At 42.7% G+C, this 1102218-nt stretch overlaps 4 protein-coding genes, 4 non-coding genes and 2 pseudogenes across 17 annotated transcripts; 4 read left to right on the top strand and 6 right to left on the bottom strand.

The window, feature by feature from the left end:
- The first annotated feature begins 77920 nt into the window (after positions 1-77920).
- SYT14 (synaptotagmin 14) lies at positions 77921-292454 on the top strand. Of its 3 annotated transcripts, XM_066261440.1 has the most exons (9): positions 77958-77977; positions 94973-95020; positions 95324-95521; positions 147464-147628; positions 155205-155420; positions 220033-220304; positions 224349-224798; positions 286747-286936; positions 290825-292454. In XM_066261440.1, the coding sequence occupies exons 4-9, from the start codon at positions 147517-147519 to the stop codon at positions 291136-291138; spliced, it is 1554 nt and encodes a 517-aa protein (XP_066117537.1). In that variant the 5' UTR covers positions 77958-77977; positions 94973-95020; positions 95324-95521; positions 147464-147516; the 3' UTR covers positions 291139-292454. The 3 variants fall into 3 exon arrangements, with proteins under 3 accessions (XP_066117535.1, XP_066117537.1, XP_066117534.1); XM_066261438.1 differs by lacking the exon at positions 95324-95521 and having other exon boundaries at positions 77921-77977; XM_066261437.1 differs by lacking the exons at positions 77958-77977; positions 94973-95020; positions 95324-95521; positions 147464-147628 and adding an exon at positions 150139-151060.
- LOC136326070 (poly(rC)-binding protein 2 pseudogene) lies at positions 282729-284128 on the bottom strand (annotated as a pseudogene).
- TRNAI-AAU (transfer RNA isoleucine (anticodon AAU)) lies at positions 284775-284850 on the bottom strand. The gene has a single exon. It is a non-coding gene; the product is annotated as a tRNA-Ile (tRNA).
- A 17464-nt stretch (positions 292455-309918) lies between the features above and the next one.
- Positions 309919-309994, bottom strand: TRNAA-AGC (transfer RNA alanine (anticodon AGC)). The gene has a single exon. It is a non-coding gene; the product is annotated as a tRNA-Ala (tRNA).
- Positions 309995-335841: 25847 nt separating this feature from the next.
- SERTAD4 (SERTA domain containing 4) lies at positions 335842-345727 on the top strand. Of its 2 annotated transcripts, none has more exons than XM_066261435.1 (4): positions 335842-336214; positions 341082-341273; positions 342498-342613; positions 344423-345727. In XM_066261435.1, exons 2-4 carry the CDS (start codon positions 341099-341101, stop codon positions 345203-345205), a joined length of 1074 nt encoding a protein of 357 aa, XP_066117532.1. In that variant the 5' UTR covers positions 335842-336214; positions 341082-341098; the 3' UTR covers positions 345206-345727. The 2 variants fall into 2 exon arrangements, with proteins under 2 accessions (XP_066117532.1, XP_066117533.1); XM_066261436.1 differs by lacking the exon at positions 335842-336214 and adding an exon at positions 340470-340620.
- A 69660-nt stretch (positions 345728-415387) lies between these two features.
- Positions 415388-715447, top strand: HHAT (hedgehog acyltransferase). Of its 5 annotated transcripts, XM_066261441.1 has the most exons (13): positions 415411-415549; positions 426833-426923; positions 431716-431849; positions 447714-447781; positions 478755-478868; positions 487926-488120; positions 490155-490370; positions 499055-499226; positions 523634-523784; positions 569479-569514; positions 648946-649147; positions 668082-668226; positions 714468-715447. In XM_066261441.1, exons 3-13 carry the CDS (start codon positions 431759-431761, stop codon positions 714557-714559), a joined length of 1482 nt encoding a protein of 493 aa, XP_066117538.1. In that variant the 5' UTR covers positions 415411-415549; positions 426833-426923; positions 431716-431758; the 3' UTR covers positions 714560-715447. The 5 variants fall into 5 exon arrangements, with proteins under 5 accessions (XP_066117542.1, XP_066117538.1, XP_066117541.1 ...); XM_066261445.1 differs by lacking the exon at positions 426833-426923 and having other exon boundaries at positions 415388-415549; XM_066261444.1 differs by lacking the exon at positions 447714-447781.
- Positions 456759-456875, bottom strand: LOC136327826 (U5 spliceosomal RNA). The gene has a single exon (XR_010729889.1). It is a non-coding gene; the product is annotated as a U5 spliceosomal RNA (small nuclear RNA).
- LOC136327825 (U5 spliceosomal RNA) lies at positions 461867-461982 on the bottom strand. Its single transcript, XR_010729888.1, has one exon. It is a non-coding gene; the product is annotated as a U5 spliceosomal RNA (small nuclear RNA).
- LOC136324351 (eukaryotic translation initiation factor 3 subunit F-like) lies at positions 593777-595446 on the top strand (annotated as a pseudogene).
- An 8850-nt stretch (positions 715448-724297) lies between the features above and the next one.
- Positions 724298-1072708, bottom strand: KCNH1 (potassium voltage-gated channel subfamily H member 1). 3 transcript variants are annotated; one of them, XM_066255144.1, is made up of 11 exons: positions 1072607-1072708; positions 1039998-1040121; positions 1036156-1036262; positions 1019981-1020109; positions 1011734-1011852; positions 986575-987048; positions 934024-934453; positions 813879-814078; positions 807454-807706; positions 790643-790839; positions 724298-725345 (listed from the first exon to the last, which is right to left on the bottom strand). In XM_066255144.1, the coding sequence occupies exons 1-11, from the start codon at positions 1072683-1072685 to the stop codon at positions 724488-724490; spliced, it is 2970 nt and encodes a 989-aa protein (XP_066111241.1). In that variant the 5' UTR covers positions 1072686-1072708; the 3' UTR covers positions 724298-724487. The 3 variants fall into 3 exon arrangements, with proteins under 3 accessions (XP_066111241.1, XP_066111238.1, XP_066111240.1); XM_066255141.1 differs by having other exon boundaries at positions 986656-987048; XM_066255143.1 differs by lacking the exon at positions 1072607-1072708 and adding an exon at positions 1049372-1049443 and having other exon boundaries at positions 986656-987048.
- Between the last annotated feature and the right edge of the window lie 29510 nt (positions 1072709-1102218).

The following is a 1102218-nucleotide window of genomic DNA, read 5'->3' as shown; positions in this document are numbered from 1 at the left end:
GTGCAGATTTCATATTTCTATTATCTTTTGTTTCTTTCCAGTGACCGGTCAAAAGTGCACCATGACTTTACGGACACACTGTATTTTAAGTCAACCGTAGAAGAATGCATTCATTCACTGATTTTTTTTTAAACTCACAACAGTAAATGTTTTAGTTAAAATATACACTTAAGCCTGACCAGGCAGTGGCACAGTGGATAGAGCGTCAGATTGGGATGCAGAGGACCCAGGTTCGAGACCCTGAGGTTGCCGGCTTGAGCACGGGCTCATCTGGTTTGAGCAAACAAAAGCCCATCAGCTTGAACCCAAGGTCGCTGGCTCCAGCAAGGGGTTATTCAGTCTGCTGAAGGCCCACGGTCAAGGCGCATACGAGAAAGCAATCAATGAACATGTTGCAATGCGCAGTGAAAAACTAATGATTGATGCTTCTCGTCTCTGTCCATTCCTGTCTGTCTGTCCCTGTCTATCCCTCTCTCTGACTCACTCTCTGTCTCTGTAAAAAATAAATAAATTAAATATATATATATACACTTAAAATACTATACAAAATAATTTTTATTCTGTTTCAAGAAGTAATTTTGTGAACTCTTGATGTTGAAATATCCATCTTCATCATCACTATAGTCGTTTTTATAGTCGTATAACAGATTAAAAGGAAATAGCACTTTTAACAACATTTTTATTTTGAAATATTTTTAGAAAAATTAAAAGTATGGAACCTGAACTATTGGAGAGTAAGTTGCCAACCTGAAGTGCCTATGTTTGACTCCTTAAAAACCACTCCTGAATTTCCCTGGCCAGAGAGCTCCGTTGGTTAGAGCATCATCCCAAAGCGCAGAGGTTGCCGGTTCAATCCCTGGTCAGAGCACACACAGGAACAGGTTAATGTACCTGTTTCTCTCTTTCTCTTTTCTTCTCTCACTAAAATCAATAAATAAACATTTTAAAAATTAAAAAAAAAAAAACTCCACTCCTGTATTTAGTGTACATTTCCTAAAATTATGGAAATTTTATGTAACCACGAACAGCCATCAGATCAGGAACTTGCTGTTAATACCTTATTACCATCTAATCTTGGCTTTAGGTGCTTGAATGATCTTACTTAGGGCCAGCAGGAGGGCCTTCAAGCTGGTGCCTGTGACTTTTTGACATGTCCCCCTCATACTTCGGCATTTCTTTATTCTATGGCACAGTAAAACGTTCCAAGTTCATCTTGTATTCTCCCAACTCCAGCCCTACAGTGGAAAATTATTTTAAAGCTAAAATTTGAGTGCTAGGTGTGCTCAGTACTGTTGTGGAGCCACTGGTCCCAGGCCATCTCAGTGCGCAGAGCTAGGGGATATTTGCATGGTATCCACGTGTACACACGCACACAAAATCTATGTTTATTTTTGTATCTATATCATGATTCATACCACGCCCTCGATTCCAGTCTGATGCCAAGGGTTCCTTTTAGTTTTCTCACTTTTTGTATGTTACTCCGTTCTCAGATGGTGAGACACAGGGCTCCCATTTTCCTCTGTGGAACAACCCTCAATTGTGCAGATCTACTTGGACATACTTAAAGTGAAATCACTTAGCAGGTCTTCCTGTTTTAATGGACATTTTTATTTCTCTCCTAACATGGAAAGTAAAACTATTTTTTTATATATATATTTCTGAAGCTGGAAACAGGGAGAGACAGTCAGACAGACTCCCGCATGCGCCCGACCGGGATCCACCTGGCACGCCCACCATGGGGCGACACTCTGCCCACCAGGGGGCGATGCTCTGCCCATCCTGGGCGTCGCCATGTTGCGACCAGAGCCACTCTAGCGCCTGGGGCGGAGGCCACAGAGCCATCCCCAGCGCCCGGGCCATCTTTGCTCCAATGGAGCCTTGGCTGCGGGAGGGGAAGAGAGAGACAGAGAGGAAGGCGCAGCGGAGGGGTGGAGAAGCAAATGGGCGCTTCTCCTGTGTGCCCTGGCCGGGAATCGAACCCGGGTCCTCCGCACGCTAGGCCGACGCTCTACCGCTGAGCCAACTGGCCAGGGCAGTAAAACTATTTATTCTGTGTAGATTGATTGGTTCCTAAAGTTGTAGAAATTTAGGTGATGGTCATAAGCCTCCCAAACCCATCCTACGAAGACCTTTTTTTATATCCATAGAGTGCCCCGTGCTTATTGGCATCACCAGTGAGCTTGATTATTTTATTATTATTATTTATTTTTTTTGTATTTTTTCTGAAGCTGGAAACAGGGAGAGACAGTCAGACAGACTCCCGCATGCGCCCGACCGGGATCCACCCGGCACGCCCACCAGGGGCAACGCTCTGCCCACCAGGGGGCGATGCTCTGCCCCTCCGAGGCGTCGCTCTGCTGCGACCAGAGCCACTCTAGCGCCTGGGGCAGAGGCCAAGGAGCCATCCCCAGCGCCCGGCCATCTTTACTCCAATGGAGTCTTGGCTGCGGGAGGGGAAGAGAGAGACAGAAAGGAAGGAGGGGGTGGGGGTAAAGAAGCAAATGGGCGCTTCTCCTATGTGCCCTGGCCGGGAATCGAACCCGGGTCCCCCCGCACGCCAGGCCGACGCTCTACCGCTGAGCCAACCGGCCAGGGCAGTGAGCTTGATTATTATGAGAAAAGAAATGAGTTCATTTGCCTAGTTGAGGGATACGAGGATGTGAGGAAGAATGAATGCTGATCAACCCCATTTTCTATTGCCATATTCTGCTCCCTGAGAATTTGAGCTAACCTCTTGGTGTTCATTGTCTGTGTTCACGAGACTCCTAAATCTCCAGCTCCTCTGATCTCCCTTGACTGCAAGGCAGCGCTGTAGCCTAGGAATGTGCACTTTAGTAGGCACCATAGTGATGTGCGTGCCGGCCAGTAGCCAGCCAACTGCTTCCTGCCTGCAGAGAACTCAGGATTCCAGGCGTGAGCAAAGTACTTGCTTTTCCCTGGCTCAGCACCTGGGAGAGAAGATAAGCTCTGTAGTCGGTCCTGGCTTCTAAGTTGCTTGCAAAGAGTTGAGTCTCTGGAATGATTTCATTAAAAGGATACCTTAACATCAGGCCTGGTGCACTCACGAAATAAGGGAGAGAAAAGAGTCTACTGGACTGTGGGTGATAATGCCTGAGCTGGGTGGGATTACGATCTATTTCTTAGCAAGGCTCCTTTGCAGCAAGGGGCTATATGGTGTCTATTGAAAATAGAAAAAGGAATGGGCCCAATCCTGGGAGGAGGTGGAGTTATAAGGTACAGAGAGGAACTCATCCAGAAAGTAGCACTTTTAAACTTTTTTCCCTTCCCCATAGTAATAACTAGCTTAGCACTTTTCTTCTTTGTGAGGAAAAAAAGCTTTGAATCATGAATGTTTCCTACAGCTGCTACACCAGGTGCAATATTCAAAAAACAAGAACTAGCTAATCACAGAGAACCAGCAGCAGCTAAACAGCCCTCTGCCGGCTTCCGAAGGCTTATAATTGAGTGCAGATGGCCCCGGTGGGATGGGGAATGGGTCCCTGCTGACTCCACACACCCCAGAGGCCAAGGCGGGCTCCTGAACGCTCTCAGACCTGATTGTGCCCACGTGGGGGCAAGGCACTGCCTGCCAAGGCGGGTCAGGGCAGGCAGGTGCTGTGAGAGCCTGCTGGTCGCCTTCTGCCCAGCCTTCCCAGGGCCACAGGAGCAGATCTGCAGGCAGCAGAGTTTAGATTTGATGAGTCTAGGGTCTCACAATTACAGAAGGCCTGGGGCAAGGGAGTGAGCTGCAAGTTCTATATGATCATCTGCCAGAAGCTTCTGGAAGAGGAAGGTAGTGGAAATGCTTACATCTCATGCCAGGGAGAAACCTCCAAGGGAGACTGCGCTCACAGCTAGCCCATCCTCTCCTTCCAGTCCTTCCCAATTTCTCTAAAGGAGTTACGGCAGTGACATTCATTACATTTCCACTCCATACTTTTCACTGAGAAAAGCCTTTCTGGAAGCCTTGCTAAACAGAATTCTAAACAATTATCAGTCAGCTGTTAAATACAGTCAGTGACTTGGGCGTAGATACACAGATAATCCATGAGTGGGTTTTGGAAGATGAAAGGGGGGCGCTGCTCTTCTTGGTGGGACATTCCCTCCCAAGTGAACCCCATCTTGTTCAGCTGACAGGAGAATGTGTTTCCTTCTAAAAACTTGTGTTTCTTCTTCTTACACCATGTGCTCTAACTAGAACTGCAATACTATGCATTTTATGTTTCTGAAGCTGCACACTCGTTCCTATTCTGTCTTCCAAGTTTGCTTTGTTTCTGTTTCCCCTCTATGAGAACTTTCCTTTTTTTGCACACAGGAAGGAGTCCCCTCTGCTTGCATCGCCTGTGTTCTCATTCATTCTCCGGTTTCCCTTCCACCTCGGGCCACGTGGCCATTATTCCTTCGCGAGCTGAGGGCATGAGAAAGAACAGAGCTCCAAGCTGTGATTAAAACAACAACAACAACAACAACTGGGCTGGCATTTCAACAGTTAGTCTGTGCTCCAGAGGAGTTGGGCCAGATGTGACTGCCACATGGGCTCGTTCGCCCCACACAGGGGAGTCAGCCTGCCCCTGTGGGCAGCTCTTCCCTGATGTCACCCTCACTGCAGGAGAGACACCTGCACCTGCTGGACAGTCAGGGGAGTGATGACACATTCCTAGGCTGCTCTTGGCCCAGCTGTCATGTTCTTCAGTCCTGGGCCTCTGCAGCTGCCTGTGACGAGGTGGGTACTGCAGCCTCACTGGCATAGAAGGGGCAGGAAGGAGTGACTTGGAAGCTGCACTGATTTCCTGCCAATCTGTTCTCCCAACTGAGGCAAGGCCAGAGCTGGCTACCTCTTGCCAACCCAAGGAATGACACGCAACCAACCCAGTGTCCTCAGCCCCTGTCCTTGCTGCCCTCTGCAGCCTCTCATCTGTCACTTTCACTCCCCCGGAGATGGCCTCGGGATCACAGCTGGGTTTTACCCACAGATGTCCATGGGCTTCTGCTTTGGGCTCGCCATCATTTTTCAGTGCTGGCACTGTGCTGCGTGATGGGACCCCACATCACCACCGAGCTACTGCAGGTCCCCCTGGCCGCTTCTCAGCTTTCTCCTCTTTACGAAGTAGGGTGTAATCACCACTATGCCGACAGGGACTTGAGACAGTGCAAGGGACTGCTGTAGTTTGCCTGTGTTCCCCTCCTTCCCTCACAACAGGACCCTGGATTTTATTGGGGTGACACAATGCCCAGCTAAAACACTACACTTGCCAGTGCCTCTCGCAGTAAGACGTGGCCAGGGGAGTGCGCAGTAACCATTGTGCAGGCTTTTAAAACTGAGAGGAATGCCCTTTTTCCTCTTGGTCTTCCCTTTTTCCAGCTGAAGCTCCTGAGGAAGGAAGCTTTGTACACAGAAGATGTGGAGCATAAAGTCACAGAGGAGTCTGATTGATTTTTAGAGAGAGAGGAAGGGGGGGAGATAGAAAGCATCGATTTGTTGTTCCACTTATTTGTGTGTTCATTGGTTGATTCTTGTGTGTGCCCTGACCAAGGATGGAACCCCCCTTGGGGAATGGGGATGACACTCTAACCAGCTGAGCTATCTGTCTGGCCAGAGCTGAGCCAGGTTTCTGATCACACTCTGGAACTGCTATACTAGTTGTACTTGACCAGGGCCCAGCCAATGTCCCCTTGCTCAGGCCAGCGACCTTGGGCTTTTTTTTGCCAGTGATCTTTTGGGCTCAAGCTGGTGAACTTTGAGATCATTGGACAATTCCCCCACTCAAGCCTGCAACCTTGGGGTCTCAAACCAGCGACCTCAACGTTCCAGGTCCCCACTTTATTCACTGTGCCACCACTGGTCAGGCTCCCTTTGAACTCTTATGTGAAAACCAAACTCCCTAATCTGTTTAAGCCATAGAGGCCAGACCTGTATTATTAGCAAATATCTCATTGCACAGAAGACAGAAATGGAATCACAGAGCCCTAACGTCCAAAGACTGCGTGTTCTTTCTTCTGTTCTCTGCAGAAACCAACAGCAGGACTGAACTTCGGGGTTGATGCCTGGCCATTTGGGGACAATGGGGAGTGAGCACTAGGTGTCTGTGACTTTGCACTATCACTTTCGTCCTCTCCAATCCACACTGGAGTCATAAAAATGAGGGAGGACAGTGTCTTCTCCTGGGATTTATGGAAACTAAGAGCAGCAGAAACAGAATTAGCAAGAAAACAGACTTTAACTCCGAAAGCCCATAACCACATGCTTTTCATCTCTTCAGGTGCACTTCAGAGCAAAATTAGCAAACAGATCAGGGTCCCCAGTTTGGTAGGAACTTAGAGGTGTTGTGGTCCAGTCTGCCACCTGAGCCATGTGTTACCTGTCACCTGCACAGGCAGTCTCGAGCCTCTGCTTGAACACTTTCAAGGATCAGGTACTCACTTGCTTTTTCATCAGCTCTGATTGTTGGAGACTTTGTAAAGCTTCCACCCATCAGAAAGTCATGGCACATCAACTTATATTTGGGATTATTCTTGTTTATAAGCTGAGTTCTTTTCAAGTGGATAAAAACGAGAATTTTGAGAGAGAATGCCTCAAAGAATAGCTGTGGGGATCTTACTCAGCAAATTCCAGCTCTTACGGATGAAGACGTTGAAGTTTTATGAGTTATAAACACCAGGTGGCGCTGTAAATAAGAACAGTGGCAGGCTCTTCACTTCCCCTCTGGGTGACCGGGTTGCTGCTGCTGTCCTGTGCTCTGAGCTGCAGAGCCCCAAGTGTCTCTCTCTCTCTCTCTCTCTCTCTCTCTCTCTCTCCAACACATTGGAAATGTAGACATTCAAAAACAGGTACAAAAACTTGTGGTATAATTTAATTGTTTATATTTATAGGTTAATACCTTATAAAAGTGATTCCAACAGATGGTGTGTTATTATTTCAGGAAATAATTTTCATAGAGCAGGGAACACTATGTTTTAAGAAAAAGAAAGTCTCAAAATAAGTGCAATGTAGGATTAAACTCACAGATAACTTTTAAAGTGAACATTTCTAACACAAACCCAAGATTAGAATGACTTTCTGAAGAACTTTGGAGAGACCACCCAGTTTGTATGTATGAGGCCCCAGGCAGCTGGTCCCCTGGCTCCCCTTCACCGGGCTGTGACAACCCCTCTCTGCAGAGAAGAGATTGGACACAAAGGCCAAGAATTCAGGTTGCTTGTCTGAACCTCCTTTCTGGACTCTAGAGGAGTCAGAGATTATCTGGCAGAGATAGACATTTTCTCCATTGGGTATTTATTTTCCTAGCCTCTTTTTTTTTTTTGGTTTTGTTTTGTTTTGTTTTTTTCTGAAGCTGGAAATGGGGAGAGACAGTCAGACTCCCGCATGCGCCCGACCGGGATCCACCCGGCACGCCCATCAGGGGCAACGCTCTGCCCACCAGGGGGCGATGCTCTGCCCCTCCGGGGCGTCGCTCTGCTGCGACCAGAGCCACTCTAGCGCCTGGGGCAGAGGCCAAGGAGCCATCCCCAGTACCCGGACCATCTTTGCTCCAATGGAGCCTTGGCTGCGGGAGGGGAAGAGAGAGACAGAGAGGAGGGGGGGGTGGAGAAGCAAATGGGTGCTTCTCCTATGTGCCCTGGCCGGGAATTGAACCCGGGTCCCCCGCACGCCAGGCCGATGCTCTACCGCTGAGCCAACCGGCCAGGGCCTATTTTCCTAGCCTCTTATCCGTCCACCTGCCCCAGGCTTAGATTGTCACTCGTTTCTTCTCGATACTGTCCACTTGCTCACCTATGCTGGGTCCAGATGTCCTAATACTTCCTGCCTCTTCGGTCCCACTCCAAAGAACAGTATTTGCCAAGCAAAAGACAGCAAGAGGTCATGGAGAAAGGGTTATTGAACACCTGCTGTGGGCCAGGAACCGTCCTGGGTGCTCTACCTGCATCATCTCACAACAACCTCAGATGTAGTCTCCATCGTCATTTTGCAGCAGAAGCAGACGGTCAGAGAAATCAGGTTGTTGTCCACGAGTTAAATAGCTAGTTAGTGGCCAAGGCCACATGTCAAGGCCAGCTGCTTGGATGGAAATGCGTTTGTGTGGGGATTTCTCCCTTTCGTGTCTGGTCAGGTTTACCGGCACCCCGTAAGCAGGAGCTTTCTAAAGCCTCTTCCTGGTAGAATCCTCACTTTGGAATCTCATGGCCTAGGCTTTGACCCCAGCTTTCCCTTTTACTGAACATGTGACCTGGGGCAACTAGTTTACCTTTGTCTTACCTTAGTTTGCTTATTTGTAGGGTAGAGATAACAGATACCTTTCTTGGGGAGTGGCCTTGTAAGAAGGAAACAACCTCAGACATACTTGTGGAGCTCATAGAGCCCCCCCTCTCCCCCTCTCCTATGCATGGCCATTGATTCATTCATTCTACAAATATATGCTGAGCACCCACATTGTGCCAGGAATTCTTTTGGGCATTTGGGACACAGAAATGAATGAGTCAGACATGCATTTGCGCTCAGAGTTCTGGTGCAGCTGGAATGGGAAGACAGAAAATAAACAACTAGAGGCTAGATAAAAATATAATTTCTGATGGTGCTAAATGCTGGAGGGAAATGAAGCAGGGTCAGTGGATAGAGATCTCTGGCCCTCCTGTTTCCTCTGAATGGAGTGCCCAATCCCCACTTCTACCCTTGTTTACCCTCCCTCATCTCCCAAGACCCCCTGCCATGATCGCCTCTTTGAAATCATCACAGTGTATTATCAAATTCAATCCTGCCCTTTAGACCTTCCCAGTGGTTGTCTAAATCTGTCTGTGAGGCTGAGGCCCACCACTCTATCTTATTCATTGTTACAGTCTCCAGACCTCTGTCCAGCCTCAAGAAAGCTTCTTGGATACAGCAAAGAGAAAACTGATGCTATCTCCCCAAGCAACTAACTACCTGATGTGCTGATTCGCAAGAGACAAATCCTCAGGGTGGGCTTGGGGGTGAGGATGGGGAGGGAAAGAGGGGCAGGTATCCTGCAACCTCTACAGGGACCAAAGGAGCAGACTCCCAAACAAATGACAAAATGAAACATCACTCTGGGTGGGTGAGTGAGTGTGTGTATTTCCTAGCAGACGAAATAGTGGTTCTCTTTTTTCTAAAAAGCCCAAGAAGGGCTCGTGTAGGAGGCTGGGTTTCTAGGAGTCACTGGAATGGAGGCAGCAGCCCTTGGTTCCCCACCGCGCGCGCACACACACACACACACACACACACAGACACACACACACACACACACATCGTCCCTCGCTCCAGCACTGGGGGCAGATACACACACACACACACACACACACACACACACACACATCGTCCCTCGCTCCAGCACTGGGGGCAGATACACACACACACACACACACACACACACACACACACACATCGTCCCTTGCTCCAGCACTGGGGGCAGATTCACCTTTTTCATTAGCTCCTCAGTGTGAGCACAGTGTCCCCCGGGGGTCTCAATCACTGTGCAGAAAGTGGCCACTCTGCACCCTGGAACTGGAGTTTTTTACTCCCCCCTTCTATCTGCAGCCACATGGGGAGAGGAGGTGCTGATGGAGAGGAAAGGATGTGTAACACCTGTCACCAAGTGCTTCCAGTCACTGCGGGCAGGCAGAGAGGTTTTCCGACTCTGTCTATCTGTTAGGAAACCTGAGGCGAGGATGCCATCTCACCGCCCTGACTTAGTTAGCCCCCCTGGTTGGAAAAGCTGCTTGAGGCTCGTGGGCACGGAAAGCAATTTCGCTCAGCAACCGTCATTCCTAGGGTTGCCCCTTCCCGCCACAGCAGTCTGAACTCAGAGGAAATGCCGGCTGCGTCCTGTCCTCGCCCCTCCTGTGACAGCACGCCAGCTGCACCATGACAGAAGTCTGGCTTGTGAGTGAGGAGAGTGTGACAGCTTCCTTCATTCTATCAAAACGGCACAGGATGACTTCTGACACTAACTTTTGCTCTGTTTTATACTGCTAGAGATGTTCCTGCAAATTCCCACCAAAATGTTTCCCAGTCCTGGCGTTTCCCTGCCTTGGGGAGTTTGGAGGGGAGGGGTGAAGCGGCATCTTCCAAGCCAAGAGAACTTTGCTGGCTTGTCCTGGAGGTGGAGGACATTGAGATCAGGGCTGGAGGAGGAGAGGCAGGACAGCCAAAGAAGAAGACTTTGGAGGGCTTTTTCCAGACTGGAATGGAATCAATCCGCCTCTTCTGCCCCTGGTAACCGCTATATCCAAGTTCACCCCCTCTCCACCCAACACCCGCCCCTACTCTGTGCCCAAGCAGTGCGACACAACCAATATAGTTTCCCCCGGTGAAAGTCCACACTGGTCTGGACAGTGAGTGGGTCAGCAGAGACCAGAGTGGCAGAAGAGCAGCCCAGAGGCCTTCCCAAAATGTTGTGGGCTCCCCAAGATCCCTGGGACCTTTGCACAAATCTGGAAAGGGAGCCCCAACTGTGACTTAGGTTGAGTTTCTAGTCAACTAGGAAGGAGGAAGTTCAGGGCAATTAAGTCTGTTTTAAAGAAATAAATTGAAATTTGATATTGCTTATACTCCTAAGTTTGATGGAGCAGAATGTATACTTGAATTGACGTATTAGTACAGCACCCACATCCTCTTCCTATGAGTAAATGATAGGGCAGAACTGGGAAGCAAAGTCCCCAGTGGGAACCAAGTAGCTTTATCTCAACCTTCCAAAGGAAAAGGGGGTAAGGGGAATTAGTCAGGACTTGGAGGAGAAGCAAGGGGAGGAGGGGACAACAGACATTCTCAATTCTGGAAGCTAAATGTCCAAGATCAAAGTGTCAGCAGGATTGGTTTCTTCAAAGCCCTCTCTTTGGTTTATAGATGGCAGTCCTCTTGGTGTCTTCTCATGGTCTTCCCTCTGTGTCTGTCTATGTCCTACTCTTCTCTCTTTTTTTTTCTTTTTCAGAGACAGAGAGAGAGTTAGAGAGAGGGATAGATAGGGACAGACAGACAGGAATGGAGAGAGATGAGAAGCATCAATCATTAGTTTTTTGTTGCAACACCTTAGTTGTTCATTGATTGCTTTCTCATATGTGCCTTGACCGTGGGGCTGCAGCAGACCAAGTAACCCCTTGCTCAAGCCAGTGACCTTGGGTCCAAGCTGGTGAGCTTTTCTCAAACCAGATGAGCCTGCGCTCAAGCTGAGACCTCAGGGTCTCGAACCTGGGTCCTCCACATCCCAGTCTGACGCTTTATCCACTGCGCCACCGCCCGGTCAGGGCCTACATTTCTCTTCTTATAAGGACTTAAATCATAAGGGCTTAGGACCCACACTGATGACCTTCTTTTACTTCAGTCACCTCTTAAAGATTATCTTTAAGTTGATGACATCCTGAAGTACAGGGGTTAGAACTTTAAGGCTTCCGCTTATGGGTGGGGGACATGATTCAGCTCATACCAGGTAGCGATGCTCCCTTTCTGTGCTGACTTTCATCTAAAGATGGATGCACCCGTCTATCAGGAGGAATGCCACGTTTCCGGGAGAAAATGACATCTGGGAGGAGTAGATACAGAGCTCTGTAGGTGTGGTCACTAGAAGGGGAAGTGGAACATCTGTCCTGGGCTGCGAGGCACAGGTGCCACCACACAGTTCACCCCTGTTTGTGCCCACCCTCCCACTCCCACTTGGTAAATAACCTGGGAGGCACATTTGGATGTTTTAGTTTTCTTTCTCCAACTCCTCTAAGAAAAGTTTGTGGGGCACCTTTGCAATGGGCAACAAATATTTTGCTGCGGAAAAGTTCCCAATCCTCTTAGCAAGCAAACAGTCTTAAAAATGTATATCTTTTTAGACCATATTTTTTTGAAAAACTCGGGCCCTCCTTTAGGAGAAGACCAAACAAGGGGAAGGCCGAGTTGGTCCATATAATAATTGTCTCTGCCCAGGAGGCTAACTTGTATGGACAACATCACTGGGCGCCTCAGCGGCCATCTCAGGCATTCCTGGGGGGCTCGTGGGGGTGAGTGGGGATCGGGTCAGGCATTATTTCTCCTGGCCCCTCCCTGCGGGGCGGCGGGGAGGCAGTAGTGGCTTTCTCCACAGAAACCACCGCCCTGCTGGGCCACCCTCTCCTAAGACAGCCCATTCTCTGATTCCCTCCCCACCTCCCTGGGGCATCCCACCTTGTTAGTTTCCTCTAACCTACCTAATACCTTTGCAAATAGACTTTTCATTAATCTCTCCTGTATTATTCACTTTAAAGTGCCATCTGGTTCCTCGAAGGACCCTGAACTTTCCTAAGTGCTAGGCACTGATAAAATTTATATACCATACAATTCACTAATTTAAAATAAACTATTCAGACTGACCAGGTGGTGGCACAGTGGATAGAGCGTTGGACTGGGATGTGGAAGGACCCAGGTTCGAGACCCTGAGGTCGCCAGCTTGAGTGCGGGCTCATCTGGCTTCAGCAAAAAGCCCACCAGCTTGGACCCAGGGTCACTGGCTCCAGCAAGGGGTTACTCAGTCTGCTGAAGGCCCGCGGTCAAGGCACATATGAGAAAGCAATCAATGAACAACTAAGAAGTTGCAACGTGCAATGAAAAACTAATGATTGATGCTTCTCGTCTCTCCATTCCTGTCTGTCCCTCTCTCTGACTCTCTCTGTCTCTAAAAAAATAAATAAATAAATAAATAAATAAATAATAAAATAAACTATTCAACTGTTTTTAAGACTATTCACAGACATACGCAAACATTAACCAGTCAGTTTTAGAACATTGTCATTACTTCAACAAGCAACCCCGTACCCTTTAGCTAGCTACCTCTCTAGCTACCCCACCTCACCCATCAGCGCTAAGCAATCACTAATGTACACTGTAGATTTCCTTGTTCTGGACATTTCACATGGGAAAAATCATATGGTTTGTGGTCTTTTGTAACTGGCTTCTTTCACATAGCACAATGTTTTCAAGACTCACATTATAGCAAGTATCAGGACTTTGTTCCTTTTTGTTGCCGATATCTATTCATCAGTTAATAGGCATTTGGACTGTTTCTACCTTTTGGCTATTGTGAGTAGTGTGCTATAAATATTCAGATACAAGTTTTTGTGTGGACATATGTATGGGTATATATCTAGGTATAGAGTTGCTGAGTCATAGTAACTCTATTTCCACAATTCTGATATAATGTATCTGAGGGTTCTGATTTCTCCACATCCTCGTCAACACTTATTATTGTCTGAACTTTTTATTCTAGCCATCCTAATGGGTGTGAAGTGGTATCTCATGGTGGTTTTTTATTTGAATTTCCTTGATAACTAGTGACATCAAAGACCTTTCAACATTTTTATTGGCATATATATCTTCTTTTATGCTCACAACTACTTTATAAAGTAGGTGGGTTATTATCTCCATTTTACAGATGAGAAGACTGAGGCACAGATTGGTGAAGTGAGGGTTAGACTAGGATATGAACTCTGTCAGCATTCATGCCCCTAAGTAGCCCACCAGGCTGCCTTTGCATAACAAACAAGAGAATTGGGGCAGCAAGGTAGAGTGGCCAAAGGACTTTTAAGGAGAGGAATATCTACTACCCAATTTAAAATAGTTTATGTGGCTGCACATAGATTTCCTTCATCTCCATGTGTGAACGGTTATTTTGTGGAAAGAGGACTGAGTTCTTTCATCTTTGGGCTAAAGCCAGGGTGCAAATAAAGGAACAGCCATAAGATATAGGGCAGAGAACAAGAACTCAGCAGGGGCAGAATGTTGGAGCCAAAGCTGAACAAGATCATATAGCTCTCCTTAATAACACACAGAAATTTGCAAGAGGGCCCTGGCTTTTGAATAATCCAGACAGTTCAAACAAACCTTATCTGGATCTGAAGGGACCGGGAAACACCAGCTGGGTTTCATTTATAAAATAGTTTAACAGAAGTATGGACAGATTTGTCTCCACCTCCTCCGCACTGTAGCCCCAGCCAACTCTCAGCCTCTTCTCCAAATGAGCATGTGATGCCAAAGCCCGCCCTTTCCTCCTTCTCCCTTTGTGTGAACACTGAACACACGGGCCTTTTGTTTCTGACCTTGAAGAGACTGGAGAATCAGCACTGGTTTCTAGAATATTTCCCAATGATGGGCTGATAAGAATTCAGAGGGGTTAGAGGACACCCCAGCGAGAAGCTTTCTTCCCTCAAACACATCCCAGGAATGTTTTTCCTCCTACAGCTCCCACCCCAACCCCTCCCCCTGCTCCTGGTTCACTGCCAGACTGCCTGATGATTCTCTCTGATGTGAGAAGTCAAGGTAACAAGAAGGAGGAAGGGGAGAGTCTGTGAATCAGGCGCACCTTCGGCATGGGCATGTCCCTCCTGCGCCCCCAGCACCTGTCTGCTGACTTACCCAGAGGACAGGCGATGTTGGGGAATGATGGACAGTCCTCTGAGGAAGCAGTGCCAGAAGCATGATGAGCAGAAATGCTGAACAAGATGCTGGCTGGAGGGGAAATCAATCTCCCAGGCCGATTAGTTTGGGTGAGAGCCAAGAGAGGCAGAAACTTGGTACAGTTCCAGTCATCTTTCTTGCTACTTTCCCCCTACCCCCCTAGATTGTAGAATAAAATGAGATTAGCCTCAGAACTCAGGGTGGCTAACTGGTCTGAGCATAGCCGTGTCTCAACACAGATGACTATGATTAAAAAGTGCATATGATTCATCTCCCTGTTTGGTTTGTAAGACACCGAAGGACAGGAGCTATGACCTTTTATTCTGTAATTCATGCAGTAACCAGTACAACACTGGGCCCAAAAGGTCACAGAGCAACTTCCTGAAGTGAGTTGGCTTCAAAGTAGAAATGAAAAGAACTTTCTTTTTTAAAAACAAAGGTACTTTGTCTATTCTGCCAGCTGAGAAATGGAAGCCAGATGAATCCAGTTCATTATGATGCACAGAGAACAAGATGGATAATTATACACAGGGAAGCCCACAGTGAATTTGGGAGGAGGGAGGATCTATAAAATGTTGAAAACATGATGCTCATACAGTCACATAGTCGAAGATTTATTTTACTTATTAGAGAGGGAACCAGTAGGATGACGAAGCCAAAGCAAAAGCAAACACAGAGACTTTTATGTGATCATTAAAAGAAAAGATGTGAAAGTAGCTTTGCAAAGTTAGATATAACTGGTTAACATCCCACATGGCTATAAGATCAGACTTTGGGATTGTGTTTTCTATTTGACAGACTTTCTTTGCATTTCTACTGAGTAAAAGTCATTCTCAACTCAACAATCTTCTCAACATCTAACTTCACAGAGTCTGGCCCTAACCATTAGTAATTAGTAAGTCTAACTAAGTCATCTCCATACAGCATCACGTGATCCCCAGGTGCACTTGTTAGACAATGCAACGGCATGACATTAAATGGCACATGTGAAAATTTTTTTTTTTTTTAATTCATTTTCGAGAGGAGAGGGAGAGACAGAGAGAGAGAAGTGGGGGAGGAGCTGGAAGCATCAACTCCCATATATGCCTTGACCAGGCAAGCCCAGGGTTTCGAACCTGCGACCTCAGCATTTCTAGGTCGACACTTTATCCACTGCGCCACCACAGGTCAGGCTGCACATGTGAAATTTTTGGATAGTTTTTCTTAACACACAGCTTCACTATTTATAAGATTTATAGGCCATTTGCCTATAATAAAGTCATCACATATGATCACACATAAGGCCAGAAAATGGTTTTCAGAAGTTACACGGTGCAAACTGCAACCCTGTCTACCATCCTCCCCTCATTCCTTTGCCATCTTCACACCTGCCTCCATGTTCCTTGGAAGTCACCACCCACGTGGAATGAATAGACCTACCTCTCTCTGTTTGGCTTATTTTAAGCCCTAGGTTTATCAGCCAGTATTTCCTATTATGAATGGGAATTGTAGTTGTTAAAAAAGTGTTTGTTTTCTTTTGCTTTTTCCTTCATAGGCCAAAAGCCGTTTCTCTGGATCCCACTCAAGTTTAGGTTGGCTGTGCCAATGCCATCGACTACAATGACTGTATTTATAGACACGCAGTGTCCGACAGTGAGGGAATTGCTTGTTGAATGGCTTGAAATATAGCCCTGCCCTATTGAACCAGGGTTAATAAACTCAACAATGGAGCTTTGGAGGCTTAACTGTCCACCTCCGAGGGTATGTCTTGGGAAGAGCTCAAACTCGCCTCTGTGGCATTCTAGAACTGCCAAAAGCAGGTGAGAGGATTAGCACACGTAACTGTTATTGCTGCCTGCTCTACCGGGTGGAGATTTAAAAATAACATTTCTGCTGTTCGGCCCCATTGGCTACTCTGAACCCTCCAGCCTCCTTATCGTTCTTCCTGCTGGTCCCCACAGAGCACTTCACATGTGTACATGAGATAGTCCTCAGGGTTATCAGGAGTATCCACCGTTTTTCTCATGCCTTGGCTTGCTGCGCTGAGCCCCGTTATGGAGATTACATACGCCAGTGAAGCCCCCTGGGTCAACCACATAGCCTCACTCTTGTGCCAAAGCCACCCGCCCTGGGGCCACACATCCCCTGCACTAAGGCTCTCCACACCCTGCCAGATTCTGTTAACAACCTACTTAGTCTTAACTCTTTCCTTATTGCAGCCGTTTCTCCCTGGGACTCAGGCAGGTGCCCCTCGTGCCCAACGGGAGGACCATCTGCGTTTCTCTGCTTCTCTCGCAGGGACCCAGATCTGGGCAACTCTCCCCTTTGCTCCTTCAGATGAGCTCTTTCCTGGGAGGCCCACACCATGACTCTCCACACATGCCAGGGACATCGGAATTCAAGGTGAACAAAGTTTCAGTTCAGGTTGGGACCCTGTCACTCCCTCAAATGGACATGCGTGGGAAAACAGGACATCAGTCGTCAGCTCGGAGAGGCCCATGGTCATTTCCTTGGGAAAGCAGGGGAACACAAAGGACAGTTTCTTGGCTGTTTTAAATAAAATCTTTACACAGAGTTTTTGCTATTCAGGTGAAGAAAGAGTGGGATATTCAATAAGAGAGACAGGACAGTGGGGTATAAAATCAGGGTGGTGCTCTGTCTGGATCAGGGCTTAGTAAACTTTTTGTGTAAAGAGCCAGTTGGTGAATACTTTAGGCTTTGTGGGTTATATGGTCTTGGTCACAACTACTCAACTGAAAGCAGCCATATAAAAAAATGTGCCAGACCAGGCGGTGGCGCAGTGGATAGAGCATCGGACTAGGATGCAGAGGACCCAGGTTCGAGACCCCAAGGTCGCCAGCTTGAGCACAGGCTCATCTGGTTTGAGCAAAAGCTCATCAGCTTGGACCCAAGGTCGCTGGCTGGAGCAAGGGGTTACTCCGTCTGCTGAAGGCCCATGGTCAAGGCGCATACGAGAAAGCAATCAATGAACAACTAAGGTCTTGCAACAACAACAAAAAACTGATGATTGAAAAAAATGTGCCTGTGTTCCGATAAAGCTTGACTTACAGAAACAGGCAGTAGACTGGACTGACCCATAGGTCATACTTTTTCAATCCCAGGCCTAAGTGATCTCCAAAGTCCCTCTAAGTTTCAACAGTTCCTTTGGATTAGAAGTGAGTCACTTTGATACCACACACATAATACATTTAAATGTAAGTTAAGATCCCAAATATAATAACACCAACAGTTTACTTGTTTTTTTTGTGTGTGTGTATGTTTTTTTTTAATAACACCTATTCTTTTGTCCAGTAATAAATTTGATTTCAGTGGCATTTATCAAGAGCCTGAATGTGTCAGGTGATGTTCTTGCAGTCAGGGAATCTAACAACACACAAGATGAAATCATACACCTCAAGTTATTCACAATGTAATAAAAGAGACATAAAAGTAATTAAATGATTACCAAACATTACAAGTATTGCTATAGTTGTGGTATAATCAATTGTCAAAACTTAAAGCAAGGTCCATTACATCCCAATTTCAGATGCTACTGAGGACCAGGTTCAAGAACATTGCAGCACTATATGTGTAGGATATACTGAAAATTGGGTGGGCCATCAGAAATGCATTCATATGAGAATTGATGGTCATGACTTCTCAGAGAGGTCCTGGCACAGACTGAGACTGGGCCGCAGAGCAATGCCGTGACAGATTGCATGGGCCGCCTGATTTGGGGGTTGGGTGTGGGGCTGGGAGCGGCAGTTGTAAAAATCAAACCTTTGTTTAATTGCAAAGATAGGAGTAGCTTATAGAGCAGAATATGGGAGGAGAACTTTGGGTTCTGCAATGTGCTACCTGACATTCCATGTGGATAGAAACATCGGGGTGAGCTGTGTTTTAACATTCACAACACATGACCCCCAGTTCCACAAAGCTTTGTATTCCTTATGATATTTCTTTTTTCAAGAGAGATATGCCTTGCCTGTGGTGGTGCAGTGGATAAAGTGTCAACCTCAAACACTGAGGTCGCCGGTTTTAAACCCCATGCTTGCCTGGTCAAGGCACATGTGGGAGTTGATGCTTCCTGCTCCTCCTCCCTTCTCTCTGTCTCTCTATCTCCCCCCCCCTCTCTAAAAGGACTAAAAATAAAATCTTTAACAAAATAAAAAAAGAGAGAGAGAGAAAGTGCTATTAGACAAGATGCTTAGACCACAGGTGAGTTATTGTGCCAAGAATTTGGTCTTGCAATTTCATTTCTAAAATATCATCATGACTTGATATATTTTCCTTTGACAATGGTGGCGAAATGGCTCAAAAGGCTCAACTTAGTCAAGTCTTGGGTAGCCACATGGATGTCATTGGAGGAGCAGTTATTTAGGCACTTCAGAAAACCCTCCATTTTCAGCTGATTTTAGGGAGTCGTACATTTTTGCAGGAATAGTTGTATACCTTTACTATTTTATGGAATCACAGAAGCTTAGAATTTTAGCATAGCCCTTAGTTTTATACATGCTGAAAGTAAAGTTTCAAGAAGAGACATTAAGCATCTACTTAAGGTCACATAGTTAATAGAAGAACCAAAATTAGAACCTTGGTCATCTGATGCCAAATTTAGAGCTCTATGAGTGGCAGAAAAACTATATTTTACCCTGTGACTCTGTGTGCATGCAAGAGGACACCAACAATCCTAAGCTCATGTTTTCTGTTCTTTTTCCATTCTATTATTTCCTTTTAAAAGTACTGGTCATGACCCATTCAGTTGATTTCACAACCCACTAAAAGGTCTCAGCTCAGCTTGGTTTTTGTAAACTCTAGGTGACAGCATTGCTCACATGCCGTCATGACCACACAGCAAGTGAAAGGAATGCTTTCTTACTACAGTGTGAACAACTATTTCCTTTGGAAAGATGACATTTCTATGCTACTTCTCATAGGTGAGAAGAAAGAATTTGTGATTGTTTCATTTTCTTGGACAAAAGAAGTTTAATATGCATAAGGGGTGCCACAAATCTGCCAAATATTTTCAAACCATGTTCAAAACTCACTTTGTCCATGAGTTCTTTCCAGACTAAATTTACTGAGCTCTGATCTTCTCAATACTGATGAACATTTTTGCAGTACCTTCAGCCACTAATCTTAAACCTCATTCTTATCCTCTTCCTTCTAAAAAAGTTGCAAAAAAAAAAAAAAGCCTAACCTGTGGTGGCACAGTGGATAGAGCATTGACCTGGAATGCTGAGGTTGCTGGTTCAAAACCTTAGGCTTGTCCAGTGTTGGGCAAATAAGTTTGTAAAATTTGTGTTATTTGATTTTGCTCACTTTTATTGTTAAAAATGGCCACTGCCAGGTGAAACTGCTAATTACCTTCCTGCTTGGGAAGGGGCTTTGTTAGGCTAATGTGTGCTGGAGGAGGGGTTTTTTTTGCCAAAAGATTTTTTTTTTTTTTTTTACAGAGGCAGAGATAGACAGGGACAGACAGACAGGAACGGAGAGAGATGAGAAGCATCAATCATCAGTTTCTCGTTGCGCGTTGCGACTTCTTAGTTGTTCATTGATTGCTTTCTCACATGTGCCTTGACCGCGGGCCTTCAGCAGACCGAGTAACCCCCTGCTGGAGCCAGGGACCTTGGGTCTAAGCTGGTGAGCTCTTTGCTCAAGCCAGATGAGCCCGCGCTCAAGCTGGCGACCTCGGGGTCTCGAACCTGGGTCCTCTGCATCCCAGCCCGACGCTCTATCCACTGCGCCACCACCTGGTCAGGTGCCAAAAGGTTTTAAGAAAAGAGGAGAAAGGAGAAGAAGCAGCAGCCAAGATGGCAGGGTGCTGAAGGAGAAGCCAGTCTGTGCAGAGAGAAGGAGATGGGGAACTAGAGATGACTGAGCTAGTGGGAGCCTTTGATTCTAGGAAAACCCAGATGTGTCGGTAGCTTTGTGAGCGCTGAACGAGTGGGTTTTGGTGCCCAGTGTGTTTTTCTCGCATGCCAGTTACGACGCTAGAATAAAGGAATAGCTCCTCATTTCTTGGCTCTTACCATCTTGGTTGTTTCTTTACCGTCTATCCAAATCTAATGTGAACCTGCACCTGTCTGGCAGCAGCTGTGATGGCCGTGACTACTGCCCGTACATTTGGCATAGTTTGCAGCAGGATTCAGATCAGATCAGTATGGAGTCACCACCACCCTTGAGGGGTGGAATAGAGGACTGGCTGTTGTTATGGTTCCCCATGGCTGTCCTTTTGGGGACTGTAGGCTGGCTGATTTTTACAGCCCTGCATGAGGAAACCAAGAGCTCTGTGAAAGAGACTGCCCGAGGTCTGCAAACCGAGCAGTGGAAAGAGTTGGAATGGCTTCAGGAGAAGGAGATGCAGAACCTGGAAATGGAGCAGTCTCTGGAGAAGGAATTACAGGTGTGTGAGTTACAGTTTTCCCTGGAAGTTACCGCGAGCAGGCAGCCACAAGAGCCTAAGATGGAGCCATGCTGGCAGAGTGGATCTTAGTCGGCGGGAGCTGACGTTTCCAGCTCCTCTTCTGAGGATGAGGAGAATCTCACTGAAGCTGCCCTCCACAGAGAGAAGGTGATAGCTCAGCAGCAAGGAGTTCCTATTATGCCCCTGGTGGGCCTGCAATTTGGTGGCAAAGGGGTGGATGGCAGCATACTATCTGGAGCAAAGGAGAAAATGCTATCCGCCATTGCCACATGCTCCTCCTTGGGACACGGTCTTAGCTGCCAGGATGGTAGGGGGGAGGGGGGAGGCCTGAGGCCCCATGTGCACAGACTGATTCCTGGACTGCAACCAGAGAGGGCACTGGCTCCCATGTTAGATGAACTTAACGGCTTTTGGACAATGTGAAAAACCCTGATGGGGGTGGGGGTACAGCTCTGCTGGAGGCCCTCCTGCACTGGGAAGCTTTTCATCCGGTTGGAGAGAAGCTCCAAGGACATTCTGCACTTTGGGCAAAGTGCTCAGAGAGACACGGTGGAGGGCACCTTTGTAATTATTGAAATTGTATGACTTGTGCTGTTGCATTAATTTGTTTACATGGTGTGGATTGTAGACTACAAAGTGAGCAAAAGGGGTGGAATGCTGGGCAAATAAGTTTGCAAAATTTGTGTTATTTGATTTTGCTCATTTTTATTGTTAAAAATGGCCACTGCCAGATAAAACTGCTAATTACCTTCCTGCTTGGGAAGGGGCTTTGTTATGCTAATGTGTGCTGGAGGAGGGGTTTTCAAGCCAAAAGGTTTTAAGGAGAGGCAGGAGAAAGGAAAGGGAGGAGGCTACGTTTTTGCCGAAGAAGCAGCCAAGATGGCAGGGTGTTGAAGGACTGAGGCTGGTGGGGGCCTTTGATTCTAGGAAAACCCAGATGTGTCAGTAGCTTTGTGAGCACTGAATGAGTGGGTTTTGGTGCCCAGTGTGTTTTTTCTTGCCTGCCAGGTGCGAGGTTAGAATAAAGGAATGGCTCACCAGTTTTCGGCTCTGCAGTTTCTTTACTGTCTATTCAAATCTAATGTGAATCTGCATGTGCCTGGCGGCTGTGATGGTGGCGACTACTGGTCATATATCCAGTCAAGGCACATGACAAGGAAGCAATGAACAACTGAAGTGAGGCACCTATAAGTTGATACCTCTTGCTCCTGCCCCCCCCAACCCCTATAAAATCAATAAATAAAATCTTTTAAAAAAATTTTCCCATTGGATGTAGGGGGCTCTTGCCCTGTTTATTCCCAAATCTGTGAGGGTGGTGGAGGCTCTTCTGTATGATGGAGAATCTCAGATCATCTCTACAGATCAAAACTCTGCATATTGAGTACTGAAAATGTGGTGGGAATGCAACAAAAGATAACTAAATCAAGCTGGTCCTGCATGCAACATAGGCTTTTAAAAAGATATGTAATTGATTTCCAATGCAATTTTAGGATCTCTGCAGCCTCTGAGTAACAGAAACCCAACTGGCTTCATCCTCTCTCTCTACCCCTCCACCCCAGCTGTCCTTCAGAGTGACTTCCAGTGAGGATCCCTTTGAAGTTCATTTTGTTTTCTCAGCCACCAGGGCCGCAGGAGGCCGTGGCTAGGGGCAGGAGCGGAAGGGAGAAGTACAGGAAGCAAAAGGCTGTAAAAGTCTTTGCACCAGAGAATTGGGCTACAACTTGGAGAATCAGCCCAAGACTGCGGACCCTCAGAAGACCTTACTAAAAGGGCCTTCGGGCCTGATCTATCTCCTTTCCCAGCTTGAAATGTCTTTTCCTAACGTGTTTTCAATTCCTCCTTCTTCCAGAGGCGGCAACAGAAAAAAGGGAGCCAGGCAGGCAGAGGCCAAATGCTCCTCTGCACGGCTGCCCAAGCCTGGAGGACAACTGAGCTGATGGAAAAATGGTTCCTAATTAAATCACTTTGTAAAAACGACTGTTTTCTATCTGAATGTACTCCGCAATTCTCGTGTGGGGTAATTTGTTGTTCTAATAAGCTGGAGAGGTTGAATTCCAAGGTTTCAGCTACTGGTTTTACAGGAACAGGGACCGTGTTTTGGCAATGTCCTTGCCCTATGGAGGGTACCGAGGCAAGCTGACGAATAGAATAATTCTGCCCACCAGAGGCCTGGGTGGGGCTGAGGTCTGTGTTTCCCACTCGGCAGCTTTAGGACATTCTATGCCAGTGAGATAAAACAAAACCCAGAGAAGGCCCCTGCGCCTTGTGTTAACTGAAAAATAAGCAGGGGAGGGCTTCCCTTTTGTAGATCTTGCTGGGCTGGGAGAAGGAGCATGTGCCTTCAGCTGGATTTGAACAGAAGCATGGAAAATCTCCATCTTCATTTTAGGACATCTGGAGGGCAAGGCCACCCAGTTGGAGGCTGTAGACTCTGAAGTCAAACCAAGTCCTAGTTCCAACCTGACACTTACCAGCTGTGTAACCTTGGACACATGTGGCAATCTCTCTAAGCCTCGTTCTCCTCCTCTGTCAAGAGACAATGATACTACCTCATCAGTTGGTAAAGATTAAATAAGATTGCATTTGTAGAGTGCAGAGCGTCCAGCAATAGGAAACACTTATTAAATGGTACAGAGAGAGGGGGGAAGTTTTTTCCACTTTACAGATGAGGAAATGAAAGATTAGAGAAATTAAACTGCTTGACCAAAGTCATAAAACCTGTGAGTAGAAGGGTCAAGATTCTGTTTGACACTAAATCTAGGTACAATGGTTTCATTGTTGGTACAGATGGAAGCAAGCATTTACGTGCGTGAAATCTTCCTGGCGGTGAACGGAGCAGAACTATTTCTGCTGTACTTGTCTAAAGCAGGCCAATCCCAGAGTATAAAGAGTATACTCTGAAGTCCATCTTGGCAAAAATGAATGCCAGTTCCCTTAGGTTCTTGGGCTGATCTTGCTCAAGGATTCCATTGTTCAGAATGTCCGAGTCCATTTCTCTCTGAATTCTGGAACATTTGATCTTCAGTTCCTTATAGCAAGAATCTGTGGCTTCGCCTTTCTTCTGTAGCCTCTCCAAAAGATTTCCTATTTCCTGAGACTCAAAAGAAAATTGGTGGTCCTGGCACCCTGCCTCTGACCACCACTTCTCTCTCAAGTTTCCATTTTAGTTTGGCTCCAGTGGGAAATTCCACTGTGGGCTTCGACAGATGAATGCAGACTCTCTGATTATATTCAGTCTACAGAGATCAATATTTATAACCCTAGCAGGGGTTACTTCCTGAGTCCCTGTGATTGTTAGATATCATGAACCCATTCTTCTGGGTACAAGGGTCCCTTGGGGAGGCTAATTGATAGTGGCCAGTCATGTATCATGAGTCATTTCTATTGTGCTGGGGAAACAGAAATTTATGGCTTTGATCAATATCTTTCCTCAGGGCTCGGCATCTTCTGGCTGCATTCTCTTGTGGGTATTTAAAAGCAGCATCCTCCTCCCCCTTTCTCAATCTTTTTTTTTTTTTGTATTTTTCTGAAGCTGGAAATGGGGAGAGACAGTCAGACAGACTCCCGCATGCGCCCGACCGGGATCCACCCGGCACGCCCACCAGGGGGCGATGCTCTGCCGTGACCAGAGCCACTCTAGCGCCTGGGGCAAAGGCCAAGGAGCCATCCCCAGCGCCCGGGCCATCTTTGCTCCAATGGAGCCCTGGCTGCGGGAGGGAAAGAGAGAGACAGAGAGGAAGGAGGGGGAGGGGTGGAGAAGCAAATGGGTGCTTCTCCTATGTGCCCTGGCCGGGAATCGAACCTGGGTCCCCCGCACGCCAGGCTGACGCTCTACCGCTGAGCCAACCAGCCAGGTCCTCCTCCTCCCCCTTTCTATTGGACTACATCCTGCCTTCCTACAGTTTCTTGGAGGACCTTGACTGCAAAAGAAATCCTCCTATACTGTAATTTGGGGGTGTCTAGCTCCCTTTACTGTCATTCTGATTTCCTATCCTTCCTCTCTTTTCCTCCTTCCTTTCTTCCCTCTTTTCTTCTTATGTTTTCTCTCCCTTCACTTCACTTGGTCTCCCGTACTCTCCTTCCCCTCTTCTATTCCCTCTCTCTGTATTTCTCTGTTCCTCTCAAGTCAATACATGTTGATTAGGCACCCACTTGACTGGGCTAGATAACTAAGCACCCAAAATGTGATGGTTTCTACCCTCAAGGAACCCACAGTTTACAACCTAATAGGAACATTTCCTATATTACCTTCTTTATTCCAATTTATATTGAGGACCGGAAAAGTCTAGATATCATTTAGGTAGATTTTCTTACAAAAACTCAAACTCTTTGAGGATTATGTGTGAATCAGTCATCTAACTTTAGTATGAATTAATCCAATAAGCTTGTTTTCTCTCTCATCTCTAGTTAAACAGCTGCCCTGTAAGAATAAAGATGCTGGTTGCAGAGGGAGGAGTAGAGAATTTGGTATCATTAAACATTTTGGAGATTGGCAGCCTCAGGAAAGCCCTTTGAACAGCAAATAGGCACTCACTGTTCATCAAGATAGAGATTCTTTTCACCTAAGGCCTGTCAAATGCCTCTGGGATCTATGGTTATAATTTTTTGGAGAGAATTTAAAGGGCTTATAATTTTTATTTCTTTATTTGTAAAAATCTTTGACCCTATTCTCAGCAACAATAGGTAGAACTTATTTACTGAAAATCTTCCCCAATTAGACTGGAAGCTACAGAGATAAGGACATTATCTGTCTTGTTCATAACTGCCTAGAACAGTGCCTGGTCTGCATGTAGTAGGTGCTTAACAGTTACTTGTTGAATTAATGAATGAATGAGTGAAGTGACAATAGGATAAACACTGATATAGGAGGACAAATGAGGGGGAAATTGCATCAGGTCAAAGGATTTGGTTTAGAAAGAGCTGCATGGAGGAGGTTTTTAAATAAAGAGTTAGTGGAACTACTTGCCTGGAGACAGGGACCACTGAGGAAGAAACTAACTTTGCTGAGAACCAACAGGGAACACAGTCAGTTGAAACAGTACCACTTTGAAAGAAGGAACACTCTAACAGTGAACTCTTTTGAACACAAGGTAAAGTACAATAAGATATGTGGGCTTGTGGGATGATTTAATCTCTCTTCTGACCAGTCTGAGAATTGTCAGGAAAATGGAAGTAGCTTCAGGCCAAGAAGGGATTGCCAGGGAACTGTGAGGTGGCCCATATGGTCCCTTCGTGCATCATAGGGCAAAGCCTTTCACTGAGGGCCCCATTGAACACTGGCATTCACATAGAGAATTATGGGTGCTATCTTTCTTAAGGGTTGTCCCTCCTTGAATTCAGGAATTCTTCTCAAATTGGTTCTATGTGGTTGTATCCACCCAGAATGAGAGATGAGGTGCTTATCTTGTCTCCTTTCGGGTAAGTCTTCCAAACCCAGGTAGCATGGGTGTGAGGATGATTCAGCATCGAGGTAGAGAAGAGACCAAATGTCTTTCAGTTAGCCCGCTGAGTCTGAGATGCCAGGATTAGCACGTGTAGTGGCTGCATGCTAATGACCTATTTTTTGGCTCCCCGAGTGATGGCAGGTGGGGTGAACTCAACAGTCTTTCATCTCCTGCTGCATCACACCCTCCCTCGCCTCTCCCAACCTAAACCTAGAGATTATTCTTTTCTTCCGGTGTCCTTGTTTTCTTTGTCTCAAAAATAACAAAACATCATGCGTCTGCCATACATCACCCTCTCAACAACAAGTGGCGATGTCTGATTAGCAGGACAGCACAGGAGCAGGGGAAGGACCATGGCAACACTAGCTGCTCTACCTGGCAGCCCTGTTGTCCCTCAGAGACTGGTGTCCTGTCTGTGTCAACAAGAATCTGTCTGGGGATTATTCATGTAGCTGGACTTAATGAATTCAGCTGTTTGCCAGTGCTGCAAATGGTTTTGTGTGTGTGTGTGTGGGGGGGGGTTGCCAGTGATATTAGGATCAAGCTGAGTAATAGGATGTGTCCATACCAGAGTAATGTCCACTTATTAGCTTCTGTGGGAACACATACATTAAGAGAATCACATTTTGCCTGACTCTGTAGCTGAGGGAAATGCTCGTTAAAATTTTCCACTCAAGCAACCTTGAGCTGAAGATTTGTATTCCAAAGAGCTGGGTTTATTTCACCAAAAGTATTAACTTGCAAAGTAGAAGAATCCCACAAGCTCAATGAGCACAAATGACTATGCTTTATATACAGTCTCCATGGACAAGTTAGCCTTTGTGGAGGAGAAAGGCTGTAGGTCTGGAGTGAGGGCAGCCCAGGGCAATGGTGGACACACGCCATTCATCAACATCGTGTCAGCCAGCTTTTTGAAATGACAACATGGGATTGACTTTACCTATGAGGTTACAGGGGAAGCAAGAACAGCCTTCTAAGGCATCAGGAGACGTAGCTGTTAATGTGATTTCAGGGACTGAGGGAATGTTCTTTTCATCCTATTCAGAAACCTCTGATCTGCTCCATAGATGACTAAACTCCCACCATTTCATATGCATCCCTCGGGGTGAGATTTGCCTTTGCCCAGTGAAACTATCACCAGGACATGTCCCACACTGAGCCTTTTAGAATTGTGTTGTGCCAGCCTGCACAGCTGTTCGTGGTGGCCCTGTCAGGCATCATCAGCATGATTGATTTGAAATGCTTTCTTGTGAATGAGTGTTAAGCTCTGTGATCTGGAAGAAAGGAAGGAGAATACAAAGAAGGTGGAGAGGGAACAAGTAGTAGTTTCAGCCAGAAAAACTGGATTGGAAGATATATTTTGCCTCTTTCATAGTCTTGCAAAAGAACATTTAATAAGCAAGAACCCCTATATTTGTCACTAGGGAGCTTACAAGTTTAGGACACTATGTAAGGTAACTCTTGTGCAGCCTAAACATCTGGTCTCTGCAAAACTAAAGTGACACCCTTAAAAGTGTCTTCGTGTTCTATTTTCTTCCAGTTCGGAAGCAAAAAGCAGGCGTGGAGGGAACAGTTCTGAGGAGAGATGAGCCTACCTCTTCTTTTCCTGACATAGACAGCCCGGGGCCGTGCTGGGGAAGGCACTGTTGAATGGCTCCCTGTTCCCTCGTGGGTCTATCCAGCCACGTCTACTAGAGAAGGAAGATAGTCCTCTTGGTACCTACTTGGCATTGGTAGCAGTCAGTTTTTTGTGATCTGGTGACATTATCCATGCTTCCTGAAAGCCATTAAGGCAATTTCTTCAGCTCAGACCACCAGTTCCACAAACCCAGGGGTCTCCCTCTAAACAAACACTCGACCCAGCTCCAGTGGGCTTGGTCCTCTCTCCTCGTCTCCCAGATGCCCCTCTGGGCTCAGCTGGCTTTCCTCCCTCTTCACAGATGTCCCTCCTCCCCTCTCTTCTCAGTCCTCTTTTCTTCTCAAGACTGACTTCTGAGTAGATGGTTAGCTCCACAGCTACCCTCTTCCTTGTTATCCTCAAAGGCAAATACAAGGAACTTTTGTGTTTTTAAGCAGTTGCCAAATGCAAAAATGTTAGAAACATGGAGTGAACACAGAGGTTTGAAAGTTTTCCTCAGCTGCCCTGGGCCCTGTCCCACACAGTCGCCAGCTCATCCTCCCCGTTACTGCTGCATTCTTAGCCATCCTTTCTTCTTAGACCTGGAGAGTCACATGATCCCACGTTATCTGTTATCTTTAGGCTGAAACCTTCCAAATCTCCATCTGGTCTTGGCTCTTTCTCTGAGCACAAGTCCTTCCCATCCAACTGCACCATCAACAGTTTCCATCTCGCAGGGGTCGTCAAACTTTTTATAAAAACCGCCCACTTTTGCAGTGCTGGTCAACCTGGTCCCTACCGCCCACTAGTGGGTGGTCCAGCTTTCATGGTGGGCCAATCGCAGCGCTGTTTGGTTGCAGGGTAGGGAACAGGTTGACCAGCACTGCAAAAGGGCCGCCCTGATCAGCTTCAGTTTCCACCCAAGGACATGAGCCCCATTCAGACCTGGGAACCTTCCCAGCCAACTTCTCCTCCATTTCCATGCACCCTTCTCTACCTACAAAATCTCCCACCTTCTCACTATCCTGTTCCTGACCCCTCCTTTCTCTACCACTATCTTCAACCTCAAGCTATCACTAGCTTTTCTTTTTGCTGCTTCAATAGGAAGAGTTGTCCCTGCTCTATCTTTTGCAATGTTAGCATAGAACGGTTCCCAAGGGGCAGGCATGTTGATGTTATCCTCCAGATTAAAACCTCAGCATATAATCCAAGCTTTTTAAGATGGTCTTTAGGGTAGCCTGCGAAGTGTCTGCTAACTCTCCAACTTTATCTCTGGGGAAGACCCCCACCTGCCTCATCCCACTTCCTTGGCCATTGTCCAGGCCAAACACCCTTCTTTATACCTCCACATCTTACTTCCTCTGTGCCTTCTGCCACTCACTGATCCCAATGTTATTAAGTCACATTTTCTAAGAAAGCCTCCTTCTCTAGCAAGTAGGTCTGAAGTTAGATTTAGAGTAGAACAATAACTGTGTTGTAGCTGGCCAGTAGCTCAGAAAATTTAACTACCTTCCCAATCTAGGGTCCATTACAGTAGTTGGACCATAATGAAAGGGGGCTGACCCTTTATTTCCAGTATAAATAGAAATACACTTTAGCTTAGCTAGTGTAAAGAACTTAAATAAGTAAGGAAACAATCTCTAGAGTGAGTATGCTTGGGTTCTAAGACTCATTACTTAACCCGTAATTTTCTCATCTTTAAAATGGGAATAATAATAAAACCTATCTCACATGGTATTGTGAAAGTAAAGGAATTATGCAAGTAAAGATCTTAGATTTTAAAATAGTTCCTGGCAGAGGGTAAGCACTTGGTAAATGTTAACTATTGATGTTGTTATTAGTAGTAATAGTAATATTTATAGAATTCCATTTTTCCCTATCAAATCATCAGAAGGATTTTTACCAATACCGTTGGAGAGATTATGAGATGACTGGGTGATTTAGCTGTTCTATTTGCATTCTGATTGGTGACAGAAACTGATTGACAGATGCAGCAATGCAAATGAAAACACATGACCCATTCCTTCCCACCCACCCTGCTTTGTATTTTATAAAGGGGTTATTTCATGGCCTGGTATATCTGAGGTTGGGTAAAAGTACTTTCTGCCTGTTCAGGCTTAAGTCTACCAGTCTTCTGCAATTTATCAGAACCCAAGGTTCTCCAAATCTCTTCATGGTCACTCATTTCTGTGGGCTACAATTTGTAAGTCAATTCTACCTCTAAGATGCCTTGTGATTCCCACAATGACCTGCCACCCACAGACAGGCTTTGTCACATGTTTAGAAATGCTTAAATGCTGCTATTTGCATGGACATTCAGAAAGCATCTTTTTAAAAATCTAAGATATTTGCTTTGGTGGTTTTGTGTAGACACAACCAACAGGGACCCTTTGGCAAGGAGCCTTAATTCAAACCACCGGGCAGGGAAAATACCTGGGAATTTGGCCTGGCTTTATAAGAGCCATATTTTTCAGCTGAATAGCAAGAATCTCCAAAAGGGAATAAAGGAAGGAAGGAAACTAATTAGATGTTTCTTCCCTCAAGGATGGTGGGGGCTGCTCATGGAGTGGTCTGCAGGGGCTGTGGCATCTTTTACAGCTAGTGACAACCGAATGCCTTGGAGATAAGGCAACAATTATGAGAAGAAATGAAAGAAAACCCAATAGCAGCCAAATAACACTGCCATCTATTAACAAATTATTATAGGCTGAGACAGGCTTTAATGAGATTTTAACAAAAGAAATCTAGTCACGTTCCTCTGGGGAAAAGAGATTTTATTATGATGTGAATGATTGAGCGGGTAAGAGATTCCCCCCCCCCCTCCCATGGAGCTTCAATAAAGAGGAAGTGTGTGAGCCCTGTGCCTGGTTCTCCAAGGGCTCTGACTCCCATTCAAGATGTAGAGCTCTTGGAGAAGAGGACCCGTGGAACATGTCCCACAGGAGGTTTCTGTTTGGCACCTGGCCCGGTGAGCCAAGCGAGTCTTTAAGAGAATTGTTCTAGATCTCTGTGTGGTGACTCCAATGCTCCATGGTGCTTTCGGCTATCTGAAAAGGTGTCACAGAATTCTCAAAAGATTCTTAAGTCAGAGGGGATAGTGATATCCTTGATTTGGAAGGACGATGAGGCTGGCCGGGGACCTTGTGAAACCACTGGGGTGTCAGAAGAGAAGGCACTATGAGTCCAATGGTTCAAGAGAGGAAAGAGAAGACGCTGCACAGAGTGGGGCAGAGGGAGGGAGGAAGGAGCGCAGTGTGGGAGGTCAGGGTGCGCTGCGCTCAGATGTGCAAAAGTGTTTGTGTGCAGCGGCTTTTTTCTCTCACTGTGCCCACCCCTTCCATTTATCCATTAAGTGAAAACTTACAGGTAGTCAGTAACATCAGAGAGAGGTATAACTGTCTCAGTACTAATATTTCGGCCACCCAGGACTTAGTTGTTTGAAATCTGCGCTTCATTGAAGGACATTGAGGAAACTGGAATGATCTAATGATGCCTAGACTGTTAAATAGCATAATTCCTTAGGAAAGGGACACCAGACCATAGCAGGATGGGGAAGGAAGTGTGAGTAAGTGGTCTCCCTCTGGCAAAGGTGCTTTTTTTGATCAAACTTTAGCCAGGTTCCTGAGCTCTCCTTCTCCCTAAGCCCATCTGTGCACTATCCTCGTAAAATCCAATTTTAGGGAAGGACCCTGCAAGAACCCCGGAACCCTGATACCTGGTCAGGTTCTTCATCTTCCTCCATCTTCCATGTGATGTCTGATTACCCTGAGCTGTCTTCAGTAAGAGTCTTGTTAGGTCAGTTTAGCCCAAACCCCCCTTACCCCTGATGTTTTCTCTTAGTAATTTTACATCCACCAACCCCCACCCTGCCCCTGTAACCTCCCACTTGCCGGTCCTGTATTGGGAACTGAGCCTGATTCTATACTGAGATCTCTTTTTCCTTATTGCAACAGTCCTGAATAAAACCTGTTCTAGCCACTTCACTGTCTGGCTCTAGTTTCCTCCAACACCCACCTGCTGATGAGTCAGGGAGACCGATCCCTTGGCAGCTGGAGCGCAGTGCAAGACTGTGTCACTTTTTGTGGCAGAGTAACAACCAGAATAGCTTTGTACTCTGCTAGTTATACTCCCCCTGAGACCAATGGCATGTTAACAAACTATAGAAATGATCCCTGAAAGTACAGTCTTAATGGCATGTTAAAATATTTAGTGTCTGATAATATATGATAAACGAGGAAGGAGTATAGCAGCACTTCCCTTAATGGCTCCCACTATAGGAAAGATTTAATAGAATCAAGGAGGAACTTAAAGTGACAAGGAAGATGAATCTCAGGAACATATATCTTTGGGATAGATAGCTCATTTTGTTAGAATATAGTGCTATTATGACTGTGAACTAACGTTTATTTAGTACTTACTTGGTGCCAGGTGCTGTTGGAAGTGTTTTCACATGTTAGCTCCGTGCTTCTCATGCTATCTGTGATGACAAACCAGTGTGTTGGTAAAATTTCTTATCTTCCATGGACAAAGGCTTTCATAGCAATTCATTGAAAGTTAATTATTACAAAATGAATCTTTAGGAAAATGCAAAACTTAAGCTCAGTTGTGGATTTGTGTGTGTGTGTGTGTGTGTGTGTGTGTGTGTGACAGAGACAGAGACAGAGAGAGGGACAGACAGACAGGAAGGGAGAGAGAGATGAGAAGCATCGATTCTTCATTACTGCTCCTTAGTCTCCTTAGTTGTTCATTGATTGCTTTTTCATATGTGCCTTGTGCCTTGATGGGGCGGGGGGGGGGACTACAGCAGAGTGAGTAACACCTTGCTCAAGCCAGTGACCTTTGGGCTCAAGCCAGCGACCATGGGGTCTTGTCTATGATTCCATGATCAAGACAACGACCCCGCGCTGACGCTGATGACCTTGGGGTTTTGAACCTGGGTCCTATGCGTCCCAGTCTGATGCTCTATCCACTGCGCCACCACTTGGTCAGGCGTACTAAAAGATTTAACGGACATAAAATTACTTTGGCAAATTGCTATACAAAGCTTATTCTTCATGGCTGTACTTATCTCCCTGTGGGCGAGTAACAAATCTTCACAGACTGGCCCCTGTTTACGCACTCTATGTTGAAAAGCACATATGTTGAAGAGTTGCAGTAATTCATTCAGCCCTGATAACAAAATCTTATGATGTGGTTAATATCTCCATACCACAGATGAGAAAACCGAGGTGCAATGCAGTTATCTTGCTAATGAGGCCAAATTAGACCCTTTAACAGTCAGTACACTTTGCAAAGAGAAAAATCTCTACTTTATGACCATAAAAATGTAGCTTATATAGTCATTGTAAAATTAAGAGTAGCTTAAGAAAAGCAAGACTTGATGGGAAAAGTATGAATTAGGATTTATAATTTAGGCCTCTGTTAGGAAAACTGTGGAAGAAAAAGGCCAAACATTATAGATAGGAGTTTCATCTTTACTGTACTGAGCAATATGGGGAAGTATTTAAGAGCATGGTTTAGGAGCTAGGTAGCCTGGGTTTATTCCCTGGCTTGGCCACCTACTTGCTGCATGAACTTGTTAGTTCCTACTTAAAAGGGTGTTTCAGGGGAGGAATAATTGTATTAATATATGTCAAGTACTTAGAAAAATGCCTAGCACATAGTAAGAGCCCAATAAATGTTAGTTATAATTTTTGTGTTTAAAAAAAACACCCACTGCAAAATTTCAGATTGCCTAAGAAACTCCATCTATAGTGGCCTAAGTTCTGACTAAAGCCAATTCTTTTTGCCTTAAACTGGGGCCACTTAGCCACGCTGCACTGGTCCCTGCCAGAGCTAAGGTACAGAGTGGGATTCTCAACAGTGGTGTTACTGATGTGTGTGTTTTGTTGTGTGTGTGTGGGTTGTTGTCTGCATTGTAAGATAGCAGCATTCTGGCTTCTACTCATGAGATGCCCATATCATCCTCATTCAAATGTCCCCGGGAGGAAAAAATTGTCTCATATTTTTATAGCTTTTGAGTTCAAAAAGGCTTCTGCATGTTTTAACTCAGTTGGGGATGAGAAAAAGAAGGAAAGGATCAAAAAGATTAGAAGAGGAAGCGAGGGAAGGAAGGAGGGAGGGAGGTAGGGAGGGAGGGAGGGAGGGAAGGAATGATGCAAAGAGTGCACAGAGATGAAGACAGGACGGGTGTGAGTGAAGGAAGGTATGACTAAGCAGGAGTGTGTTAAGTGGTCTCCCACAAGTGTGTCCACATCTGCATATTCTGCCAGTATGTAAACACTTTGACATCAAAGTCAAAGTGTTCAGATCTGAACTCAGTTGCTTTCCCTGTAAACATGCTCCTTTGTTGTTGGTCCAGTTTCTGTTCCTGACCTGACCATCCACCTAATCACCTGGGTTTGGAAATGTGTGTCCTCTTCAAGGAGACCTTCCATCTGCCCTCCAAAACTTCCTTATTAGGTTTGTTGATGTTACTTCTGTTATCTCCCTCAAGGTCAAAGAGTCTCACACACCCCAGATGTCAGTGCCAAGAGGGACCTCAGACCTTGTCCATCCCTCTCATTTCAAGGATGAGAAAACTGAAGCCCACGAAGATCTAGGGTTGACCTTGGAGAGATTATGACTCTGAGTCTAGTTTACTTGATTGTAAAATGGGGATAACACCATGGGCCTTTGAGAGTGTTGTGAGCTGGCACAGAGCCCACCTATCACCATGTATTCCCCTGTCTCCCGATCCTCGTGCTGATCCCAAGGCCTAGATTCCACAGCGGAGGTGAGTGTCCGCACCTGTGAGTCAGTTGTAAACTGCTTTCTCTAGTCTAAGTTGTACCACAGGTCTCCATGTTGTGGAATTGTAGGGTACTTGCCAAGCCATTAATTAACCTAATGTTTTTATCCTTTTTGGCTAATGGTTCTCGTATGTATAATCTAACAGTCAGGATATGGGTCATTGTAGGGTCAGAACTCCTGGCTCCATTACTGGGTCTGAGTCTTTCTGCATGGCTGTGTGCTTCCTTGTCTGGTCCGTATCAAAGCCAACCTTATTTTCATAGAGCAGCTCACCTGCAGGACTCTTCAGTGACTTTAAACCATAACCACACATACTAATAGCCCTTAAAGATGGCCATCCTACCACTGCAAATCTATTCATTTTACAGTTAACAAAGAGTGGGAGGGTGGAGACTCTTTTGGTAAGTTTTGTTTAGGGGCCCAGAACTCAAAACTAAAAACTGGAAGAGAGAGACAGAGAGGAAGGAGAGGGGGAGGGGTGGAGAAGCAGATGGGCGCCTCTCCTGTGTGTCCTGGCTGGGAAGTGAACCCAGGACTCCTGCACACCAGGCCGACACTCTACCACTGAGCCAACCGGCCAGGGCCTCTACTTAGCATTTTTTAAAATAAAGTTTTAGTTCCAATCTCGCCACCCAATTCGTGTGACTTGGACAAGGCCTTTTTCTGGTCCTCACTTTCCTCATCTGAACAATGGGTGTTGTGATCCAGACCATCAAACACACCGGTCCTGCTCTCAGAGTCTATTTATATTCAGAAGTTAGTATTTTGGCTGGATCCCTTTGGGGCGGGTTGGTGCTTCTGAGAGGTTTTGGGAGATAAGTGAGTCTAGAGAAAAAATCTAATCAATAAAAAGGGAGACTCTTGCCAGATGCAAAGTGGGAGTTAATTCCAGGCATATTAAATTATCATGAAACACATCTATCTACATTTATTAAGAACAGGAAACTCAGCTCTGTTTGCCTAAAGCCTTCATTTCCAAAGCAGTAACAAATTATTCATTTCCTTCATAAGTTCTTTAGTCCTTGGGGTATTTAACACCAGGAATTTGACCATATTATTACTTATTCTCATAACATGTGATGAAGACGATACTAAATATTTTATACAAATGACAGTAGATATGGCTTATGGATCCTCATTAATTTATTTTGCTTTTAGCATAATAGCTTAATAGTTTTCCATAGACTTTTTTCCACCCAAACAGAACTGATATGTCTCAGATTTGCAGTAATTTAACAGATAAATACCACTGACCACATAACAGAAACATTCTTTTTTCATGCCAAAGTGTGTCAAAGGTTATTTATATGAGAAAGCATTTTACTTTCTAAGCCACTTAAAAACATAACATTTTAAAACAAGCTTATTACTATTTAGTTGTATACTCTCTTAGTTTTCTTTGCTGCATAACATATTACCACAAACTTTTGCAGCTTAAAGTACCAACTGTTTATTAGCTCACACTTCTGCAGGTCAGAAGTCTGTGTGAGCTGTATGGGATTTTCTGCATTAGAGTCTGACAAGACAAAAATCAAGGTGCTGGTCCTCTGACTCTTGTCTGGAGGACCTGGGGAAGTTTCTGCTTCTAAGTTCATTTCACTTGTTCACAGAATTTAGTTGCAGTGGTTGTAGGATGAGGTCCGATTTCCTAGCTGGCCATTGGCAGGAAGCATCTCTTGGTTCCTGAAGGTTGCTCATATCCTTGGTACATGGCCCCTTCCTTCTTCAAGCCAGCAGTGGGGAGCCCCCTCATGCTTTGAAGCTCTGTTAGCTGGAGAAAACTCTCTGCTTTTAAAGCATTCATCTATTGGGTCAGGCCCACCTGAACAATCTCTCTATCTCAAGATGAACCGACTTAGAGCTTTAATTATACCTGCAAAATCCCTTCTCAGCATTACCTAGATAAATGTTTGACTGAATAACCAGGGGCTGAGAATCTTGAGCAGCCATTTTTAGAATTCCATCACATACTTGAACACAATTAAGCAAATTACTTAACCTCTATAAGCCTCGGGTGTTTTAGAACCTACTCTGATAGCTTTGATGACTAGACCTTCAAAGAGCTTGCACTCACTATAGTATTATAGCACCAGCTAATTAAAAACAAAACAAAACACAAAACTAAAACAAAAACCTCTTTGACTGGGTCTACAAGATGTCAAGACACAAATGAAAAAGAATCAGATTTAATTATTATCAGTTTTACTCATGGATATTTGCCTAGCCCTTATAACAGTACCTGACACAGAGTAAGTGCTGATTAAATATAGTGTTTGCTGAATGAATGACTATATAGCACTAATTAGAGCCCTTCAGTTAACTCTTTATCAAGTGTTTACTGCACACAATGCATTTTGCTGAGTTTGGTAAAGAATATGAAGATTCACAAGGCTCCATCCTTGCCTGTGACAGTTAATTTTATGTCAACTCGGCTAGGCTTTGGTGAATAGTTGTTTGGTCAAACATTTGTCTAAATGTTACCGTGGAGATGTTTTTAGATGCAATTAACAGTGAAATCAGTAGAAATTAAAAAATGTCAAGAGACTAGAATGGATTGAGGATGGGGGGAAAGGGAGATGTTGGTCAAAGATACTAACTTCTAGCGACACAATGAATAAGTTCTGGAGTTCTAATGTACAGCATAGTGATTATAGTTAATAATAGAGTATTATATACTTGAAAGTAGCTGAGAAAATAGATGTTAAATGTTCTCGCCACAAAAAAAAGAAATGGTAATTATATGACATGATGTGTTAGCTAATGCTATAGTGGTAATCATTTTACAACATATATCAAATCAACTTGTATATCTTAAACTTCCACAATGTTGTATGTCAACTCTACCTCAATAAAGTTGGAAAAATAATTAAATCAGTAGACACTAAGTAAAGCAGATTACCCTTCATAATGTGAGCAAACCTCATCCAATCAGTTGAAGGTCCTGAGAGAAAAGACTGAGGTCCCTCAAGGAAGAGAGAACTCTATCTCCAGGTCTTCGAACTCGAACTCGAGACTGCAGCATCAGCTCTCCCCTGGATCTCTAACCTGCCAGCCTCCTCTGCAGATTCAAGCTTGCCAGCAGCCCCCAACATTGTGTGAGCTAAGTCCTTAAACTGTATCTCTTTCCCAGTGTGTACACACATGTATAAACATCCTATTGGGTCTGTTTCTCTGGAGAAGGCTAAAAGGTTAGGATAATAAAAGGATGGAAATACACTGTCTTAGAGTTGGCAGGATAAATGATCAAAGAAGGCTTTTTGAGCAAAGCAGGATTTAACCCGGAGCTGAAAAATCGATGAGGGATGAACAGATAGAACAAAGAAAGGAGGGCCTTGAACAGACACAGACCTAGGGAGGTGAGCAGGGAGTGTTCTGTCCTGGTTACAGGGAGAACAGCCCAGCTGGAGTCCTAAAAGCTAGAAGGAAATGTTAGAAAAGGAGCAAAGAGTTCTGATAGCTCAGCAACACTGGGTATAGAAATAGGCTGCGAAGAACCTTCAAGATTCGCTTTCAAAAACACACATCTTTAAGTGCCTTCCCTGAGACAGGCTAGAGTTCACATCATCTTGTCTGAGCCTCTGATCTTGCGACAAGGAACTTGAGATCCAGGGTGAGAACCTGGAGGACAATGCTGTGCCCAGTGCTTCAGCCAGTGCCCTGGCACCCCCATCTTTCTGCTTTCTATTTCTCCAAACTCATCTTCTACCTTCCCTCCATTGCTTACTACATTCCAACCACACTGGTTCTCTTGCTGTTCTTCAAATGCTCCCAAACCATTCCTGCCTCAAGGCCGTTGCACATGCTCACTCTGCCCAGAAGGGCTTCGCCTCGGTTTTCCCGTGCTGGAGCTTCTTGTCTCAGCTCTAACGTGTCTTCTCAGAGGGGCCTCTTCTGGCCACCAACTCAAACGATGCCTCCTCCAAACCAGGCTTATCTCCCACTTTACTTTCTTTACAGCACCTGTCAACATGTAGAATCATCATTATATTTTTACTTCTCAATTGTTTGTTTCCCCAACTAGAATATAAGTCCCATGAGAACAGAATTTGTTTTACTCATGTGATTTATTCACTTTAACTCTAGCACCCTGACAGTTTCTAGCGCGTATTAGGCACTCTCTAAGTATGAACTAAAGAATGAGTGTTGAATATATGTAGATTTCAATACGTTCTCACCAAGTGATCGAAAGGGGAAAAGAGATCAAGAGAAACAAAGAGGTGAATTAACCAGTATTACTGCAATAAATTCAATATAAAATAAAAAGAGAATCAAAAAGGCACATGCATGGAGTATATATAGCAGAGGTGACTACAGCCATCACAGCTGGTCTCAGAGACTTGCTCTTGCCTCGTTTGAGTTTTTTTCTCCAAAGCAGAGGCCTCTGGATTACACAGCAGGGATAACAGGTCTTGCTGGATAAAAAAGCGAATAGAACTGACTTCAGGTGCTTACTCAAATCCCACCCCCCACCCCCCATGCTAGTTGCACACCAAGCTGCCCTCCCGAAGATGAAACCTCATGCCCTTCTCCTCTGGTCTCCCTCTTACCTGAGGAGTTGAAGACTGTGAACTTTCTCAGCTTCCCTAGCCTTGATTCAGTTTTCTGCCTCCTTTCCCATCAACTCAATTATTTTTTATAAATAGAGTTCTATTGGGACACAGCTATGGGTCGTTCCAGACAAGTTATCTCTGCTGCTTTCACACTACAACAGCAGAGTTGAGTAGCTGTGACACCTACTTGTATGATCTGCAAAGCTCAAAGTATTTACTATACGGCCCTTTACAGAAAACGTTTGCAAAGCTCTGTAAAAAACTAAGGAGTTAAATTCGAGGGGATTTTTACTGCCTTTATCATCAACTCTTCATTTTCTTCATATTTTTCTTTCTGCCTCAAAGGAGTGTGCCCCAATTCCATTCAAAGATTTTTCTATTTGTTCTCTTTACCCCTTTTCCCAGCCCCCCCCCCCCCACACACACACTGCCATCCTCAGGCCTCATTAAAGGCACATCACCCCATGCTGCTCTCTCACTCTGATACCTCAAACTCAAATTCCTGAGTATGGCAAGCAAGACCCTCCTAATGGGCAAGGCCAGCTTACCTCCTCAACCTTATTTCTTCTGCCTTCTAGGCTTAAACTGGTGTCAAAACATGCAGGCTATAACTAATCACCTGCAATTTTAATGGAGTAAAGCGGCTGGCCTGCAGCTGTGACAGTAAAAGGCAGTTGACTGCAGGGAACCCAGTGCAAAGGCGTCTGGCTACGCACATTCCACCACATCAGTACTCCGGTTCTCCATGGCTCGCTTAGCCACCCTGGAGAGAGTCAGAATCAGTTGACTTCTTCCTCTAAATCCTTCCTAGCAGTCTAGCTGTGCGTGGGTGTGCGGCTGCATTACTGAGAAGCAGAGCCTTTTCCGTCAAGGTTTTGGGGCTTCAGAACTGTAAGTTATTTCAGATCAATCTAAGCCTCCCCCACCCCCTTCATTAGCCTGGTGACTGGAAGCCAATTGATTGGTAGAGTTGCACAAGGAGATAGATTATCTCAACAAACATTCAGCAAGTGCTTGTTCAGTACCTAATATATGCTACTCAATATGCCATTCCAAATATGCCGTTTAGTATATTGATTATATTGAGCTAAAGCACTTTAAAAATAGCAGATGCAAGAAGGGCTCTGTGGCTTCCCCTTTTCTTCCTAAAAGCAAGAGCTAAAATTCCCATGTAAGTGATGTCGACCCTAAACCAGGAGGAAAAGAACATTCTTGTCACTAGAGTTAAGGCAAGAGAAATCTATACAAACCGACCCGTTATAATAACTCTTATCTTCCTTTAGCCTCCTCATATATTCTAGTTACTTTCCCACAATTACTACTCTTTGTTCAATGTACTATTATATATAAGCACTTAGGTCTAACTTCTCCTTGGCTCTTCAATTTTCTGTGAGGACTCCCATGTTCATTTTGAAATATTAAATTAAATTTTGATGCTTTTCTCCTGTTAATCTGTCTTGTATCAACCTCAGTCTTTCGCCCATCTGCCCTAAGAGGCAGAGGTAACATTTTGCCTCTCCTAAGCTACTTTGAAAAGCTCACAGTAAAGAGGGGAATACATGTCATTACTTGAAAGAAAAAACTGCTGTAATAAAGGTCTGTGTATACACACTGAGGAAACATAGAGACAGTGGCTTTCATAGGCTGACAAGGTCAGGACAGGAAGGCTTCATGGAGGAGGTGCCAGGACACAGAGGCAAGGATAGAAAGAAAACTAGGTTTTCTAGATTTCAGCCATATCATCAATATAGTTTGAGTGCTATTTTCAAACTTCACGACAGAACAAATTCTACAGGGCATCAGTTTGGTCATACTGAATGAAGACTGCGTGTGTCTCCACGCCTTTGAGCTAAGTTCAACAGAGGTTTGCGAGTGACGGCTAAGTGATGGTTGCGGTATGTCAGGATGGAGTTTTGAGTTGGAGGCCTTATAAAGGCTGAGCTGTGGTCTTGTCAGCTAAGAAAACACGTTGCTAAAGCTGTGAGAGGAGCAGAAGAAAAAGAGGCAGAGTGATAGGAGGAAGCCCGGAGCTACTCGTAGTACAGTAGTTTGGGGCTGGGGCCCGAGGCATTCAATGATTTTTAAAAAAAAATTTCATTGATTTGAGATAGAGAGAGAAAGGAAGGGCGAGAGAGAGAGAGAGAGAGAGAGAGAGAGAGAGAAGCATCAGAGCATTGTTCCACTTAGTTGCTCCATTTTAGTTGTGCACTCATTGGTTGCTTCTTGCACGTGCCCTGACTGGGGATCAAACTCACGACCTCGGTGCACTGGGTTGAAGCTCTATGTACTGAACCACCCAGCCAGGACCCATTCAGCATTTCTTTTTAAAGGATGCATCATGCTGTTTCTGAAAGAGCATACAACTTAACTGAGAGAATCCTGTACACTTGTCATTTGCAAGGCTACGATTAGCCACACAGACAAGGAGGAAGGGTGCCACTGTTGGAGATTGGCTATGTAACTCTATTAAACGAAATGCTGCTTGGTTCATTTTCAGGATTCAGAGGGAAAAGTAAGAACAAGGACACATCAAACATGGCTTTCTGAGTCAAACCAATTTTGTTTCCAAAAGATACTTGATGGCATCAGGTAGTAGAAGCACCTAAACTCGTCATCCAAAGTCATTAAGGTGCTCAGTACATTCCCTAGCTTCTTTCTATAAATTTCAACTTCTAAGTTAGTGATTAAAAAATAAGCATTTAAACCAGTTTTGACAATGATCCTGCATTGCTTTCCACTGGCCACGCCCCCAGTGGCAAGCACGTACATACACCAGTTTCACCACAGCCTCGGCTGCATTTAGCTGAAGCTGAGGAATGAATAATTATGGTTAAGCATATTTAAAACGGGACCTCAACATTGACTTAACATGCATTTCTTTGATCTCCAGAGTTATCTCTTTAGGCTGGTACCCAGTGACTCACAGGTTTTAATGAAAAGACACGGGCATTTCCATTTGAGTAGGGTGCCTTTGGACAGGTCACCTGTTTGATCATTTCTCTCTTTCTTTCTTTTATCTTCCATTGGAATCAACACATCCAGTTATGGACTTCTTCTTGTTCTTTCTTTCAAATGGCTCTGACACCTATCTACCCATTATTTTTATTCCCACTACCATCATAGTTCAGGTCTTTAAATCTTAAACACAGTGCTACCACAACTGTCTCCCACAGGTCTTTCTGCCTCCGGTCTTTCCCATGGTAATAATCATAACTCATTTACTGAGCAACCACTGTGAGCTAAGCAACCATCTCAAAACAACCCCCTGAGGCAGATGCTGTTAACTCCATTTTACAGATGAGAAAACTAAAATCACATAAAATTCAGAGACTCAAACTTTACAACCACTAAGCAGAAGAGAAGTCCTAACCTGAGACTGACTGACTCCCAAAATTGTGTCCACGCTGGAACACTTGTCTGGTAAATTTCCTTACCCATCCCATGCATTTCTGGACTCATTATTGAGCCGTGGCCTCTTAGTGCCAAACCTACCCGTTTATAGTCTACTTTGTGGAGCTGGAGCTGAGACCGTGCAAACCATACTCTGCCCTGTCAGCTGACCCGGTGTTGGGCTCTGTCAACAGGGGCACTAGAGCAGGAACCCGAGGTTGGAGTGGGGAGGAGGGACTTTCTCCTTTACACCTGTGAGAGCCCACGTCCTGTGAGCTGCACCCTGGCAGCACAGGCCCTTTCACCAAAGCAGTTAAATTTCCTCTGCAGTTTTCCAACTGCAGAATATCACATTTCTCCATGTATAAGACAAATCTTAATTTTGGGACCCAACATTTGAAAAAAAATGTATTACATAAGGTTATTGAACTCAAGTTTTATTCATCATAAAATTCATACAACTCCTCATCACTGTCAAAACTCCCATCCATTAGCTTGTCTTCATCTATGTCTGATGACGAATTACCGTCTTCTTATATTGCCTCGTCCTCAGTTTCATCTATGGCATTTGAAATGCCACAACCACTGTATAAGATGCACCCAGTTTTTAAATCCCAAATTTTTCAGAAAAGGGCGCATCTTATACATGGGGCAATGCAGTATGTTTCATCACATCCTCCTCAGAGACTCCAGCATCAGCCAGAAGCTCCCCCCCCCCCCCATTTCTGAGATTTGGGTCCCAGCCCAACAGAGGCTGATGCCTCCTAGCTCAGAGACACCCCCTACCCACCCCCTTCACTGGCCAAGAGGTCTGAGTTTTAGCTCCTCAGAGCAGGTTCTCTAGTTTATTTATTTATTATTTTTTTAAAGGAACTTTTAGAGCGAGAAGAAGCCTGAGAGGAGATAGAGACAGAACCATCAATTTGTTGTTCTATTTGTTATTTATGCATTTGTTGGTTGATTTTTATATGTGCCCTGACCGGGGATTAAAATCATAACCTTTGCATATGGGGAGGATGCTCCAACCAACTGAGCTACCCAGCCAGGGCTTAATTTCTAAGATTGAACAATTTCATCCTCTTTCATTTGTTGCCTAAGCCCTTGGGGTGGTAAGTGCTTCCTGCTACTTACTGCTCACTTCATAAGAACTGAGAGTTCTCTTTCGCTATTCCAGGTACCTAGTGAATAACTTTTTTTCTTTTTTCTTTTTTTAAATTTTCTGAAGCTGGAAACGAGGAGAGACAGTCAGACAGACTCCCGCATGTGCCCAACTGGGATCCACCCAGCACGCCCACCAGGGGCGACTCTTTGCCCACCAGGGGGCGATGCTCTGCCCCTCCGGGGCGTCGCTCTGCCGCGACCAGAGACACTCTAGCGCCTGGGGCAGAGGCCAAGGAGCCATCCCCAGCACCCGGGCCATCTTTGCTCCAATGGAGCCTTGGCTGCGGGAGGGGAAGAGAGAGACAGAGAGGAAGGGGAGGGATGGAGAAGCAAATGGGCGCTTCTCCTATGTGCCCTGGCCAGGAATCGAACCCAGGTCCCCCGCACTCCAGGCTGATGCTCTACCGCTGAGCCAACCGGCCAGGGCCAACTTTTTTTCTTTTTAATTTAAATTAAGTGAGAGCATTGGAGGCAGAGAGATAGACTCCTGCATGCTTCCTGACTGCGGATCCACTTGGCAAGACGGGGTGATGCTCTGCCCATCTGGGGTTTTGGTCCCTTGCTCTGCAACTGAGCTATTTTTAGCACCTGAGACAGAGGCCATGGAGCCATCCTCAGTGCCTGGGGCCAACTCACTTGAGCCAATGGAGCCATGGCTGTGGGAGTGGGGAAAGCAAGAGAAAGAGAAAAAGAGAAAGAAAGAGGGGAAGAGGAGGAGTAGAGAAGTAGATGGTCGTTTTTCCTGTGTGCTCTGACTGGGAATTGAGCCCCGGATAACCACACTCTGGGATATCCATTGAGCCAACCAGCCAAGGCTGTGAATAACTTTATACTTCATTCTGGAGAAGCTGTTGCCAGGGGAAACTTATTCACGGCAGAAAGTGAACCTGAGAGAAGCAAGTAGTGAAATGTCTTGGATGCTGTGTCGCTCCACCCAGTTACCCTCTTTAGGGTCAAAGCAGCAATTTGACCCAATTTTGGGAATATCAGCTGCTGATGTCTCAGAGCTGTGACCCCACAGAAAGTGTCCTCAGCTGCAGGAAACTACCTCACCCAAGATTATATCACTTGCCAGAGGTGGCTGGTGGCCAATGACTGGCTGAATAAGGGGATATAAAGGCCAACCTCACGTTGCCTTAACTTGGGCTCCAGGTTCTCTGTAGGATCAACTGAGGTCTCAGGAACTCACCTCACTGTGAATCATTTTCTCCTTCTCCCCAATCCTATTTTTCTCAGTTTCTTCCAGGTATGTCTTCCTAGACTATTCCCAATAATTCTTCTGGAGGCAACTGTTCATTCAGTTCTTTTTCTAGGTATCCCCAGAATGCCAGCCTAAATTAATGATGCCTGGCTCTAAGGTCTGCAGAGATTCAGATGGGCAGCACGATTGAGCTTGGAGTGGTGAGGGAAAATAGTGAGAAAAGACCATAGCTATAGGGACATTTTATAACTGCACTACCATTAACCCCAAACAAAGTAAAAACAAGAGTATAGGGTCCCAAGTCCTAAAAAATGGCTTCATACAGAGAGGGTGTGGGTGGTTGTACTACAGTAGCACTGGGGATATCAGTGTTGTTCTGTTTTCCCTTACTTTTCAGCTCTAACAAGTCAAATTGTCTGCTCCTCTGGGGCCTGCCCAGAATGCATATGCCAAATGGGCACTTCACAACAGTACATCTCAGTTTTTATTTTCTCCTGCTGATAATTCTATAAAGAAAAGGGAAGATAATGGGTAAAATTGCTCTTTACCTTTACATGATATAGAAAAACATTAACTTTTGATGAGAAGGAATAATTCAAAATCATTAAAGCCCTAAAAATGCTAATGAACAAAACAGTCATTTCCCATAACATTATGTATTCTAAAAAAGTTGCTACTTGAGTTTTTCAAAGACTTATTTCCGGACTAATTTTCTTAGTGTGCATATAAATGTGTTTCTAAATGCCATTAAAATTATATCCTGCAGTTTTGAAATAATATTTAATTAGTTTTTAATGAAAGGGAATTTATATGAAAGATAAAATATTCTTCAATTAAAAGCATAGCTTATTTTACTAGCAATGATATATAATAAATGTCCTTGAGACATTTTTTATTCAAAAGAATTGACTACTTTTGGTTTATTTTCAATATCAATTTGAGTTATAACTATATTTTGTTTGGGGGAGATAAAAGTTTATAGCAACTAAATATCTGGCTCATAGAAGTTTGGTTATTGGAACAAATTTGGGATGAGGAACATTTAATATGTCACTCAAAATGAATGATTTAAATGAATGAAGACTTGACTTGGGGTAGGCATTGAACACACAAGACAGTGTACAGAGATGTGTTGTGGAAGTGTGCACCCAAAACCTGTGTAATTAGGCCTTGGCAGGTTGGCTCAGTGTTGAGCATTGGCCCAGCATGTGGATGTCCTGGGTTTGATTCTCAGTCAGGGCACAAAGGAGAAGTGCCTATCTGCTTCTCCACCCCTCCCCTTCCCCTTCCCCTTCCCCTTCCCCTTCCCCTTTCACTTCTCTCTCTCTCTCTCTCTCTCTCTCTCTCTCTCTCCCCTTCCTGCATCCATGGCTCAATTGGAATGAGCTGGCCCTGGGCTCTGAGGATGGCTCCATGGCCTCCACCTCAGGCGCTAAAAACAGCTCAATTGCTGAGCAATGGATCAATGCCCAGATGGGTAGAACATCGCCCCCTAGTGGGCTTGCCAGGTGGATCCCGGTCGGGGTGCATACAGGAGTCTGTCTCTCTGCCTCCCTCCTTTCACTGAATAAAATAAAATAAAAAACAACCAAAACCCCTAAATAATTATATAAACCAGTGGCACCCCAATAAATTCAAATAAAAAGTAAAATGAATGACCTATTGGGAAGAAGTCTCAATTAGATCCTAGATATAATGATAAATTCTCAAGTTTTAACCTGATATACTACTTGAGTCGTTTATTAAGGCCTTACAATCATGCTATGAAACAGTCTAGTCTGTATTTTAATATAGACTGAATTTTGTTTGGATATATTTTACATATTCTTATTTATACAATGGATTATACACCCTGCAGCCTTCCATTTCAAATGTGATTATAAGCATCCTACAAGTAACAGTTCCTTGATTTTTTTCTCTTCACAAAAACCTCTCGTTTTTATTTTATTTTATTATTTTATTCTGCCTTCATGGTCAGCACAGGAAAGACACACCGAGTGAGAGGAGGAAGAAAGGGATGAGAAGGAGTGCAGGCAGAGGCACGGTGGTCAGAGGAGTATTCTCACCATCTTGCGTCTTTCCTGACGTTTAAAAAGATGTATGCTGCTCACAAAAATTAGGGAATATTTCAAAATAAATACAAACAATAAAAAAAGAAGCATTTGATTTTTTTTTTATTAAACAATAACATTAGAAAAGCAAACAAGTCAAAGAAAGTTCAATTATGCAAATGAGATGCAAAACCAACTTTTATTTCATTGGTGAAAATGCCCTATACAGAAGGCTGAAAGTACTGGAGTATCTGCACGTTCCCTGATCCTCTAATTTTTGTGAGCAGTATATTTTGTGAGAATAACAAATTGAAACAACTGAACACATATTAGCGTAGTTTAATTATTTTAACCAAGTGAACACTAAATTTATGTACAGATACAAGGTTGACATAATTACTTGTTAATAAGCTCCACATCAATCTAATTAATTAAATTAATATGATTATTGTTAATATGCTACACAGTGACTAGGTTCAGCTGCTAAGTATGATACTATATACAAGTCACTTATTTGAACTGTGTTTAACATTCTGATAATATTTATGTGTGTGTGTTTTGTAATATTATCAATGTGTAGTGGATTTAGGGAGACTTTGCAGAATCATATATAAAAGGAAATAGAAAAACTAAATTAAAAGAAAAATCCCCAGTGGTATTTGCTGGCTACATAGCAACTGGTGCCCTCTTCCTTCCTCCTACCATTGCCAATTTTTGTTTGATTGTGAACCACTCCCCCATGTGACTGTGTGGAAACTGACCCCTCGTCCAGGCCTAGATTGATGAATCTAAATGAGTCATCTTTCTTATAACAATGTCTAGTATTCTCCAGTTCACAGGTATAAGCAGTTTAAAAACATGGGCCCCAGCCTGACCAGGTGGTGGCGCAGTGGATAGAGCGTCGGACTGGGATGTGAAAGACCCAGGTTCGAGACCCCGAGCTCACCAGCTTGAGCGAGGGCTCATCTGGTTTGAGCAAAAGCTCACCAGCTTGAGCCCAAGGTCACTGGCTCGAGCAAGGGGTTACTTGGTCTGCTGAAGGCCCGCAGTCAAGGCACATATGAGAAAGCAATCAATGAACAACTAAGGTGTTGCAACGCGCAATGAAAAACTAATGATTGATGCTTCTCATCTCTCTGTTCCTGTCTGTCCCTGTCTATCCCTCTCTCTGACTCACTCTCTGTCTCTGTAAAAAATAAGTAAATAAATAAAATAAAAAAACATGGGCCCCAAATTCTTTGACAGTCCAAAGACTACAAAGACATGATTATCAGGGTTTCGCCATTAAAAAATTTTTTTAATTGATTTTAGCACACGTGAGAGACAGGAACATCGATTTGTTCCTGTATGTGCCCTGACCAGGGATCTAATTGCAAACCTCAGAGCTTTGGGACGATGCTGCAACCAACCGAGCTAACAAGCCAGGGTGGTCTCACCATTGATAGCTGGGTGAACTGTTCGCAGAGAAGGGGAGATGTATCATGCAATAGGAAGACGTCCCCAAAGATATGTTTTTCTAGTATTTCTTCCTGAGATATTGAGAAAGTATTCTTTTTTTTAAAAAATTTTTTTTTATATTTTATTTATTCATTTTTATTAGAGAGAGAGGGGAGAGAGAGAGGGAAGAGATAGAGAGAACAAGGGAGGAGCAGGAAGCATCAACTCCCATATGTGCCTTGACCAGGCAAGCCCAGGGTTTTGAACCGGTGACCTCAGCATTCCAGGTTGACACTTTATCCACTGTGCCACCACAGGTCAGGCTGAGAAAGTATTGTTTAATACATTTAACCCTTGAAAAATTTCATTATGTGCTAGATACCTTAACTTAAAATCATCTATAGAGGGGAAAATATTCTGCATTTAAAATCAGTCTTTATGGAGAAAAACTTTTCTTGCATGAGAATCACTTGAAGGGGGTGTTTTTAAAAAATTACTTATTCACTTGAGAGAGAGAGAAAGAAAGAGGGACATGGACTTACTGTTCCAGTCACACATACATTCATTGGTTGACTCCTGCATCTGCCCTAATCAGGAATTGAACCTGCAACTCTGATGCACTGGGATGATGCTCCACCAAATGAGCTACCTGGCTAGAGTGAGGGGGAGCTTTTTAAAATGTGGATCCTCAGGCCCTACTTCTAAAGGTTCTGATTCATTTGATGTGAGATGGAGCCTGGGAATTTGTGTTTTTAACAAATCCTGAATTGTACTGATGCAGTATTAAGACCACATTTTGAAAAACATTTGTAGAGGTCTTTTTTATTTTAGGTTACAGATATATGTATATATCTGTATATATCTGTGTGTATATATATATATATATATATATGATATTATTTCAGGAGTCAAGAAGACATATTAATTCATTAAGGCAAGTATTTAAAAGAAAGACAGGTATTTAAGACCTTTTGCGGAACATTTTGCTTAACTCACTAGTTTGGATGGCCACAAGAGTAAACTCTTCTTGGCAAGAGTTATGAGGTTGGAGATGACGTCAGAGTAATGGCGGAGTAGGAAGCGATACCGATAAATCTCCCCCAAAACTCAACAAGATCTTCAACCAGAAACAGAAAAACCTATACTTGGAGCTTCCAGATTCTTCGCAATACACCCAAAGGTATGATTGAGTGAAAAATTGGCTAAATATATAACCAAACCCCGAAGGAAATAGGGAGTAAGAAATGCTCCGCCTTCCTCACTAACCTAAACAGGGCGGCTTTCTCTGGTAACTGTGAATATAGAAACTGAGGCGGGCAAAGGGGGTGAATAGATCCAGGCCGCCGCAGCAAAAACGGCCGAACCAGGCTGTGGCTCAGAGATCCAAGCCGAGGAAAATCTGATCCTGTGGCAACCCGGGCAATACAAGCTAACACTCGCGCCAAACCCAAACAAAGAAAGACAAGCGGAGCGGCCATTTTACCCGGTCTCCTGGTCGGTGCGCAGTTAGTGGAAGAGAGATTTCTTCCTAAGCCGCGGAAGTGGGTACCCGTGTTGCCCCACAGAGAGGCAGGGTCAGAGGCCTTTCTGTGGGCTGAGGGCAGAGTCTCTGGGCAGCCCCAGCGCCCTGGGAAAGCCACGCACGGGAGGGAGTGAGAACTAATCCCAACGGTGGAGATTTTCCGTGCTGGAGGCTGTTTCACTCAGAGCGAAACGCGGCCGGCCTCATATCCTGGTTTGCGCGCGCAGATAAGGAGTGAGCGATTCCTCCGAGTGCCTCGGCAGTGCGCGCCCGTGTTATCGCACAGAGGGGCAGAGTCAGGGGCCTTTGTGTGGGCCAAAGCGGAATCTCGGGCCGCCCCAGCGCCTTGCAAAAGCCGCACACGGGGACGGAGCGAGACTCAATTCCTACGCTGCAACTTTTCCCTGCGGTTGGGGGTTTCACTCAGAGCGTGAGACTGCTGGCCGGATATCCTGGTTGCAGACAGTGAGTGAGAGTTTCCTCCAAGCGCCCCGGAAGTGGGCGCCCGCTTGTGTTACCGGATAGAGTGGCAGAGCCAGAGGTCTTCGAGTGGGCGGAAAGCCCGCCTGATTATGCTAGCAGCTCTGACTGACTGAGCCTTACCCAGAGCCCTGTGCTGAGTGGAAATAGAGTGGGGAGTTGCCAGCAATTTGAGCCTCTTACTATCCAGGCAGAGGCAGCAGCAACCCCATACCTGGACTATCAGGCTACTAATTGAGGAAGGAAAGACTAGGAGAAAGGCTCCAGGAACACGGACTCTCTCACTGTCGGAGCCTATAAATGCTAATGAGCCTTGACTCCCAACGAGAATAAAGCACAATACATGACATTGCCATAGAGACTTATCAACTGCAAACCTCTACCTGAGCGTGCCAAAGGGGCAGAACCCGGGGTACAGAGTCACCGACCAGGAAGAGGGAGAGAAAAGAAAAAGCAAGAAGATAACCTCTCAAAATCAAGAATAATCTGCAGACTTTATAACCTATCCCATTTTATTATATTTGTTCGTTTGTTTCTATTATCTTCATTCTTGAGACTTTTTTTTTCCTCCTCCAATTTGGCCGATTAACTCTCTACCGGTCTTACTCTCTCCTCTCCCTGAACTACACTACCCATAAGTGTTACATCTCCCATTATCATTTCTCTTCTCTTCCTTTCTCTCTATGAGGGTTGCACTCCAAAACCCTTAACTCTCTCTCTCTCTCTCTCCTTTCTTTTTTCTTCTTTTAGTGGTTCCCTCTTTTTTTCTCTCTCTCTCTTTCTTTTCTCCCTCTATATTAGTTTCTTCCTTTCTCCTTTACATCTCCTCTCATTCAAACCTCAATAACAAACAAATTATCTTATCTGGGACTCAAACCTATGTTTGTGGCATTTTGGGGGGTTTTTACTTCACCTTTTTAACTCACTAGCAGTGCTCCCATCCCTGGCTCTCCATATTATCTAGTTCTTGTTCCACTAAATACAATAGTAAGTTTTTAATTTGTCCCCCCATTTTTCCATTTTCCTCTTATTCCTCTCATCATAACTCTTAGAAAACCAACACCTAAAAGCAAATCATTTTATTCTTGACCCAAATTTTTTCCTTATTTGCTTTTTGTGGGTCCATACGCTCTTTTTTTTTTCTTTTTTCTTTTTTTTTTTTTCCTTTTTTTTTTTTTTTTTTTTTTCTTTCTCTCTTTTTTGCCCCTTTATTACTTTTACCCAATTCAGGCCCTCCATCACAGGCATTGTTTGTTATAACTCACAGTCCACCACAAGATTTTCTCAAGAAAGAGGGGAGAGGAGAGGAGAGGAAAAAAAGAGGGGGGGAATAATTTCCTTTTTTAAAAAATTTTTATTTTATTTTATTTTTCTTTATTTCATTATTAATTTTTTTTAAAAAAAACAACTCTTTTCGATTTGTTATTTTTTTATTTTTTTAACTTTTTATTCTTTATTAAATCTCATTAATACTATCAACAAAACCACCCTCAGATGCCATTAAGGAAGAGAAAATCGAATATCATGGATACAAAAGAAAGAGAGGTAACACAGCTAGATGAGGAAAAATCTATGGAGAAAAAATTTAATATATTGGAAACCTTGGAGCTAAATGACAGAGAATTCAAGATAGAAATCCTAAAAATCCTCCGAGATATACAAGAAAACACAGAAAGGCAATATAGGGAGCTCAGAAAACAACTCCATGAACACAAAGAATATATGTCCAAGGAAATTGAAACTATAAAAACAAATCAAACAGAGATGAAAAACTCAATTCACGAGCTGAAAAACGAAGTAACAAGCTTAGCTAATAGAACAGGTCAGATAGAAGAGAGGATTAGTGAAATAGAAGACAAGCAACTTGAGGCACAACAGAGAGAAGAAGAAAGAGACTCAAAAATTAAAAAAAATGAGATAGCCCTACAAGAATTATCTGACTCCATCAAAAAGAATAACATAAGAATAATAGGTATATCAGAGGGAGAAGAGAGAGAAAATGGAATGGAGAACATACTTAAACAAATAATTGATGAGAACTTCCCAAGCCTGTGGAAAGAACTAAAGCCTCAAGTTCAAGAAGCAAACAGAACTCCAAGTTTTCTTAACCCCAACAAACCTACTCCAAGGCATATCATAATGAAATTGACACAAACCAACAGCAAAGAAAAAATTCTCAAGGCAGCCAGGGAAAAGAAGAATACAACATATAAAGGAAGGCCCATTAGATTATCATCAGATTTCTCAGCAGAAACTCTACAAGCTAGAAGAGAGTGGACCCCAATATTTAAAGTCCTGAAAGAGAGGAACTTTCAGCCACAAATACTATACCCATCAAAGCTATCCTTCAAATACGAAGGAGAAATAAAAACATTCACAGATACAGAAAAGATGAGGGAATTTATCATCAGAAAACCCCCACTCCAGGAATTACTAAAGGGGGTTCTCCAATCAGATACAAAGAACAAAAAAAAACAGAGCCACAAGTAAAAGCTCCAAGAAGAACACAATAAAACCAAATTTAAACTGTGACAACAACAAAAAGAAAGAGGGGGAGAAGACGGAGATTAACAGTAGCAAAGGACGATGGAGTGCAAAAGTACTCACAAAATAGTTCGCTACAATGAACAGGGTAGGGACCCTTTTCATTACTCAAAGGTAACCACCATTGAAAAAACCACCACAGAAGCACATGAGATAAAAAAGATAGCAACAGAGGAAAGATGTATGGAATACAACCAAATAAAAACAAAAGATAGAAAAACGAAAGAGAAGGATCAAACAAGACACAAAACTAACAGAAAGCAAGATATAAAATGGCAATAGGGAACTCACAAGTATCAATAATTACACTAAATGTAAATGGATTAAACTCACCAATAAAAAGGCACAGAGTAGCAGAATGGATTAAAAAAGAAAATCCAACTGTATGCTGCCTACAGGAAACTCATCTAAGTAACAAGGATAAAAACAAATTCAAAGTGAAAGGCTGGAAAACAATACTCCAAGCAAATAACATCCAAATAAAAGCAGGTGTAGCAATACTCATATCGGATAATGCTGACTACAAGACAGGAAAAGTACTTAGAGACAAAAATGGCCATTTCATAATGGCTAAGGGGACACTGAATCAAGAAGACATAACAATTCTTAATATATATGCACCAAACCAAGGAGCACCAAAATATATAAGACAGCTACTTATTGATCTTAAAACAAAAACTGACAAAAATACAATCATACTTGGAGACCTCAATACACCGCTGACGGCTCTAGATCGGTCATCCAAACAGAGAATCAACAAAGACATAGTGGCCTTAAACAAAACACTAGAGCACCTGGATATGATAGACATCTACAGGACATTTCATCCCAAAGTGACTGAGTATACATTTTTCTCCAGTGTACATGGATCATTCTCAAGAACTGACCATATGTTGGGCCACAAAAACAATATCAGCAAATTCAGAAAAATTGAAGTTGTACCAAGCATATTTTCTGATCATAAAGCCTTGAAACTAGAATTCAACTGCAAAAAAGAGGAAAAAAATCCCACAAAAATGTGGAAACTAAACAACATACTTTTAAAAAATGAATGGGTCAAAGAAGAAATAAGTGCAGAGATCAAAAGATATATACAGACTAATGAAAATGACAATACGACATATCAGAATCTATGGGATGCAGCAAAAGCAGTGATAAGAGGGAAGTTCATATTGCTTCAGGCATATATGAACAAACAAGAGAGAGCCCAAGTGAACCACTTAACTTCCCACCTTAAGGAACTAGAAAAAGAAGAACAAAGACAACCCAAAACCAGCCGAAGAAAGGAGATAATAAAAATCAGAGCAGAAATAAATGAATTAGAGAACAGAAAAACTATAGAAAAAATTAATAGAACAAGGAGCTGGTTCTTTGAAAAGATCAACAAAATTGACAAACCCTTGGCAAGACTTACCAAGGAAAAAAGAGAAAGAACTCATATAAACAAAATCCAAAATGAAAGAGGAGAAATCACCACGGACACCGTAGATATACAAAGAATTATTGTAGAATACTATGAAAAACTTTATGCCACTAAATTCAACAACCTAGAAGAAATGGATAAATTCCTAGAAAAATACAACCTTCCTAGACTGAGTCAAGAAGAAGCAGAAAGCCTAAACAGACCTATCAGTAGAGAAGAAATAGAAAAAACCATTAAAAACCTCCCCAAAAATAAAAGTCCAGGCCCTGACGGCTATACCAGCGAATTTTATCAAACATTCAAAGAAGACTTGGTTCCTATTCTACTCAAAGTCTTCCAAAAAATTGAAGAAGAAGCAATACTTCCAAACACATTTTATGAGGCCAACATAACCCTCATACCAAAACCAGGCAAGGATGGCACAAAAAAAGAAAACTACAGACCAATATCTCTAATGAATACAGATGCTAAAATACTAAACAAAATACTAGCAAATCGAATACAACAACATATTAAAAAAATAATACATCATGATCAAGTAGGATTCATCCCAGAATCTCAAGGATGGTTCAACATACGTAAAACGGTTAATGTAATACACCATATCAACAAAACAAAGAACAAAAACCACATGATCTTATCAATAGACGCAGAAAAGGCTTTCGATAAAATACAACACAATTTTATGTTTAAGACTCTCAACAAAATGGGTATAGAAGGAAAATATCTCAACATGATAAAGGCCATATATGATAAACCATCAGCTAACATCATATTAAATGGCACTAAACTGAAGGCTTTCCCCCTTAAATCAGGAACAAGACAGGGTTGTCCACTCTCTCCACTCTTATTTAATGTGGTACTAGAGGTTCTAGCCAGAGCAATCAGACAAGACAAAGAAATAAAAGGCATCCATATCGGAAAAGAAGAAGTAAAGGTATCACTTTTTGCAGATGATATGATCCTATACATCGAAAACCCCAAAGAATCCACAAAAAGACTACTAGAAACAATAAGCCAATACAGTAAGGTCGCAGGATACAAAATTAACATACAGAAGTCAATAGCCTTTCTATATGCCAACAATGAAACAACTGAGAAGGAACTCAAAAGAATAATCCCCTTCACGATTGCAACAAAAAAAATAAAATACTTAGGAATAAACATAACAAAGAATGTAAAGGACTTATATAATGAAAACTATAAACCATTGTTAAGGGAAATCGAAAAAGATATAATGAGATGGAAGAATATACCTTGTTCTTGGCTAGGAAGAATAAATATAATCAAGATGGCTATATTACCCAAAGCAATATACAAATTTAATGCAATTCCCATCAAAATTCCAATGACATTTTTTAAAGAAATAGAGCAAAAAATCATCAGATTTATATGGAACTATAAAAAACCCCGAATAGCCAAAGCAATCCTAAAGAAAAAGAATGAAGCTGGGGGCATAACAATACCTGACTTCAAACTCTATTATAGGGCCACGACAATCAAAACAGCATGGTATTGGCAGAAAAATAGACACTCAGACCAATGGAACAGAATAGAAAGTCCAGAAATAAAACCACATATATATAGTCAAATAATTTTTGATAAAGGGGCCAACAACACACAATGGAGAAAAGAAAGCCTCTTCAATAAATGGTGCTGGGAAAACTGGAAAGCCACATGCAAAAGAATGAAACTGGACTACAGTCTCTCCCCCTGTACAAAAATTAACTCAAAATGGATCAAAGATCTAAACATAAGACCTGAAACAATTAAGTACATAGAAGAAGACATAGGTACTCAACTCATGGACCTGGGTTTTAAAGAGCATTTTATGAATTTGACTCCAATGGCAAGAGAAGTGAAGGCAAAAATTAATGAATGGGACTACATCAGACTAAGAAGTTTTTGCTCAGCAAGAGAAACTGATAACAAAATAAACAGAAAGCCAACTAAATGGGAAATGATATTTTCAAACAACAGCTCAGATAAGGGCCTAATATCCAAAATATACAAAGAACTCATAAAACTCAACAACAAACAAACAAACAATCCAATAAAAAAATGGGAAGAGGATATGAACAGACACTTCTCCCAGGAAGAAATACAAATGGCCAACAGATATATGAAAAGATGCTCATCTTCTTTAGCTATTAGAGAAATGCAAATCAAAACGGCAATGAGATACCACCTCACACCTGTTCGATTAGCTGTTATTAGCAAGTCAGGTAATAGCAAATGTTGGAGAGGCTGTGGAGAGAAAGGAACCCTCATACACTGTTGGTGGGAATGTAAAGTAGTACAACCATTATGGAAGAAAGTATGGTGGTTCCTCAAAAAACTGAAAATAGAACTACCTTATGACCCAGCAATCCCTCTACTGGGTATATATCCCCAAAACTCAGAAACATTGATACGTAAAGACACATGCAGCCCCATGTTTATTGCAGCATTGTTCACAGTGGCCAGGACATGGAAACAACCAAAAAGCCCATCAATAGATGACTGGATAAAGAAGATGTGGCACATATACACTATGGAATACTACTCAGCCATAAGAAATGATGACATCGGAACATTTACAGCAAAATGGTGGGATCTTGATAACATGATACGAAGCGAAATAAGTAAATCAGAAAAAAACAGGAACTGTATTATTCCATACGTAGGTGGGACATAATAGTGAAACTAAGAGACATTGATAAGAGTGTGGTGGTTACGGGGGGGAGGGGGGAATGGGAGAGGGATAGGGGGTGGGAGGGGCACAAAGAAACAAGATAGAAGGTGACAGAGGACAATCTGACTTTGGGTGGTGGGTATGCAACATAATTGAACGACAAGATAACCTGGACTTGTTATCTTTGAATATATGTATCCTGATTTATTGATGTCACCCCATTAAAAAAATAAAATTATAAAATAAAAAAAAAAAAAAAAAAAAGAGTTATGAGGTTGCTGCCAAAAGTTCTCAGTGAAAAATTTAGATCAATGAGGGCATGGCACAATATCATAATTAGCACAGTCATCTCATCACCTACTGGCCTAATCAATTTTCTGAGAAAGGTTTCTTACCTCTTATTAAGAGAAGTCATATATAAAAAAAAAAGAGAGAGAAGTCATATATTTAAAAAATTCCCTGTGTCTTTAAATGTATCATTGTTATAACAATTACATTGGACTTACACTTTTTTTTAAGACAAGTTCAAGATATGCTATCATATGACTCAGGAATGGGGAATATGGAGATAAATTTTTAAAAACTTAATTGTTGGCTCAGCTTTATATTGTCTTAACATTCAATTTTCTCCTTTTCCTAGTTTTTTAAAATAGATGTAATGACACATTAGTTGAGTATTTTCTTTTTGCTCTTCATTCACATTCTTTTAGATAGATGAAATTGTTAAAGTAACTATAACTTTGCTGTACCTCCTCACCCCACTGAAAACATTTTTAATACCCACTATTGTTTTTGTTGTTCAATCATTATTTGGTTTTACCCTTGTTTAATCTTGTTATAACAAATAAAAACACAGTTATTTTGAACAAATTATCAAATTACATTAATGAAAGGTATGCATGTCAGTAACAATTGTGTAGAGGTTATGTACAAGGATACAAAATAAAAATAGAGAAAACCATCATCTCATTATACTGAAAAAGCCCAATGAACTTCCTGGTACACTGATTTTCCATTTTAGTTTCAAGTAGTCAATCATGCTGTATCTGTAGCCATTCTTGAGATCTCTCACAAAATCTTCAATCTTTTATTAACTTCAATAAGCTACAGCACATTTTTATCTGGGTATCCTGTTGAGACTCAGTCATCTTCCATAAAATGGTTCTAATCCCAATATTTCTGTGAATAGCATGTATTTTAGCTTCTTACACTTATAACATTAGAACTAATTTTGTTTTCTTTCTATACTTAATCCTGTATCTGTTTTGTCACTATACATATTAGTTAAGACTCTTTGTTGCAGACAATGACATTTGAGACTCCATTTAACTTAAGGAAAACAGGGAAATTGCTGGAAGCATCAGGGGGAGTTCAAGGAATCAAAGGAAGAGCTGCAAGAAGTGGAACAAGTCTGGAACCAGGAAACTGGGCCACCGGATTATAATTTTTCTATCTGGATGATAGCTACATGTCAGTAGAAGACTTGATATTACTTGCCTACAGCTCAATGTGCATAAAGAAAAACCGAGTAAGCCTCTGCTTTAAATTCCACTAGTTCTGGCCTGGCCCTGGCCGTTTGGCTCAGTGGTAGAGTGTCGGCCTGGCATGCAGAAGTCCCGGGTTCGATTCCCGGCCAGGGCACACAGGAGAAGCACCCATCTGCTTCTCCACCCCTCCCCCTCTCCTTCCTCTCTGTCTCTCTCTTCCCCTCCCGCAGCAAGGCTCCATTGGAGCAAAGATGGCCCGGGCGCTGGGGATGGCTCCATGACCTCTGCCCCAGGCGCTAGAGTGGCTCTGGTCGCGACAGAGCGACGCCCCGGAAGGGCAGAGCATTGTCCCTTGGTGGGCAGAGCGTCGCCCCCTGGTGGGTGTGCCGGGTGGATCCCGGTCGGGCGCATGCGGGAGTCTGTCTGACTGCCTCTCCCCGTTTCCAGCTTCAGAAAAATTAAAAAAAAAAAATTCCACTAGTTCTGAGAGTTATTCTTATTAGTCCAGGTTGGGTCATGTGCCTAGTCCTTGGACCAATCAGAGTGGCTGGTGGGATGTAGCACTAGCTTTGTGATTGGCAGTTGTATTAATCCTGTCCTCTAAGAAGCAGATGCTAAAAAAAAATGAAGTGTATAAGGATTTTATTTGGGGAAATGCCTGTGTGAAAGAGAGGGAGCTGGAAATGGCTAAGAAGCCATCAGACGCTGACCCTGAGGGAAGGAGAGAGAGATTGAATCCGGCCAAGATTACTGTACAGTCTATGGAAGGTTCTGCAAAGTTATCAGAATGTTCTTGATTCAAATTTGTCTGAGAATTGAGTCCCTTGTGTCTCAGAAACTTAACTGGCTTGGTATGCCCATAATAATCATCCTCTGGAGCAGCCTGTGGGAGGCGTGGCCTCAGTGCAGATAGGAGATGGTTTTCAAAGTGCAGCAGCAGCTGATGGGCTCCTGGTGGGGTGTTGATCCTTAGAGTATTGTCACCGCTGCATCTCAGTCCTTTCCAGAATCATATGGCTGGAGTGAGCAGCTCCTCAAAAAGAAGGCATATATTTTTCCAGAAAGATAAAACAATAACCTTGTCTAGTACATGAAGTATTGCCAAAATTAACATGCCTCTTCAATCCAACTCTTTTTTCTTATTAATTTTTTATTTTTATTTTTATTAAATTAGAGGCAGGGAGGCAAAGAAGCAGAAAGATTCCAGCATGTACCAGACTGGGATTCACCTGGCAACCCCACTAGGGGGCGATGCTCTTCCCATCTTGGGCAGCTGCTCTGTTGCTCGGAATGGAGCTATTTCAGCATCCGAGGTGGAGGCCATGGAGCCATCCTCAGTGCCCCAGTGCCCCAGTGCCCGGGGCCAAATTGCTCAAACCATTTTGAGCCATGGTTGAGGGAGAGGAGGGGAAGAGAGAGTGAGAGAGAAAAGGGGGAAGAGGAGGGATGGAGAAGCAGATGGTCACTTCTCCTGTGTGCCTTGACCAGGAATCGAACCTCAGACTTCCACAGGCCGGACCGACGCTCTACAGCTGAGCCAACTGACCAGGCCAATCTAGCTCTTTCTTTTCATTTCCACAGATGCCACCATTGGCCATACTTTTATTCTCTTATTATTGGACTACTAAAGCATGCTCTAATTAGTTTCTGCTTTTAATATCAACCTTCTTCAATGAATCCTATTCTGCCTCATAATTTTATGACCAGAAAATCACTGTAAACTTATCACTTTCATATGAAAAGCCCTACAAAATTTTAGCAGAGTCCCAAATTCTCAGTATGGTACCCAGAACCTTCTAATAGTACTCTTACTATTCCCTAATGCAACTTTTGCATCTTGCAACATCACTCTCCTTCAAGCCCACCATGTTCATTTTCACCCTAAGCTTGGTTTAGAATCATAGAATCTCAGAGGTGGGACGTCTCTATCTGAGCAATCAGTTGTTCTCCACTTTAGCTTCTTGACCTCAGGAAGGTGAGAGGTGAGTCTCTGTGGATTGAAACAAAAGCATAAACGGAAGGGAGGGAGATGAGAGACGGAAAGAGAGCTAGAGATAGATCGGAAATTGGTGTGCCAAATCTAGGGTCTGGTCTATGTGACAAATATTAATGTGATTTTATGCTGCAGTTTCAGATGCTTATTATCTATGATAAAAATAGCAATAAGCCCACTGTTCTGTGCCCTGGTAAGGAAATACCTGAAATGATCTCAGCGGCAATATTTTTAATTATATTCTATTAAAAAGCTGATAATGTTTAGTCTGAAAAAGAAATGACTCAGGGACTCTATGAAAATTGAGTTTTAGGATTAGAGAGCAGTGACGAGGATGAAATGAAGGCTGCCAGGAAGCTGGACTGTGGGAGAAGGAGGGATGGAGAGAGTATCAGATGGGTTCCAGGAAGGGCCTGTAGCAAGAAGAAAGTCCAGCTGAGAAAATGTCATCGTCTTCAATGATCACAAATGCCTCCACCAACACAGGGTAAAAAAAAGGCAAGTGAGTAAGAGGGGAAAAGGATGGGAGGAAGGAGAGATGGCAGCTTCCTAAATCTGCCATCCAGCTAATGCTTTTGTTGAGTAGGCCTCTTAGCATAATGCTGTTCCAATAGAGCTTACATGTAGGGTATGATTACAGTCTGGTTTACTGTGGTGAAAAAATCCAATTATTATGCACTAAACCAAGAGGGATTATCCATAACAGCAATAATCTGGGCACCAGGGTTTATAACAAGCCAAGATCTGTTTCTGTGCTGCTGCCACCCACAGCTCTGGCTCTAATCCTTGCGATTATACAGAATAAGCCTGATCCTTTTTCATCTGGCAAACATTCAAATGTTTGCAAACAATTTTCATAGAGTCCATGAGTCATTTCTTTTTCAGACTAAACATTATCAGCTTTTTAATAGAATATAATTAAAAATATTGCCGCTGAGATCATTTCAGGTATTTCCTTACCAGGGCACAGAACAGTGGGCTTATTGCTATTTTTGTCATAGATAATAAGCATCTGAAACTGCAGCATAACATCACATTAATAATTTTACCAGGCCCCCTATATATGAAAATTAAACTTGATCCAGGCTCATGACTAAGGGTGAGGTAAGCAAAATGTCTAGGGTGCAAAATTTAAGGAGGCACTCACTCTCAGGTCTGTGTATTCTGGACAGAGTTCTTCTCCAATCCCTTCTCAAGTTTATTGCTTTGGATAATCTGAGAACATAGATCAGATAGGTTAGAGTATAAGTCAGGGGTCCCCAAACTACGGCCCGCGGGCCGCATGTGGCTCCCGGAGGCCATTTATCCGGCCCCCGCCACACTTCTGGAAGGGGCACCTCTTTCCTTGCTGGTGGTCAGTGAAAGGAGCACATTGACCATCTCATTAACTAAAAGCAGGCTCATAGTTCCCATTGAAATACTGGTCAGTTTGTTGATTTAAATTTACTTGTTCTTTGGCTCTGGCCGGTTGGCTCAGCGGTAGAGCGTCGGCCTGGCGTGCGGGGGACCCGGGTTTGATTCCCAGCCAGGGCACATAGGAGAAGCGCCTATTTGCTTCTTCACCTCCCCCCTTCCTCTCTGTCTCTTTTTTCCCCTCCCGCAGCCAAGGCTCCATTGGAGCAAAGATGGCCCGGGCGCTGGGGATGGCACCTTGGCCTCTGCCCCAGGCGCTAGTGTCTCTGGTCGCGGCAGAGCGACGCCCCGGAGGGGCAGAGCATCGCCCCTGGTGGGCGTGCCGGGTGGATCCCGGTGGGGCGCATGCAGGAGTCTGACTGTCTCTCCCCGTTTCCAGCTTCAGAAAAATACAAAAAATACAAAAAAAAAAAAGAAATTTACTTGTTCTTTATTTTAAATATTGTATTTGTTCCCGTTTTGTTTTTTTTACTTTAAAATAAGATATGTGCAGTGTGCATAGGGATTTGTTCATAGTTTTTTTATAGTCCGGCCCTCCCATGGTCTGAGGGACAGTGAACTGGCCCCCTATGTAAAAAGTTTGGGGACCCCTGGTATAAGTATTGGTCATTTTAACTACAAAACAAAGTTTAGAGTTAGTACTTTCATACTCTGCACAAACAACCACAGAGGCATATACTTATGTTTAACATAGCCTGGCGAGATGATAGCCATTACATGGTATTTGGTCAGGGTGAGGGAGTTCAGAACACAAGACTATTAGATCTTCCCATACAGTAAAAAAGAGAGGGAAGAAACATACCAATTTCTTCCAATTTTTGCCCCCAATTTGGAGGCGTTTATGCTCAGGGGCTTCCTTTGGACTTTGAAATTTTGATACCACTGTCCAAATTTTTCTTCCAAATTGTGCCCTGGATACAGACTCTTCCGTTCTGCAGAGATATAGCTCTGCAGAATATGAAATGATTTCCCAGGGACTGGCACCAACAGAAGAGCCCTGCATAGGAAATGTGGAGACAATGAAGAGCTTTGGCAGTGATTATATAACGAAGTCTCAGACATGAAAGGAGGCTACATCAAAAGGGAATGTTCCCCAACAGAGAGCAGTAAATCCTTTCCAGGAAAACAAGGAGAAAGAGAGAACAGGCGAAAGTGGAATGAATACAGACCTCCTCCATCAGGTTAGGTTGCTCTGTCCTGCTTAAATCAAACCTATTTGAGGAACTCCCCCATTTTAGCCTCTTTCATGAGAGGAAAACAGAAAGACGAATGAAATGAGGTTACTAATTTAAGAGTCAGTTTAGGGCTCTTTCAATTCTGAGGAGATACTCTAAATTTTATAATATATGTAAATACAAAATGTCAGGAGAGTTCTTCCCTCTGATTGGTGGGGGCGGGGAGGGTTGGGAGACATCATAGAGGGGAGGAGCCATTTGGGACTTTGTTTTCAGAATATAACTATATGCTTTTAACTTTAAATGTTATTCTTGCTAGTTCTGAAAAATTCAAAGACTGCAGCATGATAAAATATAAGGTGAAAGTCTGTTTTATGTTTCTGGCCCCAGAGGAAACAAGTTTTAACAGTTTGGTGGCATATATCCATCCAACACTCCTGTGCCTTAAAAATGTTTTATTTTATACGTATTAGTTAAGGTTCTCCAAAGAAACAGAACCAATATCCAATAGGAGATTTTATATATAAAAACAAAGAGAGAGCCCTGGCCGGTTGGCTCAGCGGTAGAGCGTCGGCCTAGCGTGCGGAGGACCCGGGTTCGATTCCCGGCCAGGATTCCCGGCCAGGGCACACGGGAGAGGCGCCCATTTGCTTCTCCACCCCTCCCCCTATCCTTCCTCTCTGTCTCTCTCTTCCCCTCCCGCAGCCAAGGCTCCATTGGAGCAAAGATGGCCCGGGCGCTGGAGATGGCTCCTTGGCCTCTGCCTCAGGTGCTAGAGTGGCTCTGGTCTCAACATGGCGATGCCCAGGAAGGGCAGAGCATCGCCCCCTGGTGGGCAGAGCTTCGCCCCTGGTGGGCGTGCCAGGTGGATCCCGGTCGGGCGCATGCGGGAGTCTGTCTGACTGTCTCTCCCTGTTTCCAGCTTCAGGAAAATGAAAAAAAAAAAAAAAAAAAAAAAAAAAAAAAAACAAAGAGAGAGAGAGAAGGAGAGGGAGAGAGAGAAGGAACTGGCTCACATTTTTTATGAGTCCCCAGATCCACAATTGGCAAGCTGGAGATTCAGGAGAGCTGATGATGGGGTGCCAGTCCGACAGGTGGCAGGCTGGAATCCCAAGGAGAGTTGATATTTCAGTTTGAGTCTGAACACAAGAAAAGACTGAGGTCCCAGCTCAAGGCTCGCACTAAGCCTTTTTGTTCTATTCACGTCTTCAGTTTATTAGATGAGACCCACTCATTAGGGAGGAAAATCTGCTTAGTCTAACACTTCAACTGTTAATCTCATCTAGAAATATCCTCACAGATACACCCACAATAATTTTTTACTAAATATCTGAGCACACTGTTGCTCAGTCAAGTTGATACATAACATCACAACATATATTTATTATATATATATTAAGTAAGCTCATAACATGTGAACTGACCTATAACTTACATGCATTATGGCATTGACATTAACTACATGGGCTTCAGTGTCAGTGGACCTGGGATTGAGCTGTGACCTTGAGTAAGTCACCAAATGGCTCTGTACTTTTGTTTCCTTATTTGTAATACTGATCCAACAACATGATATAACTTAGAGAGTTGTGATGAGAATTAAATGAAATGTTGCAATTAAATTGCCTAGTGGAAAATAAGCCCTCCAAATGCTAGATTAAAAAAAAATCTTAGTAGATTATGAATGTCTTTATGTATCAATAAATGTGGCTCTACTTTATCCATTTTTTATAAATGCTAGCATTCTATCATAGGGATGAATCCTAATTTATTAAACTGATTCTTATTGATAGACATTTAGGTTGTTTCTAATTGTTGACTATCCTAAACAACAAAAAAGAAAGTTTTTCCAATTTGCTTATTTAGGACAAATTCATAAAACTAGAATGGCTGCATCAAAAATATACTACATAGTGTTAATTTTGACTAATACTGCCACATTGGTCTCTAGCAATGTTATACCAATTTATCCTGCCATTCCCCTTTCAATCCCCACCTTTGGGAGCATGCCATCTGCCTGTATCCTTGCTGAAACTAAGCACTATCCCTCATTTAAATATTTGTAATCTGGTATTTAATAGAAGTCTCATTTGTTTTAATTTTCATTGCTTTTATAAATGGTAAGCTTGAACAATTTCACATACATATTGCCTATTATTACTTTTTTTGTGACTTGACTTTTCATATTGACAATCCCTTTTCTAGTGAATGCTAATATATTGTTTTCTTATTGATTTTAAGTGCACTTTAAAATTCTCAACAATAGAATATCTAAAACTTACATGCCACTTAGTACATGCCATGTGCTGTTCTAAATACTTTACACGTGGTAATTTATTCCTCAAAAATATCCTATATATATAAAAAATATCCTATAATGTTAGTACAATTATTATTACCATTTTATAGATTAAGAAACTGAGGCACATGCATGTTAAGTTACTTGCCCGAGATCTTGCAGGTGTTAAATGGTACAGCCAAATGTTAGTAGGCATTTTGGTTCATGGAGTAGTTAGAAGTTCACGCTCTATCCTCTCTTTCTACTGTCTTCCAATCCTTTGTCATACATGCAGCAAATATTTCTTTTCCCAAATTTGTATTTATTTTTAAACTTGGTTTACAATGTCTTTCTTCCACACAGCAGTTTTACATTTTTATGTAGTCATATTTAGCCCCCTTTTTTCTTTCTTTCTTTCTTTTTTTGTTTTTTGAAAGAGAGAGACAGACAAGGCGGACAGACAGGAGAGAGCTGAGAAGCATCAACTCGTAGTTGCAGCACCTTAGTTGTTCATTGATTGCTTTCTCATATGTGCCTTGAATGGGGGCCCCACCCAAGCCCCCATTGCTCAAGCCAGTGACCTTGGGCTCAAACCAGCAACCTTGGGCTTTAAGCCAGCGACCTTTGGGCTTAAGCCAGTGACCATGGAGTCAAGTCTATGAGCCCATGCTCAAGCCAGTAGCTCAAGCCTGCACTCAAGCTGGTGAGCCCGCACTCAAGCCGGTGACCTTGGGCTTCAAACCTGGGTCCTCAGCATCTCAGCCCCACACTCTATCCACTGCATCAAAGCCTGGTCAAGCTAACCTTCTTTTTTAATAATTTTTTTTTTTTTGCTGATCTTATTGTTAAGTGAAGAATAAAAATTTCCCTAACAAAGAAGATGCCTGTCTTCTATCTTAAGGCAGAAAGATGATCCTGGGCAAAGACATGCATGAAGGATTGAAAAGTAAGGCACATTCAGGAATAAGTGAGATAATCAGAGGCATGATTCTGGGAGAGAGACTGGAAAAAGTCATTTGGAACTAGATTCTCAAGAACCTTGTATGAATGGGTTTTATCCTATGGGCAGTGGAAGTGAGAGCCACTTATGTAACTTATGTTTTTGTTTTTAATAAAATTAAAATATGTACAGATACAGAATAACATACAACAAAATAAAAAATATTTTCCAATGAAGACTCCCCACACACCTCACATATTCCCAGGAGGTAAGCTTCTTTTATATGTCTCTGTTCTTGGTTCTTGAAATCACCACTATAGTTCTAAAGAATATACTTATAATTATAAATTTTTTTTTTTACAGAGACAGAGAGAGAGTCAGAGAGAGGGATAGACAGGGACAGACAGACAGGAATGGAGAGAGATGAGAAGCATCAACCATTAGTTTTTCATTGCGACACCGTAGTTGTTCATTGATTGCTTTCTCATATGCGTCTTGACTGTGGGCCTTCAGCAGACCGAACCCCTTGCTGGAGCCAGCGACCTTGGGTCCAAGCTGGTGAGCTTTGCTCAAACCAGATGAGCCGCGCTCAAGTTGGTGACCTCGGGGTCTCGAACCTGGGTCCTTGGCATCCCAGTTCGACGCTCTATCCACTGCACCACCACCTGGTCAGGCTAATTATAATTTTTAATTTATAACTTTCAACAACACTTACTGACTCCAGGCTGTAAAAGGAGAAATTTGGTCCATACATATTATTTCCTACCTCTTCTCCTTTGGCCTTCTACTTACTAATAGGAGAATATATTCATATATTATTCTATTGCTTATTTATATCAGTTGAAAATATATAAAACGTCTACTTGTTTTCCCATCAATTTTTAAAAGCAATTTCCAATTCTTCATTATGTAAGATGAGCTCCATTCGTTTCTTAGCTTCTGATGTTTATATCCTTGCTTTGATGTTGTCAGGATTGATAACATTTACACTCTGCTCTGTACAGTAAATATTTTATACTTTTCCAAATAACTTAGAACAAATAAGTAGTACTTATAATATTATGATTAAATAAATATTATTTGCTATGGTCCAAGTTGTGTGATTAGAATCCTAAATTGGAAAATGTAATACTATATTGCTAAATCAGTGCCGCCCCGAAGAGAATATTCCAAGTGTGAAGGTCAAATGGATTTTCTTGTCTTAAAGTCTTACAACTTCTCAAAATCATGCCATATTTAATTTGCTTCATATGTGGACCAAATGGCTTTACCTCTCTCCAGCATCTAGTTTCCTTTCTTTTTTCCTATTGAGAGAAGAAATATATGCCTTTTAATGATAATAAGATCGTCTGGCTTTGTAGTAGATTAGTTGTTGATTGGAAAGAATTTTCTTCCTGAACCATGTACTTTAGACTTTCTGTTGTAATTTGAATGTGGCTTTCTAGGCCTGCTGCCCAACTGTCACCATGATTTTTCTTCATTGTAGTCATAGGTTAGTTTCACTGCTTTGTGGATCCATAGCTTCCTCTGCCATGAATGCTATTCTCATTCTTTTTAAAAAAAAGGGAAAAAAAGCTAAATGTGCATGACCGTAGATTTTTGGAATTAATGCATTTCTTAAATAACTTAATTTTGTCATCATTTTTGATGAGTTTGATTGGACATGGAATTCTAGTTTGAGAACCATTTTTTCCTCAGTAATTCATAGGCATTACTCTATTCCTATCTAGTATCTACCTTGTTGTTGAAATTTCTGGTGCAAATTTCAATCTCATTTTTTGAGGGGGAGTTGACTTTTATTGTTTCGCTTTTCCTGTTTAAAAAAATCTTTGAAATTTTTAAGAATCTTCATTATCTTTGATATTCTAAAATTTGATGGGATGTGTCTAGATGTGGGTTTTTATTCATTCATCGTACTTAGCTCTTGAAGGGCCCTTTTCATCTTAAGTCCAGAGGCTTTCGTTAGATCTGGGAGATTTGCCCATTGTTCCTTTAACTACCTGTGCTCCATATTTTCTGTTCCTCCCCTCAGGAACTCTTACTAGCTAAACACAAGACTTTCAAGACTGATTTATGAATTTTAATTTTTTTCTCACATTTTCCATTCATTTGCCTTTTTTTCTAGCTCTTCTTTTTTCCCCTTTCATATTTTCTTTTTAGATTTTTTTTTATCAAACAGCTTTTTTTTGTGTGTGACAAAGACAGAGAGAGGGACAGATAGGGACAGACAGGCAGGAAGGGAGAGAGATGAGAAGCATCGATTCTTTGTTGTGGCTCCTTAGTCTCCTTAGTTGTTCATTGATTGCTTTCTCATATGTGCCTTGATGGAGGGGGGTGGTGGTGACTACAGCAGAGCAAGTGACCCCTTGCTCAAGCCAGGGGCCTTGGACATCAAGCCATTGACCTTTGGGCTCAAGCCAGCGACCATGGGGTCATGTCTATGATCCCACGCTTAAGCCAGTGCCCCCCCCTTCAAGCTGGTCAGCCCACCCTCAAGCCAACAACCTCAGGGCTTTGAACCTGGGTGCTCTGTGTCTGATGTTCTATCCACTGCACCACTGTCTGATCAGGCTCAAACAGCTTTATTAGGACATAATTGACATGTAATTATAATTGACATAGGTGTATATATTTAAAGTGTATGATTTGATAAATTCTTGACATATGCATTTACCCATGAAATCACCACCACAACCAAGAAAAAGAACATATCTGTCAGCACTAGAAGCTTTTTTTCTGCCTCTTTGTAATCTCTTCCTTGCCCTCCCCTAGACCTTTCTCCTTTCTTTTAAACCGTCGCTCATTTGATTTCTGTCATTCTAGATTATGTCGGTTGCATATTTTATTTTTATTAATTTATTTTAAAATTTTTCCATTTATTTGAGAGAGACAGGGAAAGAGAGAGAGAGAGAGAGAGGTAGAGAGAGAAGTATCAATTCATTGTTTCACTTACTTGTTCCACTTAGTTGTACAGTATACGTATTGACTGCTTGCTTCTCTATGTGCCCTGACCGGGGTCCAACCTGCAACCTCTGGTGTGCCAGGTGACATTTTATTCATTGGGCCCTCCAGCCAGGGCTTGGTTGCATATTTTAGACTTTCATGTAAATGGAACTATGGTATGTATTCTTCTTTCTCCCTGAGTTCTTTCACTTAGCATGGAGATTCATCCATGATGCTGTGTACATCAATAGTTCATTGCTTTTAATTACTAAATATTATTCCATTGTATGGATATGCCATAGTTAGTTCACCTACTAATGAACATTTCAGTTGTTTCATTTTTGGGAGAATAAAGCTGCTATAAATAGTCATGTACAAGTCTTTGTATGGACATATGCTTTCTTATGGACTCATTACCTAAGAGACTAGGTTGTATGATAGGTGTGTGTTTAACTTTTTAGAAACTGCCAAACTTTTTTCCAAAGTCCTGGCACCATTTCCATCCCATCTAATAACTATCATATTTATAATTTCAGTAAATCTTCCTTGTTCTTGGATTTTTCTCTTTTCTTTCAATAGCACCTTTGTTTAATAACTTGTAATATTTTTTTGGAACTTTCTGAGTTTCACTTGGGATCATTTATCTAGTTGTTTACTTAGGTCCTTTTAAAATATCTGAAGATTCTTTGCCTCTCTGTTCATATATTATTTTTTTCTTCTTTTCCAAGTGAGAGGAGGGGAGATAGAGACAGACTCTAGCATGTGTCCTGACTGGAGTCCATCTGACAACCCCCGCCTGGGGGCAATGCTCTGCCCATCTGGGGCCATGCTTGCAACTGAGCTACTACTTTTATCATCTAAGGTGGAAGTGCCATGGAGCCATCTTCAGCAGCCAAGGCCAATGCACTAGAACCAATCGAGCCATGGCTGCAGGAGTTGGGGGGGGGGGAGAGAGACAGAGAGAGAGAGAGGGAGAGAAAGAGAGAGAGAGAAGGGGGAGGGGGAGGGATGGAGAAGCAGATAGTCGCTTCTCTTGTGTGCCCTGACCAGGAATCGAATCTGGGACATCAACATGCTGGGCTTATGCGCTACCACTGAACTAACTGGCCAGGGCCTCTATTCATATTTTAAAATAAAGGACCAGGTTTAAATAGGTGGCATATGTGTTAAAATGTGGAGGATTTTATTGGTGGGGTGTCAACATTAGGATCCTTACCACTTCCTAGGCAGATGTTCAGTTTCTTTAGAGTTCTCTGATTTTATCCTAGATACAAATTCCATCCTTGGGGTTAAGTTGGATGAATATTTAATAATATAGGAATAAATTCAACAAAATATATTTTGTTTGGGGAAGAAGTCTGAGTGGATGAGAAAAAAGACAGGGCCTAGCATTTGGAAAAGTATTTTTTTCCCCATGTACATTTTAAAAAAATATTTTATTTTTTTATTTTATTTTAGAGAGAGGAGAGACAGAGGGGGAGGGGAGGAGCAGGAAGCATCAACTTGTAGTAGTTGCTTCTCATATGTGCCTTGATCAGGCAAGATCAGGGTTTCAAACCAGTGATTTCAGCATTCCAGGTCAAATGCTTTACCCATTGTGCCATGACAGGTCAGGCCCCCATGCAAATTGATAACAATAAGATGCAGCAGGCAGAAAGTGGTAGAAGTAGCAGATACCTTAGTAAACAGCATGTCTATTTAAAATTTTTATTTACTTATTTATTATAGTGAGAGAGAGAGAAAAAGAGAGAGAGAGAAAGAGAGAGGAACACCAGTCTGTTCTTGTATGTGTCCTGACTGGGGTTGAAATGGGAACCTCTGTGCTTTGGGATGATGCTCTAACCAACTGAACTATCTGGCCAGGGCAGCATATCTATTATTTTTATTTCACCTTTTCCACTGAAAGTTAAACAAAATATGTGTGTATATTTATTATAGGAGAGCAATTAGATTGCTTAGGAAATTAATATTTATTTAAACCCAATTTTGTAGTGTTTTTAAAATTCAGTGAGGCCCTGGCCGGTTGGCTCAGTGGTAGAGCATCGGCCTGGCGTGCAGAAGTCCCGGGTTCGATTCCCGGCCAGGGCACACAGGAGAAGCGCCCATCTGCTTCTCCACCCCTCCCCCTCTCCTTCCTCTCTGTCTCTCTCTTCCCCTCCCGCAGCCGAGGCTCCATTGGAGCAAAGATGGCCCGGGCGCTGGGGATGGCTCCTTGGCCTCTGCCCCAGGCGCTAGAGTGGCTCTGGTCGCGACAGAGCGATGCCCCGGAGGGGCAGAGCATCGCCCCCTGGTGGGCAGAGCGTAGCCCCTGGTGGGCGTGCCGGGTGGATCCCGGTCGGGCGCATGCGGGAGTCTGTCTGACTGTCTCTCCCCATTTCCAGCTTCAGAAAAATACAAAAAAAAAAAAACACAAAAAAAATTCAGTGAGCATCTTTATGAAATGAAAACTTCATCATTGCTATAGAAACATAAATTTATGTTTAGAGTCTTTCCTTTCAAACCTTAGCATATCATGTAAGACTAAGAAATTGTAGTCTTGCCTGGCCTTTGGTGGCACAGTAGATAAAGCATCGACCTGTAATGCTGAGGTTGACGCTTTACCCACTGCACCACCACAGGTCAGGCCAAATAAACTTTTTAAACATCAGAGTATGGCATGTCATATCCTACTAAAACTGTATGAAAAATTTCCCTTTCATTAATAATAGTATGTAGTTAAGGAAAAAGAAATTCTATATTGGTTAAAAACAATTGGAAAGATGATAATGAGATATGTGATTCTAGATAGAGTTCTTTTAAGTTTCTCTTTATCACAATTACCAATGGCTATTATATCCTATTGTTGTGTAGATGAACATACAAACATTTAAGAACTACTAATATAAGCTAAACCTATGATCCATGAAACTAATCCTATTATGATTTATTTAACAAAAATGTTAGTATCTACTTTTATAGGATGAATTTTGAGGAATGTAAGCAATTATGTAAACTAAGGAGATTTTAATGTTTTTTTGCAGCAGATGATTTTCTCATCTAACTCAGATAGATTATCGATTTATTTTCTTAAATGTAGAATTCTTTTTCCTTTCTGCATGTGTACATTTTTGAGGCCTTCTACAAGTTGCCTTCTGTACATGATAGCTGGCTGCATTTACTGGTGTGTGACATATTTATATCATTAAGGTATGTGGCATATTTTTTCACTTTTGAGTGAAAATTATTATATAACTGTCAGTTGTCATCATGGGACCATCCAGCTGTGAGAAAAAGGTTTTAAATATAATCAAGTACTCCCACCTAGAACATAATAATATACTAATATACTTCTTTGTTATAAATAAGAACAGTTAGCAACTATAGCTTGTATCCTACTAAGCATGTACTCATTGAACATTTTGTGTTAAATTGGTCTATATGTTTGAAAATTCTGTTCACTCCTCCATGCTGACAGGCCAATATCATGCAGTGCTGTAATTGTGTCAACAAACCACAGAGTGCTTCTCTATGCATTTAGCCAATAGAAATAACTTCATCAATCAATAACAAGTTATAACAGAGATTATACAAGAACATGCCATATTTAGAGAGGAAAGAAAGAGAAGTGTAGGTGGCCCTTTAGTCTGCATGAGAGGCTCAGGAAATATAATGGAAAGTAAGTGTAGGGTAATAAATTACCTGTGCTATTTGCTCTCTTTTTTATTTTCTTTGCTACAGCTTGTTCTAGCTCTAAAGCTTTAAGTCGCAAGAAGGAAAGCTGCCATTTGACTTAAGTGAATAAAAACAATTCTAGAATGCTCCATGTATAGTTTTTCTCTTAACTATTACTGTGCTGTCTATAATGGGGTAAGTGACAAGTCTTCAGAAAAATAATTGCTGGAGGAAATGAAAGAGAGAAAAAAATTACCCTGATTTAAATTTATTTTAATTTTTCTTCCCATTTCAATCTTTAATTTCCACAGCATGATGGATACATTTTTAACTATACCAGGTCATCAGGTAGTTTATCTACACATGGGCAAATTACTACTGTTCTTCTCCCACCAGAAACATTATAGTACCCCTTAAATAATCTTCTTTAACAGTCTCTTCCTAACCACCACCATGCCATTTATATAGCTTTAAGGCTGTGCTGTGCAATACAGGGGTCACTAGCCATATGCGAAGAGATTACATAAAGGTAGTGAAAGTTTCTGCTCTAGATTTACAGTCCAACCTCATTTACATACGTGCAAAATATCTTCTTTGTATTACTGCCCAATATAAGCAATTTTGCACCATATGTGGCTAGTGGTCTACTGTATTGCACAGCACAAATATAGAAAGTATTTATTTTCATAGACGATTCTTCTGAAGAGTTCTGTTTTAAGTGAACCTTGGGGAAATATGCTGAGGTAGAGTAGTACCCTTGTACTCATCCCTTAAGTTTTTTTCTGTCCAAGAATGCCCTTCGGGGAACTATCTTTTCCTCTCCCCAGTTCATTCATATATGTCCCACAGGGGCTGCTGTATTCTTCATAACTCTGTCATTGTTTGTCAGAGGTCTTCATCTAACCAAGCTGAGCCAATTTTAGTGCCTGGTCTCCTGATTTAAGTAGGGTTTCTTGGTTAAATAGATGGAATGACATCCCACCTTGTTTTGAATTTTTGGACTTGGGGCCCAGAAAGTTGGCAAAACCAGTGAGCTGTAAAGCTTGGAATGTTTCAGAGGTCATATTTTTCATCATATGGATAAAGTTAACCTGTGGTGAGCAAGTAAAATGAAGCCAACATGTAGAGAGAGATAGATATGAGGCAGGAAGTATAGTAATAGCATGCAAGTTCCCAAGTCAGAAGATACTGAGGCCCAACTTCATTTCTACAAGTATTTCTTTATAATTAACTTTCTTAAGCTAGTTCAAGTTGAGTTGCTCTCATTGGAAAAGTTATCAGAATTAATAATATTATAACCATTTTTCAGGACTTGATTCATGAAAGAAATGCAATATTAATGGTTTTAATTAGATTTTTCAGAAAAATTAAAATGTCTTTCTAACTCAAAGACTCCAAATCCTTAGATAATATAATTTAACACCTGCTAAAATTTTCAAATGTAGGTTTTTGGTATAGGTACTCATTAAATCTTTGTTTTTATATATGCAACTATATATTGCTAGATAGCATTTTCTTCATCCTTGCAACTAAATATTACTAGATATTATTTTCTTCATCCTTTTAGTGATTTTGGTCTTTATTGATTGTATAGCTTTAATAAAGGAAGGTTCCAACTTTAAAAATCATTTGTTTCTTTTTTTTTTTTTTTTGTAATTTTCTGAAGCTGGAAACAGGAAGGCAGTCAGACAGACTCCCGCATGTGCCCCACCGGGATCCACCCGGCACGCCCACCAGGGGGCGATGCTCTGCCCATTCGGGGCGTCGCTCTGTTGCGACTAGAGCCACTCTAGCGCCTGGGGCAGAGGCCAAGGAGCCATCCTCAGCGCCCGGGGCCATCTTTTGCTCCAATGGAGCCTCTGCTGCAGGAGGGGAAGAGAAGACAGAGAGGAAGGAGAGGGGGAGGGGTGGAGAAGCAGATGGGTGCTTCTCCTGTGTGCCCTGGCCAGGAATCGAACCCGGGACTTCTGCATGCCAGGCAGACGCTCTACCACTGAGCCAGCCAGCCAGGGAAAAACCATTTGTTTCTTAAAAGTACATCGGAATGTCTGTAATTTGAAACATACTTTTTCAATCAAGATAGTGCTGCTATGAATGGTGGTAGGTTATTTTGGTTGGCACATGGCAACTACTTAACTGATGTAGGTGAAATTACCACTTTCCCTTTGAATTGGTCTTTCTACATGATTCACTTTCAGTATTTTCTTTTTCTACTGAAATTGCAGCCATACCACTCAATAAAGTAAGCTTTGTGGTCCTCTTGGAAGTCAAACTATCATTTAAAATAATATTTCTATGAAATACTGAGTTGAAACTTGAAATACCAAAAAACACATTCCCATTTCCTAGTTTCAAGGAAGGGAATTACTTTGACTTTTAAAAATGTTCTTCTTCCTATTTTAGCTCCTAAGTAACTCCACAACATATGATGATCAAATTAGTTAATTGCTTGAGCTGTATGCTTGGAAACTGTTTTAAAATATAATTAATTACTAGAGAACAACAAAATGAAGCAGTTCTTGAACATTCCCTAGTGCATACTGCATCACAGACTAAAAGTTTAAAGGTATAAGGTCAAAATTAGAAAAAAATTGTGTCATTAGGTAGGATGTGTAGTTAATAAGATATAAAACATTTAAACTATAAATGATTGACATTCCCCCAAATTAAAAGTATCAAACCAGTAGCATAAATAGGAACCAATTTATAAATAGGACTTTAGAAGAAGCTAAATCTCAATTCCAAGTGGCTGCTAAGCAAATTCAGAAGCTATTTTGAAAGTTAAGGTAAGCCATATGATATTCTCCAACACTAATCTCACTGAAATTTTCCAACTAGTATTTGGAGAGCAATTTTTGTTTGTTTGTTTTTTAAAAGACAATGTTGGCCTGACCTGTGGTGGCACAGTGGATAGAGTGTTGACCTGGAACGCTGAGGTCGCTGGTTTAAAACTCTGGGCTTGCCTTGTCAAGGCACATATGGAAGTTGATGCTTCCTGCTCCTCTGTCCCTTCTCTCTCTTTCTCTATATATCTCTCTCCCCTCTCTAAAAATGAATAAAGTCTTTTAAAAAGGGATTATAAAAAGACAATGTTGGCAGGAATAATTCTGCATTATAATCATCATCAATATTGAGCAGCCAGCCTTAGCCTAAATTCTCAGATTTGACAAGTTTGGCTCAAGTTCACCAGACACACACAGACTAATTTTCTGAGCAAACTGTTGTGACATGAACCTGGGTTATGGATGCTCACATAACTTGGTCATATATATAGTAACTTATGTAGTTGGCAATGAAATGATAATTTTTTCTGGCTTTTAGTATGAATTTTTTAAAAAGTTTAACAATTTGATTATTCAGAGCTAGTCAGGAACCACAACCCAGAACTGTGGTTTCAAGTTCAGACCAATGCCTTGGAGTTCAAGATTGTTTTAAAGGAAGTTGCGTGGAGAAAATATCTTTGGCACCGCATATATTTTACTTGAATCTAACGGATACTGATGGTAAACACATAGAGCTTTCCTAAAATATAGACAATTTAAATACTTTCTGAGTAGAATGGTATTTTATTTGATCCTTCAATAACAGTTCTTGTGTATAAGCCTGATTTTAGCACAGTGCCTGATTCAATAAATATTGACTGAACAAATAAAAATGGTACAGAATGAATGTCAATTAAGCATAAACCCAGACAGAGGAAGAGATTACATAAAGGCAGTGAAAGTTTCTGCTCTAGATTTACAGTCTAACCTCATTTACATACGTGCAAAATATCTTCTTTGTATTACTGCCCAATATAAGCAATTTTGCACTAGAAGTTACCATTTTCTTCACAGGGAAGAATCACTAACTCCCCATTCCTCAGTAGTGTTTATGCCATTGATTGTGTCCTCAGAGTACCAAATAAAGCTCAGAGTGGGGTACATGGCCGAGTGGGTCAAGTACCTCGGATAAAAATTAAGGGGCCAATTGTTGCTGTGATCAGGCTTGCCTGTGACTGTTCATAATGCTCAGAGATTTGCGAAGTTTAAAAATCGGCATGTGGCATGCTTTTCAGGACCTTTGTCAAACGTTTGTCTGATCCCTACTTTTGTGTGGCCTTAAATGCGTGTTTATAATGTGTAGTAGACAAATGCCAACTCCTAGTTTGAAGGGGAGAACCAGACTCAGGGTGATGGTAAGCTTTATCAGGAGTCAGGCTGAGGGGTGAAGTGTGCGAGCACCTGTGTGTGCGCGTGCGCGTGCGTGTGACAGAGAGGAGGAGAAAGAGGAGAGGGAGGCAGAGAGAGAGGGAGAGAGAAGCTGTTGTCCTCAGGATCCCTCTCTTCGTGTTCCTGTTTGCCAACTAGCTGTCTCTCCACCCCATAGCAGAGATCTGAGGCTAGTGTTGGCCAATTCAGGCAAAGCAAGACAAAAAACATCTTCAGATTACACAATCTCAGAGACTTCCCGGGTGGGAGGGAATCCGTGAGCCCAGTCTTCCACCGAGGAGACCTGTCCATGGTCCTGACCACACATACTTCCCCCACTTCCCTTCCGACTTCGGATGCTGCACGCGCCGGAGCAGCGGGCCCCTCCGCAGTGGTCCAGGCCCCGGGAAGCCCCGGGACGAGCGGGGTCGCGCCGCCTGCACATGCTCAGTGTGTCTCGGGTCGGTCTCAGGTGCGGATGCCGGGGCACCTGTTTTGAATCACGGCGCGAGGCGCTGTGGGGGCGGCGGGGTGGGGGCGGGGCCGCGTCACGTGCCGGCGGCGGCCCGGGAAGGTTCCATTCCCTCCGCAGCCCGCGCCGGCGGCACTCCTCCGCCCCGCCCAAGCCGCCCCTCCCTCAGCCCCGCTGCGAGCCGCGCAGCCCGGCGATTGCGGGCCGGTCCCGCCCCTCCCGCCGGCGGCCTCGGGGCGTCCTCCGCGCTCACGCCCGCCCGCGCCCCCGCCCCCGCCGTCTAGTTGGTGCGGTCCGTGGCCAGCACATCATGGCGATTGAAGGTAAGTGGAGGCCGGTCGCGGGAAGGGAGGAGGGGGAACACTCCTGGGGCGGGGGCCCGGGGCGCCCGGAGGCCGCGTCGCGGGTGGGGCAGCCTCCTGAGGGCGGGGGGCGGGCTGAGGAGCGCAGGGGTCCCGACCGCGTCCTGGGAGGCGGGTGGGCGGAGCGGCGCCGCAGGTCCGCCACTCGCTCGCTCGCCCGCTCGCTCGGCCTTCGCGCATCCGTCGGCCTCGGCCGGGAGCTGGGAGGAGCCGGCCCGCTGACAGGTACGGTGCCCGGCCGCCGCTTCCTCCTGGCGGCGCCAAGAGGGGCTCCGGTGCGGCGTGGCGGACCCCGCGGGACGGGCTGGGGAGCTCCGGCCGGCCGGTGGACCCCTTTCCATCGACCTCGCTCCAGCAAACCGTCGCCCCGCAGTGGCCGCCTTCCTCCCGAACTGGGAGTTCAGCTTCGCTGTCCCGGACCGAGCCCTCCTCAGTGCGTGCTGGAGCCGGCGCGGGGCTGCGGGCGCTTCGGCCGGTCCCCTTCCGTTCTGTGGGAGGGGACCAGGAAATTTGCAGTGAGGTTAATTTCCTCTTCAGGTGTTCTTTTCTTTCTTTTTCTTCCTTTCTTCTTTTGTTTTTATTTTATTTTATTTTTTAGTAATAAAACTGCTCTTTTTCTCTACGAAAGAGATAAATACATCTTTACAACAAGTACACACTCTTAGAATCCTGTGTATATTTCAGTCCACTGTTATAGTGCCGATAGTACTCATATTTTCAAAAAAGGAGTTTAATAAATTAAGTTTCTGCATAAGGTAGTCAGCACTAAAGTGTGTTTTTCTCTTGTTTCAAAAACGTAACTGGAATGAAGTGTCTACATTTTGCTTTGTTTTCAAGGAGGATGTTGTGAAAATTAGTATCACACACCTAGGATACTTATGTGGAAGACTGCAGCATCTCCCTGCTGCTATCTCTTATATGAACTCAAAGTAGTTTGTAAAATTTCCCCGTGTGTGTGTATTTATCTGTACAGATGTGCAAGGTACCTATAACTTGTTATTAGTCTAAATTGTATGTGATCCTTAAGTAAAACTTTTCAAGACACCGTGTTTGTGGCCAGTCACACTAGTAGTATACATCTTGGGGGCTCCTTTTTGTCCCATCTTGTGGACTCCAAAATTGCTTTAACTGTGTGTTTACGTTTATCTTTTTTACTTAAGAGGTTGATTGGACATTCATACAATTTTAAATATCTACTTTAGCTGAAATGATGGTGAGCACAGGGAATAAAATCTACCTGTAATCCTTGATATTCTTTTATCTAGATCAGTAATTTCAACCTTTTTTATCACTGTACTTTTTACTAGAGATTAAAAATCAAGAAGCCAAATTCCCTGATTTACATTTTGTATTTTGTTTCCCCAACCAATTTGTGGTAAAATTTCTTCTGATGCGACAAAGGTAAAAAAGAATTATGTAGAGAGTATGGAAGAATTCGCTAAATAGTATCTAGATCTGATCCTATAACTTGTAATTTCTTAAAATATTTTGCAGTTTTCTCTCTTTTTCTGAGTTCTTTCCTTCTCCCCCCCCCGTAGTTAAATGTGATTGATTCCTTTTTCATATCAACTGATGGCATTTTGCTCTGCCTACTACTGTTGTATGTTTAAACAAAAAGATTGTTAAATTCAAATATTCTAGAGATTCTTCTGTGTTTGAGATACTCTTGTAAATAATTTTATACTTAAACATTTGTGTAAGGTTTCATAATATAAAGGTTAGGAATTATGTCTTTTCTAGTTAATATTAGCATTTTAAATAAATACATCAGGTTAGATTAGTCTAAATGCTGTTTTTCAGGTACTGAAGCAGATTTTTTAACGCTGTATTATGAAGCAAATGAGCTCTGAATGAGAACTTTGTATCGGGGACAACTTAGAATTTTAGGCATCTCATCCAACATTCTTCCCATTGAAGTGGTTCTTAAACCATCCAATCACCCCTGACCTGGGGTGGCACAGTGAATAAAGCATAGACCTAGAATGCTGAGGTCACCAGTTTGAATCATTGGGCTTGCCCGGTCAAGGCACATACTTCCCACTTCTCCCCTCTCTTTCTCACTCTTCCTATCTTTCTCTCTCTCTCCCACCTCCCTCCAAAAATTAATAAATAAAATCTAAAAAAATAAAACAAAAAACATCCAATACACGTCATTCAGCTAATTCAGTAGATTTATTGACACATAAATGTTCTAAGCTAGACACTATGGGGCTATAAAGATGAGTAAAACCACATTCCTGTCCTCAAAGAGCACATGTTCTGGTGAGGGAGACAGGTAGTTTTAACCATGCAGTTGTATAGAGTGTAAACACCAAGAGATGGATCGTCCTCCTTTTGTATAAAAACATTCAAAAATGTTGAGTTCATTGAATTCATATGACTGAACATTGAACAATATATGTCAGTGTGGAATTGTAATTCTTGTAGTTCATAAAGTGTTTTTGTTTGACCAAAAATTTACCATTCAGTAATGCAGAGGCAGATTAAGGTTGGTTGAGGCCCTGGGCACAGAAGAAAATATTGGCCCCTTAAAAAAATGAGAAAGACAGGGAAAATAAAAATACATGCTAACCATATTTTTAAATAAATAAAAAATATTGTGTACTATTAATGTTAAAATTGCGCATATGAAACCAAGCATGGTGTCATTAGAGAAAAGGGTCAAGTTGTGGTTTTGTGGGGCCCTTCAGAAGACAGGACCCAGGGCACACGCCTGGTGTGCCCACCATTAAATCCGCCTCAGCAGTAACGCCTGTCTATGTACTCATTCTAGTTCTGCTTTCTGGAGAAATAAATTCCAAGTCCACTGTTGTCTTGTGCATGACATCCTTTCTCTCATTTGAAGACAACTCTTCAGCATTTTCTTTTCTAGGCAAAACATCGAATTCTTCAGGATGGTCTGTAGTTGTATGTTTTAAAGTTTGGAATATGATATTCTATTCCAGATGTATTGTTGAATAGCATATTAAAATTAATCTCACTCCCTGACCTGTGGATCATACTGTTATTATTAGTATAAGGTGAGGATGAACTGCAACCAACCAGAACCACAGGAATCTCTTTCACCTGGATACAGTACTGTCAAGTCATGTGTCTTCAGTCTCTTCCCTAGCTGACTAGTGTTTTGAATTGAAAAACAGATCGTTTACATCTGGTAGGCATACTCTTTTAGCTCTGGCCCAACATTTTAGCCATGAGTTTAGACATTTAAGTCCTAAGGGTTACTTTTATTTTTTCCTCTGTGTAAAATTCTTACTTTACAAAACTAAGTAATCATTTTCTTTTATCAATTAGACAGATCACTGCTAATCAGTACTTCAGACAAATATAGGATGATGGTATTACCACACTGAGCTAATATAATTTCATTCAGAGATGAAGAAGGAAGTATAAAATTTAAAAAAAATTAAAAAGCATTTTGAAATGGAGTGTTGTCCCAGAGCTCAGTTTGTTGGTTCAGTCCCCAGTCAGGGCCCATACAGGAACAGTTTTGATGTTCCTGTCTGTTTCTTTCTTCCTTACTCTCTATAAAAAAAAAAAAAAAAAAAAAAAAAAAAGGCATATTTAGTTACTAAGAGTAGTTTACCGATCCTTATTGTTATCCTAAAGATCTGGTGATACCAGGATGGGAATCATGGATTTAGCCTTGCCTAGTAGATTTCAACCTTTTTTATTTCATGACACACATAAACTAATCACTAAAATTCTGTAGCACACCAAAAAATACTGTATCTGACAAGAAAATTAGATATAATTTTGATTGACTTACCAAAAAAATAATCTTGATAATTACTTATCCTTTTTGCTCTTAAGTGGCTTTTTCAAAAATCAGGTGCCTGTACTTGCATGTAAGTATTTCTTGTACTGAGAATTAACCAATCAGGTGCAATTTTATTATATGACGTGACCAATAAGATGCAATTCTATTATATGACCTATATATTTATGGTTCAAGACAGGGCATTCACCCTGGACAGTTATTGTTGTATTAGCTGTTGTCATTTTTTTATTTGTCAATCTAAGAGAAAAGAGGTTCAGTGCCCTTGACTGAATAGTCAGGTATTGCACATTCTAAAAATTCTTTGCCACACCAGTTGAGAATCATTGGCCTAGTCTATCAAGACCTGTAATTGTTATCCAAGTTATTAACTCTTCTGGTATTGCCTTCTGTCAGTCTGACAATGTTGACTATTTTCTTTTTTGAAATTTTCCTTTCTTGATGAATTACTTCTCAGTCTCTTCTCTTCATCATTGTAACCTAATGTTCTTTGTGTTTCTATTCCTAACCATATTCTCATTCTCTGTACACACTGCTGTAATTGTACACACTGAGTAATTTTGTAATCACTTGTTTATAAATTTGTATTCTCATTCTGATTGTAAATTCCTAGAGGATAATGTCTTATCTGTTTTTGTACTCCTATAGTATGTACTCAACATATGGTTTTTTAATTGTTATAATGGAATGTTATACATTATCTACATTGATTGCATCCATTGTCCAGATGTATTTGACCAAAAATCTGTCATTCAGTAACTTCTATTTACTCATCCTAGTCTACTTTTTGAATAAATAAAAAATTCATAGCTAATAAATTAAAAATGCAGAGAAATTTTCTAGTTTATACTTCCAGATATTAGTTAGATATTTTGTATGTCCCATAGTAATCCATACTGTTTAGCTTGCAACATTCAGAATGTCCCAAACTAAAGCTGTCTTCTCAGGCACCAAATCTAGCCTCCATACTCCCCACTCCATGCAAATTTACCATCTGACTAGCATTTTAAATAACCAGGCATCTGAGTTAGAAATCTGAGAAAATCAATCCAGATTGATTATAATTATGGTATAATCCCCCCCCCCCCACACACACATCTTGTTCTGCTAATTCTATATCTTAATTTATGATGCTTAGTCCTTATACTTGAGTTTATTTCCTATCATTAAGAGACTTGTATTAGTTTCCTAGTTAGGCTTCTAAGTGCCAGTCTTGAAGGTCCTTCTAATCCATTTTCTAAACTTTGTAAAACACAAATCCACATTATTTAAAACTTCAAGATAAAGCTGGTCTTTAAAGATGTGGCCTATGCCCTCCTTTCATCCAGCTCACATTCTATTTATTTTATTTATTTACATATTTATTTTAGAGAGAGGAGAGAGAGAGAGAGGGAGGGAATAGTGGGGCGGAGAATGAGAAGCATCAAGTCATAGTTGCTTCTCACATGATCCTTGACCAGGCAAGCCCAGGGTTTCGAAGTGGTGACCTCAGCATTCCAGGTCAACGCTTTATCCACTGCGCCACAACAGGTCAGGATGCCCACATTCTTCTGTCTCTTCCATAAGAATATCAGAAGACTCCTTGCAGCAATGTTTTGTGAAGTAAAAATATTCATCTTTGTTGTTAACTTGCTATATTTTATTTTTTAATTGATTTTTAGAGAGAAGGGAGAGAGGAAAAAAAGAAACATTGATTTATTGTTACACTTATTAATGTATTCCTTGGTTGAGTCTTGTATGTGCCCTGCTGGGGATTTAACCTGTGCCCTTGGCATATTAGGATGATGCCCTAACCAGCAGGGCTACCCAGCCAGGGAGTTAACTTGGTGTGTTTTAACATGAACCACTTAACCTCTATGAGTAGCATTTTTTAAAATGATAAAAGAAGAGTAAATTATAATGTGTGTGTGTATGTATGCACCTTTTATTCATAATGCCACCTTATAATTAACCATGTTTTTATTAAAACAATTTTTATTGAATTTATTGAGGTGACATTGGTTCACAAAACCATACAGATTTCAAGTGTACAACTCAGTAAAACATCATCTGCACTCTGCATTGTGTGCCCATCGCCCCCAGCAAGGTCTCTTTTCATCCCCATTTTCCTTGCCTTTGCCCACCTCACCTACCCCCAACCCGCTTTCCCTCTGGCTATCACCACACTGTTGTCTGTATCTGTGTGTGTGTGTGTGTGTGTGTGTATAAAATGATTATATATAAAATATTTTTTTGCTTAACCCCTTCACCTTTTATCCAGTCCCCCAACCCACCTCCCCTCTGACAGCTGTCAGTCTGTTCCATGTATCCATGCCTGTTTCCATTTTGATCATCAGTTTATTTTGTTCATTAGATTCCACATATAAATAAGATCATACAGTATTTGTCTTTTTCTGACTGGTTTATTTCACTTCACATATATTTTTTAAATCATCAGTACAGTTCTGAGATGCCCTTGAAGATCTGTTGTGACTCTTAAGATTTCCAAGGCAAAATTTAGACTTCCAAAAGCCATTTAAAATATTGAATAAAAAAAAGCAAACATATTATATAAATATTATTAGTCTTGAGGGAAAATATCACACTCCTGTTTTGCTTTCCATCTTATTATTTAAAGAGATATTTTTACATTGTAGTAATGGATATTGTAATCAGTCACACCTATCCACAGTTTATGGCAGAGTGAGGCAATTTTTGAACAGTTTTATTTTGAGAGGATTAACAGTTCAGTTTAGTCAATGATGTTTTTACAGCGGATACTTTGACTTTTGGCAGGAAAAAACTTTCTGATGTTTCATAGACATTTAAGACATGTTTGGATATTAGGTAGGTATGTTCAGAGACTTCTGCAAGTACTTTTTAGTAATTTATAATTTACTTAAGGTTCCTTTTATAATTCACTAAACAAAATTAGTGAGAAGTAGGGAATACTAGAGAAATAGTTGTGTTTCATATTTTGTTGTTTTAGGTAGTATTAGAGTGCAACATCGAATGCCAATATGGAAAGCAGAGAGAGAACCACACATTGACTGACTTACATAATCTGTTGAGTAATACTGTTTGCATACTGCTTTCTTTAATTGAATACAGTGTTTGTATGTACATATGTTTAGTAGTCAGTAGACTGTCTTCATGGATTTGACTTCCATTTAGCTGCCTTCATTATTTCTGCTGCAAATCCTAGCCAATTAATACCTAACATGAAAATGCTTATATAGGATAGAACAAACTACTATGATTATATGCATAGTTGTATGTGGTAAAATATTTATATGCATATTTTGTATATGTAGTAAAATCTTAATTGAAACATGACAAATAGGAACCATTGATTTACTTTTTAAAATTTTTATTTTTTATTTTTTGTATTTTTCTGAAGTGAGAAGCCGTGAGGCAGAGAGACAGACTCCACATGCGCCTGACTGGAATCCATTCAGCATGTCCACTAGGGGCGATGCTTTGCCCATCTAGGGTGTTGCTCCAATGCAACTGGAGCCATTCTAGCACCTGGGGTGGAGGCCATGGAGCCATTCTCAGCACCCGAGCCAGCTTTGCTCCAGTGGAGCCTTGGCTGCAGGAGGGGAAGAGAGAGATATAGAGAAAGGAGAGGGGGAGGGGTGGAGAAGCAGATGGGCGCTTCTTTGTGCCATGGCTGGGAATCGAACCCAGGATTTCTACATGCCGGTCCAATGCTCTACCACTGAGCCAACTGGCCAGGGCAATTTACTTTTTTTAGAAACAAAAGTGCTATGGCAACACAGAAAGCTGTTATTAGGAATTTATTTAAAAACAAACTTCTGGGATCTATATGTATATTCAAAAAAGTTTCTTTTTTTTTTTTTAATAGAGTGAGAGCAGGGGCAGCAGAGAGACAGGTTCCTGCATGCTCCCTGACTGGGATCCACCTGGCAAACCCCCTGTTGGGTAATGCTCTGTTCATCTGGGTGTTGCTCTGTTGTTCAGCAACTGAGCTAATTTTGACACCTGAGGCAAGGCCATGGAGCCATCCTCAGCACCCAGGGCCAACTCACTCAAGCCAGTCAAGACATGGCTGCTGGAGGGGGCGGGGAGGGGTTGTAAAAGCAGATGGTCACTTCTCCTGTGTGCCCTGGCTGAGAATGGAACCCAGAACATCTTCGTGCTGGGCGGATGCTCTACCACTGAGCTAACTGGCCAGGGCCCAAAACAGTTTTTTTATTTTATTTTCACATTTTGAGAGCTGTATTAGAATTGCTGTTTACAGTAATATTTTGAGTCATCAAGAGATAGAGGATTTTAATGAAATATTAAATTATCTTCAATATTCTGAACTTACTAATGCAATAATGCATATTAGTAGTTTTAAGAAATGATCTGGTGCAGTAGTCAAAACAAAAAGGTGTTCTCAGTTAACTAGAAAATTAGGTATAACATTATCCTTTTTGTGAGCACATACGTATTCAGGGCTTTATGTTACTAACTTAATGGGCTTCTGACACTCAAAAGCATAATTAAAATACTGAATTAAAAGTGGCTCAAAAGTGGCAAAAGATTACATTTGTGGACAGTAAATTTACTTATAAATGATAAAACTTACACCTAAAAAGTTATTTAATTCGTAGGCACATATATGGATCAAAAGAGATACTGTGTATCAAAATGGATATTTAGTATGATTTGCAAATTATAAACTGCTCTAAGATGTTTTGAAAAGAGATATAGCTGGTTCCTCTCTGTGATGCTGAAGTGTGTGTCTTAAGAGTTTAGGCTGTTATTGGATAGGAATATAACATAAAGTGAGTTCATAAAAGTAAATATAGGCCTGACCAGGCGGTGGCGCAGTGGATAGAGTGTCGGATTGGGACGCATAGGACCCAGGTTCGAGACCCCAAGGTCACCAGCTTGAGCGCGGGCTCATCTGGTTTGAGCAAAGCTCATCAGCTTGGACCCAAGGTCGCTCTGGCTTGAGCAAGGGGTTACTCGGTCTGTTGAAGGCCCACGGTCAAGGCACATATGAGAAAGCAATCAAGGAACAACTAAGGTGTCGCAATGAAAAACTGATGATTGATGCTTCTCATCTCTCTCTGTTCCTGTCTGTCTCTATTTCTCTCTCTGACTCTCTCTCTGTCTCTGTAAAAAAAAAAAAAAAAAAAAAAAAAAAAAAAGTGCCTGACCAGATGATGGCGCAGTGGATAGAGCGTCGGACTGGGATGCAGAGGACCCAGGTTCGAGACCCCGAGGTCACCAGCTTGAGCGTTGGCTCATCTGGTTTGAGCAAGAGCCCACCAGCTTGAACCCAATGTCACTGGCTTCAGCAAGGGATTGCTCGGTCTGCTGGAGGCCCACGGTCAAGGCACATATGAGAGAGCAATCAATGAACAGCTAAGGTGTTGCAACGCGCAATGAAAAACTAATGATTGATGCTTCTCATCTCTCTCCGTTCTTGTCTGTCTGTCCCTGTCTATCCCTCTCTGACTCGCTCTCTGTCTCTGTAAAAAGTAAATAAATAAAATTTTTTAAAAAACTAAAAAAAAAGTAAATATAGAATAATTCAGACTTAAAGCTACAGTAATTGTTTAGTAACAAAAAAGTAAAGGAATTCTAATTTGGAAGGATAATTCTCAGAGATTTAGAAACCTGAAAATTTTTTTTAAAGAAAAATTCTAAAAAGAGGACAAATTAAGAAGTATTAGAAGATGAACATTTACTTAGGAATATTTACTCGGGAGGGTGTTTGAAATGAAATAATTGATGCTGTGGAAGGGAAGAAAACATTGAGTGTTCTCTGTTTCTAGGGTAAATCTAAATTTTTTCTGAATTTTGTATTCTACCTTTGAGGAATGTAAAGGGAATGAACATTTTAGGGTGCTCACCATGGACCAGGCATCATCTATCCGTCATCTCAATTGTGAATAGCAGATGCATGGAACTGTTTCTCCCTCTCTTGACTGTAGCAGATATGTTTTGTTAAAGTCTCTCTGTTTTTTTCCTACCAATTGTAGACTTGGTTTCAGAATCATTCTCAACATTGCCTTCTACCCCCACTCTACAGTTGCTGCTACAGAATTGGTATACAGGATAAAAAACTACTTCCTATCTTGGGGTGGTTATTATTATGACTTTACAAATGAATTTATTTTAATCTTTTTCTTGGAAGATTAACAAGCACAAGGTTTACAAAGAAAATACTAGGTGGTGCAGACTTTAAAATGGAAGAAACCACGGTTTTTCTACAACACCGTGCTTTCCATTAGGGACTAAAATTGATGTTATTCTTTGAAGGACTCAATTAGGGACAAAACTAGAAAGAGTCTAGTGATTATTGACTGATAGAAATGGGTTAAATTGATGGGGTGAATTGACAGTATTAATAGGGAATATTTAAAGTTTCATGTTTGTTGTGTACAGCAGTGGTTTTCAGCCACTGGAATGATTATAGACTATAGTCTTCATACACTGGTGTGCACTGTAAGTGTCTGCTTAAGAATTAGCTATAACAGCTTTTCAGTGTAATCTAGACATTAATTTAAAGGCTGTGACGATGTTAATGCATGCATTTTGCAGACAAATTAAAGAGAAGAGATTTTTAAAAAAGATCTTATTTATTGATTTTTAGAGAGAGAAAAACAGGGAGGAGCGGGAAGCATCAACTTGTAGTTGCTTTTCATATGTCCCTTGACCAGGTAAGCCCAGAGTTTTGAACTGGGAGACCTCAGCACTCCAGGTCGATGCTGAGATGGAATTGAAGATATTTCTAAAGTGGTCTTGCAGTGTTTGAGAAGAAATTATTAGAACCCGTAAATTATAGTGATTTAGGCTAATGGTCAAAATAAACATAGTAGAAAAAAATAGTTTTAAAAAGGACTCCTAGATCTAGTTCAAAAGAAATCAATCTTTGGGTTTCATTCTATTTTTGTATCTCTGAGTGTATTTTGATGGGGATCCAACATCACTACCTATATTTTTTTCTGTAGACATGTGGAAAAGTACATACTTTATAATAAGTCTGTCCCTTAAAAAATTCCTAGTTTCCAGGCATACTCTCAAATATGTGTGTATTCAGATAAAAACCCACACATGCACACATTCATGGGACACATGTGTGCACCACACACATCTATTTTCTCTTAGACCATGCCCTAATGCTATTGTAGAGGGTTCTGCCAGGTTATACTGTGCTGCTACCTTGATTTGCCTGAGGGAAAAATTGGTGACTTGGGTTAAACCTGTCATTTTCTACCTGTTTCTTATTTCCATGTTACTGAGATGGTTATTTCAAAAGCATTGCTACTATTAGCTCCAAGCATAGGTTTGAGAACTTTACTTTTATTTAGATTACTTTAAAGGGTTAGAAAACAGTTGCATTTTTTAATAAAGATGAAGAAAATCAATTTTTACTTCTTCATTCTGTTAAACCTAGTGTTCGAATTATTTTTTTCTAACAACTCATGACCCTGGGCAACTTTATTTAACATTTAGTGCCTTAGTTTGTTTATCTATAATGAGCTAGACAGCTTTATTTCTGAGTTTAAGAGTCTTATAATTGCAATGTCCAGTAGCGCAGTTGATAGAGGGTCAGCCTGGTGTATAAACATCGGGGTTGACTTCCCGGTCAGGGCAGACAGGAGAAGCTACCATCTGCTTCTCTCCGCCTCCCTCTCCCCATTCTATCCCTCTTCCCCGGCTGCAGCCAGTGGTTCAATTGGTTTCAGTGTGGCCCCAGACCCTGAGGATGGCTTATTGATCTGAGTGCATTAGCCTCAGGTTTAAAAATAGCTTGGTACTTGAACATTGGCCTCAGATCTGGGTGGGGGGTTGCCAGGTGGATCCCAGTCAGGGCACATATGCGAGTCTGTCTCACTATCTCCCCTTCTCTTACTTAAAAAAAGAGTCTTGTATTCTGTCATTCTAATATGGTCTCTAATTCTCTATTATTGGTATGTCTTTGAAGTAAATTTGATTTGTGAAAAACTATACAAGAGTTTATTTGAGGATGATATTTATTTTAGTGGAAGATTTATCTCTTTCTAAAGAGATTGACTAATTGGTTATTTTAAGTAATCATTCTCTCACATTGGTTATCCATTTCTTGATTTTTGGAGGTAAAAATAGAACTACTAAATGATCCAGCAACCTTACTCCTGGTTATAATGTGTCCAAAGGTAATGAAAACAGTATATTGAAGAGATATATGCACTTCCATGTTCATTGCAGTCTTATTCAAAATATGGAAACAACCTAAGCATCTATCAGGAGATGAATGGATAAAGTTGATGTTGGTACATATCTTCACGCACAGGCGCACGCGCACACACACACACACGAATAGTATTCAGACATGGGAAAGAAGAATATTTGCAATAACATGGGTGGTCCTTGAGGGCATTATGATGAGTGAGAAAAGTCAGAGAGAGAAAGGCAAATATTGTATGGATATCACTTACATGTGGAATCTAAAAAAGCCAAATTCATGAAAACAGAGAGTGGAATGGTGGTTACCAGGGGCTCAGTGGTGTGGAATTAAGGAGCTGTTTTCTAAGGATATAAACTTACAACCAGTAACATAAATATGTCCTGGAGTTTAATGCACAGTATAGTGATTATAGACAATAATACTGTATTGTAAACTTTAGAGATGCTAAGAGACTAGATCTTAATTGTTACTACCACACACACACAAAAAAGGTAATTCTGTAGAGGTATTACCTAATGCTACGGTGGTATCCTATTGCAGTTATAAATGTATCAGATTAACAGGTTGTACATCTTAAATTTACACAATGTTATGTCTAATATATCTCAATAAAAATAATCATTCCTCTATTAGATATACATATTCGATTATAAATATATCAAATCACTACAATGTGCACTTTAAATATCTTACAGTATTATATGGTAATTATGCCTCGATAAAGCTGAAATTTTAAAAAATCAATAATCATTCTTCTTGTGCGTTATACTCTTAAAATCAGAGAGCCACTTTTTGGATTACCACCGTATCTAAGTCAGAGGTATGACTTGGCGTTTTTATATATACAAATTGGACATTTTTGGGGGAAGCTTTCCAGACTTTTAGAGATTTTTTTTCAAAAGCCATAAAATTTATAGTCTTTTGACTCTTAAACACATACATTAAAACATAGACTTAATGTATAGAATGCATCTTCTTTTCCTCACACTCTTTCTGGTCTTAGGAAGAATTGAGTATAAAAGGAGTATTGAGTGTCTCATGCTATAATGAAATTTAACTTTCTGAGGATATTTTATTTTATATTTTAAAAAGTAAGGGTTTTTTTTCCCAAATTTTATTTGTCTTTTATCTTTATTTTTTAGAGAGAGAAAGAGAGAGAGAGGTACAGGGATAGACAGATAGGAAGGGAAAGAGATGAGAAGCATCAATTCTTCATCGCGGTACCGTAGTTGTTCACTGATTGCTTTCTCATATGTACCTTGAGCTGGGGGCTCCAGCCGAACCAGTGTCCCTTGTTCAAGCCAGCAACCTTGTGCTTCAAGCCAGTGACGTTTGGACTCAAGCCAGCGACCATGGTGTCATGTCTGTGACCCCATGCTCAAGCTGGCAACCCGGTGCTCAAGCCGGCGACCTCAAGGTTTCGAACCTGGGTCCTTCGTGTCCACCCAGGCTGATGCTCTGTCCACTGCACCACCATCTGGTCAGTCTGTCGGCTTTTATCTTTAATATTCCTTTCTATTTCAGTAATAATAGTGATTGCTGTTGAGTTCCGTGTGTACAACAGTGAAATCTCACTTGTTGGTTAGGATTATCAGAACAAATATCAAGAATAGTAGAGCACAGTCTGACTTGCTTTTCCTAGCTTTTTTTAAAAAAGATTTTATTCATTGATTTTAGAGCAGCGGTTCTCAACCTGTGGGTCGTGACCCCAGCGGGGTCGCCTAAAGCCATCGGAAAATACATAATGCATATCAGATATTTACATTCCGAATCATAACTGTAGCAAAATTATAGTTATGAAGTAGCCACCAAAATTATTTTTTGGTTTGGGGTCACCGCAACATGAGGTGTATTGCGGGGTCACAGCATTAGAAAGGTTGAGAACCACTGTTTTAGAGAGAGAGAGAGATGGGGGTAGGGGGTAGAGCATAAAGCATCAACTAGTTGCTTATCATATGTTTCTTGACTGGGCGAGCCTGGGGTTTGGAACCAAGCTCAGGCAGCGACCTCAGTTTTCCAGGTTTATGCTTTATCCACTGTGCCACCATACGTCAGAGTTACTTTTCATAGTTATGTGATTTCTGTGCATACTTTAGCAGATTTGACAATTATCAATAGACTAAATTTAAAATGTATTATTTGACTGAGATTTTTATTTATGCAATTCTTTTATTTGATAGGTACATTGACTACTTATTTATTTATTTATTTTATTTTTTATTTTTCCAAAGTTGGAAATGGGGAGGCAATCAGACTCCTGCATGCGCCCGACTGGGATCCACCCAGCATGCCCACCAGGGGGCGATGCTCTGCCCATCTGTGGCGTTGCTCTGCTGCAACCAGAGCCATTCTAGCTCCTGAGGCAGAGGCCATGGAGCCATCCTCAGCACCTGGGCCAACTTTTTGCTCCAATGGAGCCTCTGCTGCGGGAGGGGAAGTGAGAGACAGAGAGGAAGGAGAGTGGGAGGGGTGGAGAAGCAGATGGGTGCTTCTCTTGTGTGCCCTGGCTGAGAATCAAACCCGGGACTCCTGCACACCAGGCTGATGCTCTACCACTGAGCCAACCAGCCAGGGCCAACATTGACTACTTTTAAAAGTGGGATTTAGTGTTCGCTGGCATTCTACAGTATGGAGAAAAGTCTTAGGATAGAATAGTTTATATTGTTACTGCTTAAGCCTTGTAAAAACTATGTAGTTACATTTAATTTTAGGTGTGTATAATAAAACCTAACCAGTTTATATTAAACATGGGGGTAAGTCTAGTTTTAATTATAGGCTTTTAAAAGTGTAGCATTGTTACGTGGATTACGTAACTTAAACTAAGCTATAAGTGTTAACCTTCTAGAGAACAGGACTTAATGACTAAGAAATATCTCTAAGCTTGTGCAAATATCAGTAATGTCGTCAATATATATTATCGTTATGTTATTGTTAATTGCATGATTCTTTTAAATTTCTTTTTTTTTTTTTTTTTTTTTTTTTTTCTGAAGCTGGAAATGGGGAGAGACAGTCAGACAGACTCCCGCATGCGCCCGACCGGGATCCACCCGGCACGCCCACCAGGGGCGACGCTCTGCCCACCAGGGGGCGATAATCTGCCCATCCTGGGCGTCGCCATGTTGCGACCAGAGCCACTCTAGCGCCTGGGGCAGAGGCCACAGAGCCATCCCCAGCGCCCGGGCCATCTTTGCTCCAATGGAGCCTTGGCTGCGGGAGGGGAAGAGAGAGACAGAGAGGAAAGCGCGGCGGAGGGGTGGAGAAGCAAATGGGCGCTTCTCCTATGTGCCCTGGCCGGGAATCGAACCCGGGTCCTCCGCACGCTAGTCCGACGCTCTACCGCTGAGCCAACCGGCCAGGGCCTCTTTTAAATTTCTTAATGTTTGTTTCTTATAATTTGCTAAATTTTCTCCTTCTAGTCATTGACTAGTGTCTTCTCCATTTTAAAGATATGTGATGTATAGCTATAGTTCATTCTAGCCCTTCAGCAAGAGATCATTGGTTGCTCATTGGTAATAATCCAGTTAATAAATTCTCACTATATTTACACTGAGGTTTGTTGAATAATAATTCTTTTATAGTCATAGCTAAAGTTAGGTGCATTTTCTTGCTCAGTCTGTGTTTCTGATAACCAGTCTGTAGTGTTGATGATAAAGAAACAATGGCATTGTTACAACCTAGGTAAAATGTAAATCTAACCTACTTTAGTGGTAGAAATACTCTTTTCTAGTTTCTTATCTTGCTTCCTGGATGACCTACTTATTTTTTAGTGGAAATTTATGGTTTTTATTTCTCATCTTACTGCTATAAGATATTTTTATTTCTTATAACTTAACTGTTCATTATGAGCTTTATAATGAGCTAAGTGATTAAATTATTTAATATTTTTGTTATGTGAAGTTTAAGCATAATTTACAACATAATTATAAGCTTATGAATATATAGGACACTACAAAATTTTATTCAGCTTAACATTAATTTAAAGTAGTGGCACTGTGTTTCAGAGTGCAGGAAATACTATTTCTATAGTAACTAATATTACTTTTTTTTAAAAATTTTATTTATTTATTTATTTTTTTGGTATTTTTCTGAAGCTGGAAACGGGAAGAGACAGTCAGACTCCCGCATGCGCCCGATCGAGATCCACCCGGCACGCCCACCAGGGGCAACGCTCTGCCCACCAGGGGGCGATGCTCTGCCCCTCCGGGGCATCGCTCTGTTGCGACCAGAGCCACTCTAGCGCCTGGGGCAGAGGCCAAGGAGCCATCCCCAGCGCCCGGGCCATCTTTGCTCCAATGGAGCCTTGGCTGCGGGAGGGGAAGAGAGAGAGAGGAAGGAGAGGGAGAGGGGTGGAGAAGCAGATGGGCGCTTCTCCTATGTGCCCTGGCTGGGAATCGAACCCGGGACTTCTGCGCGCCAGGCCGACGCTCTACCACTGAGCCAACTGGCCAGGGCCTAATATTACTCTTATGATAAAGTAATTTTAGATAATAATTATGACATCATCATACTATTTCTTTATAAACTTACAGATTTAAAAGAGTGGGTAGCAGGAGAATGGGGGAAGGATCACGTTTCATTTTATGCAATATGAGTATATATGATAAAGTATAAATAGTGTCTTTACAGGGTTGACCCTTCCATAATAACTTACCTGTATATGGTAAGGATCAGATACAAGAGCGAGTCCTCCCTTGTAGAACTGCCTTCTAAATGACATGAAGAGGTGCTTAGGAAATGGTAATATGTTGCTGCTCTTGGGAAGCTTGTAATTTAAAATAAATACTTGAATGAAGCTTCTTCATTCCAAGACTTGATGAGATCTTAGTTTATGGCTTCAGGAAAATTCTCAGTATCAGGTTATCATATTCAGGTAGTGAAGTTTAAAGAGAAGAGCTTGGCAAACTCTTTTCCTGAGTTAATTTGTAAAGCTAATTTAAAATGGTTCTTTGAATCAAAGTCAGGCGATTTTCTGTTTTTAACTTCTAACAAAAATCTTTTTTAACAGGTGGTGAAAGAACCTGTGGAGTACACGAACTTATCTGTATTAGGAAAGGTAAGCCAGTGTTCTGGGTGGACATTTAAGTGCAAAAATGAACATTTTACAGTGTATGATAACTTTTAGTAATACGGCAGATATTTTGGACTTGTAAAGAATAAAATTTAATAAATATTAATATTTGTTACTTGTATGATAGACATAAGCATCCATAAAGTGCATATTGCTTATTATGGTTATTGACAGTTGCTTCTTTATATTTAGTTTTGATGGGCTATTAAAGCCTGGGTTCTAGCATATTGGCTATTGGACATGCTGAAGAGGCAAAGAATGGAGGGTTTGATTTTTGTTCCCTTTCAGAATCTGGAATCTGAGTGCATGCTGATCTCCCATTGATTCTATTACTGTACCCCATCAGAGAGATGTGAGGAGTTGTTGAAATTCAAATCGGGAACATGTCCAAAGACCACAACATCTTTTGACACCAACAACTGTCTATGCTTCCTTAGAAGGAGCCACCTGACAACTGGGTGGTTCAACAAAGTGGCCCCAGGAAAGGTAATTCAGTTATTAGGTGGGAGGCAAGGAATCAGGTATTCTCTATATTTGGATGAATCAGAAGAAACTTGGGAGTCCCACAGTCGTACATAATCACAAATTGCTGAAATGGTGTGAAGAAAGGAAAAGATACTTGGGGAGGTCAGGGGAAGAAACAATCATAAATTTACTACTCTCTTTTTTTGAAATTTGGGGGAATTTCTTTTTCTTGCATCTTTCTTGGAAACTGACTTGGCCTTCCTGAGTCTGGTCAACTAGCTGCACTCCCTACCCTAATATTTCACCCTAGGGAGGTTTGCTGCAGTGTCCATGTGTGTGATACATGAGTATGATTGGCATGCCAGGGAAATGTCAGCATATTTTCAGTAAGTCTTCAGCCTGTCTGAAAAGCCTCAGCTTCTTCAGTGTTGGGAAAAAAAATCCTTTTTGGATGAATCGTACGTGGTCGTTCTAATTTATCTATTTGTCACTGCTTGCAGTTGCTGTTCATTTAATAAAATAGTCTCTTTTCTTTATAAAAGTACAGTTTATCTATATACCTCTTTTCTGCTACTACAAAGGAGAAAATTGAAATTAGTTCATTGAAATCTCAAATTTACGATTGTAATTTCACACTATACCAATTGTTGATTCTTATCTGAAATAGGAGAGAAAGGGGACAAATTTATACATTGTCTTCTTCCTCTGCGTTCACATTTTTAGTCTTCCAAAATATAGTAATCTAGAATTAATAAAAGTGTTTTAAATAATTTTATGGTTATGACCTGTTTTACTAAAACTTTTAAAACACAGAATTTATTTGACTGGACCGTAAAAGACACTGTACAAATCATTTGGAATTAAAGCAGTCAAAACTGGGGTGAAGTGAAGAGAGAGAATCAAGACAAGAACAGAGACAGCTGGGGGGTGAGAACACATGCAGAGGCCTTTTGCAGCTGCAGTGGGAACAAAACTACAGTGGAGGAAATAGCAAAGACAGGGGCAGGTGATGAACACACCTTTCATTTTGGCTCTTTGTTGCTATCTCCATTCCTACGCAGGGAGTTCGCAGACCATGCCTTTCCCAGATATCTCTACATTAGCCCAGCCTTTTTACTTTCTTCCCTCTTCCTACAGAATTTGAAATCTGTGATTAAAATTTAACCTTCCTGTGTCCTCTCAGCATTCAGTACAGTGTCCTGTTTCAGTGGATGTACCCTACGAAGTTGAATCTTTTCAAAATTAATGCTTAAGCTTTTGCGTTTTAAGTTGGACTTTCCTCGAGTAGAACATATGAATGTTAGAATAATTGAATTAGTTTCAGTGATTCTGGTAAAACGGCATCTTTGACATTGAATTCAATTTCTTTTTATCCGTTTGGCTCTTTCTTCTTCATCTCTTCTGGCTGCTCTCTGTCAGACCTATTCCAATAGGTCCTGAAATGTAAATCAGGTGGTGTCACATTGCTGGTGAGAATTCTCTTGTGGATTCCCACTATACATGGGATTAAATCAAAGTGTCTTGCCCTGATCTAAAAAGCCTTACATTATAGCATCAACTCACAGTCTATAATGTCATCTAAGTATTAGCAACTTAGAAGTCTTATCATCTAAACCGTTTATATCAGATATGGGTGAGATTCATAGGATCCATCCTGGTTCAGAATTCTTGCCTATCCGAAGACCTGTGAAACCAGGAAGCAAGTTACCTGTTCTCAAAATACAATGATAGAAAAGTTATAGGTTAACAGTTATAGACATTTCCACCCCCAAAGTGAGAAAATGGAAGAAAGGAGTTACTGGTACCAAGCAGTTTTGAAATCCAACTGGGAAAAATCTATTAGGTTTCAAACTCTGGAAAAGATACTTTGTGGCGCTTATCCCTGGGTCTGAGAGCCTTTACTCTGGGTTTAAGACTCTGCCTGTGGAGACACCCTCCCTTTCTCACAGAGGGTGGTGTATATGTGCACCTGAGTAGTGTTTCCAGTCTGTTTCCTGCGTGTGAAGTTTTGGTAGTCTGTCAGTCTGACTTCACTTCATTCAGTTCAGGCTGGCGGTGTTTTGCTGGTGTAATGTTCTCAGAGGAGACTCGAGGAGTCTTCTAGTGTCCTGGGGATTCAGTCCATAGACGAGATGCTCCTTCACAGGTCTTTCCTAGGTAATTCCATTTCTGTTTTTGGCTTCTAATCAGACAGCTGGGGAATGCATGAGTCACATGTCTAATCTCTTCACAGAGCCCTCTGTCACTGAGTATTGTGACCTTTTGTTCATTTTGAGGCACTTGCAAAAGATTCTCCAGCCACTAGCTTAGCAGACTGTAGAATGTTCCATGTTCTGGATTTGTTTAATTGTTTATATATGACACAGAAAAAATACAAATAAAATGTACATATAGGAAATATGTATAAGATATATATAAGAAATATATATATGTTATATATAAATAAGAATCATGTACTGTATTTTTATTTTTTCTTTCTATAAAAGGTGAAATACTATATATATTATTTTATATTTTGCTTTTTAAAAATACATATATATCCTAGAGTTACATTCAAATCAGTAGGTAAAAATCTGTCTTTTTTCTGTTTGCATTGTACTCTATTATGTAAAAATATCATAATTTATTCAACCAATTCTTTTTTCTTCTCTTTTTTAAAAAAGAAAAACTTACTGTTTGACTAGTCATAGAAATCCTTAAGATAAACTGGAAGCTGCAACAGCTGCTCTCCTGGGGTGTAGGTGTTATTCCTTCATAGAATCCATGCCTGCATCTGGGGCATACAATCATTTTTTGTGTGTGTGTGTGAGAGAGAGAGAGAGAGAGAGACAAAAACAGAGAGAGAGAGAGAGAGATAGGAAGGGAGGGAGATGAGAAACATTAGCTCATACTTGTGTTACTTTAATTGTTCATTGATTGCTTCTCATAAGTGCCTTGACCAGGGGCACCAGCTGAGCTCAGCCAGCAACCTTGAGCTCAAGCCAGTGACTTTTAGACTCAAGCCAGCGACCTTTGGGCTCAAGCCAGCAACTGTGAGAACATGTCTATGATCCCATGCTCAAGCCAGTAACTCCACACTCAAGCTGATGAGCCTGTGTTCAAGCCAGGGATCTCGGGGTTTTGAACCTGGGCCCTCAGCGTCCCAGATCGATGCTCTGTCCACTGCAACACCGCTGGTCAGGCTGTAGTGTACAGTTTTTAGGTGCCTCGTTCAACCAACCCTCGTGGTATTTTGTCTTTTAGCCTTGACACTCGAGTTATATTTGCTCCTCCGCTCAGCAGGGTAGGCACATTGGCCAGAGGTGGGCTTCTGAAGGTGGTGGGCCTTAGAGGCCCAGTGGGGCACAACATGTGCATCTTATCATGACACATTCTGAATGATGATGTTTTCTTCATCATCTTGCTGCTGCTGTACAACTAATTTCTTACCAGTGGAAATTGCTTTTTTTTTAAAAAAAGTTCTTGCTACTAAAATAATGCCACAATGAATATCATTGTGCATGTGTTATTCTGGTCTCTTTTTAGGTAGATTCTGAAAAGTGGGGTTGTGGAATTAAAAGAGTAATACTTACATAATTGTATTAGAAATTGCAAAATTCTTTTCTTATGCATTGTACCATTTTTCATTCCCAGCAGAAATATATGAATTCACATCTTTACCAGCAGAGTATGTCTTAAACTTTTGGATTTTGGTGTTTTTCTCTTTTTTTTTTGTTAATCTGGTAAGTAAAAAATTGTAGCTCAGCATTATTCCAATTTTCATTTCTCGTAAGTGAGGTTGAGTGTCTCATTAACTTCTGTTTAGAGCACATAGACGTTTGCATGGTATGGTTTGAAGAACATTAAAAGAACCTTCTGGCCTGATCGGGTGGTGGCACAGTGGATAGAGCGTCGGACTAGGATGTGGAGGACCCAGGTTTGAGACCCCGAGGTCGCCAGCTTGAGCGCGGGCTCATCTAGTTTGAGCAAAAAGCTCACCAGCTTGGACCCAAGGTCGCTGGCTCGAGCAAGGGGTTACTCGGTCTATTGAAGGCCCACAGTCAAGACACATATGAGAAAGCAATCAGTGAACAACTAAGGTGTTGCAACGAAAAACTGATGATTGATGCTTCTCATCTCTCTCTGTTCCTGTATGTCTGTCCCTATCTATCCCTCTCTCTGACTCTCTCTCTGTCTCTGTAAAAAAAAAAAAAAAAAAAAGAACCTTCTAAAATGTCTTTCCTATCAGTATCCCATGGTTTCTCACTCCTTGACATTTGCTATTGGAATCTATCTAATCTTCAGAAATTCATTTCATCATGTATTTTGTGGGATGAGAAGGTGGGGAGTTATTCCTTGGTCCTCCAGCATTTTCATGTAAACACATTAGCATAGTGTATCAGATTATATTACTTCCATTATAGAAAGCGGGAAAATATAGATCTGAAGGCATGATACACAGGACAGATGGTAGAGGGGTTGAGCTGGTGATTGAAAAGCTGAAGTGCGACAGTCTAGGACAGGGGTAGTCAACCTTTTTATACCTACCGCCCACTTTTGTATCTCTGTTAGTAGTAAAATTTTCTAACAGCCCACCGGTTCCACAATAATGGTGATTTATAAAGTAGGTAAGTAACTTTACTTTATAAAATTTATAAAGCAGAGTTACAGCAAGTTAAAGCATATAATAATAATTACTTACCAAGTACTTTATGTCGGATTTTCACTAAGTTTGGCAGAGTAAATCTTTATAAAACAACGTACTATAGTTAAATCTATCTTTTTGTTTATACTTTGGTTGCTCCGCTACCTCCCACCATGAAAGCTAGAACACCCACTAGTGGGCATTAGGGACCAGGTTGACTCCCACTGGTCTAGGACAATGTCCATAGTGGGCAGGTCTTAGATGCAAAGGACAGTCTACACAGAGGACACTGAAGACAAATTGCATCTCTGCTGTAGTTTTTCTATGCATTGCTTGGCATTTTCCCCTTTTTTCCCCTAAGTATCGAGGAGACCAAAGGCCCCTGGGTATTCTTATCCCCATCTCGATTTGGGGTGAATAGGGAGTCTAAAGTCTAAAGAGAAAGGTCATGTTAGTAATGTGATTTATAAAGTAGGGAAGTAACTTTATTTTATAAAATTTATAAAGCAGAGTTACAGCAAGTTAAAGCATATAATAATTACTTACCAAGTACTTTATGTCGGATTTTCGCTAAGTTTGGCAGAATAAATCTTTGCTGATTGTATGATATTGTAACTTCAACCCCTTCTCAACAACCTTTAAGGCCCTAGAGTAGCATACTTTTTTGCTTTCCTTTTTAAAATTGGTTTCTATGGCATTTTATTGTGTCTTCTTCCCTCTGGTAGCATTTTACTCTTTGGTGGAATGGATGGTGGGTTTATGGGTTACATTGCCGTGAAAGAGGTAGCAGTCACAGCAGGGAGCTGGTTTTAGAGTTATCCTGCTCTCTCCTGTGTAGTTGGTGGAAATCAAAAGCCTACTGGTTATGCAGATAGGAGAATGAATTTCTCATTTTACCTTCCTCTTGTGTGTCTATGTATTCTTATGTATTTAATTTTTCAGCAAATGGTTAAGTGCCAGGCACTGTTCTAAGTACTGGAAAATTGTGGTAAATAAGACAACTTATCTGCTTTTTATGTGGCTTATGTTCTTGGGCTGATGGGAAACAGTAAACAAATAAACAAATAATTCTAGATAGCCATAAATGCTATGAATATAATAGAACACAGTGGTGTATGTGTGTATGTGTGTGAGAGAGAGAGAGAGAGAAAGAAAAAGAGATTTCAGAGAGAATATTTAGGTAAAGCCTCATTGAGGCTGACATTTAAGCTGATACCTGCATAATGAGAAGGATATAGAATGTAAAGATAGAGAAGAGGGCAATGCAAGTGCTCTGAGGTGGGAACAGGTTTGATGTGTCCAAGATGCTGAAGAAGATGGCTGAGGAAATAGTGGTGAGCACAAGAAGTCTCACAAAACGAGGTGGGAGAGGTAGGTAATATCCAGGTCATGTATGGACTGACAGGCCGTGGTAAGGGGTTTCTGCTTAATTCTAAACACAATGAGATCTAATAAGGGTTTTAAGCAGGGGAGTGATGTGATTTGCTGGTAGTATATGATTTGAAGGGGCTTAAAGTGAAGGTAAGGAAACCAGTTAGGGAGTTATTGAAGTAGTCTAGATAAGAAATGATGGGGTTTGGGTTACATACAGTGTTAGTTGTGGACAAGTTGACAAGTCCTTAGATTTAGGATATATTTTATAGATAGAATTGACATAACTTGAAGGTGGATTAATGCTGAGGAAGAGGTGGGAGGGAAAGAGAATGTCTCTTAGGTTTTGATATCACTTCTGAATGGTGGTGCTATTAAGTGAGATGAGAAGGACTGAGGGAAGAGCTGGTGGAGCAGGGATGATGCTATATAGAAATCAGATACTTTGTTTTGGACGTGTTGACTCTAAGATAACTTATTTACTGAAGACGTCAGGAAGCAGTTAAGTAGTTGGATATCTGAATTGGGGATTCAAAGGGAAAGGCCATGGTAAGAGATATAAATTTGGTGGTGGTGGGGGGTATATCTTTTTAAAGCCAGGAGGCTAGTTGAGAATACCCAAGAGAAGAGCTTAGATAGAAAGAGATGACCAAGTAAAGCATTTTTACATGTAAAAGTTAAAGATATTTATGTTGGAGTTGCTGAACTTGAATAGCTTATTATCTTAATGAATTTATTATCTTTGGAATTAGTTAAAAAGGCAGTTAATTAATGATTGTCTTGGATCTACTAGGGTTAATTGTTTAAGTTTTTTCAATAACTTTCTTAACTAAAAGCATCTTGCGGGAACAAGTGTTCTTATATTTTAATATAGTGGTTCTTTTAGAAGTTGAGGTTTTGGCAATTGAAGGGAATTTGAGATAACAAGCTCTAGTCTGTGTATAGGAGAATAGAAGTGTTATAGGGACCTGTGATGGTGTTTGTTGGATCCAATGTAAGAAGTGAAGCTGCAGCAGCAGGTCTAGACTCAAGCAGGATTATGATGTGTGTAACATTTGTCTTAATTATCGCTTTTCTTTCAAGTGGAAGCTTTGATTTTTAAAGGAAAGTAACTGCTTACCTAGTTAATAAGCATATGGCTTTGTCCTTCCATTCTTCATACCAGCCCCACTCCCCAGGCAAAGGCTTTTAGTCCTTTTAGCTGTCTTTTTTTCTGCTTAGCTTCATATTCTAAATAAAGTTTCTCTGCCTATTTTTTAATTTTAAAAATATTTTGACATATATTGCTTTTTTGCTGTGGTGTAGGTAGTTAGTTTTAGTATATGAGCATAGTGGTTAGGTATGTGTTTCTGGAGTCAAGACTCCTGGGTTTTAATACTGCTTTCTACCACTTACTAAGTGCATGGCCTTGGGCAGGTACTGAGCCTGTGTGTATCCTAATGTCCTCATTTATAGAAAAGGATAACACTATTGTCTTACTCATCTTTTGTTGTGAAGAGTAAGCTAGTTAATACATACGAAATACATTTGTTGTGTAGATCAAGCAATAAAAGTTAATAATGAAATTTAATAATTTTAATCCTTATGAAAATATTTCATCCTCCCTGTGCATTTGTCCACATCCCATTTCCCTAGTATAGTTGTATTTCAATTTTGGTTAAGTCAATTTTCAGAATTTACATTTTTATGATCAATACTGTTTCCAGTTAAGACATATTATACAATAATTATATTTCCTTTTTTGTACAGTTTTCACCTCTCCTCTTAAAGTATCCCATCTCTGCTGCCCACTTTCAGAATGTACCTCAACTCCTCATTGACCAGAGTTCAGAATCACTCGGATTCTACTTCTGCCAGCACCCTTCTTCTCATTTCGACATAGAACTCATCTATATCATATATTATTATTTAAGGGTTTTCTGCTTCCTTAGAAAATAATTAGCCAGCATGTTATATTACTTAAGGTACTATTAGTTGCTATATCAATCAAACCCCAAAGAAATAATGACCTGAACAGGATAATGGTTTCTTCCTCACTGGGGTGAAACCTGAACCAGGTGCATTACATTGCCACGTGACCCTACTTTGAACAGACTCAGGTCCAGTCTCCTTCTGTGGCTCTGGCATCTTCAGTGTGTGGCTTCAGAGGATGTTGGGTTTATCTACATCAAGCAGGGGTGCACAAGAGGGAAAGGGGATCGAGCCCAGGAGATTACTGTGGGCTGGGCCTCAGATTTGTATCCCATTTTATAATTCCATCACATGGCTGCGTCTAACCTCAAACAGGATGGGAAATGCTAAAGAGCCAGTGAGTCCAAGTACAGTGAGCTTTGTGCTTCCACTTACCAGTTATTTTACCCTAATATAGTATTCCCACTCTTCTGTAGTCTTATATGTTCTGTTTATTTTAATGGTAATCTGGATAAATTTCTTTTAGAGGTAGTTGTGTAATATAAAGGTATGACTTCAGTGAGAGAATTTTAGGCTAGGTAGAAGAGGAGAGTGATATGGACAGATAGAATAGCTAGTTGGGTTTTTTTTTGTATTTGGTTTTAAGGGGGGAAGAGGTTGTGAATCCTCTGAATGTGTGATTCTCTTTTGTCTTTCAGGGCTGTGTCTCATTTTGCTTCTTTCCCCCTTTTCCACCCAGTTGCCAAAAAGCCTTCTACCTTACTGCCTTTTTTCTTCTCCAGAAATTGAGTTATGCGTACATTTTTAAAATCCATGTGTAAGTGAACTTTTGCAGTTCAAACCTGTGTTGTTGAGGGGTCAGCTGTACACACACATCAACATATATGCCAATTCGAAAGGCAGTTTGTTTAGGAAATTCTAGAAAAAGTCCTTATAGTGGCTAGAATATAGGAGGTATCAATGGTGACAATTTTTTTTAAACTTTAAATATTAAAATGGCTTTATTGAGTCCATGGGGAGAATGTTGAGATGTTCAAATTTATGACCTGCTATGGTTTTCCTTGACTTCGAGAAGATCACTTACTTAATTAAGCCAGTAAATTATAAATATCTGGTCATAATTGACTAATATTAATCACAGACCAACTTTTTAACCTTTTATACTGTTTGAGTGAAAGATTGTCTTGAAGCTAAGTGGTCATCTGTCGTTCTTTTTTTTTTTTTTTTGTATTTTTCTGAAGCTGGAAACGGGGAGGCAGTCAGACAGACTCCCACATGCACCTGACCAGGATCCACTGGGCATGCCCACCAGGGGGCGATGCTCTGCCCATCTGGAGCGTTGCTCTGTTGCAACCAGAGCCATTCTAGCACCTGAGGCAGAGGCCACAGAGCCATCCTCAGCCGGGCCATCTTTGCTCCAATGGAGCCTCGGCTGCGAGAGGGGAAGAGAGAGACAGAGAGGAAGGAGAGGGAGAGGGGTGGAGAAGCAGATGGGCACCTCTCCTGTGTGCCCTGGCTGGGAATCGAACCCGGGACTCCTGTACACCAGGCCAATGCTCTACCACTGAGCCAACTGGCCAGGGCCCATCTGTTGTTCTTTGTGCTGTCATCACTAGTAGGTGACCTTTATGATTTCTTGCAAATATGATCCTAAATAATAACTTAAACTTCATCAATTAATGTCTTCAGGGGAGTTGTTATCACCTATCTGAGAGCAAAACCTTATATTGTTGACATGGTTTTGTTTGGTAGTGGTAGGTTACAGATTATGGGGCTGGATTAGATAGTGTCTTGTATCTGTTTAATTCTGATAGTTTCTTATCTTAATGAATTTGTAAAGAGAGTACAGACATTAGTAATGAGAATTTGGAGACAATGGGTAGAATGATTATAGTTAAACAGGGGTGGGGGATAGGAGGAGGGGAGCTGAATTTGGTGCTGTTTTTTCCAGCTATAACAAAGGAGTATTTCTGTATGAGTTATACAGTGTGTCTGTAAAGTCATGGTGACTTTTGACTGGTCACAGGAAAGCAACAAAAGACGATAGAAATGTGAAATCTGCACCAAATAAAAGGAAAACCTTCCTAGTTTCTGTAGGATGGTGTGGCAGCATGTGCGCATGCGCAGATGATGACGTAACACTATTTACAGCGGAGCAGCCCACACCTATGCCAGTCGAGATGTGGACAGTACAGAGGGAAGTTCAGTGTGTTCTGTGGCTCGCTAAATTCGAATCCGTGACCAAAGTGCAACATGGATATCGGCACGTTTATAACGAAGTGCCATCACATAGGAATAACATTACTCAGTGGGATAAGCAGTTGAAGGAAACCGGCAGTTTGGTGTAGAAACCCTATTCTGGTAGGCCATCAGTCAGTGACGAGTCTGTAGAGGCTATACGGGATAGCTACCTAAGGAGCCCTAAAAAATTTGTGCGTGCATGTGCTCAACAATTACACCTAAGCAAGACTACAGTTCATAAGGTGTTAAAGAAATGTCTCTGTTTTACGGGGTACAAATTGCGGCTGTTGCACGCTATCAAACCGGTGGATAGACCCACATGATGCACTTTTTGCTACAGATATGCTTCATGAGATTGACAATGATGCAAGGTTTTTGCAGAAGATTGTGTTTAGCAATGAGGCGACCTTCCATATCTGTGGACATGTTCATTGCCATACCGTCCAAATATGGGCTGCTGACCGTCCTTATGCCTACGTTGAATACGAACGTAACACCCCTAAAGTGAACATGTGGTGTGGCCTGATGCATGATAAGGTGATAGGCCCATTTTTTTTTTGCGGAGCGGTCTGTGATGGCAAAGTCCTATCTTTTTTTTTTTTTTTTTTTTACAAATCAATGTTTGTTTCTTTTTTTTTTTTTTTTTTTTGTATTTTTCTGAAGCTGGAAACGGGGAGAGACAGTCAGACAGACTCCCGCATGCGCCCGACCGGGATCCACCCGACACGCCCACCAGGGGCAACGCTCTGCCCACCAGGGGGCAATGCTCTGCCCCTCCGAGGCGTTGCTCTGCCGTGACCAGAGCCACTCTAGCGCCTGGGGCAGAGGCCAAGGAGCCATCCCCAGTGCCCGGGCCATCTTTGCTCCAATGGAGCCTTGGCTGAGGGAGGGGAAGAGAGAGACAGAGAGGAAGGAAGGGGGGTGGAGAAGCAAATGGGCGCTTCTATGTGCCCTGGCCGGGAATTGAACCCGGGTCCCCCGCACGCCAGGCCAACGCTCTACCGCTGAGCCAACAGGCCAGGGCCGCAAAGTTCTATCTTGACATGTTGGAATTGTATGCAGTGCCACAATTTCCAGAAGGTGTCATCTTTCAACAGGACGACGCTCCTCCACACTACGCCACCATTGTTCGTGAGTTTCTGGATAGAACATTTCCCCGGCAGTGGATAGGCAGGGGTTCTGTCAAGCCATGGCCACCATGATCCCTGGATCTCACGCCCTTAGACTTTTACTTTTGGGGTTATGTGAAGCAACATGTGTACATTGAATGTATCAATGACATTAATCACTTAAGACAGAATCACAGACATTATTCACTGTTACACCAGATGTCCTTACCCGTGTGTGGCAAGAACTTCACTATCGTTTGGATGTGTGTAGGGCAACAAATGGATCCCATGTCGAACTGCACTGAATAGGTATGAAACTGGAAGAGTTTTCCTTTTATTTGGTGCAGATTTCACATTTCTATCATCTTTTGTTGCTTTCCTGTGACCTGTCAAAAGTGCCCCATGACTTTACGGACACACTATACTTTCTCCTTTGAGTTGGCTGCTATTGCTTTTGGATGAATGAGAATCCAAGTAGGTTTTCATCCTTTCCTGACTATGCCTTTAGATTCTACCTTGTAGCTGGGTAGGCAGATTTGTTTCTTTTTCTTCCTCCTTCAGTGCGTCCTGGGCTTGTCTGTTTTTTGGTGGTATTTTTAGATTTCTCATTTTGGGGGAACATTAGGTATCTGAAAATGTAGGTAGTAATATTGATATAGACTTTACACTTCCCAAAACTATACATTTTCAGGGCTGGAGTTAGGTAGGAATTTTTTGGTTAGTGACCAAACTTGACTTTTAAATCTTTTGTAGTTCTAATGATCTAGAGTAGGAGAATGATAAAGTAATTTTTCCTCTTTCTAGTATTTAGTAGGGCCAGTATTTAGTAGAAAGAATATAGGATTTGGAATCAGGATACATGGCTTAAATTTTCTAATTTGTTTCATCCAGGCTAGGCAGCTGAATAAATAAGTCATTAAATTATTTATGTCTCAATTTCCTTATAATAGTGGTATCTGTACTAATCTCTATGCATAAGTCTTTGTGAGGACCAAATGAAATAAAATATATGAGACCCTTTGTAGCCAGTACATTGGTATACCTATTATTATTATCTTATTGGAGTTAGGAACACTTTTTAAAAATATATTTTTAAATTTTTATTTAGAAAATTAAATTTAATGGGGTGACATTGATCAGTAAAAGTACATAGGTTTCGGGTAATCATATAACATTTGAACTGTTGATTATGTTGTGTACCTGGAAGACCTTTTTTTTTTTTAAAGTGAAAGGAGGGGAGAGAGTGAGGTAGACTCCTCCTGCATGCACCCCAACCAGGATCCACCCAGCAACCCCATCTTGGGCTGATGCTTGAGTACCACACTATTTTTAGCACCTGTGGCTGACACACTCAGACCAACTGAACTATCCTTAATGCCCAGGGCACCCTTGAACCAACTGAACTACTGGCTGTGGGAGGGGAGGAGGGAGAGAAGGGGGAGGAAAGAAGCAGATTGTCACTTCTCTTGTGTGCCCTGACTGGAAATTGAACTCAGGATGTCCGTATGCCAGGCCAACGCTCTATCTACCAAGCCACCGGCCAGAGCCCAGGACACTCTTGATATTTGTAGAATCTTAGGAATGGGCCCGATATATGCTGTATGTATAAATTTGGAGGGTATATTCTGAGTATTTCTATTGATCATTCTTTTAGTGGTTTAGCATTCAGGATTTTGAAGATTGAGAATTGCTAGTGAGTTGTTAGCATGAGCCTTCCAAAAATGTTTTAATAATTTATTTAAATGATGAATATATAGGAAACATGTTGCTGATCTCTGAACAAGGAAGTGGCTCCTAGTATGAAAAATTCTGACTATTAATCTTTGGCATATAAGCACACCTTCATGATCAATTTCTATGCAAATCCAGTAAAATCATTCTTACATTATTATTAGGTCAGCACTCAAATGGTAAATACCCAAAATTATGTAAAATTTGTAATTCTGTCCTATTCCTCTATTTCTTTGCTCTAAGTAGTATATTATAAATAATGTGCTCTTTTTCTCAGCATATAATCTGGTTTGAATTTATTTTTTAAAAATATCTAAAGTGGTAATATAGTCCTCCCCATTTACACTATTTTCAATTTTCTGGTTCTTAGGATAAATATCTTTCCTTTTGGTATAGTTAATGACTTGTAGACAGTGCTAATGAGAAATTTCCTTGAATTGAGGGGACCCAATATATTTTTGCAGCCGCTCTGTTGGAGTACATTTTAAGCTTTTTTTATTCTGGCTCAAGAATTTTCAATTAGGTTGTGCATTTATAGAGCTTTGATGGTAACAAAGAATAGGGCTTTTGCTACTATAATTAAAATGACACTTTCATTTACAATTTAATAGAAGGTGGAAATTGTGGACCTATATTTTGTTTGATTCATTCTCTGCTTCCTTGGACTTCTTAATGAGAGGTTTATGGGCACCCAGAGGGAAAAGAGCCTACTGCATTGAGTCATGCTTGTTATTTTTAGTTTTCTGTTCCAAATTGAGGCTGCTGTAAGTTCATATGAGCATTAAGTAAGGCAGACCCTCAGCATTTGAAAGGGAGTCGGTAGGTGAAGTTCAGGAGATGAGGAGAAAGAATATATTGTGAAGGCCACAGGAGTACAGAATTTGGAATAGTCATAAAAATGGAGAGCCAGGTCTTACTGAAGATGCTGTGAGAGTCAGTCCTGCACCTCACCGAGTCTTGCCTTTCTCTGAAATACTTATGTTTAAAAGTACCATCTTCTCTCCTTTATTTCTTCTAAAGCATGTTGGAATTTTGTGAGTATAAAACAGTGCTGTTTTGCCAAATGATGTCTGTGGAACAACTTCAGAAAGTTATAGCCTGTTTTAGTATTTTCTAGCCCATATGCATTATTCAACTGTATTATATACTCTAATAACTGACACTTAGAAAGGAAGTTCATTTATTGGTTCTAGGACAGAGGGACCAGTTTTAACTGCCCAACCCTTAATCCAAGGGAAGTGGTCCATGCATACTTTTGCTCACGGTAGGTGTCTCTGATCTGAAGCTGAGACATCCAGGATAGATGATTTTTTTTTTAAAGTCCTTGTGAGAAGAATATTAGGGATAGATTCCTGATACTAACCTGAGGGAATTGATGACTTACATACAGATCCCCGAAGTCCCTTTTAATGATGAGTCCAAGCATTTTAGAGAATACTCTCATTACCAATTTAGTTGGTTTCTCTCTCTTAACATATTTTTCCATTAGAAGCAGGGTAGGGGAGAAGGCAAATTTTTTTCTTATGGACCTATTTCATCCTAAGATCCAGGCAGAAGAGTAGAATGTATACCAATCAATATTGGCTTAAGGACTTACTTTACTTAATTGAATTCCATATATAAAAGTACTTATATGGTTGGGTTCTTTTGATCGATAAATTTAATTTTCTGGTTATTAATGCTGGCCTGTATTTGCAGAGGACAATTTCCTTGATATATATGTATCAGCTGAACTATGCTTCTTTTTTTCCAACCCCCAAAGTTAGATAACCATAACAAACCTGTAAGAAATACATCCACAAGGTTAGTGATGTATCTGGTGATATGACTCAGGTTTGGAGATGATTTCCCTAAAGAGTTAGTTGTGCAACTCTGAATCTCTAATTACTGTAAAGACTTCATTGTTAAACATTGAAGTCTTTAATTCACTTGGAATTTATTTCAGTCTATGTTGTGAAGGAGCGAGCCTTACGTTTATCTTTAACTGACTAGACTGTTATACAAATACCAGTTATTGAATAATTCATTCTTTTCTTGATAGTTTAAAATGCCACTGTATCATCTACTAAGTTATTACAGTGTGTACAGTATGTCTGTAAAGTTATGGTGCACTTTTGACCGGTCACAGGAAAGCAACAAAAGAGGATAGAAATGTGAAATCTGCACCAAATAAAAGGAAAACCCTCCCAGTTTCTGTAGGATGATGTGGCAGCATGTGCGCATGTGCAGATGATGACGTAACACCGTGTATACAGTGGAGCAGCCCATGGCCATGCCAGTTGAGATGTGGACGGTACAGAGGAAAGTTCAGTGTGTTCTGTGGCTCGCTAAATTTGAATCCGTGACCAAAGTGCAACGTGAATATCAGCACGTTTATAAGGAAGTGCCACCACATAGGAATAACATTACTCAGTGGGATAAGCAGTTGAAGGAAACTGGCAGTTTGGTGGAGAAACCCCATTCTGGTAGGCCATCAGTCAGTGAGGAGTCTGTAGAGGCTTTATGGGATAGCTACCTAAGAAGCCCTAAAAAATCTGTGCGTGAGCCCACATCAAACTGCACTGAATAGGTATGAAACTGGGAGAGTTTTCCTTTTATTTGGTGCAGATTTCACATTTCTGTCATCTTTTGTTGCTTTCCTGTGACCGGTCAAAAGTGCACCATGACTTTACGGACACACTGTATATGTATGAGTCAATATCTGTATTTAATTTTTTTTAATCTGCTTTTTTCTGGAGTCCTACTAGTACACTGCTTTTTATTACTGTGGCTTTTTTTTTTTTATCTGATAGAAAAGGGCTTCTTGCATTATGTTTGTTTTTAAAGTTTCCTGTTTATTTCCTTATGCTTATTTTTCCAAATGAACTTTGGAATCACCTTATCAAGTATCCTTTTCTACAATTTATGTTACACTTTTTCCCTTAAAATAATCTGGTTGGGATCAAGTTAAATTCCTAAATACATTTATTTTTTCATTTAGAAACATAGTCCTCTCTGTTTTCTCTTGTCTCCCAGTTATAGGTAGGCACTATTCTTACTGTTATTTTTATTGCATTTTACTTGTTTTGAATGGGACTTTTTATTTATGTCTAGTTATTTTTTGCATATAAAATAATTATTGATTTATATATTTATTTTGTAACCAACCAGGACTATGACTGAATGCATGGTTTAGTTAAGGAAATCAAATAGCATGCTATAATTTTGATTTAATATTTTTTGATTTTAATATTTTTTGTTATAAGGTATCAAGGATCCCTAAAACCAACCCCTATGTTTGATAATTAGCTAGGAGAACTTAGCATATACAGTTGACCCTTGAACTACACTGGTTTGAACTGTGTCGGTTCACTTATATGTGATTTTTTTTTCAATAAATATACAGTTGTTCCTCCATATCCCTGAATTTTGCATTCATGGATCCAACCAAGGATCAAAGCCACTATTTTCAACCTGTGGTTGAGAGTCCATGGATGTGGAGGGCCAATTGTATACATCGTTCTATGCCATTTATGTGAGGGGCTTGAGCATCCGTGGATTTTGGTATCCAGGGGGGTTCTGGAACCAATTTTCCATGGGTACTAAGAGATGACTGTAGTTAAGGGCTGAGGGATTCAGTAGTTATATATAGATTTTTGACTGCATGGGTGGGGAGGTGTTTGCCGTCCCTTGCCCTGTGTTGTTCAAGGGTCAACTGTGGTTTTACTAGTGGCTAAGATTTATTACAGTGATGTATGAAAGATACACAGTTGGATCGTAAGGGAGAAGAACATGGTTATAATCTGAGGGAGTTCATGTGCAGGCTTCCTTATGCTCTTTCCCTACATGAAGGGGTCACACAGAGAAACATATTTTCCAAGGCAACAACAATGTGCATCAACACATGTGCAATGGTTCTTTTTATCTATTAGAAACCCCATTAAAGACTGAGACCCTAAGGTTTTTATATGAGACTGGTTACCTAGACACCTTCTATGTAGCTTGTAGCAAAATTCCAGGCTCCCAGCTCCCAGAGGGAAGTAGAGGTTCGGCATCAACCATCGTGTCTACACAAGCAGTTTTGGCATAGGGAACCATTCCTCACAGTTAATTGTTGGCTTTGAGAGCCATGTTCTCATATGCCAGCCAAGGGGGCCAACCTTGCAAGCAGTCCTCTTTAAGTATAAGTCTTAGGCCTGCTTTGTGAACTCTTTTCTATACAGATGGTCAAGACATATATTTTGTTCCTTTTTAAAATTATTTTTAAAGGGAGTATTTTGAAGAAAGCCATTTTTACTTAATTTTTATGTATGATGTGCCATGGCTTAAAGATCACCTTTTTGCATATGGATATCTAGTTGTTCCAGTATAATTTATGGAAAAGGCTATCCTTTCTCCATTGGCAAGTTTCTGTCTCTTTATAGAAAATCAATAGATCATATACTTATGAGTCTATTTTTGTATACTATTCTCTGCCATTGGTTTCTGTGCCCACCTTGTTGCCAGTACCAAACTGTTTTGATTACTGTAGTGTTATAGTCAGCTTTATAAACTGAGATAAAATAGACTATAACATTATATTAGTTTGAGGTATATAACTTTATGATTGACTATATGAATATATTGTGAAGTAGTCACCATAAGTCTATTTAACATCCATCACACACAGTTACAAATTTTTTGTGTGATAAGCAATATATCCACAAAGTTAAAGTGATATATCTGGTGATATGACTTAAGTTCGGAGATGATTTCCCTAAAGTGTTGGTTGTTCAACTCAGTGAATCTCTAATTACTAATTAAGATTTAGTAACTTTCAAATAATGTATACAATACAATAGTATTAACTATAGTCACTGTGCTGTGTATTACACCCCCAGGACTTATTTATTTTTATAACTATAAATTTGTACCTTTTGACCACCTTTACCCATTATGGCCATCCATGTTCCTGGTTTTGGAAACCACCAATACGTTCTCTGTATCTATGAGTTTGTTTTTGTTTTTTAGATTCCACATATAGCCATCATGCTGTTTCTTTTAGATCCTCAGAACTTATTTATCTCATAGCTGGAATTTTGGCTAACATCTTCTGATTTTACCCACTCCTCAGCCTCTGGCAACTACCATTCTGTTTTCTGTTCCTGTGACTGGCTCTTTGAGATCCCATGTGTGAGTATATGAGTGAGATCAGGTGGTATTTGTTTTTCTGTCTGAATTTTCAGTTAGCATAATGTACTCACAGTTTATTCACGTTGTTGCAAATGGTAAGATTTTGTTATTTTTTTATGGCTGAGTAATATTCTGTGTGAGTGTGTTTGTATATACACCACATTTTATCCATTCATTCATTAGTTGACACTTAGGTTGTTTCCATGTTTTGAGTATTGTAAATAAATTAAAAAAACAGTTTAGCCCTGGCTGGATAGCTCAGTTGATTGGAGCACTGTTCTGAAGCACAGAGGTTGCTGGTTTGATCCCTGGTCAGGGAACATCCAGGAGCCTCCCCATGTTCCAATGTTCCTTTCTCTTTCTCCCTTCATCTCTCGCTAAAATCAATAAAAAAAAAAAAAGGAAGAAAATTATTTTAAAAATTCAGTTAATTTTTTTGTAGTGTACCATTTTGATTCCCCTTTTTCCTTTCTCATTTTTAAAGTTATTTTCTTTGTTTTTACATTGGAGATTACAGTTATCATCTTAAATTTATAACAAAGTAGTTGGCTAATACCAATTTACTCTCAGTAGTATAAAAACGCTCTGCTTCTATATACATCTCTGTCCTTCTCCCTTTTTTTTCAAACCAAATCTAGTTCTTTTAATTTGTTTTACTATTTTTCATTGAATTTATTGGGGTGACATTGGTTAATAAAATTATATAGGTTCTGTAATACCTCATCTACATTCTGTATTATGTGTTTACCACCCCAAGTCAAGTCTTCTGCCATCATCATTCATTCCCCCTTTACTCTCTTCTGCCCTCTTCCACCCCCTTCTCTCTTGTAATCACCATACTGTTGTTTGTATCCATGAACTTTTTTCTTTGCTTAATCCATTCACCTTTTCACCCAGCCCCCAATCTTCTCATCCACTAGCTGTCATTCTGTTCTATGTATCTATGAATATGAATCTGTTTCCATTTTGTTCATTAGATTTTTTTTGTAAGTGAAATCATATGGTACTTGTCTTTTTCTGACTGGCTTATTTCATTTAGTGTAATGCTCTCAGGTCTATCCATGCAGTTGCAAAAGGTAAGATTTCCTTTTTTGTTTTTACAGTGTACTATTAGTATTCCATTGTGTAAATGTGCCACAGCTTTTTTAAATTCACTTAACTACTGATGGGCACTTGTTATTGTAACAGAATACATCTTCATACATTGTATGTCCTTTAACTTAGATTTTATAATTATTTTATGCCATTTCATTTTAAAATTATGTGGTGGAGGAGTAGTAAACCAAAAAAGAAAAACAAAACAACAGTAGTACTGGCTTTTATATTTATCTGTGTAGTTCCCTATTCCAATGTCCTTTATTTCTTCATATAGCTCTAGTTATTGTTTAGTGTACTTTTATTTCAGCTTAGAATACTACTTTAGTGTTTATTGTAAGGCAGGTCTACCAGTAATAGGCTCCCTCAGGTTTTATAAAATCTGAAAATGCCTTTATTTCTCCTTCCTTATTGAAGGATATTTTTGCTGTGTATAAAATTCTTTGGTTGACAGTTTTGTTTTTTTCCAGTACTTGAAATGTTATCCCACTGCCTTCTGTACTCTATGGGTTGGATGAAAAATTAGCTGTTATTCTTGCAGATCCTTTGTATTTATTGAGCTGTTTCTCTTTTACTACTTTTGAGGTTCTCTTTGTCTTTCGACAGTTTAATGTGGCTTAGTATGGGTCTCTTTGCATTTATTCTTCTTGGAATTTCTTCATCTTTTTTTATTTGCATTCATTTCCAAATTTGTGGAAATTTTTGCAAATATATCAATACCTTCAATTATTTTTTTCTGTTTTTTTCCCTCTTCTTTGGAGAAATCCTCCAGTGTATTTGTTGGTATGGTTGATGGTGTCCCACAGGTCACCCAGGCTCTGTTCATTTTCCTTTATTCACTTCCCCCCCTGCTGCTTAATCTGAATAATTCCAATGATTTTATCTTCCAATTGTCTTTATCTTCAAAATTTCTATTTCCTTTTAATGGCTTCTATCTCCCTTTAAAAAAAAAAAAAAGACATTTTAATTTTCCAAAAATATTTTTATTTATTGACTTTAAATAGAGGAGAGAGCAAGGCATTGGGGGTGAGGTGGAGAGGGGAGGAGCAGGAAGCATCAACTCATAGTTGCTTATAGTTGCTTCTCATGTTTGCCTTGATTGGGCAAATGTTGGGGTTTTCAGCTGGCGATTTCAGCGTATCAGGTCGATGTTTTATCCATTGAGCCACCACAGATTAGGTGATAGCTTCTGTCTCTTAATTGACACTCCTTATTTGTGCATACATTGTTTCGATTTTCTTTAATTCTTTGCAGATAACTTTTGTTAGCTCATAGAGTGTATGTATTTAACTGTTAATTTATTATCTTTGACTAGCAATTCTGATATCTAAGCTTCATTAGAGAGAGTTTCTCTCAAAATATATTTTTCCTGTGGATGAGCCATACCTTCCTGTTCCTTTGAATACTTTGTATTTTTAAGTTGATTTTGAGAACTGGACATTTGAATACCATAATGTGGTATAGATATCAAATTATCTTGCTCCTCAGAAAGTGCTGATTTTTGCTTGGTGGGGGCTGTAGTTGCCTGTTTAGTGCCTTTTCCAGATTTTTTTTTCTTTGAAAAATTGTATTTCTTTTGTGTGGTCACTGAAGTTTCTTTCCAATTATATCTGGTCAGCCAGTGACCTGGCACAGGTTTTCCTAAATGTCTGGACCTAAAATACTAAGCAAAACAAAGATACACGTCTTCAAATCTTTCAATAACTGCTATTAGAGTAGTTTCTGTAGCCTGAGCAATCCAAAACAAAGGCAGGTATCTATGCTGGCCCTTCAGGGAATTGCTAACATTACCAAGATGCACAACCCCAAATTTTTGGCATAGTAACTTCTTTACTGCCAGCCTGAGCACCAGCCAGCTGCACCAGGAACATGAGCTGCTTTCCCCACTGCTACAGGAGGGCTGAAGGTGGGTGCCGATGGCTGGTTTGTGCACACTGCTCTCGTACTGAATTTCATTAGCCTCGGCCTTCATCAAGTGTGTCTCCCTTTTGCTATAAGTGTTCAGTTTCCTGAATTCAGAAGCAGTTAATTTTGATAATTTTTTCCTGTTTAAAGGTTGTTTCAGTGGAGAGATCAACCCTTGAAGCTTCTTACTCTACTCTTTCCCACAAGATTACTCTTGATTATCTTCTTTAAAAATTTGAATAAGACATAAACTGTATTTGTCCAAGCATTTACCATTTTCTTTCCTTTCCTTTTTTTTTTTTTTTACATCTAGGTTTCCATCTGGTATCATTTCTTTCTGCTTGGAGGACTTTACCATTTGCTGTTGAAATTTCTTTCAGCTTTTATATGTCTCACTTAAAAAAATATTTACCTTTTCAGAGATTTTTTTATTGGTAGAATATTATAGGTTAATAACTTTCCCCCTTTTTTCTAGCTTGTATTGTTTCTGAAGAATAATTTTTTGTTAGTCTCATCTCTTTTTCTTTGTACATGATATATATTGTCTGGCTGCTTGTTATGATTTTATAATTGGATTTAAACAATTTTAGTATGATGTCCCTTTTTATAGTTTTCTTCATGTTTCTTGTATTTGGGGTTCAATGAACTTCTTTTGGTTGGTATTTTCATTCAGTTTGTAAAATTTGACCACCATTTTTTCAAATATTTTCTTGATTTCCCTTCTCTGGCTTCTTTTTTATGAAATCCAGTTAAACATATATTTGTCCACTTGAAGTCATCCTATAGTTCACTTTTTGTTCATTTTTTAAATTCTTTTTTCTTTGTTTTAATTCAGATGCTCTATTGGTGTGCCTTCCAGTTGACTGTTTTCTCTTGCAATATTTAATCTGATGTTAATCTTCTCCAACGTGTATTTATTTTAGGTATTCTAATTGTCATCTTTATAAATTTGATGTAGATGTTTAAAATATATTTCTGTATTTCTTCTTAACACATGCAGTCTTTAGTTTCTTGAACCTATGGAATAAATACATCATAATATCTGTTAATATCCTTGTCTGTCATCTTTGAGAGTCTGTTTGGGTTGATTTCTTTTTCCTTGTTTTCTCTCTTCTTTGCAAACCTCATAATTTTTTATTGAATGCTAGACATTGTGAAGTATCCCTTGTTGTGTGTTGAATATTTTTGTTTATTTTCTGAGTTTTGCTCTGTAAATAGGTTGTTACTTAGGATCCAATTGTTCCTTTGGCCTCCATTTTAAAAGTTAGGTAGGACCATACCTATATTTACTCTAAGGTTAATTTTTCCTCTTTTCTGAACAAGATCTTTCTTAATACTCTAATCAGTGTCCCCTAATGCTTGAGATTTTTCATTTTGGATCTTGAGAATAAGCACTCTTTCTTCTTCTGCGTGAGATTAGATCACTCTTCCCTCTAATTCTTTTGAGGGATTCTTTTACCAGCCCCTGATAGTTTCCTCACATGACTATCCTGAGCAATCCTGCACTCATGGGTTACTTATGCAGATATCCAGAGTTTTCACTCTCTACAGCTTTTCTTCCTCTGGAACCCAGCCATGTGGACTTTAGCCCCCACTTGAATTTTTTTTGCTCTCAGTTTTCATTTCCTCAGCTCAGGGAAATCCTTAGGCTCTGCTTGGGTTTCCTGTCTCTTTACCATTACATGGACACTTTCCCCTGACTGTAAGCTTCAAAAATAATAATCTTATTTTTTTTCTTCAATGACCAGTGCCCTTTCTTGCCTATGTTTAGTATCTTGGTGTCATTGTTTTATGCATGTCTGATGTTTTAGTGATTTTGGGTGGTAGGGTAAATCTTATTTCTGTTACTCTAAACTGGATAAAGTGATGATGAGAATGGGGTCATTTTTTGGTATGTAAATAAACTATACAAAAATATGGTACAAAGGATTTCTAGATAGAGATGAGGAAACTGATAAGAATTGATAGGACAATGTACATTTATGAATGAAATGAAGTAAAAAAAATGTTAAAGCAGACAATTAGTTTTAGCTTAGATTTAGCTTAAGGGAGGATATTCTCTGGCTAGCTGACATTTGACTTTTGCATAGTTGTTTTAGAACACTCCAGTTTGATTTCTCAATGGGATTATTTATTTTAAATTGTAATGTTCCAGAAATGTTATGCAAATATAGTTGCTTAGATCACTTTTTTCACTTTAAAACTTAAATTTTAACGATGATAAAAGATAATATGTATTTTATTTACTTAAAAGTTAAGTATTTTATACTTATTAAGCATGTTGGGGAAATTAGTGCAGTTATCTTAACTAGTAGGTATATAGTGCCATCTAATGGCTAATTTGAAAATCTGTTTACTAAATGGCATAATGCTTAGCAGTTTTATTGGTGATTAAACACTGAAATCTTTGCTCTAAATGTCCAAGGTATGATTTTATTTAAACACTAAGGTATAACTTTTTATTTTAATATATAATATTTTAAAATTTCAGCTACACCAGTGTCTGATTTTTCCTAACATAATAAAGGCATATGTATATAAATAGCATATTTTTAGTTATATTCAAAATAAATTTTGCATGGAAAACCAATTGTAATAAGTCAAATTTATAAATTTCACAAACTGCTGCTATTGTTTTTAGTTCTTTCCTCCTAATTCCAGTATGTACTTACAAATTAATGCCATGCAGAACCTCACTTCTGTTGCAAACAAAGAATTCATTCTTCCTCTCTCCTTGCTTTTGTATTTTTTTTTAATTTATTGATTTTGGAGAGAGAGGGAGGGAGAGAGAGAAACATTGACTTGTTGTTCCACTCATGTATGCATTCATTGGTTGATTCTTGTATGTGCTCTGACTGGGGATCAAACCCACAGCCTTAGTGTATTGGGACAATACTGCAATCAACTGAGCTGCCCTGCAAGGGCCTCTCTTTGTACTTTTGTAAAATATATCCAGCATATGGTAATGTTTAATTAGATTGGTAATTTTTTAATGATTGTCTGGATTCTTGGATTTCTGTGGTGCCACTCCAGAGGCTGTCCTGTAGGTCAGTGGTCCCTAACCTTTTTTGGGCCACGAACCGGTTTAATGTCAGAAAATATTTTCATGGACCGGCCTTTAGGGTAGGATGAATAAATGTATCACGTGACCAAGACAAGCGTCAAGAATGAGTCTTAAACGGATGTAACAGAGGGAATCTGGTCACTTTTAAAAAATAAAACATCATTCAGACTTAAATATAAATAAAACAGAAATAATGTAAGTTATTTATTCTTTCTCTGCGGACCGGTACCAAATAGCCCACAGACCTGTACCGATCCGTAGCCCTGGGGCTGGGGGCCACTGCTATAGGTGACTCAGGTCAGAAAAATCAGCAGCTTAAAGGCTTTAGAAGCCTTGCAGTGAAGGAGGAGACTGTTTGGTTCTGATCAGCCTGGTGTTTCCTAAATATATTTTATCATGGAACACATGTTAAAATTCTGTTGAGGGACCTGAAGATAGCAGTGGAGTAGGCAGACGCACACACTCCCAGCTCACACCAGCGAACTGGATTATAAACTAATTTATGAACAATCAGCATGAAAAACCAAATCTGGAATATAAGAACAGCTCTCAAAAACCAAGGAGCCGCCTGACCTGTGGGGGCGCAGTGGATAAAGTGTTGACCTGGAAATGCTGAGGTCGCCAGTTTGAAACCCTGGGCTTGCCTGGTCAAGGCACATATGGGAGTTGATGCTTCCAGCTCCTCCCCCCTTCTCTCTCTCTGTCTCTCCTCTCTCTCTTTGTCTCTCCCTTTCCTCTCTAAAATAAATTAAAAAAACCCAAAAAACAAGGAGCAAAGAGGAAGCCACAACAAACCTGGTAGGGAGCACCTGAATCTCCCCTGCTTACAGGAACGGGTGGTGGGGGGGGTGAGGCTGGGCTCTCACTCCAAGGAAAAGAGCAGTAAATACTGCTCACAGCCACTTGCTTGGCAACCAGGGAATGAGGTGTGTTGAAAGGGCCCACTTGTCTTCCAAAAGGAAAGGAGAGAAAGAGAGACAGATGGTGAAGGGGAGAGGAATACAGGTGATGACCCGAAAAGCTGACTCACTCAGTACTGGAGGCGGCCATAACTGGGGGTGGGGCTGATCCTTCCACAAAGCAAAATACAAAAGTACTTCCAGGTCACAGAGATACAGACATCTCTCCAGCTCTAATTAGTGCAACAAGACACAGCTGAAAACAAGAAGTGGGGAGGAGGGGCAGTAACTCAGGTCTCCATGGAGATCTGAGATACACCTCCCCCCTACTGAAGCTGAGAAAGCAACCCGATCCCAGAGAGATTACCTGGAAGAAGAGCACTTCATACCCTCAGGTCATACCCAGAGCATTCCTGGATACAGTTTCAAATAAGCCCCCTGCTGAGATCAGCAAACAAGACAATCACCTGTTAAGTAAACAAACAAATCAAGACTTCAAAGCAGCCCAAATCTGTAAGTGGATTACAAATAATCGCTGATGCCAACCCAAGAAGACCTAGAAACAACACAAGTGAAAACTGGAGGCAGACAACACCAAGCCTAGACTCAACCAGGTCTACAAAGAAAACACCCAAACATACAGATACAATAAGAAGGCAAAGAAGTGCAATCCAAATGAAACCACAAGAGAAACCTTCAGGAGATGAACTGAGTGATATGGAAATAATCAAACTCCCAGATGCAGAGTTCAAAATAATGATTGTAAGGATGCTTAGGGATCTTAGAACAACAATGGATGGTCATCACAAACACCTAAATAAAGAAATAGCAAGTATAAAAAAGGATAATGAAATATTAAAAAAAAAATCAGTTGGAGATGACAAATACAATATCAGAAATGAAGACCACAATGGAAGGAATTAAAAAACAGGATGGATAGAGTGGAGGATCGAATCAGCGAGTTGGAGGACAACTGGAATGAAGGTATGAAAGCAGAGAAGAAAAAAGAAAAGAGACTCAAAAAGTCTGAGGAAACTCTTAGAGAGCTCTGTAACAACATAAAGAGAAATAACATCCTCATTATAGCGGTTCCTGAAGAAGAAGAGAAAGAACAAGGGATAGAGGCTTTGTTCAATCATATCATAGCTGAAAACTTCCCTAAATTAATGCAGGAGAAACTTTCACAAGTTCAAGAAGCACAGAGAACTCCACTAAAGAAAAACCCAAAGAAACCTACACCAAGACACATCATAATTAAAAAACCAAAGCTAAGTGATAAAGAGAAAATATTAAAAGCTGCGAGAGAAAAAAAAGCTATCACCTACAAAGAAGCCCCCAAAAGGGTGACATCAGACTTCTCAACAGAAACACTTGAGACCAGAAGGGAATGGCAAGAAATATTCAAAGTAATGCAGAACAAGAACCTACATCCAAGACTACATAATCCAGCAAGGCTATCATTTAAAATTGAAGAAGAAACAAAAAGTTTCCCAGACAAAAAAAAAAAAAAAACTCAAGGAATTCATTACAACCAAACCACTGCTGCAGGAAATGTTAAGAGGCATGGTGTAAACAGATCAAAGTGGGAAAAGAATATAGCAAAAGAGGAATACAGCTTTAAAGAGTAAAATGGCAATAATCAACTACATATCAATAATAACCTTAAATGTAAATGCATTAAATGATCCAATCAAAAGACATAGGGTAGCTGCATGGATAAGAAAACAGGACGCGTACATATGCTGTCTACAAGAGACACGTCTTAAAACAAAAGATGCACATAGACTGAAGATGAAAGGATGGAAAAAAAGCATTTCATTCAAATGGAAATGAAAAAAAAGCTGGGGTAGCAATACTTATATCAGACAAAATGGACTTTAAAAGTCCAAAGAATATAGTAAGAGATAAAGAAGGCCACTACATAATGATAAAGGGAGAAATCCAACAGGAAGATATAACCATTATAAATATCTATACACCTAATATAGGAGCACCTAAATATAAAAAGCAGACTTTGATGGATATAAAGAGCGAGATCAACAGCAACACTATAATAGTAGGGGGTTTTAATACCCCACAAACATCACTAGATAGATCCTAAAGAAAGAAAATTAACAAAGAAACAGCAGACTTAAAGGACATACTAGATCAACTGGATTTAATAGATAGCTTCAGAACCTTTCACCCTAAAGTAACAGAATATACATTCTTTTCAAGTGCTCAAGGTACATTCTCTAGGATAGACCACATGTTAGGGCACAAAAGCGGTCTCAACAAATTTAAGAAGATTGAAATCATATCAAGCACTTTCTCTGATCATAATAGCATGAAACTAGAAATCAGCCACAACAAAAAAGCTCAAAAATTCTCAAACACATGGAAACTAAATAGCAGGTTGTTAAATAACAAATGGATTAAGAATGAGATCAAAGAAGAAATAAAAAAATTCCTAGAAACGAATGATAATGAGCATACAACAACTCAAAATTTATGGGACACAGCAAAAGCAGTACTGAGAGGGAAGTTCATAGCAATATAGGTACACTTTAAGAAGCTAGAAAAAGCTCAAATAAACAACTTAACCCTGCATCTAAAGGAACTAGAAAAAGAACAGCAAATAAAGCCCAACTGTAGTAGAAGGGAGGAAATAATAAAGATCAGAGCAGAAATAAATGACATAGAGACTAAAGAAACAATACAGAGGATCAATGAAACTAGGAGCTGGTTTTTTGAAAAGGTAAATAAACAAGATAGATGAACCTTTAATTAGACTCACCAAGAAAAAGAGAGAGAGGACTCAAATAAAATTAGAAATGAAAGGGGAGAAATAACTGACACAACGGAAATACAAAGGATTGTACGAAAATACTATAAAGAACTGTATGCCAAAAAACTAGACAACCTACATGAAATGGACAAATTCCTTGAAACATACAATCTTCCAAAAATCAATCTGTAAGAGTCAGAAAACCTAAATAGACCAATTACACCAAATGAGATCAAAACAGTTATCAAAAAACTCTCAACAAAGAAAAGCCTGGGCCAGATGGCTTCACAAGTGAATTCTCCCAAAGATTCAAAGAAGAACTAACTCCTATCCTTCTCAGAATATTTTAAAAAATTCAAGAGGAAGGAAGACTTCCAAGCTCCTTTTATGAGGTGAGCATAATTCTGATTCCAAAACCAGGCAAAGACAACATACACACAAAAATTATAGGCCAATATCCCTGATGAATATAGATGCTAAAATCCTCAACAAAATATTAGCAAACCAGATCCAGCAATATATGGAAAAAATCATACACCATGATCAAGTGGGATTTATTCTTGGGAGGCAAGGCTGGTACAATATTCACAAATCTATCAATGTGATTAATCACATAAACAAAAGGAAGGAGAAAAACCACATGATAATTTCAATAGATGCAGAAAAAGCATTTGATAAAATCCAGCACCCATTCATGAACAAAGCTCTCAGCAAAGTGGGAGTACAGGGAACATACCTCAACATGATTAAAGCCATTTATGATAAACCCACAGCCAACATCATACTCAATGGGCAAAAATTAAAAGCAATACCCTTAAGATCAGGAACAAGGCAAAGGTGCCTCCTTTCACCACTCTTATTCAACATAGTCCTGGAATTCCTAGCCACAGCAATCAGACAAGAAAAAGAAATAAAAGGCATTCAAGTTGGAAAAGAAGAAGTAAAGCTATCATTATTTGCAGATGATATGATATTGTATATAGAAAATCCTAAAGTCTCAGTCAAAAAACTACTGGACCGGATAAATGAATTCAGCAAGGTGGCAGGATATAAAATTAATACTCAGAAATCAGAGGCATTTTTATACACCAACAATGAACAGTCAGAAAGAGAAATTAAGGAGACAATCCCCTTCACTATTACTACCAAAAAAATAAAGTACCTAGGAGTACATTTAAAAAGGAGACTAAAGACTTGTACTCAGAAAATTATAAAACATTGATAAAAGAAATCAAGGAAGATACAAGCAAGTGGAAGCATATACCATGGTCATGGTTAGGAAGAATAAACATCATTAAAATGTCTATATTACCCAAAGCAATTTATAAATTCAATGCAATACCAATTAAAATACCAATGACATACTCTAAAGATGTATATCACATATTCCAAAAATTTATATGGAACCAAAAGAGAACATGAATAGCCTCAGCAACTTGAAAAAGAAGAATAAAGTGGGAGGTATCACACTTCCTGATATCAAGTTATACTACAAGGCCATTGTACTCAAAATAGCCTGGTACTGACATAAGAGCAGGCACATAGATCAATGGAAGAGAACGGAGAACCCAGAAATAAACCCACAGCTCTGTGGACAACTGATATTTGATAAAGGAGGTAAGGGCATACAATGGAGTAAAGACAGCCTCTTCAACAAATGGTGTTGGGAAAATTGGACAGCAACCCGCAAAAAAATGAAACTAGACCACCAACTTACACCATTCACAAAAATAAACTCAAAATGGATAAAAGACTTAAAAGTAAGGCGTGAAACCATAAGCGTCTTCGAAGAAAACATAAGCAGTAAGCTCTCCAACATCTCTCGCAGTGATATATTTGCTGATTTATCTCCACAGGCAAGGGAAATAAAAGACAGGATAAACAAATGGGACTATATCAAACTAAAAAGTTTTGCACAGCCAAAGACAGTAAGAACAGAATAAAAGGACAAACTACACAATGGGAGAATATATTTGACAGTACATCTGATAAGGGGTTAATAACCAAAATTTATAAAGAATTTGTAAATCTCAACACCAGAAAGACAAACAATTCAATCCAAAAATGGGCAAAAAAATGAATAGACACTTCTCCAAAGAGGACATACAGATGGCCAATAGGCATATGAAAAGATGCTCAACATCACTAATCATTAGAGAAATGCTAATTAAAACCACAATGAGATATCACCTCACACTGGTCAGAATGGTGCTCATCAACAGAACAACACAGAATAAGTGCTGGCTAGGATGTGGAGAAAAAGGAACCCTCCTACACTGCTGGTGGGAATGCAGACTGGTGCAGCCTCTGTGGAAAACAGTATGGAGATTCCTCAAAAAATTGAAAATCGAACTGCCTTTTGACCCAGCCATCCCACTTTTAGGAATATACCCCAAGAACACCATAGAAGGTTCCAGAAGGAGAAATGCACCCCCATGTTTATAGCAGCATTGTTCACAATAGCGAAGATCTGGAAACAGCCCAAGTGTCCGTCAGAGGATGAGTGGATTAAAACGCTTTGGTACATATATACTATGGAATACTACTCAGCCATAAGAAATGATGACATCGGCCCTGGCCGGTTGGCTCAGCGGTAGAGCGTCGGCCTAGCGTGCGGAGGACCCGGGTTCGATTCCCGGCCAGGGCACACAGGAGAAGCACCCATTTGCTTCTCCACCCCTCCGTCGCGCTTTCCTCTCTGTCTCTCTCTTCCCCTCCCGCAGCCAGGGCTCCATTGGAGCAAAGATGGCCCGGGCGCTGGGGATGGCTCTGTGGCCTCTGCCTCAGGTGCTAGAGTGGCTCTGGTCGCAACATGGCGACGCCCAGGATGGGCAGAGCATCGCCCCTGGTGGGCGTGCCGGGTGGATCCCGGTCGGGCTCATGCGGGAGTCTGTCTGACCATCTCTCCCTGTTTCCAAGCTTCAGAAAAATGAAAAAAAAAAAAAAAAAAAAAAAAAAAAGGATGACATCGAATCATGTACAGCAGTGGTTCTCAACCTGTGGGTCGCGACCCCAGCGGGGTCGCCTAAAGCCATCGGAAAATACATAATGCATATCCGGTATTTACATTCCAAATTATAACTGTAGCAAAATTACAGTTATGAAGTAGCCACCAAAATTATTTTTTGGTTTGGGGTCACTGCAACATTGCAGGGTCACGGCATTAGAAAGGTTTAGAACCACTGATTTACAATAACATGGATGGACCTGGATAACATTATACGGAGTGAAATAAGTAAATCAGAAAAAACTAAGAACTATATGAACCCATGCATTGATCGGACATAAAAATGAGACTCAAGCCCTGGCCGGTTGGCTCAGCGGTAGAGCGTCGGCCTGGCATGCGGGGGACCCGGATTCGATTCCCGGCCAGGGCACATAGGAGAAGCACCCATTTGCTTCTCCACCCCCACCCCCTCCTTCCTCTCTGTCTCTCTCTTCCCCTCCCGCAGCCAAGGCTCCATTGGAGCAAAGATGGCCCGGGCGCTGGGGATGGCTCCTTGGCTTCTGCCCCAGGTGCTAGAGTGGCTCTGGTCGCGGCAGAGCGACGCCCCGGAGGGGCAGAGCATCACCCCCTGGTTGGCAGAGCGTCTCCCCTGGTGGGCGTGCCGCGTGGATCCCGGTCGGGCGCATGCGGGAGTCTGTCTGACTGTCTCTCCCCGTTTCCAGCTTCAGAACAAAAAAAAAAAAATGAGACTCAGAGACATAGACAGGAATGTGATGGTAACAGGGAGTGGGGTCAAGGGGTGGGGAGGGGGTGAGGAAGGAGAGGAAGGGGGTAGGAGGAGGGTAGGGGCACAAAGAAAACCAGATAGAAGGTGACAGAAGACAATTTGACTTTGGGTGAGGGGTATGCAGCATAATCAAAGGTCAAAATAATCGAGATGTTTTCTCAGAACATATGTACCCTGATTTAGCAATGTCATTGCATTAAAATTAATAAAAATAAGATAAATTTTTAATGAATACACAATGTGTAGATAGCAAACTCTGACTATAAGAATACAAATGGGGAATGAAAGTAGAATTTGTGTATGCAATTGAAGTTAAATTATTATCAACTTAAAGTAAATGAATATAACTACATGCTAACTACAAAGATAAAACCTGATGAATACATAAAAAATAAAGAGAAAAAAGTCAAAGCAAATTACTACAAAAATTATCATATAACCAAAGAAGTCTGCAAGAGAGGTAGAGAGGGACAAATAATCTGCATAACAGATAGAAAACAATGTTAAAAATGACCATAGTAAGCCCTTAGCTATCAAAAATTACTTTTAATTTAAATAGATTAAACTCACCAATCAAGAGACTTAGTAACTAAGTGAATTAAAAAAAACAAGATCAAGCAATATGCCACCAAGAAGAGACTCACTTTAGATTTAAAGACACATAGGCTGATGGTGAACATATGGGAGAATGTACTTTATGCAAATGGTAACCAGGGACAGCAGGAATAAACTAATATCAGACAAAATAGACTTTAAGTCAAAAACTATCTTGAACCAAATTATGTTATAGAATGATAAAAGGGCCAATTCAACAGAAAAAAATTGTTATATATATATATGCATGCAATATCAGAGCACATAAATATATAAAATATATATTGACAGGTCTGAAGTTAGAAATTGACAGCATTAGAACAATAGTAGGGGACTTGAATATCCCATTTACAATAATGAGTATAAAATCAATAGATAGCTGACTTGAACAGAGCTATAAACCAAATGGACTTAACAAAGATAAACAGAACGTTACACCCAACAGTAGAATACTTCACGTTATTTTCAAGCTCACAGAGAATGTTCTCCAGGATAGATTGCATGTTAGGTGACAAAACAGGTATTAACAAATTTAATTGGATTGAAATGTGAAGTATCTTTTCTGACCATAATGGAATGAAACCAGAAATCAGTAACAGCAAGAAAATGGGAAAATTTACAATCCCCAGAAACTAAACAACACACTCTTGAACAACTCTTGGGTCAAACATGAAATGAAAAGATATTAAATGTATTTTGAAATAAAGGAAAACATAATCACGACATACTGAATGAAACGTGGGATACAACAAAAGCAGTATATACATACTAAGAAAGATGTGTATTAGTGATAAATGCCAGTATTAAAAAAGATGTATCTCAAACAACCTAACTTCACACCCAAGGAACTAGAAAAAGAACATACAAGCCCCAATTTAGCAAAATAAAGGAAATAATAAAGATTAGAAGAGAAATAGAGAATAAAATAACAGAATAGAAATGATAAAACTAAGGTATTTTTAAGAAGATAAATAATATTGACAAATCCTTCTCCTTAGAATAAGAAAAAGAGAGAAGATTCAGATAAAAACAGAAATGAAAGAGGAGACATGACAACAGAGCCTCATACTATATGACTAATATAAATAGTATACACCAAAAAAACTATATAACCAAGAAAATTGGCTCAATTTCTAGAAACATATACAGTCTGTCAAAACTGAACCAAGAAACAAAAGATATCCTGAACAGACCAATAATAAATAAGGAGTTTGAATCAATAATCAAAAATCTCCTAAACAAAGAAAAACTCAACACCAGATGGGTTTATGGGTGAATTCTATTAAAAATTCAAAGAAGGATTAATACCAATTTTTCTTACATTCTTGCAGTAAAATAGAAGAGTGAATACTTCTAAACTAATTTCTTGAGGTAAGCATCTCCCTCATACCAAACCAGAGAAAGACACTTCTAGAAAGGAAACAATAGGCCAATATCCTTGAGGAATATAGATGCAAAAATTCTTCAATAAAAATATTAGCAAACAGAACTTAATAGCACATTAAAAAGGATCCTATATCATCACCATGTGGGATTTATCCCTAAGCTGCAAGGATGGTTCAACGTATTCGATCAATTAATGTAATACAAAACATTAACAAAATGGAAGAAAAAAGCATGATTATCTGAATAGATCCTGAAAAAGCATATAAAAGAGTTAGTATTAATTTATGGTTAAACTTCTCAAAAAGGGATAGAAGGAACTTAAACTTCACCACAATAAAGGCTGTGTATATATGCAGTCCACAGCTAACATCATAATGGGGATAACTGATAGCTTTCTTTTTAAGATTTGGTGTCAGGTACAACAGGATTCGTAATCTCAGTGCTTTTTCATTGCAGTACTAGAAGCCATAGCCAGAGCAGTTAGACAAGAAAAAGATGTAAATGACATTCAAGACAGAAGGAAGAAGTTTCTCCTTTTGCACATGACATGATCATAATCATATACATAGAAAACCCTCAACAACAAAAAAAATGTTAGAAATAATAAGTAAACTCAATAAAGTTGTGGAATACAATATCAGAATTCTCAAATCAATCATGTTTATGTACACATACACAAAATGAACCACTGAAAAGCAAAGTAAGAAAACAACCCTATTCACAATAGCAACTAAAAGAATAAAATACTTAGGAATAAAATTAACCAAAGAGATAAAAGACTTTTATTCTGAAAACACATCACTGATAAAGAAAATTAAAGAAGAGAGGAGGAAGACAAGATGGCGATGGAGTAGGCAGACATACCAACTTCCACCTCCCAGAATCAAAGTGGATTACAAACTAATTTTAAGAACCATCATCTGGAAAAACCAACTTTGGACTAAACTAAGAGGACTCTTCAAGCAAGGAACACTGAAGAAGGCACACTGAGACTGGTAGAAAAAGCGGAAACGCGGAGAGGGCTGCCCAGCTCCCTGGAGCAAACGGCAGCCCTGAGACTCGCGTGGCGGGAAGTGAGTTTAGCAGAGAAGAGAGGTTCCTAAGTCTAGGAACAAAGCCCCAGCCTGCAGCCCCAGAGCCTAGAATAGGCGTATGGACAGTATTTATCTGGAAACAAGACAGGATACTGTTTGTGAGAAAGAGACTGATCTCTCAGACCCAGGATTCTTCTTAAAGGGACCGCACAGAAAACCTCTCTCACAACCACTCACCAGGGGTTCCGGGGGACAGGGAGAGAGGATAGAACCGGAGTAGCAGGAAGAGAGTGTAATCTAGGAAGCACAGGGAGAAACATTTTTAGAGATAGCCACCCTAACCTCTGGGACGAGTCCCTCCCCAAATGTGAAGTGAATATTTCCCCTGGAAGCAGCAATACCAGCAAAGGGAAGCAGGACACCAGCAAAACAAGCTCTCCCACAGCACTCAGAGCAGAGTCGCTTAGAAGGAGGGAGCTTTTGGGACTACAGTAGTGAGTGTTAGGGTATGAGCTGCAGCGCCCCCAATCACATGGCTGAGGGCTCGCCCAAGGGCGGGTGGTGGCGGAATGTGGAAGTGTGATTCTGTCAGCTAGGGCGGAAGCTGGCTGACCACCACTGAGGCCCAGGTGTGAACTCAGTCTTGCCCGGCTGGGGAGGAGGGGATGTGCAAAAGTGGTCAAGCCCAGCTGCGGGCTGCCTGCACTCCAGCCTGCCAGGGAAGGGCAGGAGCCCCAGAAGGGGTGGATACCCACCCTTGAGCAAGGGCACAGGAGCGCAGCCTTGCCCCACCTGTGGAACTGAGGCTTGTGGCCTGACTTGGGAGCTGGCTCCTCCCACATGGGTGGACCCAAAAGCCCAGAACAGGTGGAGTCCTGCGACTGAGCGTGGGCACGCTGTCCCGCCGGCCTGTGGAGCCAAGGCTTTCAGCTGTCCCACGAGCGGGCTCCTCCTGCAAGGGCAGGGCGAAAGCCCGGAATCAGGTGGAGACCCGCAGCTGAGCAAAGGTGCTCACCCCTGCCCTCAGGGCCGAGCATAATGCCAATGGCAGGGGTGAGGCTAAGGCCAAGGCCACCGAGGCTTGTACACCCTAGCATGTGACCACAGCCACTCCTGTGAAGGAGAGGCAGAAACCACAGCAACAGCCCAGGTGGGCAGGCACTGGCAACGCCCATACCCGAACGCCCTAGGCAGCAACAGCAGAGGGGGTGGCGGGCCTGCAGACAGACCACACCTAGGGAACACAGAGGCCACACCCAGTGGACTCCAGTGGCCAAAACCTTCCTTTACGCAGACCAAATGAGAAGGCAGAGAAATGCAACACAAATGAATCAAGAGAAATCCCCAGAAAAGGACCCGAATGAGTCAGATATAACCAAATTACCAGATGCAGAGTTTAAAATAACCATTGGTAGGATACTCAAAGATATTAGAACAACAATAGATGGTCATTACGAACACCTAAATAAAGAGATAGCAAATATTAAAAAGGACATTGAAATAATAAAAAAGAATCAGAAATGACAAATACAATATCAGAAATGAAGAACACAATGAAAGGAAAGAAAAGCAGGATGGATGAAGCTGAGAATTGAATCAGCGAGTTAGAGGACAAGATAAAGGCACGGAAGCAGAGCAGAAAAAAGAAAAGAGGTTCAAAAAGTCTGAGGGAACTCTAAGAGAGATCTCTGACAACATAAAGAAAAATAACATCCACATCATAGGGGTTCCTGAAGAAGAAGAGAAAGAACAAGGGACAGAGACTTTGTTCAAACATATCATAGCTGAAAACTTCCCTCAATTAAGGCAGGATAACATCTCACAAGTTCAAGAAGCACAGAGAACTCCATTAAAGAGAAATCCAAAGAAATCTACATCAAGACACATCATAATTAAAATACCAAAGCTAAGTGATAAAGAGAAAATATTAAAAGCTGCTAGAAAAAAAAAGGCTATCACCTACAAAGGAGCCCCCATAAGGATGACTTCTGATTTCTCAACAGAAACACTTGAGGCCAGAAGGGAATGGAAAGAAATATTCAAAGTAATGCAGAACAAGAGCCTACAACCAAGACTACTTAATCCAGCAAGGCTATTGTTTAAAATTGAAGGAGAAATTTAAAGCTTTACAGACAAAAAAAACTCAAGGAATTTACTACAACCAAACCAAGGCTGCAAGAAATGCTAAGGGGCCTGTTTTAAACAGATTAAAGGAGAAAAAGAGTATAGCAAAAGAGGAATACAGTTTTAAAGAATAAAATGGCAATAATCAACTACATATCAATAATAACCTTAAATGTAAATGGATTAAATGATCCGATCAAAAGACATAGGGTAGGCCCTGGCCGGTTGGCTCAGCGGTAGAGCATCGGCCTGGCGTGCGGGGGACCCGGGTTTGATTCCCGGCCAGGGCATATAGGAGAGGCGCCCATTTGCTTCTCCACCCCCCTCCTTCCTCTCTGTCTCTCTCTTCCCCTCCCGCAGCCAAGGCTCCATTGGAGCAAAGATGGCCCGGGCGCTGGGGATGACTCCTTGGCCTCTGCCTCAGGCGCTGGAGTGGCTCTGGTCGTGGCAGAGCCATGCCCCGGAGGGGCAGAGCATCGCCCCCTGGTGGGTGGAGCGTTGCCCCTGGTGGGCGTGCCGGGTGGATCCCGGTCGGGCGCATGCGGGAGTCTATCTGACTGTCTCTCCCCATTTCCAGCTTCAGAAAAATACAAAAAAAAAAAAAAAAAAGACAGAGTAGCTGCATGGATAAGAACACAGAACCCTCCTGACCTGTGGTGGCGCAGTGGATAAAGCGTCGACCTGGAAATGCTGAGGTTGCCGGTTTTCGAAACCTTGGGCTTGCCTGGTCAAGGCACATATGGGAGTTGATGCTTCCAGCTCCTGCCCCCCTTTTCTCTCTCTCTCTCTCTCTCTCTCTCTCTCTGTCTCTACCTCTCCTCTCTAAAATAAATAAATAAAAAAAAGAATTTCTAAAAAAAAAAAAAAAAACCAGAAAAGAAAACAGAACCCATAAATATGCTGTCTACAAGAGACACACTTTAAAACAAAAGATGCACATAGACTGAAAATAAAAGGATGGGAAAAATATTTCACGCAAATGGAAATGAAAAAAAAGCTGGAGTAGCAATACTTATATCAGACAAAATGGACTTTAAAACAAAGACTATAGTAAGAAATAAAGAAGGTCACTACATAATGATAAAGGGAGAAATCCAACAGGAAGATATAACTGTTATAAATATTTATGTACCTAATATAGGAGCACCTAAATATATAAAGCAGACTTTGATGGATTTAAAGGGTGAGATCAACAGCAACACTATAATAGTAGGGGGTTTTAATACCCCACTAACCTCACTAGATAGATCTTCAAGAAAGAAAATTAACAAAGAAACAGCAGACTTAAAGGACATACTAGATCAACTGGATTTAATAGATAGCTTCAGAACCTTTCACCCTAAAGCAGCAGAATATACATTCTTTTCAAGTGCTCATGGTACATTCTCTAGGATAGACCACATGTTAGGACACAAAAGCAGTCTCAACAAATTTAAGAAGATTGAAATCATACTAAGCACTTTCTGTGATCACAATAGCATGAAACTAGAAATCAACCACAACAGAAAAACTGAAGAATACTCAAACACTTGGAAACTAAATAGCATGTTATTAATAACAAATGTGTTAACAATGAGATCAAAGAAGAAATAAAAAAATTTCTAGAGTCGAACGATAATGAGCATACATCAACTCAAAATTTATGGGATACAGCAAAAGCAGTCCTGAAAGGGAAGTTCATAGCATTACAGGCATACCTTAAGCAGCTAGAAAAAGCTCAAATAAACAACTTGGCCCTACATCTAAAAGAACTAGAAAAAGAACAGCAAGTAAAGCCCAGGGGTAGTAGAAGGAAGGAAATAATAAAGATCAGAGCAGAAATAAATGACATAGAGGCTAAGGAAACAATACAGAGGATCAATGAAACCAAGAGCTGGTTCTTTAAAAAGGTAAATAAGATCGATGAACCTTTAACCAGACTCACCAAGAAAAAAGAGAGAGGACTCAAATAAATAAAATTAGAAATGAGGGTGGAGAAATAACAACTGACACAACAGAAATACAAAATATTGTAAGAAAATACTATGAAGAACTGTATGCCAAAAAACTAGACAACTTAGATGAAATGGACAAATTCCTTGAAACATACAATCTTCCAAAAATTAATCTGGAAGAGTCAGAAAACCTAAACAGACCAATTACAACAAATGAGATTGAAACAGTTTGAAACAGATCAAAAAACTCCCAAAAAAGAAAAGTCCTTGGCCTGATGGCTTCTCAAGTGAATTCTACCAAATATTCAAAGAAGAACTAACTCCTATCCTTCTCAAGCTATTTTAAAAAATTCAAGAGGAAGGAAGACTTCCAATCTTCTTTCATGTAGCAAGTATAAATCTGATTCCAAAACCAGGCAAAGACAACACACACAAAAAAATTATAGGCCAGTATCCCTGATGAATATAGATGCTAAAATCCTCAACAAAATATTAGCAAACCGGATCCAGCAATATATGGAAAAAATCATACACCATGATCAAGTGGGATTTATTCTTGGGAGGCAAGGCTGGTACAATATTCACAAATCTATCAATGTGATTAATCACATAAACAAAAGGAAGGAGAAAAACCACATGATAATTTCAATAGATGCAGAAAAAGCATTTGATAAAATCCAGCACCCATTCATGAACAAAGCTCTCAGCAAAGTGGGAATACAGAGAACATACCTCAACATGATAAAGGGCATCTATGATAAACCCACAGCTAACATCATACTCAGTGGGCAAATATTAAAAACAAGCCCCTTAAGATGAAGAACAAGGCAGGGGTGCCCCCTTTCACCACTCTTATTCAACATAGTTCTGGAATTCCTAGCCACAGCAATCAGACAAGAAAAAGAAATAAAAAGCATCCAAATTGGAAAAGAAGAAGTAAAACTATCATTATTTGTAGATGATATGATATTGTATATAGAAAATCCTAAAGTCTCAGTCAAAAAACTACTGGACCTGATAAATAAATTCAGCAAGGGGCAGGATGTGAAATGAATACTCAGAAATCAGAGGCATTTTTATACACTAACAACTGTCAGAAAGAGAAATTAAGGAACCTTCACCATTGCAACCAAAATAATAAAGTAGGAATAAATTTAAACAGAGAGATTAAAGTCTTGTTCTCAGAAAATTATAAAACATTGTTAAAAGAAATCAGGGAAGATACAAACAAGTGGAAGCATATATCGTGCTCATGGTTAGGAAGAATAAACATCATTAAAATGTCTGTATTACCCAAACCAATTTATAAATTTAATGCAATACCGATTAAAATACCAATGACTTACTTCAAAGATATAGAACACATATTCCAAAAATTTATATGGAACCAAAAGAGAACACAAATAGCCTCAGCAATCTTGAAAAGGAAGAATAAAGTGGGAGATATCACACTTCCTGATATAAAGTTATACTACAAGGCCATTGTACTCAAAACAGCCTGGTACTGGCATAAGAACAGGCATATAGATCAATGGAACAGAACTGAGAATCCAGAAATAAACCTACACTTTTATGGACAACTGATATTTGACAAAGGAGGTAAGAGCATACATTGGAGTAAAGCCAACTTCTTCAACAAATGGTGTTGAAGAGGAAAATTAGATAACTACCTTCAAAAAAATGAAACTAGACCACCAACTTACACCATTCACAAAAATAAACTCAGAATGGATAAAAGACTTAAATGTAAGCCGTAAAACCATAATCGCCTTAGAAGAAAACATAAGCAATAAGCTCTCCAACATCTCTCGCAGCGATATATTTGCCGATTTATCTCCACGGGCAAGTGAAATAAAAGACAGGATAAACAAATGGGACTATATCAAAGTAAAAAGCTTCTGCACAGCTGAAGACAATAAGAACAGAATAAAAAGACAAACTACACAATGGGAGAATATATTTGACAATATGTCTGATAAGGGGTTAATAACCAAAATTTATAAAGAACTTTTAAAACTCAATACCAGGAAGACAAACGATCCAATCAAAAAATGGGCGAAAGAAATGAATAGACACTTCTCCAAAGAGGACATACAGATGGCCAATAGGCATATGAAAAAATGCTCAACATCACTATTCATTAGAGAAATGCAAATTAAAACCACAATGAGATATCATCTCACACCAGTCAGAATGGTGCTCATCAACAAAACAACACAGAATAATTGCTGGCGAGGATGTAGAGAACAGGGAACCCTCCTGCACTGCTGGTGGGAATGCAGACTGCTGCTGCCACTGTGGAAAACAGTATGTAGATTCCTCAAGAAATTAAAAATCGAACTGTTGCCTTTTGACCCAGTTATACTACTTTTAGGAATATACCCCAAGAACACCATACCACTATTTGAAAAGAGGAAATGCACCCCCATGTTAATGGCAGCATTGTTCACAATAGCAAAGATCTGGAAACAGCCCATGTGTCTGTCAGAGGACAAGTGGATTAAAAAGCTTTGGTACGCCCATCAATAGATGACTGGATAAAGAAGATGTGGCACATATACACTATGGAATACTACTCAGCCATAAGAAATGATGACATCGGAACATTTACAGCAAAATGGTGGGATCTTGATAACATGATACGAAGCGAAATAAGTAAATCAGAAAAAAACAGGAACTGTATTATTCCATACGTAGGTGGGACATAATAGTGAAACTAAGAGACATTGATAAGAGTGTGGTGGTTACGGGGGGGGAGGGGGGAATGGGAGAGGGATAGGGGGTGGGAGGGGCACAAAGAAAACAAGATAGAAGGTGACAGAGGACAATCTGACTTTGGGTGGTGGGTATGCAACATAATTGAACGACAAGATAACCTGGACTTGTTATCTTTGAATATATGTATCCTGATTTATTGATGTCACCCCATTAAAAAAATAAAATTATAAAATAAAAAAAAAATAATAATAAAAAAATAAATAAATAAAAAGCTTTGGTACATATATACTATGGAATACTACTCAGCCATAATAAATGATGACATCAGATCGTTTACAACAACATGGATGGACCTTGAGAACATTATACTGAGCGAAATAAGTAAGTCAGAAAAAACTAAGAACTATATGACTCCATACATAGGTGGGACATAAAAATGAGACTCAGAGACATGGACAAGAATGTGGGGGTTATGGGGTTGGTGGGGAGGAGAGGAAGGGGTTTGCGGGAGGGGAGTGGCACAAAGAAATCCAGTTAGAAGGTGACAGAAGACAATTGGACTTTGGGTGATGGGAATGCAGCATAATCAAATTTCAAAATAACCTAGAGATATTTTCTCTGAACATATGTATCATGATTTATCAATATCACCCTATTAAAATTAATTTAAAAAATTTAACTCCAAAAAATAAAAATAAATAAATAAAAAGAAAATTAAAGAAGACACGGATAAATGGAAAGACATCTTCTGATTATGTGTTAGAAAAATTAATATTGGTAAGATGTCCATACTACGCAAAGTGGCCTACAAATTCAGTGCATTCCCTATCAAAATCCCAATGAGGTTCTTTATAGAATTAGAAAAAACAATTCTAAAATTTGCATGTAACTACAAAAGATCCAAATAACCAAAGAAATTTTGAGCTAGAGGAACAAAACTGGAAACATCATACTAACTGGTTTCAAAGTATATTACAAAGCTAAAGTAATCAAAACAGTGTCTTACTGGAATTTAAAAAGGCATATAGACCAGTGGAACAATTTAGAGAGCCTGCAACTAAATTCATGCATTTACAGTCAACTGTTCTTCAACAAGCATGCCGTGAGGGTGAAGGATAGGATAGTCTTTTCATTAATGGTGTTGGGAAAATGGGATATCTACAGAACAGAAAAATGAACTGGTGCCCTTATCTTACAAGCATATACAAAAAACAACTCAAGATAGATTACAGACTTAAATGTAAGACATGAAACCATAAAGCTACTGGAAGAAAATATAGGAAAGATGCTTGAAATTGGTTTGGGAAATGATTTATTTATTTATTTTTTTGGATATGACAATAGAAAGCAAGGTAATGAAAGCAAAAATAAACAAGTGGGATTGTGTTAAATTAAAAAGTTTCTGCACTGTAAAGGAAACAATCAACAGAGTGAAAAGGCAACCTATGGAGTGGGAGAAAATATTTGTAAACCATACATCTGTTAAGGGGTTGATATCTAAAATATTACAACTGAATAGCAAAATTTAAGATTGATTTAGGATTTTTTGTAACTGTTCAATATTGAATGAAATTTCAATAAGATATACTGGTTCAACCTGGTTTGACATTTGAAACAAATTGAGTAGAATTTATTTTACCAACTTTGTCAGGTAACTTTCCCTTGCAGGGGTACCCAAACTTTTTACACAGGGGGCCAGTTCACTGTCCCTCAGACCGTTGGAGGGCTGCCACATACAGTGCTCCTCTCACTGACCACCAATGAAAGAGGTGCTCGTAGAGGAAGTGCAGCGGGGAGCCGCATAAATGGCCTCATGGGGCCGCGTGCCGTAGAGGGCAGTTTTATTTCTAAGATCCTAGGCATCACTGCCATATGTGCTTTCCCCTCTGTTTTCCCTTTAAGTTATTCAGCAATGAATAATATCACTTCTGAGTAAATGCTTTTTTAAAAAATAGATCTTTAAAAATAAAATTTAGTTAATATTTTTATATTATTTTATTTCTTTTGTTCTACATGCCAGCTTTCAGCTTGTATCACTTAAATCATAATGTAAACATTTCAAGGGAGATTTTATTTACAGAAGTAGCTGAAATGTCACAAAAGGAAATTTAAACATATCAAATTATTCTTTTATCTTTCTATATTATTCCATGTAAAAAGTGGTAAATTCTGTATTTTATGTTTGAACTAAAGGAAAACAAATTGTGGTATTTTCTGATTAGAGTATCAGAAAAAAATATTTAGGGCTTATTAAATAAAAAGAAACTGTTTTGTTTTGTTTTCTAAATGAAAGTTGACTTCTTACATAGTTCACATTTTGTTCAAGAGATAGAATTGCATCTATTAAATGAATTATTAAAAGTCTCCATGACATGTGTTGGACGACTAGTGTTTCAATGCTCAGCAGGACAAATCAGCAATACAGACCTTATAATCCAAATTGTAAGTTATTTCTTTTTATTCTTTTAAAAAGAATTATAAGAAGCATAGATCCTCTTTATTTAAATTTGCATTTAACATAATGGATAGAATAGTTTTGTAAAATTTATTTTAAAGTTTATAGTTTTTTGATAAAAATGTTTTATTTAGAGAAGACTATTGTACCAATAAATCAATATTGAAAATATTTTGGCTGAATAAATATTTCCCTTACATTTATTCTTATGTATATGCTAGTATTTTTTTTCATAAATTTTACATACAAAATGTTCGTTTGTGATAAAATGACAAGTAGAATTTAGGTGAATTCTGCAATACTTTCAAGTCAAAATGGATTTGTTCTTGCTTTTACTTTGTAAGACTATTTGTCATTTTATTTTTATGGCCAATTTATTTGTAGAACTTAAAATTAATTTTACCACTTTACTGAAGCTTGAATTTTGACAAAAATTGTAATTTTTTTACAAGTGTATGTTTTGTAAGTATATATATATATATTTTAAGTATATAGTAAAGATAACGAAAGCCAGTTAAATATACATAACATAAATATTCATTCATCTTGATAAGCTTAACTTTTGTCATTTTTTGGTGACATTATTATACCTTGTACCTTTTTTTATGTTGAATGTTGTCTTTAGATACTTTATATAGAGGATCATGTAGCTCACAGGAACCTTTTTCTATATTTTTATTGGTCATTACTAATGAGCATCAACTTACTGTTTTATAGAATGCTTTTAGTTTTTAAACTTTTATTTATTTTATTTAAGCATGACAAATTACATAAGATATACCACTGAGTTTGGTTTCTAAGCATAGTGCTAAAATTAATTTTAGAATATTTTGAAAAGTATTTTGAATATAAAAAATTGATTCCAGTTTTGTAATTTATATATTTATTTTGAGAAAGCTGAAATAAAATGCTGTCTCTTAACATATGTAAAAAATAATCATAAAATATTTTTTCTTTATATATGTTGTAAGCTATCTTGCTTTGATCACATAGTGTTTCCTTTTTATATTGCAGGTTGGCAGATAAGGAAGCAGTGTTGCTTGGTGTTTAATTAAGACCATGGGCTCTGGCGTCAGAATGTCTGGGTTCAAATCCAGGTTCTGTCATTTTCTAGATTTGTGACCTGAGACAAGCTAACTAGTCTTTGGGTCTCAATTCACCAATCTGAAGACTAAGATAATGAATATATAGTACTTAACTATCATGAAATTATTTTGATGCAATAATAGGAAGCAATAGAGATTAATATTTAACATTTTGGTCTCCAGAGTCATTATGCCTGCATTTGAATCAAGATTCTATCACTAAATAACAATTTTAAGATCTCAGAAACTCTACTTTTTCTGAGCTTCAATACCCATTGCCATAAAATTGTGTTGTGTTGAGTTGTAGCTGTGTGCCATTAGAGATTTTCAGAGGTCCTCCTTGGGAGGTATGCATTTTAAAATGTCATTTACTTACCTGCAGTGGATGATCTAGAATGTTTTTTTAAAAAGTAGGTTTATGTATAGATAGATTAATCAGAATTTTAGAAATATTTATGCTTATTAGCAGATTCATAATAAGTAATTTATAATATAAGTAAAACTTTTGTTGTAACTTTTTCTATTATCCTGGATGAAAATATATTTTATATTAGTGAGATCTAACAGTCTAATTTTAATTTTTTTATGGTGTTACAGCATTCATGTATTTCATTTAACTATAATGTATTTCTATTCCATTGCACTTTTAAGTACAAGTGAGATTTATCAAATGTTTTTATAATTAGAACTATTTACTGCTCAACTTCTGATATCAGGTCATTTAAAATAAATACTAATCTTGAGAAAGATGAAAATGGAAGTCTGAAACTTTTAAGAGTTTCTGTTAGATAATTATTTGTCTACAACCATATTATTATTTAAAAATTTTAAATATATAAAAACTTTTTAGTGGATATAGAAAATGGACATTTAATCTGGCAGGGGATAAAATGGGAGTTGTGTGAGTAGTGTATTTACATTAGGCATCTTTCACCTTTTCCTAGTGGGGAAAGAATTTTTTTGTTTAATTTGTCCAATGTCACAGTAAATGTTTATGTAAAATTTTGTAAAGTAAGAAATTTACCATTAATTAAGCCTAGCACTTAGCATTTGCCAGTTTGGCTTATCTTTAGTCAGGGAAGTCTTTCCCATGGAAAAGGATGAGCAAAGGGAAAGTTCCCTGGTCTGTTACACCTGCCTCGACCTTCCCCAGAGCCCTGTGCTCGTGTTTCCCTCTCTTTACTAGGCATCCACACCAGAACGTTCTGCCAACGTTTCTAATGTGCCATGTCAACACTAAATTCTTTTTTTAAAATATTTATTTAATTAATTGTGTTTACATAGATTCTAGGGTCACCCTGAATGCCTCCCCCCTTCCCCCATTCCCCTCAACATCTCCTTTGCTTCCCTCCCCATAGTGCCCTTCCCTTTAGGTTTACCCCATCCTATCATCCCCTTTCCCTCTGTTCCCTTTGATCCCTCCTCTATCTCAATTTCAGTCCTCAGTTCACATTGTTCCTTGGATTCCTCAAATGAGTGAGGTCATATGATATTTTTCTTTCTCTGCCTGGCTTATTTCACTTAATATAATAGTTTCCAGGTCCCTCCATATTGTTGCAAAAGGTAGTATTTCCTTCTTTTTCATGGCCCCATAGTATTCCATTGTATATATGTACCACTGCTTTTTAATCCACTCGTCCACTGAAGGACACTTGGGCTGATTCCAGATCTTCGCTATTGTGAACAATGCTGCCATAAACATGAGGGTGCATTTCTTTTTTTCAGTTGGTGATATGGTGTCCTTGGGATATATTCCTATAAGTGGGATGGCTGGGTCAAAGGGCAGTTCCATTTCTAATTTTTTGAGGAATCTCCATACTGTTTTCCATGGTGGCTGCAGCAGTCTGCATTCCCACCAGCAGTGCAGGAGGGTTCCCCTTTCTCCACATCCTCGCCAGCACCTTTCATGTGTTGTTTTGTCAATGAGCGCCATTCTTACTGGTGTGAGGTGATATCTCATTGTGGTTTTAATTTGAATTTCTCTAATGATTAGTGATTTTGAACATTTTTTCATCTGTCTATTGGCCATCTGTATGTCCTCTTTGGAGAAGTATCTATTCATTTCTTGTGCCCATTTTTTGATTGGATTGTTTGTCTGCCTTTCTTCTACTTCCCTCTTAGCCCGTTTCATTTGGTTAATAAGTGTTACTATTCACTTTAGCCTGAAACTTTAGAATTATCCTACACTTCTCTTCATCCACATTCTTTACATTGGATCATTATCAGTGTTTCTTGAGCAGAGACAAGAATTCACTTCTCTGCCACCACTGCTGCCACTTGATTTAAGAGCTCATATTTTGCTACCATTTACTTCCAGCTTTCTAATTGTTTTGAGCAAAATAAAATAGTTCAACAAGTTTTAGGTTGAAAGATTTAGGATGATATTCAAGGTTCTTTGACATTTTGGACTTTTCTTGCATCTCCAGTCACAGCTCCTGTGGTATACTTTTTTATCTTTCCTGAACACACATTCATTCATTTACTAATGTTTAAGTGATGATGTCAGCTACATGGCATTGTGCTAGGTGCTTTGAGAACACAGAGGTGAGTGAGACCACCATGGCCCTGCCCCATCAGTGCTTACAGAATGTGTGCACATTGTTTCTGTCTTTGACCATGTTTCATCTGCCTTTTACTGTTCAATAGAGTTATATTAATTTTTCACATCCTACTCAAGTGTCATCTCCTTTCTAAAGCATTTGTAACTTCCTCAGGTAGTGTGTTTCTTCTTTGTGTTCCAGTAATACTTCATATTTGTACCTCTGTTACAGTACTTACTCTATTAGACTTGTTTATAGTTGATCTTTTCCCCTAGGTTACATTTAAAAATGACAAGGAGGGAGATGAAGAAGGAACACAGAAATAAGGATTGAGGCAAGAAGGAAAGGAGGGAAGGAAACAGGAGAGGCGGTATGAGTAATAGTTAAAACACAGGACTCTGGGCTAGATGGGGTTTGACTCCTTGACTCTACTACTTACTGAGCACATTGTCTAGTATGTTTGTATCACAATTTATAATGGGGATAATAATAGTATAATTGTGAAGATTAAAAGAGTTAGCATATGTAAAGTGTTTAAAACAGGGAATAGCATGTAATATGTTTGTTGCTATTTTTATTAGCAGTGACTAGCTTTCTTGAGTGAGATGAGCTGTTTTCTCTTTCATTTAGTTTTCTAAGAAATGGGAGAGTTTCAGGCTGCATATTACCTAACCCTCTGTGTTCACTTAAGGCATCAACTTTCTGAGTGAGTGTTGGGCCTGGGATAAAGAGGAGCTCCTGTGCATATTTGCTATTTACAGTGTAATATTGAATATAAGCATATCGAGCATTTTGCCTCTTCATACCAGATTCTGTCTTGCTTCTGATGTCCCTAGCTTTTAGAGATCCTGATGATAATTACAGTGGTACGTTGAGATATGAGTTTAATTCGTTCTGTAACTGAGCTCATAAGTCAGTCAACTTGTATATCAAACAACTTTCTCCCATTTAAAATAACTGAAATAGATTTAATCCATTCCAACCCTGTGAAACATCCCCAAACCATCCTAAATTATGAAAAAAGACATACTTTTAATTAAGAAACACACATGTGTGCTTTACCAATGCATAAAAAAATATATGAAGTAAAAGAAGAAAGTGTTATTTACTACTGTATTCTTACCTTGGAGACAGATGAGTGCGGCTAACGGAGGTGAATGGCGGAGGAGGAGGGAGGGAGGAAAGGATGCAGGCACAGTAGACACGTGAACTAAAAGTGCACTTTCTTTTGTTTGTTTTTTTTTTTTTTTGTATTTTTCTGAAGTTGGAAATGGGGAGGCAGTCAGACAGACTCCTGCATGTGCCCGACCGGGATCCACCTGGCATGCCCACCAGGGGGCGATGCTCTGCCCATGTGGGGCGTCGCTCTGTTGCAACCAGAGCCACTCTAGCGCCTGAGGCAGAGGCCATAGAGCCATCCTCAGTGCCCGGGCCAACTTTGCTCCAGTGGAGCGTTGGCTGCGGGAGGGGAAGAGAGAGACAGAGAGAAAGGAGAGGAGGAGGGGTAGAGAAGCAGGTAGGCACTTCTCCTGTGTGCCCTGGCCAGGAATTGAACCGGGACTCCTGTACTCCAGGCCGACGCTCTACCACTGAGCCAACTGGCCAGGGCTTAAAACTGCACTTTCTTAACACTAAATGTAAACTAAAACGGCATTTTCTTTACTTTAAACAGAACTAAAACTGCACTTTCTTTACTTAAAATGAAACCACAAAAACTTAATTTTTTTAAAAAAAATGCACTTTCTTAACTTTAAACTTAATCTAAGCTTAACATTACGTATTTTTCATTTAATCATCACCTGTTTTTGCCTTTTTGGCTGCACTTTTGGCACTTTCACTTGCAGGACTTTTGAATAAAAATCTATCCAAAGAGATTTGCTTTTTCCTGCCTTTTAAAATGTTATGGAAATGTGACAAGTGTCATTAAAAAGTGCTGAAGCACGACCAATTGATTCCAACTCGTATCTAGGAATTTTGCTCGGATCTCGAACAAAAATACGGACCGAGTAGCAGCTCGTATCTTTAAAAAGTATGTTGGTCTGCTCGTATCTCAAGGTACCACTGTATTCTGTTTTCTCTTCCCTCCCTCCCTCCCTCCTTCCATCCTTCCCTCCCTCCTTCCCTTCTTTCCTCCCTCCCTCCCTTCCTCCTTCTTTCCTTCCTCCCTCCCTTCCTCCCTTCCTCCCTTCCTTTTTTTTGTGACAGAGACAGAGAGAGGGACAGATAGACAGGAAGAGAGAGAGATGAGAAGCATCAGTTCTTCATTGCGGCATCTTCATTGTTCATTAATTGCTTTCTCATGTGTCTTGACCAGGAGGGCTATAGCAGAGTAGATGACCCCTTGCTCAAGTCAGTGACCTTGGGCTCAACCACTGACTTTGGGCTTCAAGCCAGCAACCTTTGGGCTCAAGGCAGTGACAATGGGTTCATGTCTATGATCCCATGCTCAAGCCAGTGACCACACAGTCAAACTGGTGAGCCTGTGCTCAAACCGGTGACCTTGGGATTTTGAACCTGGGTCCTCTGCATCCCATTCTGATGCTCTATCCACTGCACCACTACCTGGTCAGGCTCTGTTTTCATTTTTATCTCTTCCTTCTGGCCTGATGCATACCACTGCTTTTGTCACATACCTTAGTTTTTTTTTAATTAAAATATTATTCTCTTTCCTGACTGTTCTGCAGCCTGAACATGAGATGGGCAGGACACGGTTGTCTTGTTGGTTCTAGGAGTGAGAACTGTTCCTTAGCATCAGCCTGATATTCATGTAGCACTCCTACCATCCTGTCACCGCCCCCACACTGCTTCTCCCTTACAATATCACTCTCAGCTCCACCCTCTATCACAATACTATTCACCCAATTGTGAATAGAGATAGTGTCATACCAGTTCTACAACTGGGATGCCTGACTTTCACAAATAATGAAAATCTAGCAGATTAAACACTTACATTGATTGGTTGGTGACTTCATTTTAAACAAGTGAGTTAGATACTAATTGTCATGTCTCTTCTGATGACGTTTTAGTTGCTGCTTGAGCAGTGGAGGAAGAAAGAACTAAGTTGTAGGTTGTAGAGGGATTTGAGGCTTACAATTTATTCTCAACTAATATTTGAGTATTATATTTAAGGCACTGGGGGTACAAAAATTTTGTTCTGTTAACTCTAGATGATTGGTATAGTGACAAATAATGCAGATGTTGAAGGGAAAGAGGGGTTGCTGAGGATTGTAGAAGTTGGAGAAGACTTTGTCTGTTTTCATGCTACAAAAATCTCTGTGGGTGATTTCTTGTCTTCTTTTGAAATCAGATTCTCTTAAGAAACTGGTAGTTCATCATAACAAAGTTTAATTGAGTTTCTAGTTCTATATACGGTGATCTCCTGTCTCTGCACCTTTGCACATGCTATTTCTTCTGCCTGCAATAGCGTTAACTCAACTAATTCTTACAATATAATCATAGAGGTCATAACTTTCAGAAAAACTTACTTAATCTTTCAATGCTGGATTGTTTCCTTGAGCCTCATAGTCCCTCTTCCTCAGTCACAGCCTATATTATGTCTTGTAATCACCAGACTGTTCGTGGAAGACAGAAACTGTATATGATAATGCCTGGTGTATGGCTGCCACTCCAAAAATATTGGTTGGTTGAGTGGATGAGTGGGGTATGGCAGAGAGGAGGCTTGCTCATTCCAGTCAAGAGGAAGAGACTGAACACAAAACAAGGTGTGTGTGGTAATACATACAGCTGATTCTGAGGCAATGAGTGGAACCATTTGGTTGGAGTGTAATATTGAAAAGAGAGGCTGGAGTTTTGACTCTCAGGTTAAGTCCACAGTTTATTTAATAAAAAAGGGCCATTGAAGCTTTCAGAGATAAGAACAATGATATATATTCTCACAAATTTGATTAAATAATTTAGTTGTGCATGGGAAAGATCTTGTAATTCTTGTGTTAATTTTTAAATTTTATTATTATTTTTAATTTTTCCATTGATTTGAGAAAGAGAGAGAAGAATAGAGAAAGTGGGGGAAAGGGGAAGAGAAAGAGAGAAATATCAACTCCTTGTTCCATAGTTGTGTACTCACTGGTTGCTTCTTGAATGTGCCCTGACCGGGGATTGAACCTGCGACCTCGGTGTGCCAGGATGATGCTCTATCCAATGAGCCACAGGCCAGAACCTAAAAATTTTGTGATACTTTTTAATGAGCTAAACATAAAACTGCCTATTTTGTAGACTTTTGTATTTTAAAATCATACCAACATAATTTATAGGAACACTTTTACAAGAGTTGAATAAATGCTATTGAGTGAATTGAACAACTCATTAAATTGTGCAATTTGTTTTTCATAGAAACTAAACTCTTGTGAACTATGACAGTTTAAAAATATATTTCAACTAAGACAGTAATCTTAACATTTATGTGGGGGTTTCCTTCTTATTTGTAGCTTAAAGAGGACTAAATGCTTACAGCTGTGACTTTTTTTTCTCTAGTATCTCCAGAGGCAGTTGGATTTTTGTCAGCTGTTGGGGTGTTTATTATCTTGATGCTGCTCCTTTTTCTCTATATTAATAAGAAGTTCTGTTTTGAAAATGTTGGCGGGTTTCCAGATCTTGGTTCAGGATACAGTACAAGGAAGAATTCACAAGATAAAATTTGTAAGTATCATCACTGCTTCTCTTGTTTGTTCTTTATATCTGTACTATCCTATTATTTTTTAAATATATAATAAAAAGGTTGGTTTTGACATATTAACATTTGAGCCACTATTCTGTCAGTAAAAGATCACTTAAGTAAATTAGGTTCAATCATCTTTCTGTTGCCCACAAATTGCTGGTATATTGCATAAAGATGAATTGATACTATTGCAAAATAACTTTAATTTTTTATATATAAGGTTTACTTTTGAGACTAGAATATGAATAGATATGCTTTGAAAAGAAGGGAGTATCTTATTGTTTTTTATAGCTTAGATCTCTTAGCCAAATAACTCTCAAGTTAGCTCTTTTCCCATGTCTCTGGAAGGCTTTTGAAAGTTTTTGACCTTTTCTTTACCTGCTGTTGAATTTTCAGCTGATAGATCATTTTATTGTTTGGAGAAGGTTTTATTTAGTAACTTAGTGTATAGTGAAAATCTGGTTAAATTAGTGTTCCTTCCCCTTCCTTGGTATAACAGGCATTATATCACTCACTATTATTACTCAATACTAGGAAAGATGAGGGCTTTGATATTGCTTTTCTCTTATGGAAAAGCTTTTCTTGGAGTTATTTTAAAAAAATTATTGGCCCTGGCCGGTTGGCTCAGCGGTAGAGCGTCAGCCTAGCGTGCGGAGGACCCGGGTTCGATTCCCGGCCAGGGCACACAGGAGAAGCGCCCATTTGCTTCTCCACCCCTCCGCCGCGCTTTCCTCTCTGTCTCTCTCTTCCCCTCCCGCAGCCAAGGCTCCATTGGAGCAAAGATGGCCCGGGCGCTGGGGATGGCTCTGTGGCCTCTGCCCCAGGCGCTAGAGTGGCTCTGGTCGCAACATGGCGACGCCCAGGATGGGCAGAGCATCACCCCCTGGTGGGCAGAGTGTCGCCCCTGGTGGGCGTGCCGGGTGGATCCCGGTCGGGCGCATGCGGGAGTCTGTCTGACTGTCTCTCCCTGTTTCCAGCTTCAGAAAAAATAAAAAATAATAATAAAAAAATAAAATAAAAAAATTATTGAGTTCTTTATTTGCTATTTCCAAAGACTGGCTTATATAAGTGATAGCAGAAACAAGTTGATAATTATAAAGACAAGGTGTTGGTTTAGAATTTTGAGGAGCTACAGCAGAGAAACTTTTCTTGTCTATGTACATATGTTGGAGATATGTTTTTCTCTTTTTATAACTTAAAAAGTGATAGCCTCATTGTTTATAAAAATCTGTGTTTTTACTGAATTACATCTGTGACTTACATTAGAAAACTATAGTACTTTATGTGGTCTTGATTTGTTTCTTATAATGCAGTCCTGCTTTTTGATCACTTGAATAAAATGAACTGGTTAAAGGTATCTCTTTGAGCAGCCTCCAGTAATTCTCTGGTTCAGCATTTCTGATGTTTCTTTGGTCTCATAACCCCTTTACATCCTTAAAAACTATTGAGGATCCCCGAGAACTTTTGTTTATGGGAGTTGTATTTATTGATATGTAGCATATTAGAAGTTAAAGCTGAGAAGATTTAAAAATATTTTTATCAGTTTATTCAAAAACATAACAATAGGCCTTTACATGTTAACATAAACAACATTTTAAATTAAAAAGTTTATTTATGAAAACAAAAACTTTGGTGACACTTTTTGGAAAATATGTAATGACTGGCATAGAAGAAAGAAACTGCTGGGCCCACACATCTGCTTCTGCATGCAGTCGGCCATGGAGTCTCTGGGAGACTCCAGTGTTCATTTGTGAGCAAATGAAAGTGAAAAAGTTAAATAACTCCTTACTATTATTATAAAAATAAGTTTGACATTGAGGAGCTATTGGAAAGGTCTTGGTGACCTTAATTTTTCTGAGCCTTGTTTTTCTTTCATTTCTTATGTAGGAATAATAATGCTTACCTCCTAGAATTATTGTAAGATTAAATAGGTAAAATTTGTGAATCACAATGCTTTCCATTTCATAGCTACTAAGAACATGTTCACCCTCTGCCCTCCCCTGTTCTGACCTCTGTGCACAATTGCTTTGATGTCTTTTCTTTAATATTTTTCTGAATTTGAAATAATATTGGTAGTTTGTTAATAAAATGGGGTAATTCCTCTACATAGACTATTAATAAATGAACTAAAAGTATATAATAAAAATCCTTTTTATACTTCTTCTTGCAGGTATAGAATTAAAACCCAATAGTATTTGAGGGGAAAATATTGTCTTGCTGCTGTTATGATAGCTATGGAGTGGGAAGAAAGGTCATTTCATTTAAAGCAAGTGGTTTGATTTTTTCCCCCCCGAAGATTCTTTGCTTCAACATGTTTCTTCCAATACATAATGCACTTACAGAAAGATTTAAAAGCCACAATGTGAAATACTAATATCAAGCTCATGAGTAGCAACATTTAAGTAAATGTTAAATTTATATTCCAAAGTGGTTGATATTTTGAGAAGAGAAAATTTCATTATTGCACGTTGTAGGGACAAGGAAATAGAAAATGGCATTTTTCAGAAGTTTTCAGCAGAGTCTGCCTTCAGTGTCCTCCCTGGTGGACACCATCAGCAGTGCTGTGGAAGATCTGACCAGTGCTGTCGGGGAAGTCAGTTATGCTCTCACCGACGCAGTTGCTGAACAGGTAACCAGTGTGATAAATGGCCTTCGCCCAGAAGAAGAAAGCTCTTCAGCAGCAGAAGTTGTAGATACTTCTAAACAAGAAAACACCATGTTACCAGAAGTCTCCAAAAACACTGATTGTCAGAAAACACCATCCAATTTAGAGCACAGAGCAAATCAAAGAAATTATTATAATACTGCAGTTTCACAAAGGCAAGATCAAGGAATAAATGAAGAAAGACTATTTAAACATATTAATGATAGGCAACAGACTCTGTCCGAGTATCAAGAGACTGATAATGCTGGTGATTCTTTGGAATGCCATGTGAGTGAGGGTGGGCTATCAGTTAGCAGACAGAATGCGAGGGCCAGATCTTCTTGTCAAGAAATTGAACATACTGACAGAAATAAAAAAATTGGATTAGGAATTTCCAGTCATGGTAAGAATGAGTTAAAGGAGGTAAGGTATCAAGAAATGAAAGAAAATCATTTAAAGAAAGCTGAAAAACATAGTAAAAGTAAAGGGTCCAAAGGGAATGAGTGTGCAGGAAATGAATGCTCTCCAAAAGATATTTTGGCAAGCGATAGATATTTGATACAGAAATCCATTATGAAAGAAGACATACATCTAGCACCATCAGTTAATTTGAAAAATAAGTTACATGGAAGAATCAAAGAACAAATAAATCCAACAAAACACTACAAAGTGAAAGACATACAAACAGAGAAAAATGAAGCCATTTCTTTCAAGAAAAGAACAGCGAAGAGTAAAGATGAAAAATATTCTAAGATAATACCAAAAAAAGGTGAGGTCTCCTACTGTGGGTTTAAGTGATAAAATATTTCTTCGTTTTTGAAATTAGGAAAATACCCTCCAAATTTCTGAACTTTCCTATACATGCCTGTATATCTATTTTGAGACTTTCTTGAATCGTCTTACTGGGAGACTTTTTTAAAGTCATCCATTTTTTTCCCACAGTCATTTCAAGAGTATTTATGTTAACACTTCTAAGTTGTTAAGTATTGCCCCTGGTCCTTGTATTATTTGGCCAATTTTTTAACAGCCTTAACTTTTCTTAATGTCTGTTTCTTTTACAACCAGAAACTCCATGGTTTTAAGTAGTGTGCATACATGAGTTGGAGTTTATTGGTGTGCTATAGTTACATTTAAAATTTTTATAGTTTTGTAACTAACCACTAAGTTCATTATACAGTGTTACTCTTCAAGTCCATCCTAGTAAGTACCTATATCAAGTGTTTTGCATTTTTCCTTGGGAGCAGTCTATTTTATTTTATTGAGTAACACGCTTCAGGATATGTGTCTGTTCATTTAGCCAACATTAAGAATTTTATATGACTCTTCTGTGTCTACAATGAGTATTCATGAGGTCTCTATATAAAATTAAGAGTCCAACTAAGGATTGATAGTTTTCAACTGCATTACTTATAACAGTTTTCAAAAACAACCAGAAGTTATTTGGTTTTGATTATAGAATTGCTTTATATTGCTAGTATTTATTCCTGGTAATACCTTAATCATTTCTGTTCAGTGCTGATCTGATCACAGGGCCAAAAGTACACTGGCATTTATTTATAAATTATGCATCTGGAGCTTTTCTATAAATTTAGGTTTTCATAAAGGAGCAAAATATGATTAATAGAAATGGAGAAGACTTTTTCAGTTCTGCTACAGGACTTTATATGGAATAAGGATCTACTACTGATCAATTATATGGATTTTTAAAAAAAAATGATATAATAAAGGCTGATCCTGGATGAATGAGCAAACTAATGAGGAACACCAGTTTTTGGAAATACAGTCAGCCCTCTGTGTCTGTGGGTTCCGTAACGGCGAATTCAGCCAACCATCACAGCTTAAAAAATATATCCATATTTTAAATGTTATGTTGTTGCTCATGTGTACTATGTAGTTAGGCCTATAGATGGTTGCAAATGTACAGACATTTTTTTTTCTCATTATTTTCTAAGCAATACAGTTTATCAACTACTTATGTAGTATTTACATTGTATTAGGTACTATTATAAATAATCTAGGTATGATTTAAAGTATATGAGAGGATGTACTTAAGAAACCTGGGCATCCTTGGATTTTGGTATTTGCAAAACCAATTCCCTGTGGATACCCAAGTTTAACCCTATGTCCATTTTGGAATCTACTCTTCCAGCAGCCTTGTGAGTGTCATATTCAGAGGGTTTTGGTATCCTTGGTATTACTTGAAGTAGCAGGAATAAAGAAATACAAACTAAGTATAATAGTTTACATATTACTTTATTTAGAAAATAATAAAAAAGAAAATAACAGTAGAGTACACACTAGTAATAAATACTTTATGAGTAAACAGTGCAGTTTTTAATTTTGTTTAGATTTGCTTTCATTAAGAAGCATGCTGGTATCTAAAAAAACCGAGTACCTCTCAAGTATTTGAGATTATAGTCAGTGCTAAACTTAAACATGTAATGTTCTAAAAATCATTTTGAAAATTATTTGACCCATAGATTATCCCTTTATGTAGCTGAACTGTGATATTACTAGTTCCCTGTCCTTGGTTCTGACAGAGCTTATCAGATATAAAAAGAGGAGGAAGAGTTTCTTTCTCTATTTCTGAATGCAGAGCTGCTTCAGGCAGTATTATAATAGGTGAAGTGAGATTGGAATTTCTTTTTTTTATTTTATTTTTTATTTTTTACAGAGACAGAGAGTTAGAGAAAGGGATAGACAGGGACAGACAGACAGGAACGGAGAGAGATGAGAAGCATCAATCATTAGTTTTTCATTGCACATTGTAACACCTTAGTTGTTCATTGATTGCTTTCTCATATGTGCCTTGACCGTGGGCCTTCAGCAGACCGAGTAGCCCCTTGCTGGAGCCAGCGACCTTGGGTTCAAGCTGGTGGGCTTTTGCTCAAACCAGATGAGCCCGCACTCAAGCTGGTGACCTCTGGGTCTCGAACCTGGGTCCTCTGCCTCCCATTCTGACGCTCTATCCATTGCGCCACTGCCTGGTCAGGCGGAATTTCTACTTATTATCCTCAGTGCTCTTCTGCTGCCTTAAGACCTCCACCGTGGTATCCCAAACAGTGCCGAAAGTCCTGAGCTGGGAGTCACACACTTAGGTTCTAGACCAGGTCTGCCACCATCAAATAGAACAGAACTTACTGTGATGATGGAAAGTTTCACAGATCTATATTACTTGGTATAAGAACCACTAGCCACACTTAGCTTTTGAGTACTTGAAATATAGCTAGTTGCACTGGGGAACCAGATTTTAAATTTTATCATTTTTAATCGTTTAGCTACATGTGGCTAGTGACTACATGTTGGGCAATGAAGAAGATGGTATTGGTCATAGTTTTACCCTTTTATGAGTTTATTCTACTAAATTAAAAAGTGAGACTTAGACTTGTGACACTTAAGCTCCCATCTCTAAATCTAAATGTTTCGTTTCTATCCCATGTTGTAAAATTACTTATTCTGTATCTCCTCACTTGAATTTCAAACTTTGGTTTCTTTAGTTCAGATGAACTCAACTGAGTATAAAGAGGAAAATATCTAGACTGGACTCATAAGTAATTCTACCTGCTGGGGTCTCTTCATCCTTCTAGAGTTGATTCATCATTCTAAGAAGGTTGCATCATGGTTTAAGTGCATCTCAGCATGTTGCAAAAATTTTGCTTTTTAAAAAGTAATAACTGGTGCTCTATAAAATAATAAAATTTATACTATCTAAAATTTTTATGTGAAATATAGGTATATGTAAGGAAAATTTTCCTAATAATTTTTCTGTTTGCAGATAATAACTTTGTTGTATACCTTTCCACACATTTTTGTATGTGTATGTAAATATATACTGCATGTATGTGTGTGTGTATTGCATGTAGGTATGTGTGTATTTATATATTTTAAAATGACTATAAGTATACCTTTTTAGTTTATAACCTTCTCTTTTCCTTAACATAATGTTACAGTTATTCTTCCCTGTTAGTACTTGTAAGTTCACCTCATTTCAAAAGACTACATAATATATCTTTACACTGATATATCATACTTTACTTAACCAAGGCCCAATGATGGATGTTTTGGTTTATTTTTGTTTTCTTCTGTTATTAAACACAATTCAGTGGATTTTCTCAGATATATATCTTTGCTCACCTGTTAATCATCTTCTTAGGCTGAATTCTTAGAAATGGGATTGATAAATTCCTAGAAATGGATCAAACACTATGCATGAAATTTCACTAGTAATACAGAGGTAGGCAAAAATAGGTTTATGGTTGTAATATAAATAAATAATGAAATAGTTAATAAATAACACTTAAGAATAAGCACTGTTTTGCATACTTGAAACTGTAAACCTACTTTTGTTTACCCCATATATGTCTACTTATTTCTCTCTTCATTCCTAACACTGAGAATTGTCAGTTTTGAAAATTTTGGCTAAGATGATAAGAAATGTCTTTTGTGACATGAATTATTTGAATTGGGCCTCATATGTTTGGGCAATACTTACGACATCCTTTGTGTACTACTGATCTTTTAAAAAATTGTGTAAGATGGGAAGCCCAATTATTTTCTTTACATCTAACATTGCAGGAAGATCCCTGTGACTAACATTTATGCAATTAGAGTATACAAATCAATCTTTTCCTATTAAAACATAAAATCTAAATCTTGGGTTTTTGAAAAAGATCTTTGGCTTTTTAAGTGAAAAAATTATACTTCTCTAAAGCTGAAAATTCAGATTGTGTGTGTATTTGTGTATATATATGTTTACATATTTGTATGTGTATATCTGGACATATTTATATGAAGTTATATATGTGTGTGTATGTATGTGTGTATGTATATTGTATAGGTATATAAGACTTAACAAATTCATCGTCCTTTATTGCATTAATATTTTGACTTGCTCTCCTTGTCGTTGCAAATAGATAATTCCTACATGGACAGAGATGAGCATGGTTCATCCTCTGAAAGTGAAGATGAAGCATTGGGTAAATACCACGAGGCCTTATCCCGAACACACAATTCCAGACTCCCATTGGCTGATTCTAGACAAAAGAACTATTCTTGGGAAACAAGACAAAAATATAGTCCTCTATCTGCAGAGTATGATGGATATAGTAGTGAAGCATCGATAGATGAAGGTAAGATAGGTTGTTCTATTTTTTTATATGACACACTATAGTATTAGATTATATGTGCCTAAAATTCTAGGTCTCTCTGATTGCACAATGAAGAAGACATAGTACATACAGTAGAATCACATTTTGTGGCATATAATTTATTCAAATTCTTATCTTTGGGCTAAGCCAAAAACCAAAGTTCCCCAAAGTAAAACACTAAGTAATTTAAGTGCGGTTATAATTCTAGCTCTTTTCCCACCATGAAGATATGCCTAGCAAGCATGACATGAAAGATGTGAATGTGCTGTTCCGTCAGATGGAATCAGTTCCTAAATACCTGATACAGGAACGGAAGCAGTCCTAGTATCTCACGGTGCGGATCTAATTCCAGTGTGTGCATGTGTGCTCTTTCATTCAGTATGGCCTCTAAACAGTTGCCAAATACTTCATACGGCACACTGCAGAAGAAATGGTGATCTGTTTGTTTCATGTAGGCCGGAAAAATGTTGAGATGGATTTATTGAGAGCTGGTACTGCATTATACTGTAGTGCTTTATGGAAGACTTAAGGAATTTTCAAGGATTATTTTGTCTCTAATTGTTTTTTGCCTCCTGTATTGACATTGACTTTAGAACTCAACCTATGTGGAAGACCTAAGTCCACTCTCACATGTTTTCACATCTTTCTAAAAGAGAAATAAGAGGTCTTACCATTAATTAAAGCATATTTATTCCCACAATTAAGTAAGTTATCCATGTGCTTGATATAATATATGACTACTCATATAGTAATTATTATCTTTATATACATATCTAAAGAAAAGAGTAGAATGTCTTAGACAACATTTTTATTCTTATACCAAACCATCCTTGATTTTGATGCTGTGGTTTATGTTTTAGGGCCTGTTAAATTGATGACTTAAAGTCTTATGTCAGTGCATATTGTAGTCAAAGGAGCTACAACGGCCCTGGCCGGTTGGCTCAGTGGTAGAGCATCGGCCTGGCGTGCAGGAGTCCTGGGTTTGATTCCCGGCCAGGGCACACAGGAGAAGCACCTATCTGCTTCTCCACCCCTCCCCCTTTCCTTTCTCTCTGTCTCTCTCTTCCCCTCCCGCAGCCAAGGCTCCATTGGAGCAAAGTTGGCCTGGGCGCTGAGGATGGTTCTATGGCCTCTGCCTCAGGCGCTAGAATGGCTCTGTTTGCAACAGAGCGATGCCCCAGATGGGCAGAGCATCGCCCCCTGGCGGGCATGCCGGGTGGATCCCGGTCAGGCGCATGCGGGAGTCTGTCTGACTGCCTCCCCATTTCCAACTTCAGAAAAATACAAAAAAAAAAAACCCCAAAAAACTACATCATCTTTTTTTGTATTTGGCTTAATGCTAAATGAAGTTTGATATACGTCCTATTTATTTCTACTAGTAACCAGATATCATAAGAAATTAAATAATGAGTCATTACTTTATAGAAAGATCATTATGAGATGCAAGGGAAGAAATAAAACATTAGACATAGACTGTGCCTTCAAAAATAGCTTTCTAGTACTGAAGAAAATAAGATGTGTGTTCACAAAAAAAACTAGCAATGGAAAGCAGTAAAGCCAGTCCCCAACTTATTTACGCCCTGGCACTGGGACAGTAGAGTGGAAAGGGAATGGGGTTTGGGGACTGACCCTTTTTCACTTGCTGGCTCTGTGACTTTGCATATTAGGTGTGAAGCCTTGGGCAATATAGTTAAGTGTTTATAGGTTTGTTTTATTGCCTCTAAAATGTAGGTAGTGCCTTTGTGTTAGGGTTGTCATGATCATGAAGATACAAGTAATTTTCATTTCAGAGTCTGGCAGCTAACAGGTGAGTGATCAGTGAGTGGTTGTTGTAGATGAGGGTAGTGAAAATAGTGATGGTGATGATAGTAGTCACAAGCAAGTCCTGAGTGTGTCATTTGTGACCCTACACACTTCCTTTTCTGTAGCTTCCGTTTAGGATTTTTATTTTTCCCTATTTATTTCTTCATTTCCTCACCCCCTGCACTTCTCTGCTGTCTTGATTGCTTCTTCCCTGTAGTCCTGTTATTCCACGATGGCTCTGTGTCTGCGGCTTGCCCTCACCCCTGGGACTGCAGGTGCCCAGGAACCACCTCATCATTGCATTGTCTGTATACATAGGACCCATTTGTACCTTTCTACCGTTTCTACCTAAATTATTTGATAAAACATCCAGGGTAGATTGATTTTAGTCATTCTGAAAATAGATTTATTGTATTTATCTCATAAACATTTGCTGCAATCTTTTTATGTGCCATACCAGACACTGTGGATAAAATATGAATAACGAACTAGAAATGATCCCTGAAAGTATAGTCTTGATAAAATATGAATAAAACAAGCTTCTTTCAGAGAGCCCACGGACTGGAGGAGGAAGACCATGAGTATACGTGTAATACTCTGTGATAAGAGATCTATTAGTTTCATGAACAAACTAGTACTATGGGAAGGAGGAGGTGACTCAGATTTGCTTGGGAGATGGGGATACGAGGATATCTAATGCAGTTTTCACAGAATAGTGAACTGGATTGAGTGCAGTGTGTTTCAGTAGGCATGGAACAGTGATTGCATGAAAGTGGAAGAGAGCGTATTTCAGTGTCTGAGTTAGGATCTGTGTTTGGAGAATGGGCAGGTCATAGGATTGAATGCCCAGAGAATAGGCAGGTCATGCGATTGAATGCCATGCTCAGGAGATTGGGCGTTGTCTTATAGGAAATAGAGTCCTGGAAGGTCTTTAGCTAGACAGTGTGGCACTTTTAGATCAATGTCTCTAAAAATCATTATTTAACTATTGTATCAGAAGATGAATTGGAAGTAGTAGCTGCCTGAGGCAGAAAAGACCAGTTATGTAAACAGTGATGAAATCTTTGTTGGCAATGAGTTTAGGGATACAGAATTTGTAAGTTTAGAGATGGTGTCAGTATATCTTGTTGAATGACTGATGTGTGTAATGAGTGAGAAATCAAGGTTTCAAGTAAGTTTGTGGGAGGAGACAGTTTAGTTTTGGTCATGGTGAATTTGAAATGTTTCTAGAATTTTCAGGTGAAGATGGATATCTTTATTGTTAAAAATTTTTCATTGGGATGGGGAGATGATCAAGTTCTAATGTTTATAATTTAAAATAGACTGGGAAATTGGCTTTTATATCATAGGTTATTGATATTGAAAAATCAAAGATCATTCTGAGCCCAAAATGGATTGAGTAGATTAGAGGAAGAAAAGGAGAATTTAGTTGGAGAGAGAGATTTCAGAGCTCAAGATCTTAGGGAAAAGCAATTTTATGTAACGGTAAATTCTGAACATATTCAAAGATGCAGAAGTTCTTATAAAATGCTGAATGGTTTTAAGAAGGGGGTGAAATACTATTCATCAGGGAAGGTATGAGAGAGCGTCAGAGAAAATGCCGTTTGCGTTCAGCTTTGAGGAATGGGTGGAAAGTTGGTGGAAAAATTAAGTAGAGGTAGTTTAGATAAAGGAAACTTTAGAAGCCTCAAAGTGAAAAGTAGTAAAATGTAGGGAATATTTCAGGAACAGAGAGATCTATATGTATATGTATAGGTATAGGTTAGAAATGAAATGAAAAGAGAGATGAGATCTAAAGCCTGGATTGCCTCTCTGACTAAAGTTTGGATTTAACTTGTTAACCAGTGAGAACTCACTGATAGTTCTTCGCCACCGGACCATGATTAGCTATGTGCTTCAGAAAGATTAATTTAGCAAAAGGAAGACCATAGAAAGACATGAGTTAAGCCCGGCAGAGGTCTCAAACTCGCGGCCTGCGGGCCACATGCGTCCCACCGAACAATTTTGTGCGGCCCACAGACTAATCCATGAACTACAGTTGCTGGTCGTTTTGTGACACTGAAAAGTGTTGCATAACAGTTGCCTTTTGTAGACCTAGTGCGGCCCGCCGAACGGCTGTAATCTTGTTCTGTGGCCCACATGCTGAGTTGAGTTTGAGACCCCTGATAAGGAGATCTTTGGAGTAGTCTGTGTGGAAAATGGCAGAAATCTGAATTCTTTTAGTGATAATAGGAATATACGAGGGTAGGAGAGCTGTTACAGAGGTAGAATGGCTGAATTTGGGAACTTAATGTATTTGGAACATTGGAAAGGAGGAAGTGTCATATGTGACATTGGTTTCCAGCATGTATGGCTAGGACAGTGATTTTCAACTTTTTTCATATCATGGCACACGTAGACTGATTACTAAAAGTCTGTAGCATACCAAAAAATATATTTTTTGCCACTCTGACCAAAAAAAGATATGATTTTGATTTATTCATACCAATGGCTATTGTTTTGTTTGCTGTTGTAATTTTTTAAAATTTGACAATCTAAGGGAAAAGAGATCAGTACCCCGACTAAATGGTCAGGTGTAGCGTGTTTTGCAAATTCTTGTGGTCCATCAGTGTTCCTCTTGTGGTGCACTGGTTGAATATCACTGTACTAGGAGAATGATGAAGTCATTAATATAAACAGGAAGTCCAGGTAAGGATCTGTTTTTTGTTGAAAGAGGAGACATAAAAGTTGTTTTATATACATACACACATATGAATGGGGTTAGGGAGAGAAGTTTTCAGATCATATATACTTAGATACTTAGAGAATAGAAACCCTGGAAATAGTTTAAATTGAAGAGGCAGAATATGGAGAGAAAAAGATTAGAGAATCATTTTCTTTTCATTAACAGTGAAATTAAGGGTGTCAGTTAAACAGAGAAGAGAAAGTAAAACTGATCAAGTGGAGAAACAGGAGAATGTTGTATTTCACCACAGAAGGAGACTTTCAAATGCTGCAGAGACTTTGGGGAGGGTGAGAATTCAAATAAGCCCCTTTGTCCATTAGAAGTTGATCAGTAAGTTTAAAGTTGTAACTGTGTAGAATGATAAGTTAGATTGAGTGTTGTTGAGGAGAAAGTAAGCAATAAGAAAGTACTATATACATTTGCTGCCTGTACTTTCTTAACAGCTGCCCTTTCCTTATCAACTCCCAGAGTCCAGAAAGAGAGATCATTGAAGGGAATTATTTGTAATACAAGTGTTCACCTCACTCCAACCCAACAGTCATATCATGACACGGCATACTGCCTTCTCACTAGTCATGGTGAGGAACCATGAGTCCATTTCTCAACACTCTGAATAATTCCAGTAGAGTAGCTCTGGAAAGCCAATATTGGAAACATCTGCAGGAGCAGAGAGGAGTCGGGAGGGCCTGGGTAAAGATTAGGAGAGACCACTGCAGCAGAACTTTCTGGCCAGGTCATAAGAACTATCATTTGCTGAGCCATGTGTCCGACCGTTAGTTTCTGTATACATCATCATATATAATCTTCATTGCATTCACTGTGGTAGATAAGATTATCCCTATTTTACACTAGTGAGAAGAGATTTTAATTATCCAATAAGTAATTTTTAACCTAAGGTCACATAGTAAGTTATAAAAACTACACTTGTCAAGTCCACTACAAAATGAATGTCCTTTTAGCTTCTGTTAGGACATCGCTGCTGCTTTAATGTCCTCACTGAGTCTGTTTCATACATGACTGGCCCCTTTCGTTGTGTCCATTAGAGCAGTTTATATGTTGTGAGTCTGAAATACAGGTACAGTATTCTAGAAAAAGAAAATGTGATGGCATATTTGTTGATCAGTTTTTCTCCTCTAGGTGGCCATATTAATCTTCCTTTTTTTTTTTTTTTTTTTTTTTTGACCTACAAAAGGGAATATATATAAGAAAATTACCTAGAAAAAAATGAAATAATTTACGAAATTTTCTTTGTTAGTGGTTTGAATTCATTTTTTACTATATTCTTAAAATTAAGGGCATTTTCTGGTAATCCTCTCTTTAAAAATAGTTAATAGGTTGTGGATATCTTGTTAAAGTTGGTTAGGTAGACTAAACTTTGAAAGTTCATTCATGTTAATTAATCCTTTCCATTTTTATATTAGCTAAAAGAAGCCTATTGAAGATAATTTTATATAAAGAGTAAATTTAGTGCAAAATTATTAGAATGTCTATTATTTATAGCTTTCACCATAAGGGTTACCAAGTTATATTTCCATATTGTGGCATAGCTATATTATTAAAATCACATGATGTTATTTTGGGGGGTGAGTCAATTTAAAATTCTAATAAAAAAATAATTTCCAGCATTACTTATATCTTAGGTTATATATGTACTTTATATATACATACATCTGTCATTTTCTTATGACAACTTCACAAGCTCTATAATTTTGATGTTATCTTGAAATTAGGGGCATTAAAACACTTTTAAAATATATTTTTAGTTGTTTTTTATTGATTGATTTTTAGAGAGAGAGAGAGAGAAAGAGAAAGGGGAGGGGGGCAGGAACAGGAAGCATCAACTAGTAGTAGTTGCTTCTTATATGTGCCTTGACTGGGCAAGCCTGGGGTTTCAAACCAGTGACCTCAGCATTCCAGGTCTATGCTTTACCCACTGCGCCACCACAGGTCAGGCTAAAACATATCTTTTGTACCTTTTATTTAAAGGTTACTTTTAAAATAATACTTGAGTAATAAATTCTTTGTTTTGTCTTTAAGTGCATGTTAACTACTATATAAAGATTGTTCTATTAATTTCCACTATTTCTTTGTGAATAGTCAGTACAAAAAAATCTGTATTTTTAGATGCCTTTGACAAAAAAAAATGTTTATAGTGTCAAAATAGTGAAAGTTATATACATGACTTATTTAATGATTTTTGTTAAATTTTTTCTTTAATTTTAGTTTTTGTTCACAAACATTTCTCTGAAGAATTCTTTTTTTTTAGATTTTATTTATTGATTTTAGAGAGAGGGAGAGGGAGGGAGGAACAGAAACCATCAACTCATAGTAGTTGCTTCTCATATGTGTCCTGACCAGGCAAGCCCAGGGTTTTGAACCAGTGACCTCAGCACTCCAGGTCGATGCTTTATCCACTGTACCACCACAGGTCAGGATGAAGAATTCTTTATTGTGCATGTGTGAGTGCTTTAAATATGTTCAATTTGAAGATAAATTGGTCTTAAAGGCTTTTCTTGCATCTTGTATTTTGGAAATCATTTTATGTGACAAGATCCATTGCTCCCAGGACTGCAGAATTCTTTTATAGTGCCACTTTTGCAGGCTGCCTCTGACCTATAAGATGAGATGTGTTTGTGCAGTTTAGATAAAGGTACAGCTTGCTGGGTGAATGAATTAGAAAAATGTATCACCTGTAAGCAGACACTATGCCGTGAGAATATATTTCGTGAGCACATAGCACCTATGTAAGAAGAAAAAGGCACCTTGTCCAGGTCAAAGATTTGGCAAACCCCCAGCACAGCCTGTAGTCAGCACCACCTGAGCTACATACCTTTTGCAGTGCACAAAGTGCACAGCCATATACAGTGGCCCTTTACAGCGTGTTTATGTACTTCCAATCTCAAAGTAAGTTGATAAGATTGCTATGTTTTCCATGGGTGAATCTATATAGATCCTTCACATTTTTTTTTTTAATCTGAGGTACTTGTCTGGTCATGGGTAGCTGGAATGATAGAAATTAAGAGATAGACATTAAAGATATCCCTACTTCATAAGTTACAAACTAATACCCAGAGGTGTGTGATTTTACTAAGATCATCCATTTCGTTAGTGGTAAAACTGAGGCTATATAAGTGTTTGGAACCAGAGAACAGGTCCATAGTTTTCAAATAACTCTTCAGTAACCAAGTAGATAAGAGATATACTGTAAATTGAATATAGGCTGTATCCAGTCCTAGGATTTGAGGCAAATCTGGTAAACGAAGGAATAATGCTAACAGCAATCTGGCAGTGCTGAGACCTGACACTTCATCTGCAAGTTTCTGTTAAGAAAGCCAATAGGAACCCAGTTTCACATGCATTAGGGAGCACTGCATAGAGTCACAAATGGACTGATAGTAATCTTATTACCTGACAGCAACAATGAATGGTTTAAACTGACTTGTGTATCTGTATTAACTGTAAATTCAAGCTTATCAACAAGGTAGATCTCACAGTAACTATACCTAACGTAGGAGACAGGTCCATTTGTACTCCAGGATATGAGATCATTTCTTTAAGGAGATACAGTGGAAGACTTGAAGCTATTTCTCAAGACGGTGCCTAACATGGCTGCCAGCTCTGGAGCACCAGAAGGGCCCCACTGCTTTAGAGTGAGTGAGGTCTGGCGCAGAGCACAGCGGGAGGCAGAAGGCGAAGGGGCCCTAAAGCGGAGGGGTCTTTGTTAGTGTGGCTAGGGGAGCATTTCTTTTTACTGTCTTTCAGGCACTAATACTGTTCTCAGAAATCTTGGGATCTTTATTATTTATCTAATTAATTAATTTTCCAATTTCAGAAAAAAATGGCAGCTCAGGGAGGAACATTGACATGTCCAAGTTTATATAACTGAAAGAGCTGGTGTGCAAATCCAGGTTCATTTGACTGACTCCAGAGCTCCATGCTTGACCTTATCTGGTACTCTTCTACCTAGTATCAGAATGAAGGAACTCTGTTTATTTTTCTTTCAAAAATGATGTCTTATTGTTCTAACAGAATTTCTTGAAGATATTGGCCATGTAGGGAAAGGAAGAATCCTACAACTGGGAAATTCCTGGAGTTTTGGTCTCAAACTCAGCTGTGAAGTACTTACTATTCCTTCTGTATTTAGCAGAAGTCTTGGGCAGCTTTTCTGCAAGCTGTATAGAGCAGTAAGACTCTAGAGTTTGTGTGCAGACTTATCATTGGAACCCAATAGTGAAAGTTTGGGGGAGTACTGGTGACATCTCACTTTACCTGCTAGACTTACTCCAAAAAAGCCAGCAGGTGCAGATTGAGTACAGAATTCACCATGACAGACTCCTGTTAGAAACCACTTAGGTAAGGGGAGGTATTTTTAGGAGCTGGTTCCTATAGGAAGTATTTTGGTTATCTAGGATACAGAAATCTAGAACGAACCTCCTGTCACCTCGAGTTGGGATCGCATTCAGGGTACCAGAGCAGGAGCGAAGCTACCTCTTCAGGCAGTGTGCTGCATGTGCCTGCGGTGTCACGTCTTACTGTTATTTTTTGTCTTGGCAGAAATCTTGACTGTTGACCTCTGCTTTAGATTATGTGCTCGGAAATTTAGGAAGTGCCATCTAAAATTTTAAGTCTTTGTATGAGTCTCAGCATAATTAAAGGTCTTATTATCAGTATGTTACTCTACTGTAGTTTCAGGGACTATGAGAAGGAAGCCGTTGTGCCTGTGGACACCTGTGACAAGCATAAACTAGTCAACCAATAAAAAGTTATACCTTCCTTTGTGGAGGGACTGGTTGAGGAAGGAGGGGGAAGGCCCCCCTCTTCCTTGAGAAGGAAGAAACAGAAAGAATGCAAAGGAAAGGAGCCTGCAGGGGCAACTGAGTCAGCCAGTTATAGATTAACTATATCCTGTAGTTCTCTGAAAGGTTGCCTGGAGCTGGTTGCGACACAAAGCAAGAAACATAGGACTTATACATAGCTGAGACCAGTGGTCCAGAAACCCCTTCCCCTTTGCTGACCCCACCGAAACTCACCCTTCCCTCCTGGAGTCATGAGAGTGATATATACCGCTGGGCAAAGGGATCATGAGCTCCTTGCATGGACACGTGTATTCTGTTAAAGATATATAACCTGTAAGAAAATTAATCTTGGGGAGCACATGTCTTTGGAGCTACTAGTCTCGTGTGCTCCACCGGCTTTTAATAAATTCTCCTCCCTCCATTAATTAAGTTGTCTGAATGTCTCACCTTCATCAGGTCACTTCCTGCTACTTGGTAGGAACTTAAACAGTAAATACACAGAAGTTGGTTTTCACTCATGTTTATACCATTCAGAAGCACACATCATTGAGATTTTAGCATGGTATTTTTCCCAGAATGTTTATGGCTGTAATTTAAAATGGCTTATGTAATAAGACATGAATACATTTTTCTTCAGAAATGTAACCTATTAGAGAGAAAGCTAAATGCTTCCTTATCTTGAGTCCTTCTCCCTTTCCCAAAGGCAATCATTACAAATTTGGCATATGTCCTTCCAGTCCTTGTTTTCATACTTTTTATACACATATAAATTATTCATAAAAAGAATGCTTTGGGGTGTTTTAGAATTTACATAAATGGTTTCATCTTATGTACGTGAGGGAGGGGAAAGGAGAGTGGGAGTGAAGGGGATGGCCGTCGGCTCTGTTAAGCTGCCTAGGTTTGAATCTTGACTCTGCCATCTTCCTCGTAGTGCTTGTGTTTTCTTATCTGGTAAACAGACATGATGGTAATACATGTAATATCAAAACAAGCCAATACTTGTTTATAACAGTGCCAGTCACTGAACAAATGATAATGTAAGGGTTAATTTCCATTTATATTAATAAAATTAGTATTATAATGTAAGTGTTGGCTTGGTATTTAAGGAGTTTGTGAAACTCACCAAGGTGTTACAATGTGGTTCCCTATCCAGGATATCTCCTCAGTCTCAAATTACCAACCTCCCATGATCTTCCTCCCATTATGGGAGTGCTTGTGTTGCAGCACTAGGATGGTGCCTGCATTGATTTCCAGTACCACTACCCTTCGGCAATCCTCAGATCTCTCCGAGGCAGTCGTACAGAGGCTGCAGTTACCATTAGGAGCTAGAAGAGAAGATACAGACAGGCAGCAGGTAGGAACAACCTTGGCAGACCAGATGGACATTGAGCATTTGTCTTCTGGGTGCTGGTGTCAAGGCTGTCTCCTTCTCTGGTGTTTGCAGGAACATGTAAGGATAGGACCTGGAGCATTGGTATGTGGTAAGGTAATCCTTACCCAGGACTCCTCAAGGAGCCAGATAGGAGGCCTTAGGTCAACCTTCTAGAGTCCGTGTGGTGTGCAGGAGGTACAACTGGTAGTGGCTATTTGCATAGGCACCAACCAGCCTCAAAGAAGTTTCCAAATGAGGAAACCAAAGCTACTCTGGTACCGTTTGGCTGAATGTCAGCCCTGAGCTGATTACTGACCATGGTTGATGATGACAGTTTCATTATTAGTGAAATAGGAAAAGATTACTTCTTAGAGGTCATATTTGTGTGTGCATGCAATATATGGTTGTTTAATATTTATATTTTCATTGAGAGATGTCCCACATATAGGCTGGGCCAAAAGTAGATATACAGTAGTTTGTACGGAAAAGAATACAACAATTAATAAATAATAATACAAGAATAAACTGTTTTTTGTACTCAAAACTGTAAACCTACTATTGCCCCACCTTGTTTATTAGTTTCAGAAAAAAGTAAGGTACAGAAAAACTGTGTACTATACTACTTTTTATCTAAGAAAACAGGAATATGTTTCTATTTGTTTCTATTTAGAAATAATAGAAGGAAAAACAAGAACTTCAAAAAATTATTACCTATGAGGGAGGGAAGAGGATAGAGGGGACAGGGATGGAAACTAGATTTTTCTGACACACCTTGATTTACCTAATTATAAAACAATTAAATTTTAAGACATTCTCTGAAAACTAAAAGAACAATGAAACAGAGGAGCCTAATTATGTATTAATTTAACTTTGAACCATTCAGAAGGGTGTTTAAATTTTTTTTTTAAGTGGAAGTCGGGTTGCTTGGAGGATTTTGCTATATTCAAGTGGCATATCATAGTTGTCTCAATTAAGTAGTAGCCGTGGGAATAGAAGTGAGGATATTTGAGATGTTTTGAAATGAGGACTAAATTATGGATTTGATATTTGGACATAACAGAAAGTGAGAAATCTAGGATAGATTTCTGATTTTCTGGTTGCTCAATGAGGATGGTATAAGAAAAAACTAAGGATAGGAATAAGGATTTTGTGGACATGTTAAGACAACTTTGAGATATCCATTTAGAATATCAAGTTGATAAATCACTGTATGGGGCTGATTACTTAAAGATCTGTGCTAGATATATGAATATTGGAAACATATTACACTCCTTTTATATTGGCTTCTCCATTTAGAGCAATTCCCCCATTCTCTGGGAACTATCTGTAACCACCACATCCACAGAAGCTACCACAGCTAACTAAACCAGAATGAGGTTGGGGTACATCTCTACCATCTGCAGGCAGCCACTAAGACAATCCTAGCAATTTCTGCAATTTCTTTTCCCTATGAGGCATAGTAATTAGAGTTGGAAGAGAGAGAGAGGGGAAAACTTATTCCAAACCTAAGTTACCAAGGGGCTGGAGTGGAAGGAGGATTAAAAGCACAGAACACACTTTGTCTTCCACCCAGAGTTCCATGAGCTTAGTTGGCATCCGTGGGAGGGAGCAATAAAAGCTAATACTAAAATGTTTACTGTGTAACCAGCACTGTTTGAAGTTTGTATATTAATTCATTTAATCTTCTAACGGCTCTATAAGCTGTGGACTATTATTAGCTCTGTTTTACGTTAGAAATTTAGATTTGAGTTTAGAAATGAGATTTGAGTTAGCTTGGGAATAGAGTCTTTGAATTCTACTAGCTTGAGATTCTTTACTAACAGAAGGTGCCTGGTAGTGTGTGAACTCTGCCCTAAGATCAAATTAAGGGCAATATGGGGAAATTCAGTAGCATACAATTATAACAGAAATTAGAATGATGTTATATTCCTCTGAATTGAGACTATTTAATGAACTGCTTACATATTTACAATCAATTGAACTTGAGTATATTTAAAATAGTATATATATTTATTATTTCATGAAGACCAGCTATATTCTGTAATTAAAGAAATACATCATTAGAGTTAATATACAGCATATGATATGTAGTAATTTGGGAATGAGTTTGGTGGGTAAGATTTGATAAATTCCTTGCTAATCTGAATGAGAGAAATTGTGTGTGTGTGTGTGTGTGTGTGTGTGTGTGTGTGCTTGTGTACGCATAGATAAAACCCAAATTTTTTCAAGTTTTTCTTCTATATAGACATGAATAGTATTACATTAACATTAATGCTCAGATCTTAATAGTGCAGCTTTACATACTCATTCATGTGGAGATTCCAAACTCTTGCTTTTTCCATTCCTTTAGCTGTTTTAGGGAGCTCTTAAAGGGCGTTATTTGGTAACTCACAGAGAAAGCCAGACTGCTGTTTTCTTTTAGACCTTTGTTGCCCTAAACTGTTCCTTATTTTGCCAGGTCTGCTACCTATGACACATTGTCAGCACTACTCTTTCTTTTTTTATTTAACTTTTTGAGAGAGGGGAAGGAAGAAAGAGAGAGAGGAAACATCAGTTCATTGTTCCACTTAGTTATGTAGTTATTGATTTCTTCTCATACATGCCCTGACCCAGGCTCGAGCCAGCGACTCTGGGAACAAACCAGCGACCTCGTTGCTCTTGGTGGATGCTCTGCCCACTGTACCACTGACCAGGGCATCAGCCCTGCCCTCCCTCCCTCCCTCTCTCCCTCCTTGTCTTCCTCCTTTCTCTCTCTCTCTCTTCTCTCTCTCTCTTTCTTTTTTTCCTATTTCCATGACTTTATTAAACCCCTGAGCTCGAGGGCCACACCCAGGTCTGATCCCAGTGCACGTGCTCAGGAGCTGCTCTTCTGCCGCTTCCAGAAGTGCTTGACATGCTGTGTCCAGCAGGTGTCATCACCGTGAGCCACTTGGCCAAGTTCTTGAATACTAGCACGCCCAGCTCCTGTAAATGGGCCAGCAGCAGCTCAAATTCCATTTGCAACAGGAACTGCTTCTATAGGATGCCTGCTCTTAGCGGTGCTAGTTGGCCTCCACCACCGTGGCACTCAGTTATCCCTGGGACATGACAATTCACCATCGTTTTGCAAGTGAGAGACTTCTTTTGTATAATGCTTAGTTTGGGGAGGCTCTGTCAGAGTGGTGGGCTCCAGAGTGTTAACAGAGTTTAAAGAGGCTGTTCTTTCAGTTCATGCACAGCATATTCTCTGCCCAGAGTATGGCTGCATGGCTACAGTCATTCGGAAAGGGGTTCATTTACTAGCCATCACCTTGCATAAGGGTCTCTACTTTTCTCTGACTTCAGGCACTATTGCTTAGAATGGTTTTCTGTAACAGATATTGCCTTCCCTTATTATGAGTGTCAAGAGTCTCAGTGCTCCTTTCAGAAATTTGGATTATCTCATTCACTTCACCCTCCAATATACTTGACAAGTTTACATATAGTCTTGGCTTAAGACGTTTACCTGGGAGGCTTCTCACCCCTGTAAAATTAGTGGGTGCAGGTAGATCCACAGTGAGTGGAGATGAGAGGTTGAATGTTGGGGGATGAGGGTTAATCTAACCCATCTACGAGCTGTACCTGAATCTCAGCAACTGTCTAGCTTTGTCCTCTGCTATATCTATATTACCATTAAAACTTTATGTGGAACTTTATTTCTTTGCTTATAACCTACTTATGATAAATGATATGAGTGATTATGTGGTCATACAGGTTGGTACTCAGCAGTCCTATTAAGTGGCAGATGTGGCTTCACATCTTAACCTTTCTATAAACTGTTACTCTGGACATGTCACCTTCCCTTTGCAGAAATGCCAAGTTGGACAATATGACCTAATAAGGTTCATTCCATTTCTCACATTCTGAGCTCCTGTGTTGTAAACTAGAACTATTAAAATTTTATTTTATTAGCCCTGGCCGGCTAGCTCAGCGGTAGAGCGTTGGCCCGGTGTGTGGAAGTCCTGGGAGTTACTGACCAGGGCACACAGGAGAAGCGCCCATTTGCTTCTCCACTCTTCCCCCTCTACTTTCTCTCTGTCTCTCTCTTCCCCTCCTGTAGCCAAGGCTCGATTGGAGCAGAGTTGGCCTGGGTGCTGGGGATGGCTCCATGGCCTCCGCCTCAAGTGCTAGAATGGCTCCAGTTGCAGTGGAGCGGTGGCCCAGGTGGGCAGAGCATCGCCCCCTGGTGGTGGGCATGCCTGGTGGATCCCAGCCAGGCAGATGCGGGAGTCTCTCTCTCTGTCTCCCTGCTTCTCACTTCAGAAAAATACAATAAATAAATTTAAAAATTTTTTCTATTTCATTGCCTATATGTATAATTTTCAGTGTCTTATGTAAGGTTAGTTATGAAAAAATACAGTGTGTCCGTAAAGTCATGGTGTACTTTTGACCGGTCATGGGAAAGCAACAAAAGACAATAGAAATGTAAAATCTGCACCAAATAAAAGGAAAACTCTTTCCCAGTTTCATACCTATTCAGTGCAGTTCGAAGTGGACTCATGCGCAGATTTTTTAGGGCTCCTTAGGTAGCTATCCCGTATAGCCTCTACAGACTCGTCACTGACTGATGGCCTACCAGAACGGGGTTTCTCCACCAAACTGCCGGTTTCCTTCAACTGCTTATCCCACCGAGTAATGTTATTCCTATGTGGTGGCACTTCGTTATAAATGCACCGATATTCACGTTGCACTTTGGTCACAGATTCGAATTTAGCGAGCCACAGAACACACTGAACTTTCCTCTGTACCGTCCACATCTTGACTGGCATGGCCGTGGGCTGCTCCGCTGTATACATGGTGTTATGTCATCATCTGCACATGTGCACATGCTGCCACATCATCCTACAGAAGCTGGGAGGGTTTTCCTTTTATTTGGTGCAGATTTCACATTTCTATTGTCTTTTGTTGCTTTCCTGTGACTGGTCAAAAGTGCACTATGACTTGACGGACACACTGTAAATTATGTATGCAGTTTATAGTCTGTAATCATTTCTTTAGTTCTCTTTTGTTGGCTAGCTTTCTAAAACTATTCATTAGTCTCCTGTCAAAATTAATGTGATATATATACTCTGCTCTTTGAACTTTGATGCTATCCTACAAATATTCTCCAAAGTAGTATAAATAAAGGGAAAAACTGAGCTAATAGTTTATCTTTGGAGACCATTAAAAATATTACTTGGGACCCTGGCCAGCTGGCTCAGCGGTAGAGTGTCAGCCCGGCGTGTGGAAGTCTCAGGTTTGATTCCTGGTCAGGGCACACAGGAGAAGCGCCCATCTACTTCTCCACCCTTCCCCCTCTCCTTCCTCTCTGTCTTTCTCTTCCCCTCCCATAGCCAAAGGCTCCATAGGAGCAAAGTTGGTCTGGGCGCTGAGGGACGGCTTCATGGCCTCAGCTTCAGGCACTGGAATGGCTCTGCCACAAAGTAGCGATGCCCAGATGGGCAAAGCATTGCCCCTTGGTGGGCATGCCAGCTGGATCCTGGTTGGGCGCATGTGGGAGTCTGACTGCCTCCCCACTTCTAGCTTCTGAAAGATACAAAAAATATATATATACATATTACTTGGCTGTAATTGTGGGCAATAATTATGGAAATTTAAAGGAATATGTCCTCTGAAGAAAGGGAAGAAAATTATCCGTGGTCCATGTCACTATTATTGCTAGGAAAGGTTGAACTTCCTTTTTTTAGGGTAGTTTTTCATTTGCTGTTGTTATTATAATTTTGAATTTCTGTGCATCAAAACTCATGCAAGAGAAGCTTCTAGTTGAATTACTACAAAACTTTTTTTATGCTACTTTCTTACAGAATAGTTATTGGACAGATGTGGCTGTGTTATCTGTAAGCTCCTAATTAATTTCAAGTATTAATCAATGAAACCATTTTTGATTTATTCACTGTCATTTGAACTTTTGTTTAAATTTTCCATCTCTGCAAGAAAACTGAAAAGATATATTCTTTGTACCTGAACTAGATTCTCTGTTTCCATTGAAAGGACTTCCCTGCTTTTTCTATGTTTCCCAAAGGCCTGCCATTTAATCATTTTTTTCATTATCTGAGATGCCAGTGAATCCTTTCTCGCTATCCCATTAATTTCATCCTTTATATTAGCACACCTTGACGTTAATGGACTGTCATTGTAGAGAATATTATGTTTGGTATGTCTGTAATATTGAATAGGACTAATATGAAATTCTCATAATTGAGTTGAGTTGCCCAAGCAATGATGTTCATATCTGGAGGGCTTCTTTAAATGACAAGTCAAATTTGAACTTCTAGGATAAAAAGTTATCAAAATATATACATTTATTCATGCTTCTGAGAATTTTAATCCAGGGGCTAATCAATTATGTGTCACATTTCAAGTTATTGGTAAATATTTATGTTTTTAGTACCCTAAAAACTAGATCTTAATAGAGTAAGACTCAGTTATCAATTATCTTCCTTTTCTTTTTAAAAGCAAATAGCACTGTGAAGGTGATAGAGACTAGAATCTGGTGTGGTAGCTATTCAGGGCTATACCTTGACATACTTAGCTGATACACCTCAATTTAAATTTGATAGACTCAAGCTTTTTGAGACTGAGGCCATTTCCAAGCGAATTACTAGTTATAGAAATTCAATAAAGGAGTTTTTATTTAAGGAATTTAAATTAAACTAACTTTACTGATATTAAAACCATAATTTGAACTTAATTGTAAAAACAGCTTTCAGTCCATAGTATAGCTTAGATCCTTGATTTTATAATTTTATGTACATTCTGGTTGTTGGCAAAACTTCATATAACCTATTGTTATATTGTAAGCTTTGCTGTTTCAATCTTGTTTAGCTTTATTTGTTTCACTATTTAGAATTAATTTTGTAAGACTACTGTAGTTGCCTTATTTATTTTTTCAATTATCTCTTTTTTTAGTGGCGTAAAGATCTATTATACGGTGGCTTTGCATTTTTGGCATTTCATCACAGAAAGTATCAATTTGTCACATAAAAGGAAAAATTAGATATACTTTATTCATGTTGAAGACACACCCTAGCTTTTTTAAAGGCAGCTTTGACTTAGAGTTGCAAGCCTGAGGATATTGATTTGAATTATGCATGACTGTCTGGTGTGCAGTTGCGTTAGCCTGCTGGATGGATAATGTAAACATGTTCTGAATTTTAAGTACATGACAGTATATGAGTGGCAGGTTAAAAATAGAACTAATAACCAAGTGAATATTTGAAAATTTGAGTTTTACAGTGTAAAACTATACACGGATAATATGCGCATAAGGTTGACTGCCAATAAAATAATTTCTTTTGTATTTTACAAATATAAAAGGTGCTGTCTGGTAAGTGTAGTAGATCAGTGATTTTTTTTCTAATTTGTTCAACTTTTGACAGTAGAAAACAAGCACAGTAAGATGCAAGTGAGTAAGAATCGCCTTTCACAGATTATGAGGTAATTGTTCAGGCATGCCCTTTCTAATATATTGTTTTAAATAAATACGCAGGAAGCTTTCTGTCTGCTAGTTATGGCATCCTATCATTAGCATGCCATTTTGAATTCTAAAATTGGGGATGGCTACAACTAAACATTGTAGTTTAAAAATGAAATTTGACATTCTAGTCTCATAAAAATCTGTACCTTTTACTTTCCTGGAAATTGGGAAATATCAATTGAAAGTACAGTCCATATTTTTGACAGCTTAGTTTTATTTTACATTTCTAAATATAAATTTCCTCTAAATCTATATTAGCTCTTTAATTGTGAAGATAATTGGTAGGTCTAGACTTTGATGTTAAATGTTTTACTTGCTAAAATTATTTTCTTATATATGATGCACGGATATATATTTGTGACTTGGTAAATTTGACCCATTATTTTTCTTTTGCATTGATATTTTTCTTATTGTTCCACAAGAGCTCCTGGAGTTCTTTGTATGTTAATAAATATTTTTGTGTTTGTATATTACTGGTAGTGATTTTCCAGTGTAAAAATTTAATAATATTTTAATTAAGATTTTTCAGTCTTTATATATGGCTTCTGGACTTTATGTTATGTTTAGAAAGACCTTTCATATTTTGAAGTTTGAAAACTTTTTTTTATGTTTTCTTCTAGTATTTTTGTGGCTCTATATTTTACATGTAACTCTTTGATCAAGCTGAAATTTATGTTGATGCAAGGACTGAAGTGGAGATCTAGTTTTCTTGTTTTCCATATTACTAACAATTTTTTTTTTTTTTTTTTTTTTCTTTTCATTTTTCTGAAGCTGGAAATAGGGAGAGACAGTCAGACAGACTCCTGCATGCGCCCTACCGGGATCCACCCGGCACGCCCACCAGGGGCGAAGCTCTGCCCACCAGGGGGCGATGCTCTGCCCATCCTGGGCGTCGCCATGTTGCGACCAGAGCCACTCTAGCGCCTGGGGCAGAGGCCACAGAGCCATCCCCAGCGCCCGGGCCATCTTTGCTCCTATGGAGCCTTGGCTGCAGGAGGGGACGAGAGAGACAGAGAGGAAAGCGCGGCGGAGGGGTGGAGAAGCAAATGGGCGCTTCTCCTGTGTGCCCTGGCTGGGAATCGAACCCGGGTCCTCCGCACGCTAGGCCAACGCTCTACCGCTGAGCCAACCGGCCAGGGCCATATTACTAACAATTTATCATTATGTTATTTACTAAAAAATGTAATATTTTAACCACTGATTTAAAGTACTACTTTTATCTTATAAAATATCTTTTTGTACTTTTGTCTATTTCTGAACTTTGTTCTGTTACAATTACTTCTCCCTTTACTGTGTCTAATGATATATTGTAACATTATATTATTTTTTGTCTATTTTTTTCTGGTTATTCTCGTACATTATTTCTTCCAGATGAACTTTAGAGCAATTCTTGTGGTATTTTGATGAGGATCATATTGAACTTATAACAAGGGTGTTCCTTAATTTTTTTTTAACTGATGTTAATTTCATTGTGAAATTTTTCAGTCTTCTTTCAGTTCCATAATATCTTTATTTTTATTTGTCATCTCTACTTTATATTTTAGATGTCAAACAATTCTATGCCTTTTCTACATTCTCCATTTGGCCTCAGCTAGGATCATTTATCACTAATCATTTATCCTTTTTTTATTTGTCCTTATTTATTGTACAACTTAATTCTTTCCATGGTCCACATCCTTGTATTTTTTCTAGTTTTTCTATTTGTACAGTGGACATTCTTCTAATCTCCTTCTCTGTTTTTGTTGTTGTTAGTATTTCTTTAAAAATCAACTTAATTGAGGTAATGTCCTTCTAATCTTGTGAGTTACTCTGTACGAAACCCTCTGTTTTTACTCATACATTCTCTGTATAGCCTAGTTACCAATATCTCCATATAACTCTAAACTAGCCATTATTTTCAGTCACTCAAATGCTGGATGTTAACTCTCTCACTCAAGTTAAATTTTTTTTAGTTTAATATTATTATTGTGGTAAAATATACATCACAAAAAATTTATCCCATAGAAGTAGAACTTCATATAAATGGAATCATACAATATTAATCTTTGTGTGTCTTTATTTTCCTTAAGACTTTGAGGTTCTTTCATGTTGTACCACATATCAGAACTTGATTCCTTTTTATGGCTGATTAATATTCCACTGTGTGTATACCACATTTTGTTTATCCATTCATCCATCACTGAACACTTGGGTTGCTTCTGCCTTTTGGTGGTTGTGAATAATGCTTCTTTGAATGCTGGTGTGCAATACCTGTTTGATCTTTATTTTCAGTTCTTCTGGGTATATACCAAGAAGTGAAATTGTTTAATTCTGTCAGCTTTTGTTTCATGTATTCTGCTGTTCTGTCATTAGGTACTTGGCTGTTTACAATTGTTCTTTCTGCTGAGACTTTTAATTATTATAAAATGTTCCTCGTTATCTCTATTAACATTTTTTTTTGTTTTAAAGTCAACTTTTCTGATTTCATTATAGCCACTCCTGTTTTCTTGTGGCTATTTTTGCAAAATAAATCTTTTTCTTACTTTTTACTTTCTATCTGTATCTTTTAATCTAAAGTGTGTCTCCTTTAAACAGTATATAGTTAAATCATATTTTTAAAATCCAGTCTGACAATCTACATTTTTATGGGGTTATTTGATCCATTCATATTAATTGCTATTGATATGATTAGGATTATGTGTACCATTTTATTTTCTATATACTTCAAGTCTTTCCTGTTCTGCTGCTTCTCTTTTACTGCTATCTTTTGCCTGTGAGCTATTTATGTTGTAGCATTTGAATTTCTTTAATTGCTTTTTCACTATGATATTTAAGTATTTTTATTGGTTTCCTAGGGGTTTACCATCTACATAGTAACTAATCCAAATAAACTACAAATTTATCCTAGCTTAATTCTAGTAATATATAAAGATGTTCCTCATATAGCTCTATTCCCCTTTCTGCCTTTTTTATTGTATTATTTTTAATCATGTCACACCTATTAATGTTACAAAACAAAGAATACATTGTTATAAATTGATTTACGGTTCAGTTCACTGCCTTAGCCCAGTACTGCCGTTTTTCTCCCAATTACCCTCTTTGTGTTGTTCCTAGTAAATGTATTTCACACATTACATTTCTATATGTTTGTTATAGGCTCAGTAATGTATAATATGCATGTTATTTTATACAACTGCTTTTTAAATAAGAGAATAAGGAGAAAATATGCATTTGTATTGTTTTTTATAATCAATTATCTTTACTATTACTGTATATTTTTTCTTATGAATTCAAATTACCTTCTGGGGTCACTTGTTTTCAGTCTGAAGAACTTCCGTTAGTATTTCTTTTTGTAAGATGAATGTGCCAGCAACATATCCTCTCAATTTCTGTTTCTCTGGGGAAATTTTTATTTCAGCTTTATTTTTGAAAGATAGCTTTGCTGGATAAAGGATTACTGGTTGACAATTTTTTTCTTTGATCACTTTGACTATATAAGCCCATTGCCTTCTGGCCTCCAAAGTTTTTGCTTGAAAGTCACCTGTTAATTTTATTGAATTCCATTATTCATTAAGAGTCATTTTTCTCTTACTGCTTTCAAGATTATCTCTTTGTCTTTGACCAACAGCATTTTTACTATGATGTGTCTCTTTGTGTATCTCTTTGTCTATATCCTGTTTGGAGTTTGTTGATTTTCTTGGATGAGTAGATTATTATTTTTCAGTAAATTTGGGAAGTGTTTTGACATTACATCTTTGAATAATTTTTCTTGCTTTTTTTCTTTCTTCTCTTGTTCTGGTATTCCCATTACTTGAAATGGGTGCACTTAGTGGTTCCACATTTCTCTGAGGTCCTGTTCATTTTTTTGCATTCTTTTTCTCCTGGTTCTTTGGTTTATATAATCTCTGTACCTCATGTTCACTCTTTCTTCTGCCAGCTCATATATACTGTTGAGCCCTTCTAGTGAATTTTTTATTTCAGTTGCTGTAATGTTTAAGTTTGTAATTTCTATTTGGTTGTTTTTGATAATTCCTACTCTTCAGTGATATTACATGTGATGTTCTGATCATATCTTACTGTATTTCTTTAATTGTGGCTTCCTTTTTTAAAAATAGTGGTTATTTTCATGTATTTGAAAGAATTCCAACATCTGTTCTTTTTCATAAACAATTTCTGTTGCTTCCTTTTTTCTGGATTGTGATTTATACTTTCCTGTTTCTTGAATACCTCATAATTTTTAGTTGAAAATGGGGCTTTTATATAAAATAGCAATTCTAGGTACTGGTGACCTCCTCACCCCCTGACACTTGTTTTTGCTATTTGCTTATTTATTTCTTTAGTGACTATATTGCCTTAGTGAGGTCTGTTTCTTGACCACAATGTCTCTAATATTGTCTCTTAGGAGCCAAAGCTCTGGGTATGTTCACAGTCAAGTCGGATTGACTTTGGTTTTGGTAGAGCTCTCTTCATCTCTTCCCCTGACCACACTGAGCTATTAGATGCCACTAATTTCCAGTTGATTGCTCAGATGCTTGAAATGGTGCCCTAAGGCATAAATTTTTCTATAAAATAATCTAGTCAAATTTTGTCACCTTTCAAAAGTTTCTGAAGTCATTGTTTGATTTTTTTTCTGACCTGATGGTGTCTTCTTTCAACTGTCTTATTCCCCTGCTCTTGCCTGAAAAATAGCTTGCCCACAGTGTAGCCAGTATCCATATTGAATCTGTAAATCTTCCATTGCCTTTTATCACAATTTCCTGTATTCTTGAGAGTACCTTTTTTAGGCTGGAACTCCTTCACTCTCCATTGCAAAGAAGCCAGTTCTCTTGGGAAGAGATTGGGAGCTGTTTTATGGCCTGTTTTTCCCTCCAGGCAACATCTCTCAGCCAAGACTTTGGAAATAAGGGTGAGGATCACAGCAAGTTTGTCTCTGATTGACAGACCTGCTATATAGGAGCTGTTCTTTTGGCTTGCCTCTCTGGTGTGGAACTATGCTGCATAAGTCTGGGCAAAGGTGTTTGAAGCTGCATCATTCTCAGCTCAAGGTTAGAGTCCTAGTTTATTTCATGGTTGGGGGCTTGGCAGAAGAAGGAAGCCCCATCTATTAATTGCACTTGCCTGACAGCTTCAGCAACAGATAGTGGGGATAGGATGAAAAATGCTGACATTTTGCTGGCCTATGGTGGCCCAGTGGACCACCAAACTGGAATCTGAAGATTGCCAGTTCAAAATGCCTGGTCTAGGCACATACAGCAAGCAACTGATGAACAGCTACAGTGAAGCAACCTCTTCTAATCCCCCCAGACTCTTCTCTCCATAAAATCAATAAATAAAATATTTTTTAAAAGGCTGACATTTTGCTTCTCCCATGAAAAAGCTCTCCATCTCGGTGGGTCCCTTGTTTTTTTGTTTTTGACTGAGATAGATATTCAGAGAGAGGGACAGATAGGGACAGACCGGCAGGAAGGGAGAGAGATGAGAAGCATCAGTTCTTTGTTGCAGCACCATAGTTGTTCACTGATGCTTTCTCATATGTGCCTTAACCAGGGGCCACAGCAGAATGAATGACTCCTTGCTCAAGCCAGCAACCTTGGACTCAAGCCAACGACCTTGGGCTTCAAGCCAGCAACCTTTGGTCTCAAACTAGCAACCATGGGATCACATTTATGATCCCACGCTCAAGCCGGTGACCTCGGAGTTTTGAACCTGATCTTCCAGGTCCTAGTCCAACGCTTTATCCACTACTCCACTGCCTGGTTAGGCTGGGCCCCTTGTTTCTACTGCAGCAGTCTACAGTAGTCTCTACCTTGCTTATCTGGGAGGATTATAGGAAGAAGCAGTTTTGGATCAAATTTCATAGACTCTCATCTTATTTAGTGAATTTTCATAGATGTTCTTGAGTAGAGTTTTCTTCATTTGTTCATTTCTAGACACATTAAATGATCTTTTCAAAAAATAGTCTTTATGCTAGAAATTGGTGTTCTAGTAAATTTTTTTAAATGATACACTTTAAGCCTTCAGATCAGTACAGATAATTTCAAAGTGATGCATTCATTCTCTAGCTTTTTTAGATTCTAACATTTTACTGTATTCCAAGAACATTTTATGAAGAAATGAAACATTAGATAGATTTGAAGACCTCTCTCTATATTTTTATAGTCTATAATATGGTCTATATCCTTTCCATGCCTTTTTTACATATTAAAATTTTTTACCCTCCATTAACAGTGTGTAAGGAACTTTTACTAATCTTTTTTATATTCATCAACACTTGTAGTTGCTGAACTTATGCATTTTTGGCAGTCTACTAAGTGATATTAAACATTGTGATGGAGTTCCTAGGTATAACAGGTATGACGAAAAGAAATCAAATTTGAAAGATTTGAAAGGAGGAAATGAAATAGGCATTGTTTGGAAATGTTATGATTCTCTGCATATAAGAAGAAGCAGACAGCATAGGCAAACTATTAGGAAATATTTTATCCAGAAGCTTTGCTCATTATTTCTAACTTATATAATAATTTGTCTTTAGCTCTGGCTGGAAACTCCTGTACAATTTTAACCCTTTGAGTAGTGAGTTTTTTCATGCTCACTGAGCCCTGGGAGTGAGTTTTTTTTCAAAAAATGAAATTAGTTCCAGTTACAGTTTTATTAACTTAAAATCATGTTTGATAACCAATTTATGGAAACAAAAAGCACATACATTTGCTTTTTTTAAATGTTGCCTTACACATTTTTTTTTCCTGGAAGTTAGAAGCTGGGAGGCAGACAGACTCCCACATGTGCCTGACCAGGATCCACCTGGCATTCCCACCAGGGGGCGATGCTCTGCCATCTGGGACATCACTCCATTGTGGCCGGAGCCATTCTAGTGCCTGAGGCAGAGGTCGTTGAGCCATCCTCAGCGACCAGGCCAACTTTGCTCCAATGGAGTCTTGGCTGCAGGAGGGTAAGAGAGAGATACAGAGGAAGGAGAGGTGGAGGGGTGGAGAGGCAGATGGGCACTTCTCCTGTGTGCCCTGGCCGGGAATCAAACCCAGGACTTCTGCATGCCGGGCGGATGCTCTACTGCTGAGCCAACTGGCCAGGGCCACCTTACACATTTTTAAAATAAAAATTTTTGTATGATTGTACTTTGGATAGTCAGGAGACATGAGGACGTATATGGACGTTCATACTACTCAAAGGGTTATATACTAGTGAATGCTTCCTGTTCTTTTTTAAAATTATTTTATTTATTTAATATTTTTTATTTGTCCAGGTGATTTTGAGAGTACATTTATTAAAGCTGGGACAGTGAATCAAAAGAAAGGCTTAGGGTAGAAGAAGCAGTAGGAGACGAGGCAGTGCTCTACTTTGGCTTTCTAGAAACCTTATAGGAAAAAAGTGAGCCACGGTGGGGCTACTGTCAGCTCACTGGAAAGTTAGAGAAAATGTTAGAGAAACTGGACCTCAGGGACAGTTTCAGGGGTTAGCCCTGGATGAGCTGCTGGTGGCCCCCTGGTTGCTAGTATCCTGGGAACCCTTAGGCTTTAGAAGATCAAGTGCGGCATCAGCCTGGGGAGAGACGCAATAGGCACACTCTCTGGTCTCCCTCTGGCCCCATCCTGTGAAACATTTCTTGTTCCTGTTTTAAAGGGAATGCTTCTAATGATTTTTTGTTTATGAAGTTCTCTTTTGTTATTTGAAAATATTGAGTTACGGAAATTTCCTTCTCTTCCTTGTTTTTAAAGATTATGGGGCCCTGGCCGGTTGGCTCAGCGGTAGAGCGTCGGCCTAGCGTGCGGAGGACCCGGGTTCGATTCCCGGCCAGGGCACACAGGAGAAGCGCCCATTTGCTTCTCCACCCCTCCGCCACGCTTTCCTCTCTGTCTCTCTCTTCCCCTCCCGCAGCCAAGTCTCCATTGGAGCAAAGATGGCCCGGGCGCTGGGGATGGCTCTGTGGCCTCTGCCCCAGGCGCTAGAGTGGCTCTGGTCGCAACATGGCGACGCCCAGGATGGGCAGAGCATCGCCCCCTGGTGGGCAGAGCGTGGCCCCTGGTGGGCGTGCCGGGTGGATCCCAGTCGGGTGCATGCGGGAGTCTGTCTGACTGTCTCTCCCCGTTTCCAGCTTCAGAAAAATGAAAAAAAAAAAAAAAAAGATTATGATGTTTAGTTTTTAATTATATTAAAAGATATTCGTGTGTTCAACCAACCCCACATTCCTGAAATAGAATCAAATATGTTTATTCTTGTTTGTCTAGGTTTTTTGCAGCTGTTTCTAAAGGAGCTTACTGTAAACTTTTTCCTTCTCATTTTTGTCTTGGTTTGAGTTTTAGAATGATTGAGTTTCACAAAATCATAAAAATGAGATAAATAAGGGTTTTTTTTTACAGAGACAGAGAGAGAGTCAGAGAGAGGGATAGATAGGGACAGACAGGAACGGAAAGAGATGAGAAGCATCAGTCATCAGTTTTTCGTTGAGACACCTTAGTTGTTCATTGATTGCTTTCTCATATGTGTCTTGACTGCGGGCCTTCAACAGACCAAGTAACCCCTTGCTCGAGCCAGCGACCTTGGGTCCAAGCTGGTGAGCTTTTTGCTCAAGCCAGATGAGCCCACGCTCAAGCTGGCGACCTCAGGGTCTCGAACCTGGATCTTCTGCATCCCAGTCCGACGCTCTATCCACTGTGCCACCGCCTGGTCAGGCAAGATAAATAAGTGTTTGATTATTTCCTCTTTCTTAGTTTTCTAAAACATTATATATAATCAAGTGTATTTGTTTTCTGAGTGTTAACAGAGAATCAATCTGTAAAACACTTTACCTTATGATTTTTTTGTGTAGATAAGGTTTTTATTGATTTAATACTTAAATGTTGCATGTGTAAATTGGTTTCTCTGTTACTTCTTGAGTCAGTTTGTTAAATTTTACTTTCCTAGGAATTTTCTATAAGTTTTTAGAATTATAGTTAAAAATTATAAATAGTATTCTTTCATTTGCTTAATATTGTTCAATATTTTCTTTTCTTTCTTTTTTTTTTTTTACTTTTTTTTGTTGTTCTTAGTTTTTACAAGTAACCTGGTTTGGGTTTCTATCAATCCTCTATTGAATATATATTTTAAATTTTATTAATTTCGTGTTCTTTATTATTTTCTTTTTTTATGTTTTCTTTGAACTTCAACTTCTTGATCTGAATAAATACTTTATCTTTTAGGTGGTTTTTTTGTTTGTTTTATAATGTACACACTTAAGGTATGCACATCTCTATTATTTTAACTGTATCACACATTTTCGTATATAATATATTCACTTATACTTGTTTTTATAACTTTACTAATTCCTATCATGTTTTTCTTTTTAGCTTATAAGTTAATGTGAAGTTTAAAAATTTCCAAATGTATAGAAAACTTTCAAATGTATTGAGTATTTTTTTTTTTAGAGACAGAGAAAGAGAGAGAGGGATAAATAGGGACAGACAGACAGGAACGGAGAGAGATGAGAAGCATCAATCATCAGTTTTCGTTGCGACACCGTAGTTGTTCATTGATTGCTTTCTCATATGTGCCTTGACTGCGGGCCTTCAGCAGACAGAGTAAACCCTTGCTCGAGCCAGCAACCTTGGGTCCAAGCTGGTGAGCTTTTTTTGCTCAAACCAGATGAGGCTGTGCTCAAGCTAATGACCTCAGGGTCTCGAACTTGGGTCCTCCGCATCCCAGTCCCACGCTCTATCCACTGCGCCACCGCCTGGTCAGGCAAATGTATTGAGTTTTTAAAAAATCTCTTTTAGTTTCTGAGTTCTAAGTAATTGTTTTGTGATCAGATAACAGACTATGTGATGTTAATTCTTACCATTTGTTTAAAAAATTGCTTTTTATGGCTAGTGTATTAGGGGGAAAGGACAGGTTATCAAAAGAATATGTATTCTTAAATTTTTGGTTGCAAGATTTTATGGATATCCTCTGGACAAGCTTACTGTGTTTAAATCTGCTATATCCTACCTAAATATTTTTCTGCTTTACCTTTTAATTATTAGGCAAGATATATTTAGTCTCTCACTATGATTGTGGATTTGCAAGATTTAGAATTCTGTTCTCTTTTCTTTAAATATTTTAAAGTTATGTTTTAAGGAACTTAACATGTTTCAAGTTTATTTAGATCTGATAAAATTATTTCATCTATCATTATGTGGTAAAACCCTCTTTATTTTATCTTTATGCCTTTTGTTGAAGGGGCTCAAAAACTATTTTATTTGCTATTGTATACTAATACAGCTTTTTTTCCTAATGATATTTATCAAGTAGATATATTTTTCTATGCTGCAATAGTCTTTCTGTAATCTTAGTTCTAAGTATAGTTCTTAAAACTTTAGTTCCTATATGTTTGTTGCAAGTTATTATAATTATGTGTTTGAATTTATTTCTGCCATGTTACTTTGTTTTATTCATTTCACTTTTTCAGTGCTGCTTTTTCTTCCCTTTCTTGCCTTTGGCGTGATGTAATTTTTAGGGGCATAAGGTAGTGTGAAGAAATTTTGAAGGTCGCCACATTTGATGGTATTTATATCTCTAGAAATATTCTCAGGGAAGGTGGTATTTCCAAACATTCTGCACTGCTTTAGAAATTTAGGAACAGTAGAAGAAAAACAGTGTTTGCTTTAAAGTTGAAATTACTTATAAGAGTTAGCATAATAATAATTACATATTAATATTTACTTACTATATTTATTAATAATAATTGTAAAATGTCTGCAAAATGTAGTGATTATTTACATTACTTAGATAAACATCTTGTTCTCAGAAGGGAAGAGTGTTTTTTTTTCTTCCTTTAACGCGTACATGCAATCTTTTTGTCCAGTTATCCATCTTCTGCTGCATTGTGCAATCACTATGCATTAAGTTGTGGAATCACAAAGCTCAATAGGCTCTTGAGACATACATGTCATTATGCAGGAAAGTCTATATCTCAGATGTGAAACTTTGAGTGAATAAAGTTTTTTTTTTCAAGAAAAGAGATTCTCTAGTTTCCTTTTATAAATCAATGCATTGTTAGCAAATTACACTTTAAGAAAATTAATCTCTTATTTAATACCAAAATGGAACTGTTAAATGTTATAGATTCATAGTAGTTAGAATTGCAAAGATTTTTTTTTAATTGTAAAGATCCTCATGATCTAGCTCATTATCTTCATTTTATGTTCACAGGACCAGAGTTTAAATGCTAATTTAGTTTCTAAGGTAGTAGTCTATGGATTCAAACCCAAGGTTCCTCCTTCCTAGTTCAGTGTTTCTTATTTCCCTAATCTTCTGAATAGTGCCTAGAATAAAATAGATACTAAAATAAACGCATGTTGTTTAACATTTCCTGAGAGAAAAGGACAGAGAAACTTGAAATTGCTCTGTTTTAAGTGGTTTGTGCTATGTTACATTTGGCACAGAAGAGGCACATTGAAATCGGATGGGTGCTTTCCATATAGGCCCACGTATTATTTTTCCAAATCACTCTTTGCAGAACACGGCATTGGGTTTCTTGTGGCAATCATGAGAGGAGCTGATTTAAGTGAATACATTTTCCCTGCTATTCAACTAAATTCAACAAGGATAGTTTGAATATAATTTTTCCATGGATTTTTGCTACAGTTTTTAATGGTAAGCAAAACAGATATTAACGTGTCCTGTGAGTCCTGATAATATTTTTTGAGATGTCTTATTTTTCTCTCAGCTAATTCAGATTCAAACTGAGTAATCCCTTTTCCTTTAACTGCTTTTATGTTTTCTATTTAGAAATTTCTCATAATCTTTTTAATAACTACAGAAGATGCGTTCCACTTCTACAGATAGAGAAGTTGAGGTCTTGTAAGGTTTACCTTGGAACCTCTTTGCGGAATTTACTATATCCGACTGAATATTGTATGTGCTACTTATAAATTCAAGAGCTTCCCTTAGTAATTCAGTATTTTCATATTAGATAAGAAAAATATTTGTGTTTATCCAGCCAGTATGATTTTTAGTTCACAAGACCTGGTAGAAGGAATAATATGTATTACTAGGTTAGAAAACTTACAATAATTAAACATTGATTAAAAGGACATACCTGTCCACATTTAATATAATTCTTGTGAATTATTATGGCACATGAAGATAATGAAACTTATGGTTTGTGTGTGTAGTTGTTTTTGAAAGTAAAATTATGTAACTCTGGTAGTAAGTCACCTCAGCATCTTTTATATATTTATACTGTTATTTAAAATTAAGTCACAAAAGGAAAACTTGTGAATATTTATTGTTAGAAATCAAATTTGTATTCAATTTCAGAATTTTTTAAAAGGTGTTTTATTTAGTAAAAAGGTTTTAGTTCATTAAAGGAAATTAGAAAGAAAAAAGTATAGATAGAATGAGTTGATTTCTGACATAGTCCAAATAATTTTTACTGGTAATTTTGCCTGATAATAATAACAAAAAAATGCTATTCCATTTGTTGCAAGCCAGCAGTTAACCGTTGATAGATAGTCTATATGTTCTCATAAATACGTTCTTCTGGAAATTTTATTATGAGCTATATAGATATGAATGTTGCTATGAAATATTTTCTTTAATATAATTAGACGTATCCATTACTGAAGGACTGAAAACCCAAGTTTATTTTGGGCTTTGCATTTCACTTTGGACCCTGTGAATTACTGATGGACTGTTATATTGGTTTATTTTAACTCTTGTACTTTTTTAAAAATCCCTCTTTATTTTTTACCTCATGACTTGATGTCTAGTCAGATTTTTAAAATAACTCTGCAGTCCCCTGGCTTGTTTAATTAAAAAAAATACACACACACACACACACAGTTTTTTCAAACGCATGAACAGTAGTTCAAACAATTAGAAATTCATGATGTCTAGATGGCTTGATTCCTGCCATGTCAGTTTTCTTGTGTTTGATGAGACACATAAAGTACTTGTGGGAGACTGCTTGTCACTGGTATCCATGGTGACTCCAAAGATACTTTGGAACTCAGATAGATAGAGTAAGCCACAGTAATAAGTCTCATTATAAGGGCAAAATACATGAAAGGTTCAGGCATATGCTTTTAATTAGTTTCCAAAAATAGCTAGAACTGGAGAGGATACAGTGAAATAATATTTTTCACTGTTAGAAATAGGATGGACAGCATTTGAAAATTAATAATTGTCTTTTACTAAAGGAAGAGAGATGTACTTTAAATACTCATAGTAGTGTAGTTTCTCAATTAGTATTTAGACATGGGAGTGCAGTGATAAAAAAGGAGGCTTAGTTTCATATTGATAGAAATGTAGAATTTGCTTCTTCTTTTAAATTCTTATCCCTCTACATAGTTTGTTCATAACAACACCCGTTAGCCTTTTCCTTGTAGATGCTATGTACTTAGAAAAAATACTTTCTGTATATACAACATGCAAGAATGAGTCCGTGCATTTTAATTTTAAAATGCAAATAAGACAGTAGCCAAAATTCTTATTGTTCGGTTATATTCAATTTTCAATCTTTTTTGAAACATATTCATATTAAATTTGAATGAGTTAAATAGGATTCAAGAAAAGCAGACTATGATAATTAAGTATTTTCTGTTAGAGACTTTATGGATGAAAGATTAATAACTCTTTTAAGACAAAATTCTTTAAAGATTTTCTTTTGAATTGCAATCTGTAAAGAATAATCTTGTATTGCATTGCAATTCAACACATTATTTCTTCCTGTTGCTATAGAAACTAATTCTGGTGCAGCTGTGATTGCTAATCAAAATTCTAACATTATCCAACCTTTTTCCCCCTTGGTGTTTCATTTTATTTTTAGTTACAAAATATTAAATTTCAATGGTGAGTCAGATAACAGTGGTCAAAACATCAATGCAAAGATTTTTAAGGATTTGAGCCCTTTCCTTTGAAAATAAAGAGGTATTCTTATTGTATAGTTTCAATATGAATAATAAGAAAACAAAGCCATTTTGTTGAATTACAAAGGTCTATAATTGCTATATTACATCAACATTGTGAAGCACTTAACTGCCTCATAATCCTAAATTGCTATAACTTCAACCATCTATTTTTGAAGTGTCTGGTTACTGATGTTATAAAAATGAAACAATAAAAAGTCCTTAGAATGCCTGAAGTCTTTAAACACAAAATGGGAATGAAAACTGCCTTATTGTTTTATCCTCCAAGATTGAGATCACATTTCCAGTTTCTGTCGTAAGTAAAAGCTAATTAGTTGTTCTTGTCTTTATATGTATATAACTACCACCAACACCTTACCAAACTACACTGGTAACAGCATCTAATGTACACCTATGTGTATTTTCAGACCAGAACTGAATTACATTGTCTTTTCAAGAACATTGTTCTTTTTCCATTTCATAAACCAAATATAAAAACCTCTCATCAAATTCATAGCAAAATATGTAATATAGAAACTCAACAGGGCCTAAACTGATTCTAAAATTAAGTCTTTGGTGTGTGTTATAGTATCATTTATTATTGCATACATATCACTTACAAAGTTTTATTTTCTTATTTGGTACATCAAAGCAATAAAAGCTGAAATTTATAATTTCAGATTATTGATTTAAGTTATAATTCAGACATGAAAAAAGCTGTTATATGAATGAAATAAAACAGTGGGAAATGTGGCAGATTTGATTTAATATTGTATTAATTTTTTACTTTCATTTACTGATGAGCATATGCTGATTGATAGGAGCATGAAATTCTAGGGGCATATAAAATCTTACAGACTTGAGAAGGTACTATATATTTAAAATTTACTCTTGGAAATAGAAACAGATCTATGTTATTAGCTTCGTTGCAACTCTAATATAATTTCAGTATTATAAACCTCCAGTTATCTACGTATATCCCTCAATAATATCTGGGAATTTATTCCGTGAGCATGAGAATTCTTTTAATTTTTTAATGAAAATCTTCCTGATTTGTATTTTATACTTAGTTTAATTAATTCTTTAATAACAATTTAGGGTTGTGATCAATTTTGACTACTAGGTAGAACCAAAGGAAAAGTTGTAAATTAAGATGCTTATGCTAATATAGATGGCGTGGAGTATATTGCAAAATGACTCTGATATGGGCACTAACCCTATATCTTGCTTTTTGAAAATCCTTGTTTGTTATGGCCTCTTTCTTATAAAGCTGGAGCAAGGCAACATAGTGTTCTGTACAGTTTAACAGAGTAAAATTTCTGCAAAATTAATCTACAAACAAATTTAGAATTTCTGTTGCTTTTTCTCAAGAACACTTAATAAAAAATGAAAAATATCTGGGTCTAATTCATTTATCTTAGTCTTGCCTATCTAATAGGGTTATTGTATTAATCAGTGCTAATATAATAACCATAATAATAATGATTACTGTTACTATGAAGCACTATGCTAAGCACTTAAAACATTAACTCGGGTCATCTTCAAAAATCTCAATGAAATTAGGGCTGTTACAACTTTTAATTTACAGGTGAGATAATAAATGTATTAGAGATGTCAATAAATTTTCAATAGTCACATATCAAGTAAATGGCAGAAGTAGAGTTACAGTAGGCCATCTAATACCAAAGCCTACATTTTTATACATTGAACTGTTGTATTGACCATAAATTAGTTTATAAACGAGGTATTGGTACAAACATAGGCATCTCTTTGTTAGCCTGCAACCTTTGCCCTGTAGTTCACACTGTTTATTAATAATGTTGGAGGAAATATGCTGTACTCTTTCAGAAATTTCTGTTAGGATGTTTATAGGTGACTTGGGTCCAAATTTTATAAATTATTTTCTGTCAAAAGAAAATACTGTCTAGAAAGCAATACATTTCTTCTAATCTCCATAATGTTTCCTTGGAATAGATTTTATGACACCAACTGTATATCTTTGATGTTGATATGGGACTTAATTTGTTTGTAGCAGTACCTACACGACATATTTATTTTTAAATATTATAAGGTGTTATGTTTTATGTAATTTTCTTTTCCATAGGTTCTTTGCTTCAGCAAACAACTTTAAGCATTCTGATATCAGGCCTTCATCTTAACTTATTTTATGTTGCCTGCAAGTAGCATATCTTTGGTAATCATAAAATATTTATTTATCTATTGAGACCTTACATTGTAGACTCTGGGAATATTTAGAATCAGTTCCTCCAGTTGGAATCTCTGAACAAATAGGAGGAATATATATTTTTAAGAGCTTTATTGAGATGTAAGTCATACACTGTAAAAATTGTGTTCAATTCAGTGGTTTCTAGAATATTTACAGAATTGTGCAGCCATCACCATAATCTAATTTTAGAACATTCTCATCACCCTAAAAAGAAATTTTGTACCCATTAGCAGTCACTCTTCAATACTACACTTCAGCCAAGGTGACTACTAATCTATTTTCTGACTGTATATACAGGGTGGGGCAAAAGTAGGTTTACAATTGTTTGTATGCACTGTAATACAATAATTAATAAATAATAATACAAGAATAAGCTCTGTGTTTCATGTACAAAAGTAAACTTACTTTTGCCCTAACTTTTATTTGCCTGTCCCACACTTTTTATATAAATGGAGTAATACAATATGTGGCCTTTTGTGACTGATTTCTGTCACTCAGCATAATGTTTTTTGAGGTTCTTCCATGTTGTAACACATATCAGTACTACATTACTTTAATTGCCAAATTGTATCTCATTATATAAGTATACGTATTTTATTTATTCATTCATTCATCACTTGATGGACATTTGGGTTCTTTCTACTTTTTAAAGAATCCACCTGGCACGCCCACCCGGGGGGTGCTCTGCCCATCCGGGGCGTCGCTCTGTTGTGACCAGAGCCACTCCAGCACCCGAGGCAGAGGCCACGGAGCCATCCCCAGTGCCCGGGCCATCTTTTGCTCCAATGGAGCCTCGGCTGTGGGAGGGGAAGAGAGAGACAGAGAGGAAGGAGAGGGGGAGGGGTGGAGAAGCAGATGGGCACTTCTCCTGTGTGCCCTGGCCGGGAATCAAACCCAGGACTTCCACACGCCAGGCCGACGCTCTTCCACTGAGCCAACTGGCCAGGGCCAGAGGAAATATTTTTTAAGCAAAGAATTACATGTAGTGCTAAGTACTGTAGAAACTAGGTACAGAATGTTGACACAGGATGGAATTGTTAAACAGAACCGAGGTTTTATGCTAGAAATGGAGTCTTAGATCTTGGAAACAAAAAACATCCCTAGATGTCTTAGACACTGGAAACAAAGAAAAATGTATTGAGCACCATATACAGTATTAGTGAGGCATGATGATGTACATCAGTCTCAGGGAGACATAAGTTGTCTGGCAAAGTTGATTCAGTGATTTTCAAATTTGCATATAGGTCATGAAATCAATTCAGTGGATCCTAACATTTTAAAAAATGAAATTATATTGACTATTAAATGTAATTTTTGCATATAAGAAGGATAAGCATTTCTTAGTTCCTGTGGTTTAAAACATATATTTGTAAAATATACTTATTTTTGTGTGGGTCTTGATTCAAGAGTTTAAAATCCCCTGGTCGAGACTATACATTGAAAAACAAGATGTGAAAACATGCTTCCCTACTATGTACACTAAAAATACCAAGTTTCACAATGTAGTAGTCTGTGATACATGTATGAATGCTTAAAGCTCTAGGATTATAACAATTTTTTTTAATCACAGATTTTTTTTTTTTTTTGTATTTTTCTGAAGCTGGAAACGGGGAGAGACAGTCAGACAGACTCCCGCATGCGCCCGACCAGGATCCACCTGGCACGCCCACCGGGGGGCGACTCTGCCCACCAGGGGCAATGCTCTGCCCCTCCGGGGCGTCACTCTGTCGCGACCAGAGCCACCCTAGCGCCTGGGGCAGAGGCCAAGGAGCCATCCCCGGTGCCCAGGCCATCCTTGCTCCAGTGGAGCTTCGGCTGTGGGAGGGGAAGAGAGAGACAGAGAGGAAGGAGAGGGGGAGGGGTGGAGAAGCAGATGGGCGCTTCTCCTGTGTGCCCTGGCCGGGAATCAAACCCGGGACCTCTGCACGCCAGGCCGACGCTCTACCACTGAGCCAACCGGCCAGAGCCTTAATCACAAATTTTTTTATAGGCTTAGTAGAATGACTTGTCAAACTATCTAGACAAGTGTTTTCAATCTTTTATTATTACCTCTCTACAGAGAAAATTTTAATTTAATTTATATAAGTCAGTTTAATTTGAATTTAATGTCTACGTAACAAAAGAAAAGAACTAAGTCACTAAGATTTTTGTCAGGTAGAGTTAAGTTTTGATTAGTCACAATATTTGTACAACTATGATTTTTGTCCTCTACCCCTGAGCTTATTTTAACCCCCTTGGGAGTGGCATTGCCCTATTAAGAATATGTTATCTAGCCCATTTCTGTTTTGTTTAAAATGAGAAGAATTGGAATTTCCACATCAGCCCATGAAGAAGTAACTGCTATAGGACTTGCTTTTCTGATAAATAATTAAAACACCAGGGAAAAAAATGGTAAGAAACGACTGTCTTCACACTTTGATAATAGTAAGGGCAAGACTGAGATCCTTAAGAGAAGGCAAATAAATGAGGTAACATCTGTGGAGGCCTCAGTTTATTGCCTGGAGACAGTTTCCTGACTGCAGTACATGGAGGAGAAACCAAAATGTACTCTGGAAGTAGCTTGACTTGAGATGACTGAGATTGCAGAAGGAAGTTAGAATTGGTGGAGTAGAGTGTTGGAGAGCACAAGATGATGTTCCAGAAATCTTCAGAGTAGTTTCTTCAAACTGTCGGCTGAGTACTGATCTTTGCATACATGTGAAATAATTACCCAATCTTTGAAGGTACTACCAGAAAGCAGCAGGCAGACCAATTCCCAGAAGTTACATAGGGCTGAAAATGATTTGCATTCCTAGTACCCAGAATAGAGAGACCCTGTGGTACATGAGGTGTTAGAGTCCTCAGAAGGATCAGACTGTAGAAGTGCAGCTAACTCAGCATTGAAGTGACTGATTCTTTGGACACACACTAACAAAATATAGGAGGAAGTCTCAAGAGGATTAAACTGATCCTCAAGAAGTTTAACTGCATGCCAGAACAAAGGCAAAACACTCTTTAGTGCAATACCACAGAAGCTAGCATTCAACAGTGTAATATTCACAGGGCACAGCATCTAATTAATAATTGCTAGGTATGCAAAGAAGCAGTAAATGAGGACCCATAACTGGTTGCAGAAAGTGGGGACAGTCAATAGAAATAGAAGCAGAAATAAAAAATATGGTGGAATTAGCAAACAAGAATCTTGAAACAGCTAATATAAATATTATAAATATGCTCTAGAACAGCGGTTCTCAACCTGTGGGTCATGACCCCGGTGGGCGTCAAACAACCAAAACACCGGGGTCGCCTAAAGCCATCGGAAAATAATATGTATTTAGGCGACCCCTGTGTTTTGGTCGTTGGACCCCCGCCGGGGTTGCGACCCACAGGTTGAGAACCGCTGCTCTAGAATTTAAAAGAAATTATTATGGAAAACATGGAAGATATACAAAAGACCAAAATGGAACCTGTAGACATGGAAAAATGGAATATCTGAAATGAAAAACTTAGTGGATGGGATTAATAGCAGGTAGACATCTAAGAATTTAAGATTAGTGAACTTGAAGACATAGTTCAATAGATACAATTAAATAGATAAATACAATTAAAAGTAGAGTACAGAGAGAAAAAAAGATTGAAAATGAAATAACGAAATGTTTGGTAATCTGTGATAACAAATTAGGTTCGCTGACATATGTATGAGGGAGAAGGGAGGAGGGAAAAAAAAGTATTTGAAAATGTAGTGGCTGGAAATTTTCCAAATTTGAAGAAAGCAGTTAATCTACAGGCCCAAGAAGTTTAACAGGACTTAAACAGCCAGAGAAAAATGAAAAATTATTTATAAATAAAGGTAAGAGTGATAGCAGACTTCTTAGAAACTGTAAAATCTAGAAAATAATGGAATGACTTCATAAAGTGCTGAAAGGAATTTATAAAAAGCTGTCATCTACAATTCTGTGCCCAACAAAAAGGTCTTTCACAAATCAGGCAAACGTCTCTGAATTATATTACATGTTAAAGGAAATTCTTCCTGCAGAAAGAAAATTATAATAGATGGAAATTTGGATTTACAAAAATGATTGTGAGTAAATATAATTTTTTTCAGAAAAATTATGGAATTTATAAAATCTATAGAAGCAAAAATGTATGACAACACAAAGGATAGGAGGAGAACCATTCTGTTGTAAGATTTTTGTGTTACATATGAAATTTGCAGATAAACTGTTAAAACTTAAAAATGTATATTGTAAATCCTAGAAGAATCACATAACTTACCAAAAATAAAACATAACTTATGGCTAATAAGCAAATGTTGGAGAGAAAATGGAATCATAAAAGTACTCAATCCAAAAGAAATCAGAAAAAGAAGAGAAAAATACACAGAGGACAATTAGGACAAATAAAAAGCAGATTACAAGAGGGTAGATTGACAACTCAACCGTACACACCAGGTGTTGGCAAAGTATGACCCATGGACCAAATTTGTCTCATAGCCTGGTTTTGTATGGCCTGAGCTAGAAATGATTTTTACATTTTTTTTTTACATTGTGGAAAAATATACATAACATAAAATTTATCATGTTAAATGTAAGGTTCAGTGACATTACATTGTTAGACAACCATCACCACCACCAATACTTTTCATCCTTCTAAACTGAAACACTACCCATTAAACCAGGGGTCTCAAACTCGCGGGCCACATGCTAATCCATGAAGTTCAAAATATTTTGGATAAAATTAAGTAAGCCTAGGGGCCTACTTGTATTTTTCATTTCTCTAGCATCCTAGCTAGATATTAGCTTAGTTAACAGCAGTTGTGATGCGAACTACAGTTTCTGGTCGTTTTGTGACACTGAGTAAACTGCATGTACGATTGTGCTTGTTGTACTGATTTTTTTTTTGTTTTCTACTGCAGTGAGAAAAGTGTTGTGTAACAGTTGCCTTTTGTAGACCTAGTGCGGCCCGCCGAACGGCTGTGATCTTGCTCTGCGGCCCACATGCTGAGTTGAGTTTGAGACCCCTGCATTAAACTATAACTCTCCACTTCTTACTCCCCTGAGATTCTCCCAGTCACCATTATCCTTCTCTGTCTCTATAAATTTGACTAGGTAACTCATATAAGTGGAATCATATATTGTCCATTTCGTTTGGCTTGTTTTACTTAGCATAATGTCTTCGAGTTTCATTCATGTTTAATGTGCCAGAATTTTATTTGTTTTATAGCGGAATAATACTCTATTTTAGGTATATACCAGATTTTTTGCAGTTATAAATCATAAAACATACCCACAAAGAATATGTTGTGGATACTATGTGTGGCTTACAAACTGTAAAATTTGTATTAAATAGTCTGTTATAGAATGTTTGTCACTCCTAACATATAATTACACTAAATGTAAATGGATTAAATGTCAATTACAAATATAGATTGTCAGATGAGATTTTAAAAAACAAAAGCAAGACTACATATAAAAGCAAGATTCAAATGTATATCATGTATGAGAAAAAGGCATAGAGATAATTTAACCCTAACCCTAACCCTATTTCTTAAAATAAACCATTTATTGAAAAAAGAACCCTTTTCTTACATTTCATTAACCAGCCTTTTGTGTAACAAAAGGACTGAAAAAAAAAATGATATACCATGCAAACATGAATTCAGGGAAAGTTGAGATGGCCATATTAATATTAGACAAGGAAGACTTTAGAACAAGGATTATTGCCAGAGATATAGAGGGACATTTTCACAGTAAGAGTCAAATCATCAAGAAGTCATAATCCTAAATAACAACTTCAGTAAACTTGAAGCAAGTCAGTTATATAATATTTAGGGATTTCAAAACTTCTTTCTTGGTAATGAATAGGAGAGTAGACAAAATCAATAAGGATGCAGAAGATTTGAGCAACAGAATCAACCAACTCTTCTAATTGATATTGACAGCACACTCCATACTAACAGCATACACACTCTTCAAGTATGCATAGACATTCTCTAAGAAACAGCATATTCTGGGCCATTACAAAAACTCATTAAATGTAATAATATTGAAATTCCAAAGACTGTGTTCTCTGTCCACAATGAAATTAAGTTAGAAATCCATCATAGTAGGATTTCTGTAAATATTTGGCTATTAAAATATAACTTCTTGAGCCCTGGCCGGTTGGCTCAGTGGTAGAGCGTCGGCCTGGCGTTTGGGGGACCCGGGTTTGATTCCCGGCCAGGGCACATAGGAGAAGCGCCCATTTGCTTCTCCACCCCTCCGCCGCGCCTTCCTCTCTGTCTCTCTCTTCCCCTCCCGCAGCCAAGGCTCCATTGGAGCAAAGATGGCCCGGGCGTTGGGGATGGCTCTGTGGCCTCTGCCCCAGGCGCTAGAGTGGCTCTGGTCGCAACATGGCGACGCCCAGGAGGGTCGCAACATGGCGACGCCCAGGATGGGCAGAGCATCGCCCCCTGGTGGGCGTGCCGGGTGGATCCCGGTCGGGCGCATGCGGGAATCTGTCTGACTGTCTCTCCCTGTTTCCAGCTTCAGAAAAATGCAAAAAAAAAAAAATATATATATATATATATATATATAACTTCTTGTCTGACCAGGCGGTGGCGCAGTGGATAGAGCATCTGACTGGAACGTGGAGGGCCCAGGTTTGAAATCCCGAGGTTGCCAGCTTGAACGCGGGCTCAACTGGTTTGAGCAAGGTTCACCAGCTTGAGCCCAAGGTCCCTGGATTGAGCAAGTGGTCACTCAGTCTGCTGTAGCCCCCAGTCAAGGCACATATAAGAAAGCAATCAAAAAACAGCTAAGCTGCCGCAACAAAGAATTGATGCTTCTCATCTCTCTCCCTTCCTATCTGTCTGTTCTTCTCTTTGTCCCTCTCTGTCTCTGTCAAAAAAAGAAAAAAAAAAAAAAAAAACTTCTTAAATATAGGTCAAAGAGCCAGGGCACACAGAAGAAGCGCCCATTTGCTTCTCCACCCCTCCGCCACGCTTTCCTCTCTGTCTCTCTCTTCCCCTCCCGCAGCCAAGGCTCCATTGGAGCAAAGATGGCCCGGGCACTGGGGATGGCTCTGTGGCCTCTGCCTCAGGCGCTAGAGTGGCTCTAGTCGCAACATGGCGACGCCCAGGATGGGCAGAGCATCGCCCCCTGGTGGGCAGAGCGTAGCCCCTGGTGGGCGTGCCGGGTGGATCCCGGTCGGGCACATGCGGGAGTCTGTCTGACTGTCTCTCCCTGTTTCCAGCTTCAGAAAAGTGAAAAAAAAAAAAAAGAAAAAAAAAAAAATATATATGTCAAAGAATCAGTCACAAGTAAAAGTAGACATTATTGTAAACTGAATGAAGATGAAAGTACAACGTATTGGTATTTGTAGAATGCCGGTACAAGGCCCTGGCCGGTTGGCTCAGCGGTAGAGCGTCGGCCTGGCGTTTGGGGGACCCGGGTTCGATTCCCGGCCAGGGCACATAGGAGAAGCGCCCATTTGCTTCTCCACCCCCCCCTCCTTCCTCTCTGTCTCTCTCTTCCCCTCCCGCAGCCAAGTCTCCATTGGAGCAAAGATGGCCCGGGCGCTGGGGATGGCTCCTTGGCCTCTGCCCCAGGCGCTAGAGTGTCTCTGGTCGCGGCAGAGCGACGCCCCAGAGGGGCAGAGCATCGCCCCCTGGTGGGCAGAGCGTCGCCCCTGGTGGGCGTGCCAGGTGGATCCTGGCCGGGCGCATGCAGGAGTCTGACTGTCTCTCCCCGTTTCCAGCTTCACAAAAATACAAAAAAAAAAAAAAAAAAAGAATGCTGGTACAAGCAGTGCTTAGGTGGAAGTTTATAACAATTGCGTATCGTGAGAAAGGTTGAAAATTAATCATGTAAACTTACCCCATAGAAATTAGGAAATTAAAAAACAATGTAAGCATAAGAAAGGAAATAATAAAGAGTGGAAATCAAAGAGATAAATAAATGAACATACAAAATAGAAACTCGCCTGACCTGTGGTGGCGCAGTGGATAAAGTGTTGACCTAGAAAGCTGAGGTCATCAGTTCAAAATCTTGGGCTTGCCTGATCAAGACACATATGGGAGTTGATGCTTCCTGTTCCTCCCCCCTCCTTTCTGTCTATTTCTCTCTCTTTCTCCCCTCTCTAAAATGAATAAATAAAAAAAATTTTTTTAAATAGAAACTCAGTGAAGCCAAAAGCTGGTTCTTGGAAAATCAATAAAATTTATAAGCCTTTACATTGACCAGGATAATAGAAAACATAAAAGATTAACATCAAGAATGAAATAGGTACATCATTGTAAGAGGATATTATGAGTAACTTTATACCAATAAATTTTACATAATGAAATGGACAAATTCCTTGATAGACACAAATGACCAAATCTCACTCTAAGAAAAGAGATAACCTCACTTGCCTTATATTTATAGTAAAAACCCACAAAGAAAATTTCAGACACAGATAGTGTCATTGATTAATTCTATTGTACTAAACATATTTATGGAAGAAATATCCTTATATATTTCTAATTTAGTCCAAACAGAAAAAAAAAAAGAGCAAAGAACATTTTCCAAATCATTTTGAGTCTAGCACTAGAATTACTCAGACTGCTAAAACAGACAAGGAAATGATAAATGGAAAAGAAAAGGGAAAAAAAGAGCAGTATTGCTCACATACCTAAATACAAAATCCTTTAAAAATAGCAAATTAATCCAGCAGTAAAAAAGGGTAACGTATTACGACAAATTAGGGTTTATCTTAGGAATGCAAATTTAGTTGAACGCTGGGAGATCAATCAGTGCTTTTCTCCACATAAGAGAATAAAGAAGAAAATAACAATTATTCACCCCACTTGATGGAAAAATGCATTTGATAAAATTCAGTTTCCATTTGTGATAAAACCTTCTGGCAAACTTTCTCAATCTGTGATTTCAAGTTCTAACAAAACATAATAAGGTAAAAAAAATCACATAAGGCTAATACTCAGTGATAAAATATTGAATGCTTTTCTTTTATAAAGTCCAGTATATGGCAAGGGTTTCCACTTTTATTATTTTTGTTCAGTGTTTTAATCAAGGGTCTAGGTTGTGCAGTAAAACAAGAATGAGAAAAGTCAGAGAGATTGGAAAAGAAAAGTCAAACCATATTTGCAGATGGCAGGATTTCTATATATGTAGAAAATTTGAAGATACCTACAAAGAATTTTCAGGATAACAGGTCAGTTGACAGATATCAAAAATATTTCTGTATACTAAAAAAAGCAGTTGGGAAATATAATTTTAAAAACCACACCATTTATAATAGCATCATGAACCAGTATTCTTAGTAATAAGAATAATGAACAAGGCCTTTATACTGAAAACTATAAAGCATTAAAAGAATATAAGGAAGATTTAAAGGTTGTGGTATACCATGTTCATTGATTGGAAGACTTAATCTTGTTAAGATGTCTATCTCTCAAAATTGATCTATAGATTGAGTTATGATCTCAGTCAAAATTCAAGCAGGCCAGGCCCTGGCTGGGTTGTTCAGTTGTTTAAGAGCGGTGGTTGGCAAACTCATTAGTAAACAGAGCCAAATATCAACAGTACAATGATTGAAATTTCTTTTGAGAGCCAATTTTTTTTTTTATAATTTTATTTTTTTAATGGGGTGACATCAATAAATCAGAATACATATATTCAAAGATAACAAGTCTAGGTTATCTTGTCGTTCAATTATGTTGCATACCCACCACCCAAAGTCAGATTGTCCTCCGTCACCCTCTATCTTGTTCTCTCTGTGCCCCTCCCCCTCCCCCTTTCCCTCTCCCATTCCCCCCTCCCCCCCGTAACCACCACACTCTTATCAATGTCTCTTTTTTTTTTTTATAATAAATTTTTATTAATGGTAATGGGATGACATTAATAAATCAGGGTACATATATTCAAAGAAAACATGTCTAGGTTATTTTGTCATTAAATTATGTTGCAAACCCCTCGCCCAAAGTCAGATGGTCCTCCGTCACCCTCTATCTAGTTCTCTGTGCCCCTCCCCCTCCCCCTAACTCTCTCCCTCCCTCCCTCCCATGTCCTCCCTCCCCCCCACCCTTGGTAACCACCACACTCTTGTCCATGTCTCTTAGTCTCATTTTTATGTTCCACCAATATATGGAATCATGTAGTTCTTGTTTTTTTCTGATTTACTTATTTCACTCCTTATAATGTTATCAAGATCCCACCATTTTGCTGTAAATGATCTGATGTCATCATTTCTTATGGCTGAGTAGTATTCCATAGTGTATATGTGCCACATCTTCTTTATCCAGTCATCTGTTGATGGGCTTTTTGGTTGTTTCCATGTCCTGGCCACTGTGAACAATGCTGCAATAAACATGGGGCTGCATGTGTCTTTACGTATCAATGTTTCTGAGTTTTGGGGATATATACCCAGTAGAGGGATTGCTGGGTCATAAGGTAGTTCTATTTTCAGTTTTTTGAGGAACCACCATACTTTCTTCCATAATGGTTGTACTACTTTACATTCCCACCAATAGTGTATGAGGGTTCCTTTTTCTCCACAGCCTCTCCAACATTTGCTATTACCTGACTTGCTAATAACAGCTAATCGAACAGGTGTGAGGTGGTATCTCATTGCCGTTTTGATTTGCATTTCTCTAATAGCTAAAGAAGATGAGCATCTTTTCATATATCTGTTGGCCATTTGTATTTCTTCCTGGGAGAAGTGTCTGTTCATATCCTCTTCCCATTTTTTTATTGGATTGTTTGTTTGTTTGTTGTTGAGTTTTATGAGTTCTTTGTATATTTTGGATATTAGGCCCTTATCTGAGCTGTTGTTTGAAAATATCATTTCCCATTTAGTTGGCTTTCTGTTTATTTTGTTATCAGTTTCTTTTGCTGAGCAAAAACTTCTTAAGTCTGATGTAGTCCCATTCATTAATTTTTGCCTTCACTTCTCTTGCCATTGGAGTCAAATTCATAAAATGCTCTTTAAAACCCAGGTCCATGAGTTGAGTACCTATGTCTTCTTCTATGTACTTAATTGTTTCAGGTCTTATGTTTAGATCTTTGATCCATTTTGAGTTAATTTTTGTACAGGGGGAGAGACTGTAGTCCAGTTTCATTCTTTTGCATGTGGCTTTCCAGTTTTCCCAGCACCATTTATTGAAGAGGCTTTCTTTTCTCCATTGTGTGTTGTTGGCCCCTTTATCAAAAATTATTTGACTATATATATGTGGTTTTATTTCTGGACTTTCTATTCTGTTCCATTGGTCTGAGTGTCTATTTTTCTGCCAATACCATGCTGTTTTGATTGTCGTGGCCCTATAATAGAGTTTGAAGTCAGGTATTGTTATGCCCCCAGCTTCATTCTTTTTCTTTAGGATTGCTTTGGCTATTCGGGGTTTTTTATAGTTCCATATAAATCTGATGATTTTTTGCTCTATTTCTTTAAAAAACGTCATTGGAAGTTTGATGGGAATTGCATTAAATTTGTATATTGCTTTGGGTAATATAGCCATCTTGATTATATTTATTCTTCCTAGCCAAGAACAAGGTATATTCTTCCATCTCATTATATCTTTTTCAATTTCCCTTAACAATGGTTTATAGTTTTCATTATATAAGTCCTTTACATTCTTTGTTATGTTTATTCCTAAGTATTTTATTTTTTTTGTTGCAATCGTGAAGGGGATTATTCTTTTGAGTTCCTTCTCAGTTGTTTCATTGTTGGCATATAGAAAGGCTATTGACTTCTGTATGTTAATTTTGTATCCTGCGACCTTACTGTATTGGCTTATTGTTTCTAGTAGTCTTTTTGTGGATTCTTTGGGGTTTTCGATGTATAGGATCATATCATCTGCAAAAAGTGATACCTTTACTTCTTCTTTTCCGATATGGATGCCTTTTATTTCTTTGTCTTGTCTGATTGCTCTGGCTAGAACCTCTAGTACCACATTAAATAAGAGTGGAGAGAGTGGACAACCCTGTCTTGTTCCTGATTTAAGGGGGAAAGCCTTCAGTTTAGTGCCATTTAATATGATGTTAGCTGATGGTTTATCATATATGGCCTTTATCATGTTGAGATATTTTCCTTCTATACCCATTTTGTTGAGAGTCTTAAACATAAAATTGTGTTGTATTTTATCGAAAGCCTTTTCTGCATCTATTGATAAGATCATGTGGTTTTTGTTCTTTGTTTTGTTGATATGGTGTATTACATTAACCGTTTTACGTATGTTGAACCATCCTTGAGATTCTGGGATGAATCCCACTTGATCATGATGTATTATTTTTTTAATATGTTGTTGTATTCGATTTGCTAGTATTTTGTTTAGTATTTTAGCATCTGTATTCATTAGAGATATTGGTCTGTAGTTTTCTTTTTTTGTGCCATCCTTGCCTGGTTTTGGTATGAGGATTATGTTGGCCTCATAAAATGTGTTTGGAAGTATTGCTTCTTCTTCAATTTTTTGGAAGACTTTGAGTAGAATAGGAACCAAATCTTCTTTGAATGTTTGATAAAATTCGCTGGTATAGCCGTCAGGGCCTGGACTTTTATTTTTGGGGAGGTTTTTAATGGTTTTTTCTATTTCTTCTCTACTGATAGGTCTGTTTATGCTTTCTGCTTCTTCTTGACTCAGTCTAGGAAGGTTGTATTTTTCTAGGAATTTATCCATTTCTTCTAGGTTGTTGAATTTAGTGGCATAAAGTTTTTCATAGTATTCTACAATAATTCTTTGTATATCTATGGTGTCCGTGGTGATTTCTCCTCTTTCATTTTGGATTTTGTTTATATGAGTTCTTTCCCTTTTTTCCTTGGTAAGTCTTGCCAAGGGTTTGTCAATTTTGTTGATCTTTTCAAAGAACCAGCTCCTTGTTCTATTAATTTTTTCTATAGTTTTTCTGTTCTCTAATTCATTTATTTCTGCTCTGATTTTTATTATCTCCTTTCTTCGGCTGGTTTTGGGTTGTCTTTGTTCTTCTTTTTCTAGTTCCTTAAGGTGGGAAGTTAAGTGGTTCACTTGGGCTCTCTCTTGTTTGTTCATATATGCCTGAAGCGATATGAACTTCCCTCTTATCACTGCTTTTGCTGCATCCCATAGATTCTGATATGTCGTATTGTCATTTTCATTAGTCTGTATATATCTTTTGATCTCTGCACTTATTTCTTCTTTGACCCATTCATTTTTTAAAAGTATGTTGTTTAGTTTCCACATTTTTGTGGGATTTTTTTCCTCTTTTTTGCAGTTGAATTCTAGTTTCAAGGCTTTATGATCAGAAAATATGCTTGGTACAACTTCAATTTTTCTGAATTTGCTGATGTTGTTTTTGTGGCCCAACATATGGTCAATTCTTGAGAATGATCCATGTACACTGGAGAAGAATGTATACTCAGTCACTTTGGGATGAAATGTCCTGTAGATGTCTATCATATCCAGGTGCTCTAGTGTTTTGTTTAAGGCCACTATGTCTTTGTTGATTCTCTGTTTGGATGACCGATCTAGAGCCGTCAGCGGTGTATTGAGGTCTCCAAGTATGATTGTATTTTTGTCAGTTTTTGTTTTAAGATAAATAAGTAGCTGTCTTATATATTTTGGTGTTCCTTGGTTTGGTGCATATATATTAAGAATTGTTATGTCTTCTTGATTCAGTGTCCCCTTAGCCATTATGAAATGGCCATTTTTGTCTCTGAGTACTTTTCCTGTCTTGTAGTCAGCATTATCCGATATGAGTATTGCTACACCTGCTTTTTTTTGGATGTTATTTGCTTGGAGTATTGTTTTCCAGCCTTTCACTTTGAATTTGTTTTTATCCTTGTTACTTAGATGAGTTTCCTGTAGGCAGCATACAGTTGGATTTTCTTTTTTAATCCATTCTGCTACTCTGTGCCTTTTTATTGGTGAGTTTAATCTGTTTACATTTAGTGTAATTATTGATACTTGTGAGTTCCCTATTGCCATTTTATATCTTGCTTTCTGTTAGTTTTGTGTCTTGTTTGATCCTTCTCTTTTGTTTTTCTATCTTTTGTTTTTATTTGGTTGTATTCCATACATCTTTCCTCTGTTGCTATCTTTTTTATCTCATGTGCTTCTGTGGTGGTTTTTTCAATGGTGGTTACCTTTGAGTAATGAAAAGGGTCCCTACCCTGTTCATTGTAGCGAACTATTTTGTGAGTACTTTTGCACTCCCATCGTCCTTTGCTACTGTTAATCTCCATCTTCTCCCCCTCTTTCTTTTTGTTGTTGTCACAGTTTAAATTTGGTTTTATTGTGTTCTTGGTGGAGCTTTTACTTGTGGCTCTGTTTTTTTTTTTTGTTCTTTGTATCTGATTGGAGAACCCCCTTTAGTAATTCCTGGAGTGGGGGTTTTCTGATGATAAATTCCCTCATCTTTTCTGTATCTGTGAATGTTTTTATTTCTCCTTCGTATTTGAAGGATAGCTTTGATGGGTATAGTATTCATGGCTGAAAGTTCCTCTCTTTCAGGGCTTTAAATATTGGGGTCCACTCTCTTCTAGCTTGTAGAGTTTCTGCTGAGAAATCTGATGATAATCTAATGGGCCTTCCTTTATATGTTGTATTCTTCTTTTCCCTGGCTGCCTTGAGAATTTTTTCTTTGCTGTTGGTTTGTGTCAATTTCATTATGATATGCCTTGGAGTAGGTTTGTTGGGGTTAAGAAAACTTGGAGTTCTGTTTGCTTCTTGAACTTGAGGCTTTAGTTCTTTCCACAGGCTTGGGAAGTTCTCATCTATTATTTGTTTGAGTATGTTCTCCTTTCCATTTTCTCTCTCTTCTCCCTCTGATATACCTATTATTCTTATGTTATTCTTTTTGATGGAGTCAGATAATTCTTGTAGGGCTATCTCATTTTTTTTAATTTTTGAGTCTCTTTCTTCTTCTCTCTGTTGTGCCTCAAGTTGCTTGTCTTCTATTTCACTAATCCTCTCTTCTATCTGACCTGTTCTATTAGCTAAGCTTGTTACTTCGTTTTTCAGCTCGTGAATTGAGTTTTTCATCTCTGTTTGATTTGTTTTTATAGTTTCAATTTCCTTGGACATATATTCTTTGTGTTCATTGAGTTGTTTTCTGAGCTCCCTAAATTGCCTTTCTGTGTTTTCTTGTATATCTCGGAGGATTTTTAGGATTGCTATCTTAAATTCTCTGTCATTTAGCTCCAAGGTTTCCAATATATTAAATTTTTTCTCCATAGATTTTTCCTCATCTAGCTGTGTTACCTCTCTTTCTTTTGTATCCATGATATTCGATTTTCTCTTCCTTAATGGCATCTGAGGGTGGTTTTGTTGATAGTATTAATGAGATTTAATAAAGAATAAAAAGTTAAAAAAAATAAAATAAATAAAAAATCGAAAAGAGTTGTTTTTTTTAAAAAAAAATTAATAATGAAATAAAGAAAAATAAAATAAAATAAAAATTAAAAAAAAAGGAAATTATTCCCCTCCTCCTTTTTTCCTCTCCTCTCCCCTCTTTCTTGAGAAAATCTTGTGGTGGACTGTGAATTATAACAAACAATGCCTGTGATGGAGGGCCTGAATTGGAGAAAAGTAAAGGGGCAAAAAAAAAAAAAAGAAAAAAGAAAAAAAAAAGAGCGTATGGACCCACCAAAAGCAAATAAAGAAAAAATTTGGGTCAAGAATAAAATGATTTGCTTTTAGGTGTTGGTTGTCTAAGAGTTATGATGAGAGGAATAAGAGGAAAACGGAAAAATGGGGGGACAAATTAAAAAATTACTATTGTATTTAGTGGAACAAGAACTAGATAATATGGAGAGCCAGGGATGGGAGCACTGCTAGTGAGTTAAAAAGGTGAAGTAAAAAAACCCCAAAATGCCACAAACATAGGTTTGAGTCCCAGATAAAATAATTTGTTTGTTATTGAGGTTTGAATGAGAGGAGATGTAAAGGAGAAAGGAAGAAACTAATATAGAGGGAGAAAAGAAAGAGAGAGAGAAAAAAAGAGGGAACCACTAAAAGAAAAAAAAAGAAAGGAGAGAGAGAGAGAGAGAGAGAGTTAAGGGTTTTGGAGTGCAACCCTCATAGAGAGAAAGGAAGAGAAGAGAAAAGATAATGGGAGATGTAACACTTATGGGTAGTGTAGTTCAAGGAGAGGAGAGAGTAAGACCGGTAGAGAGTTAATCGGCCTAATTGGAAGAGGAAAAAAAAGTATCAAGAATGAAGATAAGAGAAGCAAACGAACAAATATAATAAAATGGGATAGGTTATAAAGTCTGCAGATTATTCTTGATTTTGAGAGGTTATCTTCTTGCTTTTTCTTTTCTCTCCCTCTTCCTGGTCGGTGACTCTGTACCCCAGGTTCTGCCCCTTTGGCACGCTCAGGTAGAGGTTTGCAGTTGATAAGTCTCTATGGCAATGTCATGTATTGTGCTTTAGTCTCGTTGGCATTCGAAGCTCAATAGCATTTATAGGCTCCGACAGTGAGAGAGTCCGTGTTCCTGGAGCCTTTCTCCTAGTCTTTCCTTCCTCAATTAGTAGCCTGATAATCCAGCTATGGGGTTGCTGCTGCCTCTGCCTGGATAGTAAGAGGCTCAAAGAGCTGGCAACTCCCCACTTTATTTCCACTCAGCACAGGGCTCTGGGTAAGGCTCAGTCAGTCAGAGCTGCTAGCATAATCAGGCGGGCTTTCCGCCCACTCAAAGACCTCTGGCTCTGCCACTCTGTCCGGTAACACAAGCGGGCGCCCACTTCCGGGGTGCTTGGAGGAAACTCTCACTCACTGTCTGCGACCAGGCTATCCGGCCAGCAGTCTCATGCTCTGAGTGAAACCCCCAACCGCAGGGAAAAGTTGCAGCGTTGGAATTGAGTCTCGCTCTGTCCCCGTGCGTGGCTTTTGCAAGGCGCTGGGGCGGCCCGAGATTCCGCTTTGGCCCACACAAAGGCCCCTGACTCTGCCCCTCTGTGTGATAACACGGGCATGCACTGCCGAGGCACTCGGAGGAATCGCTCACTCCTTATCTGCGCGCGCAAACCAGGATATGAGGCCGGCCGCATTTCCCTCTGAGTGAAACCTCCGCCCGCACGGAAAATCTCCACCGTTGGAATTAGTTCTCACTCCCTCCCGTGCGTGGCTTTCCCAGGGCGCTGGGGCTGCCCAGAGACTCTGCCCTCGGCCCACAGAAAGGCCTCTGACCCTGCCTCTCCGTGGGGCAACACGGGCACCCACTCTCGGGGCCTAGGAAGAAATTCTCGCCCACTAACTGCGCACCGACCAGGAGACCGGGTAAAATGGCCGCTCCGCTTGTCTTTCTTTGTTTGGGTTTGGCGCGAGTGTTAGCTTGTATTGCCCGGGTTGCCACAGGATCAGATTTTCCTCGGCTTGGATCTCCGTGCCACAGCCTGGTTCGGCCTGGATCTATTCACCCCCTTTGCCCGCCTCAGTTTCTATATTCACAGTTACCAGAGAAAGCCGCCCTGTTTAGGTTAGTGAGGAAGGCGGAGCATTTCTTACTCCCTATTTCCTTCGGGGTTTGGTTATATATTTAGCCAATTTTTCACTCAATCATAACTTTGGGTGTATTGCAAAGCATCTGGAAGCTCCAAGTATAGGTTTTTCTGTTTCTGGTTGAAGATCTTGTTGAGTTTTGGGGGAGATTTATCGGTATCGCTTCCTACCCCGCCATTACTCTGATGTCATCTCCTCTGAGAGCCAAATTTTTTAAACTTAAACTATATAGGTAGGTACATTCCTTATGGAGGTAGCGCCCAAACCTGGTATTTTGTGGAAGAGCCACACTCAAGGGGCCAAAGAGCCGCATGTGACTTTCAAGCCACGGTTGGCCGACCACTGGGTTAGTGTCATCCTGATGTGCCAAGGTTGCTGGGAAGTTCATTTCTGTTATTCCTAGAATAAATAGAAAAGTCAGTGTTAAATGTTTATATTTTCAATTGCTGTTTGATAACAAATTCAGTCTAAGGAGCAAAGCAAAGAAGTAGAGTAATAACAGTTGTTAAAAAGTTACAAACTTTTTTAACCTGAAAGAATTGGAATTTATGAAGTTAAATTTTAGAAATCATAGTATTTGATTCACATTTGCGTTTTAAATTGTAGTGGGAATATAAATATCTTTAGGCCATAGAGCCATTCTAGGTGATACAAATCTGCCAGCCTTTCTCCTCCCAAGTCCTTACATCCAGCCAAACCATTGGCAACCCAGTAATTGCAACCAAGTTTTATTGTAAGCAAAGTTGAAAACCTGATAGATTACTAAGAATTCTATTGATTGAGATTTTCCTTCTATGTTTCAAGGCTCTCTCTGAAAGGATTATAATATCAGGACATTTCTTTCGCTTCTGATTTTGGCATCACTAGACATAATTTTTTAACCCTCAGTTAACTATTCATCATGTACTGATGGGGCTGTGCGTGCAAGTTAATCAAGGTGCAGCAGGCATAACGATCACACTTGCCTGTGCCTTTAGTGCCTACTTGGTTCTCATCCAATATCTGCCAATTACTCTGGAAGATGGAATGCAGCTTTACACCCCAAACTTTCTAGCTAGGTGGTCACACACTGTTTGCTTCATGCTGGACATGTTGGGTTACATTACTACCTGGTGTCCCTTGGTCTTCCAAGTTAGTCTGTTTGATACTAATTGTAGGCCTGGAACTGTTTCTCAAAAACAAACCATTTTATTTTCATTTCACTTGCTGAAGTGAGTATGATCTTTTATTAAAACCTGGGAGTCAAGAAATGAGAGGCACTGGGTTTATTTTTCATTCTGAAAATAGCTGTATTGCATAAAATTGTACTGGTACAAAGTTGATAGCTGTATGTAGATTGTGGTTTGAATCAGGAATTATTTCAAACCATCAAGAAAATAAAGCAAGAAAGTATTAGAGTTTCAAGGCATGGTACAAAAATAATCAGAACTATTGTAGTGAAACATATTTGCAGATGCCAAAAAATTGTAAGTGTGTATATGTTAATATATATTTATGTAAATATATACACACACATATACTGTATTTATATAATATATACACACACAGATATATATATATATATACACCAATGCTGTATTTATATAATATATATATGCACAGGTATGTGTGTGTGTGTGTGTGTGTGTATGTACATACCAATACAGTTCTACCGTCAGAGCTTCTCAATAATATTTTTGAGCATCGTGAGTTATGACAGTCATTTGAGGATCTTTGGTTTGCTGGGTCTTAAAGGTCAAGTGTGAAGTTTACTGTATCCTGGGTCATCTGGAGAGACATTTTACTCTGACCGCTACACAAAGCTAATAGCTTTTTATGTTACCTTGTAAATGGATCAGAGCTGTATACTTAAATATGGCATGTGCTGCTTTCAAAATGGAAAAAGGCTGGCCAAACTTTTGTTTCCTTCTTAGCGGGAGGCAGACAAGGGATTGTAAATTCTCTTTGACTTTGGGAGGAATCTTCCACGTACCCCTGGATCTTCAGGAACTTTGTTGAGGAACTTGTCTTTTCATAAGATTTAGTTCTCACTCTGTTACACATGCATATTTTACCAAGGCCCTTCATCTCTCCGCTCTTCAGGTCCCAGTAGCTTGCTGGGATACACAGCAGGGTTAAGGAGATGTAGTTTCGAATGTTACGGCAGCCAGGGTCTGTGTCTCTGCAGAGCAGACTGTGGCAGAGAACGAGAATGTTACTGTTTCCCTGTAGCAAGACAGTAGAGTATTACTGTCCTTGCCCAGTGAAAACCTGTTACTTTTGTTTTCTATGGATTGTTCTGAAGGAAAAAGCATTTGCTTAATTAAACCTACCTATCAAATACCAACCCTGTCTTAATTTGTTCATTAAGAAGACTCCATCTGGAGTGACAACTCCAGTTGCAGTCATCTTCTAAGTAACTTTATGATAACCTGCCATCATTTGTCAAGCCTGTTAATTGTTACAATGGTCAACTTAGTAAAGACCTTCACTAGACCTACAGTTCTCAAGCCTCTGATGGTAGACAGGTCTCTGCTCTTGCCTTGGGGTGTCTTATTGCTAGGGAAAGGAAGCTCCAGTAGGTTCCAGCTGTGCCCCCCTATCCCACACAGCTTCTGCTTAGGAAACCCAAATGTGACTTTTGCCAATTGCTGTGAGGATACATTTACTAATTGTTAACCCAAGAGCTGGAAAAATAATAGCAAGGTGATTTTTGTTTTTTTAGATCTGTTCTTAGGTGTTTGATTTATCTGATGCTGATATACGATATTATTATTTTTCCTTTTTGTGGAATATATTGGGGTAACACTGGTTAAAATTATACAGGTTTTATTATATATTGTCCTCATATTCAGTGACCTTGCTCAATTTGCTTCTAACTCTATCTGCAAATTATTTTGGTATTTCTATATCACTGTTGTCATCGGAGAGTATTGGCTTTTATTTCTTTCTCCCTAACTCTTTTACATCATCTTTTTCTCACCTTACTGCACTGGCTAGTACCTCCAGTATGTTGTTAAACAGAAGCAGTAATAACAGGCATGCTTGTCTCATTCCTTGTCTCAGAGGTAAAACTTTCACCCACCATTAAATATGTTTGCTGCAGAACTTTCAAAGATCTCCTATATGAGATAAGGGGAGTTGCCTTCTATTCCCAGTTTGTATAGAGATTTTATCATGAATGGATAATGACTTTTATCAAATGCTTTTTTAATCCATTACAGTTAACACATTACTTTTTACTTTTATTCTTTCAATGCAGTGAATTAAATAGGTTAATTTTCTAATGGTAAATCCACCTTGCATTTATAGAATAACTTTATATCCCTAGTATAAACCCAAGTTGGTTGTGTTGTAATACCCTGTTTATATAACTCTGGGTTTAGCTTGTTAATATTTTTAGAACTTTTATATCCATATTTACAAGAGGTATTGGCTTATTATTATTATTACTATTTTTTAGCAAAACACAGAGACAGAGAAACAACAAGGGAGAGATGAGAAGCATCAACTCATAGTTGCATTTAATCGATTGCTTCCCATATACGTGCCTTGGCCAGGGGAGGGGTATTCCGGGCAAGCCAGTGACCCCTTGGGCTCAAGCCAGCAACCCTGGGCTTCAGACCAAGTACCTTTTAGGTTCAAGCTAGTGACCTCAGGGTTTCAAACCTGGGACCTCACCATTCTAGGTCAACACTCTATCCACTGTGCCACCACCTGGTCATGTGGCTTATTATTTTCTTACAAGATATTTTATCAGGGCCTGGTGTCAAGGTTATGCTTATTTAGGGTTAAACATAATTTCAGAAATATTTCCTCCTTTTTGTATTATCTGAAATATACATATTTTTTTGTTAAGATTGGTGTTTTTTTCTTCCTTAAATGGCAGATTCACCAGTGAAGCCATCTGGGCCTGGAATTTTCTTTGTTAGGAAGCTTTTTAAAAAAGCATTCAATTTCAGTAACAGATGTAATAATATATAATTTTCCTGTTTCTTCTTGAGTTTGTTTTGATAGGTTGTATTTCTCTAGGACTTCGTCTATATCATCTGATTTTTAAATTTATTTTCAGAAAGTATGAAGGTGTCTTTTTTATAGAGATTTAAAAAACTCACAAAGTTAATAAAAGTTGGGAAAATATTAGAGTCCTTTTTACCCCTTTGTGCCACTTGACGGTAAGTAGCACTGACCTGCTGTTTGTTACCCCCAAATTCTTCAGTGTGTATTTTCTACGAACAAGAATATTCTCCTAAATAATGACAATACAATATCAAAATGAAGTTATTAACATTGATATATTACTACTATCTAATCCTCAGAAGCCATTTATGGTCAATAGCTGCCTAGATAACGTCCATTCTAGCAACAGGATCTTATTCAGGAGCATGCTTTGCATTTTGTTGTCATATCCTTAGTCTCCTTCAGTCTAGAACAGTTCCTCGGCCATTCTTTTTTTGAAGATTACACGCGATTTATTTTCTAGACTGAGTTTGATATTTTCATGGTTAGATTCGGGTTTGGCATCCTTAGCTGGAGCACCACAGAAGTGGCGCTGCATTCCAATCTCATTGCATCTTCGGAGGTGATGCTCAATTTTTATTTGTCCCAGTACTCATGATATTTACTCTGACCTCTTCATTTAGAAGGGGTGTCTACTAGACTTCTGGATTGTAAAGTTACTCTTGGTAATGAATGGGTACTCTGTCAGAGGGACTTTGTAGCTGTGTCTGTAACCCGGTTCTTAAAATTCTTTCGGTTTATTCATATGTTTATTTATATCTGGATGGACTCATGCCTTTCCTCTTTCCCTCAATGTGTTGTAAACAGTTACTAAAATTATTTTGCTCAGATTGTTAGTAGGATTTGGTCAGTATTAACCCCTACAAGCTGGCTTCTTTGTCCTTTGAACGTGTCCCCATCATTCTCTGAGCATGACCTTACTTAGCTTTTCTAAGTTTGCTTGTCTTTTCCCTCTGAAATGGGTGTGTGTGTGTGTGCACGTGAGTGTGTATACGTACAAAATATATGAATATTTATACCATATTTGCTTCGACCTATTAATTTAAAATCTGAGTTCACACTAATATCTTTAATTCTAATTCAACACCATAGAGTTTAGTCTAGTTTTTCCCCTTTCCATAGTTATAACTCCCTTCTCTAATACTGCAGAGTCAGAGACCTGGCTTTCATTAGCATTCATATACTTACTGTTTGATCAATCCCCCTGTCTTTGTATGCACATCCCCTCTCCCCATTTGGGCTCTGATATCCCATGCAGACTTTCCCATTTGTGCATGGCCTTGTGCCCTTAGAGTGTCATGACACCCCAGGCTAGTTTGCCCACATTGGGTGTTCATCACTACCTAACCTCTGACTTTCTGTTTGGGGTCTAACACCATGCTCCAAGACTCCCCCTTCTCCTCATACTGTTACCCTCCTCATCCTGCTTGGGCTCACACACCACCTTCCCAGCTACCCTCACACGTGGGTGCCCTCACCCTCCCACTTGGGCTCTGGTTTTCCTATGTCAGGCCACCTGTCCCCATGGATGCCTGCCTCCTTCACCAGGTACACCTCTGTGTGGATGTTCTCCTCAGTCTTCCTGGGCTTTGACAACCCATGCCAGTCTGCCCTCCATGCCTCTGCTCCTACTTAGGCAGTGACTCCACTTGCAGCGTTGTAGGGTTGCTCCCCTTTGCTCAGTGTAGGCACAGTCCTCGTCCTGGTCCTTGAACTTTGTTGCCACAGGCTAGGCTGCCCCTCTGCAGGGAACCTTCTCATTCTGCTGAGGCTCTGGCTTCCCATGCTGGGCTCTCTCACCCAGCCTGGGCTCCAACACTGCACAGGGCTGTCCTATGTGAGGTGCCTCTTTATCCTATTTGAGTTTTGGCACCTCATTTGAAATTATGTCCTCTTTCTTATTGTAGGTATTAGTAACTTAGGCCATCTCTCTCTTTCTTCCTCATTAGTCTCCTCTAGTAGTTTATCAATTTTATTAATGTTCTCAGTATCTTTCCTTTTGGTTTGCTGATGCTCTGTCAAAGGCATGTTTTCTATTTGACTGCACTTTGTTATTTCCTTTTCCCTCCTTTCTTTTGTGATTTTTTTTTCTTTGATCCATGGGTCAGTTAACAGTATATTTTAATTTATAGTTTATCTACCTTTCTATAGATTTTTTACTGTAGTTACATTTTAGTTCCTGATTTCTAGTTTAATTCTACTGTGGTCAGAAAACATCCTCTTTATGTTCCAGTTTTGTGAAATGTATTGAGCCTTAATTTATTATCCACTCTCTGTAATCAATTTTGGAAAATTTCCAGAAGCATTTGAAAAGTGAATTCTACAGATATTGAATATTCACTGCCTTTTAGAGCTGTAGTTAAGGACTCCAGGTCATACTCCGGACCTGCCTGCAGCTTATTTTTTTCTACAGTTAGAAGATACTTTGTGTTGTTTTGTAGATGCTGTATAATCTGTAGATAGTAAATTAAAATGTTTAAAATATATGCATGCATGAACCCTTTTATGGCTATGCTATTCCACAAAATAGTGCATGAATCAGGTATGAAACAGGGATAAAGTAAGAGTAGGGCATCATCATTTTGGTGTTTGTCCCACGGGAAATTTATTCTCAAGGTGTTGGATGTTTATACTGTATTCTAACAACTATAATATAAATTGTTACTTTGTAAAACAGTTATCTTTTAAAGTTTTTCAGTATTCATTAAATTTAAGCCAACTCTTAGTTTTTATATTGTGACAATATGAAGTAGTTGTCCATTAGAGAAAAAAGATATTATTGCTAAAGTTTTTTAAAAGGATATATTCTCGGCCCTGGCCGGTTGGCTCAGTGGTAGAGCGACGGCCTGCCGTGCAGAGGTCCCGGGTTCGATTTCCGGCCAGGGCACACAGAAGAAGCGCCCATCTGCTTCTCCACCCCTCCCCCTCTCCTTCCTCTCTGTCTCTCTCTTCCCCTCCCGCAGCGAGGCTCCATTGGAGCAAATATGGCCCGGGTGCTGGGGATGGCTCCTTGGCCTCTGCTCCAGGCGCTGGAGTGGCTCTGGTCTCAACAGAGCGACGCCCCGAAGGGGCAGAGCATCGCCCCCTGGTGGGCAGAGCGTCGCCCCCTGGCGGGCGTGCGGGGTGGATCCCAGTCGGGCACATGCGGGATCAGAGTCTGTCTGACTGTCTCTCCCCGTTTCCAGCCTCAGAAAAATACAAAAAAGAAAAAGAAAAAAGAAAAGGATATATTCTCATAATTATCTTTTAATAATGAAATTCTTATTCCACATATATTTGGGTGTTTTTTATTTTGAAAAGTAAAATGCAAAAGTAAAGAGTAACCCTGGCCAGATAGCTCAGTCGTTTGGAGCATCATCCCGATGCACAGAGGTTGCAGGTTTGATCCCCGGTTGGGGCACATACAGGAACAGATTAATGTGTCTCTCTCTTCCCTCTCTCCCTAAAATCAATCAATATTTTTTTTTAAGTAAAGAGCTAAGGGAGGTATTATTAATAATTACATAAATATACATATTGCAATACATATGTAATTTGTATACTCTAAAATGATTTTCATATTCCAATTTACAGCCTTAAAATTGTTCCTCTCAAATTCAGAAATAGTAGTGAGGTTACCCATGGAGCCTACTTAGCATATTTATTTATTTATTTATTTATTGACAGAGAATCAGAGAGAGGGACAAACAGGAAGGGAGATGAGAAGCATCAGTTCTTCGTTGCAGCATCTTAGTTGTTTGTTAATTGCTTGTTCATTGATTGCTTTCTCATATGTGCCTTAATGGGGGGGGGCTACAGCAAAGTGAGGGACTCCTTGCTCAAGCCAGTGACTTTTGGGCTCAAGCTAGTGACCTTTGGGTTCAAGCCAACGACCATGGGGTCATGTCTATGATCCCACGCTCAAGCCAGCAACCCTGCGCTCAAGTTGAATGAGCCCATACTCAAACTAATAACCTCGGTGTTTCGAACCTGGGTCCTCTGCAACCCAGTCGGACGCTCTATCCACTGCACCACCTCCTGGCCAGGCCTACTTAGCATCTTTAAATATCACTGACCTTCTTTGGGGAAATTTGTGCCTTAGCCTCTGGAGCACAGTTATACTAAATCTAAACAAGAGCCCCATGACTAGAGCTCCACTGTCTAAAAACCCTAGTTGGCAGGCAACTGGAAAGTGACCTGATACAGAGAAAAATAAACCAAAGGAAGTAAGGTGTAACATTATTATTAGACAGAAATTATATTGTGCTGCTCACATCAAAAGAAAGTTCAGAGAATTATTATATTGTAATAGCTGTTGAGGAATAATGAACCACAGAGAGAGACATATTTTAATAAATGTTGGCAACTACCAATCTTCTCTCTGTATCTGTGAGTTCAGTTTTTTAGATTCCACATTATACAGTCTTTATCTTTCTCTTTTCTGACTTATTTTATATGTGCCACATTTTCTTTATTCATTTATCTGTGGACACTTAGGTTGTGTCCATGTCTTGGCTATTACAGATAATACTGCAATGAACGTGGGGATGCAGATGTCTTTTCAAGACAGTGATTTCATTCCCTTCAGATAACTACCTAAAAGTGGAATTGCTGGATTGTAGCTCTGTGTTTTGAGGAAACTCCATACTGCCTTTCGTAGTAGCTTTATCAGTTTAAATGCAACTAACAGTGCACAAGCATTCCCCTTTCTCTGCTACATCCTCACCAGCACTTGTTACTTCTTGTCTTTTAGATAATAGTCATTCTCATAAGTGTGAGGTGATGCTACATTATGACTTTGTTTTACATTTCCCTGCTTAGTGATATAGAGCATCTTTTTTTTCATGAACCTGTTGGTCAATTGGATATCTTCTTTGGAAAAATGTCTATTTAGTTCCTCAGCTCATTTTAAAATCAGATTGTTTTCTTTGCTATTGAGTTGTATTAATTCTTTATAAATTTTGGATATTAACCCATTATCCAGAATATGATTTGCAAATATTTCTTATACTCAATAGGTTGCCTTTTTATTTTGTTGAGGTTCCTTTGCTTTGCAAAAGCTTTTTAGGTAGTGTAGTCTCACATACTGATTTTTGCTTTTGTTGCATTTGCAGCAAAATATTGTCCAAATAATGTCAAAGAGCCTACTGTGTTTTCTTCTAGGAGTCTTAGTGTTACAAACCTTATATCCAAGTCTTTAAACAATTTTTCATTCATTAATTAATACCTTATATGGTATAAGATAGAGTAGTTGAGGTCCATTCTTTTGCATTTGGTTGTCCAGTTTTCTCAGCGCCAGTTATTAAAGACACTATTGTTCTGTGTTGCATGTTCTTGTCTACTTTGTTGTAAATTAATTGATCATGTATGTATGGATTTATTTCTGGGCTTCCCACTCTGTTGTATTGATTTCTGTGTCTGTTTTTGTACCGATACCATACTGTTTTGATTACTGTTTCTTTTTAATATTCTTTGAAATGATGAATATGATACTTCTAGTTTTGTTCTTTTTCAATATCACTTTGGCTATTTGGAGTCTTCTGTTGCTCCATACAAATTTTTAGGCTTGTTTTTCTATTTCTGTGAAAAATGCCTTTGGAATTTTGATAGTGACTGCATTGAATCTATAGATTGGTTTAGGCAGTGTGAAACAGTTTAATAATATTAATTATTTTTCAGTCCATGAGTATGGAATATCTTTCCATTTATTAGTTTTATCTTTATTTTTTAAAAATCATTGTCTTATAGTTCTCAGCATATAGGTATTTGATTTCTTTGGTCAAATTTATTTTAAGGTATTCTTTTTGATGCAGTCATAAATGAGATTTAAAAGATTTTTTTTAGTATACAAAAAGGCAATTTTTTATACTGATTTTACTGTGACTTTACTGAATTCATTGATTAGTTCTAATAATTTGTGTGCATATGTGGAGTCTTTAGGGCTTCCTATATATAATACACTATCTGCAAATAGAGACAGTTTTATTTCTTCCTTTCCAATTTGTATGGCTTTATTATTTTTTCTTGCCTCATTGCTCTGGCTAGGACTTCTAGTACTATGATGAATAAAAGTGGTGAGTTGGTTTCCTTACATTGTTCCTGGTCTTGGAGGAAAAGCTTTGTTTTTTGCCATTGAATATGGTATTAGCTATGCGTTTGTCATGTATGGCATTTAAATGATGATGTACATTCCCCCAGCACCCAATTTTTTTTTAGAATCATCATGATTGGATGGTGAATTTTGCAAAATGCTTTTTTTACATCTATTGAGATGATCATACGATATTTATTCTTCATTTTATTAATGTGATCTATCATGCTGATTGGTTTGCGGATGTTGAACCATCTTTGCATTCCAGGAATAAATCTCATTTCATCATGGTGTATATATTTTTTTATGTATTGTTGAGTTCAGTCTGCTAATATTTTGTTGAAGGTTTTTTCAGGGATACTTACCTGTAATTTTCTTTTCATATAGTCTGGCTTTGGTATTATGATAATGCTGTCCTAGTAAAATGAATTTGGCATGTTCCCTCCTTTTCTATATTTCGTAATGATTTGAGAAGGATTGTTATTAAATTTTCTTTAAGTGTTTGGTAGAATTGACTAGTGAAGGCATCTGGTCCTGAACTTTTTATTTGTTGCTAGGTTTTTGATCCCTGATCTAATTTCCTTACAAGTAATTGGTCTGTTTATTTAGATTTTCTATTTCTTCCTGATTCAGTCTTGGCAGATTATATGTTTCTAGGATTTATCCATTTCTTCTAGGTTGTCCAATCTGTTGACATTTAATTGTTCATAGTAATCTTTTATAATTCCTGGTATTTGTAGTACCAGTTATAATATCTCCTCTTTCATGTGTAATTTTATTTGAGTCTTTGCTCTTTTTTCTTGGTCAGTGGCATCTACTCTTTTCCAAATAGATATGAATAGTGAAACTGACCACATCACAGCTTTAATTTAATAACTTCTGATTAATCTAAGCCAATTATGGTAATCTCATTCTATTAGAGATAGGTTTAGAAATAGACATGTGAACCCAGTTCTGCCCAGTGAGATCTGTGGGTAATAAGCTGGGAGACTTCTGGGAAAGACCACCTCTCTTAAAAATATAAAGGTAAATGAGAAGGTGGTATGCTAACTCCTAGAACCACTGCATTAGGAAATTTTTAGTTGATTTCATGTTATAGTAAATATTTAATTTAGAATTTAGTGACTAATTAGATATACATTTTTAAATAAAGGGAGGGTATTAATGAGTTAAAAACTATGTGGAAAATATATTCAGAAAAAAACATAAAACCCAACTCATTTTAAAAAAATAGGGATTTATGTGTCTCAGGCATCAAGAAATTTGAAAGTAGGTACTTAGTGATGTTTCAGATACCCAGACTTTATGTTTTTTGGCTTCTCTATTCTTAACTTTCATTTTCTTGCTTGTTACTTCTTGGTTACAAGATGGCTGCTCTAGGTAGGGGGAAGGGGAAAGGCCATTGGACAAAAGGGTCATGCAGGTTGAGTCTACTTGCTTTTTGTCAAGAAAACAAAAACTTTTCTGGAAACCTCACTCTGAAATCTGGAACATTGTGTTTTATTGGTAACTACTTGTAATGTATCTGTTTAACCTATCCGGTCTTCTCAAATTTAGCTTCAACTATATTAATTTGATAACTTTTATACTTTTTGTTCATGTTTAATAGACTAAAGTTAATATGTCATACTCACTAGATAAGACAGTTTTCTTTTTCCAAGATTAGGGCTTCTGAGCATACATGTAAATTTATGCTAAGTCCACAAAACTTGATTTCCATTTGAACCAAGCATTGTGATAATTTTTCAAGGAGTTTTATAGTTCTTATGTAAAGTTTTCTATCTCAGAAGCACAAAAGACCTATTGAACATTTGAATGGCACTCCATTGTAATAATTGTAATACAAACTATCTTTCTTCAGGGTTTCTTTTGAGAAATGAGGTTCATAATCCATTAAAAGAAAAACCAATCTGTGTTAAAATTTATTATCTGATATTATGTTCAGGATTTATCAACACAGACTTATTAGCTGGTCTTAAATTGTAAAGTGAACTCTGTTTCCTTCCATCTCCCACCTGCCTCTACCTCGATCCTGTTCACAGACATGCCTATTCTCAGTCATTGAGATAAAAATTTAAAGGATAATTTAAGAGTAAAAGAATGTGGTTTCAGATGAACTGCTGGAGGCGGAGATGCCTGCTGTAGACATGGTGGAGCCATACTTGAGATGAGTTCAGACCCAGACTGGAGAGGGGCCGGGGGAGACCCTGGGAATGACAGTGGAGTTGGACACGATGGAGTGTGGCCTCTGGCTTTGCTGATCTGATGGGTGGGGTTAGGCCTTGGTTCATGGTTTGCCTCCTTCTAGGGTTCTGGATCAAGGATAGGTATGGAAAAATAATTCCTGACACTGTTCAGCTGAATGCTAGTTTAAGTTCATCTCAGTAATTGAAGAAAATAAATGAAGTTATTGTGTCTTTTACCAACAATATTTTTACCTACTGTGGCTAAAGAGGCCACAGATCATAGAGAAATAGATGGAGTATGTATGCTTCTGGATTGTTTTGTAGAAAAAAAAACCTGAATGAATAAGCTATTTCACTAATTTTTATCACTTTCCCATTTTTCTGTGTGACAGGATCTCTCTTGATATTTGAGAGTGAATTTTATTTTTCCTGGTATTACTGTGCCAGGAGGAGAGGAAAGGGAGACCAGATTAGTTTACTTCTGCATCTGAGCTAGAGAAGAATAAAATCTAATAGTCACATTGCCACAGGTTTTTAATCCAGTTTTTAAAAGTTATTTATAATTATTGTGAACTGTACTGCATATTGAGGCTAAACGGAAACGGTGACCAGATTCTTAATCATTGTCAGGAAACTGCATTCAAAGAATGAGAAGAACACCCCCACTGGATGAGTTGCAGCCTCCACCATATCAGGATGACAGTGGTTCTCCCCACCTCTCATGCACACCCTCAGAAATTGGGGACAGTAAATGTGAATTTTCCCACTGCAGCAACAGCCCAAGATGCTCATATAACAAGTGCCCAAGTGAAGGAAGCACAGGTCACGAAATAGAAAGTTTTCACAATAAAGGCTATGAAGAGGATGTTCCGAGTGACAGCACAGCAGTCCTGAGCCCTGAAGTAAGTAAACGCACATAGAATTTTGAAAATGAATGTTACTTGGAGAGTAATAATCCCATGCTTCTCCTCTTGGTAAGAAGGTTTTATCACTATCTTGTCCTTTGTGGCTTATGTACCAGTTTCTATCCTAGATGGAATCTCTTATCCAGCTGTGTCCCAGCTGTGTATCCAGGAGCATCCCAGCTGTTCAGCAGCTTCTCCTTGAAGGTAGATGGGTAGCTCAAAGTGAGAGCAATATACAAAACACTAAAAAGTATCTTCTCACAAGTTCCAACCTCAAGATCGATTTTTAAAAATTTTGTAACATTTTATATAAAACATTCTGGAATTATTTGCCTGCTTTCATATTGAGGTTTCTATTTATGTGTGTGTCTTTTATTAAATTATTTTATTTTGGATATTTTTACTATTGAGAGGCTGCCCATTATTTTACAAAATAATGAAATATTTTGCATTTTGATTTTATAGAATATGGAAGAGATATGCTCAGCTTTACTAATGAAATTTGAATTCATGGCATTATGCATTCAGAGTGGTTGATTGGTTGTATTTTAAGTTATTTTGGGGGGGAGCAAAATGTGAAAATGACACCAAAAAATAGAGGTGTTACACATTTGAAGTCTTTACATGTTCTAAAAAGAATTTTTAAATATATTCCTGTAATAAAAATTATAAAGGTAATATAGAGATTTTAATAAGGTAGTATTTGCTTTTAAATTTTACTGTTTTAGATTGCAAGTTTTTACAACTTTTGTCCTAGACAACAGTTTGTAAAACTGTAGTGTGTCATTGTTCTTGCTAGGTGAATTTTCATCCACTGCCAAAATTTCAAGTATAAAACAAGAAGTTAGAGGATCATGATGAGATGGATTACACACTTAGGACAGGACGCTCGTGGGTACAGGTGGCAGGACCACACTGTGATACTGGTGGATGTGATGCCCACATGTCCCGTCTCTCCTGTTCTGCCCCATCAGCGTCCCTCAGTTATGGTGTGGTCACAGGACCAGAGGTGAGACAGGAACAAGAGTGCCAAGGGCAGAAACACAAAACTTATATTATGGGAGCAATACAGGGGCAAGTACTCCTGGTCACCAGTGACACTTGCCAGTTAGCCTACCAAATAGGCATAGGTTCTATTTGCATTACTGCAGGAACTCAGGGTGACAGGGCTCTCAGCCCAGTGGTGACATGATCATGGCTTGGTCTTTCCATCCGTTTTCATAGGTAGTATTTATTCTTTCATATTTTCTATTTACTCTATCTTTAACATATCTTACAAGTTATTAACTTAGTTACTTTATATTTAACAAATCTTCAGAATTCTGTCGGTCTCTCTAAAGTTACGGTACTTTATTATCTATAGTTAGCACAGCCCCTGAGTTTTGCCCGTATTTTAGAAGCTGCTAACTTGCTGTGTTAACACTTCTTATGACTCTCCTCTATCCTGCTTGGTTTCGTGTCTTCTGTAGCAGAATTGTCTGTATTCAAACAGTAGAGAAAATGCACATGACATAAATATTTAGATGCTAATAGCCTGTGTTAGTACAAAATTCACTCTTGTGTTTTTTAAGTTTATTTTACTTCCCATTATCCCTTTGATGGATGTTAAGCAAATACAAAATTTTTGCTTTCCTCTTGGTTTAACTCAGATATAGCTACACTAGAGCCTCACCACATACACTAGTGAACTGGGGAAGGAGGGAGGGTTCAAAAGAGCTCCCTGGCAAGGAGTCTGTAAACTCTGGTGATGACCAGTTGCTAGCAGAAGACTAGACAGAACTTGAAGACACCTTGAAAGGAAGAATTATTTCCTAATTGCCTATTTGCAGAATACAAATACATTGCTCATAGAAACTAGGGGAACAGGGAATGTGCAGATACTCTAGTATTTTCAGTCTTCTGTATAGTGCATTTTTACCAATGAAATAAAATTTGGTTTTGTATCTTATTTGCATAATCAAACAACTTACTTTGACTTGTTTGCTTTTCTGATGTTCTTGTTTAATAAAAAAATCAAATGCTTCTTTTTTTATCTCTTCATATTCATTTTGGAGTATCCCTTAATTTTTGTGAGCAGTATAATAGCTTAATCTGTAAAGATCTTCCTATTTTAATTTCCAGTTTCATGAGAATTGTCAGAATGCCCAGAAAAAGATTAGGGAGGCACCAAGAGAAACAAAATTCAGAAACAGCTATTGGGAACCTTATAAAAATTTTATTGCCTTGAAAATCTTAGCTGTCGTGACAGTATTTTAGAAAATATTTAATTGAAATATCAAAGCCATGCAATTAATCATTTTTAATTACCATTATGAAGTGGCATGCATTAAAACATTTTGCACTAAAGTGTACATTTCTTTTACAGAGTAAGAATACATTTACTCTGGTTGAATTATATTGTATAAAAAACAATTCTTCTATGAGACTGTTTTCTCTCCCAAGTATTGTTCATTTGTCATCTTTTTTTCCATACATGTTACCAGGTGTAGGTCCTGATAGGTAGACATGAATTATTTATAAGGTCAAAAACTTGTGTCTTTTTGGACCTCTGCTGCATCTCTCCCACCTAAACTAGGGTTTGGCACATAGGGTGTAGTAGTTAGGGTATCAAGCTATTAAAACCATGAGCCAAATGCAATGGGTAAAAGCCACAGAAGATTACTTGGCTTTCGCTAATGAATGTCCAGGGTGAGTAGGTGACTTTGTTCTACAACATCATTCAGGGGTCCAGTTTCTTTTTTGTCACTCTGTCATCCCTTGGGTGTTGTCCTGGTCCACATGGTCTGCACTGACCCACACATCCTATCTGAGTAACTGCTCTTCTGTGGGAAGTATGGGAAGAAAAGAACAGAAAGGGCAAGTAATTTCTTCTCTCAACCTGATCTGGGTGTTTCACATGTGACCTCTGTTTGCCACCCCTTGGCCGAAGCTTAGTCTCATGCTCATATCAGCTATAAGGAAAATGTAGAACTACAGTCTTTTGCTAGACTGTATGTGTCTCTGGCCAAAACTCAGGTAGTTCTTTTGATAAGTGCAAAAAAGAGAAAACTGGAAGTAAATAGTAGTGACTATTTATTAGTAGACATTAAATAAATGTCCACAAAAATTTAGAAAATTATAATATTAGTCCACATTTTAAAATGAAAAACATTTAAGATTTGTTAAAAAACTTGAAGGGAGCAGTGGTATAGTTGAAAGGTCAGAGTTTTGGGTGGGCACCGTCAGTAACCAACTGAAACTGTTTACATTCCACATAGTTACACTGGCAGGAATTTGAGACAAGTTCAGGTAAAATGGGTATAATTTCTTTTAATTACATAATTAAAATGAACAGATTTGGTCTTTCTTGAACTTTTGAAATGTGTATTATTCTGCCATTTTCAACAGTAATTAGTATTGAAATAATACATAGTTTTACGTTCTGATTTAAAATTAAATAGTGTCTGTATGGGAAATAAGTATTTGGCTGTAAATATATATTTTGAGGCCTTTGTATTATACCTCCATATTTCACATTTTCATTGATTTTCAAGCCTAAATGTGTTTACATGCTATTACAGATGGCGTCATTGTAGAACAAACTCTGAAAATTTGACCAGTTTTTTCAAAAGCATTAAGCATTAATTTATTTATTTATGTTCTTTCTCTGCAGCTTAATGCTGAACCGTCAACTTGCATTGTGTATAATGTTGAAAGTAAAATTTACTAATTTCCTACAATTAGAACAGAGATGCATATTGAAGTATACATTCTCAGTTCTCATTATAAAAACATATCCCAACTTTCTCAAAATTGTGATGGTGGAGATTTAATTCTGTCACTTTCTGATAAATTTTTGAGTTTAACTTACCACTTATACTATTATGGCCCTGTAGAGTAGCTTCTGATTGTAGTAGACTGTTAAATTATTATTACTTTTTTTGTGGTAGCAAATCAGTGATAGTTCTCACATCATCCTCCTAAAAAAAGATCAGGTATTTATTTACATGCCATATTAAATAATAGAATTAAAACTGAAACATTTAAATTTGCTTTTATTAGGATATGTCAGCTCAAGGATCATCTTCGCAGCTTCGTAAACCTTTTGATCCTGAGCCAGAAGCTAAATATGGCACCCTGGATGTGACTTTTGACTATGACTCACAAGAACAGAAGCTTCTGGTAACAGTGACAGCTGTCACAGATATCCCCACATATAACAGGACAGGTGGCAACTCATGGCAAGTACACCTTGTTCTTCTACCTATAAAGAAACAGAGAGCAAAAACCAGCATCCAGAGAGGACCATGCCCTGTCTTCACAGAAACATTCAAATTTAACCATGTTGAATCTGAGATGATTGGAAATTATGCAGTTCGATTTAGACTGTATGGTGTACATCGCATGAAAAAAGAAAAGATTGTGGGGGAAAAGATTTTTTATTTAACAAAATTGAATCTTCAGGGGAAAATGTCATTACCTGTGATATTGGAACCTTCTTACAATCATTCTGTGAGTATCTGATCAAATAGCCCAAGTATAGTATAAGTTCATGGTATATAATATGCATAATTTTAATATGTTAAATGCAACACCATTTTCATTCTATTTTTTACATAGTAATCATACCTTTACAAAATTTCTAAGTCCTGAATAGGTAGGTATAATTTTTCTCATTTATAAAAATTGCCCTCGAAAATTATATTTGATTTATTTTATGTATTTTAGACTTCATTGAGTCTAGCCCAGTGTCTCAAACATTTTTTCCTTTGTTAAATATTTATTAGATATTAGACATCTTCTGAACTCCTTATAGAATATATTGTTTTCTTTGCAGGTTAAACTAGGTGATGCATTAAGAACTATCTAGCTGCATCATCTCTTCTTTGATATTATTTGCTCATATAGAATAGGTACTGCTACCTAGGTCATAACTGATTATCTTTCCAGAACTGCTATAAAACAATTTTTAAAGGTTCAAAAACAATAGCCTCATTATACTTTCTACCCTTTTAAACAAAGATTTTGTAGTATTTCTGGGAGAATACTTAAATTTAGTACTATGTGCTGTTCTTTTCTATTTTTTTCCTCCAGGTTCTGATCACACACAAGTCTCTCTCCATATTTTTAACTAATTCCTACGAGGCATTGCAGATCACCAGAAAGCTGCATGCAGTGTTTATTTAAACCAGGGAGATGCATTATGCTACATAGTTACTTAGATTATGAGAAATTCTGTGCTATGCTATAAATGTAAATTATGGGTTATATTTACTCATCTCTGTTATAAAGACTAAAAATATTTTTTATAATATACACAGATTTGTATTTTAAAGTAATGGAATTCTATTTTAGGGTTGTTCTTAAGCTTTTAAATGTGTTAGTATAAATCCAAGATTAGAGTCTCACTGACTTTGTACCATGAAGCTTTTGATCTTACAGACTGTCATTCCCAATAGAACCATGCCATTTTAGCTACTGGTCACTCAGACCAAATAATGAGAAAGTTTAAAAATCATATTAAGAATGGTAGAATATTCAGTTGACCTTCACTTTTTCTCTTCTCTGATAAGCTGCTTTTATTTTTTTTAAAGGCAATTCCTGAAATTGTTAATTATGAAATTTAAAATTATAACTAGTTATCAATTTTCCTGCTATCCTTTAAACCCATAGAGAAATACTGTATTTATTGTCATCTTTTGGTTCTTAAATTATTAAATGTTGAAAGTGTTTGGGACTGATAATTTGTCTCTCTAGTTCCATAGGTCCCATAAGTAGGAAGAATTTTGCCCAGGAGTTATACTTAATGGATTACATCAAGAGCCATGATTTAGATAAAAGTAGATGATTTGGATAAGATTTTGGACTTTGAGATGATGAGATTTAGATTCAAGTGTTGGGACTTTTTACTTTGAATTGATAATGTAATAGGATGGGACTTCTAGGAACCTTGGTCTGGGTGAATATATTTTACATGTGGGATGTATGTGAATCATGGGGGCAGAGGGCAGGGTGTGGTAGGCAGAATTTTAAAATGGTCCCCAGGACCTTTAGTCCCTGGCATTACCCTTGTGATTATGTTATGTTACATGGAAAAGGGATTTTGAAGATATAATTAAGATTACTCATCAGTTGACATTAAGATAATGTATTGTCTGGGTGGGCCTAACCCAATTGCACGAACCCTTTAAAAGCAAAGAGTTTTCTCTGGTAGCAGAAGAAAGAGATTTAAAGCATGAATAGGGTTTAACATGAAGTTCTCTGTTTTTGAGATGGAGCAGGTTATGGTAGAAGGATTAAGAGCAACCTCTAAGAGCTGATAGGGAGACCACTAAGAGCTCTGGCCAACTGCCAGCAAGAGTGTAGGGACCTCAGTCCTACAACTGCGAGGAACTAAATTTGGCTAACACCATGAACTTAGGAGGAGATTCTTCCCCGAGAGCCTCCAGATAAGAGTCCAACTGAGTCAATACCTTGATCATGACCTTATGAGATTCTTAACAGAGAATCCAGTTGAACTCACCCAGACTTCTGACCTACAGAAACACCAAGATAATAAATGGATATTTTTAAATCTATGAAGTTTAAGGTAACCTATTACACATCAGTAGACAACTAATCCAGTCCACAGGGCCTAAAATATTACTATCTAGCTCTTCACAGAAAAAGTTTGCTGCGCCTTGTCTAGACAACTAGAAATTGAAATTGAATATCAGATGTGCAAGTCACTTCTTTGGTTGAGGTGAATGCTCAGGTAACACTCTGTAAGTCTGCTTTCGTCTTGGTGGGATGTTCTTTACCAATTCATGAAGTCTCTAGCATGTGCCTTTGTATTAGAAACATACAGAAGTCAAATCTTCAGGTATTCTTTTATTCTTTTTCTTCTTGGCTGCTTCCTCAGCATAGATGTATTAACTTAGAGAAACATTATTTAGAAAATAATCTCTCTATGAGGGAGAAATATTTATATAAAATTCAATTTTATTTTATTTTCTTCTATTAAGTCTATATAAAGTAGAATGGATTTTTAAATAAAGAACTACAGTTTAGTCCAACTTCTTATAAAATATTTGTATTCCTCTTTCTGTTTGTACATATCCATAGAATGATGTCTTCAAGATACTTACCTAATTTATGGGTCATAGTTTTGTACGTAGTGCTGTACTAGTATCTTTATTTATGTATTGTTTGGAGTTTTTATAATCATTTGTCAGTTTAAAGAAAAAATAGAATTTGGAATGGTCAGGGAATTGGACCCTGGTCATTTTATGGTGAAGATGAATAAACAGATGAGTTCCTAGCTAGATTTTTTGAGTAAGCAAATGGATGAGAGGAAAGACAAGGCCTAAAGGAAAACTGAAATTTTCTTAAGGTCTAAGGAAAGAGGGTTCTTACTACATGCCTAGATGTCTATATTTCTGTGTAAATACATGGAAGTTGTGGGAAGTAGACATGGAAGTGGCTGAGACTATCTTAAGAGTGAGAAGAGAAGATCCTCAAGAACCCCTAGTTTTAAAGATTGGAGAAAGGGAAGGGTAGGGAAGGAAGAAAGAGATAGTAACATATCACAGAAACCAAGATTGAAGTTATGAAGGAAGGTAAAATCAACTTTGTCAGATGCTGCCAGCACTGAATACTGTCCATTGCATTTAGGATATAGAGGTAATGGTTTACCTTCTAAGGACTAGTTTTGATGGGTACAGGGGCCAGAATACAAACTAGACTGACAGTCATACAGAAAACTTTTCTACCAAGTTTGGCTATGAAAATAGGAAGAGAGGATGGTATTTGGACACGAGGGTTCTGGAAAGATGTTTTTGAGGTTAGGAGAGACTTGGACATGCTTAAATACTAAGCAAGTAATATAATGAAAAGATGGAGTATAAGATATAGGAGAGCTAATTTAAAATAGATTTCATTTGATGTGTCTGGGATGAACAGAGAGAAGCAAAAATGTTTTTAAGAGATTTATTTAAATTGTGGACCAGCAGTGGGTGAAGGGGGGAGAAGGACACATTTACTATGTCTGTTTTCACATATGTAAATGGGCATCCAGTCTTTGACTCCAAACTCTCTATTCCCCAGACCTTTTCCCCTCAAAAACCTCTGAAATTAAAGAGGTGAGGACGCCTGACCAGGCGGTGGTTGCAGTGGATAGAGCGTCAGACTGGGATGCGGAAGGACCCAGGTTTGAGACCCCGGGGTTGCCAGCTTGAGCACGGGCTCATCTGGCTTGAGCAAAAAGCTCACTAGCATGGACCCAAGGTCACTGGCTCGAGCAAGGGGTTACTCAGTCTGCTGAAGGCCCACGGTCATGGCACATATGAGAAAGCAATCAATGAACAACTACGGTGTCGCAACGAAAAACTGATGATTGATGCTTCTCATCTCTCTCCGTTCCTGTCTGTCTGTCCCTATCTATCCCTCTATCTGACTCTCTCTCTGTCCCTGTAAAAAAATTAAAAAAAAGAGGTGAGGACTTGGGCCACGTGTATATGCCATTGTTTTTAGGAAACAGAACTTCATTATTCTTGCCTTTTCAAATCCAAAATGGGGTGATTAGATTATGTGGAAATAATAAGATATTTTTTAAGATTTGGTGAGATGACCAGTGCTGGTTAACTCGTGTGAGGAAGCCATACCAAACCATTTGTCAACTATTAGCTGATTAGTTTCACTCTATCTTATTTGTGGGAGTTCTGAAAGCCATAGGAAAAAAAAATAATAAAACTTGTAAAGCAACAGTAAAATGTGAGCAAACAATTTTTTTTTTTTTTGTATTTTTCTGAAGTTGGAAATGGGGAGGGCCTGACCTGTGGTGGCGCAGTGGATAAAGCGTCGACCTGGAAATGCTGAGGTCGCTGGTTCGAAACCCTGGGCTTGCCTGGTCAAGGCACATATGGGAGGTGATGCTTCCAGCTCCTCCCCCCTTCTCTCTCTCTCTGTTTCTCTCTCTTCCTCTCTCTATCCTCTCTAAAAATGAATAAATAAAATTTAAAAAAAAAAAAAGAAACGGGGAGGCAGTCAGACAGACTCCCGCATGTGCCCGACCGGGATCCACCTGGCACGCCCACCAGGGGGCGATGCTCTGCTCATCTGGGGTCTCACTCTGTTGCAACCAGAGCCATTCTAGTGCCTGAGGCAGAGGCCACAGAGCCATCCTCAGCGCCCGGGCCAACTTTGCTCCAATGGAGCCTTGGCTGTGGGAGGGGAAGAGAGAGACAGAGAGGAGGGAGGGGGGAGGGGTGGAGAAGCAGATGGGCGCTTCTCCTGTGTGCCCTGACCGGGAATTGAACCCGGGACTCCTGCATGCCAGGCCGACGCTCTACCACTGAGCCAACTGGCCAGGCCCAAACGAATATTTTTTATTTACCTGAACAATTATTACAAAAAAAAAAAATTGTGGACCAGGAAATCTAAGTGGCATAACGAGAGAAGTAAAGCCAGAAAGGGACTGATAGGCAGGGGAAGTAGGAGGGTTAGTGGGCTGAAAGTCCCGAGGATATCAAGGAATAGATATGAGAGGAGTATATATGAAGAAGAAATATGGAAAGTTAGGGGACTGTTAGAAACAATGTTTTCACTTAATGTGATGTGATGACGGGGGTCCAGAGTGTGATGGTGGAAATGGAGATCAGAGATGAAATAAAAGGTTAGATTACTGTAGATGGATAAGGTGCTCAAGAGAGGCCAGGTTCTTGATGGCCTATAAACATGGATATTGAAGTCACAAAAGATGGTGGCAGAAATTGAAATGTAAAAGAAGGTTGAATCAAGGGTCATTGGTCTTAAGGAATTGAAGAAGAAATGTTCAGAGAATGAAGATGAAATATCCATGACAGAATGTTTATGTGGACATGATGACATAAGCCCTAAAGGAAATTGGTTACTCTGTTCCATAATTCTAGAGGAGTGATGTTTAAAAAAGCAGCAGAGAACTTTGGTTCCTGATCCTGAATCCTCTCACACATGATGGAGTAACTAGGATGAAAGTCTGCAAAAGATGGCAAGAATGGGTTTCAGTTAACTCAAGTTATTGGGGGTATAGGGAAGAAACTAAAGTTCTGGAGGGGTTTATCATAGGTCAGAAGTGTCAAAAAGCACTGTGAAAAGATCCTGAAAAGGGGGAGCATAGTGGAAGTTTGTGTTAGTAAAGGAATAACAGAATAAATATTAAAGTAAAAGATGTATTCTTTATTTACATTATAACAAAATACCATTGGTATTTTGATGAGGATTGCATTGAATCTGTAGATTGTGTCCAGTAGTATGTTTATTTTCATATTAATATTTAATTATAAGTACGGTATATCTTCCCATTTAATTGTTTCCTCTTCAGTTTCTTTCTTCAGTGTCACACTTTTCAGGGTCTAGGTATTTTACTTCCTTAATCAAATTTACTACTAGGTATTTTATTTTTTCCCCTCTTTTTTTATTCAGTGAGAGGAGGTGAGGCAGAGACAGACTCCCACAAACTCCCTGACTGGGGTCCACCTGGCAACCCCTATCTGGGGCTGATGATCTGCCCATCTGGGGCATTGCTCCATTACTCAGCAACCGAGCTCATAGCACCTGAGGCGTAGGCCATGGAGTCATCCTCAGCACCTGGGCCACCTTACTCCAGTCTAGCCATGGCTGCAGGAGGGAAAGAGAGAGAGAGAGAGAGAGAGAGAGAGAGAGAGAGAGAGAGAGAGAAAGAAAGAAGACGGGGAGGGGTGGAGAAGCAGATGGACGCTTCTCCTGTGTGCCCTGATTCAGGAATCAAACCCAGGACTTCCACATTCTGGGCCGACACTCTACCACTGAGCCAACTGGCCAGGGCTAGTATTTTATTCTTTTTGGTGCAGTTTGTAAATGAGATTATTTTCTTTTTTTTAATTTTTATTTAATTTATTTTGTTTACATAGATTCTAGTGTTGCCCCAATTGCATCCCCCCTCCCTCGTATTCCCCTCAACATATCCCTTGCTCCCCTCCCAAAGCTCCCTCCCCCCTTCCCTTCAGGTTTAATTCTATTCCTCAGTTCACATTGTTCCTTGGATTCCTCAAATGAGTTAGGTCATATATTTTTCTTTCTCTGCCTGGCTTATTTCACTTAACATAATAGTTTCCAGGTCCATCCATACCATTTTCCACAGTGGCTGCACCAGTCTGCATTCCCACCAGCAGTGCAGGAGGATTCCCCTTTCTCCACATCCTCACCAGCACCTATCTTGTGTTGTTTTGTTAATGAGCGCCATTCTGACTGGTGTGAGATGGTATCTCATTGTGGTTTTAATTTGCATTTCTCTAATGATTAGTGATGTTGAACATTTTTTCATCTGTCTGTTGGCCATCTGTATGTCCTCTTTGGAGAAGTGTCTATTCATTTCTTTTGCCCATTTTTGGATTGGATTGTCTTCCTGGTGTTGAGTTTTACAAGTTCTTTATAAATTTTGGTTATTAACCCTTTATCAGATGTATTGTTGAATATGTTCTCCCATTGTGTGGTTTGTCTTTTTATTCTGTTCATATTGTCTTTAGCTGTACAAAAGCTTTTTAGTTTTATATAGTCCCATTTGTTAATCCTGTCTTTTAATTCACCTGCCTGTGGAGATACATCAGCAAATATATTGCTGTGAGAGATGTCGGAGACCTTGCTGCCTATGTTTTCTTCTAAGATACTTATGGTTTCACAACTTACATTTAAGTCTTTTATCCATGTTGAGTTTATTTTTGTGAGTGGTGTAAGTTGGCGGTCTAGTTTCATTTCTTTGCAGGTAGATGTCCAATTTAACCAACACCATTTGTTTAAGAGACTGTCTTTACTCCATTGTATGCTCTTACCTCCTTTATCAAATATCAATTGTCCATAAAGGTGTGAGTTTATTTCTGGGTTCTCTGTTCTGTTCCATTGATCTATATGCCTGTTCTTATGCCAGTACCAAGCTGCTTTGAGTACAATGGCCTTGTAGAATAACTTGATATCAAGAAGTGTGATACCTCCCACTTTATTCTTCTTTTTCAAGATTGCTGAGGCTATTTGTGTTCTTTTTTGGTTCCATATAAATTTTTGGAATATGTGTTCTATATCTTTGAAGTATGTCATTGGTATTTTAATTGGTATTGTATTGAATTTATAAATTGCTTTGGTTAATATAGACATTTGATGATGTTTATTCTTCCTAACCATGAGCACGGTATATGCTTCCACTTGTTTGTATCTTCCTTGATTCTTTTATCAATGTTTTGTAATTTTGCAAGTACAAGTCTTTACCTTCTTGGTTAAATTTACTCCTAGGTACATTAATTTTTTTTTTTTTGTAATAGTGAAGGGGATTGTTTCCTTAATTTCTCTTTCTGATAGTTCATAGTTGGTGTATAAAAGTGTCTCTGATTTCTGTGTATTAATTTTATACCCTGCCACCTTGCTGAATTCATTTATCAGGTCCAGTAGTTTTTTGACTGAGACTTTCAGGGTTTTCTATGTACAATATCATATCATCAGCAAGTAATGATAGTTTTACTTCTTCTTTTCCAGTTTGGATGCCTTTTATTTCTTCTTCTTGTCTGATTGCTGTAGCTAGGACTTCCAGTACTATGTTGAATTAAGAGTGGTGAAAGGAGGCAACCCTGTATTGTTACTGATCTTAGGGGGATTGCTTTTAATTTTTGCCCATTAATTATGATGTTGGCTGTGGGTCTTTCATAGATGGTATTTATCATGTTGAGGTATGTTCCCTGTATTCCCACTTTGCTGAGAGTTTTGATCATAAATGGGTGCTGGATTTTATCAAAAGCTTTTTCTGCATCTATTGAAATTATCATGTAGTTTTTCTCCTTTTGTTTATTTGATGAATCATGTTGATTAATTTACAAATATTGTACCATCCTTGCCTCCTCAGAATAAATCCCACTTGATAATGGTGTATGTTTTTTTTATGTATTGCTGGATCCGGTTTGCTAATCTTTTATTGAGGATTTTAGCATCTAAATTCATCAGGGAAATTGGCCTATAATTTTCTTTCTTTGTGTTGTCTTTGCCTGGTTTTGGAATCAGAATTATACTTGCCTCATAAAAGGAGCTTGGAAGTCTTCCTTCCTCTTGAATTTTTTGAAATAGCTTGAGAAGGATAGGAGTTAGTTCTTCTTTGAATCTTTGATAGAATTTACCATTGAAGCCATCTGCTCCAGGGCTTTTGTTTGTTGGAAGTTTTTTGATAACAGTTTCAATCTCATTTGTTGTAATTGGTCTATTGAGGTTTTCTAATTCTTCCAGATTTTTGAAAGATTATATCTTTCAAGGAATTTGTCCATTTCACCTATGTTGTTTAATTTTTTGGCATACAGTTCTTCGTAGTATTTTCTTACAATATTTTGTATTTCTGTTGTCAGTTGTTATTTCTCCACTCTCATTTCTAATTTTATTTATTTGAGTCCTCTCTCTTTTTTTCTTGATGAGTCTGGTTAAAGGTTCATTGATCTTGTTTACCCTTTCAAAGAACCAGCTCTTCGGTTTCATTGATCTTCTGTATCATTTCTTTAGCCTCTATGTCATTTGTTTCCACTCTGATCTTTATTATTTCCTTCCTTCTACTACCTCTGGGCTTTACTTGCTGTTCTTTTTCTAGTTTTTTTAGATGCAGGGTCAAGTTGTTTATTTGAGCTTTTTCTAGTTTTTAAGGTATGCCTGTAGTGCATACCTTATGAACTTTCCTCTCAGTACTGCTTTTGCTGTGTCCCATAAATTTTGAGTTGTTGTTGCTTGTTATCATTCGTTTCTAGGAATTTTAAAATTTCTTCTTTGATCTCATTGTTAACCCATTCGTTATTTAATATCATGCTATTTAGTTTCCATGTGTTTGAGTATTTTTTAGTTTTTCTGTTGTGGTTGATTTCTAGTTTCATGCCATTGGGATCAGGGAAAATGCTTGATATGATTTCAGTCTTCTTAAATTTGTTGAGACATTTTTTGTGCCCTAACATGTGGTCTATCCTAGAAAATATACCATGAGCACTTGAAAAGAATGTATATTCTGCTGCTTTAAGGTGAAAGATTCTGAAGATATCTATTAAATCCAGTTGATCTAGTGCTTCCTTTAAGTCTGATGTTTCTTTGTTAATTTTCTTTCTTGAAGATCTATCTAGTGATGTTAATGGGGTATTGAAATCCCCTACTATTTTAGTATTGCTGTGGATCTCGCCCTTTATATCCATGAAAGTCTGCTTTATGTATTTAGGTGCTCCTATATTAGGTGCGTAGATATTTTTAATGGTTATATCTTCCTGTTGGATTGCTCCCTTTATCATTATGTAGTGACCTTCTTTATCTCTTACTGTAGTCTTTGTTTTAAAGTCCATTTTGTCTGACATAAGTATTGCTATTCCAACTTTTTTTCATTTCCATTTGCATGAAATATTTTTTTTCCATCCTTTTACCTTTAGTCTATGTGCATCTTTTGTTTTGAGGTGTGTCTCTTGTAGACAACATATGTATGGGTCCTGTTTTCTTATCCATGCAGCTACCCTATGTCTTTTGATTGGATCATTTAATTCATTTACATTTAAGGTTATTATTGATATGTAGTTGTTTATTGCCATTTTATTCTTTAAAGCTACTTCCTTTTTTACTATATTCTTTTCCCCCTTTGTTCTGATTACAACAGGCCCCTTAACATTTCTTGCAGCATTGGTTTGATTGTAATGAATTCCTTGAGGGTTTTTTGTTTGTTTGTTTGTTTTTGTCTGGAGAGCTTTTTACTTTTCCTTCAATTTTAAACAATAGCCTTGCTGGAAAAAGTAGTCTTGTTTATAGGCTCTTGTTCTGCATTACTTTGAATATATCTTGCCATTCCCTTCTAGCCTCGGGTGTTTCTGTTGAGAAGTTGGATGTCATCCTTATGGGGGCTCCTTTGTAGGTGATAGCCTTTTTTTCTTTAGCAGCTTTCAATATTTTCTCTTTTTCTCTTAGCTTTGGTATTTTAATTATGATTTGTCTTGGTGTAGCTTTCTTTGGATTTCTCTTTAATAGAATTCTCGGTGCTTCTTGAACTTTTATGATTTTTTCCTGCATCTATTTAGGGAAGTTTTCAGCTATGATATACTTGAACAGTCTCTATCTCTTGTTCTTTCTCTTTATCTTCAGGAACCCCCTAAGATGTGGATGTTATTTCTCTTTATGTTGTCACAGAGCTCTCTTAAAGTTTCCTCAGACGTTTTGAGTCTCTTCTTTTTGCTGCTCTGCTTCCATGCCTTCATTTATCTTGTCCTCTAACTCACTGATTCGATCCTCAGCTTCATCCATCCTGCTTTTAATTCCTTTCATTGTGATCTTCATTTCTGATATTGTATTTATCATTTCTGACTGATTCTTTTTTATTATTTTAATGTACTTTTTTGTATTTGCTATCTCTTTATTTAGGTGCTTGTTATGTCCATCTATTGCTGTTTTAAGATCTTTGAGCACCCTAACAATCATTATTTTAAACTCTGCATCTGGTAACTTGTTTATATCTAACTCATTCAAGTCCTTTTCTGGGGATTTCTCTTGATTCATTTAGGTTACATTTCTCTGCCTTCACATTCTGTCTGTGTATAAGAAGAGTGTAGCCACAGGAGTCCAATGGGTGTGGCTTCTGTGTTCCCTAGGTGATGTGGTTTTGTCTACAGGCCTGTCACCCCCTCTGCTACTGCCTCCAGCGTTTGGGTAAGAGCATTGCTGGTGCCAGCCCGCTGTGGCAGTCACTGTGGTTTCCGCCTCTCCTCCACTGGCAGGGGCTGTGTTCCAGTGCCAGGGCTACAAACCCTGTCTGGCCTCAGCCTTCACCCTGCCCCCTTGGGTGAGGCTGCATGCCACGCTGGGGCTGCAAGCCTTGACACTGCAGGCGGGGCTGCGCACCTATGCTCAGCAACGGGTCTCTACCCATTCCCAGCTTTCACTGCACTGCCACAGGCGGGGCTGTGCTCCTGACTGCTGCAAGACCCAGCTCCAGGGGTGGGGCTGCACACCCTTGTTCAGCCACAGGTCTCTGCTCATTCCGGCTTTCGCCCTGCCCCTGCAGGCGGGGCTGCATTTGGGCGCTGGGCTGCACACCCTTGGCTCCTGGGTAGGGTTGCGCGCACCCCTGCTCAGTCACGGCTCTCTGCTTGTTCCTCGGCTTTTGTCCGGGCGGGATTGCAGGCGGGACCACTCTTGCTCACCTTGCCCACAGCCGAGTCAGACCATTTTCATGGGCCCCTTCCGCCCCTGCTGGGCAGACTGTGCTCATGCTGGGCCTCAGTTGTGGCTGGCCCAGCTTTCACCCCCACCAATGGGACCGTACTTCCATGTCCCACCTCTGCCACCCTCCGGCGAGCCCTCAGTAGTGTGGGTTGGGGTGCTGCAGCTCAGACCCTAGCACTCACTACTGTATTCCTGAAGGCTCCCTCCTAAGCGACTCTGCTCTGAGTGCCTTGGGAGAGCTTGTTTGGCTGGTGTCCTTTTTCCCTTTGCAGGTATTGCTGATTCCAGGGGAAATACTCACTTTAGATTTGGGGAGTGACTCAACCCAGGGGTTAGGGTGGCTGTCTCTCAAAGTGTTTCTCCCTGTGCCTCCTAGATTACTCTCTCTTCCTGCTACTCCGATCCTCTCATCTCTCCCCCTCCCCCAGAGTCTCGGGTGAGTGGTTGTGAAAGAGGTTTTCTGCACGGTCCCTTTAAAAAGAATCCTGGGTCTGAGAAATCTGTCTCTTTCTCACAATCAGTATCCTGGCTTGTTTTGCAGCTAAATACTGTCCATATGCCTCTTCTAGTCTCTGGAACTGCGAGCTGGGGCTTTGATCCTGGGGCCTAAGACCCTCCCCTTTCCAGTAAACTCACTTTCCGCCACCTGAGTCCCTCTGGGCTGCCCTTCGCACCGGGGAGCTGGGCAGCTCTCTCCGCATTTCCACTTTTCCTACCAGTCTCAGTGTGGCTTCTTCAGTGTTCCTTGGTTAAAGAGTCCTCTTAGTTTAGTCCAAAGTTGGTTTTTCCAGATGATGGCTCTTAAAACTAAGTTGTAATCCACTTTGGTTCTGGGAGGTGGAAGTTCATACGTCCGCCTACTCCATCACCATCTTGCCGCCCCGAGATTATTTTCTCAATTTCTTCTAATTGTTCGTTATTATTGTATAGGAATGTGGCAGATTTCTTTATATTAATTTTTTTCTCCTACTTTACTGAATTCTTCTGTTAAATCTGTTTATTTTTAATGAACTCTTTAAGGCTTTCTCTATATATACTGCTCACAAAGATTAGGGGATATTTCAAAATGAGTATGAAGCAATAAAACATCCCCTAATTTTTGTGAGCAGTGTAGTATGTCATCTTCAAATAGTGAGAGGTTTACTTTTTCATTTCTGATTTGGATGTCTTTTGTTTTACTTGCCTGATTGCTGTGGCTAGGACTTCTGATACTAGTGGTGAGAATAATAATGGCGAAAGTGGGTATCTAAATGTCAATTCCAATCATAATTTGTCTATTAAAATCTCAGATTTTACTTAAAGCCTAACTTAAATCCCATCTTAGAGAAGTTTGATTATTTTTAATATAATTTAATTAGTTGATTTCTATTTTTGTATACCAAATATTTAGTACTGATTGTTGCTTTATAAATGCTGAATGAACGAATGGGTGAATGACATATGATACATATTATTTCTTAGTTACTGTTTCTGCGCTGATTATGTTTTTTTATCAGACTTGTTCTATGTCTTCTAGATTTTAAACTCTTTGAGTGTGTGTGTTTTACTTATATTGTATTTTTTATAGAACCTAAAACATAGGTATTCAGTGAACTCTTGTTAAATTAATTCATTAACATATTCAGATAAACTTGATCATTTTACAGTTCTTACTAAATTCCATATATTATTATTCCCTGATAGGAACTGTTATCTTTAAAACAGCTTTATTAGGAATCTTTTATGACCTGGAATCAAATAAGTAGGCATCTCAAGATAATAAGAACACATCAGGAATCATTTTATTTTTAAATAATAATTGATTAATTAGGGACATTAATGCTTTATAATTTCTCCTTCAAGAGTATAATGCCACCATCTCGTAAGTGACCAAGCTCCTCAAGACTTACTGCAATATTGATCTACTTTTAATTACATGTCATTTCAACCTTTAATTTCTGAAATCCCCATATCTCAAAAATAGCCTATCTTTATGTTAACAAATTGAATTAATTTAGTTTGATTTTAGTACTATTACTTTTATTTTTATTTTTTACTTTTTATTGACTTTATTGGGGTGACACTGGTTAACAAAATTATACAGGTTTCAGGTGCACAATTGTACAACACTTCATGTATACACTATATTGTGTGTTCATCACCCAAAGTCAAATCTTCCATCATTATTTATACCCCTATACCCTCTCCCACCTTTCACAACCCCCCACTTTTATTTCTGGGAGAGGTAAATTATTGCTTCTATCTATAATTGAAAAATGTATCTATCTCTGAATCATACTTTAGACTATATTATTAGCAAATACCTTTTAAAACTTAGCTTCATCTATTTTAACATTCACTATAATTCACACACTACCATTATCAATCAAAATCTACATTTTCTAAATGTATATTACACTTCGTCATAAAGCAATTTAAAATAAATACTTCATGGCCCTGGCCGGTTGGCTCAGTGGTAGAGCGTCGGCCTGGCGTGCAGAAGTCCCGAGTTCGATTCCCAGCCAGGGCACACAGGAGAAGCGCCCATCTGCTTCACAACCCCTCCCCCTCTCCTTCCTCTCTGTCTCTCTCTTACCCTCCCGCAGCCGAGGCTCCATTGGAGCAAAGATGGCCCGGGCACTGGGGATGGCTCCTTGGCCTCTGCCCCAGGCGCTAGAGTGGCTCTGGTCGTTTCAGAGCGACGCCCCCTGGTGGGCAGAGCGTCGCCCCCGGTGGGCGTGCCGGGTGGATCCCGGTCGGGTGCATGTGGGAGTCTGTCTCTCCCCGTTTCTAGCTTCAGAAAAATACAAAAAAATAAAAAATAAAAAAATAAATACTTCATGATAAACTAATGATCACAGATAAAAATCACTGCATGATGGAGAAGCTTTGTGTGTGCATTTCAGTTTTCTAGACAACAACAGTGATGTGAGTCATGGTTCACTTTAGTATAAAACTAGTTATAGACTTATTTAGAGACAGTTCTTCAAAGGGAAATTAAGCAAGAATATGTTATTGGTAGAGAAGAATTGTTATGAGAAATCTTTCAGTGAAAGAGAGAAGTTAAATTAGAGCATAAAAGGAAGATTTTTTTGTATGTAAATTTGATTCTTAGTTTGAAGGATAAAAGGAAGTCAACTTTAAATGTTAAGTCTCAAGAAATTTTGAAAATGTAAAAAAATTGAGAAAACTAAAATTTTGGGGATTAAAACTTATTTTGACTATTTAGCGTAGGAAATAACCTTCAAACAACTTGCTAGGATTCATTTAGTTGAACTATCGAAGTGCTAATCTATACACTACCAAGTACCACCCTATACTTTTTGTTTAGTGTATATTATTATTATTGTGGGTTTTTGTTTTTTTTTTACAGAGGCAGAGATAGACAGGGACAGACAGACAGGAACGGAGAGAGATGAGAAGCATCAATCATCAGTTTCTTGTTGCACGTTGCGACTTCTTAGTTGTTCATTGATTGCTTTCTCACATGTGCCTTGACCGTGGGCCTTCAGCAGACCGAGTAACCCCTGCTGGAGCCAGCGACCTTGGGTCCAAACTGGTGAGCTCTTTGCTCAAGCCAGATGAGCCTGCGCTCAAGCTGGCGACCTTGGGGTCTCGAACCTGGGTCCTTCAGCATCCCAGTCTGACGCTCTATCCACTGCGCCACCACCTGGTCAGGCTAGTGTGTATTATTTTTTCAAAAATAAACCAGCAAATTAAAGGGTAAGCTTACTGTGCTGGTATTATTTTCCTCTTCTGCTGTATTTTATTTTATGCAGTATTTTCCCAAGATACTGATTCCAGTTGCTTGTAATACTAATGAGAGAGAAGAACAGACTTCCTGGAAAGAGAGGAGTAGCATTTGAAAACTGCAGACTGTCATTCTCCCCATCATGTTAGTATTAAACAGCAGGGCCGTACGCAGTCAGCAAATGGGTTTAAAACCCAAATCCTTACTTTCAGTATTTTCACATTTAAAGTCTTGAAAGGATTTAAAATACATAGTAGGTTCTTCATTGGGAAATTATTAACATGATACTCATTTTGAAAAATGGTGGATATGCAAATGTATTTTATCAGTATATATTTTATAAACGAAGAGTAATGATATTGCTTATAGTGTTTCCATCTGAATTAAGAAAATATTGAGGATATTCCAAAAGAATTGTGGTTATATCTGCTACAACATTTGTTTTGACGTTGGCAGGTTTTTGCTACTACTGCAGAGTAGTGCCTATTTAGACATACAGAGAGAATTTAAAGGGAAGTGATAAATACTAATTAAAAAATATTTTCTTCTCTAGATAACTAGATATTTAATTTAGAAATGAGCAGTTTTACACTTGATGCATTTATGTTCTTATGGTGGACTGTGAGCATAGGAAATCCTGAAAACAGAGCACTGTAAAATAGGTGAGGTACAGCCTATAAAAACAAGAACAAGCTTAGGACAAAGGAACTTAATTTTTAAAAATTAAAGTTGGAAATCTTTTATAAGTTGGTTTTTAGTCTCATCATCACATTTGCTCTATGGATCCTATAGGGAAGTATAATGAACCAGAAAAAATATGTTTGAAAATTACATTTTATTTTACACTATTCAAGTGGAAAAATACTTCTGGTCATAAAATAATTGTATCTGATGACCCCATATATAAATTTCTGATACGGTTTACATTAAGCAGAGAGATTTAAATGATTTCTATCACTGAGGATAACATAGTCCTGCACTTACCATGTGTGCTTGTTCACTATTAGGAGCTCCTGTTCTAGCAAAATACATTTTTAGGTCCTGCGCATGCAAAGACCGATTGTTCTGAAAAGACTGATTCTGCATAGCACACATATGAGCAGTTGGGATAGTAATGCCCCCTGACCTTAGTACGTCCGGTCCTTGAGTAAATCTGTTGTTTCATTCAGCATCATTTATTATCACTTTGATGAACTACTGTAGGAACTTAACTCTTGTTTATTTCAATTAATCCATGGTAAAATTGGTTTTGTTATGTCATTTTGCTTCAAGTCACAGGATCTATTGACCTTAAGTGAGGACTTACTCTATTTTACAAGGTTGTGATGATTAAATGCAATGAGGTATGTGAAAATTTCTGTAGGTAGAAATATTAGTTAACCTGAAATAAAATAGGTATCCTTAATTTAATATGAATCAGTGTACCTTGACTTATTGTTTTATAATATAAATATATTCTCTTGTCTTATGAAAAATAATTTTGTCTTTCCTTTACCTCTTAGAATAGTTTATATAGGTTCTGTCTTACCTATATACAATGTACTGTTTTATAGTCTGTTACTTTTGGACAACTGATGCTTAGAATGGTACTAATTACATTCTTTTTTTCTAGTAGAAAAAGCTAAAAGAGCTAATAGAAATTAAAGACAGTTTGGTACACATGTTTTTTAATTTTATAATGTATAATAAAATTATATAATCAGTTATATCTTATACTACAGTAAAAAGGTGAACTACTTGAATTTTAATTTGGTTCATTTTTAAAGGAATAAGATACTATTTAGTTTATGATAAAAAGCATGTATTATAAGTACATTTTTCATATTAGACAATTTATTTGAGGGGTATATATATTTTGAAATGAAAACTGTCATTTTCCCTTAAGTTTTGTTCAAGTTTTAAAAATGACTTTTTTATACCAACTCATTTAGGATTTTTTATAAAAAATTAAGTGGTTACTAGATAGTGGAAATCCACAATTTTAATGACGAAATTATTAGATTTTTCAGGACCGAGTTTATGTTTGTGTCTGAGAGGGCTGGTGTCTCACAGAGGTTAGGAACTGGAAGCTCTACAGTCCCAGCTTTCACGTCGAGGTTCTCTGCTTCTTCCCTGTGTGCTGCTGGGTGCTCAGCCGACCCATCCTCATTTTCTTCATTTGTAAAAGGGGCTGATAACAGTAATAGCTGCCTCCTAAAATTTTTATATGTATTAAAAGAGATAATCCATGTAAAGAATTTAGAACCTCTGATACAGAGTGGGAAATTGATAAATTTTAACTAAATGATGTTTATTGGATCTTATCCATGTGGGAATAAATTTATTGTTCTAAAGTAATCTTAGGTAGGTGCTAGTAGGAAATTCTACAATGGGTTTTTCAGGCTTCAAAATCAGAAGGAACACAGCAGTCTGGAAAAGAAGGAGCAGCAGTGCAAACTCCAGCAGTACTAACAGCGTTTATTCCAACAGTACAACCAGCTAGTTAAATCACTTTTCTCAGGAACTAAATATAATTCAGGCCTTGAATGCTTTTCAGGTACAACTTTTTAGAAATATATTTTAAGTAATTATTAAATCTGAATTATAAATATTCTTTTTTGTGTGACAGAAACAGAGACAGAGAAAGGGAAAGAGAGGGATAGACAGACTGGAAAGGAGAGAGATAAGAAGCATCAATTTTTCGTAGCAACACCTTAGTTGTTCATTGATTGCTTTCTCATATGTGCCTTGACTGGGGGGCTACATCAGACTGAGTGACTCCTTGCTTAAGCCAGCGACCTTGGGCTCAAGCTTGTGATCTTTGCTCAAACCACATGAGCCCACACTCAAGCTGGCGACCTTGGGATTTCGAACTTGGTCCTCCGTGACCCAGTCTGATGCTCTTTCCACTGCGCCGCTGCCTGGTCAGGCTATAAATATTCTTTAAATCACTGTTATTTTATTGTTTTCAGGTGTAGAGAATAACTCATCTTACATTAGCAAAATGTATCCAGCAGCTTAGGCTAAGTTATTCTGCGATAACAAACCCTGATATGTTCAATGGCTTATCAGAAACAAAGGTTTCTTTTTTACTTGTGCTGTGGGCCACTGTGGGTCAGTTGTGGCTCTATCCCATGTGGTCTTCACTCTGGGATCCAGACTGCTAGGGGAGGTTCTTTCTGAAAATTTGTTGCTTGTCAGAGGATGTAGCAAACTGATCCTTGTCTCTTAAAGCTTCTGCCCAGGTATTAGTGTTGCCACTTGCTCTGACATTTTGGTGTCTAAGCAGGGGTTGGCACACTCCTGTGCAGGGCCAGAGTCCTTAGGCTTTGTCGGCCACCTGTGGTCTCTGTTGTGTGTTCTTTCTTTTTAGTACCATTTTAAATAACATTAAATAATTCTTAGTTGTTAAAAAAAAAAAAAGGCCAAAAGCATTCAGTTTTAGCATGTAGTTTGCTGACTTCCATCTGGTCAAAAGTTACGTGATGTCCATAGTGAGGGGCCATGAATAATTGTGAACAACATCCCATACAAAGAATTGCTAAGACCTGACCAGGCGGTGGCGCAGTGGATAGAGCGTCAGACTGGGATGTGGAGGACCCAGGTTCGAGACCCCGAGGTCGCCAGCTTGAGCACAGGGCTCATCTGGTTTGAGCAGAGCTCATCAGCTTGGACCCAAGGTCTCTGGCTTGAGCAAGGGGTTACTCAGTCTGCTGTAGCCCCACGGTCAAGGTACATATGAGAAAGTAATCAATGAACAACTAAGATGTCGCAACAAAAAACTGATGATTGATGCTTCTCATCTCTCTTCGTTCCTGTCTATCCCTCTGACTCTGTAAAAAAAAAAAAAAAAAAGAATTGCTAAGACTACTACTATCTATAGATTAACATTGTTTATAATTTACATATTAGTAGTAAGTAAAGTTTTGCTTTTATAGTATAAAAATTTGCCTCTCTCTGAGCAAACATTCACTTATAAATCTTATTTAAGTAATATATTTGCATAGCAGTATTTTCTAAATGTCTGGTTATCACAATTTCTGAATCTTGGCTCTTAATTTATAAAAACATTATTGGACTTGAAAACCTTAATCAATGACAGACCTTAGTATTTATTAAATAAGCTTGCCTACAATGGCACCAAAAGAAAATTAAAGGAATAGTTTATCCTTACAGTTAAAGATAATGGAGCTACCACATTTATTTTCTTTTTCTTCCTGCATCCTCCACTAAAATGACAGTATCATAGTTTATAAAAAGAAATATAGGCAGTCCTCAGGTTATGAGAGATACGTTCTGTAGGTTTGAAAATGTTTAAATATTTATAAGCTCAGAAGGTAAAAATAAATACTATGTTAAGATAAACATGTCTAAGTTGCAGTTAATAGATAAATGTACCTGTTCCAACTTACATACAAATTCAACTTAAGAACAAATTTCCAGAACCATACTGCCTTTATAACCATGGCCTGCCTGTACAGACACATACACACATTCACATTTACAGCCACAAGGTCAAGGAGAACTGGAGTGAGGGCATTAGCCAATGTGAGATCAGTTTTGGGGTGACAGTGTGTCTGGAGGGTGACAGCTGAGTCAGCAGAATGGAGGAAACTCAGTGGAAAGTGCACATGGAAGAAGGCAAGAGCTGATCCGAGCCTCAGAACCATGCCAACTTTTGGGGACGGTGGAGGACACTGTGAGTTGGGATGACTGTATCTTTTATGATTCTGAACCCTAGAATGTGTTGTGAAATATGTTAACTCATCAACCATCCTAAAATCTCACAGCTCAGATTAGTTTAACAGTTTACTAAATTGTGTTGGTAACACACATAAAAGTAGAGGCATTTGATGATGTTATATTCCTTAGTGAATGGCATTCTCAGAACAGAGGTTTGAATGTGTGCAATGTGAAAGATGATAAAGTGTTTTTACAGGTAGTCCTCCCACTACACATGCCTATGAACTAGTTTTGTTCATATATTTATTTGTAAGTCAGAAGCTCACTTACAAGTCAGTATTTGGAAGTTTGAGTTAAGGCTAAATATTACAAAAGTGCCAAAGATTCTAGGGGAACTTACGTACCACTTAGACTTTATTTCCATTGGATAATAAGATAGGCATATTTCTCCATCCCCACCTTCAGTCCTATGGCAACGGCTCTAGCAGCCTAGAAATGGGGGTCTCCGGGTGTGGTAAGGAGACCTTCTATTGAGGAATCCAGTCTGGAGGCAGCAGGACAGTGTGGCTGGACTAGTGCTGAGGCTGCTGGAGAGACCCTCGGAAGATTTCTCCTCGGATTCTGGTGGGCAGGATTTGGTCACATGCTCGTTGTCTGTAGTGTTAAAAAACACTAGAAATGCAAGTGCCTGGCATTTTAGTCTCCAAAATGAGAGGAGAGCTTTCTGGCAAGAAATAGAAGAGGTGGGGATGACTGTTGAGTGGGCAGCCAGCAGTGCTCATGGTGGTTTACAGCCAGGGATTTGGTAGAGAGTTCAAGTTTTTATGTTCACAAGTTCATATAGATGCTTTTAAAATCTTTTTGAAAGACTATATATAAAATAAATGATTTCTCCTTTAAATTTCTCTTCTTTTTCCAAGTATACAATATGTATTTTATATTTAAAATCTGAAGATCAGATCCTATATATGACCATTAATTATTTTCAAGGTAGATTTGTAAATGTAGTCTTTAAACCAGTGAGCGGCTGTCTTATACTGTTAGAGCAAGTAAAATTTTATAGCTCATACATAGTATTCCCTTTTCCCTTCACTTTAATCTGTTTTCAACTTTTTCTAATAAGAACTCAGACTTTTTTATTACCTTTGGGTTTATTTGCTTTATATTCTTATATACATATTAGAAATGCCACTCCAAAAAAGAAATGAATATTTAAAATGTGAAGTTAAAAGCTAAAGTGTTTGTTCCGAAACAGATCTACCTATCTGTCTTCTCTCCTGCCGTGTGAAAGCAGAATTTCTCAGTGGCCATGACCAGCCACTTGCATCAGAATCTCCCAGATCCTTTCTAACCAGATCTCATGAATCAGAGTTACTGGGGAGCAGCCTAGAAATCTTTCTTTTAAACAAATTTCCCAAGTGATCATTAGATACAATGCAATTTCAAGACCATTGGTATAAAAACTTTTACCCAAAAACATTGTTGATTTGAGTGAGCTAAGGTACATACTTTGGGGATAGTTGAGTGAATATATTTTTGTCTGCTTTCTCTATTTCATTAGGTCTTTTCATCTTTTATTGTCTTTGCTTTCCTTTTTAAATATTTAGCAGTATATTTTCTTTGGGCATTCAAAAGTTGTTACAAGGAATAGAATTATAAATAAGTGTCAGTGAAATGATAGTAAAAATATGAAGAGAAGTTTCCTCTTTAAAAAATTCCACACCCTCACCTGACCTCTGGTGGCGCAGTGGATTAAGCATCTACCTGGGAACACTGAGGTTGCCAGTTCAAAACCCTGCACTTGTCTGGTCAAGGCACATATGGGAGTTGATGCTTCCTGCTCCTCCCCCCCTTTCTCTCTCTCTCTCTCTCTCTCTCTCTCTCCCTCCCTCCCTCCCTCCCTCCTCTCTAAAAATGAATAAATTTTAAAAAAATTTTTAAAAATTTTACACTCATTTAATTAATTGAAATTGCCCATGAAGAGCCAGAGATTACATTGAGTAAATATTCCCATCAGTTAAGATTCTGTTTCAAGTGAATGCAAACCAACCCCGAATGGCTTGAACAATATGGAAGAGCCAGAGGACAGGCCTGTCCTCAGGTGTGTATTGACCCATGATTCAATATCTCTAAGGTCCTGGTTTTACTTTCTTTCTACTCCCCTCCTCTACCCTGTCTCCTGTATATCAACTTCATAATCAGGTTTCATATAGTGGCCCCCTTGAAACTTGATGTATCTCTCTAGGTTACATGTACATTTCAGAAGCAGTCACTGTGGCTCAAGGGGTGGCCTGCACTGATGAGCTTAAGCCCTAGAACTGGGCAATGGTCACCTCATAAGGACATCAGTTAAAGAGATAGAAAGGGGTACCTTCACTGCTGGAAGGAAGTGCTGATTGGATGCTAAGGAGATAATCTGTTAATGTCAATATAATGTTTATTTGAATTTCTTAAAAATAAAATCCGGCCCTGGCCAGTTGGCTCAGTGGTAGAGAATTGGCCCAGTGTGTGGCTGTCCTGGGTTTGATTCCCAGTCAGGGCACACAGAAGAAACAACCATCTGCTTCTCTATCCTTCCCCCTTTCTGTTCTATCTTTCTCTTCTTCTCCCACAGCCATGGCTCTGTTGGAGCAAGTTGTCCCTGGGCTCTGAGGATGGCTATATGACCTCGCTTGAGGCACTAAAATAGCTAGGTAGCCGAGCAACAGAGCAGTGCTCCAGATAGGCAGAGCATTGCCCAGTAGGGGGCTTGCCAGGCGGATCTCTGTCAGGGCACATGCGGGAATCTGTCTCCCTGCTTCTCACTTAAGAAAAAAACAAATAAATAATAAAATCCATTAAAACTTTGGTGATTGGACATACCATGTTTGAAAACATATTTTAAACAATGTGGTAATATCTCCAAATCAAACATACTTTTCTGTACATCACTTTAAGAATCTTTTTTTTTTTTTTTTTTTGTATTCTTTTGAAGCCAGAAATGGGAAGGCAGTCAGATAGACTCCCGCATGCGCCCGACCAGGATCCACCCGGCACGCCCACCAGGGGGCGATGCTCTGCCTATCTGGGGCGTGGCTCTGCTGCGACCAGAGCCACTCTAGCACCTGAGGCAGAGGCCATGGAGCCATCCCCAGCACCCAGGCCATTTTGCTCCAATGGAGCCTCAGCTGCGGGAGGGGAAGAGAGAGACAGAGAGGAAGGAGAGGGGGAGGGGTGGAGAAGCAGATGGGTGCTTCTCCTGTGTGCCCTGACCAGGAATCGAACCCGGGACTTCCACACGCCAGGACGACGCTCTACCACTGAGCCAACCGGCCAGGGCCACTTTAAGAATCTTTAATTCTGTATTTCACACAGTTAGTATCTTTCTGATATGCTTAATTGGCTCTGAGCTAAATCCTGAAAATAATGATTCTCAGTCCTGATTACACTAATATGACTTGGAAATTTTTTAAAATAAACATTTATAGGACCCCACTTTGACCTGTTGAATCAAAAACTGAAGGAATCGGGCTAGAGTATGTCTTTATTTTTTTTAATATATTTTTAAATTTACTTACTCATTTTTAGAGAGAGGAGAGAGAAAGAGAAGGGGGGGAGTAGCAGGAAGCATCAACTCTCATATGTGCCTTATCTAGGCAAGCCCAGGGTTTTGAACTGGCAACCTCAGCGTTCCAGGTTGACACTCTAGCCACTGTGCCACCACAATGTCAGGCAATAGTATGTCTTTAAAAAGCTCTATAGGAGCCTCTAATGCCTGAACAGCTCTGTTGTTTGCCCTGTAGAATCTGTCTCATTTCCACAGCTTATCTCCACTGTTTTCTGAATAGGTATAAAAAAAACTAAAATGTGTCATTGCCAGGTTCTGAAATATCTGTTGCAGCTAACCATAAAATTTAACAAGAACCTATGTCATTTCGAAAACACAACTACAAGGCTTGTTAATAGTATATTTTTCCAAAATTATCTGCTCAAATCACAACCAACTAAACTATAAAAAAAATCACCTGTAATACAAATAGTTTTATTTAAAATAGTGTAATGAGAATTGGATTTTTATAAATTATTTTAAAAGAGGCAGAAGTGGTTTATGCACTAGTGTTAACCTTTTATTGTCTTTGACTTCTTTCAAAATTTTATATTTCATATATATTATAAAATATTAGAATTATCTCCTTGATTCATTAGAAGCTTGAAATATATTGATGACAGAAAAAGGCAAAACAGTTTAAAGGGGCTTAAAGTCATTATGGCCATAAGGAAAATGTCCGTAAGAAAGATATTCATTGTATATGACCTAGATATTATAGTTTAGACCTTCTTTGGATTTGGTTTATTTAAACAAAGTTCACTGTAGCACTGAGACATTAGAAGTAAATTTTCACAAATTGACAGATTCATTGTTACCTGGGCCTCATTTGTCTTCTAGGAACACAAACTTGGGAAAATATGCCAGGTGACCCTTTAACAGTCCTCACGGCCATCTTTAGAGTATAGTCCCCCCCTGGACTTTGCTGAAATTCATGCTGTAAAATGATACAAGTAGGGAATAAAAATAGCATTTAAAAATTTGTTCCAAAATAGTACATGTTGTGATCAATGAAATAAAAAGCATTGCTGTTTCTATAGCTATTAACATTTCATTTCCTAGTGCTGTTTTGAATGCTCTATGAAGATATGTGCAAAACAACAGGTAGCTAGAGAATTCACTATGAGTTGCATTAAGACTCTCAGAACTATTCTTTTAAATTCATACTTTAATGAACATATAAATCATATTTTGCTATTTCATTTGTCATTAAATTATTCATGATGTTCAAAATTTGACTCAGAACTAATCTTCAAATAGTGTGCTTTGTGGCATTAGAGAACTGTCATTACCATTTTAAAGTTTAAGAAATGAAATTTGAAACTCAAGAAGGTATTTGTAAATTTAAACCAAATCATCAGTGTCCTAATGCTTTGTGAGAGTGTTTATAAGATTATAATTAGTATAGTTACACAGCACCTGGGACTTAGTAATCACTCAGTAAATATTAGCTGTGCTGATACCATCATCACTACATTACTAACACCATCACCACTGTTACTTTCTTTCACCTTTTACCTTTTTTACCCCAGAAAGGAATAGTTTAGTTTCTTTTTGGTGGAAATCCACAGTTCATTATCTTCATAATCCATTTGTCCCTGTTAACATTTGAGATGGGTAATTTCAAAAAAATATGTCTCACTTTTCATATGGACAGTCTTATTAATAGAGAATTAGAACTTGAAAAACAATGTGAATTTTTGAAGTTTTAATTTTACACTAGTACAGTATAGACCATACTAAATACCTTTTTTAAAAAAATAATTTTATTTTTTTAATGGGGCGACATCAATAAATCAGGATACATATATTCAAAGATAACAAGTCCAGGTTATCTTGTCGTTCAATTATGTTGCATACCCATCACCCAAAGTCAGATTGTCCTCTGTCACCTTCTATCTAGTTTTCTTTGTGCCCCTCCCCCTCCCCCTTTCCCTCTCCCTTCCCCCCCTTCCCCCCCATAACCACCACAGTCTTATCAATGTCTCTTAGTTTCACTTTTATGTCCCACCTACGTATGGAATAATGCAGTTCCTGTTTTTTTCTGATTTACTTATTTCACTTCGTATCATGTTATCAAGATCCCACCACTTTGCTGTAAATGATCCGATGTCATCATTTCTTATGGCTGAGTAGTATTCCATAGTGTATATGTGCCACATCTTCTTTATCCAGTCATCTATTGATGGGCTTTTTGGTTGTTTCCATGTCCTGGCCACTGTGAACAATGCTGCAATGAACATGGGGCTGCATGTGTCTTTACGTATCAATGTTTCTGAGTTTTGGGGCATACTAAATATCTTTTATGGCTTACACCACTTTTTGATAGAGGCAAGACATAAGAAATATTTGTGAGTAGTATTCTGTGAATACATGTGTATCATACATTACACACATATATACATTTGTATTTAGTTCTCTCTCTGCATTGAAAACCATACAGTCACACCGAGATCACCAATTCCAATCCAGCACCACAGGGAGCATTTGTAACTACCTTGGGTGTGAGAAGCCTGACTCCTATCCTCAGTGTATTCACTTACTGGATCAGTCCCTGTGTACATAACCAGCGTCCCACTGTAGCCATGCCCTGCTCTTTGCACATCTCCTCCTCCTCTTCCTCCAACTCAGTCTCCCTGGGTTTGTTTGCTCCTTCTGCATGGAAATCGTCATTGTGTTTAGCCTCTGAACCCATATCAGCCTTCACCACCACCACCCCCCACCAGTGCATAGATAACTCCTCACCCTGCATGGGCTCCAACTTTATACACCAAGCTGCCGCTAATGCAGAGACACTTGCCTTATTGTGCTTGAGTTATGACACCCCACACTGGACCACCCTTCTGTAGAGACAGCTTCCCCCCCTATTTGGGATCTAAAAACCTATATTGACCCTCCTGCCATGGATGCCCTCGTCCTGCTAAGGCTCTGACAGCCTATTGTCACCCCTCACTGCCCTCAGCAGGACATCAATCTACCTGGTGGAAGGCTCCAGTACTCTAGGTCAGGTCAGCCCTCTGTGGAAATGCCCTCCTCGTCCTGCTCAGCCTCTGCTAGCCACCACCAGGCTGCCCATCTGTGTTCTCTGTCTCCACACTGAGTCACCACTTCGTATCTTCTGTTCCACCCCCAGCACAGACAAACACTGCTCATCTTACCCAGGCTGGTGTGCCTTGGACTTAATAGAATTTTGTAAGTTGATGATCCCTTGACCATCCCTCAGTGAAGTCAGAGAAGATGATGGTGATTATGCTTATGCTGATAATGGTAGCCATGAACTCAAATTGGTTACTAATACAGAACATATGGCTGTGCTTTTCCAGGTGTCTATAAAATGACCACCAGGTATAAACTTCACAGTACTGCAACTGGGTATAATTTCTGGCCTTCTGGGATTAAAGACTGAGTGAGACTGAGCTGTGGAAGTATCCATGGCACTGACACGTGCCTGGCCTCTCCCCTGGATCCTCATGTAGCTGGCTTGACTCTTCCCCACTGTTACAGATCAGACTCTCTCTCCTACCTGTCCCTGAGATTTTTCTTTCCCCCATCTTTGTTGAGATATAATTGATATATAACATTGTGTAAGTTTAAGATATATTTTGTGATGATTTGAATCACGTATTAGAGTGAAATGCCACAATAAGGTTAGCTAACACATTCTTTACCTCCCATACTTTACTATTTAGTTGTTACAGTGAGAACATTAACATTCTATGCGCATAGCAATTTTCAGTATATGATACAGTATATTTAACAGTGGTCACCATGCTATACATTAGATCCCTGGAACTTACTCATAACTGGAAATTTACACCCTTTGACCAACATCTCCTCCTTCCCTCATGCCACCTAGTCATTTGTTTCTGTGAATTCAGTGTTTTTAAATTCTCATATAAGAGAGATTATACAGTACTTGAAGAATTATTTCATTTAACAACACTCTCAAGGTCTGCATGGTGTCCTGGCAGGACTTCCTTCATTTTTAAGGTTGTATAAAATTCCCATGTGTGTGTGACGTTTTCTTTATCCATTCATCAGTGGACACTTAGGTCATTTCCATGTCTTGGCTATTGTGAATAATGCTGCAGTAAATGCAAGTGTGCAAACATCCCTTTGGGATAGTGATTTTATTTTTTTCGTATACAAACCCAAGAGGAATCATATGGAAGTTCTAGTTTTAATTTTTTGAAGAACCTCCATACTGTTTTCTGTAATGGCTGCACCACTTTACATTCCCACCAGCAGTGCACCAGGGTTCCCTTTCCTCCACATCCTTTCCAGCATGTCTCGTCTACCAGGTATGGGTGATATTTTACTGTACTTTTGATTTGCATTTCCCTGATTATTAGTGGTGTGGAACATCTTTTCATGTACTTGATGGCCATCTATATGTCTTTGGGAAATGTCTACTCAGGGCTTCTGCCCATTTATTAATCAGATTGTTTGTTTGCTATTGAGTTGTATGAATTCTTTATATATTTTGGATATTAACACATTAGCAGATACATGGTTTGCAAATATTTTTTCCCATCCCATAGGTTCCCTTTTCATTTTGATTGATTCTTTTGCTGTACAGAAGCTTTTTAGTTGGATGTGGTTACTTGTTGACTTGCTCAAGTTAACTGTAAAGAAACCTAAATGAAACATCGAAAAATATCATAAGCATTTAAGAGGTAATAAAATTTTATGGAGGCACTGGCTGGTTGGCTCAGAGGTAGAGCATCAGCCCAGCATGTGGATATCCTGGGTTTGATTCCTTGTCAGGGCACACAGGAGAAGTGATCATCTACTTTTCCACTCCTCCCTTTTCTCTTTCTCTTTTCCTCTCTTGCAGCCATGGCTCCAATGGTTTGAGCAAGTTGTCCCCAGGCACTAAGGATGGCTCCATGATCTTACCTCAGGCGCTAAGATAGCTCAGTTGTCAAACAATGGAGCAGCAGCTCCAGATGGGCAGAGGATCACCCTATAGGGGCTTGCTGAGTGGGTCCCCGTCAAGGCGCATGCGGGAATGTGGCAGTCTGTCTCTCTGTCTCCCTGCCTCCCCCCCTCACTTAATTAAAAAAAATCATTAATGTGATTATTTATTTGGCTCTGTTTAAGTCTATCATCTTGCCATTTGTTTCCTGTTTTTTTCCATCTATGTTCCCCTTTCCTCGTGTTTTCTGTCTTCCTTGGGAATAATTGAATATTTTATTTCATGCTATCTCTTTTATTGGCTTATAACCTATACTTCTTTGTTTTGTTGTTGTTGATGTTTTATTAGTGGCTGTGTTAGGCTTTATAGCTTATTTACATCTTTAACTTATAATACACCATCCACTTCATCCATAGGCTGAGCACACAAAGTTTTATTTCTTCTTTCAGTCTATGTGCTGTTGTCATCCACTTTACTGCTGTATGAATCCCACAGTACATTGTTATTATGTTTTGCTGAACATAGATACATTTTAAGGAGATTTAAAAGAAGAAAAAAATCTTTTATGTTTACCTATGTATTTACCCTTTCTGCTACTCTTGATACCTTTGTATAGATTCAGATTTCTGTATGGTATTTTCTTTCTGCCTGAAGACATATTTTAGATTTTAGTGCTAATGTGCTTGTGACAAATTCTTTCACTTTGTGTGTGTCTTTAAAAAGTCTATTTTTCCTTTGTTTGGAACAATATTTTGCTGGGTATTTTCTTTCAGATTTAAAGTATGTTATTTCATTGCGTTTGGCTTACATTGTTTTGACAAAGTATTCTGTAATTCTTGTCTTTGTTCCTCTGTGTGTAATGTCTTTTCTTACTCTGGCCACTTTGAAGATTATCTCCTCTCCTTTAAGCAACTTAATTGTGATGTGCCTCTGTGTAATTTTATTTATGATTGTTTTGGCTTGGGGTTTGTGAGCTACTTGGAGGTATAGGTTTATAGTTTTAATTAAATTTGGAGGATTTTTGCCACTATTTCTTCAATTATTAATTTGGCCCACCTACCACATTTCTGAGACTCCAGTTACATGTGCATTAGACCATTTGCAGTCATTCCACAGCTTGCTTAGTCACTCTCTTTTTTTTCCCCCTCTAGTTTGGGTTTGGATACCTTCTAATGCTGTTTCTTCAGTTTTGTTAATCTTTTCTTCTGCAGTGTCGTCTATGTTGGTCATCAAATCCAGTGTATTTTTCATCTGAGCTCTGTTTTTTCCAACTCTAGAAATTAAATTTGGATTTTTTTTTCTATCTTATTTATCTCTCTTTAACATGCTTATGCTTTTTTCTATTGTCTTAGCTATGGCGTATAAAGGAGTCCCTCCTTACCTATGGGGAAATGTTCTAAGATGCCCAGTAAATGCCTGAAACCATGGACAGTACAAATTCTAGGCAACTTCTTCAACTTGGCTGGAAATGTGGCCACAGCTTCTTTGTCAGCAGACTCAGCCTCGCTACTAATTATGTTTTTCAGTCCTGATCTATTCCTGAATCTATATAACCATCCATTACTTGCTGTAAATGGCCTGGTGTCACTTTTTCAGAGGAGCCCTTGTTAAAATCTTTGTGTAGACCTAGTGCTTTCTGACACGTCATGCTGCCGTTAATTAGAACACATGTTCTGTTCATGTCCTCTGCTCACAAACTCAGTACCTCTTCCATCTTAGCTAAGCACTGTCACCCATTGTGGCTGTAATGTTTGCAGTTTGAGGTACAACAGCAAAATTAGCAGTTTTCTTTTTCCTTCTCTAAAGTTTCACAGATAGAGGTAGACCTTAGCAACCTCAGCATATGATTTTTTTTCCCCCTTTCCTTATTAAGTCAAGAAATTTCATCTTTTCACTTCAGGAGAGAACTTTATGGCTTAACATCGGCATATCTGAATTGCCAGCATCACTACTTTTGCACCTTGGGGCCATTATTAAGTAAAATAAGTCACTTGAACACAAGCAGCATGATACCATGATAGTTGATCTGATGGGACAGCTGCTAAGTGAGTTGTAGCAGGCTGTGCATGTACGGTGTGGAGACACTGGACAAAGGGATGGTTCCTGTCCCAGGTGGGACAGATTGGGTTAACATGGGATTTCATCATGCTACACAAAACAGCACATAATTGAAAACTTATAAATTGTTTAATTTTGGAATTTTTTATTTAATATTTTCAAATGGCAGTTGACCACAGATAACTGCAACCATGGAAAGTGAAACTATGGATTACAGGGGACTACTGTATTTATCATCACCATTTTAATGTTCTTTTCTGGAAATTCTGTCGTCTGTGTACTTTCTGGGTCTGTCTTTTTTCATTATGCATTGTATTTTTCTCCTTTCCTTGCATGCTTGATAATTTTTTTTTATTAAATACTAGGCATTGTGGATTATACATTGTTAGATGCTGAATTCTTTTGTCTTTAAATATTTCTGAACTTTGATTTTAGATGCAATCAGGTTATTTGAGAACAATTTTATCCTTTCAAAGTTTGCTTTTAGTTTTGCTGTACAAAACCAGAGATTCTTTAGGGCTAATTTAGCCCCACATCTCAGGAAGTATCCTTCTAATTACTCAACCCAGTGCCTCATATATTATGAATTTTTCCCACTTGCTTTTCAGGGTGTGAAATAGTCCCAGCCCTGTGTGAGTTCTCCTAATTGGTCTGCTGAATTCTGTCCAGCACTTCTCTCCTTGGTTATAGGTAGTTTTCTCGCCCGCACGCGTTAATCAGATGCAGCTGAGGATTCACAGTGCATCTATGGAAGACCTCTGGATCTTTGAAGAGCTCTTTGTGCTGCACTCCACTTTCTAATACTTTGCCTTGTTAAATCTTAGTTACATAGCCTCCCTGAATTTTCTTTTCTTTTTTTAAATGAGAGGAGGGGAGATAGTGAGACAGACTCTCATGTGCACCCCAACTGGGGTCCACTGGGCATCCCCATCTGGAGATGATGTTCAAATCAACCACACTATTTTTAGGACATGAGGCCGCTGCTGCTTGGACCAACCCGAGCCATCCTCAGCGCCCGAGGCCACACTTGAAACAATTTTGGTGTCCCCTGTGTGCCCTGACCTGAAATTGAGCCTGGGACATCTATATGCCAGGCTGATGCTCTATCCACTGAACCAGAGCTCAAATTTTCTATACTGTGCCCCCAGGCTCTTTTTGAGTTTTCAATATCTACATTACATACTAGATACTCTCTTCAAGTAGTATTGATAATTTGCATTGTCCTGCACTGCTTGCTGTCAGATACAAGAAAACTACTGTTTCACTCATTTTGTCTGCTTGGTTTTTGTTTTTGTTTGTTTTTTTTTACTTGAATATTTACTTCAGTTTCTGTTACTCCATCATGGCTGGAAGTAGAAGTTATAAGTTGAGTTCTAAATTCATAAGAAAATGTGGAAGTTGTAAATGGACAAAACAATTTTGGGAGGAAGAACTGGAGTATTTATTCTCTTGATCTAAATTACTCCAGAAGCAGAGTAATTAGTTCAGTACAGTATTAATATTAGGATAGACTAGTAGATCATTGTAACAAAATAGAAGTTCCATAAATATACTTACATAATTGATTTTCAACTAAGTTGCCAAGGCACTTCAATGGCCAGTTTGCTGAAACACCTGGATATTTGTAAGACACAATATAAACTTGCACTAGATGTAAAAATTAACTCAAAATGCAATTTGGACCTAAATGTAAAATCTAAAACCTCTAAAGCTTCTAGAAGAAAACAGAAAATCTTTACCATTTTGGAGTAGACAAAGATTTTTTAGGTCAGAGAAAGCACAACCATAACAGAACAAATTAATCACTGGGCTTCATAAAATACTTCCTTTCTCCTTGTTGAAGTTCACTAGGTTCATCTACTCTTCGCTAAGTTCATTGAGCATGCTTATAACCAGTGTTTTGAACTCTGCATCTAGTTGATTGCTCCTCTCCATTTAAATTCTTTTTCTGGAATTTTGTTCTTTCATTTCGGACATGGTTTTTTTTTTCTCCTCATTTTGGCTGCTTCCCTATGTTGGTTTCTGTGTATTAGATAGAGCTGCTACATCTCCTGGGCTTGGTAGAGTGGCCTTTGTAGAGGTGTTGTTCTGTAGGGTCCTGGGGCACAGCTGAACACCTGAGTTGGGCACTCTAGGTGCACCCCCCAGGTGGGCTGTGTACACCCTTCTGTTATACTTGAGCTTTGGTTGCTGTTGGCACATCAATGGAAAGGATTTACCCCCAGGCTGATTGGCTGCAAGGACCTGCTGTGAGCACCGTGGATCAGCTAGCTGTACAGAGGCCCACTCCACAGAGCACTTCCTTCAGTGGTGCTCGGGTGCCCACTGACTCTGCCCCTTGAATACATCACTTGTGGATGTGGCTTTGGGGCCTCCCGGGAAGTGTAGGCCAAGGTCAGCCACCACCTATGTCCTGGGGCCATCTGGCATGAACTACAAAGCAGTCTGCAGGTGGCTGCTGCTAGTGCTGGGCTCCAAACTGTGAACCAAGGCCAGCTGCCGCTAGTGCTGGGCCTGGATCCACTTAGCGAGAGGCTCAGGACATGATGAGGCCAGATGCTGCTGTTTGGAAGATTTTAGGAAAGTCTGAAAGCAGGAGCCAACACATGCCATTTGTATGGAAAAGCCACTGGAAACAGCTTGGGTGGGGTCTCAGGGAATCACCAGGATGGGGCAAACAGTTTTAGCAAGATTGATGGAAACTCAGATATGGCGCCTGCCTGCCGGCTGTGTCATGAAAAGGCCCAGAAAAGGAACAGTGGCCTTTGCCAGAACTTCTGTCTGGAAGGACCTGCCCCTCCAGCTTCAGCTCTTATGCCAGACAATTCGGTTCCTCCCCATTTGTACCTCGTGCCTTTCAAGCTGAGTAAGTCTGTGCACGAGCCCTTTAAGTGGAAAGCCCAGACTCATTCAGCCCTTTGTCTCACTCAGCCACAATTCCTGCTGGTTTTCAGTCAGTATGGTGACTTCTCTTCCTGACCCTGGAACACTAGACTAGGAAGCTTGGTGTGGGTCTGGGACTGCTCACTTCTCAAGGGGGGCTCTCCGCAGCTGAAATACCCCTTCCAATTTTTATCCTCCACACATGGTGTGGAACCAGCCTGTTCCACATCTTCCCCCTTCTACCAATCTCGAGGTAGCTTCTTCTTATATCCTTAGTTGTAGGACTTCTGTTCAGCTAGATTTCAGGAGGCTCTGAATAATGGTGGTTGTGTAGTTTAATTGTAATTTTGTTGTTTGTGGGAGGATTTGACTACCACATTTACCTACCTCAATGTTGTAGTAATATAATGTTATAGTAATTAAATATGTAGAAACATAAAAAATATGGAAGACATATAAAAGTAATTAAGATATAATATTAAAATCAATTAAGGAAATTAAAGTTATGCCATCTGGATAGGAATTATATGTGTACAAATATGATAGACTCTGACTTTCGAATAGGGCCCAGTTAATGTGTGTGTGTGAAGTTATACATAGATAAGTGGCTTGATGTCAAAACTCTGTAAGTCAACATAAACAAGAATCTTCCCTAGGAACATCTTAAAAGTGGTTTGATGTAACATTTTAGTAGATTAACATAAAAAGGGCTCCTTGTGAGGAACTCCCAAAAAGGTAGTTTGAGGTGATAATCCTGTAGATTGACATCTGTTAGAAGGTGTAGGCCAGGAAAGGTACTAAAGCTGAGGGCCCCCCCTCTGCTGCTGTAGTCACCCAGACTCCAACATGAACATGGACTGTCCCCACGCCACTCTGAGCTCTGACCAAAAACAGCCAAGAGGAGCACGCTGATGGGGCCCTCTTAAGCTGTACCCAGGCACACCAAAAGGATTTGTGAGTAATAAATTGCCTGTGTAATTCTTGGAACTAACTTGTATGTCAGTTGTGTTTTTCCTCCGGTGGCAGTTAGTGTCGGCACTGATAAGTAGAATCCTCATAGCCACCTCAAGAGTAGTCTCGAAGAGGCTGCCAGCCCTGCTGATAAGCAGGAGTGTCCCACTGCATGGGGAAGTCGAATCAGGGACGCCTGATCAATGTAGAGCTTGGGCTCTACTGAGACACTCACCATCTTGACCAGAACCCCTCTCTTTCTTTTCTTGATCACTTTTTATTTCTGATCAGACTTAACTGAATAATCACAGTTTACCTATCTCCCGATTCACTGATTCTTTCTCCTCCCAGTTCAAAAGTGCTGTGGACCCCTTTATTGAATTTCTCATTTTAGTCATACGTTTCAACTCCAAAATTCCTATTTTTTAAATCATTTTTATCTCTATGAATATTCTGTATTTGGTGAGACATTATTCTTATACTTTAATTCTTTAGATGTGGTTTCCTTTGGTTGTCTGAACATATTTTAAAAAGCTGATTTAAAGTCTTATCTATTAAATCCAATATCTGGAATTCCTTGGGACAGTTTCAGTTGACTGCTTTTTCTCCACTGTATGAGCCATACTTTCCTGTTTCTTTGCATGGCTTGTAATTTTGTGTTGAAAACTAGATATTTTAAGTATTGTAATGTTTCAGTTCTGCAAACTGTTGTTATGTTTGCTCTTTATTTGCTTGGTGACTTATCTGGATTAATTCTGTAGGGTCTGTATTATTTGTATGTGCAGCCACTGAAGTCTCTGTTCAGTCAGATTAATTGCCAGCTACTGACTGGACAGAGATTTCCAGAGATGCTTTACATCGCAACCGTTGCCAGGGGTCTCTTTGTGTATTGGGGGATGCTTTTAATGCTCTCCTAGCAAGTTTATAACTGTGCCTTAGTTTTTCTTTCATGCATGCCCAGACCTTCAAGGTCAGCTAGAGTGAGAGTTTAGGACCTTTCCATGTCTTTCTTAGGCATGTATAGAGCCTTACACATGTACATGGACTTTATATTCCTAGGAATGTATTGGATGAACTTCTTATTTCCAAGATTTTCCTTGTAAGTATTTTGGTCAACCTCTTGTTAGCCCAAATGATACTCTTTCCTTAGGTGGCTGTGATGTTAAACAGTTGACACATTGTTTCCAACAAATGTCCTGGAGATACAATGCATTGTACACATATATCAAACTTTGAGTAAGGTCACATCAAAACAAAGCCTGAGAATGAAGCTTTTCAAGGAACTGTCAGACAAGTCAAATAGTGCTAGTTCTCTGGGAATCAGGATCTGGGGAAGCTCCAACCCTTTTCTTAGCCCTCCTGTGTCTGCCAGGCTACTGTTGTTCACAGTGACTATAGTTGTGAGACTGTCGGTTTTCAAGGCTGCCATGAAACTGGGGAGAGGGGATTGGAACAAGGTGTATTAAAAATGCTACAGAGCCTATTTTTCTTACTGATACTCAGCCATTTTTCTTAACTGAACACTCCTCAGATTATTGGAAGTTTTTGTTTAATTTAGAGTTCTGAAAAAGTGATTGGACATTTTTGTCAGTGTTGTAGTTACTTTTATGGAGGAGCAGATATTCAGAAGTACTTATCTCTCCATTCTTTTCTTCAGTACTTTTGAGTAGAGTTGTGTCACCATCAAAGCCAATTTTGTAGAAGTCAGGTATTTCATGTTTTTTTCTTGGCATGAAGATTTTTGATACAGAGTGTGCTGAACTGGTTCAAATGGTCATCCAATGAAGTACGACCTAAAGATATTACTGGAAGAGAGCTACAGGGCCACAGGTTCAAAGAATCAAAAGAAAGTAGCAATTAAGTGGACAAGGAGGATTACCTAATTGAACATAGGAGACTTCTCCTGTGACAGCTCTCTCTCCATCTCCCCCATCTCTCCCTGTCTCTCCCTATCTCTCTCTATCTCTCCTCATCTCTCTCCATCTCTCCCCATCTCTCCCTGTCTCTCCCCATCTCTCTCCATCCCTCCCTGTCTCTCCCTATCTCTCCTCATCTCTTCCCATCTTCCCCTCCTCTCCCCATCTCTCTCCGTCTCTCCCTGTCCTCATCTCTCCCTGTCTCTCTCCCCATCTCTCCCATATCTCCCCATCTCTTTCTAGCTCCCAATTTCCCATCTCATACTCCATATGTCCATGGCAGAGTGCATAGATAGTGGTGTAAAGGAAGCATCAGAATAGAGAAAAGCTAACTAATATGCTATTGCATTATAGAAATAAAGTTGACTTGTAGTGATCTATTTTTAAAGCAGTTATCATATGTTCACGTAATCTTATAACTGGACATGACATGAAAAACGAGCCTCTCAGTAGTTAAGTTACACAAAGACTTAGAGCTAACAATAGGTAGTGTTTCTTCTGATTTCAAGTACACTGCTGCACTACTAGCTGATGAGACTATTAAAGGAGTTTTCAAAGTAAAGATGAACCAATTTTGAAATTATTTCTGGGGAAAACCATCAGGTCGTGTCTAGTTGGATATGTGAGATTAAGAGAGGGAAGATTGCCAAAATTTCTAGCATTGAAAGTATAATTTTAGAGTGACGTCACGGAAATGGCGCCGTGAGCAGCGCGTCCGACAGCTCTCCCCTAAATCACAACAAATTTATCAACTAGAAACAGAAAAATTTATCCTCGGAGCATTCCGGACTTCCACACAAACTGAAAGCAAAAGGACTGTTATCACTTGAATCTGAGAGACGAGGGTGTGGAGGAAGCTACCACAGGGACGTTCTTTCAAACCGCAAGGAAGTGCGCCTGTGGTGAGTCAGCCCATATACTTGGGAACCACGAGCCGACGCGAGCCGCCACCGCGAGCCACCGGGAGCCCCCGCGAGCCGCTGCCGCGAACCGCCACCGCGAGCGGCCGCCACGAGCGGCCGCCGCGAGCCGCTGCAAGCAGCCGCGCGTGCGCCCGGTCCGGTTGAGCACCGCTGACGTTCCCAGCGGCCCGCACACTGCGAGTGGGGGTCGCCGGCCACCGGTGCCCGGAGCGCCCCATTCGAGCGCGTGCCTTGGGCATTCCACGCGCCCAGGGCGCCCTTCTGGCCCGCACACCCAGGGGGCTCCATTATCCTGCGCCTGGTGCGGTCCAGCCGCCAGCGGCGGGGCGAGCGGGAGAGGCTTGGGAGATTCTCTCCGTGGGTCCCACCTCACCCAGCCATTCAAGCTAACAATCAAGCGTTGGGGGAGGGGCGCGCGCAGGCAGCCTAAAATACCTTCGGAAGCACAGCTGCGACCCAATCACTGAAATTAGCTTAACCCATAAAATCTGCGCACCCTCGGTTCTAATTGATAAGATCTCTCTCAGTTCAGCGATCCAAGACAAGAGGCGTGATATTTTTTAGTGCCTCGCGCTAAAGGGGCGGGGGCAACTTCTGATTGATAGAGCCTCCATATTCAGGGATAAACGCTAACAAGAAGGACTTGGCAGATAATAAGGTCTATACTACACTAGTCGTAAGCAGAGACTAGTGCCTCTTCTTCCCTGCAAAAACAGGCTACAAAGTGTGGAAAGCCTGGGTTGAGAGGTCCAACTAAATGATAGGCGCTGAACAGTCACCTTGACAACAATTGACTCCCACCCCCGCCTGATTACACTGGAGGCCCTGACTGTCAGAGCCTTTCCCAAAGCCTTGCACTGAGTGGGGATAGAGTGGGGATTTCCCAGCTCTTTGAGCCTCTTACTCCCCAGGCAGAAGCAGTTGCAGCCTTATAGCTGGATCACCAGGCTGCTAATTCAGAAAGGGGGGACTAGGAGAGAGAATCCAGGAAAGCAAACTCTCTCATTGTTGGACCCTGCAAACGCCAACAAGCCTTTACTTCCAGCAAGACTAAAGCCAATTATAAGACATTGCCATAGAATCCCATCAACTGCAAATCCCTACCTAAGAGTGACACAGGGGCAGAGCCTGGGGTACAGAGTCACCGACTAGGAAGAGGGAGAGAAAAGAAAAAGGAAGAAGTTAACCTCTCAAAATCAAGAAAAACCCACAGACTTTACAACTTGATCCACTAATTTTTTTTTGTTGTTGTTGTTTGTTTCTTCTATCTTTTTGCCTTTATTTCCTCCACCTCGGTCCTTCTATTCTCTGCCCATCTTATGCTTCCCCTTTCTTGAACTACACTACCCATGAGTGTTGCATTTTATTTTTCTTCTTCATCCTCACCCTCCTTTAAGGTTATACTCCAAAACACTTAACTCTCACTCTCTCCTCTTTTGTTTTTTTTTGTATTTTTTTTTGTCTTGCTTTATTTTGTTTTTTTCTCCTCCTATTTTATTTCTTCCTTCGTTTTTCTCTTTTTCTTATTTTTTCCTTTCTATTCGTTTTTTCTTTTCTCATTTTACTTTCCTCCCATATAATCCTCAATCACGAACAAATTAGTTAATTTGGGACTCAAGGCTTTTTTTTGGCTTTATTTCTCTTTTTTGCTTTTGTTTTTATTTTTTTTTCTCTTGTTTGTTTATTTTTGTGGCATTTTGGGTCCTCCCAACCCAAGGTCTCCATTGTATTTAGTCTTCGCTCCACTTAATACAACAGATTTTTACTTATTATTTTTATTTTTTCTTCTTTATTATTCTTTTTTGGTCCTTTTTTCTGATTCCCTCTTATCCCTCTCATTATATCTCTTAGTTGACCATCACTTACAAGCAAATCATCTTATGCTTGTCTAAGATTTTCTTCCTTTTTTTTTTTTTTTGCATTTAGTAGGTCCCTACTCCCTTTTTTTTGCCCCTTGAACTCTTCACCCCAAATCAGGCCCTCCATTATAGGCACGATATTTCCCTGAGGAGGGGAGAGGAGGGAAAGAGAAGAGAGAAAAAAAGGGGGAAATAATAAATTATTACTGTTTTTTTTTGTGGGGTGTTTTACCCTTTTTTTTTTTCTTTTTACTCTTTATTAATTCTAATTAGTGCTATCAATAAGACCACCCTCAGATGCCGATAAGAAAGAGGAAATCGAATATTATGGATACAAAAGAAAGAGAGGTAACACAAATAGATGTGGAAAAATCTATGGAGAAAAGACTTAACATATTGGAAGCCTTGGAGCTAAATGACAGAGAATTTAAAATAGAAATCTTAAAAATACTCAGAGATATACAAGAAAACACAGAAAGGCAATATAGGGAGATCAGAAAACAACTCAATGAACACAAAGAATATATTACCAAGGAAATTGAAACTATAAAAACAAATCAAACAGAAATGAAAAACTCAATTCACGAGCTGAAAAACGAGGTAACAAGCTTAGCTAACAGAACAGCCCAGATTGAAGATAGGATTAGTGAAATAGAAGACAAACAACTTGAGGCACAACAGAGAGAAGAAGAAAGAGACTCAAAAATAATAAAAAATGAGAAAGCCCTACAGGAATTGTCTGACTCCATCAGAAAGAATAACATAAGAATAATAGGTATATCAGAGGGAGAAGAGAAAGAAAATGGAATGGAGAATATACTCAAACAAATAATAGACGAGAACTTCCCAAGCCTGTGGAAGGAACTAAAGCCTCAAATTCAAGAAGCAAACAGAACACCAAGTTTTCTTAACCCCAACAAACCCACTCCAAGGCACATCATAATAAAGATGACACAAACCAATGACAAAGAAAAAATTCTCAAGGCAGCCAGGGAAAAGAAGAGTACAACATATAAAGGAAGGCCTATTAGATTATCATCAGATTTCTCAGCAGAAACTCTACAAGCTAGAAGAGAGTGGACCCCAATATTTAAAGCCCTGAAAGAGAGGAACTTTCAGCCAAGAATACTATACCCATCAAAGCTATCCTTCAAGTATGAAGGAGATATAAAAACATTCACAAATACAGAAAAGATGAGAGAATTTATCAACAGAAAGCCCCCACTCCAGGAAATACTAAGGGGGGTTTTCCAACCAGATTCAAAGAACAAAAGAAAACAACACCACAAGTAACAGCTCCACCAAGAACACAATAAAACCAAACTTAAACTGTGACAACAAAGGAAAAAAAGGGGGGAGAGGATGGAGATTAACAGTAGCAAAGGATGATGAAGTGCAGAAATACTTATAAGATAGGGTACTACAATGAATATGGTAGGTACCCTTTTCATTACTTAATGGTAACCACCCTTAAAAAAACCACCGCAAAAACACTTGACTTAAAAAAGGTAGCAACAGAGGAAAGAAGTATGGAACACTAACAAACAAAAACAAATGATAGAAAAACAAAAGAGAAGAATCAAACTAGATACAAAACTAACAGAAAGCAATTTATAAAATGGCAGTAGGGAACCCACAAGTGTCAATAATTACACTAAATGTAAATGGATTAAACTTACCAATAAAAAGACACAGAGTAGCAGAATGGATTAAAAAAGAAAATCCAACTATATGCTGCCTACAAGAAACACATCTAAGCAACAAGGATAAAAACAAATTCAAAGTGAAAGGCTGGAAAACAATACTCCAAGCAAACAACACCCAAAAAAAAGCAGGTGTAGCAATACTCATATCTAATAATGCTGACTACAAGACAGAAAAAGTACTCAGAGACAAAAATGGTCATTTCATAATGATTAAGGGGAAGTTGAATCAAGAAGACATAACAATCCTTAATATATATGCACCAAACCAAGGAGCACCAAAATATATAAGACAGCTACTTATTGACCTTAAAACAAAAACTAACAAAAATACAATCATACTTGGAGACCTCAATACACCGCTGACGGCTCTAGATCGGTCATCCAAACAGAGAATCAATAAAGATATAGTGGCCTTAAACGAAATACTAGAACACCTGGATATGATAGACATCTACAGGACACTTCATCCCAAAGCGACAGAGTATACATTTTTCTCTAGTGTACATGGAACATTCTCAAGAATTGACCATATGTTGGGCCACAAAGACAATATCAGCAAATTTAGAAAAATTGAAATTGTACCAAGCATATTTTCTGATCATAAAGCCTTGAAACTAGAATTCAACTGCAAAAAAGAGGGGGAAAAACCCACAAAAATGTGGAAACTAAACAACATACTTCTAAAAAATGAATGGGTCAAAGAAGAAATAAGCGCAGAAATCAAAAGATATATACAGACAAATGAAAATGAAAATACGACATATCAGAATCTCTGGGATGCAGCAAAAGCAGTAATAAGAGGAAAGTTCATATCACTTCAGGCCTATATGAACAAACAAGAGAGAGCTGAAGTAAACCACTTAACTTCACACCTTAAGGAACTAGAAAAAGAAGAACAAAGACAACCCAAAACCAGCCGAAGAAAGGAGATAATAAAAATTAGAGCAGAAATAAATGAAATAGAGAACAGAAAAACTATAGAAAAAATCAATAAAACAAGGAGCTGGTTCTTTGAAAAGATCAACAAAATTGACAAACCCTTGGCAAGACTCACCAAGGAAAAAAGACACAGGACTCAAATAAATAAAATCCAAAATGAAAGAGGAGAGATCACCACAGACATCATAGAAATACAAAGAATTATTGTAGAATACTATGAAAAATTATATGCCACCAAATACAACAATCTAGAAGAAATGGATAAATTCCTAGAACAATACAACCTTCCTAGACTGAGTCATGAAGAAGCAGAAAGCCTAAACAGACCAATCAGCAGGGAGGAAATAGAAAAAACTATTAAAAATCTCCCCAAAAATAAAAGTCCAGGCCCAGACGGTTATACTAGTGAATTCTATCAAACATTCAAAGAAGACTTGGTTCCTATTCTACTCAAAGTCTTCCAAAAAATTGAAGAAGAAGCAATACTTCCAAACACATTTTATGAGGCCAACATAACCCTCATACCAAAACCTGGCAAGGATGGCACAAAGAAAGAAAACTACAGACCAATATCTCTAATGAATACAGATGCTAAAATACTAAACAAAATACTGGCAAACCGAATACAACAACATATTAAAAAAATAATACATCATGATCAAGTGGGATTCATCCCAGAATCTCAAGGATGGTTCAACATACGCAAAACGGTTAACGTAATACACCATATCAACAAAACAAAGAACAAAAACCACATGATCTTATCAATAGATGCAGAAAAGGCTTTTGATAAAATACAACACAATTTTATGTTTAAGACTCTCAACAAAATGGGTATAGAAGGAAAATATCTCAACATGATAAAGGCCATATATGATAAACCATCAGCCAACATCCTATTAAACGGCATAAAACTGAGGACTTTCTACCTTAAATCAGGAACAAGACAGGGTTGTCCACTCTCTCCACTCTTATTCAACATGGTGCTAGAAGTTCTGGCCAGAGCAATCAGACAAGACAAAGAAATAAAAGGCATCCATATCGGAAAAGAAGAAGTAAAGCTATCACTTTTTGCTGATGATATGATCCTATACATCAAAAACCCGAAGGACTCCACAAAAAGATTATTAGAAACAATAAACCAATACAGTAAGGTCGCAGGATACAAAATTAACATACAAAAGTCCATAGCCTTTCTATATGCCAACAATGAAATATTAGAAAACGAACTCAAAAAAATAATCCCCTTCACGATTGCAACAAAAAAAATAAAATACCTAGGAATAAACATAACAAAGAACGTAAAGGACCTATATAATGAAAATTACAAAGCATTGTTAAGGGAAATCGAAAAAGATACAATGAGATGGAAAAATATTCCTTGTTCTTGGATAGGAAGAATAAATATAATCAAAATGGCCATATTACCCAAAGCAATATACAAATTTGATGCAATTCCCATCAAAATCCCTATGAGATTTTTTAAAGAAATGGAACAAAAAATTATCAGATTTATATGGAACTATAAAAAACCCCGAATAGCCAAAACAATCCTAAGGAAAAAGAATGAAGCTGGGGGCATTACAATACCTGACTTTAAACTATATTATAGGGCCACGATAATCAAAACAGCATGGTATTGGCAAAAAAATAGACACTCAGACCAATGGAACAGAATAGAAAGCCCAGAAATAAAACCACATATATATGGTCAAATAATCTTTGATAAAGGGGCCAACAACACACAATGGAGAAAAGAAAGCCTCTTCAACAAATGGTGTTGGGAAAACTGGAAAGCCACATGCAAAAGAATGAAACTCGACTACAGCCTGTCCCCGTGTACTAAAATTAATTCAAAATGGATCAAAGACCTAAATATAAGACCTGAAACAATAAAGTACATAGAAGAAGACATAGGTACTAAAATCATGGACCTGGGTTTTAAAGAACATTTTATGAACTTGACTCCAATGGCAAGAGAAGTGAAGGCAAAGATAAATGAATGGGACTACATCAGAATTAAAAGTTTTTGCTCAGCAAGAGAAACTGATATCAAAATAGACAGCCAACTATATGGGAACTGATATTTTCAAACGACAGCTCAGATAAGGGCCTAATATCCAAAATTTACAAAGAACTCATAAAACTCAACAACAAACAAACAAACAATCCAATAAAAAAATGGGAAGAGGACATGAACAGACACTTCTCCCAGGAAGAGATACAAATGGCCAACAGATATATGAAAAGATGCTCAGCTTCATTAGTTATTAGAGAAATGCAAATCAAAACTACAATGAGATACCACTTCACTCCTGTTAGATTAGCTATTATCAACAAGACGGGTAATAGCAAATGTTGGAGAGGCTGTGGAGAAAAAGGAACCCTCATTCACTGTTGGTGGGACTGTAAAGTAGTACAACCATTATGGAGGAAAGTATGGTGGTTCCTCAAAAAACTGCAAATAGAACTACCTTATGACCCAGCAATCCCTCTACTGGGTATATACCCCAAAACCTCAGAAACATTGATACGTGAAGACACATGTAGCCCCATGTTCATTGCAGCACTGTTCACAGTGGCCAAGACATGGAAACAACCAAAAAGCCCTTCAATAGAAGACTGGATAAAGAAGATGTGGCACATATACACTATGGAATACTACTCAGCCATAAGAAATGATGACATCAGATCATTTACAGCAAAATGGTGGGATCTTGATAACATTATAAGGAGTGAAATAAGCAAATCAGAAAAAAACAAGAACTACATGATTCCATACATTGGTGGAACATAAAAATGAGACTAAGAGACATGGACAAGAGTGTGGTGGTTACCAAGGGTGGGCGGGGAGGGAGGACATGGGAGGGAGGGAGGGAGAGAGTTAGGTGGAGGGGGAGGGGCACAGAGAACTAGATAGAGGGTGACGGAGGACAATCTGACTTTGGGCGAGGGGTTTGCAACATAATTTGATGACAAAATAACCTAGACATGTTTTCTTTGAATATATGTACCCTGATTTATTAATGTCATCCCATTACCATTAATAAAAATTCATTAAAAAAAAAAAAAAAGAAAGTATAATTTTAGTACATTGCAACTAGCCAAAATACAAATGCTATTCTAATGTGGGAAAATAAGGATCAAGTTGCTGTTAATTCAATGAAAGAATCAGGGAAACAATTACCAAAGATTTAATTTAAGCCAAAAAAATGTATATATTTTGTTAATTTTCCACAAGGTGTCAGTAGCACTTTAAATAATAGCAATTGTAGCAGTTATTTGGAATGGGATGTCTAAATTTAACTATTACACAGTTGGGAGTGTATTGTTATTTGTTCTACCAGCAGATTTTTTTGAACCTTGGTATCTTGATAAATTTTATATGTTATTTAGAACTATATTCAATATTTTGCCATCTCCATTACTATCATCTTCCAACCTATTGTAGGGTTACTTCACTGTAATACTGAATGTAACTTGACTTCTCAGAAGATTCAAAATATGTTGGAGAAACTTGGTCAGCAGGGGGCAGCACAGTCTTACAATGTTGAAATTTTGGTCATTTGAATGGACCATTCAAGAAACAGGATAAAAAGAGTGGTACCATGTTTTTCAAGTTTTCAAGCATTCAACACCCTTTATTTCAAATGAAAGATTATTTATAATCCAAATATATAAAGCAGATAAAAGTGATATTTTACTAACATAAATCTGATTTTGTAATCTTTACTTACGTCAAAGACTGAAAATTATGGAGTTGTTTTGATGAACAAAAAATTTAGAATAAAGTTTTTGAGATAGTACTATTTCTATCTTCCTTTTACAGATAAGGAAATTGAATCTCAAGGAAATTTTAAAATATGTCCAAGGTTACACAGATGGCAAAATGTCAGAGCTTACATATAAACCCAGCTGACTTACTCCAAAACACAGGTACCTACAATTATACAATTGCTGCATACAGAGCTTACTTCAGCTCTGAAATGCAATTCGATTTATTTTTTAAATTATACAATGTATGGAAAAGCCTGATAAGGAGTTAACAAATGGTAGCTTTTAAACAGCTTGTCCTTCAGTCTCCAAATAGTTCTTAAACAGAGTGGCCCGTGAATCTTAACTCCAAAATATAAATAGTAATGGCTTAAACCTACAATACAAATAATAAGTGCACTCATTTTCTTAATATGTTAGCAAGTGCTATCACCACTAAGGAAGCAGAGTTAGTTCACATTTTTAAATAAAGAAACTAAAGCATAGAGATGCTAAGTACCTTGTCCAAGGTCTCATTCCCATAGCTAACAGACCCTGGTAGCCTGACTCCAGAGTTTGCTTTTCTTACCAGTATATTGCACTGCCTCTGTTTTAATACTCATTTGTGTACATGTATTGTTTTAGTTTTTAAATAGCTAAAACTGTATTTTAAAAATGAAATTTGATAGATTCTACTAACTACAGTTGGGAAACCAGTAACCCATGGATAATAGAATACAATCCAAAACTTAGAAGACATTTAAAAACAAATTTGGGCTACTGGGTTTTATTTCTCCTTCTTTTCCAAGTGAGAGGAGGGGAGATAGAAAAACTCCCACATGCCCCCACACCAGGATCCACCTGGCAACCCCATCTGAGGCTGATGCTCTGCTCATCTGGGGCCATACTCGCAACCAAGCTATTTTTAGCACCTGAGGGGGAAGCTTCACAGAGCCATCCTCAGCACCTGGGGCCAATGTGCTCGAAGCAATCGATCCATAGCTGTGGGAGAGGGAGAGAGAGAGAGAAAGAAAAGAAAGGAGAGAGAGAGGAGAAACAAATGATCATTTCTCCTTTGTACCCTGACTGGGAATTGAACCTGGGACATCCACACACCGGGCCGATGCTCTACCACTGAGCCAACTGGCCAGGGCCAGACTACTATTTTCTAATTGTCATTCTGTTTAGTTTTTCAAAAGTAAATATATATATATATATATATATATATATATATATATATATATATTAAAAACAATCAAATCATCTTGTTTAAAACAAATTAAAGGGAACATTTAAGACATTTGGAACACACTAACTTACTGAGGTACAGGAGATGCAGGAATTACCATGGTTCTAGCACACTGTGAGCGTAGTGACCAATTTTGAAAAGCTCTGTCTCCCCAGCTATATACGAAAAGGCACTACTGAGCGCAGAGGCTTACTACCTTGACAGCTCAGTATGTATTGCCAGAGACTCAGATGTCTCAGAGAAAGAAAGCTTTTGCAATTTTCAGAAATGTAAGAGACGAGTGAGAAGATAGGGAAGTTAGCTACATTAAATTTGAAACAAAAGTTATAGTTCTTAATATGTGCTAAAGCAGTTAGGTTACGAATTTTTTTTAATTTTTTTTTTAAATTTATTGATGAGAGAAAGAGAGAGGAAGAGTGAGTGAGAGAGAAACATCGATGTGTTGTTGCATTTATCCATGTATTCATTGGTTGATTCCTGTATGCACCCTGACTGGGGATAGAACCCACAACCTCATCCCAGTGCATCAAGACACCATTCCAACCAACTGAGCTACCCAGCCAGGTCTAGATTACAAAAATCTCATACAATTACTCCCACTATAACATGTTTCTAGATCTCCAAGATTGATTCTAATAAATCTGATATTTTTAAAGTCTATGTTTTACTGTGGGTAAAAAATTGTGGTTTTTTGTGTGAGATGTAAAATATACACAAAAACAGACTGCAAGAACAGACTCAAGAAGAGACATCTATCACTAACACAACAAAGTAAATTGTGACCTCTGCTCAAACACTGGGTCAGTCCACGTCTGGCCGTGTGTTATTTTTCTCAGACGTAGGTCTGAGCATAGGACTCCCCAGTTCAACATGCCACTCTTACTTTCCACTGCTTATAGATTAGGTCCGATTTCTCTTCCCATATTTCATGTCTTTCACAATTTATTATTTTCAATAATATTGATTAAATATCTGCTGAGTGATAGTGCCTAATAATGTACTAATTTTGGGACATACAGAGATATAAAAAACAAAGGTTCTGCCCTCGAGTCTAGTAGGAAGCAGAGACAAAGTAAAGGTTTGGGTGCGTATGGTAAATCTCTGATAGAAGTGCTCCCGAGTGCCAGGTGAGTGAAATTTGGCTTCAGCTTTCTTTGGCAGCCACACTTTCCCACCCCTCTCCCTACACACAGCAGTCACATCAGATCAACTTACATTTAAAATGAGCTATCCACTTTGGGCCTTAGCTCAGTCTCTGTCTGAAATGCCTGTCCCTGGGTCTGTTAAAATCCTTTTAGGGCCAACTTCAAGTATCTCTCTTCTCACAACTATAGTTTCTGATAACCAAAGTTAATCACATCCACTTATATTGTCCCATAAAATGTCTCAAGGCATTTTATCACTGTCTGCCTTGAAACCAGTCCACCTCTTCCCTAGTACAGAACCTTGTGCAGAACAGACATTCCATAAACATATTCATACTGCCGAGTTTCCAAATAGCTGTTTTGTTTCTTCCATCCTATTTTTTTTCCCAGTATGATAAACAATATATTGTTACTTTTTGCAATGAGCCTGAACTTTGGTCACAAATTAAATTAAAACCCAATTGTGCGATGAATATGAGTATTTCCAAAAATTATTAAACTGAGAATACAAGTATTAGGTTCAAGGGTGTAATGGACACTATTTGTTTTCTACCAATATAATGTCCCCCCATTATTATTTTTTACTATAAATGACATCCTATTCTGTTCAGGTAGCCAAACTTAGACTTTAAGGAATTCCCACAGAAAAAATATTCCCCCTTGAAGATGAACTCATTAAAAAAAAAAAAAAAAGTCTAAGCAGAAAGAAATGATTCACCATGAATGACAGAAGACCCATAAGATAAGTATATTGGCATCTCTGGGACATGAATTAATAGCACACTGTGAAAGAGATTATAAAATAAATATGCTTTTAATGAAGAAAGAGCTAAAAGAAGTAATAGAAACCACAAGGAAAAACATGACAATATGGGAAAAGAGGCAGATTTAAATAATGACCATATGGAACTTCCAGAATGAAAAATGTAGTTCTTAAAAATAGACTCAATGAAAAATATGAATAAGAGAATAAGGAGAATGGAGGGTGGAATGAGAGTGTTGAGAATATTTTCTTATAAGCACTCTAGAGTGAGAGACTAGAAAGAATGAGAGGCCATATTTGAAATCTGAGGAGGTCATCAAATTGAGAAACCACGATCCTTAAACAGGATTATAAAAAATGAATACACACCTATAAAAATTACAGCAAAGAGGAATGATAAAAGTAACCACAGAGAAAATATAAAGGAACAACAATTTGTCTAGCAGAAGACTTCTCAACAGCCTCAAAGACCAGAAGGCAGTGGTGTAATATCCTTGAGGTGCCAAGGCAAACGAACTCCAACTTAGAATATTATAGCCACCTAAATTATCTTTTAAGGGAGAGGGCAAACTCCAGATATTTATCAGGCAAAGACCAAGAGCATTTACCACTCATCGATCATTGCTGTAATAATTACTAATGCATATACGTTTATAAGAGGAATGTTGCATTTAAAAGAAAAATGAGATGAAAGAAGTGATGATGAACCAAGAGCTTGTTAAACATGTAGAAAATCTAAATAAGCAGAGATAGATCAAGCAGAAAAACGCTAGTAAGGATATGGAAGATTTGAGTAACACTTAACAAGTTTGATTTAAATGGATATATATGGGACCTCTGTTTAATAAATGTAATATATGTGAAACTGTTACAAATGTCAACCATATGCCAGGCCACAAAGGAAGTCTCTATAAATATCAAAGAATCAGTATCATGTAAGCATGATTTGACCACATTGCAATTAAATTAGGAATTCATTCAACAAATATCTGTTGCACATATACTGCATATCAGACATTGTTCTAGTTATTTGGTGTACATTAACAAAAAACAGAAATTTTGACCTCCATAAAATTTAATTCATTAGGGAGCAGAAAGAAAAATAACCATAAACATAATAAATATAACAAGTAAGTGGTATATTAGAAGGTTATAAGTATTATGAAGCAGAGAAACAGGGTGAGCAGGATCAAGAATGGTAGGGGGAAAGGACATGTAATTTTAAATAAGAGGTCAGTGTAAAGCTCATTGGGAATGTAACATGTGAGCAAAGACTTGAAAGAGATGAGGAGTTAGCCATGTGCATATTTGGAGAAAGAACATTGCAAGCTGATGGAACAAACAAGCCTGAGAGCCAAAGTGTATGTGTTCTCTTCAGGGAACACCAAGGAGGCCCTTTAGAACTCCATGATTGAGTAATAGAATGGTAGGAGGAGAGATAAGAAAGGCAGTCTACCTAACACTCCCATCACCTGAATTTATATATTTGGCTACTCAAATGAACAAACAGAAAACTCAGTTAACTCAAAAAAGAAAGCATAATGGAAATTAAAAATATTTAGAACCAAACAAAATGAAAACACTATTAAATTTGTGGGGTGTAGATATCACAGTATTAAGGGAAATGTTATAGCCCTAATTATATTTGTAAGAAGGTAAATTGCAAATTGATGAGCTAAAGCAGGGGTCCCCAAACTACGGCCTGTGGGCCGCATGCGGCCCCCTGAGGCCATTTATCCGGCCCCGCTGCACTTCCGGAAGGGGCACCTCTTTCATTGGTGGTCAGTGAGAGGAGCACAGGATGCATCCTGGAGTACTGTATGTGGCGGCGCCGCAAAGCCCTGCATCATTCACGTACAGTACCACTTCTGGTAATGCGGTACGCATGCGTCACGGCTCCGGAAATGCATCATATCACTTGTTACAGCTAGCAGTGACAAATATGGAACCGGACATTGACCATCTCATTAGCCAAAAGCAGGCCCATAGTTCCCATTGAAATACTAGTCAGTTTGTTGATTTAAATTTACTTGTTCTTTATTTTAAATATTGTATTTGTTCCCGTTTTGTTTTTTTACTTTAAAATAAGATATATGCAGTGTGCATAGGGATTTGTTCATAGTTTTTTTTTATAGTCTGGCCCTCCAACGGACTGAGGGACAGTGAACTGGCCCCCTGTGTAAAAAGTTTGGGGACCCCTGAGCTAAACATTCTTTAACTCAAATTAGAAAAGGAAAACAAAAAGAAATTAATGAAAGTAAAACAGTAAAGAGGTTTAACAAAAACAAGAGCTAGTTGTATTGAAATTACTAATAACATAGATAAACCCTATAAATATTGATCAGGAAAGGAAAAGAAACAATATGTTACATGAAAAGGAGGACATAATCACCACTTCAGTAGAAATTTCAAAATCATAAAGAGTAACTCTAGAAAAACAAATTTGAAAGCTTAAGTGAAATGAGCATTTTTTGAAAAATGTAAATTTCTAAAAAGTGATTAAGAAATAATGAAATGATTTATTACCACTAAAGTAATTCAGTTAGTCTTCCAAAGTTGGGTATTTGTTTTTTATCCACTGAAAGTTTATATAGCCTAGAAGTTATTTGAGAGCATGGGGAAATTTTACAAACTTTATAAACCAATATCACAAGCATATGTGCAAAAATACCAAATTAAATATATTCATATTGAATACAGCAAAAAAAAACTCATCTGTGCATGATATGCATAGCCATAATACCTATAAATACATACACAAATTTTGATCAGAACAGGAATTTTTCATGACCATTTATTTCTATATGAGGCTGTATTGGTAATATATTTTGTTTTTATTTCTTTTACAATTAATTTTATATATTAAATCTTTTTTTGTGACAGAGGGAGGGACAGATAGGGACAGACAGACAGGAAGGGAGAGAGATGAGAAGCATCAATTCTTCGTCGTGGCACCTTAGTTGTTCATTGATTGCTTTCTCATATGTGCCTTGACTGGGGGGGGGGGGGGTGGACTACAGCAGACCGAGTGACCTCTTGCTCAAGCCAGTGACCTTGGGTTCAAGCTGGTGAGTGTGCTCAAACCAGATGAGCCCACGCTCAAGCCGGCAACCTCGGGGTTTCAAACCTGGGTCCTCTGCGTCCCAGTCCAAAGCTTTATCCACTGCACCACCACCTGGTGGTCAGGCTATATCTTAAATCTTATCAATGTTTTTTCAGTGTTAATATGAAAAAGCTTTCTATATGAAAGAGAAAGTGAGAGTTTTCTTTTTTTTTTCCCACTCTCTGTTATCTAACCTGAATGTCAGAGCTCCGTTCACTGAACCATCTTTTCCTCTTCCATGGCTCTTGCAAAGCTAGTGACTGCTGACCAAACCTAGCAACGAGTATGAGGAAAGTAGTCGCAATTGGAGCAATGGTAGTGACATTGTCAGCTCTTAGTAACATAGGGAATGGTCCTTTCTGAAAGCCAAGGAGGAAAATGCAGCAACAGCCAAGTCAGTTGAAGGGCTCTGTAAGAAAAGTCTGGGTTTATTTCTGCCTAGCATCCATCCATCTTTTTCTTGTGGACACAGGATCCAGATTTTACTTGGGAGCCAACCTGTCCTTGTACTTCTTATGAAGTAACCTTATTCCAAAGGCCTGGAATTAAATCTCATGAGCCCTAAATAGCCTCTTCTAGGGCTTTGGTTAGAGCAATTAGCATGCTGTCTTCCTCTTTCTCACAACACTCAGAGCGGCTACAAACTGGCATCTAGGAGGGAAGAGTCTACATGATCAAGCAGTTTGGGAAACGAACTCGGGAAACAGAGAACAGGTTCCTGGGGATACAGGTTGAAACCTGAATCAGTGAGGACCTGAAGCTACTACCTCTGTTCCAACTGTTATGTTCCATAAGCCAATGAATTCCCTTGTGTTGCTTAAACCAATTAAAGTTGGATATTCTGTCATTTGCAACCATGTGTGTCCTGAATCCAACAGCCCCCTGAAATTTAAGCTCCCCAGCCATCCCCTGGTTACCCCTGTAAGTTATACTTTAGAACTGATTGGTGTTTTTACCTTACCAAAATATTGTACAGAATGGCCCTCCTTTATGCTGAACTGGGGAGGGGGTGGCTGGAAAGGGGACAAGATTTGGAGCAGTTACACTGTTCTTGCTTTCTCTTTCCCAAAATTGCCTCTGGTTATCTCTTCCTTCCCTCAGCTGATAAATGCTCAGTGCCTTGGGGCCAGGAATGGGCCCTGAGGAGGAGTGCCACTGCTGCAGAAGAAGCTCACCATTAGTGCAGCTCCAGCACTAGCGGGGACTTCCCTCTCGTGACACTTCAGCACCCTGTGTCCTCATCAACCTGTTTTCAGAAAAGTCTAATGGAAGCATTTCATGTATAAATTAAATTAAAAACTAGAGGATATCTTCCAGCCACAGTGAAAATAAATTCAACAGAAACTATTCAAATTTATAGTAATTATCATTGTACAGTTCAGTTTTACCTTAAAAATATTGAGTATAAGTGGTACCAAGGAAAATGGAATACGTTTAATGTTAATAAAAGCCTGAGACATTTGCTTACTGGGAGTTCTGTTGTATTTTTAATCTTAGGTTTTCTCTATATATTTACAAGTTCCCGCCTAATTTTACCCTATTAGCACCATACCAATTCTTCTTATGGTAAACATTATATAGAGTTTATTCATTTCCCTGAAAAATTAGCCTTTTTCTACTTTCACACAATACTCTTTCACCCTCGGGCAGAGGACTCAGGGGGAAGGAGAGGAAGCATTAAAAAAATATTATGTTAGATGGGAAGAAGTTTTACTTTGGGGAGCCTGTGGGACTATTCCTTGAAGTAGACCTAATTATGATTGGGATTTGTTTGACTTTGGGTTAATCACCTGCAGTTACTGCCACTAGGCAAGCCCCAGTTATAAATTAATGATGGGGTCTGCAGAGAGATTAGACAGGGATTCCTGAGTGCACACCGAGTGGAGCAGCCTGCCCTGAGGAGTAGTCAGAGGAGAGATGCCACTGGAGTATATCGTATCTGTATTTAATTTGTCTTTACTGCAGTTACTCTATTTATGTAGTTACCCTATGCGCTTTGGTTGAGCTCTGTGAGCTCCTTCGACTGCCACAGCTGTGCCCGTCTTGGATCGGCAGTTACGCTGACAGCAGGGGAAAGGCCATGAGATTAGTACTTTTTCTAGGGTATACCTCCAGAACGAACTCTTTGAGACCATTGGTTTTGTTTTGTTTCTGTTAAATACATAATATTTCAGCAGGGCTTACTAAAATAGAATGTGATCACCAAGGATCTTATCACTCTTGCTCTTTTTTGGGCCTGAAGACAAGGAAGGCCTTTCCCAGGACTCTCTTGGGACCTCACTTTGTTTTTCAAAATTGGCAGCATGACGTCTGTGTTGCTAAGAAAATATTAGATTCACATTTTATTATCTGACAGTAGGTTAATGTGAAAAATACTATATTATGAGAAATGTATTTCACAGTATTCTAACAGATGCTGCTAATATAATAGCCTAATGTAGCAAGTGCACCAAATGTGCACAAGCATGTTTTTGACACTGTTTTTATAAGTGATGATATATCCTAATTGAAACTCACTAAAATTGTTTTCTTCTCCAACTGTCACGAAAACATACCAAACTATGTGGTTGTGTACCCATGATTTGCGATTATACGATGTATATTCCTTTTGGCTTTCTGCTCAGTGGTTTAGAGTTAAATTTGAAAATATGAGGTTTTAGTCCATTGAGTTAATTCAGTCCCCAGCTGTGTATTAATTCTTCTCCACTTACATAGCCAACAGGAGATTCAAATGTGAAGATTTGTATAAAACATTTTTAGATTTCTTAAAATCTAAAATCTGTTAAATCTAAAAATCTGTTCTAAAAAACGTTTTGTGGTCTTTTTATTTAACTCATGGAGTGAATCCCTTTAGGAATCTTCCAAGAAAGTCCTAATATGTATTTTTATCATTGTTTGTTAATTTGTATATATTGTATGCTTGCATCATGTAATTCTTTCATTAAGTCTTTTTTTCTTATGAAACCCAACACACATTAGAAAAGTATGAAAAACGAAAATTTGCTACCCATGTAATTACCATCCAGGTCATGAAATAAAACATCAGTAACCCCAGAAGCCCTCAGCAGGTCCTTCCCAATCACTATGTCTTCTCTTCCTATCTCTAGAGTTAACCACAATTTTGACTTTTATATTGATCATGGTAGTTTTATCACCTCTTTATGGCTCTGAAATACTACAGTTTAGTTTTGCCTAGTCTTTGGGGGTTTTTTTGTTGTTGTTGAAATTTATATAAATTGAATTATACCTTTTAGGTTCAGCATTTTTCACTCAGAGTCAGGTTTGTAAATGTAGTTATAATTAGTTTTTCTGCTGTGTAGTATTTATATACTATATAGACAGTATGGTTGCTGTATTGTATGAACTCACCACAAATTATCCATTCTACTGTTTGGGGCCATTATAAATAATGCTGATATGATATATCACTTGATAAACATTGTACATATTTCTGATGGATATATATAATTGAGCAGAATTGCAAGGTTTTAAGGTATGTGTATCTTTAATATTTTTAAAAGTCATCACTTTACACTACCACCAGAGAAATATGAGAGTTCTCATTACTTTGTGTTCACATCACACAATTGTTTTAGCCCGTCTATTTGTTGTGTAGTGTTACCTCACTGGTTTTAATTTCCATTTCCCTGATTACTATTGAAATTGAGCATCATTTTCATATATTTATTGGCCATTCTTTTTTGAAATTGTTGGTTCAGGTGTCTGGCTGTTTTTTTATTTTGTTGTCATTTTCTTATTGAGTTTTTGTATTCTTTACATATTATGAATTTTTAGCTAAGTATAGAACTATATGTATTACAGACCTCTTCTCCCACTGGTTGTTTCCCTTTTAGCCATCCTAAAAGTTTGTATTGACTCTCAAAATTTCATAATTGTAATGTTATCAGATTCACCAAACATTTTTTTTATGATGAATGCTTTTGTGTTCTCTTTAGGAATTCTTTCCCTACTCTGAAATCATGAATATGGCCCCATATGTTAATGAATAGGTGTATTATTTTATCTTTCACTATTAGATACAGAATTGAATTTTTGGTGTGTTTTGAGGGAGGGGTTAATTTTTATTTCTTTCTATGTAGATAACCAATTGTCCTGCTATTTATTAAAAAAATTAGCTTTCTTCTCTGCTTGGTAGTTCCATATTTGCTGTAAATGAAATGTCTGTACAGGCATAGATTAATTTGTGGCCCTTCTATTAATCTGTTTTACATTGCTTTTTGTCACTGTCTTAAATAATACAGCTTTATATTAAATTTTGATACTGGAACAGGGTCTCCTAGCTTATATATATATATTGTTTTATTATTTTTATTGTGATAAGAACATTTAACATATCTCCCTTTAACAACGTTTTAAGTGCACAATACAGTCTTATTAATGATAGATACTGTGTTATACAGCAGGTCTCTAGGACTTAGTCATCTTGCATAACAAACTTTACACCCATCAAACACAACTCTGCATTTCTCCCTCCACCCAGACCCTGGCAACCATCATTCTCCTCTCTGCTTCTATAAGTGTGACTGTTCCAGATACCTCATATAAGTGGAATCATGAAGTACTGTCTGTGACTGATTTATTTCATTTAATATAATGTCCTCCAGGTTCATCCATGTTGTCATATATGTTGGCATTTCCTTTTATAAGGCTAAATAATATTGCATTTTATGTATACCCCACATTTATAAGGTCTACTGGAAAGTTCTGTTCGTTTCTATCACAAGTTTTGACACGTAAGCACATGTTTATTTGGTGCATGTGTGCCTCTCTATTTTTATCACTTAATGTATACATACTGATGTAGCAGATTAACTAAAACAAAGTTGATTCACGTTAGTCTTATATGTAAAGCGATACTGTACCCATGGCTACTAATAAAGTTCATTTACGCCACTGTAATTTTTTTGAATTTCAACAAGGAAGAAATGCTACAGAAGCATGTCTGTCTCATCCACCATATTCCCCGGACTTAGCACCCTCCAACTATCACTTGTTTTTGTCCTTACAAAATTTTTTGAAGGGCAAAAAATTCAAAAATGAAGAAGATATCAAACAAGTACTGGATCAATTTTTCACATCAAAAGATAAAACATTTTTCAAAAATGGGATATACAAATTGCCTTCACGCTGGCAAGAAATCATTAATAATAATGGCAATTATATTATTTAATAAAGTTATTGATGGTAAGAAAAATTTGTATTTTGTTTTATTCCAAAAACGGACAGAACTTTCCGGTAGACCTTATTTTTTAATTTATTTATTTATTTTTAGAGAGAGTGACAAAGACAGGAAGGGAGAGAGATGAGAAGCATCAACTCATAGTTGCAGTACTTTAGTTGTTCATTGATTGCTTCTTATATGTGCCTTGACCAGGAGGCTCAAGCCAAGCCAGTGACCTCTTGTTCAAACCAGCGACCTTGGACTCAAGCCAGCAACCTTGGGATTTTGAATCTGGGACCTCAGCATCCCAAATCAACACTCTATTCACTGTGCCATCACCAGCCAGACACGGCATATATTTTAGAATTAGGTCAAGTTCCACAAAGAAATCTGTTGGGATTTTAATTTTGGTTACATTTAACATATAGAGCAGTTTAGAGAGAATAATATAAAACAGCCTTTTAATCTCAGTAATATTTATAGTTTTCTGTACAGAGGCCTTGCATATCATTTATTATATTTATTTCTAGATATTTTATATTTCATGCTTTAATCCTATTTTAAAATATATTTTATTTTTAGATGTGTTGCTGGTGTTCAGCAAGGTATAGATTTAAAAATTTTACCTTTGTATGCAATTGTAACTCATCTGTGGACTTTAGATTTTATGTGTGCATAATTACAAAATCTGTCCACAGGACTGTTTAATCTCCCCCTCTTCCAAATCATTGCATCTTTTATTTCATTTTATTGTTTTCAGTAAGGCTAGGCCTCCCCCACCTGGGATCTCCACTTTAATGTTATGAGAAGTGGTAATAGTTGACATCATTGTCACATCTCCAATTTCAAAAGGCAAGCATTTAAACTATTTCTGTCAAGTATGATGTTATAGGTTTGCTAATTATATATTTAGGAATTTTTTTTTTTAAGGAATTAAAACGCTTTAATTAAAAAATCACGAGTGGATGATAAAGTGTGTAGAAACTGAAAATTTACAAACTATTTAAAACCTGGAATCGCTGACTGTTCAGAAACTACACAGATGGATCAGGGTGGTGGTGAACAGCAGAAAGGGGTTATGGATGAATCTGCATTGTTCTAGCTGCTCCCCATGCCACCTGTCTCCGAAGAAAGCCTGACATTGATTAGATATTGAGCCAGGCTAATGCTGGCAGCAGATCCAGTGATGGTAACCTGCCTATCAGTAGATCCTTCCACTGGGTTCGCAATTTTGATCTGCGCCCCAGACATCTGACGGATCTCATTGATTTTAGCGCCTTGACGCCCAATTATGCAGCCAATCAAATCATTTGGAATGGTGAGTTCATGAGAAGTAGTCTGAGCAGATGCATCCAAACCTGCACTGAATCCGGTGTTGCCATGCGTCATGGGAAAATGAGACTGTTGCATTGCCAATTGGTGCAGCTTGGTCAAATCTGGCTGAGGAATGGCATACTGTCCTTGAATGGTATAGGCCTCTAGAGGTGGTCCCTCCAGGTCAGGGTTGAGGCACATGGACGGGGTGGTGTGGGGAAAGCTCGCACTGTCGCTGCCTGTGCTGTACCTGTCCTGACCACCTGCAAAGATAACTGGAGAACTGGACGGCTTGGGCCGGTACGGGATGGTCACGCCCTTCGGAGGGGACTGGGAGAGAGTCTCCAACATGACCACGCAGATCTGTTTCACACACTCAATGATGGATTGCGGAATGCCAGCAATAGTGATGGCCCGCTCAGTTGAGTTGGGTAGCATATCCCCTGCCACCTGGACCTGAGCCCCTGTACTCTCTCATATTTCCTTGATCTTGCAACCACCTTTCCCAATCAGAGAGCCACACTGACTAGCAGGGACCACCAGCCGCAGCGTGACTGGGGGTTTACTGGCAGCTGTGCTATTGGTCATAGAGCTGCTGATGTCCTCTTCCAGTTTGTCAATGATCATAGCAAAGGCTTTGAAGATGGCATTAGTGGGTCCAGCCAAAGTGATCATTCTCTCAGGACAATTCCCTTCTGAGATGTTGATACGTGCACCACTCTCCTCGCGCATCTTCTTAACTGATTCTCCTTTCTTTCCAATGGTACTGCCAACTTCCTTTCCATGCATAAGTAGCCGGATGGTAAGAGTGACGTTTAATCCACCTTCAATCACACCGGTGTCCATGTCGAGCAACGTTCTGGGGAGCAGGACTTTCAGTGGTCAAGTCTTTGGTCACTGGTGGGGGGGTGAAAGCCAAAAACTGGAGGCGCGAGGCGACTGAGGGGAAAAGGGGAGCGGGCGGGAAGGGGAAGGGCGGGAGGCCGGGGGCGGAACAATAGGGGCGGGCAGGAAGGCGAGGGGGGCCCCCCGCGGGCGGGCGGAGGAGGAGGAGGAGGAAGGGGGGTGGAGGAGGAGGAGGAGGAGGAAGGGGGGTGGAGGAGGAGGAGGAGGAGGAGGAAGGGGGAAAGACCCCGGGGCGGGCGGAGGGCGGGCGGAGGGCGGGCGGAGGGCGGGCGGAGGGCGGGCGGAGGGCGGGCGGAGGGCGGGCGGAGGGCGGGCGGAGGGCGGGCGGAGGGCGGGCGAGGGCGCAGGCTGCGGCTGCTCTGGCTGCTGCCTCTGCTGGTCTGGGAGGGGGACGGGGCGGAGCGGCCCGCTTTCAACCCCGCGCACCCTCCGACCCGGAAGCACTAGGAATTTTTTTTTTGTATTTTTCTGAAGTTGGAAACGGAGAGGGAGTCAGACAGACTCCCGCATGCGCCCGACCGGGATCCACCCGGCATCCCCACCAGGGGGCGATGCTCTGCCCGTCTGGGGCGTCGCTCTGTTGCAACCAGAGCCATTCTAGTGCCTGAGGCAGAGGCCATAGAGCCATCCTCAGCGCCGGGCCAACTTTGCTCCAATGGAGCCTTGGCTGCGGGAGGGAAAGAGAGAGACAGAGAGGAAAGAGAAGGGGGGGGTGGAGAAGCAGATGGACGTTTCTCCTGTGTGCCCTGGCCAGGAATCGAACCTGGGACTCCTGCACATTAGGCAGATACTCTACCACTGAGCCAACCGGCCAGGGCTATATTTAGGATTTTGAATCTAAGTTCATGAATGAGAAAATTCTGTAATTTTTAAAATAGCGTTCTTTTCTGATTTTGGTTTGAAATTTTTATTAGGTTCTTAAAGGCAACTAGGGAGTGTTTCTTCTTTCCCTACTGTGTGGAAGAGTGGGTAAGACCAGCATTATTATTTAGAATTCACTGGTGAAGCCATCTAGCTCAAGTTTTTAGTCTTGCTTTTTGTGTGTGTGTTTTTTTAATTACAAATTCAACTTCTTTAATAAGACTTTAGATATTCTGTTTCTTGTGTTCAATTTGGTTATAGCTGTCTATAAATTTTCAATTTATTGAGAGAGCTATTCATACTATCCTTTTACCATATTATAGTCTATAAGATATGTAGTGATGTCTCCTTTTTCGTTACAGATATTTAGTATTTGTGCCTTCTCTATTAATTGGACTATTCAACATTTATCTGTTTTTATTTATATTAGTGTTTTCAAGTAATTTTCATTATCATTTAGTTACCCATGGGTTATTTAGAAGTGTATCCTTAATTTCCAAATATATAGAATTTTTTTTTTTTTTTTTTTTTTTTACAGAGGCAGAGATAGACAGGGACAGACAGACAGGAATGGAGAGAGATGAGAAGCATCAATCATCAGTTTCTTGTTGCGTTGCAACTTCTTAGTTGTTCATTGATTGCTTTCTCACATGTGCCTTGACCGTGGGCCTTCAGCAGACCGAGTAACCCCCTGCTGGAGCCAGCGACCATGGGTCCAAGCTGGTGAGCTCTTTGCTCAAGCCAGATGAGCCCACGCTCAAGCTGGCGACCTCAGGGTCTCGAACCTGGGTCCTTTCGTATCCCAGTCTGACGCTCTATCCACTGCACCACCACCTGGTCAGGCTATATAGAATATTTTTTCTTCACTAGAAGAGATCTTATATTTCTAGTTGATTAAAAAACATTCTGAATGATTTCCATTATTTGAAATTATTATTTGCTTTATTTTTGTAATAATTCTTCTGTGAGCTTAAAAAATGTATATTCTGTAAGGTATAGTGTTCTATATATTCTGTTAGGTCAATTTCCTTATTGTGATATTCAAATCTTCTACATCCCTTTATTGTATTTATTTGTCTGCGTGTTTGATCAGTTATTGAAACAGTGTGCTGAAGTCTCTACTGGTTGTGAATTTATGTTTCTAGTTCTGGCAGCTTTTCCTTTCAGTATAATAGCCCATGTTTATTAATGCCTGCAAATTTGGAATTACTTTATCTTCCTAGTAAATTAAAAGTTTTATCATTATTGAGTGTATCTCTTCATCTTTAAGTAATGGTTATTGTCTTAAAGTTACCCTTGACTGATACTAATGAAACTACATCAATTTTCCTGTGGTTATTACATAGTTACTATTTTCCATCCTTTTCAAACTTTCCGCATCTCTGTGTTTTACATATTGGTTTATAAATAGATGATTGTTGAGTTTATTTTATGGAAATGTATCAATCTTTGTCTTTAAAGACATTGTTAAGACATTTACATTTAATGTAATTAAGTCTAAATCTGTGTCAGTCTTTTAAGGTCCATAAGTCTTTATAAATAGTTTTTTACATTCAGAAAATAGTTCCAAAAATAGTTCACCTATGAGTTTAAGAGATTTAGTTCCTCTGATTTGTATATAAATATGCAGGGATTTCTAAAACCTCATATGTTACTATTTCTTTGACTGCTGTATAATGAAAAGAGATCCAAAGATTAAAATATGCTAGGAACAACATGTCTAATCTAGTGTTTTGGTATTTTGGTTGTAACTCTTATTTTTATTTTTATTTACCAGCCGAATTTCAATAAATACAGCATTAACAATGTATCTTTTTTACAAAGTACTCTAAAGACTTTGCTTTTGATTACAGGGCTGTGACTCCCAAATGAGCATGTCAGAAGTGTCCTGTAGTGGAAGTACATCCTCATGTCAGTCTCTTGAACATGGCTCAGTTCCAGAAATTCTCATTGGCCTACTTTATAATGCCACCACTGGAAGACTAGCAGCAGAAGTCATAAAAGGCAGCCACTTCAGAAACTTGGCAGCGAACAGACCACCCAGTGAGTGAAAATATATATTTTTTTTAATTCTGATGTTTTCTGCACTTATAGAAATCCCAGTGTTAAGGGGCTTCAATCCTATCATTTAGTCTTAACTGATCAAAATGAAATGGTATAATAATCATCAGCAAATGTTTCATGTTTTCTATTTCCATTCATTTGGGAAATAAGAAAACTTGATATTCAAAATATTAATTGTAAGGTATGGTATGAAGACTTAATTTTTCTAATGTCAGTGGAATACATTCTTCCTATCAGCCATTGTCTTTTAATGCCAGAAACAAGTTATAGGGTCTTTTAAAGTTAACAATATTTCACAAGTATGATCAGGAATATGTATAGTTATTGCTGTTAACAGAGATTGATGTGTTTTCTGTCTGCATGCAGAACTATAAACTAATGTATAAACTTCTATGTTTTTCTTTCTTTTCTCCCTTAACAATTTAAGAAGAAACTACTTTTTGTGCATTTTTCTTCCTTTAAAAGTATAAATCAGTATTAACACCAGAGTCTTTTCATAGATGGAATGTACTTTGGCTTTACCAGGACAAACAGAATAAGAACTATTTGGAGAGTTACCCTAAATGCTGGGAAGGGAAAGCTTGATGATGCACTGCACCTCTGCCCCATCTCTGTGCCCTCACCCTCCTCTCTCTTTCTCTCTCTCCCAGCTCATGGAGGTGAATTACGGGAGTACAGAGAAACTTTCATCTAATATATGCCCAAAACGATTTGTTTATATCTATGGAAACAAAGTAGGGAAAGTAGCAGTTTCTTTATACTTCTCTAAATTAAAACTGTTAATGCCCTAAACCAAAAACTTGAAAGGAAATTTTGAATAATAATAGCCACCTTAAATTTGTTTAAAGATTTCTCTCAGACTTACTTAAAGCAATCTTTTACTCCAAGTATAAAATAATTCTGGAAGCGGGGGGAAACTTTTTCCACCCTTGAATTAACTTCTAAAGGTCCTAAAAAAAAGTTTTTTTTCAATCAAAGTGAAAAATCTTAAAGATAGCCTGACTTGTGGTGGCACAGTGGATCAAGTGTCAACCTGGAACGTTCAGGTCGCTGGTTCAAAACCCCAGGCTTGCCTGGTCAAGGCACGGATGGGAGTTTATGCTTCCTGCTCCTCCCCCCTTCTCTCTCTCTCTAAAAATGAACAAATAAAAAAAAATCCTAAATACATATTTGGAAACCTTGCTTTTTACATATAACATGAAATGTATCCCTGAATACATTTCATCCCTGAATTCAAAGGCAGGGATACATTCTATCCCTGAATTCAAAGGCAGGACAAAATTATGTTTATATTTCTATCCTTGGACAAGTGACCTAACTCCCCTAAGATTGTTTCCTTATACATAAAAATCAAGGTTTTATCTCTCACAGGGTAACTGAGATTCAAATCAGATATAGGTACAAAAAAGAAGGATGGGATTATTATTGTCCCCTTTCTCTTTTCAGAAGAACTTTAGAGGGAGGAAAGAAACTAGAAGAAAGTTACTAAACAGCTCCTTGGTTATCTTCACTAATACACACTTAGGATGCAAACTCATAATGGACTGGAAAGTAACTTAAATGAGTGAAATTTGTAGATGAAAGATAAGGAGCATGGTGAGCCTCTGACAAATGGGGAGTGCACACCCTGCATTTAGCCATTCAGGTGGACAATTCTTTCTAACACTAACAGATAAGATACTCTTGGGGTTGCATTTAGCCACAAGCTATCACTTTGCCATTCATTCTTACTTTAGCTAATAGTTTAATTGTTTAATTGACATATTTAACTGGAGATGCTGAAAAGTATCTGAATGAAATATGTTTGCTTTTCTGTGCTTGTTCTACCCACTTTGAGAGGAACAATCACTAATCAGACCAATTCCAAATTCTAATCTTTAGTATAGTATGTTTAGCCAAATATAAGTCAACATTAAAATTATGCAGAATATTTATTAAATAAAATATAAGACAGTTTTATCAGTTCATCTTATACTGTATATATTACATAAGATTGTGACCCTTCATATATACCTAGGTACTAAGCTTTGAACTTTGTTATAGACTGGATAATTTATATTTTATCCAAAGAAGCAATAGCAATATTCAAGGGCAAAATTTTGGGTAGTTCTTTTATTTTTTGTAACTTAATTTTATGTTATATTAAGAGTATTAAAATTATTTTAAATATTAAATATTGCATGAATAAACTTAAAAATTTAGAAGAAGAATAATGATCCTATAATGACTTTTATTCAGTCTTTTATAGTCTGATAATTTGCATGATTCTATGTTCAATGTGCTTTAGACCAAGAGGCTATATATCTTTATAAAGATGTCCCCCTTAAAAATAGTGTAATTTTTGTTTAAGATTACACAATGATCTTAAATTCTCATTTCATGAATTTTACCCAACAACCCTTTTGTTCAACCCCCTACCTGAATTAAAATGCTAAAGTTTTGTGTTCTTCCACTCCAGTGAACAGTGTTTCCTCTTTAATTCTAACCTTTGACCCTCTTTCACCCAACAATTGACATCTGGTCATTATTTCTTTTACTGCTTTCCACCCCCTGTTGTCAGATGGACTGTTCTGTTGTCTAAAACACTTGATAGGTGGACAGGTTTATATAATCCGAGGTGAGTTCCTGTAGAGGCTAATTGGATGTTGTCTTTTCATGCAAAAACAAAATATCCTAAAACTTGCCAGCAGTGAAGCTGTCCACCATGTTGGTTTCAAAAAATGCACATTTATTATCTGTGGTACTTTAAATAAAACTAACTTAGACTGTATCTCTGATTATGGATGATGGTATTCAGAGTATAAAATAAGCAAAACTTTTTAAATTAAAGGGTTTTTTTTCACTCATTGTATTTTGATTCATACAACAATAGTTACTTCATTAGTAATTTGCAATTTTCATTAAAATTAATTGAAATTTTGATATGAAGTACACATGATGGATCAACATGCTGAAAGATCATTTGCATGAGTCAAAAGAACTTGGAAGCAGTTGTTTGAAGAGAGGGTTTATCTCCCAAATAAGCAAGTGATGAACTGTTATGTTTCACTTTGTACACTAAACATCACATCAGTTTTTTTATAATTCATGAAAATAGTTTAGATACCATACTTAAAATTTGGCGTTGAATTTTGTCAAAAAGGAATCCTATAGTATTTATTTTGACTATCCAAAAAGCACATTAAATGTACTCTTGCATGAAACAGGAGAAAGTTTTACTTGATTTGCTGAACATTGAGCCCTTAATGCATTTGGCTTCATTTTGGCCCTTAAATGGTTTTAAAGTATAATTAAAAACCACATCCATGCAGAGATTTTTTTGACATTCCATCCTAAGCTGTTTTGGTGTCATCTTTGCTTTCTTGTCTTCTTCTTTTTCTCTTTTCCATTTGCCTTCATTTCTATTTGTTTGTTTATTCTTATTCTCTCTGAGAACACAGTGGAATGCTTTACAGTGTTGTGGCTAATTGAGCTTGCTAAGTGTTTATCAATGCTATGACGTCCTGCTTAGTGAAGCTAAGTGGGGGTGGGATGGGCAGGGTGGTCGTGGGAGGTCAAGGCATGGATGGGAGGGTGGAGGAAGGATTATGAGGTATACCTTTAAATTCTAACTATAATGTAGAAATAGTGAGGTGAAGATACTAGTACCCCCAAAAGATTTTCTGCCTACTTAGCATTCTCTGTACCTGTCACATTTTATAAGCATCTACATCAAAATGGAATTAGTTGAATTTCAATTAAACATGGTATACACCATATCCTTATTAAGTGAAATACTTAATCTTCTCAGCAAAGCTTACAAGAAAGATGTTTTGAGTTTGCTTCAAATGATATTCGTGGTATGTTGTTGTTGTTTTTTTTCTATAGATACATATGTTAAATTAACTCTACTGAATTCCATGGGTCAAGAAATGTCTAAATGCAAGACATCCATCCGCAGAGGGCAGCCAAACCCGGTATACAAGGAAACTTTTGTTTTTCAAGTGGCCCTATTTCAGCTTTCTGATGTGACACTTATACTGTCTGTGTATAACAAGCGCAGCATGAAAAGAAAAGAGATGATAGGCTGGATTTCTTTAGGTCTGAACAGCTCTGGAGAAGAGGAACTCAATCACTGGACTGAAATGAAAGAGTCAAAAGGACAGCAAGTCTGTAGATGGCACGCGTTACTGGAGTCGTAATGATTAGAGCAAGCAATTGCCATTCCAGGCAGCGGTATATCCAATGACAACAGTATTGTTTTTACCTAGCCACCGTTAGAGGAGTTATTCTTTGAAGAATCATCTTCAACATTCTACCAAAATGTTTTAATTCTGTGGAAAGAATGTCTAATACTGACATAAATGAAGACAGGTTGTAACTCTGGTAGAGCTGTTTGGAAAGATGAAAAACTCACATCATCGTTAAACTAAGTCCTCCAGCGCTTTAAGAACATGCTTTTTGGGTTCAAGTTAATTTTACTTTAGCAAAAAGAGCTAATCATTTCATGAAAAAATAAAAAATAAGTGATTTTTTTTAATTAGAATTTTTAGTTGCAACACTATTTTAGTATCACTGTTCATATTATCCTGAAAGCATAATTGACTGGCTTGTCCCGGTTGTTTGAAATATGAGAAAGTAGTTCTCCAACTCTTACTATAAGTCATAGCTGATGTTGAAGAGTTTCAATCATGCTGAAAATTATTTTATTTCAGATATTTTCCCTCATAAAGGCATTTTTAATATGTTATTTTTAAAACTCGTTTCTTCATTTGCCTCTGCTTTTGCCTGATCCAAAGAGACCAAGTCACTGTACTGGTCCCTTGCAAGTCTTCTAGACAGGTTGTACTGTAGAACTATGTAACTTTCTGTTGAAAGCACTTCCTGTATTCTTGTATTCCAATGTAGGAAGCTAATAGAACAGGACCTTACTTTAAATTTTCTTTCACTGATTGACTCTTTAAAATTGTAGTAATGTGCAAAAACATTTTTTACAAACTAAAAAAATATAGTCAATAAGCTGTTGAAGATGAAAGACAGTTTACGTTAAAGAAAACTTTAATGATCTGCTTTGAGTATTTAGTAACCAGCACTGCGTAAAGCAGGTAGGATTCAAATAAGAAACCGTTCTCTCTAAATCCTCTTCATTCATTCCTGCTCTACTTTGTATTTGTGATATGAAGACTCTCCAGTTCTTGGTTTGAACCAGAACATCATGTTCAAAACAGTTCTGAAATTCCTTATGCAGTTTCTAGTGACTTGTGGCTAGATTTTTTATGAAATTTATAGATATATTCTTCAACGTGATGTCATCCTGTGCCTTTCACGTAAGTTGAATTTGCTCATACAGCTTGAAAGTTGTATTTGCAAAATTAGGCCTTCGATTTTTATAAATGAAAGATTCCTCAGAACAGTGTCACAAGCTCTTTATTTCCTCTGAAGTATATAAAAGTTGTAAAATGTGCTGTTTTTTAAATCGAAAGGCATTTTCATTTGCTGTTTTTATATTTAGAAACTAATCAGGAATATTATAAGCTGTTTTCTTTTTAATTTTGCTTCTTACCCAATATATAATTTTATGCATATACTTTACTAAATAGAACATGTTTTGTATATATGGAAAATATTTTTTCTCTTTCTAATTTCTAGTTAAACTAGACAAAAACATTCTATTTGCCAATTACTAAAAAGAAGTATGTCATTGTTCCTAGTCCCAACTAAGTACTATATATAATTATAAACTAAGACTTGTTATTACCATAATATCAAAACCATACATAGATATTATTTCACCATGGCTGTACTGAAAGGCCTTAAAAGAAACCCAAGAAGACAGTGAACTAATATATTTTTAGTTTGAAAAATGGCAGCTCTATGCATTCATACACATGAATTATAAAATAAAATACAAGTGCTATATTGGGTGACATGAGATTTAAGAATGTATATTATACAGTTGCGTTAAAGGGAAAAATTCATTCTTTTATTGTTATATTTTTTCCAGGGATTTTTATAAACAAGTTAGGTTACAAAGTTAGAACATGAGTCAGATGGCATGATATCTCATGTAAGTAAGTATTTCAGCAGCAATATAGAAGAGATTTGGGGGGAATGTGGATTTTACTGAGAAGTTGGAGTTAGGCATTTGATACTGTTAGGCATCTATCTGTTCTGGCTTTGACACAGTTGACTGCATTGCTAACTGGGATCTTCCTAATAAAAGGAGTTATCAGTCTTATTTGTAGCTGTAAGGAAGCCTAATCACATACATTATAAAACCAGCTTGGTGCTTTTTCCTTCCACGAGAAAAAGACCTAACTAGCTGTTATTTGTTAAATCTGTCTTCAAACTCTGCCCAGAAGTGTGTGTGTGCTCTAAATACATCCTGAGGGATTTGCCTGGTATAAGTATCAAATCCAGTATGGCCTGAAAATTAACAATTTTTAAATTTTTCAAGGAACAGCCGTCTTTATCCCAGCTACCAAGTCCTCATAGATTATGAATTATGTGGGTCTGTGTACACATGCACATGCCTGCACACATACACACTGTGCATACACACACACATGCACATATGTAAAGGTGAAGGTGCCCTGTCTTTTTCAGATACTAAACAAAAACACCTTTATCAAGTTTATTGAATATTTTTCTCCTGTACATATATTCACTAGAAATTTGGTTCCGGGTGCTATTTGCTGCCTTTCTCCTCCACACACAGCAAAATATTTATCTTTTTGTCCTGTGATTGACACAACTTAGAGTAATTACTTCCAAAAGTTTGTCTATTCTTTTAGAAAAACACTAAATAAGGCTCAAGAGACCCACTTCACTCTACTGTATCTAATGTATAAGGTAGTGCTGCTGCTCTTTTGTGTGCTTGAAATTGCATGAAAGCTTAAAGGAAATATCTTGTATCTCATAATTACAGTGAATAAGGGCCTACTGGTGGGCAGCAGGTGTTATCTCAGAAACTTGACAAAGACAACCCACTTTCTTTCTGTTCTCTTAAAGTCCCCTAAGTTTTATAATAAAATGAGATAGTCCAAATATGACAATTGGCTGGCATTCATGTAATTCTTGAGCCTGGAATTACAGATTTTGTCTCCCAAATGAGTTGTAAAATGCATGTTTATTACTGCCCAGGAAACAAAGTGTGTTTCAGTAAAGAATTTTAGTGTAATAATCCTTGCACCCTTCAGAAGCTTTATTCTACAATCGTCTGTACTGTCCACATTTTGTGTGAAATCTATTTACAAATTTTCTTACTAGGCATTTAGCGAATTCTCGGTAATGTTGTATTTAGTGACAAAAATAATAAATTGGACCACAGTTTTGAAAAAGAAAAACCAATGAGAAAATCTCTGTAGTACCCCGATTGATATTGAAGTATTGCTCCTGGTAAGACAGTCTCATCCAGCCTAGTGCAGATGCCTTGGGCTATACGTTAAATTATTTTCTTGATACCATCATCATTTTCATTTCACCTTTCAATCAAATCAAGTGTAATCAGTGATCGCAAAGTAAGATATCAGCAATAGAGGAGGAATAGAATTGTGGGAGTTCTTCAAGATAAAGTTGGAGACCAAATGGTATCACAGTTTTTCAAATAAAATGAGAGATAAGTTATATGAAGATGTAAATTTTAGATGAATTAAGAACACTAATCACCAACAAATTTTGTTGAAGGTGTTTATCCAGATATGAAGAAATGACACAAATCCAGCTGCATAAAATTGCCACTTTCCTACATAGACTGGTCAATTCACAGAGATTTTTTTTATTGATAATTGTTATTCAAAACGTTTTCTTTTTTTCCCATTCACTGTCCCCAGTTCATCCATGGCCAGTAGTGGAGAGAGCCATCAGTACCACCGTCACCAACAGAACTCAGTACTGAGCACAAAGCTGAACATGTTAAGAAGCATTTTCAAAAATTATTTTTAAGACATCCTGTGTCCCCCAAAATGCATAATAATGATGATGGTAACTGCTATAATTTAATAAGATCTAGCACAATAATTTATTATTTTGTTTGATTCTCACAACAGTACTATAAGTAATATTATCAACATGTTATAGATGAAGAAACTGCAGCATAGACATTGAGCAGATTTACCCAAGATCATCCAGTAAGTAAGCAATAGAAGTGGAATTGGAACCCAGGTAGAAATTACTCTAGAAACCATACCGTGCGTCTTGCAGCTGCACCCCTCTTTACTGGTTGCAAGAAAAACAGAATAGCATTACATCCATCAGTAACCCCACCCACCTCAGTTGAATGACAGAACTATTCAATAGATAAAAGAAGGAAAAAACAGAGCTTGGGAAAGAGACATACAAGACAAAAGGAAAAGATGATTAGAGATTGTTTTTCTTCTTAGAACACAAATGGTACTTTTGTGTCATATTTGTAGCTGATTCTGATTGAGGATTTAATTTACTCTGCCAGTTTAGCCTATACTTATATTCTGAAAGTGTATTAATCTACTTGTGTACTTTTTCTACTTGTATACTTTTGGAAATCCAAGATACTCTAATTGTATATGGTCACCTTTCTACCCTATGAAGTGGCTAGCCTGTATCCATTAGCCCATAACTTGCCTTCAGCAGTGGTGAGAGGACAGACTCCCGTGCTCTCATTGCAATTTTCTTTGTTTCTTCTGTACCCTTTATTAAGGTTTGAGTGGATTGCAGTACGTGTGTTTCTCTTTTCCCCTCCATAGTAGTTAATGCTTTGTCTTATTACCTTTATGTGCCCCTTACTCATAGTAGGCACATGATAAATCCTGAGCTGAACTAAAATTCCTGTGGAAGAAATCAATACTGTTATATAAGTCTTGTCTTAATGAATCTTGTGTTATGCAAGGATTTATTTATTCCTTCATTTTATATATGTCAATAGAGTACCTACTATGTGCCATGTGTTATTCCACGTGTTACAGATACCGAGATGATAAATTGGACAAAGTCTTTGCCCTTGTGGAGCTTGCATTCTAAGGTAGGAACATAGCCACAGACTGATACAAGTTTAATGAGTAGAGAAGTGCATTGTGGAGTTCAGAAAAATCTTTCTGGAGAAAATAATCCCTGAGTTGGATCTAAAAGAACAACTGTAGATTTAGACTCCCATCTGGAAACATATTCTCTCCAAAGGCAAAATTTAAAACAGTGGTTCCCAAACTATAGTATATCTAAGAATTACTCCGAGAGCTTGATTTGTATACCAAGGTCCCCTCTTCACAAATTCCATTTCATTTGCCCTGAGCTGGAGGCCAAGAATCTACATACTATTAAGCCCCACAGAAAACCTGTCTGAAATTATTGAGCTCATGGTAGAGCAAGGATTGATAGTAATGTTCCAGTGCACATAGAGATCTTTAAGTGTGATAGTGATAAATAAGAGTGAGGTTAAAACTAGTATTGCACTGGTGATCTGACTTGCACTTCCTTAAACAGAAAGATATTTAATGAAAAAAATTAAAAGCAATTATGAGTGCTACATTCACATTCAACATAACTTTTTCAGAGTGTTCTATGGTATAATAAATTCTATTATGTAGGTTTTATGATTCCTGAAAATTCCTTTGGATTATTGTTCAAGTATTTCCAAGCTAGCTTTACAATGATAGATATATTGAGCCTCAATAAGATAAAGAGAGAGTCCGTGAAGGTCTTTATCTTGAACATCTCTGTGAGTATTCTAAATGAAATAGGACTGACCTTGAAGTAAATGTGTAGTAACAGCTATCGGCGGGGACATTTTCCATTCTTGTGTATAGTAAGCTTTCTTGCCTTTTATCATCATCTTAAACGGCTTCCTCGTCATTACACTTATCAGATGAACTTCATTCCTGGATTCTTCACTCACAGTACTGGTGTTTCTGTCACCGCTGCTCAAATCTCTGTTTCCATAATTTTTTTGCTCTATTTTAGGGTCTTTTATTTCAAATAGCAAGTTAATACAGCAACCTCAGGCCCTCCTCTTTACCTAAGAGTAAAGGCTGTGGGTAAGGTTTATCCGAGTTTCTATTTTCTCTCATCTCAAATGTAGCCATACCTCCTCTCTAGTGTACTATTTTGCATTTTGAAAGGTCCTTTTTCCAATAAAGATCTGTGATCAACCCACTGTGAAGTTGACTATTTGAAATAATATGGTATGGAACTAGGCTGTTTTTGTGACCGCTGCTGTATCGTTGTGTTTGCTTTGGCTATATATAGCTTGAGATCTGGTTAATATAATCTTAGTATGGAGGAGGTCGATAGACTGCAATTAGCTAGCACATTATCAAAAACGATTGCAAGAATCTTGTTCTTGTATCTCTCTGTTTAGACAAGCATGTATCTTTTTATTGAGGATCTGACAACAACTAGGTCTAATGTTAATTCATTCACACCAGATTTATTGATTTTAGTGAGAGAGAGGAAGGGGAACAGAGAGAGAAAAAGAGAGAGAGAGAGTTAGGAACAATGAACTGTTCCTGTGTGCCCTGACCAGAAGCATGTACCTTTTTAAACGTACTTTCTTTCTTCCTTTCTGCCTTTTTTTTACCCACTGCTATTCATATACATTCATGCTAGATACTAGACTCACTCCATCACAGCTGAATAATACCTATCAAAAGTGATATCCTGGCTTTTTTCTCTTAATCACGTGGACTCGTCAGCAGGGAGGACCAGAAAGGTTTCCCCAGAGATGAGAGAGAGAGAGAGCAAAGCATTATGCTCTTTAGCATTAGAGGTTTATTGTTGCTTTTGTGATTATCATTGTTGTACCCTTATCTTGAATGATATGAAGTACCCTAATTCTGTATCATGTTGTATGGGTTGGAAACAGAAGGAAACTTGATAATTAACAAAAATTTGGCGTGATTCCTTTTTTTTGTTTGTTTCATTTTACTGAATCACAGTTTTTCTTTTTTTTATATTTAGAAAATTAAATTTAGCAGGGTGACATTGATCAACAAGAGTATAGAGATTTTGGGTAAACATCACATCATTTGGACAGTCGATTATGTTGCATATCCATCACCCAAAGTCAAACCATCCTCCGTCACCCTATATTTGTCCCTCTTTATACCCTTCCCCCAATCTCCTTCCCCCTTCTCTCTCCCCACCCCCTCCCCCTAGTAACCACTGCACTCTTATCTGTGTCCATGTGTCTCAATTTTGTATCAAGTGTGACATGATTTTATTATAGAATTTCAACCTTAGTACATAAAAATTTCTAATTAATTTTGAGAACAAAGTCATTATTACTTTGTCAATAGTTTTTCAAGATTTTTGACATGATTTCAGTGTTAGATTGACAGTCTGTATCTTAAATTGTCCTATGATTTGGGGGCCCTTTTCGCCCTTTATTATTCTGATTACTGTTTGATATTTGAGTTTGTCTTTTACATATTCAGGACTACTTTTGAAAGAGAAACCTTAACACCATTTTGTTTATGCCTTTAACTCGTGATCTCTCACCTGACATTTACTGTACTTAAAATGAACACACAGTAGATGAAATATAATATGCCATTATACACCAAAAAAATAATTTTCTGAAATGTGTTTATATAGTCAGATATTGCTAGAATGCTTATTTCCATAAATCTAAGCAGTTAATACTAAATATGACTATTTTGTTTAATGAGAAAATAGGAATTCCCCCTTATTCCTGAGACTTGTTTCCCTTGCCTTTCACATCCATTGAAGGGGAGGATTGGCTGGGACCTCTTACCAACACTTCACTGATCGGTTTCTGAGTGTGCTCACCTCCTCAGGATGCTGTTTTCAGTAACAACCAAACTTTTTATACCCTCAGGATAGGTTCGAACCAGAGATTCCTGTTCATAACCCCCATTACTGCTGAAAGAAGTACATGAGCACCACTAGGAGGAAAGATCCATAACGTGTCAAGAATCAGTATCCTAGAGCCCTGGGTAGAGTGGAGGCTTTAATACCTAAATGTGACTTCAGCCATAGTGGAGTAGAAGCCAGTTTCTTGGAAATGAGAGTTTAGGTCCTTTTATCCAAAATTTTCTCCTTTTGTCTTCTCTTTCCCTCCTGTAGCTTACACTTAGTCTTTTAAAAACTTTTGTAAGGAAGCCTTAAAAAAACCTGGTTTTAAATTTTTCAAATGTTCTTAAGCATGCAATTTCATAAAAAGGAAACCGAAATCAATACCCTAGAATCATAGGAAGCCTTATGAGGGGAAGGGCCAGGGATGGTGTTTGTTGCTGTTTGGGGGCACTCTTTTGGATAAATATTGGGAATATTTACAACATTCTGTACTTAAGTCACATTTGTTTTGTGAGGGGAGACCAGGGTACCTTTTGCATATAAATTGGCTCTCTTAGTATTTAAATATTTTTAATCAATTATTTGAAGGACAGCTAGAAAATAATGGTGGTACTTCAAACACTATTTTGAAATTGCAAATACTTTAAGAATGAATTAAGAAAATTTCCAGTGATAGGTTGTATTACATAATTAATTTAGAATTTTTCTGCCTAACTTTATTGAGATGACTTTTGTTTTTATAGTGAAAATAATAGAGTGGCAACAATTTTGAGGAATCTTTAAAGCTGTCACAGAGGGACTGACAAACTTTAGATTTTTACTAGAATTTTAAAATAAGAAAGTATATCAATATCCTCAGTTCAGTTAGTCCTGATGAAGAATAGTCATTATATGAGTTTTAAAGGTCTGATAAATGCTGGATCTATTCTTTTTCTAAAACTCATGATGTCTAACTGCTCAGTACTCTTGCATTGTGTTTTATTTTTCAAATAATGGAATATGGAAAATTCAATAGTGGAATCTTTTCTTCACTATCCCTTTATTTTCCTCCCTCCCTTCTCTTCCCCCTTCCTTCCTTCCTTCCTTCCTTCCTTCCTTCCTTCCTTCCTTCCTTCCTTCCTTCCTTCTTCATTATTTTGAGGCAAGAAGGTTCCTTAATAGTAGTGTTTCTACGGAGCTTTCTTACTTATTTTTCTAATAATGGATGTAACAGTGTGATGAAGTTTAATTGCTCTGTGAGCAAAACTCTATGAAACAACCTGAAGAAATGCACTACTGTTTACCATTTCCTTCCGTCTGAAACTGTCTGAACCATATTTTCCAGTGACTCCATGACATTAATGGACCTTAGTAATATATACGAGTGTCTGTATGGTTATCAGTAGTGTTGTATTATTGTCACATTAATATGCATTTTTGCTCAAAAATATAAACAGATGTGTGTGTGAAACAACTCATTTTCTAAAATGATCATATATGTAACTATTTTCATGGAATTGGAAATGTGCTGTATGTTGCATTTTATTCTCACGTATACTTTTCTACTATTATATACACCGATTGTCTCGGTGCCCTTTCCTTTTGTATAATTGTATTACAAGAAGAAATTACTGACCTCTGTGTAAACCCTGTAAAAACTGTTAAAATTATTAATCCAAGGAGATTTTAATGGCATTTGAATTTTCCAGAAAATAAATTTATGCGTGGGTTAAAAATTACCTTTTTTTACCTTTCTGTAAGAAATCTCTTCACATTTTAGTATTCATTAGTAATGGGTAAGCATCTGACTTCTGATAATGATACACAAAAATCAGCCCTAATTTTTATCATTGATAAATAAGTGTTAATCTGACTACATAAAATAAAATAATTTAGATTTCATAGCAAACATCAGAGGGATATATGCAAATGGTATTAGGTTCTCAAGTTGGAAAAGAATCTTATTTAAATGTGCTATGAGATACTGCTGTCAAAATGTTTGAGTCATATTATTTTCCTTACTCTAAGTCAAATCTGACCACCAAAGAAAATAAACTACAAGTTTAAATATTTTAAAATAATCTTAAGTTTCATAAATAAGCCAACTCTGAAAATAAGTAGCTTTAAAATGATCTAGGTTTCTTTAGTGAGAATATGAATATGAATACAATGTTATCTGGCTGGCTCTTTCATTTAATGTGAATTTGTCATGATTCAAGTTAGTATTGGGATTCTGTGTAAAACAAAATCATTTTCTGTTTGGCAATAGTAGCTTGCTGATTTTAATTTTTTAATTAGGTAGCTACTGTATTGTTCCCAAAGACCTCGAGTTTAGATATTTTTAATTCTTCTTTTTTAAAAAAATGTATTTGTTGATTTTAAAGTGAGAAAAGTGGGGGAGAAAGAGAAACAGCAATTGGTTGTTTTACTTATCCATGCATTTATTGGTTGACTCCTGCATGTGCCCTGACTGGGTCTCGAACCCACAGCCTTGGTGTATCAGGAGAATGTTCTAACCAACTGAGGTACCAGCCAGGACATATTTCATTACCATTTTATTTCCAGCGACAAAGACTTATATTGATAATAACAAATTGAATTAGAACTATTTTCCATATTATAAATAATTTACATTTTTGTTGCTCTAAAACTGACAGAAATCAAAGTTGCTACATTATCTAATCTGATTACCTTTGAACCCTTAGTTCCATAAACCAATCAGAAGCCATTTTTAATTCACTTATTTTAGAGTAGAGCACCAGCACCCGATTGGTCTGGTCTAACTTTTTTCTTTTTTTAATGATTGTTTGTACTGGAACACAGCCGATAAACAGGATACTTCTAAATTTAAAGAATTTGTATTCCTTCCCAGGATACAAATTTCTGCTGAATTCTTCCTTTCTTTCAAACATTTTGGACTTCCATTATCAAGGTATTTCAGCAAAAATAGTAGACTTGCTTATGAGTTTACTCTGAAAAATGTCACATGCATCTGGGTCATGGCTTACTGTCTTCCACAGAACTACAATAGATATAAAGTGAAATTTCAGCAGAAAATAGGAACATCTACATTCTAACTAGTAAATCATAAATTAGCATTTTTATTGTTTACAGGGGGACTTAGCTAGTTTTTCATTATACTGTTTTATGCTTAAGATGATGTTTAAATTGCAGACTGATTGTAAATCCATTGATCTCCAATTTGCAAAATAACTTGTCAACTTTTTCTTTCCATAGATTATCAAAATTTTTCATGATGTTCCCCATTTGAAAATAAAGCCATTCCCAGTTTTAAAATAAAAGGTCTCAATAAAATATTATTTTTCTTGATTAGTACTTTATAATGAATTATAATAGTATAATAATACAGTAAATATCTCTACATAATTAAATGCCAAATAAATGGAGACAAGTTGTATAAGGATCTTATAAACTTTTACTAATTAGTAATAGAAAACATGAAGTCTTGTTTTCAGTTGGCATAAGAAAAGTAAATCAAGAGAAAAACCTAAAAAAATACTTTTGATATGTGGTAGGAACTGCTCACTCTTTAGCAAAATCTATGTTTTTTTCTTCTTTTTGGTCATCTGGCTAGCTTGTATTTCTCAGCTTCCCTTGAAATTAGGTATGGCCACATGACCAAGATTTGGCCACTGTAATATAAGCAGAGGTGATATTCATCCATTTCAGGGAAGCTTTCTAAAAAGCAAATGGACACACCCTTCTTTCACACACACACACACCCCACTGGATAATGAAAGCTGAGGGAATGGTAGAGCCACAGGTTGGAAAGATCCTGGGTCCTTGAATCACCTCACAGAAGAGGGACAAGCAGATATCATCATCTGCCTCGGAATGTAAACATAAATGAGAAGAAAACCTTATATTTTAGGCATCATACATTTTAGACTCTATTTGTTACTGCAAACAATTGGCACCAAGAAAAATAGTGGGGCCTTCCACTGGGGTTCTGGAAGAATGAAAACCCATACTATGTAATCTGGCATAGCAGCTGCAGTGAGGACATAATACAGCAGGCGGCTGGAAAAAACTAACCCATGTAATGCAAAGCATTTGATAAAATAGTTGCCTGTTACATTTGGAAGGCGGTCACTGTGACTACTGATCCTGTAGTTTAGGGGATGTGGATACAAGGAACCAGGCAGCAGTGTATTTGGTATGTTTTTTCCTAAAAGACATTACAAGACAGCAGTAAATTTAATCAAGAAGTATATGGTTTTCAAGCAGATATTGAAGGGAATGGAGAGAGCCCAGAGTTTGTGTTAGGGATTTGAAAAGTCTGGTGCTTCTGATATTTTACTTCTGAAACCTATATAACAATTTTTTTTTTGTATTTTTCTGAAGCTGGAAACGGGGAGAGACAGTCAGACAGACTCCCACATGCGCCCTACTGGGATCCACCCGGCACGCCCACCAGGGGCAAAGCTCTGCCCACCAGGGGGCGATGCTCTGCCCCTCCGAGGCATCGCTCTGCCACGACCAGAGCCACTCTAGCGCCTGGGGCAGAGGCCAAGGAGCCATCCCCAGCGCCCGGGCCATCTTTGCTCCAATGGAGCCTTGGCTGCGGAAGGGGAAGAGAGAGACAGAGAGGAAGGAGGGGGGTGGAGAAGCAAATGGGCGCTTCTCCTATGTGCCCTGGCCGGGAATCGAACCCGGTTCCCCCGCACGCCAGGCCGACGCTCTACCGCTGAGCCAACCGGCCAGGGCCCTATATAACTTTATTAATTAATGTCACCCCAATAAATTCAATAAAAATGTTAAAAGAAGGCCCTGGCCAGTTGGCTCAGTGGTAGAGTGTCGGCTGGTGTGTGGATGTCCTGGGTTCGATTTCCAGTCAGGGCACAAGAGAAGTGCTCATCTGTCCATCTGCTTCTCCACCCCTCCCCCTCTCACTTCACCTTTCTCTCTCTCTCTCTCTATCTATCTATCTATCTCCTTTCCTCCCCTCTTGCAGCCATGGCTCAATTGGAGTGAGTTGGCCCTGGGCGCTGAGGATGTCTCCATGGCCTCTGCCTCAGGTGCTAAAAAATGGCTCTGGTTGCAACTGAACAAGAGCCCCAGATGGGCAGAGCATCACCTCCTAGTGGGCTTGCCTGGTGGTTCCCAGTTGGGGCACATGTGGAATCTGTCTCTGCCTCTCAGTAAATAAAAATAAAAAAAAGTTATAAGAAAAAAAGAAAAGTCTACTGCTCGTGAACCCCAAATAGTAAGATTTAAGACTAGAAAGAATTTTCAGTCAGAAGGCCTAGTGACTGCTCAGCTAAACGAAGGTGCAAAAAACCATGTGGCAAAGATCAGAATCTTCAGTGTTGCCTCCTTATTTCAGAGGAACTCAAGGTAAACTTGATTCCTATGAAGCAAACTATAAATGTTGTATAGTCCCCAAGAAAGAAAGGATTCTCAACACAGACTTCAAATGAAAATGTAGCATAGAAAGGAAAAGGAAAACCTTCCCAGAGTTAGCGCAAGGTACCCCAGAGAGAATAATGGATAAGGGAATAGACCCAGAGTAAATCGAAACTCCTTTCCCAAGAGAGAAGTTGCAGTTCTTTGCTGTAAGTCAATGACTGCTGTCTGTTTCTCATTCTTTTCCCTTTCAAACGAGTGTAGCTATCCACTCCCGGCTTGACGCTGTATTTGGTGGAAGTTAGGGAGCAGGTAACTTGTCTTTAAATTTCCAGGTCACTGTACTTGAAAAGGCTGCAATAATTAGATGGGACTTGAAGTTGTCTTCCTTAGGGAGAAAGTAAGCTATTAACAAAAACTTTGTTCTCCTCTTCCTAGATACATTCTAGACTACATTTCCCAGCCTCTCTTGCATTTCTTATAAAACTTTGTGGCCATCTGACCAAGTTTCAGCCAACTGGAATGTGAGTGGAAGTAATGTATGTCATTTCTAGGTCAAATGCGTCCTTCAGTTTCTTTCCCCAACCATTATCTGGTCACAGATGATGACAAGTGCCCAAGTTGATGATGGAGCCACAAGATAAAAGGAGCCTAGGTTTAGAAATCCCTGTTCAGGAATCATCTTCTCACCAAAATAGCTTCTTCAACACGTTACATGAGCAAAAAATAAATTTCTGCATATTTGAGCTGTTAACAACTTTGAGCCTATTTTGTTCCTGCAGCACCTGCCTTATCCTAGTAGGTAAACTCAGGAATTTCCAGCCTGTAACTGATGGAAGTCTAGAAGGCACTATAGCCAAAAGGACCAAACTGCTATACATACAAAGAAGGACAAAGTCTGACACCCGTTTGGGGAATAAAATGAAAGAATGAGGTGGGTCTCAGGAGCCCCACTTGCCAGCACTGCCTGAAGAAATTATTTTAGGAATGGGTTTGAAGTTGAAGGCTGTTAGAGTCAAAATACTTGAATATCCTACATGACCAAACTATTGAAAAGAGAAGTAAGTTTAACTGTGAACCAAGAGGTGAGATGAGGTGATGGGTTGAAAGCCAGAAAAGCAACCATTGATAAAACTTAAGCACCAAACCTAGAGACAGAACTGAAGCAGTAAGAATATTGGAGGGCAAGGAGAGGAAGAAATCAAGCAGTGAAATTAAACAGTTAAAATAAGGACACCAGAAACATGAGGGACAAGATGAGAGCCAGAGTGTTAAAACAAAACCACCAACAACAAAATCCACTTGAATTCAGTCTAGAGACTTTTGGATTTATCCCTATAAGGTTTAGAGTAGATGAGTGAGTTAAGAAGGCTAGTCTATTAGAGGATAAGAACCAGGGAAGATTGTTCGGAAGCTATTTTTAAAATCCAGATGTTTAAAAACGTTAAGTGACTAGATATGAGGTAATACCAGGAGCTTAGATTAGGTGGGTAAAGAATTTTTTTTTAATGAGATTGGTGAGACATTGTAAAGGGCTTAGTGACTAATTGGGGGAGAAGTTCATGAGAGAGGATGAAATTGGAGTGGATTAAAGTAGCAGGTGAGTGAGGAATGGTGCCACCAGACAAAGGAGTCCAGAGAAGCTGGGTTTTTAAGAGTTGGTTTTAGCTCTGTTGACTTTCACATGTCACTCTGTGGAAAATGTCCATGAATTAGAAATGAAGGATTGAAATTTAGGGGAGAGATAAAGGCTCTGGGAATCGTGCAAAGCCCAAGAATGACTAAGTCACAGAAGCCAAGAGCCATCACTTCCTCTCACTGACATGTGAGTTCCCTGATGGCAGAAACTATTTTGTTCGCAACTGCATTCCCAGTGCCTGGAACAGTACCCAGGGCATAACAGTATGTATCTTATGTCCTGTGACCTTGCTACATACTTGCTTATTAGTTTGGGGAGGGTTTTGTCGGGGTTTTTTGGTTATTTGGCATTTTCTATGAACACAATCATGTCATCTGCAAAGAAAAACAGTTTTATTTTTCCTTTCCCAATGTTTATATATATTTTATTTCTTCTTCCTTACCTATCGGACTAGCTAAGACCTCCAGTACAACAGTGAATAGCAGTGATGACAGAGAACATCGTTGTCTTGTTCCCAATCTTAGAGGGACAGCATACAGTTTCCTACTATTAAGTATGTTAGCTGTAAGCTTTTTTATAGATGTTCTTTATCAAGTTGTGAAAGTTTCCCTTTTATTCCTAGTTTTCTGAAAATATTATTTAATATGTTATAGCTAAATATAAAATTTTCTGAGTTTATTATGAATAATAGGTGATGAATTTTGTCAAATGCTTTTCCTGCATTGACTGATAATGATCATATGATTTTTCTTTTTTAGCCTGTTGAAGTCATGGATGATACTGATTTTCTAATGTTGATTCAGCCTTGCATACCTGGAACAAATTTCCCTTGGTCGTGGCGTATAATTTTTGTTAGACTGTTGTAGTCTACTTGCTAATATTTTGTTGAGGATTTTTGCATCTATGTTCACAAGAAACATTGGTCTATAGATTACTTCTTCGTAATGTCTTTACTTGGTTTTAGTATTGGGATAATGCTGACCCCATAAATGTTTGCTGAAATTTATCTGAAACCATCTGGGTCTGCTGTTTTCTTTTCTTTTTTCTTTTTCTTTTTTTGAAGGTCATTAATTATTGATTCATTTAAGTCATATTCTGATCATCACTTTACTTTTGTTTGAGTTTTGGTAATTTGTGTCTTTGAAGAAATTTGCCAATTTTATCAGATGTGTGGTCATAGAGTTTTTAATAATATTCCATTTTTATCCTTTTAATGTGCATGTGATCGGTAGTGATGACCCATCTTTTATTTCTGATATTGGTAATTTGTATCTTCTCTCTTTTTTTTCATTGATATGTTTTGAGTCCATCTTTTGGTTTTGTTGATTTCCTATTTTCAATTTCATTGATGTCAGCTAAATTTCTATTATTTCTTTTATTCTGCTTGCTTTGGGCTTAAATTGGTCTTCTTTCTGTAGTTTTCTAAGGTGGAAACCTAGACAATTGATTTTAGATCTTTCTTTCTTTCTAATATTTGCATTTTAAGCTGTAAATTTCCCTCTAAGCACTGCTCTCTCTGTATCCCACAAATTTTGATTAAGTTGTATTTTTCATTTTTGTTTAAATATTTTGAAATTTCTTTTGAGAGTTCTTTGGCCCATGTATTATTTAGAAGGATGTTGTTTAATTTCTAAATCCAGAAAAGTAGTTGATTTTCAGTTTGTTCAACTTTTTCTTGTTTTAAGGATCTAAGAGACAGTTTCCAAGTTCTGCGCATTGGAGCTGAGAACAGAGGTCCTTCATAAGTTTTCTAATCACTTTAGCTATTTCCTTTTCTGGAGATATAACTTGCTCAGTAGAGTTATGAGTTTGAAGTGGCTTGACTGGGGCTTAGTTATCTAGTACTTACTTAATAAGTGTTTATGTAATTTTATTTCCATCTTCTCTTGCTTAATAAAAGGAAACTCATTAGCTTTAGCATAGTAACTTCATACGCTTGAGGGACATTATTAAATCATCCATCTTTATTCTGAATAATACTAATAACTTTAATAAAACCTATTTTCCAGCCTTTCCAGCTTCTGTATCCTTTTGAACTATCTTAACATCCTCTTAATCTGTGAAATCTGAACCTCTACCCAATTGTCTGTCATAGGGCAGAACATAAGGGCTCACTTATGTCTATATTTTATGCCACTTTTTTCCTTTATTTTTGAATCACAAAATGACTGAGGATTCAACATAAATTATTTACAGGCTTTTAAACAAAACAAAAATTTTGAGAATTACTTTTAGCCACTAGGCCATTTTTTGCTATTTAACCTTTACAATACAGATGTTCACCCAAATTAGTTTCACATTCTTTTAACTGGAAGTTACAGTATATTGCATATCATGCATGCACATAGCTACCCAGAGAGTTTGAAAGCAACAAAAAATGTTACACTTCAGTGGAGATATTGTTAAATGAATCAGAAACATACCCTGGAATATTTATTATGAATACCAGCTCTATAATTGATAGAATTTCAGGCCAAACGTGTGTGTTTGTGTGTGTGTATGTTTTGGCAATCTTTATACTTTTTAGAGGACTTTAACCATCTAAAATCTGAATTTATACCATAGATTTTGTGATATCAGTTTTCTTTATTTGCCCCTTATATGAAAGTAAAATATTAAAGAAAACCTTTTTACTTGGGCTTTGATTTATTTACCAAGTAATTATTAAAAACCTACTATGTGTTAGTGACTGTAGTTATCTATGGGCTATAAATACAAATAAGATATGGTTCTTTCCCAAATGAAGTATGTGGTCTGGTACAGGGAGACAGACCTGAAAACAGAACCAGTCAAAAAAATTGTTAAAAGTACAATGACAGAAACCTGCCAATGGTACCAGGGCTGACATATGCTGTAGTAGTTGGTTCTTCTTTGGGGTGGGGACACATCAGAAAGAATTTAACAAGGATCTAACACATGAATGCAGTCTAGAAAGTCGAGTATATATTTTCTAGGGAATTGGGAGGAGAGAGGTCACGGATCGAACACAGGCATGAAGACATAAGGCAGCATGCTTCTTTATGAGTACCATAAGTCATTTATCACAGCTGGAGCATGACATGTGTGGACTGTAGGATGAAAGCTAGTGCTGCAGAGATAGGCAGGGAATGGATCATAGGGAGCTTTGTTAGCATGGCCACAAGTTTCACCTAGATCAGTATGCAGAGGAGAATCTCTGAGGAGTTTCAAACTAGACAGTGAGACTATGAGGTTTCATGTTATTGAAACCATCTTGCAGCAGTTTGGAAGATGGATCCATGCAAAGGTCAGACCTGGAAGCAGAACCTCCTAGATCTGGGTGAGAAACATTAGGGGCCCAAACTAAGGTAGTAGCAAAGGGAATAAGCAGAACCTCCTAGATCTGGGTGAGAAACATTAGTGGCCCGAACTAAGGTAGTAGCAAAGGGAATACAGAAAAAAAGGAAGCAGAAATACTCAACAAGACAGACAGGCCTTGGTGACCGACTAGGTGTGGAGGATCAGAGAGCGAGAGAAGCCTGGGAAGGCATTCTGCTCCAGGTTCAGGCACTTGGACAGAGGATGTTGGTCTACTAATGGAGAGAGCAGGGTGAGCCTCTCCAGAGGGAGAGCTGCTGAGCAAATTTGTTTCAGATGCTGATGCTCTAGGTTCGATGTTCAAATCAACCAAGCTATACTCAGCGCCCGGGGCTGACGCTCGGACAAGCTAAGCCCCTGGCTATGAGAGGGAAAGAGGGAGAGAAGGGAGAAAGGGAGGGGTGGAGAAGCAGATGATCACTTCTCACATGTGCCGGGACCAGGGATTGAACCTGGGATGTCTGTACACTGGGCCAGCACTCTATCCATTGAGCTAACCAGCCAGGGCCTAAAACTGATTTTTTTTTTTTTTTTTTTTTTTGCATTTTTCTGAAGCTGGAAACAGGGAGAGAGAGTCAGACAGACTCCCGCATGCGCCCGACCGGGATCCACCCGGCACGCCCACCAGAGGCGACGCTCTGCGCACCAGGGGGCGATGCTCTGCCCATCCTGGGCGTCGCCATGTTGCGACCCTCCTGGGTGTCGCCATGTTGCGACCATAGCCACTCTAGCGCCTGGGGCAGAGGCCACAGAGCCATCCCCAGCGCCCGGGCCATCTTTGCTCCAATGGAGCCTTGGCTGCAGGAGGGGATGAGAGAGACAGAGAGGAAGGCGCGGCGGAGGGGTGGAGAAGCAAATGGGCGCTTCTCCTATGTGCCCTGGCCGGGAATCGAACCCGGGTCCTCCGCACGCTAGGCGGACGCTCTACCGCTGAGCTAACCAGCCAGGGCCTAAAACTGATTTTAAAAACAAATAATTACACATTGTAATGAGCAGTGTACTTTGATTCAAAAATCATGGTATGCTACTCATCCACTTAAACAATACTGCCTTATTCTTTTGCTATCATTTTCAGAGACTCTACAGCAACCATATACAAAAAATATTCAATACTTTAGTGCTTTATAGCCAAGCCTCATTTTTGACAAAAATCAGTACTGCTCTTTTTCTTTTTTTTTTAACTTTCTTATGGGAAATTTAAAACATATGCAAAGTAAACAGAATAGAAAAAATGAACTTTAATGTACTGCTCACCCAGATTTCATAGTTACCAACATTTTGTCATTCTTATATCATCTGCATCTTTACAGACTCCCTACTCACACTTAGTTTTCACTTTTTATTATTTTTAAGGTAAATTTTTCCTTAAAATGTACAAATGTTAGCTATACCATTTTGACAAATAGATATGCCTTTGTAACCTACACATCTCTTGTAACATAGACCATTTTCATTTACCAAGAATGGTTCCTTATGTCCCTTCTTAGTTGCACCCAAAAGCAATCACTATTCAGTGTAGTCATCTTATATTAATTTTGTCTGTTCTAGAATTTCAAATCAATGGACTCATATAGTATGTACTCTGTATGTCCAGCTTCTTTTGCTCAGCATAAGATCTTTGAAATTTGGCCTTGGCCGGTTGGCTCAGTAGTAGAGCATTGGCCTGGCATGTGGAAGTCCCAGGTTCGATTCCTGGTCAGGGCACACAGAAAAAGCACCCATTTGCTTTTCCACCCCTCTCCCTTTCGCTTCACTCTCTCTGTGTGTCTGTCTGTCTCTCTCTCCCCCTCTCCTGCATCCGTGGCTCAATTGGAGCAAGTTGGCACCAGGAACTGAGGATGCCTCAGGCACTAAGAAGAGCTCGTTGCTGAGCAACAGAGCAACACCCCAGATGAATAGAACATTGCCCCCTAGTGGGCTTGCCAGGTAGATCCTGGTTGGAGCACATGTGGGAGTCTGTCTCTGCCTCCCCACCTCTCACTGAATTAAAAACAAATCTTTGAGTTTTATTCATGTTGTTGCATGTATCAGCACTTCTTTTTTATGACTATATAATATTCCATTGTATAAACATACCACAATTTGTTCACCCATTATCCTTGTTCCAGTTTTCTCTTTTTTTCTTCTTCTTTTTCCAAGTGAGAGGAGGGGAGATAGACAGACTGACTCCCACACATGCCCCGACTGGGATCCACCCAGCAACCCCCATCTGGGGCCAATGCTCTGCCCATCTGGGGCCATGCTTGCAACTGAGCTCTTTTTAGCACCTCAGGCAAGGCTCCACAGAGCCATCCTCAGTACCCAGAGCCAATGTGCTCAAACCAATTGAGCCACGGCTATGGGAGGGAAAAAGCAGAAGAGAGAAGGGAGAATGGGGGTGGAGAAGAAGATGATTGCTTCTCCTGTGTGCTCTGACTGGGAATTGAACCCAGGACATCCACATGCTGGGCCAACGCTCTACCACTGAGCCAGCTAGCCAAGGCCTTTTCCAGTTTTCTATTGGTCTATAACAAATCACTTCAAACTAAGTAGCTTTAAAAGGCTGACAACCATTTATTTCACTCATGAACCTGCACTTTGTGCATGCCATAGGGGGACAGCTCCGCTGTTCTACATGGCACCAACTGGGTGACTCAAAGGTTGGCAGTCACTTGATGTGACCTCATGCATGTGCCTGACAATTGATGCTGGCTGCCAGCCGGGAGCTCAGCTGGGGCCTTGGCTTCCTCACAGTCTGGCACCTGGGCTCTAAGAACAAGCATCCCAAGAGAAGACAAGGCAGAAGATGGGGCATTTCTATGACCTAGCCTCAGAAGCCTCATACTGTATTGGCCGTCACAGTCATAAATTTCTATCTTTGTTGAGAGGAATAAAGCATAGACTCCATGACATGGAAGGAGTTCACTGCAAGAACATGTGGAATAGGATGTGTTATGATAGCCATCTTGGGAAGTCCTTTTTGCCAGTCTTGTTTTTTCCCATAAGAGTTAATATCCCTCCCACATATGCTCAGTCCTTCTTCCAAGAGCCCTAAATCTCAGTATTATGACATTAACTGACAGTTCAGGATCTCATCATATCAATCAGGTCTAAGTGTAGATGAGGCTCCGTGGGAGCAGTTCCTTGAGTTCAGCTACTTGAGGACAGTTCTGAAGAACTAGGAACTAAAGAGACAAGTTATCTACTCAGCATGCACTGGGCCATGTATGTACAGTGATGGCCTAGGCGGGGACTCTGAGTATTCCTCATTTTGTGTGAAATGTAGCCCTTGTTTGCAGCTAAGTGGTTTATCAGACTGCTCTCTGCCCACAGAAGTTTAGGGGTCCAGTGGCTTCTTTTCATTGTGTACTGTCTTGGCTTAAGTAGTTTAAATATGACTCTATAGAAAAACTGACACATTTTCCTCCACTTACATTATGTGATCCATCCGTGAGAGGGTATCAGCAGCCCCTCAGCTTTCTCTCCTAGCTTTAAGAATAAAACTATTTTGAAAGTCATATGATCTTCTCTTTTTGTTGATTCTTTGGTTGACTGAATTTGGTTATTGAGTTTTCTAAATAATAAACCTTATTTAACACTGTAGAGATTATCAGTAGGCTGTAGGAAATATTAAAAGGTGAAAACTAATTGGTTATTGATATTACTCAGGCTTTTTAGTCATTATCTTTGAAAACCATTAGTAGACGGTCATCATTACCTACTCATTGCCACTATAAACACAATCACTTTGCTTCCAATAAAGTTATTTTCAATTCTCGCTTGATTTTGCTTTTGTGCTAAATGGTTCTGTCCTTGACAGCCACACAGTGAAATGTCTTGATGGGGAAATTGCTTCATAGATAGCTTTGAAGGAAAATGCTTGCCAGAACAGATTGATTGGGGCTCTGAATGTAGTGATATTGATATTAAGTGAAGAAGATCTCTTCCATGAAAACCTTGGGGTGAACTAAAGTATACAAGTCACAGGGCTATATTTCAAGGTGTCACATAGGGGTTCGTGGTTTGAAGATGAAATGCTAACTAAAATAAGGCCAAATGCAGTAGACACTATAGACATGTGCCCAGGGCTTGACACAGAAAAGAGAAAGAGCAAAAAAGAACACAAAAAATTGTTAACACAAACAACAGTGTCGTGATTGCAGGGGGAGTGGGCAGGGAGGTGGGGGAGATAAATGGTGACTTGACTTGGGGGGCGGGGAGGTGAACACACAATATGGTATTTAGAGATGTGTTGTAGAATTCAGCAACTGACCCTGTATAATTATTATAAACAGTGCCACCCCAATAAAATTCAATTTAAAAAAAGAAAAAGAAAAGTCATTTGGATTACCCAAGCTTTTTAGTCTTTGTTTCTTGAAAGCCATTAGTGGCTGGTCATCACTGCCTACGCATTGACACTGCAACATAATCATTTTGTTTCCGATAAAGTTATTTCTGGTTTGCTTCATGATTTCCAAGTGGGTTTCTCTTTGACAGCAACAGAACAAATGAACTATCTGGAAGGTATTGGAAGGTTAGGTGGTGGAGGGAGGCACAGGAAAAAAATCTCAGGTTGCTCAGTTCTCAAGCTTCCACATGCTTTATAGTCACCTGGGGAGGGAGGCCTGGTAAAAACATAGATTTTTCAGGCCTGGTCCTCACAGGCACCTCAGGGTACTCCAAAGATCAGCCAGATTTACCTCTTGGGCCAAATGGATGACTCTTGTCTGCGTCTGTGCATCTGTTCCTCTCAACTTTGTAGTTTACTTTTCCTGGCTCTTTCATCTGAAAGCTCATTAAATATTTCTTCTAAAGAAGCTGAACCTGGCTCCATACACTGATGTGAGTAGGAACTTCAGGTGTGGCAGCTGCTCCCCTGCACCGCAGGCTTTAAGTGAACGTGTGATCTCTGGAGGTCTAAAGATTGTCACCTGGCTTTCATCTTTATTGCAGACCTAAAATATATTTATTGTACATTGACTATTGTTTTTAAATTGCTTCAGTAATGTATGTATTCACTGAATATGTTTGTTCATAGAAGAAACAGCTAGAATCTGTTCTGGGCTGAACCTACCTCATAGGTACTGAAGTGTGGATTCAGTCACCTTCAGTTCCGTTGAATGGCTGTGTGTGTCCTGACTCATATAAGAACTGGGGCGCAAGAAAGTAACTCACTCGCTAAGGTTTAGGAATCAAAATTTTTGATGAACTGGGGTAGACCCAAATCAAGTCTGGATCACAAGAAATGGTAACGGGATAAGGATCCTTTAATTATCTATTGCTAAATAATAGACTCAAAACTTAATGCCTGATATAAAATAAAAACCATTTCTTTTGTTCACAAATCTAAGGATCAGGAATCAAGACAAGGCACAGAGAGAAGGCTCATCTGTGCTCCATGATGTCTGAGGTCTCAGCTGGGATTATCCTAATGGTTTGGAGCTAGAACAACTGGCCACCCAGATCCTCCACTGTCCCTTGTCTAGCTCTCTGCACACAGCCTCCACATGGCTAGCTGAGCATCCTCAAAGCATGGCAGCCACAGTGAGGTCAGACTTCTTACGCAGCAGTCAGGGCTCCAAGACAAGTGTTCTAAGAGGCCTGGGTGGAAACTGCAAGGCTTCTTATGACCCAGCCTCAGAAGTCCCAGAATGTCATTTCTGCCACATTCTATTTAGTCAAGCAATCACTATAGGCAGCCAAGACTCAAGGGAAGTCAAATTAAACTCCATCTCTTAGTAGGAGGAGTAACAGAATTTGCAGCCATTAGAGATACCAACTCTTACTATAGATCTTATTACTTGAAACAAGAACAACTTTCCATATTGCAACACCGAACAATAGCACATAGTTTGGGAGCAAATGGAAAGTGAAATGGGTGATTGAATATAATCAAGAAAAAGTACAAACCTTTGGAATGGCGAAAATATATTAATATATAACCACACATTAGGTTTCATATTTGGATTCTTTTAACTCCAAACTTTCCTCAAAGATATTTAGACAGAAGTTGTCAGCACAACCTTGAGCTCAATTACTTCCATCAGAATATCCAGATAATTGGGTAAGGAAGATTTGGTCCAAAGATGCAGTGTAGCTTGGTTTTTCTATTTTGTGTCAGACATTCTGCTTAGTTATTTAACAGTGATGGTTTTTAAATGCTGTAGTGTAAACTCAAAGGGGTGCTCAAAAATAATAGGAAGACAAAGCACAAAGCCATAGGAAAGCAATAAAATTTATCCATTGGGATCGCATAATAAGTCACATGGATTTTACAGAAACTATTTATATGGTAGTAAGCCCCTAATGTGATTGTGAACAATGTGCAAAGTTCATTGTTGTTTGTTAGCTGCTTAGTTAGGAGCTATGCATCTCAGACTATTAATAATGAAAAGCCGTTTCTACGAATATATGTTATCACTAACATATGTACCTGCTCGGGCTCAAACCAAATCCAAGCAATTGTTTTTAATAGTATGTTAAAGAATGTATTTTTCAAGATTTCCACTTCTTATAATAGACATTTATTTGTTTGTGTCTTTCCACTGACTGACAGGATTACTGGCTTATCATATTTCCCCATGTATAAGACTCACATTTTTTTTTTTCCAAAAAATTTGGGGTCTAAAAACTGGGTTCGACTTACACAGTGGTTGTAGTTTTTTTTTTACTTGCATTTCCTGTTTTTTCGTGCTTGTTTTTGCACTCATTGTTGCAGGCAGTGATTTGTCATCAGACACAGATGAGGACAAGCTAACATGGGAGTTTTGACCGTGATGAGGAGTTGTATGAATTTTATGATGAATAAAACCTAAGTTCAACACTTTATGTAATACATATTTTTTCAAATTTCAGGCCTCAAAATTAAGGTGCGTCTTATACATGGGGAAATATGGTAACTCTACTATAGGGCTTAGAAATAAAGTGAGTTCTTTCCTATTGATAAAAAGGTCAGCTCACCACAAAGATATAATAATCCTAAATGTGTGCACGCTAATAGCTGAAACTTCGCATTCATCCTCAGCTATTTTCTTAGGATAAATTTGCTGGATCCAAGTGTGTCTATTTTTAAAACTTCTGATAAATCAGGCCATATTGCCTTCAGGAAAGAAAGGCCTTACCAATTTTTACTGCTAGCCAGAAATATATGAAAAACGCCTGCCTCTCTTTATTTTCACCAAAACCAGATGACTATTTCATCTAAAATATTTTTAAATATGGTTTTAGTACTTTCAACTTCTCCTACTAATATCAGATACAGAAGTGTAGGGTTTTTTTTAAAAGTGTGGATTCTTGTATTTGCAATTAAAAACAATGAGACTGATGTTATTTGTATGTAAATCCAGTGCTTCAAAAATAATTCAGAGTGGTTCAAAGTTTTTCTTTAAAATTTGATGTGGGGCCCTAGCCAGTTGGCTCAGGGGTAGAGCATCGGACTGGTGTGCAGACATCCTGGGTTCGATTCCCAGTTAGGACACACAAGAGAAGCAACCATCTGCTTCTCTCTCCCTCTGTCCCCCCTTCTCTTTCACTTCCTCTCTCACAGCCAGTGGCTCAATTGGTTCAAGCATCAGCCCCCAACGCTTAGAGTATCTCGCTTGATTCGAGCATCAGCTCCAGACAGGGGTTGCCAGATGGATCCCAGTCGGGGTGCATGCAGGAGCCTTGTTTATCTCCCCTCCTCTCACTTAAAAGAAAATTTGATATGGAATGGTCATTTCGGACAAGTGTGTGTGTGTGTGCACGCACGCATTTCAGTGCCAAGGTCAGTAAATTCTCATAACCTATGTATATTTCTATCACTGAATTGTCACATTATGTTATAATTATCAACTTACATGTTTTAACTAATAGATTGTGATGCTCCCTAGGGCAAAAATTTTTGTTTTGAACATTTTTTAGTTGTTTTGCAATTCCAGAGTCTACTTTAGGAACTGTTCAATAAATGTTTGGTATGGGAAGGCTGGAATGAAGGAAGAAACAAGGGAGGGCAGGAGAGGTGGGCTTCAGCTTGGCCTTATCCACAGTATCACAAGTTTCAGTTAACATAATCCTATTAAAAGGCGTTAACTGTATTCCCTTTTTAAAAATTAATATGTTGGCCTCTAAATCTGTCAGTTAACCCTCTGAGTAGTACGAACGTTCATGTACGTCCTCGTGCCTCCTGACCATCCAGAGTACGATGATTTATTTTAAAAATGTGTAAGGCAACATTAAAAAAAAAAGGCAAATGTATGTTCTTCTTGTTTCCATACATTGGTTATCAAACAAACATGATTTTAGTTAATAAAACTGTAACTGGAACTAATTTCATTTTTTGAAAAAGAAACTCACTCCTGGGGTCAGCAAGCATGAAAACAAACTCACTACTCTTAAGTAAATTTCTCATACTGCAACACAGATGCCTGTGGGAGCCCACTAGAAAATTCTGCCTTGTCTAAATTTTTGTTATGAACAGTAGCTGATAACCTCCATTTCACAGGAGCGCAAGGGGCTGGACTGGGTAACAGTGATAGAATGCTGTATGTGAGCTTTCTCAGCCCATATATAAGGGATTTACATGCCTTTCATTCCCAGTTAATTGCAGAATTATGTTTTGTCTTATTAAATGAGGGTAAATTTTTGTGACAATTAAAATTTTATATATATTTGTGTGAAACACTTTAAAAGCTAATTTAATAAGGATTTCATTTGTCTGAAACTTCTATTTAACCAGGACTTTGCTAGGCATTCATAGAGATGACTCAGTGTGCAGTATTTGAAGTGCATTCTGAATTATCAAGGATTTAATTATATTTAATATAGGTTTATACCTCATGTTCAAATAATTTGAAAATCCATGTTGTATGCAGAATCAGCAATGATTTTAGGGCTCTAGTTAATTTGAGAGATTACCAAGTTCAACTACATCACTGTGACATAAGAAAAGAAAGGCCCCAGGTAGGCTGAGTCACTTGTCCAAAGTCACACAGCTAATTAATGTCACAGTAAAGCTGGATCCCAAGTCTGTTGGACCCCAGCTGATTACCATATCAATTGATTAGCCAGATTGACTAATTGACTGTCTCTTACCTAGAGGATAGAGAGTTTTCTGTAATAATATGTAAAAGAATGATAGACCAAAAGACCCATCTCGTAAAAGCTATCAGATCTCCATGATGAAGATAAATTAAGTTAATATCCTAAGGTCTGAATATTTTGAAATGGAATCTCTCAGAATTAACTCCTCAGTCTAAGATTCTCCTTATCTTTTAATAACCCTAGTTTTGGTACAATGCTAAGCATCTGGTGCCAGCTTGCTAGCTTACAGTGAGGAATGATAAAAATTAACACAAAGTAACTCAGTCCTCATTCTTCTCCATCTTAATGATCAAGTTGAGCATCTTGATCTCATTAATATCTGACTATGAAATCCCCTGACCCCTGAAAAGAGGAGCACTTTATTTATAAGGATATGGGTACCTGCTTGTGCAGCTTTCTGCCAGCAGAGATTTTTTCAGTTTTCTTTCTCCTGGAGTAAATATCATATTTTTAATTATTTATAATGTTTCTCCTATTCTATCTACCACAAGCTTCCTCAGAGGACAGAAGTACATTAAGCCTCTTCTGTTGCTCTAAGAGTGTGAAGTCTGAATAGAATATACACACATATATATTTCAGCATTTCATTGTTATTCCGGGCAAACAAAATTAAACATGACTTGCCAATGCTGCCGTCAGAAACAACAAAAGGTATAAAGTGATGTAACAGAATTTATATTGCATGCACACTGGAAAACTTAAATGAAAAATGCTCCTAGTTAAGAGGAAACTGGAGCGATTTCACAATGTTAACAACTGTATTAGGGAGGTAAAAAAAAAAAAAATGAACATGCCTATAAATATGACCAGAAGAACTTTACTTCGATTTATGCTAAAAAAGAGACACTACAATTGTAAGCATCTTCTATACAAGCGAAGTTTAGTAAACTTTTTTCACATAGAATACTTATAGGTTAAAAAAAAATAGTATTTTCTCCATAGTGTGAGTTTACCTGGAACCTTTAGGTTACTATCTTACAAAGTTGAAAGTCCTATAAGCCATTCTTTCAGGTTCATTAAGGAATAATTTACATACAGTAGAATTCATCATTTTTAGTGACTAGAGTACAGTCCTGTGAATTCCAACAAATGCAGTCTCATAACCACCACTACAATCAAGATACACAGCATCCTCTCCCCAGAACTTTCCCCAGACTTCTTTTGTCTTTTTCTCCACTGTCAATGCTCCAAAGCCACCAACCTTTTTCTGTGGTTTCGCCTTTTGAGAATGTCATAAAAGTGGAACCACACAGTATTTAACCACATGAAGCTGGTTCCCTTCACTTAGCAGAATGCATGTGAGATTCACCCGCGCTGTGTTTGTCAACAGTCTGTTCCTTTTCATTGCTGAGCAGGGTCCCATAGGCCAGATGTACCACTCACCACGTAATGGCCATTTGTTCTGTTCCCAGTTTGGGGGCGATTATAAATAAAACAGCTATAAACATTTACATACAATTTTTGTGTATGTGAACATGAGTTTTTATTTCTCTTGGGTAAAGATCTCAGTGTGGGATTTCTGGATCATATGGTAAGTGTATGTTTAACTTTATTAACAACTCCTAAACCATCTTCCAAAGGGTCTGTAACATTTTGCATTCCCACTAGCAGTGTATGAAAGGTCAAGTTGCTTTGCATCCTTGTCAGCACCTGATACTGAAAGGTGTTTTTGTTTGGTTTTTAATATTAGCCTTTCTAATAGGTGTTTAGTGGTAACACATTAAGATTTTAATTTGCATTTCCCTAATGACTAATTATGTTGAACATCTTTTATTGTGCTTATTTGCTGTTTGTACCTCTTCTTTGGTGTGGTGTATCTCCAATCTTTTGCCTATGCTCTTAATGGGTTATTTGTTTCTCTGTTTGTTTTTGTTTTTGTTTGTTTTTTCTTTACAGGGACAGAGAGAGAGAGAGTCAGAGAGAGGGATAGATAGGGACAGACAGACAGGAACAAAGAGAGATGAGAAGCATCAATCATCCGTTTTTCGTTGCGGCACCTTAGTTGTTCACTGATTGCTTTCTCATATGTGCCTTGACCGTTAGCCTTCAGCAGACCGAGAAATCCCTTGCTCGAGCCAGTGACCTTGGGTCCAAGCTGGTGAGCATTTTTTATTTTGCTCAAGCCAGATGGGCCCATGCTCAAATTGGCAACCTCGGGGTCTCGAACCTGGGTCCTCGGCATCCCAGTCCAACGCTCTATCCACTGCGCCACCGCCTGGTCAGGCTGTTTTTGAGGGTTTTTAAAAAAAGTTCTTTGTATACATAATGTGGTTGCCAGTCCTTTAGGACATATGTGTTCTGCAATTTTTTTCTCTAAGTCTGTGGCTTTCTTTTCATTTTCTTCACAGTGCTTTTGAAGAGCAGAGGTATTTAGTTTTGCTTCTCAGTGGTTTTTTTTGTTTTGGATTTTTTTTTTATGGCTTATGGGTGTCCGATTTCCAGCACCATTTCTTGAAAAGTCTTTTTTTTTTCTCCACTGATTGCCTTTGTACCTCTGTCAAAAATCTGTTGATCACATAAGAGAGGGTCCATTTCTGCACTCTCTGTTCTATTGCATTGATTTACATGTCAGTTCTTTCACGAAATACCATGCTGTCCTGATTACTAAAACTCGATGGTAAATCTTGAAATCAGGTAGTGCAAGTCCTTCAACATTTTTCGCATGTTAGTCAACAGGGAATGCTGAGAAATGAAGGTAAAAGAGAGAATGCATACCAACCTATAAATATTCAAATTTAATTTTTTAAAACTTTGTGTAGGCCAACAATATGTTTCTGCAGGCTGAACCCAGTCTGTAGCTGAGGGTCTGTCGAAGGGGGACTTCCTGCTGGATCTCCTGTAGAGCGTGAGCCCTCGCGGAGTCGTCTTCAACCCGAGCGGCAGCTGGGGCTCAACCTCAGCAGCATTTCCATTTTACCCCAAATAGAAAGGATCTGCAGCACAGGGAGCACACACCATCTCTGGCGGGGCTCCATTGGAGTGGGTTGGCCCCCAGCGCTGAGGATGGCTCAGTGCCCTCTGCGTCAGGTCCTAAGAAGAGCTTGGTTTCAAGCATGGCCCCAGATGGGCGGAGCATCGCTGCCTGGTGGGCATGCCAGGTGGATCCCTGTCAGGGTGCATGCGAGAGTCTGTCTGTACCTCCCTTCTTCTCACTGAGTAGAAAGAGCAAGAAAAAAAATACCTATGTTAGGGAAGATGGTGAAACCTTCAGATATATTTTTATATAAAACCCTAGGTGATGTGGTCATTCTTCACTGATAGAAGATACTTCAGAGTAAAAATTAAAAACTGCTGTTAGAAATTACTTTAAGGATGGATAGAGATTTGGATTAATTTAGCTGCTGAATCATATACATGGTTACAATGTCATCAGTTTGGCCCATCTCCTCTAGAAATGCTTATCTCTATACCTCTTTGCAAATGTGTTACCTTTCAATACAGTGTATCAAATATATATTGGATATTTAGTATGTATGTTAGGGGTTGACTTGTATACCCCCCAAAATTCCTGTGTGAAGTGTTAACCCCCTGTATCTCATAATGTGACCTTATTTGGAAATAAGGTCATTGTAGATATAATTAGATGATACGAGGTCATTAGGGTAGACCCTAATCCAATACGAGGTCATTAGGGTAGACCCTAATCCAATATGGCAGTTGTCCTTATAAAAAAGGAAAATTTGGACATAGAGACACACACAGGGAGGACGCCTTATGAAATAAAGGCAAAGATTGGGGTCATGCTCCTACAAGCCAAAGAACAGCAAAGCTTGCCCGCCAACCTCCAGTAGCAAAGGGCTTGGTGATATGGATGGAGTAGGCTCTCCCTCACAAGCCCGCAGAAGGAACGAACCCTATTGACACGTTGATCGCAGACTTCTAGGCTCCACAACTGTGAGAAAATAATTTTCTGTTGCTTAAGCCATCCCGTTGGTGGTCCTTCCTTATGGCAGCCCTGGCAAACTCACAGTGTGTAATGCGCTTTCTCTAGTAAGCAATGGACTATTCCCCGGATGACTTTCTTTTTGTTGCAAATCTTTCCCAGGGCATCAATTTAGTTATAGTATATCTTCTAACATAATTGCATCATCAATTGAATTAACTTCCTCTTGAGTTACATTTGTATGGTTGTATACAAAAAGTTGTAGGGGGAAGATAGCAGAGAAAGACATGTAATTACTGATTTCTTTAGGCTGAATGAATAAATTTACTTTTATATCAGAGAGTGGAAGGGCTCAGAGTCACAAAGTCTTTCCAGTTGCATGTCTTATTTGATTTTCTAACTAATAACTAGTTCAAGCGCTTTTAGTTTACATTGGATTTGGAAGTTGTCTTATGGATGCATATCGTTGTGCATAGATTGAGTAGGACCTATACACTGTAAGGCAAGAGTAAGCCTGCCTTTCTGTTTAAAATGCTTCCTGCTGGCACACTGCTGAGGGTCTAACTAGACAACACTGTCCTAAAACATATGTATTACACAGAAGTTCAAGTGGTTTAGGTTTCTGTGAGTACACATAGAATTGAAAAATGTTTACCTAACACAGAAGAAATGTCTAATCAGTGCCATGTATGTGTCTTGATGCACAGCCAACTGTGGATGTCTCGAGAACACATGAGCTATCTCAACGTGCACATCTGGAGTGTCTCTAAAATAAGGATCAGAAAAAAAATTCTATTCTTTTTTTGTATTAAGAACTTTAATCCTGGCACTTGAATCTATACATTCAAAGCAGAGTTGAGAATTGCGATATAGCTATGCTGATAATTCAAGTTAAAAACACATTTTCTTTTATTATCTGGATGTTGCAGGCAAACTTAGGAACCTATTAGCATGCATTATTATCCAGAGAATTGACTCAATTTTCCATTTTGTTTTGCTCATATAAGCATAGTCTAAATCATTGGATCAGAAATATTCCTAGCAATGAACTGCATTTACAACCTTAGTAAAAAGTCATTTTTATCTAATAGTCAAACATAACTAATATAATTTGTGGTTCTTCTACACTTACATGGCTTTGACTTTACAAGCATTTCCCTATGCGTTATCTAATTTGATCTGCTCAGATTTTTTTTTTTTTTTTGAGATGGGCACTGGTGAGAAAAATGAGGAAGCTAGACGTCAAGGAATTTGATGGAGATTACACAATTTAGGACTCATGACTCCACTGCACCAGGGGTTATTAAGCTTTTTGTGTCATGAGCTCACTCTTTGGGAATTTGCAGACGCTTGTGGACCCCTTCTCAGAAAAATGCTAATAATTGTACTTTTAAAAGCACTATAGGATTACAAAAGAAACGTATTATAATACAAATATCAAAATATTTAACATGTTTGATGCAGTGTACATATGCTTTATTAGTGTGCTAACTACCAAGATATAGTAGCAAAGCTAATAACTGCCACAATTCCAAAGTACTGATGAGTATAAATAATATTTTGAGATATCTACAACAACCATAATGTGATATGCAAATATCTGTGATTTCTGTTGGTTACAAAGTCACTGGTATTGCAATCATATAAATCATTGGGAGTTCCCAATAATTAGAAAGCCAAACAGGAGGTGGCATGAGAGCTTTGAGTGGAAATAATTGTTTGATCAGTTTCTGGAGTGATTCCTAAACTCTTGCTGGGTTCTGAAGAATGAGACTGACCTTAAGTAGCTTGACACTGGGCTGAGGTGCAGAGTGCCCTCACTGAAAGGCCTGGAACCCAAGCTGAGTCATATGCATCCTAGAGCCAGAAGGTTCCATAACTGAATGTTAAATAAATGGCACTTATTCATTCAATGAGGATCTTCCGCTGAGAACAAGAAACTGAGTGGCTCCCTTGAGCCTATCTTTAGATATTCAAAAGACAGCCATAAAAATTCAGAGACCAACAGGAATCAAAGTTGTATTACTCAGGAAAAATCTATTGATCTTAATTATTGGATTAGGCCTTCAAGACTGGGACATATATTCTAAGTCTAGTCATGCCATTGGTCCTCTTAATAATCTTGGTCACTTTGTGTCTGTGTGTGTGTAAATATTTTTGTAATCTTTATTTTTTAGAATAGTTTTAGATTTATAGAAAAATCAGACAAATAGTACAAAGTTCCCAACCTGACCAGGAAGTGGCACAATGGATAGAGTGTCAGACTGGGACGTAGAGGACCCAGGTTCCAAACCCCAAGGTCGCTAGCTTGAGCCCAAGGTTGCTGGCTTGAGCAAGGGGTCACTCACTCTGCTGTGGCCCCCCAATCAAGGCACATATGAGAAAGCAATCAATGAACAACTAAGGAGGTACAACAAAGACTTGTTGCTTATCTCTCTCCCTTCCTGTCTGTATGCCCCTATCTGTTCCTCTCTCTGTCGCTCTGTCTCTGTCACCAAAAAAAAGAGTTCCCATATATCCTGCACTCAGTTTCCCCTATCATTAACATCTGACACTAGTATGGTATGCTTGTTACAATTAGTGAACCAATATTGATACATTATAATTAACTAACGTCCATATTTTGGACAGTTTTCCTTGGTTTCCACTGAATGTCCTTTTTCTGTTCCAGGATCCTACATTACAATTAGTCACCTCTTAGGCTCCTCTTGACTGTGACAGTTTCTCAGACTTGCCTTGTTTTTGATGACCTCAACAGTTTTAAGGAGTCCTGGTGAGCTGTTGTGTAGAATGTTCCTCAACCGGGATTTATTTGAGGTTTCCTCATGATTAGACTGCAGTTATGGCTTTGGGGGAGGAGGACCCCAGAGGTAAGGTGCCATTTTCAGTGCGTCGTGTCCAGAGTATATGCTACCAACATGACTGATGACTGTGGTGGTGACCTAGTTCACCTTGCTAAGGTAGTGTTTGTCACGCTACTCTTTTTCCTCCTGCCAATTCACTTTTTACATCTCTATAGTTAATTAGTAAAGAAAAAATCATTCTCAGAAAGCATGAGAATCTAGCCCTTCATAGAAGTGTGGATCTAGAAGAGATTTGGGGAGATTAGTGAGTCCAGCTGCTGGGCCCAAGCCATCCTGTACAGGTGGGTTTCTGGCTGGCCCACCTTTAAAGATACGAAAGGAAGGGGGCTGCACAGTGAACGAGTTCTGACTCTTGACAGTTGATGCTTTATGGCTCAATCAACAAATTAGCCGAATGTCGTGGCTGCTTAGATAGATATGTGCATAGCTCCAAGATAGTTCCCCCTCCTAAATAATTTCTGGAACAAGCTGCCTCCATAAATAAATACAGGTTGGGGTCAAAGGTAGGTTTACAGTTGTGACTATGCAAAACAGAGTTTATTCTTGGATTATTATTTATTTATTATTGTATTATTTTCCATACAAACTACTGTTAACCAACTTTTGCCCCACCCTGTAATGACTGGAGAGAGAAATGACTGATTAAAATATAAGGCACTATAACATGGTGAGCATTGATATGAAAAAAATGTAGTGGCTATGAACACAGTTTTTGGACTGACACAGTCCAAGCTTATGTGCCAGATTCACCCAATTGAAGCACACGACTTTAGACGAGTCACTTAGGTTTTCTAAGCCTCAGTTCCCTTAACTGTAAAATGGGGATAATCTTACCCATTATTAAGAATTGTTCAAATCAACATATAGAAAGGATCCGGCATGGGTAGGCCTGCTGTACAGAGGTATTGTCACCATAGAGGGAATAGTGACGTGATCCCACAGTGGAGTCACTCTAATGGGATTCTTTCTAGACGGTTTTTCTCTGCTGAAACTGAGTTTTGGGGATGTACACTTCAGCTGCCCACCGTCCTCCATGCCTCCTTTTGTTTTTTAAAATGTCTTCACCTCCCTCCTCTTCCCTTAGATGGCCTGTGCCCTCATGTCATTACCCATCACCAAGCTCCTGTTACACCGGTGTTTCGGAGGCAGTAGAACTTCTTCGTGACTGGTCACACACAATTCCTTTTTCCTCAGGTCGTCGGGGAGCAGCAGAGCGCTGGAGAGAGGAGGAACACGCTTCTGTGTCTGTTTGGTTTTAAGTGGTTGCCTTGCTGATCCTATTACCGTAAAGGGTAATGATATTTGGGGATGAAAGTCTATGAATAAGTAATGATAATAGAAGTAAGAACCAGAACTGTGGGATAGAAAGCTTGTGTTAAAAATAGTCTGTCATTTTCAACTCTGCCTACTAAGCCTTTTCCTAGACTGAACGGCGCAGTCAGAGCCTCAGCGCAGGAGCAGGCGGGCTGAGAGCGGGGCGCGCGCGGGGCCACCGTGCACCACAGCAGAGCAGCCTCTCTGTTGTGGTCACACTCGATCCCCAGCACCGCCGCTGGCTTTCCCTGATGCAGCCAATAAAACTTTTTTTTTCCCCAAGGCCAACTAACCAAAGTAATAAATGTTCCATTCTTAAATCAAATAATTATTGATTTAAGAATGGAAACTTCAACATGAGAACATTTGGGTCTGGTTTGAGAACTTGATGTTTCTCGAGACACAGATATTCTTCCGTGGATCATCCATTGTCATGCACACGGCTGTAACAGTCAGGCCACCCAGGGATCCAATTAAAGCCCAGAAACGAGCAAGGCTGAACCGTGAGGAAATATGAGAAGAGACTGCCGCTTGGGATGAGAATTCGGACCCGGGTATCTGAGACGCTGTGCCTTTCATTATTACCCAGGAGACTGGTCAGACTGAAGTCCTGAAACCTCAGCACGAATGTCTGCCAAACCCTGGTTCCAGTGAACTAAGGAAAAACAGACAACTATGCAAGTAAGGAGTCTGCTCAAAACACCCAGCCCCTGTCCAGGAAGACCAGATCCTAGGACTGCAAGCCAACACATTACAACCGATGTGAGCAGCTGTTCTGGTGCCAATCGTGGCCTCAGATTTATTGCTTTAATGGCTAAGGTCACAGGCTAAGGCGTTCTCCAGATTTTGCTATTGAACACAGACACTGCCGCCCCTCCTGCCTCCCCTGTCAAGCGCCAGGAGTCTGTTAGGGCAGAACTGCACAAATGGGAAACACCCATCAAATGCAGCAGGAATATTAACTTCACTAGGAAGCCTTTATATGCCATTACTTTAGAAAGGATTCCTTGTTAGTCCTACCATTAAACAATTAAATTGTCAGAGATGAATTCTGTGCGTGTGTGTGCAGAGCGTGCGTGTGTGTGTGTGTGCAGGCTGTATAATTTCCCGCTCAGGTGATGTCTGCTGCAGGTCTCTCTTTTCTCTTCCCCCCCCAATTGTATGTGTTTCCCTTTACATTGTTGAAAATGAATACATTTCCTGACGGCATAAGCAGTTTTTGCTATGAACTTTGATATGCCTACACATTTATACCACTCAGAAGATTGGAATACAAAATGAAGTGCTGAAAAATGAATTTGTCTTCAAGTATCCTCCCTGTCAGAACCTGATTCCTTCTTCCCTTTTTCTGACATGAGTTATTAATAGTCAGTTACTCTGTCGGCATTCTGTACATGGACATTATATGAAATAGTTCCAAATCAGGGCAAGGCCAAGACCTACAGATGGAAGAATGATCACCGCATCCTAGTTCCCTTATAGTTGCGGCCTCACTAGAGTTTGATGCCTTCATAATACTAACTTATTCTAGTTCTCTTACAAAATGTTTGACCTATGAACATCAAACATGCTTATGAAAAGTTTTACTTAAACTCTATATCTATATTGATTATTTTAGTACAAAGAGAGCATATTACTTAAATTGAATAATATTTAATAAATGTAACTAAATTCACATTTTAATCTCTATAATTTTGCTATAGCTTAAATTATTACCTGATCAGATTATATTCTTGCCTTTGTCAGCTACCAAAACTCTTCTTTGAGGCTTTAATCTTTTTTAAAAAAAATCAAAAAGCAAAAATAGATTAGCTATCTACTAAGATGAAAAGGCTTCTAAAAATTACATATATTTATGTAAAAAAAAAAAAAATATATATATATATATATGGCAAAGGTTGAGCCAAGAAAATACTGCCAAAATCTACAAGTCTTCAAGCTCTTGCAATATCCATGTTGAATTAATTCTGTATGGCAATGAATTTATCATTCACTTAATAAATGCTTCTTGATATGATGACACAGTCAGTGTCATAAATATAACCTGCTGTTCTAATATTAAGTCTCATAAAATGTTTAGCTTACTTGTTTTATAACAATGTACAGTTAAGGCAAATAGGGAAGAAAAGAGGTTGTGACATCAAATTACAAGTAGCTGCAGTTTCTCTACAGACTACCTCTCTTTGGTTTGTCTCTCTATAACCATTGGCGCATATATATATATATATTTAACAGGATGACAAAATTAGAAATTTTGGAGCCTACCTTGTTACACTGTGAGATTTATATTTAGGCTTAAAATTAGTTAAGGTACACTCCACTGCCTAGGTCCAGATCTCCCCTCACACAACCTTGCATAACCTCTCACTGGCCTCAATAAAATTTGTCTTCAGGTTTTAGAAATACTGCACCTTTCCATTCAGTGACTCATCCTTCTGGACTGGCATTCTGGCACAGTGCGGACCTATGTGTCTAGGTTTTTGATCAAGAAAAAACTGTATAAGCCTTTCCTCCCAAAGGAAAGAAAAGAATATGGGTGGAAAATTTTCTTGGAAGAGGAAAAACAAATTAGAACAGAAAAAAGTGATATTTCCTGGAAATATTCCTATCATCTTATTACTATTTTTCTTATTTACTTGTTTATTTATCTCAGTACATTTTTCAAAAGATTTAAACCTGCCTCACTCCCAATGCAACAGACACACAACACACTTGGACCCTCTCTTGCTCAAATGGATCTTTCTTTTACTTTTCTATTTTTTAATGCAATTTATTTGTAAACATTTATGTATACATTTTCCATGCCCACTCAAAAACAAATTTTACCAATTTTTAAAATTGAAGTTATTGAGGTAATCCTGATTAATAAAATTAAACAGGTTTCAGGTGCACAATTCTACATATCAACTGTACACTGCATTGCATGTTCACCACCTCAACTCAAATCTCCATAGAAGAAAGATGGATAGAGTCTGATACTTACTGTGCTTCTGACAGTAGCACTGCCCTCTTTCCAAACAGGAAGATTTAAGCCTCCATCCAGCCCCTCATCCTGTGACTACTCTGTGCTTGCGCCCTAATGTACGATCAAGGATTGTTATCCCTTAACCTTCACAAGGGTTTCTCCCTCCTCCTCTCTGGTTGTCCAGGTCCCACCCGACTCTCTGGCCTAATGGCCCCCTTTTTTTTTACCTAAAGACTTGTGATTAATGTCGCCATTGAGGTACACCTGATTACCATGCTTGTTTAGCTAAGACAGTATTAACAGCATTAAAATTAGTTCAATAGAAATTTTTTTAATTTTAGAAATTACCAAGTATGTTAGAAGAACATCTCTTTACAAATAACTGGTATGTTTACTGTAATCCGTTCCTACCTATTCACTAATATAGGTCCCCCAAAATAGTAACCTGAGCAAAGGACCATATATGTTGTGTGATTTCCATTCAGAAATACTTATTGGCTTGTATTACATCAAAAATAGTGTCATTATTTATGAATTACTTTGATTAAAGTTTGTGAGGCATTTAGGAAACTCCTACTAAAATACAAATAACCCAGAGAGTGATAATATTTCAAGCTCATTATCAATGAATTAAATCTTTTCAGGGATTATTCCAAGATTCTCTGATGAAATATCAAATCCCTTTCCTCTTGTGATGGTAAATCAGTAGATTAAGCCACACAAGGACACACAGCATTTAACCACTTCTGTCTTGTACAGCAGGATAGAGAGACTGCCTCCTACCCCAAATCCACCAACCCATCTCAAATTTCTTTTAAATTAAAGCCAAAAAGCCCTTTGTCCACCATTAGATAGAAATATCCCTGAAAATAGGCCATACATTAAGCCAAAAAGTTATTTTTTGGAAGCAACACATTGTATTCCCTTCAAACTTGCCTCTTCTCATGTGTGATGACAGTAACTCAAGTAGGAGCCTCAGAGTCATCTTTCACAATTCTTTTTCCCACAACCAATCAATGATTTCATCCTCAAGATTCCAAATCTGTATATCCCACCTGTCTCCTTCTTCCCCTTCAGGGGCCACCACGCTAACACAGACCAGCATTTCCCTTCACCTGGGCTGCTGAAAAACCTTCCTAACACCACTCTCCATTGTACTCAGTCTTCCTAACACTCAGCTTTGATCACGCCAGTCTCCAGTTCAAAAACCTTTAATGCTCCCCATTGCTTAAATCACAATCAAACTCATCTTGTTTTAAGTGTTTATTATTGTACGGCCTCACCTCCCTTCTACCTTCATGTACCTTAGTCCTCTAGCAAAACTGCAACACTCACTGTTCTATAAAGATGCCCTTGCTTTCCAACCTGTGTGCCTCCGATGGTTTCCTCCACTTGAAATAGTTTTCAGCCCATTTTCATCCATTGAAAGCCTACGTATCCTTCAAGGTCAACTTCATATTTCTTAAATAAGTTTTTCTGGCTCCCCCCCCACCCCAGTTGGATGTGATCTGTCCCATCACTGAACTCCCATGGTTTCTACATGCCCTGAATTACTAAGTAGTCCCATTATTTCTAAACTTGTCTTGTGCTACTCATTCTATTGACAACTCTGTAAGTCTAGGAACAGTGTCTTATTCATCTCAACTTCACCTGCAGTGCCTAGCTCAATGCTTGCATATAAAATGCATACAATTATTACAGTGTTATGAGCAGTTTTGAAGGATGATGAGAAAGACAGTGGAGGAGTTTCCAGCTCTGAAAGGGTGACTTTGCCAAGGAGTGACATTACAAGGTCCTGGAGATCAACTTTACACAGTTTGTAATTTTAAGACAATAGCTTAGGACAAGCACCTTGGCAATAAATAAACATACTTGGCGATAAATAAAACTTTTTGGCTTAATGTATAGCCTTTTTCAGGGATATTTCTATTTAATGGTGGACAAAGGCCTTGGGGAAAAGGCGAGTTGATCCAGAGCACCAGCATCACTTGGATAAAATTGGGGACTCTCAGGCAGGAAGGCAGCATGAAACCAGTGGGTACCGTGGGATTCTGGGAATGTCTTCAGGACTTAAAATACCGCAGGTCAGATCAGAACACCAGGCCAGAGAATTCTACAAGAGACCATCAAGTTGGTGATAAAGTAAACAGCCTGTTTCAGTACTCTACATACACTAGATTAGAATGTCTCTAGTGGATTGTTCATGTTTATGTACATATGTAAAACAAATTGTTGATCAATTGCTCAATCAACACATATTTGTTGAGTACTTTCAGTGTGCCAAGCACTGCCCTGGGTGCTGGAGATATAAGAGCAAAAAAAAAAAAAGAAAAGAAAGAGCCCTGGCCGGTTGGCTCAGCGGTAGAGCGTCGGCCTAGCGTGCGGAGGACCCGGGTTCGATTCCCGGCCAGGGCACATAGGAGAAGCGCCCATTTGCTTCTCCACCCCTCCGCCGCGCCTTCCTCTCTGTCTCTCTCTTCCCCTCCCGCAGCCAAGGCTCCATTGGAGCAAAGATGGCCCGGGCGCTGGGGATGGCTCTGTGGCCTCTGCCCCAGGCGCTAGAGTGGCTCTGGTCGCAACATGGCGACACCCAGGAGGGTCGCAACATGGCGACGCCCAGGATGGGCAGAGCATCGCCCCCTGGTGGACAGAATGTCGCCCCTGGTGGGCGTGCTGGGTGGATCCCGGTCGGGCGCATGCGGGAGTCTGTCTGACTGTCTCTCCCTGTTTCCAGCTTCAGAAAAATGCAAAAAAAAAAAAAAAAGAGAGAGAGAGAAGACAAAAATCCTTGCCCTCCTGGACCGTTCTTATTTGTGGGAGGAGGTAAGTGATAAATAGAATAAACATGTAAAATAAGAGTTTATGAGAAGGTGATATAACCTTTGGGTAAAAATAAAATAAGTTATGGAGACGAAATACTCGAATTTTAAGCACAGTTGTCAGGCCTTGTTAAGATGATATTTGAGCAAAGACTTGGAAGAGGTATTGATATGTGCAGCTATCTGGCAAAGAGCATTCCAGGCAAAGGTAATAGTCAGTGCAAATGTCCTGAGGTAAGCACATGACTGACACATTGAATTCAGAATTGCTGGAAACAGAGATAGGTCAGAGAAGTAAAGGGAGACTTTGTAGGCCATTGTAAGTATTTGGCTTTTACATGGAGTGAAACAGGAGCCTTAAGAAGAGCCTTAACAAAAATTGATGTCATTGGCTATTGAGTTGAGACTAAACTGTAAAAAGGGCCAAAGACTGAAGCTGGGAGACCAGTTAGGAGGCAGATGAAAATATCTCAAGCAAGAGATGATGAAGATGGCTTGACCCAGGGTGGTGGCAGTAGAGATGACAAACGATCAGAATCTAGAAAAATGTTAAAGGTAAAGACTGAAGGATTTTCTGATGTATTTTATACAGGACATAAAGGAAAAAAGAGTCAAGGATGACTCCAACTTTGTTTTGTTTTGGTTTTCTTTCTTTTTTTTTCTTTTTCTTTTTCTTTTTTTTGCATGAGCTACTAAAAACAATAGTATGTTTCATTCACTGGAATGGAAGATATTAAGAGCCGCATAGTTGGGGGAGAAAGAAAACCAGGGGTTAGGTTTGGAATCTGTAAAGCTTATGATATCTAGAAAACATCTAAGTGGAGTCTGGAGGTCAGGAGGGAGGTCTGGACTGGAGATCTAAATTGGGAGTAATGATAAAGATGGTATTTGAAGCCACAAAACTGGATGAAATCCACAAGAGTGGCTAAAAGGAAGAGACGAAGTTCAAGGGCTGAGCTGGAGGCACGCAAACATTCAGAGGTCATAGAGAAGGCAGGGAACCAGCAAAGGAGCCTAAGAAGGAAGAACCAGCAAGGTATCAGGCAAACCAGGTGAGTATGTTTTCCTGGAAGTAGAACAAAAGGTGTTTCAAGAAGAAAAGGAGTTACCAACTTGGTCAAACGCTGCTTACAGATCAAGGAAAATGTGAACCAAGAAAAGAATTTTGATTGAGCAATGTGGACGTCACTGGTGACACTGACTATAACAGCTTGCCTGGAGCGATGAGATGAGAAAGCCAAATGTGAGAAGGTTTGAGAATGGAAGAAGTGTTAGAGCACTTGAATATAGACACCTCTTTTTGTTGTAAAAGCTTGCACTTTGGTTTTAAATCCAGTAATTCAGACTTATTATTAACCCAAGTGAGCATTATGTTCACCAGAATCTGAATTATGGTAGTCAAATTTTACTTGAGAAACCCTCCTTTTAGGTGACAGAAACTTTGTGTGACATAGGTTTTGGCAGTTGTGAGTCTGGCACTCTCTTTGTTAACTGAAGAAAAACAATGAGTGCCTTCAGTGAATTTGCAGCTTAAAGTATTTTAAGTCTTATAATCTAATTTCTATCTTGGAGCTTCATACACATACAGACACATGAATCCAAAATGATGACATCATAGTTCTCAGATTGAATATTTCAACTCATTATAAATTACATTTGTTCATTTAAGTATTTCATTATTGATTCATTGTCAGGTCTTTCCTTTTAAATTTTTAAGTACTGTTTCTCATTCCATGGAAATTTGTTCTACTGCCTTTTCTACTTGTAGACATTGGTTCATGCTGTCAACACTTGGGCAAAGAATCTTAGAAAACATTAAGCTTGAGATTAAAGGTAGGGCAGGAAAAGCTACCAATGGAACATGCTAAAAACGTATCTGCACAGGACAGGGCCAAATTCATACTCAGAACCACAAGGGTGCTGTGAAGTACAATGATTTCACACTTGTGTTGTGATGTCATTTTGTTGTAACATTAAAGCCAAGAGTCCTCCCCACCCAAGGGAAATTCCAGTTTCCCAGAAGGCATATTTCTCAGAGCCAAAGCTCCAAAGATGCCAATGCAACCCATGCTGATAGTTCGTCTCATGTTATTTCTCAATTTTATGCTTAATTTACTCCTTTTGGTTTTATGTATTTTGACACAGCCAAGTGTATGTGGGGATTTCCCCAAAGTCCTTTAAATGCTATAAAACTTTAATATAGGGAGATAAAAACAATAATAAGCCATGCCTCCCAGCCCTCACATCTAGTTCTTCATTTGAATTAAGCACTAACCACTTTTTGATAGATTTAGATTTCCAAATCCTGCACTGCTTTATTAAATGCCCGTCTGCCTTTCCTTGCCCTCTTCTCCCACCCAAACGAAGATTATATTCTACCCATAACCTGGGCACAGAACACCCATTGATTGCACAAAATGGCATCTTTACAATTCTTAAATTATCATCATAATGGCCTATATCGTGCCTCAGCCAATGCAATTTAATATGATTCAGAATAAAGCCAAGATGAATGCCTGCTCCCAATTTTAGGCATGCAACCCTGAAATGTCTTTTGGAAAAATGAAATACTGCTCCTGGAAATCTGTTGAGTTTGTCTGTTTTCAGCATAATTGCCTTCTCTCAGTTTCCTAATACCCTTAAAACTCCTGAGAGTCTTTAATGTACAAAGTTCAACAAAAATACCTTCAAAGCAGATTAGTTCTAATTATGGTTAATATTTGTTTGCTGCTTTATTGAATAAACTACATTTGCTTATTTAAAAAAAAAGAAAGAAAAGAAATTCACTTAACTGTATGTCAGTCACCCAAATCACCCAAATTTTACGTGTACAAATGAAATGGAAAACATTTATTACACAAATTTAATTACAATTCTAAGAAATAAACATGCAAATTAGATAGAGTTCAATTTGCAGATGCTAATCCTCATCCTTGATCTTGCTCCTTCCCTCCCTGATTTTCAGCCTGTGCCTGTCTCTGATTCCTATGGAGCCAGGCAGCCAGAGGTTCAGTTTTTCACAGTCGGAGGATCACTGTTTTAAAGAAGTGTTATATTTAGCACATCTGGCATAGTAGCAGTAAACAAACATTATAGTCTTTGTAACACTTTTGTGCAGGTGCCTTCTCCTGATTTTATTAGGTCTATGCCTTCCAAGTCTCTGCGTTCATTACACCTGAAATGACCCATCTCGACTATGGAAGGGTCCCTAGACAGAAGTTATGAATTAATGTTTCAAAAAATAAACTCCAATTGAGCCCAATATAGGGGAAAATTACTATTTGCAAAATAATGTGATTCCGGGGTGGTTTAAATTACATTCTCTTGACCAAGGACAACCTCCTTTATTACTTTTTTATTTCCTGGAGGTTTTCCCTGGAGGCTCCCCAGCCAGAAAGTGTTGCCAACTGAAGTTGCAGCAAGACCAAGGTTGCTTTTTTATACACATGCAGCTCCAGAGGGGACCGGGCGGGGGCGGGCGGCGAGGGGGGAATAACTGCTCGGTCCTGCAAAGACATCTGTTTCTCATCTCCGTTTGCTGTGGCAAAGGAGAAGAAAGTCTTTTGCAAAGGGTGGGAAAGCACAGATTTTTTTTTTTTTTTAAATCACACGCACACACAACAACAAAACTAAACCAAATGAAAAAAGAGAAGACATCTCATAAGGTTGCCGAGTGAATACATTATTGGGCTGGAACAGAGCCCCCAGGGCTAGGGCGGGAGCTGGGAGCGCGTGGGGTCTGGGCTGCGGGCTGGAGCTGGGCCCGCGTGTCCCCGGGCACCGGGAGGGGAGGGGAGGAGAGGGGGGCGAGAGGGCGGGAAGGAGGCAGGGGCGGGCTGGGGTGGGGGTGAGGGGAAGGCGCCCCGTGTGCTGCCTGAGGAGCGGCGGCGGCGGCGGCGGCGGGAGCAGAGGAAGGGAGGGAGAGCGGGCGCGCTTGTCATGTTCCCTCTCTCACCCTGGGGGCATCCTGCACAACCTCTCCTCGGAAATCCACGGGGAAATGGCAAACAGGATTGACGGGTTTCACACGCTCCTCGCTAGACAGAGCCGCTCATTACCATAACCGTCTGCAGCGACGGCGGCGCCCCAGTCGCGGCGGCGGGACCTGCCCGGACCCTCGCCCGCCCCGCGCCAGCGGCCACCGCCGATCGGGCCGCCGGGCGGGACCGGCGGGACTGTGCACCGGCGGCCGGGCTGGCGCCGAGCCCCGAGCGGACAAGCAGGAGCTGGAGCGCGGCGGCCTCCGCCTCCCGGCTGACCCCGCGGTAAGAGCCGGGCTGGGCGTGGGCGACGGGGGCAGAAGGGCCAAGGCGGTTCCCGCGGACCTCTGCTCGGAAGGACCCGCGCCGGGGCTGCGCCGGGGTCACCCAGTGCTTCCGCGCAGGCCTGAGCAGGACCAGGGGCGGCGTGGGGCCAGGGCGCAGCCGGGCGCGGAGGTGGCACGGGTTTCCCCGGGGCCGAAGTGTGCCGCGGCGCCTTCCACCCGGGCGGGAACCGCCGCCTCCCGGGCCGCCCGCGTGCACCGAGCCGAGTCCAGGCACAGGTGGAGTCGGCAGCTCTGGCGAGACCCCAGGGTCCTGGGTGGCCGCTTATTCCCTGATCGTAGGGGACAGGGGTGAGGAGGAGGGATGCCCCCGGATCTGGACGCAGCAGCCCCTGGCAGGTGGGAGGGAGGGGATGGTAGATGTCAGAAGCGCGCGTTTGCAATAAGAAGGAAGAGCTGCAGGAGCTGACACCTTCTGTCCCCCGCCACCTCCACCCCCGCACTCTCCTCCCCGGCAGCCGAGCCGCGCTGCTGGCGGCAGCGGCTCCTCTGTCCTCAGCTCACCTCCCCGGCGGGCTCGGCTGCTGCCCGCCTGGTCCACGCCTCCGCCCCTCTCCTCCCTGCCTCCCCTCCCGCCTCCGCGGCCCTCGCAACTTTCCCGAGTGTCCGGCTGGGGCGGCAGAGGCGGGGATGGAGCAGACTGGGTGGACGCCGGCGGGAGATGCGGCCGAGTCCCGGGAGCCCCGGTTTTCCCGCCGCGCAAGGCGCTCCCGGAGCCGTGGGCTCTGAGCGGGCTTGGCGGGGACAGGAGGCAGGGCGGGCCAGGCAGGATCTGCTGCGGGCTGGAGCGCGGACCGGGCCAGCCTAGCCAGAGCCCAGCCAACCGCCCTGAGTCATTTCCTTGGAATCCTACCTTTGGTGTTTATTTCCCTTAGAAGGAAACTTGGTTTAAAAATAAAGAAGAAGGAGAAGAAGAAGAAAAGAAAGAAAGAAAGAAAGAATAATAGCTCATTCTTCAGGAGAGGCGCAGGACTCGGACATCGTGGAAGGACAACTTGCCTTTGTTCCAGACAGTTGGGGTGCTGTTTACTTTCTCCTCAGGCCGGTGGCAGGCAGGGTTTTGCTCGCTACCCTAGCGAGGGGCTTAGAGGCTTAGGCACCGACCCCCGGGGGTGTGTCTATTTGGGAGCCCGGATCTGGCGGCTGCTGCCAGCCTGCAGGGAGTCGGTTCTCCAAATCTCGGACCCCAGGCTTGGGCCTGGTATGTAGAGACTTGGTGCCTGGCTTGAACACCCGGACACCCGGTCCACCCCTCACAAAACCCTCCCCCTTAGTCTCAGGACCCGCATTCCCAGCGCCAGGACCTGACCTAAAGCTCTTGACTGTCGGAGCTACAGCTGAGAAAAGCACTTCCTAGGGACAGGTGTACTGCCAGGACCGGCAGGAAAGAGATTATCTATTTAGAAGGGTTTGAAGGATTTTATTCCGCCCATCCTGCTTCTTCCACAACTGCTACCAAGAGCTAGTCGCACTGTTGAGATCTTATTAAGGACAATGTCCCAGTCTGGGCTTGGTTCCACCTGGGCGGGACATTTAAGACTAGCAGTGTCAAAGGTGCTTTAAAAATATCAGCCTTTTCTTCCCTGCTTTTCAGTATTGGAATCAGACCTCTAACTGCTATAATGCCCTTAATAAAACGTTCTCTAATTTCTAATGACAGATGGGGGAGAGGTGGGCAAAGAACGACCAGAGGCCCCAGTTAAATTCAAGGTGCCACTGAATCTGTAGCTACCCTGTTCTGTGTGCCAGCCAGTCCTATTAGCATCATAATGGCTCCAAGAAAAAAACAAGCCCAACTCATCAGGAAAAACCAATTTGTATAGAAATGCCTGGTAACTTTACTGTGAGCATTCTGGGAAAGCTTGACACTTTAGCCCTCAGCCTTCTGGGAACACTTGAGGTGTCGTTCCACTATATCCACTTGGCTCACAAGACAGATATGTAGGAGCCTGAGGATAAAAGCTTAGAACCTTTTTATTTTTTAAAGCCATGTATAGACAAAACACTTGAGCACCCTTCTTTTGTTGTCTTTTTTGGGGGGAGGGTGGGCACCCTTTCTTTTTTCAGTCCACTCACCTCTCATGTTAAGCAAATTTTGCCATTCATGTACATCTTGGTGGCTATATCTAATAATAACAGCATTTACATTTGTGGATTTAAACTTCTGAGTTTAGTAACAGAATTATAAAATAAATCTCATCATACAGAGAATAAGGACAGTTTGTGTCTGCATATAACACAGATGAATCCTGTGAAACATTGGTGCTTAGCACTGCACACTTCCAATTCTTCATGAACCTTAAAGGTGCCTGACTGTAAATTCTAAATAGACTAGGAAGACTCAATTGCCAAATCTCCCCACTCTCAAATGATCCCAACCCATGTATACTTTATTCAGACTTACATAAATCACTGTGGAACTCAGCCTCTCCAAATCTTACACACAAGATTTTGTGTGTAAAAGTTTTTAATTCAGAAAAGAAAAACTTACTGAAATTAGATATCATACAGAAAAAAATAAAGCAGCCAAGATAAAAACAATTCTGCCATGCTTCAAGTTCAAATGAGTAATGATAGACTTTTATGTATTAGAAACAATACTAACAAATAGAAACACTGAAATCTTTAACAACCAAAAAAAGCTACAACAATAAGTCCTTAAAATATAAACAAACTCATAGTAACATAAAACAGCATAGGACCCACATAATGTCCTATTAAACAAAGGTAATTGCTGCTTGGGGCCTGCAAATGCTTTCCTTTCTTAAGGGGTATGGATTTGTCAACCTGCTTTGGTTTAGATGTAATAAAAGTTTCTCTTAGGCTAAAAGCTTAGATCTTATTCCAGAATCCATTGTTGCAGTCACTAAGAGAGGGCCACTGCCTCTGAGAAAAAACTATAATTCATGTATCCCTGGCAGTAGCACTTCCTAATACAGTTGTCTTAAAATAGGTTAAGAATTTCAGTTTGGACCATTTCATGAGAGCCTTCCAGGGAATAAATTATCATGAGGTTTGATACCTTGTTTGGATGCTGAGTTTGAGGGAGTGACAGACAGAATGGTGTAGTTTGTTAAATCAACATAGTCTAAATTTTTGGCTGATGACTCAGAGCAAAATTAATGACATGTCCCACCATTTCCTTTTAAAATTAATAGAACCTCTTTTTTCTCTCATAATAAGTTTCTAATAAGTCCTGGCTGCTGCCTCTTTGGAGGGCATTTGAAAAGAGATAGGGTAGGTGGTTTAGAAGCCCAAAGCAGCTGGGTCTGAATTCCAGCCGCTGACCTGGACACTTACCCTGTCTGTCAGCAGGCTTTGCTTCATTCTTCAGTGAGGTTGGGATGGGTTTCAGAATCTCAGAGAGAAGCCTGGGTGAAGGATACAGTTGTTGCTGCCAAGAGCTTGCTCTGTTAGCCAGAAGGACATTGTCACTATAATGAAGCTATTTTCCCTGCCCCTGGTATCTTTTACCTGGAAGTGGACCCTTGTTATAACATGTAGGTAATAACAGTCTCCCAGGAGACAATGGGAGATTCACCCTTTTCCCAAAACATTATAAGCTATATAATTTGGAGAAGAATGCAAGAACTAGACCTTTCGTGCGTATTTGAAAGACAGTCTCCACAATGCAGGCCTGACATCCCTCTTTGTGACAGTTCTTTAAACCACAAAGTGAGGCAGTGGAGGGTTGGCTCTCCTGAAGGAGCTGGCACTTGGGAAGGCACTGAGGCTGCGCTGCTGTCACCTCTGATCTAAGGCCCCTAGCTCTTTTTACTTTAGTATCAGACCTTTTTCTTAATTCGACTCACTCTTGACCCTACCTCGAGCCCTACTTAGGAGGAGCAAGTGAAGACACAACCTCCATGGAAACGAGGCCCCCTCCTTCACCTGCGTTATGGAGGAGCCCAGGGGACATCACAAGGCAGAACAGCTCCCTGGACGCCCTGGGGAAGGACATGAACTGGAGAGAAGGGCAGTGGTCTGTGGCCGGTTGGAAAGTTCCTGTCTTGTGTCTGGGCTTTGCAGTGTGCCGAGTTGCCGGCTCCCTCTGGCCCTTAGCCCTGGCTCCTGTTTAATATTCTGCCTGCTCCGCTGATGTTGTGCTTGGCTCCTGTGGGACTGCAACTCACGGCTTGAAACTGGAGCCAATTTTCTGTCTTCATGTCTCACTGTTTTGACTGGAGGCAGATCCAGTTCAGGCCGATCAGGGCTGGTGGAAACAACTACCAAGTGTGTCTCTGTCTGCTTCGCTTTGGGAGAAGAAAGTGGAGGGAGCCCCAGAATGGTGTAGAGGAACTGGCCCTGCAGAAACGAGAGGAGGGGCAGAGGAACCTGAGAACCTCGGTAGGGGAGACTGCTGCCTCCCCTCCCCTTCTCTTTTGATTGATTAGTGGATTTCATCAGAGGAGACTCTCGGAGGATTGGCTAGAAAATTGATTTTGCCTTATTAATAGAGAGGAAGGCCGAGGGTTCTGGCCTTGCCTCCTAGCGGTGCATTTTCTGTGGCAAGGTCAGGAGAAAAATGTGTTTAGGAGGCAAAGCAGCTGTCTCAGAGAGGGCTGAGGGGAATCTGAGAACAATAAGAAATGGGGTTTTAAAGATCCGCCCATGAAATGCAGATTGCTGAACACAGAGACAGAGCTAATAGCAGCAAAAGAGTTTGCTGAGGTTTTTCTTTGAAAAAATAATAAATAAAGTATTTCAGGGTGAAGGGAAGAACCAAGAAGTAAAAGTTTCCTGAAGCAGAGATGCCAAGGCCGTTGTCTGGCTTCCTCTTGATGAGGGCTGTTTTCTGTTTTTTGCAGATCTGAGGCTGTCAGAGATGACTCTGGTTCTGTCCATGAATAGATTCTGCGAGCCCATTGTCTCGGAAGGAGCTGCTGAAATTGCAGGGTATCAGACACTATGGGAGGCTGACAGCTATGGAGGCCCGAGCCCCCCAGGGCCAGCACAGGCTCCTCTGCAGGGAGACCGGGGAGCTGGCCCCCCTCTGGCAGGTACTGCACTTGACCTTCCCCTGCTGCCCTCTGAGGCCAGACTGGTGGGAGGAGGTGGTGCCTGAAGCACCGCTTGGAGCTGAGCAAGCTCCAGGGACTTTCCAGGCTGCCTGTGCACCTCTCTCAAGTGAGCCCAGGGCTCCCGGGTGAGGACCAGAGGTGGTATTTAAATTGCATTCAAATCTGAGTCTGGACATGTGTGGCTGCTTTGTGTATAAGTCATGTGTCTATATTTTTAAGGGAACCGAACCAGATTTTGAAACTCTGTTCAGGTTTTGGTTGTGTACCCTGTGGAACTGCATGGTTCCATCAGAGCTAGAGAGGCTCCAGGGGGCTTGACGATGAAATCTTCATCCCATGAGACAGAAAGGCATCTGCACTTGGGGCCAGCAGCTATGTTGTCTCTTCTTTTTATTAAGCACGTGATTTGCCTTGGTATTATTGAAGGGGGGAAATGTCAAAGCTTGGAAAATAGAAATATGTTCTTTCTGATTCTTTATTCTAATATTTGAAGGTAAGTTCCTTTAGCTTTTTGTGCAGTGCTAGCAATTTAAAAAAAAAACAAAAAAAAAAAACCCCGCAATGTAAAAACAAGTACTCGTGAAGTCTGGTCTGCTAAAATGGATTAAAAGCTGTGGTCTTTAAAAACTAGACCCTACTTGAATTCATGGTTGACATTTACATTTCTGAAAGCAAAAAGGACTTCAGTTACCCAAAATTTTAATTTAAATTTTTAAATTTCATACTTTAAAAGAAGAAATATTATAACTCCAAAACACAGGTAATCATTCTTTTCCTTACCTAGAGCCAATATTTTAAAGTTGTTTAATTATTAATGCCTACAATTTAACCGGCATATAATTGAACAGTGGCCTTTGTTATGGTATCATGGACTTAATTAAACAATTTGAATAAATACTGATACTATTTTGGAGTCAGTACACTTCTTCCTTTCATGAGTTTGCCTGTGCAAAGAATCTGGGTATTTAGTAAATGCTGAAATATGTCATTTTCCTCTATAATTGTCTAGAAAGCCTTTCCTGGCCTGGGTCACAGGATTCTGTATAATAGCAACTATTAAGGCAAGTGTTTATTTTTAATCACCACATGTACAGACAGATGCGTAGCCAAGTTATCTTCTAGAAGGAAAGGAGGAAAAGTATTTTGTTTGGAGAACCTCTGGCAAACCGCATGTCATTTGTCATATCTGATTTATTACCACAGGATCACATTACAGGGGAATTTCAAATCCTATAACAACATCCAAGATCACATACTTTAAGAGGAAGTATGTGGAAGAAGAGGATTTTCACCCACCACTCAGCAGCTGTAGCCATAAAGTATGTTTTTTTAATAGTCATTATTTTTATTAAGAGTTTAAGATACTGAGTAACAGTTGCTTGATCCATTTCCAAAAATTAAATCGTTCCTCCCAAGCAATGAAAATGAGCTACTTCTCATCAGAGCCATATTAATCGTTGTCACTTTTTTGGGTCTTGTGTTATTTTTCACAAGGAGCTGAAGAAAGAGCCAGCAGGGGTTCTTCTACCCAGAAATAACAAAATTATATAATCTAAGGAACATCTTTTTTACAAATGATTTCTCTTTTCTCAGGTTGTGTTAAAGGATATGGCTCGTCCTGGTAGCCACGTGTGCCAGATGCTCTTGCCCTTACCTGACAGGCTTCTGCTCTGAGCTCTAGCTCCTGTGGCCAATCTGCTACTGTGTGTGCCCGCAGGGGGTGGTTCTCCAGACCCGTAAGGGGTGGACTCACCCTCCCTTGAGTGTGTGCATGAAAACAGAAACATGGGCTTTATTTTACATTTCTTACATAGGTTTAGTTTATTATATCATCTGTTCCGGAAAAAAACACCAAAGCTGACTTTTTTGCATGTATGATCAGAAAATAACAGGATCGGGAGGGTGTGCAGATGTATGGCCATCTAAGCTTTTCAAATACCAGCTCTTTTGCCTTGTGGTCATCTTCCTTCCAAACCTAGCTGCTGATTTGATCAATCTAGATCACAGTTGTCTGAAATTCAGGGAAGATTTCCAGTTCTTTGACTCATCTTTCACTCTGTCTTTTCTTACCCACCCCTATCACCACCCCTGTCCTTTAGAAGTCACTATGACCTGCTCATGAAGACATCAGCAGACAGTGATTGGCAGGTGCTGGGCTTTTCCCTGCATGCATGAGTAGTTCCTGCCTTTGGTCAGCCTGGACTGGTTTAGTGCACAGCTCCTCAGGTTATATTACCACCTGGCTTTTTCATGAGCTGGAATAGCTGCCTCCCAGGACACAGTTTATTTGCTCTTTAGTTTGTGTTGTGGTTGCAGCAGTTTTCCAATTGCCACTGGATTTGTACCAACCATCACCCAGCTCAGGAGAGAGTCCTCTCAGCCCCTCACTTCATCTCTCCTCCTTCCCAGCCCCAGGAGGCCACCTACTTTGGGTCCTTTAGATCCTTTCTTATTCTGAGCTTCATTTCTTGTCATTGTCCCCCTTTAGAGCAAGGGCAATTGCAAGTATGAAACCCAAAGGATTGAAAAGAGGCATAGCACTAAAAGCCAGGTCTCATGCTCCTTGATGGCCGGACCAGGCTTTGAACTGCGCTCATTATGACTTGCATGTCGGCATCTTCTTATTGACATGCAGTATATGAGTATGTATGTGCATGTGCATGTCTATTTGTAGCTGAAAAGCGCAAGTATCGTAAGAACACAGCTTGATGCGTTTCACAAAGTGAACAGATCTATGTCACTAGCATCGAGATCAAGAAGCAACAAAACCAGAGCCCAGAACCCCTCCATGTGCCCCCCCTTCTGCTCACTACCTCTCTGTCCTCCAAATAAACCACTCTCTGAACTTCTAACAGCGTAGTTCCGTGTGTTTTCCATCCCCTCGCTGTGCCATAAAGGAGCCAACAGCCTGACCCGCCCCTGCTGAGGTCTGCATTGTGGCTGGATTCTCTGGTGACCACACCACTGAGTCGGGGAGGGGACATCAGCAGCACCTCTAACGGGACAACACTTCTAAATGAACCTGGGGGAACAGAACTACAGAAACTGCCAAAAGAAAAATATGTTATGAAGATATATTTATATAGTCCATTTCCCTAAGCTTTCTCTTCCTTTTTTGATTTTTTTAGACCATCTCAATTTTTGAGGAACGAGCCCACATCCTTTATATGTCCTTAGAAAAGCTAAAGTTTATCGATGATCCTGAAGTGTACCTCCGAAGATCTGTCCTTATAAACAATTTGATGAAAAGGATCCATGGAGAAATTATCATGCAGAATAACTGGTGTTTCCCTGCCTGCTCTTTCAATGGCGCCCCTGCCCAAGAATGGTTCATGGCTCAGGACTGTCCTTACCGGAAACGACCGCGGATGGCCAAAGAGGAGTGTGAGAAGATCCATGCCTGCTGCTTTTACCAAGATTGTGGTGGTCACTACCTAAATTTACCCCTGTCGGTCAATGCTAATGTTGGAAGTGCCTCCACCACTGCCTCCTCTTCTTCCTCCTCCTCCTCCTCCTCCTCCTCCTCCTCCCCTTCCTCCTCCCCTTCCCCTCTGCCGTTACCCAGTTGTTCCCACCAGGTGGATTTTGATGTAGGCAGTGCGCCCATTTACAAGTGTGATGGCCAGATACCTGCCAACGAAATCTTTGTTACTAATGCCAGGCCACTTGGTGTTCAGGAAAAGGCCAAATTAAATGATGAGAAGGCAAATAATGACACCAACAGGGATGGCAGCCCCCTAAGCCATGAACCTGTGGGGAACGACCTTGCCTTTGAGTGCAAAGGCCAATTTTATGATTATTTGGAGACTGGCTATAATGAAAAAAACAGTGTAAGTGAGTCTTGGAAAAAGTCCTTAAGGAAAAAGGAGCCTCCACCAAGTAACAAACTGTGCTGCAGCAAAAGGAAGTGAAACAAGGAGCCATGTTTCCACCACCGAGCATGCACAGCATGATCAATTAGCTCTCATACATTTTCTTCTGAATGGATTTTCTAGTTTTGTACAACTGATACGATTATGCCATGAACATGCCGTGTCATTTTTAATGCCTGGAGAGCAGATTGCATAAAACATCTGTACAGTGGGCATCAGCAAGCTACTTAGAAGTGTGGTCATTTTACCAAGAAAACAGTTGACTTCATGCTTAAAAGTCCATCTTAGTTTTCTTACAGAAAAGATCAGTAGATTAGACTGGGCGACAACATGCCCTTGTGATATTTCCATTACCCCCAAGGAGCCTGTCACTAGCTAAGAAACTTCAACGGTTGCCGGTTAATTAGGTAGCGGTTTGGTAAACACATCAGAATAACCAGCAAAGGATGTCTGCTTCATCTATATGATAGAGTACTTTTTTTCTGAATAAAGGACTGAAGACAGGGAGCTAGGTGAAATGACTTCATGGTATTGTTAAATATTTGTATTTAACAGTCCCGTGTGACAGATGAAAATAGGGTGTAGCATAAATGAAACACTCCTGTCTGGGGAAGGCAGTCAAACACTATGTGTGGAAGGTACTCCCTGCGAGTTCCGCTGGCCTGCGGTGGGTGATGGGGCTTTTAGAGAAGTGTTATACAGGGCGATTTTTGGTGCCTTACTTTATCTTAATTTTTGCCAATGTAAAAATTAAGGATAAATCAGAGTTACAGCAGGGATTTAACAAACAGGAAAAAAAAAAACACAGGGTGGATCAATATTGTTTGGAAACCGTTAACTTTGAGCTATTGCGTTCAACTTTCGATTCGACATCTCTATTCTTTATTTTTGATGCCCAATTGTTTTTTGAATTTGGCATTTTTAGAAAGGGATGGAGGAAACAATAGAGAGAGCTGTTGGAAACCAGCGCTAGCTGCTTGACCTTTTCTATGGCAACGGTCTGTTGCTGGGGTTTGGGTTTTTTGGGTTTTGGGTTGTTTGGTTTGGTTTGGTTTTCTTGTCCAATGAAGTTCATGAACCAGTGGCATGCATTATATTTTAATCTGTTTTGCATCATTTCACTCGTTTAGATTATAAAAGCATGTGGTTTTTTATATATAACTTTTGCTGTTGATTAAGAAGCACAATGTTAATAAATGATGTGGTGATCAATAAGGTTTTATCTTAAAGAATGTAAAGATTTTAGGTTTTGGAAAGTTATTTTGGAGAAATGGGATTCAGTCGGCAATAGCTACTATGTATTTGGTCAACATTTTTCTCAATAATTCCTTTAATTTGTACATTTGTAAGAGGGTTCAGAGTGCTGCTCTGACCCTCCTTCTACTCCAGCCAAATCCTCCTGCTAAGCTGTGTTCCAATTTCCAAGGATACTAATTGACTTGGGTCTCCTTAACCAGTACCGCACAGGAACCAAATGCCAAACGGAGGAAATAAGTAAGTTCTCCCAGTTTCTCCAAGATAAAGCTTTTTTTTATTATTGCTATTAATATTAAATATAGGTCTCATTCATACAGTGTATGAGTAGGATCATCATTTGGACAATGTCCACAAGGACCAATTTTTGAAACATGTTCTTGTGTTATGGCTAAATAGTCTAGTAAGGTTTGTCCTTTATTTTCAATATTTGATAAACATTTGATGTTGAAAACTTAGATGATAGACGCTTGTATATGAATGTGTTGTAATAAAGTGAGGTTTTCTTGATATATATTTATTAAAATGATCAAAATTCATTAAGATTTTCTTATTTTAATGATTATCGGCCCTGTTTCTCTTTTCCATTGTTCTCTCTCCTTTAAAAACAACAACAACAGAATATCTGGAAACTGTAGCGGGCAGTGACCACACAGGAGTTTTTACTTGAAGAGGTCAATATGACAGGTGTTTTAGAGTGGTTCTAGTTTGTAGGTTTAGATTTCTGTAGGTTGGCCTGACCTGTGGTGGCGCAGTGGATAAAAGCATCGACCTAGAAATGCTGAGGTTGCCGGTTCAAAACCTGGGCTTGCCTGGTCAAGGCACATATGGGAGTTGATGCTTCCTGCTCCTCCCTCCCCCTTCTCTCTCTCTCTCTCTCTCTCTCTCTCTCTCTCTCTCTCTCTCCTCTCTAAAAATTAATAATAAAAAAAAACTTAAAAAAATATTGAAAAAAAACTGGCTTTATTGTTCTTTTAAAAAAAAAAGATTTCTGTAGGTTAAGAGCACAATGTTAATAAATTATGTGATTGGTGATCAATGAGGTTTTATCTTCAAGAACCTAAAGGTTTTAGTTTTTACCAACTTTCTGGGAAAAGATAGCAGAAGATGCCTCTGTAAATACTGAATCCTTGTTAATTTCTCTAGGAAATGTCTAATTGCCAAGAAGATGACCCACATGTAAATGGTTAAAGCAGCTACAGATTATTGCTAGTAGTGTTCCATACAATTCTGTATTAATTTTATTCTTTGAGGTTAATCTTCTATTTGAAGAAAGGGAAAAGCTAGTTGGAAGCTAATTAATTTGTCAAAGGTAGCATTCATATTATAAGTGTAATACATCATGGAGATTTAAATATGAAAGAGAGGACTTTTTAAAAGCCCAGCATCACCAGATGTTTTTCCTGGTGGTAAGTCTGTAGATGGTGAAGTGGGTGATTTTCCACAGCACACACCTGAGCTGTGGGCGCTCGCAGCTCAGTAGTACCCACTAGAGCTTCCTGCAGGAGAAGCCGTGCCTTTGAATCCAGCGGCATTAAAATTTGTAATTTGTAGTCATCAAGTTTCGGTTTCTAGGACATTTCCATCATACTAAAAGGAATACTTTTTCATCATCAAAAAATAACGCTTAAACATCCATCTAAATAACAAAAATGTTCCTGATGTTGGTATGAGAGCATCAGAGTTTCCTATGTGCCTGTATTGTTATTTCTACTCAGGAGATACTAAATTAGGTTTTTCCATAATGGCCAAAGCATCCCTTAGGAATAAGTTAAATTTATTATCTGGGTTCTCTATTCTATCCCCAGAGGCTGGAAAACCTAAGATGCCCCCCTTCACCTCCCACTGCTGTCTCCCCACTTGAAAGTGGCACTTTTTCTCATTGCTGTGATCAGCTTTTAGGAAAACCTGATGTGGCAGAATCCAGACTTTTAAAAGTTAAATGAGGGGAAATCTTCACTTAAGAAAATGGCCCAGCTCCTCAAGAGTGCCTTTAATTGCTACTCCCCGAGGCATCCAGTCTTTTAGGTGCATGTCATTAACCAGATCATTAACCTTTGTCTCTGGCCCTTCCTCTCTAAAAGTGCATGATGTAGAAGATGGTCTGTAAAGGCACTTTAAAAGGGCAAAGGTAAGCATCATCAAGTGCTTCCACTCTTCTTAAAATACTATTATTCTATATTTCACCTTGAAAGGGGTCCTGGGAACAAAATTGCAGGGATGGGGACCTGGGAGGAAGGGAGGAAAAACTCAAAACCATTGGAAGACTATTTGACATTGGAAGAGACTATATGACAACCAATCAGTCATTAGGATAAAGCATCTTTGGCATGCTATCTTAAGACCACAGAAATTTAGACCATCTTACATGCTACTTTGTTGAATAAGTGCTGAAGCAAGTGAACGAAGGTATCTACCTTCAGAGGCTCATAGATCACTCAGTCAAAGCATGGCTATCCACCCCTTTGATCATGAACTTGTGTTACAGCTCCATTTGACAACTTGCTTTTCTTGTATCAAGAAGAGATCCAGAACACCTTGTAGAAAGCAGGGGCGTGGCTGAAGAGATGTCATCCTCACAATAAATATCAGACAAGGACTTAAGGATTCTTATGCGATACAGCTAGGCTTTTATATCACTCAAATTGTGAGCACAAAAAATGTTTTGAAAATAATTAGTTATTCAAATCCATTTTTATGACAGTCCTTTAATTTGAAGTCATTTCATTCATCGTTCAGGTGATCACTTCCCTGCCAATTTCAAACACAAGGATTCTGCTTGGCATTAGCAATGATGGTTTAAGCTCGATGCAGAATTGTTCCATAAAGAGAAGAATGAGATCACTAGATAGACAATAAGAGAGACAATGTCTGATTTCTAGTAATTTCTTTCAAGAGTGCTGTGTTTTGATTCTGTGGTTGAGAACAAATGCAGAAAGGGCCTCTTAAGTTACTATACGATGCTTCCATTACTTTCTTATAGTGGATAAGCGTGGTAAATTCTCTTCACATGGCTAAAACTTCTCCATTTTATATGATATAGCTACATGACCTGGGTCAAACCATTACTAGTTTAGAGATTGTTTCCAGCCCTGGGTACATGCCATATTTTAGCTGGGAGAACTCACTTAGGAAAAGCACTTGCAAAAATGTAAGTTATGAACACTTGAATCTCGCATCCTGCCATAAAGTGCATCAGCAAGTGAGTTTAATAAAACATGCTGTTTAAAATAGTCTGTAATTTCCTGTTTCTGCATTTCCCTTCAGTGTCTGTGACAGGCTGAAGAGCGATGACTAAATGAAGGGAATTTACACAAGCTAGTCTGCTGCTGTTTGCAAACCACCGCCATGAGCTTCATCTTTGGTAAACAGTTCTCTGGTGGGCTCTCTCTGGTTGTTGTTGTTTTTTTCCTCGGTGTAGGTCCAGTTTGTTAATTTAAAAAATGCAAAACTACTTATTCAAAAACTGGAAACACCTGCTTTTGACCACAGTGAAACTGATAGAATGTATGAAGATGAATGAGTCATTTCGCATGAAATTTCCCATGCTTCTTAACCCCATTTTTATAACTGTTCCCTTGATTTAAAATGATAATATCTTATAAAATGCTCTATCTTGGGGGCAAGGGAAGAACACGCGTAGAGCAGAACTGGAAGGGACATAAATTGTGGTGTTGCTTCCTGCAAAGATCCCAAGGCAATGGGCAAGTAGCAGAACTTTGGGGGAAGAGAGCACTTCAACGTGCCCGCCTCCATCTGAATAATTCCGTGGCAGCAGCTGAGTCCAGGCATCAAGTCTGTGATCCTCTGCTGCCCCCACTGTCTGGTCAATTCACCCGTGAATCCATGGTGCTCTTTCTGCAGATGCTTCTGAGTAACTGCAATGAGCTGAGCTCAGATATGACATATTCTTCTGTCCTGGCAGTCAAGAAATAAGGAACTGGCCCTGGCCAGTTGGCTCAGCGGTAGAGCGTCGGCCTGGCGTGCGGGGGACCTGGGTTCGATTCCCGGCCAGGGCACATAGGAGAAGCGCCCATTTGCTTCTCCACCACCCCCCCCCTTCCTCTCTGTCTCTCTCTTCTCCTCCCGCAGCCAAGGCTCCATTGGAGCAAAGATGGCCTGGGCGCTGGGGATGGCTCCTTGGCCTCTGCCCCAGGCGCTAGAGTGGCTCTGGTCGCGGCAGAGCGACGCCCCGGAGGGGCAGAGCATCGCCCCCTGGTGGGCAGAGCGTTGCCCCTGGTGGTCGTAGCTGGGTGGATCCCGGTCAGGCGCATGCGGGAGTCTGTCTGACTGTCTCTCCCCGGTTCCAGCTTTAGGAAAATACAAAAGAAAGAAAGAAAGGAAGGAAGGAAGGAAGGAAGGAAGGAAGGAAGGAAGGAAGGAAGGAAGGAAGGAAGGAAGGAAAGAAAGAACTATCTCTGAAAGGAAGGAAGGAAGGAAGGAAGGAAGGAAGGAAGGAAGGAAGGAAGGAAGGAAAGAAAGAAAGAAAGAAAGAAAGAAAGAAAGAAAGAAAGAAAGAAAGAAAGAGAAAGAAAGAAAGAAAGAAAGAAAGAAAGAACTATCTCTGAAATGCACCTGGCAGAGCACTTAGGTGTCTGTATCATCCTCAAAGCTCACAAAACCCCTGAGTGCAAGGTATAGAAAAGATGGAGAATGACAAGCTACAAGGCAAGGGATTTCAGCAAAAGATTGGGAGTTGATCGCTGATGGAGTAGAGTGGAAGAAGTCTAAGAAGTACAGTGTTCCCCATGCGTTTCACAGTGACTTCACTCTCTTTAAGGAAAAGTCTAAAGATTAAAAAGGGAAAGAGGCAATTTTGGGGGGCGGGGGTCAGACCTCTTGATAAACACAAGAAAAACCATCTCAGGAACTAAAGGGTTTCATTTATGTTTTTCAAGAAGAGAAAAATGCCTTGTCTGCCCTTCTTTCTGGGATGCAAGGGTTTCTCACTGTTCTTCGTGTCCTTAGATACTGTGCTTTTCAAAGAACCCACCAAAATATCTTTGTGATTACGTATAGGCATTAGCCCAAGGCACTTCTCTCTTGTTCAGCTCAGGCACAGTGAGTGTGGGTTTCTGGTGAACACAGCAGAGGGTTAAAAGTGTGGGGTTTGGAGTCACAGTGGCTTAGAGACAAATTCCAGCTCGCCTCTGTAGCTGTACAGCCCTGGCTTTAGCCAGTAAGCTACTCTACCTCCTCGGGCCTCAGTTTCCTAGGGTGTAAAAGGGATGACACACTGTCCACCTGCTGAGTTATCAGGATTAAAGGCTTTAATATCGGGGAAGTGACTCAACCTTGCCTGGGTACACATCATGGGTGTGTAATAACAGTTGGTTATTAGGACTTCTCCACTGCTGTCCCCGGACAGCCTGAGGCCAGATCTGACAGTACCAGATCTTCTTCCTTGTGGAAATTTTTCAGCCTCTTAGGTTCTGTACAGAAAGCTTGAAATTAAACAGGGGGAAGAGACTAAAGCTGGGGACTCAGGACTCTTAGACTACAAATGAAATTAGTTATTGGTGTCCTTGAGATACTTTTAATATTTCAAAAAGCTTACTAGAAATCATAAAATTTCCTGAAAGCAGTTGCCCAGGTGAACCCTTGTCAGATTTCTCTACTTTTGTCTGGAATTAAATCAGCCCCTGAGTTAACACGGTTAACACAAACCAAGAAGAAAGTCTGACTGGGAAAATGAAGGCACTATCCTTAATAAATGCAATTTATTCTATAGATAGCATCTTTCAGAACGTTGGCTCTGTGAAGGGAATAAGGTATTCCTTATACCTTATAAGTGAAAAGATTTAAACCCCTCACCTCGGACTTATTCCCAGGATTTGCCAAAGTACAAGTTTATTCAATTATGATATTGAATGATTCTCCTAGACCAGAGGTTGGGAACCTATGGCTCGCGAGCCAGATGTGGCTCTTTTGATGGCTGCATCTGGCTCGCAGACAAATCTTTAATTAAAAAAAGTAACGTTAATAATATAAAACATTCTCATGTATTACAATCCATTCATTTCCTACCGCTCATGTTCATGGTTGCGGGTGGCTGGAGCCAGTCACAGCTGTCCTCTGGGACAATACCAAATTTTTATTGGATAATGCATAATGTACATGGGTTGTTGTATGGCTCTCATGGAATTACATTTTAAAATATGTGGCATTCATGGCTCTCTCAGCCGAAAAGTTTCCCGACCCCTGTCCTAGACCTAGTTTTTACTCAGAAAAAGTACAGAATTGAGTAAATAAATTTAGAACAGACATTATTCTTAGTGTTCTTCTATCTGATAAAGAAAGCCAAAGCAGAAATTTCTGTATAATTATAATTTTATGATAGGCCCTGACCTGTCATAAAATAACTACTGTACATTATCCACTTATAAGATCTAAGTTTAAAAAGCAGATCAACTTGGGTGTGGTAGAGTCTATTTCAAAACCTTATCCCTTTCAATGTTGCCTTTAAACTCAGAGCCCAGTTGATGGCTTCAAAATAGGATTCCCTTAATAAAAATACATTTCCATCTCTCTCAATTTTTAAGAGTCTACATTTTCCCATAGGGTGAGAGGTACCTGTAGTGATGCTTGCTGATCAGTAGGTCTGAAATGAGAACAAAACTGAGCCATATGGTTTGAGAATGAGGAATAGGCACCAGAGTGTAATAAAAGAAAATGCAGTGTTGTCCATGATGGTTCCAGGACTTCTCTGAAACAGATCTTTCTCTTACCCTGCAGGGCTGTACGATCTCATGATTGGCACCAATGGTTGCATTCGAGTCAGCTGAGAGGCACTGGGAGGCCAGGATACCTGCTGCTTAGGGAGGTCGAGGCTAGCCATCGCCAAACCCTTGTCCTATCTGTGTTGGGAAACTGAGCAGTTGGAGTAGATTTTTTATTTTCTGGTGGGTAGGATCCCAATCAACAAGGGTGATCAATTAGAATTCTCAACCAGCCCAACCTTAACCTAGTTGGTTTTAGCTGAGATGACAATGAACAGAGGATATGAGGGATGGAGGGCATCTCTCTGTTTGGAAGCAGTATTAGTCTCCACAGAGAATGGACCCATAAAGAAATACTGGGCCGTCTGTATATCTGGGTGTTATAGAGGGGTTATTTTTTTTTTTTTAATTTTTTTTTTTACAGAGACAAAGAGAGAGTCAGAGAGAGGGATAGAGACAGACAGACAGGAACAGAGAGAGATGAGAAGCATCAATCATTAGTTTTTCGTTGTGACACCTTAGTTGTTCATTGATGGCTTTCTCATATGTGCCTTGACTGTGGGCCTTCAGCAGACCGAGTAACCCCTTGCTTGAGCCAGTGACCTTGGGTCCAAGCTGGTGAGCTTAGCTCAAACCAGATGAGCACAAGCTCAATCAAACAGGTGACCTTGGAGTCTCGAACCTGGGTCCTCCACCTCCCAGTCCGACACTCTATCCACTGCGCCACTGCCTGGTCAGGCTATCTGGGTGTTATAATGGATGAATAAATAGATACAGGCTAGGAAGAATCCTGGATGGCATTGGCAAGAACTGATTAATTTCTAACTTATTCTCATTATAGATCAGACAAGGTTTAACTCAATCATTCTAAAATTTTCAAACCTTTCACTTATTTTCCTACAGTTTATTGGTTTTCCATCAAATGCTTGCTGTTTCCTAACCACAATATTAAGACCAAGTTAATACTGAGAACACTAGACTAAGAGTTAGGAGACAGGTTCCTTTTTTTTTTTTTTTCATTTTAGAGAGGAGAGAGATTGAGAGAGAGAGAGAGAAAGAGAAGGTGGGGAGGAGCAGGAAGCATCAACTCCCATATGTGCCTTGACCAAGCAAGTCCGGGGTTTCAAACCAGCAACCTCAGTATTCCAGGTCGACGCTTTTATCCACTGCGCCACCACAGGTCAGGCAGGAGACAGGTTCTTGCTGAGCTCTACCACCCACTAGCTGTCTAACCACTGACAAAACTCTTCTTTGAGTCTTAATTTCCTATCTGTCAAATGATGAGACTGCACTCGAAAGGACCTCTAAGATTGCTTTCTTCTGGCCCTAATTGTGATTTTAACAATGGTGATCTTTCTGAAGAGTCACTTGAATTTTCTGCAGGTCATTCCTTCCTCTCTTTTCCCAGGAATCTGTCCCCACCCTTCCAAACTGAGAAATTATTTCTGGACGTTTCCTAAAGAATAAATCTGAGTTTCCTGTCCAGAATGATTGTTTTCTGCATATGGCTGCTAACCTATTGTCTGAAATGCATTCCACCAGATAGGCCACGCACCCGGTGGTGTCTGGGTACAGTTACCCCTCCCCCTCCCCCACCCCCAGGAGCTCATTAGCTCCGCACATCCGAAACCAGCCAGGCACAGCGCCGCGCCCCCTGGCACAAGACTGTCCTCCCCTTCAAGCAACCAGCCTACTTGCTCAACACAGGCAGGAGATCCGAGAACCCTCTTCTCTTTCATTTATGAGTAATAAAATAGCGGACTTGCCCCCCTCTTTTTATGAAGACAGTCCTTGCAGCTGTGACTATAACTGTTGTTGTTGGGATTTTTTTTCCATATGAGCCAAGATTATGGTCCCATAACCCAATTAGTGTCATTTGGTGGTGGTCCAAGTGCTTCCCCTGCACGAGTTTTAATTTGGGGATCCCCGGAGGCTGCACTCCACATCTGTAGCAGGCCTGTTCTTCCTCTTCCCTTATTTGCTCGAGGTTTATAGGAGGATTAGCTGTGTGGTCTGGGAGGCGGCTGCTTCTCTTTCATCCGCACTGCTCTCCAGCCGCCAAGGAGCCTTTTACTTTTCATCAAGCCCTGGCACCTGGAGGGCGGGCAGCCGGGGCGACTGGAATGAATCAGTAGATGCCCTGCAGACCCCGAGGGGCGCGGCCCTGCAAGCATGGGGGAGGGGAGGACGGGAGGAAGTCTGCTTATTGGGCGGCTCGCCACCCCGCCAGGCTGGGCCAGGCTGGGATCCCCCGCGCCCCCCACCTCCGCGCCCCGCCCCCACTCCCTGGCTGGCGAGGGCTGGCGAGGGCTCGGGGCGCTCATTGTGCAAGCAGCTGGCACCAGCTGGGAAGGGAATTAGCATAACAAAGAGCCGGAGCGAGCGCGGCGCGGCCCGGCGGGGGCTCTGCCGAGCGCCCCGAGCTCCGAGAAGCCGCGCTGTCACCAGCAGCAGCGCGCCCTGGGTCGCCCGGCCCGAGACCCTCTGAGCGGTGGCGCGCTGCCCCACCGCGGGCGTCCGCACCAACGCGGGGTCTGCCGAGGCCCTGGCAGCCAGGCTCGCCCGGAGAAAAGAGTGGGTGTGAATGTGGGTGTGAGTGTTGGTGACAGCGTGAGTGGGCGTGTGTGTATGGGTGAGTGTGGGTCCCTCTGAACGTGCGTGCAGGGGCGTGCATGTGACTGCGTCTGCGGACGTGTGAGGATGATGTGAAGGGGCCACCTGCAGACAGGAGGGGGCCCACCAGGTCCTCTGCCTCTCTTCCCGCCAAGGCCTCTTTGTTTATTTCTTTCCCGAAATGGGGGAAGGAATCAGTGGTTCTCAACTCTGGCTGCACCGCGGAACCCCCTGGAGAGCTATTACCTCGCACGCACCCCAACCCTACCCAGAGACTCGCGAGTAAGCCGAGCCTGGGGTTCAGGGCCTTGAAGACTGTCCTTCGCCATCACCGGCTGAAGTCAAGTGCACATTTCTCCTCCTACAGGAGCGCTGGCCTCAAGCCTCTGAATGGGCAACTCCACTCGGTGGTGATTGCGTCTTATCCTCACAGCTGCCCGGTGGGGAGAAAACTATCGGGAGACTAGGCTGTTAAGTGTCACAAAAGGTCACAAAGCTAGTAACTCGGCCGACCGAATTGGACCCAGAGCTGTGGGACTCAAAGCCCACGTTCTTTTAGCTGTAATATTTTAAAATTTAATACAGTAGTGCGCTGCCAGCGCTCAGACTGACCAGGTCCCTGGAAGGACCTTGGGAGGACCTTGGGAAGGGAGGTCAGGGCGCAGCAGGACCTGCGTTCCGCAGCGGCAGACAGGCCCCAGAAGTCCCTGGAAACTAATGCCGAGGCCTTTGGGCCCCGACTTCTGCACCACCTTCCATGTGAGCCGTCCCTCTCCCCTCTCCGGTCGCGGGAACTGCGGAAAGGTCCTGGTCCAGCCCCCTCCAGACTCCTCTCCTAGCCCCCTTTCTACAAGAAGGGAAGATGACAGCACAAGCCGGTCGCTGTCACCCAGGGGCTGTCGGCAGGCAGCCGTGCAGCCAGGGGCGGAGTAGGGAGGGGGCAGAAGGAAGAGCCTCAGCCGGGGACTCGGGGACCCCGGGACCCGAGAGCTGCAGCTCCGCGCCTCGGGCCTAGCCTCACTGCACCGCGCCGGCTTCTTCCTTGAGGATCCCGGCGTCTCGGAGGCTCCTCACGTGATATGCGACAGGAGGACAGGAGTCCCTTGCCTTGGCTGCCTGAACAACTCCGGGAGAGGGAGGAGAAAACTAAAATGAGCTGCGCGGCTCTGCCAGCCCCAAGCTTCTGGTTAACTTCTGGTTAACCAGAAGTGTGTGATTCTGGGAGTGCGGGCTCCATCAGGCCTTAGCATCCCCAGCTCCAGAAGGGCGAGGGCTGCTCTCACAGCCCAGGAGGCAGGGGCCCCGGGAGATGAAGGGAGTCTGGAGGCTGCACAGCCCTCTGACTGCCTGCCCAGCTTTGCTCCACCTGCACCAGGCTCTTTGATAGGCAAACTCCAAAGCTTGTTTATGCGGGTGGGGGTCGCAGTGGGGTGGGTCATATTCCACAGCAAGAACCCCAGTGCTGGGAAAAGGAGCAGCTCTGGGAATGAGAGCAGCATCTGGTCTTGGACATGCCCTGGAGACGTAGAGGGCTGAAATCCTGGGCCCCCAGCCTGAATGCCACCCCATCCGAGTTCAGGAATGGGTCAGGTGAACTGAGGGCCCACAGGCTGGTGGTAGCTGCTGTTATTATTATTAAGAGTTCAGAATTCTCTTAGGTTCTAGCAACAGTGTTCATTCTCAATAAATGGTTTCTTAATAATCATTTTAATTAGCAAAAAGGCTGTCTTATTAAAGCTAATTAAAGGCAATTTGGGAACCTTATTTTCATACAATCATAAAATTAGAGAAACAAGAGGCTGGAGAAATAGGGAACTCTCAGCCTTTCTGCAGAGGGGGCAGGGAAGAGCTGGGCAGGAAGAAATAGTCCCAAGCTAGGCTTGCAGAGTAGGAGTACCTAGTGGGTGGAATGGAGTCCCCTGACTTGGGTGCAGCCTCATACCATGCTAGGGGCAGCTGAAGGGAGGGATCCTTTGTCCACATTCTCCAACTGGTGTCTCAGATTCATCTGAACTCCTTCTTCTGCTCCCACAATTGGTCAGTTGTCTCCCTCTAGTTAATCTTGAAACTGAAAGTGCACTGTGGGTCCTGGCTGGTGGCTCAGTGGATAGAGCGTCTTTGGCCAGACATATGGATGTCCCAGGTTTGATTTCTAATCAGGGCACAAAGGGGAAGCAAACATCTGCTTCTCTCCTCCTACCTCTCTGCCTTTTCACCCTCTTCACTTCCCACAGCCAGTGGCTAGACTGGTTTGACTATGGCCCATAGCTCGGTTGGTCTGAGTATGGCCCTGGGTGCTGAGGACAGCTTGGTTGGTCCCAGCGCCTCAGTCTCAGGTGCTAAAAATAGCTTGGTACTACAGCATCGTCCCTAGATGGATCCCAGTTGGGCACATGTGGGAGTCTGCCTCACTATCTCCCTTCTTCTCACTGAAAGAAAGAAAGAAAAAAAGGAGGAAAGGAAGGAAGGAAAAAAGGAAGGAAGGAAGGAAGGAAGGAAGGAAGGAAGGAAGGAAGGAAGGAAGGACACTGCGTTGGATCCTTGCCTTGCCCCAGACCTCACTCCTTCCCAGAAGCTCCCATTGGTCCCCAGCATTCCCTCCCTGTCCATTCTGTGGCTGATTGTCCTAAAGCACCAGCCTAATAGCCTTTAAAAAAATTTGTTTTACCTCCCCACCTGACTTACTTTCTTTTTTAAAAAATTATTATTGATGTTAGAGAGAGGAAGGAAGGGAGAGAGAGAGACCAAAACATCAGTCTGTTCCTGTATGTACTCTGGCCGGGAATCCTCTGCGTGTCAGGAGGATGCTCTAACCCAGTGGTCCCCAACCTTTTTTGGGCCATGGACCAGTATAATGTCAGAAAATATTTTCACAGACTGGCCTTTAGGGTGGGATGGATAAATGTATCACGTGACCAAGACAAGCGTCAAGAATGAGTCTTAGACGGATGTCACAGAGGGAATCTGGTAATTTTTTAAAAATAAAACATCGTTCAGACTTAAATATAAATAAAACAGAAATAATGTACGTTATTTATTCTTTCTCTGTGGACCGGTACCAAATGGCCCACGGACCGGTACTGGTCCATGGCCAGGGGGTTGGGGACCACTGCTCTAACCAACCAAGCTGAACCATCCGGCCAGGGCCCACCTGACTTCATTGCCTTCCAGACCTCAGCCCAGGCTCTTGCCCAACCCCACCTCTGAGCCTGTAGTGAAAGCTTCTGCTCCGGCCAAGAGAGGAAGGACATCATCTCAACATCCTCTCCTGCTGATCACCTCCTTCTGATTTCCCAGCCTTTACCCCGATTTCCACTTAGCCTGGGATAACCTCTGCCCATCTCCACTTATGAAGAGTAACTTCCTCGCAAGGTCAATTCAAGGTCCACATTTTGTAGGAAGCCTTCCTGCTATTCTACACCTGTTTTATGATATATAAGATATAATATTCCCTCTCTATATAATGTTTCAATGAGAATCATATATATATATATATATATATATTTGGTTTTAGGTTATTTTTTAGAAAGGCATTATAAAGTAGTAATTAAATATGGGTATTGAAATCAGCGACCTTAGTTACAATACTGGCTTCTCATAATTTTATGACTATGGAAGAGTGGTTAATGGGCACATACTATAAATGTCTTATATCTAACAAATGACTTGACTTCCCTAAACTTTGGTTTCCTCGTAAGTAAAGTGAAACTCATGATGACACCTACATTACTGGGTTGTTAGGATGTGGAAGTAGATGGTGCGTGTAAGTCATTTTGCATAATGTGGGCATATAATACTATCAGTTCTGTGATCATTGTCCTTGTTGATGTGGGGGACAAATCAAGGGGTATGAGCAAGTGTACCAGGAAGAGAAAGCCCTCAGTCAAGGATTTCCTGGTTGCCTTAACTCCCGCCAGCCTCATCTCTAAGAGTTTCAGGTGTCGTCGTGCTAGCCTTCCTTACCTCCTCTCCAAGGTCTCTTTCAAGCATAGAACAGGACTCTTCTCTGGAGTCCTTGGGACAGTAGTTTATGGGCACATACCTATTATAAGTGTCTAACATCAGCACTCAATCCAGGAGAGACACTAGACAGGGATTCAGCTTCCTGCCTTCTTGCTTTGAGTTTCTCAGCATCCATCCTCAGCAACACTCCCTAGGAGTGAACGAATTCTGGCAAGAATCTAACAGTTTAAAAGTGCTCTCCAGTAAGTCCTACCGTAACAGAGAATTCTTGCCTGTCCTTACAAACACAGGTAGGGCTGTATGTAGATCTTGCACAGCAGGCCTCGTGCCTCTCCTTGTCTCTTGCTAAGGCCATGAAACAGTTAATGGCCATGAGTCAACCCCCTAAGCACCCTCACCTTGGTCCACCCCTGAGCATCCTCTGGATGAAGCTTTAACCACTGCAGAACTGACCACAGAAGAAAGAAATGAATAGATCCATGACATCTTAGTGTTTTACTGCCTATATTCAAAGTAATTGTTTAAGTAGGGGCCTCTGCTTGATAATAACTATCATCACAAGACCTTATGTTTATTAAGTCTCCTCCCCAGAAAGAAATGCAAACCTTTGACATTCTGATTCTGATAAGCAGCACCGTTTTAGGGGTTGCCATCAAAGTGGAAGTGGCACACAAATTAAGCAGCAGTCCCCCACATATCAGACACAGTGTATACTGGTTTTTTTTTTTCATCTCATGTCAGCCAAGAAAGGGACATATTTCCCAGCCCTGAGCATCGCAACTGTGACAGTCCCGCCACAGCTTCCGGTGGGGCTGGAACCACCCTGGCGTATATGATTAAAGCCCCTGTGATACAGCAGAGGTTGTGTTTTCAAGGAGTTGGAGGAAACCTCACAGGACCCCTGGGGCAGGACACAACACTGCTTCTCAGAAAATTTCCTTTAAAAAAGTTGTCATGAAATCCAATTAACCAGCTGGAAGGCCAGCGTGGGCAGCCCTCCTCGGGGTTAATAAATAATAGAACATGTCCCTGTGTTGGAAAGGGTTTCTCTCTTCTCTGAGCTCAGAGGCTGTGACAAGCCCTCCCAGCAGAAAGAAACATGTACCACTTCCACCCTTTCTCTGCCCCGCCTTGGTCCCTGAAACCTCAGCGGGTCCAGCAGGGAAGGTCCTCTAGACAGATGCCCCAGAGTCCTGGGGGCACCTCGTCCCTCCCCTCCACCAAGAGTCACAAGCTCCTCACAGCCCAACCCTGAGAGTGAGGGAACGAGGGGGCTTGTCTTGAGGGAATAGAGCACTGGACAGAATGTCAGGTCCAGGTCCAGGTCTGGCGCACTCTCCAATAAGCTCTTCAGAAACCTGGCTCCCCGCTGAAGTTCATGGTGAGGACTGCGACTGGGGCCCAGCAAGCCCTCCCTTCCTGGTCCTCTTTCCTAAGTTGGCTGACCTGGGTGGGCTCTTTGGATGCATTGACAGGACCAGCACTAGTCGGTAGAAATAGAATACAAACCACATATGTGAGTTTCAATTTTCTAGTACCCACATTAAAAAATAATAAATTCAAATAACAGGTGATATTAATTTTAAGAATACATTGTCTTTAACCCAAGATATACAAAATATTATCACTACAATGTCTAATCAACATAAAATTCTAAATGAGGTATTTTTATATTCTTTTGTTGTTGTTTTGAATTAAGTCTTTGAAATCTGGTGTGGATTTTATACTTATAACACACATCACTTATGCCCTGGTCAGATGGCTCACTCATTAGAGCATCGTCCCAAAACACAGAGATGGCGGGTTCAATCCCCAGTTATGGCACATATGGAAACAGATCAATATTTCTCTCTCTCTCTCTCTCTCTCTCTCCATTTCTCTATTGCTAAAATAAATAGTAATAAAAAAACACATATCACTTATGGCAAGACAAATTTCAAGTGCTCAATAGTCATATGTGTCTAGTGGCTACCACATTCCAGGCGAAGGCCTAGGTGTGGGTCTGAGCCTGGATCCCCACAATTCCTCGTACAGGAAGACCTGCAACTCCCACCTGGTTCACAACCACTTCCCCGCCCCTCCTTGCTGTCAAGGCACCATGTTCTTGCTTCTTGGGGACCATCAGAACCAGCCCTCTAGTCAAGATCACGGAACCACTGAAACGTATTAGTACCTGCTGCCGTTCCCAGCGATTGTCTAGTAAAACTCTCAGGCACTCAAAAGCCAACATCTTGGAGTAGCCTGGCTCTAGTTCACTCCTTCCCTCCTCGTGTCAAGCCCACTCCCTAGAAGGGGATGTGTGGGGCCTTCCTAGAGTGAGCAGTGCCAGGGCTGGACAGGCAGGTGTGGGGGGAGGGGCTGCAGACAGTGGCGCTCCCAGGGTGGCAGGGCCTTGCTGGGAACAGAGAGGTCTTTAATCCTCTCTGCTACCAGAGAGAGAGGATGTGGCTGGCAAGTAACGTCTTGTCTGGAGAATACTGGCAGGAAGGTGAGCCACATGCCTGAGGAACCACGGCTCCGCCGCTCCCCTCCTTTGATGTAGCGCCTCCGTGTCACGCAGGCCAGGTCAGGCCTGTGACAGATGCGGCCCTCCTGGGCAAGTGTGACTCTGTGTGTGTGTGTGTCTGTGTGTGTGTGTCTGTGTGTGTGTGTGTGTGTGTGTGTGTGTGTGTGTGTTCGCGCGCACGCGAGTCTCAGAGTACCCCAGGAGAGAATGGGCCCTGGGGTCATTTGTTCTGAGCCCCAAACTTAGACATTAGGTCTGAGATATTGGATGTGATGGAGAGGCCCACAAGGCTGGGGAGGTGGCACTGAACTCGCCAGGGCTGTCCTCGCTCCCTTGCTGCTGCCTTGTGAAACAGAAGTGATGGATGACCACGTGACTGGTCCCAAAAGTGCAGGCCTGAGGGATGCCCACAGCAATCAGTCTGGGTGTGGGGCGGAGGGAAACTTGGAGGGACGAGATACTCACGGGCTGGATTGTGGATCTTAATGCCGCCCCAGTGTGGCCCCAGGAGTGGGAAAAGGTCACCTGTTGGTAGGAGAACATTGGTGAGGGCCAGTTCTCATGCCAGATACTCTGTGAATTCAGACTTGATGTCACTACCATTCTGCAGAAGTTAGAAAAGGGAAGAGTAAGCCAGCTAATTGATCTTTCTCATTTATGAAACACTTTATAGCTCATAGAACCCTTTCCCTCTATTATGATACAATTCTATAGGGTTGGCAGGGCAGGTTTTATTATCCATATTTCACAGGTGAGGAGGCTGTGACTTGACAAGGTAGCCGACCCCTTCAAGGAGGCGGAGCCAAGATCAGCAGAGGGGCAGGTCTTCCCAGCAGAGACCTGGGAGGATTCCCCAAAATCCTCCCTCAGGGAGGCCTTGGAGCAGGCACTTTATATACATAATTGGGGGGGGGGGTTGGGGTCTCTTTGGGAGTCTGATTAAAACTTTGAATCCCCTGACCAAAGAAATGGACTTTAAATTGTCCACAACCCCCTTAAAATTTTGTACAAAATATAGTGTGTGCAATTTTGGATGGTGGACAGGGAGAAAGGACCTGATTTTTCACAGAGTCTATGACATCGTAAAGGTTAAGAATCAGTGGTTTGGCCCAGCTCCTTCATTCAACAGGTAAGGAAACTGAAACCAAAAAGGGTCAGTGATTTTCCCAGGATCACTGTGCTCAGAGTAAAGGGGGCCCCAAAATCTGAGTCGGACTGCTCTTTTCACTGTAACCAAGACAAAGAGATTCGAGGTCCGAAGATACCCGAGCTGTTCGTGGCTGCGGGAAGTCCCGGCTTGGGGAGCATCGGCTCCCGGATGTAGAGATGAAGATGAAGGATGCCTCTACCCTCAGCTGGCTGCAAAAGCACGGCCAAGACCCTGCCCTCTCTGGACCTCATTTTACCCTCCTGAACAATAGAGAAGTACCTATGTCTTCATCCCTTCCTTCTGAGGGGCAGTGTGAGGACACAGGGGCAGGAAAAGTGGTGGAGCCCCAGAGCCAGGGCGGGGGAGGGGAGAAAGGGAAAGACCCAGGAAAGTGAGTGGATTAGACCCAGGTTGAAAGAGGGCGGGCCTGGGCACTGGAGCAAGGGAATGGTTATGCGTGCTAGTCCCGTTTCACCCCTGGGGCCAAATTTGCCCCAGGATGAACCCAGCCCTCACACCCTGTGGAAGAAAAGGCTCTCCTGAGAGTTTGAATCCTCTGAATTGATGAGTCTCTCTCTGAAAAACAAACAAGACCAAATAGCTGCAATCTTCTCCATCTGGTTTGAGCACGAAGAGGTTTATTAAGGATGTTGGGAGGACTGAAAAAATAGACTCCAGGTTTGGTTTCTAGGACGACTCCAGAGTCACATGGCAGGAACAGGGGGCTGCTGGCTCTGCCCCACTCTGTACCCTTATAATCCCAGCCAGCTAAAAGGATCCCACCCCCCCATGCCTCGGCCCTCAGGCAATTCTGTTCTGCACCAAAACTACATCTGACTAGTGGAACTTAAAGCACCTACCTGCCCCCTGGCAGCAAGAAAAACTGGAAAGTGTGGGCAGTTTCATTTTGTGTGACTTTTCCTTGAGAAGGTGAGATGTATACCCTGAAGAACGATTAAAATATCGAGAGGGTGTCTAAAAGATTTGGGCAACCACGAATAACATATGGCTGTGACAGTGCCCCTTGGGATGCTGGAGACATAGTCCCAAGAAGGTTGCTACAAGAACTAGGTTTTTGAGGTCTTTCATTTTAACTTCAATACTTGTTTAAGATTTGTGAGACTTTGGTATTCTATGTGTGTAACTCTCTACCTATATAGACATAATTGCATGTGTATAGATCTTGATTTATTTATATAGACATAGATAAACATCTACTGTTCTATAGGTACTGTACACACTACATATATTCATGTTTCATTTAGCATAGTAATCATGTTTTTCCAAAAATCTTGGAGTAAAATTGAGGGACTGAGGAGGATATTTGAAACTAATTCTTTGGTTTCTTAAAGCCTCGGCTGCATACAGACCCTTAAAGATTTTAGGAATGGAGGGTGGTGAAATGTTTTGGTTTATGTGGAACAGGCCTGATTTATGCCTGTGGGCCCAGCATAATTATTAATAACATCCCCTTCTCTCTCCAAAGTGTCCCCATTTAGATGATAAATTACATGGTCATCTTATTCTTGGGAGACACCTGACAGGTCTCTGGCCTCTAGGATGTGCTGACAGAGATGTCAGCCTGACCCATCAATGCCAGTGGCTGGGTTTGAATTCCATGGGGAAATCTTGGCAGTCAGTTGATTTGTCTTTCTTCTCATGCCCTCCAACGACGATGTTGGACAGCCAGGCCCTGCCTCTCCACCCCCAACCAGCCATCTTCAGCCCTTGGGGGACGTGGGCACCTAAGTTCTATTCCCTACGAGCTAAGGATGTGCAATACACAGACTTGCTCACTCGGGCTTGCCCTACTGTCCCTGCCAAGCCCCCGCCGTCCTGCTGCTCAGAACTGCCCTCCTCTAGGGACCATTTCTCAGCCCACCCCACTGTAAATATAAGTTCTCTGCTATACCATGTCCTCACTGTGCACGGAATTCACTGCAGCCTGTTTTCTTGCTAATTATGTATGAATCTGGTATCTGTTTCTTTTACTACCGTCCTGCCTCCTTCACCTGACTAGAGACCCCAGGGTCACGGGCTATCTCTCAAGTGCGGAGATTAGGTCTCTCCCATCGAACTGGGGTTCCCAAAGGGTAGGAAACTGTCTCCCCTATCAAATAGGGGCTCCCAAGGACAGGAATTGATCAAGAAGATGAAGATTTCACCTCCTCCTTGCTGTTGCCTTTGTCTTCTGAGTCCGAAGACATCTCCAAGGTTCAAGGGAAATTATGAGGCCCGTGCTTCCAATTCCCTACCCAGCTGGGCTGGGCAGAAGGGTGATACTGGTCCCTGCTACTCCCCCTGAAAGCAGTTCTGATTTTCCCTGTCTGCCTGGGCCTCCAGGCTGCAGAGCGGACTCCTGCTTAATGAAGCGCTTTCTCCATCTGTGGTCTGGCCCTCCTGGCAGCTCCAGCTGCCTGGGGCCTGGCTTTGGGGAAAGCAGTAAAGAAGTTCCCTCATCCCTGGCCCCAACCCCCCACGCACACATCAGGGGATCCACTCGCCCACAGCCAGCCCTACCCCACCCATTTTAGGCTAATGAAATCCAGACTCCACACCAGAGCTGCTCTGACTGAGTTGACCTATTTAATTAAAACAGCAGCTTCCAAAAATGGAGGTTCTGCTCCAAGGCTCTGCTCCTGGCCACAAAGACAGACTCCTGCTGTCTCTGGCCAGCTCGGACTTTGGCATCCTTCTCAGTCCCCGACTTTCTTCTCTCCCTCCCTCCTTCCCTCTCCTCCTTTTTCCAACATCTGTGTCCAGAAAGGAAGAAAAACCCTGTTTGGACTGGCCTCCTTCCATCTGTCATTTTTTTTCCCCTTTCAAACGTCTTGTCTAAAGCAGAGTCAGTTACATAAACATTCCCCCTCTTTCCATAAATTGGCCACAGTTTCTGAACAATAGAGTTACTGTGAAGGGGAAGAGGGAGCCCAAGGCCACACCCCGCAAGCCCTGGTCCCCCAGCCAAACAGAACCAGAGACTTATTCTTTGAAAGAACCAAAAAGGAAATCCAAAATCTTCAGGCGAGACCTTTCTGTTGTGCTTGGAACAGATTCTTCACCTCCCCCCCTCCCCCCACCGGCCCTGCCCTTTCACCACCATCCTTCCATTTCTTTAGCTTCAAGCTGTTTGAGCCAATGCCCAATTTCTGTTTTTTTCCTCAGCTGCCTGACAGTGTGTGTCAGTGTGCGTCCCCATCCCTCGGGTAGAGTGTGTGGATGATGGAGTTGGTGGTGGCGGTGGTATATGTGTGCGTGCGTGTGCATGTGTGTGTGTCTTCTGGCATGAGTTTTGGAGGCACGCCCTAAGGATTTTGTTGCCTTTTTCTTTAAATAGAAACAGCTGGACCTCACTAATTCAGACCAGTTGGAGAAAAGTCCAGAGGAGAAGAAAAAAAAAAGTGTCTAACTTAACAGAATGTTTAAACTTGGGCCTTCTCTTTCTCCCAAGTTCTTCCAGTTACTGGAACTAGACTAACCACCTTGGCAGATGTGGTCCTGCCAGACCTGCTTCATGTATAGGCGAAGACCATCAGTAGCATCCTCTTGAATACCTAGTTAAATGTGAGGGCTACACAGGGTGTGAAAACACATTTGTCCTTAATAGGTCAGAGACCTTCAACATTAGTAGCACTTCTCGCTGACTTAGTGCTCTCTCTTCTTAGCTAGACAGCGTGCTTTTTAAGGACTCGTTCCATTATCCTAATCAATTTGCCATCCAGTGCCTATCGTAGTCCCTAGCACCTATTAAGTGTCTAAAATATATGTTGAATAGTGGACAGATGGGCGGATGGATGGAAGGGCAGGTGGACAGACGGATGAATTGAGTTCGTGAATGGATAGGTGGATGAGTGAATAGAAGGATGAGTAGGTGGATAATGAATAGATGGGTAATGGGTGGATAGATGGGTGATGAAAAGAAGGGAGGATGGATATGAATGAATGGATAGAGGATGAAATGAATGAGGCAGTAATGGAGAGATGGAAAAAAGCCTTGGCAGGGGAGGTTTAAAGGAAACTTCTAGTAGCCTCGCCCTGATGAGTGGGAGAAGCAGCAGAGATCTGTCAGAGCAGGAGCATGACACTGAGAGCATGCCCATCAGCCCCCACAGCAAGTGGCAGGAGACAGTGACAGCAGAGATGGTTGGGGTCTCCAGTGTGGTAGCAGCAGTGTGCGAGTGCAGCGAGTTATGTGAGGCCCAGGTAAGGAAAGTGAGGATTGCAGGGTGTAATTACCTGAACGAGTCTGTGCGTAGGTCTGAGGCTGGAGGGAGATGTGGGAATGGAAAGTTGGAGAGACATTATTAGTCTGGTATGAGTATACAAAGTTCAGAGGGGTGCTTATCAATTTAGATGCTTTCAGCTGTGAGTAATAGAAAGTTTAGTTACACCAGTGGTTGTCAACTGGGAATGATTCTATTCCCTAGGGAACATTTGAAGATGTCTGGAGACATTTTTTGGTTGTCACAACTGGGATGGGGGGTTATGAATGGTATTAAAAGATGGAGACCAGGGACGCTATTCAATATCCTCCAACACAAAGGACAGCTGCCCACGACATAGAATTGTATGTACCAAAATGTCAGTAGTGATCTGTTGAGAAACCCTGGCTTAAAACAGTATGGAACAATTTATTGTTCCATCTCTCAAGCAGTTCTGGGGTTATTTTATTTGCTCATTAAAGAGCTGTGGCCTGACCTGTGGTGGCGCAGTGGATATAGCATCGACCTGGAAATGCTGAGGTCGCCGGTTCAAAACCCTGGGCTTGCCTGGTCAAGGCACATATGGGAGTTGATGCTTCCAGCTCTTCCCCCCCCCCCACCCTCTCTGTCTCTCCGTTCACTCTCTCTCTGTCTCTACCTCTCCTCTCTAAAATGAATAAATAAAAAAAAATTAAAAAATTTTTAAAAAACCCACAACTTTCTTAAAAAAAAAAAAAAAGAGCTGTGCTCTCTCTATTGACAGGCTTTGCTTTGGTCATTTATGGGGCCTGTGTTCCCTCTGACCCATGAGAGACTATCACATCTTCACCCAAGAGCATTCACCTGTTTCTTTTATTTTATTTTAAGTTGCATTTATTTATTGATTTGAGAGAGAGAGAGAGAGAGAGAGAGAGAGAGAGAGAGAGAAACATGGATTTGCTGTTCTACTTCTTATGCATTCATTGGTTGATTCTTGTATGCGCCCTGAACAGGAATTGAACCCAGATTGTACCCACACCTAGGCATATCATGATGGTGCTCTAATCAACTGAGCAACCTGGCCAGGGCTTGCCTGACCCTTTTGAAAACTCAGCTTCCCATCTCACTAGCTTTGTGTCTCATGGGCAAGGGGATTACCATGATAGATTAAACTAATTGAGACCCCTCCCTCCCTCACACTGGTGCTGGGTCTAAAATCTGAAGGAAATGTATATTCTGTTAGAAAGAAAATATGTCTTTTAGAAAAAGCAGAGGGTGTGTGTAGCTCATGACAAAATCTCCCTGGCTTACTGGGCTCGTAAAACTGAGCCATTTGCTCCTGGCTCTCAGGGCTGGAGCCTGCTGCTCCGTTAGCCACTTTAGATCCGTTGGCCACTTTAGATCCACTCCCTGCGTTATCAATCCCAGAAGCAACAGATATTACAGATGCTGCCTTCCCACAGCACTGGGAGTCAAACATGGTCGCTGTCAGCCTGGAGCTTTTGGTCTTTTAGGGGAGATATTAATCAAATAATCTCATGGATGACATGCGATTAGAGACAGAAATGCGCTGTGGTTAAGAAGTACGTGGAGCTATGACAACACGTAACAGGAGACCTGACAGGGGTGGGCAGGGAGCCAGGAGAGGTGTCCTTGATTGAGCTAAGATCTGAAGGATGAAGAAGCATGAACAAGGTGAAAGACAGGGGACAGAGGAAGTTTTCCTGGGAGGTGCCCCCATGTGCACTTCCCTCTGTTGGGAGGAACGCAGTTCAATCCAGGCACTGACAAAGAGTGGCGTAGTGCAGAGCATATCCGGGGAGGATGGCACAGTCGGAGAGGTTAGGCAAAGGCTAGGTCTCCTAGGGCCTTATGGCGCACGCTAGAGATTCAGACCTTGATCTCCAGAGCGTGGAGAAGCCACTCAGGTGTTCTACACAGGACCGCTTTGATGACAGTGTGAAGAACAAATTGGGAGAAGCAGGTGAGATTTGGGGATGATGGGGAACGGCTGCAGGGGGGGGGGGAGGCAGGTGAGCAGAGATGGTGTTTGGACCAGACTGGCAGTGAGGATGAACAGAGGCTGTCGCGCCAGAGGGACATGTAAAGATAAAATGGACAAAATGTGTTGTGGGTCAGGGGAGAGAAATAAAGAATTATGGATGAGTCCTAAATGTCTGGGTTGTGAAAATGGTAGGCAGAGCCGTTTGCTGACAACAACAACAACAACAACAACAAACCCTGGAAAAGGAGGGGACTCATGGAATAAGTGGAGTCTAGTTTTGGACACTGTGAGATTTCTACTCCTTTGAGATTGCCAAGTGGAGATGGTGAGTAGGCATCTGGATATATCGATCTAGAGATCAAAGGAGAAGACTGGGTTGGAAACAGAAATGTAGGAGATATCAGCATTCAGATGGTATCCTGGTTGTCTTTACTTAGTAACAAATTACCTCAACACTTAATGAGTTCAAACAACAGCAATCCTTTATTATCTCTTATGGTTTGGGTGTTTTGGGACTTTGGACAGGGTACAGAAGGGATGACTTAGCTCTGCAATATCTGAGGTCTCAGCTGGAAGACTCCATGGCGGGGAGCTGGAATTATCTGATGTTGATGTTGGCTGAGATCTTAGCTTAGCTGCTTAGCTGTTGGCTGCAACACCTACATGTGGCCGCTCCATGTGGCCTGGGTTTTCTCGCAACAGGATGAATTGTTTCCAAAAGTAAAAAATCCAAGAGAGAAATCCAGGTGGAAACTGTATCCTTTACATGACCTAACCTCAGAAGTCATATAGTATCACTTCCACCATACTTCATGGGCCAAGGGTGTCATAAGCCTCCACCCAGATTCAAGGGGAGGAAACTCAGACCCCAATTTTTGGTGGAAGAGTCTCAGGTTGTAATATATACATATAGAGCGGACTACATATATTGATGTGACAATCTGCCGTGGATGGTAACTGAAGGTAAAGGATGAGATAGCCCAAGGACAGAGAACATAGATGGGAAGAGAAAAGCGTCTAGAAGAGGCTTGGAGTGATCCCACATGGCAGGATGAAGAAGAATCTACAGAGGAGATAGAGAAGGAGCGACAAGGAGGTAGGAGGAAAACTGGAGAGTACGGTGCCACAGAAGCCACTGGAAGAAACTGCACTGTTTCATTTTTCAAGCACCTTCTATGCCAGACATTTCCAGGTGCTGGAAATACAGTAGTGAATGCAAAATACCTTGACTTCACAATTATGGCATTCTAGGTGAGAACTATTTAATTTGTTGAGGACTGAAAAATGAGCCTCGGGTGCACAGATGTGAAGATAGTGGGTGACTGTCATGAAAACGTGTTTATTTAAGGTGATGGGGCAGAAGCCAAGTTAGGGTGGGTTGAGGAACAAATGCAATAGTTTAGGGAGAGAAAGATAGCTCTGGGTTTCTGCAGATAAAGAGGGGCGGCGCCACAGAACTCCCGCCAGGGATTGCCTCTTGTCTGTGGCGTGACCTAAGGTCAGCTGGGTGTCTGCACTGGCTCTTCATGCCCAGAGGCTCAGAAGTAGCTGGCAAGGAACCTAGATGCATTTTCTCTGGGCTCTGCTCACTGCTGTCTGGGAGGAAACTGAGAGAATGTGTTGCCCTGTGTAGCCCCAGCCCCCAAACCCAGCCGTACCGGTCACCTTATTGGCTGTGCCTGTTCCACCTTCCAGAGGCCTGGACTTCCTTTCTCTCTCCTTCCTTCCTTCCTTCCTTCCTTCCTTCCTTCCTTCCTTCCTTCCTTCCTTCCTCCCTCCCTCCCTCCCTCCCTTCCTTCCTTCTTTCCTCCCTCCCTTCCTTCCTTCCTTCTTTCCTTCCTTCCTTCCTTCCTTCCTTCCTTCCTTCCTTCCTTCCTTCCTTCCTTCTTTCCTTCCTTCCTTCCTTGCATACCACTCACCTTTTGAGTCCTGCTTCAAGAGTCTTCTCCATGAAGAAGCACCCACTCTAACCCTCATGGGTCCACTCATTCACTGAAGTTCTACCCAAAGCTTGGGGTTAATTTTTCAAGCATTTGCTCGAGTAAAGAGCAGAAGAGAGCTCTCTGTACTCAGGATCCTGGCTATGGGGATGTGGGCAGGAGGGCATGGTTCCCCATCCCCAGAAGCATCCGCAAATCAGGTAAGTGGAACACATCAACACAGCAACAACTGAACAAGTCCGTTTAGGCACAGTGACTAGATACGGACTGAAGGATTGACTGAGGCAGGCTGGTCCTCTCTGGCAGTATTTTTTTCCAAATGAAATGTCTTAAATTTGATGCGAGAGAAATACAAAGCATCACTTGTTAGCTGTATCGCCTTGTGCAAATCGCATAACCCCTCAAAGCTTCAAATTTCCAATCCTTAAAATGGGAATCCTAATTCTCACCACATGGGATTGTTAGAAAAAGCAAATGAGACAGTGTATAGTCAATCCTCATTATTTGCAGAAGTCTGTATTTGCAAATCCACCCACTCACTAAGATTGGTTTGTAACCCTGAACCAGTGTGTGCAGTGTTTCGGGACTATTCTTGGACGTGCACAACGTAGTGGAAGATGTGAGTCGCCCGATCTGTGTTTCCAGCTGAGGTCGAACAAGGCACACTCTGCTTTCTCATCTCAGCTGTCACACATCGACAAGTATCCTTTCTGTGGTCTATCGAGTCCTATGTTTTTGTCATTTTGGTCTTTTCTTGGTTGCCGATTTCATTGTTTGGAATGCTCCCAAGCGCAGTGTTGATGTGCTCCCAAGTACTGCAAGGCTGTGATGTGCCTCGCAGAGAAAACAAGTGCGTTAGATGAGCTCGGGTCAGCATGAGTTATGGCGCTGTCAGCTGTGAGTTCAGGCCATGGGTTCAATGCTGTCAGCCCTGACTTCAATATATATTCAACAAAGACACACACATGTAAAACAAAGGTATGTACGGATGTTGTGGCCAGGGCCTCCCGGGAACCTAACCCGGTCTTTCCCCAGGAGCAATGGTTCAGGGTTCGCTCGTTTAGGATTTGCAGCGACTTTACAGAACCTAGTTACCGTGAGTAATAAGAATCAACTGACGGTACAAGCATTTTTACAGTGCCTGATGTAGACAAGCGTTCAAAACGTGTAGACTCCGAGTCTGTGAGAAGGCAGGGAGTGCTCAGGGCAGTTTATTGCCATAGTTGTTCATGCTTTGCCAGGAATTTGGTTCCTAAGAATCAAAAAGGAATTCGTGCACATCCCCACACTGTTCTCTCCTCTCAGAGACAGCGTGACTGCAGTGACCGTAACCTCCCCTCCCAGCTCTGTCCATCTGTCCAGCCGCTGCCTTCCTCTTCCGCCCGGAGGGTGCCTCTCCTCGCTGCCCAGACAGGCAGCTCTAAGCAGAGGCTGTGTCCTCACAGCCTGGGGTGCAAAGGGTACTATGTCTCATCCTCTCTGTGTGTTTTCTGACCTCCTTCCCTCTCTGTCTCAACTCTCTTCTATTAGTTGCTTCCACTTCTGTTGATCCTGGAGGAAGAAAAAAGAAACAAAAGCCTTGTCTAGATCCAGGCTCTCTGGCAGGGTAACAGAGAAGGCGTCTCTAAGCTCCAGGCACGGGGCAGGACTGGGGGAGGATGAGAGGGGTCAAGGGGGACCCTTGGCTACCAGGTCCCCCCACCACCACTCCCAAGACAGGCCCTCCTGGATCTGGCCACTCCTGTCTCCTCCCAGGTGGGGTTGGGGGTGTGGATGGGAGTAGAAAGAACAAGAGGGGAGGGAGGAGCGGTTTCTCTACACCTGGGCCTGATTAGACTCCATTCCTGAGGCTCTCTGGGCTTGACCATTTTCTGCCCAGGAGGAAATCTGCAAACCTGTGTGGAGGCCGGGCTTAGGGAGGCAGCCCCAGCCGAAAGGGAGGGCTGCGGGTACTTGATCTTTATCTGAGCCCTCTCTGCCTCCAGGCCTCCTGCCAGCTCCCAGTAGCCCCCAGCCAGGATCCTCTAGGAATTCAGAGCCTGGGGATTGTATTACCTCCTGAATTCTATTAGTACAGGCTGGCTGGGCAGGGCGGAGGCTAGGGGGAGCCACCCCGTGGCCTTGGGGCCCGCAGCTGCTGTGGGTGCTGGCCTCTGCTTCTCCTGCTTCCCCTCCCCCTCTGCTCCCGTCTCTCCTGCTCTCTACAGGGAAGGGTGTGGATTCCTTATATAAAAACTTAAAAAGACACGGAGTTTTCAGATGTTCCTAGGAGAACAAATGTTAACAATGATAGTAAAAATAGCAAAACTATGGGCCAGGCACTGATCTTATTGCTTTGCATATATTACCACATTTCATTCTTTAAAAGTCCCCATTTTACAGATGAGGAAACTGAGGCAAAACTCTATAACCATCAGGACGTTGACACTCCCATGTTCTTCTTTTTTTAAAGATATTTTTTTTACTTATTTATTTATAGGTTTATATATTGACTTTAGAGAAAGGAAAGAGAGAAAGAGAAAGGGGGGAAGAGTAGGAAGCATCAACTCTTGGTTCTCACTGACCAGGAAAGCCCCATGATTCCAAACCAGTGACCTCAGCATTCCAGGTCGATGCTCCATTCAGTGTGCCACCACAGGTTGGGTGACACTCATTTCTTCATAACTATATAGAAGGGTTATACAAGGTGAATCTAAAGAACTTTTCATCTCCAAATTTTTTCTTTTCATTGGTCTCTTTTCAGAAAAAGGAGGAGAAAATAATTTATAGAGTTCTTACTATATTAGGTTCTGTAACAGAGTTGATAAAGGTTTTTTGTAAAGAGCCAATTAATAAATATTTTAGGCGCTGTGGTCTATACAGTCTTTGTTCTCTGTTGTCAAAACTACTCAATTCTACTTTTTATAGCATGATAGGAGCTACAGATGGTCTGCGAACCAATGAGTGAAGTTGTTCTTCAGTAAAACTTTATTTAACCAAATAGGCAGAGGGCTGGCTTGGGCCTTCTGACCAGATTTGCTCTGTAAGAAATCTGATTACCCCACCAAGGGTCCTGTCCCCAGAGAGCTTAAACTCTACCCCGGCTTCATCACGAGGTGCATGGATGTGACTGACATAGTCCACTTGTTAACATGCAAAACTATATATATGTGTGCATGTGCACATTCGTGTGCATGTGCGTGTGTGTGTGCGCGCGCGCGCACACACACACACACACACAGTGCTCCCAGCCTTATATCTATCTACACAAGCCAAAGGGCTCTTTGGCAATGGCGGTATGCGTTTCCAGAGGGAGTGGCAGTCAGCTGCCGTTCACAAGGCATCGGGCCTTCACCATGTTCCAGGCCCTGTGCTCAGTGCTTTTGCACGTTCCCTCAATCCATCTTCCCAATAATGCCATCAATAGCAATTATGATCTCTCTATCAATTTGTTAAGGCTGCCATAGCGAAGTACCACAGACGAGGTGACTGAAACAACAGAACTTTATTTTCTCATGGTTCTGGAAGCTAGAGGTCAAGGTGTCTGCCAGGTTGGTTTCTTCTGAGAGCCCTCCCCTTGGCTTGTAGATGGTCTGCTTCTCCCTGTGTCTTCACATGGCTGTTGCTCACTGTCTGTCTCTGTCCTCATCTCCTCTTATAAGGACAGCAGTCCTGTTGTAATAGGATCCATCCATATGACTTCATTTACCTCTTTAATTACCTCAAATACCTTTTTTTAAATTCTTTTTTGTTTGTTTGTTTTTTTAGAGACAGAGAGAGGGATAGATAGGGACAGACAGAAAGGAACGGAGAAAGATGAGAAGCATCAATCATTAGTTTTTCGTTGCAACACTTTAGTTGTTCAATGATTGCTTTCTCATATGTGCCTTGACCGCGGGCCTTCAGCAGACCGAGTAACCCCTTGCTTGAGTCAGTGACCTTCGGTCCAAGCTGGTGAGCTTTGCTCACACCAGATGAGCCCGCGCTCAAGCTGGCCACCTCAGGGTTTCGAACCTGGGTCCTCTGCATCCCAGTCCAACGCTCTATCCACTGAGCCACTGCCTGGTCAGGCACCTCAAATGCCTTTTTAAAGACTTTATCTCTAAATATTATATTCTGTGGTACTAGGGATCAAGACTTCAATGCATGAATTTGGCTGAGGGGAGAGGTGGTTATAATAGCTCAGCCCGCAACAATCACCAGAGACTCTGAAGGGCCAGGTAATCTGTCCAATGGAACACAGTAATTTGCCTCCCTTGAAAGCCCCTGTTTTTAATCTCTTGAAGGTAGTGTGTTTCTCATAGAAAAAGCACAGCTTTTTTGAAAATCAGAGGTTGTAGTTTCAGGGAACATTATATGTATAATTAAAGACTTCTCTATGGAGATCCCTCTTAAAGTAGTACTCAAATACCAATTTGGCCCTTTCCAATACTAGAAATGTAATCACTTAAAAAAAAAAAAGCAATATCCTCCATTGATTAATAAACTTTTTAAAATCGAACTAGCCAAGCTGATTCTAAAATTTATATGATGATGCCAAGGATCTAGAAAAGCTAAGACAATCTTGAAAAAGAAGAACACTTCTTTTCTTTCTTTGTCTTGTTGGGTTCCATTTGCTAGTATTGTATTAAGGATTAAGTACCTTGGTTTATGAGAGATACTGTTCTACAGTTTTCTTTTTTTGTAATGTCCTTGTCTTTGTCCAATGTGGGCATTAGGTTTATAGTGGCCTAATAATATCAGTTGGGAAATATTATATTTACCTATCTTCTCTTTTTGAACGAGTTTTTGTAAGATTGGCATTATTTCTTCCTGAAGTATTTACTAAAGAAGCAATCTGGGCCTAGAGGTTTCTTTTTTGGAAGATTTTTTTCATTATAAATTTGAATTCTTTAGTAACGGTAAGACTACTAAGATTTTTCTATTTCTTCTTTTATCTACTTTTGTAATTTGGATCTTTCAATGAATTTTGTCAATTTTACCTAAATTGTTACAGACCTCTTTTTTTTTCCTGAGTACAATAATAATACTAGCTTATTGAGGATAATTTTGAAAATACACATAGTGCAAAGAAGAAACTAAAAATCACTACCAATCACACTGTCCAGAAACAAATCGCTATTAATGCTTTGTTCTAATTTTTATGGTGATTTATGACAATAATAAATAATAAATGTTTTTGAACTGTATGTGTAGTAAAATTTACCTTTTTTGCGTTTAGTCTTATGAGAGCACGAGAACCACAATAAGAGAAATTCCAGAAGCATCACACTCCTGGGATGAGCTCTTTCTCTTTCTGTGAAAAAGGGTTCCTAGAAGTTTTTATACCTCTCCTTGGGGAAGTGGCCCAAGCACCTTGTGGGCAGTAACCAAACAGCTAAGTGCAGTCCAATGGCGGGGTCTGGCATGGGGTTTAAACAGGTAACAGAGTTTTGTTGTTGTTGTTCCATCCACACTGCACATAATTAAAACAATCCTGTGTGATTGGCAGTTCAGAAGCGCTCTTGCATCTTTGGGTGGAATTTATAGACAGCTCTTCCCCTATCAGAGTCCATCATGGTGGGTGGGGAAACACCTAGGTTCTTAAGACTTTCATCCATTGAGTCTCTGTTTGAACCAGTAAAATGGCTCCCCTCAGATGCGGGGTCTCAGTGAAGGCAACCTGGAGAAGGGTTATCCCCTGGGGATTCCTGAGGACACGTGATAAGGTGCCATGCCAGTCAGTAAGGCTTGGTGGGATGCTGGATGGACAGCCTTGGGGTCCTCCCTGCCTGGTGTCATCTTCCTCCTCCCGAGCTTGTGTGCACGGGGAAGCACTCAGAGACTGCAGATCCATCAGTCAGCATCCACAGCTGAGAAAGAATTAGCTGAGGCATGAGATAGTGACTCCCTCCCCATCCTTCCTTCCAGCCTGTCTCAACTTTGCCTCTCTTTGCCAAAACACAGAATTTTTTCAAAAGCCAGAAGCTTCCACTACTATGAAAATAGACTTCTTTCACCAATATTTCATCAACAGGAGAACTCATGTATTTAACATGAGGTTTTTAGTTGTGAGGAACAGATCCCAATATCAAATCTCTGTGCTCAGGGCTGTAAGACAGGAGGCAGCAAGGGGCCAGATCCATGCTGGTGGGGCCCAGCTGACCCGCAGTAAAGATGCCTGTGCATCTGAGTGTCATAGCAACAGCTCTCCAATGCTAGGCACATCTTTCCCCAGACCACAAGTGGCTATGTGTCTGAGAAAGAGTCAGCAACTTCCCATGAAGGACTGTGTTGCCAAACTCTCAACTAAGGTGGCCTGAATAGCTGGTACTTGGGGATGATTTTAAAGGCATCAATAATCTAGGCAAGGTAGGCAACCAAGAGAAGTCTCCACAGTCCGGGGGTCCACAGTCCTCCAAAGGACTTTGTGAGGACAGCTCTCTCTCAATAAAGTTGGTTTCCTGGGTAAGCCTATGTATTCATTTTATGTATTTGAAACCACTATTTGGAAATCAGCTTCGCCAGTCTGTCTAAGTGGTCTGTGGTCCCCAAGATCAGAAGGTTAAGAACCCAGTGCCTTTCTCCTTCTCTCCTTTCTTTTCTCTTCCTCTCTATCTCCTTTCTCAGTTTTCACAACAGGGCGATTGCAAGACCAAAAAAAGCCCTCTGGCTCTAATAGGGATCTGTTTTCAGAAAGAGCATACTTCTGATACGGGTTCACTTAAAAAATGATACATCCCTATCAGGAGAGGAATGGGGAAAAACAAAAGACCCCATTCTCACTTGTAGCCATCCTGTGGTTTATTTTTATCCCAGTCCCCTCCAGAAAAGGCTTGGGGCAAATAAAAACATTTCACTGTACACAAACCTCTGTCCTAGGCATTTAACAGCAGGAGAGAGCAAGGAGGGACCCCGGAGTGCTAGCAGGGATCTTGCTCAGCTGTGGAAATCAGCATTAGCATCTGGCTCCGTTCCAAAAAGCGCCTTCATCACCTTCAGAGCCTATCCCAGAATCTAATAATAATCTAAGTGAGCGTTTTTGTCAAACTTAAAAAGCTCGGCACATTCTGTCCTTTCATAATCCTTTTTCAGGAAAGGTAAGCTGCTTAATAAATCCCAGTAGTATTGGATGCAGCCAGTCAAGAGGGAAAAAGTTTACTTAATAGTCATTGGATTTAATTAGTCTTCAAAATATCTTCAGAGAAGATTTGGACAGTTCAGGTCTTTTCCCATCGACAATAATAAGAGAAGTGACTTTGGTACTCAGGTGGTAGTGCGGTCACTGTAGGAAGCTTTCAGCCTCCAACTCCATGGACAGTTTGGCCTTTTGAATATTAGTCAGAAACAAAATGGTACAACTTTGCCAGGTATTTTCAGAAATCATTAAGAAGAAAATGTCCATTTAGTTCCCCAAATCTACATTAGCCCTATAGTAAGCACTATCAGTTGGCCCACTATCCATTTTCCCTTCCTTTATTTAGGAGAAAATTCTCCAAGATTTAGCTGGGCACATGACTATGCAGCTAAAGACATGACTTGGCACATTTATCCCCAAACCACAGGTCTGGATATGTGACTGAGTTTCAGCCAATGAGATGTAAGCAGGAGCGATGCATGTACCTTCTAGATCATTCCTTTAGGAAAAGGCTACACCTATCGCCTCTTCTCCCCTTCCCACCAGCCCGGATGTAGAAGTTATGGTGGGAGCTGAAGTGTCACCTTAGAGGAGGAGGCAGAATCCTGTAAACCAGACAGAAGAAACCTGGTTCCACAACAAGATAGAAGAAGCATGTGTCTCCAACACCACAGAATCCCCTTCCCAGCTCTGGACCATCCACCCTGATTTTTTAGGAAACAGAAATGTTCTTTTGTGATACACCATTTTTTGGCCTTTAGTATATAGTAGCCAAATCTGTATTCTAACCTTTAGTGGTCCCAGTCATGTCTCCTCCTCCTCCTAGTTACTTTTATCTGCTCCTGGGCTCCGTTCCACCTGGCTGGTCAGCCTCTGATATTTCGCTGCCATGATTCATTGCCAACGTTTCTTCAGCCATTCTCCCTTATTGCAGCTCTTGTCACTTCCCCATCCCATTCTCAGGTCCCCACCAGGGCCTGTCTCTAGACAATCTGTGATCTCCAGCTTCTGAAAATCATCCATTGAAATAAAACAACAAATGCTGAAATAAAACAACAAATTCAGCATTCATCATGGACCAGTTTCTGGTGTAACTACATATTAATGTTATGTCAAACCTAATTACATCTCATTTTAACTTTTCAACAACCCCTTGAGGTAAACAGTTTTATTCCCTCTCTCTTGGGAATGAGGAATCGGAGGCACTGAGAGAGGAAGGAATGCTCACACCACCATCTGACAATGATCCTGAGTCTAGAAATCCTAAACAGAGACAGATAGGGACAGAGAAGTCCTTGAGGTCACTGAAGAGAATGAGAGCCAGGCTCTGTATGACCAGGGAGTGCCCGGGAACAGCTGCTCCAATGGCCCTGGAAGCCTACCTGGGAGGGCAGCCTCCTGTCCAAGTCGCTCCAGGTGAGCAGCAGACAGCACAGGAACAGAGCCTGGTGGAGTCAGTTCTTCTCCGTGTTGTTCCAGGCTGTTGAGCTTTATCAAAAGACAAGCAGAAGGACTTGCTAAGCTTTCCTAAACATATAATTCCATTTATTCCCCAGCAGACTCCTCTTTTTTTTTACCACCTCCATAGCTCCTTTTGGCTAGATCTCCTTTGGTCATTGACCAAGTCATTCTCTCCCCAAAAGCCATTCAGTCTGGTGTGTGTGTGTGTGTGTGTGTGTGTGTGTGTGTGTGTGTGTATTTAATAACCCCATGAAGCCTTGGCCAGTTAGCTCAGTGGTAGAGAATAGACCTGGTATGTGAATGTCCCGGGTTTGATTCCTGGTCAGGGTATACAGGACAAGTGCCCATCTGCTTTTCCACCCTTCCCCCCTCTTGTTTCTCTCTCTCTCTTTCTCTCTGCCTCCTTCAGCTGTGGCTTGAGAGAAGCAAGTTGGCCCCAGGCGCTGAGGATGGCTCCTTGGCCTCCTCCTCAGGCACTAAGAAGAGCTCAGTTGCTGAGCAATGGAGCAATGCCCCAGATGGGCAGAGCATTGCCCCCAGTGGGCTTTCTGGGTGGGTCCCTGTCAGGGTGCATGCAGGAGTCTGTCTCTCTGCTTCCCCTCCTCTTACTGAATTATAAAAAAATTAATAATAATAACCTCATGAATTTAATACATCTGGAGAACATATTCCCAATAAAAAATAGAAGTAAAATCATGTTACATATATGGCATATTACTATTGAAGAGAGTACAGAACATATTCCACTATAAAAGGTTGAGATGGTCACAAAAGATCATGAGACTTCAAATGTTATAAACCTGTGCAGTCTTTGGCCAGTGTCCTTGAGTTGGTCTTACCCCCACAGGGAGCAATCCTGCATTGATTCAGCAACCCTAACCAAGGTGGGCATTCAGAGCCTAGCTAGTTCTGGTGCCAGCCAGGAATGATTCCGGGTAGAACCCTAATGGTGGTGTGCACACAGTGGCTTTGGGTCCTCCTCCTGTGCCTCTGGTTCCCAAGAAGCTGCTACCTGCTGTCAGGTTCTGTTGTCATGTACACATTGCCTGGACTGCCTTCTCACCTTGCTCCCCAAACCACACAGTCCTATAATTGTTTTAATTGTGTTCCCCACAAAGGCCCCCTCAGAATCCTTCCATTCCTTCCCTCAGGCCCGCTTCATTTTATCTATTCTTTTCTTTTGTTAAGCTTTTTTTAAATTATAACCAATTTTATCAGAGAGAAGCTCACTAAGCCAGACCCCCAGAGCACCCTAGAACAGCGGTTCTCAACCTGTGGGTTGTGACCCCAGCGGGGTCGCCTAAAGCCATCGGAAAATACATAATGCATATCAGGTATTTACATTCCGAATCATAACTGTAGCAAAATTACAGTTATGAAGTAGCCACCAAAATTATCTTTTGGTTTGGGGTCACCGCAACCTGAGGAACTGTATTGTGGGGTCACGGCATTAGAAAGGTTGAGAACCACTGCCCTAGAAGGAGGAGACGGGTTTCTTCCCTCAGAGTGGGGACAGCTGTGTCTCTTCCCCACTGAGCACACTGATTGGCTGAAAGACATTTGGCACAGCCACAGAGAAGTCATTCGGAAGTAAGATTCCTATTCAAAATGGGAAACTCTTCTCTCATTCTCTCTTTTACCACCTAAAATGTCTCTCTTCTCCTTGCTGCCCACATCCAGCTTAGCAAGGATGGTGTGTGCCCTCTTGTTAATTGAGCTCTATCTACTTCTTCTCCTATTGATATGTTCCTGTACTTCAGAGGCTGTTAAACTCAACTCTCTTTTCTCTGACTCCCTTGCAGCTAGGGTTCTGAATGAGATTTAGGTTCTGCCAACTAGTTGCACTCCATGCAAACAGGCAAAAGCCCCGTTCCTGCTGCTCTGGCTGTTGAACATCTCCCCGAGATCCAAGCATCCCAGCTTGTCCTATCTTAGGGTCTTGCCCAGAGGAATCCTGGAACCAGCAGCAAGCATGGCCTTCTAGTGTTCTGTTACCAGCCTTCAAAGTGTCAAGAGGTAGTGGCTATAATGGTGAAGGTGACAGATTCCTGATCCCTGAATCTAGCTAGGGTCACCACAAGGGTTTCTTAATTTATCGGCTTCAGATTCACCCATGGTAGGTAGCAGCTCTCCCATTGGGCCATCCCAGGTGTTGTTCTGAGTCATTTTGGGAAGAACAGTTAAAAGCCTGCTGCTTCAGTTCTTCTAACAAATTCGGCCACCTAACTCCTGAGAGTAAATAACACTTCTGTTTAACATGGGTGTAAATGTTTCTATTTTCTACAACTGGACTTTTTTGAAATAGGAAGCTTTGGAAGAAACAAAAGGTGAAAACAAGGGAAATAATTTTAGTTTTTGCCCATGAGAAGGGACAGTCTTAAAAAATTGTCTGGCTGAAATGCCCATAAAAAGCTAGAAAGGTATTTCTTTATGTGAATATTTATTTTAATTTGGATGAAGGACTTAGATTTAAAGCTTGTCCTTGGAAAGTTTAATAATCATTCAACAAGCTTTCATTCTGTGCCAGGGATTGTACGAGACACTGGGGTTAACTGAGGAATAAACCATCATCTTTGCCTTCCAGGTACTTAGGACAAACAGTCAAAGTAAAAAAAAAAAAAAAAAAAAAAAAGAAAAGTAATTAGAGAAGCATTTTAATCAAAGTTTGGAAATAGGATCAAGTTTAAATTGTGATTGGTGACAGTTAAAATTAACCAGCTCTGTATGGTTTTCCCCTCAAATCCCTCCTGGAACTGACCTGAGTCAGGGGACAGATATCCTTGCCTCCGTTTTTTATCACAAAGCTTGCTTCCTGAGCATCTTCTCCAAGTGGAGTGCTTGGGTTCATGTGCTTTAACAAAAAAATGCTATTTTTCATTTTTAAAATACCTGAAAATGTTATCATTCCAAACTAGATTTTAGATACAACACAGGAACTATACTTTGGAATGTGATGTCAAGGCATCGATGACAACTGGACAGAGATTTCCAGTTCTGTGGAAAATGGTGCATCCCAGGGGCTGAATTTGTAAAACGAAAGTTTTAAAGAAACAAGAATAAAGTGTCACTGGCTCATGCTGTAGTCATCTACCCAAATGTTTTTTTAATAATATGGACCAATTAAGCCGGCTGCTGATTTTAACATGTACAAAACAAAACTTTTCATTTCCCCTCACAAACCTTCCCTCCCAATGCTGAATCTCCAGCATCGAAAATAGACCCTGGCACATGGTGGAGCCAAATCAATATTTTTAAAATGTTGAGTAAGTGTTTTAACAGGATCTTTTTGGCTACTGGGTGAGGGATAGGCTGTGAAGGGGGCAAGGTGGGAAGCGAGATGGCCATTAGAGGGTTGCTATGGTAATCTAGGTGATGGCTTGGATTAGGGCTGTCGATAGAGGTGATAATAAGTAATGTGATTTGGGATCTCTTTAGAATGTAAACTTGTCAGGACTTGCTAATGGTTTGGCGAGGAGTGTGAGAAAAGAAAGGAGTCAAGAATGACTCTGAAATCCATGACTGAAGCAACTGATGAGTCATGGTCCAGTTACAGGAACTCCTGGCCTAGGCAGGTGTGTGGTTGGCCTGTTCACAGGAAGAGCACGCAGGCCAGTGAGCGAGCAAAGGGGGAACGTGGTGAGCTGAGGTCAGAGAGGCAGTTGCAACTTGATCCTGGGTAAGATCGAGTTGGGAAACTGTTCTTCCCTTGTCAGCCCAGGTAAGAACTTTGAATGTTGTTCTAAGTGATGGGAAGCTTTTGGAGGGTTTTGCACATTGTTGTAACATGATCTTACTTGCCTTTTAAAAGGATCACTCAGGCTTCAAGTGTGGAAAATCGACCAAAGAACACACACATATACACACAAAAACAGAAACCAGCAGACCAGCAAGAGGTCATAGTAATGGACCAGGTGGGAGAGAGTGATGGCTTGGACCAGGCTGGCGGTTATGGTGGGGGTGAAACAAATCAAATTGTGTCTCCCCCGTGCTTGAAACTTATTCCTTCTCAAACCCACCAAGCTCCCTTCCTCCTCCTGGTCCACCTCCTCTGGCTGGGCTGCTCGCCAACCGCCCTCTCCTGTGGAGGTCTCTGTCTACACAGCACCCCCTCGGAGGTCTTCTCTCGACGCCTGGATGAATTTGATGTCAGATACCCTCTTCTCTCTTGCCCCCTTTTTCATCTTCATTTTTATTCATAGTGTGTCTCTCACTCACTGATCCACATTTTATTTACTTGTTTTACAGGAAGGTAAGAGCCCTGAGGGCGGGGCTTTTGCTCCCTGCCCATCACCCGCTTTTGTGGAACACAAGTAAAGTGCTTGGGTGGGAGCAGGGAAGGTTTTCTTTCTATGAGAAAGGGTTTCCTATGTAAATTTATAGTGTAAACGTGATTAAAGGGCAAGGGGAAGAGTCCAACTACATTAAGGAACTTTCTGTTTTATTTGTTTTTATTTATTTGCTTATTTTACTTCTCAAACAAAATACACTTAATTATTATAGTTGATGCACAATATTGTTTTAATTTCAGGGAACTTTCTACTATTTTAAATACCTATTGACACACAGACAACTTGTGATGGAAGCACCGTCAGGTTCACACTTCTACGTATGTGAGCAGCCTCTGCATCTAGACAGAGTCTAATGAAGATTTTAATTATTTATTTTAAATAATATAACTGGTTTGTCTTCTAAAAAGTAGCATGTATCCACACATACACATCTTTGCACAAATGCAGAGGTTGAGCATATATGGACTTTTAAATTATTTTTAATGAAATATTTTCTTTTTTATGGTCAGCCCTGGCCCCATTTTCTACCCACCTTAATGCCTTTAATAGAGAGTTTGTTTTCTCATACTTTTCACTAGAGGCAGTGCTGTCCATTACTTTGCAGATGTGGGATCATTTATTCACCTTTCCCCCACATCTTACTTTTCTCCCTCAATACCGCCTCACAGAAATTCCTCTAAGTTTTCTGGCAGAGCTCTGATTTCTCATGTTCTTTGGTCACATACTATTTCATGGTACGGACATGCATCCATTTATCCAGCTCTAGCCTCTTGGGAGGCATTCCCTCTGTTTCCTGGCTTTTGCTCCTTTGAACTCTGCCATAACATTCATCCTTGAAATGTACGGTTTCAGAGCAGGAGAGGAAGTTGGATGTTCTTCATTCAATCCCATAATTTCACAGTTGAGACAATGAGGATCAGAAAGGGAAAGGAATGTGCTCAGGATCACAAAGCTATTTACTGAGTATTTGTCAAAAGTTTGACTAGCCATTATTTCGCATAATCTTCACAGGCAAGGCAAGTGTTATCATGCCAACCTTAAAGGCCCAGAAACTAAACAAATAGACTAATTGTCTTGATTTCGTAGTCAGTGAGGGCTAAAGCCAGGGAGCCTCTTCTACTCCTAGTTTTATTTTTGCCATCAACACAAAACCTCTACAGGGCAGCCTGTGTTAATTTATTCTGGACATTAACTGCGTACCCTGCCTGAAAAAAAGGTTTGCTGAAAGAATGACCCTACTTAGATTTGCCCATAATTCAGGACCTGCTTTCTAACCCATCAGGGTGAATCATGGTAATCACGGTTGAGGTTGTTAAAACCAGTCTTTGGAATCAGATTTAATGTTGAGTGCTGGCTCTGTCACTTACTCTGTGACTTTTGGCAGATGACTCAGCACCCCTAAAACCCAGTTTCCATCTGTAAACAAGGGGTGTCATTATACTGCACCTTCCTTACGGGGCATTGTTCGGGTTAGATGACACAGGTATATGAACAGATAGAACAGTGCCTGGCATATCATAAGCTCTCAATAAATTAGCTGTTATTTTGGATGTTGTGATTCATTGGTTCTACCCAACTGAACTGGTAGATATTCTCCCTCCTTAACTGTTCTTGACGTGGGATAGGAAAAGCCTTTCTCATCTACAGGCCTGGGACAGTTGGGATGTCCTTGCTGGTTGCCTTGTTTCTGTGGAAAGTAAGGGGGACAGAGAAGACCGCAAGAGCTTTCTCTCTGTGCATAGTGCAGTGCCACAGAGTGGAGGGGGAACTGCCCCTCAGATAAATGGAGGAGGAAATGCTGACCCTCCCGAGAGTGCTGGCCTGTGTGAGAGGTGGAAGGTGTAGACATTTTTTAGCAACAGAGCATAACTGTCAGTGCATGTGTTACAGCTATTTTAGTGCTTTCTCCTCTCCTGGAGAAAAGCCATTTTCAAGCCAGTTGCTTACAATGCATCAAGTGATGAAATACAGATAACAAATTGTGCATTTGTTTGGCTTCATGCTTATTACACCCCCGGTTTTGGAAAGCGCATTGCACTTAGCCCCTTAATAATCTCTCTCCTGAGATCAATTACCAGGATTTATCTGGTTCCTTGAGCATAAAAGTGTTTTATTGTTTTTACTTTTGCTCCAAGTGAAGTGTGAGGGGGTCGGCCAGGTTTAAAGGGACTGTCCCAGGCAAGAGTGTGAAGCTGGGATCACAGGCCCTGCTTTCTTGTCTACTGAGCCCTCCTGAACAGGAGAACAGGAACGTAGGAAACATTTGGGACTGTCTCCCCTGAGGAGTGACCTGGTGCAGCTGTTCTCGTCTCTGGTGATTTGCTCAGAGAACGTAGATCTGCAGGTGTCTGGGAAGGTGGGTGCTGCTGGAGGGGAGAGGCTGCAAAACAAGGCTGAGTTACCATTTCAGACCAAATCATTTTTCCTCTAAAGTTTCGCTGTAATCCAAACCAGTTGAGCATTTGAGAAGAAGTAGGTACCATGAAAAGGGGTAATGGAATTAGCTTTCATGTTTTTCCAGGACTCTAAACCATATTTCCTGTCACAACTGTACATTATTAATACAAGGCATCTGTTAGCACAGAACTGCCCGAAAATGTGCACCCAAAACCTTCCATCTGGTTTCGATAATTTATTTCTGACATTTGTAGTTGCTGGTGGTGGGAGGGGAGAATGGGAAAAAAGAGAGAATTAAACCAAGATGTAGCCTTTAACCCATCAGAAGCTCCTAGTTGGAGCCAAAAGTCGAAGTTCTTAACGTGGTTTTTGCATTAGGTAATATAATTATATTAATTTAGCAGCAAATACCATGACTCCAGGCCTGGTGGGTGTGGGTCCACCTTGGCTTTTATCCTGCCTTCCCTGGCTGAGCAATTAGCTTCCTCTCGCGAAGGGGATTAGCAGGACCACCCCCCAGCGGCGGGGTGGGGGGTGGGGGTAGCGGGGTTCTCCGAGCTGTCAGGTGTCATTCGGGAAACCGGCCCCCTCCCCCGTCCCGCCCCTGCAATTAACTCCCTCTCCTGCGCGCCAGGAGACAAAGCCGCCTGTTCCCGAGGTGTCCGACCTCCGCCCCCTCGCGGGCCCAGCCCGGGTTCCTCCGGCAGGAATCGCCCCAGGCTCTGGGAGCCTGAGACCCGGCTGGGTCGGGGCCCCGCCCCAGACTTTCCACGATCAGATTTCAGCTCGACTAACGAGAAGAAAAGAAAGAACGCACGACTTCCTCAAGCCGGAGCCACGCAGAGGCCGGGCCGGAGGGGACGCCAGGAGACTCGGGGCTTGGCCTGTGGCTGTCACAGATGTTCAGCACCAGGAATGGCCACTAAAGCCCCACTCCTCAGTTATCCCGCCGGAACTGGGGGCAGTGCCTAGATTGTCCTCAATGGAACACTCACCAAAGGGAACATTAGTGGCCTTTGGGACTTTGTGGAGTGTTTTATTTGTTTGTTTGTTTTATAGCAACACAGGTACCTTTCTAGACACATGGGGTTCTCTGTTTAATTATTAGAACCTCAAAGATCATCATTCAGTCAAACAGCATTGTTATCAAGTCAGTCTTCTTCCCAGCAAAGGGACAGAACCAGAGAGGTTTTGCGTTTTGCTCTAGGTCACACAGCTCAAGTTTGCAGTGTGGCTGGGACTAGAGGGACCAAGTCTATTGCATCTCGGCTCAGTGCTTTCTGCAGCTAGATATGAAAATAATGAGCTTGGCTCTAGGGGGAGATGTGGGGAGACATCCAGGCCTGGCCTGGACAGCCTGCTGTGAGGCCGAGTCCCAGGTTCAGATTTTCCTGGAGCCCGTCCACCAGCAGTCAGGCACATGTGAGTAATAAAGGATTGAGTGTTGTATACTTTAGGCTGGTCCCCCTCTTCTTGGCCCCCTTCTCCAGCCTTAACTTCCTTTTGGAGTCCCTACTGACTTCTGGGTGTCCACCATGAGCCCTGTTGGAAAAATTTCAGCTCCATCTCAAAATAAAAGGAATGAAAACCGGGGGAAAGAAGCCAAAGAGGAAAGCCGCAAATACGCATCTGGCCGCAGTAGGCGAGCAGCTCCAAGCGTCTGCAGAGATGCTTCGTGAGGGCTGTTTGCAGTTGTTTGGCTGCCAGAGGCTCCAGTGGCCTCCCTGGTCCCTCTTCTGAGAAATGAGAGCAGCCAAGATAAAAGGCACATCTTCCCCATCAAACTTGTCCTCCCTGCCACCCACCCAAGTCCTTCAAGTTCCCCTAGATGGTGGGAAAGACCAAGAGCTATGGGCATCAGACAGAGCTATGATAAGCCCTGGCATTCTAACTGCCACTCACACTGAGGGCCGTGGGCCAGTCTTCAGCAATCTGGGCCTCAGTCACAGGGGCTAGCAATAGGACTAGTCCCCAGGGCCACACTGGGACTTTCATGGGTCCTAGGCACTTTTGCCTTTATGGCCACAGGCCCTTTCCTCAAAACAAAAAAAATTTCTTTTGATAAAAATATATTTTACAATTGCATTGGTATAAAGATGACTATGCTAATATATATTAAAACACTGTTTATCTAACATTTCAATTTTCCTCTGTTTCTACAAAGAAAACACTTTCATGAGCCCCCCAAAGTACTGTGGGCCTTCAGCATAGGTAATCCGAATGGATGTCTGGCCCTGTGTATACGCCCCAGCTCACAGTTGGCATTGGGCGTCGCCCAAACTAAGACGTAAGGAATGCTTACTGTGTTTAGAGACCCCAGCAGAGAGATGTGCATAGGAGAGGGTAATGCGTGAGGGTGGGGGGAAGGAGGGTAACAGCATCAGCACACTCAGCATTCTCCCCTCCCCACCCACTCCCCACCGCAGGGGGCTGCTCTGCTGGACTTCCCTGCGGGCTCCCTCAGATAGCACTTCCTCTGCCTCAGGTGTGCCACCACGCCTTCCCTCATGTCCACACCCTCTGAGCGTACCCAGGCAAGTGAATGAGCCCCTCTACGCAGTCCCTCTTCGCAGACCGGCCTCTGTTCTGCCTTCTGCCCTGCCCTCCTGCCGGGGGAGTTCTCAGGCCCTGGGGTCCCCAGCCAGGCTCCCTCCTTGCCCCAGCCTCCCGCCTCCCACTGCTGGCCATGCCCTCATCTGGTCACCAGGAAGGGTGACCCTTCCCTTCCCTGGGGGGGGGGGGTAACCCTGCAGCTTCAGAGAGCTTCAGGAAGAATTGAACATGGGAGCAAAAGCAGCTCTTGCCCGATATTAGCTTTTCTCCTGTCTGAAGTCACAGGGCTGATCCGTCACTCCCCAGGGGTGCAGAGCTCTCGGATTCTCTCCAAGCCACCGGGCAACTGGCAGGGACTCAAGAGCTTGTGTTTCCAAAGAGGGAGAGGCTGGTGTTTATCAGAGACTGATGTGTGGGCTCCAGCGGCCTCTCCAGACAGTGGCTGAGGCCTGTCCCAGGCTCTGCGGAAGCAGGAAGTCCCCGCCGGGCTGGGGCTCGCTGGCTTTGCGGGAGCAGTGGCAGGATCTTAGGAAGCATTTCTCGCAAGTGTCTCCTTCAGAGGCTGCTGAATTCCTTAACAGCTAATTAGCAAGAAATCGCTGCAGTGATGGAGGCTGACTGGGATCTTCCTCCACCTCTTCCTAGGGGTCAAGGCCCTCTGGGGAGGTCAACAGTGCTCTCTCATGGCCATATTTTCTCCCATGTCAGCTGTTCCTTCAGGAGTCATCTCTCCAGCCTAAGCCTCTTCTCAGAACCGAGCTTCTCCCTGACAAGTTTGCGGCTCAAAAGGACCCGGCTTCTCTTAACTGTTGAAATCAGGCGCATCTGGAAGCAGTAAACTTTTCAACAGGCTGAAAGGAAGAAAAGACATATTGTAGGGGATGGGTTCACCTCGGGGACTAATTATTCTTTATATTTCACCCGTCACATTTACAATCTTCGTCAGAGCAAAGAGACAATAAATGATCTCATTAAAACCCAGAAAGATGCTTCTCCCCATCAAGAAGAACTTCCTCTCAACTCTTGGCCCTCTGACAAGGGCCATGTCAGGAAGGCTGGCACTGAGGCCCGGGGAGCTGGGGATGGGAGGGGCAGAGGCTCTGCCAAATGCTTTTCCTTGTTTGAATACAATGTATTTTTTTCCATCACTAGAAATAGCCTCATGAGTCTGAAATCAAAGTCTCCTCTGGCCACATTTCCCCCACAGGCAGGCTTCCATGAAGGAGATAGTAGTCAGGAGCCAATACCGGGTTGTGGTTTAAAAAAATTATCTTGGGCCCTGGCCGGTTGGCTCAGCGGTAGAGCGTCGGCCTGGCGTGCGGGGGACCCGGGTTCGATTCCCGGCCAGGGCACATAGGAGAAGCGCCCATTTCCTTCTCCACCCCCACCCCCCCTCCTTCCTCTCTGTTTCTCTCTTCCCCTCCTGCAGCAAAGGCTCCATTGGAGCAGATGGCCTGGGCGCTGGGGATGGCTCCTTGGCCTCTGCCCCAGGAGCTAGAGTGGCTCTGGTCACCGCAGAGTGACGCCCCGGAGGGGCAGAGCATCGCCCCCTGGTGGGCAGAGCGTCGCCCCTGGTGGGCGTGCCGGGTGGATCCCGGTCGGGCGCATGCGGGAGTCTGTCTGTCTGTCTCTCCCCGTTTCCAGCTTCAGAAAAATACAAACAAACAAACAAAAAACTTGGGGAGCCCTGGGCCAGTCCTACTTCTCTCTTCCTCCCTTGTCAAAAACTCATCCTCATAAAAAGATTCCAGAGAGGACACTGAGTCAGATTTTTCCAAGGATGGGGTGACCACACAAAGCCTTGACTGTGATTTCAGGGTCTGAGCAGGGTTATAATCAAACAAAAGGGCAGCCCAGGCAGGGCCACCACATCCTTCCACCCTCCCAGTCCATACCTCCTCCGTCTCTCCGTCTCCACTGGGCACAGTGACCTTTGGGCAACTTAGAAAGACCCCCACCCCCCTTAGTTCTGGGATGTGTGCAGGAAGGGACACTCTCTCTGCAAATTGTCAGGTGTTGGCCTGAGGCGTCCTTGCAGGGTAGGGACCCTTTCTGCCGAAGGGAGCTGGGTCTTCCAGGCTGTTGCTACCTCAAGTCTGATCAGCAGCATTCATATCACTTGGCAGCTCCTTTAAAAACACACTCTCTTCACCCAGACATCCCAGTCATTTTAACAAGGCGTGGGGGTGATCTGTACAAACACCCGCAGGTTCGATCTCCAGTCGGTGCATAAACAGGAACAAATCAATGTTTCTGTCTCTCTCTCTCTCTCTCCCTTCTTCTTTTAAAATCAATCAATACATTAAAAAGAGAGGAAGAACAAAAGAAAGAGAGAGAGAGAAAGAAAGAAAGAAGGAAGGAAGGAAAGAGAGAAAGAAAGAAAGGAAGGAAGGAAGGAAGGAAGGAAGGAAGGAAGGAAGGAAGGAAGGAAGGGAAAGAAAGAAAGAAAGGAAAGGAAGGAAGGAAGGAAGGAAGGAAGGAAGGAAGGAAGGAAGGAAGGAAGGAAGGAAGGAAGGAAGGAAGGAAGGAAGAAAGAATTGCCCCTTGGCTAGACCAATGGTTCTCAATCTTGCTTGGCTCAGAATCACCTGGAGAGCTCATTAAAAACACGGATGCAAAAGTTCACCCTTAGAGTTGCCGATTCAGGAAATTAGGTAGAGTGGCTGAGACTTTACATTTCTAATATGTTCCCAGGTAGTACAGCTGCTGCTGGTCCAGGGACCACACCTAGCTGCGTCCTGAGCCTAAAGACATAATGAATGCTTAAGAAATCATGGTTTTGTTTTGTTTTTCTTATCAAGTGAGAGGCAGGAAGGTGGAGAAACAGACTCCCGCATGCACCCTAACCGGGGTCCGCCTAGCAACCCCTGTCTGGGGCTGATGCTCTGCCTATCTGGGGCAGCTGCTCCGTTGCTTGGCAACGGAGCCATTTCAGTGAATAGGACCAACTTGCTCATTTGAGTCTTGGCTGTGGGAGGGGAAGAGAGAGAGAGAAGGAGAAGGGAGAGGGATAAAGAAGCAGATGGTCGCTTCTCCTGTGTGCCCTGACCAGGAATCGAACCTGGGACTTCCACGTGCCAGGCTGACTCTCTACCTCTGAGCCAACCAGCCAGGGCCAAATCATATTTTAAAAAAATAGAAATTCCAGCGTAGCAGTAGTGGCCTAGTGGATAAGGTGCTGACTTGCTAACCTTGAAAAATAGAGATTCCTGCCTGACCAGTGGTGGTGCAGTGGATAGAATGTTGACACCAAACACTGAGGTCAGGGGCTGGAGCCTTGGCTCGTGGGCTTGAGTGTGGACTCACCAGCTTGAGTGCAGGATCTCTGGCTTGAGTGTGGGATCATTGACACGATTCCAAAAGTTGCCAGCTTAAGCCCAAAGTTTGCTGGTTTGAAAGCTCAAGGTCTCTGGCTGAGCCCAAAGGTTGCTGGCTTGAGCAAGGGGTTGCTGGCTCAGCTTGAGCCTGACATCTGATCCCTGGTAAAGCACATATGAGAAGCAATCAATGAACAAGTAAAGTGAAGCAACTACAAGTTGATGCTTCTCACTCTCTCTCCCCTCCCCCTTCCTTTCTCTCTCTCTGTTTCTGTTTCTGTCTGTGACTTTCTCAGAAAAAAGAAATACAGTCTCCTGCACTCCACCAGAGGAAATTCAGATTCAAAGATCCTACAATCAAATAACAGGATGATTAGAACACTTGACAGTTCTCTAGCACTTTACAGTTTCCAAAACACTTTGACAATCTTCTGTTTACTGTTTGCAGATGAGAAACTTCTCACAAAGGATGAATGAAGCAGCTCAGGCTCTGAGAGGTCACGTGATTTTACCTAACGTTTTTTTAGATAGCGAGTAAGCCAGGATTTGAACCCAGGAATTGCAAGGCCACAATCTGTGCTTCCCTGCCTCGTTGCAACCTGCATCCCAAAATCACTTTAAAGGCTGTTGAGTCCATTTCTAGTATTTTTAGTTTCCTGATCGTAATTGAGTCAACCATTTGCAGGGTTTCCCGGAGGCAGTTTCACGGTTTTCTGGAGCTTGTTAATGAACAGATAAGACGGTTTTGTGCTGAGCCACATCCACTTGCTGGTTGTGGAGCATGCCAAGTAGACTGAGCACGCCTTCTCTGATCTTGCCTAGCCTTTCAATTCACCTTTTCAAACAGGTTTTTTGTTTTTTAAAGTAGAAAGACTCAACCTTTTCTTCAAAGGTCAAAATGATCAGATTTAGATTTAGCTGCATCCGAATGAATGAGTTCCCTGTGTGTACACACCCCAGTCCCCATCACTGCCATAATGCCCAGCAAAGAGAAAAGACATCTGTTTGCATTGTGAGCACTAGTTGTGGATGATGGGGAGGGGGCAGGGGAGGAAGAAAGAAAAACACTGTACACTGTACGCCTCAGGCCATATCTATCTATATATATAAAAATCTTCCCCTAAATCTGTCCTCAGATCCTTTTAAAAATGCAAGTTGAGATGAGGTTTCCAAGAAGAACAATGCCCGGTGGCTGTGGGTGTGGAAGGGGTGTGGCTTGTCATCCGGCAGCTTTTGAACAGGTGTCCAAAAAGAGAAAGGGCTGTTTTGAAATAAATGCTCCCGTTGCTGAGTGCCTCATCAGAAGTGCCCAGAGGTCGTTTTGAAAGAGAAAACGGAGAGAAACCAACTTTCCAGCTCCTCTGTGTCTAGGGAGCGGAGCTGGTATTCTCCCCCTGACTGAACACTCTGTCCCAGAGGTGTTTCTGGAAGCACCAAGATCAAATTACTAAGCCATTTTCTGCCTCACAATTGCTTAGTTGAGTTTCTACCTTGTAAAACTTTCTTCTTTCAAAGTCTAGTGCTCCATTTATTTCCCCTTTCCGCCCCCCTCTCTGACAGGGGTGGGAATCAAGGTGTCATTAGCCACTGCAGAAAGTGAGCCAAGGGGGCTGTGCATTAGATCACATGTCATAACCAGGAAATATTTTTAGAAATTAAAAAAAAAATCTCCTGGGCAAATGGCATTGATCTTGTGCTGTTTGGGGAAAGTGGATCATCACAGTAAATGCCTTTTTCTCTGATGCCTTAAGTATCCTCCCTGCCTCAGATGAGTGAGTTATTAAGGTAATGTTACCCTTTATTGCTGAAAAGCAGCGTAAATAGACACCCAGACTACAGACATTACCTGCTTTCAAACTGCAGAAATGAGATGCTTTCTCTTACAATTTCCTTTCCCACCAAATAGCATTCCCTATTTACTTGACTAGGGAATAGTCACCTTCTTATAATGACCACACCCATTTGCCCAGACAGAAAATGCTGGCAAAGTTAAGTGTCGCTATTATGTGGGCCAATCTTTGAGGTTCTTTCTCCTCCTGTGTGTTCAGCAGGGTGCTCACTGCCCTCTGTTTATTTGGTCATGTACAGAAAGGACTGTCTCTTCTCTCTTGAGCCCCTCCCCTGACTGGGGTCAGGGAGCTCCCTTTCCTGGGACAGTGCATGCCTCTTGATTGACAGGGAAGGTGGGGCACCATCCCAGGAACCTCTGAGACTTGAGAGAGGAGACACAGCCCTCTGGCTTTGTAGTATAATTAGCTGAAGGAGAAGGCACAGCCCCGACAATGAGGAAACTTACATATGTACATATACATATGCATACAGACGTATCTTTGTGCACATACATATGTGCATGTACGTATGTATATATATTTCCACTAAGTATTACATATTAATGAATACATTTTTTTCTTGGAAAACACAGAAACATGGCATGGATGAATAACACTGAGACTTGGAACTAAGGGTATATTCAGTCTGCGTTGATCTATGGAGTCAGTGCAGTGAGGGGAAGTCTTGAAGGAAGAGGTAGGCGGTGGTATATGCCCTGAGTGCTTAACATTAGTCTAGGAAAGCAAGGCAGAAACTCCTCTTGCTTCTTCCTGACAGAAATGCCTTCATAACCAAAGCACAATAGCTTTACCCAGCCCACTATAACAGGATAAACAAGTTTGATGCAACTTCCAAATCTATTTTCTATTGTAAGTTCCGTTTATTGAATAAAATAGCAATTCAACATGTTTGCAAATCCTGGTGCAGTTGGATGCCAGCGCTGGCAGAGGTTCACATGTTGACTGCGTGGTTCGCCCATGGGCTCTGCTCTGAGAAGAGCATCAGCATGGAATTCCAAGCAGCTGCAAGTAGTAAGCTGAAAGCGATCTTGGCTAATCTTCCAGGGGGCTATGTGGCATGGTGGAAACTGGTTCCAGACAGTGAAGGGTACTCGCTTTTAGACTCAGGACTTGGAGCAGCTCCTGAATTCTTGCTCTTTCGAACTGATAAAAATTCAGAGCGAGACCAGAATGTGATTTTGCGCATGTACGTTTAGTATCATCTAAACGTGAACCTGAATTTGCTTTACATTAGAAAACACCTTTCTTTTCAACATTTTTTGGGGGCCTAGTTCCCAGCCTCTGGGAAGAACGCGCAGAAGCAAAGATGTGGTCCGCCTGGGGAGGAAAACAGGAAGGTTAACACGGCCTTCTCAAGCTTTTCCCAAGGATTCGAGCGTTCTGCCGAGGATGTGTGGTTAGCTTCATTGAATGTATAGAATTCACCTGCATGTGTTCAGCCAGAGAAGAGCCGATGCTGGTTTTTCAATAAAAGTACGATTTCAAGATGTAGATGCAGAGTGGAAGGCGTTGGTGGTGGTCTACCAAGAAGTACATATAATTTGAGAATTTCCCTGCCAACTTCGGCCAGTCTGAAATCAGGACGCTCTAGACCCAGCATCACCCAATGTTTTGCAGTGACCCCCAGCCCCGCCCCTCCCTGTCCTGCCTACAGCCCATGCAGGCCCAGCCTAAAGGCTGCGTCGCTCTCCCATCAAGGCAGGGATGCGGAGGCTCTTCGCTGCTGCCTTTTGCCCATGGCTGGAGCATTGTGAGTACAGCCTTGACAATGGCTGTAAAATAAATAAAAAAAATAGAAGCGTCTGAGTAGCCAGGCTGTCTGCTTGGTCCCTTCTGCCCTGGTCTCTGGCGTTGAGGTGGGCCCAGCCTGTGTTCCAGCCGCCTAACTGGTTGCTGCCAGTTCAGTTTCCCAGGACTTGGGTCTGGTCCCAGTCTCACGCCTCACATGAGGCTGGCTGGTTCCCATTAGCGGTTCAGTCTGCCCCTCACAGTGAGTGGAGCCGCTGCCAAGAATTCATGAAACTGGATTCCCGTTTGGCCCCTTCCAATCAGACCCTGCTGTATCATTCCGCCTGCTTGGCCGGAGACAGCAGTTGTGCCACGTTTCTCGGACGGGTCCACTGCTGCGCGGGGCAGGCTGCTCTGGTCCACACAGTCTGATTCAAGTTACCCGTGCCCCCCAGATTGTGGTGCAATTGCTTCCAATCTGGAAACCTGGGTAATGCCAACCCGCCCTCGATTTCAGGATAGTTCCTTATAGCTATGACTTGCGTGAAACATAATAGAAACAATCTTATCCAGTGAGGAGACTTTCAGAGAATTTTATCTATTGTACCTTTCGAAGTCTTTCCAGTCAAGTTCCCAAGAACATTCTAGAAGATCGTGTGGTTCTGTTTGCTCAGTGGCTGAGCTCAAGTCAGAGGTGATTTGATAGATTTATGACAGCCATTCTCAAATGTGTTGATCTGGCTAGCTTTGACTGGCCTTCAAAAGAATGTTCTGCCCTGGGGCAGGCCCATCTGGTCAGACAGAGTTATATACAAATGGGTAGGTTCTTGCAAGTGGTTCATCAGCTTACCACAGAGAAAAAAAATCAGCCAAGTCTTTTGTTGGGCCTCAAAGTGTGCTGCTATTTCAAAACTATTTTCTTTGAGACCTTCTGCCTGAAGGAAAATACTTCTTCAATCTGTGTGTTATGAAGTGTTAGGCTAGTGACATTCAAAACTGTTAACATTCAGACACTTTTATTAATGGAGTTTTAATCTTTTCAAACCCCCTTTTTAAAATAATCAATAATAATCTCTGTTAATCAAATGTATACAGGAACACAGTTTATGAGTTGGTCATTATTCTTGCTTGCTATGAAAAGTTAGCCAACAACTGTTATACACACCCAAACAACCAGTTAACTCTATTAACTTTGAAATAGAGTTAATAACAAATGTATTCTTGATTTTTCACTATCTTATTTCCAATGAGAATAATCACTGTAACTGTCTCACATTAAGATTTATGTTTGCTCATTTCTGGTCGGTGCACAAGTAAGAAAACAGCATTCCCAACATTTAATATTTAAATGCTGTGTTCTTTTCAGTGTATGTTGGAAATAAATTATTGATTCTGGTCTCATCCATTAATGAAAAGTTAGCACTTCCAATCCTGTTTTGGCTAGGTTGTGTATATAAATAAATGTAGAATTCATTGAAAATCTACTATTTGCAAGTTGCCAGGCTTAGTCAAGAAAATCCTAAACAAGGCTGTTTATGACCTTTCTCTTAACTATGAGGATTTTATTGTTAAGTTTCAAGACCTTTCTCACCAAGAGGAAAGTAGATGAAATTGTGACTGCTGTGGGTGAGTTGCTGGTGGAAGGCCCAGGACATGCTATGAGCTTCTTCCCCAATCTCAAGGGCTCTTCCTCAAGGGTGGCCTCAGAACACCTAGGCCACCATGGAGCACGTGAAAACCACAGCCTAATAGGCAAGGTGGAATTTATTTCAACCCTGGTTTTTCTGGGATATGGAAGAGGCCTGCCTACTTAACAGTGGTGAAATGAGTTTTACCAACTCTTCTTGCCATGTGCTCAAATGAGAGCCTTTTACCTGTTTCAGCAAGGTACTCCCCAGACTCCATAGAGCTACGTCACATGTTCTTATGAGCCATGACCATGTTATTATAGCGGTCAACACACAGATTCCCTCTCACATGTTCTTATGAGCCATGACCATGTTATTATAGTCAACACACAGATCCCCCTTGGTGCTTCCCTTGTCTTTGTCCCTAGCCCCATCTAATGTTCTCTGTCCACAAAGCCTCTTGACGGTGCCTCCCCAGCACCCCAACTTCTAGACATCACAGTCAGAATCTCAACACCCAAGCCAAGGCAGCTAGATCTAGGGACCAAATCTGTCTACCCACGAGGTTCAGGGGGTGCTATGTTCTGGCTCATCTGTCCCATGGCTTGTATCATTTTGGTCCCTTGAGGATGTAAGAATACTATTCTTGCCTCAGGCCTCCCAGAGTCCCTCATGAAGACCAGTCCAATAGCTTCGGTTACAGACCCTTTCCTGCAGGGCCCAGATACCAAGTCAGGGTGTCACGCTGGACTTCCCTTTTCATTCTCACCAGTGGTCCCTAACTTCCCCCTTCTCTTTCAGCCCTATACAACAAACTTACAAATGGACCGTTCTTGTCTACCCAGCAGTTTAGGTACGTTCTCTGACATGTGTGAACCTCCATTTGGGCTCACGGTGGAATTCATCAGACCCTGTTACCTCTAATCAAGTTTGCCATCAGCTGTCCTGCTTTTTTTAGAATGACACCATGGACTTGTTTGAGCCATGGCTCTGAGCCCAGCCCTGGGGTGCAATGAGCTCAGATGGAGAGGTGTCACGCTTAGGGTATGAGGCAGTTTCAGCAAGTGCATGAATCCCTTTGGCGCTGGGAATGAACGGGCTACCCAAAGGCAGCTACTATCTTGATTATATTTCCCGGAAAACTACAGAGAAAAACAAACAAACAGACAAACCACAGGAGCTATTTCCTGGCTCTTCCAGCAATTCTGACTAGTTTTGAGTGGTTGTTTTTTATTATCTTCTCTTTGGGGAACAAATTAAAGTTGCGTGTTTATTTCTGCAACACTGAGAAACACAAAGAGAAAGCCTCCCAAAAGGATGATCCTGTTTCCCATCCAGATATTTGCCAACAACCACATGAAAAGAAAAATGAACTTATAGGCATTGTATTGTGCAATAGATGTTCCTGTAATATTACTTATAATTAAATTTCTATTTTAAATTCACTCAAGGTATGACCCTCTTCACCCCCCCCCAAAGTCACCCCCCCCTAAAAAAAAGACCTAGGTAATAAAGTGAATGCTCACTGCTTACCTAGTATATCTGTTTGTAGGAGTTCCCATTTTGGGGTTTCTCAAAGTGGGGACACATCTGTATTTTTTCTTGATATTTATGTAATTCAATCCAAACCGTAGGGACTTGAATGATAACCTGTACTTAACAAATGTCATGGTTTCCTTGTCTGTCTGAGAGTATGTGTGATACACACTGGACTGAGATATCATCACACACACTAGATGTTAAGGATAGATACCCTGGCCATGGTCCCCTTGCCTGGTCTAACCTAGTCCTGGTCATTATGCTCTGATGCCCAGGCCACTTATACTTAGTGGCGGTAAGAAGCCACAGACTTGGGCCAGCAATACTGTGGAGACTTTCCTCTGCTGCCCAGTGGCAGGTTCTTGCCCTATTTTTCCCAGTGGGTGGCCCCGGGACTTCCAGGGGATAGTTGTGGCCCGGATGCTAACAGAAACCACGTAGCCCACATGTTTTTCTAGAAGGAAATCCCGTTCCCGATCAGTGTGCACAGGCCGGTCCTGGAGCTCAGGACAAGAGCTCCTCGGGATGGAGGCCCTCGAGGAGAGCACCAGGAGAGCAGGGGCTTCCCAAAGGCAGCACGTCCCAGCAGGCTGGAATGACTTGAGTGTCAGTTTCCTAAGGTGGGGGGGAAGTTGGAATGACCTTGAAAATCCTTCTCAGCCCTCTGTCTCTGGTTTGAAGTGATGGCATCTACCTTGGGAGCGGACTTCAGAAAGCTGGAGAGGAAATGCCACCACTCCTGGTCCCAAGTGAGAAAATCAAGGACAGGACAAGGATAGGCACCGGGTACCTGGTGCGCATCAGTCAGTGTTTCTGCTCATGGTGAGTCTGCTTGACCCCGGGCAGCTCACATCCTTCCTCCCGAAGCCCTCAAGGTCACCGGCAACGGCTGCTGTCTGTCTCTAGTATTTTCATGCTCATAGTTGACTTGAGGCATTTTCTCCAAGGATCAAAGTTCCTTTCTTTTCTCATTCTGCTCACCAGACTGAAGAGGCTGCTCTGTTGTTTCTAAGACTGGCTTTTAAGTTTCTGGCCCTAGTGTTTATCTGGAGAAAAGTGTTGAGAGAACTGCAAGTATATCTCTTGTCTTAGTTAGCTTTGGCTGCTATAACCAAACACCCAGGGGCTTAAACAACAGATGCTTATTTCTCCAGTTTTGGAGACTGAGGTCTGACATCAAGGTGCAGCATGGTCAGGTTCTGGTGAGAACCTCATTTCTGGCTGCAAAGAGTGGCCTTCTTGCCTGACCTGTGGTGGCACAGTGGATAAAGCGTTGACCTGGAAATGCTGAGGTCGCCGGTTCAAAACCCTGGGCTTGCCTGGTCAAGGCACATAGGGAGTTGATGCTTCTAGCTCCTCCCCCCCTTCTGTCTCTCCTCTCTGTCTCTCCCTCTCCTCTCTAAAATGAATAAAAAAGAGTGGCCTTCTTGCTGGGTCCTTAATGACAGAGAGAGAGAGAGAGAGAGAGTGCGCATTCTGGTCCCTTCCTCTTTTTATAAGGACACTAATTCATCACAGGGCTCTACCGTCATGACTTCATCTAAACCTAATTAGCTCCCATAAGGCCCCAATTCCTAATACCATTACATTGGCAGGTTAGGGTTTCAACAAGTTTTGGAGGGGCACAAACACTGCTCCATGACACCGTTCCATAAGGAAAGCTCCCCACCGTGGGGAGAGACACAGATACAGGACATCAGCAGAGATGAAACAGCTTTAATAAAAGCCAGTCATGACCACACTCAGCGCCTAGGATGAGGGAAACCTAGTTTTCCTTTCCCATTGGCTCTTGTTTGGGTCATACTGGAGACAGCATTGGGGGATCCTTTTTGAGTCTGGTTTCAGTTCCTTAGTCCAACATTCTCAGATTCTTCGGCAATCTTTCTTCTGCAAATAGCATTATTATGTTATTGTGCTAAAAGAACTCCTTTCCAAGGCAAGGAAGGGTTGGGACAAAGGCAGCAAAGGGAACTGAGAGTCAGACCTCCCACAGGTCTGGAGGTCAGAAGTCCAAAATCAACGTGGTAGTAAAGTTGATTCCTTCCGGAAGCTGTGAGGGAGATTCCATTCTATGTGTCTCTCCCAGCTTCTGGGGGCTGCTGGCAACCCTGGGCTTGTAGCTACGTCACTCCCATCTTTACCACTGTCTGCATAGTACCTTTTTCTCTGTATGTCTCGTCCCCTGAGTTGTCTATTAAAACACTCATCATCGGATTCAGGAAGCATCCTAATTAAGATCATATCACTTCAAGATCCTTAACTTAATTGTACCTGCAAAGACCGTTTTTCTAAATAAGGTCACATTCACAGATTCCAGGTAGATCTGAGACCACCATTGAACCAATACAACATGTAAGGGGACATCGAGAAACCCAAATAGAGAAGGCGGCCAACATCTTCATAACACTTCTAGAACAGATATAATAGACTGGAGTTGTAACCTAGGGGTCAAGATATTGCATTAGATTCTTAATTCTGTCAATAATAATGACTCTGTGGCCTTGGGCAAGATCCTCCCTTTTGTAGGCCTGATTTCTGCATCTCTAAGATGAGAAGGTGCATTAAATGAGCTCTTGTAGTACCACTGATCTGATTTGGTATGAGTAGCCTTTCCTCTAACTAGCTCTCACGTGTGCTCATGTGCACAGACACACGCATGCTAACATACCCCGCCCCGAGCAGATCAAGCCAGACAACTTCCAGACTCGATCGTGATTTCCACACTGAGTCTAGAATGTGTATTCTTTCTCATGTGGGGAGTCTGGAAGCTGCCTTCCATTGTGTCATGTTTGACTTGGCTGGAGAAAGAAATTTGGCAGTACTCAAAAATGCCACACCTTTATAATTCTGAGTTTTTCCACAATCTTCTTGGGATCTTGGATTTTGGAGCACTCTCCTCTTTAATTTTCCAAACGAGTATTTCAGTGTCGGTCTTCAGCGTGCCCACTGCTCTTTCTGCCCCAGGAGTGGTCCACGTCTCAGATGCGTGTCCTGGCCCTGGTAGATCACTTTAAAAGAGGATGATGGATAAGAAAGAGAGGCTTGGAAATTCCATCGCATTGTTTTTTCATGGAACTCCTGATGGTATACAGACCAAGTACTGGAAAAAATATCACAACGCTACTTCAGAAAACATGTGTGCATCTGATTTTGGTGGATTAACTAACTATACCTTTTTATCCCATACTTCTACATGTGAGCTCTGAGCAAAGGAAGGCTTTAGTCATAGAATTAGAGAATGGAAGGGTTGAAGAACTGCAGGTACTGTATTTCCCCATGTATAAGATGCACCTTTTTTTTTGAAAAATTTGGGGTCTACCCTGGCCAGTTGGCTCAGTGGTAGAGCGTCGGCCTGGCGTGCAGGAGTCCCAGGTTCAATTCCCGGCCAGGGCACACAGGAGAAGTGCCCATCTGCTTCTCCACCCCTCCCCCTCTCCTTCCTCTCTGTCTCTCTCTTCCCCTCCCACAGCCAGCCGAGGCTCCATTGAAGCAAAGTTGGCCCGGGTGCTGAGGATGGCTCCATGGCCTCTGCCTCAGGCGCTAGAATGGCTCTGGGTGCAACAGAGCGATGCCCCAGATGGGCAGAGCATCGTCCCCTGGTGGGCATGCTAGGGTAGACCCCGGTGGGGCACATGCGGGAGTCTGTCTGACTGCTCCCCGTTTCCAACTTCAGAAAAATACCAAAAAAAATTAAAAAAATAAAAACTTGGGGTCTAAAAACTGGGTGTGTCTTATACAGTGGTTGGAATTTTTTTTACTTGCATTTCCCACTTTTTTGTGCTAGTTTTTGCGCTCATTGTTGAAGATAGTGATTCATCATCAGACACAGATGAGGACAAGCTAATGGATGGGAGATCTGACAGTGATGAGGAGTTGTGTGAATTTTATGGTGAATAAAACTTTATGTAATACATTTTCCCCCCAAATTTCGGGCCCCCAAATTAAGGTGTGTCTTATACATGAGATTGTCTTATACTCGGAGAAGCACAGTCATCTTGTCTATGGGTACATATTTTTCAAATATGTAAGTCCTGTGAAAGTATAGAGGTATTGCCAGTCTTGTTTAAAGCTGTAGTCTCAGTACTTAGCTCAGGGGTATAGCACTTAGCAGTCACTCATTAAATTTCTGATTTATGAATGAAAATGAATGCATGAATCAGATTCTTAGAGGAGTGCAGATCTCATGCAACATCCTTATTTCTGGTTCATTTTCAGTAGGCAGAAATGTTCATGGACTTACACTCTGCTAAATAACTGATGATCTAAACATGATTAAAGGTATTAGGGAATTCTGCTCCTTATTAGCTCTGAACTCCTCCATGAACAAGCACTAAGAAAAATAACCCTGTAGTTACCTGTTCTGTAAATATAGGTATTTTGATGATGTTTTTTTCTTAAATTTCTGTCTTTGCCTCCCCATTCTCCCAACGCACGCGCACACACGAGCTCGGAAAGGTATGGCCTCTTTTTGTCCCCAGGTCCTCGCCTACAGAAGCAAACAAGGTCTTGTGCTGCCACCTAGTGGATCCTCTTTATCCCTGCAGCTCCTCATAGCTCTGGAGGAACTGAAGGAAGCAAGCAGCCCACAGGAGGTCCTCCCAAAGATTGCCTGCTTCCTAGAGACGTGTGAGACCCGCCTTGGAAAGTGAGCCAGAGGAGAAAGAAGGGTGGCCTTGAGGGCATGCCCATCGCTTGTCTCTGCCCCACTTCCGCAAGGATAGCTGGCCAAAGTCAGCCTGGTGTGGGTGACCCTGACCGGTCTGGAAGAAGTGAGGTCATGGCCTCCTTCTCAGAGATGTCTTGGACCAGGAGAGTCAGGGTGGGGAGAAGGGAATGCGTGCCAACGCCAGACAGACAGCCCTTGTGTGCACAGACTTGTTTAGCAAAGATCACTCGCCTCACCCTTGAACTCTTCCTTTAGAGAACAATCCCTGACACTGAGGGACTGGAAGGATAGTGGAAGACATAGAAAAGCACCAGCGGAGTGGTGAACAGAGAATTCAGCGTCCGCTAAGCAAGGACATTTAATGAGGAGGAGTTCGGGCCACAGCATAGGATGAGGCTCCTAAGAGTAGGCTCTCCGGAACCTTCTCATTGGGACTGAAACTTCCTAAATCCCTGAGTTCCGAGGTCCTGGAGGGAGGCGGCGCTGGGAGCCAGAAGTAGGAGACCAGCACTGTTCAGGCGCGCACACCTTTCCCCAGCTTCACACACCATCGTGCGGGCACCACAACGAATGGGACCACTGTGTGACATTACTTTTCCTTTGCTGATTTTATCAATTTTCATCGGAATAAGAATGTACCCAGCCTGACCTGTGGTGGCACAGTGGATAAAGCGTCGACTTGGAAATGCTGAGGTCGCGGTTCAAAACCCTGGGCTTGCCTGGTCAAGGCACATATGGGAGTTGATGCTTCCTGTTTCTCCCCCTTCTCTCTCTGTTTCTCTCTCTCTCTCCTCTTTAAAAATGAATAAAAAAGCCCTGGCCGGTTGGCTCAGCGGTAGAGCGTCGGCCTAGCGTGCGGAGGACCCGGGTTCGATTCCCGGCCAGGGCACACAGGAGAAGCGCCCATTTGCTTCTCCACCCCTCCGCCGCGCTTTCCTCTCTGTCTCTCTCGTCCCCTCCCGCAGCCAAGGCTCCATAGGAGCAAAGATGGCCCGGGCGCTGGGGATGGCTCTGTGGCCTCTGCCTCAGGCGCTAGAGTGGCTCTGGTCGCAACATGGCGACGCCCAGGATGGGCAGAGCATCGCCCCCTGGTGGGCAGAGCGTCGCCCCTGGTGGGCGTGCCGGGTGGATCCCGGTCAGGCGCATGCGGGAGTCTGTCTGACTGTCTCTCCCCGTTTCCAGCTTCAGAAAAATGAAAAAAAAAAAAAAAAAAGGAATTTATCTAATGTGTACCACATTAGAAATTACCTTTACCCCTGGCTCTGAACTTGACCCAGGATAGCTCTGTGTGGGCCCTTTTCAGGTGCCTACAAATTCTGTCAATTCTTACATTTCTTTACTTAAAACAAACAGAACTGGCCCTCAAGCCTGCTTTTTTTTTTCTTTCCAAAGCCAGAAATGGGGAGGCAGTCAGACTCCCGCATGCGCCTCACCGGGATCCACCCAGCACGCCCACAAGGGGGCGACACTCTGCCCATCCGGGGCGTCGCTCTGTCACGACCAGAGCCACACTAGCGCCTGAGGCAGAGGCCATAGAGCCATCCTCAGCGCCCGGGCCATCTTTGCTCCAATGGAGCCTTGGCTGTGGGAGGGGAAGAGAGAGACAGAGAGGAAGGAGAGGCAGAGGGGTGGAAAAGCAGATGGGCGCTTCTCCTGTGTGCCCTGGCCGGGAATCAACCCGGGACTCCTGCACGCCAGGCCGACGCTCTACCACTGAGCCAACTGGCCAGGACCTCAAGCCTGCTTTTCACTCACACTCCTCCACACCACTTGCCCTGCCAGGGTCTCGAAAGGGCAGTTTATTCTGACCACTCTGTCCCCACTGTCTCTATTAGAGATTGCTCATGAATTTCCCATTGCCAAATCCAAAGTCCTCATTGATAATGAAAATGTCCAGTTTGAAATTTTATACAGTCACAGCCCCTGGTGTTCAACGACGTTACTTTATTTTCCTAGGATTGACTTCAGACCAGCAACTCAACCTCCAGTATCTGCTTGGCAGCAGAAAATGTAGCCTTTCTAATTCAGGATAAACTCAAGCCAACTCTGTTTTGAACCGGGGTTAAAATATGGCCTCTTTTTGGTAGCCATTTAGGAGCTTCCTCCTCAGTATGCCCCTGCTTTTCTTCAGTCTCTGTAGCTGCGGAGGACACATTCCTAGGAGGTGGAGCATCACCCTGGTTTGGGGAGGAAAGCGGTGTCCATACCAGCTTCCACTGATGGGAGACTCTGTTCTGAGCCAGCACTGGTTCTTGACGTCCAAGTTTTCACCATCCCCTCCCCTTGCCTGCACCCTCATGGGCCAGACCCCAGCTCCTCCAGGTCTATTTGGCTGGTTCAGCACCTCTTACACATCCCTCTTGAAGGCCACAGTGATGTTTCAGACATTCCCCCACGTTGCCAAGGTGCCTGGGGCTCTATGTGGCCTCCTAGATCCGTGGTCAGTGAACTGTGGTTTGCAAGCCACATGCGGCTCTTTGGCCCCTTGAGTGTGGCTCTTCCACAAAATACCATGTGCAGGCGCTACCTCGATAAAGAATGTACCTACCTATGTAGTTTAAGTTTAAAAAATTTGGCTCTCAAAAAAGAAATTTCAATCACTGTACTGTTGATATTTGGCTCTGTTGACTAATGAGTTTGCCGACCACTGCCCTAGACCATGACTGCTTTGTTCTTCTAACAGCACTGTGGTTACGACACTCCCCCAGGAGCTGTCCTTCCCGGGACATTCTGAGAGGAGACACACATGTGCCCTCTGCTATGGCATCCCTGGTGATGTACACATTTCATTGACTGTGACTACATAGGAAACATATATTACATCATGGCTGAGTAGATGTGATCACTGCAAATGAAACAACAGTATTTACCATCACTCCCTGTAATGCATTCTGGCATTTTCTATTTCATTAAGTTTCATTTCTTTTAATTCTGGTTTTAACACAAAAAGTCAATTTTATAACCCAGGAGAAAGGAGGTCTCAACCCACAGTTTGAATACTGACCTCACAGTGGGTTTCTATTGTCCACTTCCTCTGGGACGTGGTTCGTGGTGTGGGTCTTGGGCTCCGTACCAAGAATCAGAAGAGAGTCCTACATGTGTCTTGTTTTTTCTCTAAATGGACAGCTTTCAGAATAAAAGGAAGTCCTGCCTTCCAAGATGTTGTCTCTACTGCGTTTAAAATAAATCCAGACATTTGACTTTTATTTTTAGCTTGATCTATTTTCTGTCTGAGAACAATGTGCACAGCATGTGACAGAAGACTAGACGGAAGAGTAGGGGGTGCAAAGACGCACCAGGACATAGAATCTCACTTGATATTTCCAAGTGTTGTGTGTACTATTGGTAATAGTAATGGGGGTCAGGGGGCTGGATGAAAAGCGAAGGGATTAAGCAGAGAGAAAGAACTTACAGGCACAGACAACAGTGTGGGGACTGCAGGAGGGAAAGGGGTGGGGGAGGGGGAGGAGGGGAGGAGGGAGGACAGATGGTGATGGAGGGAGACTTGAGTTGGGGTGGTGAACACACATGCAATATTCAGATGATGTGTTGTAGAATTGTGCACCTGAAACCTGTATAGTTTTGTTAAACAATGTCACCCTAATAAATTAAATAAAAATGGAAAAAACAACAGTAATAATAATAGCTAATAACAACTGAGTGCATATTATGGGCCAGGCACTGTGCTTAATATTTCTCATTTATTATTCTAGTTAATCCTCATAACATCACCAATGAGAGGTACAAACATTATCCCAATTTTATTAGAAGGAAACAAAAGCTCCCATAAACTTGACTGTCCCCTCCCTCCACATCTAAAGACCATTTCTCCTGTCCATTTCTTCCTTTATGCATGCTCTAGCTCTATAAAGCCAGCGACGGGGACTAGACTGTCAACAAACACCTTCTCAAAGGCACCGCCACTTTCTGCTGAATTTGAAAGAAAAAAGGTCTTATTGTGAGGCTGCAATTCGACCTGCACAGGGGTCCCTCCTGCTGCTCTCAGTGACTCCCCTGCCAGAACCTCCTATGCCTTGGACTTAAGGTCACCCACAAGCTTTCCCAGCCGGAAGGCATTGGGAGTCCTTCCTGGTTCTTAGCACCCTGCAGGCTCCTATAGGAAATGCCTGTCTTAACTTCTCTTTATCTTTTTTCAATTCCACATCTATGAAAGGGAGAAAGATGCCTGGATAATGCAAATGAAAGACAATTACGAACTACTGATTTTTACCCCTCCAATTTTGTTTGCTCATTGATTCAGCAAATATGTATTGAATCGCTATTAGGCAGCATTCCACAGGGTGACGTGGTGGTGAACAGGGCAGATCACACGCCTGCCCTTCTGGAGTTTACATCCCATTGGGGCTATTTCACGGGAGGACAGACACTAATGGGTGCTTTTCAACCTCCGTTTACTTACACCTCCCAGTAATACTTTATGGGCCCTGGCCGGTTGGCTCAGTGGTAGAGCGTCGGCCTGGCGTGCAAGGGGTCCCAGGTTCGATTCCCGGCCGGGGCACACAGGAGAGGCGCCCATCTGCTTCTCCACCCCTCCCCCTCTCCTTCCTCTCTGTCTCTCTCTCTTCCCCTCCCCCAGCGAGGCTCCATTGGAGCAGGGATGGCCCGGGCGCTGGGGATGGCTCCTTGGCCTCTGCCCCAGGCGCTGGAGTGGCCCTGGGCTCTGGTCGCAGCAGAGCGACGCCCCGGAGGGGCAGAGCGTCGCCCCCTGGTGGGCAGAGCGTCGCCCCTGGTGGGCGTGCCGGGTGGATCCCGGTCAGGCGCATGCGGGAGTCTGTCTGTCTCTCCCTGTTTCCAGCTTCGGAAAAATACAAAAAAAAAAAAAAAAAGAAAGAAAGAAATACTTTATGCACAGCAATGTAGGACATTCCTTCCCCCCTCTCCTGCTCCACACAACCAAATCAAAAGTTTTGTAGAACAAAACTTAGTCTTATTACATACAAAAAAATAAAAGAAAACCACAAATTATTAACCTATTAGCTTACATCCTATTATTTGAATGAAGCATAGGAAAATTCCCAAATAAGCAATACAAAAACAAGAGTTAGGCAAGATATTATTGAATGTACTTGGTGTGCTTGTCTGCTTCTCAGTTTATTCTGGTCCAGAGCACACAAGAACAATGCTTCACACCTAAACTTGTGAGACTGTTTCTCTCCTTTGTTTTAGTCAGTTTTAAAGGTTGAAAATGCTAATTCATACAAACAGGGTATTGTGGAAAGTAATGATATCAATACATTCTTTTTACCTAGCAATGCAAATTCTTTGTTAATCTTACCCTGAAATGATGCTGAATTTACTGTTTTGTGATCATTCTTTAGTGCAAAGAACACTAATTCATTTGCCTTTTTTGGGCACAAGTTTAGGTTGATTATTGATGCAGAGTTTCAAAAAGAAAATGAATTCTTTTTTAATAGTAAGAGAGCGAGGGAGAGGGACAGATGGACAGGAAGGAAGAGAGATGAGAAGCATGAACTCATAGTTGCGGCACCTTAGGTGTTCATTGATTGCTTTCTCATGTGTACCTTGACCGGGGTGAGGGTGGGGTGCTTCAACTGAACCAGTGACCTCTTGCTCAAGTCAGTGACCTTGGGCTCAAGCTAATGACCTTGGGCTTCAAGCCAGTGACCTTTGGGCTCAAGTCTATGATCCGTCTCTCAAGCCTGCAACCCCACACTCAAGCCAATGACTTTGATGTTTCAAACCTGGGTCTCAGCGTCCCAGGCTGATGCTCTATACCCTGTGCCACCACTGGGTCAGGCCAAATATACTAATTTTAAGTCCCAAATAACATCTTTGAAAATGAGATTGCTTGCCAGATGAGACTGCTAGAAAAATGTAACTGTCATTTCTGAGTGTTCATCCTACTCCATACTTCCCCTTAGAGGCTCTCGGGTACGTTCAGCAAGAGGGTCTGGTTAGTTCCAGTCTGAACAAAACACATCAATATTTTGGTAATCAGTGAGCACTCTTTAATAAATTTAATAACATTCACCATTTTTAAAAAAATACTTCTGTGAGATACAGCAGAATTATTTCTAGAGATATCAGACAGAATTCCTATTGATGCTGATTTCTAAGCACATGTTGTTAGTAGCCTTTAACAATCTTTTAGTAGTTTTCCGGCCATATCTGCTGGTTCTAGTACTTATAATTCCTTTATTATTTTTACAGTTTAATAGATATACACCAATGAGGCATTTTTCCAAGTGCACGCAAAGATAAACACGCACACACACACACACACACACACACACACACACCCCTTGCCATCTTGGGTAAACTGGAATTTTTGGATAACTTACAGCACCCATGATGCTCTCAATATCCAGCTTTCTACAAGATTTTAACCACGTGAGAAGCATGGCTCTGGCAGGTTCTGCAGGAGTGCAGATTTGACTAGAACTAGTTGTCAATTTGAATTTATCAGCTGAGTTAGCCTTAAAAAAATCATAATCATGATATCTTTTCATGTTAGGAGAGTAATTTTTCAACATCTGCGTGAGCCATTTTCTCTTTTGCCATATCATATGCAACTATATCTCATTTACATTCTGTAACACAACTAGGAAATTGAGACAATAATTTTGAAGTCCTTTGTTTTCATTTAAAAATGTTTGATGGGCTGTGGATAAGTCCAGCATGCTGTGTTTCTGAGTATCCTATTAGTTTTGAAGGTGTCATTATAAAAGTAATATATTGGAATTTGTCACTTTGGTTGGATTTTACACACAGAAAATATATTTTAGATAACCTGTCTTGTGAAGTTTTGCATTCTGTTTTCTTTTTAGAGTGTATGTTTCATTCTAAAAGAAGTTGAAGATTACTCTTAGAGCCAGTGTTTTTCTCAGCATTGCTCTATTTCCAGCTCTAAATATCAGGCTTGAACTTGGGCATTTTTCTAATTTTTACTTCATCATTCTTTTCTAATAGTAAGGAGAAATCTAATTAAATGAAAATTTATGTAGTCAAATGCATATTTGATGCAAACCCGAAACACATCCCACTTGATAAAATCTTCTTAGAAAAAAGCTTTACCATAAAAACTTATTAATGTTAATATAAAGTATAGACTCAGTTATTTGTCCTGTAATGGTGATGGTCATACTCACATCATACATCAGCAAATCAAATGAGATGTTTGTTAGCAGAAGATTGAATGACTTGCATTAGTCAACTGATATCAGAGACTTCCATTAGCTCTCTTAATCCACTTATAGCAACGGAATGTAGTAGTACTTCCAACAACATTCACAATTCTTACTAAAAATCTGGTGATGTGTTCTCATATTTTCTATTCTATTCTATTCTGTTCCATTTCGTTCCATTCCATTCCATTCCATCCTAATCTATTCCATTCTCTAGTCTCCTCACTCTACTTTCTGTTTTTTAAAAAATTAAGTCTAGCTAAACCATTAGCTTTATTTTGTAATGTAGTATGTCTTGCAAGTAGATTGAATAATGCTCACACAGATAATTTACAAATAAGAGAAGTTCTGAGAGTGGCACTGCTATAGAAAACTACAACTGAACACTGGAATGAAACAAAGTGACCGGGCAGGGATTAATTTTGCCAGGGTGGTTAGCGAACGCTTCTTGGAGGGAGTGACATGAAGTGCGTGCTGCCGAGTGTAGGCTACTAATAGGATGCTGTTCTTTAGAATTTATTGGTGGTTTGAACCATGTTAATTGAAATGTATGATTTGTTAGTTGTTTTGTGTATATTTGGTGAATCTCCAGCTAGATTGCAACTTCCTGCAGGAAAAACCTTTTTTTCTCTTAAAAAAATATCCCCCAGCATTCATTTTCATGCTGTGTGTAAAGTAGATGCTGGACAAATGCTTGGTCAATGTTGACTGTTGAGAATCACCATAAACCAGGCCTACGCCCTCACAGGTGGAGCAGATGAGAGCCTGTGCCAGGTGGAGAGGGTTGGGAAGGCCCTTGAGTCATTCTGAATAGCTCCCCATTACTGCCTGCGCCTGAAATTTCATAATTAGAAATTCACTCCTTTGTCTTTATCTTTATCAATTCAGTCTTACCAACCGTTTGTGCCTTGGTTGAATGAGTATAATTTCTAGGACTGAGTCATGGTTGAATTTACAAGGAGGAGTTGGCCTAGTTAGTCTCTCCTGAGCAGCAGTCCTGCAACCTGGAGGGTGGCTACCAGGTGTGCAGGGCTGCCTGTCTGGACAGGAGCCCCGCTGGGATGCTCAGGCCCCACCAACTGCTTGGCCAGAGGAAAAACATGCCCAGGGCTGGCGCCTGATTAATGACTTAGGACTAAAATAATGGTGTAAAGAGTGACTGGCCATTAATTACTCACATTTACATACTAATTTTCATTTTTTGCTTTTAAAGAAACACAATACCAAAGCACAAATTGGTTTCCTCTTTTAAACCTCAATTATCATCAATTTTGCTCAATTTACTCTAGCCTTGGTTTGCTTCTCAATCCACAGAGGATTCTCTTTGGTTTTACTCGTAGGGTCAGAACAGAAGCCTTCCAAGGCAAGGCAGCTGTGGCTCTCTGTGGCCCTGGGGTTGCTGCTCTGGGCCCAAGTCAGGAAGTCCCAGAGGCTGGAGAGTGTTGTCCTAAGACAGGCACAGGTCTTTGAAGGCCAGACACTTCTGCATATGTGTGAAGCATTGAAGAGAGGGGGAAACCCCCCCCCCCCACCATCAAGAGAAACTCCCAACTTTTCTCCTGATATTTAGACTCTGATATTGGTTCCCTCCAATTATTTTACCTCTCAATTCCAAGAGCAACTGAATCTCCCACCATTCATTCCTTCCATTCTAAACCTTGGCTTTTAAAAGATGTCTATGCTTTTCAAGAAATGATTTTGAAGAAACTGGCTATCCACATGCAAAAAGAATGAATTTGGACCCTTACTTTACACCATTTACAAAATTTACTCAAAATGTATCAAACAACTAAAATATAAAGCTCTTAAAAGAAAATATAGGAGGAAAGCTTCATGACAATGGAGTTGGCAATGATTACTTGGATATAACACCAAAACACAAGCAAAGGAAAAAACAAAAAGGAAGAAAGAAAAAACAGATAAATTGGACTCTATAAAAAGAAACTTCTGTGCATCAAAGGACAAAATCAACAGAGTGAAAAATCAACCAAGGAAGGGGAAAAAATATTTTCAAAGCATGTATCTGATAAGCAGTTAATACCCAAAATATATCAAGAACTCCTACAACTCAACAACAAAAAGACAATCTGATTAAAAATACCCAAAGGAATCAGAAGCAGTCTCAAAGAGATATTTGTACACCCAGGTTCATAATAGCATTATTCATACGGCCACAAGGCAGATGCAGCCCAAGTGTCCACCGATGGATGGTGCGTCTGTATCCGCAAGTTCCCTCTCCTCAGATTCAACCAACTGCAGATGGAAAATATTTGAAAAAACAAATTACATTGTTGCTGACGTATACTATATAGTTAGGCCTATCCATTGTTTACCTGACATTCAAGTTTACCTGACACCTGGTATTTTTTAAATTTTATTTATTTATTTATTTATTTATTGTATTTTTCTGAAGTTGGAAACGGGAGGCAGTCAGACAGACTCCCGCATGCGCCATGCCCACCAGGGGGCGATGCTCCACCCATCTGGGCGCTGCTCTGTTGCATCCAGAGCCATTCTAGTGCCTGAGGCAGAGGCCATAGAGCCATCCTCAGCGCCCGGGGCCATTTTTGCTCCAATGGAGCCCTGGCTGTGGGAGGGGAAGAGAGAGACAGAGAGGAAGGAGAGGCAGAGGGGTAGAAAAGCAGATGGGCACTTCTCCTGTGTGCCCTGGCCGGGAATCGAACCCGGGACCCCTTGCACGCCAGGCTGACGCTCTACCACTGAGCCAACTGGCCAGGGCCTGACACCTGCTATTTTTATTTGCTATATCTAGCACCCCTACCCGGGGCTAACATCTGCTCTTTGAGTATCATCCTGTACTAGGTGTTGGGGGTGGAAACTCAGGAGTTGAAAGAAAAGATTGTTCCAGTTCTCAGAGAATCTATAGTCTGTTTTCCCAGAGAAATTTGCAACCACAAAAAGTATTTCCTGGATTATTTCAATGCGTGCTAGATTAAATTTCTTTCTTTTCTTTTTTTTCAGAGACAGAGAGAGAGAGAGAGAGAGAGGTCAGAGAGAGGTATAGACAGACAGGAACGGAGAGAGATGAGAAGCATCAATCATCAGTTTTTCATTGCGACACCTTAGTTGTTCATTGATTGATTTCTCATATGTGGCCTTGACCGTGGGGCTACAGCAGACCGAGTAACCCCTTGTTTAAGCCAGCGACCTTGGGTCCAAGTTGGCGAGCTTTGCTCAAACCAGATGAGTCCACACTCAAGCTGGTGACTTCAGGGTTTCGAACCTGGGTCCTCCACATCCCAGTCGGACGCTCTATCCACTACGCCACCGCCTGGTCAGGCTAGATTAAATTTCTTAGAATTCAGCCTCTGTGTTTCCCTGCTGCATAAATAAGGCATTTATGCCACTGACCTTTAGGCAGGCCACTTGAGCCACCCCTTCCTTAGACAGCCTGATTTCTTTGGTTTGAAGAGAGATTCAGATGCTTGTGGTTTTAACAAGAGCCTGGGTGATTTTCGTGCTCAGGCAAGTCTGTGGAACTCCGGCAGATGCGGCATGGGAGGCCTCTGACATCCCATTGAGGCAGCTTCAGACCTCCACTCTTGTACCACCCATTCGACATCACAGGTATATATTTTGCAGTGGTGATAGTCTTTGTAAGTTGTTTTCCAGTTCATCACAGTGCATTCTATATATTTGCTCTTCCCTCTACTTTGTAAGGAAAACAGGGAGGCTTCTCTCTGCTTTACTGAGGCCCGGGAGGTGCACAGGGGCTCAATTCACGCAGCCTGCTCCCGGAGCACCCCGGGCTGCAGCGCTCTTTCCATCCACCAAGCTACCTCCTTTGGCTTAAAAACGTACATGGCGACAGCTGGAGTGGGAGTTAGAGTTCACCCCGAGAGTTTCAGGTGACTTCGGTTCCCAAGCGGGTTCGCAGTCCCAGCCTGCAATTAACAAACGGGTGCGGGAGAGGTCGGCGCGCGGCTCCGCGAAGGACCCTGGGCCCAGAGTCCAGAGCCCAGAGCCCAGAGCCCAGCGCCCAGGTGTGAGCGAGACTTGCGGTCTCCCGGACGACGCCGGGCACACGCGAGGTGGAGAGGGGGCCGCCCCCTCGCGGGTCCCCATCCAGCAGCGCGGCCTGCCCGCCACCGCTCCAGAGCGCCGCCTGCTGGCGGGCCCGGCGGCCGGGAGCAGGAGGCGCGCGGGCACGACGGCGGGGACGCGCTCCGAGCACGCGCGCCGGACTGCTCCTCCGACGGCCGCGCCGGGGGAAGAGGGCGGCTTCCTGGGGACCCGCCGCCGCCGCCGCCCCCGCCTGGACTTGGAAGCGCGGAGAGGGGTGTTGGGAACTCGGGCGCGCGTGAGCGCCGCCGCCCCGCCGCCGCCCGGGACAGCCCGGAGGTGGGTAGCTGGGGACCGCAGCGGGTCCCGGGGACGTTTTAGATGACCTTTTTATGCTTCGGTTGATTCGGTTGAAAAAAAAAAAGAGAAATTCACAAGACGCTTTCCGTTTCCTACCCCGGCTCCTGCGCGCGCCCGAGGGCGGGACAGAGGAGGCGCCTGGTGCTGCCGTGGAGACAAAGGCGCGGGGGACCGCGACCACGCGCGCGGCCAAGCTGGCCTCCAGCCGCTGGAGGCGCGCGTGCCCGCCGGCGTCCCTCTCCTGGACTACGTCCCGCGTTCCGCGCCCGGTTGCGGGCAGTGGTAGAAGTTCTGCCTGAGTGCTGCGGCTGCAGTGGCCCCCAAAGTTAGAGATATCTTAGAACTGCCTTTTGCTTTTTACTGTGTCCCTCCTTTCTTCTAAATCAAGCCTTTAGATGGCACCGGTCTCTCTGTGGAGAGGCCCTCCTCCGGGCAGTCCCTACCACAGCGGGCGGGAGGGGTACGGGGGGGCCTCGGCGCTAAGAAATGTGCTCGGTCCTCGGGTCGCGGTTCTTGGATCAGGGCCGTCAGACTGGTGGGCGGGCACCCTCGTTGGTTTGCATTACAAGGACCTGAGACTCACGGTTTACTATCTGTTTTGTATCATTTATTCATTCATTCGCAGAACTAGGCGTTTACTTGTATGTGATAAGTGCTGTGGGAACACAAGGACTGCAGAAGAAAGGCTTCACTGTGCTTTTTATACTGGAATTTGAAGAATCAGTATGATTTTTTCCCTTCCATTCTTTAAGTTCCATCTTTTCTTTAATTTTTCCCCTTCGTTCTCTGTGGCAGTCCCTAACTGTGATTAAGTGTTGGGTAAGGACAGCCAGTTCTGACCTGAAAGTTTCAACTGATATTCATGGGAACGATTTTAAATTCATTATTTCTAAAACTCCCGGAAACACGGAAGGAGGATGGGTAGCATTGTCTGTTTTTACAGAAGAAGAAAGACTCAAAAGGAATTCCAAAGCCACAAACTAGTAAACATTGGGAGTACACCTCTCTTTGGATTAAAGCCTGTGCTTTATCTACTGTTTGCTTTGCTCCCTCCTTCGGAGGAAGGCTATGCGGACTAACCTAGGGTGAAGGCCAGGTCTCTGGAGAGAGCAGTCATTTTTGTGGGTGGCTCAATGTTGGTCAGAACTCTGCCAGTGGGAACTCTGCGGGAACCAGACAGGGTGGGCCTTACTCACCTGAGTCGCCTTTCAGCACGGGATCTGGCCAAGGGGAATGCTCCTGAGTTGTTGCATTGAAATTCTCTGGCTTGGATGAAGTCTTTCATGTCTTGTAGGGTTCCTTGCCTTTTTTTGTGCCACAGACCTCTTTGGAGTCTGGGGAAGTCAATTAAAAAAATTTTTTTAATTGATTTTTAGAGTGGGGGGGGAAGAGAGAGAAGAGAGTGAGGAGCATCAACTTGTAGTGCTTCACTTTAGTTGTTCATTGATTGCTTCTTGTACGTGTCTCGACAGGGTGAGCCCAGGGTTTCAACTCAGCGACCTCAGTGCTCCAGGTCAATGCTCCATCTACTGTGCCACCACAGGTCAAGCAAGAAGTCAATTTCTAAAAGACATTAAAAAATATTCATAGGGAAGTTTGGATGGCAATAAGGCCAGAGTTATCTAACATATTTTAGTTTGGACTTCAAAAAAGAGACAAATAATTATGAGCATTACCATGGTAAAGTAAATGATACTTGGGCATCGTATTTATCAATTACAATTGAGATGCAATTGACCAACTTTGTGACGAATAGGTAGAAATAACCTGGCTGTGGCATATTTATTAGTATGTCCAATTCTATATAAGTGCATCCTGGGTTCTGAACTGAATGGCCTTACTTCTCCATGCGTAGGTCCCAACTCATTTTTCAAAGTATATGTTTACATCTCAAATAAGCCTGGTCTAACTCATTATACAGAGGGGACCTAACAGGTAAAGTACATTTAAGCAACCTTTGAAGGTAACAGTTTCCAAGGAGTTGGTTAAAATATCACCATTTAAATATACCCTTCTATTCCTGTCATACAATCTAGTCACCAAAAGAAACATTATTTAAATTTTTCTGAGTTTTCCCAGAAACCTCAGCCAACCTATCACAGTAAGATTAATACAATATTTAAAATATAAACAAATATAAACATTATTCATAGGGTTAAAAGTTATATTGAAACAAAGTTATCAAAATACTGTGTATTAAGTAACAAAATTCAGTGCTGTATGAAATAACATAATTTCAGAGTCCTGTGATATCTGTGCAAATGGTATTTTGCAATATTTGCAACATTTGCACTATGGTATGAAAATGCCTGTGACTCTTATTGGTGACATTGTCACTAGAATTACTCCTACTGGTATGGCTTGTTGTCCACATCTATAACCAAATAAAAGGCCCTGGCCGGTTGGCTCAGCGGTAGAGCGTCGGCCTAGCGTGTGGAGGACCCGGGTTCGATTCCCGGCCAGGGCACACAGGAGAAGCGCCCATTTGCTTCTCCACCCCTCCGCCGTGCTTTCCTCTCTGTCTCTCTCCTCCCCTCCCGCAGCCAAGGCTCCATTGGAGCAGAGATGGCCCGGGCGCTGGGCATGGCTCTGTGGCCTCTGCCTCAGGCGCTAGAGTGGCTCTGGTCGCAATATGGCGACGCCCAGGATGGGCAGAGCATCGCCCCCTGGTGGGCAGAGCACCGCCCCTGGTGGGCGTGCCGGGTGGATCCCGGTCGGGCGCATGCGGGAGTCTGTCTGACTGTCTCTCCCTGTTTCCAGCTTCAGAAAAATGAAAAAAAAAAAAAAAAAAAAAAAAAAAAATATATATATATATATATAACCAAATAAAATTATGCATTTCAGTTAGAGGTTTGTGAAAATAAAGATGTATGAGAAACCACTTTTTAAAAAAATTTTATTTATTCATTTTTAGAGAGGAGAGAGAGAGAGACAGACAGGGGGGAGGAACTGGAACCATCAACTCCCATATGTGCCTTGACCAGGCAAGCCCAGGGTTTCGAACCAGCGACCTCAGCATTTCCAGGTTGATGATTTATCCACTGCACCACCACAGGTCAGGCAAGAAACCACTTTTAACTTCATGGCCCCCTCACTTCTGAGGACACCTTGGAGGGTATCCTAGGTTACACAGCCTGCTCAGTGGTTGCTTTTCTTCCGGGTCCTTGCTGGCCACCCTGCTAATAGCTGTTTCCTTGTCCTTCAGTTAGGGTTCAGGCTCACAGCTGTTTCTGGTGGTGAATGCTATTGAAGGGAATTGCTGGACTGTTTACATTTTCTGCCTGCTCTGCTACTTCTGTGGGTAATTCTGCTGGAGAACATTCGTGTGACAGTAGATGTGTGTCATATAGTGCATGACAGCTTCTTTTTTGGAGAAAAAATGAACTTTAATGGTATATGGTGGTACCAGTGTCAGGGAAGAAAAAGGAGTTATCACTACATATCCCACAGGCATTAAAAAAAAGATTAAAAAAAAAGATTTTAAGATGTTATTCTGAATAATTTTGTGGTAATACATGTGAAAATGCATATAGAATGGACACACTATTTGAGTAAAATGTCTTGCCTAAGACATAAGAACTAGAATATCTGAATAGTTCTGTGTCTATTCAAGGTATTAAATTTGTAGTTAAAAACCTTTTTGTAGCAAAATATCCAGGCCCAGATGGCTTCACTAGTGAAGTATTACAATTTTTTTTTTAATGGAAGAGATAAAAAGGGAGCATTCCCTGGCTGCTTCTAATGAGGCCAGCACAACCTTGTTACTAAAGCCTGATAAGGATAGCACAGGAAAACTGTAGTCCAGTCCTGGCCAAATTCTACCTGGTTGGTTAGAGCCATGGTCCCCAACCCCTGGGCCGCAGACCGGTACCAGTCCGTGGGCCATTTGGTACTGGTCTGCAGAGAAAGAATAAATAACTTACATTATTTCTGTTTTATTTATATTTAAGTCTGAATGATGTTTTATTTTTTAAAAATGACCAGATTCCCTCTGTTACATCCATCTAAGACTCACTCTTGACGCTTGTCTCGGTCACGTGATACATTTATCCGTCCCACCCTAAAGGCTGGTCCGTGAAAATATTTTCTGACATTAAACCAGTCCGTGGCCCAAAAAAGGTTGGGGACCACTGGGTTAGAGTATTGTCCCGATGCACAGAGGTTGCAGGTTCGATCCATTATCAGGGAACATCAAGCTGTTCCTGTCTCTTCCCCCCTCTTCCTCTCTTGCTGAAATCAATAAATAAAAATTAAAAAAAAATATTGAAGGCCAAACTTTCACAAAAACATGTAAAAGTCTCAAAATGAGGTATTGGTAAATTAAATCTAACAATCTATAAAAAAGATACTAAGCCATGACCAAGTTGAATTTATTCTAGGAATGTAAACTAACATGAGAAAACCAATAAATGTACCTTAACCACACAGAAAGAAAGGAGAAAGGTTATTTGATTAAACTCAGCATCCGTTAATGATAAAAATTTCTTGCAAGCTAAAACATTGAGAGAACGTATAAATTTAAAATAATGGAGGGTACGTCTTTGCTTCCTAAATAAACCTATAGATTTAGCACCATCCCAATCAAAATCCCAGCAGATTTTTTCCCCAAAAAATAGGCTTGATGAGCCAATTTTAAGATTTATTTGGAAATTGTAAACAATTTAAGAAGAAGAGCAAAGTTGAAGGACTTAAGCTACTAGATCAACATGTAGTATGTAAGTATGGTATTGGCATGATGCAAGACAGATGATGGAACTAAGTAGAGAACCCATTCACAGGCTCACACACGTGACAGGTGACACTGCAGGGCAGTGGAAAAGGACAGCCTTTTCAGTAAATGATGCTGGAACAGGATATCCATATGGGCAAAATGAATCTTGATCATCTACCACAGGGGTCTCAAACTCAACTCAGCATGTGGGCCGCAGAGCAAGATCACAGCCGTTCCGCGGGCCGCACTAGGTCTACAAAAGGCAACTGTTACGCAACACTTTTCTCACTGCAGTTGAAAACAAACAAACAAACAAAAATCAGTACAACCAGCACAATCGTACATGCAGTTTACTCAGTGTCACAAAATGATCAGAAACTGTAGTTCGCATCACAACTGCTGTTAACTAAGCTAATATCTAGCTAGGATGCTAGAGAAATGAAAAATACAAGTAGGCCCCTAGGCTTACTTAATTTTATCCAAAATATTTTGAACTTCGTGGATTAGTCTGCGGGCCGCACAAAATTGTTCGGCAGGCCGCATGCGGCCCGCGGGCCGTGAGTTTGAGACCCCTGATCTACCACATTCCATGTACAAAAATTAGTCAACAGACATCAAACAGCTAAATGTGAGAGCTAAAACAATAAAGCTTCTGGAGGAAGGCAAAGTGAAATACCTTGATGACCGAGGTACAGTCAAAAGTTTATTGAACAGGACACCAAAAACACTAATTACAAAGGGAAATATTGGTAAGAATTTCTGTTCATCTAAAGGTTCCATAGAGAAAGTGAGAAGGCAAACTACAGAATGTAATACATAGATCCAACGAAGAACTCATGCTTACAATATAGAAACAGCTTCCATATTAAGAAAAAGATGGACCCTGGCCACTTGGCTCAGTGGTAGAGCATTGACCTGGTTTGTGGAAATCTTGGGTTCAATTCCCGGTCAGGGCACACAGGAGAAGTGACCATCTGCTTCTCTCCCCATGCCCCTACCCCTTCTCTCTCTCTCCTCCTCCTTCTGCAGCCATGGCCCGATTGGTTCAAGTGTGTTGGCCATGGTGCTGAGGATGGCTCTGTGGAGCCTTTGCCTCAGGTGCTAAAAGTAGCTCAGTTGCTAAGCATTGTCCCAAGGTAGGGGTTTCCAGGTGGATCTTGGTTGGGGTGTATACAGGAGTGTGTCTCTCTATCTCACCTCCTCTCACTTAAATTTAAAAAAGAAAAGAAACAGATGGACAGTCAAATGGAAAAATAACAAGTTACTTCATAAAAGAGTATCTCCAAATTCCCAAGAAACATAAAAAGGTGGTTAACATCATTAGTAATTAGGGAAATGCAATGAAATGTCAGTGTACACTCACCAGGTAGCTAAAATTAAAAGAGACCATCAATGCTAAGTGCTGATTAGGATATGAACAAACTGGAACTCTCACTGCTCATGGGTATGAAAATGAGTATAACTGTTTTAGAAATTGTGCTGTCACTTATAAAGCTGGACATATACATCTATGATCCAGCTACTCCATTCTTAGATAAACACTCAACTCTAAGGCATATATTTGGGCACCAAAAGTCATGTAATATTGCAGAGCAATATTATTCATAATGGCCCCAAGTTGGAACAACACACATGTTCATCAATAATAGAATGGATAATGCCATAAGTTAATTGTTTTATAACGGAATACTATATAGTAATGAGTGTGAATAAATTATTGCCTCCCACATAACATGGCTGAACCTCACAAACAAAGCCAAGCAAAAAGAAGTTGGACACAATGGAGGAAGTTCTGTGTGATTCTATTTATGTGAAGTTGAAAAATGGTCAATATTAAATAAACCAGGGTGATCGATATCAGTCTAGTGGTCAGGACTTAAAGACAAGGACAGAGGGGGCTTTTGAAGCATTTACTTATTTTTTATCTGAGCAGTAATTACTGGAGCGAGTCTACTTTTGTGAAACCTTAAATTTTTTTCTTCAAGTATATTTTAGTGCAAACTTTACTTAAAATATTATAAAATATTTGGTTCATTCAGAGGCCCCTAATCTGGGGAGTGTAAGATGTGATGAGCATAATTCTTGGGATTAAAAAGGTTTAAAATAGACTGAGAATTTTTAGGGAAAATAATATAATATCACATCCGTAGCTTTTCTGAATTAAGGATTTATAACACTAACTCCTTATTGCCAATCTCCAACACCAGGCATCTAGCTTAGGGGCAGTTCATATAAAATGACTTAGAGCTATGTTTGATGTTGAGATTAATATCAGTGTGAGGTAAAAGCCAAAAAAATGCTAAGGTGAGAACCGAATAGAATATTTTGTTTTCAAATTTAATTTTCTTGCAATTTAACTTGATTTTAATTGGATTAAAATCATCTGATGTTTTATATAAATCCTTCTCAGTTAGGAACTTTCTTCCTAGAGGCAGAGATGGTATAGCAGTTTCTTGATGCTTTCTAACAAATGACCACAAATTTAGTGGCTTAAAGCAACACGATTTATTTTACAGCTCTGGAGGTCAGAAGTCCATAGTGGATTTGCAGGGTGCAATCCTCTGGAAGGTCGAAGAAAGAATCTGTTTTGTTGTTGCTTTCTGATGTCTTCCACATTCCATTGTTCACCGTCCCTTCCTTCATCCTCTGAGCTCATCACTCTAACCTCTGCTCCCAGCATCCCCCTCTCTGTCTCTGACCCTCTTCCTTTCTGTAAGCAGACCTGTGTGATTACGTTGGGCCCACATGGATATCAGGGATAAGGTCTCCATCTCAATATCTTTAACTTAATCACATCTGCAGAGTCCCTTTGCCGTGTACAGTAATATATTTACAGGAAATGTATATTCCAGGTCCCAGGGATTATTAGCTCATGGACATTTCTGGGGAGCCCTATTTGGGGGAATCTCCCACATGGACTTTTTATATTTTATCTTCACAAGTGGCACAATTCCTGATTCTCAGTAAGGGCTCACTGATATTCATTGAATGAAGAAATGGGTCTAAGATTTTATTATTTGAAGTATAGTTTCTGAACAAGGAGAAGTGAGTCTTACCCTACTCTCACTCTGCCACATCTGGAGTTTGGGGTTCAGCTCTAGGCACCTATGCGATAAAGGGACAGTGGGCGGAATGGGAAGGGGTCTGCAAACCAAGTCACTGGAAACATGGCTGAAGGAATCATGGCTGTTTGTCCCGGAAGAGGGCTCGGGATGGTGGCATTAATTAGCTTTAAATAGTTGAGGGAGTATTATTAAGCCTTTTTAGTATAATAGCGATAATATTAGAAACAGCAAGAAGAAGCGTTTCATAGCTTACTATGCCCAAGGCATAGTTGTCTGTCATTTTGTAAACTCATTTTATCTTCACAGCAACCTTTTGAGAGGGTTGCAGTATTCCCTGTTTTACAGATAAGGAAATTGAGGCACAGAGAGGTTATGCAACTTGCCCTGGAGCATTCTGACTCCAGCGTCATCCTCTGATCTAAACCATCACATTATCCTGTTTCATGCCTTTAGTTCCAGAAGGTGCAACAGGACTAGTGGCAGAAGGATTTTTAGAAACAGAAGGCCAGATTTGGACTTAGTTTAAGGGAAAAAACAGGATAACAATCAGAACTGCTTAGAAGCAGTTTCCCTGCCTTGTAAAGTTACTGGAAATGGTCCAATAGGTTATTTTAAAAGGAATTCCCAAACTGGCTGGAGGTAGACTGGATGACGATAAGGTCCCTACTGATTTTAAAATTCTGATTTGAGAGCATAATTATTTTTTCATATTCTCTCTCACTCACTTTCTCTCTGTCCCTTGTTCTCTCTCTCTCTCTCTTTCTCAACCTTTTGACATTTTATATAATAAAAATCCATTGTGAAGTGTAGTTTTCCACTAACTGCAGACTTTATTTACTAGGAACTCTGACATTCTGGTGGGGTAGGCCATGTCCCTGCCCTTTTTGAAGGGGCCATTGCTGCTGCTCCCATAAAGTGATAGAATTTATTCTCTCCTCCCTCTTAAAACTGGGCTGGCCTTTTGACTTGCTTTGACCAATCAAATGTTCTCTGAATCCTGAAATCTGGTCCTAAGTGAGCTTGCTCCTCTTAAGTTTGGTTTTTTGAAACCCTGAAGCCACCATGGTGTGAAGGGTCCAGCCTGCTGGAGGATGAGTGCCCACACGGAGGAGAGGCAAGGCACAGCTAGCCACAAATGCCAGACATGTGGGTGAGCTCATCCCCTCACCCCCTTTGAGCCATGCAGTGACGTAGTCATATGACTGATGCCAGGTTAGATCAACAGCAGAACTGCCTCGATTGCCATTTCACAGAATCAGGAGGAAGAACAGACCTTTGTTTGAAGACTGTCTGTTGGGATGGCTTTCTAAACAGGGATGTACAGTATGACATTTTGGTGCATATTTGCAAGTAATGGTATGCATTCTGAAGTATTCTGTAATTCAGCGTTTTGCCCACTTCAGCAGTCCTTCTCCAGCCTGTCTAATCATTCTTCTGAGTTTAGAAAAGAGCTCCCTCTTAGTATTGTGTGGGTAGAAGAATAAGACTGTGAGACTCTTTCATAGGGTTTGGAGAAAAGTGGGATGTTAGAGGACATGAAGAGTCTAGACTTGGGTTTTCTGGCAAAAATCATGTAATTTATATTCTGCAAAACAGGTTTCTGTTTCATTAAATTGGACCCTAGAAAAGAGCAAAAGTCTTATACTAATTTTTTTCAAATGTGCTAGAATAGTGCCCTAGTTTTCATTTTCTCCACGCCCCTGTCATTTCAGTGGGCATGTGCACCTTTGCTTTTGTGACTTGGCAGTTTTCAGAATGCTCGTTTGTTCCTAAATTCAGAATGATTTCAGTCGTACTCAGCCCTGGTCTCTGGGAGCTGCTGACTTTCCCCTCATCTCTGAGCCACGTTGGTTTGGTTTTGTTGGTCTTCAGTCTTTTAAGGAATGTACAAGTTAGATGTTTCATGTGTGTTTTAATTACATCTGGTTGATTTAAAATTTTTCTTATTAGGGGTATCTAAACGATGTATAACTTAAATATTCTTTTGCAGTTATGTAGCCTATATCATTTTCTAAGTTTCCTGATGGCTTGATTTCATCATGAATGTTGAAAAAAATAAACCTGGTGCTCTCTGTTAGAATAGGGAAGTGGTCTGACTGGTAGTGGTGCAGTGGATAGAGCGTTGACCTTGGATGCTGAGGCCCCAGGTTTGAAACCCCAAGGTTGCTGGCTTGACTGCGGGCTCACCAGCTTGAGTGCAGGGTTGCTGGTTTGAGCTTGGGAGCATGGATATGATCCCATGGTTGCTGGCTTGAGCCCAAAAGTTGCTGGCTTGAAGCCCAAGGTCGTTGCTTGAGCAAAAGGTCATTGACTCGGCTGGAGCTCCCCCCCACCTCCGTCAAAGCACATATGAGAAAGCAATCAATGAACAACTAAAGTGCTGTAACTATGAGTTGATGCGTCTCACTTCTCTCCCTTCCCCTCTCTCTCTCTCTCTTTCTCTCTCTCTCTTTTTTTTTTTTACAGAGACAGAGAGAGAGTCAGAGAGAGGGATAGATAGGGACAGACAGACAGGAACGGAGAGAGATGAGAAGCATCAATCATTAGTTTTTTGTTGCAACACCTTAGTTGTTCATTGATTGCTTTCTCATATGTGCCTTGACCGTGGGGCTACAGCAGACCTAGTAACCCCTTGCTCGAGCCAGCGACCTTGGGTCCAATCTGGTGAGCTTTGCTCAAACCAGATGAGCCCAAACTCAAGCTGGCGACCTCGGGGTCTCGAACCTGGGTCCTCCACCTCCCAGTCCGACGCTCTGTCCACTGCGCTACCACCTGGTCAGGCTCTCTCTCTCTTTAAAAAAAAATGAAGAAGGAAATGGTGGAGGGAAGGCTCTGGACTTAGACTTGGTGGGCATGTCTCTAAGCTCCACTGCTTCCCAGTTATATGATGTTGGGCTGGTTTCTTGACCGTTCTTGGCCTAGGTCATCTCTTGTAGTAAATGAGGATACCAGTATGACCAACCTCAAGGAGTTGTTATGGCGATTAAATGAGCTGATACCTGAGAAGTGCTTTCTTAGCACAGGTAGTCTGCAAACAGTACAGCTGTTACTGGCATGTAAGAAAGACCAGTAGAGGAAGATTTCAGGTCAGGACACTGAGTGACAGTAGAAGCAGGGTGGTGATGCTACTATGGGAAGGACTGTCTTCATGCCTACTTAGTGCCTACTTAGTGCTAGAAGTCAACATCAAGGAGCAGGAAAAAAATTAAAATGGAAATATTGGAATCCATTTGTTGCACACATCAAAAATGAAGATGATGAACTTTTGAGAGGATAATCGCCTTTGCTGGGGGGAAAGCATCCTACAGAAGTTATGTCTATGCAGATTTCAGGCTCTGGCACAAGGAGCAGTAGCTACCTTTCTGTCGCGTTAAGGATCAGGATTTCTGTCTGTGAGAGAGTGGGCGTTGGGGACGTGGGTTCTGTTTTTGCTCCATGGCTGGCCTCTCCGTGTGCTTGGGCAGATTGCTTCTTTTCCCTCCGCAGGGTCCTGATTCCTGAAGAAGAGCTAACAGCCTGCTGATGAGGATTTGAGTAGATGCCATCTTTGCAAGTGGGCAGAGTGTTAACTTACAAGGTACATGCAAACGGAAGCTCCTTCAATATAGAAAAAAGATCTGTGAGCTGAGGAATTCTTGCCATTTTATGCCCAAGATTTTATTCGGTGGGCCTCTTGAGTTCTGTAGTCCTCAGATGAATACATTTTTGAAATACCCAGCTTTGGGGGTCTTATACCCAACATGGGGGAAGGGAATGCTCCCTGTTGCTCCAGTCTGACTTCCTTCCCTGTGACCCCGGGGGATCCTCTGCTACAATTTCCCTCCAACACCCCATGCGAAATGCATTTCTCTTTGTTTTCACGTGCCTCGACTTTCTCACTCTTGTCAATATTTAGCTTGGAGATACTGTCGCCTCACAGCTGCAGAGCTGCTGTTTTATGTTCTTTATTTATTTTTTTTAAAAAAATCCTACTGCCTCCTGGACTAGTTTGATACCAGGTGCAACTTGTTTTTTCCGCATTTGTGTTGCGTGGTTCCAGGGCTCTCTCTTCACTTCCTGCAGAGGGCCCGAGTCGCCAGCCTCTCTGCCTCTAGACCCGACTGCAGGGTCGGAGGGCTTCTTCCTGAGGTTCCACCAGCTAGTGAACCGCATTGGCTCACACGCCTGAGGTTTCTTTAGGAAATGAGATCTACGCTTGTAATCATACATGTTGAAGCCCCTCTGCCACTTAGCTCCTGCTGTCCCTTTACCTAAACTATCCACGTGTTTTCTTCTTCACAGTCCTGAGCAGTATTCCCACTGAGGTGGAAGTGTCCTCAGACCTCTCTTTCCCATCAGGCATCCGGCAGCCCCCCTCAACTCACTGATGTAGGCTGGTCAGTTAGACTTAACTATATATTTTTTTAAGCAAGAGAGACAGAGAGAGGGACAGACAGGCAGGAAGGGAGAGTGATAAGAAGCATCAATTCTTCATTGCTCAACTTTAGTTGTCCGTTGACTGTTTTCTCATATGTGCTGTGACTAGGGGGTTACAGCAGAGCGAGTGACCCCTTGCTTAAGCCAGCAAACTTGGACTCAAGCCAGTGACCTTTGGGCTCAAGCCAGCGACCATGGGGTCATGTCTATGATCCCACGCTCAAGCCAGTGACCTCGAGCCCAAGCTGGTGAGCCTGCACTCAAGCTGGTGACCTCGGGGTTTCGAACCTGGGTCCTTCGTGTCCTAGGCTGATGCTCTATGCACTGCGCCATTGACTGATCAGGCAGGCAGAGTCTTACTTAAAAATAGGCTATGCTGCTATAGATGGACTATTCCCTATAGAAGTAATGTAAGTGATGATCTATTTCTAGGCTGTCTCACAGGCACCCACTTAGCTGACAGTGTTTCTGGAAGACTGAATCTAGGCATGAAAGGCAGAAAGCAAGCATTACTGACACGTCTGAGTCAAGACCGCTTTGATGTCATTGCGATAGCTCACGCCTAAAGAAACACATGCTTGTTTAGAGAACAAGAATAGAAACTTGAGAATCTTCTGGGAGAGTTTTGGGGAATGTTTCTGGGTATGGACATCTTCAAAAAGTTCTAATTATATTCCCAACGCACAGCTTTCCTTTTCTCTGATACTGCTGTGTTACTATTTTGTGTGTGTGTGTGTGTGTGTGTGTGTGTGTGACAGAGACAGAGAGTGGGACAGATAGGGACAGACAGACAGGAAGGGAGAGAGATGAGAAGCATCAATTCTTCGTTGTGGCACCTTAGTTGTTCATTGATTGCTTCCTCATATGTGCTTGACCGGGGGGCTACAGCAGACCGAGTGACCCCTTGCTCAAGCCAGCGACCTTGGATTCAAGCTGGTGAGCTGTGCTCAAACCAGATGAGCCCACTCTCAAGCTGGTGACCTCGAGGTTTCAAATCTGGGCCCTCCACGTCCCAGTCCGACACTCTATCCACTTTACCATTGCCTGGTCAGGCTGTGTCACTAAATTCTTTAAAACATATTTACTCTGATTTGTACAGAGAAATCAGAGAAAAAACTCAAGGTGAGGAATTTGCTTGTGGTCAGTGTGCAAGAGTTGAAAAGAGAGGTGTTGGCGAGAAAGGTCTGTTCAGAAGACCAGGTGTGTGTCTGGGTGGTGGTGGTGTTTTGAACTGTGAGTGATGTGCAGGGAAAGTGAGAGTACTGCATACCATGCCTTTGGGGACAAGGAAAGAGGTGGCGAGGAAGAGACGCTGGGCAGAAGCTCTCCAGGTGGCCCCCAAGGACTGTCTGTCCTGGTGACCTTGGGGGGGGCTGTGAGAAGAGGAACAGGAACAGGACGTGAGAGCGAGCTCTGAGATGTCCCTCTGCTGAAGGAGGCCTGGCAGCAGGTAGGTGGCCACCTCCCGCAGAAGCTCAGTTAGAGCCCGTCAATTCCGGAAGAAAATCAGGGCTCTGGCTGGGTAAGCTCCTAATGAATTAAATCCACTACCTGGTCCTGCTGACAGGCCGGACTTACCGTTTATTGAGCGCTTACCCTGGGCCAGGCCCTGGATAAGTGTTTTACATTTCATCCGTTCAGCAGCCCTAGGAGGAGATGCACGTGGGTGGCTGCGACCCAATCAAGTTCTGCAGCAGGTAAACGGCAGACCCTGGACTCTGCGCCATGTCAGCTTGATGCAGAATTCACCTCTGCGCTGTCAGGTGGAGCACTGGGTTCACCCCCCCCCCCCATTTTAAATGTGAGGACGCAGCCCTGTGGCTTTGTTGCTCATTTCCATGTATCTTTGGATCGGTCTCTGCAAAACATAAATATAGCTAAGAGCTGCATCAAAAAGGAAATGTTGTAACACTGAGTTTTCTAGCTCCCTGGCAGTTAAATCATGAACGCAGAGGAACTGAGTGTCTAGAAGTGAGTGTCCTTGAAAAGCCTCTAAAGAGCAAGACTTCTAGAACTTTCTTTTAGTTTCTAAGATTATTTATGTTCACACTTTAGGAGCATTTTCAGGGGTTCGGCTCTTTATTAATCACAGATGCTTGACAAAGCGAGGAGGTCACCCAGTATAATAGTGACCTCCTTTGAGAGGAGAGACATTATAAAACCCAGATGTTAAAGTTCACTTCCCACTAGAGGGAAAGCTACCATATTTGTACAGAGTTCCCCAGAGAAATTTTAAAGTATTCTAGATGATGCCAGGTATTTAAAAACAAAGTGGTCAGAATTGGTTCTGAGTGGTGGTGTGGGGGGACCCGAGAAGGCATGGTGAGGTCCGAGGAGTTAGAGAGCTCGTGATGGAAGCAGGAGTGTCGGCTTTGGCGTCTCCAGTTGCAGGAGGAAACCCAGACCGAACTGACGTTCAAGGCTCAAAGGTCAGAGGACCACTGACTTCTGACCTCATATTTTAGGAAAGCCCAAGTTTACATCCCTTCCTGTTCTGTGTCCCCTTAGCCTGAAGAAAGGGGTTTGTGTGTGGCAGGTTCTGGCCAGGGTCGAAGGACCACTGTCTCCTTGAACACCCTGAGTCGGGACTGGGGGTGGGGGTGTCCTAAGGCCTGGCTGTGAGCCCTGGCTCAGTTATTTCTGACGGCACCACCTCACCGGTTTCACATTCGTCATCTGTGAAGTGCCTGCCTCCCTTGCTCCACCTGCTTCCTCAGGCTGTTGTGAACATAAAATGAGATAATGTGTGAATTCTGATTTTGGCATTATTGTCACGCATTTCTAGTGCTGGGGACTTCAAATTTGCCCCTAATTTAATTTGGCATCCACGATAAAATGTATTTGAGAGGTTTGAGGAAGGCAGTGAGGGCTGTAAAAGGGAGACATTTAGCTAGCTCTTTGTTATTGAGAACTGATTATTTAACTTGCAGAATTTAGGACCTAATGTCCAGCACCTGCTCTCTCACTGGAGGGGACACGGCTGCCATCGCAGCGAGACCTGGAACAGCAGAGGCTTGAACAACCTAGCCGTGCATTTCCCTTTCCTGTCATGGTCCAGTTTTAAGTGTGGTCCAGGGGAGTTCTGGAGGTGGGTGGTACAGGGGGTCAGGGACTGAGATGCCTCCATTTCGTTTTCCTACCTGGCTTTTGCCTCTTGATCCAGGGTATCGATTCCAATTCCAGCAGGAAGCAGATGAGCACAGCCTCACAGCCAGAACCATTCAAATGTCCACACTTGGCTACAATGTAGAGTTGAGCTCAGCATCTGTGTGTTGAGATAAAAATTCAGTTACTATGTAAGCAGGGAGACTGAGTATTGCAGGGCGGGCAACTAGCAGTGTTTGCCACTGCTGCCTGGGTCATGCCGGGAGCTTCCCTTTAGTGCACAGAAGGTGGGAGGCAGCACTTTTCATTAATCCATGCCTGGGAGCACCTGTGGGATGACATTTGCAGGGCAGATGATGAGGTTAAAACTGATGGTTTAGAAGAGATTGGAGATGATTTGTGCTTTTTTTTTGTTCCGGCTCTTGAATCCTTTTTTTTTTTTTTTAAATCATGAAGCAATTTGTAGTCCCTGTTTGTTATATCACATGCCCTGTGCTAGATGCTGGGGACTCAGAGACTGTGGTTCCTGCTCCTTAAAGGTCCACTCCAGGGGACAGACAGGAGTGTCAGGCAATGAGGACAGAACTGCAGGTGTGCAGCGTGATGGGAGGAAGGTGGGGGCTGTAGGACCTCAGGGGGAAAGACTTGGTTGTGTGTGTGCGTGTGCATGTGTGTGTGCCTGTGTGTATAAGGTAACTGTCAGGAGGAGGTTCTATTGGGGTTATATCTGGATCCCCTTGAATAGTCATGGGTCCCTGGGAAAGCGCATAAACTGATTTGATGCTAACATGCTGTTCTCTAGTGTCATGTCCATGGCTTAATGTTTTCATTTCTGTTTCTCTGTCTAGAAACTCTCGACTTGGGCATCAGGACCTTTTGTCACAAGAAGCAATGCTGCCCTGGTGGGAACTGTCTTTTTACGTGCTTGCTTCACTAGGCTTCCACTTCTATTCTTTCTATGAAGTTTACAAAGTCTCCAGAGGTGAGTCCCCACTTCTCCGAGCTCGCATCCAGGAAGAACGGGGGGAGGCAGTGCTCGAGGTGGGAGACTCGGGAAGATGGTCTCATGCTCTCAGGGTGACTCGGGCCCCACTTTGCGTTCCCCTCTTTTTGGACTGTGTGAATCAATGGCCTGAGTGGGTGGAGTTTTCTACCCTAATCTTGGATCTTTTAGGTGATCCTGTGGCCAGTCGCCTGTGATAGGAGGGCCTGAGTCCATGGCTATTGAAGGCCATGGAGAGGTTTACCTTCATAGTGGGCAGTGGCCTCTGACGTTTCTCTTGCACCATCGCTCCTTGCAGACACATGGAGGAAGGTCACGGTGTCGGAGGCTCAGACTCCTTCCATCTTGTTCTGCTGTCTTTAGTACTTTTGTGTGTATTCTGAAGAGGAATCTCCCCAAGTCCACATTCCAGCCCTCAGGGAGGGGGTTGGGAACCCTCCTGTCCTTTAAGGGCAGCTTGGCTGGGCCCCCTTGTCACTTCTCACATCCAGTGGACCAGAACTGAGTGCTGTGGCCACAGCCAGGAGGCTGAGAAATGCCATCTGAGGTTGGTGGCCATGTGCTACTTAAAACTTGCCATACTGTGGGAGAAAGAATTTTGGAGGCACTGTGAGCGGTCCCTTCCATAGTCAGGGGCAGTGTCCTAACAGCAATGGCGAGCCCTGCCTTAGGGAAGAACAGGAGTCGGCCGTGGGTGGAGGGCAGAGGACCCATGCACAGAGCTGAGCTTGCAGACAAGTGGACGAGTGTGTGTGCTGCCACTGGTGTGAGGAAACACGATGTGGGAGCTACATACACACCACTCGCTAGGACTGGAGTTTAGAACGTAAAGGAAGAGTGGAAAGAGTTTTGCTTAGATCAAGAGCAGGGATAGAGTGTGACAGACCTTGTATATCCAGCCAAGGAGTTAGGGCTTTGTGGTGAAGGCCGGGGCATCTGTAGTCGTGGTCACTTAAACTGGCGAAGGTAGGTTTGGGGAAGCCTGCTGAGAGTGCTGGGCCCTTGGCCTCCACCTCGTTAGCATCGCTGGGACTGATTGGGCTCTGCGGAACCAGGATTGACTTTTCCCCCTTGTGCCTATGTCCCTCTCAAAGCCGTGGGCTCAGATGCAGGACTGCCGTTGGGTTGAGACTGTCCCTTCCCCTTCTGGAGCCTCTGAGCTCCCAGGGCCTATGTGGGAGGAGCTAACCTACTCTACCTCAGTCAGTGTGTTAGGCATTTCATGGACTGTGTCTCCTTCAATCTTTAGAGGAGCCCAATGAGATGGTATAGTATTCAGAAGACAGGCTTGGCTGTAGAAACAGCCTCCAAAATAACTGTGGTCCAGGGCTGGTATGGTGTTAGGATAGCATCGGAGACGCTGGCTCTGTCTACGATGTTCTGTCCATCGTCAGCACGTGGTTAGTTCTGCCGCGTGGTGTGAGGTGGCCACTCTGGCTGCCGTGTTCACATTTTCCCAAAGGGGAAAAGGGCCCTCTGCGTTTCAGAGCATGACCTGAAAGTCGCTTGTCTCATATCTGTTCACATACTGTGTCCTAGAATCTACTCTTGCAGCCACATCCACTATGAGGGAAGCTAGTAAATTTAATCTTTGGTTGAGAGGCCAGTTATCCAGCTAAACTGAAGGGTCCTATTATAGCGGAAGATAGAAAGAATAGATACTAGCCTAGCCGTTCGTCATCAGTCTTTTTCATAAATGGGTGTCTTAGTGATTCATTGCTGCCTTTAACAAACCACCCTGGAGCTTTGTGCTTTAAAACGGCCACCGCCATTTATGACATCTAGTTTGGTGAGATTATTTTTCCATTTAAATAGACAATTTTTTTTAGAGCAGTTTTAGGTTAACAAAAAGTTGAGCAGAAAATACAGAGAGTTCCCATATACTCCCTGTGCCCCTACACACACAGCTCCCTCCACACTATTGACATCCTACACCTGGGTGGTACGTTTGTTACACTGTAGAACCAACCTCTCTGCAGTGACCCACTATTATCACTCAGAGTCCATAGTTTACATACAGTAGGGTTTACTCTTGGTGTTGTGCATTCTGTGGGTTGTGAGAAATGTATAATGACGGATATCCATCATTATGGAGTATCATACAGAGTAGTTTCACTTGCCTAAAAATTCTTTGTACTTCTCCTGCCCATCTCCCATCTCCCAAATCACTGATCTTTTTACCATCTCCATAGATTTTTACCTTTTTTTATAACGTCATATAGTTGGAAATGTACAGTACATAGCTTTTTCATATTGACTTCTTTCACTTAATATGCATTTCAGGTTCTTTCATATCTTTTCATGGCTTAATAGCTCATTTCTTTTTAATGATGAATAATATTCCATTGTCTAATGTACCACAGATTATCCACTCGCCTACTGTTTTGGCAACTATGTGCAAAGATGCTGTAAATTTTCAGTTCCTTTGGATAAATACCGAGGCATGATGGTTGGATTGTACAGTGACGGTAGATCTGATTTTATAAGAAACCACTAAACTCTTCCAAAGTGGCCGTAGCATTCTGCATTCCTGCCAGCAAGGAATGAGTTCCTGTTGCTCCCCATCCATGTCAGTGCTCTGTCTTTTGGCCATTCTAGCAGGTGTGTAGTAGTACCTCCTTGTTTTAATTCGCGTTTCCCTGATGACATATAATGTGGGACATCTTTTCACAGGCTTCTTTTCCCTGTCTGTATCTTCTTTGGTGCAGTGTTTGTTCAGGCTTTTGGCCATTTTGTAATCAGGTTGTTCGTTTTGTTATGCTTGAGTTTTAATAGTTTTGCATTGTTTGGCTAACAGTCCTTTATCAGATATGTCTTTTGCAAATATTTTCTTCCAGACAGTGGCTTGTCTTCTCATGCTTTTGACAGTGTCTTTTATAGAGCAGAAATGTAAAATTTTAAAACATCTAGCTTATCAAGTTTTTTCTTTCATGGACCGTTCCTTTGGTGCTGTATCTAAGAAGGCGTGATAAGCCAAGGTTATCTGGAGTCTCTCCCATGTTATCTTCCAGCAGCTCTATACTGTTACATTATATATTGGGATCTAGGATATGCATTTGAGTTAATTTTGAAGGGTGTAAAGTGTGTGTCTGGATTAATTTTTTGACTTGTGGATGTCCAGTTGTTCCAGCACCATTCATTGAAAAGACGGTCTTTCTCCATTGTATTACCTTTGCTCCTTTGTCAAAGGTTGGTTGATTATATTCATGTGGGTCTATTTCTGGGATCGCTGTTATGTTCTCTGGATCTATTTTTCAGTTACTTCACCAATACCATAATCTCTTTTTTGCTTTTTTAATGGAATTTATTGGTGTGACACCGGTTCACAAAATTATTCAGGTGTTTCAGGAGGCCAATTCTACAACATATCTCTGTACTCTGTATTGTCTGTTAATACCACACTCTGTTATACTGTGGCTTTAATATTAATATTTAATATTAAGTCTCAAAGTTGAGTGGTGTTAGTCTGCTGACTTTGTTCTCCTTCAACATTGTGTTGGCTTTCTGGATCTTTGGCCTGTCCATGTAAACTTTTTTTATTATTATTAAGTGAGCAGCAGGAGGCAGGGAGGCAGACTCCTGCATGTGCCCCAATCGGGATCTACCTGGCAAGCCTCCTACAGGGTGATGCTCTGCCCATCTGGGGCCACTGCTCCATTGCTCAGCAACCGAGCTATTTCAGCACCTGAGGCCAGGTCATGGAGCCATCCTCAGCGCCTGGGGCCAATTTACTGGAACCATTTGAGCAATGGCTGTAGGAGGGGAGGAGAAGGAGGAAGGGGGGAGGGGTAAAGGTGGAGGAGCAGATGGTCACTTTTCCTGTGTGCCCTGATCAGGAATTAAACCTGGGACTTCCACATGCCGAGCCAATGCTCTGCCACTGAGTCAACCTGCCAGGGCTTTATATAAACTTTAAAATAAGTTTGTTGATATCTACCAGATGACTTGCTGGGATCACATTAAGTTGGGAGAACTGATATCTTTTTTTTTTATAGAGACAGAGAGAGAGAGTCAGAGAGAGGGATAGATAGGGACAGACAGACAGGAACGGAGAGAGATGAGAAGCATCAATTATCAGTTTTTTGTTGCGACACCTTAGTTGTTCATTGATTGGTTTCTCATATGTGCCTTGACTACAGGCCTTCTGCAGACTGAGTAACCTCTTGCTCGAGCCAGCGACCTTGGGTCCAAGCTGGTGAGCTTTGCTCAAACCAGATGAGCCTGCGCTCAAGCTAGCGACCTCGGGGGTCTCAAACCTGGGTCCTCCACATCCCAGTCTGACTCTCTATCCACAGCGCCACATCCTAGTCAGGTGGGAGAACTGACATCTTAACAATAGTTATTATTTGATTTTTTTCATCTGAGTTTTCTAGTTTTCCTCCGACATGACTTGTACATATTTGTTAGATTTATTCCCAAGTATTTTATTTTGGGGGCTGCTAATGTAAATGGTATTGTTTTAATTTCAAATCCCACTTGTTCATTGCTGATATATAGGAGAACAATTGACTCTTGCTCCGATTTCTTATTAATTCCAGGAGTTTTTTTTGTTTTTTTTTAATTTTTTTTCTTTATATTTATTCATTTTAGAGAGGAGAGAGAGAGAGAGAGAGAGAGAGAGGAGAGAGAGACAGGGGGGAGGAGCTGGAAGCATCAACTCCCATATGTGCCTGACCAAGCAAGCCCAGGGTTTCGAACCGGCTACCTCAGCATTTCCACCACAGGTCAGGCCCAGGAGTTTTTGTTTGTTTGCTTGTTTTTGGTCAGTTCTTTGTATTTCTTCATAGATAATCATATTATCTGTATACAAAGACAGTTTTATTTCTTCCTGTTCAATCTGTGTATGACATATTTTGTTTTCTTGTCTTATTGCATTACTAGGACTTGCAGCATATTAGAGAGGAGTAGTGAGAGGGGACATCCTTTCCTTTTTCCTGATCTTAGCAAGAAAGCTTCTAATTTCTTGGTGTTAGTTAGTGCAATGTTAGCTATAGGCTTTTGTGGATATTCCTTATCCATCTGAAGAAGTTTCCTTCTATTTCTAATTTGCTGCGAGTTTTAGTCAGAAATGTGTTGGATTTTGTTACACTACTTATTGTGAATCTATTGATATGATCATAGGATTTTTCGTTCTTAGCCTGTTGATTAGATTTCACTTATTTATTTTTATATTTGATAAGACTTAAACTTGAACTTGACTCAGGTGGGCAGATCTTCTGTATCATGTGTTGTTATCTGGGCTGCCATCATCCGGTGGCTCAGCTGGGTAAAAATGTCCACAGTGGCTTGCTCACAGCTCGCTGTCAGCCAAGAGTTCAGCTGGGGGCTGTCAGCTGGAGTGCTGTGGGTCTCTCTAAGTAGCTACCCACATGGCTGACGTTTCACATAACAGGGCAGCCGGGTTCCAAGAGGGAGTGTGGCAAATGTCCCAAAGCAGAAGCTTCAGATCTCTTAAAGCCCAGCCTGGGAAGTGGCAAAGGTTGCTTCTGCCTCATTTATTGGTTAAAGCAATCACAGAGCCAGTCCAGATTCAAGGGGAGGAACAACTATACCTCTTTAGGGATGGAGTAGCATGTACATACAGGGGAGAAGGAATTGATGGTGGCCATCTTGGGAATCTCTCTGCCACAATAGATATACTTTAGCCAGATGAGGATACTGAAGCTGAAAATGTAGCTTTTTCAAGGTTGCACATCTAATAAGTAATGGAACTGGGTTTAAACTCTAGATCCAATATTTTTGTTTATTCTGCCATCGTATTTATAATTTAATTTCCTAAAGCATCTTGCTTTAACGGTGAAGCTTTTTTGTCTACTCTACCATTAAACTTTAAATTTTAAAATTTTATCCCCTGGAATAAATGTTTCTTTCTGTGTCATGGTAGCTCCTGGGATGGGGGTGGGGGACCCTTCTGTGCCTGAACTGATGCTGTCGTGCCTTTGACTTAGGGACCACTCCCTCGCCTGAAGCTTCTTTATCCTTTGTGCTTTTGCTTTGAATATCAGCACCAAAGTGTTTGGCCGCTGGCAAACAATGTCTTCTTTCTAATGCTTTGTCAGTTTAGCTCCTGGAAGCCTGCGCTCAAGCTAGTGCCCTCGGGGTCGCTGCCTGGCCAAAGTATATGTTTCACTGGTGCAATGTAGAGTTTTGGCTTTGTGTCTTACTACTTTCTAATTCAGGAAAAAGTGCTATTTGTTTGCTTTATAGAAATAGGTCACCAGGAAAACTCTCACCTGGGAACTTTTCTGGGATGTTTGTATCTGGAGCAAATATAGGGCCTAGAACTTACTAGCGGCTCAAAACTTCCTTGTTAAGTGAAATGCTGCTGTGGGTGTCTGTCCAGCTGCTCTCCCTGGGCATGGAGCCTGTTTACTGCCCTCACCCATCAGCGGAGGCAGGGCTATTGGGCCCTCGGGGACAGGAGCCCGAATTTAACAGCCTCGGTCAAATGGAATCTCTTGGTAAACCCACAGCAGGTTCTGAACAGAACAGTCCTTGTTCCTTCCAACTCTACTAAGCACAGAGCGTCTCAAAGGCATATGGAAACACTTGGGGTGGTGGGGCCGCCACTGCCTGCTCACCTCTCCTCACGTGCCCCGTGCAGGATTGTGGCCAGTCCAGACCTATGGCTTTAAGTTTGTGCTTTACAGTTTAGTAGAGGCAGAAGCACTTTTATTTCTCCCTGCTTGTACTTAACACGAGGAAAGGCATGCCATGCCAGGCAGTGACCCTGAAAGAATGAATACCTCTGCTCAAAAGAGGGCCGTGTATTTTGTGGCATCCATCAGTTTAATGCAGTTCTTGGAATGAAAACAGTTGAGTTCTCATAGTTAAAACCTGGAACAGCATTTGCGAGGGAATGTCTTAGATTACTATTTCAATTTACTGTTATTGGTCTATATTGAAATTTTCTATTTTTCCTGATACCAATTTTTGACAGTTTTTAGTTTTCAAGGGATCTTTATATTTTATGTAGGCTTCCAGTTTCATTAGTATATTGTGGTTCATAATACTATTATTTTAATTTTGGTGGTGTTATTTTTAATATATATATATATATTTTTTTTTTTACAAAGAGAGAGAGTCAGAAAGCGGGATAGACAGGGACAGACAGACAGGAACAGAGAGATGAGAAGCATCAATCATCAGTTTTTCGTTGCGACACCTTAGTTGATCATTGATTGCTTTCTCACATGTGCCTTGACCGTGAGCCTTCAGCAGACCGAGTGACCCCTTGCTCGAGCCAGCGACCTTGGGTCCAAGCTGATGAGCTTTTGCTCAAACCAGATGAGCCGGTGCTCAAGCTGGAGACCTTGAGGTCTCGAACCTGGGTCCTCGGCATCCCAGTCCGACGCTCTATCCACTGCGCCACCGCCTGGTCAGGCGGTGTTGTTATTTTTGTCATTGCTTTTCTTTCTTATTGTACCTTTTGTTTACTTACATGTTTTCCTTCACCCCCTCCCCCACTTCCTCCCTTGTTCGTCTCTCCCTTCTGCTCCTTTTTCTGTGCCCAGGTGTGCCAGTGAGCCTATTAATCTTTTCAGCTTTTAACTTTGTTAAATTTCTCTACTGTTTTTCTTTTATTATCTAATTATTGATTTCTGCCTTATCTTATTATTTCCATCCTTATTGTTTCTTTGGGCTTACTCTGTTCCTTTTCATTTTAACTTGTTAAGTTGGATGCTTGGCTCATTTATTTTGTAAGGAATCTGTTTGTATTATATCTATCAGCTTTTCTCTAAAGGGTTTCCAGAGGCGGAATCAGAGTCCAACCACATGAATGTTTTTAAGGTTCTTGATAGATGTACCAAGACTGTCCTCCAGGGGGCTGGGCCGGTGAACACTTCTATTCCAGCGTGTCTATCTTATCTAGTCTCAGTAAGGCAGGGGTCTCAAACTCAACTCAGCATGTGGGCCGCAGAGCAAGATCACAGCCGTTTGGCGGGCCGCACTAGGTCTACAAAAGGCAACTGTTACGCAACACTTTCCTCACTGCAGTTGAAAACAAAAAAAAATGAGTACAACAAGCACAATCGTACATGCAGTTTACTCAGTGTCACAAAACGACCAGAAACTGTAGTTCACATCACAACTGCTGTTAACTAAGCTAATATCTAGCTAGGATGCTAGAGAAATGAAAAATACAAGTAGGCCCCTAGGCTTACTTAATTTTATCCAAAATATTTTGAACTTCATGGATTAGTCTGCGGGCCGCACAAAATTGTTCGGTGGGCCGCGAGTTTGAGACCCCTGCAGTAAGGTGAACCTATCTTCTTGAAGCTAACTCACATGTATTTGGTATTTAACATGAGATGAAGAGTTTAATTATTTTTTCCCCAAATAGATAACCAGACACCATTTATTAAATTTGTCTTTCCATAGTGAATTATGATGCAATCTTGGTCATGTACTATATGTTCTTATATATACTCCAGTGTGTATGGGAAGATGTCATTTTTATTTCTTTAATTTCTCAACCAATTCTTATATCAGTACTGAACTGCTTTCATTATTTTTGCTGTCTAAAATGTTTGAGTTCCTGACAGAGTAAGTTACCATTCATTGTTCTTTATTTCCACACTTACCTATTCTTACAGGTTTATTCTTCCCGATACATATTTGAAATTCTAAAAAATATCTCACCAGTGCTGTTATTAGAATTTGTAATAATTGATGTTCTTATAATGTATCTTTCCATCTAGAATATGGTATTTTTTCTTTAGTTATGTAAGTTCCTCTGTTTCTTTCTTAATGAAGGCTCATGGTCTTCTTAATAATTCCTGCTAAAATTCCTATTAAGATTATTTCGTCAGTATTTTTTTCTTTTATAATTGCAATATTTCCAATTATATTTTCTATCAACATAATTTCTAGCTGATTATTTATGGTCTACAATAAATATATTTATTTTGGTTTATTTTATATTCTACCAATTTATTAAATAATGTTAATGTTCCATTGCTTTATCATTTGATTCTCCTGGGGTTTTTTTGTTTGTTTGTTTGTTTTTTACAGGGACAGAGAGAGGGATAGATAGGGACAGACAGACAGGAATGGAGAGAGATGAGAAGCATCAATTATCAGTTTTTTGTTGCGACACCTTAGTTGTTCATTGATTGCTTTCTCATATGTGCCTTGACCATGGGTCTTCTGCAGACCGAGTAACCCCTTGCTCGAGCCAGTGACCTTGGGCCCAAGCTGGTGAGCTTTGCTCAAACCAGATGAGCCCGCACTCAAGCTGGCGACCTCGAGGTCTCAAGCCTGGGTTCTTGGCATCCCAGTCTGATGTTCTATCCACTGCGCCACGGCCTGGTCAGGCTTTCCTGGTTTTTATATTTAGAGATTATCACCTACAAGTAATGATAATGATTTTGCTTCATCTATTGTTGCTTAGCTAGGACTTTTAAAGCAATATAGTAGTAGTTGGGATAGAATGCTATCCTACTTTAACTCTAACTTTAATGAAAATCCCTGTATAGTTTTTACCATTGGTGAAAAAGTGAATAAGTTTTGCTTTAAAAATAAAATTATGTTAAGAAATCTTTCTAGCCCCACTTTACTAAATTTTTAAAACCAGTAATATATGTTAAATTTTACCTATTTTTAAAGTATCTATATGATTACACAATTTTCAATATAGTTTATATGGATTTCTATAATAAGCCTACTATGACCATGATACTTTAAAATATAGTGCTTGTTTCTAAGTTTTGAAAAAAATAATTATAAATAATTTTGAAGTGAGATTGGTTGGCCTGTAATTTTTATTTTTTTGTGTTATCCAGAGATTTTAGTATCAGCATTCTGTTGACTTTATGAAATGAATGAGAAGTCTTTTCCCCCTTCTTTATACTGTGTAACTATTGAAGGAGGATAGAAGATGTCTGCATCAAAATTTGGTATTATTACCTTGTAAGTTTGTCTAGGTTTAGAGTTTCTTTAGATGTAGACTCATTGAAAACCTATTCCGTATCTTTCAGGGTTATTGATATACTTAGGGTTTCTTCTTAAGTCAGTTTGAGTCATACTTTTTCATTTCATTGAAACATCAATGTATTAGCATACAGTTGTATATTATATTATTAAAATGGTTTGAGTCCCACATGTGTCTCATTTCTCCTGTTTTAGAAAATTCACCAAAGGTTTTGTCTAGTTAGCAGGTTAATTCTCTTTTTTTAAAGAACAAGTGCTTGCCTTGATTTATGAATTCTGCCACCTTTTGGTTTTCTGCGCCCACTGCCTTCACGCACAGCAGCTACAGTGCGTCCTCCAGCTTCTAGGGCCTGGGCTCACCTTCCAGGCAGCTGAACCTTCCTGAAAAGTCGTGTACAGGTAACATTCTGTGAATTGAACCATGCTTTCCATGGGTTTGCATTTCATTTCACACGCACTTTATTTTCATTTCTTTAATCTTCAGTAATCAGTAGTCAATTTCCTTTTTTTTTTTAAATTCAGTGAGAGGAGGGGAGGCCGAGCGACCAACTCTCGCTTGTGCCCTGACCGAGTTCCACTTGGCAAGCCCACTAGGGGGCGATGCTCTGCCCATCTGGGGCATTGCTCCATTGCTCCCCAACTGAGCCCTTTTTTTTAGTGCTGTGGAGCATCCTTGGCACCCAAGGCCAACTCGCTCCAATCAAGCGATGGCTGCAGGAAAGGAACAGAGAGAGAGAGAGACAGAGAGAGAGAGAGAGAGAGAGAGAGAGGTGAGAGGGGGAGGGGTGGAGAAGCAAATGGGCGTTTCTCCTGTGTGCCCCGACCAGGAATGGAACCTGGGACTTCCATATGGTGGGCTGATGCTCTACCACTGAGCCGACTTGCCAGGGCCTGTCAGTGTTTCTCAAAACTCTATGACACCAGGAACCCTGATATTTAAGCAGATATAGAGCAGGTTGTTTATTGCCACCTCCAATTTTTTTTTTATATAGTGAGTGTTCTTAGAATGGGCTATATAATTAGTTGAACATATTCCCCTCCGCCTTTTGTTTATTCCTGTACATACCTGTGCTTATCATTTATCACCAATCTCAGGTTATGAGAAAAGGACACAGCTGCTTATTTATGGACCACTTCTTTTACACTGTTCATGCAGCACATTAACATCTCGTTGGCAATGGGCTTTGCTCACCAGGAGGTGATTTCTCAGTGGCAAGATGGTTAGTAACTCGGGGTTAGGGGGCAGTTCAGGGTAGGGAAACAAATGTCACTGGTCCTGTCCTTGAGTAGGTGACCTTGACCTGGGCATCAGGCGGGTGGGCTGGCTGTGGATTGAGTCACTTGGGGCCCTTCAGTTTACTTGTCTTTTGTGGAAGGACCCAGGTACACAGTCCTGCAGGAGTCAAGCAGGGACTGGACAGACTGTCTTGACAGCTGGCATGAACAGTAGGTGTAGGGACACAGCTGAGGCTCTGAGTGGCCTGCGTGGTGGCACTTCGTGTTATATTTGACTTTTGTTTCCCTTGTTACCTGTGGCCAGGGTCAAAGGAAACAGTAGCACTCTTTAAAATAGCCTTCCTGCTGGGCGTCCCAGGCTCCCAGCCCACCCTTCCTCTCGGGCTTGCACCGGCCATTTCCTCCTACATTGATACTGGTCCTCAAGGGAAGGGAGTGTGTTTACTTAAGGCTCTTAATAAACCTCTCACAATGACTTGGGCCAGGGCCTGGGCTGCAGGGCATTGAAAGGCAATGCAGTGTTAGAACCCAGAGCTCCCCACTCCCTGCTCCCCCAGCCAGTGCTCCATGTTGGAGCAAATGCCAAAAATGTGCACAGAGCTTATGGCTTCCTGTTTGCCAGTGTTAAGCCTAATCCGGAGGGACCCGAAACATTGAAGACACGAACAAAGTCCATCGATTACACATCAAAGCTTTATTGTCTAGCTTGGCCAAGCGGCGGCAACTCCAACAGAGGTCTGAGGGAGAGCGTGTGCCGGCCCTTTGTTCTACCTAGTTTTTATAGTTTTGTAAGTGGGAAGTACAGAAGCAAAAATTGTAATTAGGAGCCCCTTACCACTATTGGTTATAGTCATATGTCCTTTAACATGATAGGACCACGTTCAATTTGCAAGCCATACATTATTTTGGAGAAAACAAAATTTACAAGTCAACACAATGGCAGAAAGATATCTTTTACATATTAAAAGGCATTCCCATATTATCTAGTGTTCATCTGCTATCTCTCTGTCCAGAGTCACACGTGTTAACCACATGCATTTACATAGAAGAGGTAGTTTCCGTGGGGACAAATGCCTGCAAATGGCTCATAGTTATAAGAAAAGGTTTATTTTGGCTTTTTTCTTCCTGCATCTGGCTAGCCATTCACCCCTTTCCCCACAGGTATGGTGGAATGTCTGGGGATCCATGTTTTCCTCCCCTTTGCATTTACAATACAATGCCAAGGGCCATCCTGGTTATGCCAATCACACAGTACAGAGACTATTCTCACAATTTCTCTGCACACCTTAACCCAAATTAATAAAATGTTCTCCAAGCCTCTTAAAATATTAATATTAATTCTGTAGTTTTTGGTACCTTACAACACCTGCGGGTGAAGTGGCTCAGTGGCTCCTCAGCCAGAACGCTTCATTCTCGGTCTGGGCTCTTCTACCTCCCCTGGGAGCCCTCATGCAAATGACATGCCGGGTGGCCTGCCCTGATAGGCCAGAATGCCTTAGGTGAGTAGCAGATGAGCAGCCCTATTAGGGAGGATCGAGACCGTTTATGTCCTTTATTGCCTGGCATCCTATTTCCTTTTACTTGGGGGATTTCTAAATCCTTTTTTCATTCGGGAGAGAGGAAGAGACAAGAGCCCTACACCTCGAGGATGTTATGGGAAAACCAGTGCCTTACCATCCTTCCCTCTTCTTTATATTTTATATGAGTACTTGAGAGTTACTCACCATTCAATTATCTTATCTATAGAAGACCATTTTTCTTTCTTCCTCTACTCTCATTTCCTACCACAGTCTTCTATACTCACAGACTTCCTAGAAAAATAAAGAACCAGTAGGAGGTGATTAGAATTGTTCAAATGCATAGAAGCAGCAGGACACCTTAGGCCACGATGGGTTGCTACTCCCTGGAGGTGGCGTGTACCACAGAAGGGTATGTGAGTGTGCATTGTCCCCTCTCACTGCTTACTGCCCTCTAATTACCCCTACCCCACCCCAGAATTGATTTCCTATCCAAGTGTTGAGGGTGAATGGAGTATGTTAGTGAGAGCTTTTAAGTAAATGGTTTACCCCCAGAGCCCACTGGCAGCAATTAAGATGCAAGTTCTCTCCCTTAGTAGGTGGAATGGGATTTCGATGTATCCTTTTCTTGGGTGGTGGCTGGAGAGGAGAATCAGCAGCTGATTTAGTAATGAGGGCTCATCAGCAGTTGTTTTCTTTCTCTGCTCTCAGGCGCTTTTGTGCAGCACTGAATTTTGGGAAAATGGAACCAAGGCACCTCGGGTCGGCCAGTGTGGTGCGGAGAAAATTTCTCAGGCAGAGAAAGCTCCTCTCCACCTGCAGCACCCCCACCCCCATCAGTGTACCATGTGAGTCGCGATGAGAACTGGTCTTGCCCGAAGAGTAAGAACAGAGCAATCAGAGAAGGTGCAATCAGAGAAGTCTTCGGGGAAAGAGCTCCTGCTCCAAGTCTCAGCTTCCGTTCTCCTACCTCAGCCAAATTCTGTAGCAGTGAATTTTTGGCTAACTTAAGACAGCCTGCAGGCATTGATTTTTGAAGGGGTCTTGAAGTTGTCATTTAACAGGTATGTTATATAGCATTTGTCCGTGTCAAGACGTCAGACAAGGGTGATTTGTAGAAGTTCCCCAAAATGCGAGGGGGAAGTTTGGTGTAGAGCTGTGGTGTCCATTACTGTAGCCACTTCAAGTTGAGATATGCTGTTAGGATAACATGTACTTTGGAGTTTGAAGAATTGATTAGTAAGAAAGAGGAATGTAAAATAATTCATTAGAATTGTTTAATATTGATTCCAAGTTGAAATAGTGTTTTGGATATGTTGAGATAAAGAAAATACTGTATACTAAATTGATTTTACTTTTAAAAACTTAAAAAATCTAGGTACTAGAAACTTTAAAGTTAGAAAAGTGTGTGAGATAGCTGGACGGAGCGCTGGATAGGTTTTGACCTAATTCTCCTATCTGCGTCGGATTCCCTTTTCCCACTAGAGGGAGCTGTGCTCCAGCTTCAGGAAGCCAGGTGCTTGTTAGCATGAAAATTTCACTGCTTCTGAATGTACTTTTTTAAAAAAAAGAAAAAAAAAGAGAACTCAATCTCCTGCCTTGTTTCAATTCTGCTTAATTCTGATGTTTCTGGAGGTAGCTCTGTGTATGAAAATGAAGCCAAAACTGAAGAGGTAAGAAGCAGTGTTTTCCCATCCAATTTGCATTTATGAATTAGGAGGTTCCTGTTACTTCTTTGTTGGATTGCAGTAGCTTGCTGCTTGTTTGCAGACTGTTCCCTTGGACTTGAGTCTGTGCACAAACCAGAATGCACACGTACATGCTCACGCACATGTACGCATGCGCACACACACAATGTGCATGTGTGCAGCTGTAGCAGAAAGGACCAGGGCCCTGCTGCAACCACACACTCCGGCACACCTCCTGGACCAGGTGGAATGCATTGTGGGTGTGTGTGCTGCAGAGCTGTGCTCTATACCCCACCCTTTTCTGTCGTTTCTGAGGCAGTGTTGCCTTTGGTGTGAGGTTGGGGCTGCTGTTTGCATCTCGTGTGTGTGACTCTGCCCCTTGGTCCCACTCTAGCTCAGCATCATTTCAGAATTAAGTTTTACTAACACACTGTCTCCTGGCCCTCCTGTGATCTTTCTGGGGAGCTCCTTTCTGGTCTTCTGTGGCTTTTGTACTGCTTTTGGTCCAATAAGCAGTGGCTTTCCTTGTTCTTCTTGTCTATGTGCTCTGTGCCTTTCTGGGTGATGTCAGCCATTCTGGAGGGTTCATCACCCCTTTATACTGAGGACTCCTAAGTCTTTATCTTCAACTTAGAGTACTTTTAAGCACCATCCATACCCACCCAGCTCCCTGTCTATCTCATAGACACCCAAAGGAGGCAACCTCCCTTTTATAGCTTCCTTACTTCCTATGTCGTGGCCCTCATCAGCACTGCTGTAATTGTTTATTATTCGCTTGTCTCTCCTATCTAGTGTGCAGGAAGCCCCAGGAGGGCAGAAGGCATGCCAGTCTTGTTATGTTTCATTCCTGGTTGTTGCACACCCTCAAGAAGTATTTGAATGAAGATTTTATTATATCTCTTGTTTGAAACCAATTGTATTATTTGCTTATAAACATATTTATTACTGTTATACGATTCCATTTAATAACCTTGTTAGCATTATATCATATCATGAGGCTGTGATCACCCTCACTGTGTGGAATGGTCTGTTTAAAAAAAATTTTTTTTTATTCATTTTTTTAGAAAGAAAAGAGAGAGAGAGAGAAAGAAGGGGGGAGGAGCAGGAAGCATCAACTCCCATATGTGCCTTGACCAGGCAAGCCCAGGGCTTTGAACCCAATTTGTACAAGTGGAGCTTTTGCACTGATCCCTGCCAGGGGTCTCTGTACTCTCTCTCTGACACCTCTCCTGCTGCGGGCCTCATTACAGGTGGCAGGGGACGTGTGCAGCAGCCCCACTGCATGTTTCCAAGAACTTCGCCCGCAGAAAACTAGAGAGGGAGATGAGGAGTGAGACAGCCTTCCACGCCCGTAGCTCCGTCCACTTGGCTTTTCCAGGACACGTTCCAGTTCCTTTTAGTGCTTCTGCTGTTAAACCAACCCGGTTTTATTTAGATGTGTGACTAACAGACACTGTTTTTCTTGTCAGACCATGAAGAGCAGTTGGACCAAGAATTTGACCTGGCGATTGGCACTTTATTTGGAGGATTAAAGAAGGTACAAAGTGGATAAATGATAAACATTCTCAATTTTCAAACCCGGTTGCAGTGTTTTGCATCACTTTCGTATTGGCATTGACCCAGGTATAGTGTTCATCAACAGTTGGGAGTTAAGTATCTTTGCTGTTGTAAAAGGTGTGTGAGTGCCGTGCTGAGTAAGGCCTTCCCCATGGTCTTTATCTTCTGGCCCCTGCTTTCCTCTCAGGACACCAGAAATCTGATTCTGTAACTTTATCAATTGATACAAATTTCACTCTCATAAAGTTCAGAAACATTCTTCCTGATCTAGCTGTATCTATTAGAATTAAATGTGTCCCCAGACGCCCCTAAACCAGCTATTGCCAACTACAGAAAATTCTTCCTTCCTGCCTCCAAGTGCCCTGATTGTCTGCACCACCGCAGAGCATGCTGGGAACCCCCTTCCCCTCTCCTCCCTGGTTCTTTGGTAGCCATGGGCCAGCTCATTTATCTTTAGCTGCAACTCCTTTCACCTGTTTAGGAAGCAGGCAAGGTGGCTGCTGTTCTGTCACATACCCTGTGCCTCTCTAGATGTGACAGCATTCTGTTCTTTAGAGTATGTTGTGGGTAGGTACCCGAACCTCCTCTTCCAGATGCAAGATGCTAGATTTCTTTTTCCCTCCCTGCAGAACCCCTTGAAGCTGGGGATCTTCTCATTCTCCCCTCTCAGTTTCCCAGGACACTGTTTTTGTAATGCCTGGATTGCAGGAGTCCGGGCTCTGGCTGATGGTTTGAGGTTCAGGTCAAGGCTAGTGGTAGCTGTGTGTTTGTTTTTCTGAGCATTTTGATATATTTTTTAAAATGATAGTTAAACATTGTCTTTTACTATTGATATTTTCCCTGTAAGACTATAGTATACTGGATATATTGTAAGTCCAATCAGCTTTTCTGGGCCCACTTGGGACATAAAATAATGCTTACATTTTAAGTTCTGAATACTCAACTTACAAATAGACTCTTGGAAGACACTTCACTTGTAAACTGGACATTGCCTGTACTGATATTTTTCTGCTTTGAGAGATCCAGATCCTGCTTAGAATTATAGCAAATATACTTCCATTTCTATTTCAGTTTTCTGGGGTAACCTGTCCCTTCCTTCCAACCCTAGCTCTGTACAGAGTCACTGTATTAGATATAAGGTCTGAGTTTGGGACTGGGAAGAATTCTGGCTTTTGTTCCTCTACCCTCCAGGCATTTCCAAGAACCTTTGGATATAAATTGAATTTTTATTCGCTGTGTCATTTATAAGTGCCTTTTTTTTTTATTTGACAGAGAGAGAGAAATAAGGACAGATAGACAGGAAGGAGAGAGATGAGAAGCATCAATTCTTTGTTGCGGCATCTTAGCTGTCCACTGATTGCTTTCTCATATGTGCCTTGATGGGAGGAGGTGGCTACAGAAGAGCGAGTGTCCCCTTGCTCAAGCCAGCGACCTTGGGCTCAAGCCAGAGACCTTGGGCTTTAAGCCAGCGATCAAGCTGGTGTGCCTGCGCTCAAGCTGGATGAGCCCATGCTCAAGCCAGTGACCTTGGGATTTCAAACTTGGATCCTCTGCATCCCAGTCTGATGATTTATCCACTGCACCACCACCTGGTCAGGTTTATAAGCATTTTTATTTACATAAACCCTTCTTAGGATTATTAGTAGGACTTGTAAGGTAGGTGGTATTGTGCGCACTTCAGAGATGAGGATATTTGGAAAGCTTTATGTCATAGTGGAATTTGAGATGTCATAGGAGATAGCCCTCATGAGTGTCTGGGATCATCTAGTTTTTAGAAATATAACACTGTTGAGTCTTTGTGCTTTAGGATGGTGCTCTACCCAGTTGAGCTATCTAACCAGCCAGGGCTGAATCTTTCGCAACAGAAAAAAATGATGACTCTTTTCTTTTGAGTCACAATTCATGCCTTTCCAATAATACTGAATTGTTTGCCAGAGGCAAAAATAGACTGAGCCCTTTTGCTGTAGAGAAGCAGTTGTGAGGCAGGCCAGGGCGGGGAACAGAGGGTCAGGCCTGAGACGGTTTGGGGCCACACAGATTTCATTGTCAAAGACAGGCTCAGCCCTGCTGTGTTTCGCTACCTGTAAACAAAGGAGGCTCATTTTCCCTGACTTCCCAGCTCCTGTCCCTCCATCCAATCCAGCTGCTTGACTCCCTGCCGAGGCTCTCGAGTCTTGGGGAGATGACTTCTTCTAGGCATTCTCCATGACAGCCCCCCATAAAGGGCGCAGGTCAGGGTGCCAACATTCAGGCCGACTCGCCTTTGTCGAAAAGCGTGCAAAGTGCAGACACACACCTTTGGAGCTCCAAAGAATCAGTCTTTTGCCATTCTGAAAAATCTATGTGTCTATGCCTCTGTCTGTGTGTCTCTCCATCTATCTGGTGTAAGAACCTTTGTTGCCCTCATCTTTCTATATGTCATTACCTTGCATATGGGGTGGGTAGTGTGGAGTCCTGGAACTCAGAGTGGATGGCCAACAAGTGAAGGAGATGATACTGTCTCCTTGGTGAAGATCACTGGTGTCTGCTGGTCTTATTTTGGCTAAAATAGAGGCCCGATAGGTCCTGGACCCTCCGCACTGAATCTTCCTTTTCTTGGAGGTTAGGGAAGGTGGCAAGTAAATACTGCCATCAAACCGGTTCCAATTTTAATCAAAGGAAGAAAAACAGACTGAGTAGAGATTGTGAAGTTAAAAGAAAGCTGTTACCTTCTCTGACCACTGCATCCCTGAATGCTGAGCAACAGCAGGGTTGCTAAACCTCAGCACTGCTGACATTTGAGACCCAATAATTCTGTGTTGTGGGGGAGCTGTCTGTGCATCGCAGGGTGTGTAGCAGCCTCCCTGGACGTGCCCAGTGGATGCCAGTAGCACCTGCTGCCCCAGGGCATGACAATCAAAAATGTCTGCAGGCATTGCCACAGGCTCCCTCAGGGCAAAATCACCCCTCTGTGACAACAACTGGTCAACAATACCATTTAGGGGTTTGATGTCCCCCTTTGTCATGCTGATTCGCCATTTCTTACCTTTGCACGTGTTGCTTCCCTCTCTGGATGCGCCTCAACCCTTTCCTGGGATCCTAACTCACTCTGCACATTCAAGCCCAAGTGTCCCCAGTGACGGAAGCATTGCTTGGGCCTCCGAGTTGGGCTTGGTACTCACAGCTCCTGACTCTTCGCTGCCTCTCTCTCCATTTCTTCCACATATACAGCTCTTTTAAAGCTGTGTCCAAGTCCATAGTGGATGCTGGGGATACAGTGTGACCCAGACAGACACGTTTCCTGTCCTGGTGTCTGCTAGTGGGGACAGACCAACAGGAGGTAGACAAACACACACAGCCACAGAGAGAGCTGAATGATGTGAAGGAAATAAACAGGGTGTTGGCCCTGGCTGGTTGGCTCAGTGGTAGAGCGTCGGCCTGGCGTGCGGAGGTCCCGGGTTTGATTCCCGGCCAGGGCACACAGGAGAGGCGCCCATCTGCTTCTGCACCCCTCCCCCTCTCCTTCCTCTCTGTCTCTCTCTTCTCCTCCCACATCTGAGGCTCCATTGGAGCAAAGATGGCCCCGGCGCTGGGGATGGCTCTATGGCCTTTGCCTCAGGCACTAGAGTGGCTCTGGTTGCAACAGAGCAACGCCCCAGATGGGCAGAGCATCGCCCCCTGGTGGGCATGCCGGGTGGATCCCGGTTGGGTGCATGCGGGAGTCTGTCTGACTGCCTTCCCGTTTCCAGCTTCAGAAAAATGCAAAAAAAAAAAAAAAAAAAAAAAAGAAAGAAAGAAAGAAAGAACGAAACAGGGTGGTGTGATAGCAATGCTTTGGATAGTATTTGTACTCTGATGATAAATATAGTTGTAGTTTTATTTTGTGTCCTCCATCCTCCACTGGACTGTGCATCTCACAAGGGCAGACTAGGATTTAATCCTTCCTGTATCTTCAGTGCCAGGAACAGAACAGGGGAGTATTTTATTGAGTTTAACTGTAAGGAGTGAAGAATGCTGGGGCAGGTAGCCACACTGGAGTAAAAAGCATCATCCTGCGTGCATGTAGGTGGGCATGGAGGTAAATGCTAGGTGGGACAGTGTTTATGGTCAGAGTGGGGAGAGAGCTCTGTGGGCAGGAGCACTCATGGACTGCTTCTGAGGAGGAGGCTGACCTTCCCCGGAGCTCCACAGAGGGCAGCATTTGGCTTGGTCATCCGTAGAGAAGACGCTCTTCCCGGGGCTCCGTGATTGGAAAGAGAAGGACGTGTCAGGGAGGTGGTGACTCAAGGTGAGGCTTCATTTAGGACGGTGAAAGGGATCTGGGCCAGAGGACGCCCTCCACATTCTGATGGTGCTAGAGTTTGGAGAATTGTAGCCCAAATCAGGAATGCCTTTGGGCCTTGTCATGACTTTGGTGCAGAGCTGATTGCACTTGCTGAGATGCCAGGGCAGCGGCGGGGGTGGTGTGTGGGTGTGTGTGTGTGTGTGGGTGTGTGTGTGTGTGTGGGTGCCCCTCTCAGGGACTGCTCCCATCCCATATGCTGTGATGTTTGCATCTTGTTTTCCCCGGCTGCTCTTCTGCCTCGAAGTGTTCTCCCCTGCCGGCTCCAGTGGCCCCCGCAGCGGCCCCTGCAGCAGCTAGGCACTGGGAGCCTGGGTGCGGCCCAGGAGGGGTTCAGCCCAGCGCTGCTCCAGCTCTGGCCATCGTCTGACTTGGTGTTTGTGGTCCCCGTCTCTTTCTCCTTCCTAGTCTTCTTGCTCTGGTCCCAAGGAAATAAAAGGAATGTTCTTTTAGTGCCCACATCCCTTGTTTGATGTAGTAAACTTGTTCCTAGACAGGGTCTGACTCCAACTGATACAATGAAGCTCTATGTCAGCTGGTGTGGCCATGAATTTTTTTCCCTTTCTATTTTTATTTCTGATTTAAGGAAGTTGGTTGGAAAGAGTATAGGCTTAGAGTTGGGTGGATTTAAGTTCAAAATGCAGTTTTCTGCCTTTGTGAAAACTATTTGCCTTAGTTTTATTTTGTGAGCTTTAGTTTTATTTTCTGGGATATGGGACTGGGAGGTTGTCAGGAAATGGGGTGAGGGATTTAAAACACCCAGCGTGTATGTGCTTGGAACAGAATGGATGCCTAGTCCACATTGTTGGGGTTCTGTCATTGCTGCTAAGTGATGGGATCATCTGCCACTCACCAGATGCTTTGACGTTTCCTACATGTGACACTCTGCAGACTGGTAGGCACCTCCCTCCTGCTCAAGGGACAGCCTGCATGGGACCTCCTCTGCCCCTCTACCCTGGTCCTCCTCCTATCACATCATTGCTCCCTTCTATGAATTCCCTGAACCTGCGTTGTGTAACATTACCTGTTCCAGACGGGAGAGGGGCTTCCGTCTCTGCTTCCCCCCGCCTGACACACAGTAGGTGTTCTGTAGTGTCTGTTGGATTAAGGTGAGCATGCCTATCTTGTGGGAGACTCACTGTGAAGGAACAGAGGTCCTAGACAACGTCTTCTTTGTTCACGTGTCTAGACTCTGGCGAGTTTGGAGGCTTTAGGCCTGACCTCGTGTCGTTCAGCCACAGCCCCTCAGCGATGACCCCATTGTTCCTATCACGGCTTTGCAACCCTCCATCTGATGGGAGCAGATTCCTCAGCAGCTTGGCTGTGCGTGTGGACGTCCAGCCTGTCTGTATTAATGGGAAACTGGGTGTCCTGCAGCCGGGCCCGTCACGCGGGCAGTGCTCAGGCGGACTGGTGTGGCCAGTACCAGCCCCTCCACAAGACAGCATGGGCTGGGGAGTCTCCACGCAGCAGAGGCAGGGCACCCACAGGCTGGTGAAGGAAGGAGGGTTTGCCAGCACATGGTGGGCCCGCGCCCTCTTGTTAGCAAAGAACTCCGGCCCCTCTCCTGTCCCCGCACTGTCTCGTGTGTAGCCTTATCCCCTCTGCGTTTCCTTTTTCACGTGTGAAAGTTTGCAGCCAGGCAGGGAGAAGTGTGGGGGCAGCTGCTCTCTGGGGAGGGCGGGGACAGGGGAAGTGGCTCTCGGCCTTATGTAAGGATAGAGTCTGCCGTCCAAGTGGATAAATCTCAAATTTGCTTATTAATTCTCAGCCACCAAGTCCCCTGCCCTGCCCTCCCGTCTCTTTCATGTCTACCAGTTGATGAAAGTATTATTTGTTTCCGAGTCTAGAGTGCTAACCATTACACAATAGGATCGATGTTTGTTTCATTGTAAAGATCCTTGAAGGAGCCAGAAAAAGATAAGGTGAAGTTCAAACCCAGGGTTTAGCTCTGTGAAACTAAGTTCAAGTAGTTGTGTTTGTGTGTATGAAAGAGGGAGGGAAAGAAGACAAAGAGAGAGAGAGAGAAAATTAAAAAGAGAGAGAGGTTTTTCGTGAATACTTAGTCACATCTTGAGGTGGTAGTATAGGTATAGGCCTGGAATGGTGAACATTTTTTCAGCCACAAACCAGTTTACAATTACCATATTTCCCCATGTGTAAGACACTACCATATAGAAGACGCACCTTAATTTTGGGGCCCGGAATTTGAAAAAAAAATTATTACATAAAGTTATTGACCTCAAGTTTTATTCATCATTAAATAATGAGTGCAAAGACAATAAGTACGAAAAAGTGGGAAATGCAAGTTAAAAAATCTGCAACCATTGTATAAGACGCACCCAGTTTTTAGACCCCAAATTTTTCGCAAAAGGGTGTGTCTTATACATGAGGAAATATGGTAACTGTTTCCTTACTAATGCTTTGGGGCAGACACTGACAGGTGCTGGGGGCTAAGGGAAGTAAGAAATGTGGTTTCTTTGCAGGAGAAGCTCATACTCCATCTGAGAAGGCCAGGCTGGCGTATGGCTTTGCTCTCTGAGTTTAATAGAGGGCAGAGGCCTCAGTCCAGCTGTGTACAGCCAGAACCGCTGGCCTGTTGTGTGTCCCACCTGAAAACCAGCCCTGGCGTTACATTTAACAAAGTGTCTACCTTTGCATGTGTGTCCCTGGTTGGCACAGCCAAAACTTGCTGCAAGAATTTCTAGCCTTGGAATAAGCCAGGGAAGGCTCCCTGGAGGAGGTGAATGGGAGCTGAGCCTTGAACAGAAGGGTAATGGTCTGGACTAACCCATATCTGTTAGATTGTTCAATAAAAATGACATTATTTGGTTTTACTTTTGGTTGGCTCTGGCAGCTGGAGGTGGGTAGCAAGCATTACATGTCTTCCTGTCTTACAACCTCACTGCCAGGTGGTATGCTATGGGGAGAGTCTAGATCTGAATTCTGCCACATGGGCAAGCATTTATTAGTAGGCACTGGTGAATAAAACCGCCATTGGAACTGTTTCTGAAACCTCGTGAAGCCTCTGTTCTCTGTCCTTAGGTAGGTACTCCAACAAGCACCATGTAGGAAGGATTCATCTGACGCCGCTGTACCCTGTGGGCTGGGACAGACAGCCTGCTGGCTTTCCGGGGGATCGGCTCTAAGGAAGTGAAGGAGCACAGAACCAAAGGAGTGTTAGACCCAGGGTGCCCTCCCTGAAGCTCAAAGTATTCTTCTCCCTTATTCTCATGAGGGTATTGGAGCCTGAGAAAATTTCTGACCCACCACATATGTTGAATACCACTCTTTTCATTTGTAAATTTTCTTTTTTTAAAATTAAATTTCTTGGGGTCACATTGGTTATTAACATTCTATAAATTTCACACACACAACAACTTTGTAATAAATATGTATACTCCATTGTGTGCTTAACCCCCTTCCCCAATCCAGTCTCAGTCCGCCGCTGTGTTATTGACCCCTTTACCCTCTTCCCCTACTATTTCTTTCTGACATTCTTCATGCTGATGAACTCTTTGCTGTAGCTTTAGGTACCAGCATTAAAATTATTTGAATTGTAGCCACGTCTAGGACTAGAGATTCCTGATTAGGACCCTTCAAATGCTAACTCACTGCTTCTGGACTGTGGAGTCCCTGTCTGGGCACATTGAATGTTAAGAACCATCGCTGGAAGGTGGCGGAGTTAATTTATGCAGCATGTCCTATGTAAGTGATCTAACAGGTAGGACTCAGCGGGAAGAAGTAGCAGAGGTTATTCCAGGCTAGAGAACGTTGAATAGTGGCTTGAAGCTGAAATTTGTGGAGATGTGGGGATGGGGAGGAGGGGATACACTTCCTTCTTTTACATTCCCTTAAAGTGGTGCCTGTCAACATTCTTCAAAAGGTTATTACCCTTTAAAATCATGACATGACAGTTGATATGTCTCTGGTAAAAAGAAATTAGAAGCCGATGCAGGGTAAGCGTGAGATCATGGTGCCCAGGGGAGTAGATGTGAAGGGTAGTGTCTTTGAGAGGGGAACAGACTGAAGCCACTTTCAGGAGAACAGTAGCTGCTATTTCCAGTGGGTTAGTTTTTCATAATAATTTTGTGCCCAGGTTTCATGAAAGCAAATCCAAAATCAAATTCTGTCATCTATATATTATTTATTAGGCAAGCAATATAAACCAGTTCAAAGCAACCTGCGTTGTGGCTCAATAAGGTCCTTTTAGGAGCTTGTAGCACTACCTAGCATGGATGATTCTTTCCAGGGATGTGCTTTTATCCAGAGGGGGATTCTGAGCTATTTGGTTTCAGGCAACCAGAAATTCTCCAACCAAATTTAGAATGGAGCCTCAGGGCCATCACTAAGGGTATGTGTGTTTTAAACATTTCTGGATCCTTGTGACCTCTAATTGATAGGAAGGAGGGGGAGAGAGGAAACATCTTTCAGTTGTCCAGCCAATGGTAACAGTTATGCTAATTAGCAAGTCACAGTTTATATAACATTTAGTTTCACTTAGAGAATAGTTCAATTACAAAACTAAAGAAGCTTTGACAGGTGAACATACAATCTAGTGTTTGTCTACCTGAACTAGTAACTACAGCTTAGCAGTTTACTTAGAAAATAAATCTTTTTTTATAACAACAAGATTAGCCTTGGCAAAACCAAGGCCTCAAAAAATTAGTTCAAAACTCAGAATTGTTCCTCTCCACGGAAATCTTTAGTAAAAGGCGAAAGATTTATGCGATCTGAAGAGAAACCAGAGTATGCCTTGTATTTGGCAAGCTCTTTCCTCCAGTAACTGCACCTCCTTATTCGCTGATGGTGGCTCTGTATCCCTAAGAGGTACTTCCTGCCTGAAGTTTGTATAAGGAATTTTGTAAGTCAGCTTCTCATAGTTAGAAATGTCGAGTTAAAAAAAAATGTTGTGAACTTTAAAGTATTGTACTCTGTGCAGGGTACTATGGGTATGCAAATGAAGTCTGAGTCATCAACCTTGAGCTTCAATAAATGCCTTAGTGTTCACAGGTTGCCTCTCAAGCCACCAGTAGGGGGCTAAGTCAAGGTCTGGCTGGCTGGGCTCTAAACCTCATTCTGTTCAGCCACAGGCACTCTGGTTTATACCTTTTGTATATTGGGACTCTGGGTATGGTTCCTCTTCTTTCCTTTTCCCTAACCACGAGCACAATGAAGATACAGAACCACAAAGAATTCCCTCTCAGGGCTTCTTTCTTTTCACACCCACCCTCCTCTTTCCATCCCTAACCCACGGAAATCGCTGTGTTTTTTGTTTACTTTTTTGGAAGCCACTGTTTTGTTTTCCTTCTCTTAATTTTGTTGTTTTGAGAATGTTATAGAGCCTTTTGTACCTAACCTTTTGAACTAGCTTCCCCTTTTGCCCCTGCCCCCACTTTTAGCATAGTGCCCTTTAGATCCATCCAAGTTGTGTGTGTCAGTTCATTCCTTTTTATTATGTTACTAACCCATGATATGGATGGACCACAGTTAACCATTTGATGACCCATTAAAGGACATTTTGATTGTTTACAATTTTTGGCTATTATGAAAAAATCTCACGTGAATATTTGTGTACAGGTATTTGTGTGGTCATAGATGCCCAGGAGTCTGCTTGATTGTACAATAAGTTTGTGTTTCTTTACATGAAAAAATGCCAAACTGGCCATGGCCACATAGCTGAGTTGGTAGAGCATTGTCTGGAAGTGCAGAGGTTGCTGGTTCAATCCCCGGTCAGGGCACATACAGGGACAGATGTTTTTGTTTCTCTTTCTCTCTCCCTTCCTCTCTCATTAAAATTAATATATAAAATTAAAAAAAAAAAGTCAGTTTTCCAGAGTGGCTCTACCATTTTACATCCCACCAGCAATTTTGAGAGCTAGCATTTGGTATTATCACCATTTTTAGTTTTAGCTGTTCTGATAAGTGTATTTCATCATGGTTTGAATTTGCATCTTTCTAATAGTTAATAAGGTTGAGCGTCTTTTCACATGCTTTTTTTGTCATCTGTGTATCCTCTTTGGCAAATTTCTGTTCATGTCTTTTGCTCATTTTCTACTTGGATTATGTGTAGGGTTTTTTTGTTTTTTGTTTAGTTTTTACTGTTGAGTTTAGAGAGTTTTTATTTTTATTTATTTGTTATTTATTCATTTTAGAGAGATGGGGAAGAGAGGGGATGGAGAGAGAGAGCAAGTGTGTGTGTGTGTGTGTGTGTGTGTGTGAGAGAGAGAGAGAGAGAGAGAGAGAGAGAGAGAGAAGGACAGGGGGAGGAGCAGGAAGCATCAACTCCCATGTGTGCCTTGACCAGGCAGACCAGGGTTTTGAACCAGCAACCTCAGTGTTCCAGGTCAATGCTTTATCCACTGCGCCACAACAGATCAGATGAGTTTAGAGTGTTTAAAAATTAGTGTAGAGGCTAGCCCTTTATTAGATAGGTGGTTTGCAAATATGTTTCTCTCAGTCTGTAGCTTGACTCTTTGCCATTTTAGTGTAAGGACTTTCAAAGAAATCTACTTATTAATTTTTTCCCCTTTTACAGATTGTGCTTTTGATGTCATGACTGAGAACAGAACTCTTGGCCTAGTTGTATACCTAAAGATTTACATCTACTTTTTTTTTTTTTAATTTTCAGTTTTGCATTTTGCACTTAAACCCATGATCTATTTTGAGTTCATTTTTGTTTTAACTTACCTGGAAGTTCCTTCCCTTCCTTCCTTCCTTCCTTCCTTCCTTCCTTCCTTCCTTCCTTCCTTCCTTCCTTCCTTCCTTCTTTTCTTCCCTCCCTCCCTCCCTCCCTCCTCCTTTTCTCCCTCTCTTCCTTCCTTCCTTCCTTTTCTTCCCTCCTTCCCTCCCTCCCTTTTTCTTTCTTTCTTCTTTTTTTTCTTTCTTTCTTCTTTTTTTCTTTCTTGATGGCCACTTGCTATAGCACCTTTTGTTGAAAAGACTATTCTTCCTCCATTGAATTGTTTTTGCATCTTTCCAAAAATCAGTTTTGGGGTTCTCATGGCTTTCTTTTGATTATGTTTCTATAGCCTGTCCCTTTCCATCCTTTTACTCTCAACTAACCTATATGCTGTATTTGAAGAGAATTTCTTACAGACAGCATAGATTTGGGTCACTTCTTAAAAATATTTTCTGTTAATTTGTCTTTTCATTGGTGTATTTAAATCAATTGGGGTCCATTTGGCTTCTTGAATCTGTAGGTTTATGCTTTTGCCAAATTTGCAAAAATTTTAGCAATTATTTCATACACACACACACATACACACAGAGGGAGAGAGAGAGGAATAAAGAGAGAGAGGAGAGAGGTGAGAAGCATCAACTCATAATCGTGGCACTTGAGATGTTTATGTATTGCTTCCCATACATGCCTTGACATTGAGGAGAGGTGGAGCTGGGCTGAAGTCGAGCCAGTGACCTTGGGCTCAAGCCAGCGACCTTGGGAATCATGTTGATGATCCTGTGCTCAAGTTGGTGACCCCGTGCTCAAGTTGGCAACCTTAGGGTTTTGAACCAGAAACCTCAGCATTCCAGGTCATCACTCTATCCACTGTACCACCACCGGTCAGGCTAGCCATTATTTCTTTGAATATTTTTTTACAGCCCTATAATTTTCTCCTTTCCTTCTAGGATTTCAATGACATGAACATTAGATGCTTTATAATTGAACCACAGGTTTCTGAAGTTCTGTTTGTTTTTCAGCCTATTTTTTTTTCTGTTATTCATATTGTGTGGTTTCCGTTGACCTATCTTTAGGTTCAGTGCTTCTTTCCTGTGTTGTCTACCTCTGCTATTAAGCCTGTCCAGTGAGTTATTTTATTTTTTGCTCAAGCTCTGAGGTCCCTAGCCAGTCCGTCTTCCTTTTTCCATTTTTTTCAGTCTTCTTATGTTTGTTTTAGAATTATATACAGGGTTTGTAACTGTCCTTAGTGGGAAGGTTAAGGAGAAATGTGTTTATTATATCTTGCCTGGAACCAGAAGTTTCTGTGTTGAAGTATTTTAAAGTTAGTTTCAGACATCATAGAAAAGATAAGTCTTTTTAATAACAAGTAAATAGGTTTCTGCAGAGAGATGGCTGAGGCAGTGCAGTGTGGGGGAATGGGTGGTGGCGATATGGTGAGCCTTGGCTCTTGTTCTTGTTTGTCTCTGTCCCTAGCCTTGGAGACGCCTTAAGCTACTGTGGTGGCTAACCATCCTAAAGGATGCTCTGGGGTGGCAGTGTACAGAAAATGTACACTCTACTCCTGTGTTTCTCTTTTACTGTATTTTCCCACGTATAAGACAATCCCATGAATAAGATGTACCTTAATTGGCCCTGGCCGGTTGGCTCAGCGGTAGAGCATCCGCCTGGCGTGCGGGGGACCCGGGTTCGATTCCCGGCCAGGGCACATAGGAGAAGCGCCCATTTGCTTCTCCAACCCCCCCCCCCCTTCCTCTCTGTCTCTCTCTTCCCCTCCCGCAGCCGAGGCTCCATTGGAGCAAAGATGGCCCGGGCGCTGGGGATGGCTCCTTGGCCTCTGCCCCAGGCGCTAGAGTGGCTCTGGTCGCGACCGAGCGACGCCCCAGCGGGGCAGAGCATCGCCCACAGGTGGGCAGAGCGTTGCCCCTGGTGGGCATGCCGGGTGGATCCCGGTCGGGCGCAAGCGGGAGTCTGTCTGACTGTCTCTCCCCGTTTCCAGCTTCAGAAAGAAAAAAAAAGAAAAAAAAGAAAGAAAAAAAAAAAAAAAAAAGATGTACCTTAATTTAGAGGCCAGAAATTAAAAAAAAAAGTATTGCATAAAGTTATTTACTGAAGATTTATTCATCATAAAATTTATACAACTCCTCATCCACACGAAAAAGCAGGAAATGCAAGTAGAAATTTGCAATCACTGTATAAGACGCACCTAGTTTTCAGACCCCAAATTTTTTGAAAAAAGGTACATTTTATACATGGAGAAATACGGTACTTTCACACTCCTATCACACTCACAGCACTGACACCAGTTGTGTGAGGGACTTTCCTATACCGAGCAATTCTGGGACACCAGCGGGGTGTTTTACAGTTCAACTCACTTTTGACACTGTCTACTGTAGATACCATTGGATCCCACAGGTTATGGCTCAGTGCTGCCAGACTCTTCCCACCCACCTCCTTCACATGTCACTGCAAGTCCAGGTTGTTACCTTGCCCAGGTTTTATGAAAGCAAATCCCAGATCAAATTCTGTTATCCATGTACCACTTATGAGGCAAGCAGCAGGAACCAGTTCAGAGCAACCTGTCCCATAGCCCGGTGAGGTCTTTTTAGGAGCTTGTAGCACTACCTAGCATGGAAGGTTCTTTCCAGGGATGTAATTTTTTCCAGAGGGGGGTGTTCTGAGCTCTCTATTTGGCATCAGGTACCCAGAAATTCTCCAACCCTTGACCCCTGATCATACAAAGGAGGCAGGGAAATGTCTATTAAGTTGTTCAGCCAATGTTAATAGTCATGCTAATTAGCAAGTCAAAGCTTATTTGAAATTCACTGTTATGGATTAACTAGTTTTCTAGAATAGATCAATTATAAAACTAGAAAAGTCTGACCTGTGGTGGCTGCAGTATTGGCCTAGCTTGCCCAGCACATATAAGAGATGACTGGTATATGTTGAACTTCCAACTCATAGTGTTTAACTACCTGGGTTAACTGTAGAAAGCAAAATACTAAGAACTATACCAGAGTACCATGTATCTCTTTAACATTCTTTTCTTAAATAACAGTGAGATCAGCCCTGCAAAAGCAAGGCTTCAAAAAATTGGTTAAAAACCCAGAATTGTTTCTCTCCACGGAAATCTTTAGTAAAAGGCGAAAGATTTATGCGATCTGAAGAGAAACCAGAGTATGCTTTGCTTTGTGTCAAGCTCCTTCCTTCAGTAGCTATACCTCCTAGTTCAATGATGGTGGCTTTTATTCCTAAAAGATACTTCTTGCCTAAACTTTGTATAAGGAATTCTGTAAATAACATTCTCATAGTTAAAAATGTTGAGTTTATAAAACATCTCTAGAATTTGAAAGTATTATATTCTATGCAGGGTACTATGGGTATGCAAATAAAGTGTGAGTCATCAACCTTGAGATCCAGCAAATGCCTTAGTATTCACGGGGTATTTCTCTCCTTTATTTTTTCTTAATCACCAACACAAATAAATACAGAACCACAAAGAATCCCCTCTCATTTTTTCTAGTTATATTCACCCTCTTCTCCTCATCCCTAATCCATGGAAGCCTCTGTTTTGTTTTCCATCTCATAGTTTTGTCATTTTGAGAATGTTATAAACCTTTTATATGTAACCTTTTGAGACTGGCTTGCACCTCCCTCCCAACTGAGCCATATTTTTCATTGTTATTCAAGATTGTTACCATTGACACCTTTCTCAAGTTTGGTTGATTTGCAGAGTGACTCACAGAATTTAGGAAAACATTTTACTTCCTGTTGAGCAGTTCATTATAAAAGGGTATGTATGGTACCGGATGCAGATGATGGTGCAGATGGAGGAGTTGCACAGGGCAGGTGGGTGGGGAGGGGTGCTGAGCCCCACGTCCTCTCCAGGTGCACCACCCTCCCAGGACCTCCACGTGTTCACCAACCCGGAAGCTCTCCAAACCCCTTACTACTGGGATTTTATGGAGACTGGCCTCTTGTGGATGCGATCAATTGTTAACTCCATTGACTCCATTTCCAGCCCCTCCCCTCTCTGGAGGATATGGGGGTGTGTATTTGTGTGAAAATTCCAAGCTTCTAATCTTGACTTGGTCTTTTTGGTGACCAGCCCTTATCCAGGAGCCCACCCTGAGTCACCTCCTTCTAACAAAAACACTATCACCCAGGAAAATCCAAGGGATTTAGGAGCTGTAGACCAGGAACCAAGATCTAACAAAGACCAAATACTAAACAGAAGATGCTCCTAGTGTGCTTATCTCCGGAAATTGAAAGGGTTTTAGGAGCTCCGTGCCAATCTTCAGGTGCAGAGACCAGTGTATGTATGTTCTATGATTTCACAGGGTTCTCTTACTTTGAGAGCTTGGTAGCTAGCTAATGGGCAAATGAAATGGTATGTGGGAGAAGTCTTCTGCATACTCTGCCCACTTCCCTGGCCTTCAGTGCAGTGTGTAAAATTCAAGAAGATGGTATCTGGGATTATGAAGCGATCCCCTCTGCTCCCCCTGAATGGCTGGCAAGAATGTTAGTTTTTCCTTTTTCTCTCTTCTATCACTCTTCTCTTTATTAGTTGGACTTCTGCCTTGGGCACCTTCAACAATTTGGGATTCCATCTGGAGTGCCAGTTTGCTAGTGTTTGCCCAATGCCCATATGTAATGTATTAACTAGTTTTCTAGAATGTGTGAAGACTTCCTAGACCAGTGGTTCTCAACCTTTCTAATGCCTTGACCCTGCAATACAGTTCCTCATGTTGCGGTGACCCCAAACCAAAAAATAATTTTGGTGGCTACTTCATAACTATAATTTTGCTACAGTTATGATTCGGAATGTAAATACCTGATATGCATTATGTATTTTCCGATGGCTTTAGGTGACCCTGCCGGGGTCGCGACCCACAGGTTGAGAACCGCTGTCCTAGACAGAAAGCAAATTCTCTGAGTGTAAGGGTTATTTTAGGGACTGTGGTCCCCAAAGGACTGGGAACCATTTTTTTTCTCCAGGTTACAGTGACTTGCTTTGTCTTTCTGTATTCTGCTGAAGTGATGCTAATGGGATGTATGATTTATTAGCATAGTTTGTAGCTGGATAATCTTATGAGGTTATACAATTTGTTCTCTAGCCATCCCATTCTATTACCTTTTTGGGGGTCATTTCTTCATATATATACATATACCTTGTAGAAAATGTGATTAGCGTTTATTTCAGTTTGAGAATATGGGGAAAATAATGTAGTTTTTGTGCCTTTGCCTTCATGTTAGAATTTAGTATCTCTTTTTAAAATGTGGTTCATTCTTTGTTAGCTCTTGGGAGACACATGAAATAGGCAAAGCAAGGAGACAGAATCTGTACTTGTTTCATCAAGTATGTGCATAAGTCTGGCACAATCTGAAGTGACTTCTAGGAAGGTAGGGTAGAGGTGTAGTCAGAGGAAGTTACTGAGTTTAGGTTGGCCTTTAGATTAAAGAGACTCAAAGAACTTACCCACATCAATGAGGTCCTCTTGATTTAACTAGGTCCTCTTTCCTCCTTCTACAAAACACCTCCCTGTGCCCATTATACCGTGGGCCGATTTGCCTGGCTTAGGTCTTGAGGGCCAATGAAGAGGCTGGGATGGTATCTGGTAGAACAGTGCAGGTTATGCTAGTCCTGTTGGTGCAGGTGGAGAAGATGTGAGCATCTTCTCATCTTCTCCACCTGTGCAGGATGGTGAAGACATTTCAGCAGGGGCTTTGTTGTTTATAGAAAAAAAAATTGGCCCTGGCCGGTTGGCTCAGCGGTAGAGCGTCGGCCTAGCGTGCGGAGGACCCGGGTTCGATTCCCGGCCAGGGCACACAGGAGAAGCGCCCATTTGCTTCTCCACCCCTCCGCCGCGCTTTCCTCTCTGTCTCTCTCTTCCCCTCCCGCAGCCAAGGCTCCATTGGAGCAAAGATGGCCCGGGCGCTGGGGATGGCTCTGTGGCCTCTGCCTCAGGCGCTAGAGTGGCTCTGGTCGCAACATGGCGACGCCCAGGATGGGCAGAGCATCGCCCCCTGGTGGGCAGAGCGTCGCCCCTGGTGGGCGTGCCGGGTGGATCCCGGTCGGGCGCATGCGGGAGTCTGTCTGTCTCTCCCCGTTTCCAGCTTCAGAAAAATGAAAAATGAAAAAAAAAAAAAAAAAAAAAAAAAATTGTTAATGAAAACATTTTATCTTTGAAGAAATGGCTGGGGAAAGAGTATTGTCTCTGGATATTGTAAGCAATAAAATAATTTAGTTCAAATTATTTTAGAAAGAGCAAAGCATCTGTTGAAAGTAAAAGAAAGCTTTCTCCAGTAATTGCTAAATGAATCATTAGGCTGAGTTCATCCAGAGAGCAGCGATGCTTCTGTGCAGAATTCCTATAAATACATCCTCCTCTTTTCTTTCTCCTTTGGAGATTTATAGGCCATTAAGGGGAGCTTGCTGCCTTTGAACTTGCAGGGAGACATTTCTGGATTCAGGAATCTTATAAAATTTTTCTCAGAACCCTTTAAAGGTGCACATATTATTTTTGCTCAGTGTGATTGGGAATTAGCTATGACCTCAAAGTAAATAATGCTATTTAGAAAATAGATAATACAAAAATGGCTAGTATTTCTATTTCATATTTTTGCAAAATTCTTGATACAAGGTAAGGAAAAAAGTAAATATATTCAGCTTTCCACTGTTTTCTATGAGGAGAGAGAGGTATGGTAATGAAAAATACTGACTGGATTGTAAGTTGTAAGTGGCTCGTTTTCTCTTTGGTTTTGAACTACATAAATTAATTCATTGGTGAATGTGTTCTAAGTTGAACACTCATTGCCTTCATTATCCAGCACAGAACATTTCTGGGCCCGACCTCGCTGGTGTTTTCCTCCATTTCATTTTCCTCCACTGAAGAGACTCATTTCAGAACAGTTTTCTACAAAGTGAATCATCTTCATAATGCTTCTATTACAAGGCTAGTACTGAATTGCAATCAGAACAAAAATGCCTTCCAAAGTATGATGGTCAAATCTCCACTGACACAACCGAATCCACCCTAGTCAATTTGAGCAGAAAGGCATTTATTGGGAGGATTTAAGGAGATCTCAGAATAGTCAAAAGAGCTGTAGGACAGGCGCTAAGTGAGCTTCCAGGAGCAATTCCTAGAGTCACCTTGCAGAACGGATGCTGCATAGTTCTTGGCATGAGAACTAGCAAACGCTGCCACACCAGGAAGTTGCTGTCCCACTGGACTGATCAGACCTTGGAGTCTCCACCCGGGCTGTGGAGCAACCAAGGGCCTCTGCCACCCTTCTGTCAGAAGATTCTCACAGCCCATATTCCTTTCTGTTCTTTCATCTTCAAAATATTCCCAGGTGGTCACAAGAGGCAAGGTCATTGTGCAGATGTGCTAGCTGCAAGGAATTCTGGGAAATGTAGTTTTCTGCTTTCCAACCTCTACTGTGTTGACCGTCATTCTAGCAGGGGCTGGGAGGAATGTCGATTGAGTCAATTGATGGTATCTGCCATACAGAGCAGTTTATTTTGAGGAGAAGTTTAAGATTGTTGCTTTCCCATGGCATTTCAGATGCTGCGGTTTTTCTGAATGCTGATGCTCCCCCTTTGTTAACTATGGATTCTCTACTTTGAGTCCACAGTTTCTAGAATCCCTCCTTTCCTTTCCTTTTTTTTCCCCTTTTTTTAATTGTTATTTATTGATTTCACTGAGAGAGGAAGGGAGAGAGGGAGGGGAAAAGAGAGAGAGGGAAAAAGAGACAGGAACATCAATCTGTTCCTGTATGTACCCTGACTGGGGATTGAACTGGCAACCTCTGTGCTTTGGGACGATGCTCTCACCAACTGAGCTATCCAGCCAGGACTTCTTTACTTTCTTTTGGACTGTGTTTAGAGGTCCAGTTAGTTGAGCTACTAGGTAGCTCAACTCTCAGATATTCCCATGAGTTCCTCTCTTCGTTTCAGAATATGCAGCTTGAAAATTCCTGGGTTTATGTTTCTGGGACTAATCAAGAAAAGAGTTTGTTCTTTGCGTTTATTATTACTTAAAAAACATGTACATAGTCCTTCATAAATTCCAGGCACTATTCCAAGTGTATTTTGTATTTTAATTTATTTAAATTGTATAGTTAAATCACAAATAGGACCTCTATTATAATAGTACTCTATTTTGTCCATCTCTTTAGAGTAACTGATAACCAGAGAGTAGGTCTTGAGTTAGTGAAGATAATCTGCAGAGCAGATCATTCAGTAGAACTATTCTTTGAGAGTTAGGTCTCTAACTGTGATTATAGAGGCATTTAAAGGCAAGTGCCAGGTCCTCCACTCTTTGGAGATCGTGCTTACACTGGGTTCTTAAAAATGACTTGACCCATTGTATAATAATTCAGTTCACTCATCAAGTTTTTACTGAGCATCTAGTATATGCCAGTTTCTCAAGGGATACAATGCTGAATGTATCCTCCTTTATAGTTTCTGTCATAAAGGAGGTCACAGTTTGGTGGAGAAGCAGCTCAGTAGCTACAATTAAAGCACAATATGGTAATTGCCATGGGAAAGATAACCATAGTGCATTGTGGGAGCAGAGATGAGGGACAGTGAGCCCAGACTGTAAATAGATGGACTAGGAAGGGATTCCTGGGGGACAGCTTGCCTGAGCTGAGATGTGAAAGGTAGGTCATCATTAGAGTGATGTCTGAGAGATAAGTTTCTTCAAGTAGAGGGAACAAAGGGTGGGAAGTTCTGGCTGTGTGAACAGAGCAAGTTTGGGCTACTGTCAGAGAGGTCAGCGATGCATTGAGGCTGGTGGGGAGGGACAGGTTATGGGATGATGATGAAGAGGTGGGCAGGCCAGATATGAAGAGATGCATGAGTCTTGTTTAGAATGTTTCCCTGGAACACTAAGGGGAAGATGTGACGAGTATTAAGTAGGGGAGTAACATGATCAGGTGTAGCCTTAAAAAGATTACTTTGGTGTTGTGAAGAGGGGACAGGATAGAGAGAACAAGCCTAAATGCACAAAGAATAGTCCCCCAGGATGGAAGTAAGTCCAGCTCAGAGGACAGGGAGGAGAAAGATGTACAGTAACTCCCAAGTTTTTCCTGGGTAACAAAGGCTGATTGGTAGGCTATTGCTGAGACTCTCCCATGGCCTCCAGAGAATCTGCTTCCTCTGCAGCTGTGGACTTCAGATCTGACAGCAAATGACCAAAAAACGCCATCCATCTGTGCTATAAAACAATGCTCCTGGGCCCTGGCCGGTTGGCTCAGCGGTAGAGCGTCGGCCTAGCGTGCGGAGGACCCGGGTTCGATTCCCAGCCAGGGCACACAGGAGAAGCGCCCATTTGCTTCTCCACCCCTCCGCCGCGCTTTCCTCTCTGTCTCTCTTCCCCTCCCGCAGCCAAGGCTCCATTGGAGCAAGGATGGCCCGGGCGCTGGGGATGGCTCTGTGGCCTCTGCCTCAGGCGCTAGAGTGGCTCTGGTCGCAACATGGCGACGCCCAGGATGGGCAGAGCATCGCCCCCTGGTGGGCAGAGCGTCGCCCCTGGTGGGCGTGCCGGGTGGATCCCGGTCGGGCGCATGCGGGAGTCTGTCTGACTGTCTCTCCCCGTTTCCAGCTTCAGAAAAATGGAAAAAAAAAAACAAAAAAACAAAAAAAACAAAAAACAAAACAAAACAAAACAAAAAAAACAATGCTCCTGACCTACTCTCAGGAGGAGACAATGGTGGGTCTAGGAGACACGGTGATCCTTTAGAAGAGTGGTGGGCCCGCTCTGGCCTGTGGACCCAGCCTGTCCCTCTACCTGGTTCTGTTGGTAAAGTTTTAGTGAAACACAGCCGCACCCATTGGTTTGTGGATGGTCTGTGACTGCTTTGGGGCTACACCATCAGAGCAGAGTAGTTGCCACAGAGACTGTGTGGCCCACAGCGCTGAAAATATTTACCATTAAACCTTTTCTAAAAGTTTGCTAACCCTGTGTCAGTGGGACTATTTTGGTAACAATAAGCAGGATGGATTTGGATGGACGAGTTCAATTCTTGATGCATAAACTTTTCTAACTTTTAGACTTTGGGCTTCTTGAACCAATCCCTTTAGCTTTCGTGATTATATTTAATTCTGATTACATAAAGGAGGCCTGACCAGCCCAAAGTCACATAATGGTAAGTGACAGGACTGGAACTCAGGCCTGGGTTTCCTGAGCACAGTCCGGTTTCTGCCACACACTGTACGTACACTTCTGGCTCCATCAGCCACTTTGGGAGTAAGGTCACTTCCCCTGCATGGTGGTGGACGCAGACTCAGAGTGAAAGTGGAATCTACTGGAAACAGGCAGGCCTTCCTCCAAGACCGCCTGTCGTGATCACCTTCCTCTGGGTCTCAGTGTCCCTCGGTGGACAGTAAAGCTCACGGATCTCCAAATTAGTGATAGTAATTCCTCCAGTTAGCTGTGGGAACCTTCGCCCCTCAAGGCCCCAAGGGAGCATAGAAATAAATGTCAGATTTAATTCTGTGGAGTCAAAGGAAGTAGTTAAACATTCTTGTTAGGCTGCAGCTCTTTGTGAACCCTGAGGGATCAGCTTTTCAGCTCTAAGACCGGGAGCCCTGCTCTGGCAGCTGCTGAGCCAAGACGGGCTACACCAGGGTCTGCATTACGTTCTTTACGTTCCTGATCGTGCTTATGGTGATAAATTTTTGGTCAGAGCAGATTTCATCATTAAGTAAATAACCACGTTGGCCTTTGTGTCAATCTTAACAGAAAGATGAGTTCATACAAACTGAAAATTATTGAATTAAAAAAGTTCAGAGGCAAAATCCTGCAGACTGACAGGATTAACTTTTCAGGGAGAACTTTATGTAATAAGATATTCTCCAAAGCCCATTTTTACCCCCTTATTTCCAGCTATTGCTGACACTGAAACTGAAATGTCAAAACAGCAGATTTCCTAAAATGTTTGCCCAAAATGGCCAGAGGGGTCAGAGCAGGGACAGCTCTTGCTGAAGGAGTTCTGTGATGCCACCAACCCGCTGTGGACAAAGGGTTAAAGAAAGCCTTATTTTACCTTAAAAATTCAAGTTTGGGGTGTAAAATTGTACAGCCACTGTGGAATACAGTTTGGTGGTTGCTTGAACAGTTAAACCTATGAATACCATGTGACCCAACAATTCCACTCCTAGATATATAGTCAAATGAATTGAAAATGGGCATTCAAATACTTGTACATAGATATTCATAGCATTGTTCACAATAACCTAATGGTAGCAACAACTCAAATGTCCATTAATAGATGAATAGATAAATAAAATATGATATATCCTTATAGTGGAATATTACTCAGCCATAACAAGGAATGACATGCATGTTACAATATGGATGAAACTCAGAAACATGCTAAATAAAAGAGGTCGACACATATTGTATGATTCCATTTATATAACATACCCAGAATGGGAAAATCCATAGGGACAGAAAGTAAATTCTTGGTTGCCAGGATCTGGGGGAGGAGGGAGGAATAGGTAGTAACTGATTAATGGGCAGGCACAGGGTTTCTTTCTGGGGTGATGAAAATGCTTTGAAACTAGATAAAGTAGTAGGCACATGACATTGTAAGTGTATTAAACACCACTGAATTGACTTTGACCTGGCTAATCCTATGTTGTGTGAATTTCCCCTTAGAACGACAACAATAAAAAAAGCTTTTTTAGAATCCCTGAGGTGTGGAGTCTCAGTTCCCTGAAATTCTGACAAATGACCTTGAATTTGAATGAAAGTTTCAGCTCCTGAAAAATCAGTCCTGATTTACTGAAGAGTAGGTGGGGCCCTGGGAGCCTGAGCTGGGAACCAGTGATGGGCTTGGTGTGACTGACTGTTGCCGCAGGAGGAATTTCTCGACCTCACCTCTGGGGTCTTGGTGGGTTTCACTTGACACGAGGTACTTTAACAGCATTTTTGTCCATTAGCCTGGCCTTATTAACCATCTGTTTGTGCTGTCATCAGCTGGAAAGTAGGCTTCAAGCCTGTGGCTTAATTAAGCATCGTCTGAGGAATGCAAAAAAAAACAGCACAGGTAGAGAGAGTCTTGGCCAGTGCCTGTGATAACAGCCCACTCAAGACCCTGCGAGCGAGAGTGCTGTGATCTTGTAAGGGCCAGGGGTGGTAAGAATTCAGGGCTGGGACACGGAAAGATTTACTTGGCAGTGAGTTGACAAAATAAGATCCTCATTTGCCAGGAATTTTTAAACTTTATATGCACGAACTATGAGATGATTTTGAGAAAGATTTGAGCTTCCAGATATAAGTGCATGGGTTAAAAATTTGCCAATATTAGGACATAATTTAAAATTCAAAACATTAAAAAATTAAACATTTAGTACACCCACATTCAGAGCAATGTTATTCACAACAGCCAAGAGGTGGACCCAAGTGTCTATTGTCGCCAGTCACGAAAGGACAAATACTGTGTGATCTCCCCCATGTGCGGTGCCTAGAGCAGTGACGTCGCAGACAGGAAGTGGAACGGTGTTGCCAGGAGCCGGTATCAGGGGCGCGGCGGGGGTGACTGTTTGATGAGTAGAGTTTCAGTTTTACAGGATGGAAAGAGTTCTCGAGATGGATGATGGTGATGGTTGTACAACAGTGTGAATGTACTTAATGCCACTGAACTGTACACTTAAAAATGGTTAAGATGGTAATTTTTATATTATATGCATTTTATCACATGAACATAGACTTTGCAGCCTGAGGACCTGTTTGTTTTTTTTTGTTGTTTGTTTTTTTAACAGGCAGGACCTGGGTTTTGAAGTGGGGCCTTGTCATATATTGGCTGTGAGACTTTGGGCATGATATGTAACCTCTCTGAGGGTAGTTTTCTTACCCTGCTGTGGGCAGAACCATACCACATAGGAAATCCACACACTGTAGTGGTTTCTTTTCATCCTGAGTGTACAGCCAGTAGGCAAGGCCACCGTCATAGCAGCCCGGCCCATGCAGGTTCGCATTGGATTTGGACAGTCGGTAAAGAAACAATGGAGCCAAAAACTGATGGGCCATCTTCTTTAATCCTAGCTTGCACCTGGCGGGCAAGTAAAAACACACACTGGGCTCCAAAACCCACTCACATTCAGTGCTCACAAAGCTACTGACTTATCCGAGTTTCCTAGAATCAAAGGTTTCTAGCTCATCAGACTTATTCACCTCTGTTCCCCATCTCCTTCCTTCTCCCTGAACAAACTCTGCACAAACTGGCTTCTCACTCAACACTCTGCCATCTTGGCTGCTTCTCCTGGCCTCCTCCATGTGGCCTTTCTCCCCTCTTCTCTCTGCTCTCTCCTCTAATGATAATCTTAGGAACCCAGAGAGCAAGCTCCCATTCTGCCCCCATTTTATAGTGTAGAAATCAAAACCTTTAATCCAATATACAAAATAGGGAAGTCTCTAATACAAAGTCACTTATCAGAGACATGATGGGATTGCACCATCCCACATCAAAAAGGGTGGGAAAGACTTAATCCCAAAACCAAACCCCAGGCTACAAGGATTCTGCCTGCCTTTAGCCCACCCCCAACACACATTAATATCACCTGGGCGATGGCCTCCTCGTGGGCAGCGCTATCTTTAACAAAGTGAGCATAATATATTTTATCTGCCCAACACTGAGGAAGCGGGCAGGCTGGACATTTTGGAACCGAGCGGGCCGACAGTGTGGTGGGAGCCTGGAGACCTGGACTGGTCATATGGGGGCGTGAGCAGGGAGATCACCTCTCTCCTGAATGGTCACACGCGTCACGGCCCAGAGTTCCTGGGTGTGGGTGACCCTTTATTTCTTCCCTTTAGTCAGAAAATGACTGTTTTCTTTCTTTCTCTGTCTGAAGGGAATATTAGACATTGTACTAGTTACACACAGGAAGGCTCAGGTGCAGAAAGTTTCATGCCTTGTATAAACTTGGACAAGGCATGAAACTTTCTGCACCTGAGCCTTCCTGTCCAAGTTTATACAGGGACAGAAAGGTGAGGGGCACTTGGGCAGCCTAGTTTCACTCCCCACCAGTTTGAAGGCTGACCAAACGTCACGCATCCGTGATTCAAATTTGTTAAGTCAAGGTGCTTGCTCTCAGGACCTTACCATTTCTCCTCCTAGAGAGGAAATCCGTGACTTAGCTGTAATAAATATGCTTTAGTGAAATGTGCTATAATAAAAGTGCTAGAATTGAGGTGATTGAGGTGTGGGGAACAGGGAAGGGGTGTGGTGAGAGCCACCTGGAAGGGCAGAGAAGACGCCCCACTTAAGCTATCTTTGTGTGACGGGGCATTAAGGAGGCACCCCCTAGGCTGGAGACAGTGTAGTCAGATAGTGGTGGTGGTGGTGCTGTGTGTGTTTGTGTGAGTGTGAGTGTGTGTGTATGTGTGAGTGTGGCAGGAGAGTCCCGGGAGAGGGGTTGGCACAGTAGAAACATTTTGGGAAAGGGCCTTCTCTTTGCTGTCAGACCGGCCGGAGTGTGAAACCTAGTTCTGCCTCCTCCTAGTTTTGGGCAAATGATTTGCTTACTCTGATTTCCAATGAGCTTATCTGTAACAAGGAATTTAAACAAATAAACAAGCACAACTTTAAGGATTATTCTGAGGTTATCATTGGAAAGCACTTGCCCAAAATGTTAATCAGCGATTTGTCTGGAAGAAAAGGTCTCTGTTACCCCAGTAGTCTGTGGGGTTGGACTGCACCACTGTCACTGCTCTGGCTTTGCGATGGCTTTCGGAGTGCAGTGCCCTGACTGTGGGGCGTCGGTGCTGGTGCTGTGAGCTCCTCATGGGTGACAGATGCTTCCGGGTTTTCTGCACTGCCTGGTGCAGAGCTCTGATCTGAATGGGAGAGGAGGCAGTGAAGAGCACCAGGCAGACCCTTTCCTTTGTTAAGAATAGGAAAAACAGTGTTTTACCAGGAAGTTGGAGTCACTAAAAGGCCCACAAGCATGGTTTCCCTCAGAGTTCTCAGGATTGCCTGGTTGCAGATTGAATGTCTCAGAATGAGTAATTCATGCTCTTTAATTTATTCAATCCAGTAAATTCTAGGCCCTGGTGGGTTGGCTCAGTGGTAGAGCATCAGACCAGCATGTAGAAGTCCAGGTTCAATTCCAGGTGAAGGCACCCAGGAGAAACGACCATCTACTTCTCCACCTCTCCCCTTCTCTCTCTCTCTTCCTCTTTCTTCCTCTCCCGCATCCATGGCTTGATTGGTTTGAGCAAGTTGGCCTTGGGCACTGAGGATTGCTCTGTGGCCTCTGCCTCAGGTGTTAAAAAAAATGGCCTGGTTGGCCAGCAGAGGAGTAATAGCCCCACTGGGCAGATCATCGCCCCTTAGTGGGCTTGCTGGGTGGATCCCAGTCTGTGGGAGTCTGTCTCTCTGCCTCTCCTCCTCTCACCAAAAAATTAGAAAAAAAAAATTCCAGTAAATTCTGCTTGAATCAAGGTGCTCAGAGCTTTCTATGGTGAACAGGACGATCGCTTCTCTGGGCTTCTCTGCTTGTGCATGGGAGGTAGCTAGCTGTAGTGCACTCCTACCTGGGAATGGTATGGGGTGGGATGAGCAGTGAAGAACTCTGGGGTTATGGGCATTCAGCTATGGGAAGCATAATTAGTTATGTAGATCTTCACTACTTGGAATGTGGTGCCCGGGCCAGCAGCTGTGCCTGGCCTGGGAGCTTGATTGACATACAGCATCCCAGGCCTTCTCCCAGACTTCTTGCGTCAGGATTTGCATTTGAGCAGGATCTGTAGGTCATTTGTGTGCACACAGAAGTTCAGGGAGCGCCGCTGTGGAGGACTGGGTGTGGATTCTTTTTCCCTGGAGCTCCATCTCTTCGTTCTTTGAGGAGGAACCTTCCTGGTTCTGCCTGGCTGGAATTTATCCCAGTTTGTATCTGACTCTTTTACAGAACTGATGTGTCACAGCTCTGAGTCTTGAAAAGTGTGACAGCTTGGAGTCTAGAAAGCTTTTGCTTATAGAAGCAGGCGAGTCAACCTTTTTTTACCTGAATCATTAACCACAAGTTTTTGGCTCAGTTCTATTCATGGGCTCAGTTCTCCTGTCCAGTCATTTTCTTAAGGTGAATATTTTAAATGGAGAAGGATAGACATAAGAGAATTGTTTTTATTTCCTTTAAATGGATATTTTCTGAAAGAATTGATGATGAAAGACAAATCTGGCTCTGGCTGGTTGGCTCAGTGGTAGAGCATCAGCCTGGCATGTGGATGTCCTAGGTTTAATTCCCGGTCAGAGCACACAGGAGAAGCGCCCATCTGCTTCTCCACCCTTCTCCCTCTTGATTCTCTCTCTCTCTCTTTCTCTTCTGCAGCCATGGCTCAATTGGAGTGAGTTGGCCCTGGGTGCTGAGGATGGCTCCATGGCCTCTGCCTCAGGCACTAAGAAGAGCTTGGTTGCTGAGCAATGGAGCAATACCCCAGATGGGTAGAGCATGGCCTCCTAGTGGGCTTGTTGGGTGGATCCTGATCAGGACGCATGCGGGAGTCTGTCTTCTCTCTGCATCCTTTCCTCTCATTGAATAAAAAAACCCACACACACAAAAAAACCAAAATAAACCCCACTAATTTTTGTTGATGTGATTTTACTAGCACAAAGTTTTCAGTAGTCCTGGGGCCTTCTGGTGGAATGTAAAAATATTTTTTGGTTTCTTATACTTTAGTAGGTATTATATCATTTTCCCCCCTAAAAATTAAACTTGGAAATATTTTGAGGGAAAGGTAAGAATTCTAGATGTAAACCTGAGTGCTTAAAAATATTATTTATAGACCCAGGTTCGATTCCCGGCCAGGGCACATAGGAGAAGCGCCCATTTGCTTCTCCACCCCTCCGCTGCGCCTTCCTCTCTGTCTCTCTCTTCCCCTCCCGCAGCCAAGGCTCCATTGGAGCAAAGATGGCCCGGGCGCTGGGGATGGCTCTGTGGCCTCTGCCCCAGGCGCTAGAGTGGCTCTGGTCGCAACATGGCGACACCCAGGAGGGTCGCAACATGGCGACGCCCAGGATGGGCAGAGCATCGCCCCCTGGTGGGCAGAGCGTCGCCCCCTGGTGGGCGTGCTGGGTGGATCCCGGTCGGGCGCATGCGGGAGTCTGTCTGTCTCTCCCTGTTTCCAGCTTCAGAAAAATGCAAAAAAAAAAAAAAAATTATTTACATTTTAAAAAAGCTAAAATGGCCTGACCAGTGGTGGCACAGTGGATAGAGTATCAGCTTGGAACGCTGAGGTATATGGTTTAAAACCCCCGAGGTCACTGGCTTGAGCAGAGGCGCAGGGGCACACCAGCTTGAGTGTGGGGTTGCCAGCTTGAACACAGGATCATCGACACGATCCCAAGGTTGCTGGCTTGAGCAAGGGGTCATTGGCTCAATTTGAGCCCCTCCCCCCCCTTCAGGACACATATGAGAAGCAATCAATGAACAACTAAAGTGAAGCAACTATGAGTTGATGCTTCTCATCTCTCTAATGCTCCCCCCTCTCTTTTCTTCTCTTTCTCTCTCTCAAATCAATAATTAAAAAAAATACTTTTATTTTATTTTATTTTTTTCATTTTTCTGAAGCTGGAAACAGGGAGAGACAGTCAGACAGACTCCCGCATGCGCCCGACCGGGATCCACCCGGCACGCCCACCAGGGGCGGTGCTCTGCCCCCCAGGGGGCGATGCTCTGCCCATCCTGGGCGTCGCCATATTGCGACCAGAGCCACTCTAGCGCCTGAGGCAGAGGCCACAGAGCCATGCCCAGCGCCCGGGCCATCTTTGCTCCAATGGAGCCTTGGCTGCGGGAGGGGAAGAGAGAGACAGAGAGGAAGGCGCAGCGGAGGGGTGGAGAAGCAAATGGACGCTTCTCCTGTGTGCCCTGGCCAGGAATCGAACCCGGGTCCTCCGCACGCTAGGCCGACGCTCTACCGCTGAGCCAACCGGCCAGGGCAAAAAAAATACTTTTAAATTGACATTTAAAAAATAAGAAAAAATTAAAACAGCTAAAATGTTTGGATTTTTTTTGAGGGGGACTGTTAAAAAAGTTCACACTTCTGACCTGTGGTGGCGCAGTGGATAAAGCGTCGACCTGGAAATGCTGAGGTCGCCGGTTCAAAACCCTGGGTCTGCCTGGTCAAGGCACATATGGGAGTTGATGCTTCCAGCTCCTCCCCCCTTCTCTCTCTCTGTCTCTCTTTACTCTGTCTCTCTCCTCTCTAAAAATGAATAAAAAAAAAAAAAAAAAAAAAAAAAAAAAAAAGTTCACACTTGGCTCTTAGTCTCTTTTTACCAGTATGAAGGGAATTTTACTGCCGTGGCCTCATCACATGCCCTCTGAGCTCGTTTGCCTTTATTCAGTTAATTGACTCTCCATTGAGTGATGTGGAAATGAGCTCTGGATCGATAGCCAGGCTAAAGGATTGATTTTCTGCTCTGCTGCTGCCTGGCTGTGTGGCGTGGGCACGTGTTAGATCCTGATGTCGTTATCTCTAGTGGAGGGAATTGGACCGGATTCACAGTTCACGGTTTTCCTGGGGACTAGACTCTATGGGTTATTTGAGAATGCACAGTACTGTATTTCTTTATTTGAAAAATTAAAATAAAAATCTTTATTTTTGTTTTTTTAATAAGTGGCATAGTGTAAAGCAATATACAATCTTGGCTGGTTAACACAAGATGAGAAGCATGTGGACTAACAGTGGCAAGTAATAATATATAGTGAGTGCTGTGTGCTGGGTCCTGTTTTTGTTTTGTTTTGTTCCTATTTTTAAACTTTGACATATATATGCTTTTACGTAAACCTCACAGAACCCTAGAAGGTCTGCGCTGTTATCGCATGCGCAGACAGAGCAGGAGGTGAAGTATCTTGCTCAGGGTCACCAGAGCCAGTGCGGAGAGACCGGGATGCAGACCACGCCCAGCCTGCAACCTGAGCCGCTAGGTTTCCTACCTCTGCATTCATAGTCTTGTATGAATCAAGATCAATTTTATCTATATTTTACCTTCTGGAAAAAAAAGTTTTATAATCTGTGTAACTGGTATGAAACTTCCCCTCAATCCTTAGGTCAAAACACAAAAACAAAAAAATTATATTTTTCTCTAAATCCAATTAAACTTGGCACAGAGTTCTACTTGCAGAGACTGATGAGTTGTTCAATATCAATGGTCAAGGGGGGATTCCTTCCCCATCCACATAACTTGGCTCTCCCCTCCATGCTCTTCGTGGTCACCAGGGTCTCCCCAGTCTCCTGAGGCTGAGAGTTTTAGGTGTTTGCTCCCAGGCACCCCGTGTCCGGTCACGCCAGAGGTTCACCTTCCCCCGCCAGGGAGCCGCGTAGACACAGAGCCTGGAGCAGACGCCGACCCAGGGGGCTCGTGGACACAGAGCTTCCCGATGGAAGGGAAGAATGCCTTTCATTCTTTCCTCATCATCTTATAGGAAAACAGTTTACTATTTCTCTATCAAATTATCCTCTTGCCTATAAAGGGCAGCAAGATTTAACATGACTTTAAGCAGTCTTATTAGTGTCCAGTCTACATTTCCCGTGCAGGGCGGGAGCACCTAGGTGACTAAGCTGAGATAGCCTCAGCTCACTACTTACACCATCCATGTGATGCTGAGTGACTGACTTGAATTCCTTAACCTCCTGTTTCATTTTTTTTTTTTACAAAATGGGGATAATAATGGCTTCTATCCCACAGCGGGTCCTGGAGGATCAGCTTTAACCGAGACACTTCTCTGGAGAATGGCGATGAGAGCGGCCAAGCTGGAGAGGGGAGTGGGTGGGGGTGGGGACTTGGTGGGCTAGAGGCCGGGAGTGTTGTGTAAATCCCGTTTTGTAGAGTTTGGACCCCATTGGACTTCTTTCCAGTTGATTTATTACCTGGAGTGTGTGTTCTGCCTCAGACATGTGCTGGGATCCTTCTGATCAACCTCTGTTTTGGCCTCTTCAGGACCAGACCGACTTTGAGTGGAGCTTCTGGATGGAGTGGGGGAAGCAGCGGCTGGTGTGGCTTCTCCTGGGCCACCTGGCCGTGTCACAGGTGGCCAACCAGCTCGCAAGGAAGGTAGGACTGTGTGCATCACTTCCTTTCGAGCCTCTGCCCCCTTTGCTTTTTGGCGAAGAGCTCTGAGCTAAGAATCAGTAGACCTGGATATCAGCCTCGGGAGCCTGGAAAAGACGAGACCGAACTGTTAATGATCGATCAGACATTTAAGACACAGAGTTACTATGTTCTTATCCTACACCTACTTCCTCTAAGTTATTTTTCAAACCAAGGAATATAAAGGTTTTAAAGTAAAACTACATTTATCAGCATGGATGAATTTCTGGATTATGACATTGAGCTAACAGGGTAAGTTGCAGAAGAATCCATTAGATATGATCCCACGTATATAAAGCTCAGAACTGTGCAAACTGAATCCCTACTTGCAAATTTACAAAGAAAGATAAGGTAATAGTTTTTTTTTTTTTGGAGACAGAGCAAGAGAGAGAGAGACAAAGAGAGAGGGAAACACAGGGAGAGAGATGAGAAGCATCAACTCATAGCTGCTTCACTTTAGTTGTTCACTGATTGCTTCTCATATGTGCCTTGACTGGGGGTCTTCAGCTGAACCAGTGACCCCTTGCAAGCCAGTGACCTTGACCTCAAGCCAGTGACCTTGGGATCATGCCGATAATCCCACACTCAGGTCTGTGACCCAGTGCTCAAGGTGGCAACCTTGGGATTTCAAACTGGAGACCTCAGCGTTCTGGGTCAGTGCTCTATCCACTGTGTAACCATCAGTGAGGCAAAAATTAACATAAAATTCAGGACAGTGGCTATGGCTGGTTGGGGAGGGACATAGATAGCACTGGGTAGATGCCCAGGGCCCTTTAAAGCTCTGGTGGCCTTGTCTTTCTTAAGCTGCTGGTGGTATTATTCTTTTTTTTTTTTTTTTTTAATTTTTTATTTATTCATTTTAGAGAGGAGAGAGAGAGAGAGAGAGAGGAGAGACAGAAAGAGAGAAGGGAGGGAGGAGCTGGAAGCATCAACTCCCATATGTGCCTTGACCAGGCAAGCCCAGGTTTTGAACCGGCGACCTCAGCATTTCCAGGTTGACGCTTTATCCACTGCGCCACCACAGGTCAGGCGGTATTATTCTTTGTACACCTTACAGACTTTATAAACATTCCTTTCTCTGTGTTTGACATTTGATATATTTTTAATTGATCATGTGGAAGAATGAAGTGATGAGTAGAAGGAAAGTGTTGCCCTTGGGACACTGACTTCTTCATGTCCTACCCGCCCCACGACTCTGCCATGTGCATTAGGACCCACGTGGTGCTGTCTGCTTGGCCTGGCTTGCTTCCCTCTTGTTTTTGCTACTTCTTGTTTGCTTTTCATAGATCACTGTTTTTCTAGCTTTCTTCATTATTGCACCCTGCCCTCCGCCAGGAGCCATTTTAGCTATTTTTTCCTAATTGTCACCACAGATACACTGAATACCTGTTTGTATACTGTTTGTATGCCTGTGCTTTATGCATAGAGAGTACGTTTTATTGTCTCCGAGAACCAATTCCCCCTCTGCTGGAGGTGATACAACCCCACCGAGAAAGCGGAATGTAGGTTAACTCTGTGTTCTTGCTCCTCCCTCTTCCCAAACTTCCTCAATTTTCAGCTCCTGTTTTGCACTTTGCCATCATCAGAAACCTGCCAAAGTTAGACATAGATGTCCCTCCATTTAATTTGCTTGCAGTTTTGAGTTAGGGCTCTTTCCATCTGAGGAGGCAGAATTTGGAGTGCTTAGAGCGCTCAGATGAATCCTGGCTTTGCGGGTTTGACACTCTGCAGTCGTAACTGCAGTTGTAAGCGAGTTAGTCAATAGCTTTGAGTTCATGTCCTCCTGTGCGCAACAGGGGCGGTAGCGCTTGCTTCCTGGGGTAGCGCTGAGGGTCTGACTTTTTTTAGGGCTCTGCTTGCACGTGATAAAAGCCAACTGAGTGGTGGCAGTGGCTGTCTGCTGGCATTTAGCATGGGCTGTGACTGTGGTCTGCGTGTGCTCCTGGGAGCGGTCCCCTCCATGGTGTGCAAGAAAGGAGGCAGCTGTCTTGGGATTCCCAAACCTCCCGGGGCAGAGACTGCCGTCATGTCGACATTCCTCTCACAAATGTCTTCCCCTGACCCTAGTTCAAGTGTATGCCGGGTCCTGGGGGAAGGGACAGGGAGACACGCCCTCCCTTTAAGTGCTGAGTGAGAAGTACCACTCTTCTCCGTCCTGGATGCGGTGGTGGTGGGCTGGGTGCCCGGGGGAAGGAGTGGGCCACGTCTGCCTTGGAGTGACAGGGAAGGTCTCCGGACCTGGGTCTGAGTTGTGGCTTTGAGGAAGTAGAGCTGTTTGTTCTAGTCTTGCATCGCATTACTGAGCCTGGTGGACCGGTGGACCTGTCTTTTTATCTGCTGAGCCTGTCTTGTCCAAAGTCGGCAGGAGGTGTCTCAGTGTTTCTCTTGGAATGAGGCAGAGTTCACAGAGTCGTGTGTGTGTGTGTGTGTGTGTGTGTGTGTGTGTGTGTGTCCCACCCCTTTGTGACCACAGGTTTGAGCTGTCTGCTGCTGGCGGGCGGGGTCTGGCTGTGGCGGGGAAACAGTGCTTGCTCTGTCTGAGTCGGCTTCGCCTTATGTAAGTCTGAACCGCAGCTCTGGGCCCAGCAGCGCTGTGCTTTCACCACCTGGACTGAGTGCTCCAGATGGCCGCAGTTCGGGGGCGTGTTTGGTACTTATTCAGGGTGGAAGATTTGGGCTGGAGCTCTTCGAGTTCCCCGCACTTGGAGCCATCATGCACTATGGAGGGTGCTGTGCAGGGCCAGACGTTAGCGGTTCTTAGTGTTGCGGCCCTTAAACCCTGAAGGTGCTTCCCGTCTCTATCGAATCTCATCGCTTCCTTCACAAGCCTTGCCTTCTTCCAGGAGAGAAGGAGGTTTTTTTCAAAAGTGTGATCTTCTTTCCTTTTTTTTTTTTTTTGCCATGACAAGTAATAAAATTTTCCACTGAGCTCCTTGGCCGAGGCTGAATGCCTTTTCTCTGGGTAGGGCTCTTTCTGGGCTCTGGTGAGCTTGCGTCCGGGGCCAGTACCCTGAGAGGGGAGGCTGATGCAGGCTCTGGGCTCTGACTGTGGTCTGTTATGCTTGGATTGTGTGTTGGGTGGGTCGCACAGTTCCTCCTTTCTTGAACAGCCCGGTGGCCTTACTACCACCTGAGACACTATGTTCTCTGCCCTCAGAACTAAAAATAACCCTGCACAACCCTTTTGAGGAGGCTGGCCCGCTGTGGGTGCTGAGGTGGGTGCTGTTGCTAACCACAGGGCAGAGCTGTCAGTTTCCCTCTGGCAGGCAGAACCCACATCATTAGCATTTGGGCCCCAACCGACCGGCTGAGCTCATCGGCCACAGGACTGAGAAGCATGTTGGCTGAGATGAGTAAACTAACCTCCGGAGGACTGCGGTGAGCAGGCGCTCCCTTCCAGCGTGTTACCGACACCGCAGGCCTAATAGGAACCTTAGGCTCTAATGGTTTTCCTGGAACCAGTCCCCTCCTCCTCCGTCCATGCAGCCGTAGGGAGGGAGGAAGTCTGCCTCAGAGGGGCCCGCTGGCCTTTGCTCCCAGAGACGTGGGCTAGAATGGAATTCTTGGAACTCTGGGACGGTTTTGGTTTCCCCTGTTTGTTTGGGGAAATATATAGATACATTTTGCAGCAGCAGCTGCCCTTGATTATGTAGTATGTAATAAATTATGCCATGCATAAGGGTTATTGATTGACTCCTTCTCTTTGTTTCTCAAACAGTGTCCCACTGAGTGGTTTTTGGGCAGACGTACAAAAAGAATTAATACAAAGTGAAGTCTGGTACAGCTGCCAAAAGGAGTCTTCACCAAGGCTTAAATCTTCATTCCTCCCTCCAGAGACAGGATAATGAGGGAAACCACTCAGGCACGTCTTATTATCAGTCTGTGCCCACGGCCCAGAAAAGCTAAGTAGAGATGGTGTGAGGGGGGCTTGTCAGCCAGCTGTTCCTGTGGCCGAGTCCTGACTCCTGAGGAAGGAGACCTAAAGATTGTAGATTTGCAAAAGGGCAAGGCCATGGTCTCTTCTCAGGGCTGCTGATTTCAACCTTGGAAATGTGCCTGCTCAGTTGGTTTGTTGCCGGAAGACTTCACGGGGGTGGTAGGCAGCAGCTTCTATCACAGAGGTCCACTTCCAGAGGCTAGTGCCTGTGCCCCACCTGCTGCAAACTATTTGAAGTTCTCCCTAACGTAAAAGACCCGAGGGGAAAACGTGCAGTAGGCTGTGAGATGTGAAAAGATTCTTATTTCACATGCATTGGCAAAGCAGCCTTGTTTATAAGGGGTTAAATGATACAAGTAGTGATTTTGGAAAACAGCAGGATTTTATAGTAGTGGACCAAGAAGTCCAAAATGTTAGTGTTAATTTCTTGTTACTTCTTTTTCATAACTACCAGGTTAAATCCATCTATCCACCCACCCACTCATTAACCCACCCACCCATCCATCTACCCATCCACCCACCTATCCATCCATCAACCCATCTATCCATCAGTCCATCCATCCACCATCCATCTACCATCCATCTACCCATCCATCCACCCATCCATCCACCATCCATCTACCATCCATCCAGCCATCCATCCATCCACCATCCATCCAGCCATCCATCCACCATCCATCCATTTATCCATCCATCCATCCATCCATCCATGCATCTGTCTATCCACCATCCATGCATGCATCCATCCATCCACCATCCATCCATGCATGCATGCATCCATCCATCCACCATCCATCCATGCATGCATGCATCCATCCATCCACCATCCATCCATGCATCCATCCATCTATTCATCCATTTATCCATCCATCCATCCATCCACCATCCATCCATCCATCTACTATATCTAATATTTTTGAAACACTTGCCATATGCTAGGTACCCTGTTAGGTTCTGACCTTACTATTATAATATGGACAAGACAGGATATTAGCCTTCTACGGGAGGCTATCAAGTAGAGAATCAGTCATCCCTCCCCCTCCTTTGAGAAATGATTCCATATAAACACAGGGAGTGATGGGGGAAGAGGGCAAGGTTGTCTACCTAATTCAGTCTGGCCAGTAAGCACTGTGACCCATCAGAAAGGCTGGAGTGGTCTTGGTCTGGCTTTATCACTACTACCACAAAAATTGAGTAGTTTTTTTTCATAATATTTGTTAGACTTTTACAAAGTTTTTCCTCTTCTCCTGCCTTCCTCTTTATCTCCTATTGGAAACTGAAGAGCTGGAATAAAGAAAGCTGGGATAGTTCTGATAAGCTTAGCACCCAGAAAAGCTCATGCAACTTGTCTCAAGCTTCAGGTTGCTCACATTTAGTGTACTTTAAAAGAGCATTGTGGCCTGACCAGGTGGTGGCACAGTGGATAGAGCATCGGACTGGGATGTGGAGGACCCAGTGGATGCATCGGACTGGACCCCTGAGGTCACCAGTTTGAGCGTGGGCTCATCTGGTTTGAGCAAAAAGCTCACCAGCTTGGACCCAAGGCCACTGGTTGAGCAAGGGGTTACTCGGTCTGCTGAAGGCCCGTCCGTGGTCAAGGCACATATGAGAAAGCAATCAATGAACAACTAAAGTGCCACACGAAAAACTGATGACTGATGCTTCTCATCTCTCTCCGTTCCTGTCTGTCTGTCCCTATCTATCCTTCTCTCTGTCTCTGTAAAAAAAAAAAAAAAGCATTGTGAATGTAAATTAAAGCTCGAGTGAGATGCCCCTGCACACTTACCAGAATGGCTCAGCTGTGGCTTTAGTAACACCACCAAATGCTGTGAGGATGTGGATAAACTGGATCTCTCATATGCTGCTGGGGGGAATGTCAGATGGCCACTCTGGAAAACTATTTGGAATTTCTTGTAAAACTAAACATGCAACTACCATGCAACCAGCAAGTTCATGCTTAAGCATTTATCCCAGAGAAATGAACACTTATTTTTACACAAAACCTGAACACAGATGTTGATATATGTATCAATTTCATATATAATTGCCCCAAACTGAAAATAGCCCAGATGTCCTTCTATAGCGGAATGGTTGAACAAATGGTGGTTCATCCACATCATGGAATACTACGTAGCACAAAGGGAGCAAAGCTTTGGAACCTGCAGTAACTTGGTTGCATCTGCAGGGAACTGTGCTAAGGGGAAAGAGCGAATCCTGAAGGTTACATACTGCATAATTTTTGAAATGAGGCCTAGAAGGCTACTTGTGCTGTGGAGTTTTAAGGGTGGGATTCCAATTGCATTTTTATAGACAGCATATGAAGATCGATAGTCTGTATGTAGGTGCTTCTTTTGCATGTTCCCATCTTTTTTTTTTTTTTTTTTCATTGTCCGCTAGGAACGCATGTGGTCGAGTTGCCTTTCCCTGTTGGGGGGAATGAGCAGGTGGTACGGGGGTTAGTGGAGAACAGGTGGATGTGAGGGCACACTTAGAACGGCATTGGGTGCTGTCTGCTGTACTGTCTGGCAGGAGAAGACAGCAGGGGATGAGAATACGGGGCAAGCTCGGGTGCCCCAGGTCGTTTTTGAGAGCACGGGGAAGTTCGTCAGAGACTCTCCAGCAGATGTGTCAGCACAGCACTATTCAGTGTTTCCTGAAGGTTCGTTCAGCGTTTCCAAGTTGAAGCAGTTGTCTGTGGTGAAGTTCCCAAATAAATCTCAGAAAGCAGGCTTATTCCAAGTGGATCAGATCGCACTCAATAAAAATGTAGCTGGGTATACGTATGTGTATGTAGCATGAAAAAGAATTCCAAGTGGTAAAGGCTGGAAGTCATGTTGCAAAAGAACCTTTTTTTCTTTTTTTTCATTTGTTATAACTACTTCTTAAAATAGGCTTTGGCACCCTTGTTCCTTATACTTGCACTCTGCCCAGTAGTGAGTATTTGGGGGAGAGTTTGAAGCAAATTTATGTGGCTGTTTTCTGTGGGTAGTAGAATGGAAAAATAGTAAAAATGAGCTGCAGTTTTCTCTGATTTTCTTGGAACTTAAAAGTGGCTGATGTAGTCACTCATTTGAAATGTTCTCTCTTAAGCTGGAGTGTAGGTTTGGGAAAAACTGTACTTCAGCAATATTTTGGGAGAGTTAGCATCCAAGGATGTGATTTGCAATTCAGTCTCCATCTGTCTTTCCCTTAAAGAAATCTTTTGGTTTTTACAAGAAGATATTCCTGGAAACCATGTTTTAAAAATTTTTTAAACTTTTTTTAAAAAGATTTTATTTATTTATTTTAGGAGGGGGGGGGGAGAGAGAGAGAGAGAGAGAGAGAGAGAGAGAGAGAAGGGGGAGGAGCAGGAAGCATCAACTCCCATATGTGCCTTGACCAGGCAAGCCCGGGGTTTCAAACCTGTGAATGTTAGCGTACCAGGTCGATGCTTTATCCACTGCGCCACCACAGGTCAGGCAAAAAAAATTTTTTTTAATTGAGAGAGAGAGAGAGGAAAGAAGAGATGGGGGGAGGGAGATAGAGAAAGAGCAAAGCATCAACTCATTGTCTTGGAAACCATATTTTTAGATGTACACTGAAAAGACACATCATATTTCCCTGTAGGAATAGCCAACTAGTATTTCTACTGTACTTACTACATACACAGACATTGTTGTAAGCATTCTATGTGCGTTTACTCACTGAATCCCCACAACAACCTTCTGAAGTAGGTATTGGTATCATCCTAACTTTATATATGAAAAAAACTGAGGCACAGAGACATTAAGAAACTTTCCTGGCCTGACCTGTGGTGGCGCAGTGGATAAAGCGTCGACTTAGAACGCTGAGGTCTCTGGTTCAAAACCCTGGGCTTGCCTGGTCAAGGTACATATGGGACTTGATGCTTCCTGCTCCTCCCCTACTTCTCTTTCTCGCTCTCTCACCTCTCTAAAATGAGTAAATAAATAAATAAATAAAAATTTAAAAAATATATAGATAGAAATGCATTTATATTAAAAAAAAAAAAAGAAAGAAACTTTCCTAGGGCCTGACCAGGTGGTGGCACAGTGGATAGAGCATCGGCCTGGACGCAGAGGACCCAGGTTCGAAACCCCAAGGTCATTGGCTTGAGCGAGGGCTCATCTGACTTGAGCGTGGGCTCACCAGCTTGAGCGTGGGATCACTGGCTTGAGCATGGGATCATAGACATGACCCCATGGTTGCTGGCTTGAAGCCCAAGGTCGCTGGCTTGGTCGCTGGCTTGAGCAAGGAGTCACTCGGTCTGCTGTAGCCCCCTGGTCAAGGCACATATGAGAAAGCAGTCAATGAACAACTAAGGTGCCACAACAAAGAATTGATGCTTCTCTTCTCCCCTGTCCTGTCTGTCTGTCCCTATCTGTCCCTCTCTCTGACCCTCTCTCTGTCTCTGTCAAAAACAACAACAACAAAATCTTGCCTAGGGTCACAGAGCTAGTTAATAGGGACACTGAGATTTATTAAGGCAGCTGGACTTCAAAGCTTGAGTAACTAAACTGTTAAGACATGCTGCCTCTCAACAATGTTAACACAGTATTGTGGTTTTTAAGTAAGCCAGATACAACCAAGAGTATATCATAAAACAAAGACATGTTAATTTATCTATTTAGCTTTTCAATGTCAGTCACTATAAAACTTGATAATTAAATAGAAAGATACCCTCTGATTCTCTTAAAATGAGATTAGATGTTTGAAGCAGGTTGACTGTGCAGAGGCCTCTATCACAGAAAGGAGGCAAGATACACTTTTTTTTTTTGTGACATAAATTTGTAAACAATATGCTAATAAAATAATGCAACTAGATATTTAATTTTAAATCAGTGGTTTAGACTTTAAAAGCCCTTTGTGGTTTGGATGGCCCAGGTTTCTGAATACATAAGCCTCCAGAGAAATGTCACCTGGGACTTCCTGTCACCTTCCCATCAGCAGGACAGTGCATGCCCCGTATTACTAAGCAGTGGCCTCTCCTATGTAGAACCTTCAGTAACAATGTTCCTGCGCTCACCCTTCTCTCTCTTCTTCCCTCCCGGTCCTCCTGTGTCTCTCCCACTGGTCCACGTGTACAGCACAGACCCTGGATCCTCACCGTCTATGGAGTGTGGGCCTGCTGGTGTGTGCTGGGGGCCCCAGGGACAGCCACAATTTTTCTCCACACCATCATCTCCTTCTGCGTAGCCCAGTTCCGGTCAATGTTCCTATCATGGCTTTGTACTCTCCTGCTACTCTTCACACTGAGGCTGCAAGATGTGGAGGAAATCAAGGTAAGAGTCTTCCTTTACAATTAGGAAGGCAAAGGTCCCTTTGGGGTGCCCCCATCTGGTAGGTAACTTTTGTTTTCAGGCAATAGTCAATTGAAGCAATGTGGTGGGGCTCCCTCTAGTGGGCACGTGGGGTGGATGCATGTGAACCTTGCTGTTGCATTCTGCAGTCATGCCTTTTATAGCTGACTGTCTTAGCTCTCTGTTGCACAGGGCTAACTTTGTACTTCTTCCAGTTTGGGCAGCCATGGATGGTGGCACATATCGCAGGAACAGAGGGTCAGGAATAAGGAGAAAAGAAAGCAATAGTTCCCTATGTGTTTAATAAAACACCATCTGTTGGCTCAGCGGTAGAGCGTCGGCCTAGCGTGCGGAGGACCCGGGTTCGATTCCCGGCCAGGGCACACAGGAGAAGCGCCCATTTGCTTCTCCACCCCTCCGCCGCGCCTTCCTCTCTGTCTCTCTCTTCCCCTCCCGCAGCCAAGGCTCCATTGGAGCAAAAATGGCCCGGGCGCTGGGGTTGGCTCTGTGGCCTCTGCCTCAGACGCTAGAGTGGCTCTGGTCGTAACATGGCGACGCCCAGGATGGGCAGAGCATCGCCCCCTGGTGGGCAGAGCGTCACCCCCTGGTGGGCGTGCCGGGTGGATCCCGGTCGGGCGGATCCCGGTCGGGCGCATGCGGGAGTCTGTCTGACTGTCTCTCCCTGTTTCCAGCTTCAGAAAAATGCAAAAAAAAAAAAACAACACACCATCTGTAGGGTACTGTATAATTTATAGGAAACTCTCACCTTCCTTATCTCATCTGGTGCCCACGATAGCCCGAGACAGGTTAGCCAGGTATTTCCTTGCACAGAAAGTGTTGGGAAGTTTTTTTTTTGTTTGTTTGTTTTTTTGGGTTTTTTTATTTTTATTTTTCTGAAGCTAGAAACGGGGAGAGACAGTCAGACAGACTCCCGCATGCGCCTGACCGGGATCCACCCGGCACGCCCACCAGGGGGCGATGCTCTGCCCCTCTGGGGCGTCGCTCTGTTGCGACCAGAGCCACTCTAGCACCTGGGGCAGAGGCCAAGGAGCCATCCCCAGCGCCCGGGCCATCTTTGCTCCAGTGGAGCCTCGGCTGCGGGAGGGGGAGAGAGAGACAGAGAGGAAGGAGAGGGAGAGGGGTGGAGAAGCAGATGGGCGCTTCTCCTGTGTGCCCTGGCCGGGAATCGAACCAGGGACTTCTGCACGCCAGGCCGACGCTCTACCACTGAGCCAACTGGCCAGGGCCTTAAAAGCTTAGTTGTTTTTTTTTTTATTTATTCATTTTAGAGAGGAGAGGGAGAGACAGAGAGAGAGAGGAGAAACAGAGAGAGAGAAGGGGGGGAGGAGCTGGAAGCATCAACTCCCGTATGTGCCTTGACCAGGCAAGCCCAGGGTTTCGAACCAGCGACCTCAGCATTTCTAGGTGGGAAGTTTTTTATATTCTTTCTTAAATGTTGGGAACTTCTCTATATTCTTTCTTGATTTAAGAAAGAAAGTATAAAGACACCACTTCTGTGGTGTTTTGTTTTGTTCTTTCATTCATTCACTCACTCATTGACTTGAGTGATAGCACTTAGAATTGGTGTGCCCTCGATTGGCACAGTCACGGGCAAGAACATGACGGGCAAGATGAGCTAGTGGACAACCTGTGTGACATTTATATGCCTCTGTTTTTCTTCAGAGTTGTTGGAGGAACTGTCAAAGTGTCCACTGCTTGTGGCTAAGCGCCGTGTTGCCCACTGGATGCATCTGACAGATGCATACCTGGGGGAATCTTCCTGATGTTGCCTCAGGCTTAATGATGTTGCTAAATTGATGGTTGCTGTTCGAGACACTCTTCTGCTCACTGCTTATAACTGCTTGTTTTGATTACCAAGATTTACCTGCTGTTCAGTGGTTCTCGACTCCCTTTATGGTACCTCTACTCTACCCGTGGGAGAAACCTCCTTCCCTAGAGGTTGGTTGATGCCCCTTCTTGCTGCTCACGGGCTGTCCTCTCCTGGTGACTTTGCAGAGGGGCTGGTACAAGACAGAAAGCGAGTTCTACCTGCTGCAGTTCACGCTGACCGTCCGCTGCCTGTACTACACCAGCTTCTGCCTTGAGTTCTGCTGGCAGCAGCAGCCCTCCGGGCGCACTGGCTTCTCCTTGCCCTGGATGATGGCCTACGTCTTCTATTACCCAGTCTTCCACAACGGGCCCATCCTCAGCTTCCCTGAGTTCGTCACGCAGGTAGGCCCTGGGGATTGGATTGGTGTTCTGTAGATTCAGCCTCTGTCCTTGTGGTCATGTTTGTGAGTGTTTTCATTCAGGGGTGCACACAAATTTAAAACACTTATTATTGCCTTTTTTTTTTTTTACATAATAAATACTTCAGGAAAAGCAGCCTTCAAAATAAAAGTCGTCTTGGCCCAACCCTGATTCTTGGTGGACCGTGGCCACCAGGGTTAATAGCTGGGCACAGTGAGGAACTCATGGGGAAGGGCAGTCCCAGGGAAAGAAAAAGCGAAAGAGAAGCTGGGTAAGCTCTGGTTGGCAAACAGTACGCTTTCTTGTTTTTACAAACTGCCATAGCCTGGGAATTGTTCAGGGGAACTTAGCCGGGCAGGTGGGTGGAGCTGAGAGAGTGGGAAGGTTACAGTGTGTTTCCGGTCTGGGGCCCGTTTCTGCCCAGGTCCCTGCCGCCGTCTCTGGATGGCAGCTCTGTCTGAACTCATGGCAAGCCACCTGCACCATTCCCTCTGCACTTTTCCTCCGACTTAGTTCCTTTTTCTCATTGCACAGCTAACCTCATGGAACATGTGTATGAAATTAATTCACCTACATTGTTAGTAACTGAAAGTATCTAAAGTGGTGTTTCTCAGGGACATTCCTAACTCCTGCCACCAAAACGGAGTGATCCTGGCCTGACCTGTGGTGGCGCAGTGGGATAAAGCGTCGACCTGGAACACTGAGGTCGCCGGTTCGAAACCTTGGGCTTGCCTGGTCAAGGCACATCTGGGAGTTGATGCTTCCTGCTCCTCCCCCTTCTCTCTCTCTCTGTCTCTCTCTCTCACTCCTCTCTCTCTAAAAAAAAATCAATAAATAAAAATATTAAAAAAACAAAACAAAACTGAATGATCCTGATTGAAATGAGAATGATACGCATGCCATCATGTACCATCCTACACACAGACGCGCGCGCGCGCGCACACACACACACACACACACACCTAGGAGTACAGTTTCAGGTACAGAGCCAATGTTGCACATTTTCAGAGGAAAATAGGAAAGGTACCCCCTGGAAAAGTCAGAGGGTTCTTAGATATCCCTTACTTGTGTCTTAAAAATTCCACTCAGTTATTCATTGTACTCAAAAGTATATTTCTGAATCAAAACAATCATGTCCTGTTTTAGAATTACCAGTTAAATTCTTTCACTTTTCCCTCTCTGCAAATCTTTAAGTGAAATGGTTATTCTAGGCACATACTCGTGTAGCATGTGGTTACGCATACCTCAGTTTGGGTTAGGTAGGGTCATTCTTTTGTCCTGAAGTCATTTTAAATCTGTTTTAAAATCGTGTTTAAAGCTACTGTGTAAAAGACAGAGGTGCTTGGTGATGGCAGCTGATCTTCTAACGCTGGTTCTCAAAGTGCGGTCCCTGGACCAGCAGCCTCAGGAGCACCTGGGAACGTGTGAGACGTGCAGAGCTTCGGGCCCCAGCCCAGACCCGCTGAAGCAGAGACTCCTGAGTGGGGCCCAGCCCTGTGGTTTCACACGCCCTCCCGGCGATTCTGATGCACCTAGAGGTTGAGAACCACTATCCCGAGCCCCTCAGAAGATTTGGGGTGCTGGGTGGGCTTTGGGAGGCACAGTGTAGGGTGGGTCAGGCCTCCCCATTGTCTCTTTCCCAGTCTCCTCACCATGGTGAGTTGTGAATTCTTCCCAACATTCCAGCCAATACCTTGTGGACTAAAAATCCCCTCGCCCCCATCCTGCTGAAGACAGTAATTTTCCGAGAAACATGGACTAAATCCATTAAGAGGAAACGTTATTTTCCTAACGGCCTCTAATCCATTGAGGACTTTGCCCTGTGGGATCTACACTTTGTTATGAAAATCATCATTCTTCTTTTTCTCATCTCTTCCTTTGAGGCTGCGCCCTGTAGGGTCTAGCGGGGAACAGGGGAGCCCGGTGCAGGGTCCTGTATCTGTTTCACGGAGGCGAGCTGTGAGATTATTGCTCCCCTAAGCTCTCAGCCAAGGGCGCTCCTCCTCCTGAGTTCAGTCTGAGGGAGAGAAGGGCTGGTGTCTTCCCGCAGGGACTCGGGGAGGGGGCCTGGGTGGCATCTGTGTCTTATCTCTCTCTTTTCTACCCCTTTCAAATTGGTAGCAATTTCTGAAAGCAGGGAACTCAGAAAGACACATTGAAACTGTCCTCTCTGGTCTATAAAAGGCAAAATGTTTAGTGAGCTACAGGGCTAAGGAAAAAATAGCCAGGAGGGTTTCTGCCGTTGCCAACGGTGCTTATGGGGGGCACTCAGCCCCTATGAGAGGGTGCGTCAAAAAGAGGAGCAGTTGAACTAAGAAGCTAATCTAGTTCAGAGAGGGCAAGAAGGGAAAGGTGGGATGGGGTGCGGGGGTGGGGGGTGGGGAGAAAGCTAACTGGGAGGGCTTGTGAGCAAGGTTTGCTCAGAACAAGTGCTGAGAGCAGGAGAATGAGGCTGTGCCACCAGGGGGCAGCAGAGCCCCACATGGAAACCAACCCAGGTCAGAAAAGCAGCAGCCAACCGGGAATTGGCAAACTCCTATTGCTAGTATGACTATGTTAGGCACACGCCGGGGAGAATGTATCTCTCACCCAATTTTTTTTTAGCACTAGATTTACACACATAAGAGGAGGAACATGTAGAAAAGGTGCCCTCTGTAATGTAAGGCATGTGGAATTTGCACACATCAATCAGGAACAGGTAAAATTTGCCGAGTAGAAGGCCTCACTCAAGTGCCTTGAGGGTCATCTCTGAGGGCATGAGGCGTCCATTGGTCTCCCATGGTTCTGTGGGATTTAGTCACTGAGCTAGGGGTGAGGTGGGGGGCCAGGGGGCCCAGGGAAAGGCAGAACATGCTGTTTATTTGCCTTGCGTGGAGCCTGGGCTACCACATCTCACTCGGAACAGGTCAAATCGTTCAGTGGGGGCCGGTGTGGGGGAGGATGGAGAGGCTGCCGGTGGAGGACCAGGGGGCTCAGATAGGGACCTTGTGTGTGGTTCAAGTGATGCTTTGGAGCCCAACCCTGTTATAGGGTTTGAGTCCCGCTCTACTTTGGCTTGAGAGTGGTTGGTGAGTTGCTCACCTTATTTGTGACTCAGTTTCCTTATCAGTAAAATGGAAAGAATAATAGAACCTCCCTCACAGGATTATTAAGAAGATTAAAGTGAGTGCGTATAGGTCCATGTGGCCTGACACTTGGAAATGTTAACCATTACTGTTATTGTTGTGTTGTTAGCCCAAAGCCTGTGGCAATTCTGGGGTAAGTTTAGGCTAGAACACCCACCCTGGGTGTCCAGTCTACTAGAAGGGGGCAGCAACAGGGGATTCCGGGCAGTGACCATTCAGCCTCAGAAGAGGCCAGTGTGCTGGCTCCATCTCTTGGGAAGAGAGACCCAGGCCATTGCTGCAGGTACAGAGGAGGGCCCAGCAGTCAACATCCCTGACAGACAAATTGCTCAGGGTTTGGAATACGCTCTGGTTCTAGCATCCATCTGCAATAATATGAATTGTAATAAATAATACTAACTGAGCATTTGCTCCAACCCAGGCTTTGCATGTTTACAGATGGTAATACAGAGGCAGGGAGAGGCTAACAGAATGCAGGTTGGGGGGAAGGAATAAAGATGTGAGCATTGTCATGCTGACTTGTGAATGCCCAGGAGTCAGAGAGAAGATGCTGGTGGACATGCAGGTCTGGAGGCTCAAGCTGGCCAGACCAGGTCCAGTGCTGTGGCAACAGCCCCAACTCCAGCCCCACGGGGGGGGGGGGGGGGGCTCGCCACCACCCGCCTGGGTCTGGACGACTGGGAGGGGCTGTGAGGGTCTGATTAGGGAATGGCTCGTTGGGAGTAGAGGTATGCTCTGTGACCACTGACTGGGCGGAAGCTCTCCACCACAAAGGAATAAGCCGCCAACTCCAATACCCTTGACCTAAATGCAGAGGTTGGAGCAGGGGAGGCGCAGTTGAACATTTGGCTCTGGCGAAAGCTCTTGTTTGGTGCCTTCAAACACTTGTATTATTACTGTGAGAAGGAAAAAGAACATTTCTTCTTTGAAAACTGTCATCTCTAATCATCAGAATATCTTTAAAAGCCTTTGATATTCCTTTTTATGCAATTTGAATGAAATGAGGTTTTAAAATATAATCTGTTTTGAAATGCACTTTGCAGACGAGTTAATGTGCATTTCTTTTTAGTGGCACTTTAAATTCCCATCGATGACAGTTTCCTCTGGTCTTAAGGTTGGCACTCCCGTAGGTTGGAAATATCTCGGATGAGCTGCTTGGCATGCAGACGGGAGAGCAGTCCTCCTCGTTAGGGGAGCTGTGTGTGGCATGTCTTTTCTTCCTGCGGGATTGACAAGGGACCAATGCTGAATTTTTTAAATAAAAGGGAGCCAAGTAGATCGAAGATCTGAATAGACTGTAATAATGACTCGACTCCAAAGAAAGACCAATAACTATTTTTTTTAGGTAAAAGCAAATAGAATCAAAGATTAGACTGTTTTCTTTCTGCTGTTTACCTGTACAATTAAGGAGTAGATGTTTCTGTTACCCTGAGTGAAGAGGCTACCAGGATCAAGAAGGCAGTGTTGTGGAGAACAGTCCCTCTTGGTCTGGTGGGGATACAGTTGTGCCTTCTTAAACCTGGTGGGGAAGTTTTGCCCTGAGGAGAGCAGGTAAGTCGCCAGTGGGAAGCCAGCCAGCCAGCCACAACATGCATGTTGTCTCTTCCTAATCACAGGTATTTGTGTCATTGTAGACTGTGCATGGTTTGGGAAGGGAAAGGAGGTCCTCTGGAAGGATCTTGAGCTGGGATTGCTGGACTGGGGGGTGATGGATGGAGGTGTTTCCCTGGTTGCCTGTCGGGGCTTCTCCCCACTTGCTCCTCCACTCCCCGGGGTGGGGCTGCACACCCAGTGCCCTGGGAGGCCTCAGGTGTGGGTCTGGTCTTCAGGGGACCTAAGCTTGGGGTCGGCTTATGCTCAGGGGCCTAAGGCCACATGCATATTTGCCTACTTTAGTTGTGCGAAGATTGTCTTCTGTCAACAGTGCTTTATTTTTCTTATTTTTTAAATTTTATTTTAGTGAGAAGAGGGGAGACGGAGAGACAGACTCTGGCACATGCCCCCACTGAGATCTACCCAGCAAGCCCACTAGGGTGCAATGCTTTGCCCATCTGGGGCTGTTGCTCCATTGCTCAGCAACTGAGCCCCCTTTTTTTAAGCGCCTGAGGGGGAGGCCACAGAGCCATCCTCAGCACCTGAGGCCAACTTGCTCAAACCATTGAGCCAGGGCTGTGGGAGGGGAAGAGAGAGAGAGGGGTAGAAAGAGATAGAGAGAGAGAGAGAGAAGGGGAACGAGGAGAGGTGGAGAAGCAGATGGTTGCTTCTACTGTGTGCTCTGACTGGGAATGAAACCTGGGACGTCCACATTGGGCTGATGCTCTACCACTGAGCCAACCGGCCAGGGCCAACAGTGCTTTTTTTTAATGAAAAAATTTTTTTTATTGACTTTAGAGAGAGAGGATGGGAGAGAGAGAAAAACATTGATTTTTTGTTCCACTTATGTATTAATTGGTTGATTCTTATATGTGCTCTGACTGGGAATTGAACCCACAATCTTGGCGTGTCAGGATGGCAGTCTGACCAACTGAACTACTGGGCTAGGGCCTATCAGCAATGCTTTTATAGCCAGTATCACATTATCCAGGGAACTTGCTTCCCTGCCAGGGTCTGGCTCCAAGAAAGGCCCGTCTGTTCATCAGGAATGGTTGTGATCTCTTTGTGTCTTAGCCACGCTGCTGCCTTTGCGTGAAGTCTTCCAGCCGCCAACAAAGGCCCTAGGTTTGTAATTGTGCCCTCATTTGCTCATGGACATTAGGCCAAATGAATTTGGTGTAGGGAGCTGGAAGGGGTTGATAATTAACCAGGAGGAACTCAGTACATAGCTAAGAAAAGCTATGAGTGAAGTGGGCAGGTCAGAAGAAACAATAATGGGGCTAGTGTGAGAGAGAGCAAGTGGCCCGCTGGCTCGTGAGGACCCTGGGCTTCCCATGGGAGCCCCGGAAATGAGGCGTGTGTTAAAAAAAGGTGAAGAGATAAGCAGCCTTGCCTCACTAGCAGACAAGACCATAGTCTGCACAATGTTGTATTACTTTTTTCCAGGATCACAAAAATAATGAATGATTAAAAACAACATAAGGATCTTACCATCCAGAGATGACCATCACTATTGCCAACTTGGTGCAGGTCCTTCCAGCCTTCGTTATTTATGCTCATGGAAAAAAGTTAGTTTCCATGGCTCTGTCGTGCATGTCAACAACCTCCCACTGTTGGGCTTTTGGGTTACTTCCTCTTCCCTCTCAATTAAAGAACACAGGTATGGATGGCCGGGCAGGTAGACTGACTCTGAACTGAGGATTTAGCCATCCACCAGCTTGTAGAAGTCGACGTTGTAGGGCCTGGCAGAGCATTGCCGTGAGGATTCAAATGAAAACCCCCTTTGGGTTATGCCTGAGAAGGGGTCTGCACCGGGCAGCAGCGCAGCTGTGATCACAGTTAGCGGTGAGCCGCTGTCTGCCAATCCTGACGCAGTCTGCCAATCCCCACGTGCCCAGCGTTCCTTCCGGGCGGCCCCTCCCAGCCAGCGCCTCCCCGTTACCACACGCACCTGGCGGGCCCTTCACAGCAGGCCTGTTCCCTGACGAGGCAGAATGGTGTGGTCTTCCTGAACGCTAAAGGGGAAAGAGAACTCCCATTCGTTTGATCAGTTTACATTAACAAAGTGAAACTATGGCGCTGCCCTTGGTGTGACTAACCAAGTAGGTGGCCAAAGGTGGAAGTCCACCTGTGCAGACTGTCACATGCCACGGAGCCAGGCAGAATTTCTGAGTCTGGCGTTTTGCTGTAAGAGGACAGTTGTAGAAAGTGGTAGAATGTTTGTCAAAATGGAGTAAAAATAAATCCACTGGCGTGAAGATCTACCGGCGCCTTGAAGGAGCCGGTACCACTCCACTCTGCCTGGCTGCACAGGGCCGGGTGCCTCGATGCTGGGGGGTGGGGAGGGGGAGGGCAGAAGCTGAGGAAGCACCTGGTGTCCTTCATTCTGGGAATGGGCTTTTCCTTTTGAGGGCGTGTCTTCAGCCCTCAGTGTCCAATGCTGCTTTGAGGCTGCCAGCTAATGTTTGCAGATTAAATATCACCCTCTATGCATTGTAAGGTGGCCTTCTGTCTAACAACATCTTGTCAGTGTCAGACCCAGGAAACGTCCACGCTCCCTCTTGTGTTTCTCGTTGTCTAGTACTGTAAGGAGGAGATTGAATTAACTTCAAATTTTACAGCGTGCTTGTGCATTTCAGAATCTCTGTGATCTAAACTCTGTGCATCCCTGCACAGCAGGCAGCGAGGTAAGACCCGGCACCGGGCTACCTGGGCAGGACTTTTGATTTTTTTTAATCTGTACCATCCTCATGTGTGGAGTATACTGTGAGTGGTTTATCTATGAATAATCAAACATCCCTCTGTCCCCTCTGATGTCTGGCTCTGAATCGTCTACTAAGTCCGCCCTGCGTCTCGTCATCTGGGACGCCACCAGGGTGAGGGTGAGGGTGAGGGTGTAGGAGGTACAATAAAAGACACGTAATGATCAGATATTAACCACTGATTATCCAGTGCTTTTTATATGTCAGGTGCTGTGCTTAGTACTTTGTTTATTATATTTAATCATCCCCATATTTTATTTTATTTTATTTTGTTTCATTTCATTTCATTTTACGTGTGAGGAAACCAAGCCTCAGAGAGGGTAAGTGATTTGCTCAGAATCACACAGCTGTGTGGTTTTGCTAGAATCTGATCCTGCTTTTGTTTGACTCAAAGGTCTTTGTTTTTTTTTCAATATTTTATTTATTTGTTTTTAGAGGGAGAAGAGAGAGAGGAGAGGAAGCATAGTTGCTTCACTTTAGTTGCTCATTGATTGCCTGTCATATTTGCCTTGACGGGGCAAGCCAATGTTCAGAATACCTCAATATTCTCAACTGACCTTTTATCCACTGCACCACCGCAGGCCAGGCTAGGGCCCATGTTCTTAACTCTGACACTGGACCACCTGCCAAGCAGGAGACTTGTGCCATAGGCTGTCCTTGTTTGTGTTTACTCTGCCTCGTTGCATAAACCACTTAAGCTAAGAGGACATTTCTGCACCTGATTCCCCCTTGTCCTCAGGCCCCCTTTCTCATTCTTCAGTTTTTCTTTCCGGTCCTGTGCCCCTTCTTGACTTGGCCCTACTTTTACCCACCTTAGTTTAGATGTGAGTAGGAGTTGGACAAAGACAGGCAGAGTGACAGTGAACCCAAAGAGACCCAAGAGTTCCAGGTTTTCACAGGGCTGCTGCTGGCCCCGTGGTCTGCAGACCCCATCTGGCCCGTGGCACTGGGCTAAGCTACCAACCCCACCCTGTCCTTACTCTGGGGAATAGTTTTCAGACTCAGTCATGACTCTTTGACCCAAGGACATGGAGTGTCCCCCAAGCAAACTAAACCAACCCTCTCTTAGTAGAGACAGCAATAATATAATATTTGTGGGCAATTGATCAAAACCACTGTCTTGAGGACGCTGAAAAATTCGAAGGGCAGAGGTGTGACCCCATGACTTCCTTTATTTCCACTGCAGATGCAGCAGCAGGAGCACTGCTCCATGAAGATCAGCCCGGGGGTCCTGGCCCAGGGGCTGGCCCGCCTGCTCGTCTGCTGGTGCCTGGCCGAGCTGATGGTCCACCTCATGTACATGCACGCCATCTACGGCAGCGCCCCGCTCCTCGGGGCCGTCTCCTGCTGGGCCTTAGGTAACTGGACGTCACTGTCAGGGCGCAGCCGTCTAGAACTGGCCTCAGAACGAAGCTGGGCGGGGGAGGGGGCAGACAGGCGTGCAGGGGCCTTGCGCACGCCCTCTTTCTCTTTTTCTTAACCTTGTTCCTCTGTGGCCAAGACGGCACGTGTGTGAGCTGTTGGAGGCGAGGGCTGTTTGTGGTCTGGGAACCAAGGATGGTAGCTGTTTCTTTTTGTAGTGAAGTCTGACCAAGCTTAGCTGGGACTGCCTCTTCCTGGGGTGGCCAGCCCAGCAGTTGACTGGAGGGGGCACAAGATACCAAGATACCAGGCAGCCTCCGAGTCCCTGCTAAGAAGAGGCAGGGCTCCCAGACTGCGTTGTTCTGCAATATTCTTGTTATTGTGTACAATGCAAAGAAAGAACATGACTAGGAAATGAACTTTACCGTCAGACAGACATAGGTTTGACTCTCAGCTCCGCTGGTAGCAAACTTTGGCCGCTTACTAAAACGCTGCCTCTCCACTTGTCCAGAGGGGAGAATCTGGGTGGGGAGGAGGTTTGGACGATTAATTGCAATTATGCAAGTAAAGGGTTTGCCTCATGAAATGTCTGGTAGAGAAAATAAAAGGTGTGTGCGTGTGCAGGTTCCCCTCCCGTCCCTTTATCCTGCCTACCCATTTCTGTGTATCTGCAGGAAGGTGGGGGCGGTCATTTCCTCAGCAGGGCTGTCTCCAGTCTGGGACTTATCTGGGGAGAGCCGCTGTTTTTAATTCCTCTGGCTAAAGCAGCAATGGCCATGCCCCCTTCTGAACTCAGTCTCCTCAAGTCCTAGTTCGCTCTCCTTTCCAGAACTCCCTGTGTAACAAATTCACCCTGCCGTCTGACCTCCAGCCTGTCGCTCCAGGGGAACAGTGATCTTCCAGCCAGATTAAGCTGCTCCCTGCGGAGGGCAAGAGTACAAGCCTAACTCCTTATCTGTTTGGTGATTTATAGATTAAAAAAAGCAAAACAAAAAATTCTGATTGTCCTTGGTATCACAAGTGCTTAATCAGAGTGTTTTTAAGGGAGATGCCTTTCAGGTTGGAAAAACGCTGAGCTGTGTTGATGACAGTCTCTTCTTTCCAAACAAATCTGTTTTATTGTTGGCGTAGTTAATATTCTAAGGTTTTAACGATGCAATTTGACATAACAGAGTAAGATCCAATGATGGTTTATAATAAATTGAACCCTGGTTGTACTGCATTCAAATTAAGAGTCTATATCAGTTGGGGTGACTTGAACTTCAAGTAACAGAAAACGCAGCTCAACATGAGGCTTAAACAATAAAATGAGTCTGTTATCTGTGCAGCTGTTACCGCTAAGGTCAGGCAGTGACTCAGGAAAGTCATCAACGATTCGTTTGTGTATTCACCACTCAGATGGGATACCTCACTACTTTCCTCTTAAGAATGCTGTAAACCTAAAACTGCTCTAAAAATAAAGTCAATTAAAAATAAAGGTTTTTAAAAAAGGAATCATAAACACATCTTTGAGGAGCGGATGAGAGAAGGTGATGGGATTACAGGTACAAACAAGCGGCTTCTGGGATTCTGGGATTCTTACTTCTCCATCTGAGGTTTTTGTGTGGGCATAAGTTTTCAGCTCTTTGGAGTAAATACCAAGGAGTGAAATTTCTGGATTCTATGGTGAGAGTGTTCATTTTTGTAATAAACTGCCAACTGTTTTTCCAAAGTGGCTGTACCATTTTACATTTCCATCAGTGATGAACGAGTTTTTGTTGCTCCATGTTCTTGTCAGCATTTGGTGTTGTCAGCGTCTTGGATTTAGGTCATTCTAATAGGTGTGTAGTAGTATCTCATTATTCTAATATGCAATTCCATATTGACATGTGATGTGGAGCATCTTATAACAAGCTTATTTTTAGTGGTTGTCCTAGAGTTTGCAATATATTTACGACTAATCCAGGTCGACTTTCATATAGCACCATACCACTTAGTGGTAGTACAAGTACCTAATATATTTTTAAATCCTTCTTATAACAAAATATTCCTAACTCTTTGCCCATCACTTATATGATTGCTGTCATTCGTTTCACTTATATATAAACTGTAATCGATACATTCTTGCTTTTATTTTGAACAGACTGTTATCAGTTATATCAATTAAGAATAAGAAAAGTTTTATTTGTCCTGGTTGATTGGCTTAGCAGTAGAGCATCGGCCTGGTGTGTGGAAGTCCCAAGTTTGAATCCTGGTCAGGGCACACAGGAGAAGCGCCCATCTGCTTCTCCACCCTTTCCCCTCTCCTTTCTTTCTTTCTTTATTTCCCTCTTTCTCTTCCCCTCCTGCAGCCAAGGCTTGAATGGCTCTACCAAAGGTGACCCTAGGCGTTGAGGATGGCTCCACGGCCTTGCCTCAGGAGCTAAAGTAGCTCAGTTGCTGAGCAACGGAGTGAGCCCCAGATGGCCCGAGCATTGCCCCATAGAGGGCTTTCTGGGTGGATCCTGGTCAAGGGCACATGTGGGAGTCTGTCTCTCTCCCTCCCCACCTCCAACTTAAAAAAAAAGAAAGAAAAGTTTTATTTTACCTTTACTTATTCTGTCTCTGACACTTAATATTTTTAAAATGTTGATTTGAGTTTCTGACCTATTATTTTCCTCTTTCTTGCAAGGCAAGTCTACTGAAAACAAATACCACCATTTTTGTTTGTGTGAGAAAGAATTTCTCATTCACTTTTTTTTTTTTTTTCTTTTTCATTTTTCTGAAGCTGGAAACAGGGAGAGACAGTCAGACAGACTCCCGCATGCGCCCGACTGGGATCTGCCCGACCGGGATCCACCTGGCACGCCCACCATGGGGCGACGCTCTGCCCACCAGGGAGCGATGCTCTGCCCATCCTGGGCGTCGCCATGTTGCGACCAGAGCCACTCTAGCGCCTGAGGCAGAGGCCAAGGAGTCATCCCCAGCGCCCGGGCCATCTTTGCTCCAATGGAGCCTTGGCTGCGGGAGGGGAAGAGAGAGACAGAGAGGAAAGCGCGGCGGAGGGGTGGAGAAGCAAATGGGCGCTTCTCCTGTGTGCCCTGGCCGGGAATCGAACCCGGGTCCTCCGCACGCTAGGCCGTCATTCACTTTTGAAGGATAATTTCACCAGATACAGAATTCTAGGTTGATTTTTTTTTCTATAAATACTATAAATCACTCTACTCTCTTCTCGCTTGCATGGTTTCTGTGGAAAAGTTCAGTGGCATTCTTATCTTTGTTCCTCTATAGGTTAGATGTCCCTCACCCCTAAATTCTGTCAGCATTTTTTTTCTTTATCTCTGATTTTCTGCTGTTTGGATATGATATTCCTCGGGATAGTTGTGGGGGGATTTATTCTGTTGGTGTTCTCTGAGCTTCCTGGATCTTCAATTTTGTGTTTGACATTAATTTGGGTAAATTTTTGTCATCATTGCTTTAAATAGTGCTTCCATTTCTTCCTTTCTTTCTGGTATTTGCGTTACATGTATGCTCATTGTCAAGGTGCGGCTGGGGGTCTTTTTCTTCTGATAGACACCATAGACAACACCTGAGACTTTTCCTTCAGCAGCAGACACTTCTGTGCACGTTTGTCAGATGCCAGTGCCTATGAAGCCAGAGCAAAATGCACAGGTGGGAGTACTTTGTTCTGTAGAAAGTTATATGCAGGCTGGAGGACAGGCAGATAAACTGCTTAAGTCAACAGGTCCCTAAAATTTGGGACCATGATCACTTCTAGCCTTGGAGTTACACTTGCCTCTCTAATAATCCCATCTCCTGTGCCATTAACTTCAGATTCTCAGGCATTCTCCCTAGCCAAAAGTCACAAGTGGTTAAAGCCTGAACTTGGGCTAATAATGTCCACAAGGGAAAATGACTAGTGAAGGGGTGCTAACATTTCTTATCCACTGCACTATTCGATTTGTATGAAGTGAGACCTCATTTTTGGATGTTTTTGGGTAGTTATGTCTTCAGTAAGAAAGTGTACTTGGCCTTCAGAAGCATGTGTGATGAGTTATTTCCTTCCAGAATTTCTTAGTAGGATCTCAGGCTTGCTCTGTGTCATAGCATATAGCTTTTTAATTAAGGTGCAGGATCTAATTATGCTAACAAACCTTTTCTGCATTGCCATTTGCTATTGTACTCATTATCCTGGAGTCTGTCTCCAGCGACATTAGTGTAAGCTCTGTTGCAAGTATTATGAACCATGGAATCTTAGGAATGGATACTAGAAATTACATAGAATCCCTCTTCTTACATCATCTATGGATAAAGTTATAGCTCCAGGGCTGTTTGCCAGGAGCATGGGCCAGAAGCGGACTGGACCGATAAAGCCAGTGCCCTAGATTGTTGTCCAAAACTGGAGAATAGGGGCTAGAGTGTGCAAATTCAGTGAGATTTGAGGTGGATAGCCAGACCCATGAGAGCTGACAGACCATTCTGAATTGCTGGAATGAAATTCTGCTGGTGAAGGTCAGGTTTAGAAGTAATACTGATTAAGCCAAATGATCAATATAAAGCTAGGGTTACAAAATAGATTAAGTTATGAAAGTAGGACTACATAGAGATTATAAGTATGCAGAATTCCCTAGATTTCTGCCTGTAGGGAGTGGAGGGATTCCCAGCATGATCAAGAAAAGACAGGAGCATAGGATGGTGGCCACTTTATTTGGGTAATGCTGTGACAGGTTTGCATTTAGTGGAAGTCCCTCGTGATATGAGTCCCTTCAGTGGCTACACTGTGTAGGCCCCCCACTCAGAAGAGGAGGAGAGAAGAAGGCAGTCTGTGGGGGTGCATCAGAGAGGAGGGGACAATGCCTAGGTGACATCACTCAGAAGAGGAGGGGAGAAGAAGGCAGTCTGTGGGGGTGCATCAGAGGGGAGGGGACAATGCCTAGGTAACATTACTCAGAAGAGGAGGGGAGAAGAAGGCAGTCTGTGGGGGTGCATCAGAGAGGTGGGGACAATGCCTAGGTGACATCACTCAGAAGAGGAGGGGAGAAGAAGGCAGTCTGTGGGGGTGCATCAGAGGGGAGGGGACAATGCCTAGGTGACATCACTCAGAAGAGGAGGGGAGAAGAAGGCAGTCTGTGGGGGTGCATCAGAGGGGAGGGGACAATGCCTAGGTGACATTACTCAGAAGAGGAGGGGAGAAGGCAGTCTCTGGGGGTGCATAAGAGAGGAGGGGACAATGCCTAGGTGACATCACTGGACAGCATGGTTGGGAATCTCTGGGTCACACAACTCCCAAGGGTAGCAGTGGCTTGGGGTCTTTATAACCCTGAGGTTTGTCTTGTCTGTTACTAGCAGATATTTGGCAGTTTCACAGGCTATGCAAAGGAGGCAGGCTCTAGATGGCAAAAAGTCTGCTTATTTGGGCTATATTTAAAACAGTTAGATGTATAAAAATTTGAGTTTGGCACCAGCAGGCTTTTGAACTAATGGGTCTCAGCCTGGAGTGAAGAAATAAACAACCTACAGAGGCTACAGAAGCTGTCCTTGGCTCATTTATATAACACTGCCTCCTCTCAACATAGTGCCTGTCAGTGCACTGGTCTTCTGGACAGATCTAGCTTAGGAGACAGACAGAAATCAGGTCCCAGCCTACCTTGAGTCAGATAGTCTGGCCAGTCTAGTGGCAAAGTGGGAAGTCCAGACACAACAGTTAAGGACCTCTGCTCTACTCATTCACAAATTAACTGATTGATTTAAGTGAACCGATTTGGTTTTTTTGTTTGTTTTGTGACGGGGACAGAGAGAAAGCGTGGGACAGATAGGGACAGACAGACAGGAAGGGAGAGAGATGAGGGGCATCAGTTCTTCATTGCAGCTCCTTAGTTATTCATTGATTGCTTTCTTGTACGTGCCTTGACCTGGGGGGCTACAGCAGAGCGAGTGGCCCCTTGCTCAAGCCAGCAACCTTGGGCTCAAGCCAGAGACCCTGCACTTCAAGCCAGAGACCTTTGGACTCAAGCCAGCGACCCTGTGCTCAAGCCGGATGAGCCATGCCTAAGCCAGAGGCCTCGGGGTTTTGAACCTGGGTCTTCTGCATCCCAGTCCAACGCTCTATCCACTGCACTACCACCTGGCCAGGCTAAGTGAACTGATTTGGTTTTGATGACATGGATGTATGGGTAAATTAAGCAAGTCCAGTCTTTGCAGAATGCATAGCCTAAAGAGTTGCTTAGAAAAAACAGAAACCCGCCTGACCTGTGGTGATGCAGTGGGATTAAGTTGACCTGGAACACTGAGGTCGCTGGTTCGAAACCCTGGGCTTGCCTGGTGAAGGCACATATGGGAGTTGATACTTCCTGCTCCACCCCCTTCTCTCTTTCTCTCTCTCCTTGTTCCCCCCCCTCAGAAAATTGAATAAAGTCTTAAAAAAAAAAAAAGAAGAAAAGTATTAAAAGAAAAAACAGAAACCTAAACCCGTTCCTGCAGGGGAGCTAGTCCCTGTGATGGGGGAGGTGCCAGGGGCTGCGGGGAGTGTGGGGGAGGGGAGATGCACCCCATAGGTCCCTGTGATGGGGGAGGTGCCGGGGGCTGCGAGAGTGTGGGGGAGGGGAGATGCACCCCATAGGTCCCTGTGATGGGGGAGGTGCCGGGGGCTGTGGGAGTGTGGGGGAGGGGAGACGCACCCCACTCAGTCTGGGGACTGTGGAAAGCCTTCTCAGAGGAAGAAGTAATATGGAAGAACCAACCGGAGGGGTGATTAGGAATGGGAAAGACAGTGGGTAGATGAGGGTTGGGGAAGGGGCTCTGGGATGAGGGACCAGCATGTCCAAAAGTCAAAGAGGAGATCTACAAGCGTATTTGGGGAAATGAAGGAAGTTCAGCCTGGTTAGAAGCTTGTGTGTATGTGTGTGTGTGTGTTGGTGGAAAGATGGATTGAGGTGAAGAAAGGCAGGCGAGGAAATGGACGCCTGAATCAGGGTAATTGTCTATGAGATCTATGGTAATTGTCAGAAAAACAAATTAGGGACTTCACAGATTGTCTAACACTCTTATTTTGTAGACTAGGAGACGGTGACCAAGCGTAGGTACAAGCCGGGTGTGTTGGTTTCCAGGCCCTGGTTCTTTCTGCTGCTTCACTCCTTCTCATTTGGTGCCGGTGCATCACTGTGGGCATGGCCCTCTCACTGTGACTGCTGCCTGTGAGAACCAGCTTGGGCTTCTCGCGTGAAATGTGTCAAATGAAAGCTGCTGATATGTCTGCCTCAGGGAGCAGGGAATGAGTGTGTGTGGTGCACAGGGCGGCAGAAATGAGGATGGGGAGAAGGACAGCAGTCAAGGCTGACAAGTGCAGTGTTGATTTTAGATAAGAGGAGCTTATGTTGAATGGCCTGAGAATCTAAGAATTGCAAACGCGGACTCCTGGGGGGTTAAATAGGAACTCTGCAGGATGCTCAGTAATTGTTTTTACAGAGGTGCAGGCTCAAAAGTCTGTGCCAAAAAAGGGCCTTGCTCACTTCTCTGATCTTTTTTCTCTGCACCTTCCTGATGCCCCACTGTTACCCAAATGAGTTTTTAATAACGGCGTCTTGCTCACCAGTGAGCAAGCTAGCAGTGCAGAGAGTGGAAATAAAACTGTGAAAGTCTCCCGGGCGCTGCCCTCCCCGTTACCTTTCGTTCCTTGTCCAGCGTATTTGCAAGGGTTCGCTCATCGCTCTTTTCCCCCTTACTACCTGCTTTTGTAAGTTTAATATATTCTTAATTTTTTCTTCCGTGATGAAATATTCTTTTAGATTTTGGTTTTTTTTTAGAGTATGATTTTACTAGCGTTAATGGTGCTCCTTCCTATGGCTTTCCTGTTAGTTAATGACTGGTCACTGTTCAAAATTTTGCCCTCTTCTTAAGAATGCTTCCATGACATATTTGCATAAGCCTTTTGGAAATTATCCCTGATGATTTCCTGAGGGCGATTTCCTAGGTCAAAGGCTTTGGCTAAATATTGCCAAACTGGACTTTAAAAAGAGGCCATTTTCCATTCCTAGTGTTAGCAATACTTAAGGTGGGTATGGTGTACTGTGTTTTTATGCCATAAATTTCTATTTGGAAGGTGTACATCTGCCACCGTGTCCCCACCATTCTCTTTTCCTGCCTCTCCCTCGCTGCTCCCGGCTTGGTGGTGTTTCTGAACACCCCCTTGCCACAGGACAGCTGTGGGTTTTGTGTCTGAGCTTCGGAGAGGCAGCTGTCAGGCTGCCATCGGAGCAGCGAGCTGGGGGGGGGGCGCCAGCGGGCCGGAGGGGGTTGCTGTCAGGGCGGGCGTGGAGTGGAGTCTGGCTGCTCTCCCAGCGTCTCTGAGCTGAGCTCTTCCGAGGAGACAGCTGGTGCCTCCTGGGAGCCTCTCTGGGCTTACTGGAGCTTGGTTTGCGCCAGTGTTGAGTCTATAAACCTACTGCTTAGGAATAGGGGTTTTGGGATGGAACAAACCTTCCTCCTTCCTGCCTTCCTGCAAGATACACTGTGTTCTGAGTGTTTCAGATACCTCTTATCAGCTTATGGAAACACTGTATGATCATCAAAGACTAGAATCATGGACCACTAGCAATAGTGGGCTGGTTGGTTGATAGTCGGGGATTCCAGGCTCTTAAACCTGTTGTAGAATGCTGTGAATTCATGGAAAAGCAGCACGTTTCTGTAGTCGTGTGATGGCTGATCATAACTAAATGCCATGAGGTTTGGCTCCTACCCATCTCCCCAAATAGTCTCATGCCTTCCCTTTGCTCTCTGACTCCGCCCTTTCTTGTTAGCTGTCCCTTCCAGTAGGAGTGCTCTTCCTTCTCCTCGTTGAATGACTTCTTATCATTCCCACATCTTAAATGTCTTTTCCTAAGAGAAGCTTCCCCTGGTGACTCACACAGAAATAGGCAGCCAGCACTTGAAGTCACCCTATTTTATCTTCCACATGGGGCTCACGCCATCTGAAATTTGCCTTGTTTGTCTCTCATGATTGAATATTTACTCCATGAAAGTAGGGACCTCATTTAAGTTGGTCATCATGGTGTCCCGGTGCCTAGATTAGTACACAGCTAATAAGTGATTTGTTGTATTGAACAGTGCAGTCAGTCAGGTGAAGTCCCTTTGTGTTGACTGTTACGAGCAGGTGTCCTTAGCAGGCTCACTTGGTATCTGTAGGTCTGGACTTCAGCTGTGACCCTACAGTCACTATTCTGTGACCCTGGAGAAAACACTGATCATGTCTGACTCTCGGTGTACATGAGGCTACCGTGGGTGCCCCCAAAGCTTGGAAATAGGGAAAATAGAGCCAGAACTGAGAGCAGCCTGTTGTGTCCGTGCACAGTGGATCAGAGATGTGGGTTCTTGGTCAGCGCGTGACTGATGCTAGCTTCACTGGGGGCTTTTGTCAGTGACAAGACTAAAATCTTTCTCTTGGGAAGATTCTGCCATCCAGAGAGGGAAGTGGTTTGGTCAGAACTTGACAGGGAGACATCTAAAAGGCAAGTCCTGGTAATTCCCATTAAGCAGTGACTGGAGAGGGACATGCTGTTCCAGCAATTTGCTTTGTCATGTCCCGTGGCAGAATTTCCCTGTTGTGGGGTTGATGCCTCCATCTCTCAGAGTGGAAGCCATTAAATGTTTGTGTTCTCTGGCCAGTGCCCTGGCCCTGATTGCTCCCTCACTAAGCCACTCTCTGAGTTAGTAATTTGATTTTCTGTGGGGCTGACCTAGAGAGAAAAAGGGTTCTTACATGAAAATAGGAGGCCCACATTAAAGTAGAGGTGTCACCTCTCATTGTATGTGGATGAATTGGCATCATAGGTCTGTCTCCGTGACCTTGGTTACGAGGCATCTGCCCCTAGACACAGATCTTGCCTCAGGGTGCTGGCAGAGGCGCTGGGGACACCAGCCTGGCTGGGAGACTCCATCAGTGCTCAGCTGCCTTGTCCAGCAGCCCCCACTCGGTCTCTCAGCTTTCCACGGGCAGTCTGCTCAGGGTTTGATCTGGCGCTCTATCTGGCTGAAGATATTTTTCCTAAACATTCCCACCCCCCTTTGGCAATCATCCAGCTTGTTCTCTATATACATGGGTCTGTTTATGTTTTGTTTCTTCATTTACTTATTTTTTTTCAGATGTCACATGAGTGATATCACATGGTATTTGTCTGACTTATTTCACGTAGCACGACATCCTCTAGGTCCATCCACGTTGTCACAAATGGTAAGATTTCATTCCTTTTTGTTGCTGATATTTTGTTGTATGTATACACACCATTTTTTTTTTATTCATCTATTTATTGATGGATACTTAAGTTGCTTCCATATCTTGGCTATTGTAAATAATGCTGCAATGAAAATATCTGTTTTGAATCGACATTTCTGTTTTCTTTGAATATGAAATTGCTGGATCCTATGGCAGCTCTAGTTTTAATTTTTTTGAGGAACCGCCATACAGTTCTCCACAGTGGCTGTTCCAATCGGCATTCCCACCCACAGTGCACGAGGGTCCCCTTTTATTCACATTCTTCCCAGCACTTCTTTGTTGATTTATTGATGATAATTACTATGACGGTGTAAGGTGATATGTCATTGTGGTTTTAATTTGCATTTTCCTGATGATTAATGATGTTGAGCATCTTTTCATATGCTTCTTGGCCATCTGTATGTACTTTTTGGAGAAATGTTTATTTAGGTTCTCTGCCCATTTTTTACTTGATTTTTTTTGTGTTAAGTTATATGAGTTCTTTATGCATATATTTTGGCTATTAACCCCTTATCATATGCATCATTGGCAAATATCTTCTCCCATTCAATAGGTTGTTCTTTCATTTTGTTGGTTTTCTTCACTGTGCAAAGCCTTTTGAGTTTGTTATAGTTACATTTATTTTATTTTATTTTATTTTATTTACAGAGACAGAGAGAGAGAGTCAGAGAGAGGGATAGATAGGGACAGACAGACAGGAATGGAGAGAGATGAGAAGCATTAATCATCAGTTTTTCATTGTGGCACTGTAGTTGTTCATTGATTGCTCTCTCATATGTGCCTTGACTGGGGGGCTACAGCAGACCAAGTAACCCCTTGCTCAAGCCAGTGACCTTGGTCTCAAGCTGGTGAGCTTTTTGCTCAAACCAGATGAGCCCGCACTCAAGCTGGCGACCTCGAGGTCTCAAACCTGGGTCCTCTGCATCCCAGTCTGATGCTCTATCCACTGCGCCACTGCCTGGTCAGGCACATTTATTCATTTTTGTTTGTTTCTTTTGCTCTAGGAGTTATATCCAAAAAGATATTGCTAAGAGCAATGTCAAAGGGTATATTGCCTATATTTTCTTTTAGGAGTTTTATAGTTTTAGGTCTTTAATCTATTTTGAGTTTTTGTGTATACTGTGTAAAAAAGTGGTTTGTTTTCATTTTTTGCATGTGTCTGTTTAATATTGCCAACACCATTTATTGAAGAGACTGTCATAACCCCATTGTATATCCTTGCCTGCCTTTTGTAAATTAATTAACCATATAAACAGAAATTTATTTCTGGGCTTTCTAGTCTATTCCATTGATCTATGTGTCTATTTTTATGTCAGCACCACACTGTTTTGATTATTGTAGCTTTGTAATAAATTTCGATATCAGGGAGTGTGATATCTCCCACTTTGTTTTTCTCAAGACTTCTTTGGCAATTTAGGGTCTTTTGTGGTTTCATATAAATTTTAGGATTAGTTATTCTAATTAAGACAAATGCCATTGGTAGTTTAATAGGAATCACATTGTATCTGTACATTACTTGAGATAGTAAGGACATTTTAATAATATTAATCATTCCAGTTTTAACAATATTAATCCTTCCAATTCATGAACAAGGTATATCCTTCCATTTATTTGTATCTTGTTCAGTTTTTTTCTTTAATGATTATAGTTTGAAGAGTACAGGTCTTTCACCTCTTTGGTCAAATTTATTCTTATGTATTCTATACTTTTTGATGCTACTATTGTAAATGGAGTTGTTTTCTTCTGCTGCTTGTTCATTATTTATAAATGGAAACACAATAGATTTCAGTATATTGATTCTGTATCTTGCAACTTTATTGAAGTAATTTATTAGCTCTAATAGTTTTTTTGTGTGGAGTTGTTAGCATTTTCTGTATATAATATCATATCACCTGAATATGAGTTTTACTTCTTCTTCTTTTCTTTTTTTTTTCTTTTTCTTTTTTTTTTTTTTTTTTTTTTTACCAATTTGGATGCCTTTTATTTATTTGTCTTTTCTGCTGTGGCTAGGACTTCCAGTACTATGTTGAATAGGAGTGCTGATAGTGGGCATCCTTGTCTTGTTCCTGATTTTAGATTTTCACCATTGAGTATGATATTAGCTGTGGGTTCATCAAAATGGGCTTTATTATATTGGTACATTTCTTCTATAACCACTTTGCTGAGAGGTTTTTTTTTTTTATCAAAAGGGTGTTGAATTTTGTCAAATGCATCTATTGAGATGACCACATGGTTTTCATCCTTTATTTTATTAATGTGATATATTGCTTTGATTGAACCAACCTTGCATCCCTGGAATGCAACCCACTTGGTCTTGGTGTATAATCCTTTTGATATATTGTTGAATCTGGTTTGCCAATATTTGTTGAGAATTTTTGCATTTATCAGAGATTCTTGAATGTAATGATTGATTTAGTGTGTGTGGCTATTAGTATCAGCAGTTCAGGGTAGACATACCAGAAAAGGCCAGGAGGTGGCAGTAAAAGCTAGGTAGTCATTTGAGGAATTCTTAAGGAAAAATTTTATTAGCCTAATATTCACACTCTCCTGATCAATTTACAAAGCATGGAGGTGGGTTGGAGTATTGGTGTTGTTTCTTGACCAGAGACTGGCAGTCTACCAAAGCGGCCATTCTCATCCCAGTTTTCATGATATTCTTGAGTTTTATTATTCTAAGTTCTTTTCATGAAATTCTCCTGCAAAATTAAAAAAAAATCTTAATTTACTCTAGTTTTTAGATTTTATGTAGGATATGTTTTTATATAGGCTGTAGATGAGATTGTCACTGCAGTTTAGCAGTGACAGAGTGAGTTATCTACCAGCCCCTTGATTTCTAGATAAAGTGGACTTGGCCTCTCATTCCCTGGACTGAGCAGAGCCCAGTGCTCTCCTGAGACTCCAGTCCACGACCTTCGCTGTCACTCATCTCTTGCTCTTGTGCGTTTAGTTCTTTTTAGGGATCATCTTGCATTGCCCTGATTATTATATGGTACTTGGTTCTTTTGCTTGATTTGTATGTGTGCATGCGCACGTACACACACACACACACACACACACACACACGCATCTGTTCAGATAAAGCACTTGTGTTGTTAGGGGACTTGTGTTGGGAGGAGAGCCACACGGACGACTGAAAATGGACAGCTGGAGCTCCCTGCTTCCTTTGTGCCTTGGGCCCTCAGGCCGGGCCCCCCCGGCCATGCTGCCCTGCCCAGTGGCCTGTCCTGCTCGCTTCCCTGCCTTTCTTCTCTTGGCCATAGACCACCCCGTTTTCTTATAGACTGGTCTTTTTGGAACACAAAACAAACCATCTCCTTTTCTTCTTGGTTTCTTAGGTCTTTTACTAAAAAGTTGTGCTATTTAGCTGCCCCCCCCCCCCAACCCTGTGGTGTTTCAACCCCTTGTGCTCTGTACACAGCATTGCTTAGGGTTTCCTTTTTCAAGCTAGCCAACTCCTGCTCCAAAACAGCTCACTTCCGGCCAGTTCCCTGCTTTCAGGTTTAGATGATCCCTACCTCCACCCCCGCTGCTATAATGAACTACTTTTGATTAGGAGAGAAGTTGTGCTAGTCCTGCATTGTCATCAACTTTGTAACATCGGGCATATTAAATGAGTTTAGATGGGCTCAGTGATTGTAAAGTGTTATTTATGTGCGAGCTGTCCTCAATTCAAATTGTGATCAACGAGAAAATGATGGTCATTTTATTCAAATCAATTCAACAAAGTTTCATTGAGCCTCTAGAGGAAACAACTACCCACTCATTCATTCTGGGGTGCATTCTCAGATCTTCATGAGGCACATGGAGGCCAGAGGTGCAGAGATGAGGTGGAGAGGTCCAGGGGTGATCTCATCTGCAGTTTTGGAATTTAAGAGATATATTGGTATTAACAATAGATATTTGGGGTTCATAGTGAATAGGTGGCCAGTGAAGACACACCAAGATCACTGGGGCCTTAGACACACCCTGCTTTTCAACCCTTTCCCCTCCAGTGAAAGGGAAGATGCTCAGAGTGCAACTTTCCTATTCTGAATGGTTAAAAGAAATCATTTTATGTCCTTTACATTCGCTACATTTTAAGTTGTTTTCACATGCCTCAAGCACTATCACAATAGCCAAGGGAACATATTGTAATGATTCTACAAGGTTAAATAAATACAGAGATAAAATCTATAAACATAGACTAAAAATACTTTGACTTTTTCCCCCTGAAATGCTGGCAGATTTGTGAATTACCTGAAGATTCACCCTTTGAGGGGCCTTTGCTAACTGGCGGTGACTTTCGTTTTTTTCTTATACCATCCCTAACCTTCGGAGGTAGAAAGGTTGTTAAGTTTTGTGGAGCTGTCTGCAGCATGACTTTTTGTGGAGGATTTGTTTTAGCAGGAGGTCTTTGCACAGACGCTTGGGGCTTCGTTTCTCTAACAGAGAGCATTAGGGTGGGTCTAGAGACCGCCAATCTTCCTTCTCAAATGCTCAGAGAGTTGTTTCTTCACAATCAAGTAGTGGGTCATCAAAATTACAGTGGCCTTTAGCTAATAGAGTTAAAGGTCAGGCCTATGGCACAAGATTTTTTAAAAATGCCCTGTGTGTTATCTTTTCGGATAACTCAGTAACGAGTGTCAGAATGAGTTTGGAACATTGGCTTTGAAGTTTTGTCATATAACCAACAGATTGAACCAAAGAAGCATTTTGTTTGTTTGTTTGTTTGTTTTCTATACATGAAAGGCAGAAGCCTGGCCTGTGGTGGTGCAGTGGATAAAGTGTCGACCTAGAATGCTGAGGTCTCTAGTTTGAAACCCTGGGCTTGCTGGTCAAGGCACATATGGGAGTTGATGCTTCCTGCTCCTCCTTTCTTCTCCTCTTCCTCCTCCTCCTCCTCCTCCTCCTCCTCCTCCTCCTCCTCCTCCTCCTCCTTCTCCTCCTCTTCCTCCTCCTCCTCCTTCTCCTCCTCCTCCTCCTCCTCCTCCTTCTCTCTCTCTCCTCTCTAAAATGAATAAATAAAATCTCAAAAAAAATGAAAAAGAAAATCAAAATAGGAGTGAACAGTGAAGTAAAGGTGACTTCACCCACCAAAAAAATTGCAATTTACACTTGATTTATATTTTTAAACTTGGAGAAAGGGAATAGGGTGTGTGATCTTCTAACTCAGAATTTCTCAAACTTGACTGGACATAACTTCCCAAAAAAACTTGTTTTGCATTCAGATTTCAAAGACTGTGGCTGAAACCTACCAAATAGGATTTGTTAACAAGAGGTCTAGGAAGCTGTGATGAACTGTTATCCCTGGTGATTCTTAGGACCATGTATATCTGAGAAACACTGTGGTAACTGATGAAAATTGAAGTGGGACATCTTTCTATGGGGAGACATAACCTCTTCACGGGCTGCCCCCTCCCAGGGATTCAAGGACTGACACGTGACTTCACTGTCCTGCCTCATGGCATTCTCCCCCTTCCCCTTCCCCTAATTTGCTTCTCCATTGCACTGTTTTCAGACTTTCTGTGCTCACAGGGTGAGCAGGGAGGTGGGATTGTGCAAACTTAAGTCCTTTTTGCTCATTGCCCTCTGCAAATGCATTTGGCTGGTGGGTGGGGAGAAGTTGGATATTCCTGGCTGAAATTCAGGGTTTAGGTGGGGGCTCTTCATGCCTCCCCATTTAATGCTTTGTATCTTAGAAAATTAAAAGCATAAACATGTAATTAACCCTCATGTATTCATCATCTAGGTTCAACAATTATCCACTGGTAGCTAATTGCCTTTCATCTGAGCTCCTATATTGTTTTGAAACAAATCCCAGACATCTTATCATTATCCATAAATATTTCAGTAGTGTCTTGAAAAGATAATAACTCTCATTTTCTTTTGTTTTTTTAAAAGACTAATCTTTTTGAGAGCAGTTTAAGAGGTTTACAGCAATACTGAGAGGAAGGTACAAAGATAACCCACATCCGCACAGCCTCTCCTCGGTCAACACACCCCTTCAGACAGGGTACGCTAGTTGCAATTGATGGACCGACATTGACACGTGATCACCCAAAGTCTATATTTACTTCAGGGTTTGTTCTTTGTGTTGTGCATTCTAAAGGTTTAGACGAATGTACAATAACATATTTCTACTCATTATTCTTTTAAACTTCAGAGTCTTACAAGTAGACAAAATATGGCAGATTGTAACTATACCCTAACTTGACAGAGCCTAGGATTAAGATGGTAATTTATAGTTTTTCTTTGAAAGAGCTCAAAAAGGTCACATTTTCCAGTTCATTATTAAATGGTATTTCACCGTGGTAAATCCAGGTATATGAGATTGTGGAGATAAAAGAGAGCTTTGGCAAAGGAGTTGCAAGCCAGCCAAGAGGTGGGAGGTGAAAATGATTGAAAGTTAGTTGCTCTTACATGACAAAGAAACGATAATGCTCTGTGGATGTACAGTTAGAGTTTTTTGTGAAAATCTTAACTGCTCACTGGATGGAGTTTAGAGACCTATCTCCTAAGAGGGTGTAGTCTGAGGGTTTTTAGCTCACTGTTTAAGCACCAGCTGTTGTTGAGATAACGCCTGTGCACCTCTCTAAATGGTAATGAAATGTTAAAAAGTCAACCGTTTGCTTTTTCTCCTTCTACAACATCAGTGAAGGGAGAGCGATAAGACATTTGACATCTGATGTTTATTTTGAAAACTGGGAACACAAACATGTCAGATAGCATAAGACTTTTCCTTTTCTACTCTTTGGTGGCACTAACCATTCTAAGGTTGTTAAGATGCAGTAGAAAAAGTAAATTTTTATAAAATTTCTCCTTGGAGTAGAATCCCAAGATTATATAAAATTAATGCAGTGTGAACCCAAAGCCACTCTGGGATTTACTACTGTGAACTTGACTGTTCAATTACAGACGCTCTGTGTGTGGTGTGAGGATAATTTCATGGTGCGTGCTTACAGAATGGGAGAGATACCCACTTGACAGTGTGGCGTTGTGAAGGGTAGGGAGCTGCACCAGTTATTCAAAACACCAACCATTCCCAGCCCCACCCCTCCAACCCCAATATCCCTTAAGATACTGTGATGCTTGTTAATCTCTATGTAATCCATTATTATGCTCAGGTAACTTAGTATACAGATAACTTCTTAGATGACATAAAATAAGTATATCTTTCTTAGGCAAAGTTGATGTATGGAATTTTAAATCTGTTGGATATTTGAGGGAGGCAATCACTTGCTTTAGAAAGGGAGCCTTTGCTTCCTTAAAGGATTTGCAGTAGAATACTTTAGTAGTTAATTTTAAAATCTTTTTGTGCATAGATTTTACAGAGCACTTCTACTGGGCAAAGTGAATTTCACTGAAATATCAAGATTCATACAGAAATCTACATCTGGTCTTTACCTGAAAATTTGCTTTTCAGAATTTTCAGGTCATTTGGTTTTGTGTAAAATCTCCCTTCCTCCCCGGGTCCCTTCACTAAGTCTTACATCCCTGTGTGTGTGTCATAGTTTGTCCCTTCTGTTGTGTGGGGTCTTCTTCCCTCATTGGGAAGAGCCTTTGTGGACGTGAATTTTTAATTCAGCATGTCTATTCTGTTATACTACTACAGTTATGTTTTAAAATTTAAGTTTATTTTGCCATATTAAAAATGCTACCGGATCACCTTGATTTTACTTTAAGATGTATTTTATGAAGTATTCAGTATTTTTATTGGACAGTTAAAATTTTGACCTTGTAAAATTTATTGTGGCTTATATAGCCTTTCCCACCAAGACATTAACAATTTGTAACTCACGAGGTTGGGCAAACCAGATTTAATATCTACCTAGGTAACTTTATTTCTCCCGAGCGTCAAAGAATATATCTTTTCTTTGAAGAGAGTCATTTTGGTGATTTAGACCCTAAGAAGAAGAAAGTGTTCAAAACTAGATTTTCCAATAGCTAATATGTTCAAAGATGAACCATTTTGGGAGGGAAACTCTCCTTCGGGTTCCTGAGTTACTAACGGCTCATTGTGACACTGAGGATCAGGATTTCAAATCTGTGACCGTGGTGTTGCTCACTGCAGTGCGCCACCATCATGCATTTTTCTTAGGAATCTCTGTGCTCAGTGTGCTCCTGAGGTCCGCTTTCCTGAGCATCTCAGAGCTCTGTCTCTGAATTTTATTTTCTGCTTGGACTACCTCCGTCAGCTCCCTTTTACAGCCCTTCATCCTGTCAGCTGGTCTGCTTTACGTGGACTCTGTTCGGAGACTGGTCTCAGAGTTGTATGTGGATCTAGTAAATTTGGTGACTCTGAGGCAGGCAGACCCAGGTTCAAGTTCTGACTCTGCTACGTACTAGCATGTGATCTTAGGCAAGTACTGTAACCTTTCTGTGCTCAGGTTCCTACCTGTGAAAGGTGGGTAATAACAGTACCCACAGAGAGGCTTGGTGATGCACACTGCTTGGCATATGAAGATAAGATAGTAAGTTCTTAATAATCAGTAGCTGTTATTATTATGCCATAATAATGCACTCTTAGAAACAAGTTTGTTTGTGAACTTGCCCTGGAAGTCGAGACTATGTATTTTACACACACACTAAATATGCAACGAATATGTTAAATGTTCTAACAGATGTGTGAGCCACTGTGTCACGATTGTTGCCTGCCCTCGTGGTGTGGGTGTTAATCCTACTTCTGACTGACACTCTTTTCCATCTCTTTCAACAGACTATGTACTCTCTAAGGCAGGGGTCCCCAAACTAAGGCCCGCGGGCCGCATGCGGCCCCTTGAGGCCATTTATCTGGCTCCCTTCGCACTTTTGGAAGGGGCACCTCTTTCATTGGTGGTCAGTGAGAGGAGCACATTGACCATCTCATTAGCCAAAAGCAGGCCCATAGTTCCCATTGAAATACTGGTCAGTTTGTTGATTTAAATTTACTTGTTCTTTATTTTAAATATATTTGTTCCCGTTTTGTTTTTTTTACTTTAAAATAAGATATGTGCAGTGTGCAAAGGAATTTGTTCATAGTTTTTTTTTTTTTTTTATAGTCCGGCCCTCCAACGGTCTGAGGGACAGTGAACTGGCCCCCTGTGTAAAAAGTTTGGGGACCCCTGCTCTAAGGGCAGGGTCGTACCTCGTTCTTCACCACTGTATTTGTTTAGTGTCTGGCAAGCAGTTGGTGCTCAATGACTATCTATTAAATGAATGCAGAAATCAGTTATTAAGTCTGCGTGGAGCACAGAGAAGATACAAGGAAGAGGCCATATTTGAACAGTCATTGAAGGATATCTGGGATTTTGCCAAGAGGAGGAGTGATGGGACATAAAGTCAGGAGAAACACCAAGTGCCAAAAGGGAAGGATGAGTGGGACTGTAATGAAACTGACCCGTGGGGCCCTAGGGCTGGCTCCCCACCTGATCTGACCTCTGTTCTGTTTCTCACAGTACGTGACTAGTGATTCCGCAGTCAGCACTTGGTACATGCTCATTGGACAAGGGAGTGTCATCTGTGACTTTCTGGGGGGAGGAAAGGGTCAGGTTATGTAAAAGCAATCATAACCCTTGCTAATAAGAGAATCTTTCCAATACAAACCCAGCAAAAGATATTTTAAAAATTGTTTTCATTTTGAAATTTAATGGAGTGACACTGATCAATAATAGTACATAGGTTTCAGGTAAACATCTTTATAGCGTGTGAACTGAGGATTGTGTTGTGTGCCCATCACCCAAAGTCAGATAGTTTTCTGTCACCGTATATTGGTTCTTCTCTACTCCCCTCTGCCTGGTAACCACTTCACTTTTATCTGTGTCCATGAGTCTCCGTAAAACCTTCTTTAAGTATTGAAAAACAACTACATTTCGTATTTTTGGATAGAATGAAAGCTAATTCAATATATGTATGTCAAGTAACTTTTAATTAGAGTCATTCATATTCTTATGTTGCCTTTCATCATATTGTATGTCTGGTGAGAGACCGCAGCAAAGTCCTCACAGCTGCCCCTGAAACCTTAGACCAGGTCTTACAAGGGAAAGACTAATTTTTAGGTCAAGGTGGAAGAATGATGAGCTATGTGTCTTTCATAGCGATGATGAAAATCAATAGCAAGACAGCAGAAATGTTAAACTCAGGTACAAATGCGATTTTAAAAACTATTAAACAATACAGATTTATAATTATAATGCTTTAAAAACCATTATGCATCTTTTTTTCTTTTTTTTCTTTTTTTTTTCTTTCATTTTTCTGAAGCTGGAAACAGGGAGAGACAGTCAGACAGACTCCCGCATGCGCCCGACCGGGATCCACCCGGCACGCCCACCATGGGGCGACATTCTGCCCACCAGGGGGCGATGCTCTGCCCATCCTGGGCGTTGCCATATTGCGACCAGAGCCACTCTAGCGCTTGAGGCAGAGGCCACAGAGCCATCCCCAGTGCCCGGGCCATCTTTGCTCCAATGGAGCCTTGGCTGCGGGAGGGGAAGAGAGAGACAGAGAGGAAAGCGTGGCGGAGGAGTGGAGAAGCAAATGGGCGCTTCTCCTGTGTGCCCTGGCCGGGAATCGAACCCGGGTCCTCCGCACGCTAGGCCGACGCTCTACCGCTTGAGCCAACCGGCCAGGGCCGCATCTTTTTTTCTAGAAGCATGTGAACCAATTATTAAAATATCAAGGAAAAGATAAATTTTCAACCTTTTATATCTTAATCCATAAAAATATTCAATGACACTTAAATAGAGAACTTGTTGCATATTGATAAATGTGTGGCTTCTTGTGCTTTCCATCAATTATTGGGATAAAAATCCCAAATTACTTCAATTAGATCTAGCCATAGAGTTATAGCAAGTACCTATGCTAAATAAACCATTCCATTAGCCCAGTTCTATGTGAAAATACTAACACATGGTAAATGCTGTGTGTAAAAGGTGACTCATAAAAATGTAGACTCAGCTATGGATTTTCATTCACATGCCTCAGATATAACAACCATACAAACATCGTATCAAATTAAAGGCAGTTTTTGAGACAGGAAGCAACCTGTTCTCTCTGCTCATGCATTCTATGAATGGGGAGGAGAGTTCTCTGATGCTTCATGCGCAAACCTCCGTTGGCCTTCACCATGCCCAGTCTTCCATAGGTCCTTCGACGCCTTCAGCTCTTCAAGCTGATCATTTTTAGTTCTGGAAGCGTTGTGCCCTTCAGTCAGTCACCTGTGCCTATGTCCTGTCATGTCTAGCTCTGGGACTTTTCTGACTGGAGTATTTTAGAGTCCCCCTCATTACCATCTCAGCCAGTGGCACTGATTCCTATTTATTTAGGGTTGTCATATGCCCCCCAAGGCTACTGATAGCACATACCTCATACTTCTTGATGAATGTGTGTATATGTACATACACAAAAATCCATACATATATATCGACACACATATATTCAGCCTTTTTCTTGACTCTTGTCAGACACGTCCAAGAATACCATAATTTTAGACCCTGCCCTTACAGCAAATATGACTGTAGTCTGGTTTCCAAAAGTTTAAAGAACCTGTTTATCTGACTAGTCCCAAATGGGAATGAGTGATTCCTGGGGTTTTCTCCTTGTAGGACGCGTGGCTTTCAGTTTGAGCCCCTGTCTGCCACCTCCCAGACTGTGGATTCAGAACATGGCTACGTGTGTCTTCTAGCACAGTTACCATGTACAGCCGCACACTCCAGAGTTGTGACATTCTTTCAAAGATCCTCGTGTAATATCAAGAGGTCCAGAGAGTCATATTTTCTGCTAGTGCTTATTTGAGGCTGAGTTATTCCTTCTGAATCACACGTGACACTGCCTACCAGCCATGCTAAACAAACATAAATAAGTGCACCAGCAGCCCTGCAGCATCTCCCTGCGCGCTGGGAAGGTGGTCCTGAGGCTGGACAGCACGTGGCTGCTAGCTGTCTTCTCCCAGCTTCCTCATGTGCTTTGCCCTGGGCCTCCTCCCTGTGGACACTGCTCTGGTAGACTCATCTCAGCTTCTCACCTGGGTGCCAAGGCCAGTGAGGACGGGGCCAGCAGCTTGCCCAGGTCTGAGTTGTCCCATTGGCCTGGGGCCCAGGCCCCACTCTCCTCCCAGGGATGAAGTTGCAGTGACTGTCCAGGAAGCCCGGGGAGAGGTGGTAGTTGGTAGATCACTCTGAATCCCAGCTGGGGATGTGGTTCCTTCCCAGCGGGGACAGGTGGAGGCCTATGGGGGCCACAGTGTGTGTCTCAGGCCTCACGTCTTGCCTTGCACCCACACCCTGTGTTCCTCTCACCCCAGAAAGGGGAGACTCAGGCCAAGGGGCCACTGGCTGCTGCAGCTTGGTGCCCTTGTATTTTTTTTAAAATAGCTTTATTGTGATATAATTCACATAACTTATAATTTACCCATTTAAAGTGGACAGTTCAACCTATCCAGGCGGTGGCGCAGTGGATAGAGCATCAGACTGGGGCGCGGTGGACGTAGCTTCGAAACCCCGAGGTCACCAGCTTGAGCACAGGGCTCATCTGGTTTGAGCAAGGCTCACCAGCTTGAGCCCTAGTTGCTGGCTTGAGCAAGGGGTCACTCGCTCTGCTGTAGCCCCCTGGTCAAGGCACCTATGAGAAAGCAATCAATGAACAACTAAGGAGTCTAAGGTGCCGCAACAAAGAATTGATGCTTCTCATCTCTCTCCCTTCCTGTCTGTCTGTACCTATCTGTCCCTCTCTCTGTCTCTGTCACACACAAAAATGTAAAGTGCACAATTCAGTGGCTTTTAGTATATTTACAGATATGTGCAACTGTCACCGCTACCAATTTTAGAACATTTTAATCACCTCAAAAAGAATCCATACCCTTGAACTGCCCCCTCCCATAATCTCACCTCCTCTGCCCCAGCAACTCCAAGGCTTAGTGACCACTACTTAATTTTCTGTCTCGTTTCCCGATTGTGGACTTTCGTGTGAATGAGATTATATAATATGTTGCCTTTTGATTCTGGCATATTAATCCATGGTGTAGCATGTGTCAGCACCTCGTTCCTGTTTATGGCTGCACAATATTCTCCTGTATGGATACACCACGTTCTGTTTATCCACTCATCTGTTGATGGACAGTTGGCTTTCTCCAGCTTTTGGCTACTGTGAACAATGCTGCTATGAATGTTTGGGTATAAGTGTCTGTGTGGACATTCATTTTCATTTCTCTTGGGTATATTGTTGGGTCACATGGTAACTCTGTGTTTAATCATTTATCAAAGAACTGCCAAACTGTTTTTTGAAGTGACCACATCATTTTACATTCCTGCCAACAGTCTATAGTGGCTCCCACATTTTCATATCTTTGCCAGTCTTCCTTGATTTGACTTTGATTCTCGTCATCCTAGTGGGTGTGAACTTATTTAAGGTTGAAAGGATTTGGGAAGGACTTCCCCTTTCTAATAGGTTTTTAACACAATACATATATTTTAAGTGTGCCCCTTTCTAGTATCTGTGGAAGCATGACTGCTAAGAGGTTCTATTGCCTGTCACAATAGTAAAGGAAACTTGATATTTGTTAATTCAAAAATTTCATTGATGAAAGCCAATGTGGCTTGACTAGGCAGTGGCTCAGTGGATAGAGCGTTGGACTGGGATGCAGAGGACCCAGGTTTGAAACTCTGAGGTTGCTGGCTTCAGCGCAGGCTCATCTGGCTTGAGCATGGGCTTACCAGCTTGAGCACAGGGTTGCTGGCTTGAGCATGAGATCATAGACATGACCCCATGGTCGCTGGCTTGAGGCCAAATGTCTCTGACTTGAAGCCCAGGGTCACTGGCTTGAGCAAGGGGTTACTCCGTCTGCTGCAGCCCCCTGGTCAAGGTACATATAAGAAAGCAATGAGTGAACAACTAAGGAGACTTAAGGAGCTGCAATGAATAATTGATACTTCTCATCTCTTTCCCTTCCTGTCTGTTCCTCTCTCCCTCCTCTCTCTCTCTCTCTCCCTCCCTCCCTCCCTCCTCCTCTCTCTCTCTCTCTCTCTCTCTCTCTCTCTCTCTCTCTCTCTCTCTCTGTCACACACACACAAAAGCCAATGTGGGAGACTTTGAACACAGGGGTATGGAAGGGAAGAAGGAGAGTGGGTGCCGAAGTGCGAGCAGGTGGTGTGTCTCCTGGAATGTCACATCTTTGCCGGGAGATGGCTCCACCTCCTGCTGCTGTCTAACGGATCCCTCTGCTTTCAGGAGGACTGGCACTGGCCCAAGTGCTCTTTTTCTACGTGAAGTACCTGGTGCTCTTTGGCGTCCCGGCTCTGCTCATGCGCCTGGATGGACTCACGCCGCCGCCCCTCCCGCGCTGTGTCAGCACCATGTTCAGTTTCACGGGGATGTGGAGGTCAGTGGCTTGTTAAGCTCTTCACAAGTGTCCCTTGGGAACAGCCATGGCTTGGTCAGCTTCAAAGGGCTTGGGCCACCGTCCCATCTCTGTCCTTCATTCAAGCTGCAATTGGCACTTTAGTTTCTTCATCTAACAGGATGATGATTCATACTTTCTGACCTCTTGAAAATATTGTCAGGCTGTGATGATAATGTGCAATAAGAAAGCATGTCACCAAGCTTGTACAGTACAGATGCATAAAAGGTTATATCTGAAGTGCTTTCTTACCGACTTGGAACATGCTGCTATATAGTAATTATTTATTGCTGTCTTTTTCTTTTAAAATGACATCTGTATAAGTGGACTGTCAATGAAGAAAATAGACTTAGGATAATAACATTGGCCAGTGTCGGCATTTACTAGCTCTAAGATCTGGTGCAATTTACTAAATCGCCTATAGTTTCCGTTTCTCATCTCTTAAATGATAGTAATACAATATCCATCTCCAAGAGTTGTTGTGAACATTAAATAAGCTAATGCACTGAAAGCATCTGGCACATAGTAGATGTTAATAAATGCTAGCTTTTACCCTTGTGTTATTCCTGTACTCGGTGCACATGGGTAGATAGAAGCTTATTCTAAGTTTTCTTTCTCGTCTTGATTTTGTTCTGTAACCCTGTGTTGGCCTGGTCTTTGTCCCCAAAGCTCCCTCAGTCCCTGCTATTTCTGACTGTTGTCCTCCAGCTGGGCTTGCTTGCTGCTTATCCCTTCCAGTATACAAGAAGTGACAGGCTTGCTTTCGCAATTGCACACCTAATACAAGAACCTCAGAGTGGGGACTTTTACACCCATGGGAGTTGGCGCCCCCTTGAGTTTTGCTCTCTAGACACCCCCGTTTGCTCCATCTTAGTCTTGGCCTTTGCTCTGAACTGCCACTTTGGCTCCCTCGTGTGGCTTCCTCAGGCTTATATTTCATTCCTGTAGGCAGAAGAGCCAAGACATAGGCAGGGAAGAGCTCACTGACTATTACCATATCTGATGTTGCTATTAAAAAGGGGGTGGATTGTCCATTCCTCCCTGGTTTACCTTAGTAACTTATAATAGATGCTGAATTTATCTGAGCCTCTGAAGAAAAAAATTTTATTTTTGGTCCAGTTTGCTTTTTGGGGTTAGAAATGTCATCTGGCTATTGCAATAAATGTTAAGTAATAGCTTGGATTTGTCCTTAATTACATTATCGAATATCATAGGTTACCCAGTTTCAGTGGCAAGGTTCCCAAAGGGGTTCTCTCTAGCCAGGGGGCCAGGGAGTGGTTGGAACACTCTGGTAACTTTTGACCTACTCATAAAAGTAATTTACTGAATAAATAGGTCAGGACTCAGCATAATTTGGGGGCCGTGTCCCAAGTGCCTGGTATGCCCCTAGCATCCTTCTGCGGCCTCCTCAGAAAACTTGCACTAATGCATTTCTTGGGAAGCACATTCTTCTAACGGGCTTCTCCAGTGTCCACGGGCATAATATAAACCAGCACTTCTGGCAGGCATGCTGGCTCCAGGCTCCTTGTCCATTAATAACAGCACATGGATTGTCACAAGAGGCAGTTTAGACAGTTGACCATATTCCATATTAGGATTGGTTGTCTTCTTGTCTTCTATTATTTTAATTAATTAACTTATTATTATTATTGCCCAAGACCCTCAGTTCTTTCCAAACTGTGGAGGTGAGAAAGCAGACCTGCCTGACCTTTGTCATTCTTGTTTAGCAGTAGACTTAACCCCCCGGTTGTTGAAACACTCTCTCCTTCCTCTCAGTTACCACGTGGGCAAGAGAGCAATAATGAGAAGTAACTCTGAAGGCGAGGCTCTGGGGTGACTCCTGGAAGTGACAGGTGTGGAGGAGGGAGGCTCACAGGGACATGTGATACAATGACACACACAGTCTTTCCTGGGAGTGGCCCAGACCTTCGTCCTGGCTTCCTTTAGCATTCATGGGTACAGGCTCCCCCTTCACATTTGTTTTCATTTTTGGAAGGGTTTTCTGATTTGCCCATTACACTTAGAAACACTTGGGTCTTCATTGTTTTGTACACAGTGAGCGTTCCACATTAAGCAGCTGCATTAAGGAAGGGGTTTTAATTCTCTCTGAGCTGTAGTACACCATTTAAGGCTCAGAAGAAGTGTTTATTTTCATTGACAAAAAAAATAAGAAGTTGATCTATTGTGCTATTTGCAGCTGCTCCTTGACCCTTAGGAGGCGGTGTCCCGTGTTCATGTCCAGGGGCTGGTAGCGCAACCCACACTGCGCCTGGTTCCTACTCTCTAGCTTTGCTCTGTAAGAATGCATGTCAAGGGAGAATGAAGGTTTGAGTTTGTGGTTTCTATGGACACCTGACTTCATGCTGATATTTCTGGGGCATGTGTTGAGCCCTTGAGGCAGACGGAGAATTGCTCCCTTTTCCTGTATTCGGGTCGTAGAAGCATGGAGTCAGGAGTGAATGTGAAAGAAAGCTGGAAATGCACATCATTCTGCTGGGCCATGGCAGCCACTCCTACAGAGACACACAGGGCAGGGCAACGGGGTGGGGGAGGGCAGAGGTCTAAAACTAATCTCTGGACATTGTTTAATGGGCACCTGAGCTTCTAGGAAGTCTACACTGACAAAGGTTTAGAAGTGACGGTGAAAAAAAAAAAAGAAGTGACGGTGAATGATGAATATTTAGCCCCTTGTTTTAAAGGGAGCCTTACACACCTGAACAGTGTGCTGACCAATTGCACTGCCTTTCCGTCCACTTAGCAGTGAGAGGAGACCCGAGGCTGGCAGCCTGCTGTGTCACAGGAGTCTGAGCTCATCATAGAGCAGGTGACATTGGCCACCAGCAGAGAGAGAATATTGCCTGCCATGATGTTTCAAATTGATCATGAAAAATTGCTATTCACCCAGATGGCCACAACCTGAAAGTTAGGATCTCTGATGGGTTTGTTTGTTTGTTTATTTATTTATTTATTTATTTATTTATTATCTCTCTCTTTTCATTTATATAATTTCTGCTCAAACATTTGCAGACATAACAAAACCCTAAGGAGTATGTGTATTCCCGTGTGCGTGATTTTCCTGTGGCCGTGTGGGCCTGAGAAATTGAACATTTTCTGCTTGATTTTTAGGTTCCATGTTTTAATTTAAGTAGGCTGAGGTCTGTAATGGGCATCTTTTGCCAGGAGTCATTAAAGATGATGTTGCGTGTCCAGGGTTCCAAATTAGAAATCTGATCATGTTCCTCTGATTTGATTTCGAGCTCTGGAAGCAAAGTGTGCAAAGTGATAGAATTTCCCCTGGCGGCTGGAGAGTTATGGGTCAACTGCTATTATCTCAGGGACCTCGCACAGCTTGTCCTCTGCATTTGTGGAATTATGATGCTCTCCGGTCTTCACAGGCAAACTCGTGCATCACTGCTAGACCTCAAGACACAGTGACATGTTTAGGCTTCAGATCTGCGGTAGATGATGAAAAACAGCTGCACCAAACGTTCTGGCTTCGTGTGAGTCCTGCCTCTGGACCCCGTTTAACCTCAGGTGGCAGGGCAGGCTGGCGAGCACGGGGTTGGCGAAATAAGCGCCACATCTACCAGCATTGCTGGGCGACAGTGGGGCAGCGTGGACGAACTGGGGACAAGATGGAAAACGTGCTGTTAGTAAGAGTTCATGTATTGGGAGGCAGCCTAGTAACTAAGAGCTTGCTATTTACTATCTGTGTGACTCGGGCAAATAATTAAAAAGCTCTGGGTCGACTCTCGGAAGATGGCAGCGGAGTAGGAGGACGCACAGACGCCCAGCTCTCAACACCAAACTGGAATACAAATCAATTTAGGAAAAATCAGCATGAAAAACCAACACTGATCTGCAAGAACAGCTCTCAAAAACCAAGGAGCAAAGAGGAAGCCACAATAAACCTGGTAAGGAGTGCCTGAATCTCCTCTGCTTACAGGAACGGCAGGGGGGGGGGTGAGGCTGAGAGCCCAGAGAGGATTTCACAGAGGAAAAAGAGCAGAAACTACTGCTCACAGCCACTTACCTGGCGACCAGGGGGCAAGGTGGGTTGAAAAGACCAGCTTATCTCCCAAGTGGAAAGGACAAGGAGAGGGACAGACTGTGAGGGGCTAAGGTATGCAAGAAACGAAATAAAAAAGCTGACTCATTCGTGCTGGAGGCGGCCATAGCTGGGGGAGGGACTGAACCTTTCACAAAACAGAGCTGAACTGCTTCCGGATCAGAGATCTCCGGACATCTATCCAGCTCCAATCAGCGCAACAAGACATAGCTGAAAACAAGAAGTGGGGAGGAGGGGCAGTAACTCAGGTCTCCATGGAGATCTGAGATACACCTCCCCCTACTGAAGCTGAGAAAAAACCCTGCCCCCAGTGAGATTAGTTGGTGGAAGAGACCTTCAACGTCTCAGGTTACATCCACAGCATTCCTGGTTACAGTTTCAAGGAAGCCCCCTGCTGAGATCAGTTAACAAGACTATCACCTGTTAAGAAAACAAACAAATCAAGACTTCAAAGCTGCCCAAATCCGAAAGTGGATTACAAATAATAGCTGATACCAATCCAAGAAGACCTAGAAATAACACAACTGAAAACAGGAGGCAGAAAACACCAAGCCTAGACTCAAGCAACTCTACAAATAAAACACCATTATGAGAAGACAAAGGAGTGCAACCCAAATGAAACCACAAGAGACACCCTTGAGAGATGAGCTGAGTGATATGGAAATAATCAAACTTCCAGATGCGGAGTTCAAAATAATGATTGTAAGGATGCTTAGGGATCTTAGAACAACAATGGAAGGGCAGTTTGAAAACCTAAATAAAGAAATAGCAAGTATAAAAAAGGATATTGAAATATTAAAAAAGAATCAGTCAGAGATGACAAATACAATATCAGAAATGAAGACCACAATGGAAGGAATTAAAAACAGGATGGAAACAGCAGAGGATCGAATCAGCGAGTTGGAGGACAACTGGAATGAAGGCATGAAAGCAGAGAAGAAAAGAGAAAAGAGACTCAAAAAGTCAGAGGAAACACTTAGAGAGCTCTGTGACAACATGAAGAGAAATAACATCCGCATCATAGGGGTTCCTGAAGAAGAAGAAAAAGAACAAGGGATAGAGACTTTGTTCAATCATATCATAACTGAAAACTTCCCTAAATTAATGCAAGAGAAACTCTTACAAGTCCAAGAAGCACAGAGAACTCCATTAAAGAGAAACCCAAAGAAACCTACACCAAGACACATCATAATTAAAATACCAAAGCTAAGCGATAAAGAGAAAATATTAAAAGCTGCAAGAGAAAAAAAAGTTATCACCTACAAAGGAGCCCCCATAAGGATGATATCTGACTTCTCAACAGAAACACTTGAGGCCAGAAGGGAATGGCAAGAAATATTCAAAGTAATGCAGAACAAGAACCTACAACCAAGACTACTTTATCCAGCAAGGCTATCGTTTAAAATCGAAGGAGAAATAAAAAGCTTCCCAGACAAAAAACAACTCAAGGAATTCATTACAACCAAACCAACGCTGCAAGAAATGTTAAGGGGCCTGTTGTAAACAGATCAAAGTTGGAAAAGAATATAGCAAAAAAAGGAATACACCTTTAAAGAAGAAAATGGCAATAAACAACTACATATCAATAATAACCTTAAATGTAAATGGATTAAATGATCCAATCAAAAGACATAGGGTAGCTGCGTGGATAAGAAAACAGGACCCATACATATGCTGTCTACCTTAGAACAAAAGACACACATAGATTGAAGGTAAAAGGATGGAAAAAAACATTTCATGCAAACGGAAATGAAAAAAAAGCTGGGGTAGCAATACTTATATCAGACAAATTGGACTTTAAAACAAAGGATATAGTAAGAGATAAAGAAGGCCACTACATAATGATAAAGGGAGTAATCCAACAGGAAGATATAACTATTATAAATATCTATGCACCTAATATAGAAGCACCCAAATATATAAAACAGACTTTGATGGATTTAAAGGGCGAGATCAACAGCAATACTATAATAGTAGGGGATTTCAATACCCCACTAACATCACTAGATAGATCCTCAAGAAAGAAAATTAACAAAGAAACAGCAGACTTATTGGAAACAATAGATCAACTCGATTTAATAGATATCTTCAGATCCTTTCACCCTAAAGCAGCAGAATATACATTCTTTTCAAGCGCTCATGGTACATTCTCTAGGATAGACCACATGTTAGGGCACAAAAGTGCTCTCAACAAATTTAAGAAGACTGAAATATCAAGCACCTTCTCCGATCACAACGGCATGAAACTAGAAATGAATCACAGCAGAAAAGCTCAAAAATTCTCAAACACATGGAAACTAAATAGCAGGGTGCTAAATAATGAATGGATTAAGAATGAGATCAAAGAAGAAATAAAAAAATTCCTAGAAACGAATGACAATGAGCATACAACAACTCAAAATTTATGGGACACAGCGAAAGCAGTGCTGAGAGGGAAGTTCATAGCACTATAGGCACACTTTCAGAAGCTAGAAAAAGCTCAAATAAACAACTTAACCCTGCATCTAAAAGAATTAGAAAAAGAACAGCAAGTAAAGCCCAAATGTAGTAGAAGGAAGGAAATAATAAAGATCAGAGCAGAAATAAATGACATAGAGGCTAAAGAAACAATACAGAGGATCAATGAAACTAGGAGCTGGTTCTTTGAAAAGGTAAACAAGATTGATGAACCTTTAAGTAGACTCACCAAGAAAAAGAGAGAGAGGACTCAAATAAATAAAATTAGAAATGAGAGAGGAGAAATAACAACTGACACAACAGAAATACAAAATATTGTAAGAAAATACTATGAAGAACTGTATGCCAAAAAACTAGACAACCTAGATGAAATGGACAAATTCCTTGAAACATACAATCTTCCAAAAATCAATCTGGAAGAATCAGAAAACCTAAACAGACTGATTACACCAAATGAGATCGAAACAGTTATCAAAAAACTCCCAACAAAGAAAAGTCCGGGGCCCGATGGCTTCACAACGGAATTCTACCAAATATTCAAAGAAGAACTAACTCCTATCCTCCTCAAACTATTTCAAAAAATTCAAGAGGAAGGAAGACTTCCAAACTCCTTTTATGAGGCGAGCATAATTCTGATTCCAAAACCAGGCAAAGACAACACAAAGAAAGAAAATTATAGGCCAATATCTCTGATGAATATAGATGCTAAAATCCTCAACAAAATATTAGCAAACCGGATCCAACAATATATGGAAAAAATCATACACCATGATCAAGTGGGATTTATTCTGGGGAGGCAAAGCTGGTACAATATTCATAAATCAATCAATGTGATTCATCACATAAACAAAAAGGAGAAAAACCATATGATAATTTCAATAGATGCAGAAAAAGCATTTGATAAAATCCAGCACCCATTCATGATCAAAACTCTCAGCAAAGTGGGAATACAGGGAACATACCTCAACATGATAAAAGCCATCTATGAGAAACCCACAGCCAACATCATACTCAATGGGCAAAAATTAAAAGCAATACCCTTAAGATCAGGAACAAGACAGGGGTGCCCCCTTTCACCACTCTTATTTAACATAGTCCTGGAAGTCCTAGCCACAGCAATCAGACAAGAAGAAGAAATAAAAGGCATTCAAGTTGGAAAAGAAGAAGTAAAACTATCATTATTTGCAGATGATATGATATTGTATATAGAAAACCCTAAAGTCTCAGTCAAAAAACTACTGGACCTGATAAATAAATTCAGCAAAGTGGCAGGATATTAAATCAATACTCAGAAATCAGAAGCATTTTTATACACCAACAATGAACAGTCAGAAAGAGAAATTAAGGAAACAATCCCCTTCACAATTACAACCAAAAAAATAAAGTACCTAGGAGTAAACTTAACCAAGGAGACTAAAGACTTGTACTTGGAAAATTACAAAGCATTGATAAAAGAAATCAAGGAAGATACAAATAAGTGGAAGCATATATCGTGCTCATGGTTAGGAAGAATAAACATCATTAAAATGTCTATATTACCCAAAGCAATCTATAAATTCAATGCAATACCAATTAAAATACCAATGACATACTTCAAAGATATAGAACACATATTCCAAAAATTTATATGGAACCAAAAGAGGACACGAATAGCCTCAGCAATCTTAAAAAAGAAGAATAAAGTGGGAGGTATCACACTTCCTGATATCAAGTTATACTACAAGGCCATTGTACTCAAAACAGCCTGGTACTGGCATAAGAACAGGCATATAGATCAATGGAATAGAACAGAGAACCCAGAAATAAACCCAGAGTTCTATGGACAACTGATATTTGACAAAGGAGGTAAGGAAATACAATGGAGTAAAGACAGCCTTTTTAACAAATGGTGTTGGGAAAATTGGACAGCTACCTGCAAAAAAATGAAACTAGATCACCAGCTTACACCATTCACAAAAATAAACTCAAAATGGATAAAAGACTTAAATGTAGGCCGTGAAACCATAAGCATCTTAGAAGAAAACATAGGCAGTAAGCTCTCCGACATCTCTTGGGGCAATATATTTGCTGATTTATCTCCATGGGGAAGTGAAATAAAAGACAGGATAAACAAATGGGACTATATCAAACTAAAAAGCTTTTCCACAGCTAAAGACAAGAACAGAATAAAAGGACAAACTACACAATGGGAGAATATATTTGACAATACGTCTGATAAGGGGTTAATAACCAAAATTTATAAAGAACTTGTAAAACTCAACACCAGGAAGACAAACAACCCAATCCAAAAATGGGCAAAAGAGATGAATAGACACTTCTCCAAAGAGGACATACAGATGGCCAATAGGCATATGAAAAAATGCTCAACATCACTAATCATTAGAGAAATGCAAATTAAAACCACAATGAGATATCACCTCACACCAGTCAGAACGGCACTTATCAACAAAACAACACAGAATAAGTGCTGGCGAGAATGTGGAGAAAAGGGAACCCTCCTGCACTGCTGGTGGGAATGCAGACTGGTGCAGCCACTGTGGAAAACAGTATGGAGATTCCTCAAAAATCTGAAAATCGAACTGCCTTTTGACCCAGCTATCCCACTTTTAGGAATATACCCCAAGGACACCATAGAACGGCTCGAAAAGGAGAAATGCACCCGCATGTTTGTGGCAGCATTGTTCACAATAGCGAAGATCTGGAAACAGCCCAAGTGTCCGTCAGAGGACGAGTGGATTAAAAAACTTTGGTATATATATACTATGGAATACTACTCAGCCATAAGAAATGATGACATCGGATCATTTACAATAACATGGATGGACCTTGACAACATTATACGGAGTGAAATAAGTAAATCAGAAAAAACAAAAACAAAACTAAGATGAATCCATACATAGAAGGGACATAAAAATGAGACTCAGAGACATGAACAAGAATGTGATGGCAACAGGGGCGGGAGGTTGGGGGAGGGGGGAGGGGGTGAAGAAGGAGAGAGGGGTTAGGGGAGGGGAGGGGCACAAAGAAAACCAGATGGAAGATGACAGAAGACAATTTAACTTTGGGGGAGGGGTATACAGCACAATCAAATGTCAAAATAATCTGGAGATATTTTCTCTCAACATATGTACCCTGATTTATCAATGTCACTGCATTAAATTTAATAAAAAAAAAAAAGCTCTGGGTCAATCTTTTCATGTCTCAGATGGAGATAATAGCAACAGTTGCCTCAGAGGGGTGATGTGAGGGTTGACTGAGCCTGGTGTATAGTAAGTAGGGTCTCTGGAACTGATCACTTCTTTTTTGTTCTTTAAAATCTAACAGAGCCAGAGGGGACAGCCGGAGGATGGGCCAGGTTGGGGAAGCAACGGGCAGCGATGGGAATGACTGGTAAAGGTTCTAGTTCAGTTCTGAGCCTATTGATGGGACTATGGTGGAAAAGTCACGGGCTCTGCCCTCCAAGGAGGGAGCTTGGTCAAGTTACTTTTGCCCCAGTTTCCTCATCTGTTGAGTGAAAGGCAGATCTTTGTCCTGAGATGACGTCCGTGTCCCCTTCCAGTTCTGTTGCTGTACGAGGCCCACCACATTGGATGGGGGTGGCCATGGCATCCTGGTGCTGAAGTGCTCCCACCCAACACGACCCACGTGACTGAGCAAATTACGTGATGCCTGTGCCTCAGTTTCCTGAAGCAACGAAATAGGGCTAATCGTAGTGTTTGCCCCGAGGGGTTGTTGTGACAGTTAAGTGAGGTCATCTACTAACACTGGGAACACAGGGCAGGCATGCTGCATGCACCAAAGTGATTATATGCAGAGGGCATGGATTTCAAAATGGAAACGGGGTTCCCCATAAGCTGCGCCCATGTGACCTGTCCTCACCCCCGTGTAGCTGTTTTTGCCAACAGTTTGCAGCTACTGGACATTTGTGCTACCTCACATTTTGGGGTGCCTCTCTTAGCCAGTCCTTCTTGCTCATGGTCCCGTCTCAGTGGGCTCAGAAAGCACATTTCTCCTTCTGACATCCATATTTTAAAATCCCCTCACCCTGTCCTCCAAACAGACTCGCATGAATCAAAGCGGGCAGGGAACAGCAAGTGAGGCATGTTTTATGCACCATCATTATGTTTCGCTTCCTGGGTTTATTTTTACTTCAAAGACAGTTACTCTAGCCTCTTCTTCCTTTCTCTCTGTGTGGAAGATGTGTTCAGTTCACAGAGGGCCGAGGGAAGGCTCAGACGGCAGGCTTTCGAAGTGAGGAGTCGAATGCAAGAAACCCCAGGGTACCTTTGAATGGAGGGCCCAGATCTGGAGCCTACTCGCCAGCCTGGGTTTGAATCCCGGCTCCGCTGGGGGTTTCTTGGGGACCTGTCTGTGCCTAGTTTCTTTCTCTGGAAAAGGGAGATATTGTAATAAGTAGCGCTTGGAACTAATACCCTTTATTAATGTCATGACAACGGAGTCCACAGTAATGGCTCCTTTCCTTACAGCCCACCAGGCTCTAAGTTCCTTGAGAGCGATGATCAGATCTCATTCTTATTTATTGCTGTGTCCCCAGCGACCTCCTCAGTGCCCAGCATTTGGTGGGCACTCATCTTTGCTGAATGAACGAATGGTTACTCCGGTCTGAAATTTCATCCCTGGGGCTCAAGAACATGATTTTCAAGTAGTTTGCTCTGGCCCTCTGGTTTCTGTGCATGCGCTGCACGCACTGGCGTACCACGGCTCTGGCGGTGCCGTGCACAGGTGTGCCCGCTGGCGCAGCCCCCCTTCTTCTCCCCCGTGTTCTCCTGGAGTGTTATCACACAGTGTGCCACAATATTGTGTCTGCCCGCAGTTTTCTTGAGAATGAATCTGCCTCGGAAGGAATGAAGAGTGTATGGCTCTCTTAATTACTATCATTATTTTATCAGACATTGTGTCACGTCTTTGATAACGAGTGAGGGAGAGAGTTGCACCCTTAAAGAAAAAAAGAGATATAATTCAGACTTTGATGTGGAAGAGGAGTCTGATGACTTTTTGTCTTAAGGGAGGGGGCTTTTCTGAGGCAGGGCTGAAGAACGACATCCTAATCTCTTACAGCGGAGGGTGAGCCCGGGTGCAGGCCGTTCTGAGACACGTGTTCACCACGGTAATAGTACGCATAATATAGTAACACGCATGACAGCAGCTCCGGCAGCTGCCGCAGCAAGCACTTAGTGCCGCCCTCTGCCGGGCGCATCTCTAAGTGCTTTGACATATTTAATTTATTGACTCTTTACAACACTCTTATGATGTAAATACTGTTGTCCCCACTTTACAAATGATGAAAGTGAGGCACAGGATGTTGAGTAACTCTCTTTGACTCACATAGCTAGGGAGTGGTGGGGCTGGGATTATTATTTTGGTTATAATTATTTTATTTATTCATTTTAGATAGAGTGATAGAGAGAGAGAGAGAGAAGGGGGAGGAGCAGGAAGCATCAACTCCCATATGTGCCTTCACCAGGCAAGCCCAGGGTTTCGAACCGGCGACCTCAGCATTCCAGGTCGATGCTTTATCCACTGCACCAGCACAGGTCAGGGCTGGGATTAGAATCCAAGCATGTGGCTACAGGTACATTTCATTCTGACCCACCTGTGCCTGTAGTGGACATTCAAAGACTTTTTTCTTGGAATGCTAACAAAATTCTCTGACACTGCCAAGTGCCTGCCTAATGAGCAAAATAAATATTTTGACTTCTACACAGTACTGTAAACAAGTGGTCCCTAACTCCTGGGCCACGGACCAGTACCGGTCCGTGGGCCATTTGGTACCGGTCCACAGAGAAAGAATAAATAACTTACATTATTTCCGTTTTATTTATATTTAAGTCTGAATGATGTTTTATTTTTTAAAAATGACCAGATTCCCTCTGTTACATCCGTCTAAGACTCACTCTTGACGCTTGTCTCAGTCATGTGATACATTGTCGCTAAAATTAAACCCATAAACTAGCAAAATGAGTGAAAAACAAAATTCCATCAAAAGTTTTTTTGTGAAGTGGAAAAGGGCCAGTGAGGAGACAGAAGAAGAACCTACGACCTCAAAGAAAAAGAAGGCTTCATTTAACAGACAATACCAGGAGTCCTACTTGAAGTATGGGTTTGTCGCAACTGGTGATTCTCGCGCACCAAGGCCTCTCTGCATAATATGTGGCGACCGGCTAAGTAATGAGGCAATGAAGCCTTCAAAACTGCTTAGCCACTTGGAGACCAAGCACCCTACTTTAAAAGACAAGCCTTCGGAGTATTTCGAAAGAAAAAAGCATGAACAAGAAGGACAGAAACAATTACTGGTGGCCACTACATCAGTAAATGTGAGTGCACTGACAGCATCATACTTGGTGGCTAATAGTATTGCTAAGGCTAAGAAGCCTTTCACCATTGGTGAAGAATTGATCCTTCCAGCCACTAAAGACATTTGTCGTGAACTTCTAGGAGAGGCTGCGATTAAAAAGATAGCACAGATGCCTCTTTCAGCTACCACTGTCACACGGTGCATTGAGGAAATAGCAGAGGACATTGAATCACAATTGTTGGAAAGGATTAATAAATCACCGTGGTATGCTCTCCAGGTTGACAAATCTACAGATATTGACAACAAGGCAATGCTACTTGTTTATGTGCGTTATCTTTATCAAGAGGATGTGCATGAGGATATGTTATGTGCACTATCATTGCCAACCAAAACCACAGCCGCAGAACTATTTAAATCGCTGGATGACTATAGATCAGGAAAACTGAAATGGTCTTTTTGTGTCGGCATATGCACAGATGGAGCTGCTGCCATGACCGGAAGGATGTCTGGTTTAACTATTCGGATTAAGGAGGTTGCATCTGAATGTGAGTCTAAGCATGGTGTCATTCACAGGGAAATGCTGGCTAGCCGAAATATACCACCGGAACTTAACAGCGTATTGAAGGATGTCGTTAAAGTTATTAACCACATCAAAGCACTCGCCCTTCACTTGCACCTGTTCGAGCAGCTTTGTGAGGAAATGAATGCGGAGCACAGATACCTTCTCTTATACACAGAAATAAGATGGTTATCCCGAGGGAGGTCCCTGGCCAGAGTATTTGAATTACGAGAGCTACTGCAGAGATTTCTCTCAGAAAAAAAGTCACCGCTAGCAGCACATTTCAGTGACGAGGAATGGGTCGCAAAACTCGCTTACTTGTGAGACATATTTAACCTCCTCAATGAGCTCAATCAGTCACTTCAGGGGAAAATGACAACTATCTTCAAGTTGGCAGATAAAGTAGCTGCATTTAAAGCCAAACTGGATTTGTGGGGATGACGCGTGAACAGGGGTATATTTGACATGTTTCAAACATTCATGGGAATTTGGGAAGAGACTGAGCCCAAGCCTTTATTGTCCCAGCTGGTGCATGATCTCCTGTATTTGCTTTTAAAAAGAGTTCGAACGCTACTTCCCAACCACAAAAGACCCACGAATTGCCAAGGAATGGATCCGTGATCCATTTGTCAACAAACCAGGTGAATCCAGCGTGTCTATGCAAAAAGAGAATCAACTACTGGAGATCGCAAATGATGGCGGCCTTAAAAATATGTTTGAGACTACAACTCTGCCGGTGTTCTGAATTAAAGTCATGCCAGAATACCCCAAGATCTCCACAAAAGCACTAAAAACCCTGTTGCCATTTCCGACATCCTATTTGTGTGAAGCGGGATTTTCTGCAGTGACAGCAACCAAAACAAAATTACGGAATAGACTGGACATAAGCAACACACTTCGGGTGTCACTGTCTCCCATTACCCCTAGATGGGACCATCTCGTTGCAGAGAAACAAGCTCAGGGCTCCCACTGATTTAGCGTTATGTTTGTTGAGAGAGGCTATCTCTCATTCTATATAAACATTATAATAAATAACCCTTAACTTACAATATTCATAACAATGGTGAGTTGTATTTTTCATGCACTTTATATTTGTTTTTGTGTTGTATCTTATTTTTAATGCATGTTTAAACGTTACCATAGCGACTGGAAAGTGTTTGGAGGCAGAGAAGATGTTACTCATGTTATGTTGTTGGTGCGATGTTAAGAGGACGCTTCTAATAAAGTTGCATATGAGTACATAGTGGATTCATGTTTATTTTTATTGTTGTAGGTTCATGATTGGTAGCGAGCCATATTGATGTCAAACATGAAACGTTGTCAGAATAACAAATTTAAATACAGCCTGAATAATGAGGACATGCTCATTCCTCCTTTAACTTAGCCCAATAAATATCGTAAGTTTGACAATTATATTTAAAAATATAACAGTTTTTACGCTGATCACATAATTTTATTTTGTACATTTATCCGTCCCACCCTACAGGCTGGTCCGTGAAAATATTTTCTGACATTAAACCGGTCCGTGGCCCCAAAAAGGTTGGGGACCACTGCTGTAAACTGTAGTTAACCCGCAGGGGTGAAAGTTAACTAATTCTCTGCCTGCCATGCTTGAAAATAGTGTTTCATTCTTCAGCATGACATACCATCCCTGGCTCCAGTGTACCAATTTCTCATGCTTTCTGCCCCTTTGACAATACAGCTGTGCTGGACCCGCACTGGTCCCTCCATCCAGCCGTCCAGCTCCTTCACAAACCTGTGTGACGTGGGTGCTGGCTTCCTGGTCCTCAGCTTGCGGAGTGCTCCTCCTCCGTCAGGACAAGGCCCACGTCCCCTGCAAGCCAGTCCCAGCTCCACTGTCTCCTCTGTGAGCTGTGCTGCTCTCCCCAGGCAGGAGGATCGCCCATTCCTCTTGGCTTCCTGGTACTTTGTACGTTCACGCACGTTAATTCTTACATATGTTAATGCAGTTATTGTGTCTAGCTCACTGTTTGGAGGCCAGGGACTACCATGCCTTGCTTATTTTGTATTTGGTGTTTTACTTTAATAAGACACATGTCTGTCTGTAGTAAGAGCCTTGCTGTCCAAAGTGTGGTCTGAGGACCAGCAACACTGGCCTGTCCTGGGAGCCTGTTCGAAACGCAGGATCGTGGGTCCCACCCCAGACCCCCTGAGTTAGAATTTGCTTTTTTTTTTTTTTTTTTGTATTTTTCTGAAGCTGGAAACGGGGAGAGACAGTCATACAGACTCCCGCATGCGCCCAACCGGGATCCACCCGGCATGCCCACCAGGGGGCGACGCTCTGCCCACCAGGGGGCGATGCTCTGTTGCAACCAGAGCCACTCTAGCGCCTGGGGCAGAGGCCAAGGAGCCATCCCCAGCGCCGGGCCATCTTTGCTCCAATGAAGCCTTGGCTGCGGGAGGGGAAGAGAGAGACAGAGAGGAAGGAGAGGGGGAGGGGTGGAGAAGCAGATGGGCGCTTCTCCTGTGTGCCCTGGCTGGGAATCAAACCCGAGACTTCTGCACGCCAGGCCGACGCTCTACCACTGAGCCAACCGGCCAGGGCAGAATTTGCTTTTTAACCAGATCAACTATATGTTAAAATTTGAGAGGCACGTGGCTAGGCTAGAAAACTCCACGAGACTCCTCCTCCCTGATATGCCATGGCTGTAGACTCCCGGGTTGGTGGCCATGAGGGACAGGAAGATGTCTGAGTAGTATTCAGTATCATATGTTCACATGGGTCACAGGGACTGGGCCCCAGAAGAATTTCAGTGGGAGCTTTTACCGATGTCCCCAGGGGATGGGGGCCCAGAGGAACTGAGAGACAGGGGGAGGATGAACTCCACCAGCTCCAAGGCAGGGAGGGGCCAGGGGGGGTTGATGAAGAGAAAGGCAGTCAGGGAAGCTGGACGTAGCTGGAGGCGCTCAAACCAGGTAGAGGCCACTGGTCTACAGTCACAGAAGCCCAGGGAAAATGAGCTGCTCCATTTGCTGTCCCCGGGATGCATTTGTCCTCCAATTTGTTTTTCTACATGTGGACTTCTCCCTTTCTCTGTCCTCTTCCTTCTGTTCTCCTGAAATTGTCCCTTGTAGGTTAGAAGCCTACCGCTGAGAGGCTCTGCTGTCCAGGAATGAATGCCCAGCTTTCCTGGGAGCTGACTGTGACTGCAGACAACTTTCCTTGGATTTTGGAGGTCTGCCCTCCTGCTCCCCTTGGCAGGGAAGTATCCAGTTCCCTGTCAGACTGTTTATACAGGAGACCTGGACCACCAGACTCCCGGAGAGCAATGCCTACAGGCGTGACCTTACTGTTGAAATAAGGATGAGAGACACCAGTTGTCATTACATTTCTGGAAAATGTTGCCAACAGCAATATATAGAGGATTTTCAAAGAAGTTCATTAAAATATACATCATGGGTATCCTGCAGGTGCCCCTGGGTTGTGATTAGTGAGTGAGTAGTGGCGGTTGGGCGAGGTTGCTCACTGCATTATTATGGATGAGGCTCTTCAGCTGGGAGCAGGAGCCAAGCTGTCATCAGGGGACTAAGGAAAATGGACTCACTGAGGCTTGTTGGTGGTAGCAGACCAAATCCCTTTATGATATGTTGTCATGATATGTAAATTTTCACGTAACAATATTACTTATCTAGTTGGCACCTAACTTAATTGATAGCAGTATTTATTTATTTATTCATTTTAATTGAGAGGGATAGAGATAGTGAGACAGGTGTCTCACTATCTGCATACACTCTGACTGGGATCCATTTGGCAACCTCCATATGGGGCCGATACTCAAATCAACAAAGCTATTTTTAGCATCTGAGGCTGACACGCTCTGACCAACCGAGCCATCCTCAGTGTCCAGGGCCCATGCTTGAAGCAATCGTATCACTGGCTGTGGGAGGAGAAGAGGGAGAAAAGGGGGAGAGGGTGAGGGAGAGAAGCAAATGGTTGCTTCTCTTGTGTGCCCAGACCGGGAATTGAACCTGGGACGTCCATATACCTGGCCAATGATCTATCCACTGAGCCAACTGGCCAGGGCCAATAGCAGTAATTATTGTAGCAATGTGTTGCCCAGACTTCTTATGTTTTTGCAGTTGGGATCAGGTACTCTTCTTGCAGTTTATGGTTTTACTGTGATAATGAAGCTGAAATCTTAGTTTCCCCGGGATTTCTCAAGTGCGTTTCTACAACAGGGTGAGATGATATATTTGAGACAGGCTGTATTTTCTCCAAATAGTTGTGTGGTCCTTCAGTTCCATGAGACACATCCATAGAGAAATCTGAGGGACTGGTTTTATGTCACATGTTTTCTGTATTTAATTTTCTGGTTGATAGCAGCTACAATTGCCCCAAATTATTAATAAGGTCATCTGCCAAAATCTTACTGTTAATTCAAAATCATTGGTAACTAAAAAGTGGTCTGTGTGCTTCTGTTCCTCAAGATCATTGGTCACTCGAGTCCTATCCGTAAAGCCAAGAAACTGTGTCAGCATCTTTTGTGGGTTTGAGTGGAGACATAAATTTTAGTTACCTGTGGAATCTGGCTGTGATCCTTGGCTCTTGGAATGGCAAAGCAGGAGGGTAGGGCTCTCCTTGGAATCGGGAAAATCCTTAGTATCCTGTGGGTTTCAGGTCTACTGGAGGAGAGGTCAGAGCAGAGGGGAGGGTGTGAGGTGAAGGGCGGAGAACTCTATAAAGCGCTTCCCTAATGCAGCCTTGATCACAAGTGCTATTCCAGCACAGTGAGGGTAGAAAGAACTTACCCTATGACAACCATATATAGGAGCTGTCCTCAGGAACTCCACACAGGTTGTTTCTGCATGAGTTTCTCCTATATGCAACTCAAGCACACCTCTTCTCCAAACACGGATGGATGCTTAAACTGCTTGTAGCAGCAGAAATGTACCTTGAGATGTTTTCCTGGGATTGGGAATGGTTTTCTGGAGTCTTTCCTTCCATAAGGAGAGAGTCATTTGTGAGAGAATAATCAGGCTGGGCAGTCTCTGTGCCAAGCTTCTGACCTTTGTGGGGCTAAGACCATGATCTGATGGCTCTGTCCCCCGACCCCTGAGCCTTTGTGGGGGTGCCCTGCAGCAGGTGCAGTGCAAAACCTGTCTGCTTTTCTGGGGAAAATTTTCTGAGTCAGCAATTCACTGAGCAGAGTGCTCCTGTATATTTTGTGGCCTCCTTCCATACTGTTCTACAAGTTCATAGTTGATTCTCAAGTGGTCTAGATTATATCCATTATTAGTCTTTTACTCACAGCCTATTTAGATAAACTGTAAACACTGTCTTAATGGATTGTACCTAAAAGTCCAAATCTTCTTTGTTTTTATTGAGCACCTATAATGTGCCAGCCCCTGATGTATGGATGCAGAGCTGACTAGGGAAATCTCTGCCCCAGGAAGTCAATGCCAACACATAATGTGTCCCAAGAAGTGAGGACTGTCACTGAGCCTGGATAGCACTTGACCTTTAAAAACACTTTTACATCTATTGTCTCATTTGTTAGGTTCAATGGGTGAGTCAGAGAAGTTCTCATTTTTATTATCCCTATTCTATTGAGGAAGGAAATAAAAGTCAGAGAGGTTAAATGATTTTCTCAAAGAGGTTAGTGGCCATGCCATCCTCAATACGTCCTCATTTACTGAGTGTTTGCTCCCTTATGTTTTAGCAATAATTAGCTTCAAACCATCAGGGCTTTAACTGTAAATATCATAGATCAGAATGCCCACCTTAGTCCTTGTTTCCATGTATACCCTCCTGCACGACCTGTCCTTCAGGCATATTCTGGTCTTTCCCCCTTTTCAGGGGAAAGTGCTGACTCTCCATCCATCTGTTTGTTCATTCATTGATCCAACAAGTATTTGCTGAGTACTCTTATATGCCAGAAGCCGTGCTAGGTGCTGGGGGTAGAATAGTGAGCAAAACAAGCAAAATCATGCACTCCCACAGAGTCTACTTCCTGGCTGGTGTGACAGATCGTAATACACACAGTGAGTCAGTAAGTCCTGTGATGAGTGAGGAAAGAATAAGAGGTGGAAAAAATAGAGCCGAACAAGGGGAATCTGGAGTTCTGAGGGGAGGGTTGCAATATCCAGTTCACGAAGTTGGAATACTGAACCATTGCTCCCTGGGGAAAGCCAGGGTTAGATTGCGGTGAGCTTTTAGTCACAACATTTTTGTCAACGAACAAATACCTAAGCTTATTTTGATGCATTTCTGTTCAAAGACACTTATTTAATGTATACAGTATTTGTTGATTCATTGACACTGACCAACAGCACTATAACTCACGTCTGAGTGAAGCACATCTAACATAGATGTTTCTCTGTAAGGCACGTGACAGCATTCTCAGCAATACTAGACAGCACTTTAGCTGTATGCTTGGGGGACATTTTTAACAGGGATATCCCCAGAAGAAAGGATAAAAGTGCAGAAACCATGGCATTAGATAGACTGAAAAACACTGCTGACAGCATGAGAGCTGAAAAGGGAAGGGAAGGTGCCTCGCCCCACCTTCGGTGGACACGGAGGTGATGTGGGGTTCAAAGTTTTTGCCACTCTGAGTTTGTCTGTGAGTGATTGTAAGAGTGCCTCAAGAATTGTTTTTGAGGTTACAAATGTTAGTGAATAGTCACCTTTACAAATACAGAGTCAGCAAGTAATGAGGATTGACTCTAAGGGGCGGGGAACAGGGTGGGCCTCATTGGGAAGGTGACATTTGGTGAAGACTTGGAGGAGAGGAGATGAGTCATGTGAATGTCTGGGGGAGTGTTCCAGAAAGATGCTCCACTGATGAAGTCAACCAAATATTCAAAGATTTATTTATTTATTTATTTATTTATTTTTATTTATTCATTTTACAGAGGAGAGGGAGAGACAGAGAGAGAGGAGAGACAGAGAGAGAGAAGGGGGAGGAGCTGGAAGCATCAACTCCCATATGTGCCTTGACCAGGCAAGCAGGGTTTCGAACCGGTGACCTCAGCATTTCCAGGTCGACGCTTTATCCACTGCGCCACCACAGGTCAGGCTATTCAAAGATTTAATACCTAGTCATCTTAAAGTCTTTCAGAAATGTAAGAGGAGGGAATATGTCTTAACTCATTTTATGACACCAACATTTTTCTGATACCAAAACCAAATAAAGACACACACACACACACACACACACACATTACGGGTTAACAACTCTGATGAACATAGATGCAGAAATCCTCAACGAAATATTAAGCAATGGAATACATCAGCACATTAAAAGCATTGTACACCACAATCAGTGAGATTTATTACAGGGTTGCCAGCACAGTTCAACATCTACAAATCAATCAGTGGGATATACCACATTAACAAAATGATGAATAACAATTACAATCATCTCAATAGTTGCAGAAAAAGCATTTGACGAGATAAAACATCCATTTATGATAAACTCTCAATAGAATGAGTACAGAAATAAAGTACCTCGCATTAATAAAGGGTATATGTGTATATGACAAACCCACAACTAATATCATACTCAGTGGTGAAAAACAAAGTTTTTCCTCTAACATCAGGAACAAGACAAGGATGCCCACTCTCACTACTTATTCATTCAACATAGCAAGGAAGTCCTAGACAGAGCAATTAGGCAAGAAAAAGAAAGAAAAGGCATCTAAATAGGAAAAGAAGAAGTGAAACTGTTACTGTTTGTGGATGACATCATTTTATATCTAGAAACCCTGAAGACTCCACCAAAAAACTACTGAAAATAATAAAGAAATACAGTAAAGTTGCAGGTTATAAAACCAATGTACAAAAATCTATTGTGTTTTTACATACTAACAACGAACTGTCAGAAAAAGAAATCATGAAAACAATCCCATTTACAATCGCAACAAAACAATAAAATACCTAGGAATAAACTGAAAGGACGTGAAAGAGCTATACACTGAAAACTAGAAGACATTGTTGAAAGAAATTGAAGACACAAATAAATACAAAGATTTATTTGTCCTCATAAATTGAAATAATTAACATTGTTAAAACGTCCATACTACCCAAAGCAATTTATAGATTCAGTGTAATCTCTATCAAAATCCCAATGACATTTTTCACAGAACTAGAACAAATAATCCTAAAATTTGTATGAAACCACAGAAGACCCTGAATAGTCAAAACAATCCTGAGAAAAAAGAGAACAAAGCCAGAGGTCTAACACGCCCTGATTTCAAACTATATTACAAAGTTCTAGTAGTAAAAACAGCATGGTATCAGCAGGAAACCAGACACATAGCCCAATGGAACAGAATGAGAGCCTAGAGGTAAACCTACACATAAATGGACAACTAATTTACAACAGAGGAGTCAGGAACATAATAATGGAGAAATGAAAGGCTCTATAATAAATGATGTTGGGAAATCTGGAGAGCCACATACAAAAGAATAAAAGTAGACCACCCTTACATCAAACACAAAATTAACTCAAAATGGAATAAAGGCTTGACTGAATATAAGATTTGAAATAATAAAATACATAAAGAAAACATAGGCACTAAGTTTTTGGACATCATTCTTAGCGATATTTTTGTGGATTTGACTCCAACACCAAGGGAAACAGAAACAAACAAGTGAGAGGGACTACATCAAGCCGAAAAGCTTCAATACAGTGAGGGGGGCCATCAACAACAACAAAAAGGGCAACCAACAAAATAGGAGAAGACATTTATAAATGATACTTCTTATAAGGGGTTAATATCCAAAATATATTTTAAAACTCATACAACTCAACAATAACAACAACAACAACAACAAAACTCATTAAAAAATGGGCAGAGGATCTGATTAAACTTTTCAGATGGCCAAAAGGCACATGAAAAGATGTTCAGTATTACTATTAGAGAAATATGAATGAAAACCACCACAATGAGGTACCACCTCAAACCTGTTAAAATGGCTATTATCAAAAAGGCAAGAAATAACAAATGTTGGAGAGGATGTGAAGAAAAAGGAACCCTTGTACACTGTTGATGGGAATGTAAATTGAGGTAGCCATTATGGAAAATTATATGGCAGTTTCGCAAAAAATTAAGAATGGGAGCTACCATATGATCCAGTAATTCATCTGCTGGGTATTCAAGTAAAGTGAAAACATTAATTTAAAAAGAATACGCACCCTTATGTTCATTGCAGCATTATTTAGAATTGCAAAGATAAGGAAACAGCCTGTGTTCATCAATGGATGAATAAAGAAGATGTGGTTCATATAGACAATGGGATACTAATCAGCCATGAAAGGTGAAATAGTGCCATTTGCAACAACATGGACGGACCTTGATGGTCCTCACTGAGAATGGACCTAAGTGAAATCCATCAGATGGAAAAGGACAAAAACTGTATGATTTCACTCCCACGTGAAATATTTTTTGAAAAGTAACAAATGAACAAACAAATGAAAAAGAAACTTATAGATACAGACAACCGATTTGTGGTCACCAAGGGGAAGTATGGGTGAGCGAAACAGGTAAAGGGGTCAAATGTGTGGTGATGGATGGAAACTAGACCTTTGGTGGTGAGCACACAATAGAGGATACAGATATCAAATTATAAGATTGTGCACATGAAATTTATATAACATCATTAATCAATGTTACCTCAATTAAAAAAAAACCCACAACTTTCCACACACTAAACCACTCCCACTTCACAAACGGAACGCAGTTTGTGTGCTGCCGGTGCCTGTCTGCCCATGCGCTGCAGCCTGACACTGAACTGATGGAAGCTTCAGTTTCTATAAAGCAATTTGACATTCAGAATTATTAGTCCTGCACATTTATATTATTTTAAATATAGGGTGCCAGTAATTAGATAGAAAAATGCTTCATTGCTTTTCTGAATAAAAGGTACATATGTTTTCTTACTAAATTTTGAGTTTCCTTTTTATAACTATGATCAGAGCCCTTGAGAACCACATCTCATTCACCTTGACTGAGCAGGGAAATGTGGCTAAACAGATTGGCTGCATGGAGGTGTTTGTATATGAAGTTGAGTGTGGCAATAATTCATGTCACGTTGCCGCACTGCTTTAATGAATCCAGAAAAAAGTTTCGGCAATGCATTATTAAAGGCACACACAGCCACACGGCAGAGCTTCCTGGTATACAATTTGAGCGTGAAGTTATTAGCATTTCAGGTTGATACCTCTTTTAGATTTAATTAGATTTCAGGCTTCAATCGATTTATTAAATGAATTTCTCACGGCTTAAAAGGTGTAATATGTCCATGACTGTAGCTTTTCATCACTCTCTTACTTCCTCACGTGCCCAAGCAGATCTCCGCTTCCGTCTTGGATTCAAAGCCAGAGGCTGTTTTCCAAAGGTACTGTGCTGTATAAAAGTAGCTTCTCTTGTGCTCAGAGACACTGGGGCCGTGGAGCGGGGTGTTTTTTATCCACATTGTCTGACAATGATTTGCCACCAAAAAACTAAACTGGTGCACAATAATAGCACCATCTTCTGTTTCACTGGCCCTTTGTCACTGTGAGTCCTACTGTTATTTTGGCATAAAGTCCCCACACCTCTATTTCTACTGCAAGGAGAGCATTGGGACTATTCAAATGCTGGAAAATTAAATGTAATGAATCAGGCCATATTAGTGATTCTCAGGATGAGCTGGAGAGCTAGACCATAAAGTGCAGTAACTTGGTACTGTTCCACATTTGTTGAGAAGAGTAGAGAGGTTGCTTCTCTGAGTCACAGGAGGATCCTAACCCCGTGTTACTGTTTCCTGCCTGCACAAACTTAAGTCAGCTGTTGGACCACTGGGCCATGATTGCCTCATCTGTGAGGTGAGTGAGGCTCCTGTGTTTGTGGGGAAAGGGGAAGTGGGTGTGAAAATAAAATGCTTTCTTTCTTTCTTTCTTTCTTTTTTATTCAGTGAGAGAAGGGGAGGCAGAGACAGACTCCCACATGAGCCCCAACTGGGATCCACCTGGAAAGCCCACTAGGGGGTGATGCTCTGCCCATCTGGGGCATTGCTCTGTTGCTCAGCAACCAAGCTTTTCTTAGTACCTGAGGCAGAGGTCATGGAGCCACCCTCAATGCCCAGGGCCAACTTGCTCCAACTGAGCCATGGCTACAGGAGGGGAAGAGAGAGAGAGAAGTAAGAGGGAGGAAGGTGGGGGAGAAGCAGATGGGTGCTTCTTCTGAGTGCCCTGACCAGGAATTGAACCCAGGACATCCTCTGGCTGAGCTGACACTCTACCACTGAGCCAACTGGCCAGGGCCAGGATGCTTTCTGATTATGTTTAATAACCATGATCCAGATAATGTCTACAGTACAAAGTGGAGGAAGTGATATTATCTGGTGTACTTTTAATTTCTAAATAAACTAGAACCTCAGGTTAAAGTCAGCTGTGTCCAGCACAGTGAAGGAAGTTTCTTTTTTATTATGTGTACTGTATATCTCCAAATGTATTGCATTTTGAAAGTTCAGTTGGAAAGGGAATTAAAGACATAGCAACCAAAGTAGAATAAGTATAAATCCATTTCTATGATATAAATCTACTTTGATAGTATACGGATAAACCCATTTATGTCACAGAGAAGAAGCTGTGTTCAGAATGCTGTGAGTTCATAACTCAGGGGAAAAAATTTAGTTAAGAAGCAAAGCCCAGAGACAGAACGGCATTGTGGCTGGTTTGTGGGCTCATCTTCAAAGAGAGTGTGCTATTTTTTTATTTTTTATTTTTGCAAGACTCAGCATGGACTAGTTTATGTAAGAAGTCTGTGAATTAAAAACAACAACAACAAAACTTCTTCTGATGTTTCCACCTGTGCATTATTTACATAAGGAATAATAAACCCTGTTGTTAACCCCAGGCTTGTTTATTTCCAAAGGAGAGAATGGAAAAGTGCTAGACTACCATGGAATTGTAGTTCTAGGGTTTTCTTTAGTCCACAGCCTTCCTTTATGATGTTGAAGAGTACAGTTCTCCCTCACGATTAGATTCCGGTTATGCCTTCTGAGTAGACATGCTACATAAGAAATGTGTCCTTTTTAGAGTATCACTCTGGAGGTGCAGTTGTGTACACCTGTTCTCATTGGTGATGTTAATTTTCATCGACCTGAAGACTAGCCCGACCACCCTTCAGTATAGTCTGATTTATCTATTGCATAGTTACTATGATTATGTTTTGCCATGAGACTATTAAATTTTTCTGTGGGAGACACTTCAAGACCATACAAATATACTCTTCTTCATAAAAATTTCCTCCTAAAACATTATAGGTGATCCTTGCCTGAGCCAGTTTTTACTATGAAAATGCAAAATGATGATTTTTTTCAACTTTGGCACTTACCAGTTGGAAGTTGGCATTCTATTGTAAACAAGAGCCTCTTCTCCACTTGTCTATCTATTTATTATCTATATGGCCACACCACTTTGTTCAGTAGTCCATAGTCATTACTCTACTTAATTTTTTAGGGCTCAAATTGTCCCAGTCTTAACCAATGGGATCCCTCTAGCCTGTTTTGGATATGCTCAGATGTATTTGGGAAGGATGCCTCATATATGGAAGCCCTGCCCTGCCAACCACCTTTCTGTGGTCCCTGAAGTGTCTACAAATAAGTTCAGGGTCATGGCTGATGATGTGCAGAACACCAGCAAGAAGAAGTTGGGGGGATTTCTCTGCACCTAATTAAGCCCAAACTTGAACTTCAGTACCTTACCTCCTGTTGAGTGGCTAGCAGAACAATGCAGAAATGAGAGCAAATGACAATGTGAAGGAGGAGGAAGAGAACAAAAAGGCCAGACCCCCTCCTCCCATGCGAAACTGGGCCAGGACCTCGATGGGAGGGAGACTAAAGAAGGCACTCTTTCCTCGAGGACACAAGGACACGTAGCACAGTCAGAGTCCCAGAACCTGGCCACCCACTCCATAGCCTGTTTGTCAGCTGCCTGCGGTCAGAGTTGTGTGCTCATCCTTATCTTCACAGATGCTTAAGAACAGGGCCCATTCCATCTTTCCTTGGTGCTCCCAGCAGAACTGACAGGTGGACCCTTTCGACTAGAAACCCTTCATATTCTGGAGCCACCTGGCCCATGGGATCTCAGACTGCATGTCCTATGTTGTCTTGTGGGCATCTGATAAGCTGTAATATTGGCCCTCAGTTTCCCTTAATGCTCAAGAAGGGAACAGAATTAGCATCTTTAAGATACTGTCCAGCGTTAAAATTCTCTAATTTTGAAGTCTCCAATTCTGAATTTTATGCGCTTCAATTAGTTTTTTCACCTATTTGTCTCATCTATTAATCCTATGAATTCTGTCCTTGTGTCAAGCAAAATAGGCACTTTGCATAGCTTATCTGTTAAAATAATTTCTTATCCCTCCAAATTATCCCTAATGATAGAAAGTATAATCAGGATGTTAATTAACACATTTGCTAACTATATCATAGAGATAGGTTGACACAAAGTATTCTCACAGTAAGGGAAATGGATGTCTATAACAGTGTTTCTGAATTCTTCCCAAGACTACATTAAGTTAATGCTTATTCATAATAGAGCCATTCCAATCAGCTTCTCCTCTCTTCTTCACTCATTTTGAAAGATTGTTCTGGAGATGCTGAAAGAGCTATTCACATTATTAATAATTAGAGCTTTTATCTAGTTCAGTGGTCCCCAACCCCCGGGCCACAGGACATTTGGTACCGGTCCGCAGAGAAAGAATAAATAACTTACATTATTTTTGTTTTATTTATATTTAAGTCTGAATGATGTTTTATTTTTTAAAAATGACCAGATTCCCTCTATTACATCCGTCTAAGACTCACTCTTGACGCTTGTCTCGGTCACATGATACATTTATTTGTCCCACCCTAAAGGCCAGTCTGTAAAAATATTTTCTGACATTAAACCGGTCCATGGCCCAAAAAAGGTTGGGGACCACTGCTCTAGAGACTGGGTGTTCTTCTAAGTACTCTGTCTTCAGCCCTGTTTCCTTACCTGCTAGACAAGGGTGGACTGACCGAGTGTGTGTCCAGTTGAGTGGACGGTCGGTCCACACACAGACCTTCAGTGTAGGGGAAAGAACAGTGTTTCCTATATATTAGCCACTTCTGAGGTTGTTAATTACAGAGGCTTTGCCACCAGCACTTACAAATCAGATGTAACAATGCCTTTTCTGTAGTTTGTGTCCCTCCAAAGTTAGAGGCTTCTGCAAACTCAAGGAGTCAAGGACATTCAGCTCAGGAATCACTGTCACCTAGGTCAAGTCTCTTGGTGCTCTGCTTGTTGGCCTTGGTGACAGGCAAGCAAGTGTCCCTGCCCTCATGGCATTAAATCCTGCACAGGCTGCTAGCCTAAAGGGAAGCTTGATTTGCTGATTATGTTATGGCTCTGAAAGCCTCTTCAGCTTTCTTCAACAATGAGGGAGAAAGCTGCTTGTGAAAAGTGGGAAAAGGAGGGATAATAAAGTTTCCAGTTCCTCTCAACCTAAAGCCATGTAATTATTTTAGATAGTTTCCATTGGACAGTCTGTATTCCTGTGATGTGATTTTTCAGGTCTTACTCCTAAGCAGCCCAGATGTTGGTGCGGAGGGTGGGATAAGGCAGAAGAGAAGTGGGCTGCCACGCTGTGCACCTGCGTGGCTGGGGAAGCGCTGGAGAGTCAGCTCAGGTGGCACGCAGCAGGTCTGTGGGAAGAGGGAGGGGCTCGGGGCCAAGGGTGAGAACAAAGAGGCTTACAGAATTGTGAGGATGTGGCCGGGGAGGCTCTACCCAGTGTTGGGTAATACTACAACTAATGAAAAACAACCGGAAGGGTATGTTAGCAATGGAAGAGGATGAACAGCGCTTCCTGTGGAGCCACACAGAGCTGTCTCAGTGCCTTCCTGGACTCCAGGGGAGTGGTCTTCAGGGGCATCCAGTTGAAACACAACAACCGAGAGTGTGCCAAAAAGGTTAATTGAAGTCACCGAAGAGTCCCGTCCTCATCCACATTCCTTTGACAACCGTGAAGGACGTGTTTTTTTGTGATGAGACATGAGGGCTGTATAGTGAGGGGACAGTGAATGGCTCAGAAGAGAGGAAGAGAGGCCCAGAGGTGCCGGAGAGCTTGAGGGATCAGTGCAGTAGTTCCTATTACAGAAGGGATTCCTGTCAATGTCATCTGGCTCTTTCTTTCTTCTGAGTGCGTGCCCTTTCCCAACCTATCTGTACCATAAATTCCCTCGTCTCTTTCAAATCTTGACTGAGATGTCACCTTCACAGTGAGACTTACCCCGACCATTCTGTTCCAAATTACGACCCCACCCACCCATTCCTCTTAACCTGCTTTACTTTTTTTTTTTTTTTTTTTTTTTTTGTATTTTTCTGAAGCTGGAAACGGGGAGAGACAGTCAGACAGACTCCCACATGCGCCCGACCGGGATCCACCCGGCACGCCCACCAGGGGCAACGCTCTGCCCACCAGGGGGCGATGCTCTGCCCCTCCGGGGGGGGGGGGTGTCGCTCTGCCGCGACCAGAGCCACTCTAGCGCCTGGGGCAGAGGTCAAGGAGCCATCCCCAGCGCCCGGGCCATTTTTGCTCCAATGGAGCCTTGGCTACGGGAGGGGAAGAGAGAGACAGAGAGGAAGGAGGGGGTGGGAGGTGGAGAAGCAAATGGGCGCTTCTCCTATGTGCCCTGGCCGGGAATTGAACCCAGGTCCCCTGCACGCCAGGCCGACACTCTACCACTGAGCCAACCGGCCAGGGCCTTGTTTTTTTTTTTTTTTTAATGCTCCAGTACGCCTAACACGTTGTGTGGTCTACTTACCTGTGATGTGTATTGTTTCTCTCTTCTTGTTGGAATGGAAGCTCCATGTTTGTCTGTTTTGTTCACTGGTGTATTCTAAGAGCCGAAACAAAGCCTAGCACCTAGTAGGTGTTCAATTATGATCTGTTCAATGGATGAATAAAATGAGTAAGAGGTCAAGCATTCACAGCCAGCAAAGAAATAGGAGGAAGGAATCCCATGATCAAGTGTGGTGTAAGAGAAAAAGAAAATTTACATTTTAAAAGGTAGACAACAGAGCGGTGTTTTCCTGGGAGGTTTATAATAAGTTCTGCCAATTGAAGAGTCCTAGGTAATGGGTTTTCTACCGGCACTTGTTCCTTCAAGATTCAATCTCTTTGATAAGGAAGTCATTATTTTGATATATTATTCATTTCTGGTGCAACTGAATTTGAATGCAGTATAGGTTATATCTTTAAAATGTGTGCTGGTTCTACAAAAGGTTGTGTTATTGATGATAAATAGGTGTTTGCTGGTCCCGAATAGCTAAGAGTGGGAAGTGGGGGACCCCGTGAGGGAAAGGACTGGAGGTGGAGAGGGGAGAGGAGACCTGGGGCCAGGGCCAGCCTGGGATTCTGTAGGAGGAAGGACGGAAAAGTCAGTCACTTGGAGGCTCTTTCCATTTAACTAGGATAATTGCTTTGCATAATTAAATACATAAATGTTGAGTAAACACCAATTAAAGTCTTCATGAGGGAGAAGCAGGCCTAATTTGAGCATCTTACTTTGTGCTGCTGTGACCGGTGTCTGTAATCATCCTCATACCATTATATTGTATGTGGCCAGCCTCTCCCAAGTATTCTGTCAGTTCCCCTTGACCAGATCTGTCTGTAACGTTCTTGTCTCCTCTGTAGTCACTGGTCTTTAGAGTGGTCTTGGTAACTGGCAACCCCTGGTTCTGATTCTTGATTTGGAGCGTGTAGAGCTGAAGTTACTGGTCAGGCTGCCTACGTGCAAATTGTCTGGGAAATCCAGGAAAACTGCCTATGGGCATAGCAACCAGGGCACGCTCCCTCCATGGCTCCCCTCCAAGGCCTGCCCATAGTTAAAGGGGGCTCAGCAGAAGGCTAGGCTTGTTCCTCCCATGTCACTGCCAGCTCTCTGTCCTCAGTGGGCTACAGTGCCACTCCCTTGGGAAGGGCCTTACATCACTCACTGTCATTTCAAATCAGCTGAGTGGGCTTATCCATAGGAGGCAAAGTCCTTAAAGATTTTTCCATGTCTACCATAGAGCCTCTACCAACCACCGAGATGTAGGGGGAGCAAAGACTCTCATGAGCCCATGTTAGCAAGGATGGTAATCTTACAAAAGTCCACAATGTGTCTGAAACACTCAGTTCTGAAATCTGGTAACCAGTTTTATGGCCCCCTGATCAGCCCAGGTTTAGCATCTGAGCTTTGCCATCTGACAAAAGCGTCTGGACCCCGAACTCACAGGCTATTCAGGTTTTCAAGTTACATGGAGCTGGAATGGGCCAAATAATGTTTTAGAAAAGGGAAGAAAAAGACTGTTTAGTCAGGAGAAAACGCCCAGCCTTTAGCATTTTCTAAGGAAAGAACGCTTATCTCTGAGCATTTCGGCCACCAGCAGGTACCCTCCCAGAAAGAATGACTCCAAATTTCAATGAATAGAGACACATCTCTACTCATTTCCTTGGACATGTCCATTTGGAGCTGAAATGCCTTCTTTAGACTTGGTTCCCAGGAGACTTTTCTAGGAAAGAGCCCTTCTGGACATAAAAACCACGGCTCAAATACCCAACTGAAGAATGTTCATGTTCCCCTAGGAGTCAGCATTCTGGCCGAGTTGAACCCCTCAGAGAACTTCCCAGGTTTGACTTTACTGTGTGTCCTTAGGCGAATCTCCTTAATGAAACTATTAGTCAAAACTAATGTCCTCACAAAGGGAATGATACAAGGACCTGCAGACCTGACGGTGGCATTATACTAGAAATTTAAATTGAGGTCTGTGGCATTTAACCTGGGTGTCATTTCTTAATTTTTGTCAGGTGTAAACTCAGTAGTAGAAAAAGATTGTGGAGACTTTGTCACTAAGAAAAATATTCTACAATAGAGGTATTTTTACTTTTTGTTTAGAGACATACTTAAAATATAAAATTACAAAACCAATATATATTTTCCCACCAGAAGATAAAAATAGCACATGGTAGAAACCACCAGGCAAAAACAAAACAAAACAAGCCCCTAACAAAACAACAAAATTCAGCCAACATGTGTTCAAGTTTCATTATGTAAACATCTCACATGCCCCGCCTAAAGACGCCATGTTTATGAGGTTAATAACATCCTTCATTGGAAGTGGAAAGATATGGGAGGGACAGTGACTTCTTCATGTGCCTTTAAGTCAGCTGTGACTTTAGTCCACGCTGGCTCAAGCCTGGCTCAAGCCTTCATGCCCATCTCAGTAGGACCACTGCTACCTCTCAGATCTGGCCTTTCCTCCTCACCCTTGCCCACCCCCACTCAACCCCACTGAAGACGTGGATCTTTCAAGAAGGCAAATGTCTGTCCAGTTATTCCTTTGCTTAAATGTGTTTAATGGCTCCCTAGTGACCCTAGGATGAACTGTAAACTCCTATCACATGCTAGCATGTTCGGAGAGGCAGTATGGAGGCAGCACTGACCACCGTGGGCTCTGAGCCACACTTCCTGGTTTAGAGGGTTGCCTCAGCCACTGACCAGCTGAGAACCCTCAGGTGAGTCGTTGACCTCTCTGGGCTTCAGCTACCTCCGCTGTGAAATGGAAATGAGGGTAATGGTACCATCTTGACAGGGTTATCGTGAGGATTAAATGTGTTCTCCCTTCCAAGTACTAACCAGGCCCGACCCTGCTTAGCTTCCGAGATCAGACGAGATCGGGCGCGTTCAGGGTGGTATGGCCGTAGACTAAATGTGTTCTAACACATACTAAACACCCAATAGACATTTTCCGTTACTATGACTGTTTCTGTTCCGCCCTCAGTCTGCCTCTGCCCCTACGCCCTTGCCCTCAGTCAACCAAACAATTTACAGACACATCCCCACCTGCGTACATACCTAATGAGACATATTCCCTCTTGTCTCTATTTCTATAAGCTGCTTTCTCTGCCTTTGGTGTCATCACACACACACACACACACACACACACACTCACACACTCTCATTCACACTCACCTAGCTATGTCCTCTACATTCACTGACTACATCCTTTAGCTAACTCTTTCATAGCCGTCAAAGGTCAGGTTGGGTCAAGGCTCTTTGACTCTGAATAGCCTACTTGGATGGATATCACTCTGTCCATCCCAGAGTTCCCACTGTTCCACTTCTTTCTGTGCCACCGTTGATCACACAATGCAGTAATAGCCTGCTTACTTGTAGGTCTTTCCTCACTCCCTGATCACCCCCCATGAGAGAGGGATTATAACTTGGTCATCTCTATATACTCACTGCCTATGACTAGTGTGCTCATAAGTGCTGGATGCATGGATGGTGAATGGATGAGTGGGTGAATGGATGGACTGGTGGATAGATGTTATCAAGGGAGTCTGATCTAGTGACAGGAAATGTCCCAAGTTAGCCCATTCGATTATAATCACAATTACACTAAATCTACCTGAAAATGCAAATCACTCCATCTTTGTTTTCTGATCCATTACTTATCCATGTTAAAGTTATTTAATTTCCTGCATCATCCCCTCAAATAGTGTGCTTTCAGATCCCTTCCTTGTCAATCTCTCTTTAAAATAGTCACTTGAAATTAAGAATGACTCTCCAGGTTTATGGTCCAGTGAGCACAAAGATACATTACCAATTCTATTGCAATTCTGTAATTCTACTAGTGTGGACAAATGCTAGTTGTTTGTTTGTTTGTTTGTTTTTGCCTCATAACACTGTTGATTTGTTGAGCTCACTGTTAGCTCAACACCCAAAATCTTAACATGCTTGTGCTCTATCACGTGCCTCCACCCTATACGCGCAGGTCTCCGAGGGCTGTCGTAAAGACTTTGGCTACTCTTCTAAGTGAAATGGGGAGCCACTGTAGGATTGAAGTAGGGGAGTGATACGTCTTGGGTTTTTGAAGGATAATTCTCATTGTTCTGTTGAGAATGGCCTTTAGGAGAGCAGGGGAGTCCATTAGAAGATGTGGAAGTGGAGGTGGTAAGAAGTCACCAGTTCCTGGATATATTTTTGAAAGTAGAGCAAACAGGGTTTGCTGATGGATTGGATGTGGGAATGAGAGGGACAAGGATGGCTGCAGGGTTTGTGGCCTTTGCAGCTAGCAGGATGCAGTTGCCGCCATCTGAGACGGGGAAGGCTAGGGGAGGAGGAGACACAAGGAGACAATCAAGAATCCAGTTTCAGATGTGCCAAGTGTGAAATTTCTTTTAGACATTCAAGGAGAGGTGCTTAATAATTAGATATGTGGATCTGGAGTGCAGGAGAGAGGTTTGAGTTGAAAATATCAACCTGAGAGTATTTAGCATATAGATAGCTTTTAAATCCCTGAGACTGGTTGGTGAGAATAGCAAGGAAGTGAGTATGTAGAGAGGAGAAGAGCCCAGACTAATGAGCCCTGGCTCTCTCATATATAAGTGTGTACATATGTATATATGGGATTCTGGATGGTGGGTATATTATTGAATCGCTCCAGTTATAGCCTATGGTGAGTCATAATTATTTTAGTGGGTTATAGATAGCATTTTGAAAAATGGAACAGAATAGAAAATACCGTTATGTATTGCTCAGAGTAAAGGTAAGCTTTCTTGAAACTTTTTGTTTCTATTATGTACCTGTATCAGTTATCTATTCCTGTGTAACAAATTACTCCCCCCCAACTTAGCAGTTTAAAATAAGCATTTATTGGCCTGGCCGGTTGGCTCAGCGGTAGAGCGTCGGCCTGGCATGCGGGGAACCCGGGTTCGATTCCCGGCCAGGGCACATAGGAGAAGCACCCATTTGCTTCTCCACCCCCACCCCCTCCTTCCTCTCTGTCTCTCTCTTCCCCTCCCGCAGCCAAGGTTCCATTGGAGCAAGGATGGCCCGGGCGCTGGGGATGGCTCCTTGGCCTCTGCCCCAGGCGCTAGAGTGGCTCTGGTCGCAAAAGAGCGACACCCTGAGGGGCAGAGCATTGCCCCCTGGTGGGCAGAGCGTCGCCCCTGGTGGGTGTGCCGGGTGGATCCTGGTCGGGCGCATGCGGGAGTCTGTCTGACTGTCTCTCCCGGTTTCCAGCTTCAGAAAAATACAAAAAATAAAATAAAATAAAATAAGCATTTATTATTCTTGGGGGCCAGGGTCTGCCTAGCTGGATGGTTCGACTCAGGTTGAACACCAGCTGTGGCCAGGGTTGCAGTCTTGACTGGGCTGGAGGATCCGCATCTGAGCTCACTCTCATGGCTGTTGACAGTAGTTTCAGCCCTTAGTCAAGGATTCCTTTCCTTGTCACGGTTGGCAAACTCATTAGTCAACAGAGCCAAATATCAACAATACAACAATTGAAATTTCTTTTGAGAGCCAAATTTTTTAAACTTAAACTATATAGGTAGGTACATTCCTTATCGAGGTAGTGCCCGCATGTGGTATTTTGTGGAAGAGCCACACTCAAGGGGCCAAAGAGCCACAGTTTGCTGACCACTGCTAACATCATAGCTGGTTTCTGCTAGAGCACCTGGCCTGGGAGAGAGAGAGAGAACCAGAGAGCCTCTGCAAGGCAGAAGCCACAGTCTCTTTTATAACCGACTCTCAAAAGTCAGACGTCCCAACTTCAGTCATGATTCTCTTTTCTTCTGTTAGTCACAGACCAATCCCAGTACAATGGGGACTGCACAAGGATGTGAATGCCCTGTGGTGGGGACCGTTGAGGGTCATTTTGAAGCCTGGTTACCACAACCTCTCTATATATTTGTGAATACTGGGTTGAGATATAACATATACTTTTTTAATGTGGGTCATGTGGAAAAAACATTTAAGAAATACTATTCTACAGTGTCTAATACTGTGCACCATTGGGCAGAGGTGTAAGTAAGCCGGCAGAAGCCCATTTAAGAACCTCTACTATTGATACTCTTGTACACCCATGGCTAATTACCAGTGACTTCCAGATCATGAATATGAACACTAATGATTTTTATAGTGAAACAATACAATCGAAGTTTAAATAGGCAAGGAGGGACTCTGCATCCCTAAATAAAGTGAGTTTGATTTCTATAGTTTGCATCTTTACATATATCTGGTCACCTGCTAAGTATATCTGTTGGGTTCTCATTTTAAATTTGTGGCCAGATGTTATGAACAACTATGTGTCTGGATTCTCATTTTTTTGTAGAATCTAATATGTGGGCTTGTGACAGTAATTATTCTTCCTGCCTTTTTTTCTGCTTGCTTGCTGGCTCATGAGTGTGGTCTGAGGCTCCAGTTAACCACCTATCCATAGACAGGTCTACCAGAAATTTCTGCTGGTCTGTGGAAAAATTAACCACCCTGATGTTGTATGAAGATTATGGACGCAAAGATCTTAGTCAAATTCACTTACGCTCAGAGTGATTTCTGCCTTAGCAGTCCCTGAAATAATTCTCCTATTTTCAACTGTTCCCAAGTGTAAAAAGATTGAAAACCAGCCATGATCTTGTAGATGAATGAGGCGTAATTGAGCTTTTATGTTTTGTGAAGTGGGGTTATTAAGTACATAGAGGTGCGCCCTATTAAAGGAATCTTAAAGGATAATTATAGACATGATTTTAAATGTAATTTGATATACCCTGCTGTGAAAAACAAACATGCTTTGGCTTTCCTAGCTGGTATTTTTTGTTTTCACTAGCGTGAGTGACTGGAAAAGGACACGTAATCTTTGAAGTGCTGGTAGATGTCCAGAAGGCCATCTCTGGATGATCTCTAGTTAAACAGTTAAGAGGCCAGTGGAAGACACAACACTAAGTAAAAATATATGGCCACCGCTTTTAAGTTAAAACCGTGGGAGTTTCAAAATGAAACAGTTTCTTGAGATGAAGTGAGTGATACCAATTAATTGGAAAGCAGCCGTTTTACAGGAAGTCTCCTGGTTTGGTGTGTACTGTTTCTGTTTCGAAATGCTTATTTATACTGCTTGTGGGCCCTGCAGTCACAGGTCCGTTCTGGCTTGTTACCATCTGATCCTGTGATGAGCTTTCACAGGGAGACCTGAGGACTTTTGTTCTCAGCAGGCGCCCCAGGGATCCAGGCTCTTTTGTTCTCCAAGGTGTGCTTCCAATAGCATGCTGGATGCTGGGCTTACCAGAATTCTTTATTTATGTATCAGTTGTCTCCCTAAGCCATAAATACTTGTAAGCAGAGGCTGTTCCCAGCACCTGACAATATCTGGACCAATGTAGGGGCTTGATACATATTTGTTGAAGAGAGGAATAATTTCAATTCTTTATTCTCTTGAATGTGTTTATGTTCAGAAGAAAAAGGTTTGTGGTACAATTCACATATGATGTTACTCTTTTCTCAGCGTTTCCATTAAATATTAAGTTTTAATTTTCCTGGAAGTATGTGAACTTTAAAATGTTAGAGACTATCACAATATAATTCCTTTTTCTCCAGGTAAGATCTCTTTCTGCTTTGAAGTGTATCTCATTTTTGGTGGCATCCAATGGGAGAGGGACTTAATTTTTACGACACAGATGCTGACCACTGACAGCTGGAGTGACAGATTGAGTACTGCTGAGCAAGAGAACTTGGAAGGTCTCTTTAGGCTCAAACCTGTATACATCCCTGAAAGCCAGGTTCCCTGTCGACCAGGCAGCATCATTTGTCAGCTGTGTGAAATGACTTCTTCTCTGTCCACAACACGATGTGAACAAAGGACTGCTAACGGAAATCCTGTGGACTCGTCCCACCGACCGGCTTTAGTATTATTAACTACATGAAAAACAAAAGCCAATGTTTACATGATGGCTTGTAACAAGCCAAGAGCTTGCGTGTGCATTAGCTCTCTGCCTTGCAGTCTCCTGATCTCTTTCTTGTTCTCTCTGCTGGGCTGATCAGCCTCGTGCAGTTGCCCTGCCTGGTCCTGGTTCGACCCTCTGTATCACGCTGCTTCCAGCCTCAAGCCTTGCCCCACGGTACAGCCTGTCCAGCTCCATCCTTATCCACGTCCCCCGTCTCTGCTCCCCATTCCCTACTCCTGTCTGCTGGGTTGCGACGTGGGTTCTTCTCCCATTGACCACATGTTGCTGTATGACCACTTTTATTTTCTTCTTCTACATTTCAATAAAGAGAATTTGTCAGAAATTTATTGACGGAAAACTAGTCATAGTCACTTTGATTAGCTAGAGCCATCTTGGTAAAAGATGCCCAAGGAGAGACTAAGAAATTTGCTGGTGGTTAGTGAGCGTTGGGGAGTCTACAAAGACTTGGGAACATGGTTACCTTAAAACCCTGGAACACTGTTTGTATCTTGGACAGTCAAGTAAGGAATAAATACCAAAGGGGCATTCTTATCAAGGGTCCTATATAAAATTGTATGAAAACAAAACAGAAGAGGGAAGTGATACAGTTTGGTGAGAATGATACGAATATTGAATTTATTTTAAAATTTATAAGTATAACCTTTGATATAATGACTATTTTATTTACATTCCAGTTATGGTAATGAATCTTTTGTTTCCCTATGAAAAAAGGAAAAGCTGTGTACCTTACCTTAGTTAAACATACTTGAGTTCAAACCAGTTGGCCTTAGACTACTACTAGCAGCAGAACCAAATGTTCATCTCTTCCAAGGGGTGAAATGAATCATTGAAATGATTATGTGATGGTAATTTTTCAAACTATAATGAACAGCTTCATCAAACACGTATCACAAATAATCGCTTATTATAATGTTGTATCCACAAGAGAAATGCCATATGGTAGGATGAGATTTTAATAAAAAGAATGATCATAAATACATATGTACAGAGAAGACATTATTCAACTTTTAAGATATTATATACCCACTTTGTGTTAAATCCTTGTGGCTTAATGGCATTTTTGGGGTACATATTACTTGTTTAATTCCCAGTTCCCAGTCACCAACCTTTTGAGGTCTGACCTACTCTATTGTGGTTCCTGAAACACCTTCTCAACAGAAGCTGAGGCCACGTCTCTACAGTGTGTCCGTAAAGTCATGGTGCACTTTTGACTGGTCACAGGAAAGCAACAAAAGATGATAGAAATGTAAAATCTGCACCAAATAAAAGGAAAACCCTCCCAGTTTCTGTAGGATGATGTGGCAGCATGTGCGCATGCGCAGATGATGACGTAACACCGTGTATACAGTGGAGCAGCCCACAGCCATGCCAGTTGAGATGTGGACGGTACAGAGGAAAGTTCAGTGTGTTCTGTGGCTCGCTAAATTTAATCCGTGACCAAGGTGCAACGTGAATAACGAAGCACCACCACGGAGGAATAACATTATTTGGTGGGATAAGCAGTTGAAGGAAACTGGCAGTTTGGTGGAGAATCCCCGTTCTGGTAGGCCATCAGTCAGTGACGAGTCTGCAGAGCAGGTGTCCCCAAACTACGGCCCATAGGCCGCATGTGGCCACCTGAGGCCATTTATCTGGCCCCCGCCGCACTTCCGGAAGGGGCACCTCTTTCATTGGTGGTCAGTGAGAGGAGCACTGTATGTGGCGGCCCTCCAGTGGTCTGAGGGACAGTGAACTGGCCCCCTGTGTAAAAAGTTTGGGGACCCCTGCTGTAGAGGCTCTACGGGATAGCTACCTAAGTAGCCCTAAAAAAATCTGTGCGTGAGCCCACGTTGAACTGCACTGAATAGGTATGAAACTGGGAGAGTTTTCCTTTTATTTGGTACAGATTTCACATTTCTATCGTCTTTTGTTGCTTTCCTGTGACCGGTCAAAAGTGCACCATGACTTTACGGACACGCTGTATATAATCTTTCCTGAGAGAGGAATACAAGGCCGAAGTCTGATATCTTTATTCTCTATTTGGCGATAATTCTGTAGGCAGCTTGTCAAAGGCGACCTGGGCAGAAAGGTGAGCAGGGCCTGGTGCATAGTTTCATTAGGGACAGGGATCTCCTCCCTTTATCTGGTGCTTTGGTTGCCTACCGGGCATCACTGCTGCCAGCGCCGCCTGGAGGGGAGAGAGCGTCTCCCAGGAGCTCCTCTGCCTCCTGAACCAGCTCCGTCATCCCGGTAACACTTTTGGTTTCCACCCAGGTGACGTTCTGTGCTCCACTGCCCACTACTTTCCATCTACTAATCTCACAACCGACGACTTTGCCTCATGTTCTGTTAAAATTCCTCCCTCTACTGAATCTGCTGGCATCTGTACTCATTATCTGTCACTGGGGAAAGTTTCCCCCCAGTTCAACAACAACAACAACAACCACAAACCCCTCATTTACCGTATCATTCTTCAGTTACTACCTTTCTTCTTCCCTTTCAGAACCAAACTCATAACAACTTATGCCCACTGTCTCTGCTTCCTCTCCTTCACGTGCCCAACGAGACTGCACTTGTCAAAGCTGCCAATGACCTCTGTGTTGGCCCGTGTGTTCAGCAGGCATCGTTATCTGATGACAAGCAAGACGAATACAGACCCTTCACTCTGTGCAGAGAGATTACTGTGCACAAAGATTACAGAGTTAGATATAAGAACTAAATGTAAAACTTTTAGAAGAAAATAAAAATTAAGACCGTGGATTAGATAAAGAAGTCTTAGATATAACACCAAAAGCATGATCCATAATAGAAAAAAACCTGATAAACTGGACTTGAAAAATCGAAAACTTTTATGCTTTAAATGGCATGTTTAAGAAAATGAAAAGACAGGCAACAGATGGATAGAAAGTATTCTCAAATTAGGTATCTGATAAAGACAGACCTTGTTTCCAGGACATACGTAAGGGCAGGAACTTCATTCTCTTGTCCACTGTTGTGTCCCTACGCACCTGTTTCAGGGTCTGATGTCTAAAAGGAGCTCAGTAAATATTTTTTGGATGACGAATGAACACAGCATCCATGCAGTGTGGGGAAGAACCGAATAAAGTCCAAAAAGGAGGGGAAATAATCTGGAACATTTGTAGAATGTTGACATTTGTTCCTTTTTACACAGTTAAGAAAATGGAGGCACAGAGGGATACATTTTTGGCCCAAGGTCAAATACTGTTGGATTTATTCCCACATCCAGTGACGTGTGTTTCCCGCCGTGGTTTAGGGGAGCTATTCCCTCCTGAACCATTCATTCCCGGTGCTGCCACCTCTCTCCGTTTCTCCCTCCAGCACTGTGAGGTGTCCAGATCTCCGGGTCTGTTTTCCCAGAATCTGCTCCCTGAAGGCCCAATGGCAGTGCCGCATGTCTGATCCAATGAAGAGCACACTGTGTGAGAGAGCCCAATGCTGTTTGTCTCTGTGTTTGCTCTTTAGACTTTGTCCTTCCAGGGCGACCATTCTCATCTGCTTTCCCATCAGACGTTCCTATTTCCACAATGTGGTTTGGCTGCCACTTGGGGTCCAACTGATCTAAGTTACTTTCACTTTTCTCTGTTTTCCCAGCATCAACTTTTTATTTTTTTATTTTTATTTTTTTGTATTTTTCTGAAGCTGGAAACGGGGAGGCAGTCAGACAGACTCCCGCATGCACCTGACCGGGATCCACCCGGCACGCCCACCAGGGGCGATGCTCTGCCCATCTGGGGCGTCGTTCTGTCATGACCAGAGCCACTCTAGCGCCTGGGGCAGAGGCCAAGGAGCCATCCTCAGCGCCCGGACCATCTTTTGCTCCAGTGGAGCCTTGGCTGCGGGAGGGTAAGAGAGAGACAGAGAGGAAGGAGAGGGGGAGGGGTGGAGAAGCAGATGGACGCCTCTCCTGTGTGCCCTGGCTGAGAATCGAACCCGAGACTTCCGCACGCCAGGCCGACGCTCTACCACTGAGCCAACCCACCAGGGCCAACTTTTTATTCTTGACTGTCAGTGGGCTCTGCATCTTAAATGGCTATGCAGGTTAGACCCAGCCATGAGCAAACTACGGAAGGAATGTAAGACCGTGACTCTGTGCTCACATGACACTTATGCACGGAGATGATGCCAGTTACTATACGATGTCATCAAGAACCTGTTCCAAGCACTGTGTCTGAGCATTCCCAAAAAACAAAGATGTTGATTGAGCCTGAGAGGAGAGCAGTCTTGTGACACTCTGAGTAAGGAACTGGAGTCTGGGGTCCTGGTCCGCTGGCCTCAGCTCTGCCGCTGTTACATACTTACGTTGTAAATTATTTCATCTTCCTTACCCTCTATTTCCTAATCTTTCAAGTAAGTTGGTTAGAGCAGACACACTTTTAGATCTTTCGCACGCCCTGAGGCTAAGTTAGGTAGCCCAGCTGGTACTGATCAGGGCTTCCTGAGTCTCATAGCGGTTTGATTTGGTTTTTACTTCCAACTCTCTAAGTCAGTTTCAACCTTCCTAGGCATGAATGTGAGAGTTTGGCAGCCCGCTGATGGGACAGACAGTCTGGAGATGAAAACCTACGAAGGTTGTCAACTGAAGAAGCAGAGGCAAGGATTGAGATCTGAATGTGGTACTTGCTGTCAAGACTGTCCTGTGACATGGCTGTGACAGCTGCGGTTTGAAAAACTTACCTCACCGGCCGTATGACACATGAGACTTTGGGCCACAGTTCATGGCCTTCCTCAACCCCAGTTCCATACAGCTGAGCTCAGCCTGGGGAGAAGGACCAGGACCCCGAAAAGCAGGCAACCTGGAAGAGCAGAACAAGTCCTAGAACCTACTGCGGGTTCTGGTCTGGGTTCCACCACAGACATGCTGTGTGGGCCTGAGCCCTCCTCTGTCAGAGGGGTGCTAACCTCAAGGACATGTAAGTCCCTGTGACCCGTGAGTAAACACGTGCACAGCACCATTTCATCAGGCTCCGGGAGCCTCATTTCGATGCACGGTGAGGCTCTAACAAAATAGCCGTCATAATCGTGATGAAATGAAGAGCCATCGGGCTGCATCAGCCCGGCACAGCCCACTAATTTGCTGATGGTTGTCTGACAAGAAAGGCTGCTGTGGGAGTTAGAATTCACTCGTAGAGATGCTTCCTGAAAGCAACTGGAACAGGAAGCCTGGGGCTGGCTGGGACCTTTAAGGTCAGCCATTCCAGTTTTCTATTGGACAGTTCAGTCTCCTTTAAACACTCCCCCTCTTTTTTGTATTCTTTGAAGTGAGAAGTGGGGAGGCAGAGAGACAAACTCCCTCATGTTCCCGACTGGGATCCACCCAGCATGCCCACCAGGGGGCGATGCTCTGCCCATCCGGGGCATAGCTCTGTTGTGACCAGAGCCACTCTAGCGCCTGAGGCAGAGGCCATGGAGCCATCCCCAGCGCCCGGGCCATCTTTTGCTCCAATGGAGCCTCGGCTGCAGGAGGGGAAGAGAGAGACAGAGAGGAAGGAGAGGGGGAGGGGTGGAGAAGCAGATGGGTGCTTCTCCTGTGTGCCCTGGCCGGGAATCGAACCCAGGACTTCTGCACGCCAGGCCGACGCTCTACCACTGAGCCAACCGGCCAGGGCTCCTCTAAACACCCTTTTAACTCAGGCTCGCTCTCATTCTGTGATAGGAAATTCATTGCCTTGGGCCCTGCAACTTGTTAGAATGTTCCTTTTTATACATAGATCAAGCTGACAGCCCCTTCCCATTGCTGCTGTCAGTTGATATTTAGACCACAAACTTTTCATATCACATACACATATAATAGATTTCCTATTTTATTTTATTTTTAAATATTTTATTTATTGATTCTATATATAGAGAGGCGAGGGGAACAAGAAGTATCAACTCCTAATTGCTTCACTTTAGTTGTTTATTGGTTGTTGTATGTGCCTTGACTGGGCAAGCCCAGGGTTTTGAACCAACAACCTCAGCATTCCAGGTCGATGCTCTCTATACACTGCACCACCACAGGTCAGGCCATATTTCCTACTTTAAAGTTCTAGAAGGAACCAAGAATGATATACACAAGATCACTTATGTGTCGTCATAAGGTAATCCTCGCTTACTGAGTGAGCTGGTTGGTAGTCATGAGAGATTTTCTTAAAAGGTGATGAGAAGAATTGTGTTACAGTGTGACAGGTGTCTTATTGCAGAAGCCCCCTGTCTATCTGTGTGCATTTAGCGTATGTATTTACATAGAAGAGTTGATATATTGAATAACTACTTTTGAGAATCTTCAGTCTGCAGTGCACTGTGAGAAGTAACCAGGACAGATAGAGGGATTGGTGCCCTATCACAGTGTGTCATTCACACAGTGATTCACTCAACAGATAGTTCTTGAGAATCTGCTTGGTGCCTTCAAGGAGTCTGCAATCCATGAGGGGAGAGAATGTTTGATATTGATCACACTGTGTTGAAATTATTGTTGACTTTGCCATCTCTTTGCTAGGGGTTATATGCTGCACATTGCTGACTTCCCACTACCTGGCACATTGTAAGCACGTGGTAAATATTGGCTAAGTAAGTCAGTGGCTAAATATGTAAAGGGAATAAGCATAGACTTTTGCATTTGGTACTCTGAGCTAGATCCCAGCTCCACATTTTACTGGTTATGTGGCTGAGGATAGGGACACGTGGCTTTATAAAATAGGGACCTGTTTTACAGTGTTGGTTGTGAGGATTAAAAGAGATAATGTGCAGAGAGCTTAGCACAGTGGCTGGTATACAATTCTAAGAAAAGGAAGGAAGGAAGGAAAGAAGAAAGGGAGGGAGGGAAGGAAAGAGAAAGTAAGGGAGGGAAGGAAAGAGGAAGGAAGGGAGAGAGGGAAGGCAGAGAGGGAGGGAGGGAGGGAGCAAGGAAGGAGGGAGAGAGAGAGAGAGGGAAGGAAAAAAAAGGAAGGGAAGGAGGGAAAGAAGGAAGGAAGGAAGGAAGGAAGGAAGGAAGGAAGGAAGGAAGGAAAGAAGGAAGGAAAGAAGGAAGGAAAGAAGGAAGGAAAGAAGGAAGAAAGATAAGAAAGAAGGGCTTATTCCATTTCTAGTCTTTCCATCTGTACAGGAAAACTAATGAGAACATATTTCTAGAAACTTCATTGGTTTGCTCATATATTGAAATGAAAAACACAGCCCCACTGAAGTGGCCCTCCCCTTGAACCCTTTGGAAGGAGCCGAAATGAGCTCTACCATAGTAAAGAGGAAACCCAGAGTATTGTTTGAGGAAAATGAGAAAGTTCTGGAGATGATGGTGGTAATGGTTTCATAACTATGTAAATATACTTAATGCTACTGAACTGAATATTTAAAAAGGGTTAAAATGGTGAATTTGGGGGGCTTTGTTTCTCTATTCTTACCTACCCCATGTCCATGATCTGCAAATAAATGCTTGAGTACATAGAAGAACCTTGCCGTTTAAAGATCACCAGAAACCCTGTTTTAATGTCAGTCATCACCTGCCAGATGTCTGGTGGGCTGAGGTGCTGGCACGCTGGATGCTCCTGGGATGTGGGTAGGTGTGGAGCTGAGTGAGGGAGTCAGGGCCTGGGCAGTTGGACCCCACTCCAGGGTGAATTTCTGTGTCCATTGCTCATTGTCTGTAGGGACAGAATTAACTCAGGCTTTACCCAGGCAGGTTGCTAACCAGGAGGCCAGCGTGGTGTTGGGGAGGGAAGACAATCACCATCCAGGTGTTGGAAGTAGGGGTGATGCCTGGTGGACAGCAGCATCCCGATTCTAGCCACATAGTCTCTTTTCTCAAAGGGAGGTAAAGACTAAGTGGTTGGAGGTGCACGGGTAACAAGCATTAAATTTACTGGTGTCCAGAGAAGACTGGCTGAAAGGCACCCCCTGCCCAGGGCTTACTGGATGCCCAGGGCGAGGCCCCAGCTCAGTGGTAGACTCGCCAGCCAGTACGTGGAGCTGCTCTGCCCCGCCTCCTCGGGCAGACCCCGGTGGAGACCCACGAGCTGCAGGGACTTGGGCTGGGAGGGGCGGGAGGACCAGAGTCGACCCTTTCCCACCCCCGTCCTTCCCTTTGGCCTGTGTGGTTTTATGCATTTAAAATATATTTCATTTGTTAAGTAAATGAACATCTGAGACAACTAAAGTTACCAAAGGATTCACTTGTTAGAAAATGAAGGTACCCGGACAATCTACCCTTAGTTTCTAGAGAGAGCTTCGACTTGCCAAAACACTTCTGCCCTCACTGAGCAGCAGTTCTGCATCAGAATCACCTGGAGGCCTTGTTCAGTCCGTGGCTGGGCCTGAACCTCTGACCCCGTGGGTCTGAGCTGGGGCCTGGGGAGTGCATCTCCAGCCAGTGCCCAGGCCGTGCTGCTGCAGCTGCTCCAGAGGCCATTCTCTGAGAACAGCTGTCAGAGTAATCCACTTATTCACCATGCTCTGAATGTAAATTATATATTTTTTGTTATGTTAACCATTTTCATAAATATCTTCTATTGATATGCTTGTCTATGTCTCCTTTGAACAGATATTTTGATGTTGGACTTCATGATTTCTTAATCAGGTAAGCCATACTTTTTATTTATTGTTTTATTTTATTTTATTTCTATTAAGTGGGTGGTAGGGAGGCAGAGAGGCAGACTCCTCCATGCGCCTTGACCAGGATCCACCCAGCAAGCCCTCTATGGGGTGATGCTCTGGCCATCTGGGGCATTGCTCCATTACCCAGCAACAGAGCTATTTTAGTGCCTAAGATGAGGCCATGGAGCCATCCTCAGTTCCTGGGGCCAACTTGCTCAAACCATTTGAGCCATGGCTGTGGGATGGGAAGAGAGAGAGAGAGAGAGAGAGAGAGAGAGAGAGGGAGAAGGAAGAGCAGGGAGAGGCGGAGAAGCAGATGGTCACTTCTCCTGTGTGCCCTGACTGGGAATCAAACTCTGGACTTCCACATGCTGGGCCAAAGCTCTACCACTGAGCCACTGGCCAGGGCCAATTTTTACTTTCAATATCAATGAATAGCATGTCTATTAGGAAAGACTGAGAAGAAAATAAAAATCCGTCTTCACTATCTTGGTAAATAATTGCACTTGTATACATGTCAAGAAAACATGACTAGCACTATGTTTTTATGTGCCTCCCAGAATCACACAAGATTATCCTTCTTAAACAATCAAAAAGAAATTTATGTTTAAAGAGGTTTACTAAAGTGATAGCTATCCAAGAGCTTGGACAAGCTTAATTCCAACCTTGGGGCATCTGGAAAGACTAACTTCATCATGTATTAAACAACCCACTTAACTAATTTTCCTTCTACTGAGTTTAAGGTTTTTAAGCTGAATCTATTGGCTGTTTTACAGTCATAAGGATACAACCTGTTCATCATTGAAAGATTACAGATGGCAAGTTTAGATCCTAGTTTTCTGGTGATTTTTACCAGTTTTGGCTAATGCAGCATAATAATTCCAAGTAGTTATTAAATAAAACAGAGGTTAAATGGAAATATACCAGAATATTAACAATGTTGGTAAGAATATTTATGAGATTTTTTTCTGCCATCAACTTTGCTGTATTTTCTAGATTTTTATATTGAGCATGTATTATTCTAACAATGGTGAAAAATTGCCATTAAAATGCCTGTCAAAAACCGATGTGGGAAGCAATAATGGTTGCTGAAAGACTGTAAACTGAAGATTACGAGGAAACTCAGTAATCATGGAGAGCGATGAGCTTTCTGCAATCACATGGCTCTAAATGTAAATTAATTCTGACTGAGGGTCTGCTGTCAGGCAATCTGTAAATCCCATGTGATTTCTGGGGAAGTGGTTCAGTTCTCCACACGCATGGCCATCTCCCTGTGGGTAGGATGCTCTCAGAGGGAAATGGACATAGCCGGCATCACCTTCATCCTAAACCGAGAGCATGTCCTCCGCGCTGGCTTGCACATGGCGGTGTTCCATGAAAGGCTGTGCACGCCTTATCCTGTCTCCAGGGCCTCACCCAGAGCTGTGCATTAAGATCCCCTTGGCCTACCTCAGGCCCAAGGACAATGGGTGATCCTGGCCTTCTCCAGGATGTCGTTCTTAGTGTGTAAACCTCTACCCTTAATGCATCAAGGGTAAGTGCCTTTTAGCTGGAGGGATAAAGGACCGGAAGTCACGGGAAAGGCAGGCGTGAGAATTCCATACCGAAGCTGCTGAGGAAAAGCTGTCTGGGTATCTACTTCAAGGGGTAGTTTGGATTTTGAGTTAATGTCTTTGGTGCTCGGTACTGCTGCCATGCATCATTCCTTGTTGTGGACGCAAGTTTATACTTTTCTTATTTTCTCTAGTAATTTTCTTGAGGGCAGGGAACATGTTTTAATTACCTTTCTATGATTACACTGTATAGTATCAACCTTCTGCAAACATTTGTGGTAGGAATGAATGAATGAGTGGATGAATGAAATGAGGCAAAAGGGAAAAGGAAGGTGAGGATTAAGTGGAAGCTATTTAGTCATTCCTTCAATAAATTATTAAGCATACCATGTGCCATTTACTTGCATATATTGGAGAATACCATCATGAGAAAAATAGACATTTGATTTAAAGCTTGCCCTGAGATTACCACTTGCTAGGCTTGTGATATGAGGCTCAAAGTGGGGAGGGGTGGTCTGCCTCTGGGACCCCTCCTCTCTTTCCTTCTTCTGGACTCCAACCCTGTCTACATGTTGGGTGGGGAGGAAGGAGGTGTGCTTAAGGTCCTCTAATAAACTGGTGTTGTGATCTCCTTGCCCTTTTACGTGGGTACTAGTAAGATGCTCTAACTAGTCATGTTCTGTGAACCAAGCAGTGGGGGAGTGAGGCTTCTTCCTGACATCTGTCAGCAGTTTTCTCTCCCCAGTCTGATAGGCACAGCGCAAATGACATGCCACTTGCTTATTCCGTTGGGGAATGAGAGGTCAGTCTCCCTCTCTTACAGCCATACCTGTCTCTTTGACAAGGTTTCATCACCCGTCCCATGACAGCATTTGCAACTAAGCCAAGAACTTAAAGACACCAAGAAGCCCCTTTCTCTGTCATTTGCTCAGCTTACAAGAAAAGGGGGGCCCTGGCCAGTGGCTAGAGCCTTGGCCCAGCATATGGACATCCTGGGTTCTATTCCCAGTCAGGGCACATGACCTGGGATTCCCCCTTCTTTCCCTCTTTTCAATTGGTTTGAGCCTGTCTCCAGGTGCTCAGGATAGCTCTGTAGGAGTGGAGCATGACAGCCTCAGGTGCTAAAAATAGCTTAGTACTTGAGCATCAGCCAGATGGGGTGAGGGGCCTCTTTAGAAAATGGGTCCTTTCTGCTCCCAGTTTGGGAGGTCAAGCTGGATGGGGACTGAGCATGGTGTGTCGTTGGGCACCTTAGTGAGAACTGCTTCACTGGACATGAACCTGAGGCCAGGTCAAGAGGGTGGGGGTGCGTGCCAGTGGGCAGTGAGTGGATGGATGGCATCAACAACTCTTTGAAGAAGTTAAGCTCTGACGGGAGGAAAGAAAGGCTGGCGGCTGGTGGAGATTAAGGTTTGAATTTTTTTTTTTTTTAAAAACTGGGGCAACTCTTACTATTTAGCCACTAGCAGGTCTTAAGTGTCTTTTAGACTTAGAGAAAGTGGTTTCAGTTGGCTGGAGAGAAGCAGAGTGTGATTGCCAGTGGGGTGAGGAAGCAGAGGCAGCGAGTGGTGCCCCCAGAACCCCGGAGCGCGGTGGCATTTTCCTGCAAATATGTACCTAGAGCACTCTGGAGAGGGTGGAGACAGCGAGGGGCTGGTACTTGAGCAATCCTCACTCAGTGATGGCCAAGGGAAGGAAATCTATTTCTCCTCGTAAGAGAGGAGATGTTGCAGAAATTGGCACAGGTTTTTGGGGAAAAAAATTAACTCCATTTGTTGTCTCCAACAAGATCTTAACGTGTGCTCTGATTTGTCAAGCTGTTTAGAAGGCTTAGTGTTCGCCTAATAGGAACCGTAGGGTGCCTGAAATTGATCAGCTGCATCATTTACACTATGTAAGTAACGCCAACTTCTCTGGAGTGACATAAATTTCCACAAAGCCACGAGCCCTGTCTGTGATCTCAGCCTAGGCAACTGCAAAGGAGGGACACATTTCCTTTTAAGTGGATGGAGTGTTTCACGGAGCTCTGCGTAGGAAGGAGCTGTTGCGTTTAATGAAACACGAGTGTGTTTGGAATTGGTGTTTTATAATGACTGGGAAAATGTGAGCTCAATCCTTCCACATCTTACAGAAATCAAAGGAAAGACTTTCAGGAAATAGTGATTGCAACTAACTTAAGGAGAACCTCAGAAAACTGTTGGCTGGAGTTCTTAATGTGACGCTACGGAAGAAAAAGGAAGAAAGTGACCAACCTGGGAAAGAGATTATAGAAGAAAACAGCTCTGTTTCATGTGAGAGAATAAGAGGGCTTGTTTAAACTGAGCTTAGTTTAGTTTGAGCGAGAACATGCGAATGATGTGTGAGGTTTGGTTTGCGTCTCGCTGACTGAGGCATTTTCCATCTCACCTGGAATCGTAGCAGCCCCGCCCCTTTTATGAAGGTATATTACAATTACTTCCGACTTGCCCGTCTGCCTCCTCTAAGTTGCTTGGGTTGTGGGATGGTTTTAAGTGATGCAGGACATCACTGTGACTTTTGAAGGAAAATCTGGAGCATCCCTCTTTCATCTTGTCTGAAAGATCAAACTTGTCAGTTTTCCGTTTACAGTTTTCTCATTGCTTATACGTTTTAAAAATTAGAAAAATATTCACCCATGCTTTCTTCTTTCTGTATAATTTATGTTTGGCTACTTATTCCTTTTCAAATACATATTTCAAGTAAGAATCTAACTTTTTTTTTCTAAATAGCAAAATAATTTTTTTTTCACCATCACTTTCCATTTTTATTCTAAAGACATGTGTGAGTCATCAGAGAGCCTGCTCTTGTCCTAAGGAGAGGGTCTTGATATCTTAGGACTGGCAGAAGTACAAAGTGGGGCTCATGCCATTGATTTGTCTTAGGCAAATAGACAAGGGACCCCTCCTGGGAAGGAGCGAGTTGGGGCTGAGCCTCTCCCTTTCCCATATCTCCTTAGGAATGTTGAGAGAAGTTGAGGAGAGAGTAGGCATCTGGTCCTGGGAGTAAGAAATAGATGGTAATAGGAAGATAATTAGTATCTGTTATTCAGTCTAGCAGCTTCGACAAACAAGAAAAATACAAGCATGAAACCATCATGTATATTTTTGTAGATAAAAGTAAACGAAAGATAAAACTATTATGTATATATTGTTACATGAGATTTTGAGTTTTTTATTTTGTAAATATAACATGGAAGCCAACTTTTGTTTGTCTAAGTAAACCATTTTCTTTTTAAGTGAGAGAGAGAGAGACAGACAGACAGACTTACAGACAGGTATAGACAGGAAGGGAGAGAGATGAGAAGTGTCAACTCATAGTTGCAGCACTTTAGTTGTTCATTGATTGCTTTTCATACGTGCCTTGACCAGGAGGCTCAAGCCAAGCCAGTGACCTCCTGTTCAAACCAGCGACCTTGAGCTCAAGCCAGCAACCATGGAGTCATGTCTCTGATCCTACGCTCAAGCCAGTGACCCTGCGCTCAAGCTGGTGAGCCTACACTCAAGCCGGTGACCTCAGGGTTTCAAACCTGGGTTTTCTGTGTCGCAGGCTGACACTCTGTTCACTGCGCCACAACCTGGGATGGCTAACTAAATCATTTTTAATAGTGGTATAAAAAGCTGCCCCCTTCAAGATGAGCCTAGACTCCGCCTCTGTGCAGTCCTCATGAGAACTTCCTTCCACCTGTGGTGTGTGAAAACCAGCAGCTAATGGTCTGTATGGTGTCCCAGTAACAAAGTGATTGAAATAAAAAATGAAGAACACTGCCTGACCAGGCGGTGGCGCAGTGGATAGAGCGTTGAACTGGATGTGTAGGACCCAGGTTCGAGACCCCGAGGTCGCCAGCTTGAGCGCCGGCTCATCTGGTTTGAGCAAAGCTCACTAGCTTGGACCTTGCTGGCTTAAGCAAGGGGTTACTCGGTCTGCTGTAGCCCCACGGTCAAGGCACATATGAGAAAGCAATCAATGAACAACTAAGGTGTCACAACAAAAAACTAATGACTGATGCTTCTCATCTCTCTTCATTCCTATCTGTCTGTCCCTATCTATCCCTCTCTCTGACTCTCTCTCTGTCTCTGTAAAAAAAAAAAAAGAACACTGGAGTGAAGGAAACCAGATACCAAAACAGGCCCCACAGAGGCAGTTAATGAAAATGCAAGCTGAGTGCTGAAGAGAAGCCCATGTGCCTCCTGTACCCCCTTCCGTGGGGCTGTTCCCCCTTCCATGGGACTGTCTTCCTTCTACAGGTTGTCCCTTCTTACCCCACAACCAGTCAGCTTCCACACCCTGTTGAATCTGCCTCCTTAACACCTTTCACATCGCCCTTTCCTTCTGCTTTTGGTGAAAGGCTTTGCCTTTTTGTCTGCAATTTGGGCTTCTCACCTCAGAGAGCCATGTGAGGTTTAATAGTAAATGTAAACCACTCACTCTGTGCCTGGCGACAGTGCGGACTCAGTAAGGGCTACTGTTGTCCCTCCCCTTGCCCACTCTGCTTCTGAAACCAAAGTAATGGTTTGAATCCTGGCCTCTCTCGTTCCATCTGTGTGACTTGAGGTAGCTCACTAACCCTTTCTGAGCCTTTATCTGTAAATTGACTCCTTATCTCATGTTCTCCTTTCCTACTCAGAACCGGTCAGTGGTTCCTTTCCCTTCTGTCAAAACCAGCCCTATGTCCTGGCTCCCACACTGGGTCTTCAGGCTACTTTTTCATCTCACCTCACTGTTATTCCCCTTACTGCCACTGCCAATGGGTCCAAATGCTGCTTTCTGTCCCCACCCCCCATTCCTGGCTTCTTTCCTTTGCTCCTGCATTCCCTATGCCCAAAGTGCCGAACCTTCTCCCATATCCAAATCCTGCCCCTCCCAAGCTCATCTCTCATGCTGTGCCCTGCATGCAACCTTCCTTTTTGTCCCCCAAGGTCATGGGACCTGCCAGGAATCCCCAACTCTCCTCCTGGAGAGGTAGTGGTCTGTGTGGAGCCCAGGACTCAGTATACCTCCCACTTGCCCCAGGTGCCTGTAGGCGTGGGGAAGTTTGGTGCCCATAGAGTTCTCTCTGTGCATGCTGCACCTCCTGCCTGGACAGGGAGCTTCTGAGGCCAGGGTCTGATGCGTCCGTGTGTTCCCCACAGCACTCCGTCGTGTCTGGTGTCTAGAGGGCCCTTCAAAATGTTTGAATAGGCCCTGGCCGGTTGGCTCAGTGGTAGAGCTTCGGCCTGGCGTGCAGAAGTCCCGGGTTCGATTCCCAGCCAGGGCACACAGGAGAAGCGCCCATCTGCTTCTCCACCCCTCCCCCTCTCCTTCTTCTCTGTCTCTCTCTTCCCCTCCCGCAGCCGAGGCTCCATTGGAGCAAAAATGGCCCTGGCGCTGGGGTGGCTCCTTGGCCTCTGCCCCAGGCGCTAGAGTAGCTCTGGTCACGGCAGAGCGATGCCCCGGAGGGGCAGAGCATCGCCCCTGGTGGGCTTGCCGGGTGGATCCCAGTCGGGCGCATGCGGAGTCTGTCTGTCTCTCCCTGTTTCTGGCTTTGGAAAAATACACACACACAAAAAAAATGTTTGAATAAATACATTTGAATTTTCAAAAATGTGAAAGGGGCTAGTAATAAGGTGACCAATAGTCCTCCTTTAGGGAGGAGAGTCCTTCTTTTATAAGTTCTGTCCTCCCTCCAAAAGTATCCTCCTACATGTCCTCCTTTTTGATATTGGAAGACTAATCTATAAATGTCCATATTCAATCGATGCAGAGTCGATCCATTGCGTGTGATGTGACGTATTTGTGTCTAAATGAGTACTTTTCCCGTACAATTATTATTAAAAACTAATAGGCATGTAAGCATAATTACAATATAAAATATTACAAATGCTTTTATTATGCATTTATCATATTATAGTGTTATTGTTGCAGTGAATTAAATGTTTCTTTTATTTACGACATTGTTTTCTCCAATTTATTTTTGTTCTCCTTTTCATTGTAAAAAAGTTGGTCACCTTACTAGTAACCATCTTGTTTTCTTTCATCTCATCCATTTATTTATGAAACCAATTAAATAATCAAAGCGCAACTCTAAGAGCTGAGCTAAAAGCAATGACAAGGTAGACAGTGTCTTTGTCCTCTCTTGCACTGCAGGGATGAAGACAGTGTAAACAAGCAAACAAGTAAACTGGCAGGTGATTCCCAGGATGTGAGGGCGGGGCAAGGTGTGAGAGCCACTTCTGATAGGATGGGCAGGCAGGGCCTCTTTGAGTGACACTCAGCTGAGAAGGTGAGGAGAAAGAGGCAGCCAGGGGAAGGCCTGGGGCTAGATTGAGTCAGGTAGAGGGCAGGGCAGGCACCATGGCCCTGAGATGGATAGAAGAGCATTTGAGGTGCAGAAGGGAACAGGGCCCGCGGGCTGGAGGGCGTGTGGCAAGGAGTTCTGCATGAGTCTGGAGAGCAGGGGTCCCCAAACTTTTTACACAGGGGGCCAGTTCACTGTCCCGCAGACCGTTGAAGGGCCGGACTATAAAAAAACTATGAACAAATCCCTAAGCACACTGCACATATCTTATTTTAAAGTAAAAAAACCAAACAAGAACAAATACAATATTTAAAATAAAGAACAGGTAAATTTAAATCAACAAACCAACCAGTATTTCAATGGGAACTATGGGCCTGCTTTTGGCTAATAAGATGGTCAGTGTCTGGTTCCATATTTGTCAATGCTAGCCGTAACAAGTGATATGACGCGCTTCCGGAGCCCTGATGCGTGCGTCCCTCATTGCTGCGCTTTGTGGCACCACCACATACAGCACACAGGATGCATCCTGTGCTCTCTCACTGACCACCAATGAAAGAGGTACCCCTTCCGGAAGTGCGGCGGGGGCCAGATAAATGGCCTCAGGGGGCCGCATGTGGCCCGCGAGGCCATAGTTTGGGGACCCCTGCTGGAGAGGAAGAGATGACAGCCCATCTGTGAAGAGGATTGAGTTCACTTTTAAATGCAGTAGGAACCATTGGAGGGTTTTAAGTCAGGGAGTGGCATGATCTGATTTATAGTTTTCAGAACTCACTGTGACAGGGAGCTGGAAATTCAGTGTAATTGGGATTTTTGAATGTCAGCCATTTCCCACTGCTCTGGGCAGCTGGAACTCAGTGACCCAGGGCTGTCCTTGCTCCACAAGGGAGTTTCTTTGACAACCAGCTGCTACAACAGCTACTCTGTATTCTATAACAATAGCCCTAAATGACCCTTTTATTTCCTTCTCTTTAGGTCTGCTTGATGTATTGTGAATGGTATAATTAATTACATGTGTGGACATTGACTGGGAGGCAGTAGGTGGTGGTGGAATGTGGTCGTAGGCTCCCTCCATACATGTGGGCAGCTGGAGAGAGCTGGTTGGCGCTGGGAAGTCACGTGGGATGGAGATTTGCAGCGCTGTCTTGGGGACACAGAACCATTGTGTCCTGTGACCTCCCAGCAAGCCCAGGCTCTGGCTCCTCTGCTGGTACAGGGGAGGTTCGCTGAAGGCCCAGTTCATAGCCCTCACTGCTCCTGTCTTGGTGCCATTCCAGTTGGATGTCAACAACCCTTAGGGTGGGGCCTCTAACTCTGCGAGGCCAGTTTCCTCTTTCCGCTGCCAGGAGTGAGCTCCATCTGGTTCGCTCATTGTGTTGTGTTCTCCCTGCTCTTGTCCAAAGCTTCTCCCGGCATGGTCACTGTCGAAGACATCATTTCTTGTCTCCCCTAGACTCCGACACTTGGGAGTGATTTGTGGTCTTTTTCTTGGCTTTGTAGACTTCTAGGACAGAAGCACATTGGAGATGATGCCCACATTACATTAATTTTCAGTTCTTGGGAGATTTCTAAGATCCACTTTCACTTTCATCCCACTGCTACCACTTTTGAGGATGAACTTGTTAGAATTACTTATCTTCATGGCTTGAATGTGTTAATTAGAAAAATCCATATTGGAAGAAAAATCAAAAGAAACCCTTTATGCTCTGAGAGCTGAAATGCCTGATTCACTTCCTACCATATATAGCATCTGTCAATACAGATGTTCTAGTGATTACATGTATCTTTCAAAAAAAATTAAAAAGAGCTGCTGATGAATTAGTTGAGAAAATTTGCAATGTAGAGACATAATTTTAAGTGGAAAAAGCTCTGAGTCGGGGTGGTTCCAAACAGGATAGGCTGTAAGATCCGGGGTGTGAACTGGTACAGATAAATTATGTATTTACTTGATAGGACATCTGTTAAGTAGTGGCGGCGATCCTCTTTATTTTTTTATTTTATTTTTATTAATATTAATTTATTGTGTTTACATAGATTCTGGTGTCCCACCAAATACATCCCCCACCCCCATGTTCCCCTCAACATCCCCTTGCCCCCTCCCCCAATACCCTCCCCCCTTCCCTCCAGGATTTGCTGTTCTGCTCTCTATATCACTGTGTTATGTATATATAATTTCACCAAGCTCTTTCCCTTCTCTGATCCCATCCTCTCACCCCCTTTCCCTCTGTCCGCTTTCCCTCTGGTTCCTTTAATCCCATCTCTGTCTCTATTCCATTCCTCAGTTCACATTATTCATTAGATTCCTCAAATGAGTGAGGTCATATGATATTTTTCTTTCTCTGCCGGGCTTATTTCCCTTAGCATAATAGTTTCCAGGCCCATCCATGTTGTTGCAAAAGGTAAGATTTCCTTCTTTTTCATGGTCCCATAGTATTCCATTGTGTATATGTACCACTGCTTTTTAATCCACTCGTCCACTGACGGACACTTGGGCTGTTTCCAGATCTTGGCTATTGTGAACAATGCTGCAGTAAACATGGGGGTACATTTCTTCTTTTGAATCAGTGATTTGGTATTCTTAGGATATATTCCTAAAAGTGGGATAGCTGGTTCAAAAGGCAGTTCCATTTTTAATTTTTTGAGGAATCTCCATACTGTTTTCCACAGTGGCTGCACCAGTCTGCATTCCCACCAGCAGTGCAGGAGGGTTCCCTTTTCTCCACATCCTCGCCAGCACTTATTCTGTGTTGTTTTGTTAATGAGCGCCATTCTGACTGGTGTGAGGTGATATTGCGTTGTGGTTTTAATTTGCATTTCTCTAATGATTAGTGATGTTGAACATTTTTCATCTGTCTATTGGCCATCTGTATGCCCTCTTTGGAGAAGTGTCTATTCATTTCTTTTGCCCATTTTTTTTTTGGATTGTTTATCTTCCTGGTGTTGAGTTTTACAAGTTTTTTATAAATTTTGGTTATTAACCCCTTATCAGATGTATTGTCGAATATGTTCTCCCATTGTGTGGTTTGTCTTTTTATTTTGTTTATATTGTCTTTAGCTGTGCAAAAGCTTTTTAGTTTGATATAGTCCCATTTGCTCATCCTGTCCTTTATTTCACTTGCCCGTGAAGTTAAATCAGCAAATGTATTGCGAGAGATGTTGGAGAGCTTACTGCCTATGTTTTCTTCTAAGATGATTATGGTTTCATGACTTACATTTAAGTCTTTTATCCATTTTGAGTTTATTTTTGTGAATGGTGTAAGTTGGTGGTCTAGTTTCATTTTTTTGCAGGTAGCTGTCCAATTTTCCAACACCATTTATTAAAGACACTTTTACTCCATTATATGCTCTTACCTTCTTTGTCAAATATTAATTGTCCATAAAAGTGTGGGTTTATTTCTGGGTTCTCTGTTCTGTTTCATTGATCTATATGCCTGTTCTTATGCCAGTACCAAGCTGTTTTGAATACAATGGCCTTGTAATATAACTTTATATCAGGCAGTGTAATACCACTCACTTTATTCTTCTTTTTCAAGATTAATGAGGCTATTCATGTTCTTTTTTGGTTCCATATAAATTTTTGGAATATTTCTTCTATATCTTTGAAGTATATCATTGGTATTTTAATATGAATTGCATTGAATTTATAAATTGCTTTGGGTAATGTAGACATTTTAATGATGTTTATTCTTCCTGTTCATGAACATGGTATATGCTTACACTTGTTTGTATCTTCCTTGATTTCTTTTATCAATGTTTTATAATTTTTCAAGTACAAGTCTTTAACTTCCTTGGCTAAATTTACTCCTAGGTACTTTATTTTTTTTGTTATGATAGTGAAGGGGATTGCTTTCTTAATTTCTCTTTCAGTCAGTTTATTGTTGGTATATAAAAATGCCTCTAATTTCTGAATATTAATTTTATATCCTGCCACCTTGCTGCATTCATTTATCAGGTCCAGTAGTTTTTTGACTGAGACTTTTGGTAACTGTTTCAAGCTCATTTGTTGTAATCAGTCTGTTTAGGTTTTCTGATTCTTTCAAATTGACTGAGTAGTTTTCTATGTATAGTATCATATCATCAGCAAATAATGATAGTTTTACTTCTTCTTTTCCAATTTGTATGCCTTTTATTTCTTCTTCTTGTCTGATTGCTATGGGTAGGACTTCCAGAACTATGTTGAATAAGAGTGGTGAAAGGGGGCACCCCTGCCTTGTTCCTGATCTTAAACAGATTGTTTTTAATTTTTGCCCATTGATTATGATGTTGGCTGTGGGTTTGTCATAAATGGCCTTTATCATGTTGAGTAATGTTTCCTGTATTCCCACTTTGTTGAGAGTTTTGATCATAAATGGGTGCTGGTTTTTATCAAATGCTTTTTCTGCATCTATTGATATTATCATGTGCTTTTTATCCTTCCTTTTGTTTATATGATGAATCAAATTGATTGATTTGCGAATATTGTATCAGCCTTGCCTCCCCAGAATAAATCCCACTTGATCATAGTGTATGATTTTTTTTCATGTATTGCTCGATCTGGTTTGCTAATCTTTTTTTTTTTTTTTTTTATAATTTTATTTTTTTAATGGGGTGACATCAATAAATCAGGATACATATATTCAAAGATAACAAGTCCAGGCTATCTTGTCGTTCAATTATGTTGCATACCCACCACCCAAAGTCAGATTGTCCTCCGTCACCCTCTATCTTGTTCTCTCTGTGCCCCTCCCCCTCCCCCTTTCCCTCCCCCATTCCCCCCTCCCCCCCGTAACCACCATACTCTTATCAATGTCTCTTAGTTTCACTATTATGTCCCACCTACGTATGGAATAATACAGTTCCTGTTTTTTTCTGATTTACTTATTTCGCTTCGTATCATGTTATCAAGATCCCACCATTTTGCTGTAAATGTTCCGATGTCATCATTTCTTATGGCTGAGTAGTATTCCATAGTGTATATGTGCCACATCTTCTTTATCCAGTCATCTATTGATGGGCTTTTTGGTTGTTTCCATGTCCTGGCCACTGTGAACAATGCTGCAATAAACATGGGGCTGCATGTGTCTTTACGTATCAATGTTTCTGAGTTTTGGGGATATATACCCAGTAGAGGAATTGCTGGGTCATAAGGTAGTTCTATTTTCAGTTTTTTGAGGAACCACCATACTTTCTTCCATAATGGTTGTACTACTTTACATTCCCACCAACAGTGGATGAGGGTTCCTTTTTCTCCACAGCCTCTCCAACATTTGCTATTACCTGACTTGCTAATAACAGCTAATCGAACAGGTGTGAGGTGGTATCTCATTGCCGTTTTGATTTGCATTTCTCTAATAGCTAAAGAAGATGAGCATCTTTTCATATATCTGTTGGCCATTTGTATTTCTTCCTGGGAGAAGTGTCTATTCATATCCTCTTCCCATTTTTTTATTGGATTGTTTGTTTGTTTGTTGTTGAGTTTTATGAGTTCTTTGTATATTTTGGATATTAAGCCCTTATCTGAGCTGTTGTTTGAAAATATCATTTCCCATTTAGTTGGCTTTCTGTTTATTTTGTTATCAGTTTCTCTTGCTGAGCAAAAACTTCTTAGTCTGATGTAGTCCCATTCATTAATTTTTGCCTTCACTTCTCTTGCCATTGGAGTCAAATTCATAAAATGCTCTTTAAAACCCAGGTCCATGAGTTGAGTACCTATGTCTTCTTCTATGTACTTAATTGTTTCAGGTGTTATGTTTAGATCTTTGATCCATTTTGAGTTAACTTTTGTACAGGGGGAGAGACTGTAGTCCAGTTTCATTCTTTTGCATGTGGCTTTCCAGTTTTCCCAGCACCATTTATTGAAGAGGCTTTCTTTTCTCCATTGTGTGTTGTTGGCCCCTTTATCAAAAATTATTTGACTATATATATGTGGTTTTATTTCTGGACTTTCTATTCTGTTCCATTGGTCTGAGTGTCTATTTTTCTGCCAATACCATGCTGTTTTGATTGTCGTGGCCCTATAATAGAGTTTGAAGTCAGGTATTGTTATGCCCCCAGCTTCATTCTTTTTCTTTAGGATTGCTTTGGCTATTCGGGGTTTTTTATAGTTCCATATAAATCTGATGATATTTTGCTCTATTTCTTTAAAAAATGTCATTGGAAGTTTGATGGGAATTGCATTAAATTTGTATATTGCTTTGGGTAATATAGCCATCTTGATTATATTTATTCTTCCTAGCCAAGAACAAGGTATATTCTTCCATCTCATTATATCTTTTTCAATTTCCCTTAACAATGGTTTATAGTTTTCATTATATAAGTCCTTTACATTCTTTGTTATGTTTATTCCTAAGTATTTTATTTTTTTTGTTGCAATCGTGAAGGGGATTATTCTTTTGAGTTCGTTCTCAGTTGTTTCATTGTTGGCATATAGAAAGGCTATTGACTTCTGTATGTTAATTTTGTATCCTGCGACCTTACTGTATTGGCTTATTGTTTCTAGTAGTCTTTTTGTGGATTCTTTGGGGTTTTCGATGTATAGGATCATATCATCTGCAAAAAGTGATACCTTTACTTCTTCTTTTCCGATATGGATGCCTTTTATTTCTTTGTCTTGTCTGATTGCTCTGGCTAGAACCTCTAGTACCACATTAAATAAGAGTGGAGAGAGTGGACAACCCTGTCTTGTTCCTGATTTAAGGGGGAAAGCCTTCAGTTTAGTGCCATTTAATATGATGTTAGCTGATGGTTTATCATATATGGCCTTTATCATGTTGAGATATTTTCCTTCTATACCCATTTTGTTGAGAGTCTTAAACATAAAATTGTGTTGTATTTTATCAAAAGCCTTTTCTGCATCTATTGATAAGATCATGTGGTTTTTGTTCTTTGTTTTGTTGATATGGTGTATTACGTTAACCGTTTTGCGTATGTTGAACCATCCTTGAGATTCTGGGATGAATCCCACTTGATCATGATGTATTATTTTTTTAATATGTTGTTGTATTTGGTTTGCCAGTATTTTGTTTAGTATTTTAGCATCTGTATTCATTAGAGATATTGGTCTGTAGTTTTCTTTCTTTGTGCCATCCTTGCCAGGTTTTGGTATGAGGGTTATGTTGGCCTCATAAAATGTGTTTGGAAGTATTGCTTCTTCTTCAATTTTTTGGAAGACTTTGAGTAGAATAGGAACCAAGTCTTCTTTGAATGTTTGATAAAACTCGCTGGTATAGCCGTCAGGGCCTGGACTTTTATTTTTGGGGAGGTTTTTAATGGTTTTTTCTATTTCTTCTCTACTGATAGGTCTGTTTAGGCTTTCTGCTTCTTCTTGACTCAGTCTAGGAAGGTTGTATTTTTCTAGGAATTTATCCATTTCTTCTAGGTTGTTGAATTTAGTGGCATAAAGTTTTTCATAGTATTCTACAATAATTCTTTGTATATCTACGGTGTCCGTGGTGATTTCTCCTCTTTCATTTTGGATTTTGTTTATATGAGTTCTTTCTCTTTTTTCCTTGGTAAGTCTTGCCAAGGGTTTGTCAATTTTATTGATCTTTTCAAAGAACCAGCTCCTTGTTCTATTAATTTTTTCTATAGTTTTTCTGTTCTCTAATTCATTTATTTCTGCTCTGATTTTTATTTTCTCCTTTCTTCGGCTGGTTTTGGGTTGTCTTTGTTCTTCTTTTTCTAGTTCCTTAAGGTGAGAAGTTAAGTGGTTCACTTGGGCTCTCTCTTGTTTGTTCATATATGCCTGAAGCGATATGAACTTCCCTCTTATCACTGCTTTTGCTGCATCCCATAGATTCTGATATGTCGTATTGTCATTTTCATTAGTCTGTATATATCTTTTGTTCTCTGCACTTATTTCTTCTTTGACCCATTCATTTTTTAAAAGTATGTTGTTTAGTTTCCACATTTTTGTGGGATTTTTTTCCTCTTTTTTGCAGTTGAATTCTAGTTTCAAGGCTTTATGATCAGAAAATATGCTTGGTACAACTTCAATTTTTCTGAATTTGCTGATGTTGTTTTTGTGGCCCAACATATGGTCAATTCTTGAGAATGATCCATGTACACTGGAGAAAAATGTATACTCAGTCACTTTGGGATGAAATGTCCTGTAGATGTCTATCATATCCAGGTGCTCTAGTGTTTTGTTTAAGGCCACTATGTCTTTGTTGATTCTCTGTTTGGATGACCGATCTAGAGCCGTCAGCGGTGTATTGAGGTCTCCAAGTATGATTGTATTTTTGTCAGTTTTTGTTTTAAGATCAATAAGTAGCTGTCTTATATATTTTGGTGCTCCTTGGTTTGGTGCATATATATTAAGAATTGTTATGTCTTCTTGATTCAGTGTCCCCTTAGCCATTATGAAATGGCCATTTTTGTCTCTGAGTACTTTTCCTGTCTTGTAGTCAGCATTATCCGATATGAGTATTGCTACACCTGCTTTTTTTTGGATGTTATTTGCTTGGAGTATTGTTTTCCAGCCTTTCACTTTGAATTTGTTTTTATCCTTGTTACTTAGATGAGTTTCCTGTAGGCAGCATACAGTTGGATTTTCTTTTTTAATCCATTCTGCTACTCTGTGCCTTTTTATTGGTGAGTTTAATCCATTTACATTTAGTGTAATTATTGATACTTGTGAGTTCCCTATTGCCATTTTATATCTTGCTTTCTGTTAGTTTTGTGTCTTGTTTGATCCTTCTCTTTCGTTTTTCTATCTTTTGTTTTTATTTGGTTGTATTCCATACATCTTTCCTCTGTTGCTATCTTTTTTATCTCATGTGCTTCTGTGGTGGTTTTTTCAATGGTGGTTACCTTTGAGTAATGAAAAGAGTCCCTACCCTGTTCATTGTAGCGAACTATTTTGTGAGTACTTTTGCACTCCATCGTCCTTTGCTACTGTTAATCTCCATCTTCTCCCCCTCTTTCTTTTTGTTGTTGTCACAGTTTAAATTTGGTTTTATTGTGTTCTTCTTGGAGCTTTTACTTGTGGCTCTGTTTTTTTTTTGTTCTTTGTATCTGATTGGAGAACCCCCTTTAGTAATTCCTGGAGTGGGGGTTTTCTGATGATAAATTCCCTCATCTTTTCTGTATCTGTGAATGTTTTTATTTCTCCTTCGTATTTGAAGGATAGCTTTGATGGGTATAGTGTTCGTGGCTGAAAGTTCCTCTCTTTCAGGACTTTAAATATTGGGGTCCACTCTCTTCTAGCTTGTAGAGTTTCTGCTGAGAAATCTGATGATAATCTAATGGGCCTTCCTTTATATGTTGTATTCTTCTTTTCCCTGGCTGCCTTGAGAATTTTTTCTTTGCTGTTTGTTTGTGTCAATTTCATTATGATATGGCTTGGAGTAGGTTTATTGGGGTTAAGAAAACTTGGAGTTCTGTTTGCTTCTTGAACTTGAGGCTTTAGTTCTTTCCACAGGCTTGGGAAGTTCTCATCTATTATTTGTTTGAGTATGTTCTCCATTCCATTTTCTCTCTCTTCTCCCTCTGATATACCTATTATTCTTATGTTATTCTTTTTGATGGAGTCAGATAATTCTTGTAGGGCTATCTCATTTTTTTTAATTTTTGAGTCTCTTTCTTCTTCTCTCTGTTGTGCCTCAAGTTGCTTGTCTTCTATTTCACTAATCCTCTCTTCTATCTGACCTGTTCTATTAGCTAAGCTTGTTATTTCGTTTTTCAGCTCGTGAATTGAGTTTTTCTTCTCCGTTTGATTTGTTTTTATAGTTTCAATTTCCTTGGACATATATTCTTTGTGTTCATTGAGTTGTTTTCTGAGCTCCCTAAATTGCCTTTCTGTGTTTTCTTGTATATCTCGGAGGATTTTTAGTATTTCTATCTTGAATTCTCTGTCATTTAGCTCCAAGGTTTCCAATATATTAAATTTTTTCTCCATAGATTTTTCCTTATCTAGCTGTGTTACCTCTCTTTCTTTTGTATCCATGATATTCGATTTTCTCTTCCTTAATGGCATCTGAGGGTGGTTTTGTTGATAGTATTAATGAGATTTAATAAAGAATAAAAAGTTAAAAAAAATAACAATAAAAAAAATAAAAAATCGAAAAGAGTTGTTTTTTTTTTTTAAAAAAAATTAATAATGAAATAAAGAAAAATAAAATAAAAATTAAAAAAAGGAAATTATTCCCCCCCTCCTTTTTTCCTCTCCTCTCCTCTCCCCTCTTTTTTGAGAAAATCTTGTGGTGGACTGTGAATTATAACAAACAATGCCTGTGATGGAGGGCCTGAATTGGGGAAAAGTAATAAAGGGGCAAAAAAAAAAAAAAAAGATAAAAAAAAAAAAAAAGGAAAGAAAAAAGAAAAAAAAAGAGCGTATGGACCCACAAAAAGCAAATAAGGAAAAAATTTGGGTCAAGAATGAAATGATTTGCTTTTAGGTGTTGGTTGTCTAAGAGTTATGATGAGAGGAATAAGAGGAAAACGGAAAAATGGGGGGACAAATTAAAAAATTGCTATTGTATTTAGTGGAACAAGAACTAGATAATATGGAGAGTCAGGGATGAGAGCACTGCTAGTGAGTTAAAAAGGTGAAGTAAAAACCCCCCAAAATGCCACAAACATAGGTTTGAGTCCCAGATAAGATAATTTGTTTGTTATTGAGGTTTGAATGAGAGGAGATGTAAAGGAGAAAGGAAGAAACTAATATAGAGGGAGAAAAGAAAGAGAGAGAAAAAAAGAGGTAACCACTAAAAGAAGAAAAAAGAAAGGAGAGAGAGAGAGAGAGAGAGTTAAGGGTTTTGGAGTGCAACCCTCATAGAGAGAAAGGAAGAGAAGAGAAAAGATAATGGGAGATGTAACACTTATGGGTAGTGTAGTTCAAGGAGAGGAGAGAGTAAGACCGGTAGAGAGTTAATCGGCCAATTTGGAGGAGGAAAAAAAAGTATCAAGAATGAAGATAAGAGAAACAAACGAACAAATATAATAAAATGGGATAGGTTATAAAGTCTGCAGATTATTCTTGATTTTGAGAGGTTATCTTCTTGCTTTTTCTTTTCTCTCCCTCTTCCTGGTCGGTGACTCTGTACCCCGGGTTCTGCCCCTTTGGCACGCTCAGGTAGAGGTTTGCAGTTGATAAGTCTCTATGGCAATGTCATGTATTGTGCTTTAGTCTCGTTGGCAGTCGAAGCTCAATAGCATTTATAGGCTCCGACAGTGAGAGAGTCTGTGTTCCTGGAGCCTTTCTCCTAGTCTTTCCTTCCTTAATTAGTAGCCTGATAATCCAGCTATGGGGTTGCTGCTGCCTCTGCCTGGATAGTAAGAGGCTCAAAGAGCTGGCAACTCCCCACTCTATTTCCACTCAGCACAGGGCTCTGGGTAAGGCTCAGTCAGTCAGAGCTGCTAGCATAATCAGGCGGGCTTTCCACCCACTCAAAGACCTCTGGCTCTGCCACTCTGTCCGGTAACACAAGCGGGCACCCACTTCCGGGGCGCTTGGAGGAAACTCTCACTCACTGTCTGCGACCAGGATATCCGGCCAGCAGTCTCATGCTCTGAGTGAAACCCCCAACCGCAGGGAAAAGTTGTAGCGTTGGAATTGAGTCTCACTCCGTCCCCGTGCGCGGCTTTTGCAAGGCGCTGGGGCGGCCCGAGTTTCCGCTTTGGCCCACACAAAGGCCCCTGACTCTGCCCCTCTGTGCGATAACACGGGCGCGCACTGCCGAGGCACTCGGAGGAATTGCTCACTCCTTATCTGCGCGCGCAAACCAGGATATGAGGCCGGCCGCGGTTCCCTCTGAGTGAAACACCCTCCAGCACGGAAAATCTCCACCGTTGGAATTGAGTCTCGCTCCGTCCCCATGCGCGGCTTTTGCAAGGCACTGGGGCGGCTCGAGATTCCGCTTTGGCCCACACAAAGGCCCCTGACTCTGCCCCTCTCTGAGATAACACGGGCGCACCCTGCCGAGGCACTTGGAGGATTTGCTCACTCCTTATCAGCGTGCGCAAACCAGGATATGAGGCCGGCCGCGGTTCCCTCTGAGTGAAACACCCTCCAGCACGGAAAATCTCCACCGTTGGAATTAGTTCTCACTCCCTCCCGTGCGTGGCTTTCCCAGGAAGAAATTCTCGCCCACTAACTGCGCACCGACCAGGAGACCGGGTAAAATGGCCGCTCTGCTTTTCTTTCTTTGTTTGGGTTTGGCGCGAGTGTTAGCTTGTATTGCCCGGGTTGCCACAGGATCAGATTTTCCTCGGCTTGGATCTCTGTGCCACAGCCTGGTTCAGCTGTTTGTGCTGCGGCGGCCTGGATCTATTCACCCCCTTTGCCCGCCTCAGTTTCTATATTCACAGTTACCAGAGAAAGCCGCCCTGTTTAGGTTAGTGAGGAAGGAGGAGCATTTCTTACTCCCTATTTCCTTCGGGGTTTGGTTATATATTTAGCCAATTTTTCACTCAATCATACCTTTGGGTGTATTGCGAAGCATCTGGAAGCTCCAAGTATAGGTTTTTCTGTTTCTGGTTGAAGATCTTGTTGAGTTTTGGGGGAGATTTATCGGTATCGCTTCCTACCCCGCCATTACTCTGACGTCATCCTTTGCTAATCTTTTGTTGAGAATTTTAGCATCTAAATTCATCAGGGATATTGGCCTATAGTTTTCTTTCTTTGTATTGTCTTTGCCTGGTTTTGGAATGAGGATTATGCTCCCCTCATAAAAGGAGCTTAGAAGTCTTTCCTCTGAGAAGGATAGGAGTCAGTTCTTCTTTGAATATTTGGTAGAATTCGCCTGTGAAGTCATCTGTCCCAGGGCCTTTGTTTGTTGAGAATTTTTTGGTAACTGTTTCATGCTCATTTGTTGTAATCAGTCTGTTTAGGTTTTCTGATTCTTTCAGATTGAATTTTGAAAGATTATGTTTCAAGGAATTTGTCCATTTCACCTAGGTTTTCTAATTTTTTGACATACAGTTCTTCATAGTATTTTCTTACAATACTTTGTATTTCTGCTTTGTCAGTTGTTACTTCTCCACTCTCATTTCTAATTTTATTTATTTAAGTCCTCTCTCTTTTTTTCTTGGTGAGTCTGGTTAAAGGTTCATCAATCTTGTTTACCTTTTCAAAGAACCAGCTCTTGGTTTTATTGATCTTCTGTATTGTTTTTTCAGCCTCAATGTCTTTATTATTTCCTTCCTTTTACTTCCTCTGGGCTTTACTTGCTGTTCTTTTTCTAGTTCTTTTAGATGCAGGGGTAAGTTGTTTATTTGAGCTTTTTCTTGCTTCTTAAGGTATGCATGTAATGCTATGAACTTCTCTCTCAGGACTGCTTTTGCTGTGTCTCAGAAATTTTGAGTTGTATATTCATTTTGATTTGTTTCGAGGAAATATTTTATTTCTCCCTTGATCTCATTGTTAACCCATTCATTGTTTAGTAACATGCTATTTAGTTTCCAAGTGTTTGAATGTTTTTCAGTTTTTCTATTGTAGTTGATTTTTAGTTTCGTGCCACTGTGGTGGCGGTCCTTTTTAAAAAAGAATTCTCTTCTCTATATTTGGGTGATCCTTCTGTGTTATGGGGTTGCCATATGAGGCAGAAGCCAGAAACTTGCTTCACTTTCTTGTAGCCAGGTCTTGAGTCACCCCACCCCTTGACTTAGATCTTGCTGAGAAGAACGTGGGCAGAGGAGGGACCTGGAGTGCATTGTGGAGAGTCTAAAAGCAGTGACGTCTGGCTTTGAGAGGCAGAGGTCCTGGGATGGAGCCCCTGGGCCAGCGCTGGTGATTGACAGGCACAGTGGGGTCCCATCTGAGTGGTGGTGGCATCATTTGTCCATAGCTCCTGACTGCATAGCCTCCATACCTGGCTCTGAGACTCTCTCTTAGAGATTTTGCACACTGCTGAAACTTCTTAAATAAATTCATTTCGTAGTAAAACTAACTAGGTGGGTTCTGTTATTTGCAACTAAAATTATCTGCAATGGGTACTTATTCGATGATGTTTGGGATGTCTAGCTCTGCAGGGGGAATACATGCTCTTTAGTAGGCTTTGCGCATGAGCTGTATCCAGTCCCCACACTAGAATTAAACAAAACTGCAGTTGTTTTTGCATCCTGTGAAGTGGCAAAGGCCTTGGATCAGATAGAGAAGACTGTGGCTCTACTCTGCCTTACTGCTCTCTTGCTACAATGATTTTGAGTAAGTCACTTCTGTTTGGGCCTTTGTTTTCTTATTTGTGAAATGAGATAATTATGCCTGATAAACTTTAAAGTCTCTCCCAATTCAAGAGCCTCTGATGAGCAGTGTTAGTGTTTCTAATAGAAAGCAACATCTGTTATCCAGATGTACACTGTTTAGTACAGTAGCTACTACCACATGTGGGTATTTAAATTTAAATTGATTAAAATTCAATGAAATTTGGGTGATGGGCACACAACACAATCAATAGTTCAAATGCTATAGAAATGTTTACCTAAAACCTATATACTCTTATTGAGTCAATGTCACCCCATTAAATTTAATATCTAAATTTAAAAAATGTAAAAAAATTAAAAAATTTAACGAAATTACAACTTCGGTTCCTTATATACACTAGCCATGTTTTAAATGCCCAACAGCTAAAGTAGCTCCTGGCTACCACATTGGACAGTGCAGATATGGAACATTTCCATCATAGCCAGAACATTTTCTTGGCTACCACCGGTCTAGGTGGCACTGCCATTTGTCCACTTGGCTGGTAGAGATGTGTTCTATTGTCTTTCCACCTGCCTGCGTGAATGCACCAGCAGACACCTTATTAGCCACTTAGCACGCACCAAACGAAACCCATTGTCAACCCTTTTTTACTCCCTGTATGTCTCAACCCTATTCTTCCCCTCTGAGTGAGTTTATTGCCATTTTATTCTTTAAAACTGTATTCCTCTTTTGCTATATTCTTTTTCTCCTTTGATCTGTTTACAACAGGTCCCTTAGCATTTCTTGTAGCCTTGGTTTGGTTGTAGTGAATTCCTTGAGGTTTTTTTTTTTTTGTCTGTAAAGCTTTTTATTTCTCCTTCAATTTTAAATGATAGCCTTGCTGGATAAAGTAGTCTTGGTTGTAGGCTCTTGTTATGCATTACTTTGAATATTTCTTGCCATTCCCTTCTGGCCTCAAGTGTTTCTGTTGAGAAGTCAGAAGTCATCCTTATGGGGGCTCCTTTGTAGGTGATAGTCTTTTTTTCTCTAGCAGCTTTTAATATTTTCTCTTTATAGTGACTAGTCCCAGGGGTTAGGATGGCTGTCTCCCAAAATGTTTCTCCCTGTGCCTCCTAGATTACACTCTCTTCCTGCTACTCCAGTCCTCTCCTCTCTCCCCAACCCCAGGAGCCCCGGGTGAGTGGTTGTGAGAGAGGTGTTCTGCGCGGTCCCTTTAAGAAGGATCCTGGGTCTGAGAAATCAGTCTCTTTCTCACAAACAGTATCCTGACTTGTTTCCAGCTAAATATTGTCCATACACCTCTTCTAGGCTCTGGGGCTGCAGGCTGGGGCTTTGTTCCTGGGGCTCAGGACCCTCCCCTCTCTGCTAAACTCACTTCCCGCCACCCGAGTCTCTCCCGGCTGCCGTTTGCTCCGGGAAGCTGGGCAGCCCTCTCCGTGTTTCCGCTTTTCCTACCAGTCTCAGTGTGGCTTCTTCAGTGTTCCTTGGTTGAAGAGTCCTCTTAGTTTAGTCCAAAGTTGGTTTTTCCACATGATAGTTCTTAAAATTATTTTGTAATCCACTTTGGTTCTGGGAAGTGGATGTTGGTACGTCCGCCTACTCCAGCACCATCTTGTCTTCCTCCCCCTCTGAGTGAGTTTAATCAAACAAACACATACCAGATGGTGAGATCAGTCCTTCTAAATGCATGAATCCATCCATTTACTCATCAGATGGTTAGTATCTACTGTGAGCTAGAAACCCTGCTCAGTACTTGGAACACAGTATTGGTCAAAGAGAGACAGTTCCTACTCCCGTGGAACTTAGGGTTTAGGAGCAGAGAGGTGTTGTCCGAGATTGTAGACACATCTGGAAAAGGAGAGCAGCCCGTGCTGCCAGTGAGGAGCAGCACATGGTCCCACACAGATGTGTCACCGGGCATCTGGCCTGGGTGAGGGGCAGCAGCTGAAGCTGGGGAAGGGCCCCCAGGAGGCAGTGTCAGGGCTGGAGGGAAAAGCCATGTGCTAGCGGAGTAGGGTGCACTCCAGGAGCAAGAACGGGAGGGAAGGGGTTTTTGTGGTTGAAGCATAGAGGGCCACACTATGCAAGCATTGTACGCCACTTTAAAGGTTAAAGTCAGGCTTAAATCCTAAGCAGAAACTTGTAAATGAATGACTAAGGAGTATGCTGAGAAAGTGTAGCTGTATTTAAAAATTATTGTGCCTATGTCCTCTAACATGTCCGCAGTCCTCACTTAGACAATAGAATTGTCATGTGGATGGGAAGAAACTCTCAATAGGAAATGCATAGTGCGGCTCTCTTGACAAGATGGCCAAACCGCAGTACCAGTGAGTGCTGCTCCCACTACTCCAGCCCCGGCTGCGGCCCCAGCCTCAGCCCCAGACCTGGCAGCAGCAGGAGTGATGCCTGCAGCTCTGGGCCAGACCCCAGCCTCAGCGATAGCCCCAGTGCAGACCCCGGTGCGACTGTTCCTGCTCTACCAGCCCTTCCACGCCCCCGGTCATTTTGGCCTCCGTTGTGGACACAACTAGGCTGAGGTTGCTGCATGTGTTATCGAGACCCTGCTGCTCCTGGGCAGCATTGACCACATGCAGTGGAAGTGAGTGCCACATGATGAGGTGACCATGGACATGGAGTTTGCTAAGAACATGTATGAAATGCACAAGAACATCTCTTCAAATGAGCTCATTCTGGGTTGGTGAGCTAGAGGCCATGACATCACAGAGCGCTCTGTGCTGATCCATGAGTGCTACAACTGGGGCACCCCAACCCCACTTTTCTCACTGTGAACACTACCCTCTAGCATAGCCGCATGAGCATCAAAGCCTAAGTCAGCACTTTGATGGGTGTCCCTGGGGGGACCGTGGAGGGGATGTTCACATCTTTGGCAGTGAATACGAGTATTATGACACTGAACACATTGGAGTTGACCTGATCATGAGGACCTGTTTTAGCCCCAGCTGGCTGATCAGACTCTTAAGTGACTTGCAGCAAGTAGCAGGTTCATTGCCTCGCATCCAGCATGTGGATGGCAGACTGTGTGGAAAGGTGTTAGTTGACAATACTGGCAGCTGCTTCTGGATGAGTCTCGTTAACTGGGCACCCGAGATAGCTCCCGTTGACTTTGAGACCATGCTCCACATCAGCACCAATGATGGTTGCTCCTGGCCAGTCTCACACAGTCACAGACTGCCATCAGTGAGAAACTTGTAAACCTGTGGATGGGCCCAAGCAGCACTCCTATTCTGTGAGTCAGTGCAGTGATTTGCTTCTCCATTTCTTTTTGGGGATTGTCAAAATCTCGGTTGTTCATGGGACTCATGGGACTGTGTTACCCCTTCAAATGTCACCCACTGATAAGTGCAGCTTTGGAACCCTGGGGATGGTTGGTTCCAAATGTTGACCAACATACAAGAGCAAGATCTGCTGCAATGAGGATACACGCTGCTAAGCTGATATACGCCAGACAGAACATTGACTGAAGCAGGCTGTGAAGAATGTGGCAACTTGCTGTGGGGCAGGAGCTTGGTAGAGCACCAGCCCATCCCAAGAGATCAGTATTTGCTGAGAGCTGTGTAAAATTTCCTTCCTACCCATAGTAGATATTTGCTTCATACTCTGGCTTTTCAGTACCTTTTGAACACATTTCTGTACTGTTTGGGGGAATTTCAGACCTTATAAACTACCCCCTCAAAGTACAAGACAAAAGCCACTTTCTGGGTCTCCCTTCCAGCTAGTGCCAGAATGTGTCCCCAGCCCTGCCACTCAGATGCATTAAAAAGGTAACTTTGATTCAGAAGAGAGTCAGGAGAACAAGAGGGCAATCCCACAGAAATATTTCTCATGGGGGTGACAGAGAATCATGCAGCATTCAGAGGCAGCCTGGACGGGGTTCCCAGCACCATCGGTACGAACCACAGTGAGGTCTACTGGAGCGGTCTGCTGGCGTAACGGTCTCCCAGATGGGTTTGCTGGCCCACCGAGGTATTCAGTGACCTAATATCTTTTAAGAAATTCCCTGTCTTCTTCAGTTAGCTGGAGAGGATTCAATTATTGGGAACCTGAAACTCTGAATGATAGAGCAGACTCCATGGATGAGCATGGTGGAGGCAGGAACTCGCTCTGTTCTCAGCGTCTCAGGGCTGAGCATGGACCACAGGGATCTTGAGGTAGTTAGATAAAGTTCAGTCTTTTGGGCTGTGCTGCCAATTCTGGTGTTTCTGCTCTAGTGGGAGGCATGCAAACTTGAAAAACCTCAGGTTACCTAAAATTGTACTAAAAAAATTAACAAGCCTAACCAGGTGGTGGCACAGTGGATAGAGCATCAGAATAGGATGCAGAGGACCCAAGTTCGAAACCCCAAGGTCGCCGGCTTGAGCAAGGGCCCATCTGGCTTGAGCATGAGGTCTCTGGCTTGAGCGTGGGATCATAGACATGACCCCATGACCGCTGACTTGAGCCCAAAGGTCACTGGCTTGAGCAAGGGGTTACTCGGACTGCTGTAGCTCCCTGGTCAAGGTACATATGAGAAAGCAATCAATGAACAACTAAGGTGCTGCAACAAAGAACTGATGCTTCTCATCTCTTTCCCTTCCTGCCTCTCTGTCCGTATCTGTTTCTCTCTCTGTCTCTCTTCCTGTCTCTGTCACACACACAAATAATCAACAAGATTTATGGAAATGTAGGAGGTGGGCAAACATCAAAATCTATACAACTCTGTGCAGAGCACTAAGAAAAGCAGTAACGATCCTAATAAGACTATTAGCACAACTGGAAAGTCATACTGAATTCCTAGGAGGTAAATTTTCTAGTGTCAGCCTTTACCTTACAAGGTGATGGTACCTTGATGGGAGGGACTATAAGGAGGGGCCGAGGTTGCTGGGCTTGGAGACCAGGGCAGTGGAGGTGGAGAAAAGGCTCTTGCAGGTTTTGTACAAACTTGAGTGACAACTGAGATGGATGGCCCTGCATCCTTGCTCTGTGTTCTTTTGCACAGGATCTTGGAAGAAGATGCCCCGTGTGCTTCTGAGGCGGAGTGTATGGTTCAGCCAGGCCAGTAGGAGGAGGGGAGGCATGGGTAGGTGTCTGGGATGGTATTAGCTCTGCTAGGGAAGTTTAAGCTCAGATGTTTGGACTTGGGGGCAATACTGACAATTTCTGTTTTACAATAACATTGTTCTCCTGTTTACCAGTGATATATGAACGATGGTATTTAAAGAAGCATGTATTATAATCGACCAGGCTGTGTTCACAAGCATTCTGTAAACCTGAAAAAGTGGGGGGCCCTTGGCTTATAGATAAATGGACTGTGGGAGAAATGGTCCCCAATATCGTATAGGAGGTGGAAGCCCAGCACATGAGTAGACCTTTATCGCTGTAGGTTGGAGAGCTGGAATAGCACAGCCATTAGCAGCACAGGAGCGGGCTGCCTGGGGTTGAATTCCTACTCTACCTCATTCTCGGTCTGAGCCCTGGTTTTATCATTTGTAAAATGGAGATAATGATACTGTCTTCAGTCTGTTAATAATGCATGTGAAATACTTCAGATAGTTGCCTAAGTGACTGCTGCTGTTGTTGACTTCTCATCCGTTTACAATACCACCTGCTTCAACGATAAAGGAGAGAAGACTCTCAGGAGTGTCTCTCATGGGATCTAACACATGATAGGTGTTCAGTCCATATTTGAATTTGAATCTGATGAGAAATAGCCACATGGACTACAACCTACATGATTCCTCATCTCCTTCTAAGTCAGTATGGAATCTGCTTAGTGACAAAGGTGGGCTGGTCCTTGTTGAGAGCACAGCTCAGGAGCCCCGCCCAACCCAGCAGGCTGTGATTGGGTGCTCTGGAGTCACATGAAAGCCCAGGGGCTGTCACACCTTCCAAATGGACCCTGAGTAGAAAGAAAGAGCAGTGGACATTCAGCCTGGTTTCAGTTGTGATCAGGCCATTCTAAATAAAAACACTTTAGATTCTGAAAGCCCACAGAATCTGTTTCTAATTCATAGGTTATTTGCAGTTAATATGTTCCCATAGGGTGACATTTGTATGTGTTTAATTCATGGAACCTATTGTAGGGAAATCCACTTTGGAAATGGACTTTGTTTTTGAATTTTTTAAATTCTTTCTTAGGCAAAATAACAAACTGGAAAGCATTTAGCTGAGTAAGTGCATCTGGTTACACAAGCAAAGGATTCAGTTGAGATGAGATGCAAATATATGTTGTCTCAGGCCCACAATTGTAGTCCTAGCTTTTCAGGTTCATTTCATGGCCTTGGGGAAATCATTGTAAGTTCTGGGCATCAGTCACTCATCTGTCAGGTGCCTTTTGATTTAAAAGGTGTTCTTTTTCTAGCTCTGACTTTCTATAATAATAGCCCTGGCTGGATAGCTCAGTTGGTTAGAGCAGTGGTTTTCAACCTTTTCACGCTTGGGAACCAGTGAAAATAGGAGAATGATTTCGGGAACTGTTAAGGCAGAAGTCATCCTGAGCATAAGCAAATTTGACTCAGATCATTGGGTCTCTAATCTCCATAGAACATTAGGGTGGTTAACTCTTGCAGACTGACACAGAATTTCCGGTGGACCTGTCCACCAACCTGTGGTTGAAAAACACTGGGTTAGAGCATTGTCCCCAAGTGCAGAGGTTGCTGGTTCAATCCTGGTCAGGGTACATACAGAAACAGATTGATGTTCCTGTCTTTCTCTCTCTCTCTCTCTCCCCTCCTCTTCCTCTCTTGCTGAAATCAATAAACAAAAATTTTAAAAAAAAGGAAAAAAATATATAGCATTCTGTGACTTGGTGAAAGGCAACAAGTTTCTGTAAGCACTTGGCAATCCAAGAACTCTGGGTTTCTTGAGGCCCTCACACCAGACTTTAAAATGCTGACTTTTCTCTTTCAGTCAGGGTCATGCACAGAACTCCCACTCTATGCAGAATAGAGTAAGGCTGTGAGGCGACAGAAGAGCGAGCAACTGCTTAATTTTTCTGTAGTCCAGTTGGAGAGGGAAAGCAAACATTTATGACATGTTCCGAAAGATTAAGCCATCCCCAAATACCAGAGCTCAGGCTTTCTCTAGCTGTTGAGGAGTATGGGAGGAAGGGGGAGTTCTAGTGGGGAGTGTGTAGAAAGAGACAAATTCCTCAGGACAGTATTTCTAACTGAATAATGGGGGTTGGATTTCATGGAACATGCTCTTCTGAGCCAAAGCTGGACTGTTTCTTTTCTTTCCATTTTATTTTTTTGTAGTTGGGTGCGTCTCTCTCATTCTGCATATGAGTGCCTTGAATGCTTACCTTTCTCCTTCGTGTTTGAAAATCCCATGACATCTAGTACAGCACTTTGTTTAGAATAAGGGTCTTTAATGGTGGAACGGCCTGACCCTCCCCTTTTGGTCCTACTGTTGTTCATTGGCACCTGAACTTGAGCATGACCAGGAGCAGTCGCGGGATGAGAGGAGGTGAATGGGAGGGAGCTTGGCTCTCTTGTCGGTAGCCTGGCTGTTTTCGCAGTACAACTGCTGGTGGCTACTTCACGAGATAGCATCTCTGGTACCGGTCACCTCCAAGGAGGCGGGCGTGACTGAAACAGCTGCATCCCTGGAGACTGGCCTGTGGCTTACATCCAGAGGGAGTCTTTGCAGTGCTAACCTGTGTTTGTAATGGCCTCTGAGGTTGATGGACCGCCTGACGCGTTCCCCCATTCCCCGTTCAGAGCTCTGCCGGCAGTTTCTGACGCACCCTGCTGGGCAGGCAGGTGCGTGGTAGCTTTCTCGCCAGGTGTGCCGTCTCCTCACAGGTGTTTTCGAGGACACCGAAATCGGGCGGTGCCATCTCACCACTTTAGTTTGGGGGTTTCTGAAAGAGTTATATAAGCCTGCCAAGGATGCTATGGATAAATGAGATTTAGAGATTCTCTGTTGTTTTGGTGTCTCCAACTTTCTCTAAAGAGGACAGTTAAGGGTTTGGGAATTTGGTTTCACTAAATTTTGTTACGTTTCTGAGAATTCAACCCTGAAGAGGAAAAAAAAAAAAAAGGCCTAGTTTAATCAGCCTGTGATGGCATGGTGTCACCACGCAGAACACTCGCTGGCTCCTGTGTCACCGTGGGAGACGGGGCTGGGGAACAAGCTGGGGAGAAGGTAGATGGGAATACTGTTGCAGCCCACCAACCCTATAGGGACAGTGGGGGACAGGGGAGGCCAGCCTGTGGTGTAAAGTGGAAGGTGCCTCCCCACTCCCACTGGTGCCCCAGCGCTGGGCTCATGGCGTCTTTATTTGCTGAAAGCTGTCCCGGGTGCTTTTTCTGGTCCGCTGAGCAGGCACCTGCGGGCCCAGAGTGGTACCAGCTCCTTCCGGCCCTGACGTCTCACATAGAGCCTAACCATTTTTCTTTCCAACTTCTTACTATGTCACTGCCCAGGTGCCCTGCTGCCCTGGTGGGTTTGTGTGCTCCCGTTACATTAATCTAGGTTATCTGTGGACACGGGGTGATGATTATTCACACCACACAGAGCAGAGATACTTTTTTCCATAAGCTTTTGTAGTTTATTAGTTTATTTAATGGCCTGCTGTTTTTATAGAACAATCCCCCAACCCACTCCACAAATCTCCAACTTCCTATGTATCTAAGAGCAATGATGGAATTCCTAGAGAAAGCCCAGATATACAAGGTGTAGGTTTCCTGATCACATCAACCCTAAGATACTCACAGAATTGAGTCTGTCTACCTTTCCGGCCATCTACAAGGATATGGTGCTCGTACAGGTGACTGGGAGAAAAGCCGAGCAATCTGCCGCACAATCCCCCATGCGCTAGTGTGTGAGTGGGACATTTGCTGTAAGACAGGATTTGTCAAGCTTGTTTACAATTTGGACCAGATAATTCTTTGTTGTGGGGGCTGCCCTGTGCACTATAGGTGCTTGGCAGCATCTCTGGTCTCTACTCACTAAATGCCAGTAGCTTCCTCAGTTGTGACACCAGAAATATCCCCAGTCAGTGCCCCAGGGGAGAGGTGGGTAGAGGAAATTTGCTCTTGGTCGAGAACCACTGCTATAAAATAAGATACCTGTCTGGTTTCAGACTGTAGATGAAGGAGGATGAGGAAAAGGTGGCTTCAGGGCTTCAAGTTTAAAATGATGTCTGTCTGTGACCTGCCACAGCCTCCCCCAATTACCTCCAACAATGTCTAAAAAAAAACCTGAAAAAGATGAGCACAGTAAAAACTGGAAGCTAGGACTGGAATTCTGCCTGTTGTCAGAATCCATGAGAAATTTCTTTGAACATGGTACATGGAACTGGCCTGAAGAAGGAAATTGGTGGCTGTGGATCTTGTGCTGTAAAGCCCCTCGCTCTGTCCTGATGTCTGTCCCAATGGTCAGAACTGCATGGTCTGTTCTCACTAGAAAAGTGGGCTGCCCTTCCTCGGTACGTAGCAGTTGCTTTTGTCCCAATGCAATGTTGTATCCTTCTCCCTGCACCGGCCCCCCTCTTCCCACATCAATGTAGAGATGCCAAGAGTAACAAAATGAGTAGACAGGACGTGGGGGACATGGGCTTGGACCGCCAGCGGAGTGTTTCTGCACTCCATCCTCCACTCGTCCCGGCTGGAGGTCACAGCGGAGACAGAAAGGACCCTGCCCACACATGGGGAATTGTCATTTTAATGTGCCCTGTTGGTTAATGGGTCAGATGAGCAAGGAAATGGGGTAGAAGAAAATGCCCCCGCCCTGTGGGAAAGCGCACTGTATCCGAATACCTGTGAGGGACTTGGACTTGGACTAGGTGCTGGCACTTGATTTGTTCTTCGTGTGAGTGGCCCGAGAGGAACATTTGACTACTAAGAAGGCAAACAGCAGAGGGAAAGGCAGAAAACTGTTGCTCCCTTTACTGTTTTTGAGAAACTACAGCCATTTGAAGTCATCATTATTCATTTTACAGAGTTATTTTATGGTTCCTTATTTTTTTTTGTAATAATATACTGTAAAATTTTTTAATGATTTTCTTTTTTTTCATAATTAAAACCAGTGATTAGAGTACCTTTTATTCTACATGGCATTTTTCCTTTAAACAATTATATGTATTTTGTATTCTTTGTTTCTCTCTATAGATTTCATGAGAATGGATTCATTATATACCATGATTTGCTGTTATTGTACATCCTGAAAATTAGTTATTTATATATCAGTGAAATATGCCAAGTATAATGTAAGAAAGTAAAAGGAGTATCTTCTTTTTTGATAGTTGTTGATTGATACTAAGTTTGAATACATTTTACTGTTTTACTTCATCTAGGGATTTAGGTGGAGAAGTAAATAATTTGTAGCCATTGAATAAAATTCATTAGAAAGTAAAGGGCATGTCACCCAGATATGCTCACAGAGAGGAGCACAGCTGTGAAGTGATTTGGTGTAGGAAAGAGGAGAAATATTTTTAAAATCCTTTCCTGTCCTCAGTATGATATAAAGATGTGGCATAAAAGAAATAGGAATGAAAAGCCATGAATAGAGGATTAAAAGGGAAGAAAATGGAATTAGGTGAAATAAGAAAAGAGTACAGGAAAAATAAGGACGCAGACACATGATTAAAACCCACTTTGGAGAGTGTGCAGATCAGAAGGGACACTTCAGAACACTGAGGCGTCTGCGGAAGGCAGTCTTGGGGTGCTTTTCCATATGAGGAGAGAAAATAGAAACGATAAGAAATAACCATAGAATTATTGAGGTCCTTGAAGATGAAACCAGCATGAGGAGAACAGAAGCAATTTTTAAAAAATAAAGAAAAATTGCCCGGGCTTGAAAGGACTGACCACATTACAAACAAAATACAGAGAAAAGCCTGACCAGGTGGTGGCACAGTGGATAGAGCATCGAACTGGGATGCGGAAGGACCCAGGTTCGAGACCCCGAGGTCACCAGCTTGAGTGCGGGCTCATCTGGCTTGAGCAAAGAGCTCACCAGCTTGGACCCAAGGTCGCTGGCTCCAGCAAGGGGTTACTCGGTCTGCTGAAGGCCCACGGTCAAGGCACATGTGAGAAAGCAATCAAGGAACAACTAAGAAGTCGCAACGCGCAACGAGAAACTTATGATTGATGCTTCTCATCTCTCTCCATTCCTGTCTGTCTGTCCCTGTCTATCTCTGCCTCTGTAAAACAAAACAAAACAAAACAAAAAAAACCAGAGAAAAGGAGCCATGTAAAAACGCATGTTGGCATTATTTTGAAATTACTGAACAAAGAAAGATGCTGCACAAGGATCCAGGCAGGAAGCAGGGGACCTATAAAGAGTACAAAGATGTCAGACGCCTGCTTGGGAACACTTCATGGTAGACACAGTGAAATAATGTCTATTGAGTATGGAGAGGAGAAGATGGTGGTTCCAGAATTTTCTACCCAGTGGAATAGTTTTAGTGTGTGAAGGCAACAAGACCGCTCTAAAATGCTTTGGGGGAGCCTGCTGTGGTCAAGCCCTCCTCTCACAGGATCACCTTCAGCTGAAAGGACCTGTGGAGTAGGTAGACTTGAGCCCAGGCCTTGCCATCTCCTGCTAACCTAATTGGACTAGGAGTGGACATCTGCAGGAAGTGACCTGGGACTTAAGATCTGGCAAACAGAGGTGGGCTGGGCCAGCTAGATTCTTCAAGGATTCTGGAATGAGAAAAGGTTGTAGTTGGTATCGAGGACTGGAGGTGGAAAGTCTCAGAAATGAGGGCATTGTTGGCATCAGGGCAAGTCAAACAATGTGCAAGCAAACCTTCTGGGAGAAGCAGAAGCTATGAGGAGGCTACTGGAGACTGAAAGAACAGAGCAAGCTCAGAGAGAAGCGGAGAAGCACAAAAGGAGGCACAGTAACTGTCTTAAGTCCTTTCTCGTTCCCATGAAGCCTTTGACTCTTGTCCTGTGTTCTTACAATAAAGCTTCTTGGACACGACCACATGTCTGTTCCCTCCAGTCAAGAAAAGTCTCACTACAAGGGCATTTTTAGGTACTCAAGGACTTCTTAAATATTCTGCCTTGCAACCTTTAATCAAAAAAGTTGCTTGAAGTAGAATAAAAATTATAAATCAGTGAAGTATGGAAAGAGTGGATTGCCCTGTAGGATTCTAATCAGGCATAATACTAAATTTATCACTTGTCATCTAGCGAACTATCCTAATGTCTTAGCCACTCTCCTGACAGAAGATAGCAGAAGGTTTGGTGTATTCTACAGTGTCTGAATAAAACTTAAAGGTAAAGAATGTTGTTAGAGATCATTATTCCTTATTTAGGCACTAATCCTGTAATGTGACATAAAAGATGGTCTGGAACAGCCTCTCTCCCAGGGAACATTTATCATCAGAATTATAACTGAATTTAAATATAAGTACAGTGATATAGCAAACATGTAAATGTCTATGATGTTGCCTAAGAAGAAAACTGGGAAAAAATATACCCAAATATGGTATTGACAGGGATGGTTTTCTTTGATGGTGGGGGGAGAGGTGGTTTTTCTTATCTTTTTTTCCCTTTCCTTTCCTTTCTTTTTCGTCTTTCCTTCATTCCTTCTCTCTTTACTTTCTTCCTTCCTTTCCCTTCTTCTTCCTCTTCTACTCCTCCTCCTCTTCCTCTCTCTCTTTCCCCCGACACTTCCTCCTTGTCCCTCCCACAGTACATGTTGTATTTTTGCTTCAATAAATATCAATTTTTAAATGAACAGATAAACTATACTTAAAAAATTAGTGACAATACTGAGCAACTTTTACTTTGTTCAGAAACCACAGTAATGGCTTACACGGGACCTACTATGTGTCAGGTGCTATGCTTGGCCCTTGACGGGCATTTGTGGGTCCAGTACAGAGAGTGTGGATCACTGCCGTTCTCTCAGTGAGGAAACTCAGGCTCTTAGAGGTCAGAGTCGATGTCTCCCAGGCAGATCTGGGGGTTTGGACCCAGGTCTGTCCCACTCTGAGTCTTCTCTCTACCCACTGTGTTGGCTCTTGACTAAGCCAGAGATTGAGATGGGACCTGGCCAGATGTGTCACAGCACTGGGATCAGACACTATGAAGAAAAATAGATGTTAGGGAGAATTCATGGATTTCCTTTATGCATTCCAAGAAAGATCTTTTAGAAAAACCACCAGTTCCATGATATGGAGCCAGTCATCCCCTCTCCCCTCTTTGAGAAGCTGGGGGCTTGGACTGCCCCAGGCCCCACATCTCGTCGCTCTTATGTTCTCGGGCTCATCTAAGCAAGCAAACCCACAGGAACTGGGTTTTTGTTGTTGTTATTTTGGGGTTTTGCTTTAGCAAGAATTTGAGATGGAAGTGAGGATCGAATGGGAAAAGTTTAAAGCCCACTTCGAGGACATTGTGGCTCAGGTCCCGGAAAGCAGTAATAAGCATGCACTACATAGTATGGGTTGAACAGTGATTTGAAAACATGAGATTACTTTTTCATCAAGGTTGTACATTTTCATGTAAAATTCTAATTTTTCCGTTTTAATCTGAAATCATAACACACTCTCTAGTACTTTCCTTAGTGACATAGTTTATAGACATATTTACACTAAAATTCTGAATGAGTCAATTGACTCTGACTGCAAGTGAATACAGCATCTTAATTTCTTTTATTTTTGTACCTAAACACATCATGTCCTATGTATATATCAGAAGCCAGCAGATTGCCCCTTCCTATCTACAGAAAACTGGCCAAGTGACTCTAACCCTTGGGCCTTAGTTTTAACATCTATAATATAACATGATTTGAACTATATCCATTCCAACATTTGATGCTCTAGTCTAAGAAAAATTTCTTTCTCACTTTTGAAGAGTTCTTGACTCCTTTTGATTGGCAAAAATACAGAGAAACGCTGTCAATAAGAGTCAACTTTTGAGCACTTACTAAGTGTCAGGTTACTTTTTAAGTGTTATATATGTATTATTTCAGTTAAATCTTAGGACCTTTTAAAGTTGGAAATTAACATTATTATTCTATTTAAAGTTAGGAAGCTCAGAGAATTGATGTAACTTCCCAAGGCTTTAAAGGACTCAGCAGTTCAACTGCAGGACCTGAGTGTTTGGCCACAGCGGTGATGCCAGCCAGACCCACACGGGGGAGGCAGAAGTGGTTTTGGATAGCAGTGTGTACGTGGCTGGGGGTCAGGAGTGCACGGGGAGGTCTGTGCCTCTGTAGATGCTCTGGGCAATTCCCTAAAATTGGTAATTGTGTAAAATCAGTGAAGGCACCCTCTGAAAATATGTACATTACACATCGAGGTTGACTGTCCTAGAAAGGATATCCTTGTCCACAGGGTGCTATCTGCATCCTGGTCAGAGTGCCTCAGCCCCGGGGTCCACTCAGCCTTCCAGACCAGCCACCTGACTCTCCTTGGTGAACGCCATCTGGGTTGGCCAGGGGAGTCTGTCAGGATTTATTCCAACTGTTGCCCACAGAGTCCCTATGTCTAAACAGGGGACAGCTGACCAGTTGGCAGATTCATCATCTTTCTCTCCCTGCTTTCTCTTTCGTCTCCTTCTCGGTATCTTCTTGGCTGTTTTGTCTGCCTCCAGCCCTGCTTTCCGGGTGGCAAAGATGAAATTCAAACTGTTTCCAGATGGGTAAGAAAGGAAGTTGTTACTACTGACGGAAATGATACTTTTGTACCCTTGATTACTTAGCTTAGGTGTCTGCCAGCCTATCCCCACCCCCAGGTGGGGAATAAACAGACGGGGGAGGAGGGTTTGGAGCGTGGCCTCGACTGCTTAGACTTCTTGCTGTCACTAACCTGACACTCTGGATTCCCAGAGTCCTGGTTGTCCTGGTGTCATTGTATTTAAACATGCATCCCAACTCTTCTCCAATCCAGCAGATGCACTAGTTTCTTTTCCTTTCTTTGTTGTTTCAGTGATTGGTTTAGAAAACGAATAAACTTCTGAAACTGTTTTGATGTTTCAGTGTTTTATTTAAAAGAGTATTATCCTAAACCATATCAAATGTCCATGTGGTATACATATTGCATATATATGTGTGTGTATAGGTGTGTATACTTTTTGTTTTCATTGTTTGATACGTTTGCTAAACATTTGGGGGCTGTTCTCAGAGCTGGTTGCCGACAGAGGTGGGTTTATATGGCACTGTTGCTAACAGGCGAGTATCATGGGGAAAGCTGTGTTTATTTTACTGTAAGAACCAGAATTAAGTAGAAGTTTTAATATTCTTGTTCCAAAACCTTAAGGGACCTCAGTCCTGCTAAGAAAGGGAAGGCTTGTTTAGTGAGTCCATGATCAAGAAATAATAGAGGAAAAAATAAAAAAAAGAAATAACGGAGGAATGTTTTGTTTTTAAAAAGGCAGGTGTGTTTTGAAGAAAAAGAAATTCAGCAAAGTTCATAAATGTAAGCTTTCTAGGGGGCAGGGGGAAGGTGGCAGGAAGGGTTAACTTCATGAGTGGGATGGTTCTGTGTGCTTTATCTGAAAGGGACTAAAGGGATTGTTCATACTTTTTCTTGACACTTCTAAAGCCACGTTCTTTGAATTTTTATCTTTTGTATTTTTCCTTTTAATTCATTGATAATGTTAACTTCTCATTTTTTCATAGGACTGTTCCATAGCCTTTTCACTATGTTGTATATTCCTGCCCGTTTACCTTCTCAGACCAAGGTTCATAGTCTGCTGATCTCAGAAATTCTGAGAGTTCCTCTCTGCTCACATAGTGAGGTTCAGAGGCATGCCAACCAGTGGTCTACCTGACCCAACTCACCTTTCCAACTTTATTTTTATCACTTGCTTTTTCTACTTTCTGCATAACCTAGGCAATTGAAACAGTTATTAGTCCCAAATGCATTGTAAATTTTCTCCCTTCTGTGCCTTTGGGTTGCAGATGTCCTGTGGACCGTCTATAGTATCGAAGCGTTTGTTCCATGGTTGTTGGCTCTCTCCATCACCAGATCCTGATAATAGGACAGAAAAGGACATGGTATCCACTGCCCATCCCTTTATCTCCCCACCTCTGGTCCTGGGCAAGGAGCCACTCAAGCTCGAGGCATCTCCATGAAGAGGGATGCAGCTGACATTGCATACAGTCCTAGTGACTTTTGACTATGTGGTTTCCTGCCCAGTGACCATATCAAATATCTCTCTCTGGGGAAAGCTGGAAGGGTCTAGTATGGTTCCAGGGTACTTCTCAAAGAAGATTGTGCCAACTATTCATAATCCCACTTTTACCTGGGTTCATTCTCTTATAGGTATGACCCCCTTTTTAGTTCACCCAAAATATATTTATTCATGCAACTCATGATCTTTTCCTAAGATCTGATCTCTCAAAGAGTTGTTATCCCAATCCAGGGTGCCATCACTGCCCCCACTGCATGTGCCAGACTGCAGCAGTCATCTCTGATACCTTCTCATCCTCACCCCCAAATCCATCCATTACCAAATCTGTTGAATCTACATACCTAATATGTCCCAAATATTCTCACTCTCTCTAAATTTCTATCACTTCTCTTATCTGTACATGTAAAATGGTTTTCTGTCTGGTCAATCTCCATTCATTTTCCCAGTCCTATTCTCCATCCATTCTCCATAATGTAATGAGAATGACTTTTCGGGAACACAGTTCTGATTATCCTTTGCTTCAGACACTCCACCTCTTTCCATTGCTTTGAGGATGAAGATAAAATTTTTTAACAGAATTTTTGTAAGGCTCTCTGTAAGCCTCTTACCTCTTCAGCCTCATCTCATGTGATGCATCCCTCGCTCTTGGCACTTCAGCTTCCTGAGTTTTCTTTTGTTCCTTTCCTGCACACTTTCCCTTCCTGCCACAAGGCATTTGCATAAGCTATTCCACCCACCTAGAATGCTATTCCTTTCTCAGTTGCTTAATAAACTTTTCCTTCAGAACTCGACTTAGTCATCACTTCTTCAGGAGAGCCTACTCTGATCTCCAAATCAAACCCTCCTGTGATTTCCCTCTAAACACTTTGTTCTACTGCTTTGAAGCCTCATTACAACATTTCATTATTTGTGAAATTATTTGGTTGCTTTTTCCCCTTGTTGAGCTTTCAGCTTCATTAAGGCACAATCATGTCTGTGTTTGCTCTTTATATCACCAACATTTAGCTCAATACCTGGCACTTCATAGGTCCCTTTAAATATTTGTTGAAGGGCACAAGGAAGGACATTGACCATATACTTAGTTCATGCTGTTTTTTTTCACTGAGATGCCTTTTTCTTTCTCTTACTGAAGGTGTAGTATAGATACCTCATGTTAGATTTCACTATCCTGGTCCTCAGCAGTCAGAATTACTCTTCAGTTCAACTGATCAGTTCAGCTAGCATCTTCTCCGTGTCTGCTGTGCCAGGCAAGACATTGCATGTTGGGATCCAAACATGGAAAGCCATAGTCCCTGACAGGGTGGCACGCAGCTTACTAGTGTCGTATGATTGGGTGCTGTGCTATGGCTGTGAATAAAGGGACAGGGAAATGCAGAGAGGAGCCTGGAGGACCTAGGGAGTGTTTCAGACATTGTGACACGGGGGCTGGACTTGAAGATTGGCGTGCGATTTCATAGCCATGGCAGATGGGGGCAGAGGGCATTGTTGGCAAGGAAGCAGCAGAGGCAGATGGTGCAGTGGTGGGAAGATGAGTGTGTTTGGAAAGACCAAGGTCCTCTGTGGCTGAAGCAGAGGTGACAGGCCCATGGTGGTGAGAGGAGAACCTGGAGGGACAGACCAGGGAGCTGGGTCTCCATCCTATGCAGGCAATGAGGAGTCTCTGCATGGCTCCAAACACAGGATTAGCAGGATCAGATGTGTGTCTCTAAACGGTAACCCAGTGTCAATGTGGAGAGTGTGAGGCAGCTCTGGGTGGTGGGGGCAGAGGCTTAGAGATAGGTAAGGGGTCGTTGCAAAGATCTGAATGTTGCAATGAATGGAAAGGGCTTGAAGCTTTGCCGTGAAAGTGGGCTGTGGAGGATGGAATGATTTGAGAGACATCAGGAAGTGGAAGAGAGAGGAGTCGATAATGAACCTTGATGGGTAAGAATGAGGGAGAATGAGTCAGGGATGGTTGGAGTATTGAGAGTGCGTGACCGATGCTGCTGCTCTCTTCCAAGCCTGTCACCAACTCCTCTCCAGATGCTTTCACATGGTTCCGGGTGGCTTTAATGGTCAGTAGATGACTGAGTGGGTTGAAACGTAGTACAGAGATTTAAACTTAATATATTAGAGAAAAAACATTGCGATTCATAATTTGAATATAGCCTGAGCAGAAATTTGAATTGGTTCTCCATGAAAAAGGAAATTTCCAGCCATTTTAATAGTATTATTAATAGAACATTGTAAGGGCATGTGTGATCCCATTAAGAAAATAGATCCCTGGCCCCTCAGCGGCGCTCTCACTAGCTGTGATAAGGGCACATTGTTTCTATCCAGTCAGTAAGGCAGGTCCCCAAGGGCCTCTCTTTGGCAGCACGCCAATAATCCAGTTTCTATCTTTATTCTCTGAAACATACTGGGTGCCCTCTGTGTGAGGGACAGTGAGTTCAGGAGCTGTGAGGAATATGACAGGTTATGAAAATCTCATTTCTTCTAAAGTCTCTGGTAATTCAGATACCCACATTTCCCCACAAATAGCTTTTGGGGTTTTTTTGGTCTTTTTTTTTTTTTTTTGGTGACAGAGATAGAGACACAGAGAGGGACAGAGGGATAGACAGGGACAGACAGACTGGGAGAGATGAGAAGCATCAACTCTTTGTTGTGGCACCTTAGTTGTTCATTGATTGCTTTCTCATATGTGCCTTGACTGGGGGGCTACAGCAGACAGAGTGACCCCTTGCTCGAGCCAGCGACCTTGGGCTCAAACTGGTGAGCTGTGCTCAAACCAGATGAGCCTGCACTCAAGCCAATGACCTCGGGGTTTCAAACCTCCCAGTCTGATGCTCTATCCACTGTGCCACCGCCTGGTCAGGCACAAATAGCTATAATTTGTAGATTTGACCACATCCCTCAGAGACTCCAGGACCCCCCCCCCCCCGCCCCCGCCTGGGAATGTGCTGGACCTGGGCTGTTTGAGCAGCAATGACCTACCCCACAGGTGGTAGTTCTCGAGTAGATAGACAGCATAGCAGATGGGCTTCTTAGAATGCGAATGGCTTTAAAAAGTCAAAATGTGCAACTTCTCATGTAGGGTGGGTGGAAACAGTGGAGCATCCAGGCAGTGTGTACAGGAAGCAGAATCCAGGGAGACTGCGGGGAGATCCTGATGAGACACTTGAATCTGCCCTTGTCCTTCAGACCCTCCCTGCTGTGCCCGCTGCTTCACGGCTGCTGGAAGCGAGGTCCTCGGAGTTGCAAGTGTCTTACTGAGTGTTTCCATTCTGCTTTTCCAGCTCCCTCATGGGCACCAAGGCAGATGAAACTTGGGGAAAGTTCCCACAAACAATCAGGAAAGATTCTGACCCAGTTACCCAGGCCAAGCAAGTCACTGTTAACTCAAGGCCGAGGGTGGCCTGAGCTGGTGGCCTGAGATGAGCACTGTGGCAGACAGGGGGAGGCACAGTGCTCCAGGGGGTCTCTGTTTAAGGGGATGCATGCAGGGTTAACAGAGACAGTAGGCAGAGCCTATAACAAGGCCTACGAAATAGTAAATCTCTAATAGTTTTTTGTAAGTTGAATGAATGAATGAGTGAATGAATAAACAAATGAACAACAAATGGATGAATGGGTGACTATAGGTTCAAGCTAAGGACCTAGAGTAGGAACCAGGGGGCTTGGTGGAACTAGTGAGGCAGGTGGCAGAGAAGGTCGGGGGCAGGGGTCCAGCAGCAACCTGGTACTCACGTCATTTCCAGGGCCCTGGTTCTCTTTGGTGCACTGAGGATCAGGCAACAGACTCTTCTTGGCCTCCTTCACCAGGGGAAGGGTTTTGATCTTGACTGCCAGGCTCTCATTGGTTCTGTATTGAGCCGTTGGTAGTGAGATATTTTAGGGAATGCATTTTATTGACTGCATACTAAGATGACCTGGCAGAGTCTTCTGTAAAGATTTATATTTTGAGCCTGTGCTCCTCTAGGAAGTCCAGGGCAGCTTGACAGGCCTCCCTGAACTCCTGAAATTGTATGAAGAAGACTATGAGGTGGGGCCAGAATCCGTAGCTCTAGAGCAGCGGTTCTCAACCTGTGGGTCATGACCCTGGCGGGGGTCGAACGACCAAAACACAGGGGTCGCCTAAAGCTATCGGAAAATATATATTTATTATACAATACATTTTAAAATAAAATATGTATTTTTCGATGGCTTTAGGCGACCCCTGCGTTTTGGTCGTTCAACCCCCGCCGGGGTCGCCACTGCTCTAGACAGACAATAAGGCCAATAAGGGGAAGACATCTATCCCCTGAAGGGTCTGGCAGTCAGAAGACCTGAGTTTTAAGTTCACCACTGACTTGGGGAAGTTGTGGGCAGGTTAGGCCTCATTTTTTCTCTCTTTAAAGTGAGCGGTATAACACATGCCCTGTTTATTTTATTTACCTTGGGGAATTATTTACAGGCTAAAAATGAAGAAGGAAATAGTTTGAAAAAAAGTAAGATACCCATACATGCAATACGTTATTAGTGTTAACTTGGATCCCACTACTTTCTTGCATTCTGTCTTCAAAAATAACATAATGAGTCATTGCTTGTCCTGGGATCCATCGTGGCCAATGACAAGGACATTGTTTGCACCCACGCCCCATCTGACAGCTTTCCATGCACCAAGCTGCCGGCCTTGTGCTGGTTATTTGAGGGGTTTATTCTTCCTGTCTCCTATTACCTAAGTGTCACTCTGCCTCCCTGCCCAGCTTATTAATGTCTCACCTCCTCCCCACGCTACTTGATTATTCCAGCCGCAGGGAGTTCTTTCTCTTCTGAAATATACATATCATCATTGACTTATTCTTCAGCTGCCTTCAGTTTCTAACCACCTCACAGGCCACTTGAACATAAGAGCCATGGTTAATATGTATACATTCAAAAATGCATCGGTGAAAAGAGATCTGTCCACGGAGTAGAAAAAGTGCTTTGGAGCTTGGGATCGGAATCTTATCTCTTCCACTTGTAATCTGTGTGTCCCTGAGTAAACTATTTAAGTTTTCTGAACCTCAATTTTTTTCAGCTATCATATCTCAATACTAATACCTGCTTCAGGATTGTGATGTTCTCTTAGATGATGTAAAGCTCTGAGCACAGCAATAAGCACATGGTAGACATTCAGTAAATGTTTCAATTCCCTTCTCCCCTGCAGGAAAAGGCGAGGGGTAGGGAAACAGAGGTGAGAAAAAGAGGTGAGAAAGAGATATTTTTAACTGCTGAAACTGAACATTTCATCCCGATTGGTTTGTCTAATCTGCAGAAGTCATGGTTTCTCAAACAGGATTGAGAGCTTCTAAAGCCTGACACAGAGCCTGTGCACACAGGGGGTGGTAAGCATCCTGACATTAGCCCGGTCTGGGTTTCAGCAGTAACATCCCGGCTCTTCTTGGAAGTCTTGGGTTCTCTGTAGGACGTGAAATGTGTGTAGCAACCACATTTCAGCGCCTGCTGAGGTTCTCGGAGCTGCCCTGACACCCAGCAGAAGTGCCCCCGGGAAACAAAAGCGGAACCCTCAGCCCGCCCCCACAGCAGCTGGAAGGACCCCCCCCACCCCCCCACTACCTGTGATTCTAATGACTCTGCACCATTGTAGAGACAGCTCAGATTAATTATTCTGAAAATGCTCACCCTTCTAGAAGATTGGTGGTTTGTTTTTTGTTGTTTTTTAAAATTGCGTTTCTGAGTAATCCCCCCGAGAGGCAGCTCCGGAGACCAGCCATCGGTGACTTTAAAGTGATTAATGCTTTCCCCCTTCATTATTCAAGATAAAACTTTATCATCACAAGGAACTACTTCATCAAAATGCCAAGAATCCTCTCGGTTATAAGAAATTTATTGGAACAATTCTTTTTAAATCTCAAGTCATAAAACCATTTTAAACTTTAAATGTCACAGCAACATTAATGAACGATTTATTGAGGGGAAAACAAATTGGTTTATCGGTCCCAGGCTGCTCTGCTAACAGGCACTTGGGCGAAGCTTTGGCCTTTGTAAATAGACAGGCGGGCTTTGCAGAATGGAAAAGTCCCTAAAAATTTTGTAAGGTTGAATTTTTGAAAGATGAACTGAATATTTTTACTCACTCACAAGACCGTTTCAGTTGTGCCTGAGCTGTGATTTTCTGTAAAGTGGCTAAAGAGACTCCGATAGGGAAATGAGCTCTTCTTCACGACAGTCAACCATCGTGTGGAGAGTTGAGCTCTCTTCTGGCTTCATCATTCACAATCAGCAGTTAAAAAAGAAATGAAAAGTTTGCAGTCACATTGTTCCCTTGGCATTATTGATTGCCTCGAGAGTAACTTCCTCCTGTTGTATTCTGAAGACAGCGCTACCATTTTGTTTCTCTGGATAAACGGAGCTGTGAAGATGGAGGCTGAGCTCCAGGGAAGCAGGTAGCAAGAACTTGGGGCATTTAGTATAGAGTTTTCGGTATGGATTCCTCCAGACCGCTCATAACTCTCAGAGTGCTTGGGGAGAACGTTTGCATCTTTGGTAAATAATCGGCGCTTTGCTTGCTTAAACTGTAAGTGACTCACGGATCAGATTTACCTGCTTTTGAGATGTCTTTCTCGAATGGTTCTCCTGTGCCTTGTGCCCGCTGCGACGGTGGATTATCTGGAACACGGACTTTGCTGGGCAGTACTCTTGGGACGAACACATTTGAAGGAGGGAGGACAGCAGGATGAAGCAAAGGGAAGGCTGAACTGCTCTCAGTTGTAAGGAGGCCACCCTCAGTGGCTCGTGTGCCACTCTGGGGCTGGGACACCCTTCACATTGTCCCCCATTGAGATGAGGAGGCTCCCTCCTGACCTGTTAATGGATGCAGCTGCCTCCGTGAGGGGCTGGGCCCTTGGAGGAGGCAGCTGTCCTTGAGGGAGGGCAGCTCCTGGGGGGAGGGGGGGAGACTCAGCTTCCTGCTACCAACCAGGAGAGTAAATGGACATGGCCGTCAAATACCACCCCCTAACTCCCTTTGAGGAGCCTTCCTGGACTGTGTCCGCTCATGGACTGATCCCGCGTTCCTCTGAGCCCGCCCTCCTATGAACGTGGCCCACATGCCGGGTACTGAGCTCCCTGAGCGCGGGGAGCAGGGCCCCTTCACCTGGCGTCCCGTGTGGAGTGCGCACCTGGGCTCCGGGTGCTGAGCTCCCTGAGCGCGGGGAGCAGGGCCCCTTCACCTGGCGTCCCGTGTGGAGTGCGCACCTGGGCTCCGGGTGCTGAGCTCCCTGAGCGCGGGGAGCAGGGCCCCTTCACCCGGCGTCCCGTGTGGAGTGCGCACCTGGGCTCCGTGTGTGTGAGCTCCCTGAGCGCGGGGAGCAGGGCCCCTTCACCTGGCGTCCCGTGTGGAGTGTGCACCTGGGCTCCGTGTGTATGAGCTCCCTGAGCGCGGGGAGCAGGGCCCCTTCACCTGGCGTCCCGTGTGGAGTGCGCACCTGGGCTCCGGGTGCTGAGCTCCCTGAGCGCGGGGAGCAGGGCCCCTTCACCTGGCGTCCCGTGTGGAGTGCGCACCTGGGCTCCGTGTGCGTGAGCGTGGTTGAGTGAAGGACTAATGCGGCTCTGCCCTCATTGCTTGTTCTGCAATGTCCCTCTGTCCCAACTGAGGCCTCAGCACCTTCCTGTGGCCCTGGCCACTGAGGGGATGAGGAGGGAGAAGACAGGATTCCAGAAGCTATGGAAGCGTCTTGTCCGAGTGGCCCCAGAAGGAGGGGTGGCCCCTCGGCCCCCAGCAAGAAGGGCCGAGTGCTGGGAGGACAGACCCCATGCTGAAGTGTCAGGGGTGGTGGTCCCTGCGGCTGTTCTTCCCCTCTCTGCGTGGGCCCCTCCTCGCACTCTGCCTTAGGGGGCTCCCAGAGAGGCCTCACAGCTGCCCTGTCCTCAAGAACCTTCCAGATGGAACGGGGGTCATTATTTCTTCGGTTGAGGATCATTCAGGTTCTGGAGATAGACACACACTGATGAGGGCAGGAAAGAGGGATGTCACGACCAGACTCTGGTACCTGAGACCAGAGTTCAACCTCGGGGGGCTCAGTCCTGTTTTGTGACCTTCCCAAATCACTTCCCTGTGAGCCTTGGTCTCTTCTTCTGCAGATGGGGCTGGGCTCAGAGCTGTCCAGTCCACTCTCTGCCTTCTTGTCTGTCTGTCTGTCTGTCTGCCTCTGTGGTTCACCGGAGCCCTGGCTCCTCCCGTGCTTCTCCGCCTCTGTACCCTTCAGCTCCCGCCCACCGCTGTCTGAGGCTGACATGTTATTAGAAATGGCCCTGAAGTTGTTTTCTTCCCCAGATAGAATATTCATCACTCAGATCTGTATTTTTATTGAAAATATCAGGTGGAGCCGGCTCGGTGTATGTTGTCATACATCATGGGCATGCAAGTCCTTGCAGTGAGCGAGCCGGCGGGCAGACCGGGTCTGTGAGCGCTGTGTGGAGGGAAGGAGGGGCGGGGAGTGCCCACGATTTATCTAGCGGGTGCTTTCAGAAAGAGACACTAGTAGGAGTAGTAGTAGTAATAATAATAATTAATAATAATAATAATAATAATAATGGTAGGTTAGTAATTTTAGGATGAGGACACCCACTGCTGTAATTGTATATGTATAATCAGAGTTTTTTATTCACTACTTTATCCTTAGTGTCCTCTAGCAGGCGTCCCCAAACTACGGGCTGTGGCCGCATGCGGCCCCCTGAGGCCATTTATCTGGCTCCCCACCACACTTCTGGAAGGGGCACCTCTTTCATTGGTGGTCAGTGAGAGGAGCACTGTATGCGGTGGCCCTCCAATGGTCTGAGGGACAGTAAACTGGCCCTCTGTGTAAAAAGTTTGGGGGCCCCTGCTAGAGTGTCTATGATAATATAGGGGTTCAAAGAACTTGTTAAATTGATTACTTCCCAGAAAGTTGTAGCTCTCTAGCCTAATTCAGCCAGGGCACAGCCTTGATTGGCTGCTTAGTCCTTTTGACTTTGGAAGACCAGCTGTGGTCTGGTGTCGTGTATTGATGACGCAGTAACTCTGGGGGCTGTGGGGGTGATTTCTCCATTCAGTGAGTTGTAGGTCAGAGCTCAGTGTGGGGTTTGGGCCTGGAAGGTTGGGATTTGGATTTGAAGACAAAGGCCCCATTCTTACCTAGAGACCAGAGTACCCTCCCCATGTATGTCATGGATGTGTGTGTGTTTGTGGAGGTGTCGTGAGTGAGATGTCTGTGGGTGAGATGCTGGGGGTGAGGCGAGGTTTTAGCTGGAGCCTGTAAAGTGCTGAGGTGTTTTAAATGGGAAGATGCCGGCCCTGGCCGGTTGGCTCAGTGGTAGAGTGTCGGCCTGGTGTGCAGGAGTCCCGGGTTCAATTCCCGGCCAGGGCACACAGGAGAAGCGTCCATCTGCTTCTCCACCCCTCCCCCTCTCCTTCCTCTCTGTCTCTTTCTTCTCCCACAGCCAAGGCTCCATTGGAGCAAAGTTGGCCCGGGCGCTGAGGATGGCTCCTTGGCCTCTGCCTCAGGTGCTAGAATGGCTCTGGTTGTGGCAGAGCAATGCCCCAGATGGGCAGAGCATCGCCCCCTGGTGGGCGTGCCGGGTGGATCCCGGTCGGGTGCATGCGGGAGTCTGTCTGACTCCAGCTTCAGAAAAATACAAAAAAGTAAAATTAAAAAAAAATTAAATGAGAAGATGCCACCCCTAGACCATGGCCAGGAGGGTGGGTTTCTCTGGACTCCCTGTCTTTAGGGATAGATCTGTATGGAATCATCTGGTCTTTGTCTATATAATCAGTGGAGATATGAGCTTCGGGTGGGCACCTGTTGGAATGTGATGCCAAGGGAGATTTTTCTTCCTATTCTGGGAAGCAGGTGAAGACCTAAAGCTGGGACGAGAGGACATTAATCCCACGTTTGAAGTTCAGAGTGTGCTGCCAGGCTTGATGAACGTCCTGAGTCAGAGAAGCAGTCCTAAGGCCCCTCCCACCACCTGCCAGTATCAAGGGACTGGAAGAAAGGATGGGTTTCAGGGGAAGTGAGGTGTTTATACATAGGGCTATTCATTGCCCCCTTTCCGCCCTCAGGGCAGGAAGAGCAGTGTTTTTCTTCCCAAAGCTGAGAGATACTAAAACCCTATGAGGATAACGTGCATAGTTTGGGCATGCCCAGAACTCTTCCTCCTCTGTAAAATCAGGGCTAGTGATGAACTCACCTCTGAAAGCTGTCAAGCCACCACCAGGTTTGCAAAGCGCCCAAAGCTGCTGTACTTTGGAGACAGGGTCAGGAGAGAGATGGAGCGTCTGAAAGTGGGGGGTCACCAAGCAGTCTGCCCTCCGGCCATTTGACTAGGCTAGAATTGAGGTTCCAAAAACACTAATTTGAAGGAATATATGCACCCCTGTGTTCATTGCAGCATTATTTACAGTAGTCAAGGTATGGGAGCAACCTGAGTGCCCATCAACAGATGAGTGGGTAGAAAAGTTTGGTACATATATGTAATGGAGTATTACTTGGCCTTAAAAAATGAAATCTTACCAGCGTGACAGTATGAATGGACCTAGAGGGTATTATGCCAAGTTAAATAGGTCAGAGAGAGAAAGACAAATGCCATATGACCTAACATATATAGAATCTAAAGACCAAAATAAACCAACCAACAAAATAGAAACAGACTCATAGATACAGAGGACAGACCGACGGTGGCAGAGAGGAGTGGGTTCAGGGGCTGGGTGGAAAGGGCTGGTGAAGGGGTTAAGAAGCACAGATTGTCAGTCACTAAAGAGTCCTGGGAATGTAAGATACAGCATAAGGAATATAGTCAATAATATAATAACTATGTACAGTGCCAAGTGGGTACTCGAAATATTAGAGGGACCACTTAGTCAATGATTATCTAACCACTACGTTGTACACCTGAAACTAGCACAAAATAATATTAATTTGAAACTGCCTGAGGTTTGTGTCTCAAATGACCCCTTTGGAAGGTGGCTGGGTTTGTTATCTTGCTGGTATCCTCTCCTCTGCCCATCTCCCCACCAACACCAAGAAGGCTGCCCATGGGATCAGGGTCCCACAAGTGGGAGGCTGTGGACTGGTTCTCGTCCGAGAGAGACCAGAGGACGGGAGGATGGTGGTGAACTTGAGGTGGACACCTCACACCCAGGCGCTGGTTCCTCCGAGGAACTAATGAAAGCTTCCCTCCGAGACTGGCACTGGGGCGCGTTGCCACGAGGAAAAGCAAACCAGAGGCAGTTTGAAGAAGCAGGGGCAGGCTGCAGGAGGGCTGCCTGCTTCCTTGCCCCGAGCTCTCACCTGGGAAGACCTCTCTCTGCATGTTTCTCCCCAGCCCCCACCCTGACAGCAGAGGGGAGCACATAGCAGGGGAGGGGAAATACCTTGTTCTCTGCTCTCCAAGCCGGTAGAACATGCAACAATTTCTGCCTGAGCCAGGAGCTGGGGGCGGGGGAGGAAGGATAGGAGTTTTTTTTTTTTTCTCTCTCTTTTTTCCAAAGCTGGAAATGGGGAGAGACAGTCAGACAGACTCCCACATGCACCCGACTGGGATCCACCCGGCACGCCCACCAGGGGTGATGCTCTGCCCCTCCGGGGCGTTGCTCTGTCGCGACCAGAGCCACTCTAGCGCCTGGGGCAGAGGCCAAGGAGCCATCCCCAGCGCCCGGGCCATCTTTGCTCCAATGAAGCCTTGGCTGCAGGAGGGGAAGAGAGAGACAGAGAGGAAGGAGAGGGGGAGGGGTGGAGAAGCAAATGGGCGCATCTCCTATGTGCCCTGGCCGGGAATCGAACCCGGGTCCCCCGCACGCCAGGCCGACGCTCTACTGCTGAGCCAACCGGCCAGGGCCAGAGAGGAGTTTTAATTCACATATGAGACTGGAGTTGTGGGACAGATCGCCTGAGAAGTTGTGGAATTGGGCTGAGATCCTAAGGGAGTGGCCACCCATCAGTGGGAGTCCATGGGAGGGGAGAGTTGTCATAGAATTGCTGGGGCAGTGAGGGACACGTCAGAAGAGGCCATCATTACATCACTGTCAGAAGAAGAAATTGTCTTTTATGGTCAGAGGGAAAGTTGTGCTGTTTCAAACCAGCTGGTCTTCCCTCTACTCCCTCATAACTGTTAGAAAGCTGATTGGGTGGGTGTGCCATCCAACATGTGTGTTGAAGCCATTGGCTCAAGCCTCACATGTCGGACGATAGACACTCAGGGACAGAAATGGTGGCCATCCAGCCCCCTGGGAAACCTAGCAGTAAATCTGTGCTGGTGTCCTCACGAGCACGCATGCATGTGAGTGCACGCGCCCATTTGTGTGTGTGGACTCCAATTACATAAGGGCTGAATATTAAACCCAGCGAGGAAAAGTGGGCCAGCTGTGCCTGATTATTATTGAAATTTCTTCCCACCAATACATTTGCTTATTAATGTCTGTGTTTGGAGTCCCTATTTTTATAAGAGAAGCTATCTCTGCTTTCTCCTTCATCCTTTCTTTCTCCTGATTTTTTTTTTTTTACAATGACAATTTTCATTTGAAAAAGCATTTTATGAAGACTCAGTTGTGGTCTGCAGAGGGTTTGCTGGACTGTATTCTTGCTCGTCATCCTTGTACCCCAACCCCTGTGTTTTCTCACTAGTCTCCAGCATGTGGGGGCTGGGAGAGAGTGCATGTCACAGTCCCACCAGCCACCTTCAGTACTGACTCACGTTGCCTGTCCTGTGGAGAGAATTTGCTCTTAAGTGGTCTCTTTTTCCTGATTTTCTTAAAACAAAGAAGGAGAACACCAAGAGCTTCTATAATTTGATTCCACCTTTGCTAAACTGTCACTTGCACCGGCACAAGCACCGTGTCTCTTTTGCTTATCACTATGTGCCCTAGCTCTGGTCAGTCTTGTGTAGTTCCTGAACACAGAGAAGCATGCACGCGGTCCTGTTTCTCACCTGCCTGCTACTCACTGGGCGCTGGGGGCCGCTGTCCCTATGCCTTGCCATGCGTGCTGGTGCTGTCCCCTCATTGCCCTCCGACCCTGCTCCCGCGTCCCTTCCCCGGTGCACACACATCCCACCCTGCAGACCCAGAAGCAGTCAGCTTCACACAACAGCTCTGCTTTCTTGCCATATGTGATTGGTTGCAGTGTGGCAGATGTTGTCGATTAGCTCTTTGAGTTAGACAGAGACTTGTACTGATGAGAACAAGATTATAGAATTTAATTTTGTATAATTTGCCCGAGAAAAACAATTTGTTGACCACAGATTTCCCCCTTAACCTGTTCAGCCACTGACAAATTGGTATGATTTGTTCTGGGAGAGTAAGGTATCAGACTGAGCATAATTGAATACCACTGGAATAACAGCTCAGTCAGTGGCCTCCTGAAGGGCCAGATAGGCATTTTGTCCTTTTACATGAAGGAGGGTATAGCATTATGGCTGTAGGCGCATAGGGCCCAAATACACTCAGGGCTTCCTACAGACTGTGCTGGTTGTCACTCACATTTAACCCCAAGTGTTGAAAGAGCAGAGAGAAGGCCCAGTGAAGAAAAGACTCATGGTTGAGGAGGAAACCTCAGGAAGACAGACTATATGTTGCTAGGACTAACTGAATATATCATTTATTTATTTATTTATTTTTTTCTTTTTTTTTTTTTCTTTTTTTTCATTTTTCTGAAGCTGGAAACGGGGAGAGACAGTCAGACAGACTCCCGCATGCGCCCGACTGGGATCCGCCCGACCGGGATCCACCCGGCACGCCCACCAGGGGCGATGCTCTGCCCACCAGGGGGCGATAATCTGCCCATCCTGGGCGTCGCCATGTTGCGACCAGAGCCACTCTAGCGCCTGAGGCAGAGGCCACAGAGCCACCCCCAGCGCCCGGGCCATCTTTGCTCCAATGGAGCCTCGGCTGCGGGAGGGGAAGAGAGAGACAGAGAGGAAAGCGCGGCGGAGGGGTGGAGAAGCAAATGGGCGCTTCTCCTGTGTGCCCTGGCCGGGAATCGAACCCGGGTCCTCCGCACGCTAGGCCGACGCTCTACCGCTGAGCCAACCGGCCAGGGCTGAATATATCATTTATTTAAGGAATGCAATGCAATGTGTTATTAACTAAAACTTGGTTAAGTTTACAAATTATACAAAAAGATCTTTATTATGAGTCAAGGACTTGTTCATTATAGTAAATACCCCACAAATGTCAGAGTTTCCTTGAATGGGAGATAAATCCAGCCAACCTCCCCATCCCAACTTTCCAGCTTCACAAATTCCTTATTCAGAAAGTTGAAAAGTTGGAATCTTCCCAGCCTAGAGATCATAACCCAAGTCACATTTCTGCAGGGATGTCTCCCTTCCTGGGTATTAGATACCCAAGGCCAACCACTCATCGGCTACTACTCTCAGAAAAGAAGCGGGCACGGTATAGGCTGGTCATTCAGGTGGGTTGAGCAGGCCGGATGACTGTCTACGTGAGCATTCAGACACATTTCCTTTAGGGCCAGAAGTGCAGTTGTCCAACTAGGAAGGCCAAGTAGGCTTTCAACTGTGTTCTGGTCAAGTGACCACACTTTTTAGGGACCTGGGTCCCTCGGGATATTTTCTATAGCTTGAGTGGTGGGTGGCACGTTGTATTTGGTGGCACCTTGTATTGGGGCCAATGCTATGCTATAAGTTACTTGGTGGCAGAGACTTTTCTTCTTCCTTGGGTTTGAATTTCCTGTCATTTCTAGCCTACGGCCTTCTAGTAGAAGATATCCAGCAAATGGTTGTTGGATGAAAGGTAAGTGGACATAAAAAGTGCTTTGCAAAGCTTTTGGCCCCTACTGTTATGGAAGGAGTCAGGGAAGTGGGAGCTTTGACCAGAGGCCGGCGACTTGGTTTTGCAGGGTGCTGCCCCAGAGTTCTCCTGCTTGCTGACCCCGTGTTTCTTTCTGTCGGTCATTCTTTCTGCAGTTGTCCTGAAGGACCAACACTTGCCACCTGCCAGGACTTGCCTTTGGGTCTGATATACCACCTGCTTTTGTTGACTTGAGTAGTTTGTAGTGTCTTATGCTTTCAGTGGGGAAATTGCTAGAGGCAGGGAAGGAAAACTAAGGTTTTCACGGTCAGAAAATGGATTTGGTAACTTTTTTCCAAACTGCTTTCTGGTCAGTTTTAAGGTTTTCCTGGTTGGAAGGGCTTATAAGTTTTGGAAAAGCAAGGAAGGAAAATGCTTTTATTTCTAAATGGGCGAACAATTTGTGCCATTTTCTTCATACCTCCAAAACAGCTCCATGGGAAGAAAGCTGTTGAGCCATTCAGAATTGTGCCAGTTCAGTTGTTCTTGGGGCCAGGCACCCAGCAGTTGGGGTGAGGTGACTGGTATGTGATATGATGGGCATCCTTGGGAAGGTGCCCAGAGTAATTGAAATGGAAGGCTTGGGGTTGTCTTGGGGTCAGATTAGTTGCAAGGATGAAAAGTGTATAAGATACATTCTGGCCTGGAAGTAGTGAGGAGACTGAATTTCTAAAGTTCTTATTTATTTCATAATGATGCCAGGAATAATCGGTGGAATTAGATTATGTCTAACTTGGCAGAATCTTCTTTAGTCAGTTCATTCTTGATCAATTGATAGGAATTTGCTGAGCATTTGCTGTATACTAGGCATTCTAATGGATGTCATAAGGAATAAAGACTTAGAAGGGAAGATTTGTATGCCTAAGAAGTTTATCTCCTACTTCAGGGTATGGATTAACATACAAGAAAGAGTAGTGAATAGCACAGCATCATCCATGGTGGATCCTAAATTATCCATCAGATTCTAGCCCCTGATCTTGCTTTTTTCAGAGAAATTATTAATCAATGTGTATGTGTATCAACTATTTATTTGTTCATCTGTTTAAATCTCCTTCGCCAGAATGCTTGAAGAAAGCAGAGATCTTGTATGTTCTGTTCACAATTTGAAATAAACAATTCAATCTGTGTCAGCTTGGCCCATAGTAGGTGCTCAGTAATAGCTCTTGAATTAATGGAGTGGATGCTGAGTGTTAGAGGAGAGATTTGTCAGTAAAGGTTAATGTGAATCAGGACTTAGTAATAGGTCTAATTTTTAACTCCATTCAGCATTTATTATTCAGCACCCATTATATATAGATTTTATCTCACTTTACAGGGTCACACTGATAATTTAAGTAGTGGAGCTTGGATTTCGACCAAGGCCTGTCTGGCTCCTAAACCCACACTTTCTACTACACAGTGCTGGTTTCCGCAAAAATGGTCAGATCTTCCCATCAAATGTCCTGGGGACCACAGGTCAGAGACAGAGACCCAAGTCTGGTCTGCACGTGCTCAGACAGGGTTTGTTTGATTGTGATGCTTTGCCAGCAGCTCTGTAATGACTTATCTAATGTGTCAGTGTGGTTCTTTCCTTCCGCCATCCGGTCATTGTGCAACTCAGTAAAATGAAGGTATTTATTTTTTTGTGACAGTGAAATGTATCAGATTCCATAATTTGAAGAATTATAGGATTTATACTCAGAAACATTTATAACAAGATCAAGAACCTGATTAATCTGAAATAATAATAACCCTCTCTCTGGTGGTGGTCGGGGGAGTGAGGGCTTTGTTCCTAGGACATTAGAGCCACTACAAGAGCTATCTGGTGTCATGACAATTCCACAGAGATGTAAGTGAAGTGTGTGTATCCCTGGCATTTAACCCAATAGTTGGTGCATAGTAGGCAGCCATAGTTGGTGCATAGTAGGCAGCCATAGTTGGTATTGAATTAGGAATGAATATGACAGAAGTTAACTGAATGAGACGTCAACTTCATCATATTATAACAACCATTAAAGAGAGAGCCCTGTCTTTATAGAGACTAATGAAGCCTTAGCTATAGGATCACAACTTATAAATATCATGCAATAAACCAGTTCAATATTGTTGAAACAAACCTGTTGAACACTTAGGGAATTTGCTGCTATTTTTAGAACCCTCTAGCCTGACTAGGTGGTGGCGCAGTGGGTAGAGCGTTGGACTGGGATGCCAAGGGCCTAGGTTCAAGACCCCGAGGTCGCCAGCTTGAGCACGGGCTCATCTGGTTTGAGCAAAAGCTCACCAGCTTGGACCCAAGGTCGTTGGCTCGAGCAAGGGGTTACTTGGTCTGCTGAAGGCCCATGGTCAAGGCACATATGAGAAAGCAATCAATGAACAACTAAGGTGTTGCAATGCACAACAAAAAACTAATGATTGATGCTTCTCATCTCTCCGTTCCTGTCTGTCTGTCCCTGTCTATCCCTCTCTCTGACTCTCTGTCTCTGTAAAAAAAAAAAAAAAAAAAAAAGAACCCCCTATAAGTATAAAATATATTAGCCATGCAAATCACACATATGCTAATTAGGGAGGGTATTTGGGAATAGTGTGTATTTTTCTAATTTGAAGTATTGACACTGGGGTCACCCATTTATCTAGCTTATTAAGGGATTGTGATGCTCATAAAAAGGGGTGCTTTGTACAAGTTCTTTTTAATCCAATCACCAAGGACCAAGTGGTAGGGTGGGCGTTGAATTCTGACCATGCTGAGGCTGTGATGGCACTAATGGTTTGGCTAGAGGCGTAGGGTCCCCCGATTCCTCTCCACTTGGCTTCTACTCAGGTGTGTTTTCTTTGTCACAGCTGATATCTGATATCTGACATCTCTCGAGTACTTGCTGTATGCCAGGCACTGTTCTAAGCTCCTTACATTCAGTATCTCAGTTAATCTTTGTAGCATCTTTACAAGGTGGCTTTTATTACATCTATTCGATCTGGAACTTGAGGCTCAGAGCTTCACTACTGGTTAGTAAAGCTGGGATTAGAACCCAGGGGAGAACCCATATTCTTAACTACTGTCCTTTAAGCCCGCTCCTTATTTTAATGCCCCGGATCCGGTAATCCTGCCTGTGGCAAGCACCCAGTGAGAAAACAAAGGTATGTTCGGCATTTGGGGGGGTATAGATTCAAGTAACAGACTAGGTCTCAGCCCTTGTGGTGTTCCTATACAGTAAAACATGAAACAATCAAACACTTGTATACAGTTGTCCCTCAGTATGTGTGGGTACTGCTTCCAGGACCCCCACAGATATTCAAGTCCCTTATATAAAATGAAATAAAACAGTGCATGTAGTCTGCCCTCCACATCCATGGATTCCCAGTCGTGGATCAAAAACACTGTTTTCATCCATGGTGGCTGAATCCACAGATGTAAAACCTGTGGATAGAGAGTTCCAACTGCAGTCACAGAAACTAAGAATTTAAGAATAACATAAAAGACTGTGTGAGAGGTCAGGGGTCCTCATTTGGGATTGGCAGATGAATGAGGTTATCTGCGAAGGGGCTGAAAGGTGAAAGGCAGTCTGTGAGATAGTGGAGAGGAAGTATTGTGGGGAGGGCTTCTCACCTCTGCAGTGGAGTAAACTCCAGGGAGAGCATCTTCAGGGTTGCCTCACAGGGGTCCTCATACATGGTGACTGCTGGAGGCTGACTGCCGGAGCGGGCAGGTGAGAGCTGCTGCTTGTCCTCCTGGTAGTGCATTTCAGCAGCTGCATGTCAGATCCAGCTCCCAGAAAAGACGTGAAGGAGTTTGGGGTTTTTGTTTGTTTGTTTGTTTTGTATTTTTTGTGACAGAGACAGAGATAGGGACAGACAGACAGGAAGGGAGAGAGATGAGAAGCACCTGTTCTTCACTGCGACACCTTAGTTGTTCATTGATTGCTTTCTCATATGTGCCTTGACTGGGGGCTACAGCAGACCCAGTGACCCCTCACTCAAGCCAGCGATCTTGGGCTCAAGCTGGTGAGTTTTGCTCAAACCAGATGAGCCTGCGCTCAAGTTGGCGACCTTGGGGTCTCAAACCTCGGTCCTTTGTGTTCCAGTCCGTCGCTCTATCCACTGCGCCACCGCCTGGTCAGGCAGGAGGTGGGATTTGATGCTTCTCTGTCCTCTATCTTTCACCCCTTCTTTCTTCTTTCCTTGCCTTCATATTGATCTTCACTTGGACAGAGCCATTTCCCCAGCAGTTCCCTGTCAGTAGAGCTCTTCCTCTTGCCATCTGATTAGATTAGTGGATACTCCTTGAGCATGCTCTGTTGGTTAGCATCCCTGTGTACCTGCTCTGTGTGTGCCCAAATACCTGGCTAATGTGATAGATGAACCCACACTTGAGCAATGGCTTTGTTAATGTGCCAGTGCGGCCTTCGGTGTGAGTACCTGCAGGTCCAGGGAGAGAGCCTGGGAAGTTACTGACATGTTTAGACCTAGGCAGAGAATGAGAATCCTGTGGTGGAGATTGAGAAGTGATGGCTCTTGGGGCAAAAGGAAAACAAGAGAGTGGTTGCACTGGAGCCAAGGGAGGAAAGGATATAAATACAGAAGACAGAGAAACGGAAGGATGCTTGTGATTGATTAGGTAAACAGAGCAATTTCCTAGTGGTACATTTGTGATCCTATTCTTGTAAGAAGTATGTATCTATATATATTTATAGAAAAATGTCAGAGAGGGCATACACAAAAAAAGGTCATTGGTAGTTATTTAAGGAATTTTTATGTCTATTTCTAAGTTTTCTATAATGAATGTAAGTAGTACTATAGCGGTAAGACATAAAGCAGAAATTATCAAAAGAGGAAAATGGAAGGCACAGCCAATGCCAAATATAACAGACAAGTAACAGAAAAGTATAAAGATAGCTATTGGCTTTGGCAACCTGGGGGCCATTAAACGACCTTGACAGAGTTGTTTAAATGGAATGGGGAGGAGCAGAAGTCAGATTGCAGGTTAAAGAGTGAATGGGGGGTGGGAGGGGGACTTAAGACAAGGTATAGACTGCTCTTTCAAGGATTTTGAAATATTTGGCCATAAAGAAAAGTGGTTAGGATTCAAACTGAAAAAGTAGAAGTGATCAAAAGAAAGGTGTTTACAAAATGGGAGGGGCTGGAATATGCCTTTATGCTAAGGAGAGAACCAGTTCGGATAAGGATACAGGGTGAAAGGGAGAGAACTGATGGACCATGGTCCCTCAGGAGGCAGAAGGGGATAGGACCAAAGAGAAGAGTTAGCTGTAGTGATGGAGGGGGCATCTCTTCCACTATGGGAACCTATATCAGTGAGTGCATAGGCACCAAGGGAGGTAAAGGTGTGTGCTAGTAATGAAGATGAAGGCACTCTTATATAGTGGTGTTGGCTTTCTCAGAAAAGTGGTAGGTGAAGACTTTGATATGAGATAAGGCTGCCTGGTAACAAATGTCACCACAGTCTTCATCAACATAATAGATTGGATATGAGTTCTATGAGGGCAATTTTACATGTCACCTTCTTGAATGTCTCCAGTGTTTCTAAGTACCTGGTACATTGTAGGTACTTAGAAAATATTTCTGGATGATCTGAATATATGGTTAGAAAAAGAATGTGGCATTTCTAGGATGTTCATTATTCATTTCATTCCATAAATGTTCAGTCTTTTTTTAGATACCACAACCCCAGAGGAACACAAACAAATGAGAAAATATCTAGAAAAAGGGAGACTATGATAGGATATTTGGAATGATGTGTAACAGAACGGACAGGGAAGCTGAGGCTATGTTGCATGCAAAATCAAGCCTGTGCAGAGATGAGAACCTACATCAGATAACCCACAGGCTGCCAGTTACTGCCTGGTACACTTGCTCCATCTTGCTTCAGAGAGGAGAACCAAGATCAACAGAAAAGCACCTTCTCTCCAATCTAATTTGTCTCAGAAAGGTAGAAAAGACCGTTTCCAAAAGTCGAGAATTCTTGGTCACTGAGAGTGTTGAGGTGTAGGCTGGATGATGGCTGGTATGAGCACAGTACAGGGCGTCCACACACAAGATGGCCTCTCATATCCCTTCCACCTCCAGGGTCCTTGGTGCCAACAATGGGGGATTGTTCTTGTCCACTGGACTTTGACATGTTATAATGAATTTCTACCAGGTTTATTTGAGCAGAAATGCATTGAATTTTTTGTCATCTCATGATTTAAACACTCTGTTATCTAGCACTGTCATGCTTTGCTGGTACAATGATAATTTAGGTTTGCAAAAATGACTCTGAGGCACTGAGAAGTGCTAAAGTATCATCTAAATCAAATGAAACAGTGCATAAAGCACTGTGCATGGTGGCTGTCACCTACTGGGGACTCAAGAGATATTTTAAAAGCTAAGAACTATTAGATTAAATATTAATTAATATAGTCTTAAAAAATGCTGTACTCATATCCTCCCACAACCACATTAAAATTACAACTAAACTACAGAACAACCATCATTCAGAACCATCTGAATTATAGCTGAACAGAAGTCTTATAACTAAGGAAATAGAAGAAACCACTTTGACACTGGTAGGAAGGGGGGAGATGCAGAACGGGCTGGCCCCACACCCACACGTGGGCAATAAGTATGAAAAATATATCGACTGCAGAGGTCCCGCCTGAGGAGCCAGAGGTCCCAGCCCCATACCAGACTCCTCAGGGTTTCTGTGCCAGAAGAGAAGACCCCCTAACTTCTAGCTGTAAAAATCAACAGGGATTGAGGCCTAGGGTGACAGAGAGCTACTGGAGTTTTAGGAAGATCCTCTTAAAGGGCCAATGCATGGACTTACTTGGACTCACTCCTTCTGACCTCCAACACTGGGGCAGCAGCTTAAAAGACATAAGGGACAGAAATGGAGGAACTGAATTGTCTGGCATTAGGGCAAGAGCTGGATGTGCAGCTTTCTCCTCAACAGAATGCTAGAAGGGGCCATTGTTCCTTTTCTGAGACACCTCCTTCCCACAGAACCATCAGGCAGGTGCCATATCTGAGTCTCCATCAACTTTGCTGTCACTGTTTGCCCCACATTGGTGATTGCCTGACACCCCACCCTACCCAACTTATGGGCCCACCTAATCTGTTTCCAGTGGCTTTTCCATATGAATGTCCTGTCTTGATTCATGCTTCACGTTTTCCTTAAATCTCTTAAACAAGGAGCATCTTACCTCAGCATGCCTTGCACTTCTTACTAAGTGGGTTGTAGACCCAGCACTAACACCCTGTACTTCTTGCTAAGTGGCCCCAGACCTAGCACTAATAGAGGCTGGCTTTGGATTGCAGCTTGGACTTTCCTGGGCACCTTCAAACCCAGCACAAGAAGCAGCCACCTGAAGATCACTTTGTAGTTCATGTTGAGTAGCCCCAAGTAGAACACAGGCTGCAGCTGAACTTGGCCTGAACCTCTTGGGAGGCCCCAGAGCCATGCATCCAGTGGATAGCTTCAGATCACAATGAAGCATCACCACCCAAACATTTTTACAAGCAACAAACTCAAAGGGTAAAGTCAGCAGGTACCAATATCCTTCTGAAGTAAGACCTGCTTTTGTGGGGTGGGTCCCCTGCACAGTTGATTCTCCATGGTGGTTGATGGTTGCAGCCAGTCCTTATAGCTGATCAGCCTGGCGATAAATCCTTGCCATTTATGTGCCAATAGAAATTAACGTTCAACTACATCAAAAAGGTGTATGCAGCCCACATGGGTGAGGGGGTCACCTTTACTGGCCAGCTTGGGTGATCAGGGAGGCTGTGCCATTGGACCTGACAGAAAACCTACTACATTGTGCCACTTTACCAAGCTCAGGAGATGTAGAAGCTCTACCTAACACACAGAAAAGAACACAAGGAGGCTGCCAAAATAAGGAGACAAAGAAACATGTCCCAAATGAAAGAACAGGACAGAACTCCAGAAAAAGAACTAAACAAAATGAAGACAAGCAATCTGCTAGATGAAGAGTTCAAAACACAGATTATAAGGATGCTCACTGAACTAGTGAGAATTCAACAGCATTAAAAAGGACATGCAAACTGTTAAAAAGAACCAGTCAGAAATGAAGGATATACTAACTGAAATGAAGGCCAATTTATAAGGAATCAACAGTAGAGTAGATGAAGCTGAGAATCACATCAGTGATTTGGAATATAAGGAAGCAAAAACCACCCCATCAGAACATCAAAAAGCAAAATGAATAAAAAAATGATGAAAATGTAAAAAACCTCTGGGACAATTTTAAGCGTACCAACATTGGGATCATGTGGGTGCTGGAAGGAAAAGAGAGAAACAAATTGAAAACCTATTTGAAAAATTAATAACAGAAAACTTCCCTAACCAGGTGAAGGACATAGACATACAAGCCCAGGAAACTCAGAGAATCCCAAAGAAGATGAACCCAAAGAGACCCACACCAAGACACATCATAATTAAAATGCTAAAAGTTAAAGACCAAGAGAGAATCTTAAAAGAGAGTTCCCTACCCCAAAAACTCAGAAACATTGATACGTAAAGACACATGCAGCCCCATGTTCATTGCAGCATTGTTCACAGTGGCCAGGACATGGAAACAACCAAAAAGCCCGTCAATAGATGACTGGATAAAGAAGATGTGGCACAAATACACTATGGAATACTACTCAGCCATAAGAAATGATGACATCGGATCATTTACAGCAAAATGGTGGGTTCTTGATAACATTATATGAAGTGAAATAAGTAAATCAGAAAAAAATCAGGAACTGCATTATTCCATACGTAGATGGGACATAAAAGTGAGACTAAGAGACATTGATAAGAGTGTGGTGGTTACAGGGGGAGGGGGGAGAGGGAGAGGGAAAGGGGGAGGGGGAGGGGCACAAAGAAAACTAGATAGAAGGTGACAGAGGACAATCTGACTTTGGGTTATGGGTATGCAACATAATTGAATGACAAGATAACCTGGACATGTTATCTTTGAATATATGTATCCTGATTTATTGATGTCGCCCCATTAAAAAAAAAAAATAAAAAAAAATAAAATTAAAAAAAAAAAAAAGAGAGTTCCCTTAAGACTGTTGGCTGATTTCTCAACAGAAACTTTGCAGGCCAGAAGAAATTGGCAAGAAATATTCAAAGTGATGAAAAGCAAGGACCTATAGCCAAGACTACTTTAGCCAGCAAAGCTATCATTTAGAATCAAAGGATGAATCAAGAGTTTCCCAGACAAGAAAAGCTAAAGGGTTTCATCACCACTAAACATTTACATGAAATGTTAAAGGGTCTTCTTTGAGAAGGAGATGAAAAAAAGAGATAAAAACTATGAACAGTTAAATGGCCATAAATACACATCTGTCAACAATTAAATCTAAAAAAATAAACAAACGAGTAGAACAGAAACAGACTCATAGATACAGAGAACATTTTGGCAGCTGCCAGGTGGGAGGGGGTTTGGGAGGAGGGTGAAAAAGGCGAAGGGACTAAGAAGTACAATTGGTAGTTATAGAACAGTCACGGAACAGAAAGTACAGCGTAGGGAATACAGCCGATACTACTCTAATAAGTATGTATGATGTCGAGGGGTACTAGATTTATCAGGATGATCATTTAGTAAGTTACGTAATGTGTAGTTACTGGGGTGTACACCGGAAACTAATAGAATATTGTACGTCAACTGTAATTGACAAAAAATGATTTAAATTTAACAAATAAGTAAATATTAACTATCTTTTTCATGTTAGGTATATATCTGTGCCTGATATCCATAAGTATTGTTGAGAAACCACCATCTCTCAGTGATTCAGAAATCAGACCTGAATCTCAGTCTTCCCTCCACCATTAGCTGTATCACCTTCGCTACCTTTTTGCTCCAGTTGAAATAATGTGCTTCCCTGCAATTTTTAACAGTTGATCTGGGTTCTGCTCTCTGATACCACATGAAACAGGCCGGCGAGCTCTTTGGGGAAGGAAATAACCTTTCTTTTCCTCATCTGTAAGTGGGGGGAATTCTCAGGGTAGTTTTGAAAATTAAATAGCATCTATAAAATGTTGAGCACAGTGTCTCGCTTATAATAAACAATCAATATTTCTTCTTTCTCATCCTTATTAAGAAAAGTATTTAATTCAATGAAATTCCTTTCTTGATTATTATGGATAGTAGTAGCCCTAATATTAGTATAATAATTTGTTTTACATAAATTTTCAGTTCCTTTCCCTCTCTTTTACCATATTTGATCACTGTATACAGTCCTAGGAGGTGAGCTGGACACGGGTTATGCGTGTTCTCCTAGGTGGAGACTCTGTGGCCCTGCCTGGGTCACAGTGCTCAGGGTCATGCAGGTGGGGACAGAGCCCCGCAGTGCCCACGGCCCTGCCTGGGTCACAGCGCTCAGGGTCATGCAGGTGGGGACAGAGCCCCGCAGTGCCCACGGCCCTGCCTGGGTCACAGCGCTCAGGGTCATGCAGGTGGGGACAGAGCCTGGCAGTGCCCATGGCTCTGCCTGGGTCACAGCGCTCAGGGTCATGCAGGTGGGGACAGAGCCCCGCAGTGCCCACGGCCCTGCCTGCTGACCTAGCCTCACTCCTCAGGCAGCTTCGTTAACCCTCGGATACGACATCCAGGTGCCCTTGGTTTCCAGGCAACTCAGTAAGAAAGCTTCATTTTATTTCATGTACCATGTGCCCTCATGTCTCTTTGTAACCTACCACTTAGATTTTACAAAGTGAGATGTAAGATTACGTTTTTTAAGAAATTGTCAACTTTTAAGATTTTTCTCCCTTGAAACATTGCAGGAGGTGGTGATAACCTTTTCCCTCTGACGTGGACCTTGATAACAGTTTGCCAGTGTTATTAGGATTAAGTTGAACTGATATCTACTAGCCAAGAAGACAAAACAGAGCCCTCCTCTGCTCTCTGCAGTCCGTTCTTTCTTCACCTCAGACGTAGCCCTCTCTGTGCTGCCCCCTCGGGGCCCTCCTGTAGAACTACCCCTTCTTCTGTGCACGCCCTGCCATTTGTGTTGTTTATATCCCCAGGCTGCATTTATTTCTTTCTGCTTCGATGTGCGTTTTTAACTGGACCTCTAGATGTCTACCTACCTCTAGACTGGCCACTCTAGGCAGATAGAGGATGTTTTATTCATCTTATTTTAGTGTCTGCCACAGCACCTAGGCCAGGGGTCGGGAACCTATGCCTCGCGAGCCAGATGTGGCTCTTTTGATGGCTGCATCTGGCTCGCAGACAAATCTTTAATAAAAGAAATAATAACGTTAAAAATATAAAACATTCTCATGTATTACAATCCATTCATTTCCTACCGCTCATGTTCATGGTTGCGGGTGGCTGAAGCCAATCACAGCTGTCCTCCGGGACAACACCAAATTTTTATTGGATAATGTGTAAGGTACACAGGTCGTTGTATGGCTCTCACAGAATTACATTTTTTTTTTTTTGTATTTTTTTCTGAAGCTGGAAACGGGGAGAGACAGTCAGACAGACTCCCGCATGCGCCCGACCAGGATCCACCCGGCTCGCCCACCAGGGGCGGTGCTCTGCCCACCATGGGGTGTCGCTCTGCCACGACCAGAGCCACTCTAGTGGCTGGGGCAGAGGCCAAGGAGCCATCCCCAGCGCCCGGGCCATCTTTGCTCCAATGGAGCCTTGGCTGCGGGAGGAGAAGAGAGAGACAGAGAGGAAGGGGGGGGGGTGGAGAAGCAAATGGACGCTTCTCCTATGTGCCCTGGCCGGGAATCGAACCCGGGTCCCCCGCACGCCAGGCCGACGCTCTACTGCTGAGCCAACTGGCCAGGGCCCAGAATTACATTTTTTTTTTTTTAATTTTTCTGAAGCTGGAAACGGGGAGAGACAGTCAGACAGACTCCCGCATGCGCCTGACCGGGCCCCACCCGGTACGCCCACCAGGGGCGACGCTCTGCCCACCAGGGGGCGATGCTCTGCCCCTCTGGGGCGTTGCTCTGCCGCGACCAGAGCCACTCTAGCGCCTGGGGCAGAGGCCAAGGAGCCATCCCCAGCGCCCGGGCCATCTTTGCTCCAATGGAGCCTTGGCTGCAGGAGGGGAAGAGAGAGACAGAGAGGAAGGAGGGGGTGGGGGTGGAGAAGCAAATGGGCGCTTCTCCTATGTGCCCTGGCTGGGAATCGAACCCGGGTTCCCCGCACGCCAGGCCGACGCTCTACCGCTGAGCCAACCGGCCAGGGCCACAGAATTACATTTTAAAATATGTGGTGTTCATGGCTCTCTCAGCCAAAAAGGTTCCCGACCCCTGACCTAGGCCATAGTTGGTCCTCAGCATATTTTTTACAGGTACATTTCTTTCATAGACACTAAAACACACACACACACACACACACACACACACACACACACACATGATTTGGGAGCAAGAGTCACTTGGTTTAACCCTTTGAATAGTGAGTTTTTTGTTAACCCTTTGAGTGAGAACTTACATGAACATTCTACTCAAAGGGTTAATTCTGGTGGATAATCACATATAGTTAAGGGATTCCAGGTTATACAGGTGAAACTCAGAGTCACCATTAGAGCTTCATGCTCTTAAGGATGACATTTTTACCCTGAATCCCACACGCTTTCCTGGGAGGACACCTGTTGAAAGTATTTGAACCCATCCAGAGTCATGAGAGGGCCCGGGCCTTGTGGAGTCCTGTGCCCTGCTCGGAGACACCTTGTGGAATGAGGTATCTCACTCCAGAGGGGACTTTGGACTGGGGTCCTCCAAAGAGCTGTGCACCCCTGTGGGCTCCCTTCAAGAGTTACACAGTATAGACCCTAGGATTAGGGGGCCCTGGGAGTGTGGGAGATGCTGGAGAGAGCACTGAGGATTCCGCAGCTGTGCCAGAGGCGGCCATGTGTGCTGGTGCTGCTGAGGGAGGTGAGCCGCAGGCCCACCGCCCGGGACTGCATGTGGAGAGGACGGCTGGGGAAGGTGAGCGGCAGGCCCACTGTATGTGGAGGGGACGGCTGGGGGAGTGAGCTGCAGGCCCACCACCTGGGACTGCATGTTGAGGGGATGGCTGTGGGGGTGAGCCGCAGGCCCACCGCCTGGGACTGTATGTGGAGGGGACGGCTGGGGGGGGGGGGGTGAGCTGCAGGCCCACCACCTGGGACTGCATGTTGAGGGGATGGCTGGGGGGGGGGGTGAGCCGCAGGCCCATCACCTGCCCGGGACTGTATGTGGAGGGGACGGCTGGGGGGTGAGCCACAGGCCCATCACCTGCCCGGGACTGTATGTGGAGGGGACGGCTGGGGTGGGGGTGAGCTGCAGGCCCATCACCTGCCCGGGACTGTATGTGGAGGGGACGGCTGGGGTGGGGGTGAGCTGCAGGCCCATCACCTGCCCGGGACTGCATGTGGAGGGGACGGCTGGGGGGTGAGCTGCAGGCCCACCACCTGGGACTGCATGTTGAGGGGATGGCTGGGGGGGGGGTGAGCCGCAGGCCCATCACCTGCCCGGGACTGTATGTGGAGGGGACGGTTGTGGGGTGAGCCGCAGGCCCACCGCCTGGGGCTGCACGTTGAGGGGATGGCTGGGGAAGTGAGCCGCAGGCCCATCACCTGCCCGGGACTGTATGTGGAGGGGACGGCTGGGGGGGGGTGAGCTGCAGGCCCACCACCCAGGACTGTACGTGGAGGAGACGGCTGGGGAAGGTGAGCCGCAGGCCCACTGCCCACCCAGGACTGTATGTGGAGGGGACGGTTGTGGGGTGAGCCGCAGGCCCACCGCCTGGGGCTGCACGTTGAGGGGAATAGCACAAGGGTCCTCAGACTGGGGAGACCGTCTTGCCCTAGTGAGTTGGGAAACCCTTGACATCTGGAGTAGCGTAGAGGTTTCCATTCTCCCAGAAAACTCCTTGCTGAGGAGCTAGAGCCTTGAGAACTGAAGTGACCAAGGCGTGTAGAGCCAGGAGTCCCCGGGGAGGTCACTTAGGGCAGTACCCTTGAGTCCAGTCTGAGGCCTCAAGGGTCTTGTCATAACTGGGACATGCAGAGAGTTGTCATAGACATTATGGTAACCATTTGGGCTGGAAATTTCATCCTCATGGTTGAACTCTGAAGAATAGATTGGTTGCTCCCTCTGCCTGGTCCAGCCCAGCACCTCCCTGGATGGGTCAAGCCCATGGCTGCACCATAGCACCTCCATGCTTCACAGCATGGGCAGTCCCCCCTCTCTCCTGGAAGGCTCCAGAGACTCCTTTTAGGAGAAGAGGGGATGTTCTGGAAGGAAGCTCCCTATCTCTTAGCCTTGGCCATGGAATTGAAAAAGAGACTGTTTATTGAGCTCTCAAAACAACCTTCCTCATCCGTGCCCCCTAAGGTGAAGCTGGTAAGCTCTGAGTCAACAGGGTTCCCTTCTGCCCTCCACCTTGTGTTTGAGCACAGGACCCAGATAGATTGCAGCCCTCCATGCCCTTCTTCCTCTTCTGGAAAGTAATAGTGTTGGAGACCCAGACCTTAGATTTGTGTTAATGCACGTAGCCTGGGCCAGTGAGACTCCAAGACACGCAGGAGTTCCTAGGGGATCTCTGCTCTTTGACCGCCATGATAAGGCTCCTCTTAGGAGCCGCCCCTTGTCTTCACTTTCACTGGCCATGATCTTGGAGGGCAGGATGGTGACGTGGAAGGGAAGAGCTGGGAGGAACACTTCTTCCATTTGAACGCCAGGCATGTCTGCTTCCCCAGACCCAAGACACAGCTTCTTTCTGCAGCCACATTAACCACCTGTAGCGAGGAGGTCCTGATTACCCCTCATCCTCTCTGCCTTTCCTGGGAATAAGACAACAGTCAAGCACAAGACACTTCGGCCCGTAAACCATCTTTTCTCATCTTGATCCCCCTTGAGAGGGAGCCTAGGGGGCAAGTACAATTTCATTCTTGTGGTTCACTTCTTTCTTAAGCTTTGGGAAGCAACTGTCTCAAACATCAAACATGGATTACCATGTCAATAGCCAGTTCCATGGCTGACATCTTTGGATGTCTATGATTTTATTGCATGAGTGATGGTATTTTCAATCTGCGGAAGACTCTGGCTTTTATGACACACATTGAATGTCTTTCTTGGACTGTATCTATAAAATGCCACCTCTTAAAATATTAATCTCTACTGTGCACTCAAGAGTCCATCCAATTATGGTGAAATCTACTGAATAAGCAGCATCACCCGGGCTCTCACTGCATTAAGGCAAACAGTGCTTACTGGGCACTGCTTCCCGTGCATGGGATGATGTTCTTGCTTTGTTTCTGTAAATGTCGCTGGCATGGTTTTGTTGGAAGCTGCTGTGGGCTTATTGTCATTCATGCACAAACCCAAGCATCTTCAGCTTTCCCTTCCAGTCCCCAGTCTTAAGATGTATCATGTCTGATGGAGATTATTGATGATAATTGTGAGAAATGAGAGGCAGTTGAAACAGCGCTGTCAAAGCTGATCTGTCAGAGTGCTGATTTCAGTCCAGAGAGGGAGCGGCCTCATCACCACCAGCAACCGTTTTGCTTTGATTATTTTTTGAAAATTACTTCGGCACCTGGGACCTCTGTTTTCTTCCGCCTGAGAACAGTTTTGAATGGCAGTGTTTTCAAAGGTGGTGCCCACAGATACCCGCTGTCATTTTCTTTCACTTTTCTTCTTTTCTGGGCATTGAACTCTATCTGTGGGCACCCCAGATGAGCATTTTTAGTACCATTGGGTTGTCAACTCTCTAAGAAAGTCCAGAGCACAAGTGTCTGCATTGACAAAACACATCAATTAGGGGTGGAAGTTTGCTATTAGGAAAGGATTTGTCACCTCGAGTCAAGATTCACCGTGGGCTTCCTTCAGATAACCATTTTCTCATGCATTGCACATTAGTGCCTAAGTTATTGTCCTGGCAGCAGAGGGGTGGGGAAATGGGGAGCTCGGGAGCTAAGCTAACATCTCAGGAGTTCATGTCCTACAAATCCACTACAGAAAACAGACTCTCTCTGCTTTAGCGGGAACCACTAGCAAAACAGCCTGCTGCTGGGATTGACCATAACCCTCCAAGAACATTCTTCTTATTTCCCAAATGTTCCAAATCATAGAGGCCTTACTCCTGAGTTCCCCCCTAGCCCTTGAACTCTTCCCAGTCTTAAACCAAGGCCCAGAGAAGGGACCAAAGGGACCATCAATGACATCTGTGGCCCTGGCTTACCCATTCTCACTCCATCCTCCTCTGTGCTCTATGGTGGGGTGTGTGTGTGTGTGTTCATTCGTTCATGTCTGGCAATGGTCCTGATCCCTCACCACTTTTATTGTGGCCAAAATACACCTTGGATTTAGAAGTCACATTTGTGGCAAAGGAAGAGATTTTGTCAGAAAAATTAAGCCAGCAAAGATTCAAAGTCACACACACTCCTGTGGGCCTAGTGAATACCCTCTCCTCATACGTATCCAGTATCAATGGGTGCGTCCAAGGTTTCATTTGAGACTTTTGATATTTTTTATTTGTTGATGTGAGAGAGAGAGAGAGAGATTGATGTTGTTCCACTTATTTATGTATTCATGGTTGACTATTGTATGTGCCTGACGAGGGATCGAACCTGAAACCTTAGCATATTGGGACGACGCTCTAACCAAATGAACTATCAGACGAGGAGCCATTTGAAGCTTTTAAAGCTAATATCACAAGTCTTAAACCTCCCAACTTGGGTACTTTGATTTTTTAACCATATAACACTGAACTTTTGCTTTTGGTTAAATCTCCCTTTTCTTTTGGGTGGTCCTGGCAGGTTCCTGGGACAGTGGGAGTTGGCACGTGTCCCGCCTCTCTGTACCTGCCAGCTCAGGGCACCTCCTCGTGGTGTCTGTGATTCAGTCTGACATTGTCAGTGTCACCTGCACACCCCACAGCACTTCAGAGAAGAATGTGGCGATGTAAATGTACCACAGCTTTTTTTATCCACTCATCTACTGATGGGCACTGCCAGGGGGGGTGGTTTGGATGAGGGAGGTGGAGGGATAGAGCAAAACAAAGGATGAAAAAAACCAAACAAACTAACCCTTGTGGACATGGACAACAGTGTGGTGAGGAGGTGGAGGAGGGTGTAGGGCAGGGGTCCCCAAACTATGGCCCGCGGGCCGCATGCAGCCCCCTGAGGCCATTTATCCGGCCCCCACCGCACTTCCAGAAGGGGCACGCACCTGTTTCATTGGTGGTCGGTGAGAGGAGCATAGTTCCCATTGAAATGCTGGTCAGTTTGTTGATTTAAATTTACTTGTTCTTTATTTTAAATATTGTATTTGTTCTCATTTTGGTTTTTTACTTTAAAATAAGATATGTGCAGTGTGCATAGGGATTTGTTCATAGTTTTTTTTATAGTCTGGCCCTCCAACGGTCTGAGGGACAGTGAACTGGCCCCCTGTGTAAAAAGTTTGGGGACCCCTGGTGTAGGGGATACCTGGTGATGGACGGAGACTGGACTTGGGGGTGTGAACACACAATACAGTGTACAGAGACGTGCTGTAGAATTGGGTAACTGGAACATGTATAATTATGTTAACCAGTGTGACCCCCAATAAAATTTAATTATACAAACTTAAAAGAAAAAGACTGTGGTGGTGGCAGACGTGAAGGGTGACATTGACTCAGGAAGCCACACTTTTAGCTGGAGAGTCATGTTTTGTTTATAGAAAGTGACGCTCAAAGGAAAGTAGACCAGGGAGGAAAACGACCCAGGGGCACGAGCAGGATGACGGAAAGGAAGCAGAGAAGCGAGTGTACCAGGATTTAATGAGCACCCTTGAATTTAGCAATCGAAAGAGAGATGTTCCAACTCCGTTCCAGGTCTCCCCTCAGACCTGCTGGAGCATCTCAGAAATGCTACAGGGCAGCACATCAAAGTCTGAAGAAATAACTTAGGCCGAGATGAATCCGTGAATTCTTAAGAGATGAAGAATCAACAAGCCTCCGGCATGCAGTGAAATCCACGGGGGAAATTGTCTTTGTAATGAAAAATTTGAAAGATCAAATGGTGGAAAAGACAGCAGGCAGCCCAAGGAGGGGGGCGGGGCTTCCCATGGTCGGAGGACAGGGGTTGTAATTGTAGGGCCCGGCCTTGTGCAGGAATGAAGTTCATTAACTGGAGTGGAGAATCTATTCTGGAGACTCATAAGCTGGAGTTGGTGGCCTAGGAGGGAGCCAGTTGGAAACGACTTTGACAAAGCCAGGCTGGGGGGTTTCAATTTAGAACTTAATGCAATAGGGATCCACTGTAGGCAGGACCTCCTGGGGGTGAGGACTTGACTACTCTTGTTCAGAATAGATGCTTCCTGAGGACAAAGATCTGCCTCTTTTTTTCTTCAGCTGTTAATTTTTGTTTTTGCCTGAAATACCAACCAATTGGATTTTATGAGTGAGATGCTCTACGTCACCCTGAGAATGTAGAATATACACTTGTCAAGGCTCTGGGCCCTGCCTCTGTGGGGCCCCGTCTAGTATGACTGCCTCCGATCATCACACAGTGCACCCGGAGGAGAATGAAGCGCCTCTAGTCAGGCATTTCTTGTCTTCAGAGCACTTTCTTCCAGAGACCCCCAAGGCATTATCCCAGCACAGTAATTTTTGAGTTGTACAATCTCACTTTACCACGAACATTTTCCTAACAGCCCTGATAGATGAGTAAGGAGATTAGGACCAGCAGGGGTGGCATTGAATAGGATGTGGGTGACAGGCAGAGATCAAAAGAGAGTATCCAGGAGGAACAAGTACATTAGCTAATAAGAGGAGGGATGCGCCCAGGGTGCTCATCGTTTTGACCCCAGCTTGGGATCTCCCGATGGGGCAGAGGCTGGGAAATGTGTTAGGGCAGGGAAGGGTCAGAGCTCCCCCCGCGCCCTCTCCCTCTGACAATGAGGGGGGATTGCACACACACCTACGTTATACTTACATCCAGGCTTGCCCCTTTCTGTCCAGCTTTTCAGGTACTCCCTCTTTCCATCTGGCCTGGGGCAGCGTATAAGTGCTGTTGGAATGTGTCCTTGCATCCTCGCATCCCCTTGGGAGGCAGGTGGGAAGACAGGCAGCTGGGAGACTCTGGTGGTTATTCAACTGAGGCTTCGAGGACCTTTTTATTAGCGATTAGCCTCAGCTCCACAACACTAGAGAGTATAAACTCCTGCTCTGCCTCTTTTGCTCAAAACTCCAAAGAATCTGTTATATATGGTGTTCAGTTATAAGCCAAAACGGACACGGGCCGGGAGCCCTGGGCATCACAGGGCTTCAGTGTGCTGGGAGGCAGAAGGGGCCAGCAGCCCCGTGGAGGGGAATGTGGTGCTCTTTCCTGGTGTTGCCTCCCACCCCACCCCCAGGCCTTCCCATCCCCCTCTGTGACCGGAAGCTAGTTCTGAAGTACTGTATGTCTTCTTAAAGAGATGTGTTTGGCTTCCATCTGTTTGTGGGGTTTTGTTTCAGTCTGCAAAATGAGGACTGTGACACTGCGAAGACCTATGTATCACTGAGATGCACTTTCTGGAGCTTTATCAGGCTGCTTTGTACCTGTGGGGTGAGGAGGCCTATATAGGCACTTTGAGCCCTGCTCCCCGCGTCACACATGACGTGGAGAGGACGTGGTCAGGTGACTTTTGTACTCTGTAGGTAGGGGAAACGTGAGTGGTAGGGATGTAGTGACTTGAAGGTGAAGTGTCAGTGATGGACCCCACTTCGTTAGGGACTGCCTACTCTGACTCACCCACATGCCCTCTACAGGCCGCTTGTAGCCCATGTCAGATGTTTGGAGAACAGCTGGTCAGCATCTGGGTGAAGCATAATCAACAGGCCTGTGTGGGTATCAAATACGTAGCAGGGGTGGGAGTGGTGGGGGGAAGGCTCTTAGCACTCAGCAACCTGGTTCTGATGGTGGCATAGTTAGGGCTGATGGTTTTAAGCAGGGGTCCCCAAACTACGGCCCGCAGGCCGCATGTGGCCCTCTGAGGCCATTTATCCGGCCTCCACTGCACTTCTGGAAGGGGCACCTCTTTCATTGGTGGTCAGTAAGAGGAGCACAGGATGTACTCCTTATCCTGTGGAGTACGTCCTGTGCTCCTGGAGTACTGTATGTGGCGGCACTCACGTACAGTACTACTTCCGGTGATGCGGGATACACACGTCATGGCTCCGGAAGCGCGTCATATCACTTGTTATGGCTAGCAGTGACAAATATGGAACTGGACATTGGCCATCTCATTAGCCAAAAGCAGGCCCATAGTCCCCATTGAAATACTGGTCAGTTTGTTGATTTAAACTTACTTGTTTTTTATTTTAAATATTGTATTTGTTCCCGTTTTGGTTTTTTACTTTAAAATAAGATATGTGCAGTGTGCATAGGGATTTGTTCATAGTTTTTTTTACAGTTCGGCCCTCCAATGGTGTGAGGGACAGTGAACTGGCCCTCTGTGTAAAAAGTTTGGGGACCCCTGGTTGTTTTTTGTTTTTTTTTTTTAAATTTATTTGTTACAGAGAGAGGGATAGATAGGGACAGATAGACAGGAACGGAGAGAGATGAGAAGCATCAATCATCAGTTTTTCATTGTGAAACCTTAGTTGTTCATTGATTGCTTTCTCATATGTGCCTTGACAAGGGACCTTCAGCAGACCGAGTAACCCCTTGCTGGAGCCAGCGACCTTGGGTCCAAGCTGATGAGCTTTTTTTTTTTCTTCTCAAGCCAGATGAGCCTGCTCTCAAGCTGGAGACCTCGGGGTCTTGAACCTGGGTCCTTCTGCATCCCAGTCCAATGCTCTATCCACTGCGCCACCGCCTGGTCAGGCGGGGACCCCTGGTTTTAAGTAAAGAACATCCCTGAGCTGGCCAGAGGTCTCCGTACTTTCAAATGCTAATGAAGGATACAGGGATGCTAATCATTATGATAATGACATCTTGTTTTTTCCTGAATGCAAGCTTGCTTCTGCTGGCCCATCATTAGTAAGTAAGCTCCTTACACATAGATTGTTTCACCTGATCTTCACAGCAAGTCACACCCCAGAAAATTTGAGTGCTTCCAGAGTAAACACAGTGAACACACTCAGTGGACAAGGTGTAATTGACAAGGCCAAGGTTACAGAGATTGGTAAGTGGCAGAGCAAGACCAAGTACACATCTATATCTCTCAAGCACCGCCCTCCTTCTTGTCCTGGGCTGTGTAGCTGTTGCTACTTGGGCCTTGATGAGGACAAATGGGTTGAGCCATTCATACCTTCTCGGCCTCTTCTGCAGTGAGGAAGATAGAGCTTCGGAGGGGCTGGAGTTCGGACAGTGAAGGTGGAGTTGAGTCTTTCTCTAGGATGGAAGTTATAGGCTTGAGTTCATCAGCATGGTACTTCAACCCACTGAGCTACCGGCCTTGCAGAATGAAAAGCTGATTATTTTAAATTTGTTGGTACCTAATTACATGCACCTAGAACTTTAAATGTAGACTAACATAGCCCGAGTTTAATTTCTGTTTTAGAGATTGCACAATGTTCTGTTGCCAAAAAAGGCATGGCATTTTTAATAGGTAATTTTCCAGAGTTGCATATAAAACTTACAGCCAGCATCTTTCAGTAAAAGAGCTGAGTTTGCCCCCCTCAGAATGTGCCCTCTGCTTTGGAAATACACTTCTCCTCGCCTTTTGAAGGTGATAAAGCCCTTACTTGCCCATTAAGCATCTGCTGCTTTTTACTTTTTAAAATTCCACTATAATCTATACTAAACATAAAGATATTAAAAGTAAATTATATTCTTTTCTGTGCACATTTTCCTTCTGAAAACTTTTTAAAAAGTTTTATTTATTTATTTTATTTATTTTTATTTTTATTTATTTATTTTTTAATTTTAATTTTTATTTTTTGTATTTTTCTGAAGCTGGAAACGGGAAGAGACAATCAGACAGACTCCCGCATGCGCCCGACCGGGATCCACCCGGCACGCCCACCAGGGGCTATGCTCTGCCCACCAGGGGGCAATACTCTGCCCCTCCGGGGTGTCGCTCTACCGCGACCAGAGCCACTCCAGCGCCCAGGGCAGAGGCCAAGGAGCCATCCCCAGCGCCTGGGCCATCTTTGCTCCAATGGAGCCTTGACTGCGGGAGGGGAAGAGAGAGACAGAGAGGAAGGAGGGGGGGGGTGGAGAAGCAAATGAGAGCTTCTCCTATGTGCCCTGGCCGGGAACCGAACCCGGGTCCCCCGCACGCCAGGCCGACGCTCTACCGCTGAGCCAACCAGCCAGGGCCTATTTTTTATTTTTTTATTTATTCATTTTAGAGAGAGAGAGATAGAGAGGGAGGAGAGACAGAGAGAGAGAGAAGGGGGGAGGAGCTGGAAGCATCAACTCCCATATGTGCCTTGACCAGGCAAGCCCAGGGTTTCAAACCGGCGACTTCAGCATTTCCAGGTCAACGCTTTATCCACTGCGCCACCACCGGTCAGGCGAAAGCTTTTCTTAAGTAGATCTATAGCTTCCTTTGTGAGAACTGGACACCAGGCCTTTGTCCATTACCTAGAGAACAAGGATTTGACCAGTGGGTCATCGCTGGGAAGCTGTGAGAAAGAGAACTCAAGTGCAGGCCAAGGCCAAAGCCAGAGCCAGGGTCAGGCCAGCAGAGCCGCTGCCCGTGAGAGCTGGACAAGGCCAGCTTTACCAAGACCGGTAAGCAGGAGCTCATCTCAGAGCCCAGAGGAAGCCAAGGGGAGGTCACATCCCACAGGTGTGATGCAGCCAGAAGCCTCGCCCTTCCCAGCTGCTAAAGACTCTTTAAAAGGCTAGTACTTTTTATTTTTGAAATCTCCTGAGGTTGGGGTAGTTCCAGAGGTTTGAGGCCAGATAGGATTACAAAGTGTGGAGAGATTTCAGGTCCTGCAATTGTCTGTATTCTTTGGGAATGGAAGTCTCCTGAAGCCTCTCCCAATAATTGGGACAAGGCCTTATTTATAATCATCCCTTCATTCCTAATTGCTCATAATGGGTCTGTGAAAGTGGTGACATTTCTCACAAGTTTAAAAGCTGTTACAGGCTATGCAAAGTAAATGGAAATTATGTTGTTAGACATGTAAATACTGTTGACTAGTTACTAGTGTACACACATGAACACACACACACACACACACATACATCTAGTACTGCCTGAAGGAATTTTACCATTCAGTTAAAATAACAACGATAATAGAAAAGACATCTTTTGGTGAATGTCTGTTCAATTTGTGGTACAAACAGTAGGTTCTCTGGGTTGAATAGAGTTGGAACATTTAAAATATCCTTCCTGGAGGAGGTGGAAAAGCAATTGGATGTAACTGAACAGGAATGAGAAAATCAGAGGGGATGGAGATGTGAGAACCCCACTGGTTCAGGAGTTCAGAGTAGTCAGGAGAACCACTGGGAAATAAGGCTGGCAAGATGAGGCAGAGCTGGAGGAGGGTGTCAGCCGTTGAGTGCTGCCTCCACCCAGCCAAGCAGTAGGTCCTTCAAGACGGGGCCCTCCAAGCCCATCTCAACTTAAGCCATGGGACAGAAAAGCCAGGTATCTTAGGTGCCCCATCCTCTTAGCCCGGGGAGATCTGGGAATAGTCCTCAGCAAAGGGTTTGAAGACAATGTGGCAAGCTAGGGAGCAATTGTGTAGGTCCCGGAAGAGGGGGGTGCTGTGACTTTAAGGTAGATAGATGTATTTACGGCATGGATTCTCACTACCTCTTTCCCCAACTGTAGGGCATATTCCCGAGTTTTTCATAGTGGATAAGATGGAAACAGATATTTTCTTCTCCCTTTACACACACCTACTCAGCAACAACCCCCGGCCACCAACTTCCTACGCCCTACTTCTCACATGGTCAGACAGGTGCAGGATGCAGGCTGGCCAAGCTGGCAGGTGTAATCTCTGCATGTGGAACAGAAGAACTAGCTCATTTAAAAACTAAACTTGTACCTCTGGCCTCTGAAACAGAGCTTTTTGGCCTAAACTCTTTTGAAATAATGAGCGTCTTTCTCCCAAGCAAGATTCCTTTCCTACCAAGGACATTTCTTCAGTTAATAAAATTCTAGTAGGTGTTTCTGGGGAAACTGCTTTGATGATTTGGTTAAATAAGAGGAAAATGTCCCTAGGAAATGGCCCCATTACGATAAATGGCATAATAGCACACAGGCCTGGAAGGTCTGAAACCAGAATATTCTAGGTTCTGATTTCACTTCTCCTCTGTAAAATAGGCCTGGCCATTGGTGTTTTGCGAGGTGGTTTTAATGAATAGAAATGGTACACATAAAGCGCCTAGCTCATGGATATTCACAAAAGGGTAGACATTATTATTATTATTGTTTGTATTTTTCTGAAGTTAGAAGTAGGGAGGCAGTCAGACAGACTCCCACATGCGCCTGACCGGGATCCACCCGGCACGCCCACCAGGGGGCGATGCTCTGCCCATCTGGGGCATTTCTCTGTTGCTGCCAGAGCCATTCTAGCACCTGAGGCAGAGGCCATGGAGCTGCCCTCAGCACCCAGGCCAGCCCTGCTCCAATGGAGCCTTGGCTGCTGGAGAGGAAAAGAGAGACAGAGAAGACGAAGGGGGGAGGGGTGGAGAAGCAGATGGGCACCTGTCCTGTGTGCCCTGACCGGGAATTGTACCTAGGACTTCCATACACTGGGCCGATGCTCTACCACTGAGCCAACTGGCCAGGGCAAGGATAGGCATTATTAAGACCATCGCATTTTATATCACTTACTCCCCTGATCGGAGGACTGCTGTGCTGCATCGATTCTCTGAGATGGTCTGATGTCGAGGAGGTGGCTGCAGATGGCGCCACGTCCTCAGGCAGCGCCTCTGCAGGCCGTGACTCTGTGAAGCCAGCCAGGCAGGGGCGGGCCTTGGGCAAGCCCAAGCTCACACACTCGCAGACAGGAAGAAATCTTTTATTTCTGCTTTGTTAAGAAGGTGGCACTTTCTTCCACTGGGAAATCAATTTCACCGTGCACTGGAGCGGGGTCATACTACTGCTTTGCTCAAAGAGAGACCCATTTCTGTTGTTATTAATGATGGAGCTGACACAAGACTGATAGAATTTATAAAAGGAAATAACCTGTTTCCTCGCCCTCTGCCCTACCACCCACCTCCTAGAAACTAAGAGGGAAGAAGGGATTTTTATCTCCCAGCCTGGAAACCGTGCTCTCTTCTGGTTTAAAACAAGCAGCCTCATGTCCTTGGAGACCTGCCATAGATGAATTTCTACAACAAAAGGAATTTTTTGTTGGCTATCATTTTGAAGGCAAAGTAACAAAGCCCCAGCACCCAGAGTCGCCTGAAATAGCTGAGCGAGTAATTATGGAGCTTGGTGCTTCCTTGTCACCAGCTTGAAAATACGTCCTTGTTGGCATTGGATCCAATATGAAGACCCACTCGTGCAGATGATGAGAGGTTTTTATTCTATACTGGGTTTTCTGACATATACAGTACAGCTCACTTGAATATAGGAGATACGATAAAAATCTCAAAATGAAACAGTTATGTTAGGGGAGAAGAGTATTTGTGTTACTATTAACTTGTTTTAGTTATAAAACAATTATCTGCAAAATTTTTATAAACAGTAGTCAGTCACTCCTCATATATTTATATAATATGTATTTTTGTGTGTGTGTGACAGAAACAGAGAGAGGGACAGATAAGGACAGACAGACAAGAAGGGTGAGATGAGAAGCATCAATTCTTTTTTGCAGCTCCTTAGACTCCTTAGTTGTTCATTGATTGCTTTCTCATATGTGCTTTGACCAGGGGGCTACAGCAGACCAAGTGACCCCTTGCTCAAGCCAGCGACCTTGGGTTCAAGCTGGTGAGCTGTGCTCAAACCACATGAGCCTGCGCTCAAGCCAGCGACCTCAGGGTTTCAAACCTGGGTCTTCTGCATCTCAGTCTGATGCTCTATCCACTGTGCCACCTCCTGGTCAAGCTGGATACATCCCTTTTATTTTTATTTTTTTATTTTATTATTATTATTAATTTTAATTCAGTGACATTGATAAATCAGGGTACATATGTTCAGAGAAAACATCTCCAGATTATTTTGTCATTTAATTATGTTGCATAACCCTCACCCAAAGTCAAATTGTCTTTAGTTCTTAGTTTTTTCTGACAGTGGACGAGTGGATCAAAAACTTTGGTACATATATACTATGGAATACTACTCAGCCATAAGAAATGATGACATCAGATCATTTACAATAATATGGATGGACCTTGATAATATTATATGGAGTGAAATAAGTAAATCAGAAAAAACTGGATACATCCCTTTTAGAGACTTAATCCATTAGTCCTCACCCTGCCTCCTGTGATTGCTGTTTGCTTTGGTAATAAGACGTCTTTAGCTGTGTGTTCATTTGCCCTCAAGCCCGACAGGACTGAGGCTTGTGTTTTCGTTGACTCCTTATGTGATGGAGAATTCAAGGAGTGCTCTGTGGTTTCCTGGAAATAAGGAAGGGTCTGCTTGTGGGGCGTATCAACATGTGACAGAAGAGTCAAGTCTGGGACCGGCTGTATTACAGGGCAGCCCTTTGCATGGCTCTTACCAGCCTCTTCTTTCTCTAGGTATGTGTACATTCCAGTGGGTGGGTCCCAGCACGGCCTGCTGGGGACACTGTTTTCCACTGCGATGACATTTACATTTGTGAGCTACTGGCATGGCGGACACGACTACCTGTGGTGCTGGGCAGCACTCAACTGGCTGGGAGTCACCGTGGAGAACGGAGTCCGGAGGCTCGTGGAGACCCCATGCATCCAGGATAGCTTGGTGAGCAGGAGCCTTGCTCGTGTGTGAGGGGCGCTGAGCCAGGGGGCTGGGTTTGGGTGGGAAGGCGGTCATCTGATGGGTTCCAAGCCCCGGTAGATCTAGAGGTAGTAAGTTAAAAAAAGTTTAATTTAGCTGTTTTAAAAAGTTAATATTTTAATTATAAAAACAGTACATGTTTATTATATAAAAATTAGAACATGTAGATAAGAATAGAAGAGAAAAACGCCTCAATAGAAAACACTGTTAATCTTCCGTTCTTCCAGATATTTTCTGTATATACGTATACACATGCATATTTGTGTGTATACACATGCATAACATTTAAGGCAAATGGTATTCCTGAGACTGGTTGTGTCAGGGCCACCTTTCTATGTCACCAAATCCATTTCTAATAACCCTTGTTAATGGATCCATAAAATTTCATTATTGGATGCACTATAGTTCATTTAGTCTTCTATTAATAATCATGGTATTCTGAATTTTTGCACTTATCAATCACATTGAGATGAATATCATAACCAGGATGAATTCTTATATGTAAAATTGCTATGTTAAAGGTTTTCTCATGTTGGCCCTGGCTGGTTAGCTCAGCAGTAGAGTGTTGCCCGGCATGTGGAAGTTCCAGGTTCAATTCCTAGTCATAGCACACAGGAGAAGCAACCATCTGCTTCTCCACCTCACCTCTCTATCTCTCTCTATTTCTTTCCTTCCCTCAGCCATGGCTCAAACGGTTCGAGCAAAGTTGGCCCTGGGTGCTGAAGAAGGCTCCATGGCCTTGCCTCAGGCACTAAAATAGCTAAGTTGTCGAGCAGTGGAGCAGTGGCCCAGATAGGCAGAGCATCGCCTGGTAGGGGGCTTGCCAGGTGGATCCCGACTGGGGCACATGAGGGAGTCTGTCTCTGCCTCCCCACCTCTCACTTAAAAATAAAAAAGGTTTTCTCACTGTTAAGGTTTGTCATGCATGCTGTTTAACTCTTCCCTCACTGCCCTGCAGACAAAGTGTGTCAGTTTACACCCCTCTCCCCCAACAGTGTGTGAATGTGCCCTTGCCAGCACTGAGTAGTACTGGTATTTTAGTCTGCTAATTTGATAGTTAGGGTTATAGGAGCATTAAAAGAAAAGCTAAGGATAAGACATTCCAACTCTACGGGAAAATGATTTAGAAAATAAATTAATCACTTTGCTGTACACATTTTAAGTGATTTTAGACTATGAGTCAATGTTTTATCATGCAGATATGGTATGTGATACATTAGAATCTTGTAGGAAGTCGTCAGGTCTGAATATATAGCAATGTTCTGATAATGCGGAAAAAAGAAGCTAGACAGAAAGATGCTGGCATTAGTAGTGTTCACAGTAGGCAATAAAACACAAGAAATTCAGTGGGAAATGATTAATATGGCTGAATTCCATCAGTTTATGTAACTAAAGCAAGTATATGTTTTTAAAACTAAGTCTACCAAAATAGAATACATTTAAATATCTTTCTCTGAAGCTAGCCATAGTACAGGTGGACAGGTATTTCAATAAGAACTGATACGAAGTACATAGCAAAATAAGACATCTGAAGGAATTTAAATATGCTCGTGCATGTTTAAAGATCAATATTTAATTTAGTAGTATTACACACCAATCAGTAGAAAAGAAATGTCAGTTAATTCCAATAGAAAATGAAATTTCAGTGGAAGCCATGTCTGTGTAACACCAAGAAACAGCATGAAAGGTGGTGTCAGGAAGGTTCCGGTCTTCGTCCTGAAAGCTGAGTGGCCGCTCCCAAAGCCGGAAGCCCGTCATCACCCGAGGAGGCCAGAGAGTTCTATGCAGCCCAGGCTGAAGCCCTGTCACACTTCTCACGTTCCTTCACGGGAGGTCCAGCATTGACCTTGAACTTAATGTTAAGCAGTGCTCTGTAGATTTTGAGCTATAGCTTATGTTATTAATAGATTTTAAAATCTAAAATGCTAAAGAGTAACCCAGAGTGTCTTCTGTAGCTTAGGGCTGGTTCATGTGGGTTAAAAATGAATGAAGTTGGTGAAAACATGCACAGGAGAAGCACTCAGTGTCTGTCCTCTCTGTCCCGTCACAGCTCATTCAGGGACCCTCACGTGTTTCCCTCATTTGAATTTCTAGCCACAATTCTACTACCTAGGAGTATAGTACTTTTAGAATATGCATTTTTGGTGAGATAGTTGCCTTATATATTGCAAATATAGTGTTTAGTTTACATATTTATTGAGCAAGAGCATATTTTGTAAAGCCTATTTTTATCGGCTCTCTTCTATCCTGACAGCCTGGTAGTTGGTCATGGCTGGTTAGACTAGGGTCTCTAGAGTACAGGGTCAGGATCCCCATTACTATCGATATCCCCAGGGGTTAGCTCAGTGGCTGAGTTAGCCTCAATGTTACATCAGTGCATAATTAATGCATCTGCTTGTCCACCCAGGGACTCTTCCCTCTGTTACTCTGTTTCTTATGTGGTTCAGCAGATTCTCAGATTCTGTTCATTTTCAGAAAAACATGGCTGGTATTCCCAAAGTACACAACCCTTTTGAAAATACTGTTTCCTCTCTTTCCATGAATCCATCTCCTAATATTTTGTCAAAATCTAAACAAAGACTTAATGTCTCCTTGCACCTCCTTTCATCTGACTTTAGTCGCCCCAATTGATCTGATAATATTGTTACAATGTGAATTCTCTCCCCATGCCCCTTGTACACTCTCTCCATAGCATTCATCCTTCACCTATTTTTTAAAGATAGATCGAAAGATACCTGAATAACAAGGATTATCATTCCTTATTTTACATATCTTCTTCATCTTCAACCTCAAAGCTTTGTCTGGGGCATGCAGTATAGTGGGATTCCATTTCTTGGTGTTGATAGAATGACAAATACTCACCGAGAGACTAGGCAGAGCTGAGTGTAGTAAATAGCAAGCCCTCTGATGTTCTAGACAGGGATGTTGATCAAACTTTTTGCCATAATGGAAATGTCCACTGTACTATCCACTGCATTAATCACTAGCCACATTGAGCACTTGAGAAACAAAGTTTTAAATTTATTTAATTTTAATTAATTTAAATCTAAGTAGCCCCATGTGCCTAACAACGTCCATTTTGAGCAGTGAAGTTCTAGAACATATTGCTTTCTAGAAAAAATATAAAAAAAAATGTATAGTATTTGACTCTGCTATAATTTAGAATGATCTTCATTAATGTGTAGTACCTCATATATCCAACTGGCCACTTCATTTCTTCACTCAAATATCTCACAGATATCTCTCTCTGACTTAGCACGTGTAGTACTGAACTCCTGTACCCTTATCTCTCAGTAGTTCCAACCAACTCCTTTCCTTTGAGCATTCTCTGTTTCTACAAATGGCACCATTATCTGTCTATTCAGGTCCAAAACCATGAAGGCATTCTTTGTTTGCCCCTGTCTCAGTTCTTCCTGTTTGTACTGTACATTTTATCTCTTAGGTAAATCTTGATTTATTATTATTAATACTTGTTTCCATTTCCACTGAGTCATCCCAATCCAATCGTTCTAATTTCTTGTGAGGTCTACCACGTAGCTTTTAACTAGTTTCCCTGCTTCCACTTCTGCCTTCTTCAACTCATTATCCTCATAGCGCTGAGTGCTGGTTCTCAATAAAATCTTACCCATGTTCTTGCCCTCCTTAAAATCCTGAGTGGCATCCCATTTTCTTCGAACAAAGTCCACAGTATTTAAGATGACCTGTGTGAAGCCTTGCTCGATCTTGACCTTGCTACCTCTTCTCATCTTTTCTCCCCTTCTCCCCTCACACTCTGTTCTCCTTTTTATTGACCTGCCTGGCCCCTCCAGCCTCAGCTCCCATACAGCCTCTTCCATTCCCTAGGATGCTCTCTCTTCTTTTCCTCCACCCTATTCATCCTTCAGATTTCAGCTTGAATGATGCCTTGTATGGGTACCCTTCACTGACCCTTCTAAGCCAATCAAGTCTCAACAACTCATGTTGGGCACCTGCTACATGGTCTTGTCTGCTGAACTTGTCACAGTGGCAATAGAATAGTTTTATATAATAACTTGTGTGATCCTTAGCTGCATTACTGCACTGTAAGCCTCATGAGGTCAGAAATCTGTATTGACATTTATCTCATTGCCTGGCACAGAGTAAGCATGCATTAAGTATTTGTTGAATGAATGATATTTTCTGACTTCACCGAGAGAAGTATAAGAGGGAGTAGGTTTATGCAGCAGCCTGAAGAATAGATTGAATACTGGAACAACTTGCTAAGGTGAGGCTTATTAAGCATCATACAGGGAGTATATTTTATTTTGTAGCAGGGTAGATACTAATTGGTCTAGTAATAGCAAAATGCTATTTTAATGCTCAGTGCACAAAATATAGGAAAGAAAGGGGTAGGGAGGAATCAGCCTGCTGCTTTGTGAGAGGGGGGATTATTGGCTGTGACTCACCGGAGGCAGAGCTGCAGAAAGCTAACAAAACGCATTTTTCATTATAAGCACCAAGCTGTGTGGACAAAGAGATGAGTTACTGCAGAAGCATCACAGCTTTTCTCTATACAAGTGCTCTCCCAGGGAGCCAGAATTTGTGTTCAGCATTGAAATCATCTAATAGGTGGAAATGGTTTGAAGCATCAGTAGACCGACTCTACTTCTTGCCAATTCTCAGTGTGATCTCTCCTTTGAAGGAAGACACCTTCGGGCTGCTTGTCAGTTATTCCAACACAATGGAGAGTCCACGTCCCAAGCTGTCACCCACCCGCACTCCTGATTTCCATTTCATCGAATAGCATAAATGTCTTCCTCCCTCTTCTCTCCCCCTTCTTTACCCCAAGAGTGTCCCACTAAGCTGATTTATATTCTCTGAAGCAGCAAAGTGTCTATTTATAGGCTTAACCAAGGAAACATGCCTCCAGTGAAAACCATGGAGGGTCTGTCAATACTTCTGGGAGGGATCTGACGCCCTAGTGTCAGAAAGAACTCAAGAGACCATGGCTCTGGGTGATGTCCGTTTAGTTTATCAGCTGTATTGAACAGTTTGATTTTGAAAGTATAGGCACAGAAATCCCAAGAGTTGGAGGGATCAGCCAATTTAAAAGGATAATTGGTTGTAAAATTATCAAGATGATCCAACCAATGATTACTTAGTTCTGTGGAATCCTAACTCACCAGCTGGCAAGATGTATGTTATTAGTGGCCTGATTAGAAAACCCTTTCCCAGCCCCAACTCACTTGCTGGAGAAATACAAAGCCAACTGCTCCGAGACGTTGTTCTATTTGGCGATGGCTCATGATCTATTCCTCTGCTACTTAGATTCATTTTAACAAATAGAGATCAGGTGCTCACTGTAGATAAGCCATTCTCTCCATGCTGAGCTCCCTTGTACAGCCAACCTTGTCCTTCAATTCCTCATTTGTTCATTTATGAAAAAAAAAAAAGGCAAAGCATGCTATGTAGAAGACAATTTGCAGAGCACTGGAGACCTTTGAGTGAAAGACACGATTCCTCCCTCCTAATTCCTTGTTTTGCTTTCTCCTTCAGTGCTTCAGTGCAGGTGGTGAACTGAGCTGTCGGGGTGTAAATGTAGAGTCTATTGATAATATATTTCTACATGAATAAAGTATCTTGCCTCGATTCCTATCAGATTAAAGAGGCAATAAAACCATAAGATAAGAGTTTTTTTCTATGAAGACCTAAATGATCTATATGAAAAATGGACTTGTCTCCATAAACATAAAAAATAATGTCTGGGTTAGGCTTTCCAGGCATTGCTCAGAAGAAAGGTCCAGGCAAGAAGCAGACATTTGGGATGATGTAGATGATGTTTGGAGCCATGGAAATGTTTGAGACTTTCTAAAGAAAACAAGCAGAAAGAGAGATAAGGCAATAGCCTAGGACTGAACCAACATTTATTTAGAAGTTAGATGGAGGAAGAAAGAGGAAAATCCAGAGGGTGATTTCACAGAAACCAAGAAAAAGGGAATTTCATGGACGGAGTGGCCATTGGTATTGATGCCAGTAAAGGGTCAAGTAAGGTGAAGTTAAAGAATGGTCTTGTTGGCCCTGGTTGGTTGACTCAGTGGTAGAGCATCGACCAGGCATGTGGAAGTCCCGGGTTCGATTACCAATCAGGGCACACAGGAAAAACGACCATCTGCTTCTCCATCCTTCCCCCTTATCTCTCTCTCTTCTTCTCCCACAGCCATGGCTCGATTGATTCATGCAAGTTGGCCCCAGGACCTGAGGATGGCTCCACAGCCTCACCTCAGGTGCTAAAATAGCTCGAGCTGGGACTCGAGTAGGATGGTCAGTAGAGAGGAGAAGACAAGCTAGGAAAGCAGCACGCACACAGCCTAAAGTCAGAAACGTTGAAAAGCCACGTTGAGGTGAGAAGGCTGACATGACAGAGATTAGAGAGGCCAGATGGTCCCCCTTTCAAGGGATTGGATGCCAAATTTAAAAATCTAGAAATGCAAACCATTTACCCAAATAGGAGAGCATTAAATTAAGGTATTAATCCCACACTTTGAATTAGCCTGTTGTGCCAGCTTGTTAGCACTCACTGGGACTCTTGTGCTAGCAAAAGCAGGGCATGTTGTTATGAACAGAGTCCCTCGGTGGAGGACGACCCGTGGGTTCCCCCCTCTGTTGTCTCCCACTGAGGAGGATCATTAATGATGCAGGAGATACAATGTGTGATTCGGGGGTTGTACATTTTCTCTCTGTGGGGATCTGAGCCCAAGCCTTAACCCCTCTGGTCTGAGAGGTGGAATTCTACAAATAATTCCACCTTTTAGTTTAAATGTGTTTAATATGGCAGAAGTATTTTCAAAGGTTCTTTTTCAACTTTCCATTACTGAGTCTATGATCTGACAGAGAGAAGGCTTTGAAAGAGAGTCAATTTTCAGTTATTTGTGGACTGACCAGAGTGGGGTCGGGCCAGCTCCTGAATTTGGCTGCCTTTCCAGTCCCTTTCCGTCAGCCGAGAGCAAGGCAGGGTCAGGTGCTCGTCACTCGCTGTATATTCACACCCCCTGCTCAGCGCACAGCACAAACTCTCCCTCTGGGGAACTGCAACCTGGGAAAGAAACACTGAGGCAAAGACGAGAGCCCCGGCTTGAGTATAAGTGGTTAAAACTGGCTTTTCTAGGTGGTTAGTGGGTTAGACTCTTCACCTGAACGTCCCTGATGTCCACACCTGTACAGCACAGAGAAATGGTGGTTGTGATCATCACAGTCTAGTGCCAAGCAGTTTTCTCTTGATGAACCCAGGAAAAGGCAAAATCTTATTATGTACATGGTAGAGATTTGGATGTATGTTTCTAGACTGGGGTCTCTTTTCTGCCAAGAAAATCTAAATTGCTCATTGGAAGTGGTAGAACTTGGGTTTCCAGTGTTCCTATTATCAATAAAGGGGTGAGATAGCCCCTCCTTCCCAAAATAGTGTACACATATTAGTGCAAAATATTTTCACATATATATTTACTTACATGTTTTTATGTATTATGTACAATGTGTGTTATGTATATGAGATGTAGTCTCTCTCTCTCTCTCTATATATATATATGTATATATATAAGTGAAGTGTGCTGTGTATATTTGTGTGTATTGTTATATTGTGTATATTAATTTTTTTAAAGTTCTGAGAAGTCAGAAATGTGCAGGACTTCCAAAATATCTTACATTCCTCCAAGACCTAGAAATAAATGTGGCTTTAAAAAGCACACTGAGCAGCTGCTGGCCTTGTTTGAGATGAGCTGTGTTGGAATCAATGTACTTGTGATTACCAGCGTGTATTGAAACACACAGCTTAAGGTGGCTCTTGCATTTTTCTCTGGTGTCAACCCTGTAGTCCCCCCAACAGGCTGGAATAGGTACTACAACAACCACTGTCAATCCCCTGAGGGGTGGCAAGAAAGGGTATTATTATAAAAGGTGCAGGACATCTGTCAAGTTGACTGCTGCTATTCAAAGTGATGATGTTGAAATACTTCCACTGCAAAGAAAGATGAAAATGAAGAGTAAAGAATAATATATATATTTAATGAAATTTTATTTTTATTTAAAAAAAACTGAATAGTTTATGGAAGGTTATGCACTAAAAAGTTAATGGTGGTTAACTCTTACTAGTGGGATTATTTGCGATACATATTTTCTTGCTTTTGCCCATTTATATTTTCAATCTTTCCTACAGTGAATATCTATTGTTATCTAATTAAAGGTTTTGACAGAAGGGAGAACAGGGTGGACTCATTCTCAGGAGGCTTTGCTTGGCTAACACTGGATACTTGATTCTGTTAGAATTGAAGGTTAGGGTTGTCTTTCTCAGGAGCAAACTCAGTTGGGTGTTGTATCTGCCGTCCTTTGTCAAAGAAGAAACAGTGCCAGCTCCTGCACAAGGATCTTTTTTCACATTTAACCATCACAACAGCTCTTCAGGGCAGGTGCCGTTACCTCCTCTTTTATAGGCAAGGAAGCCAGAGACTGAGTTCAGCAGGTATGTTGTCTAAGAACATAAGAACACATGGTTAGTTCAGTTGGAACAGGAGTCAAATCCAGTTATGCAAGATCTACTCCAAGCTTCTTTGATTTCAGACCGGAAGAGGTCTTCCTTGGTAATTCCTGTGCACTTAGATCACGTGCTCACTGCTGCTCGTGCATATCGGGCATTAGATCAGTTGACATTCCAGATCTCAGTTCTTGGATACTTGTATATTTCTACTGTGGCTCCTCTCAACCTATCTGTGGAATAATTCTTCTGAAAAAGTGTCCAACTGAAATGAGAATGTTCACGAAAGCGTTTTACCCCATTATCTCACATGCTTTTAATAGTAGCTTTATTGGTATTATCATTATCTCTGTTTTACAGTGGAAAAAAAAGGAAACCCAGAAAGCTTAAGAAATGTGTTTATGTTTCAAAAGTTAAATCTTAGCATAAAGCCTCATTTCAGTGAGTAAATAGGAGAGCAGTCTCCATTCCTCCCACTTTCATGTTCTCCCATCGGCTACAATTTTCAGTTCTTAGTGGTTTCAGATATTTACCTCTTTCAAAATATAGTCCATAATTTATTTATGGATTATAAATATTACCATGAGATTTTAGCATCAGACCTACTTGCTACTTCTCCCCTAATGTAATAAAATCTCTATTTTTGGTTAAATCAGCACTCAGTGTTCACGTTATCATCACTGTGTTAAGTGTGGCTCACTACCAAGCCTGTTAATATACTATAATCACATTTCCTTTCCTTTCTTAGTCAACTGTTTTGTCTTCGTCAGATTAAAGATTGCCTTGCCTTTTTTTTTTTTTTTTTTTGTATTTTTCTGAAGTTGGAAATAGGGAGGCAGTCAGACAGACTCCCGCATGCGCCTGACCAGGATCCACCCGGCATGCCCACCAGGGAGCGATGCTCTGCCCCTCCGGGGGGTCGCTCTGTTGCAACCAGAGGCATTCTAGCACCTGAGGCAGAGGCCATAGAGCCATCCTCAGCGCCTGGGGCCAACTTTGCTCCAGTGAAGCCTTGGCTGTGGGAGGGGAAGAGAGAGACAGAGAAGAAGGAGAGGGGGAAGGGTGGAGAAGCAGATGGGCGCTTCTCCTGTGTGCCCTGGCCAGGAATCGAACCCGGGACTTCTGCACACCAGGCCGACGCTCTACCACTGAGCCAACTGGCCAGGGCTGCCTTGCCTTTTTTGTTCGATTTGTTTACTATCACCACTTCTTTCCAATCTCTCCAACAAAATTGAAAAATCCATGCGGTCAGATATATCTGTTAGTCCATATGCTCTTTTCCTTTCTTAGAGAATCTCTTTTGAAGGCCTCCCATCCTCCTTTCCCTTCTTGGTCATTTTTCTCTGGGTCCACTGTTGTCCTGGCATGTCTCTTCTCCTCTCTCCTATGCTGAATCCCTGTGTTTGGGCCCCAGCTCTTCTTGTTTTTTTTTCCTCCCATTGATATGGTGGAGCACATCCTTTAGTAGCTTCCTTCAAAAAGGACCATGGTGGTAAAATTTTTTTAGACCTTATTCTATCCTCATATTTGATCTATTATTGGAGCACTGAATTCTAGGGTAAAAAGTAATTCCATTTGATTCTTGATTCTTGATTCTTTGTATAATACTCTGTTTTTCTCTCTGGAAGCTCAATATAAATGTCTTTGGTATTCTGAAATGTTGCTGTAGCTGTTGCCCTTCAGGTTAGAGTCTCTCTGATGCAATTAGTATAAGAAAATCTTTGTCGTAGGGTTGGAGAAGGAGGGAGCGCAGGGTCTATAAGCTCATTACCTGGATTTTAAACTAACCTCCTTAATTTTTTTCCTACATGTTCTGCATTGCCATCTGGGATATATGGTTAGGCCTCCCACGAGTCTGGTGTGTGAATGACTCTTCTTTAGCATCTGGTATTCAGGTATCTTAGCTCTGCTGATTCCTCCACCTGTCTTATAAAAATGGGTTGGCTTTGCTCACCTGCTCCTTACTTCTCTCCTATCTGTGGTCTGTGGATTTCTACCATTTTCAAATGTTTACTTTCATTTTAATGGGGTTTAGAAAGACAGCGGAGATGTCTCATCTACCATATTTAACTGACTGTTGCTAGAAGAGTGTTCTGTGCTATCACTTGGTTAATCATTTTGCAATGCTTCACCTGTTTGTTAGTTTTAGACTTTTAAATATCAAGTTTGCCCAAACAGCAGGCCTTGCCCTAAGCTGTTGTTTTTTATTTTTGAGCAGCATATAGCTGAGGCTTCAGCCCTCACATGCTAGGCTTATTTAATAGTCCCGAGGGACCTCAATGCTGCCTGGAGAGGGAGACCTCAGGACCATGAGCAGCCATAGCTTGGGCATGATCGTCATCTGGCTTCCATCTTTCCACCCATTCGCCTTGACTCTGTACTCAGGGGAGGTGGCCAGGGTCTAAGGTCATTTAGTGGAAAGATTTCTAGATTTCCTTTGTTATTACTATTATTTTATGTTTTTAATTGATGAAATCATTCATGACCATATGCTCTTGAAAAATAAGTACAGAGAAAATGGAAGTCCTTTAAGACAGCTATCCCCCCAAACTACATTTTGCTCAGTTTCCTCCCATAAGAGGTAACCATTGTTACCAGGTTGGAGTATAGCTCTCCATACCTTTACTACTCTGTGTGAGCATGTGTGTGTTTTAAGAAATGTATATATATTCTAAAATTTGTCCTTTTTTTACTCCTCATGGTATGTTCTGAAACCATTTCTGTATTAATGTATGTAGATTTGCATAACTGGACATGATGCGGATATGTCATAATTTGTTCAGCTACTCTTCTGTTGTTGAAAATTTAGGTTGCTTCTAATTTTTTTCTTCTGCAAATGCAGCTGCCGTGAAGATGCCTGTTCATGCCTCCTTGTGTGTATGTGTAAGTGTTCCTCTAGGGCAGACACCCAGAATAGAACAGAGCCGGAGCTGGTGAACTATGAACAAAGTCAGGTCTATTGATTGCTTTTCTATGGCCTGCAACTAAGAATGTTTTTTACATTTTAAAATTGTTTTGTTCAATGGTCCATACTTTCCCCAGAGAATTGAAAGATCACCTTTAATATATAGTAAATATCCACATATACACGGGTTCACTTTGGGGCTCCAGTCCGTTGCAATTTTCTATTTGCTTTTCCTGTTCTAAGTACTACTCTCTGTTAGTAAGATGGTATCATCTGCATATCTTAAATTATTGATATTTTTTCCACCAACTTTCACTCCTACTTTCTCTGAGTCTAGCCCAGTCTTTCATATGATATGTTCTGTGTACAGACTAAGATAAGGAGATAACATGCACCCTTGTCTGACACCTTTGCCTGTAGGAAATCTTTACATCTCTCCATATTCTTTTCTGACAGTGGCTTCCTGGCCACAGTAGAGCCTCTGCTGTTTTTAGCTGGACATTTAAGCTGTAGAGCAGGTGACTTGTCCATTTAAGTAAAACTAGCTTTCCCTGCATCCCTGTAGGCATTCGATTCTCTCTCAGGAGCACGCATTGCTTAGATCTCAGTAGCAAACAGAGATTGGACAATTTAACTTCATTGACCAGATGTGTTTTTGAAGCTGAGGACACTTACACGAAGTCAAGAAGCCTTGCTTTCGACTGCCTTTGTGTGTTTATCTGGCTTGGATGTAGGATAAGATGGAACATTAAGGAAGCCAGGAGATTGTGTAACTCATTTAGGGCAAAGAGAAGAGAGGTGTTAGATAATTATTGAGCACACAGAGTGTGCACGGGTCTTGGGTGCTGCGGGTTGAAGAATAAGCCACATCCTTGTTCAGAAATTTGGCGTATTGGTAGGAACGTGAGAGAGATGGGTGACAGGTAAAACGCACACGTTAAATGGAATTGGCCCGGGTGCCTGGAGGAAGGAGTCGGAGAAACGATCCCTGGCAGGTGGGTGCAGAGATGGGACGGGGCCCTGGAAGGACTTGGGAACTGAGTCCCCCAGTCCTGAGTGCTCCGCTCTGGCTGCCCTTCTCTTTCACAAGAGCTAGAGTTGCTCATTTTGTTGCCTTTGGTTCCATCTTTACGGCCTGCGGGGTATCTTCCCAGTCTCCCCCCTCGCCATTTCCTCTCTTACCCTCTGGTTAGACTTTTTTATTAGAAAATGAAAAACTTCAGTGATTATTTGAGAGAACTGTGTCCAGCTGCTCAAACCCACCCAGTTTCTGTTTTTAGCTTCTTCTCCACTTAAAAATAAATAGCGTCAGGTCCCACTTGCCAAGCCTTTGTCACCATCTCCAGCAGCCATTTCTCCAGCCCATCTGCTCCCCCAGATGCTCGGCCTGCCCCTTTTCCAGGGACAAGTTGGGGCCCACGAGCACAGCGGCCGGCGGCCCACCGCACCATCTGCCTTCCGCCCTGACCCAGATTCCGCGGACCGCACCCCCAGGCCCAGCTTCTTTGCCCCAGCTGGTCCTATGATTTCTAGGGACAGGATGTTGACTGGAAAAGATAGAATGGCTGCCATGGAGATAGGAATAAACACACATGAGGCCTGGACACAAGCCACGGACGCCTCACAGCAGGAAATTCAAACTAGTTTGGCAGAAATTTAGTTCAGCCCTAAGGCTTACTTTGTTTGGGTTACATGCCTCACTTTTACAATCAGTGCCTTAGAGCGAAGCTTAAATTCACTGCTCAACTGTCATAATAACATCCCCACGCCCCAGCTCTTGGTTCTCCGGTCAGAGACTGCGCTCACATGGAGGAATTTGAGGGCTGCCTCTGCATTTCTGGAGGTTCTGAGAGGCTGGCTGTATCCAGGCCTGAGCCCAGTACTTGCCCCTGGGCCTGAAGAGGGGGTTATGGTGACTTAACATGGAGAGAAACTGCCCCAATCTGTCATATAGGTCACAGTCCATGCTGGAAAACTGGACACCCTCCCTGGGCACAGTGATGCTTTCTAACCTGCTCTACCTTCTGTTCCTCCTCTTCCCCTGGTTTCAGGGTGTGGGGCGAGGAGGGTTGGGACTGGGGCATATCTTGCCTGCGTATGGGTGGGGGCACAGCGCTCCTCCTGCCTCACACTGATGTCGGGGGAGTGGGAGGGCTGGGGGGACTTAGCACAGGAGCCCGTAATCAGCCCTTTTCTGCCCTGAGGTGCATTTTACTGGGCCCCGGGGGAAGGGACAGAGTTTGGCACTGTTCCTAATGGAGGAGGAAGGGAAGCTCTGTGCCACCACGCGCCAAGGAGGACGTCAGCTTTATAAAGAGTGTGGACGAGAACCACCCTCTCTCCAGAAGCGCAGGACAGTTCTTCACACACACGTCGCAGTGTGTTCATTCTCCCCGGCTCCTGCCCATCGAATGCCACAGTCACCTCTTGGCAATTGTGTTGTCCTTGGGCCAGCAAAAGTGGCCATCACTTTCCCCGACATTCCCTGGGGGACAGTACCTCTCCCGCTTTTTGCTGTGGGGACATTGAATTGCCAGACTCATCTATCTGGAAAGAGACCATGACACCATGACCAGCCTAGAGCTCTTTTTTATCGTGATATATTTGTGTTGATGAAAATCAGATTCTGTTTACCCGTCATTGCCTTATCTCATCAAGTTGGTGATCTTTGTTTTCATACCTGATGGCTTTTCACTGTACCCTGATCTGTTTCCCCATTTCGTTTACAATTCTTCAATGTGGGTTCTCTTACCAAGGGTGTTTTCAAGCATCTAAACCCTGAGGAGGGATAATTAACCTATAAGGCTTGGCCCCTGCCTGCACATGGATAGCCCACACCCTAGATGTGAAAGATCCCAGGAGTAGGACAGTAATTGCTGTAGGACTTGCAAAAGAGCAAGTGTAAAGGAACAAAGAGCTTAAAGTGGGAACTTTGGCCCTATGGCCCCGGAGAGTCAGAAAGTCGTGTTTATTGATGGAGTTGGCTGAGCCAAGGGACTGTATCTTTCCAGCTTTGCTTATGTGACATTTTTCCTCCTGGGACTCCAAGGTATAGAACTTTCCTCTAGAGCAGTGATTTTCAACCGGTGTGCTGCAAGAAAATTTAAAACATGCAATTCCTGACTAGTCAGGGGCACTGACCTCTTTTTTCTTAGATTGTCCAAAAAAATAAATATGACTATAGCCAACACAATAGCCATCCAGTGTGAGCCATCTTGAATCTGACTTGAACCATAAATATATAGGTCATTTAATAACATTGTATCTTATTGGTCACATTCATACTAAGGTTGTATGTATCTGCTTGGTTAGTTCTTGGTACCAGGAATCCTTATACTCAAGTATAGGCACCTGATTTTCTAAAAAGTCACTTTGGAGCAAAAAGGGCAGGTAATTATTATTACTATTTTTGTGTGCACATTAATCAAAATTATACCTATATTTTGTCAGATTGGCAAAATATGTATATTTTGGTGTGCCACAGAATTTTGGCATTTAGTTTATGTGTGACGTGAGAGGACAGAGATCGAAAATCGATGCTCTAGAGCAGTGTAGCCAACCTGGTCCCGACTAGCTTTTATGGTGGGCGGTAGCAGAGCGACCAAAGTATAAATAAAAAGATAGATTTAATTATAGTAAGTTGTTTTATAAAGATTTGTTCTGCCAAACTACTTGGTAATTATTATTGTATGCTTTAACTTGCAGTAATTCTGCTTTATAAATTTTATAAAGTAAAGTTACTTCCCTACTTTATAAATCACCATTACTGTGGAACCGGTGGGCAGTTAGAAAATTTTACTACTAACAGAGATACAAAAGTGGGCGGTAGGTATAAAAAGGTTGACTGCCCCTGCTCTAGAGCCTTGGTCGGCAAACCGTGGCTCACGAGCCACATGCGGCTCTTTGGCCCCTTGAGTGTTTAGCAAAGGCCAGCTTAGGAGTACTCTAATTAAGTTAATAACAATGTACCTACCTATATGGTTAGGTTTTAAAAATTTGGCTCTTAAAAGAAATGTCAATCGCTGTACTGTTGATATTTGGCTCTGTTGACTAATGAGTTTGCCGACCACTGCTCTAGAGTGTTTGTGAACCATTGCTGAGGCCTGACGGTTCCCAAGACAGAGAAAGTCATCCCTGATGTCAACACGCTTCCCTTCTACAGTATGTCCAGGGATCCTGAAGAGGAGAGATGGTCACAGCCGAGACTTAACGTCCCCTTTGCTGTTAATGACTGCCCTCCTGTGGACTCTCTGGAGAGACCCCCTTTGTCCTTCCTTGTGGTCCATCCTTCTGCTCGTCCCCTGACCCACAGTGAAGAGAAGCGACGCTCTGTCAAGTGCACTGCTCCTTGCAAGGCTAATTCTGTCAGTGCAGAGAATGGGGCTATTAGTTAGAATTAGGTTTTGGATTTCTTGATCGTCATCTATTCCGTCTCCCGGCCACTGCCCCGGGGGATGATCGTGAACTGCCGATGACCATCTGATTTCTTCTGTGAGTCTTCCTAGTGCATCGATTCCAACAGCCTATGTCTTTAACATTCTTGCTTTTTTTTTTTTTTAACTTAACTCTGTCTAAAATTTGAATTGTTGTAAGTCGTTTCAGATTTTAGATGTCTTCTTTCCTATCTCTGAGACTAGAGGCTCCTTCACATTTGCTATTATTTTGGCATTTTTCCCCTTAGCAGGAATAGGAATTTACTGACTCCTGTAGTTGTGAGAGATACTGGGGCAGTCAGAGAATTAAGGGGAGATCCGTAGAAACTGGGGCCTCAGGGTGGAGGGGAGCCCTGTGGCTCCAGCGCTCACTCTCCTCGCTTCCTCCCTCGCTCTGCCCTTGCCCCTCAACTCTGCCTCCTACTAGAACTTGCACTTGTCCTTGCCCGGTACCAGGTCACCTGGCACTGAAGCCCTGCCTAGCAACCCAGCGAGAAGGACGTTTTCCTCTCCTAGTGTTTCTCTATTGATTATTTAATAATTGTATTCATTTCCCATAAAAGGAGAACCACTTTGTACTTAACCAAGCTGTGTGTGCTCTCTGTTATTGACTTTAATAAGAGAAAGACCACATGGGGCTTTGGAGCTCCCCAAACAGGATGTAAGGTTGGGGAGACTATGGGGTCAGAACAGAAGGATGTAGCAGACTGTCTGACTCATTGGGTCCCGTAGAAATCAAGTGTGTTATTCATGTCCCTCTACCTGGAGAGAGTTATTTGGACCCATTTATGCCAATTTGTATTTTCTTGATTTATCATTCTGGATTTTTCCCACCGTCTCCCTGCTTCCTCTCACCCGGCCTCCCCAGTGATGGCTAACTGCTCTAAAAGGCAGGAACTGGTAGATTAATGTCTCCTGCTCTCAGAGGCGAAGAGCGCTGACTTACAAGCCGGCTTTGTCCCTGTTTCTCATTCATTGCCAGTTTCTGTACTATGTAATTACCTTTCATCTGGTATTGTTTGACAGTATCCCCACCTCTTGTGGCCTCTTAGAGCAGAGGTAGGGACTAGAGGTCATCTTGCCTGGTGGCCTCTAACCAGGAACATGTCAGCATCACTGAAAAGCTTTCCAGAACAATCATGTCCAGGCAAACAACTCTGTCAGTGCCTACTGCTCAGCACATGCCTGAGAAGGCCACACTGTCACATGTGGTGGCAGGAAAGCCATGCTCCAAGAAGGTGCTGGGGGAGAGAGCCATGGCTGGGGAGATAGACGGTAGCAGCCATGTCTGAGCACACAGAACAGGTGCTGGGGGAGAGAGCCATGGCTGGGGAGATACATGGTAGCAGCCATGTCTGAGCACACAGAACAGGTGCTGGGGGAGAGAGCCATGGCTGGGGAGATACATGGTAGCAGCCATGTCTGAGCACACAGAACAGGTGCTGGGGGAGAGAGCCATGGCTGGGCAGATACATGGTAGCAGCCATGTCTGAGCACACAGAACAGGTGCTGGGGGAGAGAGCCATGGCTGGGCAGATACATGGTAGCAGCCATGTCTGAGCACACAGAACAGGTGCTGGGACTGGCAGGAGAGAAAAGGGGAGGTGTCAGGAATATATTCTACAGATTGTCAGAGGACACTGACTGAAGTTTACACAATAGCCATAGGTAATCCACAGCAGGATTCCCAGAAGTAAGTAAGAAGTAAGTCACCCCTAGCTTAGTGCTCTTTGCCTGCCAGGAATCCGGCTCATTCAGAATTCTAGCTGTCATTGGAGCACAGCTGAAATCAGAATGCAGGTGGCCACCCCAGAGATGTGCATGTTTCAGGAAGACACTCAGGAACTGTCCCTGGACCCTGTGCTTCCTCTCTCTTTTCAATGTCTTTGGATGAGGCTGAGGTATTTGTCGGACACCCTGGGGCCTTGTGTGTCTGGCTGTTACAGTGTATCTGGTTCTCATTCTAAACACACAGTCCCAAGAACGGACCTGAGACGTGCTCATGAGGCTCCCACACTCCGACACAGCACTGAGACCTCACTCGAGGGCCACCAGAAAGGTCAGAGCTAAGGAATAAAGGCTTTGCTGACTTTATGAAATCCTCGAGAAGATATTAAAAAGGGAGGAAAAGGTGCAATGCAGATCTCAGATGGTTGAGCAGGATTCTTTATCATCAGTGCTGGAAACACATCCCTCCAGGTCCTTGCATGTTTCAGGGCTGATAAGCTGGCATTTTCTGGTGCTGCTGCAAGCTCAGTATTGGTGGGATGTATACCCTGAGCTCTGATTCGGGGCACGGAGTCGACTTGTTCTGATCTCCTACACCCTGTTCATGGGATTCCTCCTTGTAGTGGGTCAGACTTATGGGCTAGCTTCCCAGGGTCAAGTGAACTGGTCCAGAAGATCGCCCTGACCTTGACCTCGTTACATGGGGTTGTGCTTGTTATCATGGAGAACAGTTCAAGCAGTTCTTGTGTCTATAGATTTACATGCAGAAAATGTATAGAGGCATTCCAGCTAAATCTTCACTAACTTCATGTTACACGCGTCAAGGGGAAGGAAGCCCACTTTGGGGAAGCAACTTGGGGGTGCGGCACTTCTTTCCTTAAACCAGAATGAGCAGGATGCAGGAATAGAAGTTTCAAGACCTGTTTAAACAACAATTTTAACCTGAATAACAGTCCCGGCTCTGGAGGAGGCATTCTGGGCTGGTGACCGTGACCAGGAGATCTGGATGATACCTCAGTCTTATTTTTCTGCCCTTGTGATGAGGTGCTCTTGCCTCTCCCCCCAGAGGTGAATTAAGGTCGGTTGAGGCCCCGGGCACAGAAGAAAATGTTGAGTTCCTTAAAAAAAAGAGAGAGGGAAAATAAAAATACATGTTAACTATATATTTTAATAAATTAAAAAAATATTATATACTATTAACATTAAAATTGCACATATGAAACCAAACTTGGTGTCATTAGAAAAATGTGTAAAGCTGGGGTTTTGCGGGGCCCTTCAGAACTTGGGGCCCAGGGCACATGCCCAGTGCGCCTGCCATTAATCCCTCTCTGTCTCCCCCCCTTGCCCCAGGTCCAGCTCCTCTCCCCGCGGGCTCGCCGTCGGTTCCACGCTGCCCTGGCCTCTTGTTCCACCTCCATGCTGATCCTGTCCAACCTGGTGTTTCTAGGAGGCAACCAAGTTGGGAAAATCTACTGGAATAGGATCTTCGTACAAGGTAAGTTGTCAGTAATGCTGTTTCCGGTCAAGTTCTTGTTTTCCATACATGCACTTGGTTTCTTGGATGGGCACGGTGGGGGTAGCGGGTGCAATCACTGTTCTATTCATGACATCTGACCTGCAAAAATACCAGCTAGGAATAATTCCCTGTGTTTTGATGTACCTCTTATCTACGACATGCGACCCTTAATGTCAGAATGTACTGTTCCAACTCTCCCAAACTCTAAGTTACCCCTCCAGTTTTCTCCCGTGTTCTTATCTTGCTGTCTGTAGATCCCAGCTTTCAGTATACTGCAGTCTAACGTTGTCCCACATGCCGCTCTGAAAGTCCTACAAGGAGTGTGCGCTAGAGGCCGGCTGTGCTCTCCCGAAGCAGGGGTGACCAGGTTTGCCATGGCCTTTTGTGGGGGGTGTTTTTATCTGAGCACTGGGATGCCAGCCAGCACTGCCAGCTAACTGCAGCAACATTACGTGTGTTAAGTGGCTCATCTCACTGTCCACACAAAGCCACACATGCAGCAAGTAAAATGCTAGGTTGTAGGAATCACTGTGAAAACACTGCATTCCTAATTGATCATCATTTCTTTAAGGTTACCATTTCCCTGAGGCTGGGACTAAGAGTTACATCACATCCTTGAGAGAACTGGGAGAAAGGGAAGTACTCACAGTACATGTTGCTCTAGCCAGTTCCCTGTCTGTTTCCCGGACCAGTGACGGGTTTCTGCCTTTGGTTTGGGAAGCTTTGCGAAGCAGTGATGATGTGACTGCATCGCTTGGCTGTCACCTCCACACGGTGGCAGGCTTGGCTGAGCAAGGCTAACAGGCCACAAGAGAGCCTCATGCTGCCTTCGTCTCCTCACTACGATGCCTGTCTTTGATCTTGCTTTCTGAGAAATGTCTTCTCTGATAGTTCCTAAAAAGACCACGTACTTTTTAAGTGGAGGCTGCCCTTTAATAAAGATGGGAGATAATGGGGTGGAGAGGATCTAAAGATTAAAAATGCTTCTAGAGATTGGTGACAGTGTCTTATCTTGCCTGTTACCAAACATAGTACCTAGCACAATGCCAAGGATGCCAAGGCTCGGGGAGAAAATGCTGACTTGTGGTTTGCTGGTCACATGAGCAAGAAGGCTCTGATTTTTGCTTCAGTCAATCAGACACATTGACTGTTTGCAACTTGCAAGGCACTGAGAATGCAGGGATGGAAAAAGCACACGCTAATGCGGGACCCAAACAGGCAAACAAAAATGTGTTGGGAGATTCAGGTCATTGCTGGCCAGATGCATGACTAACTGTCGAGGGCATAGGATGGAGTGGGCGACCTTCCTGTGGAAGGAAGGTGGACTTCCCAGAGGAGGTAGCATTTGAATTGGAGTACCAATCACCATAAGTAGGAACTTACCAGATGGAGAAGGCAGGGGTATGGGGTATTTAACCTCGCTGCTGTGTCAGATCCTTTCAAACCTCTCAGTAATTTTCCCCCATAGAACTTTTTTCATCTCACAATTCATCTCACATCTCACAATTTTTCATGTCACAAAATGCATGACAATGGCTTTTTCTAAGCAGTGACTCCAGGCCCCAGAAGATTTCCATTTTGATTCTCCACTGCCTTGTCCTGGCATCATAGAAGGGAAGAGACATGGGGATGGTTCAAGGTACTAAATACTCCTGCAGGGAGTGATGTGTGTTCTGTTCACATTCCATTGGCCGGAACCAGTCACGTGACCAACCTAAGTGCACGATTGCAGGGAGATATGGGCAAGAACACAGGTATTAGTGCACTGTGGCACAGAGGGAAAAAGCACATGAGGCAACTAGCTGGAGGCACCCAAGAGGCAGTTTCAGATGGAAGTTGGAGTGGAGAGGAGAGCAGGACAATGACAGAGATGTGGGAGTCAAGGGCATAAAGATGGTATGTAAGGCCATGTGAGTGGACACAACTAGCCAGGGAGCATGCCCAGAGTGAGAAGAGAGCAGGGTGGGAGGTGGAGCCTGGGGATGCTGGCATTTGAAGGGGCAGAGAGAAAGGCCGCAGCTGTATAATGTTCTTTCTGCTTCTCAAAGCCAGTAAGATCGAAGTGTGATCTTCCCTGCACCGTCTAGACTGCTGCCGCAGTGTGGGTCCTACTATGGTCTACAGCTGGATATATGTTGTGTGCTTCTTGGAGTCAGGTGCCAGAGTCCTGGGGACTGATTCTCTGAATACAGAGGGCTCTTTGAAATTTCTTCTCTCTGGGTTCTGAGGCCAGGGAAGCTCAACTTAGAGGAGACCCTTCAGATCAGCCTGGTCCTGTCTCAGCTGGTCTGCCCCCTGGCCTTCTGGGTCAGGGAATGTCTCCTGGGATTTGGCAGCTGCCGCATGTGCCTGGTCTTTGTCCTTGTCCCTGAGTGATTGAGTTTACATGTTGCCTGGAGGAAAGTAAACCAGATGGTGCCAAGCCCTCCACCCTTGAGAACTCTGGATTTTTTCGTAACTAGAAGATTAGCATGAATATTCATGTTTTGATACAAAAAATGTATTAATGAGCTCATTGGATGCTCCCTTAGATGCTGCTGGGATGTTATGTTAGCTTTCTAAAATTAAAAAAAAAAAAAAAGCCTGAATTCTGAAAATCCTCTGGCCCCAAAGTTTTCAAATAAGTGATGTCGAGCTGAACACGTAGCTGCTGCTGAATGAGCCAGGAGTTTGACATGCTGGTTATCTCTGGTGCCGTCCCTCGGCCATGTGATCAGGACCCAAGGAAGACGATATGCAGTGAGTGAGGAAGCCTGTCTGTAAGGCATGGAGAGCGTTTTGGCTCAGTATCTAGATTTCCGGGTTTGATGGGATGGTGACCCTTCCTGGGGGGTGACCACCACTGTCCCTCTGTGCCTTGATGGGCCGATCTGCCGCAGTGATGGAGGGTCTGGCAGCACTGTGCTCCTCTAACAGGTCTCACCCGAGGGAGTCCTGGAGCAGCTGGAAGGGGACAGACAGGTGTCTGGAGGAGGGGCCTCAAGGAGGAAGTAGAAGATGCAGCCTTCCACAGCATCGCTGCTGTCCCCAGAAGCATCTCGTGATTAGCCGGGAGGAGTTGTCTTAAGTTCAGTCTCTCTCTTGCCTCCAGTGCACTGAATTTAGACATGGATTTGTTTGCTTTAAGCTGGAAGCTTATTTTAGTAGCTTATGTAAAGCTCTCTCCCGGTCTCAGTGGGGTTGATACGAGGCTGAAACCAGAGCCTGCCCTTTCTGCTGTGCACACAGCCCTGCTGACCGACAGGGTGGACCCGGCCAGCCCAGGGATGGAAACGCTGAGCTTGGGTACACATGACACAAACCATGTTTAAATTTTATTATTTATTTATGTTTACTCTTTTAGGGTGAGAGCAGTTCACCCAAAAATGTCTTCTTCAGTGAGTGCAGCTGGTGGGAAAGAACAGTCCATCGAGGTTGAGAGGGCTGGAGGAGCTCAGAGCAGGGAGGCCTGGTGGGGCTGGCACAAGACAGGTAGAGCTGAGTGGAGGGGAGACACTCCATCTGAATGTACCCTGGGTGAGGATCACCTCCGTGGGGTTGACTGTGACAGTGAGCGCGGAGTCGTCCCCATCCGTCTCGGCCCCCTTGGCAGCCTCGGTCTCCTGGGTGAAGTGCAGGTGGGCAATCCGAACCCGGTACATGCCCATGGCCACCACAAACTGGCATGCACATGGAGATGATGATGGTCACCATGGCGATGCTCGGGACCACGGAACTGCACTGGGTGCTGGTGCGATACTCAGGGCGGTGGACAGACTGGAGGACGGGAGGCTGCGTGATGAGGTGGTTGATGTGTCCTTGTCTGAGACTCTGACCTCACGAAGGACAGTGACCTCCAGGTTGAACTCGCTGCTGTAGCTCCCACTGAGTTCTGAGCACTTGATGCTGAACCGCAGGGGCTCAAGGGAAGCTGGGCGCCCGCCCACAAGTATTTCTTCGAGTGTTATCTCTGCTGCAGAGGCTGGGGATGTAATGTTCAATTGATGCAGTTGAGAAAAAATAATCTATATCTTTGCCTTTAAAAAAATTCCCAAATTTTTGTGATTGAAGTTTTTACTTCAAGCAGCTTGAGAAATGTGAATGTTTAGGTGCGCAGGTTGCTTCTTACATAACTCTTCGGCTCTTGAAGCACTTGTTGGTGGAAGGAGCTTTCTATGTCTGCCTTAAATCCTTGATATTGAAGTATAAGTTGATTTTTGAGCAAGCAGCAGATGACTGCTCTGTAACTCAAAAATATCTATGTGTATGACAATTCCAAATCTGCAAGAGCAATCTCCATAAACCAACTGTGTCTTTAGCCTGCTGGGACAGCGGGGAGAAGAGGCAGACAGTGGGGATGGGTACACATTGGACGTATGAGGGGGCTGAGAGCTTTATGTTTCCCTGGGTGCAGGCTGGTGTTCCTTCTGAAAAGTCCATTCACTTCTGTCAAAGGAACGCTTTGTAAAAGGGAACCAACCATTTCCCAGGAGGTGGGTCGCTGGATTCTGCATCCAGGGTTTTGCAATGATAGGTGCTTGGTAGATATTTGGATCCACCAGACAGTCTCCACCCTGACTTTTCATCACACTTACACACACACTCACACACACACTTGTTTTCCCTCCTGTTGCCTGATCTAATTTGGCAAACTCAGTCTGAGCTCTTTGCTCCCGAAGTGGCCCTGTTGTCAAGGCGGGAAGAATTCAGTCCTTCCCCTTTGGATTGCAGTGAAAGAAGAACTTGTTATTTTCTTGTGCAGGTCAGAGCCTTTCCATTCTCCCCTTTGCTTGTGTTCATAGCTTAGAAAGAAGGAAGTGTCGTTTCTCTCTGATTACCAGCCTGTCCAAGCAGTTTATCCATCTCTTGATTCAAATGACTCTGGATGGGCATTTTATTTAAAGCTGAGCTGGCGTGTTGCACGGGAAACTCTGGAAGGCTGTGGTTAAATAGCAACTCATTCCCTCACATCTGGTTGAATTCTTGGGACTAAAATTTCATTTTGATGAGAGAGGACAGAGGGCAGATGTCGATGTCTCAGGGGCCTTCCTTTGTGATTACTGTTTCTCCATCTCCACCAGTCCTTACCTTTAAGTGGCGTTTACATGGCTCTGCTTGAATCTGCTTCTGCCTACCAGGTCCTCTGCAAGTTCTAGAACAGTTTCAGGATAGGAGCTTCCCACCCACGGTCCTTGTGGTTGAAGTTGATACATAGGTACAGGATAAGCGATTTATCCATGGCTCCAAAATGGTCCATTTATCTATCCTTGGAATCTGAATTTCAAGACTCTCTTCTTTATTCTGTGCCATGTGGTCACCCAGATGCCTTGGGCATCGGATTTCCCCAAAGCATTTCAGGCCAAATCACTGTGCATGGGACATGAGGAATAAGGAGGGGGAATTCTTGTCTAACAGGGCACCTGGGTTATGTTTCACCTGAGGGTATTCCTGAAGTATCCAGGGGGGAGTTTGAATCACAGTGCCTTTAAACCCTTTCCGTAAGGTGGTGTGAAACTTTTTCATGTTAACTAGGAGCTTTTGGGAATTCATTTAAAAAAAAGAGTTGCATGGTTTATGGGAATATTTAAAGTGCCTTTAAATAGAATATAAAGTAAATAATGGTATAGCTTAGACACAGTTAACCAAATAAAAATAATTTTGGTCTTTATTGGTAGATTAGCACATAATATTTGAAGTTCACCATCTTATTGGCCCCTCAGATTTATGCAGGGTGATCTTCAAAAGTATAATCAAATCATTATGTTGTACACCTTATATTATTGTGTTAAATGAACACAATATTACATGTCAATTGTATCTTAGTAAAACTGGGGGGAAAGTATATTATAGAATTTAAAATTAATAGAAATTAAAATCAAACCAAAATAATTTTTAAAATTTCAGTAAGTTCCCTTTATTTTCTAACTAAATTACATGTGTGACATAGCTGCTCCCCATGTGATAAATATTCAGGATATAAAATGATACCTGCAGAGAGATCCCCAAGTCTGTGCCAAACCAGGCAGTCACCTGGGAATGCAGTGCAGGTATGGTTTCTTAGATGAGCACTGTTGGGCAGATAAAATATATTGTGCTCACTTTGTTAAAGATGGCGCTGCCCACGTGGAAGCCCATTGCCCGAGTGATATTAGTTGCCCTTCTTACTTGGAATGGGCATGATTATATTAATGTGTGTTGGGGTGGGCTGTGGGCAGACAGGATCCTTGTAGCCTGGAGCTTGGTTTTAGGACTAAGCCTTTCCTACCCTTTTTAATGTGTGGTGGTTCAATCCCATCATGCCTCAGATAAATGACTTTGTATTAGAGACTTTCCTATTTTGTATATTGGATTAAAGGTTTTGATTTCTGCATTATAAAGTGGGGCAGACTGGGAGCTTGCTCTCTCAGTTCCTGAGATTAGCATTAGAGAAGAGAGCAGAGAGGAGAGCAGAGAGAGGCCACGTGGAGGAGGCCAGAAGAAGCAACCAAGATGGTGGAGTGTTGAAGAAGAAGCCAGTTTGTGCAGAGTTTGTGCAGAGAGAAGGAGATGGGGAACGGAGGTGAATAAAGCTGGTGAGCTAGAAACCTTTGATTCTAGGAAACTCGGATAAGTCAGTAACTTTGTGAGCACTGAATGAGTGGTTTTGGAACCCAGTGTGTGTTTTTACTTGGCTGCCGGTGCAAGCTAGGATTAAAGCTAATGGCCCACCAGTTCTTGGCTCTGTTGTTTCATTACCATCTGTCCGAATCTAATGCAAACCTGCATGGGCCAGGCGGCTGTGATGGTGGCCGTGGCTACTGGCTTAACAAGCACACATCCTGGAATTTATATGATTAAATTATGTGACTGCTATTGCAGCTCTTCCTATAGCTCCTACCGATGGACGCAGAACTAGCTCGGCACCAGCGGTGCCGGTCCATGCCAGCGGAGTATTCAGGGAGGCACTGACAGTCTGACATGTTTCTCAGATGCCCTTTTTACCAGACTGTCTCCTCAACTCACTACTGGACATTTTAAAATAGTGTTAAAAATTAAGAATATTTAATATGGAATCCAGTAACATTTTTGTAACAAAAGGGAAAATCTAGCAAGAGTGTCACTGTCCGGTGCCTCGGCTTTGGGGAAAGTTCCTTCGTGAAGCAGAACACATGGTTGGTTGTTTCTGTCCACGGGCGCCCTGGGCACCGGCCGCTTGCGCTATAGCCATGTATGCTGCTTTCCTGTAGCTGCTGTAACAAATTGTTACAAATTTGATGGCTTACGACCACACAAATTTGTCTGTTACTGTCCAGGAGGCCAAAAGTCTGAAATCAGGTCACTGCTGGACATTTTTAAGTGTTGAGCTGAAGTCAAGGTGTGGTCAAGACTGATTCCTTCTGGAGGCTCCAGGGAAGAATGCATTTCCTGGCCTTTTCCAGCCTCCAGAGTCCAGCTGCACCCCGTGGATCGGGGCTCGCCCTCTTCCTCCTCAAAGCCAGCAGCTGGGCACCTTTAACTCTCACTTTCTCTGTCCGTCTGCTCCTGTCATCACATCCCCTGTTATCTGACTCTTCCTGCATCTATCCTGTAAGGACCCTTGTGTTTACATCAGACACACCTGGATAATCCAGGACAGTCTCTCCACCTCAAGATCCTTAATGTGATCACATTTGCAGGGTCCCTTTATTCATGGGTTTCGGGGGGTTAGGATGTGGTCATCTTTGGAGGAGCCATTAGTGAGTGGATCACAGCACCATAAGGTAACAGTTGCTATTTCACAGAACCTCCCTTCTTTCTTGGGAGATTTGATTATAAAATAGCACTTTGGATATGCCACTCACCTGATTGAAATGAGAAGCTGCCTGTAAAAAGAGATGATGCTCATTTCACAGAGGAAATGTGGGATTTGTCCTCTCCAGGGTAGGGGTCCCAGAGGGGAAGGCTGCAGTTTTCCTCACTCAGCATGTGTTCCCCTTTCTTTGGGAACAAAGCTCTCCTACCCCTCTCTGAATCTGTGTCATTCTGGTGGGACACACCCCACATCTAAAATACAGGGTCAACACGTGACCAGGACCAGTGTGGTCTATCTGCTCGTGCGATGCAATCCCAGGGCCCTTGTTGGAACCATCAGGAAGGAGAAGCGCTGTCCCTTTGTGGGGGCAGAGGTATCAGCATATTGGGCTGGCGCTGCTGGCAGCCCTCTTGTCACCAGCAGAGGGATGCCACCTCCAAGGACAGCAGGGCTATTTGTTGGACACGGTATTTTTGAGACAGTGTTTTAAGACAACCCACTGCCATATGTTTTGAGCCTCTAGATTCTGTGTATGTTTTAGTTACAAGAATTTTGTTTTGTTTTGTTTTGTTTTCTCAATTCATGTTGGGAGAAAATTCCCCAGGGCTCTCTTGTATTTCTGTATGTCTTTTGACCATACCTTTGTTCCAAATTATCTTTCCCAAAATATTTGTATAGAAAACAAGCTGGAGATAGTGTCTTCCTCCAAATTAAAAGGTATTTGTTTACTGCCCAACATAATAACTATCTCTTGCTAGAGGCAAAGGTCAGGCAGGTTTACTGCCCATTACAAAATATTTGTATTTATATATACTGGGCTATATCTTCCACAGCATAACTCACTGCATGTGCAGGTATCATCTGGCCCCTTTGATATTGCATTGTGGGATTTGGGGATCTGGGAAATGGCACACATGCTCTGGCTACTGTTACTGCTGTGAGCAAGAAAGTCCTATGTCTCTGACCCAAGAGTCTCATGTCTCCATCCTGCATCTGTGAAACTGACAGGCTAATTTGTTGCTTCCAAGTAGAGTAAATTATCAGAGCCCTCACTTACTGACAGTCCAGTTTGATTGGGTTTCTGTACTTGTAACCAAAAACACCTGCCTAATGTAGGTGGAATATATATATACCACTGTGACAGGTTCTCAAGGGAAGGGTGTTTGGGGAGACTCGTTTGGACTGCATCATTTTTTTGTATGACTTTTTATTTTGCTTTTGTGCCCCAAATAAACTTTGAAAAATTATGTTCTCTGTTATGCTTTTTAAAGTAGGCATTGAAATTCTTCTATTCTTAATTTAAATTATAAAACATTTAATTTTGCTATAGTATATTGGCATTTAAAAATAAAACTGATACATTTAAATAATATAAATTATAAATAACTTAGTGATTTGATATACAGATACCATTATCTTTTTTTAAAAAATGTATGAGTAAAATCTTCTTTTGTAGTGAAATTTCCTTGATTTCATATTTTAGCTTCATTTCCCCCAAAGAATTTTGTCTTGTCTGAAGGTTTTCCTCACTTATTAGCTATCACACTACTGTACAGCATTGTTGCTTTTTGTTTGCGTGTTTGTTTTTCTATCCCTTTAAGACTAGAAATGAAAATATCAGGCTAGTTTTTCTCCTGGATTGAGTAATCATTATAATTCTTAGTAGTATATAATTCAAAATAACACAAGGATGACACCGTTTGATAACTGTTAACAAAAAAGTAAAATTTTATTGGAAATACACTTCTCTGGAGATGAATGGTTTAGGGATTTATGGTGATTTGATTAAAGGCATTATCTAATTGTCTCTTTATTTCATCCCCTGACTGTCTTAAAGCTTTTTATTGAAATATAACCTAGCCTAGAAAAGCACATGTATAATAAGAATTTTATTTCAGTGAACACACTGTATAATCAGCACCTAGAGGCCCCTTCTCATGACCCCCACCACTCACACCTGCCCTTAAGAGTAACCACTAAATGCACAGCATTTTGTGGGGAGCTTGTCTGTGTTTTAAATATATACATAAATAGGATCACATAGGATGTATTCTTTTGTGTCCAGTTTCTTTTGCTCAATATCATGTTGAGAGATTTTATTTACATATATCATTATGGTTATAGATTTTTCCTGCTCATTACTGTAAAGTATTCCATTGTGTGAACATGCCACAATTTATTTATTCATTCCACTGTTGGTGAAGATATTAGCTATCAGCCCCTGGGAGCAGTCATGTCCGTGTCCTGTTGCGAGGCTGTGGATGCGTTTTTTGTTGGGTGTGTCCCTGGGCAGGGCTCCTGCACCGCAGGCCACGCCTCCGTTCAGCTTTGGCGGACACAGCTGAGCAGTTTCTCAGCGTTAGGCCATTCATTCCCCTTGAGGGTTTTACATCCTGAGGTAAGATAAGGATGGTGGAGAGGCTTGACTTGTCTTTTGTAAAGTGGGATAACAGAAATTTTATGAGAGGAAGAGGGGAAGAAAGAACCTTAACCTTAGACAGAACAATTTTTAAAGAAAGATACATACATACATATGGAAGTTGAGGACCTGAACATCAGTCCTTCTAAAGGTAGCCATGTTGTTTATGTTCTTTAGAAAGTCCTGTTATAACCCTCGTGGTATTCATGAACCAGTTTGGAGACTGCTGCTCTCAAGGGTAAAGAAGCTCACTCTGTCCTCTGTGTCCTTCCTTATTTCTTTATTCTAAGAGAATAGTCTGAGGGAAAACAAGTATTGTTTCCTGATTGGACAGTGGTTGGGGTTAGCATATGTCAGCTCACCCCGGCTGCATAACAAACTGCTCCACAACTTATGGCTTAAAAGAACAAGCATTATTTAGCTAGTAAGCAGTGAAACCAGTTGAGATTACAAATATTTTGAGTCCAAATCCAACGTCCTTTGCATTATACTGCTGTGCCCTCTCTCTGCTCTGTGAGGTCTGAATCATGACCAGCAATCAGTTTTCACCACAAAACACCCCTGGGGGTCACTGTTGGAGACAAAGTCTAAGGTTCCTGGTTTATTGTTCTATTTCTGGTTCTTACCTGTAGGGGTTTGGGTTGGTGACAGGAATCAGGCTTTCCAGTTCTGGGGCTGATGGGCCAGCCCGCAGCTGCTAACAGAATTGGCCACTGGCTGGCCTGTGTAGGTACAATTATTTTTATTCTGCTCAGCTGGTGAAGCACTCAGACATTGCATTGGCTCTCTCACAAGCTTTGTTTCTTAGTCAGACCACGACAGCTGACAGCAGTAGAAGGCCATCATTTGGTTTGGGCTCACTAGCTGAATTACCAAGGAAAAAACATGACATCAGATGGCTGTCTGGAGAGCTGAGGGGCTATGATTACAATGTGTCACATCACTTGGCCCTGGATACCCAGTGGAAGGCGCAGCACCGGCTGGAGGTGGTTCTTTCCTTCTTAGTAAAAATCAGAGAGTGGAACCAGGGGAACTGCTCCTCGCCTCAGGAACTTAATCCAGCACGGAAGTCACCTCTCTCGAGTGTAATTAAGGCCATGAGGCATTACAGTGGCTATTCAGTAAATGAGATTAAAAACCACAGAGAAAAACTTTTCATTGTCTTGAAATAAAGACAGAGAGAAAGAAATTCTGTTTAGTACCTGTTTGGTACCACAGGGAACTGTGCCAGGGCTCAGAGCTCTGCTGGATGGGCATCGGAGCCTCAGCCAGACCCTTTTTCTCCGTGCTGACTTGGATTCTTGCTACCTGCCCGCCAGCTGCCACGCTGCTCACCTAACCTGCAGCTGGCGAGCATTCTTTTCAAGGAGAACCGACTAAGAGAGAATGGCAAAAGGGGGGGGGTTGTGGAGTGAATGTGGCCCCCCAAAATACATTGATGCACTAACCCCATCATCTCAAAATGTGACCTTATTCAGAAGTAGGGTCTTTATAAAGAGGGGATCAAGTTAAATGAGGTCATTAGGGTGTGCCCTAATCCAAACAACTGGCGTACTTATAAAAAAGAGGAAATTTGGACACAGAGATGTGCACAGAGGGAAGATGTGAAACCACAGGGAGAAGGTGACAGAAATTGGAGGAATGCCTCTGCGGAAGGCCTGGGGCCACCAAAAGCTGGTGGTGGTGAGAAAGGAACCTCCTACAGATGCTTCCGAGGGAGCATGGCCCTGCCAACCCCAGGCTCCAGCTGCCTGGCCTCCAGGACCACGAGGCAGTAAATGTTCGTCTGCCTAAGCTGGTCACTTTGTAGAAATTTGCTGTGACAGGCCTGGCAGACGCACACAGGTTGTGTGGTGTGGTGCGGGACACGGCAGAGACGAGCCAGCAGCGGCCCCTTTCCCACCGTAAGAAATGTAGTTCAGACCAGAATCCAGAGCTAGGAGGTCACAAACACCCCTTTCAAGGGCTGAAGCCCACACCTTAGCCAGACTTTGCTGCCTGGGCATGGGCAGGCATCCCAGCAGTGTGAAATGAGGGTGGGAACCGTCACACACCCACCACGACATTGCTGCAAGTTGAATGTAGCCATTCAATTCAGGGTATTCTGAGCCAGAGACCCAGTGAGGGCCCAGTGAAGGTGACGGGCAAGGCAGCTGACCGTCTAGCTGCTGGCGAGCCTTGGCTTTCCTGAGCGACGTGGGTCAGTTTCAAGTGTGGTGACAGGGTCAGTGAAGATGGGCGAGCAGAAAAGGGGGCCCCCAGTGACCGTCCAGGGATGCGCTAATTAGCGGATTTCAGAACAAAGCTAACTGTCCAGCTACTACCTGCCTTAATCGTCACCTTCTCCTCACGAGTCCTTCTCCAGCCCATGACGTTGAATAGACAGAGAGCAGCAGAGAGAAGAGGCTGGTGTGGAGGTACCTGTCGCCTCGTGGCAGGCTGAGTGTCCTGGGAAGCAGGTGGGGACGACACAGGTGCCCAGCCTCCACCGCCCGCGGCCCCGAGCCTGTGCCCGGTGCTGGGGGTGGGGGGACGGGCAGCAGGCCCACAGTACCTCCCTGCCCCCTGCTCTCCTCTGGGCATTGTCACACTCCAGCTGCTGCCAGCTCATGCCCGGAGAAGGAGGCAGCTGCTAATTTTAGCCCTATTTCGGTCTCTAGGCAGCGTGTCTCAGGACTTTATTTTTCTGGTGGCGTTTTCATGTGACCTTGAGGGAAAAGAACTAAGATGGCTCACTAGCTATCAGTAAAATGAAAGGGGAAACCTAATATTTTGTTTTAAAAGATGACGGCGCTCCTTTGCTGTTAGAAGTCTTCCAGGGGCCAAGGGTATGTATGTACCACAGGGAGTTCGCTGGGGCCATAACCAGTGGCTGTGCGGGGAGAAGAAAACGGATAGCTGAGGGCTGAGCCAGGGATGTAGCACTGCTGGGAGCCTGAGAAAGATGTCTCAGGTGCGCTGGGGTGAGGCCATAGCCCCGAGGTGATGACACAGGAACAAGAGTTTCTGCTGGATGAACTGTTTCCCTTTTCCCAGTTGTTTGCAGACACATTGGGTTATGGGACCACTCCCATCTGTCTGGGTTCCAGGCGGTCTCCTAGGGGAGCACATCTGCTGTGATATGCAAGAACGGACCATTTGCACTCTGAGGGCTGTCAATCACACAGAAACTGAAAGGTGCCAGACACCTTTTAGATGGGTGCTGTTATTTGCTGACTCTCAAATGACAAATAGCCAAGTGATGGTGACACATCTTGGGAGCAAGGCCTCTTCTCAGAAAGTCATTTTCTGTTTGTATGTTTATTTTGACTATACTGCAAGAAACTAGATAAGTTTTAACGTAAAGATGTTTCCAGCCCTGTTTTAACATTGTTTGTGTCCATAGTAAGCTATTACTCACTTCTCTCGTACTTGAAGCTTGCCTCTTGATTGCTGTTCTCATGACTCTCGTGGCTGCCCCAACAAATCGCTGCAGGGTTGGATCAGACCTTTTACACTGCTGTAAAAAATTGCTGTCACCAGCAAGGATTTTATTAAAAGAAGCAAAAGTACACAATAAGGAAATAAGAAATCTGGGAAGCATCTCATTCTGTCTGATTGAGCAAAAAGAGGCACAGTGTTCTGGTGAGTGTGGATGAGGCTATGATTTTTTTTTTACAGCAAAATTGCTCAAAGGAGAAGGTCCCCCTGTGTTCCTGCTGGTCATTGTACGGGGTGCTTGCAGTACAGCAAAATGGGCTACAGTGCTTTGAAGACGGAGTGCTTTGAGGACAAAGAAGTAAATGATAAACAAACAAATCAAGAGCTACAGTGTACATGGTGGTATGTTGGATTAGTAGAAGACTGGTAAAATCAGAATAAAGTAGGGAGTTTAGTTAATAGCAATGAACCAATGTTGGTTTCTTAGTTTTGACAAATGTACTGTCAGGAGTAACTGGATGAAGGATATATGGAAATTCTCTGCATTATCCCTGCAACTTATCTATAAATCTGAAATCATTACAAAATCAAAAGTTTATTAAAAGAAAAGAGAAGTGAATGGTTAACTCTGTCTTCGGGGTGAGAAGGTCATCGTGGAGGAGGTGACATCCAAGGCGGGCATAAAGGATGAGGAAGTACCGGGCTTGGGGGGTGGGCACAGCATGCACAAAGGTTCAGAGGCAGCAAGTGGTACCTTCTGGAAACTGCGAGTGCGTCCGGATCACAGCAGGAGAGGATGTGAGGTGTGATGTGGTTAGAGGCTGGGTGCACAGAGGACACCACACACATGGCTGGAAGACAAGATGGTGATGACCGCACGTGCCACACTACAGAGTGTGGGCATCATCCTTAATAGGCTGAGGGAAGGGTTGTCACAGAAAGATTTTTGCCAGAGAGCAACATGATTCTCATCTCACTGTAGATGAATGTGGGGACTGATTTGGAGAGGGGCAGTGCTGGGAGCAGGGAAGCTAGTCGGGGGGTGACATAAGGGATGATGTCAGGGCTGCAGAGTGCCAAAGAATAGCCAGGTGGAACAGAGCTCTTCAGAATTCTCCCAGGGAAGAGTTTAGAAACCACTGAAGTCTGCATAATCTGTACAGTGTAATGGTTTTTGTACCTGAGACGGGCAAAAATACTGGAGGTGTATCTACTATTTTTGTAGTACACCCAGATTAATTTCTGAATGCCGGGGAAAGAATGGCCACTACAGGTTTCTTCTCTGTTTCCTGACCTGTGCCTCCGGAGTCTGAGGCGAGATGCTGATGCCAAGGAAAATGCCAGCGTGAAAAGGGGGTCTTTGTGGAGATGAGCAGCTTGCTCATAAACTGCCTGAATTAATCCTTTTTCCAGGACCAGACTCAGTCCGGAAGAGTCATGTTTTGTAGTTTCTTGTTTCTCTCTCTCTCTCTCTCTCTCTCTACACACACACACACACACACACACACACACACACACACACACATGTTTAAAGATATCTTCAGATTTTTTTTCTTTTAGTGAGCATAGATACTTTATAATCTACATTTTATACTTTCAATATCTTAAATCTGTGTTTATCTGTATCTACTGCCTTTTTTTAAGGCTGGGTCTTACCCGTAACACCTCTTCCTCATATACTCAAGTTATCTTTGACCCCATGCTACTCATTGTCTCACATAATTATATGTGGGGTTTGCCCAAGGCCTAGTACAAAGGTACCTGCTTCCAGACAAAATCTGCAGTCTAACTGACATGCTGGGACTCGCCTGGGCTATATCGCTCAGGGAACAATTCACTTCCTTCTCCCTTTACTCTGGAAGACAGGGCTGTGTTTATTTCTGATTAACACTTACCCTGAAGGTGACTTGATTCCTTTCTAGGCCCCAACTCAATGCGTTTTTGTGGGTCACCTATTAGACTACTGTACTGAACAGGCCGTGGGATTTTATTCCCGTAATCTTACCCCAAATAGCACAGCACAGTCTGGACAAATGGCCTCATAACAAAGACACTGTTTAGAACTTCCCTTGTTTCATTTAGTTCTCGTTTTCCCTTAGATGCTGGCCTAGCAATTTCTTACTGTCATACCAGGACATTGCCAGCTTTTTGAGAAAAGAAATGTAAAATATTTATCCAGTGGGAGACTTGGCCAAAATAACTTACCTGCTATTTCCAGAAACAGAAGTCTTTCTTAGAATCTGAAGAAATCCCAATTTTTCTTTGAGTTAAACATAGCATTTGAAGCATCCAAGAAATGATAAAATGGCTCAAACAGAAATAGGAGGCAGCGGGGAAATGCTGGTCAGGGAATTTGTACTGGACTGCTAGGAGAAGTTGGGTGTGCTGAGGAATTCCCTTCTTTCTGAGAGCTGTTCCCGTGATGGTGCGGACTGGTGGTAGAGGACTCCGAAGCCCCTCGCCAGCTATGGGGCTGTGGACAAGGTGCCCCACCCCACTAACAGCTTCACCCCTGTAAATTGAGAAAAATGCCTACTTTATAAATGACTATGTAAATTAAATAAGTTAATGTATATAAAACTTTGCATAGACCCTTGTACATAGTAAGCCCTTACTAATGGTGGCCTATTATTAGTAATATTATTGTATTAACATCATTCTATCCACATGGCCCCTTTTTCTTACGTCAGAAAGTTTGGTGGATATCGACATGCAAGAGAATGAAGTTGGGCACCTACCTCACACCATACACAAAAATTAACTTAAAATGCATCAAAAACCTAAAGTATAGGGGTAAATCTTTGGTTAGCTGATGGTTTCTTTTATATGACACCCAAAACTCAGGCAACAAAAGATAAAATAAAATAGATCAGTTGGACATTATCAAAATTAATTTTTTGGTGTGATTCAAAAGACATCATTAGGAAAGTGAAAACATGACAAGAATAAGAGAAAATTTTGCAAATCATCTATCCGATAAGGAATTGTGTATTGAGAACACAAAGAATTATTACAACTCAATAATGAAATGACATGCACCTCACTTTTAAATGGGCAAAGGATCTGAATAGACATTTACCTAAATAAAATACACAAGTGACTGCTAAGCACTTGAAAAAGATATTCAACATTCATCATGAGCCATCCGGAAAATGCAGATCAAAGCCACAATGAAATATCACTTCACAGATACTAAGATTACTATAATAACAAGCAAGCTCCAAATGGAAAATAAGTGTTGGTGAGGATGTGGAAATTTTGCACCCTCATAAACTGCCTGTGCAAATGTAAAATAGAAAACAAACACTTTGGAATATAGTCTGGCACTTCTTCAAGAAGTTAAATACAGAGTTATCATGTGACCCAGCAGTTCTACTCCTAGGTATAAATAACTAATAAACAAATATTCATCGCAGCATTAATCATAATAATGAAAAAAGTGGGAACAGCCCATATGTCTGTCACTTGGTGAATAGATAAATAAGATGTGGTATATCTATACAATGGAATGTCATTCAGTAATAAAAAGGAAGGATTGATATATGCTATAACATAGATGAACCTTGGCAACATTATTACAAGTGAAAGATACCAGTTACAAAGGACCACATATTGCATGATTCCATTTCTGTGTAATGTCCAGAATAGGCAAATCTATGGAGACAAGAAGAAGCATTAGATGTTATTTGGGCTGGAAGGGATGGGAGTTCAGAGGGTAATGGCAATTGAGCATGGGCTTTCTTTTTTGAAGGGGTGATAAAATGTTTTAAAATTGATTATAGTGATGGTGGCTCAACTCTGTAAGTTTATTAAAAGCCATTGAATTATATACTTTACATGGATTAATTGTATGCTGTTTTAATTCTCTCTCAATGAATCTGTTAAAAACTTGTTTGAGGCTAAAAGATAATCGGTCTGGCATGGTCATTCTCTTTTCTCCTCAATCTATTTGTCCATCCATCCATCCATCCATCCACCCACTTATCTGCCCTTTTTTCTATCAATTTACTTTTCCTTCCATCCTCTCACCTCATCCGTCCCATTTTATCCCTCCTTCCTCTGTCAATCCAAAAACCATTCCCTGGTTATCTGCCAAAGACCAGGAACCATGCTAGTCCCTGCCTTTCATCACACTACTTGGGCATTTCTGTGTCCTCATGCTTTGCAGCTGCCTAGTGTAAGGGGACTTTTTCACACTCTCCAGAGGACCTGGTCTTTATCAATCCATCCAGTAAACATATGGATGCATAGATTTGGGGAGAGTGGGGAGTTTGATTCATAGTCAGGAGCATGCTGAAGAGCTGGGTCACATCTCCCCTCTGATGAGTCCTCAGAACGATATGTAGGAGGTTTTCTGCTTTTGTTTATTTGCTGTCACAGCTCAATGTTAATATATATGACAGTCTCTCCCATCTCCTCCTGTGGCTCAGTGCAGGTTTGATGCCTGGCCTGCATTTCTCATTACTAGCATGATGTTGGGTGATGTCAAGGTTGACCTGGCCTAACACAGCTTTCTTAATGGGAGTGCTTCCCTTTGTGTCATCATTAACCAGTATGATGTCAGCTATTCTCCTACCCAAGCTCATGTACCATTATTTTCTAACTCTATTGCCCATTAGGATAACTTGAAAAGCTTATTTTAAAATGCATAATCCCAAGCCCCCACCTCTAAGAGATTCTGACTCAGTAATTCTAGGGTAGCACCCAGAAATCTGTATTTTAATGAATGTTGCTAGTGGTTCTGATTGAAATGCTCCTTGTTTCACCTTTGGGAGACTTACATAATTGATCTGTTAATGCTAGCATTAGTTAACAATATGAGAAATTTCTGGTTTCCCTTCTAATATCTTTCTGGTGCTATCATTTCATTCCTGGAAGAGTTGCTCTGTGACTGAGAAGGAGCAAGCATCATTCTGTGTGTGAAGCTCTCCCACTGTGTTAAGTGGGTAGACTCTATAACATGCTTTGAATTCTTGAGGGAGACAAGAACCCAACCCCTCCAGGCAACTTTCAATGATCAACTGAAATCAACTCTCCAGTGATTTAGAAGACCCAGACTATAACATGGTCCAAATAATCAGCATCTGGGTTTAGAAGCATACTGTTAGATGTCAGATTTTGGTACCACCTTCAGTTTGCTTGATTCGATAAGAAAAACCAACTTGAATTTTAGGAGACAGAATAGAACAGCCTTGGGAAGAGGATGACCAGGTGGGGGAAGAATAATGGGGGTGATATAAGCTGTAATGAAAACTCTTCTCTGAACTCAGACAACTGAGTACTGACTCCAGTAGGATGGGTAGGACATTTGAAAATCCCTCTAGATCTGCACATACCTCATGATGCTGTGTGGGCATAAATCCATCACCTCCATCACAACCAAAAAGCCTTTGTAGAACCCCTAATTACATATGGGGCTATAGTGAAACAACAACAAAAACTTTAGAGTAATTCCAGCCATCCTTGTTATTTGGGTTCTTGATGTCCAAGACCTCACTGGTGGATACCAACAGAGAAAGACAGGGCTTAAACTAAATTCTAGTCGAACATTAGAGAGAAAATACTGTAATAACATCTTATACACATAGCTCCCTTTTACATTTTTACAAGCACTGTTATTGGTGTTCCAGTCCCGTAATACAGATTGAATAGAATTATTATTCTTACTTAGTGAGTGAGGAAGCTAGAACTTAGTTAAATGACTTCCCCTACTCACTTAGTAAAAGGCAGAGCTGAGACTTGAAACTATGTCATTTAGTTTCTTCTTCAATGCCATTTTCACTACATCACCTTGCTAAGAAAATGCTTGGGTTTCTGCTAATTGTCTGGAGTTGGTAATTTAGGAATCCTACTTTGTTATTCTTTAGGGTTTGGATGACGAACTACTGCACACTGCATGAAAAAGCCTACATAAATGTGTACGACATGAGTGTCTGTATAGTGTATGTGTTTTGGGGAGGAACTCAATGTTTATCTAGCAGTGCAGGAAAATTTCAACATTTGTCTTAAAAGCCCAGGAAGCCTTCCTTAAAGAGGTAGTTTTTATTTAAAAATATAACTTATAAATTAGAGTTCACAGAGGTTAAGTGTATATAGCATGATGGATTTTCAAAAACCGAGTATACCTGTTTAATCACTACCTAACACTCTATAAGTTTCTCCTGGTTTCTTTTCATCATAACCCCCTGTAGGGATACAAACATCCTGATATCTAATGTCATAGATTAATTTTGCCTGTGTTTGAACTTTATTTAAATAGAATAACAAGGTACTGTCAGTTCTGCTATAATTATAATACAACATATTTGTAACAGGCATATATAATTATGCCTGTTTTGAAAATGCAAATTTCTATCATGATTGATACATTAGAGAACAATTTAAGTATAATGCAATTTAGTGTTTGCTTATTTGCAATTTTGTCCTCGGGAAACACTTGGTGAATGCAGAAAACTGTACCCAGCTACGCTGAGTCTGGTAGGAACACACAGCACGCACACCTGCAACACCTCAAACATCCACCAGCTGCCTCACTCAGCCAGCGAGTGAACAGACACACCCAACCACCTCTAATGTTACTGAGGCTCTGCTACAACACTCCTCCAATCTCAGGTAACCCTCCTCCCATCACTTCACAGTGACTTGTAAGCTGCAACCCTTGTGACACCCTCTTCCATAAGCAAACTTCAGGTCTTGTAAACATAAAGTACTTTTTATTTTAGTATTTATTTCTTAGCCATTTTAGATATCTAAAATCACGCTATCTCTCTTATTAGATTTCTTTTTTTTAATGTGTTGCTGGCAAGGTTTTTGAATGTTATGCTCCTAATTCTGTTTTGTATTTTTTTTTTCACTTAAGCCCTATGGTTTTAATTATATGATTTTTGCATAGTGTGGTGATTTTTAGGAATACATACATCACGCTGTGGCAGATTTGACTGTTTGTTTTACATCTTGCTTCCATCAACATGTTTGAGAGATTGATTCATCAATATCATTATGTATAGTATTTATTCATTTTCATTGCTGTATATATCATTATATGAATATACCACAATTCATATATCTATTCAGCTGTTGTTGAACTTTTTAGGTTGTTTTGAGACTGAGGCTATTACAAATACTGATGCTTTGAAGTCTTGTACATGTTTTTCCGTGTACATATATACATAATCTCTTGGGCATGAACCCAGGAGTGGAATTGTGGGTTCTTAGGATATGCGTATGATTAATTTCAGTAGTCGGCACGGATTTTCTAATGTAGTTGCACCGATTTATTGTCTAACCAGTATGAGGAGGATTCCAGTAGTTATGTATCTTCTCCCAAATGTGAAATTGTCCATCTTTTTAATTTTAGCTCTTCTGGTTTGAGTATGTGTATGGTATTTCATCATGATTTTAATTTGCATCTCCCTGGTGACTAAAGTAAGTGTCTTTGCATATGTGTATTGGGAACATATGCATTCTTTTTTGTGAAGTGCCTCTAGAAGTCTGTGGCCATATAAAAAATTGAGCCAATTGCTATTTTCTTCTTGGTTTTTAAGTATTTATATATTCTAGGTCAGAGCCTTTTGTTGATTTGTTGTATTGCAAATATGTTCTCCCTCTCTGAGGCTTCCATATTTTGCTCTTTTAATAATGTCTTTTGATGAACAGAAGTTTCTCATTTTTTATTTTATCAGTTTTTTTTAACATTTTTAATGTCTTGTGTCCTCATTAACAAATGTTTGTTTCCCCCAAGGTTATTAAGATATCACTTTACCTTATCTTCCAGAAGCTTTACTTTTTTCCCTTTCCTATTGAGATCTACACTCCATTTGGAATTAATTTGTGTGTGTGAGATGAGAGAAGGATCAAGATTCTTTTTGTTTGGAATGCCGAGGTTGCCAGTTTGATTCCCCAGTCGGGGCACACACAGGAGTAGCTCCATGTTCCTGTCTCTCTCTCTGCCTGCCTCTCTCTCAAAAAATAAATACAGAAAAATAAACAAAAGGAAGGGAGGGAGGGAGAAAGGGAGGGAAGGAGGGAGAAAGAAAGAAAGGAAGGAAGGAAGGAAGGAAGGAAGGAAGGAAGGAAGGAAGGAAGGAAGGAAGGAAGGAAGGAAGGAAAAGTTTTTTTCTTTATGTGAATATCTAATTGATCTAGTAGCACTCATTGAAGAGACAGTCCCTTCCCTGCTGAGGTACCCTGCAACTTTGTCATAAATCAGATGTCCAATGGTGTATTTGTCTCTTGGCCCAAAATTATATTGTCTTTTTAAAATAATTTTTTATTTTTCTATTATAGTTGACATGCAATGTTATATTAGTGTCAGGTGTACAACCCAGTAATTAGGCGTTTATATAACTTAGGAAGTGATTACCCAATAAGTATAGTAATGATCTGACACCATACACAGTTATTATACTATTATTGACTACATTCCCTATGCTGTGCTTTACCTTCCCATGACCGTTCTGTAACCACCAATTTGTACTTCTTAATCCCTTCACTGTTTTCACCCAGCCCCCCAGCACCCCTCCCACCTGGCAACCACCAAAATGCTCTCTGTATATGAGTCTGTTTCTACTCTGCTTAGTTAGTGAAGTTTTATAATTCTGTTATTTTATTTTTCAATTACAGTTTACATTCCATATTAGTTTCAGGTGTACAATATAGTGATTAGACAATCATATACTTTACAAAATGTTCCCCCTGATATTTTCAGTACCCACCTATGCCATATATAGCTATTACAATATTATTGACTATATTCCCTGTGCTATACTTTATGTCCCTGTAACTATTTTATAATTCTTGTTGCTGGTAATATAACTCCTCCATCTTCATTCTCAGTATTACTTGGGTTCTCTTAGATCTTTGATTTTTCATACAAAATTTAGAAACATCTTGGCAATTTCTACAAAATAAATAAACAGGTTGGCATTTAATTGGAATTGCATTGAATATGTTTATAAATTTGTTGGGATTTGACATCTCTTTAATATTAACATATCCCTTGATTTAGCAGCGGGAAATGAATCACGTAAGGGCTTTGTGCGAACCAACAGCCTACAGAGCACAGCTTTCCTGTTGTCCCTCATTAGCTCTGTTATTTTTTGCCACCAGACAGCTTCTTTGGAAGAGAAGAGGGAACATCTCATTCAATTTCGTGGACAGAATTTAAATACAACAGAGATAATTGTAGAAGCATCTGAAACATTGCACAGATGAGCCAGTGGTGTTTAGAGCTAGTGGAAAATGGTATGTTCATATGCCAAGAATTGAGTGTAATAGTTCTGGAAATGTTTGTGACATGGAGAAATTAATTTTTTTTTTTGAAATTTAGAGCTGAAAATATGGACATTTTTGAAGAATCACTTTGCAAATGTGAAGCTCCTCTGGTTCACCCTCTGTCCAGTGCAAGACAACCTAGTATACTTTGCAGAAACATAGAATTGTGGAAAATTAGGTCCAAAAGATTTTGAAGGACAGATATTTTGCATCACGTGCCTCCTTCTGAAAATGTACCATATGCACCGGCACTCTTGCCATATGGTAAGGACATTTATGCAACCTGAATTCAGCATTTCCTAAACATTTTGCCGTGGAGGACGTTGTCTAGAGCAACCTGTTATAAGGCAGCAGGCGATAGGAATCTAACAGCCTTAGCCACTCCTGTGACTTTCACTTGTTCCCCATCACATGCCCTCCCTGTGGTCATCTGGAAGAAGAAGTCATCTAACATTTACTAGTTGCACTTGCCTGGCCCTTGCTTATATTGTCCCATTTGCTCTTCACAATTTTTTTTTCTGACAAAGACAGAGAGAGACAGAAGGGAGACAGACAGGAAGGGAAAAAGATGAGAGGCATCAACTCCTTGTTGTGGCACCTTAGTTTCTCATTGACTGCTTTCTCATATGTGCCTTGACACTCGGTCACAGCAGACCGAGTGACCCCTTGCTCAAGCCAGCGACCTTGGGCTCAAGCTGGTGAGCCTTGCTCAAGCTGGTGACCTCGGGGTTTCGAACCTGCGTCCTCCGCGTTCCTATCTGATGCTCTATCCACTGCTCCACTGCCTGGTCAGGGCCTCACAAATTCTTTAGGTCAGTTATTATAACCCCAGCTTTACAGATGAGGAAACAAAGGCTCCACAGAGCTAAATGACTTGTGTAAGACTGCCCAGCTCAGCAAATAGGACGTGCTTTCCGTCACGACAGCCTGCCCCCCGGACGCTGCCCTCACTGTCACGGACACACTACCATCTGCCACTATTTCTTTTCCTTGTTAAGCATTAATTTGTTTCATTTTTAAAATAAAGAATTCAGTTTATTTACACTAAACGGTTCACCCATATCTCACCCCACCTTCAACCTTGACACCACCAGTTTATTTTCTGTATCTGTGAGCTTGATTTATTTATTGTTTAGATTCCACATATAAGAGAGATCGTATGCCATTTGTCTTTCTCTGATTTATTTAACTTACATATACCCTGAAGTCCATCATGATGTTGCAAATGGCATGAATTCACTGTATTTATGGCTGAATAATATTCTATACACACACACACACACACACACACACACACACACACACACACACACACGTGCGCCATAACTTTTTTATTCATCCATCCATTGATGGGTGCTTGCGTTGTTTCCATATCCTGGCTATTTAAACAATGCTGCAGTGAACACGGGGGAGCATGTATCTTTTCAAGTTAGTGTTTTTGTTTTCTTCAGATAAGTACCCAGAAGAGGAATTCTGCTGTGGCCGTTCTATTTTAAAATTTTTGATGAACCTCCATACTGTTTTCCACAATGGCTGCACCACTTTATACTCCCACCAGCTGTGCAGAGGGTTCCCTTTCCTCCACCTCCTCACCAACCCCTATTATATCTTGTCTTGTTGACAGCAGCCATCCTAACAGGTGTGAGGTGATGGCTCACTGTGCTTTTGGTCTGCATTTCCCTGATGATTGATGATGTAGAGCATCTTCCCATGTACCTGCTGGCCACCTGGATATCTTCTTTGGGGAATGTCTGTTTAGATCTTTGGCTCATTTATTAAATCTGATTTTTTTTTTCCTATTTAGTTGTATGGGTTCATATTTTGGTTATTAACCCCTTATCAGCTATATGATTTGCAAATGTTTTCTCCCATTCAATAGGTTGTCCTTTAATTTTGTTGATGATTTTCTTTGCTGTGCAGAGGTAGTTTAGTTTGATGTAGTTTCACTTGTTTAGTTTTTGCTTTCATTGCTTTTGCATTTGATGTCAGATTCAAATAGTCATCACCAAGACCTACATCAAGGAGATTACAACTGATGTTTTCTTCTAGTTTTATGGTTTCAGGTCTTATGTTCAAGTTCTTGATTCATTTTGAGTTAATTTTTGCAGTCCGTTTTTATTCTTCTGTATGTGGCTGTCAGGTTTTCACAACACTAGTGATTGAAGAGACTATTCTTACCATATTGTATATTCTTAGCTCCTTTGCTATAAATATGCAGGGGTTTATTTCTAGACTCTCTTGTTTCAATTTTTAAATCAATTTCATTTAGGCAACACTTATATACAATACAATGGAGCCATTTTAAGTACCTTATAGTAGTTGATGTAGTTATACCTTATACCTGTGTAGTTTACTGCCACCATCCAGATGTAGAACCATGAACTTGGATGGATTCAAACGGTAAGTTTTGTACTCCCATTCTCAGCTCGTTCTTGCTGTTTTCCAGGCTCTTACACCCTCCAGCATGCAGAGGTCCCTGTTTTGGTTGCTTTGGACAATCATAGATGACCGCTCTGCCCTGCAGCTCCATGCTCCAGACCCACTCTCTGGGCACAGCTGGACGTTAAAGAGAAAAAAAAAAAAAAAAGACAGCGGAAATCTTACCCCTGTGTGTTCACCAACTTTTGACTCCTCCAAAATCTGCTGCTTTTGTTTACTTTTTAGAGTCCTCAGGGAGTTGCTTTATGTCTTTTTGCGGAGTTTGTAGTTGTAAGTACCAGGAAACAGAAGTTGTATTGGGTTTGTGCAATCATAACAGAATCAGGACTCTTTTAAATATGTTCAATTTGTGTTACAAAGAGACTTATAAGCAGCTGGACTTTATGGCCTATTTGTGAAAACCCCTGAGAATCAGAGGACTATCTATATTGTTATACTAAATCGGAAAGAAATTTCCCGCAGGCTCCCCGGCTTGAGCCCCCTGTGCTGGCAGGATACATTCATCTTTTTCCAATTTCTAAAGGAACAAATGGATATTTCTGCCACTGCCTGCCCTATTCTAATCCTTTTAGGCCTAATCAGGAGGCCATGAACATATCTCTGAGCCCAGGATTAAAAGTCAAGACAAAAGCCTGTGAGATAAGGCGTTGACTCCTATGTCTTGCTTTTATGAAAATGATAATGTCTCTTGGAAAGTAAAATGTGTTTCTTTTAAAAAAAATACTTCTTATTATAATGAGGGCAATTTGAAAGTTATTTTTAAAAAAGATAAATTATGTATAATCCCATAACCCAGAGATAATCACTGTTCATAGTTTTTCTGTGCTTACAGATCTGGCAGAAATGCATCTTTGTCTTCTGTTTGAAAATTTGTTATAATATTAACCATGTAGTATAAAAGTTATGAGCCAAAACTCTAGATATTTTATATATATTTTATTGTACATTTAAAATAATTTTGAGGAATTAAAGGTTAATCGGCAATATATGAAGATCTGTGATTTGTCCATCACTCTCAAACAAACATTAGCATCCCCAGTTATTCCAGTTTTGAGTAAAATGACACACTCAAATCATCAAAGAAGAAAGAAAATGAAAGTAACAGAGGAGCTCTCCTCAATGTGTCATTCCCTAGGGTCGTGTAAACAGAGTGGTTTAAACAGAATTGGTGCCCTCACAGTCTGAGGCTGGAAGTCAGAAATCAAGGTGTCGGCAGGGTCATGCTCCCTGACCCTGGGCAGTCCTTCCTTGCCTCTTTCAGCCTCTGGTGTGGCCGGCAGTGCTCGGTGCCCCTTGACCTGTAGCTGGGTCACTGTATTCTCTGCCTCTGTCATCACGTGGCATGCCCCTGTCTATCTCTGCCTCTCTCTTCCTCTTTTTCTAAGGACATCAGTCATACAGAATTTAGGGTCCACTCTAATTGACTATGACCTCTTCTTAACTTGATTACATCTGCAAAGACTGTATTTCCAAATAAGGTTACATTCTGAGGAAGTGGGTGTTAAGACTTAAACATATCCTTTTGGGGATACAGTTTAACTCATAACAGTTACCATTTTCTGTCCTTTACCCTTCCCTACTGGGGCCCTCCTTCCACTAGCCAGGACCTCTGCCTGTCCACTGTGACCCGCAGAGATGCCTCAAACAGGATGTTCTGGGACATTCTGAGGAGTTGCCCCCCGCAGGGCCCTGACCACCACTCTCCTCTGTACCCCCACCAGCCTATAACCACCTCTCCTCTCTTTTCTCCTCCCCTTATCCCAATATTTCTGGTAAACAGATTCAAGGGTCTTACTAGAGCTGATGGCCCCTCTCTGGTTTTCATAAGAACACAGACTAGCCCTGGCCGGTTGGCTCAGCAGTAGAGTGTCGGCTTAGTGTGTGGAGGACCTGGGTTCGATTCCCGGCCAGGGCACACAGGAGAAGCGCCCATTTGCTTCTCCACCCCTCCGCCACGCTTTCCTCTCTGTCTCTCTCTTCCCCTCCCGCAGCCAAGGCTCCATTGGAGCAAAGATGGCCCGGGCGCTGGGGATGGCTCTGTGGCCTCTGCCTCAGGCGCTAGAGTGGCTCTGGTCGCAACATGGCGACGCCCAGGATGGACAGAGCATCACCCCTGGTGGGCGTGCCAGGTGGATCCCGGTCGGGCGCATGCAGGAGTCTGTCTGACTGTCTCTCCCTGTTTCCAGCTTCAGAAAAATGGAAAAGAAAAAAAAAAAAAAAGAACACAGACTAAGGGTAAAGGCAAAACTATGTGGAGGAAATGGAATTTTTCCTCCTTTAATTTCAAGATTGAGATTCAGAAAGAATTACTGGGCAGTTGTTATGTACAGGCCCTGGGCCAGGTTCCTTTGATACATGTGACATCATTTATTGTAAGTGTTATACAACTTTTGCTGATGAGGAGAGGTATTTAGGTTGAATCACGCAGTAGGTATATTTGCGGATAGAGTTTCACATCCCTAAATGACAGAGTGAGGGTAGGAAATGGGTAATGAGGAGTCTGGCTCCATTTCTGACGTTTAGCTGCTGACAGCACTCAAGCCCTACTCCTCCTTCACCTCCTTGTGCCCCAGCACTGAGCAAGCAGGCAACAAGATGGTCTCGCTCCTTTCCTGGGTGCTGGAGGAATGTTCAAACCAGGCCAACCCACCCCTGCTCCCCTGGCCCTCCCCACAATCACAGTGAAACCCGAAGGCACTTGCCCCTCCCATTGCTCAAGCCATTTTGGAACGGCCTGAATACTTGCTCTCCCCAGACATCCTCAATAGGTGAGTATAACGTTTTCCATACCCTCTTGGCGCATGTGTGGTATCATCCAACTCAACATCTGAACCACTTTTGCATGAGAAAGAGAGGGGTCCGCAGGACAATCCAGATGAGAAGTATTCAGGTAAACTGCGGCTGTGCTGATCTCCAGAGGACTGCTGTGAACATAGAGTCGATGTACATTTGGCTGAAGGAGGCTTGCATCTATTAACAGGGCCCTTCCTCCCGGCAGTGAACTTGGTGGGGCTGGTGGTGGGGTAAAGGTTCCCCACATCTTGGCAGCTTTTGGTTTATTCTTCCATTGTCGCACTGCTCTGGGTTCATTTTTCATCAGAAGAGGTCTTCGGTCTCGCCCTCAATATCCATTTGCTTATTCAGTGCTGTTCGGTTATTATCTCAAGACCCTAATCCATATACGCTTTCAAGTTAAAGACCCGCAAGCTGATTGATTATGTGCATTCTCCAGCAGTTTTTCCTCCAGAAATTAGCATCTCTGTGTATTGCATGTGTGTTCATAAAAAGTGCAGGATTAATTGTAAAATTTCACAGAGGTCTGAAGGTGCATTATGCAAAATGCAAAAACTTGTTGTAGCACCAGCGCTCGAATTAACATGCCTGCATGTAGAAATAAATGTTCAGGGAATTTGTGGTTCAGTTAAAATGACACCAGAATTGAGCCTTTAAAAAACAGACCATTCCCAGCATAACGATTCTATAATTTATTCAGATGCAGACATCCAGTGCTGCTGAATTTTGTGTAAAATAACCCAGTTGGTGTATAATGAAAATATCTTCCGGTAATTCATATCCTTGGAATCAGCCTGACTGTATAATCTTGGCCTCATCCAAATACTTGGGGACGGTAGAAGGGATATTTAGTGTATATTCGGATACATATGCAACTCTATATGTGCACGTGGGGATGATCTTCAGACACATGGCTGTCTTTAGATGGTGTTTGGAAATTACACTTTGGTTCCCCTCTGACCACCCAGCATATGCAAGAGCCCCTTTCCTCCCCCTGTCTAAGTGAGCTCAGGAATGTAGATCTCTCATTTTCAGGGGTCCAAACCCAACATAACCGTAAAGGGATTCACAAAATAAACTATGGATCCACACTGGTTTTCAAAGAGTAACTTGAAATAAGCTCAAGTGGCCCAAGTGAAATGGCTTCAGCACAGGGCTGGTCACCCCAAATACAGCAATGGCTGATAGTGCTGGAGGCCAACCTCGCCGTGGCCATGGTGGATCTTTGTGTACAAATGTGGCCCTGAGGAGGTAGGACACAGGTAGCATGGTATTCTTCCAGTTGTGAGGGGGGGGCTGCTCAGAGCCGTTTGTATGGCCCACACTGTGTCTGAGAGTTGGCTGCGTCAGGTTCCATGTTGTCTCTGGCAGTGATGGGGGTCAGAGCCACTGATGACCTTGGCCTCTCATCTGTAGTGTCAGCCAGCTTGTCTAGCCGGTGGGGAATGGGAAAGCGGAATGTTGGAATGTTGGGAGTGGGGCTGATCCAAGCTGGTGTTACAGAAATCGTGCTACCGATAATCAGCAGTGCTGAGGGATGGTAAGTTTAAATAGCAGCAGCAAGTCTGGGGTAGAAATAACAGAATAACAAGGTGTTCATGCAGCCAGAATATATTCAAGATTGTGTCTCCATACCCGTACAAGCCAGAAATGGGCTTGCTAATGGCCGGTTTTCGGCATAGGGAAACCTTTTTGGACGTAGAGTTGTAAGATGTCTAAATACATTCTTGCCAGTTTTGTGCTATTCGAGGATCCTGCTGAATGAAAGGGAAATCAGACAAGTCCATTTCTCATAATGATTTGATGAGTAGAGATTCTAGTTCTAAAGAAAAGAAAGCAAGAGATTCTTTAGAAGCGTACATAGCTGGCAAGCGGTGGAACTCAGGACTCCTGAATCTAAGGGTGGGGCTCTGTGCTGGGTCTTAGAGTTCTGGGTCCTGAAACGACTCAGCCATGGGGGCAAGTTAGATTATTCCTTTGTGCTCAGTGGTTCCTCATATTGAAGAGCATGCTGCAGGAGAGGGGATTTCTAACAAATTATTTTTAAAGGTTCTCTTTAAAGTGCTGTACTGTAGGTGCGTTCTTGGGTTTAGCAAAGGGGTACCTAGTCTGATTATTTGTTCTTTGTATTAAAAGGGCAGATGTAATACAAGGGCCTTTTGTTGAAGCTTTGGAATTTAGCCAACTCTAAACACATTTAAAACATATATGCATACATATGTGTGTGTGTGTTTAAGGGCATCTGGCTAATAACTCAAACTTTTTATTAGAACGTTTGGAAGCGCTTAATTAGAAGCCTTTTTCTTAAATTTCTTGATCAGCTATATAGCTACTAATTTAGACAAGATGGGCTTTTGAACCTTTCCCTCCTCATAAGGTGATGGGGAGCCAGGGAGTGAGTTACAGGCATGTGGGCACTGGGCAGTCCCATCCTTTATTAACTTACCTGCTTCATGGCACACTCCTTCCCTGGTGGATCCCAGAGGGCCACGTATGGTGTTATACACACTCTCATTCTATAAATCCAGAAAAACACAGAAGGAGATGGTTCACTATATGTGATTTTACTGATTAAATGTCGTGTTGGGAGCCCTAGGTAACTAACTGTCCCTGGGAGCTATACAGTCTCATCCCTGGGGGGAGAGAAGAACCAGCTCAGAATGGAACCTACAGTAATTTTTAAAAAAACAGATCATGACTCTGACCATGGGAGAAAGAGAACACTGGATGAGAACCCCTGTGGACGATTCTCTGGAAAGGAGAAACCCCAAAGTCCGGAGTCCCTCCTCTGTGCATGGCAACCCCTCCCCCACTCTCTATCTAGACTCCTGTGATTGCTGCCTCTCCTTCCCTAACCCTCCCCACCCACAGGGGGCGCTCAGCAGGCCCTGGGCTCAGACTGGGAGTTCACGACGCCTCCATCAAGGCCTAGCCAGGGAAACGGAGACCGTGCTGTCTTTCAGACAGAATTCTCACTCCTATAAATCTGTAGAAATATGGGGAAAGGATGTGAGTGGACAGTTCATAGAAGGAAATACGAATGGCCCCGAAACAAACGAAAAGATGCTCAACCTCACTCTGGATGAGATAAATGAAAAGTTCAATGAGGTGCTGCCCCAGATCACATAGGTCTAAAGTTCAACCTCATACCTTCGTCCAAAGTACAAAGCAGTGACTCCTCTGTAGGGAACAGTTTGACGGCACCATCAACCCTGACCCAGAAACTCCACTTCTAGGAACTTGTCTTTCCGATATGCTTTTGTACATATGAAAGGAAATCTATATAAGGATAGTCATGGAGACATTGTTTGTAATAGTGAGAGATTGGAGTGGACATGAATGCCCATCAGAGGGCTCAGGTAAATAAATTATGGAACATAAATTCAGTGGAGGTGCTCACGCCATTAGAAAGGGCAAATGGTATTACACGTACTTCTAGGGAGCAATCCCCGGGATAATCGACCTTAAAAACAAGGAAATGAATAGTGTGTGTAGTACTTGTGTTTAAACAATATATATTTCAGAATGAAAGGTAAAAGCCATTTAAAACATATATGCATTCATATGTGTGTGTGTTACATATATATATATATATATATGTTTATGCTGCTGAGTGCATAGAATAGCTCTGGGAGCGTGAACAGGAACTGGGGACAGATGCCTCCAGGGAGAGGACAGGGGTCTGTTGGACATGGGGTGGGAAGAGGAGATGCACTTTTCCCACTTACCCTTTAATGCATTTGAATGTTATATTGTGTATTACCTGGTCAAAAAATAAACAGATTAAAATATTTGGAAAGAAAATTCTTCTCAGCCTTGTTGGAGGGCACAAGAGAGGGATAGTCTCGCTGGAGGACAGGTCCTTTTGCGTTAAGAAGGGGTTTATTCAGGGGGTGGAAGCTACTGGAAGGGTGGACTAGTAGCCAGGGCTGGCCCTTCTGGCCGGCGCACTGGTGCTGGTCCGAGTCAAAGCAGTCGGGGTTTGTTGGCCCCGTCTGCTCCTGGTCCTCCCAGGGCCAGGCTCTCAGTGCTCTGGGTCCCCCACCACAGACACCCCCCTCCTTCTCCAGAACGGAGCTCTTTGAGGGCACGGGACAATTCTTTCTGTCCCGTTTTCCCCAGCCCTTGACATTATGTCCAGTGCACAGAAAAAGCTTAACAAATATTGAATGCTGACTCATTTATTTGCACCTGGAAAACACCTGAAAGGTTGTGTTGTATCTTTTTACATCTAATTTCTGTCTTCCTAACCATAAGTCAGCCTTTTAATCTCTTCAGTATCCCCAGCACTTAACTTAACCCAGTGCTCTGTATGTAGTAGGAGCTCAAGAAGCGTTGAGTGATGAGAGTCACAAGGATGATTCGTTTCTCTTCAGTTCAGATCCTTCCCAGCCAAGTGAACGGAGCCCAATCTGCCCGAACGGAACACGTGGCAGCTCACTAGGAAAGGGAGGCAAAAGGTGCCAATAGCCTAAGCTAGTACTGCACCCACGGGTGTTGGCAGAGATGGCACCAGCAGGCGTGGGGAGACAGGACTGTGACAACACCTTCTTTCGCCACCTCGTCAAGCTCTGTTGCAAGAACATGAGTTGGGAAGGACTAGACAGATGTGACTGGTAAGGTGGTCCAGGCCCATGTCACAGAGCTGATGCGTAGACACAGCTCTGTCACTTCAGTAGAGTCCAAGGAAGCACACTGAGGTGGGTCCCATCCCCCAGTGACCCACACAGAGGGAGCACCTGGGAACTCTACAAGGAGTCCCAAGTGTAAATATTGTGTTCGGAGGTCATAGCAAAGCCCAGCCAGAAACCGGGGCAGCAGCAAGCCTTCCCCTGGAGGCTGACAATGAACCACCTGTGAAGACGACCAGGAAGGGAGTAAATGAGGGTAGGTTTTCCCGACGATCCCAGCCTCCCTGCCAGTCCTGCTGGCTGTCAGGAAGCCCAGGGAGGCAGGGAAGGGTGCTGACATCTCACTAGTAACTACAGCTAGCATTAATGAGCTCCTCACACCCACAAGAGACCCAGGCCGCCTGTGATTCCTCCTCCTCGGCTCCACGCCCCCCGCACCCTGCCCCATCATCTATCTCTGCCCCCGTAGAAAACGGGTCTGGGGTGTTTGATTCTGAGCAGGGTGGCAGGCGAGGAAGAGAGCCTCCCTGTGAGAATGCAGAATGATCGCTCCTTGCAATGGCCTTCACAGGGTCACCCAGGCTACCCATGGGAACAGGATTACCAGGAGGGACTTTTGGTGGCAGGGACAGATCCCAGCCTGTGCTCAGAACATCTGGCCTACTGTCTTGGGAGACCCCCCCCCTTGGGGCCCTTGGCCAGAGATGGGGGCCTGAGGAGGACAGTGTTCCTTCAGATTGGGATATTTAAGGCACAAAAATGTTTTTCTTTGTAACACGAGTCCAAAAAAGCATCTGAGTCACTTTTACGTCAGATAAATATCCTCATAAGCACTTGAGTAAAAACTTGCCATATCTTGTTTAGCAAGATGTTTCCACAGCTTGCTACACATGACCTTCAATTCCGAGTACAGACGGGACACCCCTCCTCTCCCTGTTCCGGACACCGTGGTGGTCTCTGTGTCACCTCAGTCCTTGTTCATCCCTTTCCTGGGGCAAGGGTGGGGAGGGTGATTTGAGGACTTGAACTTTATGGACTATAATCCCAGTTGGCAGACACCTTGTGGGGAGTCATCTGGTCCTGCCTCCCATGGGAGGCAGCCACCCTCAGTCGCTGTCTCCCAGAGCTCTGCCTGAGTGCTGACAGGGATGGGGACCCAGGATGCTGTTGCCTCCTGGGGAAGCTGTCGCTGGCACAGGCGTCTTTCCGGAGTAGCCCAAATCCACCTCCTGTAACCTCCATTCTTGGCCCAGTTCTGTCTTCCAGAGTGACGTAAAATTAATCCAATTCCCTTTCCATGTGACCTCACAGCCCTTTCCAGGCTAAACTTGGACTTATCAGTACGCCCACACCGTGGGGCCCCAGTAGCCCTCGAAGTGGCTTCTGTGTGATGGTTTCTCTTGTAAAACATGGTGTCTGGAATTGGTCAGCCTCACTCAAGCCTATGCTCACATGCATGTGCGTCATCTCTCACGCTGAACACACAGCCCCTCACAGAACCCCTGCATGCCACGTGGCCCGAGATGACAACAGCAGTGGCCGTGGCAACTGTCCAGGGCCAGGTGGCCATGCTCGCGCTCGCCTGTGCACCTGTGTGGCCCCATGGCCTCATGCCCCTGCAGGAGCAGAGCAGCTGTGCGGGGCCAGGTGGCCATGCTCGCGCTCGCCTGTGCACCTGTGTGGCCCCATGGCCTCATGCCCCTGCAGGAGCAGAGCAGCTGTGCGGCGGGTCCGCTCTGTGCTCTCTGCTCACCCCAGGGGCCCTGTCCCCAGCGTGTGTGGGTTTGCCAGACGGGCCCTGTGAGGTCCGCTGCGTTCCTTTTCCTCCACAGAATGGTGACCAAAGAGCCCTCGCCCCATTGCAGGGAAGTGCTGATGCTTCTTTTCAAATTATTATTTTATTTTTTTTATTACAGTTTGCCTTTAGCACTGTCTTGTATTAGTTTGACAGCACATGTAGGTTAAGTGTTCCCTCTGATAAGATGCTTCTTTAGCAGAGAAGGGCTCGGGCTTCCCTGAGAGCGCAGTCGGCAGCTTCCTCTGCCGCCTCTGGTGCTCGGGACCACCCAGGTGCTCTGAGCCGCTGCGGGAGGGGCAGGCTGCCTCCTCCTCAACCCAGCAGGCCGGGCGGGTGGGGGCATGCGGACCCAGCTGCCCCCAGAGAACCCCCGGAGTTTAGACTTTCTTCTTACCTGTTTCCACGCCCTTCCTTATACCAGCCCCTGGAAAGAGAGACGCCTTTTCCAAATATCATTTGTGAGCGTTGGAGCCACGCTCTTCTGAACTAATCTCACAACTCTTCTGTGCGTCTGCCAATTTCCTTTTCAGGAGGACATCAGGCAGCCCAGGTGGTTAAAGTCAGCACTAATGAGACCACCCCACGGGCTCGGTACCCTCTGAGGGAAATTGCCCGTGGCCACCACCTGCACCCCTGCCACAGCCAGCCTGCATTTGGTGGCAGGAGCAGGGGGAGGTGGGGATGGTCCTGCACTAGGAGCGGAGAAGGAGGTGCCCAGCAAGCTCTTGGCTCCACGGCGCGGCCCTCCTTCCATGCCTCAGCACGGAGCTAAGCAAGCTAGGCTTCACCAACACAGTAAGTGGGAGCAGCCCGGTGAGGACAAAGCCGTCTCTGACAGGCAGGAGCGTTCCCTTCCCTTCCCTTCCTGAGGGGAGGCTGGCGTTCACCGCGCACTGTCACTCTGAGAGCTGGGGAGAAATGGCTGCTGCTGCTGCTGCTGCTGCTGTGGTTGCTGCTGCCCGGAGCTCATGTCTATCATTCTGTGCTTTGCTGAGAAGTTTAAGGCGAGTAATTTGGAGTCCTTTATCTAACAGCTGCTTCAGGGAGAGAACAGGTCAGCGGCACCTGCTGACCCGCCCCTTCCGGATGTTCCCAGGCCTTAGGCATCACTTTCTTTCTCCCTCTCTGGCTCTCTCCAGTATATCCATCTGGGGGTGGCAGGAAGGGGGTGGCTGGAGTGGCATTCCCGCCCAGCTGGCCCTTGGGAAAGTCTAGGTTTGATGGCTAGTCCATGCCACGTGCCTCTGCTCCCAGACACCCACAAGGTGGATGTCACCACACTATGGGCACACCCGGCAGTTGGCTCCAGGTTCCACGGGCTGGAGAAATGGAGGCCAAATACACAACCATTTGGTTTCTTGCTCAGAGAGTTGGCAACAATTGTTCTTTGGAACTACCTATAGTAGGGATTTGGGAGGTTGTGACTGAGTACTCCAGAGTCCATAACCTGCATCTATGTTCCTTCAGTCGCATCCTTATTTATTCATCGCCCATTTCACCGTGTGTGACCTGGTCCCCGACCTGGGTAGAAGGAAGCACATTCACGGGCTCTCAGACCTGGTTCTATCTCCAGTTGGAAAGGACCCTCCTTCCCCGTGTCCCAGCCCTGCCTGTTCTGCCTCCGCCCTGTCCGAGGGGCTCGGGGGCCCCTGAGCCTGTCCCAGTGCTGGGGGGCTGCAGCTGCCAGCATCCCTCTGTCTCCCGAGAGGGGTGGCAGGTGTCTTCTCATCCTCCTCCCAAAAGGGTCGACTTCTTTGTATCTGCAGGTAGCAACTTTTTCTTCTCCAGAGTCTTCCCTTTCTCAGACAACCGTGCCAGGTCTGCCCACCACTCCTCCATGGCACGCTTCCCAGACCTCCGCCACCCTACATTAGTGTAGTAGGATTAGAAACCAAAACGAAACCAAAACCATTCAACTCAGCTGGCTTTATCACAGTGAAATGTCAGCATATCAGTGGCAGCCCGTCACCCCAGCCTAGCCAGCAGTCTGAGAGTCCATCGCTGCTATCTGTGCTTCCCGAGCCTCCGTCATCTGCACGCTTGGCTGACAGAGCTGCGGACCTGACCCCAGAGGTGCAGAGCTTGGGCCCATGGTGCGCTCTTAGCCCTCTGTGCACACACAGACCTCCGGTGAGCACACAGTCTGTTCATATGACAAGTGTCACGGCTGCTTATCTAAATGCTAGGCACACAGTAGGTGCTTTATAAATACCCATAAGGGCGAGTGGTTGTCGAAGCCACATGGCAAGGAGCCTGGTCTGCACTGTGCACACCCCTCGGCCCGAGGGAAGTGACACTCATGACTCATTTGCTAGGCAGCATCCACTGTGATCTATAGTGTGGTCACGCGGTAATGTCAACCACAGCTCTCACTAGGCTGCATTAAGACCCAGGTTCTGGAGGAGAAACAGCTGCAGAACTTGTTCCGACTGTGCAGCCTCTGGCCCTGGGGCCAGAGTTGGGGCTGTCTTGTCAGCTGCAGGGACAGTTTTCTGGGAAGCAGGTCCCCAACCCATTTGGCCCCAGCGAGAGAAAAATCTTGTTCTCAGCACTGCCTTCTACTTGCACTGTCAGAATGAAAAAACAGAAACCAAAGCAGCTCTGGTCTGTTCTCGCCGCTTCCCCAATTTTATGTGACACCATTTTCCTTTGTGCAAGCGAGCGTTTTCAGCAAGCCTCCTCCCGGGGCCTGTGCCGGCGCCAGGAAGGATGAGAAACGCAGCATCGGTGGCTTCATCAGGATGTGGAATTGACTCTGAACAACGTGATTCGTTAAAGACCACAGTCTGTGCCGGGAAAATGCACACACAGCACCTAGCAAGTGCGTCTGGTCTGGGATGTCAGGAAGCTCCCTGAGAGTGCTCAGAGCCACCCCTGGCTCTGTGTCGCCTTGCTGGGTGGTCGCCGGGGCCAAAGAACGTGGCTCTGACAGTCTTTAATGAAAGCTCATCCAGGCCTGGGGGACAGACAGGCTCCTCAATGCTCAGAGTCTAGATCAGGCACTAAGACCAAGGCTAGAAACACGCTCATCAATGCTTTCTTGATCCTCCTTTGCAAAGATGGGGAAACTGAGGCCTCTGGTGGAGGGGTGACCAAGTGAGTTAGTGATGACAGCTGATAAGAACCGGCTGCTTCCCACCCCCCATTGCCTTTGGCCTCATGAGTAGAGGGAGGAAACGAGATCTGGAGGCAGAGGACTTAAAGAAAGGGGCAGCTCAGGAGGCAGGGGCCCGGTGCGAGCCTTGCCTGCATGTGGCTCCAGCGCACTTGGAGTCACAACCCTGAGGTCCAAGTGTGCTTGACGACCAGTTAGCTGTCACTGCACTTCTCTGGCCTTAGTTTTCTTTTCTGTAAGATGGGGCTGTAATAGCTCCCTGATCAGCTGGTTGAGAATGTCGAAGGCACCCAGCCAAGGACCTGGAACTCGTAATGCTGAGTACTGTCTGTCTCCTCTGCGCCGTGGAAGAGCCCCGTGAGTTCATGAACACCCTAGCAGGAAGCTCTTTCTGCAGAGCTCCTCTAGAGCAGTGGTTCCCAAAGGGCGGTTCTGGGACCAGCAGCCTCCACATTACCTGGAACCTGTCTGTCAGGCACACAAGTCTCAGGTCCACCCCACCCCCGGGTCAGAGACTGTGTGATGGGAGCCCAGCCTTCTGCATTCACATGCCCTCCAGTAATTCTGATGTGGGCTCATGTTTGGGAACCAATGTCTCAGGATTTCATGCTTCAATTTGGAACTGATTAGAACCATCCATTCCTTCCTTCTTATGAGAGGATGTCTCCAAGTCTGGGTTTGAGGCCCAGATTTGTAAACTATAGTAGGGTAAGAAATTGTTATTATGACCCTGAAGTAGCAAGAGACTGTGCATCAGACCTTCTGTCCACATTCCACTTGTTTGAAAATAGACCCGCAATATACAGGCTCCAGCCTGGGCAGCTTTGCTCCTGCTGTGTGTCCTTTGATGGGATGGACCTCTAACAGGAAAAGGCTCCTGCCCAATAGCTTTATTTAGGTTAAAGCTCTAAATTTAGCTCTGAAGGAAGGTCTACAGGCTCAGGACCATTTCATGCATGCTTCCACAGTATCTTCAGGCTGAGACCAATGTCCTTCTGAATAAGGAATGACATGACAGTGGTGAGGCTGCTGGGCTGTTGCAGAGAGAGCACCAGGACTGGGGTCTGATGCACAAGCTAGTTTTCAAAGGAAAGACACGCTCATCCTCCACTGGCCTCAGAGTAGAAAATGCCACCGAAACAGAGCAGTATGTACATAGGATGGGGGGAGGGACATTAAAAATACCTGACAGCATGGGCACAGACCAGTCCATCTGAAAAGATGGCAGCCAGGCGCTGGAGCAGGTCCCAGAGGCTCCTGCAGAACCAGTTCTTCCCCCTTTCATTGTTGTATTGGGACAGGCAGTGGTGGGATTCAGCCGGTTCTCACCGTATGGCAGAACCGATACCTAATTTTTTGTTGGGTTCAGCGAACCAGTTGTTAAAATGGCACTTGTGATCGGGGTTCTCTCTAAGGTGGGTGCCTGGCCAGCGCCCAATGTGGAAATAACAAATTGACATTCCTTACTCTTTTTTAATGTTCATCTCACAATAACATATTCTGAGTACCTATAGTAATGTTTATTCTATCCATAGGTGAAAAAATTGCAAGTGAGGACGCCAGTCAAGAAGCAATATGGAAATATCTAAAATAACAGTTTTATTGTTTTTTGTTAAGTATTATTGAATATTTTTTTATTAATATTTTAAAATTCTTTCTTATAACAATCTAGTTTCATGTACCTCTTGTAATGTTCTTACGTATTAAATGCATTAGATAATAAACTACCTTTCAGTATATCATTTTTTTTATACTTAAAATGGTATTAGGGCAGAGAACCGGTTGTTACATTATGTGAATCCCACCACTGGGAACAGGTGTGAGGGGGAGGCTGGGACTGTGGCTTTTACTAACTAGTAGGGAAGCATATTGGTCTTTTAACATCAGGTATCACCGCTCTGATATACACCAGCTAAATATGAGCCCTGAGGGTTACTGACTGAGTCAGGGCTCAGGGTCATTGAGAGGAAATATATCCTTTGGTCCCCAGATTCACCAGTCACCAAAGTCCTATGAATCTTTCTTCTGCAACATCTCCTAACATCATCTTCTCATGCATTTCCCCAGTGGATATCCTTCTCTGAGCCTGTCTGTCTGCAAAGGCCCTCGGTAGAGGATGAAATTCATCAGCCTTATGTTGGTCTGCACCAGGATGTGACCTATGCACCTTCATACCCAGGGGTATGGATGGATATGTCCATGGCAGGTAACGATCATAATACATCATTCACATTTGCAGACCTAGGTTCCAACCAAGGAGAGTATGTCTGGGAAGCCGAGACCTATTTCCTACGTAGCCCGGTGGCTCTCAGGAGTGATGGGAAGCTCCTCTTATTTCTTCCTTAGAACGGCTCTGAGTCACTGGACAACCCTGCTGCTCCACGGGACGAGGAAGGGAAGGGAACATCCATCTGTCCAGCAGTAGGAACCCAAGAGCCAAGCTGGAAAGGTCACAGTAGCTCTCACTGCTCAGAAGTGTGACCCCACAAGGTGATGACTGAGCGGTGGATGAGGGAGAGGGACAACAGACAGTAGGGTAACAGACCCTCTGGCTGGAACCTTGCCTGGCAGGGTGGAGGGAGGAAGCTAGGGCAGTGCTGACCATAGATAAATGATACATAATTGTATATAGAGACTAAAGGACAGATTGAGTCCTTCAGACTATTCTTCAAATAGAATCCGAACTGGCACCCGAGGCTTGGGATGTGGACTCTGACCACTTTTGAGGCAGTGGGATTTCAAGCAAGAATATTGGTGTAAGTTAGTGATTTATGTCACAGAGTGTTGTGAGGATTATGAAGACTGTGCATTCTCTGCAAACCGTATAGTAGATTGCATATTCTTTGTAAACTATGCACCTGCTGGCAGAGACTATGGGAGGAAGGGCAGGAAGAAGGCTTCCCTACAAAGTTTATTCGTGTACTGGTCACCAGCCATTGTCTTCTAAAAATGGTCAGCAATAGGATGTGACCTTTGGAAAAGCCATTAGAGCCAAGATGGCAGTCACTGGCTTAGGAGTGTTGCCCCACCTGGCAGCCAGGTGAGCTTGTGATGGGGTAATAATTGACAGTTCACACACAATTCAGCAACTCAGTTAACTCCCGTCTCACTAGGAAAAACTGATGTCTTCCCTGGGAAAGGAATCTGTGCTGATTCAGCTGCCAAACGTGCGATGGTGTTAAGAACCACCATTGTCCTCCACAGAGGCCCTAGTGGAAGAAGACATCTTTAGGGGAACTGGGTGTTCAGACCTCCACATGGCAAGTCCTCCTGACACAAGGGAGAGGAAAAACTAAAGACTCGGCATCATTTAAAAATGAATTGTATCTTCCTGCATCTTTTGTTTAAATGCTTTGGGGCTTATCTATTTTAGGACATTGCAGCATACCATAAACCTGTGATTTGCTAATGTTCTGTTACCTTAAAAAATTTTTCTTACAACTTTATCGAGAAATAATTTATGTACAATAAAATACATTCATTTAAGTTATTTTCTAGATGTATACACCCTTGAAAACAGTCCAATAATTAAGATGCAAAACATTTTCATCCTCCCCAAAGATTCCAGGTAGCCCTTTGTCATCTATCCCTCCCTCTGCTCCTGCCCCAGGCAACCACTGCCACGCATTTTGTTCCTATGAATCAATTTGAATTTTACACACATAGAGTATTATAGTGGGTATTATTTTGTCAATGGCTCCTTTCACTCTGCATAAAATTTTTTATTGAGATTACTTATATATAACATAGAAGTTACCATCTTAACCATTTTTAGGTGGTATTAAGTATATTCCTATTGTGCAACCATCACCACCATCCATCTCCAAAACTTTTTCATCTTGCAAAAATGAAACTCCCTACCCATTAAACAATAACTCCTCTCTCCCCAGCCCTTGGCAACTACCATTCTACTTTCTGTGTCTGTGAATTTGACGACTCTAGGAACCTCGTGTAAGTGGGAATCATATAGTATTTGTCCTTTTGTGACCGGCTTACGTCATTTAGCCTAATGTCTTAGTTCACCCATGTTGTAGCTTATGTTCGAATTTCCTTTTTTAGGCTGAAAACTATTGCATTATATGTATATACCCCATTTTGTTTAGTCATTCATCTGTCAATGGACACTTGGGCTGCTTCTGCCTTTGGCTATTGTAAGTAATGCTGCTGTGAACATGGATGAACAAATATCTCTTCTAGTTATTCTTTTCAACTCTTTTGGGTATATATACCATAAATCTGTTTGCTTTTTTTGAGAAGCCTTCCTATTGTTTTTCACTGTGGCTGTAACCATTTTACAATCTTCCATTTTAAACAAAGTTTTTCATTAGACCCACTTCTTGTTCTGATTACCCCTTCAGTTTCTAGAAAGACAATGCAACATATTCTCTGACCTCTCTTTGCCCTGCAAGATGATCATCTTTTCCTCCTCTCTCTGAGCCTCGGCCCTTCCAGCCCTTTCAGACTGATGGAGTTGCTCGGAGAATTGCTGAGCTGCAGTAACCCTGAGTAAAATCACACTGCTCACTTTCTGTTAGCTGTGGCCATTTCCCTGTTTCTCATAAGCTGTAGTTATTATGCACTTTATCAATGTCTTAATAACACTGTCATGCTACAACCACCAGTATCCTATTTCTTTAGATATTTTACCACTTTGATTGAATCTACTGTGCTTTACATCCCAATTATATGCATTTAGCTATAGCTGTCAAATAACCTATCCTATTAACTATATTAGCTAATTTTTTACAACTGTTGTCTGAATTGCTAGCATCCTGTCCATAATATCTTCAATGCTATTAAAACTAGTCACCTATTTAAATCCTGTTAGTCTAGGTATCAAAAGCCCACTACACACCTCATTTAATCTGAGGGGCCAGCCATGAATGTGAAAACTGGGGGGGGGGCTTTGACCCTAATGTACGCTTTTAAGAAGGACCTTTCTTTGACTAATAGGATGCTCCCACCAGGTTTTATGAGTCACATTAATGGAGAGGGTGCGCATGTGTACATGCATGTGGGGTCAGGGTGGTGGGAATATGGGAGTTGACTGGACGCTGACCATCAGTAATTCTGGTGAGAAGGAGAAGACAGCGTGGGGAAAGGCCCTGGGGAGGGAGGACTGCAGGAGAGGTCAGTGTTCATTTGTCAGGACAGCCCTTTCCGATGCCATCTTGTATGTTCATGGGGGGTGAGCCTGGGTGACTGTGAGTCATAGCAACCCTTGGAATGTTGCCAGAACCGCAGCCTGGCTGGGTTTCTTTTCAGTCTTATGATTCCGGGTTCATCTGAGCCCCGATAAAGAGGAGGCTGTACCCCAAACACCCTCTGTACTTGATCCATGTCTGTGCTTGGTTAATAGCTACCACAGTCAAAGACCTTGAACCGATAGGCAACCCATAGATGGTGATGTCAATGGCTAGGACAGGGCCCGGCACATGGCAAGATGCCCATAAACTCCTGGCTGGACATTGTGGAAGGGTGACTTGTAGAATATATCTCTTCTTTGTCATCACATATATTACACTTTAGGTCAGGATATGATAAGGGGTCCTTGTCAGGCATTTAGTATACACTGGGGTTACTATCTGTAGGAACACACATGCATTAAAAAGACAACCTATCTGTGTGTATGCAATAGAATTCTCAGATGGTCTTATAGAAATCATTTGCTTTTCTGAAACACTTTTTAAAAGCACTGCCCAAAATATGATCTTATTTTATTTCATATGCTTTTATTTAGTTTTGACCTCCCGTTGTATAGATGGAGAAACTGAGACCCTACGAAGGTCTCTTAGTAGAGTCAGTATTGCAACTCTCCTAACTGCTGTGTGGCAGCCTCTCTGAATGGCACATAGGAACAATTGGGAGAATTTTTAGGGCCAAGCTGTGGTCCCAACTGAACAGGTATATGCCTCACTTCTGTGCAATGTTGGGGACATTTCTCCTTATAATTCTGTGTGCTGGACACACGCTTTCCCAGGGGTGTCCAAGCACGCTGTGGAACACCGCAAGCCCAGCTTTGTGTGAATGGAACATCCCCACCACCAGCTCCACAGCCAGCCTCTGGGCTCTGTGTCTACCAAACCCTGCTGAGACCTCACCCTAAACACGGCTGAAGTCCGGGAGAGCTTCCTGTGCCCCTCTTCCTGCTGCCTGAGCCCACCAAGGAGCAGGTGTTGACAGGTCCCCTGCCCTGTGTCTGAGCCACAGAGGTGAGAGAGCTGATGGCCCCAAGGCAAGCTGGGTCCAGCTTAAAGCTTGAAAAAGTATCTGAGTATGTTGTCCTAAGTAGTGCCCCCAAAAGGCATGTGTACCTGGAATCTGAGAATGTGACTTTATTTGAGAATAAAGTCTTTGCAGATGTTAAGGATCTTGAGAGGAAATCACCCTGGATTTAGGTTGAGCCCTAAATCTAATAATCACTGACGACCTCATGAGTGGAGAGAACCCAGAGATACACAGGGAAGGCGGCCACATAAAGGCGGAGCAGAGATTGGAGCGATGCTGCCGTAAGTCAGGGGATTCCTGGGGTCACCAGAAACTGGAGGGGGCAAAGAAGGACTTGCCCTAGGGTCTTCAGAAAGAAGATGGCCCTGCCAACACCTTTATTTCAGACTTGTCACCTCTAGAGTCAACTTTTGTTTATGAAGCCACTGAGCTGTGGCAGTTGTTTCAGCAGCCCCAGGAATGACCATACTGGTTGACAGCGGACAGGAGGTGGGTATGAGCGCCGTCCCAGAGCTGGCCTGCTGGGGCTTCTCGGCTCCCTCACTTGTCTTGCCTTCAGGACCTGGGAGAATTCTCTGCTAAGCCAGACTAAGGAGCAAGTTAAAAACAAGTGTTAGGAGGAAGACCAGGGCCTGACTTCCTTGGTGTCACTGATCTTGTTGGATAAAGATGTCTGTGCCCTCTCACCTCCATTGTTCCTACCTTTCTGTAGTGCCCCCCATAGGCTAAGGGCCTTCATTTCACATAACCCATCTGTTGTAGTCAGCTCAGGCTGCCATAACAAAATAACATAGCCTGGGCGGCTTACGCAGCAGATAATTATTTCTCATAGTTCTGGAAGCTGGGAAGTCCAAGATCAAGATGCTGGCTAATTTGGTTCCCGGTAAGGACCCTCTTCCTGACTTAAGTTAGCTGCCTTCTCACCATTTCTCTCCTTATATAGGAGAGAAAGAGAGAGAGAGAGGAAAGAAGAGGGGAGGGGAGGGAAGGGGAGGAGAGGAAGCAAATTCTCTGGTGTTTCTTCTTCTGAGGGCACTAATTCCATTATGAGAGCCCCACCCTCATGACCTCACCTTACCCTATTTTCTTCCTAAAGGTTCTACCTCCAAATATCATCACATTGGGGGTTAGGTCCTCAGCATCTGAGTTTGGGTGGGGGACGCAATTCAGTCCATGGGCCTTTTAAGGACACTGTTAAGCAAGTTGCTCTGTCCCTCTTCATTTTACATGTGATGTTTCTTCAGTTATTCAAGGTCATAGAGCTGGCAAGGGGGAGAGCCAGGATTTGCATTTGTGTCTAATCCCACTCCAGAGCCTGCACTCTTAACCACTATGCTACATCGATTGAAACATGTCATATTAATAAGCACAGCAGCTAATGGCTGGCGTAGCGAGAAGAGAACCTGCCAGTGTTGTAGTGACCCTTGGTGGCTCCCGCTGCTTCCTCCCTTCTCCTGCCCCTCCCCCTCCCCTGCCTGCCCCTCCCTGAGTGCTGGCCATATCACATGCTCCCTGTTCCGTGGAGGGCCTGTGATGTTCACACCACAGGTGGTCTCTCTGGCAGCTTGTTCCTGTCTCTTTCCATCCGACAAATTCTTGCTCATCTCACACGGTCCGGATTAAATGTGCTCAGTATACATCATTATCTAGCGCATATTCCATGGCTCATAAACCCCAATGGTGTGTCTTTTCCAAGTGGGAGTGGGAGCACCTTTGACATAGGGCTGCCTCTTTCTGTTTTGGAATCTGGTACCTTCCACAGCACCTCTGGCTCTCCAAAGCCCCCAATAAATGTTTGAATAAGGTACACACGTAGAAGACATGGAGATAATAATAAAAAAAAATACACATACTCAGCAGAAAGGGCTGTTAATTAAAAGAAGGGGAAAGAAAAGAGCATCAGATATTCTAAGACAAGTACTGGTAGAAGGAACCACTAAAAGGTATAAGTTGTGAAAGCAAATGTTTAATTTCAGCTCTCCCTTCTGTGTGCTTATCGATGACGCTCAGCTCAGTAGAATGGTCAATCTATATGTTGAGATTTACTGTGGGTCTCATGGACTGTTCTTTTTTGATTAACTGCTTTAGTCTTCCAAATATGTATTCATTAGAAGCTTGTCCTATTGCTCAACAAGATTTGCATGTGTGAGAACACACCCTCTTATTTTACGCTGACCCCAGTGGGAGTGTAAGGCTCACCTTGCTGGCATTTCAGAACACAGGTGTCTTAATGCGTAAACCAAGGCCCGTGCTGTATCTTGGGTTGCCATCTCCAAACTGGACGGTTTGTAACTATGGGCGGTCCCGCCCCAGGCATTTCTAACTGTTCTTCCATCTCTGTCCTCCCCCTGCAGGCTGGCCGTGGGTGACCCTCTCTGTCCTGGGGTTCCTGTACTGCTACTCCCATGTGGGCATCGCCTGGGCCCAGACGTACTCCGTGGGCTAGTGCTGCTGGGCCCAGGGCAGCCCTTGCTGTCGGCCTGCGAGGCAAATGGTGCTTCTCCCTGATCTCACGCCCCAAGATGACCTTCGAGGGCCCAGTGCTGGACCTGCTCATCATTTGTGGAAGTTACCTCAAGCCAAGACGGGAAGCTTGAGCTCACATAGAAAGAAAACAGCCAGAGAGACTTCTGACTTTGGGAACTCAGAGATCATCACCCGCCCCCCGCAACCATCACTTCCCTGTTGAGTTAGCTGGGGCCCAGCGCAGTGGACTGCCCTGCCCTGCTGCACGTGGTGACACTGTGGTCTATAGCCCAGTCCCAAGGGCCCTTTGGGTTCTTTCCCCTTCGCTGAGAATTAAATGCAATGGACATTTCTTGATTGAGGCACAGAAATCCTGACGAGTGATAGGTCTGTCCTCCACTGGGCAATATTTCTGCAACACTTTGTTGACATTTACGTGATCCCCCCTCCCCATGCCCTGCAGTGTGGTCTTTAGAAGCAGCAATGGGGTTTGGACTACACCCTTCACCTCCTCAGCAGGGAGGTGACAAAGTCACAGCTGGTTTCTAATCACCCTAAGGAGTCAGTACCCAAGGAGACCTCTTATTTGAACTTCATCAGGATGATCTCCACTTGGCTGTTCATTCCCCAGATTTGCAGAGGAGTATAAACACGCAGCCCCTACCCACCAGTTAATTGTTTCCACATTAAGAAGCGGAGTTTAAAAGCCAGGGAATAGCGTCTCCACAGATGGGTGCTATGGGGCAAGTAACAGAGGGTAAGGAGGGCCTCCTGTGGTCCTGTCCCCACTCCACGCCAGCCCCACCGTCACCCTCCCGCGCAGCAGTTTACGTTCAGCAGGTCACAGTGTTTTGTTTTGTTTAAAATAAAATGGAGCCTTTTCTATCATATAGATGAGTCACTTTTTTGTAGAGTCAAATTTTTTTTTTTTGAGGAAAATGTTTAAATTCTAAACACACTTAACATAACTTAATTCTTCACTCTCTGTGAAAGATGCTGACAGGCTATTAATGGCCCCAAGTGGTAGATAATTCAGAAAACTTGTTTATCTTTTTTTTTTTTTTTTTTTTTTAATTTATTTTTTTTTTGAGGGTGGTGGAGGCGGGGAGAAATGAACAAGCTCTCGTCATTTGAACCCACAGTGTACCCAATTACGGGAGAACTTAAAACAGCTCAAGCACATGAATTCAGTCGTCACGAGGCCCACTTGGTCCTGGTCTGTGTCACCCTGTCTCATATTAGTCATCTGTTTCTGACCCTGTGTCCTGACTGTGGCTCTTAACTCAGTGAGATCTAAACTCTTGGAGTGCAGAACCAGCCATTTTACTGACATTCTTTTTTCCTGGACACCCTGTTTGGAAGGGAGAGGGCAGTCCAGATGTGGATGACCTGAGGTGGCCGGCAGCAAAGGGCAGGGGCCAGGGGGGCGGGCCGATCACGGCCGCAGTGGTCTCGGCAGCTGGCTGGGGAAAGGAGTAGACACAGGCAGGTGATTCCAAGGTGCTGAACGCTGTGCGGAGAGCATGAAGCTGGGGAAGGGGAGCACCTGAGTGAACACAGTAAAACTTCATGGACTAACACGGATTTGGGATTTGGGGCCAGTCAGAGGGAGGGTGGCTGAAACGTACTTGAAAGGAAAGGGCTTTCTAATGGGGGAGTGGTGTGTGAAGATGATTGTAAGGAAGTGTACGAACATATAAATAGTAGGAAAGATTTTGAACTCTTCAGAGACACTATTATATAAAAATAGGCTTATTCATTCATTAGATTATATTGGAATATATTTGAAAGTAATAATCCTGAATGTTTTAAGTATTACATGATTTAGAATGGTTTGCAGGCATTAGTAAACAATGACTGTTGAGCTCCATATTTGAGGACTGATTAGCTGATATGTCGACTATCCAGGACCATTGCATTCTTGCTTTAGGTTCTTGCTGTTCCCCAACTATCGTGTGAAAATGACCTTATGCCTCTCCTCATGCGTATGAACTAAACTCTTGGGGTTGCTTTCAGTGAAGGGTTTGAGGTGCCTGGGCAGACAGAGCAGTTCCAGCTGAGGAACATCTGACATGTCACTTTTCATCGGCGTCAGCCCTGGGCCACTTCAGGCACAGGACTGGGAAACAACTAGTCAAAGTCCCAAGGTCACGTCTAGCCCCAGGACCCTCTGACCCCAGCCTAGCAAAAGCCAAAGAGCTCCAAGCCTGAATGCCTGATTCCCAAGGAGGCAAACAGGACATCGGAAGGGCAGCCACATCCACACAAGAGACTTAAAAGTATTGGATCATTTCTTCAGATTAATTTGTTGGAAGTGACAGTAGAAAACCCTTTATTCTATTTAAGACTGCAGACCTAGTAAAAAACAACAACAAGTAGATCAATCATACATAACTGTAGAATGATCTATATATTGGGAGAATAGTAAGTTAGGGGGAGGGGTTTCCCTTAGAGAAACTGATGTGGCCCACTTACTTATTTAAAATAATATAATTGTTGGCTAAGTGTAAGGAATTAACTAGAACATGATGGGTTTGTTTTCTAACAAATATCTCCATCTAATTGGGCTGACCCCTGGGGAGCCAGGTCACCCTGACAGTGCGTGCTTTCCTGCACATGTTAGGAAGTATCTCTGAGGCTTTTCTTCGGGGAAATTATTTTATTTTAAAACAAACCAATAAAATCTCTTTTTTAAATAGCTGAAACCCATTTGGCACTGAAAATGTATTACTTGGCTCTGTTTTACTAGTCCTATTGACTAATTATAAAAATCATATTCACAAAGAGAGATTTTTCCCCCTCCGTTGAGGATATCTGCAGAATGTAATGTTTAGTGCTTTATTACGTGAGACCTTTGAAATGAGAATCAATCATTTGGAATTTTAATCAAGATACCATTACATTATTTTTATTATGCTTGTCTGCAATATAATTAAATAATAGTGTATATGGAGAATATCATTAAAAATACTGTATTCACACCGGGGCCATATGAGAGCAAGAAGAGGCCTGGATATGGCTTGCAGGTCACAGAGGCCTCATCCCTGAAGTTCTATAGTCTATAAAAAGAAGTGCCATTTTTGAAATGTGGTCCATTGGTATTAAAAACTTAAGCCATGGCTGGTTGGGGCAATGGTAGAGCGTTGGCCTGGCCTATAGATGTCCTAGGTTCAATTCCTGGTCAGGGCGTACAGGAAAAGCAACCATCTGCTTCTTTACCCCTCCACCTCCCCTTTCTTCCCACCCCTTCTTCCCTTTCCATAGCCATGTCTCAGTTGGTTGGAGCACATTGGCCCCAGGTGCTGAGGATGGCTTGTGGAGCCTTTGCCTCAGGAGCCAAAAATAGCTCAATTGGGAGCATGGCCCAGATGGGGATTTCCGGGTGTATCCCGGTTGGGCTGCATGTAGGAGTCTATCTCCCCTCCTCTCACTGGAAAAGAAAAAAAAAGAACTCAGGTTGGCAGTATTGTGGAGAATCTTGCCATGGGTAGGCAGCAAGGCCTATTAAAATCATAGCAGACCTGAAACCATGCTGGTGTAGAGGACTAGTTAGTTTAAGGCCAAGACATCCCCTACTTTCATAGCTTCTGAGACCATCAATGAATTAAAGCACAGATCAAACCCATTCTGTTGACACTGAGTCATTCTAAAAAGATTTAGGTTTTTTTTAATACTATATTTTAAAAGGCAAGGAAGCATCTATATATCTTATACAAATTCCAGGCCAAATTGTTCAAAATATAAACGTTCACTTCTAAGTGGAGGTCAGTTTCAGATGTGTTGAAGCAATGTGTCGTACCACAATTTTCCACTGACGCCAGGCTATGAGACATCTAGGTGCACTGGCATAACAGACACAACTCTATTTTGAGGTCGTATTGTAAAGCACCTTCACAACTGTTCTCTGGCTGTATAGAACTTGGACACACAATCTTGGTATCGCTAGAATTTTTAAGTTCCCCCAAAACCACAATTGTAGGTGCTTCCAAATCAGAGCTCCCCCAGCTCTCAAAAAGGAATAGAAAGTATTGTCCTTGTTCTATTATTGTAGGTCAGAACCCTCAATTGCAATTATAGAAGGAACAGCAAACACATTATGTATAAAATAGTTTATTACCATAATAAATAAAATTAAATATTTTGGTTTTACAAATATCATTTGTGCTTGTTTAAAAATGTTGAGAAGGGAGTATCATCAATGGAGGGGCCCACACGTTCCTCTGAACATTCCCAGGTTGCAGACAGACGGGAGTTCCTGGCAACGTCCTCCGCTGGCCACAAAACTAGTATCAGCTCACTTGCACTTCTGTTTATTCATGCTCATTTGGACAAAGTGACAAATGCAAAGGAAAAAGAAAACCCAATGAAGGATTTGGCAGGACTCAGTGGAAAGAGTGTTAATATAAGGAGAAACCCCGGAATGACAAACTGCTCATGAGTAGGTGTCCTTGCAAGGTGGCAGAATGTCGGATGTGGACAGTCCAACTGACACACAAATACAGTGTCTGAATATTAAGAGAATACATTCATCGGGGATTTGCATCTTTCATAACATAAAAGGAGTTCATATCCTGGTACGAGATCCATGAACTTCTCATTGTACAGCTAATGGATCTGGAAGTCACAGAGAAGGAGACAGTGGCTCTAAGAAAAAAGTTTCAAGGAGGGCCGGCATGGAGGGCCGGCACCTGCAGGTTATTCAAGTCCAGTTCTAGAGGTTCCAGAATGAGTCTGATAAGCTCACATGAAAATGGAGTTTCGAGTGAAACTAAGCTTCGGGCAAATTCACATTGATTCTTTAGAACTGTGGAGGATGGAAATGAAAACTCCACACGAACACCTTGTTCTTGAGAAAATGGTGATTTCTCCAATGACTGCAGAGGTGCTGAGAGGACAGTGGAATCCCCTCCCAGTGGAGGGCACAAGAGCTGGTGAAGGTAGTTTTTATTGAAGCAAGCGAGAAGGCAGTACAACGATTTACACAGAAGAGAGGCTGTGTGGGGGGCCGAGTGTGCTCTCACTGGGCCTCCTGTTTAAGCAACACCATGTGAGGAGGGAGCAAAGGGGAAAGAGTGCTGGCAGCTCCATCACAGTTGGAGTTCCATTCAAGGGTCTTAAGGCTAAACATCTTTATTGCAAAACACCGTATAGTCCATTCATCAAATGCACATCAACTGGTATATGTACCACGGCTCCTAAAATTTCCCAGAAGGTGCATATGCCATATGGTAGTCAACGCAAGAAGCGGAGATGAGGCTCTTCCTATACCTGATATTCCTAAGGCATTCATTCATTTGGTCCCCGCACAGGCTTGCACGAAAGTTTGACTGTGGCTTTGTCCACTGAAATAAAGAGGCAAGCTCAAAATTGTCTTCAGGACCAGCAGAGGAACTGCAAGTCAGGACTCACCTGTAGTGTGCTACAGTTTGCTTGTTCCCAGTTGTTAATTCTTCTGCTAGTCCCAAATAAACTCATCTTTTTTGACCATTTTGATCTTGTCTCTGTATTTAGGTCGCATTTGTTGGTGTCAGAAGTGGGATCCAAAGGAACCGGCCCCCAGAGGACAGTGACCCTTGGAATGCCTTCGGAATTGAGCGGGATGCTCTACCCGGGCCCTGTGTGCTCATCACTTCCGCGAGTCCCCCTCACTTCCGGTGTGGGGAGTCTCCTCGCCCATTCCGAGCTCCCTCCCTTGGGTTGAGCTCTCCCACTTTATTCAGAACCATTTAAATGCTTCATTCTTTCTGTTTAAGCATTTGTCCTATTCACTTATTTTCTTGTTAGAAGGGCACTAGAATTTTGGTGTAATTACTTTGGAATATCTGAGGGCAAAAATTAAAAATAACGTCAGTAGTCATGGGTCTGCAAATAAATCGACCAAAGTGCTTGCCACCTCCTTATGAGAGACTTTGGTCTCTGAAGGAAAAGACTATGAAAAGATAAATTGTTCACAGAAAGGCCTGATTGGCAGTAGGTTGCCTGCCAACTTCCAGGAAAATTTCTGTGTAACAGGGGACACCTGGTCATGAGACAGACAGCTAGGGCAAAGGCCGTCCTCTAGGAGAAAAATGTATCCTGTGAAAGGCACGCTGTCCCAGTGGAACAAAACACAACTCCCAGCCCTGAAAGCGGCCCCTTCAGTCTACTTAGGAGTTCTTCTTTTGCTCTCAAGAGAACTCCTGAGAAATGAAACCCTAGTCATCTAACTGCTCTCAGGATGGCCCTCCTTCAAGGGCCCCAGCTGGTTTCATGTTTTAAAAAAAAAATTAGTTTTGCTTCATGTGCATTTTTGACTCAATAGACCAACCTTACCAAAAATGATTTAGAACGTCAGCAGTTATCATGCTGGACTCTCAATCTCCCCAAACTTTTCTCTGGACTAAATTAGAAGATCACAGTAATAGAACTAAAGAATCCGAATGGGAAAGCTAATTTAATTGGTCATGATTGCCTCTTTACAAAATACTAAGTTTCTAAATTAACTGAAGCAAAAAAAAAAAAAATAACTAAAAGGAGATTTAAAAGCCTCTGAGGCCACTCCCTTGGCAGCACCAGCCGTGGCTTCCCTAACCCCATTGCTCCACGTCCACTGTATCTCCGTGTCCTATTCTGACTCCTTCCCTTATTGAAGTGTCTCTTCCTCTCTAGTGCTCAAACCTGACCAGCAAACCTGTCAAAACTCTCCCCTTTATTAGGCCTTTGGAGGATCTACTAAACCAGGGGTCCCCAAACTTTTTACACAGGGGGCCAGTTCACTGTCCCTCAGACCGTTGGAGGGCCGCCACATACAGTGCTCCTCTCACTGACCACCAATGAAAGAGGTGCCCCTTCCGGAAGTGCGGCGGGGGCAGGATAAATGGCCTCAGGGGGCTGCATGCGGCCCGCGGGTCGTAGTTTGGGGACGCCTGTAATAAACTATTAATTTCTTACATCTTGTGGACCAAAGCAGAACTTAAAGATATAGTAAGAGATTTTCCCGTGGTAACCAAGGGTCCTCCTAGATTTGCTGAAAAATTCAATATTGTAATTCACACTTATCACCCTGGCTTCTCTTATCAGTGAGTCCACATGCTTGCTGGAGAATACTGAGTGGTGTGGTTGATAGTGGAGAGTTCAGTATCTGAAGCTCATGGTCCTTGCCTGGACCACATTCAGCACCCAGGCAAGAGTAGGCAGTCACATAAAGCAGCCTCTGGCCAAGTGTGTGTCACAAAAGTGAAAGAAGGGAAGATTTGGCTCAGAGAAAACAATTACAGCAGAAGTCTCTAAAATCCTTAAATGGAGAACAAAAGTGTATACAGCCACACTCATGGCTGTCACTGTCACTCACGCATGTATGGCCCTGTGACCTCGAGATGAACAGATCTGGGCTTCCAGTCAAGCCCAGTGTGAATCCTAAGAGTCAATCCTAGGAGTACATTCGTGAAGCTTTATCCCCGCTCCCAACAAGTCTGGACTTTAGAGCCGCACACATCAGCACCTTTGCCCCTCAGACTCAGATGGGGAGTCACTGCTAAATAGACACCTGAGCCCCTCGTACAGAGGTGAAGGGAAGCAGAAGGGCCGCTGGACACGGGCCTGCGAGGTGCTGGACGGGAGCCTGCACCAGGTCTCAGAGAGTGGGGCAGGTGCTTCTGAAGCTGCTGTTGCGGTTACGAGGGTCCTAGCCGGGCTTTGAATGCAGTGGGTCTGAAACTTCAGAAGCAGGTAAAGGAGCAGGTTTAAGGAAAAACAAATTAGAATGTTTCTGGGGAAGCTGGTAGATGGGGTTCTAATATTTTATAGCTTCTGCTCCAAGGACTAGTTGGCACCTTCTCAAGTTAAATAATCTGGAAGCCCATGGCTTTATCCAGAATCACAAACAATCATGACTTGGCCTCAAGAAAGTTCACGACCTCTTCTTTGTACATTTCCATCTGGGGCTAAATTTAATAATTTCTCAGCCTCAGGAGGTCTGGGGCCACCCCTGTAAGCCTCACACAAGAAGCTACCAGAGTGTGCAGGGCTTCTGGGGAAGGTGCCTGGCCTTGGCCTCCAGATGTTGCTCCCCAGGGCCATCTGTGCTAACCCTGGAGCCAGGGGAGGACAGCCCCGCTCTGTACAGACAACTGAGGGCCAAGTCCTGGGTGATGCCATGGCCACTGAGCAGGTGGGTGGGTGGGCTCAGACAGGGAGCTTTCAGAACCACTGAGTACCTTTGGGACGGCAGGTCCCAACCTATCATCCCCTCAATACAAGGGAGACCAGTACTGGGACCCAGACTCTCTGTAGCAAAGCGATGCCAGATGGAGGTGCTAAGAATGGGACCACTGCCACACAGCACGTGTAGGGCAGTGCCCGGAAGGTTCCATGTCGTCAGTGACAGCCAGACCGCCTGCACTCCTCATTTCACTCTCTCAAGCTGAGTTCCTAGAGCTGAGCTCCCAGTCTTGCTTGTCTGTGGTTAAGGGTCCCGACCCCTCTCTGCAGGGCATGCACGTGGGCAAACCCCACTTTGCCTGGGAAAGACCCTTTCTCTTCCTTTCTCAGACACCACTAAAAGAATCCCAAGCACACAAATGACCTGACCCCAGGTCATAAAAGGCAGTGGGGTGTCCCTGAGCACTGTGGCATAGGGACTTGGGTGGCCCATCATCATCATTCCAAGCTCCGCACAGACCATGAGTCTCGTGGCCACCACAGTCCACCACCTTGCAGAGACAGCCGGAAAACCCACCACCTCATTCTCTTTTTCCAGCTCCTGAGTCAAATACAATCATGGCCCTGCAACCTTTTCACGGTTTCTCTCGAAGTCCTCCTGAGTTTGATAGGAGGGAAAGAGATTAGCTTTAAAATAAGGCCAAGCCTGGCTCCCAAGTGTCCCATAACAACCCCATGCAGTGGACAAAATACAAACTTCTGCAGGGCAATCCCAGTGAGAATTATAATATAAACATAGCACTTGCTACAATGTTTCTGAGGTTGTGTGTGTGTCTGCTTTGCTAAGGAAGCAACTCTGGGCTCATCGCCCTTCCTGCCGATGCCCCTTACCCTGAGGATGCCACAGGAGCATGTGGGGGGGAGGCTGAGAAGGAAGAGAAGCAAAGGGACCTGTGTGATGAGGCCAGGGGCATGAAACAAGGCCAGAGATTCACCTGGGGCCTCCAGAGCCTCCCCTCTGGCCTTCCCGCAGGGGTAGGCTGCCCAGAACCTCCGGGTCCCACGGGCCCCTCTCTGGCTCTTATGCTGGGCTCACCTCTTTGGAGAAAGGAGGCGTGTGCAGTCCCTGCTCTCAGTGGCTATGGGAGGCACCCACAGCACCTCAGCTGTTTTTTTTGGCCTTAACCATTAGAGACAGAAAGTTGAAAGGCTCTACCCTTCCTGTCCCTCAAACTCCCATCATCCCAAGCTTATTACAAACGACAACTATAGGAAAATATACAGTGATGACAGACACAGGCTGTACAAGGACAGGGAATGCTAGGAAATCCCTGTGCCCACCGCCATCTTTGGGGGTCTTGGTGAAGGAGCCCAGAATGTATATACGTGAAAGGTTCTTGGTGCTCCCCCACCAATCTCCAAATGGCTGCTGCTCTTTTCTGGTAGTTTTCTCATCTTTTACAAATATCATGGCAGTAAAAAATAAAAAACGAAGGAAACCACCCTTTAGACAGCATGCCCCCTCTTCCGAAGTTGTGCAAAGGCAGTTCAGCGGCAGCTGGCGTCCGGCAGGGGGCCACAAACTCCTCTTCCCCAGACTTTGAAAAAGAGCGAGTGTGTGCCCAAGCAACTGGTCCCACTGTGGTCTTCTGTCAGGAAAAGCCTACTTTGCAAGTTGTTGGTCATGTAGGTGTGTGTGGTGGGGGTGTTGCCTCGGGCAGGGTGGTCAGTTTCTGTCTCTGACTTTTTTTTTGTTATTAGCAGACCTCTCAGCTTGCTCCAAAAATCTCTCTCTCTGATTCTGGGGACTGGGGCCTGGATATTTCAAACAGCTCCTGAGGAGACTGAGAGGACCTTCTGGAAGTTAATACCCTGAGGATCTCAGAGAGCTGTTTCTCGATGTTTGTCATTTTGGTGTTCAAGGCCTTGATGTCCTCCTTCAGCTCGTGCTTGACCTCCAGGAGCGTGGCCTGCAGCGTCTGCTCGGGGATGGGGTAGAAAGAGTGCTTGACCTCTGCCAAGATGGGGCTCCGGTCCTGGGGGCTCCTGGCCTCCCCGACGTTGTCCAGACGCAGGTCGCTCTTGGTGATGCCGCTGTCACACGAATCTGTCTTCTTCAGCGTGGCCTCCCCTGAAGCCTTGGTCCTTTCAGGGAGCGTCTCCATAGACTCGGCCTTGGACACCTTGTTCCAGTCCTCGCCCTTCCCACAGGCATCTTTGAAGCGGGCCCAGCCTTTCCGCTTGGCACACTCGCCCCCGCCTGCCTTGGGGCCCAGGCACTCGGACCCCGGCGCATGCAGCTTGGCGTGGTCGGCCACCCCCACGGCGCAGGCCGCCTGGAAGGACACGGGTGTGGCAGGGCTCTCGCGCACGGTGACCACGCTGGCCTTCACGAGGCTGTGGTTGGCCGAGGCGTGCTCCGAGAGGACGCTGCCCTTCTCCACGTCCAGGTCTTCCAGGTCCCGGCCGCCCCTCTCCGCCGCCAGCCGGGCCTCTTTCTGCTGTCGGAACCTCTGGAACAGTCTCCGGACAGGGTGGTCCGGGGGCAAGATCAGGGGGGCCTCGTTCTTCCGTTTCATGCGCTCTTCCTCTTCCCGCTTCACGTCGCTGATCTTCCGGAACACGATCTGGAGTGAGACAGAATGACACACGGTGTTAACGGGCTCCTCGGCCACTCTCCCACGGCCGAGGCTCCCAGCCCCGCCCCCACGGCTCCCAGCCCCACCCCCACGACCCCAGTCCCGCCCCCACGGCTCCCAGCCCCACCCCCACGACCCCAGCCCCGCCCCCACGGCTCCTAGCTCCGCCCCCACGGCTCCCAGCCCCGTCCTCAAGGCCGGCGGAGGCTCCCAGCCCTTTCGCATCCCTGCCAAGGTCGCCTGAGGCTTTTCTCAGGGGCTGTCTTCACTTTCCTTTCCTAACACTCTTTCTGCTTTCCGACAGCAAGAAGTTGACTTCGTGCTGTGTCCTCTTCAAGAGAAACAAACCCCAGCCTCTCCATCCCCACGTGCTGGGAGGGTAGACGTACCAAATGGCCTCTTCCCAGAGACTGCCCTGGCCTTTGAGCTGGGCCCCCTTTAACCAGTCTCAGTCTGCAATTCAGCATCACCTGACACGCTTTTCAAAAATCATTTTTTCTGACCCAACCTCAGACCTGCTGCATTTGAATTTCCAGATGGGAAGCCTTTGAATCTGAAATTCAAAGGCTCCCAGGTGATACTGATGCAGGTAAGTGTGAGCAACTCACTCTGAAGTAAGAAAGCTCCACCACGTCCCCAGGCAGAGCTACAGCTAAAACTGCCGCCTACAGATTTGGACCCCAAGTGAAGGTGGCTGGCTGTAAGAGGTGAAGTTGAGTCCCACACGAAAGCCCACCTTGTCCTCACGGAGCTTACAAGGAAGAAAGGCCCACGACCTTGCACATGAGCTTGTCCTAACACAAACACTAGGCAACGCCTCACAGTTTGTAAGGCACTGAGATGCTATTTCACGTATTCCTTACAACAGCACTAACACTGTCACTGGAACCCATTATTTATTATCCCCATTTAGGAGAAGAAGAAATCAAGGCTCAGAGCAGTTAGTTAAATGTCACATAACAGATAAGTTTCCTGTAAGGAACTTGTATGCAAGCCACCAAGTCCCAGATCTATTAGATGTCCAACAACATCCTGACGATGACAATGCTTCATGCATGGACAGACAGACAGCAGTACAGTCTCATGAGTCTGATATGAGCACAGTGTAAGCTACATATTACAGGGCTTTCTGCTGGGCCGACATCTGATTATGGGAGATCCCCATCATTTCTGGCTGATCGTGCATGTGGAAGGTTCACTCAGGGACACGTTTGACTCAAACCATAGCTGACCTTGCAGGAAGCCACCTGCAATAAATAGATCATCTTTTTTATGTAAACTGCTGGTACTGAGCTCATTAAGGAGTAGAGGAGAGGCCTATGGAAGGGAGAGTGGCAGCTTTTCCATCACCACGATCTGGAAACCCCTGTGCCCCATGCAGCAGCCTCAGACCAACCCCTAACTAGCCCCTAGGACTTGCCACAGAATCCCAGGTCTTGGGGAGGCACACGAGAAGGATGGGTTTGGGGATGGAAAGAGTTAAGTTCCGGCTCTGCCACTAACCATGTGACCTCTGACAGGTGTTTTAACTTCTGAGTCTCCGTTTTCTTGTTAAAAAGGGGGAAATCCCTACTTTTCTGACTTGGTGTAAGACCAACACAAAATTGCTTATGTAAAAACACTGGCCCACTGTAAATGCTTAAAATGAATCCTCCTGTCCCTGGTGAAAAGGCTTGAAAGGGCTTTTAAAAAATATTTTACATCTAAGTGCAGATGATACATAACTGACCTTACCTGCTCCAGGAAGCCCACCTGCCCAGAACCCTCTGATCGTACCACTCAGGTTATCAGGTATGGCTGACACGACAATCATTTTTTAGTGCCAATAAATACAGAGGAATCCAACATTTAGTCATTTGATGCCAGCAATCAATCAGCAAATTACTGGCAGAGTGGAGACTCACACCTGTCATCTGACTTCTCTGTCAAAGCTCCTGTCACTGGAAGATTTTACCCTTGAGTCACAAACAGGTGGGTGGGGTAGAGCTGACACCCCCTCTTGCCACCTGGTTAAATCTTCAAGCCACCTGCCCTGGCTCTTAGTGTCTGTGTGGCTTTCTGACCTCCACTGGCCAGTATTTCTCCCCTCCTTGCCCTGCCCAGCTGTGATTTTATAATCCTGACTCCCTAGTCCTCCCCTTCAATCATAACCCATCTGCTCCTACAGCTTAGCCTGCAGACCCAAGCCATGAGACTCAGGAGAATCCTGACCACTCTGAAGGGAAATCCAGCTAAAGGCATCCCAGGGCTGGAGGGACGATGTTAAGCTGAATGATCAGGACCCTCTCTTTCCATTCTCCTGTGCTTTCAGTTGGCAGTCTTACCCTCCATGCTTCCCTGTGCTCACGTGGTTCTCTGTTCTGGGAAAGGCCCCTGTTCTCCACTGGGCATCCAAATACTCCTCACACTGGACCCCAATCAAACAACACCTCCTCCAGAAAGACTTCCCTGATTCTACAGAGCTCTAAGTTATCCTCCCACCTCCCAACTCTAATGCTTCTTGTGCTCACATCACTCTTCTGCCCTAATTAGATTCTTCTGTTTTGGGTCTCTTTGCAGTAGAAATAACAACAATTTCCTCCCCCAATCACATCCCTTCTTAGAGAGGAGAGGAGGGAAGAAGGAAACAATGAAGGAAGGTTAGACAAAGGGGAGGGATGAGAAAAAGAAGGAGAAAGGATAATGCACGAGAATGTGAATGCACCCCAGAGAGACAGTGGGTTTAGACCTGATTGCTTTGGTTCCTGCCCATTGTTCTGAGGGACATCTGATTCTTCAGAGTATTTTCCCCATTTTTCATGAGCTAGTTTGAGTGGGGCTCTGTTCTGTAAGCAACAATTCCCAAACAAGATACCAGTTACCTAAATCTTATCTTGTTCCCCCTGAAAGCTCCCTTGGGCCTGGTGCAGCACTTGGCATGTCACATTGTATTTTTTACTTTTTTTATTATTATTATTATTATTATTATTAAATATTATTTACCATAGGAGAATAGGGATTGTCTGTTTTGTTCACTATCTCCAGCACTTGGAAAATGCCTGGTAACTAAAGGGCCCCTTGTAAATATTTGTGGAATGAATGAATAGAAGAATGAATGAGTAACAGATAAATATGAGCTAATGAATCAATGGGAAAATGCCTTCTGCTTGGAAAGGTAAAATCACAGAGATTGTAGTCAACATCATAAAAGGAAGGGATTGGCTCAGAACATATGGTCTTCTTTCCCAGTCTCAACATCGAAGGTCAGGGGCAGCCCTTGAGACAGGAAATGAGATGTGTTAAGGTTAAAGAAAAGAAAGCACTTCTTCAAATATTGCGGAGTCAACACAAAACTTATCTCAGGAGGTTGTACAGTGGAGCATAACAGTAGTTTAACAAAGGCTTCTTTTTCGTCTGTGGTGGACACGTGTGGTAAGTCTTCCTTGAGGAGCTGGATGTGCCCTTCAGCCAAATGCCCCACAGGTCAGAACCCTGGACTGGGGTGCTGGGCCCCGGCCTGACCCAGGAGTATGCTCAGATGCCGAGGATGTGCCATCGCTGGGGGCAGCTTGATGCTCACGGGCTGGGGCTCTTTCGGATCTGTGCTGACTCTTCTGAAGCCTCTTGACTTTTTCCAAAGTATCATCATACTGCTGCCTTTGGTCATCCTCAGTGCCAGAGGCAGCCCCACCTGAACACCACCGGCTCATCCAACGGGCAGGTGAACCAGGAAAGAGCTTCCTGCCCTCCAGAAGTGCCTGAACCCTCTGAAAATCAGAGAGTGGAACCAGCACACACCAAGGACACAGAGCTGATGTGGTCCAACGGCTTCGCTGATCTGGGGTCCAAAGCTCTGCCTGCTAAGGGCAACCTCTTTTTTGGAGAAGTTGGTCATGGACTCTGTCTTGGAGGCAGCCATGACCAAGCATTTGGCCAAGTACTTTAGATCCAGGCGGGCAGGGGTGGCTGCGTGACTCATGACTGTGAGGTCTGTGCTGCCAGCACCAGGCATAGCAGCTCTCGTCTGCTCCAAAATGCTCCACGGCTCCCACCGCAACGGGGTGCCCTAGGAGTGATGGGGGCAAGACCCTCGGTGCCACAACCCAAGATGATCTCTGCTCTGAATAGGCTTTAGTGGGGGCCTGGAGAGTAGATCCAGCTTTTCCAAGTGTTTATGAAATTTTAACAGGTGCCATGAAGGTGAAAGGTTTCTAAATGAAATGCATTTGAGCCACATGCAATGTTAAATTCGTTGCTTTGCTGCAGGAATTCTCAGAGCTTAAACATGCCTTATGAATGTCTAAGAGGACAATGTCACAGGCAGCATTTCTTAAATGCTTTCTCCCAGACCCTCTCTTTGCAAAGGGTAGTACGTAATCCCCAGAGTCCCCTCTGGCAAACACTGAAATTGCATCAGCGTTGGGGGATGAGTTGCCCCCCATATTTTTGCACAGCTCTGATGGTGGGAAGGCCATTTCCTCGTCCAGGTTTCAATGAAACAGTGCCTCCCAGCTCAACCCTACTGTAGAGCCTCTGGCATTTGGGGTTTGGAGCCTCCATTGCAGCGACATAGTTCCCCAGTCCAAACTCCATGACATGACTGGTGAGCCTGCGGGAACAACTCTCTCCTGCCCATCAGTGGCTCTATGCTCTCTCCATAATGAGCAATTTCAGGTCCTAAAAAAGCTCCCTTCTATCTCATCTCCCACCCCGTGTCCCTCCAACCTGTCTCCTATATCACCTTCAGCATTCAGCTTAGCAGTCGCCTACTCCAACAAGCTTCCCTGACTCCCCACCTCCGCCCGCAGGTCAGCGGACCCTTCCTGGCAGCACCAAGCATGGGACAGCCACATGCAACTCCAGCACAGATCACTGCAACCACTGTTGAGAGGCAGCATTTTGCTTATTGTTTTCCCCTTTAGGCAGAAACTCCACGAAGGCGACCACAATGCTTTATTCTGTTGTTTTCCCTTTCACCTTCAGTATCATCCCTGGCGTACACAGTGCTCAATCAATGGTCAATGAATCAATGACTACATCAGTGAATAAATTATGGCCATCCCTCATTTGTGAGGCCCATGCTGGGGTGAAAAACATGTGTATGCCCCCTGCACACACACACATGCACGCACACACACGGCTATTTCTGGTGTTTGTGGTTTAACGGGGAGAGAGAAAGATTATTGGTAGACTGCTCAATGCACAGCATAAAGGCTCCTAAGAGTAATATATAAATAAAATCCTACGGGATTTTCATTTTCACTCATCTTTATTTCACAGTGACTTAATACTGATTTCATCATCCCTACATGATCAATCTTTATTTTTTCGATCTCTTACATGAGCTGAGAGAGCTGATATTTAGAAGTAGCCTTGAGATAAAGGTTTCTGCAGAGTATGACTGCTCTTGGATTTTTCTTGTGCATGAACTTGACTCTTCTTGTGGGGGGCAATCCGATGTCCCGGGCAGAGCCTGGCCTGGGCCTGGAGGGCTCATTTCCATTCTGTCCCCCAGCAAGGCCGGACCCCGAGCATGCCACCCCACACCCATCCTCAGCGGTGGGACGGCCTCCTCCCCAGCACCCTTCAGAGCAGCACCAGGTCTTCTGCTTTTGTTTTCCTGTTTTATGAATCAACCTTCATTATAAGATCTCATTCTGGGATAGGATTCCGTGGTCCAAGAAACCAGTGGATGAGAGCATCCCGAAAGTCCCTTCAAAAATGAACAATGAATGGTCATAACAGTACAGAACTTCTCAGCATTCTTTACAGCTTATTCCACATACTCAAGTGTGTTATCTCAGGTACGCCCAAACTCCAGGGAGGTGTGCAGCGGTCCCCTCTGCAGTCTGACCGTGGAGGAGACTGGGGCTTAACACAAGGTCGCACCGCCAGTTAGAAACAGAACTTCAGGGTGTGGGCCAGTGCTCTTGCCTTGACATCACCTTCTTTCACATTGGCCATCTGTAGTTGGGGGCCACACCTGCAGAGAGGTGCCAGGGTCTGTCTGGTGCCAGGGTTGTTACTTGGGGGCCCGCTAGTCACCCACTGGGAAGGTCCAGCCTTGGAGACAGGCTGCCACAGATCCTGGCTCCAGTGATGGGGTAAATCCGGATCCTTCAGCCAGTCAGGGTCCTGCCAGGCCACAGTGGGGCCTGACGTGCTGAGCTAAACAGCTCATGACTTACTGGAATTCGGGGAGAGAGAGGAGGCCCCCAGGGCAGGGTTGGCCGCTGAGCCTCGCTCACTCATCCCCGCATCCCTCTGAGGGCTCACGGAGCATCGGCCCTGAGCCTGGAAGGCCTTTAATAAACTGTCATCAAGCTGAAATGAATTGACACCTGGCAAGCTATTTTCAAGTTTCTATGAAAACGGGATCCCCCTGGGATCTGAGGTGAGTCAGGACAATCGGCCACCTCTTCTGGGTTGCATGCAAGGAGGGCCTGGCCCCTCTCAAGCCCATGAAAAAGAGGCCGGGGCGGGGGGACAGGAGCTCCTCAGGGTCTCTGAGCAAGAGGGTCCTGGCAGGACTTGGAGAGAAAAGTCAGATCCGGAAGGAAGGGACCACCCGGACTCCTGATGGCACAGAGAAGAGGAGCCCAGTGCTTAAATGTGCTCTGCCTGGGGAGTAAAAACATATATGTGATGTCAGTTCTCAGTGACATTATGAATAAATGAACAGAGGCCAAGATGTGAATCATAGAAAACTGTAGATAAACCTAAAGGGATTGATTTTGGTTTTGCTTGGACTCAGACACATTTCCCAAACCTGAAACACAGAGGGCAGTAGAGAGAATGCAGGCTTGGAGTGGCCCCAGCTCAGCCGCTGGCGGGCCGCTGCGTGACCTTGGGCAAGTCACGTTTCTCCTTGGCTGGACCCGAGCGTCAGTTCTCCAGTCTGGCTGCACTTTGGAACCCCTTGGAGAGGGGGTTAGCTACTGAGTGAGACGTTCCTGCGGCCAGGTCAGAAACTGGCCTTGGTAACAAGCTCCCAGGCAGCCTGATCCGGATCTGCTGACTGTGATCTCAGAACTCCTAGACCGATGGCTGGTGTGATCACTGCCACTCTGCTATCTTCTGTGTGTGCACGCATGCTCACGTGTGTGTGTAACTTCACACCACGCCAGCCCCCTCCATACCTCCCTGCCCGAGCCCACAGTTCCAGCCTGGCTCGGCCCTCTTTGTGCTGTCTGAGATTGGGGGGAGGAGAAAGAGGGTGTTGAGGGAAGTGTGGAGATGACTCCAATAAGCCCTTGGTCCCTAAAGGGTGTCTGAAAAGGGACTGGTAGGCCCTGTAATCACTTTTGGCTCCTTCTCCTCCTATCTGACAAAAACTGGTCTGCTATCTGGAGCAGAGAACACAAAGCCACATGCTCACTGAGCACCGTCTGCATGCAGGGTGGACACACGTGGCCGCATGCAGGGTAGACACACGTGGCCGCATGCAGGGTGGACATACGTGGCCGCTCCATGACAGGGGAAGGCCGGGCCTTTCCTCTTCCCAGGGCTGGGCCTATGTTGGCACCGACTCAAGCCACTTGGAGGGACAGAGCAGCAGCAGGAGGAGGGCAGGGCCCCATCCCCTACAGCCCAGGTGCCATGGCCGCTCAGTTTCCTCCGCTCCCTCCCCCCAGCCCCTCCTCCGGTAGCCCTGCCTGGTTTTATGTGAGCAGAAGCAGAGGAACAGGCAGGGCCGCCGAGGACGCTGGAAACGGGGAACAAACGAGATGGACTGACGCGGCAAGGCAGCTGCTTGCAGTGTGCTTCTTGAAAAGGCCGTTCCTTCACCTCTCAGAATGGCCTCTTCTGGCGATGATGCAATCAAATGCTCCCTTTTTCTCTCAACAGCATCATGGACATGTGGACCACCCAGAACAGGGGAGGTCCTGAGCCTCGGGGAGGAGGAAGAGGTCCCAGAGAGAGCGAGGCCGGTCCAGGTCGGTAATCACTCCTTGAGCTAAGACCATGAGCTGCCAGCGCCCGAAGTGAGACTGGAATAGGGTACAGCCCTGCCCTCCAGAGACCGGCAGACTCTCAGCTCACGTTCCAGGCTCCACATGGGCCCAGGGCGGGTGGGTGCTGGTGGAGTCAGCATGGAGTGATAGACAGCACGAGCACAAGCTTTGGAAATCAGACAGACTTGTTCTCAAGCCTCAGTTTCCTCCTCTGTAAAAGCAGATAATACCATTGCTTTCATTAGGCTATCGGAAGATTAAGCTAGATACTATCAGTAAACCTTTAAGAAAAATGCTTGACATTTAATAGTTGCTGAGTAACTGTATTATGCATCGTTCTTTGAGGGCTGGGCCCTGGCTCATGTCACCTCTGTGTCATTAGCATCTTAGTTTCTCCCTCTGGAGTCTGTGAGGGCTACAGCCAAGCCTTTGACTTTCTCTTGGCTCCAAGGATGGGGGTCCCCTTCTTTCCCCCTCTCTGCTCAGTCTGTGCTCATCATCCAGAGGATGAGCTGTTCCTAAAGCTTCCGGAGAACAATGTGCTCAGGCACCTGCACAGGGGAGGATGAGGCAGACTCTGAGCCCAGTCTGTCTTAGAAATACTCAGTGTTTGGGTGAGTCATGGCCCAGCTGTGGCCCTGGACAGAGCCGTGTGATTCACAGCCGGCTCCTGGGCCAGGCTCAGTGCTAAGCTTTACCTGCCTTATCTTAACTCTCAACACAAGTCCATGAAGAGCTACCCCTTCCAGAGGTGAGAGACTTGGGCTCAGAGAAGTTAAGTCCTTTGCTGATACTTTATTCAATTAGCCTACAGAACTGTGACGGGAGCCCAAGAGAGCCGACACCCCACCTCTGCTATCAGGACTGGGATCCCTGAAGATTCCAGAGCGAGCGGTCTTTGAGAAGAGGAGAGGTTCATTCTTCTCCTCTGCTTGGAAAGCTGCCCTGGAAAGGTCCCTGGGACCAGCAGGACTCTCCTGGTAGACTAAACACGGGAAACATGGTCAGGATTCCTACTTGCACAGGCTTTTGAGCTTGGCTGGGCTCAGCACTCAACACCTTGGAGGACTAATGAGATATGAGAAAGTATGACCAATATCAGTCGCCCAGACCCAGGGCTGCCTCCTGTACCTGTAGGCAGCCCCAGGCCTGGGGGCTAAGGAGTCATGTCAGCCCTGAGGCCTGGCATCCACCTGTGCTGCAGCCCTGCAAGGTGCTTTTGCCTGTGGCAGGCATAGGATGTGTTCATTTCAATCCCAGATGACTCCTCATTCCTAGGGAACAAGCACAATTATTTGCCTTCCTAACAGCACATTCACACAAAATCTCTGTCACAGAGGCAGGGGCGTGCCCTCCTTCGAGCCTGTGGTCTGTGCTGGGCTCAGAGACCAGTTCCTCTCATAAGGGGCCTGGTCATGCAATCTGCCACAGGCCATCTCTTCCAAGGGCCTTCCTTCTGCCCTCATCAGCCACACCTCCCTCCAAGGTGAGCCTGTTCCCAGTAGAGTAACATACAGTGATGCATCTGGGAAAGCGGCATTTTTATTTTCAGGAAGCAGATGATGCATAATCAGGGGACTGTAGTGCATATCAAGTGGATGCATCCCTTCCACCTCCTTTGTTCTGTTTTTTTCCCCCCACACGACATCGTTGCAAGCACACGGCACAGGGATAGACAGATACACAGATGACAGGAGTTGGTCCCGAACCCAATACAGAAGATGGAAAAGCTGCAGGAACTGGCCTTCGCTATTTCAACATTTCTTTGACGGAACTAGAAACAATCTTTGGGATTATGAGTTGACTCAGAAGCTGAACATCTGGACAGTTGGTCCTTCCTATCCCGCACCGATACTCAGCCTGCAGACATCACGCAGGAATGCTGCAGTATTCCCGGCTTGCACAGGGGCTGGGGGAGCATAAGCCCCGAAACTGGTCTCACTGTCAGTTATCATCACTCAGGGCCAGTGCCTCCCGCAGTTTATCCTGTAGGAAATCTCCACAGAGCAAGAAAGGGATGTGGAGGCTGGAAGACACCAGGGAAGTGGCCCAAGAATGCCAGCTCCAGCTCTAGGGACCTGGCATATGAGAGGGTCAGAGGCCCTAAGAGAAGGATAGACAGACAAGAAAGAATGAGATGGAAAGAAAGCAGAAGAGAAAGACAGCAGAGCCTCACAGGGAAGGTGGAATAAGAAACAGACGAGTAAGAGCAGAGAAGAGTGGGTACAGAGGCATCACCATGGCAGAGAGAGGAGCCCTTGGGAACCATGGAAGGAAGAAGCAGGGGCTACACCCACAGAGGGAGCCCAGAGCCATCTGATGGTGATCGGGGCTGATAGGCACTGTGCTCTCCCTGTGCATCAAGCATTCTCAAGTGTTATAAATGGCCCTGGCTGGCTGGCTCATTGGTAGAGCATTGGCTCAGCATGTGGAAGTCCCAGGTTCAATTCCCGGTCAGGGTACACAGGAGAAGCGACCATTTGCTTCTCTACCCCTCCCTCTTCTCTCTTTCTTTTACTCTCTTTCTCTCCCCTCTTCTCCCCCAGCCATGACTCAAATGGTTTGAGCAATATGGCCCCAGGTGCTGAGGATGGCTTTATGGCTTTGCCTCAGGTGCTGAAATAGCTTAGTTGTTAAGCAACAGAGCTGTGGCCCCAGATGGGCAGAGCATCCCCCTGTAGGGGGCTTGCTGGGTAGATCCAGTAGGGGCACATGTGGGAGTCTCTCTGCCTCCTCGCCTCTCAATATATAAAAAAAGAAATGATATAAAGTGTTGTAAACACTTTGCATACATTATTTCAATAAATCCAAACAACCCCATGGGGTAACCACTATGCTATCCCATTGTGCAGAGGAGCAAACTGAGGCCGAGAGAGTGAGGGGTGGCCTCAGGCTGTCTGACACCGAGGCCTGTGAGCCATAGCACCTGCCTGCCTTCCAGTCTGCAGCCCCCCAGATGCCACAGATAGTTCCTTCCTCCTTGATTCTCACTGGGAGTGGAAAACAGGGACTCCACACCTTTACTTGAAAATGGGACTCGCTTTTTCCCATCCCCACTTCACAGTTTACCCGTAACAGACCCATGCAAGGTGAGCTTCACCCCAGGCCAGATCTCTATCTGAGCTCTTGGGCTCTATTTTGGAAGCTCTTCTTCCACAAAGTGGGTCTCTCTTTATGTGATTCTTATACCTTGTATAAACAGAAGAATGTGCCCCGGGGCAGGTGCGTGGATGAAGTGAGATCTAAGGTATATTCAGCACCCTACGCTCAGGAAATGCGGTTTCTGCTCCCTCGCGCCCTGGATTGAAGGTCTCACCTTCCTCATACTGCAAATGTGGCCCTCATGTGGCCCTGATTCAGTGGAAGGGGCATTCCTGCCACCGGGGACCAAAGGAGCTGTATCTGGTCAGACCTGGGCGTGGTGTAAACCTGTCTGCGCTCAGACCAAGACTGGGTGGGGAGGGCCTTTGCAACGTGAGTACAAGAGTGGCCAAGACAGAGCCCCACTCTGCGGAGGAGGAGCTTCAATAAGCCATCTTTGGTGGAAGTGGAACACCTCGGGCCTCAGTAGGTGGATCCCTAGGCATCAGGGGAATTCACTGTGTATAACCAACCGAGACAAGTGGGAATTAGAGTGGTTGGATGGGACACAGCCAAAGAATTTCCCTGCCCACCACGGGCAGTACTCACAAGTTCCTGAGTGCCTCCTTCTGCTCCATTCACCCCCAGCCCCAATTTTCAGTGACATTTCAAAAACATTTCACCAATGGACTACATTATACACTTTGTTTTTTCTGGACTGAAAATATAAAGTCAACTTTATCAGATGAATAGAGTTGGCAGCTGAGTTACAATGATCATTTACTTGGCTCTGTCACTTATGCCTGGACAAGATTTTTTTTTTTAAAAAAAAAAAATACAATTCTTTCTTTTTTTCTGGAGATAATCATTATCTCTCATCTTTTTTAAAAAGAAATATTTTTTATCAACCTGGTTGTTCATGGACCCATCACTAATTTATATATTTCACATTTCTAATTCTTCTATTCTATGCCCATTAGAAATATATCCCATGTGTCTAAGTATATCAGTTCCACTTTTTTTCTCCTGGAGACACTATTTCTAGCCCTCTGGTCCCTTCCTCCAGTCTGGTCTGGCGGCTTTCCAGCCTAGACTCTCCCCTGACTGCTGTCTTATGGCTGAGATTTTCTCTTAGTTTCCTCTTAATTTAGTAAAAACATATCTTCTCGTGGTTCCCCAGGAAAACTGTCCTAAAAGACATTTGAATCCCTGAATTGCTAAGGATGTCTTATCTTCACCCTTGACTAGCAGTTTGAGTACAGAATTCTGGGATGAAATATTTTTCATCAGAATCTTGAAAGTATTGCTCCACTAGCTTCTATAATGGCAGCTTTGCTATTGAGGTATCCACTCTGATGACTAGTCCTTTGAGAATAACTTGTTATGTCTCTGTGCAAATTTTTAGAATTTTTTAGCCTCCTGAAGTTCCAGAATTTCACAATATGCTTTGATGTGGATTTCTTTACTCAGAGAGCCAGACACTTTATGACCTTTCAACCTGAGGATCTTGTTTTTATCAGTTCTGAAAAGTGTTCGTATGTTGTTATTATTATTATTACTTAAATATTTTTTCTTCTCTACATTTTTTTTGTCTTCTTTCTCTCTGGGACTGCTGTGAGTTGAAATGTGGGTTTGCTGCCTCGATTTTATCACCTTTCCTCTTTCAATTATTTCTTTTTTATAGCATCCTGTTTTGTTTCTTAGCTACATATATATATATTTTGTCTTTTGGCATTTTTCTTTTGATCCCTGCATTATCTCTACAGCTACCAGGTTGCATGAGGTGGAGATGTAGACCTAGAGGTCTTACTATACCATGTGAAGACTGCAAACCAACCCCCTGGTTTTTAGCACTGCAGCTTACCCTGTGGTGATTTGTGCTTCTAAGATCAGAACTTTTCTTGGGTTTTGCAGGAGAAAAAATAGCTTCTTTCTTATCCTTAGCCTCTTTTGCATCTGGGTTGCTGTTTCCTTCACGTGACTAAATTAGTTACTGTTCTTTCACCCACTTTCCATCTTCTAAAATGTGTTCCAATCAGTCATTTGCTACTTTCTCCCAATTTTTTTGTCCTTGTAGGTTTCTATCTTTTTGAAAAAAAATTTCTTTAGTATCATTTCACTGGGTTTTAGGAGAAAAAAGAAATGGATGTTTATGTCCAATACCCCACATTTAACACAATTCTAGTCTTTTAATTCTTAAGAAGACCTTTGGAAGTCCTTTCCAACTAACTTGAATCCAGAGCTATGAAATAGAATAATAAATTTGGTTACATTAAAAAAAAACCCTTCTGCGTGATGAAAGACAATGCATACAAGACTAAAAGACAAATAATAAAATGAAAAATATTTGTGATTTAATTATTAAAGAACTAACTTCTAGAAATTGATACAAATAAAAAAAATGTTTCAATTTTTAGAATGGACAGGATATGAAGAAAGGTCACAGAAAAGGAAATTTAAATGACTGTTAAGCACATGAAAAATAAAAAAGCTGAATCTCACTCATAATGAGAGAAGTGCCAACTTAAATGATTAGGAGATACATTTTTTTTCTATTATCAGGTAAACACCGAGAAGTTTGGCAACCACTTTATTGAGAAGGGTACGGGGAAGCAAGCATTCTCACACATCTTTGGAAAGCTTTTAAACTATCTTTGAAAAGTCAGTTTCCACATCTGTAAAAAAAAGCTAATAACAGTGTTTACCAACTTTTTAAGGCTATTATAAAGACTAAAAGGAATATTGCATGTAAAGTGCCTAACATATATAGCACACACTTAGCAAATACTGCCCATTAATATTACTAACATGTATTGGATCATGTCATTATGTTTTCCCCTACTGATGTTTCTACCAAAGACCAGAGTAAGTGCTGCCTTTCTAACTCTCCTGTGAGATTTCGGGGGACAGTGTCCACATCTCATATTTCTGTATCCCTGGCAGGGCCGGGCACAGTGTAGAGCACATGGCATGTGCTCATTAAACACCTGCTTTTGAAGTCTAAAGGTCCATTTTTAGACTAAACCTGTAATCTCAGGCTAGTCTTCTTAGTTTGTCGTTTTGCTCTGAAGGCCCAGGCCCAAAGCAAGAGGGCACAGGCCAGCAGCTAAAATAAACAAGAAGAACCCAGGTGCCAGGCGTTAGGGGGCGCTGTTCAGAAATGGTGCACCAGGACAGAAGTGCAGAGAGCACCCTGCCTGCAGACAGCCCTGGGAGAGAGGAGGCCCTCCACTCTGAGACTGCCCATCACACCCAGCTGTTAGTATAAGGAAGCAACACCCAGGCAGGGAGAGGTGCCTGGGCCAGAGCAGACCCACAATGCAATCTCCCTGGGTCACGGGCGGGGGGAGCTTCTGGTGCCACCTGAGAACTTGTCTCAATGGCTGGGACCCTTTCTGTCCCCTGATGTGAAGTCTAAAGGAAGGGAGGGTCCAAGGAGTAGCACAATGCCTGAAATCTCAAAAGGAGGATTCTTGCCTTCCTGGCCATTGCAAGGTTTAGCTTATCATCCTCATTTTTAGTAACAATGTGCAAGCCTCCGAGATTAGAGACCCCAGGCGCCGGCACAGCCTTTCCCCAGACCCACTCCCATTTCTCCTCCTTTGTTTCCCAGCAGCCAGGGGTCCCCTGATAACAAAGGCAGAGGAGCCCAGAGAGGGATGCTAGAATCAGAGGGACCTCAAGAGGTCACCTGGTCCAGGCCTGTGTCTTCTAAACCATTCAATGCAAGTGGCCATTACCTCTGGCATTATTAGCAATGTGACAGCTGACATTTGTCCCCTGTTTGTGGTTGACAGAAGCTGGCACAGTCACTGTCTCCTTTGGGATTACAGTGGCCCTGCAGCATACGTGGGACAAATATTCTTATTTTGTATAGATGGGCAGTCTGGGAGATGCAGGGTCCTTGGCTCTTCCAACCCTAAATGATATTCTCTTTTTTGAAGGCCCATCCTGTATTTAATTGTCCAGTGGTCAGTTATACATATATATATATAGTTTTGTCTGCTTTTATTTAAATTCAATTCCATTTGGTCTTTCTTGACAGACGTAGGAGAGTCCTTTCCTCCTATACACACTTTGCAAAGTCAGGGACAGCAGTGACTCATCCAGAAGCCCTCTCTTTGCCAGGCTGCAAACTCCGGCTCTCCTTCCCACCCCAGTCAGCAGGGGTCTGTGGGGTTAAAGTAGGTTGGGGGTGGGGAGGGCTTGGTCTGAGTCTTCCCAGGCAGGAATGAGGGGATTCAGAAGGCAGGGAAGTGGGACCGCACAGCATGCTCTGAAGATGGGAATTTACTTCCACCTGCACTGAGGATGTTGGAGAAGTCACAGACCATCATTCACCCTCTGATCCCCATCCCTGCCCCACCACCGCCACCTCTCTGCCAAGCCAGGGTTGGAGGAAAGCAGAGGGCACCTGCTGAGAAGCACCTGAAATAGCCAAGACCTGGCAGCTTGCCAGGGAAAAGGGACTGTTAGCTGGGCCCTCAGTGACAACACCCTTTGCTAGGTGTTCAGATCAGACTCTCCACCAGTTTCTCATTTGCTCCAGCACCCGAGGAGCTGACAAAGCTGGCAGAGAAGAATTACAGCTTCTCAGTCTCTCTTCCCTGGGGTTTAGCCTTCACCTCAAGAAATGCATGAAGGTCTTGGGCCAGACAGAGAAAAAGAACTTCCTGAAGAGTGTAATTCTGGGCTAGCCAAGCAGCATCCACCAGTGTGAGTGAGAGCCGAGTTATATCCCCACGTAACCCAGGGTGTTCCTGGGGAACCCTGTCCCCAACACAGACCCATTGCACTGCAAGTTCCATAACTGAGAGAAAAAAAAGGAAAAGCTAAAACCACCCGATGTGATTGCTCTGAAGATACAATAGAAGCAAAGTGTTCAGAAGACAGATCTCAGAGCTCTCGCTCTGAGGCCCCATGTTCATCCCCTCCCCCTGGGGGTCCCCCTGCCTGTAGTTGAGTCAGGGTCCCCCTCCCTGCCTTCACTCAGCCTCTATGATCAGCCCTCCCTCCTTTCCAGGTTATACCGCCTCTCTCCCCAGTGTCTGGGCCCCCCAGTTCCAATTCCAGTCTGCTCCTGTGCCAGGTCACCCCAAACAATGCCCACCCCAACCATAATCAGCAGTAACATCACTGTGCACTTACTAAGAGCCCCATGATGTGCCAGCAAATTGAAAGTTATTCAATTCTATTATAACCCTATACAGTAGGTATGATCACTAGCCCCGTTTGAAAGATGAAGAAACTGAGTCTTGGAAGGTTAAATGATATACATGAGATTCAGATCTAGAGAGCTAGACTCCTGTCTTTGGCCAATTAAATCAACTCCTCATTGTCACCATTTTCATTCATCCTGAAATTGCCCCTCTGCCACGAAGCCTTCTGTAGCAAATAGGAGGAGGGGAAGTGCCTCTACCAGACTGACTCAGCTTTACCCCCATCAGCTGCATGAATGCAGACCCCAGTGCTCACAGCTGGGACTGTGTCGCAAGCATTCCCAGGGGTCACACTAACCCCATCCCCATCCACAGCCATTGACTTGTTCAGGGAATGCAAATACCTTTTGGTTTTTGCAGCAGCGAAGTGCAGAGTGGAAACTAAAATACACCCAAAATAAGCAAAGCATTTGGAAGTCAAATAAAAATGACCTTTGCTTTAGCTACTATTTGGGATTATATGAGCCGTGGCTGGGGACCCAGAATGTGAGTGATAGATACCTAATGATTTAACTAGGATCACAAACAGCTGGCTGAAAGGACCTCACATCGCACTCTGCTCAACTCTGTTACAGATGTGGAGACTGAGGCCCACGAGTGGTCGGGACATCCTCCGGGCATCACAGTCGGGAAATGCCAGGACCCAGCCAGCAGTCCTGCGCCCCAAACTGTGCCTCTCATCAAGTGGCTAGAAGACAAAAAAGCCTTCCTTGCCATTCCTGCTAAGCAGAGTGGCTGATTCCCACCACCTGGCCGGTGGCCAGGTGGATGCTGTTATCTCCCTTCACAGGGGAGAGAACTGAGGCTCTGGACCATGTCAGTGCCGAGTACAAGGGCAGAAGCACTGGGCGGTCCTTGGGTGTCACCTTCTCTCTTTCACCTCACACTGGGCAAACAGACACTGAACCTCTGTGCCCTCGGGCGCCACACAGGAGGCTGGGAGTGAAGGAGAAAGCAGTCCCTACTCTGGGAATTCATAGTCCAAGAAAACAGCAGGTGTGTGTGTGTGGGGGGTGGGGGTGAAATAGGAGCAGGGACAAGTAAAGAAGGCTGTCCATTTATGTTAGTGCTTGACCCCTATCTGAGAGGGTTCTGGTAGGTGTGGGCAAGAGCAGTGTGCCAGGAGGGGCGGAGGGGCCGGGCAGTCAGTGGCTGGGCAGGCCCCCACCCCAGCTCTGCAGAGAGGTGTCCGTCCCTGTGCCCCTAGCCCCGAGGAGCACAGGCCTCTGCCGGGCGCACAGGGTCAGCCTGTGACGCAGCAGGCGGCAATTCACCGGCTGGACGCAGGCTCTGCTCCCAGAGCGCTATTTACATCAGGGTCTGTTCAAGGACAGGGACAGCACAAGCAATTACCGGGAGTAAAACCCAGGCCCAATCTCCTCCACTCCCCCTCGCTGGTCAATAAAGTGGTTGCCAGAGCCATGCTCTCAGCAGCGGCAGCGGGGCTTAGGTGTGAGTGTTCAGCCGGGAAGCCTACAGGAGCTGCAGGAGGGAAATGGACGTCCTTCGCCACGATGCTGTTTAGTGCCCTAGCCCAGGGGCGGGCCATGGGCCCCAGATGCAGCCCGTCTGTGGGAGCACATTCTAAAAGGCTCTTTGTGCTCACAGAGTCAAAACGCCTACAGCCAGGCATCCCCTCCCCTTTGGAGCTTATAAGAGGCCTATCAGTGCCCCGGTTCGAGGGACAAAGCAAATACAAGGGCCTTCCTGTGCTCCCTTGAACTGTCAAATGAATCTATTCAGACAATTTTCACAGGCCTCCCACCCACTCTGCAGTGTGCTCAAGCTACGGTACAGGTGTGTGATTTGAGTTCACATCGAGATGACACGACAACGCAAACCTGGCCCCAACAGCACGTGACACAGACACATCAACGCAGCCTAGGGAGCAGCACGCGTGTCTGCGACAGCCTCTCTCGGCCTTACTTCCAGGCAGAGCAGGACTGCACATGTCTGCCCTCCACCCCCAGCCCAGAGCCGGTCATGCTGCCTCCACACCTGACTGCTCTCCCTCCCACTGTGTCCATTTCCACTGGTCCAAATCCTCCCTCTTCCGCAAAGGCCTGAGGAATACCACTTCTTCCAGGAAGCCTTCCTTGAGCCTCCCAGCCAGAGATGCTCAGCCCTTTTCTGAACATAGCGGGGTCTCTGTTCTGCTCTAATAATAAAAATGCTTTCTGCCCTGAATTAGTCTTTTATGTAAACATCTGAGTTCCCCACTCATTTGTCCACCCTCTAAGCAAGAATCCTGTCTTGCCGCATTTCGGCCCCCTCAGCCGCTCTGAGCACCGTGCCAGACAATGTCTCTTGAATGAATGAATGGTCTTACACGTGTGAAGGGGACCTGAGGGAGGCAAGAGACTTCTCCAGTCTGCCCCCACCTTCTTCACGTCTTTTCCTATTCACCGCAGTGGAAGGATTTTTTTTTTTTCAACGAGTCTTTGAATTTTATGTCAAAGGGGTGCAATAAGTGGTAGCTGGCACTAGCAAAAAGAAAGGTTGCTATCTGAGTGTCAGCTAGATCAGTGTTTTTAACCGCTGGTCCGTGGACAGGTGCCAGTTCACCGGAAATTCCGTGCAGGTCTGCGAAAGAGTTAACCACCCTGATGTTGTATAAAGGTTATAGACCCCCATGATTGTGGTTGAAAAGCAATGAGCTACATATTCCCTCCTCAAGACTGGGAAGGTCAGTCATCTGCTCCCTTGGAAGGACTACAAGGTCCACTACGTCCCTGTGGGGACAGAGCCAGGACTCATGAGACAAGGGTAGAGTTGGAAAGCCTGGGGAGAGGGGGAGGGGATTTTGAAAGATGAGAGTCCCTAGCCAACAGAGCTCTCCCAGGGCTCTTCGCGCCTGGCGATGGGCAGGTAAGGTGATCGGCCTCCTGGGTGCTCCTAGGACTCTGACACTGGGACCACACTTCTCCTGGAGGGGACAGGAGCAGAGCTGTGCCATGCAGAGAGGCACAGCGCAGAGGTCCCTGCATCCAGCAGCACCCAGAGCCCAGAGCACACATCCCTGTGAGGACCTGAGAGGTCTCCTCTGCTTAGAGAAACTGTCACTGTCCCGGAATATTCAATGAAACAGCAACCATCACTAGATCTTCCATTTTCAGTTACAGTTCGTACACAGCTTTCATAATTAGCGTCTGCACGAGCTGGCCCTTTAACCTTGCTGAACACTCTCAGAGTATATTCAGTTCCTCCTTCTCTCTTGCGGGGTCATTGGACTGCACCTGGGAAGGAGTGCCTCCCTCACCCCCACGTGCACTCCCCCGTTCAGGCGCAAGTCCTGAGGCTGCCGGCTGAAATAAGGAGTGACGGGATGGGGTCAGGTTAGTTTTGGGGGAAGGTTTCCTGCAAGCCTAGAACATTTGGTCTCATTGCAACCTTCAGATTCCCAATTCCAAAATGAAGAGTCTCTGTTACGTTCTCCAAACTCCTCCCACCAACCAGCCTGATTCTCACATCTCTGGGGAGGGACTCACACACACACACACACACACACACACACACACACACCCGGTGGAGGAGGTCTTTGTGCTGGAGGTCCATAACCAGGGGCTGGAGTAGTGCTTGGGGAGAATACCCTGGTGCTTTCCTTTTTTTTACACATGGGGGGAGAAAGGCATAAATAGCCCCAAATGATAAGGCCCTGCAGGTAACATTAACTATCCACTTTTTAACTACTAGCAAGCCAAGGCTGTGGATTCAAGTTCTAGGTGCTTATTTGAGTCATCTCTTAAGCCTAACTTCCCTCTGTGAACATGAGCTTACACAGCCATCTCTCCAATGCACAGGCAGATGGACAGGACAATGGAAGACTATTACAGGCTGAATTGTTTCTTCAAACATTCATCTGTTGAAGTCCTAACCCCTAGTGCCTCCGAACGTGTCCTTATTTGGAAATAGAGAAGTTCTACAGATGTAACTAGTTAAGGTGAGGTTATACTGGAGTAGAGTGGGCCCCTAATCCAACACAGCAGGTGGCCTTATGAAATGGGGTAATTTGGACACAGACACAGATTCTCACAGGGATCATGCCACGTGAAGACAAAGGAAGAGATCAGGGTGACAGAGCAGAAGTCATAAACCACCAGCAAGGCTTTGGCCAGAGTCTCCTTCATAGACCTCAGAAGGAACCAACTGTGCAGACACTTCATCTCAGACTCCAAGCCCCTGGGACTATGAGATAATACACTTCTATTATTTAAGCAACTCTGTGGTACTTTGTTAAGGCAGCCCTAGCAGATGAATGCAGAGAAAACAGATTGTTGATCAGATGGTGATGTCATGAAGCTAAATTAACTAAGATCTATAATCCTATTAGTTTAAAAAACATATACAGAGAGCTAGAAGTGGATAGATATATGTATGTATGTATGTATGGATGGATGCATGCATGGATGGATGGTGAGTAGATGAGTGGATGGATGGATGGATGGATGTATAGATGGATGCATGGATGGGTGGATGGACAGATCCAACTGCTGGGCAGATGCAATGACTGAGCCCTCCTCCAGGCCCAGCAGCCTTCCACACAGGGCTGAAGAGAGACTGCCTGTCTGAGTGGCTGAGTATTGAGGAAACATCACTTAAGGAGACAGTGGGATCTCTACACTGTACAATCACTACATCAATTAGTCCTCCTGAACCTAGATATTCCTGTAGCAGAGATATTCTTATCCCCATCGTACAGACTAGGAAGCCAGAGCTCAGAGAGGTTAAGTCATTTGCCTAACCCCACAGGGCTGGTAAGTGACAGGGCTGGGATTCACCCTTAAGTCTGCCTGGCCTCAAACACGGGCTCCTCCTGTCACTCTTGCTGCTTTGCACAACTTGTTCATGGATCCCACGTTCAAATAGGGAGCTCAACAGACCCAGTGATCCAGACCTGCTTAGAAGGGAAAGTGTTATGTCTTTACTCCCTGCAGTCCAGACCTGTCCACCCTCTCTTCTCCAGTGACCTGAGGACAATCAGGGGTCATCATTAGGCCCCTGCCCTCTGCTGTATGATTACAACCTCTTCCCTTCAAAATGCCAACTCTAAACAATGGCCTCCTGCTCCTCACCTGGCCCCTCCTGGACTCTGCTCTCCAGTGGAGGTTCCAGCTCTGTCTGCCCCAGTATCTCCCTTCACTCTGGCTGCTCAGTTCCTGGCCCACAGAGCCCAGCCCTGGTCTGCTCCTAGCCTAGCCACCTCTTCCTGGCCAGCCCCAGACCCTTGGGGGGGAGGGGGGAGAAGGCCAGGTTCTGTGGCTGATACAAAGGCCATCTCACTTGCAGATCAGAAACCTCACCGGGCAACCACAGTGCCATTGCCTGCTGGCTCTCTGCTAAGAGGTGAGTAAATCTTAAAGTTGTCTGGAGCTCAAGGGATGTGGGGTCTGGTGGAGGCATCCTCCTCAGGACCTAGGCCTGGTTCCCCCTTATTGCTCCAAATTTCACTCCTATTCCCTGGCCTCAGCCTGTCAGGGGCATGTGAGCTGTAGCCCTGGGCCTGTGGAACCTGGCCCATACTTCGTTTGGCCCTTTCTATGCTGTTCTTCCTAGAGATTCGCAATCACACCAGACTCTCTGTAGCCTCTGAGATGCCTACTTGCTGTTCCTCCTCTTTGCCTGACTAACCGCTATTCTTTCTTCAGGTCCAAGCTCAGACATCATCTTCTCTGGAGCGCTCCCTAAGCTCACGACTTGTCTAAGGTCCTTGCCAGCTTGTCATCTGGATGGGCAGGGACTTGACCTGCCTTCTGGCACCGGCCCCCCCAGGCCCTCACACAGCAGAGGCAGGACAAACACCCCCTGGAGGAGTGCATGACGGAGGCCACAGTGGGGAACCTGTGACTCTCAGAGGCCAGTTTAGTCTCTGTAGAGGAGACCCCTGAGCACCAGGCCTGGAAGGTGCCCCCCCCTCCCCCCGCCTGAGCAGCCACAGCCCCACATATGTCCCTGTTCATCAGGGCCACCTGGCTCCCCAACCCACAGTGCCCTCCCGACAGCAAGTCAAGAGCTACTCTCCGAGCTCCACGCTCAGCCCATGGGCACCATGACATCCAGCAAAGAGCACAAGCACGCGTGAAGTGGCCACAAGGAGAGCTGTGCTATTCAACCCAGTCACCTGAAGTCTCCAGCACCCATGGAAGGAGCGTGTTCACGCTACGTCAATCGTGAACAACATCCATCTGTCTTTAAAACAACAGCTCACGGATAAAAAGACTGCTTCCGTGAGCTAAACCCTAAAGCCAGGGCAAGCGTCCTGCAGCCCATGTGACGTTTTCGCACTGAATCCACACCTCCTGGGGGCTGCTTTCTGACACGTTCTGACACTTGACAGCAGCGGTCTGACTGGCTCGGGGCTGGGGAGTGAGAGTGCGGGAGAGCCCAGGGCTCCCTGGGACCTGACAGCAGGAGGAAGGGAGAGGGAGACGGAGGGAGAGAGAAAGCGAATATGAATGAATGAATCTTCCTGCTGCCGCCTGATCTGTTTGGCCCAGAGTATGTCCTTGGCAGTACGGTGAGTGAAGCTTCTAGGACTAAACCTACTTTGTTTTGATTTTTTCTCCTTGGTCAGCTTGGCTATCTGTCCATCCCACCAAAAACAATGCTTAAGGGAGCAGGAGGGGGTGCCCAAACTGGCTGCTGTTCTCACAGACAGTCTGGCTTGTATCCTCTCAGAAAACTCATCTTTACTTTCCTGAAGCATGCCTACGGCCCCGGTGTTCCTGTTTTAAGTTTATGAAAGGACTCTGATAGCTGTGTATACATCCACATTCACAGCAAGCTGGGGCTGCCTGCGAGTCCTGGAATTGTTGCCTAAGAGCCCCAGGATCAGTGCCAAAGCCTTGGAGAGGCTGTGAACAGTCATCTCCCTCCGGTCTTGCAGCGGCCGCAGGCCGGCAGCCTTCCCTCTGCCTGGCTCTCCACCCCCACCTCCCTGCCGGCCTCCCCACACGTGAGTCTTCAGATCACTGTGGGTCCCTGCCCGCTTCTCCATCAGGGCTGCTTTCATGCAGCCAATACTCCCTTAACTTGGGTTTGCTCCTACGTTTTCTGATTTATCTTATGCACCTTAAAATATTTATTTCTCCACATTGGTTCAAAAACTAAACAGATTCAAAGGTACTTTTTTTAGATGCATAAAATGCACAATAAATGATACCATTAGCAGGAACATGAGGATAGAAGGAAAGACAGGCAGGAAATGAGATACAGTCAAAAGCCCACCGCAGCTTCTGACAGAGGCCACCGATCTAGTTCTGAGTCTCCCAGAGATCGAAGTAAAGATGGCAATGTGACTTACACAAGGTTGGGAGTAGCCAGCCCCTAATTCACAAAAAGATCATCAAGCGCCATGCCGTGCGTTTGGAACTGAAGATGCTATTCTGCTCCGGCCTTGGGGAATGTAGTCTATTCTCCTTCCATAAATACTAAATGAGCATCTTCTAATTGCCAAGCCTATAGGGTCTGGGGCAAAATACGTATCAAGATGTAATCCCTTCCCTTGCTCTCCATAAGGAAATAGATTTGCCTCCCCAGTTGTGCTTGGCTTTGGTGGTGAGTTTTTGCCCAGAGGCATGAGGACTTAGGGAAGTAGTTGTGGGAGGAACAGACCTTCTGTCTTAACTTTTCTCTTTTCTTCGCCTACAATGCCTGACCCTTCCTTCTCTGTCCAGAGAAGCCGTCATCCTTCACAGTCTAACTCAAATGTCATCTCCTCCAGGAAGCCTTCTTATATATCAGTAGGCTGAATTAACTGTTCCCCCAGCACATGACAAGTGCTTTAACTTAGCATTTATCTCATTGTTCTTTTCTGCCTTTCCTTCTGGTCTGTCTTATTTGTGTTTTCAGGACACAGCCCAGGGCCAGGCACATGAGCAGTGATCAGTATGCATCTGCTTGTGTTGTAATAAAGATTTTCATGAACTGGAATATCCAGCGGTGACATACACAGAAGTTAATTTCATTCAGGACCAAGGCAACGCTGAGTGAAGCTAGCAGGAATTCAGCCCCGACAAGTCAGCCCTGTGTCCTGGGAGCCTCCAAGAAGGGCTCCCCTGCTTTCCTGCCACGCAGAGCAGGTGGCATCTCATGATTGTCCTGAACACTGATATTTCTCTCCCCCCTGCAGGTCAATATGCTGCCTGCGCTACTAGCCCCACAAGAAGCAAGTGAGAGAGAGGTCTGGCCTTGTGTAGGGTGCGGTCGGTGGCCTGGAGGTCATGGGAGAGCCCCGGCTGTGGGTTGCATGAGGATGGCATGCAGGTCTCTGTGTAATAGCTGATGGCTGTGTGCGTGCCTACGGCACATCCCGTCACCTCTTGAAACCCCAGGAAGAGGAGAGTAAAATCTACCTCGCAGAATTTTATAAAACAGAAAGGTTATAAGGAAGTAAGGGTTTATAAGGAAACCTGGTTCTGGATTGTGTGCATTAAATATCTTTTTCCTTCTTGTTTTGTTTTGCCTTTGCCTCGCCTTGGGAGCCTTTGCTGCTTATTCACCACATGACTATAGGGAAATTGCTGAACCCAAAGTTCAGCGTCCCCGTCACTGAAATGCATCATTGAAGACTAAATGCAATAACACATTTAATGAGCTTATCACATCCAAACAAAAGGTTGGAACATACATGTTTATCACAGGGATAAATAGACATGTGGAGGGTAATTCATGAATTGTGGTCACCATTCATTCAGTTATTCAAACATGTAGCCGGTGGCTATGTGTTTTAGCCATTGTGCAACGTGTTGACAACCCAGGGGATCATGACACTGTCCCTACTCTCAAAGGGGGTACAGTGTATGTCATTTTTGTCTTTATCTTTGTACATTTCGCGCTCCCCTCTATGCCCCTTTCCTCTCTAGGGTGTCTCTTCTGGAGAGAACAACCCAGAGGATAAGCACCAAGCTTGGGTATTTGATTTATGCGATGCCTGAGTGAGGCTGATGGACAGAACCCTGCTTGTCCCTGGCTGTTGGACTATCTCTTCGAACCGAGCACTAGTTTCCAAAGGGACGACCCACAAAGATGTCTGACCAGCACAGAGTTTCTGTTGGAGGCCTGTGTTGGTCCAGGAGGGGCGGCAGGGGGCTGCCAGACCTCAGAGAAGACCTAGGTCAAGTCTACAGGAAGAATCTGCCTCTAAACGGAGGCCTGAAGCAGCAAAGAGAGAGGATGACTCAGCAAAGATTCTGGGAGTAGAAACCTCCAGCTCTGCCCCATTAGGGCAAGCACAGGCCTCCACCCACCCTCCCAGGCCTTGGGACCGCTTCTGGAAGAACCAATGCGCTGCCTGCACCAGATGACTCACACCCAGGCACAGAGCATGTTTCTGGCCTCCCCCAGCATGAGGACTAGGTCAGGGAGGGACAAGGAGCCTCGACCATCAATAGCCCAACTTCTACACACACAACAGAAACTGTCAGGGGAGTAGTCTGGCTTGCTTTGACTTTGCATGATTCGTTCTCTCATAAACTCTCTCCAGCATTTTGCACCGTTATCACGAGGGCATAAGTTTCCCATCAAGAGCTAATTGTTATAGGCAATCAGGAGTCTCTCTGATTTTTTAGGGCCAAGAACAAGGGGCTCTGGCTTCTAAACCAACAGCAACAATAAACCCATGTGTGACCCTCTGCAGGGCCTGAAGGAGGAAGGCTCTTGTGAGATGTAACTGAACCAACACAGCCTTTTGGGGGGCCCAGGATCGGAGGAGTCTTTGGTGGATCTTTCTGGCCTTCAGACAGAAGAACAGAAACTTCAGAAGTTCCAGGGGCCTGGCTGCCCTGGCCTCAGGGCTCCAAAGAGCAGCAGATACCAGGAGAATGAGATGGTCCCTTAGGGAAGGTAACTACCACATTTATATGTCAATTTCCTGCCATTTCATTTTCTAAGCATAGACCCCCATCCCTGCTCAAAGATGTTTCGTTTGCCACACTCAGGTGAGTGTTGCTTTAAGGAAGCATGTGACACAAAAATGCATTACTAATGGCAACTCCTAGGATGAACCCCCCAAAATCACATATCATTACATCAAATAATTTTGCTCACAACTGCATTGTCCAGTGGCTGTCTGTGAGTATGTGTGCACACATTTGGCTCTATACATTTAAATTAATTTAAATTAAATAAAATTTTAAAATGATGAGCTCAGTTGCATCAGTCACATTTCAAATGCTCAATGATCACATGCACTGCCTGGGGCAGTGCGCATATATTTCCATCATCACAGAAAGTTCTATTGGACAGAGCTGGCCAGAACTTAGATGAGCCTCAAGTCCCTGAGATGAAGGTTCTGCCACCGGTAGGCATGGGGGCTTATAAGGGAACCTAAATCAAGGTCATTTTTCTTGCGTGACTAAATATATGGAATGAGATACATAATTTCTATTAACTTTTAATTAACATTCTTTTTAACTCTTTAAGTGTGTTGCTTCATTTGTAAATTTGGAGAGCAATCCATGCTACCTCGCAAGATTATATGAGGATCCAATGAGACAAAGGTGGAATCCCCAGCCCAAGTCCGGGCACATTGGGCTCCCTTCCCTCCCTATTCTGGGGTGGCTGTCTGTGTGTATGTGTGCATCCCTCCCCTCTTTCCTCCAGTCCTTTTGGGTGGGGGAGAAGGCAGAGTTCCACCTCTCTGAAAGTAAGGGCCACATCACTGGGAAACAAAGTGACCACACTGGAATCCCTCCATAGCAAGAAGGACGTGCTACGGCCAAACAGGGCTGGTGAGAAGGCAGACTGCAAACTGCTGGGTGGGCATAATGAATACAAGAAATCTGCTTTATGGAAGGTAGAAAGAGAATCGGGGTTTGTAAAAGCAATAAAATTAGTATGCTCAGCCAGAACTTCTGGAGAAAGAAAAGGAAAACAAACGTCCGTGGGAAATAAGGAGGTGGGTGTAGGGGGCAGAGAATCGAGGGATTCTTTGCATTCTTTTGACCAGAAAAATGAGGTGAGCTAAGAAGGTTTAACCACAGTTTAACCACAGTTTAGCTCTTCTCAACTAAGAAGCAGGGTTTACAAACAAGAATTTCACAGAGGCTGACGCTGCACGGGCTTGTCCAAGTCATGACACCTCCATCCTACGGCAATGATATCTACGTGAGAACAATCACATGCAGTTACAGTGATCAGTAAACAAGGCGGAGTCTCTCAAGGTCGGGTTAGCTTGGGAACAGTCTGCAGAAAACTGTGGAACAATCAGTGCCAAAGACAAAGGGTGAAATCATAAGGAATAGAATTTTAATTATATCTAAATGGGTTAACTTGAGCCTGCCTGCTCCAAAGAACTGGAAACAATAAAGAACTATTGTTTTTCTCACAAACTCTGGCCAACAGTGGTGTGTGCAATAAATCATATAGTGGCATCTCCACATTGTCTCACCTGTTCTCCTTATATAGTGGTGTCTCCACATTGTCTCACCTGTTCTCCTTATATAGTGGTGTCTCCACGTTATCTCACCTTTTCTCCTTATATAGTGGCGTCTCCACATCGTCTCACCTGTTCTCCCTATATAGTGGCGTCTCCACATCGTCTCACCTGTTCTCCTTATATAGTGGCGTCTCCACATTGTCTCACCTGTTCTCCTTATATAGTGCTGTCTCCACATTGTCTCACCTGTTCTCCTTATATAGTGGCGTCTCCACATTGTCTCACCTGTTCTCCCTATATAGTGGCGTCTCCACATTGTCTCACCTGTTCTCCTTATATAGTGGTATCTCCACATTGTCTCACCTGTTCTCCTTATATAGTGGCGTCTCCACATCGTCTCACCTGTTCTCCCTATATAGTGGCGTCTCCACATTGTCTCACCTGTTCTCCTTATATAGTGCTGTCTCCACCTTGTCTCACCTGTTCTCCTTATATAGTGCTGTCTCCACATCGTCTCACCTTTTCTCCTTATATAGTGGCGTCTCCACGTTATCTCACCTGTTCTCCTTATATAGTGGCGTCTCCACATCGTCTCACCTGTTCTCCTTATATAGTGGCGTCTCCACATCGTCTCACCTGTTCTCCTTATATAGTGGCGTCTCCACATCGTCTCACCTGTTCTCCTTGGCTGAGTCCCTGCCTGGGCCAGGAGAAGGTGGCAGATCTCTCTCTTCACCAGGGATGGGAGTAATAACCATAACAGGTTATATGAAAATTATGCTCCTTGCTTCTCACTACTGTTCAGAAAAGTTAGGCCTCCCCAGGGGGCAGTGGGAAGAGAAGAGAGTAAGAAACCCTGCGTGTTATAATATGAGAGTAACCTCTGCCACGGATGTCATCTTGTCCTTCTGCAGCACCTTCCTTTGTAATGTTTGCAACTCATATCACTTCCCTCGGAGCTTTGGAGCTAGGAGGACCCTAAGAGACCTCATTTTATTACTAGGACTCAGTGACCCTGAGAGCAGGAGCGAAGTGCCATGTGCAGGAGCCCTGAGCAACTGGGGGCCCAGGTAGGGCACCCAGGCCAGGCCTCCTGCTTCAAGTCAGAGATCTCAGCACCGTATCTTGCGGCTTCTCCACCGGATGCTGAATTTGCACTCACAATAGGTGCTTGATGATCTGGTAACTAAAAGCAGCTAAATTTAACCCGCTGCCTTGGCTCTTAGCCACCCCCAGCCTGATAATCAGAGTGGTTTTTAATTCTAATGAAAATTCTTGAATGCAAGAGCTTTTGCTCATAAGGGCTGCCACCAGCTGCATAAGCTCTTGGTGGTTTGGGTTAATAAAATTTTTAGATCTTATAAAACTCATTTTCTCTGGAGGTATTTTTGTGTTGTTTTTAGAATAATGAGATCCCTGATATGACTCGGAGACTTAATCAAAGACTGTGTAGAAGTGGTTGGCTGGGATACAATTCAGAATTGCTCTCACGGAGGGACATAATTGCTCCCGGCAACCAGGCACAGAGCAGGCTCTGTCTCAGTCACTCGCTGCTTTTTGGAGACATGTCAGAAGCTGCAGAAAGAAGCTGTCAGAGGCCAATTGCTAGGTCTGAGCTGTCCTTTTCCCTGTGGCTCCAGGGAGAAACCACAGAACTGGCCCAGCTTTTTCATACTGTGTTTCTAAACTGACTCATGGTCTGCTGAAGACGTGCCTCTTCATGTCTTCACACTTCCCCCCATGCCCACCAACCCACTACCAAGCACTAAGCAAGTTCCAGGGGGTTCTAGCCCCAAACTCTATAAGCAGGCCAAGGTCCTGAGCTGGAGTCTTGCAAGAGATCATGAACTTCTCAAAGACATACAAGGAAAATGTGCTCTAAGGCCAAGAGATCCCAGCAGGCCCCTCCCTGTCCTATGTGGACTGGGATGACCATCTAAACCAGGGGTAGTCAACCTTTTATACCTACCGCCCATTTTTGTATCTCTGTTAGAAGTAAAATTTTCTAACTGCCCACCGGTTCCACAGTAATGGTGATTTATAAAGTAGGGAAGTAACTTTACTTTATAAAATTTATAAAGCAGAGTTACAGCAAGTTAAAGCATGTAATAATAATTACTTACCAAGTACTTTATGTCAGATTTTCGCTAAGTTTGGCAGAATAAATCTTTATAAAACAACTTACTATAGTTAAATCTATCTTTTTATTTATACTTTGGTTGCTCCGCTACCGCCCACCATGAAAGCTGGAACACCCACTAGTGGGCAGTAGGGACCAGGTTGACCAGCACTGGTCTAGGTAGGCTGTGCTGCTTTGTAGGACTGGAGTGGAGCTCACGGCCAGGGTGGGACACATCTGGAAATATGCAGCTCTCTAGCCAGATGGGACCAGTGATTCATCCCGAAAGACTTGCTCAGGCTCCAAGGGCTGTTTTGGCTTTAGTGTTTGTTGTTCTCTGTGCTTATCCATATTTTATTCTCCCAGTTTGCAGGGTGGGTCACCTCCCCCCATCAGTCTGGCCATCACAGATAGATTGTGGCTGTTAACTGCTTTGTGCTTAGTGTTGAGAACAGTGCTTGGCACCTAGCAGAGCCCACTGAACAAACGGTCAGGGAGGGAAGGAAAGCCAGTTTCTTGAGAAGGGTCAAGAGTCCTCCTTTGCCTGGTGGCACTGACACACGGGTGAGTTCTGCCCTGCTGCTGTGTGCCCCTGCCGGAGGGTCATCGCCCTTATCCCTCGGAATGATAACAGTAACGTACGGGTCTCCTCTCTTACCACCTGCGCTCCTTGAGTCTGATTCGCCTTCCGTCCCTTGGCTTGGCGCACAGTGTATGGACTCAATACAAGTCGATGGAATGAATCACTCTCCTCTGTGAGTTTCTGAGATACCCCAGAATTGAGTCTGGTAAATCTAAAATCTAAAGTAAAAATCCAAAGCTTAAAGGAGAGAAGAGAAATTCAGTCTACATAACGAGCAGAGGACAGCCTTCCAGAAATTTCACTGTTCGTTTTCATCCCACTTGTGTAGGAGAAGCGAGGCATTCCTGGAAAAACCCGCACATGCCTCCCTGGGGTCAATGTGCCTCCTGTTCCTGCTGGGCCTCAGAGAGGACAGCTCAACCTGGCCAAGTCAGCAGTGATCTATGGATATGCAAACAGACTTGAAGGGCACAGGAAAGTGGAAACTCATCAGTAAAGATGTTTGACCAAAGTACTTCAATATGCAAGGCAAATTAGATGGAAGCCCCAGGCAGGAAACTGGCCTGGCCCACTTATTTTATTTTATTTTTATTTATTCATTTTAGAAAGGGGAGAGAGAGAGAGAGGAGAGAGAGAGAGAGAGAGAGAGAAGGGGGGAGGAGCAGGAAGCATCAACTCCATTATGTGCCTTGACCAGGCAAGCCCAGGGTTTCGAACTGGCGACCTTAGCATTTCCAGGTCGATGCTTTATCCACTGCGGCTTATATGGGGTGTTTGAAAATCCCTCAAATGCCTTTCTTGCATGGGGGAGGGGAGAGGTACCTTGCATTTTTAAACTTAAAATTTTTAAATGATGTTATATAGAGTGGAACTGGGCCTCTCGCATTCTTTAGCTATCAGAAACATATCCTTATGTTAGAGGGGTCTTGCTGGTCATGGTCAGTGCTGACTGTCTCTGTCCTAAGGGTCAATACGGCACCTGGGAGAGGAGGCCTCCCTCAAGGGTCCAGCCCCTCCCTAGAGGTGGAGGAGAGAACGAGAAAGGGTGTACCCTAATTCCCAGGAATCTCTCCCTGTGGAAAAATCTAAGAAGGAACTCCTTCTTAACGCATCTTTCCTTAAAGCTGACAGGTAACTTGATGACCTCATCAAGACGCAGATGGGCCTTCAGGTGACTGTCATCCAGTGTGCCGAGCAGCACAGTGAAAAATAAAGCAGGGTGCTTGTGTTGTCTTCCTTCCTCTGGCTTTAACTCCTATTTCTTTAAGATTCAAAAGAAAAAACAAATAAGAAATCAATAATTTTAGAACAAAGAAGACATACAAAATAGCCACAGGAATGGAAAAGTCTAGCCCCTCGGAAGGATAACAAAGAGGCACCTGTGAGTCCCAGCACAGTGGCTGAGCAGCACTGGACATCCTGGTGTGGAAAGAGGGCCGGTTACAGGCCCTGTGTCATTCACACTGGAGGCTCAAGGTCACCAGCACAGCTGGGCCACCCATATCCCATCGCCAGCCATGTGATATTAACAGTAGCTATCACTTACTACATTTACTGCACCAACCCTATCTGATCTCATCCTCAGGACTCTGTGAGGTCCATATTATAATTCCCAATGTACAGGCAAGAAAAACGTAAGACCCAGAGAGGTTAGATAACTCTTCCAAGATTTTTTTTAAATATAGTCATTCTTAGCCATGGCTGCACCTTAGAACCCCAAATCACTGCACCCAGCTGCATTGTAGGCCGACTGAATCAGAATCTCTTGGGAGTATGTTTGGAGCTCCCCGGATGCTCTTTCTGTGCAGCCAAGGCTGAGGAACCACCGATCCAGTACACAGGGAGCCGGGATCGGAATCTGATTCCAGGCCTCTGCTCATCTTTCTCCCTGATATTGCTAATCATGAAGGAACAATCCAGAAATGTAAAGAAATACTCATCAAATAGTTTTCCTACTGGAAGGACTTGGAGAGCTGGAATTGAGAAAGAGCAAATTCACCCAGCCTAAGGTTTACTTTTAGCACAAATGGTGGAAGAGGGAGGCTGAGGGTTAAGAGTCTGTTGGTCAAATAAGTTTGTAAATATGATATATATGTTTGCTTGCTTATAGTTTGCACTGTGTGTTTGGGGCGAACTGTGGGCAGACAGGATCCTTGTAGCCTGGGGCTTGGTTTTAGTACTAAGCCTTTCCCACCCTTTCTGATGTGGGGTGGTACAATCCCATTATGCCTCAGATAAGTGACTTTGTATCAGAGACTTCCTTGTTTGTATATTGGATTAAAGGTTTTGATTCCTACACTATAAAGTGGGGCAGACCGGGAGCTTGCTCTCTCTCGGTTCCTGAGATTAGCATTAGAGAGGAGAGCAGAGAAAGGCCACGTGGAGGAGGCCAGGAGAAGCAGCGAAGATGGTGGAGTGCTGAGAGATAAGCCAGTTAGTACAGAGTTTGTGTAGAGAGAAGAAAGGAGATGGGGAACAACAGAGAATGAGTCTGGTGAGGTTAGAAACCTTTGATTCTAGGAAACTCGGATAAGTCAGTAGTTTTGTGAGTGCTGAATGAGTGGGTTTTGGAGCCCAGTGTGTGTTTTTACTTGCCCACCGGGTGCAAGCTAGGATTAAAGATGATGGCCCACCAGTTTGTGGCTCTGTTGTTTCATTATCGTCTGTCCGAATGAATGCAAACCTGCATGGGCCAGGCTGCTGTGATGGTGGCCCTGGCCACTAGCTTCACAGAGCTTTCCTGCCCAGCAAGATGCATAGGCTCTGTGAACAGGATTTCCAGTCGTTCTATATCTTTCCCTTTTACCACCCAAGTCTGAAGCGTTGAGCCGCAGCTTTACCTTGGAGTCTCAGGCTACCTTCTGGGGGCCCTCAGTGAGCGTATCGACCACAAAGGGCATCTATGCCCACTGTCATGCTCATACCTCATCTACTCAGTTAGATGGGTCCTGCCTGCCTATTCCAGTGAATGCTTCAGTTGCTAGTCCTCATTTTCTAGGGCAAAACCATCAGGACTGCCACGCAGACCCGAGCACCCCTTCTCCCTGACTTTTCCTGTCACGAGGAAACGATGAAAAATGATTTCCCATATTAAACCGCCTGCTTTCCTCAGGACAAAAGCCACCTTCACCACGTTAGCTGAGACATCTAGGCTGGGCTGTCTAATAAAGGCTCGGCTAATCCGCCATCCGCCATCCGCAGGTCAATGCTATCCAATCAACCTTTCCCTCCAGGCCAGATCACAGCTTACAGCTGCCCTCGGGCCTTCCTGGTTAACAGTTCCCCTCCTGACGCTTCTGTCCCCACTGCCCAGAACCCATGGAGGCCCTACACAGATAACATTTTAGTGTCTGAATTGCTCATGAAAGTATCTTTGAACCTGTCAGCGTGACATGTTAGGTTCTATCTCACAGGGAATTTTAGGGCATTCACCAGTTTTCAAACATTCATCTAAGATACTGAATATCCTCTCTTAGCCAGAAACTACCCTAGACACTGGACAAAAACACCAAAGAAGGTCCAACCCCTGGCCTGAGAAAGCTTCCAGTCTGGTGGAGAAGCTTGATACATAAAAGGTAAATAGAACCCACAGTGGTGGATAAATAATGATCCCGCCCGTGGGTCACTTAACTCAGCCTGGGAGGAGGGGGTGGAGGTGGCCAGGGAAGGCCTCCTGAGCAGAAGGGAGTATAAGTGGAGGAAACCTGCATGGAGACTTCGAGGCTCCAGGAGCTCCGTGGCCAGCTGTAGAAGCTCACTGTGACAGCCAGGATCACATTTGCCTCATTCAGAAGTCTTAGGTCCCCTTAAAGGCCCTCCTTGAAGGCTTTCTGGCCCCTTCTTCCCAGTCCCCTGTGCTGGGCCTCACACCACTGCTCACTGTTCCCCCAACTAGAATTGGTACACCTGTGTATTTTCATTTTTGCTGGGCCTATGATCTTTGTCCATCAAGCTTTTACCTTTTAAGGTTTGGTACAAACACCACCTTCTCTGTAGAGATTTCTCTATCTATGGGCACCATGACGTTATGTTAATCTCTTTGCCTCTCTAGGCTATAAGTTTTTGGAGGACGGGAACTGCCTCTTAATCGTTCTCAGATTCCCAGTGTTTGGTAGACAGAAGATTGTATGCCTGCTTTTTGACAAAGCAATAAAGGAACAAAGCAATATATCAAAAATCACCTGAATTGTCTTCTTTCATTCCAATCACAAGGCGGACTCTCCCCAGTGCGGGTTACAAATAGGAGATAAAGAATTCAGATCCTGGTACGAGCTCCGGAAAAACTGAGCAGCAGCCCTTGCCTAACTTCTGAAATGAAGGCTTATTTGCTGGTTTTCACATGCACAATTACACCATACCCAAGCAGAAAAGAATAAGAACTCTTGAGAGCAAATTGATTAATCATGAATGCAATTACAACTAATAACTAGAGAAAGGCCCCTCTCAGATGTCTGTAATAATTCATGCAGAGGGAGAGGAAATGCTGCCAGGTTGGCATCTGGACCTTGAAGTATGAGAAAGCTGGGGCCCATGTACGCTGGTCAACTCAACTCCTTAGACCCAATGTTGACAGGACCAATGTCAGACTCAAGTCCCCTTGACCAGTTTGCAGCACAATGAGGCATACTTTTCTGTGGCCAGAGCCTGTGCCTCCATATCAATGCCAGTCACCCCAGTACTTATCTCATTTGAAGAACAGCATCTTCAGATGCATGATGAGGTGAATAAGGAGGTGAACTTAATAAAAAAATTTCTCCTGCTCAGGTTACTGCAGTGAACCCCAAACAGGCAAATCAAAGTAAAAAAGGCCGCTAAGTGTCTCAGCACCATGGACAGTGTCTAGGGCCACAAATTGGGCTGCTCTTCTCTATTCACACAGGCCCTGGCTGACTGCTCAGTTGCTTAGATCAGCATACCAGGGTTGAGGGTTAGATCCCAGATGGGCACATACAAGAAACGACCAATGAATGCGCCACTAAGTGGAAGAACAAATGAATGCTTCTCTCTCTCTTCCTTGCTCTCTCTCTAAAAAACAACAACAACAACAACAAAAACCTGACCAGGAGGTTGCGCAGTGGATAGAGCATTGGACTGGGATGCAGAGGACCCAGGTTCAAGACCCTGAGGTCGCCAGCTTGAGCGCGGGCTCATCTGGTTTGAGCGAAGCTTACCAGCTTGGACCCAAGGTCACTGGCTTGAGCAAGGGGTTACTTGGTCTGCTGTAGCTCCATGGTCAAGGCACATATGAGAAAGCAATCAATGAACAACTAAGGTGTCGCAACAAAAAACTAATGATTGATGCTTCTCATCTCTCTCCATTTCTGTCTGTCTGTCCCTATCTATCCCTCTCTCTGACTCTCTCTCTGTTTCTGTAAAAAAACAAACAAAACAAAAAACAAAACAAACAAAAAAAGAAACAAAAAAGCAGTATAAATTCTGACCCAGAAGTCCCTATCAACATACAGTGAAGAGGGTTGGTTCTGGAAATACTCCCATATTTTTCACCAAGAATGCAGTAAGAAACCAGAATGAGCTTGGGGGGGCTGAAGCCATGCCTTTGTCACCACTCAGTCTGGCCTTGCCACTGCTTGGCATGTGTTAAAGGGTCAAAAATTATAAATGATGACAAATGATTATTTTGTCTTGATGCTATATGGGATTGAGAAGAGTACAAAGTCTTTTAGTGGCCTAGTTTTAGAAGTTTCCCATACTGCAGAGAGAGAGAAAAAAACACTATTCTGACCACCAGGTCAGAAAAAGATGTGTATTTGAAAAGGGGAAAAACAAGGCTTCCAGCCAAGATGGCAGTATAGGAAAATGCAGTACTTGCAACCTCTTACAACCACATTAAAATTACAGCTAATCTGCAGAGCAACCATCATTCAGAATGGCCTGAAACCTAGCTGAAGTCCTACAATTAAGGATATAAAATAGAAGCCACATTGAGACTGGTAGGAGAGGTAGAAAGATGAAATAGGCTGGCCCCATACCCATGTGTGATGATAAAAATTCGGATGTAGATCTCGGCTGCAGAGGTCCCTGTGAGGAGCTGGGCTGGCCTGCTGCTCTTCTCTGACCCCGGGCCATCCACATCCCAACTTTCCTGTTCAAGGCACTGCCTTACAGCAATTCAGATGTGGTCCCTCCTCTCTGGAGACTCAAGAGCCAAAGCTAATACTGTCAGGTAAGAATGCAAAGACTCCCAAATTTTAAAAAGAAATAGATAAATAAATAAATAAAGCTCAAAAGAGACTACAATGTAATGGAAGTTGGATTACCGAATGAGAAGGTAGGTTTCCAGTCGGGCAGAATAAGGTTTTCAATTCATTCTGTATTTTTAAATTCCCCAGCATGTAGGTGGAGAGAGCAGGGACATTTTAGAGCACATGGTACATTTATGAATCAAGGGATGACCAAATCAATCAAAATAAATGGCTTCTGCCCTGGCCAGTTGGCTCAGTGGTAGAGCGTCGGCCTAGCGTGCGGAGGACCCGGGTTCGATTCCTGGCTAGGGCACACAGGAGAAGCGCCCATTTGCTTCTCCACCCCTCCATCATGCTTTCCTCTCTGTCTCTCTCTTCCCCTCCTGCAGCCAAGGCTCCATTGGAGCAAAGATGGCCCGAGTGCTGGGGATGGCTCTGTGGCCTCTGCCTCAGGCGCTAGAGTGGCTCTGGTTGCAACATGGCGACGCCCAGGATGGGCAGAGCATCGCCCCTGGTGGGCAGAGCGTCGCCCCATGGTGGGCGTGCCGGGTGGATCCCGGTCGGGCGCATGCAGGAGTCTGTCTGACTGTCTCTCCCTGTTTCCAGCTTCAGAAAAATGCAAAAAAAAAAAAAAAAAAAGGGCTTCTTTTTTAAGGTTTTCTTCCATTTTGCATTTCCTTATTCCTTCCACTGCTAGATTGAACTTTGAGAAGATCAAGAAAAGCTTTAGTTGTCTTTCTCCATTGCTTCAAAATCAAAGAGAAACTTCTGATGGAAATACAAGCCTAACACTAAACACTTAGGGCAGTAGGGTCACTGTGACACAGAGCAGGGGATGTTCCAACACTCTGTGCATTGTCACATGGCCCTCCCAGCTTGCAAGCTGTGCCCACAATCCTCTCCACTCAAGTAAGGATATTGAAACACAGTGAGTGAGCATGGCATTCCTAGACTTATAACTCTGAGTGCTTTGTAGTTGTAAAAAGCCTATTACCTGAAAACATTGTGGTTGACTATCATTAGTAATAAATTACGTGTAAAACACCTCACAGCTTGTGAAAAAGAAATTTATCGTGCCAATAATAGATGGAGATAGAAAAAAAATAAAAGAAGTCTTAGAAAACGGATAAGACTCTTCCCCATGGATGAATGAAGATGGTGACTTCTTTTAAAAACCTATTACCAGTACTCTACAGATAGTTTTTAAAGTTTGCAAATGCAGACTTAGGTCAACAGGAGAGCCATGTAATGCTGTAGCTTTGCCACATCACCGCACTTTCAGACTTGCTGTATCTAGCCATTGTCATTTTTTTTTTGCCCACCTTACCCTCTTTCATGAATATAGGCCACCTAAGCTTAGTGAGGTTAGTCAAGGAATGGAGATTAGAGATGCCCCTAACTTCTGCATGGGTCCACCCTATTCATTCAGACAATAGCTCTCCATAAATAAAACCAAAAGTCTTACTCTACAATAAGGGTCAATGGTCTTGTTTTCCAGAGCAATGTGACATAGGAGTAAGATGGAGTAAGATTAAAATAATTGTATCTGACAATTGCTAAGGGTAGCACCTGGCCTATAGTAAATGCTGTATAAGTGTTTGCTACTATTATGATGGTGACATCTCAAAGCTGCCGCTGAGAACTATCACTGCCTAAGGCTAGGCAGGAAAGTCAGACTCAATGTCTAAATTTCTTTCTTTCTAAAAGGAAGGTGGTACCAGTTTCTAAAGGGACATGGTCAGGGTTAAATCTCTGGATGTCAAAGCATGACTCATCTAAGTCAGAAAACACTCTGATAGAAGTGTGTGTGTGTGTGTGTGTGTGTGTGTGTGAAATGACCTATGCCATTTAGCAGGTGACCTTGGGTACCACAGTGGCTTCTTCACAAATCACATTTATAAGGGCATAAATGGCTTTGAGCTGAGGAGCAGATGTGTGATAACCCAGTCTCATTCCCTACCTCTGACCCCTTCCAAGACTGAGTGCATCTAGTCATCAGTGATGAAACTTTCCATTCTCTGAGGCTTTTCTAACTCATCTTAGCTGAGTTCTTCCAGTGTCTTATTACTTTGATGAAGAGTCAAGGGTGGGTAGGGGTGCGGATGACTCAGATGTGGCAGCAAACAAAGTGAATTCAAACAGTGTAGATTTCTGACCTGGCTGCAGGGCAGCCTGGCTCTGCAGAAAGCCTCCTACGCAGTCTAGAGCCCAGCAAACCCCACGTTTTGGCTTCATCCTTTTCAAATGACACTTAAAACAATTTGGAATACTCGTTTTGCCTACTCATGCCCAATCATAATTAAACCAAGTGGCTTTTCTGTTGTCCACTATTATCTGCTATGTACTCGATGGCCATTATAACCCTCTCCTCTGGATGTCCTCCAGACACACCTGGGCATTTACCTTCCTTGCTCTGCTTTATGAAAAATGAGGAGTCTGTGTTTACAAGAGAATGTGGCCAATCGATTAGAGTAGGAACAGATTTGAGAGTTGTCTTCATCCTGTTATTTTCTTGTGTTTTATCTGTCCAGATAGATTGCAAACTTGCTAAGGGCAGAAATGATGCTGAGATATTTCTGGCTCTCTCACCACTTTCCCTAACTACATACAAAAAATTTTTGTAGTCACAGTAGTAATGAGTACATAGATCTTTATGTTTTAGAAAATGCCCTGACACTTGGAGTAAAAATAAATCTTTCCCTCCGCTTAACCCAGAGATTTTAAGAAGGTTGCCCATATTATGAGACAGGAGAGGCAGAGCCGAGGGTTGGGATCCAGGCACTGTGGTCTCCGCGTTTTCACCTTTAACCACCACTGCACAGTCTTTTGCAAGGTTGGGCCCACTTCCTGTTTACCACAAGACCCTCTCTTCTTCCATAGGCAATTTATTCACAGAGGTTTAAATTGGCGAATTTAAGAAAGTAGAAAGGGGTGTGTTAGAGGATGGAGAAAAACTCAAGTTCTTATTCCTACTTATTGGGGAAAAATTTAATGCAAGAGGTGGGATTTCGAGAAGTGCCACAAGCCCTTTGAAAAACAAGAAATTGTGTAAATTCAGATTAAATTACTTCTTGAAAACTAAAAGTTGCTGGTCAGATCCACCTCTGTCTGAAAGGGGCTCTGATGGAGTTCTCAGTGAAGGGCCAGAGCTCTAGGTGCCTTTGTTAGATGAGCAAACAGTGAGCGAGTGAGAGAATCAATACACAGAAAGCCTGCCCTGCCCAATTCCTCCCCTGAGTTCAGCAGGGTGCTTTCCTATCCACGCAGAGAAGAGATCATGCCTTTTATTTCAACCACTTCTGATTTTCTGTGCAGAGCCAACTGTGTCAGGTTGGAGCAAATGAAGCAAACAGGTGTTCTCTTGTAGCCTGAGCCCAGTGTGCCATGGAGGAAGAAAGGCCCCTGAACATCTCTGAAGTTATTTAAGAGCTCGTCAGATCAGAGGGCTACCCAGCCAGCTCCCATGAGGACATCTCATGGTGGGGGCACAGACCCCACCATCAGGCAACAGCTCTGAGAGGGAGGGGCTGGCTGGCTGAGAATAAATTCCCCTCCCCAAACTGCCTCCCGGGCCTCACTCCCATCAGGTAAAACCAGGTAACCCCAAGTGGGTTCTCTGGGATGAACTACTGGCTTGGGTATCAACTCAGCATCCTCACATTTAGAAACCAAGTAGGACACGAAGACACCAGGAACTGGCCGGGAGAAGAGCCTGGGGAGACAGTGGGTCAGACATGAAGGGGCCACAGTCTGGGCTCCAGTGCCAGGGCTCTCCCCCACTCCTGCAGTCCTGCCACACAGCATCCTTGCTCTGCGCAGTGCCAATAGGCCCGGCCATCCTACCTACTGTGTGTTCATGGCTCAAGGACAGAGCTCGTCCCTCTGTTTGCTTTCTAGGACAGAACATTGCTCAGTCTTCAGTACACGGGAGGCCCAACCCCCTCTGGATTAGGTGATGGGTCATTGGAGCCGAGGGGTCAGCAGTCTTCTGAGTTGAGCCCTGCAGGTGCCCAGAGCCCCCCTCAATCTGTCAGAGTTAAAGAGACAAGCTCGTTCCTCCTTGCTTTTGGTGATAGAAGAGCCAGCAAATCAACTTATCAATTAAATTAAGCAAGCTGAATGGAAAACAAAGTATCATTCAACAAGGCCTTGTTCTTTTTCTTTCTTGCCTCAAGTTCTTAGAATTTATTTCTTCCCCTTCTAAGAAAGCTGTGCAGTGAAAATTGTGCACAGGCTTTCTGAGTAGAACTCAAGTCAAAGGAGCTTAAGTTTGGAAAATGTTCCAACTTGAGAAGAGGAACAAAACCCGTAGGACTTTGGTTAAGTGTTGGAGTCTACCCGAGCGTTAATCCCCATGGAGACGGGCACTGCCATGTAGCACAGAGCTCATCTGACTGTGCAGGTGAAGCAGGGGGTCTGACAACCCGCAGGAAGCCCCCTCCACCCTCAATTATTTTCCATACCAGCCTGTCACAAAGCTTCAAATTATGCCATTAGAAATTGATTAGTAAGGTTCTGGATTAATATTGATGTTTTAATTTGAGCAAGTTCAAGATATCATTACAGTTATTAAAATGGCATTGCTTCCTAAGAAGGGTAAACCACACCTGCTGTGGGCATGCACCAGGCACACCTGAGATTTTAAAACTTTGTTGGCTAAAAGGAAGACCTCATATGACTGACAGCTGGGGGAGGGACACGGGGGCTTCTGAAGAGAGTGGGTCTGGGTAAACCTGCGAAAGGAAAGGCTGGGGTGGGGTACAAATTCATTTGAGGTGCACGACAGAGTAGGAGGAAAAGCCTTAGCTGCTTCATTATTCTGTCCTATACAGGGTCTGGTCATAAGTTGTCTTTTACCTTTTATTTATGACAGATATAGGCCTGGAAAATCTTCAATAGTCTTTATATTTCTCACGTTTCAGAAGTCACACTCAGCTCCCCTAAAGACAAAAACCAAACAAACAAAAAAACACCCCCCCAAAAAACCCTACAGGCTCAGATGGCGCTGTCCATGGTGCTACCAGACAAGGTTTTGAAATCTTGCAACAAGGATTTATAAACAAGCAAACTCCAAATTCCGGTGTCTGTCATTACTTATACAGCACTCAACTCCAAAAGATGATGAGGTTACAAAGAAGATTAACTGAGGGAGTCGTATACTGAGCTCATTAAGTAGGACCTCCAACTGCAGCCCATCCCAACCACCCCCAGGCAGCCCCCACCTGCAAACACCTCACCAGAAGCTGTTTCTTCTTTGGGGCTCAGAACATTGATCTACTGAGGTTCTTACTCCTTCCCATCCCATTGTTCCAGAGGGGCATGGAGTAAGAGGGAAAACAGAGGCCCAGCTGGAGCCCCATCAGAAATGCAACTTTTCTTTACGTCCTAATTTATCTTACAGTTAGATAGAGTTTGCGTTCTACTCCACAAAACAACTGCTTTTATTTTTACACAATTACCCCTCACAAATATCTGAGTACAAGGATGCTCCAGGAAGCAGCTTTTAGAGTGGAGAAATAGCCCTCTGGGTAGCTCAGTCTTTTCTTCTGCCATCTGAGCCACGTGTGGCCGATGCCAACCCCTGCGGCAGCAGGAGGACAGGGAGTGCTGGAGGCCCTTACTCTGGTGGCCCACTTGCTTACAAGGGTTCTTATGCCCTGGAGAGGGTACCCATTTAAACCTAATAGCACTTACCCTACAAGGGTTGTTTGAAAGATTAAAGGAAATAATAAATGTAAAATGCTCCATGACAGGCATTCAAGAAATGTTAGCTATTAATATTTCTCCCCTCTTCCTCCTATGTAGTTAAAAAAAGACCATATCCTTTCCCTACTTACAAAGCCCTACACAATCAGCTACCTCCTACTGCCATAGCCTCATTCTCTGATTCTTCCCCACTCACCCAGTCCCCAGACTCCATCACTAAGCCTGGCTCTTTCACACCTCAGGGCCTTTGTATGTGCTGAGGACTCCACCTGGAATGCTCACTGCACTGCCTCCCATTCCACCTATGAAGGCCCCTCACCTGATGAGACCCAGGAGGGGGAAGCACCTTGTCTGTGAGACTTTCCAGCCTTCCTGCCTCCATGGACCTGGCGTGTGTCCCTCAGGCAGCACATGTCATGTTTTACCACCATAATGTGTTATTTGTCCAGCTCTTCTTTCAGCTGTCCAGCACCCTAGGAAGGGAGAATTTGTCTCTGTGTGTCTTGTTCACACACATGGAAGACATGCACCAAATGTGTGATGAATAAATGTGTGTGCATGGGGGTGTATAACACTAAGGAGGAGGTGATGGGTACCAGGGAAGATGGAAGATATAGTTGCCCAGCACAACAGCCTGTAAACACGGACTGTCATGCCACTGAGGGCAAGGGTCCCATCTACAAAAATACTGGCCAGTCTTCAACCCACTGCTGCAAGACAAGAGGGTCACCAGAAAGTTTCTGTATTTCGCCGCAATGGGTAGCATTTTCACTTGTTTGTGAGTCAAACTATACCATCCTCTCCGCACCAACTGAGTGCACAGGACTAGGATACTGTGCCCTAATCTAACCCCTGCGTGTGCTCAGACACACACATACACGCGCATGTGACATTTTAGCCATTTGGGGCCACTTCACTCCTATGTGGGTATTTTGTTCAAGGCTTTATATATTTTTCATTATACTCATTTTCATTATCTTATGCATTTTGCTTTCTGCAGACTGCATTTTAACTTACTGTCTTTTTGCATTATTTTATTTATTCCTTTTAACCTTTATATATATTTTTAAAATGGAAGTCTCCTGGAGAAGGGGAGCAGCTCTGGGATTATTTATGACTGGGACAGGGAGGCTCCATATACCCCCTGCCCGTGGGCATTCCCAGAGTAATGGTAAAGACAGGAAACAAACCCTGAAAAAGAAGACACAGAAATTCCTAAGAACATATAAAAATTAGTCCCAAATAGTCCCAAGAATCTCAACATTCAGGCTGTAGGGGGATGAGTGTATGAAGAGGTTAGAGGGGCAGGGGGTAGTCCGAGAAGTGGCTTCTTAAGCTCTAGCTGTTGGGATGGCCCCCTCTCTAGATCAGCTAGGTTGTAACTCTCAAAGTACTCATGCTTTCTCCCTGGGTTTTCTGTTCGGCATAATAGACCACTAGGTAGGATTATGAGGCTGGGTGCCTGGGCTCCTTGCTCACCCAAGAGCCCTTTCTTGCCCTTCTGACTCTAAGTATCATCACTATTTAGGCTGAAGTACAGAATTCTGCTCTTCCTAAAGGAGGCTGTGGCTGCTTTCTGGTTTAGAACCAAAACAAAGAAGGAAAGGCATTGTAACACTGTAGGGTGGCCAAAGCCAAGTGTGATCAGATCTTTTATTTTCAGCTTCTGCGCACCCTAACACCTGGGTTTCCATCAGAGACTTTCCAATGGGAAGCAGGGAACCAGAGGCCACAGCAACAGGCGTCCGTGCTCAAGATGCTGAAGGAAAGTGGCTCAGCCACAAAGACAGCGCGATTAGGGGAGATGGCCAAAGGGAAGAGATGAGGGGAGGAAGTCCTCTGTGCATAACGAGGGCGGCTTGGAGGCTGGGTGTGTGTTGTTAGCTTTTTACTTTAGAAATGAAAGAGAATATGCTTGTCTGTTATATTACCTGTTGGCATTTAGAATTATGGACATTAGTCCTTTGTTCAATTAATATGGTTAGGTCCATTAACATTGATACTCTTCTACACAGTGCTCAGACCTCTGATTGTTCCCTTTGCTATAGGTATTTACTCTCCAGATCTTCTATCTCATCCAGTCTTGTGGCTTTGAATACATATATTTACATATATATTTACATATACATATATAAATGTGTGTATATAAATAATATATACACACACATTCTGATGACTCCTGTATTTATATAGCCAGTCCACACAAAGCCTTTGACCTCTGATTCTAAATTCCTAGTTCCCACCTGTTCTTCTCCCACATCACTCAAACCTGCTCCTTTAAAAGTCTTTGTCAAATTAGTGACAACTCCACCCTTCCAGTTAGAAAGGCCTTGCCATTGTCCTCTACTCTCACTCACAGTCCCACAGGAAACTCTGTAGTAGCATCTGACCCCTGTTCCCCACACTTCCACTGCTATCGTCCTGAACCCAGTCACCATTATTTCCTATCTGGATTATTGCAGTGTTTTCCTAATTGAGCTCCCTGCTTCCACCCTTGCTTTCCCAACCCCACTCTGGCCACAGCACAGCTACCAGAGTGATCTCTTCCAAATCTAGAGCACATTATTCTCCTGCTCAAAATCCTCCAACACGACTGTGCAAGTGATGTGGAGATGTTTTCTCTAAATCTATATATGCTAGTTGACCAATGTCACTCTGTCAAATTTAATTGTCTAAATTAAAAAAAGTCCTCCAACAGCTCCATCTGCCTCAGAGTGAGGGTCAGTGTGCACATACTGTCCTAAATGGGCGAGTCTCCCACCTCCACCTCTCTGAATTCATCTCCTACCTCTTTCCTCTCACTCATTCTACCCAAACACATGTGCCTCTTTGCTTTCCCTTGGACATCTCGGTGCTGCTGCACTCACTGTTTCCTCTGTGTGGACTCTCCTCCCCAGCTGTCTGCACAACCTGCTCTCTCATATAATTTGAGTCTTTGCTCAAACATCCCCTAATCCATGAGGGCTTCTCTGACTGCTCCCCCTCAAGTGATTCACGAAGGCATCACTTCTATTTACTGAGTGTCCCTGACACACCACACAGCCTGACACATCACAGACACCCATCATGTATTTTTGAACAAATGAGGAAATCTAGTTAGTGTTGGGCGTATGATCCAAGCTGAGACAACTGGGCTTTCTCTCTTGGGCTGTGAATGCTGAAGGATGGGAAGAGAGGAATTAGCTGGAATGGGCCTGCCCAGCAGCATGCTGGCAGTCCCGTGCCTCAATACCTGGCTGCTCCTGAATACTATTTCTTCTCAGCCTGATTCTTCAGCTATACCTTCAATTTTGTGAGCTATTCTACCTCCTTCCAACAAACTCTTCCCCCCCCTCATATTAGCCAGTGTACTTTCTATTGCTTGAAATAGAACAACTCCAGTTGACAGGGCATCTCATTTCCCAGTTCCTCTATGCTTGTTCTCCCCCCCCCCCCAGCAAAAGTGTCATATGCTTCACAAGAGTCCGAGTCAGGCTAGTTTAGTTGTCTTGCCATGGACATTCTAAGAACTCTTCTCAGTCTAAATTTCTGCTAGCCTACTAAAAATAATACTGAGAGACTCCCATATTCCTTTAAATCTTTAAAATGTGGGTCAACTCCTCATTTTACTGACAAGGAAATGAAAGCCCAGGAAGTTCATGTGGGTAACTGTGTGAAGAGCCCAGGATTCAGAGTTTGGTTGCCAAATAAAGAACACAGAATTCAGAGGGTTAGTGACCAGTTATGTGCTCAAAGATGCTGATTCTTCATTCCAGAGAGGGCTAGAATAGTAGAGTCGGTTGTCTTCCTGCATAGCATCTGGGACTGAGCCCTTCATCCTGTGTCACAGCTCCTGGAATAAGACAGCCATCCAAGCAACAGCTGGAGGTCTTCACAGACTGCATGGTATGCTTTCTGGCCTTTGCAAGGACAGGTCTGGCCATGGAATGCCTCAGAGATTATGCCAGTCTGGCAGGACCCAAACCCACCATGAGCCTTTTCTGCTTCACTGATCTTGCACGATTTCTCTGACATCACAGGCTTGTGTTCACTGAAAGGAGACTAATAGCGGTCAGGGAGAAAGAAATGCCAATAAAAGCTCCTTAACAGTCTGGCATGAGTGCCCAATGACAGCTTTCCTTAAATCAAACTAAAAATGTTTGCAGTTTTGTTTGAAAAATGGCCACAGGGCTTTAGTCAAAATGAACCTTCATTCCAAGCTCTCCAAAAGTTTAGAAGTCACCTTAGGTACTGGACAGATAGTCGATCAGCACCCTGGACAGAGCTGCCTGCGAGCCAGAGGAGGGTGAACCTGAGTGCATCCCAAACCCAGCGCCAGGACCTCAGGTTCTACATACTGTTGGTGTACAAGCCATGCTGTTCCATCCTAGTCTCTGTCTTTTTTTTTTCTTAAGTGAGAAGCAGGGAGGCAAAGAGACAGACATCCGCATGCACCCTAACTAGGATCTACCCAGCAAGCCTCTTACCAGGCTATGCTCTGCCCATCTGGGGCTGTTGCTCTGTTGCTCAGCAACTGAGCTATTTTAGCACCCGAGGCAAGGCCATGGAGCCATCTTCAGTGCCCAGGGCCAACTTGCTCTAACCGAGCCATGGCTGCAGGAGGGGAAGAGAGAAATAAAGAAGGCGGGGGGAAGGATGGAGAAGCAGATGGTTGCTACTTCTGTGTGCCCTGACTGGGAATCAAACCCAGGATGTCCATATACTACTGAGCCAACCGGTGAGGGATAGCCTCTGTATTAAGATCATCTAAGATACCAGCAGGAAAAGCAAACACAAGAACAAAAACAGCAAACAGAAAACCTGTAGCAACTCCATAGAATAAATATGGAGCTGCTGGGGCAATAAGAGCTGAGTAAAGACAGTAAAGCTTCCTGGAAAAAGTGAGACCTGCCCAGGGATCTGAACAAGGGAGGAGCTGGATGTGATAGAAGGGTTCACAAGGCAGGGGCACAGGCAGATAAGGGTGAGCCAGACAATCATGTCCGACACCTATTTCCATCAATGCATTCAAATGTTCCCCACCACCCCAGGAAATACCATCTCTGAAAAGAGTGTTCCACCCTGTCTGCTTCAAATCATACAGAAATACATTCTTCAACAGAGTCGCAAAATCAGCTCTATGATAAAGCTCTTTTCATTTCCTTCTATCTTTTCTCTCTCTTTTTTTTTAATGGACTTTTACCTTCTTACAATGGTGACTATTTTTAGACCTGATGAAATGTTAGCCATGACAAGAGGCTTCTCACATCCAATGCAGCTCCTCCTCCCCTGATTACCCGATTCTATTGTTTTGGGGTTTATTTTTCCTTCTTTTATTCCTGGATGCTCAGCCCCACCCTCTGCCAGAAGTGGTTCTCTTCTGGAATGCTTTTAGAATTTTACTTACAGCCTGCCACTGTCTTGTGTCCCTTGTCCTTTGTTATGTGTTTGTTGGGATTTAATTAGACCAATTTAAAACTGTCATCTCCTTAAGTTACCTGCCTTCTCTTTCCCTTCCTCCCTACTTTGAAAAAATGTCTCTAATTAAATTTTATCATTAAAAATATTCTTTCTTTATTAAAGATCCCTTTGAGGAACTGAACTCAGGCTATCGTCAGCCCGTCTCTTCTCCATGGTCATGACAGGGAGTGAGTGTGAAAGGCGAGAGGGATAGAGAGGGTTTCTGCAGCAATGAATGTGACAGAGAGACCAAATCAGCAGACTGCGCCAGTTCCAGAGGCTAAGATGTAAGAAATGTAAGCTGTCTCGAAACCAAAGCTGAAAGCAATGCTTTTTTTTTTTTTTTTTTTTTTTTTTTGTATTTTTCTGAAGCTGGAAACGGGGAGAGACAGTCAGACAGACTCCCGCATGCGCCAGACCAGGATTCACCCGGCACGCCCACCAGGGGCGACGCTCTGCCCACCAGGGGGTGATGCTCTGCCCCTCTGGGGTGTCACTCTGCCGCGACCAGAGCCACTCTAGCGCCTGGGGCAGAGGCCAAGGAGCCATCCCCAGCACCCGGGCCATCTTTGCTCCAATGGAGCTTTGGCTGCGGGAGGGGAAGAGAGAGACAGAGAGAGGAAGGAGGGGGGGTGGAGAAGCAAATGGGCGCTTCTCCTATGTGCCCTGGCCGGGAATTGAACCCGGGTCCCCCACACGCCAGGCCGACGCTCTACCGCTGAGCCAACCGAAAGCAATGCTTTTGATCATTCCTAAGCAGAGTGACCGAGGTGCCTGCTTTATCCTCATATAAAACCATCTCTAAAAGGACTACATAAGCTCCACCTGAGGAGACACGTGCTCATTTAAACTGGCCCATTGTAGGCTTTGATAGACTAGTCATTGGGACCCTCTAGAGAAGATGGCTGGGGTGTACGTATTATTATTGAGAGCCAGAGAGTGTTCTTAATCATGTCATCCATAACAATTCAGGCATAAAAAAACCCCACAATGAGATATTGCCAAACTATCTTTTCATTTTGGCTTCCATAAACAGAGTTTACCAACAATGGGATGAATGAATTTGTAGTACTAAACTGAGACATGCTGTTTAATATAACTGCTCTGTGTAAACATGCAAGAAAATCCCAAAAGACAAGAGGAATGCAGAGGGACCCAGGCCAAACCAATCCCTCCTTGGTGGTCTTGTTCCTCAGTCCTGCTGCTCAAAGTGTGGCGGAGGCAAAGACGGAAGGAATAAGGGGACAGAAACACAATAGCTGTAGAAGGTGGTGCTGAGTGGAAGCGAAGACAGGCCATCTTTCTTCCTGGGCTCTGAGCTGCAGGCTCTTGACACCAAGCTGCACCTGAACAATTTTTCTATCTGAGCCCCACCCAGGGAAGCAGGCATGAGAAGGCTAAAGGTGTACTTGAGGTGTGGAAGCCCCTCACAGAGAGAGAGTCCTACGTCGCAGAAGTGCATCCCATTGTGGGGACAACCCGTGCTCTGTGTGCTGGGCCTTAGGTGCCAAGTGCAGAGTCCACAGCCCGCCAAGCTCAAAGGACAGCCCGGGGCCCTTGCTACCGCCAGCAGTGGTGGTCTGCATTAGTTAACCTGATATCATTGTGGGTGTATTCTAAAGAGTCAAAGGAAAGAACCCTGCTGGGAGTGGGCAGGACAGCTAGATTAAAGTGAGTGGACAGCGTTCCTGGCAGGCAGGATCCTCCTCTATTAGCCTGAAGGAAATTGATTAGCGATAGTGCTCTCGTAACTCCTGGAAGGCAGACAACTGGGTGAGCTGCCAGGGCTGAGTCGGAAAGTGACCCGTGGGAACCAAGGAGAGAGGGGATGGTGCTATGTGGACGCAGACCTTCTCAGAAATACCAAATCAAGGCACAGAAAGGCCGAGAAAGCAAAAACAATTGAAAAAATGGCAATGGATCAAATCCAGTCATCATGAATTCTGATGGAACTTTTTTATTTTTGGGAATTTGGCTGGAACAAATATTATTTTATTTCAGAGTATTTGACTGGAGTAAATCTCAGCAAAAGGGGACTATTGGTTCAAAGTGCCCTTTGGCTAAACAGAGTTGTCTTAAAAGGACTCTCTTATTCAATTGGAAATTCTGATGCACTAGTATTCCCAGAGTTTACTTCTAAGCCCACAGGGGAACCATATTGGGGGATGGCACATGGGAAGTGGGATTCCTGGTTTGAGAGTTCATAGCCCTCAACGTCCTGTGGGCTGGGGGAGGCCTGTATTTCTCCCAGCACACTGCTGAGCATGTGCAGGACTTGTGGGAGGGGCTGAACTTGAGTGACAGCCTCCCGGCTCCAGGTCCCAGACTGCTGCCTCAGAAAAGAGAGTAAATGAAGGCCCTGAGTATGTCCCCAGTGTCCCCACCCTCCCTGCTCTCATTCTGGAGGAGAGCTCATGGAGAGCTGTCCTGAGTTGGGTTTAATGAGCAGCAGCCGGCAAATGCAGAGCAAGAGGAAGGATAATGGACCTGAGAGGTTCAAGTTACAAGAACAGACCGAGGAGGCTCAGTTCATGGGGCGTGCGTGTCTGTCCGTCTGGGTGTTTCCAGGGCACTGTCAGTGGCCTCATTGATAGGTGCAGAAGATGCAGTGCAGCAGGAAGGCCACACAGGGGACTGAGAAGAAATCAGAGTCAAAGAAGGTGGCCACTTGTAAACGGTTCACCTGATAAATTAAACCCCTGTTACTTCACAAAAGATAGGGGAAGAAATGCAAGCTCCTGGCCAAGGTGAGGGGCCTGGGGTCAGGGTCTGCCCAGCAGGATGGGCTCAGCATTGCCCACAGGTGTCCAAAAGGCCCCTCCCACCTCCATTGTGCAGAGGCTGCTAATGAAACAATACAAGTCCATCCAAGCGCCTTGGGAGAGAGGCTCTGGGGTAAACCCGCAGGGTCAGGGCAAGACCAGCTTGCCCGGAGGGCCAGGCTGCTTCATGGAAAGAAAGCCTTTGGGGTCAGGTCTTTGTTCGCTCTTCCCTTTGGGTAGAAAGCACTCCCAGTCACAGGTCCACCTGGGCGGTCCCGGGGCAAAGACTTGGGGCTCTTCATGGGCCTGAGTGCACCTGACAGCCCAGGGGTGCCAGCTACAACCAGAGCAGTGGCGCTGAGGGACCCTCAGCGCAAGCCAGGAGGCCAGGCCGGCTGCACGGGCGCAAGCCGTCCAACGTCCAGCACAGGAGCACCCGTTGTAAGGTCTGGGGACGGGACTGGAGATAGACTGGGGTTAACACATGCAGCCTCTGGCCAGCCCATCGAAAGAGCTCAGAGCCTGGGGGCAGGGGGGTTCAGCAAGGGGGAGACACTTCCGTCCTGCCTGACGGCTTCGTTTCACCCGCTGTTTCTGAGTGGGCAGTGAGGAAGGGCGAGAGACGTGTGCATTATAATGAAGTGTTTTAAATTTGGGTCTCATTAATTAGTACTTATGTTGGAAAGGATGCTTTGTACCTGTATTTATTAGAGATTTAACGAGCAGATGAATAAACTCATAAGACGCGGGCAGAAGACAAGGCCCTAAAGGGGGTGTGAAAGAGTTTGCCCCTTCTTTCACACACACGGAAATGCTCCGTCTGTGAACACTGGCCCCCGTCAAAGGCGGTATCGACTGTCCTTCATTCGCTGCTGAGTATGCTAGAACGGGATAGTACTCTATCTACTTCTTTAATACTATTCTACAGTTCAGGATTTTGTTAGTTATCATTTGGATATTCTACCAGCTGGTTTCCACTTGTGAAATTAGGCATATTTATCATCATAAGATATAATTTATTGTACTCCAACTGGACTGCGTAGTTATTATACAAAGAAAAACTACATAAATAAGATTTAACCCCAGAGGAGAGATCCTCTACCAGGGAACAAGTGAGGACAGCAGCTTTGGAGAGAGTGTGTGTACACGTGCATGTATGTGTGTAGATGCGTGCATGCATGTTCAGATACAACAGCATCACCAGTCAGGGACCTTGGCTCTGCTCAGGACAGAGCTGGCCTCACTCTGCCGGGACCACAGCTGCCAGAGCAAGGCCAGGTCCTGGGTGACACATCCTGTCTGAGAGGCAGCAGGCAGACAGGAGCCGATACGCGCGTTCCTGAGTCCGGGAGACTGTGGGGATAGTGAGGGAGGGTGGGATTTAGGTTTTCCTATTGCATGGTCACCACTCTTTCATGCCCAACCTTGACATCAAAAGCAAAAACAAAAGCAAACCAACAGAAAGCATGCTCCACTCAATCTGCCTCATAGACAGCCACTTTTAAAAGATCAAAAGGAGAAAGAAATCTTGTTAATGGAGCAACTATGATGTGCAGAAGCACACATAATCCCCGCCTCTGGAAAGCTCAGAGACAGCACAGTACCTAGTACAGGGCTGCCTATCAGGGAGAAACTCATTACTGAGAGTGGCAATAATATATATATATATATATATATATATATATATATATATATATACACACACACACACACACACACACACACACTCTAAAAATTACATAATCATGGATTTATTATGTAATTATATAATTATACAATCATATAAGTTATTACTCTACCAAACATGCTGCTCTTTTAGGAGGCACCAGGCCAAGATCAACAAGTACAAGGTCCCCCATTGGAGACCCAAAACTTGGACTGAACACCCACCTGGCCCACAGCTGGAGGGCATGGTTTAGTTGGAACATCCCCACCCTCCTTGGCTGGGCTGTCATACCCCACATGGCTCCTGTCACCCTGAGGCCTTCCTGTCCCAGCCCCATCAGGTCAGGTGCGCCCTCTCCAGCTTGGTTCAAAGCCCCAGGCCTGAAACCCTCACCTGGTCCCTCACACCCTCACGGTCCTACCCGCTCCATTGCGCCCAGAACCTCAGCGTCAGGGCGGAAAGGGGCCTCCCCGTCACCTGCTCCTGCAGGTCCTCACCTCCCACTGACTGTGCCCCCTGAGAGACTGCCTGGTGTTGCCACTTGAGCCCTAAGTGATGACAACATGATGAGCACTAGGTAAACAAGCTACTAGCATCACTAGACTGCCACTCACCACACGAGTGCAGGCCCTCTACACTCCAGGGGTCAGGTTTCTTGGGCCTCTCCACAGTCCCTGCCCTGGGAGAAGAACAGTGGCACGGGTCTGGGGAGACACAGACTCCCTGTCCGTTCCCCTCCGCGTGCGTCACTAGAGCTCTTCACGGCCCTGCCACACACAGTGTGCCCCTCCAAGGGCCATCCGAACCAGTAACATCAGCAGAATTCTGATCCCTCTCCAAACCTACTGTGTTGGGATGTGCATTTTAAAGAGATCACAGCTGATCTGCATGCACATTAAAGATGGAGAGGCGCTGGTTTACAGAACAGACCTGGGGATGAGGCAACCCCCCTACCCCACCCCCCGTGCTTTACCTGTCAGCGAGGATGCAGCCCTTATACGGGGGCGTCCAGGCTGTCTTCATCCCCGGCTGGCACATGGGCACAGTGGGCTAGTGAAAGACCTGGGATTTGGAGTTGGAGGATGAGTTCAAGTTGTAGTTTTATTTGTTTGTTTTTTGGTGAGAGGAGACAAACTCCCTTATGCCCCTTGACTGGGATCTACCAGACAACCCCATCTGGGCCTGAGGCTTGAGTACTGAGCTATTTTTAGCACCTGAGGCTGATGTACTCCAGTGGAGCGGCCCTCTGTGCCCGGGGCCACACTTGAACCAATAGGTCCACTGGTTATGGGAGGGGAAGAAGGAGAGAAGGGGGAGAAGCAGATGGTTGCTTCTCCTGTGTGCCCTGAACAGGTATCGAACCTGTGAAGTCCATACACCAGGGGAACCCTCTATCTACTGAGCCATCAGCCAGGGCCTCAAGAATGGTTTTGTCACATACTTGCATATCTCACTCCTAAGCCTCAGGTTCCCCGTATGGGACACAGGGGTAATAGTGCACCAACCTCACAAAGTTACTACAAGTATCAGATGAAATAGAACAGTGAAAGTGTGTTGTCCAAAGTATAGGGGGGGGGGTGATGTTAAACGTGTGTGCACACACATAAAAACGTGCACACGCATATTGAAGCCAGAGGGTCACACGGCCCATTGCTGCAATAGTTTCAGCTGCACTGACAACCTCCAGGGGCAGCAACAGGTAGGTCCTGACAAGCTCATCTGGGGAACAGAGGGAAGAAGCAGACACAGCTTTGGGTCTGGTGGAAACTCAGGACAAGGTTCAGAAAGTTAACCGCTCCTTCCCAATCTTGTTTTGTAAGCTAAGTCATTGGAAGGAACCATAGTTTTCTAACTGTACTTTAGAATCTCTTAAACTGTAGGTGGTGGATTTTTTGGTCCCATTCACAGCAGGGCCAGGGTGGGGTTATGGGGAACCAAAGGACAAGGACAGGAATTACAGTCAAGTAATCCCAGGTGGCGGGGATATCCCTATGCTGCTTTGCCTGAAGCAATTGCATCGTGTACTCTCCAGAGCAGAGAGGGTGGGTGGAAGCCCTTAGGATGCAAGCTTGGTGAGACTGCTAAAAAACATTAGAACTCACCTGATGTCCTCATCTCGCAATTAGCAAAATTAAGATTAAGAACTTGTCCGAATGGCAAATTTGGGGTAGAACCCAGGTCTCAACAATGAGTCCAGGGTACCAGGTACTTCCCCCAGGTTCCATTCAACCCCCCAGGGGCTCCCAGGGAAGAACGATGGAGTGGTGATGAGCTTGCAGGACAGCATCTCCTGGGGACAGCTTCAGGGAACAGGCTTCTCTAAGTTGTGGCTCCACTGAGGAGAGGGTTTGGCCTGTGATCCAGCCCTCCCAGGCCCTCTTTTGTTTACTAAAGGCAGGGATCTGGGAGCAGGAAGAAGAGGGGACGGTCAGCTCTATGGACCAGGTTAGAGTCCGGGCTGAGGAGTGAGCAGGCCAGGAGGCTGATGAGCTGGGAGACAGCTCAGAAGTCACACTGCTGAGACTGCACAGGGATAAGGCCCTCAGAGGACTGTGCAGGGCTGGGGCCAGAGCCCACACGAGGTGAAGAAAGCAGTTTTAGCAGCTCTGTGACAAATGACTACCGAAAGGCGGAGCCTGACCTACAACCCAGCTCACAGAGATTTACAGCGAGAGTTGGGAGAGGGTGAGGGTGGAGGGTGACCTGTTGGCCCAACACTGAGGAGTTTCTCAGGATGTGGAGCTTTACATGCTGAAGCTAGGGCAGCCCCGGGCCCACATGCATGGTTTACCACCCTGGGGCGGGGACAGTCCGGTGGGGCCTGAGAGCACCTGCTACAGAGAGGTGGCAGAGACATGGGGCTAGAATTCCCACCTGCGAACTTTGGACTTGAACCACAAAAGCAGAGTGAATGGCAATATAATTGTGATTCTAGTACCTTAAATAATTGTTTACTAAAAATGCTAGGTATTACCTGAAGAAATACAGGGAATAACAATATGAATAAGGTCCCCAAATCCAGAGGAAAAATTAGATTTGTGCCTAATCATATAGGAAACCATGAGTGATACCTCTTCTAATACCATGGAAAGACAAGTCAGAGTAGGGAGATTCCAGCTGAATGTAGACCGGGCTTGAGGGGGGTGGAGGTAAATCCTGAGCCAGGTTTGGAAGGCTGGTGGGGGTTGTGATGCGAGGCGCTAACGCAGGTGAAGGACATGAGGACACATGACACAATAAGAACATAGCATGTTCTGTAACCATCACAGAGTGGGGCTGGGCATGAAGGAGCAGCTGGAAGTACAAGTTCACACAAAATCTGGGTCTGGACTTCATTCTGAGGCTGTAAGGAACCATCAAAGGTTTTAGAACAAGAAAGGGACAGAGATCAGAACTAGGAGATCAACTACGGGTTGCTCTTAACCATCCGCATGGAGGGAGTCCATCCCCCCTCGGCATTAACTTATTCATCCCACAACCTCTACCGGCAGGACATTCTCTCTCATGTCTCACACAAAGCTCTTTCCTGAGATCCCAGTGCTTTCCGTGCTTTGTGACTCTACATCAAACGGAGAGTTCCACCGGGTCCAAGTAGACACTACTCACGAGAATGCAAAGGAGAATGATAAATCACTCTTAGAGTCAAAGCTTTAATCAAATACTTCGACCTTGTTCCAAGATCCATCCAGGAGAAGAAGCACAACTAACACAAGTGTATTTCTCATGGAAAGAAATAAAACATTCTTGTGCTTGGCGGGTACTCAGGGAGGAGAAGGAAGAAGTGGAGGATGGGCAGACAGAACAGGAGAAAGAGGAAGAAGAGAGGCAAGAGGAGGTGGGAAAGGATGGTATCCTGAGTTAAACCACATTCCCCCAAAAGATATGTCCAGTCCTAAGTCCTAGTATGTGTGATGTGACCTCATCTGGAAATAGAGTCTTGATAGGTGTAATTAATTTTAAGATCTCAAGATGTGATCATCCTGGATTTCTGGTGAGGCCCGAATCCAACAATTGATGTCTTTGTATAAGAAAGGAGAAGGATTTGACACACAGAGGCAGGGATGAGAGTCATGTTTCCACAAGCCAGGGGTCGCCCAGAGCCACCGGAAGCAGAAAGAGACAAGGAAGGACTCACCCCTGGAGCCTTTGGAGGGAGTGTGGCTGCCTCAGTTAAGACTAATCACTGTCAGAAAGAAATGCTGCAAACACACACACACACACACACACACACACACACACACACACACACACACACACACACACACACAGCAGCACTGCTGGCAGACAGACCAGCCCATGGGGAATCTGCAAACATCCAGCCACAGGCGTGAGAGGTCATGCATGCAAACGTGCAAACGGTGCTTGGCCCTGCGGAAGGCAGCTGTGGCAGGCCCATGCAGTGATTAAGGGCAGCTGCTGATCCTCTGGCCTCGGTGACCCTGAGCACCAGAGCAGTCGCCAGCAGTGGGACAAAGGAAAGGAGGAAGCACAGTGCCCAGGGCGCCCGAGCCCCGAGCCTGGCGTGGGGGACAGCGGTGCTCTCAGGTGAGCACGGCTGGTGGAGATGGAAGCGCTGTGTGAAATGACTGCTTCTAGATCCCCAGGAGCCTTGTCACTCATGACCACAGATAATCAGGAGCTGCCTCCAGCGCTCAGCTGCAAGCCTGAGCTGAAAGCCTCCTGCTCAGGTTCCGACCCGAGAGAAATGTCAGAGTGGACTTAGAGAGCGCTTAAACACAAAGCCCAGGATGAAACTCCTGGCAGCTTCCCAGCTGCCTCCACATGCAGCGTAAGAGCGTAAGAGCGAAACAAAGCCACACAGCTGCTGGATTCACACAGCCCGGAGGCACCGGACCCACAAGACTGCACTGGGCCCCTCCCTGGGCGTCACTGCCAGCCCCGCTCACAGCCTGGGGGCAGCGGAGGCCTCTGCCTCCCTGGGCAAGAAGTTCAGCTGTGCAGAGCAGACAGTCCTCTCTTTAATGAGGAATACTTGCCCAGCCCTGGCTGGGTAACTAAGTGGGTTAGAGTGTTGTGTGGAAACAACAATGTTGTAGGTTTGACCCCCAGTCAGGGCACATATGGGAAGCAACCAACAAGTCTGTAAATATATAAGTGGAACTGCAAATGAATGCTTCTCTCTCCCTCGCTCTCTCTGCTTTCCTCTGTCTGTCTAAAATCAAACAATTAAAAGTATAATAATAATGCCAGCAAAATCCACTCATCCTCTTGAAACTTCGAGTCACAGTGGCTGTTGCCTTTATTTCTTCCCTCTTTCTTTCCCTTCGCCTGGTCCTCTTCCCAGGCCTCACTGTTCTAAGCCAAAAAAAGAGATGGCTTCCACTCAGCAAATTTTCTGAGTTCTCCCCAGAGCCCAGTGAAAACCAGAGAAAGCATCAGAAAAGCAGCACCCTCTACACCTCCCGAGCCTTAGAGCATCATTTCTTCTATGAAACAAGGTTAAATGAAATTCCTACAGCAAAATCCCTCCCAGTGCTTGAGCGAGGGGCGATTGGGGAAGGAGAAACTGAGCTTTGGAACTCTCTGTGATACACTTTATCAGGATTGTCTAAATTGGGATATAATTGACCTATGACAATTCTGTTAGTTTCAGATGTACAACGTAATAATTCAACTTTTGTATATATTGCTAAATGAGCACCACAGTAGGTCTAGTTAACACAACACCGAGGATTTTAAGTATTCCATGCCATTCCCTAACTCTTCAGGAGGTCTCTTTTTTTCTGGAAAAGCTAAACTCATCAATAACAATTATGACAGTGACACAAACACTGAGAATTCGCTTCATCAAACCACCCTTCCAGGGCATATTACTGCCCCTGTTTAATAAATTAATAATTTGGGGTCCAGGGAGGTTAGGTAACTGGGCCAAGGTTGCTAAGGAGAGCCTGGCTTTGAACCCAAGTATGCTAACTCTAGAGTGTGCATTTCTAACCATCACTGCTTATTTCTCCCATACGATTTTCTATAAGCCGAACTCTGATGGCACCTGCTCTCCTTTGCTCCGCTGCTCCCATTCCGACGGATAGCGCGAGGGAACTAACCCAACTGGGCACCTGCTGCGTGTAAAGCACTGCCACCCTTGGTGTAGACAGGATGGCTGCACAGAAGAGAAACAGCTGGCTTATTCAATCTCTCCTGCCTGCCCAGATGGCAAGTGGCTGAGGCCAGATGTAAAGGTCTAGCTTTAAAGCCCAGACTCATTCCAGAACTTTCCTGGAATGTCTGGCTATAGCTTGACCATCTGCAGTTTAAGCTGATTTATACATAATGAAGCATGGACCACTTTCATTGTCTCCCACCTCTGTGATCAGGATGCAGTTCTGCTATGTTTTTGGGGGGTTACTTATAGAGAGGACCTCTGAGGATCCACAGAGGGCCGCACACGTCCTGAACATCACTCTCTGATCCTCGGGAGGAAAAAGGGATTTGGTTTTGATTTATATTTTGTTGTCCTGAAAGAATTATGATCTTATCACTCACATCATCTGTTCCCTTCCTTCACCCTGATTTTATTATCTTTATGGCTTGACAGTCTAATAGATGATTTTAATTCCACAGAAGCCCTCGCTACGAAGGGATGACAAAGAAAATATGGGCTACATAGAGATCATTTTAGAAACTTCGGCTGCGATGATTCAGGGGGGAAGGAGATATATTTCTAAGCCCTGGCTTGGCGGTCTCTCTTTCCATCTTATCAACCTTCCGCAAGGATTTGCTCAGGGAGAAAGTTGAAAGGCTTTCCAATGCCACACGAGCAGAGTTCTCTCCGAGCCGCCATGATTTGCTCTCCAGAGTAAAATTCCCTTTGGTTAAAATGGGCTAGAAACATCCATATAGTATTCAAGACAGTTCACTATGGCAACGTCAGTGTTAGAAAACAGCCATTTAGGAGGCCCCTGCTTTGACAGAACCCATAACTATGATCTCAGCTCCCTTCCAAACTCACTAGGCTGGGGCCGTAACAAGCTAAGAAAAATCCATTGTAACACAAATTAATATAAGCAAACACTGAACAAAACATACTCAAATACACAATAATATTAGCTTCAAAAAGATAGGCCCACACACAGAGAATGAGAACCACCCTCCCAATTATCCTACGTGCCAATTATCTCATGTGCTGACTGCCGTGAACCACCTAACTGCCGGTCTGCAGGACGCTGCTGAATTGCGGTATGTTTCCTCTACGTCCTGTTGATGAGCTGGAGGACCCGGTTCCCCTCACCAGCACCTGGGAATGAAACCTCACTCCAGGTTAAAAGGAAAGCAGAGCCCAAGGGAGGCACTCTCTGAAGAAAGGGCCTGGTTCTAAACACACTGTGAACTGAGACCTCCGAGGGTGGAGGAGGCTGAAGGCGGAGGGAGGGAACGGACAGGAGAAGGAGCAGGAAACAAATGTGTACGTATAGAATAGTTCTTACTGGGTTGCTTTTAATGTCTGCCTTTATAACATATGTGATCTCAATACACCTAATAAGAAGGAACTTTTGCTAACGGATGAGGCTCAGAATAATTCAGTAACTTGCCTGAGGGCACAGAGCTAGTCAGTAGTCAAACCATGATTCAAACCCAGGACCTTAGCCCCAAAGCTCATGGTCTTCCCAGTAAGTTACCAAGGTCACAGCCAGGTTAGCCTGCTGCTTACCCAAAGTGAAGTGTGTCATGGCTCCTCTGCACACCCAGCAAGCTGTCTCTGTCCCTATGAGGGGGAACCCCCATGTCTCCCAACCTGGGATATTAGTGTGATTTTGCTGTACAAGTTTCTGAGTGCGCTGGGGGCAGCGATGGCCATCGGAGTTACTCTGGGGACTGCCTAGGCCATTCCCCTGAGAGTCAGCAGACTGGGAGAAAGTGGAAATGCCCACATGGGAAAAGCTGAGGACCATACTTCACAGATAGTCAAGCACAGGATGGGATGTCGCTCAACAGGAGGGGCACGTGCAGGGTGCCACTTGTCAGTGGGTGGCCTTGGAAAAGCAATTCTCTTCTCTGCAAGGTCCTAGTTTATTCCCTTGAGAAGTGGCGTTGCCTCTGAAATGTCACAGGGCTGTTCCAAGGATTGGCTACGCGAACATAAGCACGCACCGACACTGTGACGTGGTGTGAACAGCATCTGGAGTTAGTGAGAATGTTACTATTCACAATGTGCAGAGTTGTGACTGCAGACAGAGGACGACTCCCGGCTGGGAGGAAAATGCCAGAAGAGCCTGGCACCCTAGGGCGCCGAGGATCTGGGGCGGGGAAGGATCCCCTTCTCCTTATTTCCTTGAACAACTACATGCCACCTCCCTCAGAAGAAATGAGATGCTGTACTTTCCTCTTGTCAAAACCCTGACTCCCAGGTGACTGTCTGGAGATGTCAGAATAGCCGAATTTCCCCTCTGTGGCCAAAATAGTGGATGAGTGATGACCTTTCCACTGGCAGGAGCTTAAAAAGACAGTGAGACAGCACCATGTCCACTTCCGAGGTCAGCTGACCCCTCCTTCGCTGCAAGACGTGCAGGAGCCCTGGAGTGAAGCCCACCTCCCAGACCAGTCGGCAGAGCGAATGCCCTGCACCAACAAAGTCAAAGAAATTGCCTTTTTTAATTTTCCAAAAGGCACAAGACAATGATGAGTAGAGTGGAGTCAAGTATATAGATAAAACAAAATCATAATAACCCATAATTTGAGTACATACTAGGGGCTAGATCCTGTGTGTAAGAGCTTTGCAAGTATTATCTTATTTAATCCTCACAATTATTCCACAAGGTAGACTTTTCATCACTTCCATTTGACAGATGAGAAAGCATTTGTAACTTGCAGAAGCACTAAATGGCGGAGGCAGGACACAGATTGAGGTCTCTGGCTCAAGCGCCCACAGGCAAGGACAACTGAAGGTCAAAATGCTGGATTGGTCTCCAGGTTCTGCCCCTTTCACCCCTGCCTATGACCTCAGGTGTTCTTTGGGGGAAATGACAGTTGCCTTCCTGAGTTGGGTCCCAAGAGCAGTGCCGAGAGCTGGGATTCATACACATGGGTTTAGGAACATAAGGAAGAAGCTTAGAAACACAGGCCAGAGGAGTCCATGAAGCTGGGAGAAGAAGAAAGAGTCCATGAGTCATTTCTCATTCATTATTAACCCAGCTGTCATATCTGTGAAATGAGGGTGGTGGGGAACTGCAGGAGAGGCTAGGTGGCCACTGGGATGCCTTTCTGCTCATAGTTGTTGCTGGGCACTGGATGGGCCCACAAGATCAAACAATTCCCCAAACAGATGTCCAACCACTGTCTTCTCAGGAATCTTTAAAAATAACATGCTCCATTTTGCCAAGACAGAAACAACCACAAGAATACTCTTTACTTCACTAGAAAAAAAAAATAGCTACAAGGATAATTCATGCCTGTAATGTTCTCATCTCCTATGCCCTATCTAACTATAAATTAATTCTCAGAACGGCACAATGAGAGACTACAATCGCAACACCGAAACGGCAAGCCTCTGTTTTCCAAGAGAAAGAAAGGCCACCTCTTTATATAAAGGACCTCGCTACATTCCTCTGCATCTACTCCAGACTCATGGACAACTGTGATTGAAAGGAAATTTGAAGGTCAACTAATTTGACTCTCTGCCCAGTTATCAACTCCCCTTCAAATGTCTCTGAAGGGTGCCTAAGAGATGCTTAAATACCTTCAGGGCAAGAAACCTGATATCACTCCAAGCTGCCTATTGCATTCATTGGGCCGCTCTGATCTTTCCCAAGGTCTTTCTCATACTGTTCACAGTTTCCCTCCTCTGCACCTGTGGCCAGACAGACCGTGCCTACCGTTCCTCCACCACAGCCCTTAGAAGCTGTGGCCCCCACGTCTCCTCCTCTGCAGAGCTGTCAATCATTCTGGACTTATATATAAAAACAACCTGACTACCACTGAGGTGGTGGTGTTTTCATTGTCCTCTTTTTTTTTTTTTTTTCCTAACAGATTAGAACCGCAATTATTTCAAGATGATTACTCCTCCAGATAACCCAAATGGCAACATTTTTTTCAGCCTATATTATCAGCAACACTGAAAGCTGATTATAATCAACTTGCTTTCATAAAAAGGAGAAATAAATTGGAAAATAGACTTTAAGCAAACCTACTTGGCTAAAAGTCTCACCAGCAAGCATTCCATGTTCCCAGACAAACAAGGAAGAAGTGAAAATGCTGTCTTCTCCACCCCTGCCCATCCCACACTGAATTTAAATGACCAGCTTTCAAATCACAGAACCATAAAAATCATCTAGCCCCAACCTTACATTTTATGATGTGGAAACTGAGACCCAGAGATCCCATTGCTTTCTCTTTACCAGTACCTCAAATGTGCATTAATTCTCTGTGCTGGGTTAGGCACTGGGGACACCAGGGTGCCAAGCCCTTGCCCTTTTGGGTCTCTAAGCAGAGAACCATAAGGCAATGCAATGCAAGGGATTTAAAATGCCCAGAAGCATGTCGTTGGGATAACCCAATGATAGGCATTTAGAACCCCGCACAGAAGACCTGGAGGACCAGCAGCTGTTTCCTTTCTCTGCCTTTGCCCAAACTGTTGCTCCATTGAGATACCTGCTTCCTCTCTTTTTCTTTCTTTCTTTCTTTCTTTCTTTCTTTCTTTCTTTCTTTCTTTCTTTCTTTCTTTCTTTCTCTCTCTCTCTCTCTCTCTCTCTCTCTCTCTCTCTTTCTTTCTTTCTTTCTTTTTATTTTTTTGGCAATCACCATTTAAGACTCAGCTCAGGTGTCACGCCCTGACACTTTCTCCTCAATTCCTCCTTAGCTGCCCTCCCCCTCTGTGCTCCCACAATCCTTTGTACAACTCACACTCACTGCCCTTAGCATCACGGACTGCACCGTCCTTCCCCGGCAAACTTCTCTACAAAACCCTAGTTTCCCGGAGACAGGGAACTGAGTGTTATTCAGTTTTATATGTCTGACTAGTTCAGTTGGTACAGGCTGAGTTTGATAAAGGGACAAATAAACATTTCAGCAGAATCTTAAAGGTTAACAGGCATTTGTCACACACAGAAGGAGAGCAAAGAAGCCCAGCTCAGGAAGCCTGCCAAGAGGCACAGCGCTCTGACAGGGGCGGCATGGCTGCAGGGCTGTGTGGAGCTCTCAGGGTGGCAGAGGTGGGCTGAGCTTGGGGCTCGGGGATTAAGATTGGACCAGATGTGAAAATCTGTATGAGCCATGCTGAGGTATCCAGACATTATCCTGTCTGCAGGGTGGGAGCAAAAAAAATCTTCACAGAGGGGAATGGCATGATTGCTTAGGTTTTAAGGTCAGTCAAGTGGCCAGAAGAGAAAGCGCTGCCCTGAGGACAGACAGGCAGGAGGGTGTGTTTGGAGCTACTGCACCATCCAGGACATGGGGAGGGTCTGAACCAGGAACACTGTATCCAGAGAGCGCAGGGAGAGCCCTGAGGCAGAAGCACCGTGTGGACTCAGCTTTGAGAGCTCAGGTAGGACCAGCAGAGGGGGGGAGAAGCATCATGGTGGAACCAGGGTTTCTAACCTGGAATCACAAGGTGGTATGGTCACTGTTACTAGAGACAGGGACCTGGGCGTCAGGGGGTGGAGTGGGGGTGGTAGTGGTGCGACTATGAGGTCTTTTGAGGCAAGATTCCGACGACAATCCTTCCAGATGATTTCTGTAGTTCCAGAGCTATGTACATTGCTACTGATTTAATGAGAAAGTTAAATAAAGTGCAAGAAAATAAATTACGAAACCTAGAGTACAAGACAAATATTTAATGCTGACAGTCAGACGGAGCAACTCTGATGATTTGAGGGTGTAAGAAACAACTTCAGATGAGGAAGCATTTGGTTCTCACAACTACTAATATTTTTCAACCCGTAAAATTGGCATTTGTATACACAATATTCTCATGATATTCCATATCTTTCTTATTTTCCCGACCCAATAATATCATTTTCATATCTTTTAAATTTTTTTCCATTGATTTGAGAGAGTGAGAACAAGAGGAAGGGTGGGGGAGGGAGGGAAGGAGAGAAGCATCAGCTTGTTGTTCCACTTAGCTGTTCCATTTTAGCTGTGCACTCATAGGCTGCTGCTTGTACAAGCCCTGACTGGGGATCAAACCCACCGCTTCAGCCTGACCTGTGGTGGCGCAGTGGATAAAGAGTCAGTCTGGAACTCTGAGGTTGCTGGTTCAAAACCCTGGGCTTGCCCGGTCAAGGCACATATGGGAGTTGATGCTTCCTGCTCCTCCCCTCTTCTCTCTCTTTCTCTCCTCTTTCTAAAATGAATAAATAAAGTCTTAAGAAAAAAACAAACCCACGACTTGGGCATGCTGGGACAATGTTCTATTCCCCGAGCCACCTGGCCAGGGCCTATCATTTTTTTTTTTTATTTTTTATTTTTTTAATTTTTTTAATTTATTTTTTACAGAGACAGAGAGTGAGTCAGAGAGAGGGATAGACAGGGACAGACAGACAGGAACAGAGAGAGAGATGAGAAGCATCAATCATTAGTTTTTCATTGCGCGTTGCAACACCTTAGTTGTTCATTGATTGCTTTCTCATACATGCCTTAACCGCGGGCTTTCAGCAGACCGAGTAACCCCTTACTGGAGCCAGTGACCTTGGGTCCAAGCTGGTGGGCTTTTGCTCAAACCAGATGAGCCCGCGCTCAAGCTGGCGACCTCGGGGTCTCGAACCTGGGTGCTCTGCATCCCAGTCCGAAGCTCTATCCACTGCGCTACTGCCTGGTCAGGCCTATCATTTTCATATATATTTTTTAAATTATTATTACCAGTTGGCTAATGTCCTCAAACCACTCAGTGAGTCCCAGTCACCAGGGAGAATTCAGTTTACATTAATAAGTGGACCCACTCAGCTACTTTATTGACTAGTAATCTCATGTCTTACTCATCTTTTCAAAATGCTAGGTCTATATATTGTTGGGGGAGACCCGAGTGACACATTCACAAATGAATCTCTTCTGCTCCAAAATCGATCCATCTTTTAATCTGCTAACATTCCCCTCTCCCTCATTCTATAGCAAAAGTTCGGAAGCACACGCAATGCACAGGACCTATAGAGCCAATGGCTGCACCTCTAGAAACCACGGAAGGACTCGGGGTTATCCCAAGCGCGCAGGGACTGTTCCTGGTAGAGAAGACACCGAAACCGCCAGCTCACCCTCTTCCTCAAGTTGTAGGTGAGGATGAGGTTCCGGGAGAAGGAGTGGGAGAAGGCCGTGTAGAACTCCAGCACTTTCTGCAGGGCGTCCCTCTTGATCACATGCAGGTCACAGTAGGTCAAGGCCCTAACGTTGGCACAGGACTGGGCAAGGGTGGCTTCCTTCCAGAACACATCTCCAAACACATCTCCTTTCCCTAAAGAAAGAAAGCAGTGATGAGGAAAGTGTCATCCAGGAGGGGTCTGGCCATCCGGGTGGCTGCCCTGTGCTCCCCTTAAATGCTGTCCGTTTGGGCTCAGAAAAGGCAACAGTGATTTAAACTTGAACCTTAGCAACATGCAATTTTAGAAACTTAAAACACCACAAAATGCACATCAAAGTTTGATCAATGACTCTGGGACCATTCATGTTATCTCTTGAACATTCTAGCCAAAACGGGAACCCCTGCTGTTCTTTAGCACACACCCCATTTTCCCAAAACACCAATCCTAATCTGAAATTATACTATTTATGTGTTTGCTTGTTTATTGTCTGTTTGCCAGCACAAGAGTTCCTGTGTTTTATTCCTTCATGTAACACAGTGTCCGCTGGAAGGAAAGTCAACTATGGGTGGACAGTAGGCTGTTACAGGAAGGGTGTGGACTCTTCATCGGAGCTGAGGAACAGGAGAGGGCCCCTCTGTTTAAGATGATCTACATGTACACAGTCAGGCAAGAGTGGAGTCCATTCCCTCCTACATTCTGTCCTCTGCCCTGAGGTTCATGTTTGTATGATGCCCCATTCTTCACCCTCTCGCCCATGCCTCTTTCACGTTCCTTGACCTTGCCACATGCCCTCCTGGTCATATAAAAGTACGGCCCCTATATAAATGGCATCTCCAGGATCCTAAATGTTTAGCATTCTACAGGAGTCTATTTCATAAATCAATGGAACACTAATCCCACATAGCCATGTTCTGGGTCAAACCTTTATCAATCTCTAAATATCTGCTTTTCACAACCTAGGGATATTTTTCTCACCTTCCTCAGCAATCAACATTTTAACATATGTCTAATACAGTTTGATTCACTCCTAGCACAGCCTTCTGGTTATAAATAGCTTGAAATGTTATTTATCTCATCTCTAGATTTTCAGCACAGACAAACCCCTATTTGAATCCCCAGGGAGCCAGAGAGGAGTATGCAGGGGGAAGGAAACACCGCTACAGGGTGGAAGTTGACCCTGACAACCCGCAGGACAGTGGCCTGCCCCTGCCCCCAGGTTAGCCTCGCCCCACAGCTGGAACCCCACGGCACAGTATGATTAACAGCACAGCTGTTTTCCTGATTCAGCCTACAGAGGCAATCAGACTTTCAAGTGCCTGGACAGAACCTGACCTTTCCTTAAACACCCAAAAGTGTGATCCTAGGTGTATATAAGAGCTCCTTGGGCACAGCCTCCTCTGAGCAGTCCCACCCTGCGAGCTGAAAAACAAGGTCCTAGACCCTTTACTGTGCAGTTCTTTATGTGTTTGTGAGATACTGTGCAGTTCTAATTGATGAAGATGGTTTTACTGGCTCCACACAAGTAGGATACCCGTGCGGGGTAGCTTTGAGGTAAATATACCTTAAAACTGTGCTATTTAAATCCCCTTACCACACTGTGATGCAGTCATCTGTAACACAACTGGGCTCATTTGGGGCTGTGGCAGTGGATGGAATGTCTTTCTGTCAATGCTACCTGGCTGCCATGGAGACAGGCTGATTCAGTGTGTGCTCCCTGGTACCGAGTTCCACCCTGGCCAATTCGTTCATACATATTAATTATTCCATCTGTTCCCTATAACTGCATCATAATGTTTCTCTTGACTTTCATATTTGCTTAATCTTATTCCTCTAGAGAACACTCTTCTGACACACAATATGAGAGTCAAAAAAGACATCCCACCTGTATACTACAATGCATATCAAGAGGCAAAGCCTAATTCTTTTCTTCTTGAATCAAGACTGACCTTGGTCCCTTGTCTTGATGACTAGAATGCAGTAGAAGTGATGTCTGGGATTCTGAGGTAAAATCATAGGAAGCCTCCAAGCCTCTGTCTGGGTCTCTTGGAACACTCACTCTGCACGTGTTCCCTCTTGGAACACAACCACCATGTTTTGAGAAAAACAAGCCACACATACAGGTGCTCTGGTGGACTGCCCAGCTGAGCTCTCGGCTGACATCTAGCCCATGCCAGTCATGTGAAGGAGCCATCTTGCTCACCCAGCCCAGTCAAGCCATCAGATTACTGTAACCCAGCCAACACTGGTCTGCAACCCCATGTGGAAGACTAAGGAAGAACCAATCAGCTGAGTGAAAACCCACAGAATGGTGAGAAACAGTAATGAATTTCTTGAGCCCCTTGAAGGAGTGATTACACACAAATAGATAACTAGAAAACACAGAACCCTAGAGAGCTAAGCTGAGAGGCCCATGAGACTTAACAAGACGCCCAATAGTCCAGCAGAGCATCACAAATAGTCTGATTTCTGAGTGGGCCCCCCACTGTCTCCCTTGAAAGAATGAGACAAGAGAGAGAAGAAATGGCTCTAACAGGGCCAGACTGTCCTGAGTGAGCACCCTAAATATCTATGAGAAATGCAGACTTTACAAAATGAGCCCTTTCTTACAGGGTGTAGCAGGGTATAACTAAGCCAGGACCACTGTTGAGTAGAAAGCATTGGTAATCTTGCCAGATTCTTAATACAATTATTTCATTGAAACCAGATCTAACATATGAGCATTATATTTCTCAAATGAATTTGAGAGTCACCTTTCTAATTACAAAAGAACCCATAAAGTAAAATAATAGCTCCTCATGTGAATTTATCCGTAAAAATTCAGCGTATAAACAGCTTCTTCATACCTAGTGTTTACAACAAAGAGCTACCATGTTGTGGTTAAAACATGAAATAAACAAACACATAAACATGTGAAATAATAAAACCAGAAAATAAATAAACGCATCTTTAGAAACGACAACATGCCCATTGTAAAAAGTTTTCTAAGCAGAGGATTTGACAGTAACAGTAAACGGAGGGCAGTGCCTACCACAAAAAAACATTTCACAGTGAGATAACCATAATTAGCGTGGAGGGGCTAGGAAGTCTCTGTGTCGCCATAACTTGGATTTGACTTTCTACCCAGATTGAAAACTACACGACCCTGCTTCCTGTCAAGGCAGCGTTTTTTCCTATGGACCATGTTAGTGAGATTTAAGAATGTGGTGTGGCAGGACCTGTCAGATTCTAAACAAACCCAAGACTATTCTGGCAAATGAGAAATATACATACATAACTTTAGGGAAGGCGTCAAAGGGAAGGAGACAGACCGTTTGGCAGGCTGCCTGGAAGTTACACACATCGCTGGGAACAGTGACTTCCCAGGTCAGCTTGCAAACTGGCAGCAAGGACACGCCCTGCGGCACCCACGCTCACCTCTCGTTCCCCAGTGTGAAATAATCATTCACCGAAGAACGAAAGGTATCCCAGTGCGCTTGGCAATCAAACCACTTGAGGCAATTGGCTTATTGATTTATGTATTACGCTGAGGTGCTCAGTGCAGAATGTTAAAACCTAAAGTTCCAAGTTTCTTAAATCTATTCTAAGTGGATGTTCTGAGCTAGAGGGGAAATTAAAAAAAAAAAGGGTGGGGGGGAAGCAAAGAAAGGCAGTGTAATTAAAACTCCAAGCAAGTGTCCCTGTGACAATTCCCCCTCCTCTTCCATCCCCGATTATATGCTGTTGTCTACTGCACCTCCACTGTTGCCATGGACATAACCGCCCCATGGGGTACAAACGTGGGACTAAAGAGTAAACATAGGTGGGAGGTGGGACACAGGGCAGTGACAGCACAGGGAGAGGGAGGGCACAGCTCTGCAGGGGGCACAGCGTAGTAGGAAAGCAAGAGTCTGTGTATAATGATCCAGTGAAGGACAGAGGCTGAAGCGAGGTGGAGGGTGGGAGTGGGCACTGGGAGGGATGGCTGATCAGGGCAAATTCCAGAGGTGCTGGAACTGGGACCCTGGGAGGATCAAACAGCCCACCCCCGTATTAAAGAGTTGCAGGGAGGCCCTGGCCGGTTGGCTCAGTGGTAGAGCGTCGGCCTGGCGTGCAGAAGTCCTGGGTTCGATTCCCGGCCAGGGCACACAGGAGAAGTGCCCATCTGCTTCTCCACCCCTCCCTCTCTCCTTCCTCTCTGTCTCTCTCTTCCCCTCCCGCAGCCAAGGCTCCATTGGAGCAAAGATGGCCCGGGCGCTGGGGATGGCTCCTTGGCCTCTGCCCCAGGCGCTAGAGTGGCTCTGGTCACAACAGAGCAACCCCCCAGAGGGGCAGAGCATCGCCCCTTGTGGGCAGAGCGTCACCCCCTGGTGGGCATGCCGGGTGGATCCCGGTCAGGCGCATGCGGGAGTCTGTCTGACTGTCTCTCCCCATTTTCAGCTTCGGAAAAATACAAAAAAAAAAAAGAGTTGCAGGGAAGCAATTGTACTCTGAACCTGACAGTGGAGTTTGGAATCCTCCAGAAAAACACCCTATTTATTCGAAGACAAGCTCTGAGTGAGCTTAGCAGGCCAGAAAGGGAAGGGTAAAAAGTGCCACTTCCATTGCTTCCTTTCACATCCCCTACTGTGTGCTCATGTAAGGACTCCTCACAGTGGTGTCCTGCACGAAGCAAAAACAGTTCTGCAGTTTAAGTCATTATCTGCTGCTAAAACCATCAACCATTTCTAGACCTAACTCAATGAGAAAGAACTCACCAGTCACTCAGGCAACTTTTGGCAGGCACTGTTCCAGGGGCTGAGGAGCAGCCATGGAATGACAGATAGATGTAGTGAGAGATAGAGACTCAGGGGATTATAATATGTGGGGGCTCCGATGGGGAACAATGTAGAGGGGGAGTATTACTCAAGCTCAAGGACTAAGGGAAGGCTTTTAAAAAGATGTGATGTCTGAGCTGACACCAGAAGGATGAGTTCCAGTTAATCAGCATAAAGACACAGCACAGAGGGGATGCAAGGAGTAAACTGCATGGCACATGCAAAGGCCCTGAGGCATAAAAATATGGCCCTTTGGTAGAACTGAAAGTCATTCAGAAGCCTCTCAACTGCTCACTGGAGAAATGTGTTGTCAGTCTATTTTGTAATCTTTTAATGAAAGTGCCTGGCCTCCTCCTTCAGCTGCGAACTCACCTAAGCACCTTCCATATTCCACACACTGAGTGTGCGACACTGATCGGCTGAGTCACTGTTTAAAGATGGATTCACCATGCTGCTGGCAGCTCCACTGGGGATGCTGAGAAAGGTGTCAGGAACATGGGTGCAGAGAGGGCCAGTTCCCTCGGCCCACCCTACTGCCTTTATTCCTTTTCTCTGGGGCATCAGGAAGTCTTTTGCTCTCAGCCCATTCAGGACTTCAGGGACCTTGTCACTCACTTCATCAGCATGGTGACATGTGACTGCAGAGACCCAGGCAAGCTGAGAGAGCCATGGTCTCTCCTGGCCATAGGAGTAATTCTGCTTCTGAGACAGGGTAGGAGCTAGATCAACCTTCCCCAGCAAGCCCTAAGCAGACTGCACACCTGCTGTACTGATGGTGCAGGAGAACAATGATGAGGACAAGGACAGTTCTCAGACCTCCTGGATTCCTCGCATATGCCAGGTATGTTAAATCCAGGTCCTCTCCTTGGTCCTTGGAGACATTGTAACACACAAAGAAAATGCACTCCAATCTCCTGCTCCCTGGTACTGCCCAACCTGTTTTCCAAGTACTTTATCATCCATTCTGTCAACACAAGCTTCAGGACCAGACAGGTAGATTTCAACCTCAGGTCTACCCTGCTGGGGCTTAAACTGCCCACTGCCGGCCTCTCCCCTTCCCTCCCTGCCCTCCAGTCACACTGGGGTTCTTAGAGTCCCTCCAAGTCCAGCTCCCCTCACCCCACCCCAGCACTGCCTCGGACACTCCATCCTGCTCCTTGGTTTGGATGACTTCCGCTTCTGCTTTGAAATACACCCGAACCTCTTCCCTGACCCCTTAACCAGAGCAGCTCCCCATCACGCATGCCCTGCGCACTCTGGAAACATGCTGCATGCCTGCAATTGCTGCATCCCCAGCGTATCTCTGGCACACAGCAGGCACTGAATGGTTGAATGCATAAATAAACCAACAGCCCTGGTCATCTTACTAAACCTCTCCCAGTCTCAATTTACTCAGCTATAAAGTGTGGGTAGTGACGCCCACCACGAAGGGAAGGGCCATTGTCAGGTTATAAGGTTCACATGAAATAATGTAAACAATTTAGCACTGTGCTTAGAACACAGTAGGTGCTCAGTAAACAGCAGTCACAATGGAACAAGAATCCCCTTAACAGCCCTGGAAAGCACATTCCACAGGCACCATATTTGCATATGATTTTAGCTCTTTTAAGGAGAACATTTGTATCATAGGGTAATTTCTGATATTCCTTATCTTTACTTCTTCTTTTTAAATCTGCCTATAAGTTTCCAGCTCAGCCTCAGTCTGGACCCCTAGGCCTGCTTAGTCCACCCTCCACATACCTTGGCGTTCCGTTTTTACTTGTTTGTGCTTCATTGTTCCAGACATGCCTTCCTTGTGGGGAGGCTACAGAGCATGTGCAGACAACTCTGGCTCTATCTGAGTGGGGCCATCCACGAGTGGCTAAATTAAAGCAATGGTTTGACAATTCTCCTGTTTTTCATGACTGCAATTTGATAAAATTTAGTCAAATGTCTCTCCGCTAAGTTATACAGACCACAAATCTTCCACTGAATGCAGGTGATAATTTTCCAAGATTGCTACAGATAAGATTTTCCCCTTTCTGTTTATAAGAGATTATGTGTGCACTACAGAAAATAGTTGAGCCTGACCTGTGGTGGCTCAGTGGATAAAGCGTCGACCTAGAAATGCTGAGGTCGCCGGTTTGAAACCCTGGGCTTGTCTGGTCAAGGCACATATGGGAGTTGATGCTTCCAGCTCCTCCCCCTTCTCTCTCCTCTCTCTCTCTCTCTCTCTCTGTCTCTCTCTCTTCCTCTCTCTCTCCTCTCTAAAATGAATAAATAAATAAATAAAATAAAAAAAAAAAGAAAATATTTGAAATATATTGAAAACTAAGGCCACCATCCAGAAAACATTGGCCAACATTATGGTACACTTTCCATCTTCTTTCTACTCGTGTGTGTTTTTATGAAATTGAGGTTACTGTACTACATATATAGTGATATATTCTGCTTTCCCCCCACTTAATATTATACTGGAAACATCTCTGCATGCCAATAAAACTTGTATCTTGATCTACCATAATTTTTTATTTAACCAATTCATTCTGTCTGGGCACTAAAGTTCTGAGAATTTCCTTCAGAAAGATCTATAAACTCTCTTAACCACCAGTGTGTTCAGAGACTGAAAACCAATTTTTAAAAATTACTTAAGCAAAAGCAGAATTAAGGGAGAGAACCTGGTCCCCACCCCATCCTCTCTCAAGCAGGTAATGTATTCATTACCTGATACAAATGTTTCTGCATTTCCAAATGCCTAGATTATTCATACTCTACCTGCTCGCTTGGAATGTGGATTTAATATAATTGCTTTGGTTGATGGAACAGCTATATGAATATTAATGCTTGGTTGAAGTGCTCAGACAGACACTTAAAACATAGCTTCCTCCCCTTGTGCTGAGCATGAAATTACCCTATGATACAGATTTCATTATATGACACTTTGGCTAGTCTTCTCGGAGTGTGGAACAAGGTGCCATGGAAGGTGGCAGTGCGGAAAGCGGGGGACGTCCCCCTTGCCCCCTCCAGCTCATAAAACTCTTGGAAGCCTCTCTGGGAAGGACTTAGCTTCTCTATCTCTAAAATAATGAGGGCTTACATAAAGCTGTTGAAACCTTTGTTAGGTAGCCATTCTGTCTTCATTGTCTAGCCAGCCTCCTCCTATTTCGGAACTGTTTGAGGGAGGGGCTGGACAGTGCCTGCTAAAATAAATGTCATTATTTTCGGATTGGATCAGTAAAGAAGAAATGTTGTCATTCCTTCAGATCATATGCTAATAAGTGAAAGGATCTGCAGAACTTGGAATGATGCAGACTTTCCCAAGATCTACTTTAAAAACTAAATTTACTGATTTTGAAAGTAGCATGTGCTCCTTTAAAGAAGACATGAAAACAAATATAAAAAAGAAGAGAATGGGAATCTCCTACAGCCTCACCAACCAAAGATGTCCACCGTGACATGTTGATGAAGCTGTCTATGGGCTTTTATCTTCAAATCTTTCTCCCCACAGAGCTGAGATAATGTTGCATTCAAAAATTACCTTTTACTTGACTTATCATAAGTGTTTCTGATAACATTTAAAGTTCCTTGTGAGCATTTTGAGGGGTTGCACTCTTTTTTAAATGTTCTGAAATACTTGGTCATTTAGAGAAATATTTATATGTTTGCTCTGTGCCTGTCTTTTTAACACCCCCCCAATTCCTTCCTCTGAACCCTAAATCTCTGTCTTAAGCCCTGGCTTCTTTCCTCAGTTCTGGATCCATCTTTCTGTTTAGTCTCCTGCTCTGTAAATGCAACAAGTCCAAACCACGCCATCACCTTTCTTTCTCACTGTCTCTTCCCCCTGAGGCCTTCTTATGTTACCCCTGTCCCCACCCCCCTACTTACATGGAGGTCACAGTCACCTCTCTCACCTCCCTCTGTCTACTCCTCATACGCTATTATTCCCAACCTTTCTGATTTTCTTTCCACATGTCTCATCCACCAGTCCCTCCCATCTAAGATGGCCAGATTGAGCGAATAAACCTCAGGACACCCCATTAAAGCTGAATTTCAGATACATGGATAATTTTCTTTTTAGCCTAAGTATATCCCATTAACTCTTTGGAAATATTTAAGCTAAAAATGACTTGTTCTTTGCATGAAATCCAAATTCAGCTGGATGTTTGTTGAATTTTATTTGGCAACCCTAGTGTGCTTTTAGTTTTTACTGCCCATAGCTAACGCCTCCCCTGTCTTCTATAAATTATAGTCACCTAATGGCTTCCTGGTCTCTACATCTCATTCATTAACCTTTACAAATCACAGCTCTAATGGTGTCATACCTTACTCAACTACCTTTGGTGGTTCCCCACTGCCTAGTTCTTCACACTGACATCTAGAAATGTCCACAGACCAACCCTGAGCTGCCTCTCCAGCCCCTGATCCCCACTGCTGCCCCTGAGGGCCCTCAGCTCCAAATCCAGTGCTGGTCTTGTGGTTACAGAACACACCTCATACACTCTTGCCCCGAGCCTTTGCTACCAACACTCTCTCCATCTAGAATGCCCTACCCCTCTGTCCAAATTCCAACTCCACCTTCACAGAGCCACCACCTCCGGCTGGGCCCTCATTCCCTTTATAGATCACTAGTTGTTTATTCTACCAGGTTGGCAGATGAGAAATAGTTGAAAATTGGCATTTTCATATGGTTTAAGCTAATATAATAAAGCACCCCCTCCCCCTTGCTTCCCTGCCTTACTACTTTCTGTTGGATCACCATCTCACTTCTTTACACATACACACACACACACACACACACACACACACAATTCAAGCAGTGACTGTCTACAGCAATGTCCTCAGGTATCGTCCTCTAACCACATTCAGTGAGATCACCCGAGGGATAGTGGGTTTGTTGACACTGCAGATCCCAAGGCCCCATCCTGGAGCTGCAGAATCAGAATCCAAAGGGGATGGTCTGGGAATGTGCACTGTGAACAAGCTTTCCAGCTGAGGCTTATTTTGCTCTCTAGAGCTGAGAACCACCAGCCCGTGTGGAAAGTCTTCTCAGTCTACCCTACTCACACTGGTCCCCAAAAATGCCTATGTGTGATCCTGCCTCTACTGCCTCTAGAGCAGGGGTCTCAAACTCGCGGCCCACGGGCCACATGCGGCCTGCCAAACAATTTTGTGCGGCCCGCAGACTAATCTACGAAGTTCAAAATATTTTAGATAAAATTAAGTAAGCCCAGGGGCCTACTTGTATTTTTCATTTCTCTAGCATCCTAGCTAGATATTAGCTTAGTTAACAGCAGTTGTGATGTGAACTACAGTTTCTGGTCGTTTTGTGACACTGAGTAAACTGCATGTACAATTGTGCTTGTTGTACTCATTTTTTTTTGTTTGTTTTCAACTGCAGTGAGGAAAGTGTTGCGTAACAGTTGCCTTTTGTAGACCTAGTGCGGCCCGCCTAACGGCTGTGATCTTGCTCTGCGGCCCACATGCTGAGTTGAGTTTGAGACCCCTGCTCTAGAGGCTCAGGCTGCTCTGCTCACATTGAGGTCCAGGCTGTCAAACACTTTGGCTGGTTCTGTCAAGCCCGGTCAATTTCTACCTCCTGCATGAGCATGTCCCTGTTCACTCCAGGATGTCTGCAAAAAGAAGTGCCTGTGTAACTTATTGTCAGTAATCCCACTTTATCTTCCCAAATGGGATAGAACATCCACCCAAGACAAAGATTTTCTCCACATCCCCCCCCTCAAAGAGGCTAACATCACGTTATGCTGTGATTGCTGATAAATAGATAGGTGCCACATTAATATCCAAGCAGGTAACGGGTCCAAAGAGACTATCTTAAGCAAAGATGAGCCTGTTTTCCAAATTAGGAACTGTGAGAAGGGTATGTTCATTAGGAAAATAAAATTTAAAAAAAGACTCCATTTGTAAAAAAAAAAAAAAAGCATTTACATACCCATTATGGAGACTGTAAATCCTGGCTCAGCAGTGATTGGACAGACTGCACGCAGGAAGTTCACTCGGGTGAGCTGGTGAGCCAGAGCTGTCCATCAGCCTTCCTCATGGCAACTCCCCACCCTTGGGCTCTGGGCCAGTCACCTGTTATGAAGCCTTTTCTCTACTTGACAGCCAGACCCAGATCTGTTCCAAAAAGACACTGCAGACTGTACAGAATAAGCCCACCATCTTTACCCCTCCTCCTCCTGCCCCTTCTCCTCCTCTGGTTTTATTGTCCATTTAGTTGTTGCCAGAAACTATTCTCTCTCTTCACCTCCTACATCCTGGAGGTTCTCCCGACCCTGATGTCCCTGGATTCCAGTTCCTCTTCCCCTCTCCCTCCCACCACCTTACTTAGGCCCTCGGCATTTCTCACCTGAGCCTCCTAGCTAGCCTCCATGCCTCTGTGTTTGTGGAACCAGATCTTCATGTCACGCTTACATATAAAACTTTCTCTGGGCCCCTGATCCCACGACATAAAGTCCAGATTCTATTCTGGACCAATGAGCCCTTCACTACCTGCCTTTCAATTCAATTCAATTCAATTCGGCAAAGAGCTGCTAGTGCCTTCCACATGCTGGGCCAAGCCAATGATATGAAATCAAAGGGTCTCAGCTTACAAGAGACACAGATGAGTCAACACGTGATTGATGTGCCATGATGGCTTGGTAGAGCCCCAGGAGGCCGGGATGTGGTAAGTCCTGAAGGGAGCTAGTGCAGACCCAGGGCTACAGTTACATCTCTAGCTCCAGGTCCAGGGCATTTTACATGACATGACTCAAGGCAGCTTGGCCCTAAAGACCTCAGTCTTACTCAACAGAATGAAACAAAACAAAACAAAAAGACCCAAGATGATCCACAATTAAAATACAAATTAAGCATTAAAATGCAAAACCCATAAAAATTACTACAGAGACACTAAATCACTGTGACATAAGATCCTTTAAATACTGCATTTATAAGCTGGAAATACAGGGAGATGGACCACACTCAAGCACAGCCCCAATGAAAGCCCGTGACTCATCTACTTTGCTCAAGTAACAGAAAACAGATAACAAGTTACTCGCAAATGCAAATAGTACTATTTAGTCAGTGGAAAAAATAGGTATCTTTGCCTTTTAATTCTAATGCCTATAAAAAACTTGAAGAAAAAAAATTTTTTAATATAATAAAAAAATGTGCATGTTAAAATCTTACATTTATTTCAAAGAGCCAAGAAACTAAGTTTGAGAAGACATTAAGTGATTTCTAAGAGAGTTTCAAAAGGAGATTAGGAGGATGTCATCTCAAAAATTAAGTCAGAGAACATCAGAAGAAAAGATCATAAAGATTATCAGTATACTCTGTTCTCAGGACACAGCATAGCCTTCAATCCAAGAGAGACACAGTCTATGCTTCTGGGACCATGTATTTTTAAAAATATTTTTATTGATTGATTTTAGAGAGGGAGAAGAGGAGAAAGAGAGAGAGAGAAAGAGAGAAGAAACATTAATCTGTTCCTGCATGTGCCCTGTCCAGTGATCGAACTAGCAACCATTGCCCATCAGGATGATATTCTAAAACAGAGCTAACTAGCCAGGTTGGAACCATGTATTTAACTTACAGACTGTGAACAGGTCAAGAAAGCAGTTTAGTGGGTCATGACAATCAATTTCTTTTTTTAAAAAAAGATGACAGAACTCATAGAAAACACCAGTTGCATTTTATGTAGCAAAAGTAAGTACTGAGTTTTTTGTATAACTGTGTATGCACATATGTTTATTATTTCATGATGGAATAAACATTTCATATGGTGAGTTGCAATCAAGAAAATTTGAAAAACGTCCTTTAGAACACTTAGGGTTCTTTTGAAACACATACTGAACACATTCAGTTATGAACGGTGACCTTTTGCTTCATTCTTGGAGTCTGTGCTAAAATTAAACAATGGGGGTTGAAGAAATGAAAGGAGGAAGCAAATTAGCATAATGTAAATCAGTGAACTGAGAATAAGGGGCCAGAGAACAAACAGATGAGATAAATGATAGTAACCCAAGATGATATCGCTATTCCTCTTCCTCATTGGAGCACTGGATACACATAGCTGCTCAATAATTACTTGTCCAATGACCCTCTAGGAACACCAGCATTCTCTCTGCGATAACATGTTTCAAGCAGTGTGATTGTTACTCTTTAATAATGTTGGTCTCCTCCACTGCAGCTCCTTGAAGGCGTGCTACTGTTTGGTCCACAGCTGCATCCCCAACCCTACCATAGGGCCTGGCAAGTGTTCAATAGCTTTGGGCTTGATTGAACTGGAGGGCATCAAAAAGCAGTCAAGATCTCGTTCTCAAATCCATTTGACGCTTGACCTCCTTTGCAAGAATGAACTGATTTCAGTTCATTGAGCAAAAGATATTCTAATTAGAGAAAAACAGCTCTGAACTTAAGTTTCCAGAAAGCAGTTAGCTTGGAATCTCTTATGTGCCGTGGCCCAGAGGTCGGGTTGATTCAAAGAACTTGTATCATCTTTGTATAAAATATGACCCTCTTGAAAGGTCCTGGCTCCTGGGGACTCATGGGAGATGTTTTTTTTTTTTTTTTTTTTTTTTTTTTTTTTTTTTTTTTTTTTTTTTTTTTTTTTCTAGTCTGGACAGCTTGAGGGCAACAACCACTCTGAATCTGTAGCTGCTGAGCTACTTTGGAGGTGCCCTTCCACCTTGCTAACTGGAGCAGGCAGGATGCTCAGGAAGGCCTGGGGGTGCTGGATTTGGAGGAGAAGCAGCCAACTGGCCAAGTAAATCAACGATAAATCAAGCCCCAGCGCTTCCTCACAAGAAGCCCAGACTGAAGGGAATTGGAACATGGCCTGGACATAGTCATTTGCCTTCCTCGTTCCTCTGTGGCTCTGTGGTACTTCCACGCCTAAGTGTTCATACTCAACTTCTAATAGTGCAGCTCTTTGGTATACATTGATAAGGGTGCCCTGAGCATGAGTATGTAAGGTGAGGCATATGGTGAGTTACCAGTGGGGGAATGGGTGAAAGATGTCCCACACCTAAGGATGGATTCAAACTCAAATTCAAAGGAAAGTCATTTGTTACTCTTCTCAGCAAGATACCCTAGTTGCAAACAATATCTATGTCTAGATATATACACTTAGTTTGAATTTCAATTATTAATGTAAAGTCTTCTTTATCAAGGACACTGATTAAATGCAGGGAATAAATGCCATTTCCCTGCAGCTACATTAAAGCAACAGCTGTACCATTCACGTGTTCTGTTTCTTATACACAGTCTACTCTCACGTCTCTGTGGATGAGAAAAGCAAGGAACAGAATAACCCTGTCTGGAGAGTTCAGCAGACACCAGGAATCCAGAACATTTATTTCAGCAAAGAGTTTCAGCCTCCCCCCCCCCCCCCGGCTCTATCCCAGTCTCCAGGACATGCTGAGGGAATAGAAAGCATCCTTGCTTACCAACCTGAGCAGAATGTAACCAGGAGGACAAGCTGGCTTGGGACCAGGGGAGCAAGAGGAATCTTGCACTTGCAACTCAGGCAGGAACCAAGTTGGGGTCTTTTTTTTTTTTAAAAAATACTTAGTTTCAATCTCAATTCTAACTTCGGTGTAACTTAATCTCTCACTGTCTCAGATTCCTAAAAAATCATATGTAAAAGATAAAAATATCTGTTTATAATATTTAGCAGTACCTGGCAACTTAATGGGCCAGCAATCGACAAAAATTATCATTGGATTGCAGTGTTAACAAAATAAATCAGAGCAGAAGTTTTGGAATCTGAGGGACTCCAGGAGGCTGGCGCCACGGACCCTGTCAGCTGTGAGCTCTTGGGAGAGTTTCTTAACCTCTCTGAGCTTTCATTGTCTCATATACAAAATGGGGATAATGCAATCACTTTCTAGCATTACAGTAAAGAGTCGTTGAGAATCTGTATGTAACATGTGCCTGGTACAGAATAGATGACTGGAAGTGTGGCTCTTATTATGTTGGCCGGCAGGCTCAGAGAGTAGACACGCTCCCTACCAAGAGCTGCTCTGAAGGGATCTCAGGCAATCAGATGATTCTCTCAAAGGCCACTGATGCTCAATATGCAAAATATCAACGTGTGCCCCCACATCCCTATCTTCCTCCCAAGTTCCCTATTACAGTGTAGGGCAGACCAGCTTTCCTGTCATCCAAGCTCCTCTCTCCCCAACAGTAAATCCTTCATCAAATTCTAGATGCTACTTTTAAAATATGTCAGCTCCATTTGCTTCTCTCCACCTGCTCACCATCACCTTGCCCCTAGGTGATGTGTCTCCAGCCTCATCTGCCCACTCCAGACTTCCTCGTTCAATCTCCTCTTCAAGCTGCAAATTTAGTCACCTATCTAAAGTACAAACCCAATCATGCTTCTCCCTGCTTTAAACTCTTCTTAGGCTCCCTCAAAGTAAAACCCAAGACCCATCATTGGATTCCAGAGCCGCTCGATCTGCCTAGTGCTTGGCTCCCTCCCCAGCCCTGCCTCTCACCGTGCCCCTTCCGGTTCTGCATGCTCTAGCCACAGTGATGCACTTTCAGTTCTACAAATGAATCAAGTTCTCTCTCTCTGAAGGGATTTCACACACATTTCTTCTCTGCTTAGGTCAGTGTTTTTCAACCAGTGTGCCACGGCACACTAGTGTGCCGTGAGACATGGTCAGGTGTGCCGTGGGGAAATTAAACATGGGTCCCCAAACTACGGCCCACGTGCCAGATACGGCCCGCAGAGGCTATTTATCCGGCCTGCTGCCAGCTGCCTCAATCCGAACATAAACATTCCCCTAACAATCCCTCCAGCTATCAGTGACAGGAAGACTGGAGGCACAGGGAACACTCACTGACCAATCACCTTCTAGGATTCATCCCGACCACTAGCGATGAGCCAATAGTAGGCTGCCTCTCACCCACACTCAGGAAGGTCCCCGCTCGGGCTGCTGCGTACTTGTCATTGTGTGGCCACAGCGAGTAGTTGAAGCTGCTACTCCTCCCCATGGTCCCGATTTCTAATCCTGGTCAGGACTGGAGGTAAATGTTGCCACCACTAGATGAAGCCTCAGCCTCAGCTGGTTATGTCTATCCTGATGGTGTATATAGATATTTGACCTTTTTCTTTTTAAAAGAGGCCCCCACAGAGGGTGATATACAATGCATCACAATGTTATCTAACTTTAAAGCTAAAGTTTGCTGATCTTCCTTTGGACAGTTTTTGGTTATCTGTTGCCAAGGAGTTCCCCATTCTGGCCAACAAAGCTATTTTGACATTGCTCCCGTTTTCAACAACATATCTATGTGAGCTGAGTTTCTCAAGCTTGACTGCGATAAAAACTAAAAACAGAGAGAGACTGAGAACTGTTGAGGAAGAGCTTCGTGTGTGTCTTTCTACCATTCCTGCCAGGATATCCCTTTTGTGTTCATCGAAACAGGCCCAGGTTTCACACTAAGTGAGTATAAATACATTTAGAAACTATATTATTAACTATATGTATAATATGTACTATGTTAGAGTGTCATTTTGTGTCATTTTGGTAGGTGGTGTGCCCCAGGATTTTGTAAATGTAAAAAATGTGCCGTGGCTCAAAAAAGGTTGAAAATCACTGGCTTAGGTCACTCTTTTGTCCCTTCTTTGCTCCATACTAACTCATTCTCAACCTGTACTTTTTTTCCAGAAAGCCCTCATAATACTTGAATGCTGGGTTACTGCCTCATCCATTGTATGCAAATGTCTGCTTATTTGTTCATCTACCCGTGAGTGAGGAGTCTCTTGAGGACAAAACCCATTTTGTCATTGCAATATCCCAAGTGCCTCATACTACAACTGCTACAAAACAGGCACTCAGATATTTGTTTGTTGGATAGATGCATAGATGCTAACAATTGGTCTTGCCCAAACTTTGGCTGAAGGCAACAGTGGCATTGAGTTGCCCAGTAGCTAAGCCAACCTTGGGCACCAGAAGGTTTCCTTCCAGCAAGGGCAACACCTACCTAGGATGGCCACCACCTCATCGTCCTGAATCACCTCCAGGGAGCCGGAGACCACAAAGCAGAGGCTGTCAACGCTCTCTCCTGCATGGTAGATGAGGTCCCCCGGGGCGCAGTGCACCGTCTGGAACTCCATGGCCAGTGCCCGCAAGCAGCCGTCGCTGGCCAGCCGGAAAGCCGGGTGCTCCTTGAATACCTTGCGGTTCAGGTGCACGCAGATGTCAGCTCTCATGTCCTTGGGGCAGATCTGCAGGACCTGGCCGGGTGTGGGAAGAAACAGTGTCAGGGTCCTCCTCCCTGTGGTCTCCAGCCCACTGCCCCTCAACACCTGGGGGTGGAATCAATGCCTAGCAGCCAGTGGTCGGCAAAGTCATTAGTTAACAGAGCCAAATATCAACAGTACAACGATTGAAATTTCTTTTGAGAGCCAATTTTTTTCAGCTTAAACTATATAGGTGGTACATTCCTTATCAAGGTAGCACCTGCACGTGGTATTTTGTGGAAGAGCCAAAGAGCCGCATGTGGCTCACGAGCCGCAGTTTCCTGACCACTGGGCTAGACTGCACCCAAGGCACTGGCGGAGAAGACAGCCACAGTCCCTGTCCTTATGGTGCTTACTTTCTTTGAGAGGCAATGACCACAAAAATCTGTGTTAAATGCTAAGAAGAGGGTCCTGGAGAGGGTAGAAGAATATGGGACCCTTTAGGTAGCACGGAAAAGCCTCCCTGAGAGGTGACATTCAAACTGACACTTTCATACTGTGACAGAGAGAGCCATGTGAAGACAGAACATTCACGGATAACAAAGGTTGTGAGGAAACATGAACAATAGCATTGGAGAATGAGGGCAAAGGGGCAAGAAATACGGTTTGGGGAGAACACCAAGCAGGAGAGCCTGTAGAGACATTAGGTACAAAAACCCTTTGATTTATTCTGAGTATGATGGGGACACACTGGAGGATTTTGAGCAGGGAAGTGACAAGACTTGGCCCATATTTTAGAGAATCATGGCAGCTGCAGAATGGAGTTAGAGAGTCCTAACTCAGAGAACAAGACAGGAACCAGGGAATCCAGTTGGGGCAGGTTAAAGGACTGGGCCCCTCCTCTCTCCCACTCCCCACCCCCATGTGAAAACAGAGTTGCAAGGAAAACTGCAGAGACAAATACGATCCAGTTCTATCCAGCAGGGCCAAGCAACCTGACTGAAGGGTGAACTATTACAGTCAATTATAATACTATTACAATATCATTAGCATTGCAGATACAACAATACCCATCATGCACCAACACTATGACAGTTTCAGAAAAGACTAAGTAAGGACAAAACATCCCCCTCCCAGTGGGAAGGTGGTGCCTCACCCGCTCCCCCTCCACTCTGCTCAGATCCACACCTTTATGAATTCCTTTCCCTATCCAAAAATATAAGCCTAACCCATGAGAACCGTTGGGCAATGCACTCCTTATCTAAGTGAGTACTTTTGCTTTAATAGAACCTCCGTGCTTTACTGAATCTTTCTTGTTGTTCTTGAATTCCTTCTTGCACAGAGACAAGAACCTGGACACTCCCAATAGGTCGAGGCCTCCCCGTGAGCCTCTGACATCAAAGTTAGGTCACTCCTGCAGAGGTCCAGGTGAGAGCTTAGGGGACTTGGACTGGAACGCTGGTAATGGAGCCAGTGAAATGTGGTCACATTCAGAATATATTTTGAAGATAGAGCTGACATGATCTGCGGATGGACAGAATATGGGTGTGATTTAAAGAGAGCTATAAAGTAACATTTACTAAATGCTTACTGTGGGCCAGGTATTGCTAAGTACTTTAGAGTGGTTCATTCACTCCATACTTATTTATAAAGTATCTTATCGTGTGCCAGGAATCATTCTAGGCTCTGAGAATGTAGCAGGGGACAAAATAGACAAATACCTTTGTCCTTGTGTAACTTAACATCTAGTGGGAGCAGACAAATAATAAGCAAGATAAGTAACATTAGTAAAGAAGGAGAGGCAAAGTCAGGGAGTGTTATTACATGTATTAGCTAATTTAATTGTCACATAAATCCGAAGATGTAAGTGCTATTACTGTACCATTTTATAAATGAGGAAACTGAGACACATAGAAGATAATAACTTGCCCAAAGTGGCACAGCCAGGAAATGGCAGAGCTGGGATCTCAGATAAGGTAGTCAGACTCTAGAGCCTAGTTTAAATACTAACCACTTCCTATATTCTGTGGCTGCCCCCCGCAAATTTGGCTTGTGGTTTGATTCTCAGCATTTAGGAGGCCAAGGCAACATGGAAGTGTAAGAGGTCATGTGAGTCTCACCTTTCAAAGAAATGAAAACTCCTCAGCCTTTTCTAGGTGGAGAAATATTTCCTTGGACAAAATTTTTGCAAGAAATCATTGTATAGCCCCTTACATATTAAGTAACACAATAGGACCCCACGTGGACTTTCTCAGAGAAATTAGGAGTGTTCCTAAAATAATCCTTTCTCCCATCCTAGCCTGTAAACAAACCTGGGGGCATAAAATCAACCGTGTCCATGGAGAACATTTCCTTGGGGTGCTGGTTTCTCCCCATTCCAACTTCTCTGCCTTAGCAAAGACCATATGTTTCTCCATCTGCAGCTCACCGTGGAGTGTAGAAGTCTCCCATACTCCACAGCCTAGTTACTTCAAAACCCAACTCATTCACTCAACTTGGTGGTGAACACACAATACAATAGACAGATAATGTATGATAGATTGTATGCCTGACACTGATATCATTTTATTAACCAATGTCACCCTAATAAATTCAATTAAAAAATAATACGTTTTGTATGTTTGTAAGCAAAAAAGTATTTTTAGTCAATAAATGCCTCATTAGAATTAGACTATATAAAGTCACTATTTTGAATTGAGAGCAAAAACAAACAAACAAAAAAAACAGCTCAAATTTCACATTGCCTGTAACAGCTTCGCTCGCAGCCCACACTGCTCAGGTGCCCCTGTGCCCTGCATGGAGGCGGGGCAGTGGAAAGAGGGCAAACAGTTGAAATGCCACCTCCTTCCTCTCCCAGTGACTTAACTGCTCTACACTTTGGTCTCTCCTGTAAGATGCACACTGTTACCTTTGACTGGAGAGGATTACATGAAATTACATCTGCCAGCACACTTCCCCAGGACAGTGCCTGGCCCTAGTAAGGGGCCACAAATGCCAGCCCCTCCCTCCGTGTGCCTGTGCACTCTTGCTCCAGGGCTGCGGGATGCTGAGGCACTCCGCACGTTCTCCGAGAGCGGGCTCGGAGGACTGGCGAGACAGAGGGAAATCCAGGAGGCCAGTGCCTAGGCCGAGGGCTTGCCAATGCTTTCCTCTTTAACGTTCCTTAGAAATAAGACTTCTGTTAGCAATGTGGATTTATTTTGGATCCTCCTGCCTCAAAACAGAACACAAAGAAGTGTAGAATGCTCCCATGTCATGTCAAAACTGTGCCCACTGGTCCGAAACCAAGATTTAGTTTTTAAAGTTCACCTTTGAATCTTTGGTTTCCCCAGGGCTGGACTTTGCTGGCAGAGGCTGCTAGTGGATAAGGCCTTGGCCTGGTGGCCATGGTTATTCAGGGGCACTGTTCCCGGGGGCACTATTCCCGGAGCCACTGGAGAACATGTGTAAGGAGGACAGGGGACCTGGAGTGGAGAGATCGCAGATGGTCACAGCCATCAGGCACCTCTGGGTGGGTGGGGGGTCTGGAATTCTTGTCTCTGAGGGAGGGTGTCAGCTCTAGGCCCCCAAATGGGCCACCTTCCCTTCTACTTGGTTCTGAGGAGAGACTATCCCTGCTGGTCCTTGAGGCCTTGAGGGCCACAGGGAGATGTCACCACAGAGGCTCCTAGGGCCGCCCCAGATCGGGCAGGACAGCAGCATGGCCGAGAGAACAGGCCCACAAGGACAGGCAGGTCTGGATGTAATTTCTGGCTTTGACACTTAGCAGTCATGTGAACTTGAAATGATGCTTAGTTTTTCCTCAAGACTTCATTTTGGACCATGCACAGAACTCCCCTGAAGGCTCCCTGAGCTGCCTCAGGCCTGTGGGCTCTTACCCCTGACACTCTCATGACAGCAGAGCAGCGGGTCATCCTGAGGGAGCCTTTGAAGTACAGACGTTCAGAGCCCAGAGGGCCTGAGAGGTTGGCCTTAGTCTTAAAAGTCACCTAGTTTCTAGGTGTAACAGACTCAGAAGGATAGTGACATGTTCAAGGTCACCAGCCAATTACTGGTAAACCAAATGAGCCCAGGACTACAGCCCCCCACCTCACACACACCACCCGGGCTCCCCTGGGCATCACTGACCATTCCAGTCTGGAATGGAGGAGGGGGAGCTGTGGAGAGGCCTGGGACCGTGAGACTGGTGCTCTCCATAGCAGCTGCCGACCAGGACGAGTGCCACCCCAGGTCAGGCTGGGCTGTGCAGCCACGGGGTCCCATCTTCCATGGGATCAGAATCTGGGGCAAATCACAAAGCCCTCCAGGGATGTGAGAGGACAGCAAGGGGGGGGAAGGGTGATACTGGCAGTGCCATCTCCCCTGGGCAGCCGCCCAGCTCAGCCCCGCCTTGACGGCCAGAGGGGGGTTCTTTCCCACAACCAGCCTGCAGAGGCGATCCCGGCCCTGGGAAAGGAGCCCCGGGCTGAGAGATCCAAGTTCCCTTCTGCTCCGTCAGTTCCCAGGCACCCACAGAACTCACAGCCTTGCTGAAAGAGCACAGCAGAAACAACAGGCTCGGCTGGGGCAGGTGACCGGCAAAGCCAGGGACTAAGTCCTGCCCCAGACGCCCTGCCTGTCTGAGAAACCAGGCAAGTCTGTCTAGACTCACTCTTCTTCCCTCTAGTATATGTTTTAAATTAAAAAAGAAAAAGTAATTGTAGGAAAAGCACAAGCTTTGAAGTCAGACAAATCGGGTTCAAATCCTGACTTTGCCAGTCTTAACTCTGTGACCAAGGGCAGTTGATGAAATTAATTGGGTCTCTGTGTCCTTGTCCTTTTCAATAGGAATAGCAACAGGATTGTTGTGGAGCGTGAGTGAAGTATGAATAGCATGCCAGGCGCATGGAGAAGCGCAATAAATGTCTGTGCTCGATGTACGTTCAAGTCACGGTGGCTAGTGCTAGGCTGTTGGCGTTGGTACGTTGCCGTTGTTATTAGGTCAGATGGTCAATGAAACCAAAGTATTGTTTCTTTTAAGTTGGGATCAGTTAAACTTGGTTCAGTTTTTCCTTTCAAACTGTCAACTCTCAACCGACTATCTAATGGAGGAAGACTAGGAATGTGAATAGCTGATCCAAAGCCTGCTTTGAATGTGTCACAAGGCATTTTTGCAATAGTGTCATCTTTCTGTTGTCCTCATTGTAACAGTGAAAGAAATCAGTATTCCCCAAGTACTTGCAAACTGGCGATGAAAGGAGAAGTGCGTGTAGCTGAAAAGACTGAGACGCAGAGGAAACTGACCTAGGGTTACGTTTCTGCTTACAGGAAATATACAAAGGAGGTAATTCCTAAATGAATAATAGAAAGTGCCCTGGATCTTTTCTCATGCTTTCCACATTTTCTTCAGTTTATTAAAATACATCTAGAATGATCTAACTCTGACAAAACAGGGATTTGTGGCCATTTTCATTGTCCAGGTGGGAAAACTGATGCCTAGGGAGGGGCCTAACTGATGCTCTGCTCAAGGCAGCTCAAGATTGAGGCACAAGCCCCCGCTCAGGATTTCCCAGACTTGCCTGATAAAGAGGATCACCTGCGCACTTGTTAAAAATGCAGACTTCTGGTCTCTCCCTCCCCTCCTCCTCAGATTCTCATTCTAGAGACCTGGGGCAGTAGCCGGGGGTCTGCTTGGAATGACCACATCACAGCATTCTTATCAGGACCAGGACTAGAGCGAGGCCACCGTCTTGAGCACAAAACTGAAGGGGATGCTAAAAAGTCAGAAATCAAGGTAAATCATCGTTTACTGCAATATTTTTAAAAAATAAAAATTCATGCCAAAGTATACCATGATGAGCAAAATATCAAAGGTCTGAATAAACAGAACATCAGGTGCAGGGCTAGGCCATCTCGTGCCATCCTAGCCTGAGGCCAGAAGAAAATCAGTGATACTCATGCCCTCACCCTGGGAGGCTCTCATTCTTATCATTACATAAACCTGGGAAATGCTGCCCTGGACTTCCAGTTCCCCTTTTCTCCAGGAGACACTTCCTGTCTTTTCCATTTCTTAAATAGTGACTCTATATTGCAAGTCTTTGAGCAAGGCTCATCTGGAAGCCATTTAAATCTCGGGAGGTAGGACCTGGAAACACAAAACTACCCAGGAGAATTCGAAGGTCTGTCCTAGTACAGACCTGGGTCTCCCAGGGAAAGGTGGCTTACATGAGTTTGTCACCCTTCTTACCTTTTCTGTGTCAATGCCTCTGGACATGGACCAGGTGGACACGATATAATCCATGACCCGCTCACTCAATCCCTTTGGCACTTGGTAGAGCTTTAGGAAGTCCCGAACGCTGTTGAGCATCTCATGGTACCTGTTAGTGTTGGCGTACATCTGTTGGAAAATGGTCGTCACATTCCCAAAGATGGTGGCATAAAGTAGTGCTAGAGACAGAAGGAGGAGAAGACATATCACATGAGTGGTCCCTGAACCAGGGCCAAGAATACCCCCCACCTTGCCTAGAACAGGCCAATGGCCAGAGCAGCCCTCCCCACAACGGACTGTCCTGACATTCCAGTCAAACCTCACCCTAGGAGCCTCTGGGAATGGACCCCAAAAAAGAGTCCTAACATCAGATGAGTAGGACATAACCAGGGTGGATAGAGTTGACATGACTGGGGCCAGAGCTAGCATACAGAGAACAATTGGGGGTCAGTGCACTTGGACTGCTGCACTTGTACAGCCACATAACTTTGAGCCATGCCTGAGACCACCAGTCAAATGGGTCCCCATGTGCTCTATACTGGCCCAAATCCAAACCTGTCAGCGAGCAATCTTTTTCACTCCCTGCCATGTGCCAGGGACAGGAGGGTGAATGAGACACTCAGCCCTGGCCCTTACACAGCAACCATGTTGCAGAAGGCCAGACCTGGAATATGTAATCACAAATAAATAAACAAGTCTGCCAAGAATGATGAAGGCTGGTCTATCTCTGCTTTGCACTTATTGTTCAGGAGCATATTCATACAACAATCCACTTCACTGTCACATGACTCCTGGGGGAGGGTGTGGCTTTGATATGACAAGAATAAAATCAGGTCCCCTCTGAGCTGTAGCAAAGACATACATTCTCTGTGCTTCCGCCGCTCCCCTACTTTAGTGTCGCGGATGAGGACCATTATGTCATCACACACACCACCTTCTACCTCTAACTCCCATTGGCCCTTGAATGCGGAACTCAAGTGCCAACACATCCAGGGAACCTCCCCTCAAAGAAAACCATGCCTCTCAGGAATGTCTGTAGAGCTGGTGTTACATATGCTTCCTTCTTGATCAAATATGAGTTGCTCGAAGACTGGACACATCTTTTCCTTGTCACTGTATCCCGGGAGCTAACATTATGAAATTTGTTAATTTCACACACATTTTGGCTCTGGCTTTTTTTTTAAAAAAACAAATTATTAATATACAATAAACTGCACATGTCTAAAGAATACAACTTGAAAAGCTTTGACATATCTATACACCCATAAAACCACCACCACAATCAATATAGTGAACATCTCCATCACTCCCGAAAAGTTTTGCCCTGTCCCTTTATAATCCCTCCACTTCCCTCTTCTCCCTACTCTCCACCCTCCCATTCCCAAGCAACCGCGGATGTTTTCTGTCACCATAGATTAGCGTGCATTTTCAATAATTTTATATAAATGGAATAATAGAGTATGTACTTTTAAAAAACATCTATATTAAGATATAATTCATATACCGTAAATACATCCGTTAACATATACAATTCAATGGCTTTTAGTATATTTACAGAGTCATAAAACTATCACACTAAGTTTAGAATATTTTCATCTTCCCAAAGAAATCCCGTCCCCATTATCACTCATTCCCCACCCCCCAGGCCCCGCCATTCCCTAGGCAACCACTTTTTGTCTCCATAGATTTGTCTATTCTGGAAATTTCTTGTAAATTAAATCATACAATATGTGGCCTCTGTGGCTAGCTTCTTTCTTTTAACACAATGTTTTTAAGGTATTTTCTTTTATTATTGAATAATTAGACATACTATTTTTTATTTATGCATTCACCAGTCCATTGGCATTTGGGTCATTTTCATTTTTTGGCTATTATGAATAATGCTGTTACAAACTCTCGTACAAGTTTTTGTAGCCAGTTTCCCTATTGTTCATATAAGTTTTTGTATGAACATGTTTTTATTTCTCTTGGGCATATACCTAGGAATGGAGCTACTGGGTCATGTCATATCTCTCTGTTTAACATTTTGAGGAACTGCCAAACTGTTTTCTAAGGTAACTGCAACATTTAACATTCTCACTGATGGGGTATAATTGTTTTCAGTGTCTCCAACATCCAAACAACACTTGTTATTATCTGTTTTATTATTACTATCATCATCTTAATGAGTGTGATCTGTTATCTCACTGTAGTTTTGATTTGCTTTTCCCTGATGGCTAATGATGTTAATTAAGCATCTTTCATGTGCTTATTGGCCAGTCATATATCTTTTTTGGAGAAATGTTCACTCAAATCTTTTGCCTATTTTTCAGTTAGGTTGTTTGTCTTTCTATTGTTGAGTTATGTGTTCCTTATATATTCTGGACATAACCCTTTATCAGGTATATGACTTACTTACAAATACTTCCTCACATAATGTGGGTTGTCTTTTTATTTTCTTGATGGTATCATTTGCAGCATAAAAGTTTTTAATTTTAAGGTAGTCCAATTTATCTCTATTTTTTTTGTACTTGTTTTGACTGGTTTCCTTTATTCAGCACAATTATTTTGAGATTCATCTATGTTGTTGCATGTATCAACAATAGCTTATTCTTCTTAAGAAAGAAAAATTTTATGCTAAAATAGTTATAAATTCACAAGAAGCTGTAATACAGTACAGAGAGATTCTGTACCCCCTCACCCAGTTTCTTCATTGGCTACATCTTACAGAACAAGGGTACAATACCAAGCCAGAAGATTTACATCGCTATAAAGTATGTGTATAATTCTATGTCATTTTACCACATGTGTAAATTCATGCAACCAGCACCACATTCAAAATACAGAACCGTTCTATAGTCACAGAGCTCTCCCTATGCTACTCAACCCCCCCCAAGAAACCACTAGTCTCTTCTTTTTTAGAATTGTCATTTCAAGAATGTTATAAAAATGGAACCATACAGTACATGATCTTTAGAAATTGTTTTTTTTTTTTTCACTTAGCAAAACATCCTTGAGCTCCATCTTCCTTGTTGCATATATCCATAGTTCAATCCTTTTAACTGATGAATACTGTCTCATGGTATGGATGGATACCCCACATCATTTCTTTCAAAAAATCTTACTCAGCTTAGCTGAAAGAATAAGGGAGGGAGGGGGAAGAGAGAAAGGCATGCATCTACAGGAAAGGGGAGGAAATCTTCCCGTTAGCCTGCCCAACAGTGCTGGCTCCAGTTCCCTGAATAACTGCAGACACTAATCCACCTGAAAAAATTGTAAACGGGGATCAGAAAGTGCCGCCAGCTCTGGGAAGTGCTGTCACTCTGAACAAAAGGAGGCAGATGAAAAGCAGTAGTCAAGCCTGCATAATGCAGACACCAGCTCTGCTAAGCTCATAAATAACCTCAGACACAACAGGCTCGAAGCTCCCACCTCCTGCATCCCAGTGATGGCGCCCAGTGGGCTCAGCACCAGCCTCCCAGGGCCTGGTGGCTGCCTTGTTTCCAGGCAGTCTGACCCTAACTCAATAAGCCCGGGTGGCGGTCCCGCCTCAGCTCTGCTCCCTGCTCCACAATCAACCAGAGGTCATGCGTGAAAAGTAGAGGTGCTTTTCTCAGGATGGCTGCCAGAAAGTTAATTCAATCTTGAGCATAAAAAAAAAAAATAGTTACACTAAATCAATACAGAAAGAATAGCTCTCTTGTTAATGATCTGAGAAACAGGGCCAGGTCTGACACATGGGTGTTCTGGTCACAGCTAGGGCCATGATGCCACATCTTTCATTTATGGCTCCAGGCTGCTCTGTCCCAACTTGGTTCTGAGGCATTCTGGAAGGTTAAGGGTCTTCAGGACAGTATTACTCAATTATTATCATGATTATAAAATTTTACTATTATTAAAAATGGATAATTCTGCTCTCTATATGCTTTCTATAATTTTATACAAAGTGGGGCTGTGTTTTCCATGTGCACATTTTATCTGTTAATATCTTTTTTTTTTTAAGTTAGAGAGAGAGGGAGAAAGAGACACACAGATAGGGATGGACAGACAGGAAGGGAGAGAGATGAGAAGCATCAACTCATAGTTGTGGCTCCTTCGTTGTTCACTGATTGCTTTCTCATACGTGCCTTGACTGGGGGGTTCCAGCTGAGCTAGTGACCTTTTGCTCAAATCAGCAAACTTGGTGTTCCAGCTAGCTACCTTTGGGCTCAAATCTATGATCCCACACTCAAGCCAGCAAACCTTCTCTATCCACTGTGCTACTACTGCCTGGACAGGCTGTTGATATCTTAGATATAAAGCATGATGCCCTTAAATACAACCTAACTGGGAGAGAAGACCTGAGGTCCAGCTATCACCTGACTAGATCCCCGAATGAGACGCGAGAGGAAGGAAGGGTGCCTGTAGAAATGCCACTGTCATGACTGAACCTCACAGTGCTGGGGACACCTTGGATGGCTCTAAATGTGGATTAGTTGGTCCTCCCATTTTGGGAAAGAAGTGAAGAGACCCCTTCCAACACCAAGACAAAATGCTGATTTGGATCAGAGGAGGTTTATTTTTGTATTTGAGTGATTTAGAATAAGTGTTGTCTCATATCAAGAGTTCTGGGTTTCATCCAAAGAACAATAAGATAATATTGTCTGGCCCTTACTTAGAAATTTGCTGCATGGAATTTTGGGGGAAGAATGGCAAAGGTTTGTCTTCCTTTTTAAAATTTGGTATTTATCTTTTATATACATAACACACACACACAGTTTAAAGAGTCAAATGGCTAAGACATTTAAAAACTCCTTATTCCCCTAGGCTGTCTTTCTTTTCACCCAGTGTTCTAATCTGCACAAGCACCCACTTCCATTGCATTAGCTGGTTGTTTTGCTATTGATTTTCATATTTTAATACCTGATATTTCAGTGTTAGGTCATTATCCACTGACCTCTGAGAACTTAGCTCTTTTCCAGCTCACCCCCAATCTCACACTTGTCCCCCACACCTTCTCCCATAGCCCCACCCTCCCAATATAATTCTACCATCACATTGGTTAGGTAATTATCTATGTTTACATTATTATAAATAGATGCTAGTCACAGCTAAGCCATGTACTATACTGTGGTTACTTTTTCTTTTCTGTAATGTTTTCTTTTCATTGTAGCTAATAATGGTCTTTGTCTTTTCCTGCTTAGTGTATTTACTGCCAATTTTACTCCAAACTCTCCCCCAGATAACTGTCTCTTCTTGATATGTTAAAACACATTAGTTAGCTTATCAATTTCATTTCCACAAAGAAATCTTTCTTGGAGGCTGTGTTCACTTAGTTTCAGGTCAGACTTTGGTTCCTGCATCCCATGTCTTCCTCCCTCTGGGTTGACCCCTTTTGGTTGGTAGAAGACATCCTCTCACAGCTTGCAGAAGAAGGCTTTATGGGAGCACATTTTTTGAGACTTACTATTTACTCTTACAGTCAATAGCTTGGCTGGGTGTAAAAGTCTAGATTAGAAATCATTTTTCTCAGGATTTTGAAAGCTTCTTTCCATTATGTTTTCTTGCTATTGAGAAGTCACAAACATTCAGATCCTTCGTCCTTCAAATGAGCTTGTTTTTTGTTTTTGTTTTTTTCCATTCTAGAATCTCTTTTTCCACAACGATCTAAAAATTTGTACTAATGGGCTTTTTGCCATGGTTCATTTTTTATCCATTATACCAGGCTTTCAATAAACCCTTTCAATTTATGTCCTTCAAAGAAATTTTTTCTCTCTTTGTCTCTTTCTCTCTCTCTTTCCTCCCCTCTCTCTTTCTCTCTCACTCTCACCAGCAGATCAAAGTGGGGTGAGGAAGGATAAGCATAATAAAAACACTTTATTTCTTGTTAGTTTTCTTCTATCACTTGCTTCAAAAGGCAAGGGAGAAGAGAATTTGAGAGACTGTTCTATCCTTCGAGCCTAGAACAGAGGGAAACCCTAGTCAGAGTAACATAAGGGTAATGCAGAAGGCAGTAAGCAGCTTAGCCCCTAGGAGCTTTGCGGAGCAGAAAAGAGACTCAAGGCGTGTGGTTAACAGGTCACAGGTCCCAAGCCCCTGGCTATTCTGCACTTAAATACTTAACCTGCTCTCTAGCTCCCCATCCTGCTGAGCTTCCCAGCCTCCAGAGCCATCAGCCACACTCCTCTCCCTCCTCTCTCATCGCTTTGCCTTTGGGGCCTCTTCTCCAGGTTCCAGAAGCTGGACCTACTACTAAAGGGAAGTGATAAAGGGAATAGCCCCTCCCTGTGTTAACGGGCATTTCTGGCTTTTGCAGAGCTGTTAGAACTTTACCAGCACACTTTTAATAATCAGTGGGCTAGGCCCTGGCCAGGTGGTTCAGTGGATAAAGTGTCGACTTGGCACACCGGAACTTGCAGGTTCGACGCCTGGGCAGGGTACAGTCAAGAAGCAATCCATGAATGTACAACTAAATGGAAAAACTAAGTGAAACAAAGAGTTGATGAATCTCTCACTCTCTCTACCTTCTCCTTCCCTGTCTCTTTCAAATCAATGAAAAAAAATTAAAAATAATAATCAGTGGGTTAAACAGACTTGTGGCTCCTCTGGCAAGCCGGCCATTATTCATAAAATTATTTCCGTTGGAAAATGCACCCCAACTTCGAATAAACAACCTTGCAGAGCATAATTGATCCCTAAACTCAAGAGGGCTAAAATAAATAAATCACTACCCCTGCAAGTTTATCAAAACTTAGAAGCTTAGAGATAAAGAAAGGACTAAAACAAATCTTTTTCCTTTTTAGAACAATGAAAAGATGATTTCGTCTCAGTTGGGCCTATCCAAACTGAATTTATTATGCGAAAGTACAGATATATATTAAAATATAATTTAAAAAAACTTTACCATTAAACCTATGTTTGTTCTTACATTCTTAATTTCCAACAAAAAGTCATGAGGCCTTTGTTAGGCCGTCATCTGCTCCATTTGGCAATGATGGGGACATGCTGGTCATCATAGAGAATGGGTTAACATGGATATAGCCACATTGACTCTCTGACATCTTTTTATGCCAAATTTCAGAAAAAGAAAACACTAAAAAAGTGTGGGGCATGTGAATACACAGGAGAATAACTATTGATAAAAAGAGACAGATCAGGGAAAACAATAATTGAAAAGAGAATTCTTAAAAATAGAGGTAGGTTTTCAAAGTCATACTGGCAATGGGTTTTCTTGGCTCTTCTTTTTCCCCCAGTTATATTAAGATATACACATGTAACATGGTATTAGCTTAAGTATATATAACACACTGATTTGACATACATATATATTGAGAAACAATTACTACTATAAGTTTAGTTAACATCCATCACCTCATATAGTTTTTGGACTCTTTGATGTTTTCTTCTTCTTTATTTTCTTTTTGTTTCCTATATCTGTTATTCAGGTGTCAGACTCATAAATTAATCTAACTTTATTTTTTTCTCCTGTTTTCTATAATTTTCTGAGAGATTTCTTCAACTTTTTTTTTTTTTTGTATTTTTCTGAAGCTGGAAATGGGGAGAGACAGTCAGACAGACTCCCGCATGTGCCAGACCGGGATCCACCTGGCACGTTCACCAGGGGCTACGCTCTGCCCACCAGGGGGCGATGCTCTGCCCCTCCGGGGCGTCACTCTGCTGCAACCAGAGCCACTCTAGCACCTGGGGCAGAGGCCAAGGAGCCATCCCCAGCGCCCGGGCCATCCTTGCTCCAATGGAGCCTTGGCTGCGGGAGGGGAAAAGAGAGACAGAGAGGAAGGAGGGGGTGGGGGTGGAGAAGCAAATGGGCGCTTCTCCTATGTGCCCTGGCCGGGAATTGAACCCGGGTCCCCCGCACGCCAGGCCAACGCTCTACTGATGAGCCAACCCGCCAGGGCTGATTTCTTCAACTTTTATCTTATTTTTTCTTCTTTCTCTTTTTTTTTTATTACGTATGAGGCGGAAAGGCAGAGAGCAGACTACTGCTAGGGCCCTGACTGGGATTCAGCCGGCAAGCCTTCTATGCGGCAATGTTCTGCCCATCTGGGGCTTGCTCCACTGCTGGTCAACTGAGCTATTTTAGTGCCTGAGGCAAGGCCATGGAGCCATCCTCAGAGCCTGGGGCCAACTTATTGGAGCCATTCAAGCTATGGCTGCAGGAGGGGAAAAAGAAAAATAGAGAGAGAGATAGAGAGAAAGAGAGAGAAAGAAGAAGAAGGGGGGGGGGGAGAAGCAGATGGTTGCCTCTCAAACCCAGGACTTCCACACACTGGACTGACACTCTACCACTGAGCCAACTGGCTAGGGCTCAACTTTTATCTTCTATACCTTTTAATTTTTATTTGCCATCATACTTATAATTTTCATGAATTTTTTTTGTCTTCTGAATGTTCCCTTCCAATAGCATTCTGCTGTTTCATCAATGTAGTATCTTCTCTTATTTTCTGAGGACATCAACAATAGATATATTTTTAAGTTTTCTTCTCCCTGCTTTGTCTTTGTTTCCTCATTTATCTATGTTTGCCTGACTTTCCTCTGAGAAAAATATGGTAATCCTTAAATGCCTGCATATGGTTAATAGTGGGGCCCTACCAAACTGCTTAAAAGCTTTGTATCAACATGAGGGGCTGTCTAGTGTGAGAATTCAATGTAGGGTGACGTGGCTGGAGTTTGTGCTGAAGAATACCTGATGCCATCAACTTTAGGATCGTCCTGTAGGACTTTTCAGAATTTATATTTCTAACATCTTCCCAGGTGATACTTTTACTGCTGGGAACTTTGAGAAGCAAGTACTACAACTTTGTATTTTCTACTGTAATTCATGTTTAGTTCAGACTACGTTGTCAAAGTCTGTGAAAATAAACATTGGTTTTGATTTGTTCTTCATGGCTGGTTGGATTATTCACCATCTTGTTTTTCAGAGTAGGTTTAGACAGATCAAAAGGAAAGAGTGGCTAATTTCTGAATATAGACCATAAATTGTTATCTCTCCCTTTTTTTCTTTGTCTCCCTCCCATTCTTCTCCCTTCCCTCTCCTTCAAATCTACCCACAGCCTGGCTACTTCGCCATTCTGAGATCTCATAGGGACCAACAGGAAAAACGGAAGCAGTACAAGCCCTGTCCACTCCCTGCTTTTAAATCAGGTAGTGTCTGAAATAAAATATCTGTTAAAATTATGCCTGACTGCTACTTATTTTAATGAGGTTTAATCTCTTCAATATTTTTAAGAAATAAAAACAACCTCTTTTATATAAATTTCTCTTAAAATAAAATCACCAGTCTTATGATCTTTAATTTCCCATTAGCCATCTGATTAGGACAAACTTCTCATTACGTCAGGTAGCTGCTCTGGTCTGTTTGCGGGGAAAGTCATTAACACACACAGAATTGGCAGTGAGAGCTCAAAGCAATCCAAACACACCCTCTCACTTCTCAGACATGAGTGAGATACAGCAAGAAGGGTCTAAACTCACAGAGGACCTCAGAAGTTGAGTCGCTTGTTTTCTGTGTTAAGAGCATACCAGCAGGTAAATCCTGATAGGTAAACCCAGTGACTTCTGCACCCACATGTTATATCTTGATAAGGAAAGAAAAATTAAGTCTTCAGAGTTATTCTCTCCTGGGTTCAAATTCCAGCTCAGCCACTTAGAGCTGTGTGGCCAGAAGCAAATTTCTTCTTTTTCCTTCTGTTTCTGTCAGTTTGACAAAAGGAAAATCACCTGCTCACTTTCTTGGGGTATTGGGGGAATTAAATGAGATACCCTGTAAACGTACCCAGACTACTGAGCTGGAACATAGAGACCCTTAATCTTATCTTCTTTTTCAATTAATTGTCCTGGAGTCAACTGTGAAGAACACACACATCAGAGAACATTCATTAAGACTGTAACCTGGGCCTGACCAGGCGGTGGCGCAGTGGATAGTGTCAGACTGGGATGCAGAGGACCCAGGTTTGAGACCCCGAGGTTGCCAGCTTGAGCACGGGCTCATATGGTTTGAGCAAAGCTCACCAGTTTGGACCTAAGGTCGCTGGCTCGAGCAAGGGGTTACTCGGTCTGCTGAAGGCCCATGGTCAAGGCACATATGAGAAAGCAATCAATGAACAACTAAGGTGTTGCAACGAAAAACTGATGATTGATGCTTCTCATCTCTCTCTGTTCCTGTCTGTCTGTTCCTATCTATCCCTCTCTCTGACTCAATCTGTCTCTGGGAAAGAAAAAAAAAAGACTGTAACCTGGAACACTAGCCTGAATGGTGACTATAAACTTTTTATTGCATAAATGGACTCATAATTTATCATTATAAGAAAGTATTGGAACCCAGAGAGAGATGTTTTAAACCAAGCTCATTATGCACAGAGGCCTTCAAAGAAGTCTCTAAATTCCATAAATGCTAATAGCTTTGACACATCAGCTAAAATACTGGGTACTTAGAGATTTTGAATGAGGCTATTCATGGCTTAGGAAGGCCTGAAGAAGTATAAGCGTGGGGGGCGTGGCTGTGGGAGGGCACGGGACCTGGGAACTAGACTTAGTTCTTATTCCGTCAACCCAGACTGCATGACACCAACACGCCTAAGGTTACTGTAGCATTCTTGGTCTTTGCTGCTGTTGTTACTTTTGCTTATTCTGATTGATAATGGTGGAGTGAGTGTGAGGATCATGTTTCTATTGGCAGGGTAACTGGCAACTAACTTTTAAAATCCCATTTCCCAGTGACTTGAAAGCCACAGCCATGAAACTTGTCTGGGAAAGAATGGGTAGTAACAATGGGAGGAAAAGGAAGTAACCAACTACTCACTGCCCTGCCAGGGACAATGAGAAAAGTGTGCTTTGGAGACAAAAAGCTTCAATAGGGGATCCTGGCTCCACTACCAACAACAGGATAATCATTCACCCTCTCTAATTTTATCATGTATGAGTTAATAATTGCCTTATAGTTTATTTTTTAATAAGTGGGATTATATATATGTTTATATAAAATGCTTATCACACCTGGTACATAATAAAAGCTCAATAAATAGTAACAATAATTAATAGCAGGATGGTGAAGAACTATCTCCGGGTTCCACAGGCTCTTTATTCAACAGTCACTACTCAAGTGAGTCATATGCTATGCTGGGAGGCAACATGGTATAATGAAAGGAACTTGGGCTCTGAAGAGAAGGAACCCTGGATTTGAATTATTGGTCCTGATACTAATTCAAGTCCTAAGAGCTTCAGTTTCCTTATTATGAAAGGCAGAGGATAATCTCCACCTCTCGGCGCTTCTGTGAAGAGTCAATGAATTTACATGACAAATGCAGCCACAAGGTTGACATGGGATAGATCTGAAATAAATCTTATTTTTCTTTTTTGAACCACCCGGTATTAACTCTTCTCCATCAATCACCCCTGGATTCTAGTCCCCTCTGCCTTGACTTTGAGTGGAGACATCCTACTCTGATATGTAGGCTGGTGCTTTTCCTTAAATAGAAGGCTTTCTGGAGTGCAGAAACTCTGGTGGGGTCACTGCAGGGGCAGCTTCCTCTGCATTCAGTGGGTGCTCAGCAGATGCTTGAGTTAACAGCTGAGGAGACTGTCCCAATGAGGTGCGTTTGCTCAGGTCCAGTTGTACAAGTTAGGGGTTGTGGACCCAAAGGAACATGGGTGGGCTGTTTCCACACACCGCCACCCATTCTCCAGCTCCAGCTGCGTGTCCTACGGTTCAACTCAATTCTGACAGCATCAGATTCCACACGTCAAGGGCTCAGTCCCGCAGACCGCCGTCCACTTCAGATGCCAATCATAAGTCCAAGTTGTTCCCTGCGCTTCTGAATGACTGACCAGAGGTTTCCACAACCCCTTCCTTAGGTTAGAGTGGCTCACAGAACTCAGGAAATCAGTTTACTCACTAGATTACTGGTTCAGTACAAAGGATGTTAAAGGATACAAATTAACAGCCAGATGAAGAGAGACACAGGGCCAGGCTCCTGCACTTGGAAGTGTTCTGGGTCTCTGACCTGGAAGATCTCCAAACCCTGTCATTTGGGGGTTTTACAGAGGCTTCAATACATAGGCCTGAAGGATTAAATCATTGGCCATTGATTGAGCTCAATCTCCAGCACAGGGAGAGGACCCTGAGAGTTCTAATTTCCGATCACATGGCTGGTTCCCCTGGCAACCAGCCCCCATCTTTAGGTGCAAGTCCAGAGGTCATCTTCTTAATATAAGATGCCTGTATCACTCTTATCACAGGAGATTCCAAGGGGTTTAGGAGCTCTGTGCCAGAAACAGGCGACAATCCAGTACAGTACGTGTTTCTTATTATAAATTGTAATAGCACACAAGGACTTCCCGAAGTTAGGTCTCAGACCAGTAGCATCACATCACCTGGGTATTTGTTAGAAATGCAAATTCTTTCAGGCCCATCCTGGACCTACCGGACCAGCATCTCTGAGAGTGAGGCTCAGGAATTTGTATCTTTTCAAATTCTTCAGGTAATTTTGAGGCACCCTGCCTTCCAGATCCTCAGTCTTTTCCTAATAAATTTTATTGCCCCACCGCGAGGGAGGCAGATAGTTGGGGGCACAGGCAGATATTGGGCCACACTGAGGAAGCAAGAAGAGGCTAGGAAGGCAGCTCTGCTCACCCCACTAGACAGGACAGTGGCGATGAAGCCCAGAGACAATGAGGAAGCAATCCCACCGGTTAGCGACACAGTAGTCCCTCCTTATTCGTGATTTTCCTCTCTGAGATCTCCAGACTCCATGGTAAAAAAATCCAGAAATAAACAATTCATAAGTTTTAAATTATGCTCCGTTCTGAGTAGTGTGGTGGAATTTCAAGCTGTCTGGTTCCATCCCGCCCAGGACGTGAACCATCCCTTTGTTCAGCATATCTGCTCTGCACACACCCACCTTAGTACCTGTCTCAGGCTGACTAGCATGGGATTGTATTGTTTGTGTTGTGTCCAAGTAGCCCTTATTTTACTTAATTATGGTCCCAAAATACAAGAGTAGCGATACTGGCAATTCAGATATGCCAATAAGAAGCTGGGAAGTGCTCCTTTTAAGTGAAAAGGTATGTGTATATAGAGAAAAATATGGTCTACAGTGTATAGGGTTAGGTAGGTACTATTCAGTTTCAGGCATCCACTGGAGATGTTAGAACTTATTCCCCTTAAATAAGGGGGGACAGCCTGACCAGGCAGTGGTGCCGCGGATAGAGCATCAGACTGGGATGCAGAGGACCCAGGTTCGAACTCTCAAGGTCGCCAGCTTGAGCGCAGGCTCATCTGGTTTGAGCAAAAGCTCACCAGCTTGGACCCAAGGTCGCTGGCTCAAGCAAGGGATTACTCGGTCTGCTGAAGGCCCATGGTCAAGGCACATATGAGAAAGCAATCAATGAACAACTAAGGTGTCGCAACGAAAAACTAATGATTGATGCTTCTCATCTCTCTCCGTTCCTGTCTGTCTCTATCTATCCCTTTCTCTGACTCTCTCTCTGTCCCTGTAAAAATAAATAAATAAATAAATAAATAAATAAATAAATAAATAAGGGGGGACAACTGGCTATACCTTGGTACACAGGGTGCTTTGATGGAAATGACTACAACTCAGCTCCGAATTTCCTGTCAACACTATGCCCTCATTCTTCCTCAAAATGGACAGCCATTGTCCTGGTCACAGAAAGTGCCCTCAAATCAAAGACTACAAAAACACTTGTACTTTCCTCATTATATAACAAGGAAAGCCTGGAAACTCTCATTTAATATCCTGCTAAGAATAGCACAAATTCCTATACCACCCTATAATTCTGCTGTATTGGTGAATGTCACTTAACAAGCAACATTTTTACAGGGGAGACCGAAGGTTATTTTCAGATACTTCTCATCTGTCGAATGAAACATCAGCTCCCACTCCGTGCTAACCCGTTACCGGTGCAGTCTGTGCGCCCTCGTTTCAACCAGCGCTTTAAGCTCCATGGATAAAAGCACAGCAATTTCCACAGGCAATTACTTCTGCAGACGAATCCAGAAGGTCCAACACAGGTTGGAAAGGTCTCCAAATAATTTGCTACTTTCACTTATTTTGTGCTTGCTCAGTTTTTGATTGCAAAGAGACAGCCACTTAGTTACAGTAAAACCCGGCTAAAGGTAGAGCAGCTTGCGGGGTTGCAAACCCGGGTCTTCCTTTACTTCATAATGAGAGCCCTACGTTACCGATTTCTACAGTACGAATCATTAAAGAGAACCTAATTAATAAAGCTACTTAAAATAACACACAGTTTTAAAGCCATTTAAACTAGTGTATTAACCTTAACTGGGTTCATTTTCCAATAGTAGTTATGTATACTAAAGTTACAAGCTCGTGCAAAGCTCAAACTTCAATTTTCTTCTACATCTCAAAACAAAAGAGAGAGAGAGAGAGAAAGAAAAAGAAAAACTTCCGAGGGCACTTCTGTCACCATGGTGAACAAAACTGGAACATTGCAATGAGAGCATAGAGTGCCTATGAAAGATTTACCTCTTCCGATAATAATAACAGAAAGAAATTAAAATCCTTTTCTCCATTATTGACGGCTCTAATTGCAGCACCTGACCTCAGCATCTGTTGATTTTCTTCACAGAACAACCATCAGTCTCGCAGTTGCTCAAAAGAGAACTGGAGTGTTTTAGTTGCTAAGTGACACTGCAGGTCATAGTGTCTTTCTCCACATTACCTCTGAAGCGATAATTGACCAGAATGATAGATCCCCAGCTTTTTTCTACACAGGATGCCAAGAAATAGAGTCGTGAATTGTCACACTAGACAGATCTTTCCCTCTTTCATGAGTCAGTAGTCCTATTACTGACTTTGCTGTCTAATAGCTAGAAGGCAAGTGGCTTTGCCCCTTTTGGCTCAGAAGGCCCCAATATTTGTGTAATGAATTAATATATTAATAACAACAGTAATAATAACAATGGGTACTTACATACCTTTCATGTTGTGCAAGTCAGTGTTATAACCACTTTGCCTACATGATTCATCTTAATGTACATACTATTATCTTCATTGTACTGATAAAGAATCTGAGTCAAGTGACTTGCCCAAAGTCACAGAGTAGGTAAGTGATGGAGGATTCATACCCAACAAGCTGGCTGAGGAACCCACTGCACCACTGCACCAGCGACTCTCTAAGCACACGTCTACCGTGTGCCAGATACTGTTCCAATGCTTCATATCGATGGGCTCAATTAAATCTCTTAACAGCTCTACGAGGTATGGACTATAATTACCCTTATTTGAAGATGAACCACAGAGAGGGTAAGCAACTTGGCCAAGGTCACACAGCTAATAAGTATAGGACTGGATTCAAACCCAGGCAGTCCAAATACAAAGTCCATGCCCTTTATACTAGGGTTTCTCAGTGGCAGCACCTTTTTTTTTTTTTTACATAAACAGAGAGAGAGTCAGAGAGGGATAGATAGGGACAGACAGACAGGAACGGAGAGAGATGAGAAGCATCAATCATTAGTTTTTCATTGATTGCTTTCTCATATGTGCCTTGACCATGGGACTACAGCAGTCCGAGTAACCCCTTGCTCGAGCCAGTGACCTTGGGTCCAAGCTGGTGAGCTTTGCTCAAACCAGATGAGCCCACGCTCAAGCTGGTGACCTCGGAGTCTCAAACCTTGGTCTTCCACATCCCAGTTCAACACTCTATCCACTGCGCCACCGCCTGGTCAGGCAGCATCACTTATTTTGAGCAGTTAATTCTTTGCTAGGGGAAGCTACCATTTTTTCATGTTAAGATTTTATTTACAAGACACATGTAGCCCCATGTTCATTGCAGCACTGTTCACAGTGGCCAAGACATGGAAACAACCAAAAAGCCCTTCAATAGAAGACTGGATAAAGAAGATGTGGCACATATACACTATGGAATACTACTCAGCCATAAGAAATGATGACATCAGATCATTTACAGCAAAATGGTGGGATCTTGATAACATTATAAGGAGTGAAATAAGCAAATCAGAAAAAAACAAGAACTACATGATTCCATACATTGGTGGAACATAAAAACAAGACTAAGAGACATGGACAAGAGTGTGGTGGTTACCAGGGGTGGGAGGAGGGAGGACGCAGGAGGGAGGGAGGGAGAGAGTTAGGGGGAGGGGGAGGGGCACAGAGAAAACTAGACAGAGGGTGACGGAGGACAATCTGACTCTGGGTGAGGGGTATGCAACATAATTTAATGACAAGATAACCTAGACATGTTTTCTTTGAATATATGTACCCTGATTTATTAATGTCATCCCATTAACATTAATAAAAATTTATTTAAAAAAAAAGATTTTATTTACAAAGCTTTGTTGTACAGAAAGTAAAAATACTGTTATAATCTCACTGTAACTAGTAGCCACAGACCGTTGGCTCAATAGTCATGGCTATCCACACTACAGCAAGAGTCTTACACGAAACCTAACAGCACCTACAATTTTGTGAGGGTGAAGCCCTGAAGCTTGGTGGTACATTTCCAAGGGGAAAGTGGAATGGCCCAGGAGCCCTCTTTGGCTCTTTGGGTGGGTGGCTGGTGCCCTGGGCTTTGTTTCACAGCTCCCTTTACAAAAACAAACAAACAACAAACAAATAAACAAACACCCAGCTACCAAATCCATATAAGCTGTTTAACCAATACTAAACAGTTCTTCTTTTTCTTTCTTTTTTTTTCAGGTTTTTTGGGGTCTTAATCATCTTCTTCATCATCTGGTTCTCTTCCTCTTTTCACCTTTGTGGCTTTCTTCCTCCTCTTCATCCTCATCTTCTTCATCAGTTTCTCCATCATGTCCAAATTCTTCTTCCTCCCCACTGGTTTCATCTCCACCATCAAACTCTTCCTCCTCAGCATCCTCCTCCTCCTCTTCTCCATCTTCCCCATGCACCTCGGCATCTGTGTCAGGGACTTCTTCATTTTCTCTCTCAGAGCCACTCGGGTCGCTCCGCGGGGTCAGGTGCTTCCGGACAGGCTCCGTGGTCCTTCAGACTAGTTAACCTCACCGTTCAATAGATGCAGGCTTTTCAGAGATTTCAGCTTTTTCAGAGATTACGGGGTCCTGCTATTTCTATTGAAGTTTAGATGTGTGAGAGTTGGAAGTTTCTCTGCTAACCTGTCCAGATCTCCAAAGATTCTACTGTCACTGAGCTCAAGTTTTTTTCATGTAAGTAGTTTTAAACCTACATGTATTAAACTTAGGAGCTCTAAGTCCACAAATTTAGCTGTTAAGCCCTCAATTTTCCCATCCTTCCATTTGCAATTGTCCAGGGCAAGTTTATAAACCATTTCCTCAGCTCCAGGTCTATTTGTCTCATCCCTTTTCCCCTTTTCAAAATGAACTGTCACAGCGAGACCAGAAGGGCCTGCCCTGGCATAGGTCAGGGCACAGACTCAGGCAGGAACCGGGGAGAAACAGGGGCTGGACCCAGCGCTGGTCTCACTACCGCTACCCCTAGCTGAGCCCGGCATTGCGCTCACCAGGGAGGAAGCAGAAGAGCTGTCTGTCTTGTGAGCTGCAGGATATTTAGCAGAATCCCTGGCCTCTACTCACTGATACCAGTAGCACCTTCCAGTTGTGACAATGAAAAATGTCTCCATACATTGCCATATATCCCTGGCGGGCAAGTTCACCCCCAGTAGAGAACCACTGCTCTACACTCTGCAGCCTTTCCTTGAGTATATAAACCTGCCAGATGAGTGTGTCCAACAAGAAACAGGACTCCATGGGATCTCAAGTCCCTCTGACATCCAATGAATGACTATTGTCATGAATTATAATTATGGGATTAGAAAGAAAAATTGAAGTGGATGATATTAAACCAGATCAATAGATGATAAAAACTTGGCCTTTCTCATTTTCTTCGAGACAGAAAGACAATCTTCAGCCTAACACTGATACCCATCACTGACTTCAGGACTTCTTATAAGTCCAGCTATCTGTCTTCCACACAGATTTTGACCAGGTAGGAAATAATTCTCTTGTCATTACTCCACACAATGAGTTTCTGCTGCCTCCCTCCCCCTAAATCTGACACATCAGCGCAGTCAGAACTTTAAGTCACACTGACTGAGGGTTAAACACTGCTTTTTACTTGCTGTGTGACTTTGGGCAAAGCACTGGATGTCTCTGAGCTCCATTTTCCTCATGTAGAATAATACCATCTGCCTTACAGTAAGATTTTGGTGAGAATTCAGTGTGATGACATATTGGAAGTGCTCCATGCAGCCCATGCTCGACATCTATCATTGTTGCTATGTTATTATTATTATTATTATTATTATTCAAGATCCAACCCCAAACATGACTCTTCCAGAAGTCTCCCCAAATCATCACATTTGACGCCCCCATTCTGCTCCCCCGTGTAATGCATATCGAAATTTATAATACTCTGATGGGTCCTACCTAGCTGGGACAACCATGACCGTGATTCTCAACCAGGGGGCATATTAGAGTCACCAAGAGAACCTTTTAAAATTTACATTTTCCTGGGCTCAGTTATGCCCAGGGGTGAAGTGGGGGTAAGAAGAAGGCGAATAAGCAGACTTTGAAAAACCTCCCATGATTCTTACAGACTCCACTACCTCCCCCCTCTGGGAGCCTCTGAGTTGGTCTGCTGGTAACCACTGGATGCCTGGTTTCTAAAAGTCTGCTTATGTTCAACTACTTCGAAAACGTTTAAGGAAAAGAGTGTGATGCCTTTAGGAAGTGGATTATAAAACAACAGGCTTAGCCAGGAAGCACTTAATGCTAATTAGGTGCTGGTGATTAAAAAAATAAAAGAAGGGGAGTAGTTAATTGAAGAAATTAGTAGCTAAGTTGACGAATAAATTTTTTTCCCAAGTGAGATGAAATAATCATAGGCTAGATTCACATTTGATAGAGACTAGGAAAATTGTGCAGTCTTTTTTCTCTTTTCTCTCTTGAAAGAGGATAGATAAACAGTATTTAGGCCTTGAGAGAAAAAGTAATTTTTAGGCCTTGAAGTTAGCAAAGTGATTAGTTTTCATGAAAAAAGATTGGCTCAGGAGGGCTGACCCGGTGTCAGGAGGAAGAAATGGAGCCTTTGTCAGGGGTTTGAGTGTCTACCATGACACCCAGGACAGTCCAAGGGCCCTGGGCCTCCCGTCCTTGAATCATTAGGGCTGCAAGACATTCAAGGTTATCCTGAAGGTCCAGAGAAAAAGAAAAATTTAGCTAAGTGGTGTCAGTTATGTTGAGTTGACAGAGGGAAAATAAAATAATATTCAACTTGTATTTAGCTATTTGATAACATATTTTACATACCTTGCTAAGTCTTTCCAAAAAATAGCAGTCAGAAATCACTGGAATCTACTCTTCTGTTGATTGTGTTAACAGAAAAGGCCTGGGTGGTGAATTTCTCCCGATTTCTGAGCCGGGTTCAGCACAGCATCTCTGAACGTGGTGGTGGCTCTCAGGGAGGTAAGAACAGTGCTTAGCAAAAACAATCAGCCTTGAGAGAAGCAGAAGAAATAAACTCCAGAGAATTCTACTCAAGGGGCAGAACCAAGGTCAGAAGGAAGCACATGAGATGGTGTTCTGGACATAGAAACAGACAAAGGGGCAGAAGGGATGAGGGGCTGGGGTATTTTTATCACTGACTCATTTAGAAGTGCCAGCCCCTGGTGATAATAGAAATGGTCCAACTTTCAGTTGATATTTTAATATTTTTAAATGCTCTACAGCCAGCCCACTCGTGTGGACCACTCCCATCCCAACCTCACTGTGAGGAAGGTGCTGCTCCATCCTGGTCTCTGGTTACGACCAGTGGGCTGGGGTGTCAGAATGACAAACTGATGAAATGGGATTTTCTGAACCTCATCTGGTATTTGGTTGTTTAATCAGCAGCTGTATACTTTTTGTTGCTTGGAAACTGCAGATCATGTGCCCTCTGTCGAACTAAAAGTTGTCAACTATTTAATACGAAATTCAATGGGTTTCAGCTTCAATCTAAGGGAGGAACTTGAACTCTTCATTTGTTCATTTATTCCACAAACATTTACCCAGCATCTCCCTTGTGATAGGCATGGCACTAGCACTCAGATACAATGTCCAATAAGACCTGGTTCCACATGACCAGATAAGTGAGCCATGGTGTAGTCAGGGAGCCATCTAGACTGCAGGTGGTGGAGGGGGAGAGGGGAATGGGGGAGGGGGAGGGGGAGCAGCATGCCCAGAGGAGAGCTCTGGGAGATATAAGGGCTTCGAAGTGTGGCGGAGGGGTGGGGAAGGAAGACTCCCAAACAAAGGCAATTGCTTCAGGCCTGGGACCCAGAGAATGGGTGGGTGTGGTCAGAAAGATGTCTGGACAGGTGGGTAGGGAGCTGAAGACTTAGGTGCTTGGATTTGACTTCATCAAGACCTGCTCACCTCACCACATCACTAGCATGTGCTATGCATGACTCATGGACATTTTCAGAGTTTCATCGAATATAATGAGGGTACATGATTGTCTTTGGCTGAAGAATTTCCATTACTCAGTTATTTCCACCATTTAAGTCTTATTGCTTTGGTTAAATTCTAGCAGAGGGATACAATCACTGTGGATAATCAGCCAGATGGTCAAATAACATGGACTGAATGCCCGACTTCCTCACCTACCAACTCTTCTTCAAATTTTCTTATCAGTCCTACCACGGAAGCTAACCACTTTAGTGTTATTTCTGCACACCCCTTTCCACACCCTTCTCAGTTTGGTTACCTGAAATCCCTACTTCTGCTATGTTTCAGCTGTCTGTTTTCTCCACTCCCCCTGTGCTTCTTCTAGGGCTCACAACCTTCCTTCTTTCCTTTTTAAAGGTCCATATTTCAACCTCTTCCTGAGCCCCTGTCCTCTGTTCAGTCTTTCCCAAACCCCGTCAAATCCTGCCTCTATACTGCAGTCACTATTTTGCCAAAATACTGCTTTGATCCTATCATTCCCAGCTCCTTCAGAGGTTCCCCACCCAACTCAGGGTCCAGTCCATCTTCCTAAGCATGGCGTCCAAGCACGTGGCTCCACCCTGCCTTTGCACGCTTGTCTTCCACTCCTCCCTCTCACACAGCTGTGCTTAGACACCCCTGACCGCCCCTTCCTGGTATGCGCCCTGCATTCAGGATTGGCTCCACGAACATGTAACCTATGCAGTCCCATGGCCTCTGCCATCAGAAGGTCCCATGCTCGGTTGAAGGCTCTGATGTCACTTTCTTGAAATTATGAATCATTTTTGGACAAGGAGCTTGGCATTTTCATTTCGCACTGGGTCCCACAACTTTATTGTTGATTCTGCCAGCTCTGTTTCCTTCTCTCTGCTCATGCTGTCTCTCCATAGAAAACCCTTGATCTGCCCATTCCTCCCCACTAGACCTTGACCCCTCTTTCAAGGCTCAGTTCAAATGCCATCAAGTCCTGGCCAGCCTCCCCGCACCAGAAACCGGCTCTCCTCTGGGTTCCCAAAGCATGTGGCTTTAACTTCCGCTGTAGCACTTGCCACACAAAATTCACAACGCGGTTATTTACAAACATTCCTCGTCCCCCACCAAAAGGACATGCAAGTTTCTTTTGAATGGGGATGCAAGGTATATTCCTTCACCTCTGTTGGCCCTTAGTGCCTCTTGCAGAGTAAACTCAGTTCATTGTAGATGAACTGAATTTCCATCTGTAACAATTCAATGACTCCTTGGCCACCAGTGTGCCGTGTCCCCTTGAGCTGCTCCTGGACCAGCTCAATTCTGCTGACTGTGCCCATGGTAACTTTCAGCTACCTCACAAACTGTGGTAATGTAAGAATGGGCATGAGGCAGCTAATGACTTGAGGAGAGAGAAATGATTTTGTAACTAGTAACGCACATGAATAGCTGACTGAGTGAAAAAGAGAAAAAAATCAGCCCAGATTTGGAAGTCAGTAGGCCGGCAAAATTTCCCACAAAAGAAAATGATTCCCAGTTGTACAGAAAATTGTTTCTAAAATAAGTGGTGCCCTGGGAAGCCCAGAGAGCCTTCCTGAGGATGAAGACTTCTGCCTTTACAAAAGTAGCCAGTGGAGTGCCCTGTGACTGCTCTTCCCTGAGGACCATTTTGCATCAAGAAAAGTCCCAACGACACTGCAGGCTCTCCCTGTGTGTTTTCTCACAGTGTATCTTAATCCAGGCATGTCTTTTTCTTGCAAAACCCTCCAAACTCTCTCTTACTAAAGAAGAGTCCAAAAGACACCTTAATAAAAAAAATAGCTGATATTTGAGTGCTTTCTTTGTGCCAAGCATCATGTCAAGTGTTTTAGAGAGATTATTTTATGAAGCCCTCACACACACACTTAGATAATTGGCACTGTTGTTGTTGTTGTTATTATTATTATTATTGTATTGTTCTGAAGTGAGAAGCAGGGAGGCAGAGAGACAGACTCCCACATGTGCCTGACAAGGATCCACCCGGCATGACCACCAGGGGGCAATGCTCTGCCCATCTGGGGAGTTGCTCTGTTGCAACTGGAGGCATTCTAGCACCTGAGGCAAAGGCCAAGGAGCCATCCTCAGCGCCTGGGCCAACTTTGCTCCAATGGAGCCTTGGCTGCGGTAGGGGAAGAAAGGGGAAGAGAGAGACAGAGAGAAAGGAGAGGGGGAAGGGTGGAGAAGCAGATAGGCGCTTCTCCTGTCTGCCCTGGCCAGGAATCAAACTTGGGACTTCTACATGCCAGGCTGAACTCTACCACCGAGCCAACAAGCCAGGACCTGGCACTGTTTGAACTGTAGTTTAAATATTGAAAACTGAGACACAAAGAGGTTAAGTAACTTTGCCCCAAACACACAGGAACCAAGGAACAGAACTGAGATTCAGACCATGTACTTTCTCACTGCACTGGTCCCTGCCTCCCTGGCAGCCTTGTCCCTCACACCCCTCCTCTGTCCCTTGAAGCCCATCTGAACTACAGACAGTACTTGGAATGTGCCCCGTTCTCTCACTCAGGGTCCTGAGTCTGTTACCAGCACGTCCATTATTTTGGTGAACGTGATCCCCTTAAATCTGGGTTTCAAATGTGGGTGTTGAGACTCCTTTCCACTCTTAAAAGATTGAAGACCACAGAGAGCTTTGGTTTATGTGGATTATATCTACTGCTATTGACCATATTAGATATTAACTCAGAGAAAATTTTAAAATAATTTATTCACTTAAAAATAGCAATAAGCTCATTACAGGTTAACAGATAACTTTATGAAAATAGCAACACTGTCCAAATTATGAAAAATTAGTAAGAAGAGTGTTATTGCTTTATATTTTTTACAAACCTTTTTGGCTTCCTAGATGACAGCTAGGTTTTTACACCTGCACTCAACCTGAAGTAATGTTTTTGGTTGAACCAGATGAAAAAAAAAATCCAGTCTTACACAGATATACAGTTGGAAAATGGAGGAATATTCAATAACAAAGGACATTCTTCTTTGATACTATCCTAAATTTCAACAAGTGGTAGTTTCTTAGAGTTTAATGTAGAATCTGAAGCCACATCAATGAACTTCCCATCCTCTGTTATACTAATACATTAGTTTGGTGTATTTTGTGGACTGGCACAAAATTTCTGGCAGATTGGCTCTGGTCCACGACTGGTGGTTGAAAAACACTGCGCTAGTCTAGCTTGCAATTTGAATAGATCTTTTACCCATATGTGGTTTTGTAATTTCATGCACTGGTCATTAAAAAATATGGGCTCATTGAGCTATGCTGATCTTACTAAAGCTAACTAACAGAGTTCACTAAACAATATCAAAAACCCTATCCATTAATATCACCATCAATCATGTCAAATCATCTTGTGTATTGAAAACTGTCAAATTCATGGTGGCAGATACCAGTTTCTCATCATTTTAATTTTTGCTTGAAAGCTTTGATTTTTGACAAATATTGTCAGTTGTTCCCTGAAATGATGGGCTCATCTCAGTGGTTTTTTAAGAAAACGTCTCCCAGATACCACTGTGTGGATGACCGTAGTTTGTCTTGAGTAAAAATGGTACTGAAGTCAGCATGAAAGAAAACTACAGCTATTTCAGCTTAGAGTTCAACCGCGCACATGCTTTCCTGGGAACAACCACCCATTTCAGGATGTAGAAATCCTTTATGTATTCTTCTCATGTTGTCATGCAGAATATTAAAATATATACTCATGGATCCATAGTAAATAAATTTAATTATTTGTATTGCTTTGTCAAGGGCATTCATAAGTATAAGTGGATTCTTTTTAACAAATACGTGGCAGTGAAGAATACAATGAAGAGTAACCCAGTTTGCCGGCCTTTGTTCATGCTAAGGCGCCCGCTCTTTCACACACCATTGCTTTTGCACCATTAGTGCACATATCAACACAATAAAACAGACAAAGAATGTCTTAGTATCATTACATAGTTTTTCTTGTGTGTGTGACAGAGAGAGAGAGAGAGACAGAGAGAAGGACAGATAGGGACAGACAAACAGGAAGGGAGAGAGATGAGAAGCATCAATTCTTTGTTGCGGCTCCTTAGTTGTTCATTGATTGCTTCCTCGTATGCACCTTGACCAGGGGGCTACAGCAGAGCAAGTTACCCCTTGCTCAAGCCAGCAACCTCGGGCTCAAGCCAGCGATCATACGGTCATGTCTATGATCCCATGGTCAACCCAGCAACCCCGCGCTCAAGCTGGTGAGCCCATGCTCAAGCTGGCGACCTTAGGGTTTCAAACCTAGGTCCTCTGCATCCCAGTCCGATGCTCTGTCCACTGCACCCCCACCTGCTCAAGCTCATAAATAGTTTTGACCTCACAAACTTCCTGAAAAGGTCCTGGGTACCGCCCTGGACACACAGATAGCACTTTGAGAACTATTGCTCTATACTCTTTTTTACAGCCAACTCAAACATTACTCCCCCGAGGAATTATACCACCTCCCCTTCTTCTGAGCTATCTGTAGATTATACTAACCTCTGGCATAGTATCTAAAACATTTTATTACAGCTTGTTAATGACATCATCTTTCTCTCCTTCAGCTGTCAGTTTCTTTAGGCAGATGCTCTGTCTTATTTATCTTTGACTATCCAGCCCTTAAGTAGGAGGCACATCGGAAGTATCTGATAAATATTGGTTGATGACTGACTGACTGATGGAATGAATGAATGAATGAATAAATGAATAACTTGTATGATAGGTTGTATTTTCTAAAGATGGTTACAGTATGTTTCATCAGACATGCTCTTTTATAATCTTACCTATTAATTGGTTTGTTGCCCTCTTTTTCAAGCTAATAGGTCGTTGTGCCAGCATCACCCTATAAAGCATATTAGAACAAATGCTATGTGACTTCCAAGGTTAGGTTTTTGAAGCACCACGCATTTCTGCCCTGGTCTCTCGTGGTTCTCACATTGGAACCTAGCCATTATACTATGAGGAAGTCCAAGCAGCCTGTGAAGAAGGCTACAGGGAAAGGAGCCTGGGTCCCTGGCTCAAAGTCCCGCTGGGTTCCCGGGCTACATCCTGGGACCAATCTGTCACTTGTGTGAGTTATCCTGAAAGAGGATTATCCAGTCCCCAGTTGAGCTAAGCCTCTTGACAATGCATATAACAGAAATGAGATACCACAATGAACTACCGTCCAGTTTTATGAATTTTTTAAATCATGAAGCTTGGGGGAGGTAATTTCTTGGGCAGCAACAGATCAATACACCTTATATCTGAGTGATCCTTCTTACCAAAATGTTAGGTCATTCAAGACTGTCTTACCCCGTGTTCCCTTACCAGATCTAGGATGGGGCCTTGAACACTGTAAGTGCTCAAAATATGTATGTTTGTTGACCTGAAGTCAGCACTTTTTTTGATGTTACATATCCAGGTAAGTACAATCAATACGATCATGAATCGTACACAATTAGAAACTACTGTTCTCATTAGGCCATGAAACCCCAGTCTCCCTACTTTCCCCCCATGAATTAGGCTACAGAGGGATTTAAAACAACAATTACTAGAGAAACATCCTCCTAGCCGCCTCCTTGCCAGTTCAGATGAGAAGTGCGAGATGGCCAAGCAGGAACTCAGACGAGGGAGACCACAGAAGACAAAGTGGACAGAGCTGAGAAAATGCTGGTATGTATATTTGTATGATGTTATTTTTGCAGTCATTTCAAGTTTTAATCAAGCTTGCTTTTTTTTTTTTATTTAATAAATTTTTATTAATGGTAATGGGATGACATTAATAAATCAGGGTACATATATTCAAAGAAAACATGTCTAGGTTATTTTGTCATCAAATTATGTTGCAAACCCCTCGCCCAAAGTCAGATTGTCCTCCGTCACCCTCTATCTAGTTCTCTGTGCCCCTCCCCCTCCCCCTAACTCTCTCCCTCCCTCCCTCCCATGTCCTCCCTCCCCCCCCACCCTTGGTAACCACCACACTCTTGTCCATGTCTCTTAGTCTCATTTTTATGTTCCACCAATGTATGGAATCATGTAGTTCTTGTTTTTTTCTGATTTGCTTATTTCACTCCTTATAATGTTATCAAGATCCCACCATTTTGCTGTAAATGATCTGATGTCATCATTTCTTATGGCTGAGTAGTATTCCATAGTGTATATGTGCCACATCTTCTTTATCCAGTCTTCTATTGAAGGGCTTTTTGGTTGTTTCCATGTCTTGGCCACTGTGAACAGTGCTGCAATGAACATGGGGCTACATGTGTCTTCACGTATCAATGTTTCTGAGGTTTTGGGGTATATACCCAGTAGAGGGATTGCTGGGTCATAAGGTAGTTCTATTTGCAGTTTTCTAAGGAACCACCATACTTTCCTCCATAATGGTTGTACTACTTTACAGTCCCACCAACAGTGAATGAGGGTTCCTTTTTCTGCACAGCCTCTCCAACATTTGCTATTACCCGTCTTGTTGATAATAGCTAATCTAACAGGAGTGAGGTGGTATCTCATTGTAGTTTTGATTTGCATTTCTCTAATAACTAATGAAGCTGAGCATCTTTTCATATATCTGTTGGCCATTTGTATCTCCTCCTGGGAGAAGTGTCCGTTCATGTCCTCTTCCCATTTTTTTACTGGATTGTTTGTTTGTTTGTTGTTGAGTTTTATGAGTTCTTTGTAAATTTTGGATATTAGGCCCTTATCTGAGCTGTCGTTTGAAAATATCAGTTCCCATATAGTTGGCTGTCTGTTTATTTTGATATCAGTTTCTCTTGCTGAGCAAAAACTTTTAATTCTGATGTAGTCCCATTCATTTATCTTTGCCTTCACTTCTCTTGCCATTGGAGTCAAGTTCATAAAATGTTCTTTAAAACCCAGGTCCATGATTTTAGTACCTATGTCTTCTTCTATGTACTTTATTGTTTCAGGTCTTATATTTAGGTCTTTGATCCATTTTGAATTAATTTTAGTACATGGGGACAGGCTGTAGTCGAGTTTCAAACCTTGCTTTATTTATAGTTTGACATTATCTGCTAAATTAAGACAAAAATTATATTATGTACTTTTAGCTCTAATTTACAGGCTGTAAAAAAAAATTTCACAAGATTTTTTTTGTTTGTTTGTTTGTCTCAAGAAAAGACATACTTGTTTGAATGTATCAATAGAAGTAACCCAAATAGTGGCAATGAAAACTCTTCCAAAGCAACAGAGACCAAAGAGTTTGTGCTGGTTTTATCTGGAAATACATTTCCTCAGATCCTAAGTTTGGGTTTGCAGCCAGGGTTGAGGGTGGCATGCTGAAACCCAAAAGCGTGTTATTGGCAGAGATATTCTAACAAGTGATAACCTTCAAAACTGCTCGAGCCGCACTTTCCCACGAACACTGCCTGCCTCTCTACACCTCCACCTGGCACTCTGCAGGCCTCTCCTAGGCCTCACCCTTTGGAATGCAAACCTTGGCAACAGAGAGCTGGTCCTCCCCTAGCTCTGCCATTACCGGCCGGCCAAACTCGTTATTAACGACAAGCCCTTTACTTCTCTGTGTCCTCATTATAAAGTGGGAATGTTAAACAAACAAGCTTTGGGGGCAAAATTTACTTACAAAGGTTTTAAAAATAATAAGTTTAAAACCAAAAAAATTCAGAAGCAAATGTTCAATACTTTACACATTAACACTTGCAGGCTTTAAATACAATAGCACTTTGGGTTGCTAAGACAAAACACTATATGCAATTGATGACATTCGGGTAAACCTGCAGCGAAGGTGTTTGCTTGAAAATGTTGGGTAAATCTGTTGCAAAGAAAGGAACTCCAGTGCCACTTTCAAATGACGCCATAGGTCAACATACCAGGCTGATGATGTGAAAGACCAACTCACGGACCAAACAAAAGCAAGCCAAGTATTTTTCACTGCAACTGATACTGCTAACACGGCAACCTTTCAGACATAGAACATATGTGATCGAACATTATGGTAACATGAAGGAAGAATCCTTTTTTCCCCCATGCACGTTGCCAAAAAACACAACTAGCTCTCAAATGTATAAAGCTAGGAAGAGTGACATTATCATCAGGTGTGGTTTAGGTTTCAGTGTTGGGCAGAAGTACGTTCGTTCGATAGCACAACTACAAGGATAGGAAAACATTCTGAAATGATTACCCAGGTTAATAAACTTGCACCGGCATGGAAATTAATGCTTTGTTGCCTTGGCTGAGAAAGAATTGCTTCAAAAATAAGTCATCTACACTAAATATTGTGCCTACCAGTGCAGTAAAACTGTGAATCACGTAAAGGTAAATGAGTTACATTCATGATGACTCTGGGTGAGTTATCAAGAAGAAAGCCAATCATAAACAACAGTATCACATGTTGACATTTGATGGTTATTGAACGGAAAATTCTGTCAAGAATCTCTGCAGTACAGACTGAAATGAATGCTTCGCGTTCTGCAAGGTGAGAAACCAGCTTTCTAAAGCTATGAACTAGACAGCCAGAGTTATTTGTCTGCCTTGCAATTTGAATCACCATATCTTAATACCTCCACGTAAGGGGCAGCATACTTTCTGATGGTGGATAAAACTGAAGACCAAAAACAAAAGCTTAACAGCTTGAAAGAACAGTTTCCACAGTTGATGACATGTTCCAGAATTTCACAATTATCAATGAAGAAGGTGATGACATCGATACAATGCATCTTCAAAAAGTCACCACCAAATATGGATCTTCTGAATTTGATGAAATGTTTTGGATCTATTTTCCTAGATGTATGCATAGAAAATTCTATGAATTTATATTTTCATCAAAAGATAATGTGAGTTTTAATATTTTTAGAACTGGCTACTGAGGAAGAACTAAAGATGAATTTGGAAAACACAGCAGCACTTGCTTCATTTTCATTTTTAATGAAAATTAAAAATAAATATTCTGAGCAATGCTAAATTAGCTAATGTCTCTTTTTCATTCTTGTCAAAGTGAGCTCAGACACCCCCCCAAGAGACCCTGTATGCCACCCCCACCATCCTAAAAAGAAATTAAGGCGTCAGATCCAGAATGACCTTGAACGCCCTTCATTACCTACCTAGGAACGTAAGCCTTACACAGTCCTGTGATGGTCTTTTGTTCTATCCCTAGAACCTACAGGAGAATGTTGTATTCTTTCATCCTGACAGCAGTTTTATTCCAATTTTCAGTAAAAATGATTCATCAATATTTGGCAAGTCATTACAAATCATTTCTTTTCTTTCTTTCTTTCTTTTTTAAGTGAGAAGAAGGGATATAGAGAGACAGACTCCTGCATGTACCCCGACCAGGATCCACCCAGCAACCCCTGTTTTGGGCCGATGATTGAATCAAACAAGCCATCCTCAGCACCTGAGGCTGACACTCAAACGAATCGAGCCACTGGCTATGGGAGGGGAAGAGGGATGGAAGGGGGCAAGGAAGGGGTAGAGAAGCAGACGGTCACTTCTCTTGTGTGCCCTGACCGGGAATCGAACTCAGAATGTCTATATGCTGGGTCAACGCTCTATCCACTTAGCTAACCAACCAGGGCCTACAAATCATTTCTGAAAACACTTGCTCTTGAAAAAGGGGTTTAGCTGAGGATGGTTCAGAGGATTCGAAGCTGCTATCCTAAAGATGTGGAACCCACCTGGGAGTGGAGACCTAAGGACCTTAGACATGGCTGAACAGTTCGCAGAATCACATTTCAAAAGAGGCAGTCAGTCTAGTCATCAACAACTTATTTTAAATCAGCACACTTCGGCGGAGTACCTGAACCATGGTCCATGAGGCACTCAGCTTGGGCTCCATCGTCTGTCCCCTGAGAACAGCATATTTGTCAATCTGACCTAGATTAAGTAAATTAGCATGCAAGAAGCAGGCTCATGTGTGCATGGTGTTCATTCAAAGTGTGCATATAGGCACTTAATTCAAGGAACTGCTATCTCACTTGTAACTTTAATTAGGACCATGGAATGACAAGAGTACAAGTGTAAGAGAAATTGTCTATAGTAATCACTGTGTGTACATGTCAACTAAAAAACACGAAGTGTTTGCAGTTCTTTTCTCTTTATGTTCTGAATATCTTCCCTGGAACATAAATTTATGTCTGTTGAAGCTAACGAAAATTGAGGCTTGTGTTTTATTTATCTTTTTTAAATTTAATTTTTCTGAGTTTAACTTCCATCTTGACACCAACATTAGTCTGAGATGGATCAGAGATGTTAAAAGATCAATGATTAGCTCTTGAGAAGCATTGCCCGGGAGAACTGAGAACACAGCACGCTACTGGTTTTATTTTTATTATGGAGACTCTCCAGTCCCACCATCTAAGTGTGCTCTGAGTTCTTTGATCCTTGCAACGGTGTGTTCGTGGGGAGCCATCTACACCCATGTCCTGGCCCTCTCCTGTCCCTATACTGACAACTTCACAAGGTGGTGCCCCGTGGAGTTAGTAATCATGCCAACAAAGAATGGAGTGAGAAAAATAAAGATGGAACCTCACATCGGCTCAACTCATTTTAGACAATAAAATCAACTATCAAAGAATCAATGGAAAGGTCAAACAATACAGGCATAGCATCTTACACCCTCACGGGAGGGAGAACTTTAAGTTATTTTTCCTTTTCCATATTTTTAAAGAGGGCACAACCACTGAAAGAAGAAGCTGACAACCTCCAGTTCAGCTTTCAGGATTTCAGTTGAGAAAATGAAAGAAGTCTTTTTATTCTCACCATGAAATTATCTGCTAAAGCAATTCTGCAGTCGCTCTGAATACGTACAAACGAAATTGACTTATTCTCTGAAAGTCACATTTCCAATGGACGACGTGCCAAAATCAGCTTTGCAAAATGTGCCTTCATGTGCAGAGCCCAGTAAGCAGCCCCCTGTCCCTCCTGAGCACGCTGGGTCGGCACAGAGCCTGGGCAGCACTGCGCCAAGTCTGCCCCGGGCCTGCGGAGTGGGCACGCGGAGACTTGGAGTCTGATGGCAAACACATTCACCATGGAAGAGCTGGTTTCCTAAACCTGGATGGAATATAAATTTACTTTTTGCAATTTCATAAGTACAATTCCAACCTTTTAAAAATATCAGCTTGCAAAACCCTTCATGACTGCGCATTCTCTCTTTGACTTGTAATTTTATCATGCTGCAAACATTAACAAATATTATCACTTCTCAAGGGTCTAGGTGGACATCTGGAAAGATCAAAGATGAATAAGATAATTTCTATGTTAAAGGAGGCTTTGGCTATATAGTAAACACTAATTGTTTTAATACAATGTACATTAGGGTTCACATTTAAACACCACAAAGGCCCTTGTCCCAACGAAATAGGAAGAATTACTGCCGTTTTCCCGAAGAAGAACTGGAAAACAGAATATATCAAATCATCTTCCTCCATTCAAATCACAAAGAACAGATCCAAAATATGGTGGCGGCTAAGAGCATGGCATTGGGGTCAGATGGTTCTGGGGTCACAAACCAGCTCCAATAGTCATCACCTCAGCTGGCTATTTTAGACATATTAGCCCATTTGTGGGTCTTTTTTCTAATCTATAAAATGGAGATAAATAACACTTGCTTCGGTAGGCTGCTGGAGGATTCATTGGGAGAGAAACTCAGTAAGTGATGGTAGCTATCATTACTTCAGGAGTCCTTTATTAAGCCCCCAAGAACATGTGTTGAAATATGCAGAAAATAGCATAAACCAGGAACTCACAATGTAATACAAAGAGAAATAGGCAAAGGATGCAAGGTAATAAAAGAAAGGGGCATATCAGACCCTTTTAATGGCTGCCTCCTCAGGTTCCCACAGTAACACCTGAATCTCACGGCACTTAATAGAATGCACTGTCACTGTCAGGGGCTCTGACCACCCCACTTCCACCCCTTGCCAATAGATTATGAATTCCAGGTAAGTTTTACTATTTTGCTAAGTTCTTACTCATTTACTGTCCAAGTACTGACAGAGATCTTGGATTCAGGAAAGGAGACACGGTCCTCCCTCCTGGGGACCTGCCATGCAGCGGGCACTCACCAAACGCACACCCAATTAACGTAGGTTATTGATGATTAGATTGTTCTTGCTGGGATTTTCCAGTTATCCTTCTGTTATTGATTTCTAGTTTAATCCCATTTTGGTCTGAAAGCAGACACAGTAGAATTTCTATTCTTTTCAATTTGTTAAGATGTGTTTTCTGGCTCAGAATCCAGCCTGTCCTGGTGAATGCTCCAGGTGAGCTTGAGAAGAATGTGTGTTCTGCTGTTGTTCGATGAAGTGGTCTAGAGATGCCCATTATATGCAGTTGATGGATGGTGTTGTTGAGTTTGATTGGGTCCTTGCTGATTTTCTTCCTGTTTCTGACAAAGAGGTATTGAAGTTGCCCTCTATGACAAGTAGATTCATCTATTTCTCCTTGCAGTTCTATCAGCTTTTGCCTCATGTAGTTTGACACTCTGTTGTTAGGCACATACTCATTATGGATGGTTACGTCTTATTGGAGAACTGACTTCTTCATTGTTATGTAATGCCCAAGGGTCTCCTTTCCGAAATGTGGCTTTGGGACCCGCTATGTCAGAGATGCCAAGGACTCCTCTCCAAGGAGGGTCCACATCTCAAGGACAGCAGCACCCAATCTTCTGAGCCATCTTCAGTTAAATCCCATTGTTCAAGAACAAACACTTTAAAAACTGATTTTTTTTTCTTTTTTTTTTTTGTATTTTTCTGAAGCTGGAAACGGGGAGAGACAGTCAGACAGACTCCCGCAAGCGCCCGACCAGGATCCACCCGGCATGCCCTCCAGGGGCAACGCTCTGCCCACCAGGGGGCAATGCTCTGCACCTCCGGGGCATCACTCTGCCACAACCAGAGCCACTCTAGCGCCTGGGGCAGAGGCCAAGGAGCCATCCCCAGTGCCTGGGCCATCTTTGCTCCAATGGAGCCTTGGCTGCGGGAGGGGAAGAGAGAGACAGAGAGGAAGGAGGGGGGGTGGGGGTGGAGAAGCAAATGGGCGCTTCTCCTATGTGCCCTGGCCGGGAATCAAACCTGGGTCCCCCGCACGCCAGGCCGACGCTCTACTGCTGAGCCAACCGGCCAGGGCCAAAAACTGATTATTTTTTAAACTTTATTTTATTGACTTCAGAGAGAGAGGAAGACTGAGAGAGACAGAAACATCAGTCTGGTTCTGTATGTGCCCTGACTGGGGATCAAACTGGCAACCTTTACATATCAGTACGATGTTCTAACCATCTGAGCTATCTCGCCAGGGCACTTTCAGAACTGATTTGTGATGGCTTTCTGAATAACAATAAATCATTATTACTGCAGAATGAAACAAAAATCTCTCAGGATGAAGAAAAAAATATTTTCCCATGGGGTCTGGAAGTAGGAAGAGGCCATCATGAAAGTATATATGGTTTATGTAACTAGGTATGCTTTGAAGGGCATTCAAGGTCATTCAGGATCTGGCCCCTACATCTCTCCATAGGGCAGTGGGACTAAAACACAGGGCTCTCAAGGTGGTCTAATTCAATAAGAACTCCAATCTAGGAAGGAGCTAAGCTCTAAGCCGAGCAAAGTTTGGAAGAAAGGTCCACTTAGCTCTCCTCTAGGGTTCTCATAATTCAGCTCTGGCTCCAAACTGTAGCTCCTGCTCAGCGAAACAAAAGGCCTGTAGTTAACTAGACCCTAGTCCTCATAAGGTATTCAGTGGCTGTCTTTGTTACTCAACCAAACATGCACAGGGTTGTTTCATTGCCTACATGTAATACTTTCCCTAAGATAAATTGTGGTGGGAACAATGTCTTTCTTATAAAATTTCTAGTGCTATTTCATTGCTCTCTACAGGTTAGGGCCCTGTGTGGCTTCCCAGCTGGCTGCCTTGTCATGTAGCCATTAATGTTGCCCCTTTCAAGTCTATTCTCAATAAAGAAACCAGACTGACTTTTTAAAAACCTAAGTCAAATCACATCCCTACAACTCTCCATGTTACTCAGAATGAAACTGAAGTCCTTAATGACCTCTCTGTCCCCTCCCATTTCTCTAACCTCATCCTTCTACCCTAGCATTCTTGCTGTTTCCTGAAGACACTCTCCTGCCTCAGGGTCTTTGCACTGGCTATATTACCTATGCAGAAAAGTCTTTTAGCAAAATAACTAAAATTAACTCTGTGCCTCTTTCAAGTCTTAGCTCAATGGTACTTTTTCAAAAAGGCTCAAAGAGTTATAGCATTACAACCCACTCCCAATGCTTCCCTCTGGCACTTCCAATTAATTCCCTTTACCAAACCCTATGACACACACCCCAACCTCAACCATAGCATGTTGCCTTCTGACAAACAGAAAATTATTTAGTTTAATCAATCAAACACTCCTGTAGCCCTTATTATGTACCAAGGGCTGTTCTAAGCTCTTTATAAATAATTCAGTGCTTTCATTACATATATTGATTTTTTTCTGACTTCTTCCACTAGCATATTAGTTCCATAAAAGCAGAAATCTTTGTTTTATTCACTAATGTGCTTAGCAAATATTTGTTAGTAAATGAATGATTCTCCCACTAGTTCTTTCCAGAAAACCATCCCTGGGTTTCCCTTAAACATCCGAAGTGCTGATGTTCCTCCCCTTTGCACAGGCCACTCCCATTCCCTGAAAGTCTTTCCCCTCTCATCCATGCCACAAACTCCTACCATCCTCTCACTTCATTTAAGCATCACGTCCCATGAGAACTTTCTCTTGACCATGTGCAGACATAGTCAAGAGCTCCCTCCTCAATGTAGCCAGATCAAACCAAGGATGCTTCCCAAAGCACCCTGGGTCTGGCAAATATATGCATCTGTGTTTGCTTTGAGAGGACAATTCCCCTGAGGGTCAAAGCATGGAACTGATACCTGAGTTTCAAGCCCAGGATGGGTTAAAACACGTCATGATATAACACTTGCCCAGCGTAATTTATCTCCGCACATTAGATGGGGGATAAACCAGATTCTGCATTGTCTAGAAGAGGGGGAAAACATTAAATGTTTAAAAATAAACAAATAAGATTTAAAGGAAAAGTGAACAAAGACTTCCCATGGAGAGTTTAGAAAAGGACAAGGTCAATCCAAGATGACAGAGGTGTTCAGGTCATAATCCATCTCCAGTGACTACAGAACTGCAACTCATTCTCCTCACTTCCTGGAGAGACCATTCTGACATATCAGCGCATGTCATTTTCCTCCTCTAGTCCTCACGGAGGTTTGAGAGTATCCTGTCAGATCTCCAGAAGGTCAATAAACCTGCCCAGGCTTGAGGTTCTATGCAGAGCAACACAATCAAGCTTTAGTTAAGGAAGGTGAGCAGGTAACCAACCTTGGTTTTGATTTCCAGAAAAAATTCTTTGAGTTCTCAGGCACAGGATCTTTAAAAGCTACTAAAGATCTTTATAAACTGCTACTAATTAAGGCCCTTCAATTCTCTGTAAGTTCAACCATATTTGAGAAGGCATGACTTTGCCATTAAGATAGCTTGCAGACATGGACCTCTCAAACACACAGGCCAACTTATGTGCTTTGTGGCTTATCCAGGGAAAATACTGTTGCCAACTTCTAATTGATGTTTTATTCTGCTTAAGTTCAAATGTTTACTATCTAAGAGCTTGGATAACTCAAGCTTACATAAGGTTAGAAAACCACAGCCTTCTTATTATCCCCATCATCAGCCACCCAAATTTATATTCAGAAAACACAGGGAAGGCAAAGGTAGGTTTACAGTTGTTCACATGGAAAATAACACAATAATTAATAAATAATGATACAAAAATGAACTGTGTTTCATGTACTCACAACTGTAAACGTACTGTTGCCATTCTCTGTATATCCCCACTTTTGTATTTCCAGAAATAAATTCTTTTGAGGCATCATTTTATTGAAAGCTTCTAAGGAGCTTTGTAAATTGCCAGCTTTTGTACATTACCAGGAGGGCTCAAATCAGAGTAAGACAGAGTTGAGACAGAGAGCCAAGATTAGTCTCACCCAGGCCACGAAGTACTTTCTATCACCTAACAACAGAGGGAGCTGCAGAGAGCTCTGAGCAGATAGATGCCTGAGTAGGCGGCTGGCCTGTGGCTCGGGACCTGATGTGGACGGGAAGGGAAGTCTAACATCTGCTCCTACTTCCTCCTACAACAGCCTTGGCAAGGGTCAGCAAGGGTCAGTATTTCCCCTCTTAGAGAGCTTCCTACTCTGCTTCTCTGTTACCACATCAAGTGTTGGAAAAATTTGTCCTCTAGTTTTTCTCTGTTGGGCCTAACTGTACCTTCTGGAGATATGCAGAATAAGTCTATTATTTCTCTTACATCAAATTCTTCAAATATTTAGAGCAGCACTATCTAATAATGGAAATGCACTGTATCAGAGTGTGGTCCAGTATGGTAACTGCTAGCCCATGGAATGTGCTGGTGTAACTGAGGGACTAATTGATTTTATTTTATTTTAATTACTTTAAATTTAAATATCAACATGTAGTTAGTGGTTATCATATTAAATGAAAAACTTGAACATAAATATTTTTAAGGGTAACCAGGGTTATTTGGTCTCCCTCTAGGAGTCAATAACAAAAAATAACCTTCCTTAAAAAAGTAATCAGTACCTGGAGGAGAATAAATTTCTACATCAGCATCTCCTTTCAGAGACTACAAGTGACATCAGGCAGAGAGAGAGAAAGTGAAATGACTTAGAGACATTTCTCATGACTTCTTTACCAAAAACAGTCCTTTTTTTTTTTTTGAGTAAACAGTCCTTGTTTCTTCAACAGTTTCTCAAATAAAATGGCTTCTAGAGCATTCTTTATACAATCAGTCCTCTCTAGATATATCCTGATTCACCAAATTCCTACAATGTACTAAAACAGAGAATTCTTGGTGAGGTCTGCCCAAAAAGATAATGGCCTCTTATCTGATCCTGCTCAGATGTAATCCTCGCCTTAAACCCAACCTAGCCAGTAAATTTTTGGCAGATACTGGGCATTCAATAAATATTTGAAGCTTAAAGGAATAATTCTGGGTATCTTGGCATAATCTGATTAGCCTATTTTCTCAATTCTTCAGTCTTCTCAGATTTTCTATTTTTTATTCCTCTCTTATGATTTGTTTTATTAAGCTTTGAAGACCCGTGGCTCTCAAGAACACCAGATATTCCTACATTAAAAATGACATAAAAACACATGAAAAAACTTGAACATAAATATTTTTAAGGGTAACCAGGGTTATTTGGTCTCCCTCTAGGAGTCGATAACAAAAAATAACCTTCCTTAAAAAAGTAATCAGTACCTGGAGGAGAATAAATTTCTACATCAGCATCTCCTTTCAGAGACTACAAGTGACACCAGGCAGAGAGAGAGAAAGTGAAATTTGCTATGGGTGCAGGCAGAACCAGTCTTCTCATTTACTCAGCCCTAGAAGCCACCTCGGAAGGGGTTGCAGGCATCCTTCTATTCACTGAAATGTCTCATATATAATACAATAAATCAAATAGCATATTACAGTTGCTATATTCTTCTAGACAAATCATTAAATTAGGTGTTGCATTCCCCCCCCCCCCAAATAAATATGTATACGTTGTATTTGAAGAATGTAAATCATTTTAGGGATATTTTACCATCTTTAAAGAGCCAAAAGATCCCTAAACATCTAGCTTTAAGTTTATATTCTCCTTATTTTAGATTATTAATGATGTGTAAGCAATACCCAGGAAGCACTAAGAGAGGACTCTTCAGGAATTTGGGTAAATACACTTATTTGCAAAGACCTTTTTCAAGGTGAATAATAACCCTAACAGAGCTGAGAATTACTGACTATGTTGTAGTTATAAATCAGATTTCTGAAAGTAGGGCACAACCTCAGAATTATTTTGCTGGACAGAAAGAATTTATCATAAAGCCACCTTGCACGGCTGACAGAGAGCCCTTTGCCACACCCCTGGGAAGCTTGTGATGAAGCCTTCTGAAAACGGAAGCAGAGAAATGGGCTATCATTAACAGAGTGCCTATGAACCCATACCCACAGAATGCCCTTCCTTTCTTCTAATATGTAATCTTTACCAAATTTTATGTACACAAATAATTTGTGGGCATTCAAAAAAATATATATATAAATGCCCACATTGTCACGTGTACACACAAATAAGCTGAGTCTCTTGTATCTTAAGCCTCTTAGTGAACTTGAAAAATATTTAGGCCCAGCATTCAGCTTCTTATTCTGTAAGGCCAAGTATTAACTTTAACACAATCAGTAAAAACCCACAGGTCATTAAATATATTTATATGTAGTAGAACCATATGAGGTATAATTAAAATTTAACCAGAACGAAAATTTGTGAATTCAAGGGAAGCATTATCTTCTTAACATTTACCCTTTCAAAGAAATCTTTTATCTCAATTATGATTGCCTATGATTTAGCCATTTTTTTTTTAGGCATTCACTGCTAGGTGCAAGAATATTTTCCAGTCAGTCTGAGAAAACAGTATATGAGAACCTGGGAGAGAGGGAGGGAGGGCAGGAGAGAGGGAAGGAGGGAGAGAGGCAGAAAAGGAGCCAAATGCCCCTCTTCTTGGAAGACACCAAGGCCCAAAAAGGTGCTAAGTCATTTTAGACCATAAAAACCAAGTCACCAAGTGCCTATAAAAAGAAAACTTGTATGTAATACTTGGTTACAACTTAACAGAAACTGGATCAAAGTGAAGAGTTAGGAGAAAAATATCAATGATCTCAGTTAGTGGTTTCTGCAGTCCCTCTATTCGGAGATGGTGGTGGGATGGAGGAGAGGACACCGGGACAAGGCTTCGGGCCACCCAAGCACTGGCTTCAATGAAAACAGCTCCTTGTAAAGACCTGAGTTCTATATTAGCTGCCATGTAGGCTTTTATATTTAATAAGATAAAGACCATCTGCAAGCCCCCTAGCTAAATGGCCATCCCCACAGAATTTATAAAGTAGAGAGTAGGGTTTCACTTACTGTGTCGAGGACAGGTTCATACCTGGGATATAGGTTACAAAACCATCACATTTTATTCCTGTATCTAAGTATTTGTGTAGAAGTCTAATTGATTTTTAAGAGATGATGCAGAAATTGTGTAACATTCTTGAGAGTAAACAGGAAGCCTGCCAGGAAATGACCTGACATTCCAGAACACTGCTGCACTTTGGCAAAGTCCAAGTGGAGTCATACAAAATTCTCACCTGCCAACACCCCTCAATTTATGGTAGAGAAAAAAATTTTCCTCCCTCATCCTTATTTTCTGTCAACCTTTTCTTACTAGTACTTCTCAAAAAAGAAAAGGAGTCTAGACTCTAGACTACCGCCACGGCAAACTGATACTACCCTCATCATGAACTTGGAAACCATGTACCAGGCACACTGTTGGTGCAGCAAAAACAAAGATAGAAAAGATACACTGTATCCTGACCACCCTCGAGGAGAAGTAGATGTCTAATAGGAGAGACAGGTAAACGAACCGTAGCATCGAAAGACAGAAAAAGGCAAATACTATAAAGTGATACAAGTTCAGTGGCAGCCGGGACAGTCAGGACAGTCAGGCAGACATGCGGCAGGCTGAAAGCAACAAATCAATCAATTACCCGTGTCCTGGGGAGGTAGGGAAAGCTAGACTCCCTGCCTCTTGCCTTAGGTCAGGACCCTCGTTATTTGTTATTTAGACAATTCTAATAGCTTCCTAAATGAGTCTCTGCCTCCAAGCCTACTCCATCTATTCTAGCTCATTCTCTAAACTACCTGCTTAAAATTGTTCAATGACACCCAGCCAACTGCAGAAGCCAACACTGCTTACCATGGCTTATAGCGAACTTCACAATCTAAGTCCTACCCATCTGTCTGGCTTCTTTTTTTCTAAATCCAAGGTCACTTCGAAGTTCTTAGAGGTCCCCAAAGACTCCATGCTCTCAAATATACTGCTCACAAAAATGAGGAGATATTTAAATGAATATGAATTAACTATGAATGATATTTAAATGAAAAATGAATATGAAGCTTTAAAATATCCCCTCATTTTTGTGAGCAGTGTATATCTGGGCCTTTGCCCTAGGAATTTCTTCTGTCCAGAACAACTTCCTTGTCTCCATCTAGCTAATTTCCATTCTTTCCTACAGACTCAGTTTCCTTAAGAAGCTTTTCCAGACAGTCCTTTGGCTGGGATCCTCACCCTTCTCCCATGTTCCCAGAATACCTGGTGCTTAGTTCTGTTAGAGCATTTGTCACTGTGATTTTCTTGGTCTAACTCCCTAAACTCCGACTGTGAATTCCTTAAGGGCGGGAGGTTTGTTATCTTTGCATCACCAAAGGTCACCGCAACACCTGGTGTGCAATAGGGACTCAGTGAATGCTCTGAGTTCAATCAAATATTGACTTCGAGAGGTTCATGACACAAGAGGGAAAATCAGTAAAAGGAAAAGAAAAATATATACATTAAACCCGTTTCTGTGGGAACTACAACCAAGTGACTGATTGCTCTGAAACGGGCTTCTAATTTGAGACTGAAGAGTAAAAGGGCGCACAGACTGGTGGAGGTCTCAGAAACCTTAGAATCGGCCGTCCCGAGAGCTGTCGAATCCTTCAGCTTAGCACTTAATGACTGTGTGATTGAGGGAAGTCACTTAGCCCTTTGATGCCTCTACTTTCACATCTGAAAATGGGGATGATAATAATACATACCCGATAGAGTTACTGAGATAATTAAATGAGCCTGGAGAGCATTTAGGACAGTGTCCATAAAGTCTTCCCAGTTTACAGTCAGGAAAGTTCCCTGAAGGCTATGGAACAGAATAACTTTATATCAAACTAGACTCCAGTTTTAAAGTGATCTTCTACTCAATTTCATTCAGAAATATTCTGAGTGTCTTTTAAAACTCAGAAGATAGACTTTAAAATATTTGTTTTTTATATTTATAGTGGAAGGGATTGATTGCCCTCACACTCATAGGCTGTATTCGATCCTCTCCAGTACAAATAAAGAACCTCTTGACTGTCTGTCTAAACCAGTGGTAGTCAACCTGGTCCCTACCGCCCACTAGTGGGCATTCCAGCTTTCATGGTGGGTGGTAGCGAAGCAACCAACGTATAAATAAAAAGATTTAACTATAGTAAGTTGTTTTATAAAGATTTATTTTGCCAAACTTAGCAAAAATCTGACATAAAGTACTTGGTAAGTAATTATTATTATATGCTTTAACTTGCTGTAAACTCTGCTTTATAAATTTTATAAAGTAAAGTTACTTCCCTACTTTCTAAATCACCATTACTGTGGAACCGGTGGGCAATTAGAAAATTTTACTACTAACAGAGATACAAAAGTGGGCAGTAGGTATAAAAAGGTCGACTACCCCTGGAAACGGAGTCTATTTGGAATAAGGCCATGGCCTCAGGAGCAAGCTAACCAGGGCTGGGAGAGCGAGGTGTGTATGTACTCTGATGTTTTCCAAAAGGTTTCTCCGGTAACAACCTGATCACGTGTTTACTCCCTGTCTACGACATGGACCACAGACCAGACGCCCGTCACCCCCAGCATCACTGCGTCAGCGCACTTTTCCTTCAGTGAAGGCGGTGTGCACACCTTAGAGAAGGGCTCTGAAATTGGCTTTCTTTCAAAAAAGCAGCCTAGATCTGAACAAATAAAACCACAGCAGCTGTTTTTCTAAGTGTTTCCAGTCCTTGAATGGGTTACATGAAAAGCCAGGAAAAGAAAATATATCATGAAGGAAGAGAAAAAGGAAAATAAGAGAAAAAAAGAAAAAAAAAACAGACCATGCAAACCAAACCCGACAGTAACTGAAGCTACTTCTCACGGCGACTGCACCCAGGCCCAAACCCGACAGTAACTGAAGCTACTTCTCACGGCGACTGCACCCAGGCCCAAACCCGACAGTAACTGAAGCTACTTCTCACGGCGACTGCACCCAGGCCCGGGCAAGGCGGGAGGGGTGTGCAGGGTGCGCAGGCGATGAGGCTTCCCTGAGCACCACATCAGAAAAGGACAAAATGCAAATGACAACGTCACACTACGTGGCCTGGGGAGAAACATTTCGAAGAACCTGCTTCTAGCATTTTGCAACCTGGGGTTGCAAAAGCAAGTTTGGGAGTCTTCTCTAGAGATATGGAAGGGAGAGTTGAAGTCTGTTTTCAAGGGATAGTTGAAAGGCCAGGGGGTAGCCTGGGTCAGCATCCAAACTTTTCTGTGGGGATACCATTTCAAACACATGAGGCTCTTCCGTTCTTCTAAGTGACAGCTGCTTCCCTGCCTCTGTTTAAACAACAAACTCTAATTTAAGTCGCAAGCTCACCAAAACCATCAGGAGGAATGACGCCATGGTTGGTTTACATCCCTGGTAAGCATGCTTCACCTAATGAGGTCAAACTCGTGGTTTTGAATCTTATGTTGGCCTGTTAACTTTCTCCACATAAATGGGCACCAGACCAGCTGTCCTGCAGATGTAGGTCACTAAACAGAAAGGTGGTCAGGCAAAACACAGCATTAATTAGCTTCTGCAAAAATCTGTCCCTGCTACTTAAAAAGCAATTCAAAACCTGTGCCTCCAAAACAGTCAGCTGTGAATGAGATCACACATGGGCTGCTTCCTGTTAAACACGGCTGAAGGGCTAAAGAAATTCATTAGCTTATGCCTCACAGTCACCTCAGTTAGTCAAATGCATTTATGCCTGTCCTCTTTGAAAAGGGAGCTGTGATGGTTCAATGATACTATAACAGACCAGCCTCCAAGGCCCGCTGTGAGACCAAGTGGCTTACACTTACGGGTTCTCTGCTAGTTCCTTCCAGCCCTGAGCCACCTTTGTGGCTATGGAGAGAGCCACCAGGGAACAGGAGATTCAATGAACTCTCTGCACAGTCAAGGCTGAATCTTAGCATATGAAACAGGCTAAGAAAAATAATAATTAATAGTGAGATGGTAACTGTTATTCCCCTATAAAGCTAGATTAAATGTAGATGTTGTTAAGACCGCTTAAGAAACTTAAATATATATTTCTCTCTGCCACCCATTGTGACAACCTAACCAACAACCTTCTTGGATATGGGGAGAAGGTAACTGGGCTGTGAGGTTCCAGAATCTCTTTCTTTTAATTTAAATGAGAGGAGGGGAGATAGAAAGACAGACTCCTGCATGTGTCCTGACAGGGATTTACCTGGCAAACTCCTACACCCAGTTCTGGGGTTGGTGCTCTGCCCACCTGGGGCCATGCTCACAACCAAGCTCTTTTTAGTACCTGAGGCAGAAGCTCCATGGAGCCATCCTCAGTGCCCAGGGTCAGCATGCTTGAATCTATCAAGCCATAGCTTCTGGAGAGGAAGAGAAAGAGAAAAAAGGGGGGAGGGAGGGGTGGCGAAGCAGATGGTTGCTTCTTCTGTGTATACTGACCAGGAATCGAACTCAGGACATCCACACACTGGGTGACACTCTACCACTGAGCAAACCGGCCAGGGCCCAGAATCTTGAATCTATGTTAGAATAATAGCTCCTACCAGGTTGTACCTCAAAGCTTCTACAATCTCTTATTTTATTTTATTATGGGAGGAACTGTCTATTAATAGGCTTTTCCTGTGTATATATCAAGGGGCTTTTTTTTTTTTTTTTTAAGAACTCACGACTCTACAAATGCAAGTGACCCTAATGGACTGTAAATACTATTGGAATATAAGCACCGTGGTGGGGTGTAGGGGAGACGCAAGGACAGAGACTTGGTATCTTCAAATCCCCGTGGAAACTCTAGTGGGGATGATAGCATAGGAGAATCCTGAAAAACTTCTGACAAACAGATTTTACACTGGATACAACATAAGCTCCTTCTTTAACAGACTTCTCCAAACAAATGTCCCATTGAGTACTCTAAGTCCATTTACTGCAAGCTGACTATCAACGCTGACCCAACATGCAACCACTCAGTAAATCTAACAATCTAACATACTTGCAAATTTGGCTTTGTCCCCCACCAGCTCTGAATGCCCCGTTGGCTCTATTAGCCAAAAATAGCATAAGATTACAGGAGCACATGGCTTCCTCCCCTCCCATGACTAGGAAAAGCTCACCTCCATAACATAGAAGGTCTTAATTATCTTAATAAGACACTGTAGTATTCCTTGGAAATAATATTCTATAGCACTCCACTGTAATAAAACTAATATATAAAAAGTGTTACCTAAAAAAAAATCAAATTTGTCATTTGGAGACATGAAGATGATTCTTCTAGGTTGGCAGGTGGACCAGGAACACAGATGGCGAGGGACTGAGCTAACAAATGAATATGATAAAAAATACCTGTTATGTACTCGCCAGCGGTACAATCCTTTAATGAAGTGATGATCCAGGGACGGTGGGGGCAATTCAAATTCAACTGACATCTACAGAGTAGCTACCAGGTGCTGGGCACAGAGCTAGTTCCTTTAATCATGACATTTGTTACTCAGACCACTGCTGTGTGGTATTGCTATTTTAGATTTCGTGTGATAACATAGCTGGAGGTTAAGTAAGACAGATGGAAAATGCCTCAATGACAATGAGGTTGACCACCTTGATAGATGGCAAAACCTCTTAGAAGCTGTATAGTTTCCTAGCTGGGGATGGGTGCCCCACCATCCACATTCCCTCATTCATTATATGTATTAAAAAGGCGGTAAGCCAGAGTTATCAATAAAGTAGTTTTTCTTCTAAATAAATAAGGAATATGCCTGTACAATATTCAAAATCATCCAATGTGGACACATCGCAAGACCCACAAAAGATAGGCATAGCTCTCTCAGAAGAAGTGAGAAAAAGGGGTAATATTACAGCGTAGCAGCTATCTGGTGCTTAGCTCTGCTTCTTGTCAGGTAGAATTAATGTGTTTTAAAGACATATGGGAGTGGCATTTCTAGACCACTAGACCCTTGTAGGCCATTAACAGTGCTCACGGTGCTCGGTGCTCCTGATGTTGAGCAATCACCTTCAGGAAATGGGCCCCCTGGAACATCCTGTTGTATCATTTATTAAAAGACCAACCACTAATATGCTCACCTTTTCAGAAGGTGGAAAGACCAAACTGGCCATTTAACACTTATAATCCCCAATTCCTGCTGAAAGCTGATGTTTGTACTCTTTAACTCCACTCTGGTATCTGTTATCATCAGATCTTTGGGTTGGGATTTTTTTTTTTGTCTCTGAAATCAAATCTTGCAGCACATCCCATAATGGGGAGGAACTGCCATTAAGTGGACATTACTGGGTCCCTGTGTGTTCTTGTAACTTGACCCACATAAAGGTAGGCTTGGGGCGGGGCCAAGGTTAATAAAAAATATGCAAACAGCAGAGTCACAGGATCATGCATGTTCGTGTATGAAAGCACACAGCACTAACATTCACATTTACTGTCGGGTGGAGGACAACTCTATTTGTAATCGCGTATTGTTTTAAGAGCGCATTTACCACAGTGTTACATATTTCATCTCCTCGAAAAGAAATGTTTTTCCTATTGATTTGAGAGAGAAGGGGGGGGGGGAGAGGAGAGAGGAGAGAGAAACATCAACTGGTTCCACTTAGCTGTGCACTCACTGTTTGCTCTTTGTATGTGCCCTGACTGGGGTCGAGCACACGAGGACGACCCTCCATCCACTGAGCCACCAGCCCAGGGCCTATTTCATCTCCTTTTAAAGCACAGGCATATGAAAGAGGCAACATGCCTCCCATCTCTACCTCACTCACAGCCCTGTTTCAGAAACAGTCCAGGTAAATAGTAATTGACTCTGAGTGAGTAAGAAATAATGACTCGGTAGTTCAGTATGGCTTACTGTCAGGATGTTATCTAGAAAATTGTGATGAGTTGGTGGTGAGATAAAATGTTAAACCCATTTTTATCAATCCCCTTCAGCAATATCTGATGTCTCTAGGGCTTTCCAACAAGCCTAGTTGCAATTCCATTTTTGCTTCAGCTGACTTTTGTTAAAAACAGAATGGAACAAAACAGAGAAACCTTCTGGGACAAGAGAGAAAACACTTTGGTAATAATATAAGATAATGTACATGAGAGGTCCAAGCCCTGCGTCTGCCTTAAAATTGCTTTCTCCTTTCTCTCATCTCTCACTCTGTGTAGAGATCATTGTTTTATTTATTTTGCTAATGCAGTAAAATGAATGAGAATGGGAAGACTTGTAAAGCATTTGTGCGGGCTAGCAAATTGAGGCATTTGTTTTACGCAGAGAATGTTTAGAAACCACTGGATTTACCATCATGGATTTTCCAAACTCTGTCTCTACTTGTTTGAGTCCATTCAACAGAGATTTATAAGCACTTACGATAGGCCAGAACTGGGGATTCAACAATAAAATGCAAGAAAGAACCCTGCCCCCTGTGCTCACAAAACACAGGACAGCAGCTCCCAGATGTATATTTGGAGGAATGCAGGGGGGAGAGTGAGTAAAATGCTCTGCAGGACATCAGTTTAATTAATATAATTAAAGCATAATGAAACTAATTGTAGCGTGTAAATATTGCCAATTAACCCCCAAATGTCTGATTGATTTTCCCACAAAATTAAATATCACAGCTTTTCTCCATTATTAAAGGAGGACCAAGGCAGTATTAACAAGAAAGACTAGTTTTTTTCCATACTTTTTTAAGGGAAAGTCAAAAGCTATCCCTGTCCCTAAAAATACCCATCTGAGTTAGACACTAGATTTCAAAGCAAGGTAACAAAGTCTCCTCATTTATGTGCAGAGTAACATCCAACCCGAAAGTTAAAATGGCCTCTTGCTCCTGTCACTGATCACTGGTTAGAAGTGAAGTTTCATTACAATCAGGAGTGTGTCTATAAGGAAATTATAGTACACCAAAATTTAAATTTCTTCTTCTAACAACTCCCACCAGGACCTAGATTAAGTCAAGTTTTTATGCAGTAGTTAACACATGACCGTACCACTCATTTTTACATTGTTTGGATGTTTTTTTTAGCATCTCCCTGATCATCAAAATGACCAGGAACAAAGCTAGATAGGATGTAACCAGTCCCAAAACCCTCGGGGTAAATATGGGTCAGGAAAGAAGAGTAGAAGGCTGAATGACAGATTGGGCCAGATCCTGAAAGTCAACTGTCTTTGAAGATGAAGAATAGTTATGATCACTGGATAATCTCAACCTGAAGTACATTAAAAGTTGAAAATGGTCACTTATGTGGGTAAGAATTTGTGAGGCAAGAATGTCACAAAAGTCCAGGTTCTTGGAAGGCAGAGGCAACATCTTAATGCCTTCTCACAGAGTGGAACTCCTTCTTAGCATGATACCTTATAAATAGCAAACATTCAATAAATGTTGAATTATGTTACTCACTACATGATTTCTCATGTCTATCATTTTACACCATATAAGATGATTTGACATAGAGAATTTGGGACATGAACGATACAAATCTTCCAACACTCATGTCTCTCATTGGCTGGTTGGTTATATGGTTGCTTTCTATTGACCCTTGTCTTAATAAATTCAATTCAATATAATAAGCATTTGAGTTGAGTTCTGTCAAGACTCAGTTGTTTGTATTAAACATGGAGGTACTGGACCATTAGTGTAAGAGTGATCTCTAGGCTTCCCACTCGGGCTTCCAAAACAAATACCAAAGACTGGTTGGCTTATACAACAGAAATTAATTTTCCCACAATGCTAGAGGTTGGAAAGCCCAAGATCAAGGTCCAGTAAGGTTCAGTTTCTGGTGAGGACCCTCTTCCTGGCTTACAGACAGCACTTTCTTGCTGTACGCTTAAAGAGAGAGTGATCTCATGTCCAGTTTTTATAAGGCCATTGGTCCTGTCATATTTGGACCCCATCTTGATGACTCCATTTAACCCTAATTACCTCCTAAATGCCTTCTCTCCCAATATTTTGGGATTAGGGTTTCAACATGTGAATTCCTTAGGGACACAATTCAGTCTATAGCATTTTGCCCCTGGCCCCACCAAAATGCATGCCCTTCTTGCATGCAAAATACATTAATTCCATCCCAACAGCCCTCAAAGTCTTAACTGATTCCAACATAAAGTCTAAAGCCCAAAGTTTTATCTAAATACAGGTATCATGTAAATCCAAAACCTAACAAAGCAAATTACATTAGCTTTTTTTTTTTTTTTTTTTTTTAGAAGTTTTTTTTGTTTGTTTGTTTGTTTGTTTTTTAATTTTTTTTATTTATTTATTAATTCATTTTAGAGAGGAGAAAGAGTGAGACAGAGAGAAAGAGAGAGAGAGGAAGGGGGGAGGAGCTGGAAGCATCAACTCCCATATGTGCCTTGGCCAGGCAAGCCCAGGGTTTCGAACCGGCGACCTCAGCATTTCCAGGTCGACGCTTTATCCACTGCGCCACCACAGGTCAGGCTACATTAGCTTTTAAAGCCCAAGAATAATCCTCTCTGGTTCAATACTCTGTTCTTCAAGCTGCCTAGCCAGGGTGGCAGCATCACCCCACAGCTCTAGATGGGGTCCCATCCCCAAGGTCCTATGAGTCCCTGTCCATGGTTCTGCAGGGCAGTCTCACACCTAAGGCTCCAGGAAGAGGCCAGCTGGTCGGGTGAAACTGAGGTGGAAACCCTGATGACCTCTGAATTGTCTTCAGGGTCATCTTCCTTTTTCTTGAAGAACAGCACACATAGCTCCATTGCTCTGCCCTGTCAAATCCAAGAAGTCCAACAGATTTTGTCCCATCTCTGTCCCCCTTGGTTCAGACTGGTAGACTGTTCATAATTATATTATCCCATAACTCTTAATGTGTACTTCAAAACATGCTCTCTCTCTCTCTCTCTCTCTCTCTCTCTCTCTCTCTCTCTGTCTGCAACATGGAGAGGCTGAAAAATTTCCAAGTCTTCAAATTCTGGTTCCTTTTGCATAACAATTCCTTCTGTAATTTATCTTTCTCCTTTAGCATTTTACTATAAGCTATGAGGAAGAACAAAGTCACTTCTTCAACACTTTGCTTAGAAACCGCCTCTGCTAAATATCTAATTTTATTGTTTAGAGTTCTATCTTCCACAAAATACTAGAACACAGTTCAGCCAATTTTTTGCCATTTTATGACAAAGAGTGCCTTTCCTCTAGTTTCTAGTAGCACGTTCCTCATTTCTGTGTGAGTTCTCACCAGAATTGCCCTCAATGTTTGTATTTCTAGCATGTACCTCAAACTCTTCCAGCCTTTACCCATTACCTGGTTCCAAAGCTAATGACATATTTTTAGACATCTGTCAGAGCAGCACCCCATTTCTGATACCAAAATCTGTATTGGTTCTGATTGAGGTTCTCATGAGAAATAGAACAAGTAGGATGTGTATATATAGAGAAAGGCATTTAATATAAGGAATTGGCTCACACAATTATTGAGGCTGAAAAGTTTCAAATCTGCAATCAGCAAGCTGAAGACCCGGGAAAGCCAATATGTAGTTCTAGTCTGAGTCCAAAGGCCTGAGACGCAGGAGAGCTGATGGTGTAAGTTCCAGTCTGAAAGCTGGCAGGTTTGAGAACCATGAAGAGCCAATTTCTCAGTTCTAGGCCCAGAAGCAGGAAAAGAACAATGTCTCAGCTCAACAGTCAGGGAAAGAAGAACCCCTTAATCATAGGAAGAAACTCCTTAATCAGCTTTTTTGTTCTGTTTAGGCCTTCAACTGATTGAAGCCACCCACATTGGGAATGGCAATCTGCTACACTTAGCCTACCAATTCAAAGGTTAATTTCATCCAAAAACACCTCACAGAGACACACAGAATGCTGTTTGACCAAATATCTAGGTCCCCAGTGGCCCAATCAAGTTGATACATAAAATTCACCATCATAATACCATTTCCATAAATTCTCTTATAAAACAGGTATTCGTGGTCTTCTATAATAAACCCACACCTAGAGTTGTGTTTCTAGTGATTAAAATTAGTTTCTATTAAGCCATCAGAACCATCTGCTCTGCCCACCTTGTGAATAACAGCACACATGGGTGAGATGGATGGCCAGGTCCCAGTCTGGATCACACGGCAGTTTTCTTTAAAAGAAGTTAACTTGGTCCTTCTTAGGTCTAAGCATGAAATTTTGTTTTCATAATAATATACTACATTTTTACCAACTGGGATCCTTAAACAATATATTTTTTCTACTTTATGTTTCTGCTCAGATAAAACACTGAACCCTTAATTGCACATGTAGAGCACATTGCTAGGGGTTACAAAAATACAAAGATAAATAGTTAAGATCGCAAACCTTAAAAGACTTAGAGTTTACCAAGGGAGAAAAATGGACACAACTAATTACAATTCAAGGCAAAGTGAAATGACTCGGAGAGAAAACAAAAATGTTTAAGTAGCGTTTTATAAGTCAATGCAAGGTTACCTCTAGCCAGGAGGACATAAACAGCTTCTTTAAAGGTGTGGGTATCGGAACCCAGTCTTATACACATACAAACATGTGTGTGTGTATTATGTACACACATGAAAATATGTATATGTGTTCAAAATCCTAGAAACATTCTACTACATGGAGACAATTCAGATCGAATTAAAAATAACAGGGTGTCTGCCAAAAGCTCCACATCTCCACTGAGTTGAAGACTTTCTATGAAGAGCCATTCAGATCATCGTTGCATCTCCCTGGAGGATTTGAATTAAACCTGAGCTTGTCAAGCCATGGTTTTAAGCCGGGAGCCCTTTAATCAAGCAACACTTTAGAGAGAAATTCAACATGTAAAACAAATAAAGAATGGCTGCTTTGGCCCTGGCCGGTTGGCTCAGCGGTAGAGCGTCGGCCTGGTGTGCGGGGGACCTGGGTTCAATTCCCGGCCAGGGCACATAGGAGAAGCGCCCATTTGCTTCTCCACCCCCCCCCTTCCTCTCTGTCTCTCTCTTCCCCTCCTGCAGCCAAGGCTCCATTGGAGTAGAGATGGCCCAGGCGCTGGGGATGGCTCCTTGGCCTCTGCCCCAGACGCTAGAGTGGCTCTGGTCATGGCAGGGCGACGCCCCGGAGGGGCAGAGCATCGCACCCTGGTGGGCAGAGTGTAGCCCCTGGTGGGCGTGCTGAGTGGATCCCGGTCGGGCGCATGTGGGAGTCTGTCTGACTGTCTCTCCTCGTTTCCAGCTTCAGAAAAATACAAAAAAAAAAAAAAAAAAAAAAAAAAATGGCTGCTTAGGTAGGAGGTGAAAGGAGCTCCATCAGCCCAGAGCCCAGGGTAGAAACCCTGTGAGATGATCCCCAATCCCCTTCCTGCTGTTACTGTCTGTGATTCAGACGTGAGTCTCTGTGGAGCCCCTGGTCCCCACAGCACTGTGTGGTCTGGAAGGAACGGCGTGTTGTGTGAGACTCAGAGCCTTCCCTGTAGTTGGGGAAGGAAGCTGAACTTGAACACATGTGAGAAGAAGGAAAGCATTTAAGTGCCCATCCCAGAAGAAAGGCTTCAGACCAGGAAGAGGAGCTGAAGAAGACATCAAAGAACAGGAGTTGGGAATGACACTGATCAGCAGCGAGAGGGTAAGGCAAGTCATTTATTCTTATTTAACAGTTTGGATCAGTGTTGAGTGCAGAACACAAAGACTAAGTGCTGAATCCAAAGTGGGCTCCAGAGACAGCAGGCATATCACCCCTCCCCTGGCTCTGCTAGCTCGGCCTTGGCAAAGTGGGGCTCCTGAGGGACTTGGGGGCATGAGATCAGACTTGATACAGCAGCCCCAACAGCAAGCCAAGCAGTTGAACAAAGCCACTCCAAAATCAGTGATTTTATGATGAGTTAAAACCACAATAATAGCCTTTCATGGGAGGAAAGAAAAAATGGGCTTTGATGGTCATCATTATGGACAGAGCAAAGCCCACTTTCTAAAGCTTATTCCAAATGTCTCTTCCATCTCTTTAGAGCCTCCTGGTTTCCAATGGCCAGGTTCAGCATTTCTTCTTTCATGCACAAAAAGGTCATTTCAGACCCAGCAAGGGAAAGGCAGCCCCCTACTTTCTAATACCTGCCAAACTGACCTTTATGTTCAAAATCAGTCTTTCTGACCCATGTATCTCCATGAGGCAAAGCCATGTGCGATTGGTTCCGGGAAAGGAGAAAGGAGTCCACCCAGTCCTCTTTTTGGTCCCAGCACTGCCAGCCTTTGGACAGTGGTGACTCTTGAGCCAAAGCGACTCCAGCTAACCGAGGACATGCTGTGTTTTCCTTCAAAGTGTTCTCAGTGATGTATCCAGATGCCTCGTTTAGGATTGTCTCCAATCCCGAGTTAAGACATAACTATAGCAGTTAAAAGGACATGTTTCTACCAATCCAACAATTAAGGGGAGAGAGGGGGAGCTTTGCTCTCTAAATAAAAGTCACATAGAACTGTAAACTGATTGAACACTAGATTTGAGAATCAGGAACTAGGCTGGAGTGCCAGCCCTGCCATTCACTGGGCTGGTGACTGGGAAGTCACACTATCTTTTGCTGAGGAGTAAAGACAGCATCTCTAAGGGGAGTCACGTCTGAGGCATGAGGAAAATCCACTAAGGAAGCAGTGCAGAAGGGGGACTTCAGGCCAAAGGAAAATCACTGACCAAGGCCCAGAGGGAAGCAAGGGCTTGGCCAATGCAAAAGATCACAAAAGCTCAGGTGTTTGCAGCTGGGTGCTTGCAGAACAAGGGCACACTGTGTGAGGAGCTGGCTGGCCATATGGGCTTAATATCTTGAAAGCTCCCACACTGTGCTGAGCGTGTAGCGGGCCCTCCATTAATTCACGTTCCATAGGAATGCTGTGTGTGGTCGGTAAATTTTAATTTACAGTCTAAGTGATTTCTCAGAACCCTTCAACTACAATAATTCTTGTCCACAGATTGCTGAAGAAAAAAAATCTAAAAAAGAGCTCCTTGTCCTTTGTAAACTACAAAATCAACAGACTCCTTGTGGAAAAAGAGGTCCACCCTTAGAGACACTATCCCCGCACCTAAGGCGAGACACACTATTTAAATGCTGTTTAGGGAAACATGCTTGGCCCAAGGGAAGCATAAAGGTTCCCCTAGATATAAACATTTGGTAAGGTTAGGATCATTTCATGGTTCTCTTTCTTTCATGAGCAAGAATATGCTTCCCACATCAAGCAAGAATGGTGGAATTTCTTAAATATCCCATTGAAAACCCATATAGTCAAATTTAGAACATTCTAGGCACAATTATGCCATTTGTTTATGCTCAAATGAATTAAGTTTCACAACCTCATCTTAACTCAGTGACATATCCTCTTTGGGGACCCGTGTAGTCTATTCTTTCTCTAGTTCCAACATTTCCATCATGCAGTGGCTCTTCTGGGCCAATCAAGCATGGATGTGGGGCCCCTGAAATAGCTGGATGAGAAACGACTAAAATGTCCCTTTTCCAGGGTAATTTTTCAGTTGAGATAGAAAGAGCAAGGGGTTTGGAGTGAGGCAGAGCTAGACCAACACTGAGCTCTGCCATTTACTCAGCCATGTGAACTTTTCTTCCTTTCTGGGTCTCAGTTTCCTTTTCTGTCAGACAGAGACAACACCTATCTGGCAAGGTCTCTGCAGCTTAGAAGAGATCACACTGAAGAGTCCAAGCCCAGTGTATGGAGCACGGTAGGTACAAAATAACAAAAAGCCAGGTTTAGAAGGTGTCCCATGTGTGGAATGCAGCAAAGCCTTTGCTGGCAAGATCTGTTCCCAGAGGCCTGGCCACCAACAGAGATGGCAAATAGAGAGGTTAGAAATCACCGTGGAAGACCAACCCCGCTGAGCTCACCAGTTTCAGAAACCCTCAAATCCCCCAGGGGACTCCGGCCTATGGGGGAACAGAGGACTAATGGCTCCTGGGTAGACAAAGGCATGGTCACTCCTCCCCTGGGCACCCCAGAGCCCAGACTCAGCCTGATCAAGTTTAACTAATTAGAGAAGTATCTACATTTTAGACCATAAAAAACTATCAATGCTCTTCCCCTTGTGTCAGAAAAACATAATTTGGGGGAGATTTCTCAGGTTTTCTTGCTCATGGTTTTAGCAGGCAGATCCATGGTTTGTTATTCCTGTCTTTCTGATCAATACCCTTGTCTAATTTCTGCCTACAGACCCAAACCATCCCAAGTAAAGTCAGCCCAATTCTCTTTTGCCTCTTGTGAATTTTGCTATTTACCATTTCAGTCTTGTAGGAGGCAGATGAGTCTGAATTAGGTAACATTTTAATATCCTTAGCTACAAAAGGATTTATCTAGCTAGGAAATGAGAGCAATACCTATCTATTGGTATCATGTGTTGGACATTCTTGATAAGTCTTATCACAGAAATAAAATAACCAAGGATCAAAAATCATATTTTTCTAAAAACATGCTGCCTTTCATTTACACGATTCCATATTAAGTGGGAAAAACTCAGCAAATGACCAATTATAAGAAAAAATAAGCCTTTATATTTGTTTTTTTCTTTTTTGTTTATTAATTTTAATTTATTGTGTTAACATGAATTCAAGTGTCCTACTCAGTATAATTCCCTCATCCCTACCCAAGCCTTTATATTTGGAATCCACACATTAATTTAAAATCCATATGCCTTATTTTATACAATACAATGGATTCCTCTTCCCAATATCAGTTTATTACAAAGTCATAGAATTTCTTTTTACTTCATTTCACAGAATAATAAACATAGAAGGAGGAGCCCCCCCCCCCCCATTTACAATGGAGGAAATCAAGGCTTGGAGAATGACTTCCCCTGGATCATTCATCTTGTCCAAGAGGAGAGAAGGACAATGAGTGCTAAATTCAAGCGTGGCCAAAGGCCAGAGGAAAGAAAGGGACCTGGACAGTCTGCAACCTCCTCAAACCTGGGTCTGCGGAGTAGACCTTTACCCAGAGTAGCTATGAGCAGAATGAGAGAGAATGTGTCTGGGAGACCTGGAGACAGAGGTGGCAACTGGCGGCTGTCTACCAGTCACAACCAGCGACAACTGAGTGTCTCATCCACCTAGGGGCTGGCCCACCAAAGTGCAAGTTGAACCTCACATCAGCTATTTACATTTGAGTACGGGGAGTCGAGCCGCTGCCCTTAGCTCTGGCTTTAGTATCACGACAACCTCTATGAGAGGAAGTGGTAACTCAGGTAATATATTTTTATCTGATACTAAAAATGCCGGAGGCTCATCCTAAAGCTTTTCTACCATTTGCAGTTTCTTTCTCTTAAAGAGGCTGCATTCATTATTCATTTTGACCTGACCGTACCTGAATACAAATGTTTGGTGATGAAGAAGGATGGTAGAGGTACAAATGTGGGGAAGTTCTGAAAGTCTCCTCTCAAGAGCATCATCTAAAGCTTTATCCACCTCCAAATTGGTCCACAGCCTGAGGAAAGAGGGGCAGGCCCCCTCACCCTGAGAAGGAAGAAAAGAGTACGAGGGAAAGGAGCCAGCAGGTATAACGGAGTCAGCCAGTGATGAACTATATCCCATAGTTCTCTAAATGGGTGCTTAGAGTCACTTACAATACAAAACAAGAATAACAGGGTCTATATGTAATTATGACCAGTGATCTGGAAACTCCTTCCCCCTTGCTGACCCCACTAAAACTGTCCCTCCCCTCTCCTTGAGTCCTAGGAAACCTTAAACAAAGAAAACACATGCCCATTGCTTAGATACTGTAAGGTATGTAACCTGTAAGAAAATGAACTTTGGAAAGCCCGTGTTTTAGAGCTACAAGCCCCACATGCTCTGCCGGCTTTAATAAATCCTACTTTCTTCATCAAGTTGTCTGGGCATTTTTGTCCTCCTTTGATTCCTGCAATAAGCCTAGACCAGCGATGACATCACCAGCGATGGCTAAGGCACCACTGATAGTTGGAGGAAGAAACCATATTGAGCAGGAGTAGAAACTGCAGCAAGGGGACCTAGACATTGACTCTCTCACACAATGTTTTAAATAAAGAGTTTAAAGAAAAAAATCTCTCATTATCCACAGTGAGCTTCTAAGCAGAGTTGATCCCCCCTCCCCAATAATACTGCCTCTGTGGTGGCCAATGGCTTCACCAATGGCGTGAGCACTGCAGCCACGCCTACCGGCAGCTGCTGGGGAAAAGGGGGAAGTCCATGCTCTATATGTCTGTGCATTTTTAAGGATGTGACCTTGGCCATATTCTCCCTTTTTAGGCTATGAACTAAACATTAAGATAGAGCAGGTAAGGAAAGGGTATCAAGAGTATTGTTTGGCCAGAGAGCTGGCAGGGGCTCCTCTAGCACCACGGACAGCAAACCCAGTCTCAGCAAACCTCATGGGATATGGAGTGTCCCAGGGCCTCTCCACCCTCCTGCTGCTTTTCTATAAGGAAGCCTCATGACTCAGCTGGAAATGCTGGGGAAGCTTTCACATGTGACCTGGGGGCTGGACTCTGCTATAATCTGCTTTTCCCTTAGTACTTTCTCATTCAGTGATTCATTCCACTTGCCAGTATTTGAACTGTGGTTGGATAACTCATTTACAATACTTTTCAAGAATAATCTTACAAGCTTTAAAAAATATCAGGCAATTAGCATGCTCTTAATCTAGTATATCAGTTGGCTGGCAGGTGATCTCTTGCCCCAGGCAATGTCACTGACTTTCTGGAGTCCCGTTAGCCTCTTCCTCTGAATGTCTCTTCCCCCTCATCATCAAGACCCTTTCAAATGTTCCTCCTACTGAATCTTGAGTTCTCAGCTGAGCTAGTTAGAGGGCAAGAGTCCCAAACCCTTCAGACAGCTGCCCTTGAAAAAGCATTGTTTCCACATTCAGCTAGAGTCAAAGGTTTTCACTGAACTCGTTCTTAGCATGAGTACCAACCATTCCTTAGAGAGACTTTCTGAGGGTTGTTTCATGTAGCTTTCACAAACCAGAGCCTGGCCGGCATAATCCCCACCCCCTATTCCTCCAGGAGAGCGAGAAACAGCCCCTTCAACACCCCCTCTGCTGCTTCTTTGCTCTTTGGGTATTCACTGAAAATCCCTGCAGCCCATTCTCTGTCCCAGACCGCTTCCCCTCCTGACCTCTGAGGAAGCCTACCGGGGAGAGGGGGGTGAGGTGAGGCGGAAGCTGGGCAGGATGGAACACTGAAGCCATGGCACACACATGGAGGCCAGGACCTTTGGCCTCTTCTGTCTCCTTCTCTGGCTCTGTCAGCCATGTGGACAAATCACCCACTTGGGCACATTCTCACCGTAGAAATTCTGACTTCTCTCTGTTCAAGCTTTTGCAGTCATCTCTCACTCAACCCTCTACTAGAGTTTCCCACCAAGAGAAACTGCTCTTTGCGATGGTTCTTATGTAGGGAAGCACATTGGAATCCTGGGTGGGGCTTTTTAAAAATACTCATGCCTGATGTTCACTGTGGAGGTGCTCACCCTACAGGTCTCATAGTGAAGGTCTTCAACCTGAACTTTCCAATGGCATCATAGATAACGTGGATGCAGTTCCAGTTGAGAAGTCCCAGTTTAGAGCCTATGTTAGCTTGCTAGGGCTACCATAACAGTACCACAGACTGGGTGGCTTTCACAACACACTTATATTTCTAAATAGTTCTGGAGGCTGAAAGTCTGAGATAAAGGTGTTGGCAGGGTTGGTTTCTTCTTTCTTTCTTTCCTTGGCTTATAGATGGATCAACCTATGTCTTCACATGGTTGTCCCTCTGTGAGAGTCCATGTCCTAATTTCCTCTTATTCTAAGAAAACCTGTCTGTCATATTAGATTAGGGTCCATCCTAACGAACTCATTTTAACTTAATAACCTTCTTAAAGACCCTAACTCCAAATATAATCACATTCTGAGATACTTGTGGTTAGGGTTCAATATATGAATTTGGCGTGGTGTTGGGAGAGACAATTCAAGTGGTAACAGCCTCTATTCATGGTATGGTCCATAGGCCAGGAGCAGAACCAGGCACACTGAAGATATGCAGAGCCATGAGCTTCGTGCCAGGCCTACCGCAGTAGCGTCTGCATGCTACCAGGATCCCAAGGGGGTCTGTTCCTACATTAACGTCTAAGAAGCACTGGCTTAGAGCACATTTGTGTTAGTTGGTTAATGTTCACACCGATAACTACACTTTAATATTTTTGACCCCTTACCAGCACTCCAAATATCACACCATGAAGATGAATGCCTATTTTGTTTTTGTGAGGCCAGACTTTTGGGTGAAACCAAGTCATAATACCCAGAGAGTTGAGCTTAAGACCCAGAAGGTTTGCCTGGATATTTTCAACAGTGTTCCCTTATGCTTTACTCTAAACAAAGATCTGTGAGCATCTACTTATGTGATAGGTACTGCACTATGCGTTGGGCATACAAAGAAAAATAAGACCCAAGAAAACCGAATGCTAACTGGGTCTGTCCTGACCTGGAAGGCAGGAGAAAGAACTTGCAGGGCATGCGTGTTGAGTTAGTCTGAGATGACTTATGCTGGAAGGTGCTTAGAAGGGAACAGCCGGCATTACTTATTTCCCATGAAAGTAAGGAATGGCCAAGAGAACTTCCTTGAATCCACAGAGAGCTTTTTGAATTCAAAAAGAGCTTCCAATTTTAAGTTCAGGTCTGCTCAGGGGCAAAGAGGCCTGGACTGATCTGCCTGGTGAGCCTGTCAGTGCCTCCAGCGAGCACACGCTCACTCCCAGCCCAGTCCTGGGAACACACTCTCCAGTGCAGAGCTGCACGTGCCACAGCGGGACCAGTACTTTCATATGACAGCTCACTAATTTAGTCCTCCAGATAATATGACAGCTCACTAATGTAGTCCTCCAGATAATAATGCAAGTTTCTTTCTTTCTCTTTCTTTCTTTCTTTCTTTCTTTCTTTCTTTCTTTCTTTCTTTCTTTCTTTCTTTCTCTCTCTCTCTCTCTCTCTCTCTTTCTTTCTTTCTCTCTTTCTTTTTTCTTTCTTTCTCTCCTCTCTCCCCCTCTCTCTCCTTCCTTCCTTCCTTCTATCAATGAGACAACCAGCCAGGGCCGATACTTTCCATTTAATTACACACACTTGTTTTACCTAAGAGGAAGAAGTTATTTCTTTTTTTATTACTGTGTCATCTGTTCTGAAGGTGTTTTCCCAGTACTAAGTCAGCATTCAATCAAGATTTATTAAATGAACTAAATAAGAATATGGTTATAAGTAGTCCAAGATTGCTTTAAATATATACACATGCATATATATTTCCTTTTAATTTTTTTAAGCAAGATTGAGAGAGAGAGTTAGAGAGACAGACTGACAGGAAGAGAGAGAGACAAGAAGCATCAACTCATAGTTGCGGCTCTTTAGTTGTTTATTGATTGCTTCTCATACATGCCTTGATTAGGGTTGTGGGGGGGTCTAGCCAAGCCAATAACCCCTTGCTCAACCTAGCAATTTTGGCTCAAGCCAGCGAACATAAAGTCATGTCTATGATCCCACATCCTTCCTTCCTTCCTTCCTTCCTTCCTTCCTTCCTTCCTTCCTTCCTTCCTTCCTTCCTTCCTTCCCTCCCTCCTTCCTTCTCTCTCTCTCTTTCTTTCTCTCTCTTTTTAATATTCAGTTTTGTACCTGAAACTGAACTCAAAGAATTTAGATAACTTGCTCAAGGCCACACTGTTCTTAAGCACAGAAACAATAACAAATCCAGATCTAATCTGAAAACAACTAACTCAAAATCAAGGCTGATAATCTTTCCAGAACCTGGTGCTGCAAACAAAATTATCTTGGGTTCTTGGGTAGTAGGAACAGGTTTTTGTCATTTTCTTGTTTGTTTGTTTTTAAGCAGCTTAAGCCTCATTACTTATAAATAATATTTAGCTTGCTAATAAATGCATTTTAGGCCCTGGCCAGTAGCTCAGTGGCAGAGTGTCGGCCTGGCGTGCGGGAGTCCCGGGTTCGATTCTCAGCCAGGGCACACAGGAGAAGCGCCCATCTGCTTCTCCACCCCTCCCCCTCTCCTTCCTCTCTGTCTCTCTCTTCCCCTCCTGCAGCCAAGGCTCCATTGGAGCAAAGATGGCCCGGGCACTGGAGATGGCTCCGTAGCCTCTGCCTCAGGCACTAGAGTGGCTCTGGTCACAACAGAGCGACGCCCCGGATGGGCAGAGCATTGCCCCCTGGTGGGCATGCCAGGTGGATCCTGGTCGGGCGCATGCGGGAGTCTGTCTGACTGCCTCCCTGTTTCCATCTTCAGAAAAAAAACAAAACCAAAAACTAAAAATAAAAAAATAAATAAATGCATTTTATGTAACAAAGACTTTGGAAAAAGTACCTGCTTTGGCCAGGTAGTTCAACTGGTTAGAGCATCATCGCAATATGACTAGGTTACAGGTTCAAACTCCGGTCAGGGCACATACAATGCATAAGCAAGTGGAACAAAGATCAATGTCTCTTTCTCTCTCTCTCTCTGTTTCTCTCTCTCTCTCTCTTCCCTCCTCTCTCTCTCTCTAAAATCAATCAATAAAAATAAATCTTTTTAAAAAGTACCTTCAGATGGGATGCAGCTATGGATGTGGGCTGCCCTGTTGGCCCCTTACTGGTCCTCAGCACCACCCCCATCACAATTCTGAGTGGGGAGAAAAAGGCACACCTCAAAGTCTCTCTTAAAAAAAAAAGTAGAACCAGTACCTCCCTTTCTCATCTCACCCCTTTAGGATGGATACTTTATATTTTGAACTCCAGCCTAGCTTGTAGGGCAGAGCACAACCAAATGAGGTAGGGAAGTCCCACTTTAATCCTTATTGCTATTCTCCCTCTTGGGCAGCTGATGGAAGCAGAGGCTAAATATAATCAAAAAGTGTGTCAAAGGCCAACTTCAGTTTTTTAAAAAAAATCTTTTATACCAATGAAATTCAATGGGGGAACAAATAGTTTCTTCATCAAATAGTGCTGGAATCACTGGATGATAGCCACATGCAAAACAATGAAGTTGGACTCCTTCCTTATACGAGGCACAAAATTACTCAAAATGAATCACAGACCTAATTATAAGAGCTACAAGACTCTCAGAAAAAAAAAGTCTATCTTTATGACCTTGAGTTAAACAAAGCCTTCTGAGTTACGACAGCAAAAGCACAATAAAAAGAATAGATGCATTGAATTTATATAAAAATTAATAACTTTTGTGACGCAAAAGATACCATCAAGCAAATGAAAACACAACCCACAGACTGGAAGAAAATATTTGCAAATCAAATATCTGATAAGGGATTTGTAGCCAGAATACATGAAGAACTCTTACAACTCATAATAAAAAGACAACCTAATTGCAAAACAAGCAAAGGAACTGAATAGACATTTCTCCAAAATAGACATGCAAATGGTCAATAAAACCAAGTTGCTCAACATTATTAGTCAACAGGGAAATGCAAATCAAAACCAAAATGAGATACCACTTCACACCACTAGGATGGCGACAATCAAAAAGACAAGTGTCAGTCACAATATGGGGCCTTTGGAAGCCCTGTAAACTGCTGGTGGAAATGTAAAATGGTGCAAATGCTTTGGGAAGCAGTTTGGCGGTTCTTCAAAAGGTTAGACAGAGTGTTACACTGTATTCATTAATTCATATGAAATGTCCAGAATAGGCAAATTATATAGAGATAGAGATAGAGAAAGTAGTTAATGATAGTCCTGTTCATCTAATTAGGGCTAGAGATGTGAGAACAAATAAAATGTAACTGTGAGTGGGTACTGGGTTTCCTTGGGGGGGTATGGAAGTGTTCTAAGGTTATTATTGATCAATGTCATCCCCTTAAATTTAATTTCTAAATTAAAAAAAGAAAGAAAATATTCTAAGGTTGATAGAGGTGAGGGTTTCACTACTCAGTGAATACACTAAAAGCCAGTGAATTGTGTGAGATGCAAGTTTTGTTTTAATAAAGCCTATACACACAACGTGTACACATGCATACACACGTATATACACATATACTATTTTTTGTGTGTGTTAAAGAGACAGAGAGAGAGACAGAGAGGGGGACAGAGAGGGACAGATAGGAAGAGGGAGATGTGAGAAGCATCAATTCTTTGTTGCGGATCCTTTGTCTCCTTAGTTGTTCCTTGATTGCTTTCTCATATGTGCCTTGATGATGGGGAGGGCAATGCAGAATGAGTGACCCCTTGCTCAAGACATTGACCTTAGGCTCAAGCCAGCAACCTTGGGGCTTCAAGCCAGAGACTTTGGGTGCAGGCTGGTGAGCCCACACTCAAGCTGGATGAGCCTGCACTCAAGCCGATAACCCTGGGGTTTCAAATATGGGCCCTCCGCACCCCAGTCCGAAGCCCGATCTACTGTGCCACCGCCTCAGGCCATAGACATATTTTATATGTATATGTAACTATAAGTTTCATGTAAAGTCCAGGCAATGCCAAGAATGAAATGCACCACCTGCAGGTGCTTTGCTTCAGCATAGTGTATGTATGTGCTGGAGGTGGACTGAAAAGCAACGAGATGATTTTTATTTATTTTTTTGCAACGAGATGATTTTTTAAAAAACAATTTCATTGAGATATAATTTACATGTGAGAAGATATTCCTATTTGAAATTCACAGCTTAATGAGTTTTGACAAACGTAAACATCAGCGCAATCAAGACACAGAACATTTTTATTACCCCAAAGTCCCCTTATGCATCTTCGTCTGTGCCCCAGTGCCCAGGCCAGGGCAACCATTCATCTCCTGTGTTATCACAAGTTAGTTTTGCCTTTTCTGTAATTTCATATAATTAAATAATGTAGTGAGGACTAACTTGAGTCTGTCTTTTTAAAAAAGAACTCAGCTTAATATATTTTATATTCAACCATGTTGTTATAGGTATCTCTAGTCTATTGCTTTTTTACTGCTGATAGTATTACATCATATGAATATTTTGCTATAATTTGTTTTCCATTTACCTGCTGATGAACATTTGGGATTTTCCTGATTTGGGTTATTATGAAGATTAATGTATGAGTTTTGTGTGGACGTATGTTGTTGTTGTGAACGGTAAACACATAGAAGTGGAAACATACTCACTTCTCTTCCACTCTCCTCCCATCCTTCCTTCCCTAACCTCCAGCAAGCACTAGTCTGTTCTCCATTTCCATAATTTTGTCATTTCCAGAACGTTACATGCAAATGGAGTCATAAATGGGGTGACATACAAATGGGGTCTAGTGGTAAGTGTATGCTCGACTTTGTAAAGAACTTCGCCCTTCCAAGCTGACTTCCAGAATGTTAAGCCGTTTTACACAGCCGCCAGCATTATATAAGGCTTGTGTCTTTTAAATCTGAGCCATCCTAGTGGGTATCTCATTGTGGTTTTTAAATTGCATTTCCTTGGTGACTAATTAAATCGAGCATCTTTGCGTGTATTTTTTGGCCATTCATGCATCTTCCTTTGTAAAATGTCTGTCCAAACTTTTGCCTATTTAAAAAGTTGAATTGATTCTTTATCACTGAATTGTAGGAGTCTTTTATTCATTCTGAGTTCAAATCCTTTATCAGCTATTTTATCTTAGTCCATGGCTAGAAATTAAATTTTCTTAATGGTGTCTTTTTTATTTTTTTTAATTTGAGAAAGAGAGAAGCATCAATTTGTATTCCACTTGGTTGTCCTATTTAGTTTTGTATTCATTGATTGCTTCTTGTACATGCCCTGACCAGGGGTCAAACCCCTCAGCACCCCCAGGATGATGTTTTATCCACTGAGCCATCCAGCCAGGGTAATGGTGTCTTTCTTAATAGTGTTTATGATAAAATCCAATGTATCCATTTTTCTTTTATTTTTTTACACTTTTTGTATCCTAAGAAATCTTTACCTACCCTAAAGTTGCAAAGATTTCCCATGACTTCTAGAAATCACATAGTTTTAATTTTTATCTATGTCAAGTTAATTCCTGTGTCTGGTTCAAAGCAAGGGTACAGGTTCATCTTTGAATATGAGTATCAAGTTTTCTAGCACCATTTATTAAAGAAGACTGCCTCCCCACCAAAATACTTTTAAGCATCTTTCCAAACCCACAGGATCTCCCATGTTTCCCTTTTATCGCCACACTCACTTCTCTTCCACTCTCCTCCCATCCTCCCTTTTCTAACCTCCAGCAACTACTGGTCTGGTCTCCATTTCCATAATTTTGTCATTTCCAGAATGTTACATGCAAATGAAGTCATAGAGGATATAGCTTCTTGGGGTTGGCTTTTCATTCTTCACATACAAGGCTTTTGCTTCATTTAAGGGGCTCATTGATATGGTTGGCCATGCATTGTAAGAATAGGTCTGCAGGTGGAGAATTTTGTCAGTGTTTGTCTCTCAGGAAAAGTTTGTGTTTCATGTTTCTTTTCATAGGATACTTTGACTGTATATAGAGTTTTTTGTTAATAGTTATTTTTTTTTCAACACTTCAAAGATATCCTTTCATTTTCTTCTGGCTTAAAAAGTTTCTGGCAAGAAGAAGTATGTAGACATCCTTATCTTTGCTCTTCTGTGTGTACTGTGTCTCTGTCTGTATGTAATATTTTTCTGTCCTTGAAATTTTCTCAGTATAAACTCTTCTCAATAATTTGATCATAAATTCCTTTGGTGTGATTTTCTTTTGTTGTTATAATGCTTGGGGATTAGAGAGCTGCTTGGATATGTGAGTTTATAATTTTCACAGAATTTGGAAAGTTTTTAGCCATTATTCCTTCTATCTTTTTTAACCCCCCCCCCTCTTTCTGGGATTCTTATTACATGAATATTTATAAGAGCTGTTTAAAAGGCCTCGTTTGTTACTTGTATCTTCTCTGATATTTTGGGTCTGTTTCTATTAACTGATCTTTCTCTTAATTATCTTGGCAACACAGCTAATGTTTATTAAGCAATTATCGTGACCCAGGCACAGTATGTTACAAGCTTATTTTTTTTAACCCTTAAAATAACGCTAAGAGATACTCAGAATGTATTATCCTTCTTCCAAAGTATGACCAGAAGCTCAAAGGGAGAAAGTTACCTGGGGCTACCCAGCTAATTAGTAGCAGAACTAGGACCAGAATCCAAAGGCAGTGTTTTCATCCAGTGATGTTTTTTGTTTTGGGGGGGCTTTTTGTTTGTTTGTTTTTGCTTTAACGCATGCCTCGTAATTTTGGGTTGGATGCAGGAAATTGTAGCATTTATGTTGTTGAATGGTGGATTTTGTTGTTTTTAATGAATATTGTTTAGTCCTATGAGTTTTTTGGTCTCTGTGGCATGCCTTTGATGTTCAACAAGGATCCTTCATTCTGGCTGGTTAGAACTCAAACTTCTACCAGCTCTTTTTTTTTTTTTTTTTTTTTTTTTTTACCTCTGGGAATTACTCCACTTACAAGCACTTGATCATTCTTTTCAACCCTACAGTTTGTACTCAGCTGTGGATATAAGAGGACCTCTATGCAGATCTTGAGCATATTCTACACAGCACATTCCAGTCACCTCAGCCTCTCCAAATCCCAATTTCTATCTCCTCAACTCAGCGATACCACCATGCTCTGCTTGGTCTGTGCTGCGGTCCAGAAGGTGCCTCCAGGCACAAACCTCGTTCTGTCAGAGGGTTATCTCATTTGATTCCCTTCTCTGAGGGGTGCTAGAACCATACTGCCCATTGTCTAATATCTGAAAAGAGCTGTTTCAAAAATGTCTGGTTTTCTAGTTGTCGACAGCAGGGGAGCAAGCACAGTCCCACTGCGCCCTCATATCTGGACGCAGAAGTAATGCCGTGACAAAACCCTGGGCTGCCTCTTCCTTCCCCGGCCCCATCCCAAAACTGTCTCTGTTGTATTCAATATTCAAGACTTGGTTTAGGCCTGTTGCTTTTCTCTTAACCTAGATCACTGTGGGCTCCCCAGCACTAGAAAAAGCACAAGGTCTCCCAATCTAGGGTCTGAGCTCTCTCTCCCATGGGTGATCAGTGTCACCCAGCTGCCCTCCCCTGACCCTTATCTTAAATACATACTCACATCTCTGCTGACAGCTGTGGCCTGTTAGTCAGTAAGCTTTGCCCTCAATGTTCTTATCCTGGTTTCAGCATCTTACTAGTCATTACATACCTCATTCGTGTACATGTCAAGTCTCAAATCTTCGCTCCTTTTCTTTTTTCAGTATCTGTTATCAAGCTGAAGGTTCTCTGACAGGGGGGCATGAAGCTGTCTGTTATAGAGTGACCCTTTCTTATATCACTCTGATTTGCAATGATACTGATACATTCTTCCTGCTGTAGTTGTCTTTTTCTCTCCCTGCTCAGCACTGACACATTTCACAGCTGTGAGGTCATTAGGCTTGAGGGTACATAATCTTCACTTGGACTCATCACCCCTCCACACCCATCCTTCCTTAGGATGGCTGGCTGGCACTGCCTTTGGATACTGGTGCCAGTTCTGCCACGAATTAGCTCGGTAGCTCTAGGCAATTTACATACACCCCCTTTTAGAGCTTCTGGTCATACTTTGAAATAGGGATAAAACATCCTGAGTATCTCTTAGGATTATTTGAAGGGGTAAAGAAGATAGGCCGTATAAAGGACTGTGCCTGGGCCATGGTAAGTGCTTAATAAATGTTAGCTATGATGGGGACAATTAAAGCTAGCCCTTACATCCCCGTTACACACCATCCTCTATCTGGTCTGATGATTACAATTATTCCCTAACCACCAGACACCTTCAATCTCCCTTCACTCCTGCTTCTTAACATTCTCAATTCTAAAAGATTTCCCCTATTTTTTAAAAAAAAAAGGAGTATGTTCCTGTCTTCCAGACTCCAGCTCTTCATAAACACAATTTAACAATTCTATGACTCATATCTACCTTGTTCTTAACTCCTTTTATTCTAGCTTTTATCCCCAACAATTTAATTGTCTCTAAAAATCACCGATGATCTCTGAGCTACATTAAGTGGCCTTTTAAAAGTCCTACTAGTCTTTGGATTCTTTGCAGCTTTTGACAGAATTGCTTATTCATTTTTGACTACCATAATCACTAAGTTGTCTGTTTTCGCTTCCTTCTTGGGTAGATTGAATCATTCCTACTCCCTCTTTCTCCTGAGAAATATTATTATTCACACTCTTGTAATAGCCGTATTATGGGTGTAACGAAATTTCCTACTCCTCAACCTTGGACTTGACCATGTGACTTAATTTGAAAAATGAGATATTAGAAAGTGCACTATGAACAAAGGCTTGTAATATGCTTGCATAGCTGAAAACTCCTTCTAGTACCTTGCCTTTTACTATGAGAAGGACATCCATTTGTTCAAGAACATAAAAAGAAATAAATATATATGAAACAAATAATGAGAAATTGCTCCAGATACTGCAGATAATCATAAAGAGATTTATCATCATAAAAGATTTAAAGAATTTTTAAAATTCAAATAGACCAATAAGTACAAAGACACTAAGATGTTTGTAACAAGTCTAGACAAAATATTAGTAAATATAAACCATATAAGCAGAACTGATAGCCTCTCACTCATTTATTAAGCTTTCAGGTGATTCTAATGAACAGCCACGCTAAAGAGTGGTTGGTCTACTAAACCACGTACGATGTTTTATTTCCCTGGCCGGCAGTGGGTTAGGCCTCAGCGTGTAAAATGATTCTGGCCAATGAGGAACAAAAGAAAGTCTGCTGGGGGTGGAGGTTGAAGCTGTTGGGAAAAGTTCCCTCACTTTTCAAAGGAGTCAAAGGAAAAAAGTTGTCTTATTCTTCTGCTGGGCACTGCTGCACCTGCATGTGAACCGGGAACTTTAGCAGAGAGCAGAGCTGATGCGGAAGGCAGAGCAGAGAGACAGAAGGAACGTGAGGCTGCCTTTGAGCCACTGAGCTAAAGAGTTGAAGAAGCTATGCATTAGTGCATCTTATAATATAAGATGGTGCATTTTCTTAATGTTCAAGCCAATTGGAGTTAGAAATTTCTGTTTGTATCTAAAAATGTCCTGACTGACTACCAAGTAAGATTTATCCTAGAAACTATAAGAACAGAATATTATTAGATATTAGAAATTAATATTACTAGACATTAAAGTTAATATACCTACTGTAATATTAGAAACCTAGCAAATATGCCACACTTTCATCTATGTAAACTACAGAAAAATTCTCCCAAAGGTTCTCTGAAAACATGATTGAGGATATTTTTTACAGCATTGGTTGTGGTGTCAGCCAAGGGAGGTGACCTGGATAAGGAAAATGTAGTTTTGCACTAATTGCCTTCTGTGCAGAATCACATTAGAAGTAATATGAAAGATTTTTACCATATTACTAAAATTTTAATTATTATTATTTAAGTGAGAGGAAGGGAGATAGTGAGACAGACTCCTACATGCACCTCATCCAGAATCCACCCAGCAACCCTGTCTGGGGCTGATGCTCAAGTACCGAGCTATTTTTAGTACCTGAGACTGATGCTTCCTAATGGAGATTTCATCAGTGCCCAGAGCCATGCTCAAACCAAATCAAGCCACTGGCTGCAGGAGGGGAAAAAGGAGAGATGGAGGAGAGGAAAGAGGGAGAAGCAGATGGTCATTTCTCCTGTGTGCCCTGCCTGGGAATTGAACCCAATATGTCCCTATGCCAGGCCAACACTCTATCAATTGAGCCACTTGTTTTAAAAAGATTTCTATATAAAAATAACACAACTGAAAACTGGAGGCAGACAACACCAAGCCTAACTCAATCAACTCTACAAATAAAAAAAAAAAAGAAGAAGAAGATGAGAAAACAAAGGAGTGCAATCCAAATGAAACCACAAGAGACACTTTCGAGAGATGAACTGAGTGATATGGAAATAATCAAACTTCCAGATGCGGAGTTCAAAATAATGATTGTAAGGATGCTTAGGGATCTTAGAACAACAATGGAGGGGGAGTTTGAAAACCTAAATAAAGAAATAGCAAGTATAAAAAAGAATCAGTTGGAGACGACAAATACAATATCAGAAATAAAGACCACAATGGAAGGAATTAAAAACAGGATAGATAGAGCAGAGGATCGAATCAGCGAGTTAGAAGACAACTGGAATGAAGGCATGAAAGCAGAGAAGAAAAGAGAAAAAAGACTCAAAAAGTCAGAGGAAACTCTTAGAGAGCTCTGTGACAACATGAAGAGAAATAACATCCGCATCATAGGGGTTCCTGAAGAAGAAGAAAAAGAACAAGGGATAGAGACTTTGTTCAATCATATCATAGCTGAAAACTTCCCTAAATTAATGCAAGAGAAACTCTCACAAATCCAAGAAGCACAGAGGACTCCATTAAAGAGAAACCCAAAGAAACCTACACCAAGACACATCATAATTAAAATACCAAAGCTAAGCGATAAAGAGAAAATATTAAAAGCTGCAAGAGAAAAAAAAGTTATCACCTACAAAGGAGCCCCCATAAGGATGACATCTGACTTCTCAACAGAAACACTTGAGGCCAGAAGGGAATGGCAAGAAATATTCAAAGTAATGCAGAACAAGAACCTACAACCAAGACTACTTTATCCAGCAAGGCTATCGTTTAAAATTGAAGGAGAAATAAAAAGCTTCCCAGACAAAAAACAACTCAAGGAATTCATTACAACCAAACCAATGCTGCAGGAAATATTAAGGGGCCTGGTGTAAACAGATAAAGTGGGAAAAGAATACAGAAAAAAAAAAAGAAAAAGGAATACATCTTTAAAGAAGAAAATGGCAATAAACAACTACATATCAATAATAACCTTAAATGTAAATGGATTAAATGATCCAATCAAAAGACATAGGGTAGCTGCGTGGATAAGAAAACAGGACCCATACATATGTTGTCTACAAGAGACACACCTTAGAACAAAAGACACACACAGATTGAAGGTAAAAGGATGGAAAAAAATGTTTCATGCAAACGGAAATGAAAAAAAAGCTGGGGTAGCAATACTTATATCAGACAAATTGGACTTTAAAACAAAGGATATAGTAAGAGATAAAGAAGGCCACTACATAATGATAAAGGGAGTAATCCAACAGGAAGATATAACTATTATAAATATCTATGCACCTAATATAGGAGCACCCAAATATATAAAACAGACTTTGATGGATTTAAAGGGCGAGATCAACAGCAATACTATAATAGTAGGGGATTTCAATACCCCATTAACATCACTAGATAGATCCTCAAGAAAGAAAATTAACAAAGAAACAGCAGACTTATTGGAAACACTAGATCAACTCGATTTAATAGATATCTTCAGAACCTTTCACCCTAAAGCAGCAGAATATACATTCTTTTCAAGTGCTCATGGTACATTCTCTAGGATAGACCACATGTTAGGGCACAAAAGTGGTCTCAACAAATTTAAGAAGACTGAAATCATATCAAGCACTTTCTCCGATCACAACGGCATGAAACTAGAAATGAATCACAGCAGAAAAGCTCAAAAATTCTCAAACACATGGAAACTAAACAGCAGGGTGTTAAATAATGAATGGATTAAGAATGAGATCAAAGAAGAAATAAAGAAATTCCTAGAAACGAATGACAATGAGCATACAACAACTCAAAATTTATGGGACACAGCGAAAGCAGTGCTGAGAGGGAAGTTCATAGCACTACAGGCACACTTTCAGAAGCTAGAAAAAGCTCAAATAAACAACTTAACCCTGCATCTAAAAGAATTAGAAAAAGAACAGCAAGTAAAGCCCAAATGTAGTAGAAGGAAGGAAATAATAAAGATCAGAGCAGAAATAAATGACATAGAGCCTAAAGAAACAATACAGAGGATCAATGAAACTAGGAGCTGGTTCTTTGAAAAGGTAAACAAGATTGATGCACCTTTAAGTAGACTCACCAAGAAAAAGAGAGAGAGGACTCAAATAAATAAAATTAGAAATGAGAGAGGAGAAATAACAACTGACACAACAGAAATACAAAATATTGTAAGAAAATACTATGAAGAACTGTATGCCAAAAAACTAGACAACCTAGATGAAATGGACAAATTCCTTGAAACGTACAATCTTCCAAAAATCAATCTGGAAGAATCAGAAAACTTAAACAGACCAATTACACCAAAGGAGATCGAAACAGTTATCAAAAAACTCCCAACAAAGAAAAGTCCGGGGCCCAATGGCTTCACAATGGAATTCTACCAAATATTCAAAGAAGAACTAACTCCTATCCTTCTCAAACTATTTCAAAAAATTCAAGAGGAAGGAAGACTTCCAAACTCCTTTTATGAGGCGAGCATAATTCTGATTCCAAAACCAGGCAAAGACCACACAAAGAAAGAAAATTATAGGCCAATATCTCTGATGAATATAGATGCTAAAATCCTCAACAAAATATTAGCAAACCGGATCCAACAATATATGGAAAAAATCATACACCATGATCAAGTGGGATTTATTCTGGGGAGGCAAGGCTGGTACAATATTCGTAAATCAATCAATGTGATTCATCACATAAACAAAAAGAAGGAGAAAAACCATATGATAATTTCAATAGATGCAGAAAAAGCATTTGATAAAATCCAGCACCCATTCATGATCAAAACTCTCAGCAAAGTGGGAATACAGGGAACATACCTCAACATGATAAAAGCCATCTATGAGAAACCCACAGCCAACATCATACTCAATGGGAAAAAATTAAAAGCAATACCCTTAAGATCAGGAACAAGGCAGGGGTGCCCCCTTTCACCACTCTTATTTAACATAGTCCTGGAAGTCCTAGCCACAGCAATCAGACAAGAAGAAGAAATAAAAGGCATTCAAGTTGGAAAAGAAGAAGTAAAACTATCATTATTTGCAGATGATATGATATTGTATATAGAAAACCCTAAAGTCTCAGTCAAAAAACTACTGGACCTGATAAATAAATTCAGCAAAGTGGCAGGATATTAAATCAATACTCAGAAATCAGAAGCATTTTTATATACCAACAATGAACAGTCAGAAAGAGAAATTAAGGAAACAATCCCCTTCACAATTACAACCAAAAAAATAAAGTACCTAGGAGTAAACTTAACCAAGGAGACTAAAGACTTGTACTCGGAAAATTACAAAACATTGATAAAAGAAATCAAGGAAGATACTAACAAGTGGAAGCATATACCGTGCTCATGGTTAGGAAGAATAAACATCATTAAAATGTCTATATTACCCAAAGCAATTTATAAATTCAATGCAATACCAATTAAAATACCAATGACATACTTCAAAGATATAGAACACATATTCCAAAAATTTATATGGAACCAAAAAAGGACACGAATAGCTTCAGCAATCTTAAAAAAGAAGAATAAAGTGGGAGGTATCACACTTCCTGATATCAAGTTATACTACAATGCCATTGTACTCAAAACAGCCTGGTACTGGCATAAGAACAGGCATATAGATCAATGGAATAGAACAGAGAACCCAGAAATAAACCCACAGTTCTATGGACAACTGATATTTGACAAAGGAGGTAAGGAAATACAATGGAGTAAAGACAGCCTCTTTAACAAATGGTGTTGGGAAAATTGGACAGCTACCTGCAAAAAAATGAAACTAGATCACCAGCTTACACCACTCACAAAAATAAACTCAAAATGGATAAAAGACTTGAATGTAGGCCGTGAAACCATAAGCATCTTAGAAGAAAACATAGGCAGTAAGCTCTCCGACATCTCTCGCAGCAATATATTTGCTGATTTATCTCCACGGGGAAGTGAAATAAAAGACAGGATAAACAAATGGGACTATATCAAACTAAAAAGCTTTTGCACAGCTAAAGACAACAAGAACAGAATAAAAAGACAAACTACACAATGGGAGAACATATTTGACAATACGTCTGATAAGGGGTTAATAACCAAAATTTATAAAGAACTTGTAAATCTCAACACCAGGAAGACAAACAATCCAATCAAAAATGGGAAAAAGAAATGAATAGACACTTCTCCAAAGAGGACATACAGATGGCCAATAGGCATATGAAAAAATGCTCAACATCACTAATCATTAGAGAAATGCAAATTAAAACCACAATGAGATATCACCTTACACCAGTCAGAATGGCGCTTATCAACAAAACAACACAGAATAAGTGCTGGCGAGGATGTGGAGAAAAGGGGACCCTCCTGCACTGCTGGTGGGAATGCAGACTGGTGCAGCCACTGTGGAAAACAGTATGGAGATTCCTCAAAAAACTGAAAATCGAACCGCCTTTTGACCCAGCTATCCCACTTTTAGGAATATACCCCAAGGACACCATAGAACGGCTTGAAAAGGAGAAATGCACCCGCATGTTTGTGGCAGCATTGTTCACAATAGCGAAGATCTGGAAACAGCCCAAGTGTCCGTCAGAGGACGAGTGGATTAAAAAACTTTGGTACATATATACTATGGAATACTACTTAGCCATAAGAAATGATGACATCGGATCATTTACAATAACATGGATGGACCTTGATAACATTATACGGAGTGAAATAAGTAAATCAGAAAAAAAACTGAGATGAATCCATACATAGAAGGGACATAAAAATGAGACTCAGAGACATGAACAAGAATGTGATGGCAACAGGGGCGGGGGGGTTGGGGGAGGGGGGAGGGGGTGAAGAAGGAGAGAGGGGTTAGGGGAGGGGAGGGGCACAAAGAAAACCAGATAGAAGGTGACAGAAGACAATTTAACTTTGCGGGAGGGGTATACAGCACAATCAAATGTCAAAATAATCTAGAGATATTTTCTCTCAACATATGTACCCTGATTTATCAATGTCACTGCATTAAATTTAATAAAAAATATTAATATTAAAAAAAAAGATTTCTATATATATTTATACATAGCAGCATAGATATAATGTGTTGAATGAAACAAAAAGAAGTCATGATATTCATAGCACAATACTTTTATAGAAATTAAACACACACCCTTACATATACATATTACCCCACTGTATATTTCTCAAGAATGCACATATCTCTAAATATACAAATAGAAAGTTAAATGGTAAGTTAACGAAAATAATAATAATAATAACAAAAAGAAGGCCTTCTTAGACCAAGATTTCAAATGTTCCGTACTCTAGGGAATATGACTAACTCTATTCTCTATGCCTGAAATAAGGGGAAGGAGGAGACAGAGGAAAGGAGAAAGAAAGGAATGAAGGAAGGAAGGAGAATGAATACCTACTGATGTAATTCACCACATTAATACGTTAAAATAAAATATGCATTGTTCTCAGGAGACACAGATGAAGCATTCAATAAAACTTACCATAAATTATTCTTAAGAAGCCAAGATTTAAAAAGCACTGGTTCAACTATAAAGAGCATCTATCAGAAACCTACAGTCAACATTATTCCCAATGGTCTAACTTTAAAAGCTTACCCTTTAAAGTCAAGAACAAAGGAAGAAAGCCTATTATGACCACTACTATTGAATAATATACTGAATGTTAAACGTCAATAAGAACAAAGAGTGATAATGATTTGATAATAAGTTAAAAATTGTAGGTATAGATTATATATTTATCTACATAGAAAACAAAAGAATCATCAGAAAAAAAACATTAGAAAGAATAGGAGGGTTCAAGAAGACTGCTGGATATAAACTCTGCACGCACGCAAAAACCAACAGCATTATTTTAAGACACAATAATTAATTAGAAAACTTAATAAGTAGAAAAAGAGAGACCATTCACAATAGAAACAAGCAAAGTAAAACATCTAGGAATAAATCTAACATAAATGTAGAAAATATTAATGGAAAAAATTACCAAAACATTATCATAAAAAAGTTTTTAATTCTTGAATAAATGGAGAAGTAAATCATTCATTCTAAGACTTAACATTATTAAAATGTTACTTCTTTGCAAATTGCTTTAAGTATTAAAGGTGACTGAGCCCAAGCAAATTCCCAAGATCTTTTAGAGAACTTTGACTAATTTTAAATTTTCAATATAAGAATAACAGTACGTAAAAAATTAAGTTAATTTTTAAAAGAAGAGCATTAAGGAAAACTGATCTGGTTAAAATATATTAAACATCTATATTAAAGTAGACATCGATGCAGTGATGGACAGAATGCTGGATCAGCTTAAAAAATGCTGGAAACATCATTGGCATCCCCAACTTCACAGCCCAAAACTGAACCCCTCATCTACCCTCCCCACTCCCATCCTAAACTTACCCTTCCAGAATCTTCCCCTTTCCAGTTGACAGATACTCTTTGGAATCTGGCTGTTTAACACAGGAGGTCAAGTCTTCTGCCTGTTTCCCTAGGATTCAATTCTTTACCCCTTCACAGATGGGGGGCAAACCATGACATATTCCCTGAAATTGTACTGAAATGGTCAGGGATAACTGGGACCATAGGAAAACCTGAAATCCCTTCCTTTTACTTCTCTACTTTCACAAAGTTCCCCTGAGACTCCCCATATCTGTGGGACCTTTGGTTTTATGGACTTCTCTTGAGAGGCATGAAAATGTGGCTGCATTTAATGTCCATGAATGGAAGGAGGAAAACAGTGCAATCCCTATTCTTTCAAGGAGCACTAATGCAACTAAGAGCACCAGGTAGCCAGCTCCGACAGGGCTGTGAGGGATATCTAGTTTTCTCAAGGGCCTCCTCAGTCCCTTGGTGATGGCAAGCACCCCTGTAAGCACACTCTGCCTCTAGCGGTCACAGTAAAAATTGACTCAATTTCTCAGGTGTGCAATGTAAAACAAAGAAACAAATGAACAAAAAAAAACAGAAACAAACTCATAGATACAGACCACAGACTGGTGGCTACCAGAGAAGAAGGCGGTTGGAGCAGAGCAACATGGGTAAAGAAGATCAAATATACGGTGACAGATGAAAACTAGACTTTTGGTGGTGAGCATGCTACTGTATAGACAGATAGCAAATTATAATGTTATACAGCTGAAAATTATGTCATGCTATTAACCAATGTTATCTCAGTTAAAAATGTCAAATCAAAATGGATTAAGCATGCCAGCTTGTCTTCTCCACCCCTCCTCCTTTCCTGTCATTTAACCCTAGCTCTCAGCCTGCGTTAAGCAATTCCAAGGTAATTTGGTGATTTCTCTTTCTTGAAGGAAATCTAACTCAACTTAGAGTGTGGCTCTTCCTCTGAATTAAAAATATTTTTTCTTTCATTTATTGATTTTAGAGAGAGTAGAAGTGGGAAAGAAAGACAGACAGAAACATCGAGCCATTTCTGTATATCCCCTGACCGAGGATCAAACCTGCAACCTTTGCATACAAGGACGATGTTCTAACCAACCAAGCTATCTGGCCAGGAACTGAACTTTTTTTTAAAGGCACCACCACCACCAACTTTGATTTCCACAGTTCACCAGGCAGGATAAATGACTTGTGTGCAGAAAGTGCTATTTGCTCTTAGAGACAGAAGGCAGCTTTCTAGAAATTTAGATATGCCTTCCATCATGAGAACTATAACTGATCTGGTCATCTGAGTGGAGAAGGGGGGGACAAGAGCAGGGACACAGGGCAGATAATAGGGATGCAGAGTCTAAAGCAGGACCCTGGGTGCAGCCCACAGGGAGTCTCATCGTGCAGAAATCAGCCAGGAAAGCAACTCTGGGTCCCCCCTGTCATGGGGGAATGAATGAAGCTACCACTTTAGGAGCTGGGCAGGGCCTTGAAGTCTTCAGCTTGCGGGGAACACAGCGCCTCATTTTCCACGCCTGCCTCAAGGCTCACCAGCTTCATCAGCAACAGTACTGAGAACACCTAAAAGTTCACCCATCACCATCCACAAGCTCCTCCCGAAATCTGCTCCCCTTTTCTCCCCATGTGATTCCATACAAATTCTTCAATCCTTTTGTTCTGCAAATAACTGACAAACTCCCATGTGCATGTTACTGTATTACTTTCTGAAGAAGATATAAAAGATATCTATAGCCTGTGAACTCATACCCACCATTGGAAATGGCTACTACTTAATTTATGCTCTGTCTACCCCACTAGACCATAAGCTCCGGGACAGCGGGGCCCTTGTCCGTCTTGCCCATCACTGTATTTTAATCAGAGAATGTCTAAAACACATGTAGTACAGATGAATGATTCCTCTCCTCCTGTCACTGATAATATAAGCCACACAAATGCAATAAATTAATTAAATACATAAATAATGAATTCACCTAATTTTCTTCCTAAATTATTAATCTAGTGTATGAATTCAATATTATACTCAGTTATTTCTATATGTTGGCCAGCTTTGGACTTTATGACATCTTCGGCTAAGAGAACTCCTTTAGACATTGTTAAAAAGAGGTGCTCAAACATTCTCACAGAATAGTGATGGGGCAAAACCCACTCCCATGAGAGAAAGAAGTTTCAATAGAGGGAGCAGAGAACCTCAGGACAGAGGCAGAGAAAGTTAGCTTCGGAAAAAATCATCTTTCCCACCACCCACGAGCACATCTAACCTTTTTCTCGCACCTGAAGACCAAAAGAAGCCCTCCCCCTCCCCGAGAATCTCAGAGGCTCAGATCTAGGTTTGCAGATGCTACAACAGGCTCAAGTGGCAGACCTGCTGGGCCCTCTGTAACTCCAAACCTGCAACATTCAAGATCAGAAGAGGAAATTGCTGACTCCTCTGCTGGCGGTCAGAGAAGCTTTTGGTGTACCTGTGACAGCCCAGGGGGAAAGGAGACGCGGACACGGGGAGGCTGCGGAATAGGAGCGAGAATCACGCCCTTACAGGCGGAGCATTCATGATGGAAGGTGGCTGAGGTTTCTTTCTGTTGGGAAAGAATCGATGCTTGCGCCTAAACTCCAGCCTAATTAGAAGGCACATCAGGCAGAATCTCTAGCTGTGTTCAGCCCCGAAAAGAAAAAGCATCACCACATCATCACTCTGCAAAGTGGAGTCACTAATACCCAGTAAAACACGGAAACTGTGAAAGAGCCTGCAAAACACGCAGCCACAGGACTTAACAGGAGCACGTGACGGGAGAATGAGGAATAAACTCCTGCGGCCGCAGTGGGGGCTAAAACGAATAGATCCTGCCCTAAAAAATGGAGTTGCCTAATTTTCTATCTAAATTACAAATCCAATGGACCAGAAACAAGCACTAGGTATATAGTTGGGGGAAGGGAGTATTTAGAAAAACTTCCAGTGGAGGGCTAGAAATTTTCAGGGAAATGAATGCAGATAAATTCACTCACAGGCACGAATCTCAGCACCTCACAGCAGTGACTTTGTGCTAGTAAAGACAAAGGACACCATCAAGGGTTTGCAACTTTGTGCTAGTAAAGACAAAGGACACCATCAAGGGTTTGCTTCTGATTTGCAAGAAAAGCTTTTTCTTGGCAACACGTGTGGGTCTTACCTAGTCAGCCTGGCTCATGCACGTGCTTGGTTACAGAGACTATACCAGATCGGAGGGTGAAGGAGTTTCTCTACAAAACCACTCTTGGCACTGGAACACCAAAGTACACACCTGTCAGCCTTCCTCGCGGGCAAGACCCCAGGTGCTCTGTGTCTCACCAAGGGTGGCAGCGGGATTCTAGAGTCAGAAGCCAGGTTTGAATCCTGAGCCCACTGTTCCTAGCTGTGCAACCTTGAGCAAGCTGCTTGATGTCTTTTCATCTCCCCTCGCCTATTATATTGCATACTTCACAGTGTCGTTGAGAGAATTAAGGAAAGGCTTTGCAATGTATCTGGAAAAAGCTAGGCAGATTCACAGGCTTATGATACTATGTCTTGGGCAGCCCAGTTTTGGCAACTCCAAGTCAGTTTTGTTGGACTATTCAGGAAAAGGAGAGAGTCTAGTATGAAGTCTGAAATGCAAGAGTTTCCATAGAAAATGAATGACTGCTGAATGAGGTTTATCAAAGAATTAAACAGAGATGGTTTAATTAAACCAAGAGCTTGTCTTTGATCTGGTGTGATGCAAACCTCCTCCTGCCAGGCCATGCTCTGGACAATGGTCCACCAGTCTCTTCAGTTAGGCAGCCACTAACAGCTCTAAGCCAGGCCCTTGGATGCCCATGTCAGGTCCAGGGAGAAAAACAACAACTGGGGAGCAGCAAAGAGAGAGAAAACGTATTACATCCACAAGTACATGCGTGCACAGCGGCAGGGCCATTACCCTTTGGAAAGGACAGAGCCCTCAGCAAAGCTCACTCTAATGGCAGGCAAGGACCATGCCTGGCCACAGCCATCTGTGGCTCCAACACCATCAGATCCAACGATATGTTATCTACACCTCAGGAAGCCTCTTCTCAAAAGCATCTTAAGAGGTCCGCTCTTCCCCCATGAACTAGCACCTGCAGAGCATCTGAGGGGTCATAAAGCACTCCTGCATCTGTTACCTCGTGAACCTTGAGAAGCCCTAGCTAGGCAGAAAGTTCTTTCCAGCTCCATCATATAAATGAGGAACCCAGAGCTCAGGGAGATGAGGTGTCTCTGCCCAAGAACACACAACTCAGAGCTGGCTTCAGACCCTAGACTGATCTGTCCTCGATCTCATAGTCATCCACACTGCCGGTGGGAGAAGGACAGCAGCAGCCACGACACCTGCCTGTCCACCTGCGCCACTGTCCTCACTCTGCAGGTCTGCCCTGGAGCCATGCTTGCCTCGGGGAAGCACCCCTCCCCCACCACCGGGGTGGGGGCGACTAAATGCCACTGCACAAATTGCCCTGCTCTCTGCCAGGTGTTCAGACCACTTTGTACCACAATTTCTGAGCTGAAGCTTGATGGCATTTTCAGATGAGTGTCTTCCATCCCTTCCAGAGGAGACACTAGGCAGAGGGGAGAGGGCAGTGGCTAGCCATCTGTGCATGAGCTCCACTCTTTCAGGAACACAGGGAAAATACTTACATGGCCCCGACAGTTACTCAAACCACCGAAGGACAATTTCTCAGTTAAGTTTTTGAAGGTCATACCAATTCCTATTTACCTTCAGGAGGCACTACCGAGAACAGAGCAAGACTGGGACTGAAAGTAAACGCCCACCTTAAACCCTGCCCCCGCCCTTTTCCCTTACCCACCCCCCCAGTCACATTTTTCATTCCCTGATATGCTGGAACTCATTTGCAAACCAAGCTCATTGTTTTTGCAAATGCAGTGCTGTCTGCCTGGGAGATGCCTATTCCTCCTCTTAGAGCTGTTCAGATGACATCATTCCTTCTTCCAGTCACCTCCTCATGCAAATAGCTAAAGCTTCTTTGGCTCTCAGACAGTCACCATTCCCACCAATGGCTCCCCCAAGTTGTGCCTCCAGCCTAGCACTGGTCACACTGTATTTTTTTCTTTTACAAATACATTTCCTCATGTAAAAATGTATGAGTCAATTTAAAAATAATGTTAAGTAAATAATAATACATGTTAAACTAGGATATGACTAAAAGAAACCCAGAAATGACTAGAGTTTGGAAAACAAGTTTGTGGATTCTACTAACCTCTCATAGCCAATATGATGTCTTATTGGTTTTGTTCAGAAGTGTCTCCAGACAGAGCCCTTTTTATCTTATCACAACTTAATTTAGATGCTGACCCACTTAATAAGTATTTATTTTTTGGCCCTGGCTGATTGGTTCAGTGGTAGCATTGACCTGGCATGTGGATGTCCTGGGTTCGATTCCCAATCAGGGCACACAGGAGAAGTGACCATCTGCTTCTCCCCCCCCTCCCCCCACACACACTCTTCTCTCTTTCTCTTTCTCTTTCTCTCTCTTCCCCTCCCACAGCCATGATTTGATTGATTAAAGCACGTTGGCCCTGGGCGCTGAGGATGGCTCCCGGAGCCTCGGCCTCAGATGGGTGTTTTCAGGTAGATCCCAGTCAGGGCACATGCAGGAGTCTGTCTCTCTATTTCCCCTCTTCTCACTTAAATTTAAAACAAACAAACAACAACAACAAAACACATACACATTTTTTTTAAATCACTGATCCTTTTCCTCACTGGTCCCTACCCTCAAGGGGCTCATAAATTCTTGGAGGAGTTAGATAAGTGAGGAAACCATTATAATATAGCATGATGGAGTGACGTCACGGAAATGGCACCGTGAGCAGCGCGTCCGACAGCTCTCCCCTAAATCACAACAAATTTATCAACTAGAAACAGAAAAATTTATCCTCGGAGCATTCCGGAGTTCCACACAAACTGATAGCGAAAGGACTGTTATCACTTGAATCTGAGAGACGAGGGTGTGGAGGAATCTACCACAGGGACGTTCTTTCAAACCGCAAGGAAGTGCGCCTGTGGTGAGTCAGCCCATATACTTGGGAACCGCGAGCCGCTGCGAGCGGCCGACGCGAGCCGCCACCGCGAGCCGCCGCGAGCCCCCACGAGCCGCCGCCGCGAACCTCCGTGAACCGCCACTGCGAGCGGCCGCCACGAGCCGCCGCGAGCAGCCGCGCGCGTGCGCCCGGTCCGGTTGAGCACCGCTGACGTTCCCAGCGACCCGCACACTGCGAGTGGGGGTCGCCGGCCACCGGAGCCCGGAGCGCCCCATTCGCACGCGTGCCTTGGGCATTCCACGCGCCCAGGGCGCCCTGCTGGCCCGCACACCCAGGGGGCTCCATTATCCTGCACCTGGTGCGGTCCAGCAGCCAGCGGCGGGGCGAGCGGGAGAGGCTTGGGAGATTCTCTCCGTGGGCGGGGCACCTCACCCAGCCATTCAAGCTAACAATCAAGCGTTGGGGGAGGGGCGCGCGCAGGCAGCCTAAAATACCTTCGGAAGCACAGATGCGACCCAATCACTGAAATTAGCTTAACCCATAAAATCTGCGCACCCTCGGTTCTAATTGATAAGATCTCTCTCAGTTCAGCGATCCAAGATAAGAGGCGTGATATTTTTTAGTGCCTCTCGCTAAAGGGGCGGGGGCAACTTCTGATTGATAGAGCCTCCATATTCAGGGATAAACGCTAACAAGAAGGACTTGGCAGATAATAAGGTCTATACTACACTAGTCGTAAGCAGAGACTAGTGCCTCTTCTTCCCTGCAAAAACAGGCTACAAAGTGTGGAAAACCTGGGTTGAGAGGTCCAACTAAATGATAGGCGCTGAACAGTCACCTTGACACCTTGATTACACTGGAGGCCCTGACTGTCAGAGCCTTTCCCAAAGCCTTGCACTGAGTGGGGATAGAGTGGGGATTTCCCAGCTCTTTGAGCCTCTTACTCCCCAGGCAGAAGCAGTTGCAGCCTTATAGCTGGATCACCAGGCTGCTAATTCAGAAAGGGGGGACTAGGAGAGAGAATCCAGGAAAGCAAACTCTCTCATCGTTGGACCCTGCAAACGCCAACAAGCCTTTACTTCCAGCAAGACTAAAGCCAATTATATGACATTGCCATAGAATCCCATCAACTGCAAATCCCTACGTAAGAGTGACACAGGGGCAGAGCCTGGGGTACAGAGTCACCGACCAGGAAGAGGGAGAGAAAAGAAAAAGGAAGAAGTTAACCTCTCAAAATCAAGAAAAACCCACAGACTTTACAACTTGATCCACTCATTTTTTGTTGTTGTTGTTGTTGTTTGTTTCTTCTATCTTTTTGCCTTTATTTCCTCCACCTCGGTCCTTCTATTCTCTGCCCATCTTATGCTTCCCCTTTCTTGAACTACACTACCCATGAGTGTTGCATTTTATTTTTCTTCTTTATCCTCACCCTCCTTTAAGGTTATACTCCAAAACACTTAACTCTCACTCTCTCCTCTTTTGTTTTTTTTTTGTTTTTTTTTTGTCTTGCTTTATTTTGTTTTTTTCTCTTCCTATTTTATTTCTTCCTTTGTTTTTCTCTTTTTCTTATTTTTTCCTTTCTATTCGTTTTTTCTTTTCTCATTTTACTTTCCTCCCATATAATCCTCAATCACGAACAAATTAGTTAATTTGGGACTCAAGGCTTTTTTTTTTGGCTTTATTTCTCTTTTTTGCTTTTTTTTTTTTTTTTTTCTTGTTTGTTTATTTTTGTGGCATTTTGGGTCCTCCCAACCCAAGGTCTCCATTGTATTTAGTCTTCACTCCACTTAATACAACAGATTTTTACTTATTATTTTTATTTTTTCTTCTTTATTATTCTTTTTTGGTCCTTTTTTCTGGTTCCCTCTTATCCCTCTCATTATATCTCTTAGTTGACCATCACTTACAAGCAAATCATCTTATGCTTGTCTAAGATTTTCTTCCTTTTTTTTTTTTTTTGCATTTAGTAGGTCCCTATTCCCTTTTTTTTGCCCCTTGAACTCTTCACCCCAAATCAGGCCCTCCATTATAGGCACGATATTTCCCTGAGGAGGGGAGAGGAGGGAAAGAGAAGAGAGAAAAAAAGGGGGAAATAATAAATTATTACTGTTTTTTTTTGTGGGGTGTTTTACCTTTTTTTTTTTTTTTTTTACTTTTTACTCTTTATTAATTCTAATTAGTGCTATCAATAAGACCACCCTCAGACGCCAATAAGAAAGAGGAAATCGAATATTATGGATACAAAAGAAAGAGAGGTAACACAAATAGATGTGGAAAAATCTATGGAGAAAAGACTTAACATATTGGAAGCCTTGGAGCTAAATGACAGAGAATTTAAAATAGAAATCTTAAAAATACTCAAAGATATACAAGAAAACACAGAAAGGCAATATAGGGAGATCAGAAAACAACTCAATGAACACAAAGAATATATTACCAAGGAAATTGAAACTATAAAAACAAATCAAACAGAAATGAAAAACTCAATTCACGAGCTGAAAAACGAGGTAACAAGCTTAGCTAACAGAACAGCCCAGATTGAAGATAGGATTAGTGAAATAGAAGACAAACAACTTGAGGCACAACAGAGAGAAGAAGAAAGAGACTCAAAAATAATAAAAAACGAGAAAGCCCTACAGGAATTGTCTGACTCCATCAGAAAGAATAACATAAGAATAATAGGTATATCAGAGGGAGAAGAGAAAGAAAATGGAATGGAGAATATACTCAAACAAATAATAGACGAGAACTTCCCAAGCCTGTGGAAGGAACTAAAGCCTCAAATTCAAGAAGCAAACAGAACACCAAGTTTTCTTAACCCCAACAAACCCACTCCAAGGCACATCATAATAAAGATGGCACAAACCAATGACAAAGAAAAAATTCTCAAGGCAGCCAGGGAAAAGAAGAGTACAACATATAAAGGAAGGCCTATTAGATTATCATCAGATTTCTCAGCAGAAACTCTACAAGCTAGAAGAGAGTGGACCCCAATATTTAAAGCCCTGAAAGAGAGGAACTTTCAGCCAAGAATACTATACCCATCAAAGCTATCCTTCAAGTATGAAGGAGATATAAAAACATTCACAAATACAGAAAAGATGAGAGAATTTATCAACAGAAAGCCCCCACTCCAGGAAATACTAAAGGGGGTTTTCCAACCAGATTCAAAGAACAAAAGAAAACAACACCACAAGTAACAGCTCCACCAAGAACACAATAAAACCAAACTTAAACTGTGACAACAAAGGAAAAAAAGGGGGGAGAGGATGGAGATTAACAGTAGCAAAGGATGATGAAGTGCAGAAATACTTATAAGATAGGGTACTACAATGAATATGGTAGGTACCCTTTTCATTACTTAATGGTAACCACCCTTAAAAAAACCACCACAAAAACACTTGACTTAAAAAAGGTAGCAACAGAGGAGAGAAGTATGGAACACAAACAAACAAAAACAAATGATAGAAAAACAAAAGAGAAGAATCAAACTAGATACAAAACTAACAGAAAGCAATTTATAAAATGGCAGTAGGGAACCCACAAGTGTCAATAATTACACTAAATGTAAATGGATTAAACTTACCAATAAAAAGACACAGAGTAGCAGAATGGATTAAAAAAGAAAATCCAACTATATGCTGCCTACAAGAAACACATCTAAGCAACAAGGATAAAAACAAATTCAAAGTGAAAGGCTGGAAAACAATACTCCAAGCAAACAACACCCCAAAAAAAGCAGGCGTAGCAATACTCATATCTAATAATGCTGACTACAAGACAGAAAAAGTACTCAGAGACAAAAATGGTCATTTCATAATGATTAAGGGGAAGTTGAATCAAGAAGACATAACAATCCTTAATATATATGCACCAAACCAAGGAGCACCAAAATATATAAGACAGCTACTTATTGACCTTAAAACAAAAACTGACAAAAATACAATCATACTTGGAGACCTCAATACACCGCTGACGGCTCTAGATCGGTCATCCAAACAGAGAATCAATAAAGATATAGTGGCCTTGAACGAAATACTAGAACACCTGGATATGATAGACATCTACAGGACACTTCATCCCAAAGCGACAGAGTATACATTTTTCTCTAGTGTACATGGAACATTCTCAAGAATTGACCATATGTTGGGCCACAAAGACAATATCAGCAAATTTAGAAAAATTGAAATTGTACCAAGCATATTTTCTGATCATAAAGCCTTGAAACTAGAATTCAACTGCAAAAAAGAGGGGGAAAAACCCACAAAAATGTGGAAACTAAACAACATACTTCTAAAAAATGAATGGGTCAAAGAAGGAATAAGCACAGAAATCAAAAGATATATACAGACAAATGAAAATGAAAATACGACATATCAGAATCTCTGGGATGCAGCCAAAGCAGTAATAAGAGGAAAGTTCATATCACTTCAGGCCTATATGAACAAACAAGAGAGAGCCGAAGTAAACCACTTAACTTCACACCTTAAGGAACTAGAAAAAGAAGAACAAAGACAACCCAAAACCAGCCGAAGAAAGGAGATAATAAAAATCAGAGCAGAAATAAATGAAATAGAGAACAGAAAAACTATAGAAAAAATCAATAAAACAAGGAGCTGGTTCTTTGAAAAGATCAACAAAATTGACAAACCCTTGGCAAGACTCACCAAGGAAAAAAGACACAGGACTCAAATAAATAAAATCCAAAATGAAAGAGGAGAGATCACCACAGACATCATAGATATACAAAGAATTATTGTAGAATACTATGAAAAATTATATGCCACCAAATACAACAATCTAGAAGAAATGGATAAATTCCTAGAACAACACAACCTTCCTAGACTGAGTCATGAAGAAGCAGAAAGCCTAAACAGACCAATCAGCAGGGAGCAAATAGAAAAAACTATTAAAAATCTCCCCAGAAATAAAAGTCCAGGCCCAGACGGTTATACTAGTGAATTCTATCAAACATTCAAAGAAGACTTGGTTCCTATTCTACTCAAAGTCTTCCAAAAAATTGAAGAAGAAGCAATACTTCCAAACACATTTTATGAGGCCAACATAACCCTCATACCAAAACCTGGCAAGGATGGCACAAAGAAAGAAAACTACAGACCAATATCTCTAATGAATACAGATGCCAAAATACTAAACAAAATACTGGCAAACCGAATACAACAACATATTAAAAAAATAATACATCATGATCAAGTGGGATTCATCCCAGAATCTCAAGGATGGTTCAACATACGCAAAACGGTTAACGTAATACACCATATCAACAAAACAAAGAACAAAAACCACATGATCTTATCAATAGATGCAGAAAAGGCTTTTGATAAAATACAACACAATTTTATGTTTAAGACTCTCAACAAAATGGGTATAGAAGGAAAATATCTCAACATGATAAAGGCCATATATGATAAACCATCAGCCAACATCCTATTAAACGGCATAAAACTGAGGACTTTCTACCTTAAATCAGGAACAAGACAGGGTTGTCCACTCTCTCCACTCTTATTCAACGTGGTGCTAGAAGTTCTGGCCAGAGCAATCAGACAAGACAAAGAAATAAAAGGCATCCATATCGGAAAAGAAGAAGTAAAGCTATCACTATTTGCTGATGATATGATCCTATACATCGAAAACCCGAAGGACTCCACAAAAAGATTATTAGAAACAATAAACCAATACAGTAAGGTCGCAGGATACAAAATTAACATACAAAAGTCCATAGCCTTTCTATATGCCAACAATGAAATATTAGAAAACGAACTCAAAAAAATAATCCCCTTCACGATTGCAACAAAAAAAATAAAATACCTAGGAATAAACATAACAAAGAACGTAAAGGACCTATATAATGAAAATTACAAAGCATTGTTAAGGGAAATCGAAAAAGATACAGTGAGAAGGAAAAATATTCCTTGTTCTTGGATAGGAAGAATAAATATAATCAAAATGGCCATATTACCCAAAGCAATATACAAATTTAATGCAATTCCCATCAAAATCCCTATGAGATTTTTTAAAGAAATGGAACAAAAAATCATCAGATTTATATGGAACTATAAAAAACCCCGAATAGCCAAAACAATCCTAAGGAAAAAGAATGAAGCTGGGGGCATTACAAAACCTGACTTTAAACTATATTTTAGGGCCACAATAATCAAAACAGCATGGTATTGGCAAAAAAATAGACACTCAGACCAATGGAACAGAATAGAAAGCCCAGAAATAAAACCACATATATATGGTCAAATAATCTTTGATAAGGGGGCCAACAACACACAATGGAGAAAAGAAAGCCTCTTCAACAAATGGTGTTGGGAAAACTGGAAAGCCACATGCAAAAGAATGAAACTCGACTACAGCCTGTCCCCGTGTACTAAAATTAATTCAAAATGGATCAAAGACCTAAATATAAGACCTGAAACAATAAAGTACATAGAAGAAGACATAGGTACTAAAATCATGGACCTGGGTTTTAAAGAACATTTTATGAACTTGACTCCAATGGCAAGAGAAGTGAAGGCAAAGATAAATGAATGGGACTACATCAGAATTAAAAGTTTTTGCTCAGCAAGAGAAACTGATATCAAAATAAACAGACATCCAACTAAATGGGAACTGATATTTTCAAACGACAGCTCAGATAAGGGCCTAATATCCAAAATTTACAAAGAACTCATAAAACTCAACAACAAACAAACAAACAATCCAATAAAAAAATGGGAAGAGGACATGAACAGACACTTCTCCCAGGAAGAGATACAAATGGCCAACAGATATATGAAAAGATGCTCAGCTTCATTAGTTATTAGAGAAATGCAAATCAAAACTACAATGAGATACCACCTCACTCCTGTTAGATTAGCTATTATCAACAAGACGGGTAATAGCAAATGTTGGAGAGGCTGTGGAGAAAAAGGAACCCTCATTCACTGTTGGTGGGACTGTAAAGTAGTACAACCATTATGGAGGAAAGTATGGTGGTTCCTCAAAAAACTGCAAATAGAACTACCTTATGACCCAGCAATCCCTCTACTGGGTGTATACCCCAAAACCTCAGAAACATTGATACGTGAAGACACATGTAGCCCCATGTTCATTGCAGCACTGTTCACAGTGGCCAAGACATGGAAACAACCAAAAAGCCCTTCAATAGAAGACTGGATAAAGAAGATGTGGCACATATACACTATGGAATACTACTCAGCCATAAGAAATGATGACATCAGATCATTTACAGCAAAATGGTGGGATCTTGATAACATTATAAGGAGTGAAATAAGTAAATCAGAAAAAAACAAGAACTACATGATTCCATACATTGGTGGAACATAAAAATGAGACTAAGAGACATGGACAAGAGTGTGGTGGTTACCAAGGGTGGGGGGGGAGGGAGGACATGAGAGGGAGGGAGGGAGAGAGTTAGGGGGAGGGGGAGGGGTACAGAGAACTAGATAGAGGGTGACGGAGGACAATCTGACTTTGGGCGAGGGGTTTGCAACATAATTTGATGACAAAATAACCTAGACATGTTTTCTTTGAATATATGTACCCTGATTTATTAATGTCATCCCATTACCATTAATAAAAATTTATTAAAAAAAAATATAGCATGATGAATGTGATGAAAAGGGTCATCACAGAGCGCTTTGGGAGAGACACAGACTCCAGCCTAGGAGGCTGGAGAAATGTGATCATCGGGGCTGAATCTTGAAGAACTTGCAGAAGTTAGCAAAAGAAGAGAAGAAAGTTTAGGTAAAGAGGCAACTAATTCTTGTGCTCTTCATTCCTTTACATAGATCTGTGTTTCCATGCAGTATCATTTTTTATTTTTCTGTTTGAAGGACTTCTGTTTGCATTTTTATAGTGCTGGTCTATATTGGTAATAAATCTTTTGAGATTTTGTATGTCTGAAATGTCTTCATTTCATCTTTATTTTTGAAAGATATTTTTGCTGGATACAGATTCTAGTTTGTCATTTTCTTCCTTTCAGTACTTTAGAGACAGTGCTCCATTGTCCATTTCCAGTGAGAAATCTGATATATTTATTCCTCAGTATATAACTTCTCTCTGGTTGCTTTAAAATTTTTCTTTCTATCACTGATTTTGAGCAATTTGATTACGGTGTGCTTTGGAATAAGTAGGTTACACCCCTTTCCTATGTTTCTTGTGTTTGGAATGTGCTGGGCTCTTGGATCTGTGAATTCATAGTTTTCATCAAGTTTGGGAATTTTCCAGCCATTTAGTTTTTCAAATATTGTTTCTGTCCACTCTTCAAGTTTAAGGACTCCAATTAAATGTACATTAGTCCCTTGAAGTTGTGCCATAGCTCACTAATGCTCTGTTCATGTTTTTTTTGTTTGTTTGTTTGTTTTGTTTTTGTGACAGAGACAGAGAGAGGGACAGACAGGGACAGACAGACAGGAAGGGAGATGAGAAGCATCAGTTCTTCATTGCGGCACCTTCACTGCCCATTGATTGCTTTCTCATATGTGCCTTGATGGGGGGGGGGCTACAGAAGAGCGAGTTCCCCCTTGCTCAAGCCAGCAACCTTGGCCTTCGGGCTCAAATCAGCAGCCATTGGGCTCAATCCTGTGACCATGAGGTCATATCTATGATTCCATGCTCAAGCCAGTGACCCACCCTGCTCACGCTCAAGCTGTGAGCCTGCACTCAAACATGAGCCTGTGCTCAAGCCAACGACCTCAGGATTTCAAATTTGGGTCCTATGTGTCCCAGTCTGACGCTCTATCCACTGCATCACTGCCTGGTCAGGCAACTCTGTTCATTTTTAAAAGTCTTTTCTCTCTCTGAGTTTCATTTTCAATAGTTTTTATTGCTATGTCTTCAAAGTTCATTAATCTTTTCTTCTGCAATGTCTAGAGTCTACCTCTGCATTTAATCCTACGCAGTGCATGTTTTAAACCTAGACATTGCACTTTTCATCTCTAGAAGCTTGATTTAAAATGTTTAAATCTTTCTGTGTGTCTACCTAACTTTTGGAACGTACGGATTACAGTAGAGTGATTAATATAATGTCTTTGTCTGTTATTTCTAACAACTATATTAGTTTCTGGGTCAGATTTGACTGTTTGGCTTTCTCTGACATCATGCATTGTATTTTCCTCCTTTTTTGTATAACTAATAACTTTTTATTGAATTCCAGACTGTGAATTTGACACTTTTGGGTGCTGGATATTTTTGTATTCCTATAAATAGTTTTGAGCTGGGGCACAGTTAAGTTACCTGGAAACAGTTTGATCCTTATTGGTCTTACTTTTGAGATTTGGCAAGAGGGACCAGAGCAGTATTCAGTCTTAAGTTACTAAGGAAAGACCCTCCTGAAAACTCAGCCCAATACCCATGAATCTAGTCTAGGGGCTGGAAAAAGGCACTATTCTCAGCCCTGTATGAGCCCCAAGCACTATTTTCTTAATCCTTTTGGGTGTCCTTTCCCTATACTTGGGTAGTTTCTTCATTCATATCAGTGGTCTAATGAGGACTCAAGGAGAGACTGCATTTCTCAGAGTTCTCGCTCTCTCTGCCACCCTCTCCTGTCTGATCCTCTATTCTGTGATAGCTAACTGCTTTTATCTGGCCCAGACTCTCAGCTACAGCTTCTCAGACTCTGCTCCTGCCTGAGATCCCCCTCCCTGTCCACAGCCTGGAAATTTTCCCAGGGTGTAAGCTGGAGCAATCACAGGGCTAACCTCACCTATCTGCTGTGTCTCAGAGAACACTGCTTGATGCCCACTATCGTGAAAAGCATTGTTGCATATGTTTATCTAATTTTTGTTTTGTTTTCAAGTAGGAGGAGGGTAATTCAGTCTCTGTTACTCAAACTTGGCTTAATCAACCACAAGGTGGGGGTTTTTAAATTTTTTTTTAAAATTTATTCATTTTAGATAGGAGAGAGAGAGAGACAGAGACAGAGACAGAGAAGGGGGGAGGAGCAGGAAGCATCAACTCCCATATGTGCCTTGACCAGACAAGTGCAGGATTTCGAACCGGCAACCGCAGCGTTCCAGGTCGACGCTTTATCCACTGTGCCACCACAAGGTGTTTTAATACTGGGCTTATGCATCTATCTTCTCACTTGCCTCTGAGCTCTTTAAAGGTAGGGTCTATGTTTTACTTATCTTCATATCTTTACAAATGCTTGGTACACAGTGTAGACACAATAATAACCAGCAAAGGCTAATTCAGTATCCTAGATGTGTGCCGCCCTTTGCCATTGCTTTGACCGCAGTGAGGGGGATGGCATGGCAAGAGTGAACCACTGGATACTTACAGCACCTCAGGGGTGAAGAGACTACACAGGCCCTCCACTTGACCTTTTTATGAAACATCAAAAAGTATAACTACTGCATCCTTAATGGCCATCATAAGCTGATTTGGTGTTTAGGTGGGAAAGTTAGGTTATATATGAAGTATCATGTCTCATCTGTATGTAGAACACTTTGCAATGGAAGGCCTCTCTGGCTCCTAATGAGCTCCTTATACACACCCACTGCCAACAGGGGTCTGGAGATGAAGACACCAGGACTACCAAATACAGGGAAAAGATCAATGTTGAGAGCAGACAATGAAGTAGAGGTGGAATCAAAGAAAAAACATGGCTCACGCCAAAGAAAATGGCTCTCCGGTGGAGGCTACTGAAAAGGAAGAAGGGCTCAGGCCCTTTGTTTCCTGGCTTCACGTCCCTCCTTGGTTCTCACATTGTTCTAGCCTAGTAGGACCAACACTCTGTCTTTGTTTTTCCAGCAGAGCCAACTCACATGTAGACACACGCACGCATGCACGCACACACCCACTAAACCACATCATGGGGCTGAGATTAACATAGACAGGTCATTAGACAAGCATCCTATAGTGATGCTGCAGGTGGCCACCAGAGATCCTGGGTAATGTTCCAGGATGTCAACAATCGTTACTGGTGTTGCCTACTCTGAGTACAGGGTGCGTGAGAAGAAACTTAATACACGTTACAAGGAGCTTTTATCAGAACAACCTCTGTGAACCCTCTCATTTCTAGACCATAGTTAAGATAGGACCATGCTACCCCATTTTAAATACAGGAGCTAAAGCCCAAAATGATTAAGTGACAGAGTCTAGAACTGATGTTCTCAGTCCTTAATTCTGTGAACTTAGCCTCAACTACCCAAGACCATGGGTAACTGATGAAGTTGGTGTCATCAATGTATGAAATCCTTTTTTTAAATGTTAGCTAACAATCCCCTACCTTGAGAAAATCTGATCAGTACCAAAAATAAACCCCTTGGGAAAATCTGACCAATAGCAGATTGCCCTCAAACCCCTCTAAGCAGTTCAAGGTAAAGTATAGCAGACCTATAAGCTAAAAGGTTGTCCAGAGACTGGAAGTGTTTCTCCTTTCATTTCTTTGCCCTCTCTACCTTGGACAGACTGGCTGAAGAGCAGAATCAGGCCAGTGAGTGACAGAATAAGAAAAGAACAGGGTCCTGAACCCCAAGCTTCTGCTAAATCTCTAAAGAATTGAGTTTATTTTACATATAAACTGAAGATATAGGGCTAAAAATGGAGGCCTTTTCCAGAAAGCTAAATGGAACCTGCCTAGCAACCGGAAATGGGAACATTCTGGGTTCCTGCATCCAGCATCCCAGGGTGCAGTTCAGCTTTCTCTAGGAGAATTCATGTTGACCTGATACATAAAGAAAGAAGATAAGAAAAAAAAAAGGATAAAAGAGGCAGGGAAGGAGGGAGGAGGGAAGGACAGGAACAAAAGAGGAAAAGAAAGTGAGGCAGGAGAGCACGAAGCTAGGAATATTTTGAAGCCAGTAGAATGGGGAAACAGAGACAGCTGACCAAACTGGCCGAACAATTCACAGATACTGAAGGTCACTTCTCTGGAAGTAACATCTGGGCCTCAGTTGTATTTCTATTGAGATCTCCCCTAAGAGAGAGCATATGGGAGCATAAACAATTAGCTTTTAAAACCCCTCAAAACGAAGGACCTAGCACATGCTCTTTCTCCCAGGAGCCTGCCTGCACCATTCCCCCCCCCTTCTCTCCCCACAGGCGTGCATCTCCTAAACTCTAAGGGTCCCTGCACGACTTGCAGCTAAGGAAGCAATGGGCAGTGGCAGCTCGTTCTGGGCTAAGCCCTGAACCTGTCTCCAAGGCCTCCTTTTTCTGACTTCCCAGTGAGCTAAAGCAGCCCCTCCATGGCTCGTGTCTTTCCCATGAGGTTTCTAGAGAACCAAAGCTGCCCCACTTAGGCTCTGTCCTTTGTGTCTCTCCTGAGCCCTTCCTTGTTTCACTGTCCTCAGCTTTCATAAATGAACTCTCAAAATCACCTGGGCTTGTGTTGTGAAATCTTTCCTGCACGAAGCCAAGAATCCACACACTACTGGCTGGCCCTAGGCAGACCCAAAGGGCCATGTCCCCTTTCTGGTAGCAAAAGGAAAATGAGAAAAAGGAAAAAGACAGGCTTTGTTTTCCTGTTACCACATGGGCTAACACCTAGATGACTCACACTTAGATGAGTCAAGGACAACTTGACCGCAATGATCCAGAGGACAGAGAGGGGGGTTGGTCTCCAAGTGAGCAAAGGGCCATTTTGGGAAAAGAATCAGCCAGCTGTGCTTCCTTCAGCAGAAAAGTGAGTGAAAATCCTCTTATTTGCGAGCAGAAGAAATTGAATGGACCAAACACAAAACTGGGAAGGAGAAGAAAGATTGTGCAGTGTCTAGTTTAAAAACCTCTCAGTTCAAGACAAATAATTCTCCATTCTGACTAACTTGGTTACAATCCCATCAGGAGGCAGGAGATTACATGGGATCTGCTTTAGAGACTGTGCCCACTCCAAACACTGTGCGGTGCCCTGCACAGCAGGGCAGGGAAGTCACCTGAGCTCTCCCAGGCTGTGACAATGATGCCCAGTCTTCCCACAGGCTCCCATGGAGTAGGAAATGGGACAGGAACCCTACAATGATCTTCTAATGAGGCAAGATCATTTACTGTGAGGTTGATATGGATTTTGTATTGCTCTGGCCATGGTTTTCTCAACTCCAAGTGGTGTGGGACCCTGTGTGTCACTTGCTTTGGGGGGGGGAGGGGAGAATCTGTGGGGGAGGGGAAGTATATTCAGAAGAACAAAAATCAAAGCCTGCCTTCAGACACCTTCCTCTCCTAAACTTTTGTTTCCTGCCATTCTGAGGACTTTTAGGGGTCATGCCACAGAGAAAGGCAAGAGGCAGAGCTGGGAGAGAGAACTCAGGCTCTAAGACCAGAAGGGGACACAAGTCAGGGGACTCTAAGAAGAGAGGGTTTCCTCACAGGCAGGGGAAGATGGCCAGGCCTCTGGAGGGACTAGTGGGAGTGGCCAAGTAGTGACCGGCCAGGACAGCCCTTCAGCTGCCTCTTCCAAAAACATCTGGCTTGTCTCATGCCTTTCTAAATAACTCTGAGTCACTCCATTCTGTTTTTATCTTTATGAATTGCATTATGTTAAAAAGTACTCAAAATATGTCCACCGCTGTGAAAGGCTTGGACACCTCATTTGTTAAACAGATGTGTTTGCAGCAGCTGCCTCTTCTTATCCACGGATCTGACCTGCCTGCTGACTGTCACTTATTGATAATATCACTTTCTAAGGACAACACTGTTTCCTTGTACAAATGGAGTATCTGATCCACTGAGCTGTATATCTGGCAAGGGCAGAAAATGTATCCTCTACTTTATTTTACACAAAACAATAAATATTTATAACCTCAGTCTCGTGGAAGGTACAGAAACATGAAAAGGCACGGTTTTACCTCCTGTGCTTTACACTCTTGAGAAACATGTTAAGCAACACAACCTGCAAGTGAGTGGTAAATGCAAATAATATTGGCTTTCAGCACCACGGGGGCCTGGAGGAGTGGGGTTCATGATACCCTGGCAGGGAGCTGGCAGAATGCAGAACTCAGCCAGTGCTCACTGTGGCCAGGCCCTGTGCCAGGTATGTGGAATCATGAGCTCATTTAGGACGAAAAGAATCCCTGAGGAGAGTCCCGGCAACGACTTTTTTTTTTTACAAATGGGGCAACTCATGCTCATAGTAAATGAACCTAGAATTTGTCGCCAGGCCTGGATGACTCTAGAATGCATGCTCCTTTTTCTATATGATCACATTGTCCCACCCAGGAAAGAGTCCTGGGGTGGACATTCAGGAGTGGGATAATTAGAGACTAGGTTCAGGCGGAGAAAAAAAGACTGGCGAAGAGAAAGGTAAATGAAGATATAATTCAGAGAGCTCTCCACCTGACCGGATGCTGGAGAAGGAGGAAAGAATGAATTGAAGATGCTCAGGGTTTGAGATGCTTACAAAGCTCACAAAGGTTTATAATCAGTCTTGTTCATTTCCTCACTCAGATTAGCCCCAAATATCTGAGTCGGATCCTAATTTTTGGAACCCATGTCTAGAATAGCAGTTCTCAAAATGTGACCAGGGACCCCTGAGAGTGCCTAAGACCTTTTCAGAGGATCTTTAACTTTAAAATGATTTTTATAATAATACTAAGACATTACTTTCCTTTTTAATTCTCGCTGTCTCACAATATCCAGTAAGTAGAGTTTCCAGAGGGTCCATATCTGTGATCGGGCAAGAGATTCAATGTAGAGACAGATGTGAAGTTCCAGCTGTCTCCTATTCAGGCAGGATTAAAGAGATTGGCAAAGATGTGAAATAATGCCACTCTTGACACTGTTTTTTTTGTAAAGATAGCTTTAGTCAATATTCAATAAGTATATTATTTTTATTATTAAATGAAAATTTCCTGTTTTTTAATTTTTTTTAATTTTCCTGTTTAAATTTCTAAAACAATAATAGACATAACTCATATGAACAAAAGCTCTTAGGGATGTTTGATAATTTTTAAGATTATAAGGTAGTCTGGAGATCCAGAAATTTGACAACCACTGATCTAAAAGAATAAGGAGAAAGACAAACTCTCAAATTGGGTTAGTATGGAAATACCATTAACTTCTGGACTTCTGGACCAGGCATTATACCGGGTGGTTTATATTTGTGACTTCATCTGATCTTCACAACAACCCGTTCAGGTAAAAAAATTTGTCCCCATTTTGCATATAAAGAAAATGAGGCACAGAGAGGTTGAGCAGCTTGCCCAAGGCAACACAGCTGTTAGGTGAGCACAGCAGAAACAAATGCTCTCTGTCAAATGCTAAGTCTAGGACATCTGCTAATGGCTATTTTGCTTTTACAAAACCAATACTGCAAAATGCATTATATGTTAAAGTCAGATCTTTAAAAAAAAAAAACAAAAAAAAAAAACCCCAAATCTGTAATAGAAGTAGAGAAGACCACTATGAAGGAGGAAATTTTAGATGAAGGGGCAGTAAAGGAGTATAATTCTTAAAACACCAAACACCTATTGCCTGCCAAACACTGTCCTGTGCCCTGCGAACACAGCAGTGAACAAGATACACCCTTCTCCTTCCCTTTAAGTTCATAGAGGGAGCAGTGAAAGAGCAGATACAGACTGTGAGCAAACAATTACACAAATATAAAGCAGTTCGAAAATACAGCGACATCTGGATGGGAACTGAGCTAGCTCAGAGCAGTCCCCATTCAGCCACCAAGAGAGCCAGGAGGTAGGGGAACACCTGTCACCGATCAGGCCTGGTACCCCTTATGTCAGAGCCTAGCTGGGGCTGTGTAGACATCCCGAGCAGAAGTGCTTTGAAAAGTTCCTTTATTTCTTTATTTTTAAGCCACAGATGTCTCTGAATGACTGAAGCTAGAAAAGCCAAGGTGACTGTTTCATTTGAAAGGACAAATATGTCTGTGAGGGCTGGTAGGTCAGAGAGGGAGGGCTGTGGGAGGTGTGAAGCACTTGGGTATGTTTAGACTGTGTAAAGAATTTTGGAACAGGACTCTGGGCCGAAATAATAACTAGGCTGGTAGGAGGTATTCAGATGGGTTGGATGCAATTAGCCACACGTCTAGCTCTGGTGTGCAAGCACGGGGCCAAGGTCACAATGGAACAAGGAGAATGTCTTGAGTGGCTCACACAACCTGCCTGTCCATGGCACTAGTGGGAGGGTCATGGTCATCTTCATAGACAATAGCTAACAGGACTCTTTTGCTGATGGGTTTTTTCAACCACAGAGGACTTCTTGTTCTCCACTATTCCCATCCTTCCTCTCCTCAGCCCAGCCTGATAGAAAGAGGGCAGTGTTGGTACCCTGCACAGCCTACACCCTTTAAATAAAAATAAACACACACCCCTCCTCCAAAGCCTCAGGTAGGGAAGCTGCACATAACAGCATGTACTCAACTAACATCTTGATCTAACTGGGATGCTCTAGGCCAGTGGCTCCCTGATTTATGTCTCTTAGCCAAAACCTCCCTCCTTGGCCCCAGCCCCATAAGTTGATTCTCTACCTACATCTCTTGGCTGGCTTAATGTTTTTGAACCCAAACTTATAATCTACCCCCTAAACAGCACCTACCTCCACTTCCACAGCTGGCCCAACTCCATTAACCAGCACCACTGCAACACTGGTCTCATAAACCTCCCTCCAAACCCTCTCACAGCCAATCCGTCTCCTGATCCCACCGGTTCCACCTCTATAGTCTGTCCAGGGTCTCGCCAAGTCTCTCTATCTCCACTGTCACCACCAAGGTCCACCTGGGCTTTCATGGAGACAATGACAATGACAATACTCTCCTTACAGAACTCTGCACTCTTTCCAGCCTCAGCCTCCAGTTCAATTTCCGCATGGCAGCAGGTGGCCAGGTGTGAGATGGCTGAAAGGAAGAAAAGCAAGAAGTGTGGGAGGTGGGGGGAGGATCAGGAGGCTGTTGTGGAATTCCCACAAGGAGCGATGCGAGCCAGAACGGGGTGTGATAATGAGAACCTAAGGGATGGATGGACACGGTTCTTGGTTCTTCTGGAGGCAACTCTACCAGCTCCGCAGGGGAGAGCGGATCAGAAAGGAGAGGAAAGGCCCAGGGGCTGAGGCCAGGAGTAGGGATGTGCTATTAAAAGTGTTAAGGAAGTCAGGAGGAAGAACTGCTTTGGGGGTTCAGGGCAACCCCATTGACTCTGAGATACTGGAGAAGAGTTTCATACAGTGTCTTCTGCCCCAGTTACCTGCTTTATGTGAAGGGATTTAATTAGTCACTTGGATGACGAGCTGTTTGATGCTGGGACATCTCTTAAAGCTTGGACTCCCTGACGTCTGAATGCCACTCCTTATTTTCAAACACCTTTCCCTGCCTTTCCTAGACCCACTGGTTCTACATTTTGACATTCCATGCCTGTGAGCTATGGGTATTTGCTGGTTGTTTTGTTTAAAGATGTCTTCTAGACCCACAAAATGAAGTCTTCTCTAGCAGGTATAACTCCTAACTCTTTACCTTCTGTCTGCTTAAGGTCTGCTTAAGGTCTGGCCAGATGGCCAGACAGAGTGAGGGCCATCTACATATCTAAATTGTACAGAGCTTTCTTTAAGACCTACATCAAATACCACATGTCCACACAATCAGTCCCTGCTTTCCAGGTAATGATAATAACATACCTTTGAGGAGCTCAGTACCATTAACACTGTAGTCTCGCCAACCTGCTCTCATAAGCAAAGAACGTATTTCTTCCAGAAACTCATTTCTCATTCTCTAGCTCCCACAGGCCTTTATCCAGAGACCTTCTGCAGCATGTATCACTCCCACTGCAGAGTTATTTGCTGGACCACCAGATTATAAACTCCTTGAGGGCAGGCCCTGGGAGCGATTCGTCTCCAGGATCCCCACAGCCTGGCCCAGCACCTGGAACACAAGACTTCACACACACGTGATCAAAGAAGGAACGAAGAAAGCACAGTCCACATAGCTCTCCATTTAATGTGAAAACCTGAGTGATGCTTGGAGGCTTGGAAAGAATGCTGCCAGAGAAAGACAGCACCATACTTCAGTAGAAATAAAAACAGTGTGGAGCAGACCACAGGGTGACAACTCAGGATTCCCATATCACCCCTGCTGGGGGCACCAGTGGTTACACAGAGCAGGCCAGCCATGTCCTCAGGAGCCAGCTTCTCCCCGACCCAATCCATGCAGAGAAGGACACTAATTTCACTTCCTATACACAGGGGTGGAACCAACTCCAAGACAAACAGAGAGAAAACACCGAGGCAGGGAGAGCAGACTGTTTGTGGACAGGGGGCCTGGGAGCCATAGGCCTTCAGGAGCTGCTGCTCCCACCACCGTGAGTCCGTCTTAGGCCAGAGGGACTCAGCCCCTGCCAGCTCGCAGCAGCTGGGTCGCAGCAGCCTGTGGGACAGCCAAAGCCAGAGGGATGCCTGGAGCCAGCCCCTTTCCTGCAGCAGGAGTGCCAGGGAGGGCATTTCCCCAGGGCTGGAGCTGAACAAGAGCAGGCCCGCGCTGAGGCTCCAGCCCCTCGTCCCTTCTCCCCTTCCCACCATCCAACAGACGTTCCAAAGTACACTGAACCACTGTTCTTTCTAGTGGCTTCAAAGGAACTCCAAGTTTGGGGCATCAGGTTTGGGGTTGGGGAGGGGCCAATAAAGAGTTTTAGAAAAATTCCTCCTCTGTCCACTTATCCATGCCACGGCAGCCCCTGCATGGACATGGATAAAGAAATGGAGAAGAAAGGGACCCCTGCCCTGAAGCAGTTTCTTCCACAACCAGCCAAGGGCAAGGGCCACCGACAGGCCGTTTTCAGAGCGGAAGACCTCAAAGCTGCCATTACAGGCTTCCCAGGTGAGAGGCTTCGAGCCCCCGCAGCGGCCCCGACCTTGCGTGACCCCAAACCTGGCTGCGAGGAGAGCCAAGGTCTCCTTCAGAACCCAGCAGAGCTGCTGGCAAACACCTCTGCGCTCAGAATCGGAGTCCCGGCTAGTTTAGGAAGAGAACAGAGGGAGCTGTGGGCGGAGCCACAGGGAAGGACTGCAATACCCAGATGGGGCCGGTGGGTCACGAGTGTGATCATTCTCCCAGGTGGGAGGGCAGGATGGGGACAGAACACAGACGTGGGTCTAGCCGGGATCAGGGGGCCTGTGGCTTCGCAGCCAAGCCCTGATAGTCTCAAAGGAGAAATATTAATTTCAGAACAAATATCTAAGCACTCAGACCTCCAGACCTCAGGCATTTGGAGGATAGCGGGGAGCCTTTCCTTTTCCAAACACCACCACCTCTCAGCCAGCACTGAGCGCCGACCTGCCCAAGGATGCTGGACTCCTTCCAAGGGGGACACGTGGGTGACCCAGAGGGGCTCAGGGCAGGGACGGGGAGCCTGGGGAAGACCATGATGAACAGGTCCTGAGGAGACAAAGCAGTGAGTGGACAAAGAGAGGGGTGCCCCCTCACCCCACAACTCCCCACCGGGCGCAGGTGGTCCCTCACTCTGCAGAGAAGACAAAATCTACATGTGCTGCTTGGCTGGGGAATAACTGTCAGCATCTGACCAATGGTTCCTACAGTCAACTAATCTCTTAAAGACACAGCAGTTCTTTAGTTTTGTCCCAGAAGAGCCCGAAGAGCCCAGAGAACACTGCAGGCAAAAGAACAAATAAAGATGATGCTCTGCTGTTGCCCACGGTGTCTCTGCCACCAGATGACCCCAGGCCCTCACACAGGGTGGCGGTGGGAGGGAGGCTGAGAGGAAATTTTGGCTTCGGGAGACGTGCTCATCAGTCATCGCTGCTGGCCAGCTCGTCTGTCCCCCACTGTCACTGCCCGGGCGCCCACAGACCCTCCAGATGGCTGAAAGTGGTACTTCTGGGCATTGCTAAAATGTTGCCTCTATCTGCCTGGCTGGGAAGGGTGCCCATGGTGGAGCAGCAGTGAGTGGCACACTCTGTCCCCAACCCCAGGTGGGGACATTGCCAAGAGCTGTCCATCTACTTCCTTAACATTTTTGGAATCCCTCCATCTCTCTCCATCCTCACCAGCACTGCTACAGCTCAGATAGTCAACATTTCTCCACTAAAACGGTACCAAAACACCCTGGCTGTCACTTCTGCCTCTGGTCTTGCTCATCTCCAATCCATTTAGTAATGGTAAAATTCCTGGCAGAAAGCGTTAGATCACCTCTAGGTGACAGTGCCCACGGGCCCTTCAAAGCAAACCCCCACTTTCAGCAGGAGCCATGACGCTGCCAGTTGCTCCCTCCCCTTATGTGTCAGCTACGTGAGCCCGCTTCATTTTCCGAATGCCCTGTGTTCTTTGGCCTGCTCCAAGCCCTGTCACCTCTGTTTCACCTGGCTAACTCTAGTCAGCCTTCAGGTCACATAAGTCCATTGTTCCTTCATCCCTAACACCTGACCACAAGCATAGAACTTCTCACATGTCACGCAAATTGTTTGTCCCCTGCTACTATCACTTCCTTGCAACTTTGTTTATTGGGTTATTTTTATTATCAGCACTACATGGCTCAATCTTTTGTTAAACAAATGAATAGAATATGGTCATCAATCACAGGCAATAAATTGGCAATGGCTATGGGAGAATTCTGGAAGGGCGGAGCACCAGGGAATGAAGTAAGCCTCCTGAAGCACAATTAGGCCAATGGACTTGCCCTGGCTTCAGCAATATTGCTCCACCCACTCTATGCATGAATGGTGGATGTGGCAGGTATTTCCTTACATCAGCCATCAGCAAAAGAAGTATTTGTTGAGATTGATCTAGGCTCAACGTAAAGTCTATGCTGTGCTTTGCACATTGTAGGTTTTCATAAAAGTTTAGAAAAAAATAGAATGCTATAACTAAGAGAATAAGCCTCTGTTCTCCTTCCCATCGGAATAGCATGCCTCAAGTCAACACTAAAGGCTTTCTCCACTGAAGTCCCCTCCAGAAAGTTCTGGCCCAAAGTTACAGATGTACCCATGTAGCTGCCTCTCAAGGAGGGAGAGGTAAGGGTTAGCTTTCCTGTCTCTAGGTGGTGAAATATAGAGACAAAACTGCGCCTTGGGGACAGGCACAAAACATGACCCACCCCAATGCTGGTCTCTCCCCGTCCCATCCCTGAGAGGAGGCACAGCTCTGCCAGGCACACCCAACCTTGAGGACAGAGAGCTGGAGTCAGCATGGCAGGTTAGCAGGTCTCTTGTCCTGTGATCTCTTTATGTACCTGACCAGAGACATGCACTTACAAGCCCAATCATGGCCTCTAAGGAACGGTGGGACGTCAGCAGGCACCCGCAAAGCAATGCCAAATGCTTTTCTCACTAATATGCATATTTAAAGTCATCAAGTTAGTGAGAACATTCAACTGGAGAATATTTAAAGAATAAGATACCTACACTGTAAAGGGGGAAAACCCAGCTGAGTGATGCAAGGTGGTGACCTCACAGATACCTCCACATCATACAGAAGGAGAGCATCCTTCTTGGGCTTCTGTCCCTGCTGAGTCCTGAGTCTCTCCCCAGGTCTCCCCTCGTCCCATCCCCACTATTCAGGGCCTCGGTCTCCAGTGGACTCATAGCTGGAAGGGAGGGTTGATAAACTCGGTGGAAGATGTAGAGAAATTTTCTTTGGGGCATTGCTACTTAATTGATCCCAAAGGCCCATGGTATGAATAAGTGATAACACCTGCCCTCTCATAACAAGAGAAGGCTCTGGAGCCGGGCTGCATGGGGCAAGCGACCTTCTCACACTCCACAGGCCACTATTCCATTCTTGGAAGAAGGACTAGGGTTGGACAACTTCTAGACAGTGCTCACTAAGCAATACCCACATCTCTCTCTTGGTGGGTGTATAAAGGAGGAGAAAGAAAAATATATAATAGCGATTCATGATTCCCGCACATATGTATTTGGTCCTTACTATGTGCCTGGCCCCATGTCAGGGATTTCACAGACAATAAGTCCAAGCCTCATAACCACCCTGTCATATGAGGAAACTGAGGCTCAGACATCACCTTGGCTTTGGAAATAAGCCATACAGAGAGTGAGTAACTAGAGAAGACAAGAAATACAGGAGAAGATCTCTATCACCTGTTTTCATCATAGGGTCTACCCCAGCTTGACCTCCCTCAAACTCCCCAGAACTTCAGCCCCTGAGAGAGGAAGATGCAGGGGTAAAGAGTCAGCAGAGAGGAGACCAAGAGCCAGGCCCTGAAAGCCGACTGTCCCCCAGGGAGAGCCAGGCCCTGAAAGCCGACTGTCCCCCAGGGACCTGGCAGAGAGTGTGTCTTCAATACACCGAGTGTCTGCAGCTCGAATCCGTGTAGCTCCCCAACTTCCTAGCTATTTCGAGGCAAATGGCTTCTCTCATTTCTGTGCCTCTGTTTTCATATCTGTAAAGTGGGAATGATGATAATAGTCCCTTCTCATAGAGTTGTGAGGATCGAAAAACTCAATACCCGGCCCATAGTTAGTGTTCGGCAAATCTTAGCTCTCACTATCCTCATCAACACTTTCATGTTCCTGACTGATCCCAGCATAGGAAAGCAAGGGCTGCTGGTACTGCTGAGCCTCTATACACAGGGCACCACTGGTCGACCATGGCCTACACTGACCACGACCCACGGGGCCAGGCGACACCTCCCTCAGCAGAGCGTTGGTTCTCCCCGCAGTCACTTAGTCAGCCTTTGGTTCCTAACAAGGGGTCCTAAGTCCAGTGAACTGAGACTACTGCTCAACTGTTCACATGGGTGTTTCCAGCAAAGGAGCTCTGTGTGAGCCTCATGTCTCTGACCTCAGTGAACAAAGAACAAGGCGGAACTGGCCTGGCCAGTTCTCAGTGGGGTCCCCAAAGGGGCGGCTGTGGGTGCTGGACCAGTCGGACTTAGGTGTCAGCTCTGGTTTTTCTGCCCAGTAGCTGTGTCCTGTCTGGTAAAGCAGTAGCCCCCCCCCCCCGAGTTCCACTTTCTCAACCATCCTACTATAAGGTCTAAGTGGCGTAATATATATAATACACTTCATTTGCTGCAAAGCAGTATACCAGTGTAGGGAACTAGGATTAATATTTCCTCTATCCCCAAATCAAGTCCACTTGTTCCAGTGTATTATCAGACCTCCTTGCATACTCACTTATCCCCTCTCTCTCTCCCTCTGTCTTGCAGTTGGTTTAGGGTCTCAGGAGAGCAGCTGGATGAAGGGCACTGTGGGTGGCAAATGCAGTCAAGTCTGACCTCCCAGAGGTAGAGAGTCTTGGGTACTGTTTCCAGCTGGGCTGGTTGTGGAAAGGTCAGTACGTAACCTCATGTGAGTCCTCTTCCTGTTCCAAGACCCGTGCTTGGCTTCTAAACATGGGGATTAGAATCAGCCAGGTCTCCAGGGCTGAGCTGACTGGGCAAAGCCAGGCTATGGGTTAATATGGGGTAAGCAGCAGCCACCTCTGGCTGCCAGAGCATCACGGCAGACATGGTGCCAGGGAACAGAGTGACAAGATGCTGCAGGATCAGATGTCACTGATCAGCACCACATATCTGCTCCCCCAGACTCAGGTAACACTTAGGAGTACCCACTGGAGACCAGTGTTGATTGTCATTCCACACAATGACAGTCTTGGCCCCAGCTTTCAGCTGTACCCCAGAAAAATAAAGAGGTTTTCATAACCACGTCCCCTGCCTCCTTTCACTACATGGAAATAAGAGACATCCAGTGGATGAGATCCATAAAACAGTGTTGCCAATTACCCTATCCATAATAAAGCTGTGGGTTGGTGAGCTACGTGTCTTGCTATTAACTCAGTGCTTCCTCTCGCATTTGCTCCAACTCTGCTCACTGATGAATTTAGGAAGCTCCCCGGCAGGTTTCTGAAGAAGGGGGGTGGAAAAGTGTTTCTAGCGGGTACACTGCTTTTGTTCTATGTAATGTGAAGGAATGATTAAATGGGCCAGACACCTCCAAATCGATGACATGTAGATCAAATTCATGGATGCCTTGAGGCTAGGGAGGTAATACCCATAGGTTAAAACTCATAATCCATAAATATGGCAAAAACACAAGCAACAAAGAAAAAAAGCATCAGTTGGACTTCATTGAAATGTAACACTTTGTGTAAAGGACACCATCAAGAAAGTGAAAGGGCCTGACCGGGCGGTGGCGCAGTGGATAGAGCGTCAGACTGGGATGCGAAACACCCAGGTTCGAGACCCCAAGATCGCCAGCTTGAGCGAGGGCTCATCTGGTTTGAGCAAAAGCTCACCAGCTTGAGCCCAAGGTCACTGGCTCAAGCAAGGGGTTACTCGGTCTGCTGAAGGCCCACAGTTAAGGCACATATGAGAAGGCAATCAATGAACAATTGAGGTGTCGCAACGTGCAATGAAAAACTAATGATTGATGCTTCTCATCTCTCTTTGTTCCTGTCTGTCTGTCCCTGTCTATCCCTCTCTCTGACTCTCTCTGTCTCTGTAAAAAAAAAAAAAAGAAAGTGAAAGGGCAACCCACAGAATGAAATAAAACATTAGGAAATCATATAGCTGGCATACAATCAAACAATCAAAAATAAATCTAAAACTTTAACTTGGTCAAAGCTCCCTCCAGGCACACGGGGGCAAAAAGGCTTGGACTGACTTAGATGTGAGCCCCCGGGAGTCACTCAGAGAGAGTGATTAATTAAGGGCCCCTTCCCAACGCTAATAATACCTCCAAGTAGCCAGGAACAGTAGTATTCAAGAGCCAAGAAGCTGTACCCAGTGGGGAAGGGCTTATCCTAATGGTAGTCATGGAGTTGGGTCCAAAAATCTAACTACTAAAGCAAATAATGGTAGAAATACGGTTTCTCCACATATCGATGCTTGCCAAGAATGGGCTTTGTCTGGGAACACTGGACTAGGGTGAGAGTCTGTGAGAGGACCAGGGAAGGGAGACTGCTGCACCACATGGTATCTTCTAGCCCAAACCCAAGAGAATCCAAGCTAGGGCCTAAGGGAAAAAAAAAAAGCAAATTAAATTAAAGCGTTCTCTTCTGGAAGCATGATGATGTGACTGTGCTCTGTCCTGGTGCCAGACTTTAGCGCAGGTGGGGGAAGGGCACCCCCCATTGGAACAAAGTACAGAGCTTCTGTACGTCATTGTGGCTGACATGGAAGGAATAACATCAGTACTTCTGTAGAGAAAAAGCCCTACAGCCCAGCAGGGTAGAGGTCACAACTGGGAAGGCATGTGGTACATGACAGAAATGAACAGGAGGAAAACAGAGACTGCCAGGTAGACAAAGAGGGCAGCAGAGGTCACTCCCCAGTCAACATGGGACATTGCTGATACGCCTTCAACCATAAACTAGGTTGTAATGATCTGGCTGGGAAGCGAGAGAGAAAGGAATCTCTGTTTCATTCGTACTACTGTGACTGTTCCATATGTTCCCAGATTGGTGTAGCCAAGGGGAATGGGGAAACACACTTGGATAAATGTCAGATCACAAACTTGGATCCAAAAAGCTAACTGGAAAAGCAGACAATGGTAAATGCATGGTTCCAGGAGATTCTATGGAATAACTACGGCCTCTAGCTGGGTGCCAGTTAAATTATAATCAACAGTATGATGTCGCAGTCAAAAATACAAACTTGAACTATGAAGAGTCTAGAAAGATGCATAGATGTGGTAGGGAGTGGTAGAAAATGCTCAAATGTTGGAAGGTTGGGGTTTTTGGAGACTGCAGTCCATTTCTTGCTCTGTCACTCTCTGTTTGAGTCGCCTCTTCTTTCTGGGCCTCTCCTTTTCATAAGCACGGTGATACAATTAGGACAGATGGTCTCTAAGACCCCTTCTAGTTCCTGAGGCCCTTTCAATCTATGAATGCAATTTCAAAATGAGGGATGTAACAGTCCTGCTCAGCTCTGCCCTGGTCAAACCACAGGCAGATAGGTGACTTTAGTCCGCGGCTCCTCCTAAGTGAGACATGAACAAATGGAGAGAAAAACAAGGTCATCATTACCCGGGTTCAAGGAAACTCTCAGAACTGTATGGAAGAAGCTAGTAGTGTTCCCCCTTGGAGAGGTGAAGCCTTGTGGCAGACATAATGGTTTTGAAATGTTTGAAGCATTGTTGTGTAAAAGAATACCTAGATCTGTCCTATAAAGTCCCAGGAGTACAGAAGCAAGAACAAGGGGGTGGAATCCACAGGGAAGGGCTTTTAGTTTTATGTAAGAGGAAAATTGTCACCCTTGAGCTTATTTGGAAGTGGAATGAACCTACTCCTGGAGGCGTTCAAACTTAAGGAAGGGATTCAAAGATCTAGTGAGTAGGTGACCTTGGTGACATTTGAGGTCCTTCTCAATTCCAAAATTCTGGGAGTGCCTATAAGGTAACTGGAGACCTGGTTAATTATCACAGAAAAAGAACAGCTGGTTCTCCATCTGTCTTCTCACCATTTCTAAGTGGTTGGCACATAGTAGGGGTTTAATAAAACTTGTGGAAAGGTGAGGAGAGAAGCAGAGATAGAAGGTTCAAGTTACACATGCATGCGTCCAGAAAGGCCTTTGCTCAGAAGCCCCACCTCCCTTCCACTGGTGAAGGTGCTGGATTCCAGACAAGACCTCCCTGCCTGCCTGTGAGTGAAGCTCCCTGGAATTAAACATCTGCATTTCCCCGGAAAGATGGAATCAGAAAGACAAGCAGGGAAGAGCCTGTGGCTTCCGCCTCTTCCCTGCCTTCCTGCTTAGCCTGCCAGATAGCCCCATGGCCTGAGAACCCCTCGTTCTGTGTTGTCCCCACAAAGCTGCAGTCAGCCTGCTGTGCTCTGTGAAGCTGCACGTTTGTGCCTGGTTTTGTAGGGACCCTTTAGAGTTCACTATTTTTTCTCCAGTGGGGACATTCTGCTTCCGGGGCAGCTATAAGAAAGGATCCTGGCCTCAGCTATGCAGTTATGATCAGGAAGAGGGAACCCTTCCCTGCTCCAGCTCTGCTGCCCTTACTACAGCCCCCACCCTCTAAGAAGGAACAAAGGTCACTCTTCTGGGCAGGGTTAGCCTTACAAGCAAGGGCACCTGCAGCTCTGCAGAACTTGCTAGAGATTGCTGACATATTTGATTTTCTTTCGAAGCCTCCTGTTCTTTCATTTGGCTCTCCCTCCCAAGACCTCTCTCCTCCTCAAGCTATGCGGCGATGGTGGGTTTTTAACACCATGTAGCTATGATTCAGAGCCAGACCTCTGGCTGATGAGAGCGAAAATTATGCTCAGGCGCACACAGAGGACCACAACGGGGGAAAGAGAAAATGGAAACATTTTTCGAGTCTGCAAAGTCATTCTCAGGTGAAGATTTATGGAGCCGGCCCTGATAGCTCCTCGTTGTGCAGAGTACTCAGCCAGAGATTGTCATCTTGATATTTAGTCCCACAGACAAACCTTTACCAAGCTCCTCTGTATTCAAAGCATCACGCTGTCCCTGCCCCGTCACCAGCTTTGCACACACTTCCTCCTGCCTCTACCCGTCCAGGCAATGCCTCTCGAAGTCCCTCGCTGAACCGTTGAACAAGCAACGCAGACCGAGGGCACAGGAAGAGTGACATCATCGTCAAATAAACAGCCACCGGTGGCTCTGGGCCGGATACAAGGCAGTTCCAGAAAGGAAGAATCTTTGTCATTTATGCCATTTGCATCACCCCCATTTTACAGATGATGAAACGGGCTCTGGAACTAGGTAGCTTGTTCACTTGACTATGAAGTAGTGGAGCCAGAATTCATACCCAGGCCAACCTCTTTTGATCCCATGAACTGTCTATATTATAATGATTTTAGGAATTAAAATTCTGTGCTGAACTCATTTCATCAGCGGTGGAGCTGGCTTTCAGAAACCATCCTCATTATCTAGTCCTCTCTCTGGATAGCCTTGAGCAGGGGACCTTGGTTCAAAAGGGGACTGTCCAGGAGAAGGGGATGGGTTTTGATGAAACAAGCTGACCAATATCATGGCCGTGGCATGTGTAGTTTAACAAACCAAGCGATAGAATTGAGTAAACACTGCTGATGCCCTCCAGTAGAAAATGAAGTCTGCGTCCCAGTGAGTTTTCTAAGTAACAGACTACAAGACTGGGATCTGAGTGTTCAAAAACATTCAGCAAATTAGCCTCACTGCAACTTGTTGCAATCCTGTCTCTTGCCATGTGACGGACTGGCAGAAGTGGTTACCAAACACCTACTGCAGCCTGACCTGTGGTAGTACAGTGGGTAAAGTGTTGACCTGGAACACTGAGGTCGCCAGTTCGAAATCCCGGGCTTGCCTGGTCAAGGCACATATGAGAGTTGATGCTTTCTGCTCCTCCCCCCTTCTCTCTCTCTCTCTCTGCCTCTCTCTCTCTCTCTCTCTCTCCCACCCCTCTCTCTAAAATGAATAAATAAAACCTAATATATATATATATATATATATATATATATATATATATATATATTATTCATTTAAAAAAAATACTGGGCCCTGGCCGGTTGGTTCAGTGGTAGAGCATCAGCCTGGCGTGCAAGAGTCCCGGGTTCAATTCCCGGCCAGGGCACACAGAAGAAGCACCTATCTGCTTCTCCACCCCTCCCCCTCTCCTTCCTCTCTGTCTCTCTCTTCCCCTCCCGCAGCCGAAGCTCCATTAGAGCAAAGATGGCCCAGGCACTGAGGATGGCTCTGTGGCCTCTGCCTCAGGCGCTAGAATGGCTCTGATTGCGGCAGAGCGAAGCCCCAAGATGGGCAGAGCATCGCCCCCTGGTGGGCATGCCGGGTGGATCCCAGTCGGGTGCATGCAGGAGTCTGTCTGACTGCCTCCCCACTTCCAACTTTGGAAAAATACAAAAAAAAAAAAAAAAAAAAAAAAAAAAATATATATATATATATATATATATATATATATACACACACACACACACACACACACACACACACACACACACACTGCAAGAAGAGTCTAAGATACTGATTAGCCAGGAGGCATAGAGCAGGCACTTAGACCTGCTTATCTGCACATCTTCCTTCTTCCCTTCCTCCCTCCCACCCTCTGTTCCTCCCTCTCTTCTTTCTTTCTTTCCTTTCCATTGTCTTTTTTGGCAGGAAGGGGCAGTGGCTACCTTCCCTGCTGCCTTCTGCTCCCGAGCCCTCATCATGGGGTAGACAGACAGTGAGCTTGCTGTCAGACACCTGGGTTTGGATTTCGACTCCACCAGTCACAAGATGGCTGACCCAAGGGGAAGCTAATTAACCTCTTTGAGCTTCAGTTTCATCACCTGTAATACTGGGACAGTAACACCTGTGACACAGGGTGGTGAGGAGAGTTATTGAAGAATGTGTGCAAAGTGTCTACACACAGTCTATGACCACACACTCCCTATTATTAGTACTATTCTTACCTCCTCATCTTTGTAAGTCATGCAAATTCTACCCATTATTCACTGGCCAAGGAAAAACTCCTTAATGACCCTCTTGCCTCCGCTTTACAGAAATGCCTCTGGCTGCCCAGACATAGAAAGCACAGGCCGGCTCTGTTGCTCAGTCCACGAACCCTCTCCACCTTCTATCAACACGTACTCGCTCCCGTCTGCATTTGTATTTCCCAAACGGGATCATAAGCAAATTAAAGAAGGGATGATGTCTCATTGTCTCTCCCTTCCTCCATTCATTCAGTATTCATTGAGCCCACTGTGGACCAGGTAAAAACCCACACCGCCCCTGACCTTAGGCAGCTTGAAGTCTGGCTGGGAAGATACCTGCAGATGCAACAAGGTAACTCTTAGGACGGCCCTCACTGCCCGGCCTGGGACTCTTCCCAAATACACTGGATGTATACTCCCTGACCCCCAACCCCGACCCCCAACTGGGTGAGGGGCCCCTTCGTATGTCCCCCTGTCCTGTCCTTAGGAGAGACTCAGTTTACTCCATGGCAATTTCTCATTCACTCCTCCCCGGGTAGCCCACAAGCTGTGAGGGCAGACCTTGTGTCTCTCTCGTTCACTGCTCCGTCCTCAGTTCTCACGCTGTGCCCGGCACACGGCAGACATTCCAATAACACTTATGAAATTGACAAAGACATACTCAGGTAAAAGGCTGATTGACTGAGGTTCTGGGGAATTGGCAGGTAAATCTAACATTTGTTTTCTCAGCGTCCATCCTTACTGATATATTTTTAGAAAATATCTCCCTGGTGGGCATTTCTCCTCTCACTAATTTTAAAGAAGGAAGGGAAAATTATTTTCTGCTCTGTGTGATTTCTCGCTAGCTATCTGTAATTGTCAGCCTTGTGCCCGAGAGCCACAATAAAGGCTTGATAAGAAGCAGCTCAAGGAGGCTGAAACTTGATTAATCTCGCTCCTCTGATGAAATAGAACAGAGGCCTTAACCACTCTTCTCCCCCCTCCACCTCTTCTCACCGAGGTCTGAGGACAACCTGTGAAGGGCCCAGCTGCCACAATCTACCGGCATAATTTGTGATCTGTGACCACCAGTCCCAACTGCCCTCAGAGTGATCGGAGAGAGCAGCAGGAGCACTGAGCTGGAAGTGATGATGACATGACCTTCAGCTTCGCTCTGCATCTAACTTGACCTTCAGCAGGTCCTCGGATGATGTCAATGTGTTCAATGTCATTTCACTATAACATCGATGAGATGCCATAGGAACTTCACGTTTATTTAGATCAATCAGCCTGAGGTAAAAAATGTTTCATTCAAGACACTGTATGTCATTTTGTTTAAAGCTGCAGAATCTATCGACAGCATTACCTGAGGCCTTAATCGACTCCACAATCTCCTCGACCACAAAATGGGAGAACGCTACCTCACTCACAAAGTACTGAGAGTTTCAAAGGAGACAATAGACACAGAAACAAAGTAGAAACAAAAGAGGTGATGGTAGCAATAGCTCTACATGATGAATTCCATTTGGATGAAAATTATATTTTCATAAAGGGGGGAATAAAAGAATTCTGCAAGTGGTATGGATATCTATAAGGTCAGAGACAATATCCCTTTCCCAGTCGGTTTCCCACTGACAGAGCTGCCCACCATCTAAGACTTCTGTTGTAAATTCTTCCTTCCAGAGCAGTATCCAGCTATGGCCAAGGAGAATGTCTTCCTCACAACACACACAGTCAGACATTTCATCACTACAGGTATCATTCAGAATAGGAAAGGCTTCCAGGAAAAGCACCAGCCCCTTCGATCTTTCTACAGTCCCCTCCTTCCCCAACTCTTCCCTCTGACCCTCCCCCAACAACACGCGCACACACACCAAGAGAGCACCTGCCCCTCCCACATCCCCAAATAATCAGCAACGAAACAAAGTGAAACCTTGATGTCACATAAACTTGGTTCAAAATCCAGTTGGGCCACCTCTCACCCTGTGGCTCTGGGTAAATTACTCTGGGTCTCTAAACCTCAGTTTTCTTATCTGCAAAACAGGGATAATAAATAAAGCCTAGTTCTGCAGTTGTTGGGTAAGGAAAAGTTCCCGGCACGACTCCTGGCCTGTCTTGGGTGCTCAGTGTATGAGTGTTTCTAGTTCCTTCCATCCTTCTCCAGGGAAAGCACTTTCATTCTTCTTGGTACCATTTCCTGCCCAGTTAAGATCTGCCCATCAGGCCTGGACAGTGAACCGGGGAGGCCTCCCTGATCACATGGAATGACTTTCTTTCCCTTTAAGAGCTTCCCCTCATTTCTCTGCAGTTGGACCCTTTGCGGGGGGTAATTTTTTTTTTTATTCATTGATTTTAGAGAGAAAAGGCAGGGGGTGGGGAAGAAAGAGAAACAAGAACATTGATCTATTCCTGTATGTGTCCTTACCGGAGACCTAACCAGCAATTTCTGTGCTTTGGGACAAAACTCTAACCAACTTAGCCATCCAGATAGGGCAGGCCATTTTTTTTTAAAGAAGCTTTGTATCTAGGGAAGCACACATCCAGATATATGTATATTTAATGACCTGCACATTAAATACTGCAATGTACCTGATGTTTTATGCATGTTTAAGTTTTATGAAAGCCAAGCACACCCAAAGGACTAACACGTGGTTGAGAAACATCAGTGGTGAGTCCTAGACATATGCTGTGAGAGAGGAATGGAGGAGAGGGTAAGAGCCACCACTGTTTGGACACCCCATGTGTGAAGCTCTGGGCTAGGTACACTGCATCAGTTTATTTCTTTCATCCCCAAAACTTAGTAGGGGGTGGGGGGGTTGGTATCTATCTCCATTCTCAGTTGAATAAACTGCCAAAGGTCAAAGCACTAATCAAGAGCAGAGATGAGCCTGACGAGGCAGTGGTGCAGTGGATAGAGTGTCGGACTGGGATGCAGAGGACCCAGGTTTGAGACCCTGAGGTTGCCAGCTTGAGCGCGGGCTCATCTGGTTTGAGCAAAAGCTCTCTAGCTTGGAACCAAGGTTGCTGGCTTGAGCAAGGGGTTACTCGGTCTGCTGTAGCCCCACGGTCAAGGCACATATGAGAAAGCAATCAATGAACAACTAAGGTGTCACAATAAAAAACTAATGATTGATGCTTCTCATCTCTCTCCGTTCCTGTCTGTTTGTCCCTATCTATCTCTGTCTCTGTAAAAAAAAAAAAAAAAAAAAAGAGCAGAGGTGGGCCTGGAAGCCAGAACTGCCCTCTCCAAAGCGCCGGCCCTTTTCCACGTTCCAACAGCACATGCCCAGGCACAAGGGAGAAGGAAGCAGGGAGGCCCACAGGCCCTGTTCCCAAAGCCCAGAGCTTCACAGGAGCTAGCCAAAATATACACGAGGCAAGAAAGACTGTCAGTTCTTCAAAGAGCTGTTATACATCATCATCTCATCCAGTTCTCACTTCCGTGAAGTGGGGTTGTCAGGAGAGCCTCTTAGCCCTGAGCCACAGAAATTAAAGGGCACAGCCCTAAGCGCAGAGCAGATCTGAAGTTCCAACAGGGTCTGCCTGTCATGAAGAGCTAATGTTTGCTGGTACTAGCTGAAGGGGGATGAGAAGAGGGGGGAAGGTTGAGGCAGACAGACACAACTGGTTGCCCCCACCAGCTGCTCCTCGTCTGTATTACTGAGCACAAGATTGTCTCAACTAAGACTACATTCCCCAGTGTATTTGCAGCTAGGTGTGGCCAGGTTACCAAGTTCCAGCCCGTGTGATATGAACAAAGGTAATATATCGAGTTTCTAGCTTTGCTCTCAAAATGAAAGTGTTCAGCCCCCTTCCCCTCCCCCTTCTTTCTACTTTCTGGAAAACGAACATGTGGTTGAAGCTGGAACAGCTCTTCTGGACCCTGATATGGAAGGTCAAGTGCTGAAGACGGCAGGGAAGTATGCGCCCCCGACGGCTGCAGAGCAGCCAGGCCAATGCTAAACGTCCAGAAAACACACGCCTCGTCGATGCTACTAGTACTTTCTGTCTCTGCCCAGCAGCAGAAAAGCATGTCCTAACTAATAAAGAAGCTTGGCCAATAACACCGCAGGCCCGTTCCAGAGCCTTCTCAATTGTTCAGATTCCACAAGTCCATAAATATTTACGAAGCAACTACCATCTGTTTGAAGTTTTCCTAAGAGTATCTTTATGTCCTCCTGGGAGATGTGCCCTACATTTTTGTTTTTAAAACCAGTATATTGGTATAGAATACAAAAAGGCAGATTCAACAAAAGTAAAATGGAAAGAAATATGTAACATTTAATAAGATCATGAGGGAGGCAGAGAAAAGTTGATATTGTCTTGCAAATAATCCTAAGCTAAAGGGAAACCACAAAGCATATTACTAGTAGGTGCAGGAGTGGGGTCAAAGGTCCAGGGATGCAGGTCACTGGCGTCCCTTTCCCCAGGAGAGGAGGTGAATAAGGAAACCACCAGGAGTGAGCCCACTTATTCTTTGGGAGCTCCCAGGCCTGGCTGGAAAGGGGTTGGGGAGAAGGTTGACTGAAGCATGGACCAGGATGAGATGTGGCCCAGCAGAAGAATAAGAGGAGGGGCCCTTCTGGACTGAATAGATGCCCCCACGGGTCCCTTCAGCACTGACGTTCTGCTCTGATTTGAGGGAGCTGAGGTGCGGAGGACTGGGAAGAGAGAAATGAATTCAGAGACAGGTGTCACGCGGTGCAAAGATAGGAGACCAAACACTCAGCATTTGGTGGGGGAGTGTCTGGAGCAGAAATACACGTCTAGACCCTCTGCCATTGTGGCTTAATTACAATGACAAGATGACAGCAATGACATTATGAGGAGAGAATCAGAAAAGTGCAAAGCTTATTTTTAAAAAATAGAAATGTCTTTTCACCATGAAATTCTCCCTGGAGGGCTCCCCAAGACAGGACCATGTCCCTAACCTGAGACTGAGACTTCACAGATATAGGGACTCTTCCTCCTAACAGTTCTTCCTTCTGTAAGGGGTCCCTCAGAGGCTGGGAGGAGGCTCAGCCCACAGGGAGAGCTCCACCTCCAGGCCTTAGTCATGGAGGCGGGTGACCAGACCTGTCTCTGTGCTTCCCACAGCCCCCACCATGTCAGACCACAGGCTCCCTGAGGGCACCACCACAGCGGTCCTCTCTCCATATCCTTAACACACAGTAGGGGGTCTGTCAGGGAGGCACTCAGTACATGCCTGTCAAAAGGGGGACATCTTTCTCAGTGTCACACAGAGGGCCAGAGTGCCCTTGTGCTTCACTCAGTGCCACCAACACACAGTAAATGTGCAAAAAGATGTGAGGAGTTCACTCACCACACCTCAGGATGAAGGCTCTCGGGAGACACTGGAGACCCACGTGAGGGCGGCGAGAGCAGCCCCTGCCCAGGACAAGACCCCAGAACGGAAGTTAGACATAAACCCAGGCAGTTGGAGACACCGTAAATCGCTTACACCCACACATAATCACAAGTACTCATTTTAGCCAACAGTTGTCACCTTTTCCTATTGCAATTTTTAAAAATCAGAACTGAGAAAGGTAGGCAAGATTGAAAATACTTAGTTTTTCTGCTTCCTGGCATCCTCTGGGGAATTTGCGAAGTTATAATGAGATATTCGGTGCCAGAGAGCAGAGAGGAGAAGCAACAGCAGGCTGCTGGATAATGTATTATGGCTAACTCACTGCTGCAGAATAGCTGAGAAATAATACTACCAATCCTGTGAAATTCAATGCAAAGAAGAAGAAAGTCACAATGTAACCAGTACTTCAAAAGCCCATTGGCTCTGTCTATACACTCAAGGAATGGTGGGCCTGACAGCCAGGGTCACTGAGGAAAGAGAAGCATGGGCACCCTGGCATAAATGCAGGATGCAGTCAATGCTGCCTGTCGCCAGAAGAGCCCATTCTGGGGTCAATTCAATCCCAAGAGCCATGCAGTAAGTACATAAGTAGATGCACATGTCCACACATAGGCAAAGCGAGATAACAGAGGACCCACAAATCTAATGAGACATTAGCACTTGTCCTGAACAAAGGCTGCTCGGAATGTGAGCTTCCAAGGAAAATTGCCACCGCATGACACAGAGTTCAATAACTTTGTTGTTAGCACAAGAATTTGTCAGACATGTCACACGGAATCTGGAACAGCTGTAACTGTGATAGGTTGCTGAAAAATGGCTGGTTTCCAAAACACCTGGTCCCCCAAGTCTCTACCATAATCCTGTTCTTAAATTAAAACAAACAGCAGCAAACAAGAAGCTCATGAAAAGTTTCCAGAGCAGACCGACTGGCTTGTTAAAGTATACAGAGAGAATTTTCAAAGTGTTGGTATGTCAGCGGCAGGCGCATCCAGCAAAGGAGTGGGTTTCTGAGTCAGAGATGCCTGGGTCCAACTCTGTCTCTCCTGCTTACCAGCCCCACGCTCCCGGGAAAGTGAGTTAACTTCTCCGAGCTTCCATTCCTTATTAGTTGGAGATGACGCTCTCTCAGGTATAGAATTCCTGTGAACAGCCTAACCTGTGGTGGTGCAGTGGATAGAGTGTCGACCTGCAGTGCTAAGGTTGCCAGTTCAAAACCTCAGGCTTCCCCAGGTGCATATGAGAAGTGAAGCAACTATAACCTCACTTTCTCTCTCTCTCAAATCAGTTTAAACAAAATAAAAATTTTTAGAAAAGGAATTCCTGTGAACTGTAGAGATCGTGTGTGTAAAGCTCTTAGCACAGCAACTAGCAAATAACTGTTTAGTAAACGGGGTTTCTGTTAAGTGGACTTGTCTACCTCAGCATCGGACTAGGTAGGCTGCAGAGGCCACTACCTGCGTATTACACTATATTTAAAGACATGGAAACGTCACCTGCTCTGAGAAGGTGATGAGAAAAAAGAGGTGATCTTTTTTTTTTTTTCTGAAGTTGGAAACGGGGAGGCAATTGGACAGACTCCCGCATGCGCCCGACCAGGATCCACCCGGCATGCCCACCAGGGGGCGATGCTCTGCCCATCTGGGGCATTGCTCTGTTGCGATCAGAGCCATTCTAGCGCCTGAGGCAGAGGCCATGGAGCCATCCTCAGTGCCCGGGCCAACTTTGCTCCAATGGAGCCTCGGCTGCGGGAGGGGAAGAGAGAGACAGAGAGAAAAGAGAGGGGGAGGGGTGGAGAAGCAGATGGCCACCTCTCCTGTGTGCCCTGGCCAGGAATCGAACCCTGGATTCCTGCATGCCAGGCTGACGCTCTACCACTGAGCCAACCAGCCAGGGCCGAAGAGGTGATCATTTTTTGAGGTTTTCCTTGGAGCCCATACCCAGAAAATTACGCTCTCCACAGCAGAATGGCTTTGAAAAAACAAGCTGCTTATTCTTATCATCTGCCACCAGAACCATTTTTTTTTTCTTTTCTTCCAGGTAAAAAGTTGCAAGGAAGTCTCCTCAGATTTAAAACCCTTGGGGAGCCCATGAACTAGGGCTTATTTTTTAACTTACCATTCAACACATTTTCTGTAATTGGACCCAATGAAGGATTTCGGTTGACCGTGTCCCATCTCCTCTGTAAGAGAGAAATTGTGCCCTCTGCACACTGTATTGGTTTGTTTGCAGGGTGCCCCAAACTCACAGAACTGCTGCAAACACTGTCTAGCAACGTGGTGCTTTTTAAGACTGAACTCGTTCTGCGAGAGCAAAGGTCTTAAATCCTTCTACGCTGCCGTGATGAAGCGCCTCAAGTTCTCATTAAGCTAAGGCAATTAGCTACCCACAGATACTTAACGCTGCCTCCCATGGTCAGGCAGTCATTTCTATTAAAACCTATTTTAAAGGACAAAGCAAACCCAAAAGCTCCATTGGTTCACATTTCCCACGAATCAATCACCCCTTGGACACGTTCAGTAAATACTCAGGGGCAAGCTCTGTGCCTTGTCGAGAGGATTTTTGTGAAAGGACTAGATCAGACATGATGGGATGGGGGTGCCAAAAAGGAGGAAGCTGGCGGCAAACGTCACAGTTTGGGGTAAATCCACTTGCAGAAAAGGGGTGCCGAATCTCTAGTGGGTTGGATTAAGCAAGACAAACTGAAGCCTCGGGTTTCCCTGGTCTTAGAATTTTCTGGTAAGTATAACAAGTAATGCTTGGACTGCACCCTGCAGACTATGTTAAGCAAAAGGGTTTCTGCCTGCTGGAAGCAGAATCCAGCTTCATCCTGTGAGACCGGACTGCTATCCAAACCGATGCTTCGTGGGAGGACTGGCCTCTCCCATGCCGCGTTTTGTCACTGATGTGCACCTGGTGTCCTCGGCAGGTTCACCATGAGTCCAACCCAGTCCAGCTCATGTGCTTTCCCCGGTCCTGTTAGGTCCACTCCTCCCCTACGAGTTCCCTTCTGTGAAGGTAGCCCATTGTCTCCAGCCCAAGGCTCTGTCCAGAATCAGCAACAGCTATACAATGGTCAGTGGTAAATTACTGAGATTTAAGCACCTTCCTCAAAAACTAGGGTTGTTTTTGTTTTTCAGTCCAGTCAGTTTAATCCAATAACCCATCACTTCTCAAATGAACAAAAACCCTTTTTTGCATTTTGTTTTATTTATTTGTTTGTTTGTTTCAATTTTGGAACATCTCTTAACCATCAAAGCAAATGTCAACAACATTGATCTAGATCAGCACTGTCCAATAGAAATAAGATTTAAACTTTCCTTAGGAGCCACATAAAAAGGCAAAAAAAATGATAATAGAATATTTTATTTAACTCACTATATTAAAAATATTATCATTTTAATGTATAATCAATATAAAGGATAATCAATGAGATATTTCACATCCTCTTTTCCTTTCTCTTCCTGGCACCATATTGAACTGGGCAGATCTAGATCAATACTTCAGTTGACATGGAAAGACTTCCACAATTCACTGTTTAGTGAGCAAGCGCTTTGCCAAATTGTATGTGTAGCATACAAGGCATTTTAACTTTATAAAAACCTATACTTATGTGTTCAGATACAGATAGAAAGACCAAAAGGTAATGACAGTTATCTCTGAGAGGCAGAGGGATGGCCTTTCTTCTCTAGTCTGTGCTTTTTTAGTATTTTCTAAATTTCTTTGCAGTACATATGTCCTTTTTTAATTATTAAGAAAGCTATAAAGGTAGTCTTATAAAAAAAAATCTCTCCTCATTTGAAATTATTATACCACTGATCGTGCTGGCATTGTAGCTGTTACCCTGTTTCTAGCAGATAGAAGGGACGAGCAAACGGTACGCCTCCTGCCCCAGCCCCGCCCCTGACATACTTACAGCCAATCATCATGATGGCCACTGCAAAGATCTTCTCGATGTCTGTGGATGGGGCGATGTTGCCAAAGCCCACACTGGTGAGGCTGGTCATGGTGAAATACAACGAGGAGATGTAGACAGAATTCTTGCTGGGACCGCCTTCCCACTTCCCTGAGCCAGACCCATTAAACTGGTAAGGGGTGCCAATGTCCATTGCCAGTTGGTAGAGCCAGCTGTTGTTACGGATGGTCTTGGTGTCCTCATCGAAGATCTCATAGTCCCCGATGCTGTACCAAATGCAGGCCATCCAGTGAGCAGCCAGCCCGAACACACACACCAGTAAGACCAGCACCGCAGCTCCATATTCAATGTAATGGTCCAGTTTACGGGCCACGCGTCCCAGACGGAGCAGCCGGACAACTTTCAGAGAACTGAACAGGCTGCTGATGCCCTGGGAGGAGAGGAGCACAGAGTCAGGGGCCAAGCACCCAAAGACACCCCTCCCTCACTGTTCCTTCCCTCCTCCCCCTGGGCCGCTTCCTTCAGCACAGCGGATTTCCACGAGATGCAAAATTATGCAGCCCTTAAAAAATTGCTTAACAAGTCATGATATGGAAAGATGCTCACATATATTTGGGTACTGATTCACAATAAAATTGGAATTTGATTCCAAGGTGTACGGAAAGGGAAATTTCCATTAGCTCTTTTCCTACTTCCATTAAAAAGCAAATAGAAAAAAAAAAAGCAAATAGAAAACAAACAAGCCAAATAAAATTAGAATCTTAATTGAACTATATTATGCAGAAGTACACAGATACATATGAGCATATTTCCATGTTATGAGTTATTTTAAAACAATTTTAAGGGTTGTGTAATATTTCATATTAAGTAATATGAAATATTTTAAGAGTTGCAAAGCATTTATTTCACACTGTATAATCTTTCATTCTAATTATTTATATATTGTGTGTAAGTAGACAAATATTTATGTGCTGAGAATGGTCAGGAAACATGTGATACATTATCAGTGGTGATGGCTGCAATGTCAAGTTAGGGAATTCAAGCAATTTCTTGTTATATTTGTATATATTTTCGTTATACTTGTATATACTCACTTAATTTCTATGAGTGAAATGATTACTTTTATAATTAGAAAAAATATAATTAAAAAAGAAACAGTGTTTTTTTAAGATTAAAGATGAATTCAAGAAACAGCTGAGAAGAACTGAGATTCTGTTTTCTCAGAAAAGTTACAAATTCTTGGAAGGCAACATCACTTCTGTCAGGTCACAGATTATACAGCCATACATCATGTACTTAAACACAGCAGTCAAGGAATCTCAGCTAAAAGGAACCCTCTGATTTCACCTGGTACAGCCTCTTCTTTTCTAGTTGATGTCTGATGATCTCACCAGGACAGGTCTAGTGTCTGAATAAGTTCTCTAGGGAATAGCACTGTGGCCATAGAAAAACACCCAAGTTGCAATCGTGAAAACGGGGTCTGAAACCCACAGAAGCCACTAACTTGTTATGTGAATTGGATAATTCAGTTACCTCTCCGTTCCCTTGCCTAGAGGATCTCTAAACCTTCTCTACACACTAATCTACTCTTATCTCCAAAGGGAACTGAAATATATTACAGAAGCTATACCATTCAGATCCTCAAAACTGATTTCAGGGGAGATTTCTATTAACTTTTCTTATGTCTACTAAAAAGTAAATAAGCAAACAAAGACATTTCTTTGAATCAAGACTGTGGTCTCCTAACATAGCAACAGTCCAACAGCAGGATGAGGCCCTTCACCAAGCTGAGCAAATGACTTCTCACTATTCTAAAGGCTGGACAGTTCCCAGGCCATTGCTATTCTCTCTTGTCCCCTTAATGACAACTCGCAAAACTCAGGTTATGTCACAGACAGAAGGATAATGTGTAAATGATTTTAGAGTCTCACCAGGGCTTCTTCCCCAACTATGTTTCCTACGCTTTTGCCAACTCAGTGGGTCTCAGGACTAATTCTCACCAATAGGTTTTGAGGTGACATGTATGTCACTTCTAGGTCATGGCAGCTAAAAGTAAGCATGCTTCCTCTACATGCTTCCTCTTCTCCCAACATGCTTTCCAGATGAGGCTAGAGTGACCCTGTGGCCAAGTCTGAAGATGGTGAACACAGAGCACAAAAGGAGCCTGGTTCTCTAAAAGACCACTGGAGCACCCTCCAATTAACTTGAATCATAGTGTAATGTGAAGGAAAAGAGAGACCTCCAATATCAGCCACTGAAACTTTGGGGGATATTTGTTACAGCAGCTATATCATTAGCCTCCCCTGACATGTGAACATACAAATATGTAGCATAGCCTTGTCAAGAAAGAACATAGGGTCAGGTTGCCACACAAATTATTTTTGTTGAGATGATGGTGGGGGAAGTGAGGTTTATTGTCCTTTTAAAAAACAAAACAATTAAAACAGTTTTGTAGCCATAAAATGGACAATAGAAAAAGTCATTCCTTGTCCAACGTATACCAGCAAATGGGTAATAATGAATTTTTCTAAGCCAAAGGTCAATACATCCATACTGTCAACCTTGACAAAATTTACCTTTGGCATGTCTAATACTCCTCGCTGGGTTTCCTATTTCCTCCATGTGCTTTTCTCAAAAGCCTACCATGCAGAAAAGACTGACAAAATTCCTCATATTAAGATGCAAAAGATTGATGAGGATAAATAGATAACCTCTCCTCACAGGGCATTTGCATTTTAAGAGAGGAAAACTAACTTCCAATAATGGAATTAAAAGCACCAACAGCCTGGATGAAAGGAGATATTCCGGGAGACAAAGGAGCCTTTTTGATGACTCAGAACTCAAACACAAGTAAGCAGCCACCTACCCTCCACCTCCACATAAGGAGGTTCCTGAAATCATCTTTCAAACCAGCTCCACTCTGACGCAGAACTTCCTACCCAGGGCGAAACTGCCTTGTCATTTTTCCTCACTCCTACTCAGTTCAAGGCAACATTTACAGAGAACCTACTGTGTACTCCTGTGCCATTGCTACAGGGAAGAGACGAGAATGATGCTGTCTTTGTCTTCTTGCTCACTACTGTACCTTCAGTGCCCGGCCCACGGAAGATGCAAGATAGAAAGGAAGGAGGGAGGAAGCCAGAGCTGAATTACTGGAGAGAGGGGCATGATTCTATTAGTGGAAAGGTATTTCCACTAAGAGTCACAGAGCTTGAGAGCTTGAGAGCTGAGAGGGGACCGAGAAGTCATCTCGTCCAGCTCCGCGGAGTCCAGCAAGGTCTCGTGGAGTACGGTTAAGGAATGGACTTTCCACTGCTCCTTGGACTCTTCTCTTAAGCACTGCCTTGAAGATCCCATTCTATGGCAGTCATTCGTGGGGATGAAGGATTGGAGATCACCTTCTTACCTCCCTCCTGCTCCATCATCTGCACTTCATTCTTTCTCTCTTCTCCATCACTTCCCATTGGCCACAACAACACAGGCAACCACCACTCAATGGCCATGCTATCACTGGCCCTAGTACATCCCACACAGCAGGTGACCATTTACACCTCTTTGCTTGTTCAGACTGGTCCCTCAATGCCCAGTATGCCCAGCTCCCCCTTCCCTCCCATTTATGACAGCTGGTAACTAGTTATCCTTCAGGCCTGCTATTATACTTGTTGTCCTTCTGGTCTGCCACTACCTCCACCCTAAAGCCCTCCATGACTACTTGTAGTCCCAACCAATCACTCACTCCTCCAGATGTGGGTGTTTACCTGTATCCACTCCCACTTGAACCCATTTCTTTGTGTTAGTTTCCCTTAGCCACACCCCCATGTACATCAGGAATTACAACTTCCTGAAGACCAAAGCCACTTGGTATTGATTTTAGAAGCCTCCTGTATTAGGTTGAACACTATCCTGACAAAGTCCTGTCTTTTTTAGAACCTCAGAATGTGACTTATTTGGAAATAGGGTCTTTGCAGGTAGTTAGTTAAGATGAGGTCATACAGTAGGCCTTTAATCTTATAAAAAAAGAAGAAGAGGTAGACAGAGAGAGAGAGAGCCCCATGTGATTACCAATGCAGCACTTGGGGTGATGTAATTCAAGCCAAGGATTACCAGCCACACCAGAAGCCAAGAGGAAGGGACAGAACAAATTCTCTCCTGGAGACTTCGGAGAGCATGGCTTTACTGACACCTTGATTTCAGAACACAGAGCCTACAGAACTACAGCAGAATTTAAATTTCTGTTGTACTAAGCCACCTGCTTTGTGGTAATAAGTCATGGCAGCGCTAGGAAACCAATACACCCACACAGGTCTAAAGCGAGCATCTTCTCAGGAAGGGTCTCAAATATCATCTAAAATAAAGAGTTTAGACTGTTAGAGAATTTTTTGCTCAGTTTAAGGAGCCTTTGAAAAAATATAAAACACATACTTCCTCACTCCGTTACTTATCTGTGTGCACACTGATATTCTATTACACAGTCTTGCTTTTTTCTCTCATTGCGCTAACAGCTGGAATTCCAGCTGTTTCAAAGCATTTCAAGCTATTAATTTGGTTGTTTTGGTATTTTCCTGAAGTTAGTATATGCAATAAATAAAACAGAATGCTTCCAAGTTTGTTTTTTAATTTTAGTATAAAAACACTATGGCACCATATTGTAGATGATCACATTTTCCTGGAGATTTCTTGTATCAGAAAATCTATCTCACATTCCATATGGTTCCAAAGAATTCTTTATGACAACCTTTAAATTATGAAGAAAGAAGGATGTTAAGTTGGTCAACATGGATGAAGGGATGGTAGGGACTAATGCTGGTGAGCTCATCATCACTGAAGGCCACAACTGTGACAGAAAGGAAGCCTTCTTTTTTTTTAAAAAAAATTTTTTTAATCTTTTTTTTTTCTTTTTTTCTTTATTCATTTTTAGAGAGGAGAGAGAGAGGGAGAGAGAGAGAGAGACAGAGAGAGAGAAGGGGGGAGGAGCTGGAAGCATCAACTCCCATATGTGCCTTGCCCAGGCAAGCCCAGGGTTTCGAACCGGCGACCTCAGCATTTCCAGGTCGTCGTGTTATCCACTGCGCCACCACAGGTCAGGCCAAGGAAGCCGTCTGAAATCTAAGTAACCTCAGTTGATGTGATCTTGATGCAACTGAAATTGAAGTGAACATTTGGTAATTATCAGAATCACTTGTGTGTTAACTATTAAGTTTTCCCTTTTCATCCAGACTAAATAAATCATTCTGCTAACTTAGGCTATTTCTTGCCTTTGCAACTAGCCAGGTTCAACAACTTTCTGCCATAGGCATGGAAACGACACTGTCATGGTCTTTTGGGTCCTTGAATAGTTCCCCCAGGCTTTCAGGTCTGTGTGGAAACATGATGGTGTCCATGGCAAATTCTGCAGGGAAACTTTATTTCTTTCATTGCTTTCAACCTCACATTAATCATGATTACTCTTATCCTGTGTTCTCTTCCAAATAAAGGCCTCCGTCCCCTGCTCCACTGAAACTCACAAGGAGAAAGTGTGACAGTAAGAAATCCTGTGGTCTGTTATAAGAATTTACTACTTTGCTAACAGAGCTTGGTTTGTTTGTTGTCTTTAAAACAAACGTAACTTTGAGAATGAATATTGAATGTTGGCCCTACCACTCTGAGAACTGCAGGTACATTTCAGCTGCATAATGGAATCAACTGGCTAACCAGATCTTATTGGGAGTTACTCACTGAAGCTCAAATATAATTTGCTGCCTTCCTGTTTCAAGGTTTTACTTTAGGCTTGTTTGATTTAATTCAGCAATCATTTCCTAAAAACCTAGTATAGGAAGACATAGCCAAGAGTTTCCCATGATAGAAAAATGAAGAGGATGCAGTCTCCTGCCTTCAAGTTAACTACAATTAGGCCACAGAAAAACAGCCTACAGACAACTGCAGTGCAGGGTAAACACCAGTTAGCTGCCACTATGAATCATGACTTAGCATGAGCCCTGTGGCTGTGCTTAAAGGGAATTTTTTTCTCATTCATTTAACAGGCATATTGACCACATTCAGGGGAAAGATGTGGTTACCCGGTGACGGAGTAGAGGGGATAGCTTGTGACCTTCCATTTGTTTAATCCAACAGTATATCCAAAAGGCACATCTGCAGTCTCTGTAGAAAACCATCATTGAAGGAGGTTTAGAAATATAGCTCAAAACCATTCATTTTCTTTTTGTTTACAATTCCAACCATGACATAAATTGTGTCTTCAGTTGTAATAATATACCACCAGACTCTATGGCTTTCTAGAAGCGCTGAAAATTGAAAGTGTACCATTGGCCAAATAAAAACCAAAGGATATGGAAGAGAGAACCTGGCTTTATCAAGCCTTGTCTCTGTCTTTCTCAGAGTCCTAGTTTCAGGTCTTCTTCTTCCTGGGAAGTCAAAGGAACCCAAGTAGCCTGGACGGAACAGCGTATCGTCCTGAAGGAAGCAATCCAGTTTTTTTGTGCCTGGAGCTGTGACAGTGATGCTGAATCAGCCATGCCCTTAATGCACTTTAGGCTAACTTGGTTTAAACTCTCAGAGACCACAGCATGTCAGGGTCTGGTGTAGGTGAAAAACCCCAGTGACTTTCATGAGGGTTGTGTCTAGGAGATTTCAGCGCTGGGGCCTGACTAGAGCATCAGCCCACTTATCACTCTCCGGCCAAAGCTCTAGATATGAAACAGTGCTGACATTACACAAGCATCACTTCCACTCGTCATGTCTGCCAACACAGCTGGGGCCTCCTGACCACGTATAATAATGCTCTCTGGTTAATGGAGAAGAGGATGCAGGGCATTCCCTATGCGGTTTAATTTGGCTTTAAAAGACATGCTCCCTCCTTCCTCATCCACACTTCACTTCAGTCTCATCCTCACCCAAAACCAAACTTCAGGTAAGAAGGTAGAAGCCCCAACACGCTATAAAGAGGCCCCCCACAAGGGTGGCCTCCTGACAAGTACCAGGAATTTGTGGCATGGCCTTGAGCGCTCCATGGGACTGGCAAGAAGGGAAGGCTCAGGCAGCTGGTTTGGATGTGTGAAGTTTCCCCAGAATGTGGGGAGCCTGGTATACAAAATGCGGACACCTGCGCTGTTTCTGTGAGAACTGGGGCAGGAACGAAGTTTTCCCAATGCTCAGAACTAGCTCACCTACGTTGGGCAAAAGAAAACCAGGGCAGCAGAGCAAGGACAAGAGCCAGGCAAGCCATCAGGAACACTGCTGAGAGACTTCAGGGTCCCTGGAGTGGGCCCGGGGGTGTGCTTAGCTCCAGGATGCTTCCAGGTGACTGACAAACGGGGGGGGGGGGGGGGGAGAGAAACAGACAGGGAGAGTCAGAATGCTCTCAGAGAGCCAACAGGACGATAACTACGGGGATTTGTAAATATAAGGGCCTAAGAACCCCCCTCGGCTAGAAGGAGGGTCAGTGCTCCATGTTTAATATTGCTCACGGCTGAACTGTCCCATCTTCACAGATAGATTTAAAGCCCTTAAAGGCTATTTCTCCTTGCAGCCTCAGCAGTGAGTGGTGATGAGACCACTAATCATTCTACCTCTACCATTCCAGGATGCAACTGTCATACACAGAGCTCCATTCTACTGCCACCTGGCCCTTGGAGGATAAGTCCCCGGAGAAATGTTCTGAGGCAAAATTATGGCTCCTGTAAGAGGCTTCTGGTAAATACAGTTCTAAGCTTTCTGGAAGCAGGCAGAAGTAAGGACAGTCACCATTCTGCATGGTTAAAATAATCAGTAACTACAACTTTTGGGAATAAGAGAAGTCATAGAGAAAAGAAATTGTCAGGTGGCGCCCCGCCCGCCCCGCCCCTGGTACACTGTGGCTGGCTCCCTGACCCGGGGAACCTCTGGAGGACTCCTTTCTCCACCTGGGAAGTGAAGATGCACTTGCGCAGGGTTAATGCTCATAGAAGTATGACATGAGAGGTGGTCTCTGGTAAGAAGACCTCCTCCACCTGTAAAGACCAGGCAAAAGGGTCAGGGAGAGAGAGAGAGGCATGAAGGGACGAGATTATTCCCCCCTCGGCGAAAAGGAAAGAAAAGATCTGAAATGTTAGAAAGAAGTCATCTCTAGGTGAGGATTAATAAAGAGGAGGGAATGTCTCCTCTCTGAAAAGTTGCCAACAAGCAATTAAGAGATTTTTTTACCAAAACAGCCCTGTGAGCTGAAGGACAGACAGTGAGCGGAAGCCCTCCGTGTGCTCTGGAACGGCAGACCCCAGGCGTCAGACCCCAGGCGCAGCGGAAGCCAACCTCACCTGATGAGCATATGAAAGGCCAAGGATACCTGACATCAGGGAAAGTAACAGCATACAAATTACCCCGGGTATTTGTATTTCTAAACTCTCTTTAAGAGATCTAGCATTGAGATATATTGGGTGGGACACTTGAATCTATGTACACACAAATTAAAATCATGAATAAAAAAACCAAAAAGATTTAAAGCTATAGTTAGAATTTCTTGCTTAAGGATCACTCCTGCACTCACCCTGTTTCTAGGACCCGTGGTTGCAGGCCTGGCCCCAGACCACTGCAGCAGTTAGGAAGAAGAGAGCTGAGGTGAGGGGGGGAGTAACTGTATGGTAACACCAACATCCTCCCCACTCCCTCTCCCCACCCCAGAAAAGCAGGGGAATCTACTGGGTGGGGAACCCTCTATGCCTTATATCTCCCCTAATTTCATATGGTCAATGTTTCAATTGCTCCTCCCAAGCCTCTATCAAACCATTACTTTGAGGTTTATTATAAGTGAAAAAAAAAAAAGATCTAGCATTTCTTTGACTACAGAAATTACAAATTACTAAATAACAAACATGCCACTTGGAAATTTATTTTAATGGAAAAGCTGTACAAAGACCCCCCCCCCATCTGTCAACACCATCCTGCTAAATAATAGCAACAGTAATTTATATGGACCTGCAATATGCCAAGCCTTCCTTACGCTTTAACTCAATTCTTATTACTATCCTATAGGTCAGGATATATAGTATAATTCTTTCCATTTTATATGAATGTATGGGTTTTTTAAAAAATAAACTAACTGATGGACAAGCAGCTTTTGAAGGATAATCAGTTGTGTGCTGGTTGCCACCAGGTTTTTAACAACAAGCAATGAGGTTGAACTCTCCTGTAGCTGTTCTGAAGACACAAACAGCCTACCGTGTTCCTCCATTGGCCCCGTCCCCCCACGGTCAACCTGACGACAGCAGGAGAGACTGATGACCCCCACCTTCTCTTCAAGCAGCAAGTAGGCTGTGCTCATCTACAGCAAGCAGGAGAATCGTAGAGGAAAACACAAAGCAATGATGGAATAAAAAGATGATGCTCCTTCCAGTGCGTGAAAACCATTGCCATGAAAAAACTTCCATTTGGACTGTGTAGTATTCGTGCTGACTGGGGGCTCTGGGTTCTTAACATGTGACCTGTGGACAGGCAGGATGGCATCCTAGGATCACCAGGAGCAGCATCTTGTGTATGGTCTATGAGGAAACTGTAGATATGGGTCTCCCGCACTTACCAGGCCCAGGCCCAGGGAGCGGCTTCAGTTCTGCAAATCACTTCACCTCAAAGCTGAGACAAAAATGGGCATAAAAGACGCCCCAGGTTCTCAGCCTTGTCTCAGGCGAGGCCACTCGTGCCCAGATTGAGAAACTCTAATGAGGCTGCAGAAAAATAATTCATAGGGACATCTTTTGGAAAGTTAGAATTCAAAGTGCTGCCGGTGGCAGTGGTGAGATGATTTAGAAGTGGTTTTTAAAGTCAAAATGCATTCATACATGAATTTAAATCCCTTCCTGGTGATACCAGGACACAGTCCCACATTTGTAGACCAGAAAGCAGATGGCCAAAGGAAGCTGCCAAGAGGTGGGACCATTAAATGGCCCAGATCTAAGGAGGGCTGAGGACATAAGGTTTGGCACAAGAATCCTGGGATCACAGAACTTTGGATCAGGAGGAGACCCCACAGATCATAAAGCCCACACCCCTCATCTTACCGATGAGGAAACAAAGGCGCAGGGAGGACACACCATACTCATGAAACACAGATTGCCCATTACCCACTCCCTAGCCCTGGTAACCTCTAATCTACCTCTGTCTTTATGAATTTACTCTTCATAAAAGTGGAGTCCTAAAGTATTTATTTTTTTTGTGTCTGTCTGGCTTTTTTCAGTTAACATAATATTTTTGGGACTCATCCATACTATAGCCTGGGTCAGAATTTCACTCCTCTTTATGGATGAATAATATTCCATTGTGTGTATATGCCGCATTTTGTTTAGCCATTCGCCTGCTGAATGGCACTAGAGATGTTTCCACCTTTGGACTACTGTGAGTAACGCTGCTATTGAACATTGGATATCAGTTTGAGTCCCCTGGCTGCAGTATTTTAAAATTTTTTTTGTTTTTTAACAAACTCTTACATAGCTTTTACCATGTGCCAAGCATGGCATATTACAAGCGTAAACTCATTTAATTCTCATAAATTCTGTGAGGTAGGAATTATTATTATTCTCATTTTGCAGAAAAGGAAACAGAGGCACAGAAAGGTTTAGTAACTTGTGCAAGATCACGAAGTGAGTTGTCAAAGCTAAATTCAAACCCAGGCCATCTGGCTCAGGGTGGCTAGGTGGCCAGAGCAGGGACAAGAAAGCAATAGTTATAATAAATGAACCTTCCCATGGTTTCCTCTCAGGTGAAAGCTTAGGTCTTTATAGTGATCCATGAAGCCCATATATTCTTCCCTGCTCTCTCACCACAGGGCAGCTCCAACCTCATTTCCTACTGTTGTCCCCACTCACTCTCCCCTCAGACATGACAGGTAGGCTCCACCTCAGGGCCTTTGCACTTGCTTTTTCCCTGTCTGGAACATTTGGACATCAATATCTCTAATATCCCTCACTTACTCACCTCCTTGGAGTCACTTCTTCATAGTAACCTTCTCAAACAAGCCTTCCTACATACCCCATTCACATTCACAGCCTCCAGCCCAACAGAGCCTACCCCACTTCCCTGTTTCATGTTTCTCCAGGGCATGTATAGGCCAGTTCAATGTCCCTCAGACCGTTGGAGGGCCAGACTATAAAAAAAACTATGAACAAATCCCTATGCACACTGCACATATCTTATTTTAAAGTAAAAAAACAAAACGAGAACAAATACAATATTTAAAATAAAGAACAAGTAAATTTAAATCAACAAACTGACCAGTATTTCAATGGGAACTAAAAATAAGACAGCCCCCATCCTTTGGGGGTAAAATTAATATAAGACAGGGTCTTAAAATAGGGGAAACATGGTGTGTAGTAATGTGGGGGGAGACTTTTGGACAAAGGGAGGTTATAGGGGCCATTATGTTGTTGTACATTTGGGGGAGTATGGGGGCCATTGTACTGTGTAGTAATGGTTATAATGCTCTGCCTTTCTTCCTACTTCTGCTGTTATTTCACACTGCTTCCAGTGATGTGGGGCGCCGCAGCCGCACACCGGACGTGCGTCATATAACGCGTGTGTTCTGTGTCACCAGAAGTAGTACTGTACGTGAGCGCCGCACCAATGAAAGAGGTGCCCCTTCCAGAAGTACAGCGGGGGCCGGAAAAATGGCCTTAGGGGGCCGCATGTGGCCCGCGGGCCGTAGTTTGGGGACCCCTGTTTTACGCTTGTTTGTTGACTACCCCTCATACTAGAATGTAGACACCCCGCTGGGGGCCCAGCTGTAGCCTCGAACCTCGAACACTGTGGTAGGCTCTCAGCAACGATGAAGTGAATGAATGAATATCAAACATCCACCAGCACTTAACAGATTACAAAAATTTTCCACGAACATTATCCCTTAGTTTTCATAACATAATTGAAAATGTCTAAGAGGAATCGCACCAGGAAGGTCAGGCTTTCTATCTCCCACTGGTCCAGGAGCCGGTCCTGATGGCCCGAGACACAATTTAGAATTTCCAGGGAGAATTAGGGAGCACGGGGCCAGAAGACAGCCCGGGGATGCCTAATCTGGCCTGAAGGCTTGGGGAACAGCCGCCTGCCTCAGGAGACAAGGGACCCTGCCCTCCCCCCTGAAAGCCTGGAGGCTAAACCGTGTTTCAGAATCAGGAGTCCTCTTCCACTTGCTTCGTCTTCCACCAAAACTAGGGCACTGGTTTGTGGCAGACAGTCGCTGAGAGGCACCAGGGTTCAGAAATCCCTGGATGACTCTCCCGGCATTAGATGCAGAAATACACTGTGCTGCTCTCCCTGGAGCATCCCCCACAGCCCCGCATCCAGGTCTCCAGGAAACAGAAGGCATCGTGTTCCCACAAGTGCACTTGACTCTCTACCTGGACTCCTCCCACCCACCTGTCCGAAACTTCCATCCCTTTCCAGTAAAAACCAGCTCAAACAGCATCTCTGCAATGAAGCCTGGTCTAAGTTGACCTCTTCTTCTGACCACCCACCCCTTATAATCAGTCTCTTCTCGTTGAATTCCTGCAGCATTTTGTACCATTATTATTACATATTATTCACCATTCCCTACCTTTTACCAAAGTTTTGGCCGTGTACCTTGATCTCCCGCTACATATATAAATCTTTTCTAAGCAAGAGAACAAATTTCTCTTCACCTTCACATGTCCCTGAGGCAGCCAGTGCAGTCCTAGTGCGTAGCTGGCGCTCAGTGATTGATTCCTGAATGAATGAGCAAACCGGCGATCAGCTACCAGGAGGAGCAGGACAGGCTATGGCTAATGCCCTACCTTATCCTCTGCCTGGACTCCCGTTACAGCTGTCCGGCCCTGACCAAATCTGACCTGCACATTTCTATCACTTTACACGACTTTTATCAAATTACTCCCCTGTTCAGAAACCCATTTGTTGACATTGTAAATTGATTGCCTCTTTGAGAATGTACTACCTCCAAAGCATATCAAGAGTCTTCAAATGTTTGTATCCTTTGTCACAATAATTCTTTTACTGAATATTAATAGACAGAACAAAAGCTAAAAGATAAAAAAAAAAAAACGCCCATTCTAGAAACTTCGATGTCATCTTTGGTTTGGTTCCTTTTTCTCTCTCACCCCCACAGAGAGGCAATCACAGAGTCCTATTAATTTTGCCTTGATCTGTTTCTAGAACAAAGTCCAACTTCCTCCTCCTCACTGGCACGTCTGTCTCAGCTGCAGCAGCTGCCTTAACCGGCCCCATCTCCAAGCTTACCCCATCTAGTGTATTCTGTGTGCAGCAACTCAGTTATTCTCTCCAGCACACAATTCTGATTGGCTCCTCTCCTGCTCAGGCTCCTTGGTGCCTGCATGATACAGTCTGTGCTCCTCAGTGGGACACACAAAGCCCAGGCACCCGGCCCTGCCCTGCTCCTCCTGCTTTCTCTCTCCACCTGCTCACCACCTGCACTCCAGGGCCACTGGACACCCTGACCTCCCAGCCGGGCAGGGCTCTCTCGCTGCCCGTCTTTCTCACAGACCGGTTCCCCTGCCTGCACTGATGTCTCCTCCCCCTGCCCTCCTCTTCCCCCTTTTTGCCTAGCCAACTCCCTTCTTACTCTTCATTTTAAGACATTTTTCTGAGCTCCCAGACAAGGTGGCCGGCTCCTTGGGATCCCAGGAGGCCTCCGCATTGTGTGTACAGTATCATGGCTCGATGACCTGTCCCCTTGCCACCCCATATATAAATAATTGTTAGCCTGACCTGTGGTGGCGCAGTGGATAAAGCGTCGACCTGGAAATACTGAGGTCGCCGATTCAAAACCCTGGGCTTGCCTGGTCAAGGCACATATGGGAGTTGATGCTTCCAGCTCCTCCCCCCTTCTCTCTCTCTCCTCTCTCTCCTTCTCTGTCTCTCTCTCTCTCCTCTCTAAAAATGAATAAATGAAATAAAACAAGTGTCATTTAAAATAAATAAATAAATAAATAATTGTTAGCTTATTGAGGGCAAGGACCCCCACAGTTTCAACACCAACTCCCCAGAACCTACCTGGCCCTGTGTCTGGTGTTAACAGGAACCCCACATACATCTACTAAATGACTGAGGAGGCAGCTTCTGAATGTAGTCTACATATAAGGCTCCGTGCTAGCGGGAGTTTAGGCATCCACTGGGGGTCTTGGAAGGAATTTCCTCAGAAAAGGGGGAACTACTATACATTGCTTTTCTCACTTTGTGTCATAAACATTTTCTCTGTAATAGTCATCACAATTGTCATTTAAAATGAACTTTTATTTGTGTAGTGTTTCAAAATGTAAAATAATGCCTTATATACATTGTCCTGTTTTATTGTCGCAACAATCCATAGGATAAGAGGGTGTGCTCGCATTTCAAGGAGCTGTCACGGTGATTAAGTGATGTGCTCAAGGTCACACAGACATCAAGCAAGTAAAGCCAGGATTTTTGACCCCAAATCCCTTATTCATGACACTTTACAATATCGTCTACTGATAATTATACGATTTTTCCCAAGTTAATATGAATTATTTTTAATTACTAATTCTTCAATTGTGGGATACATAGGTTGTCCCCAGATCTTTCCTTTTACTGGTAGTATCTCAGTGCGCATCACATTTTTTATTTATTGTATCTATTTACTTTAAGAAGAAAAATTTAGATTCGTTTTACCATTTGCTTTCAGCAGACAGCCCCAGTGCTCTGAATGGGCTGGGGACTGAGCTGTGTAAGTAAATATTTCAGACTTCGTGGTCCATAGTCTGTCACAGCTGCTCGACTCGGCCCATGTGACCCAAAGCAGCCAGACGATCCATTAACAAGCGCACTTGTTTGTGTTACAATAAAACTTCATGTACGGACACTTGACATTTGAATTTCATATCATTTTCACATGTCACAAAATGGCATTCTTCTATTTTGACTTTCTTCAACCATTTCAAAATGTAAAAACCATTCTTAGATCATGGGCCACGAGCTGGAGTTGACCTGTTTGCTGATCTTGGGTACAGTAAGTGTAGACTTTTTCCTTTTATTATAATTTTTCTTAATGTTTTTCCATAATTTTTACATTTAAAGAGGGGGGTAAAAGTTACCATGAATTTCCTGGGGTCTGCCAGAACTATTCAAAATTGACTAAGCTCAAGTCAAACATTAGTCAGCTGGCCCTCACGTCCTCTGCAAACTCACGGGCCAGAACAAGCCAGCGCAGTCTCAGCCATCTCGCTTCAGATCTTCTTGGAGACCCCAGCACATGACTTGTTGATTCTGCACCTTTGGCATTTCAAAATCCCTTCTAATGTGTTAACCCTGACAGCCCAAAGCTGACCAATCTCCTCAAGGCCAAACTCTAGGCTCACCCTCTCAGAAGAGTCTTCCCTAAGTGACCACAATCCAAATAGATCACTCTTTTGCTTTGTTAAGTAATTGGAATATACATTATTAGGCACTGTTTGCAGTTGTTACATCCCAATATATATTCCGTTTCAACACAATAGCAAGACCAAGGGTAGGACCCCTCGTGCTGTCTGCTACTTTTCTGACAGCGTCTCTTGTAGCCCTCTACACACAAGAATTCACACAAGCTAGTTGAATAAGTGGTGAGGAGAGAACTCAGTTAATGAACAAGGTGTACTAGCAGATGGTCCACGTTCCTGCTGCTGATTTTACTAAAGATATGATCAGTACTGTCTGACATAATTAGCCATATCACCCATTGCAATTGTTCCTGTGGTCATTATTTTTGGCATGTTCCAAGCTGCTGCAAAAGTAATTATATTCTGTGCACAGAGCCACTCATCCAATTACAGACCTTAGCAACAACATTATGAGATAACGTTATATAAAGATACTATGAATCAATTGGCTGGGCACAGCAAGGTACAGGGAGGCTTACTGAAAGGAAGAATGGTGAACCAACCGTGTGAAACCTGCTCTAATCAAACACAGTATTCTGGAAACAGAAGTCAGTGAGGAAAAGATGATCGAGTCATACAGAGACAGGACAAACAAGAACAAAAACAGATGTGCAAGTAAGACGCAAGTTTCTTCCCCTTGGATACTCCAGGTTAACAGAACCCCTAGTTGGTTTTTCTCTACAGCGCCACCTACTGCTCAGCAGGGAGAGGGCAAGTGGGAAGCTGACAGTTGATTTCTTTGCCTCTCAGTTGATTCCTCTCAAGTGCAGGCCCTGAACTAGGGCCCCAGATGTGCCCACTTCCTCGTCCCAGCTGCCACAGATGAAGTCTAATCACTAGTGTGTCAAATACTGTGCTAAGTGCTCTGCTTGCATCATTTCATTTTATCTTCACGATAACTCCATGAAGTGGGTACTTTCATCCTCATTCCAGTAAGGATGTGGGAACAGCTGAGAAATACTAGTTTGAGAGATCTACTTATGGAGTGGCTCTTATTTTCCAGGCACAATGCAAATAACACAAGTTCTACCTTTATGCAACTGACCTTCTAGTGGGAGAGAGAAAAAAAAAAGCCAAAAATAAAGTTTCACAAGATAATATCTGAATGTGTCAAGTGTTACCAAGGACATAAATTGATTAAATGAGGTAAAAAAAAAATTATATATATATATATATATATATACACACACACACACACACACACACACACACACACACAAATAAATTTATATATATATACACACACACTAAAAAATATTTTAAATGAAAAGGGGTGGGGGGAAGAGAGGTTTCCCCAGACAGCCTCAGCCTAAACATGGAGTGAGAATCTATCTGGACTCAAACAACACACTCAGGGGTCCAAGGCACAAAAGACCCCGAGGGGCGCACCCCTATATGGATGTGCAATGTGAAAAAGGGGAGAAACAAGCCTGAGGGCACCAGGGAAAGCTGGCAAAACACACAAAGGGAAATACAGATAGGATTTTAACGCATAGGATCCAGTGGAAAAGTGAAAAGGAGACACTTATGCGAACGAATGTCTCAGTGAATGTTCTTGATGCCTTAAGGGCCTGTGAATCTGCTGTCCGTGTAACGTACGTAATGGGGCAGGACTGCTGTGGCATCTGCTAGTGGCCTGTTGGTTTAAGCTGTCTGGCAGAAGCAGTCTCTTTCCAGATAATCTGTTGTTCCCAGTTCTAAGGGTTAATGGGGTAAGCTTTCCTCAGGCATACAAAAACCTATTGGTAATGGGATAAAATCCAGTTGATTATGCTTTTTCTGTAATGGTGTAATTTTATTAAAAAATCAAAGCATTATTGCAAACTGTGGACATATGTATATAAAAAAGAGTTAGGCTGTTCAGGAAAAAGTCCCTAACTGAACTCAGGCCACCTCCCCGGCCCCCTCTTAAATGAAATCAGCTAAATGTCATACACTGTCACCCTGGTCTTCTTCCTTGTCTCTATATCTCCTCTCTCCCCCAGCACCCAATCCAGTGCCATAACTGAGGATGTCTCACTTCACAGGGTGCACTGTCCTACGCATCTCTGGGCACAAAGCCCACCCAGTTTCTTCATACCTTTACTCCTCTTACTTCACCAGTCTTGGCAACATACTGCCATCAGCCCTTAATTTTCTCTTCCTCTTCTTTAAACCTCTATTATATCTGTAGACATGCCTGATGCTTGCTTTTGTTTGTGCCTTCTCTTAGAGAATAAGATTAATCTCAGCAAAGTTTTGTCAATTTTGGGAGTCTCTTCAAAGAACCAACTTTTGTCATTGATGATCTTGCCTTTTTATTTATAATACTTCTGCTTTCATCTTTATTGTCTTTCTGCTGCTCTTTAAAGATTTATTCAGTTTTTCATTATCTTAAGTGCTTATATCACTTTTAAATCTTTCTTCTTTACTAATAGAAGCATTTAATATTTTTAAATTGCCATCTGAGTAGTATCTTAGCTTCATCCTACAAGTTTTGATATGTAGTATTTTCATTGTCTTAAAGGTCTAAATATTTTCTGATCTCTGTTATTACTTCTTCGGTGACCCATAAGTTAGTCAAAGTATTGTGTACTTCCTGGAACCAGCTCATAGCAGATCAAGTGAGCAATTGTTAAATTTTCAGGAATTTTGAGAGCTGGTTGTTAAACACAACCATTATTCAAATAGAATCATATAAATGTAAAATTAAATAAATTATATTAAAATCAAAGTAAGAAATATTCAAAAGACATTGCTTTCTCTTTTGCTCCACTTCACTATTACTCATGCTGTTAAGGTTATTACTTCTTTTGTGTAGAGATGGTGAAAATATTACACAACAATATGTCATATGAAGAGAAGACATGTCATCTCTTCCTAAATGACATGCAGTGCCCTACGGTGGTGACCCAAAATCAGCTATGGAGGAAGCATTTATACCATAGAGATTAGTAAATACTATAAATTGAGATATTTTTTCTTCTGAAGAGTGAGTTGTTAAATATTTATATGTTTTTACATATTTATTATATGTTATTTTAGAATGTAGAACTTTAAAATGCTATACACTGAGAGAAATGGTGGGTTTAGTGTCCATCCAATCCATTAAGGGGTCTTTAACAAGTAGATGTGATAAGAAGCATTGGTAGTTTCCCTTCAGGGTCAAGGGAAAGTACAGAAAAGACCCCCTGGGCCTTAAAAATCCATACAGGTACAAATGCCTGTGATTGCCTGACCTGTGGTGGCGCAGTGGATAAAGCATCGACCTGGAAATGCTGAGGTCGCCGGTTTGAAACCCTGGGCTTGCCTGATCAAGGCACATATGGGAGTTGATGCTTCCAGCTCCTCCCCCCCTTCTCTTTCTCTGTCTCTCCTCTCTCTCTCTCTCTCTCTCCTCTCTAAAATGAATAAATTTAAAAAAATTAAAAAAAATAAACAAATGCCTGTGATCTAATGGAGGTATCTAACCTTTGTTTATGCTCCAATAGATCATGCTCCCTACCCAATTATAAAGCAGTCTTTTTTCCTATTATCTTCCCAAAACACCACCCACTAAGTTCTAATAATAACATCATACATTTGAGGAGTACTTGATAGATTATGAGGCACTTTTATTCACAGTATCTCCTAATACTAGCAAAGACCCAGCAAGGTGGATATTATCCTATAGAAGGCTGCCTTCCATGTTTGGTACCTGGGACTTGCAGACCAGATTGTATTTCTTCATAGCTTTTGTCAATTTAGACACCAATTCTGTCCTGCTCCACCTTTGCAATTTCAGACTAAGGAGTTTTAATCTTTCCGTCGATCCTCATCGGGAAACCTCTCCATCACATTACTTTCCAGTTGCCCTAAAGTAACTTTTAAAAGGGCTTATTTATACACCAGGAGAAAAGAAAAGATAAAGCCCTGCTTTTAACAAAGAAACTGTCAAAATTGGCAAGCTAGTTTGTTTTCTGATGTAGGGAGTCATTGTAAGAGGCAGTAAAACGAGAAATTGGTTTTAAAAATTCTTCTCTCGCTGCAATAGAAAATTATCAGGACAACAATCATTTCAGTTACAGAACACAATGAAATTTTGTTTGCTTCATTGGTAAAGGTCTATGTCTCCCAGGCAAGTGGGCATTGAAGTCAAAGGAGGGCTGCAGAGCATTCACAGCAGTAATGAGTCTTAGGGTTTTTCAAGCAACAAAAAATTTCAGCCTAAAATCTTAAAAAAAAAAAAAAAAAGGCTCTCTCTACAGAGCATGCTCATGACTTTCCCCACGCCCTCCCCCAAGCTTGTTTTCTTTGTCTCTCTCTCCGAAGCTTCAAGGGTTCTTCTTTCGCCTCTGTACCTTGTTTCCTGAGTCCATTTCTTCTATGGCTCACTTCTACCTCTGTGATTTTCTAAAATAAACTTTCTCTTACAGCTTGAAAGAAAAAAAACCTTCTCTAACAAATTCTTTCTATAGTCTTGCTACTGACATGAGTTTTGTCTCATCCTTCTCCTTCAATTCACTGCCAAATATCTCAATAGAACAGTTAAATTGGCCATCTGCCTCCCATCTACAAAGCCTTCTACCCTTTGACATGGTGGCACCCATCATCTATTCATCTGCTCCCTCACGTGACACAGGGATATCTAACCATCTAATTCAATAACTTTTCCTCATTCTCCAGCACCCACTGCATATGATTCCCATTATCTATCCTTTGAGTTCAACTTCTCCCCAAATTTCTATATACTACTTTTATTCTGAGCTTTGGATATCTCAACCTGGAAATCACCCTGGCACTTCAAACTCAACATATTCAGAAGGGAAATGATATAACTTGAATACCTGTATTTCAGGTGAATACTCAATAAATAAAAGAAGAGATCACTTTCTTTGCCTGTGGCCCCCAGACTTTCTCTCTTTGTATTTATACTCTTTTTCTATTCATGGAATTACCATCACCTGAGACAGAGAGAAATTCATGTCAACAGAGAGCATCCTCTCTCTCTCAACCTCATATCCTAAACAATCACCAAATCATGTCAATTGAACCTGTAAAACAAACTCCTATCCATTCACTCATTCTTTCTTTTCTATTCAAATTTAAATGTCTCCAATACCACTTGTTATTTTTTCCCTCACAGTGCCATTATTTTATTTTATAGCAAGAGTAATAAAATTTTTAAAAAGCTCAAAAAAGTAAATTTTATCAACCTTACAGTTAGTATTTCATTCCAGTGTAGGCTCAGTATAGATAATTTCATACAATTTAATTACAGCAAACATATCATTTTAAACTCTGTTTTCTTTTATTATGAGAACACCATGCATATCTATCCAAGTCAGTCTTTGCAAGTATTTTTTTTTTTTTTTTGTATTTTTCTGAAGCTGGAAACGGGGAGAGACATGCGCCCGACCGGGATCCACCCGGCACGCCCACCAGGGGCGACGCTCTGCCCACCAGGGGGCGATGCTTTGCCCCTCCGGGGCGTCGCTTTGCCGTGACCAGAGCCACTCTAGCGCCTGGGGCAGAGGCCAAGGAGCCATCCCCAGCGCCCGGGCCATCTTTGCTCCAATGGAGCCTTGGCTGTGAGAGGGGAAGAGAGAGACAGAGAGGAAGGAGGGGGGGTGGGGGGTGGAGAAGCAAATGGGCGCTTCTCCTATGTGCCCTGGCCGGGAATCGAACCCGGGTCCTCCACATGCCAGGCCGACGCTCTACCACTGAGCCAACCGGCCAGTGCCTTTGCAAGTATTTTTGAATGAAAACATCACATTTCATCATTAACCACTTCAGGTCATTTGTAGAATCCCTAGAATACTCTATCAGAGGTCCCCAAACTTTTTACACAGGGGGCCAGTTTGCTGTCCCTCAGACCGTTGGAGGGCCGCCACATACAGTGCTCCTCTCACTGACCACCAATGAAAGAGGTGCCCCTTCCGGGAATGCGGCGGGGGGCCGGATAAATGGCCTCAGGGGGCCACATGAGGCCTGCGGGCTGTAGTTTGGGGACGTCTGCATCTGTTCATGAAGATAGCTTTACTTCCTTTTCTCTAATCTGAATGCTTTTAACTCCTTCCTCTGTTCAATCCTTCCTTCCTTCCTTCCTTCCTTCCTTCCTTCCTTCCTTCCTTCCTTCCTTCCTTCCTTCCTTCCAAATCTTAGGGGTAAAGCATCCAGTTCCTCACCATTATGATGCTAGCTGTAGGTGTTTCATAGATGCTCTTTATCAGGTTGAGGGAACTCTTTTCTTGTCATAATTGTTGAAAGTATTTACCATGCATGTTGGATTTTATTGAATGCTTTTTCTGCACCTATTAAAGTGACCATTTGTCCTTTGTCCTTTATTCTATTAATATAGTATATTAGAGTAATTAATCTTTGGACGTTAAAGCAATCATGCATTTCTGGGAAGAATCCCTTTTATTCATGTGAATAATTCTTTTTACATGTCACTAGATTGAGTTAGTTAATATTTTGTTAAGAAGTTTTGCGTCTGTTCATAAGACATAGTGGTCTATTGTTTTCTTATTCCTTTTTTGTCTTTGTTACTGTACTATTAGTTTCATAAAGTTTTAATGTTTCCTTCTTTTTTAAAAAAAATAAAGTGCTTTTCTTGTCATAGATTTCACATCTATATACATTATATAATCAATACATTATTATAATTCTTGATTTATACACTATATCTTAGAAGTTAAGAGAGAAATAATAAAAAGATATACTTAAATGTCTTTATTACTAACCCACATATTTATCATTTCTGATGTTCTTCATTTCTTCCTAGGGATTCAAGTTAAATCCAATGTCATTTCCTTTCATGCTAAAAGACTTAGTATGTCTTATAAAGAATATCTGCTGGCAAACAATTACCCCAGTCTTTGTTTGTTGAGAATGTCTTTATTTTACTTTCATCTACGAAGGATCGTTTTGATGGATATAGGATTCTTGATTGAATTTGATTGAATAAAATTTTGGTTTTGTTTTCAATTTTAGCACTTTAAATAAATCATTCCATTGTTTTCTCACATCCGTTGTTTCAGATGTGAAGTCAGCTTTAATTATGTCAATAAGCCCATTAGTCATTGTCTCCTGCAGTTTTTAAATATTTCACTTCATCTTTTGTTTTGTTCTTTTTTCTTCAATCATTCTTCTCTCTTTTCTTCAGGTTAGATCATTGCTATTAATTGATCTTCAAATTGTATTGTTTTTCTGTCATCTTAAGTCTGCTGTTCAGTCTCTCTAATGAGTTTTTATTTGCTATTGTACTTTTTAACTCCAGAATTTTTATTTAATTGTTTTACCATTTCTATCTCCTTATTTGTTGAGTCATTGTTATATTCTCCTTTAATTCTTTAGACATAGTTTCATTTAGTTTTTTGAACATGTCTGTAACTTCTTTGAAGTCTTGTTCTGCTAAACTGACTATCTGAGGACACCAAGAAGCAGTTTTTTTTTTCTTTTTAAGTGAAAGGAGGGGAGATAGACACTCCCAATGCATTCCAACCAGGATCTACCCAGCAACCACTGTCTGTGGCCAATGCTCTGACCAATCAAGCCACTGGTTGTGAGAAGGGAAGAAGGAGGGGAAGAGAAGCAGATGGTTGTTTCTCTCTGTGCTCTGACCACAGTAAGACATCTGCACACTGGGCCAACATTCTATCCACTCACTGTATCTTGGGTCAAACAGCCAGGGCTGGAGAAGTAGTTTCTATTGACTGATTTTTTTTTTTCTAAATACAGGCCACACTTGGCTCTTTCTTTGTATGCCTTGTTATGTTTTGTTGAAAGCTGGACATTATAGATAATATAATCATAGTAACTCTAGGTACTGATTTTCTCCCCTTGAAAGTTATTTGTTTATTTAGCAACTCACTTCAGGAAAATCTATAAATTTTGCCTCCCTCACTGTGTGTGGTCATAATATCTCTGCTGGATATTCTTTAAACTATCATTCTTCTTCTTATTTTTAAGCCTGAACTCTGAAGGTTTCACCCTTCTGTCTACACAGCTTGGCAGTCTGTCAGTCATTAGACAGATGATATAATAAAACACCTCCAGCCTATTGAGGAGGTAGTATTAATTAGGAAAATTTAAATTAAAGAATATAACAAAATTTTATTATATTTATCACACTATCTTTAGCTTCTCACAAAGTAACACCAAGAGGTTCTGGAAGAACATTTATTAACAAACAAAGACATTTGTAATTTGGCAACATTATTAACATATCAAAAAATGCTAAATTATTTCAGAAATTTGGAATAAATATGCTCTGCCTTCTCTGTCTACCTCTTTCATTTCATTTGCTCTTGAAATGGCTTCCTTCATGGTTGACAAGCTTTAGACAGGCTTTGTCTGAAATAATTGCAAAATGAGTACAACATGAAATTGGAAGCTGAACAAGATATGTGAGCTCAATGCAAACCTGAACCCCGGATACAGATCAAGGCACGCCAAAGCAGCCACAATGGAGAGAACCGGGTGGGACCTGCAGGTCAAAGAGGATATCTTCTGTAATGGCTGCTCGAAAGAATCTACACATTAATAGCACAGTTTGCTGCCTCAAGTAATCTCTGCAGAACTCATTCTAACATGACACTTACAGGCAGCATGTTGTTGAAAGCCCAGTGTCCTTACTCTCTAAGTCACTATCAGGAAGCAATCACCTTAGGAGCTTACTGGAATAATGTCTTGTGAACTAAAAAACTGAAATGTTACAAAAGAATATTAATGAGAGGTGATAATAGGAATGGCATGTGAAAACAAACAGGTGGATCAGCAGGAAGCCCAGAAAAAAATGAATTCAGTGCACTATTTTATGATATAATCCAAGGTTGAGCAAGTGTCCATCCAGTTCTCCACTCGGATCCTAGGCTCTCCATAAGGAGATGGAACCTGATATATATTGATAAGAAGCTATGAGATCAGGCATCACAATGTATTAGACAATGTGTGTATATGTGACTAAGGCAGACATTGCTACCTACAATTTACATAGCAAGAGATAGAGACTAGTCATAGATGTCACCCTGGTCCTTTAACTACAGAATTTATGCATTTTCTCCTGTGACAACTCTATAAAAATCTTCATTAGGTACCTTGAAACTGGGGAGAAGGTTTCATGGCTATCCCCTAATTAGAACTCTTTTATCCCTCTCTCTAAGTAATCCTTTGGCTTTCTGGAACAAATCTTTTTCACGAATGGAGTAACATGGGAAATCACTGAGATAAGGCCAATCCAGATTGTTCCTAGTCCAGGTAGTCAGCATTTACAGAATATTTATGCCAGATGGAAACAGGCAGGGAGTCCAACCCATGTCTTATTCTACTCGTTGACCATGTTGGACTGATTGGCAAAAAGAAAGCTGAGCATTAGTGATATGATTGCTGCAGGAACTAGTACAAGGACTCTGTCCATGAATGAGTCATAGAAGAAATGAATCACCCTGTATCACACCATGGCTATATGAAGAAAATCACCAGCATGAAAAATGGAAAGTGTTTGGCTTTTTTAATGATTGCGTAGGAGTGACTCTGTCCCAAGTGAATCATGTCGTTAGTATTGGGGAAACTTTCTCAACATAAAAATCTCTTGGTTTGCTTACTATAAATACTATCTCACTTAGGAATGACATAATCTGAAGCCTGGTTCTTCTTCTCTCTAATTATGCTCATGTTTCCCAAAGTCCATCTAGATAGTCAAAGGGAAGTAGAAATGGGGCCAGCATTTTAGTGACTCGGGTAAAACTTCCTGGGAAACTTCTGAGATTTCCTCCTCACAGACACCCCCCCACCGCATTGTTTCCTGTTCTCCAACCACCTTCATTTCCACTTAGTTCTAGAAGTGAAGACTGGGGCCAGAGAAAAGAGCTAAAATTTTCAAGGATAAGAAAGGTGAGGGGTCAGGGGAATCCATATGTATGGACACATGCTTGTGCAAACGTGTGTGTATATGTCTGATGTGTAGGTTAGGGAAGAGGTGTGGTTTGAAAGAAGATGTCAAAAATAAAGTTCATATCAATCACAAGTAAAAGCTCAGAAACCAATCAGGTAAGAATTAGAAAACTAGCCCTGGCCGGTTGGCTCAGCGGTAGAGCGTCGGCCTGGCGTGCGGGGGACCTGGGTTCGATTCCCAGCCAGGGCACATAGGAGAAGCGCCCATTTGCTTCTCCACCCCCGCCCCCTCCTTCCTCTCTGTCTCTCTCTTCCCCTCCCGCAGCCAAGGCTCCATTGGAGCAAAGATGGCCCGGGCGCTGGGGATGGCTCCTTGGCTTCTGCCCCAGGCGCTAGAGTGGCTCTGGTTGTGGCAGAGCGACGCCCCTGAGGGGCAGAGCATCCCCCCTGGTGGGCAGAGCGTCGCCCCTGGTGGGCGTGCCGGGTGGATCCCGGTCGGGCGCATGCGGGAGTCTGTCTGTCTCTCCCCGTTTCCAGCTTCAGAAAAATACAAAAAAAAAAAAAAAAAAGAATTAGAAAACTGGTCTAGCCCTGGCCGGTTGGCTCAGCGGTAGAGCGCCGGCCTAGCGTGCGGAGGACCTGGGTTCAATTCCCGGCCAGGGCACACAGGAGAAGCGCCCATTTGCTTCTCCACCCCTCCGCTGCGCTTTCCTCTCTGTCTCTCTCTTCCCCTCCCGCAGCCAAGGCTCCATTGGAGCAAAGATGGCCCGGGCGCTGGGGATGGCTCTGTGGCCTCTGCCTCAGGCGCTAGAGTGGCTCTGGTCGCAACATGGCGACGCCCAGGATGGGCAGAGCATCGCCCCCTGGTGGGCAGAGCATCGCCCCCTGGTGGGCATGCCGGGTGGATCCCAGTCGGGTGCATGCGGGAGTCTGTCTGACTGTCTCTCCCTGTTTCCAGCTTCAGAAAAAATGGAAAAGAAAAAAAAAAGAAAGAAAACTGGTCTAAGAGTCAAGAAATCCAATTTTTAGTCCCAGCAGCCGTAAGACTTTGAATCAGTCAATCATGTCTAACTTCTGTCTTTCCTTGTCATAAAATTCTCAACACCTATGTAGGGATGTTGAGAGTAAAATTAAATAAATAGAAAAAGGATGTGAAAAGTAAAAGAAAAAAAAAGGCTTTATTATTTCAAGATAGGCTGAGAAACTGTTTAAAAACTCAGATGAACCTAAAATAAACAAAGCACAATAACACAAGCTGGCTCCACTGTCATCAGTCATCACCTGGGAAATTCACCCCCTGACAGCGGGATAAACATTTAGAAGTAACACATTTGAAAGTGTTGCCCCAAGATGTAATAAATGATCATGATGATGAATTTTGGTAGCCAGAGCTTGGAATCGGATTATGTGAGAAACCTATAAGCACTTTACACAAATATTTCTGTTTATTGTATGCGGCTCAGTGGGTGGCAGTACCCTGTAGAGTGAAAACAAAGAAAATCAGTCTTACTCTAGGAGAAAAACAAAATAAAATAAAAATGAAAGCTATGCTTTATGTTGTGCTGCCTGCTTGAAATTAGAACTGGCAACATTCAATAAAGCAAGCAAATTTCACTCACTGCCACAGTAGTGCTGGCCAACTAGCCGTGTGTGTCTCTAGCGTGCCTTGGAGACCGACATGCTTGGTAGGATGGTCAACGTATCGCCTTAGATTTTGTCTATAACCAGGGGAGTTGCAGAATGAATGTAGCAAGATATTCACCAAGAAATAAATATTAGGTAGCTGTTTCTTTTTACATTTTTCTTCATATATAAAAATTATGTTACTGTCCTACATCTCAGGTTGCTTTTCTAAGAATGAGTTGGGGGGGGGGGGCAGTGACATTTTCACGTCTTCTGTAAGTGATCATGTGACCATAGGCAGCCCATCAGAGGCTGAAGAAAGTGAACCAGGAGCAAGTTTTGTGTTTTTTCAATGCATCTGTTCCAGGTAAGAGTCACACTCTCCTAAGCCCAGGACTCTTAGAGATGTAAGTAAAAATTTTGACAAATTTCTGTGTGCTTATGAAGCAAAAATAAAGGCAAAAGACTCCAAATACTAATTTGTGAACAGAAATATACATTAAAACCAATTGGCGGGGGTTCCAGTCAAGATGGTAGCATAAGCAAACATGGTAGTTGAATTCTCCCACAACCACATCAAAATTACCAGAAAACTACAGAACAGCCATCATTCACCCATTGAAATATAGCTGAACATGAGTCCTACAACTAAGGATATAAAAAAGAAGCCACATCGAGACTGGTAGTAGGGGTAGAGGTGTGGGACGAGCTGGTCCCAAGCCCACGTGTGGCGGATAATAACCAGGAGGGAATTCTGGGTGGTGGAGATCTCCTCTGAAGAGTGAGGGGTTCCAGCTCCATACCAGGTTCCCCATCCCAGGGTTCCAGTGCCAGGAAAAGAAGTCCCTATAGCTTCTGGCTGTCAACACCAGCCAGAAAGTGGGAATTGTGGCCGAGTGAAATGGAGGGCTCCCAGAGTCCCAGGCAGTTCCTCTTAAAGGGCCTGCTCTCGGACTTACTTGGACTCCCTCCCTTAAAGTTCTAGCACTGAGGCAGCATCTTGAAAGGTACCAGGAACACACAGGGAGGAACTGAATTGTCTGGCATCAAGTTAGAGCTGGTGGGGCCATTTACTCTCAGAGAGAATTGCTGGCAGAGGTCACTGCTTCTCTTCTGAGCTAGCCCTCAACAGAACCAGCAGGCAGGCACCATATCTGAGTGTCCAGCAACCTGGGTAATACTGTTTGCCCCACCTAGGTGATTCTCTGAGACTTCACCCCAACATACCCAAGCTATTTCCCCAGGCTTTTCCATACAAATGGCCTGACTTGGCTCATGTCTCAGACTGTCTTAAAATCTCTCAAACAAGCAGCAGCTGGCCTTGGCATGCTCTTGTACCTCTCACTAAGTGGCCCCCAAAACCCACACTATCAGCAGCTGACGTTGGTTTACAGCTTGGCTCTCCTGGGCACCACCAAACCCAGCACAAGTAGCAGCCATCTGCAGATCACTTTGCAATTCATGCCAGGTGGCCCTGGGCAGGGCACAGGTGGTGACTGACACTGGCTTGTAGGCCTCAGAGCCACTTCCACAAGCAACACACTCAAGAAGCAGACGCAGTGGGTGCCAGAGCCATGCTGAGGAAAGTGTTACTCCATGGGCTGGGCCTCTGCACATCTGATCCTCCGCAGTGGTCACAGCCAGTCTTTGCAGCTTACTAGCCTGGGGGTAAATACCTCCAATTGATGTGCCAACAGCAATCAAGGTTTAACTACAACAGAAAATTAACACAGCCCACACAGGGAAGGGGCCCAACCTGAGTACCCAGCTCTGGTGATTGGGGAGGCTGTGTCCCTGGACCATACTAAACACCTACTACATAAGGCCTAGGAGATGTAGCAGCTCTACCTAATATATAAAAACAAATGCAGGGATGCTGCCAAAATTGGGAGACAAACAAACATATCCCAAATGAAAAAACAGAACAAAACTCCACAAAAAAGAACTAAATAAACATAATGGAGACAAGCAAATCTACTAGATGCAGAATTCAAAACACTGGTTATCAGGATGATCAATGAAATTAAGAGTAAATGAACTTAGTGAGAACATCAACAAAGAGATAGGAAGCATAAAAATAAAAGTAGAAAACATAAAAAGGAACCTGTCATAAATGAAAAATAAATTAACTGAAATAAAGAATACATTACAGGGAATCAACAGTGGAGTAGGTGAAGCAGAGGATCAAATCAGATAAAAGAAAGATAAGAAAACAGAAAACAGCAGATCAGAACAGCAAAATAAAAAAAATTTTAAAAAGAGTCCAAAAGAGTGAGGATAGTATAAGGAGTCCCCGAGACAACTTCAAGCACACCAACATTTGTATCATGAGGGTCCCAGAAGGAGAAGAGAGAGATCAAGGAATTGAAAATCTACGTGAAAAAATAATGACAGAAAAATTTCCTAACCTGGTGAAGAAAATAGACACATAAATCCAGGAAGCACAGAGAATCCCAAACAAGATAAACCTAAACAGCCACACTCCAAGACACCTCAATTAAAATGCAAAAGGTTAAAGACAGAAAGAGACTCTTAAAAGCAGCAAGAGAAAATTAGTTAGTTATTATCTACAAGAAGCTCCCATAAGACTGTCAGCTGGTTTTTCTTTTTCTTTCTTTCTTTTTTTTTTTTTTTTAAATTCAGTGAGAGGCGGGAAGCAGAGAGACAGATTCCCACATGCACCTTGACTGGGATCCACCCAGCAAGCCTCTTACCAGGCCACGCTTTGCCCGTCTGGGGCTGCGGCTCCTTTGCTTGGCAATCAAGCTATTTTAGCACCTGAGACAAGGCCATAGAGCCATCCTCAGTGCTTGGGGCCAACTTGCTCCAATCATTCAAGGCATGGCTGTGGGAAGGGGAGAGAGAGAGAGAAGGGTGAAGGGAAGGGGTGGAGAAGCAGATGGTCACTTCTCCTGTGTGCCCTGACCAGGAATCAAACCAGAACATCCATATGCTGGGCTGATGCTCTACCACTGAGCCAGCTGGCCAGGGACATCAGCTGATTTTTTATCAGAAACTTTGTAGGACAGAAGGGATTGGCAAGAAATATTCAAAGTGATAAAAAGCAAGGACCTACAACCAAGATCACTCTACCCAGATAAAGCTATCATTTAAAATCAAAGGACAAATAAAAAGCTTCCCAGACAAGAAAAAGGTAAAGTTCATCACCACCAAAACAGTATTACAAGAAATGTTGAAGGGTCTTCTTTAAGAAGAAGAAAAGCAAAGATTAAAAAAATATTAATAATAAAATAGCACTGAATACATATCTATCAACAATTACTTGAAAAGCAAATGGATTAAATGTTCCAATCAAAAGACATATAGAGGCTGAATAGATAAAATGACAAGACCCTTACATATGCTGTGTACAACTGACTCACTTTAGATCAAAATGTGCACACAGACTGAAAGTAAAGGGATGGGAAAGGGTTTTCATGAAAATGGAAACAAACAAAAGGCTGGAGTAGCAGTATACCAGACAAAACAGACTTTAAAACAAAGGCTGTATGACAAGAGACGAAGAAGAACCCCATAATTCCACTTCTGGGTATTTATCCAAAGAAACCCAAAACACTGAATCAAAAAGACATATGCATCCCTATGGTTACTGCAGCATTACTTACAGTAACCGAGATATGGAAGCAACATAAGTGTCCATCAATAGAAGAATGGATAAAGAAGAAGTGGTGCACATGTACAATGCAATCTGACTCAGCCATAAATGAAATCTTGCCATTTGCAACAACATAGATGGACCTAAAGGGTATTGTGATGAGATAAGTAAGTCAGACAGAGATAAATAAATGCCATATGATTTCACTTATATGTGGAACCTAAAAATCAAAATAGACAAACAAGCAGAACAGAAACAGACTCATAGTGAATATTTTGATGGTTGCTATGTGAGAGGGAGCATGGGGGGATGTGTGAAGGAATTAAGAAGTACAGATTGGTAGTTACAGAACAGTCATGGGGATGTAAAGTACAGCATAGGGAATACAGTCAATTATATTTAAATAACAGTATATGGTATCAGAGTGGTATCCACTTAGTAAATTACCGTATTTTTTGCTCCATAAGGTGCACCTGACCATAAGACACACTTAGGGTTTTAAGGAGGGAAATAAGAAAAAAAATATTCTGAACTAAATGGTGCATTAAAATATTTAATAAAATACCATATATTTTGCTCTATAAGATGCATGAGCATTTCCCCCTCCACTTTTTTTTTGGGAAAAAAGTGTGTCTTATGGAGCAAAAAATATGGTATATAATGTCTAATCATTGAATTGTATACCTGAAACTAATATAATACTGTATGATAACTGTAACTAAAAACTTAAAAATTATTTAAAATAAAATTTAAAAAACCCAATCTGTGAATTGTCTTGTTGCAGCCATGAGCTTAGATTTGTTCCCCAGCTGGTATACATACAAACAAACCCAGTATGGCAGTTCATTTATTTAGCTTGCTAAATACTGGGTCGATTCTGACATCTGTGTAGCCAGTCCCAATAGTGTTGTCTTTAGGGACACATCCTCCAAAATACCAAGTGAACAGAGCCATCTACCCCATAGCCCTAGTGCCTCTTAAAACCAGGCTATTAATAAAGGTTTCTTTTGACACCAAGAAACAAAAATAAAAAAACTGAAAAGGAGCTGTGATCTAGAGAATCTTATATGTTTTCTATCTTCAGGAGATTGAAAACAGCAAAGTTCCCAAATGCAGTGAAAGCCATTGATCTACTAGGATAGTCCAGAGGGATTAAGGTACCTGTGTTTGGAGAAAACCCTATCTTACCTGAAGAGTTCCTTATCCCATTTTCCACTCTCAGATGCTACTGTTTGGTTTTTATAAGGGGCACTTTGTAACCAACCCAATTTATTTCTAAAGCTTCTAAGTGCTTTCTCTTCCGCTGTCCCTACTATTTCCTTGGAACCATTACAGAAAAGCTGTGTGTCATGAGCACGCTGACCTGGGAAAAGACTTGGCTTCTCTATATTTAATGTGGCTTTCTTGCTGATTCTTCAGGGTGCAGATCTCCCCTACCAAATATCTAATAAGCATGATGGATTATATTCAATTTAGCTAATGCCAACCTATAACTAATTACAGCAGCCTTCTCACATCAGGCTGGAGTTACAGCCTTGTCAAAGCGCCCTTTATAAATGGCCTGTTTCTGGAAATATACACAGCAAGTAGGAGTGAATTCAATTGTAAATATGAGAAGAGGCTATAACGACTAAACTGTCACCACTAGGAGCGTTGAGTCCAAACCATTGCAAGACTCAACACCCTGCAAGATAGACACTGACCTTATTAAAGGTAACAATACCAAGGTTTAGAGATGATAAAGCACCCAGAGTGACATGGCTAAGAAGACATAGACTCAAAAAGGCAATTGGTTATTTCATCACGAAAGGTATTGCTGTTTACCCAACGACAATTCTTTCTGCCAACCTCTGGGTACACGTTCCTTGCAGACTGGGCTCAAAACTCCAGCCTGAAGAAATGATATGTCCTCTAAAAGTCCCCAGAGCACTGAACCCCTAAGCTCTGTTTCTGGTGCCGTTCAACCGATAAGCAGTGAATAAATAAAGCTGAGGTACCTTTTCCCAAAGAGTACAAAACACAGTCAAAGTTACTATCTCATCTGTTCTCGTGATTGCTTTACAAAAACACTTTGATTGGACTGAGACATGTAAATAAGGGGTTCTGAAAAACATTTAAATGAAATTATTTATAAGGACCCATTCTTTCCTCTGTGTTGCCCTGCTGTTTGTTGTGCTTTTTCTATTCAAATAGAACCTTATTATTTGTATACATCCATTCCAAAGGAATCTAGTAATATTAAAATATAATTTTTAAAAAAGGAAGTGTCCTCTATTGCTCAGCACTCTTTATTTTCTTTTTTTTTTCTTTGTATTTCCCCTTAAAGAGGTTTCATCTCTCTATTCTAAATAGCCCCAAATGGATCTGACAAATTGTTCACAGCACACCTAAGCCTACACTCACTATCTGCACTAGATCCTTGGGTCCCTGTGGGCCATTGGCCCACTGGACCGTTACCTCATCTCCGGTACTGCTATCCTTGTCTCTGAGGCAAGCCACACTTTCAGAAACTCTGTGCAAGATCCTCAACCCAAATGACCACATCTAAAAGTAGACACTCTTCTTTCTTGTTCACCGAAGTTTACTAGTGATCAGCCCCCCACTGCTGCTCCCAGAATTATAATGATTGGAAACTCATGCACTATTTTGATTTAAATTACTTTGCTTAGTAGGAAAACATATTTAAAAAAATCAAACAAAATCAAAGAGTTTTCAGTGGGAGAGAAAATATAACTGGTCATTAAAATTAGGGAGTATTTTATCACTTCATATTCATTTTGAAAATCCCCTAATTTTTGTGAGCAGGATATTTGTAAAGGACTTTTCTTGATCACCTCATATCATTCTACCAGGGAGTTTCTCATTCAGCCTAAAGGAGTGCTTCTCAAACAGTCTAATTTCTAATATATGTACAGTGACATTCATGTAGTCAATTAATAAGCACTGAGTACCATTCTTGCCCTCAGGAACTTTCAATATATTAAGAAGGTAGCAGCACATAGAAACTACCACTTCTTAAAGGAAGACTTAGTCTTTAGTCCTCACAAAAACCTCTGCCACTAGATAGTAAATGCTGTTGTGTCTCCTGATCTCCAAACCTTATGTCTTATTCACAGAGTTTCCCTGTGCATGAAGGAGTACATTTGACACTAATTCTCTGAGAAGTTTTAATTCTCAAAAACCTTTAGTATAATTTCCACATTATCTTGGCTACCTTTTTTTATGTATTGTGGTCATGGCAAGCTAACGTTTGTATAGGCTAGATTATTCCAGTAGAAGCCACAATCATATAAGATAAACTGAGCCCACAGTCTACATTGAACTCAAAGTTAAACTAATCATCATCCAAACATTCAAAAATTTCGGAACCTCGCCCTGGCCGGTTGGCTCAGTGGTAGAGCATCAGCCTAGCGTGCAGATGTCCCAGGTTCGATTCCCAGCCAGGGCACACAGGAGAAGTGCCCATCTGCTTCTCCACCCCTCCCCCTCTCCTTCCTCTCTGTCTCTCTCTTCCCCTCCCGCAGCGAGGCTCCATTGGAGCAAAGATGGCCCGGGCGCTGGGGATGGCTCCTTGGCCTCTGCCCCAGGCACTAGAGTGGCTCTGGTCGCGACAGAGCGACACCCTGGAGGGGCAGAGCATCGCCCCCTGGTGGGCGTGCTGGGTGGATCCCGGGCGCATGCGGGAGTCTGTCTGACTGTCTATCCCGTCTCCAGCTTCAGAAAAATACAAAAAAAAAAAAATTTCGGAACCTCATTTGAGAAGACAAGATTTGTTCTATCACCCAAGAATTGCAACAATCTCCCTGTGTCTTGGATTCCATCCACAGTCATAAAGTAATACATATAAAACCTGTATTTAGCCCTGGCCAGTTAGCTCAGTGGTAGAGCATCGGCCTGGTGTGCAGGAGTCCTGGGTTCGATTCCCGGCCGGGGACACAGGAGAAGCGCCCATCTGCTTCTCCACCTCTCTCTCTCCCTCTCCTTCCTTTCTGTCTCTCTCTTCTCTCCTGCAGCCAAGGCTCCATTGGAACAAAGTTTGCCCGGGCACTGAGGATAGCTCTGTGGCCTCTGCCTCAGGTGCTAGAATGGCTCTGGTTGTAACAGAGTGATGCCCCAAATGGGCAGAGCATCGCCCCCTGGTGGGCATTCCGGGTGGATCCCAGTCGGGCGCATGCGGGAGTCTGTCTGCCTCCCCGTTTCCAATTTAAGGGGAAAACAAAACAAAACAAAACAAAAAAACCCCTGTATTTATAGGGGTTTTGTGATATTCAAAGGAAAGATGAAAATAAACAGAATAGAACATTGTAAATATTAAGTAATTACCTCAGTATTAGGGAAGAAAGTCTCTTCTAAAGTATTAGGAAAAAAGTATCTTTGAAAATTTAAAAGTCAATAAAATAATTAAAAGCAAATAATTAGCTCAAAACACAGACTTGCCAACATTCTCCTGCAAACATACCAAATAAATCTGCTCATGAACATCTGGTAGCAATCGCATCCAAAGGATACCACCAATTAATTTTCAGTATTTTACTTAAAATAAAAACATACTTTCTACAGACTTCTTTTTTATTTACTATCTTGAGCTGTGTAATCTTAATTTACTTTTTGAGGTTTTTTTTCCCCATTCTTCCAACAGTTGAATGCCTACTATGTGCAGTAACTGTGCTAAGTGCCACAAATCGCAAAGGAACAAGACACAACCGCCTTTTCTCCAGTCAAATTGGGTTTGAACATAATTAATCATATAATAAGATTATACAACTACAACATAAATATATTTTAGTTTGTGTGTGCATAGGATAGTGTAGGAATGCAGAAAAAGAAGTGACCATGTCTGTCTGGAAGAGTCTTCATAAAGAAGGTGCTATCTCCTCAGGGTTTTAAAAGATGGGCCCTTTTCCAAGATCTCCCTGGGAGAAATACAAAGATCAGCAGAGAGGAGAAATAACCCACAGCATGAAGTCAATGGGTCTAACACAGACACATGATCCAAACCACTTAGCAACAATGGAGAGCTGGGGAGAGTCTAAACTCTTATTTTTTACAATCAAATCCCTTCACAACTTGGTTTCTATCTAACCTTTCAATGTGAGTAGATGCTAGTAGATGTATAGCATACTGGTTGAAAGTGTATTCTAATTGATACGTAAAGACACATGCAGCCCCATGTTCATTGCAGCATTGTTCACAGTGGCCAGGACATGGAAACAACCAAAAAGCCCATCAATAGATGACTGGATAAAGAAGATGTGGCACATATACACTATGGAATACTACTCAGCCATACGAAATGATGACATCGGAACATTTACAGCAAAATGGTGGGATCTTGATAACATGATACGAAGAAAATAAGTAAATCAGAAAAAACCAGGAACTGTATTATTCCATACGTAGGTGGGACATAATAGTGAAACTAAGAGACATTGATAAGAGTGTGGTGGTTACGGGGGGGAGGGGGGAATGGGAGAGGGAAAGGGGGAGGGGGAGGGGCACAAAGAAAACAAGATAGAAGGTGACAGAGGACAATCTGACTTTGGGTGGTGGGTATGCAACATAATTGAACGACAAGATAACCTGGACTTGTTATCTTTGAATATATGTATCCTGATTTATTGATGTCACCCCATTAAAAAAATAAAATTATTAAAAAAAAAAAAGAAAGTGTGTTCTAGACTCAAACAAGACTATATTCATATCCTACTCTTAAGATTACCAGTTGGGCTACCTGGACAAATGACCAGCCTCTCTGAACCTCTCTGTCCTCATAATAAAATGGGATAATGATATGCCAAATTCAGAAGATTCTTGTGAGAGTTCAAAATATAAGGTATGTAAAATATTTATCACTTATTAAACATTTATGAAGACCTTAAAAAATATTTGTTTTTTAGCCAAGACTTCCAATTGTCTATCCATTATCCATTTCCCTTTCTTTCTTACCAGGCACTCTCTATTTTGTTGGGGCACAATAAAAGGTCCAGTTAGTCCCCTGACAGAGAGAGGTGACAATATGACACACTTCTGAGCAATGAGATATAGCAGAAGTCATTGAATTGACTTCCAAAATATCCTCAAAAGAGAAACAGGTTCCAGCAGCACAAGCTCTTTTGCTTGTTGCCATTCTTTCTTTTTCTTATTCGGAACGTGGACTTGATGGTTAGAGTTGGAGCAGCCATTCTGTGGCCACATGAAAAGAGCAGAGAATCACAGAACTCTCAGAAGTCTCAACCCAGACAAACTTAAGTCACTGAATCAATATCAGCAATTGTCTCCCAATAATTTCTAATTGTGGGAGAAAAAATAAAAACCTCGAAAACCAGTATTTCCAGGCTCTGTTGTTTAGGTTCCCTGTTACTGTTAGCTAAATTAAATATATGCACAGTTGACCCTTGAACAACTGAGAGGTTAAGAATTCCAGTCACCCATGCAGTCTAAAATCCACTTACAACTTCAATCAGCCCTCTGCAGAGGTGCATTTCCAGTTGCCAGATGACCCTTAAACAATGAGGGCTTGAACTGCATGGGCCAAATAAAAAACTCCACATACAAGTGGACTTCCATCGTTCAAACTCACATTGTTGAAGGGTCAACTGTATATGTAAAAACACCTTCAAGACTAAGAAATTGACTTAACTCGGATGAATTCAACATGTTTCCTGACCTTAAGTACACACGACTATCTATCTATCTATACAGGTCCAAAGTGCCTTACCTGAACCCTTTACACCCAGCTGAGTTTCAAATTCAGATAAGGTCCATATACTAAGTTTGATCAAATATTTTTAAGCAGAGTTGGGGAGCACCCTATTCTCAAGTACATTAATATTTCTGCAATGAAATGTCTGCATGTTCTTAAGTGAAGACCGTAGGTATAGTATATATCAGTTCAGATCAGGTTTCTTCAAGTACATTCAGGTCAGTGGAGATATTGCCACAAAGTGCATTATAAAAACTCAATTTTCACAGCTCTTTGGATTTTTGAATTGTAGGATAATGCATTGTGGTTCTGTAGTATAAAAAAGTATTTAGCTATAACCCAAGTGTAAATATTGTAATATTCTACAGGGGTTGAAGAGTGTCTTAGTCTATTTCAGCTACTATAAAGAAGTACCATAGACTAGACAGCTTATCAACAACATAAATTTATTTCTCACAGTTCTGGGGACCACGGTGCCAGCATGGTTGAGTTCTAGTGAAGGCCCTCTTCTGGGTTGCAGAGACCTGACTTCTGATTGAATCCTTGCATGATAAAAGAGAACTAGCAAGCTTTCTGGACTCTTCTGATGACAGTACTAATCCCACTCATGAGGACTCCTCACTCATGACCTAATTACCACCCAAAGACCCCATCTCGAAATACCATCACTTTGGGATTAAGGTTTTAACTTGTGTTGGGGAAACACAAACATTCAATCTGCTACAAATAGAAAAATCTATCATACCTGGCTCAGAAAAATCAGAAAAAGTGTCACAAGTAAAGGAACATCTAAGCTAAACTATAAACAGTGATTAAGATTTTGAGAGACAGATATGAGAACTAGGAGAAACATATGAGCGAACATCTTAACAGCATCGTGCTATGATCAAGAAAAAATAAATATTAATAATGAAAATAACAATAAAGCTAATAGTTTCTCAGAGATTCTGATATATCAGGCACTGGTCTACTCACTTCACCTGGATTAATTTATTTAATCCTCACCTCAAACCTACAAAGTGAGTAAAATTATTATCCCAGTATTTCAAATAAGCACCAGAACACTGAGAAGTTAAATAAAATTGCTCTAGGTCACGTGGCTAGTAAAAGGCAGCAGTTGGATTCAAACCTAGACAGTCTAAATCAGGGGTCCCCAAACTTTTTACACAGGGGGCCAGTTCACTGTCCCTCAGACCATTGGAGGGCCGGACTAAAAAAAAAACTATAAACAAATTACTAAGCACACTGCACATATCTTATTTTAAAGTAAAAAAACAAAATGGGAACGAATACAATATTTAAAATAAAGAACAAGTAAATTTAAATCAACAAACTGACCAGTATTTCAATGGGAACTATGCTCCTCTCACTGACCACCAATGAAAGAGGTGCCCTTTCCGGAAGTGTGGCGGGGGCCGGATAAATGGCCTCAGGGGGTCGCATGTGGCCCGCGGGCCGTAGTTTGGGGACCCCTGGTAAATCAGTGTTTTCAACTCAGTTGAAAAACACTGGTCTAAACGATAGTCTTAATAGACCCAGGGTGATTTAAATTTTGACCTTTTTGGCAATTTAAAAAATTAGTATCTGGTATTGGTGAGGTGTGAAAAAACCAGAAGAGCCTTTGTAAAATTGTACAATCTTATTACTACTATGCAAGCTGGTATATATATATATATATATATATATTTTTTAAAGCCTTTAAAACATGCACTCCTGCTGTTGTAATAATTTTACTTTTGATCAGTGACGTCACGGAAATGGCGCCGTGAGCAGCGCGTCCGACAGCTCTCCCCTAAATCACAACAAATTTATCAACTAGAAACAGAAAAATTTATCCTCGGAGCATTCCGGAGTTCCACACAAACTGATAGCGAAAGGACTGTTATCACTTGAATCTGAGAGATGAGGGTGTGGAGGAATCTACCACAGGGACGTTCTTTCAAACCGCAAGGAAGTGCGCCTGTGGCAGAAGCAGTTGCAGCCTTATAGCTGGATCACCAGGCTGCTAATTCAGAAAGGGGGGACTAGGAGAGAGAATCCAGGAAAGCAAACTCTCTCATCGTTGGACCCTGCAAACGCCAACAAGCCTTTACTTCCAGCAAGACTAAAGCCAATTATATGACATTGCCATAGAATCCCATCAACTGCAAATCCCTACCTAAGAGTGACACAGGGGCAGAGCCTGGGGTACAGAGTCACCGACCAGGAAGAAGGAGAGAAAAGAAAAAGGAAGAAGTTAACCTCTCAAAATCAAGAAAAACCCACAGACTTTACAACTTGATCCACTAATTTTTTTTGTTGTTGTTGTTGTTTGTTTCTTCTATCTTTTTGCCTTTATATCCTCCACCTCGGTCCTTCTATTCTCTGCCCATCTCATGCTTCCCCTTTCTTGAACTACACTACCCATGAGTGTTGCATTTTATTTTTCTTCTTCATCCTCACCCTCCTTTAAGGTTATACTCCAAAACACTTAACTCTCACTCTCTCCTCTTTTGTTTTTTTTTTGTCTTGCTTTATTTTGTTTTTTTCTCTTCCTATTTTATTTCTTCCTTCGTTGTTCTCTTTTTCTTATTTTTTCCTTTCTATGCGTTTTTTCTTTTCTCATTTTACTTTCATCCCATATAATCCTCAATCACGAACAAATAAGTTAATTTGGGACTCAAGGCTTTTTTTTGGCTTTATTTCTCTTTTTTGCTTTTGTTTTTTTTTTTTTTCTTTTTTCTTGTTTGTTTATTTTTGTGGCATTTTGGGTCCTCCCAACCCAAGGTCTCCATTGTATTTAGTCTTCGCTCCACTTAATACAACAGATTTTTACTTATTATTTTTATTTTTTCTTCTTTATTATTCTTTTTTGGTCCTTTTTTCTGGTTCCCTCTTATCCCTCTCATTATATCTCTTAGTTGACTATCACTTACAAGCAAATCATCTTATGCTTGTCTAAGATTTTCTTCCCTTTTTTTTTTTTTTTTTTTTTTGCATTTAGTAGGCCCCTACTTCCTTTTTTTTGCCCCTTGAACTCTTCACCCCAAATCAGGCCCTCCATTAAAGGCACGATATTTCCCTGAGGAGGGGAGAGGAGGGAAAGAGAAGAGAGAAAAAAAGGGGGAAATAATAAATTATTACTGGTTTTTTTGTGGGGTGTTTTACCTTTTTTTTTTTTTTTTTTTTTTTTTTTACTTTTTACTCTTTATTAATTCTAATTAGTGCTATCAATAAGACCACCCTCAGATGCCGATAAGAAAGAGGAAATCGAATATTATGGATACAAAAGAAAGAGAGGTAACACAAATAGATGTGGAAAAATCTATGGAGAAAAGACTTAACATATTGGAAGCCTTGGAGCTAAATGACAGAGAATTTAAAATAGAAATCTTAAAAATACTCAGAGAGATACAAGAAAACACAGAAAGGCAATATAGGGAGATCAGAAAACAACTCCATGAACACAAAGAATATATGTCCAAGGAAATTGAAACTATAAAAACAAATCAAACAGAAATGAAAAACTCAATTCACGAGCTGAAAAACGAGGTAACAAGCTTAGCTAACAGAACAGCCCAGATTGAAGATAGGATTAGTGAAATAGAAGACAAACAACTTGAGGCACAACAGAGAGAAGAAGAAAGAGACTCAAAAATAATAAAAAACGAGAAAGCCCTACAGGAATTGTCTGACTCCATCAGAAAGAATAACATAAGAATAATAGGTATATCAGAGGGAGAAGAGAAAGAAAATGGAATGGAGAATATACTCAAACAAATAATAGACGAGAACTTCCCAAGCCTGTGGAAGGAACTAAAGCCTCAAATTCAAGAAGCAAACAGAACACCAAGTTTTCTTAACCCCAACAAACCCACTCCAAGGCACATCATAATAAAGATGACACAAACCAATGACAAAGAAAAAATTCTCAAGGCAGCCAGGGAAAAGAAGAGTACAACATATAAAGGAAGGCCTATTAGATTATCATCAGATTTCTCAGCAGAAACTCTACAAGCTAGAAGAGAGTGGACCCCAATATTTAAAGCCCTGAAAGAGAGGAACTTTCAGCCAAGAATACTATACCCATCAAAGCTATCCTTCAAGTATGAAGGAGATATAAAAACATTCACAAATACAGAAAAGATGAGAGAATTTATCAACAGAAAGCCCCCACTCCAGGAAATACTAAAGGGGGTTTTCCAACCAGATTCAAAGAACAAAAGAAAACAACACCACAAGTAACAGCTCCACCAAGAACACAATAAAACCAAACTTAAACTGTGACAACAAAGGAAAAAAAGGGGGGAGAGGATGGAGATTAACAGTAGCAAAGGATGATGAAGTGCAGAAATACTTATAAGATAGGGTACTACAATGAATATGGTAGGTACCCTTTTCATTACTTAATGGTAACCACCCTTAAAAAAACCACCACAAAAACACTTGACTTAAAAAAGGTAGCAACAGAGGAAAGAAGTATGGAACACAAACAAACAAAAACAAATGATAGAAAAACAAAAGAGAAGAATCAAACTAGATACAAAACTAACAGAAAGCAATTTATAAAATGGCAGTAGGGAACCCACAAGTGTCAATAATTACACTAAATGTAAATGGATTAAACTTACCAATAAAAAGACACAGAGTAGCAGAATGGATTAAAAAAGAAAATCCAACTATATGCTGCCTACAAGAAACACATCTAAGCAACAAGGATAAAAACAAATTCAAAGTGAAAGGCTGGAAAACAATACTCCAAGCAAACAACACCCAAAAAAAAGCAGGCGTAGCAATACTCATATCTAATAATGCTGACTACAAGACAGAAAAAGTACTCAGAGACAAAAATGGTCATTTCATAATGATTAAGGGGAAGTTGAATCAAGAAGACATAACAATCCTTAATATATATGCACCAAACCAAGGAGCACCAAAATATATAAGACAGCTACTTATTGACCTTAAAACAAAAACTAACAAAAATACAATCATACTTGGAGACCTCAATACACCGCTGACGGCTCTAGATCGGTCATCCAAACAGAGAATCAATAAAGATATAGTGGCCTTAAACGAAATACTAGAACACCTGGATATGATAGACATCTACAGGACACTTCATCCCAAAGCGACAGAGTATACATTTTTCTCTAGTGTACATGGAACATTCTCAAGAATTGACCATATGTTGGGCCACAAAGACAATATCAGCAAATTTAGAAAAATTGAAATTGTACCAAGCATATTTTCTGATCATAAAGCCTTGAAACTAGAATTCAACTGCAAAAAAGAGGAAAAAATCCCACAAAAATGTGGAAACTAAACAACATACTTCTAAAAAATGAATGGGTCAAAGAAGAAATAAGCGCAGAAATCAAAAGATATATACAGACAAATGAAAATGAAAATACGACATATCAGAATCTCTGGGATGCAGCAAAAGCAGTAATAAGAGGAAAGTTCATATCACTTCAGGCCTATATGAACAAACAAGAGAGAGCCGAAGTAAACCACTTAACTTCACACCTTAAGGAACTAGAAAAAGAAGAACAAAGACAACCCAAAACCAGCCGAAGAAAGGAGATAATAAAAATCAGAGCAGAAATAAATGAAATAGAGAACAGAAAAACTATAGAAAAAATCAATAAAACAAGGAGCTGGTTCTTTGAAAAGATCAACAAAATTGGCAAACCCTTGGCAAGACTCACCAAGGAAAAAAGACACAGGACTCAAATAAATAAAATCCAAAATGAAAGAGGAGAGATCACCACAGACATCATAGATATACAAAGAATTATTGTAGAATACTATGAAAAATTATATGCCACCAAATACAACAATCTAGAAGAAATGGATAAATTCCTAGAACAATACAACCTTCCTAGACTGAGTTATGAAGAAGCAGAAAGCCTAAACAGACCAATCAGCAGGGAGGAAATAGAAAAAACTATTAAAAATCTCCCCAAAAATAAAAGTCCAGGCCCAGATGGTTATACTAGTGAATTCTATCAAACATTCAAAGAAGACTTGGTTCCTATTCTACTCAAAGTCTTCCAAAAAATTGAAGAAGAAGCAATACTTCCAAACACATTTTATGAGGCCAACATAACCCTCATACCAAAACCTGGCAAGGATGGAACAAAGAAAGAAAACTACAGACCAATATCTCTAATGAATACAGATGCTAAAATACTAAACAAAATACTGGCAAACCGAATACTACAACATATTAAAAAAATAATACATCATGATCAAGTGGGATTCATCCCAGAATCTCAAGGATGGTTCAACATACGCAAAACGGTTAACGTAATACACCATATCAACAAAACAAAGAACAAAAACCACATGATCTTATCAATAGATGCAGAAAAGGCTTTTGATAAAATACAACACAATTTTATGTTTAAGACTCTCAACAAAATGGGTATAGAAGGAAAATATCTCAACATGATAAAGGCCATATATGATAAACCATCAGCCAACATCCTATTAAACGGCATAAAACTGAGGACTTTCTACCTTAAATCAGGAACAACACAGGGTTGTCCACTCTCTCCACTCTTATTCAACGTGGTGCTAGAAGTTCTGGCCAGAGCAATCAGACAAGACAAAGAAATAAAAGGCATCCATATCGGAAAAGAAGAAGTAAAGCTATCACTTTTTGCTGATGATATGATCCTATACATCGAAAACCCGAAGGACTCCACAAAAAGATTATTAGAAACAATAAACCAATACAGTAAGGTCACAGGATACAAAATTAACATACAAAAGTCCATAGCCTTTCTATATGCCAACAATGAAATATTAGAAAACGAACTCAAAAAAATAATCCCCTTCACGATTGCAACAAAAAAAATAAAATACCTAGGAATAAACATAACAAAGAACGTAAAGGACCTATATAATGAAAATTACAAAGCATTGTTAAGGGAAATCGAAAAAGATACAATGAGATGGAAAAATATTCCTTGTTCTTGGATAGGAAGAATAAATATAATCAAAATGGCCATATTACCCAAAGCAATATACAAATTTAATGCAATTCCCATCAAAATCCCTATGAGATTTTTTAAAGAAATGGAACAAAAAATCATCAGATTTATATGGAACTATAAAAAACCCCGAATAGCCAAAACAATCCTAAGGAAAAAGAATGAAGCTGGGGGCATTACAATACCTGACTTTAAACTATATTATAGGGCCACGATAATCAAAACAGCATGGCATTGGCAAAAAAATAGACACTCAGACCAATGGAACAGAATAGAAAGCCCAGAAATAAAACCACATATATATGGTCAAATAATCTTTGATAAAGGGGCCAACAACACACAATGGAGAAAAGAAAGCCTCTTCAACAAATGGTGTTGGGAAAACTGGAAAGCCACATGCAAAAGAATGAAACTCGACTACAGCCTGTCCCCGTGTACTAAAATTAATTCAAAATGGATCAAAGACCTAAATATAAGACCTGAAACAATAAAGTACATAGAAGAAGACATAGGTACTAAAATCATGGACCTGGGTTTTAAAGAACATTTTATGAACTTGACTCCAATGGCAAGAGAAGTGAAGGCAAAGATAAATGAATGGGACTACATCAGAATTAAAAGTTTTTGCTCAGCAAGAGAAACTGATATCAAAATAAACAGACAGCCAACTATATGGGAACTGATATTTTCAAACGACAGCTCAGATAAGGGCCTAATATCCAAAATTTACAAAGAACTCATAAAACTCAACAACAAACAAACAAACAATCCAATAAAAAAATGGGAAGAGGACATGAACAGACACTTCTCCCAGGAAGAGATACAAATGGCCAACAGATATATGAAAAGATGCTCAGCTTCATTAGTTATTAGAGAAATGCAAATCAAAACTACAATGAGATACCACCTCACTCCTGTTAGATTAGCTATTATCAACAAGACGGGTAATAGCAAATGTTGGAGAGGCTGTGGAGAAAAAGGAACCCTCATTCACTGTTGGTGGGACTGTAAAGTAGTACAACCATTATGGAGGAAAGTATGGTGGTTCCTCAAAAAACTGCAAATAGAACTACCTTATGACCCAGCAATCCCTCTACTGGGTATATACCCCAAAACCTCAGAAACATTGATACGTGAAGACACATGTAGCCCCATGTTCATTGCAGCACTGTTCACAGTGGCCAAGACATGGAAACAACCAAAAAGCCCTTCAATAGAAGACTGGATAAAGAAGATGTGGCACATATACACTATGGAATACTACTCAGCCATAAGAAATGATGACATCAGATCATTTACAGCAAAATGGTGGGATCTTGATAACATTATAAGAAGTGAAATAAGCAAATCAGAAAAAAACAAGAACTACATGATTCCATACATTGGTGGAACATAAAAATGAGACTAAGAGACATGGACAAGAGTGTGGTGGTTACCAAGGGTAGGGGGGGAGGGAGGACATGGGAGGGAGGGAGGGAGGGAGAGAGTTAGGGGGAGGGGGAGGGGCACAGAGAACTAGATAGAGGGTGGCGGAGGACAATCTGACTTTGGGCGAGGGGTTTGCAACATAATTTGATGACAAAATAACCTAGACATGTTTTCTTTGAATATATGTACCCTGATTTATTAATGTCATCCCATTACCATTAATAAAAATTTATTAAAAAAAATAATAATAATTTTACTTTTAATAATTTTCTCAAAGAAATAGAGGCTTCTGGTAATAGTGAGCTAAGAAATTCAGATGAATTTACTAAATAGAAGCTAGGAGATGGTGGAAGGGATGAGGAACAATAAAAGGGTTAAAAGGTATAAGTTAGTATTGGCTACATAAAACAATAATGAAAATACAAATAGAATGTATCTACTTGACAACAATAGTTTCTGAGTGAAGAAGATTGTGAAAGAATTGAAAGTGTTCTAAAATCCTGCAACACCTGGGAAGAAACACAGGTGTTCATTTACAGTAGAACTGGAGAAATGTGTGTTGTATTTTTCAGGTCATCCACTAAAAGAGCAGTAAAAGAAAAAGAAAAGGTTAATATAAGGGGGTTGGAATAATACCAAAAAAGGGATTGGGGGAACAGAGGGATGTCTGAGGTATTGGCAATGTTCTATATTTCTTCACTTAGATGATGGCTACATAGGTGTTTGTTTTGAAGAATTCATTGAGAAGCATATTTCAGTTTTAAGCACTTTCCTATATATGTTATACTGCACAATAAAATCAGGAATGTGACACAGATTTATTTATAAAGAAATGTTCTATGGTATTATAATTAAACAAGTTTTGTTTTTTTAAAAAAAAATTACCTAAATAAACAAAAAATAAGTATGTCCTTATGATGGACTATCATATAATTGTTTAAATTCACATTTAAAAAATATTTATCATAATATTATATGTCATAAAACCTATCATTTAGACATTAAAATGGGTTATAACTTACTACCTACACTATAATTCTATTCTAATAAAATACATTTAAACATATATGTGCACATATTCCAAGAAAAAAGACTTGAAGTAATATATACATAGCAGATTCTCAAGTAACATTTCACTTGAGGTCGTTTCATAATAACAGCGATGAGAGATGCCTTAGGGACTCAACTCTTATTTATACCAATTAGCCTATGGTAAAATCAGTTCTTATATATCATTTCACTTAAAGTCACAGAGCCTATGGACAACGTAAAGTGAGGACTTACTGTATACAAAAATGTTAACAATGAGATAAAATTATAGGCAAGCTTTATTCCCTCATCTATATTGTCAAATTTTTTACAGGAAGAATGTGAAAAATTGAAAGGAAAAGCTTCTTTTCTAAAGATTTAAAGGCTCACAAATTTATCCATTAGTCTGGCTTCACTTGGAAGCACATCCTTGACGCCAAATTTCCTCCTTTGAAGTCTGAGGCACTCTTTTCTTCAAAGCTAACATGTGGACTCCAGAGTTAAACGTCACATGACAAAATAGGAAGAAATGCTAAGATACCTGCACAGCTCTGACATAGGCTGCCAAACAGAGGTCTCATCAGTTAAAGTCAGATCATGGACTTCCTGTCACCTTTTGAGAGTTTCACTTGAGTGAAGAAAATCACTAACAAGTGACCGGGCTAATTTTACACTAACATTTGTCTTACTTCACAAATAAAGACTTACCCAAAGAAAATTTCCCCAACCCCAAATGCAGTGCCTTGAGCCTAGTGTTTTCTGATATCATGTGTTCCTTTTCCCTTCCCCAGCCATCGGAGTTCTACCCTTCTTCCAAACAGGCTTGTTTTAATTTCCCAGGAAGTTTTCTATAATTCACCTAACCTCTGACCAGGACCTAATTCGGAGTCCTGGACAAAGGGAAGCTTTTGTCAGTGCTATGTCTTTTCATCAACATACTGGTACTTCAGTCCTGTTTGCTCTAAGATGAGCATCTCCTGTGTGAGAGGGCTCCTGCCAAGTGTCAGTATGTCACCAGCACTCGCTGGCAGCGCAGCTGCCCAAGGTTACAGAGCCAAGGAGAGAAGGAAGCTCTTGGCCCCGAGCCCCAGAGCTGTGACCCAGGAGATAGCGTGTTTGCTCCATTCTCCCCTCCACACTCCCACGCGCCAATGGCAATAAGCAATATGATTTCCTTAAGAGAGGGAATAGGTTTATGAATAATCATTCCATCTTTAATTCATAAAACGTACCAGGCCAATAATCCACAAAGTGCCCAAATGATCCTCGTTTGGCTTTTGTTTCGGTATACCCATTCCAAGCTTTAGTTAACTCAGTTTCCAGACCTTCTGTCCTCTAACCAGTTTAATTAATATGCAAACATATTCTCAAACAGCCTCCAAAACAGATTATTACCAGCAGAGTGGGAAATGACGCAAATGTAGGCCATCTACATAAGTGGAACAAGTTGAACCAAAAGGGATCATTTGTGTGGTTTAAATCATGGAGACGGGTTATATCCACAGGGCTGAATTCAGAATGGCTGGCTTTAGCAATCTGGGGTGGTCTAATCCTTGAACTTCAAGAGTCCCCACCCCAACATGCACACCCACACCCCAACTGTACACACACACAGACGACAAAGCCACTACATCTCATGCCCCTCTTCTTTGGTGGTCTCCAATGGGACACAATCCCATTGGCATACTTAGAAAGGACATCAGAGAGAATTTGGCCCCATGAATTTTTTATGAGAAATGAGTCAATAATTTCTTCTTCCTCCCCGCATTCTCCCAGACAGAGGACCTAGAGCAGAGGGGACTGCCTTCTTAGATTAGTGATTCCACAACCGAGTGTGGTAAGAAGACAGCGTGTGGTGGCTGTGAACCACTCAGCCATTAACCACAATTCTCCAGGGAGAAGATTTTCCCCAGCCTAATCCAGGCTCAACAGGTGGGGTGCCCTTCCTGACCCTCCAACCCTTAAGCCCCACCAGCTTTTCATGCCCACTAATGTAATGGTGGCTTTTAATAGAAAGGACAGTGCCTGGGAAACCTTGCCAGGTCTGTCTCTCAGCCAGCATCTTAAACTGCCCATCTCATCGCTGCTACAGTCGCTCTGGGGAAAGCGCACTGCCCACTTTCCCATACCCCGTTCCCAGCTCAACATCCAAGGCGGGGGGCTCACACATCAGGAGCTTCTTGACCGTCTTGACTCAGCTGTATCCTTCAGTGTTTTGTCTCTATTTTATCAAATTTGTTGCTATTAAGAATAGAGTCAGAAGGGAACTCATTATTACTGGGACCATTTGCTGTGCCATTGGTCGAATTCCCCGAGATGCTTTCCTTATTTGTGACTTAAGAGGGTTGAAACTAGATGACCCCTATGGTGCCGCTGGGCTCTCCAGAATGTCTACTTATCATAAACTGCTAAATTCCCCATACCGCCCCCCACCTCCTTCCCACCCCACCACTGGTTCCTGCCCTGTTTCCTTTTTCTTTCCTTTCCTTTTTTTTTTTTTTTTAACAATCTGTAGAAGTTCTCATCAGTAAGATGAATTTCTGTGGATGTTACCTGTCCCAGCTTTTAGGTTATTTAAGACACTAACAAGCCTGCACGGAGACCTTTTCCACATTACTGCGTGGTCTCCTGCCAGAGGTAGCAAGGTCATCGTCGGGAACAGAGATCACATTTGAAAGCCATTAGACTTCTAGGTGGAGCAAGCATCTAAGAGAGAAGTTAATCACACTAGAGAGGCATATGTGGTTTCACTTTTCCTTTTTCTAATTGTTTAAATTGAATTTTATACCAATGTTTAAAATTAATTGGGCGTTAGCTTGAGGCAGTTAAAGGTTGTTTGGGGAATAAAACAGTCAAGATAAAAAGTACAAGAACTCCCCGTTCCCAGGATTACTATATTTTCAGTGAAGCACCTTATTTGGCAAAAGCAGAGAGCTGCAGGCCTCCTGGGCCATGACTGGGGATCTGGCCTCTGCTCTGGGGTTGCGTCCCTCTGCCTTCCACCTCGGAAACCTGCTGGCGGGCAGCTCCTGGGCCACCCTTGGAATGTGGCACGGAGGATGGGAGGCACCTCCTCTCGAGGTCAGTGTGCTGGGCCTCTCATTTTCACAATCAGTCTGGAGGTGCGACTAATGCAGATGAGATTTTAGAACTCACCAGACTTTGCAGCTGGTGGGAACTGAACTCAAATAATCCACTGCCCAAATGCCATGCATTGAGGCAGGTAAGGTAGTATCATCCCCAATACGCAGGCAGGAAAACTGTAATCCAGAAAGGTTAATGACATGCACAAGGTTCCAGCTGTCCTAACAGGTGACACCAAGAGGATTAGAAGCCAGTTTTTGTTTCCTCACACTTACCTCTCCCAATATCAAGTGTTATGAGAAGGTGTTGTTTCAGATGTGAGCCAAAGCTTTAAAAGGAATTACTAAATACGAAATCAAGTTTTTGCAGAAGCAAATCACAGCTACCACCCCTTAATATTTATTTCTTTTGCCCTTTATTATTTAAATTATTATTTATGATCATGAGATGACAGTAAGAGCTTTGATGTTAAACCCTTTGCCAATGAGAAAGCTACAGATAAAGGATGTTTTTACTACCTACGATCTATTTCACGAATCTGGAAACCAGGAACCATGTCAGGGGTGTTCACAATCAATAGCAAGAAAATTCCAACCCAACATCCCCAGGGCCTGAGGAGATGCTCACTGCTCTGTCAGTCGACCAGGTAATCTCGGCACATTTCCATATGTGTTTATAGCTCTGCCAGTGTTTAATAAGAACCCATGGAAGCCAAAGAACTGTGCTATTTATCTACAAAACTTCAATGTCATTGCTATAAATAGCAAAAGGTTTAATTTAAAAGGTTTTTTAAAGTTAAATTTCATTTCCCATATGTGTATGTAAGAAGCTCTTTAGGTTGAAGTAATTCACTTGAATTATCTAAGCCAAAGTGATCATATTTTACCCACTAACATAAAGTTTTCTAAAAATGTCTTCACACAGAAAAATATTCCCAATGTGTACAAAAATTCACATTTAGGAATCCCAACATTCTCATTAGGGGTGATTTTATTCTTGTAAATGATCAGTTTTGACTCATTTAATTCCCTACAAAATCCACATAGCCACCGGAGAATTATTCCTTGGGATTTTAAAGCATGTGAAAACACACCACGCAGATAAAATCAGGGGTTGTTCTGCATCTAGAGCATCTGAATATCAGCTCCTCTTGCCTGGAAAGAGAAGCGGGAGGTAGCAGGTTCTCACAGAGGCAGGAGCCCCATCCTCGCCCACTGCTGACACTGAGCCGAAGGCGGAAAGGCAGCATACACCACCAGCAAGACAGAATCGCTGGTCAGGCCTTGTTCTCCTGGCAGGGAGCTGACTGTTCCTTCCAAGACTGAGTTCCACTCTCCATTTAACTTAGGGGATATCTTGCCTGACTCAGCCTCCAGATGGCATCCTGAATCACCCACCCAGGTAACAGCCCAGCCAGACTGACATCTCTGGGACCCTCTGTAATCTCAGGCAGTGAGGATCCATTGCAGCCTGAGGCTGAAGATTTGCCAAATGGATTGCCTTATCTTAATCCATTGACCTGGGAAGCACTATGCTAACTGACATAAGCCAAAGACAAGTACCATATGATGTCACTTACATGTGGAATCTAATGAACAAAGTAAACTAACAAAATAGAAACAGACTCATGGACACTGAGAGCAGACTGACAGCTGTCAGAGGGGAGGGAGGTGGTAGGGCTGGGTGAGAAAGGTGAAGGGATTAAGAAAGAACACTTACAGACAGACAACAGTGTGGAGATTACCAGAGGGGAAAAGGGAGGGGGAGGTAGAAGAGGGTAAAGGAGATATAAACGGTGATGGAAGGAGACTTGACATGGGAGGTGAATACACAATATAATATACAGGCGGTGTATTATAGAACTTCTACACTTGAAACCTATATAATTTAATTAACCAGTGTCAGTCCAATGAATTCAATAAAAAAGAAAAATAAAAAAAAATCCATCTGAGTGTCAACCAAGGAGCAGGAAAAAGAAAAGACGATTCTAATAGGACACAAACTGGATGAGAATCTGACATTTTCCTTTTCAATGACTTCACATCCTTGCTTTTTCAAAGGAGAAAAATCACTTTAACCAGCCCAGCGGCCCCTTCCTGCTACAACATGTCCCAGGCACCTATTCACTGACTGTTTAAGCATGGTCTGACTCTAACCCATTTACAGGGCCATTTATCTTTTCATCCTTTTCATTGCCTGCAAGACTAACAGTCCAGAGCAGTATAATCCTGTAACAACACCGCTTCTCTTAGCTACAGCCTGACTACCTCAGCAAATTTAGGGAAGGGAAAGTATAGAAAACTAAATACCACTGGTCACCTCCAAAACTCAGGTTAGCAAAGAAACAACTCATTCTTTCCCAACATTCACCTCCCCCCCCCCAAGAGTAATAAGTAAATAAGCAAGCAAACTTGAGGAGAAATAGCATCCTTGTTGCTAGGAGTCAATTAAAATGTGACAGCCAAAGGTCAGCAATAGATGACAGAAAAGTCTCTGTAATTAGAATAACCAATAGGTAGACATTCAGCATACAGAGTGAAAGGCTCAGCAATGCAGTGGCAATGCATGCCTGTTTCTGCAGCCCCACCAGCCCTGAGCCAGTGGCATGCACTCCATGTGGAGTAGGAGGGAAGCCATGTGGAGTAGTAGGTGGTCTCTTCCACATCATTCAATGACATGCAGAACCTCTGAGCCTCCAATGACAAGAACAGTGGTAGGGATATTAACCAAGCATGCTCCATTCCAGCCATCAGTCATGCTCGTTCCCACCCATTAATTACTCTTCTGTTGACCACCCACATTTAATTCAGCTTTAAAGACATGACAATAAGATCTGAGATTTGAGGGATGTACCTGACTCTCTCTCCCGTCCAGGGGTGGTGGAATCTGATCAGCAAAACCGATCTTCCCTGGGTCACCCATAAAGGCACTAACCTCATCCACGTTCTCAAAAGCGTTGATGACATCATATGGCAAACAGGACAGAAGGTCAATCACAAACCACGTCTTCAGGTAGTTCATGCGGATGAGCTTGGGGTCAGAAATCACCTCCCCAGCTGGTCCAACAAAGGTGGTATGAAAATTCAGCACAATGTCCACCAAAAAGATGACGTCCACGATGCTATCCACAACCAGCCAGGCCACATTGTTCTGCCTGGTTTTAAAGGAGACATTGTAAGGGACCAAGATGGCTGTGTAGAAGGTTAAGATCAAGATGATCCAATCCCACGTGGTCTTAAAAACACAGTAATGTAAGATGATGTGAGGGGGAGTCTTTGGTGCCTCTTGCTTGTATTGGGGAAGGATGTCTGAGCCCAGCTGCAGGACCTGTATTGAAAAACATGGCCAAGAGAGAACTCAGTTAGGATTTAATGGCAAGCATCTGTCACTGACAAATCATCATGGTGCTCTAGATGGATCATTAGGCACAAGACAGGTACTAGAAGAGTATGCGAGAAGAGAAGTGAACATTATACTATAATAATCACAATGAAACAATGGCAAACTATTATTTGGTTTAGTATGTGCCAAGCATTGTAATAAATACCTCACATACATTTATTATCACACTTAATTCTAAATACAACCTCATTTTCTTAATCAATTTTTATTCGATGTGACAAGTAAGAAATGGAAGCTCAGAAGAATTAACTTTACACAACACATATTTATTGTTCTGTGCCAGAAACTGTTCTAGACACTGGACGTGCTGTAATAAAGGAAGCAACGTGATTCCTGCCCTTGTAGAGCTTGGTCTAGTAGACAAATCAAGATAATTTGAAATTGTGATAAGAGCTAAATAAGAAGTGGCACGGGACACGCATTGCTTTGATAGAATGTGACTTGAGGATTAGGAGAGAGAAAGTGTTTGAACTAAAATCTGAATGACCACAAGGAACCAACCATTCAAACTTCTGTGGAATAATTATCCTAGGCAGAGAGCATAAGTGGTATAATGAACCCAGGGTAGGCCAAGCGGGGTATCTGCTGGAAAGGAAAGAAGCCTGGTGTGTCTGAAGCACATTAAGTGCGGAGGAAAAGGTTGCTAGATGAGTTCAGGGGGGAAGCAGAAACCAAAGCATGCAAGACCTAGCGGGTCACGGGGCGGTGCTGGATTTTATTCTCAGTACATCCGAGTCTAAAGGGAGGGTTTTAAGCAAGAGAATAATTTGATGCATGTTTATAAAAATATCACCCTGGCTGCTGCATAGATACTGAATTGAGGCAGGGGATTAGAGGGAAGAACAGAATCGGGAAGCTTATTATAACACCCTGAGAAAAAGATGTGGTAATGGCAAAAAGTAGTCCCATTTTAGACATATTTTTAAAATAAAACCAGCTGAACTTACTGATGGCGAGAAAATCAAACAGAGCCATGAAAAGTACCCACCACTTCATTCCAAAATCTCCACGTGGTAGTTGGCCCAGAGGAGGCACTATAGGACGTTTTTAAGTGAATGAATGAAATTCCAAGGTCATGCGGCTAGGAAAGATGGAACCAGGATCTAGGTCCGGCTGGGTTAAAAACGCCTGCTGTTCCACCTCAAGGTTACATTTCCTTAACCCTTTGAGCAGTGAGGTTTTTTTTTCATGCTCCCTAACCGCCAGGAATGAGTTGTTTTGGGGTTTTTTTTTTTAAGTAAATCTAGTTCCAGTTACAGTTCTATTAACTTGAAATCATGTGTGTTTGATAACCAATTTATAGAAACAAGAAGAACATACATTTGTCTTTTTTAAATGTTGCCTTACACATTTTTATAAACTTTTTTTTTTTTTTTTTTTTTTTTACTTAAGCTGGAAACAGGGAGAGACAGTCAGACTCCCGCATGCGCCCGACCGGGATCCACCCGGCACGCCCACCAGGGGCGACGCTCTGCCCCTCCAGGGGGCGATGCTCTGCCCATCCTGGGCGTTGCCATGTTGCGACCAGAGCCACTCTAGCGCCTGGGGCAGAGGCCAAGGAGCCATCCCCAGCGCCCGGGCCATCTTTGCTCCAATGGAGCCTTGGCTGCAGGAGGGGAAGAGAGAGAGAAGAAAGTGCGGCGGAGGGGTGGAGAAGCAAATGGGCGCTTCTCCTGTGTGCCCTGGCCGGGAATCAAACCCGGGTCCTCCACACGCTAGGCCGACGCTCTACCGCTGAGCCAACCGGCCAGGGCTGCCTTACACATTTTTAAAACAAAAATTTTAAAGGAGGCAGATCAGGAGGCACAAGGATGTACACGAATGTTTGTACTACTCAAAGGGCTCAATAACACGTTCTTACTGAAGCAGATTCAGTGAAGAAAGAAGAAAGGCAAAAAGCTGTTCTCAGGGGGTAGGCCAAGGTGGGAGGGACCCCCAACCCCAGCCCAGCTGCTCTCCTCTGTCACTTACGGTCTTACAAATCTCTAGGTGAAACTTCCTCTTGTGTCACGGGAGCTTATTTTTACCACCTGAGGTTAAAGACCCATTAGAGAATACAAAAATTGTCTACGGCCATACCACCCTGAATGCGCCCGATCTCTTCTGATCTCGGAAGCTAAGCAGGGTCGGGCCTGGTTAATACTTGGATGGGAGAATACAAAATAATCTGAATATCCCTGCTGCACTATGGTTGGTCCCAGGCCGTAAAAAAAGAAAAGTCATAGAAACCCAGCGTGCCCGGTGTGCATCTCTGGGTATGAGAGCTGTTGCCACCCTTACCACCAATGCACAGAGCTCTTCTAGACTTGGGATTTTCATTTCTCTCCCCATGAAAAGAATTTACACAAGAGCGACTAATGAAGCTTGGGCCTTGAGATCTCAGGAAGAAAAAGGGATTGACCTATAAGAGTAAATCAAATAAAATTAAGTGAAAAGGACTTCTGCCTCTGGGAAGACAGGGTAGACGTATTTCTCCTTAATCCTCCATCTAAGTACAACTAAAATTCCTGGACATTATATATAAAGTAAATGTAAGAAGACTCTGAAAGGTATAAAAAAAAACAGCAAACTGACTAGGAAGGACACAGTGGTGAATTCAGTGGGTTTTCTTTTTGACTCATATACTCTCATACTTAGAGGTGAAGCAGCCAGCAACCTGGAAACACCAATGGGTGCAGACAAAATAAAAATCCCGACAAGAGCCTACTCTCTCTAGCAAAAAGACTAGGAAAGGGGCAGTCTCAAAAGACAAAAAATTTTTAGACAATAACCACTTTGCTCTAGCCAAACAGCACAGAAATAGTTGTGGTCCCACTTGTACCCAGGCCAGCAAAGGAAGCCTAGATTTCTCCCCTTCTCGAGGCTTTAATGAAGCACCCAACCTCAGTCTCCTCTCTACCAGGGGTAGTGACAGAGAAGGCCCAGTAGGGAGCCTGGACACCCTCCCCCCCAGTGGTAGTGAGGCTTCCTTCCCCTCCCCACAGGGGTGGGTCAGAAGAGGTCCAATGGGGAGTTGTGATTTTCACCACCACCCAGACTAAGAAGGCCACCACCACCCCAACCCAGAGAGGCATCAACGTAAGCTTAGCAGGGAACTGGAACACTCACTCTCACCCAGCAATAACAAGAAAGGGCCTCCCTCTAGTGTCAACAGAGAATGAATTGGAAACCTGGACTTCCGCCCAACCCAGCTCCCTTTGATACAGATACGGCAGAGAAAGGGGTAAGCGTCCCTTCATTTCTGCTAGGTTGGGATATAATTATAAACCCTGGAGATATCAAAAAATAAAAAGGAAATGCTACAAACAACACCACACACAAAAATTTGACTACTTAGATGAAATTTTTCTTAAAAGGTACAAGCTACCATAATTTCATGGCCTTATAAACTATTAAGAAAATTGAATTAATGATTTTAAAACACCAAAAAAAGAAATTTTCAGGAGCAGGTGATTTTAACGAATAAATGTGCCAAAATTTAAAGAGGAATTAACAGCAATTTTACACAATTGCTTCTGAAAATTGAACACAGATGGAATACATCTCAATTCATTTTGTGAAGCTGGTATTACCCTGATAAAGCCAGATAACACCAGTACAAAAAAAAAAAAAACAACAACCAAACTACTATCTGATATCTCTCATAAATATAGAAGCAAATGTTTAACAAATAGTAGCAAATAAAATTCAACAATATATAAAAAGGTGACTAAGTAATGTGAATTGCAGGGGTACAAAGATGATTCAAAATTCAAAATTCAGTCATTGCTATCTGCCATATTAACAGACTAAGAAAGGACAATCATATGTCCATATCAATTGATACATAAAAAGCATTTGACAAAATTCTATGATTCATGATAAAAAAAAACTCTCAGAAGAATAAGAATGGAGGGGAACTTCTTAAACTTGAGAAAGAACATCTACAGAAAACCTACAACTAACATCATATTTAATGGTGAAAGACTGCAGGCTTTTCCCCTAAGACTAAGAACAAGGCAAAATATTGGCTTTCACTACTTCTATTCAACATAGTATTGCCACTGTGATAAGGCAAAAAAAAGAAAAAGGAAATATAAAGCATTCAGATGAGGGAGGAAGAAATAAAAGTATCCCTGTTTTCACATGACATAACAGTGTAGATAGGATAGCCCAAGGAATCTACACACAAAGTTCTAGAATTAATCGAGTTCATCAAGGTCACACAACACAAGGTAAACATACAAAAATCGTTGTGTTTCAACATAGTAAAAATTATATATACAAAATTACAGAATATCATTTATAATTTAAAAAACACTTAGATGCAAATATAACAAGACATGAACACGACTTATATGCTAAAAACAATACCACACTGACAAAAGAAATCAAAGAAGATAAAAATAAATGCAGAGACATGCTGTGCCTATTCTCTCCAAACAGGGATACAGGTTTGGCAAAATTTCTATCAAAATGCCAGTAATTGTTTATGTAGATACACAAGATTATTCTAAAACTTATATGGAAAGGCAAAGGAACTGAAAAATCTAAAAACAATTTTGAATAAGAAAAATAAAGTGGGGGGAATCAGTCTAGCCAATTTTAAGATTTGATAAATTGCCACAGTAATTAAGACTGCATGGTATTGGAAGAATAGACTCATAAATTAATTGACAAGAATAGAGAACCCAGAAATAGATTCACACAAATATGCTCAACTTATTTTTGATAGTGGTAATTCAGTGTCAGTTCTGTGGAGGAAAGAACACTTATCGGTATAAAAAAATTAAAAAGACTTCAATATAAGTCTCATACCTTATATAAAAATTATCTCAAAATGGGTGGTGAACTTAAATATAACATGTAAGACTATAAAACTTTTAGAAAAAAACATAAGAAAACAGAAAAAATCCCCAGGATCTAAGGTTAGGCAAAGTGTTTTTAGACTTGCCACCAAAAGCACAATCTATAAAAGAACAAACTGATTACCTGGACCTCATCAAAATTTAAAACTGGCTCTGCAAAAAACTAGGAAGATCAAAAAGCAAGCTATGACTTGGAGAAATATTTGCAAACCAACATACCCAACAACAAAAAAAGTATCTATCTAAAACATATAATTTACAATATATGATCTCAAAACTCAACAATAAAAACAAAAATCCAGTGAGAAAATGAGGAAGAGTCATGAACAAATATTTCACCCCAGAAGATACACAGATGACAAATAACACAGGAAAAGACGTTCAACATCGTTAGTCATTAGGAAAATGCAAATGAACACTACAATGAGCTATCATTACACACCTATCAGAATGACAAAAATAAAAACTCATGCCAACACACACGCTGGTGAGAATGCAGATAGACTACCTCACTCACACATTGCTCTTAGAAATATAAAATGGTACAGCCACTGAAGAAAAGAGTTTAGCTGTTTATTAACCAAAATATACAACTACCCAACAATTACACTTCTGGACCTTTATCCCAGAAAAATGAAAACTTACTGCTCACACAAAAACCTGTATGTGAATGTGTATAGCAGCTTTATCCATAATAGCTCCAAACTGGAAACAAGCTAGAGGCCCTTCAACAGAAGAATGACTAGACAAAATGTGGTACATCTATTCCATGGAAAGTTACTCAGCAATTAAAAAGGTACAAACTACAGATACATGATACAACCTGGATGAGTCTCCAGAGACTGAAGTTTATATAATATTTTATAAATTTATATAAACTTCCATTTATATAACATCCTTGAAATGACAAAATTACAGAAATTAAAAACACATGAGTGTCCCCCAAGGGCTTAATTGGGGGAGGGGAGGTTGAAAGCAGGAAGGAAGTGGGTGTGGCTATAAAAAGGCCACATGAGCTATGTTCAGAGGGATGGAAATGTTCTATCTCGTGATTGTTCTAATGTAAATTTCTGAGTTGTAATATTAGGCTCTAGTTTCACAGGACATCACAATCAGGGAAACTAAATAAAGAGCACGTGGGTCTCTGTACAATTTCTTACAGCTGTGTGTGAATCTACACTTACTAAAAATAAGTTTATTTTTAAAAAATCAACTGAATGTAGGTGAATTATGAGAATTACAAGGAAAAAGTACTAGGCCTTCAGCTAAGGAAAAGGGATGGGGAAGGGAAGTGAGTTATTTAGGGCAGTGGTCCCCAACCTTTTTGGGCCACAGACTGGTTTAATGTCAGAAAATATTTTCACAGACTGGCCTTTAGGGTGAGACAGATAAATGCACAAAATAAAATTATGCGACCGGCATAAAAACTATGGTATTTTTAAATATAATTGTCAAACTTACGAGACAAGCATCAAGAGTGAGTCTTAGGACAACACCAAGCCTAGACTCTACCAACTCTACAAACAAAACACCCAAACACAGATAATGAGAAGAAAAAGAAGTGAAATCCAAATGAAACCACAAGAGAAACCTTCAGGAGATGAACTGAGTGATATGGAAATAATCAAACTTCCAGATGTGGAGTTCAAAATAATTGTAAGGATCCTTAGGGATCTTAGAACAACAATGGATGGTCATTACAAACACCTAAATAAAGAAATAACAAATATAAAAATGGATATTGAAATATTAAAAAAGAATCAGTCAGAGATGACAAATACAATATCAGAAATGAAGCCCACAATGGAAGAAATTAAAAATAGAATGGATAGAGCTGAGGATCAAATCAGCTAGTTGGAGGACAACTTGAATAAAGGCAAGAAAGCAGAGAAGAAAAAAGAAAAGTGACTCAAGAAGTCTGAGGAAACTCTTAGAGAGCTCTGTGACAACATGAAGAGAAATAACATCTGCATCATAGGGATTCCTGAAGAAGAAGAGAAAGAACAAGGGATAGAGACTTTGCTCAATCATATCATAGCTGAAAACTTCCCTAAATTAATGCAAGAGAAACTCTCACAAGTTCAGGAAGCACAGAGAACTCCATTAAAGAGAAGCCCAAAGAAACTTACACCAAGACACATCATAATTAAAATACCAAAGCTAAGTGATAAAGAGGAAATATTAAAAGCTGCTAGAGAAAAAAAGCTATCACCTACAAAGGAGCCCCCATAAGGATGATATCTGACTTCTCAACAGAAACACTTGAAGCTAGAAGGGAATGGCATGAAATATTCAAAGTAATGCAGAACAAGAACCTACAACCAAGACTACTTTATCCAGCAAGGCTATCATTTAAAATTGAAGGAGAAATAAAAAGCTTCCCAGACAAAAAAAAAAAATCTCAAGGAATTCATTACAACCAAACCAATGCTGCAGGAAATGTTAAGGGGTCTGTTGTAAACAGATCAAAGTGGGAAAAGAATATAGCAAAAGAGGAATACAGCTTTAAAGAATAAAATGGCAATAAACAACTACATATCAATAATAACTTTAAATGTAAATGGATTAAATGATCCAATCAAAAGACATAGGGTAGCTGCATGGATAAGAAAACAGGACCCATACATATGCTGTCTACAAGAGACACACCTTAAAACAAAAGATGCAGATAGATTGAAGGTAAAAGGATGGAAAAAAGTGTTTCATGCAAATGGAAATGAAAAAAAAGCTGGGGTAGCAATAACTATATCAGACAAAATGGACTTTAAAACAAAGGATATAGTAAGAGATAAAGAAGGCCACTACATAATGATACAGGGAGTAATCCAACAGGAAGATATAACTATTATAAATATTTATGCACCTACTATAGGAGCACCTAAATATATAAAGCAGACTTTGATGGATATAAAGGGCGAGATCAACAGCAATACTATAATAGTAGGGGATTTCAATACCCCACTAACATCACTAGATAGATCCTCAAGAAAGAAAATTAACAAAGAAACAGCAGACTTATTGGAAACACTAGATCAACTCGATTTAATAGATATCTTCAGAACCTTTAACCCTAAAGCAGCAGAATATACATTCTTTTCAAGTGCTCATGGTACATTCTCTAGGATAGACCACATGTTAGGGCACAAAAGTGGTCTCAACAAATTTAAGAAGATTGAAATCATATCAAGCACTTTCTCTGATCATGATGGCATAAAACTAGAAAAGAACCACAACAAAAAAGCTCAAAAATTCTCAAAAACATGGAAACTAAATAGCAGGTTGTTAAATAATGAATGGATTAAGAATGAGATCAAAGAAAAATTTTTAAAAATTCCTAGAAACGAATGACAATGAACATACAACAACTCAAAATTTATGGGACACAGCAAAAGCAGTACTGAGGGGGAAGTTCATAGCACTACAGGCACACTTTCAGAAGCTAGAAAAAGCTCAAATAAACAACTTGACCCTGCATCTAAAAGAACTAGAAAAAGAACAGCAAGTAAAGCCTGGAGCTAGTAGAAGGAAAGAAATAATAAAGATCAGAGCAGAAATAAATAACATAGAGGCTAAAGAAACAATACAGAGGATCAATGAAACTAGGAGCTGGTTCTTTGAAAAGGTAAACAAGATAGATGAACTTTTAACTAGACTCACCAAGAAAAAAAGAGAGAGGACTCAAATAAAATTAGAAATGAGAGAGTGGAGAAATAACAACTGACACAACAGAAATACAAAATATTGTAAGAAAATACTATGAAGAACTGTATGACAAAAAACTAGACAACCTAGATAAAATGTACAAATTCCTTGAAACATACAATCTTCCAAAAATTAATCTGGAAGAATCAGAAAACCTAAACAGACCGATTACACCAAATGAGATTGAAACAGTTATCAAAAAACTCCCAACAAAGAAAAGTCCGGGACCTGATGGCTTCACAAGTGAATTCTACGAAATATTCAAAGAAGAACTAACTCCTATCCTTCTCAAGCTATTTCAAAAAATTCAAGAGGAAGGAAGACTTCTAAGCTCCGTTTATGAGGTGAGCATAATTCTGACTCCAAAACCAGGCAAAGACAACACAAAGAAATAAAATTATAGACCAAAATCCCTGATGAATTTAGATGCTAAAATCCTCAACAAAATATTAGCAAACTGGGCCCTGGCTGGTTGGCTCAGCGGTAGAGCATCAGCCTAGTGTGCAGAGGACCCAGGTTCGATTCCCGGCCAGGGCACACAGGAGAAGCACCCATTTGCTTCTCCACCCCTCCGCTGCACCTTCCTCTCTGTCTCTCTCTTCCCCTCCCGCAGCCAAGGCTCCATTGGAGCAAAGATGGCCCAGGCGCTGGGGATGGCTCTGTGGCCTCTGCCTCAGGCGCTAGAGTGGCTCTGGTCGCAACATGGCGACGCCCAGGATGGGCAAAGCATCGCCCCCTGGTGGGCAGAGCGTCGCCCCTTGGTGGGCGTGCCGGGTGGATCCCGGTCGGGCGCATGCGGGAGTCTGTCTGACTGTCTCTCCCTGTTTCCAGCTTCAGAAAAATGCAAAAATGCAAAAAAAAAAAAAAGCAAAATATTAGCAAACTGGATCCAACAATATATGGAAAAAATCATACACCATGATCAAGTGGGATTTATTCTGGGGAGGCAAGGCTGGTACAATATTCACAAATCAATCAATGTGATTCATCATATAAACAAAAAAAAGGAGAAAAACCACATAATATCATTAGATGCATAAAAAGCATTTGATAAAATTCAGCACCCGTTCGTGATCAAAACTCTTAGCAAAGTGGGAATACAGGGAACATACCTCAACATGATAAAAGCCATCTATGACAAACCCACAGCCAACATCATACTCAATGGGCAAAAATTAAAAGCAATCCCCTTAAGATCAGGAACAAGGCAGGGGTGCCCCCTTTCACTACTCTTTTTTTTTTTTCTTTTACAGAAACAGAAAGAGTCAGAGAGAGGGATAGACAGGGACAGATAGACGGGAACGGAGAGAGATGAGAAGCATCAATCATTAGTTTTCATTGTGCATTGCAACACCTTAGTTGTTCATTGATTGCTTTCTCATATGTGCCTTGACCACAGGCCTTCAGCAGACCAAGTGACCCCTTGCTCAAGCCAGCGACCTTGGGCTCAAGCTGGTGAGCTTTTGCTCAAACCAGATGAGCCTGCACTCAAGCTGGTGACCTTGGGGTCTCGAACCTGGGTCCTCCACATCCCAGTCCGACACTTTACCCACTGCGCCACTGCCTGGTCAGGCCCTTTCACTACTCTTATTCAACATAGTTCTGGAAGTCCTAGCCACAGCAATCAGACAAGAAGAAGAAATAAAAGGCATTCAAGTTGAAAAAGAAAAAGTAAAACTATCATTATTTGTAGATGATATGATATTGTATATAGAAAATCCTAAAGTCTCAGTCAAAAAACTACTGGACCTGATAAATGAATTCAGCAAAGTAGCAGGATATAAAATTAATACTCAGAAATCAGAGGCATTTTTATATGCCAACAATGAACAGTCAGAAAGAGAAATTAAGGAAATAATCCCATTCACTATTACAACCAAAAAAATAAAGTACCTAGGAGTAAATTTAACCAAGGAGACTAAAGACTTGTACTCAAAAAATATAAAACATTGATAAAAGAAATCAAGGAAGATACAAACAAGTGGAAGCATATACCATGCTCATGGTTAGGAAGAATAAACATCATTAAAATGTCTATATTACTCAAAGCAATCTATAAATTCAATGCAATACCAATTAAAATACCATGACATACTTCAAAGTTATAGATCACATATTCCAAAAAATTTATATGGAACCAAAAAAGAACACGAATAGCCTCAGCAATAAAGTGGGAGTTATCACACTTCCTGAAATCAAGTTTTACTACAAGGCCATTGTACTCAAAACAGCTTGGTACTGGTATAGAAACAGGCATATAGATCAATGGAACAGAACAGAGAACCCAGAAATAAACCCACAGCTCTATGGACAACTGATATTTGACAAAGGAGGTAAGGAAATACAAAAGAGTAAAGACAGCCTCTTCAACAAATGGTGTTGGGAAAATTGGACAGCTACCTGCAAAAAAATGAAACTAGACCATCAGCTTACACCACTCACAAAAATAAACTCAAAATGGATAAAAGACTTAAATGTAAGCCATGAAACCATAAGCATCTTAGAAGAGAACATAGGCAGTAAGCTCTCCGACATCTCTCGCAGCAATATATTTGCTGATTTATCTCCATGGGGAAGTGAAATAAAAGACAGGATAAACAAATGGGACTATATCAAACTAAAAAGCTTCTGCACAGCTAAAGACAATAAGAACAGAATAAAAAGACAAACTACACAATGGGAGAACATATTTGACAATACGTCTGATAAAGGGTTAATAACCAAAATTTATAAAGAACTTGTAAATCTCAACACCAGGAAGACAAACAATCCAATCAAAAATGGGAAAAAGAAATGAATAGACACTTCTCCAAAGAGGACATACAGATGGCAATAGGCATATGAAAAAGTGCTCACCATCACTAATCATTAGAGAAATGCAAATTAAAACCACAAAGAGATATCACCTCACACCAGTCAGAATGGCACTCATCAACCAAACCTCACAGAATAAGTGCTGGCGAGGATGTGGAGAAAAGGGAACCTCTTGCACTGCTGGTGGGAATGCAGACTGGTGCAGCCACTGTGGAAAACAGTATGGAGATTCCTAAAAAATTGAAAATCGAACTGCCTTTTGACCCAGCTTTACCACTTTTAGGAATATATCCCAAGAACACCATAGAACTGCTCCAAAAGGAGAAATGCACCCCCATGTTTGTTGCAGCATTGTTCACAATAGCGAAGATCTGGAAACAGCCCAAGTGTCCGTCAGAGGACGAGTAGATTAAAAAGCTTTGGTACATATATACTATGGAATACTACTCAGCCATAAGAAATGATGACATCGGATCATTTACAATAACATGGATGGACCTTGATAACATTATATGAAGTGAAATAAGTAAATCAGAAAGACCTAAGAACTATATGAATCCATACATAGATGGGACATAAAAATGAGACTCAGAGACATGGTGAAGAATGTGATGGTAAGGGGGGGGCGAGGAAGGAGAGGGAGGGAGTGGGGGAGGGTAGGGGCACAAAGAAAACCAGATAGAAGGTGACGGAAGACAATTTGACTTTGGGTGAGGGGTACGCAGCATAATCAAATGTCAAAATAATCTGGAAATGTTTTTTCTCAACATATGTACCCTGATTTATCAATGTCACCGCATTAAATTTAATCTTTTAAAAAAAGAGTGAGTCTTAGACGGATGTAACAGAGAGAATCTGGTCATTTTTTAAAAATAAAATATCATTCAGACTTAAATATAAATAAAAAAACAGAAATAACATAAGTTATTTATTCTTTCTCTGCGGACTGGTACCAAATGGCCCACGGACCGGTACCAGTCTGCAGCCCGGGGGTTGGGAACCACTGATTTAGGGGGTTATTGTCTGTTTGCAAAACACAGCTTCAATGAGCGATAAGGCTATTCAGCAAGAACTCAAAAGAATTTATAAGCAGGCAGCCACCCAATGACTGCACATCAGAGTCACCTGGAGCTCCACTGTTCTTGGTAACAAGCCCTCAAGAGGAAATGCCCTTTCAGAGAAAAGTGTCTGTTCCTGTGACAGTTTGCTATAATCCACAATTATTTATAGGTGAACTTCTCATTCTGGGGCTTTCTAGTACATTGAGGCCCTGCTCGAGTGAGGCCTGAGTCAATAGTGTCTCCATACCTCCCCCAAATGCCAGGCTGACCACAGAATCTCCTCCTGTTGCTGTTCCGACAGGTGTTGAAAGGGGGCTGACGGAGGTGCTAAGCTACACAGGGAGGGTTTTGGGAGACTGGCATTCAGTTTCTCTCTTCCTGACTCTGAGATGCAATACAGTCTTTACACTGAAACCATAGGGCAGGGGTCGGGAAACTTTTTGGCTGAGAGAGCCATGAATGCCACATATTTTAAAATGTAATTCTGTGAGAGCCATACAATGATCCGTGTACGTTACCCATTATCCAATAAAAATTTGGTGTTGTCCCGGAGGACAGCTGTGATTGGCTCCAGCCACCCACAACCATGAACATGAGCGGTAGGAAATGAATGGATTGTAACACATTAGAATGTTTTATATTTTTAACATTTTTTTTTTATTAAAGATTTGTCTGTGAGCCAGATGCAGCCATCAAAAGATCTACATCTGGCTCGCGAGCCATAGGTTCCCAACCTCTATGGCATCTGTATTCAGGGAGCAGACTTGGATGTTAGGATATTTGATCAGGATAAATGTGACATAATCTCTTTCCAAATCTTTATATTAAAGGCTGTGAATGATTCCCATAAGACGAAGCTCTTATAGTCTGAATTGAGATCCTGTATATTCACTCTCGTATTAACTCTTTAGCAACTATCTATGGAAAACAGGAGAGGGAGATTCCATGGAGTGGGTTCCTCATGACAGAAACACAACATTGTAAAAAAAATTCCCTGTCCAAGAGTATTTTTTAGAGTACAGTGGCAAATGCCAATTATTCATGTTGATGAGAAAGACTGGCCCACCTTCCTCCTCAGAAGGCTGAGTGGGAATGGATTCAAACCAGGACAATGGGTCATGTCATCACTCTGATGAGCCCCATGACTGCCATCCTTAGGAGGGAAAGCCTTCTCAAGGTCATTCAGAATATCATCATCTGGACACTGGTTAGTGGCATCCAAAGAGAAAGTCTCCAGTACAGAGTCAAAAGAGATGGCAAACCTATCTTGCATCCAGCCATAAGGGGTTGGTCCTATGTTTAATGCTCAGTGATGCTCTAGAAGCTTTGCTGAGAAACAGCATCACATTAAATGCAGACCAGAATAACCTCGTGGAGGGGTCCTGGTGACCACCATACAGTCACCTCGTGTCTACCACTTATCATTATGAGCATATGCTTCCAACTCCTTCAATTTGACAGTGGGAGCTTCCAAAGGCAGACAGCTGCCAGCCCTTCCAGAACATACTTCCTAAGAGTGGGCCTGCATCAGTCCTATATGCCCATTGGCCTGGGAGTCTCCCAAATAAAGATGCCACTACCTCCACCCAGTGTAATGTGGCTGGTTTGCCTCTCTTTTTCCCTCCCCCTACAACACCCAGTCCCAGGCTCTGTCCACAGGAAATGTTCTGTACAGGCCATTATTCATGAAGCCAAAGAATATTTATCTTAAGACTGATTTTGGAAGGAAAATAGAATTAGGGCTTCTCCCTGTATGAAGAATAGAAAAATCAGACAGACTACCATATTTCTCTAGCCCTTTTACTTCCACAGTCCCCAACTTATAACCAGCCTGGGAGAGGGTTCTACAGGTGGGGCAATGAAGGGGCAGAGAGGCGGAGTGACTCCCCATGCATCACACGGGGGCGAGTGGCAGAGAGCTGGGAGGACAAGCTCCACGCCGGCTCCACGCCTCCAAGTCTTCACTCATCTATCTGCACAACCTGAATTAGCTTCCCTGGCACATGACCTACATCATGTCATCTCACGCAACCTAATGAGATTAGAAGACTGGTGCTTTTCTTATTTACAAATTGGGGGAAAGCACAGAAGAGAAATGGTTTGCTCGCAGTCATGTTGCCGATGACAAAATAACACCTTAAGCCCAAGCCCACTTTCCTAATTCAGTGTTGTTCTTCTGTATACTGACTCTTGATAAACTACTACTTTTGAGTAGAGCCTCTGAATGACAGCAACATGCTGTTCTGTCATCCTATGAAACCGCTTCTGGCTGAAGGCAGCATGTCCCTCGTGGACCTTCTGCAGGGCTTCCCAATTAAAGTCCCAAACCAGCCACATTGGCCAGAGCCTGTTTCCCTGAAGAGTAACCATCAATCCTCAAGCCACACCTAGAAAGATTAAGTAAGAAGTGGGACCAAACCACTCTTCCCCTGAACCCTTCTGTGTCAAATGACAGTCACCATGTAAAGTGCTTTTTGCTGAAGTGGATCAGAGACCAGGATATTTCACTCTAAGTTCTTAAGTACTGTTCGCTGCTATATCGCACTCTTAGCTCATGTTTTTTCCCTTATGAATCACTGGTGGGGGGGGGGGGGACAGAACCAAATAGAAGTTACTGTCTTCCAACAATCACAAATCTACAAACCAACCTCCAACCTCAATCACCTGCCTCCTTCCTGTTTCAATAGAGGAAGGCCCACCTCCCACCAAAAGCCAAATCCTCCCGTTAGCTCTGAGCCTCACCTTTCCCCCTCCTCTAGTGCTTTACACCCCCACCCTATGATTCCCTCTCGTTTCATTCCATCAATCTCCCCTTGGACACAAGATCATTCCATCATTATCTTTAGACATCAGTCAACTTCCTTTTCTTGCTAAGCTCTTTTTACTGTTCCCCTTCATAGCCAGACTTTTAGAAAGAGTAGACTAAACACATCTCTAGTTTCTCCCCTCCAATCATGTTCCCCACAGTCCAAGCTGACTGTCACCTCCACTCTAAAATGAAATGGCTTTTGTCAAGATCACCAACAACCTCAATATGGGTAAGCCCAATGGATGCTCCATCCTGAGCTAACTCGCCCTCTCAGACTTTTAGACATCTTCCTTCTTGGAACACACTCCTTGCTTGGCTGTCTTAATGCCAATCCCTCCTGAATACAAAAGTATGCAGATCAGGCCTGACCTGGGGTGGTGCAGTAGATAAAACACCAGCCTGGGATGCTGAGGTTGCTGGTTCGAACCCTGGGCTTGCCTGGTGAAGGCACATATGGGAGTTGATGCTTCCTGCTCCTCCCCCTCCCTTCTCTCTCTCTTTCTCTCTCCTCTCTAAAATAAATAAATAAAATCTTAAAAAAAAAAAGGTATGCAGCTCAGATCTCCCTCCAAGGAAACCTCTAGTATTGACCCATCAGGGAGGGTCAATTGCTTTTGCTACCAAATACATATAACTCAGGACCCTGTCACTATTCTCCCAGTTGCTTCCACAACTCTATCTAGTGCACCGTCCCCTCTTACGGCAGCATGCAGTGGCTTCCCATCCTCTCCCTCCTCAAATTCATAAATTCATATACCCTATAGTAACTTAATCATTCACTTCCCTTATCAAAACCCCCAGTTCATTACATTGAACTTCAAATAAGATTTACTTTTCTGCTGTGACCTCCAAGGCCTTGTCTATCTTTCCCACCTCACCTAAGCCCTTCGCCCTCTCACCAAACACTGTACCCCACTGGCTTTCTGCACAAATACCGAAGCTCTTTACCCAACTGGGGACAGCTCAAAGTGTCCCTGCCCCTGCATGACTGGGTTCCAGTCGACCTTTAGATCTTGGAGTAAGTGTCCTCTCTTCATAGAGGCTTTTCCTGACCAGCCTATCCGAAAAAACCTCTCTACCACCTCCCTTCCTTTGTTGCATTCTATCACGTCACCAGGTTTGTTCCTTTTATAGCATTTACCAGGAATTATAACAATACATGTATCTGTCTTGTCACTTGCTTACAGATGTCTCTCCCACTAGACTGTAAGCTGCATGAAGGCAGGGTTTCGTCTGTCTTCTCGCCACCACATACTCAGTCCTTAGCACAGCGCCTGGCTCATAGCAAGTGCTTAACAAAAGCCACTTGAATAAGGGAATGATTGGCTGAACAATTAAAGCCAAAGAGGAGGCTATAAAAGAAGACCCAAATATAAGTCTTAATTAAAAAATCATATAATGTTCTAAGAACACGATCATAGCCATGAGACCCAAGAGAGAATATGCTATATCTTAAAGCAATTATCCAATTATATGTACTGTCATGAAGAAATAAAAGTAAAAACCAGAGTCCACAAATCCCACTTGACATCAGGAAGTTTCCAGCAGATGCCCTTCCCAGATGTTACAGTATTGGGTTATCATTCATTGAGTGCTCACCGCACACCCTAACCTGAGCCAGTAAGCCGTTCACGGGCATTTAACCCTCAAAACTCTAAGAGGTACATCCTACTATCATCCTTATTTTACAATGAAGAAACTGAGGCTTGGGGAAGTAATGTAACTTGTCCATGGCTACAAAGGTTTTAAGTAGTACAGCCAGTGTTGAAATCCTTGTCAAATTTAACACCAAGGTCCACACTTTTGACCCTCTATGCTCCCGTGCCAGGTTCTGGGCTAAGCACTTTACAATTTCAAAATACAATTTCATCCTCACAAAAACCATGTGAAGTAGATATTGGTTATATTTTATAGATAAGAAAAATGATTCTGGGGTAGCTAAGTTGCTCAAAACCACAAATCTAATTAAGTGGTGAAGCTGACATTCTAACCCAAGTCTGATCCAAAAGCCCACAGTCTAAACAGAACCCATGGACATATCATGCAAGCCACAAACATGAGTCACATTTGTGAATTCAGTTTTCTAGTAGCCACATGAAGAAAAAGTAAGAGGATACAGGTGAAATTAATTTTAATATCTTAACCCAATCATTTAAACCAATATATCCAAAATATGATCACTTCAACATGTAATCGATAAATAAAATTATTAGTGAGAAATTCCACATCCCTTTTTGCATGCTAAGTTTGAAAGCCGATGTGCATAACTTACTACGATGTGTATAACTTACTATGCTTCCCACTTCAGATGAGTCAATCACAACTGCTCAGTAGTCAGGTGTAGCCAGTGGTCACTGTGCAGAACAGCACAATCTAAATCAGCAGTTCTCAACCTGTGGGTCATGACCCCAGCGGGGGTCAAACGACCAAAACACAGGAGTCGCCTAAAGCCATCGGAAAATACATATTTATTATACAATACATTTTTAAATAAAATATGTATTTCCGATGACTTTAGGTGACCCCTGTGTTTTGGTCGTTCGACCCTGCTGGGGTCGCGACCCACAGGTTGAGAACCGCTAGTCTAAATGATGATGCTACACTGCGCCATAAAACTATCCTGTACAGACAAGCAAATGCAGGAATTTCTTCCAAAAGTAGATTTGGAATGGTTAAACAAACTATCTACACACCAGACAACAAAGTATAAATTAAAAAACATGAACCATAAGGCCCTGGCTGGTTGGCTCAGTGGTAGAGCGTCTGCCTGGTGTGCAGAAGTCCCGGGTTCGATTCCCAGCCAGGGCACACAGGAGAGGCGCCCATCTGCTTCTCCACCCCTTCCCCTCTCCTTCCTCTCTGTCTCTCTCTTCCCGTCCCGCAGTGAGGCTCCATTGGAGCAAAGATGGCCCGGGCGCTGGGGATGGCTCCTTGGCCTCTGCCCCAGGTGCTGGAGTGGCTCTGGTCATGACAGAGCGACGCCCCGGAGGGGCAGAGCATCGCCCCCTGGTGGGCGTGCCGGGTGGATCCCGGTCAGGCCCATGTGGGAGTCTGTCTGACTGTCTATCCCCGTTTCCAGCTTCAGAAAAATAAAAAAAAAATAAAAAAAAAAAAACACGAACCATAGATATGTGTGTACACGTGAACATGGGCAAGGCAGGGATGGGGAGAAGGGAGGACAGGTCAGACCACAAAGGGATGATGGGAAACCACGGAGGGAGGGTTGCAAACCCAGTAAGTTTGTGAGGATACAGCTCTTGCAAGCCGCACCCAGTAGAGCCTCAGCCTGGCCTCTCACATCCCGGCTTCATAACCAATCAGTCTCGAGCAAGGCAAGGTCCCATGCCTCACTTTCCTCACCTGAGAAATGAAAACAACGCCACTGATACCATTTAGACACTGGGAAGGTCAAATAAGAAAATAGATATAGATATGTGTATGGAGGTGTGTGAATTTTTCTTGTAAATACTTAAGCAGTATTCAAACACCAGTATTTTTGTGCAAGTAAAGAAAAAGATAGGTTCACAAGATTCTGGATGAGAATCAGGAAGGTTCCAGAAATAAGTGTATGAAATACATCCTTTTTACCTAACAGCTTTGGCTTGCTCAAGGATCAGGTACCAAGAATGACAGAACTGAAAAGGCCTGGAGAAAAAGAAAGACTGATAAAGTTCATTTATTTGAGAAAAATAAAAAGACAAAATAGCTTGAGAGACTCATCAATTCTATGGACTCCCAAGTGCTTTAATAAAAACAAGCATGAACTCTCGAACAACAAAAGTCACCCACAAGGATCCAAAGATCCCAGAGTTTAAAACAGAAGAGATGTGCCAGCTAACTATTAAAACACAATGCTAAACGTGGTAAGAGATGCCTGCATAAAACTACCTTAAGAGCAGAGGAAAAGAGACAACAAATTGACTCCGGTAGTCAGGAAAGGCTTTGATGTAAAGTAACTGTCAAGATCCCCCTTGCAGGATGGCCCACGGTTTTTATTACTACAAAGTGAAGACAAACTGAGTCCCCACCAGGGAAGGATATTCAAAGAAAAGGAGAGCACGGATGTTAAAGAGGCTGAGAGTGACACTCTATTCACAAAGTAAAGCCAGATTTGGGGTTGTAGACATCCAAAGTTAAACAATTGCTTAATTCCTGACATAAACACCTTTCCCCCTAAAGCAAGCAGTCTCTATTTTCAGCACATTTCCCATGATGCACTTGTTCTTTAATGGAAGAGATAAAGGCAGTGGGAAACAAGGTCTTAACCCATATACCTTATGTCACAGCTGAGTACCAACCGGCTTGACCCCTTCACAAATACAAGCCCGTAATGAAATGCAATTGGACAAAACCTTGGTTTCTTTCTATTTTAATGAGAAATACTTCAGTTGTAGTCTCACAACTTTTTACTTTGAAATCTTCAGCTACAATTTTTAAATTCAAGTAGAGAATTAGTGATGAGGTTGTCATGGAAACAGTGCCATCATTAGCAAATCAGCTGCACAAAGCTGCCCAGTATCCATGACCAAAGCAGACAACTTTCATGAGGAGAGGAAAGGGTTAATGTGCAAGGGACTCAATATCTCTTGAGGTCCTACTAAGTGTGAGGCAGGGAACTAGGTCCTGACTTCCTTCTTTCTTCACTTATTTAATGAACATTTGTCAAGCACTTATGGAGTGCCATGCCGGCACTGTGTTCAGTGGGAGGGATGCGGAATAAACAAGAGAGACCCCGCTTCCGCCTTCACAGACCTCCTTTATCTGTTGGAGGAGGCGATTATTAAACAACAGCATTTTCAGACGCATGAGTGCTCAGAGAGGAGATTGCACCTGAAAGAAGGGCTTCTGAAAGGGGGGTCCACCTGGCCTTGGGTGGGGAAGGGCAGTTGGGAAGGCCTTCCAGGGGGAGCTGTGATGTCTACATTGAAACTGGAAAAGTGGGTAAGAACTTGCCGAGTCAAGAGAAGGCGAGAAAGCTTGTAGGCAGAGGGAAGGCATGTTCCAAGGCTCAGGGGCAGGAGAGGATGTGACAAGAGGGAGTGCCACCGGCTGACACCCAGAGTGGGCAGAACGCTGCAGGGGGAGGCTGGAGAGGAGAGTCAGGTCGGGTAAGTCACAAAGGAATTTTAAATGTAGTCCAGGAAATAACAAGATGACGTTAAAGGACTTTTCAGCAGGGAGTAGTAAGATGAGGCTTGTCTCTTAAAGCCCCACAAATCCTCCCAGCAGTCCATCAGGATAGGCAGCATCCTTGTTTCCTGAGGGAAGGAGGAAGAAGGACTAGGGAAGCTAAGTAACTTCTGTAAAGTCACACAGCTGGAAGGCAGTGATGGTTTGGATGAGGACTCGGGTCAGTCTGACTCCACGTCTCCTTCTCTTTCCACTACATCATCCTGTCTCCAAGGAAACAAACAAACAAAAAGCTACAGAAAAGCCTCAAACCTCATTTTAACTGATCATTTATACCTTTTTTACCAAAATCAAGTGCAGTGTTGATCCCTGGAGTCACTGAACATTTGAGTCCTCCCCCGCCTGGCTTGAGTAAACAGTTTATCAAAGTACAAGAAATACATACACACAATGGTTGCCTAGAAATGAAGCTGAGAATCCCCCCCCAACACACGAGACCCCAGCCCTCAGACAAGAGAAGGGCGGCCAGAAGAAACACCATGGCCCTGCGTGCATGTGAAGGGACCCGACACAGGCTGGGCTTCAGGGCTGGCAGGCGACCGGACGGCCATTAGTCCAGCCACTCTTCCCAAGCTCACCTTCATTGCACCATCAAGTGGTCATCCACAGCCCCTCCGGTAGTGAGCAACTTACTACCTGCTAGCCAGACTAGTCCTTCCTGCGACAGTCCTGAGCACTTAAAAAGTCCCTTTAGGAGAGCCTGACCTGTGGTGGCACAATGGATAAAGCATCAACCTGGAACGCTGAGGTTGCTGGTTCAAAGCCCTGGGCTTGCCTGGTCAAGATACATATGGGAGTTGATGCTCCTGCTCTTGTCCCCTCTTTTTTCTCTCTCTCACTCTCTCTCTCTCTCCTCTCTAAAATGAATAAATAAAATCTTTTTTTTTAAGTCATTTTAGGAGAAACACAATGAACTCAAAACCCAGGTACTTGGGGGAAAGGTTCCTGTCACCAAGGTTACCTTCCTCTCCAAAACAAGACACTACTTGGTGGGTAGTGAGGCATAACGGAATCAGAGATGAAGAACAACGGTTTCCAGGGGACAGGGAACGGATGGAGGTGTGACAATAAAGGGTGACATACATAGTTCCTTGGTGGTGATGGAACAGGTCTAGATTTTGGTGGGAGTGGTGCTTACCCAAAGCTACACATGAAATAAAATTGCATAGAAGACACACACATAAACACAAATGAGTGTAGTATATAAAAACTGACAAAATATGAATATGGTTTTTAGTTTAATTCACAATATTCTATACATGTCAGTCTCCTAGTTTTGATATAGTGCTATAGTATGATATATAAGATGTTACCACTGAGGGAACACAGGACACTCTACACTAGTTTCGCAACTTTCTGTGAGTCTATAATTATTTCAAAGTAAAAAGTTTTCAAAAATAAATGTTGGGTGTAAACTGCAAATTGGAAAAATATCAGTGTGATATAATTTGTGTAAATACATTTAAAACATCACATAATCATACTATATATGTTTACAGGTAAATACATTAAGTAATAAAAATATTAAAAATTCAGTAGCAAGCCAATACACAACTTCAGAATAGCAATTATTTCTGGGAATAACTTATTGCTTTCTCATATGTGCCTTGACTGAGGGACTCTAGCGGAGCCAGTGACCTCTTATTCGAGCCAGTGACCATGGGATCACATCTATGACCCCATGCTCAAGCCAGTGACCTCACGCTCAAGCCGGTGAGCCCACGCTCAAGTTGGCGATCTCAGAGTTCTGAACCTGGGTCCTCAGCATCCCAGGCCAATGCTCTATTCAATGTGCTACCGCTTGGTCAGGTTGGGCATAACTTCTAAGAGAACTTAAACTTTACCTGTAATATCTTAATTTTTAAAAAGAATTTGAAGTGAGAACTAACATTTACTACCTAGACAGTGTAAATAAATTAATCTTGGTTAAATTACTATCTACTATTCTAAAATCTTAAAAATATTTCTAAATTAAAACCAAAACTATTCATACAAAGAGATTCACTAAAGCATTCTCTGCAATTACCAAAGATTAGTAACAACCTGAACATCCATCAACAGGCAGAGAGCTAAATAGGTTTGGATATAGTTATGCAATAGAATATAAAGAAGCCATTAAAAAAAGTAAAGAGGGGTATGTGATCTTAGGAAAATATACCTGGAAGTGGGAAAAAAAGCAAATAGGAAAATAATATGTATAGTATGACCACATTTTTATTTAAATCTTATTTACAACTATTTGTAGTTAAAAACAGGTACGTACTTCTAAGAAACAGTAAACTTTTCACTTTCTACTTTATATACCTCCCTGTTTTAAAATCTGATAAAGAATCTGTTTTATTTTTGAAACTCAAGAACACTTTTTAAAAAAGATTCAAAGAACCAGAAGTCAAAGTCTAGTATTAAACGAACAGTGCTGGGCATGTACCACACACAGGCCCAGATGTTTGCACTCAGAATCTCCCTTGCGCTTTGTTAATCCACGGGGACCTGTTGTTGTTTGCACTCACTACCTCCATTTGAAGAGAAGAAAGAGGAGGAAGTGGAAGCTCTTAAATGAGAAATGACTTGCTCAAAATCACACAGCTAAATAAACTGTCAAATGAGTCGTAACCTGTAACGTTTCAGCCCATTATGCCTGTCATCCCCGTGAAGAACAGGAGCACACAGGGCGTCTACCAGATGCCCCTGTAATGGGGTCGGGGGCAGGGGGGGGATTTGTGAGTGGTGAGAGGGTAGCACCTACTCCCCGCCCCCCATGCCTGAGCGGCCTGTGCTCCACCCCCCACAACTGCATACCTCTGGTAACACCCTGACCCGGCTCCCCCAGAGGGCAGAAGAGAGACGATGCGATGCGACAGAACAGGTGGTCTCCCCTCCACGTCCTACCCCCACCCGTTCCATGTGGAGAGAGGCTGGCACTGGAGTCCCAGCCAGACGGTACCCCAGCTGGGTCGCTCTTGCATGAAGGCCACAGAGTGAGTCACACAGCGGCCACAACTCCCTCCCTACTGGGGCAGAATGCGTTCCAGTGACAAGGTCGTGGCCGACTCAGATCCCGCTTCCAGAACGAATTCTCTCCCCAGCTGCAGGGTGGGCTGACAGGCTCCTGTTAAGTGTCCTAAGGGACAGAAAACTGAGCTTTCCAGTGAAGCACCTGCCACTAACTGGGCGGCTGAGTCCCCATACGGGACTCCTCTAGCCAGCCATCGGCCACAGAGTGCCCCTATAAGAATGGCAAGGCCTCCGTCAGATCTGCACCGTGGTGGTCGGAGGCTTCCCTTGCCCGAGAGGGTTTCCTCCCCCTTTCCTTTCAGATTTGTGAAATCCACAGCCCAGTGACACAGGCTCGCTGAAACAGCTAATCACAAGGACGATAGGACGCTTCTTCTCCCCTACACCTGACCACCACTCCACCACGGGCCTACGGACCCAAGTTTCTTTTACCCAGTACATCATGTCCACCTTCAGCAAAAAGTTGCAAGTCATCATAACAGGCAAAAACCACAATGTGAAGACACAGAGCTAGCAACAGAACCAGGTTAAGAGTTATAAATAGTTCTTATTTTGTTATGAATGTCTATATATAACATATACATGTGTATATATGTTAAGCAAATGCTTTTATTTTCTTCCCTTTCTTATCCCCTCATCATCGAATGTAAGATATATTAATTATAGGTAAGTTTACATCTTTTAAGTATTTAATTTACAGGATACCAAGAGGAGTGAATATCATACAAACTTGTCCCAGCAAAAGGAAGAATCCCACCCTGGCTAGCAGGATTACAGATGGTTTTTATTTTCCTTTTGCTTCCTGTGTCCTCTTTTCCTTTAAAGTATGTGTTGCTCAAAAATTTTTTTTAATTTTCACAGTTTATAGGTACAAACCGGCTTGCATACATGTAGCACTTCTAGCTCCTTCCCTATTCCTTCAGAAAAGTAAATTGACACCGACAATCTCAAGCAAGTTGGATGACAGCTGTCTGCAGTCTCTTTACATATAAGCACAAAGCTGCAAGGTAGGTCACTTACCCAAAGTCACACATCACGGTGTGTAGCCCGGCCAGGACAAGAGTCTGGAGATCCTAAAGGTCCCCTCCAAACCAGCACACTCGCTTTGTACCGTTTTCTCGTCCCCGGAACCCACAGAGGAGGTGTGAGATGAGCCGACCCCAGCCCCTTACCTCGGCCAGGCGGGAGTGCTTGTGCACGTTCTCGCCTTTCTGCACGCTGGGAGCCAGCTGCTGCAGGACTCCCCTGCTGCTCGTCAGTGCTCTGGTCAGCCGGGCGAACTTCCCCCAGCCTGGAGCATGTGGAAGAGAAAAGAGACAAGTTCATCCGTGTCCTGAAGGTCCGTGGATACTTACACAAGTTACATGGACATTCACACAATGTCAGAAGCAGACACCTCATTGTCCTCCTGAGCTCCCAGTAGTCCTGGTGAAGACTCACTGCTCAGAAAGACACACATAGCACTTAACTTTCCCCCTGCACTCCTGCCTTATCCTAAGCATCACTTTGTGAAGTAGGTAGGGCAGGTTTTAACACCTGTCTACAGAAGGGAAACCGAAGCACAGAATGCCTAGACAACGAGAAAGAGTCTAGAACCCAGATCTTTCCTCTCTGGCCCAAGGTTTTTCAGCCAGATACTAGAGGCAATTGGGATGTTTCTCTGAGTTTCTGATGGGGATCAGACTGTTCCCAACCCTCACATCTGCTCTGGCAGAGATCCAGCTAGTTCTAGGTCTTAAATGGACAAGCTAGTCAAATGGTATTCTTAAAATTACATTCTCTAAAGCCAGGAGAATAAGAAATATATTTTATTCTTTCTTTATTCTAAAAAAAAAAAAAATTGGTAAGTGGGGTAAAAAAGCACTGGGCAGGCTCTGGCCAGTTGGCTCAGTGGTAGAGCGTGGGCCTGGCGTGCAGACATCCTGGGTTCGATTCCCAGCCAGGGCACACAGGAGAAGCGCCCATCTGCTTCTCCACCCCTCCCCCTCTCCTTCCTCTCTGTCTCTCTCTTCCCTTCCCGCAGCGAGGCTCCATTGGAGCAAGGATGGCCTGGGCGCTGGGGATGGCTCCTTGGCCTCTGCCCCAGGCACTGGAGTGGCTCTGGTCGCAAAAGAGCGATGCCCCCTGGTGGGAAGAGCATTGCCCCCTGGTGGGCGTGCCAGGTGGATCCCGGTCGGGCGCATGCAGGAGTCTGTCTGACTGTCTCTCCCCGTTTCCAGCTTCAGAAAAATACAAAAAAAAAAAAAAAAAAGCACTGGGCAGATTTTAGTCTGCTCTGGGATCAGTGAAGAACGGTTGGTGACAGGTCCCCTTAAAACAAGAAACTCAGGGCCTTGGCCAGATGGCTCAGTGAATAGAGCATCGTCCTGGCTCGCTGAGGTCATGGGTTCGATCCCCAGTCAGGGCACATCAAGAAGCAACCAATGAGTGCACAGCTAAGTGGAACAATGAGTTGATGTTTCTTTGTCTTTTTTTTTTTTCTCTCTCTCTCTCTTTCTGCCTTCCTCTCCCTCTCAAACCAAAGGAAACATTAAAAAAAGAAGAAGAAATAAAAGGAAAAGAAAGAGGGAGGGAGGGAGGGAGGAAGGGAAGAAGGAAGGAAGGAAAGATAGGAAATAGTTGTACATGCAAGCATCAATAAGGGTTCTGCAAAACCAAACCCACCCACCCTCCACTACCACCCCCCCACCCCCACCATGACCCATACTCAAGGAGATGGCAGGGCAGACACCCCAGACCCTGCCTGGCAGGGAGCTCGGGTACCTGATCCATCAGCTGATATGGCACAGAAGGATGACCAGAAAGGTCCTTGGACCTCCAAGCATTTCACTGGGCCCGGGCTAGCCTCTCACTCTGAATCACTTTCCAAGAATGTGGCTCTCAGAAGAGCTGGCTGAGTGGAGGACATGGGCAGGTGAATGAGTGTTGAATGAAGAAATGGACAAGCAAGGTGAACTCCTCCATTAGACCTCTACCAAGATGGGCAAGGCTCTGCTATTCTGCAGGAAGGAAATAATTTCTCTCCCAATTCCACTTCCATGTTCTCCTTCCTGAACTATAAACCTTTTCTAATAGGAGTCATTACCTATAGTCAGATGAAAAGACCTCAATCATTCATGTACCTACAGGGCTAGGCCCTGGAAATACTAAGAGAAAGAAGACACAGACTCTGGCTTTAAAGAAGGTACACTCTACTAGGGAAGGCTGACAGATAAGTAAATAACCACGATAGATAGTCAGCTAAGTTCTACGACAGAGATGAGTAGAGAATGCTATGGCCAAGACTGTTCAGAGAAAGAATATCTAATCCAGTCTGGGAAGTCAAGGAGGACCTCCAAGAGGAGGTGACAGTAGAGCAAAATATTGAAAGATGAGCAAGAGTTAAGAATTAAGAAGGAAAAGATAGGCCTTCCACACAGAAAGAAGAGTGCCAATGAAGGCAGAAAAATCATAAAATTGGGTAATATGTCGGTGAAGAGTAAGACATTCTAAATGGTAAGATAAGTGAGGCAAAACCTGCAGAGGAGAGGAGGCTGCAGAAGAGGTTGTCAGAAGCTAAATCAAGCAGAACTTAGGTGGTAAGAACCTAGATAGGAAATCAAGAAATTTAAACTGCATCCTAAAAACCCATGGCAAACCGCAGACAGTGTTTAAATATGATGGGGATAAAATGTACACTAAGTTAAATTTTTTTTCTTTTTTTTTTACAGAAACAGAGAGAGAGGCAGAGAGAAGGATAGACAGGGACAGACAGACAGGAACGAAGAGAGATGAGAAACATCAATCATCAGTTTTTCGTTGCGACACCTTAGTTGTTCATTGATTGCTTTCTTATATGTGCTCTGACCGCGGGCCTTCAGCAGACCAAGGAACCCCTTGCTGGAGCCAGCGACCTTGGGTACAAGCTGGTGAGCTTTTGCTCAAACCAGATAAGCCTGCGGTCAACCTGGCAACCTCGGGGTCTTGAACCTGAGTCCTCCGCATCCCAGTCCAACTCTCTATCCACTGTGCCACCGCCTGGTCAGGCTACACTAAGTTAATTTAAGAAGGACAGAATGGAAGTGTGGCTAGTATACGTACAAAAAAAGGTTGACAGATAAAAGACCAGTCAGGACCCCAGGCAAGACACTATGTGGGCCTGGACCAATGTTGTAGCGTGGGCCAGACAACAAGTGGGAACTTGAGAACAGCCGCAGAGATAGAATCAACAGAACTCGGTAAACAAGGGCCGCAGAAGGAGAGGAGAGGCAACCAGCCAGCCTCTGGGCTCCGGTTTAGGTGAATGGAGTGACAGCCACACAACAGAACTAAAAATGCAGGAAGAGAAGGCAAAGAGGTTTGGTAGAAGATAAAGTGTACGACTTGGTCCAATGCTGTCCCTTATAGCAGAGCAATCTGGAGAAACCTTCCTGGAAATAAAAAATCTCCTGTTGGCCAAATGGCCAACAGGAAGGGGCCAACCCAACAAGAGCCTGGTTCAGGAAAGGCAGCGGGGGTGGTTGCCTGGGGGGCAGGGCTGGGTGGAACAGGTAAAGCAGTGAGAAATACTAACTGGGGTTACAAAATCATCATGGGGATGTAGTCAATAATGCTGCGATAGGCAATCAATATAGTCAGTGATACTGCAATAACTGTGTGCGGTGCCAGGCGGGTACTGGAAACCTCTGGGGGACACAGGTAAAGTATACGACTGTCTGACCACTGTGCTATACACCTGGAACCAAGACAAAATCATATTGAGAGTAAGCTACAATTGGAAATTAAAAATAAAGACAGCTGTCACAGCCACCTTCAAGGAACTCTTTCCCGGCTACGGTCCTACACCATAGGGCCCACTCCCTCCTGTGTACCCCATTTTCCTTAGGTGGACTCCTGTGTATCCAGCACACACTGATTGGGTGTCTGTAGGCTGAGGGAAGAGGAAGTGAGAAAGGAAAGGGGTAGAAGGAAGGGGATACGTTGTACAATATAACCATCACTCAAAAGTGTTCACTGGGTCCTTTCTCCATGCTCAGCCAGGACAACCACTATCCCTTCCTTGACCCCATGATGGCTGCTGGTTTCAACTGGGGTGAGCCCTCTTTTAGGCCACATTAGCCCACACAGCCCTGTACCCTCCCCAGGATAGAAGTGGCTGTAGGATGAGCCGAAGTCCCAGCCCCCCCCCCCCCCGTAGGTCCATGTCCCTCCCCGGGAAACCATGCCAAGTCACTGTCAGTAGAAGTTGCAGGGGACTCCTGTAAGGTATCCGCAGCCCCGAGGGAAGGCGGTGAGGTGGGGCTCGTCCTAGTCTGTAGAGTCACAGGTTCTTTTAGAGAAGTTGGTGCCATTGCCCAACATTCAGGAGAGAACAGTGCACACACAGGACCAGGATGGACAGTCAGTGTGGACCCTGCCCAAATGTCCTCAAACCTTCCGCCCCTGGCTTTTCCCTATCCGTGTACAAATAACCAAAAATCTATAATGACGTCTTCAAGTAGCAGTGGTTAAATCATCACCTTTCCATCATCCAAAGGGAATCAGATAAACTGTGATCACTGGAGGGAGTGAGGGGGCTGTGGCTTGCACCCATTACTGTGTTTCTTTCCCAGGAGTGGCTCACATCATCCCTCATGAAGACACAGGGACACAGGTCGGCAGTTACAACAGCTGGCCAGGGCCCTCTCCCACTCTCGATCCCTGGTCTTCAGAAACCTCCTCGGAGTGTTCCATTCCTTTTGTTGTCTGCATTTGACTCAAGTTTAACTATGAATTTAGATGTCAATACATGCATCTTTGTAAATGGGTTTGCTCCTTTACTGTGGGATTACTTAGTGGGGCACGAGAAAAACAAGAGGGGTGACTCCTTCTTCGGTGTGCAATGCAGAAGGAAGATCCCGAGCCATACACTCTGATTCTTCCCTGCCCACTTGGCCAAGTTCCTGGCTAGAAAGGAGAATGGATTGCTTCTCGGCCTTTTGGCTAAGATCAAGTGTGAAAAGAGAATGGGACAGAGAAAAGTGCCCACTTCCAATTACTCAAAATAACAGAAAAGCAAGAAATTAACAAATGATACTCCTGGAGTGTTATATATTCTCAATTCAGCCAAGAATTCCCACTTACTCTATCATTCAACCCTCAAACACACACACACACACACACACACACACACACACACACACACACACACACACTAGAACTGATACCAAACAGCAAAACTAGCTTGACCTTCATTCCTGCTCTGTGCCATCTGTGGGTACTTTTTCTCAGACAACAAGGGAATAAAGCAAAAGATGGGCAGAAAAGAGAAGACAAGGAAGTCTGGGACCTGGGCAATTCATCAAAAGGATCACGGAACTGACACATTAAATGGAAGAGGGGGCTCAGGGAGCGTATTCCCAGGGCTCTGGGAGAAGGGTTAGTTACTTGGTGGAAGGTGTTCTATAGACCTTCCACCCAGTTACCCATGTGTTTACCCCTTTATGGAAGAATGTTAGGCACCAAATGGCTTCTTGAATCCCACTATTAGGATGCACTCACCCTAATCTCAAGCCCAAAGTTAGTCACTGCATGGTCAGAGAAAACAGTCATTTTAAAGGCAATGTGAGCACAACTGATTTTAAAGCAAAGACTAATCCGATGATGGGGAAACTTCTCACACTGCTGTGTCATAGAGCAATTACCTGGGGACTTTTCTGGGGCTTTGGATTACCCACCTTCCATTCCATCTCAAAGTGAATTTTAAACAAGTGTGAGTCAGCAAGACTCTGAAGACCCTACATGCTGACGGCAGTGCTGTCCTGAAACCCCACTAGATCCGGAGGACTCTCCCGATGTGAGAGCTCATCCACAGAGAAATGGCAAGTCAGAGAGCAAGGCAGCCACATGGCAGCGTATTTTCCATCTCGATTTGATCCTTGCAGCCAGAACTGCGGTTTATAGGCTTACAATGAACAAGGCCTGGAGAATTATCATGTTCCTCCATCATAAACAGACTAAAATAAAATTTGACCTTGTCCTCGGCAGACCACCAAATCAACATGGGCCAGGGGCACAGTGACATGACAAGGGGGGGGGGGGGGTCTAAACATAGCTGCCACGGCAATTCAAATGGACAGGCTTATAAAGTCATGTCCTGGAGGAGCTGTCAGGCACAACCCACCGGCAGCATGCTTGCATTGAGGATTAAAGTGTATGTGTGCATTTTAAATTTCTACAAATCAAACCTAATGTTACTACTATTTATTTTCTGGACAAAGAGAATTAATATCTGGTTCCCTTAGCTAATAGGTGTGTGTTTGTGTGTGTATGTGTATACACACCAAAATTCTTATCAAAAGGGACATATATCATTGAGTCAGGTTAAATGGAGCGGAGCATTTTATTTCTGGAAAATAAACCTAAGTAAGTCTCACAGCATCACTCACGTAAGTGGGTCTCATTCATCACACAAAACGTGACTTATCTCCTTTCAGGTTTCACGAGAATCCAATGCAGACAGTAGGTGCCTGTCAGCAGTATTCTCGGAGGAGTGTGCCTTTCCCACCAAACACCTGCACGTCGCCTACAAATGTTCCAATGGTGATAGAAAGCAAACATTCTGGCTCAACCAAACCACACATTTTAAAGTGTTAAGAGGAAAAACCTGCAAGTGTCAAAATACCTGATTACCTTTAAAAAACTATTTCTGAGATTATTCGGTTGAAAAAGCAAATGGCCTTTCCAGGTGGTGGCAAGATGACAATCATGAGTGAGTCTATCACCAAGTAACAGCTATGGCTTTGAGAAATCTTCAAGTTGGAAACGAGAAACCAGGGACTCGCAGGAGAAAGGGAAACTGTGGGAGGCTGAGACACTGGTGGGGAGACTTTACATCCACTGTAGTCTTAAAACCAAAATGCAGGCTGAAACGGATTTACTACACTAGCAGAGAGAAAAACAAAAAGATAGAATGCACTGGTCTACATAGCATCGTGCTCAGAGTTCTATAAATGTGAGAGTCCAAATGTGCTAGGATTTTAAATGTCCTCAGAGTACACAGCCCCTGAGAAAGCCTCCACATAATTAATGCTTTTCAGTTCCTCCTATAATGCCTACTTAACAATCACCGTTTTGTCACATTGAAACCAACGTGCCCCAGTGCGACTTCCCTGGATTGCACTCTCATCTCTCTGCTATGTCTTAGGAAACCCCAGGTGCAGAACTCTCCAGGGAGCTGGAAATTCAACCAGCGAGCCAGGAAGTGCCACAGCATGGGAGCACCCCCAGCTTCTTTGGAATAAGGAGTGGACACTTCACAACAGGGACTGAAGAGTGTGCTATGACACCCTCTGAGCCCAAACCTCTGGTAATAGCCATCCTTTGTGTATCCTGAAGAGCTGGACCTCTTCATGAGTATAGGCCCTGGCTGGTTAGCTCAATGATACAGCATTGGCCTGGCATGTGGAAGTCCCAGGTTTGATTCCTGGCCAGAGAACACAGGAGAAGCGCCCATCTGCTTCTCCACCCATCCCCCTCTCCTTTCTCTCTATCTCTCTTCCCCTTCCACAGACAAGGCTCCATTGGAGCAAAGTTGGCCGGGCGCTGAGGATGGCTCCGTGACCTCTGCCTCAGGCACTAGAATGGCTCTGGGATCAACAGCCCAGATGGACAGAGCATCGCCCCCTGGTGGTCATGCAGGGTAGATCCCTGTCAGGCACATGTAGGAGTCTGTCTCTCTGCTTCCCCGCTTCTCACTTCAGAAAAGTACAAACAAAACAAAACAAAACAAAAAGAGTATAGTCATTCCAGAAATTCTGAGCCATCTCCTTTACTAATCACCAATGTTATTCAAACAGGATGTGCATGTGATACAGGAGTGATGTGAGTGCTAAAATCTGTGGTCACGGCTGATTAAATGACACAAGTAGAATTGTTACTCATGCACCTTAATATCAAGTTTTAAATAAATTAACTGTCTGCAGACTTACCCAACCACATAGGCAGACATGGGCTAAATAAACTCTACTTTCACAGTCTTGAAATGCTAGAACTCAGTCATAGCTAAGGAAGCGTCTGTATAAAAAGATGAATGTGGCCATGCACTGCCTCATTTGAATGGCTGACATCTGTCATGTGAAAACCCACAAAGATTCTGATGATATCAGAGGTGTCAAATTATTTTTTTCTGCCTAAATTTTACTAGAAAGGGTTAATCTGAAAAGGTATAAAATGGATTCAAATTATTTCCTAAACAAAGTTTATTTTTCCTCCCCTCCCCCTCCCTCAATACATTCCAGAACAATACATTGCCTTCCCCAACACATATTGGAGTTTAAATCATGACCTTTGTGCAGAGATTGCCTTGGCAACCTCAAATTCTCTGCAATGCGAGTTACAATACAGGCAAAGATTTTTAAAAAGGAGGTATAAATATATTTGTACAAATCAGAATTACAAACCTTTACATGAATCATCCTCAATCGGCTGTTTGAAAGCTGTTATGTCACTGAAAGTGCAGAGAAATAAAACCACTTTATCCTGTTCGTTTCTAATTGGAGCAATTTTCACAAAGAACCACACAGGTGTCCCTGAAAGAAATACCAAAAGGTTGGTCAGTAATTTGCATTCTCATTTGAGGGGCGATGGAAGCAAAGACTAGGGAATGAATAGCTACAAATATTAATTCAGCTTTGAAAAAGCTTCATTCCTTCAGGAGCTGGGTTACTATACCATTAATTTCTCTTGTTATTGGAATAAAAACTTTCATAGTAACTACTCAGTGGGACTTTTTTTCCATTGAAAATAATTTTGTAAATGCAGATCTCTTAACCCTTGTGAAATTATTAGGAAATGGGTTGAAAATCCCTCCTGGTCTACAGTAGTAAGTAAGGTACAGAGACCTAAAGACTTACTTTAGACCAGCGGTTCTCAACCTATGGGTCGCGACCCCGGCGGGGGTCGAATGACCAAAACACAGGGGTCGCCTAAAGCCATCAGAAAATACATATTTATTATACAATACATTTTTAAATGTTTTTCCGATGGCTTTAGGCGACCCCTGTGTTTTGGTCGTTCAACCCCCGCCGGGTCGCGACCCATAGGTTGAGAACCGTTGCTTTAGACCATGTAGTGAACAAGTAAAGAGAGGGGCCAGATGCCTGGTTGGTGGTATAGTGCAGTGGATAGAGCATCAATCAACCTGGGATGATGAGGTCCCAGGTTCGAACTCAGAGGTTGCCAGCTTGAGCATGGGGTCACCAGCTTGAGCATGAGATCATCAACATGTCCCCATGGTCACTGGCTTGAGCCCAAAGGTCACTGGCTTGAAGCCTAAGGTTGCTAGTTTAAAGCCCAAGTTCGCTGGCTTGAGCCCAAATTCACTGGCTTGAGCAAGGGGTCACTAGCTTGGCTTGAGCCCCACCTCCATCAAGGCATGTATGAGGATCAATTAATGAACAACCAAGGTGCCACAGTTACAAATTGATGCTTCTCATCTCTTTCCCTTCCTCTCTCTCTTTCTCTGAAAAACAATAAAAGACTAGGGGCCAGATGGGCACTGCCAACATAGCCAGCAGATCATGCAAATTCAAATTTCCCAAAGGGCCCCAGTGTCAAAATCTAGTTTGGGAATCCATCGATTTGGCTCACGTGCTCAATCAACCGTGGACCAGAAACTATACTTCGAAGTCTCTCTCCCTAAAATAAAACCCCAGAAGGTCCCATACAATAGTAAATGAGAACACATTAAGAAGGGAAAGAATCACCGCAATGATTCTGCCAGCAGAGGCTCCCCCAGAAAGGGAGGTTTCCAGGTGGGTTTGGGTTGTGACTGCATTAGTGCCTTAGGAAGCTGGATGGATGTGTTTCAGCTTCCGATCCTGTTCCTGAGCAGGATAAACGAGCCCGTCCTAAGCACTGCCCTAATCTGAAGAAAGAGATGTTAGGCAGGGCTCATCTGACTGACTTCTCTGATATCCACTCAAATATCTACACAAAGTCAGTCTCCAGCTTCCCAAATATAAGGAGGGAAACAAACGAGTGTTTTCTATCTAGAGAGGACATCCACAAGACTGACCGATCAAGTCTGTGACACAAAATTAGATGAGAGACAACGGAGTGATAAGTTCTTCTGTATCTAGTTCTTTTATCCCTGTTCCTGAAACAGCCTCTGGCATATAGGAACTTAATAGCTATTTGTTGAATTTTGCATGACTGAGATACTATTTTATATGCTATTTTATAACCATTTTCAATTTAAAATACAATGAATATTTCTCTATTTGTTAAGTATTAGAGAAGCTACCTACATTCCAGGCAGGCACTGGGCTTAGTATTTTATTTTAGGAAACAGCAAGCAAATAACTCCCTGAGTCTTGGGGATAGAAATAGATCCCCAAGAGGTCACCTGGGTCTCTCTGGTTGCAATCACATCAACCTCTGTACTACACAGCACAGATAGACAGACATCTTTGATTAACACTAGGATTAGCCATTCTAACTTAATAACTAGTTTACATATCCAGCTATGCTGCTTATACTTATGTAAGTATGACTAACCCATATAAAACAGGCAGCAAATATATTAAATGAGAAATGTTCGCCTTGACTCTTAATTATCTATGTGTTCATCCACAGTTAATTTTAATTCCCTGTCCATTTTCTCTTTTCATAATTCTCAGTTGCCAGTTTCTGAGTGCTCTTAGAAGGCAAATAGATTATAATGTCACTAATAAAAATGTGTTTTGAAAGGAAAATCTAGCTCTGGCTGGTGGCTCAGTGGCTAGAGTGCTGGCCCAGTGTATGGATATCCCAGGTTCAATTCCCAGTCAGGGCACTCAGGAGAAGTGACCATCTGCTTCTCCCCTTCCCTCTCCCCTTTCTCTCACTCTTCCCCTCTGCAGCCAGTGGCTCAATTGGTTTAAGCGTTGCCCCAGGTGCTGATAGCTCCTTCAGAGCACATCACCCTCAGGTGCTAAAACAGCTTGGTACTCAAGCATTAGCCCCAGATGGGGTTGCCAGGTGGATCCCGGTTGGGACACATGCGGGAGTCTGCCTCACTATCTCCCCTCCTCTCACCTAAAAAAAAGAAAAAAAGAAAAAAAGAAAAAAAATCCCCCATACACAAACCATAAATGGCATTCTAAAATCAAGAAAATGTGCCCTCTAGCCTGACCAGGCAGTGGCGCAGTGGATAGAGCATCAAACTGGGATGTGGAGGACCCAGGTTTGAGACCCCAAGGTTGCCAGCTTGAGTGCAGGCTCATCTGGTTTGAGCAAGGTTCACCAGCTTGAGCCCAAGGTCACTGGCTTGAGCAAGAGATCACTCGGTCTGCTGTAGCCCCCCAGTCAAGGCACATATGAAAAAGTAATCAATGAACAACTAAGGAGCCACAGAAAAGAATTGATGTGCCCTGGCCGGTTGGCTCAGTGGTAGAGCATCGGCCTGGCATGCAGGAGTCCCAGGTTCAATTCCAGCCAGGGCACACAGAAGAAGCGCCCATCTGCTTCTCCACCCCCCCACCTCTCCTTCCTCTCTGTCTCTCTCTTCCCCTCCTGCAGACAAAGCTCCATTGGAGCAAAATTGGACCGGGCTCTGAGGATGGCTCCATGGCCTCTGCCTCAGGCGCTAGAATAGCTCTGGTTGCAACTAAGCAATGCCCCAGATGAGCAGAGTATCGCGCCCTGGTGGGCATGCCGGGTGGATCCCGGTTGGGCACATGCGGGAGTCTCTCTGACTGCCTCCTGTTTCCAACTTCAGAAAAATACAAAAAAAAAAAAAAAAAAGAATTAATGTTTCTCATTTCCCTTCCTGTCTGTCTGTCCCTATCTGTCCCTCTCTCTGACTCTATCTCTGTCACCAAAAAAAAAAAAAAAAAAAAGTGGCCTCTAAATTATCCACTGTTTTTAAAAAGTTTGTGTTACTGCTTCTCCCTGTCCCCTCTTCAGAAACTATGGGATTTGAAACCATTTTCAACTAAGCAACACAAAACTCAGAAGAAAGCAGCCCACACACCCACAGCTCTCAGATATATCCTAGCTGGTATTACAAAAATCAAACAAATCAAAAAACTATTTTCATTTTGTTCCAAAGAAAGCCTTAAGTGATTTTCTTTTAAGGTGGTAAACCAGAAAGCACTTCTAATTTATCAAACTAATAATAAATCATATGAGAGGCCCGCCATTCATGATATCTAACACCTGAAGTCCTATTTGGCTGGAATCCCCGCCTCTCCCCCATCACAGCTGCCACCTATGGGCCTTCCACTTTGCTGGATCAGCTGGGTCCCATGCCTGTGACCATTCAAGCTGGGGCAAAACGGTACAACCTTTATATTCCACATATGACTACTGGGATTGATAACATTAACCCACATCTTCCAGATCATGAGCACCATTATGTTAGTCAGGTTGGGAGGCCGTCTTCATTTTACCACAGTTCAAAATCATCATGAACTCTCCCCGTTTCAACAGTTCAGACTGTTTAAAGCTGAGTGCTTCTCTCCACTAAACTGTGCCCATTGCTTGCTTCCAGGAATGTTTCCCTATTAAACTCATGCTACTCTGATCACCCCTTTTCGGTATCTAAATATGTATCTTACCAAAAATTCATATAGTTGGTATGTATTGCCTTAAAGTTCACCTCCAGCTGATCATTTGGACTTGTTGAAAGAAGGAATCTCTTTTTCCCTGATCTGGTGTTTCCTTAGAGAGGGACATTTTTCCATGCAACACTCTGGGCCTCTTTTCTGTATTGGAAATTTGGGGACAAGAATTGGAAATGTACAGCTGCACCACTTCCACTTCTCCCTGTTTCCTTTCTTAGAGATGAGCCTGCATTCTGCTCTGCTCTTCAGTTCTATAAATGTTAGGGGAGAGGTCAAAGGGCAGGGAGGATGGCCATTAAGAGAACTGAGGTTCTCCTGTGCTACTTGGGATGGGTAGGTAAGTGTCTCTGATTCAGGATTCACTTTTTAAAACTGCTCATCTAAAGGGGATGAGGGGATGGGATCAGAGAAGGGAAAGAGATTGGTGAAATTATATATATAACACAGTGTTATAGAGAGCAGAAAAGCAAATCCTAGAGGGAGGGAGGAGGGCATTAGGGGGAGGGGGGCAAGGAGGATGTTGAGGGAATATGGGGGTAAGGGGATGTATTCAGTGGGACACTTGATTCTACGTAAACACAATAAATTAAAATCAATAAAAAAAAACTGCTGATCTAAAAAAAATAGTTATTTTACCTACAAAAAATGGGCTTATTTGGGAATAGCAAAGAATTACAATTCCAGACATGCAAACTATGACAAAAGGAGAAAATGTTCCTTTATAGGGGAAAGGAGGGAGGAGTCGAGAAGGGCATTTACAAACACGGTCCACTGGAGAAAACGGGGAGTTCCAAGTGTAACGCTTCTCACTGGTGGAGTTATTCACAGGGCTGAGCTGTTGCCAGGCAAGGAGAAAGTCTTCCTCCTGCTGGGGTAGTAAGGTAAAAGCATATACCTGTTGGAGATGCAAGGCATGGGTCCCTTCCTGTCTGGGGTAATTGATGATGAAGTGATAGGCCATGAGAGCTTGCCTACAGGCCCTCCCGACTCCATTTTTGCTGAGGTTTTCTTTATTTTCACAAAACTCACTCGCCCATAGATATGAACTACATTTCCCAGGATCAGCTTTACTGGTCATAAGGGTGATTGTTTAACCTCCATTTGCCGGATGCCTGCATCTCTCTCAGTTCTGCTCACAAACAGGGAAAGAGGATACTATTGCATGTAATGGCCTCCTTCAAACCTTAACAACTGAGGACTACTTTTTTAAATAGATCATAATCCACTCCAAGGAAATCTGATCTAGTTTCTGACTCATCATCCTGCACCCCACATTACAATGGCACTTAGTGCATAGGGTCAATTTGGTCCTTATATTGCTCAACTCCAAGAGCTGCCACCCTGGAGTGGTGGAACTCAACAACCTCGGCAGGGTAGGGAGGTGTTCCAGAAAGGCTTGCTGAGTTTCCAAGTAATAAATCCTGCTTCCGGTGTCTTCACAGTCACTCAGACCAGCCTCTCTCCCAAATTATCACTACCCGAACAATCTAGAAAAGCAAGTAGAATGGGCTGCAATCGTTACTTCTGAAGTTCTTCAGAAAGAAAACATAGCCCCTCCTAGCTGTCGAAAACCAGCTTTTCCTCTTAAGAGCAAAGCATTTTTAACTAACGAAATACTGCTCAAAGTTTCAATATATTAAACAGTTGCTCCAAGCTTGACCAGGTGGCGGTACAGTGGATAGCACATTGACCTGGGATGCTGAGGACTCAGGTTTGAAACCCCAGGGTCTCCAGCTTGAGTGTGAGATCATGGTCACTGGCTTGAGCCCAAGGTCACTGACTTGATTGAGCAAGGGGTGACTGGCTTGGCTTGAGCCCCCCCCCCCCCCCGTCCCATCAAGGCATGTATGATAATCAATCAATGAATTAAAGTGCCACAACTATGAATTGATGTTTCTCATCTCTCTCCCTTTCTGTCTGTCTGTCTGTCCCTGTCTGTCCTCGCCCCCCTTAAAAAGAAAAAAGAAAGACAGAAACAATTTTTTCTCCTTCAGGTGAATATGAACCATCCCAGTTTCCTTGCCACCCCTCCAGATGCCCTCAGAGATAAGCCCAAGCCCTTCAGCTCCAGCCAGATATAGATCTTCCCAGAGGGAGAGGCTAGGGCAGTTGGCCTCCAGGGATCTCTCCTGGAGCCCAGATTCTGCAGCAGAATCCATTTCATCAAAATACAAGAAAGAAAATAAATATTTACATACACGCACAGGATTGGGAAGAGGAGTTTAAATTTTCACCCCCTCATCCAAGTAACTCTAGTGGGAAAAACAAGAAAAGCAAGTATTTGATGTCCAGTTTCTGCGAAAAAGACAAAGGGCCAATGACAAATGTTGTACCAAAGGAAGATCAATACACAAATCCAGGAGAAACACCGTATCTGACGATCCTACTGAGAGCAAAGGCTGCTGTTACCGGGAGAGCAGCCCTTTTCTGGCGGAGGACGCCCAGTGGAGGGGCAGTTCTGGTCTGGCTCCTCCTTCTGGTCACTCTGTGATTCTCATGCCTGTGCAGCTTCCTGGGGTAATGTAGTAATGCCTCTGACAATGTAGCCTTGCTATGGGGTTTCTCAACCCCAGCAGTCAGACAACAAAACAAGGCTCAGATATATGAGAACATTTTGGGCCTCCATCAGTCTTCTCCCTACCCTGGGCCTCCTCTCAGGCACTCTCTGTAACCAGGAGGCCAGGCCACATTGAACAGAGGCAACAGAATTGACCAAGCCACTGTGATTGGCCCTTAGGAAGGGTTGCATGTGCTGGGCCATTCGGATAGGTCCAGAGATTGGACTAGGGAATGGCAATCTGCCGCAGGAAACAGACTGGTTGGTCAGCAATCAACCTCATTAAGACAAATGACTAGGACAGAAAGGATAAGACAGCACCAGGGGGACACAGTGGCCACTGGCCAGTAGAACTGATTTGGAATCCCGAGCCCTGGGTTTGAGACCTATGTTTACTGTGTGGTTTGGCCATGTCACTTGAACGTCCCTAAGAATCAGTTTTCTCATTTGTAAAATGAGAATAATAGACCTACTTAAGATTAAGTAAAAATATAAATTCATCTGAGGCCTGGGTATTTAAAACTATTACTTTCCTTCTTCCTTCCTTTTAACTTCTTCACCTATAAGACTGAAATGCTCATTCTCACCTCATAGGGTTGTCTGAATAACTTCAAAAGAGAATGTAACTCAAGGTGTTTAATGAACCTCCGAAGCTGCCTCCACTTGTTCTGAAGGAAGAGGGACAGTCTCAACTGTAACAAAGGGGAAAGCTAAAAAAATCAATGCTTAAAGCTCGGCATAATGAAAGTTTGATTAAAGAGAAAAAAAGCAAATCCAAAATAAACAGTTACACTGTTCATAGATAGGAAGATTCCATTTTGTAAGATGTTAGACCTCCCCATTTAACATATACATTCAATGAAATTTCAGTCAGAATTTCAATTGTTCTTTTTTCCTTTGTTTTTCTTGGAGCTTGATAGAACCAAAATTCAATACAAATTGAAAAATAAAGGTAGAAGCATGGCCAAAATTTTTTTGAAATTTTTCAAAAAGAATATGACAGGAGCTACCTAGTATAGTGATTAAGAGCCATTGGCACTGGCCCTAAAACAAGCAACAGTAGAAATAATTATATCAATGATTGAGTGCTTACAGGGAGGCCAAGCCTGGACACATTACAGTGTACTTCCTACAAGTCAATGAGCCGAAACTGCTACTAAGACATCATTCCCATTTTAAATATGGGGAAGACCAGTGAAAAAGCACTTTTAACCAAAATTACCATATTTCCCCATGTATAAGACGCTCCCATGTATAAAATGCACCTTAATTTTGGGGCCCGAAATTTGAAAAATATATATATTACATAAAGTTATTGAACTCAGGTTTTATTCATCATAAAATTCATACAACTCCTCATCTGTGTGAAAAAGAAGGGAATGCAAGTAAAAAAATCTACAACCACTGTATAAGACACACTCAGTGTTTAGACCCCAAATTTTTCAGTAAAGGGTGCATCTTATGCATGGGGAAATATGGTACATAGCCATTAAGTTACAAAAGGGTTCCTGGAAAAGGACAGGAGAGAAACAAACCCATGAATGTGTGAAAATTTAGCATATAAAGAGATAAGGGCATTTCAAATTGGAAGGAAAGAGCTGGATTCTTTAAAGAAATGGTACATAAATCCCTCCTTATTTGTGGTTTCACTTTCTACAGTTTCAGTTACCTGTGGTCGATCATAGTACAAAAATATTTAATGGCAAAGTCTAGAAATAAACAATTCATAAGTTTAAAATTTCACACCGTTCTGAATAGCACTATGAATTCGTGCACTATACCCAGCAGGATGGTGAGATCTTGCGAGGTCCTATTCTGTTGCTGGGGAAATGAACCCTCAGCATCTCCACTTTGCATATGCTCTTCATCGCTAGTCACTTGGTAGCTGCCTCCGTAATCAAATCGATTGTTGTGATAACGCAGTGCTTGTGCACACCGAACCCTTATTTTACTTAATAATGGCTCGGATGTGCAAAACTGCTGATGCTGGCAATTCAGACGTGCCAATGAGAAGCTGTCAAGCACTTCCTTTAAACAAAAAGGTGTGTATGCAGGGGTGGAATTCAGCCGGTTCACACCGGTTCGGCAGAACTGATACCTAATTTTTTGTTGAGTTCAGCGAACCGGTTGTTAAAATGGAACTTGTAATCAGGGCTCTCTCTAAGGTGAGTGCCTGGGCAGCAGTCCAATGTGAAAATCACAAATTGACATTCCTTACTCTTTTTTAATGTTTGTCTGCACAACAGCGTATTCTAAGTGCCCGAAGTAACGTTCATTCTGTCCAAAGGTGAAAAAAAAATTGCTAGTGAGGATACCAATCAAGAAAAAATATGGAAATATCTTAAATAACAGTTTTATTGTTTTTTGTCAGGTATTATTTAATATTTTTTCATTAATATTTTAAAACTCTTTCTTATAACAATCTAGTTTTGTGTGCCTCTTTTATTGTTATTTAAGTATTAAGTGCATGAAATAATAAACTACCTTTCAGTATCTTTTGTTATACTTAAAATGGTCATTAGGGCAGAGAGCTGTTTGTTAAATTATTTGAATCCCACCACAGTACGTATATATACAGAAAAAACAGTATATCTAGGGTTTGGTACCATCCAGGGTTTCATACATCCACAGAGGGTCTTGGAATGTATCTCCGTGGATAAGGGGGTACAACTGTACTGAGACCACTGAATGAACAATGTGGAAAGTAAATTTAGTTAGATTGCTATGTTGCACACATATAAAAATAAATTCCAAATGGTTAATGTTCTAAATACTCTAACATAGCTATAAAAGTACCAGAGGAAAAATGGAAGAATATTTTTATTATATAGGTAAGGAGAAGAGCTTCCTAAGCATTATGCAAAGCCCAGAAACACAAAGAAAAACACTGACATAAAAACATTGTATTTCTATATATATGTTTAAAAGTCTCTAATTTAAAAAAAAAAAAAGCTTAAAAGAAAAAATAATTTTCATTATGTGTGTGATTTAGGATCAATCCCTCTTGATATAAGCAGCTCCTCGCACTGAATAAGTAAAAGACAATCCATTAGGAAAACAGGCAAAATATGATTGTTTTCCCATTAGATTTGTCTCCACAACTAGATCGTAACCTTCTCAAAGGCAGAGTCAGTTTCCTGTATCTCTTTGGCTCCAACACAGGCCTACAGTAGGTGATTAGTAAGCTCTTGGCCAACAGCTTCTTCTTGCTGGCTTGGCAGAACGCTATGAGATATGTCTTTCCCGGCTCCTCTGATGAAGAAGCTGACCCAGAGTTCCCAAACACGGGCCACCACCCTCACTACAAGTTCAGAGATGGGCACGTGCTGGTCACATGCTCAGAGGGTACTGCCTTCACTCAGGGCTGATACTCCTTGATTTTCTTGTTTGAAAAATGGAAAAAGTAACTAACACAAGAGTGACTGCCTAAATATTGACTGAATGAGTTTATTAATGACAACTATCATGTAAGAAAATTTTGGCCTGGCTGGTTGGCTCAGTGGTAGAGCATCAGCCCGGCATGTGAATGTCCCAGGTTCAATTCCTATTCAGGGCACAGAGGAGAAGCACCCATCTGCTTCTCCAACTCTCTACTTCTCACTTCTCTCTCTCTCTCTCTCTCTCTCTCTCTCTTCCCCTCCTGTAGCCATGGCTCAATTGGAGCAAGTTGGCCCCGGGAGCTCAGGATGGCTCCATGGCCTCTGCCTCAGGCACTAAGAAGACCTTGGTTGCTAAACAATACAGCAACATCCCAGATAAGCAGAGCATCACCCCCTAGTGGGTTTGTTGGGTAGATCTCAGTCAAGGTGCATGAGGGAGTCTGTCTCTGACTCCCTTCCTCTCACTGAATAAAAAAAAAAAAAAAAAGGAGAAAAAATTTTCTAGCATACTGAGAATGAGTTAAGTAACAACACAAAATATATAGCACTACCAAAATGCCCAGGTTTATTGGTCAGACTAACCAATTGAAATAAGCCTGTCAAATAATCCATCCTTCATGAGAAGTGTTCTATATACTCATTCCAAAGCACACATGAAGCCTCCTACTACCAACTCCCCCAAAGATTAGATAAACATTAATGCTTATCAATAGAAGGTCCTTTCCACAAAGTCATCCTTTAAATACTAAAGAATGGGGGGAAGGAAAGAATCAAAACAATTCATTAAAAGCTTATTAAAAAATCAATAAGAAAACCACTAGAATTAAATAGACTATATGGGCAAAGAATCAGAACAATTAACATCAAAGGATAATTTTAAATAGACAGTAAATAAAAAAATATTCAGTCTCACTAGCATTAAAAATACTTATTAAACAAAAAAAATTGTAAGCAATTCAATAATTTAAGTTATACTATTCAATGCTGGTGCGGTGCAAGGAGTCAGATGTTTGCAATCTTCAAGTGAACTTAGAAATGGTTTTAATTCCCTGGAATGCTACTCGGCAAAATGTCTCAGAAACCTTAGTTCACAGTCTTTGACACAGTAACACTGTACTCAATTACTAGGAAATATTTCCTAATGTTCACAAAATACCTTTGCACAATTCACATTCTATTTAATACAGAAAAATTAGAGGCTTATAAATATTCAACAATAGAGGAAGTATTAATAAAATTCTTTCTAAATGATGTTTATGGGGAATTTTAATGATAGGAAAATTTTTGTGATAAAGATTAGATAATTGTATGATTCCAAACTGCATATACATCAAAATATCAATTATGTAACATGTACAGGCAAACACTGGAAGGAAACACACCAAAAAGTTGTTATAGTACTACTATTCCTGAGTCTTTGTCTCCTTTGGGTAATTGCTTTTCTTTTTTATACCTAAATGTATTTTCTATAGTAAAAATGCATTAATTTAAAAATGAGAGAGAAAAATAAACACTTTTAAACGATGACATTTCACATTTTTAAAATCTCAAAGAAGGTGACTTTCCCCCACAGGACTCTATACCGCTTTAACAAGCTGCAAGTTTCCACCTAACGAACCTCAAAGTTTGACAGTAGAAGCACCATCTGCCTCCTCCTTCCACTCTTCCTATCCATGTCCGTTCAGTCTGCTCTTCCAGGCACCATCCATTGGTCCAGCCCCACACTGCTCACGCCCAGGCTCCGTGCCCTCACTCTGAATTCCACATTTTGCTTTCACTCATCTGTTCCTCGGTGACCATCAAATTCCTCTCAAAGTCACTAAAACAAACCTTTGCTGAGCACCTCCTCCAGGCTGGGTTCTGCCAGATGGGGAGTTCTTAACAGTAAAATGGTGCTACCCACTTCCGGGGCACAGCCTGGAGCTCAGTAAGTTGAGGGAAGGGCCTGTCAGTGGGCAGCACTGACAAAGTCCTACACTCAGCCTCCTCCCTCTGCCCCTCCACCCTGACATCTCACCATCACAACTGCCTCTTCCCCTGAGCAGACCACGCTCATCCTGTCACCGGGGTGATTCCCAACGGGCTCCAACCCCCAGTCTCCAGCGCCCCACTCCATCTCCACACTCGACTGAAATCATCTTTCTAAAACGGAAATCGGACTATCTCCTTAACCCTGCTTAAAGCCTCTCAATGCCCCTCACCGCCCCCCCCCCCTTCTCCCACCACTGCTACCCTTAAGACAAATTCAAAACTCGATCGTGGCTGTGTTATGGGCCCTTACTAACCTTGCAGCCTCCTTGGTCACCCTCGTTGACACATATTTCTATGGAATTACTCCATGAGTTTTGGTGGAGCACTTTCTATGTGTCGGGCGCTATGCTGGGTGCGGGGGATTGGCCATGAAGAAAGACAAACCTTAGGCCTGGAAGCCAGTCTGCACTTGAGCTGCCTTCTGTCCTGTTACTCAGAGTGTGACACGTGGGCCAGCAGCATCGCCACGGTCTGGGAGCAGACTCTCTGCCCTTCCCCCCGGACCTACAGAATGGATTCCAGCGTGTCCAGGTCTGAGAAGTCCTGCTTTGTGTCTCTTGAAGCCTCAGTGCTCACTCTCACTGGCTGCCTCCCCACAGGCATTCCAACAAACTGGGGTACTTACTCCTTGCCCTTCTCTCTGCCTGACTCCCACATAGCCTTCAGTTTCTGCATGAACTTCCTATCTGCCAGGAAGACTTCCTTCCCTGACCTCCTAAGTTAAGTGACTCCCCTATGTGGTGTCACCATCAAAACACTATGGCTTTGTCCCGTTGATGGTGCCCCGACTCTTGCACACGCTATATGCGTAGAAGCTACATGTATCTTTGTGAAACCACATCCCCAGGAGCAAGCCTGGTGTCTGACATGGTGGCTCAATTAAAAGCTGTTGAGAGGGCCCTGGCCAGTTGGCTCAGCGGTAGAGTGTCGGCCTGGCGTGTAGGAGTCCCGGGTTCGATTCCCGGCCAGGGCACACAGGAGAAGCACCCATCTGCTTCTCCACCCCTCCCCCTCTCCTTCCTCTCTGTCTCTCTCTTCCCCTCCCGCAGCCAAGGCTTCATTGAAGCAAAGATGGCCTGGGCGCTGATGATGGCTTTGTGGCCTCTGCCTCAGGCACTAGAATGGCTCTGGATGCAACAGAGCGACGCCCCAGATGGGCAGAGCATCGCCCCCTGGTGGGCATGCCGGGTGGATCCCGGTCAGACACATGTGGGAGTCTGTCTGACTGCCTCCGTTTCCAGCTTCGGAAAAATGGAAAAAAAAAAAAAAAAAGCTGTTGAGAGAAGCATAGCATCTAGTGCAACTGGTATAAAATTACAGGCTTAACGAATAATTTCGTGTTTCTAAATTCCTCAGAAGAAGGTAGGATTTGGAGGAGTCGGGGGGGAGGGGGAGGGGGGAGCAGTTTCCTAGGAAGAAATCAACACGATCTGCATTAAGTTTGTGCTCTGTGTTGTGTTGAGGCTTAGGCTGTATGGAGCCCATGCTAGCCCAGTAGACATTTGTGTGCACATTAGAAAGAGAAACTCCTCCCTCAGCACAGAGGCCAGGGGGGCACAGAGGACTTAACAAGCAAACCACAAGCTGGTTTCCAGTTGCCCCCTCTGTAGGGTATTACCTGCACCACCATATGTGTTGGCCCTGCCTTGCACCCACAGTGACACCGTCCCAGTCTAGGAAGAGGGGCCATGAGCAAGCACTGGAAACCATGCCCTGCTCTGCATGACCTCAGGTGAGGAATTAAACTATTTAACTTCTTATACAATGGAGCTAAATAACGCCAGCCACGCCTACTTCACAGGGCTTCAAGAATCAATATTTTAAAACAGAGAGGAGTCATGCCTCCCACAGTTTATTCCCTAAAGTCAAAGGGTATGGTAAAAACTGCATATGACCACAATCACCCTTGAAAATGCCTTACTTAACCCATAAGGTCTAGAGCCCTGTGCCCAAGCTGACCTGCATCTCAGTAAGCTCACCTCGGTCAGTCTCCAGGGAGGAGGAGATGCTGGTTCTCAGTAGAACTCAGGCGAAGTACCTGGCATACATGCAGAGGCGATGTCTACCTGAAGGACAGAACTTCATACACCAGATCACCTTCAGTGCGGTGCGCTACAGTATGAGAACTTCAGCCCTGGAGCAGCGGAGGGAAGGGCCAGTTCCCTTTTCCTGTCTGCCGCTCACTCAGGGGCACCTGCTCGCCCCAGGCAATGGCAAGTGAAATCACTAACTCAATTTAATTTATATTTCCTTCTCTCTCCCTTGTGTGTCAAACTCACACAATTTAATCTGAGCAAGATAAATGAAGCTCGGAAACAAAATATAAATGCAAAAACTCTTTTGGCGATACACCTACCTGATCAGTATTCTGTGTCATGGGAAAATCCACACTGTTCAGTACACAAAACTGCCAGTGTGGAAAGCCTTTAACTTGCTCCATCAACTGGGCACAGGTGTGGAGACGGTCACTACCAGTGAGCTCCTGGTCAGAGCTGTCGCTTTGAGTTGCGTCCCCACAGTGGAAGCACTGGCCTTCCCTTGTGCCTTTCTCTGTATTCCCTGTATGCTGACTAGCGGGCTAGGTAGCTAGACCTTCCGGCTGAGGGAGCGAGATGGAGCAACACCTCTAACATGAAAGCGGCAGGCCCACCCCTCTTGGGTTTGTGGGTGCCCAGAGCTGATCTCCCAGACCAGCACCTGCACAGGCCCCCAAGCAAACAGCCCTCTCAGTTGCCTGCTCCAACATGCCACACTGAAAGAAGTCCCAGCTCCTTCCAGGTAGAAGCAGCCTGCTTTCCAAAGCAGAACGTATCATGTGAACACCACCAAAATAAACACTTGTCCTCATGCACCATTGGGGCCACTCTGGATATGTTCTATTGAACCTATGACTTACCATTCAGTTCCACATGTAAAGAACAGGATTCTTTTTTTTTTTTAAATAATTTTAGAGAAAGAAGGGAGGGGAGAGAAAGAGAAACATCAACTTGTTCCACTTATTTATGCATTCACTGGTTGATTCCTGTATGTGCCCTGACTCAGGATGGAACCCACAATGTTGGTATATCGGGACGACACTCAAACCAAATGAGTTACCCAGCCAGGGCTTAAAGAACAGGACCCTTTACAAACAAAACAGCGTTTTTATTTCATTTTTTTTAATTTTTATTTATTCATTTTAGAGAGGAGAGAGAGAGAGACAGAGAGAGAGGAGAGAGAGACAGGGGGGAGGAGCTGGAAGCATCAACTCCCATATGTGCCTTGACCAGGCAAGCCCAGGGTTTCAAACCGGCGACCTCAGCATTTCCAGGTCGGCGCTTTATCCACTGCGCCACCACAGGTCAGGCAAAACAGCGTTTTTAAAAACAAAGCACTATGCGACACCTCCGCCGCCCTCCTACGGCCGTAGGCCCCCCTTCCTTACTTCTAATACAGCAAATCTCCGTTCTCTTGAGAGGAAAGCCGGCTTTATCCTTGTGCATGGTGACTGACCCAAAACTTCTTTAGCATCCTTTGTGGAAGTAATTGTAGCCAAAACAAATACAAATTAACAATGCATGATGACTATTAATACTGTCTATAATGGAAAGCTGAGGTCACCAGGAAAGCAGAATTTTATTCAGAAACGCTTAGTTGGGCACCTGCTGGTATTACCCGCTGTGCTAAGTGCTGTGGAAGACAGATACAAAGATGAACTGCACAGTTTCTGTTCCTTCACTTCCCTTCCCCCCCAAAGTATAAAGTCTGCTAGGGCCTTAACCTGGCAATTCACCATAAGTAAGCCAAGAGAAAAAAAAAGAAACGAAGAAAGAAAAGAAAAACCTAACTCTTGGCAGAAAAGAAATCAAGAATTCTTGACTGGTTAGTGACAAGTTCAAATGTGCCTGTAAGAAACACTGACTCATCAATCCATACCATTTTCCCCAACACACACAATGGCTCCAAGTAACAACATTTAGCTGATGGGACAGAAGAAAACCCAGGACAGCAACAGAGGAAGAGAAACTATTTCACTACACCGAGCACATGAAGACAGGGTTCAGAATGGTCTGAATACTCACTGTTCTTCTTGTACATCAAAATTTCAAAGGAATTCATCTCATAGTTCTCAAATGTTTGCCGCACCTTTTCAACTGTATCTTTATCAGTCAGCTCCCCATACATAAAACTGCAAATCAACCAAAGATCTCAAGTTAGATTAGCAAATGTTTATTATTCTACCAGCATATGTTACATATGTGTTCTATACCTAGTGCTGTGCTAGGTACAATGAACATCCCCCACCCCACCCCACCCCACACACAATGGAATCATTTGATCAAAAATGATTTACTAATGCAACTGTGATCAAGACTCCATCACTGTCCCCCAAAATAAAGTCTGATAAGAGAGACACATTGGAAAATAAAAGAGCAAGAATCAGTATGGCCAGCACATAAGGAATTACAGAACACTGTCTGAGTGCTCAGAGAAGGCTTCCCATGAGTAAGGACAAGTGAAGTCTAAAGAGCAGGTGGAAATTAGCAAGAAAAAACACTCCAGGCAAATGCTAAGCACGTGCAAAGGCACCGAGGTGAGCGTGAGGTTAATTCTGAAACTGAATACAGTTCTGTTCAATATGACTGGAATATAGACAATGGGAGAAAGTTTGAAACAGGTGACAGACAGAGGTAAGCACAGGCCAGGTCATGGAGGAGAGCATGTGAATAACTTAAACTTTATTCTGAAAGGACTCCTCAGAAAAGTGCAGAGGAAATCCAGAGCACAGACTTTTCTTCTTCTAATTCCCAATAAAATAAGCAAACGTTTAGAAAAAAGAAATCACAAAACATTCACTCACTGAACAAGGAAAGGGGTACAATTTGATGCTCTAAACATCAAGACAGAGCTAAAGAGCCAGAAGATTCAGCCACTAGTCTGTGTAGCTTTTTTTCCTACCCTCTGCTCTCCCTAAAAGGGGAGAGGGTTCTTTGGGTTAAAAAAAATGAGATGATAAAATCCTACAAATTCTTACTCCCTACTAACTACAGGGATAAAGCAGCAGCATGGGAAATATCGGAGACAACCTCTGGAGGGTAGGAGCTCCTGCCTTCTAGTAATGGTTCTTGGCACAGAGAGAAAATCTGCCAGAACTGTTCATTTTCCTGGGCCACCTGAGAATGGTCTAAAGAACAGGGTTGTCCCTCTAGAACAGGATACACCCCAGCTAGGCAGGATGAGCCACCGCACAGGACATTAAAATGAAAGGAGAAAAGCTATCTCTCAATGGAGCTGGAAAAGCTGGTCCTCTGGCAAAGGTTCCCCAAGGGTCCAGCCAGCACCTGCCCTGCCCACCCCAGGCCTTCAGGCAACAATAACAAAGACAGTAACACTTAGCCCTCAAGTCTCAGGTACCGTAGAAGCAGTGGCAGGGATTCCTAAACAACACACTCCTCATCTTCTAAAATTGTACATGCCAAAGGCAATCTAACTCATTCCTGATGACTTGAATCTCAGAGCCATAGAATTTCAGAGCTATAAAGAACCTCTCTGGAGTGCAATTCCTGCACCATCAAGTCAAGCGTCATGCTTAGCTTGGTACAGGAACAGTCTTGGGCGTACTGCAGGCTTCTAACTTCCAGCTGCCTGTAAGAAAAGTGTCCCAGCTGTGCACTTTCTGAATTCTGTGTCACTTTTATTATTACGTTCCTTCCCAGCCCACTGAGAGCTGTTATTACTGGTGCCTACGCTATTCCTAGCTCTTGTCGTAGTCTGCCTTCAGGCTGTGCTCTTTCTTCGTCTATAAACCAGGAAAAGAGAAAACTGAGCTTGTTGACTTATCTTTAAAAAGAAGAACAGATCAAGACTAAATTAGCTCTGCCAAGAACAGGAGATATTCTCCCAGGAGGTAAAAACTTCAGCTTTTTATTTAGCCGTTGTTTGGAGGCCTTTTTGCTTCCTCCCATGTTCTTGGAGTTAATTTGCCAAATAGGTGATCCCCATCAAAGTAATGTGGTGCCATAAATGCCGACAATTTCCTTTACTGGTGAGACAAATGTCTGTAAAATGGAATCCTCAAATAAAAGCCTTGGTAATGACACCCAGTTTTCGTTCTCTTATGTACTATTAAAGCTGTGCTGTAAGATTCCTTTTCTTGGACATTTAGATGTCAGATGCCTGCAATGCAAGAACTAAGCAAAAGAGGCCCCTGAGGGATGAGGAACGTGGCTAGCACAAGGTAGCTTTACTTTATTTCTAGAGTACAGACAGCTTTGGGAATTAAATGAGCTTCTTAGAACTGTATGTAAGGGAAGAGTCAGCTAAGTAAGGGAATTTATCTAAATTTCTGATTATAGCCGATAAGAAGCAACAAAGGTGGCCCTGGCCAGTTGGCTCAGTGGTAGAATGTTGACCTGGCGTGTGGAAGTCCTGGGTTCAATCCCCAGTCAGAGCACACAGGAGAAGTGACCATCTGCTTCTCCTCCCATCTCCCTATTTCTTCTTTCTCTCCCTGTCTCCCCCCCCCCCTCCCACCTCCATCATCCTGCAGCTCTGGCTCAATTGATTCTAGTGTGTTGGCCCCAGGCCCTGAGGATGGCTCTGTAGAGCCTCCACCTCAAGCACTAAAAATAGCTCAGTTGTGAGCATGGCCCCAGACAGGCGAGCATCAGCCCCAGATGGGGGTGTGGGAGGTGGATCTCCGTCAGGGTGCATGCAGGAGTCTATCTCCTCTCCTCTCACTTAAATAAAATAATAATAATAAAAAGAAGCAGGAAAGATAAGGAAAAGCTGCTCAAGTCCCACTAAAAACGAAGCAAACTGCTTCACTTTGTCCTGATTGTAAGTGTGCATATGTAGATGCAGATCTAGACACAGACGTCTAAGGATAAAAGCATACCAAGGATGTAAGAATTCTGCTTTATTGCTTAAGAATCATCATTTTTAAACCTTTGAGCACTAGGCGGGGGGAATCTTAAAGTTTCTATTTCCCAGTCCCCAAAACCGAAAATTTAAGAAAATAATAACACTTTGCAAACATTTCATACTCTCCACCAAACTAGTTAATTGGCAGACTTAATACCATGAAAATGCACCTCTTGAAAACTGAAGATGATGTATGGGTCACACAGGTTTTTCCACCACTCATAGGTGAGTTTCATTCTGGATTTGGAAAGATTAGGGAAATCGTTCCACTTCATGGAAACTCGCTGAAGACAGAAGACTCAGAAGAAGGAGGGGAGTGAGAAGAGCCAAAGGTTGTGCGGAGACCAAGACCTTGCCAGGGCACTGCAGGAAACGGCCAGCAGGGGGCAGGCTCCGTGTTCCACTAAACACCTTGAAGATGCTTTAAAAGAGCTGTTCTAACACCACTGCCCCAGGCGGCTGCTTGGTTAGTAACCCTGCCAAATATACAAGCTACATTTGCCTCTGACTTTGAGTTAGGGATCAGAGAGAGATGTAACATGATTAAGAAGGCAACAAAATATCAGTTCTCTTTTTCTAATGAAATGCTTTATGAACAAGGTCCTCCTCTCCAATACTGTAGTTATTCTCTAAAATAGTCATGAATCCTAAAAACTAATCATCCAAAATTTTATTTCATTTTATTTAACCTTCTAACTTTCACATTCAATTTTACATAAAACCTCATAAACTTCTGAGTTCACGTTTTATAGATAAAATGATCTTCGTGAGTTTTTCTAGGTTTTTCCATCTCACTGACTGGGAGTTCATCAGTTGTGGGAATCATATTTTAAGTCTTTGATTTTCCCAGTCCAGAGCATGAACTGGATATCATATTGCCATAAATACTCCTGAATAAACACTGAATGAGAGAAAGGCAATTCCCACACCGAGTAAGCCATTTTCTTTTTCTGAAAGACACCGTGATCAATGCTCACAGAATAGCCCCGATCATAAATACCTGCAGGTACTGCTTTTTTGCATCACTTCTGCCCTGTGATAGCCAGATAGCTTGCAGAATCCATCATTGCTGTACACGATAGGCCAGTCCACTATCTGGGCATTCCCCAACACAAAATTAGTATCTGTAAAAAAAGAAGAAGAAACAGCCACATAAAATAAGAGGTTGTTAGCTGAGATCCAATGAAAACATAATGTCAACCAAACCAGGTAATTCTGCTTCTCTCCATCACAGTACCCTGAGCATAATGGCCTTTCAAGAAAAAAAAAATGGTGCTCTAGCTTGAATAATTTGACTGCAAATGCTAAGGTGACTATATGCCAAGAAGAAGTTAGCAAAGGAAATATGCTTAACCAACCAATAAACAAATCCTGCAGAAATCCAGTGATTCCCATGAGACACTTTCTAGTCTGAATTTTTCATCTTAATGAAAGTATTCTGGTAATATGAAACAGGAAAGAACCCAAGGTCTTCTGGGCTCTGTCCAGCACCTTAGGCTTGTCAATCTTCTGGCCAGAAACTACAAATCGGCCTTGGTGGCCCTGATTAACATTTGCCCATCCTGGGAGGGGAAGGCCTTCTTAGAGAGACATTGTTTTTTGGAATGTACACACCATAGTGGGCCTCCCTCTTGGTGAGGAAGAGACTAGTCCCTCCTAATACTAGAGTGTTGATGGAGATGCTCACAATGACAAAATCTGTCTGCTGAGTTTGAGATTTTGTAGCCACAGAAGCCGCATTTCAGAGTTCTATCAGAGAACACCAGCCCATCATTCACTTCTGTTGCAGGATTAAGTACGCCAGATATGTTTGACTGCATGGTGCATTTTTCCCAATTCCCACATTTTTGAAGATCAAGTCTTCCATATTTTTTGTGCTCAGGAAATAAACTGTTCCTCTTTCCTTTTCAAGACTTTAAGCAAGTAACATCCAAAATTTAAATACAACCATTATTTTAACTTGGCTCTCTCTTCTGCTCAAAATAGTGAACCATTCCAAAAGAGGAAGGATGGATGGATGGAAAGAAGGAAGGAAGGAAGGAAGGAAGGAAGGAAGGAAGGAAGGAAGGAAGGAAGGAAGGAAGGAAGGGGAAGGGAAGGAGGGAGGGAGAGAGGGAGGGAGGGAGGGAGGGAGGGAGGGAGGGAGGGAGGGAGGGAGGGAGGGAAGGAGGGAGAGAGGGAGGGAGGGAGGATGGAAATAAAGAAAAAAGGAAGGAAGGAGGGAAAGAAGACACGACATACCTTTTTTTCCTGTAAACTGTGCAGGATTTTATTTATTTATTTATGTATATTACTACAGTGAAATAATTATGACATATAATGAACTCATTTAATTGGGTGGTTAATTTTGTTCTGGTATAGCATTTACAATTTTTTCACAATAGGTAACCACCGCTTCCTATCTAGTGAGGTGGAGTGGAGGAGGGAAAGGAAGGAAGAATACAGTAATCTATTCTTGATAATGCCTTGATCTACTAAAAAGGAACATAAAACACAAATTTCATGAAGTTAATCCGTAAACACAATTTTTTAAACATTTTTAGTAAAAATCTATAACCAGTCCTTCCTTTCATCTCTTCCACATAGTCATAAACACAAGCATACCTTGGAGATATTACCAGTTCCAGACCACTACAATAAATGACTGTTGCAATAAGCAAGTCACAAATTATTTTGCTTCCCACTGTATATAAAAATTATGTTTACACTATAATCTATTATGTATAGAATAGCATTATGTCTAAAAATAACAATGCACATACCTTAATTAAAAGGGATTTTATTTCTAAAATTGGCTACCATCATCTGAGCCTTCAGGAAGTCATGATCTTTTTGCTGGTGGAGGTTCTTGGCTCAATGTTGATGGCTGCTGACTTATTCAGGTGGGTGGCTCTGGCAATTTTTTAAAATACAGCAACAGTGAAGTAGTTTACTGCATTGACTGACTCTTCATAAATAATTTCTGCGTAGTATAGAATGCTGTTTGATAACATTTTACTCACAGTTAAACTTTCAAACTTGGAGTCAATCCTCTCAAACACTACCACTACTTTATCAACTACATTTATGAACTACTCTAAACCCTTTGTTGTCGTTTCAACAATCCTCACAGCATCTTCATCAGGAATAGATTCTATCTCAAGGAACCACTTTCCTTGCTCCTCCATAAGAAACAACTCCTCATCTGTTCAAATTTCATCATAAAATTTCAGTAATTCAGTCACATCTTCAGGCTCCACTTCTAAGTCTAGTTCTCTTGCTCTTTCCACCACATCTGTAGTTACTTCCTCCACTGATGTCTTGAACCCTTCAAAGTCATCCATGAGGCTGGAATCAACTTCTTTCAAAATCCTGTTAATATTGATATTTTGATCTCTTCCCATGAATCATGAATGTTTCAATGGCATCTAGGATGATGAGTCCTTTCCAGAAAGTTTTCAATTTATTTTGTCTATAGAAATTACTATCCATGACAGGTAGAGCCTTACAAATGTATTTTTTAAACATTTAGTAAATTTCAACAGTGGGCTTAAAATATTCTGTAAACCATGTTATGAACAGATGTCTTGTCATCTAGGCTCTGTTGTATAGAGCACAGGAAGAAAAATTTCAAAATAGTAAAGAACATTAGTTTCAACTTAAGTCACCAGTTGCATTAGCCCCTGACAAGAGAGTCAACCTGTCCTTTGAAACTTTGAAACCAGCCACTGACTTCTCCTCTCTAGCTATGAAATTCTTGATGGCGTCTTCTTCCAATAGACAGCTGTTTTGTCTACATGGGAGATCTGTTGTTTTCTATAATCATCTTCATTAATTACCTTAGTAGGATCTTCTGGATAACTTGCTGTGGTTTTGACATCAGCACCTGCTGCTTCACCTTGCACTTTTACATAATGAAAATGGGTTCTTTCTTAAACCTCATGTTCCAACTTCTGGTGGCTTCAAACTTTTCTCTTGCAACTCCCTCAACTCTCAGTCTTCATAGAATTGAAGAGAATTAAGGTCTCGATCTGGATTAGCATTTCGCTAGAGGGAATGTTATGGCTAGTTCAATCTTCTACCCAGACCACTAAAACTTCCTCCATATCAGCAATGAGGCTGTTTCACTTTCTTATCATTCATGTGTTCACTGGAGTAGCACTTTTAATTTCCTTCAAGAACTCTTCCTTTGCATTCATAACTTGGCCTCTTTGATGCAAGAGGCCTTGCTCTCTGCCTGTCTTGGCTTTCAAAATGCCTTCCTCACTGAGTATAATCATTTCTAACTTTTGATTTAAAGTAAGGGACATGTAACTCTTCCTTTTACTTAAAAATTAAAGGACATTGTAATGCTATACATTGAGCTAATTTCAGTATTAAATCTCAGGGAACGAGGAGGTCTGAGGAGAGGGAGAGAGACAGGGGATGGCTGGTCACAGAGCAGTCAGGGCACACACAATACTCTTTTGCCGTACTATATGTGTACCTTTCATGGCATGCCAAAACAATTACCATAGCAACATCAAAGATCCAAATATAACAGTAATAAAAATATCTTAAATATTGTGAGAATTGCCAAAATGTGACAGAGACACAAAGTGAGCAATGTTGCTGAAAAGAATGGCATCACAGAATTGCTTAGTATAGGGTTGCCACAAACTTTCAATTCATAAAAAAAATATGTTTTTAAATGCAATATTTGTGAAGTGCAGTGCAACAAGGTATGCCTGCACATTCTGAGTGCCCACTAGGTACCAAGCACAATGAAAGACCCTGGTAATATCTACCTTGAAAAGACATGGTCCATGTACTCCAAGAACTTATCAGAACAAATAGACATCTGCACAACTAACCAAAGAAACAGGTAAGAAAGCAATTCTGTTTGAGGGAAGTCAAGGACTGTTATTCAGAGGGGCACATTTGAACTTGCTCTAGGCTGGCTAGAAGGCTAAGAGTCATGTAAATATTTTGAATGCCTACTATGTAATTACTACAGGTAATGCAAAAGCAATTTTGTAAAAATGAAAATATGATGCCTGCCTTTGGTGAACGCAAGAGAATGTGGAAGAGAACATTCTGTACAAAAGATCTAGCATAAGCAAAGCTCTGGCAGCAAGACACGCATAACAGACTGGTGTAGACAGGCCAAGGGCAACCAGAGGGGAGATGAGCTTGAAGACCTTACTGGGAAGGGTTTTCAGGCTCAAGATCATTGACCCTGTTGTAAAGATGGAATAATCCTTCATGTGGGTTTTCTCTCTCTGAATAAATTCACATTTTTTCCCTTCTTTTTCCAAGTGAGAGGAGGGGAGATAGACAGACTACCACATGAGCCCCGACTGGGATCTGGCAGGCAACCCCCGTCTGTGCCAATGCTTTGCCCATCTAGGGCCACTGAGCTATTTTTACTGCCTGATGCAGAGGCTCCATTGGAGCCATCCTCAACACCCAAGACCAATGCCTACTATCAAGCGAACCAATCAAGCCATGGCTGAGGGAGGGAAAAAGAGAAAGAGAAAGAGAAAGAGAAAGAGAAAGAGAAAGGGAAAGAGAAAGGGAAAGAAAGAGAGGGAGGTGTGGAAAAGCAGATATTTGCTTCTCCTGTGTGCCCTGACCAGGAATCAAGCCCAGGACATCCATATGCTGGGCCAACACTCTACCACTGAGCCAACTGGCTGAGGAAAATTCACATTTTTTTAACTTAACAACTAAGCCTTAAAGGAGGCACAAAATTTACTAAGTTACCTATGTGTATATAAAGTCTAGTCAATTTAACTATTTCTCTTGACTCTTGAAATTTTTTCATGTCTAATATCTCACTAAGATAATGTGCTAAAAGAGAAGAATAGCCAGTTATATAAACAATGGTTTGACTACATGTGTTTATCTTCTTTCCTATCCTAGGCCTCACCAGAATAAAAGTAAATAAATTAAAAAGAGAAAAATCCACAAAAAAAAAACAAAAACAGAATAAAAAAATCAAAATGATAAAATTACTATAAAAGCAGAAAAATATAAGAAAAAAGAATTTTTTTAAATCTCTAATTTTTAAAAATACTCAGAGAGCAAGAAGACAACATGGGAACTAGGGAAAATGAGTCTAAATGCAGAAAGCAGTAAAAAGCTAATAGAAAGCATTCAATTTATGATGGTTCAGACAACAGAAGTTTCAGAAGAGAGTTATCCAGGGATAAACAACATGAAAATTCAACAAGGTATATAATGGGGGGGGCAGTAAAGGAAATTAGAAGCATATAAAAAAACTGCGCAAGAAAGAAAACCAAAATATACTATGTCACGTCACTGTCATAATAATATGAATATCTTATTAATTTCCAATTTTTAAAACCAACATATATAGTCAAGCATGGAATATTTAATTGTAAGTATCTGAATATAACCTCATCAATTTTGACCCTGTAAAAATACAAATGATAAGCTTAGAGAAATAAAAAAGAACAATCATGAGAGGTTGTCTAGAACTGTTATAACTTAAAAAAAGGCATTAATATTTTACTTAAAATTACAATATTGATCAATAAGGAAGCAATATAATCTTAGGAGGTAAAAAGTAAATAAAGTGAGACAAAAACTCAGCTAAATTAACACAAGCCATGAGATATCTAAAGAGAATAAATCTAGAAATAGTTCTGATGCATGTCATTTAGAGCCATGGAAGAAACTATAATATTTTGATAAAAATAAGTATAGTCTTAATTTTTAATGAACTTAATCAGAAAAGATTAAGTTATTGATTCAATTTTTCATTTTCTAAAAAAAAAAAAATGAGATCAGGACATATCTCAACCTCTGAATATCACTGCAATTTCTCATAAAAGCATTCCGGTCATCCTTCAAAGGCATTCATCATCCTTCAAGCATTCTCACCGTCCCTAGGGGTGCATACTCACCTACAGCCCTATTGGGAAACACCAAGTTAAGTCCACTAGCATCTCCCTTGACTTTAGAAAGGAAACAAAAAGTAGGAAATGCCATAGGAATAGAATCATCAGCTTACTGACTATCCACCCAGAGGATTTTTCATCATAGAATTTAAAATTTTGCCCTAACCAAATAGATCAGTTGGTTAGAGCACTGTCTCTATATGCAAAGGTTGCTGGTTAGATCCTCAGTCAGGGCACATGCAGGAATAGACTGATCTCTCTCTCTCTCTCTCTCTCTCTCTCTCTCTCTCTCCTCTCTAAAATCAATAAACAAATTTAAAAATTAAAAAAAAATAAAGAATTAAAAATTCCTCTGCTACTAACCCAAGAAAGAAATGAGAGCCTGCAGAAAGCAAGAGTCCCACAGTGTGACAGAAGACCTAGGCATTCCCTTGTTATCCAAGGACTTGAGTGAACGAAGGAAGAATTCTAGTCCCATCAGAAAGCCACCTACCTTCAACAGGAAAGAAATTCTTCCTCCCTCCCTCTAGCACACACATGTGAACCCTGCTCTGCTTGGCTGGAAAGGGGGCATGATCTTCATTATCTTCAAATTCTAAAGTACAAATAATTGACCCCAGAGTTACCTTCCAGAACAAAAACACAATCTGTTACGAGATCAGGGCTACCCATACAAATACCATAACATCACATCTACTGTCAGGAGCTAAGTGGTTCCATGTAAGCTGTAGTCCACGTTCTAACGAGAATGGGTAGCATTTACTGATATTTACTCTGTGCTAAGGACTTGATTACATATGAAGACTCTTTTACAAGGTGATATTACTTTATTGAATGAAGTGTCATGGATCTCATTTTACTCATGAAAAAACTGAACTTCCGAGGACACAGTTTTAACAGATTAGAGCTGGGATTGAACCTGGATCGATCTGGCTTCCAGATCCATGCTTTTAATCATTATATTACATGGTCTCCTTCTTATTCCATTTCAAATACTAAAATCAGGCTATTTCTGTGAGAATCATTGCGAGACCTACTATTTATGTGCTTTCTTATAAAAATACTAAGTTGATGAGTCAACATTACCATCATTTGTCATCATATATTATGATTCGACCCTGTGATACATGATGACTCCTCATGAAACAATGATTCCTCCTCTAAATGCTTGGGCTCTCCAGTCAGCCTTTGCAATGCTTTGTCTCTTATTTCTTAAAATTTAGTGTGCTAACATGTTTCCGTACCAGTCCTGCCTCCACACAGTGACAGGAGAGGAGGAGAAGAGGGGAGAATTTGTGCCTGGATCCCATGTGAGACTCAGGGCTGGAAGACATCACCACCCTGGTGACCCACAGGTGCTGCACAGCAAACCAGGCTGTGTTAGCACTCCTGAGCCCCCCGCAGCTTCCCTGGGGCTGCGAAGAATCTAGAAGCTCCCAACTGCCCTGCTGCTGCTCCTGCTGAAGTTGCACGAGCAGGTGGTTATCACAGTGAAGTAAAGTGACCAAACGCCATGGTTGACCAAACTGCCCAAGCCAAAGATCAAGTTAAGGGTTCTGGCAAATATCAGAAATGCTGCAAGGCTGGTGAGAGCCTAGGTTACCAAGTTACAGAGAGAGAAGGAGAGGGAGAAAGAGAGAGAGAAGGATATGGGTTGGGGCAGGGCACCAAGTTCTTTTCAGTGTAGAGAATGAAACACAGGTTCACCAGCTGCACACTTAAGCCCCAAAGATCAGTTGGTCATTCAGTGACCAGCACCCCAGGGCTATTGCTAGAGACTCAAGAAACTAAAGGAGAGAAATAAAGCCTTGTATCTGGGGACCTGAGGACCCAGAGGCTATGCAAGTGCTTGCCTGCACCCCATACACCATCTGAGAGAGAAGCGGTGGGATGGGTTGAACTGGCATCTGAACCCAAGAGAGACCCAAGAAGACTACTTCAATGGGAAGAGCTCAAGACACCACTAACTAGGAGATTCAGTCTCCTGTAACTAGTCTCCCCTTGCTGTTCAGTGAGATGAAAACTGTCAAGGGAGAGAAGATCTGTTAAATAAAATAAAATGGACCTCTTAGGTGGGTCTGAGTCAATTTGCTACCATGCCTCTAGAGGTATGTCAGCCATAACACCAAAAAGGTTCAGAAAGTGGTAATCTTTCTAAAAAGTGCCTAAATTCTGGTACAAGGACACCATGGCAGTACCTGTGCTAGTCAAGGCTCTTGACTAAGTTCTTGCAAGTCCAAGTGGTTGGCTATATTCCCGCTGGTTCAGATGCCAAATAAGAAGGCTTTTGTGAAGTGGAACAGACTTTCTAGCCAAATGGAGCAACGTGCATTCCACATCCCAACATAAAAGATTTGGGATAATTTCCTGTTTCCAAACTCAGTAAATGAAAACTTATTTTGAAGCCAAGCAAAACTTAATTAAGAAAGTAACCCACTGCATGAACAAAACATCAACAACAACAACAAAATAATCTCCCAAGTCTGCATCAATATTGGCCTCATCTAGATACAAGATATCATTAGGGTATCTGCCATTCTTCACTGGTGGAGAGAACATCGTCTTTGTCACCATCATCATCATCATCATCAAGACAACACGTATTCATAGTCACTGGATCATTACTCCATGAGATAGACAGGCACTAGTATTAACCCACTTTTATAGATATTGAAAGAGGGCTTAGCAAAATGAAGGAAATCTTCTTAGACCATGAGACTAATAAAGCTGGGACAGTCTAACACCATATATTCTGTCTCTAGAGAAACATAACTAATAAGAGTTATAGATTAGATATAAAGAGATTTATTGTGAGGAATTGGACCTTGTCATTATGAATGCTGACAAGTTCCCAAACTGCAGTTGGCAGTCTGGAGACCCCTGAGGCCCAATGGTGTAGTTATAGTCTGAGTCTGAAGGGCTGAGAGCCAGGAGAGCTGATGGTTCTAGTTCCAGCCTGAAGACGGGCAAACTCAAGATTAGGAAGAGCCATTGTTTCACTTTAAACACAAAGGCAGGGGGAAAAAAACTAATGTCTCAACTCAAAAGCAGTCAGGCAGGAGAAATTCCCTCTTATTCAGAGAAAACCAGCCCTTTGTTCTATTCAGGCCTTCAACTAACTGATTGAATGAGATGCACCCACATTAAGGAGGGCAACCTGCTTCGCTCATTCTACCAATTTAAATGTCAAACACATCCAAAACATGCTTACAGAAACACACAGAGTGCCATCTGACCAAATATCTGGACATTCCATACCCAGTCAAGTTGATACATAAAATTACCATCACAAACACCAAAGCTGATACTCCCAACCATATAATATTCGGCACCATAATCTTTAATGAAATCAGTACAGCCACCATTCACAAATTTTGCAACTAACTCCCTCCAAGTCCTTAATAGCACTTTAGGACTCTAGGTTTGACAGAATAGAGTACCTCTCTACAGCTCTATTTCAATAAAGAGTTTTTATGAGGCCAACACTCACCTTTCCACACCTGAAGTTTCCACTTAGAGGAAGCAGTGTCTCCCTCTCCCCAGAAAGAAGTGCTCTAATGAATACTTTTAACCCCTTTTGCCATCTGCCTCACTTGTACCTCTCTAAGTAGACTGATCAGCTAGCAGTAGGTATCCCAAGAGCAAGAGAAATGTACTCTGCATGTCTTGGCTTAGCAGATGTGTCTGTGCCCCAGTGTGGTGGGGGAAGAGGGCTGAACTACTTGTCCCCTTGTGACACTCAGAACCCACTGGTGACAGCCCGCCAGTCCTGTGCTCTGTCAGCACCAGCTGCTTGGCCTAGGAGTAGGTCAGGAGTCATGATCCAAAAGCCAAAGTCCAGACTTAAGGAGGGAAGCAGATGGCATTTCCATGCTTTCCAATCCAGTTTAACAGTAACAAGGCTGATTCTGTATTCTGACCCTCACTGGACTCTTTCAGACAGGCTTCAACAGAGTAAAAACCTGGGGAATGAGAGTAAGATAAGCTCTTACACATTAACAAAGATCAAATCTCCAAGGTCCCTAAGAGTATTGAGATGTCATCCACCTTCCTGCCTCCTGGCACTGCTAAAACATAGGTGAGAATCTTCACAAAACACCCACAGAGGAAGAGTCACTACAGTCCCTTTCAGAACACTGCTGGTGCTTTAAGTCCTTTTACCTTCTTTCTCTTTAATTCGTACATATATATAAAATACATATATAATACATATATTATATATGTGTATGTATGTGTTATATATATATGTATTATTTTTTAGCAGAGTTCAGCCCCTTACACCCTTACACATCTCGGCCCTGAACACTACTTACTATAGCTAGTACTGTCAAAGTATCATTATAAACAGTTAAGTGTTTATAAACATGATAAACACTAGTAGCTCCCCTATCCGCCCCCCCAAAAATAACTGTGCCTCTTTATATTCATGACTTTGTTTAGTCCTCCCCCTTGAATCTGGGCGGGCCTGCGATTTGCTTCAACCAATAAATCTCAGTAGAAGGATGCCGTGTCAATCCCAGGCCTAGCCATTAAGGTCTAGCAGCTTCTGCTTCTGCTCCTGAGAGCCCTGAGCTGCCATGTGAGAAGTCCAGCCATACTACTAAGGAGGCCCTATGGACACTCCACAGCAGAGGCCAGCTATTAAGAGAGAGGCCCTGAGATTACATGGAGCAGTTCTGAGGAACCTAGTCAACAGTGAAAACCAGTGGAGGAATGTGGAGTAAGACACCCCATTGATTCACCTTTCCTCTTCCCTTTTCCCAGAAATTCTTACAGCTCCCAGAGCAGCATCTGAGAGAACAATGGGGACAACAAGTTGGGTTCTAGTGGCATGGTGCCCCTAATGAGCTGTGTGGGTAAGTTCCTTCAGCTCTGTGGGTCTCACAAGGGGCCAACGAGGAGATCTCCATGCTTCTGGCTGCAATAAAAGCTGAAAAGCTGACTTTCTAAGTAACTGAATTTTTAACAACAAATCGGACGTGTCTCTGCAGTTGGCAACCTGTCTACCCATGTGGAGTAATCAACCAGTCATTCTTTGAAATATCATTCCTTTAATTGCTGGATCCTTTAGAGCCTGGGTCACTTTGAAAATAACAAAACTAAGAAGCACAAATTGGTAGTTACAAAACAGTCATGGGGAAGAAAGTACAGCATAGGAAATATAGTCAGTAACACTGCAATAACTATGTATGGTGCGAGTTGGCGTACTGGAAATACCAAGGGGGATGCTACGTAAGGCATATGATTGTCTAACCACTAAACTGTACACTCAAAACCAATACTAAATAAAATTAGAACAAATAAATAAAACAGCAGGAACACCTTCTAAATTTAACTAAGTGGGAAGTGACACTCACATTTCAGGTGAACCATGTCGCATTGGGCTTTTGTTCAATAGAATTGTTCGGGTTTAGAGATGTGATGCGGGCCTGACCTGTGGTGGCGCAGTGGATAAAGTGTTGACCTGGGAATGCTGAGGTCACCAGTTCAAAACCCTGGGCTTGCCTGGTTAAGGTACATATGAGTTGATGCTTTCTGCTCCTCTCCTTTCTCTCTCTCTCTCTCTCTCTCTCTCTGTCTCTCTTCTCTCTCTAAAAAAACTGAATAACATTTAAAAAAATACACTAGAGAAATGATGTGATGTGCAATATAAAATAAAAATGTACCATAACGTCAAAGGATTCTACAGTAGAAATAAATTATCTGTTGGTGTGTCTCTTTATATGTACAAGAAATATCTAACTGTCTTTGGAACCAGCAAAACCCAGGTAACACATGGGCTCGATACATGCACAGTTTTTGCAGGTAAATTGTGTAACTGCCAATCAGCCAGTGGTCCATTGTGAAGCACCAAGTCCCTCCCACATTGCTCAGTAAGGTACGTTGGGTTCTACCTGGCTGCCCCTGCCATGATTTATTCATTGGCTCTCATCCGAAAGTTCCCTCTTTGATGCAAATTAGCCAGATGTTACTGCCTCCCTCTGATGTGTTTTTGCCCCCTGAGGGTCTTTCGATGAAGGAATGCATGCAATGAAATGGAAGGTTTCCTAAATTCAACCTTCCTCAGCCTACACACAGTTTTCCTTCTTATAGAATAAAACAAACATTTCTTTAAAAATTGGACATATTTAGTCTCCCCTCCCCCACCATATAAAATTTCTTCAGCTGATAGGGCATGAGCCAAGCTGCACTGCAGTCATCAGGCATGTCAAAATCATCCCAAACCTACCATTTGGCCATAAAACAGAACACAGAGGTATTCTAAAAAGAAATTATTAGAAAATTGCTCTTCATCATAATTACCAGCAATAACAAAGGAGAAACTAACTAAAGCAATGACTTAGAAAAGTGACTCAGTTTGGGCAATTACACAGATAAAAGCTACATTCAGCAAGCAGTTCACACAGATTTATCATTCCTTGCCAACACTGGATATTTAGAGGGCTACGGTAAAAATTTCACAAAAACTCCTAATAAGAATCTAAGCGATTTTACTTCGAAGAAAACATGTCTTCATGACACAGCAATGTTATAGATTATTAAGGGCATCAGTGTTTTACGTAAAGCAAGTCGGAGTAAAAATATATTTCCTTTCAGTTTAAAACAATAGAAAATTAGTGATTAGGATAAATGATCAAGAGGTTTTTTTGTCTCTAAGTACTACACAAAGACCAAGAAACAATAGTTTGATTTTCCTGAATCTAAATAAAATCTAGACCAGAAATTGATTTTTTTAAAACAAAAAGGACAGATCAAGACTTGGTAATATGGCAGAGAAAGCAGAAGACAGGATGAAAAATAAGAAGCTTAGTCAGTATGATCCACCTAAATAAAACACCTAAAATTTTAATAACACTAAGTCGATTTGTGGCTCTACTGTATATTTTCAACAGTAAAATTCCATGAAAATCATTCTTCAAAATTGTCAAGGGCCCAATCTTTGCACAATACAAACTGGACTCCCTAGAGATTCAATAGTTATTTGCTCTGTCTCTGATTTTAATATCCTACAGAAATACATTTTTGATTAAGTCAGTAAATTACAATGGGGAGAGAGATTTCAATTGCAAACGCAAACTCAAACACTGCATTTATTGGGTGGTTATCCCTAAGTACTTGGTTTCCAAAGCATGACCTCCATTTTCATTCAGCATTAAATTAAAGGATTTTCAAACAATAAAAGCAGATGAATCCGTTTCACAAGCAGTATGGAAGAAAATGAGAATACATTTGAAATTGAGTTAGAAATGCAGAGATCTTTACTAGTCAATGATATGTTACTTAATAAATAAGCCAGTGATAAGTTGAATTACTGCTGAGAAATATTTGTTTGTGTGAACACTTGCTAAAAAGTGATGCAATAAATTCATCAGCCCTTATTCTCATTTTTACAGTTATAATAGTTCCTTAATGCATATCTGTACATATAATAGGCACTTTGAAAAAAACTCCTAAAACCATTATTGAATAGTACGAAAATAATCATTCCCAGAACTCAAAAAAAAAAAAAAGGAAAGAAAAGGTGACTCAAAGTAAGCAATATAAAAATATTAAATGGTACTAGAAAATGATTTTTTAGTTAAGTTTACATTTGCCTGCTCTGTTATTTTAAAACTTTCACAGTAAAAATGGCACAGTATAGATAGAATCTAGCACCAGGGCAGAAGGAAGGGAATCTCAGAGCCACTCAGTTTAATACAACAAATATTTGAGTATCTACTTTGTCTCAGGCATAGCAGGAATGCAGGCGACACATTTGTCCATTTGTTTTTTATTTTTCATTGCTTTTAGAGAGAGAGAAAGGGAGGGAGAGAGAAAGATTCATTTGTTGATTCTTGTATATGCCCTGACCGGGGATCAAACCTGCAACCTTATGATGCTCTAACCAACGGAGCTAACTGGCCAGGGCACATTTATCCATTTGAAAGCTATGTCCAGCTACCTCATCTAGCTTTATCAGTCCTACTCTACATAACACATAATGCTGTATCCCACTTCCCAACCCAGACCTCAGTTATACTAGACCAGACCAGGAGTAGATAACTGGCCAAACAACCCATAGTCAGAGCTGGGCCAATTAGATTATCTCTCCAGAACAAAAACTAAGACACAAAGGCTGAGAGATCTGTAGTGGTGACAGCGTACATTCTAGTAGGTAAATGGGTAAAAGTAGTCTTGAGAGAGAAATGGGGACGAGTGCACAAAAAAGCAGCTGTTAAGGCATGGGAGGGAAGAAATGGACAGAGACAGACCAACGCCAGAGGCAGAACTGGTTAGATGGAGGCAGAGACTACAGACAAAGACAGACAGCAAAGAGGAACAGATGGAGACAGATGGTAGACAGTGACAAAGACAGATAGATAGCAGACAGACAGACGGGGTATAGACAAAAGGCAGATAGAAACAGAGACAGATGACAGAGATGATCAATGACAGGAAGCAACAGGCAGAAACAGGCAGGCAGACAGATGGGGAAAGGAGAGGAGAGAAGGAAGGAATGGAGGAACAAGGAGTGTGGAGAGAGGGGACAGCCCAACAGAGGTACTAGGGTATTTGCCAGAGCTGAAGAATGGACACAGACACCCAGGAGCAAGCCAGAAAGAAAGGTCTAAGGGACAGTTGAACCTAGAGAGTGAGTGAGAGACCCAGAGAGCACAAGACCGCTGGAAGAGAGTACAGAAGAGAGTAAGGAGAGAGACTGAGACCAACAGCCAGAGGGAGAAAGAGAGGAAAACCAGAAAGTCAAAGAGAAGGCATTACTAGAGACAAGTGAGAGGTAGGATTGGCAAGTAGAGGGAGGAAATAATAAAATTAATTCACACATGTGGACCCACCAAATGGCCTGGCCAGGGCACAACTCTAAACCTAGTTAGCCGGCACAAGAAAGGTTTCGTTGTCAAGGAAACATACCACCAATCACAGTCCTCCAACTCAGCGTTAGCTAGCTTACCTTCCCCAAGAAAACAGGACCTGCTTGCCAATCACCCCCTTTGCTGGGTTGCTGCTTTGAATGTTCCATAAATCTCACTCTTGCCCAAAATCCCTTGGGAAGGGTGCTCCATTGTCCTCACCCTGTCCACGGCCTGTTTTCTCTTAAATAAAGGTCATCAAACTTGTACCAAATTGTTTCACTGTTGTCATTCAACAAGAATAACAAAGAAAAGCAGCACACTCAATGAAGTCAGCCAGAGCACGATTCCAGGATGCCCCAGGTAGGTGAGAAAAGTATGAAGTGAACTTTCATCCAATTGAAGAAGAATGACTAGAATTTAGCACCTTCTCTGTCTTGTATCAGCTGTCATTTCAAAACGGTGGACTAAGCACACACATATATTTCCTTATTCTTGAATGATGGGTGAAAAATTAAGTGGAATATACCCACGACAACAACAAAGAGAAGGGAGTCACCAGCAGGTGCGAGCTCCGTTTCCGGAAAACAAAAAGCAGACAGAATGTGATGGCCAGCACAGGAAGCCACTATTTAAAACTTCCAGGGTGGTGGGGAGGATATGGGTAACAGACTTGGTAGGTCTCTGGAAAGACTTAGGACGTTGACATGCCAGCTAGCACTTGAAGCAGGAATGAGATCTGAGCAAAGAGTGGGAAACTAATTGAAACTCTGCAGAGGAGAAATCCACCCACTTTGACATACACCCTCCTCCGTCCACACACCCTGGCAGCCAAACCTCGGCTTCTCTTGAAAGCAGTTGTCTCCACTCTACAATGTCCATCAGAATTGCCTGGAGGGCTAATAAAACAAAGATCACTGGGCCCCATCCTCAGGGTTTCTGAGTCATTAGGTATGAGATAGGACCCCGAGAATTTGCATTCCTAACAAGTTCCTAGAGATTTTATTACTAAAAATGAAACAAAGGCAATTTACATGATCTCTTTAAACCTCACTTTCTACGCTTGTAAAATAAGAACAAAAATGCTCATAGAGTGGGGTCATAGTGAAGATTAAAGGGAATGACGCACATAAAACCTCTGGCATACTGCCAAACATGCAGGCGAGAAAGCCTATTTAATTGTCCAAGGTCATGATTATAACTGATAACTATAATTAGTGCTTAGAACTAGTATTAGTTGTCTTCTACTGTCTCTGATAAAAATCCCAATTTAGTAGCAAAAAGACAGTGTAATCTAGGAGCCACAGGGAGAAGCATTTTGAGAGACAGCCACCCTAACCTCTGGGATGAGTCCTTCCCCAAATCTGAAGTGAATATTACCCCTGGAAACAGCAATGCCAGCAAAGGGAAGCAGGACACCAGCCAAACAAACTCTCCCACCACACGCAGAACAGAGTCGCTTAAAAGGAAGGAGCTTTCGGGACTACAGTAGTGAGTCTTAGGGTCTGAGCTGCAGTGCCCCCACCCAAACGGCTGAGGGCTAGCCTGAGGGCGGGCAGCAGCAGGATGCGAAATGCAGTTCTGTCAGCAAGGAAGGAAGCTAGCTGGGCACCACTGAGGCCCAGGTGTGAGCTTAGTCTTGCCTGGCTGGGGAGGAGGGGACATGCAAAAGTGGTCAAGCCCAGCTACGGGCTGCCTGCAATCCAGCTTGCAGGGGAAAGGTAGGAGCCCCAGAAGGGGTGGAGACCCACCCTTGAGCAAGGGCACAGGAGCACAGCCTTGCCCCGCCCATGGAACTGAGGATTGTGGCCTGACTTGGGAGCCGGCTTCTCCTGCGGGAGTGGAGCCAAAAGCCCAGAACAGGCAGAGTCCCACTACTGAGCATGGGCACACAGTCTTGCCCGGCCTGTGGAGCCGAGGCTTGCAGCCATCCCATGAGTGGGCTCCTCTTACAAGGGAAGGGCGAAAGCCTGGAACAAGGCGGAGACCCTCAGCTGAGCAAAGGTGCTCACCCTTGCCCTCAAGGCCAAACATAATGCCACCCGTGGGGGCAGGGTGAAGGCCAAAGCCATAGAGGCCTGTACACTCGAGCACATGATCACAGCCACTCCCGTGAAGGAGAGACAGAAACCACAGCAACAGCCCCAGTGGGCAGGCACTGGCAAGGCCCATACCAGAATGTTCTAGGCAGCAACAGCAGAGGGGGTGGCTGGCTTGGAGACAGACCACACCTAGAAAACACAGAGGCCACACTCACTGGACTCCAGTGACCAAACCTTCTTTTACACAGACAAAATGAGAAGGCAGAGAAATGCAACACAAATGAATCAAGAGAAATCCCCAGAAAAGGACCTGAATGAGTCAGCTATAACCAAATTACCAGATGCAGAGTTTAAAATAACGATTGTTAGGATGCTCAAAGATATTAAAACAACAATAGATGGTCATTACGAACACCTAAATAAAGAGATAGCAAATATTAAAAAAGGACATTGAAATAATAAAAAAGAATCAGTCAGAAATGACAAATACAATATCTGAAATGAAGATCACAATGGAAGGAATTAAAGCAGGATGGATGAAGCTGAGAATCTAATCAGTGAGTTAGTGGACAAGATAAATAAAGGCACAGAAGCAGAGCAGAAAAAAGAAAAGAGCCTCAAAAAGTCTGAGGAAACTCTAAGAGAGCTCTGTGACAACATGAAGAGAAATAACATCCACATCATAGGGGTTCCTGAAGAAGTGAAAGAACAAATTATAGAGTCTTTGTTCAAACATATCATAGCTGAAAACTTCCCTCAATTAAGGTAGGAAAACATCTCACAAGTTCAAGAAGCACAGAGAACTCCATTAGAGAAACCCAAAGAAATCTACACTAAGTGATAAAGAGAAAATATTAAAAGCTGCTAGAGAAAAAAAGACTATCACCTACAAAGGAGCCCCCATAAGGAGGACTTCCGACTTCTCAACAGAAACACTTAAAGGGAATGGCAAGAAATATTCAAAGTAATGCAGAACAAGAATCTACAACCAAGACTACTTTATCCAGCAAGGCTATCGTTTAAAATTGAAGGAGAAATAAAAAGCTTTCCAGACAAAAAAAAAAACTCAAGTAATTCACTACAACCAAACCAAGGCTGCAAGAAATGCTAAGGGGCCTGTTGTAAACAGATCAATAATAACCTTAAATGTAAATGGATTAAATGATCTGATCAAAAGACATAAGGTAGCTGCGTGGATAAGAAAACAGGACCCATACATATGCTGTCTACAAGAGACACACCTTAAAACAAAAGATGCACATCGACTGAAGATAAAAGGATGGAAAAAATATTTCAGGCAAACAGAAATAAAAAAAAGCTGGGGTAGCAATACTTATATCAGACAAAATGGACTTTAAAACAAAGACTATAGTAAGAAATAAAGAAGATCACTACATAATGATAAAGGGAGTAGTCCAACAGGAAGATATAACCATTATAAATATCTATGCACATAATATAGGAGCACCTAAATATATAAAGCAGATTTTGATGGATTTAAAGGGCGAGATCAACAGCAATACTATAATAGTAGAGGATTTCAATACCCCACTAACATCACTAGTTAGATCCTCAAGAAAGAAAATTAACAAAGAAACATCAGACTTAAAGGACAAACTAGATCAACTCAATTTAATAGCTATCTTCAGAACCTTTCACCCTAAAGCAGCAGAATATACATTCTTTTCAAGTGCTTATGGTACATTCTCTAGGATAGACCACATGTTAGGGCACAAAAGCAATCTCAACAAATTTAAGAAGACTGAAATCATATCAAGCATTTTCTCTGATCACAATGGCATGAAACTAGAAATCAGCCACAACAGAAAAACTGAAAAATACTCAAACACATGGAAACTAAATTCCATGTTATTAAATAACGAATGAATAAACAATGAGATCAAAGAAGAAATAAAAAAATTCCTAGAAACAAATGATAACGAGCATATATCAACTCAAAATTTATGGGACACAGCAAAAGCAGTCCTGAGAGGGAAGTTCATAGCTTTACAGGCATACCTTAAGAAGCTAGAAAAAGCTCAAATAAACAACTTGACCCTGCATCTAAAAGAACTAGAAAAAGAACAGCAAATAAAGCCCAGAGCTAGTAGAAGAAAGGAAATAATAAAGATCAGAGTGGAAATAAATGACATAGAGGTTAAAGAAACAATACAGAGGAACAATGAAATCAGGAGCTGGTTCTTTGAAAAGGTAAACAAGATCAATGAACCTTTAACCAGACTCACCAAGAAAAAAAGAGAGAGGACTCAAATAAATAAAATTAGAAATGAGAGTGGAGAAATAACAACTGACACAACAAAAATACAAAATATTGTAAGAAAATACTATGAAGAACTGTATGACAAAAATTAGACAACCTAGATGAAATGGACAAATTCCTTGAAACATATAATCTTCCAAAAGTTAATCTGGAAGAATCAGAAAACCTAAACAGACCAATTACACCAAATGAGATTGAAACAGTTATCAAAAAACTCCCAACAAAGAAAAGTCCTGGACCTGATGGCTTCACAAGTGAATTCTACCAAATATTCAAAGAAGAACTAACTCCTATCCTTCTCAAGCTATTTCAAAAACTTCAAGAGGAAGGAAGACTTTCAGGCTCCTTTTATGAGATGAGCATAATTCTGACTCCAAAACCAGGCAAAGACAACACAAAGAAAGAAAATTATAAGCCAATATCTCTAATGAATTTAGATGCTAAAATCCTCAACAAAATATTAGCAAACCAGATCCCACAATACATGAAAAAAATCATATATCATGATCAAGTGGGATTTATTCTAAGGAGGCAAGGCTGGTATAATATTCGCATATCAATCAATGTGATTCATCATATAAACAAAAAGAAGGAGAAAAACCACATGATAATTTCAATAGATGCAGAAAAAGCATTTGATAAAATCCAGCACCCATTCATGATCAAAACTCTCAGCAAAGTGGGAATACAGGGAACATACCTCAACATGATAAAGGCCGTCTATGACAAACCCACAGCCAACATCATACTCAATGAGCGAAAATTAAAAGCAATCCCCTTAAGATCAGGAACAAGACAGGGGTGCCCCGGCCTCTCACCACTCTTATTCAACATAGTTCTGGAAGTCCTAGCCACAACAATCAAACAACAAGAAGAAATAAAAGGGATCCAAATTGGGAAAGAAGAAGTAAAACTATCATTATCTGCAGATGATATGATATTGTATATAGAAAACCCTAAAGTCTCAGTCAAAAAACTACTGGACCTGCCTGACCAGGTGGTGGCGCAGTGGATAGAGTGTCGGACTGGGATGCGGAAGGACCCAGGTTCGAGACCCCGAGGTCGCCAGCTTGAGCGCAGGCTCATCTGGCTTGAGCAAAGAGCTCACCAGCTTGGACCCAAGGTCGCTGGCTCCAGCAGGGGGTTACTCGGTCTGCTGAAGGCCCACGGTCAAGGCACATGTGAGAAAGCAATCAATGAACAACTAAGAAGTCGCAACGCGCACAACGAGAAACTGATGATTGATGCTTCTCATCTCTCTCCATTCCTGTCTGTCTGTCCCTGTCTATCTCTGCCTCTGTAAAAAAAAAACAAAAAAAAAAACAAAAAAAAAAACTACTGGACCTGATAAATGAATTCAGCAAGGTGGCAGGATATAAAATTAATACTCAGAAATCAGAGGCATTTTTATACACCAACAATGAACTGTCAGAAAGAGATATTAAGAAAACAATCCCCTTCACTATTAAACCAAAAAAATAAAGTACCTAGGAGTAAATTTAACCAAGGAGATTAAAGACTTGTACTCGGAAAATTATAAAACATTTATAAAAGAAATCAAGAAAGATACAAACAAGTGGAACATATACCATGCTCATGGTTAGGAAGAATAAACATCACTAAAATGTCTATATTACCCAAACCAATTTATAAATTCAATGCAATACCGATTAAAATACCAATGACTTACTTCAAAGATATAGAACACATATTCCAAAAATTTATATGGAACCCAAAAAGAACACGAATAGCCTCAGCAATCTTGAAAAGGAAGAATAAAGTGGAAGGTATCACACTTCCAGATATCAAGTTATACTATAAGGCCATTGTACTCAAAACAACCTGGTACTGGCATAAGAACAGGCATATAGATCAATGGAACAGAACTGAGAATCCAGAAATAAACCCATACTTTTATGGACAACTGATATTTGACAAAGGAGGTAAGAGCATACATTGGAATAAGACAGCCTCTTCAACAAATGGTGTTGGGAAAATTGGACAGCTACCTGCAAAAAAATGAAGCTAGACCACCAACTTACACCACTCACAAAAATAAACTCAAAATGGATAAAAGACTTAAATGTAAGCCATAAAACCATAAGCATCTTAGAAGAAAACATAGGCAGTAAGTTCTCTGATATCTCTCGTAGCAATGTATTTGCCGATTTATCTCCACAGGCAAGTGAAATAAAAGACAGGATAAACAAATGGGACTATATCAAACTAAAAAGCTTCTGCACAGCTAAATACAATAAGAACAGAATAAAAAGACAAACTACACAATGGGAGAATATATTTGACAATACGTCTGATAAGGGGTTAATAACCAAAATTTATAAAGAACTTGTAAAACTCAATTCCAGGAAGACAAACAATCCAATCAAAAAATGGACGAAAGAGCCCTGGCCGGTTGGCTCAGTGGTAGAGCGTCAGCCTGGCGTGCAGGAGTCCTGGGTTCGATTCCTGGCCAGGGCACACAGGAGAAGCACCCATCTGCTTCTCCACCCCTCCCCCTCTCCTTTCTTTATGTCTCTCTCTCTCCCCTCCCACAGCCAAGGCTCCATTGGAGCAAAGTTGGCCCGGATGCTGAGAATGGCTCTATGGCCTCTGCCTCAGGCACTAGAATGGCTCTGGTTGCAGCAGAGCAATGCCCCAGATGGGCAGAGCATCGGCCCCTGGTGGGCATGCCGGGTGGATCCCGGTCAGGCGCATGTGGGAGTCTGTCTGACTGCCTCCCTGTTTCCAACTTCAGAAAAATACACAAAAAAAAATGGGCAAAAGAAATGAATAGACACTTCTCCAAAGAGGACATACAGATGACCAACAGGCATATGAAAAAATGCTCAACAACACTAATCATTAGAGAAATGCAAATTAAAACCACAAGGAGATATCACCTCACACCAGTCAGAATGGCGCTCATCAACAAAACAACACAGAATAAGTGCTGGCGAGGATGTGGAGAAAAGAGAACCCTCCTGCACTGCTGGTGGAAATGAAGACTGGTGCAGCCACTGTGGAAAACAGTATGGAGATTCCTCAAGAAATTAAAAATCGAACTGCCTTTTGACCCAGCTATACCACTTTTAGGAATATACCCCAAGAACACCATAGCACTGTTTGAAAAGAAGAAATGCATCCCCATGTTTATGGCAGCATTGTTCACAATAGCGAAGATCTGGAAACAGCCCAGTGTCCGTCAGTGGATGACTGGATTAAAAAGCTTTGGTACATATATACTATGGAATACTACTCAGCCATAAGAAATGATGACATTGGATCGTTTACAACAGCATGGATGAACCTTGATAACATTATACTGAGCAAAATAAGTAAATCAGAAAAAACTAAGAACTATATGATTCCATACATAGGTGGGACATAAAAATGAGACTCAGAGACATGGACAGAGTGGGGGTTACGGGGTGGGGAGAAGGAGAAGGAGGGGGTTGGGGAAGGAGAGGGGCACAAAGAAAACCAGTTAGAAGGTGACGGAAGACAATTGGACTTTGAGTGATGGGAATGCAGCATAATCAAACGTCAAAATAACCTAGAGATATTTTCTCTGAACATATATACCCTGATTTATCAATGTTATCCCATTAAAATTAATAAAAAATTTAAAAATCTCAATTTACTTATGGGTTTACCAACTTCTGAGATTATGAAAGAGAAAAAAGATGGAAAGGAAATGAGAAAGTAGCTCATCAAATTTGTAGGTGACCAGGTCGTTGGTCAGGCAGAACACCAATGTTTTGAGCCATGTTCAAAGAACACACACCCCCTCACCAAGTTCATCCCGGTGAGTGAAACTACTGTAGAGGCCTAGCAAGAAGATGATAGCACACTTAGATGGATAATTAGACAAGTGTTATTGACAAAGGCATGGAGGAGGTATTGGCAGTGGTGTATGCTGGTGAACTGACTAGTGTGGGGTGCATCATTTTATAAGATTTGCCAATTTCTGAGGTGTAAAATGCTCCCACCATAGCAGATTTCAAGTTACCACAGTAAAGTCCCCAAACCAGAAAAATGGAAGAGTGTGCAGGTGCAGACCTTGAAAGGTGGCACCAGCCAGCTCAGCTGGTCTCAGCATACCACTGAGGAGACCCTCAGGGACAGTGCAGTCCCCAGGATTTGTAACAGTTGGAAATGCTAAGCTGCCTAAACCTACCCAAACCCAAAAAGAATGAGCTGAAGATGAGAACTTTACTCAAGGAAAAACAGCTAGGCTACGATGACATTGCAGGGAGGAAACTAGGAGAATAAACGTCACGACCTCTCCCTCCTCCCTCCCATCCCATAACGGTGTGCCCCACAAGCTGACGCCAGGCAGGAGCCAGAAAGCTCGGGAGCCTACTGACATAATCCATATAAGGCAGCTTCCCGGGATACAGAGCAGGTTAGAAAAGAGATGCTCAACTTCACTAGTTATAATGGAAATGCAAATCAAAACCACAATGAGACACCACCTTACACCTGTTAGAATAACTATTACCAATGAGACAAGAAACAACAAGTGTTAGAGAAGATGTGGAGTAAAGGGAACTCTTGTACACTGTTGGTAGAAATGCAAATTGGTGCAGCGTCTGTGGAAAACAGTATGGATATTCCTCAAAGGACTAGGAATAGAGCTACCATATTACCTAGCAAGCCTTCTTCTGGTATCTACAAGAAAAATTTGAAAACACTCATTCATAAAGATACATGTACCACTATGTTCATTACAGCACTATTCACAATAGTCAAGATGTGGAAATAACTTAAGTGTTCTTGGACAGGTGATTGGATAAAGAAGAAATGATATATATAAAGGAATACTACTCAGCCATAAAAAGATGCCTCTTGAGAGTATAATGCTAAGTAAATAAGTCAGACAGAAAAAAATAAGAACCATACGATTCATAAGTGAAATATAAAACAACAAACAAACTCATAGACACAGACAACAGTAGGGTGGTTACCAGAGGAGAAGGGGAGTAGGGAGAGAATGAAGAGGGCAAAGGGGTCAAATATATGGTGGCAGAAGGAGACTAGAGTTTGGGTGGTGAGTACACAATGAGGTATACAGATGATGTATCATAAAATTGTATACTTGAAACTTATATAATGTCATTAACTAATGTTACTCCAATAAATTTAATTTTTTAAAAAGAAAGAATGCCTCTAAGAAGGCAAACAGATGATATATAGTACATTGGGCCATGTAGAGGCTCAAAGCCCAGCCTTAATAACAGCAGCACAGAACTCCATTCAATCTCTATAATGCTGAAAGAAAACCAAAGTAAAGAAAATAAAAACTTAAAAAATCGATTTAGATAAAATAAATATAAACTTATCATTCAAATGTATTCCACTTCTTCCAATGGTTGTGAAGCAGTTCTAGTCTAAAATATGCTTTCCAAATTCACTGTCATAGAAACAAAAGTTAAGCTGAAAATAAATATTGGTAAAACTTGCCAATATAGAATCATCTTGCAGATGCTGACTCCGGCACTTTGAGAAAGTCCATGGAGGCTGCTGATGCTATTGCTTTACGGGAAAAAGGAGGTAATGAGAAGCCATTCCTCTTCTTTAGAGAAGCATCTTACGTCACTGCAGAACCTTTCGGAAGTTACAACAAACCATGGTTTTGAGGCATTCTCAGTTAGTAATTACATGAATAATTATAGGATTGACTCAGTTAGTTTTAGAACATTGGTTTGATGTGACATAGGACTAATCGAAAGTTGTCATTTTAATTTATACAATGAATCTTAAGATGAGTAAGCAAATAGATGCTGATTATTGGCATAACTTGATAATACCCCATCAGAAGACTTTTAAGGAGTTTTGTCACTACCAGGAGTGCATGCCTATGACAGCAGGGACTGTGAAACTGAGGGAGATGCTGAAGCTGGCCAGATTACACTCCGTTCAGCAAGACTACACTTGCATAGAGAACCAACGCATCAAGCAAACTCCAGCATCTGAAATAGGCTGGAAGCTCACAATGGGTCCACAACCCAAGACAGCATGCCAAAGAAGACAGAGTAACGGGATAGCCCAGAAAAATGAGGCTTGTTTAAGTCCCAGAACAAAGCTTCATACATTCTGTAACTGTCTTCTTTAAACTGACTTAAGGCCCTGGCCAGTTGGCTCAGTGGTAGGAAGTCGGCCTTGTGTGTGGATGTCCTGGGTTTAAATCCCGGTCAGGGTACACAGGAGAAGTGACCATCTGCCTCTCCATCCCCACTTCTCCTTCTCTCTCTTTCTCTCTCTTTTCCCCTTCTGCAACCATGACTCAGTTGGTTTGAGCATATGAAGCCTCAGGTGCTAAAAATAGCTGTGTTACCAGCATGACCCAAGATGGGCAGAGCATCAGCCCCAGATAGGGGTTTCTGAGTGGATCCTGGTCAGAGAGCATGTGGTAGTATGTCTCTCTATCTCCCTTCCTCCTCTTCTCTCACTTAAAAAAAAAAAGAAAAAGAAAAAATAAACTGACTTAAGGGATCTGGTCATCCCACATCCAACCTCACAAAAAATAAAATAGCTGTAAAATCTGAGGATAATTTTGGGTGAAGAGTTATAAAGGGGAAATGTGTAGCCCATACTGAGTCACCATAACATCTCCCAACTCTTTGGAGAGGTTTACAATGCACATTCATCTTCAGCATGGATTCCCCATGAAAATCACGAACATCTTACTTTCTTGGGTATTCCCCATTCCTCACACAGTATCGGGCTCATAAAAGGTCCACAAAACTTATGAAACTGAACCACAAACTGGCGTTTGCTTTGCATTTTAATTTGTCTTTGTTTTATTCCTCTGTGAAATCTATGCCTTTCTTCCAGTCATTTTGTTTTATTTCTTTCAGCAAAAGAAACATAAATCATTCACTTCCTAGTTCCATCCCACTTCCAGCTTTAATTCTTACATAATCTCAGTCCCCAGGGTTTACTGCTTCTCAATTTAAGAAAATGAGTCTTTTACACATACAACACATACACCACACACCCTTTGCGTATGCCTTTTTACACAATTTTAACTGTACAAGTCTCTCGCGTCATCTATCATCATGTATGAGTGAGTTCACATTGTGAGAACATTCCAACACACAGTAGATACTCATGCCTCCCAAAGGACAAGAGCAAGTTTTGTTTTCATTTCACTTTGATCACGTGCTCACTACTAACATAACCCTAAATGACTCTGTTTTATTACTAGATTGTTTGGGTAATGTCATTATCAAAAAAAGGGGGGGGGACAAAATACCAAGTGGTGGCAAGGATGTGGAGTGTAAGAACTCTCATACACTGATGGAGGCAGTGTAAATTGATGCAAACCCTTTGGAAAATTGTTTGGCAGCCTCTACTGCAGTTAAACATAGGCATCTAAGCATATGCCCGATATATGCCCACATGTCCCAAAAGACGTGTACAAGAATGTTTGTAGAAGCATTAATAGCAAAAAACCTTGAAAGAACAACTCACATGTTGTTGAAGAGGGTCATTGAGAGGGTGTAATTTGCCACTGACCCTTGAGCTGGATCCAGGCAATCAGAGGCTCCTCAGCCCCTGCCCTGTCCTTGGAATGCACATTCTGCCCACAGTTCCCATGATGGGAGCTATTTCAAGGACACAGCTTTGAGAAAGTAAGGTGTTGTTGAGACCATCTGGACTGATATGTGAATGAACTAAATTAAGGCCTCTACATAAACTTTTAACACTCTGACAGGTGGTGCGGAGATCCACCCACCTTGCAGCCACCCAAAACAAGCCCCATATGTAAGCTCCCTTGTTTATTAAACCTGCCCCCTGTCATTCTGGAGTGGTCTGCCTCTTCCTTCGGTCTCCTTGCTTTCCATGTACAGGGGCCAGTTTGCAAACAAACACGTGTCCATCATCAGCATTCAGAATGGGTGAATGAAATGTGTGTTGTGGTCATACCATAAAGTCCTATACTGCAGTGACAATGAAGTGACTGTACACGCATCAGCATGGCTAAATCTCCAACTGAACAAGAGAATACATGCTGCCTAGCCCTATATATATAAAGCTCAAAAACAGACAAACTACCGTGTTCAGGAATGCAAAACAAGGTGGTAAAATTAAAAGGCAATGCAAGAAGTGATCACCATAAAGTCAGGAGATGGTCCTCTTTGGAGAGCAAGGGCAAATCCAGTTCCAGGAGCTTCTGGAGAGCTGGCAAGATCCAACTTCTTGATATAGATGGTGACGCACAATATTTACTTTATACAAACATATAAAGGTGTACCACATTATTTTATGTGCTTTTCTACTGTGGTATTAGACAATTGTTAAAAAGTTTAAAGGGGGAGAAGGTCCACATAAGATAATCATTATCAAATTATAAAAAAGAAAAGAAAACGTTTTCAAGTGGAAGAGAGAGTGAAGTAGGTCAGTTTCACTCCACAGGGCAGACCTCAAGTGAGCGGTCTCTGTAGGAGGGCAGATTTTGGTGAGGCCAAATTACAACAGTAAGAAAAGGATGGCGAGAAAGAAAGGAAAAAAAAAAAGTTGAATAGAAAAGAAAGGAATGAAATGAAAAGAAAAGAAAAACTAGTTCACAACTATGGTTGCTTGAAAACAGAACATCCCTTGTGAGAGAGTGAATGTCCCATCACGGAAGCTATACAAGCACAAGCTAGATAACCACTGGGAGGGATGCTCTGAAGAAGATTCAAACACTGGGAGATGAATTGTAAAGAACGTTCCTTCAAACCTGAGATTCTGCTATTCTCTTTCTCACCAGTTAAAGGTATGGCTACTCAAAGGGAGAAACAAAACAAAAACAAGAACCATGGTCCAAATATCCTAAATGTATAAAGCAGATGCTCACTTTTCAAAATGGGTTCATTTCCATAAAGAACCAAGGTGTATTTTAAATGTTTGTTTCCAAGCCATTAACTATCTAACCGAAAGGGCAAGTAGAGGGGGTGGAGTGGCAGGCTTCAAGGTACCACTGAAGGGGCCACTGCCAAATGAATACAAAGCTGGTGTCAGGAGAAGATGAAGCCAGAGATTCAATTTACCCACAATGTTCAAAGGCATCTATTCTTTAATGCTTTATTAATAAAATAGATGAAGTTCATAAAAATCATGGAGTTAGGAGATTACCGCCTGATGTTAAATCACAAAGATTCATCCTCTTAATCCCCCAGCTAATATCAGCCAATAGATTAAATTTTTGACACTTTTTGGAGAAAGACAGCTGAGCCTGGGTTGAAGGTTATCTTAGAACATATTACAAGAGAAAACAAGCTCCATCAAGCGGGTCATAATCTAGACTATCATTTATTCTCCTTCAAAACAGAATGGGCTTTCTGTTCTAGAAATATTCCCGTGGCTCAACACATCGGTGAGGAGACACGACACCACCTGTGGCTCTCATCCAGTGTGCTAACTAATTCTATCAACAACCTGAACCAATCTAACACCATGCCAAAACACGGCTGACTTAGCAATCTGTAAATTATACACGCACATAAATCTGGACCCAAATGTGCTGTGTTTTGCTCCTGTTAACGTGCATGGGTTCTTATTGGCACCTACAGTTGTTTGCTATAGGTTTCTGAACACTAAAGCATATGTTCTGCTCGAATGGGACCATTTAGGGTAATATTTTTGTAGTTTCCTGGCACTAGGGTCTGCCAGCCTTCCTAAAGCAGATCTCCTATTTGCCTCAGCGAGCGTTCTGAAAGCAAGTGCCTGCAGATTTAAGCAACCATCAAAAGACATTCTGGAGCAACACTTTCCAACCATGCATATGAAGAGAAGCAGGCTAGCTTTGCCTATGTGGCAATGAAATCAACTGGAGGATTTGAAACGATGGCCAATACGACCACAAGCAAGCACAAATCAAATCTGGCCCATTAATTATTCCTGCTGACTACTTACAACTGTCCAAATAAGAGATAATTATCAAATGTCACCTTCAAATGGTATTCAGAATGTACCAAAGAAAGTTAAACTAGATTTGAATCCCATCAAGATCAGTAAACACCTTAAGAGTGGTTTTGTTTTCTGGGTTTTGGAGGGGGTGTTTTGTTTTGTTTTGTAATCCAATGTCAAGCCTAAGTAAGAGTTGCAGCCAGGAAACATGGTGGAATAGGGGAAAGATCCTTGAACCAAGATTCACTAGAATGTAACTTACTCAGAGTAAGGGGCTTTCTTGTTTCCCACCATATCCCCAGTGTTCAATTAGTATGCTCAGCAAATCTTTATGGGATGAACAACTACTGACTAGTCCCTACGCTGCCTTTAACCACCTTTAACTCCCTCTTTACTAACCAACTGTAGGTAAATTATTTGACCCGAGGAGTCTCAGTTCCCAAAACTCTGAAATGAAACACTGCATCTCTTTTGCCAGTTGATGAAGATCAAAAGTGATATTTTATGAAAAGGGACTTTAAATATATATTATAACGGGTACACACATATTAAAAGCCCGTTATTCTGCCCGTGCCTTTAACCAAACCATTGACAAAAGTAAAAATACTGCCCTCCCTTGAAACAGAATTAGCTTCTCCTTTGCCCTCTTATTCTGTTTGGATGTGGTAGCATGGCTGTTAGCCAAAATGGATGTTGTTCTTGTTGTTATAACATTTTATTTAATCTCCACTGGGAAATTATGCTTCTCTAGAGAAAACAATGGTAATACGAGGAAGGTCATTTCACGGTGTACCATAAGAAACATGACACTGGGGTCAAGAGGCTTAGGGGTTCATCAGTACTGCCCTTAAATATTTGAAGAAAAGCAATACTTTAATTTTTTCATCTATACAGTAACGGGGAAGGAGGGCAGATTATCCCCAAGGTCTGTCTTAGCCTCCAGTTCTATGATATTCCAGACACCAGATACTCAAATGCCCCAAAACAAAGTCAGTTCTACTATCCATTAGCATAAAATTAGAATAGTTTTTCAAGCATGATGAAAACAGTTCCACAGGTTAAGTCATAATGTCTGGAGAAACAATGATGCTACAAGAAAAATGAATGCTATCCTTTAAGGAACACCTGCTTCAGGCACTATATGCCAGCCACTTTGAATGCCACTTAATATTCCTAGGACTCAGTTTTCTGATCTTTAAAAGAGGAACAAAAATACTGCATAAACACCACTGGGAGAAAATACCTAATGAATTAATCAAAAAGTAGTGCTATTTTTAAAAGGCAAAGTGCTATTTAAAATACTATAATGTCCAGGAAAAAAAAAGGCTGGTAGATTTTGGGAGGAGAAAATCAATATTTTTAAATAGACTTTTTCCATCACAGTAAAATAATATAATGCATGTAGATACTGTAATATTTCCACGTATTTTTTTTCTATTTGTGTTCAGGAAATACAATGAAAGAAATCACTAAAAACTTAAATTCCACATTTCATGATCGGAATCTTTTCTTCTGAAATAATACATAATTTTAAAAGTTCATCCTTTCTCCCAACATGTTTTGTTTTGGTTGTTGATGCTGTTTGATTGGTTGGTTGACTGAAGTCGAGCTTAGGAAATGGTGCTGAAGTTAGAGTGCCAGCACCGAAAATATTCCCAGCTAGTTCTTCAACTGAGTTCTACACGTGCGTTCAGAGGTGAAGCGGCTCTAGGTCAACTAAACCAGAAGGTGTTCTGCCTTCTCAGCCCCAGTATTTTTTTAAATTATGGTACCAGCTTCAGGAGTGTGTGCGCATGTGCCCGTGTGTGTGTGTGTGTGTGTGTGTGTGTGTGTGTGTGGTATTAGCTCCAGGATTTTTAAGTTCCTCCTATGAAGCCCAACGAATCTTGTGACTTCTACATGTAAGATTCTCTTACTGCTCTCTCCATTCAAAAACATACCATGGTATATATTAGACATACGAGGTTTCCCCTCTCATTTAAAGGACTCAGCCTCTTCACCAAAAAATGAAATTGTCACTGATATTGATAAGAATGTTGTTGTCACTGCCAAGGGGATCCCCCAGTCAGCAAGATTGCCTCCATATCCCCTAACAGGCCAATAACAATAGCAATCACAGCACATTTAACTCTAAAATAGTGGTTTTATTTTTTAAAAATCTTTGAAAACCACCAGCTTTTTTATAGCAGAAGAATTCATTGTGGCTGTTTGTACAGTACTTATCATCACCTTATATCCCCAGGTAACAGCTGTGACCTTGCTTTAAAAGCCACCTTAGTTTTGAGTGAGGAAGACCTTGAAGGGAAAGGTGACCAGAAACTCTTCAATAATCTTATTTGTAAGAGGCACATAATAAATATAGTAATTATTTCTAGTAAGTATTTAATACATGATGATTTGCTATCCTAGTTATTTTATTATAAGATAAACTTAAATCACTTCTTAATTAAAGAGTGTTTTTTAGTAGCATAAGTCACTTTTCATGCCCTTCCCCTCACTCCCTAACTAAATCCAAATAGAAGCCCAAGCTTTAACATAGCTCTTTAAGGCTCCAAAACCAAGATATTCACATATTTTTAAAACCCAATTCCCGAGTTAGCGCTTCATGTCCCTCTCATGAATGTCATCTGTCTCCGGAAGGAGAACGTCCAGGAAGTCTATAAAGAGCTTCTATGAGGCTGGGCACCTTTCATTTTAGTCCTTTGATGGCGGGGAGGGCACTGCACTTATTTGCTCTGTAAGCATCTCAGCCTGGTGCTCCGCTGTGAGTCCTGAAGGCATCTGAAATGTTTCCTTTTCCAGCCCTGCTCCTAGGTCTATCGCCCCCCTCCCTTCGGGGTACTGTCTATCTTAAGGCCACGGGGAAAAAGAGGGGCGGGGAGCATTGGTTTATTGGGTAGTTGAGATCTATAGGCTTGGTGAGCTTGGGAATTTATAGGTGAGCAAGATTAATGGGCATAAAACACTGTTGTGTTTGGAAGAGAGGAACTGTAACAAATTCGTACCTGTGACCACTTAGCCATCTCTGCACCGGTGCCCTTCACTTCCACCTGAGTCTAGGAAATTCTGCCCCTAATGGCCTTAACTTAACCTCAAAGTGGGTGGGTGGCTCGGTGAAGAGGTGAGATCCGGCAGCCTGCAGCATGTCCCTAAATTCCTGCGTCCCTACACCTAGGACTTGCGGGCGCTGGGGTGAAGGCGGAGGCGGCCAGAGCTGGCGATCTCCACAGCTGGCGCCCCCTGTGGGGAGGCGACGCCGCGGGGGGCAGCAGCTGGAGCGCTCCAGAGCCTTCGCGGAGGGTGGGCTGTTCCGATGGGGGACGCGCGGCCGCTCCTGCTGCGGCTGGCTTCCCATCACTTTTCCCAGTACTTTGCTCATCAGCTGTTACGCTGTCTGGTGAGGAGACCGAGAAGGTGGGAGAAAGGCCCACAGGACGTCCCCAGGGGACCTCTCCTCTCGGGATGGGGGCCCATCAGACCCCGCCCCGCCCTGCCCACCTTTCCCAACCTCCAGGTGGCAGCCGGGGCGCCCGTGCCGCGGCTCCCAACGGAGCTCCGGGTTCTGCTGCATCTGCTGGCGCCGAGCGGCGGGATGCGACTGCAATAAAGGCACGGATGAAAAGCCCGGGTGACTGAAACCCGAATGCACCTCTTACCATTGGACCGCCGGACAATATTCTCCAGAAACGTGTTCTGCGGGGCCACCAGTCCCCTCCTGCCTCCGGCCATGGTCATCCCCCCGCCCCCCGCAGCTCGGAGTCGGGGGCGTCCCGGGCGGCTTCTCACGGCAGCAGGAAGCGGGGCATGGGGCCCGCGTGCGATCCCGGCTCGAAGCGCTCCATGCGCCCCACGGGGACCCAGGCGCTCAGAGGCGGCGGCTCCCTCCCGCTGCCACCCTCGCGCCCTCTTCGCGCTTCGCTCCCTGCGGCCCGCCTGGCAGTGCACTCGCGCGGGGCTCGCCTCGCCGCAGCCGCCTCCGGGTGGGCGGAGGGAGCCGCGGCGCCTGGGCTGGTGGCGCCCCCTACCGGGCGCGTGTCCCCAGCGGGCCTACGGGAGACCGAGCCGGGGTCCCGCCGCGGCCAGGAGGTGGCGACCCGCTGTGGGCCAAGGCTGGGTTGGCAGCGCCACCCTCTGGGCACAGCCGGGGATTGCGTTCAGTGCGTCTTGGGCTGGGTGGAGAGGAGGGCAGCGTGAGCAGCTAGCTGGTGGATTCCCTGCCAACAAAGTCTCCCCAAGTCCTGCGGGTCCGTGATGATGTAACTCTCTTCCTTTGCTCTGTTTCAGGCAGGAGCCCTTGGGACCTCTGACGCCCTTAGAACACCTTCCTCTTCCCCCTAGGCTTTCTATGCCTATCTGTAAAAGTTGCTCCACCTTGATTTTGAAACCAGTGTTGTACCAGTAAATTAATGAAGTTGTGTTGTAGGAGGTCAGACTTGAAGAGTGACTGACTGAGCTCCAGATGAGATACCTTGAGTTGTTTTTAAAGATAATCAAAAGCCAAATGCAGGCTCTGGGCGTCTGATAAATTTGTTGACTGATATGATTTCTGTTCTTATCCAACAAATATTTACCAGAAAGCCAAGAAAATATATGACTATATACATAACTTTTTTTTTTTTTTTTTTTTTTTTTTTTTTTTTTTTTAGCTGAAGCACGGACTGTTAGGATCAGCGTGTAAGGTTAGGAAACAGGAACAAACTGGCAAATGGCAAAACGAAGCACCTGTTTCTGAGGGCAAATGCTTAGGGTAAGGGGTAGTGTGAGGTGGGCAGCTTCCCTAACATTTAACAATTAATAAGGGCAACCTTGGCTTGAAGGACAGTCTACACTGTACAAGATAAGGTGCCGGTCTTTACACCTGCCCTTGTATAAGAAGAATCACATACACCAAAAGTTTCTGGGCAAGAAGTCAGACCACCCTTCTTTGTCTGCTGATTTGGGGAGATGTCTACCTGTACACACACTTTGCCTGACCCTTTACCATATATCCCCACTGGGTGTGGCCAGAGACCAAGTCTATGCCCCACAAAAGAAATGAGTTGATAGTTTTCTAGTTTATTCCAGGCTGGGTCAACAGTCGACATTAAAATGAAAGAAGAATAAAAACCTAAGCCTGCAACCTCAGTTGTACAGATAAACTGTCCTGACATACTCTATTATCATATTGCAGCTACCCTGTCTAAGTGTATTAATATCAAAAGTAGAACCAATTCTTGCTCACCAATCTCTGAGTTGCTGTGAAGATCAAATGTAATTATGTACTCTAAATTGCATAATGTACTCTAAATTCTAAAGTGTTATATCAAGGTCAAACATCATTAGAGTGACTAAATAAATTGGGCCATTCCAAACATCACCCTTTGTCTCATCTTGTGTAGACATAACATAAACTGACTGCTTTAGCAGAGTTAAGTAAGACTTCATAGGCTTTGAAAGCAATGATACACTTCTTCCATATGGTAACATTCTGCCTGGCACATCAGTCACCCAATTGAGAGCTGTGATTTCTTAATCCTTAGCTCCTTCTAGTGGTTCTTTGTTCTATTACAAATGAGATAAGAAACTGTGGTTGAAGAAAAGTTACTCTGAAATGTATTTGGTGCCAAACTCGTTCTGTGATGTCTGCTCACCTCATTTGAATAAATTCATTTAAATAAGTGTTTTAAGGTTATGTTATCTACGGCACAAACATGCCCAAGGGGAGGTTTTTCATGACAATATTAAAAACTCATCAAGCAAACTTCACAGTCTCGCTTGTGAAAGAAAGATAAAAAAAGGGGGGGGCTGTCATAGAGAGTTAATAAAATATCTCAGATTTTAATGAGCTCTTATGTTCTGTGGCTCAAATAAAAAGGGAACAGATAATATTTATTTGAGATGAGAAAGTCTAAAACCTTGGTGAGCTGCCTGATAAGAAAAGGGAACAAGAACATGATCTTCCAGTTTAATTTTAAGTATAAGTACAACAGTGGTTCTCGCACACATCCTGTGTGTAAGTATGTGTGTGTGTACCATTTAGAATACTATAATTTTTAGTGGCACACTTGAAGAGATTAAAAATCCTAAAACAACACTAAAAAGTCAGCAATCTTTAACTACCATCACTACTCAGTGTGACAGCATCTCATAGCATCTACGAAAGCATTCAGCTGTTCCCCCATTCCCTTGGCCGACCTTCAATGCTAAATAATTGTGGGAATAGGGTTGTGTTCTGCCCTGTCCATATTTTCTTTGATATTCATAGGCCCAGGTGGCATGTGTTCAGTAAACGTACCACCTTGGGGCTTGTTTGACAGTATTTATGCTACTTGCTGCCTTCTCTTTCCTACCCCATGTTCATTTCCAGATCCTGCTCCACTTACAGTTCTGTCTGAGATAGATTGCTATGATGTAGGAATCTCAGATCAAACTTTGATCTTACAAATTTATCAAAAAAAAATTTTTTATAGAGACAGAGAGAGGGATAGATAGGGACAGACAGACAGGAATGGAGAGAGATGAGAGGCATCAATCATCAGTTTTTCGTTGCAACACTTAGTTGTTCATTGATTGCTTTCTCATATGTGCCTTGACCGTGGGCCTTCAGTAGACTGAGTAACCCCTTGCTCAAGCCAGCGACCTTGGGTCCAAGCTGGTGAGCTTTGCTGAAACCAGATGAGCCCATGCTCAAGCTGGTGACCTCGGGATCTCAAACCTGGGTCCTCCGTATCCTAGTCCGACGCTCTACCCACTGCGCCACCGCCTGGTCAGGCCAAATTTATCAAAATTTGATAGCGCAATTGTGAAGGATTCACAATACACCAATGTGCTTTGGCAAATCAGTTGAGATCACCCATGTTTTTTACATAATGGACAAAACCACTTTTCATTTATTTTTTTTAAATTTTCCATTGATTTGACAGAAAGAGAGAGAGAGAGAAACATCAACTTGTTGTTCCACTTAGTTGTGCACTCATTGGTTGCTTCTCACATGTGCCCTGATCAGGGAGTGAACCTGTGACTTTGGCATGCCAGGATGATGTTCCATTTCCTGAGTGCCTCTCATCCCAGCTAGGGCCAAAAACCACTTTTCATTTAAAGGGATAACTTTAAATAACTGTAACAAGAGTTCTGATTAAACTGCCTCTGTCCCTCCCTGCAGAAAGTCTCTACAACTACTAGAACTTCTGTCAAGAAAGCTACTGTGTCTCAAAAACTTGTGCGACTTTGTTCTTCTGTTTCTAGTTTCTCTTCCTCCTCAGTGGCTCTCCTCCTGTCCTCCTTCCATATTTTGTTTACCCCAATCACAACATGTGTTTATGTCTATATCACACAATAGATGGCAAGTTCCTTGAAACAAAGATAAACTTTACCAATCTTTGTTCTCATAAATGTGATTAAGCTGTGCTGTAATTAGTGAGTTCAGAGGAGGAATTGAAAGCAATGGAAGCCTACTGCTGCAGAAAGAGCTTGGAGACTGACGTCTGCATACTACCTGGGAAAAGAACCCCAGAGACAATCAAATATGATGTTCAACAGCAACAGAAAAATGCCAAATGAAGAAGACAATGCCACGTGCAAGAGGGAGTGAATGGCATCGTGCAAAGACAGGAATTACGTTCTTTCCTTTTATTCCTTTTAACCTTTTATTGGGTATAGATGGCATTTTAGAAACCCAAAACCAGTCACACAGAGGAAAACTGTCAATGAGTTTTAGGTGGGAGCTATAATGGGCAAGCAGGGACACTTCATCATTAACAAACCATTAGCATCATTGGGAGAAATTGAACCTAGAGGTGACTTCACCCACTTAACCAACATAAGTGAAATACCAGAAAGAGGGAGAACTGGCATCATGGGAAATTTCAGCTTCTATAACCCAATGGCTGACTTATTATTTAGAATATGTCATTTCTGTTAACAAAATTTTTCTAATAGATTTATAGAAAGAGAGCTGGACAGGCCAAATCCATCTACATACAGACCTGTTCTGTATTATAGATATCTCCCACAAGTGCTGAGAGAAGGAAGAGCATCCGCCTCATTGAGAACCATACTCCATTAATCAAATTGACTGGGGGGAAAGGATGCCTGATGTGATATTACACTCAACTATGACTAACCAATAGGCATTTTTAAATGTCTGTGAAATTGGGTTATATCCTTTTAAATGCCCAAAGCTATTATCCTTCTTTCTCATTTTCTCTTATCAAAAGGGAACAGGATCTTGAACCACATCCTCACTCATGAAACACAATTAAAAGCCATTTACAACCGTCTCATTTTATTATAACAAACATTTGCTCAGTCTAGCATACACCAGACACTGGGTTAGATTCTAATGGGGAAACAAGGATTATGATTGGCACCTGCCCTCAAGAAGCACAATAAACATTTAGTGAGTGCTTAGCTTCTCTACGGCTTCTCTCCTTTCAGCTATAGTCCTCCCTCAATTGTGCCTTCTAACTCTTGCTTTCCGTGTCAATAAACTAAAGTCCAGCTCCATCTTTTCACTGAAGACTCTCCTGCCTCCTCTCAACTGAGATTTCACTCTCCCGAAGGCCTAGAAGTCCCATGGATCCCGCTCCTTTGGAAGATATTCATCTGCCAAGGCCCATGTACCTAGAAGCCAGAAACTGAGGTGAGAATCCATCCAGTTCCCCATTACCATATCCAAACCACTATTCTTCTACATCTGTGTAAAATATTTCCTTTGATGTTCATGATCAATAAAAATAATACTCTGCTTCTCTTCTTAAAATAATTTTTAGAAAAATTAAATTCAGGGGTTTTTTTGTTTTTTTTAATTCACTCTTTTCAATTTTATTTGAGATTTTTTTAATTCATTTTTAGAGAGAAAGGAGAGAGAGAGAGAGAGAGAGAGAGAGAGAGAGAGAGAGAGAGAAAGAAGGGGCAAAGAGCAGGAAGCATCAACTCCCATATGTGCCTTGACCGGGCAAGCCCAGGGCTTTGAACCGGCGACCTCTAGTATTCTAGTCGACACTTTATCCACCGCGCCACCACAGGTCAGGCTAAATTCAGTTTTTTAAAGGTTGAGATGCCTGAGGGACAATGTAATGAAATATCGAGTAAGAAGTTGCATACACAGGTGTAGAACCCAAGAAGAACATCTGGGTGGAGGCAGAGGTTGGAAGTCACCAGCTTATAGCCGCACAGGAGGCTGAAAAGGAGTGGTGTGAAAGTAGGGGCAACCTGGAGAAGCAGTTTCGTAGACATTCAGAGGGGGAGAGTTTTTAAATGGAAAGAGTGAAGAACTGCATCACGGGCTGCACACTGTAAACACTGGGAAATGCCCACTGGATATAATGGATAGAAACATTTTCAATAGAGTAGTGGTGAAGAAGCCAATTACAATGGCTTTAACAAGTAAGTAGAAACTTGAAATTGTGATGGCAGACTGAGCTAAGTAGTCAAATATAAACAAATGCCAGATAAGTTGTTTTAAAACATATCTTTAGCCTGACCAGGTGGTGGCGCAGTGGATAGAGCGTCAGACTGGGATGCTGAAGACCCAGGTTCAAGACCCTGAGGTCGCCAGCTTGAGCGCGGGCTCATCTGGTTTGAGCAAAAACTCACCAGCATGGACCCAAGGTCGCTGGCTCAAGCAAGGGTTTACTCAGTCCGCTGAAGGCCCATGGTCAAGGCACATATGAGAAAGCAATCAATGAACAACGAAGGTGTTGCAATGTGCAACAAAAAACTAATGATTGATGCTTCTCATCTCTCCGTTCCTATCTGGCTGTCCCTGTCTATCCCTCTCTCTGACTCTCTCTTTATCTTTGTAAAAAAAAACACCAAAAACACAAAAATATATATCTTTAATATATTTCAAGCTAAAAAAAGAAAAAAGAAAAGGAAAATTTCAGATGTCAAAAATAGGAAAGAGGCCCTGACTGTTTGGCTCAGTGGTAAAACATCAGCCTTGTGTATAAATGTCCCAGGTTCGATTCCTGGTCAGGGCACATGAAAAGGGACCATCTGCTTCTGCATCTCTCCACCTCCCCACCCCTCTCTCTCTTCTCCTCCTACAGCCATGGCTCAATTGATTCAAGTGCTTTGACCCAGGCACTGAGGGTGGCTTGTGCAGTCTCTGCTTCAGGTGCTAAAAATGGGTCCGTTATGCAGATGGCCAGAGCATCTGCCCAGAACACGGTTGCTGGGTAGATCCAAGTTAGAGTTCATGCAAAAATCTGTCTCTTTATCTCCTATACTCTCACTTGGAAAAGGAAGAAATAAACAAACAAACAAATAAATAAATAAATAAATCAGGAAAGAATTCACAGCAGTTAGTGGGAGTGTGATGGGGGAGTAGAACCCCAAATGAAATGAAAGTTAGGGGCTGCAGTTTTAGTGTTTGTGTGGTGATATAAGCTGCGAACACAGGCCCCATTCATGGCAGGGAAACTAGAACTGGATTCCTGGTAGAGTGGAGCCTGAAGAAATAGGACTTAGCAGCCCCAGCTCTCAGCTTGTCCAGAACGTGGGCAGAAACAGTTACCCTCGGAAGTCAGCACTCCTGGACCAAGACTACCATGTACATAGGATGAAATTATCCCAACTACCCTCCCAGTGTGGGAACCCTGGGCCATGAAATTTAAGAGAAATCTCATATAACCTTGTGAGAAACCGATGAGGAGCTACCGCATAGGAAAAAACCTATATCAACCAGTACACGTTAAAGTCTGACTGATAAAAGTTCCCCCCAATATTGAGCATAGAGACCTAATTACAAATTATATTTAAAAGAGCTCAACATCATAAATGAGGCTAAATAAAAAATTGGGGGGAAAATGACAACTGATGAATAATGCATACTGGAGCAATTTTAAAGAGACTCTAAGGCATGTTTTGAAATATTCAGAGAATAAGAAAGAAATTTAATCCTTAAAGTGAAAAAAGGACATTAAACAAAAAAAAAAAAGCCAGGCTGATTTTGAAAATGAATTAAAAATTAATAAAATATTCATGGAAATAAAAATTCCAAAGGTATTCTAAATATTAGTCTAGACCTGATTAAGTGGAAAGGAAATTGCAGGGCATAGTCTAGAAAAATAAATAGAAAGGAAATGCGAGTGATAAAGGGATACAGTGAAAGCCTCAAGCATATGTTTAAAAGGAATCCCTTGAGGTATACAACAAGCATGTGGCAATATTTAAAGGGATAATGAAAATTTCCCAGATTTAAACAATTGAATTTCCCAGAATTAAAGAAATTCTCAAATTGAAAAGGGAGGATACTTGAATACAAACAAATCCAGATCTAGATAGATTGCAGTGAAATGTCAGAGTGTAAAAGGCAAAGAGAAAATATTATGGACTTTGGTGATAGAGAATCTGACCCCAAAGACAAAAGAAGCAAAGGCAAAAATAAATGAATGGGACTATATCAAACTAAAAAGCTCTGCATAGCAAAAGAAACCAACAACAAAACAAAAAGGTAACTGACAAAATGGGAGGAGATACTTGCAAACAAAAACTCTGAAAAAGGGTTAATATCCAAAATATATAAAGTGTTTGTGTGGCGATATAAGCTGCGAACACAGGCCCCATTCATGGCAGGGAAACTAGAACTGGATTCCATACAACTCAACACCAAACAAACATAATTTTCTTAAATGGACAGAGGACCTGAACAGAAACCTGTCCCAAGAGGACATATAAATGGCCAACAGATAAATGAAAAGATGAACTTCACTAGCTATTAAGGAAGTGCAAATCAAAACTACAATGAGGTCTTGGTCACATAGCTCAGTTGGTTAGAACATTGTCCCAACATGCCAAGGTTGCATGTTACATCCCAGGTCAGGGCACATACAAGAATCAACCAGTGACGTTATGAATAAGTGGAATAACAAATCAATCTCTCTCTCTCTCTCTCTCTCTCTCTTCCTCTCTCTCTAAACATCAATAGAAAAACAAACTATAACGAGATATCACCTCACACCTGTTAGAATGGCTATTTTCAACAAAACAAGTAAAAAGTGCTGGAGAGGTTGTGGAGAAAAAGAAAACCACATTCATTGCTGGTAGGAATGTAGACTGGTACAGCCACAGTGGAAAACAGTATGGTGGTTCCTCAAGAAATTGAGAATAGAGTTGTCATATGACCCAGCAATCCCTCTCCTGGGTTCCTCCCCAAAAACTCAAAAGCATTTATTTGCAAAAATAGATGCACCCCTATATTCATCACAGCATATTCACAGTGGCCAAGACATAGAGACAACCAAAGTGTCCCTTGATAGAGGATTGAATAAAGAAGATGTGGTACATATATACTATGGAATACATAAGAAAAGATGATATACTGCCATTTGCAACAACATGGATGGACTTTGAGAATATTATGCTAAGAGAAATAAATCCATCAGGAAAAGCTAAGAACTACATGACTTCACTCATATGTTGTATATAAAACTGATACTCATGGACACAGGCAACAGTATAGTGGTTACCAGAGGGAAGGAGTAGGTGGGTAAAGGGGGCCAAATACATGGTGACAAAAGATGGTTTGAGTTTGGTGGTGGTCATACAGTGCAATATACAGATTATGTATCATAGAAATGTATACTTGAAATGTATATGGCCCTATTAACCAATGCACCCTAAATAAATTTAATAAAAATAAATAAATAGTTTCAAAATCTTAAAAGCTACCATAGGAAAAACTAGATTAGCTTCAAAAAATGTAAATGATGCAGACATTAGCAATCTCAGCATGAATGAGAGAGTCAGAAAACAGTGGAATACACAATGAGTTCCCCTCTATACCCAACAGAATGGCTAGAATTTAAAAGACTAACAACACAAAATGTTGATTGACTAGGATGTGGAACCACCAGAATGCTCATACATTGCTACGGGAATGTAAAATGATAACAACCATTTTGGAAAAAAGCCAGGTAGTTTCTTATAAAACTAAACATTTACCTACCCTACAACCTAGAAATTCCACATATGTTTACCAAAAAACTTGTTTATATCAGCTTTATTTATAATAGTCAAACAAAACAACAGTATGTGTCCACCACCAGCAGAATAAACACATGGTGGTATACTCATACAAAAGAATACAATTCAGCAATAAAATGAAGCGAACTGGGTGGGTATGGCCGGCTGAGGAGGGACATGGTCAACATTCACACATGGAATTTATTCCCTTAGGAGTGAAAAGAGGAGCAGAGGTGGGAACGCTTTGGGGTAAAGGGCAGAAGTTAACTCAGTTAACCAAAAAGACTTTCCTCCTTCACCTCTCCTTAAACCCACCAAGGTTTGGAACTAGCTATGACTGAAGTGAGGTAAGAGAGTCTTTTTTAAAAAGTAGATTACTGGAGGATGACGTCAGAGTAATGGCGGGGTAGGAAGCGATACCGATAAATCTCCCCCAAAACTCAACAAGATCTTCAACCAGAAACAGAAAAACCTATACTTGGAGCTTCCAGATGCTTCGCAATACACCCAAAGGTATGATTGAGTGAAAAATTGGCTAAATATATAACCAAACCCCGAAGGAAATAGGGAGTAAGAAATGCTCCTCCTTCCTCACTAACCTAAACAGGGCGGCTTTCTCTGGTAACTGTGAATATAGAAACTGAGGCGGGCAAAGGGGGTGAATAGATCCAGGCCGCCGCAGCACAAATGGCCGAACCAGGCTGTGGCACAGAGATCCAAGCCGAGGAAAATCTGATCCTGTGGCAACCCGGGCAATACAAGCTAACACTTGCGCCAAACCCAAACAAAGAAAGAAAAGCAGAGCGGCCATTTTACCCGGTCTCCTGGTCGGTGCGCAGTTAGTGGGCGAGAATTTCTTCCTGGGAAAGCCACGCACAGGAGGGAGTGAGAACTAATTCCAACGGTGGAGATTTTCCGTGCTGGAGGGTGTTTCACTCAGAGGGAACCGCGGCCGGCCTCATATCCTGGTTTGCGCACGCAGATAAGGAGTGAGCGATTCCTCCGAGTGCCTCGGCAGTGCGCGCCCGTGTTATCGCACAGAGGGGCAGAGTCAGGGGCCTTTGTGTGAGCCAAAGCGGAATCTCGAGCCGCCCCAGCGCCTTGCAAAAGCCGCGCACGGGGACGGAGCGAGACTCAATTCCAACGGTGGAGATTTTCCGTGCTGGAGGGTGTTTCACTCAGAGGGAACCGTGGCCGGCCTCATATCCTGGTTTGCGCGCGCAGATAAGGAGTGAGCGATTCCTCCGAGTGCCTCGGCAGTGCGCGCCCGTGTTATCGCACAGAGGGGCAGAGTCAGGGGCCTTTGTGTGGGCCAAAGCGGAATCTCGAGCCACCCCAGCGCCTTGCAAAAGCCGCGCACAGGGACGGAGCGAGAGCCAATTCCAACGCTACAACTTTTCCCTGCGGTTGGGGGTTTCACTCAGAGCGTGAGACTGCTGGCCGGATATCCTGGTCGCAGACAGTGAGTGAGAGTTTCCTCCAAGCGCCCCGGAAGTGGGCGCCCGCTTGTGTTACCGGACAGAGTGGCAGAGCCAGAGGTCTTTGAGTGGGCAGAAAGCCCGCCTGATTATGCTAGCAGCTCTGACTGACTGAGCCTTACCCAGAGCCCTGTGCTGAGTGGAAATAGAGTGGGGAGTTGCCAGCTCTTTGAGCCTCTTACTATCCAGACAGAGGCAGCAGCAACCCCATAGCTGGATTATCAGGCTACTAATTAAGGAAGGAAAGACTAGGAGAAAGGCTCCAGGAACACGGACTCTCTCACTGTCGGAGCCTATAAATGCTATTGAGCCTCGACTGCCAACGAGACTAAAGCACAATACATGACATTGCCATAGAGACTTATCAACTGCAAACCTCTACCTGAGCGTGCCAAAGGGGCAGAACCCGGGGTACAGAGTCACCGACCAGGAAGAGGGAGAGAAAAGAAAAAGCAAGAAGATAACCTCTCAAAATCAAGAATAATCTGCAGACTTTATAACCTATTCCATTTTATTATATTTGTTCGTTTCTCTTATCTTCATTCTTGAGACTTTTTTTTCCTCCTCCAATTTGGCCGATTAACTCTCTACTGGTCTTACTCTCTCCTCTCCTTGAACTACACTACCCATAAGTGTTACATCTCCCATTATCTTTTCTCTTCTCTTCCTTTCTCTCTATGAGGGTTGCACTCCAAAACCCTTAACTCTCTCTCTCTCCTTTCTTTTTTCTTCTTTTAGTGGTTACCTCTTTTTTTCTCTCTCTTTCTTTTCTCCCTCTATATTAGTTTCTTCCTTTCTCCTTTACATCTCCTCTCATTCAAACCTCAATAACAAACAAATTATCTTATCTGGGACTCAAACCTATGTTTGTGGCATTTTGGGGGGTTTTTACTTCACCTTTTTAACTCACTAGCAGTGCTCTCATCCCTGGCTCTCCATATTATCTAGTTCTTGTTCCACTAAATACAATAGTAATTTTTTAATTTGTCCCCCCATTTTTCCGTTTTCCTCTTATTCCTCTCATCATAACTCTTAGACAACCAACACCTAAAAGCAAATCATTTCATTCTTCACCCAAACTTTTTCCTTATTTGCTTTTTGTGGGTCCATACGCTCTTTTTTTTTCTTTTTTCTTTTCTTTTTTTTTCTTTTTTCTTTTTTCTTTTTTTTTTTTTGCCCCTTTATTACTTTTCCCCAATTCAGGCCCTCCATCACAGGCATTGTTTGTTATAATTCACAGTCCACCACAAGATTTTCTCAAAAAAGAGGGGAGAGGAGAGGAGAGGAAAAAAGGAGGAAGGGAATAATTTCCTTTTTTTTAATTTTTATTTTATTTTTCTTTATTTCATTATTAATTTTTTAAAAAAAAAACAACTCTTTTCGATTTTTTATTTTTTTATTGTTATTTTTTTTAACTTTTTATTCCTTATTAAATCTCATTAATACTATCAACAAAACCACCCTCAGATGCCATTAAGGAAGAGAAAATCGAATATCATGGATACAAAAGAAAGAGAGGTAACACAGCTAGATGAGGAAAAATCTATGGAGAAAAAATTTAATATATTGGAAACCTTGGAGCTAAATGACAGAGAATTCAAGATAGAAATCCTAAAAATCCTCCGAGATATACAAGAAAACACAGAAAGGCAATTTAGGGAGCTCAGAAAACAACTCAATGAACACAAAGAATATATGTCCAAGGAAATTGAAACTATAAAAACAAATCAAACAGAGATGAAAAACTCAATTCACGAGCTGAAAAACGAAATAACAAGCTTAGCTAATAGAACAGGTCAGATAGAAGAGAGGATTAGTGAAATAGAAGACAAGCAACTTGAGGCACAACAGAGAGAAGAAGAAAGAGACTCAAAAATTAAAAAAAATGAGATAGCCCTACAAGAATTATCTGACTCCATCAAAAAGAATAACATAAGAATAATAGGTATATCAGAGGGAGAAGAGAGAGAAAATGGAATGGAGAACATACTCAAACAAATAATAGATGAGAACTTCCCAAGCCTGTGGAAAGAACTAAAGCCTCAAGTTCAAGAAGCAAACAGAACTCCGAGTTTTCTTAACCCCAACAAACCTACTCCAAGGCATATCATAATGAAATTGACACAAACCAACAGCAAAGAAAAAATTCTCAAGGCAGCCAGGGAAAAGAAGAATACAACATATAAAGGAAGGCCCATTAGATTATCATCAGATTTCTCAGCAGAAACTCTACAAGCTAGAAGAGAGTGGACCCCAATATTTAAAGTCCTGAAAGAGAGGAACTTTCAGCCACGAATACTATACCCATCAAAGCTATCCTTCAAATACGAAGGAGAAATAAAAACATTCACAGATACAGAAAAGATGAGGGAATTTATCATCAGAAAACCCCCACTCCAGGAATTACTAAAGGGGGTTCTCCAATCAGATACAAAGAACAAAAAAAAACAGAGCCACAAGTAAAAGCTCCAAGAAGAACACAATAAAACCAAATTTAAAATGTGACAACAACAAAAAGAAAGAGGGGGAGAAGACGGAGATTAACAGTAGCAAAGGACGATGGAGTGCAAAAGTACTCACAAAATAGTTCGCTACAATGAACAGGGTAGGGACCCTTTTCATTACTCAAAGGTAACCACCATTGAAATAACCACCACAGAAGCACATGAGATAAAAAAGATAGCAACAGAGGAAAGATGTATGGAATACAACCAAATAAAAACAAAAGATAGAAAAACGAAAGAGAAGGATCAAACAAGACGCAAAACTAACATAAAGCAAGATATAAAATGGCAATAGGGAACTCACAAGTATCAATAATTACACTAAATGTAAATGGATTAAACTCACCAATAAAAAGGCACAGAGTAGCAGAATGGATTAAAAAAGAAAATCCAACTGTATGCTGCCTACAGGAAACTCATCTAAGTAACAAGGATAAAAACAAATTCAAAGTGAAAGGCTGGAAAACAATACTCCAAGCAAATAACATCCAAAAAAAAGCAGGTGTAGCAATACTCATATCGGATAATGCTGACTACAAGACAGAAAAAGTACTCAGAGACAAAAATGGCCATTTCATAATGGCTAAGGGGACACTGAATCAAGAAGACATAACAATTCTTAATATATATGCACCAAACCAAGGAGCACCAAAATATATAAGACAGCTACTTATTGATCTTAAAACCAAAACTGACAAAAATACAATCATACTTGGAGACCTCAATACACCGCTGACGGCTCTAGATCAGTCATCCAAACAGAGAATCAACAAAGACATAGTGGCCTTAAACAAAACACTAGAACACCTGGATATGATAGGCATCTACAGGACATTTCATCCCAAAGTGACTGAGTATACATTTTTCTCCAGTGTACATGGATCATTCTCAAGAATTGACCATATGTTGGGCCACAAAAACAACATCAGCAAATTCAGAAAAATTGAAGTTGTACCAAGCATATTTTCTGATCATAAAGCCTTGAAACTAGAATTCAACTGCAAAAAAGAGGAAAAAAATCCCACAAAAATGTGGAAACTAAACAACATACTTTTAAAAAATGAATGGCTCAAAGAAGAAATAAGTGCAGAGATCAAAAGATATATACAGACTAATGAAAATGACAATACGACATATCAGAATCTATGGGATGCAGCAAAAGCAGTGATAAGAGGGAAGTTCATATCGCTTCAGGCATATATGAACAAACAAGAGAGAGCCCAAGTGAACCACTTAACTTCTCACCTTAAGGAACTAGAAAAAGAAGAACAAAGACAACCCAAAACCAGCCGAAGAAAGGAGATAATAAAAATCAGAGCAGAAATAAATGAATTAGAGAACAGAAAAACTATAGAAAAAATTAATAGAACAAGGAGCTGGTTCTTTGAAAAGATCAACAAAATTGACAAACCCTTGGCAAGACTCACCAAGGAAAAAAGGCACAGGACTCAAATAAACAAAATCCAAAATGAAAGAGGAGAAATCACCACAGACACTGTAGATATACAAAGAATTATTGTAGAATACTATGAAAAACTTTATGCCACTAAATTCAACAACCTAGAAGAAATGGATAAATTCCTAGAAAAATACAACCTTCCTAGACTGAGTCAAGAAGAAGCAGAAAGCCTAAACAGACCTATCAGTAGAGAAGAAATAGAAAAAACCATTAAAAACCTCCCCAAAAATAAAAGTCCAGGCCCTGACGGCTATACCAGCGAATTTTATCAAACATTCAAAGAAGACTTGGTTCCTATTCTACTCAAAGTCTTCCAAAAAATTGAAGAAGAAGCAATACTTCCAAACACATTTTATGAGGCCAACATAACCCTCATACCAAAACCAGGCAAGGATGGCACAAAAAAAGAAAACTACAGACCAATATCTCTAATGAATACAGATGCTAAAATACTAAACAAAATACTAGCAAATCGAATACAACAACATATTAAAAAAAAATACATCATGATCAAGTGGGATTCATCCCAGAATCTCAAGGATGGTTCAACATACGTAAAACGGTTAATGTAATACACCATATCAACAAAACAAAGAACAAAAACCACATGATCTTATCAATAGATGCAGAAAAGGCTTTTGATAAAATACAACACAATTTTATGTTTAAGACTCTCAACAAAATGGGTATAGAAGGAAAATATCTCAACATGATAAAGGCCATATATGATAAACCATCAGCTAACATCATATTAAATGGCACTAAACTGAAGGCTTTCCCCCTTAAATCAGGAACAAGACAGGGTTGTCCACTCTCTCCACTCTTATTTAATGTGGTACTAGAGGTTCTCGACACAGCAATCAGACAAGACAAAGAAATAAAAGGCATCCATATCGGAAAAGAAGAAGTAAAGGTATCACTTTTTGCAGATGATATGATCCTATACATCGAAAACCCCAAAGAATCCACAAAAAGACTACTAGAAACAATAAACCAATACAGTAAGGTCGCAGGATACAAAATTAACATACAGAAGTCAATAGCCTTTCTATATGCCAACAATGAAACAACTGAGAAGGAACTCAAAAGAATAATCCCCTTCACGATTGCAACAAAAAAAATAAAATACTTAGGAATAAACATAACAAAGAATGTAAAGGACTTATATAATGAAAACTATAAACCATTGTTAAGGGAAATTGAAAAAGATATAATGAGATGGAAAAATATACCTTGTTCTTGGTTAGGAAGAATAAATATAATCAAGATGGCTATATTACCCAAAGCAATATACAAATTTAATGCAATTCCCATCAAACTTCCAATGACGTTTTTTAAAGAAATAGAGCAAAAAATCATCAGATTTATATGGAACTATAAAAAACCCCGAATAGCCAAAGCAATCCTAAAGAAAAAGAATGAAGCTGGGGGCATAACAATACCTGACTTCAAACTCTATTATAGGGCCACGACAATCAAAACAGCATGGTATTGGCAGAAAAATAGACACTCAGACCAATGGAACAGAATAGAAAGTCCAGAAATAAAACCACATATATATAGTCAAATAATTTTTGATAAAGGGGCCAACAACACACAATGGAGAAAAGAAAGCCTCTTCAATAAATGGTGCTGGGAAAACTGGAAAGCCACATGCAAAAGAATGAAACTGGACTACAGTCTCTCCCCCTGTACAAAAATTAACTCAAAATGGATCAAAGATCTAAACATAAGACCTGAAACAATTAAGTACATAGAAGAAGACATAGGTACTCAACTCATGGACCTGGGTTTTAAAGAGCATTTTATGAATTTGACTCCAATGGCAAGAGAAGTGAAGGCAAAAATTAATGAATGGGACTACATCAGACTAAGAAGTTTTTGCTCAGCAAGAGAAACTGATAACAAAATAAACAGAAAGCCAACTAAATGGAAAATGATATTTTCAAACAACAGCTCAGATAAGGGCTTAATATCCAAAATATACAAAGAACTCATAAAACTCAACAACAAACAAACAAACAATCCAATAAAAAAATGGGAAGAGGATATGAATAGACACTTCTCCCAGGAAGAAATACAAATGGCCAACAGATATATGAAAAGATGCTCATCTTCTTTAGCTATTAGAGAAATGCAAATCAAAACGGCAATGAGATACCACCTCACACCTGTTCGATTAGCTGTTATTAGCAAGTCAGGTAATAGCAAATGTTGGAGAGGCTGTGGAGAAAAAGGAACCCTCATACACTGTTGGTGGGAATGTAAAGTAGTACAACCATTATGGAAGAAAGTATGGTGGTTCCTCAAAAAACTGAAAATAGAACTACCGTATGACCCAGTAATTCCTCTACTGGGTATATATCCCCAAAACTCAGAAACATTGATACGTAAAGACACATGCAGCCCCATGTTTATTGCAGCATTGTTCACAGTGGCCAGGACATGGAAACAACCAAAAAGCCCATCAATAGATGACTGGATAAAGAAGATGTGGCACATATACACTATGGAATACTACTCAGCCATAAGAAATGATGACATCGGAACATTTACAGCAAAATGGTGGGATCTTGATAACATGATACGAAGCGAAATAAGTAAATCAGAAAAAAACAGGAACTGTATTATTCCATACGTAGATGGGACATAATAGTGAAACTAAGAGACATTGATAAGAGTGTGGTGGTTACGGGGGGGAGGGGGGAATGGGGGAGGGAAAGGGGGAGGGGGAGGGGCACAGAGAGAACAAGATAGAGGGTGACAGAGGACAATCTGACTTTGGGTGGTGGGTATGCAACATAATTGAACGACAAGATAACCTGGACTTGTTATCTTTGAATATATGTATCCTGATTTATTGATGTCACCCCATTAAAAAAATAAAATTATAAAAAAAAAAAAAAAGTAGATTACTATGCCTGACCAGTCAGTGGCACAGTGGATAGAGTGTCAGCCTAGAGTGCACAGGACCCAGGTTCAAAACCCCCAGGTCGCCAGCTTGTGCGCATGCTCACCGGCTTGGGAGCAGGATCACTGGCTTGAGCGTGAGATCATAGACCTGACCCCATGATCGCTGGCTTGAGTCCAAGGTCGCTGGCTTGAGCAAGAGGTCACTTCCTCTGCTGTAGTCCCTCAGTCAAAGCAATATGAGAAAGCAACCAATGAGCAACGAAGATGCCACAACGAAGAATTGATTCTTTTTATCTCTCTCCCTTCCTGTCTGTCCCTATCTGTCCCCCCTCTCTGTCTCTCACAAAAAAATAAAAAGTAGATTACTACTTTGCAAGGCAAAATAACTGAGTAATATATTTGTGATTTTATATGATCTACACAACTGTAAAATGGAGATAATATATTACTTGCTTTACTGGATTGTGATGAGGATTAAGTAAATTGATAAATGTAAAATATAAGAGCAATTTTGGTATAACCATGTTTGCTCTTTTGTTTGGTCATACAGTGTATGTCCTTCGATTCCCTTTTACCATTCTAAACATAGGTTATGCAACTAAACTGCCTGCAATTCAGGGGCTATGATGGAAGGGACACTACATGAGAAGAGAAAAACAAACAAACAAACAAACAAAAAAACCATGAATGCTAGAAGTTTATCTTTAAAGCTAGTCTCCCCTTTGTCCCTCATCTTTCTAGGAAGTTGCAGCAGAGGTCTCCTAAGAAAAGCAGTGAGCAGAGGCCTAGAGGGTACTTGTTTCATGGCAACACGTGATCTTACTCCCCCACCCCAGCCTGGTTTCCACTCTCTGCAGTGCCGGCCAGAGACAGTGCCTCCCTCCCCTGCCTCAGTCCCGGGATCTTCAACTCCCCACAGCCCTGTGAGTGAGTTTTTACAGCCTGAACCACACAAATGATTGTGCAGCTGCATCCAGAGCACCCAGGAGACCAGCACAAGACCTTCCTCTTTGTGCTTAGCATCCGGCAAGATTCAGAATTGGAAATCTGCCTAATAACTCCTATTTGTGCTTTGAAGTCACTGGAGAAACACTGTGATCCTGTTTGGATAGCTTTGGTTTGTTTACATCACACACACTCCTGTTATCACCAGATTTCTCTGTTCACCGGCATGGGGTCTACTTACTTCCACTCTTCAAATGCCACTTTGTTTACTCACTGTGGCCATCCTTTTCTGAAAATACTGTCTCAGCATTAACAGGACCTCGTCATTTAGCAAATTATCTTTTAGTAAAACTGCATAGAATGAATAATCAGGAATCTTAAATTGATTTACCCCTTAAAGATGAACTAATTGACTATTACAGCATAGTCTTAAAAGTGCTATTATGAATCATCCAGGTCAGGAAGAAAGTGAGAGAAAGATAAAGAAACCAGAGCACCGATAGCTCTCCAAGTAGTTTGTATTTAGAAGGACATCAACACAGAAAACACGAAAGGGAAATGCCAGGGTTGGGTCGACCTGTGAACCAAATGCCAGAGGCAAATTCCCTTAATATCCTGAGAATGGTGGAAAATGCTGCCAGCAACCAGAACCTTGTTCTTAGAGCTACTAAACGATAAAGCAGGGACCACCCTTTGGAGACCACACACAAACAGACGTAACAAACAACGGAGAATATGGAACTTCTCTATATCCCATTTGCTTTTACCTTCTTCATTAAATAAAATAATATTTAAGCTGTAACCAACTTTCCAACATCATAAAGAAGAAATTGAATTCTAAGATACAAAAAAATACATATATCTGACAACTAATTCAAGTTAGTTCAAGCCTTCAAGCTCGGCAACATGAAACATTAAAGGCACTGGAAACCTAAGCACAAGAATGTGTTTTCCTGATTTTGATCAAAAGCAGAAAGAAACAAACTTTTTTGAAAGCCACTGTATAGCTTGATGGTGATTCTGAACAAATTGCTGACTGGGAGTGTTGGGCAAATGAGTTTGTAAACTTTGTATTTTCTGAGTTGCTCACTTTTATTGTTAAAAGTGGCCGCTTCCCACGTAAACTGCGCTGCCAGGTGAAACTGCTAATTACCTTCCTGTTTGGGAAGGAACTTTGTTATGTTAATGTGTGCTGGAGAAGGGGTTTTCACACCAAGAAAAGTTTGTGAAAAAGGAGGTAGAAGGAGGCCATGTTTTTGCAGAGTGAGAGCAGAGAAAGCAGCCAAGATGGCAGGGTGCTGAAGGAGAAGCCAGTTTGTGCAGAGAGTAAGAAGCCATGTTGGCAGATAGGGAACCAGAGGTGACGAAGCTCATGGGGGGAAAACCGGAAAAGATTCTCCTGGCTGTGGAACCGGAGAATGTGTGAGTGGGTTTTGATGCCCCATGTGTTTGTTTTTACTCGCTGGCCGGTTGCGAGGCTAGAATAAAGGGGTGGCTCACCAGTTTTTGACCCTACAATTTCTTTACCGTCTGTCTAAATCTAATGGGAACCAGCACATGCCTGGCTGTGATGGCCACGACTACTGGGCCTACAGAGTATTAAACAGATGGGTTGGGCATATCTAAAAAAGAAAGAATTAACCACTGAGATCCAGGACTGCTAAGCCAGATGGGGACAGACAGAGGAGCAGAAGATGACAGAAGGAAAGAAAGAGGGTATAAAGAAAATGTATAGAAACCTTCAAAGAGGACCAAAATATTAGTGAATGTCTTCAAAAACAAATTGAGCAGTTTCTAGCACATCTTTCCAAGATATCTGGGACCTTTGCACATTTCATGGTCTTTGAGCTAATTTAATTACAACTCTGTAATTTGTAGACAACTTATAGCAATGCAAATAATTCTTGTTCAGGAGGGTTAATTGATTTTTCTCCCCCCATGTGGAATAATCCAGTTGCAGTTTTGAAGCAAATTTATTGAAGTAATCCTAATGGCCTATATGTCAGATAGTTTTTACTCTTTGAATTCTCCTTTGAACCAGTTATAGCATCTTATTAGTGTCCTCATTAATTAATGAGTTAAATAAAATCTTTGATGTGTTTTTATTTTATATTTATACAAGAGACATAATTTTCTCTTTTTTTAATGTTTATTTTATTGATTTTAGAGAAAGACAAAGAGAGAGAGAGAGAGAAATATTTATCTACTCCTGCATGTGCCTTGACTGGAGATTGAACTAGCAACTTCTGTGCTCCAACTAACAGAGCTATCTGGCCAGGGCTTGATTTTTCATTTTAAAAATATGGGAGAGTGGGAGGGGTTTCCAGACAGAAATAGTCACATGTTTTTAAAATATAGGAATGAGGAGTAACATGGTATACTGATAGCAAAAGAGGCCTGTGGAAGAGTGGGGAGACGGAGCTGGGATAATCAAAAGTTAGGGCAAAAGGAGCTTTGTGATGTAATGGAAGTAAAAATGTGTTGTCTTAGGGAGGTCACTACACATTTGGAGCCAGTATTTGGACTGCTGCTTGGTGATAGATTGCAAGAACCTAAATGTCAGCAGGAACCAAACTAAACATTATAGGAGGTGACTAGAGTCAGAAAGAAAGATGCTTCAGCTCCTGAAAAGAGAGAGCAGGAAGATGATCTGGGAGATGATGTGCAGTTGGAGACCATGTGAGGTGAAGAACCAATAAAAATTGTCAATGTTGGAGTAACTGACAGGCATTTTGAAAAGGGTTGCCTAACATTCAACTTGAAGTCATTTGCGTTAACACGATGTAAACCTTTCCAACATCAGCTTTGTGTTAGCTAATTTCATTGCCAACTTCTCAGGGTCTTGTTAAGTGTGTTTAGAACTGAAAAAGAAGAAGAATTACAAATCTGAGCTACTGCAGAGGCACCACCCACTAAAACCTGAGCCCAGAAGTAAGAATGCTCATGGAAAAGATACAGAGACACGGAAATCTTGGAGAGGAACTTAGACTCCCTAGGGTCTAAAGCAGTGGTAGTCAACCTGGTCCCTACCGCCCACTAGTGGGCATTCCAGCGTTCACGGTGAGTGGTAGCAGAGCAATAAAGTATAAATAAAAAGATAGTTTTAACTATAGTACGTTGTTTTATAAAGATTTATTCTGGGCCCTGGCTGGTTGGCTCAGCGGTAGAGCATCGACCTGGCGTGCGGGGGACCCGGGTTCAATTCCCAGCCAGGGCACATAGGAGAAGCGCCCATTTGCTTCTCCACCCCCCCATCCTTCCTCTCTGTCTCTCTCTTCCCCTCCCGCAGCCAAGGCTCCATTGGAGCAAAGATGGCCTGGGCGCTGGGGATGGCTCGGGTGCTGGGGATGGCTCCTTGGCCTCTGCCCCAGGCGCTAGAGTGGCTCTGGTCGTGGCAGAGTGACGCCCCGGAGGGGCAGAGCATTGCCCCCTGGTGGACAGAGCGTGTGCCAGGTGGATCCCGGTTGGGTGCATGCGGGAGTCTGTCTGTCTGACTGTCTCTCCCCGTTTCCAGCTTCAGAAAAATACAAAAAAAAAAAAATTTTATTCTGCCAAACTTAGCGAAAATCCGACATAAAGTACTTGGTAAGTAATTATTGTTATATGCTTTAACTTGCTGTAACTCTGCTTTATAAATTTTATAAAGTAAAGTTACTTCCTTAGTTTATAAATCACCATTACTGTGGAACCGGTGGGCAGTTAGAAAATTTTACTACTAACAGAGATACGAAAGTGGGCAGTAGGTATAAAAAGGCTGACTACTTCTAGTCTAAAGTGAGCATATTTAGGCCTCAACAGGTAATATATCTACTGCTGGTCTGTGGGTTACATAGACCAAAAATAGCATTTCTACTTGATCTTGGAGATGATAGAGAGCCACTGAGGTGGCCGGCATGGCAAGATAGTTGTGCTAGATCCCTGGTCGGCAAACTGCGGCTCTCAAGCCACATGCGGCTCTTTGACCCCTTGAGTGTGGCTCTTCCACAAAATACCACATGCGGGTGCTACCTCGATAAGGAATGTACCTACCTATGTAGTTTAAGTTTAAAAAATTTGGCTCTCAAAAGAAATTTCAATTGCTGTACTGTTGATATTTGGCTCTGCTGACTAATGAGTTTGCCGACCGCTGTGCTAGATGTTAGGAAATGACATGAGAAAAGGCAATTAAGTGCTCAGTTGGGGTTGGGAAGGCAACAGGAGAAGAGTGGCAACTTGTAGAGCATCTTAAATTGTTTGTCAATGGGGAAAATTATTTTCCATGTGACATTAAAAATAAACTCATGAGGCCCTGGCCGGTTGGTATAGTGGTAGAGCATTGCTCCAGCATGTGGAAGTCCTGGGTTTGATTCCCCCTCAGGGCACACAGAATGAAGCAACCACCTGCTTCTCCACTCCTCCTCCTACCCCTCCCTCTTCTCTTTCTCTTCCCCTCCAACAGCCATGGCTCAAATGGGTTCAAGCAACTTGATCCCTTTGGATGCTGAGGATGGCTCCATGGCCTCGCCTCAGGCGCTAAAGTAGGTTGGTTGCTGAGCAACAGAACAGCACCCCAGATGGGCAGAACATCGCCCAGTAGGAGACACTAGGTGGATCCTGGTCGAGACACATGCAGGAGTCTGTCTCTCTGTCTCGCCACCTCTCACTTATTAAATAAATAAATAAATAAACAAACAAACTCGTGAAACCCAGGACAAAGAGCAATGCTGTAATTGACAAAGTAACGGGGAGAAGGTCAGACAGCCATTTGGATTATCAATTCATTGTTTCCTATTTCTATTTTCTAACGGAGAGGAAAGGTCTAAAATTAGCTTCTCACATATTGTCAGCATTTAAGAAATCATATGAGAACCAGTGCAGGGGAAAATCGGAAATGATGTGTGAATTGCTTCCTGGGGAGAATCAGCATTTCCCAGAGATGATTCATGGGAGTACCATCTTTCTTACCAACCACAAACACTTTTTGAGAATCCACTTAAATGGGGACACTCTGACAGATCTGGGGGATGTAGAGATTGCTCAGCACTGAAGAGGAAAGGAGAAAAAACCTCTCCTATCGGAGCCTCCATCACCAGCAGGGCCAGGGACAGTGCCTGTCCCTGTAATCAGCCTGGGAAAGCTCCTAATTCACGGGGCATTGGATAGAATGCTCAGAAAAGTGTTGTCTCAGTAGCGGAGAATAATTAACTCTAAACTAAATGCTGCTCTGGTCCTGCCTTGAAAGCAAAACCAACAAGTGTCACTAGTCAGATCAAACCAGTTGCCAGTAAATTTCCTGTATCCTAGAACATTAAGCCAGGGGTCACATTGGGGCTACTGATCACATGAAATGTGGCCAGTGCCTGAGGAAGGTCCCCTAGAGTATTCAGCAAAGTATTGATGGGCACATGTGTATGAGGAACTTATCCAGATGGGGAAAGAACCAACCAAAATGTGGGTAGAGGTGCATTTGAAGAGTTTTATTGGTTTATATCAGACCTTGCTAGCCCTGTTGAAAGTTTATTCTATCAAAGAGCAACAGAAAACCACTGAAGGGTTTGAAAGAAAGAAATAATAGGATTTGGTTTGCCTTTTAGAAAGATCATTTCAGCTGCAACATAAGGAAAATACTGAAATGGTTTGAGCCTGAAGGCAGTGAGACCGGTTGGCAGTAACCTGAAACAATGAAAAATTAGGAAGTTATGGGACATTATACATTTACAGGATGTGGATGGGAGCAGGTAAATCAGGCAGGGAGACAAGTTTCATTTAGGCTATTGAATAGTCACTCTCACTAAATACCTGGGATCTCAATGTCCTCTTCTTAGAGAATGACATCATAGCTGGCCCCGTGCAATCCCCCTCCCTTATCATAATGATTCAGAGTCTATTGATATTATGTGCAAGATACTCAGGATAGAAGAAGCTTCTAGCGTTCTAAAAAGAACTTCAATTATTAAAGATATACCCCTTTCATTTTTGTGAAATGTCTTACTTCTAAGGAACAAAAAAACACTTCAGTAACATTGTCTTATAAACTTATCCGTTCTCTGTGAAGTTGGAATAATCCTTAAGCACAGTCAATTGAGCATTCACTGACATATTGATAAACTATCCAAAGAGAGTGTCTCTCCTATGAGGATTTTCCACACCATCACCATGGATAAACCAAATGCATCCTCCAGGCCACCTTAAAAGTTTAAGATTCGTGTTTGAGAACTCCAAGGATCCATAAATCAATAGCACCAGTGAACAACTATGATTTAGAGTTTACTTGTAAAATATGTTTATATGTGTTTTCAGCCAGTTATTAGATTAATCACTAATGGTATCATATCTAGTATATATTTTTCCCTAGAATTTTTTTTATTTGGAACAATTCAATCCCAATCTTCATGCATTAATATTATCCATAATTATCACATCTGAAAATGTAAGGCAAAAGATTCTCTTGTTAAAACCACGTTTGTTGGTTCTAACCTTTCTCTAGAAGAGCCATACCTAAACACTTCAATCTTCTAGGACTTCACTCATAGAAAGGTGATTCTGTTTTGAGAACATTCCATGTCTTTATATTTTAATTAAATATTTGTAGAATTCATAAGGAAACACAAAAAATACATATCTTTTGTACATGCACACACATATGCATACACACATACATTTGTGTATATACACCATTCCAGAAGAAGAAATTAACTTGGGTGGAATATTTGTTAATTCTGCCCCTAAGCATATTAAAAGTCATTTGAAATCTTGAATTCATATTAGACTATGAAGTTAAGCTATAAACTTTTTGATGGAGGATAATATACCAGAAAGGATACCTTTCAAATTCAAAGTCAACTACAGGGCTATGAAGCTATGACCACTGGGATGATCAAATAGCTGAAATTCATTGCAATATAGTCCTGCTAAATCTGAACAGAGGAGAAAAGTAGTGAAAGTGCCCAAGCATTAGGCTAACCCAAGAAGAGCCCAAGACACATCAGCTAGTAAAGGAGAGGGACCCCCCAATAAAGCAAGTGCACTACTTTTCATTTATACTGCATGTAAGACCTATACTGAGAATGATCTCACAAGATTGAATGCTAAACACCTTCTTGCAGGTGTCCAGGTTTCCACTCTATAACTTGGTCCTTTTGTTTATTCAGCAGATGTTGAGCATCTCAGTGTGTCTGTGCTCTGTATTAAGGCCAATGATAATAAGTGAAGAGGCACTCGAGGCCTCTTGGGCTAAAATGGGAGAAAGCAAAGAAAAAAAAATTAGGTGGTGTATTTTAGCAGAGTACCATGGACTACTAAGGGTTGGGAAATAGTAGAGAAATAGTAAGAAAAGTAGATATGTTTAGTGAACACGTACATGCCAAGCACTACTATTAACCTCCTATGTACACCAATTCATTAAATCTTCACAACAACCTAAGGAGTAGACACAATTATAAATATTATCCTATTTTATCACAGAGGAAACAAAGGTACAGAGAGTTCATGTTATTTACCCAAAGTCACACTAAATTGCTCATCAAAAGTTCAGGTTGCTTCCAGACAAATGTCTGGATCACCTCTAAGGAAGCAATAAAGTTAATAATAAAAATAATTAATAGTAATAACATTTATACATTTATTCAGGTACTTACTATATGCCAAACATTTGTTCTAAGTGTTTTATATATATTCTCAACTCCTCACAATGACCTCCTTCTCCTTCTTTTCTTCTTTTTCTTCTTCTTCTTCTTCTTCTTCTTCTTCTTCTTCTTCTTCTTCTTCTTCAAGTAGACCTTTCTTAGTAATTAATATAGTTTATTTTTTTAAAGAAGTTTGCGGTTCACAGAAAAATTGTATGGAAAATAGAGAAAGTTCCCATATACCCTCCCATCCCCTCCACCAGCCACTGCAGACCACACTCGGTGCTTGCTATTATTAACATTGTGCATCAGCTTAGTACTTCTGTTACAATTGATGAGCCAATATTGACACATTATTACTCACTAGAATTCATAGTTTACATTAGGGTTGATTCTTTGGGCTATAAAATTCTGGGTTTTAGCAAATGTGCAATGACATGTACTCACCATTATGGAATTATACAGAATAATTTTACCACCATAAAATAGCCCTGTGCTGCTACACTATTCCTCATCCATCTCTCCCTATCTCTGAACCACTGGCCAACACAACTATTTTTACTTTCTTTAGTTTGTCTTTCCAAGAATGTCTTATGCTTGAAATCATACAACATGTAGTCTTTTCATTATGGTCTTTTCACACTCAGCAGATGCAGTTAAGGTTCTTCCATGTCTTTCATGGCTTGGTAGGTCATTTCTTTTTTGTTTTTTTTTTTATAAATACAATCTTTAAATTTTTTTTAATTCATTTTAGAGGAGAGAGAGAAAGAGGGAGAAAGAGAGAGAGAGAGAGAGAAGGGGGAGGAGCAGGAAGCATCAACTCCCACATGTGCCTTGACCAGGCAAGCCCAGGACTTCGAACCTGTGACCTCAGCATTCCAGGTTGACACTTTATCCATTGCGCCACCACAGGTCAGGCGGTCATTTCTTTATATTGCTGAATAATATTCCATTGTGTGGATATGCCAATTTGTATATCCATTCACCTATTAAAGGATATCTTGGTTGTTTCCAAGTATTGGCAATTATAAACAAAGTTTCCAAAAACATCCATGTGTAAGATTTTGTGTGAACATAAGTTTTCAACTCATTTGCGCAAACATCAAAAGGTATAGTGGCTAGATCATAGAGTAAGAGTACATGTAGCTTTTGTAAGAAACTGCCTTTCGCTCAAAGTGGTCGTACCATTTTGCCTTTCCACCAGCAATGAATGGGAGTTCCTGTTGCTCCACATCTACCCCAGTGCTTGGTGTGGTCAGTGTTCTGGATTTTTGCCATTCTCATAACTGTGTGATAGTATATCACTGTTGTTTTGATTTGCAATTCCCTAATGACATATGATGTGGAGCATCTTTCTGTATTATTTTCCATCTGCACAGACCTTCTCCCATTTATTAACTGGGTTAAGAACCCCATTTTCAGATGACAGCCTCAGTTTCTTCTAAAAAAGAACATAACAGGTCTCAGTGTTGTCTGGAGAATTAAATGAGACAAAGTAGAGAAAGTGATGAACTTGTTCTCAGAACAGAGCAGCTTCCAATAAAGGGTAGCTATTGGCCCTGGCCAGTTAGCTCAGCGGTAGAGCATTGGCCCAGCGCATGGAAGTCCCAGGTTCAATTTCCCACCTGTGCACACAGAAGCACCCATCTACTTCTCCACCTCTCCCCCTCTCCTTCCTCTCTGTCTCTCTCTTCCCCTCCCGCAGCCAAGGCTCCATTGGAGCAAAGTTGGCCCAGGCACTGAGGATGGCTCTATGGCCTCTGCCTCAGATGCTAGAATGGCTCTGATTGCAGAGAAGCAACACTGCAGATGAGCAGAGCATCGCCCCCTGGTGGGCATGCTGGGTGGATCCCGGTGGGGCACAGCATACCAGAGTCTATCTGCCTACCTTCCCCTCTCCACACCCTCTCCTGTTTCTCACTTCGGGAAAAGACATACATACATACATACATACATACATAAATGGTAGCTATTATTAGGCTAATGCCACATGAAAGAGAGAGAGAGGCTTGCAGGAGCCAAGAGACTTAGCACCTTCTTTGACAATAAAATAGATCAGTCTCGGGCTTCAGAATCTGTAGAAATTCAGGCGTTTCTTGGTGAGGTTTCCATAATCAGTTGCCAACAAGTACCTTAATCTCTTACACCTAATGCACATGAATGAATAAAAGGGCTTCCAGTTCTTAAAAGAATAGAATTTTACTGTATTCTATTTCATTTTTCTCTTCATCTTCCCCTCCTCCTGTCCCTATCAAAAAGGAAAAAAGCCTGACCAGGCGGTGGCACAGAGGATAGAGCGTCAGACTGGGATGTGGAGGACCCAGGTTTGAGACCCTGAGGTCACCAGCTTGAGCGCAGGCTCATCTGGCTTGAGCAAAGAGCTCACCAGCGTGGACCCAATGTCACTGACTCGAGCAAGGGGTTACTCGGTCTGCTGTAGCCCCACAGACAAGGCACATATGAGAAAGCAGTCAATGAACAACTAAGGTGTCGCAACAAAAAACTGATGATTGATGCTTCTCATCTCTCTCCGTTCCAGTCTGTCCCTATCTGTCCCTCTCTCTGACTCTCTCTGTCCCTGTAAAAAAAAAAAAGAAAAAGAAAGAAAAAAGAAAAAAATAATAAAGAAGAAAGGCACAGCTGTACTAACCTCACAGCCAACGAAGCATGCCTGTAACCAGATGTGCCCTGCTTGCCTCCACTGAAGCTGGAATGGTGGTGGAGAGGAAAAACATCCAAGCAATTGCACCTCATGTGTATGAATGACTCTCAGAGGACACAAAGCCCCCCTGAAACTGCAGTTCTAGGATGTGAGTGCCTTTAAGACCATATTCTTCAGAAGGTGGTTCCCAAACCTGCTTGATCAGCAGAATCTCCTGAGGAGGTTTTAAAAAGAACAGATTCCTAAATGCTCAGCTTAGGCTTCAACGTATCACAATTTCCCAGGGGTTGGTGCAGAGAGAAAGGGATTCTGATGTGTGTACCATTAACCATTCTGAGAGGCACTAATGATCAGGGAACTGCTGATCTGATGTCATTCCCATCTGATGTTTCACATCCTGTATGTGTGTGTGTGTGTGTGTGTGTGTGTGTGTGTGTGTGTGTGTGTGTGAGAGAGAGAGAGAGAGAGAGAGGTTGAGGGAGAGAAAGCTGATGAGTGCTGTAAGAAAATAGAGCATTATGGGATGTAAGAGCCTTTATCAGTAAAAGTTGATGCAAACTAAATGAGCAGTTACTGGAATTTCTTTTTAATAAAAGTGATAAAAAACAAAGCCTAACAGTTCAAAGAGGAAAACATTGCTAAAATTAACCTGATCTCCAGAGTTTCCACTCTATTCTGATGTTGTAGCATCTCTAGGATATTTTTAAATAATGACTCTAACTAAATTAGATAACTTATTTTCCTACGATAGTTAT

Source organism: Saccopteryx bilineata, chromosome 2, assembly GCF_036850765.1.
Source record: "Saccopteryx bilineata isolate mSacBil1 chromosome 2, mSacBil1_pri_phased_curated, whole genome shotgun sequence".
In the NCBI taxonomy this organism is placed as follows: Eukaryota; Metazoa; Chordata; class Mammalia; order Chiroptera; family Emballonuridae; genus Saccopteryx; species Saccopteryx bilineata.
The sequence above is the reverse complement of the archived record's forward strand: the minus strand, read 5'-3'. Positions and strand labels throughout refer to the sequence as shown.

Excerpts from the sequence above, each read along its gene's own strand:
- SYT14 (XM_066261437.1), top strand. The coding sequence starts at position 150,139 with ATGGCATTTTTCAGAAGTTTTCAGCAGAGTCTGCCTTCAGTGTCCTCC. Across the intron at positions 155,421-220,032 it reads TGAAGCATCGATAGATGAAG|GAAACTGCATTCAAAGAATG; the intron begins GTAAGATAGGTT and ends AATCATTGTCAG. Across the intron at positions 220,305-224,348 it reads CAGCAGTCCTGAGCCCTGAA|GATATGTCAGCTCAAGGATC; the intron begins GTAAGTAAACGC and ends TGCTTTTATTAG.
- KCNH1 (XM_066255144.1), bottom strand. The coding sequence starts at position 1,072,685 with ATGACCATGGCCGGAGGCAGGAGGGGACTGGTGGCCCCGCAGAACACG. Across the intron at positions 934,454-986,574 it reads TGGACGGGAGAGAGAGTCAG|GGCATCAGCAGCCTGTTCAG; the intron begins GTACATCCCTCA and ends CTCTCCTCCCAG. Across the intron at positions 807,707-813,878 it reads GAGGCATTGACACAGAAAAG|GTCCTGCAGATCTGCCCCAA; the intron begins GTAAGAAGGGTG and ends ACACCCGGCCAG.
- SERTAD4 (XM_066261435.1), top strand. The coding sequence starts at position 341,099 with ATGACTCTGGTTCTGTCCATGAATAGATTCTGCGAGCCCATTGTCTCG. Across the intron at positions 341,274-342,497 it reads AGCTGGCCCCCCTCTGGCAG|GATCACATTACAGGGGAATT; the intron begins GTACTGCACTTG and ends TTATTACCACAG. Across the intron at positions 342,614-344,422 it reads TCAGCAGCTGTAGCCATAAA|ACCATCTCAATTTTTGAGGA; the intron begins GTATGTTTTTTT and ends TGATTTTTTTAG.
- HHAT (XM_066261445.1), top strand. The coding sequence starts at position 431,759 with ATGCTGCCCTGGTGGGAACTGTCTTTTTACGTGCTTGCTTCACTAGGC. Across the intron at positions 569,515-648,945 it reads CTTCATGATTTCTTAATCAG|GTATGTGTACATTCCAGTGG; the intron begins GTAAGCCATACT and ends TTCTTTCTCTAG. Across the intron at positions 668,227-714,467 it reads GAATAGGATCTTCGTACAAG|GCTGGCCGTGGGTGACCCTC; the intron begins GTAAGTTGTCAG and ends CTCCCCCTGCAG.